The sequence below is a fragment of the Nomia melanderi genome, chromosome 10 (genome assembly GCF_051020985.1).
Source record: "Nomia melanderi isolate GNS246 chromosome 10, iyNomMela1, whole genome shotgun sequence".
NCBI lineage: Eukaryota > Metazoa > Arthropoda > Insecta > Hymenoptera > Halictidae > Nomia > Nomia melanderi.
This window is the reverse complement of record NC_135008.1, coordinates 2778458-3819623: the sequence shown is the minus strand read 5'-3', so window position 1 is coordinate 3819623 and position 1041166 is coordinate 2778458. Positions and strand designations below refer to the sequence as shown.

At 45.5% G+C, this 1041166-nt stretch overlaps 43 protein-coding genes and 6 long non-coding RNA genes across 110 annotated transcripts; 23 read left to right on the top strand and 26 right to left on the bottom strand.

Moving 5' to 3' along the window:
• The first annotated feature begins 6085 nt into the window (after positions 1–6085).
• Positions 6086–12111, top strand: LOC116434689 (cilia- and flagella-associated protein 43). Its single transcript, XM_031993282.2, has 9 exons — positions 6086–6090; positions 6180–6763; positions 6901–7648; positions 7829–8450; positions 8556–9357; positions 9478–9761; positions 9965–10390; positions 10560–11424; positions 11543–12111. The coding sequence occupies exons 1-9, from the start codon at positions 6086–6088 to the stop codon at positions 12109–12111; spliced, it is 4905 nt and encodes a 1634-aa protein (XP_031849142.2).
• Positions 12112–29871: 17760 nt separating this feature from the next.
• Positions 29872–292604, bottom strand: LOC116434688 (uncharacterized). Of its 2 annotated transcripts, XM_076371328.1 has the most exons (6): positions 291894–292604; positions 264600–264785; positions 197641–197743; positions 53882–54471; positions 33271–35986; positions 32829–33148 (listed from the first exon to the last, which is right to left on the bottom strand). In XM_076371328.1, exons 1-6 carry the CDS (start codon positions 292602–292604, stop codon positions 32976–32978), a joined length of 4479 nt encoding a protein of 1492 aa, XP_076227443.1. In that variant the 3' UTR covers positions 32829–32975. The 2 variants fall into 2 exon arrangements, with proteins under 2 accessions (XP_076227442.1, XP_076227443.1); XM_076371327.1 differs by having other exon boundaries at positions 29872–35986.
• A 77878-nt stretch (positions 292605–370482) lies between these two features.
• On the top strand, positions 370483–590442 carry LOC116434687 (uncharacterized). Its single transcript, XM_076371207.1, has 14 exons — positions 370483–370682; positions 383274–384107; positions 520019–520085; positions 583205–583283; positions 587445–587653; positions 588106–588155; positions 588499–588606; positions 588662–588854; positions 588995–589344; positions 589417–589585; positions 589665–589739; positions 589802–589948; positions 590001–590162; positions 590225–590442. The coding sequence occupies exons 2-14, from the start codon at positions 383830–383832 to the stop codon at positions 590330–590332; spliced, it is 1995 nt and encodes a 664-aa protein (XP_076227322.1). The 5' UTR covers positions 370483–370682; positions 383274–383829; the 3' UTR covers positions 590333–590442.
• A 42-nt stretch (positions 590443–590484) lies between these two features.
• LOC116433686 (uncharacterized) lies at positions 590485–594677 on the bottom strand. Of its 2 annotated transcripts, none has more exons than XM_031992049.2 (2): positions 594381–594677; positions 590485–592370 (listed from the first exon to the last, which is right to left on the bottom strand). In XM_031992049.2, exons 1-2 carry the CDS (start codon positions 594491–594493, stop codon positions 590945–590947), a joined length of 1539 nt encoding a protein of 512 aa, XP_031847909.2. In that variant the 5' UTR covers positions 594494–594677; the 3' UTR covers positions 590485–590944. The 2 variants fall into 2 exon arrangements, with proteins under 2 accessions (XP_031847909.2, XP_031847918.2); XM_031992058.2 differs by having other exon boundaries at positions 590485–592366; positions 594381–594420.
• Positions 594678–595873: 1196 nt separating this feature from the next.
• On the top strand, positions 595874–598108 carry LOC116434674 (G-patch domain and KOW motifs-containing protein). Of its 2 annotated transcripts, none has more exons than XM_031993264.2 (5): positions 595874–596233; positions 596332–596692; positions 596779–596882; positions 596994–597301; positions 597522–598108. In XM_031993264.2, exons 1-5 carry the CDS (start codon positions 596094–596096, stop codon positions 598010–598012), a joined length of 1404 nt encoding a protein of 467 aa, XP_031849124.2. In that variant the 5' UTR covers positions 595874–596093; the 3' UTR covers positions 598013–598108. The 2 variants fall into 2 exon arrangements, with proteins under 2 accessions (XP_031849124.2, XP_076227829.1); XM_076371714.1 differs by having other exon boundaries at positions 597493–597654.
• LOC143174164 (omega-amidase NIT2-like) lies at positions 598026–601659 on the top strand. Its single transcript, XM_076371715.1, has 7 exons — positions 598026–598173; positions 598254–598466; positions 598554–598700; positions 599142–599326; positions 599784–599952; positions 600877–601110; positions 601246–601659. Exons 2-7 carry the CDS (start codon positions 598424–598426, stop codon positions 601332–601334), a joined length of 867 nt encoding a protein of 288 aa, XP_076227830.1. The 5' UTR covers positions 598026–598173; positions 598254–598423; the 3' UTR covers positions 601335–601659.
• A 9561-nt stretch (positions 601660–611220) lies between these two features.
• On the bottom strand, positions 611221–639486 carry LOC143175020 (uncharacterized). The gene is made up of 4 exons (XM_076371716.1): positions 639110–639486; positions 626892–627101; positions 624551–624699; positions 611221–613685 (listed from the first exon to the last, which is right to left on the bottom strand). Exons 2-4 carry the CDS (start codon positions 626974–626976, stop codon positions 613515–613517), a joined length of 405 nt encoding a protein of 134 aa, XP_076227831.1. The 5' UTR covers positions 626977–627101; positions 639110–639486; the 3' UTR covers positions 611221–613514.
• Positions 639487–643538: 4052 nt separating this feature from the next.
• On the top strand, positions 643539–647407 carry LOC116434686 (katanin p60 ATPase-containing subunit A-like 2). The gene is made up of 8 exons (XM_031993279.2): positions 643539–644467; positions 645103–645173; positions 645250–645429; positions 645840–646086; positions 646211–646379; positions 646460–646572; positions 646678–646877; positions 646956–647407. The coding sequence occupies exons 1-8, from the start codon at positions 644405–644407 to the stop codon at positions 647338–647340; spliced, it is 1428 nt and encodes a 475-aa protein (XP_031849139.1). The 5' UTR covers positions 643539–644404; the 3' UTR covers positions 647341–647407.
• On the bottom strand, positions 647115–649095 carry Smn (survival motor neuron). Of its 2 annotated transcripts, none has more exons than XM_076371361.1 (6): positions 648710–649095; positions 648332–648514; positions 648094–648208; positions 647718–648009; positions 647571–647641; positions 647115–647191 (listed from the first exon to the last, which is right to left on the bottom strand). In XM_076371361.1, the coding sequence occupies exons 1-6, from the start codon at positions 648746–648748 to the stop codon at positions 647151–647153; spliced, it is 741 nt and encodes a 246-aa protein (XP_076227476.1). In that variant the 5' UTR covers positions 648749–649095; the 3' UTR covers positions 647115–647150. The 2 variants fall into 2 exon arrangements, with proteins under 2 accessions (XP_076227476.1, XP_031847368.1); XM_031991508.2 differs by lacking the exon at positions 647115–647191 and adding an exon at positions 647367–647499.
• Positions 649096–649528: 433 nt separating this feature from the next.
• Positions 649529–651406, top strand: Fdx2 (Adrenodoxin-like protein 2, mitochondrial Ferredoxin 2). 2 transcript variants are annotated; one of them, XM_031991489.2, is made up of 5 exons: positions 649529–649760; positions 649868–650266; positions 650476–650588; positions 650778–650910; positions 651221–651406. In XM_031991489.2, exons 2-5 carry the CDS (start codon positions 650118–650120, stop codon positions 651309–651311), a joined length of 486 nt encoding a protein of 161 aa, XP_031847349.1. In that variant the 5' UTR covers positions 649529–649760; positions 649868–650117; the 3' UTR covers positions 651312–651406. The 2 variants fall into 2 exon arrangements, with proteins under 2 accessions (XP_031847349.1, XP_031847357.1); XM_031991497.2 differs by having other exon boundaries at positions 649529–649797.
• A 260-nt stretch (positions 651407–651666) lies between these two features.
• Positions 651667–714544, bottom strand: LOC116433909 (uncharacterized). Of its 2 annotated transcripts, none has more exons than XM_031992553.2 (5): positions 714110–714544; positions 676780–678987; positions 659510–659595; positions 658476–658600; positions 651667–656316 (listed from the first exon to the last, which is right to left on the bottom strand). In XM_031992553.2, the coding sequence occupies exons 2-5, from the start codon at positions 677772–677774 to the stop codon at positions 655774–655776; spliced, it is 1749 nt and encodes a 582-aa protein (XP_031848413.1). In that variant the 5' UTR covers positions 677775–678987; positions 714110–714544; the 3' UTR covers positions 651667–655773. The 2 variants fall into 2 exon arrangements, with proteins under 2 accessions (XP_031848413.1, XP_031848405.1); XM_031992545.2 differs by lacking the exon at positions 714110–714544 and adding an exon at positions 696037–696430.
• Positions 714545–715152: 608 nt separating this feature from the next.
• Ubqn (ubiquilin) lies at positions 715153–719323 on the bottom strand. Its single transcript, XM_031992589.2, has 7 exons — positions 718731–719323; positions 718418–718616; positions 718025–718313; positions 717264–717911; positions 717051–717177; positions 716849–716981; positions 715153–716698 (listed from the first exon to the last, which is right to left on the bottom strand). Exons 1-7 carry the CDS (start codon positions 718830–718832, stop codon positions 716622–716624), a joined length of 1575 nt encoding a protein of 524 aa, XP_031848449.1. The 5' UTR covers positions 718833–719323; the 3' UTR covers positions 715153–716621.
• Positions 719324–719820: 497 nt separating this feature from the next.
• On the bottom strand, positions 719821–724262 carry Smg5 (Smg5 nonsense mediated mRNA decay factor). Its single transcript, XM_031992567.2, has 6 exons — positions 723976–724262; positions 723131–723353; positions 722852–723016; positions 720632–722777; positions 720220–720555; positions 719821–720119 (listed from the first exon to the last, which is right to left on the bottom strand). Exons 1-6 carry the CDS (start codon positions 724047–724049, stop codon positions 720052–720054), a joined length of 3012 nt encoding a protein of 1003 aa, XP_031848427.1. The 5' UTR covers positions 724050–724262; the 3' UTR covers positions 719821–720051.
• A 473-nt stretch (positions 724263–724735) lies between these two features.
• Positions 724736–730676, top strand: Incenp (Inner centromere protein). The gene is made up of 9 exons (XM_031992123.2): positions 724736–724984; positions 725449–725901; positions 726014–727147; positions 727218–727382; positions 727464–727651; positions 727727–727910; positions 728015–728212; positions 728281–728398; positions 728483–730676. Exons 2-9 carry the CDS (start codon positions 725458–725460, stop codon positions 728674–728676), a joined length of 2625 nt encoding a protein of 874 aa, XP_031847983.1. The 5' UTR covers positions 724736–724984; positions 725449–725457; the 3' UTR covers positions 728677–730676.
• WDY (WD repeat-containing protein WDY) lies at positions 729018–735233 on the bottom strand. The gene is made up of 21 exons (XM_076371414.1): positions 735028–735233; positions 734718–734969; positions 734021–734082; positions 733855–733948; positions 733673–733777; positions 733416–733607; positions 733201–733312; positions 732988–733124; positions 732720–732914; positions 732437–732644; positions 732155–732360; positions 731865–732065; positions 731523–731767; positions 731193–731450; positions 731031–731117; positions 730694–730956; positions 730196–730436; positions 729755–729929; positions 729490–729678; positions 729283–729374; positions 729018–729161 (listed from the first exon to the last, which is right to left on the bottom strand). The coding sequence occupies exons 2-21, from the start codon at positions 734796–734798 to the stop codon at positions 729140–729142; spliced, it is 3165 nt and encodes a 1054-aa protein (XP_076227529.1). The 5' UTR covers positions 734799–734969; positions 735028–735233; the 3' UTR covers positions 729018–729139.
• Positions 731334–733425, top strand: LOC143174982 (uncharacterized). Of its 2 annotated transcripts, none has more exons than XR_012999539.1 (4): positions 731334–731463; positions 731537–732634; positions 732726–732942; positions 733120–733425. It is a non-coding gene; the product is annotated as an uncharacterized LOC143174982 (long non-coding RNA). The 2 variants fall into 2 exon arrangements; XR_012999540.1 differs by lacking the exon at positions 731334–731463 and having other exon boundaries at positions 731756–732027; positions 732153–732634.
• BBS8 (tetratricopeptide repeat protein 8) lies at positions 734958–739332 on the top strand. The gene is made up of 7 exons (XM_031992344.2): positions 734958–735147; positions 735219–735363; positions 735421–735845; positions 735915–736086; positions 736160–736366; positions 736434–736562; positions 739192–739332. The coding sequence occupies exons 1-6, from the start codon at positions 735104–735106 to the stop codon at positions 736548–736550; spliced, it is 1110 nt and encodes a 369-aa protein (XP_031848204.1). The 5' UTR covers positions 734958–735103; the 3' UTR covers positions 736551–736562; positions 739192–739332.
• LOC116433870 (protein YIPF6) lies at positions 736556–738739 on the bottom strand. Its single transcript, XM_031992440.2, has 7 exons — positions 738591–738739; positions 738273–738401; positions 738108–738186; positions 737910–737952; positions 737706–737837; positions 737431–737588; positions 736556–737336 (listed from the first exon to the last, which is right to left on the bottom strand). The coding sequence occupies exons 1-7, from the start codon at positions 738627–738629 to the stop codon at positions 737221–737223; spliced, it is 696 nt and encodes a 231-aa protein (XP_031848300.1). The 5' UTR covers positions 738630–738739; the 3' UTR covers positions 736556–737220.
• LOC116433861 (coiled-coil domain-containing protein 134) lies at positions 739208–740568 on the top strand. The gene is made up of 3 exons (XM_031992424.2): positions 739208–739358; positions 739673–739882; positions 740107–740568. Exons 1-3 carry the CDS (start codon positions 739208–739210, stop codon positions 740451–740453), a joined length of 708 nt encoding a protein of 235 aa, XP_031848284.1. The 3' UTR covers positions 740454–740568.
• On the bottom strand, positions 739652–746088 carry LOC116433899 (uncharacterized). Its single transcript, XR_012999538.1, has 3 exons — positions 742331–746088; positions 742047–742094; positions 739652–741952 (listed from the first exon to the last, which is right to left on the bottom strand). It is a non-coding gene; the product is annotated as an uncharacterized LOC116433899 (long non-coding RNA).
• Positions 741405–750279, top strand: Cda4 (chitin deacetylase Cda4). The gene is made up of 9 exons (XM_031992270.2): positions 741405–741637; positions 748022–748140; positions 748218–748329; positions 748415–748542; positions 748621–748826; positions 748898–749193; positions 749272–749518; positions 749615–749806; positions 749874–750279. Exons 1-9 carry the CDS (start codon positions 741586–741588, stop codon positions 749974–749976), a joined length of 1455 nt encoding a protein of 484 aa, XP_031848130.1. The 5' UTR covers positions 741405–741585; the 3' UTR covers positions 749977–750279.
• Positions 750280–750563: 284 nt separating this feature from the next.
• Positions 750564–751196, bottom strand: ND-B14.5B (NADH dehydrogenase (ubiquinone) B14.5 B subunit). Its single transcript, XM_031993276.1, has 3 exons — positions 751028–751196; positions 750688–750834; positions 750564–750613 (listed from the first exon to the last, which is right to left on the bottom strand). Exons 1-3 carry the CDS (start codon positions 751194–751196, stop codon positions 750564–750566), a joined length of 366 nt encoding a protein of 121 aa, XP_031849136.1.
• LOC116433757 (transmembrane protein 62) lies at positions 750688–757028 on the bottom strand. The gene is made up of 14 exons (XM_031992191.2): positions 756825–757028; positions 756601–756712; positions 756247–756384; positions 755828–756154; positions 755609–755741; positions 755374–755529; positions 755130–755277; positions 754889–755011; positions 754740–754821; positions 754507–754635; positions 754264–754438; positions 753964–754191; positions 751028–753826; positions 750688–750834 (listed from the first exon to the last, which is right to left on the bottom strand). The coding sequence occupies exons 1-13, from the start codon at positions 757026–757028 to the stop codon at positions 753793–753795; spliced, it is 1989 nt and encodes a 662-aa protein (XP_031848051.1). The 3' UTR covers positions 750688–750834; positions 751028–753792.
• A 340-nt stretch (positions 757029–757368) lies between these two features.
• LOC116433720 (uncharacterized) lies at positions 757369–763608 on the top strand. 7 transcript variants are annotated; one of them, XM_031992155.2, is made up of 8 exons: positions 757369–757498; positions 759048–759122; positions 759202–759408; positions 759600–759767; positions 759838–759987; positions 760125–760221; positions 760289–760537; positions 760598–763608. In XM_031992155.2, exons 2-8 carry the CDS (start codon positions 759048–759050, stop codon positions 762034–762036), a joined length of 2385 nt encoding a protein of 794 aa, XP_031848015.1. In that variant the 5' UTR covers positions 757369–757498; the 3' UTR covers positions 762037–763608. The 7 variants fall into 7 exon arrangements, with proteins under 7 accessions (XP_031848015.1, XP_031848019.1, XP_076227530.1 ...); XM_031992159.2 differs by lacking the exon at positions 757369–757498 and adding an exon at positions 758090–758240; XM_076371415.1 differs by lacking the exon at positions 757369–757498 and adding an exon at positions 758094–758125.
• On the bottom strand, positions 763028–768408 carry LOC116433896 (cilia- and flagella-associated protein 70). The gene is made up of 20 exons (XM_031992497.2): positions 768263–768408; positions 767987–768182; positions 767725–767880; positions 767386–767630; positions 767039–767215; positions 766876–766976; positions 766613–766743; positions 766381–766526; positions 766156–766298; positions 765944–766067; positions 765759–765827; positions 765524–765667; positions 765172–765354; positions 764917–765050; positions 764695–764843; positions 764456–764616; positions 764219–764365; positions 763901–764152; positions 763677–763826; positions 763028–763564 (listed from the first exon to the last, which is right to left on the bottom strand). The coding sequence occupies exons 1-20, from the start codon at positions 768335–768337 to the stop codon at positions 763424–763426; spliced, it is 3024 nt and encodes a 1007-aa protein (XP_031848357.1). The 5' UTR covers positions 768338–768408; the 3' UTR covers positions 763028–763423.
• Positions 768409–768452: 44 nt separating this feature from the next.
• Positions 768453–805331, bottom strand: LOC116433699 (uncharacterized). Of its 4 annotated transcripts, none has more exons than XM_031992093.2 (27): positions 805188–805331; positions 801493–801828; positions 800566–800853; positions 798164–799747; positions 789089–789253; positions 788029–788214; positions 787334–787510; positions 787026–787191; positions 786806–786914; positions 786591–786717; positions 784790–784856; positions 784621–784727; positions 784363–784538; positions 783862–783976; positions 783484–783674; positions 783263–783416; positions 782753–782970; positions 775134–775243; positions 773470–773660; positions 772793–773254; positions 772068–772322; positions 771884–772009; positions 771531–771685; positions 771027–771222; positions 770492–770640; positions 770251–770409; positions 768453–770023 (listed from the first exon to the last, which is right to left on the bottom strand). In XM_031992093.2, exons 2-27 carry the CDS (start codon positions 801721–801723, stop codon positions 769903–769905), a joined length of 5985 nt encoding a protein of 1994 aa, XP_031847953.1. In that variant the 5' UTR covers positions 801724–801828; positions 805188–805331; the 3' UTR covers positions 768453–769902. The 4 variants fall into 4 exon arrangements, with proteins under 4 accessions (XP_031847953.1, XP_031847971.1, XP_076227523.1 ...); XM_031992111.2 differs by having other exon boundaries at positions 773470–773657; XM_076371408.1 differs by having other exon boundaries at positions 783862–783955.
• On the top strand, positions 793300–797143 carry LOC116433885 (carbohydrate sulfotransferase 11). Its single transcript, XM_076371518.1, has 6 exons — positions 793300–793756; positions 794097–794245; positions 794994–795165; positions 795674–795833; positions 796393–796592; positions 796916–797143. Exons 1-6 carry the CDS (start codon positions 793613–793615, stop codon positions 797141–797143), a joined length of 1053 nt encoding a protein of 350 aa, XP_076227633.1. The 5' UTR covers positions 793300–793612.
• Tom70 (translocase of outer membrane 70) lies at positions 805284–818034 on the top strand. Of its 5 annotated transcripts, none has more exons than XR_004236362.2 (10): positions 805284–805428; positions 814864–815192; positions 815415–815588; positions 815815–816022; positions 816102–816243; positions 816330–816681; positions 816788–817012; positions 817092–817315; positions 817382–817639; positions 817728–818034. XR_004236362.2 is itself a non-coding variant. In XM_076371418.1 (9 exons), exons 1-9 carry the CDS (start codon positions 805320–805322, stop codon positions 817551–817553), a joined length of 1935 nt encoding a protein of 644 aa, XP_076227533.1. In that variant the 5' UTR covers positions 805284–805319; the 3' UTR covers positions 817554–818034. The 5 variants fall into 5 exon arrangements, 3 of the variants coding, with proteins under 3 accessions (XP_076227533.1, XP_031848087.1, XP_031848082.1); XR_004236361.2 differs by having other exon boundaries at positions 817382–817648; XM_076371418.1 differs by having other exon boundaries at positions 817382–818034.
• Positions 805997–808338, bottom strand: senju (UDP-galactose transporter senju). The gene is given in 6 exon segments (XM_031992376.2): positions 805997–806787; positions 806790–807011; positions 807085–807224; positions 807575–807621; positions 807697–807811; positions 808128–808338. Coding segments are annotated over 6 exon segments (1107 nt in total). The 5' UTR covers positions 808216–808338; the 3' UTR covers positions 805997–806292.
• TBC1D23 (TBC1 domain family member 23) lies at positions 810455–814759 on the bottom strand. Of its 4 annotated transcripts, XM_031992168.2 has the most exons (11): positions 814385–814590; positions 814269–814316; positions 813710–813941; positions 812988–813208; positions 812565–812769; positions 812243–812479; positions 811783–812158; positions 811504–811717; positions 811124–811435; positions 810904–811036; positions 810455–810823 (listed from the first exon to the last, which is right to left on the bottom strand). In XM_031992168.2, exons 3-11 carry the CDS (start codon positions 813736–813738, stop codon positions 810550–810552), a joined length of 2001 nt encoding a protein of 666 aa, XP_031848028.1. In that variant the 5' UTR covers positions 813739–813941; positions 814269–814316; positions 814385–814590; the 3' UTR covers positions 810455–810549. The 4 variants fall into 4 exon arrangements, with proteins under 4 accessions (XP_031848028.1, XP_031848039.1, XP_076227531.1 ...); XM_031992179.2 differs by lacking the exons at positions 814269–814316; positions 814385–814590 and adding an exon at positions 814631–814759; XM_076371416.1 differs by lacking the exons at positions 814269–814316; positions 814385–814590 and having other exon boundaries at positions 813710–814174.
• Alg7 (Alg7 dolichyl-phosphate N-acetylglucosaminephosphotransferase) lies at positions 817551–823141 on the bottom strand. 2 transcript variants are annotated; one of them, XR_004236372.2, is made up of 8 exons: positions 822965–823141; positions 822752–822866; positions 822216–822661; positions 819071–819259; positions 818931–819001; positions 818686–818849; positions 818403–818592; positions 817551–817966 (listed from the first exon to the last, which is right to left on the bottom strand). XR_004236372.2 is itself a non-coding variant. In XM_031992320.2 (7 exons), exons 1-7 carry the CDS (start codon positions 823132–823134, stop codon positions 818527–818529), a joined length of 1221 nt encoding a protein of 406 aa, XP_031848180.1. In that variant the 5' UTR covers positions 823135–823141; the 3' UTR covers positions 817551–818526. The 2 variants fall into 2 exon arrangements, 1 of the variants encoding a protein (XP_031848180.1); XM_031992320.2 differs by having other exon boundaries at positions 817551–818592.
• Positions 819677–821951, top strand: Mgat3 (beta-1,4-mannosyl-glycoprotein 4-beta-N-acetylglucosaminyltransferase). 2 transcript variants are annotated; one of them, XM_031992296.2, is made up of 3 exons: positions 819677–819990; positions 820270–820555; positions 820672–821951. In XM_031992296.2, exons 2-3 carry the CDS (start codon positions 820397–820399, stop codon positions 821797–821799), a joined length of 1287 nt encoding a protein of 428 aa, XP_031848156.1. In that variant the 5' UTR covers positions 819677–819990; positions 820270–820396; the 3' UTR covers positions 821800–821951. The 2 variants fall into 2 exon arrangements, with proteins under 2 accessions (XP_031848156.1, XP_031848166.1); XM_031992306.2 differs by lacking the exon at positions 819677–819990 and adding an exon at positions 819997–820169.
• An 83-nt stretch (positions 823142–823224) lies between the features above and the next one.
• LOC116433770 (E3 ubiquitin-protein ligase RNF14) lies at positions 823225–826260 on the top strand. Of its 4 annotated transcripts, none has more exons than XM_031992250.2 (5): positions 823225–823376; positions 824214–825161; positions 825239–825467; positions 825570–825742; positions 825817–826260. In XM_031992250.2, the coding sequence occupies exons 2-5, from the start codon at positions 824274–824276 to the stop codon at positions 826006–826008; spliced, it is 1482 nt and encodes a 493-aa protein (XP_031848110.1). In that variant the 5' UTR covers positions 823225–823376; positions 824214–824273; the 3' UTR covers positions 826009–826260. The 4 variants fall into 4 exon arrangements, with proteins under 4 accessions (XP_031848110.1, XP_076227536.1, XP_031848116.1 ...); XM_076371421.1 differs by lacking the exon at positions 823225–823376 and adding an exon at positions 823407–823585; XM_031992256.2 differs by lacking the exon at positions 823225–823376 and adding an exon at positions 823407–823695.
• LOC116433792 (tubulin alpha-1 chain) lies at positions 825567–828494 on the bottom strand. The gene is made up of 3 exons (XM_031992283.2): positions 828325–828494; positions 827739–827961; positions 825567–827593 (listed from the first exon to the last, which is right to left on the bottom strand). Exons 1-3 carry the CDS (start codon positions 828325–828327, stop codon positions 826467–826469), a joined length of 1353 nt encoding a protein of 450 aa, XP_031848143.1. The 5' UTR covers positions 828328–828494; the 3' UTR covers positions 825567–826466.
• Positions 828495–829585: 1091 nt separating this feature from the next.
• LOC143174983 (uncharacterized) lies at positions 829586–831758 on the bottom strand. The gene is made up of 4 exons (XR_012999541.1): positions 831637–831758; positions 831216–831404; positions 830757–831068; positions 829586–830163 (listed from the first exon to the last, which is right to left on the bottom strand). It is a non-coding gene; the product is annotated as an uncharacterized LOC143174983 (long non-coding RNA).
• Mob2 (MOB kinase activator 2) lies at positions 831742–915802 on the top strand. 6 transcript variants are annotated; one of them, XM_076371424.1, is made up of 6 exons: positions 831742–832219; positions 896347–897970; positions 911335–911589; positions 912863–912987; positions 914410–914637; positions 915183–915802. In XM_076371424.1, the coding sequence occupies exons 2-6, from the start codon at positions 897789–897791 to the stop codon at positions 915251–915253; spliced, it is 861 nt and encodes a 286-aa protein (XP_076227539.1). In that variant the 5' UTR covers positions 831742–832219; positions 896347–897788; the 3' UTR covers positions 915254–915802. The 6 variants fall into 6 exon arrangements, with proteins under 6 accessions (XP_076227539.1, XP_076227541.1, XP_031848255.1 ...); XM_076371425.1 differs by lacking the exon at positions 831742–832219 and adding an exon at positions 847489–848421; XM_076371423.1 differs by lacking the exon at positions 831742–832219 and adding an exon at positions 879138–879231.
• On the top strand, positions 832835–836725 carry LOC143174981 (uncharacterized). Its single transcript, XR_012999536.1, has 3 exons — positions 832835–834392; positions 835428–835539; positions 836075–836725. It is a non-coding gene; the product is annotated as an uncharacterized LOC143174981 (long non-coding RNA).
• LOC116433906 (uncharacterized) lies at positions 915793–916983 on the bottom strand. The gene is made up of 4 exons (XM_031992529.2): positions 916785–916983; positions 916221–916718; positions 915986–916120; positions 915793–915929 (listed from the first exon to the last, which is right to left on the bottom strand). The coding sequence occupies exons 1-2, from the start codon at positions 916937–916939 to the stop codon at positions 916292–916294; spliced, it is 582 nt and encodes a 193-aa protein (XP_031848389.1). The 5' UTR covers positions 916940–916983; the 3' UTR covers positions 915793–915929; positions 915986–916120; positions 916221–916291.
• A 52-nt stretch (positions 916984–917035) lies between these two features.
• LOC143174996 (uncharacterized) lies at positions 917036–917627 on the bottom strand. Its single transcript, XR_012999548.1, has 3 exons — positions 917345–917627; positions 917252–917283; positions 917036–917181 (listed from the first exon to the last, which is right to left on the bottom strand). It is a non-coding gene; the product is annotated as an uncharacterized LOC143174996 (long non-coding RNA).
• A 753-nt stretch (positions 917628–918380) lies between these two features.
• Hip14 (palmitoyltransferase Hip14) lies at positions 918381–928047 on the bottom strand. Of its 4 annotated transcripts, none has more exons than XM_031993242.2 (10): positions 927573–928047; positions 926556–926796; positions 926276–926475; positions 925987–926196; positions 925613–925907; positions 925339–925539; positions 924895–925056; positions 924672–924828; positions 924042–924286; positions 918381–923604 (listed from the first exon to the last, which is right to left on the bottom strand). In XM_031993242.2, exons 2-10 carry the CDS (start codon positions 926691–926693, stop codon positions 923368–923370), a joined length of 1845 nt encoding a protein of 614 aa, XP_031849102.1. In that variant the 5' UTR covers positions 926694–926796; positions 927573–928047; the 3' UTR covers positions 918381–923367. The 4 variants fall into 4 exon arrangements, with proteins under 4 accessions (XP_031849102.1, XP_031849104.1, XP_031849103.1 ...); XM_031993244.2 differs by having other exon boundaries at positions 925613–925892; positions 927573–928046; XM_031993243.2 differs by lacking the exon at positions 927573–928047 and adding an exon at positions 926942–927566.
• Positions 928048–928678: 631 nt separating this feature from the next.
• Positions 928679–935440, top strand: PolD1 (DNA polymerase delta 1, catalytic subunit). Of its 2 annotated transcripts, XM_031993240.2 has the most exons (15): positions 928679–928861; positions 929114–929219; positions 929325–929360; positions 929726–929837; positions 929925–930097; positions 930177–930436; positions 930509–930735; positions 930811–930977; positions 931057–931302; positions 931385–931687; positions 931763–932233; positions 932317–932723; positions 932786–933439; positions 933547–933674; positions 935112–935440. In XM_031993240.2, the coding sequence occupies exons 1-14, from the start codon at positions 928809–928811 to the stop codon at positions 933641–933643; spliced, it is 3312 nt and encodes a 1103-aa protein (XP_031849100.2). In that variant the 5' UTR covers positions 928679–928808; the 3' UTR covers positions 933644–933674; positions 935112–935440. The 2 variants fall into 2 exon arrangements, with proteins under 2 accessions (XP_031849100.2, XP_031849101.2); XM_031993241.2 differs by lacking the exon at positions 929325–929360.
• Positions 934798–936463, bottom strand: Arl1 (ADP ribosylation factor-like 1). Its single transcript, XM_031993246.2, has 5 exons — positions 936313–936463; positions 936070–936169; positions 935665–935781; positions 935404–935515; positions 934798–935216 (listed from the first exon to the last, which is right to left on the bottom strand). Exons 1-5 carry the CDS (start codon positions 936314–936316, stop codon positions 935007–935009), a joined length of 543 nt encoding a protein of 180 aa, XP_031849106.1. The 5' UTR covers positions 936317–936463; the 3' UTR covers positions 934798–935006.
• LOC116434663 (ankyrin repeat and BTB/POZ domain-containing protein 2) lies at positions 936426–983414 on the top strand. Of its 13 annotated transcripts, none has more exons than XM_031993231.2 (18): positions 936509–936679; positions 936923–937047; positions 937520–937667; positions 938024–938256; positions 938421–938656; positions 949171–949406; positions 973686–973890; positions 974743–974988; positions 975888–976367; positions 976932–977262; positions 977420–977655; positions 977741–977943; positions 978021–978746; positions 978871–979139; positions 979227–979432; positions 979501–979794; positions 979892–980074; positions 980181–983414. In XM_031993231.2, the coding sequence occupies exons 6-18, from the start codon at positions 949204–949206 to the stop codon at positions 980385–980387; spliced, it is 3789 nt and encodes a 1262-aa protein (XP_031849091.1). In that variant the 5' UTR covers positions 936509–936679; positions 936923–937047; positions 937520–937667; positions 938024–938256; positions 938421–938656; positions 949171–949203; the 3' UTR covers positions 980388–983414. The 13 variants fall into 13 exon arrangements, with proteins under 13 accessions (XP_031849093.1, XP_031849094.1, XP_031849096.1 ...); XM_076371411.1 differs by having other exon boundaries at positions 938024–938264; XM_031993230.2 differs by having other exon boundaries at positions 938024–938331.
• Syx13 (syntaxin 13) lies at positions 981673–986194 on the bottom strand. Of its 2 annotated transcripts, XM_031992027.2 has the most exons (6): positions 986029–986194; positions 985233–985436; positions 984770–984935; positions 984550–984674; positions 984024–984157; positions 981673–983933 (listed from the first exon to the last, which is right to left on the bottom strand). In XM_031992027.2, exons 2-6 carry the CDS (start codon positions 985433–985435, stop codon positions 983758–983760), a joined length of 804 nt encoding a protein of 267 aa, XP_031847887.1. In that variant the 5' UTR covers position 985436; positions 986029–986194; the 3' UTR covers positions 981673–983757. The 2 variants fall into 2 exon arrangements, with proteins under 2 accessions (XP_031847887.1, XP_031847876.1); XM_031992016.2 differs by lacking the exon at positions 986029–986194 and having other exon boundaries at positions 985233–985450.
• Positions 986195–986984: 790 nt separating this feature from the next.
• Positions 986985–1003536, top strand: NAT1 (N-acetyltransferase 1). Of its 8 annotated transcripts, none has more exons than XM_076371322.1 (9): positions 987037–987143; positions 991692–991811; positions 995351–995462; positions 995596–995812; positions 996105–997047; positions 997134–997271; positions 997457–998346; positions 998656–998958; positions 999343–1003536. In XM_076371322.1, the coding sequence occupies exons 5-9, from the start codon at positions 996144–996146 to the stop codon at positions 999448–999450; spliced, it is 2343 nt and encodes a 780-aa protein (XP_076227437.1). In that variant the 5' UTR covers positions 987037–987143; positions 991692–991811; positions 995351–995462; positions 995596–995812; positions 996105–996143; the 3' UTR covers positions 999451–1003536. The 8 variants fall into 8 exon arrangements, with proteins under 8 accessions (XP_076227440.1, XP_076227434.1, XP_076227437.1 ...); XM_076371320.1 differs by having other exon boundaries at positions 987039–987143; positions 991692–991765; XM_076371321.1 differs by lacking the exon at positions 987037–987143 and adding an exon at positions 990319–990502 and having other exon boundaries at positions 991692–991765.
• Positions 1003537–1013464: 9928 nt separating this feature from the next.
• Vha16 (vacuolar H+ ATP synthase 16 kDa proteolipid subunit) lies at positions 1013465–1020689 on the bottom strand. The gene is made up of 3 exons (XM_031993208.2): positions 1020347–1020689; positions 1017767–1017956; positions 1013465–1017348 (listed from the first exon to the last, which is right to left on the bottom strand). The coding sequence occupies exons 1-3, from the start codon at positions 1020420–1020422 to the stop codon at positions 1017144–1017146; spliced, it is 471 nt and encodes a 156-aa protein (XP_031849068.1). The 5' UTR covers positions 1020423–1020689; the 3' UTR covers positions 1013465–1017143.
• A 335-nt stretch (positions 1020690–1021024) lies between these two features.
• On the top strand, positions 1021025–1025724 carry LOC116434608 (periodic tryptophan protein 2 homolog). The gene is made up of 16 exons (XM_031993179.2): positions 1021025–1021192; positions 1021441–1021616; positions 1021879–1021991; positions 1022074–1022168; positions 1022246–1022374; positions 1022454–1022724; positions 1022798–1022982; positions 1023076–1023316; positions 1023400–1023904; positions 1023975–1024312; positions 1024430–1024577; positions 1024664–1024841; positions 1024922–1025065; positions 1025138–1025212; positions 1025285–1025504; positions 1025576–1025724. The coding sequence occupies exons 2-16, from the start codon at positions 1021599–1021601 to the stop codon at positions 1025712–1025714; spliced, it is 2799 nt and encodes a 932-aa protein (XP_031849039.1). The 5' UTR covers positions 1021025–1021192; positions 1021441–1021598; the 3' UTR covers positions 1025715–1025724.
• Positions 1025725–1025946: 222 nt separating this feature from the next.
• On the bottom strand, positions 1025947–1031586 carry alka (glycine receptor subunit alpha alkaliphile). 5 transcript variants are annotated; one of them, XM_031993190.2, is made up of 9 exons: positions 1030938–1031586; positions 1030804–1030868; positions 1028884–1028986; positions 1028360–1028514; positions 1027818–1027973; positions 1027084–1027224; positions 1026786–1027015; positions 1026356–1026496; positions 1025947–1026201 (listed from the first exon to the last, which is right to left on the bottom strand). In XM_031993190.2, the coding sequence occupies exons 1-9, from the start codon at positions 1031012–1031014 to the stop codon at positions 1025947–1025949; spliced, it is 1323 nt and encodes a 440-aa protein (XP_031849050.1). In that variant the 5' UTR covers positions 1031015–1031586. The 5 variants fall into 5 exon arrangements, with proteins under 5 accessions (XP_031849050.1, XP_031849059.1, XP_031849062.1 ...); XM_031993199.2 differs by having other exon boundaries at positions 1026380–1026496; XM_031993202.2 differs by having other exon boundaries at positions 1028360–1028490.
• A 3390-nt stretch (positions 1031587–1034976) lies between these two features.
• On the top strand, positions 1034977–1037214 carry LOC143174970 (uncharacterized). The gene is made up of 3 exons (XR_012999523.1): positions 1034977–1036144; positions 1036217–1036363; positions 1037119–1037214. It is a non-coding gene; the product is annotated as an uncharacterized LOC143174970 (long non-coding RNA).
• Positions 1037215–1041166: the final 3952 nt, after the last annotated feature.

The window sequence follows — 1041166 nt, the reverse complement described above, 5'->3', positions numbered from 1 at the left end:
TCGGAGAGGTACTCGCGGCGAACGAGCACGGGCTCGTAAGAACTTCAACTCGCCGGTTACTATATATTCGAACTTTGTTACTTTCCTCGTCCGGCACGGCAAAAAAGCTCACTCGTTATCGCTCAGACGCGGGGAATAGGAACTGAAGACTCGTGTTTACTCGATAGGCGCTTATATAGACATACGAGCTGTCCATTTCTGTTCCTGCTGTTATTACAAAACAATGAACCGGTTCTACCACCTTCTAATCCCTCTAACCGTGCAACTATGTATCCACCACCAGGATTTCATTAAGCGATACCCGACTCAAGCTTGTCAAATACAAATGGAACCTTCCGAAATAAGATTACGATCGATCACAAGTGTCTCGCGAGCTCTGTTCCATAGTAAATTAGGAAGTTTCCTATGGGAAACTAGATGAGTCCGGTGGATCGCGTGGCGGTGCAGAGTGAAAACCGAAATTTCCCGTCATTGCCGGGGATAATCGAGGGTGCGAGGGGCGACGGAGGTGGAGGACACGGCGGATTATAAATCACGTGGGTTCACCGGGACCCTTTGACGACCCGACATTCGTGCAGCCCACACCCCACCGGCACAATATGGCCGGTTATACACGCGTGCTGGATCGTGTGCGTACACGTAGCATCCCTACCTGCCGTAGATACCAGCCACGCACGCACATACGACACGAGGGGAGGGACGAGAGGCCTCATTAACTGGTTATTAATAGCTCAGCCGGCTCATATTAATGACAGACGCATCTGCTTCTTATATATCTACCTGGCTTATCCGCTCTGCCCCTGGCTTCGCTAAAGGGTCAACAATTTTTAGCCGGTCGCCGAGGGGGCACCGGTCCTCCTGCGTCGGTTCGCGTCGGATTGACGTCCGAATCACTCCTCGTTGGCGTCTTCAGGGTCAATTTAATTCGAGACATAAATTAACGTTCGCTCCACGCCAATTTACATCGGGTCCGGAGCGAACGTTAGGTCCTTTCAACTTGACACACGGCGTACTCGAAGAATAATATCGACGAACAAGCAGTCTTAGACCTTTCTCATTCTTCTTCCTCTTCGTCGTCCTCGCGATACTCGAGAGTATCACGGTAGTCCTGCTCCGAAGCAATTACGAAATAAAATGATTCACCTCGAGAACCGTGCAGGACGATTCCGTTCACTTAGAATAGAGCAGCTTGAACTCTTGAAATTCCGGTTGGCAGAGTTTAAAGGGTTCGCCAGCGGAGATCCTGAAATCAAGGCCGCCGAGAACAGAACGAGAGGGGGACGCACGCGGTAAGCACGGTTTCCGCGCGAATCAAAGCGCGACGTGAATCACCGGCGAACCGGTGATAAATCGCGGAACCGTTCCGAGCATGGCGGCCGTATCAGCGGCGATATTCAGTAGCCCCTCCGACGGCTGGTTCCCCAATTTAAGCGGTATTCAAGGGGACACAAAGAGGTCCGGTGGCTCATACGTCATCGTGGCAACTCTATGGCCCACGCTCGCCTTTGTCCGGCGCATCGGCCGACGATAGATCCGTGACCATTTATCCACCTTTTTCGGCTCGTTGCTCCGCGGCCCGTGGTGCCCCGCGAATGCTAATCGACGAACGTTGCTCGCCGGTGACCCGGCCCGCGTGTGTGGTCCCGGTCGCCTTTTAATCGTGAACGCTGATAATCGAGAGAGCCATTGCCGCGAGAACTGGGACGCCCGGCACGGCCGTACGTATAACAGCTCGCCGGTGTTTAGTAATCGTAGTCATTAGAGAGCAACAGCGGGGGGAAAGGATCTCGCCGGCCGACATTTCGTCAGGAATCCAGCGAAAGTTTCCTTTCTGATTCCCATGGTGTCTCGCGCTTTCCCGAAACCGGGGAAATCGCCGTGCGACGACGCTCGAGCGCGCCGAGCCGCTTGCGATCCCCTTGGCCTATGACCGCTTTCGCAACTTTTAATAGAATTACCGTGTTCCGAGTAATTTATTACAGGAAAAGGTTACGGCACTCCATATCTTCGTTTATTAGAAACGGAACGATTGATAATAGAAGATTACACGACTCGAGCTCGAACGAATCGAGTCCGACAAGTTATCGTTAAACCCTTAACGATCGAGTTAGACATTCGGAGGCCCTCGCAGCAACAAAATAGCCGTTCACTTGCCGCAGCTATTAGCTCCGCGAAGTTAGCGGGGTTTCCACGAATAGTAACGCCGGGGAACAACGGAGTCGGAGTCGAACGGTGCTCGAAAAAAAGTTTCGGAGGAAACGAGCCGGCCGATGATTCCCTTCCTTTCGGGGCAGCTGCGTTTTCGGGGTAAGTTGCATGTTCCGTGGAGTCTCGGGCCCGGGCGCAGATTATAGATGCGTCTTCGGGTGATCACAGACAAACGTTTAAATCGCTAAACGTCGAATTAGCCGCGATCTACCGTTCCCTCGCCGCCGTAAAATATAATAGCACGCTGCGTAGAGACGCGAGCCCTAGCTCCCGAGCTTTTGGTAGCGTCTCTCCAACAGCTGCGATTCACTAGGAGACGCTTATTTCTCTCTCCCGCCCTCCCCCCCCCCTGCCCCGTCCGTCGATCCTCCTCGGTATTAATTCCCTGAGATCTGTAATCTTCCCTCGCCACCGTCGGCTCGGATCCACGCCGGCGTCTGGACGGATCGGCGCAGCGCGTGTCCAGAAATCCATTCCTCGTTCCGGCAACGTTGTTATTCACGGAAATTTGGGGCCGGGTACGCGATATCGTTCACGGCTCCGTCACGGTAAGATCATCGTGATCCTGTCTCTCGTCCCGGATGCACCTGTGCCGCGTGATTCCATGAATTTCGGCCGAAATCAATTTCGCCGGCGAACCTGTTCTCCGCGAGACGAGTAAGACAAACGTCTTTCTTCCTTTCTTACTGCAGTTTTCTTTCCGAGTTAGTAAGTACATTGCCCAGAGTACCTCACGCGTGACAATCCAATGAAGCAACAAAATGTTCGATACCACAAGAAGATGACCATCGATCACCGGCGCGCCGAAAAGGATCGAAGCGAAGGAAAGGAGGAAGGAAGCGAGGAAGGAAAAGAACGTGCTCCAGTTCCGGCGCGAGTCTCACGTTCGCGCGCGGCGTTCTCACGGCGAAAAAAGGGTCCGGGGTCCCGTGAGAGACTCCGGCAACTTTTGGTCCCGGCAGTCGGGTTTCGTGCTCTATGGCGGAGCAGCGGGCCCGTGGCCGGCGCGGCGTACCAGGGGACCGTTGGCGTGATACCCATTTTCGACAACGACCACCTCGTCCGCTATCACCAGCTCTCCCCCCCCCTCGCACGCCTCGACTCGGCCAGGCCCGGCCCGGCCGGGTAAGTGCGATTTCCTTCCTTCTCGTTCGTTTTTTCGCGCGTTTCACTCCGGCTGGACGGCCGTGATTGCCGGCGGAGAGAGAGAGGAGCAGCGTTCTAAGCTGCTGACCGATCGTGGAGGTGGTGTTGGCCGTGGCCGCGCGATGTCGGCGAACGAAACGAGCCACACGAAACCGGGGGGAGAGGAAAAAAAGGAGGCGAGACGAAGAGATCGAGGGAGGAAACGGGACGGAGTGGCCAGGGCAGAGCAAGAAAGCGGTAGACACAGAGGACGAGCTCCGGAGGAGGAACGAGAAGAGAACCGCGCACTCGAGAGAGAGGGGGAGAGAGTGAGAGAGAGAGAGAGAGAGAGAAAGGAAAGTGGAGGATTTCGAAGAGGCATGACGCGGAGAGGCGTGGGGACGGGGGTGTACGAGAGAGCAGAGGTTACTTTTAATGTCTCGCGTCACGCAGCCCAAGGCACCGTGAGCCTCGCCTCGTCCTCCTTACTAATTTGGCGCCAATTTCCAAGCAACCTCCCAAGCAAAAACTAACCGAACCATACACACCGCTTCTATATACATACACTTGCGCACCGTGCACTTCAACCGTGGGCTCTGATTAAATGCTACCCGCCGTCGCTCGCTCTCCTCTCTTCCTCCCTTCGCTGGTCGTCCTCTTCGTCTTCTTCGTCTTCGTCTTCGTCTTCTTCTTCTTCTTCTTCTTCTTCTGCTTCTTCAGGCTCTTCTTCGTCCGCTTTCTTTCTATCGTCCGGCTCCCTTCTTACCCTCTCCGTCCTGCCGGTTACGGGGCCTCTTCTTTTTTCATTGCTCCTTTCGTCGCTCTCTCCCGCCGTTTCTCTCCCTTTCGACCCGTGTTCCCACACTCCGTGGACGCGTACCGCACGAGAGACGATCGCATCCCCGGTCCGGCAGGACGCTCGTTGATGCCGTGGCACGCACGCGTGCTCCGCTGCGTGCACGTCGAATCCCTCGGCGATCGGAACCATCCTCCTCCGGACCTGCCCTCGCTCGCTCTCCCCTTCCCTCCTAGTTTCCTCGCGATTCGTTGTCGCGCTCTGTCCCTCGACCGCGGCCCTCTGGGATCCGATAGGTAGGGGGGTGAGACATTAACCGAGTTCTCCGACGTGCCTGGGAAACGCGAAGTTTCGTAGGATCCTCGGTATTCCCGGCGAGAACCGCGCGAAGTTGAAGCGGTCCGTTTCGTGACCTGTCCGAGGATCGCGATGGGATGTTCGACGGCTATTGAAATCGATTGGTTGCGTGAAATTAATGTGTGGCCTGCGTGTGCTGGCGGGGACGAGGATCTGCAGTTGAACTTCGCACTTTAAAGCTGTTCGCTTGTTATTCTTACAGGGATCTTTGGAATATTCAATATACGTACCGTGGATCGCGTATAGCGATTCTCTCGAAGTTTCGCGAAATCCGGGAATAAAACGATCTACGGGAAAACGGGGGTGGATCGGAAGGGAACAGTGTCGGGAAGGCTAACTCGAACGCTTTGCCGGGAGCCGGAGGACTAGCCTCGGAAGAAGAGTTTGGCAGGCTTAAGACAAAAGGTGATTAGGATACGCGCAGTCGATGGTGGTTTATAAAGACCCCCATAGCGTGGCGTGATGAGGTCAAGCAGCAGGGAGTCATCCGTATACCGAGGGCCGATCAAAAACTTATCCTTGCGACGTGATATACTGCCCGTAGATGCCTGCCAACCTCTTTCTCCCTCTTTCCTCCCTCTGTTCGACGACCTGGCCCTGGCTGCCTACCAAAGTAGCTGCTTGAACGTCAGTGATGGACTCAAGACGTTCCGAACGTCGCGCAGAATCGGAACATTTCTACCCCATTTCCGAACGCGTCGAGAATCAATTTCCCCTCATCGATCTGCACCCTCGCAGCCACCTGTCTTATCAGTTATTAATCCGAGAACACTCGGATCGATCGCACTCGATATTTATACCGGTCGATTTTTCATTTCCTTATCCTCGTGTTCGATGATTCCTGTCCCTAATCGTGCGACGGTGTTCGAGAGAACGCGAGGGAAATCGCGACAGTACCCCTCGCGGTGTAAATCGCTTCAGGTCGTTATCATTCCTCCTCACCGGCGTCCGTGTTCGTGGCCGAGAAAATCATCCGGTTAACAGGTTAAAGAGGTCCGAGTGAATGTAATTGGTAATAACGATTAAGTTTCTATATTCGGAACGGGCCGAGGCTCATAAATCGACAATCGAACGTCCATCACTACCGACCTCCGGTCGTCCTTTCCTCCGGCACGCCGTTCCGCGATCCTTCCTCCTATCCGTTACCCCGGAGATGCGTGGTCCGCGCGGCTCATGCTGCCCGAACCTGCGGCCTCGCCATTAAATTGACGCCCGCTGAGACTTGTATTTGCATAACCCGACGCCATACGACCGATCCTATCGACGTCCCCGCGACTGGCTGCCGCCTTCGTCGCCGCTCGCGCGACCCGCGTGGGAACCACCCTTCCTTCCCGCCGTTTTCGTCCTGCCGAGGACAATTTTAATGGCGGTCGATCAATGGCGGTGGCCCGCTTCGCTGCTCCCATCGCAGCCGAACGAATTTCGCGCAGGTGTTCGCCAATCGATGAGAATACCTTTTATCACTCTTGCTGGTTCCTTACAGATCAATCCTTGAAAACATATTTCAAATAAATACTGGAATATATAAACTTACTGCTTCCCGTTTACTCGAGAATATCGAAACTTCGAACCGCATCAGATTCGTCGATTGTTTCCGTAATGACGTATCGAAAGCGCGTTGCAACTTCTTTGAGGTTACTTCGGATAGAGATTCGATATTGAACGTGGATCCTAAGTTCCTCGAAGACTGAAGGAATTGTCGATTAAAAATGGAGGACACGTGGCGACCCTCCTGGATCCGCGGAGACGGAATCGAGGACATGGTGTTCGTAGGCAAAGACGTGATCGCCTGGTGCACAGGTGTGCACATTGTGTTCTTTAACGTCGCGCAGCGGAAGCAGGCGATTCGATGGTGTTGCAACGCTGCAGCCGGCGACGGTGCGCACTGTCTTTCCGCTCACTCCACCCTGTCGATCTTCTGTTTCGCCGAGAGCGCTGATCACCCGAGGATTCTAGTCTACTCGTATCCCTCGATGACGCTGATTTCCGAGTGCCTGGGCGGCCATAGGAACAGATATTTAGCCACTGCCTTCACGGCGAAGGATCACATCGTTTCTGTCGGGTGGTACCCACAGTTCCCCATGGATGTTTGGTCCTGGAGAACCGGCGAGAAGATCATCACCGTGAACACGTTCATACACGACAAGGTTGGACAGATACTGCGAGTCACTCAAGGCGGAGCGAACGTGGTCGCTCAGATGGGCAGAACTTGCGGGAAACTTTATACCTGGGAACTTGACGTTGTGGGGAAAACTGCGACTCTTCAAGGTGAAGAAAGTATCCATATTCTTCATCTATTAATTACATCTTTCGATAAGAAATGGAAACTATTGTGCGATCTCAACGCGATCTTAAAATCGAAGGAGAAATCGTCGTTTCTTCGACACTTGCTGAAGTAAATCTTCTTTTCATAGAGCACGAGGTGAAGCTTCCAGGCGAAGTTCCCATCCAATGGGTAGACTGGTGCCCGACCTCCACTGAACCTTTACTAGCTCTGACTGACACAAACGGCCACATATTCCTAAGCAACTTCGACGGTTCCGACGTTCAACGTATCGTATTGTCCCAACGCTGCGGCGTCTGCATGGACTTCGAACTGCCGATCGTCCGTTGGTTCAGAGAAGGAATTCTCCTACGAACCACCTTCTGTCAAATTCGTTACTACGTGAAGAATTCGAGGACGAACCGATGGCAGAAAGATTGGTATCTGAAACTGGAGACGAGACCTCGCATTCTGGTGACGCATCCCCTAAAAAGTGACTGGTGCTTCTACCACACGTTCGAGGGATATTTGATGCAGCTCGAGTTCCCAAAGGACACCGGCACTCCTGTAGTAAACGAGTACCTACATTACGGCGCCTCCTTCAAATTTATGGACTTCGTTTACCCATGGTGCCACCACGTGGTCGGCACTGAGAACATGAAGGAGTTGACCGTACTCGAAGCCTACAGCGGAACACAGACATCTGTCGTGGATCCGGAGATTCAGAGCGAAATAACTTGCCAGGTTTCTCATCCTGATTATCCTTTGATCGTCCTGGGATCTCAACAGGGCGAGCTGGTGTTCGTTAGCTTCGTCGATCCCGAGGAACCGAGAATAGTTGCTTTTCTGCGGCTGCAGGAGAAACCTTTGGATTTGATTAAGTTTTCCCACAGTGGAAGGTGAGAGTCGAAAACGTAGGATCTCTTTAACGCTTCGCCTATCGGAAACTTTTAACAAACTTTTCCTTGCAACAGTCTGTTAAGAGGTTCGTTCATAAATCTCCGGCTACCGATAACGTGTTTCTAACTTAGAGACAAAAACTCGACAGGCGAAGCGTTAGCATAAATTAATCATCGCAGATCTCTAATAGCAGCCGACACCCTGAGCGGCAACAGCTACTGCATCAGTCTGCGCCCGGAGAAAGCGTACACGGTGCAAGCCCTGGTGCAACCACATCGAAGGATCACCGACGCGCTGATCTACGAGGGCTCTAAGAAGCTGATGGTGTTGGTACTGTTCGTCGGTGCGAAACAGTTCTCCGTGGGCCAACAGCTGATGCTGTTCGCCGTGCCGGAAGACAAGAATCTGATGAGGGAGCACACGGAGATCCTGGAGTTGCCCGGCGTTTACCGTGCTCTGTGGCAGCATCCATCGAACGCGACGATGCTTATAGGAACACCGTATTTAACGAAGCAGCTGCGAGTGCAGCGGCTTCAAGATTTCCGGAACGTCAGCTTGGTGGACGGTATGATGACGGGACATCACGTCAGGCTGGCGAATCTGTTCGTCGACAGGCAATGGTTAACCACCGCTGCTTTCGACGGTTTGGTCCACGTCAGGGACAGGACGCTGCGACGCGTGGTCGCGTGCTTCGTGTCCCATCATAGATCGGATTTCGGCTGTGCGAAGGCGATCGCTAATAAGACCGGCGATCTGATCGTGGTCATGGGGTACAATGGTTCGGTGGTCGCTATGAAAAAGGTTCGCCTTCCCTGTCCTCGTTCGATGCGCTTATATGAATATTCATTCGCGTCCTCGGCTATAATTAACTTTCTCCTGTGCATTGTTCTCCTTCCTTCAGCGCAGGAGAGTGCACCTGCGAGTCCTACCGATCAGCCAGCTCTTTGTCCAGTGGATTACACGCTGTACGAGAGGAACCGAAGGAAAATCCTCTCCGATTACGCCGGTCTTGCTACAGACATACAGGAGATGCTGTCGCGGCCGAAGTTTCGATTTCCCGATCTCGAAGAGGACGGTGGCAAAACCTGGATCGAGTGGAGAGAGGAAGATCAATTGCGGAGAGAAGCGAAGGAGTCCGAACGAGAGAGAGCAGAGATTCTGAAGGACTTCGAAGTGTTAAAGAACAAAGTGAAGACGCTTCTGGATGCCAACGAAGCTTGCCCTGATATAGAGAAGCTTCCGGTGTCGGCTTTCGACCTGGACATCGCTGGGCGAGATCAGAAACTGAAGGCTGGTCGCGATAAATGCGAGGACATCCGACTGGAGCTCGAGCACAGCATCCTCGAAATGAACAGAGTGTCCATGTGGATGAGGGAGACGTTCTGGGATCCTCAGAAGGTTCTGGGGAAGTCCCTGGTAGCCATCTTCGGCGACAAAGTGGTGGCCAATTATCCTTCCGTCGCGGAGGATCCTCGAGCGAAGGATTTGTTGCAGTGGGCGCACTTTTCCAAGGAGAGTCTGCATAAAATCATGGAGGCCGATACTTTCCAGCCTTGGAGGCTGTACACCGAGGAAGAGCTGGAGGTGGAATTGAATAAAGGAATGAAGCTGTACCGCGAAGAGGATATGAAGATTGACATGTTGCTCGATGAGGAGGAGGACAAAGGAATCTCCGAAGAGGAGCTGGCGAAGCAGAGAACGCTGGAAGGTGAAAGTTGAAGTATTCATTAGAGAATGTTCCAGATAACGTTTTAATAGGAAGAGGTTTCCATTGAAATTCTGCGCGTAAATCGCTTAGATGTTTTTCGATTTTCCATGACAATTACAGGCACCATTGTCCATCGATTCATCGAGCCGTCGCCCTACTATTCCCAGATGGAGTCGTACGGATTCGGTCACGTGACGCTGAACAACCACTTTCTGCTGCACGACTGCGAGAAGATTCGTAGCTACTTCAACGCAGCGTTCGAAGAGGTGTACGCGTTGAAAGAGCGAGAGATGAAGGTGATACGCGACCGAATCGCGAGGATATGCCACATCAATTCGGAACTGGAGACGATGTTCAAGCGAAGAGTGTCTTATATCCCCGTCGATCCTAGTTGGCACTGGCAGGTTATTCCGCGCGAACGTGTTATTTCCAATCTTTCTCCTCTCCTTTCGGAAACATAACTAATGATCGAAAGAAAAGATAAACCCCGAGCACTGTGCTTAAAGCACCTAATTAATGTTACTCCGACTTCCGCAACAGATACATTACCTTCGGCTGAATCGTAGGCCGGGGATCTCAGTCTTCGTTCCTTCATTTGTTTGCGTAGGAGAGCCCTGAAGGCATTGTCAAGGTGTTCGATCACGAAGTCAAGGCGAAACCGTACGTTTCGCCGTCGCAGCGAGAAATCTTGGATAAGCAGGCGGCCGAGGCCGAGAGGATCAGGCGGTTGTTGCTGGCCGATGATTTTCGCGAACGCGCCTTAATGACGATGATGGACGGCGTGCTGGAGGTTCGATGGGAGGACATCATCAAGATAGACGTTCCCAAGCCCGCCTGCATGCTCGAGAAACGACCGGAAGACTACACCGAGGAGGACATACTCACGGTGAAGAAGTACGAGAAGGATATCCAGTTCCTCCAGGAGGAACGCGAGCGCTACAATCGCATGCTGGACGCGGAGTACGCTAAAGTCATGGGACTTTTGCAGGAAGGGATCGACAAATTCAACGGGAAACTCGATCAATTGTTCCACGTAAGGATACGAAATATTTCCAGAGTTGAATTCAATAATTCGCCTTGCGAAATGTTCGAGGAAAAAATCGGCTCTCCGATCTTTCCTCCGAATCAACGGAATTACAGCGGATTATTGAAACCTTACTACCAGTTCCTCGCTGTACCAATGAATCCCTATGATCCCACAGCTGAAGATAAACATCGAGTCGGCCATAAATCAGATGCATCTACGATACGTCCGCGGCTGCTTGCGAAACTATCACCGGACGAAATCCCTGCGCAGGGAGGAGGAGATCAAAGAGGGAATAGCTAGGAAGCAGCGGTACGAAGCCGTCTTGCAGGCGAACGCGCAAACCTTTCGGAACGTGCATCAGGAGCTGGCGCTGCAGCACGAGACGACGGTCGCCCGCGAGAAGACCATGTCCAAGCGGTTCAGGCACGACTTCGCCTCGTTGAACAAGTTCCACGTGGAGCTGTTGGAGCATCAGTTCAAACGTCGGCCGAAGGCCAACCTGAGGAGCCTGTGCTCGTCCGAGCTCGCGGATCTAGCCAGCCACGTGGTCGACAAAACTCGGTTGGTCTACATGACGCAGGAGTGCAAGGATTACCTGAAATCCCTGGACCACCTGGACGTCCGGCCGCATTCCCTCCCGCCGACGCTGGAATCCTCCTATTGGGACCATCTGATCCGGCTACGTCGGCAGAAGATAGAGTCCGAGCTGAAGAGCCGGGCGAAGGAGGCGGAGATACTCGACGCGGAGACCGTGATCGAAGGATTCAAGCTGAGGATCGACAAGTGCAGGTCGGACATCGAGGGAGCGAGAGAGAGGCTGGGCGAGATCAGACGACATCGAACGACCGACGAACTGGACGTCGAAGTGCAGCTGGTCTTAAAGATGGGGCAAGTGGAGGTTGGTCTCACTGGAGACTTAGAGGACACCCGAAATGTGGTCTTGGTGTCTAGGAACGAGATACAAGCGGTGAACGAATTGATCGGCGCTGCTGGGAAGTGCAAGCTGGATGCTTTGTCTCGATTGTTAGACTTCAAAAGAGGCGAGTATATCTCTCTTTGCGTAACTTAGGTAGACTCTAGAATTGATAGAGACAAAGCTCGAGTTGGCCAACTCGAAGCAAGTTAGATAGATCACCAATTGCTCACGTCGCGATCTAGGTACTCTGCTGAAAGAGTGGGTGCACGAGTGTCGAAGGAAGCACCTGAGCGACCTCCAGGAGGATCTCCATTTCATGGAAACGGCGACGGTGACGAAGGAGATGCAACAGTACCTGAAGAGGAAGGCCAAAGGTCTGCCTGACGACAAGACGTTCGATCGCTTGGACGTGGACATCGACAGGGCGAACGCGAGATGCGAGAGGGTAATCGAGAGCCAGAAGGCTCGGCTGGCCTCTATCCAGAAGGAGATCGCGGCCACTAGAAGCAAGAACGAGGAACTCGATCGGCGGATCGTCGAGCTGAACGCGGCGAGGTGCGACATGGAGCTGCGCCGCGATCGTATCGGCGAGGCGAGGTACCGGCAACACACCGAGAAGACGATCAGGATGGTCATGAGGCGATCCGATCTGATCAAGAAGCTGCAGGATAATTATGCGGCCTTGCTCGAGCTGCAGACCGAGTACGAGCTGCTGAGACTGCGCCGCTATCCTACGCTCCGTTTCAAGTTCCTCGACGATGAGGACAGGGAGGCTGGTTTCCGATCTGAAGGCAATCTTTGTCTCTGCTAACGACGTCGAACGTCATCCTTTTTCCCGCCGATTCTTCATCGGTCACGATCGATCTGGAATGTTTTATTTACCTTGCGATGTTCGTACCGATTTCAGCATGATTGATGACGCTCCCTGACGAGCGAGAGAGCGAGGAACTTAAAGATAATTATATTCCTGTTTACACTTTGAATTCCAGCCATTTTTCACAATTTCGCTGCTTGATAATCCCAGTTACGAACGTTCAGCAATCACCGAGCGAGTCGAAATTGAACCTGGTCATTTTGATAATTACCAGGAGCGTTTGAAGCACAGCGTGGAGGAGATTTTGCGCTGGGTTTATTTAACGGTCAAAGCAATAGACAAAATGAATAGACGTAGAGCCGAGGCGCGTTGTGCGGTGGGATGAATGTATTCACGTTTATTTTTCCGGTGTTTCATCAAGTTCCGAATAAATAATTGGGCATCTCGTTAGACGTTGAATTATACCGTAAAAAACTGTGCGATATTATCGAGCGTAACTTCGCGTCCTGATTCGAGGCGCGCCGAAGAGGATCGAACCTCGAATAGAATCGATTGATAAATGGTCGCGGGTCGTTCCGCTCCGTCTCACGGGACCCGGCCACTGTCCTCCGTTTTCCGAGTAAAAAATGAGCCGGAGCAAGTCGATCGCGAGGAATCGTAGAGAAAACACCGAGGAAGGGAATGAAAAGTCCGACGTTTAATCGTCGGGCGGTGAGTCTCGAGTTCTTTTCTCCCGCTGGCAAGGGGTTGGCCCCGAAAACGGGTCCACCTGGGAACTTCTCAGATGAAATTGATTCGTACGCGAGCGTTTCGCGGCGGACCGTAGGTATCCCGCGTTCCCGTGGCATCATTCATCTCGCTGCTATACTATTAGTACAGTTATTTATGGTGAAAAAGTGTATAGATCGCCGACACCTATTATGTATCGGAACCGAGGCGTCCCCCGGGTGATTTATACGCCGCTGCAAATTGCCGCTTGTCCTTTGTGAGAGCCAGCAAAGCGACTCTGATTAAATCCTTCTCGCGGCCGTAATTTCATGATGTTTAGAAGATAATCGTCGAGGGCTGCGAGAGGAACTGAAGGCCAGGAAATTGTCATCCAGCGAAGCTCATTGGTCCTTGGACTTTAACTTCAATCTTAAATGCAACTATTCAGTTGTTCCCCGCTTAACTTTCACTCATTAACCGTGAGAATGGTGGACAGTTACGAAAGATCTCGATAGTTTCGTTGAACGTTTACCCTCACCTGTTCGGCTGTATTCTTTTTTTTAAAAGAACGCAACATCATCTAAACACCTTAGCTGCCACCGCCTATCATTTCCTTTCACGGTGTTCAACAATCGTTCCAATTTACATCGGTCCAAAAAGAAGGAACGCCGACGGGGGCAGTCCCCGATCACTGTAAATATTTTCGCTCTAACGATCATATGATTTTTATTAATGAACCCTCGAGGATCCGCGCGGCTTTGTCCCCCGAAATGGTACAGTGGCCACGGTGTTATTCACCGACTTCCTCTTCGTCTAGCCGCCGGTAGCCGTGTCGAGTCACGGAATCCGGGATATTTGTGACCGGCGATCGATTAATCATCGTTCAGGCCGCCTTGACACCGGCATAATGCTGTCATCGTTACGCAAGAACACGGCGAACGGTGTTACGAAACGGCCGCTGGCTACGACTCTTCTTGTTTGTCGGCCGTTTCGCCTCGTCTTTACACGAAACGGGGGTTGCCGGCTCGAGGAACGTTCGACGCTTTGTGTCGAACGAAACGGTACGCTGACGGCTAGTTAGACAATCGAATATACCATAAACACCGCCGTTTCTCTATTAATACCAGCCTGGGAATCGTTCGGTTTCGCGAATGCGGTGTTACTTTCGTTTCCGTGGTCGCTCGAAAAATGGGGGAACAGGGTAAGGAAAGAGAAACGGCTGGAGGAGCAAACTTGTTGCGATTACGAGAAACACCGACGGTGAACGGGATGTTGGCCGGGTGAAATTAGTTTGAAAAGGACGAGCGGAAAAAGGGTCCGGGGCTCGCGAGCGCGATATTACGATGGCGGTCGAGGTGGTGGAGCGCGGCGGTACCACGGGGCCAGGCCGGTTATCGGGAAAAGCGGGCACTCCAATCAATGCAAATCAAATCGAGAGCCGTGAATACGAAGCGTATAGTCAAATCAACCGAATAAAAGCTTCGTGAATGTAAAAGACCGGTGAATGCGAGCGGCGCGGGCCAATCTGGTAATGCGTCTTCTCCCCTCCGCGCCCTCGACTTTCCCGTCGCTCTCTTTTAACCGGCCGGGGCCGGGGGGTGGGAAAAATAACCACCTCGGAATATTGCATCGCCGGACTCCTGTGTTTCGGACCCGACGACCGTGCTTCAACAAATATTGCTTCTTCGTGCCCTGTCCCGGTACGCTCGTTCGCGTCTACCCCATCGACCCGCGGAGATTTTGGAATCCGCCCTTGTTACGTTCTCCGATGTACTTCGAAGTCGAGTGGCGATTCGAAGCTGCTAACCCGTTAACCCGTTAGCCGACTGACTTTCCCATTAGATCAGAACCTATAAGCTTCTCGTTTAACCGCTCCAATCTTCGACGGAACCGACTTGTTTGCGTCCGTTTCGAGTCAACTCAAATTGGACGCGCGAGTAGGTTTTCCGGGTGATTTCCTTGACCTTGGTCATTAATCTTCCGCGAAATCGCTTAATCGTTGAATCAAGGAAAGAGCTGAACGGAGCTTGTATTTTGAAAATATTTCACCAGGGTCTTCCGAAGTTACACGTATCGATTAAATGTCCGAATCGAACTCTGCTTATTAAATCTACATCTTCCACGAACCAGCACTCTACGGTGAAACCTGAAGCTACCTAGGATCGCTGTAACCGTTGAAAAACTTTCAAGTACGATCATTAGTTCGAACGATGAACGCTAAACTTTCGAATGTAAGGTCGACGAGAAATCCTTGCGAACGGTTCGCCGTCGCATGTCCCGGGGACTTTACCCCCGGGGAAGTCGAAGAATTCTGAAAAACCATTGCGCGAGGTGGCTCCTCCCCGTCGCGTTCCGCGGCCGGCCACCCCGGTCCCCGTATAAGGCGAGGCGATCGTCCGAGGCTCGTTGGCGCAATAAAAATTTGACACGATCGTCCACCGCATCTCCCGTGGCCGGTGAAGAAAAACGGTCGACACGCAGGGAGACAGGGAGAGTAAGGGCAGGCTGGCGGGGCCCGACTTTACGACTCGCGCTACGCGAAAGGGCGAAAGGGACGACAGCGAAACTCGTTATTATCCGACCGTACTTCTTCGTGGTCGTCCAAGAAGAAGACGGGCCCCGGACGTCGATGGCGACGGCGGTCCGTGGGCCTCGCTCGATCCACGGGCCACTTTCAGACCATAAAGAGACAAAGGAGCGTTCTTCTTCTCCCTGGGTCCGCGCTGCCAGGCAGTAAACTCTCATTTTCGCGAGGGAGAGGGACGCACTCTCCCCGGGCGCGCGCGGAGGAAGGAGAGAGAAAGCTTTCCCGGTGAATACTCCGGGGGAGTTCTTCTGGGGTAACTCTGTTCGATTTTGTTCGACTAGCCCTGAAGTGTTCCTCGGTGGCCGATTTTCGCATATATCTTCGTTCCAAAGTGGATGGCCGTGGACAACGTGTGTATGTTCCGGGAAATGATAAAACGAGGGTTACGCGTAATCCCTTGGTGATTATGTATAATCAACTCCAATGTTATTGGTGATTATCCATAATTTCCAGGGAGTCATGTATAATTGGATTAGTCGAATTTACTGTAACATGGTATTGAATAGAAGCTTCGTGAAGCTATAAACCAATAGTCCTACGTCTTCAGTCAATATATGATTAGTAGAGTATTGAATCTTGCGAAAGTGATATAGTTTTCTATAAATCCTGGTTGTTTACTAGAATAAAGAATCTTCATTTTAGAAGGCGTTCCCACAGGTATCAAGGTCGGAAGAAGGTTGCGACTCACAGAGGGTAGTAGGTATCTCGAAGTAGACACCACCCTAATTAACTAAGAACGATGCTTTCTCCGGCTACACCGCAAACTTGGATACTTCCCGGCCAGACTACACGGTGGCCGCGTGAGATCTCCGGCTCCGCGAATCCACGCGGCCCACCCTTTCGGAATTTTGCGTGTCTAAAGTCAGTCATAGCGACTGGACGTCGTTTCGCGTGTCTAGCGTCGGCCCGTCCGTCCCTGGCCCGCTGGAATTCCGAAATTGTAGCTCGTTTCAGGTAATTAAAGGATTCTAGAGCGTAACACGAGGGTTGTTAGGTAAACAAAGATACGGACGTGGGAAAAGGTCCTGTTGCGTGTACGGAATCGTACTTCGCCGTTACTTCGCCGATTTTAGTTCCTCGCATATTTTCCTCGCCCCGTTGATTGCCCGAATGTGTGGCGCGAGCATTTAAGCCCAATTTACCGTGGATCGCCGGGTGGTTCTCTCGCGAAGTATAAATTCGCGCCTTCCCTCGTTCCGCGGCGCGCGTTTAACGATCACGAAGATAGCCGTAGACAGTTCCTCCCCGCCGGTCTTCCGTCTCGCGAGCGGAAACCGGCGCGGACGCGACAACCCGAGAACCAGCCCACGCGCCGCGGGTTGCATTATCTCGCTTCTTATGCTCGTCTATCGCGATCGAGTGGACCGTGTTTACCGTGACACTAATCCCTGGTAAGCCGGACGTGTTTCCACGTTCCGCGTACAACGGTCTGGGCACTTACGTATGCGCGAATCCACAATGCACGGATGAAGGAGCGGCCCCGGGACGCCACCCTCGTTCCTTTTCGGCGGATTGGGCTGAATGCTCGCGACGTTGCATCGTCCTGCCGCCATATTCAGCCAACCTCGAAACGCGGCTTCGCCCGTTGTTTCCTATAACCTACGAATCCATCACATCCTCTCGCCCCGACATTTCCAGCAACCCCTACTTACCTATACGTCGCCCTTATGTGTTTCCATGTTCTCTTTCGTGACATCGTCATTTTCTCCGGCATTTCCCTTGGATTCTTCGTATATAGATTTCCTAGATTCGTGAAATATCGTATGGATTATATAGTATTCGTCGAGTGTTGTATTATATTGCCGAATGTTTCGTTAAAGTTGACGTTCTCGCTCATGCGAACCAACGATTATTAGGTAAAACGGCAACACGAACTCGACGGATCGCAAACGATACGCCGGGGCTTGTCAAATCTTCTCCGCGCGGGTTTTAATATTAGCGGGAACGTTTAACGGCACGCAATAACGCAACATATTAAAGCGGGCCCGCCCCCTCGGTCAGCAACGCGTTTCACCACTTTGAAGCGCACCGGGCGCAACGCGGGATGGGTGCCTCCCCCGACGCGGTTTACGATTACGAGACTAATCTTGTTTTAATGACAGGGTCCCGCGTGCTCGACGAATGATGAAGTGTCAAATCGGGGCCCGGAGGTTGGACGCTCGCCTCCATCTTGGTCCACCGGCTCTCGCGAACGAGAGCCTAGAATGCCACGGATAATCTATTCCGTGGCCAGACTTTTAATTAGCACGGGGTGGACCCTTCGCCGTTTCGCCACTCCTCTCCGCCCGTATCATTATACCCTCCGACCGCTGACTCCGTTCCTCGCCCTGGGAAACCTCAACGACAGATGGCTGCGGGTCGACCCACTTTTCGAACCTTTTCCACGATTTTTCACGCGAGGCGGATCGGCGATCGGGGAAAATAATTATTCCTCTGTTTAGCCGGGTAACATTTGTATCGGCAGGTTGATCATCGAAGGATCCAGCCCTCGAGGTGTCGTAATTTTACCTTACAGGTCGTGCCCAGATAAATCTCGAGGCATTTCTGTTTACCTTTCCCTCGCCTTCCCCGCCCCCTCTTCGACTTTGTTCTTTATTCCGCTTTGGCGGTATCTTCAAGATTTATTTCCACGTTGCCGGAAACACCTGGCGCGCGCTCTTTGCATGCTTCGCAGTTTCTTAATACCGTGCACCCTGGAAACGGGCCGCGTTTATTTTCGATTTCGCGTAACTCGCGGCGAGTTATCTCCTGTTGTGGCCAACGTATTTTTAGATTGCTCCTCGTCCGCGGAGAACTAGCGAGACGCGATGGATCACTTCGGGTACACTTCGATGAAGCGTGCGATCATCGATGAATGGAACGATTCGAGTAAAAAGCGCATCGAACGAACCAATTCTTACTCTGTTTCCTTGGTTCCTAATCTCTCAGTGCAATCATCCATTAAAAATAAACGTACTCCTTTCCCTACGTATGGTGCGCGTGGTACGCGCGCAGAAATACGACGCGGTGTCCGCAAATACGTTCACCATACCGTAGCTCCGAGCAGAAACGATCGTGAGCTACGAGAGTCCGAGGAACACCGGTCAGAGGGTCTACCTCGCGGATCTCTACGTTCGGTTTCCTCTCCGTCCCGTCGATCGGCGCTCGTTTCCCCGCGAAATCTCGGCTGCCATTAATTCAACGCCGGCTGACAGGTCACTCGAGTAGAACATCCCATCGCCGATATTACCGGTGCCCCGCGTATGGCTCCGCTCGTTCCTATCAAATAATTATTATTGTTGTTTGCTTTGCAGCACTCCGAGCTTCCTCTTCGCGATCCTCTTCGGCCGATCAACCCCCGACGCGATGGGTCGCCGGGGTGACCGGCAATTTGTTTCTAAATTTATTACCGATGACCGATATACCGTTCCCCGAGCCTACCCCCACCTCCCTCCCCCTTATTTTGCGTCGGTGATATCGAATTGGGATCGGCAGTCGAACCGCGCTCCGACTCGCTCACCACCGGGACGATTCCTCTGATCCTGGGGCTGGGGGTTGGTACCAAGGGTCACGGGGTTACTGCAATAAATATCAGTGAAAGCTGATTGCGAAGCTCGATGCGTTTCGTTCGTTGCTTCGAGAATTGTCCGTGTCGCTTTCAGTCTTCGAGAGAGGGTAGCAATAGTCAATGAAAAACCTGTCAGAGGCTTCTCCTATTCAACACTTGAGCCATGCTTCGATAAATCAATAGTGAAAACAGTGTTAGCAAAATGTCTAGCGAACTCAAAGTTCAGATCCTCAAGGAATCTACCAGCATAGAAATCAATCTCTACGAAATAAGCGCGCTCGAAGACATCTCGTTACTGCGAGTGATGGCAACAGTGTCCTATGGTCTCATGAAAACGCGACCCGATAGCGTAGCCAGCTAGGGTGAACTTCGAGGCGCGTTTGCACGGCAGAAGTAAGGCTGCAGGTTCTCACGTTCGCGTGCAACTGGAGGGTGAGCGGTCAGGGAGGCTGGAGGGAAGGGAAAATAGTCGGAGCGAGCGAGAGGAACGGAGAGGGCGGTTTGCAAATAAGAAGTGAAAAAGGTGGGAGCCCGGGTCCGGAGCCGAACCAGAGCGGGCGAAACCACCTTAAATACAGGTCACGCGTGTTTTGGCCCGGCGTTTTCCTTTTCTGCTCGCGCACGTCCTTCTCCCGATCCCCTTTTTCGCCGTTCCCGATGCCGCGGCCGTGTTTACCTGCTGTCCGCGTGTACAAAAGTCATCGTTAGATGGATACTCTTTCGGATGGGAACCGCGATGGCGGCGGGCGGGCGGGCGGCGGTTGGCTGGCCGCCGTAACGCGTTCCCTTATGCGGAATTCGGTGCAGAGTTCGAGCGGGTGACCTCGAGAACGGTGGGAATGACGGCCGTAACGATTCAAATTACTAATCGCGCGGAGTCTCGCGTGCTCGCCGGGACGCCTGTTGCGAGCGCGGCCCCCGCGACTTGTAGCGTTCGTTGCGGGGAGGAGCGCTACACGTGGAATTACGGAAATTACGCGTCTAGACCCGTTGTCGTTGCGTTTCGCGTTACTTGTTGATCCTTCGATCGCTTCGCTGGCGACTGAGGTATCCTCGGATGAAATCGAACGCGACGAGACGTCGGAGGAATCGAATATCAAATGTAGAAACCTTGAAATCGCAATCAGTTGTCGGATTTTTAGCTCTCTCAAAGGGCGGTCGAGGGATTCGCGAAAATTGATGGTGCACGCGAAATATTGCTCGGTATTAATTGCCAGCAACGTGTCCGGCTAATAATACACCGCGGTACCTATAGAAACGGAGTGCAATGAGGATCGTATAAAGTAGCCTGTCCGTAGGAACGTTTCGTTCGGGCAGCGCGATGCAAGGCACGGCTCTGTCACAAGAAAAGTGAGCACAATTACAAGGAGACCACCTGCAACAGCGCGAGAAGTGCATCGCCGCGAGGTGAACGCTACATGCGTGAAAAGTGCATCCATTCTGCCGGCTTATCGTGCACCACCACCAGCGGTACATCCATTACAGCCGTCGCGGCGTTCGTAACGCTACATCAATTCCACGTAATCCGGCCGTCCTCCGCCGCGAAACGTCCACGGGGTCCGCCGCGAACCTCGCAACCTTTCACTATCAATCGCCGGGACGATAATGCTCGCGGGCCTACGAATATTAGGAGCGCCATCAACGTGCCGGCCAACGACCACCGCGAACGGAACGAAGCCCACGCACCGTATCCTGTACCTTGTTTCCGGAAACATTCCTCCATCTAATTACCATCGTCCAACATCCCCGCGGCCGCGAAAAATCTCGCTGAACGCGAACCTCCACGGACAAAACCCGCGCTCGACGAGCGTTTCCCGGTGTTCCACGTCGTTCTTCCAGAAACATTCTCGATCGGAACGCTAATGATTATCATCGTGCCAACCACCGGCCTCCGCGCACGCGAAAAAGCGACACAGTGCGTAATGATCCAGCGGATACGGCACCCGAGAGACAAAACCACCGTCCAGACCAATAATCACTGTATCCAGTAGGAGCAAAGCGAAACGATCTTTTTCTTTGAGGCCCGGGATAGGTCCGGACCCGGCAAGACGCTGCCGGTTGAACCTCCGTGCGCGGCCGGGTCGCGGGAAAGACGCGCGGGTTCGTGGAAAAGAGAGGACGCGGCTCCGCCGAACCACGATCGCCACGGAGCCACGGCCTCACCTGTCCTTCTGGTGGGAAGAAGCGGAGGCTCGAGGACGCGGCGACCGGTACGAGCCCCGGCTCGCCGCCGCGCCGCGCCGGTGCGGCCCGTTTCTTCGTCGGCAGGGGCAGCCATTATATAGTAGTAAATATCGTAACGACCGGCGTTGGTCAGCGCGACCGGCACACCACCGGGCCCCGGCTAACGCGCAACCGCTAACCACGAGTAATTATGTAATTGCCGAAGAATTACTTACCGGACTCGATGGACCCGCGGCCCGTCATTCAGTGACATTCCGTCCTTTTTACGAGGCTCTGAGTGGAGGGTCGTTGTCTTCGGGCTCGGACGCTCTTTCTCTCTCTCCCCTCCCCTACCTGCGGCCGCTCCGCTGTCCCTCACCCTCCGCGTTCCTTCCGTGCACTCTTTCTCCGACGGACACTCGTATTTTTCCTCATCCCGCGCCTCGCTCGACGTCCCCTCCCCTCGCCGTGCCTGCTCTTCTTTCTCTCTCCGGCACGATCTCCTACCGTCGCTCTCTCGCGTGATATCCCGACGTCGAACTCGCGGCAGCTGTTCGGCCATAGGTTGTAACTAACCCGTTCCCTTGGTTTTATACCGGCACTTTTCTAATTTCGACCGTGAGAGACCGAGAGCGAAGGATGGAGGGAGAGACACGCGGGGACCGTTTTACTGCCGAACGGCAAGATGCAATTGCATCTGGGCTCGATCGTTCCGAGCGAAATTTTGCGCGCTCCGACACGTGGGAGGGGGATAATTCTCTGCGACCGATCCGAGGGAACAAGGCTGCACGCCGTTTCTCCGTTGTGTTTCGGGGTTTCGGGGGTACCGATGCTCGGCTGAGATCAGCGTCGAGGAGTATTGCCCGCGGAGTCAAGGGTTCATCTTCGTTCCGTCGATCTCGGGTTTTACTTCTCCGAGAAAATATCAATGTGCGTCTACATAGTACGAAGGATGTTGAAATACGAGTGGCTATAAGAGGTATTAAAGAAATTGCAATGAAACTATTCCAATTGCACGGCATAGATTTTTCGATGCTGGAATGGCAATTATGAAGACCCATGTGTATTCTATAGAATTATTTACACGTTCATTCAACCTCTTCGATACTCCCGGCGCGCAGGTGAATAATCAATGGAAATGATTAGTAAATATTCTCGTTGAAGCTGTCGACTCGTGGAAAGATCGTTAAAAAGGAGTAAAAACGAGTAGGACGTGAACGGCGACACGGCGACCACGATTCGCGGCCCACGCCGCCATTAATCCAAAGGTGGAACCGTATTGCGCGTTGATTGCAGCTTCTGCGCAAAAATGCCGGAGCACTTTGTGCCACCGTCTGTGTCCGATTAGCGTGTACAATGGTTCTCGCGTACTTAAGGCGGCCCCGATAAGATCGACCCTTTTCGCGGGAGGACTCGCCGCAATTTTACCGTCACACCCGTGCGCCGCGGTTGATGCATTAGCGCGATTATAGAGCCCCAATTTGTTGCTGTTGCGGATAGCGGCTCGTTATCGGCCGCTGCGATCGTGGCGGGCCTTGCGATTCGCACGAAACCAACGCGCTCACGGTTACGCCGGCCGGACTCTTATGATTACGTCCTGGCCCGTGCACGACCTGTCGTTCGCTCGGATCACTCGGTTATTCCGTTCTTGCCGAGCGAGCATGTTGAAATCACTGTGACGCGTTCTAATGGCCGCGAGCGTTGCCAGTGGTTTGACAATTACTAAATGGTACAGCAGAAATTCTTATTGCTACCCCGTCTCGAAGGTAGTGATAAATGAACGGTTAATGGACAGAGTGAGAAGTTGGAATTTCATGAATGTTTCTATCATGCTCTTTCGAGAAGGATTTGATACGGATTTAATAAGATATCGACGAGTGAAAATTGATAGTTTAGAACCTTTGGAAATCTAAATAAAGGGTGCAAGAGCTCAAGACACGTCTCTTAAGTGGATGATCCCGACGAATGAATTCATTATTTCTAGTTTATGAATATTTCATCGGCGGATACAAACTAACACTTCGCTCACCGCATGATTTCAATCCCCAATTCAGTGGCAATTAGGGAACAAACTGGACGTACCGGGGAAAAATATGAATACTCATTCAGCCGGCTGGACCCTCGGGTCTCGTGTCCGAAAATCAAATTACGATAATCTCGATTTCGGTGATCGATACACTGATTGTTTGCTAATGGTACCTAGCAGGTGCAGCGGCCGATGTTCAGACAGGGCCGGCCGACTGTAATCGAATACCGCGAAACCGTGACCGCATTATTTCCTCGCATTACGCAAATGACTCTTAATTCATGCTTCTTTTCATCGAGCGCGTCCATCTTCGCGTCACGTCTCGGTTAATCGATCGGTAATCAATCTCCACGCGTCGCTTCCTCGCCTTTGACGCCGTAAACGCGCGAGAAAGATAAATACCACGCTGCCACACTCGAATCTCCCTTTTCCGAGAACGACTCTTCCCAACTCGCGCGAGAGACGCGTGAATACGTAAGCTTGTAACCGGTAAGCTCGTCGCGATCCTTTTCAGCCGCATTAAATCGGTTACTCGGAGGTGTTTATGGTTAGCTCACTCTCGGCCGCGGTAAACCTCACAGAGATCAACTTCCGCAGGATGCGACACCCTATAGAGAGGACGCGTAATCGTGAAGCGTTGTATAGATATCAGCGTTCCCAATGTTGCGGACAAAGGCGAGTTCGGTGAACGAACCCGGGCCGGGGACTCGCGTGTTCCTGGCCAATTGTCGCCGAAAAACGCGAGCGACGATCGCGACGGTCGGATCGTTGGTCGAGCGAAGAAGTTGTCGCGTCCGAGCAGCGACAATCGATGGTACCGGATGGCCGCGTCGCATCGCGTGCGCTGTCCATCCAGCTGGCGTCAGATCGAACCGGAAAAGCTTTGTGGTCGAGTCTGAGAAACAATCGGATATTTCGTTAAACTCGCCGTCATCTTAACACCCTTCTTGCGGACGCATCTCGCGGACGAGTAATAATCGTAATAATAAACTAATGATAGATACACGCGAAATAAGCATCGGAAATGATTCTAAACTTCGCGGAAACCCATCCGCGACAACGGGAAGCCGGTTATTCTTGCGCAATTGAGAAATATTAATGTCGAGAGAGTGAATTTTTACGGGAAAAAGTGTATTATAAACGAACGGTGTTCCTTTATAATTGTTCCCGGGGTAATTCCTCGAGGGATATTTACTTGGCATTATCGTTAACATTTCCCTTTCGCAATTTGTAACACGTCCTGTTACCTCCGTGCACTCGGTCAACATTCTCCATCATGCCTGCGCTTTATCGACCTATATCTTGTCTCCTTCCGCACACTTCCCCCGGTATCCCCCGATCGTTAAAACCGCGTGTCTCGAATTTTAATAAGGTCCATCGCGCCGCCCTTCCGCCACACACAACCAGTCTCCTAATAAATTGATTTACAAGTAAGACCTGTTGTCAAACCGTCGGCTTCAATCTTCGCGCGCTTCATCTTCCGGCCGGCGCGTCGAACGTAACGTCTCCTAATTTATTCGCGCGCCGCAATTTTTACTAATTAAAATCTCTTCATCGTCCGGAGACTACGTCGATGCTCGGAGCGCCGCGTCCGTTGGAACGCCGCCGCGAACCGAACACCGGCGGGACTCCAATAAAATTTGATTGGATTCGGTGAGAGCATCGGCGAGCGCAAAAAACGAATTTATTCGAAGCGTCCTGGAAGCGGCCGGAATAAAGATAACAGTAAAAGATAGGCAGCGGCATAATTCCGCGCTGTAAAACGCTGAACCTCCGATAGTTCGAGTCGCGTGAGAAAATTAAAACGACACCCCGTGCATGCGTGCGCGTGAACGCGTTAACGATCGCGTAATAACGCTAAAGGTGGGCAAGTCTGCTGCCATTAATGACCGTTAGGCTCGTTCCAGACGGCATTAAAACGGCCTCATTACGATAATAAAGATGCACCTTCCTTCGGGGACGCCTGTCATCTGCGATTTCGTCGCTGCCCTCGGGTCTGCGTATAATCCGAGGACTGGAGAGCCGGCTTCCTCGGCCTCGCGGCAGAAAACAGGTGACTGTTCCTTTTGGTAACTGTTGTCGTGGGAAAATGCAGATTCCTTTAACGAACGCTTCCTGCCGGCCTGCCGTTTCCTTCGCGCCTTTTACTTAGGCGTCGTCGACTCGGCCTCTCGAAACAAATTCGAATTTCAAACACGCGGCTTTATAATATTGATCTCATGAATAACATTATTGTTCGTCACTCGCCGGTTCTCATGGATTAAACAGCTGCGCGCGATGTGCAAATAAGGAGCAGAGAAACGCGGAGGAAGAAGAAAGTATTCATACGCTGTTTCCTTTTACTTTCGACTAACAGCGGAGACGGAGTTTGCGTCAGCCTTGATGAAAAGTAAAATTCATTCTAACTCGATAGAAAGATTCAACCTTTTCTAACCCTTCACAATACGAAGCCTATTCGTACATTATCATTGCAAACTATAAAATTTTCTCATTAAATACATCACATTTCTATCAGCGATTAACGAAGACAATGACTTTTCGTTTTATTCGCGTATCACTGATCTACACGGAAATGTTTCCATTCGTACTGCTGCAGGAAAACGATTAAATTAAAGGGATTTTCAAAGAGCAGAATCGATTAGCATTACAAAACACTTGTACGTACAACACGCGACAACGAACGTGCGAGGGACGAGAGAGGAATAAAATAATCTCGGGCGGCATCGCATCGGTACGCCTAATCGACGTGGTACGAGCAGGTACACGGTCCCCATCGACGGCGTATAGGCGCGTTCTAAATACACGTTAGAAGCGTGTAGCCACTCGGTCGTTTAATCAGACGCCGCAGGCGAACTTCCATGTCGAACCGTGAATATCGGACCCTCGTATCTCGGCCAGATAAAAATCGCCAAGGGTAATTTCGGCGTCGTGCACATGTCGCGTCCCATCCGGCCTGCCTAGCGGACTAACCGACCGCGGGGATCCACGCCGAGGAAACGAAGAGCGCGCGTTATCGTTCGACGAGGATCTATCGATCTCTACGCAGCGGCGATCGCCGCGGAGCTTCTAATCGGCGGGCCACTTAGTCGCCGGCACAATTTGTCGGAAGACGTACGAATCGAGCGTCGACTCGAAGGGAGCACGGGAACCGCAGCTGTTCCGCCGATTCGATTGGAGATCCTCGACGCGTGAACGGCCAACCGAAGCTAGGACTCGCGCTGTATAATTTCAACGTTTATTTTTAGAAATCATACAGAGACGACGGATTCTCTTTTCTCTCGTTGGGGAATTCAGTTAAAATCCATACCGTGTAATTTTTACGATCACCTTTGGACAGTCCGCGCGGTTCAAGGTTGATTTTCTTTTCAACGGGAAAGTGAAATTACGTTCCAACGAACCGTAAGAGGAACAAGTATAACAGCGCCGATGACACTGCGCCCGATTACCTTCGGAGATGGAGGGACTTCCTGTCAGCGAACATATTTTTTCTTCAGTTCCGCCGCGTAATGGAAGCTCGCTCCGTGATCACGAGGTGTCTAATCTGCCCCGTTGATACCGATCTACAATTTGCAGGTGCGCCCCGGCGTCCTCCGTGCATCATCGGCGAAAGGTGGCCACTCGCGGTAACGAAACGCGACAGGTTCTCGTTGCGTGAACCAGCGATACCCGTCGCAAACAATGTCGTTATCGTCGCATCGCGACGATGTTGTAATTTACACGTAATTTCGGCCGTTCCCGTGGAACCCGGCAATTCGTTGTAGGTTAAGTACCCCGGGCGAACCGCGCGCGCGCGCGTCTCCTTAAACCTCGAGAGGGTTGGAAATTGCTAAATACCTTGATAAGAAGCGTTCCGCACCCTTGTTGTCGCAGCGAATTACCATTCGCGCACTGTACTTATGTCATTCCAGGGAAATTTGTTCGAGCTTCCGTTTAGAAAACATGATATTAACTGCACGTTCTCGTCCCTCTTCTGGTATTCTCCTGCAATTATCGAGGGTCACTTTGGTTTGTTTTCCTCTGGTACACCTGGTATTAATCATACGTTTAGCTGAATTATTAAATGCGCGTCTTAGTTTTTTGCGGGCAACAGAAAGATCTACTTAAACCGTATTAACCTCGGGGCGGGGGTAAAAAAATTACTCTCCGCTCTGTTTGCGTTTCTATACCGCGATCGCGCGGAAATAAACAGGTACGGTGATAAATTGCGGATCCCAAAATTCACTCACGATCGCGGCGCGAATCAAACGGGCGGCGGTCGGAATGGATGTGATTCGAAGTTAAACTCGCACCGTTATCGTTAAAGCAAATTGCAAGTACCACGCGGTGCTGGTTTCGCCGCGGCGGAGCCGAAGGGGGAAAAAAAATCACGGCACCGGCATTCGTCAAGACAATTATTGCAATTATTGCCCTCGGTTGCCGAGTTCTCAACAACAATAATGCTACCCTTAACCGGGCAGAATTTTAATTACCGAGCATTAAACGGCCCCGCGAAAGCTGTAACCTGGCCGGCGTGAAATTTCTCGATCGTGAGCGGGCCGCGGCGCGTGCCGTTTAAAAATGATTAATGGCGGCTCATTTAAATTCGAACGAGACGTTCGCGCAGCGACGCTCCTCCTTCCAGTGCGAAGTTTCCACGACAAAACATTTCAAAACTTAACGAACGTTTACACGGATGTTTTTACTACATTCTAACACTCGAAGAAAAAAAAACGATATTCTCGCTTCTAATAGTCAGCGCGTATTACAGTCTAGATGCCTGAAGTGCTAACGTCCTTTAAAACTAAAATTACCAACCAATCGAATGAATATTTATTTTTCTATAAAAACTTCACGAGTATATTCATCGAAATTTCGCTTTGACTTACAATTCAGAAATTACTAAATCGTCAATGATTTTTCAAAGCATCCGTCACCTTTTGAATAATTGTAAAAGAATTCAGGAATCTGCCATTTTGACCTGTTTCGTGGCTCCAATGTCGAGCATCGGTCGTTACGGCTTTCTTTAATAACAGGTCTATCCATCTTCCGAAACTCGAAGGAACAAGTTCAGAAGTTTCATTGTCGCGGTTACAGCGCCGGCAAGTAGCGAAACACATGGCGGGGCGGGAGACGCGGCATGAGGGTAGGACTCGTCCGGGGGTGCGCGGGGGATCGATGGGCGAGCCAACGTTAACCGAAGACCGCCTTCTCGTTCTTTCTCCCATTTTCTCCTTTTTCTTGCCTCCTGCCTCCTATCCTTCTCTTCTGCTCTCTGGCCGTCTACCCGCCGCTCCCTCCCCCTCCAACCCTCGTTCTCCCACGCTACACCTGTCGTGCGCGCGGTCCGAACAACCGGAGAGGTGGTAGTAAAGTTCTAGTCGGCGGAGTACGCGTACTCGACACCGCGCCGAGCCTGGAAGCCACGCCAAATCCGTTTATCTCGTTCCTCTCGGCTGCTGACTTTTTCCCCTTTCCCAGACGAAGAATGCCGTCGAATCTCCGGGGGATGATTTCAGCTTTTTCGCACCGGAGGCTGGAAACGGTTGTCATTGATACGAGAACTTATCTCGAAGTTGATGAAAGAAGCTTTATCAAAATCGTCTTAGTACGATTGTACGTTCGTCTCTAATTCCGAGAGTCTAGAGTCGTTTTAAATGATTCGCTAGATTTTCCAAAGTAAAATTCGTTCGACTGTTACATCGAAAGAAATAATAATTTGAACTGCTGAACGTTTTAACATTACCAAGTTTCAGATCAGAAATATTTTAATTTTTAATTCACGATCGACGAATAGCCAGATTTCGAAGTAATTGCGTAAGTAATGTCGCCAGAGTCTCGCTCTCGAACGGAGAGATTCAACGCGGAGATTTATCAGGCCGACCCGACCCGAGACCGCCATATTCGACCAGTTCCGAGTTCCACGAAATGCGATACAGCAATCGAAACACTGGCTCGCGATGTTCCGCGCCGCGATTCCGCGTAAAGAGATGATCGCCGCGTGCAGGAAGATGAAAAACCGTGGACCCCGCCTACGACCTCGGCCGGCTCGACCTCGTTTTCTGCGAAAGAAATCTCCACTCCGGGGCCGAGGGACGCCGGCTCGTTTATCAGGGATCTTGCGGGCGTGCACGCGCACGCCTACCAATCCTCGTGGTGCCACGAGGAACCGCACGAAGAAGAGGGCTCGCTGCCGAACGCGAGGAAGGGGAAAGGTTGCGAGAGGTTGCCTGAAATTTCGCGACCCGGCTGAATTCCCCGGCAAACAGACGAAAAAGTCCGCTGACATCGGGCCTAGATAATTAGAAGTGTCCCGGAATGGGGATCACCAAGGAGCAACGAGATGGTTAATTATACGTACGTAAGTATACGTGGCCACGACATGCACGCCGACCTTTAATCGTCCAGCGAAATTGGATTAGCACCTTCGATTCTCTGGATCGCTAAGGTCGGATTGAGAATTAGCTTAATGACCGGCATGCGTGGAGTCGGAATCCTGCGAGAATTCAAATAGCATCGTGACGCATTCGAGTCTATCGATGTTAGACAGAGATTATGTTTCTGAATGATCAATTCGAATTTAAAATAGATATCGAACGACTAGACTATCTTTGTATTTTCGAACGTTCTATTATTTCGCGAATTTGAAGGATTAAAGAATTATTAATGGTTTCACGTTTGTTCTATAATAGGGTAGAAATTGTACAAAGAGGTGTGAGTGACTTGAAGCACAGGTCAGGCGTATTGATTTCGATAGGTATTTATTTTCATAATGATGAATGTTCTTTATAATCGATCTATAATATCATACATCATAGCATTCCGTTTATACATAATTACAATTGTAAATCTGGTTCGCCCTTAGGAGTGTAATTAGTAGTGGGTTCGTCGTGTGTCGCGAGCTGCCTTAAACGCCGAGGCGGGAGTGTAAAATCAGTTTAGGCTCAGGCGCGTAGAAAAAACGTTCCACCTCCCGTTCTCGTCCCTGTGTTCGTGATTCCTGGCCGTACAAAAAGAAAAAAATCGACGCGCATGCTACGAAAATAAGGTATACAATGTATGTACAACCGAAGAGAAGAATCGACGAGGAAATCGGCGAACGGGTCCGCCGTCCCTTGAACAGTTCCGCTCGACGCGTTCGCGATCGTTTCGACTCTACGAGAAAAGGAAGTCTCCGCGGCAGTGCCCGCTACTGGCCGCTGGTACAAGTGTGTGTCGTGTAGGATCCCTAGGAAACAATAAATAAAATCTATCTATTCTCATTTATCTAGCGCGAGACGACGTCCGTCACTTTGATTTCGTTCAGTGGGTCGATCGGTGCCCGCGTACTCGCTTCGCTCGACGATCAATCGGCTCCGTTCTCATCGCTCTCGCTCCGAAAACAGTTTCAGTGTTCTACTCGTCCGATTCACCTTGCCGCGTTCACAGCGCGTTCGAAAAAAAGGGAACGCTGAAAATCACAGGAACCGGCTGTGTATCTATATTTTGGGCATCATTCAGTGTTGGTACGCCAATGAATCGGGCCGCCATTGTGTCGCGACTCGAGTCGAACTCCTCTGTCCCGACGATCTCGCGATTCGATGTTCTCCGCTTCGATCGGTTCGTTCGGGAATTAAGGATACGACGATCGTGGTCGTTCCGTCGATGAAATACGATGTCGGCCGGAGCTGCGCGAACAAAATGGCGTCCCCCCAAGCGGTGAACGCGCCAACGGCTCTCTCGATCACCTTCTTCCACCCCTCGTCGATGTTTCACCGATCCGCACGGATCGGGGCTCGCCTTTACAAAAACTATCGTATCCCGAGATTCTCGTGTCGCGTCGGTCGCGTCGATAGCTTAATTGATTAGATTACGCGATACATCGAAAGGTACTATGTTTATATATACAGCGGTAGCAATTGGATTACTGATTAAATAGTGGCATATTTACTAAACGTTACGTTATCACAACGATGATAAAATCAGCCGGAAGACCGGAATCGTACGTACGATCTTTCCGATCCTGCTCTCCTCGGCCGCCGCGCCGCCCGCCCGTCGTCGCCCCCTCTTCCTCCTATTAATTACCAGCGACAGGAGAGATTCAGGCGGGTAAACGAGTGCTTTTTACCTTTTCAGTCGACCAGTTTTCTACTCTGCTTCGTGACACGCGGACTGGGAACGGGACGGCAACCACGCGGAACCGCGCGCTCCACGCGACTCGTTCATCGAACCGCGACGAATTCCCCGAGGACTCGCGAATTTGATTTATTTACTTATTGACGATTAATTCGCGCGGCCAAGTGCTCATCGTTACAAGTGGATTCCTTTTAGCATGAATATCCCAGCTATCCGAACAGTCTTGTCTCTACACAGGCTCTATTGCATTGCGTCGCGGACGTTCAACCGAGAAACATCGTCGGAATTCAGGACCAGCGCAGCTGCGGACGATGGGGAATGAATTTTTCGACTCCAGCATCGTTGCTGTCGACTTCCGAATTGACTAGATTGGAGCACCTTAAGTTTCATGAAGATGAACCGGGGAAGTGAGGGGAGGAGAGGACGTAAAGGAGGAAAGGGGAACGCATTTGTACTGAATTTATGCAGACGGAACGAGCCGTCTCGATCGTCCAACGACCCGTTCAACGATCGATCGACTACGCTCCGGCTGTAAAGGAACTCATCGTTGAAGACAACAGGATCGGACGCGATGCGTTTGGAGGGGAAGCCGTGGAAAAGAAATTAATGAAACGAAAATTGAGATTATTCGGTCGGCCGTCCGACTCGGTATAGTAGTTTCTCGATCACTGAACTGCACTGCAGTCGGTTACGCGACCGGAATCGAATCCTCGCGGTGCGGAAGGCGTTACGATCGCGAACCCTGTCAACGTGGTAGCCAGCGGCGCACGCCGCGCGGTGCGTCCCGTCCGATATTGCACGTTTATAGTCGAACCACGGGGTCGATGTTCGGCTGGAGCCGCGACCGCCCTGCCTCCCACCGACCCTCCCTAATCGAGATCATTGGCGATCGGTCTGAATCGTCAGAATTTTGGCATCACAGTAGGGGGTAGTAGTCGCGGCCGCAGAAGGAGATCGGTCACGAACCGCTGGTCGACAGAACCGGTAGATCGCGGTGAGCCTGTGGGTCCCTCGAGTGGGCATCTCTGACGGCCCTGGAGCCGAACACTCGGTCGCAGCCGGGTATCGTACACCTGGCCTCCTCCTTTCGGTCCTCGGAGCCCGGCGGGGACAACGGGGACCCGGGACCGGAAGGGTGCCTGTTGCCCTGCTCCTGGGACATCCTGGTGAGATGGTTCAAGTGCTGATGGGTGAGCCCGTTGAGTCCGGCCAGGTGCGAGGCGAACGAGGACAGGCCCGGGAAGGTGGTGCCCAGGTGGGGCGGCAAGAGGAGAGGATGCGGTAGCGGTATTCTCGCCGCCAGATCGACCGCCGACGGTAGTCCCGGTGTGAGCGGATAGGCGCCGAGCGCGCCGATGCCGGCGTCCGCGTACAATCTCGCGAGGAACTCGTTCCGCAACAGGGGGTTCATCTGGGGATCGTCCAGTCGCGGGGACATGCTAGGCGGCAGGCTCGACGACAACGACGGACTCGACGACGTCGACAACAACTTCCGATGGAGATTCAAGTTCGCCGAGTGTCTGTCCCGCGATCTCTTCGATGGGAACGCCGCGTTACAGCCGTCCACGCTGCACCTGTGCATCAGCTTCAGGTGGACGTTCTGGTAATGCGTCTTCACGCCGAAATGATTCTGGAACACCTTGCCGCAGGCGGTGCAGCGTCGCGGATTCTCCCGGTCCAACGGCACCTCCTGGGTGCTGACAAAGCCGCCGTTCTCGTAACGAGCGTAGGTGATCAGACTATTGTCCATATCCATGGCCGCTGTGGAGGGTGAGGCGCTGGATGAACGAAAGCCACGTGAGGAGTTCTCCATGGTGGTGTCCTGGGGCGTCGTGAGGCTGACGGGGCTGGTAGAGTCGCGGCCAGACCTCGAAGCCGCCCGCTGCATCCCGGTATACTGCATCGCGCGACCCTGCGACAAGGACTCGAGTTGACGCAAAGTGTTGGTCGAGGGGTCGAGGGAGAGGTCGTCGGCCGTCGTCGGACGGCTGTCGACCGAGCTCGGGGCACGGGAGGAATCATCGGGACGCTCACCTTCTTGATTACGCAGCGCGTCGTTCACCTCCTCATCATCATCATCCTCCTCGACCTCCTCCATCGGCTCATCCTCGTCATCATCATCCTCCTCCTGGTTCTCATCCTCCTTCGATTTCTCCTCCGTCGCGGGCTCTTTCTTCACGGACAATCTCGACGGCTCCTCGTCCTTCGTCGTCGTCGCGTTCTCTTCGCATACGCTCTTCAGCCTGTCGCCCGGGTCGCACGGGTCCTTCGTGGTCGTCGCGGCCGGCGCGGAGGGCTGCGCGGCCTCCGCGGCGCGAGCCTCCGGCGTCTCGATGGACGACGTCTTTGGTTCGGGACTAACCATCCGTCTCTTCGGCGACTTCGCGCCGCTTCTCGAGCTCAGATCCCGCGGATCGTCCTGAGGTAGGTGGTCCGCGGTGGCGTCCTGCGCGGTAACCGCGTCGCGACGGGCGCCGCTCATCATCCACGCTCCTCTGTTGCACACTTCCGGCGAGCGGGAGTTGGACTCTTGGTCGTTGAAGCTCAGATTCTTCGGGGAGTTCGGCGAGGTTTTCCGTTCGCCAGCTTCTAGCCGGGACATCGACATGTCCTCCGGCTCGCTCTGAAAGTCGTTCATCGACGTGATGCTCGCGCTGTCGGACAAGCAGCGTTGCTTCACCCTGTCCTCGTCGTTGGAGGAGTCTCCGTCGGTCGACGAGGAGTGCAGTTCGGTCAGAACCGCGCACCGTATCGGATGCTGCGATTTCCTCTTCCGCACACCTCTGCTGTGCAGGGACGTCGAGTTAAGGGAGTGCTGGCTCATGGAGGAGCTCTGCTGGTCGACCGTGCCCATCGAGTCGTTGTCCTCGTTGCTGTCGGGGTTGCTCACGAGATCCTCGTCCGCGACGTCGCCGAAGTACAGCTTCGATCGCTTGGTCAGACTAAAGTCGGCGGGTTGCTCGTCGTCCTCCTCTCCGGGGCGCAACGGTATCCTCGATGGTAGATTACTGGTGTCGTCTTCCGCGACGACCACGATACCGCCGTCGTTGTCGTCGTCGTCGTCGTCGTCGTCCTCACCCTCCGCGACCGCGGTCGACGCTTGAGTCGACGGCGACACGGTGTCCGCTGCGCTACCGCTGGAGAACGATCCTTTCGTCGCGACGGTGGTGCTAGGCGTCTCGGCGGCGGTCGACATCGCCATGAAAGACGTGGTGAGCGCGGTCGTCGAGGAGAGGCTCGCGTTCACGCTCATTCGCTGCTGCAGCGCCTCGTCGTACGGCATCGTCTGGTCCAGGTGTTTCAGGTCCAGGCCGCACAGCGAGGTGGGGGGTCGCAGGTCGGGCGGGGGTGTCAGCAAGGGGAACGAGCCGAACGGTAAGTGTTTCAGTCCCATGGCGGGGACAGGTAAGCCGACTTGCGGCGGCAACACCGACACGTGCGCCATGGACGAACGGCCGTCGTGCGGCGAGATCTTTCGCCGCTGGTGCGGCAAATGCAGCTTGGGATTGGGGTTCGCGCTGTGTCTGTTGCGCGACCGTCTCGAGCTGAACTTCATGTTGCAGCCGAGCACCGTGCACTTGTGCATCTCGCGCAGGTGCACCGCGCTGTAATGGATCTTCAAAGCGCCCTTGTCGCAGAACGTTTTGAAGCAAGTCAGGCATTGCACCCTCTTCTTACCGGTGGTCGGGTTGATGAACGTTGTGCCGAGGTTCGGCGGTATGTTCGTGGACGCGCCCCATTGGCTGCTGGGCCGTTTCCCGGGCGAATGAGGCTTCCTGCCGGGGATACCGGGTGGCCTGCCTAACGGGGCGGCCTGCAGAGGTAACGGGGGATGGTGTCTGTGCTCGGCGGCGTGCTTCGACGCGGCGTCGCGTCTGCTGAGGTTCAGCGCGCTGTCCCAGTTCTCGTCGTCCTTCTCATCCTCCTCGGAGCCGAACTCGCTGCTCTTCTCGCCGCCGCTGTGCACGTCCGACGCCGTGATGCCCGTCACTCCGCCGGAAGTTTTGCTCATATGGGGCGGTGGGAAGTGAGCGGGGAAGCTAGGAGGCAGGGCACCGGAGGACACCGCGACGGACAACGGGTGGCCATAATTGAGCGCGGACGAGGACACGGGCGCGACGGGTGGCATGTGAGGCCTCTGGAGGTGGTTGCCCGTCGAGTGATGGGGCGGACTGTGCGGGCTATGGGTGTTCCTCATCGATTTCCGATTCTGCAGCAGCTGATCGGCAGACGGCGGCGGCGGCAGTGGCGAGAAAGCGGTCAGATCGAGGGTGCCGAGCTTGCGGAAGTCGAACGGCTGCATGCTTTGCAGCCGGTTCAACGGCGACACCGTCAGATGGGACTCTAAGCTCCTAGGCGGCGAGTTCGCGCTGCTCGTCACCCCGGCGTTGCCGCTCGACGAGGAGGAATAGTGTTTCTGCGTGGTCGGCGACATCGAGGGGTGCGAGACTGACGGCGGAGGCGGCGGCGGCGGCGGCGGAGGCAACGGCGGCGGCAATCTCGAGCCTGGCGGCGGCAGCCCGCAATGGAGCAGGTGCAACGGCGGTGGTAGGTGTGCTAGTGGCATCGTCGGCGGCGAAGGTCGTCTGCTTGGTGACATAGCATCCGTCCCCGGCGTTCCGGCGGCCAGCAGCAACTGCTGCACGAACGGACGCGTCTCGGCGAACCTGAGGAACTGCTGCAACACCAGCGGTTCCTCTTCAGGCGAGCAAATGCTCCATCGGTCCAGCACCGGGCCGTTCTGCGAGTCCTGTCGACAGATCACGGAAGTTCGTTAGTTTCGAGTCACGTTCGTCGCGGATCCGAGGGGCCGGAACGAACGACTGTTACGAGGATCGTAGGCGTGAATGCCGGAAAAACTCCGCGACGGGAAAAACGATTGTGTGTCACGGTCGTACGTCGTCGAGGCGTTACATAAATTCCGCGGCGGTTTAATGAATCCTTTCCTGATCGGTCGCGACGGGACTTTTTACCCGAGATCGCGCTCTGTCAATCGACGGTGGAAATTTTGTTCGAAGCTCCTAGCTTTTCTTTGAATCCGGACGCTGCGTTTCATTGGCGCTAGCCTTCGGTGTCGAGCAAACGTCCAGCGATCACTCGACGTCCGAATAAAAACGCTTCCGCTGTTCCACGACCGTGGAAGGCCGCTTACGTAATTCCGTCTTACTTTGTGTGGAACGATTAATAAGAACGGATCAATGAATAATCAAACTAATTTATTCTCTTTAGCAGCGCGCAATTAGTTCTACCTGAGTGGCCGCGCCGGGCACCGAGCCTCTGGCCCGATGACGAGTGAATCGCGAAATAATTAACTGTAAACAGTCAGCGCGGCACGCTTTTTACTTCCATTAGTCAGTGGAGGATGAGCGCGGGGAACGAACGGGAATCTATTTGTTCCACTGAAACGCAGCCAATGATCTTCGGGTGATCACTTTCGTTATTAATACCGCGACAACGATAAGGACACGGGGGTATAGATTTTTCGCCGCGCAATTGAACACGAGCCCCGCTCTCTAATCTTCGGAATCGATTCGACGTTGAACATGGCAGCGTATTATGTTATCTATCGTCGTGGCCAAGTTCGGTGTCGGTCGGTGACGTTGATCGCTCCGCCGCGGCGGGAACTGGTTCGCAAAAGTGTGACGGCAATGAATCGAGCTAAGGCCGTCCCGTGGTCCGGCCGCGCCGGTCGGCCGGGTTTCTCTTTCGCGTTCTTGATTTCGATACACCTGTTCTTTCGCGGCATCGGCATCGAAAGTCAAGAGCACTTCTTAGCGACCGATTAACGGGCCGTGATAATATTTTTCGCCGTTGTTGCCGCGGCGAGCGCCACGGCCGAGGATCGGCCGATTCGCTCGCCGCCGATCGGACTTTCTAATTACTATAATAATAAGCGAACGGAAGTTTCGTAACGTGTTTATCACCGGCGATCGCCGATCCTCGCCAATCGAAAATCATTACCCGGTTAATTAACGACTCGGTCAGATAAGTTCAGCACACTCCACGACTTTTATAAGCTTCTGGTATCGGTCGATGATTCCGCGGACCGACTGTTTCTAACTAAATCGTTTCACAAACTACCTCTAAATTACTGCGCTCGGCCAGCGCGTTCACCGCGAGGCGGTCAGATAAATCTCACGGAATCCTGGTATCCTATCCGATCGAACGGAAACATGGGAAATCGACTATCTTGATAATCCGAGAATTCTTTTAACGAACATTGTCCGATGGTTCGGCGTGTAATTTCTACGGAGGAATTTTATCTTCGATTTCTAGCGATCTGGAAACCGATCGGTGGTCCAGTTCCGAGGGTTTCCGCTCGCGCGTCACGTATCGGGCCTCGGAGTCACGGGTTCCTTCTAAAATCGGGGTGGCCGGCGTATATAGATCGGCCGTAAGCTTGTCTCTCGCGGGCTTGTATATTTACGCATACCGGCGGGCTCGACGTAACGCAGGACGCCCAGCGCCGCGACGCTTTTCGCCCGCGTCCCGTGTATATTTCTTCAAGCACGCACACGCGGCCGCGAACGACATACGGTTAGGCACCCCCTCGCCTCGCCCTCGCGCGCTCGGCCGCGCCGCGGCGTCAACTCACGACCGACGCCACTCCAAATCCGATCGAGCGCCGAAACCGTTGCGTTATTTTTCGCGCCGTGCTGACCGCAGACCCAAAACACGCGACTCTGTAACACGAGACAACCGCCATTTTCTCTTTGTCGCGCGGAACCGAGGCCGGAGAACAACGCCGCGGCCACCCTACGCGATCCGTCACGATTTCCGTTCTACGGTTCACCATAACCGACGAATTATCAACAAATATCCTTTATTCTTCAATTTTCTAACTTTCTTCTACGCTTCTTACCATGGAAATGATAAATTATCGGCAGTTTCTCTAAAATATAGAGAGGATCAGTTCTAAAGCTTGAAGACACGTCGATAGAAAAACAAGTTGTTCCTCTTGAATTGTCTACTCCGATTCTACTTCTTTGGAAACAAGTTACACAGTGGATAAGAAAGTAATTAGTTTCTCCGGAATGTGGAAGAAAGGATCGGTTCCAGGACAAGCGGACGCTAACCCCTCAGAGAAGCAAGTACAACTCAGCTGCAGAGATTTAACACCGTCCCGTCAAGTGTCTCTTCAAAACATTGTTAATCAATTGAGGGGACAGGAGGAGGAAGAGCGGCGGAAACTCTCTAATTCCACAGCTGAACGGCGAAACACGTCGATGCGTTTCTTGCCAGCGCGGAGAGCGACGTTTCTCCAAAATCTTTTGTTCGATCGAACGTGGTTTCCGAGCGAAAACGAAGAGCAGTCGCGGCCAGGGAGGAGGGGGGGATTTCTCGGGTAGCAACGTGTCGCCGTGCGGAGTTGAAAAATGCCGAGCCCTCCTCCCGCGATTTGCAGTTAGGCCCGCTAAATATAATACCGTTCGACGAAGCCTAGCGCCGTGACGCATTTCGAATCCGTCGATCGCGCCGCTATTATTCAACGGAGAAACCCGACGTTCTAATTGCGACACGGCCGATCGCCGCGGACGCACGATAATGAATTACCGAACGGGGGGACTACAGTTATGGTGGGCCCCGCGGGGTTATCCGTTGAAAATTATGGTAATTGCCGTGCAACACGTAGCGTGACACTCCTCCGGGCTGCAATTTCATGGTTTTTATCGCCGTAGCGGGGACCGACGCCGGCCCGGCTGTTATATCACTTTCTATGACCAATGTATTCATCGGCCGACTCGGAATCACGAAAAACGAGCCTTCTCCCGGCCGCGAGAGTCACCGAGCGCGTTGCCGGCTACCGTTCCTACGCGTCCTCGGCTTATCCCCGAGCTGCCGTCGCCTATCTGCCGGCGCAAACCGCTGTCGTTACCGGGATTACGATAAATCTATCATAGTTGGATTTAATAATCGGCAAAAACCGATTAACTATGTAATAAATTCGATTATACGCGCGTGTATTACGGCGTAGACCGGTCCGAGTTCTTTTTAATCACGGTTTAATTATGCCCGCGCGAGCCCGGATGGCCGCGAAACGGCGCGGTTAATAGGTTAAAGGTAAAAGTCCTAATAAAAATGAAGTTCCAAGATCCTGGCAACCCGGCGTGGAGTCCGTAAACGTCGTTCACCACTAAGAAACCGGGAGACGACGAGCAAAAACGTCCCGTTCCCTCGACCCTCCACTTTCACCTTTAAACGCTTAACACGAGAAAAAAGGGCGAACGTTTTCTCGGTTTCCGCGTGTCCGAAAAGACAAGTGGCTACAGTGTTTTTTCTCCCTTTCTCTCTCTCTCTCTCTCTCTCTCTCTCTCTCTCTATGTTCCTCGTACTAGATCATTCTCGCACGGATTTTCCTCCCCAGGTTAGGAGATCGTTCCCCCCGTAGGAATGGCGGAACAAGCGTCGATTCGCGGGCGTGCGTGACAAGGGGATCCGCGCGGTGAAAAGCTGTTCTACGAACCGACTAAACTGTTCGTCGTTACGTGAAAGGAACGGCAGGACCTAAACGGTCGTGTCTGAGAACGCTAGCCGCCGCCGCCGCGTGCGCAACCGTGAGACTCGAATTTTTATAGTTCCGCACGCGAACAGGTCCAACGGTTGCCATTTAAGTCCGGGGATGATCGTCTTCTGCCCGGAAGTTACGTTCCATCGTTATTCCGCGTCTAGTTCGTACGCAACAACGTCGTTCGAGGAGACAATTAGCTAACGGGCAATTTGCGAATTTCAAAACGATCACCGGACAATCATCTTATCACTCCATCCTTATATTTACTTACTCGTCATTATTCAGTCGGAATAATCCCCCGTCATTCGACTTCAATTGACATCTCTCGCGTCTTAATTTCAATTGGAATTTCAAACTTCAAACTGATATCCTACCGTGCGCGCTGAAATTAGACGGTTACACGGAGGCCGGGAATCACTTGGGCAACACCCCTAATTGCTGTAATCCGAAGATTCCTCTGTCACTTAATTTCGCAGATCCGATCGGCCCCGCGTTCGCGAATAATGTATCGCTTAGAGGGGAACGACGTTCGTGTTGCATCGTTCGCGCGGGGGGAAAAAAAAGGAGCGAAGTCGTTGGAAAATGAGCAGTCGTGAGGCGTTCAACTGGATCGCGCGGGCTCGCTCCGAGGCAATTGGTAATGATCGAACTCGCGAGGCTCACACGAATTTCCGTGGGGCCACCGGTAACAGTCGAATTAGCGAAATCGCGCGTACGTGAGAGCGACCATTAAACCGTTGATACCATGTAATCGGTAGTATCTTTCTGCACGGCAGAATGTCTCTTTTTGCGCTTCCTCCGCTTCCTCCGGGCGGTCAATTTCTTGCCCCCTCCCTCCCCCCGCCGTCCACCCAACAGGGCTCCGCTCTTCGCCGTGGCCTAATGTCCTTTAAATTGGTCGATGAACTCCGGCCGTACTCGCGTTTCGGTCGGCTTTACCTTTGAATTTCATTAGTTTAAACGACCGGCCGGTGTCGTAAACGTTTAACCAACGAAACAGCCGAGGCACGGTGATTACCGGAATCCGCGGTCGCAGCGGGCAATTAATTTATCACCAGCTGTAATGGGGCATTTATCGTCGCGCTGTCTCGTTTGTCGCGAGTTATGGTCGTATCATCTTTCCGCGATCGCGAAACACACCGAAAATAGCGAACGGTCCGCGTGAACCGAGCATTGTTACAATTTTCCATCGGCACGTTCAGCGGGGAGCACGCGCGTCAGTTAATTCAACGATAGATCACGATGACGTTGACAAGGTTCGAATGTAAAGGCGAAAAAGTGAGCGCGCTCGCGCTCGCGCTCGGTTGAACCGATATTGCCGACGAGTCGACGACGCCACTGTCAGTGAAGGCATTCATGCGCCATTTACTGTCTCTTAAATCGCCTCGGGTGCGGTTGCTTCTTGTGTATTTTATGCTGTGGTCGTCGCGCGTTCGAACTCTTCTTCCGGGACGTTCTTGCGAGGCGAGGACTGACGGCGGGAGAAAAGCGGAAAAAAGGGAGGCAATTTGATTTGAAATTAGTTGCGGAGACCACGGCCGCCGTCTTTGCACGCGCGGATACTTTTCCGTCTCTAATAAGCGTGGCGCGGTCACGGAAGAATTAATAATCGCGCCGGACACGGGAACGATCCACGGGAAAATAAAAACAATCCGCGTTAACCTCGATAGCTCGGCGTACCCCGGGGGACTCGGTATCGGGGCATTAGCATAACGTCCGCGTCCCGGGAAAGAGGTACCGTTTTTCGCTTTAACTTTTCCAATTAGATTTTCATAAAGTACCATTTCCCGGTGATAAATCAATCAGCCGGCTGACGCGAATCGCGGATCGGCCCCGAGCCGCTTCCCCTTCTGTCCTTCTCTTTCTGCGAATTAACTCCTCGCTCGCTTCCTTTCCGTTGCCGATCGCGCCGCGTAAACAAAAGAAAGGAAACGCCTGACTAGGAAGCCTGCTAATTTAAACAAAAAAATAAATCATACCCCGCGCTAACGCGGCCGCGCGCGCGCTCGCTCGCCGGTGAGAATCGGAACGATGTGAATCCGCGTTTAACCCGTTCCAAGTGGTTTCTGCCTGACCCACGCTCCTTCTCACGGAAAAATCAGCCAGGCTAATGAAATTGTCGAACAATCACCATTATGCCGGATAACCGGGGAGCGCGTCACCTCCCGAGAAATCGTAACGAGCGCAATTACGAATCGATTCTTCCACGAGTACGAGCCACCGATTCTCTTCCATTCTTTCGTCGATCCTATCGAGAGACCGGTGATTCCTCTATGCAAACGATTTGTCTGTGCCCGTTCGATACCTTGCAGGGCGCGCGGGTTACTTCCTCGGCGGTAATTAAAATGTTCCGATGCCGGGGCACTTAATAAACCCACGCGGCGGGGCAAGAAAGTAATAAAACCGAGAATGAGCGCGAGGAAACGATACGGTTACATTACACGTCATTAGGGGAATTCATTTTTCAGCTGGAAAATGGGTTCCCGGGAGCATGGGAATACATTGTGCCGCACCGGCGAGGCGTCACTGACTTCGTTGCGCAATGCGTAATCGCGCGGGTACACCGACAACTGCCATGCCCGAGTTTCATTTCGTTTGATGCCTCCGTTCCCGTAGAGATCGCGACTGCGAAACTGTTACAGTCCTCTGCGACGATCATCTACTGCATTCTTTTCATTTCCATCGACCCTGCTTGCAATTTCTCAAACTTACTTCTTTCCGCACTTCACTTTGTAAAATCAGTATCACAATTTTAAGAGAAAAGAACATATATATTTACTATAAATATTAAAAATAGAATTACCATCGAATCAAATTGAAAGATTTGAAATATTTCTGAAGAAAACATGTTGTTACACAAGTTCAGATATCGGACCATGTCTTAAACTGTCCAACTTCCGAACGAACAGACGTTTCAAAGGTTAAAATTAAGAGGAATAATCAGAGAGAGAAAAATGGGAAGAATAAGCAACCGATTGGCGCGAATTACAAAATCGCTTTCGATCGAGAGACCGAGCGACGCTTTCTGGATGTCGGAGCGAGCACGCGTCGCGCGGTGCCGTCGATGCGAGTGAACGGTCCGTTGGTTCCAGTGGCTGGTGCCATCTGTCGGCTTGATCGCGAACCAGCCGTGCCGTGGCTGGGGCTTTTCCCTTCGAAAGGAGAGACAGCGATCGCGACGGCAATGCCATCCGTGACTGGACACCGCATATGATTTCACGGCCGGTGCTCGGCGTCTTATTCGTGTGTAGAAATCGTGAAGATCTTGCGTGGATATCGGCCTCTAAATTGGATTGCAGCTACCTGCAGTCTCTCCCTCTCTCTCTCTCTGTCTCTCTTTCTCTCCCCACCCGCGTCCCAACCCTACGTGTCCGTTACTGCGTTTCTCTGTCTTGCGTAGAATTCATTTGTCCTCCCCCATCTTTCTTCTTCGTAAGAAGCTGATGCCAATCTCTCGTTATTCTCCTTTATAAATAATCACGGACAATTCCAGTCCGATTCTAACTCTAGACTTTGGAAGTTTCCACCGGCGACCGCGATGCGTGCAAAATAAGACGCGAGAATGATTTATTCGAGAGGAATCTTATCCGATAGTCTCTCCTCTCGGAGACTTCGATGCGCGACGCTGTCGCTCCAATTGTCCTGATGCGATGAAGACGTGGTATCTCGGAATGATTACAGTATTTGTATCGGTAAACGGACGATAAGCGAGCTACCATTCAACGAGGAATCTTCCGTGAACATTTAATAAACGTGGAAAAGCATATGTTTCGAGCCACCCTCGTTCTCGGCTCGACGTCCGCGTTCGTAAGACCGAGGGATCCCTAAGAAAACGGATCTCTTAAAAGTCGGCGTATCTCGTACGTGAAATTTTATACGCATTATCCCGGTAATTTCGAGTCGACCGATGGACAACGAGGAGGCCCGGTTTCAATCAGTTACAGGCACGGCGAGCACCGTGATTACGCGTGGACGACATCAAACACTGGCATTACGCATTAGTGTACGTGTAACAAAGAGGGAAAAACGAGCAGGGTGAAAAAACAGAAGAAATCGTTGACAGCGTTATCGATCCGCGAGATCGGCCACCGAATCGGTCGCGATTCCTCCACGCTCGATCGTTAATACCTGTTGGTCCTGTTTGTTCCCGCGCGACGTTCGGGAACCGAGAACGCCGGCGTAAAAGCGGGACAACGAGAACGCCGAACCGGCCATTAACGATGAGTATCGGTCCCCGTCGAATTTTTCTCGTCGTGCGACTCGCAGGGACTCGCCCGCGATCACCGCGAGGCAGCGCGCAGACGCGGCCTGCCTCGGCGACCGTTCCCGACGTACGAAAGATGAACAATGTGACTTTGATCGGCCCGTTCCGTACGTTTAACGCTGCCATTATCGCGGACTAATAATAATACCGCGTCGCCGCGGGCGACTCGCCACGAAACCGTCCCCTGGAACCTACCCGCCGCCGCGAGACTTCCTTTACCAGACCGAGCCGATTTACATACGAAACGTGTTTTTCGCCGGACTCGCCGCGCGCCGGAGGGCGTGGCGATTTTCGGCAGGCGCCGGGGACAACGCGACAACGATATATACCGCTACCTCGGCTCCATCGACGTCCGCCAATAAACCGACGGAAATTATTCCTGCGAGTCCCCGGTGAAATATTCGAGTGACCGTTTACGAGCGATCTTTAATACCCGCGGAACACATTTCCAGCGATTTCGGGAATTTCGGTGGGTTCGCCGTCGACGTCGCGTATTCCTAACGATCGCGGTGTTACGTTTCATACGAGTAAAAGGGGATTAATAATACGGACGTTGTTTACGTTAGACTATATACTCGCGAACGCGATAACGATTATTCATTTCATTTCCCCATCTATTTCGTTTGGACGTCGAACTTCTGAAATTGAAGATTTAATAACCGACGATTCGGCTCGGTTCGTACCGGTGCTCGTAACGCAGCAGAATTCTTAGCGTGGCGAAAGAAATTCTTTTTCGCTGATAATTTCTATATGTCGGCCTACGAAGATTTATATCTGCATAAACAACCGCAGGCTAGTCGTAACGTATCTGCCTACTATATAATAACGCGCGTTGCGATGACAATATGGCCGCCATCGGCGTCATCGATTCCCGGCTACCTATATATGAAATTATTGTTGCATTCCCCGATACGCGGAGAGAGAAAAAGAAACGGGTATTCGTGGAATTCTGTTTGCGCGGCGCGCCGAATGGAAACCCGAGATCCCGCGGCAGCGGTTTGGATGACACTCTGAAATGGAATCTTTGGTTCTCTGTTACCTCGACAATGGTACTTGAATACTCGAGTGGTAGTTACTCGTACGGAAAGCTGTTCGGCGCTCGGATATTTAGACGACGTCCGAGGAATGTTTGGACACCAGTCGCTCACCGGTAAAGCTGGGTTTGGATGATATTTCCAAACGGAATCCCCGACTCCCCCGTTAACTCGCGCGATCCCGCAACGAATCGCCGATAAAGACGTCACCGGTGAAAAGTTCCGTCGATCCGACAGCGGGAGGACGTTTAACGGAAGTCCCTTCCGCGGTCGTCCGTCTCCCAGAATTCCCGCACGACTTCTCGTCCGACATTTTCTTCTTTTTAACGTCATTACGCTCCGCGTACAAATTACTCGAAACATGAACGCGCGGTTCGCGATGCGACTCGGAATGAATAATACGGCTGTTCGGTTCGTTTCGAGATTCGTTACGCGATCCTAATGACGATTGTATTAATGTTACCACGCGAGGATGCGCGTAACGGGAACTCCGAATTAAAAATACGCATTAATAAAGAACGATTCTCGCAACCAGCCAAACCGAAACGCCGCGCCGCGCGTCGCGCTCGCGACCGGAACACCGCCGTAGCCATCTTCGTGCTGCTCGTTGCTGCTTGGACTCGAGTTCGCTTGTTAGCCTTCACTTTTTACTCCAATTGTTATTGTTCGCCACGCGATCACCGCGCAAAACATTATTCCGGCAACGATGCGTGAACGCGAGCGGAATCATTCGAATCCACTTGAAATCTCGAATGTGACAATATGCGTGTAAATATTCGTCAGCCACTGTTTCCGTCATCTTTCAAATTTTCTTTCAAGAATACCGTATTCACCTTTTCAGAACGAATATCGTTATATTGTTGACAATCGACTACAATAATTAAAATCGAGTTACAATCCGGTAATTAAGTTATTCGAATAATATCAGGTCAATCGTTCTCATCTTTCCTTAGCGTTTAAGTGTCTTAATAACTGTCTTAATAACTTCCCATGGGAAATGTTTTCGATATGTCAAAATTCCTCTGTACGCAGTGTTAAAGAATCCAGAATTCAATCTCGCGATTCGAACGCTCGCCGCGAGGAATGCCGGAGAAGCGGATGAGAGGCGGGTGATTCTGTAATCGGGCAAAATCGAGACGAGCGCGTGATTAAACGAAATGCGAATGGCAAGTCTCCCAGGAGACTCGGCCCTGGCCTGGCCTCGGCGCACCCCGTAATTTTTTCCCCGATTTCCGAGCCACCTTCATTCTTTTCCCTTTCATTCGTTGGCTGGCTGGCTCTCTTCTTCCCGGCCGTGAATTCGACGGATCGGTAGTCGATGTAAATGCCACGTCCGAGTTTTAATTTCCGTGGACCCGATCGCTCGCGCCCGCTTTTGCGTTTCCGCTCGAGCAGTCGACCCGGCCGAACCTCTTCTTTCCTCCTTTCATCTCCTCGTACCCTGGCCCTCAACCAGCCAACCCATCTTTGTCTCATTTCAGCCTCTCGTTCGTTCGATCGTGCGTTCCTCTCTTCTTGCACGCTCTTCTTCTTCTTGTTCTTCTTCCTCTTCTTCTTGTTCTTCCCTCTGTCTCTCTCCCTCCCTCCCTCGACTCCAGGATGCTCCGTAATTTACGGTTTTGGATCATGCTTCTTCCATCGAGGTGGAGTAATGACAGGTCGATCGGCTTCGGGCTACCATCTTTGCAGGTTTCCGCTCCTCCGTCTCGAGTCTGCTTACCGTTGCCACTTTCGATCTTACGAATATCGGTCCCCGCCGCTCCCCCCTCCTCGTTTTTTCCCTTTTCCTTTGGTTCCTCACAGTCGATGAATTTCGTGCACCCAGGGAGCTAAAACACTCGCGATCTCTGGCGAATTATCCGCACGAAACGGGGCCCCTTCGCGTCATGATGCGGTGGCGCGGTGTCCTCACCTTTTTGAGAAACTTCTGATCCGCTTCTTTTTGCGCACCGTTCAAGTTCCGTTCGTTCCTTCGACGATCGAACGATTGCGGCTCGAAATGCGCGAACGAGGTCACCGTTCGATTTAGTCATTCCTCGGGTACTTCGTCGAACGTTTAAGAGTCTGATTGTTTAAACCGATTAGAAACGTCTTGGCCAGGTGACTGATTACTCCAGTGCAACGTGATTGTAAAGGATTCCCAGAGATCGCCGACGACTTCGAGAATACCAGAAACCTGAAGCATCGTCGCGAGGTGTAACGAAGATGATTAATGTTCCCAAGGTGCTCGTCGGACACCGTCCCGTTACATCGGGAACATAAATCGAGACAAATCTCCGGCGAGAAGAACGCGATGTTCGCGTCACAATGCAAGGTTAGACGTTGTAATCGCGATACCAGCGATGCGGTTCGACAGCGAAAAACTCGTGCCCACGCGAATAGTTGAACGCTGAAACGTACCGTGCTCACGATTCCCGTGTCCCGCTACTTTACACGCTTTCGCGGGCTCAAAAGTTGCGACACCTCGCTGGGAGGAAGACGTTTCGCCCGAGGAACCGTGTTACTTTTCGATTCTCGTCGTCATCGGAAGAAATTATCGTCCCGCGATGCTTCGAACGCCATCGGTGATCGTCGAAGTATTCCGTCGAAGGAGAGAAACAAAAGGAAACGTCCGATGTGTCTTTTGTTCGCGGGAGAACGCGCATCCGAGCGACGAGCGACTCGTCACTTTCGTTTTCCATTCGAATCGGTCCGTTCCGAGCGTTCGCGGATAAATTCGTCACGGTTGCCTGCGGCCCTTTCACGGCTGACGCCAGATAGGGGGAAAAATCGGCGTCGCGCCGATGAATAGTCCGGCTAATAAGAGGGAAAAGAAAATATCGTTATACAATTACGGCTGTCAACGGTGCCGGAATAATGAACCGAACGTTGCCGGATCGGCCGAGATACGATCGAGCGATCGCCACCTGGACGTTCGATTTATTTGACTTTTCGATCGACGCCGATTCACTTAAACCCGCCACGGCGATCATAAATGCTTCTCGCGTTAATTATCGTCCGACTTTCCGATGCTAAATCATTCGCAGTATTTATCGAAAGGAAAGTTCCACGACAGCCGCAACGGCACACCGTGCGGACGCGAGTATCCAAATATCGTCGATCTAGAACAATCCTAACGACTCGAATAATCGTGTACATAGAAACGTTCGCAAAAGCTATGAAACTTAAAGTACGCGTTCGAAATTCGCACAATGACCGCGGTCAACGCGTGAAGTTCTTACGAATGCAGCGGCCATTTTGCAGCTCTCGCCTAACTCCGCGCGCAAGCTGATTTTTGCGTCTGAAACTATATCATTACACATCTTGTCGGACACGCGCCGTCACCCTAACATCACACTCGAACCTATCATTACTAATTACGACATTCAAAATTAATTTATACTCCACGTCTTTATCCTTCGATCTCCAAAACGCGACGAGCCGATCTACCGAAGCGTTCCCGAATGGAATGGCCCCCATAAAACTCGATCGTTCCCTGGAATAATCTCGAAAGTAACTTAAAGGAAGATTTCGTTTCGGAAACGAGCTTCGTCCAGCGAGCGGGATAGGTACACAGAGGCTGTCGAGAGGCTGGATCGCGTCACGGTTTGCTTGTTCCACGCGAAAACTGGTAAGTAAACGATTCCTCCGGTACCTGGGCGGCGGCGGAGGAACGTCGGGCGGCGGGGGAACGGAGGGGGCAGCAGGCGGCAAGAAATCGTGGCGCGTTCCGGCATCGACAAAGGGCTATCGACATCGCTCGAAAGTTCTGCCGGGCGTAGCTTCGGGGTCGAGCGATTCGCGACGCGCTCGCTGGCGCAGAATTCGCTCGTAAATCTGGCACGGCCACGACGCAGAAGGCGGTTTCACGTTCTAAAGCGTTCCGTCGTGGCATCCGCAGTAAACTGCAACGCTTCTGGCTCCCAGCGAAACCCTACCGGATTCCACGGGGCCGGGCCGCCGTATTGCCGGCCTGTCGCGCGAAATTGGCTTCCACTAGGCGAAACGTACTCGATATGGGCCGGCCGACGCCGCGATATGATTTACCGTTTCCACGTCCGCGACCTCTGCCGAGCGCGACCGGGAAGATGCCGGGATACCCGCGGGCCCACCGGTTCCGCACGCGAAAAACGCGCGCGGGAATGCGTTATCGGCCGCCTTTGGGATCGCTCGACAACTTCCTCGTCGCTCCGATGGGCACAAATTAGAACCGCGAGGTACGAACTGGTTCACTGGTCGGTAGACGGACACGGTTCATTGTTTTCGGGCACTTGATCTTGATTCGGAGACTGGATTCTCCGTTTGGAATCGGGTTTACGAGGGTTCGTAGGTTTAAGCACCTGTTTACCGAGAACGCAGTTGGAATTTTGCGCGTGGGACTTACGCGAGTGTTGTTTGAATGGAGATTTATAGAGCACCGATCGGTTTATGCGTTCAGAGAAACGCAGGAACGCGATGGATTTGAAGTTTGCGAGGAGAATCGGCAACATTGTTGATGCGCATTGATTAATGCCGAGGCTCTCCGGAGACGACAGACGAGAGGCTAACGTATTCATTAAGAGACAGCGAGGACGCTAATACCGCGGCCGTGTAATAAACGACAAACCATATTGGCGGACCGTGGAATTAACACCTTCTTCCCGTTTCACGAATATTATGATAATCCCGCCGGCGTGCCGCGGCCGCTGAAAGCGTCGATGTTCCGAAATGAGACGCGAAATACGACAGAGTAACAACCGAGCGATGCAACCGAGAGGATTCCGCCTTGTTCGCCGGTCCCGATGAGCAAGTACGAACAGAAGAAAAAGAGAGGAGGATGGTGGACACGTGATATTTGCAGAGTTTTTATCGGATCCACGCTTTCACAATGTCTCTGCCCGAGGAGCGGCGTCTCGAGGATCGGAGCGGGAAGAAACACCTTCGGTCTCGGATTTCCACTCTAATTTCTGCGGCGACGTTTCGTTCCTCGCGTCCATCCTTCGACGGACATTTTGTCGATCCCTCGATACACGTAGGAAACAGGTTTCCATTCTCCTTGACATTTACCCAGAGCCGCGTCGCGAAGAAGAACAATGTCTCTCGCGGGGGATCGAAAGTTTGAACCAATTACGCGGGGGATTGCGACACGGCGAACCGGTGTACGATTCCACGGGCCGAGCGATAAATCTATTTCACGCGTGAAGCGAGCCAGCCCAGTCGAATTGTCAAACAATGTCCATCGGAGCTCGCCTGTCCGCCTGTCACGCGTTGAAACAAACCCGGCTGGATTAGTTATTTTCCGGGATTCGACGCGTTTATTTGTCCGTTCCGCCGAGGAGAACACGGGCACCTCGGAAGTGCCATCGGCGAAGACAATGGGACCAGCGTCTCAGGAACGAGAATCAACGAAAACGACCGACAGAGTTTGTCCACTCGGAACGCTGACCGTTTCCCCGATGATTGTTCGAAACGATCGCCGTAATGCGGGATTATTAGCCGGTGGAATCGCCGCGGCGACGCGATCGTCCGGGCGAGAGATCCATTGCGCGAGGCGGATCGCCTGGTAAGCAATGCCACAGTGAAAGTACCGAATGTAACTTCGGTTTCGCGTGTTAAACCTGTATAAATATCCATTGACTTTCTCGTTTGGTAACGGCGGGACGCATTATTAGCGCATCCTGCCAATTTCTACGACACCGTCGTGAAATGCCGGGACACGCGCCGGCTTGAAATGTGTTCTTGCCTGCAATTTTTCCGTCTCTCGCGTGCTCTATTCACTCGCGCGCGCTGTATTCGAGCGTTAGACGCGTCGCTGACAGGGAACTCGATTGAATTTACTACCGTACGAGAGGATCATGTGACATATTCGCGAAACACCAGCGGAGAAGATTGTCGACGATGTTCCCTAAGCTGTCAACGCGTGAAGGGAATATTGATAAAACGAATTTCCATTCTCTCCTCCCTCGGAAAGAACGCATCCGTGCTCGATGTATCATTATCAGGAGGTGAAAGTACTTAAACATGATGGACAGCGTGTGTTTCACGAGCCGAAACCGTGGCCGAAAGCGAGCTAAACAGAATTTCTGGAAAGATTGTGGCCCTACGGGCATCGTAATCACCCATTATCGTGATTTCGAGTACGAGACGCCCTCCGGGTGGCTCGGACCTGCAGAAAAACGTGCGTGAAAGAACGAAGGGCGGCCCGGCACCGCATTCCGGACACGTTCCGCCAGTTTTGAGTAATCGCACGTTTTGCCCGACCTACGACAATCCGCGACACCACATTGTGTAGACCACACACGTCCACGGTGCCATTGCCGAGGGAAAAGGGAAAAAGCTGAGAACCTTTCACTACATAAACGCCGTACGCCTATAGCTTCTCGTGAAACGATCGTAAAGGTACATTCACGAAGTCGATAATCCGATATCGGAGCAATTTATATTCATCTTTGCAATAATCTACAGTAATTTCAATTCAATTGCAAGTGCACGGGGTACGCTAACCATAGAACACAACGAACGCGTACTAGATAATGGTTCGATTGATGTATCAAAGTCCATTGTCCACTCCGAGAAAATTCGACCAGATCGAGATTATATACAAATTACCAAAGCGGTATAAATGTTCGAGAAAATCGTTTACCAACCGTAAGAATTCGTGATTCCGTATCGAGATGCTATTACACCGAATGCGAACCGCGTCGAATCGACCTGATCACGGTGCGCAGGTTTCGGTCGGCGATCGACCGCAGCCGGTCGCGGGTCAAAGATCAAGACGATTTCGGTGTGCGAGCGGTTCGCGCGTAAAACTTGCTCGTCCGATTAAATTCCGGGGCGTCGCGGAGAGCCACGCGGAGCCGTGGACAGCGGGCGCGCACCGTGTGTGCGCGGCACCACCGGGGAGAAACCGGTTTTCCATACGTTTTAATTTCACGCTGACATCGGCGCAATTCAGTTTACACGGATACTGGCCATTTTCTAGCGCGACCCGCGAGATTAATGTCTCGGCGGTGTACGCGGCGCGCGTGTTTTCAAAGTTCCGCGGAATTTACGTCGCGACACGTTTCCCAGGAACACGCCGGCCGATCGCCGCTCCTCCTCCGCCGCACCACGTTCGCCCGCTCCGTCGTCCTCTTCGTCCTCTTCCTTCTATTCCTGCTCGTCTCCGCGTCTCCCACATACTTTTCGATCTTAATCATCCGCGCGATCGCCTCGGGGACTAATTGAACCGATCCGGCCGCCGGCTCTCAAACGACACCGTTTCAGTCCCCTTCTCGAGCATCCGGTAAACCTCGATCGAACCGGGATTAATTATTTTTAAGTGTTTCTTCACTCTCGGACAAGTTTGATTAGAGGAACTCGATTTCTGTTCCAGTCACTGTGGGAACTTCCTCAAGGACCATTAACCGGTAAGTCGTCTTAGATCTTTCCTTCGAGATGTCGGTGAACAGGCGTTATCCGCTTGTTTGCGTTGATGTATATGATATCCGGTCTGCTCGAGAGAAGTGATTCAATTCGAGGCAACGGTTCTTTTGCCTTCTTACGATTAGCGCGCCGAGAATCGAGTAAAGAGAACGTCCAGTCTTCGAATAATCAACTTGTCGCACCTTTCAACTTTGTAGTTACAACAAACGTATTCAGATGCACGTTTGCGATGCACTTTTCACGAGATGCTTCGTTCGAGTTGCCTTCGTAGACTCGTCGGCTTCTGCAGAGGAGGAGATTAATTATTCAATTTGTCAACGAGATGTAGCGTGTCACTTCTCGATCTTCACTTGCGAATCTTCGAGTCTGGTTTAAAAGTCTTCCGTCTCTATCTTCTATACTCTAGACGGAGTATTCCTTAGCACCTCCGTTTCAAAACAATTGCACAGACGCTTCCAGAAGCTGAAGAGCTCAATCACCTTTAACCGTTTCACAACAACACCGTAACTCGAAGGAAATCCCCGAGAAATCGATCGAGACCCGCAGCGAATCATCCTCTTGTCGGAAGCGTTGATTCTTCTTGTTTACGGTCGCAAGGCATCGCGCCGGACGCGGCCGACCAATTTCCCGTTCCGATTTCCATGTGACCGGCCGATCACTCCGTTCCAAACTTCCGTTTCGATGCAACGGGCACAACGAGCACTGCTGCACGATGCTGCACTTTCAAACACCATTCCCCGAATACGTTCTCACTGTCTTGTCTTCCGGGATCCGTTCGGTTCGCACAGACTTCTCGTCGATCATGACGACGGGATGTAGCACTGGCAAACTTTGACACGTCCTTGTCACTGTTTCATAAGTACCGTCACTCCGTTTCGACTCCGAGTCGGCGTGGTTACGATCGACGCGCCAAGTTCCCGATTGTTTACAGTTGACATTTATCGCGGGGGAACGAATATTCAACGGCTCCGGTCTACCAGCACGGTACCTGTCACTAACCCCGTCCCATTTTGTTTACCAAACTACGGAACCCTACACGCTATCCTACCTGTCAGTTCGTTCGACTCGTCGTCTGATCATGAGTAACCCTATTTCACTGAACAACGCGACCACTTCTGCCATTTAACAGCGAAGCAAACACGAGCCGGCCTACTGCTCGACACCACAACACTATATATAGATCGTATCGATCGTCAACTATAGAGATTGAACCACCCTACCAGCCCTGTCACACTGCTGTCACTTCGTCCGTCAAACTGTCCAGTCCAAGCGTAGTCCTCTCCGAAGATCCTACGATCCACGTCTCGACACTTGCGATCCAAAAAAAAAACTCCCAGGGTTCACTATCCGTCCTACCCTCGTATATCCGCGAAAACGGTCACCTAACCGCGTCCCCCCTTCCCCCACCCCCCTCCGCGATCCGTTCTCCGTGTCGCTGTCAGTGTTTCGACTCACCTGCAGTATGTATCCCTGCGTGTAATCCTCGTACGTCCAGCCGAAAGCAGCTAGTAAACGTGTCACTTGCGCGTGCGGCAACTGGTTGAACAACTGATCGAGCAAGATCTTAAGGCGTATCGGTAGTGCGCGCGAGCCGTAGAGTACGAGGGATGCGACGTCAAACGCGGCCGTCGGCTCGACACTCTCTGAAGCCGGTGGCCTCTCCTCCTTCACCGCGACATCGCCGCCCCCACCACTGTCGTTACCACCACTACTACCAGCACCGGGGCCACCACCACCAGCAGAACCACCGCCACCACCACCACCACCACCAGCACCGTTCCGTTCCCCACCACAGCTTCCCCCACCGGTTACCGTTCCCCCACCACCGGCACTTCCATCACCAGCACCACCTCCACCTCCTCCGCAACCTCCGCCACCTTCCCTGAACGAGCTGGTCGTCGTCGGCGTCGTCGTCACCGTGGTCGTCGGCGTCTCCTGCTTTACCCTCCCTACGCCGCTTTTGTCCTCCCTACCAACTGGTCGGGGGCTGGAGACGACATCCCCACCCGGCCGCTGCTGGTGGAGACCGGATAGTCGCGCCAGCGCTGGAACAACAGAGAGGAGAAGAGACGGAGTTAGAAAGAGAGTCGTCTGTTTGGCCGCCACGGATTAGCGAGTGTGTTGGTGACCGTGGACAAACGGCCCCCCACCAAAGATCCGGCCTCCGTGCCGGGTACCTCCCACCCCCGCATTTCACCCGTTCCTCCCTCCTATCCTGCCCCTCTCCCCGCGGCAAACTCTCCTGACCCGACCGAGAGTCGGTCCCTGTCCTTTCGTTTTGTTTCTGTCTCCTTTCGCGGCGTGCTAGCCTTCTCCCGCGGTTCGCCTCTCTGTCGGGGCCGTTCCGTGTGTGTCTCTCTCGCTTCTGTCTCTCCGGGTATCGTACGGACTCGCAACCTAGGGTCGCCGTGGCACCGAGGGTACTTACTTACCCCCTCCAGCCCGCGCGCCGGACTCGCCCCTACCATATCCTTTCGACCGTACCACCAATACAGGTATACGCGGGGACGCGTTGCCAGCACACCGCCACCGCCGCCGCCGCCGCCGCCACCGCCGCCGCCGCGGAGGATAGTTGTTCCGCCAACACACACGGATACCGGCCGCCACCGACGCCGCTACCAATACTGTGCGAGCTGGAATGTACTGGCTGCCTCCCCCCACCAGCGGGATTTTCTCATGAGACTCGGCATCCATCAACCTGCTGCTGCCGCCACGGTGTCTCGGTTTATACGGCGGTCGCTCGTACTACGAGCCGAGTATGCTACCGGGGTGGAAACGTTTCGAGGAATCGGCGGGATCTGATCCTTAGAGGCTATTGCAGCGAGTTCAATGCTTCTTTTCGCTATTTTATTCACTCCACCTATCATCCTCGGGTTTATCGTCGTGCGTGCCTATCAAGCTTCGTCGATTGGGAATGTTTGTAACCAATTGTGTTTTATTCGATTTTCATGCTGTTTACATGTTAGGTCAGTTGGTTTTTCAAACCGTCGCGTTTATCGAGGATATCTTAATGACGCTTTGGATAGGCATTGCTACTGGGTACTACTTACTGCTGATATTTGAACATTTTCTAAGACAGTCTCTTCGAGATCTCGTTTGTGAATAGATTAGAATTCAATGCCGAGTATATTAACGCTAGCATTAGGAAGTGTAAACAAATTCGAATTTCGATCGCGATACCCTTACGCGTTTCCATGTCCTCTATTCATTGATCCCAGAATTGGAGCGCAATATTTGATATAGAATTGACGGAGCGTTACGAGCGGCGCAACGATCGCGATGAAGTTTCGCGCAGGGAAAACGCCCGCGGACACGGTGGTTTCCGAGCTACGCGTTCCTTTCTCAGAGACACTGACACGTATATAGTCGTCGAAACACCCGTAAGGTCTCGAGGCGCTTTCCCTCCAGAACCGTCACGCTTTTCGCACCTGACGATCCCTATCTCGGGACACGAAAGTTTATAGGCGTTCTTACCGCGCAGACACACACCCGACGATGGTATCGGTTCCCGCGTTTCGCGTACGACGAAAACATTAATCGAAACCGTGCACGTTAATCTTTCCTCTCCTCTATCTGGTGTCCCATCGATCTCCCCTCGCCCGTGAACCACCGCCGCGTTATCGGCCGCGTATCGATTAATCGGCCGCGAAGATGTTTTCGTGAATTCTTATAATTGCAATGACAAACAATCAGAAGCGGTTAATGTCTTACTTTCGAAATAACCCGAGGGTAGACCTGTACAGTTACGCGATAAAGCGGCATATGCCTCTTCCCGCCGATCGGAATTCAGATTTCCCCGACAGCGTTCGAGTTCCCTGAATGCGGCAGATGTGCGCAGGATGTTATTAATTTTTTTTCGCATTGCAATTACGTTAACTCCTATCACGAGGCATCGTGAACGCGTTTTAACAACATAGTTACGAAACTTTCCAACCTTTCGACCGTCGAACGACTTAAGAACCTGTTATTTCCTCCAAAAAATTAAATAATTCATTCTACAAGATTCCAAGGAATCGTTCACTACACGCAGAAGAAAATTTGTAGGATAGGTTCTCTTTCTAATAAACGAAAAGCATAAAGTAACCCTAGCAACAAAGCGAATCGTCGATAGCGTCTACGAGGCGTTCAGCGTCGAACCGAAGGCCGTTCAACTTGAAGCGCGCGTCGGTCCCGAAACGACGGGCCCTCGGCCGCGAGAGATAATCACTCATTGTCGTATTGGGACGATGGGAAAGCGGTACGTGCGCGTACGCGGGAGGATCCATTACCCGCGTCCTTTCTTTTTTTCTTTCTCGTTCGAGCGATAACATTAAGAGGGCGGCGCGGTCGTTACGGGGTACCGGCTCGGGGCGACGCCGGCCACGGCGATGATTGTCGTTGTAGGTGCCATATCGGGCCCCTCGGGGACTCCACGAGCGGTCCGACCCTCGCTGCGGTCCCAGCGTGGGATCAATAGAAATCACGGAGTCATCGCGATTGGGCGCCACTTGTCATTAATGACTATCCGATTTTCGATTTAATTAAACCGCGATGACGATCTTGCCACCTAGACGTCGGGCCCCTCTCGCGTGGAAAGGAACGGGGGCTGAAATCGGTTCCCCTCCCGGACCAGTCCCGATGTACGCTGTTAACAGAGAACTCTCTGCCCTCGGAGATCGGCTTTTTCACGTTTAGATTCATCTCTCCTTTGCGCCGCGAAGGGCGTGGCCTCCGGCAATAAGGATTCGGAGAGTAAGGTAATTTAACTGGCTCGTTTATTTAAGGGAATTGTAAATGTTACGTTACTTTGATTGATGCGACCGCGCTGCCTTGACTTCTCCGGGTTATCCACGGCGATTATCTTGTTATCTTTTTGACCTATCTTCCTCGCTCGAATCGTGGATGGTAATAATTGCGGATCGTAGAGCCGTCCATTAAGAGAGTCTATTGTCCCGTGATTGCTACTTGTTTTCCGAGAATCGAGAATTTACTTGAACAAGCTTCGAGGAATAAGCGATTTTAGTGGCTCCGTAAGCCTGTGAAAAGGGCGTTACCGTGTCTCAACAATGGAGGCGTAAAGTCCGTTCAATTCGCATCCTTATCGAGGTGTCTGGAATAATAGTGATAAAGCGGGAAGTCGTGCACATCCGAGGAGGGAGGATGGACACGAGTTCCCGCAGCGAGACCCCTTCCACTCCATTATGTTTCCCTGAGAATCGCAGTGATTCATCGGCGGAGTTGTTACAGGTGCCGTAAAAATGTAAATCCACGTAATTAGTAACCGGCTGGCAACGCGTGATAAAATAAAAACGTCCCGGTCAATGAAAGTTGGCGATTAAACGTGCTTTGGGAAACCGAGCGGCTGAATGTTACGCTTCTCAGACCGGTTTCAAGGAAACGAGGGAACCGGGAGGAGGTTATTCGCGGTCTATATATATATATACGTGCTCCCAGTCGGAATTACGCTATTGTTGGTCGACGAGTCACCGGAGGAAAGGGTTGAACGAATTCCTTGAAAAAACAGGATAAAAAAAACCCGAGGGAAAACGGAAACGCGTTCGGCGGAACAATTCGCCGGGCTTGTTTTCCCGCGACGTGGGCTTGTTGGATCGCCGCTGTGGTTGCGCGCGACAACGAATTTTCCGACGAACGAACGTCGATGGAAGGGAAAGGGTGGCTCGGTGTCGGGTGTGCCGGCCGGATTTACGCGACGGGTGGAACGCATTTTTGCGAGACGTGTGCGAGCACGCCGCGGTCAGCCGTCCATTACATTTCACGGGAATTCTACCGCGGTATTATTTTTGTCCGCGCCGCGTACCGATGGATTTCACAAAAGACAATGTTTACTCCCGAATTGACGCCGACGGCTGCATTGTCGTTTCGCCTCGGATTAAGAATCTTCGTTTCCTCCTGGAACCGACGCGAGATTCCATCAAAAATACATTATATTCCACAGTTGAAGATACCAACGATCAAATTAACTATCGAACGAACCGACGCGGAAGGTTAAATCAAAATTCCTAGATATAACGAGCTTCCCGCCCTCGAGGACCCGTCAACCCTCAAACTCCAGACCGCGATTACAGCCTCTTTACCTGCGGTCGTTCCACAGCCAGACAACGGTAACGCGCAAAGGGTTGACTCCGAGACCCGTGAATATCCTCGGTCCCCGCGGGACTCTCGAAACACGGAAAAAAGAGAGGCCTCGCGCGGGGGTGGATCATTGAAACAACGAACGGGCGCATTGACGCGGACCGGGTAAAAGTCCGAGGCCGGCTGTCCGGTCGGCACGTTTCCCGAAAACAAAAATCCTGACGTTACACGCGTGGGCTTTTTGACCTTTAAAAAGAGCAACGAAAAAAAAAGGGAGAGCGGGTCGGACGACGCCGGGGCGGGAGAGAGACGGCGGGGGAGAAGGAGAGAGAGGACTGAAAGCCCGACACGAAAGGCCGGTCGATCGGAGCCAGGCAGCCACGAAATGGAGATTCGAGTGCATGCATACATAACCAGCGCGGGACGCGATGATGCCGGGACGTAATATCAATACGCCACGGAGGCAGGATAGTCGCGTCTGATTTTCCGAGCGCATCGGCACGTGGATAATGTTTTAATGGAGTTTGCGGAGTGCGAGGAGGGACGCGGGCACGAGGTTCGCTCGGGCCAAGGGTGAGCCCGCCACGGTTTACATACCATTTACTCGCGCCCTGTAACCTCGGGAACCGGCTGTTTACAGTGCTGTACAAACTGTGCTCGCGTCGCTGCCGTACTTACGACGCCCCCGCTCTTTCCGATACCTCTGTGATCGAATCTTGAGATTGATAAGGGGTCTGGCCGGGGACCGAGCGTCTCGGCGCGGGGAACAACTTTCGGGAGGCTACGGTGAACTGCGTTAACGCGGCTGCCATGGTGGTCACCGGTGACCGGAGCTTTAACACGTTAAGCGCTGTGTCAGCCACTGGTGACTGACGCTTCTGAATGACTAAAAAACAATCGTAACGTACGAGACAACCGATGTGAAATAAAAATGTTTAAGGCAACTAAGTTGATAATAGTGTAACGCAAACGTTGCAACGCCAAACAATTCATAAGTATTCCTACTTTTCTTTGCTACAAAAGACAAACTCTATGGGAAAACGCTTAAGATTTTCGTGGCGCTTGACGTGTTATATGACTTGAAGACGGTTATGATTCTTAACCCTTTGAGTGCTGTGGCCGCATATTTTCAATCTCACATATGGTGACCATTATAAATGTATGTGATTAATATAAGCGTTTCTTGGTTTTATTCAGTTTCGTAAAACTGAGGAAATACAATTACAGTTTAATTAAAATTTAATTAATTGTATGAATTAACATAATTCATCGATCTTCAAAGAGAAAACAAATGGTCCACACGGAACGTTTCTGCTGGGAGTATTCAGCACTCAAAGGGTTAAAATACGCGACGTCGAATCAAAATATAGCGTAACTAGATAGCGTAACGTAAGAATCATGGTAGCGAATAATTAATGATTGCCGATTTTATCTTTGCTACAAAAGAATAAGTGATACATGAATCACTGATATTTTTCGTGGTAACGTGTTAAGTGATTTTTGATTGTATTGTGACGATTTGCGACTATTTAGGTAGTGATGTTAGTTGCATTCTGGATGCTTTAGATGTCTACCGATTGAGTGCATTGTGATGTTGGTTTGTGGCAATTAAGTTGCAGAGATCCTAGTTAGACGTCTTCTGATTTGTATCGAAGTTGATGACTCGCAACGACTAAGGTTCGTAGATTTCGCGATTGCGAGTGGCAGGAGTAAGGAGGAATCATCGGAGTGCGATGGTACGATATTTCCTACAGCGTTTACTATGTATAAATGAGCAATTATTCCACCCGTGTGCAACGCACATAAATTAAGCCGTAGATTTCTCGAATTAAGAATGCTGGATAAAGTAGTAACGTCGGGCTTTAAACGCGCGTTACCGTGTTAAGCAGAGTTTACTCAAAGGAGGAGCGAAATATTTAGATTAAAGAGATAATGGCCGTCGAGCAATTACCGAACAAAACAGAGGAACAGCCGTTTTCGTTTCCTCGGGTTAATCAGAGGACCCACTCGATATCCTGAAACGAATTGCTCGAGCCGATCGCCGGCGAGTGCATCGCAACATTATTCTCCCCGGTGGAAGCAGACCGATGTTTAATCGCGTTCCGTCATTATCGTCGCTTACGAATACGTTTGCAACTGGCAATTTTCAGTTCGATGCCGGACGTCTCGCGGCGCCGTTCCATCGTTCGTACAAAGTAAGCAAGAAATCACTTATTATGTTGTTAGGCGGATTACAAGGATACCGTTTGCGCAATCCCCGTCGACTTCCCGGGACGTGTAGCCACGGCAGCAGCGTCACCTTCCAGACTCCGACAAAAAATCCTAGACTGCCGGAGTATTTGCGTCTGGCCAGCGTCGGCACGGAAAAAAATTCGAAACGTCCGTTTAGACCATCCATTCTCACGAATCATTTTTTTTTCCCTCCGTGTCCTTAATCACGCAACGACCGCTACATCGAAACGAAATAATAATTGTTCTTGACTTCGCGCTTTAATCCAACGTACAATGCTAACAAATGGTGAATCATCAATCATAAAACAGTACAGCTTCGATGTTTCTCGTTCTCTTCCCCAAATTCTGATTGCCGTAATCAATCAAACTTTCCTGCCGAGCTGCAACGCGTGTCCCTAAACACCGGCGATCTCGAGAGACCGCCGGTTCCGAAGGATTCCAGGAGGCTCACGAATTCCCCGAAACAAGGAGGACCGAAAATTTCGGTCGCCAAACTCGCGAGAAACACCTGGGCAGCACGCAAGAAACGAATCGAACCGTCTAAAAATGGAAACCTCGGCCTCGGAGAGACCGAACGGGTCTCCGCTTCTAGGTCGACACACGCCCCCTGTCAAAAGGAAGAGTCGCACGGAATCGGCTGGGATTCCAGATCGAGAACGACCGAGGAACGTAGCCCGGTGCAATTAACTGTCCCGTAACGTTCGGCCCTCTAGCAAAGGCGACGCGTCCGAAGGAGTTTCACGTCCTCGCGTGAGACGTCCGTGTTTCCAGCCGGAGGAGACGGCGTCTTTCGCAACGGAGCGCGTTCGAACGAGACGCCTCGCCGGCGACGATTACGTAAAGGCCGGGTCTCGCAGCCAACCCTGACACGTCGTTCGCGGGCGAGATCGATCGGGACCACGCTCGATTGTCCTCCCGCGGGAGGACTAATTCGACATTCCGCTCGCGGACCCCCCGCGAACGGTTTCGATCGGGATCACGGATCGTCGATGCACAGACTCGAGTCGTCGATCAAGACGTGAGCCGGGACGATCCCGGGGAAAGGGATTGCGCAATCGATCCCCGGAATGACGTATCGCAACCGGTGATCTTATACAAAGTTTGGGCCCGTTTGAGCACCTTTTAATTATACATCTCGGTAACTGTGATTATCTCATAGATGATTGCTCGAGATTGGTGTTCCGGCGTTTCGGTAGCCGGTACGCTCGCACGAGAGTATCGGGGAATAGTAATTGATACGATAAAAGCTCGGCGCGTTAAGTTTTCGGGGAAGTGGCCGGAGTCAAAGAGTCATCAACGGTGGGGGACGAGGAGGTGGGCCCGATGGGGAGGAGTAAAAAGGCGGTTTCACGCGAAAGGAAGTTAACGATGCGAGCTGGTTCGCAGAAGAGCGCTCGCAGCAGCCCCATGCCGGGCGAGCCAGGCGCCCCCCGTTCGGTAACAAATGATAGTTTTGATAATTAGCGGCTGCTTTCGTCCGCCGGCTCTCGGCCCGGCGTCCCTTCAACCTGCCGCGGAGTGTCAATGGGCAGCAGGTGCGCGGCTTTTGTCTGGAAGCGCACGACAGCCCTGGGAAGCGCGAATCCCGCCCGGAAACGCGGCGTGACCGACCCGTTGACAGGTCCCTGGAACAATGCACGGAAGTCCCGAAAGACGTCCGGAGGATGGCGCGCCGGGGAAACGAGCCGGAGACCTCTGAGACAATGCACACCCGCGAAATTCGATTTCAACGGCGCGTTCGAAATTTGCATGGACTCTTCCTCTTTCCCTCTTTATCCTCGCCCGACGATTTCTATGGCGCGATCCCCCTACGTTAGTTACGGCGCTGGGGGACTGAGTTCTCTCCTTTAGGAGAGCTACCCTTCGGGATTTTCTCGGGTTCCTCGGGAATATTATTTTCGCGATTGCGTGGAGAATGATGCTTGGCGATGCTGAAAGCGGCGGCTCTACGGTGTATCGGTTTCCGAGGAGAATGTCGAGTCAGTTGTATTTCATGGAAACTCAGACAGTTTCTTGATTGAGTTAAACTTGATTCGATGTTGTTGAGCTGTTATTAACGAATCATACTACAATGTAACTCTCAGTCACTTATGAGAATAACAGGAACGATGAAAATGTTATTGCTTCTGTTTATATGGTCTAAATTTCAAAAGCCTAGAAAAACTTTTGGAAACACAATAGGAAATAATAAAAAAATTCAAGTAAAAGTCACATCGTGGTCCGATTAGGGTTAAATGTAACTGTCGTTCTTAATGCACAGATAAGTAATCAGGAACTGGTAGCAGAAGAATCAATGGAAGACCGTCAGTTCGGAAAAGGCTGTTGAAAGCATCGCGAACAAAGAAGCCGGAACAGAGAAAGGAAACGGTTCACGGAGGGCAGGGAACGCGACCCGGCGTAAAAACAACCGGTAAAAGGATAGGAGTCGAAAATTTGTTCCCCGTCACTCGGAATTTGCATGTCGATCCTTGTTTTCCCTCCTTTCATACGCCATGGGGGAGCGCCGCGACAGGTCTCCATTCGGTAGCCTTTAGTTACGCCAACGATACCTCACGCAAATCTTTCTTTCCTGTCCCATAGTTGCCTTCTACGGGGTATTCTCGGGGCCCCGGTGAATAGCGCGGACAATGAAACCCCGTGGAAACGCGTCACGCCCCATGAACAAGGCCCGTGTATACCGTTTCGTGGACTAGCTGATCGTCGATCTGCCGTTTCGTAGATTGCTTCTACGAACAACTGTTCTGCCGGTGGATATTTCACGTATGCAAAGAACGAGCCAGTGAGAACAACGGTATAATGGGGACCGCTGGTTCGCAGTCGATCCGAACGTTTGAAAACTCTCGAATTCGATCCCGCGCACGTTTGCTCTGCTCCGGTTGCTTCATTACCCATGGGCGAAACTTCGAGCGCGGTTTTCAGACGCCCGGGAAACGCCGGGACAAAACGGCCGGCCGAATAAAATTTAATCGATTCGATCCGGTGTTTCCGCCGGTCGCGGGAACGCAACGAACACCACTCCCACGTGGATTTTTGCGCGCGGCGAAAATGCACACCGTAAATATTCCCGTCGAACCTTTCACAACGCGCGCGGCTAATCTTCCTCGAGAATAGCCGGAAATCGGAGCGTTGCGTGTAAAAAAGAGGAGGGAGAGGGAGAGAGAGAAAGAGAGAGAGGAAAATAAAAATGGAGGCGCGAAAAAAATCGATTGTAACCACCGGTGGTCCGCAGGGAGCCCGTGGATTCAATACTCCAGCCGATTCGTATCCCGCGAAAATAAAAAAACATCGAACGTAAAACGAGAACCGCGGGCAAACCAAAATGTCCGTCACGATGGAATACCGGCACGGACAAAGAGGGCAAAACGAACGGAATTGTATCGTTTGGCTATAGCTTGCAGTTATTTAAAACGTTACGGTTTTAATAACGTCTGCTAAAGTGCGCCGGTTACCTATATCCGGGGAATAAAAATATACCATGTTTTTGTTGAACAATGGAGGATGGCTCGGTCTGGACTACAGTGATCGTTAACCGATCGTGTTCCGAATTGTCCTATCTCCCGCGCCTAATTAAACGTCACGAACCGAATAAGAATCGATAATCTGAAGAGCTCGAACGATTCGATTCGTAGTAGTATTCTAACCTCTTGCGCTGGACGTTTCTGTTCGAAAATGGTCAACGATGTCTCTTACACACTGCCAATCTTCTTGCACACATATTAAATTGTTTCAAAATGTATCACTCTATTCAAAATGATTCAAACGAAATGAATCTTCACATCCGCGTAAAATCGGTAAAACCAAAGTTCATCGCGCGACACTGCCAAATCCCTAAATTCATTTCCAGCGCAAGTGGCTAACGAAAAATCCTATTTCAACGTAGACGCACCGCAAGATCAGCTATATTATTCGCATAAAAGAATCATGATAATAGGATCGTAGAGCAGCCATCGAAGTTGTCGAAGAGAAAGCGATGAGAGGCGAAGTCCCCGCCGAAAAGCGGGCTCGTTTGGGTTGGATCCGGCGGAACGGGCGCAACGTTGCAGAAAAGACAATGCTGTCCGCGATGCACCGGCCGAGACGGTGCAGGTATATAGCCGCGGTATTCTCTATACGTATCGAGGCTGTTTCTCATCCGGAAAGCCGACGATTAGGCCAGTTTTGAAACGTAATGTAGCCGCCGTCACGAGGCCATTTGTCTTGCAGCGCGTCGGTGGACGTCGCGCTGCGGGATATACATTCTGTCCCGAAGCGAACGGACGAGCACCGAAAGAACACGGCGAACAGAGGGAGAAAGAGAGAGGGAAAGAGGAGAGCGAGGCCTCTCGCCGGGGAAAAGAGAAGGAGACCGAGAAAGGGACCCGCAAAATAATTGTTCGCCGGATGAGCTCGGGGGCCCAATACCCTGGGACCCTATACCCGACACCAGACGACCCAATTCGACGTACTTTTGTGATCCAAATGGGATGAGTCAACGATTGATGTTTCTGCCGGTCTTTCAGCCTCCGCTCCGATGGATTTTATCGGTTCCGTCCTCCGCTCCCTGTCGACGGGCTCTCGCCTTTTCTCCTCGCTCCAATTCGTTCTCTCTATCCCCGCCCCTCCGCTTCCTTTCCGTCCACTCCGTCGGTTTTTAATATGTTTCTACTCTTTGCCGGATCGCTCGCTGATGAGCGTTATTGGTGAACAACGAGTAAAAGGGGAGAGATTGATTGCTCGTTCTTCTGTGAGTGATCGTCGCGGGCATCTTACAAATAGTGCTCGCGGTTCTCCGCGCTGATTGCGGAACCTCATGGAAATTTACATTTTTACAGGGGAACCGAGATAAATGTTTCAGTTCAGAGTATCGCTGTGTTCTACGCTCCGCACGCTCCCGCGAGGATAATCAACCTTTTCCCGAAGCACCATTAGAAGTCTCTTCGACTCCGAGCTATTTCGTTCCGAGAATACGATCGTCCTATCCACGGAAGGAGGCGCGTCAGAAAAGTCACACGAAATTCCCCGAAAACGTCCGAGCGGCGCGGGCCGAGGAAGCGTCTCCGTTCGAGCGAAAATCGAATCGGAGTTCCTCCGAAAGCGGTGTGCGACGATCGCAGGGGCTCGATCGCGGGGACCGATACGTCGCACGTGAGGAACGGGTCGAGATACAGCCAGATAAAATAGTTGGGACAAGCCGGGTCGACAGGACCGACGTGTCCTGTCGCGTGACGTTCGCGAGAACGCGCCAGGAGAACCGTCTCTCCCTTCCGCTTTGATGTGGCCGCCGTGGCCGGCCCACGAGGCTGGACCGGAATATCGCCGGCCGCTGGATGCCCGTTTGACATTTTCACTACGGGGGACGAGGCACGATAATAATAGGTTTAACTCCGGCCGTGGCCCGAGCGTCGTCCTCGTGGTCGCCTGTCCGCCGAAAATTCCCTGGAAACCGGCGGTCCCCGGTTTCTATGGCCCCCCGGCCGATTTTTCCGGACCTCTGATCCGCGAGACGATCGGCCGCCGTTGGATTAGTCGGAACGCTAAACGGATCCGCTGGTGTTCCAGCGCAGCCTAGCAAAAACAGAAGCCAATCCCTCGTTGGCTGGCCAAGATAAATCAAGTTGACTCGGAGCCCGGCAGGTACGCGAGACCGACAGCCCTGCCAGCCGCTGCCGGTTCCGCGGCTATTTGGATAGGCCGAGAAATCTCGAGGACAAATTTGTTTCCACTCTAAACATCGTTTTGTTCGCTCGTCTCTCGTGCACGTTCCACCGTTGCGGACGGATGCGTTTTAGTCCAGCCCGTCGGTGTCTCTAGTTTGCAGCTGCAGCTTCGCGAATAATAAGGAATACTTTGTTAAATATTTCGCGCATCGAATTCTTTTCAATTACGCCGGCGTCTGTCGGCGATCGGCGAGGAAATCGTCGAGCTCCAATTTAGCCCATCCCTCGTTGTACGTCAGCGGATATATCTCAATGAAATCGAACTGGCAGCAACACCGGCTGTCCGCCTTCGCACCAGCAACGATTCCCTGGACCGTCGAAAGTTACTGCGGGAAAAGGGACGGTCGGCGCCGGTTTTTCCCATGGCGGTCCCGGCGAATCGACGCGATAAGACGAGATATAGCGGGACGGCACGCGATCTCCCGGGCGCCCCGCGCCTCCCGGCAAATTGATACGGCCGAATAATAACTTTATCTCGGCTGGTGGCCACCTTGAATGGACCGATCAATTCGCCTAACGTCTTTTTAACCCAATTAATTAGCGCCGCCCGCCGCCGCTAATGCGAAATACTTGTAGTTGACCGGCAGTGACGTCACCGCCGCGTCATCCGTCCGGAGCATCCCCCGCGGAACGACGCCCCTCGCTTCCGCCCCTCTAATAGATATTAATCGCCAGCGTTCGGCCGATACGCGAGTTCGATGCGTTCGACTTTTGTCTCGCGAGTAATAATCATCGTTTTGTCGAAGTTGGCGTGACGGTTGGAAGTCTCTGCTTGTTCGTTGCGTCTTTAGGAATTTCTCAAGGATCAGTTAATTCGAGATTTCCATTTCAATTCATCTGCAATATTTCTTAGAGTTTTCCTATAGCTAAATTGTCACGTCTATTCAAAGTATCTCACGAATAATCAAGTTATTATCAAGTTCTTGGTTCAATTTCCCCAAATAGTTTAGCCGATCGTTTAATAATCTTTTCATCCGGACATTCGGTTTCTTGTTTCCTCCTCGGTCATTCCGTCAGAACCGAACAGTTCCGTCGAAAAGGTATAGGTCAGATTTCAAGTCGTCCTTTTCAAGTTTCCTCGTGCGCGAGCGCCGAGCGACCAAGCCCGGAAACGACAAAAGAATTATCGAAATTATCGGTAGATCCTGCTCCGGGCTGGCTGAGAATGCCGGACGGCGGGTAACGGCGGATCGTTGCGCTCGCAACGCGATCGTCAGCGGGTGACTCCCTTTGTGAGATCCCCCGAGGCGCTTAGGACAATCGCTGCCCGCTGCTACGAATTTTGGAAAACACTGAGTTGCCTGCGAAAGCCCGCCGACAGGCTTTTGTTCCCCTGTCACCGGCCTCTCTGGGGGACCGCAACGGTGGATCTTCAGCAGCGAATCGCATTACACCCCTTTGCCTTCGGGAGGTTTTCTAAAGTTGCGATGTTTTCGCATACTTCATAGATCTCCCAGTCAACATCCTCTAGATACAATCTCCTCTCAACGAAGATACGCATTAAACGATATGCTAAACTGTTCGGCATCTTATTTCAAAATGCATCGAGAATCGAAAGCTGCTCTACTCTTGAAACGACCGCGAAACGATTTCCAATCAGTACAGCAATCTACTCCAGTGCTTCATCAACATAGCTCCGTCAGACTCCGCTGAATCATCACCAAAGTCCGTGGTTCCCCTTAATACCATTTAGTTACGTGACGCGCGTTACAGGCACGAAGCAGGACGCGTTTCGTAAATTGTCTGGCTGCCAAAATTCAAATGTCACGACCCTTGGTATTTCTCCGAGGAAACGTGGCCACCTATCGAACCGCCTTCGTCCCGGTTCCAGCGGATCGGAGTAGAAAGTACCCGATACCGCTTATTGTCTTTCTAGAAGTGGCAGTGGCAGCGTCCGTCCCCCCAGTAAAATTAATTACACTTTTGAGAGCCGCGGCCAGTTTCGAAAGGAAGCCCGAGGAATCGTTCCGACGACGTTTCTTGCTGACGCACGCTGTGTATCAGCGGGAGCATCCTCCACCCCGAGCGCCCGTGTGCTCGCAAGCGCGCGCGCGCGCGTCTGTCTCTCTCGCAGCCGGAGAAACCCGGAGGCCGGAGAGAAATCAGGACCCGAGCTCTAATAAAAAGATATAGGAAGACGATAATGCAGTCTCCAGAAGGTCCTTCGGAGGCACAATGGGATGTATCATGACTGGATGACACGGCCGTTTCTGTCAATGGCTACCCACAGCCACGGTATTGTGCCCTAAGGTCTCTATATCTTCGCGCGCCCTGTTCCCCTCCGGGCTCGTTCCGTTCTTGTTTTTCGCGGCTCGATCCCCACGGCGACCGGTCGCGCGTCATCCTCGCGTCGGGTTTCGCGAAAATCTTCCATAAACACCGGATCATCCGTTCCGTGGATCCTGTTCCATTCAGACGGGAATACGGTAGGTTCCGCGTTAATGACGCTCGATTTTCGGCGCGGAATGAAAAAGTAACCGGGCATAAATAGATGATCGTTAAGAGGATTCTCGGAATAGAATAATTTAGAGAAGGATTTAATATTCGAGTCGAAAGTAACGGAAGAAAGTTCGATAAATTCGGAATGGACGAAGTTCATGAATCAGTCAGGAAGAAATTCGGCTCGCGAACGATAAACGTTGAATTTCGTGGGGCCAGGGATTCGGTAAGCTAATCGGCGTTGCATTGTGCTGCCAGGGAACGTAATTAGCTGAGAATCTGGCAATTACCGGCGTACCAGAGTGCAAAGGTGACACGAGCACGGCGGGGTGATTGATTTTAGCGAAAACGCGAATCAGGGAGTAATTTGTCAAGCTGTCGGCGTTCCATCTCTGGCAACGCGAGCACGCAGCGTGAAGATACGGATCTCCTTCTTCGGGCACTTGCTCCGTATACCGTGGTACCGTTCGCGTCAGGAATGACCTGCCAACCTGCCAAGTCCCCGTTCGCGACGTCTAATAATGTATGGCCGTTTGAAGGGAGTTCGAGGCTCTTGTCTGTCCCGCGGATGCGCGCCGGAGCTCCGGGAGGATTCAATGAATCGCCGCTCCATCCTTTTTCCAATCAGCGGGCTCGACTTTCGTCGAGCGGCTCGCGCGGCAAAAACTCCGTGGTTCGATGATAAAAATTTCAATTACCTTGAGAATCTCACGCCGGTAGACGGGGATTTTAAGCGTGGCCGGGATTATATTCTCGCCGCGCGGAATCGAGTCGATTATGATCGCCGTGAGGATATTCACGGCAACAGACTGTCGGGATTCGTCCGCGAAAGTGGCCGCGTAAGTTACAATTATGGTTCTACAAATCGAAGAAGAATATCTCGGAGGCTTCGTGAGAGAACACGATCACGAGAGATCTCGGTCGCTAACGAGGTAGCGCCCGTCGATCGAGGCTCGAAGTGCGTGCCCACGATCGGACCTTCCAGCGTGCAATTTCCATCCATAATGCACCGCCGGACAATGTAACCGAGTCGCGGCGAAAGAAATCGTCCATTCCTCGGCCCGATTTCACGCGTGGGAACGGAGAAAGGTCGGCCGCCGGATCTCCGCGTCGCTCGGCCCTCTCTTTCCCTATCGGCGATCGACGGAAGAATGAGGAACGGCCGCGAAAAACATATTGGAATGAAGAAAAAAACGAACGGCACAAAAGGAACCCCGGGATCTCGATGTTTCCTAGAACAATCGACAGATACACAGGTGGAGCATAATCGACGACCAGATAGAAAGGTTGATTCGGCTGCGAAATCGCGGCACGTTGCCGAGCTGCTGCCCGCCCGGTTCGGATCGACACGGGTGTGTCTCGAAACGAATCACGACTCTTTTCCGCCGTTCTCTCGCACCTCCCCCCGTGGCGAGTCCGACGAAACGGTCCGCCGTATCGTTGCACATCTGTATACAGCGACGTCACGGCTCGTTAACCGACTGCCTCTCGACACCTTTCAGGTAGACCTCGTGAAACGAGAGGGATGCACGGAAAGTGGGGTACCACGGTGGAGAAAGATTCGGTTAATAGGAACTTTCTCACAGTTTCGCCTGGAAGAACTATCAACCCCTGTTCGTAGAACGTCGATCTAGTGTCAGTCGCACTACCCAAATATCTTTAATGCTCCCAACTACTTTCTATTAATTGCAAATGAGAATTGATTCTAGAACGATATTTATAATTTAAATATCTTTAATGCTCCCAACTACTTTGTATTCATTACAAATGAGAATTACAACGATATTTATAATTTAAAGATATTCGGGTAGTGCGACTGATAGATCGACGTTCTACGAACAGGGGTTGATAGTTCTTCCATTCTAGGCGAAACTGTGAAATAATATTCAGTTTTCTAAAGACGGGGATTGAACTCAGCGTTTAGAATTTAATGCTCCCAACTACTTTGTATTCATTGCAAATGAGAATTGATTCTAGAACGATATTTATAATTCAAATTCTAAACGCTAATGATTTCAACCCCTGTCTTTAGAAAACTGAATATTATTGAAGTATATATTTTACAAGGCAGATTACACATACTATCGACCAGATGCCACGCGAGGAACGCGTCTAACTCAACGACGAAACAGAAAAACATGGGAGCGAATGCGTCTCAGACGAATTATTTTGACGGTGGAGACGAGTTTGTTTTACTTCAACAATTATCAATACTTCTTCTTTGAAATTAACGTTCAATTTATACCGAATATAAGGAAGTAATTTAAAGCATTCAATTATCAACGCCAGCGAATCTACCCCTCGATCTACAAATTCGCCGGTGACTCAACTGAATCTTAGTCAACGGCGAATCCCCGAATTCGAGCGGAGGCTGCCCACCATCGACCGCCATTAATGAAATCTGCCGAGCGCCGAGGTAATGAAAGCTCGCGTTGCTAATCGCAGGACCTAACAAACGTTTACGTGGCACGCATACGGTCGCGCGGGGATCGTTATCTGGTCTTGTTGCCGCGGTGTCAAGAAGTTAGTCCTTCGCCCTGGGGGTTGGCCTGGGCAACGGGGCGGGGGGGGGGGGGGGGGGCAGGGTTGCCTGCGGCTCCCGCGTTTCTTTTTCCTTTCCTTTTTCACCCCCGACGCACGGGGAACACCCCCCGTTGTCTTTTGGTACGCCATTAACACCGTCCAGCCCGCTCGAAACGCCGACCGCGCTATCTCGAATCAGGCTTTATTAAAAGACGCGCTGAAAGCGACCGCTTGCGTGGAACTCTTGATTGGCTTTTACGAGCCGGCAGCTGCGATCTACTCTCATCCCTTCTCGCCTTCCTTCGGGGGAGGATTCCGTGAGTGGTTTCGGGCGACTTCGCCCGGCGACGGGGATGCGTGCGGCGTTACAATGAATCGATTAATGTTTGAGGAATGAATCTCAGAAGATTGGATACACGAGAAACTATTATCGACGAGAATTAGCTCGAAGGTATCTCGGTGTCATCGTTGCGAGATTTCGAAGATTCGTAGGATACTTCCAATCTTTAACCAGTTAACTGTGGAACTAAGTTGGAAAAACCTCTAAAATGTATTTTAATGAAAGAGCAAAGCGAAACAAAGAAGAATTTTATGTGAAAGCATAACATGTTTATGTGAAAAAATAAAGAATTCATCGCTGAAAGAATTAGTATCGTGTCAAGCTTTACGATGACGTGTACATAAACACAGTTAACTGGTTAAAATATTGCTAGATTACTTCGTTGTTAGAATCACGAGGTACAGCGAAAGAGAATCGAAGGAAAGATGCGCGGAATATTAGATGTTATCATCGGTGAACAGGGGAATAGAAACATTTACTGCCTACTTGTTCAGAAAGCTGCAAAATGGATGTCCGAAGAATATTAAATGAAGCTGTTAATTTACCTACGTCGTGCTGCAAAATTCCACCGTGAACGTCGGCCGATACGACTAAAAAAGAGGCGAGGGGCCACGATCCCCGAAGAGCAAAGTTTTTACTGTGTAACGCGCGTTGTCCACCGAGTCCCATTAGGGCGATAATTAATGGCGGGCGTCGGCGCGGGCATAAACATCGCGCATTATTATGCCGCGGATACACGCCGCGTGCCCGGGGCCCGAAGTGTGCTGTCACATTTGAATAACACGCCCGCGAACTAGTGCATAAATTTCTAATTACAAGAGAAAGCAAACGGTCGGATTATCATACGGAGTGGACCGGTGTCGAGGGCCGAAATCGATGCGACTCCGTTTTAATTAATCGGCCACGGCGATCGACACGGGCGACGACGATTATCGTTGTTCATGCCGAACCCTCCGCCCCGCCCGCCCCCGCCACGCCCGCAACCTAATCCGGCGCGACTGACTTACAGGGGGTCTCTCTTAAATTTTCTATTCCTTAATATTCACGAGAACACGCTTGCTTCTTTGCGGAATTTACCGTCTCGCCGCGTCAGCGGATCCCGACGCTGGAAGTTTCTTTGAAATATTGGAACATCGACGTGCAAGGATGCGACGATCCTGAATTAACACGTTCTCAAGACTTTGCGCCTCGCGTGTAGAACGTACAATTACTTTCACGAGTGCTTGTATCTGAAATCGTAGCTCAAGGATGTAGGAAGTTGAAATTCTTTTCTCGAATTTCACTTGTATTTTATGAAGACGATTTGTTGCTTAAACCTTTGCACTCGGAACAATTTCTAATATGACCTCTCGGCAACTCTGAGTCATTTGTACTGTGGATTAGTGGCTCCAGGAGTATCTACAGTGGCGAAATCATGTTTTATTGTTAGAATAAGAATATATTATAAGAAATATAACAATACGGAAAAGTATTTTGTAGGAAACAGAATTGTTTCCACATGCCTCGACAACGGAGATACAAGCTTACATTAAAGTGCCATAGCGACGACAACAGCGTGCAAAGGGTTAACAAAGTACTGTAATTACGAAGATTGCTACTGAAGCAAACGGAGATCGCGCGTTAAAATAATGTCAAGCCTTTCCTCGCGTTCCACGGAAAGCCTATCCTGAACAGCTGAGTTCTCGAAGCATCGAAGGTTCACAAACATTCCTTTATGTACCGCAAACGCGGATGTTGCCAGAAGCAATAAAACCGCGTGCATAACAAAAAGTGCGTCTCTTCATAAAAACGGGGAGATAAAAGACGACCGCACCGCTCCTAGGCGGGAAGCTCAACTACCATCCGCGGACCGCTTCCGCTTAACCGATGCATCAACCCGTTCGATTTCCATCGTTATTTCCCAGTCTCGTTGCTCGTTCTTCGTGTTTTTTTTTTTTTTTTTTGCCTTCGCAAGTGGTCTGCACGGCGAAAGGATGGAGGCGCGGGGGAACGCGGGGCGAGGGAGGCTGCGTTTTCCGCAATGATAACGACTGCAATGCTAACAATAACGACGTTTATTAGCGGATTAATTAAAGCCAAGGCAGGGGCATAGCAATCACTCAGCGAGCCATTCTAATGAACTTAATTATCGTGCTTAATCTCGTGAAATCACACATTGTATGCAGCGGAACGAGCCCACACGGGTGTGATGTAAACTAGATGCTGATTAGTATTCCAGGATCGGCCGCGGCCGCCGTGGACTATTTATACTCCGGATTGCGCGTGTACACGGACAACGGGGGTATTTATATTCCACTTATTAATATATCACGTGCACGCACCGCCGCGTAATTGACTGCGAATCGCCGGAGAACAATTGGACCGTAGGCCGGAGCACGGGGTCCGCGGCGCGGCGGCCGTGTAGGTAGGCTGGCGCGAGCGCGTGTGCGTGCGACGAGCGCCGATCGAAAGGTTGCCCCGGCGAAAAGGATAAACAACGAGGAAGGGAACAAAACGGTCGACGCGCGGCTAATCAGCTGCAAATAAACCGGAGCAATAGCGCGAATCGTACGCTAGTGAAATTGACCGGCTACCTAACGTTAGATCTGTGTCAATTAGCTGACACCGTGTCTACGAGCGACGGAGCCGGCCAGACAATGCGCGACTAATTTACAACCTTTGACCGGCAGCCCCGTGAAATGCGGTAGCGGCTATAATTATTCGAACGACAGTAACTTTACGGCTCACCTTGATTCTGAAGGGTGAATATAAACGTCTTGTATCGGTGCTGGCATAAATTACTCTCTGCGGTAGTAACTATTACTCTCCTCTGCGCTGCAATGCTCGTTGTTTCATCTGTGCTATGTTTCTGTCGATACAGGTACTCCTTCGATACTGAACATCTTTCAGCTTTCGAAAATTAATAACGAGTCGGTAGTTCTTTATCTTCTTTGTTTACTCGAGATCGTCTTCGTCGCCGCGCCATCTTGCATGACGGAGCGCGCCGAAATGGCGCGGCCGACGACGCGACGCGCGGGAAGAGTCCGGCGACGTCGCCGGCGCACCGTGTAATCGTTCCATTTGTTAATACACACTTTAGTTTACGAGGGCGGTTACACAACCCCATAAACAGTGCGTCTTATGGGAGCCGGGAAACCCCGGTGACACTAAAATCCGTAGTTTACACCCGTAACCAACGTTTACGGCCTCTTTGACCGTCGCCGCCATTGACGTCTCTGTCATTCCAATTAGGACGCAGTAAAGTCTTCCCCGTTTTTTGTCGGCCGCCGTTTTAGGGTTGAATCTCCGGGGCTTCCTGCAAACATCCACCGGAAGGGGAGACCCGAGCCTGGCCTGCGCCGAGGGAGGAAGGGAAAAAACGGTCCGATTACCCCGGTCGGACGATTTTCTGCGACTACCGGCAGCAGCGAGGTAATTAATCGTTAGCGAGCCATCATCGACTCGCTTTTCTTCCCTTCGCTGGAAACCCTAATCTATTTGCTACGTTTATCGTCACTCTTTCCTAACATGGATGCTCCTTACCTCTGCGAACGTGGAGCTACCTTTTCTTCTATCAGATTATTAACCATATCATTCATCGATCGCACTAAAGAAAATTGCAACTCACGCGATTAACATCACGTAACGTTAGGAAAACACTGTTTTTCTTATTTCGAGCTGAACCAGTCGAATCAAAGATACTAAAATCACCGAACATTTAACCATATTCTCTAGCTTCCCTAGATTGAAACGGTTCAACAACCTTCTCCACCCTTCCGCGGCGTCCGTCAACTCGCGGTTCCAGCGCGTTCGATGCATGTGCACGCGAGCGTCTGTTCCGTCGTTGATTTTCCGGCGATGGAACGGGAACGGGATCGGGAACGGAACACGGGGAACGAATCGCGGCGCGCCGCGGGGGATCCCACGGAAAACAAGATCTCATCAAGATAGGTGGATGCTCGCACTCCGTTGCGCCGGCCTGACGTCCTGGCCCCTGCAACTGCCATCCACTATTAACCGAGATCCGACCGGAGGCTTTCATAGAAAAAAAAAGTGGAAGGGGCGAGGCAGAGATGTAGCTAGTCACGCTGTACATCCGAGTGGCCTGTCTCTCCTCTCTTTTCGACGACTCGCTCCTCTCCCGTCCTCCTGCCGCGATTCCCTGGGAAAGGTGGACGATCCTCGCAGATGGAAACTGCTTCCACTAGGCGGAACGCAGGGGATACCGCGGGGCGAGGCGGAAGGGTTAAAAGGGCGGGACACGGCGGTAAGTATCCAGTCCGAGTTACATTCAATTCTTCCGTACGATTGGACGGCTGGTTACCATTACAACTCGTAACGGCTATCCCAAAGCGTTTCGCGTATCAATCTCGACCGTCTGATGTATCACCAACGAGCGGTTCGCACAAATAAACGAACAATCACTGTCGACAATTCGTAAACAAGTTGTCCAGTACCCTCTCGTAAATCCAGAAACGTGCAATCACTCTTAAAATCGTTAGTCCGGGCACCGAGGAATTACCGTGGACCGCGTCGGTTATCATGGAATTTTCGCTCGGCCCTCGAAGACAATATCCCGTCCCTCGAAGACGAGCGTATACTTAACGTCCGGTAATAATAGAAAATTTTCGCATTGCAATCGCGTGTCCCGCCGCGGCGACGCAGCCGATCGGGAGATGCGCGGGGACGGAAAAATGGCTGGGAACAAAAGGAAGAGAGCGGGCCGGCCGCGCGCAGTATTTGTATAGCGGGGGATGATCGACGGCGGAACGGGGCCTATCGGAGTGGCGATTGGCTTTAATTTGAAGCGGGCGTCAAAACCGAGTCGATGATGGTACACCGGTGACTCAAAATGGATGGTTTTCAGCCGACGGTACCAGAAGACCGGGCCGGTCCGGGCTCGCCGGCCGGCTCGCCGGGCCGCCGCTGATGTTATCTGCTGCGGTGGGAGGCATCCGCCGATATGTATACAATGCCATAGGTCCGCCGGGATTATTACAGCCTTGACAAATTGCCGCGGTGAAGGCCGATCCCGGTAATTACGGGGCAGAGAGACGCAGATATAAGGACCGGGCCGGTGCGCAACCGCTACGTACGCCTGCCTGCCTGCCTGCCTGCCGTACGTTTCTCTGTTCGCGATCGCGGTACGTTTCGTTCTCTCACTCTGATTGCCCGGGCCCTCTATTGGAAAAGAGTTTTTCATCCGGCGCGGTTCACGACATCGGACGTGACGCGCCGCCATCATCCGCCGGCCACCATTCCGCCGGGTGAAATTGCGATCACGATGCGTTCCATCCTCGCGTGGATACGAATTACCGGCTGCTACTATGCGTGCCTCGGTTTTGATTACGTTCTATTGCTTCCTTTCGCTGGCCACCATCCCCTGCAACGACGCCGCTTCGGACTCCGATACCGAAACCTTTTTACCCAAGGTTCACATCGTTTTTCGGCACAGGAAGCGTGCGGTCGTTTCGATTCATTGTTGAACCGAAGGACGCGATGCTGGATCTAGTATCCCGAATCTAGCGGAAAATAAATTCCTACCAGCATCCGCCGGAACGAATTCCATGCCTTAAATATTTACCGGAAAGGACCCCCGTTCATCCTCCGAAACGATTAAATAGCTGGCATTCTTCATTACCGCAGACTGCTATCGTCGTTATGAGCCGACTGCTTCTGGACAGGTTCTATAAGCTGCTTTGGGAAACACGTACAGAATTTACCAATATTTTTTGCTCTTGCGGGTGAAAGGATATGTGCGTCTATAAAGAAATTGATCGAATCGTGTATAATATGTAGTGAAACAACTGGAAAGTTCCTTCGATCGGTATTTGAACATGTATTTGGCAGTTTGTGGTTTCTATTTTCATTTCGATTGTGTGTGCAATTTCGATTCAAAAGCAAAGCGATCGCTAACGATCGAATATCATTGCACCCCTAATGATTCCTCTGACACGGCTTCTTGATGAGCGTGAAACGTCGGCCGTGAATGGCCGTCAACGATCGAGTAGCGCCGGTGGGAGTCGAAACGCGTCGAGCCGCTGGCGGGGGTGTTGTTTGGACGACGATCGACCCTGAATCGCGGCGCAGCGGAGCGAGGAGCTAAGAGGGACGCGCAATTATTGCTCGCGTTGCTCTCGCGAAGACCTTCTCTCCCGGCTGATCGTACTTGAGCGTACGTGACCTCGTAGGACAATGGCTACCAGACTTGAATCCCGTTGGTGCCAGCCCGAGGATCGCCGCGTCGAGGAACAAGATATTTGCTCGTCCTTCGGACCCTCGGTTTCAATTTATCGAATATCCAGCGGAATTGCAATTGTCTTTCACCGGACTAAACGTACATTTAATGAGACATTCTCCTTCCCGTAACGAGAAAGAAGGTTTCAAAATCATCGGAGTGGATCCTGCAACAATAATTGGAAATGAATGGACTCACGTTGGACGTATACCCGGCAAAGAGGCCAATCAGGCCCAATTAGCGGATCATAATTAGGACGATCTTCCTGATTCCACCGGATCGTGCGGGATTCGAAGGAAGACAGCGAAAGACGGAACACAAAGAAGGAGTAAGAGAAGAAGGAAGCCGACGCATTAATATTTTCCCCGGTCTTTTCTCAGTCTATATCTGCTGCGAAGTCCGACCCGGCCATTAGCGTACCTAATTTATGCATCATCAGCGAAGGCACAACCCTTTTCCCCTTCCTGCATCCATCTTTTCGGCTGAAAAGTTTCTAAAGATTTTCTCCGGGGCAAAGATGCGCGCCGGTTCCGCGTCTTAATTACGCCGAAGGAAAAGGCTTCGTCTTTTCAGGGTTGCGCAACGCGGAAAGCGTTCCGCCCCCGTCCCGCCGCCGCTCGGGGTGGCTAATAACAAAGGGCCCAATAAACGGTAGGTAGCTGTCCGTTGGATTACCGGCCACCGCCACAAAGCCCGCTATAAATTCATAAACGTGTCGTGGACTCGGTGAATGGGGAGCCGAGGGTTCGCGAGACGACGCAATAAGACAATAAAACGTCCCGGGGCGTAGATCAAACAGCGCCGGGAGGGTTCCTCCGACGCAGCCGCGTCGCAGGCCACGACACTTTGAAAATTCTTCGGGAGCCAGTGATTCTTTTCCCCTTTTTTTCACTCACCGCCGTCCAACCTAGTACCGTTCAGCCTGCTCGGCCCTTTCCCAGGACTGCATTATCCGTTCACGGACTGCCCTCGGACGCTTTTCTAGGTTGTTCGAGAAATTAGAAGCTCCTGCGAGGGATTCCGGGGAATGGACCCGTCGGTCGTTATATGGATGGACCCTCTCGGGCCACCAAAGATGAAGGAACTCGGTATTATGTACTAATATTCTGTAATAACACTTACACTTCCAGCAGTCTGTCAGTGATCCTTCAAACAGTTCGTCGTCAACTGAACCCCTAACTTAATTTCCTAGCAGCAACAAGAATACTATCTTCCCTCAACCTCCTATTCGTCCTAAACACTCGCAGAAGAATCATATTCCAATTTGAACACAAAAAGATTTCAAACCTTCCAATATCTTTAACCCTTTCCACTCCAGAGGCGGCTCTAAGGCACCAAATGACTTGACACAGCAAAACTGTAAATTTTGATATTGAATATTAAGCTTTGTATAATGCATCAATATACGAGATACTGAAAGAAAATAGTTCTCTTCCTCAATGCATGTGAGATTTCTTAATTCAATCTAAGAAAATGTCTGTATCTCATTAGAAGATATTGAATATTTCCGACGAAAAACTTCTGGAGCACAAAGGGTTAATCAATAAACTAACCTAAGCAAAGTCAATCTTTCCTTTGAACTAACCGAGAAGCACCGGCAATTCAAGTCGCATTCACGCGGTAATCCCAGCGAGGCAGAAACAAAGCCCGGCGAAAAAGCCAGCGTCCCCGCGGCGGCGCGCAGTTCACCCCGCGTTTGTTCAATTCATTTCCTCGGCGACCCTCGGGTCGGCCGGCGGTTCATTTACAATTAACTCGTTAATTTCATTCCGGCGGGGGCCGCGCGACGCGACGCGCCGCGCGTGTGTGCGCGCACCGCTCGGTCGCGTTTGTCCACGCCGATTGGCGGAAATGAACGAGCAAAGGAGGGCCGAGGGGTGGGTATATCGCTTTACGGTCGCCGTGTCACCGTAGCTCGCCCCGTGACCCGCGGACGGCGCAAGGGCGACGGAGAGGGTCGCGACGATTGGTGGATTCCCCGTGGAAGCCAGGTGCGCTCCTTGTTCCCCCCGTGACGTCATTAATCCACCCATCCGTTTTTCAGGGGAACGAGAGAGGGTATTGTGTAACGGGCGGGGGATGCTACGCAGCTGCTAACAAGGACGGGTTTCGCCGAGCCGTGTGTCCCGGCGTTGCAGACGCGCGGCGCGCGCGTGTTCGTCGTTTGTTGTGTACACACGGGAACCTACGATGATTCCACGCCCGGTGGAGAAATGGCGGATCCTGATTCTTGATATTAAAGTCCCTGCCTCCGTCCGTGTTTCATTTTCTTCTGACAGAACCACTCTCCGCTCCTCCCTGCTCCCCGCTTCGCCCCCCTCGCACGGCGCTAACCCCGAGTATTCCTCCGGAGATTGCTCGCGTGATATAGTTTCGAGAGTATCTCGAGATTTCTTTAATATGTAGGAGTTTTAGTTGAAGAACTGCGACGAGTGTTCGAATGTAAAGTCAATGGAAGAGTACACTATTCTATGTAGTTACTAGTCGAGCGATTTACGAACAATCGAAGAAAGATTACGAATAATTCGACGACCTTATATGAAGATTTCAGACGAAATAAGAAGGTTGTCAAACAAATATCCAGACTGTAATATAACAAGCTCGAATGGCGGACAAACTAAGTCTCCGGTTTCCAGCTCAGCCGAATGGCCGAGGGTTAGGCTACCCCCGCATCCGTCGCTCTCAAAATCTGTCCATTTTGAATCACTCGGCCGAGCCGAAGGATATTGGACGTAACGCCATCATGACAGGGTGCGTTGCGCACAGCTCCAGGACACCCGGGAAGGCCGGGGGACGGCGGGGACCTCCCTAATGAAAGAGAGCTGAGCTCCCACTCAACTAGTTCTCTCTCATCTCTCTGCTTTCCCATGCGAAATAAAATATCGCTAATCACTCGTGGCGCGGGGCTGTAAGTACCTCTGCCGGGGCTCCGTGTACGCGCGTGCATCTGTGTACTCAGTGTCTCTCCCACCCCCGGCCCGGTGTACACGGCCGGGAACCCACCCCCCGGCGCACGGGCGAGTCGAGAGTCGCAGGACGATGGCGACTCGACAGGCCCCACGTTGAACAACGTCCTGCGACGCACGCGAAACAATGGGATGCCGCCGTTGTGTTCCGGATTATTATTTCGTGCGCGCTACCACGCAGGGCAGGGGATATAATTAAGCGACGCGATCGAGCTTCCCGGCCATTGGGTCTGTGTGTACACCACCTCGGACGGAATGATTTCATTTCGAAGGGATTCCCGCGGTACGCAGGGGTGGCTGAAATTTGTAATTGTTTTCGCCGGCCTCCGTAAACACCGCGCGCAACCACCCCCGTGCAAAATGCCGGATACTCTATCTACCGCGGTACAACTGTTGCGATCGTCTTGAAAAATAACGATCATACTTCTTTCCCCTTTTACCTTTCCCCATTAGACCCGTTGCTTTCGAGACGTTCCGAATCAAGGTATACTCTTCGAGAGAGTGGCATTCACCTCAACGGAAAAAAAATCAATCGCCATTGTCGACGACAGGATCCGCTCATTTTCGGGTGTTCCCCTCTACCGGCACCTTCTTCCTCCCTTCCATCCGGGGCGAGCGTTTAGCGGGGACGGTAAACATTCGGGACACGCAACGAGACCGTTCCAGGTCCACTCTCCCTCCTCCCTCTCGTTCTCTTCGTGTCGCTCACCCTTCGTGAAGGGGTTCGATCCACCCTAACGTTTCGCTTTTTCATAATAAAATCGTCATGCGGTGGCCCGATTGGCTGGGATCGCTCGAGGGGTCCCACAATGCACCGTGGGCTTGTCCGTGCCAATATTCGAGGGGTCGATGGGGTGACGCCGGCCAGAGAAAGAGGGAAGGAGACCGAGGGACGGGGAGGCGGTCGCGGGGAGTAAAAAAAGGGCCGGAGAGAGAGTCTCATGTCTCATAGTCCGGAGGCTGTCGCTGTGTAAATAGGGCACACACCAAGAGACACACGCCCCGTGGCATTGTGCGTGCCCTCTCGTCTGAAGGGGCACCCTTCTGTCCCGCACAAAGGGTTGTCCCGGGCTGGGCCGGCCGTTTCAAAACTGAATTTTTTATACGGTCGACAGGAAAGCGGCCATCATAGCCGCGCTCACGGGGTCCCCTGTCTTTTTTCAGGCTTCTGCTCGCATGGAGCCGCAGCCCGGTGTCCCTCCCCCCCGCCCCTTTCTTCCCGCGACATTCGACGGGACCGTATGGCTTCGTTCTCCTATGGCGCATTGTTCGAGCAGGTTCCCTTGAACGTGATTCCGCGGCGTGACTGATTTCTCGGGAATTTAGATGCTCTTCTCGTTAGCTCCTTAATTGGACCATCGTAAATCTCGTCCCTAATGCTTCTAAACGTTGGAACCAGGTGGATTCAAGTGACTCATGCGTGAGCTTTTGTAATTAGTGGAAAGATACAGTTGCTCTTGTGAGGAATTTTTATGTATCGATAGAGTGATATGATAAATAAGATTCAATGAAGTTTCGTAGTTTCTAGTAGAAAGCTATTCTAGTGTTTATCTTAGATAGTGTTTCATATGTATTGATCTAGGATAACGTTGTGTTTCTCCGTATAGATTGTGGGTAAACGAAAGATGTTTCCTGTTGATTTAATTGCGCTACGGAGGGATGAGGTCGCAGAGACTGTGCACGAGAGGATCCCGTTCCCCGAGGCGGGGACGAGGGTAGGACAGCGTGTTCGCCGGTCGAGTTCCTCTTTTTCTGCCGTGACGGCCTCGAGAGTCCTTAATTTCCTCGCCACAACATTTTCGCGTGCGACACGAGTATTAAGTCGACTCGAAATGAAAAGCACCCGCCCCGCACGTCGTTTCTACGGGCTGACAGCGCCACGACGACTCGCCGAGAATTATTTAGGCGGCTTTTGTTCTCGTCGCGGCGCGGACTGCAGGAAACCCGACGTGCACGTTTCTCGGAGGAATTTTAGAATCGTACCCCTCGCTTTTAAACCTGGGAACAATTTCGTAAATTCTAAGAGCCGTGTGTTAATCATTATTCGAATCGGAACATCTATTTAACGCGTAAACACCGTTCAAATCCTTCCGTTACCCATATGTGTCCAATTTTGAGGTCGTATAACGAACGATTAACCCGAGAGAATGAAGCATTAAGACCAACGATCGTCCAACAGACTTAAAATGAAGATGTTTCTTTTCTAATTCCATCTTCCAGGATAGCAATCAACTTCTGTCGTAACATCTGCCCGCTGTCCCGACCGACTCCGGTCTAGCACAAATTACATTTCGGGACCGTGGCGCGACAACGTCACCGTGAACGAATCCCGGAGCACCTGCCGTGAGGACGATCGATAGCCGAGAATAGATAAACACCGTGAAGTGTTTCCGAGTCGGCCAGCCATGCCACGGAAGTACATAATACACTGCTAGGTAGCGATTACTCCGGCCACGTGTCATCTTTTCAGCGACGCTCAAGCGGTTTCACGGTAGTCGGAGGCACACGAGGCGGGACACCTGAAATTACTAATCGAAATCTTTTTATTTGACCGCGCCGCTGGAGTGTGACGTTACGGTGGTGTATTACGAAGGTATTAATTCGAATAGAATTTTGTGGAATCGAATCGAATTAGCAAACCTTTTTCGAAGATTCACTTTTAGATTGTCTCTGCTCCGATTCTGTGAATGAACTTCGCGAATGAATTTTACAAGACTTCGTATCGATTGTAGAACAAACGCTGCTCGGGTGGCAGTAAACTGGAATACTCGTCGGACACGACATATGGCAACTTCGGCCGCAACTGACGCGAGCCACGACGCCTGGCGATCTGCGGTTTTTGTCATTTATCGATAATCGTCCGCCGCCAGGATGCACCGGGACTTCCCCCGTTAATACAGACTTCCTGCTCCGAGGTAAGTGCAACCACCTACAACCGCTTCAACCGTCCATTGTTGCGTTCCGAGTTGATCGAGCTCGATGGCAATATTTCACTCGAACCAAAAGTATCGTTCGACCACGGATACTCTCTTAAATAAGCAATCATCGTAACGAAACAATTATCCTCGAAGCTATCTCCACGGTCGAACAGCGTTCGAGGCAATCGCGAAAACTTGAAATTTCAATGACCACTTAGAGCATCAGTATGATAATTATTCATTAGAAAATCAATTCTCGAATGTCCCGGAGAATCGTTTAAGACCTCTCGACGCCAGGCAATCAATCCGAAGGTGGCAGGATCGGAAACGGAAACGAACGGCGAGGCGTCCGCGACATCAGAAAAGTTTCTCGCGGCGGGGCGCGATCGGGCACGAACCCGTCCGCGGGGATTCCCGTGGGAGAAAAGTAATTGTTCCGTGCGATGAGGATAATATCCCGATGCCGGTCGGCGATCTACGACACGTCGTTAATTCGTTTACAACTTCCGCGCGGCGGACGCATACGTGAACCGCCACGGCGCGGCACAGCGATCGCGACGGCGATGTCTGAAGCGGGTCGTGTGTTTCCGCGTGTGCATCGAGACAAACGGACAGACGTTTAATGAGTTTCGTCGGGCGGGGAGGGGAGGGTGCCAGAGCCCCGTCGTATTCGTGATCGTTAATAGGAAACTAACGCGGCCGCGGAACAAAATTAACGGAAGTCTCCGTGAAATCGCGCGACTCCTCCCGGAAGACGCGCCCCGTCCTCGGCCGCGCCGCGCCGCGCCGCCAACCCGCTCGGTCACGATATCGTACGGCCTCGCGCGCGATCGATCCCATTCCGGCTCCGAATAAAGATGCACGAACGTAACCCGGGGCCAGGAACCTTCGGCTGGCACGTTTCACGTGTCAACGTGTCACCGGTCTCGCGAATGCAACGCGTCCGCCTCGACTGGTGAACGACGTGCGTCCGGTCGCGTTCCTTCGCGCTTCCGTCTACCTATTCCGCCCGGTATTTTATTGTACAGTCAGCCACTTTCTCGAACATCCAGGAAACCCCGAGCACAAGTATCGTACTTAGCTTATACACGAATCAATTCGGACGTTTATCAATCTTTCAATGTACATCCTCGAACGTGCATCGTTCTTATTACAGAAATAATCCGCGATATATAATATACGATACAAGCGTCTCTCGGGAACACATCTCCATTCAGGAAAAACCACTCGAGAGGAGACCGATCCTTCGTCTAATCCAGACGCAATATCGATCGGCGATTGCATCGCCGCAGGCCGTATCCGTGGAGCGTTGCATCATCGATCCCTATCCTTCTCCATCAGCCGTCGATCGTCGAGCGCGCCGGTAGGAAACGCGAAAGAAAATTGAATATCTCCGCGAGGGCAATAATACGTCGGTGCATCCCGTTGACAAGCGGCCGGCGAGATTTACGCCGGTCGATTAACCCGGCACACGCGTTCCAGCGGTCTTTGTGCTCGTCCTCGGATCCGGGTCGAGGATGGCCAGGGTCGCCGGAGCGCTCGTAACTCGTGCCCGAAAATCTCGACCGCCTCGGGACCGTCTTCCCGGGTAGAGGGGAAACGCGAGGAAACGACGGCCGGCCTCGGAGGAGGACTCCGCAGGGCGGTGCCCCGCGTCGCGCCGTAGAAATTAGTTCCCGCGGCCTTTTCCAACGAGCGTTTCACAGGTGACACGCGGCCCGGCCGGACCACCGTGCTCGCGAACCACGCAAGTCGAATTTTATTGCCTCGCCCTTCCGCCCGCCGGGCCGCTTTTGTCGTGGAAAAGACACCGCTAACCTTCACGACCTCGTTTCTGCCCTCCTTCCCCGATCCCGTCAATTTACTGGGCGGATAAGAGCCTCGGGACGATCCCTACCGCCAGGATCGAACCAGAGGCGACCGTGCACGGTAGAATGCATAATGAATTAGCCAACCCGGGAGGACCCGCGTCCCTCCCTCTTGCTCCTGCGCTGACTGATGCGAAGACCGAGTGTCTCCCGACGAGGGCATTAGTGAATGGGCATCTCGTTGAAGTAAGTGGCTTCGTGGAATTCCTCTGTTGCGACTTATTTGCGAGTGATGTTGGTTTGGTTGTTCGTGAACTATCCCAGGTATGAGGTAGTTTAACGAGGTAGAGTTTTGTCTGTAGCCTTAGGAGTTTGGAGGTAATTATGTTGTTATGGTACTTGGACCTGGATGAAGTTAGAGTTTCAAGGAAAGAATTGTTGGTTGAACAAATATGAAAAAAGACCTGATTTTCAACTGGAAGGTAGCTGTCGCGTTGCGTCGCGCAGCCGTGAACGTGAACGTTGATGTCGTTCTGTCGTCGAGTCGTTCTCGAAACAATGTCGGCGACCCTGCCGATCTATCGCCGGTGCCGGTCCGTCGCGTTCCGCCAATTACGCTTCGACGCTCGCGGATACGAGCGCGAACGCACGGAGGAGAACAGATAAGCGAGCAGATGCGGCGCTGGGACGTTTAATGGCGGCACGGTGAGAAGCAGTTTAATACGCGTGAAGTAGGCGTACGCGGCGAGCCGAGCATTAATCAACGGCGAATCGCGCGATTTCTAAGCGAATGATACTCATCGGCCGGCCATCGACCATACCTCGGAGATCTTCCCGATCCCTCTCCGATGATAATTCCAGCCCGGCCGATGAATTTTAATTCGCGATCGTGACTCCTCCGTCGTATCTCCGGCGAAGATTATCCTCCGACGGAGATACAGGAAATCGGTGGAAGCCAGGCACATTCGTAAATTAGCCTCGAATCCCGAAGCGAGTCGAATCGGTACAACGCGCCGCGGCGTATTCGCGGCGAACGTTCCAGGAAAGCCGACGATTCGCAGGTAGCCGTCGAACAGCGGATTCGCCGGTGAAACGGTCGATGATCGATGTTGATCCCGAACGGTCTTAACGCTTCTATTAGCGGCGAGCGTTCCCCTGTTAATTAGCTGAATCTCGCGCGAGCTAATTAGCGCGTTTTGGTAGCTGATCGGGAGCGAACGGGGGTAATGAGACATATAAATGTACAATGGGCCATGAATTATGCATGGAATCTTCTCTAATTCTGGAATCGTAAAACTGTCTCCTCGAGTTATTGCGACGGCGCTGCGCGGCGCGCGGTGGGAATGGGCCTATCGCGTCTGATGATTCGACGACGGGAAATTTGAAGTTTGAATTTTAATCGCCGCTGATCAGGAGGGGAGAGATTACGGATGCATTAATTATACGGGGCGTGAACGGCGGAGACGTTCAACGGTCGGGGGACAAGCGGGACGCTCGAATCGAAGAAACGGTATGCTAATCCGTCGACGTCGAAGAATTCCGTTCGCCCGGGAACGAATCAATCCGTGAAACGATCCAAGTATTACCTCTGGGCGAACAGGAACGATCAACGTCGCGACGCTTCGACAACGTTAATCCGCCTGTTAACACCGGTTAATTGCGATTCAGTGTCCGCCACGCTTCAGCCATTCCGCTTTCCCCGAAGAAAGCGCGCGCGAGCTGGATAGCACGGGCGTCGCGTCCCCAGGTGTGTCGCCGCCGAGATAATTCCTTCTCGTGTCGCGGATCGACAGGACAACGGCATGCTCGACAAGGTGTACGCTCGATTTTACGAGGCAGCGAGAGCGAGGCAGCTCCGCCGCTTTCTTGACAGGGACATTACGAGGAGAGCCGGCAGCCAGCCGGTTGGTCACACTGGCTGCCTCCGCGGGCCGACTCGCACGCATTTCCATACAATGCGAGCCGCGCGGCATTTCCATACGCGTCGAGTCGCGCTCCTGGTTTCACACGCGGCGTGCTTTTTTTTTCCTTTTCTCTTTCCCTTCTCCCCCCCGATGCCCGCCGCTCCTGTTCCTCGCGCTCTTCCTCTCTTTCCCTTTTTTTCGCAACGAACGACGCCCCCGCGGCTCCCGAGCGGCCTGTCACGCTCCTCTGATCTGGGTCAGCCGGAGCGTCGCCGCGCCGCGCCGCGGCGAACGAGATCCATCGCGATCGAGCGATCCCGGCTTCCGTGTTCCGCGTGCTGGACCAACTGGGACGATCCGCCTCGACTGATACGCTTAACGATCGTCCCGTCTCGTCCTCGGCTAATGGGAATCGTTCTATCGTTCGTCGCACAGGAATGCGAGTGTTTCGCTGCGCGATCCGTTCGTAGATGTGTACCAGCGTTTTCATTGAATTCCGATTATTCCCGCTGGTCTCCGTTCCTTCTGGTTCAATGTAGCCGCGTTTATTAACGCTAGAACTAACGAGGAATCGAACTTTTCCATGGGAACTCGAAGGGTGCGGATATTGAGATTTCTGTAGGCTTCTGACTCAGTTTGCATGCTATTAACCCTTTGCGCTCGAGAGGTGCCTCACCATTTGATTTCATACAGTAAAACTATGAAATTTGTTATTTAATATTATACCCTATAATGCATCAATTTGAGAAATATTCAAATAAGCTTCGTTCCTCGATGTACGTGTGATTTCTCTTCGAGTTAGTTTCATAAAATGTTGTCTTTATCTCATTAGATCTTGAAATATTTCTAGTGAAAAACTTCCGAGTGCAAAGGGTTAAATCAAGTTCTCAGAGAAGCATCAGCATAAGCATAATTCGGAAGAAGGATTTAGGAATGGTTAGCCCTGTCTGATTATTCTAGAGTTAGAAAGGAACAACAGTATCCCAAAACTGTTACAAAAATAATCGTATTCCTTTCTAGCTTTAGTTTCAGTTTTGCAGCCTCCCGATAAGCGGAAGTAGAATCCGAAAAATAATGCGCAGGCAACGTGCCCAAAGATTTCAAGCAGAATTTCCATCCTCCTTTGTCCGCGGCCTCGGTGAACAATGGTCGCGCGAGACGCCGGTGTTCTCGCAGGGAAGAGCCCTCTTAATCGGCGGCGACGTCCCGGCCAAGAAAACGGTAAGCAGTTTCGTAGCTCGTAAAATCAGCGGAGCGCGTTGTCGAGCACGGCGCATAAGTTGTCGTGGCGATGTTACGTACGTTTAATATACCCGCGGCGGGCGTAGATCACGCGAAGGCAGCCGACAAAGATGCACGCGCGCGAGCCCCGCGAAATCCAGCCGGCAATTAACCGTCAGCCGCCCCGCTCCTTCCCGCTTTGTTTCCCAAGCGAGCGACGACCAAAAGGGTTTTCGTTTTCTTTCGGCCGAGCCATCTTCTTCAAAGGATTTAAGGGACTTCACAGCGTAATTGCTCTTGTCATCCTTTCTTTCGGCCCTCGGGCGCGCGTTTCCTCTGAGAAGGAACAGCCACACGAAACAGGTCTCCTCGATCCCCGAGGTTTCACCGGCCGTCCCAAAGGCCGTGAATCTTTCCGCGCGGATTAATTTTGATGGAAAACCGTGTAGAGATTACCTCGTCGAAGGATCCGTCGAGAAACTCTTACCGCGGTGCCAATTTAAAAATAATTTAAGGAGAAACGTACTCGTTAACGATCCTTGTAACAGTATTCTACCCGGTGCGTCGAATTACACCTTGAACCCCGCGTGCCACGTGTCCACAAACACATACGCACACATACACTCGATTCTACGCAGGCAATCGTACAGATTGCAATAACCGAGAATTACCGGGCACACTTCGACAACGTAGAATTCCTCCAGCCGAAAGAAACGCGGCTCGTATACAAACATCATCGATTCTACCTAGGAATTACGTTGATTGCGGCCCGCTCGGTAACCGTCCGACCGATTCCGGGGGGTGAGTTCCGCGCGCGTGCGCCGCTGCGCGTCGTAAATTACGGTCGCGCGCGCGATAAAACCACCGAATAAAATTTATACGACGTTTACGGAGTCCGGTTGGATTGGTGTCAGCCGGAATCGAACGAGACACCTCGTTGCGGCGAGAGGTCAGGCCCTGTTCACGGACCTCCTGTGGACACCGGACGGGATGACTGCTCGTCGTAAAAGTCATTTTACACGCTCGCAGGAAGGACAGGTGACCCGTGCGCCGCTAAGTCAGTCGGCGTTGCCGGATGATGCCTCGGACCGTTTCGTTGCCATTGCGTCCCGCCTGTTGCGTCCTGTCGGCCCGCGGACGACAGCGTTCCTGAAACGCTTCTAGGCTTTTAAGGGCAGCGCTTTTAGCGCGCTCGCTCTCGGAGAAATTGCCTTCACCTGGTCTTACTTCGGCCCGGCCTTCTCGCCGCGGCGCGCGAGAGATGCTCCGCGGCTAACTATTTCTCGACACGGACCCTCACCTTTGAACCTGCGGGGGACAGGGTAAAAACCGACGCGTTCGAGGAACGCGCGACTCGATTTGCTCCGTTTGCAAAATGCAACGCGTATTTCAAACGCGTTTCGCTGCTCCGCGACTTGAAGTTGCTCGAAGTTGTTTTTAGTCGTCGCCGATAAGACGGTCTTTCGTTCAATTCCGAGGAAGATGATGATTCCAGGGTATCGAGCGAGCATATTCCTTTGGAACGGTTTTTAGCCGATCGTCGTGTAAGCTATTCCTTTCACGGGCCGAACAGTCGGCGCGTTCCGATCGCAACAAAAGATCCTAATTTATCTTACGCCGTCGCCAGCCGGGGACCGTTTCCAATTACGAGCGCGGGTCCCCGTCGCCGAACAATACCGCTTTTCCCGGGCGCAGAATGACACGACTTTTTCTCGAGTGCCTCGCTTTATCCAATTACCCCGGTCTTTTTTCCCCTTAAACGACCGACTACTAGCCGGAGCAGGTGAATGACGAAGCGATCGACAGGACCTGTCAGTGGCGTTCTGACGGGACAACTCGGTCTCTTCCGTACGTCCGCTCGGCTCGCTCGTTCGAGGCGACAGTTGTCTCGATTCCAGGGATCGTAGGAACTCGGAATTCTAGGCTTGATTCGAAAGTGGCAGCGATGGGGGGGGGGGACGGGGTATAACGAGGAAGAGGTTGCCGGCGAAGGAGAGAGAGAGAGGGCGAGGAAGCGAGCCACGGGCAATAATCTCGATGCCTCGCCAATTACGTTCGTCTCGTGGCCATCTGCTCCTCCGGGAGACCCGATGACCACTCATCCTTCAACAGCCTTCCTCCTCCGTCTTTCCCGATGCCTCCTCCAGCTGTGGGGCGTCTTCGGGGGCCACCGGTGTCTTCCTTTTTCGTTCCGCCAGGGGAACAACGACGACCGAGCCAGCCGTGACCGCGGTTTGTCGCGAGAATCACTAGACGGGGGTGAGGCAACGAGGCGATGAAATTGGTGCGGTGACGGCCGGGGACCGCGTGCGGTTCCGCTTCACCGGAAGATGGGCGGCCGACCGACGGAAATGTCGTGCGTATCGTTTCCCGTGGCGTCGTCGGGTGCTTCGATTATTCTCCCTGCGGTTTTCAGCGGAATCGATAATAATGTACTTCTTCGAAACAGTGATATATGGAGACGTGATTCGGGATTTAAGGATGGACACGATGGTTTAGTCCCAAAGAGGAATTGTTCGTGGAGTAAAAGAGGTTTAGTGTGTTTAGGAAAATGGTTCGTTCGTGTGTTTCGTGGAAAGCAAAGAAGACGCGTTTATGGAGGATCCTGCGCAGATAAGTTAACGTTCGTGTCTCGCAGGGTGGAGATTGTCGCCGGCAACGAATTCCGGCGAGGAGTAGCGGTGACTTTTATTTCCGATAATGACAGAGAACGCGGACAGAGTGGCCCCGGCGTGGTACGTGATCAATTTTCGGCCCTCCGCCCTTTCGGTGGTATGGCTGCGCGTCTAACTACGATTTCGGCGTAATTATATACGGCCGACTGTCCGGGCCGTTGTCCACGGTCACAATATCCCATAAATCGAATGGATTCTCTCTCCGAGGAATCGTGCAGCTCTTGTGATCATCATTATAAACCGCGCTCCGGTGCGTATCAGTCGACACCACCGTCGAACAGCGAAATTAGACTTTCCTCTACGCCTCTTTTTGCGTCAGCGCGTAATCGCAACGTCATTATACGCGTGCGTTTGTCTGCGAGCAACCCTTTGGAAGCTGGGAGCCATGAGATAGAAGGCGTAACAAACAATTGAATAAATGTTAGGAGCTAGCCTAAGTCAAGAATGACTTATCCTACTCCCCTCAACCTATATAATCCTCTTCCCCCATTCTCTTCCTCTCCATACCAAATTCTAGAATCTACCCTAATTTAAAATCATCTTCCCTACTTCTGCGTTCTCTCCAAATTAGGTCCTCTTTCGCAACCGATCCTCGATCGACGCATTCAACGCGTCCATTCACCAAAGCACCCGCGGTTCGGGAACGCGTGACGCGGCGGACACGATCAGGCGATCGCGACGTGCCGGGTAATCCCCCGATTCAGCGTAAACGGTGAAAAGGAAAGGAAGAGACATCGACCCGAGACCTGGCTGCTCGGGTGACCGCGTCCGCTCTTGTTACGCAAGCGAGTCACAGTAGAGCAGCGCCGATTCCGGCGCAGCGGCGTGTGAAAATGACGAAGACTCCGCGCGACGAGGAGGGCCGCTGCGATGACGGAGGAGGAATCGGACGGGGCACTCGCTTTCACGGCGCATCCGACTCTCTCGTTGAGACATCGCGCCGCGACACGCTCCACGGAATCCCGGCGCGGCGGACACGGCCGGCCGAAACCGAGACCATCTCTTCGTCCCCGTGGCCACACAATGGCCTACCATCATCCCCGTTCGCCCTTATGCTAATAAGCTTCCTATTTCTCGGCCCGGGAACCGTCCGCCCGGATCAGCTCCTTTCATCTGCTGTCGTTCTGCTCGTTGGAGACCATTTCGGTGTCCCAAAAAGTCGAACGTTTACCCCGAATATACAGTATTCCAAGTAATCGGACATCGCGATCGAAATGATCTCCCACGCTGACAGCAGAGTTCTCGTGTTAGAAGAGTTTCGTTGATTACCGCGCATCGACGCGTGATTATCTAGCACGGCGAGCTAATAAATCAAATTAAAAACAGATATGGATTCTGAAATTGCTAATGTTACTTCAGGGATACACGGTGTTACGCATCCGCTCAATTACTTTGTTAATCGCGCGATTCTTCCTGGCAGCCTGCATTTTCGGGCCCGACTTTGCGCAACCATCCGCCGTGCAATTAATTTCGCGGGGAACACGTGGCTGCGTGTTTTCGAGGGAAAAACGAGGGATATCTAAGCAAGGCATCGCGCCGATCGCGGCGCAGCTCGAGTATTCTTCGTCGGCCGCGTTCGGCTCGAATCCGACGAGAATAAGAATTTCACGGTACCATCCCCGGGCATCCAATCGCGGCGGCAAGCAATAAAGGCGGCTCGCCGGGCAATTTCGCGTTACTTAATTGCGCGTCAATTAGGTTTCCACGCGCGTGGATTTTTCCCGCGTGTTGATTTCCCGTTACGCGGCTCGGATCGACGCGGGAAATTCCGCCTCGTCGCGCGTCCTTTGCGCAGGAACGTGTGTACGCGAGCGAGCGCGCGCGCTCGCGGCGCGTTGCGTTGCACACCGGTCGTTCCGGTGCGAGGAGCCAGGTCACACGACTCCCTCCCGCGCGTGCACGCTCGGCTAAAGAAGCAGTCCAAATGGAAAGAATAATTAGGCGAATCTCGGACAGCTTTTCCCCTCGGCAATTAGAAAAAAAAGACGAACCTCGGGGAAGAAGATAATTGAATCTTCGACGCGATCCGTCTTCCACCTCGCGGATGCTCTAAATGTCCCGCGAGTCGGACGTTGTTCTCGGTGCAACAAAGTTCACGGGAATTCGCCTCGAAGCTATCAGCTTCTCGGGCCCGTTCCCTTCGTTTCTTCTCCGGTGTCCACTCCTTCGCCGGTTCCCGCGACAGGTAGCCGTATCGAAAATGATCTCTTTTCCCCGGCGGTTGCTCAATTCCGCCGCGGGCGGAAAGCGACTCGGACGATTTATGGGGGCAATTATGTCGCGGCCAATGCCTATTCGTGCTAAAACTTCGTGGTTCGCGTTCACTCCGGTTACCACCGCCGCCGCGACCACCACCATCGCGTTCTACGTTATGCACGACAGTCGGCAACGTAACGAGATCAAGATACACGGTTCCGTCTCTTCACAGAACATTTACCTCGATCCATTTCCGCGTCGACCGCCGCGCCGTTCCCTTTCCCTCCGATTCCTTGATTTTCCCTGGCCGTTTCATAAGGCTGCCCCGATCTTATATCACAATTTACACCTCCTCCTCGTCCTCCTTCCTCTCCCCTTCCTCCTCCTCCACCTCCACCTCCTCCACCTCCTCGTTCTCCTCCTCCGCTTGGACGATGTCCGTCTTTCGTTCGACGATCTCCTTAACTAGTCGTAAAAGCGGCTACACACGTTCGTAACGAACCTCTTCCTGGAGACCGGCCATCAATGATAATTCGTGACTCGTTTATTACCAGCGACTCGGGGATCGCTCACGTTTATTAAAAAGATCGATTAATTGCCCTCACTTCTTTAGATCATTAAAGCCAGATATTGAAAATAAAGGCGCAACGAGGTTCTCAGGTGGTTCTCCCTCTTTTTTTCGCGAGTTTTCACCTGGACGGCCGGTCTAATGATGCCAACCGTCCAGGCAGCCGATGAATTCTCTTTCCCCCATTTGTCCCTCTTTCCTTACCCCTCCGCCCACCTCTCTGCGCCCTAGAGCCCGATGCTCGAACGTGGCCGTTACCCGCGAGAATCTGGGAATATCTAGGTTTTTCAATAATTAAAAGTTTGTGGGAACGGAAGCACGCCGATTTATGGCCGAGTGTTGCGAATCGGTGGCTGAACGACCGGTGGAATCGGGAATAATTAGCGGATTAATAAGCATGATAGAGACGTCGCCATTTTGAACGCGAATACCGAGGGAACACTCGTTTCGGCGATAATTGATTTGTTATAAGCTTTATCATCTATTTATTAATATTTTATTTTAAATGTTCCATCGAGCTGAATTGTATCGTGCAATTTTCGCAACCGACAGGTACACGCGAATTATTTCGTCGTCGATTTTTCTTCCCCCGAGGAGGAACGCGATTCGTCGAATCGAGCTTCGCTATTAAACGATCGTCGAGCGTCTAACCGATGGTTGTAACTGTGTTTAATTAGCGGTTAGGGAAGCAACGGTTCCCAGCGGTTCCTTCTTCTCCCCGCGCGAAGACAAATGGACATCACCCGGGCGACTTCTAACCCAGATACTCGCGTTTCTTTTTCCGTTGCGCCAGCCGTGCCTTCTGCTCGTCTTCCCGCTTCGTCTCTAACGAGCTGGCGATCGCGCTAGTGCAATGGCGATTTCACTTGCGGAATTGCCTATCGGTGTTGCGTCCGTGCTGTGGGTACCGGCTGATCCCGATCGAGCGACCGATATTGTGTGAATTTTGATTTTCTAGTTGAAAATACGAATCTTCGAAGCTTAATATCATTGAATTTTATATATTCAATAGAGAAATAAAAAAGATATAACTTTCTAGAAGTAAGATGCGTGAAATACTAATAGTTGTTTCAATAATAAGTCGCGTCTCTTTAATTTACAATTAAGTTACCTAACCAAAACCTTTGCACTCGAGAGGTGACTCTCAGTCACCACTTGATTCAACAAAACTATCAAGTTGAGTATTTAATATTTCAAATGGAACTTGCCACGTGAAATATTGAAATGAAACTCCGCTGCTTAATTTATCTATGAAGCCTTTGCACTCGGAAGCTTTTCACTAGACTCATTCGACACCTTCGATGAAACATGGGGAACATTATTTGAAACGAACTAATGAGAGAAACTTAATATTATATATAACACTTTGTAATTTTGTTATATCAAATGAAATGGTGACTGAGAGTCACCTCTATATTTCGTCAGAAAATGTTGAATATTTCCATTGAAAAACTTTCCAGTGCAAAGAGTTAAAGTTGCACAACGACGTTTGTAGATTATTAATTGACTTCGGTATAGCGTGTTTCAATTAATAATAATATAAGAACGACGGGTCCCGTGCAAACACGAAAAGGGAAATTAACAGTGAAGGTCGTCGATTATCAGTGTCGTAAATATTTAGAAACGGAGCTGCGTCGGGACATCTGCGTGCATACGCTCGCAAAACGCTGTAAGGACAAAGGATCGACGAACACTCAAGGCACGCTCCTGAAACGATCGACAAACGATCATCTGTTTCATTGGCTCCTTCGAAAGTACCAATTAGCTACCTCCTTAAGGGGGATCGTAAAAAACACGGTGTACTTAAAGCCAATCTCCAGGCTGTTTGAATCGAACCGAAAAGCTATAATTCTTGATCAAATTAATCCGAACTAAACACGTTCTGACACAGCCGAGACACTTGCTTCGCGGTTCTCCGGGTACGCGATCCGTGGATCGTTGATTCGTGTAACTCGATTCACTTCGTAGAAACACGGGGATCATCGTTGAGACCGGCTGCGAAAAATTCGACTCGAAATAGATTATGTATCCATTACGGGTCTAATATTCCAAGATTCCAGCCGCTCGCGAACATGCGATCGCTGTAACTGAATACCCGTACCGTTTATTCATAATTCCCGCAGATTGTTACTCGTTACGGATATTAATTTCTAAACAGGCTGACTCTTTTTTTAATCGATCCCCCAAAACAATAATCGCGAGCCGTCCAACCCGACTGGTTCGATAAATCGAAAAGACTCCAGTGTATCGCAACACGCGAGCCACGCGTGTAATTAAATGTACCTTACCGGTTATACAGGGTGGTTCAAAGACTTGCTCGTCTTATCTTGAAATCCTCATTAAGACCGAGCAAAAAGCGGACGAGTAATCTCGTCTAGAATCCGAGGCACGAACGTTACAAATATGCAGAATATTCGGGAAACACGGAAAATCTTTCTCAACGTTCCTAGCTTCTGTAACGCGTGAAAAAGCTCGTGCATGTTTCCGATGAATTTCATAAGCTTCAGACACTCTGACAGAGAAAACTATCGTTGACGTCCGTTTAATTCCAGTGCAAATTACACTCGGACGGGCGAGATGTTCCGCTTACATTCGATTCACCGTGTATACCCGAGGACGAGGTCGCGAGAACTAATCGAAATCCGAAGAGCGAAATTGGTCCGTGGATCCGCGCGAGCGTGCCCGGTGCCGGCGCGTTCGCGTGTGGTCACCGGACTTATTAAGCAAGCCCATTGCTCATCGCCGGCCTCTGGGCTCTCGCGGTTTAACATTATAAATTTATCAGTGAGAACCGGGCGACCAAAAGAAACGCGTTGATCGAAAGATGGAGCCAGCGAGTTCACCTCTGACCCCCCGAAGTATTTCGATATACGCTCTCGTGCCGCGGAGATATTTATTGGAGATAATTATAAGAGCGGTCGTAAAGTCTTGGACGGGCCCGTTTCTTAGCTGATATCTTACACAGCCTGTCGACCGGAGGCTTTTACACGTTCCTTTATACAAGGTGTCTCTCGCGTACCCTGTCGACGGCCATTGTTCCCACGGAGTCCGCGCGCCGCCGTTCCATTCGTCGAAACTATTACGCGTCCGGCGATCATTGTTTCAGAAAATGTTTCTTTTATTAAGAAAACAGCAAACAAAGAGTCGATACCTATCTCGGGGATCACGAGCGCGCCGATAATCCACCGAGCAAAACGAAATCAACGGTCTAAACCTGTTCTCCATTGACAGTCAGGCGTAAAATTAATCCCATCGGCCGGCGAGGAAATGTGTTACAGTCTAGTATTCGATCGAATGGACTGCACACTTATTATCGGAATGATTCCTCGGCGATCACGTTAACGATTTTGATTGAACATTTTTCCGCGCGATGCTCGGAGATCCTTCGTCCAGCAGCGACCGCGCGCAATAGATAATTGATTTCGTGGTTCTTCTTAACGCAATCTTTCCCCTGCAATTAGATCCGCGTTCGAGGCGAACTTCGCGCAGTTCCTCCGAAACTCGTACGACTTCCGCCGCAACTTCTCGAAATCCGGCGGTACGGAGTTTCGGCAGTCGGAATGATTTTCCTCGAAACATCCCGAGTTTTCGGACTTCTGGGAAAGTCCCGACCGGTTCTCCTCGCGGCCTCGAGACTCGCAACGCGGATGAATCTTTAATTGCCCTCGATAACGGGAGCGTTTCTATCTTCGCGACGCGAGATTACGCGGGAAATTTATTTGCTCGATTAACACGTGTTCTGTCTTGTGCATCATGTCCAAACGACAGATTGTATGAATTTATGATAAGTTCCACTGCCCGGGATACGGAGCAGGGAAATTAAGATAAGAAATTAGTTTCCATTTCATTCTTACGCGACAGTCGGCGTAATAGTCGCGCGAGATAATCGTATGACGCACAGTGTTTTCCTCCGCTACTTCCTGCATGCATGCACACATGCGAACGACGGATTAGACAATACAGCCGAAGGCGTCGTTAACAATATCCCGAAACACACATTCTACAACTTGTTCTCCGAGACATATGGGGTGGCATAACGCGTTAAACGTCGGCGTATGCATTGTGCGCCACAGGTGCACTCCACAGGTGCTCCTTCATTCGAAAAGTGATCCGCGTACAAGATGTCGATCGGTAGACGAATGATTCCAGGGAAACTCGTGTTCCGACTCATTACCGTGTTTCCTGTCTTAAAAATTATGTCCGATCCACGGTGATACCTTCAGCGCCGTGAAATTTATAAATACTCTGCTATCAGTAACGTGCTTAATCGTGTACCTTCAACCTTGTTTCATCCAAAGGAACTGAATTATAACTATCATTTTAACAGAGATTATCTAATCAGTTCCCCACAAACGTCTCTCAGTATGTTTCTCTATACTTGATCATATCAATCATAGAACAATTTCAATTTCTCGTCGATCGACGAATGCAAAGAAATGTCTCGAGAACTGCCACGGTATTCCCACGATTACGAAACGTACTTTCGGAGCACCCCGTAGTTGCGACTGGTCGAAGGCGAGGTGGTTGAAGATAGCACCCGGATAGCGAGCCGCCATGCAACCCGCGGAATGAAAATCGATCAGAGAACCCGGTGCGAGGATCGAGATGATGCATCGATATCAAAAGTTGTAGAGTGGTTTCGCGCGCTCGCGCTTCGTTCCCCCTTTTTCTCCGCTTCTTCACCCTTGCCTCTCCCCTTCTGTTCCCCTCTCGATCCTTGCTCGTCCGTTTCTCTCCTCTTTCAAACCGTCACTCTCTCTCTTTCTCTCTCTCTCTCTCTCTCTCTCTCCTTCCCACGGTGCACCGATCGAATCGCAGTCTATCGGAGAAATATGTCCGGAGCAATTTGGATTTGAATTATTCGCAATTTTCTTTATCTCATTTCCAGGCGTATCTACGTCCGCGCCCCGGCCGAGCTAGTCCGGGTCGCGGATCGAATTTCCATCTCGAAAGTTTCGAGGTTACGCGAGCCTGATATACGTTTCCTGATTTTGAGCGGGCGAGCGGAGCCGCGGAGGGCTGAAACCGCGAATTCGATCCGCCGATCGGACACGTACGGCCGGCTCGTTTCGGGGATGCTCTCGAAACGACGACTTATCGCAACGTCCCGATCTTCTCATGCGCGCCGCTCGTACGAATATTTTCTTCCGACTTCTTCCTCCCCGGCGAATCGCGCGGTAATCTTTCCCTTATATCACCAGAAAATGAAAATAACGTGGATTTTATTATGCGCCGGGACTCCGGGTAGATTCGGGACTTTGAACGATGAAGGAACTAGATGATCCTTGTTTTTACTTATAAACTGTAGAAGTTCGTTTGTCGTGTAACTTCTGATTGTCTTTATTGAACTGTAACTTTGCGCGTTTAACCCCTTGACCTATGATTTCTTTCTCAACTCTGATACGGCTATTTTGTCATTAATAATTTATTGGAAAAGGAGAAAAATTCTAAGCATACGTTGCACCTACATTTCCTTTTAAGTATGATAGTTGATTACTGTAGAATAATATTTACTTCGAATTCCAATGAACTGAGTAATATATATATATATATATATATATATATATATATATATATATATATATGTTGAATCGCGTTGAAAATCTTCACCATGAGTCTCACTCGTCAGGGCAAGGGGTTAACCCTTTGCACTCAAGAGATGACTCTCGGTCATCACGTGACTCGATACAACAAAACTACGAAGTTGAATATTTAATATTTCAAATTAAAGTTTGCATTGCTACGTGAAATATTTAAATAAAACACCTCTGTTGCTTGATCTATCTATGAATTACCGTTAAATTAGTTTCAAACAATATGATCTATATCTCGTCAGAAATGTTGAATATTTCCATTGAGAAACTTTCGAGTGCAAAGGTTAACCTATGAGAATCTTATATATTGAGTTCTGCATAAAATATCAATACGTAAAATATCGAAATAAACAAGCTTCTTTACTACAATTAGTCTTAAAGAATATTCTACATCTCGTCAAATGTTGACTGTTCCCACGGAAAACCTTTCAAAGGGTTGTATACCGTTCCACTTTATTCCAATCTACCGAAACCATTAACGAATCCTGCGAAATTTCCCTGAACATCAGTCTCGTCGAATTTCAGAGACGTCGCTGCCGTAGTTTCTGAAAAGTGTCTCGCGAGGATTCGTCGAGCCGCGGTTCCGTCTCGCAGGAGAGGATTCCGTTCCAGCGGCGCTCGTAAAATCGGAATCACTTACCGATAAAGAGCGGAGCGGGCCGGGGAGGAGCGATTTCATAACCGGAAGTACGTCCCGGCCGCGGCAGCTGAGCGTAGGGTATACATAATTCCAGGTTCTTACGTAGCTACGGATGCCGATGAGCGATACCGGCCGCCAACAGGAAACATACCTCACGAATTATTGTCCCGGCGACGTCCCTTTATCGTGCGAAACGAAAGGCGGCATCGTTGACAAGTTTTCCCTTAGACCGCGCCGGAGGGTTGCTCCCGTTATCCGACTTGTGCGTGTAACTTCGCAATTTCGACGGATCGGACCGGCGCGATACACGCGCGTGCACGTGCAAAAACGGGCACGCCTGCGTTCGCCACGGTTTCGCTGAGTTATCGACGCACGCGACCGATGTATAAAGCATTACCATTCCTTTTCGGGCATCCAACGAGAACACTGTTCTACGTTTCTTCATCTGGACTCGTTCCCGAGGCTTCGAGTTAAAGATTCTCCGTGTACACGCGAGAATCGCTTCTGCGTCTTTCGTAGTTCCGCCCGTTGAATTCTTCGAGATTTCTGATTTTCAATCGTTCCCACGTTGGTTCCAATGATTGACTACCTCTTGTATGAATTTAGAGTTCATACGTCATCTGGTTTTTGCATAATTGTTAAACGCGCACTTCGATCAGACGAATTGTGCAGCTTTAGTTTCGAGAAAGACCAACGAATGGAACGTCGAGGCAACGTATCCTTTACAGCGAACTATTTCATCGGATATTTTTGATTTCTCTTTTGAATAGGGAAGCCAATTTTCGCTTCGCCGACGCTGCAGGTCCGGCGGAGCAATTAACCGGACGGTATCGCGGCGCCGCGTCGTCAAACGCCGCGCGGCAGCCGGTTGCAACATTTTTGCCCCTGCGAAATCGTCGGCATTCGATCGGAATTCTGTCGAGAGCCGGACGGCATTTACATGCGCAGGAAGCCACCGCGATTGGAATCTTCCGCCGGCTTCTGGCTTCATTTAATTTTCATATTTTCGTGACCCGCTCGTTTACGCCGCGCCGCTCGCCCCGGTCGCATTGCTCCGCTCGTGCGCGCCGACTTCTTCGTTCCGTTCGGCTCGGCGACGAGTCGAGGAATTGGAAAAAGCCTCGTCGAATCGATAACGGTCAACCGAAGACGCGCGTACGACGCGCATAAAAACGCGGAGGTGTCTCGTACCGATGATTCGAATAGCTGAAGCGCAATGGAATGACCATTTGAAGCCATCGGTATGTCTCAGGATTCCCTTTCCGCGGAACTGCCTATAACATCATCGCGAACAACGTATTCCGAGCATCTCCTCTGACAAGATAATCAAAATAAATCAGTCACCGCGGAATAATCAACGTTTCAAGCCTACCTGGATCAGGCGTTTCAAATACTCCATTAATCTAGCAATTACCGTACACCTTTGAGAATATATACTCCCATCCACCACCGTGCGATCGAGGATATGTATATTAAGAGAAGGCCTCGCTAATAAAAGCAGCTCGCAATGCAAAAAGCACGAGAAGACGGTCGCAAAGAAGTTCGCGAGGTAACTCGATTATAAAACCCTCGACACGCGCACTGGGCGCGAATAAATCTCGGGAGCGGAGGGACGACATCTCGGGTGGAGCGAAACGGCGGGATGATTGAACGAGGAAAGGAGAGATCGCCGGGGCAGGAAGAGGAGACGCCGGCAATTAAACGAATCGCGGGGCACGCAGCGCCGGCAATTACGCTCACGGATCCCGGGGCCGGAGATTTTCGGTTCGGTCCCGGACACGCAATATCCTCGACATCGTGCTCCGCCGCGGGGTGGGTCGATGGTCGTGTCGCAGGAAGCCGAAAATTGCGATAGCCGATCGGGGGCCGTCGCCGGGAGCGGCCCCCGTGCGGCGGCCGCGGCGCGCCGCACGCAGAAATTTGCAATACGAATTAATTAGGGAAAAGGAGCCGGCGCTCCGGCACCGTCACGGCAATTAATCGGGAGAAAGGTATCCCGGACGGGTCTTACCGGGGCAGGATAACGATGGAAGCCGGCGACGTCGCCGCGATCCCGGGGACCGGTGAAATTTTTTGGCCGAAACGGGGGAGATTTGAGACGATATTACTGATTTGCGGCCGGCGACTTAATGGCACCCCGCCTGTTCTTGTCCGGCCCACGATTATATCTGCCGCGTGTTTAATTGGGTTTTTATTTCGGCGAGATTCCCATTGATAATTTCTTCGTTCCTTTCTTTCCATTCGGGAGAGGCTCGTACGCGCCGCTACGCGCCCGCGTCTCCCCTCTTTTTGCCGCAATACCTCATACGTCTGCTCCCCGCAATAACGTTTCCTTGAATAATTATCATTTACACTTTTTACGCGGTACGGAATGCTGATTGGCAGATGTATAAAAGAAAATTGTGCAGTAAAGGGTACCACGGGGGACTCGAACGATGAATTAATGTTTTCGGTCCGCGGCACGAATAAAAGAACTAATTGCTTCCCGTTCTTCGACGCGGAGGAAAAAATCGCCGCCGCACGAGGGGTACGCATAAAAGCGATTTTTATAGACCGCGGCCGGTTCGATTAAGCGGGAGGTCGGAGGCGACCGAAAACGGGAACACGACGTCGTTGATGCGTTCCTCTTGCGTCCGTTCCATGCTCGGTGGCCGTTCCGCCGGCGAGGACCATCGCGATGCGCGCGGAACGCTCCGCGACTGACCGCTATATTAATTCGCGCATTAACACTTTGCCGCGGTAACTGCCGTATAAAATCACTTCCTCCTCGGCATAGGAACACCTGTCGAACGCCCGTATCGTTCCGTGCGGCGACGTTCGATCTCACGTGAGTGGCGGACATTCGCCATCGCGGTCCCCGCAACCGTTCATTATCGCAGCGCGCCTTAACCGTTCGTTTCGAGAGAACGAACGATAGCCGCGGAACAGAGAGCCGGGGGAAAGGAAAAGAACGATCGTACGCCGGGGAACGGGATGAATACATTTAAATGAATTTGCTTAGAAAACCCGTGCGCGTTCTCGTAAACCGGCCAAGCCGCTTCACGCGACGGCGACGAATCTTCTCGGCGACGGAATCTTTAATTGCAAATCTGCTATTCGAGAATAAACGTTCGAAGTGTATGACTTCTAAACTACATGTTTTCGTTCCTGAATGTTAGATCTTTAACCCTTTGCACTCGGCAGGTGACTCTCACCACCTGATTTGATACAGTAAAACTATAGAATCTGATATTTAATGTTGAACTTTGTATAATGCCTTGATACGTGAAATATTCGTATAAAATAGCTTTGTTCCTCAGTATGGCATTTCTCTTCGACTCAATCTCAAAGTATTTGCCTCGTCAAAAAATGTTGAATATTTCTAGTAAGGAACTTCCGAGTGCAAAGGGTTAAAACGAAACATGTCTAAATTCGAACTGAGAACCTAATATCTAGATACTCAGCAGCTTGAGACTACAAAGATTCAAAGTAACGAATATTCCGTTATCGTTTCCGAAAGCTTCTCTCCCGTGAAACAAGAAAATCCTCTCACCTGAAGAACCAGCTCCTTCCGTGGAAATCAGCGGCGTGCGAGACGGAAAAAGCGGCGTGGCGCGCGGTGCGTGCCGCGACGGCGATTTTCGCGGGAACGGAAAGCGCGACGCGATAAACGACGCATTAGCAGATATAATAAGCGGCGCACGTACGAGAGGGGAACGAGCGCAGCCGGGACACGCGAGGGCACGACTAAAACGGGCCTCGTAACTTCTCGAAAGCGGCCTCCTTAACTCGCGGCAAGGTCGATAACGGTTTCCCGCGTGCGTTCAAAGATTGCCGGCCCGTCTCGAAAGGGGTGACTGCGTGTACCTAGGGCTCCCCGAGGTCTACGCCCTCTTTGGCCGCACCCCTAGCAGGGATTAAGGGCTATGTGTCCCTTTCTCTCTCTCCCTCTCTCCTTCTTTCTCTCGCTGTACGCGAACGACGAGGGGCGGAGTGCCGTTGGACGTTGGAATGTTTTCGGTGCGGCGTATCTGAATTTCATTATCGATAAATCGCGGGCCGGACAGCTAGAATTTTCTTCCCCCTCGCGTGTCGTTCCACGGACTCCCTTTACGACTGCATTTCCGTGATCTTCGTCTTCCGTTTCCTCCATCGCGCCCAGGGCGATCCGTTTCGCGTGCGCTTCGGCGGAACAGGAGGATTTTCAAGTCGCCGGTGATACTCCGAACGTTCTCTGAAGTACCTTATAGTTAGAGCTGCTGCTGATGATGATGATGATGATGATGATGGTGGTGATGATGATGATGAATGTATGTTAGTTTGCGACGTTCGACGGTGAGAGTTTTAATAGTGATGATTCTGTGTTGTTCCACGGTGGATGTTGTTCCGTTGGATATAGTTTCGTTAATTTCGAAATTTCATATTGAAACGAAGCAGCAACGTTCGAGGTTTCCAAACAAATACGTTATGCGCGTTACGGTGTGTGGAAGGCAAAGGCGCGGTGGTCCGTTCGTGTGGTTCTCTTTTGTTGGTTTACGGTGCGCCGGAGTTTTATTTCATTCTTTTTCGTGGAATTAGTTTGCGCTGATGTTCACGTAACCCTTTGTAAAGTTACCTGAATGCATCACGTTTCGCGTGCGGCCCCGACTCTTGTTTTACCTTTGCGTTTATTTGACGCGTAATCCATTTCGACCGTGTTCATTATATTTTTCTGCGTTACAAATAATGTTATTAAGAGTTAAACGATCGGAAAAATAGAGGAACGAGAGGGAATAACGAGCGTGATTAAAGTTACTTTTTAATCGGCCTGCCGGACTTCTCGAACGGCGAAACGAGTCCTCTATTACGGGCCTAGAAAAATACAAAGATGGCGGGTCCGATCGGTGTACCCCGGCGTCTGCTCGCCGGGTATACCCGATGGCCTGGCCGGACTCGCATCCACAACGCATACGAGCGAACTTAATCGCCAGTAAACGCGCGTGCAACTTATAATCGACTTACGAAACAATCTCATCAATAACCCCGTTCGACAAGCGTAATTTACGAGCAGACGTAAATAATTAAGCGAACGTGATCGTCGACGCTCGGCCGGTCAACGATCAGCTCCATGGTCGAGCGCGTAACGCTTTTCCATCGATGCATGCCCGGTTATCGAATCGCCGTGGGAATAGGGAATTCGCCATTGACGGATTTCAATGGCGATTATAAATACTCCCATTGAATTCCAGCCGCGATATCCACGGGGAAAGTGACTACCTTTAAATCCACTTAATAAATTCAATACATATAATCCTGTAAGAAAATATCTTTATGGCTCTCGCAAGAACGAGACTTCGCATTCCAAAATATCCTTTTACGGAAGTTCAACCGTATAACTTTCGCAACTCCTCACCGTATCAATTTTTCCCTTTCTATAGTTAATATCTTCCTCCGTTTCGATAACGTCTTAAACGTGTCTCCGATGTCTTCTAATCTTCGCGTTATTAATTACCCCCTGTATTGAGACGGATCGATCAGCGACGATATCCGTTCGGCCGTAGACATCCACGCGGCCGATCGTCGACGGAAAATGTTTTTTTCTCTCCGTTGGTAATTTGCCTCCCTCGCGTTTCCAAGGGGCGGCGGCGGCGGCGGCGGCGGCACGATAGGACGCGATATTTCGGGGGTGCGTATTGTGGCCGCGAGCGGCCCGGCCAGCCGGGTGACTCATTATTTTCGGCTAGCCGTTCTCATCCTTCCTAAACCCTCGATCCGGAACACCCGCACCCCCGGCGCTCGAGGAACACGCACGCCACCGAGGAACACGGACACGGGGAACGCGGCTGTGTGCTGGAATCTCTCGATACACGGGGTCGTCCACCCACCACCCACAACCCCGACCCGTCCGATTTCACTTCGCTGCCGTATAATAATTTCAATAATCCCGGGACCCCACGATGCCCAGGATTAATACCTATCCGTCGGCCGGAGAACCGGGCGACTAAGAAGAAGGGGTGGGGGATGATGACGAGTGGGTCCATTGAAAGAAGGGCGCCGATTAATTTCAACTCGTTGCCCAACTTCCCTTGCGTCTCTTCTTCTTCAATGACGAGAGGACGCCCTTGGTTTCTTTTTTAGGAGTCATTTTCTTTTGATACTAAGGGTTGAAGATTGGAAGATCAGGACTCAGATCGCAGTATTACATGGGTTTGATTGTTCGAGGATTCTTATTATCATAATTTCAACGTCATTATGTTCACGAGATGTTTGAACTCTATCTGAAAAGAATTAGACTATATTCCAAGAAACAACCCCCTAAAGATACCAAATAAAGTAGCCACGTTCGAGTCAAAGGCCGTCTAAAATTACCTTACAAAAGGAGATTCCACGATACCAGGAGCTTCCATGAATGGAAAAAGGAGGTCGCGGAAACAAAGTGGACAACCGGACGAAAGGGAGAAGCGGCGAGGGTGAGGTTGAAAGAGGAGTCGTCGAAGAAGCTCGAACAGTCGGAAGAGCACTTCGTTGCAATTGCTTTCCGTGCATGTAAAGAGACTCCCTTCGAGGTGGAACACGGAAGAAAAGAAAGCGGCGAGTGAAAAAAAAAGAAGACGACGAGCGGTGAAGAGGGGTTGGAAGAAAAGGAACAGAGGGAAGAGCGGGGAACAGGCGGGCGGTGAACAGGCGAGCGAAATGAAGGCCGCCGGGATAAGGGAGCCTTTACCGGGATGAGATTCGATCCCGCGGAACAGGCGAATTTGGCTACCTAATTCGCGGGGGTGGAGGGTGGCGCGCGTGTCTCTCGCCAGCCGCAGCCTACAAATGGGATTACGCGGCTGGCGCGCTTCAAACGGCCGCTTTATACGTCCCACCCCGGGCCGGCGACGAATTGACAATTGACAGAATTGATACAGCGGGGGCCACGTGCTCGCACGAAACGCCCCGGGCGGGCCGCCCCCGAGCCGGGCTTTCTGTGTGCGCGCTGGAAATTGCATCCGACCGGCGCGTCGCCCGCGAAATCGAGCCTCCTTTCTCACCCCATTACCGAATTCCCGGCAAAGGGAACGCATCCGTCGGGACCGGGGGAATTTATGCGCGGCGGATGCTCGATCTCTCGTAAGGGACGATCTTTTTCCCACTCCCGCCGCCGGCTTCCTTCTGCCATTCCCGAGCAATCTTTAAATTGTGCCGGCTGTTCCGGGGCCGTAAAAGTTTACGCGTTACGCGCGAGTCTAGGATCCGCCCGGCGACTGCCGCCGCCTCGAGGCCAATCGGACTGAGTGCCGGCGAAAGGCGCGAAACGACCGCGGGGGTGCGCCGTGAAATTCTTGCGTCGGAACGTTTAGGGTAACGCGTTGCGTTCGACTCCCACGGCCGACTGCGTGGTTTCGCGCGTGCAACGGGTTACGAACATTTCTAAGCGCGTCGGTTCGAGGCGCCGAGAGGATCGATGTTCGCTCGTGGCTGTTCGAGCGACGCCGTTCTTGGGAAAAAGTGTCGTCGGCCGGCGGAGGTTGGTTCCATAAAAACGAGTCCCCCCCGGTTGATATTCGCCGACCCTCGATACCTCGTCTCACGCGATTCCGTAATCTCGGGGCAATTATCGATGACCACGATGCGTAGAGGTCGGCGAAATTGAGTCCCCTCGATAAAATCAGTCCCGGAGACACTCGGAGCGGACTCGACTAATTGCATCCGCGATCCGGCGGTCCCTTTTCTGTAATTACAACGGGGAAAGGAAGAAACTCGGCTAACCGACCACGTCCGCCGGAATGCTTCCTCCGAATAATAAAAATTCACTGCATCGAGTAATCGGATTCACGCGGGTCTCGCGAGATGATTGGAAACGTTTCGCGATTTGAATCGTGATTGTCATAACCGATTAATGGAATCGGAGCCGGGACGAGTCGGGCCGAGCAATTACGTCCAAAACATCGGGACGAGATTAATAGCGTCTTTACTGCGCCCGTTAACCCTGTTAACGGACGAAAGAATGGGCGAGACAGCGAGCGCAAGGTTAACGTCGAATAAAACAAGTCGGCGAACGAGAGGAACGTCGCGCGGGTAATCGCTTCGCGAGACGTTACAACACTCTTATCGAATCTAACATGTTTACTTATCCCGGACAATCGGTTGTTCGCCCGTTAAACAACCGAGGAACATCCGATCGTCGTCGTCGCGTCGTTCATTCCGAAGAGTGACGGTCGAATTTGCATAAAATGTCGTAAAACGTTCACGGATCCCTTTGGAATACCGCTCTGCCGGGGTTCCGTGCATTATCATCCGGGAATAATAACGATTCGCTGTCGAAGTCGTTCGAGTAGCGGTCTGAATGATCCCACCGGGCTGTATTTTCGGTAATGACGACTGTCTTCGGGCCTGAATGGAGGGATTCCTCGGGAACCGGAGGACAAGAGGCAGAGAGTGGCACTCCGGCCGATTCTTTCGGCGCATTAATTAAGTGGCGTCTCCCTTTCTTTCCGGCGGAGAGGGCAGGCCGCGAATGGACCGAGACCCCGCGGAATGAAAGCCTGTCGGCGAAGTTGTTGCGACGCTGCCTTTCTCTTCCCCCGTGGATCGCTTTCAGCGGACCGGGGGCTCCGCGCCGAATTACTTAAAGCGGCCGCCGGGACGATGGTCCTTTTTATATCCGCCTCGCGGAGATGGGGACCGCGCGCCGCGGTTTCCTCGATACTGTGCCACCGTCCGAGCATCCCCTTCGACGTCCCTCCGATCCGACAGCGGACGGGCCCGCCGATAAAGAGCGCCGTCCGCGAAGGTAATTTAATTATTCGAAATTAATCTAAAGACCGGGCAACAGATCGTACGCGCGTAACCATTATATCCCCGATACCTTTATCCGACGAATAATAACGTTCGTTAAAGCGGGATTAACGTTCGCAGTCTCTTTCATACTTTAATAATTATCGTCCTGCGCTTTTTTCCGCCGATCCACCCGTGGAACGCAATAACACCGGCAATTACTGTCCACGTAGGATCGCCGGCGGAGAAGAGGGAGGGGGAGGAGGTGGCCGCGGCACTTTAACCCCGCGTGCACGAGCCAAAAAGGAAAATAATGAAGTTCCGCCGGGTCGACAGAGTCGGCGGGCAAACCGTTTCGGACAGTCGACCGATTGGATTCCAGGGAATTGCGGTTCGCGAAGAGGGTACAAAGCGGCAGAGGGAAAAAGGCGTGGGCGGCCGGCCCGAGCGGGGTGTGGGGGGCCACGCGGAGGCACGCTTTTGATCGTGGCAACGTTGGCGCGCCGCGTCGAGTCGCCGCCGCGGCTCGGCGAAAATCCGATTTGTCAGGCAATTTGTCCCGCGACAAAATTTAAATCGCAAAGCGCGTTCCGCCCGGTCTGCCGCGGCCGCCGGCGGACCCGAGGACGACTGTTCCACCAGAGAAGGTGGCGTGTCCTTGCGCCGGAGGGGATTCAAAGTGGATTCGGATAATACGCGGTAAAACGTGGGCCGAGGGTGAATCCGAAATTCGCCGGGCGTAATCGCATTTATACGCGGCCAGACACTTCCAGTGACAAAGCGGTCGTCGATATTGCGTTACCCGGCCGACGTTTAACGTCTCCGAGCCACTCACCGATGCAAAATTTCCCGCCACCCTAGGCATCGATCGGGATCGCCGTCCTGCCACTGAATTTCTCGCGTTAAACAGCACGGGGAACCGGCTCCGTTTCTTTCCTTAATGGATTGGATCGCTTCGGTTAACTGCTCCGAGGCGGATTTTTAATACGTTACTCGAAATTTGAGGTGGATACTCTCGAGGGTATCAATTAGGGATAAAATCGCGTTGATGCACTTAGCGCGACATTTTGTCGAATGCTGATTTCCCGATTGTTTGAGTTATAAACCACAATGCGATGCATCCGTGAGTCGTTTACAGATTTCAAGCTTTGAACACGTATTAAAATGTAGAAATCTCCGTCGTCAGAGGATTAGTCCTTTGCGGACGAATGTCGACATTTCGGCGACATGAAATTTACATGATTCTAACACTGAGTCGCAAACAAATGATCGAATTACTAAAACAGTAAGGGATCAACGCGTTTCTGTTTTTCCAATTATTTAAGCAATTGGTGTATCATAGCTTCATCTGCTGAAGGTTTTATATATTTCATAGAATCTTCGTCAAAGGGTTAAGGAACGAGCGCGATGCGATTGCAGGTCGGTGAACTGTCAAATTCGTATGACCGCGGTTATCGTGTATCGGCGCGAATCGAGGAGAATCGGAGTTCAACGTTGAAAATTCGAATCCTACCCGCGAAACGCGGTCGCAGGCAATTAACGAATTTATTTCGCCGACAGACGAGCGAGGACGCCGCGCAAAGGAGGCAGCCCTCGGGCTTTAATGAACGTTCCGTAGGTGATCCACGTGGGTGAGGGCTCTGCGAGACGTTCGGTTTTCGATCAGCGATTAAGTTTAATCGCTCGGTCGCGAGGATCCCCGGGGCTTGGGACTGAAATAATTATCCGTGAACTTACACCTGTTAAAACTCATACGACGTCCGGTCACGAACGCGTCCCGGCCACCGCGGAACGGAACGCGAATAGTGGCCAGAGTACATAAAGTTGATTGCAATTATCGTTAAACCGGATGATTCTCGTTACAGAATAGTTTATCCCGGCCGGTTCATTCTAATTACGATTCGACGCGGCGTGGGACTTTACTGCTCCTCGCATCGGTGTCCCTGGTCCTCTATCTCTACTCCCCGTCCCTCTATTCCCTAGCCACCCCGGTCGCCACCCCTTTTTTTCCCTCTTTCTCCGCTCGTGTCATTCTATTTTATTATTTCATATTTTCCCGTTCCTCCTCTCCTTGTCCCTCCCGTCGCGGATGGACTATATTTCTCTTTCTCTTTGTCAGCTCGCTCGAGTGCCTCCTCCTCCTCCTCCCTCCCTCCCTCCCCCCCTTTCCACGGGAGAATTTAATAAAGTACCTCCGAAGAATCATCGGCGGAGTTAAATTATGGCCGGGAGACGCGCCCTCTGGCCAAGGATTTGTCCCTATTGTGCCCGGGCTCGCCATAATCCCGGTCCTCTCGCTGTGACACTTGTCACCCGATTTTATCGCGTCGTTAAACGTCCCCCAGTCCCGGTATCGACATCAACGCCGCTTAATTGTATATTTATTGCCGCGGTGGAATCCCGTCGGTCGCGTCGCGCTTCGTCCCCGGTTTCTTCCATTTACGAGCGGACGGCCCGATCCTCCCTCCAAGCCGCCGATACGCTTCGAACGGCTGTCGGGGACGTGGAACGGTCTGCCACGCATCTGGAATACGGCCTGTCCGAACGGGGAACGGGCATGTCGGCTGATGAGTTCGGGTTCACGTGTGCACCTTGCTGAAAGTGTGCTTGCGAACAGAAAAATTAAACTCTGGTTCGCCTAGCTTTCCTTCTGCTTTTGCTCTTTGTCTTTATCAACGGCTTACGTTGTTCTCTACTCACTAAATATTCAAGCAAAAAGAATAGAAATATCGTGTTGAACCTTTGCACTCTAAAAATATGTCACTAAAAATATTCAATTTATTTTTATGAGGTACAGATGACATTTTTTTAAACTAACTTAACGAATCTATTCAGAAATAAGGGGAACAATGGTATTTTATTTCCACATTTCACGTATCGACAGATTACTCAAGAATGTTAAATACGAAATTTTACAATTTGGTGCACTAATCAACTGAGAGGCACCTTCAGAGTGCAAAGGGTTAAGGTAGCCTCGGTTCTAAGAAAACAATAGGACATTGATTCAATACCTCTATCCCCAGCTACGCTTTCGTCGATTCAGACGTATTAATCCACGCAAACCGGAACACCGAGGCAAACGCTATACATTCAAGATCCAAGGAGCTATACGGAAGAAGTTGATTACCCGAAGCAGCGAGGAATTAAAGGTCCGTGGCAGAAGAAAAAGATAGTTCAAGTGTAGGTTGGAGAACGCCGGGTAACCAGAAGAACCTTGCAGCCAATCAAGTGCAGTTTCCATCGTAAAAAGGGACGCGATCGTGGCCGAGGCGGCTAGTTCGCCGATAAATCACCATAAGTTTCCCATTACGGGGTACGGGGGCCGATATTTTTCGGTGGCGCGACGCGGCGGTTCGCCCTGGGCGGAACTTGATGGTCCTCCCAGCGGCGTTCCCCGGTGTTCTCGCTGTCGCGGCGCTCGTTACGCCCGGCCCTCGTGATTTAACGATCGAAAATTGCGAGACGCCCGAAATTTTCGGCCCCGGTGTCCCGTTACCAAGGCGAAATTTATTAAAGGGAGAGCTCGTCCTGGCCCCCATTGTGAACCGTGCCTCGTAATTAAGACCTTTCTCAGAGGGCCGCGCGCTAATTATGATTACCGGCGCGTGCGTGTACACACGTGGCCTCGACAGGAAATCGAGAGCTGCCGGACGCCTTCGCGATTTTCCCGTGTACCCTCCTCTTCGTTGTTTCACCGACGCTCCTTCGTACCGCGGGTTACGGTAACGGTCCGCCCGTTCGCACGGAATGGGAAGAAGAGGAAACTCCTAAACGGAGAAAGGAGACGCTCGAGTTGCTCAAGCCGAGGGGGTTAAAATTGAAAAAACCAATTAGCCTCGGCAAGTATTACGGTTGAAATTAAAAGGAACGTTTCGGCCCGTTAAACGGTCGTGCGGGGAAAAAAGGAATGTTGACCTATTAAAATTTGTATTCTAATCGAATAAAATCGCGCGGAATGAGTGTCGGTTAAGAGTGTCGGCCGTGCCGGAGCGTTTCAAAGAATCGTAACCGGCCGAAAGTTCAGTCGGAGAAGAATGCCATGAAATATTAATCTTTTATCTGGAACCGGCGGCGGGTCCTTAATTTCGTCGTCCACCGGGCGCACCTTTAACTCACTAATTATCGGGGACACGGCTGGTCTAATGGCATACATAAAAATCTTACGATGTCCCCGATTAAGGAAGGAGAGTCACGATAGCGGGAACGATAAAGGCAGCCACGTACATACATACGTGCACGCGCGATTATACCTGCGCTACTTCCCTCTCCCCTTCCCCACCCCTCTCCATCCCGATGCCCGTTTCCCGTTCGTCCTCTCGAGGCCAAATTGCTTCGTACAAATTGATATTTACGGGTTATGTTAATTCACGCGAGGCCCGGGCCTTTAATAAATTCTGTAATATCGATCTTTCGCCGCTTCTCTTCCTCGTTCAATCCGATCGTAACGAAACGCTCGTCTCCGTTTATCGTTCTATCACTTCTTTTTGCTCGATCCTTCATCGGGACTAATTACGAATTCGATTACCCACGGGCGCTCGCCGTTTCACGTGTCGTTTCTCCGATCGGGCTCCCCGGGCGACGAAAGTCCAGAAGAATTTTCGAAACGGAACGGACCGGCCCGACCGATCGCGCTCGCGTCCGCGCGTCCGGGCAAATTGAAATATCGGGGGATCCGCGGAGCGATCCCGACTGCGCCAGCTGTCGATGGAAAAGCATCGATGAAGATATCGATGTCGTAAACAAGCGATTCGCAATCTCCGAGAGTGTACCGGCGACAGGGAAAGATCGAAGAAATTTGAAATTGAATGAGACCACCTGCCGCTCGCGGTGCTCCAATAAAGATATACCCGTCGTAAACAATTAATTTGTTGGTACCGGGTTACGCGATCGAGCCGGCAGATCCGAACTCACCTGTCCTCCGGAGGAGACCGGTCAACCGGATAGCGTGACGACTGTACATACGTGGAAAAGTCCCGAGGTCTCTGACAGTTTACAACTTTAATCGTACATTATCGCGTTTACACGAAATTGGATCGGTCCCTCGGAAACCTCCCAACGCGATCGACGCGATCGACATTACCGTTCGTTCGAACCGCGTCCGTCGTCGACCAGCAACGTCGGAGAATATTAAAGAAATCCTTTATCCCATCTCGAGAGAGGCGCACGATCCGAGACGATGTTAATCTCGAGAGCATGCACGAGTGATCGATCGCGGGGGGCTGGTAACAATGATATTTTCGCGGGAGAGACGGTTACACCTGGCCATAGCCGCGGCTGGAACGCGAGAACACGTCGGAATCGTCGACGGTGGCAGGTTCGCTCGTAATAAGGGTATTAAAATCTCCGGTCGCACGGTGCACGGGATCGTCTCGCGGAACACGGGACAGATTTGGGTCGTTCGTTTTACGAGCGCCGGTAGTACGTATATTTCCGAGAGGTCGTGCGCACCTGTGTGCGGCGCGAGGAGGGCTCGCTCGCTCGCTCGTTCTCGAAGCCGGCCGGCCGGCTCGCGTGATGCATATTTTTCATGAACTCTTGCCACCTTCCGTGACACGACGGAGTACCGGGCCCTTCTGCGAACGTATCCGCTCGCCCATCGGGCCGGCTACTCGTAAAGCGACCTTATTTTTTACGACTTCTCAGTCACGATTAGCGGAAAGAAGCGGAATGAAAATCGAAAGACGTTCTCGAACGAACGCGAACGCCGCCGACCGTTCTTCCACCCGTTGAACCCGGTGCACGAACGGGCCTTGCGAAATGTCCCCCCGCGCCGGCGAGTCCCCGCGCGAGAGATCTCGCGTCTTCTTTATGGAATTTCGCCGCGGGCCGGTCGTTGCATCGCTGCGCGCGAGGCGTTTGTAGCGGCGATGTCTACCGCTTCATGAATGAAAGCGAACGACGGGGAATGAATTCTGTATAAGTCCGTCGAGGAGTATAAAGGTGCAATTCTATTCAGATCAATTTGCTTCGACGTGTCAATATGCACCGTAATGGAAATGTTACCTGGACCCGAGAGTAACGACACGAACGGAGCAATGATATTTGAAATTTCAAGCTTCTAATTAAAATACCACAGGCGCGCAATTAATTCTGCAAACGGAACCTTTTACGAGAGACACCTAAGCGGATAATTTATGTGCGAGCACTCCCCGATCGCCGGTCATTGTCTGCGAGTTACTCTTGGTAGTCACCTCTTCCTCTAATTACACAGAGAATTAAATGCCCGTCAAACACGGTCGGCCGGTGAATTAATTTCCCCGCGATCCGCGACATCGACGGGTAAATGAAAAGGTCGCCCCCGCGCGACCGCCGCGGCGATCCGGCGAGAATTCCCTTTGAATGTTGCTGCCAGGGACGACGATTCATGAGTCACGATCCGTGATAGGATTACGATGACCTATGTCGGCTGCCGGCCGATAGAGGACTACGGGTGGAAGGCCTTGAGTCGGATCTGCCTCGGGTACCGAGCCTCGGTTACGCGTCTCCTTTGCGTAAAACCGTGAAATCCATCGATAACTCTTAACGCGGCGTGCCTCGTACGAAACATAATCGATCGTCGCGCCGCAATACGCTGTAGTATGTTAATGAACCTGTCAGACGCGCGAACGTTCGACCGGCGTGCTCGCTCGTGATCGCGAGTCCGTTGCAGTCCGCGAGCGCGCCGCGTTTCCTCTCCGCTCGACGCAACTTCGGACGTCATCTTTATCGCAATCTTCGACAGTGCTTCGTCCATAAACCGAGCGTACACCTCGTTTGCCGCGAGGAATTCAATCCGAATGGCTAATGCGGATTTTATGCATATCGCGAGTATTTAACGCGACTCGAGGTAAGTTCCATTCGGTGTCTAATGGAAGCGAGCTGAAATACTAGAGGAACAGAGGGACAAATTTGTAAGAAGAATTCGTTTTTACGTTTTATTGGTACGGACACCCCGAATATTCTCTATAGAATCCTCGACAATGGAATAAAGGGTGCAATTATCGTGATCTCGGCAAACAAAGACTACAATGATGACGGAGATCCACTACAGGCAGTTTCAAAGGCAGATTTCGAAGGGAAGAATAGAAAAAGTTGCGAATTGCAGCCGACGTTGGTCGCAAGGGACTCCGAGGTGAAACAGCTAAATTCGATTAGTGGCCGAAACGGTCTGCGAGATTTTCCGGTGTAGTTTTATTGCGAGCTTGTGCACGGCTCGTCGTCGTTTACGGAAGAGGAGAGACGACGGCAAGGTAGCGGGATAAAGCCGAGGGGAGGGCGGAATCGCGTAGCCGGCGGTGGACGGCGTATCGCAAAGATGACGAAAAAGGAGGGCCGTGTCGTCGGTACGGTTTTTGCCTCCATAAACTCGTTCTTACTGCCGGTTGACCAGGTGGTAGGGAACTCTACCGCCGCCGTAGCGCATCGTGCACCCCGGTTTTACGACTTTTCCAGAATTTTAACGACCACACTAAATGCCCTCTTATGAATTTTCTCCGCCGATGTCGTGGAGTATATCGAACCATTAAAATACGGCCCTCTAAACGGTTCGTTTAAAAGCTGATAAACAGCTGGGGGAATAACGAAACCCCTTGGTTTTCACGCGGCCACGGTGCCACCGTTCCTTTCTCCGGCGTATCCATTACAATTTTTATTACAATTGAATTGTAAATTCCTGTCGATTGAAGCGTGCTTAACCGCGGAGCGCTCTATAATATCGGGACCGCGAAATTTTTACCGTCCTCACGTGAAATTCGGTATCCGTTTACGATCCCGGTCCGCCGGACCGACGTCTCAGATTAATTCCCCGGACAGTTTTGCTAAATACTAATGCGTTTGCATCGCGCGTCCTCGCCGCGAGTGAACGGCGCGGAGTTAACCGGCCCCCGTTGCGCATATTAATGCCGCGGGATTATCGATCGGGCGATGCTTAAAAATTCTAAACAACGGACACGAAAATATACAGCTGTGACGTTGATACGGTTGCGAGCCGCACCCCCCTCCACGTTCGACGGAAGGCGAGGCCACCCTTCGGCCAGTGTTTCGCATAAAAAGCGAAAAACCGAGGGGCACGTCACTCGCGTGAACGACCGTGTCTCGTTGCCCGTGACACCGACGCGGAATCCACGCCGCGGATTCCACGCGGGCTCTGTTTCTGTCGTTAAATTATTCATTCGCGCGTGTCGCGGCCGGCTCGCTCGGAGCCGGGGGAAAAACAGCAGGGTGGAAAAAATGGGGGTAGTTCGGCGCGCGAGTGGGAGACCGCGTATGAAGCGTTCGAGAGTAAACTGCTGTGTAATTGAGACGGCGGATGAAGTCGGAAGGGGATGTCGGACGGAATGCTGCGGGGCTGTAACTCCGATGGTTGTAAACAGGTTGCGAATTTTTATCGAAATTGAAATGTTCGAAAATGGAATACCTTAGAATTCTATTTACAGTAATAGCTTGAAGTTTGTAACGAATCTGTTGTTTCTATAAATAATACGATTTTAACGATTTATTAAGCACAGTTTCTAAAATCGTTGAAGTAACTTGCGCTTTAAAAATAAATTTATTCGAATGTGTTTCACTCCGATGTACAACAGTTCGTTCCAGCTATAAATTTTCGACGGCAGACATGGTTCCTGTTTCAATGAACTTTGATACTCGGTATGGTAGCAGAGATAAGGAACATGAAAGCAGAAGTTAATTGCAGCCAAAGACGATACGTGCACGGCGAGCGAGACCGGAAAACGACGCGAAAGTTCCGGCACACGGGGGTGAAATGGCGACGTCGAGGGTAACGTAGGAAGAGGAGGATGAGGAGGAGGAGGCGGTGGAGGAGGTGGAGGAGGAGGAGACGGGGTGACACCCTAACAATGGCAAAGCGGCACGCTCACGCGGTTCCGCACAATGCTAGAGCGCGGCGGACTGTCAAAGCGGTGTCAACTGTCGACCGTTCTGTGGGGTGGCAGACCGTGGAGACACAGAACACGGGATACAAACGACGCCCCGGAGCCACGAGACGCGAACCGTGAACGCGGGAGAGCCGCTCGACCGTTTTACTTGCCATCAGACTCGGAAACCTGCTCCTTCAAAACGAATATTTATGAGGCTTCGGCGTTTCGAAGAGCTCGCGTGTCGAGGGCTCGATGAAATATTAAAACCAGATGAAGTAACAGTGACGATTCTTCCTGCGAGACAGCGTGCCAAATGATAGATGTCTTGATAGTTCCTCGTCGAGACCAATTGAAACTGTTAAAAAACGCTTTTCAACTTCCTTGCGGTCTTTGACGGATACTGACACCGTTATTATTAGCCGACGGAGGAATTCTTATTGAATTCTTTCAATTACTGGCCGGTGGTTTTTTATTGTCTTCGCACCTCGACGAAACCGCTGGTTCAAACGGACTAGTCATTGTTGCATCCTCGAAGGACTCCAAGCTTTGCAACTTAGTATTTAGACGTTGACACGATATTCTATGATCACCGAGAATCTATTATTCTATTGAATTATTACTGCCTGAACACCTCGAGGCAACCAGTAGTCTAAAGAGACACGAATCCTCGATGGACTCCACGGTCTCTAACAGCGCATCGTCGAGCGCTCGGTTCGTTCCCATTCGACAGGTAAGAAAAGGGGGTGGCGACAAGTGGGAACGTTCGACGTACGTTAATAGAGACGTGACAGGCGCCACGACACGGTCACGCACAGTCTTGGACGTGATATACGCGCGTCGGGACTGAATCGTGGTTGCGCGAGCGCGGCCCGATGCACCTCGCCGCGTCTGATAATGCATTAACGTCGGTGGATCAGAATATTAGCATAGCATACGCCCATCGCATTTGAATTGAGAGGCAGCAGCCCTTCGGTGTGGAAGCAGAAGCGAGGAGAAGGCGTACCAGCGTCTCTTTGTCATGCTAATACGGGGCCGACATCCATCCCCAGCCGCGAGAGATGACTCTGCATCGTTTACGCTACTCTGAGAACGGCGGCGACGACGGCGACGAACCCGGGAGCAGGACCCACGGCTTCCGGTCGCCCGAAATTTCCTGCGACGAGGCCGGGGAGCCGAGCGCGCGCCGTCTAGAAACTCGATTTCACCTGTGACTCTCTCGTTTTTCAGGGCGTTCGGCTCATCGTTGATAAATTGGGCCGGAGATTTCACGTGCGCCGGCTACAATTAATTCAGTAGTCGCCGGGGATTAATGAGATCATCTCGCCGCGGCGTACAGAGTTGCTACCGCGAGCAGTGATTACATGCTTTCTTCGCATCCTGCGCGATCGCTCGAAGTCGCCTCGGGAAGAAAGTTACAGCTGCTTTCGTGATACTTCGGAACATTAACGCGATGGGATTATCGGGTTCTAGATACACGGACGACTCGATTCGAGCGTGGAAACTGATTACACGGATTAACGGACGGACATGTATCAGTTTTAACGATAACGGGCAGCGATGCGTTCGCTTCGCGAGACGACCGCAGCTACTCGAATTGAACATCCCCCGAAGGATGCGCGCGGCGATTTCCGTTTCTCGGTTTCCGTGCGCTGCAATCGGGAGTTCGTTAATTAATCGACGATCCTTTCTCCTCCGCGCCGGGGGCCGATAAATAACCGGCAATTAAAGGCGAGTACAGCTGTGCCACCGTCGACGCGCGTCCTGAATTATTAATTTAGAGACTATCTGCCGCGCGATCGAATTCTAATCGAACCTTCATCGAGGAGGATCGCGCCAGCAGGAAAAGCTAGCGAGGCGAGACGCCGCTGGCGAGAGGGCACGCCGCATCCGTGGCCCCCCGATGTATCGATAGCGCCGATGGAATCGTAACGGCGTGACCCCGCGCCGGAGCGTCGATCCGCACGATCGCAATTAATGGCCCGTCAATATCGTGGGATAAATGTCTCTGCGCTCGCGCATTTGCATCGCGCGACACGGCCGCCGCGGCCTGGAACGGGTGGATCGCGAGCGGCGACGTTTCGTTTCAGCCGATAGGTCGATGGAAATGTTGCCTTGATACGTGGGAAAAATCCTGGGGCGAGGGATCGGTCGATCGGTACGCGAACCGCGCGCAATCGTTAAGGGTTGGTCCGATCACGAGCCACAGACGTGTGTGTACAATCGTTAGATTGCTTCGAAAGTCGAACGTTTCAAGGATGTAAGAAAGATTCGAGTGCCCGCGATGAAATTGTAAAATATTCGACGCCCAGTCGGAGCCGGGGCTGAATGATAACGTCTGTAAAGAGAATTGATCAATCACCGAAGTTAATTTGTGTCGGGCAATGAGTGTGGCTCGCAGCCCGCACGTGAACGTTCCAGGATTTCCACGCGAATGAACTCGCTCGCGAGGAAAGAATCGCAAAAGGAATTGCTTCCCATCTCGAAAGGCGCCGCAGAAAACGCCCGAGTGGAAAGGTTAATTAGCAAATAAATAATTATAACGGCGCGAGATTAAATCTGCCGGTCTGTCGGCAACGAGTAGAAAGCGCGTCGCCCGCGGCGCGCGGCCGGGGGAGGGAATAAAATAACACCGGCGTGCATAAATAAACGGGACTGTCGCGTGGGTGTGGCATTGTCGACGATGTCCGGTGATCCGCAAAGTTCACCATTTTTCTCCTTCCACGCGGCGGAGATCACGACGATCAGAATGTCCTCGGTCTGACGAACGGTCTTTCACTTTTGCCGTGGCGCCGTCGACAAGCTTTTCGCGTGATCTATGAAAGTCGGTACACTGTGTTTAAGATTAATTAACCGATGGTGGTCCTGTTCGCTCGTTCGAGTTAACGATGGAAGAAGCTGTAATGTTTTTCATCGACTATTTAATAATTCCGCCTCGCGATGCACGGAGCAACCGATACGGAATGGGAGATATGCAAAACTGTAGCAATGCAGGGTCGCAAAGGGAACACGACGATCTTAATTCGTTAACCCGGCGAGTTGTAATTATCTCTTAGAAAAACGGAATTTCATCGAACGGATCGGAGACTGTCCACGTACCAACTCTCCTTCGCGCAGTCAATTACTTTCCTTTTTCTCGTCTCATTGCAGCGTCGTTAACGCGGTCGTTCCCGTGGATCAGCGATCGTCGCCGATAGATCAAGGTCGGGTAGTCACGGATTCATCATCGGGTCGACCTATCGCCGGTATCGACTAATTATCTGCGTTTACGCGCTCGCCGTTATCGGCCCGCGAGTATCTTCGACTCATCCGCGCTTGTGCACGTGCGAACAGGCAATTTATCAAAACACGTGGATGATCGAATCGCTCGCTCGCTCGGCCTGTCACCGATCCTCGCTTAGCTGGTCTGCAGCGATCCACGGAGAAACGCTGTAACCCTTTCTGTGGATTCACGGAGAACGACGTTGTAGCTTATCAATTTCTTCACATTCAACAGTACAATTTAGTTATTCCGTAGAACTGTTACTATCGCAAATTTAAAAACAACAATGTTATATTCACTAGCAAATGGGAACAAGGCTGATACTTAATTTGAAGCTCGAAAATAACGTTCACTGAGAAAATTCGATTAACCCTTTGCACTCCGAAGTTTTTCACTAGAAATATTTTAACATTTCTGACGAGGTGAAAACGATATTTTGTGAAACTCGCGAAGAAATCATAACGTACATTGAAGAACAAAGCTATTTTATTTCTATATTTCTCAAATTGACGCGTTATATAAGGTATAATATTAAATATCAAATTTTATAATTTTACAGTGCGAAATCAGGTGGTGAGTGAGAGACCTCTCGAGTGCAAAGGGTTAACACTGAACACCGATACTTTGTATACACCTATACACCTGCAAGTAGTCATTGAATAAAACAAATTAAAGATAAATATTTCTTACTGGAAACGGAAACAGAAGGAAAGACAAACATTGAAATCACGTAAAAACGTTTACAATAAACCGTTCGATTTCGTACGAAAGAACGGATTACTTCGTTCAACGATAGTTCCGACGTTGAATTCTTTCGTAAAAGGAATGCACACCTTCGCAGAGCTATGGATCCCGAGATCCGCGCGCCACTAGGACGGGCCATTGGCCGTTCCCGTCGCGGTCCACGGAGAACGCTTTCGAAAGGGCTTTTTCCAGCTCGGGGAGCGGTATCGAGGCTCCTTATCTGCCGGCCACGCTGGCCACCGGCGCGGCAAGGGCCAATGGGATCAGATAAAACGCGCGCCGGAGACAAAAGGATGCATTAGCCAACCTGGTCGCTAATTAACCGATCTCTCTTCCATTTTCGAGGATAGGCGTGACCGACGACTCTTCTCCGACGGACTCGCAACGACAAATCCCGCATAAATTACGGACGCCAAGGCTGGCCGTGATCGGTCACGCCTTCGCGTCCGCGCCGGCATTTGCCGATCGACCGTACAGATACACACTTCTCCCGTGAAGTTACGTAACCCAGCTGATTGCGAGGATCCCGCTGATCTTTAACGATTCGTCGGACTTCCGACATGCGGTTTCCTCTTGTCAATTACCATCGCCGGAGACCACACCGGCGAGCGCACCTGAGATTTATATAACATCTTTTGGCGACAGTCCGCTGGAAACGCGGGACTCGTTAAAATACGGATCAAACCGAGGGAACATCCGGATCGGATACGAGCAGGATGCAATATATTCCGTTCGAGTGAACTCGTTTGAAGCCTCGAATGGTATAAGATAATTCTAATTAACCTGATAGCCGTTTCGATAAAAAGAGACTACGAGTTGATCCTCGGAATAAATTTCGTCGTCGTTCTTAAGAGTCACCGTGTTCCGTCGAGGTCGAAGTTAGCCGTTTATACGACGTTAAACGGCGTTCCACCGAATGTACGTTACTAAATGGAGTAACAGTGACGGAGACTCATCGCGGCGGGCACGGGCGGGGTAATTAACATCGGACGCACGTCCGTCAAACCTTCGACAGCGCGAAATCGACGGCAGAAATCGTTCGGGGCCGGCGCGCGTGATCGCGAGAGAAGACATCGAGGAGGCAGTGGCCGCCGCTAAACGCCGCGCCAGGCGTGCTCTCAGTTCCGCTTACCTGAAACAGAAATAGGGGCAAAGACATTAGAGAGGGACTCGTGATGCAACGCGCCGCGTGGGCGGTGGTCCGGCGTGGAAACATTAATCATCGCGAAACGTTCGCGTTTAATGAAATCCACGGTCACTTCTGTCAGAGGAGAGCGACCCACGCGAGCCTTCCGCGTGCACGCGCGGCCCGTTCGTAATTTTACACCGTGCCGTGTAACGACAGAGTTCCTTGACAGAGGAGAGCGACGGCACGTGGGTGTCCGGCTCTTCCACGCGTGATCGGCTCGGCTCTCGCCTCTATCGGCTCGGAATCGAGGCACGAACGTGTCCGGCGACCGCGCCGGCGAGCGAGCATTCATCTCGGACTACGCGCCGCGGAGTAGAGTTACTAATATTTGTAAGTATAATGCGCCCGTCCGACGGTGAGAAAGCGATTCGTTGCGGGAATGTAACGATCCAATTGAAATCGAGACTTATTACTAAACCTAGGATGTTTATGCAGATTTATAACCCCAGACGCCGATTCCCGGGGAAGAAAGCATCGTAGAACGTTCCTTTCTTGTGAGTCTCATTGTGCAAGTTACATTTTCCGAGGAACGTTCCCAGGGAATTTTATTCTTCTTGTTATAGGCATTCGGAAATTTAGCTTTCTTAGATTTCAAGTGAACACTTCAACGCGCGAACGCGCGTTTTTCCTCCGCGAAGTCGAACAAAGTAGAGTCGCTTGTTCCGTAAAGTTCTCTTAATTTACGACCGATGAAATTCAATGTTTTTAACGCGATAATCATAAGTCTCGCTGGATGATTCCTGGAAAATTCTAGTGTTCGGCGCGTTTCATGCAACGGAGTTGCTGATCGAGAGACATTGTCGTGGGTGTTGACTTTCGCGATGGGCGCGTGCCCAGGTAAAGCGGCCCCGGATTCGCGCCAGGTTGCCCCAGTTCCGCTGGAAAAAGGGACACTTGTCAGCGTGGAAAGGGACACGCGCGGGCGTGTCGAGGCGTTTTTCAGGTCCCGCACAAGTGCCCCCCGTACCTGGGACAGGTGACACTCCGTGACAGTTTCCGGGCGGTCGTCGTTCGGGGATCTATACAGGGATCGAGGGGACCCCGGAGTGCTTTCAGCCGATTCGAGTCGAGTCACCGCGACATTGTGAGCGGCGGCGAGGCGGTGACATCACGTGCACGTCAACGATCCGCAAAAGCGTAACAGGATTATCCCCGGCTGGGAAGTCGACCGCTTTGTCGCGCCACGATGACATTTCCGTGCCCCGGAATGACCGTCTGATGGAAAGATTATGGGGTCCGGGGACAATTGACAATCTTCGCTCTGGACTCTAGAGGATCCCCATTGTACAGTCTGTAGAATAGACTCTGAGCAACCTGTTAGGGTTTCCATTGTTGACTCCACAGCTTTTTAACCCTTTGATTTCGGAGGATTTCAGAAATGTGTCTGGAATTGTGTATTCATTGGTTCATTAAATTCTCGGGTATTCGCTGACGAGAATCTCGATGCAAAATTGTGACAATCTCAAGCCATACAAAATTGTGACAATCTCAAACCATACAAAATTGTTCCAATCCGTGATGATGTAAAATTGTGACAATCTCAAACGTCACAAAATTGTTCCAATCTGTAAGGACGCTAAATTATACCAATCCGTAAGGATGCAAAATTGTACCTATCTCAAACGTCGCAAAATTGTTCCAATCTGTAAGGACGCTAAATTATATCAATCCCAAATGGTACAAGATTGTATACACCAATCCCCGAGCGACCGAGTCGCAGATGGACCAAGCGCGAAGCGAATTCCTCCGCGAGACTTTCGCGTGCTCATTGAACGCACCTGTCACACGACCGCCCACAAAGACGCGTTACAGTCCGCGTCACGTCGGTCCTCCGTTCCATCCGCGATCCTCGCTCCTCTGACGCGGCCGCGACGCACGTGTCGCAATGACGTTCGCGCGTGAAGAAACGCCGCGACATTAAGCAAACGCTGAAACGGACCGAAACGGACGGGAGCTGCAGGAGCCGCGGACGTCTTCTCCCACGGTGGCTGATGTCAGAAGACGTGCGCGACAAAGTACGTGTCACGCCACTCCCGCTTCGTTTAAGTTAATTGCCGTAGCGTCTTTCCCTTGGCTAGCCCATGCTCGGCCGATTTCATCAGTGACTCCTGATTCAGCTGTTCCCTGCCGTCCTTTCCTAGCCATCTAGCCTTGTCATCTGAAGAAAATGTCGCAGCATCTTTTTTACCCTATATTTTATTGCACCGGAGGTCTCCGGACTTCAGGTATCATCTAATGCGCAGAGCCAATTGCCTTTTCCTAGAACATCGAGACACTTGGCGGACCCAGATCCGAGTAAGAGCAACAAGCGCTCGAGCTTCTTGCGCGTCCCGCGATGAGAAATTAAGTCTTAAACGCGAGACTCCTGAAACTGCGGCCGCAGATCCGCGCTTTTGCGTTCTTAGGGACAATTTCCGCGTACAATAAAGCCTAAAACAACTGCCGGACCATTATTCAACCATTCAACTTCTGCCCGACTCCTCTGCGAGCGCAAAGCTACAAGCCTGTCAGGCCGCGTCCACTTCAACCGTATCCCGGCTGGTCTCCTTTCATCCGAGGAATGACATCCAGTCGGCGAGGAGCATAAACAAAATGAAATGATTTCCACGGAAAGCAAGTCATCCGAATTTTCGAAGAATGGCGTCCATTGCTTCCGTTGCCGGCTGAATGCCGCCGAAAACGGGATCCTCGCAGCGGAACGGGGCCGGCCACGGGAAAAGAGGCTTTCGGGGAGGCCGAAATAATTATCCGCTTAGCCCGGTCGACGGTGAATCCCCGACAAGATTGACGATCGCGTTCAACGAACCGTCGCGTCGTGTCCGTGTCTCCCGGGAAACTCCTCTTTCCCGGCGGTCTACCTGCCCCGCGCGCTCACGGACGATTAAGCGAGCGAATTCGCACGCGAGCGGAGGCAACGCTCGCGGTAATGGCCGCGGGACGACGCGAGCGGCGCGCACAATTTCCGTACTTCGCGGAGCCCTGGTATCCGTTGCCTCCGCAACGGTCGCCATTGTTGCTTGGACCTTTTGTTCCCGGCGATGACGTTCCATCGTTCTGAAATAGCCGCGAACAATTGGATCGATCGATTATTACGAACGTAGAAAGTACTTCGAGCCGAGTCAAAGAGTGTCGCTCGTACTCGGGATGATTGATGAATTAATTCCTCGAATGTTTATGTTGATCGCAGTCTCGGTAGATTTTCAGTTGCACGTTCAAGGTAACGCTACGATCTTGCCGAATAGAACCAACAGCAGCCCGACGTCTATTAATAATTACCGAAGCTGTAAATGACGTTCAATGTCGGTGCCGTCATCGCCCGTAACGGACTAGGTCATAGTATCGAACATCCATCCAACCATTAACGTCGTCCTAGCCGGGGTGGGTCGGCCCGGAATATTCCGCTGATTATTCCTGCATCCTACATTTCCAGCCGACTTTTATCCCAACCCTCGGAATCGATTCGCAGCCGCAGAACAATGGATTACGTTCCACGAGATTTGCATGCCACCCCTTGACACCTATTATTGGCAAATATTAAAGTGGAGCGGCTCGTGTCCCGTCTTGATTCCGGGGAGCAACCTTTTTAATTCCATTACCTTCGATATTTTCGTGCATTCCGTTCGACTCCGGAACTTCCGTGATGCTTCGTCGATACATTAAAACACTGTTCCGCGGAGCGAGCGTTACCGGGTTTTTTTATCTCGTCCCCGCTGATTAATATTCCCGATCAGGTTTTCAACCGCGAGCCCGTGGAAAGAACAAAACGTTTAATATCCACTCGGTATCGTATCATCTAAATTGAGTCACGATATCGCCGAGTCTTCGGAAGAGCCGGCGAAGGGTTCAACGGGTCGGGGGGGGCTGATCGATCGTTATCGAAATCAATATATGCCCTTCGATCTCCGACGGCAGATCGAACGTCGTAGATAACGAAAGCGACGAGGAACCGGGGATTTTAGCGGGCTTTCAAATATTTCGGGGTCACGAGATGCGATCTGGCTCGCGCGGGGAACCGCACCGTGACTTTTCGTCCGGGCCGGTAGGCGTTTATTCGCCGGGGGAAAGATGCGATCAGGAAAACACCTCCAGCTCTTTGCTCACGAAATGAGGCGACAATCTGATAACCGAGGGATTAAAACTTCTTTCGCAGCGCCATCGGCCGTAGATTTCGGGAGGGTTAAGTCCTTAACAGCTCCGAGCCACTCGTAACAATCCACCGCGAGGCGTTAAAATTTACCGAGTTTTACGAACGCCCGCTCGAGCTCTTAAAAAGTAATCGGCTCGGTTATTTAATGATTATACGCCGAAAGCTTCTCCGTCGGGAACGATAATCCGCGGAGTCGACGACGGGTGAGTTTATCTTAGAAATCGACGGTGTTCCAATCAATAAATTGAGTTTTCGAAGCTGGCGGGACGAACGAATCGAGAACGCGGCGCGTTTTAGCCTGCCGGACGACGCTTTTCAAGCGGGCGTCCACTGGGTCGTCGAAAACGACACGGACACGGGGGAACGATGCACGGAATGCTGCCGCGGGGCGTCTTAATGCGTTCTAAATTGCGGCGAATGCGCATTAATTGATTGACAAAAACCGTCGGCCGGAAAAAGAGCCGCTGCCGTTACCTGGCTGATACACGGCGCGCCATCTACGACCAGCTGCCGTGCCGTGTCATTCCCGCTTTCTTTCTTTCTTTCCTTCCTTCTATTCTTCGAGTTCGTTTTGCTGCTCGAACCGTGATCAGCTACCTGACAAATTGTTCCTTAACGGGATGCGCCGGAATACGTGAATTATCCGTGTAAACGCGAGGCTCGACGTGATTTATTCTTTGGAAAGTTGATATTAACGCTGCGCGTACCACGTCCGGTGAAATGACCGGTACTTCCAAATAAAAAGTGGATTTATAGTTTTCCGTTCTCGTTAAGAACGCATGGAATATAATCTTTCTCTTATCACCCAAATGTTATTCTCTGCATTGTATCCATTAGATCAACAATTTATATTCTTTTCGGAAAAATATGATCGGCAGCTAAAGTGCCGGTATATTTAGTGTTAAATGAAGTTTTAAATGAAGTATCGAAGATTATAAATGTCTAAAGTGTTCCACTTGTCACCAGTAGATTTAAAATAATTTAGTCCACTTTGACGTCTGTTCTCTAGATCATTCGTTTCTTGGTAACCGCTGAATCGACTCATCGAAGAATCCAAATTGTTTCATTATAAATCCCCCGTTCTCTCTAAATTCCATAAAATCCATCCTCCATTGTGTCTCTCGCTCCACAGCCCGCGGCTCATTTTGCAGCTGTTATTTCTACGCCGGCAGTGTCCTCCGTCATTAGCTCCGAATTCACAGAAATCCACTCGAGGCCCGATTCGCGCGGCGTGTCCGTCGAGCGGCTCTCACGCGCGCAAAACCGCCGCGCGTCATTCCGCGGGACCGTCTCGTGCGGATTAACGAATTTCGTAGGAGCGGCGGACCTTGGCCCGGTACGAAATAATCGATTATTTCGGGACGGGGCCACGAATCAAATTTCCATCCCTAATTGGTTAGCAGGCGGAGGCAGTCGCGGAGCCAACGATTCGTAAAAAGGACACTATGTCACAGTCCCACAGTAATTTAAATCTCATTATATTGGACCGCGGTCTGCGGTTTTCGTACAGTGATTCTCATCCGGCCGATCCTTACCGGCGGGGATCGTAACTCGCCGAAAACACGTCGATCATTCTTGACTCGCGATCGTCCTCGTTCAGCGATGACGAAACGCGCGATTCGTAACACTTACGGAACACAGACATTGTAGAATTTATCACATACATCTCAACATCCTCACCTTCTGAAGGTTTAGAACATTATTACCATTTTTTCGAGGAACGACATCGATTCAATATTCGCCAAGATTAGACGATTCGAAACATTTCTCTAACATGGAACCGTTAGAACTGCTTCTATTGCATTCAGAGACATCCGTTCGTTGCCTAATTATTCGCTGTAACGAAGATTCCCAGGATACCTCGAATATTTCGGTCGTCGTAAAATATCCTCTGGTTTCGATCACGTTAACGTTGCCCGGGGCACCCGGGACGATCGAGTCCTCTGTGTACCGTTTAATATCCTCTATCTACAACATCTCTCTCTCTCACTCTCTCTCCCTCTCTTTCTCTCTCTCTCTCCTTTCCTTTTTTTCGCGTTTTTCGCCGCGATGAGAGACCCTGGCCACGTATGTATCCATTCCGGCGTTATTGGTAATCAAGTCCGGGGAACCTGCGCGCACGTATAACGACAATATGAATTACGGTGGTTCCCGGCCAGCGAGGATTACACGGGAATAAGGCCCCGAACATCATCGGGATGTCTCGGTCTCGGGCCAAACGGCGGCGGCGAGGAGGGAACGGCACGGTGATGAGGAGATCGGCCGGGGGAACGGGGGCGAGGAATGCTGGGGGAGGACGGACGGACGGAGAGGAGGAGAGAAATATCGCGCTACGAGCAATCTTGCGAAATTTCGTGCCGAATGATGTAATTTCTGGGATGATCCGCGGCGCGCGTCATTGCCGGCTACAAGATTCATTAAATTCCGATCGTAATAGATACCGGCCGGTCGGCGGACCGGTGGCATGCCGGTGCCTCGGTTATTTAAATGAACGGACGGTGCCGAGTTTTTAACGACCCGCCGAATGAATTCGTTCGCGTGGATGTTTCCGCGGGGTCGCGGAATCCGCCGGACGGAATTCGAATTGTAATTTTTGGGAATCCTTCCGTATCGACCACCTGCGAGCGTCGGCCGGCGAAGGATCCAGCGGCGGACTCGGCGGCGATTCTTGATCCGGATCGTTCGGTTTCAATCGAGGGCGGCTTCCGTCCGCGTAGTTTCGCGGCATCATCGGCGCCGAGGGGAAAAATTTCGACGGAACCCGATTAGCCCGGGTAATTCGCCGACAATGGATCCCCCGCGAGAGACTCGCCGGGAGCGAATAAAAATTCCCGCGTATCGGCGCTGCTCTCTGTACCGAACTCTTCAAAATTCTATTTCGCGAACTTTCCGCGGCGCGATCGGGGGCTTTGCCATTTGCCGGAGGAGCGCGCGCCGGCTGAGAGGCGAAAAAAGAAAAGGAGCCGCCCTATCGAGGAGGCCCGGCATTTAATTAATTCCGGATCGAGGCTTTGATCGCGAATATCGCGAGCTCAGCCTGACGGAAAACGAATCCGCGCTCGCCCGGTTCCCGGCTGCTTAGCATTACGTAAAAACCAATTACGTGGGAATGCCTCTGTTGATTGGTAACGTAGATGGCCCGCGGGGAGGGGAGGGCTCGCGACGGCGTAATCGGGATCGAAAATGCCTGGGGTCTGTTGTTCCAGCGAAATGTATCCGATGTCAAAAGTGGCCGGACCGTGGGGGGTGGCCGCGCGCCGAGGGGTGGGGCTCGGAGACGCGGGACGGCACGTGTCACTTTGAAGAACGCCCGTCGGGGAGGGGGACGGAGCGGGGCCAACAATTTTCCAGCAAATCTCGTTAAGTTTTCATTTGCCAAATGCAGATGCCAGTCCGCCGAGTGACTCCTGACCGTTCGACCGACTGCGAGCCCCGCGGCGGTTCAGCCCTTTTTTTTCGGCCACCGTATCGATCCGTGTTCCGGTGTCGCTCGGAGAAATTGCGAGGAATCCCGCGATGCGCGTGCACGCGTCGATCGATCGATTAATCGCGGAGCGGGGAATTAAGTTCCCTTTCGGGAGTGGAAAGTATGGTTGAGCGTTTGATCCAATGTTCGACGGACAAAAGGAACGGTCCCGATCGGGATGGAATTGCGCCGGGGATATCCGAGTCCCGGCGAGGGTGAGAAAAGAAAAAAGGTAAAAGCGTCCCCCCGCCGATAAAATTCTATTGTGTCGCTGAGGAGCGTTTAAGCCTCTTGGTTCTTTCTGGTTTACCCTCCTGTCCCTCTCGGTCCCAGCCACGAAGCAACCCCTCTTGTCGCTTGTTGTCGCGGGCCTTTATTAGCCTCGCCACCCCCTCCTCGGGGATAAGGGTGACTTTTTTATTTCCCCACGACTTGACATCCGTCGATCTCTCTTTCGCATCTACCACTTGTTGCTCCCATGTCCCGATGCTCCTTGTCGCGACACCGAACCGCCCCTGTTTTTCTTCCGCCTCCGCCCCTTGTCGTGATCCCTCTGACATCGAAGAATAATATTGTATCCGCAAACGTGTCGTTCGCTGGATCTGTTTACCTAGCAGTCGACCCTCTGCACGGTAATCCGGCCAATCGGAGTTGGAAACAATACAATTCGAGGAATAATGTTGAGCTCTCCCTATAGTCAATGGGTATTTTAGTAAGCAGTAGAAAAGTTTTAACGCTTCGTCATTATTGCAGCTTCATTAACCCCTTCGCGTACTATTTACTTTCGTTACTAAGCTCGTGTAGTATTTTACTATCGACGATTCGTAAGAAATACATCAAAATTTTCCATTCTACTTCAAGTGGAAATTTCATTTGAAGACAATACAATGATAATAGCAAAATAGTTGTTTGCTTTGATCCGTGGGTAATGAACAACATTGATTCTTGTCAAATTAGTTTAGAAATCTTCATCACGAGTCTCACTCGTGATTGTACGGCAAGGGGTTAATGATCAAAGTCACAGTGATACGCAGTATCAGGAATAGAAACATTAGACATTCTTATCGAACATAATTTAATGTCAAAAGCCTGCAGCGACTAACCTATCAGACAGCGAAAGCATCGAATCTATTATTCTTCTCGAAGTAGTATAGATTTCTCGGTAGCTAGACTGAGAAATATAAGTCCAATTGGTCAGTTCATTTTCTAACGATGCAAATTATCAGTCACGAGTGACCAATCAAACCTACGAACGAAACACACAGCGAAATACGCATCTTGCTCCTTTGTCCCGCTGCGCATCCTCCGCCTACAGAATTTCGGTAAGTGTTCATATTATCCTAGAGCGTAATCGCGGTATTAGTAGCAAGACAATGGTAGACAAAATCGATGGGCCCGCGGCGGGCCCGCACAAAGCCTAGTGAAAATGGACGCGATGCGCCGGAAGCCGAAGGGTGGTCGATGTTATCGGCGATGGGGCGGGGAGGGTGGCGCGCACGTCTATGGACGCACAAAGTATGTGGCCTAAACGTAAACGGAGTTCGGACGGAACAACCCCCGCGGGGCGACCTCTGTGATCGGCGTTCCGTGTAATCGGCAAGTATGCAGATGATTAAATTTGCAACATCATCGTGCCAGCCCTGAAAGCGGATAAAGGGCTGGGGTCTGGGGCGGACCATCGGCCCTCCGTGATACACGGTTCCCGGCAGTTTGACTCGCGGTTTGCCAAAGGAACGTCTTCCGGTTCCAGGCTTAAGATTTCTGCACTTGGACCGGGCCCGGACCGGTCCGAGAACGGAGGTTGCCGGGGGAAACAAGCCGTAAACAGTCGGACGATCGGCTACCGACCCTTCCGCGACGATACTAGTTCCAGGCCAGAGATACCTCTCCCCCTGAAACGTAATTTTCAGTGGTTGCAGGGTTAGCTTCCTTTTGACGGATTCCTCCGGTAACAATGTCCCGCGGTCTCGGTAGGTATCCCTGAAATTTGGTCAAACATTTGTTAGACCCCCGGAACTCTCACGGAAGATCGGTCAACGGTGAACGCAAGCTAAATTTGGACATCACCGATCGTACAATAGAATATAGAAGAAAATATTGTGCACAGGCAATTGAATAGAACCCTTCGCACTGAAACAGCAAACACTCGATACCGTAGAGTCCATCAGGTCGTCGATCGAGTCACTCGTAGAAAAGTAATCCGTGTGTTGCGAAACCATTAAAACGCTCGGGAGTTGGCGTGCATCAGTCCGGAATACCGGAACGAGAGGCATCCGCTCGGGATGGCACGGCGAAAACGCGCCACCCCTCGCGCGGTCTCGTGCCCTCCCCCCGGAACCCGTCGAACTTCATCATCCTCAAGATTTCCCTGATCCATTCTACGCGTCCCTTTGTCCGCGCGTCATACGAGATTCCAGAGACACGTTGCGCACCGACCGAGAAAATATGATATTCTTTAACCCACAGACTCTCGTCCCGTTCCACCCCTCCGACTGGGGAGCGGCGGGGGAATGGATGCAGCGTAGAAAAATGAGAGCCTCGAAGGACCTAGTTTTAGCGGGTCTCGCTCTGTCTCCCCATTGTCGAGATACTTTTTCTCTCGGGTCCCGTGGACTCACGGCCAGGTAACGTCATATTCAATGGCCGACCAATCACAATATTTTTGACGAGTTATGTCGGCGCATAATGGCCCCGGGCCAAAGGGGAAGTTTTTCCAGCATAAAAGTTGCCCCGGCCCGGGCCGGGCCGCATTCAGCCGCGGCTGGCGAACACATGCGGCGTATCCACGACGATTCGTGGCCCCGGAGGATGCCACAATGGGCCGCGCCAGGTCCTTGAGCCCTTAAAAGCACAAAGACACGCGCCGCGTCCTTTTCCCTCCGTCGCGCCGTCGTCTACCGGCCCTTTTCCCTCGTCCCGGCGCATCCTGCTTATCCCGGAGCACCGCGCCACCCTCCCTCGGGATATAGACGCCGTCGAGCGTGCGTAACGCGCTCACCGGCCCGTGAGTTATGAGGGAAACGCGCGCAATATTAATATTTTGTATCATCCTTGCAAGCCGCCTGCCAACGGCATGCCTTCCGCCGAGATGCAACCGCCCGGCCGGGACCCTTGTCTACTTTCTTCCCGCCTTTTGTCGCTACGCGCCGGATCCGATTCGCTTCACGGGCGCGCCGCGTCCTGTAAAATCCGCTTCCCTCCTTTCACTTTCGCCTGTTCCTCTTCTGCTCCTGATATCTCGCGTTTTATCGACTCTTGAAACAGACCATTCCGTGACGAACATCTCGCCCTATTGATCTTAACGCATCGAGCGCCGGCGACTTAAGAGACATTTAAAACCTGAGCGCCCAAACGCCTTCATTCGCTTGTATCCGATCAATGAGTAGCTAGAAAAAATATTCAAAATATACATTTTCGTAAAATAGTACATTTTAATTGCATATTCGTCATATCCAGAAATGGGAATCCAAAAATCCGCATTATTGCGGAGCCGGCGCTCAATGTGTTGAATACGAAGAAGTCGGAGTTTGTCCAAACAATAGGTTATCCTATAACAAACTCTGTTTTATATTAATTTCAAACAAGAAGCAGCAAAGATTATCGAAGTAGAGTAGTCCTGCGACAAATCCCCGTTTCGTTCCACCGAAATTCATTGGAACCCATGGCCCACTTCGCGGCGTTCCCCGTAACGAAGCCAGAGAGAATAGAAGGAAGAAGGGCGCGGGAATAAGAAGGAGGAATCCAATCGATACAAATTGAGAATGCGATGACGCTGCGCGTTTTCGCCGGAGCGGCTCGGTCGGGCACGCCGGTCGGGCCCCCGGAAAAATAACGAAAGCCGCAATTATCGGCTCGTTTTGCCGATTTGCGGCCGGCACGTTGGTCATTAGGTGGCCGCCGCTGCCTGGTCCGGCCTCGCCGAACCTCGTCTGGAAACAATGGCACCCGGGGTGTCAGAAATAATACAAATAACCGGTCCGGGTGAAAGTACTGTTTAGCCCGTAATTTCCTTTCGTGGCGAGCACGTCGGAAGGCGGGGCGCGGTCACACCTTCGACGCTCTTTCCTTCGTCTCTCTCTCTTTCTCTCTTCGTCTCCCACCCCCAACATTCATCGCTCATTTTTCAGCTAGCGAGGATAGCGAAGAAGCTGGCCGTGAGGGGTGCCGTTTTTCCTACGACCGGTCAGGTCGACGCAGTCATTCCCGCGGCATTGTTTTTGCGAGGAAAGTCTGGTGTCATCGTCACCGCCCCTATCGGCAGGGCAAACCACCGTGACGGGCTGATCCCGGAGGAAATCGATGCGTTCGAGTCGAACACGGATGGATGTTCATAAGACAGCATAGATCCGTGTCTGCGATGTTGGGACAGCTTCTTGTCGATTTTGGTGACACAGCGAGAGACTTCTTGTTCTCGTGACAGCCTTGAGGGAGCGAACGTGCAGCGATCGTTTAAATAAATTTTGCAGTTTTTTGATGAGTTTACTGAGGATTTTACAGTATCCGGTGAAGTGTGAATTATGTTTAGTTCACTCAACTTTATGTCAATCCCTGTATCATCCGATTAATCAGTATTTTAATATTTCTCTTTTTTTTGTCTTTATGTTTACTGGACACAGTTTATTGTCTAGCTTTAATTTGATGATTCTGTAGGAATAGATACGTATAAAGTATCGGTACGTTCAGCGAACATTGGAACTTCTTCATCTGAGTCTATGAAAAGTAGACGGAATGTCCCAAAGAACATTGAAAACAGGCTATTGTGAAGGATTATTCTTACATCGAACCATAGCCTGATGTATCGAGTGCAATTTCGTATCCCATAACAGTCGGCCCGCCGTTTGTTCAGCGGAGCGATTTTTTGCCGACGAGTAGAGAGCATTCCAGGACATGTTGCAATCGAGAAGTCCCAAACAGGCAGGGGAGGCATCTCCGTTCGCCTTAGTCCCGCTTCCAGGATCCAGGTAAAGACGCCGAGGTGGGACACAATGCGTCTCCCAGCAGGCAAGTTATTATTACCGACTCGCCATTGTCCGGCTGTCAACAATTAGTTTAGATGATGCTTCAACATCCTGTCGGACAATGCCACCTGAGCTCTGCGGTGGTTAGCCCGGAGCTTCGTGGAAAATGGAACTGTTCGAGGAAAGCGGACCCGAAGATTCGTGCGAGTTTCGTGTCTTCGTGGGGATGATTATGTCCCGGGACTAATTAATAATCGGTTCCCCCTCATGAAGCATTCACCGTAATGAACCGTTCCGATATCTTCCCCTTTCATTACGGAGCGTCCGGCTGCTCCGTCCGAAGTCAAATAATTAAATATTTCGCACATTCCTATCGGTCGCTCTTCCAAGGCTATTCGCTGCTTACCCCCCCGGAGTAACAGATGTTCACCGACACTGGCATTTAGATGCGCACAGACCGCGAATAAATTCGCATGAAGACTTCATTGGCCGTTTCAATTGTCGATCCCGCGGCGTAAAAGGTCGCAGGAAAACAGCAGGTTAAGGAAACGCCCAGCGACCATTGTCGAGCCGGAAACGGCAACAGGCCTCAACGAGGACACCGTGAAAGGGGTGGAGGGCCACCGGCGCTGCGACCACGAAGGCCGTGACACGATTTCGTCAGCCTCTTTCATTTGCCATAATATCCTGGCGCGAGTGTCAATCGTCGTTAAACGTCCGCCGATGTCTAATTTCCCGTCACGCCCCGAGAAAGGTGGAACACCTGGAGGCGCGTCGCGGAGACACGATCGAAGTGTATCGGCGGATTCCTTCTCTTTTCCTGTTTAACTCGTTGTTTACCTTTTTTCCCCGGACCATCTGGCCGGATTAACCGCTTCGTTTGCAGGGGCGTTTCCAATTTTTTGGCCGCGGAGCGATTTGCGGGAACTCGGTCGCATGTGAACGTGCAAGAGGAACCTTTGTCGAAAAGGAGCTCTCAAGAGGCCTTCCGATGATCGGAAGTGACTGTCAAATTCAGAACACGGTCGCTTAAAAATTGTACATCAATATTTTGTTTTTAACATAAATCATCGAGGCGCATTCTCCTACCTCGAATATTCGACGCTGCAAGCTTTCCTCGTGCAATCAGCCGCAGTACGACCAAAAGGTAACACTCCACGCCTCTCGAGCGGACTACAAAGACTCGAAACCGCTTAATCGTCGGAGAACTTAATCATTTGGAGGAAAAAAGCCAACGTAAACAATGGAATCAAGGCGGTCGGGACTCCCACGCGGAGAGCCGGTGGATCGGCCTTTCTCTCTCGAGACATCGATTCACCGATTCGAGACCGCGAAATAGGGGTCACGAAAGCGTCGCGTCGCGTCGCGTCGGAGCAAGTGTAACTGGTACCGGCCTAAAAAGTGAGAGCCTCAGGGTCGGCGGTTGCGGAGGCAACGGAAGGCGGAGAAACCTTGGCGTGGACAAAACCGAGGTGGCCGCGATCGCGGTAAACGATCGTCCCGCTGGCGGGCCGATACGCGCTCGTACCCTAACCGAGGCCCGGCTCCGGCGAAAAGTGGAACGAAATAATTTAGCAGCGACGGGACGTGCTCGCCGCGGCGACAGTTGGACAAAGAGGAAATTACGGGAGCGACCGGGACGGCGAGAAAGGAGGATCGAACACGTAGAGGGTCCGCGGAGCGGGGACGGGCCGACAAAGTCGGGGCAAAATCGTCGGAATAGCAAGAATGCCGGGGCCCCGGTGTTTTTGCGGTCTGCCGGGCCGCGATCCTCGGACTTTCGACGAAATTACCCTGCTCCGGGTGACACCGCGTCGCGTAATGGCCGGTTCGCGTCGCATTCCTACACGCAAGCCCGCCAGGCGACACTTTGCTTAACGATCGGTTTGCACGGGAACGACAAAACCACCGGCCGAGACTCATCGCGCACGCTCGCGATCGCGATCACGCGACACGCCGCACCGGTCTTTTAATAAATCGGCACGGTAACCGTGGTCACGTCCGATGGCTCCGCCGACCGGGAAATATCATGGCCGAAGGGACAGCTGTCGTTCGACCCGGCCGGTGGACGCCTTTAATTCTGGCTCCCTCGGAGCGGAGCCGTCGTGATCGCGAGGGGCATTTTGATTTCGGCTGTGCTCCTTCGCCTTTCTTCTTGGCCGCGGACGAGAGACTCGGCCCGGATATTTGTTCTCCGAGTGCCACTTTAGGGTGAAACGAGCCGAGAATATATGTAAATTGAATAATGTACAGTGTTTACACGATCGGCGCTCGGGTTATCTGATCTCGCCGGTCGACGAGGAATTACACGGTTCACCCTTTTGTGTGCTCCGCGCGAAACGGATTTTTCTGCTCGTTTGACTTTCTTTCACTGACCCTCGTGGGCAAATGATTTTCGTTGTTCGACACGTCGGTGCTTTATTCGTGGAATGCTTTGAAAACGTTTCTATAAAGAGAAATGGGTTACGTAATGGTCGCGAGGGAAATGATGACGGTGTTTTTTAAACTGCGCGTCGAGAAGATAAAATTGTCCGTCTCGAAAGGTTACGTTCCGTCAAGCCGCGACACGGCAGACCTTAAAATGATGCCTGATAGACAGCTCGATCAATTATAGTCTCGGATTTCCTCGAAAATGGAAGAGAGTGCACCCTTTTAACGGCGAGACGCCGCAGACATGGGTGGTCGTGCGCGACGAGCGACTTCAAGGAAGTGTCTCTGGACGCTGTCAACTTGGTTACCTATGAGAAAATCGAGCGAGAAAGCGGTTGTCACTGGCCTGTCAGCTGCGTAATCGGGCGGCATGGAGCGAAAATAGTCGCTGCGTGACCGCCGCCGCGTCTGCGGGTTCACCGCGACAGATGTTTCGCGTCCCAGCGACACTCTTGTACATATTTCTGTCCCACCTAGTATAAACAAGCCCGACCGACGATCGCCGTCCCGGAATAAACGCGCGCGACCCGCGGGAAGTTCGTCGATCGGCGATCAATCGTAGCGCATCGACCTCTAATCTTCCTGCGTCGATTATCCCCCATGGACTAGCTATTTATTGCACGATTACGCAATTATCAAATTGCTGCCGATTTTTAACCATTCATAATTGCTTTTCAATATTCCAATAACAAGTACCGTCCAATATAGCACGTGTTATCGCTCTTCCTCTGTACCTATCGGAACCTAAATATTGAGGTTCTCTTAGAAAAAAGGGAAATCTATATCAAAAATGGACGCCAACTAACATATCGCATCTATCACACCAATTTCAAGTAAATTCAGTGTAGTATTCACCGAAAGTTTCATTACAATACAATTTACATCTCTCTATTGCGTGATAGACGTGTCACAACAACAATACAATATCACAAGCTAAATGTCGAAGTTCTCTAAAAAAAAGGAAAATTTACATAAAAAATAAACGCGATCTAACATATCTTATCTATCAGCTCACACCAATTTCAAGTAAATTCAGTTTACAAAGTATTCAACGAAAGTTTCATTGAAATATAATGTCCATCTCTCCACTGCGTAATAGACAGGTCAGAACAACGGTACAAGCGTGAACTTTGTCTCTGAAATCGCTCGCGCTTTCCCGCGTCGCGGCTAGTGCCGCATGGCCCCGTTCCCGATTCCCGCAACCGGCGTCGTTACGGGGTACCGATAGGATCGCGACGATGGTCGTTCAATGCAGGGATTTTTTGCGGTATTCGGAAAACGGGGCCCGGCGGATGCAGATGGAGTCGGTTACGCCGGCTGTAATTAACAAGGCCGTCTTTGTGGTGTTTTGTCGCCGGCCGCGACACGCCGTGACGAGGGTGGAATTTCTGCGTCCATCGTCCCGGGGACCCAGACTATAAAACGGTCTTTGTGTTCGCGGTGCAACCGGGACCGCGCGCTGCCACCGCAGACAAATGTAAACATTCTCTGGTGGAACCGGCGAAGAGTCCTCGACGGATCTCGCTGCAAGGATTATCGGGCCGCGATCTAGCTTCTGTGTCCATTCAACCGGACTGCGCGCACTCGTATCGAATAACTCGCGCGGCACCGGTTTTCCGTGGTCTGGCATCCGTATCGCTTCCGTCGAGTTCGGCTGAATTATTCAGCTGTAGAACGACATTGTCTAATAATTACTAGATTTGTATTAACCCTTTGAACTCTGTAGGCTCCAATATTGCACCAGCTATAATATTAAATATTTCAATGAATCTTAAAGAAACTACCCTAAAATTACTCGATTTTCCACGTATCCAAATTCTGCATTGAGAAGGAAAATAAAAGATCGAAGAAATGCATTTCTAAGTTTCGCTAGGAATACTATAAAAATTAGCAGTTGCTGATAGATTAACAACTTGTAGTGCTAAGATATTTGATAGAGGAACTCAGGAATTAAAAGATTCTGTAAGCATTTTCTTTTCCACCGCTTCAACTTTCTCCGCACTGTTCGCTCACAATGGAGCCCATTCTGTTACAACTAATACATCTCAAAAAATAAAAATCTACTAATCTAAATTCCATCTTCCCCATCGTGTTACCACATTTCCCGTATCTAAATTTCAGTTTCCACAGAATTTAGGCGGTCACAAGCGTAAACACGCCGGTCCAACGCTAAACACGAGGAAGTATAGTGAATGTATGCACGGACTGTTTCTCGACACAGTGTTTGCTCCCGAGAGCGGTGTGTCGAGTGTCATTAAAATCCGTGTTCTCGGCTCGTGTTCCTTTGGGCCGCGCTTTCGAGCATTGTAATATCAATGACACGGAAATAGAGTCCTCGAGATATCTCGCCGAAGGGAGCGGACTCGTCCGTTCTCCGTCGACCCTTCAGCGAAAGGGGTGCAACGATGAAGGAGCGAGCAGGAGGGAAGAGGGGGGGAGACGTCGAGGTTCAACCTCTCGGAAATATCCACTTTCGAGGGCGTCTCGAATCGAGTCTCCCGTCAAGAATCGTTCGTAATTTGTTTTTTCGTGCCCCTCCCGGCCCATTCCTCGCGGCCGTGGGTTTGTGTACCGATGACACAGAAATAGACGCTAAAGGGCTACACGCCTCTATGAGACGATAACGTAAACAGACCGAGATTCTCGCTGGCCCGCGCTCCGTAACACCCATTTACCTCGTGCATTCTGCGCGGCGCGGAGGAAGTGGAACCGTGAAGACGGAAGAAACGCACGCCGCGGACAGTTTTATTTATGAAGCCGCTTCGCCGGACGCGTGTAAATGTCGCGGTTGCGTGTTTGAAGTTCTTTCGGACTTCCCCTGCTCTCGTTCTCGAATCGCTGAGATCGAAAGAAAAGGAACGCTTCGTTTCGATGCAGTATTCCCAGGTTGTCCAGTGTATTTCCTACGTGTAGAACGTGTAACGTAGATTTTAAAATATCAAATGTGTAGTATACGATATACATTTTCTTATTTGCACGTTGAATGCCATGGTTAACGATGAATCAAATCCAATTACTATAGTTCATTCGATGAGACGATTATTTGAAAATTTCTATGTTATAATGCTACCTAATACGACAGCTTGAACGCAATAATAATGCAATTCAATCGAATGATTTAATATTATATTTTTGTTTCAGTATATGTATTTTGCTCCATGAAATTGTGCAGCGTTCAACGTGTTAAGTATTATTAATTACGTGGATCTAAGTTTTAGAATGTTCAACGTCGAAGCTGTCCTTTTTCAATGACTCTAAAAGAAGAAGAGAGGATCGCAGTCGCCAGGAACGTGTCCCACGATAAAGACCTCGTTCCCGAAGCGATAATTATTAGGACAGCGGGGCGAGCGACGGCCACCCGGTGCGCCGGACACGAATTCCGAAAGCTGATCGGCATACGTCTCTCGGAAACGGATGGTACGAGCGAAAAAGCCGTGCGAGCGACGGCGGAGGCAAGGTCGAGCGGCGCGGCTTTGCTCCGTTTAGAGACAATGCGCCTCCCGCGGCGGCGATCTATATAAATCGCTTTTGGGGGCGGCAGTTTGCGGCCGAGCGACAAGCGACCACGGCTCACCCTCTAATTGACTGAGAAAAATGTGCTCTGCATTGACCAGCGTGGCCGTAGATGAGATTCGAAGGATGAATACCCGAAGAGGAAAGATTTTTTAACTTTCGTGAGTGGACAAGGTTGCTTCAAATTTCTGGGAATTGATCTATTAGATCACGTAACTTTGTGATAGACACATCCACTGTAATCTATACATTTATTTCTCTATGCGAAAAACAGTCAGCTATCCTTTAGAACATCCTCATCTTGATACTAAGAAATTAATCTTAGATAGCTCCTTCGTCGACGAGACGCTCCATCAATCCCTCGCAGGTTTATAAAAGCCTAAGTAGAAGACATTATTCAGAACATTATGACGTCCATACAAATGTCACGCAGTCCTCGATGACGGTCCACGAAACGAACCTTCGGAGGAAGCTGCGGCAACGCCCTGGGACAAGTGAAAACGGCTCAGGAGACAGGGAATAATTTATCGCGGGCTGAAAAGGGCATTCCGGGGCGCTCGATCATCGGCGAGGGTCGGCGGTCGATTTCTCGAAACGAATAAAACTCGGCATTGAAAATCGAGTGAATTGCGGCTGCTCGGAAGGGCGGCCGGCGAGTCGGTAGCCATTTGTCAGGCGGCCACGGGGCCACCCCAGGCAGCGCGGCATCCCCTGCGCTAGGGGCGCGACGATTAAAAGACAAAAGGTTCTCGCCGTGGTTCTTTTCGGCGTTCCCTTCCCGCGTCGGTCCATTCAGTCGCAGAAAAGGCCGAGCGCGGACAATGTTCCGCTGGCCGCCGCTCGCTGCCGGCGTCTGTGTTTTAACAGTGTTTCCAAACACTACCGAGCACACGCTTAACGTTTCGATATTTGCCGAACGCGAACCTTTGTTGAAACGCCCTGGACGACGAAAAACGATTTGAGACTCGCGTTGAACTAGCGAACGCTGAAACGAAAGTGGAGACTCGTGACGATGACGATGAGCGAAGCTATGTAAGAAACGTTCGTTGTCGGTAGATATTAACCCTTTGCACTCGACAGGTGACTCTCATCGCTTGATTTGACACAGTAAAACTATAGAATGTGATATTTAATGCTAAACTTGTGAAACATTGGAATAAAACAGCTTTGTTCCTCAATGTACTGGTGACTCCTCTTCGAATTAGTCTCAAGGAATATCGTCTTCGCCAGAAATGTTAAATATTTCTAGTAAATATTGCAAAGGGTTAATATAAACACGTGCATTCGGAAACGAAACGATAATCTATTTTCAATCTAATACACCGACGAGAAAGAAAGAGTAGAAGAATACCGACGCGAATCCAATTAGCTCCGTTCATCCAGCAAATTAGATTCTTTCCGAGCTAGTACGCCCGAATTTCGTCCACCGGCCGGCGAGCAGCGCCCAGGGCGATCCTCGATAGTTTCAGCGACAGAACGCGCGCGTGGCCCGCGAGAGAGACAACGAAAAGCCCGCGGAACGGCTTGACAAGAACGTCCAAACAACGCGCGGGGTAACCGTGATCCGGATCGCGTCCGCTCGTCGGAACTTCCTCGGCCGAAACGAACGCGGCTCGCTCCGCCACGGGCGTTTCGTAACGGGACAGGCTGCGTACGGCAGCGGAGTGGAAACCCGGCAGATTAATCTAAATAGCCCGCAAAAGGGAAAAGAAAACTACCGTGGAGGAATTATTAGAATAATGGCCAGCTCGGAGAGACGTTCTCCCGCGCCGGTGTCGGTGGGAGGGGGGGTCGGAGAAGGCATGGTAATGCGCTGGAGGGACACAGGCTCGCGGGAGGAGGTTGCACGGATCCAGCAGGATAAGCGTTCCAGGAGATGGCGCCCGCGGCCCTTGGACCCTGCGAATGTACGGTCCGCGCCAAAAGGGACCCTCGGCCACCTTATGCGATATGGAAACGTCCAATGGAAATTCCAGGGAATCTGCTCCCCGGGCCGCCGGGACGATCCGCGTGATTGCCGGTTCTGGAACGGTCCGTCCGTTTCATGGACCGAGCGCGCGAGGAAAAAGACGCCGGGGTTTTCTCCGATTCGCCCGGATCCGAGTCTCGCCGTGTCGTTCGAGTGGGAGGAGCCGCGATTCCAGATTACCGGTTGTCCAAGCTCGATCCGCTTCGGGAGGCGGCCAGCGGAGAGTTAGAAGGCCGGGGATCGGAGAACTGGTTGCCCGGGCGCGGGCCGCTTCGAGGGAAACTCGAGACAAATGGGAGCCGCGTTTCGGGCGAGGCTCGAGGAATCTGATGAGTCCTTACCAGGATGAATGGGCGAGCCTCCGAGACCGGGGCCGGTTTCTTTCGGGCGACGCCGGGATAATTCAGGGAATTAAGTGGATCAGCGTAGATTAAACGCCGGCGCTATATCTCATTCGGGACACGAATACAGAGATGTAACGACGCGACGCTCCTCGAAGAGTTAACGCGCTCGCGCTCGCGCCTTTTGCCGAGGTTTTAAATCTTCCCTCGTCGACGGTGATCGCCTCGTCCGCCTACGCGGATCTAATCTAAACGAGACGTTCCGTATTTCCTCCATCCCATTTACCCTCTGTCAGCTGCAAGTCACTCGGTTTATAGCTCGCTACTACCATCGCGTTAGGAGTCTCTTCTCCGGCTCGGCCACCTGACTCAGAGACAGCGCGAGACGCCCGGCTAAGGTAGAGCGGCTCTTGCCTATCGCGTTATCGGCGCGGAGTTGAGCGCTGGTCACCCGTGGAAAGGGAAAAGAAAGGAGAGGAACTGCTCGGCGATCGTGTACGGTGTTCCGTGGAATCTGGAGCTAGGGTGGCACGATGCATCAGACACTCTTGTGGGTGGCTGTACGCCGAGAAGAAGGTGGACAAGTTGAGTCCCGGGTCTCTGAAAGCGTGGGCGGGGCGGAGCACGCATAGCTCCCGGCCTCTTCTCTTCTCTTCTCTTCTCTTCTCTTCTGGTTCTCCTCTTTTCCCTCCGCCGTCCCCGGCCACCTTCGCTATCCGCAACGCTCGTACCGCCACCTCCTTCCCCGAGCCTGGATGTTATATGTGCTCTCTCGCCGCGTTCTCTTGCCCCTTTTCAACCTCCCCCGCCGGCACCCTCTTTCTCGCTCCTTTTATTTTCACCTTGTATCCAGGCTTCCACTACCGTTTTTCTCTCTTTGTTGTCTTCGCCCGTCCGCTAGGATCGAGGATGACGTCGGGACTTTAATGCTTCTAGGGCATACAGCACGTCGCCGCGGCGAGGGTGTGCGTGCGCCGTACGTAGAAATACGCGGCCGACAGCGCCCAGGGAGATTGCCCGTCCGTTCGAGCCCGCCCGTCTCCGCGGCTCGTTTCTCCGTGGAACGCGGACCGAGGAAACCGGGAAGCTCCTGCGGGAGATACCCGCAGCCCCCTCCCTCCCCCCCGTCCCGACGTTCCTCGGACGTTTCTGCGACTGGCCAATCCGCGAACAGGAATCTCCTCTCGCAGTTTGATAACGACGCTCGACGATTTCTGATGGGGCATTCGGCCCGTTTGATTGGCAGAAACTAGTGGACGGTGCTGGCAGCACGCTCGAGGAGAACTATCGCGCGGACTGATGGGAGATCCTTGAATATTCCCTCGAGAGGGTCCGTGGTTACTGTTAACGTTCACGCGGTTCTCGGTTCTTTACGTTTCAACGTATTATTAAGGAAGTGGATGCGCAGTAACAACTTACTCGAACTGTTCCTGAGTTTCAGGTTTTATAGCGATAATTCGGAAACATTCCTGACGAAAAGCGAATGGTTTCTCAGGGAGGAAAGAAGAGATTGTTACTTAGACGGGATCAGTGCGTTAGTTGAAATCGTGCAATGGAGAAGCTGCGAGATAAGGAGTGAGTCGATTGAAAAAATATTCAGTACGATCCGTTTCGCGAATTGATGTGCGCAGGTCGGAGTCGGACCGGAATTCGCCCGTTTTATCGACACGTTAACCGATGCAAGGTTCAGGCTGCAAGACTATAAGGCTAATGATAATAAAATATTAAAAGGCTACAATCTGGTTCGAGGAACGATGTATTATGCAACGTTCACGGACGTTCGATTAATCGGTCGGGCACTATTTATTGGTGAACCTAACACTGGTTCACCTTATTATAGATATGGGAAAGGTTATCCCTGTTCGAGAGCCTAACGCGGTACCACACGATGATGGCTCGTTTATAATTGACGATACTATTGATCCGTAGCCCGTGGATCGAAGAGGGAAGTCGCGAGCCTCGGTGAACAGCTGATCGCTCGATCGTGGCCACCTCGCGTGCCGCGCCGTGGATTCGCGCTCGCTCGGCCGGCGATTACGCAATTAACATTCGGTTTAATTACCTCTTCGTGGAGCTTAACGGCTAGGCAACGGGTCCGCCCGTTGCCCAGGTCACCGCCGGCAGCTCGTTCCTCTCGCGGAAGCTTCGGCTTCTCGCGTTGTTGCTCGTTAACTGGCCATCGCGCAGCTACTTTTACAATTACACGTTTCTATACTTAGCGCGCCGCTGCTCCGCGGAGCAGCATCGCGAGCAAAACGTCCTCGCGACTCCAGAAACGAAACCACCGTTTCGAATTTTTCATCTCACACTTTTACATAACCCCGCTACCTTAAAACCATCGCGAGCTCCCGTCGAATCCTCGTTCCTCGAACGCTCGTAACGTCTAATTATTAACGATACGTTTAAAAAGGTCCGAATCTCTCCTCGGAAGATCGCGAATAATTCTAGTCGCTCGCCGGCGAGACCGTACGGAGTCTAATTTTCGAAAGTTCCAAATACGCTGAAATCAAGATGGATTAATCTGTAGTTTCGATCGGTTTTTACCGCTCCAGTTTCGCCATTACCCCGCCGTTTTCCCGCAACAGATCGGCCCCGTGTTTCGCCACGATCGGTCCCGTCCCATCGCGATCATAAACGAAGAAGCAATTACTCGATACGGAACGGTAATTTAAAAAATGGAAAAGGGAGCACCGAGTCGTGGCGGTTTTTCGTTCGTACTAATAGATAGAGACGGATAAAATGTAACCTTTCGCGACCCGGTGGTCCGATTTAATAAACCGAGAGAACAGTGACTTGGGCAACTCGGCCGGCTACGCGGCCAGAAAGAAGTTGCGCCAATTTCAGGCTTGTCCCGGTCGGTTTCGACAGTTTCGGCCCCGTAACGAGGATCACCGATATCACGAGCTTCACGACCGGCGACGCTCGTAAACAGCGATCCTTCCACCGTTTCGATCTTCGATGGATCCCCTAACTCAGAGCTGGCCAACCTTTGCATACCGCACGCCGATTTTCACAGACAAGTTCAGATGCATGCAACTCAAGCGCCTCTTCCGCCTTACGTTCACGGTTGTGCTAGGAAAATAGAGATAGGAGCAGGATCTGTTTCCCTCGGAGGAAAAGGAATAACTCAATCTAGCAATTAAATTCATCGATTTACGTGAGTTCGAAAGGCACACGTTATGCTATTTTTAGAGGAACAATTGCTTCCTCTGTTCTCCCTTCCCAATTTACCGTCTTTTGTTAGAATCTTTTAATCAAATGCTTCTGTTAGTTTGAAACTCTCTTTTGCTGCCTTCCTGCGTCGTACTCACCGCGCCAACCTAACGGCGATGCGATAAACGTGAGTCCGGCAAAGTGTAAAGAATAAGTAGGCGCAAGGATGCAATGCGCCAGTTGTAATCATCCAACGTGCCACGTTTGGCGCATGCACCACGGTTTGCCGAACTCTGCCCTAACCATCGTGTCGGACGACCGAAGGAAAGTCTTCTTTCGCAGGCCCGGCTACCGAACAGCCTCGATCGTCGTCCTTCCCTTGTTCCGCGAACTTCGACAGAATTCGAGTCGCGATGGTTAAGATAGGGTATCGCGTTCTCACGAAGAGTGCGCGGCACGCGAGCGGGATCCCCCGGAACGACGGTTCCGTGACGAATCGACATCCCGCTTACGCAGGTGCGAACGCGTAATCCACGGGCTATTTCTCGAGGATTGCATTCGCGAGAGGGGGTGTGAGAACGGCACCAAAGGGTCCCCCACCTTCCCATCTCTCTCTCTCTCTCTCTCTCTCTCTCTTGCTCTAACTCAGTCTATCCTCTTCCTCTCAATTTCTGCTTCAACCAATTCCAACTTTGGTGGAGGCGCGCGCGTATAACGTAACTTCTGCCCGGGCAATCTGACTCGAAATCACCGTTCGCTGAATTATCTGCCGGTAACTGCGTGCCGTTCCCGGATTGCAGCAATTACCCTGGCCTGGGTAATTATCGAGGAGAAGGACTCGAGTGTTGTTTAATCTGTGATCTGCTGGCCTGGGCTTCTTCGATTACGTCAGAGAGCCCGCCGGGGGAAGGGAGGTTCGTCGGGGGCAGCTCGAACGTGTCTTCGGCTCGGCCGTCTTCGATCCCGTTTCGACGCGGAGTCGCTCTCGATTCGACGGCCGCGTCTCTCGTGTCCGCTGGAAATCGAAGGATCCCGGGGAACTCTCTCGAAGGACGATCGTTCTCGTTCGAGGCTTGAGAATCCTCGACGGGACCCGTGTAATGCAGGGGTTGCCGGCTAGTCGAGGAAATTATTTAATAAAGTACCGTGCGTCTCGTATTTAACGGGAGAGGTTCTCACGACGGAGCCCGGCTCGCCGTGGAAAGCGGACAAAGTATCGCGTGCGTGGAACACCGGCAATTTACCAAAATGTTTTTTCGCCCGCGCGCGGCCACGGGGGCGAGGGGGCGGCCAGAAAGTATATAAGACGAAACAACTAAATACAATGTATCGCGGCGAGGACGGCCGCGGTTCGCGGGGATAGCTCGCGTGAGCTATTCCTCTCCCGCGGCGAGCCCTATAATTAAAAGCGAGCAACGTATCTGTCATATCTCGGGCTCGTCCGAGCCGCTCCGGTCGGTCCCGTTCCGCGCCTCGCCGCTTTCACCGCGGCCCGTCCTTTTTTCCGCGAGGGAGCCCCGGCTAGAAATCGCGCGCGATTTCTTTCGCGCGTCCCGGACCGCTGACCCGAAATTATTCCGAGTCGTCCTTAACGATCTTCGTGTCTTCCGCGCGGACACGCGAGGATCCGAGCGTTTTCATCGCTCGCCGTTGGAATTTCTCTTTTCTTCTGATCGAGCGGGATGCCCGTTCGTTGATAGATGATGCGCGCGCGCGGAGATACGCCGGTGACCTTAATGGTGAGGAAAATGACCTTGGATAAGCCCGTCGTTTCCACCGCGGCAAAAACTTGATGGATTCGCGGTGATTCGGGAAGAGGGTTAAAGACTTCCCGGTACCTTCGGATTATTCCCCGTATTTTTTCGCGTTCGCTCGTTTTTCGAGATTCCCGGGAGTTCTGCGATTTAAATGGCTGGAAACGCGCCGCTGAACGGTCGGGGAATTAGCCGGTCGTGGGACCCGAGTCGTTTCGGTTGATAGCGCGATTAATGTAACGGCGGCCGATAAATATGAAAGCGATTCGGCCGCGCGGCGCGAAAAGGCGACCCTAAATAAATAATGGATCGCACTTCGTCGAACCAGCAACGCACCGATCGATCTTTTGCGCTAATGTATTCAGCCTCTCAAGGATGCCAACCGGGCCGAAGACAATATTTTTAGGTTTGGCTTGGTCATCAGTTTGTAATTAAAAGTTCCCCCGATGAGACCGCGGCCCGGGCCCCGTGTCATTATTTTGAACCGCGCGGCGCCAGGACCCAGTATCTCATCCTTCCTCTGAAATACAGCGTGGACCGGGGGACCCATCTACCGGGTGTCGGGAATGTCCCGCCGGCGAACCATTTGCCAACCCTATCGCGACGATCGAGTTTGGCAATGATTCATTAATCTTCCTCTAATTGTCTCGAATAGTACAAAACGATTCCTCGCAATAAACAGGGCACCGTCCGTTTCGTTCTTTTTTTTCTACACTCACGGTAAAAATTACACGCGAATCAACGCGAGTTTAAGGGCTCCGACGTATCGAGAACCATTAAGAATGAGATAATTGAAAACAATTAACGAATCGAACGGAAAAAGAATAAGCGCGTCGTTTAGAGGCGACTGTCCGGTAGCCGGAGCCCGTTTTTTCGGTATTTGCGACAGTAAAAGCGTCGCAATTATCCGCAATCGATCGACCGGCAATCTCCGAATCATTAATCACGGCCCGTCCACTGGTCCGCTTTAAAAATGATTATTGCTCGTAAATACAGCAGGATCGCGGGGCCGTATCTCTCCCCCCGGCCGTAATTAATACTCTCTTTCGTGCATTCGATAATTGTCCCGATACAATTTATCAGGTAGCCGGCCGGCTTCGCATTAGGCGCGACCGAGGCTTACCGTTACACGTTAAAAAGGGAATTACGATCTGCCCGCGACGCGCATAATAATCGCGCACACTCCATTTCCTTCGCGCCCCGCGCTGTCGCACAGGTGTTCGCCGTTCTCCGCGCGCGGTCGCATTCATCTCGACGTCCCGATGTAAATTGAACCGCAATCTCGTTGCCTCCATCGAATCTCTCTATCGAATCGTCGACATCGGAAATCAAGATTTCGCTCGCGCCGATATCGTCGGCACGAAAACGATCGGGTACGTGGCGATCTTTCTTCTCGAAAATTGCCGATCTTCAATCAACTCAATTCGCTTCTCATAAAGGATATAAACCACGCTGAACACATGGAATTAAACTAAATACCGGCTTTCCAACCAGAATACACATCCACTTTTCGAACGGCGAACAGCCAAGGTGAAAATTCATTTTCCTAGCGACACGTATCAATCAGTCATGACTCGCTACACACGAAACTCTCAACGCCTGAAACATTCTCCGACCGTGGACGGGGATCGGCACCCGGTATAGAGATCGCGTAGAGTGCGTGTCTAGAGGGCTTCTTTAAAGGCGAATACAGAGATGGGCGGAATGCCGGCGAACGTTTTATTTACGGCCACTGGGACAGTTTTTAATTTGTTCTCCCCGAGGCGGGCGGGGGATACCGAAGAATGAGCGCGCGCGGGGCGGAGGGGAAAAACGGAGCGAGCGGTCCGGCGAAACACAAAAGACGGCTGGAGAAGAGAGACCGAGCGAGGCTGCTCCACGGTCTTCAAGGAGTTTTCGACCTGTTAGTCGTTAGAAGCCGAAGAGGCGTTTCTACGGTGTTGTGGCATAGCCCGGGGCAGATGGCGGGTCGGAGGGGAGGGGGAGGGACGGCGAACGCGGCCTGGGAGGGGGAAGAGGAGGCGGCGGCGGCCGACGCTAATAAATCCTTAATTATAATTGCGCGGACGCGTGACGTGAATAACTCTCCGATTTAATTATCGGATCGCCGTCCCGGTCGTTATTGGCGCTCGGCGATCGACGGTCTCCGGGTTTTCAGCCGCGACTCCGAGGGTCAGCTGGCCCGAGAAGGGCAGAGGGAGGGAGGCTGCTGCGGAGCGCGCGTTATCTCATCTTTATGTTTGCTTAATTTGCCCAAAGTGGCGACCCTGGTGACCGGCGGCGCGATAAGCGGACGTGAAAACGTTCCCGGCGTTATCCGTTATCGGGCGCGAGCAACACGCTACCGTATGGAAATTAATCCGTGTCACAGAGCGATAATCGCGGCGACGACGAACGAGGCCCGCGTCCGACGGAGCTGTCCCCATCGATTGTCGCAATCGTGTCGTTCCCGGTATCGGATGTTTTTTTCGCAGACGTGCAGCCAGCGTAAACAGATACCAGCTGGTCTCGAAGCTTTCCGCTGCAAGTTTCCACGCGGTGCGACGAACGACAGGCGCGTCCAATGAAATATATACATCCGCGGCTTGCGAATAATTTCAATATCCTGCCTCAATTTCACGGGATTAGAGCGATACCGCCGGTAAATGAGTTCCGCTAATAGATCAAGATAATTCGTTTAAGTGAGAAGTCAGACAGTGATAAATTCCTGGCCAGTTCCTTGGGTGAATGAACCGATCACACGAGGATCGACCGATTTTTCCCAACCACGCGGCTATCCTACGTATTGTCCACTCTAAAAGTGTACGTCGATCACCTGTGTCTCGCCTGCTCGGTTCACCTTTAAACCGTGGTCACCGGTTATAATTTTCCATTGATAAACCTCGCGTCGAGCATGAACTCTCTGGAACGAGCATCTGATTAGCAATTCGATCGCTTTCAGTCCAATCACCTCGTTTCGCTCGGATTCTCGAAAGCGCACGCTTCGCGTGTGTGCGCGCGCCGGCTTATCTCTGGTAATTATATAAGAATCCCCCGAATCATGCTCTTAATGCTTAACCATAACCTTCATCACGTGGCCGGGCCAGATAATTGCCCGAAACGAAAAGATCGTCGAGCTGTTATTAATACGGGGAACGATAAAACGTCGTTTGTCGCGGCGACGCCGGGGCATTCCGTTGCACGGGGACCGAGGAGAGAGAGAGAGGAAAAAAAGGGGAGCGCCGTTTCCCCGGTACCTCGGCGATCCGAGTTATTTTCTAGATCATTAGGCGACACCTTTTTTACGCGCGTCCAAACGATCCGGGGTTGATGCTGGTCCGGACGGGCCGGTTAATTGCCGGACGAGCCCGGCCGGGTCGGGACTAGACTTCTCCCTTCGGAGATCGTCGAGGCCGAAACGCATCGGTCGCTCGCTCGCTCGCTCGCGCGAATTGTTTTCCAGCCTAGTCGATTCGGCCGACATGTCCCGGGTAATTGAGAACGGGCTCCGGTATGCCGTGGCTAGCGTGGACGGCTATTTTTTATCATTACCGGGAATTCGGATCTGTCAAGATGTCCCGAGTCCGCGGTTGCGTTAATTACGGTCCCGGGGCCCCACCGGAATAATTATAATAATCAGGGGACACGCCCCTCCCGGCTCCGGCCCTTCTCTTCCCGCCCCTGTCGGTCCACCCGAGAATAGAGAGACAGATAGACCCGGGTTTTTCGGGATCGCGGCCATCCAGATCCGAGCCCGGCTCGCCTCGGACCCTTTCCAAGTGACAGGGACACGTAATTATTATTTGTTCCCCCTCCCTCGCCCCTTTCATCCCCGGCCCGTGTGCCCGATTGTCCGTTCTCGCTGTCAGCCAGCTTGACGGCCACTCGTGCCAAGTGGCCGATTGCGCAAAAACTAATGCGCCTAATTGCCGCTCGTTTCTGCGTCCAGGAATCGAGGCCGTCCACCGAGCTTCCCTCGATCGATTCGCGCTTTAGGCGATCCGTACCGGCGCGAGGATCCAGCCACGACGTCTCGAGGCCTGACCTTTCCTGTCTCCGTTGATTTACGACAACCGGCTGCGAGTAGAAATCGAACTGGAGCGATTCCGACGACGGGGCGGCATTAATTACGGTCCCCGGGACCGTACCGGGCCCGCAGCGGAGAACGCTTCTTCCGTTTCGGGGACTCTCGCTGCGGTCGGCTCGGCGTCGACAGACCAGCGTTTACTGCGGGACACTCGGCTTTTTGTCCGGCACTTTAACGAACGCGGTGATTAACGTGCGTCGAATTTATTAATGGTCTGCAACGTTTTCACTTTCAACGCGGGAAATTTAGTGTCTTGAGCAATGGTTTCATAATTAAATCGAATGTCTACTTTAATTCTAACGTCTCTGTAATATAACGTACATTCGCAGCTTTCCTACGAAACTATATTCGAAATAGTATCGATACGATGTAAACGTTCGAAAACCTGCAGGAACCGATTCATGTCGCGCGTGAGGTTCGAACAGGTTTCCGCTCGAGGATCGACGTCGCCATAGGAGAATCCAGCTCGCTGTTCTGTCGCGACTGGCTTAATGAAAACCACTGGGCCCACTGTCATTAAGGGGGCCCCGTTTCCCCCTCTGTCCGGGCCGCGGTCTTTGTTTCATTGGCTGGTGTCGGGGCCCCGGGAGCGCGGGCGCGCGGAGGCGCGCGGGCCCGAGGGGGAGGAGCTGCGGGGGTCCGAAATCGTCTGTCATCTCCGAACGACTAATGGTCGCTTCACGCTGCTTCATTATATTTTCTAAATGTAAATTCGTACACGGTCCCAGGGCCTCTCTGTCTCTCCGGCGCAGCGCCCGGAGGCCGGTGGGGTCCTTATAAAACTCGGGACTCTTCTGTTCGCGTTGCGACCGACAGAGGAGAGTAGGAGGGAGGACCTGGGTCCACCCGCGGGCTAGAGTCGCGCATCTTTGATTGCAGGCGACAGTTTATGGTCCTGTCTCGTCCTGCGGACCAATTAGCCCCCTAGCTTCCAAGAACAGGCTCGTGGACCCCCTCCTCCTCCACGGTCCGCCTTGTCTCTACGCTCGTTTTATCAGTTTATGGCCCAGACGACGAAAGTGTTTTTGCCTTTTTACGGTGGGACGAACAATTGGTGGTTTTGCTGTTGGACGTGGCCCTCGGAACGCAGGGGAAGTGAATGTTGAATGTAATTTTAAATCGACAGTGATCGATGCACGATAGTTTGTTAATCGAAGTGTTCGCGTTCAAGGATTGTACGTCTTCGCGACGATCACTGGATTCTCTATGGATCGTCACGTCGGACGTTCGAACGGCGAACGTTTCAATGGTACACAGCGAGAGAAGGCGTTCCATTAATTTTATTTTATTCCCATTCCACGGCGATCACCGGGAAGATCCTCGAATCGTGTCGCTGACAGACGGGCGCGAACGTCGCGCTAAAAAAGCATTTCTAGTTTCACGCGTCGTTTCTCTGATAGCCGTCGGAAATCAAAGCGAATTGAACAAGCCCCGGCCTTGCGTAATTGCCACGGTCTCGTGCATCATCGTACCGAAATAAACGACATGTGTTTCTCTGTGTACGATCACTGGCGAGATCCAATCTCGTTCGATCTCGCTGGAATACCGCTATCCTCCTTGCCGGCCGGCCGATTCGTCTCACATTCTGCGATCGGGTGGGCATTTTTCATGCGTATCGCGACCCGAGAAAAATTCGCTAACGATCAATCATTCGTTCCCGCGGAAACTTCCCGACCGGATCAGGTAAACCGAACTCGGCCGCGTCGACGCGCTCGCCGCGAGTCTTCGGCCGTTCGCGTTCGCCGACATTGATTCGCATTTTCTCGCGTTTCCTTCGCCTCCGCGGCGTTATCGTCGAATCGTTAATTAAGAACCATTGGATTTATCGGTTTCAGTGTTCACGGCCAAAATAGCTGTCGACTGGAAATTAACCATTCCCGATACGCGGCGCGTTAACCCCCCAGCTGAAAGTCACTCCGAAGGTTTACGTAGCGTCGCCAGCGAGCGGGAGGAATTCGCCGGCAGAGGAAAAATAAAAGTGCGCTCGCAGGGGTGGGGAGGGGGTGGGGTGGCGGAAAGAAGAAGAAAAGGTGAGGGCGGGGAGGGGAATCGCCCGAAGCGTGGTGGACGATGCGTCGCGGCTATTATCGGGCCCCGGTCTTTTTGCGAGGCGGACCGATCGGTGGGCCATTGTCTCGAGATGATTGCAACACGTTCGGGGCTGCTTAAAATATAGGGACCGAGGGCCCCTATCTCTGTCCCCTTTCCTTCCAATCCATCCTCGCCCCTTCCTCGCCGCTCGGCTTCGGCCTGGCCGGAGCTGCAGCAGAAGCGGCCAGACCGGGCCACAGAGACACACACGGAAGGGCGGGCACCTGCGTCCCTCTTCCCCCGTCGTCCTCGCCGGCGATGGAGAATATGGGCCCTGGTTAGTGGGATCCTCCCGGATCGACCTTTCGATTCCCCTCGCCCGCAGCCCACCTTTGTTTTCTGCCAATAAAAAATATAAACACATGCTTTTTGCTTGTTCCCCGGTGTCAAGATACGTTCGAACGAGTCTCGTACTCTCTCCCGTGGCACGCGGAAAGGGAGTTTGGTATTTCTTAAGACGGACCCCGATAGAATACAAACGCGGGAACGATGAATAATTGGAATTTCTCGGGGAAAATCCGTCGGCGGACGGCTTAATAAAGATATTAAGAACGCAGCGCCGATCAATCACCGCGCGCGCGGGCACCGAGACTGACAGAGGACGAAGGCGAAGGGAGAGGATCGACCGAGAATATCCTTTTTTTCCCCTATTATTCGTAGAGGATGTTCGGGGACCGTAGAAGGGGCCTGATTCTTGATCAGGCCGCAGGGACACGCAGCACGGGGGGCGGTGCCCCGCCGAAGACTCCCTTCAACCCGTACCCTTAGCCGAAGAGAAACTGGCGACTTCGGTTAATGGGATCGCTGTTATACAGTAATGGGCTCGAGAGATGCTCCGGGTCCTCACGAACGTACGACGAAATTTCGAAATTGCCTCGGCTATCGGATCGAATGAAGTCCACGGCGCATTAGCCCGCCACGGCACTTATCGGGTAATCATTCTTTGTTCAAGCGGACTCATCGGGGGACACGATAACCGCGATAGTTAGCCGCGGTGGCCGTAGAATATTGGTTACGTGATTTCCATCGATTAATCCCGCGGAACGATACTCCGGTAATTATAACTATTAGTTTTAATTATTGATTCACCGGGGGGGACGAGTACCGGAATAATTCCCGACGATTCCGCTGATAGGGAGTGCTCGCCGTTCGCAGCACACGTCCGACGCGACCAAAAAACTCGCAACAGAGAGAATCGAATGGGCATCGCTATCATCGTATCTCTCCTCCCCCAATCCCGCTCCGTGCTCGGAGCCTCGATTACTCTTTTCTTCGCTTCTCGATTCCGCTGGTGTATACAACAGAGCCCTGGGAGAGTCTCGCGGGCTACCTCGACGACAACACCCAATGAACGACCGCAGAAAAACTCAAGCAATTTGAGTCCCTCCGTTGCTTATTACCAATCGCCTCGTCAGTCACAAATTGGCTTGCCGGGCCCTGGACTCGGCGTACGCGCCCCCTTTCGGTCTGCCTCTCTCCACCTTTTCGTTCCCTTATCCAGTGCCTTCTCCCTCCTCCTCCTCTTCTTCTTCCTCCTCTTCTTCTTCTTCTCTCTGCTGTTCCTCCTCCGCCTGTTCTTCTTCTTCATCATCGTCCCCTTTCTTCTCGTTCGTCTTCAACCGGCTTTCCTCCTTCTCGTCGCTCGAGAACGGATGACGCCGCTACCACACACGCGGCTTCGGACCCGAAGAACCGCATTTGCAAGTGAGATTGAGTACGGTGAGGTTGACGAGACGTTCGCACGTTCCTTCTCGCCGAAAAGCTCGGGGAACCGTGCCGCCCCGAGAAACCTTCCTCCTACTCAGTGAGACATTCTTGTATGCTGTAGGTACTTTCAGTTCCACCATTTTCTTAGCCACGTTCTTCATCCGCCACGCGTGACTTTCACAATATTTTACGCTTCTTCTCTACGTTCATTCGCATCACCTTAATTAATACGGTAAGAAAATTGTAACCTTCAATTCGATTCTGAACTACATATAAGAAACTTCTTTGCATACGTCAAAATCGATTAATTTAGTTCTCCATATATCATTTATCCTCGGCGTACTCTGTTATCAGGTGATTAAAAAAGTTCACTGATTTTTACATAGTGGAAACTCGATCCAGTTCGTTTTGCTCCTCAGCTCCGAGAGCCCGGCGAGATAGTTCTTTATTATTCCGGCCGACTTACGAACAACTCAATCAATAACCGAACCACGCGATCGTCGGTTAGCAACGTAAATTCGCGACAATGTATAGCGTGTCCGTCGCGAGCGGCCACCTGACGCACCGGCCGGGATTGCCGAGATGACAAACCGGAGATTGGCCAACTTATTATTGGTTATTGATCGGTTATTTATTCAAATGAATGCAGATTACCGTGGCGGGTTTTCAATGCGTGGCCAGTTAGCGGGCGCAATGAATAAATTGCTACCGGGCCCGCGCGCGCCGCTACTTAGCGTCGTGGCCCTTCAAGGTCCAGCGTTTAAATGGCAGTACCTTACGCAAATCGATACCCGGCCGAATTTCAATCCTCCGCGGCGCTCGATATTTAATCGTGGCCTAGGTACAAATCAGAAACTCCTGTCAACAGAACATTCACGACGAACTAGCTGAACACAGTCCGAACACACTGCAATTACTAATTTACAGACTCAATCCTTCCAATTCCAAGCATCCCTCAAAGATATTCAAAAAACAAAGTTACGTTTTATATAATCACTTCGAATACTTCCATTCTTTCAATTTTCATCACTCATACTTCTACACACTTCGACAAACACGTTGCATGTCATGGAGACCTAACTAACCAAATCGACGGTTCACTCAATTAAACGATTATTTAAGAACATTCCTATAATACTATCTAATTCGGCGACATTCAGCTAGATGAACGTTAACAATGCAACTCAAACGATTTAGTACTTCTTCCATTTCGCGTATGTTGCTCCATGAGATCACGCAGCATTCAGCGTGTTAATCATCCACGATCCCGCAACGGAGCTCCGAAATTCGCGCTAACTCCCCGAAACTTCGCAGCCTCGAATCGCCGCGGATCTCCCTAGGTATCTCAATGAATTTCTACGAGCGTCTGTTCACCTTCCCGTCGAATACGCTGATATCCCGGCACCAGGCATCGCCGAAGGAGCGCGCATCCCACGCGCATGAATTAAAGGCAGCGGCCGGGCTGGTTAGTCTTGATTTATCCCCGAGCATCGGTCATCCCGGTTCTTTTGTTTCGTCGCCGACGTGGCCCCGTCCCCGTCGCTCGTCTATCCCGCATCGCCGATGCGCCCCTCCGCCCTGCGGTAATAATCCCGCGAGAACACGGCCTTAACAAATGCGCTGTTTTCAGTATACCGTGCGGCCAGTCATCCCGCAGGACCTCACGACGTGCCGGCCATTAGTCTAACCGGGAAACGTGATGGAAAGGTTCCCCGTTCGCCCGTCCTAACGCCGGCTAACAAACATTGTTGTGACTTCCACGGGGTGAAACCGAGTATCCGTCATCCCGTTCATCTCACCTGGCCCCCTGCCCCCAGCCCCTGACCGCTTCTTTTCTTCGTCCGCGTTCGGAATCGCTCCCCTTTCCATCCGCGCCCACCCCCCTTCATCGGTCCGCGTGTTCGTTCGGTCGCTGTTCCATTCTCACTCTGTCTTTCTCTTTCTTTCTCTCTCTCTCTCGATCTTCCTTTCTTTCTTCCTGCTCGCCGAGGTGTTTCTCGGCCGAGAGACGTCCTCTTCCACAATCACCGACGCATTGTCGGCCTAAGAGATTGCCCTCTGTGCCCGAGAGTTATGCGGCTGGAATGGCTACGCCTCCTTCGAGGCTCCACGGAACGCTTCTGGTACCCCGGTAACCTGTTGTTTCTCGGGTCCTCCGCGGCCCACCGGCCAGCCTCCAACCCTGCTGCTCTTTTTCGTCTACCGATCGAATGCTCGCTCCTCGCGTCTCGGCTCTTGGATTTTCATGCATTTGCGCCTTGGCTTCCGGTGCAGTCTCGTGGAAAGCGTCGGTTAGTGGAGCATTTTGGAAATTTCATGCGTTGGTTAGGGTAATTGCGATTATATAGAAAATGAATGTGTAACGAAGTAAAATAACTGGTTATCTAAATGCAAACGTTGTTAGAAATTTGGAATTGTGTTTTATTGCAACGAGGAATAATGAGGAATTTAAGTTTCTGTGTATATGATCATGCATTCGGATTGAAACTGTGATCGTTTGTTTACGGTTATTTTTGAAAAAGATATTTACGCGAGCGTTAATTTGGCTTCGGGTGTTCTATAACGTACGATACTCCTCGAGTTATCGAATTCGCTCAGCGTGAGAGATCAGCGGATTTATCGCGAGAGCCGAAATGTTAATTAAACTCGCATCTTAATTGCCGGGGCTTGCAGTCGCCTCTTAAATTGTTATTGACTCGGATTTTTGTGTTTTTCGATGGGCGGAACTATCGTGGCTTGCGACTCCGCGACACGGACAAAGAGAATAAAGCAAGATGGCCGATGGCGTAGAGCCGGGATCGGCCGGGCGCGGGCCGAGGGAGGAGAAGGCAGTCAATAAAGCAAGGGGACGCTAATTAGAGAGCCATTAAAACGATAAACGATGACAACAGTTGACGCAGCTCGAACGACACGCCGTTAGTTGTGTCTTCTTGGATAACCCCTGATAAACCCCGCCGATACTCCCCACCGAGCATTAAACGGGAGCGAACAACGACGGTAGTGTCAACGCACGTGTCTCCCATCAGAGCGGATCTCGATCTGCTCCGCGAGCCCACGGACTCGCGGTTTTTGCCTGCACTCTCCTTCTCCCGGCCGCTTTTGAACCTACATGACCCCTGGCCTTGGCTACGAACCATGCGACATGTCGGTGGAACTGTGAGCTCCACTTGGAGACCTTCATAAATAATATTCTACGGACACTGACCAATGATAATACGTCTTCCAGCTTGTTTCGATCTGCAAATTACTTATCATCGGCTTGTAACGTCGAAATTAAGTAACTTTAAATTATTACACTCGAACGCTGTATTGCTTAGACGCTAATATCTTCAGTTTCAAAACCTTCGCAACATCCTCAATTTATTTCTGAATATTTACCTCTCTAACATTCCTTAGACGAACAATATTCTTAACCTCTAACAATATCCTCTTCCCCATCTAGACGAGATTACCGATCAACTCCTTAATTACAAAATAAATAGAACTCCGTCGATTCGACGATTCTCAAGAATCAACAGTTAGACTCTCTTGATCCATTTTTCTTAATCATCCTCATATTTATTCTTTCACAGACGTCGACTAAGTCTCACGTCGTTAGAATCGCGAATCAGAGGAAGATCCACCGCGAAATCGGTACAGAGGACAGGACCGTTCCCAAGTCGGTCTATTATTGAAATCTGACGGATCGCTCGGGTATAGCACCGAAGGCGCCGCAATTGTTCCGGGGCAAGCGAGCAGACCGGTCACTCATCAATATGGAGTAGCCGAGTGCCCAATCCGGCGGCAGCCCTTGGCCAGCCCTTTTCGAAGGTTACGAGGCGGGCAGCGGACTGTCATTCCTTTGATTGGCTTTTAGAGTGGGCCACCTTCTCCCCTCGGCCCTTTGTTTCTTCTCTCCCGTTCCAGCACGACTCCACGCTCGTCCCTACGGTTCTTTTACTTTTAATCTATCGGCGGACTCTCCTCGGCCCGGGGAAGGAGGAGGACAGCGGTCCTTTTGCTCTTGATAGAAGATCCACGTCCTTTCGTTCATCCCGCGAGATCACCGGCGTGTCCCTCGAGGGTGAATTCATCGCCGACGTCGGAATTCGATCTTGACACAGAATTCGTCTGCAATCGACGACTTTCGCGAGACAATATGAAAATCTAAATTTTTCCGAGACATCAGAGCAATTTCTTCTTTAACATTGGCTTCGGCTCATCGACACCGAAATGAAACTGTGCGAAAGTTTGTTTGACGGGCCTCTGAAAATGTTTATGCTCAATAGACGACGAAGATTTATCGTCCACCGATGCAATTATTGATCAAGGGGCATCTCTAGCCTCTCAGCGGTTAGAAGCTAACGCAGGCCGATCCCTCTCGTGCCGAATGCATATTTCGTAAACGAAAGATACCAGCTACGCCGTCCGAAGACAGCACACCATCTGGCAGGCCTCCTAAGCGTTCGATCAGCGTGGCGCCGTTCCAGCCGCACGCGTTTCTTTTCTCCGACTGGCCGGATTCCGTGTAATCGCGTAACGGGCGCGTGCTACGAAAAAGATAGGGATCTCCGCGAGCATCTCGGCTCGCTCGGCACGGGCCAGCCTTCCCACACCTTACCGATCTACCTGACCTACCTACCTGGTAACTATGCTAACCTTGATAACCCTGTTGTCGGCCCGAAAGCGCGGTTACGTCGGCCGGCTACGGTCCTTTGTCCCTAGTCGTCAAACACGTGTACGTTTCACCGAAGGACGGGTGTTAAAAAGAAATATGGATGTCTTGAAATCTATCCTCTATTATTCCCCTTTTCACAGGTCCCCGATAGTCCCGTGATTCTCCATTCTTCTCCGTTTTACGTTCAACCCGGAGACCCGAGTCCATCCCGAACGCTGCACTTCGACCGTTGATATTTTCGTTATATACTGTCGAATATTCAGGTTTCATATACTTCGTCTATAAATCTTACTGTAGTTTCAAGCTGAACGCTAAACTTCGAAGCTATAGTGTATCCCAACGGTTCATCGCAGTCGAGTGTTCGTCGATGTTCGGTAACCGCGGCGAAACTCGATGGTATCGGAGCGAAAACCGGTGCAACTGCCGCGAAAGAATTACAGAACACAGGGTAATTGAAAAAAACAGAACTCCGGACAAAAGCACCGTCACCGTTCCCCTCCGGCCGACGGTCCCCGCAATTAAAAGCGGGCTTTCGCTTCCGTCATCGCCGGCGAGGCGTCGTGCGGACGCAAAAACGAGCCCGCGGACAGCCACCGAGGGGCAGGGGAGGGCGAGTTGTCGGACAATCAGGATCGCACCTCGATAATGGAACGTTAAAAACGAAGTGCTCCGCAGCTGCTTGGCCGCAGTCAACGCGTACGAAAAAAGAAGTGCCTCCTTTCATCGCGTCGCGTCTCCCGCGCGCGCGCGCGCGGGGAGAGCCGACGCGTTCCGCCACCGGTAATTACTTCATCGGCGCCGAAACGAGGAAAGAAAGGAACTCCGGAACCGGCCAGGTGACAACTATGCTCCTCTTTCGCGGAGTCATTCCGCGCGAGAAGAAAGGAGGATCGGGGCGGGGAAACAAGCGCTGCGTGAAAGTTCCTTGAGTTTGTATCTGGAGCGTTTTTTCCCTGCAAACGCGTAAAGTGTGCAAAATGTAATTCGAGCTTGAGGATGTCGCGGAATATTTCAGATTCGATCCGGTGGATATATTTATTTAGCGAAGTGGACTAGACTTTAACCCTTCGCGCACGAAGATTCTCTAGAGCATACGAAACCTTTTGTAGATGCCAAATCGCACATCGAATGCCTAAATAATGTAGAATAAGGACATCAGGTGCTTTTCTTACTGTTTGAGTGGTTGAATAATTTTTTTGCTTAATATTACAAACATTAACGTTAAATCTCGGCGAACTGTCGACATTCGTCAACAAAGGGTTAATTATAAGAATCATCATATTAGAGGTTCCTAGAGGGGAAGCACCAAATTCACAATATTAACACGTTGAATGCCATGGGGGTTACCGGTGACCCCGAACCAAATCGAATTACTACAGTTCACTCAATTAAACCATGATTATTTGAAAACATTTCTATATTATAAATAATGCTAACTAATTCAGCTAGATCAACCTGCAAGAATAACAACGCAATTCAATCAAATGATTTAATATTATATTTCTTCCATTTCAAGTATCTTGTACCATGAAATCGTGCGGCATTCAACGTGTTAATTAATTTACAATTACTGATACTACTATTACTAGAGTATTTCATTACCGAACGGTATTAATCGATAATTATGAGAGATTAATTCAGAATTTATCCATGTTACTACTTTCCACCGAAAGCATCAGATCACTTTCGAAAGCTCATCATGACCGTAGAGTTTTCTAGTCCAACTTTTCGTAGCCGCGAGATCGGCGCGTTTTCACCGGCGTAGAAGTATGCGGTCACGTCGACGGGACGACTAATGACGCCACGGAGAATGATCCAACCCCATGCAGCTCGACCGTGTTGCGCAGTCGTCGTCGGCTCGAACAAAAAGAAACGAGGTTGACTCGACCCGGAGGAAGGTCCGCGCCCCCTGGTGACATTTCCCATTCTTCTCGGCACGCCATTACCGGGTCAAAGCGGCCGCCCCCGCGGGACGCCTTGCGCCGCCTCCCCCTCTGCAACCCCTACCAAGCCCACTTTTCAGCTTTTCTACGGGAATATTCTCGTCTTCCCCGACGGGCCAGCTTTCGATACCCTCGGTCATCGATATTCCGCCGACCGCACGATGATCATTCGGCTCGCCCTACGAACACCTTTTGTCTCTCCCCTTTTGTTCTCTTCTCCCCCGCCGAATAATAAGATTTCAGGCATTCGTGAAAACCGCCGAATCATCTGGTGAAATCCTCCGTCGAGATCTTCTATGTGTCGGCGTAATAGTCGAATATCCTACACGAGTATCCTAGAACCTCGTTCGCCTAGAAACTTTAGAACCAAATTTCATTCTGTTGCTATCGTGAAAATAACACATGATTCAAAAGTGTAATCGATATAGCTGGAAGATTCGTATAAACAACGATGATAGTTAATACATACTACTACCTAGATGTTATTTTCACGATTTCCAACAGAATTTCATCGTCTAATCGTTCTCCACCGTTGGAAATCGGAAAATCAAGCACGGATCGTCTCCTATTTTCACAGACGCAGACCGATCGCGATGGCCGGTCGCCAATTAAATTCCGGCGCCGTTATTTACCATTCACCTGTCACAATGCGCGCATCCATCAGCGTTAACCGAGCGCGGGGAAAGCGCTTTTATCAGCGTTACGCGATCGAGTGGCGCGTATCACTTGAACGAGCGCCGGCGATCGCCGAGAATCGGCGCGGTGCGCGTCCAACGGCGGGGGTTGGAGGCGAGCGGCGGGATGGCACACGGGATGGCCCTTCATTCTCGTTCGTCGGCATAATAATACAGACGGCACAGAGCCGCCGGCTCGAAAAGCGAAAACCGCGAGCGAATCGCCGCCGGTGAGGAGCGGTAATGCATGCGATTATGCGGATCAATGAGCTATGGTCCTATTTATGGCTCTATCAGCCGACCGCTACCAGCACCCTCGACCCACCCCACCCGAGCTGCAATTTTTATATGTCGATGCTTCTTGCGTGACCGCTCGCGGATTCTGGAAGCGAGCATTTCCGCGGCGATGCGATCATCCACGGATTGCGGAGGATTTTGTCGATCACGAGGAAATTTTTAATATTCTACCAGTGAATCATCGAAACCTCTCTATTGCAAATATCACGGTCATTTCAGAATGTTTCGTATTCACTTTTATTCGTCGTTGAAGCAAGGGTTCGCTTGATTGGGCTACTGGAAGGAGACTCTCGAAACTCGAAGATTTCAAAGCGAAAGGATAACAGCCTCAGGGCCAGGCGTCGCCCGATACTTCAAATTCTCCCTCTAGTCGGTAACTCAAAAATCGAACGAGTCGCCGTCCCGTCGCGAACCAGAGACCAGCCCCTTAACAACTTTATTATACGAACGAACCTAATATCTTAATATTGGACGCGCAGGGTGGTACGCGAGTTACACGAGGGTCTAATGGTCGACTCAATTAAGACACCATTAGACCGGCTGCATTTACATGTTAACGATAATAGCCGTCATGATACATATTCCCCTGGAATAATGTTCCATGATGTGTGTGTTCGTGTGTTTGTGTTTGCGTATGTGTGTGTACAAGCTGGCCGTCCGGAAGTGTACGGCGTCGCCGGTATAATTTCTTTTAATGGCGGCCCGAACCCTTCCGGCTACCGATACCGGCGGGCACCGCCGCCAATTTGCGAATCTTGTCTCTCGCGGCGGCATTAGCCGGGAACACTTTGTTGGTTCTCTTAATTGTCGAGCGACGACCGCCGCCGAACGGTTTTACGACTCCGCGCACATACTCTTCCATCAAACTGGAACGGAGAGCGCTCTCTCCGCCCTGGGATAATTAGCCGGTGTCCGGAATCGTGGCTCTTCCATTTAGCGATTCCATCTGTATCCCTGTTTCGAAGCGATCCGATCTTTTTTAGGCTGCCGAGAATCGAGTCGCTGCGAATGGGATTCGATATTCTTCGGCTCTTCTGTGTTTTCGAACTTTATGAACGCCTCGATGTCTAGATGTCTAGTCGAGTTGTGTCTCATTTACAATTAAGAATGTCGTTCATTTTAGCATTGCACACTGCAATGCGTTGTATCTATTAACCTTTGCATTTGAGGGGTGACTCTCAGTCATCACCTGATTCGACGCAGCAAACTTATAAAATGTTCAATTCAATATTAAACCTTGTTTAATGTATCGACACATAAAACATCGAAGTAAAATAGTTGTGTCTTTTAATTTATAGAAGGTAATCAATTGTGTTAGTTGCGAGATATATCGTTAATATTTAATCAGAAAGCAATGAATATTTTCCATGAAAAATAGGTTAACCCTTTGCACTCGAGGGGTGACTCTCAGTCACCACATGATTTGATCTGCAAAATTCTAAAGCCTCACATATAGTATTAAACTTTGCACGATGCATCAATATATGAGATATTGAAATAAAATAATTTTCCTTCTTAATTCATGTATGTTTTCGCATTAACTCATTTCAAAGAACATCGTCTGCATCTCGTCTGAGAAGGTTGAATATTTCTAGTGAAAAACTTTCGAGTGCAAAGGGTTAAATCGTCGTCGACTGATCAATACTCATCGACACAGCTGGAATTCAAAATTTCCCAGATTTATAGACTCAGAGACGTACAAGACACCGAAAGGTCGCAGGTTATCGAGTCCTATTCGAAGTGACTCGAAGGTTTCACCTCTCGCGCGCACTCGAAACGACTCGAACTTCTGGTAACTGATCGCTAACTACTTCTCCATGATTCGAGGAGTCCGGGAATCCCGCGGCGCGCGTTCAATGCAACGATAAACCCGTGGATGTCGTTAAGATCCGCCGTTACTCCGGTACGTTCCCCGCTTGTTCCGGGAAAGGATTCCCATCGAGTCGTCGAATGAAAATAAGTTGATGGAGCACAATTTATTGGATAAAAAAAGTTGGCATTAACCGTGCTGGATCAATCGAGGACTTAACGATCGCGCGCGCTCTCTCCGCTGCTCCCCCCCGCCGCCGCCCCGTCGATGAACGATAATTTCAAACGGTTCTTAACGAGCCTCCGCTCGACTCGCCGTCGGCCGCGGTCGCGTCCGGTGCCGACGTAGGTGTCGTTCTTCGTTTTTGCCCGGCGAGCGACGGATCCGACGCGGACCGGCGTGCTGGCCCACGCACACGCGCGCGGATTATTGTCAGCCGGCGAACAATGCCCATCGGGACGCTGTCTACCGCTAATCAAGCGTCGCCGCGCTAATTATCGAGTGCTAATTGAGTTGCGCTCGCTGCGGACCGCCGACGGCGCGTTCTGCTCGCCAGGCCTCGGAAACTGTCTCGAACGCAGGACGGGTGGGATCGGGTTCTTAACGAGAAACAGTCGCGAGTTACTTTTTCTGCGCCTCGGAGGGTCTCGCGATCGAGCCGCTGCGAATCGGAGTCGGTAGTCGATTTAATATTGATTGCTGCACCGTTTAACCGTCGCGCGATCCGCTCTCGTCTAGACTATTTCTACTGGAAGTATATAAATTAGCCCGGCAACGAAGAGGAAATTCTAATGCTCGCATTCCCGGCGATCCCGGTCGAGGAGGAAATATTTCAAACTCGTACAGCTTCTAGAGGAAAAAGTCATTTTCACTTTCGTTGCTTCTGAAACGAGACCATCTTTAGAGAGCAGGCAACTTGAAGCGAAAGTGGCTTCACCCTCTGGTATTGCTTCAAGTAGGGACATTATTAATTTTTTTCCCTAGCATTAGGTTGTCCTATAAGTTCATAGTGTGTCATAATTACAGCGATAAGGGAATTTGACTGAGTACACTTTTATGCTTCAGTTCAGTCAGTAAATGGTATTCAACAGCGACGTGAAGTTACAAGAATTTTATACAGAATAAAATATAATTTTTCACGACAGAAAAATTAACGACTTACGGGACGATTTAATATCAACTGTAACCATCATTTGCATAGATTCACCGAACCTCAGCTGTTCCCTCGATCGACAACAGGTCGTGAAGTTACAAGAATTTTACACAGAATAAAATATAATTTTTCACGACAGAAAAATGAACGATTTACGGGACGATCTAATATCAACTGTAAACATCATTTCCGCAGATTCGCCGAATCTCAGCCGTTCCCTCGATCGTTAATTCCTCGACACCGGCACGAACCCTTTAATTCCCAAAGCAAACCGGATCGACGGCAGCGAAAACACCGCGCAAGGATTAAACGCTCCCCCGGTGCTGTTTTCCTGTTGGCTTCAATTTTCGAATCGTTCCGAAAAACTCTGGAGGGAATAAATGTCTGAATTTCAGCGGGATAGGAGTATCGGGAACGCTATCGTTCGCGCGGACAGGGCGAAAAATCTAGAGGGAGGGGGGAGGCCGGTTATGACACCTTCGAGCGGCCGAGCGGGCTCGGTTATCGATGAATACGAACCGAAACCGCGGCGTGGGCGCAGTTTTCCTCGTCAGCGCTTATGCAAAGCCAGGCTCTCGCGGTGGTGCAGCCAGTCTCCGTGGTCCTTGAATAATGCATGCGATATTCGCGCGGCCGGGCGAAATATACGCGAGCGAGAGCGGTCTATAGCTACGTGCGCGCGTTTTGGCGAGTCCGCAGGTGGAACCGCACGGTTATTAGTATGATTTATACGCGGTGGACTGTCGGCCGAGTCCCGAGGAGTCGTTCGCCCGAGTCTTACTTCAGGGTGGCGTGTCCACTTCGACGTTCTCCCTCCGCTTCTCCTTCTCCTTCGCTTTCTCTACGATCCGCGTCTGTTTCCTTGCTAGTCCTTGGCACTTTGATCGAGAAATCGGAATAGAAGTCGCAGTTGGGTGAAGCAGAAAATGAAGTAGCTGTTATTTTACCCATTCTGTCGCATCTTGTACGTTGTCTCCTTGCTAGTCCTTGGCACTTTGATCGAGAAATTGGAATAGAAATCGCAGTTGGGTGAAGTAGAAAATGAAACGTTATTTTATCCATTCTGTCGCATCTTGTACGTTGAATTTATTTTACACGATATCGCGAGAATTCTCGAGTTTACTAGAAAAGGACGATTTTGGCAGGGTATCCGCCTAATGGTAATTTGCGTCGCGTTCGTCGAGGGCCGGAGCGGTCCGTTCGCAAGGAACGTCTTCGTTAAAGGGGTGTTTTTCTTCCGGCACGGTTTTTAAGATCCCGGGCAAGAGAAGAAAGTTCAGCTGGAAAGTTTTAAGGAGCACTGTGATTTCCAGCCGCTCGGAAGAGTGTAGCTTTTAAATAGTAGCTTTTCAGTTTCCACCCTTAGAGTTCGCGCTGCTCCCTCTTCCTTCTCGTTTTTCCTTTCTCTCGGTGTATAAAAGAAACATCCCGGTAACAAGCGGGCGGGAGGTTGCTTCGATTTTCCATCGGCGTTCCGGGGCTTGTCTAAGTTATACATCGCGCGCTCCTCGCGCCTTTTAATATCCACCCTCGGCCGCCGGCTTCCGGGAATCGGCGCGGCACGACGCGGCGCATCGTCCCGGAGAAAAATTTATCGGAATTACAGCGAACGGAGGCGGACGAGTCCGCCCGCGGCGGGCGCGGAATCCAGTTCTCCGTTCAGCAATCGTCACGAACGGAAAAGGAGGCCGCGCCGGGGACGGCGAGGGTTGCCGGAGCGCGGCGCGAAGAGGGTGGCGGCCGGAACAACGCTATCATTATGGACGCCGGCGAAGGCGGAATGGAAATAACAGTATATGGTAATACCGATGACGATTACGCACGCTTGCCACCGTAATACTCGATAATAATTGCCAATTCCGCCGACATACATCAACCGGCGTGTCCGGGCCGGCGCGAACGTCGAAACGCGCCGTTCGCGGAATTGTAACCCGGGACACGCAGGATCATCGCGAGAACTTTAAATCCCGACGCACTATCATCGTCGTAATACGATCGTTACGAATCGGTTTCACTCGCCAGTGTTCAGCGTGATCCATTACGAAGTTTATTCGACGATCGCTCCACCCCTCGATTCGTACACTTGTCCGCGAAAGAAGAAACATCGATCGCGAGACGAACTGGAAAAATAATATTCACACAGAGACGAGGGCGAGTCCCGACGGAAATCGACACAGATACTCGCCGCTCATCGGATTCGGGAAGCGTGAGTGGCGAGCGGAAAGCGGCATCTGCCGCGCGGCGTCGTTAATCCCCGAAAGTCGGAGTTAAGCAGCTTGAGGGCTCGGAGAGTTGAAACGCGTAAAATTGCGCGGGGATTTCGCTCGGTGAAGTTATTAATGCTCGCGCAGTATCGTTGCCTTGTTATTTAAGGGCTCCCGCGTTTCGCGAATTACAGGATCACCGCGGAGCCGCGTTTTTGCCCGGAGAATTCTCTCGGAACGATCCGTTCATCGATCCGTTGCTCGTCGAAGTTCGCTGTACCGGCGCTGTTATCAATCAACGACCTAATCGACTCGTTTCTACAAACATTCTCCTCGCCCTTAGCATTCAGGCTTTTCATTCCCGAGGGGGTGCGAGAGCGCTGGAACAAAGAAAGTAGGAAAAAAGGGTAACGAGACGGGTTGCATGTGAGCTGTTTTTTTTTTCGCTCGGACGTCGTCGGGTGGAGGCCGAGCCGCGGCGAGCACGCGCGCGCAGGGGCGATCGGGAATTTCCTGCGAGGGATCGTTACAAAACTTTTAACGGGTTCGAGAGGAGGCACTCTCGAGTGCTTGCGGGAGCTTTTCGCTGCAAGTTTCGCGTTACCACGGCCGAACCTAGGTAGCCGCCGCCCCGCAGAGTGCATGCCAACTTTCGAAGAACAAAATCAATTATGGAACGGTCGTTTTTATGCGCCGCGAAATAGAGGGGGCGGCGGCGGCGGCGGCGGCGGCGACGGCGCAGGGGCCGGGGGTTGGAAAAAGAGAAGAGCGACGCGGCTCGGCGGGGCCCGCGTGATTATCGGTCGGACTTGCCCGCCTAAAGTAATTCGCCCCTTGGCTTGGCTTAGCTTGGCGCGCCGCGGATGGCCGACGCGTATTTGGGATTACCGGAGGATTACGCGAGCCCCGTTTTATTTTTCTCCGCGAGGAATAATGGACCCCGTGGCTGTTTTATCGGCGCCGGCTTATCCGGCCGCGATTATCTCGCAGCGTCTTTTTCCCGCGATCGGACGTCTAGACGGGCTACCTCTCCGATGGACCTCGCTCCACTAATTTTTTCTCGATTAATATCCCGCGCCGCCGAGGATCCCGCGCTTTTTCCTGATCGGCCCGCCGTGAATCTGCTACCCTACCTGATGAACGCCCGCTGATTGTTTCCTCCTTCCACTTTCGACGTGATTGCCAGTTCCTTGCTTCGAGATCTACGCTTTTCGGGAAACGTTGAACGTCTAACAATGCTTCGATCTGTGTAACTCCTAATTGATTCGCTCGTTTGGGATGATGCAGGCTTGTTTAGTAACAGAGGGATATTTGTTCAGGTTTTGTTGGTGTTTATTAGTATTTATGATATTGTTCTATCTTTTTTTGTTAGTGTGGGCGATGGTAAGGTTGAATTCCTGGTTCCTTTCATTTAACGAGCGTCTGAACGCTGCTATCTCAAGCGTCGCGCTAATTACTGAGCTAGTGTCTGGATCTAATTTGCAAGTGTCTCGGATCGGCCGATTTACCACCGGATACACACGAGTCGGGGCTCCGGACACCATGTGCTGGCAGGAGATAAGAGAAATTATCGTTAAAAACACGCCAACCCGTCCGTTTGCCGCCGCCCGCGCTCTCGTTCCCCTCGGACGCTACGCTAGCGGTCCCATTTACGTTTTTACTCGCTCCGGGATACAGTGAAATCAAAGCCTATCGGGTATTCCTCGAAAGGACACGATCGCTGGTGATTTTCGATAAAACACTGGAGAATCTGAAGAATTCTGTCATTGTTCCATGAACCTTGTTTCTTAACTCAAATTCAACAAATACTTATAGATCTTTGAAAATAATATTAGATTGTAGAATGTTATTCGATCATTAAATAAGATTAATCAGTAATATAACGAAAAGGAAATGATCTATCACATGTTTGCCACCGCATTTCCATCTCGCATAACGATCTCATAACAAATTCCTCGACGCACAACAATGCCGCTCGTTACCTTTACCTTAACTTCTCAATTTTTCGCGTCATTAACTCCTCGCGATTCAATTCGCACCGTTCCACCGAGCCACGATCCATTCCAGATTGCAGCCCGCCGATTCATAGAACCGCGAGAGTGATAACAAGTGGTGCTAAATGCGGCGTAGCAAAGTGTCGCAAGGGGCCGCTAATTGCTGGCAACGCGGCCGCGTGAAAGAACCTAGTACCACTGTTACTAGACAGTTATTAACTGCGACCGTCGCGTCGGTGCACCGCCAAGCTTTTATGGTCGTCTCACGCGAAATTACGCGCGCATCTCAATGTCGTAGTTGTTTCCCTAAAGAATCTCTCTCTCTCTATCGTAAAGTAAACTAGATCCTTCGATTCATCATTGAAATCGATAAAGCAAGAAGAGAAGACGTAGACAATCATAATTTGAAACGAACAATAGAATCCCAGAACGCTCGTTACTGGCGCAGAAACGTCGTAGCCTCGATTTCGAGGCGAAGACTACGCCATTGCGCGATGATAATGCGAGCACAAACGGATCTCTGTCCGAGCCCATCCGTAACACATCGCCCCGGGCACGTTCTCCCGTTTTTTGTCACTGGATACGTTGACGGATGCGTGAAAGGAGTCTGAAGGACCCGCGGCCTCCTCCTCCTCCTCGGGAGAACGCAAATTGCCGGGCATTCGACTCGAGAACATCCTCGAGGATTTCGTAACCGAGCGACGTCGGAATTTTGATCCCGTTCACGGTGGCGATCGCTGCGAAATCGCTCGATCGTTAATAAAACCACTTCCACCTTTCCAGCAGCATCGAACGGCAACGACACGCGGTCTGTATACGCGCGAAAACAATCGACGATCGACTTTGACGTGTAAATCACGATAGACCGGCCCAACTGAAACGATAAGTTGCTGTAATAACTGTTGCGATATCATCGGCATCATTAATTATCAGTTTCCCCATCTCCCCGGACCGGGCATCAATGAAATCCAACGTAATCGGACGATTAAACGGGCTGGCCCGGCGAGCCACGATAATATCGCGAGCGAATTACCGCCAATATTATTTAGATATCTGACAGCTCGCTAGACGAACGACGTGCCCGCTCCCAGATAGAATCTTCCCGTTGCAAAATCCCATAATTCATAGCCGGATCGAAACGAAACAACGATCCGTTCTCGCTATCCGCTCCGATCGTTACACGATCTCGCGGCTCGGTACGCTTATCCCGGCCTTTTGTTTACACGTCACGTCCACTTCTTGCGACCCGCAATTAATCTTCCCAGCCACCCTGCCCAATTAAGTGCTCCGTTTCGTCCGCCGACGGAATCCTCAAAAACCGTCGAAAGATACGCCATGCACGTCGGAGTCGCCGAGATCGATAGGGTCCACGGAATCGAACCACTCGAAATCTCAATGTTTCACCGTGACAGGACGAGAGCCTGTGAAACTCTTAAATCAACCTGGCGATCGTACATCACCGGTCGAGGTCTAGTTCTCCGGTAACAAGAAGCAAGACTCCACTCGACGGCGACCCGCACCGTGTAAACAGACCCTAAATCACCGAGGAACAGCCGCAGACGTCGATGCGCAGAAACAATAACCAGTTACAACCGAGCCACTGTGCCCTCGACGCTACCCTAACTTTTTCCGTCGTTGCCCGCCCGATTGACCCTCGAATTCCTTCGAGGTGGGCCACGCCACGCGTTTTATCCCCGCAACGCGAGAACGCGCCGCGATGCCAACCCCGCGCGCCGCGCGGAACACCCTTGAGGCCCGCAAACCGTGCGTAACTAACCTCACGCACGCCGCGCGTATAGATGCGCCACAATATCGGCTCCATTCATAAAGGCCGCACGGACACGCGAGCTTTTACGCCGCTGGAAAAGCGTTCCGCTCCGAGGCTTTCGAACGATCGCTGGAAGTTGGCGGAACTGTTTCTAACTAGATGATATTAAAGCACGCGGAGGAACTTAATGTTCTCTAATGAAATGTCTTCGCTTTACGATCATTTGTTTCGCGGATATCTGATAACGTTTGCTGAAAGTACTCTCGGAGAAATTGATACTTTCCATAGAGTTGCGTAGGAATTCTTTGAGATTCAGTAATGAGGATTCGTTGATAGTAATGATAAAGGAATGAGTTATCTTGATTTAACCTTAAATTCTTGATACGATCTTATTATCTTTGTTCTGGGGTTATTATTTGAATTTGTCGGATTTCTAGTAATAAACTGTTAGAGGGAACAGTGTTAATGTGTTCCGTAATACTTTCAGCGAGTCCACATTCGAGACGATGGAATCCGTTCGCGATCGAGATTCCCGAGAGCGAATAGAAAATCGGTCGACAAGCGCTGGCCAAATAAACTCGGTCGGCGCGAAGATACATAATCGGTGGACGAAGTTGATTCCCGACGAGCGGGCAACCTCGAAACCGGCCTACTTTACCGCACCCGATATAACGCGAGCGGTTCGATCGCGCGACCAGCTTTATGGTGTAAACAGACGGCCGCGTCGGGGCTGCCGTCGCTTCGCGGATAAACTTGTCTTGACAGAGTGCAGGTCCCCCAGGAAACGGCCGGCAACAGAAAATCCCGGCACCCGTCGAGAGAATCCCTTTCCTCGAACCTCGAGTGGACTGAAAAAAACGCGAGAAAAAAGAGAAAGGAGAAAAGAAGCGAGACGGGCGAGATCATTTTTCCAGCGGAGTCCTCGAGAGGACGGCTCGCGGTGGTCCTCTCGAGATACGGGGGATCCTCTTCGCCTGCCTATCCGTCGAGACGCTGACCGGATGCCTGTCACGAGCCGGGGGAATCGCTGCTTTACGGGAATATTTCGCTCGGGGACATGGAGATTTCTCTTGGATGTTAGAATGTTAGTGTTATTACGTTCGAGACTTGCGGTCAATTTGTCTGCTTGGTTTCACTGAGAAGATTGAATAGGCTTTTTTTTTGATTTTTGACGATTTTTTTCTTTGATGATTGACAATTAGGTGTCGAAGCAAATGTATTATTTTCTGAACTTCGAATTTGTGATCAATTTTTTTGCTTGGATTCACTAAAAGACACATGAAGAAAAGATTATATTGTACTCTCATCATCTAGGTGTCGTAACAAATATATTATATCGAAGACTTTGAATTTGTGATTAATTTTTCTGCTTAGATTCACTGAAAGACACATGAAGATAAGGTAGAATTGTAGTCTCATCACATAGGTGTCGAAGCAAATATATTATTTTCAGAACTTCGAATTTGTGATCAATTTTTCTGCTTGGTTTCATTGAAAGACCCACGAAGAAAAGATTGAATTGTAGTCTCATCATCTAGGTGTCGAAACGAATATATTATTTTCGGAACTTCGAATTTGTAATCAATTTTTTTGGTCGGTTTTGCTCAGAGAAACAGAGAAAAGAGAAAAGTTGTTCGATCACCACAATAGGAATGCAACCCGTAAGTTCCATAAAAGTACTATGGAAACTTTAATTAAAATAAGTCTCTAGAATGAACCAGGAAGCAACCGATGCACTGTCCATCTGCAGCGACGGAGAAATGGGTCGCGCTAACAGGTCCGCGGAAATTACCGCGTCAGAAAGCGTCGCCAGGCCAGCGACAAACATCTGTGAGGAGGCGAGAGAAATTGCTCCACTTTAGCAGGTGATAACTCTTCGGTGGAGACCGATAGGGCCGCGGTCGGGGCACGGTTCGAGGAAAGATACGGATCAAATTTACGGCGTTTCGCGCGCGTGCTCCGACCCTAACGCAAAACGGTGCTCCTCGCCGCTTCGGTATCTACTCACGACAGATAGGACAATGAGTTAGTTAGATGCGACGAGATTTCGAAATAATTATAGAATTCGCGTTAACATCGAAAAAGGTCGAAAAAGCGACAGTTTCCCATACTCAACATCGAATTCGTTTATTTCAGACCTGCCTCTGTACTTACTGTTGCTTGATGGTTATGTATAGACGTATCAAGAATAGCAAATTAGAAAATGGGATAAGAAAAACTGGAAACTGACCAATCAGACCTGTATTCTTCAGCCAAGAATGATATAGCAATACTGTTGGCCGAGAATTTAATGTCTAACGCGACATAGAGGCAACATGGAGTCTTCTATATATTTTGCTCATAACCCTGATTACTTACATATAACTGCATAGACAAATAGAAAATTAGCATCCTAACAAAAACGAAAACTAACCAATCAGAACTAAATTCTTCAGTCTAGAATAATGTAACGATACTGTTGACTGATAACTGAATGTCTAGAGTGACAGAGGCAACATGAAGTCTTCTATATATTTTACTCATAATTCTGATTACTTACAAACAACTGCATAGACAAATAGAAAATTAGCATCCTAAGAAAAACGAGAACTACCCAATCAGACCTAAATTCTTCAGTCTAGAATAATGTAACAATACTGTTGACTGATAACTGAATGTCTAGAATGACATAGAGGCAACATGGAGTCTTCTATATATTTTGCTCATAATTCTGATTACTTACGCATAACTGCATAGACAAATAGAAAGTTAGCATCCTAAGAAAAACGAGAACTAACCAATCAGCTCCGCATTCAGTCCAGCTATCAAACGATCGTAAATATCCACGTGAAACGACAGGGATCCCTTAAATTCGGTGAATCAGAGGTGAACGATACCGAACAGAGTCGAACAGGGATGACGGAGTAGCTTCGAAGCTTATCGAGAATGACGGAGTCGGTCAGGGTTCAGTAAGAATGACGAAAGCCGGGCAAAGATTGTCGATCCGTCGGTGTGATTCACTCAGTGTAACTGGTATCGCACCGGTCGATCCTATCCCGATTTTCGTAACGCCGATGGCGCGGCCTGGCCTGTCTGGATTAACATGGTTATCTGCGGGGCGGGCACGGGGACGCGCTCTCGCGAGCCGGAGTTCGACGCGGCGGCCACTGAAAAGTGTCGAGCAGGCAATAATAATTAATGTTAAGCGATACGGGGTTCATCGAGCGACACAGACTGATCGATGTCATGGGCCGGTTGTCTCTCGCGATAACCTCTTCCCGTGACATCGCGGACCGGCTATCGTTTCCACGAATGCATACCGAATTCTTTTTCCCCTCGGCACGGACTTTCTACGGTCGCGATAGCCGACTCGTGCGTCACGGATGCTTCAGCGAGATCGTTCTGGTGAACACGTGGACAAATTTTAGTCTAGGAGTGAATCGCTTGAACCTCTGAAACGGTACAAACGTGAAACAGTTGATTTTGGAATTCTATAATCCTTAGTTCTATAAAATAGTCGTAGTCAGAAAGTCAGATTGGAACTAAATGATCTATTCGTTAGCAAATATTTGAGTCGCTCTCATAAATGATAATTATCGCCTGAATCCTCCCCGAAGTTAACCCTTTGCACTAGGAAGTTTTTCACTAGAAATATTCAACAGTTTCCAAAGAGTTACAGATGACATCCTTTAACCCCTTGGCGTACTAAGCTCGTGAAATATTTTACTATCGATAATTTGTAAGAAATACAACAAAATTTTCCATTCTACTTCAGGTGGAAATTTCATTTGAAGATAATACATAGCAGAATAGTTGTTTGCTTTGATCCGTGGGTAACGAACAACACTGACTTATGTTAAATTAGTTTAGAAATCTTCATCACGAGTCTCACTCGTCATTGTATGAGGTTAAGACGAATTGAACGAGGGAATGTACGTAAGTTCAGAAGCAAAGTTATTATTTCAATATTTCAAACATTCATGGATTGTAAGAAGTTTAATATATAAGACTTTATGTTTCTCGTATGTCAAATTGTATGGTGAATCACTTCACGAGTGCAAAGGGTTGAAGCAGCTAATTCTCCAAAGAAAAGAGTAAAGACTCGCGGAATACATTTTTAATCTTAAATTGGAGTAGAAAGCGGAGTAAAGCGTTCGTCGAGCAGCGATCAGAACGTTCCCCCGAAGCCTACCCGTAACCAGTATTAATTCACCCCTTGTTGATGTCCTAATACATATTCAAAGGGTCTTTGATCGATACACGCGAGCACTGTATCTTCATCCGTCCATGAGAACACATGCTTGGCCAGAATCGGTTGTCGCGGAGAATATTCCTCCGCTCCCCCGTTGATTAGCAATTCCATCGGTTACTCTCTCGCTGGAAATATGCGCGGGTCAGGGAACAAGCGACGCGATGTTCGGCCGCGGGCGATTTCATCGGCGTTGTTCATCGGTTGTTGCTCTTGGAAGCGGGCTGGGGACCGTCCTGTATCTTAATTCATTGCGGTGCGTATTCCGCGGTCCTCGTTATTGGATTCCTCCTGATAATTCCGCCCTAAATCATCCCTCTCGGCGGGCCAGCAGCCGGCGCGCGCCGCTCCGTTGGTGGGGGCGACTAATTTCGTGCGTCTCCACGGAGTCGTGGATTATGCAGGGACCAGCAAAGGGTTGATCCTCCGGGGACGCTTGCGCCGACGTGACACTACTTGGCCCCGGTTAATAGAATATCGTCTTCCTGTAAACAGATAGCACCGGAAAGCCGGAGGGGCTTTCCCCGCTTCGTCCCGCGGATCCTCCGACGATAGAACGTTCCTCTCGCGGCGGACTTAATCGATCGATTCGATGTTTCTCGAATCGAACGCGGCCAAGATGGCAGTTTCCGAATTGCTTTAACCCTCTACGGGCCAAATTGTGGTTCATGATTATAACAAAATATCTGCCATACGAAATTAATGAGTATGCACGTATGAAAATGAATTGACAATGTATTCAATAGTTTGAATAATTTTATTAAATTATTGCGTATCCTTCAGATTAGAATGACATCGAACTTTCACGCCTGAGCGTACAAACGTTCAAGTTAATTGATTACTTAATTTTATTCACCACTTTGCCGTGAAAAATGAAATAAATTAACAGGATGCCAATATATTGATATGTGACTTCGAAGTTACATGGGCCTACAAAGGGTTAAACTAAAGCTATCAGGTGAAAATTATTCTTGATATTCTTGCAAATATTAAAAGATAACAGATGTTACTCCAAGAAATTATTGAAAGAATCGATTTAGCGATAGTTAAACTGGGTTGAAGATTAATTGGTCTTAACCCTTTGCACTCGAGAGTTTCTCGCTGGAAATATTCCACATTTTCTAATGAGATAGGAACGATATTTTGGAAACTTAAAGAAAAATTACATGAATCAAAGAATGAAGCTGTTTCATTTCAGTATTTCACATATTGATTCATTATAGAAAGATTAATGTTAAATATCAAATTTTACAATTTTGTATCGAATCAAGTGGTGACTGTCACCTCTCGAGTGCAAAGGGTTAACAGATGTTTCTATAGAGGAATTTCGAAAAGTCGGTTTAACTGCTCGGTAGTTTGTGTTAGATTGCGATAAGAATCGATAAATATATTTAGTAAATAGTGGTAATTCATTAGTGATTAGTTTTAACGTCACATGTATTCCTCGTGAAAGAATAGGTAATACCACGAAAAACTGAAGATTCCGGAGTCGGCGAATTCTTCTAATTACTCGCATAGGTTTCGCTCGGCGAAGCGTCCTCGCCGCTTTACATTCGCCCGATGTCGCAATTTTCGCCGGTTACGCGAGCCTGAAACGCTCCGAACGGCGAGGGTGATGCAACCGCGAGCCACATGGAAACGCGTTTAATAATTATCAATTACTTGGCCGTCACGCGTTGTCGTAGCGCGCGAAGAACGAACAAACGAACGAACGAACGGTTCGATTAAACACGATTTCAGGTCATTTGCTTTTCGAGGAACTCGGCGTGCCTCAATTTCATCGCGACGCAGTCCGCGAGCTCGTCGCACCTTATCGCGGACACGTTTCTGAGTATAGATTATGGCGCAATAAAACGCGTCGTTTATAGATGCACTTTATTAGCTCGTATTCTAGCCTCCCGTTAAGTGTCACAGCGTATTGCGCTGCGTCGCGAGGGAATGCCACGTTATTATCCAACCGACAGGTATACCGTTTTCCGATGGACGATATATCGCGTCGATTCCATGCCGCAATCAATTCCCCCCCACCGTAACCAATTACTTTTGCAGATTACCTTCGCGTTCCCACGGACTCCGTCGAATCTGGCTCTCCGAACAATTGCGACACATCTAGTCGGCAGGCTGTTTCCTTTGAAAACCGATTCGATTCGACAGTAAATGAAACTTTGCAAATTAATTTCTCGTCATTCCGAAGAACACCCAGTAACGAGTAAACAGAAATCATTTCTCAATGTTATACATATACATATAGCGAGATTGATGTATGCTCCGCGTATTCCAAAGAGAAGGAATCGACGCAGGACTCGTCCCGTTACTCGAAACACGGAATCCAGAGATCAATAACGAGCGGCGAGAGCATCGGCTCGTTTCTCGATCTCTGCGGTCGTCCGCAGAAGGCGTCGGGAAATAAAAGGACCGAAGTTGTTATGACAGTCAGCGGCAGGCTATCCATCACCGAGATTTGGTCTCCACGGGCCGACCGCGGACCAACTTATCCAATATTTAAGGTTTTGTCCCTCGCGGCCGGCCTGATATATCACTCGCATTAATATATATTTGCGGGGGAGATAACTCCGGTTCCTGGCCTAACGGGGGTCACGGGGGCGGGAAGAGTGGAGGGGGGCGGGGGGGACAGTGTCCGGTCGCACGAACGCCGACGTTCGCAGCTTCTCCTTCGCGAATAATGGATACGCCGTTATTTACTGCGCGTCGCGCGGAAAAATGGAATCTTGAGCACGTTATCCCGGGAGATTGGCTAATTAAATGTGCAGCGTCTAACGGAATAGTCATCATCGCCGTCCAGACGCGATCATGGAAACATAAACTCGGCCGTTTCAATTGCGCGACTCTCGTATCCCAGTACGAAGAAGCGGAAATCGGGAGAGATAAACTTTTGTTGCTCCGCGGTTCGGATAGAAGTGTGTTCCGCTCATTATCGAACGCGACGATTCAATTTCCAGCGTGTCCCAGCTGGAGAGCCTTATCTTTCATGCATCGTTCGGTTTTCGGATCCGCGAGTCGCCGTTACGACGCGAAGAAACGAAGGAAAACATAAACTTCCGTTAATCAACGGTACGGTGAAAATCACCGTCGTCCAGCATCGGAGCGCGACGATTCAACTTCTAGTGCGCCCGTGTCGGAAGGTATTCTCTTTTACGAACCGCTCGCGAAAGTTCCGATACGAAGAAGCGAAGGAAACGCGCGATAAAACGTTCGCCGCTCAGTGATAGAATGGAAATCAGCCCTGGCGTTCGAACGGCGCGATTCAATTTCTAGCGTGTCCGAGCCAGAGAACCTTCCCTTTTATGAATTGTTTCGCGAACATTACGAATCGTTATGCTTCGGGGAATGCCATTACCCGTTTTCGCGAATCCCCGAGAAAGCTCGGGTAGGGTGAACGATGATCTCCGGAAGTCGGCGTAAATTGCAGGGTGTCGTAATTACGGTCGGCCGGCGGAGTGATACGGTACAACCGGGAATAAAACAGTGTTTTCGGGTTGACAAGTAACGCGAACCGATGGGCGACCGAGGGACGAGCGGGGAGCGGACGGCGTTATATCGGAGCCGCCCGGTGAAATTGCGGGCGCAACGAATTCGCCGGGGCCAATTAGGTTGTCCCAGAAACGATAAAATGCAAATCGGACGCTGATAGCGTCCTGCTTGTTCGCGAGACCATTTTTCCTGTCGCGGTACTCCCTTTGCTCGCCGCTCGCTTCTTCGAGACCTTCCCGACGTTTATCCGAGCAATAAGACACGCCCAAATTTTCCTGTCCGCGATCCTCGCCGGCCGGTCGATGCACCCGAGCAGCGAAAAATCGAGCCAGATCGATCCACGAATGAGACGTTCAGCGGTTTTATCGGAGCACCGGCGTAAATCTGTCATCGGGACGGTAAATTAACGCGGACGTGTAGAGAGGAATCACGTAAACGGACAATTTCATAAGCAAATCTCGCGACGATCGTAAAAACTTGTTTCGCGACTGCTCGCGCCGCTCTCCCGTGGACGACTCGGTTTACAGTGGTGCCGGCGTGTAACGAAGACCCGCAATAAAAGACGAATGATCCACGAAGTAGTTTATTTGGGGAACGTATCATTTCCAGAATTTTATAGACTTCCTCGATCGTTAAGCTGGAATCACGCGCGGCCTCCGTGTCCCGGCGCGATTGCCCGCTCCTTTTTCACATTCGATTTTATCTCCCGATCCCGTTTATTTGATTCTTTTTCCCTTCCACCGCGCCGCACGGAACGCCCGCGGACCGTATTAATGAACAAAAATTACGCTACGCCGCCGATACAGTTGCGGACACATAGAAACGCGAGTTAAGTGGTCCAATTAATCGACTCGCAATTCTAGACAACGGCGTCTCGATCCTTTTACACCTCCTTGAATGGTCGTGTATCTATTTCGCGCCTGAAATCGAGCCTTTCGAATGATAAACAAAGTAGACACGTCTCGTTAACCCCTTGCCGTACAGTGACGAGTGAGACTCGCGATGAAGATTTCTAAACTAAGTTAACAAGAATCAATGTTGCATTACCCACGGATCAAAGTAAACAACTATTGTGCTATTATCAATGTATTATCTTCAAATGAAATTTCTAGCTGAAGTAGAGTGGAAAATTTTGTTGTATTTCTTACAGATTGTCGATAGTGAAATATTACACGGGCTTAACCCCTTAACTTGCACACTCGAGTTAATTCGAGCGCTAAACAGGTCAAACTGTGAAAATAACAATCTGAAAGCAAAGAAAAAAAATCGTTTTATTCGTAAGCAATAACACTTATTTATTCAAGAATAAAATATAGCCTTTTTCCATGGAACAAAAGCTCAGTATATCAAAATTGATTTTTTTGGCCGGTTTTTTTCAAAAAAGTGCGTTAAGGGGTTAATAACGCAAGTAAATAGCACAGCAAGAGGTTAATACCGCGTCGAGTTATTTTACGAATGAATAGTAGCGAATAATGAATGAATAAATGGCGGAGATGAACGTTTTGAGGAACATTAAGAGAGCATTAAGGGTTGGTAATACCGATGTCCTTGAACACACGGTTCTCACCGTCGACTTCGGTTCGGCCGTCGTCGTGCTCTCGGCAACGCTCGAATCGCTCGATCGCACGCGTTACCGGCGATTATTAATGCGAACGATCCGCGGTTTCAGTGGAAACAATTAACCGGCGATCACGACGCGATCCTAAACTGGCCGACGAAAGTAACTCAATTATCGGGCCGATAATTGCGCGGCGGCGAGGCGAGCATTACAAAATATTCGCCTGCTACCTTTCCCGCCGTGTGTGCTGCGCGCGGCCCGTCTCGTTTTATTTTTCCCCGTCCGTCGGGAACCGGGAACAGTTTTTGTACGTTTCGATGCTCGCCGAAGACACCGGACGGTCCTTAAGCACGCGATCCTATGCTCCCGTCCTTGTTCTTTTTTTCGAAATTGCACGAGCTGCGCTAAAATTGTTGGCTAAAACTTCGGCTGCGTGCTGTGCATTCCGGCGATTATGAAGCGAAAACGTTTTTGGTTTCCGCGACCACACGCGAAACCCGTGTCTGCCGGGTCTCGGGCGGCGCGCTCGCGTGAAAGCGGGACCGATACGACCGGAAGAGTCACTCGCGGGAACACCTGTCCGGAGTACCGGCTCATACTTTCCGACCAACTCCCTGCGTATTATCTATTAACTTGTTCTGGAATTAAATACACCGCCGCCGACAGGGGCGAGCGGCGAGGATGGAATTACCGGCGAAATAGCTGGCGCAACGAGCGCACCCAAAAATAAACCCGTCGCGGATAAGGATTTTTCGAAGCATCGGAAACCATTTTCCACGGAGAACGTACACCAACTCAAACGCTATAAACCTAGTACAAATGTAATACAAAGTACATAAATATAATGCAAATACTAATAGAAAACTATATACTAACTTTCTTATATCAATGATTAAATCAATTCTTAGATAACCTAATGTAACAAGGTTCATCTTCGAAGCATTAACGATGACTTCTCAACAACAGTTTCTTCCTTAACATTTTCACGTCCGGTGACACCAACGTGGTGCCATTTGCATCCCGTTTATTATTCGCGGTGACCTCAACGTGCTGCTACTGGAAATTACACGTATCTACACGTATCATTTAATAAAAGCTAAAATGAATCTTATATTTTATATTTGTACATTTCAATGAACAACTTTGCAAAAAGTTCCAACAGAGAAAATTTTTGTGAGCCGCGCCGAAAGTGTTAATTCCACGAGCTCGAGTATACCTTCAATACTGTTCCTATATCTTACTATCAGTTACACGAGTGTATTCAGAAATTCAAAAGAATATTCCCCGGTCCCTTGGAGGCATGCTTCCGAAGGGGCTACAATTACTCGGAGTCAAACGTCTTGATAGAGCGAGAAAAAGGGAGAAGCACGTTTCATAATTTCATCGGGGAACAATTTCCACTTTGATCCTTCGAACGATGGGGCGGCAGAAGAGGGGAAGGGGGGACGACGCGGAGGGAAAAATGAAAGGAGCTACCGGGAGAATTCTTCGGGGTCGTGACGCAGCTCCGAACTCGTTAAGGTCGTCGACGGAAGGGGTGCTTGTAGCTCGAAAAGCACCGGACATAACGCTAACGCGGCGCATACAAACGGCCGCTAATGGCGCGGATAGCTTTTGTTGTTTTTAATTAACCCTTTCTTTTAAGACGGCCGGCGGGAGCGGTAAAGCCCGGCCGGGAAAGGGCTGCGAAGGCGCTCCTTTCCTGCCTCACGACCTTCCCGGACGGCCTCCCGTCCCGCGGGGGATGTAAATATGCGGGAAATTGTACCTAGGAGACAGCCGGCCTCGCCTCCGACGTTCCCTGCAATTAAACCTTCATCTAATTAGCTCGACTGATTGCCGCCGGACCCGCGGGATCGACTGGAAAGTGATTCCACCTGCTCGCTCGAGAATTTTCTCTCGCGGACCGTGCGGACGGACGCACGTTTTCTAAGAAAAATTCGATAACTTCAAGTATGAATGACAGATGAATGATTGTAATTGAGCTGAACACGTGGTTATATTTTCTTCACGTTATGGGGGTATTTATGAAGTTTTTTAATGTTTTATCCTACAAGTTAGACTCTTGGTGAAGATTTTCAACGTGATTCAAGAAATATATGTATTAGTCGGTTCATTCGAGTTCGAAGTGAATATTATTCCCATGTTATCAACTATTGTACTTAACCAGTTGACTGTGTTTGACGAATATACACGTCATCTTAAAACTCTTAACGGTGCTCTTTCAACGATGGATTATTTACTTTTTGAGACAAACATGTAATTCTTCTTCGCTTTAGTTTTTCGTTAGTAGATTTTTAGAGTAGAGTAGATTTTTCAAACTACATTCCACACTTGACTGGTTAAAGGGAAATATAGGCATAACGTATGCTTAGAATTTTTCTCGTTTTCCAATAAATTATTAATGATAAAGCAGTCGTATCGACCAGAGTTGAGAAATATATCATAAGCCAAGTTAAGTGGATATTTTGCGTTATTCGAACGGTATATAAATAGAGGGACGGAATTTATTTGTAGGGAATTTGTATTTTCGATGAACATCATTTTGTGTAGCAGACTACTCAGTGACTCATTGATAACATTCAATTTTCGTTATGCGAATAGTCGAATGTGGGTTTTTTTTAAATTTGTAGACTCCACGAGAATTTAGATTTTAATTTGCAATTCAGTTTGCATACAGCTGAATCAATTTCTATATTACTCTGAGAATTATCTGTTGTCCTTTCAACAATTGCGAGAGGAAATCAGGAATGGATTATTCTAACTGGTCCGGTAGTTTCAGCGTTAAGAGAAGACCGAAATACGATAATACGTCTTAGCTTTCAGCGATAACGAGTGAAATTGCCACGAGAAACGTGCTAAAACTGTCTCCATTATCTTCGTATTGATAAGGCTATTTTAACTCCGGGTTAATGAATTTCTTTACTACTGGCCGAGCGTCTCGGCAATTTTATCGGCCGCGTCGAATTCGTTGCGCGGACGTTCGGTCGTTCGTTTCCTCTCGTAGCTCGAAGTGTCGCGGAGACAGACTGCGACATCTGACTTGAGAATCTGACAAGAGCCGCAGCGGGACGGCCGGGACGTCGTTGAAGAGACGGAGAAGAATAACGCTAAGAGTCGGCGCTTTGTCGCGGTCACGAGGCTGTCAATCACCGGCGATAGGAAGCGACACGTTAATCCGCAGAAGAGCCTGTTGACCGCACGACATCTTCTCCTCCTCTGCGGTCGAACAAACCTCGTTTCCAGCCGCCCACCGTATTTTTACTGCACGCGAGAATGGGCCATCGGGACTTTCGGCTGCTTTGTCGGCGCCGGGCTGCGCGAGAGATGCAACCCTGAAGCATAAGTTACGGGGACACCGGACAATTGTCGTACAGCAAACAGTCGTCAACTGTGATTCGAAGGTAAACAGTTAATTAGAGAATAGGAACTCTGAAAATCTATACGGTGATCCGTAAACTTGTCATTTGTATTCGTGTGCATCCCCTATTTCTGTGTGAATTCCTACACGAAGACGTGACATTATTTTAGCTCGCCTATATCAAAGTAATACTCTACATCAAATTAATTAGATAATAGGAACTCTGAGACACTATACAATGATCCATAAACTTATTTGTAGGATTCGTGTGCATCCCCTACTTCCGTATGCATTCCTGACGCCACACAGAGACGTGACATTATTTTAGCTCGCCTATATCAAAGTAATACTCTACGCAACAGGAATATTCGATCGCGAGTGACGAAGGAAAGCTGACCAGCCTCGACAAACGCCAGAAGAGGCGTAGCCGGGCAGTTTTACGGATGACCAACGCCGGCTGAGTTATCCGCGTTATTAAACGCGACGTTTTCCACGGACACAGGAATATTTATTTGACGCAACGCCATCGAGAGCGTACGAGCACGTTACCCGGGCAACGTTAAGGAATCAGATCAGCTACCGCAGATCCGATCGGCAGCGGCGGCGCTAGAGCGAGCGTGATTCAGAGAAGGAAGGTTTTCTCACCGTATGATTAAGCGGAGCGCTATTCGTGGCAGTTAAATTTTAGAGGATGGTCATCAGGGATCGAAGCGGGCGCAAAGTGGAAAAGATTTATCGGATCGGCGTGTCTTGGGCCGCGGAATATAGCCGGTTAGGTTCGAAGGCAGCGCAATTCGGGCCACCCAACCGGCTGATTGCACAGCGATAAACGCATTATTTAATTACCGTGAGTAATTACCGATTATTACACGGCGCGGCCTGTCTCGGCGCACTGTCCCGCCATTAATTACACGAACGATCGGACGAAACACTCGTTACGCAGCACTCTTTAATCGGCTGGACTCGCTGCGGCCTTCGTCCGGTTGTAACCGATCGCGGCTCGCCTTCCTGCGATCCTCTCATTGGGACGTTCGCGCGACAGGAAGGACCACTTTTGTTCTTTCTCTCGTTCGATGTCGGGGAATCAGGGGTTGCTCGGTCATATAAATCATTAATAGAAGCTTCCTTTAATTGACGATCCTAACGAGTGAAGAATAATTGGAGAATATGAACCATTTCGCGGGGGGAGAGAGAGAGAGAGAGAGAGAGAGGTCGGGACTCGAAATAAAACAAACGTAAATTAAAACTAAACACCATAACGTTTAACGTCGCTGGCCTGATGAGGTGGGGTCACTATGATATAATAATGATAATAAAAATTTTTATTATACCCGAGCCGCTGTTCCAGGGCATCCATGTCGAGGTAACATTCCCGTCGCGCGGACGGCACCACGGCCGTTCCCATGGAGCTGCGCGCCAATTCTCCGAATTAGGATTAAATATTGATGGCCGGCTTGATACAGATTAATGTGGATTCCTCTCGATCTACTCGCGCGAACCAACAGTGATTTGTCACTGGTCCTGCGAGCCAAAACGAGAGGCGGACGGCCATCCACTCCGCGTCCTTGCCACGAACGAAGAGAAAGACGAATGTCCGATCACCTCGGACGTCGCGCGGATCGTCCACTCCTCTTATCTCTCACGTTTCTCTCTTTATCTCCAGATTCGACCCTCTCTTATGATAAAGCACGTCGCTGGGGAAGCTTCTTACTCCAAGATACCAGCTCCTACGGGAATCTATTAGCGCGACAGGTTTGGTCGACTTTCGTGATAACCTCGAATCAGTTTTGGAAAAGATACATGGAAGAATATGAAAAATCTCGTCGACGGCGGAGATTACTGGTCACTAATCTTCAGACGTCATCGGCTAAGGTAGCTAACTAGATATAGTTGATTGTCCTTTTCCTAATATTAATATTTCCTTTAATTGTCCTCAACCTGAAGACATCAAACCTTCAAAGATACCAACATACAATTACTCAAATAAGATTTTCATCCGTCAGTACTCAAGAGATCAACGTAAAACACAACTCTACTCAAAGTTGAATATCCCAAATATTAGATCCTCAAGAACCGATCCGATTCCATTAAAAATCCCCTTCAAGCCAGACTCATCCCTTAACCGCTTGGCCTATGATTTCCTCAACTCTGATCTTTGTCATTAATAATTGGAAAGAGAAAAATCCTAAGCATATGCCTATATTTCCTTTTAAGTATCACAGTCGATCACAGAGGAATATTTACTTTCAATTCGAATGTACTAATATATATTTGTTGCATCACGTTGAAAATCTTCACAAGTCTCACTCGTAGGGCAAGGGGTTAACATCTCGTTAGCAGCGAACGGTTGATATTCGTCAGACCAGCTCAAGTATCAACGCGCAGCAACAAAGAAGAAAATCGCTTGGAGAATGCTTCCCACATGGAGCGCGTTCGCCGTCCGCGTCGCGGGTTTTCCTACAGCTGACGGTTTACGGAAGGCGTCGCGTCGCGACGCTGCAGGAGCGCGGGGGCGGTGGGCGCGGCGGCACGGGTCGACGCGCGTGTCGTCGCTCGGAACCGGCAGTGAAAATGGTTTGTGCCAGAAAGTCTCGGGTAAGTTAAACACGGCCCGTGGTCCGGGGGCGTCGTAAAGCGCCGCGGCGCCTTCGTGTTTACGCGGAGACGTCGAGGCCCACCAACCGCGTCATCCCTTTCCATCGACGCCGATCGCTCGGTCTCGCTCGCGCGCCCCGGCCGGCCGGCCGTCGCGTCGATTCACTCTACTTATTCCGCGTCTATTTTCGACCGCGTGACAAATCTTCTATGCCGGCCGGCCGGCCGGATTTATCGAGCGACATTCTGGCCCGTGCCGTGCCCATATGGTAGCCACGCGAGCTATTCTCGGCGGCGAGGTGCGATCCCTGCCTCCCTTCGACAAGTGTAACCACTCGGATCTCGCGAGCGGGATACGATCGGAAACTGTTCCGCGTTCAGTCCCGATTTACCGCGACACCGACCCACCCCGACGCCGGCGGGGAATCAGCGATCGGTAAACTGTGGATCGAATCGAGCGGAATAGGAATTCGCTCGAGCTAAATCTGAGACGGGTAAACTGTATCGAATCGTAGACAGTAAGTTGGAATAATTCGTTAGAGGAGTTTGATAATCGAGGTGAGAGAAATCGTGTGAGGTTTCGTTAGAATTGGAATTGTTAAGCCTTTGCGGACGAATCGACGCTTTGCCGAGATCTAACTTCATGTTTGATTAATTCTGAATTATTCTGGATTGTTGATCTCTGATCATTATCGATTAATACCGTTCGGTAATGAAGTAGATACTCTAGTAACAGTAGTATCGGTAATTGTAGATTAATTAGTATTGTGAATTTGGTGCTTCGTCTCTAGGAACCTCTAATATGATGATTATCCTTATAATTAACATTTCGCGAAGGAATGTCGACACTTTGCCGAAATCTAACGTTCATGTTTGTAATATTAAGTAGCAAACGAATGATTCAACTACTGAAACAGTAAGAAACCAGCACATAGTTTCCTTATTCTACATTATTTAGGCATTCGATGTGATGCAAAGGATTAACCCTTTGCACCAGAAGTTTTCCACCGAAAATATTCAACATTTCCTAACGAGATACAGACGACATTTTCCCAGATTGAATTCAGAAATCTCACATGCATTGAGGAAGACTATTTTCTTTCAATATTTCGTACATCGATGCATTGTACAAAGTTTACTATTAAATATCAAAGTTTACAGTTTCGCAGTGTCAAATCATTTGGTGACTCAGAGGAGCCTCTGGAGCGCAAAGGGTTAATCGGTAATTCAGGTCTGTTTCTTATAGTGACTAACGCCGCTATCGATCTTCGGGCATCGAAATCCGTGGCCCGTCCGCGTTCGCGCGCAGTCGAAAAACGATCGGCAGAAGAAATAATCGAGAAGCTCTAAAGCGATCGAGAAGGATGTTGCTGCGGTCGGCAAACCGGACGGTGATTTACGAGCGTGTATTCCGTCCCAGGAATTTGTCAGTCCCGATCCACGGCCGGCCATAGGTGTTCCCCCGGCCTCCAGATATCGATCTTCCTTTATAACGTGTTCACGGATCGGAATCGGGACAGAGGAGAGACAGAGAAAGCCCGTGAAAGCCGCATTCCCTTCGCGCGGTGAAAAACTAAGTCTTAATAAAGCCCGGCCAAGATAAATCGGTACATTAGCATCTCCGCCGTGATTCATGGTGACGTTCCGGGGCCGGCGGGGAGCGACGGAGACCCGCGGAGGGAATATGATGTATGGCCGTTGGCATTGGTTTCGTATCAGAGCGGACCGGCTCGTGTTTTAGGTCTTAAAAGCCGCGACCGTCCTTAATGGGGTGTAATGCACCCCCGGGAAACCCGGTGCCGGAACTTCGTCGCGGTGACTTGTACATTCGGCCATCTGTCCGCGCATTGTTTCTCCCTAACGCGAACAATGGGGAAAATCGCGATTGCGATAGGGTGGAGTCTCGTTTCTGAAAGTATCTACGGTGAGACTAGCAGACATTGAATATTTATTTGTTGAAGTAAACAACACAGTTTGAAAAGTGTATATTTATTAACCCTTTGCACTCGAGAGGTGCCTTTCACTCACCATTTGATTCGATATAACAAAATTACAAAGGGTTATATATTATAAGTTTCGTATAATGCATCAATATGCGAAATATTTCAATAAAATAGCTTTGTTTCTTAATTTATGTATGTTTTCTCATTATTTGGTTCCAAATGTCATCTACGTCTCATAGGAAAGTGTCGAATGTTTCTAGTGAAAAGCTTCGTCTTTCTTTCACTTTGTATTTCTCAAAGAAGTATCTTCCAACGATCGCGAGAGATTCAAAAATTTCAAATGTAACAAATTCAGATAGAGAAGATTGAGATGGTTCCAGCATTGAGTCATCGAACAAAACGAAGCCATCGCTACCAGTGTCCCGCGAGCGACTCACGTATCAAGTTTCGAAAAGAGAAAGACAACCGGCGTCTCCGAGACAACGCTGACGTCTCGATCGTAGAGGAGCGACGCATCGTTTCCATAATCAGTTCCCTGGAACTAATTTCCTATCGTGACGAAAATGACCCCTCCGATAATCGTTTCCGTCCACGAATCACCGGGCCACCGGAGTCGTGGTTCTCCAAACAACGGCCTCGCGTCCCGCCGGAGCCAATTACAAGCAAATTTATTCGGCTTTCTCGTGTAAACGCGCGAGCGGAGATTCAATGTTTCGATATTACCGGTCGAACGCGCGAACACGCGGGGCGTCTCGGCGCGGGCGCGAAACAAAGGGCGCAGCACGGGGGGTGCGCGCAACCCCTCGCGAGTCCGGCGTGTAATTCACGGTTTGCCGGTGCATTTATTAACCGGCCGCGCCGGCGTGTCACTCCGGGCGACGCCTATTCCGTGATTTATCGTGCACGCGCCAAGACGTGTAAATCCCTTCCGCAGGGCGTCTTCGTGGCCGTTCGCGCCTGCGGCTCGCCCTTCCTCTCTCGGTCTTACAGCTGCCGAATCGTCGTCGGCGCAGATGGAACCGCAGATGGCGCGTTTCAACCCTGTCCCGCTCGACCGGAACGTTACCTTCGTTTCGAAATTCTTCAAATGGCTCCGGTGTTCGGGAGATTTAAGTGGCAATCTCGTTGCGCTGACGTTGACGAGCCGTCGGCGTCGCCGAATCGTTCGAGCGCTCGATCCCGCCGGAAACAATCCGAAGATTGATCGCCGCGCCGTAGCCCGGACTACGTTTCCATTCCATACGAATTCGCACCGGTGGAAATTGGTTATTACACCGGACAAACTGAAAACAGCACTTGGTCCACTTTCGTCGCAGCTTTCTTTCTCACGGGCGAGAGCCAGGATGCGAGCGATCGTACCGCGGAGATTAGTATCTCGCATCCGTATCCCCTTGGACCGTTCGTGCGTCACGAGTTCCCCGGAACTCGAGGAAATTTAATGAGAAAGTGAAATACGGGGTACTAACTCCGATCATTTGACCCCGCCCGTCCGCATCCCACTTTGTATCGTCCGCTCGGAATTCCCCGGCTCCCGGGGAGGGGCGGCCCGCGAACCCTATAAATTCGTTCTGGCTACGCGCAACGGCGGCGGTCATCATCGTCGAAGCGTAATCGATGGCTCTACGATCGAGGACCATCGCGTTGCACGCGATGCATCGGAAAGAGGTCGTGGACGGGGCCAGGCCCAGGCCCCGGCCGCCGGACAGACGATGAAAAACAGTTAATTGGCGTGGATCGTATGATCCCGCGAGAGCGGACGACGTAGATGACTGGTTTCCAGGCACGTAAAGTATTGGAAGGCGAACTTCGGGAAATTCTGCCCGGCCGGCGCACCGCCGCGCCGCTAAATTGCTCGCCCTCTCTCTCTGTATTACCGGGAAGGGCATCGGAATTTAAAGTATGCGTATCCGCTCCTCGTCTAAGGTTATACGGGAGCAGAAAGAAATTCTGCCGTGCGCCCGGACGGTTAATCGGGCCGCTCCGGCTCCCAACTATTTATTAGATGCACGTACGTACCGACTGAATTTCCACTCTTTCCGCGCGTGCTTCGCGTGCTACCGGCCGAAAGGATGCGCCGCGCCGTTTTCCGCGGCCGACCGTCGGGCCGGCCTGGACGGCCCGATACCTCGTACCCAATTACGTTCACGGCGGAGGGATACGCTCCGGAGATGAACCGAAACCGTTCACGCCGGTTATAAAATAATGCGGTGCCGGCCGGCGCGGAGCGGGTCACTCGCAACTCGAAACGTGCCGCGCCGCATCCGCGGGTCGTTAACGCGCGCATTCCCCCGGCAGCCGTTACCGTCGTCTATTTCTATTCCCGGTCGAGCGAGCGCGCAGTGATAAAACTGCGGAATCGCAGCCGGGATAGGAATCGGGAATGGAGGCTTGCGCGCCTCCTAGCCTCGGATTCCTATCGAATTTTCCCGCGCGCGGACGACACCGTAAAATCGTAACGACAGCTCTCCAGCGCGACCATCCTCCCGGCCGAATATAAATTCGAGCGGAGCTGGACGGCTGCCAGATCGCGACGCTGCTCGGCGGAGAAGTTTTTTGCGAAGTTTCTTTCGATCTGTGCTGGGCATCGAGGCTTTCGGGGTGTTTCTAGAGAATTATCGTATAAGATCGACGAAGAAACGTTTCGATACATGAACAAAGACTTCTTTTGCAGTTATTGCGGATGAAAGATTCTTTCAGAAATTACCAAGGAAATTCAGTAATATGCAACTCAGTCGTAAGTCGATTGAAATCTCAGTTCTCCTAGAGTTTATAGAATTAAAGTCCATTATTGTTCAATAGTTCTAGCCCTGATGTAGTAATTACTAATCCTTTGCACTCGAGAGGTGACTCTCAGGCACCACCTGATTCGATGAAGTAAAATTAGAAAATTTGATATTTAATATTGAACTATGATGTGTGAAATATTGGGATAAATAAGCTTTGTTTCTCCATTCACTTGTGATTTTTCTTTGAGTTCCTTTAACCCTTTGCACTCGGATGTATTTCGCTAAATATATTTAACAGTTTCTAACCAGACCAATGATGCTTTTTTAACCCTTTGAGAGGTGACTCTCAGTCGCCACTTGATTTGACACAGCAAAACTATAGAATGTGTTATTTAATGTTAAACTTCGTATAATGCCTCGATACGTGAAACATTGGAATAAAGCAGCTTTGTTCCTCAATGTACTGGTGATTTCTCTTCGAATTAGTCTCAAAGGACATCGTCTTCGCCTCGTAAAGAAACGTGAAAAATTTCTAGTAAGGAACATCCGAGTGCAAAGGGCTAATAACGGTACCAAATAATTGATCGAGTAAACAAGAGACAGCCAAATCGTGATGCGCACTCCCTGCGTCGAGAAGCAGATATTCTGTTGTCTCCCAGGGAGGCCGCGGGAGGACGAAAGAATCATTAGCGGTTTTCGGTGGACGGTTAACCGATGGAAACCGTATCGGGCGCAGCGCCCTCTCGAAAAGACGGACACGTCCCATCGATATAAATAAAGTATCGGGGGATAGAGAGAAGAGAGTCGGCGGTGGCTGACACAACGACGGGCCAAATGAAAAATGCCGAGACGGACGATCAATGTAAATATATTCATGACGTGGGGTGGATGCTCGCGGCACGGGGATGCCCGGATACACGTACGCCCGCCTGCGTGTGTGTGTGCGTGCGCGCACGGACTTTTATAGGACGGGGTTCGTTCGAGGACTCGATGGCACTTGGACGGAACATAATTCACTCTTTGGCAGCTCATTACAATTTAAAAAGGCCTTTGTCAGTGTACACCCCTGACCGTGATTTCTTTCGAGCCCACGACCCGCTCTCGCGTCAGGGGCCTGTCACCTTCGGGACTGCGAACCGACGCCTCCGACGCCCTCCCCCTGCACCTTTCGTCAACGGTGACCTGAATTTGTCAAGTGGTCAACGGTGACGCTCGATTTCTATTTTCGACTCGTTTTGTTTCGGGAATATTCCACCTTGCGTTAACCACTTGCGGTAAATGACGTGCCACGCACGTCGAGATGCTTTTGTTTGAAAACCGCAAGCCACGTGTGCACCACGTCGGTAGTCGTTTATCACAAAAATGAAAATAACAGCAACAACAGTTGACAGTTATAGTCAACATTTGACGAGATGTAGAATATTCTTTGAAACTAATTGCAGTACTGAGAGAATATTGGTAAATTGAGAAGCGAAGCTTGTTTATTTCAATGTTTTACGTATTGACATTTTATGCAGAACTCGATATGTAAGATTTTCATAGGTTAACCCTTTGCACTCGGAACTTTCTCAATGGAAATATTCAACGTTTTCTGACGAGATATAGGTGATATTGTTCGAAACTAATTTAACGATAATTCATAGATAAATTAAGCAACAGAGGTGTTTTATTTACATATTTCACGTAGCAATGCAAACTTTCATTTGAAATATTAAATATTCAACTTCATAGTTTTGTTGTATCGAATCACGTGGTGACAGAGTCGCCTCTCGAGTGCAAAGGGTTAATATTCTAGAGGATCTATGGTTTACGATCTTCGGAAAATGATGAAGTTTTTATAATATTTCACTGATTTGGTATTAATTTACTATTGGAATTATTGACAGAGGAGAAAGGAATCCGTGTAACATAATTAATGTTATACAGCTCGGAACAGAGAACTGTTCAAATATTTTTCTTCGATCTCAATCTTCGCCGATGTCATCAGTCGCTTTACAAAGACATAAAGTTAATTGCATCCTTCAGTTTAACCCGCAGACTGAATGACAACGATCGATTAACCGTGTATCGGTCCGGCAGATAACATCGACCATAAGTTACTCTCTTATGCAAAGCCGGCGATCGGCAGGTTGTTGGAACCCGATCTCCTTCTCCGTGGCGATTGTTTGACATCGGGAGAAGTCGAGCGAACCCCGATCGTTCACGGATCGACAACGACCAGGATTTTTTGCCAGGCCGAACGAAACCGGTCCGGCTTAAGAACAAAAGGGGCGCAGCGACGATTCGTCGTCCGCCGTTCGGAGATTTCTAATTCCAGTGGTCCGATCGGCCGCGTCCGAAGAGAAATGGCTCCGTCGCCGTTTTTCGAGACCAATCCCGAGCAATTACCGGGATCGTCTTTTGTACGGGCGAGTCTGATGAATGCCAGCGGGCTGATCTCTGTCGACACAGTCGCCGACCGAACGCGCCGATCCTTTCAGAGCGCCGGACTCATTGGAACGACAGATCCGAAGAATTGGAGCTATCTTTTGCAACGAGATCACGCTTCGTCCGGTTTCGTTCGCCGGGAGCAATTTGCTAGCTTTCACAGAGAAATGGTAAGCGAGTTTTTGAAATGATGAATGAACCTGGCTGAGAATGCATTTTATAACTTTGCATTCGAAATTCTTTTAACGAATTATAAATAAATCGAGTTTATAGTGAAGATTTTTGAAATTACATCATAATCAAATCCTAATGAAAACTTTTCAATATTTTTATGCTACTTTGACACTTTCACGTCCGGTGACACCAACGTGGTGCCATTTGCATCCCGTTTATTACTTGCTGTGACGTCAACGTGGTGCTATTGGAAATTACACGTATTAACACTAGGTTTATGGGACACATCATTTAATAAAAAGCAGCTAAGTTTATGTTGTAATGAATTTTATATTTGTACATTTTAATGAACTTTGCAAAAAGTTCCAGCGACAGAGAAAATTTTCGTGAACCGTGTCGAAAGTGTTAAGTAGTCTCCCGAAGAACTAGACTCCAACCGAAGCAATAAAGAAAATAACGATAAGCGAATCGCTCCTCGAATTCTCCTCCGTTTTTCCGGTCACGAAAAGATGGACGATCTTCGAGCGACACATCTTTTCCCCCGACGGTGGCGGGGCAAGCAGAAGAAGCTGCCTCGAAAGAAAATGCAACTGCGTTCCCGCGGGACCGGAATTTATATGTATTCCGCGGCTCGTCCAATCTATCGCGGGTCAAGCTGCCGGAATTTTAAGCGCGATACACACCGCCGTACATCCGGATCTCCCCCCAGACGTATCGATGTGGGGTGCTTTGTGTCTATAATATACGGGGTGTCTCGGCCAATTTTTCAAACTTGAAACGCACCCCTCTTCCACCGTAACCCATCCATAAATTCGTGTCTTCCGGCGTACAAGAATCTTCGATTAATTCGAATCTCGCTTTAATCAGTTTCGAATTCTCCTCCCTCGAATCGGTCGCAACGCGTTGGAACGTCGCCTAGGCGAGATCTAGACAGCGACACCCAGTATATCAGGCAGCGTTGTGGCCGAGAGCAGCGACGGACGCTGGCCAATCGGTTCTTTCATACATTCTAAAACTTACGAGGGCATAAAGCGCGCCCTCTTATATATATATATCGCCGATACGTATGCATACACGCGCGCGTGGCCACGAGCGGATCGCGTGCGCGGCCGCAGGGGAGGGTGGAGCGAAGGGACGGCACTGGTCATCGTCGGAAAATTGAATTTCGTCCCAGAGGGCCGCGCGGATGAAGTATGCTGACAGTTGGAAAATTTGCGTTTAACCGTGTGCACGCGGCCATCCCCCTGCAAATCTTCGACAGCCCCTTCGCTCCGGATAGATTCTTAAATCGGGCGCGTCCTCTTCGATTCGATTAATTCTCTTGCGATTCCGCTCGTACGTATCTCGCGACGAATAATAGTAAATCTTTATCAACACTGAATCTTCCAGTTGGGTCAACATGACACTGGTGTCCTTTTTGCAATTATTAACCCTTTGCACAAAGTTTTTCACTAGAAATGTTCAATATTTTCAGACGACATTGTTTGAGACTAGTCTAACGATAATTCACAGATAAATTCAGCGACAAAGCTTTTATTTAAATATTTCACGTAGCAATGCAGTTTCATTTTAAATACCAAATATTCAATTTCATAGTTTTGCTCAAATCAAGTGGTGACTGTGAGTCTCGAGTGCAAAGGGTTGAAAAGATACAGATATTTATCTGAGGAACTATTCAAGAAGATCTATCAATACTCAAACTGAATTGTAGATCAATTGAAGCCTCGATAGATGAATTCTCGAAGCTTCTATAAAAATTCCAAAAAGTCGATTTAACTGCCCGATGGCTTAATGTTAAAGTGAACCATTCGATAATTTTTCTTTTCTTAAAAACTCACCGTGAGGCACCCAGCCGTGATGACACTTCTCGCAACACCGGATGTGCCGCTTCCCCGGGGTGAAAGAGTCGCAGTTGCACCCGTTCACCGTACACCTGATGGACTGAAAGCAGAAAGGAACAATATATGTTAGAGAATGTTTCCCAATATCTCCTTTTCCTCGATTGCTCTCATATTGAAAACTGTATTTCCTTATTGCGTTAACGCGACGATAACGGAATAAAAATTGGCTAGATCGATAGGCTAAGAGCGTTAAGTTGTACACCAAGGAAACGGACGTTCGCAGGGAAAAGGAAAAACGGGACGTCTTAAGAGGGAATTTTATTAGACTTTCCAGTCGGGGGGAGATATCCCGGACAGTTTGGCGCGGATTAAAGGATCGTTGCCACGGGCGGCGTAGGAGAAAAAAGGGGGTGTGGTATTTTGAGTGACCGTTTGGTATAACGCCACCCCAGAGGAAGCTCGTAAGAGACGAGGCCGCTCGTCGGATTTTAAGGAACCGTGAATATTTTCCACCCTTCGGCACGGAATTAACCCCTTGGGAGCCACCATCCAATCCTGGCCCCCGGCTGAAAGGAACCGAGCAACCTCCCGGATCGGGTATTACTTTATGTACGCGGCGGAAAAGTTTATTTTCCGCTGTTCCGAGTTACCTACAGGTATCCCTGGCTGTCTACGTTCCGCTGCGACCGGAGACGAGAGAAAAATATTAATTCCCCCCGCCCACGTCCCTCGAAAGTTCTCCGATGAACAACACGGATCCGCGCTAAGGGAACTTCGGTCCTTCATTAAACGGTCCGACTTTCAACATCCTGCATCATTTTTATCGTACGTCGGCCAGGGAGCGTTCACTGGAGACGCATCGAACGAGAATCGCGCGAGACGCAGCTCAACCCCTTGACAATGACGAGTGAGACTCGTGAAGATTTCGGGATTAGTTCAATAAATATGAATATTGTTCAATCATGGAGCAAAGCAAAAAACTATTTTATTATCGATATATTATCTTGAGAGAAAATTTGTACATAACAGTGGACAATTTCTGTGTTTTTTCTGAACTGCTGAGAGAAACATTTTGCACGAGCTTAAACGCCATGTCAGTCACTGGTGATTGACGCCTCTGAATGACTAAAAACCAATCGTAACATGCAAGACAACCGATGTGAAATAAAAATGTTTAACAGCGCAACTAAGTTGATAATAGTGTAACGTTGCAACGCCGAACAATTCATAACTGCTCTTGCTTTTCTTTGCTACAAAATACAAACTCTATGGGAAAATGCTTAAGATTTTCGTGTCACTTAACGTGTTAACGAAACTATAGGAATAATATAGAATTCTGTTGATCGATCGAAGAAACGGACACAACTGTCCGAGATGCTACGATTTTTCTACGTCCGTAGTTCCATTGCTTCGAGTTTGTTCGAGAGAACTCAGTTCTACTTGAACGACACGCGTGCAGTTGCAGCGGAATGGAATTCAAACGACACTTCAAACACATGGCCCAGCTTTTCCGCGAGTCTCCAGGATTGTCCCTTCGCGCAGCCATCCGCGTTCGTGCGCCGACTTCCGCTATCGTGGCATACGGAAGGCAATAACATTTTTACGAGCCACGAAACATTTATTGCCGGCTTCCTCTCTCTCTCTCTCTCTCTCTTTCGCCGACACACCGGCGTTTTATCATCGGCCGTTCCGCCGCTTAATACTCCCGCTTAAGGACGCCGCGAGTAGCTTCTGTATATTTTTCGCGGGCCGTATATCTTCCGATTAGACCGTGCGCGAGGACGCCGGGACGAGTTCATCAATTTGCCGTTCCTGAAAACTGGCTGCTTCGCTAACGGCTGATTAATCGGCTCGTCCGACCAACTAATGAAACACGTCCGCGTTTCTGGGCTCGCGTGTGGTTACCGTTCGCGCGCATCGGGCACAATGGCTGCTCGCGCTGCTCTATCCTTGATACCCGGGGAAATAATGAATCATTAGCTAAAACAGAATCGAACGGAATCGAAGAGGAGCTTGTATAGAATTTTAACAGCCTCAAGCTTTCGATGGTCTGTTTAATCCCTTCAGACTCGACGCATATTGTCGGGTACACTGCCTTTTAGTTCAATATCTGGAAAGATAACACTAAAATAACCAGATTAGTCAAAATGACTCATTCTTGACCTCTTATTGCAATTATGAAAAAGAACAGATGTCTCTGAGAAATTATAGAAATTGATTTACCAATACGCAAACTGAATCGTAGATCAAAGTTTCAAATATTCTACTTTCTATAGAGGATTTTCAAAAGTCAATCTAACTGCTCCATAGTTTTTCTTCGAGTCTATTTCCATCAGAAAAGTAATATCCTACCATTTTATTCGAAACAATGCTATTACCAAACGTAGTTCTATATAAAACTGAAATTCGAAACAATCTCGAAATAAATCTCCAGCGAGCTACTCAATCACGATGTTGATCTATCATCGTTAAACCGCAACTACCAGGATCCCTTCTACCAGACTTCTTACATCGTACTCGATGCACGAGACATCGAAGAACGCCGAAACGCAAACCCGTGTTCCTTGGCGCGCTGATTTAAAAATAGAGCCAATTAATCCGAGAAAGTAATTTCAAACAGCCAGGGGACGGGGTATGAAAGGGGCCGTGTTTTATGCCGGCGCAGCCTCCCCATCGGCCTTAGCGAGCAACCGCTAATATCGCCATATAATCTGTCGCCGTTCCGAATAAATAACCCGCTGCGAACCTAATAAAACCCGTTGGCTGCGAAATTTTGTCGGCTACCCGGTACAGCGAGCTACCGCTCCCGCGCGACAGAAGATTTCCCGCGAATACGCTTACCGCGGTGGCACGGGACGCTGTCTGTATAAAGACACATGGCCGGCTAAGGCAGCGAGCGCGTCGCTTCATTTGTCTTTATATTAGCGGCACACGCCGCTACGCCGCCATAACAGCGACGCTTGCCACCCCCTTTTGCTACGACGTCGACAACGGAACGTCTTCCCCATCCTCCTCGACGCGGGGAACGTTTCGGGCGTGTGCCTTCTATGTACCTCGCGTTTCATCGGTACGCTAGACTGTTATCCTTTTTATTATCTGCTACAGTGTTCCCTGCTTTTATAGATATTTTCGAATCTGCCGTAACGATTTGAATATCAATTCTCGGTAAAATACGTGAAATGATATCTTCCTATTTTGTCGCGGTGGGGGAGTTGCGAAATGAATGCATGTTGGTGATTTTTGTCGAATAAGGAGAGGTAACTGTAGATATTGTTGCAAGGTTTTATATATGTGAAGATTGTGTTTAAAATTGATTGTTGTTGTAGAGTATTTATTGACTGTTTAGATTCGAGTAAGAATAATTTGTAGATGACTTAGATACTGATTGGACGATACGATACGTCTGGTAGACAATGATATATATACGGGTGTCGATGTACCCGGGAGATCGAAAACGAAACGCTAGCACAATGGCCGTGCAGATAGAAATTACAACGTATCGCGGAATGATAATTAATTGTGCGGATATGGATTACAGAAAATTACACGCGCGCGCGTTGTCAGTCAATAACACCGGGCCGATCGCGGTACCGTCGATGATCATCATAATTATAATCGCGACCGTGGCGGTACAGTTACACGCAACGTGTCCGCGCATTGTTAATTATATTAGTAGAGCGGGGAATCCGGTTGTCGGTTCCGCGATTCGTTAACAGCGGGAATGGGAATTGCGGGTTCGAAATCACTGAGGAAATCTATAGACCGAGACCCGCCTCCGACCGGGAACGGCGACTTCAAATTGGATTCATAAAAGTAATAAGACTTCACGTTAATTTCTATTTCAATTAACGTACCTCGGCGCGGATGCGCGCTGCTCGCCGCCGGTATCGAATAAAACTTTGACCGACCCGTTCAAATTATACCCGAACCCGTTTCCCGGTTCTGCTCAATAAAAATCATCCCGGTAGCGGCGTTCGTTCGCAAACACCGGATTTCCCGGGCGCAAAACTCGGCGCGAGCCCCGAAGCTCCCAAGGAAAACGCACTCGAGGCTAATCCACCTAAAATTCGGCATCCGGTTGGTTAAATCGTAGCCGAATTCGGGATTGATTACAGAGGGCGGGGGCGGGGAGGGGTGGGAAAGAGGGGTAGGAGGACGGAAAGTGAGAAAGGGGGGGAGTTGATCCGGAGAGCCGCGGTAGTACGAAAACTCGACAGCACTCGGCGACGATGACGTCTATGCGATCTGCCGCGGCCAAATCCGCCGCGTGGATGCAGCGCGTTCGTGTTTAATGAACGGGGATAATCTCCCCCGTTCGAAATGCAACGCTAACAGCGCCGCGGCCGGGGCGGCAACTCGTTCATCGTTTGCAAATTAATTTGACCAGCGCGATTTAAACCTCAAGTATAAAGCTGGCTCGCGTCGACCGTTGCAGCCCATTAATGCGTTCGAGGGTATAAGCTGGACTATGCGTTTCGCTGATCGGATCCCCCGTCCCGTTGCGTTCCGTTCCGTTCCGTTCCGTTCCGTTCCGTTCAGTTTCGAGGTCGCGCCGCGCGCACCGTGCGCAACCCCTCTAGCCTTTTCCTAACGGATTCGCACCGATACTCCATTAAACATGTATCAGGATGATCATCCGCCGTTTCAGATCGAGATAAGCGGGAAGATTAACCAAAGCAATGAAACCTTGATTGTATAATAAAATTTCTCAACGGTGCAGAAGGGAATTTTTTCATATTTTTATAATCAGCGAGGGGTACTTAATATATGTACCGCTTCCGTGGTACTGGGATTCTGAATATATTATATGGAATCAACACTTCGCCTGCCGCGTCATCGCTGGCACCATTATTTATAGAAACTTAACCCTTTACCGAATGTCGATACTTTGGAGACACGAAGTGCTCATATTTGGAAGACTAAGTCGCAGAGAAATGATTTAATTACTCTGACAGCAAGAGATCAGCTCGTAGTTTCCTTTTTTCCTATTAATTAAGTAATTGATATTTAATTTAACTTCAATTGTTGGAGACTTTGTATATTTCAAAGAATCTTCGTCCGCAAAGGGTTAAACGTTCATTTTCTTTGTGACGGAACGAACGAGAGTTCTGTTAGATATGAGATAGTAGAAAGAGCAATCGTTATGAAGAATACCTTTTAGTTTCAGCTATTAAGAAAATTGCTTCGATCGTGATGTTTCGATGAGTGTTCACTTCACAGTCAAAGTGTTACGGTTTGTAATTGTTAAAGAGGCTGTTGCCTCTATTCGGTGATTCGGGAAACCCTTCAGCGCCAGTCGTGAAACTTTCATCCCCTTATTATAGCGAGTACACGCGTCCGACGCAATTGGCATCCCCCTCGGATCGGAAAACTGCGTGGACGCGTGTCGGCGCGGGGGAAGCGCGTCGGAATGGAAAAGAAAACAGAACAGCGCCGTTCGTCCGGCCGTTCTTCATCCCGATACGTTCCACGCGCGGCGGAATAACGATATGCTAACAGCCGGGTCGCGTTTAGCATATTGTCGCGGCCACAATGGCAATTTGCGTGATATATCTGCCCGTTTCCGTGGGTCGCGTTCAAATGTACCGGAATTAACTGGCCGCAAGGCTGCGGGAGAGACGCGTATTTCGCGACTGGTCGCTTGTGCTTGCCAAAAATAAGATGAATAGACAACTCGTTGGACACTGCGGCGGCTGTGCTGCTCTTTGCCGTTTTAGGGGATGAACGGTTCGATTCGACCGTTGAATTTAACTTCAAATATTCGATCGTAACGACTAGTTATTTGCAATTATTTACTTTGTTACCGGAGCAATCGTAATTACCAAAGATTTATCGTCTCCAGCTTTCACCGTGACTGTAAGTTACCTTTCACCCTTCGCACTCGAGAGGTGACTCATCGCTAGCTTTGATACAAGAAAATTATGAAGCTTTATATACAATATTAGTTTATACAATCAATATAAAAAAAGAGATATTGAAAAAAAACGAAGTTTGTGTTGACAACGGAAAAATATATAGAAATTGACATCGTTTTAAATAAACGTCTATATTACCTTTCTAATAATTGCAAGAAGACATCAGGCATGGGTCATTTGACACCTCTGGTGGTTTTAGTGTTAAATTATTCAAGTTTGGAGTCGCAGATTAATAGCAAAGAAATACGAGAGCATCCGCCGAGGCGTCGTTCCAGCGAAAGTGAAAAATTCCTGGCAGGCCGATTAGCCACCCTCGAGAGCGAGAGGGGCGGAAAGATTATTTCGTATCGCAGCGAGGAGAGGGCGAGACGGTAAGGCCGGGGTCCTGCGTGGACGATAAATATCGCGGCGGCGACGACAAAATATCGCGAAATAAGAAAGGTTCGCCCGGCCGGGGTTGACAGACGGCACCCCCAGGAGCACTAAGTCACGGCCTATGCTAACTTTCGGCCTGACCGCCGCTCCGCGCCCCCGTGCCGGCTATTTCCGACCGATGAAATAATATCACCCCGATTGCCGGTCTTGATCCATGTAGCGTAAAACGTCCCGACGTGTTCGGGGTCCGGGCGCAGGAGGGATGCTCCGGGAGCAAGTCAGCCAAGGAAAATCGCTAAGGGATGCATACGGCCTCTCCTCAATCCCGATGATGCACGATTTTTACAAGGGAAGAATTCTCCTATGAACAATCTCCTCTTGTCTCCTTTGATGCGTCCATGGCAGAAACGATACTTCCGAAACTGATGAAAAATACCAGCGGAAATATCTAAAGAATAATCGAAGTCGCGAGGAATGGAAATACTATTCTCGGGTTCATTACAAACAACGGTTAAACGTCGATCACGGATACTCGCCGGCGCGGTCATTACTGTTTACGATTTCATTAAGAAATAAATTCAACATCCCGGAAAGAAGCGAGCGGAAGGAGCGCATTGTCTTCGGCAACGTTCGAAATCCTTCCCCGATGCACCGGAGACGCTCGAGGCCTTTTCCGGTGACTCGAGCCGCAAACGTTAACCGAACAATGGCGCGTCCCAGCGACCACCGCGGAGGGACACGGAAGAAACAAAGGACCGAGAATTGGATTACCGCTGCGTCCCGTTCACCGTTGACGGGGGTGTGTCGGTCAAGCGGGCGCAATCGTTCGGAAAATGTCCACGGCCGATCCCCGTAACTCTCAATTATTTAAGGGAATCGTTAAAAGCCGCAAACAGGGTGAGAGCGAGAGGAACGGGGGACGAGAGGCTGATGGGAAAAGGAGGAAAGATGTCCGGGGATTTCGAGGCCGTGGGAGGAAACGGCCGGTGCCATCGGCTGAGTAGAAAATTACTCGATCCCTTTCCTCCTCCCCCTTTTTTGTTTCCGTGTTCGATGCGCGCGCGAGCCGGCAGGAAGGACAGGTAGCGGAAAGCCCGGCGTGGGGTGCTTTTTAAATCTCATTATTACAGCTGGTGGGCAATGCGAAAAATAACCGAGGGTCGTGTCCAGCCGCGAGCGCCGGGGATCCTGGCGGGATGAGAACGGGGGGCGGGGGGAGAAGAACTTAATCCTACGGGTTTAGCAGTAAAACGACGATTGCGCCTGCAGCCCGCTCCGCTTCCCGGCCAGCCACGCGTCCGGGATTTCTTTTTTAATGCGATAAGGAGAACAATGCCACGATATTTCGCGTCCTCTCGCCAGACACGCCTCCGCCCACCCCCGCGGGGATTTAATTTACTCGTTCCGTTTCCGACGGAGAGGCCGGTTATCGGGCCGGGACTTTTTAATCGGGAAATTCGCGCGAGGGGAGCGCCCGACGCGTGCTAACTTCTTTCCGATGGAATCGTATTAACGCGTCGCTGAAGCGTTGGATGCTTACGCGCGTGTTTGTCGTTGCTTCTAATCGTTAACCCCTAGTCCTATGTCGAGTCAGACTCGACGTTCTATTTTATTGCAACCTCTATCTGTTTTAACAATTTTTTCTATATTTATTTGTAGTATCACAATTGTATTTAAAGGTAACATTTCAATGATTCCCAAATATTCTTGAATAAATAAATAGAGCGTCATGTTAAGCTGTAATTTAATAAACTGACGTCGACGTGAATCTCGAAGTGAGAAACCAAGATTCGGACCGCAAAGGGTTGAGGACAGTGGAAGAATTTAGAAACTAGTACGAAAGTTTGGGACTATTGTAATAGGACGTATCAAAATGTTCCTAATTCGAAGAATTTTCTGATAGTTATACTGTTAATCTTGAAAGAAAGAAGGTTGTGCTGCGTGGTGTTCGTCTTGGAGATGGTAAATTTAAGGACAGTGGAAAAATTTAGAATCTAGTATGAAAGTTTGGGTTAAAGGTGTCTTCTAACGTGGTGAAACATTCGTATAGAATTCTGGCTTTCATGGAGTCGAACGAAGCTCCGAGTTCTATTGAGAACTATAGTCGATCGATTAAGAATAATGAATCAATGACAACGAATAATTAAAGATCTCCTTGGATTTCGCGAAGGAACGAAGATAATCTGCGTTTCTAAGGCTGTTTGCCAGAGGAAGAGCGCACCGATGATAATAATAACCGTGACGCGATAGCGTAGACGATTTTTCGGCGAGGGACGCCGAGGCAGCTGGCCCAAGGCAAGGATCGGCGGGATCTCGCGGCCGATCTCGGCCAACGGTCGGCGGAGGCGGCTAAAAAAATGACTAGACATTTTAATAGGGCGAGTTTCCATCTATCGTCCCTACTCATCGGCAATTTCCGATTGAGTCGCCGTCCCCGGGGGATCGATCGCCATTGTCTCGGCTCGTCTCGACTTTTCATCGGGGCGGCCACACCTTGCGACGTCCCGCCATCCACGGTCGTTCAACGAAAATGAACCATAATAGCGTAATGGCCGATGGAAGCCGTACCTCCGACGGGAATCGGTCGGGAATCACCGCCGTTACACGCGACACGTGACACTCTACCTGTCAGAGCCCCCGGGAACTGGTTTTTGTAATCGAAGTGGCCACTTACGGCGCTACCACGAATTACTTTATGGCCGGATACTTATTTCAGCCCTAGGTGCTGGATTCGGAACGAAAGGGCGCGATGTTATCGGGGAATTCCATGTTTTGCGAGCATCCTAGCCATTGTCAAAGGTTCTCGGACACGGACATTCGGTTGTGCTTCGTCAAGTTTCTTGCGTGTGTATTCTTGATACAACAGTAACAGTATCATGTAAGATTCCATCAATAACTGAAACTTAACCCTGCACTCGAGCGGAGCTTTCAATCGCCATTTGATTACCGAGCGAAGTGATCAAATTTAGAATTCAATATCAAATTATTTAATGTATCGACATATGGAACATCGAAATAAAAGTTCTGTCGCTTCATTTATACAAGGTATTTCTCTATGTTGTAAAACATATTGATATCTCAAAGAAGTAACGAATATTTCTGGAGAAAAATATTCTCGAGTGCAAAGTTAACTTCGCCACCGAGTGTTCCAATAAGAAACGTTCCGAACTTGCGAACCGTTAATCGCAGGTAAGTATAAGAATCTTGAGAAACGACGATAAGTAACGTCGATTACGAGAATCTGTATACTCGCGAGGAAGTAACGATGAGCACGTAAACGCGAGAGCCGAGAAGAGGACTGGCATTACGAATGAAATCGCTTAATTTGGCCCCGGCAGCGAGCAGGTTAACGGCGCAGAGGAAGAACTTAAGTAAACATACCCAGAATCGATCGACGCGAATTAATCACTCGCACGAAAGCAGATCCGCGGCATCGGGATCCGCTTTAAACCGAATCAATCGACAGGATCCGAGACTCCGTTTCTGGAGGAGTGGCCGTCGTGCCCTCCTCCCCGGGACAATTTCCACTCGGCTTCATTATTATAATTACCATCACCTCGAGGAAGTTTGCGCGATGGTAGTTTGCATTTCGTCAATTCCGGCGAGTAGCATTCGAGCCCCGGTCGTCGACGGCCCCGATGTCTGATGGCTTCCTGACACGGGACGTCCTTTCCCGGTAAACGCGCCTCGCGAGCGGATCGTGACTCCGAGCCTTTCTCCCGTTCGATCGGTTACGCCCACCAGGGGATGATTAGGCGCCGGCGAATCTCGCGAAGGACGACTCGAAGTCGACGCTTGACCTCGACGGAAATTCGGGGGGCGGACGGACGTTAGACGAGTCGGGAGCTACGCTTCGAACCTCCTCTGCCCTGGAAACCATTGACCAACTCGAGCATCGAGAAGCTCTGCTATCGATCGCAGCGGTTAATAACTTCAGAATCCTGGTTTATTAACGAACTGGATGATTTAACTTGCCCTACAACGAGTGAGACTCGTGGTGAAGATTTTCAACGTGATTCAACAAATATATGTATTACTCAGTTCATTCGAATTCAAAGTAAATATTATTCCTCTGTAATCAACTGTTATACTTCAAAGAAAATATAGGCGTAACATATGCTTAGAATTTTTTCCAATAAATTGTTAATGACAAAGTAGCTGTATCGATCAGAGTTGAGGGAGAAATCATAGTTCAAGGGGTTAAGTGTGCTTAAAGTCGGCCATTTCTATACTACACCCTTCGTTTGGGAACCACAACGCTCGGTCCATGTTTACCTTCTCGCTTCTCAAACATAGCCACTGTTACGTGAATTTTTTAAGAAGTAAAGTTACAATTGAATAATGAAAACGGTACAATTTTTAAAGGGCGCCGAGACACGTTAGAGATCCAGGGGTCGGAATGATTATTCGCTCCGGCGGGACTGTTCGATCTACATTCGATGGCACACTCGGAATCATAAGGTTGCCGACGCGAGTGAATAACGAGGCAGCGAGCGCCTCGTTCTCGCCCTCCATAAAGCAGCCGCGGCCTGGCAAGTCGGGCGAAGTGTTAACAGCGCAAGGTACGCGAGGAATGTACACGGCAACCGGATAAAAATGTTAACGACGCGAAACACCGGCTGACAAGCGAATAGACGGGCGTCGATCCCGGACAGCGGCGAATATCGGAATTCTCGCGGAGTAGAAAGGTCCCCTCGATCGAGCGGTACGCTCGGCCGCGAGCGCGCGTGTCCGCGCTGGCAAATAAATAATAACCACCGCCAATTATGGAATTCCAGCGGCGCAGCCGCTCGAGCCGCGTCCCGCGGAATTCCCGCGGGTGGAGCAAGGACTCGGATCGAATCGAAAGGTCGCCGATATATCGCGGCCGTCGACGGCCGTTCCTCACCGCCTCGAGGAGTGTCCCGGGAGAAGAAAGACGGAACGCGAGCCCGCTCGGCAATCGATAAGCGAACCGGTCGGCCGGAAACCCCGGGTTTCGAGGATCCGACCGCTTTCGTCGCTCGCCGCGGCCCGGCGCGCCGTCTTTCGCCGCGCGACGATTACACCTCGTAAAATTCGCTGAATTTTATGTACCGCTGATTGCCGGTGAATTGCTTCATCGAACGCGGACCAGGCGGTTCCGCTTCGCTCCGCGCCAAACATGGAATACGGGGATTCCTGGAAGACCCTTTGTCCGGGAGAATTCGCGGCGGGATTCACCGCCGTGAAACAAAATATAGATGTCCGAGTTGTTGAGAAGTCGAGAAGTTTCTGGGAACCGTTTCGACGTTGGAACTGTCGAACGAATTGAATTTTCTGAATTTTCTAATAGAAGTTATAGAAAGAGGAAGTTAAGGATAGGTGGTTTCGAATTTGGTAGTTCTATTGTTTAATCCTGGGAAATCCAGTGAGACACTTGTCGAGATAGAGTTCGTAACAACGGAGTGCGCGATGAAAAGAATACGATAGAGGACAGGAGTCAATTCCCCAAAGCATCAACCGCGAGCGTGAGTACAGATGCACTGGCAGGTTCTCAGGAGAGCCGCGCACCAGAGGGAGCCACGGTTTCTCAGATAAATCGGAATTTCAAAAGGATATTAAGGATGCGACGCGGCCAATAAGTTCCGCGGCTCGTGTTCGAAGCGTCGGCCCCGCTCGGTACCCACCGATGAATTATGAACGTCCCGCGGTCTTGTCTTTCGCGCGTACTGCACACGCACACGGGCCCTCTCGCGCCTTTCAAGCTGGCTACACGTGCGCCGCGCTAAACGAATAATAAACACGTGTACGTCTATGCGTAATAGACGCGGCCGCGTATACCTCATTGACCGGGGCCCGACCTGCATAACTCGCTGACATGGAACCGGCGCATAACGATTTCTTCTTTGCTCCGCTGCGACCAGCGTCTTCGCTTTGAAATCACGCGACGAAATTTATACCGAGCTCGGCACAGTTTGTTTAACGGGGATGACTAGGGAACATCTATATACTGGCTGCTCTATGAATTCTAGATTGAATCTTCCAACTCTAAATCTATCCTCTATGAAACTTGCACTGAACTTTGTCGATAGAGGAGAAGAAACGGGACCAGTGAATCTTATGACTCTGAATCTATCAACTTGCACTGAATTTTGTCTATTTTAGAGTAGAAGAAATGGAATTAGTGAATTCTACATTAAATCTTCCGATTCTGAACCTATCGATCAAACTTGCACTAAATTTTATCAATTGTAGAGTAGAAAAAATAGGACCAGTGAATTCTACATTGAATCTTCTAACTCTGAATCTATCTATCAAACTTGCACTGAACTTTGTCAATTCTAGAGTAGAAGAAATGGAATCAGCGAGACTAAGTTCTAAAGTTTCACTCAGAATTCGACGAGACAGAGCAGTCAGAATAATTACGTCCTAATCGTGTTCACAGAGGACTGCTCGAACTATAAACGCAGGAACAAGAGTAACATTTATAGCGACAGGCTATCGAGTGAGATAACGAGAACAATTATCCAAAGACGAATGATATCCTTCGGCCGGGCAGATTTCCAGAAAATACCGGCGGGCCACGATCACGATCACCGAGCCTTGTAATTTATCGCGAGAGCAACGAGAGCATTAAGAAAGATCGATCAGGCTCGCATCCGCGAGCGTTCGGCCCCGCAGAGGGGTCAGAAGGGCGAGGAGAGTCGCACCCCGGCCCTTTTCGGCGGGGCCCGAGCGGGAGTGTAACGGCAACCCCGGCCGGGGCCCGGTCGATGCGTGATATATCGGCTCGTAAAAATCCCCGGGAATAAAATATCTCCGTTGGATCTCGGGGCGAAGGTCGGCGTCGCCGAAAGGGCCCCTCGCCGCGGCCGGCCGCGTTTATGGGTGACCAGGTACACGTACGCGCGGCCCTCGCACACGTACCCGTAGGTGCGAACATTGTTAACAAGTCTCGTATTTTATACACTACCGCGAGAAACAACGAGCCGCGCCGGCTGCCAAGGGGATCACCCTGTACAGGGGTGCTCCGTGTTGGATAGGCGGTCGCTGTTCGGGTGCACGAGCCGAGATAAGGATTTCTGGAGGAACTTGCAACGATGATTTTCGGTGTTGGTTAGGTCTTGGTTAGGTCTAGGCTGAATCTATTTATCGAACTTCCACTGAATTTCGTTGATTGTAGAGTAGAAGAAATGGGAGCAGGGAATTCTACATTGAATCTTCTGATTCTGAACCTATCGATCAAACTTGCACTGAATTTTGTCGATTGTAGAGTAGAAGAAATGGGACCAGTGAATTCTACATTGAATCTTCTGACTCTGAACCTATCTATCAAACTTGTACTGAATTTTTTCGATTGTAGAGTAGAAGAAATAGGACCAGCGAGACATAATAGAGACAGTAATAATGATTTTTGATGTTCTGTATTATTTGCTGTAGGTGCTAGTGACAGCAACAGAGTCATTGGGTAATCATTTTAATTGAAAGGAACGTGCAGGATGAATCTTTTGTTTCGTATTTGATGGAATGGATGTAATGAGATTATTAGATATTTACATAGATAACATCTGTCACCTTCGTGCATGTTGATAAAGCATTTCCCGGGACAAACCACCCTCTCCTCGATAGGCAATCAGTTAGCGCCAGCATTTTCATTTCGCGATCGAATCACTTCATCCCGAGAGCACACCGATTGACAGTATCCAAAGAGCGATCGCGAGAGATGAAAATTACTGGTTGGGTGCCGTGGAAAGATCTACGGGACCTAGATTTTCATTTGCATCGATGATGAAGTGGTCAGGTTATTCGAAAGTTGAGACACAGATAGGTGGAATGATAGCGTCGGGGTCGGCCACGATCGCGTCGGGATAGCGAACACCGTCGCTCTCCGATTGATCGATACGATCGACGAGCTTAGCCAGCGAATAAGCGACCGAGCGAGCGAGCGGCCGAGCAAACGGCCGGCCGGCTTATCGAGAAACTTCGAAACGCAGAAACGCATCCAGGTCAGGCGGCGCATAAATCGCGGTCCCGCGAGACGCTGAACGTGAATAATCGTAGCATAAATAAAAGGCAGCGGCCTCGGCGAGCCGCCGACGTCCATTAACGCGTGTTAGGGCGACGTTAATCCGCTGAAACGTATTTAAATTTTCCCCCGCGCGACGCCGCGCGGACAATGTAAATAATTCTTGATCGATCGGATATCGATTGCTCGCCCGGTGAGGACGATCGTCGCATTTACATATAGATAGCGCTGTCAATGTAAATTATTACGGCAATAACCGACAGGTATATCAATTTATCCTCGTTTCCAGCCCTTTGTTTCTCTTTTTCTCGATTTCTTTGCGCCGCGGCCCGCGTGCGCGCGGTCACGCGATAAAAATCCGTCGGCCGCGCGCCGCTGAAATTGAGAACCCTCCCCGGCCGCGGTGGCCTGCGACGATATTTCCGAAGGCTGTTACCCGACCGGCCATAATTCCAAGCGCAAACACTGATTTGGCACGAGCACCGACGCCGGCCCGTCCTTTTTTCCGCGGCGGCTCGCGGAACAATGAGGTCTGTTTGCCGTGATTAACTCCTCGCGCGAACGAGAGCGGGATGCCGGCCGCGGCCATCGATTTACACTTCGGCTTCTTCGCGGGAGGACTTTAAAAACCGGGATGACTCAGCCTCGCGGCGAGTTCAACCGGGGACGAAGCATCGCGAGCAACAAAGAATACCTCCGTGTATCAGAAATTGAAATTACAGACCTATCCACCGATTACTATCATCGAATCCCGCCGAAAATTCGGAACCGACGCGTCGTACCGTAAAATTCCGCTGTCTCGAGCAGAATAATCGAACCGCGGGAACCGCTGCGTCTCTCCCAATCGAGAAATTCCCAGGTCAGCCGAGCCGCGTATTTTCCTCCGGAAGCATTCTTTTCATCCCATCGGGCCACGGTAACGGCGTGCCGTCTCAAAACGCAATTACAATCCTCGTAACGATCGGTCTCGTTACGGCGCACCGACTATAATATCGGGTCCGGGCACAAAGTCGAACGTATCGGCGGTCTATCGGTATCGGAAAACGAGGAAAAAGTCGGGTGATCAGCGGCCGCCGCGGCGGGCAGAGAGCGACGGGGAGCGGACCGGCGATACAGGGGCGGGCGGGGAGGATCCGTAGGAGCAGGAGAGGAACAGCCGTAGCGGGGGGCGGAAGGCTCCTTGTCCAGCGAGCCGGGGATACAAGAGGATCCGCGGCACTTACCGTCGATTCGCTTTATTTTACCGGAGTGCTTCCGGATATTCCCCGCACGTGGTGTTCGGTCAGGAGGTTAGGTTAAGGAGCGACCGAAGGCAGAGTCTGTGCTCGCTCGTTCCTCTCTTTCTCAGGGTCCGGCCGCGGCGGGGTTGACGCGGAGGGGGTTGGAAAAGGGTTTCACCGACGCGGAGCAAACGAGTTCGGTTCTGTTCGGTCTACTCGGTTCCCGAGGAAGGGGGTGGCTGAAAGTAGGAGGACGGACGGGAGAAAGCGAGATCGTGGAAGGGAGACACAGCAAGAGAGAGAGAGAATGAGAAAGAGAGAAAGGGAGAGAGAGAGAGAGAAGGACGAAGGGAAAGGGAAAGAGAGTAAGCATTACGGAGGAGAGGACGGAAGAGAAGAGGTTAGAAGAGGTGAAAGAGGATGGAGAGGGCTGAAGGGGGATTGCTGCCTCCTGCACACTGGCCCCCGGGGGCGGCGTATTGATCCGGAGGCGGCGGCGGTCATCCGGCCGCTAATTAAATGCCAATCGCCAACCTCACCCCCGTCAACCCCTCCGACCCGCCGCCCTCCTTCAGGCCACCACGATATCTCACCGGCACCCCACCCTTTCTCCACTCGATTCACCCTCTACTTGCTCCGCGCCGGTCGCCGGTCTCCAACGGACCCGTCCCCTTTGAACCCACGCGCCACCGCCATATCCTCTGACATCGTATCCCTGTGCCCTTGCCTCTCCTCGCAGTCCACCTACATGGTATGCTCATGTTCCGTTTCGTCCACCGATTCCCGTGCACGAGGCTCAACCACCATTACGCCGTGGACGAGTCCCCCTTCGCGCGACTGATTCTTCTTGATTGGGCGACGCTTGTCAACGTTGCCACCCTTTATACCGATGGGGGTGTCCTTTGTCTGACCGGACTCGTGTGCGATACCCTTTCTCTTTGTTGACGCGCTCGTTGGTATGAGAGTCTTGCGTTTCACGTAACGTTTGTTGTTTTATGGAAGCGATGGATAGATAGAATTATTAATTAGTGGAAATTCTTATGATGGCCGATTGTCCAGTTGCTTTCAAGTAATTCGGAAGAAGTTGATAACGTCTTTATATTCAACTGCGATAACTGTTGCGTAATTCGTCGATTTTTGAAATAATTAACTGATTTTTGTCGTGTCGATTATCGTCTCGGTGACCGAGAAACTCGACCTTCACTCCTCACGATGGAGATCGCAGTCCGCAAAGGGCCGTCCATGCATCATCCGCGGGGAAAGATACCGGAAAAAATATGAGCGAGGCGGTCCGCTGTTAATCTGAAGACGTCCGCGGAGGAGGACGGCCAAGATCGCCGGTAGATACAAGCTTTTCGTCTACTCGTGATTTACTCGGGTACTTTCGCGACGGACGGGAGAACCAAGTAAACCGGTCACGTTCGGCCGGAGTTTGGTGGATTCCTGTCGAGGGTGGGCGCGACAGAGAGCGAACGGGTCCGGATAGCCGGGAGGGATCAGCTGTGTTCTTCCGAACGCGGAGTCCCACGGGAAGTCAATCAACCGGCCTTTCTTCCCGAGCGCCGCGGAGGGGTGACTCGCGATCCCCGCACCGCGGAAAATTCCGTTTCATCGAGTTCCGTCGGCGCTTCCCTTTTCGCGCCATCGGCTCCACCGAGTTCCCTCGCTTGTCGATCTGCAGCTTCGAACGATACTCTCGATTCTCTTACTACTGCACGAAGAAAGAGTTAAAATCTCGAAAGATCGTCTGCCAGATGTCGATTCATCATCTGCGCGGAAGGATGACTCGCTGGATAGTGAAAATTCATGGAGCGCCATCGATACTCCCCCCGTCGCGTCATGTATTCCTCCGAGTTTCCTTGGTTATCGATTCGCGATTGTACAAAGGAAGAGTTAAAATCTCGAAGCATCATCTGCCAGCTGACGAGTCACCGTTTGCGGGATCTACGACGTTAACATGTTCGGGGACTGCGACTTTCCGTGATTCCTACTTCGATTACTCGGGAACGTCCGGTTTAATCGTCCATTAGCGGCGGAGAGCCGCGGCGACGAGGAATAAGGCAACGTCACCGGCGAGGGATCGATTTCGCGAAAGTGGCGGGCCACTCCTGCACACGCCGCGCCGCGCCAGCCACACACGCGTGCCCGCGGCCGCCGCTATATTAAATCGAAAGCGAGTGCTTCCGAGGCAACTAGCTTTTTCAGGAGCGAGCTCCCATTGGCGGTCGAGTAGCCCCTTCTTTATTCGAGGCGGTGTTAATTGGCGCGGAAGTAATTAAGAGATGGCCACCCTCCCTCTCCCTCCCGGTGGCCCCGGCGGTCTCTTAGCCCCGCCAACCCCCTGGCTAACGAGCGAACGTTGCTCTGGGAGATGGCAGCGACGTGATTAATAACAAGGTCCTCGTACGAACCTTGCCGCGCAGCCTCCGTGTCGAAAGGTTGTAGGTGAAATTCCTGCGGGTGCGCGCGAGCTCCGCGACTGCTACGGGGGAGGACCGTATTTTTTTTCTTCTCTCCTTTCAGCCGTTCCTCCATCTTTCGCCACTAATTTCACTTTTCTCGTTGCTTCTTTTCTCGCGGAACTAGGGTTTCTAATACGGTAGATTGATAATCTACCTGCGAATCCAATGTCAATCCTTTCTTCCGAAAGTAACTTATACAGTCGCGATAATATCTGAACGCTGATCGATCTGCAATTATGTATTTGTCTCGGTGATCTATCAGTGATTTCCGGAGATAAAGGCGTTTACGAGATACATCTCATTAACGGCTCAGCGCAAACAACACCCCCTCCGATCCGAACGCGAACCAGCGCCCAGGGGCGCGATTCAATTTCCAAATTCCGCGCCCCGCGAGCCAGGAATGCCGTCGAAGATATTTTTGCACGCTATTCGCGAAAGAATCCGGCGGTGTTCCAGCCTCGAAAAAATTTTAATAGACCGCTCGAACGATCGGAAAGCAACGCGGCGTGCTCGGACGACCGGTGTCCTTAACATTCCACGAGGCAAAAAAAAAAAGAGACTGTAGACTGAAAAAGAAACGATGAATTGTCCGGGAAGGGATCGACTCTCGTAATCGGCACATCGGACGAAATTCTGGGCCCGGTTATTTCGTCGATCGGCCGTATCGATCGAGAGCTCGAGGGCGGCCGAGTGGGACCGCGATCGGGAATAGGATCTCCAGAGCTAGGGCGTAGATACATTTATATATCGATCGGATATTTATGAAGATTCGGGAAGAACGGACGATGATCCGCATCTGCCGCGCCATTAGGCCAACCCGGGCCCCGTAGCTGGGGGCGCCAGGTGTGACCTCCGTGGCTCTCTAATGGCGGAGAGCCGCGATAATCCCGGCAGCCCTTGCGATCCCTCCACGGATACGCGGAAGAGATTGATACCGTTCGATGGGAACCGAGACGCCTCGATTCCTAGTTCCCGCGATCGTGCTCTCGGAATATTTCTGGAAGTCGGACCTTCGAAGCTTCGACTTCATCGTAACAGTTGCATGGAGTTTCGAATATCTAGAGAATTAGTCTATCAGAGAAATATATGTGTAACTTGTTTTTCAAAGGGAGTAGTTTCACGAAGCAAAAATCAACTATTTTAATTTATTGTAAGGAACTATTTTAGAGTATCGACAGTGAAAATAGTGGAGTTGGATACTTTATGATAGCTTCATGCTTCGATCAATTGAATGGCTTGATTCACCAAGAGTTTCCATTAGTTGCACCCTAATTGAGCTCTCAACTTAATAAATCTCCATCGGAGCCCAGTGTCCGTCAATCGGCCGAAGGAAGGATTACACGACAGGTTACCAGGTAATCCAGGAAACGTAGGAACAATGGTAATATTCATAGTAACGAGGTAATTCAAGCATCCCTTATCGACGCGTCGCTGACAAAATGGCCCTGTCGTAGGTGCGCGAGCGGCCGTCTCCCCCGCGGCGATCGGACGATCGTCGGAGCGAGTCGCACGCAACAGGCGAGTGGCGTGGGCCCTCGAAGGAAACCAGCGGGGCCACCGGAGGAAGAAGAAGTGGAGGCCGCGTGACGCGGCAGCGTCGGGAAAACCGCGACTAATCGCCGCGATGTCGTCATAATTCGACGCTGATTGCCTGCCGTTGTCGTTCGACGATAATTGATCATCCGCCTGTCAGATTAATTGTGTAACGGACGGCCGTCCAGACGCGCGCCGGATGTTTTCAGGAAGACGGAGTTTATGTCCAGCGGACAGTTCGCAGCGTAAAATACGCTCCGAATGAAAGGGTACGCACAATGTCGAAAAATACGATAATCGAATCGATCGGTACGGTCCGTGAAGATCGCGCGTCGCGTAAGTACACGATACCGGAGCGGCCCCCTTTGAAGCCGCAGACCAGAAATCGACTCGGGGCCCCGATCGAAAAGCGAGACACACCGGCGCGCGTCAATTTAGCGGCGGTTTTTATTCACCTCGCCGTCCGGGCTGTTAAAAGCGAGCCTGTTAAACGCCGGCCCTTAATCTTCCCCGTGCGCTCGTTAATGATTTACCATGACTGCACGCGCTCGCCGGCGTGAATTAAATATCGCCTCCGCGTTCTTCTGCGAACGCTCGAAAGCCGCGGGCTCCGGCGGGGATTCCGGAAGCGGCGGTGATTCGAGTCGCGATTGCGTAAACTGAAAGCGGGCAATTCTGAATAATTACGGATTTCTCGTTTCGCTTCCCCCGGCGGCCGTAATGCGAGCTGTCACGATAATCCCGCGAGTTAAAACGGATTATTCCATTACCTCCTAATTACTCCGTTACACGGGCTTAACGCCGTTTTCGGCGTGGGATTCGTGTTCTTCCTCGATCGAAGAATTCGGAGAATGAAATACCATTTGCATGCGTTATATCTTTGGAAATAATGAACCGTGCGTTCGATGAATTTTCGATTGATTAATTTATGCGGTGGTACTTTCTTTTCAACGATTCGACTACGTCAATATTTTTCAGAAACTTGGACATTTAGTTTCCTGGTGACGTATCGAACAGAATTTTGTTGGATATACGAGATAGAAAGATAGTGGAGCAATCATTAAGAACTTCTCAGTTTCTGATTAATGAAGAAATCTGTTTCGAGTACATGGGAGTTTCGATAAGAGTTTACGTAAACTATTAACCCCTTGGCCTGATTTCCTTCTGAACTCTGATCAATACGGCTGTCATTAATTTATTGGAAGAAGAGAAAAATCCTAAGCATATGTTGCGCCTATATTTCCTTTTAACACACTGACTGCTACGTAAACATTCACCAAAACTCCCATGTACTCGATAGAATTTTCTTCATTAACCAGAAACTAACAAATCAAGATTCTTCTTAATAACTGCTCCACTATCTTTCTTATATCTCATATATCCAACAAAATTCGGTTCGTTCATCCCGATTTCGAAAGTGTATATTTGAAACGAGATTTCCGGAAGTAGAAGGCGATCGATGTCCCTACATCGTTAAACGAAGGAACAAGGGCGATCGGAGGGTCGAATAGAAAGGAGCGAGTCGCCGAGGAAAGAAGCAGCGATTATACGATCTTCGGGTCCTCGGTCTTCCCCGGTCGCCTTTATTCCCGTCAATGTCGTACTCCGTCGCTCCAGTTGCTCATCCCTCCGGGCTCACCTTCGCGAAGTCATTCGAGGATTCTGGCGCGTCATTTCCCGTAATGCGATATATACCGGCGAAATCTCGAGCATCACTCCGCGGCTATTAATCTATTGGCAGGGCTCCAAGGGCAATGCACTTCTCGATATACATATTCAATGACGGGATCGCGTGGAAGAGGCCTCCTTCCTGCACCGTCGAATCGACAGCCGATTTTTCGCGGGCTGCTCGCCGGCTAAATCATTCGTTTCCCTCGGATGACAGCGTTACGAGCATACCTACGCGGCGTGCTTAAATGGTAGCTATTACGATGAGTAATATTTTCTTATTGCACTTGATGGTGATACATTGGCTTTCCACAGTAGGACATTTATTATTTCATCTGCTATCTAATTCGACGAAGTGTAGTCAACGTTGCTCGTTAATACCTTGCAGTCGTCAGTACCTTTATTCACCTACACCTATCACTGCATAATATAATAAAATCGAACAGGAACGATAACAATCCACCATACCTAATAATCTCAATAATCCAAAACACCTATCAATTCTCTTTCCAATATTCACTTTCTGTTACGCGCCCAAAAATGACCCACCCAGTCTCAACAAACGTAGAAACAAGCATTCGAAATCAACCTCTGTTGATGAAATTGTTAGAATCACTGCATTACTTCAACATTGTACTTTCAAGTGTGAAATTATATTTTCCTTGATGAAACCAAACAAACCAGTTCAACCTTATTACCCTATCACTGTAAAAAGTAGGGTCCGAGCGTGAAACGCAAAGTCGAGAACCGAAGTAACGACTAATCTCGCGGACGCGCTCGCACACTTTCACTTCAACCACAATCCCAAGATCCCCGTCTCGGTGTACCGGTTCAGCCGAGTTTCAGATCGCCGAAGCGCCGGGTCGCGGACGGGGGTCGCAACCCCAGGGGGAAGGAGCGCGGTGACCGATTCACCCTTAGGACGGATGCTTACGAAGCAGACGTCAAAACATTGGTGAAATATGAGGGTGCGAGAGAGCGTTCCGCGGAAGATCGATTCACCGGGACCCTCGAGGAGGCCGAGTGGCTCGGATCGGCGAGAGGTGGTTCGCATTGTTAAAAGCCCGTAATAGATTATGCATTAAACGCGGCCCAGAATAGGAGAGATAGCGTAACAATGGATCAACCGCCGGCTGGCCCCCTCGGGGACCCCGTCGTACGTCATCCGTCGATCCTGAGATCATTATTATCCGGGGAGTGCACCGTTTCCTTCCTTCCTTCCTTCCTTCCTTCCTTCCGTCTCATCCTCTCGCCGCTCCGGCGAACGTCCCGGCGATCAAAAGACGCGCGTCACGTTCCGCGATCCTCTTCGACGTCCAGGCCGCCCTTCGGAAAAATGTCTGGCGTGGCCTGACGTGAGCGGAAACGGAAAATATTCGGCGTTCCCCGCGTGGATTCTCGGCCACCGCAGACGTGCCGGTTCGTCGCGGATAACGTACGAGTCGCGAGACGGATAAGGAGGCAGACAGGCGGATCGCTGATACAAAGAGAGCACGAGGGCCGAGATCTTTCGCGAAACGCAACCGGCCCGTTATTCCGGGCCGTTGTTAAGTAATCGTTACTCCACGCGAACGGCTTACCCCGCTGAGTTATTACGACCTATTAATTCGAGGATTAAAAAAACGACTGTCCCTACGCGTTACTTAATCCCCCTCTTTCTCAATGCTCTGATGCGCTCGAACAATGGCATTCACACTTTCGACCGTGCGCCGGTCCCGGTGAAAGTGAGAGCGACTCGAACACCATTAAAAAACCACTCGATTCCATGACGTTCCGCCGGCTACCCGGCTGTTCGCTTGAAACGTTGTTGCCCGTGCGGTCGCTAAATATCTGATCCAAGGAGCACTTTCAGTGCTCGGAGAAATGCGATATTTAGGTATTTAGCAGAGCACTTATAAATCTCGCGTCGCGAACCGATACTCCTTGCAATATTCCTTCGCAATCTCTAATTAAACCCTTGACGTACTTATTCGGCACTAAGCTCGTGCATTTTACTGTCGGCAATTTAGAAGAAAAGTAGCAAATTTTCCATTCTTCAAGCGGAAATTTCATTTGAAGATAGTATACTGATAATAGCGAAATAGTTATGTGCTTTGATCTGTGGGTAATGAACAACATTGATTGTCAAATTAGTATAGAAATCTTCATCACGAGTCTCACTCATTGTACAGCAAGGGGTTAACCCTTTGCACTCGGATGTTTCTTACTAGAAATATTTAACATTTCTCTACGAGGCGAAGACGATGTTCTCTGAGACTATCTCGAAATCACCAGTACATTGAGGAACAAAGCTGTTTTATTCCAATGTTACAAAGTTTAACGTTAAATATCACATTCTATAGTTTCACTGTGTCAAACCAAGTGACTGAGAGTCACCTCTCGAGTGCAAAGGGTTAATATAACCGAATATCGTAGAATTAGTCTGATCTAATCTCCTTCAACCTAAAATCTAAGTTCATTTTCAATAATGCAACTCAAGCATCGATTTACTTAATTCGAAGAACCCAATGTCCAACGATCGCGCAGCCCTCCGATACGTCGACGCGAGCCCGCGATCTCCCCATAGATCATCCCCAAATCTCTGGTCGTTTCGGTGCGGCCGGGGCACCGGTCCCGGTCGAATTACCGGTCATTTGGTCGTCGCGGCGAGCGAGTCGAGCGCAAAAATAATGCATGTAATCTGGCCTGGTAAAGCCGTTTGACCTCTCGTCCCGGGTAGAACGGTCTAACCCTAGCATTACCAAAATCTCCGGGACCCGGGGATTGAAGGTGGCCCCGGCGAGGGGACAGAAACGGCGCGGACGCCGCGAAGATCGCCCTGGACGGGGAAGATGGGGGCCGGATGCGGCGCGATCACGTGGATTACGGCAAGGCGACGTGACTCCATATGCGGGAGATTACGCGAACGTGTAATTTCACTATTACGGCTAATCTGTTGACATTAGAGAACAGTCCGGCGAAATTGTTGGGTCTCCGAATCCGGAGCGATGTCCGTCGCGCGGCTCCGGCTGGCTCCGCTATTATGTTAAACAGTTCAAACTATTCTCTAAGCGGGCCTCGAAACGACGGTCGAACGTCGGTTCCACGGCGACGACTATTATTCTAATCTTGTCTCTCGCTCTCCCCCTCCCCCACACACGCACGCACGCGAGAAGATCGTTCCCGAAGGATGTGTGCCTTTAAACGCGGCGCCCGGACCTAATCATCGTCCTCCGCCCCGCTAGACGATCGCCGATGAACGATCGATCCGCGATCACGCAAAATTGTGAACGGCGCGACCGTCCTCGGTTACAGATGCTAATCTCCCGTTGTTTTTTCTGACCGGCCGTTTCCGAGGAATTTTGTGCGCCGATTTTAAACCTGCCGGGTAGAACTGAGTCGGAAATGCTGCCATTAGAACTTCGAGCGGAATTTTAAATCGATACCGTGATCTTAGGTTCTCGGTAAACGGGACTACGGATAATTAGAATTGTAGTCGCCGCTAAACGTTCCTATAATTGGCAGGTCTCTGATCAGGCTTAACCTCTGATCGCCGCTGAAAGTCCCTAATCGAGAATCAATCGCAACAATGAAGGTTGATGTCTCGAAGACGCGTCGTAGGCAGCGATAATCACCCGGCGAGAGCAGGTAGAAGTGCTCCGGCGCTGCCAGCGGGATAATCGTGTCTCGTTGTGAGCGTCGCAGCGCGTCACTCTCGAAAAATAGCGACAATTACGTCCTGCCGCTCGGGATTGCTAAGCTCGCCGGACGAACGAGAGGGCCGGCACGCTCGCCAATAATAACAAGAATGAGAATATGAAATCGTTAACCGATCGGATGCCCGACAGCTGGGGGACGACCGCGAGATCGCGATCCTGCGGATCGAAAACCGCACGGACCGTCCTTCTCCATCGCGCCGGTCTCATTGTCGAGTCGTTACGTCACTGTTGTCGCGTCCCACGGGACGAGGACGCGTCGCTTGTAACATCGATTGTCGACAGTCATCGGGGACGATTGAGCGGCGGCGACCTTCGCGCAATTAAAACCCCTTGAAGTTTCAGTCGTCACGATGAAAACGGTTGACAATGTCGGCCCGCGATGAATAAGCTTTTAATGTAACGGAGCCGGCGGGCTTATACCCGGATTCTTGGCATGAGCGTCCGGTTCACTCTACAGGATCACTTAAACTCGGTGGTCCGTGACATTTTGAGCGAAGGCTCAGGATATTTCGGTATGCTAAAATTGAATTACTATTAGTGTAACAAGATAGATACCTTGTATAAAGCAATTGGAGAATCTTCCTATACTACATATAATAAAAGTTGACATCCGTGACATTTCGAGCGAAGGCTCAGGATATTTTAGTATGCTAAAACTGAATTACTATTAGTGTAACAAGATAGATACCTTGTATAAAGCAATTGGAGAATCTTCCTATACTACATATAATAAAAGTTGATCGAAGATTGTCAAATATAGAAATTTATCATTGGATAAATCTTAGGATTGTTGAATAATAAGTTTGACGTTCACGTAGAAATCTACGAATATTATCCAATCCTAAATAGGTCGTTTCCAATGTTTTCGTTATTATTCGGAATTCGTGCGTTGCAGAGGAACCCCGACCCTCGTGGAAACCGGGTGAAATTCTTGAGCCGCCTTGTAATCGTGAATGAAAGCGGCGTATCGCCGCGCGTCAGCGTCACGATGAAATAATCGGTGATTAATGATAACGGGCGCGTTTGCAAATACGACAACCGGCCGGCTCCAACGAGCAGTTACAGGCAACAGTTGCCGGAGGCTCGGATCTAATAACTGTTCCAGCGAGCGGGTATCATTGCGCCGGACACCCGAGCGTCGTCGACCGAAGACGATTAACGGGGACACGACGAATCCGCGGTTTAAAGGAAAACCATAGCGTCGACGCGACTCCGCGGTTCGACGTTTATGAAGACGCTTTGACGTTTCCCGAGGCGATATTTCGCAGATGGCATTTATTAACTTCTCGCGCGTTATTTCGAGACGCGCAGCTGTTTGCGGCGCGTTTCCGCGGCGTCGGAACGCCGCCCCGACGAAAGGGGACACGGTTATTGCGGACGGCCGGCGAATTTTTCGGCTCTTTTGAGCTTACTGTAATTACAGTAATCACTGCCCGAATGTTGGTAATGATAAGAGAAATTGCACGCCGGTCGAGAGGGAAGACGCAGAAATTGAAATGTATATTAACCCAAATACATTCATTAACATGTTTCACGCAACGCTGCACACCGGTAGCGCATAATGTACACGCCGCACTTTGTTAATGCGTGAGATCCGAATCAGCGATCTTTCTGCCGCGATCGGAATGAAAAATTCAAATCTCCGCTCCGTCTTTCGACTTTGTTTCCGCCGGTCGCGGCGGTATCGGCTCGGAATCGCGCGCAATTTAACCGGGATAAGGGAACAAAGTGCCCTGTCGAATGTCTTTCACGGAATTTTATGAATGTTGGCAGAGCGATCGACGCGTTAATCGAGATCCAGAAAAAACCGGGCGGCGGATCGACGCGCGCGCGCGCGTGCGCGTCGTAAGGCCGCAAGATCGGACAACAATGAGAGCCATCGATGTCGGTCGAGGCACAAATTACAGGCGATCGGCCATCCCTCGAAACCGCCCGGCGTTCCACGAGGTGACAAGCCCGGCGAAGATTCTTTCTTGATCGGCTGGAACCAAAGGCGCCGGCACCTATCGCGCTGAACTACGATTCCCACCGCGAACGTTCGAATTATTCGCTGGCACTCGATGATTCGTCCATTACATTGATTCCCCATTGCCGTCGACGATCATCTTGCGGCTCGATAATCGGAATCTGGGTTAATCGTAACTTCAGCTCGAATAATGCGGCGCTCGCTGCTCATTACCGTGCTATGCATACTGTTCGGATAATAAACATTATCGAAATTCTGTGTATAACGATTGGAGAGCAGATTGGGTGCATTTATGCTCGGAATGGGCTGCAGTAAAAGCTTCGAGGAACTTTAATGAAATTCTTGTTTTACTCGGTAGTTAATAGAATCCTTTATATGCTAAGTAATCCTCCGCTCTGCTCTAGGTTCCCTCGATCTTTTCTCGTTCGTTCGTTCGACGATTCGAACGGTCGTGAATTTTGGGATTTCCGTTCGATTCGTGGGAAGTCCGGTCCCTCTGCTGCGCCGCCGCTGCGAGGAAGGCGCGGAGAATAGACAGCGCGAGAGGAGTGTGAAGTGTGAAGACGGTTACGGACTCGTTAGCTCGAATGATAAGTCGGAGCAATTTCACAGCTTGAAGCGCCGACAAAACAGACGAGCGGATGCCACGGCAGAGATTCCTCCGGGACCTTATTCTTTTGCCACCGTTCGGCTCCGAATGGAGGCATCGACGGGAGGACGGCTACTTAAGCGAAGAATGGCCGCGCGCGGCGTCGAGATCGGACAGATCGAAAACGATTTTCGCCGCGGAGTAATCGAAACTGAGCAGAACCTCGTTGGGAATCGCTCCTCTGTATGCTGCCGAATGCAAAAAACGAGACGCCGCTTTACGTAACTCGGGAATTCTAGCCGTAAACTGGAATCGGTCGGACATCGAGTGAGTAATCGTCGGAATGGATAGGTTTGTCGAACTCGCGCGTACTCGCGGACGCGGGATCCTTGAATAACAAGTCGATGAGCTGGTAACGTGGACCCTTGCGCAAGCAGGCGAGTTTACGCGACTAATCTCCTTTACGAAATCCGGAACCTTGATCCGAAATTTCGTCTGCGTAACCGTCTGGCCGGTTTCGCGCGATCGCGAGACAAGATCAAGTCCCAACGTCGACGAGTGATCTCGGCGAGTACGGGGAACGCTTTGGATAATCGAAACAATTCTACCGCACGCGCGTGAGAATAGAGATTCGCGTGAAAATCCGCGCGTCCCGTCAGCTTTATTGCGAACATTTCCATAGGTCGCGTGACAACGGTGGCGCAAGGTGCCATATGAAAAGTATGAAAGACTACGAACGAGCCTATCGATTATAAAACTAAATGAGGTTTCTATTAAAATTTCTCACGCAGCTGGGGAGCGAGTGGCTTTGTTGTTTCAACCGGGTGGTGTTTAAGACCACAATGCAGTTCGTGATCGCGCGGAGATATTAAATTCTTTCTTAACCTTTAACGCGCCGTAGGATTACTTATATCGGTATAGTGTGTTCGATATTTCAGTTGCGGCGCAGCGCTCGCCTCGCCCCGCTCCGTCGGCGATTTTTTCGATCCGCGATTCAGAGGTGTTCCGTGGGGAAACAGTAACACGAGATCACCGGCGCGGCGAGAAGACGCGAAACGATTGGCTCGGAAGGGGTTTCGACGTTCCCCGGCAGGGAGCGTAAATCCTGGCAGCACGAGTTCGTCGGGGGATTTTTCTGCGGCCGGCTAATAACGATAATTTCCAATCAGTATCTATTACCGGTAACGGGCTGGACGGGCCCGCGTATTACACGTTGACCCCAGCCGCGCGTTCAATTTCCGTCCTATAATTAGATGGGGCATCGATGTTCCCCGTAAACAAATAAAGGAACGCCGGGGCGAACCGCCGGCCAACGGAAAAGGAATCGACGGGCCGCTCTTACGATCGAATTTTACGGCTTTCCATCGATCCACCGTTGCGAAAGGATTCCCCGGTGCCGCCGGGTTCACGGATCGCTCTCGGAAAACCGGCCGATTTCGACGATTTCCCCGATCGATCGACCGGTTCGCGATCCCGGTCGCGTTAACGATCCTGCCGGTACGATGTCACTATCCCGGCTCACCGGCTGACAAAGACAGTGGCGGACCGTCGAGCCAGGGACAGAGAGGGGCGGAGGGGGGCTAGCAAGTACCGTCGAGTATCCACTCCAAAGAGCTGGGTGGGCTAATTAGCGCGTTGCCTGGCAACCGGACGACGAGTACGATCTGCACTTTACTCCGTTCCATCTCTCCTATCTGGCCTCTCCTCTGGTTCTCTTCTCTTTTTCCTTTCGTGCGATCCCAGCCGTTCCTCTCGCTCCACGACTTTCCGCTTTTTCTTAGGTCTCGCGGGTTCGTGCCGCTGTCTTCCTTGCGAGCGACAACTGTAGCTTCTCATTCGTCGTCCAAGCGCTATGGAACTCTGCGTTTCGTCATGGTTACTGACTCTGCTTGAGTTCGAGATTCGTAGGTTATAATACTGATGGAACTCGATATCGAAAAGCAACACGATAGATCCCTAGCGACCAGGAACAAGGGCTGCGAATTTATACTTGAATTTCTGGTCTCTGTCATCATTGGCATCGCCAGGTTCACAGCTCGTTCGAACTCGCTACAAAGAAAGGGTACGCGCCGCGAATATCGTTACCGCGTTCCATTCCCGCGCGATGCACGTCGTCGGGAGCCGCAACTTCTATTCCCCGCGCGGAAATTGAAATTACCGCTAGAAATGTAACGAGGAACGGGTGGAAGACAGACGGTTCGGTCTGGCACGGGGTAAGAAAGCCAAGGAGGAGCGGCTGCGTAGAGCAGGGGGCAGAAGGGACGGACGGGAAGGAGCGCGTCGAGCGAACCAGGTTACAGCATCGCCCGAAGACAGACGCGCACGGTCGGAAACGTCGGTCGATCTCTGGTGGTCGTACAGGTGCGGCCCGCGAGAACGCAGCCAGCTCGTAAAGATGCAAATACACCGAACTGATGGACTCGTCAGCGACTGTCAAAGCGCGATTGCGAGAGAGGGAACGGCGTTCCTGCGCGCGTACACACGCGGCCCTCGGCTCCCATCGCTCGCCCGGCCCCCGCCCCCGCCCCCGCCGTCTTTCGCGAAACAATATTCTGTTGCGGCCCCGAAGATAAACAATGAACCGCAGGAGCCCATCTTCGCGAGTTCTCGAGTAGGATCGCAGGCAACGTTCTTTGCTCCGGCGCAGCGCGACCCTTCCCGCCTCGAGACCGACGCCTAGCTCGCATTTTCTGTTTGCTCGGCAAACAAACCCTTCCCGGCCGACCTCTGTCCTCCTCCTCGAACACCCGCGGGAGAAGGAGGCGAGAGGAACCAGCGGATCCTTTACGAAAATCGGCGAAGATCCGCCTGTCGTCGCGAGCCTGTCCTATTTCTCGAGCTGGCTTAAATAGCCTAGATCGCGTTTGCTTAGGCCTCGAACTGCAAATAGACCGGGTAGCTGTGCAAACAGAGCGATCACTTGCGTGACTCCGCTGTCGAATGTGATCGAAAAATGATGGAAGTCGACTTTCCGCGGTGGCCAACGAAGATTTTCAGATAATCGTTTGATACCCTTCCGTTGTAGATCAGAGACTTCTCAGAGCGAAATGAACGTCTAGAGAGACAGGCTTCGAGTTTCTTTTCTATCGGACATTTCCATCGCGAGATCTTGAATACATCGACATCATCATCTTCCGCGACTTTGCCGGGAACGACGCGGAAGATCTTTATTTAGGGTCGGAAGGGTAAACAGACCAGCTGAATGGCCGAGTCGTGGCTTTCTGGCGTTCCCGGCCGCCTCGGTTCCTACGCAAATAAATAAATAAATCGGCGATTTTTCGGACTCCGGTAAGCCGCCGGCCGGCCCCGGCGTAACGAAGACAAGCGGCCGGGGGCGACGAGAGGCGGCCCCGGCTCGTCGAGAGTAATCCTCCCGCCGGGTCAACGGCGATTGTTGTTTTAAGGGTGTGAAACATGACAGGTGCACAATGAACGGTGATGCTGCAGGTGCGAATGGGACGACTAACGACGGAACCGTGAAAGCCGGGAATCCTCGACGGTCGCGGGTCCTCCTACGGCCCGTGGAACGATGCGTGGTAACACGAGACAATTTGTGGCCCCGCGGGGAACAAAGATTCCGAGGAACCGCCGAATCACCGTCCGCCGCACGGAGATACCCGTCACGCCGCGTAAATAACAGTCCCTGTTTCCTCTCCCGGCCGGTTTAGGAGACGTCTAAATATCAGGAGGAGGCGAGAGGACTCCACTCGAGGCTGCGTTACAAAGAAACTTGTCGAATTCCGTGTTCGCCCGAACGCTTTCTAGACACTCGAGCTGATCTTTCGACCAGCGGTGAAAGAAGCATGGAACGTTTTCTTAATTATGGCCTCTACGTGTCATTTCCTATTGAACTGTTAGTGACAATAGCTGATTTCTCTTTGCCGTCCGGTAATTGATCTATTATACTTTCATATCGAACGTGATATGAAACATTCCATGTGGTATCAATCCTTTGCAATCGATAGGCGAGTCTGACACTTGATTCGATGCAGGAAAGTGATAGAATTTGACGTTTAATAAGACTTTGAAATGTAGAAATGGAAGTGCTCCTTAATTTACATGTGACTTTTATGTTTAAAGGGTGCAATTTGTGTCTTATTAGAACGAATTAATGATGAAATATGATATTGATTCTTTGCAATCGATAGGCGACAGTGATACGCTTGATTTGATGCAGGAAAGTGATAGAATTTGACGTTGAATGAAATGTAGAAATGAAAGTGCTCCTTAATTTGCATGTGACTTTTAAGTTTAAAGGCTGCAATTTATGTCTCATTAGAACGAATGAATGATGAAATATGATATTAATCCTTTGCAATCGATAGGCGACACTGAGACACTTGATTCGATGCAGGAAAGTGATAGAATTTGACGTTCAATGAAACTTTGAAATGTAGAAATGAAAGTGCTCCTTAATTCACATGTGACGTATAAGTTTAAAGGCTGTCATTTATGTCTCATTTGAAAACAATGAATGTTCCTAACGAGAAACTTGCGTGTAAAGGTCACTTATACGTTTATCTGCAAGTTTCGAAATCGCAAGGGTCGCGGCGTGCTCGCGATTTTTCCGGCGCAGATCCGAATAAAATATAGGACACGATACCGTTGGGGCAGGCCGCGATTTATCGGGCGGAGAGAAGAAAAATCAAAGGACATGGTTTATGAAGCGGGATACCTTATAGGGCTACTATGTCTCGGACGCGAACAGGCCGAGTGGCGAATGTGACCGACGCGGCAATGATAATTAATCAAGCTGAACACGCCATGGTGGCGCCCATCGTGCAGCGTAATAACAGCGCTAGCTGTGTGGTCCATCCTTGTTCTTCGTTCTCCCGGGCACGGAACAGTTCTTCGAACGCGGGGATTGCGCTGACACCGGGTCGCCGCGGCTGGCAGCGCGAGAAATTCTGGAAAGGCTGTCTCGGTTTCCGTCAACGGGCCTGCTGGAACGTTTCTTGCGTCCCCCGGTGATTTCGCTGTCGGACACGGTCACGTAGAGCGACTCGGCGCGCTCGTCGCTGTCCATTGACAATCAACGAGCGAAGGAAACATCGCGGAGGAGGGGCTGCGTCGGTGCCAGTTGGCCGGTTCCACTCGAGAAGAGAGGATACACTGTACTCCGACGTGTAATTGGGTCAACGACGCTCCGCAACGCGTCTTTCGGTATCTTCGCGGCTGATCTTCGAGGCACGAGCAATGGATCTCGCTACTTTACGATGGAAACCTGCGCCGCAGACTGGCCGGTCTCTCGCATGTAACGCGGAGCGACGCGTTTCGAAAAAATCCCGCAGACGGCAGATACGATCTTTATTGGTAAACTTAATGTCCGGAAATTCTAGCATTCGAACGTTGATAGATCTCTCGCGGTAACCGTTCTCCGGAGAACAGAAGATTTACTGAATCTTTCGGAGGACTTGGAAAATCGCCGGCGCATCGATTACGTTTATAATAAGATTTTTCGAATTCCGCGGCGATCCTTATCGGCGATCTTACGCGCCGGGAACCCTTGATCTTGGATTTCAGGGATCCGATTCGGAGCGTGCAGCGATCACCGCGATTCGACGTTACGCGCTTCTCATCCCGTAATCGATTTGCAACAAGGTCGACGGGGATACGCGAGATTGTTGCACCGCGGGTATTCAATTTGCGGAGAGAAAGGTACCGTTCGAGACTGCTGCAGGTGAAAAGGAGGAGAGCGAGGTAAACGAAGGGCGAGGCGAGGCGAGGCGGGCCGGGGGGTGGGTGGGGGCCGGGGTGAACGGGTTACTCGTAAAATTCCTCGGGGCTAATTACCTGCACGGGCTGGCCCCGCGGACACACAGCAGCGCGTCATCGCCGTTAATCGCGGGGTAATTAATAGGCGATCGTCGCTAATTGCGCGATCGGATCTCAAGGATCTTAATGGCGCGTGACGTTCGCCGCGCCGGCTCCCATTGGCCGGCCGTACCGCGCGTGAAACCCGCGCGCGTCCGGCTCCTACCCGTGGAATCGGCGCTCGGACGTAAATTTGCGCCCGTAACGTCGTCGAAACGCCGCGGCGAGGTTCAATTAGACGGAATCGCCGGACTAGAATGATAAAATCGTCTAAGGGTATTCGAGCGATCCCGGGAACGAACGCGGAACGCGGCTAAGCGCCGTTTTTAAATATTCTTTTAAAGAAACCCGCGTATCGCCCCGGCGTATCCTTCTCTTCGCGCAGAGCGGGTATTACGAAGGGCGTACGTTTCAATCATAAATTTCCCCGTCTCGTCGAATTAACGTCCGAATTAACTGCTTTACGATTTTCGGTCAAAGTAACAACTGTTCCTAAGACGGTTGCGTAGCCGCTTCTATCTTTACGGGGCCGTTACGGGGATTTCGGGACGATAAAACTAGTATTCGAGGATTCCGTTGCTCTACCGTGCGCGCGTACGTTCTGCGTACTGCGCGTTGCTCTAGAGTCCTGAGAGGTCTATTTGTCCAGCTTTCATCTTTTCGAGACTAATTTCATATTCGTCAATACGGTTGTGACCAAGCAGAATTATCACTAAAACGCGAGAGACCACTGTAGATATATAATATTTATTTCATTTTATATATTGGGTCGGCTAGTAATTTCAGTTTGCACAGTGTTACATTCCTTGTATTATTCTCCTGTCAATGTTACAATTCTTCTCTTCAGATTTAGTAGTTCCCACTTTTAGGTTAGTATAGAAACGAATTCCGTGTAGTTTTGTACTGAAAATAATCGCATTAAAAATTCAGTTGCATTTCACACTAAGAAACCGTTTCTTTCCAACCCAATAAGATACATAATTTTCAATTTGTCACGTTGCGTATCAACCGGTCCCAAACTTTCGACCGACGGTGTATATATCCAGCAACGAAATCAATGAATCGCATCCGCCGATCGTTCCTCGGCCGACCCGAGCGTTCTGCTTAGACGGTCCGCGCGATGCGGAGGGCGTAGCGAGGCCGCGGGCCAGGAAGAGCGCGCGGCGGAGCCGACGCGAGCCGGAATAAATGACGGCAGGGTGGAACGGGCGAGGGGGACGAGCAAAAAAATCGGCCGCGAGGAAGGGGATGAGGCTCGAAGGGCCGAGAGATGCCGGGAATAAGACCGTGGTAGTGTGGGAGGACGCAGATTACGAGGCTGTCATTCCTCGTATAAGGCGTGAAAGGAGAAGCGGCCGCGCGCCGATGCAAATTTCGCCATCGGGCCTCCGCCGTGACAGTCAGTTCCGTTGACAGTCGCACGGTCGGCTGCGTTTGAACCCCCCTGTACGCGTTCGTCCGATGACAGCTCGTTTAAGCGTGCCCGCACGCGCGAAATTTCCCGTCGCGCCGGGAAACAACGACGCGCTCGACCATTCGCATTTGCATCTCGGCCCGCGATCGCTCCGCGCTGTGTACACACCGCGTTTCCCTCGGCGCTGATCCCCCGCGTCCGAGGGTGGACCAGTCGAAAACGCGGCGAACGATACTCCGTATAGAACAACGGTTATCGGGTATTAAAGCTGCGGTTGCAAGGGACGCGGGACAAAAGACAGGGAAACATCTCGTGGAATCTGTTAGTGCAATCGTGAGTGTCTATTGCAGACCTCTGTCTTATTGTTACGCGCCCAAAAATGACAGTAGGACACTCACCGTCGCTGTCGCGTGAGAAACAAAAGATAGAGCCTCTACCCCGGGCGGCCAAAGTCGCACTGATTGACGCTCGATAGATGCTCCCTTTTCCTATAAATATGCCGACTTTTTTCCTTGAGCATCAGTTAACAGCTCGCGTAATCAACAACCACCCAGTCTCAACAAACGTAGAAACAAGCACCCGAAATCAACCTGCGTTGATGAAATTGTTAGAATCACTGTATTACTTCAACATTGTACTTTTAAGTGTGAAATTATATTTTATGTGATGAAACAAACAAACCAGTTCAACCTTATTACCCTATCACTGTAAAAAGTAGGGTCCGATCGTGAAACGCGAAGTCGAAAACCGAAGTAACGACTACTCTCGCTCGCGAACAAGTATGTTCATAGCAAACCTGCGATGGAAGCTTATACGCCGAACAATGGAATACCTATCCTTGATGCGTTTATAATGGAATTGAATCTAACGGGCGATACAAGTAACTCCAATTGGAAATGTATTATATTTCCATCGTTAATCAACCGATAGCCTCTAACATCTAACGAACAGTAACAGCAGGAAAGGGTAACAGACTCCTCCAATCTCCAACGAGTGCAAAACCGGCGCGGAAGCTTCGGCGTCTTCGAAACCGGCGTCCGAAAGGACGAGGAAGCGGCGCGCAACATTGTAGGTAATTGTGCTCGCGCATCGTCGTTATCGATAACGTGACCGAGCGTAATGCGGCGCAGCTGTACGCGGGATCGCATTATCTGAAATGCACAGCTGCCGCACTCCCACACCGGGTCCTTCGTGGCCCCGGCAAAAACAAAACCGCCGGTGCCCGGCGATACTGCTCGCGTGATCACACGTGTGGCATGTTAATACACAATAAGAAATTAAGAACGTCCGCCCTTTCTCGGCCGCATCCCGCCCCCTAGCCGCCCGGAGCGTCATCCCCCCCGCGGCCGGGAAGAGCGCGCGCGTCGCCGGGAATCGGGCGGCCCGATAAAAAACGACCGGCCGCCGACGTTAATTCGCCGATTAAGATCATTCGGAACGGCTCGTTTCGTCGCGTTACCGTTTCCGCGTGTCCCCCGATCCACGGGACTCGAATACGCGCGCGCGCACCTGTCTTTTTTTGCCGGCCGCTCTCGTCCTGCTGGAAACTCCGAGCGGTACGCGCGAATTTGCATACCGGTTTTTCGCTCCGAGGAGTTCGACGAGGAAACTGGACGTTATCGGGTCGACCTGAAATCCTAGTAGCTCGGTCTCGGTGTCGTCGAACGAAGTTCCGCGGAGAAACGGTGACAACGGGAGCCTGTCCGAAGAGCTGGGTTCCTGGCGACCGAATGATTAGTCGTGCAAACGTCAGCGTTTAGGGAATCACGATAATGAATGACAGGATAAGAACGTTTCCGTCGAGTCGGGAACACCACCGGCCGCATAATGAGTCCCAGAAAGAGCGTCCGGGCAAACAGAGATTCGTTTAGCGCCCCCGGGACAGCTACCGGTTCGATCAAACAACTCGGCGGACCCGCAACAATGAAGCGTTTTTCGGGGAAAAGAGGAGCGGTGGCGGGCCGAGGGGGCCGTGGAAGAAAAGAAACGGCCGGGACGGAGGAAACGCGGTCGAAAAGGCAAAGCCCGGGAGCCCGGGACGCGTTAACGACCCTGCAGGTGCTAATTGCGGTGGCGGCGAGCCGAGGCCCGCTCGTTTCTGGACGACGATTCGGTGGACAACCGAGCTAAACACTCCGGTAAACAGGCCGAGCAGCGCGGACCTCCTGCGCGCCGCACAAAAGGGAAAACTCTTAACGTTCACCCTTTAATAGACGCTGCGAGATCGACCGGAGGTCCCCTAAACCTCTGCGGCGCGTCTCCTCGTCGATCCTATCGGACTCGCGGCGTTTCTACGAACGAGACTTTCCCTCGCTTAATTGGCCGGTTAGTTTTCCGAGATGAGATAGCGTCGCTAAAGATTCGAGCCGGATTCTTCGAAGGATGAATAATTCCGAAAGGTTTCAGAGACGGCTGTTCGAAGGGATCGAATCGGCGTGTTTAACGTCCGTTTCGCCGTGCCACCCAGTACATGGGAGCCGCGCGAGGTGCCGGCCGGACGATATAATATGCATTATTCCCGAGCAATGAAGCACGTTTATCAATTACCGCTAAACGATCGCATCGTTGAATTATTACGTCTATTAATCAGACATTAAACCACGGTCGTACGTAGGAAGGAGTACGTTTCCGTTCGCTTCCCCGTCAAATTAAGGGAGCCCACGACAAAGTGAAGCTGTACGGCGACCCGTTACACGCTGTCCCGGGGCCCGTTACACGTGATTTTAACTTAATTAATCTCCCGCCTAATGACCGCGCCGCCACGGTAATCGCGCAACGAAAGAGATAAACGGTCAACCGTGCCATTCGCGCAACTCGGAATGGCCCGCGATACTATCAATAAAACCACGGCGATCCTCGCATGACTGTTTATGGATAGAAAGTCGCGTTAACGAAGAAGCCGTCGCGCGCGCGAGCAGGACCCCGGCTTCCATCTAATGCAACGTTTATTATGACCGTTGCGTAATAAGGGAAATTACACCGAGTCGAGCCCGTGTGTGCTAACGGTGAACCGGTGAAACAAAGGACCCAGCCGGTATCGAAGACCTACCCGCCGCCGACTCGCAAAAATCCGAATCAAAGTCGTTACGCGCTAGCCGATCTAATAATGATCGTTCCGGGTAATGGCAGCGAGTTAACTTCCATTTTATTGCGACGTCGACTCGTTATACGATCGTCTCCGGCGGTGACCGAGGTCTGTTTCATAATTTCAAGGCGCTGTCGTAACCCAATACTTTCGATTCCGAGCGATAGTCGTTTTTACTGGTCGCAATTCCATTTTTCTTGGATTTTTCCGCTTCGAATCCTGATGAGACTGAAATCGATGGGATTGTGGTGGAGTTTCATGCTGGCTCTCGAAATGTTAACTATAAGGTTATATTTAAAGGTGATATCTATGTAGTGATATAGTAATATATTAACCCCTTGCCGTACAATGACTTAAATTTCTAAACTTAACAAGAACCAATGTTGTTCATTACCTACCGATCAAAGCAACTATTTTGCTATTATCAATGTATTATCTTCAAATGAAATTTCCACCTGAAATAGAATGGAAAATTTTCTCGTATTTCTTGCAAATTGTCGATAGTAAAATATTACACGAGCTTAGTAACGAAAGGAAATAGTCCGCCAAGGGGTTAAAGGATGTCATCTGTAACTCACTGGAAACTGTTGAATATTTCTAGTGAAAAACTTCCGAGTGCAAAGGGTTAACTATTCAGGGAGGATTCAGGTGATAATTATCATTCACGAGAGCGACTCAAGTATTTGCTAATGAATAGATCATTTAGTTCCAATCTGACTTTCTGACTATGATTATTTTACAGAACTAAGGATTCTAGAATTCCAAAATCAACTGTTTCGTGTTTGTAAGCACCGTTTCAAAGGTTCAAACGATTTACCCCTAGACTAAAATTTGTCCATGTGTTCACTGATACCAGAAGTTCCTACGCGTTCAAACAGCGTATGCGCATTCGCGAAGCGTTCACTCTCGTATCCTTTTGCTTTCAATTTTCGACACCCTTTCTCCTATCTACTCGAGTTTGTCAATTGCCCGCGCCCGCTCGAGCAGCTCAATATTTTCCACGATCGCGTCCGCCGTTTTTCCATGCTCTAAGACCGGCGCAAAAGACAAAAGGAACCACCCGCCACTGGACATGAATATTCAGTCGGAGTTTTGCATTTATTAAAACAACACCGAGAAACAGTTTTATTCATGCCGTTCGCATAATTACCGGGTCTATCTGAATACATCTCTGTTTTCGGTATCGCACGGACGGCGGGACGCGTGACGTCGCCCGGCGGGCATCTTGCCGGGGAACGCGCCGCGGATTCTGACGTGGCTAGATTAAACGCGATCGCTGATACCCCCGGATGTTGCACGCAGTTTCGGGCATTCGTCGTGATATTCGGAGATGTTCCCGTTCCGCCGCGGCGAATCGTACGGAATGTCGAGCCCGGAATCTTGAGTCGAAGCAGCCCGCTCGGGCTCCGTACACTCGGGTGTCTCGAACTAATTCAATTTCCCTCCGTCGAAAGCAAACATCGTTGTTCTCGGTATTGTTGCTCGAGAAGGGACACCCGCGATCGTTCATGAGAATCAGTAGACGTTATCAAAGCGAACGCGCCGGATAGATAGGCCGATTCATTACGGTTGACATTATCGAATATTTCAAACTCAACCCCGCGCACCTGCGCCGACCCCGATCTAGATAAAGGAAATTATAGCGTTCGCGAGGGTTATAATCATTTCTATAACCGATCCAGCCGCAGAAGCGTAACGATGCAGGTAGTATTTCTAATGAATCACCGTCGAACGACACTTTGTTGCGACAGCCGCGGGGCAACGTTATAATTAGCATCCCCGGACAATTACGATTCCCGAGAAATGTCTTCCCCTCGATATCGGCGCGATTCGATACGCGCGTAGCGGATAAAACGACAAGATCGAGGCTCCCCCCTCGCCGGGCGGCGGCTAATGGATACGCAACAGGCGAAGCGGGGCCCCGTGGAAAGAGGAAAAACGGGACTTGAGAAATAATCCGTGTTGCGGCTTAATACAACTCGCCGGTAATCGCTCGCGTGACACACCTATGTAACGTACACCTATCGCGCGGCTTACAGTATTATGACTCGGGGAGATCGCCGAGTCGCGATCCTAATCTCCCCGTTTGTTTTATTCCCCGGCGGAACGTTGTAGGAATCGACGGCCCGTGGTGAAGTTTTCGCGTTCGCTGTCCGAGCCGCTCGCGAGCGGCTTGGGAAAGTTATTAGTCTGGGTAGGCGTAGAGCGGGCGCCGAGGCGAATTCTTCTGTCGATGGAAAAATTAATATCAACGGGGAGGCGATCGAGGAAAAGAAATCGCGGGGGAAAAAAATGGAAAAGAAAAGAACAACGATCCGAAGCGAGGAAAGCCGAGCCGCGGACAAGACCTCCAGGATCGGAGCAATCGATCTGAGCGGCGGCCGGCGAGCGGCAATAAATATTTTCAGTGAAAACGTACGTTCCGCTCGCTCCTAACGACTGCGGGCTCCGGAGTACGATTATCCCGATCGGCCGGGCCGCTCTCGAGAACGTCTCTCTCGAAGACTTCCGAGCTGTCTCGCGCGTCCCCGTTGCGCAACGACTAAATACGTATCCGTCGCTGGGCCCGTCACGGTTTAGAAATCGGGTCGGCGCACGTTTCTCGTGGCATTTAATTCGATAATTAACCGTTCGGGATCAAAGGTTCGTCAAATAAGCTGCCGCGGTAACGAGCGGCGGGCATTAATTTAGGCATCGCGTCGGTGTCGGCGTCGGTGCCGGTCGACCGAGCCGATCCGCTTCGATTCCGCGTCATTTCCAGCCTGCCGATCCGTGAGAAAGTCCGCGCTCGCGCGCGCGAGCCAGCCCCGTCGATCGGCCGCTCGATAATACCGATGATCGAAATGCATCGGCATGTGCGCGTATTTCCGCGTCAGCGTAAGAGACCCCGCGGTTCTCGCTTCTTGCCCAACGCTCGCGCCGATTACGCTCGCCCCCTAAAATTTCTCCTTTGGCCTCGCGCGAGCGGACCGCGGAACGGACCCAGCCGACGCCTGCGCGATCGGAATTCCTTTGACGACTCTATGTGTAATACTCGAAATTCGGATAAAATAACTTCGATTACTTGCCATTCTTCTCGCTATTGAACTTAGCGTTATCGTTAGAATTCTTTTCTTATTCAGAGAATCACTGACGATAATATCGCTTAGTTCAGTGGCGAGAGGAATCGCAAGGAATCGAAGTAGAAATTAGAATTCTTTCCTTATTCAGAGAATCACTAACGATAATGTCGCTAAGTTCAATAGCGAGAGGAATTACGAGGAATCGAAGTAGAAATTAGAATTCTTTCCTTATTCAGAGAATCACTAACGATAATGTCGCTAAGTTCAATAGCGAGAGGAATTACGAGGAATCGAAGTAGAAATTAGAATGCTTTTCTTATTCCGACAATCACTAATTTCTCACTGCAGTTCCATTAGACAGTAACGAGCGATGTTCATCGAATCCTCCAGTTTTTTCTATATCAGCCTCAGTTATAATACTAGAAACATACTCGACTACTAACTGGCTCCTTTTCACGTTAAGAGGAACGATCGTCAGACATTTCCTCGAGAGTAACATTTCGAAACGCGTCGTTCGGAGCGCAACCACCTCCCAATCCAGTTCCCTAAAAGCAATCCCGGTCCGTCCTCGAGACGAATGCGAGATCTCGACGGGGCGGACGGAGGGGGGGACGATTAATCGCGAGGGAAGGAGCGATCACGCGAATCACGCATCTAACAGCGCTGCCTAGGCACGTAGCGGGGCGGAAGAGCGTTGGGACCGCGGCGCAGGTAGCAGAATCGGCTCGCTGACTCCGCGTATGACGGCCGATGCCGATGCCGATGCGGTAATTATCCCGGGAGCGGAGAGGAGTCGTGCGAGAGCCGGCTCGACCAGCTGCTCTCGAGTGCACCTAATTACGAGCAAGAACACTAAACTGCAATTAACAAGCCAGCCCGGCCGCGCCATTTTGTCTTATTGGCTGCGCGCGGTGGCTCCGTTCTTTTTAGCGGGTCCCGTGGACGTGGCCGGCGAGGCTCGACGTCTGACCCCGGCCGGCGTGGATCGGATCCAGCAGGAAATCGGCCATCCATCGTGACGAGGGATGCGTTCGTCTTCTGTCGGATCGCTCGGGGATTTCGTTCTCTAATTAACCGGTTAACCATGGGATTTACCTCTAATTCGGCCGTGCAATAAAATTGAATAATGACGAGCATACACGTGGAACGCATTCAAAGCGCACCTAATATACAGCAAAATAAACAACCGACGGACAATTAAATGGAATTACATGTTTGTTAGAAAAAATATGTAATTGATTATTCAACGAATTAGCTTTATTACGGGTTCCAACGTGAATATACTCGTTAAATACAGGTGACCGGTTCGCGATCGGTGTTCCCATGAACTTTATCTTACGGACACTCTAAACCTCGGCAGAATCACTGTAGCGGCTTACATAAATTCGCTATTGATGGAATATTCGATCGCCGATTATCAGATCAGAGACAAAACCAGCGAACAATAAGTCCTCGCGTTACTTCGTTTCCCATCTCCCTAACGAACCGCGGGCATTATAAAAATAGACCGCAGCGAGCCGCTCCCCGAGCGACTTATCGCGTAATAAACGCGAGTACGTAATTAATACCAGCTCGCGGACGTTACGGTGCAATTAAAATCAGCGGTCTCCTGGTAAGTAAATAAGAAGAGAATAACTTATCGGCGAACGCGCTGCTCCGCGCCGCTCCGCGCGGCTGAGTACAATCGGGCAGCCCGTCTCCCCCTGGTTAACAGGTTAAACACTGGAATCAATTTCGCCCCGCGCCGGGGGAAACGTTAATAAAAGTTGCCCGACGGAAAGATTGAATTTCTCGCGCGAGCCGGCTAACGGTAACGGACTTTTCCGGCGATAACTCGCTGCTAGGTAACCGTACCGTCCGGCGAACTTTTCCGACGCATTGTACGAATCCGCGCGATCGCGTTCCATCGGTGGGGTCCGACGGAAACGAGACACTGGACGACTTCGAGCCGGCCGATAGACAAAAGGACCGTTCGCCATGTAAAGAGAGAGAGAGAGAGAGAGAGAGGTCACGGATTTTTCCGGGGCGGTCGCGTCGCTCGAAAATGAGTCACTGCCCGGTATCCCGATAAACCGCGGAGGCCCGGTATCGCGGTTTCCGTTTCCACGGTAAGAGGCGAGAGAAGTCACGATACGATACCGGGGCCCCATTGTTCGCGGTAAAAGTGAAAAATGCTAATGTACGGCCGGGGTGGCGCAGGTGTGAAGTCGCATATTTAAACATCTTATTATATCCCCGGCGATCGGGTAATGTAAGACCACATTAATTTCCACCCACGGAGCCAAACAATGACCTAGGGTCGGACATGCCGGTGGAGCGCGCTCATTAAAACCCGGGTGGTACCGTTTCTCCGTGTGTTAGCCGGCGATCAGATATTGCTCGCTTTCGATCCTTTCTCCTTCGTTCTTTCTCCGGCGGAGCCGATCGGCGAATAATTCGCTCGCCGGCGTGGACCGCGCCGATGCAGGCCTATCCCGTTGGCCGAGTTCGCGGTGAAAAAACGAACGAGAGTATCCGGACGCGTTCGAGCGGCCTGCGATTTCCCATCGGAGGTGTCCCGTTGAGATAATTGACACGCAGCGAACCGTTCGATGATTTCTGCTAACCAGGAATCGGATTTTCTTCGATAGGCCGCTTTCCACTCTGTCAACGTCGAAATTCACCGGTCATTAGGGCCGTTTCATTTGAAATTCCCCGGTGATCGCTTTATCGGTTACCCGACGGTCTACTCTCGGCATCGCGAATCGGTTCGGTGCAGTTTACGCGACGTTTCGCCCGCGGCGAGCGCAGGAAGCGGCTCCCACATGCCTCGCGCCGATAGAAAACGAAAGAAACCGTGGCGATTCGATCGTTAAGCGCTTCCTCGACATCCGGCACGCTTAATTCACACGTCCCGCTTTAATTGCTCCGTGATTACCGGAATACCGCGAGGCGGGGATCGCCGATCGGAGGCCGCGCCGAACCGTGCCGCGTAAATTCTGGAAGGCTCTCCTGTCAGAAATTCATCCAGCCGATCATCCGGGGGAAGCATTAACTGCGCACCTCGGATTGCCGCATAAATTCCATCCGCGACTATTAAAGCCTGTTTAAGTTAATGGTTCCCACGAGGGCTGTCAGTCTCGCGGCTGATTGATCGATCGGATAAAACGAAGCGGAGTTAACCGATTTTTCCCGCTTCGAGTGTCTGAATTCCACGCGGAAGGAGCTCTCGTCCGGAATACGGTGTCGTGGGCGGGTGGATTCGAGATAGTTCGCCGAAAAATATGATCCAGGGGGATAACGGTACTCGGCGACAAGGAGATTACTTATGTAGCGCGGTTTCCTGCGTCGCCTAGCGCGTCATTAATTCGCGGTTGCAACACGGTCGCCACGCGGTGGCAAAGGATGATTGTCGGTGGTACGGTAGTCGCAACCGTGTGTCCTGCCGACGCAGAATAATCGTCGGCCGCTGAACGGGCTGCGAAACGATTACGCGTCTAGCGTCGTTACCGCGCAGTCCTTCGCGTTAATCTTTTCGAAAGAGCCGGACGATCGGCCGGTTGTTAAGTCGCGCCGGCTAATGCCCGGAGATCTATTAAACCGTCCGTGACCGACGAGCCGGTGTAACGCGCGCGATTAAATTAAAGAATTACCGGGGAACGGGGACTGATGCTCGTGAAAAATCGAGAGTCGTGAGAGGATGGCGTTGAAGTATCGCCGGGGAGGACCGTGACTGAACCTGCGCCGGGCTCCTTCCGAATGAAACGCTCGCTCGTTCGGCGCGCGGAATACGAAGCCGCAGAATCTATACACGGTTTACCGGCCGATCGCTTCCATCGGCGGGATTATTTGTAAGCGCTCGCAGAGAAATAGTCTGCGTTACCCTGTGCCTGTTGTTAATCGACTTAACTGTAAGATACTAATCTGAGTCTGAACTTAGACTATGACAAGGCAATGCGATTGTTGAACATTCTTCAAAGTTCAACCTTGTTCCTCTCTCTCTTTGTACAACAGAGAGTTTCTTATTTTTATTATGAACTATCTAATTGAAAGACAACCCAGACGTCGAAGATTGCGACACGCTATCCCGCGTGAACGCGGATCATCTATCAGCGGAAAGAACAGCATCTCAACGGACGTTTCTTGCGGACAACGCCGCCAAAAGAAGTCGTAATAGTATTTGCACGGTGCATGGATAACGAAGTAATTAACAGGCGAAAGAAAAAGGCCGGGGCGCATAGGAGGGATATTTGTCAGCGGGACGCAGGGGAAAAATGAGATCGGACGGGTCTCGGAGGTCCGAGGCCTCCTCGTTGCCGTTTTCGCAGGCGTTCGACAGTCCGGCCCGATCCCGCGCTCGGCCGACAGGTCGGGCCACGCGCAATTTAGCGCGGCGCCATTACTCTTCGCGCGTCCCTCCGCGTCGAACGGGACAGAGTCTAATTGCGTCGAGCTGTAGAAAAAGAATTTGACGTTGCTCGTTAAGCACCCCGCGGTATCTCTAGCCGGAGGGCCTGCGATCACCTCCGGTGCGCCTTCGACGTGGATCGTCTCCGTCGGAGACGAAGATGCATTTCCCACGCGGGTCCCTCGCCTCGTTAGACACTTTCTCGATCGGACCGAACAGTTCCCTTGGGAACGCTTTGATGAATTTAAGGACAAGGATCAACTCTTACATCGGTTCAATTGAATACTTTTTACGGAAATCAACCCTTATCGATTTGAGGATACAGTAGAATGATCGCCAGTTCTTCCAAACAACTCCGAACTTTACAAAATTTCTTTGGAACAACTGGCGATCATTCGATCAAATACCAAGAAATCAATTACATACTATTGCAATTGTGTTTAGCATATCTGATTGTCAGTGAGTCTTAACCTCTTAGGCACGACGCGCCACTATAGTGGCTCCGTCGCTACCAATTGTCGTATATTATACCCAATTGTATTACTAATTATTATTCTAAACTGTCAGAGTTAAATTATGTGTTTTCGTTAATCAACAAAAACTTCATTCCAATGTACTCGCGCAGAGAACAGCATTGTCAGTACAGAACTGCCGTACAGAGAAACAGCCCTGCAAAATTTAGCCGTGCCTAAGAGGTTAAGACAAGGCTTGATTCAGTTATTCGCAATGTCCTCGATCTACTCGTTTCCTATTGCAAGGCAGCTTCCATATCCGAATATTCCAATACAAAGCTCATCGAATAAACGAACAGATCGCAGCGTCTTCTCGCCCTATTCAAGCGACTTCCAAGTGTCCAATCGTTCGGCGCACGATCGAACGGAACGCCCGGCCAAGCAGTCTCCCGATTTCTCCGAGTGTCAGTCACGGTTGAAGCACAATGCCTCCGATAAGATCGAGGAATCGTTCGTTCGCGTAGCGGATCCTTCTGGCCCGTATAGAAAGAAATCGGCGCGCGTTCCGATCGCGAAACGACGTCGAACAATACGCAAATTAGCGTATCGTCTTGCGAAAAACAACAGCGGCCGAGGGTGGATCGCGGCAATCCGTATCGGCCGGTGGGCGTACCGCCCACGCAACCGCGCCGCGGAATCGGAGAAAGGGAGACGGAAACCGGCGATGCCCCGCGGCCGGTTCGGCGTTTGTCTTTAACGAGGTGCAAGGCGAGGAGGATGCGGCGAAGGCGCAGGTGTACGGTCAGCGCGCGCAGGGCGTGGCACTTCTATTCGTTAACGCGGACAGATTCGACGGAGGAGGGCCGGTACACCCGCCGCGCATCGCAGCGCAGCGCAGCGACGACCTTTTCCGCGATACGCCGTTAATCGACTCGCCGTGGGATCGATTCCGATTCATTCCGCCCCGGGCGAAGAACATCGTAACGCGGGATTTCTAATTTCCGCGGCCGGCCGAGCACGCGTACGCGCGCGGCATTGTTCGCGAGTACCTCGCGCGGTGAGAACGTTGCACCTCGTCGACGGGGTTCGTTCGGAAGGCGGAGGTTGTAATTAATGGATCGTTGACGCGTGCGACGTGAATGGTAGTGGATAGGGTGACTGTGGATATGTAACATGGTTGATTGTTCTTGTAGGAGTTAGAAAAGATGCTCCAGATTTGGGAGCTTCATATAGGGACGGTAGGAATAAGTATTCGTTTGAGAATACATTACAAAAGCATCCTACGAGTTTCGATGATAAAAGTTGAATGCGTTTTTGCTTAACACTAAAACTACCACAGGGGTCAAATGACCCATGCCTGATGTCTTTTTGCAATTATTAGAAAGGTAACAAATGTTTCTCTGAGAAATTATTAAGGAAATTCATTCAGCACTACGGAAATTGAATCGTAAATCAATTGAAGTCTGAACAGATGCACTCTTGGAGTTCCTACAGCGAAATTCTCAAAAGTCAATTGAAGTGCTCGGTAGTTTTAGTGTTAAGTGATCGTAGAAACTTCAGAGTTTACAGGTTGAACGATTCAAGCTTGGTATTCCGAAGTACATCATTTCTAATTACAAGTTCCTAGCGAAGTGTAAGAACACCGTCCACTCCATAGACGACTTCCAATCCGAAGCGTACCAGGAGCACGCGCGAAAGGAGGATGGAGCAAGCTCGATCGTACCTGTCCCATTAATAATTATAGCAACTCGTAACGCGCATCCTGCGGCGGTGCTTCCCTAAAAACGGAAACACGAGCCACGCGGAACGAGCGTGCTCGCCGCGATTTTTTACGTCCCACGGGCCGGGTTAAAAGCCAATTCCAGGATCGGCGCGGCGGCGAACGATAATTGCGAGCGGTCGCTATCAAACGAGGAAGTGTACCCATGAATTTTCCCAGGCGCACGCAGTATCGGCTACAATGTAACGACGCCGGTCGTCGATTCATTCCAGTGCATGCCTGGCATTCTAACGGCGATCTCTCTCTCTCTCTCTCTCTCCTCCCCCTCCCCTCTACCCTCCACTGAACATTCCCGTTCCCCTTTGCTCTTCCAGGTGATTCGGTAAATTCGTCCCATATCGGAGCCAGAGGATCGCGATGCCTCGTCACGGATCGTCCGGGTTAAACTGGGTTATCCGGGAGCCGGCGCGACTTTATTTACGCTCCCGAACCCGATCGCGGGCGAGGATTATCCGCGACTTTTCCAGATCCCCGGCTGAGATACGGCCGGGAGTTTCATTAAGAGGTTCGTAGCCAATTAGCGTCGGTTCGGGCCGAGTGATACCGAGCCGGTGTGCCCCGGTAGGAAGTCGTGCGCGGCGCAGCGATGCGGAGGAAATCCACGTAATTGATATTTAGGATATTACTCTTAAGAGCCACGGAGACGTGTAATCAACGGATAACTGTATCCGCCAATGAGCGTAACTTTGAAATTACACGTGGGATCGCGCACCGAGGGAGAGCGCGCGCGGCTTCCATGCCGGGGCATTAAAGAAACGGCCGGTGCTATACATTCGCGGCGCGCGAATTCATTTACGTGCCGGCGATCGCGGCCGATTTTTCACCGCTCGCATGGAAACCCGTCCCACTCCTACCGGCGGACCGTACGATCTCGCGCGCGGACCGGCCGCTGAATCATCCGATCCCCGTTTCCAACCTGTACACCCAGGGACGACGGGTTAATTCGTCATTACTGTTCACCTGTGGCCTTCGACCGTTTCCCTCTATCCCTATTCGATTCCCAGAGAATTCTTCCTGCCGACTCCTGCCCGTACGCCGCCTCTTCCAATCATCTCCCCCGTCTGGTTAACGGGTTAATTAAAATGTACGACGCAATTAGTTTTTACCGCCCCGATATTTACCGAGCCCAGCTCGCGCGCCGATCTTCGATCTGTTTGTCCCTCGAGCCCTTCCTTTGTTATCGCGGGGAATTTCGTGATCGCGAATCTTCGACAACGCTGTTTAGCCAATAGAAACTTTGCTCCCCCGTCGCGCGAGCCGAAAAATGGAGGGCGGGGGAGAAAACCGGGGAACGGAGGAAACGGTCCCCACCGGACGTCCTCGGAGTTCCGTAGTCTCCTCGACTTTTCGCGACAGACAACGCCGGGCCGAGTGTCTCGAAAGCGCAAACGTTTCGATAGCTCGGCGAAAGTTTGCGGACCCCTCCCATCGCGCCGCGGCCCTTCGAGCATCATCGATGCCCGATGCCGATGGAAATCCTTTTAAATGCCCGCGGAAGGAGCAGGGAAAAAATGGGGGAGAGGACGAGTAGCCGTCGAGGGCCGATCGAGACCCTCTCGAAGGAAATACAGGCCTCCGCTCGCGGTACGAATAAATACCGACGTGAATGGCTCGCGCACTCTTCCCAGATTTACTTTCATTGATCCCGCCGCGCGTAAATTATGATCCCGGCGGGCAATGTTCCCGATCGGTCATCGAAATTCAATAAACGCGCAGCGATGCGCGCGAGTGTCTATTCATGACCGCGAGCGCATTCAGTCGGACGCGGAGCGGTTTCCTTAGCTGAGCTACGGTTTTTCGCGAATTCCAGTGCATGGTGAAACGATTCTTCCTACTTTGGTATCGTTGTTCACGCTGGGACAAAGTAAGTCATAATTGAGTTTCGTCTTATATGTTCATGGAAAAGCTACAGCGAGGAATTCAGTGATTCGATGTGATATATAAAGTAGATCGATCGGAATCTCGATGAATGAGTTTTAGTTTCTGTTAAGGGATTAATGTTTAGTACGACTGGTTATAGTGTTAGTAAAGTGTATGTTCGTGTCACTGCCGCGTTAAACGATTAGATTGCACGACCGACTCGTACAGTCTATTCGATCTCTCCTCCGTTTTATTAAAACCTCACCGGCGATCGAGCATCCGCGTCGAATATCCACGAGAACTCGATGACATTTACCAGTCGGTGAAACCGCAGAGGTATCTCTCCGTTTTCTCCATAGAACAAAAGACGGGCGTCGTATCTTCATCGGTTCGCGCACGCACTTTCGCAAAACGGGCAAAAGGAGTGGGAAACATGAAACGGGCCGTGCCGGGCTGCTCGCGCTCGTCCCGAGGGCCAACGCGAAACAATGAACTCTGTAATTTTCTCGAGCAACGACGTTCCCCGGGACCCTTTTCACGCGCCACCATAGCCCTGGGCTTCCAGTTTTTCAGCGAGATACGAAGCCGTCCGCTCCGATCGCGCGGGATTGAGCGATCAAGGATCGATGCGCTGATAGATCGCCGCCATTCGCTTCCGAGACACCGAAAAGATGGTCGACTGCTGAATACAAAACACGCCGGGACCTCGGCTCACCGAGTCGCCATGTTTCGCGAGCGACGGTGCCGCGAATGACTACGAAGTCGAGCAGATTTTTAAGTTCCCTATTATATTGAGGCAATAAATGATTACATACCTCCATTGTGTATTATGAAACATAAAATACATAACATAGATCTTGCTTAGAATTCGGATACTCCGTGTTTGCTTATAACACGAAGGTTTCCAAGATTTTTCATCATTTTTACTGATGTAGCAGTTATCAATAAGAAATCTGTAGAAAAACTGCTCATTCCCAGTTTTAACTGCAACAAATTTTTTGGTATTCCTAGTGAAAATGAGAAATACTATAACATTTCGATCTTTTATTTTCCTTCTAAATGCAAAATTTCAGTGTGTGAAAAATCTAATAATTGTAAGGTAGTTTCTTTAAGGTTCATTGAAATATTTAATATTATAACTGGTGCAATATTGGAGCCTACAGAGTTCAAAGGGTTAACTACTAGCTTTTCGCTGTTAAATCTGATTCGCCTCGGTTTACCCTTCGTACAGAAAATCTGTTCAAGTTTATATTCACTGTAGATCAGAATCCTGGTTCAAACTCAAATCAGATTCTTAAATCACCCCTCAGAACATACAATCGAATGTTGCTAACTTTCAAGAATTCCTTCTCGAGTCTCCATTTCCTACAGCCATTTCGTAATCACCCAATTAGCCCGGATAACGAAGGCTTTACTCTAATCCCAACTATAATATCGTCGACCCGATATTCCCAGGCGAAGCGCATTTTCTCCTAGCAAAAAAACATCGGCTGTATCGTGGCTGAAAACGAACACAATACACGATCATCCGAGTCGTGTCGATACATTTTTCGGGTTCCGGATATCTACGGTTTTCCCGGGGCAGCGTTGTTTCCCGCGGACAGGGTCCAGACGATAAATGAATCGGACTCGATCCCGGGGCTCGCGTAACCGAGAGTGCGGCCGGGCTCTCGTTGCATATTAATACAGCCGGCGGGGCGCGAATCTATTTCTACGAAGCGCGCGAAACATTTTATTCGACCGGCAGAAAATCCCTTTCGAGAATTTCCTGTAAATGAATCGAGAGGGCGGGGGCGGCGGCGCGTTGTATCCGGATGGAATTATTCGGGCGCGGGAACCTCGGGTTCCACGCGCTTCGAATTGCGGGCGTGATTAAGTGCGCGATGAAAAATCAATTCGGGGGGTGTATTGCCTCGACGACCATCGCCCCTTTATTTTTCGTGCGTCGGCGGGTTACGACGGGGCCCGATCTCGACGATCTGATCGGAAATTCCATAGGCTCGAGGGCGATCTGGTACACCGCTTCAGATTTTAGGGGAAACTTCGATCGGTTTTAACGCTACCGATGACGAATAACGATGGACTTAACGAAACTTGGAGAATTAACACTTGTGAATGCGTTAAGCGCGTTAGTCACCGATCACCGATGCTTCTGAGTTGAAAATCGTAACATGAGATGGAAATTGACTGGTTTCGATTTTTTAGTTTAGCGATTATTAATATCTTCGAAGTATTGAATATTCATGATTTTGAAAATAAATAGTTTCACTAGAGTACTACGATGAATGTCTAAAGAAACTGAAAATAATATATTCTTACAATTTTTATAGGAATTGCATATTAATCGTATTAAATGCTCGGTAGTTCTAGTGTTAATAACGTGGCAAAGTTGATAATAGTGTAATGAAAGGATTGTGACGTCAAATAGTGGATAGTACTTTCTTTTGCTATAACGGAATAATTCCAGAGAAGAGCGGTTAACATTTTCCTTAACGTGTTAACACCTGCTTACTTATCTGTGCAACGAGAAAACTCTGTCTACTATCAAAATACATTGTGCTATTTTCATTTCGTTCTATTTCGCAATATATTCCCTTTAGAATCTAATAAACAAGACGTCCCTGAAGAACTACACACCGTCGTTCGGTAGTATAAGGGTTATACGGCGTGACACCCCGCGATTAACCCCTTAAGCTACCATCTGCCCGCAAAATCGGTGCCACGATTGTAACGAGCGATATATCACTTACGATATTTCTGTTTGGCCTGAAACCGTGATCACGAATGAGTCTCGCCGAGGCGGCAGAAGGGGTTAAACAATTTCCTCCGGGCCCATCAGCGAACGACACGAAAAGGACGACAGACCGGCTTCCTCTTTACCGGTCGTCGTCTCTGGAACCCGGACGAGTCCGTTTCAGCCGCTAAGCTGAAATTAACCACCATAAAATTAACCGCCCGAGAGGCGCATCGCTCGCCCCTCCGATCGAACCAGAAAATAAAGCGTTAAAAGGGTTACAGTCTCTCCGTTCGATCCTCGGCCCTCCTCCCTCCCCCCCGCCAGCGCTTTCTCTCTCCGCTTACGCCAAGAGTAATGGCGATTCCTTCTCCCGGCCGGCTGAATTTGTCTCGGCCCGCTCTATGCCCGTGGTGCCCGCGCCGCGTGGAACCTAATTTCACGAATGCGTTCCGAGGAGACAACGGTCCCTCGATTAAACGGCCGATCGACGGGGCCCCCCGATCCATCGCGGGCCACGATTTATGCGGACGCGACACGATCGGAGACACCGGGATAACTTCATTATCGTCGTCGGATAATTATAGGAAATTAGTGCGGTTAATCGCGCTGCGGACCGACGATCGAGATCCAATCGATAAGCACCGTGGACCGGGCAACATCCTCGCCGATGGTTCCACGAAAATTTCGGACGATCGGGGATACGCGAGGCCTGTAATTATCGGCTTTACTTTATATTTTCATTGACACTTTGTAATGACGCAATTATGAGACACGTTAAGTTTTAGAGGGGAGACTTCCGTTAAGTGACTCCGTTTTAAATTGTAGATTACAGACTGGCCGGCATTCTGAATTTACGTAAGCTGGTAACGAGTAATCCCATTCTCTCGTATGGGGAGATTATATATTGAACTCTCGTCTATACTTCCAAGTAATTAACTGCTGTCTAGAGACTATACTTCCAGGGCCCTTAAAGTTTCACGAAAGTTGTAATTTACCAATTATTACTCTATTCGATAATCGAGTAACTACTCGACGCGATTTTGGGTAACCTCTTGTCCTGTAATGTCTCCTGACTCTTCTACTATCGAATTTCAAAGTAGATACAGAATAATCGAACTACTCTTTTCCTAATAAATCATTAACGAAGTAGTTCCATCAAGCACCGCCTCGAAAGAAGTCACAGAATTAACACTAACCGCACTGGGAACCGGTCTGATTACCGATTTCAAGTTCTGCGCTTTCTTTTGTTCAGTTAATTGTATATCAATTCGTCTATTATCCAAATTAGTTTTTCAATTTTCATCCTTTTGTTTCTGTTTCAACTGGGAGAGCTGTATCATCTAATTTGTTTATCACTATTTTATAGCCAGTCATTTAACTAGTTACGGTGAGAAAAGTGCCGGTATCAGTGTTAACCAGTTATCTGCGTTTGACGAGTACACACGTCATCTGAAAACCTGAAATGATACCATATAATTCTTTCAATGATGAATTCCTTATTTTTTTAGATAAACATGTAATATACTGTAAGTGTATTCGTCCTGCGTTTGACAACTACATTTTCTAATTTTAGAAACTAAATCCCAGTTAACCCTTTGAACTCTGTAGGCTCCAATATTGCACCAGTTGTAATATTGAATATTTTAACGAACCAAGGAAACTACCCTAAAATTATTAGATTTTCCACACATCCAAATTTCGTACTAGGAAAATAAAATATCGAAGGAATGTTATAGCATTTTTCATTTTCAACGCTCAACCGTCGAACAGCGTTCCGTTTCTCAGTTTTCGTAAATCTCCGTAATACATACTAATAAATAGTATGTGTTGTGTTTATTTTTGCAAATAAATATTCATCACTAAGATACGAAGAAAGGCGTCGCGGTGATTCGAATAAAGTCTTCCACGCGCAGGAGGAATACTTGGAACGGAGTGGTCCGTGGCTTCGGCCCTCCGTGAACCGAAGAAGAAGCTTCGGGTAATGGCTGGCCGCGTGTATCGGACTCTCGTCCACACGGACGCGAAGTCACGACCTACTAATGAATGATTATGCTACAATTTGCCCCGGGACGGCAGCTCTCGTAATTTATTAAATTACAGTGATTCGCGGCGGGGCTCCGGGCATCCGGTAGTCGCGCGTCCCCGTTCGCGGGGATCGTTTCCCGGCTCGTCGCTTTTCGATTTCGATTACGAGATCCCGCGGCTCGATCAGCGGCGCGTTCGCGCGACGATTAAACGAATCCCGCGGACGCTCCGGGGAATTGGATCTGTTTCGGATCGCGCTCGACGTCAGCTAATTTTCATCCGGCCGGAATGAATGCGGACTCATCGGGTATCGTCGGTCCGATTGATAAATTCGTCGGGAACGCGCGTGTAATTCCTGAAGCTTAGTTCGGATGGTATTAACGCTGGTGCTTCCCAATAAAATCACAGAGTTTACAGGACGAATCGGAAATGAAACATCGAGTTAACTTTGCTCCCTTAGTGTTCGATCGATAAGAAAGTGGATTCCAAAGACAAACGTTTTGATCGAAAATATCGTACCATTCCTTAATAGGGAATTAATACTTATATAATCATAAGTGTCACGCGCCCAAAAATGACAGGACACTCACCGTCACTGTCATGTGAGAAACAAAAGGAGCCTCTACCCCGGGCGGCCTATCGGTATGCGTATCTGGCAAAGTCGCACTGATTGGCCGTTCGGTAGATGCTCCTTTTTCCTACAAATATGCCGACTTTTTTTCCTTGAGCGTCAGTTAACATCGGTTCGCGTAATTAACGACCACCCAGTCTCAACAATAAACGTAGAAACGCATCCAAAATCAACCTCTGTGTTGATGAAATTGTTAGAATCACTGTATTACTTCAACATTGTACTTTTAAGTGTGAAATTATATTTTTTTTATGAAACTAAAGAAACCAGTTCAACAACCTTACTACCCTATCACTGTAAAAAGTCGTAGGGTCCGAGGGTGAAACGCAAAGTTGAATCTCGCGAACAATAAGTATACACATTCGAAACAACCGTGGTGTATCCATATTCCGAATACCGAGAAATTCGAGTCGAGCGAATCGTTAAATATTTGAGTACCCGGGTACCACCGCTCGAGCGGACAGCCCGTGTCCGTACAGAGGAAAACGCGCTCGAGCGTACGCGCTGGTAGAAGACGGAAGGAGAGCCGGATGGTAGCGCAACAGCCAAAGCAGTAGCCTCGCATCCCACACAAGGTAAGGTGAGCACGAAATTGAAAATATTATCCGGCACGAAGTCTCGAGTTCGCGAGCGGCGCGGCGGAGGGGCGGCGGAGAAAAAGGGAAGACAGCGAGGACGAAGAAGATCGATTTCGATTCTCTATGGACCGCAGAACGAGCCATCGATACGTGGAGCGGGGAAGACTAATCCGGGTAGGGTGAAGGAAGCGTGAGCGCGCGAAAGGAGAGAACACGAGGCCTCGATTGCCGTCCGACACAGTGGCAGGAGTCGGCGCGGGAAGAGCAAAAGCGATGGAAAAAAGGACAGCGCGAGCAAAGGGCGGGAGGGGTCGGCGGGGAGGGGGCGGGAGGGGAGGCCGGAATGGGACGGAGAAGGAGAGTCGCATTATTATCGGGGGTATTTACGGGAATTCGCGACGGAATCGTTGCGTGTCCGGTGCCGATGCAGTCATAAACAAGGGGCCATTAATTTAGCCACGAAGAATGCCCAATATCCTTCGAAAGCTTTTGCGGCGATCCACCGATAGGCAGCTAACGCGCGGATAAAATAAGTTTAGGGGCGTGAAATTGGCAGTAATTTTACAAGCCATAACGATCTACTAAATCTGTAAAATAATTAAGGGCGCAGATGTTCCCGGCCGTAGCGGCAGACACACCGACACGCCGCGCCGTCCTCCCTCTCCTCCCCCGCCGTCGCTACTGCAAAGACGCCCTTTCCATTCGCCCTACCACCGTTCCGCCGTCTTTCGTCCACGGTCCGCTTCGTTATTTTTTCTAACAAGAAAGAACCCCACCCCACGGGACCCACGGGGTCCCAGGCCCCGCACGATCGCCTCTTCTCGTTCTATTCCACGGTATGACCGGGCACGCCGCGACGTGGCCCCTGTTTACACGAGCACCCTATTCCAATTACCAGTTAACGCATGGGACTTTCGTCCCTCCGCCGCTCGAAGTTGCAGCGCGATCGGAATAAATCCTGAAATCTCCAACGATAATGACGGATCGTCTTTTTTGAGTTTCGAGGCCAGCGATCGTTCGAGCGAAACGTCGATCGGATATGGAACTGTGAAGGTAAGTAGGAGATTCGAGTGGCGTAGCGTTGGGAATAAAGAATATGTTGAGAGGAGCACGGGACTAAGTGCTGCCATTATCTTTTCGAAAATATCGACGTCGTTTATGCGTAAGCGAGCTCGAGGAGATTAGCGGATGCCGAATGGAATAAATGAAGCTGATAAATAAACGATTCGACGGAGAGAATGCTGGAATACCTGTCCCAGGACACTCGGATTATCTCGTAACGTCTCGGGAAACCGTTCCAGATCCTTTAGCCGAATAAAGAGGAGAACAAACGACGCGGAGCACACGCGCAAAGTTACGGAGCGCGCTCGCGGCGAGTCTCGGGATGTCCTGCTTGTAACTTCGACTCGAACTTCCAAGCCACGGTCTAATAGGGGTATCCGGTTTCGCGAAACCCGGGCTCGGTGAATATAATTTTAGACGGAAAATAAGCAGCGCGACAAGCGGCAGGCCTTCCGCGTTCCACGGCCGTGGTCGCGCAACGGCGACAAGCCGACATTGATCTGGATACGCCGAAGAGTTTAGCGCCACACTCCGATTACAACGTCCGGTAACAGAGAAACTTGCGTTAACTTACGGTGACCAGGTGTTTAAGTTGTTCGCCGGATGATATCTCGGCCGCGATTGCGGAACACTCGCGAACTGGAATGACGACGATGCCCGGAGACCTCCCACGACGGGCACGATTAGAATGTAATTTACATCTTGACCTAAATCAATGAGAACGCTAAATGCAAATCGGCCAGAGACGGAGGTGAATACAAACAGGTACTTCCGACTGCGTAGAAGTCATGAACGGAATGCGGATCTAATTGGTCCATCTTTCCTCGTTACATTCTCAATTTTCTGTCCAATATAGTTACACATAACCAATGAAACCGAACGAAGATATCGAGAAACCTTTCTTCCTGGACAACACGGAATACACACTATCCTATTACAAGATGCACAACAGGTGACGCGAGAAGATCGAAACCGAAAGAACCTCGATTCAACAGGCGTAGACTACTTTCCCGCAAAATACCAGGGAGGAAGGAATAATCGGGGCGGTTACGTGGTACAAAAGGTCAAATATAAATCCATCGGGATCGCGTGTCAAGGGGAAAGGGAGGGCCGCCGCGCGTTTGCATGGCGGTCACGCGCGGCCATGTTTATGCACCGATAAGGCTGCGAATTAATACACCGCTTTTAGCTAATAACCTTTTTCTTACGTGTATCGGGGTCGTGCGGTATAATAATACGGGATATTGCGTAATTTAACGGGGCCGTCGATGCATCCCCGTAGTTTCGGGGAGAAGAGAAAGCCGAGTCGCTGCGGCAGCGGCGGCGGCGGAGGCCGCGCAGGAAAACAACGCTCTTAGCTAACAGCGATACATTAATTCGGGCTTTATTAAATTTGCTGCGACCCCAGTAATTTCGCCGGCACCGGGACGAGTATCCTCGTTTCTTATCAGCGGAAAGAATGCTACTCCCGCGGAATCTCGCCATCTACCTGTGCCTTGGGTTACTGTCCATGATGAGACGGTGTGTACGCGCCGGCATATACGTGACACCATTAATAATACGCCGCGTGTTGCGAAAAAACACGCCCGAGAACCGCCAGCACGAATCTGCCGCCGCCTCCTCCTCCTACTCCTGGAAAAGATCGGCGGGCACCGATACGCGGCCGATAGAGCGATGCCGGTGCCGCGCCGGCGCGATTAAAATGCTGCGCCGGAAACCGTGACCGGTTTTCGATGCGCGGCCACACGCGGCTCCGGAAAACCTGGCTCTCCGGTGGAATTTTGAACCTATGTCGCGTCGAATGAAATTGTTTGCAGGTAATCGATGATTGTTTCGCTTGTGCTGTGCGGAAACTTATCAAGGGATTTTGGATACGTGATTTGTTGGAGGTAGTTGTAGGTTGGTGAATTAGTATAAGCAGTTTTGATATGTCAGAAGTGATATATGAATGTATGTTTAGTGGAATTCAACTGAACTTTGGCACTTGAAAGGTTTAGAGTAGAGATATTGAATGTTTTCTGATGAAACGATTTTTTGACATTCATTTGGAGAGAACTATGAAACTTTGTAATGTCACAGTATTAAAGAAAGTGATGTTTCAAGAGAGATATGTACTGTTCGCGGTGGCAGAAGTTTCTCGGTAAAAAGGTGAAAGCAGTGGAAAAGTAGTACGTATTGTTTCTGGGATTCTTAGGTATCTCAGATGAAAGACAAACGTGCAGCCTGATTACCGGTGAAAAATCCGAGCGGAAGGATCCGAGTACACGCGGCGTTGATCGCGGAGCCAGGTGTCTGCGTCGAGCAGCGAAGATTACGATTAAATGGATTGACATGGCGACTCCCCGACAACTGGTTCACCGAGACCGCCCATGCTCGGTCTTTGGTTAAGAGTTCAGTTCCGCCAGTAAGAAAATGCAATTACGATAATTCCGGAAAGGGATCGTTCCTCTTAACTCGGCAATAACTCAGCGTCCATTTTTTCCCCCGCCTCGCGGGGATCAAGGTTCGTGCGAGCGGGGAATTCATATTTTTTCCCCGAGTTCGCGAAAGCGTACAATTAGCTTAGGATCGACCACACGCGAGCCTCGTAAAACCGGCGTCGGTCCTCGGCAGGTTCCCGCAGCAATCAGCGCGCTTCTTCGCGCTGGAGCGCGACGATTAACCGCGGAAGGACGAGTGGGCAAGGACGGGGCGCGCGCGCGAACTCGTTCGAGCCGCGCCGAGGAGGGACCAGGCAAAAACGTAACTGCTAACGATTCGCGTCTGTCGTGCCTTAATGTCAGCGCTCGTAAATTCGGGTCGTTCTTCCGAGAACGTAGCCGACTCCCGCCGGCGCGGCGGCAGGGTCGCGTTTAATCTCCCGCTGATCCTCGTAGACAGCTGCCCGGGATCGGTATTTAATTGACAGCTTTTCGACCGAAAATTACACGAGACGTCTACGTCCCGTGTTTATCAAAACGCGATGCTCCCCTTGCAAGCTTTTACCTTCCCGTTACCCGTTCGATAAGCGACGCGAGGAATCGAGTCGATTTTCAACGTTGCCCGAGCCACTTCCGAATTGGGTAAAGGACTTCGATAAACGATCGAGCGGCGGAGATAGCCGAGTTCGGCGGATCGCGATCCTTTGATCGGTCCACCGGCCGGATCCCGACATCCGTCCTTGCTATCGTGTTCTCGGAAATAATTAACGAGCCGCGATAAAGTGTCTCGGGCCGAATGAAACGTCGTTCTGTGCGCGCGCTCCATGAACGGAGGCCGTTCATGAGCGGGCGGCGACATCCAACGTTCCGCGAAATGACTTATTAGCGGTCGGTTTTCAGGGCTCGAGCTCGCCAGCGCGAAGGAGGACGACAAGATCGGCGAAGTTTTATTGGCCGGCCGCGTTACCCTCTATTACTCCCATCGTCGAGCGATGACGACGATGACCGACGACTCCTAGGCTGATTGTGGCGCGCGTCGGCCGGCTGATGAACGTTCACGGGGGACGTTGAACCGTTCCCCGGTCCATTGACTGATGCGCCGCGAGTATATGCGCTCCGCTATGCTGATTCGAGCTTTCAGAGCGCGCCCGGACGGCGAGGACGACCGCGAGCGAACGGCGATCGAGACGGGACGGGACTTGAACGATTCCTCGAGCGAATGTATTCAATGGCCGGGAATAGTCGCCAGTCCCTGCTGAATATTAAAGGGGGAACGGAGCTTATGCGGGGAAATAAGGAAAGAGAGACGCGGACGCCGAACACTCGGCATCGGTCGCTAATGATCCTCGTGCTCGTTCGAGGACATGAATTACGAGGATGACATCCGGTTCAACGATCGGAGCCAGTGAAATCAGTACCGGTCGAAACCCGTTCACTCGGTTACCGCCGATTTACGGTACCGGCGCGCGGAGATTGCTTATTAGGTAGCCGGCCGCCGATTAAATAGGAAGACCAGTGACAATTTGATAGATTGAGCTTTTTGTCGATGGACTCCGTCGTTAGGGCTGCCACCGGCGAGCCGGAATCGTTCGGGTTTTTGTTCGGCGACCGGTCGAATAACTAATAACGAGCCGCGCGATGGTTCACGCGGACGTTCTTGAATGCGTCGCGGCGATTTCTCGCCGGAGAAAAAGCCTCGCTGAAGATCTAGATGCCTTCGAATAGCTGCGGTCGCACGGAACATTCTGGAACGTAGGGTTCGCTCGATTCTTCGACACGAAGGCATCGAACTCTGCTTCGTTGGAAGACTCCGTTGAATTTGACCCGTTACACTCGACACGAGACGGAATTATAAAATCTAATATGTAATATTAACCCCTTGCCGTACAATGACTGAGACTCGCGATGAAGATTTCTAAACTAATTTAACAAGAATCAATGTTGTTCATCGCCCACGGATCAAAGCAAACGTAGAATGGGAAATTTTGTTGCATTTCTTACAAATTGTCGATAGTAAAATATTACACTAGCTTAGTAACGAAAGTAAATAGTACGCCAAAGGGTTAAGCTTCGTACACATCGATGTGAAATACTGAAATAAACTAGCTTCGTTTCTTAATCTACGTTCTCTCATCAGTTTCATCTATATCTCATCGGAAAGTGTCGAATGCTAGAAAACATTCAACCATAAAGGGCTGGAAGACACATACGCTCAGTATCCTTCCATCTCGACAAATTACTAGCGACAAAACTCTCGGTAGTCTCGCAAACAAGAAAATCGCGTACAGATTAATCAGCGCAAAACAGACGATCGAGACGCACGAACGGTACTCGACCGTAACGGAAACCAGCGGAAAAGTATCAGGGATCCCCGGCGAACGACGGATTAACTCGCGCGATCCCGCGGTAGCCGGGCAAAAAGCGCGAGTCGCGGGAACGCTTATGAAAGGGAACAATCGTGGGCGCGCGAAACAATCAATGCGGCTATATATACGAGCGCGTGCGTAGACTCTGGGCGCTGAATTAACGGCGGCGCTAATTTTAGCGTGGTTTCCGCGGCGCGGCGCGGCGCGGCGCGGCACGGCGCGGCCGCGGAAGCGAGATTAATGCCGCCAGCCCGGGGAACGGTGAATTAAGGCTGATCCGTATCGCTAAGGACAGGGCAAGTTTGATACGAAGGGCAGCACGCGGGACCGCGAGCGAGCGCGAACGATCTAATTAAACGCCGGGCCGCAATTAGATCCAGGCCCGGGCGGACGTTCTACTTCGCGGCGCGATACGACAGTCCGACCAAACTTTCGAAGCGCTAATTACTTCGCCCCTACTTCGACCCGTTTCTCGGGAGAAAGCGAGAAAGAATTCTCCCCGGCGTTGTTCGCCAGCATCGTTGCGATCCCCGCGTCGATCCCGCGGATCGGATTTTGCCGCAGTGTACGAACCTTATCAAGCCCCGAGCGCGGCTCAAGTTTGTTAATTGCGAGTAATCGATGTGTAATTGGACCGTCGGCCGTTCGAGGCTGGAAGTTGGTCAAACGTCGCGCATAAAGGGAATTGCCTAAGTGATATGGTTCCTACGATTCGATTGCAGCGATCGAGGATAGTATTGGCCGCGTGTTGCCTTCCACGTACACGTTGATTCACTGATGGAACTAATTGTTCAAGTATAAGGGAGTAGAAATAGAAACGTTCACGAATCGTTGACGAATCACCAAGTAACCGAGCAACGCCGTTTACCCGGGAATAATTAGAAGCTGAAATCCTACGATTCCGAAAACGAAACGAGCTGCACCAGATTTACAGGCTCGTTCGGATACACGATTCCGGGTTCAATCGTGCGTGGACAATAAACGGAGAATGCATAAACGTTGTCGCCGCTCGGCTAGGAGACGCTCGTAATCGCGGGCGCGTCGAGCGATCGGAGAACGGGGCAGGGAAAAAACGAGCGAAAGGAGGAGAATACGGAAGCGACGATCAGCCAGAGAAATATTTTCGTAATAACCGTAATTAGAGATTGCGTCTCCCGGGGACGAAGTCGTTCCGTCGGGCGGAGGCGAGGCGAGGCGCGCGGCGGAAAGTGGCCTGGCCGGGCGGGGAAAAAAAGATCGGCCGCGCCGACAAAAAGTCATCGTCATTAGCGGTTGGTCACCGGTCGTCGGTGCCTCGTCACCGGCGTCGGTCCCTCTTTGAATCTCTCGTCGCCCCGGCGAACGGTTAACAGTTAATGATTAGTTAATGATTTTTTCCCTGGCCGCCCCTCCGCCGCTTTTATTGGCCGACTTCCAGCGCGGCTCGGCGCGGCGGCCGCGGCAGCGGGATTCCATTCGGTGCATGCCCTTGGATCGCTCCCCATGAAATCGTAATTGACATCGTGTAACGTGAATTTAAGCGGCAATTAAGCGACGCGGCCGAAAGTAGGCGAGACGGCGAAATTCGTGCGGCCGCGTCGTTTCTCCGAAACGATCACGCGCGAGGGGAACATCGTTGCCGCTGCGTTTCTCTCGAGAAATCGTTCACGCTCGGCGCGTTCCCGACGGAACGGATCGCGACGACGTTATTCTCCTTCGGCGGTGTCGGAAGCTCGCGCGCGTAATGGAAACGATTTTCGTCTTCCTCCCGGCGCGCGCGGCCCACGATCGATATCGATGCAACGCGGTTGCTAACGATTAGCTTCCGTTATGGTGCTCGGCACGCCAACTACAATTAGCCCGGCGCTAAATCCAGCCGGTCGTTGGGCAATATCAAATTTATACCGCGCGATGCCACCTCTCGGCGCCGCACTATTCGCGGACAGCGGGAACGCGGGCGAACGCGTGGGCGTTGCACGCGAAACGGGAGAGCGACGCGGAGGAGGCTGCGAAATTGGTCGCCGGCCAATTATCGAATCTGTCGAACCGCTGTCTGACGGTTCGTAGAACCTATTCTTACACAGGTGGAAAATCGGGCTCGCTCTTTGTTTTCTCTTCGACCGCGCGTTTTGTAACACCGAATTAGACGCGGAGCCGAGAGTCTCGGTTTAACGAACGTGTTCGCCGAGGCGGAATCCTGTTCCGTGAGGATCGAACGTCGCACACTTCGCTCGTCGTGATTCCCTTCCGTTGGAACGTCATCGGGAATAATGACACTGCCGCGAGCGCGACCGCGAAACAAATGATAACCGTTAACGCAAACAAAGACGAAGCGTGAAGTCCGGGAATCAGAGAAAAAAGGTGACGAAAGTGCACCTGCGAACGAGCGGGTAATATTCAAGGAGGCGCGAGGGCAGGCAGCAAATCGAAGACGTTTAAAACGAGAACGAGCCCGAGGGTTTCGAGGAACGGCCGATTTGTCCATAAAGCCGTTAATGTACGCGTTTCACGCGAACGAAATCGAACCGCGCAGCGCGTCGACGCGCGAGACGCCTCGGACCTGTCCGTTAATAAACGACTGCGCTCCGGATCGATATCGTGTGCGTAGACGCGATTAAATCGATCGCAAAGGGAAAGAAACGTATCGGAAATAGGAGGCCGGGACTCTGTTGCCGGAACGGGACCGTAATAAACAAACGCGAAGTCGAAGGAGCCGAAGAACACGAATCCCGCGACGCGTTCCGTGCGCTTCAAGCGCGATCCTTACCCGACATCTTCGGCGTTATGTAATTACGAAGCGCGATTCCGTTCGGTTATCGCGTCAAATAGAAATTACACGTACGTACCAGTTTCTTTCCGAAGCGAGCGGACATTGACCAATAAATAATTCAAGCTGCGTACAAGCGCTGGTTGCGCGACAAGCTCGAACGTTAATGTCCGCGGTCGGACAAGCGGGTAAAAAGTCGGAAACGAATGGGCTTTAGTCGCAGATAAATCACATCGCGGTGCGACCGTTTCGTGTTCCCGACCTCCGCGGCCGCGACTTTTCAACCGATCCGCTCGGCGGACAGATAATACCGCTGACAGGAGTTCCGCGCGGCGAACAAAGACGAGGCCAATCCCGCCGCGGCGGAAAAATCGGCGAACAAAGGCTCGCGGGCGTGGAAACGAAGACAATTCTGGTTAACGCGAAATTGGTACAGTTCCGAACGATACCAGGCCGGTATAAGCGGCCCCGATCGCTCGTAAATCAACGGCAAATTAGACGCGAGGGAGAAACGCGCGCGCGCGCGGGCGCGTCGATTAAAACGGCGCGCACGGCAACGGCGAGCGAAAGATCATGCGTGCACATTAGAACGCACACCAGCCGGCCGAAAGGTTAAGAATCGATCATACGAAACGTTATTTCAGGTTGCGCGGCGATCGGTGCCCCGGCTTTTTCGCGGGATTAATTGCTCGGGCTATCGATTACATCTGCACGCGATTCTAGGCTTTAATATTTGCCGTTGCGCGCGTCGGCTACCGTGCGCCCTGAACCTTACGGGCATCCGTTTCGGCTTTCAATCAGCCGACAGGAATAAACATAAATAAAATCGGGAGACATGCGTGCCCTATTAAAAACCGATTAATTCGGAGCCTGTTACGCGCGGGGATCTATTCCCAGTCGGATCGGGAATTATTCCAACCTCGGGGGGACGGGGGACGCGACTCGGCCGGCCCCCGGACGAAGAAGAATGTTCTATTGTAACGCGAGGTGAAAAACGTGTCGGCTGGTTTATTGAATGTTAATCATTACGCTTCGTGGAATGCGTTTACCGATGTTCCAAGGAACTCGCGCGCACCGGTTCTTAAACGATTCTTTTCCCATGGAATTCTTCTAGAAATTTCTTGTCTAAAATTTTTCATTCCTAACGTTGTATCTGTACTTACTTCTCTGTATCCATTGTCATTCGCGTAGTTAAACACGTCACTGCAACTAGAATCCGAATCCTTCGGCAACCCCTCACAATGGAACTGCCCCCCATTCAGCAAAGAGCGAAATTGATGGCGACCTCCGTGAATTTTTCCGTCCGACGGAAACGTAATACGACAGACGTCGGAATAAAGGACACAATGTTGCTGGATACCCAAGACGGCCCTCCGTCCGTCGATCTCGATCAACTTCGTTCCTCGGGTTACGTTGTTCACGTGGGTAGCCGTACATAAATTATTCTTCGACTCGCCGTGGCCGCGCATTTAATTGTGACAACGAGATTGATCGCTGCCGCGACTGCTCGCCCCGTACGCGCCATTAATATCGCGGGACGCGATTTACGCGGCGCGTATAATGCACGATCGAGAAACAAAAAGTGCCCATTGAATACACCGGCGGTGCGGCGCGGCGCGTTATTAAGTATTATATTTAAATCATTTGTTGCCGGCGCATCGGTGCTAACGAGGGGCCACGACAGCGGCCTAACGAGCCGAGCACGCCCACGCGGTTTTATCGTTTCAGGGTAAGCATCGTCTTCGATCTTGACGAATGACCCGCCCGCCCGACCCCGCCGCCCCGACGACTTCCACGAACCGTCGCGCGGTTGTGACAAAACTGTAAATTGAATATCGACCGGTCGCGGCTCTCTGTGTCATGTCGCCGCCCATTAAGCAACCCTTGCTCGCGACCCTACTCTCGAGCTCGAAAATTAGTTTCGCGTGCGACCGATCGAACCGATCGAACGTTCGGGGAATCCTCGCGCGTCAGCCGCCGCGGGGCTCGATCGTGGAAATTTCTGTCCAGGACGCCGACAGACGACGAAATAACGTGTTAAGGGGCTTCTCGCGCCATTGAAAATTAAATTACAGCAGGTGACAGCGCTCGAGCGGGAACATTACATTTAATGCGAGAAGACTTAAATGACTGTTCCCCTGCTTTCGAGTGTTAAAGTGAAATTCGATCACGCCTCGCCGACGATTCCGCCGTAATTTCATTGCCGGTGTCTTCGATTAATCGTTCCCGTCCTACAACCGGTACTCGTGTAATCACATCGACGCGTAATCAAGATTCCCAGAAAACAGCTCATACTCCGCCGAGTAAAGCTACTCCTCGATCATCGTTATTAATACCCTATCGGATCGCCTTTCATCTAGTTCTGTTCGAGAACGATCTGCCAACCGCGGGATCAAGATAAATCTGAAACTTTAATCTGTTCCCCCGTCAGTCGGAACATTGTAATTTTTCGATTAACAACGTCGTCCGTCCGGCTTATCAGTGACGGATAATTGATCGTCCGCGACGTGCCCGTCCGTGGACGTATGAGAAGAGAAATCAGCCCGCGTCCCGGTGGACAGGCCGACAATTACACCGGGCGAACACGCCCGGAAGAATCCGATCTTTCGTGTCCAACGGAGGGAATTTCACCGGTGTCACCTGCCGGTCGCCGCGCGCCACCTTGACGAAATTACATGTCGCCGAGGGAAATTGCGACGCGCCGCCGCTGATTGCCAGCCGGCCCGCGACCGATCACGGCGATCATCGTGCGTGTCCGCCGCGCGCGGAGGCCGGCTCTTTAGAGGCTCATCAGGCTGGTTCTCGCGGCTCCTTTCACGTTTATCGAGGATAAACTGCGCCCGTGTTTGCGGTTTGATTTTCTTTAGACGCTGCCCAGATTGATCCCGCGGAGATTTTATGGATAACTGTGCGTGCAACTACCAGATGTAACGAGATTGGACCCGGAGACTGCCGAGGCGAGCGCTTCCTTGATGGAACCGTTCAGCTCGCCGACGATACTCTCCTCTAAATTCGTTCGATTTTTCATGCTCCCTCGGGTTCGCCTGTCACGAGCCTCGGAGCGCGGATCGGACGGCGATTGGCAGTCGGCGAACCTGTCGGAGGAACGCTGATGGAGTCTTACCGTGCATATCGTCGGAGTTTGTCCGTGGATCTTGTTGCCGTCCAGCAGGTCCGGAGCCTTTGGCAGCTCTGGCTGCGTCCTGGAGGACAGTGGCGACGAGGTTGGTATGCTGCTGGCGTTCGACGTGTGAATCGGCGGCAGCGGCGCGGCGAGAGGCAGCTCCGGTCGGAAGAACCACGTGGACCACTGGAAGGACATCGAACGATCATTACACCTTACTTTCTCAGTCGTGACAATTCAGACTAGTTAATAACCTCCGAAGAAGCTAGCGTTAAAATCTTATCCACGAGCCTACTTTTATCCTACCCAAGAAAGGAAACAAGATTCAATTATCCGATAGCCGCAAGAAGAGGAGCAAGAACGATCTTACGTGAAACAAGAACCTAGCTAAATCTATCCTCGCCCTTTTAAACGACAATTTACGACGAAGATAAAGCGGAGCGCACAAAAAAGACTATCGAGCCCGTGGAATCTTTATAATCGAGGAAACTGTGCCGTAAAGTCGAGACCATTTGCCTGTCGTCGTTCAGGTTCCCTAAGTGGAGAAGGAAAAAAAGGTCCGAGGACCCCGACCTATCCGCCTCGCGTTCCGCGCGCGCAGATAAAGCTCTTACTGTGACCGGGGAGCAGGCATTAGTGTCACCGGGTGAATATGAACCTCTCTAAGATAGATGACACAAGCCCCTGACCCCGTAAGAGCCGCGCACGCTCCGAGGTCGCCGTGCGTGTGGTCCATTGTAAACGCTCTCGCGCGGGAACCCGGGGCGAGGATGAAAAGAAGCCACGGCGTGTTCCGCGCACCGTGGTACGTAAAAGACCTTTTGATCGGCCTGCCCGGGCGACACGAATTCCTCCGCGAAAGCGTTCACCCGTCGGCCCCCGATGCGATCGCGCCTTCGCTCGGCTCGGCGGCGGCGGAGGCGGCGGCGGCGGACGCACGCGATTATGCCCGGCCCGCCGCGGCGAGTGCCGGGTTAAGTCCGTTTTGATCGGAGCGCGGTTCGATTTATGGACCGTACGTGTGCTCCGAGCAACGAAATTCGACCGTTGATAATGGTAATGATAATAATTCGATTTTATCGCGCGTAAAGTCGGTAATATTGTGAAAGGAGCGATATTTATGGACCGATGCGCACGATAACGAGAATAATGACGACGTAAACGAGTCCCGTGTGTTCCTTTGTATTCTCTTTAATCGGATTAACCGCCCGATGGAACCTTCGAATGTGATACATTGTCGATGAAAAACGGGCCTCGTGAAATCCGAGTGCACAATGGAACGCAACGGCGAAGGCTTGCTCGATTGAGAAATCGTTGCTGCGGAGACTCGGGTGAACGGAATTGGCGATTGTCGATGAATTCTAATGTATTCCAACGATGCGGGTTATAAGGAAGATCTTACGAATTTGAAGATGTCGTAATGTAACCGCGTTTTGGTTATTTTTGAAGGTAGGGATGGAAGTTCGATCGGTCACGACAGGGTGGCAAGTTTCAGAGCAGAAGGTTTTAGGGTGGTCTGGCGAACGTCTCTTGTCTTCGGCTGCTACGGAGAGCCGGGAGTTAACGCCAAAATCGAAATAACAAACTTCTAAACCCGGTGAGTTAACGCCGGCCCGGCAAGTTCTCGGCGCTCTGTTATTTCCCGTTTAACCGCCGCCATTCCGCGAGCGAATCGTTTACCGTGGACAAGCCTCGTAACCGATATCCTGTCCGCGGCCTTGCTCGAGACGCCTTAAGAACCCGCTCGGCCGTTTCTGACGCGCTTTCTGTCCCAGTTTCGCGGATTATAAGCGATATCCGAGCCTTACTCTTCATTAACGCACCGTTTCACGCTCGCCGAATTTACTTCGTTGCTGGTGTTGGAGCTACCGAGCACTTACACTGTCTTCGAATTTCTTTATGGAAATCATAAGCGTACGCTTACTAAGATTTCTTTAACCCTTTGCGGTCCGAAGTGTTCTTGGTTTTTCACTTTGAGGTTCACGTCGACGTTATTCAATATTTATTTATTCAAGAATATTTGGGAGTCATTGAGATGTTACCTTTAAATGGTACAATTGTGATGCTGCAAATAAATATAGAAAAAATTGTAAAACAGATAGATGTTTCAATAAAATTGAATGTCGAGTCTGACTCGACATAGGACTGCTAAAGGTTAATAATTAAAAAAGTTATTAATCTGTACCTTTTCGGTGACTGTAAGAGAAGAAATTAGCAATGAGCTATTTTTACTAATTTGGTAGTATCACTGCTAACGATTTGAAAGAAGGCAGAGGAATATTTTGTTCGTTGTAAACGCTCGCTTCGAAAGCAATAATACAAATAGAGAAACCATCTTACTTTAACTTACATGCGACTGACATTGATTTGTATTGAACTGATTAACACTAGGTTTACGGAACGCGTCAAATTGACGCGTATTGGATTTTAGAAATATTATTTTGTAAACGTTTACGCCGATTTTGATTCATGCGATCACACTCCCAAGTACCTCAATTACCTACTATCAAATCTCCAGTTTCCACAATCTAAATAAACGAGCATCAATTCTTTTAAGAATAATAGAATAAAGTGTACAATAAATGCCCGTAAATCTAGTGTTAAACGCTCATCATTATACGACGAGAGAATAATGAAACGCTAGATGAAATCAAATCGAATACTAAAGTGACACTTCGTTCCGCAGACTCTTGATCACATTTCTGGAAATTCGGTTTCTGTGAACGGACTGCATCGCCGATATCCGGTCCCGCCACGTGTACAATCGTCGGACTATTTTTGTACGGGTTAGGAGAAACACGCCGCGGAATATTTCGAATTCCAGCCCCGGTAGTCATCGGACGCTCAGCTGGAACTTTCAGCTGTAAGTGAGCGGGCTCGCATGGATCTTATCGCGCCGCGGAAAAATATTTGCGTTAGAATTAATCACCGGTCCCCTCGGCGACTCTCCTACGACCGAATACGCGGCACCGCGATCATAATCGTGATCTACGAACGCGGACTACCCCCTTTTTATTATTTCGAGAGGCCGCGATCTAAAAGTAGCGAGCGGCCGGCGCGATTCTCTCGCAGGCGCCGCGATAAATATGGGCCGTCCTTTGATCGCGATAATAATAGACAACGAGAATTACGCTGGGCCGAATTTTTCAATCGATATCATATCACTCGCCGGAGAAAATCTCCCGACCGGTATACCCGTCCGCGAGATTTCAATCTGTTATTTGTTTCGCGTGTCACGAGAGGTTTCTCGGTGGAATCGAATAAACGATCGGCGGTAAACTCCGATTCTCCGTCGCGGCCGCTTTAAGCGGCGCCGCTGTATTTTGGCACGGTTGTAAATTACGAAAATCAATGGCCGAGCGGACGGTGAGCTGGTTGCGACATAAAAAGATCGACTCGATATTACGATCGATAAGAAACATCGGGCGAATTTGACCCGAAGGACCCGCGGTTCGTACGTAATCAGTAATCGTCGCTTAAGAATCATTAAACGGGCACCACCGCGTAATTACACGGCCGGACAGATTGCACGTTGCGAGGACCGTGTGGTTATCGATTGCGATCGGGCAAATTGATTCGGCCAGCCGAACCAGTATCGTTTGGAGACGAACGGAGGTGGAGAGCGCCGAGGCCGGACCGAGATGGAAATCGGGACGAAGACATCTGTAAAACGGATCAGCGAAATTTATGCGCGAATCACTCCCAATGATATATAATTCCTGCCGAATAAATTGAGGGACACGCCGAATTACCCGATCGCGTCGTCTGGAACCGGAGCCTTGCTCGACTTCGTAATGCGCAACAGTTGAATTACGAAACAGGTCGATAGCAATGTTCTGCTATTAAGAATATTTCCAGCGGAACAGAGGGGGAATTAACATTCCTCCGAGTAATTGGACAGAAAATTTGCATGTTTCGCCATGTCGGACGCGAGCGTTATCTAGTAAGCTTCGATTATCCTCGAAACAAATTGTTCCGATAATCCTCATGATCGTTCCATCGATTTCGATAATTGACGACGAGAGATAAGTAAAAGTCTCGTTGCGTCTTTAAGTTATTTTCCGTCCGGAATGGACGTTGCTTTTCGAAAAAGCACGAGCATGATTGCTCAATCTTCGCGAGCGTGCGCGAGCGGCGTCGTAAATGAAAATGCAGGCGGAGGAAATAGAATAGCACGACTATGCTTAAGAAGATGATTCCGAGGAACCTGAAGATTTCCGTATTCTTTTCCCCCGAACGGCGGGACGGTGACGTGCGGCCGCGTCGTTACATCCCCCGGCCCGGACGCGGTGCTTTACGAGGGAAGAGGGCTGATTACGCGTTTTACCGAGCATTACGCTTACGACGATGCAATTCCGCGACAAGCATCAATTTCGAGGGGACACGCTACCGCCGTCATGGCACGGCTACGCCTAAGAGCGTCGGGGTTCAGGCTCGTGTTCGACCTATGCAAATCCCGCGGTACACGGGTCGCTCATCATCGGGCTTCGGGCACGAGGTAAACACCGAAACCCCGATCGATTCTGCTCGTTAATGTCGCTGATACCTTGTATCTGGGGTCGTCGGGATATTTCCCCGTCGAGTGCGCGATCGCACGCACGATACCGCGCGCAGGGAGGTTCTTCGAACCTTCGAGTGTCTTATCCGTCGCGAATGTGCATCGGAGTTTTCTCTTTCGAGCATGGAAAAGTGTGCGGATAAGGAATTACGGGATGATCAATGGAATGCTCGAAGTGATGCAGGAATTTCGATATGATCGAGATCTTGACGTTATCAATTGTATTCACAATGAATGCAAAGGAGATTGAAACTTTGTATGAGTTGATGACTGGAAAGAAATGAAGATTTGTTTATGGTGGAATTTTCAATATTTGATACTGTATCATTTGTAGATGATTACATAAGTGATGCAAAGGAGATTGCAGTCTGCTTTGAATTATAGTTGCGATTTTTGATTGATAAAAGGGAGAGTTTTGTTCGTTTCGCGAGTCGAGCGAGTCCGATGTTTGCGCTATTAATTCCGAGAGATCCTCATTTTCTGGTGGGTTGAACGAGCGATCGAGGATATCCTCGGCGATCAGGAAGCGACGAGCCCGACAGCTGTGATAATTAGTTCGAGAGAGCTTGCGCACGTCACCAGGGGGGACGACGTAGCGAGGTGCGCGTGCAAGCACGTCGACGATCATTGCGCCGCTCCATCATCCGCGTCATTAATACATTGCCGGTGACGGGTAGCGTTAATCTTGGCTGCCACGAAAAACAATCGACCGGCTTCATGGAAGTTTCAATGTATCTCCGCGTCGCGGAACAGCCGTGATGTATTCGACACTGTACGTCGCATCTATTTTCGTATCTCGAACGATGCGCCTTCTTTCGGCCGGATCTTGGCAACCGTCGTGGGATCGCGCCGATGGAAGATCAGGCGGTGGATGATGCTCCCTCCGTGGGAGGTGCGAACCTTATCATTATTCGTCGAGCAATCGGTATCATCGAGAGATAATTTCATTAACTTCGAAGAACAAACGTCTACTGCAGACATAGACATCCACAATGCTAAGCTTCGAGAGATTGTGTAATAGTGTAATAGTATAATGAAGCATGGGACTAAACCTGTAGAATGATGATTTGGTGTTGAACCGTGTTCATAGTCATGCGACAGGATATTATAGAATCTCTCCATGAAAGAATCCGAGACTAACGTGGAAATCTGACGAAACATAATAGAAGACTCCCGATAGTGTCGAAGAACACAGGTTAACTCGTCCAACGAGCATGAAACTCGTCGTTGAACGAAAGGAACGCGTCCCCCGAGCGTGATGGAAGGTGCACGCACGGTGGTTCGTCGCGCGCGATGGTAGTCTTCAATTGCGACTGGTTTAACGAGCAGTTAGCCGTGGTTATCTGATGGAGTCTGCCCAGCCGGTGTGACACCGGCGTGTCATATCACGCGCGTCACACTCCCGTGGCTCCGCGCGGCGACGCGACATCAACGTCCGCGCGTGTCTACGGGCCGACCCGCACGCTCGCCGAGGACCTCCGCGCGCGTGCAACACGCTACGCGCCGCCCACTTCGTGTCCCGTAATTACCGGCGACAAAGCGACCGGCCGATCGGCATAACGTGACAACAGAAAACGAGCCGCGATCCGCCACGCACCACGGCGACGAATTAATTTGCGGCGACCGGCCAGATTGCCATCGGCACAGATTTTTCCGTCCGGCGCGATGGCGTGCCTGCTCCAATAAATTTCGAGCTTAGGGAGGCGTGGCTCGAATTAATGTCAACCCGGCGAGCCGCGTTTTCTTGTACGATGATCCCCGTACACACGTCTCGCTGGTTTCTTCGTCGTTCCTCGCGATCGATCAATTTCACGAGGGAACGTTTGTATCGGATAACTGGATTCGCGGAGGAAAGAACAACGTTATCGGGGGATTAGAACGGGTAAGCCCGAAGCAGAGGTGAGCAGAGATTACTCGGCGACTCGGGTTATCGATTTCGAAGCGCGGGTCGAGCAGAACGCGGAATGAATCCGCGCGAACGAGCTTGTTGCGAGAGATCGCAATAACTCACGACAGGGTCCGTCGCGGTAAATCCCGACGCAGCTGCGCGAGGAGGCGAGATCGACGTTTCCCGACGCGGAACATAATTATTATCTTTCTCCGGAGACGTATGGGAAAATTCTAGCGCCAGCGCCAACGCCGGCGCACCTCCTCGTCACCTGCGAGCGTAATCAATCGGTCGGACGTGAGTCATACCCGGCCCCGGGTCTCTCTCTCTCTCTCTCTCTCTCTCCTTCTCTCTTCGCTCGTAACGCCTCGTCGCCGAGAGTTACTCGGCCTCGAGATTACTTTGTGGCCCGGCGAGACGGGGAAAACGGGAATTTTCACCGCGAGCGAATGGGACCTAGCGCCGGGTCCAGGTTATTGGCTATTAACGCGCTGGTCACTGGATATATTACAGCTATTATAGGCACCGGGCATATAAATGGCTGCTTACGCGGCAGAGGTAATAATGCGGAGTTCAATGTTACATTACAAATGTGCCCACTTAGTCTACTTTACGTCTCCGCGATAAGGCGCGGGGCCAGCGAGAATTTCCCGCTTCCGCTTCCGCGATTTTGCCGTGGGCACTCTCCGTTCAGCCTCGTTTCCTCGACTAGACACGCCGAACAGCGCCGCTGGAACGGACCGAACACGTCGCGTGTAATTCCTTTCGCCGATTAAACACGATTATTCCCGAAGGATCTACTCGACGCTTTCGACCGAAAGTTTCTCGCGGCGTCGAACGATCTCTAGTTTTATCCTCCTCGGTTCTAGCAGTTAACCGAATCGTTTCAGCCGTCTAATATCACGTCCACCGCGACGAGCGCGGGGAGTATTAAGGTTTTCGATTCTGGCCCGCGACAAGATTGCTCAGGCGGCGTTGCAGGCAATTACGGGCGCAGCGATGAAGAAAGTCGCGAATAGTCGAGAGAGTTCCGAGCCGGTGCTCGAACTTTGAACCATAATTTCCGAACTAATAGGCATTCCAGCCGCGACAGGCGAGAATATCGCGGGCCCCGCGCGCCGCTCCTCCGTTTCCACCGTGAAAAAGATGACCGTGGTATCCGCGCCTCGCCGTCCCTCTCGCGCGACGCGTCCGACATATTTATTAAAACGCGTTTCCAGCACGACGAGGAACGCTCGGACGGCCGCGGCCCGGGATAGGCTTTACGGAACGAACGTCGTGGGGCGGCTCGTTGTTATTACCGCGAGGCCGGTCATTATCCTCTAACCGAGGACGACGAGGGGCACCTCTTACGAGAGTGACTTCTATCGGCGACCTATCGGGCGAGCCGGCGTTTCAGGGTTGCGTGGTGTCTCGCGCCACGGACACGTACACGTCCGCTTAAATAAGAGATGCGATAATGCCGTGGAAGGTAGCAGCGACGGCGGCGGCGGCAAGAAAGGGGAAAAACCGATTCAACGGCCATCGGCGATCCTCCCCCCGACGCTTCGTGCCTGCTGCTCGCCGCCGCGTTATTTACCATTTTATTCGTTATCCTTTCCGCAGGCGCGTTGCGCATGGCCACGGTTGCAAACACGCCTGACACTCGACCGGCTGTGCACGCGAGAGAATTTTCTCCGCGTGTTCCACGACGCCAGCGCGGAATTAATATTGCAACGTGCGCGAAACGGGCGAAAGAAACGGGTAAGCGGCGGCGTACGTTGGCGACGTGAATTAGCAAAGTGTATCGATAGATCCTCGCCTTCCAGGGGGCTTCGAAAATGAATTCTTCATGTTTGTTGAAGTGCGTTCTTCGTGCTCCTTCGATTGCCTTCTTTGACGCGTCATCCGAATTCAGGGGATGTAAGATTATAGAGCTATAAATGAATTTCTTTCGAGACAATTGAATTCTGTTGGAGATGCAAGAAGGTTAACTGCGACGAATCTTGGTTTTCCAGTTTCCATTTCGTTAGAGTGATCCTTTCCTAGGTGGGACTTAGTGACTGATAACACTCAAGTGTTAACCCCTTGTCCTACAACAACGAGTGAGACTCGAGGTGAACATTTTCAACATGATTCGACAAATATATATATTACTCAGTTCATTCGAATTCAAAGTAAATATTATTCCACTGTAATCAACTATTATACTTATAAGGAAATATAGGCATAACATATGCTTAGAATTTTTCTCTTTTTCCAATAAATTATTAATAACAAAGTAGCCGTATCGATTAGAGTTGAGAAAGAAATCATAGGCCAATGGGTTAACCCCTTGCAGACGAAGATTTGAAATATACGAAACCTTCAGCAGTTGAAGAATTATATATCGATTGCTTAAATAATAGAAAGAAAAGAAATTATACACAGATCTCTTGCTGTTTGAGTAATCGAATCATGTTTGCGACTTGCTCTTTGAAATATGGAAATGTGATCTCGAAATGTCGTTCGTTCGCAAAGGGTTAAACGTTTATTCCAATGAAAGTGAAGATTCTCCAGGAATCCCCAAGTTTTCAGCCGCGACACGAAGAAGCAGCCAAGGGTCACCGAAGGATGCGCCGCCGAGGCACGTCCTTCGGGTTCAATTAATTGCACGCACGAATTACAAGCGGACAATGCTATCGCGGATCTCGCGGGCCCCCCAGGGCGCGCGATGCGACCACACACAACACGCATTAATTCTCCTATTACGGGCATTGTGGCGCGCGTACGCCGGCATTATTGGCATTGTACCTTCGCGGACGCCCACGGACGCCCGTTATCGAGTATCGAGCGTCGCGACGTCGCTGCAACCCCCATAGCGCGGCGCTAACGAGCTGTCGTCGACGTTATCTATCCACGAGTCTCCCGATACCGATGTATCCTCCCTGTAATCATCACCCGCCGCGCCTCCCGTCCCCCCGCGAGCCGAGTTCCGATGACGGAGCAGTGGAACCGGCTGATTGGGGGATGTAGCTCGTCGAGGAGGCAACTCCGTGAAAATTTAATGGCGTCGACTGGGACGGCGCTCGCGAGAATCGGAATAATTGTCAGCGAACGAAATGATCTCTCCGCGAGACACGCAACGCGTCTCCTCCCTTCGAGTGACTGGGATTCTTTCAGCCTATAATCATCTTACGAACCATCGACCGAGAGAGGACATCATTTCTCCCGACGAATCTCGATCGCAGAATCGTGCAACCTGTTGAGAAGTCGCGAAAGGTTCGTTGTGGAAAGATCGAAACAGAGGATGGATTCGAAGGGAGCCCAATTAAAGGCACCGAACGCGTCCTAATTAACTCCTCAATTACGCGATTCCCCTCTGATTACGGGGCAAACAAAGAAGGCGGGCTCCAAGAAGCGGGGTCACCGACAACATCGGCAATACGCTTCCATCCCCAGTCAGACCCGGCCCGGCATCATCATCCCCCGGGGCCGCTGGGTACACATTATAATTGCGCATATTAAAATGGCGTCGCGACTCCGCCATCCATCCATCCATCCATCCATCCATCCGTCGAGCCAGCCTGCCATCTTTAATCAATAATGGAGCATCAGGGACCATGACAACAGATGCCCTTTCCCGGGCTTTCTGTCTCGGGGACCCTTTCGCCCGTCCCGCCGGCAAAGGGTTGGCCTGCCTCTCCACCCGAGTTCGGGTATTCCGGAGTCGTGTTACGTCAGCAACCAGCGTCCTAACTATCCGTCCAAGAAATTCTAGATATTCCAGCCTGGTCGCCGTCCCGGACGAGGGATGGCGGATTTTTCGGCTGGCACGAGGAATTTTACTTGAGTTCCCTGGTAATTAATTAAATTTGGAGTTGATTCTTTGGAGACCGACTTTCCCTTTTCATTATTCAAGATATGGAACGTGTTGAGTCTTGCTTCGATCATTCTTAGACAACACAGAATCCATTTTGAACCATTGTTTCGAAGACTTCGTCTCCAGACGCTTCCGGAAGCTAACTTTGAATTGAAACTATACTTCTAATAGCTACATTGTTATCCGAGAATCTCAATATTACCATTATTCCAGTAATTAACCTTTTGAACTCTGTAGGCTCCAATTTGCACCAATTATATTGAATATTTTAATGAATCAAAGAAACTGCCCTAAAATTATTCGATTCTCCACACATCCAAATTTTCTGAGAAGGAGAATAAAAGGTCGAAGGAATGTTATATTTCTCATTTTCACTAGAGAAACTGTAAAAATTAGTTGCAGGTGCTGATAGATTACAATACCATCTGGAGTACTTAAAAGCAGACTTCCGAAAAGATCCGAGTATTCGTTCGCAATTTTCTCGAAAATAGATGAACCGCGTCCAACCGATCAACCGTGCGTCCTGCGGAGCATAATCGAAGGACCCATCGAAAGTCCGGCCGAGCGGTTGAAGCAGGAGGCAAAGAGTGCCGCGCAAGAAGGAACGGTCGATCGAGTAGCGAAGGAAGCCGTTGGGTAGAAGCTTTCCAAGCGTAACGGCGTGCGTGGCACGTGCGAACCGGGGGTACACGCGTTTCCTCGCACGCATTCATCGGCTGCCGGCACTCACGTGCGTGTCGGTGGGCTCGAACACAGGCCGAGGCCCCGATCGGGCCGAGCTACACACCTGTCAACGTGTCATTATACGTCCGGTAGTTCTGTTTTGCTCGCCCCGCGCCGCGCCGTTCGCGGAAATAATGGGCTGCGGTGATGTACGAGGTTCGCCGGCGTTCGGAGGGCCCGTCCGCAAAACCACGGCAATAAAAGCTCTCCCCCCAGCCCTGCGACGCCGTTTACGACGCGCGGATTCGGAAGAAGCGATCCGCGGGGAAAATGCGCTTCGACTCAGCTTTCGAAAGCTGAAATGAGTTGGAAATCTCACTCGTTCGAAGTATGATAGATTCTCGAGGTAGCCGTCTTCCAGATCAATATCTGATCAATGTTCTTTCGTGAACATTCAAAATTCATAAATCTCTTTAAGACACTTCTCGAAACGGTGATCACTGAACTTACCACGACCGTCCCTAAGAAACTGATAACGATATTAGAAAAAGCTCCAGGCGACCGCCACGAAAGCGGTTCCCCGCGTCGAATATCTCGCACGGTGGCAGCTGTAGGAGCGTGCAGACTTGCGATGAAAAAACTCGTCGCGACGTAGAGCCGGCGGAGGTTTCCAGCGCGGAAAGCGTTCCGGGGCCAGCGGAGGCCGCAGTCCTCGACGAATTAATTTTCCATCGGGAGTTCTAATTACAGCGAAATCGGCGGAAAGCAAGATAAACGAGTCAATCGAAAAACACGGCGGGCACGGCGCGGCGAGGGACACGAAATTAATAGTATCCGCGGCCGGGAACAAGACCAGCGCCGCGGAGATTATCGCCGGCCGTTTAGGCACGGGTTACGACGTCACACGCAACGCCGCGAGCCTTACCACGTGTAATTATGTACCGTTCCCGGTGCGAGCCGAGCCGCGGTTTCGCCTCGCGCGGCGGAAAAAAGAACCGTATCATGCAACATTATTAATGGAATTTATCGGCGTGCAAATGGCGGCCAGCCGAATGGAAACTTTAATCTATCCGCATTAACGAGCCACGGTGGACGAGCACCGGGGATACGGGTATTAATTATGCCGCGCGGATTTTAAAATTCTCGAAACCTCGCCCGCGAATTATATTATGCATATACGCCGGGGGATCGCGGAACCGTCCGGCTGGATCCGCGCGACATTAATCACGCGGCCCGCTCGGGAATTATTAAAAGAGCCCCGTCGAACGCGCGGGGACTCGACGCCTCGGTAACTCGAGACGCGGGCGAGGCTCGCTGCTCAAATTAATTATCGTCCGCTATCTCTAAACTTTAAAGGTGAGCTCGGGTTGCCCCGTTATAATATCCTTAGGTATTAGATCGCGCGCAGCTCTTTGAGAACGAGCGGAGTTCATTTTTCAGAGAGTGTCCCCGGCTCTTTCCATCGATCGAAACAATTAACGTTGATCGAGTCTGCTCCCTCGTAGCAGAGGTAAATAGAAATAATTATTAAACATTCAGCAGCACGATTCTTTCATCAACCTCTTAGACACGACGCGTCACTATAGTGTCTCCGTCGCTACCAATACGTCATATATCATACCCACTTGTATTACTAATTATTATTCTAAACTGTCAGAGTTAAATTACGTGTATCATATCTTTAAGAAAAAATTATAATTTAATCAACAAAAACTTCATTCCAATGTACATAGAGAACATTGTCCGTACAGAACTCTGCCGTACAGAGAAACAGCCCCGGCAAAATTCAGCCGCGCCTAAGAGGTTAAGCGTTTATATTCGACCTCAACCGTACCCCATATATCAACCACCAACGATACGGTAGCGTCGATATCGTCCTCCACAGCGTCGATTTAAGTACCTTCATCCAGTTTTCGAAGATCAAAGCTAAAAACGGAAGGGATGAGGGATATCGAGGAATCCGACGGGGGTATCACGGTCGGAGGGGAACGAGTCAATCGAGGAGAGGCGGCCGGGCAGGCCGGTCAGCCGGCGTCGGCTGTGTTAACCCGCAAGATGGGTCGTGCGCGCGGCGAGGGATACGAAATTAATAGTGTCTATGCGCGGGAACAAGACGAGAGCGAGGCATTATCGTCCCTCGTTTGGGCATTGGGAGCGTGTAAAGGCATGATGCAGAGCCGAAGCGGCGCGGTCCAGCTCAAAGCGACGATCCACCATTGCCGGACACGCCAGGGGCGCAACAGCTTGATACATCGTTACACGCTGTTCCTTCCATGTGCCCTTCCATCCTCCGTCTCTCTCCGTCCACGCGTCCTCCTCCGCCGTTCGATCCATTTCTCCGTCTCACCCGGTCCACTCTATTATTTCTCTTTACTTTTTCCCTCCCCTCACTCCCGCCACCCCCCGCCCCCTTCCGCCAACCCTGCCCGTTCTTTCTCTTTTCGCGTCCATCGATTCCTCCTCTGTCCCTCTCGCTCCCCGTTTCTCCCTTTCCGCCTCCCCCTTTCGTTTCCCTCCCCGCGCCGTGCGCCTCCCTCGCGTCGAAGCAGCTGAAGAACAGCACAGCTCCCTTCCCCCGCCGCCCCCGCAGCCCTCAGCCGGCCGACACCCTCGACCTAAGCAAAACTCGGCGCCGCCGACGCGCCGCTCTAATACGATCTCACGATCGACGAGGCCACGAGCGCCGTAAAGCTCGGTTTACACCGTGGAAGGCAGCCGCCTACGCGATCCACCCGCTCTTTAAATCCTCCGGCTACACCGAGCCTCTGCGGGGTAGACAATGTCGCGAGACGTACACCGGCCCCGGGGAGATGAAGTCGTTCCGAGGGGCCCCGCGGCCGACGAGAAATTATTATTCGGCCCGGCAAGCGTGAAACACCGGCCGTGCCCGCTCCGATAGCCGCGCGGCGGAAATTTCGCGATCCTCTCGGCCTGCATTCGGCGGACAGCTTTCCTGCGACGGAATAAGTCACTCGGTACACGTGGGAAAGTGGTGTCGAATTCACGAGTGAATTCTAATGGAATTCTTTTTCGTAGATTGAACTTTTTCTTGTTACTTTGAGAATTCTGTTCGAGAGCTTCGTTCGCGTGTGGATTGCTGTTTCGCTCGATCGCTGTCGATGATCTTTTAAAATCGTTAACAGCCGTTTCCTATGGTGTCTTGTTCCGAAAATAGAGCAGACGGCACACGTGAAGAGACCAATCGCCGGGTTACGGAGCTCCAGCAATGAAAAAGCCACGGCCCCGATGCCCCGTTCATTAAACCCCGGCCCGAAACCGGCGATTAGTACGAAAGTTCGTGATCACCGGCTGCAATTTTCGCCCGCGAACAAATGGCACTGTCTCCGCGGCGAGGAAAGTTCGACGGCGCAGAAGAACATCGACGCGTTAAATCGAGCACCACGGGGACTCGAGGCAAAGAACCGGCGCAGGGACACGGAGGACGTGCCGCTGTTCGATGTTTTATGGTGGCATCAATTACTTTAATATCCGTGCTCGTAATATCGGCGCACGTCGAGCTGACCCTCGCGCGAGGATACCAGCGGGCTCCGCTCGAGCCGTGCTTCGATTCGGCCGGTGTCAGCTAGCCGCAACCTCTGCACATTTTCGTATACATTCTCAAAGTGGCATGTAAATTAGCGACACGAGAATCTTCCTTAGCGAAGAATGTCATATCTGTTAACCAGAAGAAACTACTTCATTCAATCGAAATCCTCCAGAATTCTACGAAATTCTTCATTACTTTTTCACCTTTCGATCATTTAACCCTTTGCGGACGAATGACACTTCAGCGAGATGAAATTCTTGTGTTTCGAAAACTAAGCAAACAAATGATTTTATTGCTGAAACAGCAAGAGATCAGCGTAGTTTCCTTTCTATTGTCTAAGCGTTTCATACATAACTTTCATCTGCTGGTTTCGTAGATTTCAAAGAATCCCGCAAGGGGTTAATTCCTTTATCGACAGCTGAATCCTCTTCCATCCTCTTCCATCTTTCATTTATCTATCCATATATCCTCTCCTTACTTACTGACCAGAGGAAACTAATCCACTGCAGTTCAAAATCCTCTTACAAAATTCCTCTCCATTTTTCCGCATTTCCTTCGATTCTCCCATCGGCCACAGCTCGATCACGGCACGCGTCATGGCATCGCCATCCAGCGAATTCGAATCGGCGATTCGTCCCGTGCTCGTACGCGTCCCGAAACGATCCGCGGTTAATTAAACCCGCGCGGTTACCAGGCGTTTTACAAGCGTCCGAGGTCGGTCTAGCGGGAGGAGCGAAGAAGCGTTGCGAATCGTCCCGAGGCGGCTCGGTTTCCGTTCATGAATCAAGACGTCTCGCGTAGGGCTCGCCGGAGTCCCGTCGCCCGGTGTCAGCGCTCGTAAAGCGGAATCGCGACCCTAAACCAGTCGTCCCGCGCCTTTGTGAAGTAATCGGCACGGCCGGCGCGGCGGAGCTAGTCGGATTATAATAATGTTTACCGTGCGACTATGACTCCGCGCGGGCTTTTAATGGCACCATAAAGAATCACCGGGTCGTGTTTGACCGGCCACCATATCTGCTCGTTATGGCGGGAAGGAGAGCGCGAGCGAGGCGGGGAACCGGCCGGCGTCGTGCCGCGGATCCTGCTTTACGCGTTTGAAAAAAACGTGGACTGCTCGCTGGGACCGGGCCCCGGAACCCACCGCTCCGGCCGATTCGCCTTGCCCCCGGTATAAATCTCGCTGACGTTAAAAACGTTAAACCTGTCCTCGGGCCGAGTTACACGGATGACTCGCGTGATTTGTTCGGCGTGGTTCGGCTCGCCGCTCTAGGGTATCGCGCGGGGTAATCTGTGTCGGGAGGACGCCGGGTTGTCCTCGGGAAGATCGGTGAAATGGATGTATCGGTTATCGGACAATTACGCTGATCGTTCGGACAGAACGAACGGCGGTCATTAAAATAATCGAAGAATAAACGGGCGAATATAACAGCGGACTGTAACCGCGTCCCGGACGGAACGTACCGGACGATCCTTTTCTATGGATGTAAACGTGCTTCTCGCGGCTGAATTCCGAACGGAGAGTGACGTGTGAAACATGCAAATCGAAATTATTCGCTATTAGGGGCAGGAATGTCGCGCGGGTCATGAGAAGTGTATCTAGAGAGCAGCTGGTGCTTTAAAGGATCCCTCGGTCTTCGAGAGTATCGGTGAAATCGGCGCACGGGCTATTGGGCAATTACGCTGATCGTTCGGACAGAACGAACGGCGATCATTAGAATAATCGGGACGAATAAACGGCGGGACGATACGGGTGGGGAGTAGCCGCGTCGAGCGAAATGTAGAAAGAATCTTCCGGGATTATATTCCAGAGGATCGCGGATCCGCACGGGGAACGATCGATGTAAATGCGTTTCTCGCGGGGGAATTCCGTCTGGGAGTAACGTGTGAATCGTGCAAATCGGAATTATTCACGGTACGGTCTAGGATGTCACGCGGGTCAGCGTATGAGAAGCGTATCTGCCTCTAAATAGCATCGATTACTTTAATGGCCGCGATCATAATGCCGGCGGAACGCTCGCGGGTCGGTGGAGGTGTCAGCGATCGTGAAGCGTGGTGGCGGACCCGGTAACCGGCCCGTTCCGTGTCTTTGTAACATAATCGGCTAAGTGTGGAACGTTAGTCGCATTACAATAACGTCGAGAGCGCACGGCTATAGGCATCGCGGGGCTCTAAGTGGCCTCATAAAGAATCAATGTATCGTGCATTGTCCACGGTGCCCGCTCGACGCGAATCCTCGGCTCGGGAACCGTTTCGCGGAAGAGGATAAGCCTCTATTAAAGAGGAACGGCCCGGCCGCTCCGGTTAGAAGGCTAGTTGCTACGATGACGACGATAATGCCCGCGATTTCACGGCCGAGTCTACATGCAAAAGTGACCTGTTACATTGACTATTAAGCTGTGCGGCTGAATACTCTGCACGGGATCCAACGTTGATCTATGGAGTAGGTCGAACGGATCGACCGCTTTTTTTCAGGAATTGTAAACTTACGAATTGTTATTAGTTATGAAAGTAAATACATATAGGAGGAATAGTTAACCCTTTGCACTCCGAAGTCTTTCACTAGAAATATTTCAACATTTTCTGATGAGATGAACACGGTATTCTGTAAAACTTCGACGAGAAATTCACGCGAATTGACGGACAAAGCTATTTTACGTCAATATTTCTCAGATTGATGCATTATGTGAAGTATCATATTAAATATCAAACTTTATAGCTTCACTGTAGGAAATCAAGTGGTGACTGAGTCACCTACCGAGTGCGAAGGGTTAAATAGTCCTCTGTGCAGATTGTGCGATTTTAACCCTTCGCGGACGAAACCTCTTTGAAACATACAAAACTTTGAAATATACAAAGCTGAGTTATATATCAATTGCTTAATTAATGGAGAGGAAACTACGTACAGATCTCTCATTTATTTGCGACTTGGTATTCCAAGCATGGAAGTTTGATCCCGCAAAATGCCGACATTCGTCTGCAAAAGGTTAATCCAGCGAATTATTGGGATAAGGTAGATCGAGTCGAATCGGATCGCTTTCTCTTTAACAGTAAAGAAACAAGAATGCTCAAATATTGACGACATTAAGTGAAAAAGGATATTTTTCGCACATGAGAAACAAGAAATGTCAGAAGTAATTTGAGGCGTAGCAAACGTAGATTAGATTCTTATTTTAATCTGTCATCCTGTGATTCAGTTCACCTACTCTATTTTCCTTCGTGAAAGTATTTTCATTCGTGAAATAGAGAAGACTGTTCAACGTTTGATATTATTCAATCCTATTACGAAATCCTTCATTATTGTTACCCGCATAGGATTCTCTTGCACCGATGGGAGTGCAAGAAAATCAGAATCATTACTTTGTCCAAACAGTCGTTTATCAATCATCACGGTAGCCTGACGATCCTATTTTCACGGGACCATCCTGACTTCACGATGAATATTTTCAACAAGGTTCCATTGTCTTCCACGTGCAACTTGGCGAGGACCGTGGAATCGCGTATTCGTCGACAGAAGACGCGCACCGGTACAATAAAGTTTTCCGATACGTATCGCGAGTGTGAATCGCAACCGGACTTCCGACAGTTATACGTGAACGAGCGTTATCGTTCTAACGATCTATTAAAATTAATAGACCGCGATGTAACTCTCCGCACTCTTTTCCACACTCCGCTCTCCCGCTAATTGCTCTCCACTGTCTGGCAAATTATTTTTCATTAATTCGTGTGAATCTGACACACGAGCTGCTGCGGCTCGCCTAACACCTGCTCCGCGGGGCCAACGGATGCGCGGGGAGTTTACAAAATCCTGCGGAGCGCGTTACGCAATACGCTTTGTAGCGTTCACGTTCAGGGGCAGGATTTGTAATGGTAATTCGTTTCCAGGATGGTGGGACGGAACTTTTCCCTCGCGAAATGGACGAATAATCGCAGGAGGAAGCATCATGCGAATCAACGGTTTACGAGAACGATTGAAACATCCAGCTCGCCCTCGCTCTCTTCGAATCGGATCGATTTCCTGGATTTCGAGATCTCTCGATCATTCTGCGACGAAATTTCTACGTATAACCTACACGTGCTTATACATGTATGTATACATATGTACACACTTATGTATAAATATATATGTATATATTCGCGCAAGCCATTATCCCCGGCAATTACCATTAATTTATCCGTGGCAAATAGTAATTAAGTTTTTGTTCGGAGCAGGCGGGACTCGGTGGCCGGGGCTCAGACGAGAGGAACGCCGATACCCGAGCCGCTCGGTGTTACGAACACACTTTCCCATACGTATCCTCTCAATTATTTCACTTCCCGATCCACGCGAAACGTCTTGTTGCCGGACCGAGGGCGCTTCTTCCACTACCTGGTCACGTGGATCTCTCGCGGAAATTCCGCGTGGACCCGTGTCCAAGGGAAAGAGAGTGAGAGAGAGAGAGAGGAACGGGTCACGCACACGCATTCCGCGCCGATCGGGACACGCACGCTCGCAAATATTTTCACACAACCGCGGCACACGCTCCGCGTCCGTCTATCCGCGCGCTGTATTGACGTCACGGAACGCAATCGTCGAGGAGCTATGCGTCATAGACAATTATCCCATCGGGTGAACGCGCGGCCCGCGATCGAGAAACATTTTTCCGGCTGTCAGCCGGCTGGAAATTGTTGACTTAAAGGTTAGGGGACGCGGAGGCCTCGAACCTTCGGGGAACTTCGCATTTTAGAGACAGTTATTGCCCATTGTGTTCGCCGCTAATTCTGCAACCCTGTGCTTGGGAACTGTTGGCTCCTCCACGCTGGAATTGTTTCTGATTATTTTTGATTGAAATTTCTGTTTCGGTTTGCGTTCGATGGACGAGGGACTGAAGAGGAGTTAATATTCGTGGAGATTTTAGACTAAGAGATTGAGGGCAATGTTGGAACGTTGATGTTTTCTAAAGATTTGAATGGTTAACCCTTAGCACTCCAGGTTCTGTAATCTGTCAGCAACTAATTTTTATAGTATTCCTAAAATGAGAAATGCAACATTTCTTTTATCTTTTATTTTCCTTAGTACAAAATTCAGATGTCTGGAAGATCTAATAATTTTATCGCAGTTTCTTTAAGATTCATTGAAATATTTCGTATTATAACTGGTGCAATATTGGAGCCTACGGAGTTCAAAGGGTCAATCTAATGCATCTAAGCGAGAAGATAATGTTAGGAGGCGAAGGATTGCGAAAAGGAGGAACTCGGTGACGGGAATACTGAAGAATCTCAAGTGACGGCAGGGAAAGGGACTCGTCACGCTAGGCCAAGAGGAAAGCATAACGAACGGAGAATAAATAATTAGCGTGCGGCTTCGGGGTTGCGGTTTCGACGCGCACGCGCGATGCTCAGCGGCTGTCGGCGACTGACGTCCGATCCTTTAATAACGACGCGAGGGCTGTTGGTTGCTCTTCCTTTTCCTCTCCTTTGCCATGTTGAATTGCAGCCGAAAGAGCGCGTAACGGATCGCCCTTCGAGTGACCGTTTCCTTCTTCAAAAGCCATCCCTTTTTTAATTAACGCATCCGATGCTGGCGCGAATTGTAATTTTCGTTCTGTCAGTTCATTTTGCGTTTCATTAAAGTACAATAAAAATGCAAGGAAGATGTTCGTGTTGAGAATACTAAACACTCTGCCGATCACCGGTGTACATTGGCGACGAATCGGTTAACATCGGTTTGCCATTTGCAAAGGGATCGAAGAACAATGTTACACCGGAATGGTAGAGAATGTTTCCTTAATTTTTCCCAGGTCGATAAGAAAAGCCCACGAATTGTTTCGTAGGCTGATGTCATACAATTACTTTCTCGGCGCAGTGAAGAAGCTCGTAAAACAGTTATCGGTAGCCGTAGCTCGCTCCCCTGTCTTTTTACCGCGGGTTTATAATCCGCCGATACGGTTATCTCGGCGGCGGACGTTTACGACAGATGAGTTCGGTCGCCGGCTAAACTTCTGGTAATTAGGAGAACGGTACACTTTTAGTACTTTCACTTAAAGCCGAATGCGAGAGGCCTGACCACCCTTCACCCGGCTCGCTCTCTTTCCTAGCCTTCCCGCGGCTCAAGCACCCGGAACGAATCTTCTAGACGCGAGCGGACCGATAAATCGTTATTAACTTTTTACTCCTGATCCGACGCGAAGAACCGAGCGTGCCCATTACCGCTGGAGTGTATTTTCGTTGCGTTCATCGGTAAACAATGAAGCTGACCTCTGCGAATTGTATCTTCCCGGTCTCGTTAGACGCGGGAATCAAACTTCCGCGGCGATTCGAAGATCGATCTACGTACTCGACGACGCAACAACCTGGAGAGTGACATTTCCTTGTAGTTCTATTTCTGGAAAATGTGATGAATAAGATAAATCGAGGAAAGGGAAACATTGTAAAGTCGAAGGTGAACTGATTTAAAACGAGACTTCATCGGTACGTTCTAATTTTACACTTCGGTTCCGAGGCGCTGCACATAAATACAACGCAATTCATCGGTTGCATCGAAGTGAAACTCCAGGCACGAGTCGCAATTGCCCGGCCAAAGAACGCAATCGTGACAATCACGCGGCCGCAATGAGCCGTGACGGCCGCGAGGTTCCCTCCTCTCGTTTTTATTCTCCCGTCCCGCTCCATCCGGAAGCGTGTCGGCCGATTGCGAGGATCGGGAATCAAAGAGGGAAATGAAAAAAAGGAATCGGCCGGTGCGCGAGCAGCGAAACAAACCGGGGGCCATTAATTATTCATACGCCGCGAAGTGACATGTAAAGCCGCGCGATTACGGGGGGAGGCCGGCGGGTAGTGCGAACACGCGCACAAACAGCCGCCCCCCATTCGTCCGCAGGTATCATCGGGATGCCTCATTTCGAGGTAATAACGCGGAGCAGCGCGCTTTTTGTCGTCCGCTCGTTGTCGTTAACTCGACGATCCGCGGTGGAATCGCGGTAAATACGAGCCGGGCAGTACGGTACGGCCGATTTCACAAGAATACCCGTATCGTTGCCGCGGAGCCGTGTCGTTACGTTTATAGGCCCGCGACCGGCGGACTCGTAATTACTCGGACGTGTTCTGTCAAATTCATTGGCCGGATACGCTCCAACTTTTGCGCGGGTTTTTCTCCGATCGGCTTCCTCCGCGAAGTTACTACCTTTAACTGTTCCCAGGGTTGTGAATCTCGTACTTAACGATCTATGTTATTCCGAAGACGTCGACTTCGTCCGGGAGCACCGAGGGACATCGAGATCCCTGAATATCTTTAGAATTCATTCGTAAAAAGAGATCGTAGCTGTATAACAAGAAGATCGAAAGAAACGTCGCCGAATGTGAGCACAAAATGTGTAATAGTTAAACCGCTTCGCGTTCCATCGATCGTCCCCAGCCTCTAACCATCGTCACGGTAGAAAAATTCCGACGTGCTCCCAGGAGCCAGTGGCAGCGGGCGAACGTTGTTTAGCATGCTTGTTAACGATGAAAAGCGTGTAGCCTGTGCCGGGGACCGGCACAATGGAGGCCAGGCCAGGAGGGGAACGGTTCTTCTTTTTTTTTTTACAGAATCACGCCCCGTTGTGAATCGATGAGTACAAAATATACAACTGCCCTCGTAAGAAGAGGAAGAAGAACTCGTCGAAGAGCAAGAAGCGGATGGACATTTTTCTCGCGGCGCGCAGAAGCCGCCGGACGCTTTTTAATCTCGCTCCGTCGACTTTCGGAAGGACGGTCCGCCGGGACGAGCGGCGATATTTGCATATCCGCCATTGTTTCGGAAGCACACTCTCATTCGCCGCTCATTTCCCGTAAAACGGCACCGTGTCCCCCGTCCACGCGGGCCACGAATATTTTTTTCGGGGGCCGGGCTCAATTAAACGCGCGTCGGTCGGCCGTGTAACACCGCATTGTGTCTACCGACGCGGCGAGACTCGTTTTCGCCGGGACCACGAGACGAATCGGCGCGTATCGGTGGGCCGCGCCGAGCGGCGCCATGTGTTGCGCTCAATTGGACGCCCTTCAGGTAGAAAAACGCACCGGTGCGGACGCATCTGGCGAGCGGAATCGCTCCCGGGCCCCCCTCGCGCCGCTTTCCGTGGCAAACGTTTTCTTCGTTTTCGACGGCGTCGCACGGAAATCGACGAGGCCCCGCGTTAAATAACGCGTCACTCGGCCGGGCAGGTTGTACTTACGCGCGTCCGTTTAGTCACCCGATGTCACGTTCGCCGGTGACGTCGCCTCCGGCGAGGAACGAGGCGTGTCACGCCTTTTTCTCGCCAGGTACGCGCAGCTAGATCACTATCCGCGGAGGAGAAAAAAAAGTGGATTTAACGCGCACGGGACGGCTGAATCAGCAGCCGTTGGCCATTAAACGAACGAGACAGTCGTTTCGATCCTTGTCCTTCGTTAATCGATTATCCCCTTCAAGGACGATTTTTTCCATGTTGCTCGAGAGGGACAGAGTGAGAAAAAGAGAGAGAGTGAGAGGGGGAAGGAGAGGAGGTTAGTTGCTGATTATACTTCGCGTGGTTTAACTAATTGAAAGCTTTTATTCTGTAGTTCTTTAATAATAATCGGGCGTCCCTTATTTGAAATTGAAATTAGCCGCATAAATTCAGGGGTGCTCGTATTTCATTCATCTCCTCGGTTCGGTTTTCAATTAAACGACCGTAGTTATATATCACGCGGCAATTATACTTCGGGTTGACTCGAGCGGCGCGCGAAGACCGAATAGGCGAGAATCGGATGAAATAAAGTAGTACGAAAACAATTACGATCGTATTAAAGGTAAACAGCGCGGATGTCCGCGACCGTCGGGCTTCGGCTGTCGGAGCGGCATTAAATTCGATCGTCGCTATGTCGTTATCCTTGAGGAAGCCGATCGGCGCACCGCGCGCCGGATGTCGCGCTCCGAATCGATGTCGCGTTTCCACGTCAGCCGGCGGACGCGGCGTATGCAAAAATGATTACGTCGGCTCGCCGGCCGAGAATAGCCGAGCTAATTACCCGGCTGCGTTCGAGCCGCGGCGAGTTCGATTTAGCCGGGCACGATACAATGTTTACAGTTACGCGCATAATTAAGGGTACATAATTATGGAAATCGGATGCGCGCGCCAAGACGAGGAGAGAGCAAATTGTCCTGGCCTCCGAGCGCCGAGCAGCCGTTACCGTCTCGTTACTCGCGAGACAATAGTAGGGGTCGAGTGTAACGCTGGCTCGCTTCTACGACGAAATTATCAAGCGGTCGTCTCGCGTTAACGGGATCGGTAGGAAACGGATATTCGATAGCCGTCGACTCCAGGATCGATTCCGATTCGACGTCTGACTCACCTTCGCGAGGCTTCAACTTTAGTGTCCGCTGTCGTGGACGATACACATTGTTGCAACTAAAGTTATACGCTATTTTAGTTTCATTTCATACTGTAGAGTTTAATGATCACTGATAAGAACTTGTATACTAGAACCGCCGATCCTTTGCGAGCAATTAGCCATTTGGTCTTTTAGAGTAAAATGATGAAACTACGTTTGATAAACTGTAAAGCGATATCCGAGCAACGGTAGCTAAGTCGGGTTTGCCAGGATAACCGATTTCCAGAAACAGTACAAACAGTATAAACATATGATAACTCACGTGCAGATAGCTTTTACCAATATCGCAAGACAAATGCACCCAATTTGCAGTGCAATCTATACGTCCACGGTTTCTTCCTGCGCAGGTTCCAGCAGGGGGCAGGAAGAAACCGTTCGGACAGGATCCCGAGGCCGATTCCGTGGTTTCGCAGGTGCGCGGCGATTTCCCGGTGCGAAATTTATAGACCGATCGCCGGCGCGAGTTATCCGCGAGCGCCGTGGCCGCGGAATCGAGCGCGACTCGGAGGAAAGCCGGCCCCAAGGGACCGGCATCGATTCAATGCCCTTATTCGCCGCGGGTATACGTTACGCCGCGTTATCTCGATACAGGTGCGTACGTCCTACCGCGGAAGATGAACGGTCGTTAGAGAGAGGAAACGGTATGCAGATGAGAGGCCGAGGCCAGTTATACACGCCGCAACCGGCCGATCCGGACACTTTCGGCGCGGGAAGCGGATAGAACTCTGCGGCCGAACGTGTCGCGGACCGGCCCGTTTTGGTCGCGATTCCGCCGCGTAACGATTACGGGATGACGCGGGCTAATTCGCGGACTCCGGGACGAACGCCGGCTGATTTATTTGTTTCCGTTTCCCCGGACGCTCTGTATGGCTGTATGATTTATCGCTGCGCCGCGGCCACGTTGATCGTATCGCCGCGCCGCGTGGACCGGATCGGCAATGGAATCGTCTTATTTCTGTGTTCAGGTGGTAATGGTCCGCGCCGTTCGCGCGGAAGGAACGGCGAGCGTAGCTATCGCTGGAACGTACACCATCGACGCGAATTGGAGTGGCCGGCATTAGCGGGAATTCGTGTTTTCGAATGTCAATCGTGGATCCGCTCGAAATTCGCGAATTAAAGAGCAGCGTTCCGGGCAACGAGCGCGATTTCAATCTTCCCGGGCGATACGAAGCAGCGCGATCCATTTCTTCGCCAGTCACGTTCCCTTCTCGAATTACTCGTCCCGGCGCGGTCGGAATTAGTTAGGGAAAAGGAAAAACCGGTAATTTATGCGACGTGTAGACAGAAAGGGTGGCGGGAGGTGGAACGGCTGCTCGGCGAGGAGGGGGGCGGCACGGCGAGAGGAGCAATTTGAATTAATCGAACCCCGCCCTCCCGATACCGCGCCGCGGGCGTAATTTGTAAAGTAACCACATTACGCCAGGCGTTATTTGGCGCAACACATTATATAACCATAGAATACGTAATGCGCTCGGTGGCACGGTCGCGGAGATCCAGAAGTCGCGGCGGTGCGGGCCCTCTCGCCGCGCCGGAGCACGCGCATCTATTTTAATACTCCGATATTATTATAATAATCGTTGAGCAAACCGTTCTGCATTGGCCATTTCCCGGTCGAGTAATCGAGCGCCGCTGAATGGGCGTACGGATCGGCCGGGGAGCACGCGGTTCGAAGCTGGCCCGAGCGGGAGAGAGAAGGAGGACGCGGGAGAAGGAGCCGGAGTCCTCCCCGGAGGGGCCAAACCGACACGCTCGCGTGTAATCACTGTAATTTCGGCCGCGGACCGCCGGTAATTTTTGGCCGAACGATCGCGAACTTTCATTCGATTTCATTAATGCCCAGTCGCAACCCCGGGCAATTCTTCGCAGGTCGTGCGACGATAACGCGACGTGTCCGTGGAACGAGACGACTCGGCACTCCGGGAGCGACTCCGAGTCGCAGCTCCGCTGCCCCTGCCCCGCGGACGGCCATACTTTTTTCGTGCGCCGACGAGTCCGACCACTGCGATCCGAAGCGGATGGGCTTTCGCGACGGTTTTTGAAAAAATCCGTGGCCGGACTCGCTCGACCGTCGCCTTTGGGCTGCTCTTTTGTTTTAACTGTCGGGACCTGGCCGCGCGCCAGAACTGCGCTGCGCGCCGATGGCGTACGTTCGACTGAGACTCGTTCGTTGTCGCTTCTGGTTGAATGGCGGAGTTTGGAGTATGTAGGGCTTCAGCTAGTAGTTCTACGTCGCTTGGCGAAAGCCCTATCTGAAGTAGATGAAGGTTCGTTGTAGCGAGCGAAAGAGTGATTGGTAATTTAGAGGGATAGGAATGATGGTGTCGCGAGAAGTAAGGTACGAGGTTAATCCTGCGAGTTGTCAGCAAACTGGGAGTTCGAGTCTTGAACGCGCGTGCTTATTAATTATACTAGAACGGTTAAGTAGATTTTTCTTCGATTTCGAGGATATTTGCTAGAGTAGCGGGCTCGATTAAACGCGCGGCCCGTCTTACATAATGCATACACGGTTGTTTACAATTTACAATATTCCGGAGCGAACGAAAGAAAGCGGCGTTCAATACATTATTAACGTGTCGGTCGCAATTAAAAATAATCTGCAAGTAAAATCGCCGGCGTTTGGCTTCCGCGTCCGCCGAACAAAAGGCATTCTCCGCGTTACGCGTCGATATTAACGAGTTTCTGTGCACGCCTCGGAGCACGTCGCGACCGCGGTGGCGGGAGGAACGCGACTGAGAACACCGGGGGATCTTCTGCGTTTCGATTTCGCACATAATAACCGAGCGACGCGTCTGCGAGCGGACCGCGCGCATCCTGCCTCCATCGAGCATCATTAGCGGTGGGATCAAGTTCGATACGCGCATCGCCAGTATCGATCAATTAGACCGCGCTGCTCGTTAGAATCATGGCGGGAGACGTAAAAAACGAATGTCTCGAGTTCCGAGCAACCTTCGAGCTCTCTATCCGCGACCTATCGCAACGACGCGAGTTCTCCGACGTTCCCCTGAAAAATCCTGAAATCGCAGAGTCCCGTTTCCGACACTCGAAACTAGACGTTCGCGTTATTGATTACGACTGGCAACAACAACGTTCCGCGGCTGGATGTAGTCCAAGCAATCAAAGTGAAAGTCGAATAGAAATATTACCCCATTGTTGCCGGTTTTTCCTAACATTGTCCGGAGGAGTCTCATCGCGCGCAGTTCGCCAATTACAATGCCGTTCGAAATCAACCGTCTGTTCGGGCCGCTCAATAGAATTGCCTCGCGCAGTGCCAGTGGGAACACTTATCGCGGTACAATGATAGCAACAGCGACTCGATTATGCGTAACAATGAGCGTGGAATAGAAAGAAACACGGGGAGGCGGCACAACGATCGTGCACCTCGAGCCGAGCACCCTGCGAATAACGAAAATCAGAGCGCGTAAGTGACTCACGGGCATCGCTGGATGGAGTCCACGGATCGCAGCGCCGCTCCATTTCCGCTGCCTGCTATGGTATTGAGTGGCCCTGTTGTAGCTGTTGTTCTGGTGGCCGACATAGGGCGATCGTTGCTGGACGAACGGCCGGAAGTGTGGATAAGGCATTCCATGGTATCCGGGAGGATTCCCGTGATGATAATCCTCCGCCTCGAACCGATGAGGCTCGTGATGGTAGAAAGCGCCGTCACCGGAGACGCCGGCGGTCCTCAATCTTTCGTGCTCGTGATCGTGGTCCTCTATTTTGACCATGCCTCTATCGGGGGACGGTTTCGCGCTGGGGAATGGTGGCGGCAGCATGGCTGACGGCCCGTAGAAGTGCGGGAACCCGTAGGAATTCGGTAGGCCGGCGTTGATCGGCCGGTAGCCCGGATGCTGGGCTTGACACTGGCCGGGGATCTCGGGATTCCTCTCGATCTTCGTCGTAACGACCGGCTTTCGCTCGTGCTGGTAATCCTGCTGAGGAGCGTGACAATCGTCCTGGGGTTCTCGCTTCACCTCGAACACCTCGGCCGACTCCGGTGTCTCGACTTTCACTTTGACCCGGCCATCGGACTCGGCGTTCCTATCGCTCGCAATCTCGCCGAGCTTCCCGGTCCGCGGCGATTTGCGCCGAGGACTGGAGGGCACCGCGTCCCCGTCGCAGCCGCCCACGCTGCCCTGCTGCATTCTCGGGTTCACGCGCGGCGCGCTTCCGATGCCCTCATCGCACGCTCGCGAGGCGATCCGACCCGTCGAGCGACTGTCGATTCGTGATAGCGCGCGGCGTACCGCTCGGAAATCTCGGCCAAGATGTCGGACGTATCGAGCGGACCGTGCGATCGAACGCGCATCATTCGGGGCTGGAGCCTCGTGTCCAGCCCGCGCGCATCGCGTCCCTCCGAGAATTCACTGGCAACGTTCGTCGACGGAAGAACGTTCGGTAATTTCGGAGTAATCCGCGCTCGACGCGATCGCAGCCCCAAACAATCGTCCTCTTCGCGTCACGTTCGCGGGCGGGTATTCAACTGTCAATCGCGTGTAGACGGGCAGACCGGCTTTCGAACCACTCCCACTTTTATGTTCGACGCGGGAGATCGTTAAAAAACAAGTCTACGTCGACGACGGGTCAATTTCCTAACGATAACGTGTTCCTTTATTATTCACCGTGCGCGCGAGGAGCGTGTAGCATCATGAAGAACGGAACGCCAGGCGTCCGAGAGCGCACAGTCCTCGTATCATCATAATCATCTGATCAGGCTGGATGGTCCTCTAGAAAAACTGGTCTCTGTCGGGAGGCCCCACAGTGCGGACACAAGCGTACGGCAGCACGCGGCACAGGCAGAGCGCTCTGGCACAGCCGGCTGGCTCGCTGCTTTTCGGTCGAGTGGTGGGGTGAAGGAGGGGAGGACAAGGGCGGCGTGACAGTTTCCGTGTCACGTGTCCCCGACCTTAGGCCCCGCCTACGACTCCGATTTTCCTTCGCCGGTCGGATCGTTACCTGGCCCTGTCGGGGGCCCCGGCCCTTTCCTTCTCGTCATTCGCCGCCTGTCGTCCGCGTGACTCGCACGGATTCCACCGAGCGAACGGACTCCTGTCCCTCGGCTGGGGTGGGGGTTGACACACTCGCGACCGTAACGGAACCGCCACACGAGGGTTGTCAACGCGCGCGCCACCGGGAATCCGGGTCCCTCTATTTTTCTTCCTTCCTCTTTCTTCCTCTATTCCTTTGTCCTTCTCCCTCTCTCTCTCTATCTGTCTCTCCCTCCTCCCTCGTGAAACTTCCGCTCCTCCTCTGCCGTACAGCGACGAGACGTCGTCGAGCGTGAAGCACCGCGAACCCGCGTTTTCACCGTCTTCCGCGAACGTTTTACGGTACACTGGCTCGAGAATGCCGCCGCGGAGCCCGCCGGTGCCTCTCGGCTCGCGACAGGGGTTCCGAACGCGCCACTGGGGGGATGGATCGAAACGGCGAGGTGTCCCGTCACCGACCCGGCCAGGACGCGGTCGTCGCGCGCGTCGATCTTCTGCCGGGCCCACGGAACCGGACGGAAAAACCACGAGAATATCGGGGCCGGAACGCGGCGGCCATACGTATAAGGATGCCGGATTGCCTCGGCCGAGCTGATCGCGTACGAGTTTCGTTCCACGCAGCGTGAAACTCTTGGCGGAGGTGCGCGGCCACCACCAGCCAGCGGGAACGCACGAGCCTGCCCGAATACGCCCGAGCTCCGATATATCTCCTCTGTACCTACGGAGTCGGCCAGCCAGCCGGCTTGCCTCCCGCCTTCCGCGGACTTACACGGCCAGACCCACTTTGTGGGTTCACCTTTTGTCGGTTGATCCTGCCGGTGAGCTTCTATTCACGGCTCGCTCTCTTTCTCTCTCCATCGCGCTCCTCTCGCCGCTGCGTCTCGACGAGATCGAACGGAGACGATGGCTACACGCTTCTACGCGATCCTCTGATGCGAACCTGTACAACTTTTGATTATTCAGCATCCGTGTGATTCGCTTTTTCATTTTACCTATGGAATCCAGTCTTTTATTTTCTATTCTCTGCAAGCCCTGTGGCAAGTGGATGACTCGTTATACGTATCTCGTACTTGTTCGGCAAAATAGGATTATATTTAGAAACTGTTGCGGATACTTGTTACCGTGTATTCGAAGCAAGAGAATTTCTGCTTCTGATAATCCAGGTAACAGGTTCGACGCCCGTTCTTTAATAGCTTTCTCGTTCTAGTGTCTCATCCCCTGGTTCGCCTCCACCCCCGCCGAGCATCGATTTTTTCCATTTCCTTTTGCGCCCAGCTTCTCCGCGCGCCACGCTTTTCGGATGGGAAGCGGATTCGACTTTCGGCCAGACCATCCGCTGCCTTTAACCCCTTTTCGCTATCGCGCTCCGTCTGATTAGAGACCTATATAGCCGGCCGTGTATCGGATTGACCCATTGCTTCGCGCGGTTTTCTGATTCGGAAATGAAACGCGTGTTATTTGGAGTGAAAACGGATTTTACGCGGTAATATATTTGCAGCTGTTCTCGGTAATGTTCCGCTGTCGCTTTCACCGGGAAAGTACCCGCCAATGGTAGCCTCGCGCGCCGTTATAAAGATGTTTCCTGAAAGCTGCGTTTCTTTGTTAACGATAGCGATCGGATGTCACGCCGGGGAACATGCGCCGCGAGGTACGGGTCAATCCGATAAAATTTGATCGCCGATATCTTAGGAGCAGTTTATTCGACGCGATTCCGCGATCGACTCCGAGCACCGAGATTCGCGGATTCAACGTGCCAGAGGTTAATCGAGTAACGTAACTTTCGTGAGACGGAGTTACAAGGAAACGAGTAACATACATTCAGGGACCGCCGCGAAGTTAGGAATTCCAATTAAAAATACGACGCGCAATGTAGGCCTGTGTCATTGGCGTAGATCAATTTCACCGATAAAAATGCCGCTCACTTACTCGCGCGCGATTCCAAAGTAAACTTTCGTCGTCAGCCGAAGAACGAAAGTGTGGCGCGTATTTCTTTCTACCGCGATATCTCTCGGTGCGTTCCGACTTCGTTCCCACACTCGTGCAGTTTTGTTTGTCTTCCGCGGAGCGTTCTTTAATTGGCGAATCTTCTTTCTCCATTTGCATGCTCCGTTGAGCATAATCCCCGAGTTACTTACGCATCGTTTCTCCGATAAACGTTGAGTTTGTCTTCGCGCAATCTCCTCGGATCGAGGCAAACGGAATCCGCACCTATCATCAAACAGTCCGAGTCTCGTCGGGGCCAGCAACGAGTTAATAAAGACACCGATCCCACCTTGACACCAATGATAGATCAGAAGCGGCCGAGGGTTCCGCGATAATCCGCCGCGTAACGAATAATTTCTATCGGTTCGGTTGACGAGTACGCCCGTGAGTAATTACACGGCGCGCGCTGCCGGCTTAACGGAAAGAAATATCGAGCGCGAGCAGTTAGCGAGCACTCCCATTCCATTAAAAGATCATTAATATACGGCAAAGCACGGCGCGGCGTGCGCGAGCGCGCGAGAAGAAAAGGGGGGAAAAAAAGGGGAAGGAACGGACGGAGGAGGAACGATCCGCGCGCAAGAAACGCGAAACAGGCGGCGGCTCTTTGATGTGCACGCGTGTGTAGGCTGTCGGAGTCGCTTATTTACCACCTCGGAGTGACACGTGGTTGTTCCGCGGCGCGGCGGAGCAGCGTTAAAAATGACGCTGCGGCGAGGAGTCGATAAGGAAAGTATCCGCAGCCCCGTGGCACGTGAAACAGGGGAAATCCATCATTTCCGATTCCGCGGCGCGGCCGGGCGGCGCGGCGGCCGCCCGGTTCCGATGAGAACCACGATCCGCGATTCCGTACGCGCCGTTACGCGATATATCAGATTACATATCCGTTGCGTCGTGTAAATTGATACTCGTACACACGGCCGAACACCACCGGCGCGCATTTATTCGAGTGATAAATTATCGTAATGTCGAACGGTCACGCTTTCAATTCCAATTTCGCTAACTGGATCGCACATCCATCGTTCCCCGCTCGTCGGTTAGGGTGGAACGCGAGTTAAACGGTCGCCTAAGACTCCAGTTGCGAAACGGAAACAAAGGAGGCGGTCTGTTGCTTCAGTCCCCTGATGTCATCGGTTGCTCTAGTTTTCAAACGCTTGCGATTCTTCTGATCCCGCGATTTCTATATTGAGCGTGAACAGAGTGAGCGGCAGCTCTATTTGGAGCTTGTCAGTTGCGAAATGTTAGACGTATACTGTCCGTATCTAGTTTTACAGTTATGAAGCTTCAAATGATTTATATGAGTAGAATTTCGATTCGGGAATCGTTAGGGAATACCTGAAGATAGCGTGATTATAATAGATTGATCAGACGCTGTGGGAGAGTAGAAGATTCTACAGTCGTGCTTCAGTTTTATACACCACCCTGTACATCGCGGTGTACATTCGGCAGCAAGTATCCCACGTACACCTACCTGTGCTCCGGTTTCGACACAAAAGGGACCCTTCCTCTCCCTTCGCTAGGTACAGACTCGCAGAGACGGCCGAGCGTAAATATACACTGTGTTTCCAGTGGACGCATCCCGAGCGATGATTCAGCCTGAAAAAAGAGCAAATTCCCTGGTAAAAATCGATTCGCAGTGCAACCGTTCTCGGTTTCAATAAGTGGAATGAGGCAAGTAATGAACAGACACTTCGTCAAATTCTACCCGGTCGGTCGTACACGCGACGGCCGTTTAAATTCGATTTCCTCGTAAACCGAGTCTCGGAAATGGAATAGCTACATTCGCCGGTTTCTCGGTGCGCGATTACACAAGGGAACCACCCTTCCCAGGGCCGTCGAGTTCCAGGGACACCCTGTATACGTGTACGCGCAGTTTCGCAGCGGGATGACTGGTGAGAGAATTCAATTTCCACCGTCGTTATCGTGCCTCCATCTTCCGCTCGCCTCGCTCCTCGTTTTTTCTCCAGCGGACATCGAATCCCTTGCGAGCGGGAGAGGGCCGCGGAGGAAGGCGAGAGGAAAGGGAGGACGCCGGTCCTGTTGTGTTCACGTTCCAGCCACCCTTTGTCTCGGGAATATTACGTCAAACGAGAGGATTTCGGTTGCGCGCCGCCCCGAAAAACTAAACTTTCACTAGTTGATTTGACATAGAAAAACTATCAGGTTTTGTGTACAATACTAAGCCTTGCACAATGCATCGATCGGCGGGGTATTCAAATAAACCAGCTTCGTTGCTTAATTACCCATATCTCAGAGAAAGTCAAGCATATCCCATTCGAAAACATTCGATATTTCCGATGGAAAACTCTCGAATGCGAAGAGTTAACCCGTGGTTACTCCGGGTGCACCTTTTCGTACGCGGTCGGAAGAAACCGGCGACTATTTGACTTTCCGCGCACTCATCGGTTTCCTGAAATCGTCACGCAGTTTTTGCCCGCTCTCGCGAGTCTCTGTGGTTAATTGAATGTTTTTTCCTGCTAACGACACCGTTCGTTTCTCCTTACTGCACCGTCATTCTTTGCGCACGGTCGTTAATTTGTCTCAGGAGGAATGGTTACAACCTTTTTATGCGAAATCGATGGAGCGTGGCAGTATGATTTTAGTATCGCGATGGTATTGAAGTCTGTAACACAGCTCGGCAGAGAGTGTGTATTTTTCAGCACGCGAGTGTCAACGAAGAGACTCCCGTTCGTCGGCAGCGGAACGGTCAAGAGACGGACGGTTCGGTGACGGTTTATCGACTGCCGTGGAGGGAAAAATTCGCGACAGATAGGAATAGAAATGTTTAGAGTACCGATACCGGTTGATAGTGACGCATCGGGATTGAAAAATCCGTGACGAGATCGGCCGCGACCTTTACGCGCGGTTCGGCCGATTTTTCAGCCGCGTTTCCGCTCGGCCGTACGCGATAAGCGGCGGTTTCCCGCGCGATAAACGCGTGCCGGAGCGCTCGCGGCAGCGCCGAAGCCAAGCAAAACGATTATATTTTACGAGCCGGGGAACGCGGTCCTCGTTACGCAATCGGGCCACGCTTCCCAGCTGTTCGATCGTAGCTCCGGAAGGGGAACGGAGAGGCCATGGTATCGTAGAGCAAAGAAAAACAAGCCCACGTCAAGCGCGTACATCGATTACTGGCTTGTTTAGATTACGCGGTGATACTCTCCCCGCTGGAACCCGGGGATCCTCGAGAAATTAGTCCTATTTCCGGGCTGGTTGCTTTGACCCCACTCTGACGCAAATTCTTAATAATAACCTGCTCCGGTAATTTACCAACGGATCTAGCCCCTTTAATTATTACTAAGATCCTATATTAATCGACGTTTCAGTAAATCATAACGGAGAAGGCAACTATTCAGAAGTAGCTAAAATAAATGCTTCAATAATACATCTTAAATTTCCCTTCCATACACATTGCTCCAACAATTAAAACCTCAATCGACATCTCTCAAATCAGCAACAAATTCCCACGAGCACTCGCCAGTTCGAGCCTCAGTTTCCTAGACAATACTCGGCAGTTATCGGTGCTCGCGAGTCACGGCGACTCGTTCTTCCGATAGTCTAATCTCTAATTTGCGATAAAACTCCAGCATCTAAGTCGCTTCGTAATTACCTGGAGCGCGCGCGGTCAAAGGGATGACGTCGCGCAACAACGTCGGAGCGGACAGGGTTGGAAGCGCGGATCCTCGGCGAAGAATTCTCGAGAAGCCCGGAGCGGCCGGCAGTCGATCCTGCCGAGCGTTTCCTGGAGAACGATCGCGAATGGGCGTGTGTCACCAAGAGCCCGGGGACAGATCGGACCAATGGGAAGGTGGGGGGCGTGGATCCTGGCGGCAGAGGACAGCAAGCGGACGACACCGGGAAAGAAGGGGACTCTCGAGCGACACGAGCCGTCCCTCTGTCCCTCTCGGCTTCCACCGCGCGTCTGTGTGTCGGTGATCACGGTCACACGATCGCCCGGCCGCCTGGTGGGGCGAGCAACGTAGGGGTCGTAGGGGAATAGCGCCGGCGGTGGGGACACCTGCACACGCCCACCGTCCGGACGGTGGGGGACGTCTTGGCCTGCGCCGACCGCGGCGCATGTGGCATCCGCTCCTACGCGTACGAGTAGTACATGCGCCAGAAACGGAGCCGCGGAGGAATCGCTCTGAACCGTTAGCTATTTTTCTCAGCTGAATCGGGGACCTAATCCTTAGGAACTCCTCTTTGTCCGTTTCCGTAGGATTTGCTGGCAAACCGTGCTGGCTCCTTTCAGCAATGGACGCGTCCTTTGTGCTGCCGTTGAGATATTAATGCGAGGCTTTGATGATTTCGAAGATGGCTATTGGGAACGATGAGATCTCATTGGGGACCTTCCTTTCTTGTTCAGAGCTGTATTTTGTGTAAATGATTCTTATTGTACATACTCCTATTCTTTGAGTAGTTACTGTTTCTATGATCCCCTTCGTTTTAGTTTTAGACTGAACGAAAGACACTCGTCCAAATAGGAAGTGATTAATGGGAAATCGAATGTAGTAGGATTACAAGGTTCCAAATGTTCTAGCTACCCATGAAGCATAGAAACACGCAGTAACCGGAGCTCTTCGAAGGACGAGATTCGTTTCTGTTCTTCCTGCTTACCTGCAGATTTACCGGCGATTCAAATCGATCTTTCACGCGTCGAAAGTGTGCGATGCCTTCGCAACGAGCGACAAGTGAACTTACAGAAGATCCATCCGCGGGCGCGCGGGAGCTGAAACGTAGACCAGGTTGCTCGGTTCTAGTCGGTAGCTCGTACCTTCGCGGCTATGCGCATAAATTTCCTTACGGGGCTTCTTCGTCATGGATCGTGGCCACGGACGTCTACTCGAACAAAATGACCGCTCGCTCAAAGAAAACTCCGCGGCGGCGCGAGCAGCGCCGACCCGGGGACCCGAGCGAGACGGACGAGGGATCGCCGCCTGGAATTGCCCCTTAAAAATGCGCGGGCACTCTCGTAAAACCTCGAGTGGAAAAACTTATGCGCGGCCGCGCGCATTTTTATGCGAATCGAACCCCGTCGCGTATATCTCGTCCTCGTTCTGCCGCGGTTTCGGCTGCGCCGATTAGATCGCTCGCTCGCATGCCTGCAATTTCGCGAGGCCCCGCTGAAAATTGCGTTTACCGCTTCCCATTCGTGTTACACGTTATTGCAACATTGTGCTCTTCCGTGCCTGACTTTACTTCTGCCCGTTACAATCGTCGCTTAATCCTTTACCCGCGTTCCTTCCCTCGGACATTTGAATTATCCGGCCTCCCCGCCTCCCGTCTTGACGTTTGATTGCTCTACGAATTTAATAACCGGAAATAACGGGGAAAGATGCAAGGCTGCCGCTGGATTCTACCATAATTGAGTACATTGTTACACGGAATTAATCCTTCCGCTACTATTTAATCTCTCCTATTGCAACCCGTGTTTGTTCTACCTTCGGCACGCTAGTTTCCACGATGCAACGTTCCCTAACCAAAGGGACAAAGCTCGTACCAGCCGCAAACCTCCGAAGTTCAAAGCTCACGTCCACCGAACGCTTCCGCGGCGTCCCGAGCGATTGACGTCTCTTAATTGTGGCTTTTCTCTTATCTACTGTCACCCTATCCTCTCCCGCGCGCTAAGTCCCCAGGATTAGTCTCTCTATCACCGGCGACCCACGTCGAACGCTTAATCTTTCCCTCGATAGTCTCTCAGGACTCGGCGCGGAGGAAGGGAGGAAGCTTATTGCATCGATCGGTCGTTCGGTCGCTCGATACATTCCGTCCAGCGGAATTCTCTGGCGCGTTGTCGACAAATATCAGTGTCCGTAACACCGCCGCTCGGACCCGTCGAATGTACACCATTCCGTGGCCTCTAATTAATTACCGTCGAGTATCACGGACCCATCGATCGCCAGATTAACGCGGGCCGATCCCGTTCAACGCGGCCGCGTTTCGTTTCGCAACTTACCGCGGGCTTTCGCGGAAACGGATTATTAATTGAAGCGTGCCGCGGGTAACTGCGTTTTCGGCTCTGGCCCGAGCCGAAAGTTTCCAGCGGAAACGGAAACCGATCCGCGCAGCAAAACGTTATGGACAGAAGCCGAGTTCCCTCGAATTCGCTCCGGTTTCCGGCGATCTCTGCCCGCGGAAATTTCGGGAACGGCTCTCAATTTTTCGGCGCGACGACGATACTCGCGGCGACGCGAATGAAACAGAGGTCCGGTCGGGTTGCGGACGGTATTTGCCGGCTCGTTCACCGAGTTTCTTTTGACACTTGACATTAAAAGTCACGGCGTTCGTGCAACCACGTCCCCGTCACGTCAGGTTGACGGATCGGCGTGCGCACTCAGGAAATTAGGCAATTTCCGGGCCGTGCTCGCTCGTGTCTGCATTTAATAGCGGCAGCAGTTACCAGTTCGGTGGAGGCAGGCCAGGACGCCGAGCGGTATCGTTACAGGCGAACCTTCCGCGTACGTATACTCTTCTATGCCAGGCCGACGTCCCATGCTGGATCGATCGCGCCTCTCTGCCTTCTGGTCGTCACGGCTTTCGAACGCGTCGCCATTCTATTTCTTTCTGTGCATTCTATCCTAATGTATTTAACCCTCGTCTAGTCTTCCGTATAATATGAGAATCGAACTCAGAAACTCGGGAAATTCAGTATCACCAGTTTCTATAATTATTAGATCATCAAAGAAGTCTTATCCCGTCAAATGACCCATTGATGTCTTCTTTTTGCAATCATTAGAAAGGTAACAAGTGTTTCTCTGAGAAATTATTAAAACTCATTTAGCACTACGCAAATTGAATTGTAGATCAATTAAAGTCTGAACAGATACTCTTGGAGTTTCTATAGAAATTTTCAAAAGTCAATTGTGCTCGGTAGTTTTAGTGTCAAAGACCCACTTTGTAAAGAGGAACGACTAAACTTTATACTAACACGATTCCATCGAATCTTTGGTAAGGATTAGTAACGTGAGCGAGAGTCAATGAATTCATCCTTTGTTAGTATGATAGCATTAACTGTTTCTCGGAATATAGAGTGAGGAATCGATCGCAGATGCTCGCGCCCGTGTCAATCGGTAACGCTCAAGGAGTTGCAACAGCGCTTGGAGAGCCTCTCCGAGCTGGAGTACGAGAAACAATTCTCCGCGCTCGCATCCTGCCATTACCTCCGCAACACGTGATAAAACGTAAGGGGAAACCTCGAACTACTCGCGTCGATCCGAGTAACTATAATCTGCGACAGTGTCGTGCAGCAGGGATCGTTAGAAAAGGCGTAATGGAGGTCCGTGCGCACGGTGGTCGGTGTTGATAGCCCGGCATGGTGAGAGCGAATCCCGGGGTCACCACCGGGGTCACTAATGACATACGCAGCCTCGCACACCCACACGCCCCACCACACGCGTACAGCGCTCTTCAGAAATCCAGTTCCACGCCGTACCGCGCCGCGTCGCCCCTTCTATTTCCCGTAGATATCTATAAATTGCGATTGATCCCTGAGAAAATTGGACGATACCAAAGATTCCAATTTACTTTATATCCGCCAAGTTCATCGTCACTCTTTCCTCACAAAATTTACTAACACTCTACTTTCCGACGTTCCGTTTCTAATAACAACGCAGTCTCTTAACTTCTTCACTCTCATTTTTCCCCCTCAGTCCATAGTCAAGCTACAGAAAACAAAGAGCACCATTGCTATTAAATCATTTCTGTTCCAGTTTAAAGCACCTCTCATCCCGCGCGAGACTTGAATTTGAAAAGGTTGCCACAGGTTCGCAAAAGCCGTGCGGCCGACATCGCGTTAAGACAGGAAACCCATTTACCCGGAAAATCTGCGAAGCCGAAATCCCCGAAAAATCGCGTCGGAATAGAAACCGGCTGCGATTCTACCGCAAACCGCCATGGAAAAATCTTGAACAGAGCCGCGTGAAACTGGAAAGGGAAGGCCGTAGCCGTGAGCGTGCGGCGTCCGCCGGTTTTTCCAGGTCATTCGGCCCCGGTCTAGCGGGCGTGGATCGCGAGCGTAAATGGAAACCGCGTTACACGACGCCCGGCGAGTCAGGCGGGCGCAGAATTTCTGAACAATGCTATAGCCCGTTTGGAAAGGACGCTGCTCGCCGGGCGGTGCGCGCGTAAATAGATGCCGCCGGTCCGAGCAGTCCGGGGAATCATGCGCGCATCCCGTACGAAACGCAAACGTAAAAGCGAAACGCGAATTGGCCTCATCAAAGCGAGCAAACAATGCTGGATGCCGCCGATGGCTCAACAACGTGTGGTTAGCCAAATCACCGTGCGGCACGTAGCACACCGATGCGCATCGAAACACCGAACAATGCTCGATGTACCGACCAGGCGCCGCTCTGCGTCATTCCGCGCGTCCCCCTTCAGCCACTCACCTCTTTTCTCTCTCTCCCTCTATCTCTCTCTCTCTCACTCTCTTTTTCACAAACGCGCACGAACACAATCGAGCACCTCCCTTCCTCTGTTTCAGCTGCATGAAGGTATCCGCGATACTTATGCAGCGATACCTCCCCCGTGGACGATAACCCTTGTTTGTTTTCCGCGGGAAGGGACCTTCGCGCGGGGATAATCATAATGCCAGGCGCGAAGAGCATCGCGCGCCGGTTCGCGGAACATTTTTCGCGGCTGGACGCGGAGCCGCGCGAGCCAGTGAACCGTGAACTTTTCCGGAGCCGTAACTCGTGTTCGAGGCGCGAGCCGATAATCTTCCTTTTGTTTGTTTCGTTAACCGTTTTATGGGAATCGGCGATAGGCGAGCGCCGTGGGGGGACGCTACGTTTGACCCCTTCGACGCCATTGCTCTCCGGCGAGCTGCCTCCTTTCGAGCTAACTTCGTATTACACCGGCATTAATCCGAGTGAAAGATGATTTCTCGTATCTATCAGTTAACCAACGATTGATTCCTTCCATTGATTCGTTAATGAAGATATCGAGATTTTTAATCGTCCGCCGGAAAAGTACGGTGAAATCGTGAGCCGATCGCGTCGATTAATTCGCCCGAGTGTAAAGGGCGAAGCGAGACGGGGTCACGGTTCGAACGCCGGGCTATGCGAGTGATTTATAGAAACCCTGACGAGCATCGTCCCGAATTGCTACCTTCTACCAATCATTAGAGCAACACGCTTAACGAACTTAGCGTTTAAGGACAGCCCCTAATATCGCCGCGGAATAATTTCCCCCTTAGGACCGCGTTATTGTTCTCGGAAGTGCATCCCGGGTTCGCTCGCCGGGCTTCAATTCGTTTCGCAGACGGGAGGAAGCCGTTCCGTGTCGTCGAAGGGTATCGACACCGCGCGGCTGCACATGTGGAGCAGCCCGGGATCCGCGCAGAAACGAACCGTCTAATAAAAATGTTAATTGCACGGCTCGTTAGAAGACCCCCCGCGATCTCCTGCTAGAAGTTCAGCCGGGGTCGCCTCGCGGGGAGTCCACGGGTATTTGCCTTTAAACGTTTTTCGTTTTGCTTTTTTCCCCGCCGCGCCGCGGATCTTTTCTGCCTGGCACGATTATTTATCGCCGGACCCGGCTCGTCCGCGAGGAATCTGGATTACGTTTCTCCGCTTCCTAGACGGACCGGCGAACGGAAACGCGCTCGCTTAATGAGAACGCTCGACTTTCACGCGGCCGGCCGATCGATACCGACGATCTAGATGTGTCCGGTTGATCGACACATTTCGCTCGCCGCAAGCTTCGCTACCGTGTTCCAGCCGAGACGCGGCTCTGCCTCGGTGCTCATAGATTTATGGATCTATCGCCGTACGACCGCTTCTCTCCGCCGATCGCGCAGCTAAATAATCTTCCTCCATTCGCACTTCGCGCACGAACGTACAACCCGGCGAATCTTTTTTCTTCGATAATTCTCCGCTCTCCGCCCGACTGAACAGCGCCGAACGAAGTTGCCCGGCCCTGTAAAAAATCCCGGAATGTTCAGACGCCGCGCCTATCCCCTAAAAAAGTAGCACAAGTCGAAAACGCCAGACCTAACCCAGACACGGTTTCCACAAAGCGCAGTTTCCTTCGGTGGCTCGCGAGAAAGGGAGTTCCCTTTTTTTTCCCAGCGGCAACGCTCGCAGACTCGACGGCCGGGTTTCTAGACTTTTTTCGACGGCGGTCGCTGCCCGAAAACTCGAGGGCCGACTGGCGCGCCTTCGGAGAGTCCTCTTCTTTTTGCGACGCAAAGAGTCAACGGCGACCGCGAACGGGTCGGCGGCGAAAGGGTGGTTCGATCGCGGGGTTGTCGGCGGCCGGGTCTTTCAAGCTGAATCGGCTCGGCCTGGAAGCGGGCGAGGGTTCGAGATGCAGCTAGCTGGATTTTGTTTTCAGCCCCGGCGATCGCTGTGTGCACGCGTGTACGTGCAGCCGACCGCGGCCGACTTGGACCTCGGTGTTTGCGCATTCGAGGAACACACACGCGGCTGGACAGAAGAACGGGGAACCGACGCGGCCACCCGAGGACCAGCGGCGGGGCGAAGGAAACACCATTCAGGCATTGAGGCGGTTGAACCCTCCGGGCGGATCGCGCGCTCGAGCGGCCCTTCCTTTTATACATGTTATATTCCCCGGGTTTTAGGCACAGAAAACTAAAAAGCTAATTTACTTTAAAAGTATCCGGCAGCACGCCGGGAGAGCGCTTCATCAAACGGGGGCGTTTTCAAAAGGCAACCACCCCCGGGCTAATGCAGCCAGCGACAGATTGGCGGTGGCCGATTCTCTGCGCCTCTTTCTCTGCCGCGTCGATTCCACTCTCTCTCTCCTTCCCTCTGTCTTTCTCCGTTCCTGTCTCTCGACGATACACCGCCGAATGGTCATTTCGCTGATAGCTGGAACCGATAGCGAAAATGTCCAAACACATCCCGCACGCTGGCATAAAGACGTTTCGCGTGCCTGCCCGCGCTGCGACCGACCGCCCCAGCTCGTCGCGCGGGACACAACGGAGCAGCCCTCTGATTTTAAACCGAACCCGCTGGCCCAGCGATCCTCGACTTTGGGAATTCGTTAATTAATGGACTACACGGGGGGACAGCGCAACGACGAAAGAACGATTGGACTGGTCAAATTGACTCGACCCCGGCCCGGAGGTTTGGTAATCTGGTAAATTGACCGTGAACGCCGGCGCACGGAGAATTTTGTTAGCACTGGAAGAGAGATTGAAAGTGGAGGGATGTTTTTTTGCCCGATGATTCGCCGGGAAGAATTGGATTCGCCGATTTTTCGATGATTCGATCCGTTCCACCGTTCGTTGGGATCATGTGGATGTTGCGGATCGTTTCTATTCGTTTCTAAACCGTGGAACTCGTATTACCCGCTTCTTCCCGTCTTATTGCGCCTTACCAATTTAAAGCGATTACGAGAACGATTATTCGCAACGTTAGAAACAGCTGACCGGCGATCGGATTAATCGTATTACGTTCAATTAGAGGTGTATCCTTTGAATTTTCGGAGCGGATCTTTCCCGGGCACGAAATATCGTGTCGAAAACGATTGATACCGCATTTACCACTTCGTTACGAGGATGCGATTGCTTCAATGGATACGTGTAATTGCCAGTGGTTGCCAATTACACCAGTGAACGCTTTCTAACGTTCGACGCGCCGCCGGATTTTTTCGGGGCCGGCGTTATTGCCCGGCCAGCAATGAACGCCTCGCGAGCCGATTGAATTTTCGCGTGAATCCTTGCGCAATGTTTATGTAATCCCCCGATTAATTAACTTTCCAAGAGATAGAGGAACGATACCCCCGCCGCGCGGTTGCTATTGAGAAAAAAAGAAGTCCCGCCGGATCATCGGCGTTCTCTCGTTCCCCGTTTTGCGCGCCGTAAAACGTTGAGACCGTAAAGTTAACGCGGCCGAACGGACCGCGGAAGCAGCCCGATATCCCTTCAAATTGCTTTCGCGATTTTTCGAAGATTAGAGGAGCTCGCCGCGCGCCCGAAAAGAGACAATGTACTTACGCGTACTTAAAACCCGGCCGCGAACCGGCGCCGGGACTCGAGTAACCGCGCGCTGCAAACGAAACGCTCGACTAATAATGGGATGCGGGCTGCTCGTAAAAGTCTAAGAATATTCGAAAACCTTTTTACCACGGCCGAAACCGTTCGGCGAGGTTCGATCGTACACCGCTGACGTAACCGTGGCATCCTTCGTTAACCCCGCCATCTTTAAAGACACTGTTCGAGCCACGAATCGCGGAGAATTCTCGACGAGCAACTCCTCCTTTACCGTCGTCTTCGTTTCAGCCGAAGAGGACAGTATTCTCATTAAAATTTCTAATCAGGAATGAATTAATATCCCCGGGAAGCGTTAAGTTGCACCGCGTCCGCGGATAAGAGGCAAGTTTTTCCAGCGTCGGGGACATTAATTCCGTTGCAACGAGTCACGAGGCGCATCGGTCGACAATTACACGCGGGGCCGGTCCCCCGGCCGGGTTCTCGGGTTTCGCAACCGGGGTTCTCCGTGGAAACGCGGAAGGAGGTCGATCCGAGTCACGAGTTTATAACATTTTCGCTCGCCGCACAGGAATCGCAGTTGCCTGCAGGACGACAGGACTGGTAGGACTCGGCTCTCCTCTCTCTCCCCCTCTCTCTTGCCCTCTCTCTTTCTCTCTCTTTCCATTCTCCTCGGTTGCCATCACTCTCTCCCGTTCTTTTCCCCGGTCGCCGCGTGCAGTCACGGCCGTTACATAGTCGGTCGCGTTAAACGCGCCATTATACTTGTAAATTCCGAACAATTAGCCGTAATCAAGCACAGGAAACCATCGCAACTGGGTACGCAATTATTTTTAAATAAGATTCCGCCGGACTGTTTCGTAGGACTCGGAACGACCGTGATTATTAATCCGAGCCGCGGAAGATCGTTAGGCAGATTACACACCGGACGTTGCGCGGCTCGTCGCCGCTCCGCGCCGGCCGAGGAGGAGCGTTGCCGCGGCAGGCGAAGCGCCGCGCAGCTGCATCTGCTTTGACATCGCGATGATGATCGTCGAATGGGGCCCCTACTCGCACAACCCCCCCCCCCTTTCGTTCCGTTTTCGCGCTCGTTAACGAGCGCCGCTCGCCGAATAATTCATGGACTCGCCGCTAAGAAAGTGCCAAGTAATTGCATCCTACGCGGCACCCTTCGCGCCGCTCGAACGCGACTCGTCCGCGAATATTGATGCTAATTACAATGTAATATCGTCCGGTCTTGTCCCCTACCGTCCCCGTTCGGGTATCGCCGCCGCCGGTGCGCCGGTCTGATCGGCTTCTCGAGTTAACCGTCTGCAAACCGTCGAGGAGGTTTCGCCGACGCCCAGATAATTTCCATTCATTTTCGGTGTTCCAATTGTTCTGTTTGCCCGGAGATACTTTGTCGCTCAATTACGGAGCGATCCTCTTTCGTCGATCGAACGAGCACCGAAGACGCGTCGCTGAAGGAGGCCAGCGCGATCCGATTCCGATCGAGTGGGCTACTCCCACTAACCTTGCTCGACACGCTCCACGAAGCTACAATAATGGGTTATGAAGGAATATTTTAATTGAATCTCCTTGTACCGCGTATCGGGCCGATCTTTGCACTTCTTAGACTTCGTTCCACGTGATTGTGAATCCTTGGCGCTCGCAGCAGTCCCTGCCTAATTCTCCGCGTTCGAATATCGTGAAGGTATGAATTGAATTTAGAGTGCATGGATAATGCTTCGATTGTATCAATCGAGGAGAAAGCACTTATGAATATTTAGGAGCACGGAGATCGAATAAATATCCAGACGGAATGAGTATAGAAATTGTACACAGTTTGAATATTCCTTTCATTCGTCCGCGGATATAGAGGTTCGAGGCAGAGGATAATTTCCCCTAATATAATGTATTCCTCGAAGATAGAGTCCGTCAGGCGGTTATTGAATAACAGCAGCTCCATTCAACTATACCGTTTCTTTCAACGCGGCTCTAGAAGATGAAAGATCAAAAAGCTTCCAACGATTTCAATTTCACGAATGCTGCCCGGAGCCGCGCGGCGGCGTTTTTGTTAAATTAGGCTCGATCGGGGGATCAAAGTCGCTCGTCCGGGGAAACGAACGAGCCACTCCGTCATCCGGCCGGGGAGAGGACTCCGAGACGCCGGGCGTCGATTAAAACTTTCGCTCATCGGCTGCCCCAGCCGAACAAGAGCGACAGAGTTCCGTTCCTGACTTTTTGTCCACCCCGGTTTTTCGCGCGACTCCCCCGCTAAGCCGATAGTGGAATTGCTTCGCCAGTTTCTTTCGTTTCCCCCATCCTCGCTTGGTTTTTGCGACTTCGGGAATACTTCGCTCGCAGTTCGTCGCTTCATTCAGCTTTCTACGTTGAAATTACAGTTGCATTGTCATCTTCACTGCTCGTAATACGCGCGAAGCATTTCTAAATGCCAATCGATGGAACAGCGATGCAAGAACGCTTCGTGCAGACGTAAGTTTTACAAGTTTCACGAGCTGCAACGTGGCAAAGTTCGTCTGACAGACGTCTTCTCCTCTTTAATGCCGGCAAACCCCATGGACCGAAATATCGATCCCACTGTGGGGTAAACCCCACGGTTCTGAATTACCCCTAAGTACGAAAGCGGGGTGACGTCATGCCACATATCCCTTTACTAGGTCAGTGTACCTCTCGTCGAAACGACGTTTCTGTCGGTTTACTATGTTCCCAATATTTGATTTGTTAAACATTTAATCGTTAAAATCCCAAAGGATCTTATGAACTTACACTCTTTCATTAGAAGAGTATACTTAAATACTTAACAGAATATTCTAAATATGTACTTCATTAAAAAATACTAAGGAATCATTTGGATCTAGCTAAAGGAAAGATGGCTCCGAGCTGTCGATTGTCGACGAACGAGAACCATCGCCTTACGAGCGACACACCCTTAAGAGCAAAGATCTCGCTACCGAAAAAAGAAAAGCACGCATGCCGATTTCGGGGAATCGGTACGGCGGGATCGCACGATCCCTTGTCCCGCGGCGTTCACGAGCTCCTGTTCCTGTCTCGGTTTCCTGGAACACGCGAAGATCGAGTCGATACCGGCCGGTTCTCGTCATCGAGGCAGCAGCTTCACGGGGACCGAATTATGGAAAGGGAACCCGGCCGATTTCCAATCGGGGATTAACGAGAACGCCTCGCAGATCGATCTTCGGCGACGCGCCGCGCTGATGGATCGTATTTACATGGAACAGCCGATCCGATGGGACGTAATTTATGCTACAATTTAGCTGGCGGGCGACATTACTGTGTCGTGAGGCTGCGGACGTAATGTCAGAAAACGAGAATGAGGTATCGTGGAAATCGAGCCAGGGGATCTTCGGTTTCGGCGTTTCGGCCCTCGCGTAACACGGTGGTGCAACAATGAACCGGTTTCACCGGAGATTCGAGTGGCTGAGATAAATCCGGGTTATGGGCATCTTGTAGACCAATGCCAGTAGAATCTCGAAAGGGTTTGCCAAACGAAAGGTTCGAGTATTCCAACCTTTAACATCCCCAAGCTATCCTTTTAATTCACAAATACCTTGAATCAACTTTAATAAGATTCATCACAATTTGAACAAAAATTAAATCTTGACAAAATAAATTTCACCATTACCACGCTTGCTCTCCTTATCGTTCCTCTTCAATTCAAATTAATCTCGTTGACCAATGCGAGTAGTATCTCCAAAGAGTATCCCAAACAAAATATTCAAGTATTGCAACTTTCACCATCCTCAAGCTTCAATCTTGTCAATTCAGAAACTTCATGAATCCATCTCGACAAGATTTACCACAATTCCACCCAAAATCCAACCTTGACAAAATAAATTTCACGATTACAACGCTCGCTCCCCTTATCGTTCCTCCTCAGTTCAAATAAAAGATAATTGTCCCGTGTTACCGAGGCACTCGACATCGAAGAACTATCGCCAGGCGCGAGGCGGCCGGCATTGTATCGGCAAATAATCGCGGGCCGATAGCGGGGAAAGGCCGGCCGGCGCGAGCAGACATTTCTTATCCCGGATATCGATTGCTCGCTTCCCAGCGGGAACCCTCGTGGCTCGGTGGCACCGGGGAAGGGCGATGCCGAGGCCGAAGGGCGAGAAGAAGGGTGTTCTTAGCAGGGGCGGTGTGTATCGCGGGGCATTACTTTTATTCCGTGTCATTTGAGCCCACACTCGCCTCCCGGACGAACACGACCCACGGATGCAATAGATTTCTTTCCAAGTGGTTCCCGGCCCTCGTGCCCGGCACGACGACGCAGTAAGTCCTCCGGCGTCTCGTATCTTTTACCCCGTCGATACACTCCCGTCCCCGTCGACTTCCTTTTGTTGTCGTAAATTCGGAATGGGCTGCGGCCGGTGCCGGCCCCGGCCTCCTTTTTGCTCTTGCGGCCACGGACTGTTCCGTGCAAGGTGGTTCTCTCTGTTCTCCCCCTCCGCCGCCGCGTAATTAATTGTTCCACGAAATTCTTCGGTTTTCATACGTTTCGTCGGACCCTCGACTCGCGTGCTCGCGTTTTATCGCCGCGTAGGCGACTCCGAGCCAATCCGTGGACCTCTTATTTGCCTGACAAGCTGTAATTGGTATCGACTTCGATAATTGCAATTCAGAATTCGCCAATTCGGTGAGGTTCGATTCTACAACGAAGGAGCTCAATCCTCGGTTACTCCTCAGGAGAGGTCGTTCGCTAAGACAGTTTATAAATTCATCCGAACCCCTTCGTCCCTCGACCGCACTTTTATTGCTTCCGCCCACGCACAACAGCTTTTCCAAGATAACCATCGCCGCTACATAGAAACGTTAGGAAAACTAGCGCAGGAGAGCGATACCTTCGCCGACGTTGCGCGGAGGCGCACCTGCGGCTGTAAAGTGCTTGGAAACATCAATTCCGGGAAGACAATGACGCCCATTAAATCAATGTCCATAGAAAGCGAGGCGCACGCGACGTCGAACGGAGCTAATCGCCGGTTGCGCGGGGTCTCGGGCCAGTCCAGAAAATCCGTCGCTCGTAAAAGTCCGTCCCGTTGCATACGCAAATGCCGGCTGACGGGGAGGAGGACACGCGGAGACGGCGGATCGGTCCCACCGGTGGCAAATCTCGTAACGAGAGCCCGTATCTCGGCGGATCTTTATGGCCGGCAATTACGGCCGGTTCCGGCGCGCGCGTTCCGGAAAAAGCTGCGAGGAGGAGAGCACGAGCACACCGCGGCTCTACGACCGTGGAATTATATAAAGATGAAAAGTTAATGGCGGCACGGGAGCGGCGAGCGCGCGGCCCGTGAGACGGCTCGTATCGGCGAACTCTCTCCTCTCCGCCCTTAACCCTCAATCACTGGGCCCTCTTATGACCGGCTACACGACCGCCGCCACGATACACCGGGGAAAATTCTGGCGATCGTGGAGCATGCGACATCAAATATGCAACGCGACCCGAATCTACGATTATGCCCGGCGAGACGCGGCTCTCCGCGCGCCGTGCCCCTCCGGAAAACGGCCCCTTATGGGACGCGGTTTGTCAAGCGGGAACGATACCGGCGCTCGTTCCTCGAACGATCGCGAGAACCTGCGATGTGATTCCACGTAAACGCCGTCTGTCCGCCATCCACCGCGCGGCGGACCCTCTTTTTCCCTCGCCGCGAGATACGTACTCCGGCCGTCCATGAATGATTAATGGCCTTTTAATCTGCTGCAGCGGGGTACGCGTTACAGCTGCGCGACGGTGACTCGTGTCGTTAGCGCGTCGACTGCCGCGGTCACCGATCACCGGAGGGTACAAATTGCTTGGAAATAGGTAGAAGAAAGCTGCCGAGATATCGAAATATTTGATTACTCGGCCGGGGAAATGAGAGTGTAGTAGAGGCACCAAGTCATTGGGGCGAAGTAATATACGGAACGCTGAAAATTCCCGTGGTCAAGTGTGGAAACGATGAACCATACGATTGGAATTCAGTCGCGACGTACATCGAGAATTGTGGAACTTCGTAAGCAATATTTTTAATCTATGAGTGCCTGCAATGCTGTAACAGCAGTGTTTTAATGCTAGGCGTCTACAGTTGCAAATTGTCTGAGTACCTTTAGACGTCAATGGTAGTCAAAGGTATTCGTGATTCGTATTGAGAAGCGTTGATAATGCACTTTGCAAGTGGTATCAAGATAAACTTTCACTTTGTTAGTAATCTTCGTTGAATGGAGGATTCTGGAAGATTCAGCACGCGTTGCAACGATTTTTAACCCTTTGCACTCGGCAGGTGACTCTCAGTCACCGCTTGATTTCCTACAGTGAAGCTATAAGGTTTGATATTTAATATTATACTTCATAAAATGCATCAATCTGAGAAATATCGACGTAAAATAGCTTTGTTCGTCAATTCACGTGAATTTCTCGTCGAGTTGGTTTCACGAAACATCGTCTTCATCCCATCAGAAAATGTTGAAATGTTTCTAGCGAGAAACTTCGGAGCGCAAAGGGTTAAAGATGAACAGCTGGAAAAGATCGAAGTTACCAGGCCACCCCGTATATCGTCGCGTGGGAGACGATAGACACCGAGCGATAAATTCCGCGTAAACCTCCCTGTTTATAACGCGCATCCGAGGGAGCTTATTAACAAACTAAATCCTCAGTAATAATAGACCAGCGCGGAATCAGCGGCCGTCTCCCTAGCAGAGCAAACAATTCAGCGGGAGACAGGCGCGTCGGTTGCTCGCCGGTTTTCTCACGTCTTTCAACGCGCACGGGGACCGAGGAATTATCCGTATTTCGCGAAACTCACGCCGCTATCGGAGGGAAGGATCGGCCCGCGAAATGTCGATCGCAACGAACACGCGTAATCACGCTCGTGCATCGGGGCCATCGGAATGGTAATGACGTTTCACCGGTTTCCCCCGCCAATTTAGCCGCGTTTCGCGGCGATGCGAATTAACTACTGTATCCCAGAAGTTCATCGCAGCCGCGGATCCCACGAGGGGATTCCCCTGAAATAAAAGTCCCGGACGGCGCTCGAATCGATCCGGTTTTTCGCCGTTTCCGTCCGCGCGGCCGCGATTTTCCCGCGAGCCGCGCGTCGATTCGCCGATCGGTTCGAGGCGGGACTCGGAAGCGTGACAGGGTCGAGTTCCGAGTACCAACCGGCCGGGACGTAACCTATCGGATCGGTGAATAATAAATGCGAGGGACAGGGACGGTCACGCTATCGAGAAACACCGGGCTTGTCACTCGAAATGTCAGACGAGAGACGTCCGTGGGCCTGCGGACTACGAAGCCTATTAATTAATGAAACGTCCGCCATCGCCGTCGCGCCGCTGGCAAGCATCTGGCACGACGCGGCGTGCACGAGGCCGACGGACGTTTTCTGCGAAGACGCGCGCCGAGCCGAGCCGAGCCGAGTCGAGCCGCTACCGATGCCATCGGTGGTCCGCCGTTAATTATACCCGCGGAATTACTCATTCCCCGGGCACCGGGAACAGAATCCTCGGGAAAATCATCCCGAGATTTCAATTAGCCGCTCGATCCGTCGCAGATGATTGCCGGGATCGTTCCTCCTCTTCTTCCCCTGCCCTTCCCCCCCGAGGCGGCCGCGACCGTAGCCGCGCGTGTTCGTGGGAGGAATCGCGTGAGCAAACCGCGCCGGACGATCGCGGCGCGAGATAATTGTCTAGTTTCAGTACAAACGGACTGTTCGATTGCCCGTTTCGAAAAGTATCGTAATCATTTGATATTAAACGCGCGCTGCCGGCCCGTTTAATCCCCCGGCGAAGGCCGCAGGAAACACGTCTGCGAACCCATCAGTGTTCTTTTCGACTAACTAGACCCCGTACGAGACTCGTTCCGCGCACGATCCCCGCTGCACGTGAACCGAGTGCCCGCCGCGCGTCCGACTCTCGCCGAAGGGAGCGCGACGAACGCAACACGCCTCGCGAGAGGGGAACACAGAGGAGCGCGGCAGAAAAAGCGAAGCGGCGCGCAGCAAAACGCCCCGCGATTTCAATTACGCTTTCGCCCGTGGATCGAGGAAAGATCTAATCAGAAATTCTTCCGCCATTAGCTGTCGGCGGCGCAGGGTAAACGACACCGGAAACCGGATGGCTGCGCCGCGATTCCTGGGCCGGCGCAACGGGGGCCCATCGCGTACCGCGCGGTTACCTGGAGAAAGAGCAAAAGAGAGAGAGAGAGAGAGAGAGGACACCGGTGAGGAGGTCCTTCGCTCCTCTCCTCTCCACGCCGGGGTTCTCGGTGCAGCGCGGCTTATTCAATGAGACCTTGGGACCGTCATGCGTCTCGAGTCAGCTTCCGTGAGAAACGCCGGGGACAAAGTGTGCGGTGCCTCCGAACGTGCAGGGAGAGGGCGAGAGCTTGAATCGAGCAAGAAACTCGGAAACTCGGATAAGCTTCGAGAATTCGGGAGCCAGCTTTTTCGCGCGAGGAACTTGGGAACTCGTAACTGAACCTTTTCAGAATTTGAGACACGGAGCTTAGATCAGGGGATGAATTCAGTGAGAATCGCTCGTAGAATATGAACCTGAGTTATATATTTTTATGATTGTTTTCCTCTGTATTATGTTATAGTGAATAAACATTAAGCAAAGTTGAATTCAGTTGTTAGAACACGATATTCCTTATTATATTATATCTATTCCATGTGTCGTAAACCTGCGGATCTCATTCGGATTTCGAGCATTTCGAGTTTAGGTTCGAACCCATCCCTACTCGAAACGCTCCGCGGCGGAGGACGTGCAACTACGTGCATAGCTACGTGTAATGTATGCAGATTGCCGGAGTGCCATTACGCGTCTCTTTCGCGCGCGCACACGCGACCGTTTCGACGCTCTTCCTCTCGCTATCAGCCCCTATTCTTCCATCCTCGCTTCCCGTGGCCCCCTCCACACCGTGCTCCGTCGTCCGCGGGCCGGCAGGGGTCTTTGAGGCCCGCGGATCCATTCCTGCGGAAAGCGCGGCGGCGAGATGCCGCGATAATTAGCCTTGATTACGCAATAATCACCGACACCGGGCATCCTCCGCTTCGGAACCGCTCCTCTCGCACGTCGACCTGCGGACGAGTGCTGGAACCGCTCCGCTTCGGGTCATCCGACGGGTTAACAGACTTCTTTCGCGTGAAATGCGGCTCCCGTGCATCGCGCTTCCGGGCTTTCCGCCGAGTAATTGATTTTTCTCGGGTTATTTTTCGAAAAGTCGCTCGTCTCGTGGAAATCTGGATTGAAAGGACGGTCCAGTCGAAGGGAAGTTTCGGCGCAACGTACATTCAAGCGGAATTCAGAAGTTAACGAAGATTTCTCTGTAATAATCGTCCGAGCAACTCTTTTCCTGAAGTTTTCCTTTTGCCACGTGAGAAACTTCGAGACTTTATACCAGCAACAAGTGAAAGTCAGTCTACAATATACTCCAGACGTTATAATTATCCGCCATTACGATATCAACACTATAACATCACGCTCAACAAAGTTCGATATTTTTATATCATACGTGATCTAAACGTATCCATCGTTCCAGACGAGTTTCACCGAGTCTAAAGCAAAATGTCTACAACAGATCACTCTAATCTACCCAATCTAGAGTTAAGGGCGATCATCCGCAAGGACGATCCAACAACTGAGCCAGCTCGCGGATGACCAGAACGAAGACGTCGTGAGACGGTCGTCCGTCGTTTAAAGTGGCGAGCCGTAATGTCTCGCGTTTGTCAGAGGCGAGGCCCCGAAACACGGGAGCGCGCCGCTCCGCCGTGGGCTAGTTAAAGTTAGCAAGGGACTCGGATACCGCAGAAGGAGAGCTGCGGGAAGTCGTGAGGACAGAGACGGAGCCCGGCCGCCGCAGATTACTTAGGTAATTGGTAAATACGAGGGTTACCTTCCAGTTTTCACCAAGGGGTTGCCGGATGGCTGCTAGCCCGGAGTAAGATGCCTCGCGGCTTCCCCTTGCCCTTTGCCACCAGACGTCCTGCGCTCGTCCTTTTCCCTATCCGCCTCCCTGCCCCTTCCCCGGGCAGGATATTCGCTTTAAGGGGGGAAATGAGCCTTAAAATTGTTTAAAGCGGTCGGAAGAAGGGTCTCGGATCCCCTCGGCCTCGCGCAGGATGTAGCCAGAAGCCTTGGGGAAACCTCGACACTTGCCGCGACGCGCATCCTTCCGATAAAAGTCGCTCGTCGGTCTTGTCGCCGCGATTCCTATCGGAATTCATCGGTCGCCCCCCGACGCCCAACAGTTTTCTCATTCCCGATCGTCGCCGTTGGATCGGGCGCGAAGCAGATCGCGCGATAATCAGATTATCTGTACGCGAGATCTCCGCGAATAATTTAACGCGCAAGCAGCGTTGCATAAATTTCTTCGGCTATGAGAGGTTGAGCAACGCGCGCCGGTTAATTCTTTATCGAAGCAGGAAGGGTAACGATTCCGTCGTGCGGCGCACCACGGCGCGGCGCGGCGCGGAGCGGAGCGGACCCGCGCAAGCAAAATCGATATCGAATGGCACGGAGTGGAAGCATTAGTTTCTCTCGCCTCAATGTAAATTGCACGGGGAAATTGGATATCGGCCGGCGGATTTTTTACGAAACCTTTCGGTTATCCGTATTTTTCCGCGGTATTTATCGACTACGATGCCCGCTCTGATTGATCGTATTATCAGTTCGCAGTTCGTGCCGATAGGAATTCCTTTAGCCCGAGGAATATCGGAAATACTTTGAAGCCCGTTATCAATTAACATAATAATCCGCTAAGCACCGGCGGAACGACCAGGAACGATCAATCAAATCGGGAAAAATGAAACTACTTCCTGACGTCGAATGAAAACTATTAATTCCCCCGTCCCGTATCTTTCGGGGAATCGATTGCGCAAGCGTGAAGCGACTCCGGGATTCACAACCGCGACGATCTTGCTCGAGAGGAAGAAAAAAGAGGAGGATCGTCGTCGTTCGAGCGTCGTTGCGAGTGGAAACAGGAAGGAACGCGATGGAATACGGTCGAACTTCTAATTTCGTTTTCCTCGCGGAGGCTTCCGGCTCGGCCTCGTAATGAATAGTGATTAATTGCCGGTGCTCCGAGACCGACTCGCTGCCATTAAGCCCGTCAGAGCCGATTCCGTCGAAATAATTACCGGCACTCGGCGAGCGAGCGCGCGCACGCACGCGCTCGTACTCGCACACCGCTCGACAAATCGCGGCAACCGCGCCGCGATCTTTTCCTATTCGTTCCCGACCGTGGCTAATTTTTTAATTGCACCGCCGACGATGAGCACCGCTCGCGGAGAGGGGCGGCTTCGACGCGGCGGAGGGGCACGGAGGAGGCGTTCTCTCGTGTGAACACGGGAGCGACCGGTTCCGATCGCGCTCGTCAACAATGTATCGCTTTAGGAAAGCGCTTTACGGAATACGCTCGCGCGATTATCGTCGGCCGAACGATCGACGCTTCCGCGTTTAGCTGGCAAGCCGTGCCGCCGACGCGAGGCGTCCGATTCGACGCGATCGAGATACGGCTCGTCACGAAACGCCTGGCGAGCGGTTTTTTTTCTTTACTTTTTACCCATTCGAGACCAATTACACATCGGCTGTGTAATGAAGTATCCAGAGAAAAAGACCTACCGTGTACCGTGCGCGCAGCGATCGTGAGTTTCCATTATCGGTCGCTGCCGAGAAACTCGCGTACTTTAGTTGTTAACGGTAAAAGTGGAAGGTGTGCGAAAATTAAGAGTTCTGTTGCTCGCGAGCTAACTCGAATGGGTTAACCTGTTTGCCTATTTACCAACAATAGTAAGACACTCGTATACGCGTTAGAAAATGGGTTAACGACGGAAGATCCATTGCCCTATATTAGAAATTCAATTCTGACACAGATACCACAGTTGTAATATTAACCCTTCGAACTCCATAAGCTCCAATATTGCACTAGTTATAATATTAAATATTTAATGAATCTTAAAGAAACTATCCTAAAATTATTAAATTTTCCACACATCCGATTTCTGTACTAAGAAGGAAAATAAAAGATAGAAGAAACGTTGCATTTCTCATTTTCGCTAGGAGTAATATAAAACTTAGTTGCAGTTGCTGATAGATTACAAAACAGCGTGGAATGCCGGGTTAAGTCGAATCGAAGGAGAATCGAAGACGAATCTCCCCCGTACCATAGATCATTCCCTCGATCGAGGAAAAGTGGCGGGTGGTCACTCGGCACCACCAAGGAATTCGGCGCATTTCGTGTGGGAAATTTCGCAGACCCGACGCCGCGAGATTCCGCGCGGAATAACGTTCCGTCCGGTTTCGAAATAGTTCTCGAACGTGGATCGGATCGGAAAGAAACGTCCCTTCCCCCGCTCCCTCGTCGGAGATAGGAACAAGAGCTCGCAGCAACGATTTAATAATAATAAGTAACATTTATGTCAGCTTTTCCCTGGAATGGAACGCGGACAATCGACGAGCCGCGCTCGGTTCGCACAGTTCGAGCGGCACCGGCTGAATAAATCCTCGCCGCTTTCCTGCCGCTCCGCGCGTTCGATTTTCACGCATGAGTACCGACGACCGGGGAAATTAATCTCAATATTACAAGCAACGCTCCGGCCCGAGAGCTCCTCGGGAACACGCTGGAAACGCGGGCCGCGTCGAAAGAAAGGTCGCCGGAATTCGCTTGCGCGACGACCCACCGTAAAGCCAACGGGTCGGAACAGCTTACGGTAACCAGAAACGATTCGAAACGGATCCGGCAAACCTAATTGCCGTTCGACCGAGCGTCGTCATTTAAACCCGCGAAGTGAGTCATCCCAGAACTCAAAGTAACGCTAATGCTTTCAACGATTAACACTAGAACTACCAGTCGAAATTACTGGTTTCGATTGTTTTGTTTCGCAATTATTGATATCTTGAAAACATTGAATATTCGAAATGATCTTCAAAATAAATAGCTCTGACTTATAATAATCTATTGCTAGAATTTTTATAGGGATTACATACCAGTCGTATTAAATTTTCGGTAGTTCTAGTGTTAATTGCCTATCATTTCAAATCTAAATATAATTCTTCTTTAGTTTCTTTTGGCTGCTGATGTTAACGTATATCATCGAGAGTGTGTGTAATACGACGAATCAGAAGACTTTCTACATTATTCCACTGACACACGAATCACTGAAGAAAGTGTTCGACGTATCGGACCGAATTTATGTTACGATCCAATATATTTGTCAGGTCGCCGGCGCGGCCGCGTCTTCGACGCTAATTGCTATGGCGGTCCCACTCGAGGGAGATCCTCTTAAGAGCTTCCAGATTGATACGACGTAGATCCAAAGCAGGCCGGATATTTCGACGCTCGAGAGGGTAAAACCGGAAGTAGCTGCGCGTGCCTTTCGATGGAGTAGCCCTGGATAACCGTGCCCCTGTATATTTATATACCGCGCTGCCATGGTTTCGTTTGCCATTTACCCGGCCGGAGATTGGCCACCGTTTTATTCGTGGCCTCTTATTTGACGAGCGACTAAAGAAACGCGGCGGAACGGACCGTGAATCGCGCAGCCGGGTTTCAGGATAATCTCTTCGTTCATGATTTCGATTTCAGTTACCAAGATTAACCCTTAGCAGCCTTATATCGAGTCGGACTCGACATTCTATTTTATTGCAACTTCTACCTGTTTTAACAATTTTTTCTATATTTATTTGTAGTATCACAATTGTACCATTTAAAGGTAACATTTCAATGACTCCCAAATATTCTTGAATAAATAAACAGAGCGTCATATGAACCTGAGAAACCAGGAACACTTCGGACCGCAAAGGGTTAAATAACATTCGAATACTAGTTTCGCAATCGTTCCCTTATTTAACAAAACAAAGTTCCATCAGACTTCGATCATCCACGCGTTCCCTAATATTAAAAAAAACTCCAATACCTTAAAGACGATAAAAATCCAAGTTCAATCACCGGTTATTTCAATCTTCATCGTTAGAACTGTCCTCGACACCGATCTCTCGCGGAGCTGGCAAAAATCGGGTTAACGATCGCGCGCAGCCAATTACCCGCGGACCCAGTTCTGCCCTCGCGGGACGCAGCGAAAAGGAAAACGATCGCCGCGGGTCGGAAGCGTCCCGGGTGTACCTAGCCGGGGCGCAGTGGTAACGGTCGGCAGTAGGCAGACTACTCGAGGCGGCGGCGGTGGGCAGTAAAAAAAGTACGTGTGTCGTTAGACGAAGTTCCGGAGCGCGCGGTGCGCCGTCGTAAATCGTAAACAGCGCGACTGTAAGAGACCTAAGGAGCGCAACGGGGTTCGAGGGGGCTCGGGGAGTTGCGCGAAGGGGTGGAGGCGCACGATCGAACGGTATTTTATTTACGAGATGCAGCGGCGGCGGTTGCGGCTACGGCGGCTGCGGCGGCGGGCGTTGCAGCGATGATGCAGCGTGCCCGTACGGGTCGTTTTCCAGTCGAGCGATCGGCCGCGAGTATGAACGCTCCCAAGGATCGGCCGGCTCTCTAAATAACGCGCCGGTAATAAAAGGATAATGACCAAAGAGAGCGAACCTGGTACCTCCGCGAGAGACCGGCACACGATCGTGGGGCAGCGCCGCGCGCCACGAGAAGAGAGGAAGAGAGGCGAGCGCCGATATCGCAACACGCCCGACAAATTTATATTACTCCGCCGAGTTCGTGGGCTTTCGGTAAAACTGCCCTGTTTTATGGCTGATCCTCGGAAGTCGTTACTTTCGCAGACGTGGAATTATCCCTGACGTCCTCGCGGATCTACCATCCCCCAACCCCTTCCACGGATAGACGCCCGCGGACGGGGAGGCCGATCGTCTCGAACCGCGTCGGAACTTTCATCGAGAAAATTTTAGTGACTCGAGCTATGCTTTTCTTCGATCAGGGGGACGAAAGATGAGTGGGCTTGGTAACCGGGAATCGAAGATGGAGTCTAGAGATGGAGCGTCATGAAGTCTCGATCGATTTACATAACATTCTTTTGGAAAGACGAATCGGAACAGGTATTAATTATTTGGCATCGTGACTCTTGTTTTATAGGATTATTGATTTACTTGTGTTGTTGAGGAGTTTTAGCCGATATTGACTAGTTTACCGGTTGTAACTGTTTTCGAGAAATTCAGGAGAGTTATAGAGGATTGACGTGTTGGTGGATGTATAAGGATATTAATTAAAAATTGTTCAACTGTTCCTTTGATAGTGGTACGTTAGTTATTATATAATTTTGTTATTTGGAGAAATTACCGAGTTGTTTGATTTTCTGCTTTCTACGTGACAAGCCACGCGACGACCGGTTCAAAGTGAAGCGGAGATGATCGGAGCAAGTGAATCGCAATCGGCCGTTCCCCGGGTCGTGCTATATTAATTATTACCCGTTTCTGTGCTGGTTGCCGCGAATGCAATTTTCTCGTTATAAAAAAATAATAAATACCTGTTGCGCGCGGGGATTAAAAAAAAACAGGCGGACTCTGTTAAGTGCCTGCTCCTGCCTCTCCCTAGGATGCTCCCATGGAAAAATAGTCATCGTCGACGGGATAACGGGATCCGCCGCGTTTTCTCATTATCGCTGGTATTACGAGGCTATTCATTCAAATTTACTCCGATTCTGACCGGGAATAAACTCGGTGTACGCATACCATGCCCGTGAGTCACGGTATTACTGCGACTCAATTAACCTCCCCGCGCGTAAATTTCCGGGAGCGTTCGCTGATAAAGGTAGACCCGTTTTCTAGATGTTACTTAGTCGACGGAAAAACTCGCGACAGTGTCGGGCATGTGCTGGAAGGTTGCCAAAGATCGATTAATCTTACATTTTATAAACACTTTTATCAGCTGAGTCATCTTAATACCAACCTTCTTAACAGCGTGTACCGTAGATTAAATTCAATCTCTCGCGTTTTACACGGATTACTCTAATCCCATTGTACACGGATCACTGTAATTCTGTCGTGTACAATACATAATCGGACCACGTTCAGCTACAAATCAATCGTATCGCGTTTAAAATGTTTATTACCGCAACATCTGGTTCCACGCTCACGTAAAAGATGAATCATTTCTCCGTCACTCGAGACAAACGAAAATTTCGCGCGATAGACCGACGGATTCTCCATTCACCGTCAACGGGAGCGCTCCGCGATTCCCGACGAATCCGAAGAATGCGATCGCGATTGAAAACTGGCTCGCGATCGGGGAAGTCGGCGAAGATGCCCGTTTCCGGGCAACGAATCGCGCAATTAGCCCCGGCGAGGAAGCGGATTTCAAAGCTCGCATTAATCGTCCGGCCGTCGTGCCGGTCCGAAAGACGGAAGTCGTAAAAATCCGAGCGGCGCGGCCGCCGCGTTGCGAATACGTTGAAACGCAGCCGAAGGCGGGTATCACGCGATCCCCGTCTTCCGTGGTCTCGGCCGGGATTTTTCCGCGGGACGTTATTGCTTCGGAAGCAATTATAAGTACGGTAGCCCCGGACAGAATTGCATACTGCACACTCCGTCCATCGGTCGGTCTATAATTGTTTCGACGATTCCCCCGGCTCGTCGGCACGGCCAATTGCACCTGCTTCGATTTTGCTCGCTTTTTGTGGGAGGGGCGATCGCCTTGCTCTCCCGTCCGGCCGATCTCCGTGACCTTAAGCACGCAACGGCCGAGATTCGATTGATACGACCCCACGGAAGAGTCCTGGATCCCTCGCGTCAGAAAACACACCTTCGCGCGTCCGAGAAAATTCTCGAAAAAACTTCGACGCTCTCCCAGGACACTCGAGCCTTTCTACTAATCTTACAAACTCCCGTCGAACGGAATCGCCTATAAATCCCGCGCGCGACTCGAGTATCGCAATCGAGGCTCGTCCGAATCGGAAATTCTGGAAACTTGAATCCCGTCGTTCCGGCGAGGCACGCATCGGCGTAAAATCTCCGGCGGAATCGCGTCGGCCGATTACCGAAGAATCCGGAGAAAATAAAGCAAAAACGGTTACAATGTAACGTCTAGAGAGAGAGACCGCGCGTCGGCCGGCGTAATTGCGCCCCGGGCCCCCCGTTTACTTCTATTCCCGGGAGCCGTCGTGAGGAACGGACAGACGTGTCCCGGGTTGGGCGTCGAGGGACGATCGTGGAGCGTGCGAAAAAATCCGGGACGGCCGGCCGCTACCGATCTGAAAATCGTTCGGTAATCGCAGGTTGCGGAGGAGAAGCACCGGCAGCGCGCAATCCCCCGGTTGCACGGACGGTAGAGAGAGAGTGCGTGCTCCTCGCAACTCGAGTCGAGGCGAGGCGAGGCAAGTCGAAGTCGACCGGACTCGACCGGACTCGAGCCGAGGCGAGTCGACTCTCGGAGAGCACCGGTCGGCCAGGCGCAAGCGACAATCGCCGGTTCCCAGCGGCTCCGGACGACCTCTCGGCCTCTGGAGATCGGCCGCGCCCACCGCCGCGCCGACAATTGCACCGACCGCACGTTGCACCGACCACGAGGCTGCACCGCCACCGTCCACGCTCCGGCCGAACGACCTTCCCTTTAACGTCCTGCCCATGACCGAACCTGTAATGCCCTCGAACACGGACATACTTTCGGGGAGCGATTTTTACGAGCTCGCGCCGAGGCACCGTCCCATGGAATGCCGCGCTACCTTCGGGGTATTGAATTCTTTCCCGGCGAAACCTGCGCTCCGCGCCGCTGCCGATTTTATCGATCTCCCGTTCGCCTTTTCGTTCTGGATTCTATGGATCTTTGAAATTTTTCATGGTATCTCTTCGATGATTGAACCTAGCTTCCGACGGCACTCGTTTTATCGACCTCTTGTTTCTCTTTTCATTGTGAATTCCGTTGGTACGTTGAGGTACTGTCGCTGTGGATTTCTCATTTTCTGGATTCTACGTTGATATCCCTCGAAATGTGTAAACAGAGAGTAGAAGGTAGGTGCTACCTCGAAAAGTGGAGATATCGGTGTAAAAGATGCAAGAATCTTGGAAAGTGTGTTAGATATGAACGTTGCAGCGTGCTCGCTCGGAAAACGCATATCCCAAGACGGGAGACATGTTTATAGGTCCTCGAGTAGCGCACGCTCAGGCACGACGGTCGCGAGAGGTTTTTGTCGCAGACGCGCCGGAGCAGAAAGCTTAAATAACATCCTCCTCTCCGGTGATATTGCCAGTTGTAACTCGAACGTATTCTACGATCATCCCCGCGTCGTTAAACATCCCCGTTAGTGGAAGTTGTTCGAAGTTCCACACCGCCGCTAAATCAAATTATATTTCCTTGACTTCGCAATTAGTGTCACCAGCAAGAACCGGATATTGTGTGCCCCGTGTCTTCTAAAGACCTCCGTGCGCCTCGGCTTACCGCGACGGCCGGTTTTACCGCCGCGTTAGAATAAACTCCTCGCGTTTCCGGCTTCGAAGCGAATTTATTGCGCGGTTCGCCGTGAGGGGGCCCGCGGTCTCTTCGGAAACGTTCTATAACGTATCAATCGTGAAACTTGATGCGGCCCTGTCGCTAACGAAACGCGGAACGCCGTAATTATCGAAAAGGCGAATCTCGTTGCCATCTACGGGCGCGCGCGCAACCGGCGACCATATTTTAATGACGATAATAGCGCGGGTTACGGCGTCGATAATAACACAGTATTTTTCAGAATGGAAACGCATCGGGAAGGTGTCTTTAACCGGTAACGACGCGACCGCGGAGAAGAAACCCGGAGTTTAGTGGTAAGGATCGGGAAGCTCATCTTCGTTTCGGAATATCGTCCGGCGATCGCAATTCCCGGCCGTGAAACTCGGATATCCACTATCGTTCGCTCATCAACATCTCCCGCGGACCGTTACGCGGCCCGGCCTGTAGCAAGACGCAACGTTTACCTTGTTGAGGAATAGTATTGCATCGGTGGCCGTTTCCGCACGTCCACGCGATGTAATTTTCAGGATCTCCGTACGCTTGTCGAACAAGGTACCCGCGATTCATTATCGGCGCTCGGCCCTCCATTTGCTCGTTTCTGGCGTTAACGATCGTAATTTGAGATTATGTATCGGAAAATGTATATTCCTTTGGGTATCATCGTGTAGCCGATGCAATCTCCGATTCCGAAAAAATCGAAGGAACGCGAGTGCACGGCCGAGCGGTGGTCCTCCGCGTTCCCGTTCGTTCCGATGGTACACGCGCCGGGTCATTAGCGGTGCTATTAGTGATTCGTTTCGAGCAAGTTGTGCCGGCATACTTGTCGCAACAAAACCAACGAGAGATCCTTGTTGCACGGATGTTCCCGTCCCGGAGGGATCTTCGGTCGATAACAATCCGCCAATCCTGGCAGCTTGAAATTTAGACACACCCACTTTCGACGTGATTTTTTCGGTAAAGTTCACTCGCGTTTCTCGAGGCGAAACGTTTCGCGGTTTCGACACGTCGCGATTGATACCTTGCCGGTGCCGCGAGAAATACAGCAATTTGCGTCGTTTATCGAGCTCCCGACGCCATGAAATGTCGTTGCCGCGAAACCGGGCGTTTTTAGGGATCTCGTTTCTATAATTTATCCGCGCCGTTTCGCAAACGTGATTGACGCCCGTCGAAATCCCAGCCCTGGGAGCGGGCAAACCGCAGATCGCGTTCCCGCTCGCGTTACCCGACCTGACGGCCGGTAATTCTTATAATACGCGTTGTCGACGCGTCGATTCCATTCCGGCGTTCGCGTCTCGGTTCACACGTAACGCCCAGAATTTTCCGCGAGCAGGCCGACGAGGTTCGGCGCAGTGAAAGCAGCGAACGGGCGGAAAATCGGATTTCTCCTCGCTGGAAGAGTTTCCCTGGGACCCGTCTACTTTACAGCCTCGCCTCGCGCGCAGCCTAAATCCCGGCCGAACAATATACCCGGCTCGCGACGCGAAGGTTTCTAAGTATCAAACGGCGGACAGTCCGCCGGAATGTACGAGCGTTGCCGATCGTTGCGTCGGAAACTTATTATGACGAAGATCTCGCCGAGGAATGGAAGCCTTATTGCTGGAATTAACTGTACGAGTTTATGGCGAACTTGGCAACGCTTGGTTTGCTGTGCGCGAGGAGCTCGTAAACCGGGGTACTTGTAAGTCACCGGTGGATTTTTCGAATCGAGATGACGGCGCTCGATTTTTTAAACAGCAGAATATCTCGCTTGGAAGTATCGTCGAAAAAGGGTTTAGCTTTCAATTTGGCAAGAGGTAGAAGATTAGTAAAAGGGATTCGTTTTCGACTAAACGAGAAGCTTTATATCTTTCCAAGTTAGGTCTTCGTTAGGTTAGGTCATGTCTTTAGTTTTCAATTTGGCAAGATAAGGTAGATTAGTAAAAGGTCTCACTTTTGACTAAACGAGAAGCCTATATCTTTCCAAGTTTGAATTCCCCAATTGTTCGATGTACGATTCTTTCGATTTCGCCGTTAATCGCCAGAGAAAGACGTAGAACCCGAGCTGTAAGGCAGAACGAGAAATGGTTGCTCAGAAAGCACGGAAGAAGGGCGCTGGTTTTCCAAGAGCGGTGGTCGCCGGCTAACGACGGACGGCTGGTCATTTCAACTTTATTGCAAGGGCGTTCTCCGGCGAGATGAGGGAGACCGCCACGGTACTAATGCATCGTCAAGTGCTAATTACAGGCTGCGTCGTGTTTCCCGGTAGGAGCGAGGAATTTTATGAAGGCTGCAACCCGTATCGCTTCGTCGTGCTGCCTTCGTTCGTTCCTCCCTTCGCGACGCTCCCCCTGCGGACCATTCGGTCGCGCCGATTACGCAGTCGGCCGTCCTTCCACGCTTTTACGAGCGCGACTTTGTTTCCTCCGGTCTAGATCGGAATCAGGAAACCGGAGCGAACGGCAATTAAAGCTAATCGGATATAACGAACGCGCGTGCTCGGCTTCTTTGAAATTTTTCGAATTCCCCTTGGAATTCTGCCCGCTATCCTGCTGGCGGACCCCGGCAGAAATGGCAAATTCCGCCGATACGGGAACGAGAAATCCGATTTAATCGTTCCACGCTAGAGGAATATCCTTACATATTCCAATTTTAGAAATAACGAACCACATCCGACGTCAGTTTCGCTTTTCATCTGAAATTCCCTTAACCCTTTCCACCCGAGAGGTCTCCGTCACCGCTTGATTCGACACGGCGGAATTATAAAGTTCTCTATACGACGTTAAGCTTTGTAAGCATCATACGTTTCATCGGAAAATGTTGAGAATCTCTAGTGAAACACCGAGCGCAGTTAACCTGAGACTCCGGCGTCGTCGATTAATATTCAAGTATTCCTTTATTTTCGCAACCGATATTAAATGAAATTTCATAACGGGCAACTATCTGAATCAGCTGTACCCTAAATGCGAGTATTCGAAGCGATCACCGATCCCGCTTTCTCCACACGACTGGACACTTTCCACGGGGCAGAAGGATTTCCTCTGTCGCTGGAGAATGCTCGTAGAATCGGTGGTCGGTGCTCCGGAACGGGGTGCTCCAGTTATAACGGCCCCGGGTGCCACGGTGACGGATGTCGGACCGTACCCCATTACACGGAATAGAGAGCCATTGGTCACTCCGGCGGAACGTAGCTCAAATTGACGAATGGTAATGAGTTCGGCTTGTTAAAGCGACTACGCGCCGCTCCTCCGGTTCCGTAGCTCTGTCTCTCGCTCTCCGTTCCTCTGCACGTCTCTCGCTCCCGCCAGCCCCGACCCTCGGCGTGTTCGGGGTCGTTTCTGCTGGAATTAAACTTCGATACACACAGCCGCGGCCGCGGCCGCACCTGCCGATGCGCCACGAGGAAGGGTTGCTGCAGCCAGCGACGATTCATCGCCGATGCAGAGATTAACTGGCCGAGGAGGAGGTTCGCGTCGGCGAAAAACCGTTGCCGATTTTCATGGAAATTACCGAACCCACGGAGGAACGGTTTAATCGGTAGCCTATCGATGCTCGTGCCCGACGCCACACCTGCTGGAAACCTAATTGGAAGATAATAATAGAGAGAACCCGGCGTCTCGTATCCAGCCGTAAATCTCTCGCGATGAAATTTTATGCCGGCTTACGTCATTTCGCGATTGTTCGCCTCGCGCGGATGTTTCCGTAGGATCGAAGACCTTCGGCCGCCGATCGACGGCGAACGCAGACACAATCAACCACGATGACACAGGGATATCGAGGCGCTTAGAAATTTTGTGTCGGACAGCGACGGCTGTCCGCCGATGATTAAACGTCGGTGTGTCTGATCGCGTGTGACATTCCCGCACGGTGACGCGATGATCTTGCGCTCGAATCGATGCTCCTAGAGAAAGCGGTCTTGCCGATGTGTTTTGAGATAAACAGAATTGAAGAGAGCTTGGTAACTCTTCGATGCCTGTCATAAATGTTTTCAGTTCCATCGAAATGTCACTCGCTTTATTGAAGGTGTTTGCGTTCGATCGTGATGTCATCGAACTACTTACAATTTCGGATGTTTGAACTTTCGTCTCAATGTTTCTAAGAAATCTATATGCTCATCAAAAGCATTAACAAAATACCGAACCTCATTCACGTCCTTAAATTCAATGGTGTTCATTCTAGATTAAAAAGCTCATACATCGCGCAGCGAAAATCCCATAAGAAACATTCCGAGCGTCTGTCACAAGGGCGAATAATAGCCCAGGTAACAGTCACATTGACGCATCGCGTTCAGCTTTCGGGGCGACGGAAAGCTCGAGCCTCCATCGAGAGAGGGAAAAGAGAGGCGAGCGACGCTGCGAGGGCAGAGCGGGCGTACGGAGAAAGCGGAAGGGAGAGGGACGCAGACACGCTGCGCGAGAAAGAGAAAGACGGCGAGCGAGAGACGACGGAGAACGGTCAGCGCCCATGGCACGAAACGTGGCCTCGGGGTTAAACGAGTTCCACTAACGAGTTGACAAATCGAGTCTCGGGGGGGTCGTGCCGAAGTAGACCTATAAAGCGAAGGTCGAGGGGGCCGGGGTTCACGTCGTACGTATCACCCGTTACTGCACTCCGACACGTTTATTGCTCTTGTTCGCGGCCTCGTAACGAATGACTCCACGGCAGCCTCTCCGTGGCTGCCGGAGGGAGGAACACCCGGGGACGGTGAGACGGATGAGGGAGTAAGACGAGAACGGAGTTCGTTGTTCTCGTTAGTGCCGCGCGCGCGCACGGAAGGACCGTCTTTGTTCGAAGCCGATCCGTCCTCGCGGATCTTCCACCCACCTTCGACTTCTTCCCTAACCGTACGTGCACCTCGGTCTTCCGAATAATTGAGAATCTCTGGCCAATCGGAACCTATTTCCCAGGTTATAGCGGATGCAGCGTGGACTACTTGTGACCGAAAGGGAACAGAAGTCGCGACGCTCGGAGTTTCGAAGCTTCGCTGCATGTTTATGGAGATATTTGTAGTGGATCGAGGGAATCGAAGGTTTAACTAGCTTTTCGTTTTGAGGGATTGCTGAAGATCTTGAAGACTATTGGAACTGTTGCTGATTGTTCTTATAGGAGAAAGATAGCTACTTGCTTGTTGAAGACTAACTTTTAACACTAGAACTACCGTACCAGTCAAGACTGGTTTCGATTTTTTAGTTTAGCAATTATTGATATCTTCGAAGTATTGAATATTCGAAATGATTTTGAAAATAAATAGTTTCACTTGAGTACACTGAAAATAATCTATTGCTACAATTTTAATAGGAATTGCATATTAATCGTATCAAATGCTCGGTAGTTCCAGTGTTAAATGAATCAAGCTTCAGTTAGGATTTTCAGAAATTCAATAATCTTTTTGGAATTGTCGTGATACTGGAAGTTAGAGAAAGGTCGCCGTGTCAGAGGCGAGGCACGAGGTAAATTCCGCAGCCGGACGGAAACGAGGATTCGCGATGCGATCGATAGGTTTAAAAGCACGCCTCTTCTGGATCCCCTTGCGGACTGGTCCAGGGACGGGCCAACCCGGCCGCAATACCTAACGGAGTTTATTCGACATTGTTGAATGGCGGCAGTTGTAAAAATGATAACGGATGACCCGTGAGGCACCGGGGCCCCTCTGGGTAATGAAGTACGGTCAGTACGGTCTGCCCCTTTGCCGAATGCCAGGGCATCTCCTAGAACGCGTTCCCCTTGGACGACGTACCACCCGGATTTACGCCCCCGTCTCGGACACCCGTCACTTTGCGGTCCTTCGAACAACGCCGATGATGCTTGGGAACAGGGCACTTGCGATTTGCTACCCTCCAGCGAGAAGAACTTGTAACGTCCTAAAAAATTTCAACCCATAGTTCGAGTATCCTTTGAAACTAGAATCAGACGGGTCAAAATCATCCATTCCTGGTTCCTTCTCTGTAGAATTAAAAGATATGTTTCTCTGAGAAATGATTAAGGAACTTGATTTAGCAACATGCAAACTGAATCGTAAATCCATTAAAATCTCAATAGATGCATTCTTGGAGTTTTCATACAGGAATTTTAGAAAGTCAATTTAATTGTTTTAGTGTAAATCTTAACACCAACTCAAAGTTAGTCCCGTTTTCTATTCATTATCCTTTTAAAGCACAATCTTCCACATTTTCAACTATTCAATTATACAACTATTCTCACAAATATTTGCTTCCATAAGCACATTTCATTAGCCATCAATGATCTCTACAGCCCAATAATTCTTTCAAACAACCCAAGCCATCCTTCCATTGAAAAACAGAGGAACAAGGCGATGGTGCACAACGCAAACAGCAAGAGGAGCGAGATTCCCAGTCAGAATTTTCGTTTCAAGGATCCCTCTACGATCCAAACATAGCCAACAACTTCCTACGTGCATGTAACCGTCGAGTCTGCACGGAAAGGTCTCGTTCTCCTTCCCTCCTTCTTTGTTTCCTCGTCCGTAGGTATGTAAGTAGGTACGCAGGGAACGTCGGAGGGCCGGCGCGGTGCACGTCGTTCCTCGCCGAGCGTCCCTGCGCCACCCTGTTATTTTCTGGAGGGCAAATTATCTCGGGGCCGCGGCGGCTACGCCGTGCTCTCGATGCACTTGCCGCGGTGGCCGGTCCCGTGCATTACCCCGGCTAGTTGCACAGAAGAAGTAGCATCTTCGCGCACGTATCTCGAGCCACCACGGCGCATCAAGGCACGTCCTACTGGATTGCGGCTCGAACGATCTCGCCGTACTGCTACCTGCTCTACGTATCTACGTTATTCCTCTCTCCTCTTCGCGGCCCTCCTCTTTCGCTGCATTTCTCATTTCTTTCGCCTTTCTCTCGGGCGAGCCACGCTTTCTTTATTTCTGCAATTGATGCGCTGTTCATGGAAGTCGATCCGGAACTCGAAGGGAATTGGAACAATCCGGGGAACCCTCTAAATATGTTTGATGGACATTCTCTCACCCTCTGATGGTTCGTAGACGTAGAGTACGTTCGTAACGTTGAATTCAGTTTTGTAGTTTTTTTGGATACCGAGTATGTTATCTAGTAGTTCGTCATTCGTAGATCGATGTTAACCCATTCGAGACCGATTGCACACTGTGCAATAATGAGCATTTATCAGTTATTCTGAGTAAAGTAGTCGTCGAAGACTTTTTTTGAATTAGTATCTGTAAAGTATAGAAAAACAAAAATTGAGTTTTTATGACTATCGTCTAGAGACTTTAAAGAACATAATTGGAAAACACCGTGGCAGAATTTCGCTGCTGGGGGCCGTGTTCGAAAAAAATCGCCGTCTCGAATGGGTTAAACGTGGAAAGTGAAGATTGCTATTGTCGGAGATGTTTCGGTATGTAGAGCGATTCAGGAGAACGGACGTGTCTCTCGTCCTGTAGACTTCGATGGCAGAACGCGTTAGTTTCGGCACGGTAGGTGTCTATCTACAGTGGTAGGGTATTTCTGGCGAAGAGAGCGGACGTCGGTTATCGCCAACGCATGGTCGCGAGCCTGACGCGTGTCTGCAAGCTCTTACTCGCGAATGTGCTGCGTCCGATGCTTTTTATTCTCCCCGGACTATCCGAGCATTTAGATAACGAGCCCGCGTGCTTTCAGCTTCGCCTACGAATTACATCTTAACGAGCCGTCCGTCCAGTTTGAAGAGACACTACATTACTTTCTTCGATAACGCCGGCCGAAATTATTCGGTTTTACGATCACTGTAAAAATACTTCTCGAACACGACTTTCCGACCCATTGGCAGTTTTAATGGACCGGTATTGATTGCATCAGTCGAGCCTAAGTTGCGGCTGGCGATCCGACGAGCAGATTGCTACAATTTACGGACGCGTGCATTTAGCCGAACGACGATCCGGGAGTCGCTCGGAATCAGTTGTCCATTATTTATCGTCTCGGACCGTTAGAGCCGCCGCATTTCGGCGACCGTTCCGAGCTGGGTCGCGCTAATACGACTCTAATCTACGCCGGCCGCGTTGCGAGACTCCACTTGGCGCGCTGCGCAACGTTACCCGACTTCCGTCACCCTTTGATCCGCGCTGGAAATTCGCCCACTCGGAAGCCGCGATAAAACTCCTCGTAGACCTCCCTCGAGTGCCGGTTCTTGCACGTTCCCGTTTCGTTGTCGGGCGTCGCCATCTGACGTCACGACGAGCTTCGTGAAGTGCCAAGCGCGTCTGCTGCTTTCTGGATATACATAGAAGCCCTGTCCCGCCGATCGACATTGACAGCCCTCGAGGAGGCATTGTAGTAGCGACCGACAGCGAGATCTGTCTTTGCGGCCTAGCTTATTTTCTGACGATGAATGTCAACTGCCTTCAAACTACCAAATTCCGTTGGAATCCTTATTAATACTAAATACCGGACGAGTCAAATTGACCCATTTCACAGTTTCTATTTTGCAAGCATTCAAATTAAGGGACGTTTTCGAAAGATCTTTAAATTTCTGTATTTGCAGAGATGAGGCGACCCTTCGAGTCTCGAGAAACGTATTGTTCCAATTTTTATAGAAAATTAGAAACTAACCACTGTAGTTGCTCGGTAGTTCTAGTGATAAGTAACTCTGATTTACCAATTAGCAAGAGCTCGTAAATATTCATTGAACTAATCATCAATGTTCTTATATCACGTTCTCCGAAACAACTCTTTGTTCCTCAATTATAATTTCTATTGCTATTCAAACTTCTAACACTATCTGTTGACAACTCGATGTCCTCAGACACTATAAACGGAACATTCCCAAATTAGTGTCATTAAGCCTTCAATCAAAATCTCCGCGACACTGTCTCGAGCCGATCGAAGTCAACCGACAAAACGATCGGAGGAAAAGGAGACAGACAGGAGACAGAGGTCAGATAGCGAAAGTATCAGGACCGGCTGTAGCACGAGCATCACAAGAGCGGACCGGCCGTTCTGATACGAGCCAGAAGCCGGCCAGAGCCGCTTACTTGGAACCGCTTTATCATCTCGTCTTAATTCGGGACTTCAAATATTTATACCGTCGACGGGGTGACCTCACGACACCGATGGATTCTATTTTTTCCGGCGGGCGCCCTCGCGCCGCCCCGCCCGCCCGTCCTCCCGCCGACTGATTTATGCCGTCTGCAGTTTTAACAAAGTCTCGATCGAACGCGTCCGCCAACCCAGCCCGGCCCCGGGAGCCGCGCTCCGCGGAACAACCGGACGACTTTCGGGAACCGTGAGAGGTTACCAGGAAATTTCCCATTTTCCCGGATTCCCATGGTCTCGCGCCGGTTTCTAAACCGGGGAGATAGATCGATGAGGAAGAACAATGGCGGTCTCGATAACCCGGCCGATTTACACCCAGATTGTTCACTTGATACCCGCGTGATTTACATTTCCTGCGTGAACGCAGGTGAATTATAAAATGCTGGCCGTTCGTTATGATTTCTTGCGTTCCGCGATTCAAACGTAGGTGCCAACTGAATTATGAACGGAAGCGTGCATCCTGCTTGCGGCTCAAACTCCTACGCCCGAGCGGCAGGTACGAGTGCGACTGTAATTTCTTCTTCTCGCGCTGGATCGCTTATCTAAGGGTACGTTCGCCGCGCGGCTGCGATAGGAGCTGGGTGAGTGTTGATTAGAGTGGCGATGACGTATATTTACTTGTGGTTCTAGTGGAATTGCGATAGTTTCACGGTTTCGTTTAAATTCATAGGAAGAATGAGTTCTTCTGATGGAGAATTAAATATGTATTGTATTTTCTGTATCTTTGATTAACTGTGCTTCTACTCATCTTTTTAACCGTTTATAGGCGAATGTCATTTTGACGTGATACTTTTATATCTAGTATACTTCCTTTTTCTCTAGTGTTTCGGAAAGGGTTAAACGCTTTCATTGAACGAAAGTTTCTATACTTCTATCTCAGAAGACAGCAGCATTGTATACGCATGCTAAGAGATAAACGAAAAGCTGCCGATGTCTCGAATAATCGCAAGGAAAGAGGGTGGGACAATGAAGCTCGCCAAGAGGTTCATGAGGGCGTTAAAGGTTTCAATGAAGAGGAAACCGAATCAACGTGCGGCTCGCGTTTTTCTGTTTACAACGGGCTACGTGATCCCGGGGCGATCACCCTCTCCGCCAACGAAATTCCATCGGGCTCCTCGGGAATAATAGGACCGTTCCAGGCTCTGCCCCTTAAATCCTTGTGTCGTTCCAACCCCTTCTCGATTCCCGAAGGGTCGCGGACGTGCGATGAAATCAACAAGAACAACAACCACCACCGTGCTCAGCCACTAGCCGCCTCGAGTGACATTCGTGAAAGGGTTGCGCCCTCTGGCTTGCCCCTTAACCCTTTCCTCGTCCGTCTTCTGGCTTCTTCCCGACCTTTCTTCCTCGAGATGTACCAAAAGGGTTCTTAACTACCGGGGCGGACGTCGTCTGATTGCCAGCCCGTTATTGCCTGTCAATTGTTCCGCGTCCCACGTTATTAAATTAATATTAGGGGTAAACACGAGCCAGCGGGGGGCGTCCGTTGTCCGGTTTTTCCTTTATTTCCACGGACTTTCCCAGGGGGATTCGGATGGACAGCCCGGGAAACCCTTCCGTGACACTTGCCACGGTCAGCTGGGAAATTCGAGGACAATGCCAATCGACGGGCTAACGATTGACCCTTTGATTGATAATTGTCCACTCCGGCGAGGGGCAGAAGTGTTTGCGCCCACACGGACGTATGGAAACGTGGTGGACTAATACGCTTACGACGCTCGCCATAAGGTTTTATCCACCGTTGTGCGAACTGGTCGCATCGTTTATATAGATCATATACTTTGAAGTCGAATCTTTGTTTCTAATCTTTGTTGTAAAATCTACGTTGGAAGTTTTCTTGCTTCTTTGCAGCGTGACGAGTGTCTGTGTTATAATGTCTAACTAAGTGTACATAAGAAAACAATACAAGTTTTAACCTTAACGGACTGGAGGTATTTCAAACTTACTAATCCCCAGAAAGTACGGTAATATAGACCTAGCACAATACTTAACGTAAATTGTAAATATTACAACAGTAACAGTGATAAAAATAATCAAATGACTTCTGCCTTCAATATCGAATGATATTGCTCTGTTAGAGTTTAATCCTATCGAGACTCGGTCTCAAACCTAGTCCGAAATGTTCAAACTTCAATGACAAGAATCTCTACATACTTTCTCTCTAATCCTCTAAGCTTAGGGGATGAACGAATCATCTTCAATAACAAATCTACTTTCCATATTCGCAGATCACAAGGAGTCTGTCAAACACAGGCAAGACAAGGGAATCGATGCATTCGATTCATATCGAGGCGGTTACATCTGGCCCGTCGCCGTGTTCTTGTAATTAAGCTCCGCGAGTCTCGACGACACAGCCCGAGGGTCTCCTCTCAAGTTCCCGTTTGTAGTAACTAAATGCGTTTGACAACGGAAGCTTGTGTCTCCCCTTGCAGTGCGGCTTAGCCGTGAGCGATGTTCGCCGGTGCCGTGGAATAATCGCGGCTATGCCTACGCCCGAGAGCCTTCCGTTAATTTGATCACCAGCCTGTAACGCGCCCCGGCCTCGCCGCGTCTTCTTCTTGGCCCGACGCGCTCGCTTTTGCGCGTTACGTCGTCCCGACGACGATCGACGACGAGATTCGCCGTAACAACAACCCACCGTGTTTCCGTAGACTCTATGGTGTCTTAGAGTACGTTTACAACGAGCTGCGATGGAATCTTAGAGACTGTCAATCCACAACTCCTGCACCGTTGATCATGTAACACGTTAAAGGCGGAGCTCTTTTTGCTTTCCATTCGGACACGTAAATTAAAAACATACTTCTACGCGAGTAACGGACACAACAGAAAAAACTTTTCTTTATGAAGCTACAATGATGTCGAAAATATTTTCATTTAACTCTTTGCTCTCGAGAAGTGACTGAGTCACCATTGGATTTGATATAACAAAGTTACAAAGTGCTATATATAGTATTAAGTTTTGTATAGTGCATCCATGTGTGAAATATTTATATAAAGTAGCTTTGTTCATTAGTTTCAAATAGTGTCGTCTATGTCTTATGGGAAAGTGTCGAATGTTTATAGTGGAAAGCTTCCGAGTTAATAGGAAAATATGAATTTCCTTTGTTCGTTTGAATTACCACTGGAGTATCACGGCTCTATATATGTAGCCTTGGAACGAGAATCGAGAGAATAATCCTGGCGGTTTTTAGAGGCTCGCTATAGGGGATGATGGGCACAAGGGTGGCGAAGGGACGAGCAAAAGAACAGGAGAAAAGAGTTACTAATGTCAGTCACGAACGCAGAGCGGAATCGGTGCCAGCTGCTGGCCGTCTTTTAGGGACGTATCCGCTTACCCGTGAAATCTTCGTCCCTGAAATTAATAGCATCGCATTTTTCCGCGCGGGCCGAGAGTGCCGCGGAGCGGGTTGTCCGAGGGACGCGAGCCCTCGTTCCGAAACGGTCGACTTGTCGGGGATTTTCGAATATGTTTATCTTCGAAGTAATACAGCGTGAGTCACCTTGTCTCGCGCGTTCGCTGAGATTCTGCAGAAGGTTTTAGAGTGAGGTGTCCATCATAACGGAAGAGAAATCCGAGGTTCTCGTTGCTAGCCCTCCTCCTTGACGTTAACCGTGTAACGAAAGCAGCGAAGATTAGATTCACGAATAAATCAAACTCTCCGAGTGCTAGAAACCGATCGGTAGACCGTATTTTTCAACGTCGCCTCTTGAAGATGCTGTAGTCCCGAAAGCTCGTAATGACGGAATCAGCGAATTTCACGGGAACGAAGGTCCAGAGACGCTTACGCGCGCTCTGGCAGACGAATGCCAGCTTGTTTAATTAGAAATGGGAAAACGACGGAGAGAAGAGCGGCGCGGCAGAGGGACACGGGGCAAAAGTTAAAATGCAGGGACATCCGGCGGAAGGAATTTACGAGACAGCCGAGCTGCTCGCGCAGTTCTAATAAAATATATCGGCAATTAACTCCCTAAATATTCTCGGCGGCGTGAAACGTCGTGATCTATAGAGGCCCGTGAGCCGGGGCTAAATTACTTTGAATCGCCATTTTTCAGAGGCCCCGGCAATTGCCTCTCTGCGGTTGCCAATTATTGCATCTCGCTCCTTTTTGTCCGAGTTTCCGAAGACACGCTTTTTCGACTGGAATTCTCGCCGGAATTTCATTACGACCCGGTTCTAGCCCGTCCTCCTTTGAAGCCGACGTTCGACTTTCTTCCCTTCGCTGAGCGACAGATGAATATTTGACAAACATTAATGCTTGCGGAAGACTTCTCGGCAGCAATGTACACTGTACTACATACCCTAGATAAACAATCCTACTATATAAACATTTTCTTCTATAAATCTATCAATCGAGTAACAAATATCATCACAAGTTTCCAAAATATTTCCAATCCTCAGAATCGTCGATTTTCAAAGCGTACCCTAAACTTCCACCGACAGCTGATATAATTGCCAACCAAGTATCCAAGTTCCCAACGAAACTCGTGTCGCAGTCCCGCTTCCCCACTGCCCATCCCATCAGCATCCGCTAACTAGACCGCTTCGAGCCGCGGTAACTCATTTTTCTAATTACGCGGTCGCTTCTGTCGCGATTGGCGTCGAAGGAGAGTTTCTTCCGTTGATGAACTTAGGTGTCGGACATGCAGCGGTCCGACGGTGGACCGGCGCTGCGCAGCGCGTCCGTCGGGCCGTTCCGGGGGACGAGCGTGTGTCTGCCGGGAAAGGGGTTGGCGGAGAGCGGGCGCCGAGAAGGTCGAGGGGGTAGACCCTTTGGTAGATCAAAGCGCCCCCAAAGATCAATACGCTCCTGAGACGCAGGGGCTGGCAGCGTTCGGCTCGGTGGCGGAACGAGGACCGGGAGAAACGCGGAAGAGAATGGGAGAGCTAGATACGCGCCGGTTGATTGAGGGCACAGGGCATTAGCGGTCCTATAGTGGCGGTCTCCCTCGACCTCTCTCTCTCTTTCTCCCGGCCGACCTCTGTTTTCTCTTTACAAACGCGTCACGTACTACTTTTCGGCCGAACGGAAGCGCGGGGGCATAAATAGGCGCAATTAAGGGCGGACCGCCGTGTAGGAAAGCAACGATTCAATGCCATTTGCTGAATATAGAGCGGGTCACTGCGATCCTCGGGTGTCTTTCCGTGGACAATGGTCTTTTGTTTTCTCGAGCGTAACTTTTTCACCCATATACCGCATCAGTTGATGCTAGGCTCAGGAATTCGGAGGAAGTTTTCGTTATTCCTCGACTAAGTTTCTAGTGGTTTTATTCGTGAGTTATTGATATTATCGATCATTATTTTGTTACTTGTTAACCCCTTGCCGTACTGCTTACTTTCAACACTAAGCTCCTAAGTACCATTTTAATCGACAGTTTGGAAGAAATGCGACAAAGTTGTCCATTCAAGTGGAAATTTTATTTGAAGATAATACAATGATAATAGCAAGATAGTTGTTTGCTTTGATATGTGGGTAATGAATAAATTAGTCTAGAAACCTTCATCGCGAGTCTCACTCGTCGTACGGCAAGGGGTTAAAAGGGTTACACGTAATCGATCGAAATTAAAATTGTAAATTAGAGAGAAGCTTCTGATGCGTTATTCATCGACATGGTTACATTGAACGATGAAAATGATAAACAGGACGTTGTTAAGTTAATCGTAAAGCTGTCCCGTTCGTTAACTTTTCAGCGAACCGTATGGTTTAATCTGTATAAGCTTATAAAGTATCTGTTAAGTACAGCGTACTTAAGTTGTCGCTTTATTTCTAATACTCCGCCGCGAGAGCATTCCTGCGATGAGCACGATTCGCCGGAAGCAATCCGGTCGCGTTCACTCGGCTCTCTTCTTCTTCGGCAGAGGAGCCAGGATGCTCGCGGGATGGTCCGATGACTGAAAAGTATGCGTACACACGAGGGCGGGAGGTCCGGCCGATCGGCGTCTGTTTGCTTTCACTGCGCGGTGGCAAATCTGGCGACTGTTGGCGCGCCTGGGTCTCCTTGGGAATTTTACCAATTTAATGGGGGATAATTTACCGACCTTTCTGCCCGTGGGAGTGGGAGCTGTTTACGTTTACAGCGCTCGGACTTGAGCGAAGAGTAAAATGAAGGTTCGAAGAGATCGAGATTAACACGTTGTCACGTGAACCTTGACCTCTTACTCTTTCGTAGCTACGAGAAGAAACAACTGTTCCTTAGGTGACTGTCACCATTTACTTCCACCTATCAAAATCATAAAGCTTTATATACAATATTAAGCTTCGTATAATACATTAATTATCTCGTTTCAAAGAATATTCGCCCACACCTCATAAAATTTAATATTTCTAATAAGAAACTTTCGAGTGCAAGGGGTTAATCACTCGGTATCGCAATTCTGTCGTGACATTCGATCTCCCATGAACGTTTCCAACAATTTCCGAGAATATACCGTTTTATTAGGAGTTCATGCCTGTAATTGCACGGCGAGGCCCCCGCATTTTGTCTTCCATCGATAGCCGGACCGCCCCCCGCAGTTGCTCGTTTATGGAAATACGGCGACGAACTAATAGGAGGCATCGATTCCGAGCCGGCCCCGAAGAATTAGGTAAATCGTGTGCAAATGGCTGGCCGTGACGTTCTCGTGGCCGCACGGTCTTAGGTCACGCAAGATAGCGGCCAGATATTTGGTTAAATATTAATGACGTCGTTAAAACAACGCATTTGCGGTTCGTTAAACCGGAGGGGCGCGTATAACGACTGGCCGCCGAGGGCTGGCTTCCACTAGCCATTCCGTTCGGGCAACCACCGCGCCGGGCGATAGCACGGTCCCGGTTACCTCCTCGAATCCTATTACGTTCTTCGCCGGGCGCACCGGTTACATTGTAACGCCGCGATAAAAGTTCCGATTAATCCGGCTCGCGCACTCGTGCTCTTAATGGCGCCCGCGAGATCGTACTGCGCGATGTCATTTCAGAAATACCGTGCCGGTTACACATTCGTTTTAACATCGAACTCGATCTCCCGCCGTTTACAAAATGCCAAGGGAAGAATATTAATGCGTTTATACGTTAACATTCGGAAATGTTTCTGGGGCGCATTTCCATTCGGAGCAACAACGTTTCAAACGTCTAGGATCTCACGAGTTCCCTAGGTTCCCTCCTCGAAGGATAATAAGCGCGATAGATCCGCCGTCTAACGAGAGGAAAAAAGTTAGATAAAAACTTCCCGGAGAACTCGCGTCAAATGAAAAGCTATTGCTCTCGCGATGGAGTTTCGAAAGTCTTTCGATTTGCATCTCCTTCGCCGGGATGACCATAAATCCGTCCGGCTAAATCCATGCGAACTTTCCTCGACTCCTTCCCTTTACCTCGAACCTTCCACGGTAGGCTTATCTTTAGCCAATTTTCATGTCACTCCGCGCGAATTTCGAAAGCGAGGAACCAGGAAATCGTTCCGGCGGGTTGCTTCGAGCTCGAATGAACTCGCCCGTCTCGGAAAAACCAGTTCCCCGGATCGCCGATAAAAGAAGGGCTTAAGAGTCACGGAGTTAAGGGTTGAGCAACCCCCGGCTACAGGCAATCACGTTAAAAACATCGGCGCGGACCCTCAAGAGCAACTGGTCCCGATCGAAGTCCTCCACTAAATTCAAAAGCTAATCTCGAGGCAAGAGTCCGCGGGGCTAACCAACCCCCGGCCGGCTGGGGGGTTGTCGGCGATAAAACCGGGTGGCCGGTATGTAAATTCCCCCGTCCGCGCGCTGCCCGATGAGATCCGTCGCTCCCGGTTTCGATGGGAAAGAACGGCCAACGGTAAAAAAAAAACAGGGACAGGGGTAAGCGACCAAGATAAAGCGAAGGAAAGGGCGGAGAGGCGATATTTCAAGGGTGGCCCGCCCCCGGGCCGCGAGTTCCTTAGGCCCGGTGGCCGAGGAAGCGACCGGACTAGTTAGGGACAACGAGCATAAATTCTCCGAGGAGACGAGGGATGACCGGGCCGCACGCGAAGTCCCATGATCTCGTCCCACTCTGCTCAACCCCTGCGCTCGATCCGTTCCACCGCGATTCCTTCTTATCCTAGTTTGACACCGGGGATGCTTGATCTTCGTTTTCAGATTTAGGCTTCAGCCGCTAGTGGATGATCAGGGGATGTTTATCTGTTTCAAGGGTGTGAAGGAACTTTCGGGTGTCATTGAGTGTAGGGTTCTTCTGATTCGAGGAGCAAAACTTGTTTCTTTGTGCGGTATAGTCAAGTTTGATTGTGTTTTAATAAATAAGGGATGAAGGTGTCCGTTGAGCAGTTTGCTCTTGGAACGGGGAAATGAATTTTTCATGCGTCGCAAGCGAAATGTTGCCTTCCGAAGGTCATCTCCTCCATTCAACCGGGACAGTGTCCATTCAGCTGGCGGAGGCCAGCGAATTGAAGCTTAACGAGCGCCCTTTTTCCACAATTAATGTTCCAAGACGCTCGGACGTTCCGGGACAGCCGAGGAATGTCTCGAGGGGGATACTTCGGCACGCAAAGGTCGACAGGGTGACATGGCGTTGGGACGTCACGCGTTGGACATTCTCGACACATACCGATCGGCGCCGAAATACCAAGCAGAGCCTCCTCGGCCTCGTCCTTGCCTCGTCCTATCGTCGGACATATTTAGGATTCCAAGACGCCGTCTACCTTTCCGTCGGGTGTCCTTTCGCTGTGTCACTGAGATTCGCCCTAGATTGATCGAGTTCCGAAATAGCAACCCCCGGAAACCGGAAGATTCGGAGCCATCAATCAGAGTTATCATCGATTTCTATTAAGTCAGGCGAGGAGCCTAGAATTCTTCTCTTTCGTCCTCTTCGTGATTTGAATCCCTTTATATAGAAACTAAACTGAAATTAAATCTAATTACAAACATCATCGTTTCCGTTCAAGTCAAAGCTAAATAATCTTCCTCTTACTATCATTTAATCTCTGCAAAATCTGTCTTAATTACTTGTCTAGTTAATTATTACGAATAATACAGCTTTAAAGAGCATAGTTGCGAAAGATCGTGGAGAGAAATCCCAAGGCGAGGCGCGAAAAACTAAAATGTACGAGCGAGAGAAGCGAATTACCGCGGTAAGAAGAAAATATTCGAGTGACACTCTGTTTTCAAGAACCCGGGGCTCTCGAGCGAGCGGCGGGGTCGAGAATTGCGGCGATAAATTTGATCCGCGGCAGCCGGTCCGTGACTGGAAGTTATTACGAACGAAAGTAGAACTCGTTCCCGTGAAGCGACGTTCCCCGGACTGTCATAGAATAATACGGGATGCCATTGTAAACGTCAGTCGGCGACGCGGCGGCGTTGATCGATGGCCACCCGTCAGTTGGCACCACTTTTAATTAAACCGCCCTCAAGATTAGCTCCCCTCTTCTTCTGGCCCCGGCTCCTTGTAATTGTTTTAAATCTCACCCCCGCGGCCGGCCGGGCGCCTCGCCCTGCCGGCACTTTAGCCGAGGAGGAAAAAAACCGCAGCTTGTCAGGGTGACAGATTCACCGGCCTCGCAGACATTTATAAGCTCCCACCGAAAGGGGTTGCATCTTGCGTTCCAGCCCCTCGAACCGCTGTAACGGATTTCTTTATTTTTCTTCTTAGCTCACTCTAGGATTAGCGATAAGGGCTCGGAAATATTTTCTCGGGTAATCCGAGTGCTTAGCGATGACTGAGGATCGCTGGGTGTTAGCGGGATATTGAAATAATCGGGTGGTTCGTTGTGTAAAATACATATCGATGAATTATATTGGAGATCTTTCAGTAGAAATGGGGAGTCACGAACAGACACGTTAGAATCTGTTTCACTTTTGAGTATTATGAACGAGTATTCTTATCAGATGTAACGTTGAATCATTGTTAATATGTTTCTTTTATAATTTATAACGTGTTTCAGACGTTTCAAGATTTGTATAATAAATCAGCGCAGTCTGGTTGTTTAAGCGAAAAACACACCACGTCGGGTTCCGATCCAGACGAAGGGGTGACCCACTTGCGGGCGAGTTATCGATTTCGCGGGGAATGGAAGTGTAGTCCGCTCGTTTGTAGAGCAATTAAGTCCGAGTCGGGAATCACTCTCGAAATGCACGATCGGGGCGATTGTTTGAGAAGCTTTAATACGTCTGGAATAACCGATTTCCGTGCGACAATCGTATAACGCGATTATTGTTACTCGAATGGGAATATTTTTTCGAAGACATTAATTCTTTTCATACTGTTCACGCAGAAAACGATGAACAATGGTTTATTTACAAGCAATTACCCAAGGTGATCGAAGAAGCCGATCAAGACGACAGTGGTGGATCGCGCAGCGAAAGTGGAGTCCGGCGACGCGTACGTAACATTGAAATGCGGCGCGGAGTAAAATACGAGCCACCGTGATTCACCTGAAATTCTATCTGTTCCGTAAATCAACACTCCGCGGACTTTACTACCGAAGTGATAAACGGACCGTACAATTTTCGATACTCCCGCTCGTGTTTACAATCGCGATCTACAACTGTCAACGATCGCGCGCTAAATCTTTCCTCGATTAGCCCGAGCCGAACGAGCGCGTTAACTGATACGCGTCCGACCGCTGCACCGGCTCGAGCTACACGCAACAAATATTGATTCTCGTATACGCTGATATAAGGCGCGCTTAGAGTCTTCCTGTGCAAACAGACTTCATCCACCGGAGAGATCTGGCTACACGAACAGCGAGACAGGACTCGCCACTCGAGGCAATTAACCGACAATGCGTGTGCCAATTTGCAAGAGGCGCGAGTTTAACCGGTTCGACCTTACGCAAAACGGCTGTATGATTAATGCAAAATAAAGACATCGAATAATATGGCAACATTAGAATACTGTTTCATCATTCCTTCTCTATTCTCGTTTAACGTATCTAGATCCCATTGTTCCTCGGGTTTCCTGCGTCCCACACACGTCATCCTAGCCCGCCGCCTGCCGTGTACGCCGTGTCAGACGCGTCCCGTGACGTTAATTAATAATTTCTTTCCACCGCCAGCCCGGCCATCCATTTCCACTGTGTGCAAATGTTTCATCGGCCCCGGCCGCCGCGTACGCGAAAGAACTCGCGTGTTTCTCCCATCGGGCCGACCCGGGAGCCACGGTCGACGCGTTCATCGCCGCTCCCGAAACGATTAGCCGTTATTTAATCTTCGGCGTTCCCCCGAGTTCGGTAGCCGCTCGTCAAAACCACCGTCTGCTCTCCGTTTCCGCGGGTAGTTGGCTAACCGTCGGTTCAACGGCTGCCTTCCCATCCATCCATAACGCTCGCCGGAACGTTGTAACGGCATCGCGAGCCAAGATGCATGGTAATTGTACGTGGCTAACTTACAGACGCGGAATGGCCCCGGGGCGCCAAGTATCATCCGGTTGTATCACTGACGCAACATCCGACCGCAGACACCGACAGCCAACTCACGGCGAAAACCATCCCCCAACTATCATCCCCCTTTGCTGCTGCCTGCCAACCAACGCCAGAGACAGAGTTCGAAGCAGTTCGATCGTCTGGCTTCGAGAGACTTCGGATGGTACCCGGGGGTCGGGCTGCGCTTGAAATTTCGGATTAAATTCCGGCGAATTAGAAACTGAGAAGAAAGGAATATTGCGCCAGGTGGTAGTTCCATAGATCGGAAACATAGAAGCGATAGGAAAACAGCGGTTCCAGCCGAGTGGCTATCCCCCAACCGGTTGATCCTCTGAAACCGATGTTCAATTTCTATTTACATTGCGCGAAATTTCGAGGCAACGTTTCGAATCTCCACTCAATCTTCGAGCCTAGGTTCAAAGAAGCTAGGCTCCCCATCAAAAATCCCACACGCGAGCTACCAAAGCGAGCTTCTCGACCTGTCGATCACCTTATCGTCTGCGCTCGACGCAGGAGATAGAGGCACGCGTGGCAAAGGACTACCGTCGATTGGCCGCGTCCTTTGATCGAAGGCGTAGGCGAAAGGGACGAGTAGGTCGGCCGCGAGATCAAAGAAGGCTGGCCGGATAGGAGGATTTTTGGGCGGGGGCGCGGGCTCGAGTGGCGTGTTTATCGGCGCGGCGAGGACGTTGGCCAGACGCGCGTCTATTTCGGTAGCTGCGGTGCCTGGTTAGCGGCTACCTGTCTCGTGTTTTCTCGCGTCCGCGGGGGCGCGCGGGCCGGGGCCAGCGCGGCGGGGCCGATCGCGAACAATAAACACGGCTCGGCCCGGATTCCATGGAATTCGCGGGTCGGCCGGCCAGCCGCAGCAATTCGTCCGTTCGTGCGGGTCAGCGGCGGGCGACTCGCGGGACTGCATGTGCAACAACGAGCGCGGGCACGGCTCCCAAGACGGCACTTGCCGCGGACCGAGCAGAGAGAGCATCTTCGCTTTCCAACGGCGCCCCGACGCCGCGCGAATTGTTCGCGGTTTATGCACGTCAGGCACCGGCAATTCGATGCAGCTACCCGTACCGGCAGCAATTTACGGTACGCCGTAATGTTAACCCTGCCGGCTCGCCTGGCGCGGTGCTCGGGTATTTTTGGGGGGAATGCGGTTCCGGAATGGCCGCTCCACTACCCGCTGATAATTACTTGGACGTGTTTTCGGACGTTGCGGATACAACTTCCCGTGTTTTCCTGGCTTTCCGCGTCTCGCTCTATGCGCGATGACTGCTGTCGATTATCCCTTTCGCTGGAGATATCAATCCTTTGCACTCGGTCATTATGGAAACTTCGAAGTTCTTCCGCTGAGGAGGTTCAATATTTTCTAATGTGTGCGAATAAAGAGCTGGGAGTGTTTTATGTAAATATTCTGTGTAATTGCATTACGTGACGTTGGGTATTGAACGTAGAATTCTCTTATATCTCTGCGTCACGTGAAGTGAGTCGTTTCTCGAGTGGAAAGGGTTGAAGTGAGTTCGTCAGTTTTCGATAGAGTCGATAATTCCTGTACTGAGACGCAGTTATGGCGTTGTTACTCTAATTTCCAATGGCTCCTGTATGAGAAGCGGTCGCATAAAGCAATCGTAACGAGCACTCGCGCGATAAGAAAGGGCTCCGTAGCGCAAGGCGGTCCGTTTTCACGCGTATAATTTCGTCGGACAGTTGCGATCGCGGAAGGGCCAATTACTTCGTCGATCACGCTCGCCGTTGCGGTTTCGTGCCGGTCGTAGATTAAAGCGTATCACCGGCAACGCGTTACAGTTATTTGACGGGGGTAGTTGCGTGCGATTTACATGCGCGTAAATTATGATCGGCGTCGTCGATCAGAACGAGATCCGCCCGCCAGTCAAATACGTTACGATCGGGGCTCTTTCGTTCGCCGGCGAATATTAATTTTTTTCTTACGCTCGCGTCGTGATTGGTATCAGTTATCGCGGGACGGAGGTGCTATTTACGAGGTTGCCGTTCGAAATTACCGATATTTGACCGTCAAGCTCGGCGCTAATCGTTTCTCGGGTGTTGCTAATTCGACGTTCCGCCGAAACGAGCCGCTTGTAATTGACGCGCAAACGAACGATTCTGTAATTATCTCGAATGAGGCACAAAAATATAGATGAGTACACGCGACGTCCTCCAAGACGCCAGGCCACTCGAGCCGCTTCTTGCAACCTCCGGACGCATGCGAGTCGCTCGAGTGGCTTGTCTCGAGTGACTCACTCTCTACGAAACAATAAACCGTTCGTAACGTATTGAATCCCCGAGTAAACACGCCTCGGCAGACTTATGTCTCTGTTTTCAGATCGGGAGTCGTCGATTCAATGAAAAAAGTCGCTTCGGTGTAAACCTTTCGATTATCCGTAACACTGATCTTTAATGGACACTCATCGTTCCTCGTAACTCGAAGCTGCTCCACAAAACTTGTATACATCACTAACCTCGGATTTATAATCTTTAACCCTTTACACTACAATATCGGAAGATTTCAAATAGAAATTAACCCACAAACGTCACTTAATTCATTCTAAATGAAATATTATTCTCCTATTATCAATCATGTTTAAAATAAACGTAGATATTCTTTCCTGACGAATCAAGAACAAAATAATTCCATCGAAAGAAATCATAGTGTATAAAGGACGATGACTCGCCGAGAAGCCTTCACTGTCTCCTTCTCGCGCCAGCTAGTCCCGTAGCCCCTCGTAATTTCCGCGTCTCGCGGCGACGTCGGTTCTCGTTTCGCGTACGCGCGCGCGCGCCCGGAAATATTAAGTCGGCCGTTTTACTTTGTCATCTCCGGTTCATCCCGACTGTCAACGGGGCTGCATTATGAATGCGAGGCAATTTAAAATTCATTAGAACGCGTAGGTACACCGTGTCGGCACCCCCTTAGCCTGTCACTTCGCCAACCAGTCTTTGCCGGCGCTACCCGCGCGCCGTTGGAGGGGATAATTGTTCGTCACTGAAACTGCTCCGTAGGAGAGCGGAGACGCGAGCCAATCTGCCCCGCACCCCAGCCTCTTGTTTATTTAAATAATGCACAGGGGTGAGCCCCGGAATGGATGACTACAAAGCCCCGAGGATCCGCTACAAGAGCCGAGTGCGAGCAACAGGGAGAGAGTCTTTCGTGACAACCGAGGGAATCCACCTGCCACGCCGCGGAACATTAGCTGCCACTTTTCCGCCGCTCGTCGCGTGTCTCCTCGGACCTTCCTCTTTCTACGGATCGTTTCGCGATACCACCCCTTCGGCGCTCTCCCTTTGCGGATCTCTTCCTTCCAGGAAAGTCTGCATTTACACTCCTTCTGTTTTTAACCGCTTGGCAGGCTCAGGTTCCGAGTACTGTACACTTTTAGACAATCCAGCTGCTGCAGGATTTAGCTAAACGCAATGAGGCTCAGAATGAAAGGGATCCTATATGGAAACTTCGATGATATTTGCAGATTTTCAATGACTGGAGGCTTCTGTTGTGAGGGATGGAAGATTCAAAGCGTTTAACTGCAAGAGGTTTCATTTAAATATAATGAGCTTCTATGTGGAGCAATACCATATTGGAAAATCTGTTCAATAGTGCTTGTTTCCTAAATTTTCAATTTTCTGAACTTCCGATTTCCGAAATTTTCAATTTTCCAAATGTTCAGCGAACATCAATATCTATATACTATGCATCATCAATACTACGTTTCATTAACGTAATTTTTTTATTACCTAATTCAATTTAGAGTTTTGGAAACCAGTTAGAGCCAATCGGTGTTTCGCATCCATCGACAAGTTTCCATGGAAAGAAGGGAATAATAAAGCTGCGCCGGTTACGGAACAGGGTGGGACGGCGGTACACGATTCCAGGGGTGGATCAATCGCACCTCCCGTCCGGAATAGCCTCTTCTTTATAAATGAGAGAACGAAGGGGTGGACGTCCGGAGGGGGTGGGACGAGTTTCGAGGCTGCAGTTTAGATATTCACCGGTTGATTACCGTCCCGATGGGGTGGGCCCACGGAAAAGGGGAATCCCCCCGAGGACGCTAACTCGACAACTGACAAATTAGCCCGCCGCCACGACGACACTTGCAAAATGGGTCGACAAGAAGATGCCCGGTTCGGTTCGAGTTTGACGCGGCCCCGTGGATGAGATTCGAACCTGCACGACCGGAGTCAATTTTGCCGGCCGACAGCCTGAACGCTGCTCACCCTTCCCGATACTCGCCCCCGACAACCCCTCGATCCCAACGACTCCGTTGATCGATTGTCTGACCTTAATCGTTGGCCATCTTTATATTCTCCATAACGGCGAAGAGACTTCCTATCCCTTTATCCATAAATAAACTTTAATAACCGATCCAGCTTAGATTTCCAAAAACACTAATAAACTAGAGATATCTAGATAAAATAAAAATATTCAGAATATTCTCTGATCGCAATCGCTCGCCCTGCAAGCATCGGTTCGACTTGCATCCCCAAAGTTACCCACACCGAGCACCTTCATCGAACGTTGATCCGCGCAATTCTCTCGTCCAACTTCCGCCCTGCGTAATCAAAATAAAAACAACCCGCGGAACTCCGCGTTTCGAGCAATTACCGCATAAACGTTGAAACGCGAAATCGTCGGAAATCAGAGGCGACGTCTCGAGTTCGCGGGCGGGGAGCGGTTTCCGGGTGAGCCGAGGACCGGCCTGGCTGTTTTAAACCCCAGGAAATTTCTCGTCGGGTCCTAAGTGAATTGAAAATAAAATAAAAAAGGAAGGAAGAACGAAGGAACGACCGCGTAAATTATGTCCGGGCCTCGAAGGCGACCGCGGAGGGCGGCGAGGGCAATACTTTTCGCATCGGCGCCGCGCAGGGGGCCGAGGGGATTGTTATTCGTGCGGCGTAGAGGCTCGGTGTCGCTTTCACTAGAGTCGGTTACTGATAAACGAGCGGTTTCACCCCCTCCCCGTGCCTCGCGCTGCCCCCTGAATGTAAACTCACCCTTCCTCGCCGACACGCTTCAACCCCGTGGCTCGTGGGTAGACCAGCTCCGGTGTAAATCGTTTTCCAACTTAAACGATTGTCGACGACAGACCCGGAATTAATCGCCGCGATTCCGACTCGCGGATCAACGACACCCTCGATCGTTGTTGCCGAACCGTTTCGCGGGCCCGCGGCGGCTCTGCTTTTGAAACGCATCGTCATTGCACCGTGCAATCCTCGCTACTATCCCCTATTCGATCTCTTACCTCGCTCACGCACGTCCCATTACACTTTTAACACTAGACCTGGTAAATACATCAAACTGACCCAGTTCCAGTCTCTTCTTTTACTGCCATCGAAGAAACAGATCTTCAGAGAAATTATTAAACAAATTGACTTCGTATGAACTCGAAATAGAATATAAGCTGAGATCTTAATACATCTTAATAAGTTTTCATAAGAGAATATAAAAGTTAACTCTTTGCACTCGAAAGTTTTCTACTGGAAACATTCAAGATTTTCCGACGAGATACAGACGACGTTTGAACCTAATCTAACAATTCACAGATAAATGAAGCAACAAAGATATTTTACTACAATATTGCACGTAATAATACGAAGTTTAATTTGAAGTACTAAATATTTAACTTCATAGTTTTGCTGTAGGGTGCAAAGGGTTAATCTTACTGCTCGGTGGTACCAGCGTTGATAGGTAAAAATTGTCTCGTACGTTCCGTTACATTTCCAACATATTTTCCTCCGGTCCAATACCGTCTTTGATTTTTCTTCCGCAAAGGTGACGCGGAAGAAGGGGAGGCGGACGAAAAATCGTAAGGGAACCATCGAGCACTTGTGCGAGAGTGGCCGATGGTAAAACGTCACGTTCAGCCGGAGACCTCCGGGGAACGATGTCTCAAACGACCATGAGGGAACCGCGGCGTGACGCACCTGCACCAAATTCCGTGTCGGCGCAAAAGTATCGACCCCCGTACGAGAAACGCCTCGGCGACTCGTACGTGCGCGACTCTCGCTCCCCGGGCCGACACGCGCGTGCCGCCGGGACGATAAGTTTGTCATAGCCAATTTATACAATTGGCACGGCGGCCTGCCCCGGTATTTGCCACTGGGGACCCACGAATTTATGGCTAATGTCCCTCCTCCTCTCGCACCACTGTACGTCACTCCGCCGGCCCAGTGAAAAAATAACCGCCATTTCGCCGCGGGAATGATGGCGCGTCGTGGCCGCTAGTCCTCGCGATGCTTCAAACCGGGAAGCGATACCGCCGGATCCCGTGGGCGGACTTGGGCGGAGGTATCGTGAGTAATTACCGCGTTACTGGAATCCTTCGTGGTGGACTGCGATCGACAGTTCTTTGTCTTGTTGAATGAGAGTAGCTGGATTCGGTAGTCCATTCATTCCGATGTTTCATCAGTGGTAGAGCTAACGAGCTTAAGCTTCTTGGAATATTTACTTCTTTTAGTACTTGCCTCCTTCGGTTTTATACTTGGAATATTTCTTCTCTGTATACTAACCAGTAATCCTTGAGGAAAGATGACTTAGCACTTGATTTGGTATAGCAAAATTATAGTGTTACAAATATTCAAGATAGAAGTTATGTGAGAGTAGAATTTACAAACAGCTTCGGCTTTGTCAAGTAAGAAGATTACGCTAGCGAGGGAGTCATCAGAGATCAGCAAGAATGCAGAGAGACATAATCCCGAGGCACATCAGACGTAAAGCAATGTTTGTTTTGATTGCACGCAGGACACATCCCCGGGCAGAGGTTTCACCCTTGCTGTATGATCCCCTTGCGATTGATATTCAGCCGGGCGGATCCCCTGTATCCGTGTAGCAACATCGGGGACATGTGTCACCGAGGAGGATAGGTGGCAGCGGCCGGAAATAGCTGTTTAAAATTGCATCGGGGGCCCACCGTTAAGGGCACGTGCGCTTTTTAATGTCCCGACGAATGCTTACGATAATGTCCTTTAAGCTTTTATTAACGGTTAGCAGCGGTACGTGGCCGGAATCGCCACGGCCATTCGCATGCGACATCACGAACGGCCCACGGATATCTCCTCCGGGAGATCTGATAACACGTAAGACATTTATTTTTCCCGGTGAACAGGGACGATTCATTCCTCGTGTAATCCTTTTTCGCGGGCACCGGCGTAAAACACGTTCCCGTTCTACCTGTTCACCGGGAAAACCAGTTGCCTCGTCGCGAGGGACTCGAATTTCAAATTTCTCTCGATGGTTTTCGAATAACGGATCGTCGATCTTTCGTAATTCCACGTTGGGTTAATTATTCTTGCACTTAAGTCCGATGAATACAATATGTTCGGAGTTCGTAGAATGTTTTAGGGGACAACCGAAGGAATGTGCGACGAGTCCGAAACGTTGGCAGCGTGTTTAGTGGTTTCGGATCAATAGGGAGGCGATCCGAAAGAGAAAGAGAAGTGTCCATTATGGCATTAAGCGCGCGCGAGAGGGTCCCGGGTCTCATGGGGAGAAAAGTTTTGGCAATGATTAACCGAAGTCCGGGCTGCGGCGTTCGACGAGCCGATGGAACTCGCCTCGGTTGATTTACCGAGAATAATTATGTCCCGACGCCAACTTCTCGTCGCGGGAACTTCGCTGTCGGGAGTGCTCGATTCGATTCCGGGAGCGGTGATACGTCAACTCGATGTTTCATTTTCGATGACGGATACCGGGAATATTTAGGCTCCGGGGATTAAATGTTTTCCACTGAGTCTCGTCGAGAACACTGTCCTCGGAAATCAATGATTCGTTACCGCAGATCTTCGTAGCTTGAATTTAAACGAACATTTCGAATTTTCCAGAAGAGAGGTGAAGAATGTCGAACTGGGATGAATATTACCGATGCAACGTGAGCTTCGGATTTTTGAAGGAATAATATTTAAACTTGTTGAAACGCGGGTCATTATTGAACCATTAATTAAGTAACCGCAGCGATCCCGTTCACGCTCGATTCCGAAAGGAAAAGCGAGTGGAGGAAACAGAGAAACGTGGCTGGGAAAAGCAGACAGTCTGTCGAACCTGTCAACAAACCCAGAAGAGATCAATTGAGCCAGGAAAATCAGGAAATTCTGTCAGTTTCATCTGGCCTGCCGTCAAAATTCAACCAGTACCCATAGTCGCGTAGAATTTTTTCCATCCCCGACAGACGCCATGCTGCGAGGACATATCGGCTCGACGAATCTCGTGCGGGGTGTCTTCAACCCTCTTTCTCGAAGGAATCTAACCGCAGGTGAGACATTCTGATACAATCTTTACCCGTATCACTGTCGAATCATTTCTTCTGTACTAAAAATTAATTTCACCATCGACTATCCTATTTCCCTTTAAATTCAATCATTCTTGCTTAAAGGGTTAGTTCCGTTCAAGCGAATATTATTCAATGCATTACCCAATTAAATCTGACACCGTAAATATCAAAGTAAAAGAATAAATGTTACGAATGAAATATCCGTACAGCATCGGTGCGATACTCAGACGAAAACGACAGGAAGAAAGCGGAAGGTGTACTTTCCTGGCTCAAGGATATTTTCAAGTCAGGTAAGCGACCGATCGAAGCACAATTGGCTTTCGCAATGATCAAGAAACGAAATACCACCGCGATTTCACGAAACGCCGAAAGAACGCGTTACCGAGTGATCCACGAGCGAGCGAAACAGCGCTGATGTAACGCTTTGTAGACGTTAGGGTCCGAGGAGCCGCGACTGCTTGGAGAACCTCGGTTAATTTCCAACCGGAGGATGTTCTCAGGGAGAGTCCGCAAAAATCTCTTCGTAATACACAAAGTTGCTCGTCCTCAGAGGTAGCCCGCAAAGATGACAGGTTGGACCGCAAGATCAACTCGCCGTCGACACGCTCCATTAGCTACTTTGATCGTCAATTGCGTACTTTGAGTTTGCTGCTCGTGAACGAAAGAATGGGCCCGCAGTTTCGTGGGGTCGCGAGCTGCTCCCCTAGGAACACCAAACCGCCGATCAGGGAGCCGAACATGCCGGAGAGGCAGGAGAGGAAGGAGGACAAGGAGAAGAAGAAGAAGAAGAAGCCGGTGATACGCGCGGACACTTCCGAAAATTGTCCGAACACCGTTGCGATGGAGCCGCTGGACAATCTTCTCGACAACTCGGACGTGAACTTCCGGTACCAGTGGGGCACAAAAATCCCTCAGGAAGCGGTCGCAGCGAATCAAGACTTCGATAAGGGGCAAGCTTGCATCATTGGTTTGTACAATGTAGATTCATATCATCGATTTAATTTAACTTCACTTGAAGAGAAACTTTCTACGAATTATTATGTGCTTGTGATATAATCTACACTAAAGATACAATCTTTCTGCTAATTACTCTACCGTTAAGATACAATCTACACATTTCTCGACATTTCTTGAAAGCGAAGCAATTCCTGTATATCACAGATCCTTCCGTATTCCACGTGTCCTCAACGTGCGATTCCGAAACAGTCCACGCAAATGATCTCAAGTTGACGATGACCTCTTCAGAATCAGAAAATACGGAGCCCGATATGAACCAAGATTCTAAACAGTCAGAATCCGGCGCCGATACGTCCAAGTTAGAGGAAACGATGGCGAAGGTGGAGTCGGCGAAGAGATACCTGAAGTCGAAGCCCAGAGTGGCGAAAGAGGACTTGGCCGCCGACGAGGATTACAATATTCCCTTGGGAACGGATTTCGACGCTGAGATCTCCGCGTGGAAGGATCTAGTGTCCAAGTCTAAGGTTCCCGTGGATGTAGATGTTACAGAATACGTAACAGAAGGGCAGAGACCCATAGATCTGCTTAGCATTCGCCCTGAGCCGCCTCCGCCTAAGCTAGACGTGCAATCGGTCCCTTCAGCTGACGGAGAAATCATGAAAGAAGTGGAGGAAGACCCTGACATGTCGAAGGACATGAAGATTTCTTTGAAAAAGATCGATGGAAAGAGGATCTGCGATGTTCATAAAATAGACACCAAGAAACTACACACGCTGCCCGTCTGCGATTCGCGATCGGATGATGGTTCCTTCCAGGTGAAGTTTAGGTCACGGAGCTCTATGTGGACGTTGATGTCGAACAGATCTTGGAGACTCGACGCTGTAGCATTCTCGACCAGTTCCGATGGGAACTGGACAAGAGTGGAGGACGCGACGGATGCTGAAGCGAAAGCTCCTCCTATTAGAGAACCCGACGCTGGCGCATCCAACGCAGAAGTTGGGAGCATCGCTGAGGAAGGCACGAGCCTGGAACGTCAACAGTTGTTGACGAACAAGCAGAATTATCAGGAACATCAACCCGAGATGGATGCTGAGTTCGCGGACAGCCTGAACGCCATTGCGGAAAGAGAGATCGAGATCTCGTTGCACAGGCCGCGCCAGGATGATCAAGAGATCGACGACAGTTCGATGAATCTGTCTGCTCAAAGGGATGGGATAAAATTAGAGAGGGAGGAGCAACATCTGCGTTCTCGATCCGACGATTATCAGCGCCATCCTAATCACTACGCGGACTACGAGGATGACTTCTACTCTGGTTACGAGTCTATGTCGTTGGACTCGGCGCCAGGTAACGTGGAAATTTATGTTTTATCTTCTTAATAGTGGACTTCTCGATTGTGAGTGCTCACTGACGCTTCATTAGAGGGGAATAGAGTTGGTATTCAGATGAATGATCTTTCCAGTTAACACGCTGCTGCAGAAATCTTGAGCGTTTCACGTAACACTTATTCTTTCGAGGCGAAAATAAATAGGAACGATTCTTATTATTAATTATTAGATATAATAATAGTGTAATAAAGACTCTGATATTAAGTAGTTAATATAGTCATTAACGTACTTGTTATTGAACATTTTTTTCAACACTCATTTTATGTATTAAAATTGATTTCAAGCAATTCAGAAGCATTGGTCATTGAACTCTATGGCAGTCAACATGTTAACAAATTCACTCGTGTAATTGAAATACGGTTAATTGCTTTTCAGAGAAATCCACGAGGGAAGACCGCAGGAGAGACAAGCAGGCTGTCGAATGGTCAGACCGCGATTCTTTCGAAAATGAAGCCGGAGAACCTCTTGTCAGTGATGATAACTATATCAGAGATGGCGAGTACGTGAAGGTGCCAGGGGATCCTTATCCCTACAGCAAAAAGTACTTCGATACGTGGAAAATGTCCAAAGAGGACATTGGCATTGGCACTACGTTCATCGAGCATCAGGAGCACCTCGATTCGGACGCTGTCATTGGCGAGTCTGCGTCCAGGCACACGGACACGCTGCCATCGACGAGAAACATGTCTCAGGACGTTCACATTAGCCGGGATGTGACACGGGGCAAAGGTGCGCCTAATTAAACTACTGGGCAGCGGTCCTCTGAGTAATTTTTTCTTCGTTTCGTATCGTCTTGTACAGAAGAAAAGATATAAATATTTATCTTTGGCCATTGTTGCTTGTAGAATCCTTAAGGATGGAATAATCATCCGGTATTGTCAATGAACCTGAGATGGAAATAAATCTCATTCGTAACAACCATTTGTTCTAGTAACTGGCTTCTAGATTCAACCCCTTGTAATCGATTACACTCGTTGATCATAGTATAAAATTCTTATATTCCTAAACATTCTTCTACTGTAGCCTAATTGTTTCAAAATTCTTATATCGTAACTTAACATAAGGGGTTGATTCTGTTTACTAACTTCTCATTTCACAACGCACGCCGTTTGCCCCGTGACAACCCCAGCGACTGGAACCAAGCGCCACGCGGAAGGTTCAAGGGTCAGAAACCGGAAACGCGAGAGAAGAACGAGTAGATTCTGCGTGTCGTCTCTGGAACGTCGAATAATGCCCGATTGTCTACGTCGAGACGCTCCGGAGAGATACGTTTTGACGCCAGGAACGAAGGCGATGTGTTGGTCGAACAAAACGTGTAAAACCGAGGCCGACGAGCAGATCGACGATCGGCCGCGCGCAGAGAACGTGCCACGGAGTTATCAGCGACGAACGCGTCCCTGCAGGCCATTGTGACTTCCTGGTGAGTCCATTTAGTGTCCAGCTGTCTGTTCCCCTTTCGTTTTGCTTTCGTCGAGGAAGCAGTCGCCGATAAAATAAAGACAGACCGCGAGAGATCGAACGACGTCCCCTTGGATCGGTGAAGAACGATTTCTACGGTGATAAAGGCGGTATACAAAGTGAACGGAGCCACGACCGGCTGGATCTCGCGGTAATTAGAAAAACGTTGATACTCGGAACACGCTTAATACGGCAGTTCCTGGATCCTGCGCGCAAACCGGTGATTACGCGGCTTCTTGCGACGACCTACGCCGTCGGCGTAAATGACCGCCGATCAGACACCCGATCGTAATTAACGTTTCGATCGCTGCCTATTTGCGTTACATTAGCGCTGAGTGGATCGTCCCTCGTAACAAACGAGACCGACCGGCCAGATTAATAAGCTCCCGGCTGAAAGTCATTTTATTACTGAATCACCGCGCCGAGGACTAGTAGTCGTTGGAGCTGGTTCGATGCTAGACTTTAATTGGGACGGTTTAATTGCGGAACAAAGGCATTATTCGCGGCCGTGAGGCGGTTAGATAGCCGATGATCGTTCGCTACTATGTTTGCGGACTTTTTCAGTAGGCGCAGGGACAAGTAGCTTCGTAATTTATGTTCAGAGATTGATAACGTGCTGATAGCTTGAGTGTTCTTATGGTTGCTTAATATCGTTCTTGCGTTCCGTTGCCTCGTATGGGAAGTAGATGAAGTTCGTTTAAGGTTCAATGACTTCGAATGTTCCGAACAGAGAGTCATGGGATCGTGACAGACAATCCAACGAGTCTGTCGGATACTCGCAATGACGACTCGTCACCGACTTCCATGCACGCGACAGACGGAGTAGATAGACCGGGAGATAAAGAACGTGCTGCTTCTCATGGGGAAACTATTCATCCAGACGTAAATTCTTATCTGCCCGGCAGTGGAATATCGAAACCGAATGTAAATAAAAGTAAGCAGTCAACGATTAAGATTTACTGATTTTCAGTTCTGAGTTTTTTAACTGATATTGTCGCAGCTGGGAACAAATCGAGGCTAAGGTCTAGCGCAGTAGACTTGGTACGCAACAATACGTCGACTGAGAAAAGAATCGAGGAAGATAACATCTACCTTGCTAGAAGGAAACACTTGTCTTGTATGTGTTACATAAATTACGTGAAACGTATATCCATATTTTCATATTTAACGCGTCTTGCAGCGGTGAGCAAACAAGAGATCGAGGAAATATATGAACGGAAGAACTACTTGTACCTTCGACCGGAGGAAATGAAGAACTTGCGCTTTAAAGTACCATCGAATCACCAGAATGACAAAGGATCAAACTCCACACCTCAATGAACCCTTTGCACTCGGAACTATTTAATTGGCAATATTTAACATTTTCTAACTAGACAAAGACGATGCTTTCTTTTAAATGAATTCAAAGAGAAATCACAAGTAAATTGAGAATCAAAGCTTTTTTATTCCAATATTTCGCGCACCGATGCATTATACATAGTTCAATATTAAATATTAAATTTTCGAATTTTACTGCGTCAGATCAAATGGTGACAGAGTCACCTCGCTAGTGCAAAGGGTGAATAATGAAACTAAAATCTGTAATCTCTAATGTCCAATTGTGAAACGTCATTAACCGTGCACAATAAACGTCCTACCTCTAAACTAGGGTATCATTCCTGAACTCCGTAACACATTAAAAGCTCCACAAAACAAAAACTCAACGACCCGAACACCGTTCAATTCACGAGCCGCCAACTCCTCTGAAGCCAGTCGCAGTTTCAAAAAATCCCACGAGAAACCTAACCAGTCGCGACAGAACATCTCGTCGCAATCACCAGAAAAATAAGATCGCATTGGCCCGGTATCGACTAACCCGATGATCAAATAATCAGCCGCGCAACCATCACAGAGAAGGATCCGCCAGTAATTCCGCTTCAGTCTCCGCGGACGGTTCCCCGGGCGAGTCCAGGTAAGTCGCCGCTTCCTGAAATTACATCGGTTCTGGGCAACGATTAAAAGCGGACGGGGATCGTCGCGGACGATTCCGGTCCAGCATCGAAATTGCCACACGCGGAGCGGACGATCCCTCTTTCTCTCTGTTTCTCCTTTGATCATCGGGGAAAGGGGAGATCGTGCTTTAATCCAAACCGGACACACCTGTCGAGGATCGGCGAAGAGGGCGGGAGGGATGATAAGGCGGAGAACGATCGGCTAGGTCGTTGGAGCGGACACGTGTACTTAGCCGGGCAACGTGTGCAGGCCCCGAGGATGCCGAACGCCGGCGTTGTTCGTGCGAACTATCGACCCGCGGCGCGAGATGCGTGCCTACCGGTCACGAACGCGGCCCGCAAGCCTCGGCTGCTGCCCGGAGGCTGTTATTTCACCGCCGGCAACAGCACATCTCCGAATCGTCGACCCTATCTAATCATTCAAATCGCAGCGGTCCTAATCGCGGTATACGCAACGCGCGCCGATGCGATACGCCCCCTTCCACGGACAAAACGCAATCACGCGGACGGAAATAATGCTAGATTGGACCACCTGATTGCCCTCGGACCGGCAACTCGTTCGCGGAGCTCCTCGGAGGACGGCCTCAAAGGCAGCTGGGCTGGGACCCCTGCCGAATTTTCGACACGTGTTTTCTTTCGGAATCCTGCGCTTCGAAGGTAGCAATCGTCTTTTGAAGAATGTAATGAAGTTTCTGGTATTCCGTGTTTCCGCCGAACGATTAAAGTGTCTAGCATTAGGAGCATTTGTTCTCGGGCAGGAGTAATTGGTAAATCAAAGGTGTGCGATTCCTCGAATTCCGTATCGCATGTATCACAGTAGCAGCAGCCATTCGGAATGGCCGATTTCCGCGGCAAGCGCAATTTCAATTGCCGACCTGTTACTCGTTCCTCATTGCCGCCTCGAATGATCTTCCGTACACCGCGGACCGTCCTAAAAATCAGATCGAACGGTACCTCCGATTCCGTTCGATACCCCCGGTGTTCCCGGTCGTTGAAAAGTCCGACCGAATCGCGGCGATCTTGAAAAATCAACGATGGTAACGACACGCTGATTGCCGTGCCGCGATTCCCTCTGGTTCCCGAGTCCTTCGAGCGGGAATCATCATCGTGCCGATCGTGCGAAACTCGTTACCGCCGAGCCGTTAGTCGCGCGAATAAAGGAACAAAGTATCGAGGTTGGGACGCCTTGACGAGCGAATCATGGGACGACACGGTGACTGGCCGATCCGCGTTCTATTCTTTCCGCGCGTTTCTATCATCAACCGCGACGCGGTTTCCGCGGAAAACAGCTGCGCGCAGTTCGCTGCGCGCGCTCCCCCGGGAAAACGACGACGCCGAGCTCGAGCCGATCGCATCGCGGCGATCGTTGCCCGATTCGATCGGCGAAAAAATAATTAATTCGATTCGACGGCACCGATATAAATTTTCACGTCGGTACCGGCCCGCCGTAAAAACGCACTCCCATCCGACAGGTATTGCGCCTCGGTCCGGGATTGGCATTGGTAGCAGACACGGTTTTATTTACGACTAGAATCGCTGACTGCTCCGGGTTCGCTCCTCCTTGACCCTCTCCTCTGGTTCGCGCGGGGGTTAGGACGATCCTATCTTCCGACGTGGCCGCGGATCATTCCCTTCGGAGTCCCTGCACTATAAAAGATCGCCCTATGGTTGTATATTACTCACGCCACCGTGTTTTCACTTGGCGCGGCGATCGGCGCCGATATCATAACTCCTTGTCGTGCCGTCTCGTTCAGGCCCGGCGAATCCTACCCGACGACGAGGCCTACCTTCTTCCACCGCGATAGCAATGCCGATATACCCGGCAGCTTTGTAACGCGAGGACGAGTATCTCGATTAGATAACGTTTTGCTCCTCGCCTTGGCCTTGACGCGCCTTTCGTCGAACGCGGAATTAAAAAATCGCCGCGCCTCGAGACACTTAAGCGTCCTTTGCATTCTACAGGTTTTCCTAGCTCATAGACACTTGCAATTAATATAACGCTCCCATCCTGTAGCTTCCATTCGTAACTCCTTAAAAATCAACCCTTGAGATTGTAACTTTTCGATCTTGAAATCTATGTTCTCTCGAGAACGCGCTTGCGACGTCGGTCTGAGTTTTAAGTAGATTTCTTAACTAAGTTCCTTTTATCTTTGCTTATATTGGGCATAGGTGACCTAGACGGGCGCTAAAAGCGACGTGACACTTTTGTATCCAAATTTTTCATCGACCGCTACGTCGATGATTACCAGCGAACGAAAAATCATCGAGCAACGATGGCGGCCAGCCGATAACGCGGGACGGCCGCGATTATTCCCGGCGGGACACCGAAATAGATGGTTTACAGCTTCCCTTAAACACGTCAACGTTTATGCGTGAATTCCCGAAAGTAAATCGACGAAGAATGTTTTCGTACGACGCCGGCCCGTCACGATCCGAAGCCAACTTAAACGCTGAAAGCTGCTCGTTCCGGCCCGCCGAAATCGCCCGGTTATTATTAATAACGGGAAGAGCGGCTTTGTTTACGGTGTCGCGGGCTTTAACGCGCGTCTCCCGAGGTTCCGATGAAGCCTTCGACGTCGAGCACGCGAGCCTTTAACAACCGACGCCCGCGGAGGATTTTCGAGCGCTGCCAAGTGTCGTAAAGTTAATTGCTCGTGTAATTTCCGGCTGCTCGAACGCGCCTTAAAATCGCTACCTTCCCCCGGCTCCCCCTGCCTCGAGACTGCTCCTTCCGGTTCGAACAGCAACGCCGACGCTTCCGGAAAAACTTCTCGTTAAACTCTTCGCCGGCAAAACGAGGCTACGGACTTTCTATTCGAGACTCGCAGAAAATTCTCTCCGAAAGGCATACACAACTTCTCGCGATAGCCTTTAACGAAGTCGCTTCGCTTTTTCCCAACACATCGAAATACTCTTCAAAACGTTGAACTTGTCTCTGTGCGCTCGATAGGCGGCTTAATATAACTTTAACCATCGCACGACTCATCAATACATGAAATATTAGAACTAATACTTTACTTCCTTAATTGTCGTCTTGTCATTAATTAGTTTCAAACAATGTCTTCTATACCCGATCAAAAAATATTCCATATTTCCAGCGTAAAACTGTCGAATGTTACCAATCTATCTAATGAACTTAATAGTAACACTCCTAAATCAACCCTCGGAGCTTCTACCCCAGCTAATTCGACCCCAAATCCCACGTCCAAGAGTAGACCGCAGATCCAAAGAAAGTTGAACTCAAGTGGCTCGTGAAATAGAGAGAAAGCAGTCGAGTGCTGCGAGTTCGAGGAGTCGAAGGAACGGGCGCAGGGGCGTCGCGGGTGCAAGTCACCCCGCGATCATTCGGCGCAGCGCTCCGCCGACACGGCGTTCGTAGTGACATCACAAAAAATCACGGCGCTGCTTTCCGGCCGGATATCTTTCAATTACCCGTTAATATGATAGGCGGCGGGCGTAGTTGCAAGTCACCGGTACGTCGTTGCCCGCAGCCACGCACACTAGCCACAGCGTGATTAATCGACGTCAACCGCAGACCTCGCCGCGCAACCTCCGCGGGGAGAATCGTCGGCCGCGTTGACACGTCGATCCGTGGATTTGCGCCGATACCGCCCCGGACGCGACGCGACGTTCCGTTCCACCCCTATCACCCTCGGCCACCCTTCTTCCGCGAGTCTGGCCGCGAATCACTCGGTCCGCTGCGTCGTGTCTCCCTCTGCGTTCACATTCTATCCGAGATTTCTTTGTATCTGTTCTTCAAACTTGAAAGTTTTTCACTGGAAATATTCAACATTTTTCGACGAGATATAGATGACATTTCTTGAAACTAATTTAACGATAATTCACAGATGAATTAAGCGACGGAGCTATTTTATTTAAATACTTCATAGGTTTACTGTATCAAATCAAGCGGTGACCGAGAGTCACCTCTCGAGTGCAAAGGGTTAATACAGTTACGTTCTGTAATCACAGTGATAAGACTTGGGTGACTAAACCTTAACGCTTCAGTGTAGTCAGTAGGAGGCATTCGAGGCAGGTCGTGAAGTTATAAGGATTTTATATTGAATGAAATGTTATTTAATACATGGCAGAGAAATAGACGACACGAACGTACGGGACGAACGAATACATTGTACGCTATCGGTGATCTTGACGGAGCATAGACATTTCGAGAGATTTCCCTTGTTCTTTCGATTTTGTCAGTGTAAGGATAGATATTCAGCGACACTTCGCTCTCGGCTAGCAGTGACGCTACACCGAAACGGTTAAAGTATAGTAATCCAGTGCTCGGCCAGATTACCGCACAATGTTGTGTGGCGCATGATGCTGTTCATCCCGCCGCGGGATAACATTGTTCGGATAATTAGGGTTTGATGTGCGTAGTTCTATCTGCGATGATGGTACGCAGTATTCCCAGGAACTCCTGCGAGCGGAGGGTAATCCGCAACCATCGCATTTTCGCGTTTCACGCTCTCTTCGTATAGTTTCTATTCTTGACCCGCGTACTCTAGCCGCGTAATTTACCGTGAACTCGGTAATCGGGGAAATAAGGGATATTCCAGGCTCGAAAAGTGATTTATCGGGAGTCTGGTCTCCTCGTTGTTATCACTGACGACTGTATTCGAAGGTAAAGGTTAGCTTTCAGAGACACGGGAGGAGCCGATGAAGTTCCGCTGCAATTGGCTACGTACGCGATCGTTAATTATTCTTTGCTCTGTAATTTCGCAGGAATACGTACTATCGAAAGGTTAGTGCCATTGGATGCAGCTGGCTAGATATCTTCATTAATTTAAGAGAGGCCTGGTAACAGGGGGGTTTCCCTTATAAGTGACACTCCAACTGCTGTTTTTTCCCATGGTTCTTCGAGGGTGAAGGAAAACAGTTGGTAAAGGGATAGTTTGTCGCCTTTGATAGCTCTTAAAGCGTCTCCGTTTATAATTCAACTGGAATTGTATCGATACCAGGATGGGAATCTACAACTGTCAAGGGTTTTATAGAATATCTGCTGAAAAGTTTCTAAAATACACCTTGGTATTCGCAGCTTTCGTCTCCATCTGATTATGATCATTCGGTTCGGTGACTACAATGGAGATTAATTGAACACGTGCCAACTTCATCAACCTCGTTCCTCGTAGTCCTCTCTAATTACTTTTTCCCCGAACTCTTCGTTCCGATGACAAAACGATCATCGGCGAAGGAAGGGTGTCGAATGACGATTGTGCTCGTGTTCCCGTTGGCATTCGTCGGAATCGTTTTCTCGTTAACGCGGCAGCGAACGCAATAACTTTCGTTGCCAGCGTCTCGCAGCCGGCAACGCGCGAGAATTAATTGCGGTCGTGACGAATGTCCAATCTTAATCGAGTTCTCGATGATCGAACGTTAGGAGTTTGATTGGACCTCCCCGGGTCCCGAGATGAAAGTAACTGTCATGTTTTGTAGAATTCGCCCGAACGAAGTCCGATAAAAGATTACCGGGGCCGGGACGATGGAAAAAAGAAAAACGAGATCCCTCGATCGGGCAGACCTTTCTCGAATTAAAGGAAGGAAAGGAACAAGCGGCGACGCGTCGCGAGCAGCCAGCGGCCCGAGCACGTGTTTAAATCGGTATTAAGTACATCGGCGGGGAACAGTGCCAAGAGGCGAAGTCAAACAGACGTTTATCTAATGTGTAATGGCATAATTTGCGAAGGGGCTTAATCACATCAGTGTTACTTGGCCGTCCAGCAGAGTGGAATAAGCTGATCGTGTCTCAGACTTCCCTCTGCCTCGGTGCTCACCGTTCGTCCGTGGAACCAAATTGCATTACACCGTAAAATTAGGGGCCCGCGAACCGTGATTAACCGGTTGACAAGATTCCTAGCGACAAACGGCTAAATCGTCGCGAACCCTCGAAACGGAACCGACAAATGCAAACCCACATCTTCCTAGAAGACCTCCACTCTCCCGTATCATCGTCAAGGTTCATTTCCAAATTTATCCGACGAACACCGATTCTTTCTCCTCGCATCGACCGTCCGTCGCGAACAACGGGTTCCTTAAACCAACGAATACGTTCGAACAACATCGAATAAACAAATTATTCGCCGTAGAAACCTCGTTCCCCGAACGGTCGTTTTCCGGCGCGTAGACGGAACCGCGGAGTCCCCCGGTGTCGTTCCTATAAACAAGTCGTCGTTAACGTCGAAATAACGTGGCAGGCAGCCGCGGCAGCTGTTGGCAGCGTGCCTCTGTTGACACAAGTTCGACAAACTCGTTGACAATGTCTCGGTTGCAGCCTTTCTTTTTACGATCCCGGGGCCATTAAGCCCTGATAAATCTCTCGGTGGCGGCCATGGACGGATCGTTGCGCACTATTTTCATCCGGCGTGAAAACATCGTTTCCCTTCACTCTCTTTCTCTCTTCGCTTCGCATTCTCTGTCTGCTTTTCTCTTTCCTTTTCACTCTTTGCCTCTCTATTTTTCTTTCTTTCCTTTTTACTGCTCTCTCTTTCACTCTTGTCTCTCTCTTTCTGCCTCTTTCTATCTCTCTCTCTCTCTCTCTCTCTCTCTCTCTCTCTCTCTTCTCCTTTCCCCTCTGAACTCGTCTCGTGGCCCGCCGCGGCAATTCCTCCTCCCTGTTTGTCAACCCGGTGGCCACCGCGAGCAAACAAACGGCTACGCGCCACCCGTTACGCGACACACGACCGTGCTCCCGCGAGCACGCGCCTTCGCACCGACGATTATTAATAGCCCTGCCCCGGCCGACTCTTTCCCGAGACCTCAGGCATGGATCGAGAGAGCCATGGTGCACGAGATACCATCTACGGGGCCTGGACGGCCGGTCGGCCCCCGGGACCACGGGAAAAATTTTCGGGGTGCCGGGTTTCAGCGGATCTCTCCGGCTGCGAGCTCTCCCGGAACGTCCGATCGGAATTCGGTTGATGGAAGAGGACCTCGCGATGGACGTTCTTTCGCTGTTTTACTGCCATCCGCGTTGATGTCTAGGATCGTTGGTGATCTACGCGCATGCCGGCTGCGATGGAATCCTGCTTTCGATTTTTCGAATGCCTTCGCCATCTGATGAATGTCGTTTATGTGGTTTGCGGTGCTAAGTCTCGGCGCTTGAACTGCTAGCCCGGAGCGATGAGGCTGGTCTTTGACGGTGTTGAGAGAAGACGAGTGGTTTATGGATGTTTCGTGGAATGTTCGGAGGCTTTACAAGCTAGGAATTTTGTTTCGAGGCGTGAAGGTAGAATTTGGTAACCGTGGAAATGTTTCGTAGTGGATTCGAGGAGCTACGTTAGAGGATAGGGCGATCTGGAATGAGGGTCCGTCAGTGAGACAACGCCTCGGGAGCGAAAGCTCCATATGCTTAGGTACCAAGCCATAAGTATGTCACCAAGAAGACTAAGTTTCGCTCGTACATCACGCGGAAGTGGTTGACGAGCGTGTTCGGCATCCCGAAACCATATGGTATCGCCGCTCTAAAATAAAGCGGAAATCGTGTACCTCGTTCGCACCCTCGTTTCCACTGAGCCAATTTACGAGCTAAAAAGTGACACGTGTTTTCGAAACCGTCGGGAAACAAGTCGATGGAATTAAGTCCCGTTCACTTAACCGGAATCTGAAAAAGATTCCCTCGCGTTTCTGTTCGCAGACGATGCCAGACGACGGGCAGCGGCGCGACGCCGCGGAATCGCCGTGTACTCTCGCGAAGAGGATGGAAGACTGCATCGTCAGGTATGTGCATCAACTCAATCATTTTTAAGACACAAATCTTAGATAACATAGTTTCCTATAGGGTCATTTTATTAATCTTTTGCTTCGCAATATCTTTAATACCTTTCTAGAAGCGAAAGCAATTCTTCTTTCACTAGAAACATGTTCTAAGTGCTAAACACTTAGAAGTGATTAAATTCACTAGCAGACGTTCATCGCAAATTCAACTCATTACCGTAAGACGAAGAGTTAAAAACGTTATCGTTAATTGAAATTAACCTGCGCCACGATAAGAGAAACATTTTTCATCGCTCCACGATACGATTAGCTGATCCGCGCAGCGGAAGATAGGGGAACCGAGAACGCTGGGGGATGAAAAAGCAAAGCGACGTCGCCGGGCGAGCGTCGAAGCCGATCGAGCCGAACGGGTTCGGTCGGTTCGCCGGGTCGAGAAGGGGGTTGGAAGGGTCGAGGATCGTTGACCATCCTCGCAGCCCAAAGGCATTCGTTGATTACCGGCCGAGCAGAGCCGCGGGATTTTAATTAGCAACGTTTGCTCTGCGCAAACATCCGCCAATCCGGCTTCTATCGTGCCCGGCTTGCCGGGCCGATTTCAAAGGAAAAATTCTGACTAGGATCTTTGACTATTTGCCATCGAGCATCAACGCGAGAATTTCCTCTCGGAACCGTACCGCTTTGAGAGCACGCTCTCTCGCCGGATAAAAAAAGAAGTATCCCAACGATTTCATCCGTGTCGAATTCAACTCGCAGCGATGGTCTACATTCGGCGAAAGAGGATAGACTCCGCGGGAAGACAAGGGCAAAGTTCGATACGATTTGATGGAAACATCAGCGATAAGTGCACGCTGAAAGAGGAACGCCTGGAACCGGCGTCTCGTAATATTCCGCCTCGGCCGCGCGCGAATCAAGGACATCAGATATACCGCAATTTCGCGTGGCATTCTCGCCGGCTGAAGAAGTTTGATACTTATGACACAAATGACGCCGTTAAGACGAAGAAATCATAGGAAGCGCGCGAGGCGGGCTCCGCGGCGACAAGAAAACGCGGTGAAACGGCGCGGCGCGGCCGCAAGAAACGGCTGGAATCGAGGATCGCGAGTGGTGGGTCAGTCCCCCGATAAAAACGAAACGTCGTTGCTGGAGGATGAACCGTTAGGCGATCGTCGTGGCGTTCGTTGGGTCTCTCGTCTCGGCCCCGGGAAACGGCCGAGGCGACGAGGGTAATATTTCAAAGCTCGTTGAGTGCTAGAGAGGACGCGCGAGCGCGGAATGCCGGGAGTAATTTGAACAAACGTACGACAACGTCTCATTTGTCACGCGTGTGACGCGGCCGGCGAGGGACACCGGGGGCTACGCGCCAGAAATACCGGCGTTGGACACTTTTTTTCCCCTCTACCGGGTTCCAGCCGCGCCGGAATTCGATCGTAATGAGCTTTCCCGCGTCAAAGGATTCTTATTTTATCCGGACCGAACAGAAATCGACGATCGAACGATCGACAACCTTGTTCCAATTTCCAGCGAAATTGTTTAACATCTGTTGGACTGTTTCGCGAGGCTGCCATCGTGGTTTCCTTACTTAGGAAATTGGTACGCGACTATGTTGATCGGTTCTTGTAAAATTATTCAGCGGAAATTACGTTCTCTAATCAGACCTTCTGAGTATCCTGTCCTACATATCTTCTTTTTCCTAATCAAGTGTTTAACTATTTGCTGAGATCAAACGTTCATGTTTGGAATACCAAGTTGCAGACAAAGGATTTAACACGTTGAGTGCTGCTCGATTTCGTAGAGAAATATAATATTAAATTATTTGATTGAATTATATTATTATTATTGTTTCTCGTGACCCCCATTCAACGTGTTAACTATGCAAACAGTAAGAAATCAGTACGTTTCGTTATTCTCTACGATTTATGCATTCGATATCTAATTTAGAATCTGCAAAAGGTTTTGTATACTTTGAACAATTTTCATCTGCAAAGGGTCAAGTCCCCTTTTCCATTGTAATGAGCACTCGGCCATTTTGAATCAGCTAGAGGTTTATCGAATGATTATGATAATTCATTAATTTTATCAGATACATATTGAATTACATGTGAATTTAATGCCTGGAGTTGGAAGGATAAGATTATTGCAAAAGATATAAACAGTATCAATTTTTTAATGAGAATTTAAGTATTGGAAATGTTGCGTCTCACCCTTCCTGGTACGTTGAATGGCGGCAAAAGGATGCTCCACTTATTCATCAAACACCTGTTGTTTCCCAGGACTTGCAACTTCGCAGGAATACTCGTTCGGTTCAGATTTCTTTTGCGGTTCTCTCGGGCTAATTTGGAACTTCTATTGTTCAATAATAACTGCAGAATTTTTGCTTATTTACGGAGCACTAAACACTTCTTGCACTACACCTGCGGCCATATTGGTACGCCGATCACGTGACATGACCGTTAGAATATCGAGAGTAAATCGATTTAAATCGCTCGCATACCACGTGACCGGCGTCGCTTCGACCAGCGTAACGTGATCAGCGGTTCAAAATGGCTACCTGTGGTGTGTGAAAGTTGATCTGTGCTCCTTGACGAGTAAAAAATAAACTGTTTGTTTTGTGTGATGCGAGTTTGAAACATGTCCTAGAGAAACAAATGAAAGGGCCGTAAGACGACTGAATGTTTGTACGAAGATTGACAGCTTGGAAGACAGTCAGTGCTTGTCATTAAATCCACAGACCATCTACCAGGTACTAGGTAAGTTAAGATTCTTTTATTCTAATAACTTAATATATGTAACATCACATTTACAATTCCTTTTTGAAGTCTGCATACACCAGATGAAATTGTACACTAGGGAACCAATTTTAGGTTAGGAAATCCACTTTCCATAACAAAGCATTGGAAATGAGTGTTTCTATACATGGTTAAGTTATCTAACGTAGAACGTTAGCTTTTTGAGGTTAGTACTTATACTTTGACCTACGTTACAACAAACAATATAAACATTATCTTGTTAATGTCGTCTTTAATGGCTAGCACTTGATTCAGTGATGCATCAGTAAATGATCAACGATCCAATCAAATCAATCACACCTGATTCATCCAAGCAGCAATTCAACGTTGTTAACATGAGTTAATAATGTAACCTAAATGACTAATATTCAGATAACCTCGTTAATTTCGTCTACAATGGCTAGCACTTGACTCAACTATGCATCAGTAAATGATCCACAAACCAATCAAATCAATCACACCTAATTCATCCAAGCAATAATGTTATTAACATGAGTTAACCCTTGCACTTGGAAATTATTCACTAGAAACATTCAACACTCCGATGAGACAACGAAACTATTTGAAACGAACAAATAACAAAACACATAAATTAAGAAACAAAGCTATTTACATAAATATTTCACATATCGATGCATTATACAAAACATAGTATCATATACACCACTTTGTAATTTGTTACATCAAATCAAGCTGACCCAGAGTCACCTCTCGAGTGCAAAGGGTTAACAATGTACCCTGACTAATATTCAGATAGCCACAAAAGGTATAATACCGCGACTGAGTTCGCAATCCGACATCATTATCAAAAACCACGCAGTGTGGTCGTTATTCCCATCGTTGGCTCGTCGGATTAATTAACTTCGACTCGAGGTTGTTTGTAAACTTTCACACGCATCGGATTAGCGCGTAGCCGGCTGCGTAGAGTGCCGCGGTGCACGCCCACGGTGGCGGCCGGCACCGAAAGAACGACGGATCGCGTCGGATAAGTAAGAGGTCGGAGTAATCGCACGTAAACGAGCAGCGATACCGTGGAAGCCAGTGATCGTTCTGTCCGCCGGTGAAAGTACAAAAAGCAGCACCCTTGTCGTGGGTGACGGGGCGATTTCGACGACCCTCGTTTTGTAAACTAGGCGCGAGGGAATTTCGAGCTAAAAAGCGGGTGATTAATGATCGCCGGCCTCTAAAAAGGTCGTCGCGTCCCACGGGTCGCCTCTCTCTTTCTCTCTCCCTCCCCTCTTCCGGCTCCCTCTCTCGCTCTCCTCGTCCGCCGACGAAGGAGTTCCTAGGGCTGCAAGCTAGTAATTGATTCCGGATTACTTGTCGCCGACAAGAAACACGACCGTCACGAGATGACTCTTGACATCGCATCAGGGTGTAATCTGTACAAGGCTCCGGCGCGGAGCGGAATTATTCTACGGGGCTTTTTACGAGGCCCCGTACGCCTCGATTTACCTTCATCCCGCGGAGCGATGAGTCTTGACGCAATCTTGCGTCATGCCCTTTTTCCCAGCGCGACGCGTAATCACGAGAAAATGCGCCGGGCCTAACGAGCATCGTTGCGAATGGAAACGAAGTGTGGTTGCTACTTGAACTTGTGAACTTCGTCTTGAACCTGTTAACCGGAGACTATGGGTCGAGTTGCATATGATTCTTCTGTGTATATTAAATGCTCTTCTAGCTTCTTCGATGATGTTCTATTGAACTGTTTTATCTAAGTTTATCGTGGTGTTAGATGTGTGGTATGGTTGAAACGTTAATGTATCAATCAGGAGGATCCCTTTTATCAATCTTTTCGTTGACCGATCCCCAAACCGACCGTAATCGAGGGACCCACCGGGCAGGAGGAGCGGAGCGAGAATTTCGTTTCGCTGACGTCCCGCGATCAGTCACTGTAATTGCTACCCCTCGCGAGACGAATGTTAATATCTCGGAGCGGAGAAAAATCCGAGGACAAGTTCAATCACCGGTGTATCGCGGAAGGTCGCGTTCGAGGTACTCGACCTTGTTCCCGACTACACTCAGGAACTGATAATTAAAATTCTCCGAGTTCGTTCGAAATTACCGGTGAACTTCTCTCGTCGAGACAGTTCCGGCAGGTCGTCGAGAGATCAAGGGTAGCGAGGATGCAGCAGGTAGGATCAAAGAGAAAAATGCAAGATCTGTTTCCTGGGCTATCCCGAAAAACGTTTCTCGCGAATCGCCCCGGATAAGGTCGTTTTACATAGCGGTAGCCGCGATTATGGAATCGGATTACGCCGTCCGGTACGTGTATTAATGTTCATTTCGCGACGCGGAAAAATTAGAGCGATTTGCGGTCGGCGCGGGAAGAGGTTCCTAGAAAAACTGGCTGCAAACTCGATTTCAGCCGCATCGCCGACCGCAAATCGTTTCCATTCTTTTCCCCGGCGCGGCGCCGCCGTCTTATCTTCGGATCGAACTACCCCTCGGCGCGAAAGGTCAGCAGTCATTCTCGAAGATGAGAAAGTGGAGATTCCCGCCGCGTGAGAAAAAAGAGGATCAAGGTCGTCGAGGTTTCTAGTCGAACCCCGGCATCCCTGGAACCTTCTCTGTAACCGTGGAAAACGAACAAGCACGATCGACGGTAGATCGCGACGCGGAGGACCGGCAATGACAAAAGACGATCGTTCGCGAGAGGAGATCGGTTTACACGATTCGAAAAAGTCGTTTCGCGTCTCGCCGGGGTCTAGCTGTCAGGGATAAGGACTGAAATAACAGAGACGCATTAGCGTCGCGAGGATCAAAGTGCGAGGAACACCGGCGAAGCGGAACGCGGATGGAACAGAGAAAGAGCGATCGAGGCGGCGAGCGCGGGAAAAAGAGAGGCGACAGAAAGAGAGAGAGAAAAAATGGGAAAAAAGACAAAAATAGGGAAGCCACCCAAGCTGTCGTGCCCGTGAGTTTAACGGGTACGTTAATGCCTGTCGACCGGCCTGGACCTCATCCTCTATAATTAGCCTGTATTGTGTTACTCGCGAGCGGATTATTGCGCTCATAAACCGTTCATAAAGTTTTTCGGCGTGGCTCTACGCGACGGCGACGTTTGTTGTTATTCACTCGACGCGAACCTGGACGCAGCCGTCGCGTGAGTCGTCTATACACCCGGTTGACGTGAGAATCCACTGTCGCTACTGAAATCGACCGATATCTTAACCCCTTGACCTACAGTATCGTGTCAGACTCGTGGAGATTTCAAACAGAATTTGACAAATATTCAATTTGTTTGAAGGCAAGTTGCGTATTATTCCTCTGTTGTCGATGATTATACCTTAGACTACACGTTGACATAGAATAAAACTAGAATTTTCAGTATCAATGAATCATTAATAACAAAGTAGTTACATCGATCACAGTTCAGAAAGAAATCATATAGCAAGAGGTTAATGGAAGATTGCGTCTGCTCAAACGTTTGCTTATGCAGTCCCATTTCGTGCAGTGTTTCCTGCGAATTATTATCGATACCTTCGAACACAGCAGTGCAATGCTGTGCGATCTCCAAGGATATCCAAGGAGTATACAGAAATGTCTGCAGGCGTCCCGAGACTTTTGCGTTGCGCGCGATTCAATTTAGAAGTCATCCTCTGCTCCAATCACTGTCTCGCAGCGATCATTTCATTCCTTATTTATGCAGCAGTAACGACGAACCGTGACCAATGTGGAGCGGACTGCATCCGAGCGTTGAACGGTGACGTTCGAGGGCTAAATTCTGCCGTGTCCCCGAAACAAAGCGAGACGAGAAAGTTTATTTATCTCGGCTCGTATCGATCGCGGCGTAATGGATCCGACTGGACGCGATACGATTTACCGAGCGCGATGCACCGTAAACGAACGGAAAAAGGCATAACAAGCCAGTGCCGACGAGCCAGAAAATTTACATGTTGCTAGTCGCTGGATACAGTAAAAATATCCAGGAAGAATCTAGACGCTTCTAAATCAGCGTTACTATGTTTAAACCATGAAATACGTGATTCCTGCGAAGCTGTCCTTTATAGCGTGCATTCTGAAAATAAAACCCCTGGACGACACGACCGGCCAGTTTCCGTTTCTTTTTACACGGCTAGTCAAAAAGCGGATACTATATATTCCCCGCGATCGTGGAAGAAATTTCGCTGGAATAATGGTAAAGGCCTGTTACCCGCATCGTCGCCCGCTTAATAGAATAAAAATACCGATAACCATCGACGCCTGATTAAAGCAAGGACATTACGGAAGACGTTCGTGTCGCTCGAACGTCTCGCTCGCGATATCTGCGATCGATCGGCGACACTGGTCCACCGTCCTTTGCATCCTGCAATTTTCCACGATAAATTAACTATACGACTCCGCTCGCGATTACTTACGAGATCAACGACGCCGGTGATTATCGGCGTTTTCGCGTGGAATTAATACTTTGTATTCCAGCGTGCTGCACGGGCTGTTACGCGGCAATTATCCGGCCGATTCTGCATAACTGGTTCCGCGAATAATCACGCGATTAATACGTACCGGCGGAGATTGACTTACCGGCCTTGACATAGAAATATTGCGACGGCCGCTCGTTGCGCGGCTACAAATCTCCCCGATGATTAAGCAGGCCCTGATGGATTTCAGACAATCGTTAAAAAATCTCGTCGTGCCCGTATTAATCTTGTCCGCGGTTAACTTCGGTCCCGTTCGGAGGACCGACGACGAGCTCTCGATATTTTCATTCGAGTTCGGTTGACGGTCTCGCGCTAAGAAACGGGAGACCCGGTGAATCTATCAGCGTTTCCCCATCCATTTTCCCAAACGAGCGTTCCCGCAAGAACGCCTCGGAATATGCCTCGGACGGGCGTAAACGCGCTGAGAAAGAGAGATTACACCGGTAGCGATGTTGGTCGTCGGGCAGAAGGTAGCTCCGATAGCGGGTAAGCTCGTTAAGCTTTCTCTCCCCCCGTGTGCCCGGCTACGACCGGGGAATGACAGTCCGGTCCCCAGTGTGGGACCGTCCGGTTGTGCGTGTGTTCGCGGGTAATAAAGTCGCCGGACGTCCAAGCAGAAGTGGGTTTTGTCCTGTACCGATAATGGCGGCACTTCATCAAGGTTCCTCGCCAGTAACCCCTCTTTCCTGCGGGACACGCGTGTGCTCCTCTCGCGCGCGTCTCCGTCCCGCAGGAAGGCCATCTGTTTCGTCATTACCGGCGGGCAGTAAACCACCTCCCGCCTCGGCCCTCGGCGCCGACGGACTCTCCTTGTCCACGTCCCACGGGTGATACATCGTGTTTTCTTATTTGCCGGACGTGCTGCGGGAAAATCGTCCGAGAAAATCGAGTGATTTGTCCGGGAGGTGTTAATGGCTGCTCGTATACTTTCTCTTTCTTCTTCCCTCGAGCTTGTTCCTCTTCCTTCGATGCTCGGACGCCTCCTTGTCCCTTGCCTTAGCTCCTCGAGGAGGACTCGCTCGCGTCGAGTCACGTAGAAGCGTTCGCTGGTTTTGCGGGCGCCTCCGAGTTCGGAGGATGAAGCATTTGCGCGAGGAGTTTCATTGTAGGGACCATTTAGTTACAAGTTTAGCAACGATATTTCTCTGAGCGTTTCTGTGATTCGCCTTCGTATATTTCGATTATTACCTTTCACGGTCTGAATATTTAATTGAAGTCACGCCGGAGACGTTCGTTCCACTTCGAACAATCGAATCAATATACAAGCGATCAAAGAGCTATGCAAATTGCGCGGAAGATAGCCGGTCCGCTGACAGAAAAAGTGAAGCCTCTTCCGAAGAATCCATTAATCTCTCCGAGCAGCAATCTCTCAGCGCCGATCAGAGAAATAGAGAGTCACCAGGACCCTTCTCCGGTATCCCACGATACGACGACAAGTTCGTTCCGCAGCGAAGGGTAGTCATCGAGCTGCACCCGGAAAGAAGGGAACAGAGCGAGAAGGAGAGCTAGAAGGGATACGTGCCGCGTATACCGTAGCAGAAGAATATCTTCGGGAGCCGTGAACCTGTCAATAAGGTGGATTCCGAGCCGGTTGTTCGGCGGTGATGGCCTAAAAGAAGCGCCGCTTAGCGCAACGCCGCTAGAGGAAGGAGGAAACGAGAGAGGCCGATCTGCCCGGTCGATCGTGGCCAGCGAGATGCTCGCTGGCGAGAAAGAGAGACTCGCTGGGCGAGGAGCGGAGAGGACGCGGTTGGTCCCAGCGATCTCGGAAGTTCGTCTCGCCCTTCTCGGGGCCGGCGTGACTTGCAGCTCGATTTCTGGCACCGAGAACTGACGGATGCCCGGTCCCGATGCTTTTCTTCGAATGCCGTATCGGGGCACGATGATGCCCGCGCGCTAGTCATTAGGCGGTATCGCGCGAGAGATCGTTAAGGAGCCAGCAGCGGCGGCAGCGCACCACCGGCGCACCGGCAGCCTGTAAAAGGAACGCGCCGACGCGGCGGACGCGCTGCTCTACCGAGCTTTGCCCGCTTTCTATCCCCGGTGACGTTATGTAATTACCGGCCCGATGAAATACACGTCGATCGATGATACACCTATCCCCGGGCCCTCTATCTCTCTCGGCGAGCGCTCTTGTCTGATCGGCCCGTTTAATACGCTGCTCGCCGCGCCCGCGATACCGTCCCCCGGAGTCCCATCACCCACCGCGGCAGCCCACTCGATCCTCCACCGAGTAATTATACCTCGGACGACTTGACGCAGGTCAAGGATTCAAGGTTCCGGCGCATATTTTAAACGCGATCGCGGCCGCGATCGTCCGGATCGCCGATCGATTCGCTCTAGGACAAGGGAGCCGTGGTAAAAACCAATGTCGAGTCACCTTGCGCGTCGGCGAACTCAAACGCCGTCGATATCGAACGGTTAACGAGAACTCCCGGCGAAACTTCTTCATGGTATTTACTCTCCGGTGTGTCCAGTCACGGAAACGACCCTACCCGATCCTTCGCGGCGAAGAAACCGCTCGGCCGGCCGGCAAAAAGCCGCCCTTCGAAGCATAACCGACGCGAAAACGGCTCCGCGGCGGATCGCTCCAGCGGAACGGCAACTTTGTATCACTCTTGGACGCGTCTTTTGTCCGGGGTCCAATGAATTAACGCTCGATTATGCCCGGTGCATTATACCGTGAGCAAATGAAAGGCTCGCCCGCGAGATGCCCCGAAGCGCGACCGCCGCGACTCCCATGGCGTCGGTGCTTAATGTCGTCGTAGCGCTGGAATGCGGGCCGGTCATCCATCGGGTATCCATCAACTCCGATAGCAGAGTTCACGGTTCCAGTGGCCGACGTGGCCACGAAAAAATCGACCGGTTACATTTGTCCGCTCGGAACGAAGGGTAGGGACGAGGGACGACCGTGACAAGAGGCGTAATTACGCTAAACGATTCCACCGAGCGGACAGAGCGCGCACGGACAGAGAGAGAGAAAGAAGAAAGAGTGAGAGAGAGAGGGAGGAGATGATCTAAAAGGGAATAGAGGCAGAGGCTAACGATTGTAAATGCGGTGGCGAGAAGGATCGTCGCGAGCAGGACTGCCACCTTTCAAGAGGCCGTTCCACGTCCTTGCCTCATGTGAATCGCGGGATTAGCCGATTCACGGCGCCCGGGTGTTCTTATATCGGCGACTCCGGTTCACCGGTCACGGTGACCGCGTAATCAAGCGACCCGCTTTTCGACACGCTTCTCTTTGCCGAGCGAGTCGTTACGTAGCCGACGAGCGAGCGAACGATCTCAGGCGAGGAGACGCGATCCGCAAGATCGAGCGCGACGACCGGTGAACGAAGCGGACGGCGCGGCGCGGCGCGGTGCGGCGCGGCGTCGCGTTGGTTCAATTTACTCTGCCATACAGGGTGTCGAACAGGTTCGCCGGGCACGAAACTTCGCCGGTCATACCGGGGAACAGATAAACCGAGTTTACGGCGAGCGCTCGCGCGTTTTACCGTTACGAAACAGAATGAAATTCTTTCGGGGCCGACTCAGCGCGGGAGACACTTCGATATGCACGAATAAATATGGCGGTGCCCTCGCGCGCGCCCCCTCTTTTTACAGTAACCTTTCGGCGGAACGATTATATTGTAGATCTGGATTCGGTATCCAATATGGAGCCGGTCGAATTGCCTATTAGTCACAGGTGAAGGTGCGGGGACCCGGTAACGCCGGAGAAACGCGACAGAAATTTTTGCTCCAGTTTTTGCCAACTATCTTACGCAACGAAACCGCGCGGCGCGCTCGCGCTCGCGATCGCGCTAATTGCCGGGTAATCGGAGCGAGCCGTAGAGGGGAAAGTATTGAAATCAGGGGAGGCGAAGTTTCGATCGTCGAACGATCATCGGTGCACGCCGGCACGCGGAGGCTTCATTAGCCGACTTTAATTACAGGACGACCAAGATCGTTGTCGCGAGAACAGGATGGTGGCCGGTTCAATAGACGCACGGGACGGCCGATCATTTATCATCCCGAAGGCAATTATCGTAATTAATATCGGCCGGCGCGGCATTCGTACGCGCGGATGTCGTGGACGCGATTTTTCTTCCGGCGCTTGCGTGCCGCATCCGTTCGTCGTGCCGATTCCCGCGGATTAATCCCGCGGTCTCGCCGGGACGGCCGATGACTAACACGTCGGTCGTTCGGCTGCGCCGGAAAATCAACGGGACACGGGACCGAGGCTGTCCCCCATTTCGCGGACCGTGACCAGGAAACAAATTAAACGGCTGGAAAAATCGCCGGGCGAACCGGTTTTATTAGAGCGTCTTCTTGTCCCGGCCGGGGCAAAAAGGCGAGCGCGATGATTTATTCGTTCCGGGCCCGTTTCCCGTAAAATGCGAAAATTTACGACTGATATTTAACTGTACCAATTGGAGGTTTATAGCCGCCGGTGAGATATCAAGCGATTACGCGGACATTGATAGCCTCCGTTTGACAACTCCTCGCAAATAAACTGTCCGGTGGTGTCTTTCTCCTTCGCCCGCGGCCAGCAGCTGCGTTATTAGCGCCAGTTTTTTCCGATTTATGCTCTTCCAATTCCTCCGCGGAATCTATCCGGCGAGGAAAAGAGGCTTTAATATCAACGGCGCGATTTAAATAGAATTAATGTGTTTGGAGAGTACAGTCCGGCTTAGAGATCTGTCCGGGCTGCGTCGACTTGCCTGACGGAACGCGCGCAATAAACTTCCATTTAACTCGAACGGTTTATTATCCAAAAATCCGCGTTTTTCGACCCGAATCGACTCTTACGAGAATTTCACTTCTACCGCGATTACCATTCGCCGTGCCGCAACGGGGACAATGAAACCCGTAATCTCGCGATCGTCTCGATACTATGCGGGGCGTATTAATTAATGAACGCCCGGTTTCGATTTTCGTTTACCTTTATCACTTCCAGCCGATCGTTACCGACGCTCTTGCTTAGCCGGCGTCACGAATTACTGTAAACGGGCAAAAGAAGATTGGAAAGTTCTGCTCGTTTATTTTCCTCGCGGAACGCTTAAAAGTTTCGTAACAAGCTATCTCGAATGAGAAACAGATCTACACGTAGAAGCAAAAAACCATTTGCACTCGCTATTACTTAATACAATTTAATCCCTTTAACAGTTCGCTTACGGAACGCCTCAATTTGACGCGTATTGAATGTTATACACGTCGTTCGGTAAACGTTTACGTCGATTTTATTTGATGCAATTACACGAATAAATATTCTACTCGTCTTTTTCTAAACCTTTGATCTCCATCTAATTCCAATAAATTACAACCTACCCGTGTATCTAGCATTAACCCTTTGTACTCGCAAGTTTCTCACTAGAAACAATTAACATTTTTTCACCGAAGAATGACGATATTCTTTGAAACTCGAAGGAAAATCACAAGTAGACTAAGGAACAACGCTATTTTAATCCAATATTCTACCTATCAAAACACTGTACAAAGTTCAACATTAAATATTTTATAGTTTTACTGCAAATCGAGTGATTTCTCAGGAAAGGGTTCATTATTCCAACACCTTCAGCCATTGACCATCTTATATTGCATTACATTGGAAATTTCAATGGCTCGTTAGGATCTACCGATTAAATCATGCCCAGGCGACGCAGTTTGAGGTCGCCGCGAAACTGACGGCAGTTGTCCGGTCTTCCTCGCGGTTTGAGCGGCCACGGCTATAACATTAATCCAGGAAGGCGTGGTGGTCGTCTACCCGTGGCCGACGCCGGGTCCGCGGAGAGCAATCCCTGGCGGTCGAGTTCCCGGGCCAGCCCGTATAAAGCAGACCCGTGGAATGGACTTATTCGAAACTCCGCTCCCTCCGGCTCCGGTCACGAGCTGTCTTGGCTCTGTCGTGGTCTGTCCCTAGCCGGGATGCGGTCGGGACTCGAACCCTCCACCCCCGACTGCCCTGTAATTTTAATAAGCCATATTACGAGCTCGTATCTACGGAAACAGCTTCCTCTTCTCTTGTATCCTGCCCATCTGCCCGAATATCTTCGGGATGATTTTACGATTGCCATCAGTTCTGCCGCTCGAAACCCGAGTAACTGTATATTTTCATCTAACGCGGTGAGTCGAAACTGGAAAGTTCGGGGAATACATTTGTAACTGAAACTTCGAACTGGATACTTCTGAGATAACATAACGAAGCTTTAATCTTCGAATGTAAAGTATAAAGTTTTAATCTCAATATCTAGTAATTTAGAGTTACCGTGACTAAGTTCCTTATTTTACCGTCAGTGCAATCATAAAGAGATACGTTTTAATAATTAAAACTTCCGTGCAAAGCGTTCGAAATTCTCATTAGTTCTACTGTTTGACCCTTCGCGTACCGGAATATTACATGTTAAACTTTAGAATTTCGCTAAATTAATTGGCGAGTGAGAGACGTCTCTGGAGTGCGAAGGATTAATTTATGGATATCCAACGTTCGGTGATCCTATCACGGATTATCGGAACGCTGTATCGTTTTTTAAGTTTCCAGCGTTTCGACGTGCCACGGTAAACAGAACGATCCGGAGGGTCGGCGCGGATCATCCGAGCGGATTACGCGTTTGTTCTTTCATTTGGCCGCGACACGGGGGTCGCTCGGAATAAATGGGATATCGCTTTAATGAATTTCCAACGGGACGTCAGGAGGCGTCATCCCCAGCGCAGAAGGCGGTTTGCGACGGGGAGGATTAAGTGGGGCAATCTGCGGCATTTCCTTTTTTTTTCTTCTTGCTCGCAAACGACTAGATTTTTATGCCTAATTAATCGCCGGGTATCCGAGGGCGGGCAATGGGGATTACGCTGAAATTCGCGCGATACCTTCTTTCAGCTGGGGCGACGCGGTGATTTGTGTCCGCGATTAGGAAATTATACCCCTCTTAATTAGCTTTTATAGAAACCGCACGCGATAAATCTGAACGAGACGCTTATTAATTACGCGAGCCCGTTGCTATCGATGCTTGATGCACGGCCGGTGATGACAAATTGTTTACAAAACTTGAACGTGATTATGTTGTTCGAAGAACCGTGAAGCAAATGGAACATCGATTAAACTATTCAACGAAGCATTCGTCCAATAAATAATATCTATGCTTCGGAGTCTAAGATGTTCATCCAAATAACCGTAAAACAAATGAAACGTCAATTAAGTAATTCAAACATCAGTAAACTAATTCAACGGAAGATTAATGGAATTAGTGACTAAATTTCAAAATCCAAGATTAACCATAATGAGGAGGAATCGAAAGGAAAAACTGCCAGTTTGAAACGTGTTCTCCGCAGTTATCAACTTATAATGTTCCAAAGAAGAGAACGGGGAGCAATCAGCCGAGGAAGTTCAGTAACCAGGACACTTTTCCCCGCGATTATCAATCGCGAAACGGTGGCAAGAGGAACGCTACCGTTCCCGGGCGTTTGGTAGCCGAGGAAGAAACTGCAGGAGCCCAAAGTTATCCGCTAAGTTTCGAGTGCAGAGCCGGTTGATTTATCGGGCTCATTACTGCCAGGAAAGAGGGAGGACTACAGCAACAGCCACCCCAGCGGCGTGTTTTACAAGACGGCATTAATTGCTCGAATTAAATATGCACCTCTCTCCGCGGCGTAATTTATTTCGGTTTCCTTAAGCGCTTTAAGTCGTCGGGAACTCGCCGACGCTTTCCACGGACGTTAATAATGGCTTCGCGGGATATTAATTGACGCCGCTCCTGTAAAAAGCTCCCACTACGCTTTAATCTTGACCGCGGGCCCCTTCCTCGGGGGACCGTCCACTTCACTTTGTCCATTCCCCTCTCTGCGTCTTCGTCGAACACTTCGCAGTGAACTCCGTATCCCATTTCGAAATTCGTTTTTACGAATACCTCAAATCTAACTAAAATTCTATTTTCTTCCGATTACAATTCGATCTATTGTAAAGTATATACTGCAAAATCGTGTAAAACAATTTGGAGTACTTAGAATTATACGTTTTTCTATGGTTGCTAAGTAAGTAGTATTCGTTTAGTAACTATAGACCGCACAGGAACTTATAGTTCAATGAATTTTACTTCGGTAATTGGGTTGTACGAGTTTCATGGAGTATGGAAACCTAATTAATTGAACATTGTTCCAGAAACGCGTTGGACGAGGAGGAGCGCGCCCAGAAGGCTTTGTTCCTATTGAAGGCGCGCGACCGGCGAATCGCTTTCCTGGAGAAACGCGTGGCAGAGTTAGAAAACGCTACAGAAGTCATCCACGAGATCAGCCTTCGAAATTCCTCGAGAACGTCAACCCTGGATCGCGACAGGGACGTAATATCAGACATCACGCGAAGCGAACGATCGCAGAAGACTGACGACGAGACGCTCAGTAATATCGACACTACTGGAAACAGTGTTGACAAAAAGTCTATTGAAGACTGTAATTCTTCGTCTCAACGGCCTGTTTCTGTGCCGTCTCTCAAACTATCGAAGTCTTCCACGACGAATCCTGAAGATGTCTTCTCTACGCCCGCTGCCAACTTCGTTCTCGAGAGAAGGAGATACTTTTCTGGCCTTTTCAGCGAGAACCAGGACTCTTTGAAACTAAACAAGAAGAGCAACAAAGCTTTCTGGGAGAACTTGATCGCCAGATCTGAGAGCAACTTGGAAAGAGTGAACAGTGAACATAAATTCGACGATGATAAGAAGATGTCTTCAGGCAAGAGTGAATCAGATAAAAGCGGAGACGCTGGATCAGAGAAAGTGTCGATCGGCAATCTCGATGAAAGGATCGATGAAAAGAAGTGGAGGAACAGGACCAGTGCTTCCGCTTCACGAGTGAATCGACAGAGATCGAGAATACCGAGGACAACATCGAGTGTCCCGTGGATACGAGCGAAGCACGGGAGCAGCTTCCGGAGGAAACTTCGTGGCTTCGAGCTGAGATCTGGGAAGTGCGAGACCGTGCCCACGCTTGCTGCGTTACGGTGAGTGCGATTTATTATCACTGCAATCATTTTAATTCCAGCTGTACTCACATTTCAGACTCTTGCGTTCCATGGAAACACTATAAATTACCTACGAAATACTATTGCCCGTGTAAAAATCGTTACGATACTCGTGGGGAGTGTAATTAATTCCTGATACCACACTTTGCACTCCTATCACCTTTCAATTTCTTGTAATTAAGAGAGATAACTTATCTTAGCCACGTATTCAATTAACATATAGAACGCCGTATTATTCAAATTTGAGTGATACAATTCTATTAGACTCTGAATTCTATTAGATTCATTAAATTCATTAAAGGTCGACAATTAACATATGTGACAAATCTTGACTTCCATGGTTCTGTTAAGAAAATTGAGATAAAGATAAATGTTTCTCTAACAAATTATTGAAGAGATTGTTTCAGCACTACGCACATTGGATTGCCGATCGAAGCCTCGACAGATCTTGGAATTTCTATAGAGAAAATTTCGAAAATTTGAACTGCTCGGTAGTTTGTTGAACCGATCTCGGACTCGAACGAGGTTGGGAAACACTGATCGATCCGGTAAGGCACCGAGCGCGGAATAATCGAGTCCGCGCGGCACGTATCGGCCGATTTTTCCGCGGCCGGCCGACTCGGTCCCGCGCATAGACATGAAAATGCATGTAATTAGCTGAAATTGATGTTGAACGCGGGCACCGGCCGCAATTTTAATCGGCTGTCGTATGATAATTACGCGTGGCAGCCAGCCCTCGACCCACGCCGGATAAATCATCTCTCGCTCTCGCTACGTACGTTCCGCCCGCGAGATCTGCGAACGATTCCCAGGTATTCATTTACTTCGTATTAATCAATGCGTGAAATTGATTACGGCTGGCCGTTGCCCGTAACGAGGATCGGCCGATCGGCTCGCAGAGGATGGGAAAAGAGAGCTCGTTCTCGCGCGTATCGCCAACGAGGAAATCATCCGCCCCTTATCCGTCCGATCGAGGGTTGATGTTACTCGATCGCTGCGGCTTTCGTTGTTGTTGTTCCCCGTGGAAATGGGTTACAGAGAATTTTCAACTGTTAATCAGAAACGACTGGCTTCTGGCATGAATTTCATCCGTAACTACTCGCCTCGCAACGTGCCGGGCTCGCGGCGAAGATTTCAAATGTGATTTAACCAAAATAAATATCGCGTTCGGTACGTTTGAACGCAAATCGAACATTATTCCTCTTGTCGTTAATCTGAATGATTTAGTGTAAATTCAGACCTAGGAGGAGCATGGAACGTTTCGATTTTGTAATGAATTATTACCAATTAGTAGCTGCAACAAATGCAACTGTGAAACTAAATCGTAAGGCAAGAGGTTAATTGGACGGATCATTACTGGTTCAACAATATTGCAGAATATTTAACGCTTATTGCCGTCGCAGTGAATTCAATATTATGAACTAGGGGTTGTAACAGTAGTGATTACTTGACGATACGTCCGATATTCGATCGGCGACCATCGCGTTTAATTGTACCGTAACATCAATTACGGAATGCCAATATAATAGCGGTTCGTATCATTGCCCGTCACAGTACGAATTCCGTGTGACGAACGCGACACACCGATCGATCACGCTGGTACCGGGAACGCGAGGGGTGAAAAGGTCGTCGAATTGTTAGCCGCGTTTCGTCAACATCGTGAATTTCGCCGCGTCTGTCGATCCTGTATCGCGGTCCGGATCGCGGACGGTTTTAAGGAGCGTCCCTGCAGTCGTGACGACGATCGAGTTCGATCGAGTTCGGCGTCTCGTTGCGACACCCGTTGCGAGAGCAAAAATACGGCCGGCCTGGTCCGTCGATCCTGTCGTTTCTCTCGTTCCCCGTTCGATCGTCCCCGGTCTCATGGAAAGTCCTCGCCAGGTGGAAGATAAAAAGCAGCGAACGCGTCCGAAAGGGGAGCTTTCTACCGCCTGCAAACTCTCGAGCCAATTTTACATTTTTCGGGGCGGCCGTTCCCGCAAGAACGATCCCCGTTTCATTGCGATCGATAAAATCTCCTAATAATCTGCCCGACGCTCATTACCTATTATAGACGCATTAAGTATTAATATTATACGTTCATCCGAGCCGTTCGGTGCCTCGGTTAAGTTTCTTCTGTGACAATAACCCGGCGCGATTATGCAGCTTTGCAAACGCCACGGCCTATACACACCTTTCACTTTCCAGTTTAATGCACGCCCGGCTTACATGTTGCCACAAATTATCCTTTGTACATAAAAGAAGAAGGTATCACCGTATCCTGCCGGTTTCCGTGAAACCGGCGCGGCACCGAACGCACAATAATTAAAGGGGCAAACAGTTAATGCCCCGCCGCGTATGCGATACATTCGACTTAATTACACGTTTCCGCGTGGCTTACCCGCGGAACAATCTAAAATAAAAAAACGAATGAAATGTCTGCATCTTTACGAGCCTCGCGTGTTCCGTAGATCGCATCGGGCGGACATTAACGAGAACAAAACGAAAACGGACACGGACGCGCCGACGGGCAGAGGGGCGGCGGAGGATCGAGCGTAATCGGGTTAAGAGGATACTCTCATTCGAATTGTCGTTTCACCACGATTTCGGCTCGAAATATTTACTTTAACCATGTCTGTCAGCATTTTCGTCGGCCGTTCCGATTATTACTCTTCGCGTCGAAGAAGATTTCTCTTTTCATTGCCCGTAACGATACCGTATCTTGCGCCTGGAATGTACAGGGTGGCTCGGTAAACACTGCCACGCGAATACTTATCACCTACACAATTAAAACCATCTCTCATGACAATAATACCGTCATCGAACCGAAATATATCACATCTCCTCTATATTCATCAAAATCTACAAGCATCTATTCAAACATTCCACAGAATTTTTCAACGCTACATCCCAACCAACGCGAACAAGAATTCACGGTTTCGGAACAGTCTCGAGGAGATCGCATAGTTATCGGCTCACCCTGTACTCCCGGCGAAGCTGTAACGCCGGCTTAATCGTGGCACAGTGATCGTTGCTCGAGCAGAGACGGCTCGAAAAGCCTCGTCGGTCCGGCCGTAAATAATATCTTTATGGGTCGGATAATGCAACAATTAAATTATGCGCGTGCCGGAGTCGCAAATTGAGCGCAACACTGGGGCCGGGTCTCTCTTATTTACATTATCACCTCAGGTACGCCGCGCGAGGTCCTCGTCTACGGGCCGGCGATGTATCTTTATAGCGCGCTCGTAATTCGGCCCCGTGTCCGTCCGATACATTGGCTACGAGCGTTATCGTGACCGGCGTTCCAACGTCAAAATTAATCCCCGGCCGCGCACCGAAATTCTGCCTCCGCTCGAGTTTCGCGGTCGCTCGCCCGCTCGCCCGCTCGCGCGCGCGCGCGCGCGTGTGCACAGGCACGCCGCATTAATTGACGACGTTCCGGGAGAATATTATGAAAATACGCGGCGAGCGCGTCAGCCCGAGCCGGGCCGAGCTCGAGTCGTTTGCGTAATTTGTTATTGCGTACGTGAAACCGTCGGTATACGGAATTAACGAGCGGGCTCATTAAATTTAACGACCATTGACTCGGACGTCCACGTGGATGGTCGACGCTCCGCTATCTCGATCGCTGCAACGCGATATCCCCCGTTCTTCGACGGGAGATCGATTTCTTTTTGGGGTGATCCCGCGCGTTTCCTGAAAACCGGGTTCCCCGTATCCGCGCCGGGGAAATTCTAATTAATCACCGGATTTATAACTTTTTGTTAGCCGCGACTATTGCTGGATCCTCGTCGATCTGCCAGGAATGTTCCCTTCGAACACGCTTGTTCCTTCGAATCTCTTTCAAATATTCGATAGAATCGAAGTTAACTTGTTTCTGAACGCATTAACCATATCGGTCACCGATGACCGATATTTCTGAATGACTCGAAGACAATCGAATGAAAACGTTTAATAAAGTAACTCAGCTGATAATGTGATGCTAGGATAATAACATCAAATAGTGAATGATCTTCTCTACTTTCCTTTGCTACGAGAGAACTCTACAGAAAAACGCACCAGATTTCCGCTCAGAATATTCAACGAACTCCATTGTAGTTACCATGCCGATTGCAGGTTCCGCAGAAAACCCGCGAATCGGCATCCATCTCGGCTCGGGGTTTCTCGGAGAGGTCGATGGAAACAAAAATTCCTGCGCGAATTCTTCGAGAGCGCTCACGAAATTGCTTCATCGGCTCGATCAGATTCCAGCCGAGCCGCGCAGCTGAAATCCTTTCGCGCGCCTATGATCGTTCCCGTGGCCGCGTCCGTCGAAGGTGATTCCGATTTCACGACGTCCCAAAGCGGGGAGAGCTCGATCTCGCGTTATCTGCTGCCTCGAATCTCGGAATCGGAGCGTGTGCACGCGTTCCGGGGCCAAGCGGGAAAGAGAGGCTGCCAGCGCTCCGCGGAGCAGCTCGTTGACGGTAGCGAGCTTTAATTGGTGGTTCGGCAGCTCGGCCGGCTGAAAAGAAACGCGAGACGTGCGCTGAGTGAAGATGCCACTTCGGCGTCCGGCCCGCTCCGTCCCGATCGGGACGCGCGCCCGCGTCCCGCGGACGCCCCGTTACCTTTGTCACCGGCTGTCCGTCCGCCGCGCTCCCCTTTTAATGTCCGCCACCGGTGTCACCGAGATTCTGCTAATTGGACGGTATAAATTCAGCCGGGATCGCGCACCGGGAAACCGAAGCGACAGCTACGTGACGAGCGCCCGGGACGTTAGTGACACCCGACGGGTTCCGCCGATCGTTATCGAAGGGTTTGACGAATGGTACCCGGTCTCCATGGGCGTGGACTGAGAGGTCTTTCGAAAGGCTACGGAGTCGGTGATAATGATAAAATCGACGATGCCTATCGGGTGTGATAGATTAATACCTCGCTGACTGCGAGCCTTTTAAGGCAGTTTCCCGATGTAGTTCTATGGAGTAGCCTCAAAGAACTTTTCCTTGAAATCGTGGATACTTGAATTAATTACACTGAAGGATTTATACTGAACTCTCCGATTTCTAGAATATAGGAGTGTGTTTATTAGTTGACTTATGTTTCAGTTCAGGTATAACTTAGCAAGGAATTCTCGAAGTATTCTCACCCTTCTATAAATAGAATCGAACAGTGCAATACAATAAACTGAGTAGAGGAGAAATCGTCTTCCAACAAAGTCGAAGCAATCAGTCCTTAATGTGTTAATTACCGAGCGCAGAAAATAAAATGAACCGCGATACCGAAGATTCCATTCCCCCCGAAGAGGCTTCGCGCGCGCGTTATAGGAAGTCTGCAGGTATTTTCTTATCAGGGTGGCGCGCATAACAAGTCCGCCGCGGACGCTACCAAAGAGGACGACGATCGGGCCGGGCGTCGACATTCCTTCGAATTCCCGACCGCCGGTCCCGAGATAATCGTTCATATTAGACTGCGAAATTAACGAGGATCGCTGTTGGTCCTGATGCGGCCAGCCACCGAAGAAGCAACCGGATACACGGCCGGGGAACGGAGAGACAGCCGCTATCTCTTCAGCGGCCGATTAGCAATCTTTCTCGGACGTTTCCCGGGGACCGAAAATGACCGACGATCGCCGGTTTATCGCGTCCAGGGGGCCAAGCCAGACATCTCCCGATTTGCATAACCGACCGACGGGACGCGACGCGCATCTCGCGTTCCCGCGTATGCAAACTGACGCGTTCCCCCGGCTTATCCGCGACCTCGATCGTGATTCATCGATCGAGCCCGTCCCCGTCCCTCCCGGCCGTCCGGCCGGCCGGCCGACCGGCGATCCTCGCCGCGCCGGTAGCCGGTGATCCTCTTACTTTCACGTTCTCTTTCTCTCCTCCTTTCTCTCCTCTTAATTCCCGATCGACGAACTAACGAGAACGACGCTCCGCGCCGCCGCCGCCGCCGCCGCCGCCGCCTCCGGCGCTCGCCGGCTAAATTACGCGAGTGTTCCTGCGAGATCCACCGCTCAAGGTCCGCTAACGGTCGACCGTTACCAATGGGAACGCCGAGTCGAAGGACGAAACGCGGGAGGACGGGATGTTTCTTGTCGCGATTGGTCGACATTGTGGAACTAGTCGATATTTGGGGAGTTAGCGAAGGGAGATGTATGTAAGGGATTTGTTATGGAATTAGTCGAGTTACATTAGCATATTTTGTTGAGTACTTTAGGTTACGTAATTCGTAGCATTGAAAGGACGAGTAATGATCGTTTATTATATTAGAGGAATGATTCCTAAGACGTTGAAGGTTGAGTCACCGGTGATACCAAGGTATTTATGAATAAACGGATAATAGATACTCTCACGGGTTTCGTCCTTCATATGATGGGCACCTTAGTGATTTATGCGTGTTAGAGTCCGTTGAACTCGTCGTCGCCGGTTTCGTGTCGGTTTATAGCGGCGGAGGAATTTTAAGGATCCGCGTCCGATGATCAGCGGATGCATGGGAGAATAAGAGGCCGCTCGCGATGGGAAAACGCAAGAAGGTCAACCAGTCGTCGCGCTAAGGGAACGGTGTCCCCAGGAAAACCTGTTGCCGATTCGCGCTCAGAATCCAGCAGTCCGTGGAAAGGAAATGATAGACGATTAAAGTCGCTACTTTCTCATCCTCCCGGCCGGCGAAAGGTTATCGAACTTGATGGGTGGGGGACAGGGGGGAAAAAAAGGGAACGTAAACAGGAGCAATAACTCTCGTGGTCTCTGATTATGCCGAACGTCGCCGGTGAAGGGTGTTTACCATACAAAGCAACCGCTGCCGATCTCCGCTCCGTATCTCTGCGCGGATCCGCGTCGGGGGAAAACCTCGGGGACGGTTTGCCCTTTCGAGGACGGCGATCGGAAATGCCGGGAGACCGTCGGGATGACGGGGAACTAATAAGAGCCTGACGTACCGGGTTCATCGCGTTGACTCCGGAATAACATCTGCCGAGGCGAGCACGACTTTAAACTAGTCCGACGTATCCAGTCCCGCTGTTTATGCGCGCGAACGTGTTACCGGTGCTCCACAAACGTGGCTGTTCTCTCCTCGAAGTCCCGAGAGTCTCCTGCGTTTTCGTAACACGAGCCGAGTTCGGTGTTGTAGTATAATCCGCCGCCTAACGAAGTGAATGGTACTCGGGGAAGAAAACGTGAATAACGTCGCGGGTTTTCTCGTAGGAAAAGTGACTAGAACAAAACGAAAGTGAAGGCAGCTGGCTCGGAGCCTCTATATAAAATCTCCGTCGATTACTCTACACCTCATTGTTCTTAATACATTTAATAACACACCGTTTGCCGGCTGAATCGAACAGCTGCACGCAACATAGTCTTTAGAATTTCCTTTTACCTCATTCGTTTGCTAATTAAATCCGCTCTTCCTTTTCTTCTCGCCTCTCTATCTGTTACATCGCATTATAGGCTCGCGTTGCTCTCTTATCTGGCGAGCTGAGCGAGCACTCCGCTTTCCCCGTGGCAGCATTTTATTCCGCGGATCGCGACGGACGGTATTATTATCGACTGTCCGCGAGACGCTAATCGTTTGCGGTACCCGTCCATTTAGAAGCCTGCTCCGGCCGGCGAGAAGGTGTTTATCCCAGGTGCACGGCCATCGGGAACTGGTCCGTTTCAACTAAAATCCAGGAAGATTGCCGGGCTCGTAAATCTCGAACTCGTTCCGCCGCGGCGCCGCGCCAGCAGAAAAATAACACGGGTGGACATTGTAATTTGAAACGGGCGTACTTTGTACACGGCCGGCGCGAGTACGCTCAACGGCCGGCCGTATAGTCATCGGAGTCTACGAACGATGTAATCCAGAGGGTCTATAACCCTGGAAGAATCTTGCTTTCCTGTACCTGTCCCAAGCTCGTTACGCATACTATCTCACCGCTGTGAGACCGCGACCCGGGAAAGGAATCGCTTAATCCAGCGTCACCCGAATTTCTCGTACTGTTCTTCGAGAACGGCGTTGGGCGAGGCTTCCTTTTACTATATCGAAGTGGAAGACTCTAGGATTGTTATAAATTGTTAGTACTTAATGTTAGTATTGAATAGATAGAAGGCCGAGTGTACATATACTCCGAACAATGAATATTGATAATATGGAACATCGTCTATCAAAGATATTTGAACGTTCAATATTCAGAACACTAAGTATTTAATATTCAATATCATTAGTGTTAAACACTAAGCATTTAATATTCAATATTATTAGTGTTTTGAATATTGAACGTCCAAATATCTTCGATACTCTAAGTATTTAATGTTCAATATTATCAAAATATCAATAACTTCTAACTTCGAATATTGAAAATATCAATAATATCAATCTATAATCTTACCGAAATCATTCTATCGACACTATATCCTCAGTTGATCGAAGCTCGATGTCCGATTAACGGAAAAGTCCTATCGGTGTATCAATTCACACAGCGAGAGGTACGTTCAGAGATAGATAAGCCAATTAATTAGCCCGACGATTTCCCTTCATTCGTATTTCCGGCTGCACGAAGGTTCACAGTAGAACGATCGTCGGTTGAACAGGTTAAAATCGATCCCGCGAGCAACTAGGGTCTGTATCGGGTATACCTGGCCAGCTACTTAGCCAGCCAAGGACAATGGCCGGTGGTAACGTTCGCAGTGAAACGCTATACACGATTATTTCGAGCGATATATCGCCCCCGTGAGGGCTCTGGCTGCTGGCAAGACGGTAAAAGGACCTTTCGGGAGATCGAGATAGAGCTTATTGTCCCGGGAACGACGCCCGGGCAGGTGTGTACGCCTAACAAATCGACCGTCGTATGCGGCGAGCCGCGCCACGACTTTCTTGCGCCTCCTTTTCTTTGTCTTTCTCCTCTCGCTCCGCGGCCGGCCGCCCATTTTTGCGAGAGTTTCCTTTGATAAATTGCCCCTGTCAAATTTCGCGCGGTGAAAATTCGGGCACCGGGGCCCCGTTCTATAGAAGCAGCTGCAGGGGCCTCGGTGCCCGTGAAGCTTTCGGGGATAGACGCCGCGGAATTTGAAAGCGTGTATCCCGATTCCATTCTTTTTTATTCATTACCGCCCGATGGATGCCACGGTGAGAGTCGCTTAACGAGATGCGACCGACTCGATTCCGGCGGCTCGACCGGAGATAAGATACCAGCCGCGCGCTTTGCGCAGTTGTTATAATAATTTGTTGTACACGGGATCGGCCGGGGAAACGAGGATAGGTTGGCATTGTGTTCTAATAATACGACCAACGCGGTGCTTGGACGTTTCGTTTGCGGGAACCGTTGTGCGAACATCCTCGATTCCCTTGTTAGCTGCGAGTACAGTTGGGAGATCACTTGGTGTCTAATGGAATGACACGGGGCAAGAGGTGTCTTCCTAGATTACTGTTTTGTAGTTATAATCAGTCACAAATGTTGGCGGATAGTAAATTAATAGTGAAACTACCGAGCGATTGGAGCGACTTATTTCTAATTTCATAGAAACTAGGACGTGTTTCTTAAAATTTGAAGAGTCCTTTATATCTCTATAAATACACAAATCTATTCTACAATTTTTCGCGGAAACGACGTCATGATTTAAATACTTGCGAAATACAAACGTTGGAATGGGTTAATTTGATCCTTCCGGTAGTTAGAAAACTGGAAATTAGGAAATAAAAGTAATAGATGTAGTATCGAGAATATTTATTGTAGGATGAATGGTTTGTTGTGCGTGCGTAAGGGCGACCAGGTCATATTGCGACGGACCGGCGCCGGGATGTTTGGGAAATAGTGTGACTGCGTTTAGACAATTTCGAGTGGCTGAAAGAATGCGAGGAAGAGTATCTGGAACTGAGCGACTGAACCGTGAGAAAAGTGTGTACGTGACTGCGTGAGTTTTGACTATGGATGGAAGATGCGAGTGAGAAGGGTGCAAGGGTGAGAAAGACAGAGCGAATGGGGGTGTGTGATAAAAGCGAGTGGAAATGCGTGCAGAAACACATTTTGGTGAGCGACAGCGGAGTAGGACATTTTGGTGAGCGACAGCGGAGTAGGACATTTTGGTGAGCGACAGCGGAGTAGAACATTTTTGGTGCGAGAGTCGTGTGTTGTATTTTACGTGTTGTTGTCCGTATTGTCTCCTTTATCTTATTAAATATATTATTGTTTTCCTAATTCTCTTTTTACTAAAGATCCACATTTTCAAATATCATCTAATAGTAAACCACCACCGGTATACTATATAGATAGTTAGGAGAGAAGAAATGAGAAGTGATCAATCGAATTCCTCGGCCTCCAGTCATCGAGTAATAGTCTAGTAGTAGATGCATGCTCTCTGTTGCGTGGGACGAGCATTAAACTCAAGGATGCAACTATGTTACTCTCGCTTGTCAGATTTTTCGTTGCGGTATCGAGCTCCGATTGAAATTCGCGGCGGTAAAAATAGCAGGTGTCGATGAAAATTCATGATGAAATTCATTAGCCGCGCATGAGATTTCATATTTGCAAATCTGATGCTCGACTTGAATAGGCCGTTGCCGAGGTGAAGCGATCGTTCGAGCTTGTTCAACGGTCGTTATCGAACAATGCGGTGTTTAGATATATCGAACGCACGAATCTCCGGCTGATTCTCATATTCGATGAACTCCTGAATTATTCGACTTTTCCGCGAACACCGGTGTCAATAAACCTGTTATAGTGTTGCTATCGTCGAGCGGAATCCGTCGACTTTGACCTCGCTAATCACTGCTATTAAAAACGAAATCGTTGCGATGAACATTCATGAGAACCGTCGTTAACAGGTTTTCGTAGAAAATAGTGAAAATGAAATAACCAGTCTGCGAATTTTCACGCGAAGATCAATATGTATAATTGTTGGACTATAATATTCCAAATTGAGAAATCAAATTTTTATTTCAGCATTAGTGCTTTCAGTACTTAAACAGTGATATATAATAATCTGAACGTCTTGAAAATATTAATAGTAATGGGTTCTAAATATCTTTAAACGATACAATGCAGAAAAATCCAGTCTAGCAACGAACGCCAGAAGCTTGCCGAAACTACCGAACGTCGAGCAGATACGCGACAGTAAAGTAGCGAAGAGCCTCTCCACGCTTCTCCCCAGCGTCGCCCGCCACCCGGTGTCACGGGAACCAATTAAAATCTGGAAAAACTGAAATCCCGTTTTACGCGTCCGCGGCGCGCGATTAATTCGTCGCCGGCCAATTAAGCTCCGCGATGCCAGGGAATTAATTCGATCGCGATTTAGTGCGGAATGGTATCAATTACCCGGTTCCCTCGCTAATTAACAGCCGAGCTCTTAATTGATAGAGGCAACGTTGACCTTCGTAGGAAAGTAAATTCGCAACCGCGTGTCTAATTACGCGGTGAAAACGGTCCGCGTAATCTGTCCGCCGCGCGGAACACGTATCGGCCGCGTGATCGATCCGCCGCGTGTCGTAAATCTAGAAATTCATCTGTCCAATCGCGGCCTGCGAAGATCGAGCTCCGCGGATTTTCGTCGTGATGTACGTCGGAATATTCCCGGTGCGGTGAGTTAAGGTTCGCTCGGAATTAATCATGGAAGTTCGGAAGACGAAGTTCCTGCAACCTCCAAGTTACGCAAGTTTAACTTCTTGACCCGGGGTCGAGACTAGCATTGACATGGACAGTCGAAGATTAAACTTGTACGAAACACCGAAGCAAGGAGATCAATAGAAATTCTGAAATGTTTCGGTGCGCGCAAAATAATGGAATTTATAGATAAGAAGATCAGCGGATCATCGTCGGATTAAACGAAAGCCTATTAACTGATCGAGTTCCACGAATACCCGTGACACTATTCCGAACGCTGCGCACCTCTAAATTTGGCCCGCGGTTTTAGCATTAATTCGACTGGCGAATACCATAGCACAATGAAATTCGTGATCCGCTGTCACTCCGTTTCCCGAACTCATGCTCCGGTTGCACAAGCGGATGCAACCGGACGAGCAGCGCCGGGACAGCGAAACTTGGCGAGGGAGCGCGTCTAAAAGAGAATCCGCGGCGGCCGGGTGATTGATGAACAGCCGGCAACACGGCGAGCGACGAGCGTAAGACAATGCCGGGGAATTAAAACTGTCCTCGGCCTGGCAGAAATTGATTTCGCTCTGCCCGGCCCGCGTAGAGCAGGTGAACGCGCGTCCCGTCGCATCTCGTGTGCAACGTCGTCTCGTATCGCGCCGTGGCGAGGCTCGCAAAAGCACAAAGTAATCTAGCTCGGAATGCCGAACGTCCGAGGAGAGCGAGATCCTCTCTGGAGGAGTGACTCCTCTGCTTTCACGATAACGAGCCACCGTCTATAAATCATAGCCCCGCTAGGATCGTTTCCGTGTAGGCTCTCGGCCGACTGGAGCGAGCCGCGGAATTTTCAGCCTCCGCGTCTAATGGCTCGGTTTCTTCGGACGCTGGACGCCGCGGATTCGAAATCGAGCCACGTGGGAGGGAAAGGAAACGCTTCAGACTGTAGGTGAACCTTCTATTCCATCGATATCGCCGATAAAGACGCGCCGTGGAAGATTCAGGCTTCGTTTCTGGGGTCCAGCGAGTTCCCTGCAATTTCATCGAGACGTTTGAATGTTCGATATAGCGACTTCGCGAGAAATACCTAGTCTAATCTTAGATTGCTGACCGAGGTAAACATATATTTTCCGCATTTCCAGGTTAGAAGTTAGAATATTCCCGAGGATAATACTTTTTCATAGAAATAACGTGGAAGTATCAAGATCTATACATAGACGTGTCCTACATCCATAGAGCTCAAAAGCAAACGATACAATATTCGTTCATCCGAAGAGTTAGCCAACTAACAATAATAAAGACCATCGCGAGCTGCAATAGACTGGCAAAAGCGAGCGGCGCGTCTCGATCGGGAGCATCTCGCAGTCGGCTCGAAATGGAAAATGTCCGTCCCGTGACCAGTGGCGAGAGACGCGTGAAAGGCGATCGTCCAGGTGCGCGCGGCTGTCCGCTCGACACCGAGAAAGTTACGGTCCGCCGTGACGATTCGCGCTCGCTCGCTAGCTAGCTAGCTGGTTCGCGAGACTTTTCCGCTAGTCTGGAGCGGTGAAATCGTGGAAAATCGCGATATCGCGATTCGGCCCGGACGCGAATCGTGGCCGCGTTCGACCGCCAATTTAGGGGATTAAAACGGTATTTTTTCGAGCTAGAAAGTGTGAAGCCGTTACGTGTCTCCCGTTCGCTGGCTGCGCGCGGAATTCATCGCAGCTGTTGCATATTCAAATCGAGCTCGACCGTCGTATCTCGTTGCTAGATCTCAGCCTGAATATTTTCAGCGACTTCGAACTATTCTGAACGAGATATTTCGGCTCTGCGCGTGTAAACGTGATCTGTTCCGCAAATGATATCGTTAAATCATTCCAGCAGTTCCGTCGTTTTTCTAAGCGAACTAAATAACGTTCGTATTGAATTCGCCTATTACAAAACTTAGTTTACTTTACTGCGACTGACGCGTGTATTTACACGATTAATTTCAATGTTGATTACTTGCTAACTAAGGGAAGATTCTTAAATGATAGGAAATACCGAACGATCTAATAAAATGAAGATTCAGCTGATAAGACGAGGATTCACCTCCGACGAGAGGTGCCATAAAAAGCAAATTCAGCCGGCGTTTATGACACTCGCGATGATCCTGGATAAAGGCGAGGATTTTTGGCTGGAAAGTACAAGCGATCCGACCGATACCGTTCACGGAAGCGGCCGCGGCAAGACACCGGTGTGCGCGAGGCGATTTATCAAGGTATCCAGCGAGCCGGCCGGGATGACTCGCGCATTACAAAGTCAGCGCGCTATGCACCAGAAACAAATCAAGACCGTTGACGATCAGAAGAAACTGATCTCTCGCGTGGAAGACGCTTCGATCGCGATCGCATAAATCCAGGTCAAATCGAATGACCGGCGTGTTGCGCCGGAGATCGCGGCCCTCTTATCGGGACCAGCCTGAAGGGAATAAATTGCGCGTTTCCGCGTACTCGCGCGAGCAACCTCTCTCTCTCGCACTCTCCGCTCTCTTTTTTTTCCCTCGTTTCCAGAGCAGAATCCTACCGATCCGATTCCAATCCTACCGGGCTCGCACGCGAGATACCGCGGCTCTGATCCCCCCGATGCCCGCAATTAGCGAAATTGATCTCGAAAACCGCAAAAATCCGTCCGAGCGGCGTATCGTTCGGTCGCGCGAGAGCGCGCGGCGAATGCAAATTGGATGAGATCGCGAAATGCGTTTCGCCGCGGTGAAATACATTCACCGTATCTCGGTCCATTAAAATTAATGCTCTCTCTATTTTATCGTTTATCCCCGGTGAAACGCGACAAGTGATATTAATTGTCGACGCAAAAACGGCCCGCGGTCGGCGGGTACAGTTAAACGGGAAGAAGAAGCCGATCGACTTTTTCCGCGAGCCGACTATCGCCGGCCGACCGGCAGCAACATACGCCCAAGTTTGGAACAACCGTTGTCGCAGGTGCGTTTCCTATCCGCGCAGAGCCGGCCATTCATAAGTCCCGTCGTCGAGATGGACTTAATCGAGCGGAAACGATTAAAAATCCGAGCGACGCCGCTTAATTTGTATCCGCTCGGGAATCGTTGCGCGTGGCAGCAAATTGGACAAGGCCGGGCGAGCATGAAATATCATTGGAACTGGTCTACGGCAGCGGCTGAAAGGCTCGATGACGTGTCTTCTAAGCTCGCCGGTGTGGAGCAACGCCGAGAAACGAGAACGGGTCGCATTGTAAATACGCGACATCGGTTTCAGCGACGTTATTGGATTCGGCCGCGCCGCATTCGTTGGATCCGCGCGGGAACCGGTCGACCGTTCGTCGGCGGACGCGACGATAAATCTCCCCGGGCACAGGACGATATTGAGCAGTGCGTATTACGCGGGTTTTCGTGTAGTTAATCGTGAAATATGAAGACAGGCCGAGCGAGGGGGAGAGGGAACGACGCGACGCCCGCCGCGCGCGCGGAATGATAAAGGCGCAGTCGGCCGTTCGATCAATCAAAATCCCAGCGAGTTCATCAGAAAGTTGTCCGTCGTGAGCCGCGCGTCGAGGTGGGTCCGGGTTGCTTAAGCGGGCGCGAAACGCGACGACTTCTGACAGAAAAGTTCGTCCTGGGACCGGCGTCCTGCTCCTTAAAAGGCGTGTCGCTCCTTGACCCGCGTCCCCGCTCATCCGTCACGGTTGTCGGCTCTCGGGACACGATACCCAGCGTCCCCGGGCTCCGCTCCGGGCTCTTTCTGTATCCCGGCATGAATTTCTTAAAATTCCCGACACGAAGGTTCCCGGCGAAGCTGAATTTTCGTTGGAATTATAATCATTCGAGTTTAACAAGCCGACCTTCGAAGAGAATTGCGCGCGATCCTCGTACACGTACCGGTGTAACGAAAAGTGACAAGTAATCTTCGTGTAAATTATCTAGCGTCTGATCTATTTCGTCGCGACTACTCGAGAACTCATACTTTCCTGGCGAAGAATATCAAGCAGTCGTTACCTCCAGAGAAACGACCACACCGTAGCCACGAGTAATTAAGCGACACGACGTGTCAGCGAGAGTCGAGCCGTTTCGAGAAAGCGGGGATCGAAGCGAAGCGAAGAGAAAAAGGAACGCGGATAAATGGAAAACGACGGGAGAATCGTTTCGCGAGCTCGTAAGATCGCGGCCGTTCGCAGGAAGAGGCGGCGAAAAGAGGCGTCGATAAGTCACTCTTAAACGGAAGTTGCCTGGAACCGGTTACCGGGTCCCGCGTCAACCGTGTTCCACCGCGTCTTCAATTATTCCGCGGCGATCGTTTAGCGGGCGAGAGCACATTGTATAAATCGTCCTGAAATCGTCGGTCCGCCGCGTAATCGCCGAGCAAATTGCATTTTTATGACCGCTCCGTGACGCGGATCGGGCATTACTCGCAACCGGATGAAGCGGCGGCTCGCCACGGGGACCCGGCGAGGCCGCTTTGACAAACGCGGGGTACGCCGAGCCGGCGGAGACGGTGACAGCCATCGCAATTTCCCATCTCGCGCGGCCGCGCCCGTGCAAGCCGCGCCGAGCCGCGCCGCGCCGCGCCGCGCCGCGCCATCGCCGGCCATTATCGGGCCGAACGGAGTAATTGATTCGGCGCGTTTAATTTCACGAAAATTACCGGTACGGAGACCGGCCGCGATCGCGAACTGCCGCTAATGGTTATAATTTACGGAAACGGGACTGGTCCGTCGACCGCGTAAAGCACCCGAGAACACGGTTCATTATTCAGACGGGTTTGCCCGCTCCTCTTTCGCCGCGAGGTTTCTTCCTTCGACTGTTTTCTGCCCGGGGACTTCCGCTTTCGCCAGTCCAGGGAACTCTCCTTTTGATCGCGCCTCGCCGACGTTGCGCGTGGGCGGGGGACGGCGACTTTATTGATCGTTGATTGATGGTAGCGAAGGTATCTCCTAGAAACTTGTAAATTTCATACGGATTTCTACGGGTGTGCTGGAGCCTTGTTTGTACGATTTAATTGGGTGACTAGGAGTATATACCGAGAGACGTATGCTTCTTGAGAGTACGTTCGAGAAACAAGAATGTTAATTATTGTGTTTGTGATCAGGATTTTAGAGGATTTGGATAGTCAAATGAAGGTCCTATTGTATTTAAATAGTTTGTAATGAACGGATCAGATCGAGTTCGGATCGTTTAGAGGTATTTTTCATTAGGGGGACTCGAGGTAGTCGATTGGCTAACGAACGCGAGGGAAGATTACGCCACTGGGCCGGACAAAGAGGACGGCACGATCGGCGATCGCTTGTACCTCGTGATTGAACCAGCTTTGTACACGGCCGCGTCCTCCCTTTGTCACGACGCACATATCCGTACAAACTCAATCGCTATTATTTCCTGGCGGCCGGCCGGCCCGGTGTAAACCGGTTATCTTGATTTAATAACCGTCGATGTCATCCGAGTCAATCATCGTGCGGGGATCGTGGGCTACAACGCTCGCCGGGGCCGATCGGGAGGAAAGGGGACGACCGGACTCCGGTTTTCTTGTAACGATGTTTTGTGAGCTTGTCTATGTCGTAAGACGAACCCATCCGGACGGCCAGATGAATCTTTCGGACCGATCGGGTTGTGAAATTTTTCGAGAACCGTTCGGTCAGCGTTCGCCGGCCGATCCTTTGTTCCTGGGAAGCGCGATGGGATCTGCGAACGAATGGACGCCCGGCTATAGGAATCGTCATTTTCTCGGAAGCCTCTTCGGCTCGGATCACTCCACGTCTAAACCGATCTCTCTTTCTTCGACAATTAATCTTGAACATCCCGCCACTTTTACATCCTCTTAGCTAATTACTTCCATTCAAACGTCTCTCCGATGACATCTATTACCAAACACTTTCAAATTCTTAAAATCTGCATGATTTAACCCTTAGATGGTTTCATAACATGTCAGCAACTCCTACCAATTTTCATGGCAGTCCTACTGATAATTAACAATGTTATAACATTTCTTAGACCTTTAATTCCCTCAGTACAAACTTTGTATATCTGGAAGATCTAATAATCTTAAGGTAGTCTTAAAATTCATTAAAATATTTAATATTACAACTGGTGCAATATTGGAGCCTAGAGTTCAAAGGGTTAAACTACACGATTTACACCGAAATCTCTAGAATCATGCAATAAAACAGAAAAGCTTGTATTTCAGAAATATCAAGTCTGAATCTCTCACGACTAATCTAGAATTATTCAATCCTTCAACGAGGTTTCGATTTCCCATTGTCTCGTTACCCTTCCCAATTCCGCGTACCAACCGAAATCCACCCCACGCAACAACAACACCCAGAAGCACCCCGCGCGCACGTGTCAAGCTCCAATAAGCCGTCTTTCGGAAGGGAACGCGAGTGGCCGTTGGATCGGATTCGGTTCTCCATTCCGGAGTGGCTCTCCTTCGGCGGAACGCGGCGATTTTTCAACGTACCGGAAACACGTACGAAAATTGTGTACGACGGCGCATGAAATCACGATACGCTGGAAGGGTAGAGCGCAGAGGGGGCGAACGGGGGCGGGGGGAGACGGGCAGGGGACGCGGGGTCGTGTAGCGTGTTTATCGACGCGAACGTTATCGGCCGCGGATCTTCCGCGAAGAGCAGCAGTCGTTCGGGTGGTACCAATTTGTCGTTCCTTTATCAAGCGTCATCTGATGGCGACCCGACACCGTGCTCCGCCGAATGGCAACGGGTTACCTTGAAGTGACACCGGCCCACAATGGGAACAAAGCGGCGCTGGCGTCCTCGCCGGGGTTTTGTTTCATTCCGCGGTGGACAAGCCGCGTTATTTGTCACGCATTTTGACCCTCGCCGATTTCATCTCGGATATTTTTCTCTGCCTCGCTCGCTCCTCCGCCTCGCGAATTCTATGGAGCGCCTCGGGGCGAAACGGGGCCCCCGGGACTGCCACTTCAACGTCCAGCGCCAACAAAAACCGCTTGTCCGGCGTGCCGCGCGAGTCAACAACGGATATACTCGGAGAACGGGATCGGGAGGAGAAGGAGCGGCGCGTCCTTACCGATCTGATACAGTCGAACCTTCCTCGCCGTTCTCAATGGGCCACTGGCCTAGCCGTTCCGCCAACCACGCCCTTTCAGATTTCACCGGTGGAACAACGCTTCGACGGTTCTGATCGTCGATTTTCAACGATACTCTTTCGAATGCTTTCGAGGCTGAGCTATGCGAACGATTTTCTTCCGTTTCAGCGCGGGAAACTATACGTAGCTTATGCTATTATAGTTCTATATAGAGAATACCAACGTAATTGCTGGTTTTTTATTTTTAAGTGAAACACGAGGGAAATAAAAGATAGAAACCGAATTCTACGAATAGATACATCACTTTTAAGCGTCGCTTTTCGATCGTAGGCTAATCTCTTTTTCAACCCGCTTTTCGAAGATCATTAGAGACGAGCAAAGTTTTGTAGGACCCCGACGGAAGCCTAGATACTCTTTCCGTTCCGTGATCGGTCGGATCGCAAGGTAACTCGCGAAATGAAGTGTTCGAATGACGCGAGTTCCAGTTGTAAAGAACCGGTTCACCTGCATCACGCGACCGAGAAACTCGTTGACTAACGTCTTAGGAATTGTTTCGAAGATTAGCCGGCCGACGCGACACGATTCCGGTAACTGGTTCCCCGGCATTTCCGTGATCGTGACGGGAATCGTTGGATCGCGTTCTGGGGGGCTGCCCCTCGCGCGAATTAAATCGGCCGAAACGAAGAGGTTTCTTTCGAGCCCGCAAAACAGACGTCGCTCGCGGAATCGACTCAATCTCGGGAGCAACTTCGGTCTAATGAACGCGTAAAGAGCACCGTCGGATTGTAATTTAGACATTAATCGATAACTTAGTGCCTCGAACACGTGACACCGTTTTCCACCGCCGTTGCCCGGCGTGCCGGGATACGTGCGTCTAATAGCTTTGCCCATTAACGTAATGCGAAAGAAAATGCGGGGTCGGGAAAGTGTAGTATAGAGTTTCTTCTATCAAATTGCGCATGTAAATTGCGTTATAAATTGCGCGTATTACGGCGCTCTGCCCGCCGATATATTTAGATATTACACTAATCGGGGCTGGGTGATTTTATTATTAAGTGTCCCGGTATAGCTGTTCGCACTCTGATTCCCGATTCTTGTCTCGATAATTAGTTGTCCTGAACATCGATTACCGGCGACTCCTTTGCGAGACAATGATAAACATACTCTCATTATTATCAATCATCGGACTATAACATAATCGTATACTTCTAATAAACATCATATTCCCCACTCATCTATCGAACAGTCAACAACGCTGCAACACCGATAGCCGCGAAATGAATCTTCACCGATCAATCAACCAATACAACCCTCGGAACACTTTCTCCAAAGCAACAACCTTTCAAAAATCCCGTCCCGATCCCCGGAATTTTCGTGTACACCTTATACGCCGGCCATTTTAACGGCTCAGCTCCGTGGATCTCGTGTACCGGTTAATTGGCGTATCAATCCCGTCGAAAAGCAGCAGATAACCGCGTCATTACCCGCATCGCGGAGTCGATCGGGGTCCGGCGGGTTAATAAAGTGATCGCGCGGCGGCGGCGGCGGTTGCCCGGCCGCCGATTAAGCGTTTCGGCTGACGTTCTCGGGGCCGCGGCGATTAATCGAATACGAAAAATCGGGCTGCCACGGAGCCGCGAACCCGTGAAACCCGTCCGGTCCTCTCCGTGGATCCCGGAATTGGTAATCGGCGAGCGCGCGCTTCACCGCCTCGGAACGTGTGCTATGGGAAATGAGATAACGGTGCAGACGCAGCTGCCGCGGTGGCAATTATTTATTTATTAAAAGACCGGAATGGACTGGATTAGCCCGCGCGCGCGCACCGCGGAAGCACGAGAAATCGAGCGGCCGTTAACTATCGGAATCTCTTAATTCAAAAGTGGCCGTTTATCGTCACCGAGACGGAGACCACTAATCTGCTAATCCCTCCGCGTAATGAGCGGCCGCGTGGAAGCCGCCTGGATATCGCTCGATATTTGCGCCGGGAAATTTCAGCGGCGGCAAAAACTCGACGGCAGCGCTCCGGATCGGGTCGCTCGCCGTTGCCCCGGGTGTGTTTGTCCCCGCGCGCACCGCCCACACGCGCGGCAACCGATTCCATTGCTCGGCGCCGACCGATTAAAACGAATCGATTGAATGTAATTCACCGGCGATTACGTGCAACAACGATCGTCGTGTCCGAGTCCTGGGCATTATACAAACGTAACAAAGGGCCGTCACGAAGCGGCGATCGAGAGGAAAATTGACGTCAGTCGGCGCCCCCACCCCCCTTCCCCTCCCGCTTTGTCTTCCCTTCCGTTCCTTCCTCCTCGTCTCGATTCAGGCACCGATATATCCGTTATAAAGTCGTTACGACACGGCAGCGGCACACGATATCGATACACCGAGGTCCGAGGAGCACTCCGCGCAGATACCGATCTGCCCGCGCCGTACACGATCCGATCTCGGGCCGAGCGCTCGTTTATGGCTCTCGAATCGTGTAACAGCGATTCCGATTGCGCCGGCGTACCATGCAAATTAATCGTGCGTCGTTATTACCCGAGCGGACGGTCTCCTTTGCTCGACTCGCTTCGGTCGCCCCGGAATCGCAGCCGATCCCCCACCCCCCCAACTCTTCTTCTTCTTCTTCTTCTTCTTCTTCTTCCGTCCAACCCTTTTTCCGACCAAGGTATTCCTCGATTTATAACGCCGATCTTCGCGGCCCCGCCGAGCGTTTTCTTCCTACGCGGTAATAATTTTCAGCGGGGACCGTCCGGCTTTCTTGTTTCCGTTAATTGCTTGCTGGAACCAGTCCCCTATCGTTCCGGAGGTTCGATCGGAACGATTGTTCCAGCAAGATTGCAAGCGCGACGAGGGGAACGTTGCGAAAGTATTCGAGGTGCCGGCTGATCTTGCGTTTAATGCGAATCGAATCGCGTCGTTGTGTCCGCTCTTTAGTAGTCGTTAATAGTTGCAGCGAGCGAGACCGCGTGCAGGTTAGTTAAACAATTAACGGACGTTATAGAGGAGCTAAAGAATTCAGAACCGTTCGGACATTAGTTCGTTAAGCAATTTCATTTTGCTTTCGTTCGAGTGTGACGCGAACAAGGTGGCAAGCTGCGCCATTAACAGAAACTACACGAGATCTAACGGATCCATTGGCTCCACCTTTCCATCCGAAAGGATCGGCAACAGCGACTCGATCGTACCGAGAGAAGAAGAAGGAAAGAATCCGATAATCTCAGGTCGGTCCAGTCCGCTAACGCGATCACTTCCCGGAAAGTGATTAACCTTCGTTCGCATAGTTGACCCGGCGCGCCATCGCGTCTCCGTGCAGGCGCGAGTCCGCGATGAATGAGCCTAGCCTCGTCGGCCGAGCATCCAACTGCGGCAGAGGCGCGTTTACGCGCACGATACCGCGTAACGAGCGACCGGCAGAGGCGTTCCGGAGCGGGAACGCGCGGGCCCGCTCGGCCGGCTGTATTTTTGAGTAATTACCGGTATCACGCGACGGCCGAAGGTGTTACTTGGTTGCAAAGCTACGATCAAACGACCGACCTCTTCCCTCTTTGACCCGTCTGCGGCCGGAGTCCCGCTCGCAGTCTGGTCTGGATTTCCCTCCATTCCGAGCGCCGCCATGCCAGACCTCGGGGGGCGGGGGGCAGTTAAGGCGAAACTTGGAAACTGGTAGTTCGACGGTCGCATGACTCCGATAAACGATTATGCCTGAACGGACTGACGGGGGGCCCTTAACGACCGGTTGCTTCATTGCTTTCTCACGACACCGGCCGACACCCCGGCCTAGGGGACGGGGCCTCCTCGACGACGACGCGTCGTGGAAACGGCTGCCGATTAGGTGCCGAGGTAATTGGCCGAATTGCTCCTGCCTCGAGTGTCTTTTCGAGCTTTCGCGCGCCGCTAATCTGTCCGGGAACGCGAGCTTGTAGAAGGGAACTGGGAGACGCGAGTCGATCATCTATATCTGGCAGCTGAAGATTACGGAAACAGCATCGTATCATTTTCATCTAGTTAATGAAGTCGTTGGCTACTGTGGTATTAGACAGGTTCCTTCAGAAACGGTAGGAACAGGTTAGAATCTAGCTTCTGGGCTTCTAAACATGTAGAGAAGCGATAGGAACAGTTTGAGCGTAATGTAGCTGTGATGGATGATTCTTTGACACGTCGTAAAGAAGACACCAGATAAAGGATAGTAACCACAAACTGGCCGGCGAGTCTCGATAGCCTGAAATTGAGTCATTTCCTAGGATTGAGGGTACTCGATGGATTAAGGACGCTACAAATCGGCGATGGACGCATCATCCGCGAGGAAAGACGCCTCGCGAACAGCTCGATCGCGGGTACGTGATCGCTTAGGGATTTAAATGATCCGCGAATCGATTCGAAAGGATACTCGCGGCAATTACGCGACGCGGCGAGAGACGGGCGAGGATGGTCGATGCGATGGCACGCAAGCTTTTCGCCTTTGCCTACCCCGCAGCACGGCGAAGTGGAGCGTACGCAATCGGCGGCCCCTCTCTGTTGTGGTCTTCCGCGGCGTCACGCATCGTCGGTCACGCCGCAAATCCGCTCCGGCCGCGATATCGCATCGGCGTACCCGAGCTTCTGCAAATTGATTGCACCGCACAGTGTCGAGGACCCGCGCGCGCTGCCTCGCGATCGACCTCGTCTTCTAGACGACCGGAGTCCTCTGCAAATACGACCTTTTTGCGCTGCGTCCCCTGGTCCGGATTAATCCTTCCGCTTCAAACCGTTTCGTTCTTGTTTCTAGATCAACGGCGATTATCTTTTGAGTTGTTGATCCTTTGTGAAAAATACTCGGTTTCGATAGGAATAAGGAGCGAGGTTGGCTAAAAATATTTGCAATGCCCTGTTGAGAAGCTGTCGTTTTGGTAAAATTATTTAGTATTTGGAAGGATTAACTTGTTACCTTTAAAAGTGGCTTATATACAGTATTAACCCTTTGCACTCCGAACAATTTTTAATATAACCTTTGAGCAACTCCGATTCAGTTTTAATATGATCAGCTACGAGCATGCCTCTGTAAAAGATTTAAGACCCTGCTTTGTCATTAGAAAGGCGCGTGTACATTTTAAAGTTATGTTTGACTAAAAATGAAGTTATAAACTTATCTTACAATGTCGCCGCAATGGCGACAACAGAGTGAAATATTGAAATGACATAGCTTTCTGTCTTCATTTGTGTATCCTCGCGAAGATCGAATGTTCCTAATGAAAACCTACTTCGAGTGCAAGAGGTTAACGCAATCGTTACTTCCTTGAAACGTCTCGCCGGAGACGAGAGTGAAAAGTACCCCCGGCGCGCATAGAATTAACCAACATTGTCGTGTCAGGTTTGTTTTCCTTTTTCAATTGAATCGCGCTCAAGCACGGCAAATCGCCGCGCGATTAGATTTATTGCGATACAATTCGCTCCGGGTCGTCGCTAATCACGTTCGTGCGTTCTCATCGCGGCGAATGCATCCGTTTAACGGATTAATGAATTCTAATGGGCGTTACGACACGATTAGCGCGAGCGTCTTTCCAGGCGACCGATTCGAAAGTCATTAAACGACGTGGAGTCGCTTCAGGAAGAGCGTCGAACGAGGAATACGTAATATCGGAGTCTACTTTGTAACCGCAGACACGATCGTCACGGTTTTTCCTCGGCCGCGGATTGCGGATGAGATCGGCCGAGCTCGATTAAGTTCTTCCCCGATGGATCCGCCGGGATCGATGAAAAAGCTGTTGGCATCCGGCGGAGCCGATTCCGCCGGCGAACGAAAATTGACCGATTTCAGGCAACCGAGCGACAAACGTGCAGCGTTCTGCACGTGCACCTCTTTAGCGGTTACTGTTCCCCGTTCCTCCGCGGCCTCGATCCCTCTTCCTCTCCTATTCCCTCCGCCGTTCCGCAGCGCTCGATCTCTCCACGAAGGTGTTTACCCGTCTGTCAAAGTACATCGATTCGCGGATACACCGATATTCATCGATCGAACAAGCTGCCTCGAAATGGCAGCCCCCTGTATCGAAACGCTCGATCCTATCCGCGCGATCTTTCAAATGGCACCGCCAGGGAATCATTCTTAAGAGGATTTACTTTCGAATTCGTAGCCAATTTCTCCTTCCGCCTGCACCGTTAGATTGTCTTTCGTTGCTACACCTTTCATATTCGATTTTAGACACTATCGGAACATTAGTAGAATATCCCGACCAGGATCAGACTTTCCATATGCATTCTCCGCTCTTCTTACTTCTCATTCATTTAACTCTACTGCGATCTAAACCTTAACCCTCTACATTCAAACAATCTCACCCTCCCAACAATTCACATTTCCTCGATCTTTCAACTCACCCCAACGAAAACACCCAATACAACCCCCCCACTCCACAGTATCCACATTGTTCGAACGCATCCCGAAAGAACGCACGGTTCTAACTCCACGTTACTCCCCGTATACCGTCCGGTTCCCGCAGCACGTCGAGAAGAATTTCACGGGCGTCAACGTCGCGGTCGGACGTGCTCCGTACATTGTATTACACGCAACAGGGCCGCTGAGCACGGCCCGGCTCCCGTTTCCCCGTGTTTTTCTCGTGGTCCCACGGGCGAGCATCGTCGCGCATCCGAGCGGACACGCACAGCCGCGCCCGGCGATCGACCGACGGACCGACCAACCGACCGAGCGACCGACCGACCGACCGACCGACCGGTCGATCGCCGGTGCCTATTCCCCGTATTAATTTGCTCGAGCGTGCATAAGACAAAGCGAGCAAAACCGCGGCTGTGTCGCCTCTCACCGATTGCCCGGCGATGATAAGAGCGTAACCGGGCGTCCCACGGTCCGCCTTTCTTTCGCCCGGGCACCGGCGCGCGGTGATCCTTCTTCCGCCTGTTCCTCTCCATCATCGTCCTCGGCGTGCTCTCTTTTTCCGTCGCGCGGCGAGCTGCTCGCTCGCTCCTTCTTTCGGTAGGCGTTCGTCGCCGTTCGTCACGGATGGCTGGCCGGTCGACGACGGTCTTTTGTGCCGTCGCCGGCCATAATGACACCGGGCAAAAACTGTCAATGCTGCCGGTGTATCGGCTTCCATGCATGCATTAGGACCGGTCCCCGGGGCTCTACCGGGCTTTCTACCGCGAACGGACCACGGACGACTCCTGCCGGCTTTTCGGACCCTGCCCGGCGATTCCTTATGCTTGAACGGCGCGTTGGCTCCTCGTTATTTACAGCTTCGACGTTTCATACGCCGCCACTGGCTTTTCTCAGTGTTCCGCGCAACCCGGGGGACGCGGCGCTCTTGCGAAATGGGAGATTAAAGTTGTAGGGCTACTGAAATAAAAACTTCCGTAGTCAGGTTCGATATGTTTATCACGCGACGTGGCTCTAACGAGGAACGGCGACTGCTTTTCCAAAAACGAAAGCTCCTCGGTCGAGGGTGTACATGACCCAGGTCATGGTGGTCCCTTGGTCATAAACTTGTCAACGGGCCTGGATCTCTCAGGCCCCCAAGTATCGACAAGCAAAAGCGCGAACCGTCTACAAAGTAGAGTTCAGACGTCGGGGGCAATTGGGTCCTTGAGTGAGAAAGCGTCTGGAAAAAGGACGAAGTTGCACGTGACTTTGTTATAATATATGCACCGTCGACGTTCGACATGTCGCTTGCACTTAACTTGCGACGTTTCGAGTGCAAAAACTCGAGTCGACAGTCGTCCGCATTAAATTCTGAAGGTTCACTTTCGGGAACGTGTTCAAGAGCGTTAAACCGAGATAAGAGTCCGCCGAGACTCCAGGATTAGATCTCGTACGCGATGTCAGCGCGATATCTGCCCACCGCTTGAACCAGGTTAGTCCCCGTGGCCAGTTCCGGCTGTGACGAGTTCATATTCCCGCGGAACCGCAAGAATAATCGTCGCGCGTCATATTAATAACAACTTTTACGAACGTATCGGGAATCACGTTTGCGCCGTAAATGACCAGGAAGCTTTTTGCGGCGCGCGCCGCTTCCCGCGGCAGCTACGCGGTGATCTATATACTCCGGTGCACGACGGACCGCGCAAAAAACCGCTCGGAAATCTCGATCCGCACGTCCGCGCGCGCGAAACGGTCACGCGTTACCGGCAGAAATTAGATGACAGCAGCACGTTCCCGTAACGGTACACGCTTGATAAACCGAGGCTGCGAGGATTGTCGCATTAGGCGACGCGCAAGAAAACAAATTACTCGAAACTAATAATGGGGCCATGCTCCTCTAACGGTAACGCGCGTGCGGGTACGCGGACGCGGCTGAATATCGAGTTCATCGGGCGCGCACGGCGAGCGTCAACGCGGCCATAAATCGCCTCGGTTCGCGAGCGTTTCTACCCGTAATCCGATTACACGTTCGCCTCGAATGGTAAATGCGCCACGCGGTCGTGGCTCGCTGGCTCCTGGAAAAACGACTCGGACAAATTGGGAGGTTCCGGGACGCACGGGATTCGGTGATCCGTCGACGACTCGACCGTTGGCCTCCGCGGATTTTGAATTCCCGTTCCTCGGGAGGTCGACGCCGTTACGCGGCACACACGACACGTTGTCGCGATAGATTTGCACGCTTTTTACGCGAGGCGAACAGGCAACGCCGGTGGAAATTGAATTAGCTGGATTGACGATTTCATCGGGAGAAAGTACTCGGAATTGCCGGGCTGTGTAGCTTATGGATTTATAAAACACTAGAATGCTCGAGCGGCCGTTAAGCAAGAACCTTGATATAACATTATCAAGTTTCTTCGTTCGCGTCGACTCTATAAACCTCGGAGTGCGAAGACTTTTATCCTCTCCTTTCTAAATTAAACGTGTAAACTTCTATTTATACTTTCCACAAAGTTTAGATAAATCTTCCTTCATATGCTCTTTGCATTCGAAAGCTTTTGGACATATGCATCTCTATGTAATTCAATTTACACGAATTACATTCAATTTACATTTTAAGAGAAATCACATAAATCAAGGAGCATAGCTATTTCATTGCAGTACTCAGTTTCGATGAAATAGCAAGCTCTGTAATTGTCCTACGTCAAATCCCTCCAGTCCAAATTGTCTGTAATAGAGCATCGCGCAGTGGATTCTACAAGAGCAAAGATTCATCCGGCTCGCGAGCGTCTTGCTCGAATTAACCGCTGGACACCGAGTGTATGGCGGTTTCCGCGCGAGCGGCGAGCGTGTAGGAGCGGAATGCTCTCGCCGGTGCATCGGCCCGGTAGAGGAGCAACAGATGTTGCTCGTCCCGCTCGTAATCTGTCCGCTGGGTTCGATAATCAGAGGCGATTACTGTCGTCCGTCCTCTGTTTTTCAGTGTCCCGTTCCATCCTCTCTCTTGTCGCAGCCGGATCCTTTCCGGGGAAAAAGGGCCGGCAAAAAGAGAATAAGCCGGGCGTCGGCCGCGGTTTCTTGCACGATGAACACCATAGGCGGATCTTAATCACCGTGCGATAGACTTTCTTCCCCGCATTCCTCGATCAATTGAATGTCCTATTGAAATCATCCCGAGATCGTCGCGAGCCGCATCCCGGCGTTTTTTAACCGATCTAGATCACAATGATCTACTGACATTCACTGACATCCTCGATCTTTCTTGAACGCTTCCTTCAGGATAGCGACGTAAAAGTCGTTCTTGTCAAATGTTACGAACAGTAAACCGTGAAACGCTCTTCGAGCTCCAACTACGATGATTCGACAGTAACCCCTTTCAAATTCGAACGATTCACCGCTTAACGAACCCGAAAATCGTCTCTACAATGGATGAATACTCTCATCGAGCGATCGAATTAGTTTCTTTCGCGTTGGACTTCGTTTGAAACAGGATTCGGTCGAGTAGTTCTCAAGAATAAAGGCAACATTGTCCACCGGGAGAGCACAAAAAAATCCGATTCTTATTCCGAGTGCAACGATTTCCCTACGTTCCGTTTCTAAGTAGCGATCCCATGCTCAACGAGCCCGAAAATTGGCGCAACAATCGCGAGACAAGCTTCATCCGGCGGGATCAGTTTTTTCCGCGCACTTTCTTTTAATCCGCGCTGGGATTCAGCCGAGCCAGTTTACGTAACTGTACGTTTATAGAAAATCATTGGCTAGGAGTTAATTAGAAGACCCGGCGGATCCGAGTTTTCCGTGCGGTTGACTCGTCTAACGATCGATAAATTCGATCGTCTCCGCTCAGGCCACTTTCTCCGTCGTCGCAACAGCCGTGGCGAATGTCGTTACCCGTCGAGCAACGAAACCGGCGCGCACCGCGAGACCTGTCTGCCGGTTATCAGCCGATCGGAATGGATTTGTCGTAACGACCGCGACTTTTCGAGTTCTAATTGCGCGGGCAAAAAACGACCGGCGACCGGTAAATCCGCGCCGATTCGTTCCGCGTCTTAGCGGCCCGGGACCCGATAGGCGACGAGTCGAACAACTGATCCCCGTCGCGGCAAAAAACTCGCCGGGTTTCCATGATAATTAGATTTCTTCAGCGCGCGAGCGCTGCTCACACGCGTCGATCCGCGTTTTTCACGCGCCGTTACGATCGCCCGCCCTTTTTTTCCCCCCTCGCCGTCGCGCGAAAGGGAAAGTCCCGATCAGACGGACGATTGGTGTCGGCGATCGTTGTACGCTCGATGGTTAAATTGTGACCCGAGTTAGCAGAGAAAAAAAGAACACTCGGTAGGAAACGCGATCCTTTTCTTCTGAGGAGAAAGTTATCATACGAAGACGGCGAAACGACTTAACACGCTTCGACCTGTTTAAAAAGCTTTAGATTTTCGCGGAATTGCTTCGATGAAACGCCCACGGCTTGACTCGACCTCGTGACATTCCGTTCTTGCAGTATCAATGACTCAAACCCTCTGCCGGCGATATGGATCATTTAAAAGTTCATCGAAAATCTCGTCTTTGACTTTCCCACGATCTTTAATTTCTATTGCGAAAATGGTTCGAACATTTTGCTATTATTTATAGATTAAATTAGAGACAATCAGGATCTTAGAATTTGTTTAGGTGATTTCAATGAAAAATCATCACATTAGTTTCTTTCTATATAATTTCTAAAGATTATTACAGAATCTAGAATAAAGGAGTCATACAGAGAAAAGGAATACAACTCCTTTGTTTCGCAAGTCACTGGAAAGATACGTCGCCGTCAGTTCCAGAATTGCCCCGACGCCTTCGACCGATCGATCAGACGGAATCCGGGAAAGCCCCTCCGCAGCATTTATCGTTATTTGTCATCGTCGCAGCGGCCGCAAAAGGAGCGCGCCACTAATTTACCGCTGGGAGGCTTAACAAGTCCGTGGGACGGCGGCTTTTTGCGCGACTAGCAGCTTTTGATCTTGATTAGGGGATAACAGGGAATCGGGGGAACAAGGAGGGCCCGTGGTCACGGGTAGAGTCGCCGCGTAATTTATCGAGAAACCTATACGGACGTCGCGTTCCTCGTAATTCAGTTTGATAAATAAATGGTCGCCGTTCGCGCGATCCGCTCGTTCGTTATTGCAACTCGTATTCGAGGGCCGAACGACTCATAAATGTCTCTCGGGCAATGATACACCCGTCGCTGGTCGCGGGGAATCGCGAGGAATCGGGAGGAACGGCTACAGGGAGTCGCGTGGACGTTAGAAACTCGATTACGATTTTTCATCGGGGCAACGCGCAAGAAAGAAGAATCATTGCTCGGTCGCAAGAACGCTGAATTTAGCTCCCGATAGCTTGATATACGATCCTGTCGAGCTCCGAGAGTCTTTGTTCCTTATTTTCCTAATTAATTCTATTACGCGCGTTCGCTATTTGCCGGTGAAAACTGTAAGAGCGTATCAATCTTCGTAAAATTTCGGAATCAGCCTCGCGATCGCCTCTCGACCTAAATGAACCGATCCGCGAGAGTAACGGGACACGCATTACTGCGATATTCAGCGACCGAATGCAACGTCCCAGAATTATAATACATTCGTCCTCGTTGACGCGTGAGAAGAAAGATCCTCGCAGAAAGCCTCGCCTCCCGAGATGGATCACGAGCGCGGCGCGAGGGGACAGGATCGGAGGATCCAGGATCCGAGCGACACCGAAACGTCTCGCGGCGCAGCGTCGCCTCGGCCGATTTTGACAGTCCCACTGTCCCCCCATGATGAATGAAGGACTCGCGGGGAACGATCGACGTTATCGTAAATCTCTCCACTCGGGGCTATTGTGAAGTCACTCGTCATCCGTTCCGATCTTGTCGCGAGCGCGCGTCGCCGCCGCGCCGATCAAGCCGGCTGAGGTCAGATCGCTATCGCCGGGGAAGCCCGCCGAACTCGATTCGAATTCCGATTAAGACCTTTTAGAACGCTCGCAAATGTCGTACAAGGCTGTGAAATCGACGGGGACCCGCGTCCCCGTGAATCCTCGCATCCTTCTTCTTCGGCTGTCGATGACGCGGCCTGACTTCGGGATCGATCTTAGTTGCCATCTTGCGCAAACGCGTGACGCTTTCGTTTCGCAGGCTCGATTCAAAGGAGTTTCGCCTTGAAATCGTTGTGACTTCGTGCAACAGTACCGAAATAGAAAATTTGAAGTTGGTTCGTAAAGAGGATTCGATAGCGAAGAACTGTACGGAAGAGATTGCTTCGAACTCTAGACTCATTAGTCTAAGTTGAAATTCGCTAGGCGTGTTTACCGGAACCTTATGGAAACGAAAGGCTCCAATAAAACAGAAGCATTGCCATTGTTTCGCGCGATGAAACTCATACTCGAAGGCGCACCGCGGTTCTTCTTGCCGCCAATCAAGAAACTCACGAACGAACTGCGAGAACCGTGGAACTTCTATTTATTGCCCCCGCACGAATGATCGATTCTCCGCAGCGGGGAGTACAGCACCATCGTCGTCGCGCTAATTCCGCGGAAATGCGGGTATCTCTAGTGCCATTAGTCGTTCCTCGCTTCCCATTTCCGCGGCGGAACAAGAAAGCAGCTTTGTTAACCTCGCGCTCGCGAGTCAAGAACGCTAGGAAAGCTCGCGCAGTCCGCGCGAAACTACGCGGCCGCGAGTTCGAGTGCCGCCCGTTTCGTTTCGTTTCGTTGCCGTTCTCGTTATTACGTTCCGCGTACAAGCTGCTTTATTAAGGCGGGCTTACCCGGAACGGCAGGGAAGTTGGCTCGCGCTCGTTGTTCCTTCCGGTCTCCGTGATCGCGGCGACCCGCCGATCCTATATTTAAGCCTCGTTCCTTCTATTTTTGGCGACCGTTAGATGGTTATCGCGGAACCGTGGAACGGCCAGACACCAAGGTTAGGAGCCCCGATCGGGCGCAGTCCGCGTATCGATTTAAAACTCCCGCCCCTTTATCGCAGCTACGGCGAAATCGCGCACGCCGCCCGGGGGTACGTTTACACCGAGGCGAACCGTGGAACTCGGTTGAAAAATTCGCCGACCAGTTGACGCCTCTTGTATGAGTCGAGGATGTTTCGGCTGATGAAAAGAATTTCGAAGTTACAAAGTTATTAAGTTACTAAGTTACTAAGTTACTAAGTTACTAAGTTACTAAGTTACTAAGTTACTAAGTTACTAAGTTAGAAAGTTACAAAGTTACAAAGTTACAAAGTTACAAAGTGTCAATGTTTGAACATTTTAAACTTTAAGTTTCTAATGTTCAAATGCTTCAATGTTGAATTCGTCAAGTCATTAGATCTTCGAATCTTCAAATGTTCAACTTTTGAAATCTTCAAATCTTCAACTGTTGAAATTTTCAAATTTTCAGATCTTCAAATCTTTAGATCTTCAGATCTTCAAACCTTCAACTCTTGAAATTTTCAAATTTTCAGATCTTCAAATCTTCAACTCTTGAAATTTTCAAATTTTCAGATCTTCAAATCTTCAACTGTTGAAATTTTAAAATCTTCAGATCTTCAGATTTTCAAATTTTCAACTGTTGAAATTTTCAAATCTTCAAATCTTCAACTGTCGAAATTCTCAAATCTTCAGATCTCCAAATCTCCAACTCTTGAAATTTCCAACCTCCAAATTTCCAAATCCGCGAACTTCCAAGCCTCGAAACCTCCAACCCTCGAAACGTGCAAACTTTCAGATTTCGGGATCGCACAGTAACAAGCGAAGAGTATTCAAAGCTTCCGCAGCGCGGAGTACTAAAAAAATCGCAACGTTGCGTTCCCATGTTTATGGTTCCTTTGTAATTATATTACCATTCCGTGAAAATTGTATCCCAGTTTCCCCGGACGTTGCAGTTTCCCCGCGCGGCGTCGTAACACGGTTGCTCGCCGGCGTTCGCCCCCGGGTTTGATTACAGCGGTACGTTTACATTTGTACATTACCTGGCGTAAACGCGCCCGTTACGATCTCCCCCATAGCTCGCAGATCATCCCCGCGCGATCTTTTCCCCCTTTTTTCGCCGGGGCCGGCTCCCCGAGACGTTGATATTAACGACACCCGGTAGATCGTAATTTTGTCACCCGGCGAGGGAAAGGGGTTGGAGGCGGGCCAACTCCTAAGAAGAAACTCGGCTTTTAAGGCCGCTCGCTCCGCGTGGCGCGACGCTAATTGCATGCATTTTTAACGGCGATACGTCCTAATCGCCGAGCGGTATGATGGAAACGCGTGCATAAAGCTTTACGCTCGCGGCACCCTGGGGAAAACGATCGAGCGGAGGGGTCGCGGCTCCTCTGCACCGGCGGCGTCGCTTTCTCCCTCCTTCTATCTCCTCTCTTTCCATTTTTATTTCCCGAACAGCCCCGTGGAAAGGGTGAAACGGTTACTGCGATACTTATGACGGAACGCGGGATCACCGAGGGCTCGGCGGACTCCATTCTCTCGTTTTTCTCTGGCAAACCTCGGTGCCCGTGCCTGTATCAATTGTTTTTAACCCGATTTAGCCCAAAGGGAGATTTGTGTTTTTAATGAAAGCTTGGAAATCACCGCTTAAGAACTGCGAACGGTCCGAGGGGACCCGTGGAGATTTCGCTCTCGTGAAAACTTGATAATTCACTGGAACATCTTACGCAGCTTTAATCACCTTGATCCTTATCACAATTCTTACCCTAACTTCTTATCATACCAGCTACAACAAACATCGCAGATACAACATTTTAATTGAATAACTTATACTATCGATATCATTCCCTAAAAGTTTCGAACCTTGAACCTTTCGGAGGCATCGAAATTCTTATCACAATTCTTCCCCTAATTTTTTATAATACAATCTATAACAAACATCGCAGATATAATATTTTAATTGAGTAACTTTTACTATCGATATCATTCCCTAAAAGTTTCAAACCTTGAACCTTTCAGATGCATCGAAATCTTTAAATTTCGTATTCCTTTGTTAACGATTGTCCAATACTAATTACAACGAGGTACGGGCCTCCGACTGTATAATAATCCCACCGTTGCCATTCCCACTTCACGTCCACGTACAGTGTCCGTTCACCGTCAGTCCGGCGCAATCTTCGCGAACTTTCGCCGTAGCACCGCGGCGACCTATATAAATCGCGGGCTCCCCGTCCAAGGGGATTTAATGGACATTGATGTATCGACGATTCGGGGACGCAGGTACGGGCATCCACGTGGCGTGATTAACGCCGAGCTGTCCGCGCGGCGACTCGAACGAGCCCCGGCCGAGGCGAGGATAACTCGACAATGACGTTGCCGGGCTTTCTGGTGTCGCCGTGTAACGATACGCTCTCGGACCTTGTCCTCCCGCGGGACGGGTGTCCCTCGACGTCGGCTTCTCGCGACGACTTGTGCCCCGCCGCCTTATCGACCTTATTACGTCGCGAACCACTGGCGACTGCTCGGTTGTAACTTAAGGAAGGTCGATCTTTGGGTTTCTTTGCCTTTGCGTTTACCCGAGACAACTGAAACCTTTCTTGTCCAGCTGCGCGCTCAGAGAGGAGGGGAAAGTTGCAGGTTTTGTTCCAGACGATGGAGATTTCGTTATTAAATTGATTACTTTCTTTTCACCTGTGTCATTAGAGATCTACGAGTGAACGAAGTAGAAAAATACAGTGTAGTGCTACTTGTATCGCTAATTAAGTATAGCTGCAGTTCGCTCTATCACCTAATTCTGCTCAAGGATCAACATAGCCTCCCTCAATTCCAAGGATTCCTAATAAGATCGACTCACTGGCAATCGATAGTCGCAATCTCCGAAGAGTCCTCCCGGAGTACAAGCTTTCAGCGAACTGGTTCGCCGAGGCAGCAATCAAGGGAATAGCACGGAACGGTTCTCGCGCCGGAACGCAAGTCACCGTCGGAACGTTAAGCGCAGCCCCGATTTTCGTCCGGGGTCCGACGGAAACGTCTCTGCGAATTATTCGCCGCAGGAAGGGCGGAGGCAGCGACGACACGCACGCGGGCTGTTTGACGAGCCTCGTTGCCGCTCATTACTCTCCGGTGGCCGCGTCATTTGTCTCCGGAGAATAATCGACGAGTCCTCCCGAGCGAGTGGAACGCTGCCAGCCGAGAGAAAAAGATGGTGGGAGAGCCAACGGTACTGGGGTAGGGGGAAAGTAATGGGGGCTGTCGCTGCGCGGAGTCAACGAGAGCCCCGCAATTATGTAATCGCTGTGTCATTGCGTTAAAGTAATTCCATTAGCTAACGAACACACCGGCCGGCAACGAAAAACGTCTGCGCCAAGCGGCGAGCTGACCCCGAGCGCCGTTTACATTGTACAACGGGGGTCACGTTCTCACCTTCTGCCCGTTCCCCGCACACCTCGCCCCCTCCGCCCGCTGCCATCCTTGATCCTCGCGGTCCCTTCGACGCCGAGTCAATCGTATCGAAGGCTTTAATGCGCTGTCGGGACCTGGACACTGCACAGTCACTTCGTGCACTCGATTCGCGGGAAGATGAGCTTCGTCGATGTACAAGGTGTTGAGTCTTTACCCTTTGCACTGGAAAGTGTTCTAGAAATGTTCGTTCTGGTATGCAATGCAAGAGACATTCTTTGAAATTGCTAATGAGAAAATATGTAAGATTCTATAATTTCGCTATATCGGATGAATCAGTGAGAGCCACCTTAAGTGTAAAGGTTAACGAAACTTAAGTAATTTAGTCAATTCGACGTCGTTCGTGGATTATAGTGACAAGCTTCGCAAGTAGAACTGTCCGGCCACGTATCATTCCACTGTTCCAAGATTAAATTCCGAGTATCCAGAGATGGCAAGCCTTTGACTTAAAGCACCTAACTCTTCGAAAGAGGAGACTGCACTCTGACATCCTCTCGAGCGGAGCGTTCAACAAACACGATCCTTGCAACAATGATACCGCTCGACGTCTCAATATCCAGGTTCCAGCAACTAGCCCATCAAAGATTCCCAAGGTTTCCATACATCTTCCCTCTCCGAAGTTCTCATCGGGGTCACATCAGCCGTCGTCCGCTCGGCGACGTTCGTGACAAGAGGCCGGGACAAAAGGAACGCAGCACGGAATCGGCGACTGCCGCTGCCACGGCGTTATCCGTCCCCGAAAGCTGGCTCGCGGAGCGGAGGGACACGGGTTGCACGCGGTGTCCGCGATTAAATCAGCCGGCCGGGCGATGTCACCTCGAGCGAGCGGTATGCGACGAAGGAATCCTTGACAGGAGGTCGCCGGATCCTCGTGCCCCCCTGCGGCGCATGAATCACCGTGGCCTCTCGCCTCTCGCCTCTCGCAGCGGTGCGCAGCGCGGCGCAGCGCGTCTTGTCGCCCCTCGAGCGAGGTGACAGCTGTCAAGCGGCTGCTATACGGCGGCCCGTACCCCGTGTAGGAGGTGTACGCGTCTCCGCGTGAAGTCCTCCGCGCGGAGCGGTGTACGCGCGCCGCCTCGCCCGGCCACCTGACACATTCTTGCTCCTATCGTAAATTGCCGTGGCAGTTTTAACCTTTCGGGAAGCGGCTCTTAACGGGAGTGATTAACTCGCGGGCCCGTGTTCCACGCCGGGGGCGCAACGGCGGCGTCCGGGGCGCAGGGCTCGGCCGTGTTGCGCCTGGAGGACTGCTTTTATTGCGGCGAGGAGGGACGCGAGGTTTGTCGTGCGTCGGATGCGCGGGATTTGAATTGTGGTCCCCCGACGTTGCACGATGGACCCTTGTACCCGGCGCGGTCATGAGAATGCACGCCTGCGCTCGTGAATGAGGGACTGCGCGGTGACTTTCAATTGTCTCGGTGTTGCGTGTTCCCCGCTGAAAAATCGCTTTGCCGGGTACCAACCGGGAGGGAGGCGGAAGTATTCTTTCGATCGAACGGTCGGATTTAACTGCAGAAGTACGAGGAATGATCCATTCCTGGTTTCTTAGGATTGTTGGGATGGCAAATGGTTCTGTGAGAAGTTAGATATTCATTCAGAACTGTAAAGGGAGAGACTTAGTTGCTCTTCTGGAGTTTTTAGGGAAATTTTGGACAGTCGGTTGGAGTGCTCGGTAGTTTTAGTGTTAACCCTTAGTACTCGGGGTTGTTTTGTAATCTATCAGCAGTTGCAACTAATTTTTATGTACAAATGCTATCACATTTCTTCGATCCTTTATTTTACTTGTTAGCACAAAACTTGGATGTGTGGAGAATCTAATAATTTTAGGGTAATTTCTTTAAAATTCATTAAAATATTTAATATTATAACTGATGCAGTATTGTAGCCTACAGAGTTCAAAGTAGCTGATATGTTTCACATAATTTTTACAGGTTCTAAATCTAGCGAATAAACTAAGCGAAGCATTTGACATGAATGTGATATACGCGTATTTTGCTGTATCCAAAGCAAGTATATGCTAATATCATTACAGCAATGGTAATGAACAGCGTCACACATACTTGAACAGTAGTCGTCGCGAAAGTTGGAGGAATTTGCGAGGAGTATGGAGGAATGCGGTGAGATACAGATCATTTTGGAGCAAGACACGCGATACGAAGGTTCGAGGAGCGGATAAAAAGCTGGGGAATAAAGATTGCATTGTGCCCGTGAACATGCAAGCCCCGAGGGTACACGAGAGGAACCTAGGGTATTTTGTCGAGTGCATTACGGTCCGCTCGATCGAATATCAACGAAACATACGGCGTTCGTAAACACGCTCGGTCGTTAGGCGCAATCGCGATTCATCTCGACAATGTTGCGCTCGTACATATGAACGAGCCGATGACGCACCGTTTTCTCTAATTCCGAGTCGCTGCGAAGTCTTCCTGTTAGGCGTCATGCTTCGCTCGTTGTTTGGGGAAACATCGCGTCGCGTTTTGCACAGCATCCGCAATCCATCTACTTCGACAACGTGGCTTTAGAGGAACTCGCATTCTCACGCGGAAACCCCCAGCTCCCACATTCAACCATGTCGAAACATTCCTTTTTCAACCCTTGTTCTTCAAAGATATGCAAACCGTATGTGCAATTATTTAAATTCAAGAATATCAGTTATTCCATGTATTCCAGAAGCTTTTACATTGATCACTAAACAACATTAAGGCTTCACTCAAACCTTAGTAACACTAAGGCTACCGAATAGTTATAATAGTTAAACTTTCTTCGAATTTCTCTGTGGAGATTATAAGAGTACTACTAAGATTCCAATAGACTTATACTTCAGTTTAGATATCGAATCACTAAACAGCAACACTGATGCTTCACTCAAGCCTCAATAACACTAAGACTAACGAATAGTTAAACTCTTTTCCAATTTCTCCGTGGAGACTATAATACATTCACTGAGATTTCAATAGATTCACTAGTGCTTCAAACCCTAACACCACTAGGACAACCGTACAGTCAAACTCTCCTCGAACTTCTCTATCGAGACTATCAGACTCCATTAACATTTCAATAGACACTTCAGTTCAGATAACACCAAACCAGTTCCTTAGGAAACACCTTTATCTCTTCAATAACCGCGCGAAGCCAGAAATGTGTCATTGCTGCCCACCTCGTGCTCATATCGTTAATATCACTCCTACCCAGAAGACCCGAGGAATCACCGGGGAAAAGCCTCGAACATCATATTCCCCGATGTCTTCCGTCAAACACCGAAATCGATGTTCAACGCTCGCTTCCTAGTGTATGTCCGACACGATTTTACGGCCGGCGTGGAACATCGTTCGCCAGTGGTACCCCGAGTCCCGGACAAAGGGGCAGAGCACAATGCGGGCTAATACCGCGTAACATTGGAAACGTCCCGTTATCGCGATCGGTTCCGCGGAACAATGCGCCGCGAGGAGGAGGACGCGCTAGGGGGCTAGTAGGACAGGTCAGGGTACGGAAACGATCGGGCACGTCCGCGGATCAATCCGTTAGGCGAGCGAGCGAGCGAGTAAGCGAGCGAGCAAGCGGGCTGGCCCCCGGAATCGGCCGTGATCCGAGACGGTCGCGCTTTTGTAGGCCGCTGGAAGCGACGGCGGTCGTTTCGCGCGTGCTCGCCCATTCCGCCGCGTGACTGGCGTTAGGTGTTGCCGCGTCTATCACGCTCTCGCGTACACGCTGCCACCCGGTAATTTAGCGGCGAGTCCGCAGTCGATTTCTCCTGGCGATAAAGCCACGCGAGAAAGAGACAAGGGTGAATCGCCGTGGAGAATAATTCAGGGTCGAATCTATTTTCCGCGGCGAAGGGGAGAGGCCGGAGGGAAAGGGTCAGCCGCGGCTGTTGCGGCCGGACGTTTGAATCGGCAGCGACGCGAACACCGTCGCCGTAATGACGGGATGATCCCTTAACGCAGGCGCTACGGAAATCTTCACTGTTCTTCTGTAGTTTCGTAGCGAAGACAGGCTGGAGGAATTAGTAGATATTTGGCGTTGATCCTTGCATTGCTGTTATTAGCTTAGTTATTGAATGTTTTCATTCGACGTTGGTTGCGTGTTACGAGTATTTTCGAGTTATTCTGACGCGACGGTCATCGGTGACTGACGTGGTTAACACTTTGGCTGCCACGTCACCCGAATTCGGGTGACACCATGATTCACATAAACTTAAACATTACTTTTCTCGGTGATGAAACGAACAAACTTAATTCTGTTAGATGTGAGACACTAGAGAGATAGTAGAGCAATCGTTACGAAGAATATTGACTTCTTAGTTTCAGCGTTGTTAAGAATATTGCTTCGATTGCGTAAGAGTTTCGATGAGTCAAAGTGTTAACGTGTCAAGGACCAGGGTTTTCTAATGATACGTTTGTGAATTTTGTCGGTTTGATGAGTCTGGTAAGCATTATTTGGTAAATTACGTCGATTTTGATTTGAAGGTGTAAGTTGTTTATTTTCATCGCTAAGTTTCTAAGATCTAACGCACGCTGATTTTTAGTATTTCGTTAGTCATCTGGCGATGAGCGTCGAATAGGTTACGAGGATGCTCCTTGTCTGCCAGCAGTCGGTGTTGCGATCCTGCGATGAGATTTTAATATTAGATTGCGAGGAACAGTGTCCCCTTTCACCTGTTTCCCACATTGTTACGGGGAATAATGCTGGAAGCAGTATCGCCGTGCGGCGAAAGCAACATTGTGAGATTCTTGTAAGATGACGAAGATAAGGAAGGTGTTAGGGGATCGATTGAAATTGGTTTTTTCTCTGTAACCTGGAATGAAGGCGCGATTAGTTTCTTGGGTTGGCTCCTACAATGCATTCTAGCGTAGCGGAACAATAGAATCGTGCAGTGACCGCCTCACGATTGGCAGCAGCCGTGTCTCTGTGCACCGAGATGACCCTGCCACACCGTAGAAAGCGACTATGTCATTCTGTCACGAAACTCTCTCCCCTTGCTCCGTCTCTTTCCTCCGTTACAGCATTGCGGGGACTACGACACTTCCGTTCACGTGACCGAATAGGTGCCAGCTCTCTCCGTGACCAATCGCGGGAATTCTGATGGTTCGTCCGTCGTTCCACTGGATCCCGTCGTTTAACGCAATCCGCAACAGGGAATCCGACGAATCGTGTTCTATCGAGTACCAATATACGAAAGACCCGATCTCCTCGGTTTTCAAGCATCGCATCGAGAGATCGACAAAGGGGAAAGAGGAACTGAAAATCTAGAGATATAGAGAAGTAACCGAGGGTACGCGGAGTGGTTGACACAAAGAAGCGAAGCAGCTGTTACACCCATAAGCAGAACAATGGCATATGAACAACTGCATTCACAAGCTACGCTCGCGAAGGAATAACGATACTGTCCAGCACCTTTCGAACCCGGTGTTCTCCGCTCCGACACGTTTAGCAATCGCGGAACACCTTCGAAACGTGCCGAAGCACTTAGGAAAGTCCCGCCAGCTGCGAAGTTCGGCGGAAGGAAAGCTCTACGGCCTGCAGTCACGCCAGTTCCATCCACGATCGCGGGCAGCGTCGTCGTCGTCGCGAACGCTTCCGCGGTAATTGCCAGCACTCGACGCTCTGTCCGCCGCGTTGTCCGCGATTGTAAATTTCTACGGTCCTCGCGGTGGGTGCTAGGTTTCTGAGATTACTCGTTATTCCAGCGGACAATGTCGGGCGACGATGCTGCAAGAAGCCGTTCGACGCGGGTCGCTTCTAGGAGACCGTTTACCGGGTCGGAATCGCTCGAGCGAGCCGTCCCGTCTCGTGACTCGCGCTCGTCGCGCGATCCTCCGGCTTCGTGACTACTACGATTGAACCGCGGCGAGCACAATTTAATAATTCTCACTGGCAGGACCGTTTTTCCGCGGCCGCAACGTCTTCGACGAACGCGATACCCTTTGCCATTGCGGTGCTGGCTCGCTCCGGCGAATTGTAATTGTGCACGGCGTATCTCGATCGATGGAAATTGCGCTGATGAGGATTGGAGGAGTGGGAAAATATATCGGGACACCCGTTGTGTTTAATTGTGTGTCACTGAGCACCCGATTTTGAATTTTAACGTTTTGAAACTTTCAGGTTTGAGATTTGAAACTTAGAAGTTTAAAATACCACATTTGTCATTTTAAAATTCAAATAAAACTTGAAATTCAGAAGTTCAAAATGCCAAGTTTATCACGTTAACCCTTTGAACTCTATAGGCTCCAATATTACCAGTTATAATATTAAATATTTTAATGAATCTTAAAGAAACTACCCTAAAATTATTAGATTCTCCACACATCCGAATTTTATACTAAGAAGGAAAATAAAAGGTTTGAAATTTAATACTCCAATTCCCAAAATTTCGAAGTTCCGTTTACCAATTAACCTACAACCGAAGGTCACACCACACCCCTCGAACTTCTAATTTCCCCCAGTGCTTCAATCGTATCGCGAAAGCAACAAAAGCGACAATTTCCAAAGCGGAGTCGATCGAGGAGCCGAGCAAAGTCTTCGCGAAGTAGAATATCGAGCTGAAAGGCGGTTGCCCGGAACAAATGACTGGTTTCTAAAGCCGAGATGATCTCGGCCGGCCGGCTATCAATCGTGGACGGTTCCGGAGCTGTCGTCCTCGGTTGCAACAGGGCCGTTTTATCACCGTCCGGTGTCGATCTATCGGTCGGCGGCCGGGTGCCGATCGCCGCCGCCGCGATCGACGAAACGTCACGTCGCGCGCAGTCCGACGGGAGAAAGTATCCTTTCAGACTGGCTCGGGAGGCGTGCGACTCCCTTTCTTTCCCGTTTGCCCGTCCACGGGCCAGATCTCAATGGCCCGGAACGTGAGAGCCGCGGCCCCGTGTCTTTACGACGCGTCCCCCGATCGGCGACGCACACGTTTAACGGCCGTTTTTCTGGCGACGTCGTAAACGTACGTACTTACGAGCCACCCGGCTCAATAACGAACCGGCCGCGGGAGCGACGGTGACACGATCCCCGCGTACGTGAATTTTCGCGAGTCGTGGGAACCTGACACTTCCACTTTACTCGCGGATCGATCCTCGATCCGTCCCCGTTCGCCGATTTTAACGGTACGACGATAAATTTCATTCAACTTTCACGCTCCGCGGTTTCCATCGATTCAATATCCTTCCCCCTTTTTTTCCTCTCTTTCTTTCACCTGTTTCCATCGTCTTTTCTCACCTCCCCCCTTTCTCTTTTATCCAGGTTACTTAATTGCGCCGGGTCGGATAAATGGCAGCTTCGATGGCCGACGTGCGGTAATTCGCGTATAATTTATATCTGTCGCGGTTTATAGTTTGTTTCCAACCGGCTAATGCTAACGAAGTCCGCGAGAGAGCTCCTTCTGCTGATAGAATGGTGCTCGTAATGCGGAATAACTTCGCGTTTTGATTGTTTCGAGTCGCACGTTTGAAGTTTACTTATTGCGGAGTAATTAAAGTCAACGATACTTAGGATACGCAAATTATTGCACGTCGAACCGGCACATTATATTTCTCTCCTCGCGATCTCGCGCACTTCTGCCGCGGCCGTTCGGAGGAGGAGGGGCTGTAAAGATCGGAGTTCTCGGTTTCGTAATTTACAAGGCAACGTACGCGCGACGTTGTTTAATAAAGGACGAACCGCGCGCGACGGGAACGCCACGGACGCACCGAAACGACGACGTCCCCGTTCACTCTTGAATTACCATACCGACCGGATTATCTTTCGAGCGCGAAACATCTCCATCGGCCGGGCCCGCGAATAATCCGATAAGCGAATTAAGATTAGCGGCTTCTGATGAGCCGCTAAGTGACTATCGACGTTTGCATATCGAGCGACGTACGGTGACATGGTCCGCGGGGACGTTCGCCGGAATCGATCGTCCTCCGTAAATCCCCTGACAGCTCGACGTTATAATCGGGATCGCTTCTAGTGTTCGCCGATTCGCGCGAGGATATTCGATATTTTTCTTGCCGAGGCGACTCCTTTCCAAATAGAAGCCGACAATGTGTCGGATTATCGGTAATTGTCGGAGACTTCCTCGGCGACATCGGTGACGATAAAAATGAAAAAGGAAAAGACAGAGAAAGTAGATAAATAAGCGTTTCCTCTCAGATTCTCCAGTGGACTCATCAATATCATCAAACATAGAATCCTTCACTAAGCGAATGTGCTTCGAATCTTCATCTCCTGATTGCAATCTCATAAAATCCAAAGATCACTCTATTCTCTAAACCCAGCAACAGCTTAGCCACAATCGTACCCCTTCAGCAACATAATTGTCGGAGACTTCCTCGACGACACCGGTGACGATAAAAATGAAAAAGGAAAAAACAAAGAAAGTAGATAAAGAAGCGTTTCCTTCCAGATTCTCCGGTGGACTCATCAATATCATCAAACATAGAATCCTTCACTAAGCGAATACGCTTCGAATCTTCATCTCCTAATTGCAATCTCATAAAATCCGAAGATCACTCTATTCTCTAAACCCAACAACAACTCAGCCACAATCGTACCCCTTCAGCAACGATTGCAAATGTCCAAGCTTCATCATCCCCCAATCAAAATCTCAACTAACATCCAAAGATCGCTCAGTCCCTTCCCCGCACCCCGCAAATCCCTATCAAGCATCTACCACAATACCCAAATCGTTGCAGCAATCTCCATCCACCTTCCCCGCGTCCGCGTTAACAAGCTCGATTCCCGTTCGCCGATTCGATTGTTCCGAGCACGTATCAACCGGCTGATACCTGATTTTAAAGCGCGTGAGAGTATCCGTGGCGAGATAAAAGGGGTCGTCGACCACTGGCGGAAGATGCTCGTCCGATATCGCGAGAGGGAGCGGCCGTTTCTCGTCTCCGCGGATATCTGGCGTGGCTGTCGCCGCGCTGCCCGCCGACCCATAAGTCTCTCGCGCGTATCCGTCCCGCGAAATGACCGGTATTTATCTCGGGCCGGGAACGCGATCGCCGTCCCGTCCTTTCCGCGTTTAATTGCCGGATTCGATGCAGATGCGCGGCCGCATCGCTAACGAGCGGGCTCGCCACGGTGAACGAGCCGCGCGCGCTCGTTGATCGCCGATCGCGATCGGTTCGCTTTTCACCGGGCGCGCGTCTCGCTTTTCTTTTGCGCCGCCGCTACCGGTGGACCGTGCCTCGCTTTCACGATTTCGTGTGTCACGCGATACCGCTCGCTCTCTGCCCACTCCGTCGTTTATCGATCTCGCGCGCCGCGGTAATTGAGATCGATGCGGATCTGCGGTTGATAAACGGGGGCCCCACCTCGAACGGTGCGCGCCGTTTTTCCGAGCGGATCGCGACGGTCGGCACCTCTGTTATTACGGGCACTCGTTAGCGGATCGCGAAAATATAATTAGCCGCGCGAGCCGACGCTAATTGCTTTTTCTCTTTAATTGAACCGTTCGCCACTTTTCTCCTTAAACGCTTAAGTGTTCCGCGCACGGAGGATTGCGGCGGATCGCGCGTTGGCTCTGGTTAGCGGCGAGTGGTCTTGCTTGTGGATACCTTCGTACAACACTTTGGCAACGGTAGAATAATATATAGTTTCGTATATCGATTGTTTAACATTCGTTTGATTCATACCTAACATCAGGGGTCGCTGGACTGCGTCAGAAGCATTCGGAGCTCGCGGAGCCCGAGACCTATCGGAATCCAACATAATTTCATCTTATTTTCAATCCCCGGGAGCACCGAGCCTCCAAGGGGACTTCATTGAATCTGAATTTCTTGAAAATCGTCCATGAAAGTGCAAATCCCCGTAAGCCTCCTCGGTCCAGCGACCACGGGATCGCGCCTGAATCCCGGGCTATCAACGCGATTCGTAAATGACACGGTGATTTACGGCTCGACCGGTGACCAGCGCGACTAGCGAGGTCCCCGACGCTCGGCCGGCTGATATCTGCCCGCGAGAAAGAGAGGAAAGCGGATCGTGGGCCCGCGGAGCCGTGCGAGGGCACAGGTGCAACCGGAGCCTCCGCCGCGCGGATCCCCCGTAACGAGGCTTCGCCTCGCATTTACCGGCGATTAAGTTAACGACGCCGCTATGACACAAAGTGGTAACGACGACAGCGCCGCGGGGATATCCACACGCGGCCGGATCGGACCGGCCATCGCCTGTTCGCCGGCGAGAGGAGGGAAACGGTACCAGCGATCCACGGCGGACCGCTCGCGGAGAGACCGGGTCGTAGCGAAACGTGGAATCGTATTAGAAAATTAATACCCGGCTGGGTTTCCGCGTGCAAGGAGTGGTCAACGGGGGAATGAAAATTTATGGGACACCGGACGGGTCCGCCATCCCCGCGCGCCGCGCGCCGAGCAGTTGCATAACGCTCCGTGGAATTCTGCGACTGCACGACGACCTGGACGATCGCTCGAACGATGCCGACGACCTTAACCCTTGGATAAGGCTCTTTTCAGCTGTTCAACCTTCACCTTAAGGGTGCGGAATATAGGTCTGGAATAGTGGGAAAGGATGCTGTGTAATAGTCCTTCGTTGTTGGAGAATTTCGCGGTTGTAGCTGTATGATTCGAACGATGGCAACTTTATTCCTTAGCAGTGATTCCTTCGAGCCGAATCTTCAGCAGAGTTAGCTACATTATAGAGCATAGGTTCGAATATTAGATAAGAGACACTCTGCTCTAATCGTTTGTTGAAATTGTTTATTTTAACACTAGGTTTACGGGCATTAATCGTACACTTCCTTCTATTATTCCTAAAAGAATCGATGCTCGTTTATTTAGATTGTGGAAACTGGAGATTTGATAGTAGGTAATTGGGGTACATGTCAGTAATATTTCTAAAATCCAATATGCGTCAATTTGACGCGTTCCGTAAACCTAGTGTTAAGTACGAAAGTCTGAATTGTCAAACCTGACGACATTCGCGAAGGGTCAGCCCTTGAAAAGGCTGCATCAAGAGCGGATTTATTTTTGATCGATGATTCCCGGATTCCCTGGGAATAGAAACTCGAAGCACTCCAGCCATGTTCTATTTTCGCGCAAGACTTTCTTGGTGCCGAAAGAAACCGATGGAATACGAAACTAGCTTTGACGTCGAAGCGTTTAAGAAAAGGGAGCCATCGCTTCCTCGAGATGGTGGAAAGATCTTCGACGATGTTTGATGTTCTCGAGTTACAGCGCGCCTTCTTTATCCCCCTCGCTCGCTGTGACGCGGAATTCGTGGACAGTAATAGCGGTTTAGTAAAAAACCGGTTCCCAGCTCTCGGCGTCCTTTTCACGGTGCTTTCCGCGCGCCGAATCAGCCTGTATCGGTCCGCGCTGACACCGTTCGGCGGATAATGGAAATCGGGGTCGTAAACAGGAAAAACGTACTATAAAGTTACCGGTGTTACCGCGACGCTCGCGCGTGTATAATTAACATCGCGGACCGTCTTACGGCAGTTACGTCCAGTACAATTAGCGTAGATTATCCGCGCGTCCGGTTTCTTACACGGTGCTGCGGGAAATCGCGATAAACTTGACGATAATGGACAAAGAGCGAGTCTCCTCGCCGTCGTTTCGATCGGAAGGTTCGACTCGTTGCGTCGGTTTCCATGAAAAACGCAGCTTGTCTCATCGAAGCGGTCGCTCGCCGCGGCGAATCCGTCGAGCGCTTTCACCGAAAACGTTGGCACTCGTGAATTCAATCCAACGCGGCCACTTTTTTTTTTCCTCGGCCACGGACAGACTCGACCGTGTAACTTTCGACCGAATCGCGGATACTCATTAATCACCGTTCCACGTCGACACGTAGCGTTTAATAAGCACCACACCGCGGCGGCGGACTGTTAATCAGTGAGAACTGCCAGTTTAATTTCCCTCACGACATGCGTGCCCGTAATAAGCTTCGACTTTGTTCTATTATAACGGTACCCCCTTTAACCGGCCAGACACCTGCCATTTTCATTAGACGTAAATATCCCAAAAGAAAGTTACCCGCGTTCTCCCCTCCCGCCCAGCTCGGCCGACCCGCAGCGATATCGCACGCTCCGGCAAACGTGAAAGCATAATTAACCGGCCGCGACCGCGGACGAGCTCCGATTGGCGTTTCAGGATCCGCGGACCAGCGAATCGGACGGGTCAGCTTCTTATCGTTCCTCGATCTTCGTCGGTTTTACACGGGGAAACGATCCCTTGACGTTCCTCGCGCTCGGTAGCTCTCAAGCATAGACTACCGCGCTGTACTCGCGAACGGTATCGAATTATATAATTTAAGCAATAAGTTTTCTACGCCGGAGAGTAAATACACTATAATTGTTCCATTAACAACTCCATAAATAATGCGAATGATAAACTGCGAAATTTACTGCACGGTGCCAGCGATTTACGAGTGTGTTTACGGTCAAACAGCGACAATCAAAGTGTCAATCAGTCGCAGCATAAATTCATTAATATTCGAAATTCGCAAGTACGCCTTAATGATCGATATCGCGTCCGAAGTTCGCACTGAAAACACTCGAAGTCCACGAAGGAATAAGGAACATCAGAAATAAAAGGAACGATCCGAGGGTCTCGGCCGAGTCATCGTCTCGTTTTTCCTCGGCTCGCAGCCGGCTTATCGCGATGGAATATGGAAATGTCCCGACGTGGGTGCGCAGGATCGAGGATTAACGTCGCAGATAATTTTCCCGTCGCCGCGCCGGGCCGTGCCGTTACGTAAACCCGCGGATATCGCGTTCCCTGTTAGCCTCAGTTTCCGTCAACCGGTCGAACAATATTCGAGCGACCCCGCGCGGCGGGCTGGGCCGAGTCGAAGTCGAGCCGCCTCGTTGCGGAAAACGGTCCCGAGGTATCTGTTCGCCAGATAAATATGAAATACATCCTCGACCCGCGAGTGGCCGGAGCCCGGGTGGCGGAGTGATTTAGTGGCGCGAGATAAGGCCGTGGCCCGAGTATGCACAATTCATTTATCGGTGCAACCTGCCGGTGCACCCGAGAAACCGTGGAACGAGGAGAGCCGCATGAAACGCGGTGGAAGGCGGGAGGGGGGGGGGGGGGGGACGGCGAGCGTAGCCGCCCGTTAACGATTCCGCGATTAAGTGGAGGATGATCGGTCCGCATTTAGCATGCTCATGCATGCGTAAGTTCGAGGGCAGGATACGGTTATATCGACCAGGTGTGTGTCATCGCCGCTCGATCATATAAAACGGAGGTGTAAAGTTATCGGGATTGCTCGGGGGCACTCTATCCGTCGGCGTCTTTCGTCGTTTCTTTCTAAATAGAGACGCACGCACACGCGCATCGATGGAAGCTGTCCAACGAACCGACGCTCGTTCGCGGATCGATTATCAGCGACGCGGCTAAACTCTCTCGAATATATTACAGCCTCGATCCGTTCGCCGACACTTAAACGGGCCCGGCCTGGCTATCGGGAATCGATTTTTCCGCGAACCGAACCGAATCGAGGCGGGAGGAAAGGAAAAATCCGCCGGCGAAAGAACGAGGGAAGCGGAGAAAGAAGGAAAAGAAAAGCGGTCGATCGAACGCGACCGCGCAACCCGAGCGTATCCAGCTTCCTCGTTCGAGCGGGTTAATTAATCCCGGTGTATCGGCAGAAACGATAAAATCGCGTTGCCCGGGAGTGACTTCTCATTTGAATATCAAGCCAATACAAATTCCTTCCGCGAACCACGCCGCGCGGCAACGGCGGGATAGCGGCGATCTCCGGCCGAGGGAGTGACATCGCCGTGGCTCGATCGTCATCCGGGGCCCCGCGCGAGCCGCTGCTACCGGTCCAATTATCCCCGGACAATTAAGCGGCGGCGACGCGGCCGAACGTGAGAGGCGCGAACCGGCCGCAGGAATTTCGTTGTCGTTAGCCCCCCACGGCGGGATTAAAGACCAGTTAACGGGCCACCGGTTGCCCGACACCGAATCCGATCCTTTCATCCGTCTGACGATGTAGTCGTCAAACGTCTCCAGCGAGGATGCGGAAACCTTCGGTGCTCCTCGAGTTTCCTTCCTGGAAGCTTTTAACGAATGTCCAATATACTTGTAGCATTTGTCTTTGGAAAATGGGCTGGGAAGGTCGATAAAGGTCTTTAATCGATATTGAATTAACACTTAAGGGAAACAGATTAATCGAGTGTCGCTGCTAATGCTTGTAGGTTGGTGTTTATTAACCCTTTGCACTCGCAAATATTTCGTTAGAAATATTTAACATTTCCTAACTAGACGCGGACGATATTGTTTCAAATTAACTCAAAGAGAAATCGCAAGTAAATTGAGAAAGCTTTTTTATCTCAATATCTGACACACCGATGCATTATACACAGTTCAGTATTGAATATCAAATTTTATAGTTTTACTGCATCTAATCAAGTGGTAACTGAGAGTCACCTCTCGAGTGCAAAGGGTTAATCGACTTCTAGTGATACGAGAATTAGAGGTACCATTAAAGCGAATTAGCTGCCATTCTTTCCAAAAACCCGAAAAATGGCGCGATCGCGCTTCTTTCGTTTCAACTCAGAAACTCGTCGAACACAGTTAACTGGTTAAAGAGAAGTCGGATGTACTTCGAATTTTGATTCGAACGTGTTACACAGTTGTTCGCAAGGGTAAAACACAAAGCGTCAGCTTTGGTACCGTGGCTCGAGTAGAAATTCCTCGATAGCCCAATGCACGCTCATTAGAAGCGGTTTACAGTGGCGATCTCGATGGAACGAGGAGCGGTTACTAGGCCATCGAGGATATTAGCGGTTGCGCCCGATAAGAAGCGAGTCGAATCAATTATCGCGGCGACTCGCCTCCCAAGACGCTCGGCCTGCGGAGCGTTAGGCCCGATTCGGCCCCGGTGACATCGTAACTCGCTACTTCCGCGCGTAATTCAGCGCGACCAATGCGTAATGCGCGGTTGAAAGCGGGCACATTTGTTACGTGGCTGGTACCGCGCGGCAGCTGCGACACGAAGGGGGCCGTTCCGCTGGAAAACGCTGCGATCCCGGAATATCGCCCACGGTGGACGATTCCGTGGCTGTAATCCCGCGTGCTCGACGCTTTTTGCCGCTTTCAATCGGACCACGCTCGGCTACCTTTTGATACAGCTCGAACGAGGCGGTAAGTGGGTGGTTGAAATTGCACCGCGGTGCACCTCATTGTCAGAATATTCCGCGCGAGATGACAATCAGCTGACTTTGGTGCTGCTCGTTTAACGCGTGGTCACCGGCGCTAATTTACGTTTTGGACATTTTTGAAATTATTCGAATTACCGAGTCGATTAATTTTGCAGTCCGGAGACTTGATGTCTAACGTAATGTCAATGTTTCGATCGGTTGTAATCGTATTGATAGTAGATTAATAATCGGAAATATCAGGCATTAGGAAATAGAATAGGAAATCGAGAGAAAATGGAAACCGTTCGATCGAATTCCTCGGTATTCGTCGAGCGATCTGCCAGTGGTACGATGACTTTTTCAATCTATCAAATCGATTTAACCAACTACTTGTTCGATGATTCATGCCGCCCGAGGTGACGTCAAAGCGTGGCCTCAACGCGTTAAGGAGGAATGATCAATCGAAGGAGGGAGTAGTACTGGTTCTTTCTCCCGTTAAAAGGTTACACCGGTTCAATTCGTGAATGCTTGACAAATCCTTCCGCGGGCAGGAACGCGGGCAATGAATTCAATCCGAGAAATCCCGGCGGCCGCTACGAAAATCCGTGGATTCTCACGCAACCCGACCTGACTTTTCGATGGAATTCTGTTTACGGGATCGGGAAAGGAGCGATCGGGACATACGCAAACGGTGGAATTCCTATCGTTTATTACGAGGAACAATGCGCGGAACTATCCTACCCTTTTACCACCTCTCGTTATTAGCCGGCGGCGCGTTCAAATGGCAAGCGTTGCCGAGGAAGTTCGAGATAAAACAACGATACCTGGATTCCCGGGGTGCACGCTCGATTAATCATTCGCGGCGACTTTTCGCCGGTGATAGACGATTGTTCGGCGATCCCGGATCGCGAGATCCTTTCGGCCTGTTGCGAAACCGTCCGATGCCAGCGGATCTCTCGGATTCGGGGTGACGATCGATGGAAAAAAGGCTCTTCAAAAAATCCACCCTCTTGAACCTTCCCAAAATACTTGAAATCCATACAAAATTTCATTCTGTAAACTTGACCAAGCACTATCCTTGATTTCACACATCAAAATCCTAAAGTACTCTTTAACCTGGCGTCAAACATCAGTAACTTTCAAGTGTAAATTCGGTGTGACTATCGATAGAAAAAGGGCTCTTCAAAAAATCTACCCTCTTGAACCTTCCCAAAATACTTGAAATCCATACAAAATTTCATTCTGTAAACTTGACCAAACGCTATCCTTCATTTCACAGATCAAAATCCTAAAGTACTCCTTAACCTGGTGTCAAACATCAGTAACTTTCAAGTGCAAATATCTAACCAAGAATACCCTTCAAATTTCCCCAAACATACAACGATCACCTGAAACCTAAAGAACCTCCGAAACGTCAGATCAGCGTTAATATCCCGTTCAAGGCTATTGAATTCCGCGTCGAAGTCTCAGCCGGCAAGTCTCGCCTTTCCCAGTGGCCAGCTTCACACGCTACACCGCTCGACTAATGCGCCTTCAACAATACTTCATCAATTTAGCATCGGAGAGCTCCATCGTTGACACTCGTCCCCCCGTCGATGGTATATCACGCGAGGTTATCCAAGCGGAACGCGAAATTCCGTGGTCCCGGCGAGAAAACCGCGCGCGAGGCGAAAGGTGAGGATCGAAAGTAAAGTGACACGGATTGGCCTGACAACGTGGCCCCGCTCTCTTTTGCGCGCGCGCCCCCTCCCCCGCCGTCCCCCGCCGAATCGTGTGTGTCGCTCCCGTGGCCTGTCGCGAGCACCCACGACGCTCGTGAGCGTGAAAACGCCGGATTAACCTTTGTAATTGTAGAATTATGTGGCGATTAATAACTCGACAAGGCGTGCGTGGGACTGCCGCGCTTTGTGGTTCGAACCGAGCGCGCCGGAGATAATCATCGGTCGTGCACGGGGAACGCGCGGACGATACGTACCCGCCGCGGCTAACTATCTGCACCGATGCGAGCAGGTACTACGCGTACAGGCTGTTCCAGCCGCGTTGCGACATGCGCCTGGTGATTGATCGACCGCGGCGATCCTGCGGGCGCGTTTTGAAACAACGTCTTCAAGATTGATCACCGCCGAACATTCAATTTTCGAGGTATTTTCGCTCCCCGGGGTTCGAATTCCGCAATTTTCCATCTAAGGAGGTTCCACGGATTACAGGGGACGAGACATTTATAGCGCCGGCGCGTCGGATCCTTGTGAAACGGATGATTTCTCTCTATAAAGCGGCAAAGCGACCGCTCGTTCTGTAGTTTCGACGCGTTTCGGGAAAAGAGGCGAGACCTCGATGGCAGCTCGAAACCATCGAAGATGATTGATGCGTTCAACGTTTAAAGGAATCCCCCCGTCGATCGGCTGCGAGATTTAGTCGGTTTGTCGGATCGAAAGCGCGGACTGCGCATCGAGACGATTGCTAACCGTCGCGGCGGAACGGAGATCGGTATCGCGGCTCCTCGTTTCAGTTGTTCTAAGGGCACGGTTAAACCGGCAATTACTTTTCGGTGCGTGCAGTCACGCCCAGCCGATCTCCCCGATAATAGCAGCACCGGTGTGTCTCATTAAAAGACGACACGGTACCGAGTGCTATTCGCAGGAAGCCGAAATTTCGGAGATTACCGACGCGGAATCAGAAAAACGAGCCATATAATCGATACCCGGGGCCCGAGGGGGCTGCGCGCCCGAACCATTAATTGGACCACCCTGTATAGGTTATACCGGCGCGTACAACTCGTTTAAAAAGAGTCCCGCGGCGGACTTGTTCCTCCGGGGAGAAATTAACAGGTGCAACGCCGAAAGTATGTCGCTTGATTGTCCCGAAATTTGCTACACCGTTGCGCCGCGTTTATTGCGCCTCTCTGCACGCTAATTGCACGATCGGAATAGAAAGATACTCGCGCCAGTCGTTCCGGGAAGCCCCGCGGCGGTGTACCGTCGCCGGGTTGATCAAAATGTAAATACCTCGGCATCTAGATGGAATAATCGAAATTACCCGCTCGAAAAAGAGATTGCCAGCTTCATCGCCTTGTAAATTGCCCGAGATACTCATCGAATGCTTTCGAAACGAGTCGCAATTGACTCGACTTGCCAACTTCTCGAAAAGTCGCCTCGGGCGATGCTGGAGCTTCTAACGAGCCGAACAAAGAAGCGCGAAGCGTTCCGGATTAATTCGCTGCCCCGGGTTTTGGAGCGACCGGTAGACGCACGGATGCAACGCGCGGCGCGCATGCAACGGGCACAATTGCGCCGGGTAACGGTGGAGACATGGAAGAGCAGGATGAATCAATGTCTCGGTAAGAGCGGTGGCAAGCGTGTCCCGGCTTCGAAACAAAACCATCACGGCACGTAACAGGTCGCAGAAGCGAACGCTGCGTGCACCGGGACGCGCTCGGTACCCGAAGAGAAACTGCTGGGACGAGCCGTGATTCTCGTCGCGGCGACACGAGGGCCGCCGCTTCCGCGTTGATATCCTCTTTGCCAGCGAGACACGTGCACCGCACGCTTTATACCTCCGGGACAAGTTGCTCGGCCAACCTTCCCGTTGCTCTTCCGTCGCTCCGCGGTTTTGTTTACCGTCCCTCCGCCGACCGCCTCGGATCCTTTGCCTTCGGATCCTTCGGCTCTCCGCTCAGAGGATGCGCCGTGCTGTCGATGCCAACGCCGGACGATAAAAGATGGATCCTCGGCCGCGTCGGTCGCCAAGTGTTTCAAACGGTTCATTCGTGTCGCTTGGAATATTTTGCGAGGGAGTGTTAATGGAAATATTGATGCTGGGAATATTAACCCTTTGCACTTGGAAATTTCTCGCTAGAAATATTTAACATTTTTTGACGAGGCGAAGATGATATTCTTTGAAATTAACTCGAAGGGAAAACAAGTATATTGAGGAACAAAGCTGTTTTATTCTAATATTTCAAGTATCATATTTTATAGTTTTATTGTGTTAAATCAAGTGGTGACTGAGAGTCACTTCCCGAGTGCAAAGGGTTAAGGAGTCACTATGTTAGATTTTTGTAACGATTCGCCTCTGAGACCTCTGAAGATACTCTAAAACTACTTCTATTATGTCCATCCGAATACAAGCTCGTAAATTGAAAATAATCCTTAGAGATCTACTTTAACCCTTGCACTCGGCAATTTTTCACTAGAAATATTTGATGACGAGATAAAGACGATACTTTGTGAAATTAAGAAGAGAAACCACATGTGCATCGAGTAACAAAGTTACTTTATATTTCTCAAATTGCTGCATGACACGTGGTATAATATTAAACATCAAATTTGATAGTTTGTACGAAATCAAGTCATAGGAGTGACCTCTCTACAAAGGGTTAACTTGGAGCTAAACAGTCTGGCCTATGGCGGAAGACCGTTTCCCTCCGCGGAACGCACCTGTATCTGCCGCGCGGATCTTAAACGGCACCGAAAATCGAGCAGCCGGGACGATCGATCGGTGCGAAGGATCCACGCAGAGCGTTCGTAGTTGCGGGCGATAAATCGTCGCAGCTGCGCGTAGATCCGACTCCCCTAAATGGGATAACGATCGAAAACCGAAGGAGATCTTAGAGCGGCGTCCGCCGGGCGCGCGAGGCAGCCCCCTTGAAAACTCATCGGGCCCCGGATCCTTTTGTCGCCGTGGCCTGCACCGTCTGCTACCATTTGCGGCCTCTCCGATCGCATCGCGGCTCGTCCTTACGGCACCGCGCGCTCCATCCTCGCGCAAACTATTGGAATTGGATGCAGCGTTCGCCACTGTTCTGTCAGCCGGCGAGTCGCACACGGATTTCGCGCCGCGGGTGCAGCGAGGGGGGGGGGGGGGGGACGATTATTTGTACCTTGAACCGGGAAATGGCGAGCGTTTCTAATGGAAACGGGGGAGGAATCTCGGGAATGCGTGCAGGGGTTGGATGGGAATTAGCGGGCGTTCGCGGCAGCGAGCTCGCTGTGAGACGATTTCAACTAGAAGACGCAACTGGAGAGTTCAAGTATGCTTTCCTACGGTTCAGCACATTAACCCCTTGCCCTATGACAACGTGTCAGACTCGCGAAAATTTTCAATTCTATATGATACATTCAAATGTTATTTACTCGTCTCGAATATAAATTAAACATTTCTTTATTATCAATGGCTCTCTGGAAACATAGACATAGACTAACCAAATTCTCTTCTTCGAAGAAATTATTAACCCTTTGCACACGTAAGTTCTTTAGTAGAAATATTTAAACCTTCTCTTTAGAGATAAAGGCGACATTGTTTGAAACTAATTTAACGATAATTCACAGATAAATTAAGCGACAAAGCTATTTTATTTAAATACCTCACATTGCAATACAAAGTTTAATTTAAAATAGTAAATATTTAACTTCATAGTTTTGCTGTAACAAATCATGTGGTGACAGAGTCACCTTTGTGCAAAGGATAAAGTACCTTCATTGAACACAATTGTAAAAGAAACAGGGTAAGGAGTTAAAGAAGAATTATATTCAACATCATCTCTTCGAAGACCTAGTATCTTTCAATCTAAGCTACAACCAGTAACGTAACTCACTACTCAGAAAATCGAGATAAGTTCGAAGAAAGCTAAAGCCGGCTACTACACTCCAACGCAGGTTCGTAAACTGATAGTAGATATTCCTAATCAAGATCATCCACTCGGAGCATTATCAACAAGGTTGCGAGCTTAAGAAGCTAAAAGAACACCTAACGAAGGAACCAAGAATCGGATCCGTTCCCTTGGAACACAGGCGAGCGGCGAGGGAAGGGTCCGTACCCACCGGAGCCGGTAAGGAGCCACGGGACGCAAGAAAGGGGGCTACTTTGCGGGCATAAATTCGCCGGTTCGTTTGAGACCGGCGGCGCGGTAACTCAATATTGGTACGCCTTAACTAGCGCGGTCCACACTTTTCTGCGGCGTAATTCCTCGCGGTGTATAAAGCAGCTCCGGGGCGGCCGGGCCGGTGTTTCTGGCCGGGGCCACGCGTGTATCTCTGTGTCGGGGCTACCTTTAATGAGGCCGGCTCCCGGCGTGGGTGAACGTCTCGCCCGACGATTAATAGTACGCCGAGCGACGATATAGAGGAGACCGAGCGACGATACCCTAGAGAAATAACGCGGCTCGATACCGATCGCCTCGCCGGCATCGCCGGCGTCCGATCTCCACGCGCCTCCGTCGCACGCTCCGCGAGCAAGCACAATGCGTCACAGATCTTCAGGTTTCTCGAGTTCGCCGACTGTCGCTGGATGCTTGTCTCTCAGCTAGGCACCACTAACTGTCAGATTCTGTGCAGTTTCTGTCGATCGTCCGATGCACGACACTACTTTGCATCAGGTAGAACCAGGATCCAGGCAGGAGTTTAGGTAGCAGCGATTTAAGAGGTCGCGTCTGATCACTGCAGTCCGACACTACTACTCTCCAGAGAATAGGCTAACTTAGGAGGCTGATAGACTCCAGCATTCTTTCCGAAACGCAGTTTCCCCGTTTCTCTCTCTATTTTTAGTCCGGCCACTTATCATCCGATTCCACTGGTCACGTTTAATGCCCGGCATACCTCGAGACACCTTCGCCACGTAATTCCTCCTTATTCCCGAGTTGTCCATTAAACCGATCCCCGCCGTTGCGAGCCGAAACGAACTATCCCGTCCGCCGCCGAGGAGCAACATCCGCGAGCCTACCAAATACGTTGAATCGCTGAAAGCAGCTCTCGGAGAGCAGCGTCGCCGTTCCCAGGTGCGACTAGCGGAGGGCCGGAGTTTCGCAATTCCGTTAGCCGCGTTTCCTAGCCATCATCCGGCTCATTATGCTCTTGAATGGCTCGTCAGGTGAAACGAGTCCGCGACGGCTGGGTCATTTTTCAAGATCGCGGCGAAGAAGCGGCCGCATACATCACCGGGCATTGTCTCCGTCGACTGCGAACGGCGCGCAGAGAGAAGGGGGACAGAGAGCCCTGTCCCCGACGATGGCCGACCGGCTCGTGATATATCGGCGGGAAAATTAGAACGCGCGCGCGGTTACGCGACGATCTTTCCCCGCGCGCCGCGGCTCGCCTGGCGAAACAGTCGAACTCCGCGTGTCTTTAAGGCCGGATTACGTAACGCGGCGATTGCGCTCGCACGGGGGACGCTTTGTGGGTGTTATGAAATAGATATCATGTTCCACGGGCATTTGTACGCGCCACCACGGCGCGGAAACGATTTTACCGGCTATTTTATCGGCCCCTTCTAACGGCCGGCTATTTTCCTCTCCGCTCCGCGCCGCGCCGCGCCGAGCCGCTCGTTCGAGTAATCGACACCCGAGCTTTCCGCTCGCGTCGCGGACGTGATCGCCGATCGACCGGCTGCCTTCGCGGTGCCCGAGCCGCTTTCCACCTCAGACTTTGTTTGCGGATCGTCCGGACGATTGGTTTACGCGTGTCATTATAGAAATCGAAACTCCGCCGCGTGGGAGTGCGCCCGTGCGGTTAATACCCTGCTCGTCGATCGGGAATCGAAATTGCTATGCTCCGAGCGGTGTTAGTGACTTTTCTAACAATAGTTTCGTCTGGTTCGAATATTCATTTATCGCCTTAACACTTTACCGGCCGCTGTCACGTGCGCGTGATTATTGCGATGCTTGTATACATGTTGATGCTGGTTTTAACAATTGCTTCCACTGTTCTACCTTCCCAATTTACCAGATCGTTTCTTAACACTAGAACTACCAGTCACATTAACTGGTTTCGATTTTTTTGTTTAGCAGTTATCGATATCTTCGAAGCATTGGATATTTGAAATGATTTTGGAAATAAATAGTTTTACTTGAGTATCGAAGAATATCCAAAGAAACTGAAAATAATCTATTGTTACAATATTTATAGAGATTACATATCAATCGTATCAAATGCTCGGTAGTTCTAGTGTTAACACCAGTCAATATGACTGGTTTCGATTGTTTTGTTTAGCAATTATTGATATCTTCGAAGCATTGAATATTCGAAATGATTTTGAAACTAAATAGCTTAATTTGAGTACTACAATGACTGTCCGAAGAAACCGAAAATAATCTATTACTACAGTATTCATAGTATTCAAAGTATTAACGATCGTCGTGACACGGAAGATGGAAGATTCTCAGAATTGTAATGTATACAGTGTTGTTATCAATGTTTCAAATTTGATCCCAACGTATCCGCCAACGTCTACATCGTTTCCAAAAGTCAGAACGTTTGAGACGGTCGTGAATGCTCGTCGATTTATCACCGACAAGATCGAAGGAAACGCGACCCGAGAACAGACAGCCAGTCGACGTCCACGTCCACGCGCGGAACGGGGTACCGCGGAGCCGATGACTTGCAGAAGCGTTAATAGCCGGTCGATCGCGAAAAATCTCCGGCCGTTAATCGTCCCGGCGCGTACGAATGGTCATCGTTACCTTTCTCACGCTCGCAGGCGAGCCGGGACAGCGCGCCGGGAAAGGTCCCGAGTCGCCGCGATTTCTTATGCGCGGACACCGGTTACATCCTGCGCGCCGCGTTATCTTCTTATTTCGCGTGCGCGCCGCCCGTAAACCCCGTAAAGTGTCCCGGGAAAGAGAGACGCGCCGCTGGCCGGGATTCGCGACGCGGGCACCATAGAACTGCGAATCGTCGTCTCTGAAAGTTTTTTCCAGATAAAACGCGAGCTTCTGTAATGATCTTTAAAAGTACGGTGGAAATCGGTTGTGATCCTACATTTATTTCTGTATGTAAAATCTAGTAACAACTGCACGATCTTTATAGATACGTGTACTTTGAGATATCATTTACGAAAATCAAGACTCTTGGATTCAAACTTTAACCCTTTGAACTCTGTAGGCTCCAATATCGCACCAGTCGTAATATTGAATATTTTAATGAATCGAAGGAACTACCCTAAAATTATTAGACTCTCCACACATCCAAATTTTGTAAGAAGGAAAATAAAAGATCGAAGGAATGTTATAGCGTTTTCCATTTTCACTAGAGATACTATGAAAATTAGTTGCAGTTGATAGAGTACAAAATCATCCGGAGTGCTAAGGGTTAATATTCATATTAAATTTATTATTAAATTCATACTGAATCTGTATTAAAACTCACATTAGATTTCTAAAAAGTTTGAGATAAAGATAATAACTTTTATTTATTCACAACTACTACTGTTTATTCCATTGAAATTAGTCCTATTGGTAATCGTATCGATCAAATTAACTTCTTAGTTACTATTGCCATCTAAAGGTACTTGAAAAACTTCAGTGCACTCTTAGCTTCCAAAGGCGTAAATAATTATTGACGATAATTACAGGAAAACTCTCAGATCTGACGTAATGCGATTCTAATTCACGCCTGGGCGTATAAAAGTTTAAGTTAATTGATTACTTAATTTCATTCACCGCTTTGAGTGCAAAATGAACTAAATCAACAAGACGCCAATATACTATGTGACTTCAAAGTTACATGGGCCTACAGAGGATTAATTCACTTGAATTCACTGTTTCTACGGTGTCGATGGATTTCCTTGCAAATACCCGTTGACAGAACATTCCGTATGCAAAGGGTTAATACAGTTGCACAGGGTTAAAACGAAGAATTCCGGACGCCCCGCGATTCCTTGGCCCGTAAAAGTCCCGGCGAGCACCGGGAAGAGATCCCTCAGAAGGAACCTCGATCCCAATTACATCGTAAACCGGCAATTTGTCCGGGAGCGCGGGCAGGGGGCGATCGTCGCGTCCAGCTGTTCGTTTTGATCGCGCGAGGGACGCGAGCGCGGTTATTTCAACTGGAAAACCGACGATTAACGTTCGGCCGGCTGGCAGGCGGGCAGGCAGGCGAGTTTCACTCGGTCGTGCAAATATTTACGATTCATAAAGCGTACTGTACGCCGTCTAATTTGCGGAGTGATATATCGTCGAAGAGTTCGACAGCTCGCGCCGGGGACGTGACGCCGCGGATCGCGCGTCGGGGTCGGAACCCGCGTGGAAATCGCGCGAGCCGGACGGGTCCGTCGTTAATTAACGAGAACGGGCCGGGTTGTTCGTTTTCTCGCCGGCCGCGCGGAGGCGGCGCCGTAAAATATTCCCCGCGCGCGTGTGTCTTTCAAAGAATTCAGACGGAAATTGGGTTCGATTAATCATCGATCACTATCGAACGTCTCCGAGATTTTTCTAGATTTTCCGTTCTATTTCCCTTCCTGCTCTCCGATCGTCTTGCCTTATATATTTTTCAATTGGAATCCAATTTCCGTTGCTAAAATAAGCGGATAATCCAAACAAGCGAATAACCTGAAGTAAACACGTAATCTGAATGACGAATCACCTATAACAGAATTCGCGAGATTTCTCAGGATATTCGCAACTTCCATCTGCGAAACGTTCGATACATTCGTCGGAATAATTTCTTTTTTTTCGATGTTACGCTTCCTTTAGGTTTGTATGCGTCGTTTTCGCATATCTCGCGTCGCTTCCCCGCGCGTTCCAGCCTCTGTCGCGTTGTCTGTGTTCCACCGAGGAGCATGCGACTCGTGAAAGTATTTCGAGATCGCCGCTTGCGAAAACCGCGTCCGCAGAGAACCGTGAAATTCCGTTCGATCTGTTGTGACTAACGCCCGGCCGATTAATATAAATCGTTGCATGTTACGAGTGTCTAATTGCGCCGAGAGGATCGGGCCGGGCGGCCGCGGCCTGGAACCTGCTCGCGTTCCCGTTTCTCGTTCCTCTGAGTCACCGTGCCACGCCGGCCGAGACCGGCCGATCTCGCCTTTCGATACGGACGATAAGTCCGCGGCTCTTATCGCCCGGTTTTCCTCGTGCCTCCGCGGCGTCGTCCTTTTTCCCGGCGTGTTGCGCAAGCGAAACGAGCGCATCGTGACGCTCGCATAGCCGGCGCGGCGCGCCGCTCCTGACCCGCGAACAACTCGCGCCGCGTGTTTCCGTGCTCTCAACTATTTCAAGTGATTTCGTTTCTTTTCGGTTAACTCGCTCGCTACCGACGCAACATTCTTCTATGACCGGGAGCTTGTACTTTGTGAAAACAAAATGAAATTAGGAATCATTGATCTTTTGTAGAAACAAAACGTAATTAGGAATTGATCCTTTGCAGACACAAAACGTAATTAGGAATTGATCCTTTGCAGAAACAAAATAAAATTAGGAATAATTGATCCTTTGCAGAAACAAAATGAAATTAGGAATAATTAATCCTTTACAGAAACAAAATGAAGTTAGGAATAATTGATCCTTTGCAAAAGTAAAATGAAATTAGAAATAATTGATCCTTTGCAGAAACAGAATGAAATTAGGAATAATTGATCCTTTGCAGAAACAGAATGAAATTAGGAATAATTGATCCTTTGCAGACAGAACACGAAATTAGGAATAATTGATCCTTTGCAGACAGAACACGAAATTAGGAATAATTGATCCTCTGCAGACAGAAAATGGAATTAGGAATAATTGATCCTTTGCGAACGAGGATTTTCGGGGATATATCTGAAACTTTTAGCAAGAAACAAACGAAACTACTGAACTCTGTTTATTCGAACAATTAAATCTTTCATTCGGAATTCTATATTCTAGACATGAAACTTTAATGTCGCCATCTCTCCTCAAAGGGTTAATTATTTAAGATTAATTACAGATTTCCGTGTCTGTTCTATACTTCTAAAATTTATAGAAAAATTGGAATCTGGTAAATTTGAGTGATATGAACGCGTCGAGGACATTCGTAAGAATACGCAGTTTCGAGTATTTCTGACGACCATAATCCTATACCTTAGAATTAATACCATAGATACTATTATTTAAGATTACAAGATAAAGCGTCCTATTCAGAAACCGAACAACTCCTGGTTTTCTCCAGCAATATCATAGAAGATGTCGATCGTCGTAGAATATCTTAACCGAGAAGATCATCACCGAAACAAATAACCCCATCGAGCGTGTTGACACACTTTAATCCGATTTTTAAACCCCCCACCCGTAGGGCCGACGATCGTATCCCTTTTTACGCCTGTAACCTACGCGAAGAAGAGGATGTTCATTTTCCGACTCACGAAGATTAAACACTTTTTCTCCCCTCGCGTTTAATACCTATTGAGCAATTTCCTTTAACAACCTGTATATATTACAGTGTTTACTACCCCCAGGACGATATTAATCTTCGCTTATTATTATGCAGATATAAATCAGCGTTCGTTTGTCTTTGAACGGGGCGCAGAGCACCGCGATGACTCGGGTACTTTAGAAAATAATTGCTCGGAGGAAGGTCTCAATCGAACGGTTTTAATTGATTCGTTAATGCATCGGCCCCCGAGAATGTCCCGAAGGTCTCGTAATTAAAGGATTATCTTTGCCCGTTCGTCTACGATGGATATTTATTAATACACTCGGATTTAGGGATATCAACGGAACGAATTTCAAGTAAAACATTCAGCGATCGCCGGTGCGTTCGGCCGAGCTCGGCCGAGGCCTCAATCGGAACTTTAATTAAAACTGTACGCGGCGACATTAAAATCCAGCCGGAGGATCGACCAATTACGCTCGGAAACGTAACCTTTGGTAGCCCGGGCTCTGTATCAACGTCGTGCCTCGCATTCCGCTGACTTTGTATCGGGCAAAGGGGTATTACGATCCTCCTAAAAATCCGACGGGAGTTTACTGCCTCGCGCCGCTCAACAGGGCTCTCGATTAGCGGCGACCGTAATTAGTACCGTTCGGTAACAATCGTACGATCAATAATCCGCGTTCTATTCCTTTCGAAACGGCGGATCGCGCGAGCGCGTTTCGCTCTGACGAATCTCAGGACTTCGCAACGACGCCGCCGTTCGGCGTATCCTTACGGCGTACCATTTTTATGATCGCGATCGCTTTCTGCTACGCTTGTTCCCAGCGTTCCGCGCTCCGCGAGCGGTCGTAAACTTTGTCCTTAACACTTTGCCTATCGGGAGCCGACCGGTCGGATTCCCAATGGCAACGATTAGCGAAAATTTGTGAAACCGATGGACAATAGATTCGTGTATACTGAATTTTAAGGACATTTTGTAACCGTCGGTTTTGATCTAATTATTTGAATGACTGAATAGTCTATTTTTAAACACTTCATTTCTGAGAGCTGAGGAACGTCAGTTTTTCTGGGAACAATAGGAAACAAACATTCGTGAACCTAGTGTTAACCTTTGCACTCCAAAGGTGCCTCTCAGTCACTATTGGTGCATCAAAATCGTAAAATTTCGTATTTAACATTGTCTTGAGTAATCTGTCGATATGTGAAATGTGGAAATAAAATACCATTGTTCCCCTTATTTTACGAATAATTAGTTTAAAAGAATTTCATCTGTATCTCATAAAAATAAATTGAATATTTCCAGTGACAAATTTTTGGAGTGCAAAGGGTTAATTATAGTGATCTGTAAGTTCTTTAGAGTCATCGAATATTTTGGAGTTTCTCTTTTATGAATGATAGTCTGTGTAATGAGGCAGGGTAGGTAGTGTTAACAAGTCAAGGCTCCGATGCGTTCCTCCGATGGAACCACCTGGTGGTAATGTAATGCAAAGATTATTAACTTTTCAGCGAGCCGGAGTCCGTTAACGTTCTTTGATATTTTATGGGGAAGGAAAGCTTATCGAGGGTTATGTAACCCGCGAAAGAAGGCGGTAACTTGTCGAACGAACGTTTTAAGATCGAGGAATAAATCTTCACCTCCGAATATCGAGCGCAAGGATCGAGGAAAGGAGTCTTTATCTTTAAACTGAAATTATTGGGAAGTTAATGGCTCCCTTCTCTTCTGGTCTGGAAGTTTTATTACCGTCGGGGTACAAGCTGTAAAATATGAAAACTCCGGAAATATCAGCGTTATCTCTGGAATCCCGCGGGCCTCTCGTCTGAGACCTTTACTGTCCAACTCCTTTATCAATAATATCTCCGGGGTTTCTCGTTCACCGAAATTCCCCGCATTTCTATGCGCTGATAACTTCCAGATTTATCAGTATTGAAGATAACCGTGTAATATATAATATAATAACTAAACTATCGTAATCCTTTAAGTCTCTCGCGAAGAGTGTAAACCCAGAATCTTACAAATTCCATTTCCCGGGTAAAAAACCGGAGAAAAATCATCCTTATCTCTGCGAATCGCTCGAGGAATCGTTGGATCGAAGGTTGTTAAGTCCACAGATGGTGAGTCACCGCGTATAACGAAATTTTCACATTGCATACGGTGCAATTACTGAACCAGCACGCGTCTAAGTCTCCTACGAAGTCTATAAACCTACAATCTCCCAAATTTAACTCCAAAAAATCATTTTTCCTTAGAATCCTCGAACATCGGATAGCTAAATCCACAGAAGACGAATCACAGTGAACATCAAAACCTTCATATTAAATATACACCAACTACACTAACACCATTAATTCCCTTACAAACAGTAACCCTAGAATCTCGAGAAAGTCGTTCCCACAACAAAAAGACACTCGTTACCCTCTGAATCCCTAGAATCCTGAAATCAAAGGTAGCTAACTCTACAAGCAAAAGATCGCATTGTAATCCTCCAACTACACTAAAACATTGCCCTATACCTGTTTGCGCGTTCAGGCTTACAATTCGTGCGGCTGTATTAATTACAGCGATTTATCTCATAATCCGGCTAGTAAACCCTAAAATAAAGTCTAAACAAGGACAAACCCATCCAATCATCATTCCCCTCCGAGGATCCAGCAAGGATCACACCCACCGCTCCGAATCCTCAGGGTCCCGAGGGTTGCCGAGTCCGCAGGTGGGTAGTCGCATCGGCCGACGCGGAAATTAGTTTTCGGTTCCTCCTCGCAGTACACATTCGCGGCCGTAGGTTGATGTATGGGCTACATATCGGCCGAGTGCGTGACCGTGCGTGACCGTGCGTGACCGGGACTCGCGTGCACCGGCCTCTACCCGCCGAGTGAGTTGTTCCTCTCCCGGCGGCGGGGACGAAAAATATGTTAACAAGAACCGTGGACGCGCGTAGAGGAGACTTCTAATTCCACCGTGGCCCTCTCCGCTCTCCCCTCGCGTCCTCCGCGGAGTCGCTCTCCTCTCCTTTCCACGGGTCACGGCGAGCATCGTCCGCGCTCGCGCGAGTGGTTCTCGCGATGAAGACGTCCGAGGCCCGACAACGGTTCTTCTTGCTCGATTCTCAATGGAACGCGTGTCTTCCGGATCGAATTAATCACGATGGAATCCCGATTATTTTAACCGGCCGCGCGTGCAGCCCGTTCTCCCCCTGCGCGCCCGCCGCTCACAATGGGCCCGACCTCTCGTTTTTTCCTCCCCGCGATCGTCATTTGACTTCCAGCCGCAATTTCCTGCCGCCCCGCGCTCCCCCGGCCGCTCTGCTCTCGTTTCCCGCCGCTCCTCCGGCGAAAGAGACCGCGTTAATTGCACGCACGAGCCCCGGATCCAGCCGCTTCCCGGAGTTAACCGTCTTTTTCGCTGGACGAGCTAATGAACGGTTCTGAATTCCACCAGCGGCGTCAACGTATCATTATCGCCGGCGAATATAGTTATTAAACGTCTAAAGAGACCGCCGCTGAAAAATGTGCAACACCGCGCGTCGTTCGCGCAGGTTGTTCCCCGAGGAGGCGAGCCTCGGCTCTCCGCGATTGTTCGGAGATTCCAGCCGTGTTCCGGTGCGCGGCAGAAATCCCCGCGATAAATTCACGAAGATCTGGCCACACCCAGTCGGATGATCGGCGGGCCCCCCCGCGTCCGCCGGACGGAGATAGAAAGTTATTTTCGTTATTAACGCGAGCTAGTCACGCGCGCGAGGGGTCAATTCGTAAGGAAATTTCATCGATCAATCGCAACGGCGGCGGGGCACCGGTAGCTGCTCGTCTACCGCGTGTCCGATACGAACGGTACCACGAGAGAAGGGAAAACGTTTCTGGAAAACGTTATTCACCGACTTCGCCGGAAAAAGAATCGCGCGATCGAGATACAGGGAACTGTTACGGAACCGTTGGAAAATCACCGACGAACGCGGGGTGAACACTCCCATTACCGGGTAGCGAGAGTAAAACCGATTCGCCTCGCGTTCCCGGTCGCCTCGCTTATCGTCCCATCCGGATATTCAATTATCGGTTATCAGGAGCCGAGCCCGATCCCGCGAAAAACGAAAAACCGAGCGAGCGGGGCCCGCTTCGCCGGTAAAAGTAGCTTTCTAACGTTCCCCGCGATCTCGTTGCTCCCCATTGACCCCGCCGCGGATTTGCATAAATCGCCCGAATGGATTTCCCGCGCGGCGGGGAAAAAGAGCGGCGGAAAACGCGCCGGGGGAAGGACGAGGCGATCGCCGGCTACGAAGTCGGACGCGCGCGCGAGACTCTCGTCACGTCCCTCGGTTCCGCTTCCTCGAGCGATTTCGATTCGTTCCGCACGCGTCCGCGCTTTTGCATCGGCTTCTGCGCGGAGGGCAACGCCGGGGTCACCGGACCAAGCCGACTTTCTCCGCGGACCGAGCGTGTGCGGATCGATAATAATCGGCCGGATGCTTAATTGTCCGCGCCGGGAGCCCGCTCGCGGATCGGCCGCGTTAAGGATAGTCCAGACTGACGGGTTTCATTGGCGGATTGTTTATTGCAGTGTTTACTCGTGTGAGATGTAAGATGTTTTTGAGGAGCGAATGTTTCGAGAAATTGCACGGATAGTGGGATTTCTTGGGTTTCCTGGGAATTTGTGGGTAGCAGTATATTGGATCTTGTTAGATTATGTTGGACTGTAAACGAGTAGACTATATTAGGTTATGCTAGATCGTAGGGGATCGTAGTAAATCATATTAAATAGGTAAATCAAGAAACTGCTGAATCGTTATGGATATTCCTTTAGAAGGAAGGATTTTTAACAGAACTACCGAGCATTTGCTTCGTAGATATCAATAATTGCTAAACAAAAAAATCGAAACCAGTTTTGACTGGTGCGGCAGTTCTAGTGTTAAGTACTATGAATCATGTTTCTTGCTTGGTAACTGCAGACTGATCCACCTGTTGTCCAAACGCGTATTTCTTTCAACACTCATCTCCATTCCATATTCTCCTAGAATCATCTCTCAGTCTGGACAAGCCTTTACTCGTCGCAATAGGAGAAAAAGAAAGAAAGAGGGAGAGAGAGTTCTCCGGAGTTCTCGAGTGCCGATCAATTTAGTTTATGGAAAGACCGGGAAAACGGCTGCCAGGTTGCTTTCACCCTTCCCCATTTTTCCCCGGTGGTTTCACCATGACCGAAAAGGCTGATCGATTCCGCCGCAAGTGTTAATTAGCTCGGAGCCGGGGCCCAAACCCGCGATTAACGATCAGATTTGTAATTACATCGAGCTACGGCCGGGCTTTTCAAGGATCCGCGTTTAAAGATGCGTTCCGCTGGCGTCCCTGCGAACTGGGTCGCAGGAGATCGACCTCTTCGATGCTCCTGCCGTGGTACACGCGGATTCTAAGGTCAATTCCATCTCCGATACACGTACGACCCGGAAAACGATCGAAATTACGCTGGAGGAACGCTCGAGCAACCGCGGAGCCGATCGCTGCGCGCGGTATTCGGTTTCGCAGCCGAGAAACTCGAACGAACAATCCAACGATCGATTAATTAAACGGAATATTCGCGCGGTCTCTTTCGCTCGGCCGTAAGTTTCTTAACAACGCCGTCAACTTTGTTTTTATAGTTTACTTTCCCCGAATCCGCCGGTCGGCGATCCGGATACAGCTCCTCGTACGCTTTTACTCGCGCCCCGCCGATCGGAGGATCCATTCGGTCAAGTGATTTACGTATCCCTGAAAAGTGAGAGTCCGCGGCACTTTCGCGAGCGTGTTAAAGGCCACGCCCGCCGGACAAGGAGCTGCGGACGGTTTCTCGGATCGAGGAATCATGATCCTCTGTATGTACGAAATTAGTCGTTACTTCTGTTTTCGACTTCGCGATTCACGCTCGGACCCTACGACTTCTTACAGTGATAGTAATTGTTAGTAACAGTGCGAATATTCTTAAATTCTGTCAATAGATCTAATCTCTAGGATCTGGGATCGTGTGAAGGATATAATACTTTTCTCATGTTACGATTTGCTTTGATATTCTATCTGCAATTCAAGGATTCATTCTGTTTGGGTTTTAAACAATTTCAAAGGATTAGAGATGAGTCTTTGCAACATTCTAGCAATTATTTTAGTGATTAAATACTTTTCTAATGTGAGGATTTGCTTTCATTTATATTCTATCTGCAATTCAAAGGTCTATTTGGGTTTCAAACAATTTCAAAGGATTAAAAATGAGTCTGCAACGTTCTAGTAATTATTTCAGTAATTATATCGTGTACTATAACATAGGTACATCATTGGAGAAATAATAACTTACAAGATTTCCTGATGAACTCAGAAAATACTGGAGAAACTGGTGTTTGGATAAGAAAGTAGATGCAGCGTGTATAGATCGGACAAAGATCGATGCGATAGTTGAATTATATTTTCAATGGAATCAACGTTTTTTCCTCGGGAAGTTGAAGTATTATTCAGGGATGTGGAATAGAAGGAGATCGCGTACGCCGAAGTTTCACGGGCAGCTCGCATCGCCGTTGCAAATGTGGCAAATCGATTCGGTGAAGGATTTCAAGGTTCCGCGCCTCATAAGCTCTATTAATATGTATGATTGGCCGGGAGTCCTCCGGGGCATCGCAGGATACGGTGCAGCAGGGGCAGATGTTGCTGGCCCGTGTCACAGCATAAATCGCGTAACGGCCGCCAATTAGCCGAACGCACAAATTACACGACGTGGAATTAGAAACCGGCCCCGCCTTTCCCGGAACACTCGCCTATCGATCTTTCGACGGCAATACTAAAAATACACCCCCGTTGTTCCCGCAGATTGCACGGTTAAGCGGGCTGGTTATTCGGGACAGTTGTGTTCAGTTTCTAAATGACTATTCTTTAAGCCTTCGCCAATGTGGAGGCCAATACGATCGGCAACATGCATCTTCGACGATGAGCCTCAATTATTCGTTCCAGTTTGTTCTTTGAAAATCTGCGAAACTTCTAAGATACTTATCACACTCCCTAATTTAATATACAAACGACGTTTTAGTAAAATCTGCATATCATTCTGTAGTAAAAACTAGAAAATTGAAGAAGTGATTTTCTAGAAGCCTAGTGATCCATATTTTCCGCAGAAGATACAACAAAGTATCTTTATTCTTCAATGATTAGAACTATAACGTACTGACAATGATGCGTTCGAATCATTACAAGATCTCAACCCTTGCTCTACAATGTTAGATTCGTGGTGAAAATTACATGATTACACCTTAGAGCCCACGTTGACGTATTATAGAACGAGACTAGAATCCTCTATTTTCAATCAATTATTAATAGAAACATTAAATCGCTCAAACTTCAAAAATAAACCACAGAACAAAGGGCTAAGACTGCCAAGACAAAACCGTAGATCAAAAGTATCCCACATCCCAGCCAAATAAACGAACTCATTTCGCCGGCGATGCGCGAGCAAACAAAAGCGACTTCCATAGGTTCGCGCGAGCCAGCTTCCGCTCGGTATATTCCCCTGCTGTTCGGAACGAACACACCCAGCCATTGCTCCCGAGAGAGCACCAAAGACACGGAGTTTCTCCGTGAATACTCGTGGGGAAGACACACGGCGAGAGAGGAAACAAAAACAGTGGAAAGAGGCAGGTCGAGGGAATAGCTGGAAGTAGAGGAGGAACAAGAAGAAGAAGACGAAGGCGAAGAAGAAGAGGAGGAAGAGGAAGAACGAGGAAGAAGAAAGACAGCACGAGGCAGAGAGGAACGTCCACGAGGTGTGGTGGCAGGCAGGTGAGCGCGGGCGTGCGCGTTTCACGTTGGCATTTGCTAATGGCAATCTCGCGGCGGGAGAAAGCGAGACGGGACAAGCGCGGCCGGCCGCGCGATGGAGAGAGAGAGGACGAGGCCCGGGGAAGAAAAAAAAAAGTCATCGGGCGCGTTTATACCGGCATTACCCTTCTTTCTCTTAGCGCCAGGGGCTCGGGTGAGATACCCGAGCCACGGACCCAGCCGTCCGCCGAGAATACGGACGAGCACGGGACGAGCACACCCACCTACGATGGGCCGAGCAACGATATATTACTCGCGCGCCTCGTGACACCTCACCTGCCGAGTCTCTCCTTCTTCCTCCGCTTGCCCCTGCAGCTCTCCTTCGTCCTTTCAGCTCTGTCTTTCGGGTACAGGGTGTCCCGAACAAAGGAAATCGCAGGCCTCTCGAGTCGAGGATGTATTCGTTAACCCCTCGACTTGTGCGCTCAAGTTCATTCGAGCGCGCTGGCCAAATTGTGAAAATAATATGAAAGCAACGAAAAAGAAATCGTTTTACCGATATTTGTCATTTACGTGGGATTGTAAGTTATAACATTTATTCGAGAATATAGCCTTTTTCCATGGAACAAAGCGCAGTATATCAAAATTGATTTTTTTCGCTGGCTTTTTTCAAAAAAACTGTGCGTTAAGGGATTATTCCGATGCTTGTATACATATCGATGCTGTTTTTAGAAACAATTGCTCCCACTGTTCTCCCTTCCCAATTTACCAAATCGTCTTTTGTTCAAATCTTTTAAGCAGATGCTTCTTCTGTTTGAAACTGTCTTTTGCCGCCTTCCTGCGCCATACCCGCCCGCGACAACCTGACGGCGATGCGATAAATGTGCGGCCGGCAAAGTGTTAACACTACTTCTACCGAAGGTGTCAAAAGACACTTCTTGAAATTGCAAGGTATAATTGTTTTCTCGGTTTAATCATTTCTCTTCCATTGAATTTTGGACATTTGCTGCAGTTAACCCTTTGCGGAATGTCAACATTTCGACGAGATGAAGACTAAGTCGTTAATAAATGATTCAGTTACTCGAATAGAAAGAGAGCACATAGTTTCCTATTTTTCTATTGGGTCAAAGGGTTAATTCTATAATCGTTATTGGAAGAGTCGACAAGTCGATTCAGAAGATGCTGAACTTGAGAAATAATTTTAAGATAATTTCAGGTGACTTTTGACACAGTAGAAATAGTGTTAATTGTTAAGGTGGAGAATTCAGAAATATTGGGAACGTGTCTTGGAGAGCATCCTCATTGGTTAGACTACAGATACTTTGGTGAAGTTACGAATATGTATATAGAAATCGTTGGACAATTGTGCAAAGTATTGGGAAAATGTGGTAGCTATAGATACTTGGAATTAGAATCAAGTTAGTTCTAGCGTAAGAATTGAATAGCGATAATAGAGCATCGTCAATCTTCTTCAAGTAGAGGAGGAACGTGCCTCTGGATTAGAGGATCTGCAAAATGATGAGGATTATATTCTTATGTTCGCGAAAATCCAAGAAGAGTGCTCTACTTCGTTTCAGACCAACGAACTGGTTGATCGTAAGATTTCGAATCTTCGAAGACCCAGATGCTAGCACGGTTCCAGAAACCTGTAGGTCTCCGTAACGAAGAAACCCGCAGGACCATTTTCAGCCGCGACACCCAGTAGAACTGGTCTCATGTCGTTCCCCGCGATCTTCCTCGAGGTGGCTTCCCCCAGCGACCAGCTATCTTTTCCTCTCCGGTTTCTCCGAGTCGGTGCTTCCTCGTGGGTGGATCAGAGCCCGGGGATACGTTCGCAGCCGCGGAACAAAGTGCGTCCCTTCCGCCCGAGAGCGAGCGGCGCAACGAAGCACCGCTTCGCCGGGGTTCGGCCGCGGCGGCCGGGCTCGCGGCATAAATCGCGCTCACGGAAACGCATCGGACAATGACGTGACAAGCAGCGAAGGCCGGGCCCCGGCGATTATAAAGTCCGTTCCTCCGATATCCCGTTCGCGTTGCTGCTTTGATCTGCTTTGATCTGCTTAATCGTTTCGTTTCCTACCGTGACACGTTCCACGACGAACGAACTAATGTTTAATCGATTAGCGAGCGAATCGCTTCGAGTTATCGACGGTCCGATGTAGTAAGACCGGCAGAAAACAAACAAGAACCGCGTTGCACGCACCGCTGGCAACCTGTATCGCGGATATCGTGCGTCGTGCTCGATCCCGGCGCGAAATCGTTGAATATCGAAACTCGATTTTCCGGACAACCTTGCGCGCCGAGAAAACCGCGGCTGGATTAGCCGGGATTCCTTGCCGATCAGTCACGTACCGTGAATCAGATGCAACTGAACCGGCGGAGGGGTCAACGACCGGTTTACAACGTCTGTGACACAATTCTCATCTTCTCCCACGTATCGCGCGCGCGTTCGATTTTTTTCTCCATGCCTTTTTTTCCCCCGTCATTCCGCAACGCCGCTCTCCTAACCGAAGTCCAGCAAGGACGCGTTATGCAAACCGCGCGGGTTGCGACAGGCTCGTAAAAACCGATTCGCGACTCGCCGCGCAACCGTCTTAATTGCTAAATAATACTTAATTAAATAATCTATGTCGGATCGTTAGAGAACCGCGCGCTTGCCGTAATTCAAACGGCGAATGATACCGCCGGGAAAATCGCTGCCGAGCCGATCGCCGCCTCGAGCGTACAGCCTGGCCACCTGTGTCCTTGGCGGACAATCGTCTTTCGTTCGTTTTGTCTTTCTCGACGGAACCACGTGTCTTTCGGAAACGCCAGATTCTCTTGATCTTTCGAGAGTGTATCAATCTGAATATTTCGACACGCAATCGGAGAAACAATGATCCTCAATTTTAACCTTTTGCACTCTGTAGGCTCCAATATGACACCATTTAGACTATTAAATATTTTAATGAATAAATGTAGAACTATCCTAAGATTATTGGATCTTCTATACATCCAAATTTTGTATTCAGAAGGAAAATAAAGAAACCTAAGAGATGTTAGAATATAACATTTTTCATTTGTGCTGGGGATACTATAATAACGGCTTGGAGTTATTGGTAGATTACAAAATCATCTGGAGTGCTAAGGGTTCAAGAAAATTCGTATTTATCAGCAGTAAATCATTAACGTTGCAACCCTAGTCTTCATAACGAAACATCAACACTATAATACATATTTTATTATTAATATAATTTCATTTATCAGCCTTAAATCATTAACCTTGCAACCCTAGTCTTCATAACAAGATATCAACACTACCATATCTTCGCACAAAAATTCCTCCGCCTCGCAGAAACACAAAAACATAATTCCAGCCCTAGCACAGACCTCTCTTTCCTCCGGCATTTCAATTTTAAAGAAAATTCATATTTATCAGCAACAAATCATTAACGTTGCCACCCTAGTCTTCATAACGAGATATCAACACTACCATATCTTCACATAAAACTGATTTCCTTTACCATTATCCACCTAGATCATCCAAGTATTAAGCATCATCCAAAACACATCACCTAGCACTGCAGTCTGGTCCAAAATCCAAACCGCGACGAGATTCCTCCGCCCCGTAGAAACACAAAAACCTAATTCCAGCCCCGGCACGGGCCTCTCTTTCATCCGACGCGGAGCCGGGCGTTTCAACGATATTTACGCGAGAGGCCGAGCTGAAAAGTAGCTTTCCCGTGCTTTCTCGTGCCGCGCGGCCGAGCCGAGGAACAGGAGGCAGTAGAGCCTGGATAAAGACGTCTCGTTTGCGAGTCGTTCGACGGCGTTTCCGCCGCGGCCGGATCGCAACAAATGGTAACGAGCGGATCGGCGAGGTCAAGCGAAATCGTCCGGCCATCGATCTTCCCGCCGCCGGCTCCGGTGTTGTGTCGTAGGTCACTGCGATCGGTTTTAACAAGGACATTGAAATCCGGTCGCCGCGTAATGACCGGTGACGGATGGCCGACGTTTCAACGGCTCGCGCGACCGGGAAGAAAAAGGATCCCGTACGCTGCTGGCAGTTTACGGGCCGATCGATCCTTCCTTCCTCCGATCGATCGATCGACGGAGGTAGCGACCCGGGTCCCGTGTACAACGCCGCGAGCAAGCCGATCCCGAGGCGGAGGGCCGCGCGTATGCATATCATAACTCATCGGCCGGCGCGATGCTCCCGCGGGCGGCAGCCCCGAGAATAGGAATTAGATCGTCGCTCTCCGCCGCTTTCCAGGTGAAACTCGACGCGGCAGCGCATCGCTGCTCTTTAAGCTCCTACCGGCCACGCTAATATCTTCACCGAGCCCCCTCGGTCGCGTTGCGCAACCGTTTTCCCCGCGAACGCGAACCTGTCCTCTTGCCGGCTTTCTAAGCATCGCTGATGACGGCTTAGCGCTAGATTGCGTCTCTCGGATAGTCCAGCCAGCTTTCGGACGCTTTCAGCTTGCTTCGTCGATCGGAGATCGGATCGGTATTCTTCTTCTTCAATAGTCCAGCGTTTCTATCAAGGATTACTCGGTCGTAGTTGAATTGGCGTTAGAATCTTAGCGATAACGACGACTTCTGGGAGATTCTAGTGCATCGTCTAATCCTTTAGCTTCCGCTAACTGCACTCGGAATTTCGTTAGAAACGTTTTCTAACTAGACTTTTGAAATTAACTCGAAGACAAGTATATTGAGAGACAAAGCGTTTTATTCCTATATTTCACGTTTGAAATTAAGTATCAAATTTTAGGATTCTACTGCGTCAAATCAAGTGACGAGAGGCTTCTCAGTTTGAGAACACATCGACGTTAGTTCATTCAATTACAGCTTAATATGACGCACTTATTTATTCAAGAATATCTAGGAATCATTGAAACGTTACCTTTAAATGGTACAATCGTGATACAAATATAGAAAAAATTGTTGAAACAGGTAGAGGTTGCAATAAAATAGAATATCCACTCTGACTCGACACAGGGCTGCTAAGGGAGCAAGAGCCGAGAGTTAGAAAATCAACTAATTAACACCGTCACGGCGAAGTTCCCCAGAGCATCCGGCCAGGACCGCTGTCCCCCGGCCAATCTCGCGGGCAATCGAAAGTAATCATCCCGGGTCCGTTCCTCGCGATCCAGCGTTGGCCGGACAACAGTCCCCGCCTCGGGGCAGATAAGATTCCAGGATCGCGGGATCGGAAGGGCGGCTAGCGCTGCCGCGCGGTATCTGCGGCGTCATCTTCGCGGCATTCCGCGTAAAGTCGAAATCGCGTGGCTCGGCTCGCGGTCCCGAGTTCCGCGGCGGCGGCGGCGGCGGTGGCTCAAGCGAGGCGGGGTATGGGAAGCCGGCGACATTTAGCTCGGCGATCGGTAGGACACCTGTGACATTTCATTAAGTGGCGGTCGCACGGCCGCGCGTAGCCAGGCAACCGGCGAACCGGAGACACTCGCCGCGCAAACACACACAGAGAGAGAGAGAGAGAGAGAGGGAGAGGGTGAGAGAGAATGTGGCGAGAGGAACGTAGAACCGGGCGGAAAAAAGTCCGAAGAAACGCCGCTCGGCGCAAAGTGGATTCATTATGCGGTGGCCCGCGGAATCCGGCATTTGCATCGCGGTAGCAGTCGCGATGCTATATACGAGGTGGACGCGGGCATTAGTTTGCGTCCCGGCGCGCCGTGGCACCCATTTAACATCGGTAACGCCGCGATCCCCTGCCCCGCCGCCGAGAAACGTGTTGCGTTTGTCCGTGCGCGCCGAGATTTCCCCCGCGCGTCCGGCGAAAAATGGGATCGACCGCTTCGGATGCTCCTTGACCCCTCGGGGATTCGTCTTTGAACGATAGCTTCGCTACGTTTCCGGTGGAAGATGCTGTAATCTGAATGATTGCGATGAAACGAGGGTTTGGAGGTTGAATTTGGAAGATTCTGAGAGGACGAAGGGATGAAGGAGGTTGAAGGATTGGTATTTGGATGAAGGGAGACAATGTTTCTATGATCGGCTAGAAGTGACTTGGTACACGTTCGATATGTAACGCGATTAAATAGATACGCAAAAAGCAACTTCGCTTAATCAGAACTACACGCGGTTTTACCTCGGGAGATTGAAGTTTCCACATAATCGCTGTGAAATTGAAGTTTTCGAATAATCTAGGTCGAGTCGCGACGGGATTGAATTAAAGGCCGCCGGTAATTTAGCCCGGCGAAAAAAAGCCCCATTTCTCGAACGAAAGACACCCGGAAGTTTTTTCAAGGAGCACCGTATACGAAAATAGTTGATTGCGTCTGTACAGTCGATTAGCGGCCGAGGCAAAAATCGTCGGACAAGTTAATGAGATTAAAGCGGAACTCGTGACAGGATAAGTATAATACGCAAGGTCCCCGTAATCGTCCCGCAAAAAACCGCCAGTCGGTTTTTCTTGCGTTCTGTCGTGAGTCACGTGTTATTAGCGCGCCGATGAATAATAACCCGATAATGGAGCGAACGCAAGGAAAAAATCGATGAACAAGTGAACCCGGGACAGGATAAACAAGTCGATTAAACGATATTTGTCGGTAATCTCGGATACGTTGATCGCCGATCGCCGGTCCGATCGTTACTTTGTCGAGATTACCTCCTCGGAGTTACCCTAAACAGGGCATTAAAACGACGACAGCCTCCGATCCGATGGATTATCGCGTTAATAACCCCCATAAAATAATGGAAACTCTCTTCCACGAAGACCAAAAGCAAACATCGATTTTTATAAACTGAACGACATGCTCCAAGTTCTTCCACTCTCGATCTGTACGAGTCTCCATGAATATTTCGCACTGCCAAGTTCATAATCATTCCATTCCTCTCGATTATCAGAAATATAACGAATAACTCAAGCAACTACTTCACTTATACGCAAACTGCATCAATCTTAGACCCTTAGAATTTCTTAAGAAAAATCGAAGATCGATCGAATTCCTCGGTATCGTTACCATTACCGATCTCTCGTACCATCGGTCACGAGTCCTCGCCAATCCACGAGCGCCCATAAACCACGGCAGTCCTCAGAATTCAAAGTGGCCGCGTCTCTAGCGAGTTTTTCGCGAAAGCGAGAAGAGGCAACGACTAATTGCCGGCGCGTTGCGAGCGGCCGTGTTTCCCTTCGCCAGTAAAAACCGGGTATCTGGAAGGAATTAAAATCCCGCGGCGTGCGCGCGTGCATCGAAAGCATTCGCGATCCGCGAGGCGTGTCCCCTCTCCTCGAATTCCGAATAATCGCGAGCGAATAGTCGCGGCTCGGGTATCGCTCGAGTGGTATGCGACGCCGCCTGGGTCGGTCGGAAAAATCGGCGGCCGGGGATTTTTTCTTCTCGAGCGCGAGCGCTGGCGCGCGCACGTATTTCCATTGCGCCCCGCGATCGCCGGTAACATCATAAATTTCCGCGGCCGCGTTGTAATTACCATTATTAAGTTCCACGGCGCGGACCGCGGCCCGCGGCGCGCTTTATCGGCGGGCTTTTGCGGGCCTCGAGGTTGCCTCTGTCATTGGCCGAGATGGTACCGGATACCGATCTCCAGGTGCTGCTAATTGAAAGCAATACCGGGCGTGTCTTTGGGACGTTGAACGAGTGGAGGCTGCCTGCGAGCGAAACGTTTATCCCAGGCCGCGAACGGTTCCGACTTCGAACTCTGTTTTCTACGTTTCCGAAGGAATCTCTTCGGTTGCAAGGGAAATATGTTTCTATGTCTTCAGTAGTTCTACGAAATATACAGTTCACTGGATTTTTATAGGTTTAGGCAGAGAGAAATTAGAAACTTCATTGGCTGTGGATTAAATTTGGATGAATTTTTAGTTAGCTATGAGTTAGTATGACATTTTAACATTGAATCTTTTGTATTGCAACGGAAATATGTTTCTATTTGTTCAGTAGTTCTACGAAATATACGGTTCACTGAATTTTTATAGGTTTAGGTGATTTCGATACTGTTTGATGGTTCTAGTACAGTGAAATTAGAAACTTAATTGACTGTGGGTTAAATTTGGATGAATTTTTAGTTAGCTATGACTTAGTATGACATTTTAACATTGAATCTTTTGTATTGCAACGGAAATATGTTTCTATTTGTTCAGTACTACGAAATGTACAGTTCACTGGATTTTTATAGGTTTCGGTTATTTTTGATTCTGTTTGATACTTGATTTTAGTAGACGAGTGAAATTAGAAATTTAACACGTTGAATACTGTACGATTTCATAAAACAAAGTACACGAAATAGAAAACATCGAATATTGGATCATTTGATTGAATTGCATCATCGTTGTCGCACGTTCTAACTGAATGTCACCGCATTATGTAGCATTATTTAGAACATACAAATGTTTTCAAATGATTATCGTTTAATTCATCGAACTATAAATTTAAACTATAACTATTGAATTCATTTTCAGTTAGGTGTGGGCTAGTGTGACATTTTAACACTGTACTCAGATCTCGAACTGTTTTCTGTTTTCGAAGGAATCTGTTGGATTGCAACGCGAATATATTCGTGTATGTTCAATAGTCCCAGCAAATGCACAGTCCATCGGATTTTTCTATTTTCAGTCCGTTTTGACAGGCCTTCTTGTTAGTAAATGGACTTTTTTAACAGATGAATAATTGGGGGTTGGGCCGGTACGGGAGTTTGACACTGTACCGAGAACGAAATTCGATCTGAACTCGACATTTTTTTCTCATCGGCGTTGTTACCGTGTCGAGATTGCGTTTCATTGGAAATTCCCGATTTTTCGAACACGCGATTTTTCCCGGCGTCCGGTTTTGTCGGAAATATTGTATTTTCATTTGTTGCTATGTATTAGCTTGCTGCAAGATTAATTACTGTTTTTGCGAGCTTCACGAACTGCCGGGTAATTGGGTTCACGCGGACCCGTTGAAATGCGAAATACGATGTGTTGATTTGCACGGAGAGTTTTGTTTTCGCTTCGCTGCGAAGCCAAAACTCCGATCATTTGAATTTGCCTTTCATTTTTGAGTGGTGAAATCAGCGGTAACCGAACCATACATTTCCACGCAACTACGTATCAATCGCACTTCAACCTCATATTCTTCAAATCGCCGACACAAACGGTCAATGCCGGTTTCCCTGTATCTAAAACATTTCATTCAAAGACAACGCAATGATCATCATTCCCAAAAATATAATCCAACATCACCACCTATCGCATTCAACAGAAATCAAAGAGATCTCCTTTTTTCGAGACAGTTCCAGCCTCGGTCGCGACGCACAATTATCCGCGAAATTAACAGAAACACTCGTCAGCATCTGCCCCGTTCTCGTTCAGCAAATTATACTAAAACACGGGTTACCTGAGCGCCGATTATCAAGGCGCTCGTTGTTGCGAAAACATCGTATTCCTTGATTCTCGATTAAACAAGCATGTCGTGCCGATACGGGAACACGCTTCCTTTTTTCGCCGAACAATCGAGCAAACGTACCATTATCGGCTTATTGGCTGCGCGACTCGCGACCGCTTGTCCTCCCGGTCGTCTAGATGATAGGGCCGCCTCTAGGCTGCACGCAATTTCCCCGCGGTTCGTAATCACCGTATCCGAACGACGCGCGGGGCGGGGGGATTGAATAAGCAACGCGAAGACAATTTATTATGTACCGCGGAAAAAACCGAATCACTTAATTCCACGATCCGGAGGATGCCGGGAAGGCCGGCGACGGTCCGATCGGCGAGACCGACACGTTTTCATCATTTCCATGCCGGCGAAGGAAAAACGACGATGGGAACGGTGTAGATTTTCCTGCGATTCAACGCGATCACGTTCAGTGCGTTTATGAATAAATCAACCGGCGTATTTACATTTAACCGTGCACACAACGCGGAGCGGTTTTATATGCGAAATCACGTCACGAATCGAGCTTGTCACCTTTTTATCTGACATGCAGATTTCCAGAGATTTCATATTAAAATTCTGTTAATTGGAATACTGTGTGTACATTTGCGGTATACATTTTAACATGTAAATCCTCTCAGGCGTGTCTTATCGTGACACACTGTTTCTACTTACCAGACGACCTTCTGGAATCAATTTCTTCTGAATCGAGGCAATATTCCTTTCTACGCGATAATAATTCCATCGATAACCAAGTGCTTCGTTAGAAATATTCAGCGTTATTTAAGATATGATAATACTTTTGAAAATCGAATTGTTAACCCTTTGCGGACGAGTCGACATTCCGGCGACATGAAATCTTCGTATTTGGAAAAGTCGTGGCTGAATGATTTCATTACTCAAACAGCAAGAGGTCAGCCAGTTTCCTTTGTTTGTATTAATCAAGCAATTCATAGGTAATTCAGTTTCATCTGCTGAAGCTTTTTTATATTTCAAGTAATCTACGTCAAAAGCTTCATATTAGGCACCAAACTTCATGATTTCCCATATCAAATCATATGATCCTCTTCTGTCTCTCGACTATATACCCCAGCAAATTACATTTTACCAAATCTACTCAAATAATCGAGTTCAACTCTCAGTCCAAAGAATTCCATTCCGTCTCCAAATTGCCACTAAAATCTCCATGTCAACATCAAAACATAAAACCATCATATTCCCATATCAAATCGTATGATCCTCTTCTGTCTCTCGACTGAATACCCCAGCAAACTACATTTTACCAAATCTACTCAAACAATCTGGTCCAACTCTCAGTCCAAAAAATTCCATACCGTCTCCAAATTTCCACTGAAATCTCAATGTCACCATCAAAATATAAAACCTCCAGTCACCCGAAACGATCGCAAGCGTTATCGCGAGCGTTATCGCCTAGAGACCGGTCCCATCGAACCAACAAGCGAAGAAAATCGAGCGGCGACGATCGGTGTACGCGTCGAAGTTGTACGCGCCGCGGTGGCTGTCATTCGGCCTGGGCCTCGCCGGCGTCGCCCCTCCCCGAGGTGGCGGGTAATTAAAGATATTATCAGCGGTGCGTGTCGGCGCGGTACACGCGAGACGCGACTCGGTGCGCGAGGCTTGCGTACCACCGTTCACCGTGGTACGTAAGCGCGCGGGACCGTACGGAACCAGTGTACGTGCACGTACGTACGTATAACCGGTGCATCGCGGCCGTTCGATTACGAAACGGCCGCGGGACGAGCCAGCCCGGTCGGCTTCGCGCTTTCTGGGAACCGCGGGAACCTCGGAACGATCTCGCCGCGCGTTTACGCTCGGCCGCCTCGTCGCTTTCCTTCGCCTTTCGCGACAGCGGCCGCCGGACGAGCGCTCCTTCTACAGGGTGTTTGAAAACGTTCCCTAAGTTCAACGGTGATACCGATCTTGTCGTTTCCTTTGAGATCGTTTCGAGTTTATAGAAACCGTTTGGAGAATTGATATGAGGTAGGATGTTGTGGATGCGTTAGTGCAGTGATTATTACAAAGGAGAATGTTAACCCTTTGAACTCTGTAGGCAATATTGCAGTATAATATTAAATGTTTTAATGAATCTTAGAGAAACTACCCTAAGATTAGTAGATTTTTCACACATCGAAATTTTGTACTAACGAGGAAGATAACAGATCGAAGAAATGTTGCATTTCTAGTTTTCGCTAGGAGTACTATAAAAAGCAGTTGCTGGTAGATTACAGAACAACCTGGAGTGCTAAGGGTTAATTAGTTTGGGAATTGTGAGGATTTGTAGTTGAATCGTATATTTATCTATATATTTGGAGTGAATAGGAATACTTAGGTTAGTAATATTTCTGTAATATCTCAGTGAATTTTCCTGGAGCGAATGATTGAACGATCAGCTCAGAAACGTTGACATAAATCGTTTCCATAGAAGCGAGTAAACAGCCGGGTGAAAAACCAGTAAAAACGAGTAATAGTTCCTATTTAGCGGTTATCCAGAGGCAATCGTTGGAAGACCGAGGGACACGAATTACCGCGGACGTTCCGGAGGATGATAATTTACCGTTCCGTCATATTTTCAAGGCGATCCGGAATCTCGTCGGTTTCTGCGACGAGAAAAACACGCAAAAGTCACCAGACGGGATTCCCGGTAAATGAAAGAGCCCGGCAGTAATTGGACGATGATAACGGGCTCCGGTGTGTGGCATTTGCATAGAATAGGCGCGCGTCAAGCAATTAAATCGGTCCGATCGTTTCGAGGAACTCGTGCCTCGGGGAGGATCGGGACGGGCGACGACGCCGTGGATCGGCGATGCTCCGCGGGAAAAAGTTCGAGAGCGTCGGGCGAAGGTGTCAGGGATCGTTCGAAAGCGAAATGAATCGATATGCTCGGCGGACGGTAAAAAGAAGATCGAGATCGATGCAGGAAGATCGCGTGCATCTCCGATGCGGGGAACGCCGCTCGCTCCGCTCGTGTACGTCGATCGGCGGAACACACGCGTTGACCTTTCGCAGCGACGAAGATCGAGGATGATCTACGTCATCGGCTGCATCCACCGAACGATCGACCTTCGTATTTGGCAAAGAAACTGCGCCCGAGCGAGAGGTCGATCGGCATTGACCTAGGTTCGAGCGTTCCCGTTAACGCTCCTGCCTTTCGCGTCCCGGGCAACCGATCCGCTCGAAAGTTCCATACCCGATAATAAATCGCATAATTTCACCCATCGATTATCCGATCACGGGGTGATCGTTAAAACGCTAAATCAGCGAATCTACGGATGTACCAATTATCCCAGCCATCTTGTCGGCAAGTTTATTCGAGCGGAAGGTCTTCGTACCATTTCATACATCGATCATAGAAAAAACATTACCTCTAAAAACTCTATTAAAAAATACCCTTTCTTCAATTACTAATTAATTACCAATCTTCAAAACTATTCCAATTCTCAAGCTCACACTAATCTCTTTTCAATCTCTTCTCAATTTCACCAAAAACCTTACACAAACTACACCTCGTCAACAATCCTAAATTCAAAATCTCTATCAAAAAACAATACCCTTTCTCCAATTACTAATTAACTACCAATCTCCAAAACCATTCCAATTCTCAAGCTCACACTAATCTCTCTTCCATCACTTCTCGATTTCACCCAAAAACTTACACGAACTACACCTAATCAACAATTCTAAATTCAAAACCTCTATCAAAAAACAATACCCTTTCTCCAATTACTAATTAACTACCAATCTCAAAACCATTCCAATTCTCAAGCTCACACCAATCTCTCCTCCTTTCTTCCCGATTTCCCCCAAAACCCAAACCACACCCCGTCACCAATCCTAAATTCAAGCTCTCTCAGCTCGTTCCTGCGACCCAAACACCGAAGATCCCATAACTCCCCAGGCGAGCTCTCCCCGGTGACGTTCCATGAAATGAAATTTTCAAGTCACCAGACGAGACACGAGGTCCGCGTCGTAAACCTATTCGCATTGAATCGTTGCCCGTTCCCGGTCCAGCTGACTAACTGTCCGGCGAACACAATGGCGCGACTTTGCTCGCCCGGCGCAAAAGAAGAACGGCGAACCCGCTCCGCGCCGCGCCGCGGTTCCGAGAAGCGTACAGGGAACGCTTGTGTCCCTCGACGTATTGAGCCATCATCGCAGATCCGGGAATTGTGCAGGGCGGTCCATAAAACGCGGCTCCGTGCCGCGTTAGGCCTCCGCGCCGCGGTAATTTACAACGCTGGACACCGCTGCCGGTTTATTACCGAGTTGTTTATTTTACGGTTGGTACCGCCGCTCTGCCTCCCGATCTGTCTTTCTCCTCTCGTCTCGCGGTAACGCCGCGCGGCCTGCACGCGCTGCTGTTCGCCATCTGCCCCCCTCCCCACCCGCCTCGCCACCGAAACTCTTCCTCGTTCCTTTCGCGATGCACCCACCGGAACGTACCCGGACGGCCGCGCTGTCTTTTTGCCGTGCTCTCGATGACCCGCGACCGCCGCGTCCCCTTCACCCTTCGCCGATGATACTCCGTGCTTGTAGCTTCCAGCATTGAACGCTGGTTCTCTCGGTATTCCGTTCGAGTGATGATTGCATTAAGCCGAGGATGACTTGCGAATTGGTAGACACTGAAATGGTTATCGAGTCAGCTTGACTTTTTTCGACTTTCTCCGTGGAAACGGAGTGCTTGTCGTTTGGTTTGTTGGAATAGTTTCCTTAGTTTCTTAATAGAAAGGACTTAGGGTTACTTGGATGGATTGATTGATGTTTGAAGTTGTTTTTGGAGGTTTGTACGGTGGTTTGATGGAAGATTTGTTAATGCTTCGAGTATTGATGTGGAGACGTTGTCTTTAAGAGGTGCTAAACTTTCCAAGTGGTTTTGATAATTTGTTACATGGAGAGATATGTGTACACGTTTCTTTAATTGCATGTTCTTTACATGTAAAGCGTACTGTGTGTTTTATAGCTTGTTGCATGTTGCCCTTTCACGTTGCTAACAAGTATTTCTATAAACCCAGGGACATTATAAAACATCTTACACACGCGCGTCAAACACGTTAGCCTGTCTCATAAGTGTCCCACTCGAAAGTCTAAATCTTTACGCGACAATGGTGTCTCATTTCAATATTCCACAATAGTCATAAATCATTCTCCACAATCATAGACCTTGGCGAACAAGAGAAAAGAATCCAGTCTACATTCGCCCTATCGTAAACTTCTCCTGTTTCTGATTTGCGAAAGAAAACTTAAATCTCCTATAGAGCAGACCTTGGCAAACAAGATCACAAGATGAACCGAATCAAAAGGAAAAGAATCCAGTCCACATGTTCGTCCTAATTACATTGTACCAAATCTACATTTCAAACAATCCAGTCCAACTCTCAGTCCACAGAACTTCCGTTCCCAAACTCCAATTTTCGACTCAAACCTCAACATCAACATCAAAACATAAAACCATCATATTCCTATATCAAATCATATGATTTTCCCTTTTCTCCCTCTCCGGTTAATACCCCAGTAAACTACATTTTACCGAATCTATTTCACCGAGCGATCCAGAGTCATGCTTCATTGTCAGAGAACGATGCGATCCTCCGCGGTGCGCCCTATCGGAGAATCAAAAGAGAATACATCCCGACGCAAAATCATCGAAAGCGTGAAAAAATCCTCGCCGCCGCGTGGTCGGATGTTAGCTCGCATCCTCGATCCCCCTCGATGTCTAGATTAACCCCTGGAAACGAGTCACGATTGATCAGTGTAAATGGGCGGCCGGGCATCGCGTATCCGCTCCGAACAGTTCTACGGTCAATAAGGAACTGGAGTCGGTTACGTGAGTGCCGGGGCCCCGGGGATCGGACGCGCGTTCGCGATCGCATTCACGGGGTCAGGTACGCGAGAGAGCTACCTGCATCTGCAGTCGGTGCAGTCACGAGCCAGAAAACGGGGCTCGTTCGCGGCTACGTTTTCACGTGGAGCATCGGCCGTGTACGTGTGCAACTGTATACAGTCTGTCTCACAACAGATGTGATAATTAGACAATGGATCCTATCGCTTATGACGGACCCGCGTAGAACGCGAGGAATCAGGAATGCTCGTGAGAATCGAGGACACATTTGCATTAACGAAGGATTAGCAATTAAAAGAGGACGCAATGTGTTAAGAGGAGTCAGTTTAATGCTTCTAATCTGAACTATTTCAAGATATTCTTAATTATTCAATTAATCATTCAGTAGATTCACTGTCGAGGAATAATGCAGTCCTCACGAATTTATAAATTGTAACGCTTTAATTTCATATTGATTACTATGAAGGAATAGACAAAGCGAAACTTTAACCCTTCAACCCCGGCGTATATTCAATATCAAATGTTATATAATACAATTGAAAATATTGAAATAAAATACTTCTATTCCTTCATTCGCACTTCTGCTCAATACCATAAAAAATTTCAATACTTCATTAGATGCTACACAATCGAAAACACTTTCATGTCAATCATCCGTACCATCCAATACAAATCCAGCATCCAAAGATCAGGACACCCTAAATATCCCTAAAACCTCAGATTCTATATCTATCCACTCCGAAGGATCCAACACACGAGATTCGAAAAATCTAAGGAACTCGCGACGCTGTCCCCGCTTTGTCAATCGCCAATCAATAACCGCCGTCGACTGAATTGCTAGATGACCATTACCTCCATACGCAATTTTTCCGAATACATTAATGTCCGCAGAGTATACCCAAGCACGCTCTCGTGAGACAGACTGTACACGTGCAGCCGCGTGTGCGAGCGACCGATCGCTCGGTCGCGCGCGCTCGCGCACACACCGACCGGTTGGTATTATATCGGCTGGCATAGGCGCGGTGGGTGTCGGTGTCGGTGCAATGCTGGGGCGTGTGAACGCTGTGACATATGCGGCGTGTCGCTTTCTTTAATCGCCTCTGGCCGCGAGTGCCTCTACGTTCCTGCATATCCATTCGCCCGAGCTCGCTCGCCTTCCACGGCGACTGTGCACGAGCTCTGGGAGATCCGTCCGTCCGTCCGAACGCTGCGTAACCAGACGCGACGCGGGGGGCGGGAGGGGAACGAGGAAGCCTCGGAAAATCGGATTTCTCGCGGCGCACCGGGAAATTGGACGGTCGCCGCCGCGGCCTGTCCCCTTTGAGGCTCCTTTCGCGGACGGGAATGCTGAACGATGGACGCGAGGCTTATTGGGAATCTTGTCGATTCGTATGAAACTGGGTTACGTGTGTCGCCGGATTAGATCGGATTAGATCGGATCAATCTGTGAAATCGAGGAACCGTGATATGAATGGCTGATTAGGCTCCAGACGGTCTTTGCGGCGATTGGATGTTGGGAATATTGTTTGGTTACTGTGTTCGATGTAGTGTGTTTGGAGTGGTCGGTATTTGAGATGGTATGTTTGTGATGGTTGTTTGATGTTATATTTGAAATAGTATGTTCGTCATGGTTGTTTGATGTTATATTTGGAATATCGAATGTTTGGAATACTGTTTGGAGTGGTCAGTATTTGAAATTGTTTGTGACGGTTGTTTGATGTTATATTCGAAACATCGAAGGTTTGAGATATGTTTGGAGTATTGCATTCGAACTAGTATATTTAAACATTTGTTGTTCGAAATATTAGGTTTGACGTACTCCTTAATTAAAGCGTTGTATTTGAGATCTTTATCATCTAATAATTGAACAGACGAGAATATAAACATCATTTATCATCAGCCACTACTCCTATTGTTTCCAACCTTGGTGGACCACGTCTCGAAAGGAACAGATGCAAATGAAATTACCTCACCATTCGGAAAGATTGCAAAAGGTCAGCCAAGTAAAATTGTCAAGGAACAATGCTCCGACATTTCCCCGCGCAAACCATGAAATCCACGCGTGATTTTTCCACAACTCGGTATATCGTCTCGCAGCGAGTTCCTCGTCGCGTAAATTCGTCGTCGTCCATTGCGCGGGCCGGGCCGTGGCTCGATGCTCGCTCGTAGATTAATAACGCGATAAATTCAACGCTTAGCCAGGTGGGCGTGCGGGCCGCGTAGGTACAGGTAGACAGAATTACGTGCCGCGCCATGGCAGCGCGTTTCACCGGCGTGCTCCTCCTTTTCTTTCTTCGCGGCCGCCCGATATATACGCGCTCGTTATCAAGCGATACCCAATTAACGAGTTGCGTTGCGACTCTTTTCAACCTATCGCGTCTGCGTTCGTTTCTAATCCGTTGAATGATGTACTATTGATCTCCGAGGTGGACGTTTAATGAACAGACGAGAGGCGCGTCCCTTTCTTTGTATCTGAAAAGTACTAGATTTACGTTACAGGTCATAGACTCAGCTATTCCTGTGATCTCTATGAATAAGAATTTTTACAATTCAATAGGTGTGAAGATCTTTCGATCTTTAGATTGACAAAACATCAAAATCCAATGAGAACTTTCAACTCCTGTAACATCATTCCTCAACAATTTCTGAAAAGGATCGATTCAAACCTATCATTCCCTCAGGTTTACAATGATCGTCGCATCCCTTTCTTCGTATCTGAAAAATACCAGATTTACATTACAAGTCATAGATACAGCTACTCTTGTGATCTTTATGAATAAGAAATTCTCACAATTCAATAGGTGCGAAGATCTTTCGATCTTTAGATACATAAAACATCCAAATCCAGTGAGAACATTCAACTCCTGTACCAGCATTCCCCAACAATTTCTGAAAAGGATCGATTATGTACCTGAAAAATACTAGATTTACAGTGCAGGCCATAGACTCAGCTATTCCTGTGATCCTTATGAATAAGAAATTCTCACAATTCAATAAGTGCGAAGATCTTCCGATCTTTAAACAGACAAAACATCCAAATCCAATTCAAACCCAGCATTCCCCCAGGTGTACAACTCTCGTCGCATCCCGAGGAACCAGCAAAACCCGACAAACCCATTAGACAGCGTCCCCGCAGAATAACACGAGCGCGAGTGCTCTCACGACTCTCGCTCGCGAAAAATAGTCGCTTCATTCCCGGCGAAGCGCTGACCTAGCGCAACGAGCGGCGTGCATCGTAGTCGCGAGAACCGTTTCTACCTGTGCGGTACGGTTCTCACGTGGACTCTCCCGGTGGACCGCGCGTGTTCCTCCGGCCGCGAGAAAAAAAGGAAGGGTTGGAAGGGGCGGTCCGGCGCGAGCGGCAGATAGAGACAGAGACAGAGAGAGAGAGAGGGGGCCGGGGAATTCTGCGAGTGGACCTCGTAAAAGTACCGTTCCGTTTTAAGTCGCGGCGCATCTGCGGGACCTGCTCGTAAAGAGGGCAGTGTCTCCGGGATCTAGATCCCGGGCCCGGCCACTCTCGCTTCCGGGGTACTTAGCTCGGCCGAGATGAATTTTAACGAGGGACAAATTGAAATCCGCCGGCCGCGTAGCGTTTAACGAGGAGGAGCGATCGGGACTCTCGCTCCGGACCGATACATTGTGAACGGAGTGCGCGCGAGCTGCCTCGGATTAATCGCGGGAACCCGTGGCCCGTTGGACGGAAGAGGAAAGCAAACGCCGTGGAGCGGGGCCGGGCGAAAGGGCTCAATCCCCGCCGGTAATAGCCGACGCATTATGTCAACCGTTCCACGGACAACCGTTTATTACGGGGTTGCGCCGCGATAAAAAACGCATTTTGCATAATGCAAGATAATCGAGCGGGACGGGTTTGGGACAGGTGTGCGCCCCGCCGCACGCCGCGCCGCCGTCGTCCTCCCGCGGACGTCGACGTGTAAATTAATAATCTATTAGGACATCCCCTTTCCCCTCCTCCCTCGTGCTCTTTCATTTTCTCCTCTCGTCTCGCTCGGTCTTCTTCCTACTCGCCAGCTACCCTCTCCATCCTGCTCGTCCCGACGCCTCGCCGCATCCTTCCACGAGTACTCGACGCGCACTCGCTTTCCTTTTTCCTTTCGTCACCTCTTTAATCTAGTTTTTGTTTCTCGCCGAGAGTCCCTCGTCCCACACGAGCAACGCCGCTTATTAATCTGCCCGCCGTCTTCCGCTGCGATCACGCGTTCTCGTCTAACGCGGTGTCTTTGCCTCTACTGAATATCGAGCGTGATGTTCGATTGGGGAACGAGGTATTTTTATTGGAGAGATTGCTTCGGAACTGTTCTTTGAACGAATCACTAGGTCGTAACTTTGGAAGGAATTCAGTTGAATGTCTAATTGATAACGAGACATGAAGTGTCACCAGCAACGTGCCATTCCTAGATACAGTATAAATCATCAGCTGAATCAACTAGCACCGTAGTTCAAATCTTAAACAATTCCACCATCACTATTTATTTACAAACTTGTTTTCATCAATGTATACTCTCCACCGTATACTCTTACGATAATTAATCAATATCGTAAACAAAACACAAAACCGAAGTCGCGTCTGCCATCCAGGACGCTAACTTTCCAACCCCTCCAGCGCAGACTCCGCCGAAGACTGTTCAAGACGAACAAAAATTCCGCGCGACAGGAGTATCTCGAAGCGACGATCGTCGCGCGGAGCCATCGACGATTTGTCACTGTCATCATCCCGCGCGTCACCTGCTGCCTAACTCAGCAGAGGCGAGCTACACCGAACAGCGTGTCCGTGGACGACAAATCAAGGGGACCGGGCTGGTCCCGCGATAAATTACGCCGCGGCGAGGCCGATCGGATCGGATCTTGGCCCGATGATTTACGTAAATCTCCCGAGCGTCGATCTAATCTAATCGATCCTGCCACTCGGGAGGGTTAATGCCGGCCGCGAGATTAAATCGGCACCGAAGGCGCGCGATTGAATGCGGACCGGGCCGAGGAGGGCCGCCGCAGCCTGTTTGCGCTCGCTGGCAAACGAAAATTCGTAACAGCTAAATTTGCAAGTCGTCACGGTCGAATTTGCGAACAGCCGGGACCGGAGGCTGATCTCCGAAAGGATCCAGGCTGAGGGAACCGCGGAACGGCCTTTTGTTCGCCGCGTTCGGCCGTTTCGGATTTTTTCTACATTTTTCTCGGCCACAATGTATGCTGAGATGAATCTCGGCAACAGTGTTCGGTTCGATGAAATTTCACGAGGTCTCTATTAGTGTGGTTTACTATGTTGTTGAGGTTTTTTAAGGCAGAACTTGCTGAGTAGGTAAATTGGATGTTTGAGATTCTATAACTTCGATGCAGCTATGTAGACTTTAATTAGGTTGTGATTAGTTTGGGTGTTGCTAGATTTCTTTGATTATTGTGTAGAGATGCGTCTGATGTTTTTAATCATTGCGACATGAGGAATTTGGGAATCGGATATTTTGAATCATTAGTGTTAATATAGTTTGATATATTATAGTGGTCTCTGTTAATATGGTTCACTGTATTCTAGAAGTTTCTGTTAATATAGTTCACTATATTCTACTGATCTCTATTAATATAGTTCACTATATTATAGTGATCGCTATTAATATACTTCACTATATTATAGTGATCTCTATTAATATACTTCACTATATTATAGTGGTCTCTACTAATATAGTTCACTATATTCTAGAAGTTCCTATTAATATAATTCACTATATTCTAGAAGTTTCTATTAATACACTTCACTATATTCTAGAAGTTTGTATCAATAAACTTCACCATACTACAGTGTTCCCTATTAAAATAATTAATCTACATAATAAACCTTACTAACCACTCAGTACACCCACCGTATCATTAACAATCAGCCCAAAAGAAAAGCTTCATCGAGACCACACGAAAACAATACCTCATTTCGCCTGACACGATACCGTAAAGCAAAAGGTTAATTAAGAAACCCGAGACCTTTCTACGATAAACGCGATCGCAGGGATCATCAACATCTACAACGGCTATCGCACAATTCGCGAGCGACGTAGACTTTCACAAATTCCCTTCGCAGCAAACAGGCGGAAGGCTATCCGGGAACGACGTGATAGCCGGAAGATCGAGGGCGCAATTCGAAGTCGATCGACCCACAAATTAGCCGAAGTTTTATTGTGCGAGGAGCCGCGTTCCAGCCGAAAAAGAAAATGGACGGCGCCGGGGGGTACCAGCGGAGCCAACGTACGGGCAAAGAAACGAGGGAAAGGGGCGAGATTTTTCGGAGCTCTCCGTGCTGCGAGATAAACGACTAATCGAGCTTCCAAATGGTCAATTCGCAACGCCTATATGTTATGAGGCGAACGCAACAAGAAAGAAACGAGCTGCAACACGTGTGCTCGCGACGAGATTAGTCGTTACTTCTGTTTTCGACTTCGCGATTCACCCTCGGACCCTACGACTTTTTACAGTGATAGGGTTGTTGAACTGGTTTTTTTAGTTTCAGCAAAAAAAATATAATTTCACACTTAAAAGTACAATGTTGAAGTAATACAGTGATTCTAACAATTTCATCAACAGAGGTTGACTTTGGATGCTTGTTTCTACGTTTGTTGTTGAGACTGGTTGTTGATTACGCGAGCCGATGTTAACTGATGCTCAAGGAAAAAAGTAGGCATATTTATAGGAAAAAGGAGCATCTATCGAGCGGCCAATCCGAGTGCAAAGGGTTAAAAATCATTCTCTCCCCACAAGTATTCTTCTTACTCACACTTCCAACAAATTCTCAAACACACCCCACTCTCACCACCACGCACTCATCATCCTCGCTTACGCATTCGGAAAAACCCAGCAACCCTTTGGCCTGGTCTCCGTGAGTCCCTTTCTCTTTTATGGTCCTAACACTCTCTGTCCCACTGTCTTAAAACTACCACATAAACACTGTTCAGAGTCTATGCTGAATAAACAGTCTATGCTACCAGCATACCCGACTGCTCGCAGCATACAGTTGTTCCCAGTCAGAGCCATGTCTGAACCGAACCCGCGTCTCGCGATCACGACTCCTAGATCCCGGATCCCGCGGACCTTTTCTGTGTCACGCTCGCGATACGTGCCTCTCGCAATCGATCATCGTTCCAGTAATTAGTTCGGCTCTTTCACCTGTTCACCGTAGGGGTGGCAAGCGGCGAGGGGGGGTACGGGTTAACTGGTCTAACGTTCGTGTTCGATCGGTTACTTCTCGTTTTCTTCGCGGCTCGATTAATAATTCTACCGCTTCGTCCATCGTGATATCTATATCGGTATGAATCGTGTTGTACTCCCCGTTTATCTCGATAGGATCTTCTCAACATTCGTTAAGGACTCGTTTTGATCGTGTTCGGTTGCGCCTCCGGGACCGTTCGGCTAATTATCTTGATTGAATATTCGATCCAACCGTGAAGATCGCTTCAAGTTTGCTAGTTAAAGTGGGACATTGTTAACGAGCGGTGTGCACAGGGTGAGTTGCTGGAATTTCAATTGCGTTGCGAACTCTCGTCAGAGGAGAGGAGAAAAGAGATCGTTGCAGTCTTGAAACCGATATATACCGATACAAACGTATTCTTCGTTCGTTGAATTATTTATCTTTTATTTCAACGGTCGTCCGTTCGATTTCAACGTTATTCCGCTCGACGTCCGCCTTCTCTTCATTTTTCCAATCAAGCATCGTTGGGAGCAAATCGATCCGCACGAACATTAATCCCCAAAGTACCCCGCCACGCGGCAGCCGACTCGCGAACATTGTTCTCCGGCAAGTGCACCCGGAGCTAGACAGGAATCGTGTAATCGATTCCCGGCGATCGACTTTCATCGCTTATCGCCGCGAGGATCGCGGCAGGTCCCGCGGCCGCTGAAAACGATTTGCCTCGGCGAGGACACGGAACGATCCGATCGATCAAGACCGCGTCTAATCGCCGGCGAACGTTCGGGCGGCTCCTTAACGAGCGCCCGCTCGAAATGTCACCGACGCGACGCCGCGGAGAAAGCTGCGATTCCAATCCTTCCGGGGACATTTCGCGACGAGCACGTACCGACCGGCGTCCGTGACGAATTTCGTCGACGAGGAAACTGCTCGATAGTCGTAAAAAAAGCCCACCGGCATTCATCAGCTCCCGACGTTTTCACTTTCTCGGGCGGAAAGCCATAAAAGAAAAGGCTCCTCCGCAATCAAGCGCTCTTAAACGAGTATCAAGTCCGTCTCCGAAGTTCAAAACAATTTCAAACATACCGCTCGATCATGCGACGATCCTCTTCATAAATCTTCTGTGGATTCCCGACTTTCACTGGCGATCTTTCCTTCCAACGACAAAGTATATTTCACTGCGCATAATGACAATCATCAGGACATCGTGTTCTAGGCTTACCTCGACTCGAATCGTGAAACTCATTTGAGACCGGTGTCTAACTGAAGTTAAAACTTACGAAACGGATTACTCTCGAAGCCAATCACACTCATAATCTACTTAAAACAATCTATTATAAGGTTCATGCAAAATAAAACAGAACTTTTCTACTGAGCTACTCTTCAATTCGCTAACTTCGATTGCTCTCGCTCGCATTCCTCACTTTGTTTATATTGTCCTACCACCTATCCTATTTGGGACAATTTTAGTACAGTATAGATCTCACACTACTCATTTCAAATCATATTTATCAAAAGCAAACTAACAACAAATAAACGTGTCGGTTATTTACCTTCGTCTCCTAACCTAATCACGTTGCTCGCTCATTTAGCTCAGCTTACCATATATTCAATATTACAACACAACATTTAGACTCATCTAAGCAGACGTGTCGCGTTCTATAAATTTTCGTTGATCCTCCGATGGCCGACAATATCCCAATCACACTCATAATCCAATTAAAACAATCTACTCATTTCATCTTATACATCAAAAGCAAACTAACAACAAATAAACGCCTCGGTTTACCTTCTCCTAACCTAATCACGTTGCTCGCTCATTTATCTCAGCTTACCATTTATTCAATATTACAACACAACATTTAGACTCGTCTAAACAGAACATGTCGCGTTTCCGGCGTCTCGAAGTTCGAGCCCGCCGCGCGATCGCGCGCTGGAATCGCGCAAGCGCGCGTAACGATGTCTCCGGTTCAGAGGCTTTCATCTTTTATTCGCCGGACGCGTCCTATAAATTTTCGTTGATCCTCCCCCGGCCGGCGGTGCGGGTCGAGGGGGGGCCGGTAATATCGGCCGCCTTCGCCCGTTTATTGTTTCATAAACCGGCCCCCGCGATCCTAATATCTCTGCTAAACGAACGCCCGATAAATTCTTGGTAATCGGTTTATTTGGCGATACGGCGTCGCCGCGGAGTGACTCACGCGGTAATCTCTCCGCGTAACGCACCCGCAACGATAATATTTCAGGCCGCGATAAACTCGCCGGGCGACACCGATTATTAGATATGGCCGTGATCGGCTTGCTCGCACCTACCTCCGCCGTTGCCACCCAACGTATCCGCGGATTTTCGCCGGGAATAAAGACACCCCCGGCCGTCTTTAAACCACTCGGAGCGCCTGCGGCCGGATTAACCGCGAGCGGGAAAAATTGTCGCCGCCGCCGGCGGCGAATTTATCCGCGAGGAATCACGACGATCGCCGGGATCTAATCATTCTCGTTTAACGCCGCGTATAACTTCGCCCGCTCGCCAACTGGACGCGGATTTTTCGACGGTTCTGCAAGTGGAAGTCGGGTTTCTTGGTCCATCGAGTCGCTCGACGATTGGAAATTGGATTCGAGGATTTAATTTGAGGAATTAATTTACTTATTGATCGTTTCAATATTTTCATCAGTTTCGAGAATTCAGCCGCCAAATGGGAAAGAATGGAAATTACATCGGTGTGAATGTGTTAATAAATTTTCTTAAGAATGGTAGACAGTGTACCATTGATGGCTCGTTAGACGGTGTGTAGCATCAAATATGTGGCTCAAGTGGTTTGGTAATTGGAAAACATTGCCAGTTGAGAATTAATTTACTTATTGAGCATTTCGATATTTTTATCAATTTTGAGAATTCAGCCGCCAAATGGGGAACTTTCAAATTACGACATTAAACCTTCACGCCTGAGCGTATAAAAGCTTCAGTTAACTGATTACTCAATTTCATTCACCACTTTGAGTGCACAACGAAATAAATCAACAAGACGCCAATATACCGATATGCGACTTCAAAGTTACATAAGCCTACAGAGGGTTAAGTTAACTCTGACTTCGGTTAATCTGAAGTTAGAAATCGACCAGAGATACGAACTGCTCAGCTACCTGTATCATATCGCTACATACTCGTCGATAAACTTCTAAATCAATCGAATTTCCAATAGCTTCTTTTCCTGACTGTTTCCCATCGCAAGGCCTATTCTCCGATCTCGGAATCTCGTCGAGCGATCTACGCCGATCCGCTAAACCAGAAAATCTCCGGAGGTGAGGAAAGAGGGAGGGCGAGCTCTCACGATCGTACGCGACCGAGGAACGTTCACGATTTCACGGCCGCGAGATCGCCGGCACGATGGCAATTAGCCGATAGGCCCGGACGCTCGACGAGAGGGCGGAGAGGATGATCAATGATAATGATTCCGGCGAACGTGATCGACACGGTCCGTGGATCTTGCCACGTGTGCCGCGGCGACCGTCGACGTGCCGGGATCATCTCCCGTACCGATTCCTTTTCTGGCCGGTTCCGTCGCCGATCGATAAATAGGAATTCCGCGAGGTCGAGTCCCGCGCTCCGACGATTTGCATGCCGATCAAGCGTGGCGAACGTCCCCGGAGATGGCCGCGGAGCACGCAGACTTCCTGCGAGGCGACGCGACCGTTTTTTTGCGCCATTGCGGATCTGCCACCGTGCGTGCCGTTTCTTGGGAACGATCTTGCTTCCAATGGGTCTGCGAAATTGACATTGTTTGAGAATCGGAGGAGTGGTTCGAAGTTGGTAATTTGAGAATTGACAGAGTAGAGGGGAATTATTTGAGAATTAGAAGAGTAGGTCGAAGTTGATAATTTGAGAATTGACAGAGTAGAGGGGGATTATTTGAGAATTCAAAGAGTAGCTCGAAGTTGATAATTTGAGAATTAACAGAGTAGGTCGAAGGGGAAGTATTTGAGAATTCAAAGATTAGGTCGAAGTTGATAATTTGAGAATTGACAGAGTAGAGGGGAATTATTCGAGAATTCACAGAGTAGGTCGAAGGGGAATTATTTGAGAATTAGAAGAGTGGTTTGAAGTTTACATAACTTGAAAACTAGAGTGATTCGAAGTTGATATAATTTAAGGATTGAGCAGTTCAAAGTTGAAATTACGTGGTAATCAAGATGAATATGAGAATTAATGATACGAGATTCTACAACAAAGATTCTACTAATCTTCTCCATCTAATCACGTTTTCCAACGCCATAGCTTCATTTCCCAAGTACACCTACCAACAGAAAGCCACAAAGAAACCGTACTCCCATAGACAGCTCCACCTCCAGAAACGCGTCAGCCACGCAACCTAAAAATCCCCACAAAGTTAAGAAACCACTCCCTATCACCTGTCCGAATCACCGTCAACTCGTCAAACCCGAGGCCAGCCTCGACCCCGAGCAGCTCGGCGATCAGTCCGCAGACCCGGCGAGCAATAATTCAGTTCTCGCGCATATTCCCACGTCGGCGTTCGATTTAATCGTCGACGCGGCGCGGCGCGGCGGATCACGGCATTTCGAACGGGCGGAACAAATTTCCGAGATCCTCGGGCCGGGAGCGGATAGGCGTGCCGCCACGCCGGAATCGGCCACGGTCTACCGTAAAACAAAACAACGGGCGAACAAAAGCAAAAAGGAAAAAACCCGCGGAAAAAACAGCGGCGGGGTGCGACGGGGGTGGAAAAAAAGCGGAGAACCGCTCGCGCTGGATGGCGTCGATTATTCAAAGGGAGCATTCCCGGGACCGGGGAAATTTCAATCGGCGTCGGGAGAGCGTATCGCGGCCCCGTAATCGAGTAATCGAGAGGTCCGCGAACCGCTCCGCTCCGCGCCGCGCCGCGCTACGCTGCGCTGCTTTGAATGCGCCATTGTACGGTGCCGCGGCGCGTAGTAAATGCGACGCGGCGGAAAAAACGCGGACACCGTGCCGTTACGTGAAGCGAAGTCGTGGCCATTAACTCTCGACGAAATTGAACGAGATCCGATCTCGCACTCCCACGCGCGGCCCGGCTGCGAGCACTCGCGCGCGCCGGCGAGCGAGCTCGCGAGCCCGCGCGGAAATATCAGCGCCGGGGGAATATAATCTCCGCGGGTCTGCCCGGTGCCCGGCCGGCTATCACGGTTAGAAACGCGAAAAATGTCGCTCGTAAATATCCGAGTGCATTACCCGCGCGCGCTCACAATGGGTGGAGGGAACGATCTATCGGTCGGAGGAATAAATCCGAAAGGGATTGGACCGATTATCTCGCGGAACCACGGCCCCGTTGATATTCCGCTTTAAGGCTCGCGCTTCCTGTTCCTCTCCGCTCTGCCCGCCGCGGACTATCGCCGGTCGATCCGCAGACCGCTGACCCGCCGGATCTTTTCGACGGTCACCCGATAGTCCCGGAGAAGCTTCTATTAAACGGCCGACCGGTCCCCATTATCGGTGCCTGTACAGTTACACCGGTAGTTTATTTTACTCTGTCTCCTGTTATTAGCATCGCCGGACACCAGCGGATGGCAATAACGATCTGAAACGAACCGGGATAGGGGATCGACGGGATGGTTTAGAGGCGCGCGGAATGACGCGCGTGCGGATGTGCGGAGAGGTTGATTATCGACGTTGGTCGCGGCTAATTAGAACGGGAGCGGCGCGGAGCTGGCTGTTGGGCGATCTGTTTTATTGATGACTCGACGGAGGGAGCTCTCCGTTGATGGAGACAGTCTTTTTCATAGACTTCGTCTGTATCTGTTGCTCAGGAAGAATGTTAGCGAAACATTGAATATTTCAGCGAATGTCTTAAAGTAACGTATTTATAAATATCGTTTAGAAAACATTTGTATATCTTCTAATTGTCTATTTATAATGCTATAACTTCCATCATCTGAATGAACAGCGATTTCCCTAGGATCTCTAGGCTAAACTACAATAAATATCCATAAATCTAATACTATTAACCCCTTGCCTTACAATATCAAGACTCAACAAACATCAGTATCACTCAACAACTTTGAATTCAAATGAAATATTCCTTTGTTACCAAATATTAGGTAGGGCAAACGAATACACATCAAAGTTCTCTCTTTCCACTAAGTTATTGACAAAGTTGTATCGGTCACAGTTGGAAAATAAGTCATAGCCTCAACAGACTCCATCACATTATACTCATTCCTCGTCACAACGGTAGCAAAACACTCAGGTAACTTCCCTACTACCTCCCAGAAGACAACCTACAACCTGCAACCTGCAACCTCTCAATCCCTGGAAACCTGAAAGCTACAAGTGCAAGGTTGATCCAACGAAACGTATTTCCCATGAGTCTCAAGACACCGAGTCTTACTCCAGACGTCGAACCGACGAACGTCAACCGGTAGCAACACTCAGGTAACTTCCGTACCTCCGAGAGGTCACAACCTACAACATGCAACCTCTCAAGCCCTGGAAACCTGAGAGCTACTGTACATCCTATTCCAAGTGCAAGGTTGATCCAACGAAACGTATTTCCCATGTATCAAGACACAAGTTTTACTCCAGACGTCGGACCGACGAACGTCAACCGACGCCCCTGTTCGAGAATTCTCACGCGGGAAAGGTTCGCCGCGACCGGGCCCCCGTGTGTGTCCACCTGCGCCGCTCGGACATAAAATCATCTTGCGCAACGGCTGTGTGCGGCGGGCGACATGCCCGGGAACCTTTCCTAGGCGGCCGGTACTCGCGGAACCCGGTCTCGGAATCGGCATCCGCGTCGCGGCTACCCGCGACAAGTGCTCGCGCCGCTCACCGACGGTGAGTCACTTCGCCTTCGTGCTTATAGATAAGCTGGCTGTTGAGGAAGGTGGTCGCTCGGCCCGACCGGTGTCCGATACAGCGGCCGCGGGGCGGAGAGGGAACGCGCGGACGGTCGCGGACCCGGAGCGAGAGAAAGACGGCCAAGAGGGAGAGAAAGTGTTAACGCGGAGAACGGGCGGGGAGGGGCAGCGACGGGAGGAAAGGGGCGAGCTGCGTATATGGAAGAAGGACGTGGATCGAGATTGAGAGATTCGGAATCGCGCGTGGGCGAGGACGGCTGAGGAGCTGGGAAATGGAAAATGGAAAATTTTGGGTTTTTGTTATAGGTTTGGGCATTGGCAGCTTGAAGTTTGGTTAGTTGGTTTTGGGACTTTGTGTAGTTTTTATGAATTAGCGAGAAGTCTGTTGTTGAAGTAGGAAATAGTTGGGAAATGGAGAATGGAAAATTGTGGGTCCCTGTTTTAGGTTTGGGCATTGGTAGCTTGGAGTTTGGTCAGTTTGTTTCGGGACTTTTTGTATTTTCTGCGAAATAGGGACGAGTTTGTTGTCGTTGAAATAGAAAAGAGTTGAGAAATGGAAGATGGAAGATTGGTGAACCTTGTTTTAGGTTTGGGCATTGGTGGCTTGAAGTTTGTTCGGTTTGTTTCGAGACTTTGTGTATTTTCTGTAAAATAGAGACGAGTCTGTCGTCGTTGAATTAGAAAAGAGTTAAGAAATGGAAGATGAAAGATCGTTGATCCTTGTTTCATGTTCGACTACTGGTAGGTCGAAGTAACTTTCACGTTTCTGCTTAAATCTCTGCCCACGCTCCTCAGTTTCACGGCAGCGTCATTAACGATCCTCGTCCACTCCAGATTAATCGAAATTGCTGCACGGCCAATTGAACCCTCATCGCAACACGTCCCATTGTTTACACGCTCGCGGGAATCCTAGATTAATCGTACTCTTGTTTCCCTTTCTGCAGCTCTCTTCGCTCTCGCATGCCTGCAGCGTTCATCCGTTGATCTTTCCGCAAGGCCGACTCTCATCGTCCAATAAACCGCGTCTCTGCGTTCTATAATTGAAAACGGGATTCCCAGGTAACACCGGGCACCGGATAAAACATCGATCGCCATCCTGAAATCGATCTTTTCTATCGTGGTCCCACACATCAACCATCCAATTAATCAAAAGACAACGAAACCGTCAAACGCGAACGAACCGCATCGCTCGATTCGAATCGCAGGAATAAATTCCGCCCATCGAATCCTCGCGAACAACAGCCGAACAGAGATGGAAGTAGCAAAAGCTGTTCGCGACAAAGGAGGGGAAGACCGACGAGAAGGAGGCAAAGAGGAAGCACCGGTGGAGGGGAGGGCGGTTGCGTACGGACGCAGGTAGATAGGTGATACATTGAAGGTGCAGTGCAGCAGCGTGCAGCAAAGTGCATTCGGTGCATTGCCGTGCAAAAGATAGCGGAGGCAACGAGGCGAGAGCGACACGGACCATCGGGGAGAGAAGGCCGGGAGAGGCGAGCGAGCGAGCGAGCGAAGCGAGCAGTCAGCCAGTCAGGCAGGCGTGCCCGATGGTTACGGCAATCACCGCACATGCTCCCAAGCTCCCGACCACGAAGAACACAAACAAAACCTTGCGTTCGACTGCTATCCATTTATTGTACCCGCCAAAGAAAACCTCCTACGGCTCGGCGTCTGTTCCGTGTCCCTGCCGATCCCGCAACGACCGATCGTTAATTGTCCCCGAGCAGTGGGCTGGCTTGTCTTCTGGATCTTTCTGCTTTCATCGACAGCCTATCCGCCGATAGTACTCCCGGGGCTTTGATCGATGATTTCGGCTACCTTCCGGGTGATTAAGGCGACCGTCCGGAGATGTCTCGGTGAATAAGGAGCGAATCGGCCGGCGGACGATGCAGAATTGCCTCCTGGGAACTGTGCGTACACCGCGGGTGTTAACAAACCGAGCCACGCTCCCGTCTTGCGAAACATAGATCGCTGGGATTGATAAATAATTACTGGCCACTGCGAAAGAAGTTGCGTCTTAAACTAAGTTATTCAACTCTCGGCTCGTGTTTGTCTATAAGTCTTTGAATAATTCTTTACAGTTTTGTGGAAACTGCAATCCATTCAAGCTTAGGTACTCTATTAACCTCGAATAGCTATCTTAACCGTGAAACCATTAATTCAACTATCCGAAAGCCTCGAGTGTCTATAACTGTAACCATGAAAACTCTGAAATCCTTTAACACTAGAACTACCTAGTCAAAATGATTTCGATTGTTTTGTTTCGCAGTGATTGATATCTTAACCCTTTGACTGTCGACAACTTTCCGGTGACTGTCACCAATCAGGAAAAACGGCCTCCTCCCTGTCCAAAACTTGTAATTCTAGGAGACAACCAATCTTCGTGTCTCATCCCCGACGCTACCCTCACAGCCACCTATTTAAGGGTAGATCTTAACACATCGAATTTCTAACCAAGAGTTCCACGGAGTCTCTAACGAAGAGTTCCACAACACGTATCGACGGAATTTCTCATCGAAGAATTCCACAACTTATCGACATCGATCCAATTACAGCTCATCGAAAATCTCGTTATTTCATTCAGGCTCGGCATCGCTAATCCGAAACCGAGCCAGAGCATCGCCGTAACCAACTGCGAAGCTCAACGATAGGAGCGCTTTACGTTCGCGTCAAGCAAAATTCAGTTTCTCCGGGGCAATTCCAAATTTCCAAGAGACCGGCAACAAAAAGCGAAGAAAAGGGTTCGCGGCAGGCCAAGGGGATTTCAGCTCGGACGATGGCGTCCGGCTCCCATGGCTCGTGTGCGGCCGGCGTGCGGTGCGTGCGCGATCCACGGTGTTAGCGCCGTGGGGCAAGCATCCACCTGCCCGAGCCAAACGCCCACGCGGCGGGTTGCAACCTCGCCGCGACCTGTACGTGTGTTCTCCGGCTCGGAGCGTGTGCTGGTGCGAGCGAGCCGGCGCGGCGCGGCGCATTCTGACGAGAGTGGCCCGCGGGCCTAACTCCGTTACAATGAGAGCTGCTCGTGGCATTCCGTGAAACACGTTGAACACGTCATCAGTCGGGAAGAGCGGCGAGCGACGACCTACGCGCTCACGTTCGCTCGCGGAAACCTCTCACCCCCTTCTCTGCTGACCGGTCGAGAGGGAAAGGGGAAGAGAGTGCGGGGAACGTTGTCGAACGGAGGGAGAACGGGGTGAAACGGTGGGAAGGGTTGCAGGTATGGAGGAAGGGATGATTGGAGAAAAATGTGCGAAGACGCTTGATCATTGTGTTTTCATTTTTACGCTTTGCGATTGGCTGATGTGTTGCTGGCTTTGTTGACGGTAATGGATTTTGGGGTGGGGGATTATGATTGGAGTTTAGAATATTGTGAAGCTAGTTCTGATGTTTTTAATATTCATGTATAAATTAACCAGACACAGTTTGATAACGCAAAGGAACTTTTAACAAACACCACAGTACTTGCAATTTGTGTTTCTAAATTTATGCTGCATAGTGGCTTCCCGTTTATTTTTCCATGGTAGCTGAACTGGGAAATCCACGGAAATTACGAAAGCAGCGCAAAAATTATTTACTTCTGGAAATCCTAGACATCTCCGTTTCAAAATATGAAACTCCACCCCGTATAAAGTACAAATACCCAAGTTCTCCAGAGCACACAAAACAGAACACTCATACTAAAATCACATAGCGAACAGATAAACACCACTGCATTCGTCATTAACGCGAGAATTACCCACGATCAAATCTAAGTTTATCTATTCGTCTCCCTTTTAATTACTCTCATTTCTGTCAACGACTACTCAAAATAGAAAAATAGAACGATCGCACTTAGAATCTTTCATCTAAAAACAGAAAAACATCATTCAATCTCTAAACTGAAACAAAAGCGTCGCTTAGCATTCTTCAACCTCCTTCTAATTACTTTCATTTTTGTCATCGCCTGCTCAGAAATAGAAAAATAGAACGGTCGCACTTAGAATCTTTTATCGAAAAACATCATTCAATCTCTAAACTGAAACAAAAGCGTCGCTTAGCATCTTTCAACCAGATTTTCGAAAAGAAATCACCGGCAACGAACGATGACGCGTATCCCGATGTTTGCGCCGCTAAATCCCCCCGATTTCAAGCGGCGGTCATAAAGTGTCCTCCGCTGATCAGATAGAATCCCGCGACGAGCACGTAGCGAACAGAGTCCGGGACTCCCGGCTTTTTCGCCGGCGAATCCTAATTGTATCTCGACTGGGCTCGGATTTACGCGGCAGCCTCGAGGTTCGTCCGCGCGGTTTCGTCCAGGCTTGCGTGAGGAAATCTCGAGGGTGGTCGGGCCCGATCGGCCGCAACGGCCTCGGCGCGGCGTGCCCGTCGGAGATCATTCCGTGATTACGAACTCGAGTGCCCCGCTGGATCTTCGCTTATTCCCTATTAATCTCGTATACGCGATACGGCAGCCAGATACGCGGCGCGGCTCGCCCCGCGATGAGTGATCGCCGATACCATTCGCTCGGGTCACCTCCGACTCGTCTTCGTTATCCTTTCAAGCTTCCCTCCGCCTCGTTATTCGATCCCCGCCACGCTGAGCAGAGGGGTTCATCGGCCAAGTAGTCCTCCGCGGCGATCGAACGCGATACCAAATCTTCTCGGGTGAAATTCGAATCTGAGGCTTTCGGATATGATTCGGGAGAGTTTTTAAATAGTTAACTGTGGAATTTAGTTTCTGGATATCATACAGATAGTAAAGAGTTCTTAGATGTCATATAGATATCAACATAGTTCCTAGATGTCATACAGATAGTACCATATTTCCTAAATGTCATATAGATATCAACATAGTTCCTAGATATCATATAGATAGTAACATAGTTCTTAGATATCATACAGATAACGTGGTTCCTAAATATCATATAGATATTAACATCCTTCCCATCTATCACACAAATTATTATTCCTCTGTAATCAACTATTATCCTTGAAACATAGAATTAACATATTCTCAGAATTTTTCTCTTTTCCTAATAAATTATTAATAACAAAGTAGCCATATCAGAGTTGAGAAAGAAATCATAGGCCCAAGGTTAACACAAACCACCGAATTCAATTGAATTTTTGAAATTTCTGTATAAAAACGCTGGGAAAGTATCTACCGAAGGTTTAACCCTTTGCACTCGAAAATTTCCCATTAGAAATATTCAACGTTTTCCGGTAAAATATAGGTTATTTTATTTGATACCAATCAATGAGAGAACATACATAAATCGAGAAACAAATCTGTTTTATTCCAATATTTCACATATCAATACAAAGCTTAATATTATATATGACCTTATAAATTTACTATATCAAATCAAGCGGTGAGTCACCTCTCGACTGCAAAGGTTTAATCGATTTACGATTCACTTTGCATGTTGCTGAATCAATCTCTTTAATCACTTTTTTAAAGAAACATTTATGTTTTGAAGAATTTCGAAAAGAAGACATAAGGAGTGAGTTATCTTGACGTGTTCGGTTTTAGCGTTTGTCTCCAACCCCCGACGTTGAAAAAGTCGCTCGATAGTTCGCATTATCGTTAGAATATTATTGAATATTGTTTCGACATGGAGATATGGCACGTCACGACGGAGCCAGTTACGTTGATCCTCGGACCGCACCGCACCGCGAGCTGACCTGCGTGTGGCTCGCACCGCTACGCGAACGCAACGATGAATTCGTGGAATCGCCGACAGCGGGACGAACGCCTGTCCCTTCGGGGAGATCCAGGGTGGAATGCCGACGCGCCGCGTAACGGCCCCGCGAAATCCTGATCTCTCCAGGCACGTGTGTCATAAATATGCGCGTCAAGATCGAATTAATTACGCCGCGACGTGATCCCTTTGCCTCGCAAACTATTGAGATTTTTAGGGGAATATGCTGCAATAGTCAGACAACCTCAAATTAAGAAAACACGAGCGTTTAGAAGAAATGGAGATATATCATGTTACACTTCTAATACTATTATCTACAATTAATTCAATTCTTACGTGAATCAAGAACAGAATATTCATAAATCTTTATGAGTTGTTATATAAGTTATACAGTTTCTAATACAATTATACTATCATTTCGAATTAGATTCAATTCTTATGTGAGTCAAAGGAATAGAATATTCATAAATCTTTATAAGTTGTTATATAAGTTATACAGTTTCTAATACAATTATACTATCATTTCGAATTAGATTAAATTCTTATTGGAATCAAAGGAATAGAATATTCATAAATCTCCATAAGTTGTCATAAATTATACAGCTAATACCAAACGTTGCTTCATTACTAACAACTCCCTAACAAAACAGGCACAAAGCATTGAAAAAGAACACGCATCACAATTTCCCAAAACAAACACAGCCTTATTAACTATTGATTTTCAAAATAAAATATTAAGTTATACTCAAGTTTTTTTTTTTTAATTCTATATATTTTGATATCGTTTCTTTATGTTGTCAGTGCTTTGTACAGCTGTTCTTGACCATGTGTTCCTTAAAAATATTTTCCTACAAAAAGTAACATGTACCACATGTGGTACACGTGGCACTGAGCGTGTTAACTGGCTAATCGATCCGCCGCGTTGGTCGCGGGCGAGTGACGAAGCGATCGATGGATCGGTGGACGGGCAACGCCAAAGGTGGAACTCTCTCGCGGGCACGTAAGGAGGCATTTTCACGATGAAAACGGGCTGGCGTCGGGACGGCTCTGCTCGCCGGGTGAAGATACCGCTGGTAGAACGAGAGAGGCGATCGCGCGAATTCCATCGCGGCCGCGTTCGTGCTCGCCGCTCGTTACTCTCTCCCCGTTAGCCGGCCCCTGTAACCGCGCCTAAATCCTGTAAATACGTGTGTTACCGCCGCGAGCCGATATTACGGGCCGCCGGTATCTCCGGCCGCTACCGGTTTGTTCTGCGCCATCGGTTTCATCGGTGAACCTTCTTCCCGAAATTGAATATCTCTGCGCGTCTTCGTCTTTCCGGCTCTTTCGGGTTTCGAGTCGTTGGAGATGCGACAGTGACAATGATAGTTTGATTTATGATAGATAAGTGATTAGGTAGGTTGATGTATAACAGCTAAGTTAGGTACTTTGATGTCGGAGTTAGAAGATTCAAGGGGTTTTAACTGGATCGTTCTAATTCTTATCGATTCTAGTTCGATAGTTCTGATTTTCATTGATTCTAGGCAAGTAGTTAACTGTTCTCAGAAGATTCAAGTAATTGTAACTGGATCATTCTATTTCCTATCAATTATAGTTCACTAGTTCTGATTTTCATTAATTCTAATTAGATAATGTACTGTACTGAAAAGATACAAGCAGTTTTAACTGGATCATTCTAATTCTTATTGATTCTAGTTCGATAGTTCTGATTTTCATTGATTCTAGGCAAGTAATTAACTGTTCTCAGAAGATTCAAGTAATTGTAACTGGATCATTCTAATTCTTATAGTTTCTAGTTCACTAGTTCTGATTTCCGTCAGTTCTAATTAGATAATGGACTGCACTGAAAAGATACAAGCAGTTCTACCCGGCTAATTCTAATTCGTATCGATTCTAGTTCGATAGTTCTAATTTTCATTAATTCTAATTAGATAATGTACTGCACTGAAAAGATACAAGCAGTTCTACCCTAATTCTAATTCGTACCAATCCCAGCTCACTGCTCCTAATCCCAATCAATTCTACTTAGCCAGTGTACTCTACAAGTCAAAAGATGCAACCAGTTCCCCGACTATTACTTAACGCACCCAAACGACCGCGTCGTTACGACTTCTATACCCCAAGAATCCTCTGAACTGTCGATCAGTATCAGTCTTCAAAACGCTATTCACGACTCAGTCAGTGCAGAAATTCATCACAGCTCGCATCAGCGGCGGCCTCCGTCCAGGAAGAAGTTGCATCGAGACAAAGCGAGTAGCGTCCGTAGAATCTCCCGCGTCGGTTGCTTCATCATCGCGGCTTCCGCGATCGATCCCTTCGTCCCCAATAAATCCACCGGGTTGCAAACAATTCAAGTAAACCCCGCTGCGATTGACCGATTCTCCGAGACTCTCCGCGCACCATCCGTGGAACAGCTTATCCACGTTCCACGCCGGGAACGTCAGAAGCTTCGGAAAGCGCAGTCACGGGTACTTACCGTGGTGCTTACCTGAAACACCTGGGCGAGCTTTATCGGTGATCAAGTACCCGGTCCCGGCGTTGGCCCGGTCTTAATCTCCCGCCGGAATCCGCGAGACGTTATAATAACCGCGTGTGGAACTGATCAACGTCGGATTCGGCGAGGCCGAGCGGGCATCGTAAATCGGCGCGCGAGCGAGCGTGCGCGCGCGGGATCGCCGCTCTCCGGCGTACGGCATGGTTTAATGTTTGTTCCGCGGCGGCGTATAACTCGGCAGATTACCGTATATCTGCGGTTTATTAAGATAGCGATGTAACGCGTTCGCGTGGGGCGCGTACGCGTCGGCTTAGGATCCGCGGCCGCGAGCGCGCCGGCCGGCGAGGTTTTACAATCCGCGGAGCCATCGGCCCGAACGAACGGCCGATCGTATAAGGCGAGGCGTAAACGCGCGATTCGCCCTTAGAACTGCGAGCCGGAAGGCTCGCTAGCTTGCTCGCGTCGCGCGTGATCTCGCCCGCGAGCACGTAGCCAGGCGTTTGCACCCGTGAATGCTCCTTCGACCCCTGCTTCTACGGAATTCGAGTTTGATCATGGGAAATTGGACGTTTGGTGGATCGATGGAGGTAGATGATTCTTTGATTCTTGGAAGATTTGACGAATATTTTTAGTACTCGATGATTCGTTGTTTGGTCGCTACTTGAACGAAACTGAAGTTGGATGACGAGAAGTTGGAAGTTTGATAGATTGATGGAGGTTAGATGGTGGTTCTTTGATTCTTGAAACATTTGACGCATATTTTGAGTACTTGATGATTCGTTATTTGATCGCTACTGGAATGAAACTGAAGTTGGAAGACGAGAAATTGGAAATTTGGTAGATCGATGGAGGTAAATCGTGGTTCTTTGATTCTTGAAACATTTGACGAATATTTTTAGTACTCGATGATTCGTTGTTAGGTTGTTACTCGAACAGAATTGAAGTTGGACAATCGGAAGAAGTGGAATTTAGTAGATTGGTGTTGAAGGTAAATAATGGTCGTTGAATTTTGAAAACAAGTACTTCTCGCTGAATATTTCCGAACGTTTGATCACTGCTCGATTTTAGAAACAAATGAAGTGAGAATAATTAGAGCTCGATGACGAACTTTGTAGAACCACTGCATCAAGTATTATACTATACAGATATTCCGTTCACATTCACAGAGAACAACTGCCGTTCACACCGAACGAGCACGAAATTCTTAACAACAGAGACCGGACATTCCTCGCTTATGCAAACGCACCATAACGCTTTTTCCACGGTTTTCCACGGTTTTCCATCGCGGTGAACTTCCGAAGCAACGCTCGACCGTTTCCCGCGTCCCCTTTAAGAGTCTCGCACGATCCTCGCGTTCCTCGCGTCCTCCGGTGATTTATAACACTCTTTCCAATGGAAGGAATATCTTTTTGCGAGGGATAGAGACGTCCGTGGCCGGACGAGAGCGAATCGAGTCGCGCGAAACTTTCGTTTTCTTCTTGTCGCGGAATGAAATGTTGTCTAACCGTCCGAATAAAAAATCCTCTGTCTAGAGTCGGAGTTTTATATTGTCCCTCGCTGCACGGATTATAAATCACGTATCATTTTATGTAGTTTTTTATGATCTCGATCGAAGGTTTACGAGAGACGTACGGCAGTTTCTTTCGAGCGGCGGATCGAGCCTTCGAATCCTCTCGAGGCCGCGGTAATTTGACGTTGAATCGGTGAATGGGAAAACTTTAGAGCAGGACGCTCGTCACGTGAGCCATCGACGTTGCATGACAGCGGCCGATTACACCGCGGCGTACACGCTCGCGCGTTACGCATGTCCGATGGTAATTGACGTACGGTAACAATATCGTTCTTATTACGACAATTACAAGCGACAGCTGATTCCGGCGTGGATCACCGGTAATGGGATTCGTCATTCGCGGACACCTATTTCCGCCCTTATTTGCGCCGGAGGATTCGTTCGGGCTGTCATCGAATTGGCAGTTTTCTCGTTACATCGTTAACGACGTTGCCACCGATTTTCGTGACGTCCCGTTGATTACCGGGACAGCCGCGAGTGGTCGTTGACATGCTAATGATCCTCCGTTAAGTGGCCAATGATTGTCCACTGGTCTTACGAGAAATCAACGTCGTTTATTTCCTGCCGCGGACTGTCTTGCTCCGATTTTTATTACTTCTTTATTTCTCCTGTGACCAACCGTGCCTGCTCGATCTCGTTCCTTTGTAGAATCCCTTTCAACTGTGTCCATCGCCGGTGCGTCGGTTAATCGTTTAGAAAAGAGAGGATCGAGGAATATTGAATATTACGTTTCAATTAGAAACGTAACGTCTTATTTTTGCAAACATCCGAGCGAGCTCCGATATTTATCAGTTCCGAAGCGTGGGCTCGTAAATATCGACTAGAATATCCGAGAGACGGCGCGCGGAGATCGCAGAGAGGCAGGGAAGTAAGTAGAAACCCTGCTTCCTTAATCAGAGGTTGAAGTTTAACGATTAGTTCACGCGTGCACGCGTCCGGGCGGATAGTGTCACCGTGCAGGCGCGTTAATTGCATCTAAATCTCCTCTGGGTGTTGCGTGGCCGCGCGCGGGCAACCTGTCGGTACGCTTTTACCGGGCTAATTTATCGGTTCGCCCACGTAAGTCGGGATTCCATTAGTAACTTATTAATAGCAGGTTCTCTCTCGGTGAATCGCTCGCGAGCCGAGGGGAGATCGGCGCGCGAGCGCGTAGACGACCGGGACACGGCGACCAGCATCTATCAAAGGAGCGACGCGGCTTTCGCGTGCATTTCAAAACGATCGTTCTTCACGGTGCGCGCCGTTTCGCAATAACCATTAACAAGTGAGACACTCGTCGGAGTGCCGGCCGTTTTACGACACTGATCGCCGGGCTACGAGCGGGGATCCGCGATTCATAAATCCGCGCTGCTTTCCCAGGCTTAGGACTTCCGATCGGCGGGCCTTAATCCCGTCCGCGAGCGGCGGAGAGGCGTTTAATGACAGCATTGTTACCCCCGGCTCGGAAACTTTTACGCATGGATAATCCGAATACGAACGTCTGCCTGCCTCGCCGGCTCTGAATTGTCTTTTGAAACCTACGTTTTGCAACAGTAATTAGTATGTGCGCCGCTCGGCTGGCCGGAGAGCAGCCGGCGGAGTGGCTGAGGCTTTCACCTACGCCTTTATTAGAAAATCGGATTGACACATGTTGTTGTGGAATCGAACCCGGCGGAGGCTATTTAGAGAAAGACTCTTGGTTTCATAAAAACCCGTCTTATTAGCATTCGCTGGATGGAACTGTGATGCGCGACGCGTGATCCAAAGGTCCCTTGATCGAGCAGTTGTTAACCCTTTTACTAATTTCTAATGTGTGCTTTCCGACTATCTATACACTTTTTGCATTAGATAACTGAAATGAATGGGATAATTCAAGTTTCGAAGGAACTCACTTCTCCGGTAGCTAACTAGCTAACTTAATCTATCAACTACCCACGTAAGCTAAGAAATCTCAAGATTGTATTATATTGTAATTAACCTAATACAAACTATTCAAATCTATATAGAATCCATTATTATTCAGATCAACAGAGAACATTAACTTTTAGCAGTCATACGTCGAGTCAGTCTCGACATTCTATTTTGTTGCAACCTCTACCTGTTTTAACGATTTTTCCTATATTTATTTGTAGTATCACAATTGTACCATTTAAGGGTAACATTTCAATGACACCCAAATATTCTCGAATAAATAAAAAGAGCGTCATATTGAGCTGCCATTGAATGAACTAACGTCGACGTGAACCTCGAAGTGAGAAACAGCACTTCGGACCGCAAAGAGTTAAGTAATCATCTCAAACTACCAGAGAAATATTCTCCCAAAAAAATCAACGAAAACACACTCCTTACACATTCTCTCAAAACAACAAATTCTCTGCCGAACCTCGCGCTAACTATCGCGATCAACAACTCTCCCAAAGACACCTATCGACTCGCGAGGCATCAAACCCGAGAAGCGATCAGGAAGTCGGCGAGCCTCCCGCGGCCGCTTCTCACAGTCCTTGCGGCATGCTCGCAGGAAGCGGACTCCATAAGCTTCGCTCGATTACTCCCCGCCGGACGCGACGCTTAATTTTACGAGGCTGGAACGAGTCCGCATTCCAGCGCGGCCAGAATTTCGCCGCGTCGCTCGCGTCCGCGGGGACACACGAATTTTATTGCTGTCCCCGGCTTCTTCGCCGTATCGCGAGCTCGGTCGGCGCGTTTGATGTTTACGATCGCGAGTGAGCAACATCGGGGACACCTGACGGGGCGGGATCGAAGAAAAATCGCCGGTCTCGGTTATCGCCGCGCGGATTATCTCGATCCACGCGAGAGTTCTCGATTTTCCTGCAGGGTCGTCCGGTCCGACTAGTTTCCAGCTGGACCCGGCCAGATAACAGGTATCCGCCGATGATCCGGGTCGCGGTATCGCCGCGGATCAACGCTGATTCGCGGTAAATTACACGCTCGGCCGCGCGGCCGTGTCTCCGAAATCGTGGCCGCGCCGCGCCGCGCGGCGAGATAACAGCCGCGAACGAGACTAATGGCGGACAGCACCGGTGATCCTCGCTTCGGCTGATCGGCGCGCGTGTGCGTCGCTCGGGTTATTAATCGTTCGCACTCGCGCGGACCAAACGGGGAACGGGGGATCGAACCTGCTACGTGACGAGGCGAGAAGCTTTCTAGGCTCCTTCGTTTGATTTAATACCAGCTTTAATTTACTGCACGCTCCGCTCTATTGTTTCGGGCAGGATTGATGGTTGTTTGGATCTTGGGAATCGGCGGTTTAAAAGTGGCTGACCGGGATACTCGTGATTCGATCGGGATCGATGCAGGTGTTTAGCGAGTAATAGTAGTGGAATTTTGTGGAACTGATGGGTAAATTCAGTGTTAACACTTTGCGCTCGAATGTTTCTCGCTGGGAATATTTAACATTTTCTGATGAGATACAGATGACATTGTTTGAAACTAAGTTAATAATAATTCATAGATAAATTGAGCGACAAAGCTATTTTATTTGAATATTCCACGTAGCAATACGAAGTTTAATTTAAAATACTAAATATTCAACTTCATAGTTTTGCTGTGCCAAATCTCGAGTTTCTCTAAGATTCATTAAAATATTTAATATTATTCCTGGTGCAATATTAGAGCCTACAGAGTTCAAAGGGTTAAACAGCGCTTAGAATGAAGATAATTAAAAATCTCAAGAACCGGTAGCTCCACTTGCACTAATCAATTCCAAGAGATCTCATCAATTTTTTCCATAATCAGTCATAATTGAAGACACACGGCGACGGAGACACCCCGCGTTCACCGAGTCCAAATACGGCGGCCAGATCAAAAACATCTTCGCGAATCCGACATCGCTGGAGAAAGTTGCGCCGAACGTGTTCCCGAAAGGGTATGCATTAACGTGCACGCAGACCCATCCGCGTTTCCAGCACTCGATGAATCCGCGCGAGTGTCAAAGGGTACAATCGAGGAAGATCCCGCGGCTCGGATGGGAACTCGGCTCGCTCTATAAATTATTACCAGCGCCGGTTGCGAAAGAGGGTCGTTCGGCCGTAGGCGTCGTAAAAGCAAAAGTTTCCGCCGCCATGTTTACGCCGGGACGAGTGTCGGATAGATCATTGAAATTGAACGGCGTCGTTCGACCGGATGCCTTTTCCAACGCGATCCACGGCCGCTACCTGTTTCGCGTGCGCGCCAGCGGCTCCGCTCGGCTCGAGTTATAACGCGGACCGGTTGACACCTTCACCGCCACGAGGATTTTTAGCAATACTACTACTACTTATACAATACTACTTATTCGTTAATGACAATGACGAATCTTGTTCCAACGGATTCGCTGGCGGAATGAAATACACTTCGATTTCCGCGAAAATCGTGAGAATAGAGCCTATCGGTGCGGGAGAAAGCAAAATATTGAAGAGAAGCTGGTGTAAGTTTTAGAAATACATATTTATTTCACGTAGCTTGACGAAAGAAATAATAATGACATTTTAGAGAACAAAAGTATATTTTAAATGTAATGTATTTTAAAACTACCGCGTAAATAGCGTTCCAATTTAGTATAAAAGAGGCTCGCGTGAACGAAGTCCGCGTAAATCGAGGGTCAGCTGTATGCGATTTCATTTGTTTTCAATTCATTTTCATTCGGTGACTTTTCCATTTTCATGTAAAGGAATTCATGTGATTCATTTGTTTTCAATTCATTTTCATTCGGTGACTTTCCTATTTTCATGTAAAGGAATTCGAAATGCGAATTTTTGTATATTCTAAGTGACGAAAACATATAAATGATTGAAAGGAGATATAAATCAATTTCGATTCTGGAAACCGTGCGTTCGAAGTATAACGAAGAAGCGTCCGCGATAATAAGCGCTTCCTTAACCACGAGCGTATTCGCGATCGCCAGCGAATAGGCTGGCTCGTTGTCGTGCTAAAGAAGTTGAACGGGAGTGACAGTCCCGGCGGTCGCCGCCATTACGATTCGAACGGCAAAACGGAACGACCCGCAATTAGAAAACGTATCCCGGCTATGCGATACGGCGGGACACTCTTAATTGACACTAACGTTCCGACGGCGGAACGAAAGAAAACGCATTAACCGCGCGCTCGTTCGCGCAGCTTTATCTGCGGAACTTGTTCCCTTAAAACTGCGCGGATTTTTTCGCGGGCGGTACTACTCGGTAGAAAATTAACAAGGCAAACGAGAGAAAGTGAACCGACGACAAAACCGTCCGGTATAATACAGCGACGAGTAGGCTGCGGATTTTTAGGCGACTTCGAACTTTTAGAAATATTCTGTAGTTGTTCACAGTGGTATTAGCGATCGGTATAGACCAGTATCAATAATGTTGTGTAATATTCGAATTTCTATAAATTACTTCATTAGGTCCCCTAATACGAAAAGCTTAAGAATCTCAATTGCTCTATATTAACTATAATCTCCACTCTATGAACTACACTTCTTTCGTTAGTAGATTCAAGTGTTTAATTATTAACGGTAGAACTACCGAGCATTTAACACGATTCAAAAATTACAATAACTTATTTTCGATTTCTTCGGACATTCATTGATATTCAAGTGGAACTTGCTGTTATATCAATAATTGCGAAACAGACAAATCGAAGCCGATCACTTTGACTGCTACGTAGTTCTAGTACTAACCAGTTAACCGTGGAATTTATTTGGAAAAACCTCTCGTTCTCGCAATAAAATCTCATCGAAGGACGAATGCGAGTATTTAATGAAAGATCAAAGCGAAACAAAGAATCACACGTTTATGCGACAAAACAAAGAACTCATCGCTGAAGAATCATCACGTCAAGCTTCACGATGTATGCTCGTCAAACACAGTTAACCGGTTAAATGCTCGATGTCTCGCGCGGAATTAGCGAAACAAACGTCGCCGGTCGCCGGCGCAACAAATTAAGTCGGTCTCATCGTCGAAAAGGCGACGCTCGCCGGCGAGGACAGTCACGATCGCGTCCGCGCAGCCGGCGGGCATCATTAGCGACAAAGGAGGCAATCGTCGCAACGTCCCGGCCGCGGAAAAAATCGCGGGGCAAACAAGTAACTGGGTCGAGAGGTGTCCCGAGGACGGTGACTCGGAGAAAGTGTATCTCTCCGAGAGGACTTCTCCTCGAGGAACACGACCGCTCTCCCACACTATTTTATTCTCGGTCCGTTGAACACCGGTACGCCTACTCGCGGCCGCCGCGGGTGGTCAGATTTTCCAACGAGCACCTCCTTTTCCGCGTTATCCGGCGATCTAACCGTTGCCGATCCGCCATTACCTCCCTCTTAGCCCGCTAATCCGGGACGACGAGTTAACTCGTCGTTAATATTCACCTGCGCCGCGCCGCCGCGCTCGCGGGACGGCCGTTTCTGGTTTCCCGTTCGCTCGGGGACTGCTCCGTTCGGTTCTGTTGGAACATCTGTCACAGAGTAAATTAAGTAACGGTGTTGATCCTTTCAGGAAGGCTCTCCATTGAATTCACTGGACGCGAACGTCCGCGTGCGGCTCTCTGAAGTCTTTCGCTGAACGCTCCTCTATTTATTGCGGAATTATAGATAGAATAGTCTATATGATCTTAGAAAATACATTGACATCTGTACCATACCTAGAAACTACATTAACCCTTTGCACTCTGTAGGCTCCAATATTGCATCAGTTATAATATTAACCCTTTGCACTCGAATGTGAGATATAAGGAGAGCAGTAATGTAATCGTTAAGGAGAATCTTGCCCCTTTAGTTTCCGCTTTATTGAGAGAACTGTTTCGATTGCACGGGAGTTTTCATGGTTATTTACTTGGCAGTCGAAGTGTTAATGGCACTTAATCAGGTGTTGTTCTGCTTGTTATAAAAGTTCGCGCCAAGAATGGAAAGTAGAATAATTTAGTGGAGCAGGAAAGGAGAGCTTGTTACGGGTCTCCGTTGGCTCGAGTCCTTTTCGACGATTTCCCGGTTTCTCTGGTTGTAACCCTTTGCGGGCGAATGTCGATGTTTCGATCAGATGAAGTTTTCATATTTGGAATACTCAGTTGCAAACGAGTGATTTAACCCTTAGCACTCCAGGTTGTTAATCTATCAGCAACTGCAACTAATTCTTATAGTATCCCCAGCGAAAAAGAGAAATGCAACATTCCTTCGATTTATCTTCCTTGTCAGTGGAAAATTCGGATGCGTGGAAAATCGGATAATTTTAGGGTAGTTTCAAGATTCATTGAAATATTTAATATTACAACTGGTGCAATGTTGGATCAGAGATCAGAAGTCGCAGCACGGAAGGAGGACAGTCCCGAAGGAATTCACGCCCGGCGATCACCCGTCCGTCGATGTCACAGAATGCCCGTGGAAGCCGGTGCGAGGCTAATCAAGACATAACAGGCAAAAAGGTCGCTCGAGACGCGGCAGCTCGACTACGCCCCTCTCATTAACCCCGTTCACCCGACCTAGAATTCCGGCCGGCCGAAAAAGAGCCGATCGCCTAGATCCCGTGGCACTCCGGCCGGTCCCCCCGGAATAACGAGCCTGAACGTCGGCGCAGCGGAAAAGCTCTCCGCGGAGCGAGGCGCGGGGGAGGGGACACCACCGTTCGACGCCGGGGAACGCGGTTCCGCGCAAGAAAATCACGTTCGTTACAGGTGTTCGAGCATGTTCCGCAGCGTAATCCGCTGGTACGATCTTATCGGGCGAAATTAACCTTCCGCGGGACCCGAGCGAGTCAGTCCCCGTGACATCCCCCTTCCCCTCTCGCGGCCAGGGCCGGTGTTCTCTCCGCGGGGCCGCATACCATCGGTGCATCCATCGTGACGCGGGAGAGGACATCGAATAACGCGCGTTTCCAAAGAGGTCGACCGGGGGCCACTCCTCCTCGGTAATTGCCGACTTTGTAACGGGCTTGCGCGCCACGTCGCCTCCCGTTCCGAGGCTGATCGCCGGTAATACGGCCACCTGAGATCGCGAGCGGCTCGACGATACGCGCGCGCAGAGGTTCGCGAGGGGATCGTTCTCCATTCGGCGCTGTTGAGACTGGCGTTCTTTGATGAGGAATTAAGCTAACCCTTTGCTTCGATGTTTTTCAGTAGAGATATTTCAACGTTTTCTGATGAGATGAAGAGGATTTTGTGAAACCAACTCGATGAGAAATTCACGTGAATTGGACAAAGCTGTTTTAGCAACGTAGTGCTTAGATATCATACAGATATCAACAAATATTATTGCGCGTTCATCTAGTTGAATGTCACGAGATTAGGTAGCGTTATTTGTAATATACAAATGTTTCCAAGTAACCATCGTTTAATCTAGTGAACTATAGTAATTCGATTTGGTTGTGGGTCACCGGTGATCCCCACGGCGTTCAACGTGTTAAAATGTACTCCACGTGCATTCGTCCTGCGTTCGACGAGTACACGCTCCGCTTTTTTTATTTTATTGCGAGAACCAGAGGTTTCTCCGACTAAATTCCACAGTTAACTGGTTAAGGAGGTCTAGGAGATTGATGAATGTTGGGATTGTGAGGAGAATGTGGAGCTTGTTGGAGGGTTTCTTTTTATTGCGGGATTGTGTGGCGTATGTAGAATGGTTCTGGTGATTCGGATGTTCTAGGGAATAGTAGCATTGGGTGGATGTGTTTTTGCTGTGCTTGTTCGGTGGGCTAGATGTTGGGAGCTAGGAACTCTACGTGATTTTTAGAGTGTATTGGTACTTATGTGTATATAGGAAGTATGTTGATATTTGTGTGATAGGTGGGAAGGATGTTAATATTAACATAATGTCTAGGAACTATGTTGATATCTATATGATATCTATGAACTATGTTGATATCTATATGATATTTAGGAACTAAATGGATATCTATATGATATTTAGGAACTAAATGGATATCTATATGATATTTAGGAACTAAATGGATATCTATATGATACCTAGGAACCGATCCTTCAAGCCGATCCACGAAAATAAGATCGCAGGCGTCGTCGAATCGGCGAGCAGCCAGTCCAGCCGAGTAGACGATTAATTTGTCATGCTCGGCCGTGTTACATGCGTGTACCGCGGGGCCTGGTTGGCGTGGCCGAGTGATATTATACGCGCGCGCCGACGATTCCTCATATTACGCGGTCAAACCGTTCGCCATTAATATCGGGTACGGTTCCGCCGGAGCGGAGGGGGGTCCCGGACCCCACGTCGGGAAACGCCGTGATTAAATGGCCATTTTTTCGGCGATGATAAAGGATGCCCGGCTCGATTACCGCCGCGGACCGGCATTAAAACCAATATAACGAGAGTGCGCGCAGCGGTGCGCTGCTCCTCGCGCTCGCTCGCTCGCTCGCGCGCGTCCGACGATGGAACAGGAACAGGATCGGGCCGGCCCACGCTTCTCCTCTCTTCCTTCCTCGCCTCTCTCTCTCTCTTCCACGGTCCTTTTTCCCCTTCCCCCCTCCCCACCGCCGGCGATCGACCTCTCGATATTTCCTCGGTTCCCTCGGTGACGGCTGATGAACGACGTGTACGAGCCGCGAATGCCTCGTTAGTCAATTAGCCACTCGCTCCGGACTTTCGACCGGACATCTGTTCCTTCGAAAACCTGACGCCGCGAGTCCTCGCTCCTAGGCTCGTTCTCCGAGCGTTCCTCCAGTCGCCGATACTCTTTCGCGAGGATCAAGGAATCGGATTCGCGGAATAAATCGTAGTCCTCTTTCTTCGCGGACCGTGCCTGCATAGATCTCTCGGCGAGCAATTAATATTGCTTGACGACTCGATTCAACCTCTACGAACGAGCAGATCGGAGGAAAAGAACCTGCCTGTTTACAGTTAACTCGATTAACGATTTCTTCGGCGGCCACCTTCCTTACTGTAAATTGATTCTGCGATCGCGATTGGCGCGAGGTGGATTCTTCGCTGAAAAATGTAGCAGGTCTTGTCGCTTACTCGGTATTTACTCGGATACGTTCACTGTGATTCGGTTCAATCGGATAAAACGGATAAAACGTTTTGCTTCTAAATGGTAACGAAATAAACTCTCGGAATCGACATCGAGATTTACCACGTTATCTGCAACCTCGAGATTTACGATTCTAAGATCGACAATCTTCCTCCCGCTAATTAGAGCTACACGAATAATACCGCGAAGCACCTTTTTTCCCAAAATGGCCGACTTTGCGTCTACCGATATTCGCGAGATTCTTCGACTCGTACTTTAAGGCGTTCTTCAAAGGTGACCGTTAAAAGCCAGGAAAAATCGGCTGTTCGCCGGCCGTCGGGTTCTCGGCGCGGACCGAACAGGTGGTAATTTGCATCCGGGGGAAAATAAAAGGCGGGAGGGCGGCTGCCGATCGAGTACGAGGGCCCGGCGCGCGGTATGCGCGAAATGCCGAGCGTGGCTGCACGCACGGACCGGAATGTCAGTGGACGGGATTCCTCGTCGACGATTTCCTCCGGGCGTCCCCGTAATATCTCCGCCACGGGGGAAAGACGCGGGGAACCCCGTGAACCTGGCCCGTCCGCGTCGCGGCGAGAATTATCGATGCTGGAGAAATCCGCTCGATCTTGCCCGGTGATTGACGACACGCGGAAACGCCGCCTTAATCGGCGCCCGGTCGGTCGCCATCGCCGACCGGCCGATCCCCGACGTTGCCCGTTGCACGATAATTGCCCGCGATTTGTTTCGCGCGCCCCGCGAGTTTTATTCCGCCCATATCGCGCGGTTATGCGCGCCGAGAAGTCGATGCCGCGGTTCAGTTGACTCGAGCTGGGAAGGTTCGTTGATTTGGAAATTACGGAGGTTTCTGGTGGTTTCTGTGGATCGACGGATCGAATTTATGTGAGTTATGGAGGTTTGAATTGGTTTGAGTGAATGGAAGGATTGAATTGGTACGAGAGTTGTGGAGGTTTGAATTGGTCTGAGTGAAGAAGAGGATTGAATTGATGTGAGTTGTGGAGGTTTGAATTGGTTTGAGTAAGTGGAAGAATGGGATTCATGTGAGAGCTGTGGAGGCATGAATTTGTTTGAATGAATCGAAGGATGGAATTGATGCGAGAATTGTGGAGATTTTAATTTGTTTGAGTGAATGGAAGGGTGGAATTGATGTGAGAGTTGTGGAGGTTTGAGTTGGTTTGAATGAATCGAAGGATGGAATTGATACGAGAATTGTGGAGGTTTGAATTGGTTTAAGTGAATCGAAGAATTGAATTGATACGAGAATTGTGGAGATTTGAATTAGTTTAAGTGAATCGAAGGATTGAATTGATACGAGAATTGTGCAGGTTTGAATTGGTTTGAGTGAATCGGAAGATCATTAGAAACATTAGAGCCACTTGAAACAGCTCTCAATTGATCAACGATTTAAAGCACCAGTTCCGCGCGCAGCGAAATAAAATTGTCTCGGGTTACAAGCATTTCAAAGCAACAAACGTGACGTTTTACCGTTCAGCGCGATAAAAACCGGCCACATTATTTACCGTGGAATTCTCTAACACACGTACACAGTATACCCGCGTAAACCCGCATAAATATCCGCGGACTAATGGCGATCGGCCATCAGGCCTCGGATCTTTGTGCGAACTCATGTTTACGAGGACTAATTAATGAAAACGGGAATTAAATGGGAGCTTACTGCCTCCATAAACGTCCTGGCCAGCTGAAGAAGAATATTAAACCCGTGTTTAGCTCTATTAAACTGTTCATTTCGCTGCACTTTACTCACTGCCATAGATTATAAACACGTAAAGATCCGTAATCCGCCGATAAGAATCGAATCGAGCGGACAGATTTAATCTGTCCGCATCGCGCGTACCTTCGTCCCGAGACCAACGCACTCTTCCGCGAGGAATCGCCGAGGACAGTCGAGTCGTGGCAGCTCGCCGCGTAAAAGAAGTTGCCATTCTCGTTCGCCGCTTTAGTCTCGGTCCATTCGATACTGTAATGTCGTCATCATCCGGTAATGACTGGGATCGCTGGGCCGCTCGCGCTCGAGCTCGCGCTCGCGCGTGGATTGATAGTTTGTAGCTGGAAACGAGCGTCGCTCTCTCACGGCCTCGGGGCCGCCGCGACACTTCGCCTTCTATCGTAATAGTTTGCCCGGTAATCTTCGGCTAATAACTATAACCCCGATCTCTGCCCTTTCGCGGACCGCCGCGCCGGCCGTAAAATCGCGGACGCGCGTGGAAAAGCCAACCGCTCATTGATACCCGCCAGCCGACGCGTCTTTCTCTCTGTCCGCGGGAATTGTCAACCTCTCGCTCGCCGCCGCGCGGAATTCGAGTCTCTAAAGGTGACTGACTCGTCGCCGACAGAGTGAACGGCTCTGCCATCCTCGCGCACGCAGCGGACGTCTGATCGAACGATCGTCGTAGCTTCTTCGAGGATCTTTGGAATCTTTCGGTGACACTCGTTCGAAGAAAGTACAGTTCTGTCCTCTGAACTCTCCTTTGCTGTTCTCTTCTAGGTTCTTCGGGGGTCTTTAACACTTTGACTAGTGTTGGCGCTGAAAGTCGCTCAGAAAACTTGCGCTTGTTATATTGTAGACGTCTATAGGCGCTTAACCACTTGCGGTGTAAAGAAATTCACGGTTGCCAGAACAGTCAACTGTAACTCGAGTCACGTGTTCTTCTCTCTATCGTTCTCTATCGTTATTATTTTATTTGAAACAGTATAATTATTTCATCACAGCTCACAATAAAACACTAACTAAATTAAACGCACACACTATTTATATACTCAGATGCTCTTGTCTCACTCACGCACTTTCTAGAACATTCCTTCATCGCCATGCATTAACTTCACATATATTTGGAATACTCTAGATTCTTAAAAAAAAGAACATTATTAACATATGGAGAAAATCAATATAATCTAGAATATTCCAACGCTTTGAACATTCATTCAAAACGCGCTCATACACAGTCGCGTCATTCGTCTATTGCACACATTCTCACTCAAATACATCCATTTCCACGTATATGATAGTTAGGTCTCGAAGATGGCTACTCTAGGTTTTCAAAAATTCCACGATTCTACCGCAGCTTCCGGATGACCTCCCGCGCTCGCCGGGTTGAAAGGTTCCGACCCGCCTACCGTGGATCGTGAATCGCCCAATTTTACGGTTATCTAGAAACCGTGTAGCCCGGAGCGCGGAGTAGCCAACTAGATCTTCCTCATCGGTACAGCATCCTGGTCCGATAAGAGTTTCGTTAGATAGCGTGTCGGGCCCCCGCGTTATCGGCCCCGATTGCCGTTTACCGTTGTCAAAGCCGACTACGCCGGCCAATACCACGGTCGTACAAGACGACCGGTGCCATTCCGAGATAATCCTCGCGTTGGTGGTCCGGCAAACGCGGAAACCATTCGCCGGCAGTCGCTCGACTGTCTCCGCGGCTCGCCGGCGCTGGAAAAGTGTCGCCATTTTCACGCGAACCGACTACGCGTTGCGCAACGTCGATCAACGGCCGTCCCGATAGCCGAAGAACGGTTTAATAATCCTGAATGATTGTCGCGGTGGAAATTATTCCATCGTTATGCCCAGAGGATCTACTGAAATGACACGCAAGCTACTAAAACAATCGAAGAAAGTCCGAACTCGACTTTACACCTCGATAAATCTCTCACTGGGCGAAACTACCGGTCAAGCTCTCGCTGCGGGACAAACAGACGAACGCCGTGTTAAAACTACGGTTCAATTAACCAAATGCACTTGAAATATATTCTAACGAAACACTAAAGAAAAACGAAGAAGAATTATATGTTTGTCTCAAAAAATAAATAATCCATCTTTGAGAAAGTTAGGAGTTTTAAGATGACGTGTATACTCGTCAAACATAGTTAACTGGTTAAATCAGAGAGCTCGCTGACTTCAGTCATTGATACAATTATTTTTATAGGAATTGCATATTAATCATATTAAATGCTCGGTAGTCCTGTCAATCTCCATTCCCAAGCAAAGGATCAAATTCAATTCATCTAAAATCATCAAACCTCTCATTTCCCAAATTCACACTATTACATCCGCACTGACTACTCAACCATCAAACAATCCGAAGTCAATCTCCACCTTCAAGAAACCCCCTCAAAACCCCCTCAAAACCCTCTCAAAACCCTCTCAAAATCCTCTCAATAATTCCTCTCCCAACCGAACGCCGCACGAGCACGCAACAGGTATACCGAGCAAGACGCACGTGCAAATAGCCATAAAGGCCTCCGCGGCTGTATAAGTCAACAGGCATTAAGAGCATTAGAACGAAAGAAAAGCGAAGAAAGGGAGTTCTAAGCAGAACGACACGTCCGCGAATCGGTGCCGGGGATGCCGGGCCGAGGACGAAACGTGGCTCCACCCCCGCGCCTCTCGAGATTTATATTCCATTAGACCGCGTTCGCCTAACCCCGTCGGTGGTTGCCGATATCGTCCGTCCGGCCGGCCGACCGGCCGGGACTTTATTTATCCACTCGGCCGGCCCGCGCCCGACCATAGCTCATTACCGGTTAATTACCGGAGTAAGTCTCCCGCGGCTGACAGCGGCGAGATGCTGCGTGACTCGCGGCACTATGTTTTGCCGGCCGGCGTTAAGCATAACTGTACACGGCGAGATCCGCGAGCCGGGCCCACGGTGCACCGCACGTGTCGGGGGACCGCCCCGGAATGGGGGAAAAAGAAAAACGCGCGCAGCCGGCTCGCGAGACCGGCGAGTTTACGAGGACGACGGAAGCTACCGCGTCTACCGACGGGGATCGATTGAGTCCTCACTCGCCGGGATCAACGCCTGCCCGCTGATGAGCAGGAATTTTCTGACTGATCGCGAGCGATTCGTGGACCCGTTACCGCTCGACCATCCTGCGGACTGCTTCCCTTCGGGAGAACGTGGGAAGTGGTCCCGGAGTGACTACCCCCAGGGGCCGTGTGGCGATCACGGTTCGGGAAGTGGCGATCCCGGGGTCCTTAGCTAGGGTCCAACCAACCCTTGGTGTGGACACCTTGATATGGCAGGCACAGCTTATTCATGTATGTGAGAAGCCGGACAGGTCCACCGATAGACCTGCGATTGGATTGGTACCACGGACGCTCCGGTTGCCCGCGAGGGCGCACGAAGGGTGCCGAGTCCCCTTGTCCCCTCGCAGAGAGCGTACCATGGGTGCTTGTCCCCGGGTCCTCTCGGCCGGTGCAATTGGTGTTGGACTCGTAGTGGCAGTGGTTGAAGCCTACATGCTGGGCAGAGATCTTTCGAGGGTCTCGCGCGAGCAGCGTCCCTGCTCCTGGAACAGACAGGAAATCTGGTAGAGTTTTTGGAAAGGTAACTCGGCGCTACCAACAGTCTACTTCCATGGGACTCGTCATCCCCGGAAGCAACGCTGGTAAGGCTACGGCCTCGGCTGATCGAGCTTAATCTCAATCCCTCGCCCATGGGGGCTCTCCTTGGTAAGCCTTCGCGGCAGGTACTTGGAGGATAATCAGGGTTCCCTCTGGTCCCAGAGTGACTGAGGTTTTTTCCATCCCCCATTGGGGTGGCAAGGTGAGATTCTTAATTTGAGAGATTCCGCGGATCTGGAAGATAAATGTCATCGACAAGGTATTTCATGATACTGAGAAGCAATCATTTGGTTACTCGATAATCCTCGAAATTCGAGGTGAGACTCGATTATCCCGGAGAAAATGAGTTCTACGCTAATACTCGGTCAGGCAGGAAAAGAAATTGATCTACGAAGGAAAAGAGAGAATCTCCTACATCTCATCCCTAAGTTATTACTCGTTATCCCGACGAGAAAGCATCCCGGATTCTTGTTCTACCCGATCGGGCTGCTCCTTAAATTCCGGAAGATCCGCGGAAGCGGAAGAATGAACCGGTCCGAGGCCGATTCGAAAATTACTTGGGAGTTTACCAATTTGTCGGTGGTCGATGGAAATTTCGCGGGGCGAGGGAGAAAAGCGCGGAAGAAGTTCCGCGGATGTTTCCGATACTTATGGCGAACATCCGGTATCGATTAAAATTGTTATACTAGGAAATCCTAGCAACTGACGAATTGTCACAAACATAGGCACAAAGATAAAGAAACTCAGCTTAAAATAAAATCAAAACAAAATTTCATAATTAAACTCTGAAACATTACAAAATCCACTAACTCCCAAACTGGCACAAAATCCCACGAATTCCAAACAATTATCTGAATAGAGCAAAACTAGAAATATCCAAATTTCTCATAGCAATAGCTGCTTTAACTCTCAGATCAATACTGTAGCCTACAGAGTTCAAAGGGTTAACACGTTTTTGCAATTAACACATTGAATGCCATGGGGTCACCGGTGACCCGAACCAAATCGAATCACTATAATTCATTGAACTAAACAGTGACTATTCGAAAACATTTTTATCTTACAAACAATATCACCTAATGCATTCGACAAGAACGTGCTACAACAATAAATTTAATTCAATAACTCAATATTACATCTTTTTCTATATTTTTCTTAAAATCACATAACATTCACCGTATTAAAAGGATAACAGAAATTTCTCGAAGAGACTATCCAAGAAATTGATTGACCAACACGTACACTGAATTATCAATCAAGTCTCGACGAACGCGCCCTCGAAGTTGCCACGGAGGAATGTCAAAAAGTGAGTTTAACCGCTCGGCAGGTTTAGTGTTAACGAAGGGCGAGCGTCGTCCTGCAGCTTGAAATATAACGTCCGGGTAATGAATCGCAACATTCAATTACGCATTAATAACAGAGCGGCGGGGACGGGGCCCGGTCGATTATCTCGCCGCGGACAATGTGCGAAAGCCGGCGGCTTGTTTTATAACAAACAAACTGACGGTTACGGCCTGGGCCACGGACAGAGACGATAAATACGCGGAGGGCGAGGTTTCTGCATGCGTGGCCGGGGATTTCCTTAATTGATCGGCCATCGGCCGCGGCTGACAATCTTATCAATGGGCCATCTCGGTGCTCGTCTAATCTACGATATCTGCTCGGAGCCGTCTCCCACGCCCGGCCGTTTCGTCCGCCTGGAAAGGCAACCCGTCGTGAAATATTCGCCGGTCGACGCACGGTTCCGCGTCGCCGGCTCAAATAATTAAACGATTCTGGCCGAGGCCTAACGGCCGAGACAGCGCGGAACCGCCGGCTAAGCTTGCACACGATGCTCCGCGCCGCTCGGGAAACTTCGCGCGATTTCTGCGCGGATTATCGCTCGGAACGATGCCTGGGTATTCTCTTAACCCTTTGCGCTCGGAAAATTTGTCACTGGAAACGTGCGATTTATTTTTATGGGATATGGACGAGAGTTTTACTGACTTAACGAGGAATCTGTTCGCAAAATAAGGGGAACAATGGTATTTTATTTCCACGTTTCGCGTGCCGACAGATTACTCAAGACTTAACCCTTAGCACTCCAGGTTGTTTTATAATCTATAACAACTGCAACTAATTTTTATAGTATTCCTAGCGAAAATGAGAAATGCTATAACATTTCTTCGATTTTATCTTCCTTCTCAGTATGAAATTTGGATGTGTGGAAAATTTAGTAATTTTAGGGTGGTTTCTTTAAGATTTATTAAAATATGTAATATTATAACTGATACAATATTGGAGCCTACAGAGTTCAAATGATGTGTGAGATATTGAAAGATAGTTTTGTTAATTTACACGAGATTTTTTAACTTGTAAAAAGAGTCTGTAGATCTTAGAAATTATATTTCTAAGGAAACGCTTCGGATACAAAGAGTTCAAGGTTTTTGGAAATATCCGTAATCGTTTATTAATGTATATATCTGTTTGTAAGAGTAGTAGAAATATATTAATTCATGAGTTTACAGTAAGAGGCGAGTAGATTGCCTTCTAGATCACAGAAAAGGAGGCATATTATTTATACTTTTTAGAATGTATGTCTCAAATCAGAAAACGTCGGAAGAAACTGAACACAAGGTTGTAAAAGTCGAGTTTTTACTCTTCGGAATGTAACTAAGTAGATCGTGGTAGGATCTTTCTTTGCTAAGTGATAACAGTGTCGAGTTTTTCATCGATGATTCAGCGATATCTCAGTCCAGCCGGCTAATATAGGAAAATAACAAAATGAAAGATGGGTAACTGTTCACGTGTTACCCGTGAAAGCCGAGCCGCCTTTCATTCGACGCAAGAAGCTCCGTCCAAAAGCTTCGACGCCCACATTGCCATAATTACCGGCCGCTCGCGAGATATTCGCGATAAGTCGTCCGCGCGTAATGAAAAACCGTCGGTGAACGGTTCTCCGTTGAAGACACGCCGCGATGCTTCAAGTCCCGTTTCTTGTTACCCGCGAAAAACTCGGAAAAACCGCCACGAAAGGGAAAGCCGTGCGAGTCCGGCGAAACGACGAGGAAAAGAAACGTGTCCGACAGAATGTCGATGTAAAAAGCTTTCGACCGGTGATTTTCATGGTGTTTACACTTCTATTCTACTTTATTTCATTAGCGTTGCTACGTAATTGAACTTGCAGCGAATGATCTTAACGCATTGAACGCCGGCTAAATTTCAGCTACTAAAAACGCGATGATTACATTGATACATTTTTAAACATCGATTAAATTTCTAACTTACGGAAGAGACTAAGGAATTCGACTTTGTAAATTTTACTTTGGATTTGTGTTATACATATCTAAAATGTTACATGTGTTAAATGCGTTTATACATGTCATTGCAGCAAAATTCCTGTCACTGCGCATGTATCTTGATTTCTAATCTTCCATTCTCCTGATTTATGTTAATCATTTACTATCCAAACTTGTGGTAATTCTCTGTAGCATCTACTTCAAGTTTTCCAGCATTTACCATACTGGTGGAACATCGCGAACAAGAAAATGAATATTTATAAGTGCACCGTGCGTCTTCATGCAAATGCAAATTATTATGAACATAACGGAGAACACAGAATTACAATAAAGAACGGTTCTACCTAATGAGTATTATACAAAGCATTACACGGATATTTTGTCTATATTTTCGTATTACTCGCTTGAACTCAGTGTTAATCGAGCCAAGAGCAATTAATAATACTATTAAAACACTTGAGTTCAATTAAGACTACACTACAGTAGATTCACTGTACTACCAATTTCATTCGAATTCTGCTCTCTGTATATAGTTGTCTCGATGTACAACAATATATCTCAAGATATACAGTTTTATAAATAATATTTAAAAATATTTCAATATCTAGTAGCTGAAATTTAACCGACACAATGTGTTAACCCTTTGCTCCGAAGTTTCTCCCTTAAAATGTTTAACATTTTTCGACGAAGACGATATTCCTCTTAACTAACTCGAATGGAGATTACAAGTACATTCATGAACAGCATTATTTTATTCCGATATTTCACGTATCAAGCCATTGTACAAAGTTCAACCTTAACCCTTTGTATTCGAAAATTTTCATCGGAAATACTCTATACTTTCTAATTAGATGTAGAAGATTCTCTAAAATGAATTTATCTAGAGATCACATATAAATTAGGGAACAAAGCTATTTTCTCTCAATATTTCACGTATCGCAGTATACAAAGGTCGATGGTAAATACCAAAGTCCATGATTTTGTATCAAATCATCCGGCGACTGGTAGCCTTTCGAGTGCAAAGGGTTAAATATTTTATACTTACACGTCAAAGTTTCAAGTTATCGAGTTTCGTCGAGGAAACGGTTCGCGCCGTTGCAACACGTATCGGGCCTAAACGGTTCGAAGAGAAGCGAACGCTCTCGGAGAGCCCAAGGCTGCCCGCGCGACTATTTCCGTTCCGCCGCGTCGAGGTCTCAGGCAAATAATCCACTGTTTAAAGTGTCCATGGGAGCGTGGGTGATCCGCATCGTTCCGATCGTAATATTAGCGCGCAGGCATTTCCGCGCCGACTTATCGCGGCCGCTCACGCTTCACCGGCTCGTAAAGTCGCGGATATTCGCGTCGGTATGGCACGCGGAGCATTCTTTTAATTATCGGAGCCGATAGCGGCTGGAAGACAGCTTAGCGACCTTTCCGGCGCGACGTTCCCTCTCGCCGAGGGAAAAACCGCCGGCAAAGTCCTCGGAGCCGCGGGATAAACTTCGCCGAGTTACTCTCTACGCTTGTAAAACCGCATTTTCGCGAAGTCGCGTGTAGGTGGAAAGTGGATGTCCAGGAAATTAAGTAAACTGGATGCTATCCTTCGGTAATTCGATCGTTCGATAGGGAAATCTTTGGAAAATACATCATTAACCCCTTGTCTTACGAGTGAGACTCGTGGTGAAGATTTTCAACATGATTCAACAAATATATATATTAGTGCATTCGAATTCGAAGTAAACATTATTCCTCTGTAATCGATTATTATACTTAAAAGGAAATATAGGCATGACGTATGCTTAGAAATTTTCTCTTTTTCTACGAAATTATTAATGACGAAGTAGCCGTATCGATCAGAGTTGTGAAAGAAATCGTAGGTCAAGGGGTTAACCCTTTGCACTCGAGGGACGCCTTATGTCGCCTGATTCGACGCAGCGAACTGATAAAATTTTCAACTCAATATTAATCCTTTGCACTCGAAAGGTGACTCTCAGTGACCACTTGATTTGATATAGCAAAACTATAAAATTTGACACTTTATATTAACTCTTTGCACTCCACAAATTTGTCACTTTCTTTGTCACTCACAGTTAATTTCTTCAAAATTTCAGCAAATCAAAGGTATAAAAGAATGAAGTAAAATTATTAAACAATATTTTGTACCTTCTAAAAATAAGTTATGAAATTGAATATTTCCAAGAGAAATGATATTCTAAACCACGTCGTGCCTTACGGTTTCGTTCAGCGTTGAAAATCGTTTACTTGAATGATCCCGTAGAAAAATAAACGTTATATCTACCATAAGTATATGTCTACTCCAAAGGTAGAGGATTAACAGCAACAAAGTAATTCCACTCGATCGTTCACACATCCGATGGTATCAATTTTTCTCGCGTTAAACTGGAAACGTTCGCTCGTTACGCAAGCCGGGGGATTAAGGGTTAAATCGTATCGAGTGATTGAGTGAACGGTTCGAGTGTCGAACGTTATTAAAGTCGCCGCGGAGCGTACTCTCCGCACGCCGGCCGAGCGTGGTGCAAAAGGGGACAAAGGAGGCTGGTAATCGTAGTCTTGCTCGTCGCCAAGCGTTGTCGCCGTTATCTTCGCCAGGCCCGATCGTTTCTCACCGCCTAAGTACATTCATTGGCGTAAGGAGCCTGCCTGTAATCTCGGATGTTAATCGGGCAACATCGGCTTGTATTACGGTACAAAGTAATGTTGTAATATAGCACAGACCCGACGGTGAATTAGTTTGAACGTTCGAGGAAAATCCCGCGCCGGCCGAGGCGCAACCGAGATCGTTTATTAAACGCCGACCATTCGGTTTAATCATCCGCCGCGACTCGAGCAGGTTGCCCGTGAAATCTGTCGATGGCGAATTACGACACTCGTTCGCGAATCATCTTTTCTCGTTCGTTTTTTTCTTTTGCAACTCCTTGCGCTCGGATGTTTCTGTTGAGAACGAGCGCGACGTATATTTTTAACCAGTTAACTGTGACGAGTATACATGTCATCGTAAAGCTTGACATGATAATTCTGTCATGAATTCTTTATTTTTTCACATAAACATGTAATTCTTCTTTGCCTCGCTTTGATCTTTCATTAAATACTCTACGCGCATTCGTCCTGCGTTCGACGAGTACACGCTCCATCACGAGACTAATTCGAAGAGAAATCAGTACATTGAGGAACAAGGCTGTTTTATTACAATGTTTTACGTATCGAGGCATTATACAAAGTTTACTGTTCTATAGTTTTACTGTGTCAAATCAAGCGATGAGAGTCACCTCTCGAGTGCAAAGTTGACTAGAACTAACAGATAAAAATCTCTTGGTACATCCTTTGTCTTTCGTATATTCCTTTAGGATTTTGTTTTGCAAAGGGGTTTTATTCTCGGAGGTTATTGCGATGGTAAGAACAGAGGGACGCGATGACGCGGCTCTCCTTCTCTCCCTCCGTGGAATTTCATTCACACAGGGCTTCGCTCCTCGAACCCATTAACACGTTCATCGCTAGAACAATATCCATAATAGCCGGATATGCTCGGTGTTCTGATCTGATTGAATTCTAATTGAATGAGTCTTAGTTTCAATTTAATTAAATTTCTCGGTAGACGATGATTTCTCGATAGGTTCCTTACTCTCAATGATAGATCGAATGTCGAATGGATTTTTAACCTTCGGAGCTTTGGAGTTTCGATGGAACAGTTAATTTCTCAACAGTTAGTACTCACAGATTCGCCGTTAACACTTTGGCTGCCATGTCACATGAACTTAAACATTACTTTTCTCGGCGACGAAACGTACAAACTGAATTCTGTTAGATGTGAGATACTAGAAAGATAGTAGGAGCAATCGTGAAGAATATTGACTTCTCAGTTTCAGCGTTATTAAGAAAATTACTTTGCGTAGAAGTTTCGATGAGCGTATACTTGACAGTCAAAGTGTTAAAAGTACGTTCGACGCTGAGACTTTCGAAATTTCAATGAGAGGTAATCTGTGATTCGCGGCGATCGAGAACGGTTCCCCGTTTCGATGATCGATCGCACGCGAGTCGGTTTAAGCCGCAGCCAATTTGTATCGAGCTGTAACGAGAAGCGATTAAAAAAGTCCCGTTCTCGTTCGCGCCGTCGCGTTTTTCCGCGCGCGCAAAAATGGCACGGCTGAGTCGCGACGCCGCGTACCATGCCTCCGGCCAATTTATTAACGCTGATAATAAACGTCATTAAATCTTTGCGCAGCGGCTGTCACGCGTCTCAGTCTCACTCGTCTCTCGATCGTGGCTGGCGTTCTTAATTAATGTAATAAGCTAGGTCAAAGAATTAACCGTGAATCATTACGCGCGAGCTATGATTACTTTTTCCTTCCACCGGGCCTCGCCACCCTGCCCTCCCCCTCCCCTCCTGCTCCATCGATTCGCTCCCCACCGCCGTGTACAGGGGGGGGGGGGGGGGGGGGGGCGTCGTTAAAATCGCGCGAAAAGGAGAAGGAGAGACGCGTTCGATGTCTTGCTTCGGTAATTATTTATTACAGGCCGCCGTTCGCAAATCTTCGCCGAGGCTCGCGCGTTTCATTAACCGCTCGCGCGCAGTCCTCCTGCAATTACGTCGCTCGTTTGCAAACGAAAACCTCCGGGTCTCCTCGCCGCTTATATACGAGGTGGTCCGCAAATCAGGATCGGAGGATCCGAATAAATCGTCCGACAAACAGGAAATAATAGAAACAACGGCTCGCTTAACAATGAAACTACCGAGCACTTCAATTGACTTTTGAAATTTTCGCTGTAGAAACTCCAAGAGTGCAGCTGTTGAGACTTCAATTGATTTACAATTCAATTTGCGTAGTAAATGAATTTCTTTAATAACTTCTCATTCAATGCTTTGAAAATTTCAATATTTGCTAAACAAAAACATCGAAGCCAGTCGTTTTGACTGGTACAGTAGTTCTAGTGTTAATTGAAGTGTCACGATTTCTTAGCCGCCGATCGCCCCGATTATCCATTTCTCCATTGCATTGAGTGTTAAACACTAGAACTACCGAGCATTCAATACGATTAATATGCAATTCCTATAAAAATTGTAATAATAGTTTATTTTCAGTTTCTTCAGACATTCATTATACTGAAATGAAACTATTTATTTTCAAAATCATTGCTCATTCAATGCTTTGAAAATTTCAATAATTGCTAAACAAAAAAACCAGTCATTTTGACTGGTACAGTAGTTCTAGTATTAATTGAAGTGTCACAAATTCTTGAGACTTGAAAACTATGAGACTGAGATAATCGATGTATACCAGGCGTTTCAAAATATCCCAAGAAGAACTAAACACATATTCGATGTTTACGTTATTCCAAGATCTACCGATCATTCACGCATTAAAGCCGGTAACAAGTAGAATCCTGAAGCGCACGTCGTCCGAAACATCGATTCGCTAGTTCCCAGCTTCTTGCCGGCTCGATCGCCGCCGATTCTAACGCAATTACCCGATCACGCGGTAATATCGTAAACGTATTTTCTGCCGGTGCTCGGTCCGCCATCAAACCTTTTTGCGACGGGCGTGCTATTCCGAGCCACCCCGTACATAACGAGCGGAAAATGTAACTAACGACGGAAGATTCGACGCGAGAGGTAGAATTAGTTCCCCCCGGTTTGCGGCCCGATCGGGATCACACGGAAATAGGCTGGGCCGCGGCTGTTCCGGCGATAATTGCCGATCGGCCGGCGATCGGTGCCAGAAAACGAAAGATCCGCGGAAAGGATCGATCGGCTCGGGAACCGGTGGACACGCGAACGGGGACGGCCTAATTGATCCGGAAGCGCGGCGCGTACGCGTCAGAGCCTATAAATTCAATTAAGCAATTATTTAACACTTAATTACCCGGCCGAGCTGTTATTATCTCTCGCTCGAAACGAATCGGCGTCACGGTTTTTCTTTTATTGCGAGCGCCGCTGTAATTGCAACCGCGAATTCGCGATTCGCTTCCTCGCCGTTGATTCAATTACCGGCGACGTTAACTTCTTATCGCGAGCGGCGGGTTCCTCGAATGAGCTACAATCATTACGACCAATTATGAACGTCGCTCCCGACGGATTACCATTAGACGGCGGAATTTCAATTAAGTTTTTTCTTCCCGTCGCTCGGCCGCGAGACGTCCCATTGTACGGGAATCTATAAATTTCGGAGAACAATCGTAAATCGTTGCGTTAACGTTGTTGCGAAGCCACCGTACAGACAAATCGAATTTCCTTGATCCTTCCCGCGGAAATTTTAAAACTCTTTATTGAGAGTTCAATTGAATTGTCGTTCAATTGCAAGCAGATTAACTTTTTCAGGTGTTCTTCAAAGTGTCTTTTCTATAATTGAAACAAGAATTCGAAGGTGAATCGTTCTATTTATTTCAACTTATCGCTGTCACTCTTTTAACCCTTTGCACTCGAAAGGTGCCTTTCACTCACCGATTGATTTCATACAGTAAAACTATAAAATTTGATACTTAATATTAAACTTCCTGCAATGCATCGATTTGAGAAATATTCAAACAAAATTGCTTTGTCCCTCGATGTAAGTGATTTCTCGTCGAGTTAGTTTCACAAAATATCCTCTCTATCTCATCAGAAGTTAAAATATTTCTAATGAAAAACTTCCGAGTGCGAAGAGTTAACCCTTTGAACTCTGTAGGCTCCAATATTGCAGGAATGATAGACATTTCAATGAATCTTAAAGAAACTACCCTACAATTATTCGATTTTTCATCCAAATTTTGTACTAAGCAACTTAAACTTTCCCGCCTGAGCGTATAAAAGTTGAAGTTATCTGATCACTTAATTTTATTCACCACTTTGAGTGCAAAATGAAATAAATCAACAAGATTCCAATATACTGACACGTGACTTCAAAGTTGCATGGGCCTACAGAGGGTTAAGCTGAGTTTCTTTATCTTTCTTCCTATATTCATGACAATTCATCAGTTGCTACTGAAGAATCGCTGTTGAAGTTACAGCATTGCCCATGCTTATACCGTTTTTTGGAAAACCCCACATCCTTGCAGTTATTGGTTAATTATGTGGCGCTTTTTTCCTTAGTTCTAACCGTGCGCCCGTCTTGTAACCACCGAGTTCTACCAATAGTTTCTCCACGCTTTAACATCTCCTTCACAAACATAACCATTACTCTAATATACTCTACGCGTGTATCATTTTATTCCACATAACCCCATAACACGCTCGAATATTCGCTCGTGTTCCATCGAGGAGGACGTGTGAACGGTGCCTTGTTCGCCGGTCGGTCGGCGTTGCGCGCGCTTCTAGCGGTCCCATCGGCGCTGCGCGTTCCCCCACCAGTCCGCTCGGGGCCCATGAATATTCATCGCTTTTCCGGCCGTCGTCGTCTGGTACGCGAGCGTGCGTTGCTCCCAATTTGTCACACACCGTGGCATTATCCCATTTCGCTAATAAAGTAATATTACGAGGAAGACGCGAGCGAGCGAGCGAATGGGCGAGGACGCAGTCGCGGGGCCCGATTCAGTCCTCCTTTTTCCCTTCTCCTTTTCTTCTTCTTCTTCTCCTTCTTCCTCTTCTTCTTCCACCGCCTCTTCCTTCCTTCCTTCCTTCCTTCTTGCTCTGTTACCATGGCGCAATTATGCAACTTGGTAATTGCACGGCGCCTTGCCCGCCAGGTAGCCGTATCATCGTATAACGAGACGCGACTTTATTACCGAGTTCCTTTCGTCCGGCCTCTTCCAGGTGTCTGACGCGGAAAAAACGACGAGTATCCGGCCGGGAGGACGTCGGCCGGACGGAGACGGCGAGAGCGTCGGGAACAGAGACACGAGAGTCGCGTCGGTCCCCGGTCGTGTTTCGGCGTCGAGCCTCGAGTCGCGATGGAATTATTTAATTGACCGGAGATTTAGAAACGGTAGTTCAACCTCGGACGTGTCTCGACTGTCAACGGACATTGCGCTCGATTGGCTGCCTTAAAACGCCGCGTCGGGCGGCTTGATCGCTCGGCGTGGCTCGAATTACATCGCTCGATCGACTCGTGCGATTCAATTATCGGCACTTAAAGAACTGTCCGCCGATGGGACGCGAGCGGATGATTTATTCGAGACTCTCTTCGTGTTGCAGGACCGTCGAGGCGGGCCTGTCCTCGCTCGCAGGGAAAGGGAACCAGGAAATCCAGGACACCGCCGAGGTAAGCGTTTGATGAACGGTGATATGGTGTTTGCATCGGCAACGACTCGGTTACTTTTATTTCTACGCGGTTACGCGTGATTACATGTTTTATCTGCCGGCGAGTACGCGTCTCGTCTGGCACGTCTTCATCCCGCGACTGCACCGGTTACGATTCTCCGTTCTTAATCGGAGTGATCGTATGTTTCAACGTCGTGTTATTAGCGAAACGTGTTCTGCGTCTGTATTATTGGAAGAGGAGCTATGAGTTCCTGGGTAACTGTCCTGTCGAGTTTAATGGAAGCGGTCGCGATGGATGCTGGATTAAATCGTTGTATCGACAAACAAACTTTCATCCGTCGATAGAAATAAACTTTCATAATTGGAATTTTCAAATCTAGTGAAGCCAACTACTGATCTCTTAAACTCCTCAGTTTCACGCCGCTTCTTCGAACATTCTACCATTTAACACTGCACTCGGTGACTGTCAACTCGATGCAGTGGAATCATAAAGTTTAATAGTCAATATTATATACGTTAATAACAATTTTTAATAATACTATACATTGTACGATGCATCGCTGGACGAAACGTTCAAATCAAACCGTTTGATCGCTCAACTTACGTTAACACTAAAACTACCAGATCCAAATGACTCATTCCTGATACTTGTTACATTTATTAGCTAACAGATATTTCTCTGAGAAATTATTGAAGAAACCGATTTAGCAACACGCAAACTGAATCGATTAAACCTTCAATAGATGCAGTCTCGGAGTCTACATAGGATTTCCAAAAAGACAATCGAAGCTGTTTTATTTAAATATTTCACATAGCAATACAGAGTTTAAAGTACTAAATCTTCAACTTCATAGTTTCCCTGCGTCAAATCAAGTGATGACTGGTTTAATTGTCGTTAAATTTCAAGGATCGATCACATCTCATTAGTAGATGTTGAATATTTCTAATGAAGAGCTCCCCATCGCTCGACTCGAAGATATCGGCGCGATTTCGAAAGAGGAGATCCGTTTTCCCTCTCGTTCGAAGACATCTCGGGACAGGCGCGTCGTCGATTTATCGATTAGCGACTCGCTACGGTCAAACTTTCCCGCGGAAGGAGCTCGTTCGCCTCGTCGCGATAGTAATTACGAGTTTTTCTCGTTGCGGCGGAGCGTGGTCGTCGCGTCAAAGATCGTTCCTCAGATGCCGATAGCGCCGCGAGAAGCCGCGCCGTGTCCCGAACCGGTATGCCGGAATCGAAAAAAGCCGGCAACAACATCGAGTGCGTGTCGCGCCGATTCCGAGGACACCGATTTCACGGCAGATACATTAATGCGGGCCCCGGCCGTGTACGTTATAAGTCGTCGAATAAATTTCCTTCGGGACACGCCTCTCGCCTCTTCGATAATTTAACGGACTCTCCGAGAATAGGTCGGGCGATCCTTTGGAAAATCGTTGCTCGCAGCTGTACCGATTGCTTCATATTAACTGTACTGATATTTTACGTGTAGTTCTCAAAGATAGACAAATACGAATGGAGAGACAGTAATAGGAAAAATTGGAAAATTCATTGATTAGAGAATAGAGGAATTGACAAAAGGAAACGAAGAATTTTATATAAAATTTTGAGCAGTTTTAACGACTGATTCATTTTAACTGTACTGATATTTTACGTGTAGCTTATTCCCAAAGTTAGTCAAATACGAATGGAGAAATAGTAAAAGGAAAAATTGGAAAATTCATTCATTGGACAATGGAATTTATCGAGTTGAATTAACGAAGGGAAACGAAGAATTTTATATAAAATTTTGACCAGCTTTTCCGATTGCTTCATATTAACTGTACTGATATTTTACATATAGCTTATTCTCAAAGTTATGACTAGTGTTAAAAGAATCGATAATATTTTTCGAAGATATTAACGACTAGTTTGACTCAATCGTAAGAGAGTATGTTCTTTGATAATGGATCTTTCCTAAGTTTGTCTCTAATTACAGAAAAATCTTGGTAATTTTGAGAAAATTGTATTATTGGAGATTTATATGAATTGTTCGTAGATGAATGTGTTTTTTTTTTTGTTTTTATTATACCGAGTTTAAAAGATTGGACAGCTGATTAATGCTTTGTATGACTTTGTCGGTTTCCTGTACGTCTTGTTTCATAGAATGAATCACTTCAGCGAAACTAAAAGGTACACGTGTCAGCCATACATGTCTGACACGGTGCCCGAAGAACTTGGCCGTGTCAGCAATACGCTGACGCTGCAATCGACGCAGTGTTTCAATCGTTCAGGCTTTCTCGCGAGTACACAGTCGTTTTTCTCTTCTGCTAACGTTTTCCTAATGAAACCCTCGTAAAAACGACACCGGCGAGGATGGTTTCTGTGTTTTACATAGGAACATCATCGCGGTGGCGAAATTGTCGATTTCACTAGTGCGCGATGCAATACGGAGAAACGTTTGCTTCACGACACCTTGAAACATTATATCTCTTACTGAATCCAGCCGAATGTTACAAAAACCGATACCTAAAAAACGTTTGGAAAGGATCTCTGGTAATTACCTAGAAATCCATGGAAGCTATTAAAAGGATAAAGGTTTCGGGGAAAGTCTCTAGCAGGCACTTTAGGATCTAAGAATCTAACGAAAAGAATCTAAAATAATCATTTTAGGGTATAAGGAAAAAAGATCTTCAAGAGTAATCTCAGAACTGAAGAAAACTAAGAGAAGAGAAAATGAATCTAGTTCTAAAAGTTGAACCTAAGAGAACAAGCTTCTACAGTAGTAACTTTAGAGTCCAACAAAGCTAACAAAAAAATCTCAACTAGTAATTACAGTATTAAAAAAAGTTTTGAAAGGAATTTCTAGTTCTAGTCATCGGATCCAACAGAAAAAGCTTCTACAATTATAGAATTAAAAAGTTTCTGAAATGAATCTCTAGTTCTAATTGTCGGATCCAACATAAAAAGCATCTGCAATATTCCCTTAAACCCCGAAAAATCTAAACCAGACCTCAGTAGCGATTGCAGAATCTAAAAACACTTCGAGCAGAATCTCTAACACTAACTCCGTAGCCTAAGAAAGCTTCGAACGTGGTTGGTAGTCCCGGTCGTTCCCAAGGACTCGATGATACAATGGCGAATCTTTCGGGCCGAGGAAAGGCGAAAAGGCTCGCGTCGCAGATCGATCGTCCCGATTACGTAATCGGGCTTTCGAAGCGGGGCCGCGAGTGGTCGTCCGGTAAAGGATGCTCCTTTGCCCCGGGGCGCACTTAATCTTATCGCGCCGCGGGCTTTTGTCGGGCCGGTTGATGCTTTCTCGAAGCTTTCTTATCGTGGCGAGCGGCCGCGAGCCCGCGCACGACTCTTCCTCGCCGCGCTTCCGCTTCGCTCCTATCGTCCCGTATCGGCTCGTTTCCACTTTTGTCCTGGCACCGGCGAGAGACCGGTAGAAGACGCTCGCGCTTCCACGCCGAACGTCCGCGATATCCGCCGGACAATATCTCTCACCTATCGACGCCCCCCGTTCCGTTTTCGTAATGCTGCTTCGTCGGACGATCTTCGAACGTTGATTTCCTGCGAACTCGTCGAAGTGTCCGGTTGCGGGAACTCTAATTTACTTAGCGAGCATGCAATTACTTCAGGATATACCGTGTGAAATTTCAAGATTTTCAGCTTTATATTTCAAGATTCATTTCGAATTCTTAAACGTCAAGGTTCGCTATTTCGAGTTTCAAGGTCCATCTCCACTTCAAAACCAATCACAAATTACTCACATTCGCTTCTTGTGCACGTTGTACGCTTTAACTTTCTAGCAGCCTGGAACCACGCTTAACCCTTTGCGGAGGTTTTTGGAAATGTTGAATCCGACAGAAAAAGCTTCTGCAATAGTAACTTCAGAGTCCAATAAAGCTAACAAAAGTGTCTCTACTAATAACTGTAGAAGTTTAAAAGGTTCCAAAATGAATCTCTGGTTCTAAACGTTGAATCTAAGAGAAAAAGCTTCTGCAATAGTAACTTCAGAGTCCAACAAAACTAACAAAACTAACAAAAGAAAACAAAAGTAGTTTCCCTACTCGTTCACTATTCGTCCACTATTAATCCTTTGCACTCGGAAGTATTTCGTTGGCAATACTTGAAATTTTCTAACTGGACAAAGACGATGGTCTTTTTAAATTGAGAAACAAAGCTTTCTTATCCCAATATTTCCGATGCATTATACAAAGTTCAATATTAAATATAAAATTTTCTAATTTTACTCAAATCAAATGGTGAGAGTCACCTTTCAAGAGCAAAGGGTTAAACGTTCCTTCTGAAAGTGGCAAAGAGGATCTTCCCCGGAGACGCGTCCGGATCGAATAGCAAATTGAACGAGACAGTGGTTAGGGTATCGAAAGCGGGGTACCGCAATGAGATGCGTGTCCTTCGGGAAGAATTCACGCAACGGACAAGAGGGGAACGGAGCGGCTGGTCCAGAGATTCACGAATCCAGGAAGCGTGTTAGCCGGGACGTCGTCGTCCGGCGATGCATCGCGGTTCAGCCGCATTGTTGCGGACGAGCCCCGGGAACGAAACGGAATCTAATCTGATGGCGCGGCGGGTCCACCTAATGGGCAAGCCGTGTCGGGACACGCACCTCTGCTCTCCTCTCCCGTGTCCTTAGCCGAGAAGGCTAAAGTCGTGTTCGCCCTGTCCGATGACGATATCACCCTGACGCAATCGCCATACGTAATGCAGCTCTGCTCTCTGTGACTGCGCGCGATACACCGGGGGATCGAGTGCACAACCGGACACCGGGCCCCGGGTCAGCCTCTGACGGATCTATGGGGCTGCTCGCCGAGGTTTTCCCATTCGCACCCTAAGAGGAACCGAAATTGAGGAAGCGAGGGGAATAGATTTTGCTGCGACTTCTTGGCGATAGAGTATATATTGGAATGTTGGTTTAATAGAAAAACTGTGGAGTTTAGGAAGATTGAAGTTTAGGTTCTATAAGGTAGGAAGTTTAAATACTAATAAGGTTTTGATAGGTTGGACTTCTGGGACTTTTGGTGGGACCAAAATTTATTGTTATATCTTAAGTTTTATGTCATTATATTGAATCAAGCGCAATTTAAGTCGATCTACCACCCTCCAATTCTTCTTCAACGCTTCCATCGTCGTTTAACATAAATATCACTTAGAATATCACTTGAATAGAAAATCTGTGTAAAATTTAGGAACATCAATGTTTCCTACTAACAAACTTACCATAGATTCTTCCGATACATCACTAACATCCTAAGTTCCACGTAATTATACCAAGCCAAGCGCAGCTTAAGTAAGTCCACCCTCTCAATGCTTCCATTTTCATATTTCGAAAGCCACGACCAAACGCCATCATCAAGAACACGAAGCAGAGATTCACAACCGAACAAAACGAGGACTCTGTCGGACGTTAATTGAACTTGCCGCAACATCGAATTTTAATCCGCAATTTGTACGGTGATCGTGTAAAAAGGTTATCGAACCGTTCAAGTTATTTTTAATCCGCCGTACACGTCGATCGTGTAGTCCCCGATTGAGGTAATTACATCTGCAGGGAAAGGAAAGTCCCGAGGCGATCGGAAATTTCAATTGAACCGCGCAGACGACGCGGGACAAGAGCCGGCGATCGTCCCGGGTACACGTAATCCTGTAACGCTGTCGCCGGTAATTCCCGGCGCTTTCCACTTTGTAACGGAATTCTCTCGCTCCCCGTGGTACATGGCGGACGGGATGCGCCATTTGTCCCGGCCATACCCGGCGCGAGGGAATCTACACTCGTTAGGCGAATAAATTCAATTGGAAAGCCGGCCTTTTTGCCGATAGCGCGACGCGCAATGCGTCTTGGCGACACCGCGAGGCCGGCCCCGTGTTCGCGAAGGCATGTCGTCGCCGACGCCGACATCGACTACGTACATGGAGCCGATGCTGACGGGGAAAAAAGGTGTCCCGTGCCGTCCGGGGATCCGCGTAACGGCCTCGTTCGATTGAAATTTTCGCGAGCCGATCGATTGCGCGGCATCTGACCGGCGAGCTGCCTTTTTTCCTGTGATATCGAGCCGACAGACATTCGAAAGTTATTAGGTCTCGCTATTCGGAATATTCGAGCTTTCTCCTGTGTTTTCGGTGTGCTCCACTTTGCTTTAACCCTTTGCACTCCAGGGGTGCCTTACAGTCGATTCGACGCGACTAAAATTTTCAATTCGATATTAAACCTTGTGTGATGTATCAACACGTAAAGCAGAGAAGTAAAATAGTTCTGTTAATTTATAGAAGATAATTGTGTTGCGAAGAATGTCGTTGATACTTCGTCGGAAAGTAATGAATGTATTTAATGAAAAATGTTGTCGAGTGCAGAGGGTTAATCTTTGTGGTTTTGGACTGTTCAGTTTGCTCGGTTGGATGGTTTGATTGGGTGGGAGTTTGGTGTTGGTGGTGTATTGAATTTTTAAGGTGGAAGTGTTGGGATTTGAATCTTTTGTGAGATTGAAGTGAATCTACTAACAACACCAACAACACTACCATTAACAACCAATAAAAGTACCAATAACCCAAAACTACAATCACGAACAAATGCAAACCCCTAAAATCACCTGCTCTACTAACAGCACCAACAACACTACCATTAACAACCAAAGTACCAATAACCCAAAACTCACGATCAAATGCAAACTCCTAAAATCACCTGCTCCGATCAAAGAAACCATTGCATCCAAGCTTGGAAACCATCCAAGCACCGAAATCATCGAATTTCCATCAACAGTCTCCCACCACTTGACACTCATAAACCCGAGGACCGATCGGAAGGAACCCAGAACCCTCTCACGCGAGTATCCGCCACCTGGAAAGCGTCGCCGCTCCTTAGCGCAGGATCGGAGCGTCGGATCGACACCAAATTAGTGACGACTCCGATTCGTGGCCGTGTCGCCGCGGCGTGGGGAGGGGGGGAGTGGACGGAACGTATCGGTTCCCGATGGTCCTTTCGTAGGTGGAAAGAGAACGGCCGGCGAAAAGGCAGAGAGAGGAAGCGCGGTCCGTGCACGCGAGGTCTCCCGGTGGCCGCTTGTCAGCGCTATCTTCGCGAACCGCGCACGTTTCCAGCTCCTTTGGGGTCCTTTTAGTGCCGTGGCAACATCCTCCTGCGGTGGACGCGCATCCGTGTCTTTCGGGTGATGTATATCGAGCGGTTGGCGACAATCATCGCCGCGGATGCGCTCTCTCACGGAGCCAATTACAAGGATACGGACGCCGCGGCCGGGAGATCATTGCGATTTATTTACTTGGCCGGAACCTCGCTCGCTCGCTCGGCTGCCGCGCTTCGAATTTACTTTTCCACGATCGCCTCGAATCCTGAACGCGCCGTTCGGGTACCTTCTTTAATCGCCTATGGTTATGTTACAGGAGATTAATTTATTAGAGTTTTATCTTTAGGGATCTTTGATCTTTAATCGGATAACTGTGGAATTTAGTTGGGAAAACCTCTCGTGAAATTTAAGTCTGAGGGCTTCGAATATGATTCGGGAGACTTTTTAACCGGTTACCTGTGGAATTTAGTTCTTAGGTGTCATACAGGTAGCAACGTGGTTCCTAGATATCATATAGATATCAACGTGGTTCCTAGATATCATATAGATATCAATATAGTTCCTAGATATCAACGTGGTTCCTAGATATCATATAGATATTAACCTAGTTTCTAGATGTCATACAGATAGCAACATAGTTCTTACATATCATACAGATATCAACATATTTCTTAGATATCATACAGATATCAACGTGGTTCCTAGATATCATATAGATATCAACACAGTTCCTAGATGCCATACAGATAGCAACATAGTTCCTAGGTGTCATACAGAATAAAATCGAAAAATGGAGCGTGTACTCGTTGAATACAGGACAAAAGAATATATTTTAACCCTTTGCGGACGACTGTCGACATTTTGGCGAGTTGGAATGTTCATACTTGGAAGACCAAGTCGCAAACGAGTGAGTCAATTACTCGAACATCCAGAAATCTGCACAGAGTTTCCTTTTTCTATTGATTAAACCATTGATAAATCATTTAGTTTCGTCTGTTGACGGTTTTGTACATTCCTAAGAACTTTCCTCCGTAAAGGGTTAATGAAAGATCAAAGCCAAACAAAGAAGAATTACAGGTTTACGTGAAAAATAAAGAATTCATGAAAGAATTAGCACCATGTCAAGCTTCACGACATGTATACTCGTCACAGTTAACTGGTTAATGAAGTCCTGAGAATTCTGGTTAGAGAAACTGATACGATTGATTGAAAGCTTCATGATATCTGAATGACTGAGGGGTGTATGATTATTCTTATTAGGAAACAGTGGTTCCGAGTTACGATGACATGAAGTGCCTCGCGAGGAATCTACATATAATTGCCAGGAGGTTGCTATTACAGCATGCACGCGAAGCTTCATTTTTTTACGATACCCGGAATGAGATACAAGTTGGAAAGATCGCCTCTTTCCTCGATTAATATTTCATCGCGACGATGGATTCTGTTTCGAACCGTTTAACGCCGGAGATAACGGTGTTCCAGAGACGTTCGGTTGGCGCCCATTGGCACACATATCCGTCGCCGCAGAAAATAAAGGTAGATACCGATCGTCGAATTAAGGAGGCATGGCACCTAAATCTAATTGGACAAGAGACACGAGGAAAGGAGGACGTCGACGGCGCGCCGCGGAAGTCGTTGCAATTAAAACGAAAAGGAAAGACCGCGGTTGCGATTCGAGGTGAAACGATTCCCAGCGGCGCCACGTTCGCTGCTCCCCGGTAGAACGGCCCGGTGAAGTTCGAATTCCCCAACAATGTGGATGGAAAGCCACGCGGACGCAATAGAACCACGGTCTGATTAGAACGAAAACCTTAATGGCAAGCAACGACGGCTTCGTTCCCATTTGCGGAAAAGCGTTTCACCAGTCGCGTGACCCGGCTGCTGGTTGCGCGCCAGCTCCTCACGTACCCGAACTGTTCTTTTACGACCCAGTCCTTTATCGCCGGCCTTTGAAGTCAGGACCAAACGAATCGGGACTCTCCTTTAAGTCTCGGCCATCGATCGCCGCGATTCTTTATCCATTATTTCTGTTGCGAAACGTTTCTTTAACGCTGGAACTACCGTGCCAGTCGAAATGGCCGGTTTCGATTTGTTTGTTTCGCAGTTATTCATACCTTAAAAGCATTGAATATTTGAAATGACCTTGAAAATAAATAACTTTACTTGAATACTATATTGTATGTCTGAAGAAACCGAAAATAATCTATTGTTACAATTTTTATAGGGATTACATATCAGTCGTATTAAATACTCGGTAGTTCTAGAGTTAAGGAAAATTTCTGTTGCGAAACGTTTGTTTAACACTGGAACTACTGTACCAGTCAAAATGACTGGTTTCGATTTTTTGTTTAGCAATTATTGAAATTTTCAAAGCATTGAATATTCGAAATGATTTTGAAAATAAATAGTTCCACTTGAGTATTATAATGAATGTCTGAAGAAACTGAAAATAATGTATTGTTACAATTTTTATAGGAATTGCATATTAATCGTATTAAATGCTCGGTAGTTCTAGTGTTTAACACTCTCGTAAGATCCTCAATTTTTCTATTGGTGTTACGAACATACAGGTATATCGAAATTAACTAGAAATGACTTATAGATCTCTAGAACTCGAATGTCTCAACTTTCTTCAAAGAAACCTTTCAATAGAAAAATGAATAATCGAGGCGATCGACGGCCAAGAATTTGCAATACTTCAATTAAACGCTCTCGTGAGATCCTCAATTTTCAATTCAATATAACGAGACGAGCAACGCGATTAGCTATGAAGACACCGAGCGTTAGAGTCCTATGAAAGCGATCAAACAACGCATCGGGGTTAACGCGAACCGTTAAAGCCACGCGTCCAAAGAGTCTCGCGTCATTAACACTGTTAACGAGACTCGAGAAGTCGAGAACACTGTTGCAAAAAAAAAGAAAAGACAGAAAAAGACCGTCGATCGCGAATTTCTCCAGGAAAAAAAGAAGAGGGGAGGAAAAAAGGATAGTTAACGACCGTCCGTTTCGAAACGCGATTTCAGTCTTTAAACGGAGAAACTTGCACCTTCCATCGGCCGTGTTTCTCAAGCCGATTTCCGGCGGGCGCGCGGAACGCGCGCGAGCGTTCGCAAATAAATTGTCCGTGGAACGATTAAATGAATAATTCATTTGTGAATTTCATCGGTTACAAGCGGGTTCGTCGTACCCGCCGCGGCGGCGGCGGCGGCGGCGGCGGCGGCGGCTCTCGTTTAGAAAACACCGGCGAACAGATGGAAAGCCTCGCGTTATTTCACGTCATTTCGCCATCGTGTATCATTTACCGGCACGGACCCGACACGCTAGGGGACGTGCTAATGCGAAATACGACGGGCACACGCGACTTTGTGTCCGCCGCGGTTTTTGCGGCCGCAAGAAAGCGCCCGTTGCGTGGCTAATGCTCCGCTATTCGCTGTCCGCGAAATATGAACGATCTTCTCCGTTCCATCCCCTCTTCCCATAGATCTCCCGCGATTTCCATGCTTTCGAGGACTCGTGGAAAGCGAGACAATGTTGCTCGCACTGGCGTATCAACGGAATGATTAAATTTAACTAAAACTACCGAGCAGTTCAGTTGACTTGAAAATTTCGCTACAGAAACTCCAAGAATCTGTTCAGACTTTAATTGATTTCCAATTGAATTTGCATAGTGCTAAACGAATTTCTTCAATAATTTCTCGGAGAAACGTTTGTCACCTTTCTAATAATTGCAAAAAGACATCAGGCATGTTGGTGCACAATTGTTGGATTTTTCACAATTTTCTTAAAAAATTAAAATATACAAGTGAAATTCGCGTTTTTGTCACTATTAATTAAAGCGTACTAACTCAAGTATTCGTTGATTTCAATAAACGTTAAAGTATTACAAAACAAATTAAAGATATATAGGTTGAAAGTCGAACTTACTAAAAACTGGGGTACACTTGCCCCACTCCGCCTTAATAACTCCGTTTCAGCCTGCCCGCGACTTCTGCATCGAACTAATTACAATATCCACGATAAGATGCGGAACCGTCGCAAAAGCGACACCGAAGAAACGTGCAGTCCGCCGTGGAAAGGGGCCGGCAGAAGGTGAAGCGTTTATCGCTCGAAACGCGGAAACGGCCGCGCGTTATTTCTTCCAGAATCGGCTTAATTGCGGGACGATATATGCATCCGCGGACGCCCTTTTGTGCGCGAGCGGAGAGAGAGCGAGAGAGAGCTCTCTCTCGCCGAGGGATCTCGCGCTTAACGGCACCGCGGAAATTGCTTTTTCTCCGGGGCTCGCCGAGCGTATGACGCGGCCAAGGATGCCCGTGAGAGAGGCTGCGCCGCGCTCGCCGCGTGTCCCTTGATAAACGTGACTCACGAGCGCGCACCTGCTCCCGGCCGCGGCGTCTCCTCTTCCCGGCGCACGCGAATCGCCTCTTAACGATTTCCTCGTGTCCTCCGTGGAAAATCGTTTCAGCCCGCTAGCAAACCCGGAACCGCGGCGCAGTAGATTCAGACGATGGTCAGACATTAAACCGGCGCGAGCCACGCGAACAAGGAATCTCGATCTCTTTCTCCGGCGAGGCGAGTTGTCTTCTGTGAGGTCGCCGGATTGATTTGTCGGTTGTTAATCGATGCGTGGGTGAAAGGATTGCTCGCGACGCTGGGGAATTGTAAATGTCTCTCGCCGAGCGTGTATTGGGAGTGTGATGTGTTGATAGAGAGATCGAGGAGGATGGGGGATAGGGAATTGTGAGAGTATCTTTGTGAAGAGATAATGTTGTAGGTTAGTGATTGTCTTATATATTTCTGGTTTAAATATGAATGATTAGAAAGATATTGATAATGTAGATATCAATGCAGATGATGAATTTGTAAGAAATTGTGAGATAGTAGTATCTTTGTGTCGAACTAACACTAGAAATTATAAATTATGAATTGAGGAGGATGGTGAATTTCTAAGTAATTGTGAGAGTATCTTTGTGTCGAGGTAATATTGTAGATTAGTAATTATCTTATATATTTCTGATTTAAATATGGATGGTTAGGGAGATATTGATAATATAGGTATTGATGCAGATAATGAATTTGTAAGTAATTGTGAGATAGTATCTTTGTGTCGAGCTAATATTGTAGGTTAGTAATTATCTTATATTTTTCTGATTTAAATATGGATGGTTATTGTTATAAATTGTGAGATAGTAGTATCTTTGTATCAATCTAACATTATAAATTAGTAATTATCTCATGTGTTTATGATGCAAATATTAACTGATTTATTTATCTAATTCAGATATCAACACAGACAATGAATTGGTAAGTAACTATGAGATACTACTATCTCTGTATCAAACTAACACTATATCTTACTATCTTCTACAATTCTACGCAAACAAACAAATCATTTGTCATCTCGTAACATCATTCAAAACAATAGAAATCTCATTCCAAAAGCTCACCTAACACCACACCAGCCATACCATCACATCTCAACCCTCAACCCTCGAACACCAACTCCCCCAAAATACAAAAACCTTCAACGATCACCAAGGCCAAAAATGGCGTCCACTCGTCGCCGAGTACCGAATCCCCGAGTTAAAATAATCAAGCCGACGCCGGCGTTCGTCGAGTTTCGAGTTAATTCCATCCGGAAAGTAAAGGATTCCATTTCCTTTGTGAGGAGCCGGCGGTGTGTACTTAGGGGGCGGGAGGTCCGGGCCGGGGGCTGGTTTCCGGTATCACCGATGTGTCGACTATCGGCCGCACATATCGTGCCGGCAGGGGTGCAAGAACCGGCGCGGGGGTGCGGAAAGCTTTTTAATTAAACGTGGCTCGGCCCGGTCCGGCTCTTTCTCCCGCGCGCCCGCCTCTTTCTCCCTCGGTCTCTCTTTCTATCTCCGTCCGCCGGTCCGGGAGTTCAAAGTCGAGGCTCGGCAAGTCAATATCAAATACCTCGGAGCTAGACGGAGTGGCTGTGCGCGCAGTAAGCACCGGAGTAAGCACGGTAAGCAGAGACAGCTACCCCGATACGATCTAACTACGTGAATCTGCCGACGAGAGTTCCCTCTCTCTCTATCTCTGTTTCTCTTTCCCTCGGCGTCTCTCGTTCCCCCCCGTCCCTCCGCCGATATAGGTCCATCTCCGTCGGTTAGCATCCTATTTCCAGCATCAACATCCTCGCTCCTCTTCCAGCGAGTTTCTTCCTCTTCCAGAGCAGCATCGATGCGCGTTACCTATCGACGCTTCAGAGGAGAGCAGATCCCGGCGCTCACCGGCACATAAATCGACACTAGGGGCCCTTTCGTGTCGCTATTCCAGCGACCTCGTGCCGACCCTATCGAAGAAGGGCACCGGTGATAATGGTTACGAGCGCGGAACACGATTCCCCCTTCTGCCGCTTCTTGTTCCAGCCGCGATTCCGTTCCTGAGACGATGGGAAGCCTCCGTGGGACTCGATTCGGGGGTTCGCTGCGGTGGGATATTCTTTTAACCCTTGCACTCGGCAGGTGCATGTGGAATATTCGGTTTTGTGTAGCGTGTAGGTCTGCGAGATGCGAAGTAGCGATGTTTCTTGACCCTCTGTAGGCTCGTGTGACTTTGAAGTTATGCATAAATATAGGTTAAATTGATTTATTTAAGTTTTTAGTGCAAAATGACGGAGGACAGTAAATATTTGATCGACTGAAACTTTTGTGCACAGGCGTTTACGTTCAACGTTATTGGAACTTCGAAGTTACAGAATATATTCGTTTCAAATTATTAAAACTACTGAATATATTGTTAATTTGTTAATTCATTAATTTCATACTGCATAAATTTTATTGTAATCGCGAAACAAAATTCGGCTCATAGAGGGTTCACTTGCCTTAAGATTGAATTTCGTGGGGCATTTGTTGGAATTATCGTTAATGCGATAGTGGAAGAAATATTCACCAACCAAAACTATAAATTGAATAATTCAAGAGACAGTCAACAACAGTGTACTTCAAACTAGATGATGACCTTCTCTCCAAAGACAAAAACACCGTCTTCCCATGCTCTAATAAAAAACTCAAGAAAGTGAAACTTTATCTCCGAGTTCCCAGATTCCAAAGCCCACTATTAAAAATTCCAAAAGAAGCGCGAACATCGCGATTGGAGGTACTCGCGGAAAGAGATGCGAAAATCGCGCGAATCGAAAATCGTTCCGCGGATTCGCAATTAAACGACCCGTCGGGGATGGTCTCGCGATCCGAGAGCAGCCCCGAGGCGGGTCGCTTTGATTCCGTCCGCGTCGGGCGCGTAAAGCTTCCAAAAAGTCGAGCGAGAAACACGCGCGCGCGCCGGTCGCTGCGCGGCGGGGGGCGCGGCTATATTTCGTTTGCCCGCGTCTGCATCGTTTCGCGGTGGAAAACGCAAGGCTGGCAACGTTTTCCGGCGATAACAATTATCCACGAGAGACTTCATTACCCATTCGCCGCGAGCGGCTTCTATTCTTTATTTATGGACAAGCTCATTATTTCTGTGCAAGTAAGCATATGAAAAATTCTCCCTCGCGCGCCGCCCACCCCCCGGCTCCGCTCCCTTCCCGGCTCGCCGCTCGTCTCCTCCCTTTACCGCTGATTCTCGCCGCGCAACCACCGAGTCGCGGTTTTATTAAATTAACCGCCCCCGCAATGACGAATACAAGCGGCCTGTTTTCCTTTTATCGGAGTTCGTGTCAGAATACGTACGAGACCCCAATTATTGCACTTCGCGCCGTCTGAATTCATTGTCGGAGGACCACCCAATTTTACGCGGAATGAAAAAGGGCGAATCGTCAATATTAACCCTTTGACGAAGATTCTCTGAAATATACAGAAACAACAGATGAAGCTAAATTACATATTAATTACTCGAACAAAAGAAAAACAGGAAACTACGTATCGAACTCTTGATGCTTCAGTAACTGAATCATTCATTTGCTATTCAGTGCTCCAAATATAAATTCGATCTCGCTGAAACGTCGACAATCGTCCCCAAAGGATCAAACGCATTCAATCCTTCATCACCAAATCTACCAACAAAACACGCGCAAAACCTTACGAAACGATCCAAATTCCGATTCACATATCCCCAGCATCAATAATCCCGAACCTCAAAATGCAAGACAAACTCACAAGGAAATTTCTGGAACGGTCGAAAGTAACGAAACGATCGTCAGCAAAGAGTTAAACGCATTCAATCCTTCATCACCAAATCTACCTACAAAACGATCCAAATTCCGATTCACATATCCCCACCATCAATAATCCCGAACCTCAACATGCAAGACAAACTCCCAAAAAACGCGACAGAACAGAACGCAGTAGCTTCGCGAGAGCACGAAACCGAGAGAATAAGCCGAGCACGTATCTCTTCGGCGGAGGCAGCAGAAAGCGGGAATCGCAGGGTGGAATAGCGGCCTCGAATCGATCGAGGAATCGGCACGAGGGATCCAAGGAAATTTCCCGGAACGGTCGAAAGTAACGAGACGATCGTCCGCAATAAAGTAAGGGGCCGTATGTCGTAAACTCGGCCGGGGCCCGGCGATCTCGCCGCATGCGGCGCGGCGCGGCGCGCTTCCGGTACGCATCGCGGACGCACGAGAGAGATCCTCGGGACCGATCGAATAGGATCGCTCGGCCCGGGACGCGCGACGAGGACGAGGACGAATCGCGATAAACGCCCTACCCGGGACTTATAAATGACCGGTAAATATTCATGTCGAGGCTGCGTCCGCCGGTGTTATGCAGATGAGCCGGCTCGTGTGCACCGCGCGTATTATGGCCCCCGACCCGCCCCGCTTCCACGGAAGCCGGGGCTCATCTTTCTATCTACCATCGAACACCAAGCGACACGCGAGTCCGTCCCTGCCCTGGATAGACGCCGAGGCTAGCGTCGTGTCCCCGCGTCGCGTCGCTCGCTCGTTCTCCCGCCGCGGATATAATTTATCGCGGCGGGGTTAATTGAAGAATTAATTAAGCGCGCCGATTACTCGACGCCCGCCGTTCCGAGGTAGCATCTATCGACGTCTGCGGGGACGAAGGAGTCGTGGATCGAAGTACAGAGTCGAATGGGCCTTTCGAGGTTGCTCCATGGGACTCCGAGGGCGCTGCAGGGATTTCAGTTGATTTAGAAATCGGTTGAAGTATTTTTATAGGAGTTTCTGTAGGAACTTCTCTGAGTTGTTTTCGTTGCGAGGAATGGGCCTTGTTGACTGGTTCTAGTGTTACGTTGCGTACGTAAAGAGAAATCTCGGTTTTATAGACACTTAGCTATGTTACTTCGCTAATTACAGCATTGAAGAAATATGAAATTTAATACGAATTGATTATCTATTTAAAATGTATTATATAATAATATGATATCTGAGTTTTTCTATGTATAGTAATACAAGTTGATCTCGGTGAAAATTGCCATCACAATTCAGTTTTCTGAAAATTAGCCGGTACGCCATGTGTTGACCCGTTGAACTCTGTAGGCTCCAATATTGCAACAGTTGTAATATTAAATATTTTAATGAATTTTAAGAGAACTACCTTAAGATTATTAGATCTTCTTGACGTACAAAGTTTGTATTGAAAAGGGAATGAAAGGTCTGAGAAATGTTAAAACATTGTTAATTTTCAGTAGGGCTACCATCAAAATTGGTAGTAATTGCTGATACTTTATGAAAGCATGGTTTTGTAATCTATCAGCAACTAATTTTTATAGTATCTCTAGTGAAACTGAAAAATGCTATAATATTCCTTCAATCTTTTATTCTTCCTCTTAGTACAAAATTTGGATGTATGGAAAATATTTAATATTATAACTGGTAATATTGGAGCCTACAGAGTTCAAAGGGTTAATAGGTTGAACGGGGTCACCGGTGACCGCCAAGCAAACAGAATTACTACAATTCACTCAATTAAACGATGATTATTTGAAACGTTTCTATGTTACAAACAATACTAGGTAATGTAACATTCAACTAAACGAACTTGCAATAATAATCGTGCAATTCAATCAACTGATTGAATGTCATATATTCCTCATTTCGAGTATTTTGCTTTATATCGTGCGTTCAATGTGTAAAGAGGAAATTATGGAGAAGTTGAGAATTCCTCTTTGGTTTGATGCGTGCGGCAGAAATGCGCGTGTTGAATAATTTCGTGGCAATTACATTCCGCAGGTATACAGGCTTTTTGTTGGAGGTTTCTGTTTTTCGGTGCGTTCGGAACTGGGTCATTTTTTAAAGTGGATCGTTACTTGGAAAATATGCTCGGAATTCAGCCATTTTCGGTTGTCACGCTGCCTTCCGTTGACAGAGAGATTGAAGGGAAGAAAATTCGAGTTCCTCCGTGAATTTAGGGGACAAACGGAAGGGAGGTCGCCGCGGGAACGCTTTTAATCGCCGGATAATCTCGTTTGAAGCGTGTTGTCCCGGCGACGTCGCTTCCGCGGCGGCCGCTCGGCGAGCCCGCTTTGTTTATACGGATTATGAACGGCCGCGAAAGAAGGACGGCCAGCGATGGGAAGGGAAGCCCTTTGCCGGCGTGGCATCAGCCAGATTCCAGCTCCTGCAAAATTAAGCGATCCCCTGGCTGTCGGATGCCTTCGCGCACACCTGCGCGCCGCGAGAGACTCCGTTTCGACGACTACTGCGCGTATCGCGCGCACGGCGATCGATCTGCGATCGTTTTGGACTTCTTCGTTAACCCTTTGCACTCGAGAGATGACTCTCAGTCACTCGATTTGATTTGCAAAATTATAAAGTTCTATATATAATATTAAGCTTTGTATTAGTCCATTAGACAATTAGACAATTCAAAGAAAATACGGTTCAAGCGAGCAAATGGAACGTCGCTGTCTCGAGCAACCGATGCTCGGATAATCGAGGCTCCTCGGTCTCATTGTTCTATCACTACATTTCCATGTTGTTGGTCCCTGCTCGGTCACCTCGCGGGCAATTTCGTGCGGATAAACGTGGGTGGACGAGACGCGGATAGAAAAGAGGAAAGAAAACACAGAGAGAGGAGAGAGGAGGGAGCCACAGAGAAGGATCGCGGAGATTAGCCCCGGGAGGCTCCTTTGTGCAGCGATGAAAATGGCTTGTCTCAAAGAACCGCGACGGATACATTTTTAATTACCTCAAATATCACTCGGAGAGCTCGCCCAAGTTTCTTAATTAAATGTCATATTGCGCCCGGAGGGCGAGCCTCGCGGCCCGGAGGGAAGAAAAGGAGATAAAACGGACGGAGAAGGAGGAGCGCCCTCCTCTTTCGCCGGGATCGCCGATCTTTTGAGCCGCTCGGTAAATATTAGCTGTATTAATAACGGGCCCGATGAAGCGCGACCGTACGGCGAACGAGATCCGAATTGGCCGCGCCAATTTGCATTGTTCCTCGGCGGAGAATAACAAGATCCGTGGGAGGGGTGGCGGAGACCTGACGGTTCGAGATCGCCGATCGTGGTTTATTGTATTTCCCCCGTGGGATATCGTTGCCTGGGCCGATTCTTGCATCGGCGTGTTATTGATCGAGAAGCCGCGAGCCGATGTCGGCGCGCTATTAATATATGCGCGATTGAAAGTGCACCGGGGCCGGCCGGGGCAATTATGATCGTATTACAATCGCGTACTCTAACCGCGCAAGCAAAAATCTGGAAACAATCCGCAGAAGTATGTATTTGCGAAAGTAACCGCTCGGGGATCGAGGATCTATGTGTATGTTCTATCCCGCCGATTTCTTTCGGAGCGTGTTTACGCGATGGATCGAGAACGAGGCGGATATTCAGATCAGCGGGAGTAATGCCTGTGTTATGAAAGAGTGAGAGGGAACTCGGGGGAATATGACTGTCGTCCGAGAAATAGATCTTCCGAGGCGAAGAATTCCAGATGACTGCCGGCCGAGGAATGCTGTTAACCGTATGACAGCGATGAATGCCGGGCTCGGTGCATAAGTTTAATAGGTTCTTGTATTCAGAGAGTCGTTAGAGCGTTGTGAAAGTTAATCCTTAGGAGCGTGTCGTTAATCGTGCCCGGTGTTGCGTGATGTTTTAGTAATTGTTTCGTTACCGTGCGGGCACCGCGCGCGACCGGGATTTTCGTTGCTTAAAACCCACTGAAAACTTCATTACCGGCGCGCGCCGGTTAATCGTCTTGCAACGATGACGAGGGGATCGCCGCGGGAACGATCGAAATGATCTGCTTGTTTCGTAATCACTGGAATTGGGGAGACTCTTTTACAATCGCTGGCCGTTTCTAATATGACACTCAAGACTAATCATTCTGATCGTGACAGAAATATATGAACAAGTGACCCTGGTTAATAATTCTATTATTAACCAGTTAACTGTGGAATTTAGTTGGGAAAGCCTCTCGTTCTCGCAATAAAATGAAAAAATGGAGCACTCGTCGAAGAACGAATGCACGTAGGGTATGTTTTAATGAAAGATCAAAGAATTACATGTTTACGTAAAACTAAAGAATTCATGAAAGAATTAGTATCACGTCAAACGACGACGTGTATACTCATCAAACACAGTTAACTAATTAATCGCCGACCCTCCTTAGATTATAAGTATCAGAATAATTAAATCCTGCTAATCCCTACGAGAAATGATCAAATAATCCCAATGACTCCATGGCTCCCAGGACACCACTCGATTTCATACAATAAGTCTACAAAATTCGATATTTAATATTCTACCTTTTATAACGCATCGATTTGAGAAATATCGAAATAAAACAGCTCTGTTCCTCGATGTCTGTTTCTCTTCGAGCTCTTCACAAAATGTCATCTTCATCTCAGAAACTGTTCAAACATATCTATCGAAAAACTTCCGAGTGCAAAGGGTTAATGACTCTCCGGCAGTCACGAGTAACGCTGGAACAAGAGCACGAAGGATCGTTCGAAGGAAACGGGGAACGTGCTCGTAAGCGTTCGGGTAACACGAAAACTCGCCGATAGCGGCCGGCGAAGTGCTCGCAATAAAATCATATCGCAATAATCCTAAACAATTTGTCGGCGACTCGTCGAGCGGGCCGGCGGAATAGGGGATCGTAGCCGGCGCGCGGTTCTCAGGCGGCTGCTTATGCCGGTCGTGGAATTCCGCGGTAATAGAATCGCAATATGGCCGTGGCACACCGGGGGTGTATCGGAATATTCGCCGACGCACAATCATGGACTAGCCAAGTGACTGAATTTGAATATAACAACGGCCCCGCACTCATACACACCGCCGGCCGGGCATAAAGCACGCCGGATACATATCTACCGCTCGGATATTCGCCAAGTGCACGCCGTTTAAAACGCACCGGGGACACGCTCGTGTTGCCCCGACTCTTAACCCCCTTCCAGCCTCGCGACAACGCTGGCTTCTGCCTTTTTAATCCAGTTCCCCGAGTTGCATGTCCTCCGCTGGACCCGGAGCAAGCAGATCGACGAGCTCGATTGGGGAACTTGATGGAACGGAATGAACGACGGAAATGCTGATCCGTGCTACAGCGGATTCGCTGTGTTCGTTGTTATCGCAAGCTTCTCTTATTCTGGAATCTTCCGTAGGAAGTTCCGTTAAAGTCGAAACGGCAGTTAGAAACGAATAGAAGAAACACCGACGTTAGTTGTTAGGGCTGCCGATCAGCTGTCGGTCATCCGAAAAATAAACGAAAGGCGAGTGACCGAGAGAGCGAGTGAAAGAGTGCGAATAAAAATAAGAGAGCGAGATATTAGGGGCGATAACCGCAAAATCCGTGTATGCGAGGATGTGAGTGAGCGATTAGTATGTTAGAAGGATGCATGAGGAAAAGGGCCTTTTGTGAGAATTGCGAGCTGAAGTGATAGAGAGAGCATTGAGACAGTATTGCGAGTATTTGATTATAAGTTGAAATTAAACTTGAAATTTACTTTAAGCCTGGTATCGTCAAGTCTGGTATCGTCGGTAGGAGTGAGGAGTACCGTTAGGGTGTCGTGAAGCTAAGCCGTCCTTTATGTACTGAAAATGTCTTAATTCGTTTTCTATGGTGCGTCGAATGGTTAGGATTTTATTTAACGTATCCGGGCCTTTTTCTCTATCGTTGTAAAAACTAAGTGTTCCTTGACTATAGAAATGCAAACGGGACGGCGAGGGTTGTTGCTGAATCGTATGTATTCTTAACAGCAACGAAGACGCTAATCAATCCGAACATGTCGCGCCCCGAGAACTCGTCGAACACGGAAGCCGTCTACCAGCGATAGCTCAGAAACTGTCTGGGAAGCAGTGAAGTCAGCTCCCAGCCGCGGACCTTGATAATCCGCGAACGATCTCCTCGGCGTCCGAGGGATCTCGGGCGGAAGGCAAAGAGAAGCGTTCCCGGGGGCTCGAAAAACCCCGCTGAAGACCAAGGACGTCGGTTCTAACATCGCCGGCTCCCGCAAATCCGGGAATAACGCACGGTAAATCCCGGCTTCAAACAAGGCACAGTTAGCGGTGTTTGCAGGTCGCCCCGCGTGCCTGGCGCCCGCGCGCGCGGCCGGCCGGGCAGCCCGTCCGCTGGCGAAAATGCTAGAAATGGACCGTGTGTAAAGCCCGTGCAAACTGGCTGAAGCTACGAACAGGGCTCGGCAACATCAAATATGAAAGCTCGCAATTATATAAAGCTAAGAGCCGGCCGCCCACCCACCCCGCGCGGAGAAATGCAGCGCGAACTGCAAACAGCACGCAAACCGCGTTCCAAACGCGGCTCTGAATCCTTTCGGCGCCGGGGAACCGCTCGGAAGTTCGACTTCGCGGCGCAACGATGCGTGAACATGTTTCTGAAGAATCTGGCAAGTCGATCGTGGAAAAAGAGAGTTTACGCAAGATTAGGTAATTTCTGGGTGACGGAGGCTTAGGGTCGCTTTTATTAAAGGGCGCGTGGCACTTGGGACGCGATCGTTCTCTGTCGACAGGACGTGTCGCTGTTGTGTCGTGAGATATGGTTGATCGATGCTCGGCAGAGGGGCTGGGATAATGAAAATAATCTGTTATGCGAGGATTGGCGACAATATCGAGTGTGAGTTAACCTCTTTCGAACGCTTTGCACGTGAGGTACTCTCGGTCGCCATTTGATTTAACATTACGAAGTGTTGTATGTAGTATTAACCCTTAATTCCCGACATTTCCTACTGTTCATTTCATAATCGTCATTGGAAAGACAAGTCAGTTCTGAGTATACGACTGAACTTGAAGAATTATAACTGAAAATTTGTGTCTTTTGACAGCTCGGTAGAAATAGCGTTAACCCTTTGCACTCGAAAGTTTTCCAATGGAAATATTCAACACTTTTTGACGAGATATAGGTGATACTGTTTGAAACTAATTTAATGCTACATTTACTTTGCGATTATTAAGCTTTAGTGTCAATCACGTGTAACACTATTTTCCTTAATAATCGTCAATATTACCAATCTTGGTAAATAACTATTCCAAGCATATTTACTACAGTCTACACCAAATCTCCATCTATCCCAAAAAATTCAGTATTAATCGTCCCGAGCCGATTCTCTCGGTTACGAAACTACATAAAGTACTCCAATAAACTAAACCAGAATCGACGCACACGAAACGGATCGTCGAAGGCACAGCCGCACAGGTGCAAAGCGATTTCATCGGAGGTGCGTCACGAAGCGATGAAAGCGTGTTCGCGCGACGCAACGTCTCTCGCCTTGAAATATCCTTCCCACGCTTTTAATAACAAACGACAAGGGGCTGTCCTTTTCGCGCCTCGATCGCGTCGCGCAACACCGGCGACGGGGCCCGGGCAAATAGCGGCCGGCCATTAAATCAGCCGGTGACATCACGGGCGACACGTGGGAATCCTTTCCGCGGCGCGGCCGCGACAAAAGGCAGCCACTCGCCCGCTGACGCAACCGAATAATTACAGTTTCCTCATTATTTTCCGTCGCGAAACGGGAGCAGCGCGTCCCGCGAAAAACTCGGTGAAACTCCTCTTGCGCAACAAGCATTGTGCTCCGACGACGACACGCGCGCGCGGGCTCGTACGGCTCCGGGCGCCGCGTAATCGCGTTCGCGAACTTCCGAAAACGCGAACACAGTCGGCGGGGAATAATATTTATCGTGGAAACTCCGTAATTTCCCGAGTTCCAGCTCGCAACGGCGCGGCGAAAAATATTCACGGATTCTACGCGCGCCGCGAATTCTCGTTGCAACGTTTCGCGGGAGTAGCCGGACGGAACCGGAAGCGGAACGAGGGGACAACGGAATTTAGCCCTTTGCACTCGAGAGGTGACTCTCAGAAATTCGGCCTGTAGAGGGTTAATACGATTAATATGTAATCCGTATAGAAACTGTAGATTATTGTCAGTTTTCTTAGACATTCACTATAGTATTCGAACGAAACTATTTATTTTCAAGAGCATTTCAATTATTGAATGCTTTTGAGATATTAGTAATTGCGAAACAGTACGGTAATTCTAGTGTTAAAGTATTTACTTGCTCCACCGTTTATTTATTTATCAGAAAGCCCTTAGCTCTGAATATCCTATAATCATTTCAGAAGGCATAACATTAATTTTCTCGATTTCTCTGAATGTAACTCCTTGCTCTATGATTTATTCCTGAACTGTGATCGACATAATTACTTTATCATTAACCCTTTGCACTAGAGAGGTGACCGTTTGATTTGATACAGCGAAACTATGAAATTAATAATTATTCAGTACTTTAACTTAAACTTTGCATTCTTATGTGAAATATTTAAGTGAAATATCTTTGTCGCTTAATTTATCCGCGAATTATCGTTAGATTAGGTTCAAACGTCGTCTCGTCGGAAAATCTTGAATATTTCCAGTAAAAACTTTCGAGTGCAAAGGGTTAAATCTTCTGTACTGTATCAACACGTAAAGCATCGAAGTAAAATAGTCTCTTAATTTATATAAGATAATCAATTGTGTTAGTTACGAAGAACATCGTTAACCCTTTGCGCTCCAAAAATTTCTCACCAGAAATATTCAATTTACACAGTTCCAAATCATTCGATTCATCGTTCTTCATCTTGCATCTCCGCGAAACAATCAGGATTTCCACGAAAATCTACAATGTACTTCGTTGTGCATCCTCGAAACCGCTTCTTGTACATCCCGGAAACAACCTGTACAAGAAATACGCGCGCATCCGCAGCGGGACTTCGGTAAGAGTCGAAACGCGAATTTACACCGGCGCTAACCGAGCGAAAGTTCGCGAACTTGCCGGAACGTTCGCGGCGAAGTTTTTCCGCGCGTTATTGCCCGTCTTTGTCGTTGTGCTCCGGGAATTCCGGAGCTTCCCCCGGCTCGCTGTAACCCTCGTGTTCGGCGGGGTTCGGCGGACGAGCCGGGATTACAGAGGAAAGCGTAAAACCGCGCGACATACTTTAATCAAAGTGGAACACGGCCGGATAACGAGGGGAAGAAGGGCGGAGAAGAAACCGGCCGCGACCCCTTAATTTTTCCTTGCGCCGCCGCGAGATATTTGACATATTCGCACTGCGGTCCGTAAGAATGCTCCCTTCGGAATAACTTGGGTTTCCGCGGTCGCTTTGAGCCGCCGGGATCAACGTTTCGTTTCGTTTCCCGTAATTTCGAAAATGCACCGGGCCGCGCTGCGATCAACCGGAAACGCTCGAGGCACGTCGGTGATCGGTGAAGCTTCCGGGAACAAAAGGATCGCGGGACGTGTCGTTTAACCCGGAAAATTCGACCGATCCATTTCACCTTTTAACATAAACCGGGAGCCGGTCGAATGGTCGGTTTTAAAATTTCATTTAAAATCCTGCGTTCGCGTCCGTTCGTTCAGCTTCGTATCGCTTCCTACGTTGTCCGACTTTTTCCATTTTTGTCCTTTCCTTTTGTTCCTGCTTCCAGTGAACGAAAGTGTATCGTTTGATTTGGTACCTTTAGTTTAAAGCTGGTTATTTGACTGGCTGCGCTGGGAAATGTGCCGACGCGGTTGGCGTTAATCGCGGAGATACTCCAGGAATCGCGTTTCTCCGGGATGCACGGGGAATGTTCGGTTAGTAGAGAGGTTTAACGTGAACCTGGCACTGTTCACTTGTGAACTGAACAACGGAAGTTGATGGTTTTTACATAGTGCAGTTTTTGTAGCCGTTGCCGCGGTGTGTGCAACTGTAGAGGCGCAGAACTCGATGCGAGTTGCGCACTTTCTACGAAATTTGCAGCTGGTTTCGCTGGTGTTTCGGGTCTAGACTAGGAAGAATAGATTCTAGTGTACTCGAGGAAGATTTTTTCGGGTTGCATTGAGAAACGAAAAATATTCGGCGATTTAAATGAACGGAGGAGGAGAGAACGCAGGAGTTTCAGGCGAGCCGTATTCACCGCGTGATCGGCAGCGGAATTTGCAACGCGTAGAAACCGACTGCTTCGGGTTCTATTGAAAATAAGAAACGAAGAATAAGGATCCCTTTCATTCCGTCTACTTCGCGCTGTTTCTACATTGCTTTAAAGCTCTCGCGAAGGGGTTGCAGCTTGAAGCGTTGCAACGTCTATTAACTTTTGCAAAGACGTCGCTCGAACGTCATTGGTTTCAAGTGTCACTCGATTATGACATATCAAAACTGTCATGTATTCTTCAAACTTAGCATATATGTTAATGTCTATATAATTTAATTACTTAACATATCTAATACAGCGATCTAGCCATTGAATACAAATCGAATCGTTTCGAACCACTGCGAATCGCCTGATTTTCCTCCATCGCGTACCTCCGATTGTAAAATAGAATTAAATAGTTTCGGCGCACCGTGTTAGAATGCATTCACAGGAGAACAGACTGACCATCGCAACGAACAATCGCGTTAAACGACTATTTAATTAACCGCGGCTCAATGAGTCCGATCGCTGCAACGGTTAATCCATCGCGAATGTTCGTGTAACAGAGAATTCTTAGAATTTCGTGGATGATTTCAATTCCCCGGTTACACTGGCGGCTACGGACGGACATCAGTGGAACGAGCTAATCGTGATTCGGCGAACAGAGGCGTTGTAATGCGGGAAAATTTAGCCTGACATGGATGCGCGTTGCCGCGGCGAATCAAGTATTCGACCGGCCGGCTGGATTACACCTAGAAAATTATTCCAGCGGGCGTACCGTTTCGAACAATGGCCGGTTTCTCGAAACACGGCCCCGCGATAAGCTGCTACAACGCTGAAAATCGCAAGTACAACAACCTAAATAATGGTTACGTAAACAATAGTGGACCATTGGCTGCTCGTTGCAGGCCTGGTTGCGCGGCTTGTCCGCTGGCTGCTGGCGGTACGATTTGTGCGCGCGGGGAAGAATAATTCTAGTTAATGGCTGCCTATCGTTTCCGATAGCTGGATCCGCTTATAACGTTGTTCATCAATTCTGTAATGTTATGCTTTGGTACTGTCTGTACCGTTGAGGGTTTTGGATTAAAAGAAAGAGCTGTGGGTATTTCTTAAAATACGTTGGATCTCTCTTTGAGATCTCTAGATCTAAAGGAACTACATATTTTTCGAAACGTCTATTTTAGGATCTATGGATTGGAAGAAATTTTAGGTAATTTCTGAAATATTTGAATTTTTAAGATTTCTAGAAAGAAACGTTATATAGTTTGTAAAATTCTAAACTTTCAAGATATCCAAACCAAAAGAAGCGTTAGATAGTTTCTAAGATATCTAAACCTTTGAAATCTCTAGGCCAAAAGAAATTAGATAGTTTCTAAAATATCTAAACCTTTAAGATCTCTATACCAAAATAAATTAGTTTCTAAAATATCTAAACTTTCAAGATCCCCAATCCAAAAGAAATTAGTTTCCAAACCACCTAAACTTTCAAGATCTCCAATCCAAAAGAAATTACATAGTCTCTAAAACATCTAAACCCTTAAAATCTCTAGACCAAAATACCCCTCAGACAATTCCTAAAACATTGAAATCTTTAAGATCCCCAGAACCTCCAAGATTCCTAATCCACCAGAAACCCATCCACAAACACAAGCGCCTGCTCCAAGAAACCCCCACAACTACCCAACCTCACCCTCAGCAAACTCAGAAATCCACCATACGAACCGCCCAAGTCACAGAAAAACTACTCCCTCTGATCTCCTCGCGGTAACAACCAATTCCCAGTAACTTCACGCGGAAATACCTCGCCGGAAAGTCGTCGCGTCGCATCGATAGCCCGCCCCGAGGATCGAAGCGTTCGCGGAAGATTAAGCAGCGCCGTGATTCCTCCGGCGGGGACGAGAAACGAAGGGGACGCGGCCCCGTCCGGGCATTCCGGCGGATTATAAATTATTTAATCAAGCCCGAAGTAAGCGGAAAGAAAATATTTGACCCATTAGGCGGAGCGAGAGAAGAAAACGGCGCTGCGTGGGGCGCGGGAACGCGAGCTCGGGGATGCTCGAGGAAGCGGAAACGAGGGAGGGCTAGGTCAGGGTGGCTCCGGGCGGTAATAAGAACGACGGCATAGTTTTAACTTCTCTTTTATGCCGGCATCCGCAACGGCGCTCGAGCTTTGTGCGAATGAAGGCACAAATTGCCGGGCCGCGCCTTCTGGGAGACATTGAGACACGCTCTCCTCTCTCTCTCTCGTTCTCTCTCGTTTCTCTCCGCCCCGGCATGAAAGCTCCAGCCGTCGTTGCGTAAGCTCCGGTTCGTTGTAAATTCTTATAGTCGCCGGCGAAGCTGCCTCGAGCGAGCGAGCTGAACCTTCCTCCGCCTCGGGGAAGTGGATGCAACGAGATGCTTGGGACCCGATTGCCCGCCGCTCCCGGGTAATTGTTAATCTTAGCTACTTTTACTATTGCCGGGGATCGTCGTGGATTGCACCGCCCTTCCCGCAACGGGCCCGGCGAGTTTGATTAAGTGGGTGTTGCCGTTGGAATTCGATGCGTCGATCTTGATTGGGTTTTCGTGGCTCGTCTTTTTACGGGAGGCCTTCGGTTAACTCGGGTGAATGATCATTCCGCTTCTATGGTAATTTATGCGCTATAGTCTGTACCGTGAAGTGTATCGCGTTGTAATGAGATGTCTAACGTCGGAGTGTATATTACGAAATTGCTTTAACGAAGTGCTCACGGCTGAGTATTGCTTGATATCTCGGATACTACCTTCGATATATTGGTAATTAACGTTCAGCAGTGGGAGACAGACGGAAGAAACTCGAGGGGCTGGTTACTTGTTTCGGTGAGTGTCGGACGAGTTGAAAAACCGAGGAATCGGTGTAATAAAAAGCGGACGCTGTGGGGATGGCGTGGAATGTCACAAGATGATGGAAAAGGGCGAGTACTCGCAGACCGGGAGTAATGGATTGCGAGCCGGCGCGGCGCGGAGCGGTGTGTGTGTGTACGTACGGTATGGCTCCGAGATGCACTATCGAATGTTTTATTCATAAGCCGAGAGAACAAAGCCTGCCTGTTTATCCTGAGGACATCTCGGTGTGTACGCAACGCGGCACCGCTTCCCAGAGCCACGACGGGTTGCACTTACGCGTCCTCTAAGTCCAGTTGCATCGAACGCGTCCCGGCACCGCGCACCTACGCGTTTATGCGTCCGCGGATTGTTCCCTCGGCGGGTAACGAGTCGCGTGAAACCCTCCTCCTCGCGTTTCTCAATCATCTAGGATCGAAAGCTTCGCGTTTCTATGCTCTACGGTGTCTGGAACGCCTCTCGTGAATTATTCATTCTTTATTATTTACAAATTGATCGGCGGGCAGGTTGGGAACCGATTATTTCGGTAGCTGGCGCGCTGAACGCGCCGTGCGCTTTTCGTCGTAGAATTTCGAGATATTTATATTTACGTCACTGATTTATGATCGAAGGAGTAGCTACTTATGTCTAGTATGTCTGGAATAACTGTCGTGCTCGTCGAATCTTGGTTATTTACGAATTGATCGTTAGGGGAGAAATTCTTCTGGGGACTAACTGGATATTAGAATTTTACAACTACCTTGATCACTGATCTCTCGTCAATAGTAACTCATTAGTATTCTTATTTGAACAGTAATTCATTAGTTTAGTAACCTAATATTAATAAATTACATCGAACTATCATATTTCCCTATTCGTTCATCTTTCGTCCACTATTGACACAGTTCAAATCTTCATTATTTACGAATTCATTATTAGAGAAGGTAAGAAATTCTTTTGGGGACCAACTGGACATGCATCATCGATACTAGAATTTTACAATTACCTTGTTCACTGATCTCTCGTCAATAGTAATTCATTAGTTTAGTAATCTAAGATCGAGAAATTACATCAAACTATCATGTTTCCCTATTCGTTCATCTTTCATCAATTAACACAGTTCGAATCTTCATTATTTATGAATTCATTATTAGAGAAGGTAAAAAATTCTTCTGGGGACCAACTAGATATGCATAATCGATACTAGAATTTTACAGTTGCCTTGATCACTGATCTCTTATCGATATTAACTCATTAGTATTCTCGTTTGAACAATAATTCATTACTTTAGTAACCTAAGATCAAGAAATTACATCAAACTATCATATTTCCCTACTCGTTCACCTTTCGTCCACTATTAACACAGTTCATAGATCCGCTCGGTCCAGCAGCTCCACAATTCGAACGTTTCTAAGAAGGCGTCGAGAGGAGCAGGACCTTTCCGGAAACATGAAGCCGGGAAGAAACGCGGCGCGAGGAATGCAAAGAATATGCATCCGGCGGTCGCTGTCGCGTCGGCGACCGCTAGAGCTGGTCCCGGTGAATTGCCCTAATAAAAATGTTACGCCGCCTCCGCTTTTTTTTGCGCGCGTGGGAGTCGGCCAACTGCCGGCCGAAAAAAGGAGGCCCTACTAGCCCGAGACGATCTCGCTCGCAGATAAACGCGAACGGCGGTAGCCGCGTACCACGGCCGTATCTTTGTCATTTGTATCTCCACGGGTGCACCCTGCCACCGGATGACAATCAAAGGACCACGCTCTCTCTTCGTGGCCGCGCGGCACGATGTCCCCTTTCTCGGACGGAGATACATTTCAAGGCGTTTTCTTAGAAGCCCGTTTGCTCGCGCGTTTCTAGAGAGGATTCTGGGTTTCCTCCTCGAAACCGGATGAAGCATCGAACCACTGACGGAGAGAATATTGATAAGCAAAAATGGCGAATACTTGTCATCAGGATAGTTTCGGGAAGAAAGTAGAATTAACCCTTAGCAGTCGAGTTTGACTTTTATTGCAACCTCTACCTTTAACAATTTTTTCTATATTTATTTGTAGTGTCACAATTGTATTTAAAGGTAACGTTTCAGTGATTCCAAAATATTCTTGAATAAATAAATAGAGCGTCATATTAAGCTGTAAGTAAAGGGTTAACGCGAGAACTGACCAGTCAGATGGACGACTACTTGATTTCCTTGTAGAACAGTATCTATCGAGATCTCGAATCACTTATGACTCGGTTTGAGCATTATTAAACGAACTTCTTAACTTCTTAGAGTATTCACTTCTCGATAATTGAACGAAAGGCGTTTGTAATTGATCTTAACTAACATCGTGATAGTGTCACCTTCCCGAGACAAACTTCTATAAAAATAAAATCTCACTGGTAACTGTCAAAAGACAACGTTAACACGTCAAGTGTCGCAGGATTTCAAAGGAAAACACTCGAAAATATATAATATTGAATTATTCGATTGAATTGCATTATTATTGCAAGTTCGTCTAGCTGAGTGCCACCACATTGGCCAGCATTATTTATAATATACAGACGTTTCCAAATAATCATCTTTTAATTGAACTATAGTAATTCGATTTGATTGGTGGTCACCAGTGATGGCATTCAACGTGTTAAAACAGTAATTCCCCCGGTAATTCATCAGAAACAAATTATCCCGCATCCAACTTTCAAAATTTCAAAGCCACTTCAACTAAATCCATCCGCAACCAAACAGCCCATTCGAATCCTTCGTCCATTCTCAACCCAAGACATTTCCAGATTATCGAGACACGAATTTCCTAGGCGCTTCACCGTCGATTTCACAACGCTGGCCTCCCTAAACAGCCGGGGAAAGCAGTGACCGCGTTGGCGTCCATAGTAGATAAAGGAAAAGCAGAAGAGCCATATAATATAGAGACGCGTTGCTCGCGAGCGACAAAAAGATTGCGATCGTAGGTTCCCACTCGAACCTCGTTTCCTGCCGCTAATAAATTCCACGGGCCGTGGAAAGGATTGATAAGGGAGCGCGACCGCTACGCCGGGAAGGCGTGCGGCGCTGGCTGCCAGCAAACTTCGTCCTCCCTTTGACCTCGTTAATTGTCATATCGCATCTCGATGCCGAAGCACCGAGCGCTATGGCGAGCCGGACGGTACGGGCGTGGGTGGATCGCAATGATTTACGAGGACCGCCGTTCCGGGGCTCAGCCCGGACTCTAGAGACGCTTCACTGATAGCGTCAGAGCCACATAAGTCATCGAGACTATACCTAGGGGTCTCTCTCCTCTCCCTTTCTCTCTCTCCTCGTCGCACACACGCTCACCTTTCCTCTCCGCGGCTATTCCGTTCTTCGTTTACTTGATTCTTTTTCCCCGGACGGCCCTCCCCTCTCTCTCTCTCTCTTTTCCGCTAGCCTCGCCGCTCTCCGTTCTACGCGCTCGATCTCTCTCTCGCTCGCTCCCCACGCAAACATCCTATTCTTAATCTTCTTTGGCCCTCCATTATCGGGACCCCGTGCTCCAATTATAACGGCCGGCGATACGGAGAGGGAATTATAATTGCTTTCTACGTTCTGTCGCGCGGTGGAAGCGGATTCTCGCGTGGCCACGATGAATCTCCGGCGAACAGGCCACGGTAATTGACAAATATTAATGTTGCCGATAGAGGAACCGTGGCTCGGCGAGATACGAAAGTCGGCTCGCGAGGAAACGCTCTTTTCGAAGGAAATTATGTTACTTCGGTGTTACTAGACTTTATTTTCATCGAGGAGTTCTTCGAATTAGGGAATTATGAAGATTTGATACATTCTACTGCAATAGTCGCCATCTTTCGTACTAGTTTCTAAATTCTTCCACTGTCCTCAACCCTTTGCGGTCCGAAGTGCTAGTTCGTTCAATTACAGCTTAATGTGACGCATTTATTTAGTCAAGAATATTTGGGAGTCATTGAAATGTTACCTTTAAATGGTACAATTCTCATACTACAAATAAATATAGAAAAAATTGTTAAAGGTAGAGATTGCAATAAAGTAGAATGTCGAGTCTGACATAGGACAGCTAAGGTAATTTACCGTCTCCAAGAAGAACACCATAAAACTCAACCTTCTTTCTTTCAAGATTAACGGTACAACCATCAGAAGCTACCAAAAAGACAAATTCAATTAGTCGAGACGATCGAAGCGAGATCCCTGGATCTTGCCTCGCGATCTCGATCTTCGAGTTTCTCGATGGCACCCCGTGGGTTCCCAGGGGATTACATTAACGCGCCTGAATGACACCGTATCAGCATGTCCAGCGGACGAAGACACGAAATTCTGAAAAGGAAATCGTGCAACGAGGTCCGGCTGATAGGCGTGAAAGTACAGCCTTCGTATCGCGCGAGATTAGTTTCTGGATTTACGTCCGCGACGCGCAGGAATTTTCTGTTTAACGCCGCGCCGGGATCGTCGCCGATCGGCTGGCAATTAACCCGGCTCGCCGCGAGCTTTCCGATACGTCGTGGAAACGCACGACGCGGGGAACGGCTATCGATGCGTGGGAGGCACGGGTTGTCTCTCGAAATGTTACGTAACGCTGTGCGCTCTCGCGGAGATGATTGCACTGTTTTCAGCTATTGGCGGAGGGAATTTTGAAGATGTGGGAGGAATATCTGATTCGGTTTTTGGAATAATCTTTGTATTGAGTTTTGAGTGATTTTTTAGGATGGAGAGAAATTGGAAGAGGATGGTTATTGAATTTTCTTGTTAACTGAAATTTTGGGAGCTTCGCTATCGCGTATAACGGTTTCTGTAAGAGTCATTTGCATGGGTATCTTGATTTGGTGAGGATCTACTTTTAGCTTCCTGTGTCTAAGATTTCATGGAAGAAATCGGTAAATGGACTGGAGTTTCAGAACTAACGTGTGAACGAAACTTTATATCCACATTGATAAACTTAACATTTATTGATACAATAATTGCTACAAATCGTGAACTGAGGTGTTAACGGTGAATCATCGAAGTCAGCTAGATATCCGAGACGTCCAAATGAAACACTACTTCCAATGTTTCCCAATGAAAACTATTTCGAATCTTCATCTAATAAACTAGACTATCCAACAAATTATCCATTAACCATTCACGTCCATCAAAGTTCACAGCGATCGTTAAATAATTTACTCACTGCAGTTTACCGCGTCAGAGACACGAAGGGACGTAAATCGAGGTGTTAACGTTAGGCTCGCCGATCGGAGCCAGGTGGTTATCCGAGAGCCAGCTAAATAAAGCGTCGTCATTTCCAGTGTGTCCCAATTAAGACTGATTTTCTCCGTTTCCTTTCCGGTATTAGTGTCACGGTGAGCGCGCAATCTCGGAATCTACGGTATTGTGTAGCCGGGCCGGGGGCCGGCTCCTCGTTCGTCCACTTACGATCCACGCCATGAATATTACATGGCTTCTTACCCACCGGAAAGATAATTGTCAAGAGCTCTAAATACGGCCTGGAATACGGGTGGACAGAAAATGCATAATACATTATGCGACGAGAAAACGAAAATTTACGACGCGCATGGGCACCGTTCTTCGCGGAACGCGGCCAATCTACTGGGTGACTCGCGCGTACTGAATTAATTCGCCGTTCCCGCGGAGCGTCGCGTCGCGGGGCCGCGGCGACCGATTTAATTCGTCACAACCCGCTGCCCGCCGACGCCGGCCCGCGTGACCGCGACGCGTAATTCTTTCCCCCCTCGCCGCGCCGCGAGCCTCGCCGGCATCCTATTCGTCGGCGGCGGACATCTTACTTCCTGTCTGTCGTCAGCCATTTTTGCAACTTCGATCGCGCCGTCGACGCCGGTTTCTTCGGGTTCTCGAGGCTGATCCTGCTCGCGTAGACCAATCGAAGTTTTGAGGATTAACCCTTTGAACTCTAGGCTCCAATATCGCAATTTGAAGTTCAGGATTATTGCTTAATTAATTGAATAGTGGGAGATTAGTGAATAGGTTTCTATTCTTCGGTAATTTGGCTTCTATTGAAGGGTTCGAGTTCTTTAACCCTTTGAACTCTGTAGGCTCCAATATCTAACTAGTTATAATATTAAATATTTTAATGAATCATGAAGAAACTACTCTAAAATTATTAGATTTTCCACACATCCATTTGTAAGAAGGAAAATAAAAGATCGAAGAAATATTGCATTTCTCATTTTCGCTAGGAATACTATAAAAATTAGTTGCTGATAGATTAACAACCTGGAGTGTTAAGTTTAATGAATCGAAAGGTTCGAGAATAAAGAAACCAGCGAATTAGGTTATGAATTAGACTTTAATGGTGCATAATTTAAAATAATCAGGGTTTACTTTGTTTAGATACTTTTCTTTTGGATTATCGAAGATTTTGCAGGAGAATATTGCATCGTTGAACGTGTCGAAGGAGGTTCCTTTGGTTGTTTCTATGGATAAGTCGAGGAGGTTTTATTGGCGGCGTTATTATTCTACAAGGGAAAATAACGTGATCTTTGGAATTGACGTAATGAAGGCTGTTAACGTTATTAGCTGTTCGAAACGATTGAAAGATCGTAACGAACGGCGATTAAAATTCTAATTCAGTGGAACAGAGTCTAGGTACAATACGCAATAAATATCGAGGAGGTCGACTGTGGGGAAGACAATAACTATCGGCGGATATTATGAATACCAAATCGTTTCGCGGAACGTACGGGTAAGCGTCTCCACTCTCCTATCCAATACGGCACGCTCTATGATTTGAGACTTCCGGACGGCAACAGATGCTTGCACTTAAACGCTATCAGTGTCACTCCTGACCCTAGAGAAACCAGCCGCGCCGCCGGTAAACGCCGTCATCAAAACGCTATCGGCAACTTATACCCGGAACTGTTGCTCAGGATAGAAATCTTTCGACTCATGGGAACACGCTGAATTACACGTAGATGCTCGCCAGCTGATTCCGACGGGAAAACTTCGAATTTACATCACCTGTAATCCTACACACTCGTATCACCGGACAAGTGTTTTATTATGCTCCCCTCTGAAGAGACACACGACGACTAATCTCAGCAATGATTAACCCTTTGCACTCCAGAGGCGCCTCTAGGTCACCAAATGGTTTGACACGGAGAAACTGTAAGCTTTCGTATTTAATGTTGAACTTTGTCATGTCCATATTCGGAAGACTAAATCACAGACAAGTTACAAAAATGTTCGGTACATCGATGCATTGTACAAAGTTCAACATTAAATACGAAAGTTTACAATTTCTCTGTGTCAAATCATTTGGTGGCCTAGAGGCGCCTCTGGAGTGCAAAGGGTTAATCATTGAATGTCACCACTTGGTTTGATATAGTAAAATTATAAAGTCTGATGTTCAACACTAAACTTTGTATAACGCTTCGCTATGTGAAATATCAAAGTAAAATAGTCTCACTCGTTGTTGTAGTTCTAGTGTTAAAGAAAAATCAAACGAAACGAAAACGCGTCCGAAGCGTCGGCTCTCAGAAAACTCGAGTTCCTCGTTTCCATCGTCGACGAGGTGATCGAACCGGCGAGACCAGCGGTTAATTAGAGATTACGGGGTCCCATCAATATAATGGGCGTCCTCGAGAAAAAAGGAACGGCTCGCGGGTTTCGGTGCCCGGTGTCAGTGTTGATTTATGTCCGGGAAATGGGTCGTGCCCGGGGGGCTAGACCGTCGCCTTTCGAGCCGTTTCATCAGAAAACGGTCGGCCCCTATTAAAAGAGAGCGAGCTGGTAGCGGAAAGTGGAGACGGCGCGCCTCGTGGCACGGCCAGACATCATAAACTGTTTATAAATCACCGCCGGTATACCTGTCATAGTGGTTTAACTGATGCCTGCTTGCGCGCTCGCTCGCTCGCTTGCACGCGCGAGCGCGGATGCAAAAAGCCCGGGCCCTACGGATAGCCGTATCTGGCGAGAGCCACGGAGATCGTATCGTTTACGCGGATCCCGAGAGCGCCGACTCTAATGCAGTCTTATGCGCTCTTAGCCGCGGCGCAGCGCCTAGATTTACGTCCGCCGGATCTCGGTGGACGCGCGAACCCGTCCCGCTCGTGTTCCTCCCGGTACTCGTAATTTCCAGCTGACGATATCCGATCCGCGCGAACAGCCTTATCCTGCTAGTAAATTATATTTTGGCAGGGGTTTCCTTCGTGCCTCGCGACTAGCTGGAATGATAACGCCGTCTAGATAGAGGGACTTCGGAGCCTGCTCGGAGAATGCAAGGGTCGTCTGGGTTAATACTTTACCGGCCGCTGTCGCGTACACGTGACTTCTCTTCGATGGCTGTTATCGGCTGTCACGTACGCGTGATTATCATTCCGATGCTTGTATACATATCGATGCTGTTTTTAGAAACAACTGTTCTCCCTTTCCAATTTACCGGATCGTCTTTTGTTAACGCTAGAACTACCGTACCAGTCAGAATGACTGGTTTCGATTTTTTTGTTTAGCAATTATTGATATCTTCGAAGCATTGAATTTTCGAAATGATTTTGAGAATAAATAGTTTCATTTGAATACTATAACAAATGTCTAAAAAAGCTAACAATAATCTATTGTTACAATTTTTATATGGATTACATATTAATCGTATTAAATGCTCGGTAGTTCTAGTGTTAAGGAAACTGTCGATTGCATGGGAGTTTTGATGGGAGTTTATTTTCAATATTATTATCAAGAATCGTTTGCACTCTTACCACCTATTCCTTCAAACGCGTTTCAAATAAAATCTCCTAAGAATACAGAATAATCCATGAAAGAATTCAACAGAAATCCTGAGTGCAAAGAGTTATGGGATTCGCCGTACTTCGCCAGCAGCGCGAGAACCCTCTCCTTCCGCCGAAAGGGAAAGCGTATCGCAATCCTTGAATTATTTCGCGTTCCAAGCCGTCTCCCTCTCGCTACCCTTTCATGTCCCAGCGAAGAAGGTCATTGTCACGGTGTCCCGTGATCAGATTACGCCCGCGACCCTCCGAATTGAATAATAATCCTATGATAATTGCGGTGCGCGCAGCAGGTGGACGCGCCGAGTCCTCCTTAAAGGGGGATGGACTCGAGTGGAACAAGCAACCCCTGCCGGAGCGGCAGGTGCGCGAATTAAAATGCCAGCGCGCGGCGCGCCGTAAATTGAGAGTCGTCTAATAACGCGCGAGCAACAACGCGAACCCGTTTTTACCGCGACACATGTTCTTCCCGCGGAGACATCGAACCCGTTAGCTGCTTCGCGTCTCTTTAGCATAATCGCTTTCCCCCCGTTTACATACGTCGAGTAACACTCGAATCGCGCGAGCAACCTTCGCCGGGATAATTGACTTAATTATCCCTTTCCACTCTGTTGTCACTGCAGCGACATTGTAAAATAAGTGTATAACATTTTTGGTCAAACATTATTTTAAATACGCGCTTCTTTAACCCTTTGTCTGCCACGTAAACGCTCGTCGAAACTACCGTGTACTCGAAACAGTTTCTCTCACTAACCAGAAACTGGGAAATTAAAATTCTTCTTCATAATTGCTGCATTATATCTTTCTTATATTTCATGTATCCAACAAAATTCGGTTTGTTCGGTACGTCATCAAAAGAATCAACGTCCAAGTTTCTGTAAAAAATAATGTCACCCGAATTCGTGTGACGTGGCAGTCAAAGTGTTAATGACACAGCAGACTCTTTTACAGAGGCACGTAGCTGATAGTTCATATTAAAACTGTTTCGAAGTTGCTGGAAGGTTATATTAAAAATTGGTCGGAGTGCATTGCTCTATGAAATTGTGCGGCACTCAACGTGTTAATATACTTCATGCTCATTCTCAACACTTTCTTTACATTACCGAAACACATATCAACAGATAAACAATACCTAATCAAAACCACCGAAACAAGCGATACCACGCAAACAACGAACGCATAATCAATTCACGATCTGGCAATCGTTTCCCTCGACACGATTTCCCCCATTTCCCATGGAAAGGCCGGCGAGCAGGGATCCGATTCGCCGCCGGAGTAGGGCGAAATCAGTTCGCGCGGTGCGGCCATGTAAATTCCGGCGGGCTAAACTTTTCAATCCCGCAGACCTCCGGCGAGCTGACGAATTGCGAACGCCCTCGCTGTGACAGATGGATCTCAGGGTTAGCCCGGGCCCGATCGTGGCCGTCCGCCCTCTTCTTCGCGAGCGTTCTTCCCCGTGGAACCGCTAATTTTCTCGGACAACCGCAAAAACCGCAAGAATAATAACACCCCCGTGGAGCCCGGGCCGCATTAAAATGCACCAATAACAATCCTTAACCGGGCAAACCCTGTGATTACTTACGGATAAATCTCGCCGCGGTAGTCGGTGGTGTGGGGAGAGGAAGGGTAAAGGGGGTAGGAAGGGGGATGGCCGGCCACGCTCCCGATCTAGGATCTCTCTAGCCGAAGCGGCCGGGCCGGGATGCCTGCCACCGGCGCGCCGACCTGCCCCGCCAACGGTATCCCTTTCATACATTTTTAATGAAGTCCCTTCGCCCCGTTTCGCGGACGGAACGCATCGATCATACTTTGACCTGACTCCGAGAGGTGAAATTAAAAGGATGCTCGCGCGCCCCGTGGCCTTCGCCACGGTTCCTCGGCCGATTTCGGAATACCGTGATTGAGGGCTGGAATGCCGGGATGTTTTGGTCTTCTACTCGTCGCGGAGGTAGCGACGATTTTTTATTTGGTAACCCTTTGGAGGCTTTCTTCTGTTGTGGAGATTGAAGTTTTCTTTGGTACTGGAAATGAGGGAACTGTGGTTTCACTGTTGACGTTAGGTTCTTTGGTTGGGAGTTTGGATTATCGTTTGGTTGCAATTTTATTTGCATTATAGTTCTCTGCATTTTCCCTTTAGAGGGTTTCTTCTGTTATGAAGATTGAAGTGTTCTTTGGAATACTAGGAAATGAGAGAACTGTGCTTTCACTGTTGACATTATTGGATTCGTTGATTGGAAGTTTGGTTTATCATTTGATTGCAACGTTAGTTGCATTATATTTCTTTGCATTTTCCCTTTAGAGGATTTCTTATATTATGGAAGATTGAAGAGTTCTTTGGTTACTAGAAAATGACAGAACCGTGCAGTCTTCCACTGTTGATATTATTAGGTTCGTTAGTTGGAAGTTTGGCTTATCGTTTGATTGCAACGTTAGCTGCATTATACTTCTCTGCACTTTAATCTCGCTCAGTACCAGCACTCCACGTTACACCGACCAGAGCACAGAAAACTCTACAACTATAATGATTCGATTCAGCCAGGACCACCGAACAGCCCACAGAGAATCAAGCGATCACCCTTGACCCCTACGATACTCGCCGTGCTCAAAGAGAAACTCCACAGTTCACGGTACAAGTCAATTCAGTAGGAATCGCCGCGAAGGACAGTGCGATCCCCGGCGAGGAAGCGACGCAGCCGGACCGTGGAGGGAGGTCCAATAAAAATGCGAGGGAACGACGTGAGGGTCAGAGGAGGGTCGGAGGGCGACGCGCGTACACGGACACCTGGCGTCGCGATCCGTAATAGCTGCATAAATTTCAAGTAATAAACGGCGACGGACCGGTGGCCGGCCGATGCCGATGCGATCCGCCGGGGGGGAAAAAAAAAAAATCTCGGCGGCTAATCGACGCGCGGCGCTGAGTGAGTTGTTACGCTGCCTGCCGCGTTGCTTTCCTACAATTTTCCGCCGTCGAGGCGTCGATTTTTGCTCGTCCGGCTCGATTAACCGACTCGAATACGACGCGCCGCTCCGCTGATTGGACGACCGGTCGCAGGGCCTTACCCGTGTAAACTCGCGTTAATCGCGTAATTAGCGGCGTATCGTCCGGCGCGTCTAATAACTTCCAAGCTTTTTCCGCCGGCTTGATTGCCTCTCGAACGGAACGATGACATTCCGCTCGGCGAGCGGACCCACGGTCCCCTCGGTGTCCTCAAGCGTCCTCGAGAGCTCCGTCCGCGATGACAAGGGGAAGGATCTAGTAGCCGCGGCCACGGATCGCCGTGATTGTCCTCTAATTGCGTCGTCGTCTTCTTGCGCGCGAACCATCGACGCGTGTCATTGCGCAATTACGACGAATTGTCGGCTCCGAGATTGTGGTCACAACGCCACCTGTCTCGCGTTCATCTCCGCGAGATCGATCCGTCCGCCATGTTGTGTACACGTTTTCTATTTCGAAATGTTACAGGGAAACCCGTACGTCGCGCGCCGACTTAACTTCGTGCGAACTGATTGTAAGTGGACTGTATAAATATTTATTTCGGTGAAAATAATTTGCTGCTTATTTTTGGGAGTTCAGTAATACTCGTCAGCGGCGAGTCTACAACGACGTCTACAGACTCCTTCTCGTGTCTCTAGTTCAAAATTTTCTTATATCTCCGTCTCCGTACCTTGCGTGGGTTTTTATAAACCTTCGGGTAGGCGTGTAAAATTCGAAGCTTCCTGATTTGTAGCCTTCCAGATAGTGGGCGCGTACAAAAATTCGTTCGAGTGGGACTCAACCAGTGATCCTGGAGGGGTTGCCGATTGCAGCCCCGATCTTGGCACTGACCATAGCGAGTGATAAAACCAAGGACCGCCTCGACTTCTGGCAAACAAATGTAAGGTAAAAGTTACGGTGAATCTACGAAACTGGCAAAACGCGCCGACTAAATTATTGAAGTAACCGTTCCTTGGGCTTTTATTTCTGCTATGGTAAAAATACTCAGGGCTCTGATGTGCCTCGCAACGTCAACGGTTTATTCTAATCGCAGGCTACACGCGATTTCGATAACCACCGAAACGAAACTCACGAGGCAACGCGACAGATCAACGCGATCCGCGAGATTACACCGTGTCGAATCGTACGCCGAATTATCGAACGTTCCCTCGTGCGTTCGCTAATGAGCCGAAGGATGCTCGATAAATAATAGGCTGAAAGGGGAAAAAGCGAGGGAAAAACCTGGGCATCCTGGTCGTTAATCAATCATCGCGTAATGGTGACTTACGGGCGACGCCGCGAGCCGCACGCGTGCATCTTCGATGGAAAAATCGAGCTGCAGGTCCGAGGGATGCTCTCGATGCGGAAAGTTGCGAAACTCTCGGCTCGCCGGTGGGGAGAGGGGAAGGAGGGGGGCGGAGGAGGGAACGGGTTCGCTAACGGACACCTCGGCTGCCAATTTACCGGGCGCACGCAACTAGCTGGTCATATTTTATTTACGATATAATTGAGATATATTGAAACGCGAGATACGGGCGTCCAGCTGCGCTCCTCGCGGAAGAGCGAGCCGCGCGAGCCGCGCGCGAGCTAGAGGGTCCGCGGACGAGCCGTAATTCCACGTTCGACGAAATGAAAAAAAAGCACGCTAGACACGGCCGTCTTATTAGTCCCGCTGGAACATAGACGCGAGGCACACTCCGCGGGCATTAACGGCCCGTCACGTCCGCTTTTTGCGGCTTAATGATACGCTGCCCGCGCCGGAAACCGTTCCGATATGAACGAATTCTGCGGACCGCGGAACGGCCGATCGGAGATAAGGTTGGGAAACCACTGGCACCGCGCAGGTACTGGACACTCGGTTTCTGTGGTGTGATTGATGCGCGGAGGAACTGGCGAAGGAACAGAATGAATTATAGAAATGCTTTCATCGACACTGTTTTTTAACGTAACCCCTGCGAAATTACCGAACTTCTTCAGCAACACGCACATTGAACTCCGAATCGATAAATACGTCCTCGGAATTCCTGTAACGAAACTAAAAATCAATCTAACTTGATAACTCCAATGTCAATCCGAGCTTCATAAGTTTGGGAAACACTGGTTTAGAGTATCTGAAAATAACTTAATTTCAATTTCAACTTCTAACGTTGCATTTCGAGATACAAAATTGTTCAATTAATGCGAAGATTCTATACGAGTGTGGTTCTCTTTCGATTCTTAGCTACTTTTCCTTAACTACTCGACTTGGCACATCGTCTCGCACCTGATTATTTAGAGCATAGCACAAAAGAGTATGGGAAACACTGGTTTAGAGTATCTGAAAATAACTTAATTTCAATTTCTCTAACTTTACATTTCCAGATACAAAAGTGTTCAATTAACGCGAAGATTCTAGACGAGCGCGACTCTCTTTCGATTAGCTACTTTTCCTTAACTACTCGACTTGGCACACCTGATCGCAATCTTAGATCAAAGCTTTGGAAACAATCTTCCCTAGACGCTTCTTTTTATTCTAAATAACCGGAATATGAAATAAACGCACACGGATCAGTCATCGATCAAACTCCGAGTGAAGTGGTTAAAGAGATTCCGCGGGGTTGCAGGGCCGCGATGAAGCGCGAACGTCGGAGATACGCGGCTAGCAGGTGGCAGAGAGGGGCGCGGTGCAATTTCCCCCTGGCAATCTGTTGTGCTACCAGGCGAAACGGAAAGAAAGTAAATTTTCGCGGAGATTTCTCGGGGCGCGAGGCCGAACAGCTCCGCGGAAAAGTTAAATTTTAAACGCGTTTAACGTCCGCCGACCCTCCCGGCTCTCTGTGTCTTCCAGCGAGGGGTATAAACCCGTAGCGACCGATCCGCCCGGCCTCGGGGGTGGTTACGAATATAACCCAGTTCTTGCGAGGCGGTCGTCAAACTTTAATATCCCGGCCCCATCGATTTTCCATCTTGACGCAGCGATTTTTCGGCCCGTGATCCGCGCGCGATAAACGGCGTCCCTGCCTTCTGGAAATTCGTTGGCCTAATAGCTCGGCGGTTCTCGGATATCGGGGCACGGTAGCTGCTGGACAATCTAATATCGGAATGAATCTTGTCTATTCATCGTCCTGTGGATTCTTAGAGAATGTTTGACGTGTATGCACGTTTGCGTACGTGGATTGCTAAGATAAGCTGATAATTGCATAGCAACATCGTTGATTTTAACCGTTTGCCTTGTAACAACGTGTCAGACTCATGGTGAAGATTTTCATCGCTTAACAAATATAAATATTACTCGATTTATTCGAAATCAAAGTAAACATTATTTTCTGTGATCAATTATTATGCTTAAGAGCAATCAGAATATGCCTACAATTATTCTCTGTTCCCAATAAATTACTGACAAAGTAATCGTATCGAACAAAATTGAAAAGGAAATCATTGGGCAAGGGGTTAATGTGTATTCATCAGATTGTTATGGACACTTGTATAAAGATTGCTAAGGACAGACATTACATAGCAATGTCATTGATAAGTTTCATTCAATAGAAGCCAAATTACCGAATGCTTAAATAACAGAAAAATAGAAACCTACAGACTGATCTCGCTATTCGAGTACCTAAGCAATAATCCTAAATTTCAAATATAAGAACCTCCTCCGAAAATCCCCAAAAAAGCGAACGATAAAACAATCCATAGACCCAAAGAAGAAACAAGGGCGCCATCCAAAGTCCCATTGGAAGCCGCGGAATGACCTCGATCGCGCGAATTCCACGGTATCGGTTCGACGATGTTTCCCGGCGACAGCTCGCGAAATTATTAATATCCGAGGCAGCGCGGCGCGATTCCTCTGGTGGCTGATGTCCCGTCAGCCGAGAACAAACCATTTTCCGGGCTGCAAGGTGGGCGCCGGAGGGTTAAGGTTATAAATAGTCCGCCTTCGGGAGGCAGTAAAGAAGCGACGAGAAGGAAAGTTGCTCGGCAGAGGCAGCCGGCGGGAGGGTGGCAGAGTTTGTCAGCGAGAGCCAAATGAAATTGTATTAAAGTTTCACCTCTCGCCGTACGCGGGACGGAGGCCGGCCGGAGCGAGAGGGATGGAGGCCGGCGCGAGGGAACGAGCAGAAACGGCCGGGCCCAGGATATTAAAGCTTGTCGCTTTAGGACAAAATGAAGGCAAGAGTTCGGTGTTGCCTGGCTCCGGGGCGAACGCTCCCTCAAGACGAACCGGCGCGTCCCTGGAAATATGAGATCCTTCGAAAGATACGCGAGCCGTAAACCGTTTTTATACCCCTAACGCGTATTTATGCCGCTCGAAGTACCTGCCGCGCCGCTAAACGCGTCCGTATATCTATTTATGTTTATCATTAACACGTTTCGCGCTCCTCGCGGGGTGGGGGCGGATTTATTAACCCTCGCGAGCTCCACACCCCTAATTTTCGACCGTGCCTCCAGCGAGTATCAGCCTCGTGGATGCTGCTACGTTTGATTTGTGCGACTGGTGATCTTTGACCGGTGATCTTTGATAAAGGCACTAATTTAATCAGGACACTGGGGTAATCAGTTTTACCATGTTTGCATTAGTCAACGGGATATGAGCCTTTTATTTCTCAACGTGTCTTTTTCTTGTGTCGCAATCTCTTCTCGATGAATTATTCTGTTGTTTCTCGCTGGTCAACTAATGACTGACTCTCGTCCTCTCCTGGCACTCGTGTTTAGCAACACTCACTCACATTCTTTCATTCTTCGTACACCAATCCTCCATCTTTCGCCTGTCGCTCTATACCATTCGTTCTCACTCATTCGGTGCGCATCTCGTACTCATTCAAACATTCACTTGTATTTTATTATTGAGCTGTAGGAAATCATTATTCCAATTATTGGTAGCTTATGTAGACGGTTCGCCTTTCGCTTGTCGATACTTGGGGCCTGAGAGAGTCCAGGCCCATTGACTAATTTCTGACCAAGGGGACCATGACCTGGGTCACGTACGCCCTGGACTGAAAAGTTTTCTTTTTTGAATAGTTGAGGAAGAACAGTTAGTTGCCGATCCTCGTTAGAGCCACCTCGCGTAATATATTTAACACGCGCCACGAAAATCTTAAGCGTTTTCCCATAGAGTTTGTCTTTTGTAGCAAAGAAAAGTAAAAATAATTATGAATTGTTCGGCGTTGCGTTTGCATTACACTATCATCAACTTAGTTGCCTTAAACATTTTTATTTCACATCGGTTGTCTTGTTACGATTGTTTCTTAGTCATTCAGAAGTGTCAGTCATCAGTGACTGACTACGGAAGTTTTTATTTCAATATCCCTACACTTACTTCTATGCTTCATAAAACATTCGAAGACCTCGATACACATCATCAGACAGCCACCCCATACCAAAGACACCAAACCCTCCGCCGATCCCGTTCTCCCTCGAAAAGTTAATAATCCCGTGTTAACGCAACGAAACCCGTTCCCTCGCGAGCTCCACAATTAACGCGGCCGCGACTCCGCCGGAAACGGTTTGCATCCCCCGCGGGACGCCGGCCGGCGCGAGGAAAGAAGCAAAAACCCGTAGGAAAGACAATTCCGGTTCCCGGTGAATAATGCACGTGGAAGGGGGGCGTCGGTGCAGCGCAGCCGGCAGCGACATTATTCGCCGCGTATCCCGAAGGAAATTAGGAAACGCGGAGAGCGAACGCAACGACCGTGCCCGGCCCTCGACGCGCGCGCGAGCGCGGCGAAGTCACAAATGTAATATTCACGAAATAATACAGCCGTCCGACCTTTTCGTCGTGCGAGCGGAGCGCCGTCTCTCGTTTTGTTCCTTTCGTTCCTCTTTTTTCCGCTCCTTTCTTCCCGCGCGCACTCGACGCTTTAATAGGGAGCGGGGCAGGGCCCGAATACCGACCCGGAATTAAACTATGGAAATCCATAGAACGCGGCCGCGACTCGGCCGGCGATCCCGCCGCTCTCTCATGCAAATGGGGCCGCGCGGGCGCGCGGTTTCGCCCGGCGAGGATCGTTTTAACGCGGCTTTTATTCGAACCCGGGAACCCCGGCCTCGCTTTAACTCTGTTGCGCTAATGCCCGGCCAACAACTGCATCACTGCCGGACGCTGCTCCAATCGCGGCTGCGGCTTGTTTCGGGAACAACCGGCACGGACAACTTCGTCGAGGGCTCCCGTCTTTTCCGCGGCGAGCCCGCGACCGGTAATTAGGGGATTCGGAGCAGGTCGAGGATTTTCGCGGGTCGCTCGTCGAACTCGCTCGCGTTGCTTCGGTGGTAAGTTGGTTCTGGGAATCTGGGTTTGATCGGTGTTTGCGAGCGTTCGTTTGTCGTCGATTCATTTGCGATCGGTAATACGTTGATCGTTCTTTAAGGTATCGATGTATTCGTGTTTTCGTAGTAGAAAGTTACAAAGAAATAATGTTATTTGACCCCTTGCATCCAGATTTTCTACTAAGAAGGAAAGATTTTCTACAATTTCGAGCGCAAAGGGTTAATAATCCAACTTCCAAATATCAATACAATCATCTCGAAATCTCAAGCTACAGATCACTCGATATCCACTTTCCACTAAAAACGCTCTTAACCCCTTGCCGAATGACGAGTGAGACGATGAAGATTTCTGAACTAATTTAACAAGAATCAGTGTTGTCCATTACCCATGGATCAAAGCAACCTATTTTGCTATTATCAATGTATCATCTTCAAACGAAATTTCCACCTCAAGTAGAATAGAAAATTCTGTTGTATCGTGTGAAACATTCCACGAGTTTAACGAAAGTAAATAGTACACCAAAGGGTTAAATAACAAAAGATTGGTATGTAATTCAACAGTCGAATAACATAGCATGAATCAGTGAAAAAATGCTCATTCGCAAAGAGTGTAGTTTGATCGAAGCGAGATCTGCATTAAATTCAACGGCAGACTCTTGAACCGCTAATCTTCCGATCTACTCGTAATTAGAGCGCCATTAACAATTTCCAAGTAATCTACTGCAACACTCCGATGCGGAGTGTATCTCTCCTCGAGCACCCCATTTAAAATCATCGTCTCGTCCGTGCGAATATCATAAAGTAGAGGAGCTAACGAGCGCAGAGCGGTGCCCGATGAAAAATATCGCCGTTCCAGGCGCACAACGCCCGCCGATTTGTCGCCGGACGCGATTCCGCGATGCGAATCTGCGGACGCATGCGAGAGCGCACACAGCCCAGCGGCCGGCCGTGCACGCACGCGTGGCTCGTTAATATGTGGGGATACGGGTCTGATTACGCATAAGCTCGCCCCCGGGGCCCTATCTCCCCCGCATCGGCCGCCAGAAAACCTGATACGGCCACGGCCGTTATGTATATGCGCCCAGAAGTTCACAAAGACGCGAACCGACGTCTCAATTTTTTCTCCGCGGAAGATAAGATTGTCCCGGGGTCGCCGGGACGGTCCTGCAAGTCGATCCACCGGCTGACATCGTTCATGCCGCTACGTGACGACCCTGCAAAAACCCGGGTCCGGTGACCGTTTCGAGCTCGCGCTGGAAATCTCCCTGAGAATCGGGGTAACTTGGATGTAGGCTTTGATATTTAGGAATGGACGTATTTGAGTGGTGAATAGATATATTGATGAGCGATGTAGCAATTCTAGATTATATTGATTTTCTCTGTATGTTAATAATGGTCGTCTTTTTTATGAATCTAGAATATTCTAGATTATATTGGTTTTCTCTGTGTGTTAATGATGTTCGTTTTTTATGAAGCTAGAATATTCTAGTTCTCTGTTTATAGCGTGAACCTCTGTGATCTTAACTCTTGCAATCGAAGTGACTCGGTTACTACTTGGTTTGATACAGTAATACTGTGAAGTTGAATATTTAGTATTTTAAATGAAACTTTGTATTGCTATGTGAGATAAATGGCTAATTCATCTGTGAACCATCGTTAACACTAGAACTACTGTACCAGTCAAAATGACTGATTTCAACTTTTTTGTTTAGCAATTATTGATATCTTCGAAGCATTGAATATTCGAAATGATTTCGAAAATAGTTTCATTTCAGTACTATAATGAATGCCTGTATAAACTGAGAATAGTCCATTGTTACAATTTTTATAGGAACTGCATATTAATCGTATCAAATGCTCGGTAATTCTAGTGTTAAAGGAGTTTCAAGTTTCATCTATATCTTATTAGAAAATATTGAATACTTCCAGAAACTCTCGACTGTAGAGGGTTTAATTTGAAATCGTGTTTCGGTTTTCCCAGTAACAAGCATCAGATAAACTATCGAACTACTCCTCCAAAACACCCAACGAAATCAATCGAAACCTAATCAGTCAAAAATCCACACACACATAACAGAGCTACCCAATCCTCGAACTACACCAAGAAACCATTTCCACGCCGTCTCGAATATCCCGAAGCCCTCGGAATCTCCTATTGTGTCAGGTTGGTACGAGCAATGCGCGCCGGTTCCGTCATCGATGAATTCCCGAGCAATTTATTTTTTGCTCGCAAATCATTCTGGCCATTAGCCCACGCAGGCGAACGTATCCAGGGGAGGCGCGAGAGGGAGGTTAGGTGGCGGATGGCGACGAGGGCCGCCGCCCGTGGAACGAGGAGGAGATCCTCTTCCCGAGGTGGCAGGAGACGCTCGAAGGAAGGGTAATCCTTGTGCTGATGTGTGTTACGAGGTCCACCCGCCCGCGCACTCATCATCACCGAGATAATGGAGTGGGCGGTACACGAGAGGAGAGATGCCGGATGGTTCGGGGCCCAGTCCACCGAGGCTCGCAACAAAAACCGCCACTCAACGACCCTGCCCCGGCTTGCACGACCATAAAATCATCCTAGTTCTCTGGCACACCGGGCCCCTCCCCTCCCCGACCCACTCAGCCACCCTTTTCCTCGGTTACCTCTGTTCGCTCGTCCGAGCCGCATCCTCGCCGGCCGTCCTCCCCTCCTCCGCCTCCCCCGCGGAACGTAACGAACGACCCGACGATCGCGTGCAGAACCGCTTGCCTCCTCCTGATCCCAACCGATGACAAGCCCGAGAGGTGGAGTCCTCTTCTCTCTCTTCTCGCCCGTTCTCTTTATCTGTTTCTCTGATTTCGACCCTCTCGGACCTAGCCACTTATCTCGCCGTACGATAATCGCGATCCCGGCTACCACGGACGTTTCGGGATCGAACCGGTCACCGGATGATTCTCGAGTTTGGAGTTTTCGGCGAGGATTGCTAATTACAGCGTACCGTCTCAGGGAAGATTAGATTGGTAGGAATCTTCTTTCGCTCGAATACGGCAAGCGTGGCGAGCGGAGTTTGCATTGTTTGGGAGGCGAGGGTGTTATTATATTGTAAGGTGAAACATTGGGAGATTGGGAGTTTCTATAAGAGAATTTGCCTGGTGCAATGTCGTCGGGTTTAATAGAGTCAGATCTTTAAGAGAGAGACAACCTTTGGAGGAAGCATTGATATAAAAACATGAAGATTCTCTTTTTCCTAATAAATTATTAATGATGAAGTAGTTGCATCGATCACAGTTGAAAAATAAATCATATAGCAAGGGGTTAAACCTTTTCGGTCCGAAGTGATCTTGACTTCTCACTTAATACGACGCATTTATTTATTCAAGAATATTTGGGAGTCACTGAAATGGTACCTTTAAATGGTACAATTGTGATGTTACAAATAAATATAGAAAAAATTGTTAGAATAAGTGGGCGTTGCAATAAAATAGAATGTCGAGTCTGACATAGGACTGCTAAGGGTTAAAGTGTTACGTATGCGTTGGAACCCTGATTGTCAATTACTCCAGAGTTCCCAAGACGCAAAGTCCTCAAAGAAAGAGAAGAAGAAAGTCTGGATCGAGTATTTTCAGTTTCATCCCTCCTTATTCGGAGGGAAGCAATCCCCGTCGCGGCGCAGCCCCTCACACCCGATCCGCGAATGTTCATTGGCTCGAAAATTTTAATAACCCGAGCAACGATAGGTCGAAAGAGTACGCATGTCCGGTAGAGTGTCACCACCGTGGCGACACGCAACCCTCGGTGACACACTAGTCCTCTTCCCCTCCGACCCGATACAGCCTGCCCTCTCCAACCCCCGATTCCTCGTGTCCCCGAGCAGGGAGGACCTAGGCCGAGTCCTGTCGAGACTCTCGCGCAGGCGCCCTCCTCGCTGCCCGGAGGTACGGAGGTACCATCCGTTCTTTCGCCCAGCGTCCACCCTTCGAAGATCTGGAGAACGTCTAGATCATTTGGGTAATCGTGGATTGCTCTACTTTTGATGGAAGTGAAACTAGTTTTCCTCCACTGAGACACCTTGGTGTAAGCTTTGAAATATAGAGTATGATTTTCAGTCACTGTTTAATTTGATATAACAATATTAGAAAGTGTTGTATATGATATTAACCCTTTGCACTCGGAAGTTTCTCACTAGAAATATTTAACATTCTTTGACGAGGCGAAGACGATATTTGAAATTAACTCGAAGGGAAATCACAAGTATATTGAGGAAAGAAGCTATTTATTCCAATATTCCACGTACTGAGGCATTATACAAAGTTCAACATTAAATACCAGATTTTAGTTTCACTGCGTCAAATCAAGTGGTGTCTTAGAATCACCTCTCGAGTGCAAAGTGTTAACGAAAACATTCCAAACTCTATATCCATATCTACCATAAACCATATAAACCACTAACAACAAGTTCCACCTAAATAACACAACTCCCCATCAATATTTACTAAACCATATTAACCCTTTGCACTCCAAAGGTGCCTCAGTCACCACTCGATAGGTGCATCAAAACTGTAAAATCATATTTAACATTAAGTCTTGAGTAACCTATCGACACGTGAAACGTAGAAATCAAATACCATTGTTCCCTTATTCTATGAATCTATTCCTCGTTAAGTTAAAAAAATGTCATCTATATCCCATAAAAACAGCTTGAATATTTCCAGTGACAAATGTCTGAAGTACAAAGGGTTAAAAATCCTCTCGTCTAACACGATACCCACCCAACCGCAAACAATTCCCAATCGAACCATCCCAAACCAAATACCCCATCTTCCGAGTCCACCCTTAGCATTCCTCCATTCCTCTTAACAACCACCCCTATAAAGGGACCCGAGGTTCGCGACATTCGAGCAACAATCCCACCGAAGAACAACGATCGTTCGCCTAGACACTCAGAGAAGACGTAGTATCCGGGGATAAATTCCAGGGGAACGAGAGCGTAAAGTAGCATCGACCCGGGGGCGAAAAAGGTGGACGATGAAGATTCGTGGAGGACGGATGAGGTGACCCGGGAGAGAGGTACTCGACGGAGTCCAACGTAGTCTCTTGGATCGATACGAACGGCGCGCGCTGTGTCCCCGTCTGCCATTGGTCATAGCAAAACCTAGACGTGCCCGGTTTTCTCCTTTCCTCTTACCCTCTCACCCTCTCCCCACCTCCTCACTCTCTCTCTCTCTCTCTCTCCCTCCCTTTCTCTCTCTCTCTTTCCGTCCTCCCCTTGTCCTCTTCGCCCTCTTCCGTCCCACGCCACCCGCTTGGACTCTATCTATACCCCGGCCGACCTGCCCAGACACTGCACCCCTCGCCCTGCCCTCCGTTTTTAACTCTTGTCTGCCTTCATCCTCTTCGCAGACTCGGCCCCCGCCTCCCCGCGGCTTTCCCGACGCTTTTTCCTCCTTTTTTGCGCACCGCGCAACGTCTCCTCGTTGCCGCGCTATTACCGCTGTCCAAAGTATCGACTCCCGCCCGCCGGTAATCAGCCGGTGCCTCCATTGATGCGGGACCGAATCGGCGCGGCCGGGCCAGCCACGGTCTGCCCGCCGGCTGGACCGAACCACCGACGCTCTTCGGGGTCAGTGATACCCGTGCACTACGTCGACGGTGCTCCTTGCGTCTTCCGGCGAAGATTGATCGGGCCAGACGCTATCGAGCCGCGATGATTTGATTGCACCAAGAGAAATGGCGATTCATTCGCTTCGAGATGTTTGGATTGACAGTTTCATGGGCATTGTTTAGATCTGTGTTGATCTTCGGCGATAAGGTTGCGGGAATATGGATCTTTGCGTTTTGGGAGCTTTCGTTTGTCAGTGTGAATGCATGTTTATTATTCTGGGAGGATGAGTGTGGATCTAGTGTTAACTTCGTTGGATGATTCGAAGGACTGAGAAGAAATTGAGATTCTAAATTGAAGATCGGTTATATACTTTAACATTAGAACTACCGAGCATTTAATACGATTAATATGCAATTCCTATAAAAATTGTAACAATAGATTATTTTCCAATATTCAATGCTTCGAAGATATCAATAATTGCTAGACAAATCGAAACCAGTCATTTCAATTGGTACGGTAGTTCTACTGTTAACTCTTTAAAGAGAATATTTTTCTCAATAAATATTCATTATTCTCTGATGAAATGTCAATCATATTTTTTGCAACTAACATAAAGAAATGCCTCGCATAAATTAAGTAACAGAACTATTTTACTTCGATGTTCCATGTGCTGATACATTATATAAATTTTAATATTGAATTTTCAATTTTACAATTTTCTTGAGTCAAATCAAATGGCGACTCTCGAGTGCAAAGGGTTAATATAGAGTGCGTTTAAGAAATTATTGAGTATTCATTTTACTCAACCCTGTTCTAAAGAAGTTTCCTTGATGGATTTCCTTCGAAAATTGATCTACTGTTCATACAATAAATAACTTTCCACTGATTAGTCAACTTTTTATCCATTTCAGTAAAAAGCATAAACTACCACTGGTGTTTCCCAGTTTTATATAATTTTCAGTCCCGTCAATGTGGCGATTCGATGGAATCCGCGAAGCTGTCTTCGTCTTCCATCGATTTACATAACATCATTGTACTCGTTACCGGTTTATATAACCTCGGCTGATACCCGCGAGCGGAATTTCCTATTTTTCACGGTTCTTCCTTGAATTCCAGCGCAACGACAGTCCGCGATTACCATTTCTATGGCGATTACCGGCTATCTATGGATCTTGACGCGAAACGTCAATATCTCATAAGGATAGCCTGGTTCCCGACAGGAATCACGTCTAGTCGCGTACGCCGGCCGCCCGGCGATGCCTGAACGTCCCCGTCGACTCGCAAGCCCGGCGATGAACAAAAGAAACCACCACCGCGACTTAACATATTAGCGTTAATTAAGGCAATTATGTCTCCGTGTAGCGAGCATGAGACTGTGTCCGCTCCTCCGCCTCGGCTCATCCATATTCAGAAGCCGTTTCCGACTGGAGCTGCGCGTCGCCGTTTGCCCATACGAGCCGCGCCGCAGCGTTGACAGTCATCGTGGGACTGTCCCGTTCACCTCTGCCATTAAAATCGAGGTCGTTGGCAACGTAACACCTTCCTTTTCGTATTATTTCCACGGTTTTGTTTCACCTCGACTCTATCGGGTGATATTCGCTTACCGTTCGAAGACAATTGAATTTCATTCGAACCGAGATTAATACACTCTGATCTATTAAGAAATTCCCTTGTTCTTTAGAAACGGAGCTAACTCATTCTTGATTTATAATTTAGACATTCCAATGATCAATTCTTCTGTTCACTCAATTGTAATTATCAAACGATACAAATATTCAACTAATTCCTTACCAAGCCTTTACAATTCAAACTATCCATCGACTTCTCTTGAAACACTTTCACAAGCCCAATCCCATAAATATTCCAACTTCATCTGACTCAATGATCACTATCAATCAATGCAAATATTCAACTAATTCCTTACCAAGCCTTTGCAATTCAAACTATCCATCGGCTTCTCTTGAAACACTTTCCCAAACCCAATCCCATAAATATTCCAACCTCAACTAACTCAATCATCACTGTCAATCAATATCCTTACAAAATCTCCACGATTCTAAACTATCCATCGACTTCTCTTGAAACACTTTGCCAAGCCCAATCCATAAATATTCCAACTTCATCTGACAATCATCACAATCAATACAAATATTCAACTAATTCCTACCAAGTCTCCCAATTCAAAACTATCCACCGACTCCCGAAACCACACATTCCCAATCCCTAAACATACCAATCACAATCACGATAGTCCCCTATTCCGCCATCGAAACCCTCGAATCTTCAGGCAACCGATCGCAGCTTCTAAACTCGGTTCGCCGCGTTCCTCGGAGCGTCCGAGATCCGTTATCCAACGGCGAGCGCTCGGTTTCGAGCAGAAAACGTGGAAACGCGGCGTCCGCGTCCGATAATAAAGTAACCCGGGTGGGGGGATAGAAAAAGGCGAAAGAAACCGAAACGAGCGGTTCCACATGCGTGGACCACGGCAGTGAATAAACCAGCGGGGAACCGTCAGGCTCATCCGGCCGCCTCGGATCCGCGACATCGTTCGAGGGTACCGAGGCGTGCCAAAGGGTAAGGAAGCGGCCAGAACACCGGCCGGAGAGGACGATTCCTCTTCTTCATCGGGGTGCCTCGAACTGCGTTGGAGAATGCAGATACATAAATTCATGAGCGGAGTAACAACCGGTGACGCCACGCTAGCTTCCGTGCCGCGGCGAGGCGAGGAGAACGGAACGAAACGAACAAGGCGCGGCGAGCGGCGCAGCGCGCCGGGACAAACGGGGGGCGGGAGGGGGTGCACGGTCGCGCGGCGGCAATCGTATTCATGAACCGACACGGTAATTAGGGACACTAGCTCGCCTCGCAGCCGGAAGTCGCCGCGAGAGAATCCTCCCTCCGCGGCGGCGGAACACACCGCCGGAAATACTTATGCATTCCGTTCGTTTCGTAAGAAAACGCGAGCGTTCCGGGCAGACGGCGGTCGCGACGTTTCAACTTCGCTTTGATAAACTTCGCTGGGAGGTGAATAATTGAGGGAATCGTCGGGGTCCCTTTGTTTCCGTAATAGGGAACTGGCGTTTCGCGCTCAGATTCTGTTCGTTGCATAGGATAATTGATGTATTAGGTGTCGTATGTTCTTTCGTGGTTTAATTCTTTGCTTTGGTTTTTATCAATTGTAGTTCAAAGTAAACGTAGAATGAACCTAGAATCCTTCATAACGAATCACAAAGAATGGAACATCTGCGTTGAGTTAAGAAAGTCAGTGCAACTACAAACTAGAATAGTTCGGAGTAATGACATAAAATGTGCATTGATTATATCAATAAAATGAAAGGTACTTTTAGGGCAACAGAATTTAGCAGTCTTTCGATTCCAAGTCCGAATTGAATACCTTTATCAATTGTAGTTCAAAGTAAACGTAGAATGAACCTAGAATCCTTCATAACGAATCACAAAGAATGGAACATCTGCGTTGAGTTAAGAAAGTCAGTGCAACTACAAACGTCGATTCTTTCCGCTTAGAATTGAATATTACTTTCCTATCAATTCTAGTTCTAAGTGAACGTAGAATGAACCTAGAATCCTTCATAACGAATCACAAAGAATGGAACCTCTGCATTGATTTACAAAAGTCACAGTGCAACTACAAACCTCACCCAATTCTTTCCGCTCGGAATTGAATCTTACTTTCCTATCAATCATAATACTTCAAGACAAACGTACACACACGCAGAACGGGCGCAGAATTCCTCTCTCTTCCCTATGAACCGCGGACAACGAAACAGCCCAGTCGCGAAAGGAATCACGGTGCAAGGGGTTAACCCGTCGAAGACAGAGCCGCCGATCGAACCGATCCGCGGCTCGCAACCGCGCGTCCCGGCGGTCGTCGTAAAACCGGCACGAATTCAATTCCGCGACGCGATATCGTAACCCGGCTCGCTCCGGGTTCGGGGTTTAAGAGCCCGGATCGCAATGGCCGGGCGCGCGCGATTACCTCTCGGCTTCAATCTTCGGCGGAGCGTTTCCCCGGCGTATCGCGAGCGGAAACAACGCGGATTCCAATTTAATCCGGCGAATCAGCCGTCCCGTTAGGCGGTCTCGGGCCCGAGCTTTTTAATTCGATAACGGGGAACGCGCCGGCTGATGGTTCGCTTAGAAAGGAGGATGGATATCGTGGGACGTTTCGCCGGAGACGCATGGTAGAGGCATCCACTCGCATCGCTCGCTCGCTCGCGCGCGCGCGCGTCGCTCGTGTACGCACGGAGAGCCGGTATTATATGGGTGGAAGCCAATTATTCGTGCGGCTGACCCTGAAGGCAATGATAACTGCGGGCGGCGCATAATTTTGAGCACCACGAGGCCAGACGCGCCGCTCCGCGCCGCGCGGACGCGCGCGCTGCCAGTACGTAACTCTGCCGGCCTTTATAATGAAGATATAACCGAGCCGACTGCCGAGACATCTTTACGTTCGGGAATGCCTGGCTTGTTACTCGCTTACGACGCGGAGGAGACCGTGATCCGCAGGCCCGCTTCCGTCCTTCTCGCTCCTCGCTGCGCGTATCCCTCGATCGACCCTTCTCCTTGCTTTATCTGCGCTTTCGCTGAATATTTCTGGTGCTTTGCGGTTCCTTCGTTGCGTATGTAAGGTGATAAGTTAGGTGACGCGGGAATTATTCGGTTGTTTATCAGTCTAGTGATCCTGTTTGTACTCTGCGTCGCTTCGTAGAATGTGTTTTCTAGTGTCGGTCGAATTAGTGTCTCCTAAGTTCACTTGAGTCTTTAGTTTTACTTTGTGGTAACACCGTTTGATAAGAGGTCGATAGCGTTGTCAAATAGAATATGAGGACATTTACAAACAAAATTTACCGAATTTAGATACTTCAAGCTATTATTCAGTATGTCGTTATATGTCGCCATGATCGAAAGGGTTAAATAGGGGAGATGTGTATGGTTAGTTTGAGGTGAATGGGAGTTAGGGTATTCAGAGTTGCAATTGTCGATTCGGTTGGAGTCGGAATTTCGTTTAGAATTAGCGAGAGGGAAAATGATAATTTTTATGAGTTTGATGAGCGATTTTCTTTTTCTTTCGGACAGATCTGTATCTGACGGGAGTCTACGATCGTCGCAGCGCAATCAAGGATAAAGTCGGAATCTGCGAAACAATACACGGTGTCCGGAGCCGATCGCTATTATCCCCATCCCACTTGTTCGTTCCTGTTCTAACGTCGTTGTTAATCAAGCCGAACGAGCAGTAAACGATCGCAGCCATTAGCGGGCCGTTTAAATGTCCGCCGATTACTGTCCTCAGGACCAGCCGATCGATACGACCTTTAACACCGCGATTGTTAAAGGGAGGAAAAAAGATCGCCGTGTTTATGCCAGACCGACGCGGCAACGGTCAATAATCCGCGGAGAAAAAGAGGGAAATTTATGTTGATTCTCCGGCTAAGAGCGGACGGTATAATTGTTCGAGCTGAAAGCGGCGAGAGGGAGTGACGCGAAATGATATCGCGTTATCGGTGCCGCTTGCAGCATTTTTCTCCTCGTCCACTCTGATTTATAGACTTTCCAGCTGTGTGCGAGCACGTTACGATGCTAAACGCGGTCCGTTGTGCTCGTGTGCTTGGTATCTGGCTTGATGGACAGGGAAGAGACTTTAGCAACCTCGATCGTAATCATTAACACTAGAACTACCGTACCAGTCGAAATGACTGGTGTAGATTTGTTTGTTTAGCAATTATTGATACGTTCGAAGCATTGAATATTCGAAATGATTTTGAAAATAGTTTCATTTGAGTACTATGATGAATGTTTGAAGAAACTGGAAATACTCTATTGTTACAATTTTTATAGGAATTGCATATTAATCGTATTAAATGCTCGGTAGTTCCAGTGTTAAGGAAAATTTCTGTTGCGAAGCATTTCTTTAACACTAGAACTACCTTACTGGTCAAAATGACTGGTTTCGATTTCTTTGTTTAGCAATTATTGATATGTTCGAAGCATTGAATATTCGAAGTGATTTTGAAAGTGAATAGTTTCATTTGAGTACTATAATGACCTGAAGAAACTTCCGAGTGCAAAGGGTTAAATGATTAACGTGAAAATAATTACTGTAGACGCAGTTACAAAAGAAATGTCAAGTGGTTGAATCGCCCCAAGTTCAATAAACACAGCCATAACCAATCTGACGGTCCTCCAACTAAACAATGACCTCAAAACATTCTACAACCTCCAAACGAGGAACATCAGATTAACACAGTAACATCCAAATGTTTACAATTTTATAATTCATCCGAAAAAATCCTACAGCTCCATCCGAAAGTTCCCCAAAAATTCCCCAAAAATTCCCCGAAATCTCCCAAGCCAGCTGCAAAAGCCGAACGAAAGGTCACCGTCGAGCATGCGAAAGCGCAACGATGCGAGGCGGAAAATTCCACGCGGAAAATGAAACCGTATTCTGTTCCCGGTCCGCTGCGGCGTCCCTCGGACAAATAAATGTTATCCGATATAGCGCGCGGGTGGCTGTTCCGCGACGGCCCGCCGACAGATTTTCATTTACGGCCCCGCAACCGCGGCAGGGCTGCGCGCGGGGATTTAAAGCCGACACGGTATCGCTGTATCAGCGTCGGTCTCGCTGCGGGGATGACGACGGGCAGCGAAAGAGGGGCGGGGGCGGGTTTCGGCGGTGGCGGTCGTCGAACCGTTGAACGGTGTTCATTTCAATTCGCCTCTAATTGAACGCCGTTCAATATTGACGAGTTAAATAATTGTCTTTGGAAAACTGAGCCCGGCCGGGCTAACCGTTAATCATCCCTCCTCGGCGGCGCGCAGCACGCGATCCCGGGATAATTCGCGTCCCGCACAGCGTAAACACGCCGGAAAAATGTTCGGCCCGTCCGTCCGGGCGGCGTGTAAAATGAAAAATATTAAATATTCGCCTGTCATTCGTCCGAGCGGAAGGGTGGCGGGCGGATAATGCGCGTCACGCGCGCCCCGTTGTCTCGCCGTTCCCGACGTCATTGTCGTCGGCCCGCTGATTTGTTGCGATATGTTAACGTAAAAAGCCAGCGCGCAACGTTCGAGCTTTCATTTTCGGCCCGACGGGGGCGGAACGTCATTCCGACGGAGAGACCGGCGGGAGTGACGTGCGCGCGGGAGGGATTAATTAAAGGATTAATTAATTGAAAAGTCGCGGGAGAATATTTCTAGCCACCGGTATGGTTTTGATATTCAAATGTCGGGCTCGATGAACGTTTCGGAGGAAATCAGTTGCACTCCTGTTCCGCGGGATTATTTTTGAAACCGTTGGTTCCGATGTTGTAGGTCAAAGGTTTCACTGCAAGTGTTAGGTGCTCGTGGTTACCGTAATGGTCGAGCTTTGTAGGCGACTAATGAACTTGTATGTCTCGATGGACCACCCGATAAGATCGGGAACAAAACTTAGAAATGAGTAGGAGGTGAAGTGGACTTTGACTCTAGTGCTATGCGCTCGATCGAAATTGCTACTTGATACTTTGTAATCCTTGCTTCCTACTCCGTACTCTGTGCTATGTACTATGTGAGTTGATACTTGTCTAACTATGTGTATCCAACTGTGTGTGTCAACTCCCTGGGCCACCCAGAATCGTCCTCGACGACACCTCCGCAATGTCGTCTTCGCGGGGGTGAAGACGTTCCGGTTGGCCCTTTTAGATCTAGATGGTTGTGAAGGGAGACACAGTCCCCTCCCTTCTTGGGTCTTCCAAGTTGCTAATGTTAGTAACTAATTCGTCCCGTTTGCAATCGTCGACCGTGGCAGGTAGAAAGCAAGAAACACTTTGGAAACAAAGCTGTTTTATCCCAGTATTTCATACAACGATGCATTATACATAGTTCAATATTAAATATCAAATTTTATAGTTTTATCAAATCAAGTGTTAACTGAGAGTCACCTTTCGAGTGCAAAGGGTCAAACCGCAAAAACCGAGGAATCACATACGAAAGATCTCGTTCATCACTGCAAGATCTCACTTAAAAGGGCTACTTAACTCAGCCGAACATTACGCAATCGCGAAGAGAATCACTTATCGTTAGGGACACTCGGTAAATCGCAGCTGAGCGTACCTCTCGCGTCACGAGCGCGGTAATCGATGGACGAAGCAGCGCGGATTCCGCGGAAAAGCCGGCAAATGCGATTTTAATGTCAAGCGGCCGAAGCCCCGTGTTTTCCGCGGGGCGTGTCTCTAACGAGCTGCAGCCCGCAGAGGCCCGCGGCTATTTTTGCCATTTTGTAACGTTACATTCACCGGCGCGCCGCGTCTATTATAAATACCGGACGACCCGGCCGCGGGGCGGAATCGCTGGCTGGAACGTCCACTCCGAAAACGGAATTCTAGAGCTCGGTTTGCTCGGTTGAGTAATCCCGGGATTTCAACTGTTAGGCCACCGCCGCCGCCAATGGAATATCCGCGAAAGCCGGCTGCGGAACAATGTTTACCGACGCGGCGCTTCATCGGGCAACGCCGGATATTATTATCGTCGTGACGCCGAGGAAGCTCGCGCAGACAACGGCACGCATCTTGCCGATCCTATTTGCATAACCGCGCGCGCGGCCACTTTTGAACGTCGGGACTATTTACGAGCGTAATGGAAATATTAACCGTTCCCAGCGATTAGGACGCGCGGGGGTTTCGGCCGGTCCGCGTTACAAACTGCAACACATGGTTCTGAGAGTCTCGGCTAACAGCTCTATGAGCTGTCTACTTCCCTGGGCCGAGCAATCTGCGGATGCTTCTCGAGTGGTGATTTAGAGCGGTGTTTAGAAACTCGGAATCCAGTGATTCCTGTTTACTTGCCTCATCCTTTCCGAGCTGCGCCGCGCTGATTGATAGGATAGCTGAGAGCTGAATTATTTCTAGTTTCTAGTATTGCCTCTGGCGGGGACTGAGATTGTTGGGGTTCGGTTGTAAGAGAATATTAACCCTTTGCACTCGAGAGGCGACTCTCAGTCATCGCGTGAGACGATGCGGCGGAAGTATGAAGTTGAATGTTTAAATACAAATCAAACATCATCTCGGAAGTATTCATTCACGTCTATTCATCTTAACCAACATTCTCACATGGAAATCCAGACAGATACAGCTCTAGGATAATCTTAGTAAAGGGAAGAACGCTGAAGATCTCAAATTGAAATTAACCCCTTGGCGTAGTTACTTTCGTTACTAGCTCGTAATATTTTACTATCGACAGTTTGTAAGAAATACATTTTCCATTCTACTTCAGGTGGAAATTTCATTTGAAGATAATATATTGATAATAGCAAAGTAGTTGGTTGCTTTGATCCGTGGGTAATGAACAACATTGATTCTTGTTATACACCTCTGGTGCTTAATTTATCTATGAGTTATCGTTCAATTAGTTTCAAACAATATGACCTATGTCTCGTTAGAAAATGTTGAATATTTCCATTGAGAAACTTTCAAGTGGGTTAACACTATTTCTACCCAGCTATCAAAAGACAAATTTTCAGTTACAATTCTTCTTCAAGTTCAGTCGTATACTCAGAAATGACTTATCGACGTTTCCAATGACGATTATGATATTAACTATAGGAAATGTCGGGAATTTAATCGAGGAAGGATTATTAAACTGAAAATAATTTCAAGTGAAAATCTCGAAAGTGTCTTCTATAAACTAGTGTTAAGTTTCCGATTCTAAGGAGGAATATCAAGGTTTAGACTTTGGATCTCATAAGTTAGATTTCTCACCCCTAAATACTATGAAACTTTCGATTCTTGACAGCAACACAAAGATTACACTAACTTCATTAAACCCATTAGCAATATTCCAGCCCAACGACCTCCACTGCCGATAGTACACCGAACCTTATCTCCGTCGTCGAAATTAAAAATCAGTTCGCGAATCGCGCAGCCCCTCTTCCATTTTCCGGGAGCAATCCCGTCGCAACATCGTTAATCCATTGACCAGGGGGCGGGAGGGGCAAGGTATGAGGGCTTTTGACGCAGACTGGCAACCGCCCACGCCTAATTTCCAGGCTCACCGTTGTTTATTGTCGAATCCTTTTAGCCAGGGATCGCTCGTAAGAAGTTCCATCGGGAAAGCCGGGCGAGGGAGCAACGGAGACGGTGCTGTTCCGTCGTTAACGCGACCAGAGAACCATCCCCGCTTAGAATCTTGCCCTGACTCTCTCTTTTAATGCGTGGACTCCCCTTAAATCAGTGGCACTCGGTCGTGTACACGGGTTGGCTCTTTTTCCGAGGCCGCCGACGAATTCATATTTTCATTTCGTGTCGTTAACGAACGTCGAGCCGCTTTAAGGTCTACCGTAATGGAGGATGTTGCTCGAAGATGCGCTCCCGTCGAGCTAACCGTAAAAGAAGCGCGCTTTTACTTCGTTCAGCGGCGAGGACATTGTTCTTTACTTACTGTCCCTGAATTAGTATCTTCGCGCCGGTGGTAAAGAATAATTATCTGGAGGTTCGTTGATTAGCTTGTGAGATGGCTGTAGAAACTACCCTGTAAGATAAACATTACGAATGAATCTTAACCCTAAAACTACCGAGCACTTTAATTGACTTTTGAAAATTTCTCTATAGAAACTCCAAAAATTTGTTCGGACTTTAATTGATTTACAATTCAATTTGCGTAGTGCTAAATGAATTTCTTTAACCAGTTAACTGTGTGACGAGTATACACGTCATCCTAAAGCTTAACATGATACTAATTTCAGCGATGAATTCTCTATTTTTTCACATAAACATGAGACTTCTTTGTTTCGCTTTGATCTTTCATTAAAGTATACTCTACGCGCGTTTGTCCTGCGTTCAACACGTACACGCTCCATTTTTCGATTTTATTTCGATTTTATTGCAGAACGAGACGTTCTTCGAACTAAATTCGTCCACAGTTCCCTATTATCAAGTATAAAATGTTAATCTAAAAATCAATCGCGAGTCTCACTCGCCACTTTGGCAAAGGATTAATACTTTCCCTTCCCCTCATGCTATCACAGCGTCATCAACCCTCGAAACTAAAACTCATTACAACATATCGACTGCGGATTCTATAACCGTACTATCAATGAACCGATGCAACGTCAACGTTTCCCCTATCCCAACACCAAAACATCAAAACACCAACAAAGAAAGCAACATTGAACTCGAGGCCCTCGAACCGCGCCAAAGAAGTTCATCGCAAGAATCCGCAGTCGATTAATCACGTTCACGGGCACCGCCGTCAACCCTCGGATCGGCCGGTCGAACGGAAATTGACCGCGAAGGGGTTAATCGGTCCGCATTACCTCTCCGCCGGTCGCGTAAAACAGTCTTTCCGAGCGGGCGTCTAACCGCGAGGGGTATCGTTGTTGCAGAAGACGAACGGGGCTACGGTGGTCCACGAACGGCGGAACGGGGCGACCGTGAACGCCGAAGGAGCGCGGCTTATCGCGGGTAAGTGTATCTAATTACCCTTGCCGTTTACGTCAACGATTTGCAGTGATTTACGGCGAAATTGTGCCGGCGACCTTCGGCCGGCGAGCCACGGTTCCGGGACTGGACGAGGAGGGCCGCGTGGAGAAGAAGGGGCCAGGGCAATGGGGAACGAATCAGCTAAGCGGTCCGCGGCTAAAAAACACTAAAGGATTCGGTCATTTATCACGGCGCCGCTGCCCCCGGGGCACCATCGGAATGAAAAGGGGAGGAATATAATCCGTTGGACAGACTAATCGCGGACTAACTATCCACATATTATCTACAATAATTCCATGGTAACCCGTCGCAGGGGGGGAGGGGAGGGGACACGGGGTGTCCCATCCGACCCGGCGTCGCGAATCGATTCGAGAGCTTTCCGCCTCGGACATCCTCTCGGGCGACAACCGCGAGATTTAGACCGCCTCGACCGGCAACTTTGTGTCAATTCGTTTAACCGAGAGCGATTTATTCGAGGTGGAAGGCAGTTCGAGTTTATTGGGAATTTAGAGTTCTTGTGGAGGTTTGAAGTGGTAGTTACGATTTTAGAGTGAGTGGAATTGAATTTTAGATTTCAGTTTATGGAGAAAATTGGGGGTTCTTGTGGAGGTTTGAAGTGGTGGTTAGGGTTTTAGAGTTTTGATACTGGAACTGTGGGTGGAATTGGATTTTTGAGATTTGGGGGAAGTTGGAGGGTATGGGTTGAGGTTATAATTGATTTGGAATTCAGTTTATGTAGTAAATTGGGGGTTTTTATGGAGGTTTTGCATTGAAAGTTGCGGTTTTAGTTTTGATACTAGAACTGTGAGTGGAATTGAATTTTAGAATTCAGTTTATGCAGTAAATTGGGGGTTCTTGTAGAGGTTTGAAGTTGAAATTACGATTTTACAGTTTTAATGTTAGAACTGCGGGTGGAATTGAATTCTTGAGATTTGTGGAAAGTTGGAGAGTATGGATTGAGATTATAATTGATTTAGAATTTGGTTTACGTAATATATTAATTTAGTGGTTTCTTGGGGAAGTGTCTATATTTCTAATAATTGCAACTGGAAAACTTGACTCAGCTTCTAACGACGACTTTAAGATAAACGAACCCAATCAAATTATTTTTCTACCATCTAACTCCCAGTTCACTCTGCATTGCGTTCAAGTATAAAATGACAAAGCACAGGGATAATATGTCGAGAATCAATGCGCTGATTTGAGGACGCGCCAGCACCGGGATCGTTAACAAAGAACATCCCCGAACGTAGGAAGAGAGCGCAGCAGCATCGCATCGTTAAAGAAAAATATGAACGTTTGCACAATGGCCGACCGGCTCGATGCGCCGCGGCGGCCACGCGTAAACGAGGGAATTTCGTTTTTTCTTTTCAACAAAGAAAGCCCCGCGCATCCGGTCCATCGGTTCCGTCCGGGATCAATTTACTGAGTACACGTTACATTTCGGTCAGCGAAACACCGCCGCCGCCGTGGCTATTTTTGCAGGCCCGCGATTTGCGTTACCTGCGCGCGGTAAATATACCGGGGCCGGCCCCGCAGTAATTTTGAGTCCTGTCGCGCGTAAATAAAGCGAACCCGAGCGTGGAAATTAATTAGTGTACAGACGAGGCAAAGTATAGGGAAAACTCTGGCCGGGCATCGCCATTTAATTGACAAACAAATTTCATTTGCCGTTCGGTGCCCCGTAACCGGCGCCGTATAATCGCCGAATACTTTATTGATCGCGATCGCTTTATTGCCGGCCCGTTAAATTTACACGACACGCCGGTGGCATTGGTTCATCAGTCGCCGCGATTCGGCGCACATTGCTGGGAATATCGACGTTTGGACAATCGATTTTTCGGAGTTTTTAAAAAAGGTTCACTACAGAAATATCTGCTGATGATACATATTAACCCTTTGCATTCGGAAGCTTTTCACTAGAAATATTCAATATTCTTCGAAGAGATACAGACGAGCTTTAAAACTAATTAATGAGAAAATATATAAATTTAGAAGGGAAGTTATTTTATTTCAATATTCTACATATTGGTGCGTCATAGCTTTACCCTTTGCACTCGACAGTTTTTCACTAGAAATAATATTCTTCGAAGAGATGCAGACGAGCTGAATAAAATAACTTTCCTTCTTAATTTATATATATATTCTCTCATTAATTAGTAATTTCAATATTCCACATATTGATGCGTCATGCAAACCTTAATATTACATATAAGACTAATTTTGCAAATCAAATCAAGTGACTATAGTCACCCCTCAAGTGCAAAGGGTTCAGATTCAATCGTCCAATAGGAAAGTAACTTGAGCAACTATACAATATCTAACGATAATCCTTGATTATTATGACTACCCCTACACAAGACATTTATCATATTTTATAGAATCACTGAAGAACATTTCACTGTTACCAGAAAACCACCGTGCCCCATTATTTCGAGCGTCACGCGCGTTTCCGGCAACCAAATCTCGCCCACCGCGTCTGCTAGTTTCGATGTAATAATTCCCATCCTGCTCGCGGACTATCGCGTTCCTCGGTTCGTTTTTTCGAAAGGATCGCCGGACTAATTGGCTGCGCGCTACGTTCCGACTTGAAATTTACTGACCGTGTAATGGCGAATCGATAGGGTGTTCCGTTCCCCGGGACCCGGAGGTGATTCCAACGGTAAAGCTATCGAAACGCGTCGGCGACGCGCGGGCCCGTTCGCGTTTTCGCCGCGGCGAACGGCAGCTGGGGTGCGGGGAACGGCGAAGAAATTCATTAGCCGCATCCGGCGGTACAATGGGATCCGCCGAGACGCGCGCGAGGTTAAGGAGGACGACAATCGGGGACATATGGAGGATCGTTGGAGAACTACGCGTTAGGGTACACATGTAACGCCTTCAAATTACAGTGTGCGCCCGGACCTCCATCCATCACAACTGGGCCCATGGGACTCACGGTCCCTGCGCGCACCGCCCCAACGTTTAAGTCGTTAGCAATTTCCTGCACGGGACTATTTTCGGGCCCAAATTCCATATGGCCCGATAATATCCGATAATACGGCCGTGCCCGGGAGATTGGCGAAAGGATCTTGGGACCAGCCTCGTCTCATTTCGCCGATAGTCCCCGCTTCGATCGGATTATCCCCCTCGGACACCCTCTCTTTTGTAGAAGTTTCCCGTCCGGAACACTGCTATCCTCCGCGCAGTCGGCCCGTCGTTCCTTTCGGACCTAGGGACGCTTCTGATCACAGTAATTTCCATGGGTCCACCCCGAGCAACCCCCTTTGTTTAAGTAATTCGTGAGATCGCGCGTGAGGCACTCTTTACGCGTACGTGTTGGATTTAATATTCAATTATCGTTATGGACGTTTATTAAAATGTGTGCAATGCGGCTTTTTATAGGGTCGAAGAATTGCAATTATTGAGGATTTTACATGGGATTGATGTTTTAGCACGGTGCGTCGGTTGGTGGTTTAATCCTTTGAACTCGAAAGTTTTTCACTAGAAATATTCAATATTCTCCGATGAGATACAGACGATCTTTGAAACTAATTAACGAGGAAACATATATAAATTAAGGAAAGTTATTTTATTTCAATATTCCATATATTGGTGCGTCATAGCTTAACCCTTTGCACTCGAAAGCTCTTCACTAGAAATACTCAATATTCTCCGATGAGATACAGACGATTTGAAACTAATTAACGAGGAAACATATATAAATTAAGGAAAGTTATTTCATTTCAATATTCCACATATTGATGCATCATGCAAGCTTAATATTACATATAAGACTTTATAATTTTGCAAATCAGATCAAGTGGTGAGAGTCGCCTCTCGAGTGCAAAGGGTTAATCTTCTGCGACTAAACAATTAGAGACTATTACGTTCTTTCTATGTTAACAGTGAATAAAGATAGCATTACAGATTATTATAGATCCAAAAATTTTTCCTTTTTTCGTTATTTTATTCTTCCGTATTGGATTATCGACTAAGCAAACAAAATGGAGGAGGTTGAATAGAATAGCTGCGCTAGGGGGCAGCAGCGCTCAGAACGTCGCGACGTCGACTCGATAGATAACACTCCTGCAATACCCTTCGTAATTAACAAATTAAGAAACATAAAAATTATTTTTAAACCCAACGCATCGTTTCTTGCAGAACGAAAGATCGACATCGAAACGAAGACAACTTTCACGCAGACGTCAGCAACAATTATCGATCCGAATAATTCACAAGTTCATAGAGAGGCAATTAATTTAAGCCGTTCATCCCCGAGAAGTCTTTATTTGAAACAAAAGAAATCCTCGTCGATTTGGGCCGTCGACGAGGACCCTGCGCCTCAATGGCTGATAGCTGAAGCCCTGTCCGCCATTAACAAGAGCATCGAGGTATGCGGACGGTAATATGCCATGCGATTAGCACATTAAACGCTTTCACTGCCCAAGGTATTTCCAATTACTCGGGACTTTCGTGAGTAAACTGTGTACAATAAATGTTCTTAACGTTTCGACATCGTTGCGGCCGATTTAATCAAGATTCAGTAGCTCTTAATTGGTCGGCTGAACGAAACAGCTTCGATTCAATTTAATTCCGTCCATTTACAGTTAGCAACAGATCCCTTTTTCACATAATTATACAAAAATCCGTCGGGGTAGCAAACTGTCACGATCATTTCCCAAGCTCATCCGCGAAAACCGCGCATCGTTCCTTCGTTCGATCAGCTTTCGGGGATACCATTACGAGAATGGACTTCGCAGTTAACGCAAATATTTTCGTTGTTGTTCCCGGTGCACGCAATATCGACGTCGAACGGCATCAGTGCGGCGATCGACGGACGAAGGGAGAAGCACCGTCGAGCAAGGAGACCGAGTGAGTTCGCGGGGGATGAAAAAACGGCGCGGTCGAAGCGTTTTTTAATCGAGAAACCCTGCCGATTTTTTTGCCCGTGGAAAAATTCGCGGCGGCGCATGCCGAAATTATTAGAGGCCGGATTAATGAAATTTCTTCGTAGCCGGCGCACCGTGTTCAATGATAAAATGGAATTCACGAAAGTATCCGATGAAATTCCGACGTGTGAATCGTAATACGCGAGAGGGGTTGGGTCTCGCGCGTTTTTCCTGTGTCAAGCGTCGCGGGGAAGTTTCGCGGTGACTTTTACGAACGTAATGTTTAACGATCACTGTGAAATACTTGCGGCGATTGTTTTAAGCAGGAAACACGCGTCGATTATCGCGGAACTCGAGGAGAAGCTTCGTCGCGCGGAGCTGGATCTAGAGGAGGCTCTAAAGAAGAGGACGCTGGCGAAGGAGAAGCATAAAAGGTAATTGTTCCTTTGAGTCACAGTGCGAGCACTGATAGCTCGGAATGAAATGTAGAACATTGGAGAGCGTGAGAGCGGAGGCTCGCAGGGAGAACGAGATTCTTCAGGAGAGGATCGTTCGAATCTGCACGTCTGTGCTGGAGAACTTTGGTCCTCGAGGGATGACCGGCAGAAGACGCAACTATCAACTGAAATGCGGCAAACGCTTGAAGTGTCGCGCGAATTTCAGCAGTAAATTGCGCAAGAAGGTGAACTGCTTTCGATAATAGAAGCTACTTATAAACAGTCTTCTCTTTTTCAAAATTAAATCATATATATGACGCTATCTTCAGTAAACTTCATAAAATCACGAAACAATCGATTATCCTACACGTTTTAAATTTATCAGCTACGAACGACGGTCGCCAAATCGATGAAACTGAAGCAGGAATTGGCAGCGACTCGAGCGACGTTGAAAACCGAGACGGAGAAGTGCGAGTCGATTCGCGAGTGCTTCGAGAAGCTGCGGCGAGAGATGGACGCCAGCGAGGTCAATCTGAATAAACTGATCTCGGAGAACCTGGAGCTGCGGAAGAGGATAGAAGACACGCGTGAATGGGTGCAGCACAACATGAACAAAGAGAACCACGAGAGGAACAACACCGCTCACTTCCGGGACATGCACAGGAGCAGGGAGCTGACGAACCTGAAGAAGAAGGCGGAGGAGGACTTCACCACCATCAGCCAGCTGAGAAACAAGTGAGCGTGCGTCCGAGTAGAAGCGTGATAGTCGATCGTCCAGAGAATTGATCGATAAGTTGAATAAATCAGATTACTGCGATCAGAATCGGCGAACGCCAACAAGGGTTTCCTGCTGAACAGTTACAAGAGCCAGCTGACGGACCTCAACAAAGAGAAGAGTCAGCTCCTCTCGAAAATAAGTAGCCTGGAAAACGAGATCACCGGCGTCAAGTCTAGCAATTCGCAATTGAAAGCGAAAGTACGTGTTAATGAATATTTAATTTAGTTATCGAATATTTAACGAACACTTTCTGTTACTGACTAGTAATCTTCGACAGGTCTCCGTGTTGAGCACCGAGAAGGAGAAATTGGCTTGCCAAAATGAGAAATCGAAGGCAGACTTCACGGAGAAGGTAAGAGTATGGTTTGATGGGTAATGTAGAATTGAGAAGACAGATTACTGCTTCGTTTCCAGTTGGAGATGCAGAATTGTAAGAACTTCGAGGAGGCTGTGCAGGAAGTCGAGAGCACGAAGGCTAGCTACGAAGAGACTATCAAATCGATGACAACGAAGTTGTCCAGCGCGAAGAGCCAGAATACGGAGTATTTGAAAGGCATCAAGGTACTGTTCGTAAATTCAGTAGCTTCTACTTTGCTTTTGACGCTGATTCTAGGAATTTTTGAAGAAGCTTTACGACTCGCGAAGCAACTACGAGAAGCAGAGGAGTTTGAAAGATGAGCCGAGCGAGAAAGAGGCTCAGGAGACTGCTTGCAACATTCTAAACATGACGCCGGAAGAGTTGGCTAGCTTAATGAACGGAAAGACGGCGAATTCGGTAATTAGTCCTCGGAAAATCAACGAATCCGCCATCGTACGTAACGATCGATTTACGATTAGATTCATTCCTGGGTGTTCGAACTGAACCGGATACTGGCGAAGAAGAATTTCTCCGAGAGCCTGTCGAAGCTCTTGTTCAAGGAAGCAACGAGGAAACTGAAAACGTAATGAGGAATTCGCAGATTGTTTAACGAACATTTTTGTATTACATTTAACGTTTTCGTATTGAATTTACCGTTCCGACGTTCCATTTGTAACTTCCTTTTCGCCCGAATAAAGGGAAGCACAGAAAAAGGTATTCAAAAACAGATTCACAAGGATTTTCTTAAAGAATGTATTTGATACAATGAAAAATACCTATATTAAAGATGCGATTAAGCTCCTATCGAGTGGTAAGTATAATGCGAGCGACGTACACCAAATACCACGAACGAGTCACGAGTTAAAGATATCGATAAATACATAGGAAAAGTGACGGAGATCCCGCAGATCACAATACATGAAATACAACGAACTATACGTCGACAGTTAACAAACGTCTCGTTAAAAAAAGGACAGCGTATCAAAGTAATCAGAGAAGAGGTTCCTCCAAACCAACTACATCTATCAGATCGAAGAACGAATTGACTTGGTTTGTACGCAGCTGTCCGTCGAAACGACTCAAATATCAATTACAACGTTAATCGATCATCAATTACAACCCCACCGATCACGAAAACCCTCGAACCCGATCTACCCAAGTCGATTCCTTGCTCGATTCAACCATGCACGCGAATCGATTCAATTATCGCTCTGCAGTTCGCTGGAGCCGGTAGCGTCGGGCGCCTTCTGCAGCTGCGCGCTCTGGAATCTCTCGTAGCCGTTGCTCTCGCCGAAGATCTTCCTGCCGGGGACCCTGTCGTCGTCCTTGACGCTGACCTCGGTGCCGATCTGCACCGGCCAGGGCAGCTTGCCGTCGTTCCGAACGGACACCTGATTAGCCAGCTTCCTGTCGCCGCTCTGGTCGAGCGGCTCGTTGTTCCGTAGACTCTCCAGCGTCACTTTACGACGACCGTCCTCGTCGCCATAAGAAAACGGCCTGTCGAAGCTGGACCTCTTCGAGTACGAGTCGTAGCCGTCGTACAGGTGTCTGAAGCGGTACCTGCTGGGGTCGACGTTCCCCGGGATGCGTTTGTAGGTGCCGTCCCTGGACACCGGCGTCCTGGCCGCTTCGTACTGCCTGGGGTAGTTCCGCAGGTCCACGGGCTTCCTGACTATCTCCGGCAGCGTCGCGTAGTAGATGATCCGCTTCGGCTTCGGCGTCGGTCTGCTGCGCCCGTAGAGGTCCAGGTCCTCGTCCCGGTACCTGTCGTAGTAGTAGGCGTAGTCCTGCGGCAGACGCATGTAGTAGTCGCGCTCCATTCGGTAGCGGTCGGGGTAGTAGTAGCTGTAGCCTCTGCGGTAGGCCACCGGGTCGTACTCCCTCTCTCGCGCGGCGTTCCTGTACCAGGGGAAGTCGTAGTCGTCGTAGCCTCTGGTCACCGGCATGTCCCTGGCGTCCCGATGGTCGTAGCTGCGCCTTTGGTGGCTGGTGACGAAGTCGGCGCGCGGCGCGTGGTAGCCTCTCGAGTTCGGCAGCTCCTCCTCGTCCACCGTCTGCTGGATCATCTGGTCCAGGCCGCGGTTCGGGAACTCGACGGACAGGGACTGCGAGGACCAGGTCTCCGGCGAGCTCAGGCGGACCTCCCGCACGTTCTTCGTGGTCGTGATCTGCTCCATCCTCGTCTCGTTGTCGGCGTCGCGCCGGACTCGGGATATGTCCTCTTCCGAGTTAGCAGTGATGTCTCTCGCGTTCCCTTGGAGCACCGTCATCATGACGCCCGTGTCGAGTATCTTCTCGGCCGCTTCGTTCTGGTTGTGGGATTCCGCTGTTCGCTCGAGTCTGTCGTGAGGGTTTTTAATTGATGATTTGGGGAGATCGTTTGGCTCGGTGGATTCTGTCCCGGGTTTGGTGTTCGGCTGCGATGGTCCTGGCGGATCTAAGTGGCCCACGCCGCTCACGCTGCGCACCTCGAACACGGAGGAGTCTGACCGTGGCCAGGACTCGTGGTTCCAGTCCACGGTCGCGTACGGGAGGACCTGCCATGCCTTGCCGATCCCTGTCGCGCAGACTCCCGTTAAGAGCAACAGCAAGGGGTACGCTTCGAGGAGCAGCCGCATCGTCTGTCTGGGGAAGAGTTGAAGAATTGTACGAAATTATAGACGAAAGTATTGTGGGATGAATGGTTTGTTGTGCGTGAGGGCGACCAGGTCGTATTGCGACGACCGGCGCCGGGACGTTTGGAAAATAGTGTGACCGCGTTTAGAAAATCGCGAGTGGCTGGAAGAATGCTGGAAATTACCTCAAGTAGAATAGACAATTTTATTTCTTACAAATTGTCGATAGTAAAATATTACACTAGCTTATCAACGAAAGTATGCCAAGGGGTTGGAACCACAATCTTTTATCTGAATAACCAAGTTATTCGCAGCTTTCTACGTCTCCAATCTCGAAGACACCATTACATTCGATTGCAAAGGGTTAAACACTTTCCCATCACTTCGCACGATAGTCTCACTGTCAAATGACACCCGAGTAACGGTAAATCTCTCGAAAGAAGAGATACAGGCAGAAAAATCCGTCAGCCGATGAAAAGAACCGATCGGCGCGCGATGATTCGCGTCAGGCGAGCCGTGAAAACGGTCGGTCGGTTTTTGGAAATGCGATCTAGAACATACGCTATTGTCGGCGGGCTGGATCGGGTATGAATGCAGGGCGAAGCTTTCACTGAGCGCATAGGAGAGCACTGAAAACCCGGCGACAGACGTTTAATGACCGTTCCGTCCGGTAACCACGCGGTCAGATGAGATCGTCCTCGGCCGGCCGACACGGCCAGTGTCCGATTCCCCATGGCAAATATAATTTCCCAGCCGTTTCCGCGGTATTATACGGTAGTTCCGGGCAACACGTAGATCCGGTCGCGCCGATTGTTCACTCGACTACATTTACGGTGGCATCCTCCGCGCGGTATATTCAACTTGTTGATACACGCGGCTCGGCGGCCGAACGAAACGCTAAGTTCAATGCACCGGGCAGTAGCTGTCGATACCGATTCCGGTTGCGAAATTTTTGAATGACAATAGAGCCGCGTTTTCGAAAACCGCGTGCACAGTTAGAACACGCCCCCGATGGAACAATGCGCGTACGGTAAAGTGAAAACGGATAACGGCGCAGCGAAAAATCGAGCGACGCCGATGATCTACGATTCCGAACGCGAATTGAATGGTGTTCCCGAAACAAAGGATAGAAGAGCGATCCACCGGTTGGATTTATTCATGAGGCACCGGAACGATTCGCCGAGTCGATTTGTGCAGTCGATTAGCTCGTCCGAGATTAGGAAAACGGGAGGCATCGTTCTGTTATGGTCGTTTAATTTAGAAGCTGATGAACCGCGTCCAGGCTGGAAACCGCACTTCTTGCCGCGCGAGGTCTTATCCTCGTGAAACGATCGGAATGAGGACGAGCTACATTGTCGAACGGAAAAAACAAGGAAGCGACGAGATAGGACGCCTTGGCGGAACAAATCGGCCGCGGGATCTTCTCCGTTAGCATCAGAATCGCACGATTATGGTCCCCGCTTTACAGTTACATCGCGGACTGTTTTAATTTGCGATTACATTTCGGCGATCGCTGATCCGCCGGAGAGATTTCGATAGAGCCGGATAATAGGCGGGATGGAATTCGAAGTACCGTAACACCGACGAAATGGCGTTAATGAGTCATCTTCGGGACTAATCTCGCTGACTTTGAGAATAAGAAAACTGATTATTATCGATCACTTGGGAATATTCATTTTACATTCTTCATTCGAAACGTATGCAACCCTTGAATAAATTCACTTTGAGCTAAATTGTCACGTTAATCAGACTTATTCGACTAATTAAACAACTATTTTATAAAAGACTATCAATCTTCGAAATAAGATGCAATCCCTTAAAAACTGTCGTCAGGAAAAAGGATCACTAGAGGTTTATGATTCGAAAATCAATGAGAATTCGGTGATCACGATTGAAAGAGATTGATTGAAGATACTATTTCGTAAATCAGAAATTAACGAATAATCGATGTGATTAATTGTGGTTGATATTGCGATTAAAAGCGTGGGAAGTTAGGAATTTCGTCCGATGGGAGACTTACCTGAATTCCAGTGTCTCCGCGGCTTCCGGATGTCGTTGACTGTTCGGAGCGACTACGATTACTACGCTCCGCGAACTACGGCTTCCCGGTTTACCCCGGCTTCGTATCTGCATACCGTGCTGTTGTCGCCTCTGAAACACGCTCACCCCTCTACCCAGAGCCCGCGACTACCGTTCTCTACAGGTCACCAATTTTAACTGTAGTTCTTGTACCAAAGGATAAGAAAACGACTTCCTTCCTTTAGCGCCTGCCCAGGATCGAAGGAAACCGTTTAACTAATCGTCAGTTCAACGGGATCGCGCACTCGCAATTTATTAGAATTCTGAGACATCGGTGAACATTCTTCTTTTTTCTCGCGGGAATACGTTGATCAGGTCATTCGACGAATCAATTAGCATTCGGTGGAATGAAGTTAAGTAGATTACAATTTACACACAATCGGTGCAGCGTTCGTGTATAATTGGAATGTTGTGTATAGTAGTTGACGAAAATTAATACCTTGACATGTGTTCGTGTATTATCTTATTTTATTATTGATTATTGAAATCGCACGAATATGCGATTAGTATGAATTTTGGGTTCTGAATGTGTTGAAACGATTGAAGAAATATTGGTATTGCTTCAATGTAGATGCTAGTGTTTTCATTTTCAGGGTATAAACAGGTGCGATAGTGAATAGAATCCGAAAATAGATTGATCTTGAATGAACAATGCTGTCACGCGCTGCGGTGCATAAATTGGGGTAGAATCCTAACATTGGTGCGACAATGGGAAATCCTGCTTTGACAAGCTTTCGATGTTTCGAATGTCTACTTTCCTGAGTAATCTGATTTGAAATTAATAGTCAATCCTGTGCTCGTTTTGAAAGAAAGAGGATTGATAACAGAATGTTCAAAATTTGGGTATTTCAGATTTCTAGGATTTGAAGGAATCCAAAGGTTCATTGAGTTTGCCAAAATACTTTCAGGATTTTTCAACTAGATTATCCTGAAGATGCTAGAAAATCTCAAGGACCTGATGAGTCCTGAAAATTCTGGAGACCTCCAGATTTAATTTAATTAATTAGAGTTTTTGGAATCCTCGAAATACCTTGAAGGATCTGAAACTTCCTTAAAAAATTCAGTTTAAAAATGAAATAAATTAAAAAATTCTCTTAACAATTTTTCCGTATCCTTGGGTTTTTTAGGATCCTTCGTTACCAACAGAGTCAAGGATTTCCCATGGAAATTCCCATGATCGTAAAACCTTGTATCCTTTGTGACTATCTTTTAATTTGACATAAGAGGTTGTGGATTCTTTTATGGTGTTTGTTCATAATTTTTATACATAGAAAATTGTTCAAGGCAATTTAAAATAATTCAGAGCATTCTTGAGTAAAGGAGCATTGCGAATGTGCCTTGAGAAGCATGGCCAATCAGCTGTCGGCTCCAACAGAAATACTTCTTTCATTCATGTGAACTTAGCCAATGTATTTCATTCAGCTCGAACAGAAGTATGGTAGTCTTACTATAAATAGGTTAGTGATTCTTGTACGTAGTGTTTTCATAAACGTTTAAAGACACCCGTAGTAGTTGCACAATGTTAAAGTAATTTATAATTTACTTGAAATCGATTAATGAAACGTAGTATTGAATTGCTGTAAATAGTTTAGGTAATCATTTATTTATACTTTGAACACACCGATTCATAAATCCGCATCACCGTGACGGTATAATGACAGAAGAAGGGAAGAAAATCTCTTTTGGTTTTGCGAAGTCTATTAAGAAGCCTGTTCTGAAAAATACTGTGCCACAGGAAGCGAAGAAAGTAGATTACATAGAATGTCTTGATGAGAAGGGTATCAAAGTAATTGGGTAAGTCCAATAGTTCACACGAGACTAACATAACCTATTAAAATAGTCAAACATTAGTTTGTCAGTGATATCTTATGGAAAGGGTTCTATTGTTACAGTGAAGAAGAGAAAAAGGATGAACCGTTGGTCATTCCGTTACTGGGGTCAAGAACCTGGCACGATAGAATTGTTAACAAAATTGATGCCGATATTTTTGAGCCTAAGGTAACAAAGGAAGAGGCGATAGAAGTCAAACAAGAAAGCACAACAGAGTTAACAAATGGGAATGCATTGCCGAAAGATCTTCCTACGATAAAACAAGAACCAATAGAAGAGAATGAAAATAATGTTGTTACTCTGGAAGAACAAGCTGCTAAAGAAATCATAGAGGACCTAAAGTCTAATGAAAAAGAAAAAACTGAAACAAAGTCATTAACATTACCGGTAGTGGAGGATCAGACCTTACGGGGTCAAGAACAGGTACTTATTGATTCTATTATAATGTTTCTATTATTCTTATATCAATAAATCATTGGCTGTATTATAATGAATATTGTTCCTTTCAGTCTACATTAGAGGACTATGAAAAAATTCCTGTAGATGCTTTTGGATTAGCAATGTTAAGAGGAATGGGCTGGCAACCTGGCAAAGGAATTGGTAAAAATGAAAAGTATGGGTTTTAATTTAAATGAACAGATGCTGTATGTTATGTACATACTATGTTTGAAATTATTTGAAGAATACATCTGAGGGTAATAGCTTTTTAATATTCTTGTTATAGAATTGTGTCTGCTGTTGTACCAGAGCTACGTCCGAAAGGCATGGGACTTGGAGCAGATAAAGTAGCATTACAAAAGAAAGATACAGACACTAAGAAACAGGAAGAAGAGCTAAAAATGGAAAAAGGCACGTTCGTGAAAATCATAGCGGGAAAACAAAGTAATAATTACGGCCAGATAGAGGGATTCGACGACGATGCGGGAAGACTTATAATAAAATTAGCTCTCGGAGGAAACATAATATCTGTGAATGAATTCATGGTGCAGCCAGTAACTAAGTCAGAGTATTCGAAGAATGCGAAAGTTCTAAGTTAGTATGAATATTGGAATCTTTCCAAGGGATTTTTAAAACTCCAAATAAAATATTTTATATATTTGCAAAATGAACAGCGTATGAAATTAGAAAATACTATAACGATCTTACACAAACATGTCTCATAAAGTACTTTTAAAAATCCCTTCATATTATTATTAAACTGTAATAAATATAAGAGATTTTAGCCTTTAGTATTTTATGGTGTTAATTTTAGATGCGAAAAAATATGAAGAATACAAAGACAAAGAGTCCAAAGAGCATAAACATAAAGCTGTAAAAAAGAAACGGTCAAGCTCTTCCGACTCCAAAGGTAGCGACGACGAAGATAAGTGTAAAAACGAAAACGAGAAGAAAAAGAAAAGCATAAAGTATGACAAAGATAAAACTAGCAAAATAGACGATAAAAAATCAAAAAGTCGAAAAAGATATTCAGAGACCGATAGCGATAGCGATAGTGATTACGGTAAAAGGCGAAGAAGGGGGAGAAGTAGATCTAACAGTAATGATTCCTATAAATCAAAGAAATCTAAAAAATCAAAAAAGCACAAGAGACAAGACAGCTCGCCGGAGAAGTCTAGTAAAAAGCATAAAAAGAAAGATAAGGAAAGGGAGAAAACCAGAGACCGAAAATCGAGAGATCACACGGATAAACGGAAACACAAAAAACGGGGCAGATCAAGGTCCCGATCGTCCACTAGGCGATAATACTTTACGGGAACGTATCCCGTTATTTTACTTTCGTGACGAACTGTACAATTTTGTTTATATACATTTTGTAATAAAACTTATTTTTACAAAGTCGATTTTACCTTTTTATCTGTTACCAATAGATTCTACGACAGACTGTGAATGCATTTATCGGAGACGTGAGTATGTAAAATACAACACACTAAAATTCATGCATCAATGGAACAATAAATAATATTTTTATTTAACTTTATTTCAGATCTCTTAACAGCGCAGAGTTCTATAATACTTGTTTTAATGAATACGATTTAGAAATGTTATATTAAATGTTCATAAATGTCAATGTAGAATTTTAATATTTGTGTATATCACAAGATGTTTACGTAATGACTGATAAGGTAGCAATAAACAGACATAACCTCCAAAAGTATGTTAAGCGCAAACATCAAACAAGGATTGCGGACAATGTCGAGTATGTACAATTGTTTAATTATAAAATATTACGATAATAGGACAAGACTTTTTAATGCATCTTAGTTAACAACGACATTTTTTTCAGCCTTTCGTTTAGCGCTAGTACAGCTCGCAGTCGGTGAAAATAAATCGGCGAACGTAGCGCGAGCTGTTTCGTTCGTCGAACGCGCAAAACAACAAAAAGCTGACATTGTTGCGCTTCCTGAGTGCTTCAACTCACCCTACGGGACATGTAATAATATTTCATCCTTACTATCTATGCGAATATTTTACTGAAAACAAAAACGGATAATTTTTCTTACACGAGATACTCACCCCTTCTATTGAACTCTCGCGCGTGCCACAAGAGGGTGGCTCCATGGAAAGGAGTCCTATTGTACCTTTTATTTTCTTTGCAGTAGAAAAATGTATCAATATTTTCCAAGAAAATTACAATGAAGGAAACGAGGATCCTTAGTTTATTGTATCATTTCACACATGACTGCAATCATTTCAATATAAATTTTATAACAAAACCTGTACCATACAAAAGAAACTCGGAGGAAGTGAGAAATATAAATAAATCACGATCAAACTGTTTCATTTATTGATAGAAAGAAACTCGCTGGCGAGTATTGCGCGATAAATTCCAGGATAAGTGGGTAATCGCTTTCTTTATTTGTTTTCGACACAGCGCATTTCGCGAAATATGCGGAGAGCATTCCCGACGGCGAAACGAGCGTCGCGTTGTCGGCAGCAGCGAGAAAGAATGACATTTACGTGATCGGTGGCACGATACCCGAAAGGGAAGCCGATAAATTGTACAACACGTGCACCGTTTGGTCGCCTGATGGAACTCTAGTGGCGAAACACAGGAAGGTAAACAATTTCCCCTTTAACCCTTAGCAATTCTATGTCGAGTCAGACTCGACGTTCTATTTTACTGCAACCTCTACCTATTTTAACAATATTTTCTATATTTATTTGTAGTATCACAGTTGTACCATTTAAAGGTAACATTTCAATGACTCCCAAATATTCTTGAATAAATAAATAGTTCGCTCAATTAAACCATGATTATTTGAAAACATTTCTATATTATAAATAACGCTACATAATACAGTGACATTCAGTTAGATGAATACACGATAATAATAACGTAATTCAATCAAATGATTTAACATCATATTTTTCCATTCGGCGTATTTTCCTGTGAAATCGTGCGTTCAACGTGTTAATCTACTTACCAAATCTCATTCGTAACCCTCAACAGTAAACAGAATATATAAAAACAAACACCAAGAATCTAAATCAGCAAACGTCCGTTCGCTTTCAGATGCATTTATTCGACATCGACATCCCAGGAAAAATGACGTTCCGCGAGAGCGACTCGCTCAGTCCCGGGAACTCGTTGACCACGTTCGAGGCGAAGGGCTGCAAGATAGGGATTGGCGTTTGCTACGACATCAGGTTCGAGGAAATGGCGCGTCTCTACCGGAACAAAGGTACCGTAAACACGGGAAACCTGTCCACAATTAGCCGAACAAGCACGGGAAGACATACACAGCACTTAACGTTCCGCGCAGCGATTTCTCGCGGTCTCTTAACGTCACGGGACGTTTTTATTATCGGAAAAATCTCCTTCGAGTGGACGAGGAGAGAAGGGGGAGGAGATATTCGAGTAATTTCACGTCGAGTCGGGCTTAGAGTAAAGTAAAGGATAAAGTACGAAGACTTGATTGCTTCAATGGAGCCAGGAGTTAGGGGGTGGTAAATTCAACCCTTTGCACTCCAGAAGTTTTTCACCGGAGATATTCAATATTTTCTAATGAGACAGACGACATTTTCTCAGATTGAATTAAGAAATCACGTGCATCGAGGAAGACTATTTTCTTTCAATATTTCGTACATTGATTAAAATATATTACAAAGTTTAATATTAACCTTTTGCACTCGGGAGGTGTGTCACCACTTGGTTTGATACAGTAAAATTATAAAGTCTGATGTTTAACACTAAACTTTATATAACGCGTCACTATGTGAAATATCAAAGTAAAATAGTTTTGTCCTTTAATTTATTAAATTATTTACATTAGTCGCAACAAGCATCGTCTATATTTTATCGAAGAGTGTTGAATATTTCTAGTGAAAAGCTTTAGCTTTATTACTTTTTAAGTATAATAGTTGATTCAACAAATATATATATATTGCTCAGTTCATTCGAATGCAAAGTAAATATTCCTCTGTAATCAACATGATTCAACAAATATATCTATTGCTCAGTTCATTCGACTGCAAAGTAAATATTATTCCTCTGTAATCATGTTGAAAATCTTCACGAGTCTCACTCGTTGTAGGTCAAGGAGTTAAGGAACACGGCTGAAAATCGACAAAAAGGTTGCTTCTGTCTTCGCATTCCTTGTTTCCAGGTTGCCAGATGCTGATTTATCCGGGAGCGTTCAACATGACCACCGGACCTCTGCACTGGTCGTTGCTGCAGCGTTCCAGGGCGAACGACAATCAATTATACGTCGCCTGCGTCTCGCCAGCCCGCGGCTCCCCACCTGGCTACGTCGCCTGGGGCCACAGCCAGCTAACCAACCCCTGGGGAGAGATTCTTCACGAGCTGGATGCCGGCGAGGACATGATAGTCGCGGATATAGGTAATTGCCACTTTACGCAGTTACGAGAGACTCGTCAGCGTCCAATTTATCGGCTCTCGGTGTCACTCGTGTCGAACAGCTCGGGCCTTGAAGAAGCAATTTTAGCCCACTGATTCAACGTTGGATACGTTTCAGATCTGAAGATCGTGGATGAGGTGAGAGCTCAAATTCCGACGTACTCTCAGAGACGCACCGAGCTGTACGATACGATTTGGAAGAACTAAAGTGCTTAGAACGGTTGTTCTGAAGGTATGGGAGTTTCTATGCTTTTGATACGGGAATACAATCGATGAGATTATTATTAACTTACCTGTGTAAAGGAGTGCGGGGACAATAAAAGGTAACGCTTCGATTCAAGTATCTTTAATATCGATCAAATGAATTATTATAATCTGTAATCGTTTACGGAATGATTACTCGTACATGAAAGGCCCCTCGATGATAAAACGATGTAATCACAATCAAAGGTTATTTTAGTTACGAGTCTCGTAGCAATATTAAATCTGTCCTCTCTAAATATTTACATTCAAATAAATGAATAGATCTGTCTTTCACATGTAAACGTTAGATTCGAAGTGTTAAGCTTAAGAGAAATTGGTCGATTAATGTCGGATCGATTATACAATGTTTCTCGACGGAGAGTCAAAGAGGCAAAAGATTCTCGACGGCGATGGGAACCGTTTAGTCCGGTGGACCGTCTCGGCTGTTCGCCAGCTGGAATTGGTTTCACGCTCTCCCGGTTTGCACGCGGGAAGGTCGCGGCCGCTACGACGGATCTCGGTCAGGAACGCGCCGAGACGGCGCCAAACTTTCGCGACCGAACTTTGAGGAACTGCATTTCTTCGCGGCGTCGTCCACGGTGACATCCGTTACGCGACCTTGCCGGGAGAACACACGTAACGCGTGCACGGTGCCGATCAATTTCAACTTTCCTCGTGGAACAGACTCATACCTCTTTGAAAGTCGAACAGTCCGCGATTCGATGCCTCCTCGCCTGCGACGGATGGATTCGTATGAGATTCATATTGGATTCATCACGGAGAACTGCTCGACTTTCAGGACTTCTTAACATGTTGACTGCTGCGCGGCTCTTTTGAATTTAGAATGATCCTCGGACTGATCTGGGAGATCTTACATCGTCGCTTCGGATCTCTTTTGCAATTTTATTGGAATTGGTACTTTTCTAAAGAATTGTTGAATTAATCTAACGAGTACATTGAAATTAATAAATAATCGAAATATCAAGAAATACTTTGTTAGTTGGAACTCAGCATAATTGCTCGATATTTTTAGTATTGATAATATAATTCGAGCAGAACCTGTGGCATTTAATAATAAAAAATTACGAAAGGGTCAATTTTGTTGAGAAGTGATACAGTCAACGTGTTAAGTCTATCATTTCATCGTAGAAACGAATTTAAATTCCAATCGTTACAGATTCACGCGACCATCGGTCTGTCCTTATCAAATAAAAAATAAATCGACGTCTCGCGCTCGCGCGAATCTTCCGCATCGTTCCTCAAAGCCGGCCGTCGCGCGTTACCCTACATATATCCTCCCTTTTCATCGTTGGTTTTACTTTAAATCTGCAATGCGTCTATTTACAATTTAAATTTACCACGAGCACCCGTTGAATCGACATTCCGTTATAAATACGTAATCAACGCGGTGCGTGACCGCAGTCGCGGGCACTGGGAAAGGTGGGCCGTCGATTTGTCACGTGTGCTCATCGTTTAAACAACGCTGAAAGATATTAAAACGAAGATTCTTCGGAACATACGAAACCTTCGACATATGAAGCTAAATTATATATCGATCGCTTAATTAATAGAAATTGCTAAAACAGAAATCAATTGCTTAAACGGTAGAAGAAATGGGAACTACCCTAATTAACCCTCTGCGGAAGATTACGAAACGTACGAAACCTTCGACATATGAAGCTAAATTATATACCAATCGCTTAATTAATAGAAAGAAAGAAAAACACGTGTTTATCTCTTACTGTTCGACTAATTAGATCATTTTTCCACGACTTAGTCTTCCAAATCTGAACATTTCGTCTCACCGAAATGCCGACATTCGTCCTCAAAGGGTTAATACAGCGTCAATAATTAGAAAGTTTGTATCCAAATATTAGTCCTGTGACGATCTCGTGTTCGAAGTAAGAAACTTTCCATTAATGAACTCGCGAATCAAAAATAGCAGAGTAACATATTTAGAAAGTCACCATATTTGAGAAAACGCCAATTTACGTCAGCGGTCGCGAATGCGTTAACCTTTGAGTAGGTTTCACAGATTTATATATAAACTACCGTAAATTACTGAAACCAATGAAATATTCGTCGCGCAGTTGACACTATCGCTACGTAGAGACACTTAAAGAAGTAATAACGATTGAATGCAATAAATCTCTGGATTAGTATAAAGGTCAACGATCAGCCACGGAGAAATCGTAAAACAGAATCGCTTTACCCGTAATCTCGTTCGTTCAACGGATGCTCCGTATACGTACATATAATAGATTCATATCGATAAATGGTAAGCGAAAAGATCAAAATGTTGGAATGACTATTGTCGCGGCGTAATCATCTGTTGGACTGTTAAGCTCGAACTGGACTCGGACACGCCTTCGTCGCGAATGATTCGTTAATACCCTGTACGACGAGCAGAGAACCTCGGCTAGAAAAGCAAGTCCAACGGTAATGTCCCTTTCCTTTCGATTAATTCCTCGATCGGCGGTTGAACCCCGGCGGATCACTGACTCGAGCGGAAACACGTGTTCCCTCGATGGGAAGAGAATCATCCTCGACCGGAGAACGTTCGAACGCGAAGCAGGAAACAATCGCGAAACGAATCGTCCTCGTGTCCCTTAACACTTTGACTGCCACGTCATTTTGTTGTAATTTTTAACGTAATCTTGATCATTCATTTTCTTGGCGACGCATCGAACTAAGTTTCGTTGAATGTACGAGATAAGGAGAGTAGTAATGTAATCGTTACGAAGAATCTTGCTTTAGTTTTTGCTTTATCGAGAGAACTGTCTCGATTGCACGGGAGTTTTGATGGTTATTTACTTGACAGTCAAAGTGTTAACACTAGAACTACCGTACCAGTCAAAATGACTGGTTTCAATAATTTTATCTCGCAATTATTGATATCTTAACACGTCGAATGCCATGGGGGTCACTGTGACCCCCAAGCGAATCGAATTACTATAATTCACTCAATGAAACGATGATTCGCACACATTTATATATTATAAATAATGCTATCCATTGCGGTGACATTCAGGTTGATGAACGTGCAATGATAATAATCCAATTCAATCAAATGATTTAATATTGTACCTTTTCCATTTTGTGTATTTTGCTCTATGAAATCTTGCGGCGTTCAACATGTTAAAAGCACTACTCGAAATGATCTTGAAAGTAAGTAGCTTCAGTTGAATACTATGAATGTCTGAAGAAACCGAGAATAATCTATTACAATTTTTATAGATTACATATCAATCGTATTAAATCCTCGGTAGTTCCAGTGTTAAATCAGTGTAAGTGCTCGTCGTCCGAGAAGACTTCGGAACTTCGACTAATTAAACTTCCGACGGCGTTTCCCGTCTTGAGGCGGCATTATTAAAACCTCCCTCGTTTCCCAGAGCTCTGCTCTTAAAACCAAACGTACCGAATCGGACTACGAATCTTCAACTTCGATTTAATCTTCCAATTAATCAGATTTCCTCTCCTCCAGCCTCTGCTTCTACTAAGAAAATAGTCCACCTCGTCCACCTTGATTTTCTAACCAGTCATTCCACTGATTATAACTAGGTATGCACAAAGTGGTACGTTTAGCGTTAACCTTTCACACTCGAGATGCTACAGGCCAACGATATGCCGAAGGTCAAACCGTCTGAATTTACAGTGAAACCTCAGCCGTGTAATTTCGCGTGTCATTGATTCACCCGTTGATTTGACCGGTCAAATGAACAAGTTTACTATTCACCATGGCGACGAGTTCGAGTGCGAAAGGTTAGACTCCCATCGAAGGGAACAAATGTTCGACGATCGCGCCGATCGAAGATCCTCCTCTAGAAACCTCTACGATCGATCGTAGAAACGGAAAACAACACCTTGCGAAACGAGGATAAAAATTCGTAACGAAGTCCGTTCTCCATTCACGTGTCATTGATTTCGTTGATTTGACCGGTCAAATGAACTTGCTATTCACCATAGCGAAGAGTTCGAGCGCAAAAGGTTAGACTCCCATCGAATATGGGATCCTCCTCTCCAAACCTCTACCATTGATCGTAGAAACGGAAAACACTGAGGGAAACGAGGATGAAAATTCGTAACGAAGTCGGTTCTCCGTTCGTGTGTCATTGATTTGACTGGTCAAATGAACTTGCTATTCACCATAGCGAAGAGTTCGAGCGCAAAAGGTTAGATACCCATCAAAGATGAGATCCTCTTCTCCAAACCTCTACGGCCGATCGTAGAAACGGAAAACACCGAGGGAAACGAGGATGAAAATTCGTAACGAAGTCGGTTCTCCGTAATCGCGCCGTTGGTTTCCGCGGGAACGACGGTTCCTCTTTCAGCCGTCCCCTCGACGAACGAGAAACTCGTTCCGTCAGGGCCGCGGTGTTTGTCGCGGAGCGTTCCATTTGTCGAATTAATCCGCGACAATTATGTTTTTTAATAGGCGCCGCCGAGCCTCCGGGGAAACGATTACACGGCGGATGCCTCTCGGCGCGTGGCCGGCGCTCCGCGACCTTGTTCCTCGCTCTTTCCCGGGGCTTGAACGAATTAAAATCGCTGTGAACCGAGCGCGAGGGTGCTCGACGCGTGGCGGGCGTGAAAAGTCTTCGCGAGGCATAAAAACGGAAAAACGAGCGGCCCGGGGAAAAGATGGGAATTGTATACGCGCGCGGTTTATCCGGCGCGCCCGGTTCCCCCCTTTCGTTAATTACAACGCCGCGAGGAGGAAACTCTCGCGCGATAACGTCGGGATTAGCGGGGGACGACCGCGTTATCCGGGATTAACGGAACGCGCGTCACCTCGACGTTCTTTCTTTCTTTTTTTTTCTGTTTTTCTCTCTTTTCCTGCTCGCTCGTCTTCGAAAGACCGCACGCCCGTGGAATTTCACAGCTTCGAACGCGTCGCGTCGGCGTCGCGTAATCGCGAGCGATCCTTTCAAAGGTGAAAGGGAAATCGACTGAAAAACCGATTACAGTGGGACCCCTTATAACGCGAGAGACAGTGCGCACCGCGTTCGCAGATTTCGCGTTAAACCCTTGACCTGTGTGTAACGTCTGTACTAATGAAAATTTTCAACTGAACTCGAGTTTTTGGAAATATCAAGGACACCACTTTTCTATCCTCGATGGTTAATTTTTGGAATAGATGTATATATAATAAACATCAAAATTTGTGCTTTTACTAAGAAACTATTAAGTTAACGGAATAAATCAGAGGACAAGGGGTTAAGTTCTACAGACATTCTTTGAGTTAGTTCGTTAAGTTCTACTGCAACTTCTGTTTGTACTAGTTTCGTATGAAGACTCTCATCTTCAGTTTCTTAGTAAATTTGTCTTCGCGTTATACGTGGTCCCACTGTATTCTACTCACTCGGTGAGTATCGTGCTCCATTGAACTAATTGCTAAAACGTACGCGTCGTTCCGACGATCCTAGACGGTTTCCCTGTTCCGCTCACTCTTCGGGAACGACGTGTAATTGTAACTCTGGTAATAATCAATATTTCTTTCTTATTGTATAATCACAGTAGAACCCTATATACGATTAAAAAGTTCAATATATTCTAAGTCAATTCCATCCACTCCGATAATCCTTCAATCGCCCTGTTAGGTTCTACCGTATCACTTTCCACCTCTCAAAATGTAATATAGAGATCAAACACATCGAAAACTGAAAATCATAGATCACAGTGACATTTGAAAGGATTCCAAAGAATTGAAAAAGCGTCGTTCCCGAAGGATTTCCACGGATCTCGTCTGCCGCAGCTCGGAAATAGTTGATCCCGCGGATCGAGTTGCCGTCGGAACGCGCGAGGAGAAGATTATTTCTACCCGCGACGGAAAACTAGTCCTTTGTCGGCTCCGCGGTTCAAATTGCAATTCAAATGTCCCTTAGTCGCGGGAAAAATGGAGATTTAACGATTCCAGGCGGCGGCCTAGAAATTTCACTGGCGCGCCTCCTCGAGGAGATTCGTTGTTCGCTCGACAGTGCCGAGGAGAGCTTCCGCTCTCTTTTAACACCGAGAAGATCCTGTCGAAAGCTGCCCGACGTGAAGCGTGCTCGCGTGCGAACGAAAACCGAATCGCGACCTTCCGACCTCTGTTTCTCGAGCGACGATCGGATGTTTCAACCCTTTGCACTCGGGAGCTGCCTCTCACTCACCAATTGATCTCACACGGTAAAACTATAAAATTTGATACTTTATATCAACCCTTTGCACTCCACAAATTTTCACTGAAAACACTCAATATTTCCTAATGAGCTGCAGATGAGATTTTCTTTTAATATTTTCTCAGAACTATTTTCTTTCAATATTTCATATTAATGCATTATACAGAGTTCAATATTAAATCTCAAACTTCACAATTTAGCTGTGTCGAATAAATTATTGGCGACTGAGAGGCGCCTCCGGAGTGCAAAGGGTCAAACTTCGTGCAATGCATCGATTTGAGAAATATTCGAACAAAATAGCTTCGTCCCTCGATGTAAGTGATTTCTCGTCGAGTTTCACAAAGTATCCTCTCCGTCTCGTTAGAAGTTAAAATATTTCTAATGAAAAACTTCCGAGTGCAAAGGGTTAATCCCGTCGGCGGAGCCTGACCGTGTTTAGCGATTATCCTTGTCCCCTCCGGCGTAATTAAGCGACGCGCGAGTGCACGAAAAATAAATTCGACGCGAAACCAATTACCGTCGCGCCGTGTTTTCGGTGTTGTCCTGCCGGACAACAATGCCCGGCGACGGGTCAGGTCGGGTCGGGTCGGGTCGTGCCGGCCTCCATTTACGCTGGCTGCACGATAATTATGCGATCACAATTCGGACTGTCGTTTACTCGCGTCCTAATCACGCTCGCTTCGAAATCACTCTGATGGAACTAAAACACCGCATGTATAAACATTGCAGTTTAATCGTATCGAATCCCTCCGATGCGTTTAATCTCGACTTTACAGGCATCGAGCCATTTAAACTGCAGGGTTGAATACTGACAGAGTCGTAGTTTATAAACGGAGATTAGAGAATTTTTATCGTTTGAGTGTCAAGGGTCTTCCGAAGGCTTTTCCATTGCTCAGCAGGTAGTAGCGAAAATAAAAATGAATAATTAGGGAATTAAATGAACTTCATTTGATTCTAATCTAATTTTAGTCAAATAAAAATTAGTTTCCAATATTATTTTCTAATAAAAGAAAAATGATCGCGTCGACACCCAGCGCAAACGGAGGCCAGCAGCCCGAAAAACCGGCAATCCGCGAATTACAGCGGACAGGAGCGTCCTCGCACAGCCAATAGTGACTTTCCAGTAACCCGAAAATCGACGTAAAGGAAAGATTGATCGCGTAATGTTCCGCGCACAGATAATAGTCATAGGAATACGTTAAAATTGAGTCCGCTGCAACCCTCTCTGTATTCAAAATCTCTATGTATCGTATTGAATCGAGTATCTCACTATGGTTTAATTGAGCATGTGCCTATACTCAACGGATAATTTAATTCTCGATGACCGAACGGTCGGTAAAATATACCCCCCCGAGTACAGAAATACGGAGCGTCAAAGGGTGATCTCGAAATCGTTCGTCCCACCACTCCGAAACGTCCCTCGGTCCTCTCGTCGTAGCTAAATATCTCTTTTCTCTTTAAATTATCTCTGGCCCCGGGCCGGATCGCCCCGGGGCCTCACAAATATGTACATGCAAGTATACGATACGTAATATATACCTTTATACATTTAGAAAATACGTGAGATTCGTTCGCGGTGGTTCTGACAGGAGTCAAGTTAGAATTATCAGCACAAGACACTCACGCCTGGAACACCCGCAGGCTAAGGCGTACAGTGAACATTGGACAATTGTAACAATCTCATGTCTATCCTCATTCTATATCCGAAACTTCAATCATACAAGCAATTATCGAAATTCTATCGTGTTCGGTTTCGTTTCGATCAGAGAGACATAAACACGACGGCGAAAGTGTTGTTCGTCGGAAGTTGAAAATAAGAGTTTGCTTTTAGAGTTAGTCTCGAGATGATAAAATCTTCATTTCCTGGCGTCCATTCAATTCTAAATCTTCGCAATGGCAACCCTCGGTCTCGTTGAGTGTTGCAATTATCCAATGCTCGCTGTACTGATCTCGAAGAAGGTCAGCGGTCGCGTCAGCGATACCGAATCGAAACGGAATTATATATATATATATATATATTCGCGAGGACGTGGAAGCTTTCTTGTTCCAGCGCAGCGGCGACCGCATTTCAAGGGTGGAGCTTGCGGAAGAAATACGCACGGGGACCGTCGTCTCTTTCCGCGGGAACGTGACCGCGACTCCGTGAAAGACTTATTGCTCTCGATCGCGCACGCTGCCATTTTATTTTCCTCGCGACGCTGTCTGCCTTTCTCCTCGGCGGTTTCGCTCGTTCGCGGATCAAAGCGACTAACCCCGCTTTCCAAATGCTTCGAAACACTTTATAGATCTTTATTCATGCGATTCCTGCAGATTTCTCTGCTGTTCGCGGAGTTGGTTGCTTTCACGAATGAACGGCTGAACTGAACGTTTCCAAATTTCATCGACTTTAATTGTTTCTTTACGTAATTTCATCGAATGTTTCGTAGAGTTAATCGCTTTGCGAATGATGAGCAGTTTACAATTCTCGAAGAATTCATCCGATCGAGTTATCGTTGAGACGCTTGATTCGGCACGTTCCTCGTGTTCTCTCTAACCGAAACGCCAGACCCAGATATCCTTCCTGTCACCCACGGATGGTTTGATCCCGGACTTTAGGATCGGACCTTCGGTTCACCGAAGGTCCTCCGAACGCTGCGTATCACCTGTTTCTTTCCATTGGACCGCATGCACGGGTCCCGGGAATTTATTGCTATCGTCTGAAAAATATTCTCGCGCCTCTGGTTCGCGATTCTGTTCCCTTTCCGTCCTGTTCTGCTCCTCCTCACCTTGGAAATAATGTTCGGCCATCGGAAACGCGTAGGCCGGTCGAACAAATGGATGGATTTGATCGGAGTTCATCGAGCGATCCCTGTTTCCCGCGCGGCTTCAACGAGCCCGCCGCGGAGTTCGAGGGGATCTCCGGAGTTTGCGATCGAACTTCGGGGAGAAGCGTTTCAAGTTTCTCGCTGCAATCCTGTTAAGGTGTCTCCCTGCTACAATGAAAAGAGACCGAACGAAAATACGTTCTCGCAAAGAAGGATTAAAAGTTTGTCGGGCATGGCAACGTTGATTGGAAGATACACGAATAAGGTAATCCTGTCTATCGTGAGATCAAACTAAAGGAAATAACGATATAGAGAATAATATTTAAAAGTGGATAAACTAGCAACTTCCAGGGAATTACTCTTCGATACTAAAACTACCGAGCAAAAAATTTCTCAGAGGAACGTCTGTTATCTTCTTAATAATTGCAGAAAGATATATCTGGAACGAGCCATTTTGACTTATCCGGTGGTTTTAGCGTTAAATATTACTTTCTTCTAATATTATTTTCTCTAGGTACCATCCCCGTGATATGTTCTTTAACAAAATTCGCATACGTCGCTCGGTTTTTCGCTGTCACAGCGAAGAGACACCTTAACCGCGTTCCCCGACATTTCAGCGCCGCGAAGGTTGAGAACCACTGGCCCCGGCGGAAAGCTCGTTCAGTCGCGCGGCACACGGACACTTTTCGGGACAGATCGAATCGAAACGGTGGACGGTGGCTGTGTGCACTGCGTATGTAAGTACCCGCGGCACAGTTGCAGCGGAACGGATGAAAAAGAAATCCGACCGCGTAATTCGAACAGACGTCGACGTGGCCTGAAAATGAATTCCGGGCGGCGGGGCTGGCCGTGAACATGAAACGAGGGGGAGAAAAAAGAAATAAATAAACAAACAATCCAGAACAGCTTTAATTCCGCAAATAGAAACATGTGTGCGACGTCGTGCGAAACAAAGGAAACTATCGAGAAACACGGAAATGACGTTCGGCCGTCGCCGTCGGCGACGTTCCGCGGACACGTCGCGGATTAAAGCATTTTCGTTCTGCCCGGGGCAGCCGAGGATTACCTCGTCGCTTCGCGACGCGTTTTGTCCTTGTTTCCCGTCGCTCCGGGAAGGGTGTGCACGTTCTTCTCTCATTCTCCCGGTATCGCGAAGCTAATCGAGGGTCCTTTTTACACGCGTCAAGCTGCGTCCCTGCTGAAACGACAACGAGCAACTTTTCGTGTCGCATGTATCTTGGAAATTGTTGTCGCCAAATGTTTCTCCAGATTTCTTCGAGTTTTTACTGCTTGTAATGGATGTTGCCTTGGTATTGAACTAAAACTCAGTGAATCGATCTGTCGATAGACCGATCTAATAGATTAGATTGATCACAATAGATTTATCTCTCAACAGATTATTCCATCGATCGATTCATCTATCATTAGAATCATCTATCAATAGATGAACCGATCAAATGATTCCAACAGACTGAACAGAAACATCCAGGCAACGAAAAGGCTCCTCAACGTCGCTTCACCGAGGACGCAGCTTCAAATGCACTCGTTCGCGCCGCAACTAACGGCAAGTCTCACGCAGCTCGCTCTCACGCGCGAGGCCACGGAACCAAAGCGTCGTGATCGAGGATCGAAGTCGATCGGAGGCAAAACGGTGGCCTTCGTAGATTCGTCAAACGAAACTGTCCGAAAAAGGAACAGCGGAAAGGGTGGCGCGGTCAACCATGAATTTCAGGGCTAATTTTGAAAAGAGGCTGACTGTCGGAGCCGCCGAGCTGGATAGTCGGCGAACCTTTGCTTCACCCTTTCCACCCGATGCTTTCGATCGAGATCCGACCGCTTCCAGCGGATCTTGCGACGGAACGACGATGGGACAATATTAGATCCTTCGTATCGCGTGCATACGTATGCAAGTATAGAGGACACGGTGGATGCGCTTGAAAGGGAGAAATTGCCGCCAACTCTTGAAATATTATTCGAACTCTACAATTAACGATCCACTCTTTCGATCTGATTCGTTAGCACTTCGTTAACCATCAATTGTTCGTACGAACAAAAATTTATAGCGATTCTCTGAGGCATCGTATACCTCTTCCCAACGAATCCTTGGTGATCCGATTAATTTACGATTTTTATACACGATTCTCTCTGTATTCATAGGCGATATTCGGACCGGTCCCATTTCGACTGCCGCCGCTCCGATCCTCGATTATCAACGACACGGTCCCGCGGCCCCCGCATCGTTATCACATCTTTGTTATCACGCGCATGAAAAAATAAAACTTTCTGAAACGTAACCGCTCGCGCTCGCGCTGCCGTCCTCGGAGGGCTGGTTCCGCGGCATCGACGGCGACGCGTGCACGCCAACGCCTGTTGGCCATGAAGCGCCTCGTTTGCGAGGGTAACCTCGTTATCGGGAACTTCCGTCGGCGAGAAGAGGCGGCGTTATCTCGGCAGGGACGCCCCGGCGTCGCGGCCGAAGGCCGTTGCATCCGACGCGCGAGAATTCCTCGCGAAATCTTGTCGAAATCAACTCCGCTGCGAACGCGGGAACAATTACGAAAGACTGGTGATTATCTGAAAATTCCTCGGTCCAAACGGATTCGTCTCCTCCCGATGTGGGACGTGAGAAGTTCCGCTTTAATCAAGTTTCGAACGCAACGGAAGCAGCCGAAGTGCCGAACAGGGAGGAGATTAGATTAGCTTGTTAACCGGGCTCTCCAATCAACTCATCAAGATCATTCATCTTCAATTTCGAATAAAGACCATTGAATCCCGTTTCACCGCAATTCTAAAAGCATCTCAATACCATCGTCAATCCACTCAAATCGTTATCACATGCTCCTACAACTCTACAAAATAGAAAATTCACCCGGTTAACAGCCGAACGCAGATTAACGATACGAGGATCGCTGAAAAATTCCAAATTCAAAAAGAAACGTCAACGATCGAAGGTCTCCGTTGAATCAAAAACGTGTTCCCTGTCAGAGATTCGAGCGCCGCGTCGTCCTCCTCGAGGAATCGCGATCGTCCGCCCCGAAACGCGGCGTTTCATCTCCAGCACGCTGTACGCCGTACCTTCCCTACCCAGTGGCGAGCCGCGTCCGCCGTCGACGGTTCTCAGAGGCCGAATTCCGCCGCCGTCGTCCTCCTTCGATGCCAAGAACCGGCCCGGGGAAGAACTAGAGCGCTTTCAGCAGAGCGATCAGCCCGACCAGCCAGACGGCGGCCTGCTCCTCGATCCTGGAGGAACCGGCAGCGATGATCAGGTCCGTCCCGGTCCAGTCCACGTCCGTGTCGTTCAGGCACTCGAACTCGCAGCAACGCTCGCCGACCCGAAACTTCTTGCATCTCTGCGGCAGAAGATCGATTGCCGGTCAATTGCCATTCAACGGTGCTCCCGCGTCGGGAATTCAGGCCGCGATGGGGTGGAACGGGACAGAGCGAAACGCAAGGGAGATAGGGGATCAGCCAACGGACAGGATCGGAGGGAACGATGACGGATCGCTAAATTTCTTTTTCATCTGGAGTGTCGCGCACTCGGGATGATATTAACCCCTTAACGTATTATTTATTTTTGCTACTGTGTAACATTTTACTATCGGCAATTTAGAAGAAAAAGCAAAATTTTCCATTCTGCTTCAAGCGGACGTTTCATTTGAAGATAATACATTGATGATAGCGAAATAGTTATGTGCTTTGATCCGTGGATAATGAACAACACTGGTACAATTGTGATACAAATAAATATAGAAAATATCGTTAAAACAGGTAGACTCAACAAAATATAACGTCAAGTCTCGACATAGGACTGCTAAGGGTTAAACTAAAATGAAACACCATGAGTCAGATACAAAGCAATGAAAGTCTATATTCAAATATATCGAGATAAAATAGCTTCGTTCCTCGATGTACGACTGTTTCATTAGCGAGTTTCAAACATCTCGCATCCAGAAAACGAATATTTCCACAAAACCGTGCAAAGGGTTAACGTCTCGTCCGACGGTACGTTTCCAGAGCTCCTGGAAGAAGGCCCGGACGCGTGTAAGCTCGAGCATCCACGAATACCTGGCTCGAAGCCTGCACTTCGCTTCTGTCTGCGGGAATCCCGGCGCAAGGGGAGCAAATAGAAAGGTATCGCACGTCGCGGGGCGCATCGGAAGCGTTGCGCCTTCCGTTCCCAGGGATGCGGCGTGTCCTTGTTTCCCTTCCCGAAAAAAACTCTCTCCGCTCTACCCGGCGCGCGCTGCGGAATCGTCCGCAGTGGCCTCGTATCTTATTGTGCATTTAATCGCGGGCTACTGCGGGAACTGATTCGCCGGCGCGGGGGAAGGGGCCGATGAATGAACAGCGACGTGTCGTCGCTGGATCCATAAGTATCCCGTTGCCAGAAACTTCCCCCGTATTATTCGTTCCCGTCGCAATAGGCGGAATGCATGCGATTCCGGGGATCACGGAATGAACAGCGCCGAGCCAGTTCGACGGAAAAGGTACCGCGCAAAAAGAACAGCTCGAATACACGGGTCGCCGGTGAATTTAGCTGAGAGTAACGACGCAGACATTTTTCTGCACTACTTATCCGCGGATCGACTTCGCCGCCTTCGAACTGGCTCCTTTGAGGAGCTGCGCGGATATTGTGCTCCGCACTGTCAGCTGTACGAGTCAATCGTTACTTTCCGTGCTGTCGCTGGGTAAGCTTCTTTTGATTCTTAACTTCATGCTTTATGATTCCTGATTGGAAAGGGACAGTTGTGTGGTATGCATTGTTTCGATGTGGAACGTGTGAATTCATTGATATCGCTAATTTCTACTTGAAATCTAATGTCGCGAGAGGTGAAATTCTTCTAATCAATATTTCTGGAAAATCTCGGAGATCATCTTAGGTTTCACACTAGATTCAATCTTGACTTCTAGACTTCGAAATCTAATGTCGCGAGAGGTGAAATGCTTCTAATCGATATTTCTAATGGAAAATCTCTGAGATCATCACATCTCTCACATTATAGCATTCAATCTTGACTTCTAGACTTCGAAATCTAATGTCGCGAGAGGTGAAATGCTTCTAATCGATATTTCTAATGGAAAATCTCTGAGATCATCACAGCTTTCACACTAAAGCATTCAATCTTCATGCTGATATGAAATAAACGCATGTATTTCACCGTCGAGAGCCAGGAGCCAAGGAAAATCACAGAAACCGGAGTTATAGCGGTCGCCGGGAAGCGATTACCGCGAGATCCGTACGCGATTGATCATGAAAACGACCGCGCAAAGTGGCGCAATCGAGTCGCGAGCATTTATATCGGACACGGCGGCGCGGTATCGCGTTCTATTTTCGGCCGGGAACTGGCACGAAGACGTAAGAACGGAGTTCCCGCCGCGTGTTCTCGTGCAAACTTGCGCGCTCGGCTGCGTGGCACGCAACTCCCGGTTTCGTCGTTTTCTTGTAAACGGCCGAAAGATATTGTAATTGCGCGGGAGGGCCGGATTAGCATAAAAGTCGTCGCATGCGAGCGGTGGCCTGGTTATCGGGCGAACGGCGAGCCGGCTACGTGATCCGAGCCGTTTAAGCGGAAGTTAACGATCCCGGAGTCGGGTCTGTGGCGGCAGCTAGATACGGGAACCGATGCCAGCTCGATCTTGGAATCACCTATGTTCTAACTGAGGAAACTCGTGTTAATAAATTCTGAGAAACTCCCCACGGGTCTGTCCAACGACGGTTCAACCGCGGATGCAACGAAACGATCGACGATTTAGAGGGTGCGCGAATGATCGTGTGTTTCGGGGAGCAATGGGGGTTACGCTGGAATAGCAATGGGCTTGAATATCAATTGAACGGGGTGGAATGATAATTATAAAGAGCTGATGGATAGGTTTGTGGTAGACGTTTGTTTGGAATAATGGAAACTAGTGAAATGGCGGATGAATCCGAATTGGGACGGGGTAGAACGATAATTATAAAGAGCTGAACCTAGTCTGGTTTAAAGAGGTCATCCGATTTCAGGAATAATGGGAATCGCGATGGAATAGAAATGGGATTGAACAGAGGAATTAGAGTATGCTAGAATTGCAATTATAAAGAACGCAGAAGGAATTATGATTATAATGAGAGTTTAATAGTGGGAATTATCATGGAGTGAAAGTAGGATTGAACAGAGGAATTAGAACATGCTAGAATTGCAAAGAACGAAGCAGAAATTATGATTATAACAAGAGACTGAAATAAACGAAGGTATCTTTCGCGAAATCAATTAGCACGGAGCTCGCTATTAGATTCCGCGATTAACGTTTCGTGAAACACGCTTTAAGTGACTTAAGAACTTATAACAGATTTCTAATGTCTCAGCGACGCTCTCATTTAAAATTCATGCGAGACGCGAACTTCGTTTTAGACTGCATATTCTGGCCTGTCTTCCGAGTCTTTCTAAAAAGACGCTAGACTTTTTCCTTGTTTCCGATATTCTCCGTCCAGAATGACTATTGGAATGACGAAATGAGCAGAATGTTTTATTTGATACATTCCCGATCGAGTTTTACATGAAAATATTAGCTTCTCTTCATCGATCGCGCAGTTAAGAGTCTTTCGTTCGAAATGGAAATTCGTTAGCCGTGGGAACAGGTCGCTTTTCATACGAACCTGTGTACTTATGCATACGTGTTTGCGAACAGGGAAGGCTGTCAACAAGCGGCACGTGTGCGCGATATCGATCTCGCGTGTTTTTCCGCGCAAACACTGGGAAACCGCGCCGCGAATGAAATTTTCATCGTGAGCGCTCCGCCGCGGACCCGTCTGTTTAAAACCTGTCGGCGACAATGTTGGAAACACAGATGGGCAAATACGTGTGTAATCTTCCTGTCCGGAATGGGATTTCATCGATTAAACTGGGACGCCGGGTAAGCTCGCCGCGAGAGCTGTCGGCCATTAACGCGCTGACCGCCATGCTGGTCATCGATGGGTGTGGGTTGACTTACTGCACACACGAGGATCATCCGTGATCCTTGACTAAATTAACTCTCACAGATTTATTGAATTGAACGGTGACTAAGATAGTTCGGTGAAGAATAAGATAGTTAACAAGTTCACGAGAATTTCGAGCGTTTGGTAAGATTTATTCCTTTGCGATACAGGAAACTAGTGTTAGAAATAATTATTAATGTTTTATTACGGTATTACAGTATTATTTAGCTTCTTGTTTACTGGATAATTTGATTCAATAGCAATTTTCTTATTGTAATTGTTTCCAAGCAATTTGGAAGGTCCGGTCACCGGTGACTTAATCTTCAAGGTTGCTTAATCTTCAGTTAACATTAGTATTATCGATTATATTAATCATAGTGTTATTTAGTTGATACTGGTATTATTAACAAAACCAGTTACAGTATTATTCAGCTAACATTAGTATTGTTTATATTATTATCTAGTTCACATTCAGCGATGCGCAATATTCACCCGGCACTATCAGAAAAACCATTATCCACTCAACAACAGTATTACCGCCTAATTTCAGTTACCATCAACAACACCATTATCTACTTAGCCAACAGACCATTATCCCATCGCCCCATAGTTAATTCCCGACGAATTTCAAAGCAGCCGCTATCACAGCGATCAACCTCGCGTCGCGTTTTTCCGCGTTGCGCGAAACGCCGGCCGCCGGTTAATTTTCCCGTGACCTTTCGCCGACCCGTCCCGTTCTCCGTGAAAAGTAACCCCTCAGGTATCGATCTCAGGGCACGCCGTGCAAGAAACACAGCCGCCGTATTCCGTAAATTGAATAACTTTCCGCCGCGCGCTCCATATTTCGACGATGGCGGCGGCTACGTTGTCCGGAGTTGTGCATCGGGTAAATATCGAGGGAACTCGCCCACTCGGCGAGCGTGTGTTCCGCCCGGTCGCGCGCGATAGAGAAAAGGCGCCGAAAAATTCCGCCCCCGCGTGTCGAAAATAATTTCACGGGCCGTGGAGCAAACGGATCCCGTCGCCCGCCCAACGGCGGACAACGCCGGGACGATCAATTTCATGCAAATGTTGCGACGCTTCCCGTTTCGCCGCCCCCTCTTCGGTGCCGGAGCACGGAAAATACACTCGGGCCGGTGCAACGGCGGAGGAAAAATCTCGTTAGGGGCTCGGCGATGTCACGTTCAGCGGGAATCCAATAAGACGATTACCGACGCCGCGGCGATCGCGTTAACGACAATTCGTAAATAAGTTAGACGCCTGTTTGCGGAAACGTCGGCAGAAACGCGGCCGCGGGGGCGACGTTAATCGAATCTTGTTACTAAGGCGAGAGGTGATCATTGGATTTTGCTTGACGTTCCATTTCGTTGCTAGTTGAGCTGGATTTTTGCTTTCCAGGTGTGATATAGTCTTTGTGTATTCACTTTGGGACGTTTGATTTCGATGTTGATTGCCATTTCGAGGATACAATTGTCACGAGTTAGTGTATAGGTCTTTCGAACGCAGAGATAATGAGGAATTTAAGGAAGAATGAAATATTAGTAGCGAAAGTAAGGAAGTATCAATGATTAACAAACGTGTCCTCCATTTTCAAGTGTCTATACATAGTTTTCTCCAAAGGAAAACTCAAATTTCACAGGAAAGTTCCATTTATATCGTCGATCATATCTTTGTATGAATCGCCCCGACAGCCCTGTCATTTATAACTCCCCCTCGATCGGTCATTCGATGAAACATTCAACGATCCATCCGTGTTCCGCGAGTTTCCTCGAGGAACTAGGTGAGCGCTGCCTCATCGCGCGGCCGCTTACCAACCCTTTGCACTCAGAGGTTTTTTTAATAGAAACATACATTTTCTGATGTGATATGGACGTTCTTTGAAAGTAACTAATGAGGAAACGTGCGTTATACTTCACAAGTTTCAAAAGTTTCCGATCAGATCGTTCGTGGAACTTTTCTTACACAATGAAGGCTTTAAGAACTTTAAGGGCGTATTGCACGAGAGCAATAATTCTTTATATTTTCGTAGAAATCAATAATTCAACAAGTTCAAAGCTTTTCAGCGAAATATTTAAAAAAGAAAATAATAATATAACCTATAGTATTTAACTCTTTGCACTCGAGAATATTTTTCTCAATATTCATTATTTTCTGATGAAATCATGATATTTTTTACAACTAACATAAAGAAACACATTGCATAAATTAAGCGACTATTTTACTTCGATGTTCCATATGCTGATGCGTTATATAAAAATTGACAATCAAATCGCTGACAGTCGCCTCTCGAGTGCAAAGGGTTCAAATCGTAAGCGAATCAAAGGGTTAATATATTACACTTAGTATTCTATGACCTTTGCATCAATGACAGCAGCACATTCAATTCCAAAAACGATCTGGCTGGGAACTTTTGAAATCTACTGTACATTAGAGTTTATTATACTATATCAATTATACTATGTCAGGGACAAAGCGGCCGGCCAGGACGTTTCGTGTCGCGCGTCGTTCCCACCCTGCGATTCCGTGGCTCGTATAATTACCGGATATATCGTGTTTCCGGCTGCGAAAATGGAAACGCCGTTCTCACGGCGGATGTTGGCCAACGAGCGAGACCCGTTCCTCGCGTAATTTTCGAATTTTAATAATCCCGGGCTCGCGTTCCCCTTAATCCGTTGATCCCTTGCCGCGTGATTTCTCTGACAACTGCGCTTGGTAGAATTAGTTCGTCGCTAACAGTTTACCGGTGACAAAGGAGGATCCCATGTTCACTTGCATGCGTTCGCTTTAACCCTTTGCGGACGGAGATTCTTCGAAACATATAAAACCTTCAACATATGAAGCTAAATTATATATCAATTGCTTATTTAATAGAAAGAAAGGAAACTAAGTGCTGATCTCTTACTGTTCGACTAATTAAATCATTTTTTACGACTTAGTCTTCCAAATATGAACGTTTCGTCTCACCGAAATGTCGACGTTCGTCCGCAAAGGGTCAAATTTGGAATCATAGTTCACTTTGTTTTTATAAACGAGAAGCTTTTGTCGCTGATAATCGAATAGCGGCGATTTCACGTTCACAAGCGAATGGCAACAGGCTTATCGCTTAACTTCCGAGAAAATTTGACAGTTAAGGCATTCAGGCTTCCGGCCATTTTTCTTTCCTTTCCGCCCGACGGTCCGCTGATCCCCGCGTTAAGCTCCGCCCTAAATGTAACGTTATTTCGCTCGCGTTTCAACTTCTGTTCACGGGGAAAGCTTTCAGTGGCCTGGACGCTGCCAGGCAAGGAATGAACTTTTCAAAACTTAAGATGCCGTAAAGTTAGCGTCTTTGATTCGACCGCCGAGACCGCGGAGCACCGAACTATTTTTAAAAGTATTTAATTGGAAGTCGATCTTTGTTTCATTGAGTGAAGACGATCGTTCAGCGAAAAGAAAATTTTAACTTCCTTCTGGTCTAGACAACTTTACGAGGAAATTCAAACTCTCTTCTTCAGGTTTAGATAATAATGCAAAGAAAGGAATATAAGTATTGTTTTTCAGGTTCAGATAATCACACGACGAAAAAGATTCAAATTTGATCCCTTTGAACTCGCGATCTTCGCGATCTATGTAAACTATCTTTATATCTATATAAAGTAAATTTATTTGAATAAATGTTATTTTTTGATATTTTCTTGTAACAACACAATATTTGTGATCTCATTAAACAAGTACTCTTATTAATTTTCTTGCATACACACCCAATCACTACCACATTTTTGGTAAATGTCGACAAAAGTTGTTCAGCCTCCAAACAGTTAAAGCACCGACGAAAATTCCTGTATAAATCAAAAGAGATATCCAAATGTTCGCTATTCAATGGACCGCCCTGTACACCAGTCGATAGCGGTCCGATTCGCGCGCGTGAAACGCGAACGGGTAAATTGAAATGTAAAATCTCGACGCTCCAGAGAGAGCGACACTCCGCCCGAAGGATCTGATATCGAGATTACGTGCATCACGCGTATCGATTCCAAGGAAAACTCGAACAGTTCGCTGCCGAGTAATTTCCACGAAAATAAATGTCCCGTCGACCCTCATCCGAGGAAGCGGAATGTCAACACGTTCGACTTTCTGCCAATCGAACGATCGGCCTCGTTAGAAGCGGAGTTTTCACTTAGTCTACTGGAGCCAATAATTTTCATTACGACAGGATAATTATCCTCGTACTCTCTATAATCGCGTCTCGAGCTTTTTAATCCGAGCGTTTCCCTCGCGAGCCCGAGGATTCTTTCGCGCCCCCGAAACCCTCCACGGAGGCCGTCGTTCAATTACTGAATTATTAGCGCGAACGAATTCCCGTCGTTCATGAATATCGCATAAGGACTCGCGAGAACTGCGTGTGTACCGATGGATGCCGGGTGTATTACGCGATTAAGTTGAATTGCCGCGAACGGAAACGGCCCGGAATCATTGTCGTCCCCGTAATTTTAAAGGCGTCACGGGAATATAGAATTTCCTGCGAACGATAATTGATTCTTGGAACGAGACTCGACGTCGCAATCATCTTCCCGTAATTCGAGCCGATGGTGGGATTGTAAATATTCTGTTAAATCGTTAAATAGGCAGTATCAATGAGAGTTGGCTTGTTCAAACTAAGAGCGCTGGGAGAAGAATCAAAACGAATTTGATGTTTTCAGGTTAGTAGTCGATAATAGATACTTCATATTACTTTGTGACTTTCCAAAGCTAGACAATCTGTGAAGTAATTTAGCTTAGTATTCCGTGATACAATTTTTTAATTTTTCAAGTGCAGACAATGCGTCGATGATTAAGCGCGCGTTTCTCCCGTTCACAATCGAATTATCGTTACCGTGATAATTTCGTTGCCTCGCGCGGACGCTATTCTAATATTTCCTTTTTTTAATCAATATGGCGCCCCGGGAGCAGCCTCTCCGGTGGCTGGCATGAATGAAAGTTTCCTCGATAATGCAACTTCCTGCGAGCGATAATTAATTCCGGGAACAAACTTTAATCACCGTTCAGTACTCTTTCCGATAAAAAAGATATTCGCCGGCAACGGGGGAGGAGGGGTAAGGCGGGACACCGGTCGGTTGGTTAAACGAATAATATTCATTATTTCATCGGTGACCCTTTCACCCCTGCGCTTAATAATCCCGGGGCTTCGGATAATTCGCGTAATAGCCGTTAATCGCGTTCTTTTCATCCAAAGAAATTATTATTCCTTCGAGCTTCGACAATGTATTCTTAATTTCTCCCGCACGAGCGACGTTTCCAATTAGCGGAGTCCCCGACTAACTCTACAATACCTTCCACCGCCATCTTGGAAAATCGGAAACTTCGAACTCAGCGCAACGAGAATCGGAAACGAAGATTCGTCTAAAAGAAACGAACGAGAAAGTAACTTTCGAGTACTGAAATATTCATCGCCACATTGAACGTTCCAAACCGTTGCCATCTTGGATTTCGCCATCTTGGAAAATCAGAAGCTCCAAACTCGACGCGACCAGAATCCAAAGGAAAACGATGCCCACGACAAATAACTAAGAAAAAACTTCCGAGTAATTCCAACCCATTAATCGCTGCGTTACACGGTCTAAAAGCGATCTCGAGGCAAAAGGGAAAGGTTCACGCGTGATTCCGCCGGTCAAAGGGTTCAAAGCGGCCACCGAAAAACGGCGGGTCGAGTGGACCCTCCGATTCGCAGTTTAATTAAATTACCCGACGATTTCACGAGCTAAGGAGCTCCATTCAAAGGCGACGCGACATTTCCAGCGAGCCCTTTCGCGCGTACGGCCGCCGCGCCGCGCGCGCAGTTCAGCCGTGAAAATGGCGGCCGACATTTTTGCGCGGCAACCGGCGAATCCGATCCGCAAAAGCGAGCTCATTAAAATCATTTACACCGGTCGCATCCGTGTCGCGTAATCGATTCCGCGCTTCGATGCGACGCGATTCCCTCACGCTTCGAATAACATTTCCCCCCTCTTTCCCTCCTCCCGGTCGTGTTTTCTCGCGTCCGACCCATATGCGGCGCCATTCATTCGTCGCCGAGCGTGTTTCGACGATTAATAAGCGAGCCGAGCACCTACGGAGCGCCGACGGAACGAAACACGCTCGTCGGCGCGTGAAAATCTTTTCATCCGCGCCTTTCGATAGCCCTCGCCGAGGATTTTCAATGTTGCCTCGCGAAGGATACGCCCGCTCGGATGGCCCCAGCGGATTCGTTGTTGCCGCGCGGCTCACCTCGGACTCTTAGCGACAATGTAAAATGAGAAATCTTTTATTCAGCGGGTGAAAGAGCACGCGAGATGCCGGCGACTTAATGGAATATAGAAGGATGGCGGTTGTAAATAACGAATGGTTAACCCAGTTCCCTGGTCCGACGTGTATATCGATCCGTTTGATAACGCCCGGAGATGCTTAATTATTACGGAATGTTTTGTGCTACGAAACGCTGCTTACGGATGTCCGTGGCTCGGCCTAATTTTCTGGCATCTGGGAGACGTGTAGCCGATTCAGGGAAGGAGTTAACCCTTTGCACTCGGGAGGTGACTCTCAGTCACCACTTGGTTTGATACAGTAAAATTATAAAGTTTAACACTAAACTTTGTATAACGCGTCACTATGTGAAATATCGAAGTAAAATAGGTTTGTCCTTTAATTTATCGATTATTTACATTAGTCGCAACAAGCATCGTCTATACTTCATCAAAGAGTGTTGAATATTTCTAGTGAAGAACTTTCGAGTGCAAAGGGTTAATATTATTCCCATTGATCGTTCGATCCTCTACGATAAAGGCGACACAAGGAACTTACATATTCACAAATTTCCAAACAAACACATACCAGTAAATTCAATTCTCCTTGTTCACACCTTCTCTACTTCCAACCTTATATTGAACTTGATTAAAACTGTTAATCTACAATTTCATGCACACTCTTATATATTCTAAATTCATGAAACCCCAAAAATATACAAAAGTACATATCCACAATTCTGTTACGAAAGGAGTGTCCCGAAAAATGCTACAAAGATAAATTCCAAGGTCCAGTAATTAGATTACAAATTTCCGGGCGAGCATGCAGGTGTTCGCGTGCAGCTTCAGCAGCCGCGCGTCGTCGGCGAGATCCTTTTTCGGGTGAGGTCTCCCGGAAATGCTCGAAATAAATGCGAGCCCCTCGAAACTGGCTCGGCGCCGATGAAAACATTTCGAGGGGCGCGCCATTGAACGGGATAATGCGGGGGCGTGGGATACTCACGTAGGGCGGCGTGCAGTAGATGGCTTTACACCACTTCGGCTCCGAATGGTAGCAAACGCAGAGACTGCAGACCGCAGGGCCCGGCACGTAACGGTAGCCGTGCCGGACGATGCCGCCCTGGAAGTCCGTGCAGTTCTCCCCCAAGGCGCCTGCAACAATTTTTCCCTGAATCAATTCGACGGATTACGCCCGCGGTTGATTAACCCTTTGCGCTCGAGAGGTGACTCTCGCTCACCACCGGATTTCGTACAGTGGAACTATGGAATTCGATATTTAATATTGTACCTCGTATAACGCAATTTGAGAAATATTGAGATAAAATAATATTGTTCTTAGATGTACGTATGATTTCTCTTCGAGTTAGTTTCACAGAATATCGTCTTTATCTCGTCAGAAGATGTTCGAATATTTCTAGTGAAAAACTTCCGAGTGCAAAGGGTTAATCGTCCTGTGCACTCTTTCATGGCTGTGCTCGGCGAAATTGCTTTATCGTTAATAACTTAAAGAGAGAACAGAGGAATTTCATGCTTATTCTGTGTCCACGTTTACTTTAACCCTTTGTGGACGGAGATTCTCTGAGATGTATAAAACTTCCAGCGGATGAAGCTAAATTACATATCGATTGCTCGAATAGTAAAAATAAAGGAAACTACGTACTGGATTCTTGCTGTTTGAGTAACTCATTTGTTTGCTATCTAGTACTGCAAATATGAACATTCGATGTCGCTGAAATGTTGACATCCGTCCGCAAAGGGTTAAAGGTTGAGCATTTAGATTTGTCGAATACGCTTGAGAATTTTTCTCATTTTTCATTAGATATTGGAGAAGTTCTATGGTTGATACATATAGCAGAAATCGTCTGAAACGTTAGGTGAGTGGTTGCAAGAGGATATTTTCGAAATTTTATTTGAAGTTATAGGAGTAGACTATATGAATAATCTATTATTTCTGTAAAAAATAACCATAAATGACCACAAGTCAATCGAAATTTCGATAAATACGCTTTTGTAGCTCTAAAACAGATAGAAACCGTTCGACTGCTTAATAGTTCTAAAATTCTTCGAAGAAAGGCATCGAGACACTGAAATTTCTGTGGCAAAAAAGGTTAATACGTAGGCAAACGTAGCCTCTTCGTCAATATTGTCGTTGCCCGAAGAAGGATGCTGTTCAATGGAAAAGTAGGTCTATTTTCAATGAAAACGTCAGAATAATTGATAAGCCTATAAGTGGCTCACGGCTCAATTTCCCGTGATTCAATTTCCTGCGCTCAACAGGGATGAATAATTGCTGGAAGGGTTATTATTGTGATCCATGCGTCACCCTCTTGCTACCCCGCCGTTATTCGACATGCTGATCGGAACGGCGATCCGATTAATTAATTGAATATCATTCTGGATCGTCTGTTTCTGTGTCATTGATTACACGTATAATTATCTTCTTACTCGAGACAAACAAGAGACACGTTCCAAGGTTTCCCAGTGAAATTCGAAGCTTCCGTTTGAACGCGGTAGCTTTACAACGAGGAGAATCATCTTTGTAGACGCTCTCCGGCATCGCGATAAAATAAATGGACCACTCGAGGACAATACAAAGCTAAACCTCTAGACCCCGAGAGAAGTGACCACGAGAGACCCGCGAATCTTATCCCAGCTATGGTAGTTTCGCGAAGTGGCTTCCGTCTACGATCTTCAGCTCGACATTGAATCGCATCCCGCGCATTGTTCGCGCGTTCTTGAGATTCCGCAAGCGTCTACGCCGATCAATCGCGACTCTACCGGCTTCCCGGCATTCACCCTAATAAATCCAGTTCATTCTACCCGAATTGCACTCGCACTTTCGCGAAATACTTTTTCCAGCTCTGCATTCAACTGGAAACTCGTTGGAATAAGGAAAATCGCGCGATGCGACAGAAAGATGCGATGGGTAACCTACAAGTAAGAAAATTTTAAAATAGACACAGACGAATTCAAAATTAGGGACTGTGTTAATAGCGATATTCACAAATTTAATCTAATCTCTATTCCTTAATACAACTTGCAAGAAGACATTTATCAAAACTTCGATTGACTTATATTCCGTTTTAACCGATCTACATATTCCGAACCGGCATATTCATTGTACATTTAGAAATTGAAAAGATTAGATTGAAAAACCGTAGACTGTCAACCTCTTTCGCGCTCCCCAAAATACATCCTCCGAATCCCACCTTTAATATTCCCAAAGAATATCCTCTACGCCTCACCCGAAAACCTACAATATTCAACCAAAGAGCTATCTCCCTTCAAAGGGCTAATCATTCAACATCATTCAACATTCCCGAGGCCCCGGAAAGTCTACTCACTCGTCCTGGAGGGCAACAGCAGAGCAGCGCACAAACAGAGGGTCCAAGCGAGGATCTTTGAGCTGTCACTCGAAGGTCTCTTCATGGTCGTCGGTCGAGAGGGGTCGCTGAGATTGCTGGTTCGTCGGGTGACTCGTGGCTCGTTGGATCGACGGGGTATCGACTATTCCGGCAGCCTCCGTCCACAGTGTGCGGCCAGGAGCATGGTATCTGCTCGACAGAAATCAGAATAACAAGGTTTTCCACGCCGTCCGTGATCAATCCCCGCGTGGGACTCCCCTGATTGATCCTAACGCGGGATAATTGTCCCGGGCCGCGCCGTACCGACCTTAACCGCTTGATTGGCCGTAAACGGCCGCGCGTTATCGCCGCGTCAGGATTCTTTCGAGATTAGGCCGCTCTCGCCTTAAGCCTCCTCGCGAATGAATAATTCCGCGACACGTGGCGGAAACCGTGACCCAGAACCGCCCGCGGGGAAATTCTAGAAACGATTCCGACGGACAACGAGAACGTCGCGCCCGTTTTATGGATCGTTCGTTCCTCCGGGGATTCTACATCCTTCGGGTGCTCTTCAACCCCTTGTACAACAACGAGACTCGTGAAGATTTTCAATATGACTCAATAAATACGTTAATGCGTAATATAGGTCAATGGACCGAAGATGTTGATTTTATCTATCTGGTTTGTAAGATATTTTTCGTAACTTGGTTACGCTGGCGTACTAAGTTTTAAATAGTTGACAAGGCTTGGCTTGATTTGTCGGACTGTGTCCCTTTATTTTGTTGATAACACTTGTCCTAATACTATGATGATACTGTGATACCGCTGTCTTGATAAACTGCTAATTTGTACAATCGAGCGTGTCTTATGCTAATTGTGGAGATGAGGGTGTGTGTTGTTTCATGTGCATGTTGAAAGTGGGAAATATTTTCGGCGTAAAAGAAAAGTCATAGATGTGTTTTACTGTCTCTTGTCGATTATAAATATTATAATATATTTAATAACAGAATTTTACAGTAATGACAAATTTTAAATGGCTCCGGAGCCCTCGAGTGCAAAGGGTTAACCTTTCACCTAAAGGAGGTAAAACCTTGGGAAAATCGTAAGGTAAAACTAGCCGCGCAACCTCTGTAGTTTGACACGGTCTACATACAATAAATGTAATATCACTGCGATCTGAGACTGAATTTTCCACTGTGCAATTAGGTTAAATTAGATTGTAATGCGCACAATTATCGATAACGGAATCGTGCCGCGTAATGTAACATGACATCAGCGACAGCCATTATACACATCGTACCTAAGAGGTTAAGAATTCATTGAGATCGAGAGAAAAATCGTCGGCATATTCTGTGCCAGCGTGTACTCTGAAGTATAATAATCACCGATAATAAATAAATAATATTAAATTTAACGCTAGATTCGTGGAACATCAGTTCGATGGACATCGAATTTCAACATTATTTAGGAATTTCAGTTGATTTTGGTTCGTTTCTAAGGCTACAGTTAAATATCACGTGAAAGTTGCACACAAAGATTAGAACGATCACGTTTGAATGTATAAAGATTAGAATATATTTCTCTTCTATGCTCGTCGTAGAAATTTGAATAATTCATCGTAGTTTCCCGCAAACGAAGTCTCGAACATATTCAAACATCCTCATCTCCGGAGGGTGAATTTTCCGAGGGACACTTAGCGCTTCGTTTAGCGACGGTAAATCCGTGAAGGGATCGGCTCGTTCGCTAAGTGGCTCGTGTTTCGCCGCGAGAGGGAAGAATCACGTTCCACGAAGTTTCCCCCGTGTAATCGCGATCGATCCCCCGCGATACCGGGGGCACGAAAAGTCAAACAACTGGTTGTTTAACCTTTCATCGGCAGCCGAGCGGCAGGGCTCTAAAAATATGGGGTAACCGAGGTAATATCGGACGCGCCTCCCAGTTAATTATTCTAAAACGCGGTATTATGTGGCCGCCCGCTGCTTCTGGCCAAGATACTTAACGACTGCCGGTTAAATTATTGCGAGCGGCGCACGTCATTCGTAAATGTATCCAGAATGACGTATGCGCGAGCGAGCGCGCGACCGTCTACACGCACGACCCTGTGAAAACAATTGGCATGGGATTAATTATCAAGCAGATTTCGGATTCCCTTGCCGCATTAGGCTTGTCCTTTAATCATTAATTGACTCTTAATCTACCAGAAACTGCAATTTTTATAGTATTACTAACGAAAATGATAGTAGTTTCTTTAAGATTCATTCAAATATTTATTATAACTGGTGCACTATTATAGCCTAGAGTTCAAAGGGTTAAAGAGTCCGAAACCTTCAATAGGTGAAGCTAAATTACCTAATGCTGTAACATTCCTTCGATCTGTTATTTTCCTTCTTAGTACAAAATTTACATATGTGGAAAATCGAATAATTTTGGCGTAGTTTCTTTAAGATTCATTAAAATATTTATTATAACTAGTGCAATAGTGGAGCCTAGAGTTCAAAGGGTTAGAGCCCGAAACCTTCAATAGACAAAGCCAAATTTCCTAATGCTATAATTCCTTCGATCCTTTATTTTCCTTGTGCGCAACATTTGAAGATCATCGTACGCCGTAACGCAAGCGGAATGTTTGCTCGCGGATGCTATTAAAGCGGACGAGTATTTTCATATCGCTGGAGAGTCTCCCGCGGAGACGCTAAAGCGGAATATCCAGAAGAAAGCAGGGAAGAGTCAAAAGAAAATCAAGGAAGCTCGGAAGAGGGCCGTCCGTCGGCGAAACAATTGAAGACAACAGACGTTGGGGCCAACAGAACGCAGCGAGCCCACTGTCTCGGAGATAAGCGTACAATTCCGGATGCTACGGCTGCCGACTACAAAGGCTTCCGCGAAAGTCGCCCCCAGGAACTCGTTTTCACCCTTCTGCAAAGCGTTCCCCCGTCGGGGATCGGGCCAGGGTTCATAATACGAGATCCTCTCCTTTCGGGGCTCAAGGCTCAACCCTCCCCCGCACCCTCCGAGGATGTTTTCAACCCCGATTACAAGATAATGGAAAAGAAAATTCAATTGTTACGCCTCGCTCCCTCCTTGCGACGATGTTAACCCAGTTCCACGGCGATCGCGAGGGAACAAGCGAGTTTGTGCAGTTTGAAAGCTCTCGTTGAGCAAATCAGCGGTGTTTTGAATGACTTTGAATGATCTCGGCGGCGAGAGGAATACGATGATAGATGTTCGGAGGATTTTGAGGTTATTCACTAATTTGAGATATTGAATTGGGTTTGTTAATGTATTTTAATATATTTTTTAATGTAAATGGATTTGAGTTTTGTTAAACGTAGTTAATAGTCGTTGCAGCCTGTGATTTTTTAGTCATTCCCTTTATAATTATGACATTTATATGGATTCAAAGATTGATTAATAACAAACTTGTTTCATTTCTCTCATGATTTTCCTTGGTAACGCTGCTTTATTCGGATGTCGGAAATTTCTGGTTATTCTGAATACTGAATTTCGATTTGTTCGTGAGTTCACCTTTGTTTCGAATATTGGATATTGGAGCTCATTGGAAATTGATGTTTCAATATTGAATGTTGAATTTTAATTCCGTCGTAAGTGTATGTTTATTTCGAACATTGAATATTGATTCATTAAATTCACATTTCATCGTAAACCTGTTTTTATTTTCGACATCGAATGCTGACGACAATTTTACCCCGTTTCGACTGTTAAAATTCAATTCTTTTTAATTCCATCGTAAGTGTATGTTTATTTCGAGTATTGAATATTGATTCATTAAATTCACATTTCACCGTAAACCTGTTTTTATTTTCGACATCGAATGCTGACGAGTTTCACCTCGTTTCGACTGTTAAAAAGAAAGAACGATACTCGTGCTCGTAAAATCCGGTTTAAAGCTCTATTTCCGGTTTTAATATGCGTGCACATCATTCATCCCGCAGAGGTGTTAACGATTTGTGCCAGCCAAAAAATTCGAAACATAAATCTTCGCAAACCGCTGTGACACGCGTCGAAACGAGCGGTTTCCACGGAGGCGTGCGTTTCCTTTTTTCCCAGCGTTGCGAAACGGTTCCAGCGACAACGGGAACACGGAAATTGGGATGCTGGCGATTCCGTCACGCTGCGACGCGGCGCACAGCCGTTCCCGGAGCGCTTCCCTTTTTCCTGCGACCTGACTAACGAAACCACTCCTAAATCTAGCCGCGGGAAGAATTTTTATAGAGGAGCCGTTTAACACGTTCCTGCTTTCATCGTGACGTAACGTGCGGTTCGAGGCTGCCAAAAGTAACATTTCCGTTCTCGTTTGTACTGGGGAAATATAGGAACTTCGAGGAGAAATGAATTTTGTGTCTTGAATGTTTGCGTTTGTGTACTTTGGATTTTCAGGTTTTTGAGTTTTCAGTTCGTGGAGGTTTCAGAGTTATGACGTTGCTATGTTTCATAGTTTTAAAGTTTTAAAGTTGCAAAGTTGCAATGTTTCAAAGCTTCAAAGTTCCAAAATTCTAAATTTCCTAAGTTCCAAAGCTTTAAAGTTTCAAAGTTTCAAAATTTCAGTTTCAAAGTTTCAAAATTTCAAAGTACCAAAGATCCAAAATTTCAAAGACCTCAAACTTCCAAACTTCTAAATTTGTAAACTTTGAATGTTCAAATTTCCAATGTTCCAAAGTCCCAAAGTTCCAAAGTTCCACAGTTCCAAAGTTCTAAAATTCCAAAGACCCAAAACTCCAAGGTCCCAAACTTCCAAACATCCAAATTCGTAAGTTCTGAATTTTCAAAGCTCCAAGGTCCCAAAATCCCAAACCTCTAAATCTTTAAATTTTAAATTTCACTTCCATTAGAGTATATTCGAAATTCCAGAAAATTCGAAATAAAAGTCTAAACACACCTACCGTTCCAATGTCACACTCGCAACGCTTCAAAGAGTACACCAAAAAGCGACTAGCTCGCGTAAGTCCGCACAAACCGGTCTCAAACCGATCAACCGTTACGTTAACATTTACATAACAAGCTGAATCCTCCGATTCTCCACGGAATTCTTGTAAAACTACAGGTAATGCGATCGGACAACGGTAACTTATTGGAGTAAACCGTTAACACGATATTGCGACGCAAGTTCTCAGGTTTCTAACGACCAAACACCCCTCGGACACATCGATTTTCCCAAAAATCAGCAATTCTAATTAGACATACTCTTAAAACACGAGCTGCCAAAATGGAAACACAGAAATCTGACAAAATCAAAGATTACACCATAAGATAGAAAATAAAACGTCGCGATGCAATAAACCTTCGTTGAATAAATCGCAACATTAATTAACCAATTGAACTGACTTGTTGTAATTCTTCAATAAAAGCTCTAAAAATGCATGTCGAGCACATCGATTTTCCCAAAAATCAGCAATTCAAATCACATTTACTGTTACAACGCGAAATGGCAAAATGGAAGCAGAAATCTGACAAAATCAAATTCCTTTACCCCGTAGAACAGAAAATAAAACGTCGCGATCCATCAAACCCGTCAATTCCGCAAGTTCGTCGCAATAAACCTTCGTTGAATAAATCTCAACATTAATTTCCTGTCACATTCTGTACACGTACGTCGATGAATCACCGTAAAAATTCCCTTCCGAAACCGATGGAAACCACCGAAATTCGTCTCCGTATTAAAAGTGTCAAAGGGAACACGTTACGGGGATTTCCAGGCTGTCAGCGCATCGATAATGAAATAAAGTCTATTCTAATAATTACACGTTATTTTCAGGCCGCGCACATCGACTTTTCCGCGGCGTGGTCGATCAGCAACCTCGATTTATTTTTACGCCGTGTGAATCGCACCGTGGAGGGTAAACCTCGAGCGGCGAGTATTTTAATATTAACACTGGAAACTACGGAAACTCGGCAGTTTCTTATGGAAACCGCGGGAACAACTTTTCCCCGCGATTTCACGCGATCTTTTCCGCAGTGCGCTGCGGAATAAATCGATCCGCTTATTAACTTTCCGTCCGAGTTGCCACTTTCGACGTCTCTCGAACACGTTGTCTCAACCCTCCGTAGGCTCGTGTAACTTTGGAGTCGCGTATCAGTGTATTGGCATCTTGTTGATTTATTTCATTTCGCACCGGAAGTGGTGAATAGAATAAAGTGATCGGTTAACTTCAACTTTTGCACGCTCGGGCGTGAAAGTTTAACGTCGTTGTAACTTGAAAGTTACGCTAAGTGACACTATTATTTAATTATTATAGTAACTGAATATTTGAAGTAAGTATTGAATATTATACCCGATGTCAGTGATTCTCCTAATTATCTTCGAGCGATTTAGCTCTGTTCATCGACTGCTGTAGTGATCGAAGTGTTAATTTGCACTCGAAAATAATGAGAACATATATAAATCGAGGAACAAAGTTATTTTATTCTAATATTTCACACATCGATACGTTATACGAAGCTTAATATTATATAAAACCTTAGAATTTTACGAAAGGTTAAATATTGAACGTAACGTATTCTGATTTCAAATATTTTAAGAGAAAGAATGAATAATTCGATTAGATGGCTAGACGTAGCAACGAAATGTCTGGTACGCGGTGTGTTAACAATGCAGCGTCGTTTATGAGATGCTCGACGATTTCGTAATGGGCTTAGGAAACACCCTTAGACGTTACGCGGCCGACGATCGTTAAGATGCACTTAGAATAATTGAAGGAATCAGAGGAAACGATTGACTCGGCTATAGAATCGGTGAAATTATCGCAACTCTGTTATCAGTGGATTACAGGAGCCAGTTAGCTCTGTCATTAATGTGAAGACCGTCGGCTTGTCTGCCGAAGTTCCAACGCTTTTACGTTCTCTGTGCGATAAAAATTCTTTGGGAATTCCTAGTAACCGTCGATCCATTATCTAATTAAAAAATCTCGTTTCTATGTTGTACAGTTTATTCGTAAACATAGTTTATCCAAGGTTATTCATGATATTCATGAATTGACTTTTTGAAATTTTTCTATAGAAACTCCAAGAGTATTGAGACTTTAATTGATTTACAATTCAGTTCTCGTATTGCTAAATCAAATTCTCAGAGAAACATCTATTATCTTTAAGTATTATATTCAACATGATCTTTAAATATTGCGATAGGAATTTATTATTAATCGTATCAATACAATAGTGATCATTAATAATAATATATTCAAGATCTTTAAATATTATATTCAACATCATCTTTAAATATTGCAATAGGAATTTATTATTATCGCACCAATACAGTAGTGATCATTAACAATAATATATTCAACATCTTTAAATATTACATTCAACATCTTCAAGTATTATATTCAACATCATCTTTAAATATTACATTCAACATCTTTAAATCTTATATTCATCAACCTATTTAAATATTACATTAATTATCATCATCAAATATTACATTCATCGTCTTCATTAAACATTACATTCAACATCGTTCGCGATATCGCTAAAGCTCACATTCCGCAAAACCCGCAGTCCGTTTATCGCGAACTGGAGCGACCAACATTCGAGCGTCTAAGGGCGGTGGCGGTCTGTACACTAATACGTCGCTGGCCCGCGAATGGATTCGCGTGCGTGCTGATTGCCACCCTCTCCTCAATTATTCACGCGTCACACATTCGCCGAGCGAACGCGTCCGCGATTGACTGACGTTGTTTCCATGCTGACTTCGAACGCGATCGTACGGGCTCCATTAAGCCGCGGTTTTACCTCCGGCGGAAAAAAATTCCATGGAACCTCTCCTAACTGACATCGCAATTATTTTCCAGAACACGATTCTACACTTCGAACACGATGCAACTCAATTGAAATGAAAATCCGACCGTGGAATGGTGAAATAATATTTTCTGCAAACCTTGACACTAGAAAGATCACAGATGCTAGTTTCAGAAATTATTAACCCTTTGCACTATGAATTTCTTTTGCAGTTTTTCGTATTATTATATCTTTTCTGAAATGTATTTTAAAAAATGGATAGTTTGTAGAGAGCAATATAAACGATTCTTCTTAATAATAATAGTAATAATAATACTATTTTCAATATTAATACTAAGAAGAATCGTTTATACTGCTCTCTACAAACTATCTATTTTATTAGTATTATTATACTTGAAAAATATCTTGACAGAGGAGCACAGAATTTCTTTTGCATCTTTTCCTCGGCAGCTCTGTATTATTACAATATCTTATTTGAAATGAATTTTAAAAAATAGATAGTTTGTAGAGAGCAGTGTAAACAATTCTTCTTACTATTAATATTGAAAATAATATAATAATATAATCTATTTGAAAAATATCTTGACAAAGGAGCACAGAATTTCTTTTTCATCTTTTCTTTAGTAACTCTGTATTATTATATCTTATTTAAAATATATTTGAAAAATAGATAGTTTGTAGAGAGCAGTGTAAACGAAATCGTAGAGTATTGTCGAAGACAAGTTCTCTAATTTTCTGTCGCCCTTGTAGCGTCCCGGAAACGAAATTCTTAACCCAAATGATCGACCTTAATACGGGACCACGGAGAGGCTGACGTCAATGCCGATACCCTGTCGTCGCAACCCCGATCGCAGTCGCGGAAACGACTCGTTAATGAGACTAATTGAAAGCGTGACAGCGCAAGAAGACGCGGCGGTGAACGGATTCTTGACCCTCGTGCTACCGGAGAGGATACTCTGCACCTGTCGTCTTAGATTTTATCATATTTCCTCCGTAACACTAAAACTACCGATTAATTGAACTGACTTTTTGGAATTCTTCAACAAAAGGTCTAAAAACTCACGTCGAGCACGTCGATTTTCATAAAAATCAGCAATTCAAATTAGATTTACTGTTACAACGCGAAATGGCAAAATGGAACTAACAGGAATCCGGCAAAATCAAACATTACACCGTAAAATAGAAAATGAAATGATTCTGAAAATAAATAGTTTCATTTGAGTACTATAATGAATGTCTGAAGAAACTGAAAATAATCTATTGTTACAGTTTTTATAGGAATTGCGTATTAAATGCTCGGTAGTTCTAGTGTTAATGAAACGATGATCTGAAAACATTTCTATATTACTGTAGATAAACCTGCAATAATAACAATGCAACTCAATCAAATGATTCAATGTCACATTTTTTCCATTTCGAGTATCTTGTTCTATAAAGTCGTGTGGCAATCAACGTGTTAACAACAGACACTACTTCTGACAAAAAATATGTTACCAAATGTCACGATGTTCGTCAACAGTGTGACACAGTAATCATCGATCGCAGCAAGGACGCAATCCGATCAGTTTTTCAGAAGGCTACACGCATTCCGACACAATGGTCACCTGGCGATATCACCGAGAACAACCGCGCGCGTTAATTAATTCGGAACGCTATCAGTTAATTAACTGGCCGCCGGTCGACGCGTTAATTGCTCGTTTTCACAGTGTAAAGTCGACACCGTCGTTAATAACGATCCCGAAATTGAACGAGTGCTCGCGGACGCGGGAATCGTCAGTTTTGCTCGAACAACGAACAATAGAACGCGACTTAATTTAACCAGTTAATACTAAACTATCTCGAAACTCTTGATGGCGCTAACTTTTTCAACGATGGATTGTTGATTTTTTGAGACAAACATGTAATTCTTCGTTTCGCTTTAGTTTTTCGTTGGGATATATTTTAAGTGCATTTGGCCTGCATGTAACGAGTATACACTTCATTATTCGATTTTATTGCGCCCACAATGAGAGATTTTTCAAACTAAATTTATAGATTTATTTCAATGACGTTTCGTTCCAATTTCCAACATGGAATTAACTGCTTTTCGTTTGTATCTACCTTTATTCTTATATTATTGATTTATTCCTTAAATTATTAAGAAGATAGCAGATTTTCACTGAATAATGATCAAAGAAATTGATTTAGAATACGCAAGTTGAATTGTAAATTAAGTAGTCTCACGTACTCCCGGAGTTTCTATGGAATTTCGAAAAGTCAATTTAATTGCTCGGTGGTTTTATTGTTAAAGGTTGATCAATGTCATCGTTGGTTCGGTGATAGTAATTGATACATTCAGTGAAAAGTATCGTCGACCGTAAAACGTTGACAACAACAGAAACGGCGCGAAATTCCGCGGATTCGACGGCGACCGTGTCCGACGAATGGTAAAGCTGCGTCACTGAATCATGGGATGCGGTCCGGTGATTCAGGTCGATCATTTAGCGCGGCTCATCCAGCCGGACGACGGTCGGCGCGCTGAAAATCTCGTCGGTGTCACGATCAAGATTTAATCGCGATCCGGTGAGTACGTTGATGAGCATCGGATACACTTGTGACATCGATTTTCAAGCATACTCCTTATCTGATCGGCTTAGAGTGCTTGAATCGTTCAGTTTGAGAAAATAGATGGAATCTTATTATGGGAAAGATCTCGATAAGGTGTAGAGCTAACGAGCACTTCAATTAAAATTTCTTTATGAATGCTATACGCGTGAATTTATTAAGATTTCAGTTGGCCTGTGTTTCGGTTTAGGTATTAGATCAGTTTCTTTAATCATTTCTTAATGAAGCGTCTTTGCAGCAATTGTAAAAGAACTTAGGAATTGGTCAGTTCGACCCATTTGGTAGTCCCAGTGTTAATTAGCGAGATTTTAATGAATTTATAGTAACTGTTATTGTACTGTTATATTGTTAGAATGATCAGTGATTATTAGTATTATTAATATATGATTATTATAGTACCTTGATGTTATAGTTATCAATAACTGAATCACCGATAACTATTATTATTATTATGTGACTATTATAATATCTTACTGCTATAGCTATCAATAACTGAATCACCGATAACTATTATTATTATTATGTGACTATTATAATATCTTACTGCTATAGTTATCAATAACTAAATCACCAATAAATATTGTTATTATTATGTGATTATACTATCTTACTGCTACTGTTATCAGTAACTAAATCACCAATATCTATTATTGTTATTATTATACTATCTTACTGCTATAGTTATCAACAACTAAATCACCAATAAATATTGTTATTACTATATGATTATACTATCTTACTTCTACTGTTATCAACAACTAAATCACCAATAACTATTATTACGTGATCATACTATCTTACTGCTATTGTCATCAACAACTAAATCACCAATAACCATTATCATATACCAATTTCCCTACGACAACCAGCACTAACGATTCCCACTCATTCCTAATCAACAACTCCCAATTACCACCAACAAACATTACCCACCGATCATCATTCGAAACTCCACCCCGGGAAATTTCTATTAATTCGCGGAACATACGCGAGTAGGCTTTCACTTAGGGTGTCGGTTTCATCGTCGCCACGGGCCATTATTCTTCCCAGCAGCGTTCGCGGCTTTATGGCGCAGCGAAAGTAATTTGCCGAGTGTTTTTCAAGTCCGAGGCGCGGTGCGCGCCGGCCACCGTTGCGAAAGTGGTTTACAATCGTCCTCTATATCGGTCACCCCCTCCCCCCGGCCCCGATTCCCGCAACTTTCATCGCAGATGCGGCGAATTATCCCCGACCGCCTCGAATCCGTCGCACGCGCTTCAACGCCCACACTCGGCGCCGACGACAACAGGAATAACGAGAGGAAAAACGCCCCGGGGGAGACATCAAACAAAATCCCTCGGACGAGACGTCGGGAATAGAAGAACTCAGCCGACCGCTGATACACGGTGGTCTAAAATTCACGGTCGAGCTCTAACCACTACCTAAAACAAACTACCCCAACCAAAAACCACATAATCCTAACAATTCTACAATTCCGAATTCTACTCGCTTCCAGCTACAGGAAGCTGCTTACATACCAACCCAGAAACAATGGCACAGAAATAACACTACCTCGAACTACCCTCTTCATCTAACTCCAACATCGAATATCCACAGCCGAATCTGTTATCTAGATCACGAGTCCCTAGTCCAATTAACTTCGAAACCGAGCATGAATGACCAGTTGCCAATAGAAGCTACCATTAGCAGACCCAGAGGAACAAAACTGTTTTGTTTACAATTAGCTAAGTAATCCCATTAGCAAATTAGCAGAGGAAAGATGAAAACTAGCCACGTTCCTCAAAGAGATCCCCCAACAACCGATCGAAAGGGCGCCGAGCGGAAGGGAGGCTGGCGAGAGGAAAGCGGATACTCGCGAGAGTCACCTGGAACGTGCGTCACGCTGATTCCTCCTTCATCCCTCGTGTCTCGCCGTCCACGCGTCCCGCGGACGCTCTTCCCGCGACGAGGTTTCGCGCGCGGAAAACTGGGGAACCGGGCTGGCTGGTCTCCTCTCCGGGTGTAAGTCGATCGAGGATCGAACCGACGACGACGCGGCCGAGAAATCCGACGGGGCCGTCAGCGGGAGCCTCGGTGGACGCGTCGAGAGGGTGGCACGGCGGTGCGCGCACAGAGGGAATCGAGGTGACGCGAGCTAGCCCCGACTCCGACGGGCTCGATGGCCAAACAGCGACTGACTAGAGTGAACTCTGTCGCAGTGTGAGGGCCACGGGCCGCGCTCGCGGGTCGATCGAACACGTTCTGCGCCTCTCCTCGGCACCGGCGTCAAAGCTACCCCCGACGGCCGCAACGCACCGGTGCAGCCGACGTGCACCTGCAACACCTACCGCCCCGCCGAAACTGGGAACGCTGCGCCGCGCGCGCCGCTTACAAAGAATCGGACGGCATAGCGGACGAGATCAAACAGATGTTGCGCTGGTTTTTTAGGGTTGATGGGCCGTTTCCAGGGTGGGTTGGCTTTTTGTTTTCGTCTGCTTGGGGATGGAGGATTTGTTTCTTGCTTTTGGTGGGCTTGGAGGGTGTTTTTGTATTTTTCGGTTTGAATGGGGGAGTTTCTTTGGGTTTGGGTGGGGGTTTCAGGGTGTGGGATTTTGTTTGGTTTTTGGTGGTGAGTTTGAAGGCTGTAGGATTTTCTTTGGTTTTTGGGTGGTGTGTTTAAAGGGTGTAGGATTTTGTTTGATTTTTAGATGATGAGTTTGAAGGATGTAGAATTTTGTTTCATTTTTGGGTGGTGAGTTTGAAGGTTGTAGGATTTTCTTTGACCTTTTGGTGGTGTGTTTGAATAAGGCAAGATTTTCTTTGGTTTTTGGGTGGTGTGTTTAAAGGGTGTAGAATTTTCTTTTCTTTTTCGGTGGTGAGTTTGAAGGTTGTAGGATTTTCTTTGACCTTTTGGTGGTGTGTTTGAATTAGGCAAGATTTTCTTTGATTTTTGGGTGGTGGGTTCGAAATGGCCAAAATTTTCTTTGATCTTCAGTAGAGCGTTTCTTAGTGTTCTTTGAATGATTCATAAGATAGTCGTTGACTCCTTGTCAGAGAATTCTTTAGCACGTTTGATACAGTTCCATAAAACTTTCACTCCCTTCTGAATTAACAAAGTTCGTTAGAGATACTGTACTAGCTTATCTGCGTTTAATTGAATAATAAAATAATAAATATTTTGATCTCCCCCGTAAGACGTCGTGAGGTAAGGGGTTAAAAGGCTTCGTCATCTAATCTTCTAGGGGTGAACGTAACATATTATGACAGTTATTTACATATTCCCTAAAGAGATTAATACACGTTGACAGAATAAATGTCAAAATGCTGCCAACTAAAAATTCAAACGAATAATACTGTTATAAAAGTATAGCATATATATATTATTTTGTTGTTCTGAGTAACGATTTTGTTATTAGTTGGTTGGTTTGTTTTGTCTTGTCCTTCATGTTAATAGTCCTGTTGTAATAAGATTTGTATTCTATTTAACAAATAATAAAGAAGTATCATTATTTATTAAATCCAAAAAATACAACGCACACCTACGAAATCACTAAAAACATCCCCTTCCAAATTAATCCAATCGCAACATCTATACCAGCATTGATTTCATTTATTTATTTTTGTTTATTCAATAACAGATGAACATTAAATTCCTAAACAATATCTGAAAAGAAAGAAAGTCAAATTATCTAGTAGAACATTTCATAACAGAAACAACGTGTCTATAAATGATACGATTCATCGTACAATAAAGTTCCATCGTTCTATTCGCGTGCACTGTTCCAGAGATAATCACAATGCGTATAGAGTTTCCACGATGCAGTCATATTCGACGGCAATACGGTCCAGCCATAAAACCTGTCGCGTTGCTTCAAGTATCATTTCGCCTTGACGACTTATCGATGAATAAGAACCTACAATTTCAGACGCCATAAATCTTCGAGAAATTTAGAACTGTCTGACGAGAGATTCTTAGATTCTACATATTCGACGCGGATAATAGTACATGAAAAAACTGCATGATTTCGCGTTATGTATCTAGTGTTGCGGAACGGTAAACCTGCAGTTGCTTTAATTAACGGAGAATATTAACGGGGAAGGCCTCTCCAATTAGCCATTACAATGCGTCGCAAAATTCCCGTTAAACGAACTTTTTCTTGATAAATGTGTCTCGCTAATTGATCGAGATAAGGCTGTTTATTACTTTTTGTAAGTTGTTCGTTTAACGCGTTCACTGTTAGGGATATTTTTGTAGTTAATTAGTGGTTCTGGTAGTTCTAGTTCTATTAGTTCTTTAGTTCTGTTAGTTCTATTAATTCTATTAGTTATATTAGTTCTATTATTTCTATTATTTCTATTATTTCTATTATTTCTATTATTTCTATTATTTCTATTATTTCTATTATTTCTATTATTTCTATTATTTCTATTATTTCTATTAATTCTATTAATTCTATTAGTTTTATTAGTTTTATTAGTTTTACAAGTTCTTCAAGTTCTACAAATTCTACAAATTCTACAAATTCTACAAATTCTACAAATTCTACAAGTTCTACAAGTTCTACAAGTTCTTCAAGTTCTTCAAGTTCTACAAATTCTACAAGTTTTACAAATTTTACAGGTTATTCAAGTTGTTTAAGTTGGTTCTTCAAGTACTATTAATTCTGCATCAATAGTTTCAGCAGTTCGTTCCACTAGTTCCAGTGTGAAAATCAAAGGTGCAACGCGACATTTCCTCTGACAAGCGAACGGAAGAATAGCGCAACGTCCCGTCGGCCGACGGAAACAAACGCATTCTCTAAAGCAAAATAATGTCCAAGCTCTCGGATGCGGAATGGATGCTCTCGGACCCGCAGAATGGAAACTGCGATGGCCTCATCCTTTTTCTCGTCCTCCCTTAGAGTATTTCGCGCGGAGATCGTCCGTCTTCCGCGATTTCGGGAACGGTCGTTCGAGTAGCCCGGGGATGAACGCTGCGCGACTGACGGTGAAGGGTGTCCCGGGGCTAGTTGCTTCGACGAGGAGCTAAACAGCGCCAAGGACGACGGATCCGAGGACGGAGAACAAAAGGAATGCGTTATCTTTGACGCAGGGCTAAACGGATCTCCCCTGATTACATCTGCTTCCCCGATTACGTTTACACGAGTAATTTAGTATTCATACTATAGCGATCCCGGATGAGCCCCCAAGTTTATAGTGAGGCTACTATTATCATAAATATTGAAAAGGTGGATCTTTAGTGAAAAGAGAATTTTCGCGATCTATATAAACGATCACGTAGCTTTCTAGGAACAATGGAATAAAAGGTAAAATGAACGTTAGTGAATCTAGTGTTAACAATTATAAGTTAGAATTTTAAATGTCTTTCGACAGTTTCAGTAGAAATAGTGTTAACCCTTTGAACTCTGTAGGCTCGAACGTCGCACCAGTTAATATTAAATATTTTAATAGATCTTAAAGAAACTACTCTAAAATTATTAGATTTTCCACACAAATAAATTTTGTACTAAAAAATCGAAGAAATGTTGCATTTCTCATTTTCGTTAGGAATACTATAAAAATTGCAGTTGCCAGATTAACAACCTGGAGTGCTAAGGGTTGATGTGTAAGACAAGGAACAATTTTGGTAGGACGCGATAGCATCGCCATCTAGCGGCAATGGATTTTCGAAGCTTTTCCCTATCCTCGTAATGTGTAAGACAAGGATGGAGCTACTGTGCGAGAAGGACAGAGATAGAGCTCCTGATGCCACCTCCTTCGAAAAAGCATCTCATCAGTTCCTGGTACGTACGCGCGAAGCATCAGGACCAAGGAGGTGTCAAACAAGGATATATATATATATATATATGTTTTGAGAAGATAGAGGAGGACGCAAAATGGCGGCCGCGAGGATTCGTACAATGCCTGGGAAATTCATTAAAATATTGCTATGTAATGACAAGTGAGACTCGTGATGAGGATTTCCAGATTAAGAAAAATCAATGTTATCCGTTGTCCACGGATCAAAGTAAACTATTTTGGTATTGTCAATGTATTATGTTCAAATAAAATTTCTGGTTAAAATAGAATCGAAAATTTTGTTGCTTTCTTCCAAATGGTTGATAGTGAAATACATGAGTTTAGTAGAGAAAGTGAATAATCAAGGGGTTGATAGTGACTCCCGGTAACGGTTCATTAATATTTGCAAATGGACAAAGTAGAATGGACCTTGATTTATTTTTCTATGTCCCCATCGATAGGATTTTGTTTCGCGTTAATTAGTTATATTTGTCTTTTCCTTTCATTTCCATCGACCACCAAGGGTCTCCTCGCAGCAACCTCCACGTGGTGGACCTGGAAACTAGCATCATCGCCGATAGAGTAATTCCTATCGAGGATGCTGCTAGGCTAATGGCTGCGAAATTGTATAATATTGTATTAACACATTGTACGCCAGCTAAATTTCAGTTACCAAAAACGCGAGCTTCGGTGATTGATACATTTTCAACCCCTTACACTCGAGATGTGACTCTTACCTGATTTCACACTGTAAAACTATAAAATTTGGTATCTAATATTGTACCTTACATAAAGCATCAATTTGAGAAATGTTGAAATAAAATAGCTTGGTTCCTCAATGATTTCTCTACGAGTTAGTTCCATTGTTACTCGATTATGTTCCGCTACTCGAACATAAAAATCGCTTGTACCATTAAAACGCTGCAACCGAGGGCCAGAAACACAGCGCAAACCTGTGCACCGATGAATTTCGAACTTGGCGAAACAGCAGACAGCCAACAATATCGCGCGAAACAAAAGGAAGGGTGTGAGGATCGATTCGTAATCGCGTTTATTGGCAATTCGCTGCTCCCTTTCAATTCGCTTAGTCCGTTCGAGTGGGCTTTCTATAGCGGCCGGAGTTGAAACTCGTTAAAAAATATCCGCGAACTTTCGACGTGGGCTGAAAGAGGATCCTAACGGGAACAATATGAATAGCGGAGAGGAAAAATAGACGAGACCGATCAGAAATGGAAGTCCCAATCCCTTCTACGCTGACAAACGACGTGTCACCATGGCGACCAAACGACCGTGTGCGTCTTTCCCGCAAACGTCCAGTTGCGGAGGAAGCAGGTTCTTTCGAGAAGCTGATTAAAAGTGATTTCGTGAGACGATCGAACCTAAGAGATCACTAATCGATCACCATGAACTGCGACCTGAGCATGGACGCCAGTGCGAGCCGGTTCCGCCACGATCTGCGCGAGAAGGTAAAAACGCTTCATCCGTGTTCCACGTGGCGTTATTTTTAACTGTATTCCTTGCATTCCACGTTCTTCGTTAATTTTATTGGTAATGTCGATTAACATTTGTTTCGTTCTTCCGTTTATTAACGCTACGTTCACGTGACGCGTCGATTCGAAGTACCGACTTTTCTGAAGCATTGTTCGGTAAATGTTCACGTTGATCTTGATCAATGCAGTTACTGGGATGTCTATGTTAATTGTCTATTGTTGAATCTATAATTTCTAAGATCTACTTGAACGAATATCGATTCTTCTTGAGATAATGGAGTACGGTGCATTGGACTTAGCGTTCAGTTTCGTTGACTCTAGCACTCTGCTCCCGACAAAATGGCGGATCTCGGTTTTCTTGTTTCGATACGAAAGTTTTCCGATAATTCAGGGGCGATTCAACAATCGGCGCGATCGCGCTTTCGTTTCACTTCAGAAACGGAGATTGTAAATTTCAGAAAAGATTCTAAACAGCGCGATTGTTCCGTTTTCCATTTCTAAGCAGGTAGTGAGAAAAATGAAAGTAAATAATTAAAAGGAAGACAAATGAATGAAGTTGATTTATTTCCACGAATTGTCAAACGGTTAACAAAATCTCTATTTCGTGTTAGGAGGAGAAACACAATCAACAGCGGCGCAAGCACCTGTTGTACATCATCGGCGCTTATTTGAAAAATCAGCGGTGAGCATTGTCGCGGGAATGATGCGAAGAAACGATGCGTTTGAAACAGATTTTCTGGAGATGATCTTCTTCGCAGATACACGAAATCTTTCGCGACCCTGATGGCTGAGGCTCAGCTGTGCAGCACCGTGCAGGTCTGCGACAACATCGATCTGGAAATTATCCTAAAGGATTACGAGGAATATTACAACGTGAGATTCAACAAGTACCCTGCACTGTGCAGAAGAGTCGGGCCGGTTGTTGCAGCGAATTCAACGTGAGCAGACTTGTTTCGGAATTATTGATACCACAAAAGCATTAATTTTCGGAATGATCTGATAAATAAATAGTTTCACTTGAATACTATAACGTTTGTCTGAAGAAACTGAGAATAATCTGTTGTTACAATTTTTATACGGATTCTAGTGTTAAATGATAGATTGTTACATTCAAGCTTTTGCTGACTTTTAAAATATTTTGATATTCTTTACGTTTTTGTCTTCTCGCGACGTGTACCATTGTTCTTTGACACGTCTCACAAAAAATGTCCCCTTAAAAAACCGGAACGTGTTAATTAGTTAGTAAGGAATCAAAAATTGTATGAAATTGTATAAAATTAAATTGCATAAAATTGTATTAAAGAGATGTATTAGATATTTATGTTACACGAACGTTGAATTCGCGCAGATCGCAATTGCGCGCGGCCGAGACCAGCCAAAATGAAAGCAAAATCAACAGCAGGATCGATCCAGGAAAAGACAAGAACAAAGAAGACGTGAACGACTTGAGCCTCGCGTTTACTACGAAACCGATATTCAACGGCTGCCATTTTGAATCGGCGACACCAGCTTCGCTGCCAACGATATCGCAGTCCATCGAGGAACTATACGGGCTCGACTCAGAAATGCGGAAAATAGCTGAAATAATTTCAAAGGTAAATTCAAAAATGACAAATGTAAAAGAAAAAATGACAAAACGCTGAAGCTTTTCACAGCAGTGAACGTAACATCAAATGTACTAAATTCAATATTCCTAAATAATAAACGGTCTGTACACAGGAAATCATTGTAAAAGATTTGAACGTGAAATGGAGCGACGTGAAGGGATTGTCCGACTGTAAGACCGCCATAAAGGAGGCCATCGTGTACCCCATCAAATACCCGGAATACTTTGAAGGATGTTTCTCCCCTTGGAGCGGGATTTTGCTGTATGGTCCACCCGGTACAGGTAGAGTGTAGATATTCATCATCTACTCTTCATTCACATTAGAGTAACAGATTGATGATGATGCTCACATATGGAAACAGGTAAAACGATGCTAGCTAGGGCGACAGCGACGGAGTGCAACTGCACGTTCTTCAACGTATCGGCCAGCTCATTGGTCAGCAAATGGCGAGGTGATTCAGAGAAATACGTTCGAGTAAGTCGTGAACCAGTTTATAGTTTCATTGCTGCGACAGAAACGAGTTTAGGTTGACTATGCTTGGTTCGAGCAAAGAAATGAGAGGAACGATTATCATGGTAGGTTCTGTTTGATCTTGCCTATAAACGAGCACCCACGGTGATCTTCATCGATGAGATAGATTGGATTGCCACGATATCTCAGGACAACGTGCTGTCCGAGCCAGCTAGACGATTTCGAGCAGAGCTACTCGCTAATCTAGATGGATTACTGTCCAACGAGTTTGCAAATGTTGTTCTGTTAGCTGCTACTAACACGCCAGGGTAAGGGTTACGTTGCGAAGGTCACTTGGTCAGGGGACGAACGAGGAACTGCAATTGTTAATAAGAATTATTGAATAGAAATATAGACGCTGCGTTACTAAGGCGCCTCGAGAAACATATTTCTGTGCCGTTACCTGATGAAGAGTCCAGGCTGCAGATGCTGAAGACTTACGTTGAGCCGTTGAACAATGCGGAGTTGTCTTCTATCAATAGTACGTTGAACGGTTACTCTGGTTCTGATATAAAAAGACTGTGCAAGCAAGCACGGATGTATCAAGTGACTCCGGTAATAAAGCAAATAGAAGCACTGAAAACTGGAGACAAATCGAAGGTGGTTGGTGTTGCTAATAAGATATCGTCGATACAGTATATACGCGACGCAAGCGAGGTAATCAAACCAGCCAACGAAACGATAAGTAATAAATTAAACAGCACGTGGAATAGAAGAATATATCCGAAATGATAAAGAAGACTAAGAAGAATTTGAAAAACAGTAAATGCGTAGCTTTTGATACTGTGTAATTAATAAACATATATATTCTCGATAAAAAATGATTGTACAATCAACAGTTTCTTCTTTTCTCTTGATTACTTCTTGCTTGTTTCAAACCGTGATAGTAACCTACATAGAATTCCAAATGAACTGGTTAATGTGTAGGTAATATGATAGAAGGGAAGTAATTAGAGAATTACCTGTATGAAAACCACTGATGTACCATGACATTAACATACTTGAAAGTGCATCTGCATCGTTATCTGGAAGTCTGATATGTTTTTTTTTAGTTAAAACTAAAGAAAGATGTTTGATTTTAAGCAGATGACGATTTGAGATCAGCTTACTTGGCCATTAATTGTGGTGGTAGAGGAGGTGCAGGGGGCATCATGTCTTCTGCTGAAGTAAAAGACGGTCCGGCCATAAAGTGATGCCTATATGGTTTTGTGTCTTCGTCGCATTCCATTTTTTCACTGTTGTACTTTTTAGAATTTGCAGTAGCAGAATCTGATACTTGAGCCTCCACATTTTCCTCGTTGAGTTTCTCTGCATCAGCATCTTTCTGCTGAGCTATCTGACTTTGCAACCCTTCAGATTCTAGTAGGGCGCTTAACTCTACTTTCTCTGAGTTACCATATCCTTGAGACATTAGAATTGCATTATTTAAAAGCACTTCATTGGATTCTATTTGTTCATTAAAAATAACTGCTGTGAATGCATTACCTACAAATTTTACAATACAAGTTGCACTGTTATCATAGATTTTGGATATTATGGCTTCATAAATTTCTCCATCCCCTGAATATACAGCACGGCAAGGAGATCCCACAGTCCATTTCTATTGAAAATATAGTTCCAGGTTAATGTAACTAAATACTTATAGAAAACACTACTAAGCCTTGAAATTCTAAATTTATAAATACATTGTTCTTATTAGTTAATTCTATTGTAACATAATGACCTTCTGAGGTTTATTTATATGCCGAGAATGTTTCAAATTTTGTGATTCTTGTTTGCTTTCGGAATCTGAAACATCCATGCCCATTCTCTTAACAACTTCTTCCTTTGCCAGATTCACTGCTTTGTCATAAGCTTTAATTAACGCAGTGTCGTCCCAAGCATTTTCATTATCTGCATCTAAACCCTTAAAAACAAATATATACAATGTGTAATATATCCGAAATAATATACACAATTATATCTTACATCATTATTATAATCGCATACTGTAAACATTAATAGTTTCTGTAGCATTTAAACATATAAATACATTCTACATTCATTTGTATATGATAAAAGAAACCATAAATATAACCCCCAACTCCATACACGTACATACATTTCCTTTTCCTCGGACGTAAAGCACAGCATCATCCATTTTATCCAAATAATTATATTTAGAGATTGAATCTACTCTTCAGAAACCGATCAGTTACATATCTTTGAAGTGACAAACTGTAAATACCGATGATAGTCACAAACATAAAACAATGTTTATGCCCTGACAATTGAGATCATTCCGCTCTGTATAGATCAAACTCAAGTTTATTATATTCTCACTAATCCTATTAATTAACCATAAACCGTCATCCACATTTTTGAAAATTCAAATCTATAACAATACATTCATATCTGTTGCTCTTAAACAGGTTATAGTTTTCGTATAAATTCCTCACACAATTCCTAAAACACAAGCACAAATAATTCTTACCATATTAGTTAAAAATTATAACATAAATAGATCTCATAATAGATGGCGCCAACAATCATGGGGAAAAGGACAAGAATAGGTATATAGGAGTAACAACGATAGTAATAGTTGATTTGCGGGCGTTACCTAGCAATGATAATTTGGTATCGTTTAGCCAAAAGTTTGAGCCATTTTGCAATAGGTGGAATCACCAATCTCGAAGAAGGAAGAAAGAAAAAGAAAAGCAGTAAGAAAGACAAAAATAGTTCATGAAGCTTTGAGCCCTCTTTGGCGGTAACAAAATATCAAAAAATTCGAAATATTCATTTTGAGCCATTTTAAAGTTACCAAAAAATTGAAAAATACGGAAGCTCTGAGGTCTTTTAAGAAACCTAGTTTATCCATAGATTTAAAAAGTATGGTTTGTGTGAATAGCTTGAGCGTACTACCGTGGATGGCACTAGTGACCATTTCTAACGGTTTAAGGGATATTTTACTGTATGAGTACTACAAACAAAAACAAAAATTTCCATAACGATCAACGTCTGGGCAGTGTATTTATCAATTTCGTTATTTTATCACAGATTATGCTATCAGTTTAATAGATCTTATCGTTATGGGGCAAATGATTTTTGATATAGTTTACTCTGTGCATTATGGTTGACCAGACAGTCGTGTATATCTATGCTGGTCACTACTGGTAAATTCTGTGTTTAAAATTAGTATAGACTTAATATGTACGTCTCTGAGCAATGGAGATTTATTAAAAGCAGATCTGTTTATATATATTCTTTTTTAATTCTATAGAGCTTCTAAAGCGTATATTTACGTCTGTATATTAAGAGACTAAAGAGCTATGGATGTTGTAACACGTGCTGTGTACACGTCACACGTGTCACGAGTTTCATAACCTATAAGGATACGTAAGAGTAGCGTGTGGAAAGCATGTTGTGAAAGTTGCCGAGTGTAATATACTTCGCCAACTCTCGGTTTTCGTGATTTAGTCACGGAGCTTAGTGAGATTATACCTTTCCACTTATGGTATTTCAATTAGAGAATGGCGTTAGTAAATAAATTCCAAAGGATATCGAGATCGTTTCTCGCCATTGCTTCAAATTATTCAAAATACAAAAGCGGCACAGTGTTGTCCTCTTGTCAAGCTATAAGGCACACCTCGACCACACAACCACTTTCAGAGAAACAAGAGTAAGTAATAGCACTTTCCTTCAGTGCAGTTTAGTTTCTTTTAATTTAAATTTTGATAAATCCGAGTCAGTAATGAAAATATTTTATGATATTCTTGCAAGGAGGAAATACATAATATTTAAGTGATGAAAAGAGAATAGATTATAAAAATGTATGACTTTAAATCAAAGTTGATGGAATTATTTGAAAACATACAGTTATACTTTCAGGGTGAACATAACATTTGTTAAAGCAAGTGGCGAAATAATAAGAGCAAAAGGAAAAGAGGGGGATACGATTTTAGATATTGTAGTAAACAATGAAATAGATTTGGATGGCTTTGGTAAGTTAACAATCAGTTGAGAGATTTTTTAACAATACTTTCTGCAGCTCAAGTTTTCTGTTTAAACATGTATACCTTCTTTTCTTTAAAAGTTACATGCTCTCCCAAGTTCTAGTTTCTTTCTTTAAATATACATTATTCAATGATTAATTATATTAAAGTAATGTTTTATGTTATGAATTTACATAGGAGCCTGTGAAGGAACTTTAACTTGTAGTACATGCCATTTAATATTTTCGAAAGAAGTTTATGATTCACTACCAGACAAACCAACAGATGAAGAATTGGACATGTTGGATCTAGCATACGAATTAACAGATACGTAAGTTAAAAATAATTAAAAATTTTTTAACTTTCTCTTCTTTTTCCATGGTTCAAAATTTTATGTAATATGCTGTTAAACTATCTTTCTGGGGAATTGATGAAATTCACTGTACATGTTGCAATCTTTTCTATATTTTCCTTAAACTGGGCCTCATGAAAGTAAGATCAGATGGTAGAATAAATTTACAAGTTCACATTTGGCAGAATTTGAATACCTACAGTGTTAGACTAGCTGCAACATTGAATTTCAAATTTGATCTGATTAATTCAACAAAAATGCTCACCTTATAAATGAATTATGATTTCAGGTCACGTTTAGGCTGTCAAATAGTAATGACTAAAGAATTAGATGGAATTGAAGTGAGAGTGCCATCAACGCTTAATGACGCGAGAGCATAATCATATTTATAGTCTAATGCACTTAGAGTTGAAAAACTAATTGTAAAAATACCCACTTAAATTTTGGAACTAAAAATAGAAAATAAGGAACATTACTCTTTAATGTAAAATTAGTATACACATTGCGGAATATATGGAATATTTTGTGTAAAATACTTATTATTTAGTGTATTACCACTATATAAGACTTACACATATACAGGAATATTAGAATATCTGCTTCAGAATGTTGTCAAAAATCAAAGTTCAATGGTAAGTCATATGCTTGTGTATACATTATGCATGTAAGACAAATTCATTAAGGATTATCTAAAGAAACAATCAGTACACAGAAATGAGTGCAATTAAAGTCCAGTTATATTGAAAAGTTTTGTTTATTTTAAATGTTTACATATTCTGCCAACCTCTTCGACTTTAGTACGTAACTTTCTGTTTCAATTTTTCTCGTTAAGGAATTCTGAACGTATCAGAACCGTAACGTCTGCAGTTATTACCAGTTTTGTACTTTACAATGTTTACGTGGTAGCAGTTGGTTGAACTTGAATCTCCATTATGTGTTCAGAATAATTTATTTTTTTTCTTAAGTAGGTACATACCGAATACACCTTAATTAAATTGGTATTTAGTAAGTACCAGTACATAAAGCTAAAACACTTTTGTACTATGCATGTTATACATGGACCCGACAAATAATTTAATTCATGTATTGTCGCGTGTTATATATATATAATGTATTGTATTGCTACACTACTTACAAATTCGGTAGAAAGTACACATTATGGTGTTATGAAATGTACATATTTTCACTCGCTTACTCTATCTGCTTCAAATATTACTCAAAAAGTACACGATACATTTGTATATTCCGTATCATTTTATATACTATTTACAGAAACATTGGTCCAGTTTTTATTAATGTCGATTTAACAACGAATCAAGAAGAATAAGAAGAAGAAGAAGAAGCTTTCATGAATTTCTACCGAGTTTCTACTTCATTAAAAGTCATTCATTTTCACTGGAATATTCTGTCCATCGAACCTAATGATTTCCTGGTATGATCAATGAATTACAGTGAAGTACCTTTGTACTATTATACAGAATCCGTTACTATGTAACATCAATAGCGATAACTGCACATTTATTTGTTTATCCATAGAAATCTCGCATAACCCTTAAAATTGCTCGCCCTCTGTTTTTTTTCCTTTTCAGTCGTCCTACGTTTTCCCTGAATCTATAGTGTACTGAAATTATTGTACCACACTTTCATGTTAAACTCTACCTACAGCATGTTATAAATACGCTCGCATAAAAACAATATTGGGTAAGTAAAAAATAAAGATTCTTTACGAATAAAAAATACAATTACCTCCGTTGGAACAATTTCGTCTGTACAATGAATTTGTCGGCTCGTTTAAATAATCCTAAGCAATTTACCTCTAAACTTACGTCCGTTTGTAACTTAATAACTGCAACTATTGGAAGTGATTACACTATAGCCCGCGCGGAAAGGAACAAATACATGTAATCAAGAATAAATGCTTAAACAATAAGAAAAAGAACCAAGACGATTTATGCTCGCTGGAAATTTTTGACAGAGCTCGAATCTCAAATCATGGGACGCCATTGAAATGGAAAACATCTGATCTACATTTCTCATACATTTTCAGCCAGGAAAATTACTTGGCAACAATTAACACGTTGAACGCCGTATGATTTCTCAGACAAAAATACACAAAATGAAGAAATATGTTTGCATTATTATTATTATTCGGTAGCATAATTTATAATATAGAAACGTTTTCAAATAATCATCGTTTAACACTAAAACTACCTGATGTTTTTTTGCAATTATTAGAAAGGTAACAAATGTTTCTCTGAGAAATTATTAAATTCATTTAGCACTACGCAAATTGAATTGTAAATCAATTAAAGTCTGAACAAGCGAAATTTTCAAAAGTCAATTGAACTGCTCGGTAGTTTTAGTGTTAATTGAATAAATTCAACGTGTTAACATGTGATTATTAAATCGAATGATTCAATGAGATTCGAACCCTATTAACTTCGGGACACGATTGCGAAGAACTTGTAACCGCGTGGTCGCGCGATAGTCAAAATCCGAAAACCTTATTCTTTCGTGTAAGCGAAAGTAACCTAGGACTAGAGGTTTCGTATGATTAAATATAATAATATTAATAATAATAATAATAATAATAATAAAGAAATGGCAAGATCCATGCGGGTACAAATCGTGTTCCATTAATTTAGAAAAAGTTCTGATGGCAGGAGAACATTATTCAATTTCGTACGTTCCATATTTTGAGAACTGCACTTCGGATGGCTTACAAAGATTCTTCATCAAGTTCTTCGCTACCCCCCAAGAGACGTTTCTAATTCATTGGAACACCGTTAGCATCGACATGCGAACAACATCAACTTAATCGCCTCGTTTGCGATCAATGATACTGACGAATAACTTCGAAATCTTTAAGCTTGCTCCTCCCTCCTTATCAGTAGATTCAAAAGCATGAAGCTCGTTAACAGTTGGCTCCTCGTACGCTAAACTTTAAGCTCGTCGTCCGCAAGAAACCCGTCGCGTTTCGAATGGATGATCGGTCCCCTGACGAATGTTTAGTCGCTTAACACTAGGTTTACGGAATGCGTCAATTTGACGCAGATTGAATTTTATAAATATTTGGTAAATGTTTCAATCGGTTTTCGTTGATCCAATTACGAATATGAATCCTGATTGTCTATTTCTACATTTATAATTTCCAAAATCTAAATGAACGAATATCAATTTCAGGAACAGAATAAACTGTACAATAAATGTAAACCTAGTGTTAACACGTTCGGTACCAGCGTCGCATATTTGTGACAGTTGTATTTTACAAGGGAAATTCAATTGTTCCTATAATGTTTTAACATTCAATTTTTAGAAGCTTTGTCGAGGATAGAATATTACAATTGTGAAGGTCACAGAAAAACGCTAGTGAACGTGTTAGTCGTTGAACAATACTCAGACACAGTGAACCTTCTGGTTGGATGAAACTTTTCCAGCTTTCAGAAAGATCTAAATAGGAACTCGCGCGACGATCTATAACTATCGACCAAAGCAACTCGGTACGAATGTGTAAGTGTGAATTCGTTTAATTTCTCGCAAACAGGGCTGCCTGTCTTTCCAATGAATGTGCAAAACTGCTCGTAGAAACGGTCGGTTCAATTGTTCTAGCCGGAGACGATAGCGTGTTCGTGGAGCTCCCTTAGACCAGCGTTTCTCAACATTGTTTAGGCGCTTGGATGTAATAAACCAAGAACAAACTTCAACATCAATATATGCGGCTACAGCGTTGACGTCTTCTCAGACCATCAGAATTACAATATCAACAATTTATTGCCAGTACATAGGAATTTTGGTAAACGCTCAATTCCAACTTCTTCCAGTTCTTACTATCTGCTTAATGCTGTCTTACAAGATCCATTGCAACTAAGTTTAAGTTCACAATAAACCTCTCAGCAAGATAGTCCAAAGCTGGGAAAAGCTGAACCGCGCATTTACCAGAACTTTCAACACTTGACGGACGGTACATATAGAATTATATTTTCATGTTAACCCTTTGAACTCTGTAGGCTCCAATATTGCACCAGGAATAATATTAGATATTTATTTAATTATTAGATTTCTCACACATCCAAATTTTGCACTAAGGGAAATAAAAGATCTAAGAAATGTTATAGCGTTTTTCATTTTCGCTAGGGATACTATAAGAATTAGTTGCAGTTGCTGATAGATTACAAAACCATCTGGAGTTCTAAGGGTTAACTCAATAGTGCCAGTGACGAGTACTAGAAATGAAACTGATTTCTCAACATTATAACACTTTGACTGCCATGTCACCCAAATTTGGTCACTATTTCTCATATAATCTAAACATGAATTCTCTTGATGTATCGAATAAAGTTTTGGATGCATGATATACAAGGAAGATAGATCTTGACTCTTTAGTTTCTGGATTACTAAGAGTACTTTCAATAAATGTTTACCAGTCAAAGTGTTAACGATACTAATTGAATAAATCAGCAATAATTCAACCGTTTGAGTGCTGAGGACTGCTAATTTCCTTACTATAATTTGTAATAATTTTTATTCACAATAACTTTCTTACTATATTCTTCAAGAAATAAATCAAAACAAATTTACTTGAATAAACGTTATTCTTTTGTAATAACACAATATTTGTGATCCCATTAGATAAGTACTCAATTTCTTTGCATATTCAATCACTTCCGCATTTCTAACTATCCACAAAAGTTTAGCATCCAAACGGTTAACGCTCGCAGGTTTACAACTCCTCCAAAAATCCCCAAAAAAATACACAACCATCCGTCAAGTGTTAAGAACAACGAACGTCACTCCAATCGCCCTCCGAATCATTCAAACTGCTCCGGCTGGAGGGACACTGGCCTAGACCAAGGTGGAGAGCTCGTGAGGGCTGTTGGTGGTCGCCGCGCTGCTGAGGTCCAAGGTGGCAGCCGGTAGTCCCGGGCTGACGCTGCCACTGGCTTCTCTGGTCAGATGCTGGGACCTGTTCAGCTTGTTGCCGGGACTCGGCGGCGACCTGTCGCCCGGCGTGTCCGGCGGGGTGACTATGTTCCGGTGGCTGCTGACGTTCAGGTGGTTGTGCGTTGCCGCGATCGGCGCCGGCGACGAGAGCAACAGCGGCGGCGGCGACATCGACACGTGCCGATGATGGTGATGATGATGGTAGTGCTGGTAGTGCGCGGCCCGGCCGTGGCTGGAGTGGCTCGTCGCGTTCGTCTGGCCGGCCAGGGGGCCGATTTTCGTCGCGTAGCCGGCGTGGTGCGTCAACGGGCCACGGTGCAGCTGTTGCTGCTGGTGCTGGTGATGGGAGCCGCCCTGGTGCTGCTGTAGCTGCTGCTGCCGCTGCAGCTGCACCGCGGCCTCGCACTGCTCGCGCGCCAACGCCTTCACCGCGTTCGTCTTCTCCTGGAAAGTGGACGAATTTAGTGGAAACACCGGTTATATTCGTTACTTAGCTTATTCTAGGGGTAGATTAAGGGTTGGAGTTTGTTTATAGAGTGGAGGATTATTCATTAAAGTAAAAGGTCGAATGGCATTTCTCATTTTCGTTAGGAATACTATAAAAATTGCAGCTGATAGATTAACAACCTGGAGCGCTAAGGATTAATTTCTTAGGTACCTAATATCGAGCGAGAATGTTTAATAAATGTCCAGATGACAGTCTGACGTAAGCATCTCGATATCATCTAATAATCTATATCTTCGATACTAAGAAGGTATTTCCTACTAAGGAAAATAAAAGATCGAAGGAATATTGCATTTATCATTTTCGCTAGGAATACTATAAAAATTAGTTGCAGTTGCAATGACTATAATGATTAAAATTTTGGTATATCAAATGAAATGGTGAGTGAGAGTCACCTCTTGAGTGCAAAGTGTTCATTGTTCCTTATATATAGGATTTCATTAAATCCTTTTGCTAAACTCATATTTGTTAATCTGTCGAAAGATTCTGTATTGCGAATATAGTGCACCGTAACTAATTAGTTTAGAGTCACAAAGCACCTCAATTATTCTTTACATACCTAATTTCATTAAACTCTACTATTTTTATTTCGCCGGTCTAATCATTTCGATAAAGCAACAGCTCTTTAAGTTCGACTCGTCGAAGTATTCTCAACATGGACAGAGGATTCTCTATTACGAGCATGGCTCACGGTCGCTAATTAGTCTAAGGTTATTATCGCGCGATCAAACAGACACGAGTGTCCAGTGGACAATTTACGGATACTGTTGTTCGCCGGAGATCCGTTTTGATCGGTCGGCTCGATCGAACGAGCTCGCCGTGTCGGCTAGGCGTAACGGGTCCCCCGCGGACTCCTGATGGGAATTAAAAGGTGCTTACGGTAAACAGGCGAGATATCGATGGGAATACCGGCCTGTTCCATCGGTGGTTCACGCGAACGACTCAATCGAGCCTTTTCACGTGAACCTGTAGTACCGGCGAGCGGTTGCGTGTTGCTCGCCGAGAGCTATTCCGTAATCGAATCCACGATAGCCTCGCCTTGCTCCGCGGTGTCCCGTGATTATGGGAACGACCACGGCGACAGTAGTATATGATGATCATCGGGTAATGATATCCCTACTCGACGGTATCAATTAATACGCCGAGGATCGCGGTCTCGGGTTCCGCCGGCGCGGAACGGTTAGGAAAGACGCTGTTTTCGGCTCGAATGTTTAAGCGCGGTGTCGAGTGTTCGGATAGGAGAAAGTTCGCTATGGGGGAAAATATTGTTCACGGAGGGGAACAGCTGAAGAATAGAATAGGTAATGGAATAATCTCAGTCTTGCGAGAACGATTTTCTATGAAGAGTAGCTCTCTCGCGGAGAAAATGAATAGCTTTCTCGCGGGGAATAATGAATGGATCTCTTACGGCGGAAAAATTGCTCGTCCAAATGATCTAATTATACGGGTAACCCCCTTGTAACACGGTCGTTAGGTTCCTACAATGTACGAGGAACAAGGAACTGATGTAACAAATAGGCTTTAGTTGCGGTTCGGGAACTATGCTGTTTTTATGTTGTAAGGGAAGTACGTTTATTGAAAGCTATTAATGTTATTCTTATGTATAACTTTAAATCTTAAAAATAATTTTAAAGGTGCCTCTCAGTCACCACTCGATTGGTGCATCAAAATTGTAAAATTCCATATTTAACATTAAGTCTTGAGTAATCTGTCGACACGTGAAATGGGGAAATAAAATACCATTGTTCCCCTTATTTTGTCAATACATCCCTCGTTAAGTTGAAAAAAAGTCATCTATATCTCATAGAAATAAATTGAATATTTCTGACAAATTTTTCGAGTGCAAAGAATTAAATATTCTAAAACAACAAACCATCGATCTCTATGGTTCCAAGGCGATGCTACCTAAAATACCATTGTTCCCCTTATTTTGTCGATACATCCCTCGTTAAGTTGAAAAAAAGTCATCTATATCTCATAGAAATAAATTGAATATTTCTGACAAATTTTTCGAGTGCAAAGGATTAATTGAGTGAATTACAGTAATTCGATTTGCAACGTTCTATGGGGTTGCTTGTATTTTAGACTGTATACTCACCCTCTGCCACACGAAGACGTTATGGACCATCGCGCATCCGCAAAATACGATGCCGAGTCCTATGAAAACCGACGTGACAATGGCCGGTGTCGAATGGAACTGGATGAACGTGTACAGTATCATACCTGAAACAATCGTCGTACATTTCAGAACGGTTCGCTCGACAGGACAGAGATCTGATGACTTCATCGCGACAGAAACAATAACACATTACGTATTCAAATTATATGGATAGAATTTCTATAGATCATTTCAATGAAACTTCAACTAGTCGTGTAGAATTCATTCGAGTCGCTATATTAACGCGTTGCGTACTGGTAACGAGAAATCTAGTTTTTACATAAAGACTCTTAGTTATAATTTTGCTAATTATCACAGCATTTAACCCTTTGTGGACGAATGTCTACATTTCGGCGAGATGAAAGTATTTAAAAAACTAAGTCGTGGACGAATGATTTGATTACATTTATTTTTTGATTATTTTTTATATTAATTAAGCAATTGACAAGTAATTCAGCTTCATCTGCTGAAGCTTTCGTATATTTTACAGAATCTCCGTGCGCAAAGGGTTAAAGAATATTCAATTTGATTAGAAATAATTGTACATTTAAAATATATTAAGTAACAATGTGATATTTGAGTTTTTTGTAGATAGTGATATAAGTGGATCTCACTGAAAATCCGCACAATTCAATTTTCTGATAATTAGCCGGTAATTAGTAATGTGTTAACGAGAAACAATCGCGGTTTAACACGTTGAACGCCGCGGGATTTCATGTTGCCCCATGAAATGGAAAAAATATAATATTGAATCATTTGATTGAATTTTATTATTATTATTATTAATATTAGGATGATAATAATATTCATCTAGCTGAATATCAATGTTTTAGATAGTATTATTTATAATATAGAAATGTCTTTGCAAATAATCATCGTTTAATTGAGCGGACTATGGTAATTCGATTTGGTTGGGGGTCACCGTTGACCCCCATGGCATTCAACGTGTTAAACAAAGTGAACATGATTCTTACCAGTTAAAAACACGGGAATGCTAATGAAGAAGCCTCCAACAGCGCAGATGCGGCTGATGGACGATTTTTGCAGGTACTTGTTACTCCTGAAACAAAAGAGAACATCGTGTGCTGTGAATGTTACAAGCAATTGTGTCTCGACACCTTCTATAAAAATACTGTTAATTGTCTATATTATTCTTATATTCTGAATTGACTATTCAACGTTTCCAGTAACGATCATAAAATCAATTATAAATGTCCAAACTTCAATTGACAAACGCTGCAACTGAAAAAATAATTTTAACTGAAACTTCCAAGTGTCCTACACTTCCGGTAAAAATAGTGTTAATTGTCTGTATCAGACATATTCTGTATTGCCTATTCAATGTTTCCAGTAACAATTATAAAATGAATTATAAATATCCAAAATTCAATTGACAAACGCTGCAACTGAAAAAATAATTTTAACTGAAAATTCCAAGTGTCACACTTCCTGTAGAAATCTATATTTCATATCGTGCAACTGCATAAATCAAAATTGATGTCAAAACAGATTCTAAAAATAAATATACTGATTACTTCATCATAAAATTCAATATACGTCGAATCGACGGGTTTCACGAGCCTAATGTGAAATGCCAAGTATGCCCAGGGAAAAACAATCGAACGCAAGGGATTAATACGATTCGATCAGCTGGAACGGTGAACTGCGATGTTCCAGGCAACGCGGAGAGTCGCATTGGACGCAGTTAGAGCTCGTCGGTAAAACACAGAACGTTTCAATGAAGTCAGTGAAAGTGATGCGAAACAGTTCGCACAGTGCGGACGTTCGCTGAAGTCAGCTGACTCGAAGTCCGTTAACTGTGACCGCTCTGCGCGGATTCTTTGCTGGATTAGTTCTCGCGCTGATGGGAAATCGTCCTTTACTCGATCCTTAATAGATAGCGAATTATTAATTGTGCTCGTTACAATTGTACAATGGCGTATCATACACTTTTGCATATGTATTTTCAACTGTGTTCCTTATCTTTGTTTCTCGTCATTTCGTACCAATTCCCAGACGTATCTTTTATATTCTATTATTACTGATTTAATTAGTTGCTATCTTTATCAGTCGTAATTAATCTTTCCCCTTGTAATATGAATTTACATGTAATCTTCTATTACGTGGTTAACCTTAAAGAATTGTGAATATAACTTTAAACAAAGGATTTAGGATAAGTTTAATCAAAATGATATATAGATGAGTAGACGAAATATAAATATGGACATGTGAATAGTGAAATTTCATTTTCAATTGTTTTTAGTATAAATTTCATTATGGTTGTCTTTTCGCGATGAATTTAAAATACTTTTGATTCGTTAAGGGTTAATAATGAGAAAAATAAATATTACTTTTTTGCTTGAGTTTAGAAAGCATGGAAAGTCTGAAAACTTTGGAAAGCTTGAAAAGTCTGAAAACTTTGGAAAGCTTGAAAAGTGTGAAGACTTTGGAAAGTTTGAAAGCTCTGAAAACTTTGGAAACTTTGAAAAGTTTGAAGAGCCTGTAAATTTTGGAAAGCTTGAAAATTCTGAAAACTTTGGCAAGTCTGAAAACTGAAAACTTTGGAAAGATTGGAAACTTCGGAAGATTTGAAAAGCTCGAATAGTCTGAAAACTCTGAAAACTTCTGAAAATTTGAAAACTTCGAAAAGCTGGAAAAGCCTAAGAAGTCTGAAGACATTGTAAAGTCTAGAAACAGTCGAGTGCAAAGGGTTAACAGCTAATCATTCTTCAGGAGGTAAACGAGCGGCCGTTTCTCTTTCATTTCCCGCGATACCTTTCGCCGTGCTCGTACGACCCTTCCCAAGCGGGTTCTCGGGCGTCTATCGGTCCGGGTCCGCTGGTTCCCGCGCAAAAACGAACGAATCTCTCTCCGGCTACGTGCTGATTTTAAAACGAGCCCCGTCCGAACCCAGGCCACAATGAGAGATTCCCACGAAGCCGTTGCTACCGTCTTTTTCGAGGTCGGCGACCCTCTCGGATGCGTTTCAAGTGCAACGCGCGGGCGCGTGCGCCCGGTGAAATCATCCTAGACTAATTCCTCCGGACGCGCGCGGCCTTCTTACGCGTAAATTTAACCTTCCGCGTCCGCGTATTCCGGGACCACCGGGCTTCTATTTCTCCCGCCTCTCGAACAGCTTCCCAGAAATCCCCGCGCGAGGGACGTCCCGCGAAATTCTGGCGATCCGATGCGTTCGACGAGCCGTTCGCCAAATCGATCAACCGTTCGATTGCCAATCATGTTTTTAACCCTTTATACTCGGGAGGTGAATTTCAGTCGTCATTCGATTTGACCGAACGAAATGATGAAATTTAAGATTCAATGTTAAATTTTTATATAATGTATCAACTCGTGGAACATCGAAATAAAATAGTTCTGTCACTTAATTTATTAATTCTTTCATCAGAAAATAATGAGTTTGTAGAGAAAAATATTCTCGAGTGCAAAGGGTTAATTGATCGAGTGCTAACATTATTTTCGAATATTTGTTGGTGATAGTATAACAGTGGAGAATTTACTAGCTTTCTGTAACTTTAACCCTTTCCGGGTGAATTTCAGTGAGATAATTCTCAGATTTCGATGACTAAGTCGCAACCGAATGATTCAACCCCTTGCCTTACGGCTACTTCATCCTTAATAATTTATTAGGAAAAGAAAAAAGGAAATTTCGGTTATACCTTGCTTACGAGTGCACTGATTTTTTAAATGAAACATTAAGTTGCATGCAAGTTTTTGGTGACCTCTATCAATATTTTAATATTATTTCACAAAAAATATTTCCTCAGAAATTGGGCGTGTACCACAAATGGTACACGCACCACAGAACGTGTTAATAGTAGAAAAGTAATATTTAATCTATATTTAAAAACAATAAATAACACTTAGGTCTCTCAAATTCACTTAAAAATTCTCATCGCGAGACACGGTGCTCCAAAGCAAGGGGTTAACAAGGAAATGTACAAGGGATGAAGTTTGAGAGCAAGTATACGCTCGTTTCCCATGGACATCTCGCAGAGGGAATCCATGGGAATTGCAGGGGGCACTCGATACAGGGCCACACTTCGGAAAGATTACCCCAGCGACCGATGAAAGGCAACATTGAGCGAAGTCGAGTGGCCCGCGAGTGGCGTGCCCGGCAGCCATTAAGATCGAGCCGGCGATTTTAACAATAAATATTGGGCCGTGTGCTCTGACCCGCATTTCACGTGAGCCTGCTGTTCCAGAATCTATCGAGAATGCCAGCAATCGGTTCGGAGTTGGTTCAACGCTCTGTTCTATTTAATTCACTTTCTGTTTATTGTTGTTCGAGTGGGGGGCAGCGACACTGAAGCTATTTTAGCTATTTGCCTCGGTTTATTTCGCAGCTGTGCTCGTGAAAGTCACTTCGATCGTTCCCTTGTAGCGGGGCTTCGGTGTTAACAAGCTTTATAAACATTAACACGTTGAATGCCATAACACCGGTGACCCCAATCGAATCACTATAGTTCATTTCAATTGAACGATGATTATTTGCTAAAACATTTCTATGTTATAAATAATATCTAACACGGTGACATTCAGCTAGATGAATATTATCATTCCAATAATAATAATAATAAAATTCAATCAAATGATTCAACATTATACTTTTCCCTGATACTGGAATACTGAAATAAAATAACTTTCCATCTTAATTTATGTGTATTTTCTCATTAATTAGTTTCAAAGCTTGTCTGTATCTCATCGAAGAATATTCAATATTTCTAGTGAAAAACTATCGAGTGCAAAGGGTTAAGCTATGACGCACCAATATATGAAATTCTTAATTTATATATATTTTCTCATTAATTAGTTTCAAAGCTCGTCGGTATCTCATCGAAGAATATTGAATATTTCTAGTGAAAAACGAGTTTAAATTAATATTAACATAATTTAATAATTATCATATAATTATTAAACAAAGGGTTAACCGCCGGGGTGGTTCCAAGTGTGAAACGGTGTGCTCGAGACCCAGTTACCGGTCTAGGCGAGAGAAACGCGCAAGGATCGTCGAAATATCATTGTCGCGGGGGCTGCCGATCGTTATCTCCATTCAGCCGAGCCCGAGGGAAACTATTTGACGGCGGGCTGAATAGGCTCAGACGGTTTTGTCGGTTCCCGTGTGTCGTCGCGCGGTACCGAGGCCCGCGATCATGAATGGAAGCGGACTCGTACCGCCGAATCAAAGGGCAAGGGACTACACGCTCCCTTCCTGCTCGGCGAGATCAACGAGATCTGCTTGAATGGAACCAGCCCCGGACTGGCTGCTGCCAGTCACACTTCGCGCGCCCTGACAAATCGCGCGGACCCCTGGCATCCGCTTCGAGTGCTTCATCAGCTTCCGAATCGATCCTCCCGACTGAACGCTGCGATCGAGCTGTTTATCTGGAACTACTGGATCGGTGAAAATCATCCGTTCCTGATCTCGCGGAGCTATCGAGGGATGAAGATTTTTGGAGAATTCGTTGAAGTTTCTTGGAATGGAAATTTTAACCCTTTGCACTCCGTTGGAAATTATTATAGATATTATATTCTATTCGAATATAGGAAATTGAAAACAAATTAAAAGACGTGAGTGAGTTTTCGTTCAAAACGAAATTTTAGGTTCTTGAATGGTTCTCTACAGAAGTGAACTATTAAGGCGTTCGAAATGTTCGGAGTGCAAAGGGTTAAGAGATATCCCTCTGCACTTCTGTAGACGCCTCTGAGTCGTTGATTTTACGAACTTATAAAGTTTGATATTAATTAACACGTTGAATGTCATGGGGTCATTTGGCAATGGCGACATTTCTTCGATCTTTTATTTTCCTTAGTAGAAAATTTGGATGTGTGAAAAAACGAATAATCTTAGGCTAGTTTCTTTAAGATTTGTTTCTTTATTATTATAACTTTATTGTTATATTTAATATTATAACTGGTGCAATATTGGAGCCTACAGAGTTCAAAGGCTTAACCCTTAGCACTCCAGGTTGTTCTGTAATCTATCAATAATTGCAATTTTTATAGTATTCCAAGCGAAAATTAGAAATGCAACATTTCTTCGATCTTTTATTTTCCTTAGTACAAAATTCGGATGAAAAATCGAATAATCTTAGGGTAGTTTCTTTAAGATCCATTAAAATATCTAATATTATTCCTGGCGCGATATTGTAGCCTACAGAGTTCAAAGGGTTAATTAACCGAGTAGGATTAGCCACTTGGCCCGCGAGCAATTGAAATTGAAGCCTTCCGAACAGTGCCTCGTAGAAGGAGGTCCAAGGCGTCGAACCAACAAACGAAATCCCCGGTAACGCCGGCCAGACACGAAAATACCCTTAAAGCTCGCCTTACGTTTACGGCCGGGGTGTACCATTAATTGACCCCGAGCGAACGCGCGCAAGCCGCGCGGAGTCACTGACCGGCGACGGTTCCAACGGATATGCGGAAAATCACTGGCGGCCTCTAGCTGCCGCCGTTTCCGGGGACTACCTACCAATTTGCTCCGCGGATGGAGGAGCTCCTTGGAATTAATGCGTCCGCGGGGTTCATTATCCTGTCCCGGCCGCTTTCGGTGATAATTCAGGCGAGCTTCGCGCGGTTCCCCGCTTTAACCCTTTGAAATGCACAACGCTTTCAAGAGATAAAGATAAATCATACATCAATTGCTTAATTAATAGGAAAAAGGGAAACTACGCGTCAATCTCTTGCTGTTCGAGCAATTAAATCACTGCGACTTAGTCTTTCAGAGGTCTCTAATAAGCTAATTGGCTTCAATCTAATCGATGTCCCCCGGGAAAGTCTGTTTTCCTGTAATTAACAGAGCTCGAGTACCGCTGGTGTTCGTTAAATTCAATTGAAAGCTCGAGCCACGTGTCTCGGGACGGACACAGCGAGGTGAAGGGTCAACGGCGATGATATCTGCGAGCAAACTGAAGAGCCCCGGACCTCCCGAACTTGTTCTGCACAATGAAAACGCGTTCCGTTCGAGAGGAAACGCCGGCGATCCGTTGCGAAACCGCTCGCCGCGCGACCAAGCCCACGAGCTACGCCCAAACGCCGACCAACGCGGAATCTCAGGAAACGAGATGCCCACGATCGCGGCCGATGAAAAATCCGACGGTCAATTGTTTACCGGCTCCCTTTGTCTCTGTCCGTTCTTTCCTTTGTCCCCGGTAAAAATGATAATTGCACACTGTTCTCGGATCAGGCATCGCGACGCCGCTCTGGGAACCGGCGGCGAGTCCGATTTGCAGGAAGCAGATCCGAGGTTGAGCAACCGCCACCCGGCCACCCCCGATTTCCAGAACGCTATAATTGGTAGAAACGATCCGGCGAGGCTGCGCGACGGTTCTCAGCCGGGTTCTGGTGGAAATTTACGACGGTGCTGACGGCGAAAGGCTTTCTCCCGACCGTAATTTGACACGGCGGACGGTTGGGACTACGGATTTAGTAGCAGTCTTTGATGAAAGGGACTGTCGACTAGGGGAAACGCATTTTGACGGTGAACCGATCCGCAAATGCTATTGCTTTGCCTTTGGATCTCGGATGATTTCTAGTAATTTGTCTTTTACCGATTGCGCAGCTGGTAGGTTCTTAGTGAATTAATGTATCGATAGATGTTGCGACCTTGGATTCTGTGACACTAGAACCACCGTACCAGTCAAAGTGACTTACTATTTGTAAAATAGCAACGTCTCGTTTTGAATAGAATGGTAAATTCTATTTGAAATTCTATTTGGATCATAGTTGAAATGAAACACCTATTTTATTTGAAATTCTATTTGAATCATAGTTGAAATGAAACACCAATCTACAATTCTATTTGAAATTCTATTTGAATAGTTGAAATGAAGCACCAATCTATTGGTTATTAGAATATCATTACTGATTTCATTCCTTACTATAATGAACTAAACGTTTCGTCTAGTTTTATCAACGCTAGAACTACTGTACTAAAATGACTGGTTTCGATTGTTTTGTTTCGCAATTATTAACATTTTGAGAGCATTCAATAGGTTGCAATAAAATGGAACGAGTCCGACTCGACACAGGACGGCTAAGGGTTAAGCTTCTCATGTACCACCATGTACGCCAAATAGAATATTCTATGCGCGTTGATTTATATATAATTCCTCCGGGACCCGGCTAAAAAAGGTCGTCCGAATCTCATTACGTAATTCCATTACGTAAATTCCTGGCGAAGAACTTTCGGGTGCAAAGGGTTAATCTCCTGTCGGGCTGGCAGTTATCCGCTGCCGGGAGATGCAATCGTCAGGTTATGCAGATGAAGTTCACCAGGAACACCGAGTCGCCCGGCCGAAATTAACCGACAAATAAATTACAAGGCGTCGGGATGTCGATTGGGTCCTCGCGCCTTCTAGATCCGGATATCGGAGGCGTAGTCGCGCCGAATTTATTTCGTTTACCCTGTACGACAAGGCGCGTACGAGAGGGCCACGGCGAGACAAGAGGGAGAAAGAGGAAGAAAAGGAAGAAAGGGAGAGAGAAAAGGATTCCAGACGACGGATCCGAGCGCGTGGAATGCCGAGTGGTGCTCTCGAGGAGCCGGCCGCGGATCACGCGTGTGCTGGGCCCGGTCTGACGCACGAAACCGTTCGGGAACAGAAACCAGACACGCGTGTAACGTTAAACCGAGACACCGTCGATGAAAAACGAACGAGCCGATCAGACGCGACGGACTTTCCAGTGACAGATAAAATCGAGTTACAGAACATCGCTCGGATCTTGCTAACCCCTTTCCCGTCCGCTCCGGCTGTGCGTGTGTACAGTCGAGAGATCACTCGATGCTTAGCGGAACGCGAACCGGCGAGGGGCGTATTGCTAATTAGTTTGTTGTTCTGATTGGTTGGGTGTAACATTGTTGACGAACGGTGGAGTTTGAAATTGGGATTAAGATTTTGGTTTTAAGATATTGAGATTTGAAATTAGGAAATGGCAATAGAAAATTAGGTGAAGGAGTGGAAACTGGGAGCTAAATTCCTCAGCCAAGTCATCGAGTGATCTAACAGTATGTTTGGGAGATGATTCGATGGTTAGCGGAACGCAAACGTGCAAGGGGCGTTTTGCTAATTAGTTTGTTGTTCTGATTGGTTAGGTGTAACATTGTTGACGAAGGGTGAATTAAGAGATTTGAAATTAGGAAATGGCAGTAGAAAATTAGGCGAAGTAATGGAAACTGGAAACTGAATTCCTCAGCTTAGCTGTCGATATTCAGTACGTTTGGGAGATGATTTGATATTATCGGAACGCAAACGTGCAAGGGGCGTCTTGCTAATTAGTTTACAGTTCTCATTAGTTACGTGTAACCTTATTGACGAACGATCAAGTTCGAAATTAGGATTAAGATTTCGATTCTGAGATATTAAGATTGATTTGAGATTAATATTTGAAATTAGGAAATGGGAGCAATAGGAAATTAAGTGAAGAAACGATAACTGGAACCTAAATTCCTCAACTTAGCCATTGATCTATCAGTATACTCGAAAAATGAATTGATATCTAGGCTTCCCATTTCATAGTTTCAATAATCACCGATCGAAAACACGAGAAACTGGGAAATAAAGCCAACGCAAACCTACTCAAGAAACATTGAAACTCGATTGGATTTCCGTTTCGAGAAATACATAACGAAGTACCTCAAACTTATCAAACATTCAAAGTGCTCATTCATGCGAAAGATGAAAACGAGTCTACGATCTATCAAGATCAACGCAGTACATTAATCTTCCTCCGATTCCTCAAAGTTGAATCGAAATCCACATCCAGCGCTACGCCAGCCAACGGAAATCTAGATATAAAAAAAAAACAACAACGTTCGGTGTCTAATGAGCAGAGGAGCCCTAACGCTGAACGATTTACGACGCGATTGCGCAACGATGTTCGACAGGACCGTTCGAACGATAATCGGTGACACAGAAAACGCGGTTCCGAATGTCGGTGAACGACCGGTAAAAGGGCGACAAGTTTACGGGGACGCGCCGACAGGTGTGTACACGCGATTAAGGCGGTAAGGAACGTCCGACTTTACGAGCAGACCGTATTTCGCGTTCGGTGGGATGCGACAGGGTCCCGTCGAGGTCGAGAATTAACTGGCGATCGACCGTTCGTGCGGTGGACGAAAGGCCAAGCCGAGCGTCGGGCCCGCGACAGAGAAAGAGGAGGCGACGCTGGGCATTATCCGAGTAAAGCCTTATTCGAACGACAACGACGAGTAAATAATTAATCGTTATCGGGTCGTTCGTTGTTCCAGTTACTCGTTACTCTTGTTATTCGCCCGGCGAACCGTTATTCGTTCACTGTTCGAGTCGCTCAACGTTAACCCCTTGACCTATAATGTCTCGGACTCGTGAAAATTTTAAACTGAATCTGACGAATCTGAGTGGTCTTTGTTCTTTAAGAATCTAAATTGAACGTTAATTTTCTATTATCAGTTGTTGCTACTTATTTTTTCTCTAATAAATTTTAACCCTTTGTACTCGGAAGTTTTTTACTGGAGATATTCAAGATTGTTCGAGATATAGACGACGTTTGAACCTAATCTAACGATAATTCACAGATAAATTAAGCAACAGATATTTTACTTAAATATTTCACATAATACAAAGTTTAACTTAAAGTACTAAATATTTAACTTAGTTTTGCTGTATCAAATCTTCGTCCGCGAAGGGTTAAAATTCACAAGAATCAGGATATAGAAAATGGACGTAAGTTTCTAAGCGACATTTCTAATTCGTATCTAGAAATTCATTAAGTAAGGCAATGTGATTGACGTTCGTATTATTGCAGCGATAGAGAGTTATTCAAAATGAATAAAAAACGGCGAGTAGATCCGATTGATTTATGCTCTGTAAACGATGAATACACTAATTACTCGCAGGCAATCGTCAGGTGGAGTTTATTCGTCGTTCATTCGTTATTCCGAGGAACTCTGTCAGCACCGGAGGTGTCACGGCGACGTCGAGGCGTCGTAAAACGCACAATGCACAAGGCCCGGTCGAGGGAACAGGTGCATCCCGATCGTAACGGTCGCGTCTCTGTCCCTTGTGAACGACCCGGTGCCACCCTCCGTTTCGGAGTCATTAAACCTCCCCTTTTTCCACGGACTGCTAGTCGTCTTCACGAGGAAACCGAGGAATTTTCGGGGAACGACCGCCTTAGTGCGCTACCCTCGTCTCGAACGTTGGCTCGGTGCACTGAAGGAACTGACTGGTCGAACAGTTGGCTAGTGAAACGGAGTATCCGGCAGCTTGAGGAAGTAATTAACCTCTTGGCTTATGACTCAACTGCTCAAACAAGGAATCAGTAAGTAGCTTCCTTATTCTTTGGAACTAGATCAGAAATAAGTACGTCGAGGAACAAAGCTATTCATATTTCACGTATCGCATTATACAAAGTTCAACGTTAACACAGTCATTTGTTTGCGACGTGGTATTACAAGCATGAAAGTTTTAGCTCCGCGAAGATATCCGCAAAGGTTAAGCAATTGATATAAATTTTAGCTGCATCTGCTGAAGGATTTGTTACCTTGTTATTCATTTGAAAGAATCTTCGTCCGTAAAGTATTAAGGGGTTTCATAAAGTGGATTCTATAATTTCGAAGATATTGAAGATCATTCAACATTGAACGAACAAATCGAAACACAGTAGAGTTCAGTAACCGAGGAATCTAAGTTCCTACTCTCCATGGACAAGTTCTGGAGCCACAAGCAACGAACACAGAAGCCCATCTTGAGAATAAAAGACATTACCCACTTTCAATCACCGATTCCAGCAACGAAGACAACTAATTTCACGGTAAATAGAGGGACAATGAAACCGTGTCGCTCCGATGATCCAAGGATTCACGGTCCGGCGCGTTCGATCTATCCAAATCCCAGCTCCCGCCATTCAAACTCTATCTTCGACTTCCGGCTACCGCGCAACCCCTCGCCAATCGACGAATCGACATCGATGGAACCGCTTCCGGAAATCGGAAGAACCTAGGCTTCGCGCAGGAAGCGCAGCCATGCAAACGCGCCTCCTCCGTTTTCGCGAATGAATCACGCGGGGGTGAAGGATCGAAAGTTCAAAGGGCAGCCTCTAGAACTACCCGATCAAAGGCGACCACTCGCCCGCGAAAAAGCTGGCATTGTTTCCGGAGAAAAAGGCGCTTCTCGAAGCTCGGGCTTTCAGCTCGACAGGTTCATCCTGGTGCGCAGTCCGCTTTCGCTCGTTGTCGCGTCCGTGCGTCCCGTTGTCCTCCGGGGGAGTGAAAGAAGCGAGCCGCGGGATGAGTTACACGGGAAACGACAGCCGACCGATTACAGACTGCCTGGGAATGAAAGACAGGCGACGCGGCTAAGTGCCGGCTCATTACTTAAATGGTCCGTGATAAGGGACCCTCTGCTTCTTTCGCTCGCTCGCTCGCTCTCTCCGCGCCCCCGGCTGGGGCTCGAACAGATTTATTGGAACTCGCGGGACCCTCTGTCGTACGCTTGCTCGAAGCCTTACTTCATTTCGCGATAAGCCACTTGTGATTGATGAATCGAACTATTGGCCATCGAATGCGGCTGCATTCCGTGCAGGCTGTGCAGGGGTGTAGGTTATTGGTAGTCTTTGAACTGGTTAGCTGCTAAATAGGATCCATGGGAATTTTATGAGATTGAAGGAACTTGAACATTTCGGCAAAGAAATGAGAAAGAGATGAACCATAGTGATGTGCAGTAGCTAAAAAGCTAACTCGAGGTCTTCGATTTGCTAGATCGACGAACCATAGTGGTGTTCAGTAGCTAAAAAGCTAACTCGAGGTCTTCGATTTGCTAGACTAACGAAACCAGATCAAGGAAAGCCTCTGACACTATCACTAACACAAGACACACTAGACAATAATGTCCATAACAATTAACATCGCAGAAAGAAATGAACCATAGTGGTGTGCAGTAGCTAAAAAGCTAACTCGAGGTCTTCGATTTGCTAGACTAACGAAACCAGATCAAGGAAAGCCTCTGACACTATCACTAACACAAGACACACTAGACAATAATGTCCATAACAATTAACATCGCAGAAAGAAATGAACCATAGTGGTGTGCAGTAGCTAAAAAGCTAACTCGAGGTCTTCGATTTGCTAGACTAACGAAACCAAATCAAGGAAAGCCTCTGACACTATCGCTAACAGAAGACACAGCATCAATGTCATCAGTCCCGGTTTCCGTCCCCATTTTCCATAGACCCGAAACGTGTCGCCGTCAGAAGATACCATCGCGTTGCGCAAGAGTTTCCGCCGTTTCCCGCGATTGTATTATAAAAGTGCATGTCCCGGCGAGCAGAATTAGCGAGCGTGCCCGTTTGTGGGTCAAGCCGGCGCGGAGCGTCGAGCGTTCTCCAGGTAGCCCCGGCGCAGAAACAAAGAAACGACGAGAGAAACACGAAAACCGAGGGCGTACGGTCTTCTCCGGCAAACGATTACCATTAATTTCTATAATCTCGCATCGTTGCCGACGTCCTCGATCAAGATTATCCGTCGCGGCGGAATGAGAGTTCCCAGTCATCCATGCGTGCCCTATCCGCGCCGCTGAAACGCTCGCTCGCTCGGTGTCCCGTATCCCGCCGCGATATATCAGCGAGAAGCCGGGGGAGGCCCCCGCCGGCTGTCTAGTGTTTCTTCTCACGCGGCGCGCGGGCGAAAAAACGCAAAAATCCGCGCCGTTTCGACGCCCGACCTCACTACCGCGATCGTTTTGCAGTCTGTTCCTTTTTTTCAAGCGTACTCTAACCCGTCGTGGACGAACGTCGACGTTTCGGGGAGATCGGACTATCACGTTTCGAATTCTAAGAGGAAATCAATGATTTAACCCTTTGCGGACGAACATCGGCATTTCAACCAGTTAACTGTGAAATTTAGATGGAAGAACCTCTCGTTCTCGCAATAAAATCGAAAAATGCAGCGTGTACTCGTCAAAGGACGAATGCACGTAGAGTATATTTTAATGAAAGATCAAAGCGAAACAAAGAAGAATTACATGTTCATGTGAAAAAATGAAGAATTCATCGCTGAAAGAATTAGTATCGTGTCAAGCTACGATGACGTGTATACTCGTCAAACACAGTTAACTGGTTAAGATGGAATGCTCAGATTTGGAAGGCTGAGTCGTGGATGAAGGATCTAATTAGTTGGATAGCAAGAGATCGGTAGGTAGTTTTATTTTTTTTCTAGCAATTAAGCAGTTCATATATATTTAGTTTCATATGTTGAAGGTTTCGTATGTTTAGCAATCTTCCGCAGAGGGTTAATTAGGGTAGTTTCCATTTCTTCTACTGTTTAACCAACTGATACATAATTTAGCTTCTGCTGAAGGTTTTGCATATTTCATCCATAGGAAAAGGTACTGATTTTCTAATAACGTTGGTGATCAACGAAGTGTTTCCAATTCCAGTCGAAAACAAGATAACGTTTGCTCGTCACTGCTCTACCCTATCATTTGTCAACAAGATAACTAGATAATCGATCAATATCATAAGCAAAGCACGCAACGAAACTCTACTTTTATTCTTTTCCCAACATTTCGGCAACGCACGGTGCGTATAACGAGAAATCACGTTTCGTGACGGAGGCCGGCAACGAAAATGAGGCTAGTTACGCGATGCGATCAGGATTCTCGCGGCCCCACGCGTATATTGCCTTATCGGTGGCCCAATCATACCTCGCGGACCCTTGCATATACAAAGTAACCCACCCGCCCGGATAATTATCGCACGAGAAACCGCGCATCCATTTTGCACGGGCCTCGAACGCACCGATTGCTTTTTCCGTTTTCGCGTGTGAACGCTGCGATCAATTAGCCGCTCGTCCTTTTGCCTCGTCTCGCAGTCGTGGTCACTAGAATCGCTTCAACCTTCGCGATATCAACTTTCCTCGTTCCTTTTACTAATTAAATATTGTGATATATTAACTATGGGCCGAATTTTTGTTCATGATTGTAACAAAATCTATGCAGTACAAAATTATATATTTCGTAACTTTCAACTTACAATGACATTAAACTTTCACGCCTGAAATTGCAATAAAATGGAACGTCGAGTCTGACTCGACATAGGACAGCTAAGGGCTAAGCTTCTCATAATGTACCAACATGTACACCAAATAGAATATTCTATGCACGTTGATTTACATATAATTCCTCTGGAACCTGGTTAAAAAAGGTCGTCCGAATCTCATTACGTAATTTCATTAATAGTAAATTTCTGGCGAAGAAATCAGTTCTAAAATTCATTCTACCAAATCAATCTTACTCAGCTGAATCGACTTCGAAACTCAACATCGAACAACTAAAGAAACGATTACAAATGAAAAAGACGACGAACAAAGAGCACTGCAATCCACGTCGTCGTTACCGCATTGTTCGACGGAAAAACGCGGAAACGAGGCCGTTCGCAGAAACGCGTCGGATTCCAGGAAACGGATACTTTTACGCAACCGGTGAGCATTCCACCGTAGTGGATCTCCATTTTGTTATCACTGGGGCAACATAGCTCAGCTTTATCTCTTTTTCACGCCGAGGACTAGAGCCTCTACCAGTCCTCGTACACGATTCTCATTTCCGAGGTTTATCTGAAAGATTGAACAACCCGCAGGATGAAACTGTCGCGCGGCGGATTCCCGAGTCACGGTCCTCTCTCTCGGTTTCCTAGGTCAGGGTAGAATTTTCGGGCGGGCCCGACGATTACGAGGCATTCCGTAGCCGGGGAATGACTCCAGATTCTTTTCAACCGCCACCAATCACCGTGGCCGACGTCACCGGTGTTCCAGGCGAGTCTCATCGGTCGACAAAAGAATCCTCCGTTCGAAAGATCCGGCGGGATTCTTGGATTGCGGCGGGCCGAGAGCCCGGAGCGAGCGTAAAAGCGGGAGGGAACGTGACGGGGAACGCGAGGCTGCAATTTTAATCGTCCGCCGTATCTCTCCGGGTCAGGAATGCGACGCGGAGGAGTATTTTCTAAGCAATCGCCGCGCCGGGGCGAAAGGTGGGCAGGCGCCTCGGTGATAACGCCGCGTAAAAATGGCTGTCGCCGGGTACGATCGATCGACGGTGTTATCAGTTACGTCCGGGGGGCAGCATTGTTTCGCCCCGGGGAGAAATGGAAAAGGGCGGAATCGTTCCCACAATCGTTTCGTTCGTCTCCTAACGGGCCATCTCGCGCCCGGCGACCGCTAGTTCACCGAACTGGAGTCGAACGCCGCGGCGAACCGTGCGAACCGTTTCCGCGATTCCCTTAAGGGGTCTTGCTACTACGAGTGCTTCGAAAAATCGGGGAGTTCTTCGATCGGTTTCACCCTTTGATGAGGATTCTTTGAAATGTAGAGGTAGAGATATATGAAGCTGAATTGTATATCGATTGCTGAATTAATAGAAATTGCTAAAACAGAAATCAATTGCTTAAACAGTAGAAGAAATGGAAACTACCCTAATTAACCCTTCGCGGAAGATTACGAAACATACGAAACCTTCAACGTATGAAGCTAAATATATATCAATTTCTTAAACATCTAACCTTTCTCTACAGAAACTCCAAGAGTATCTATTGAGACTTCAATCGATTCATAATTCAGCTTGCATATCGCCAACTCAATTTCTTTAACTCCGACAAAAGCATCTACCATTTTCAATAATCGCGGAAAGGTCTCGATTTATTCATTCAATGTCGAACGATCTTCAACTATTAAGTAGTAACTATTAAAAAGGAACAGATGCAGTCACCTTCAAATGGCACAATTGCGATACTACAAATAAACACAGACATAGGACTGCTAAGGGTGAACAAGTGAGACCCGCAGCCGAAAGAACGCTTTCGTTTCCACAAGGTGCATGCCCGAACGAGGCTCTGCCCGAGGAAAAGAAACGTCCCGGTGCGGCCGACCCGTGGAATCCGTGGAACACACACGGGTCGTCTCCCTTTTCGAGTGGAGACCTCGCTTAACTGCGACCGCGGGGACCGGCGCGACCGCATCCACCTGGGAGTCGCGCGAGCGCGCATCCCGGTAAAGTTGCTTCGATAAAAAAGTTAACGGGCCCCGTTAAAGGATTTTGTAACGACGACTCGCCGGGCCGAGAGGTCGCGGCCGGCATTATCGGGGATACGGCAGCCTTTCTTATTGCGTTAATTAATTACGGATCTTAGTTGCCGGCGGTCCCATTACAACTGAAAAATAATTGAACTGGATTCCAGCGTGTCAATGTCGCGTTTTTCTCGACGGGACTGGCCCCGGCCCAAGGCCCCCCCCTCCTCCCGCCGTTCGCCGTGCCGCGATTATACCCGTCCCGATGCGTCGCTCTTTTTGGACAGGCAACAAGGTTGTCCCCGATGAGACACGACGCACGGCGAATACCGATATGACATAATCAATAAGGCGCTCGTTAACGGGCACCCGGCCAGGATATAATTCTCGGCCCTGCGAATCCGCCGCGGGATTCTATCCGACTGGTTCTCTTAATTACCACGATTTCAGGGGATACTGTTCGAGGTCGTACCATGGAGATCATTGGTGTCGCGTGACGAAATTGTCGAGTCACCATTCTCTATTAACCCCTTGGCCTATGATTTCTTTCTTGACTCTGATACGGCTACTTCGTCGTTAATAATTTATTAGAAAAAGAGAAAAATTCTAAGCATGTTATGTCTATATTTCCTTTTAAGTATAATACTTGATTACAGAGGAATAATGTTTACTTTGAACTCGAATGAACTGAGTAATATATATTTTATTGAATCATATTGGAAATCACCACGAGTCTCACTCGTTGTAGGACAAGGGGTTAAGGACAATTGTTCGCAGATATTCAACCGATAGGAGGTTGCGTTACCTAAGTAGCTAACAATTGTCCTCAATGCTCCTCGGTTAGCTCTGAAACAATGGTTCTCAGCTTTCTCGTGTCGCTACTTGATTCTTATTAATTAGAGCCGGCTGTAATTAATAGTGCAAAGGGTTAAGACCTTGTCATCTTTCTGAACGACGCGCCACTGTAGTGGCTCCGTCGTTACCATACATCATAGATCATACCCAATTGTATTACTAACTATCAAAGTAAACTGTTAAAGTGAAATTCTGTATCATATCTTTCACAAAACAGTGGAGAACAGCATCGTCCGTGCAGAACTCTGGCGTACAGAGAAACAGGCCCGCGTAGAATTCAGCCGTGCCTAAGAGGTTAAAACACAGTATTCGATCCGGCAATTATCGGGGACTCACCAGTGTCCCTGGTACGAGGTCTTGACGAGCTTCACGGTGAAGAGGAACTGTATGGCGCACACGAGCAGGCAGCACAGGTTCAGGGACAACGCCAGGGCGCACAGCGCCAGAGTGACCTCGTACACGATCGTGTACTCCTCGGGGCTGATCAGGCTGCTCGGGGTCACGGTTAACGGGGAGATCTTCAGCAGGAAGATCAGCGAGAGCAACGCGAGCAGCAGCGACACCAGGCACAACAGCCCGAGACTGGTCAGTGTCTCTTTGGCGCCGGCCTCCTGATCCTTGTGGTTCCTCGACAATGAAGACGACCAAGAGGCGTTCAAGGGGAACGCGGTGGATCCGCCGCCGCCGCCGCCGGTCAACGGTCCGCCGGCAGCTGCCGGCTGTAGGACAGGTGCCGGTGACGGAGTCGCCTGGCTGGGCAACCTGGACAGCCTGGAAATGTCGAAGCCGCCGTTCACCTTCGGCCTGTTGTCCTGGTGCAACGGTACCTGGCTGACCACCGTGTGCCCCAACGTGTTCGACACGTTGTTATTATTGGTGTTGTTGTTATTATTGTTGTTCCCGCCGGCGACAGGGCTGACGCTGTTCACCGAGTGCTTCGACGTGGAGAGGGTGGACAGGTTCAACGCGTGGCTGTGGTTCAGCCGTTGGGAGAGGTTGTTGACGCTCAGCTGGGAATGGTTCAGCGGGTGCCGGTGCGTGGAGGACGGCGTGGTGGCCGGCTGGTGATGGTTGCCGGTCCTCTGCTGGGACGCGTGGACCACCACCGAGTCGTACACGTCGACGCCACCGCCGCCCCCGCTGCCGTTCCGGCCGGCGCTGTTGCCCCCGCGAACGTTCCCGGTCTGATTGTAGTGGTGATCCTGATGATGGCCGGAATGATGGTGATGATGGTGGCCGCCGTGCAACGAGCCCGAGCCCGACTGATAGTCATTCTGGTGATGCCTGGAGCCCGCTGACGACGGTTGCCCCGTCAGGATGTGCTTCAGCATTACTCGACGCCGCTGGGTCCCGCCGCGGGAGGAAGAAGCGTCTTCTTCTCCTTCCCCCCGGTGCCGCTACATCGCGCGACCCTCCCTTCACGCGTGGCCACCTCTTCCCGCCGACCGGACTGCGCGCGACCGCGAGCCTTCTCCAAGCTGGGAACTCAGGGGACAAAGGGGAACAGTCTCTCTCGAAGCTGGGACTCCCGAAGAGGATCCGCGCGATGGGTCTCGCCCGCGGGGAGAATTAGGTACCAGGGCTCAAGGAGTTGCTGCACACCAGCTCGACCATGGCGACCGGCGCACTCCCGGGCAGCCGCGGCGCCTACATAGGTCCTCCTCCGGCGATCAGGCTTCGCTGGGACTGTTCCTGCCCGGTTCTGCGAAGCGAGACGCGGGAATCGGTAGCCACGTTGCGCCCCTGATCATGATTAGATCCTCGGCCGCGGTCTGATCGGCCTCCTTCCGCGATGCCGCCGCTCGCTCGCTCGCTCACTCCTTCCTGCTCGATCACGGATGATGGGAACGGGACCGTCTGCAACGAGCCGTGCCACCGCCGGATATATATCATCGGTCGATCGAGACGCGATCGGTCGTTCACTGTTCCCCGGCGATGCCCGCGCTAGGAACGAGCATTCCACCGGTCTTATTAACGCCGTTTAAACGTCGACGCCGATCACCGAGGTCCCTCTCTTCCGTCAGAGAAACATGGGAAACGACGGACGGAACGCGCGGCCGACGATCGCATCGGTCCCCAGCCGAGGTGCGACGCGCGAAGAACCGTTTCCAGCGGGTAGTTGACGAACGGAACTGCTAACTATCGGTTCATTCCCTCGCACGCGGCCGATACCGTGGCAACCACGATCGAATCCAGTTTTCCCTCGGCGTTTCCGGTGTACGCTCTCGGAGTCCTCTTCGTCTTCGTCTTCTTCTTCTTCTTCTTCTTTCGCCCGCTGCTGCTCGAGGCGGCTCGAACGCCGCAGGTGTTTCCAACCGCTGCCCTCTTCTTGTCGGCGAGGAGTTGTCGCGCGGAACGATCACGACGGATCGCGGCAGCGTAATGGCGGGGCAAGCGTGGCCCGGGTGAGCATGATTAGATCCGTCGCGGACGACCTTGTCAATGAGAATGGCGGCTCGTTAAGGCGGCTGCTGCCTCGGTCTGCCTCTGTGTCGGGATCCGGCGGGCTGCTCGTCAGCCGGCATGGCTTCCGAGATGGTCCCTCTGGAACAGGTACGAGGATATAATTAATGGACCGTTCGGCTGTTGCGCGGCCCGTGCGAATCGACCGCCACCGTGAAAATGAACGACAGCCGGCCGCGACCGGCTGTAATTCGATTTGACTCGACTTATTTTCTGCGCGGGAAACGCCGCGTTAAGCTGCGGATACGCTGTGCATCGCACTTCCGACGATGTCTCGCGACGACGTTGATGCGCGCGAACGCGTCGGAGATTAGTTCAATTCGATCGCGTTAGCGCCGACAGCGTCTCGTTTGCTTCTGAATGTTTAACCCTTTGAACTCTAGGCTTCAATATTGTACCAGTTGTAATATTAACCCTTTGCACTCGAAAGCTTTTCACTTGAAATATTCAATAGTTTGCGATTAGATGTAGCGAAGATTCTTTAAAATGAATTTATCAAGAAAACACATATGAATTAGGGAACAAGGACATTTTCTTTGAATATTTCACGTATTGCTGCTGTGTACAATGGTTAATGGTAAATACCAAGGCTTATAATTTCGCTGCATTAAATCATTTGGCGACTGGAGTCGCCTCTCGAGTGCAAAGGGTTAATATTTACTTATTGCTGGTAAAAAGCTCGAAAACCATTCTTAGAAATTGCAGTGAATTGGGTCTATATTTAGGTCAGATATTTAGATTTTCAATTGTTTTTAACAGTATGCTGAATCATACGGAAGAACTATTCTTTCTATATACAAAATTAGGTTTATAAATATATTCTTTTTGCATCAATATCTGATGTAATAATTCTTTTGAAAAAAAGTAGGCTATCTTCTCGATATACCCTAAGTTTGCGCGCTTCTGCGACTCGCTGTTCCAAAATAACGTCACCAGGTTGCTCGCCGGCGCGTCCGCCGTCTTAAGGGCACGTTTACAGCGGCAGAAGCTGAGCGCCGATCAGGGGAACGATGAAATTCCTTTGTTTGGCGTGTTCGTAACGGAGCCGCATTTACGTTTACGGCGTACTTTTTCGTGATATACCACTCCGCGGAGGCCGGAGATAACGATAATTCTTCTTTAGCTCTCGGTAGCTCCACTATAAAACGCACCGGAGAAAGATATTTTATCGTCGCCCCGTTCGGCACATTAGCCCGACATCTTAGCTCCCATCGCAGCCCCGCTGTAAACGTACCCTAACGCGGATAATAATGCGGGATGCGGATTCGATGGAGGATACACGCTGCAACGGCGGAGCACCTGATTATCTCCTCGGGTTTTAACGACGTGCGAGTGGAACGAGGATGTTCACACGATTTTCATGCGAGGAACGGGCTTCTGTTGTCGGATGTCGGATGGAAACTCGTTGTTTAGCGCGGTAAGCTTCGAAAAAAAACAGACGACTCGGAGGGAATGTTCCTGTGATTAATTTTACTTTGTCGCGTTTGCGGGGGGAAAAATGCAGAACTGCTTCTCCGCGCCTCGGTGTTAACAGGAGCACTACGCGCCAGACGAAATGACTGGTTTTGGTTTCCTCGATTTGCTGTTATTGATATTTTGAAAGCGTTAAAGGTTCGACGTGATTTTGAAAATAGTTTCACTCGAATACTATGATGAACGTCGGAAGAAACCGAAAATATTACGATTTTTAATTCGGCGAATTCTGGAAAGCATTTGAAATTACAAAAATTTGGAAATACGGGGATTCTAATGTATCGATATCTCGTCCCTTTGTCCTTCATAGTTTTAATAATTTTATTGAAACAAATATATTTTGTAACTCTGAAGTTACAATGACGTTGAACGTAAACGTCTGTGCGTACAAAAGTTTAAGTTCATTAATCATTTAATGTCGTTCGTCATTTTGCAATAAAAAATTGAATAAATCAATTTAACCCAGTACACTGATGCGTGACTTCAAAGTCACTCGAGCCTACAGAGGGTTAATTAACCAAATACAATTAATCCTCCAACTCTCCCCCTTTCCAACATCTTTCGATTTCGTTTACTGCCCATTGTGTCAGCGTTTCATTGCCTTCTTACTGTAAAGAGAATGCCAAAGCAACAATGATTTTGTTCCTCTCGTAGCCGGGTCATTCCAGGGAACACTGTGACGCATGGGAATGCGAGTGCACTCGTATCTGCGGGAACCATTCGATCTGAATTGTAACCGGCGCCTTTTATAGTGTACTTATCCGCGTGAGCGACGTCCGCGCTATGAATTTGTAATGAATTACGGTACCGGGGAATCCTGCAGTCCCTCTTCTGTGTACAGAGTAACTCGTTTTAATGTTTCCCCGCGCGATCACTGTCGAGATACGAGCGAACTGGCGCGTGCACCACACGCTCTCGTCCGCCACTAATTTCCTATCCAAACAACGCTGACCTCTTCACCGGGTCCGCGTATTCTTTCAGCCGCGCGTTACGCGTTGGATTATCTGTCGGTGCAGCTTTATTAGACGATAAAGCTGTCATACGAGTAACGCGGGGGACAGTCTAACGGCCACCAACGCCGCGACTCCGTTTGCTCCGTGGATTACAGTTGTTTCGTTATCGGTAACTCGGAGAGAAGGGAAATCTATGCGCTTCGTGAATCTGTATTTCGAAGAGCGAATATTAGAATCAGTGTTTCGTTTTAACTTCGAATTAACGATACCGAATAATAATATTAACCCTTTGAACTCTGTAGGCTCCAGTATTGCACCAGTTGTAATATCGAATATTTTAATGAATCAAAGAAACTACCCTGAAATTATTAGATTTTCCACATATCCAAATTTTCTACTGAGAAGGAAAATAAAAGATCGAAGAAATGTTGCATTTACCGATACGCAAACTGAACTTGAAATCAATTCAAGTATAACAGACGCACTTGGAATTTCTATAGAATCTCAAAGAGCTTAACTGCTCGGCAGTTCCAGCGTTGGACTAGATTCACTAGAAAATTCAAATCAATTCAACTCTTAATAGACGCACTCTCGGAATTTCTATAGAATCTCAGAGTTCAACTGCTCGGCGTTGAACTAGATTCAGTGGAAAATTCAAAAGACTGCGCTATCGTACGAGCCCGAACCGTTTCATTCAGACCTACATCGAATTCTCGTTACGGAGTTAATAGTACTATCTATAACCGCCGATGCACGAGGAACCGAGTCGATAAAGAACCAGGAAATCACAGTGGATACCCGGTAGCGCAGCCGACTACGGTAACGCGACCGAATTACCGTGTCGTAAGAATACGCCGGGGAGAACACGGTGGCAGCGGGTCACTTCCTCCCCCGGTGTATTTTCCGGTCGTTAACTTCGCCATAATGGGATATTAAAGAGCCGGGACATTTAGATCTGCCGCGGGGACTACCGATCTCTCCTCAACCTGTTCATTATCGAATTACCGCGCGCGTATCATTTCCACGAACGAAACGCGACGATCCTCCCGCTATCGCGCCGCAGACGCCGCCGCCGCCGACGCCGCCGCTCCCATTGCATTGTCGCGTAACGGTTTCACTGCCACCGTGCTTTCGACCTCTCTTTCATAACTTTCTACTTCCTTTCGATAAATTATCCTCGAGGTTACCCGCGCGTATGGTCAACGGAATCGCACGGTACCGCACGTTTCCGCGATTCATCGTTGCATATTTCAGCTACGCTTTCTCCTCTGCTACCTTTGCCTGTGCTGTTCGTAGCTATTTCTCTATGTTATTCGAGAAATTATTTTCTTCTAGGGAAACGGAAATTATCTTTAATACTGAAACTACCAGCTTGATGTATTTTCGCAATTATTAGAAGGGTAACGAATGTTTCTCTGAGAAATTATTAAAGACGTTATTAAAGAAATTACAAAAAATTATTAAAGAAGTTCATTTAGGACTGCGCTAATTGAATTGTAAATCGATTGAAGTCTGAACAGATGAACTCTTGGACTTTCTATAGAAATTTTAAAAACTCAATTGAAGTGTTCGGTGGTTTTCGTGTTAGAATAATAGTTACTTTCCTTATTCAGAGCTACCAGAGATTTTTCTTAGGTTTCAGCGTTAGGCTTAATTTATTAAGACGAGTAAGAACTTTATGTATAGAATTTTTAATGGAATTTATTGAGTCACTATATAGATCAAGTTTGTATTGGAATCGATTTAGTATTGCTTATGGTTTGTAGTTTCCTAGCTGTGCACTAACGTTTGATTTCATAGTTTGTATTAGAAGAAAAATTAATAGAGATCTTTCAAATATTTTTTGTACACTTCCCAGTCGCAATTCCGAGCTCCGATCCATCAAATCGCTCGACGGATAGTTTCCTGTATCCCTCGGCGAGCGAGACTCGCGCGCGCCTCGCGCCGAAAAAATGGCGGTCGTCGCACGCGTAACGAAACCGTCGAGACGCGCCGTCTCCATCGTCTGTTCCGTTATTACGTGCCGTAGCCGCGGGCGAATAGTCATTACGGATCGACGAACCCGATTGTAACGCGTCGCGGCGTCGGATCGAGCGGAAAACGCTTCTGTTGTGCGCCCCATTCCGCAATGGTCCTTCGAGCGTGACGACGACGATCGTGAAGGATCCGCGGAGGACGCGGCGATCCGACGATTTCGTCGAAAAAACGATCGACTGAAACGCGGATCGCGGAAATCGTCGAGACACTCGCGACCGTTCGCCTCGCTTTTCTCGCCGTTCTCGCGATATGGGTCAGCGGCTAGTATCGATCGAACGATAAGCGACCGTTCTCTGGTCAGTAATGTTACCCGATCAATATTTCCCGGCCCTTTCCTTTTTTTCTCTAAATCCCGAGCTACCTGCCATTGAAACCGGGAAACTACTTTTTTCGTTGCTTTACACTTTATCGTTTATAGCAGGTTGCGAAGTTCGTGCCGATCTTTTTGCTGAAGTTTCAATAGTTCGAACATTTGCATGGAATTGCAGGAGTTATTGGGAATTCAATTATTTTTGTCGAATATTTAGTTAGCAAGTCAAGAATGTTACTGTCTGGTAGAAATTTGGGGGAGTTAACTGAGTTGAAGAAAGAATGGATCGTAGATAATTCAGTAACATGAGATATAGAATATCGCATCTATTGTTTATTAATAAGGAAGAACCTTGGACAACCTATTACACACTACCATGATAGATAACAAAATACCAAACAAACATTAAAGAATGATGTCTAAGCCTTTACTGACGAGCATCCTTGAAACTCTGCCAACGAAAAACTGGACATCAAAGTCCCAAATATAAACTAAGAAAACCGCGTATCAATCTCTCGTTATTTAACCCTTTGACCTCTGTGGGCTCCAATATTGCACATAATATTAAATATTTTAACGAATCAAAGAAACTACCCCAAAATTATTAGACCTATTATTAATTATTAGATTTCCATTAAAAGGTCGAAGGCATGTTATAGCATTTTTATTTTCACTAGAGGTACCACAAAAATTAGTTGCTAATAGATAACAAAACCATCAGAAGTGCTAAGGCTTAAGGAACGAAATAATTCGCATCGTTCGATCCGAGATGCAACAGCTCGAAGTCGCCATTACGGCGGCATTCGAGCGCGAAGTTTAAATCAGTCGAAACCGAAGCGGACGAGTCCCCGAAAAGGTTTGAGAGTCGCTGACCGAAATGCTCGAAAAATCGACGACCACGAACAATGTTCGAACTTTTCCTTTGTTCGGGTCGCTAGAAAACGATCCACAAGAATTTGCGCGAGGATCCGCGATTTGATTGTCATCGTATTTCTCGGTATCCGATCGGTATCATCGGGAGCAGGGAATAAAAGGCGCCGGGACTAAAGGGCCGAGAGCTGTTCCGTTCGAGTTCGCCGGGGGCTCGGGGTGGATCGTCGATATTTCATTGTGTCCCGCGTGTCCGGCGTGCACCGGTTCCCCCATTGATCGGTTTTAGACGAGAAAATAGCGGCGATCTTTCGGCCGGAACGACCGAAACGAGAGTCGGCTACGCGCGGCGTCGCGGCCCTCCGCGTGGAACAGCGTAACGGTATTGGATCGAGCCGCCGATGGTATGTATTTGAAGAACCGCGGGTCGATCTTCGATAGAGCCAGTTACTACCTTCGACGAGTAACTGAAATCCACTCGGGAAACTATATACGCGCGAGTGGGCAGGCATATCGGACTCGATCGTCCCGCGAACAAGTACTGGGACGTCGTTCTTCCCTTGTACCTGTGATTCCGGTGCGCTCTGTTTTCTTTTTCGTCAACTGTGTATCTCCACTGGATGCCGATGACACTGCATTGGAGATTTCACGCGTCAATTGCCGATTTTTGCATTCTATGGGCGATCGCGAGTGGTTTTGCAGAGAAGAAAGTGAGAATGAATGTGTTTATGTAGTTATAGTGATGGGGTGATGGTGATATTAATTATGTAATATTGCAGTATTAATTAGTATTGGTAGAGTAGTAATGGATGATTATATTCATTATATTATGATATCGTAATGTAGTTATTGATATTAATAAAGTGATGGATTGAAGATACTATTAATCTTCGACGATGACTTCGCGTTTTGATTCGTTATTGCAAAATCCTCAGTATCACTGTTTCTACGTTCGTTTAATATTCACCTGTCCACGTTATCAGACTGATTCGCGGTTCCAGTTTCTTCTCGCCAATGAAATATAAAATTTCGCTGTTCACCGTTCAAATGCGCTGCGCTCAACCGAAACAGGAGAAAAACACGCTTCGCGCTGTCTACGCGTCGCAGGACAGCTCGCGATTGTGCCAATCAAATATTCTTTCTGACGGAACTGTCTTGGAACGAGATCAAACCTGCTCTGGAACCTTGCCCACGGTATCGATGCGCTGTTCGTAAACAACGGGGGAATATTTTATCAGACAGACTACCAAACGTGATCGAAATGCGAACGATATTATAGTTTCACGTAATTCTCTTCCTTCCTTGTGAGAATTTGTCGAAATTTCGCTTCGAGTCCCATTGACTGAATATTCTAACGTCGATTCTTGCTGCGAAAGTAAACGATTCACGCAGAACTATCGCGATACTGTAATTTAGGCAACAGATCTTTCGGTTGGCAACGGAAGAGTCGAAGATCCAGAGGTACACAATGAGTATTCCTCAAACACGGTTTTCAAACGATCAATCTGGAGATTCCCCGGAACCGGTATCATTCATCCTGTTAACCGGCAGACGACGAGTTAACCTGTCAATCCGATTAACCGGCTAACTCGTCAGTTTTCATTTTGTCCTTTATGTACCGAGCAGCTATTTCACTTATTATAATTATACAAGATCTGCCAGCGCCAATTACATTGCACCCGAGCAGATTACAAAATAATTGGTCCCATAATAAGACTCTCATTAGTCACTGTCTAGCTCTCCGAGGGTTTCCGTATCAGAAATCCAACCAATTAACAGTATATCCATCAACTGAACAACAGTTGATTTTTCTTCGTTTTCCCACAGAACTTCGAAAACTTGGGTACGCAATTAAAATCGTCGATATCATCATTATCACTATTATCGAAGGTACACTAACACCTCAATTAACGGAACCTCCTTCATCCTTACTCCCCATTATCCAAACCAAAGCATCCTCACTTATCCTATCATCCAAACCATCAATCATCAAACGACCCAAAACCATTATATTTCACCATGAAATACCATCACAATCTATGCAGTACAAAATTAATAAATGTCCACATAGGAATGCGAATTAGCAATGTATTCAATAGTTTCAATAATTCCATCGAACGAATATATTTCGTAACTTTCAACTTACAATGACATTAAACTTTCACGCCTGAAATTGCAATAAAATGGAACGTCGAGTCTGACTCGACACAGAACAGCTAAGGGTTAAGCTTCTCATAATCTACCACCATGTACACCAAACAGAATATCCTATGCGCCTTGATTTATATATAATTCCTCTGGCACTTAGCTAAAAATCCAAACCTCATTACATAATCCCCTTACGTAAATTCCCAGCAAAGAACGTTCGAGTGCAAAGGGTTAAAAACTTCCTCAGACCTCGGTCCACCTTCCCATCCTTCCTCCACCGTCAAACTTCCTCTCGAACAACCGTTGGACCGCATAGGGGACACCATAGCAAACCTATCCGATCCTATTAACGGGCCTTGTTCGAATTTCGCACGCACCTTCTCCCCCGAAGACGACGCGTCCCTCTCCCGCCGCCGACCTCCTCTCGGCCGGTCATCAAGGTCTGCGGCGCTCACGGTTTTGGATTTTCACGGGGGTAACATGACTCGGGATCCCGCGGAGAGTCCCTCCTCCTCGATCGTTCGCGCTGCCCTCCGCTCCGGTCCCTCCGGCCGCGCGGCCACGATGTTCCAGATCACGTGGCACGAAGCTGAACCGCAGAATCTGGCCGGCTCGCCGGCGAGGAGCGGCGAGAGGCGGCCGGAGGGGAGGGAGGAGAATCTACCGGGGAGGAGAGGCCGTTGTCAATAGCCAGACTTGACTCATAGAAACGGGTTCCGCTCGCATTCCGGACGTCCAGCCTCCTGCCTGTGGTCACGCTGCCCTCGTCCAAGCTCACCGCGTCTATCTATACGTGTGCGCATATGGTCGGGGGGGCCGCCGCGCGCACGCCGGTGCGGATCGGCCGCCGATTTCTGCCGCGCCGTTTCGTGGGACACGCCACGGACACCTGTACCGTTGGGCCTCTCGCGTCCCCCGGCTCGCCGGTGCCGGCGCGCTGCCCGTAAGCTGGAAAGTCACATGGCCGAACGCGTCCACCGCCGATGATCGGTTCGGTATCGCTGTCTAACTCCTCGCGACTAGCCCGAGGAATGCGGCTTCAGTCGGTCAGTTTGCATCTTCTCCGGTTGTTCTTGCTGCGAGTTTGCTACTTGTTCGTACGGTTACGCCTAATTGAAAGCGGAGGATCCGAGTGACGCACTCGGCTTGACAGCAGTGACGCAACGGTTTCGACTCTTGTTGGCTCTGTCGAGTATTAATACGTTAAGCGCCGTGTCGGTCACCGGTGACTGACGCTTCTGAATGACTAAAGAACAAGTAACGTACGAGACAGATGTGAAATGAAAATGTTTGAGGCGACTAAGTTGATAGTGTAACGCAAATGTTGCAATGCCGGACGATTTATAAGTAGTCGTACTTTTCTGAGCTACAGAAGACTCTATGGGGAAACGATTGAGATTTTCGTGGCGCTCAACGTGTTAAGTGAGAGTAATAATAGGTAGAATTGCACGAATCGAAATCGACTTAAACTGTTACTAAATAATGTTGAAAGAATTTGGTATCCGTCAAATTGGGTTCCGTGAATCTAGTGTTAAATATTAAATTTTCTAATTTCACTGCGTCAAATCAAGTGACTGACACCTCTCGAGTGCAAAGGGTTAATGATTACTCGCGTCGCGAATCAACGTTCCTAGCTTCTTAAGAAGCTCGATTATGACTATCTGAATCATCTTGGTTTGAATTCCTGATAATCCAGGTCCTGCTAATTCACAATCTCTCCCTTGGTTATTATTAAGTTTGTAACCTTATTTCTAGTATTATTCGATCATTCGAATAATTTGACTATTCGAACAACAGAGGCTCCACTGTACTGTTCCATCATTCTATCATAATCTGAATCATCTTGGCATAATAAATACGAAACCGACTGTTTTCCCAAAGTTTCACGATGAACAAGTAAAAGAAGAAATCAGGAAGGCAATCGAGGCATCGAGTGTTAGATCACTAATCGACTCGAACAATGTTGTACCCGTCCGCGATCCTCGGATCAGGGAAGAGCTACCGTGGACGCGGCTGACAATTTTATTACGCTGCCTCGGAGCCGGGAGGAGCACCCCGAAAAAAATGAACACGCGACTAAAAATGAAAGAGAGAAGACGGCAAAGAAAAGGAACAAGTCGCGGCAGTATATCGAAGAAATGAAAACCTGATCGGGTAGAGAAAAAGAGCCGAAGAACGCGCGGCGGCAGGGTTAATAGCGATTCGAATGAAAGCTGGTTCTCGGCATTCCGCGAACCGTGACAATCATTTGCACGTCTCTTCCCCCGGGGGACGGCCCGCGGACGCAACATGGTAGCTGTCTTCGACAATCGTTTCGACAAATGTCCGCGCGTAAATTGTCGTTGTAAATATACCCGGCGGTAAGGGTTGTCGATAGAGGAGCCGGGAGAGCGTGAGAATGCCAACGAGAGAATTTCTTTCAGCGGCGTTACCGCGATTTTGCATATACAGGCTGCGCGGCGGCGGCGCGCGCGAGCCTGTTGCATGCGGGTAAGGCCGGAGTCACACGAGCGTTGACTTCGACGCTTCGTTATTTCCTGTAGAATTCGTACGAATGTACGCGAATGAAACCCTCTATGGGCCGAATTTTTGTTCATTATCATAATCTGTGTAGTACAAAATTAATAAATATCCGCATATGAATACAAATAAACAATGCATTCAATAATTTCAATAGTTTCATCAAACGAATATATTCTGTAACTTTCAAGTTGCAATGACGTTGAACTTTCATGCCTGAGCGTATGAAAGTTTAACTGATCACTTAATTTTATTCACCACTTTGAGTGTTCAAAGTTACATGAGCCTACAGAGGGTTAACACGTTGTATGTTACGTGAACTAAATCGAATTACTATATTATAATTATATAAATATTCCTATATTATAAATAACGCTACCTAATATGCTGATGTTCAGCTACACGAATGTGCGATATTAATATTAATATACGATTTGATATCTTATTTCTTCCATTTTATGTATCTTGCTCTATGAAATCGTGCGGCGTTCAACGTGTTAACATTACATTTCCTATAATGCATCATTTCGTGAAATATTCAAATAAAACAGCTTTCCTCAATGTACGCGTGATTTCTCGACTTAGTTTCACAAAATATCGATTCTATCTCATCAGAAAAAATCCGTCGAACGCAACGTTCACGTGTAAAGATGACTGTGAGATGACGCGCATCGGACATTCGATACGAATCTCACCGCATTCTTCTGTTTTATGGGTTTTACGGCGACCAATCGTGTAAGCGATGAAAACAGACGTTAAAGCAGATGTCGTGGTATCACTGGCTAATTAATTATGAGAATCGTTGTACTGAATTATTATAAAACTAGTTTTCTATCCCGGCAGTAGGAGACTCCGAGTTCGCCTTCTGCAACGTTAGCCACACGGATACGCTTGCCATATGCTTCCGTAGGAGATAAAGCTTCTAGCGTGGAATACGCCGAGACCTTATGTAGACAAATATTTGCCGGAAGATAAACGAATATTAAATTACAGACTATCAGCCGCTCGGAGGCGAGTGCTTCTGGAATGCACTTGGAACTATCCGTACACGTGGAATCTGCCACGGACATCGTCAAATGTTGTGCTCTACATGATTTCGCTCTGGAACAAGATAATTATATGCTGAAGCATAAAGAAACTGATGCCTGAATTCTATATCGTGCATCTTACTGTTATAATTGCTTCTAGCGCGCCGACGTGACAATTTAGGAATCAACACGCTCGCAGTCAACCCTTTGTAGAGATTCTTTGAAATGTACAAAACCTTTAATAAAGATAAATTATACATCAATTGCTTAATTAATAGAAAAAAGAGGAACTACTCTCTCTTGCTGTTCCAGTAATTAAACCATTTGTCCGCGACTTAGTCTTCCAAATATGAACATTTTATCTCGTTGAAATTCTTTGTTCTCGTTTGTCTCGTCGAAATTTTCGAATTCCACCGACGAGAGATTACAAAAACGTCAACGTTCACAAGAGGCAACTGATTTATGGTTTTTACCGAGAGATCGGTCATTTCCTGGCGACGAGTTCGTCAAAATCGGCGTTCGTCGGCTGAACGCCCGTGTGACCACGGCCTAAAGCCGCGCGGCGCGGCGCAGGATCGTCGCGCAAGCCCATGCTTCGTTTAATTTACGATACGTCAATCGCCATTGGGGAACGGGGAAAGGTATATGCTCCGGGGCTGCCGAGTCCTAATTAGAATCTGCAATCCTACCGACCATAAATAACGAAATTGAAAAGCGCCGAGCGGGCCTCGAGAGGCCCGTCGCGGATTCGAAATCCCGAAAACGCCGGGGAAGTCACGTCCGTGTCGTAAACTCGGTGTCTGTGTCGCGAACCTCTTTCCAGATTACTATTCCACAGAGTGCCGAGGTCCTTTTTTGTCACCTTTTCTTTTTCGATTTTCCGCCGCGTTTCTCCGCAATATGGGATTTTTCGAGCGGAGCGCCTCAAGTTGGGCTGTAGAAGCGTGCTGCGAAAGTTTTGGAATTGTTCGTGGTTGAACACTGTTTATCGAGGTTCAAAGGTTATTTGGAAAATAGCAACGTTTCGTTTTGAATAGAATGGTGATGCTATTGTTTGAAATTCTATTTGAATAGTTGAAATGAAACACCAATCTACTATTTTATTTGAAATTCTATTTGAATATTTGAAATGAAACACCAATCTATTGGTTATTAGAATATCATTACTGATTTCATTCCTTACTATAATGAACTAAACCTTTCGTCCAGTTTTAACACTAGAACTACTGTACTAAAATAATTGGTTTCGATTGTTTTGGAATTATGGATATCTCAAAAGCATTGAATATCTGAAACGATCTTGAAAATAAACAGATTCACTTGAATACTATAATGAATGTTCGAAGAAACCGAAAATAATTTACTGTTAATTGTTTTAAATCTAGTTCTAGTGTTAACTGTTTCTCGGTGTATTCACTACGAACATTAGTTGACAACGAAATTCAGCGCAGAGTTCAATTCCTCGGAATTCCTCGAGGAATCCTTCCACGAGTTCACGTTGAAACATTCAACCGACGAGAAATGAAACGTTCCGCCGAGTAATCAAGAGGGACGGAAAGTTTGACAACGACGTCACGAGAGCCTCACGCTGGAAAAGTCAATTGCAGTGTATTACGAGGATCGTATTGAATAATACATGCTGTATAATACATTGTCCATTATTCCTATTCAAGTCAATGTGCGCGTGGAACACCCTGTAGAGCGTTGCCGCGAGTGCATCAGGTACAAACAAGACGCTATACATCATTTTCACGTTAAAATGGCAAACGACGGGAACGGCTGCTCGTGATCGTGTCGTGAAACACGATAATTTTAGCGCTCCAGGAGCGTACCGTTTGGCGCACCGGCCGATCCCGTTCACCGTTTCCCATACGGAAATCATTTGCGCGCTGTCTCGCGCGGACGCTTGTATGTACCGAGATCACCGGGTATCACGGTTGAATCTTGATTGATCAACTCTTTTTCGTCCCTGACGATTCATTTGTTCTCATCTTTGATCATCCTAACCGTCAAGATTAATTTACATAATGGACCTACTGTGGGACCATTCGAATCTCTCAATTATTCGATTATCCGAACCATCTTGGCGTCGAGTGTTTCAGATGATAGAGATTCTACTGTATTATTCGATTATTCGAATAATTTGACTATGAGAACCATATTAGTCTCAATTATTTCGAATAACAGAGGTTCCACTGTTACATCATTCGATTATAATCTGAATCATCTTGGTTCTAATTGGTCCTGATAATCCAGGTTCTGCTAATTCACAATCTCTCATTCGATTCTTATTAAGTTTGTAACCTTATTTGTAGTATTAGTCTCAATTATTTCGAACAACAGAGGTTCCACTGTTCCATCATTCGATTATAATCTGAATCGTCTTGGTTCTAATTAATCCTGATAATCCAGGTTCTGCCAATTCACAATCTCTCACTCGGTTATTACTAAGTTCGTAATCTTAGGGATTTACTTTTTGCACAGAAGTAACAGGGTTCGCCGAAGAGGTTTCGTCTAGTGTTTCGAATAATGTATGCCCGGTTCTGGCGTCCACGTAGGGTTTCTGCCGGTGCCAAACCCATCTAATCCCTATGCCGCCAACACACAAGCGACTAGTCCGCGGTGCACGCGATATACAGAGTGGTACATTGGGAACAACCCGACGCAACGCCGACGACAGCTAAAATTGCTCGATTATTAATCAGTTCACCGAAAACAAGCAAATAGAGTCTTCCTTTGGAGATCAAACATTGGTACCGATAAAGTGGCCTCTCACGTTGATTTATACCGAATAAATGAAACGGATATTCAAATGAAACTAGAGATATCGATTAAGAGGACGGAATCACCTAATTAACGGTGACGTTCTGATTATCCTATAAATTATGCTCGCCATGAAATTCCCAGGAACATTCCAGTCGAATTCCTCCTGAAATATTCCAGCTTCGCCGGGGAATTACTACAATCCAATTAACTATCTCAACAGTTCGCTATTTAAATGACATTTCGTTCGCTCCTGTGCCGCGAATTCAAGTAGCTCGAATCAGGTAGCGGATCGATCCGTTCTATTCGCGAGCGAATTAAACGCGATGAAAAACTAAATCGAGGACTAAGCAAACATAACCGACGGTAAGAAAGAGAGAAAGAGGGAGAGAGGGGGGGAGAGAGAGAAAATGAGAAAACAAGATTAACTCGAAGGAAGACCCGTGGAACGCGGCCGGATTAGACACGCTACCCGATAGATCAATGGATCGCGATTCCGCGCGGCGGTACACCGCACCGGTCGTACCATTGAAATTAATCGATCATTAACGCCCTGGTTCGACCCGGCCCGCTGAAATGCATTCGCGAACAATGCATTCTATTCAGTAGTGATGGGAGTGACATCGGTGCTCCTCTTGAGCATTAACTACGAGTCGCCTGTCGGGAATGGCCGATACTTATCGGAATGTTACTCGGTATCATTCGGCACGAGTAACGAAATGAATAGACATCAAGACAGTACTTAGCCAGTTAAGTGTGGAATTTGGTTTGAAAAATCTCTCATTGTGCGCGCAATAAAATTGAAAAATGGAACGTGTACTCGTCGAAGGACGAATGCACGTAGAGTATATTCTAATGAAAGACCAAAGCGAAACAAAGAATTACATGTTTATGTGAAAAAATAAAGAATTCATCGCTGAGAGAATTAGTATCATGTCAAGCTTTACGATGACGTGTACTCGTCACACACAGTTAACTGGTTAAAGTGAAATATAAATATATGGATTGCTCAGGATCAAGCCAGTGGAAGTGACGAAAGAATAAAATTGATTGATGTCAGTGCATCGGTAATGACGAATCTACTGATACTAGTTTCATCTGAAATTAGGTTGAAAGTTTTACTTCAAAGTAGCGTGTATAATGACGAATCAATATTATAAATAAATCAAGGTCATAGAAAAGTTCCGAAGCTTAACTTAACACTAGAACTATCGAGCATTTAATACGATTAATACGCAATTCCTATAAAAACTGTAGCAATAGATTATTTTCAGTTTCTTCAGACATTCATTATACTACTCAAATGAAACTATTTTCAAAATCATTTCGAATATTCAATGCTTCGAAGATATCAATAATAGGTAAACAAAAGAATCGAAACCAGTCATTTTGACTTCAAATACCCAAAGATACAATAAAAACAATAAGATCATCATAGAAACTAATCTTCTCCAATACCACTATAGAAACCAATACACTTCTAACAGTTCACACATTCCCCAAACTATTTATTCTATACAACATTGCACTTTTCTACGAATGCAGATGAACGCAAATTGTCTATCAAGGAAAAACTATTTTCCAAACCGCGACACTTGCCTAAGCATCGACACGACTTGAGCAGTATCATTTCCCATCGCTACTATTCAGGCCCCGCATGTGCGCAGCAGAACGCGAGCGAACTGGATCGCGCGGGCGCTCGCGCGCCCGTGATTTATGCCCGGGATCCCGTGCATACACACGCACAGAAACGCACACACGCGCACCGAACCGTGCGCCGGCTGGAATTAAATTACTTTCACGGAGCATTTGCCTTCGTGAAATCGACGCGATCTTTTTTTTCCTCCTCCTCCCCCCTCTCTCTTTTCGAGGGCCGTAATCTTATTACGAACAATACGCGCCGGACGTCCGCGTTTCATTAAGCCGCGCGCGGGACAATGGCGGCGGGGCCCCCGCAGGAATCCATATCCGCGCGGATCGTTAAGGGCAACAATTAAGGCTAATTAATGACAGGGATAATTGGGCGGATGATGCGCTTCCCGAAATCAGTATGTGCTCTCTAGGATGGCCCTAATTGAAAGCGGGATGATCCTTCGCGGTTGAGGAAACGGTCTAATCACTCGGCAGGGCTCGAGCTTCGGGCTGGGAGAAAGTCGTAAAAGTGTATTAAACCCCTGCTGATCATTTTGTTGGGAGGAATATGGCGGACGGTCAATTATACTTTGATGGATATCAGTTCTACTCGTTTTCGTTGCAATTATTTGTGATATTGTTATTATGCTCTACGATTATCGTGCGTAATTACATTATTAATATTGTTTGCTGTTAATAGTAATATTATTAGTATCGCTATAGAGTATTAATGATATTATTAATACTGTTACGTTATGTAATTACCATCGTATCGTACGATTGCTCTCGGAAGCGCTTTGCACTGTTCGAATTTAACGACGCTTTCGAAGAGTCGCCAGCCCTTCGATGCCTAGTTTCGAATCGATGCGACCTACGGTTGAGAACCTTCGGTTTCTAATTCCGCGAACGGTCTGTTTTCCTCTCCGCTCGTCGCGATTTACCATCCTCGCATTGTGAGCAAATTATGTGACTTTTATACGTCGTCGGGAAGACTGACTATACTGCGGTAGGTCTTTCACCCTTTCGCAACGCCGACTCGCTGCGAGGTGATCTATCGGGAGGCAGCGAAACGTTGAAAGCCAAAATGAACTCTTTCGAGTTCTACTCGTTAGCAGCTTCATTCGCGCACCTAAATCTGCGTGGCTGTTCCATTCAGGAATAAAACCATCGCGAGATGCACGAGTCTTGCGATCCTCTGTTAAATAGAAATGAACAGAAATAACGCATCGTTCCTATTTAAAATATTCCTCCTCCAGGAGAGAACAATAAACACAAATAATTCTATTCAATAACAACATCCACAACTTCATTCCAACTGCAACGTTACTTCACAAACAGCCACGTTCAAACCTAAGACGAGCAACTCCAAAAGTCTCCCGAAGCTCCCGAAACTTACGAGTCAAGGAATCCGGCTGACCGAGAACAGTCCGAGTACCCGAACGTTTCCCACGAAGACAACCGCGCGAATCCTATCCCTGGGCATCACACAATCACCGGGCACCTTCGCACCACCCTCCTAATTACGATAAACCCGTCGAATCTCTGCGCGCTCCTTCGAGAACCGTAGGAGGAAAGATCAACAGTCGGTGTCCGTTGACGCGTTCGCTTTCCCGTTGCCCGGGGTTAATTAATCGCGCACACCGCCCCCGTGCTGCCGTCGACCTCGCGGAAGACGACGGTAAAAAAAGAAAGAGAAAAAAAGAAGAAACGGACGCGAGCCGAACGGTGTTGGGGAGCCGTCGACGGAGGAATTAGCGGCGACGTCCGCGCGGCGCCCGCATGGGAACGAATAAAAGCCGAAAGGGGTGCGCGGCGCGACGGAGGCCGCACCGGCGGCCGGCGAATTCGTGAAATCGGATGAAACTCGCTCGGATAGGACTTCACCCGTCATCGGGGAAACCCCGCGTGGCGAATAAGCCGGTAATAATTCCAGCGCGACGCGCTCCCGCGGATCCAGGAAAGCCGCCACCCCTTCCCGGCCCCAGCCGCACGTAACACGAGCCGCTTTTTCTCGATTTCCTTAACGTTGCTCGCTCTTCTTCACCGTTCGCTGGCTCCCCCGCCCCGCGTCCCTCGCCGAGAAACTTGTTTCGGCCGCGGAACCGAGCGGGTTCTTTGAAACGCGGGAGAAACGTGCGAGCGCTCCTCCGACGCGAGTAACAGGGGTTGGAAGATGCTTGGGGATCGCTTAACGGTGCTTGATCGTTGTTTGTCATAGCTTGTTTTCTGTTGCATGTGCGAATAGATTTTCAATGAAATTAGACTGTTAAGGATTGTTATATATCTATTATTGCGTAATAGATGAAGCTGGAAATTGGATTCGTTTGTAACTGAGGAAATATATGTTGTAAGGATTACGAGCAGATTAGAGGATTGAGGTGGAAGATTTTAAATAGATCTTTCGATTTTTGGAATGTTTGGTAGCTTGAATTGTTTCATCTTTAATCGAGTCGAAATCGTAGAGTAACGGGACATATTTGTAATCGACTGAATGAAAAGGCATTGAATTAGTGAAGAGGCTAGAAGCGTTTCAGTTTGTGTGAAGATTCATGGTCTGTTATGCTAAATAGTTCCCGACGAAAGCAGCCTCAGAATGTGCCATTGACGGGAGATCGAAAGATCAACGGGGCATTGTCGAAATAAATAAATACACGGAAGTTATCGTCGAATTGAGTCGTTGCGAAACGCGTCGATACGAGAACTTTTCATCTCCCGCGCGCCTCGAATAGCTCGTACTGTTCGAATCATTTCGCCCGAGGGAAGTACACGTTTCAAACACGGTAATAACACGTTTCGTTTCAAGGTCGTGCGTTTATGGCATCCCGGAGAGTTGGGAAGCTGAAAAATGCTCGCCACGTGGGGAACTTAGAATCCGAAACTCGCGATTCAATTGGAAACACCGCTCGGATCGGCTACGGCGCCGATAAACAACGAGGAATTACGAACATTGTAGAGTCGTCTAACGAAGATCAAAGGTCAACGTCTATATACAACGAGCAAAAGTAACGTCGAAGGTACAAAACTTCAAACGTGAGTTCATACCGAAATATCTACGCAAGATTCTTTTAAAACCAGATTGATTTAATAGATTAATAATTAATTCATTCATTATAACGCATCCTGAGGTATAATCCAATTGAAAGTTTAATAAATGCACTTCTACGAATTCTCATTCGATCGATAATTTTAATATTCAAATACCAACGGCGGCGCGACATTCTGTCCACGAATCCCGTGCCCTGGAATTCGCAAAAATTCTTCACCGTTCGAAATTATGTTAATTCCCTTCGCGGTCTGAATTCCGGACAACTTCGAAGTCAACAGAGTTCACGGGGTCTCGCGTCAGGAGAAAGAGATCTCTATTCGCGGCTGTGAAAAGTTCAACGTTTGAAAGGAAGACAAATCTGTCGACTGCTTTCCATTACAATGGGCTTCGGGTGCATCGTCTCTATCGAAGGCGACGAGATGATGTCGTCGGCCGACGTGAAAGAAGCTACGTCGAACATTGTGTTCTGCCGGGCCTTTTCAGTTTCACGAGCGCGATATTTGCGCGGTCCCTGGTACAATACGATCGTCTGTCCCCGTTATTCGATTCCTCGATCAATTTCTACGTTAGCGGCGAAAATATGTTCGTGTCAATTGAAGCTTCAACGTTCAAAATTATCATCGAAGCATAAAATAAAGAACTCAACAGATGAAACGTAGATGAAACAGTTGTGTTCGAGAATTCACGCGAGATTTTCATTGTCGAGAGTTACGTCAGAAATCAACAAACGTTTATAACGAGGAATATTGTCGAGCTGCGAAGGGTTAATAAAATCATTGACGAGAAAACGGGAGCGAATACCTCGGACATCCATTGCCCCGCGCGAGCGTTCATTCCGGATATTTATAAAGCGATAATAATTACTCGCGCGATAGTAAACTATTATTAAAACGGCGGAGAGGAAGTTTGACCAGTTACGACGCTCGCGGTGCACGAAAAATCACGCGGCTCGGATGCAATCGAATTACACAGACACGGCGCGGCGGCTTGCGCGCCGGCGACTGCGGTCCGGTGACTTCAACGCCCGGTGAGAACACGAACGGCGCGCGCTCCCGACACGTTACCGCGGAGCGAGCATTAATATAAAGAAGCCGGACGACGATCCCCTAGACCGGATTACCACTTTTTCTTCGTTTAATCGGGCACGGATGCGTGTCTTCTGATATTTATGCAAAAATGACAACTGACATGGAGTGACAAATCGTTTAAAATTAGTTTCGATACGCTGACAACGCGACCGCCGCGGCGGTGGTCCGTGATTAATTAAACCGGATAAATTCAATAAACCGCAATGTCTGTAAACTTATCAATCCCGATAGTTGACCTGAATTTCAGCTACGTAGCTGCGAAAGATTTGGATTTTTTGGTTTTCGTTAAGACATCTATTTGCCTGAATGAAATGCAACAGTGCCACGTAATGGAACGTTTCCAAATTCCTGCTAACAACAATAATAAAAGCTATTATAAGGTAGTTAAGATAGTTATACACGATTATTACATAGCTATAATCAGATAATAACTACACGAGTATCAAAAGTGAATAACACAAGAGGTTAACAAGCCTCGAGTTTCCACCGTAGGAAAATCGCGATCTCTTCCGCGGCAGGAAAAAGCTCGCGATTCCCGCGTGGGTCGGCCGGTTTCCGTTTCTGCGTAACGGGCGACGTAATAGGAACTGAAGGGATCCAGCGACGACGCTAGATCAACCGCAAGGTCAATGATTTTCCGAGCGGACCGATGAACTTGCGCTTCGCGCACATGCACCAAGAGTGCATCGAGAGATGCTACGGCCGAAGAGGGAATCACTGGGAGAATGAGAGAGGCAGAGAGAGAGAGGGAGAAGGAGGGAAGGCAAGGTCGTTGCCTAGATAACAGTTGCAAGGTACAGTTGGCTCGCATGCCTGAAACGATGCGACCAGACGATCATAGTAGAAGGGAAAGGGCTGCAGGGATCGCCGCGAGTTCCCGCGCGATATAAATTATTTTCGCCCTTGTAATGGCACCGGATCATTCCGCGCTAACGCGTGTTCACTTCGTCTTCGTCCCGCGACAGGAATCTTTCCTTGGGACTGAACCTCTTGTCTAGAACTCGAGGACAGTTGATACATTCTTGTCCTTCGTTTGATCGTAAAATATTCTGCAATGGAATCCTTGGGATTGAACCTCTTGTCTTTCGTCTAGTCAGCAAACATCAATGTCCTGACTATCCATAATTTATCAGCGTCGATCGATTCACAATATCACGGTGTCCCAAGTTTCTGATACAATTTCAAGGTTCCATAACGTTCTGTGCAACTTCGAATCCAATTTTCATATCGCTCCTTCTAGGGATGAACATCGATTTTCGACGAGAAAAACGATCTCGAGGTTGACACGCGAAATAAAATCGTCTCAGCGTACGCCGTGTTAACCTGTTAACAGGGTATGACGAGTTGACTCGTCCTCTGCATTCAACTGTCCCCTTTCATCGGCCTTCTTCTTCTTCTTATTCTCGTCTGCCCGGCGACTCTCGAGGCTTCATTCTTTCGCAAATATCCATCCGCACGTGAACGGCCGATAAAATATAAAGACGCTGACGAAGTCAGTTAGGATTATCCTCCCCAAGGACACGGTTCGCACCCGGAAGCCGCGGCGCAGCGCGGCGGACAGAAACCGGGCCGTGGAAGCTTCGAATCCTGGTTGATGCACCTGGGCTACAGGTGTGCGAGGTGCCGACATTTTTTTTCAGGACGGGGACGAGTCCCGAAAGCATTTCGACATTCAAAAATATTTCACTTCCCTAGAATTTCGAGATCCGGAAACACTGATCCACGAAACGAAAAGAATACCATTTCCAAAATTTTACAAATTCGAGTGCCTCTACAAACACTGAATAATTATTTCAATGCCGAATCCATCGGGAATTCAAAGACTAAAGTCTCTCCTCTACAACACCTCTTAAAACTCGCACGAATTCATTTCTCCACTTATTGAACTTCAAGATTCATTAGGAACTGCCTCCCGACACTAGAACTACGCGCCCGACAAAATGGCGGGTCACAGTTCTCTTCGCGACTATTGATATCTCAGAAGCGTTAAATACCCAAAACGATTTTAAAATCACTCATTATGTAATGAATATACGAAGAAATCGAAGAAAACCTATTGTTACAATCTTTATAAACATTACATGCTGGCTTCCTAGACAAAGGTCTCTCGCGATGTTTCTAGTTTCGATTAGTTACGTTCGATCGTACAAACAGCGGATTAGTATCGAAAACCAGATGAGAGAGGACGGAAACTGACCAATTAGACGCGCATTCCTCAGCCTAGCCATCGAATGATCGACTGGCAATAGCGAGTTCCCGATTTTTCCGATTGCTCGCGCATCCCCAGGCCCAGACGCATTCGAATCGCATCGTGTCCTCCGCAAGTTACGCCGAAAGGAGGAACTCGCGGGTCCATTCGAATGATATATTCGACGGTTCTCCTCTCCTATTAGCTGGCCGTTTAAGACAGGATGATGGTATACTGTTATAACGGCGAGTAATCGCGCGGTCATACATTAATGCTTCCTTCAATGGCCGCTGCGCCGTCGGAATCGCGTCGATACCGGGCAAAACACGTGCGAATATGCCTCTCTCTTCTCCTCCCCGGCCTCCTGCGCGCCTCTCCGGCTACCTGCCGCGTCGTTGCACCGCGTCAAAAGCCCTGGCAGCCTCCAGCCACGTTTCCCCGACGAATTTCGCGCAGTCATTCCAACAATGTACCCGACACGCATCAATATCCCATCCCCCACCCACGGTACAGGCCTCTTCCTGTGTTTTTGCCGGCGTTTACACTCATTACCGACGCTCGTTCCCGAAGCCACTTATCCCCTCGAATAATAAATGTCTTCGCGGTCTCCCACGGGAGCCATCATCCTCTCCGTGGACTGAACAGAGACGAGGCTTCGCGGAATAGTCACGTATGTTCGTTAACGCGCTGATGTCATCGATGACCCGAGCTTCCGAATTGCCTGGGCATGATTGCGTTCAGAAAGCTGGACAAAAGTGTCTGCTGACTTGGCTAACTGGATGATAAACTAAGAACTATGATAGCCAATTAACTCAATTTACATAGTTTGGAGTATTACCAAAAATGAAGACATGTAGCTAACAAGCTTTATCAAAGATATGTAGACTAATAACAAATGTTTCGTTTGATACGAACAAAATGGCACCGGTAAAGTGATTGGGTTAAGTTGGCCATAAGTTCGACAAATCGTCTAGAATATTAGAGACTAAAAATCATCCAGTTTCGACTGCAATGTCAGGTCTAAAAACTTCAACCGACATTGTCTACAACGTAAATTTTCTTCGCGTAAAGTGCAGGTCGTCAGAAATACGTGACGTTGGCGGTGGACGTGTTAAATTATGTTAGGAATCCAGTTGCTGCGCGGTCGATAGTCATCGGCACCACCTGGTCCGGGTTAAAGGGGGACGAAATCGTGTCCCTTTCGTGAAATTCAAGTCTCCTCTCCGTCGGCGGCGAGTTCTTCCTCTCTCGCGATGCACGTTTCTGCGTACACTCGGCGATTTCAGGTTCGCCGCACAGTGGCCAAGGCTGTAGATCCTCTCATTCAGCTTTTATATCTCTTACGCGCCATTCCTGCGCCGCACGTGTGCGCGCAACCCGCGCGCCCCACGATTTTCAATCCTGCATCCTCGCTCGTTGCTCGTTTTCGCGAATTTTCGCGGCGCGCTCCGCCGGTTTAATAATTAGCCAGCGGCGGACGTTTATGGAAATTTACGTTTCCCGGGGCCGAGCCGCGGGAAACTCAAGTGAAATATAGTTCAACGCTTTATTAACGATCCCCTGGTAGACGGTCTTCCTCGTTCTACGACTGGGAATATTCGTCGAACGTAACCGTTAAACGTTCGAAATGTAACTCTCGAAAAATCGACAACCGGCGCGTAACATTCAATTCGAATCCATAAGACTCGGGCGAATAACAAGAATTCGCGCTTGTTAAGTGCCGCTCAAAATCCTCGCCGCGAGCCTGGCGCGTTATTGCGGGGAAAGGGTTGAAAGATTCCAGAATTCTAATGATTTCCGTGTTCGGGAACGTTGTAACGATCGAGCAATGCCGATTCAAAGTCTGGAGTACGCTCGACTTCTAGAAATGGCCGCGGGGATTACACGCAGGATAAATGTGTAAAAAGCAAACACGAGGGTTGCTGCCTCTTCTCCTCCTCGCGTTTGTTTCCCGAGTGCCTTCGCGGAAAGAACGCAACATCAATCACGGGGATAGTTGCAGACCCCACCGGAATGACGCTTTAACCTCGTGCTAGCGAAACGTAAACAGTCGTTCCACGGGTTACCATCATCCTCCGCGGGCGCGCGATGACTCTACGGAAGAATGCTTTTTGCCTCGAACCACGCGGTCTAATCCTCGGTTTAGCGTCCCCCCGCGGTCGCAATTGCCCCGATCCGACTCGCCGCGATCAATTTTATCTCTTTGTTGCTGGACCTCGAAATTAATTTTTCGCGCGACTTTCAGACTTCCTCCGCGGTTTTTGGCGTCACGCGCGAGTACCGTCATCTTTATCATCATCACTCATTGTTGCCTCACGTAGCTCCGAGGAACAATTTCTTTTTCCCGCTTCCATCGCAATTCCGCCGCGATCAATGTTAATTCGTTGCCCGATTTCGAAACGAAGTCCTCGCAGAGCCTCAATCCTTTCCAATATCGCTTCTTACAGTATCTCCGTCTTCATCATCATCACTCATTGTTACATCGCGCGACTCCGACGAATAATTCTTCCATCGAGCTTCCATCGCAACGTTAACGTCGCGAGGCGTAAACATCGAATCCCGGAATATCTTACGACGAGAAATTGATTTCTCGCGACGATCGCTGCCGACCTCCGGACAAGTTGCGCACAAACGGAACAACTAACAGCCGCGACGGCGCAAAAACCCACAATCCCCTATCTATCACTACTTTATGGCCTCTTAAACACACTGGTACTTACGAGTACCGTCAAACGACAAAGGGTAAACGTTACGAGCCCCGCGCTGCAGACTCCAGATAAGAAATCAATTTCCAAGGACACCGGTACGTTCTTTGATTCATCAAACTATCAATCTATCGAAGGATCCTCTTTAAATCCATTCACGAATCAACTATCACATGTACCAAAAACAACAGACCTTCGTAAGATACACCTCAAACTGCTCATCGAACTGCTAATCGAAAACAGCCATGCATCTCGGTAATCCGCATAACTCGACAACTCGTATCGAGCTGATTAGAACACCGGTTAATCCGAGCACACGTCCGAGCGGTTGCCCAACTCACGGCGGAACACTCGAGGATAAAGTTATCGAAGCCCGAGGAGCGAGAGGATCAACAGGCTAGGAAGAGAAGTTCGAAAATTTCAATCGGCAGACAGAGAGGAGAGGAATGATCAGGACCAGAGGAGGAAGGTTACATTATCGGCGTGATATCTCTCCTTATTCTCTTTTGGCCGTGGTGCGGTCCCATGGCTCGGGGAAGGACGCGGCCAGGCCGGAGTGATGTAAGAGAGATGTACCAACAGGGCGCCTGGGCCCTCTTCCTTCTTCTTCCCCGTGTGCAGGCCGTTTCGCCTGTCCCTGGCGCGTCTTCGTCCTCCTCCGCCTGTTCGCCGGCGGCCCGGGCGATCTCTGTTCCTGTTCCTCCTACATCCTGGACCCGTTCGGGGCCCTTCTTTCTTTTCCGTCTCTCGTTGCGCCGGTCCGTTCCGAAGGAAGCGCCCGTCCGAGCCCTGGCCCGGTTGAATTTAACGTGGCAGGTGCCTGCTGAATGGACATCGGGCTCTCTCCGGTTCTCAGCCCTCTCCCTCTTTCGCCTCGGACGGGCCGCAGCGCGTCTCTATCTCTCCGCCTTCTCCTCTTCGTCCTCGTTTCCCTCACGAGGTTCTGGCGGTCCCGGCCGCCTTCTCTATCGCCTCTGTCTATGCCCAGCGTTTCCCAACCGATGGCCCACGCCGGACACTCTTCGTGCTACGATTATGGAGATGCCTCGCCTAGCGGGTCGATCGGTGTCTTCCATTCGTGAGCAGAACCGTCGCGAAACACTCCAGAGGGCATTCCTCGCGACCGAACGCTGCGACTGGAACTATGAGAACTGGCCGGGTAATGACTGTGTCTAAGCGAGCAACGTGCTTTCACTTTCAAGATGCTACGGTTTGACACCGCCAACCGGTGAACCGGTGTTCCGCTTTCTTGTGTACGAAAATGTAAATGTGTAGGTACGAGGGTTAGCATAGTTGATGTAGACGCGGTTTGTAATATAGTCTCGAAGCGCCGTTCATTGGGATGCAGAAAAGCGGAGCAACTGTTGCGTGTGTCGATCCCAGAGTTCAAACAGCGAGTCCCGCTGGTCGCGTAAACGAACAGCTTACGGGCAAGGCTGCGGTATCTGGCACCGCGTCTTCAAAAGGGCAAGAACTGTCGGCTGCTGATCATTTATAGCGAGAGTCGGTTCCCGTCGACGAGTCCTCGCGCCACTTCTTTTGCCGTGCGAGTGATCTCTCCCGTTTCATCGGCGAGTTTCCATCCAAGAAACCGCCGCCGGTTCTGCCAGCCGCGAAGGAAAGTCCGCGCGACTCGTATTCAGGTGATCTGGGTTTAACGACTAGGAATTGTTACAGCTGACGGGAGTCGAGCTCGGCGTGTCCTATGATGGTTAGTCGGTAGACTGTTGGATCATCGGGTAATCCAGTTGCTGCATGAACAAAATCTGAAAATCCTAAAGTTCCAATGTCTCAAAATCCTAAGAACAGGGTCCCAAGATTCTGAGGCACCAGCTCTCAAAGGCCCAGAATTTCAAGATCACAAGTCTCAAAGGTCCAGAATTCCCAGATCCTAAATTTCAAAGGTCCACGATTCCAAGATCCCAAGTCTCAAAGGTCCAGAATTCCCAGATCCCAAAGTTCCAAGGTTGCAAGGTTCCAAGATCCCAATTTTCAAAGGTCCAGAATTCCAAGATCCTACGTTTCAAAGGTCCAGGACTCCAAGATCCCAAGTCCCAAAGGTTCAGGATCCCAAGATCCCAAAGTCCCAAGATTCAAACGTGCCAAAGTCCTAAGATTCCAAAGTTCGAAAGTCGCAAGATTCCGAAGTTCCCGGATCCCAAGGTTCCAAAGTTCCAAGGTTCCGAGGTCCGAAAGTTTCAAGGCTGAAAGCTGGCGAGCTTCAAAACGACGCTAAACGTTTCGTTCCGGGCTCTAACGCGAATCGCGGACAGCGAAGCCAGAGCTGACTGGAAAGGAACGACACGGAGGACGGGGCCGGCCCTCCGAGCAAAGGTAAAACGACGCCTCGGTTGCCGGGGAATAGCGGGAAAAAAGGAAAATTACAAAATTGCCGGTAGGAGGAGGAAGAGGGCGAGGAGGAGGGGAGAGAGAGAGCACACAGCGAGAGCAGCGGCGAGCAGCGACCGCACAAGTCGACGACACACAACGCGAGTATCGCTTGACTTCTCGTAACCCGACGTTTTCGCCGGCGTTCGCGCCTCTTAATGCGATCACTTTTCATTCTGCTTCCGTTTCCCTCGTCCCCCCCGCCCCCGGCCGCCCCTACGCCGTCTAAGGAGATCGCTTTTTCTCGAGCCGTATCGCTGGTGCACGCGAAATGTCGTTTCCACGCGGTGCCAACGATGCGCCGGATGATAACGACTGCCTGGAACAATATTTCATTGTCGCTAGTCGGATTCGGGATTGAGGAGAAAGGAGCTTCTTGCCGCCGTTCGCAGCCGTTAAGCCTGATTCACATCGGCCTGACCCGGCTTGGCCTTCTAAATTTCGGTGGGAAACACGATCGATCCCGCTCGATCCGACCGTCGAAATTCGGTTTCATGGACGACCGGCCACGCGCGTCACACCCACCCACTACTTCGTACGCGTTCTTGCGCTGATGTGGACCCGGCCTTAGTTTCAGCGGGACCACCTTTTCGTCCGATACACCACGTTCTCTCGTTGTACTGGGTGTCTCTGAATGTCGAGGCTGCCAACACGCCGGCGTCGAGATTTGGCTAACTTTCTCGAGCAGTTCCTTCAGTTCGAAGGTTACAGATGAACTTCCAAAGCAAGCTTTCGAACTCTGAGCTTCAGAAATCCCAAAGTTCCAATCTTCCAAGCTTCTAAAGTTCTAATACATCAAACGTCTAATGTTCTATAATTTCAAACTTCCAATATTCCAACAATTTGAATCTAAATTTCTAAAGTTTCCAAGTTCCAAAATCCTAAGATCCCAAGCTTCCACGCTTCGAACCATCGAGGTTCAAAGGATTCGAAGGATACCGTCCACGACCGCGAAACAGGATCCCCGCAACGATTAATCACAAGTACAAACAATCTACCGGAAGCCGTGGTCCGAGTCGATTGAGAGATCGCGGTGGAATTTTATCGACGCGTCATCGATCGTGGACCGGTCACTTGGCAAGGATCCCAAGGTCGAGTCAGTGAATCGATCCAAGGTCAGACCCCAGTTTCCTCGGTTTTTCAGCGCGTTTTTTTCTTTTGGAAAGGGGAGAGGAGGAGGAGGAGGAAGAAGAGAAGAAGAAGAAGAAGAAGAAGAAGAAGAAGAGCTCGCCGCGGCCGACGCGCGCCGTATAAATTCGAAACCATTACGGGGTGCGCGCACAGGCGGGATATCCTCCTGCCGGACACGACTATCATTTCCGACACTTGCGCATCCTCCGGAGTATTCATGCAGGAAGTATAACGCGACGTTAACGATCGCCGTTCAACCGGATTCGAGGAGTCAAAGAACCTATCGCGGCGACTCTCGCGACGCGACCGCAATTTTCATTCTCCCTTTCCGCTCCCCGCGGGAAATAGTTGTAAATACGTCGTGCAACGTCCGCGGAGCAACGCGACGACGATACCGTCGTGGAACGATGAGCATCGTTTATCCCACGACGGAATTGAAAATCCCGTGGAAGACTCGCCTGGCGCGGCTCTCGCATTAGAAATTCATATTAGAAATCTCAACCGTTCCTCTGCTCCGTGTTCCGAACCTCTGCAACACCTTTCCAAACGAACGTTCCCCGGCTTTCAATTCTAATTCCGCGCGTTTCGCACTGGAACCGAGTAATTACGGTAACCTGCATATAATTCCTTATAAATATTGCAAACAGCGCATTCCTCGATGCAAAGTGCCTTTTGTTCCTGACAAATACACAAATTTATTCTGCAGTTCCTCGCGGAAATGTCCGTATGTTCAATGACTGTGAAACTTTCAATTGGATCCTCGACAAATGTTAAGATTATTTCTGTATTATAACGATAAACATCTAGTAAACAGATTGTACTTTAACCCGTTGAACTCTGTAGGATCTAATATTGCACCAGTTGTAATATCAAATATTAATGAATCTTAAAGAAACTACCCTAAAATTATTCCATTCTCCACACATCCAAATTTTGTGCTAACAAGGAAAATAAAAGATCGAAGAAATGGCATTTCTCATTTTCGCTAGGAATACTATAAAAATTGCAGTTGCTGATAGATTAACAACCTGGAGTGCTAAGGGTTAACACTAGGTTCACGGGCATTTATTGTACACTTCATTCTATTATTCCGAAAAGAATCGATGCTCGTTTATTTAGATTGAAACTGGAGATTTAATAGTAGGTAATTGGGGTATATGTCAGTGTGAACATTTACAAAATAATATTTCTAAAATCCAATATGCGTCAATTCGACGCAGATTGAATTTTATAAGCATTATTTGGTAAATGTTTCAATCGGTTTTCGTCGATCCAATTACACGAATATGAATCCTGATTGTCTATTTCTACAATTTCCAAAATCTAAATGAACGAATATCAACTCCTCCAAGAACAATAGAATGAACTGTACAATAAATGCCCGTAAACCTAGTGCTAAGGGAAGAATTCCATTTTTCCCTGCGGTTCGACCGTTTCGCCCCTGAAACGGGGAAAAGCGAACGCGTCGGAGAGGATCGTCGTGTCCGTGGGCTCCGAGGCTTTTCGCCGTTTTCACTATTTCCTAAGCAGAAGTCGCGACAAGCCGTTCCTCGTAAACGACGACGTAAACCCGTCGGTGTGCCTCAGCCTGTTAATAGTCCGACCTTGAGCCAGAACTAAGGAGTGCCTTTGCTACAGCATAACCTTCGTATGCCTTCATCAGCAGGGCTCGACCCACCACTGACAACGTATTTTCGTTTCCACCGCTGGCAACGTTAATTAAATTAAGCAATCCCCTATCGCCTTCGAAATTTCTCGCTGTTCCGACTCCCACTCCCTTCCCCCCCTACCTCGTTTATCCGCCGTTTTTCTCTTCTCCGTCCGAAAAAATCCTCGACCAGCAATGAAACACGATCGACCGTGATTTATCTCCGGCGTGCGATGTACATAGTGTCCCGGAAAGAAATCGACTCGACGATAGAAACGAAACCTCCAGGAATATCCCTTGTCGTTCACTGTGTCACGCTTAACTGCAATTCCAGTGTTACCCGAGTGTCAGCGAGTAAACTATCGACCTCCGCACTCGAGAGGCAACTCTGTCACTCGGTTTGATATAGCGGGACTATAAAGCTTGATATTTAATGTTAACACTATTCCTACCGCGACCAGTCAAATGTTTTTAAAGTTTCGAGTAGAATTTCCTATAGACAATTGAATCGCCTTTGTACTTCACTTTTCCTAAAATATGTGTATAAATTTTTCAATATTCACACCTTTTTTTGTTGTTTATTGTCTTCATTCTATATTAAACAATATAAGTTGTGCTAAAGACCAGATAGAAATAGGTATACGTCTCACAATTTTATAAAGCAGAATACACAAAATGGAAAAAATACACTAAATCATTTGATCGAACCGCATTATTGCACCTTCTACTCGAATGTCACGAAATTAGTATCTATAATATAGAAATGTTTCCAAATAATCGTTTCATTGAGTGAATAGTAACTCAATTTGTTGGGGTCACCGGTGACCCACTGTTCAACGTGTTAACATTGAGCTGATATTAACCCTTTGCACTCGGAAGTATTTCGTCAGCAATACTTAACATTTTCTAACTAAAAAAAAATCATCGTCTTTGTCTAATTTGTTCTCAATTTGAGAATTCACAACGGTAAATACATACAATCTTCAAGAACACACGGCGCAAAGAGAGGGGACCCGTTTTGGGGACAGCTCGAAGAATCCTCCCCTCGCGGGATCCTAGGGGTGAATATCGGTTACGGCGCGGATCCGAGCCCATCGTGAGAAAGCGCGCGGATAAAAGGCGCGGATCGAAGGAGGCAGCAATGGCCGTGGCGGAAACGGAAGAAAAGCCGAGGATGGCGCGGCGCAACGCTTGGGCCCGATCGAAAGGAAATTAATCTTCGGGGCCGCGCGATTCAACGGCGCGAGATGGAATGCGTTCGAGGGAGTAACGGGTACGAAATATCCTGCGTACACGAATCGCGAGGCCACCACTCCTCGCCGCGACCAGGGACGACGTAAGCCGTCGAAAACCATGGGCGGATTCACCATTATTCTAACGAACCCTCGCGCTCTTTTCGAAGTGCTGAAAGTCTTCGATGGAACAAGCTAAAGTGTACCTTCAACTTCGAACTGCGTAATGGCTCTTGTTACTCGAATAATTAATCCTTTGCACTCGAAAGGTGACTCTCAGTGCCCACAGGAAAAATCGTCGTGTCGCTGAACTCTCGTTCACTTTGAACACGCTGTCTACGTTTCGATCATTTTCATCGAGGGAATTCGGTAACTGTGCCGGTTCCCGTCTTTGTTGATAGTCAATCTAGATTACACAATTTCATTTGAACGTCAGATGTTTTCAGTGTCAACTGAGGAAACGTCGTTCTCAGGCTAAATTATTCTTAACCCTTTGCACTCGAGGGTGACTCTCAGTCGCCATTATTGAACGCAACGAAACTAAACTGAAAAATTCAGTATACAATGTTGAATCAATTGTTAAATGAAACAGAAATAAAACAACCCTATAATTCATGCAAGATGTTTGTTCATGTGAGTTGCAAATAATACTGTTAATCGTCAGAAAATAATGAATGCTTGTGAAAAGCATCGTCGAGTACAAAGGGTTAAATTGATTGTTTACAACAGCACTGCAGGTATGAGTGTGATGGCGAGATAACGATCGTCCTCGAAGGGTTAACACGTTGATTGTCAAGCGGTCTTTCAAGTTGCCATTACGGTTGCAGCGAGATGACCGATGTCGGAAAGGTATTTGGTAACGTGAGGAAGAAAGCGGAGTAAAGTAGAAACCGTGGCAATTAGCGATTAATTATTGTGCCGTTTAACTTGGCAACGAAAGAAACGCTCGAGAGTCTCGCGGCAGTTAGTTGAACGATGCTGATTCAGTTTGGAAAATGAACCGAGCAATTAACAATAGCTACGCTAACATTAGATTTACGGAACCCGTCAATTTGACGGATACCGAATCCTTCAAACATTCTTTAGTAACAGCTTTCGTCGATTTCGTTTCGTGCAATTATGCGAGTATTGCAATTCTCTAGTTTTTAAACTACAATTTTTGCGATTTATATAGACGAACTAATTTTCTAGGAACAATGGAATAAAGTGCAGAACAAACATCCGTAAATCTAGCGTTAACAGTGATTCTTTGTTTATTAAAGCTTACGGAAATAAAAAGGTAAGCAAGTCAAAGGACGAGTTAAGATTGTCCCTCGCGAATGAATGGCGGATGAATTTGGGGACCGTTCGCGCGATCGACGCGATTATCGCGGTCGATCGAGGAGCGTACTGCATCGGGAAAGACCGAAAGAAGCCGGCGACGGCGCGTAGATGCCGATCACGACAACGAGAGCGAAGTTATGGCAATGACGTAAGGGAGCCGGCTAATCTTGTACGTGACCCCATTATTTATGCCAACTGGTGAACCATTTGCCTGGAACAGCGTCTGCATGGCTGAAATTCTCCGAACCGTTTACATCGATTTCTTTTTCCGTTCGATCGTCCTCTTATCACGCTCGAACTGCTTTTCGCGGGGCCGATTGATAACGTTCGGCCAGCTGCGACGTTTCAGTTTGCAAATTAACGCATCGGACGAAGTAAATAAGTGAAATGACCTAGATCGGAATGACCTATCTCTGAATTCTTCTCCAATTGTCGACATGATGCTGTTCCGAGGAATTGGAGTAATTAGTTCAGCGATACGAGAACTGAATTAGTTAATCGAAATCTAAATAGACGCACTCTTAGAGTTGCTGTAAGTAAATTAGAGAAAATCGATTCGATTGTTCGGTAGTTTAATGGTACTAGGTGATCATTTGATCGAATCGTGATTAAACGAATGACTAGTTTCGAAAGACAATTTGATTAGTTAACAGTAGAACTACTGGGCATTAAACCCTTTGAACTCTGGCTCCAATATTGCACCTATAATATTAAATATGTTAATCTTAAAGAAACTACCCTAAGATTACTAAATTTTCCACGCATCCAAATTTCGTGTGAACAAGGAAAATAAAAGATCGAAGAATATTATATTATAAAAGGAATATTATAGCATTTCTCATTTTAGTTAGGAGTACTATAAAAATTAGTTGCAGTTGCTGATAGATTAACAACCTGGAGTGCTAAGGGTTAATACGATTGATATGTAATCACTATAAAAGTTGTAATATTTTCGGTTTCTTCCGATATTCATCAGAGTGTTCGAGAACTATTTTCAAAATTATGTCAAATCTTTGATGCTTTTTAAATATGAATAATTTCAAATCGAGGAAACGAAAACCAGTCATTTTGTCTGGCGCGTAGTGCTCCTGTTAACATTGAGGCGTGGAGAAGCAGTGTTTGGAACGAGCGGGTCGTTGTTTGAGCTCCAACGAACACACAGCGGTATTTTTAGCGTTCGGTGTGCACATATAATTAAATAGTTAATGGCTGGTGATCGCTTAAACCGTATGCTCAAACAATCTGTACTAAATAAGCGTTCCTTTATTCGAGGACACCTTGTATATCCACTTGTAACACCTAAATCTTCCACGGATTATACTGCCAAATGACAAATAACAATTTTTTAAATTTCAACTGAATTATTCAATACATTCGCTGTCAACGTTTAATTTAATTATTTATTATATTTTCTTCAATCCCATAAATCTAAACAAAATATTAAAATGAATTGAGTTCCTAAATATAACGTAGTTTATAATTTCTAATAACAATATCTATATAATTCATTGCATTTTCATTATGAACGTGTCAATTCAGATTTACCAGGCGATTCGTAGATAACGGACACCTCGTATGCAGTTTCTGTCAAATCATTTGTCTCGACGAAGTTTCCAGGGAAATTGAAAAATTTCAATAATCCCAACGGAACGTGACCAACGTCTTCGAGTTACATTTCGAACGGTGTTTCAAAAAACGGTTGCCGCGTAACGTATTTATCGATCGCACTTCGACAAACGAGATACCGTTCCCTCTCTTTCCGTATCGAGACGAACATGCGTCGTAATTCACGTATCACTCGAAGACAACGTAATAATCTCGATCGTACGATTATTTCATCGTCGGAACGATTTCATTGTAGAAAATGGCACCGTGCGACCGATGAAAACGAACAAAATAGGTTAAACGTATCAACGCATCGGTCACGTGACCCCTCCAACGATCATCTTTTAAAAAGTCAGTGTCGGAGCTGTTATCGAGCGATCGGAACGTTCGACGGTGTTCGATCATTTTTCAACCTGACCTCATCGAACTCTGTCAATAATTTTCATTGGCGCAACTCAAAATATTCAAAACAATTTACAATATCGATAAACGGAGAATCAATTTGTCAAGTGACAATACTCTCTCAATGGGAAAGTACTCGACTGATCCGAACACAATCCCATAAGACAACTGATAATCCAAATTAATTTATCGATACAATCAACAAGAGTCCTCAAAGAAAAGAGAAAATAAATACAGCGGAATATACCTTCAATCATCACAATGTCAAATCATTTACTTCAGTCGCTACCAACTCGAGCACAGTGTATAACGTCTCAAACATAAATACGCAATTGATACTTTCCATCCTCGCCTCGCCTCGGAACGCTTTTCCAATCCGTCGTTCCTACGTCCGAAAGATTCTACGTTATACGGGGTGTCTAAGTTATAAACCCCACGGTATTCGCGTGCGACGCGCGGGGGGATAACCTGAATTTCCATATTCCCTTAATTTCGCGGATCACGGTTAGACAGTTGCCTCCGACGAAAAAAGGGACACACGGGGCACAGAGGGGGGAGAGGGGGGAGAACCCGGCGGGTTCGCACGGCAACGAGCAAACGTCCGCGCAGAAAAGGGTTAGGTGGAAGCTGTGAAACCGCGGGGGAAAGGAAAAGGGCCCGCGGAGATCCGTCCCTGGCCTCGGTAAGCGAAACCGGGCGGGCTGCTAACTCACCTCGTGCCACATTCCGCTGGCTCTGCCGACGTTTTCGACGACGGGAATGCACCGCGTGCAGGAGTCGCACCACCTTTTGCACTGTACCACACACACCCGCACCGGTCCCGCTCTTTTCGAAAATTCAAACGCGCACGTGAGAGGCTATGTTCAGCGGGCTCGCGTGCCCGCGACGCGATTCGTCCGCCGCCGCTGTCGACCGCGCGCGCGCGCACACTCTACGCGGACAGGGGTTTTCCACGGTAACGCACACTGGAAACGTCGGCGGTTTGCGCATCCGCGACCACCGGAATCCGACCACGTTTTCAAGGGAGGATTGCCGGGCGGCGTTTACACGTACGGGGCCAAACGGTCGACCGTCGTCGCACACAGAAACACCGGTACCGTGCGACCGATCAACACACACTGAACCGCCGCGCCAACCGACTGATCGTACCACGGTGCGGTTCGTTGATGATGCGTGGAGGGGGATGCGCAGATCGTCCTTTCGGTTTGACTCCACATGAAAAATTCGAATTCGGTATGGTTGTTCGACGAGTGAATCGAAACGCGCGCGTCTACCGATGTTTCTGAAATGTACTGGTGTTTTTTTCTTTTGTTTCCTTTAACACGTTGAACGCCGCGGGATTTCATGGGGTAATATCAAATGGGAAAAACATATTGAATCATTTGATTGAATTTTATTATTATTATTATTATTGTGATAATGTTCATCTAGCTGAATGTCACCGTGTTAGTATTATTTGTAATATTTGTTTAATTGAGCGGACTATGGTAATTCGATTTGGTTGGGGTCACCGGTGACCCCCATGGCATTCAACGTGTTAGATGAAAATATTTTTGGTTTTAGAAACATTCGTCGCGTGACGTAGCAGGGATTAATAAGAAGATCGGCTCAATTCGAAATGTATATTTTACATAGGTTCCAGTCTATGTTATTTCTAAACATATGCTTTATATACGTATATCGTCCGCTCACAACGTGTATTGCTAAGGTAACTAAATTAATACCTTAGACGTACCTGGTAGTTAAAATTCGTTAATATGAATCAACCATAATTTTTATTTTGTAATATAATCGCTTGTACAGAATACCTTATTTAGTGAAGTATACTGAATACACATAAAAGTTTATTATAATGCGCATGGATATTCATGTAATCGTACATCAATCAAAAATAGCGAAATTATAACTGTTTTTTTTTTGTTTGTTTGTTTGTTTGTTTGTTGTTGTTGTTGTTGTTGTTGTTGTTGTTCTTTTACCGTCCATCCACAATAAAGATAATTTACAACGTTTACCGTTTCATTTCAGTTTTTTTTCTTTTTCTTCCTCTTCATTCAATACGTCTTAGAAACTAATCGACGATTACATATTCCAATTTTTTTTTTTTAACACATTTACATGTGACGTATTTCATTAAATCGATCTTTTCGCGCGTTTCTATGTATAAACAACCTACACCATAGAATTCTCGATCATCACGCTACAAATCTCTAAATTTGTATCTTAAGACATGTAGTGCATAGTTACCGTTTTTTTTTCCTTTTATTGCGTATACAATAAAAAAGAAAAACGAAGGAAACGAAAAAGAAGAGAAAACAATGTGCGTCGGCATAAAGATGAAACAAACAGAATTACCCTTCTCACCTGTCTTACGTATAAAACTTACATGGAAAAATGCTAACGCATCATCGAATATTTTCCTTTTTCTTTCTTTTTTTCTTTTTTCTTTTTAAAGAGGAACAAATAATCATACTATGGATTTACGTTGGCTCACTTTAATTTGTAACCTTCGACGAATCTTTAATGCCTATACACCAAATGTTGCTTAGCGATTGATAATTACCCCGTAACCCTCGTTTCTGTTGTTGCGAACATATTTAACGCTCCATGCAGTACATTTACTAGTATGATGATTACGTACATTCAAGCAAACATAATTGTCCTCCGTGAAAATTCGTGATTCGACTGATCAAGCCAGAAGCATTGTATTTATTTAACGGCAATCTATTTTCCATGCAGGTTCCATTGTTTCTAAGAAACACCAAAAATGTACAATAAGAAAGAAGATGGAGCAACACGTTCCTCCCGTTCCTCCCGTCCCTCCTCGCCCCCCCGGTATTACATTCTAACAATATAATTCTCTTGAATGCATGATAAGCAAATTTACACCGACGAAATACATTAACAGAGCTACCTAGTACTTAGAGCACATCGAGGAAAACGTACAGAACAAAGAATTAAACTAGGAAATTTTGAAAGTGAAACACGTGAACAAGTTAAACATTTACATAACGGTACTTCTCGTATCGCGTACGATGAAGTGCCGAATCCAAAATAAAAATGCATATTGAACGAGTCAGTAGCGTGTATTCTGTCAAGAGTTGGGGTAGAAGTTTATAATTTTCTGACAGCCAGTTACCTCAAATATCTCTCACCACGCCTGTTGCAAGAGGTAAATAAGGAAAAAATTAAAAATAGTAATGGAATAACAGTATTACATATTGGTGGTTAGCTCATGGACACTTGTCCATTAGACAATAGCCGTTCAACAGCAGCGTTTATGTCTCCGAATGTGGCAATTAATGCTGAAAAGATGAACAATTTTCCTTTTAATAACGGATTAGAGACTATATCATTAAATTCGTTAAGTTTAAACTGTTAGTTGGAAATGCACATCAATATTGGAAATACGAAGAAAAAAAACAATTGTAAAAGTTACATATATGTATCTTTACCTTGTAAATTAGCGTCTCTATTAACAAATCCCATGGCTGTGAGTTGCTCTAACTGTGCTCTATAACGTTCTTCCGGTGGAGGCACAGGTTGGCCATCCACTTCTACGCCTTGATTTAAAGCCATTGCCGATACCTAAACAAAATAATATCAGAAATATTTAAAAATTAAGTATTACATTATAAAGATAAACAAAATATTTACCATGCGCGCCATGAACTGGGAGAATGCGTCTTGTTGATTCGTGTCTGATGATTGTGTGGTTGGTGTTGTTGCATTTGTTGTAGCAGCAGTTGGTGTTGTTGCCGTGGGTGGAACAGTCAAACCCATACTATAAATTTATATATAAATATTAAAACAGAACATTCATTTTCTATAGAAATGTAACTTCAAATGAGGATACTCATAACCACTTACTTTTCAACAAGTTCTGGAGCAACAGTACGTAATTGTTCCATACCCTGCTGAATTTGCATAATAGCAGCTAAAGCATCTGGATTTGTAATGACGTTCTGAATTTGTGGATTTTGCATTTGCTGGATAAATGCAGGCATCATAGCTCTCATTTGTTCTTGCATCTGTGGACTTCCTCTAAGGAAAGGATTAGCAGCGATCACTCTGCTAGCCATGGCAGGATCTGCTGCCATGGCTTCTAACATAGACCTTGTATAAGGAGCATTCAACATGGTTCGCATTAGCTGTGGATTCTCCATCATTTGAGTGACAAGGCTTTGCATTCCTGGCGAATCTAACAGGCCTCTTCCTTGCGGTTGATCAGAAGAATTAGTCTGACTCTGACCCCAAGGATTCGGTAATGGATCCCTGTTCTCTTGACCTTGCTGTGGATTAGTCTGACTATCTTGGCTACTATTATTCTCCACTAATGCAGCAAAGGGATTACGTTCGTTGGCTGCTGCTGCAATCATGGGTTCCTGAATATCGCGATACATGCGACGAAGCGCACTATAGCCACCAGGAATGCTTTCTAAATTGGATAGAGCTCTGTCATGTGAACGCATTAATTCTTGTAACATAGATGGATTGCGTGCCAATTCCATTGTTTGTCTGAAAAAGTTTTGATATAAATATACAACCTTCATTATAGCCCATAGAACGAAAGAAGTGAATTGAATTTTCTTAAAATAATTACCATACGTTTTAATTAACTCAGTATTTACCTTAACAATTCTGGATTGTTCAACATATGACTAATTTCTGGATTGCGTTGCATCAGCTCCTCAATCTGGGGATTAGTTGTTATCAAATTGCGCATATTTTCAGGATCATTCATCAAATTTTGCACCAACGGGTTATCAAGTATCACACGCATCGTCTCGGGATTTGAGAATAGCTCACGTTGCATACGCTGTTGCAAATCTATGAAATTACCAGAACCCAAGCCAAGCGATTCCAATCCTACCAGTCCTCCTAAACTGCCTAATCCGAAAGGACTGGCACTTATGTCAGCTAAATGAAAAATATAAAACCAGATAAATGTAAGAGTTAATAACTTTTATAGTTTAAGGATTAAAATAGAATTCAAATCTTTAATAACAAACATTCTTCCCTACCTTGCGGTCTCTGCGTTGGTGTTGAGTCTTGATTCTGATTAGAAGGAGTACGCGGTGCTTTGATAACTAGATGAACCGTCAAGCCATCTGTGACATTATGCGTTCTTAGACTTTCATGATCTTTCATAATCTTTCCAGCAAAGATCAAGCACAACTGTTCCGTTTGAACGTTGAACTTCTTCGACACCGCCTCTTTGAACTAGAAACGTTGAGGAAAATGGTTAATAAAGTTAACCCAACAATGATAAACGTGACGATTGGCAATACATATCGCCGCTAATGAAATTTACGGGTATATTATATGTATACTTACGTCTTTGATACTAGCATCCTCCTCGATCTCGATGGTCTGTTTTTCTTTTGGCGTTTTGACGTTAACCGTGATTTTCTTTCGAGTATCCTGGCCTTCTGCCATCTTGAATCGGTAGATGACTCGTTACTTTCGACGCTTTCGATTCTCCCTCGTCGAGGGCCAATTACACACCGCTTTTCTAATATACTATGGCTTTTTCTTCGCACCACGGGAATTTCGTTCACGAACCCGTTCTCAAAGAAACTACGCTGAATTTTGTTAACAAGTTATTCCAAGGAATCATAAAGATCACATAGAGGGGTCAACTTAAGCGGCTATTCCACGCTGAGCCATAATACACGAGATGAAGAAAGTACACGATATGTCAACGGGCCCCTGTATAGTTTATTTCCGTAATAATACGCAACACGTCCCCTCGGAGGAACGATTATCGCGTTTCACCGAACGGCAACTAACCGAATGTAAAATTACGATACAAGAACCTCGCGTATTAAATAGGTTTTGGTCTCATTTACGAAAAACCACGAATCATTTTGTAATAGGTTATGTCGCGCTGCCACTACCGTAACTTTAAAACACTAACACATTGACGTTACACGTAACGTCACGCGTTAAATATGTCGTATCATTAAGGAATGATGAATTTCATTGAAAGAATTATGAAATCGGAAATGGAGGTACCGTCGTGCACGAATAACACGTTCGTAAAAAATCTATACGCAAAATACATTTCATTTTATTTCTATACTGAAATTTAGAAATTCGAAAATGCTAACTTCAACTTTCGTCGAAATTATTACTAAATACCCACGGAATGTTTTGCGCGATAGCAATACACAAGGTGGTACACTTCTCGAATCAGTGAAAGAACATTCCATACATAAGTGGTTCGCTACTTTCAGTCAATGAAAAGTTCTATACACCCTTTTGTTTGATTATAACATAAATTTATTTTAATATCAATTAAATCGTAATTCGAAACGGGTTTCAAATGATGTGTAAATTCATTTGATCGTTGCCCGGAGATGGTTTACAAGAAAATATATTTGAAAATATGAATTATTCGTTGAAACGTAAAAGACAGCATGAGTTGTTAATAGGAAACCAATTTATTATTTAGAATTCTTCCATGGAAAAGATATTAGTTCCATTTTGATTTGTCGCAGGAGAACCGCCGATGTTTCTTTTTGGGTTTCCAGCCCTTTCAGACTCGCCCGTACAGCTGAACGTGTTCACAGCTCTCAAGAAGGGCTCAGTCTCTTACTTTCACGTCAGTTTGAGAAAGCAGTAGATGATGATCATCTTTATCAGCTCAACAGGCTCAACCATGACTTTTACTTGACGCCTTCCATTTTGTTTGAAATGTCTCGATATATTCAATATTGACACCTGACACAGAGTGCAATCAATTTAATGTTAATTATCAATTAATTATCAATTAATTATCAATTCACAAAAACACCCATTTGATATCATATAAAAATGGTACCTGCACTCTTCGCCAATCCATCAGGACTAAAAGTAAGAACCTTTCTATCATCCGGACTACAACCGGTTAATAAGGTCACGACTGGTGATTCGGTATCATTAGTGATACCAACTTTCATCTGTTGTGTAAGATAATGGCAGCATTCTATGATTTGGAAAAACAACCACGCTTCTTTGTCCTTTGGTCGTGGACCTTTTATAAACGGTAACGCTAAGCGCTCGTGTGGTCTCTGAGCACGTAAAAATCTTGAACCACGTTTTAATTGACCTTCTAACCAGCGCGTTGCTTCTCTCGCACGTCCGCTGATGCGTTTTACCTCGTCCAATGCAGAAACGACTAAAAACAGATTTTTTTTATTATCTACAAGTAATAGAAATAGTAAAAAGAACACGTTACTTTTTAGGTTACTAACCAACACTAGGAATTACAATAATAAACTTTTTAGCGTACACCAGTCGCTTCAGAGCAGGTGTATGCTTAGCTAAAGCTTCATGATCAGGTACCAAGTAAGGGGACATTAACCTGGACCTTAAACGACTTTCTAAAGCGCAAACTTCTGCTTTCAGCCATAACTTCCCCATATGTCTCATCAACTTTCCTCGCGAATGATCCATTTCCAATTCCTTGTTATCCTTGACCGCGTTAGCAGAATTTAATTCAACCGTTACGAACAACTGCTTCGCCTGGTCGTACTTAACACCGGCGTCTTCAACGGAATTAAGAAAATATCCGAATTCGACTAATTTTAACGCACGCAACAAAGTCTCCTCCCGTCTGTTCATTCTAAACTTATACAACGCCTTCCAATTGAGCGGTTTATGGGCGTCTTCTAGAAGACTCAATCCTCTTAAGTCGACGTCTTCCGGCAATGGAATCGTTATCACGCACTCCTTCAATTTCTCAACGGATGACAAAATTATACTATCATCTTTAAATGTTTTTAATACGGTGTTTATATCTATATTAATTAAATTCAACAAAATCGTAACACGCTTCAACAAAGTCCGTGAACTTTTCCCGCATATCTTTATAATATCTAGATTACTTTTTAACCAATCGCAACATATCTTAATGGAAGCCAGTATATCCTTTCCAATTAAAATGTTCAGTACTTGATCCACCTTTAAATTCTGCTTCTTTAGTTGAGCAATGTACGTTACTCTGTCCGACGATGCATTACCATCTACAAAAGCGTTATTGGTGTTAGGCGTTTCTCCGTTTCCAGTATTAACTACAGAAACATTATCGTCGACCTTCTTCTCCGTTTGGTTGTCGGATATTTGTTCGCCATTTTTTACTTGATCATTAGCTGTGTTGGTGATAACGGATTTTTTTTCGTGTTCCACGTGTCCATTTGTTTTTTTTACCTTAGCACTGTCTGCTTTTTCTTGTTTCGTTTTTAAACGCGAGCTTTCATCGTCCGAAGCGTCTTCTGATAATGCATCATCCGACAAAACGTTTCCTTCGCTCAAGACATCGTCCTCTGTCTCGGAAACGTCTGAATTGACCTCGTCGCTTGAGGATCCAACTGTCGCCTGTTCGCCATCACTTGCATCCGAATCGCTGCTGTTTCTTCGTTTCCGTCGTCGGAGTTTGGTAAGCAAACTTTTATTCTTTTCTTTAATCTTCCGGGATCCGTTCTGAACGTCTACATTGTTCACAGCATGTTTCACTTCAGAGATTGCTTCATTGTTGTTCTCATTGCGCTGCTTTAGGGTGTTGTTCTCTTCTTTTATAGCTTTATTACTACATTCCTTTTGTAACAATTTGTCGTTTGACTGTAAAACTTCCTCTATGTTAGGTAACGGTATATCTATAAAAGACTCTTGCAATCTTGTTATTGTATACTGTATCATTTGAGACATTATTGCTAAAGTTATGGCTACAACACCTTGCACCTCGCTGGATTCTTTGCTTTTCAATCTTGAAATGGACATCAGGCATATAGCCACTATTTTGAAAATCATGTCATCTGTTAAATACTTTGTTTGTTCGTTTTTGCAATTCTGAAGGTACGCTTCAATGCTATTCTCATTTTTATTATAATTTGTAACAGTCGATTCAGACTGTTCGGTGGCCATACAAGTCTCAATGCTGGTCAGAAGATCCTGACATTCCTGATTTATTCTGTCAGAATTTGGAATATCGTAATCCCATAATTGTAATAAAGAAAATAATTTTGAAATACATATATATGTAAGACACTTTTCATCTGTGCATATAGAATGAGTAACAATGGCCCTTTTCAAATTTCCTTCTGCTCCTTCAAAGGGTTCAGTACACAAGACACACCTGATGTAGTGATACACTGCATCTAGACCATAATTCTTATTGCCTGCTATAGTACCCAATTGATTATGTGGCATTCCAATGTTCGGATCAATTGCTATAGCCATTTTGTAATACCTCTGCGCTATCATTGGATCCCAATATGGATCTAATTCTAATTTGTACCTAGCCAAGTCCCCAAGACATACCAAACTTCTATGAATTAAACGAATAACACACTGCTTCACTTCTTCAGTGTGAACTTTAGTTTGATTCACCTTATTTTTCGCCTTAACATACAAAATGAGAAGGATTAGGTTAATTATATAATTTATTTTGTGCAATGAAATGAAAATGTGCTTACATTGGATGAGACAGTTTCATTCAGCGTAAATGCAAAATCAATAGCACCAAGTAGGTCTAAACCATATTCTAATTGCAGTTTCAATATCAAATGATGGTAAAATCCAACTCCTACTGCTAAGTGAACAGATAACACTGCCTTTTCTGTTTCATTCCATACACTACCCTATAATTACAAAATAAAACAATACTGTACTTTCATAAAAATACATGAATGTAGTAGTAACTATATTATAACATAACTAATGACACTTTACATGGTATACATCAATACAATTACCTTCCGTAATTTTTTAGCAGCATTGACAATATCATAAAATGCTTTTCTCCATAACAACTCTTCAGTTTTACGTGCATATCCAACAGGATCTTTAGTTTTTAATCTTATACAATAATCTTTTAGTTTCACCCGTAGTGTTTCCCCTGAAGGGGTAAATAAATCTGTTATTGTTAACGCACGGCTAGTTTGTTCATCTAATCTTTTGGCGATATCTGTTATACCCCTATCAATGAAATATTTCTAAGTTTTACATCATGATAACTTTATAAATCATACTCTTAATTTCTAAATAATTTTTCTCGTGTAAATGGACAAAAATCTTGGAAAACATGTGATATTCGGAAAACTGACTTAAATTTTATAGTACATGTATTTATAATTATTTATTGATCATGTCGCAAAAAATATATATGCATCAATGTTTATTACAAGTAAATGATAAAAATAGACAATGAATAACACAGAAGAGACGTCTGAAGGTGTACTGACAAAACAAATTTTTTTTTCTTGATATACGTGGTTATTTTTTACTCGTATAAATTTTCCACGCGCTGAAAATTAATTCTTTTTAAATGACTAAAAAAACGGTCTACGGTACCAAGCAATTATAGGTTGATAACACGGTTGTTCGTTTAAAAAATTTTCCGGGTAAAACAAGAGAAGGATTGCGCATAAAAGCGCGCCAATGATAGATCAGAATGCACGAACGATTTAGGTTATGTTCGCGCGAGGTAATATGCGAATATAATCTGATGTGCATCGGGGAAAAGAACAGTTTTACGAGTATAATGCGTGGAAGGTGACGTAAACGAGAATTGTTCTATCAACGCATGTATTTATATTACTTGTGCAAACGTCTCGTTTGTTCGAGGGAATCGGTCGTTCCGACATCTGCTGCAGTGTTATACGTTCTCCTCATTTTGCTTCGATCATTTTTCACTTCCTGGTCGCTTCGTCATTATTCATTTTCCCGCGGTCTCCTGACACGCGCACCTCCGTCCCACGATAAGAAAATTCGACATTCGCCCTCGCCTAACTCCAGAAACCTCCCACGGAACTGCGAAACTCACCTCAATTATGCTTACTTGCACAGGTATACGCAGTTTGTTCACTACTTCTAGAGAGAAATTAATCATGAAATTTTTGGTGTCAGTGGTACCAAATGAAATACATTTACACTATAAATTCAGTCTGTCCAACTTATACGCCATTAGAATTCGCCATAACACCACGTGACTTTGCTCGATTATCCCTAGGAAAAAGTTACTAGAATTTGTAATTATGTTGCATTCAAATATTTATATTTATTTCGGTGCGATCGCGATGTACCAAAATTTTTTAGTATATTTTGCATTTACGTTATACCTTCTAGGGACATGAATAATCAATTATTTATAGTATTTTATATGATCGCTTATTTTATGTAGAAACAGTATGATTCTGCGAGCAACATTTTAAACAACAATCTTTTGTGTGAAGTATCAGTAATTTTTTAATTAATTGGAGTTAGAAAGTGATGAGACATTTAGAAAAATGTTTAAAAGATTTATAAAAGAAATGGCGGTTTAAAGGAGTAGATGGCGCTTATGTAGTACATTTAAATTAAACTGAAAAGTCGTTATATGCTTGATCAGACCTGCACCGTCCCTGACTGTCCCGCCAGTCGCAAGAAATGTAGATTGTCGTTAATGTTCTCTTTGCTTTTGTACATCGTGTTTGTGAAACGTGCTAATTTTGTGTACTTGGTGTAACTTTGTTGTGAAATTGAGTTGTGTTGAATTATTACTTTTAATTGTAACTTTACTATTGAAACTTTTATTTTACTATTTTATTATTTTACCATTGAAAAAACAGGTGAATATCTTTGGGAATAGTCCTGAATTTAATTTAATTTATTGTTCGTCACACCTTTTTTTCGCTTCAACATATTTCAGTATTTATACTGGGCTGCATTTTCGCAGATGTGGTCCATTGACAATTGATTTTTATATTTGTAAAACTTATTAAAAAGCAACACTACATTCTATCGTAAAAACATTTGTTTACGCAAACTAGATCTGTCAATTGCACTTACTGAGCTAAAAGTATACTGTGAATTCTTCTAAATGCTACTTAGAAGTTGAAAGACATTTCTAATATTTAAGTTTAATATATAAAAATCACAGATTTAATTTAATAATAATATTAATTTATTCTCTATTATATAAACAATCCCAAAGTTTTAAAGAGTATAAATGTTTGTTATTATATATAAAATGTTACACTTTGGTAATTCATGCACTTATAATTGTTTGATTAAAACTATAAATATTTTTTAGATTCTGAACATGGGTACCAGGTCCAAAGATAAAATCAAGGCAGTGATCGCCAAAGATATCTTAGATATATATAATCGTTGTACAGAAGTAAAAAAAATTATTAATGATAATGTGGAGGCCACCATGGATTACTTACATGATTTATTAGATCAAATACCACAATCAGCATCTGGTCCTTTAATTACAAAGACTCCAAAAGTATTAAGAAAGAAAGGAGTAAAACGCATAGAAACTATTCCAGAGGATGAAGTTATTGTTGTTGATAACCCAGTATCAGAGTCAATAATAGAAAATTCTAAAGTAGAGGTTACAGACAATGCTGAAGAAAGTGTATCAGAAACGACAACTGGTAGATCAAGAAGAGCAGCTTCAAAGAAAGCAGCTAACAGTATTAAGAAACAACAATCCATGTCACTTTCAAAGAAATTGAGAAGGCCGTCAAGCTTAGACAAGGTTTGTATTATATATGAACTATTTGCAGTAATGCAATTCTGTATAAGACGATAAATGAATTTCTATTGCTTATTGTATTTATAATGGTTTAAAACAATAATTAAATTTCCAGAAAAAAAATGAGAGTCGAGCTAAAAGGAAACAATCTGCAAGAAGTAGTTCGGATGAAGAGTCTACTCAAGGTCCTACAAAGCATAGTAAAGTAGAAGAAAGTATACTAAGACAAAGATCTACACAAAACTCAGAAGAAGAGACCAGAGAAAATGATCAGACTATAACAGAAGAAAATATGGTGAAACAAGAAAAACTAGAAACATCAAGAAAGTCTTCATCAACATGGCATTCTAATAAAAAGATATCACTTCCATCTAATGATAAAACACATGACATTATCAATGATACGGTCATTGCACCTAAATCAGATGGCATGGAAGAAGCTTCAATGTATGAGGATGCAATTGAAAAACCTACACCTATCATGAATTCTACAATGAATTTGAATTCGACTCACGTTATATATAAAATGATGAATGCAACAGTGGTCTTGGAACCTTTGTCAGCAATAAAATTGAACGAAACCGTAACAATTAGTAAAAACAAAATGAACAGTACGCATAAAGAGAGTCAGGAGGGGAAAAATCAAGATCAGCCTGAATTTAAATCGCCTAAAATACCGAAACAACAGTCACCTTCTTCAATAGCCCTACAAGACAGGATGAAACATTTAAAGGAAGCCATGGCAAATAAGGAATTTGATGAATTAATAACAGAGGACGAATCATCTCCAGAAGTGAAAAAGCATAGACCAAACATCAAGAAGCAGGACATTAAAAAACGACAGAAACGGACAATGAGATCTATGAGCTCGAGCGAAGATGAGATTCTTAGTACGCCTGCAAAGCCAGCTTTGAAGGATATAACCACAGGCATGAGTCTTCAAGAAATAAGGAATACATACAAGTCGAATGCTTTATTCAGTCCTTATGCCAAAGAATCTGTTAAAAGAAGGGTTGAAGCATTCGAGCAGGTAGGCATGCACAGTCCAAAGCCTCCTGTTGATGTTGATGCACCGACCAGGGTGACCAGGACAAAAACACGAGCCATAGCTGCTGCACAAGCAGATGGTTCGGATGTTCCAAAAGTTGCGGAAAAAACAGTTGCTCAAAAACTAGCAAGAAAGTCACTCGCAAAAGCTAAAAAAATCTCATTAGCAAAACATGCTAAGCACACAGAGGACTCCAAAGAGGTAATTACAGTTTCATTGGATAATGCTAAATGTTTGCTAAAGAAAATATCACATTATTTTGTTTTTTCAGAATAAAGCCCCGTCTGCTCAAAAAATAAGCAGATTACTTGTTGCGGACAAAGGAAGCCATCTGCAGCAGCAGAAAACGACTCCGTTAACAAAGACAAAGATTCAGTTGCCAATGTCTGTCAGTCGTATTCCACAAACTCCAGCGAACAATCCTATTATACATAATGTAAGAACCAAGCATTTTTACATATGAAGCTTAAACATTAACTTCGAATTATGATTTAACGATTAATTTCTATTTGAACAGAATAAGGCATTAACTGGAACGCGCTCAAATATCATCACATCAGTCGAGTCATTCATTCAGTCTGGGAAACCGGTCAGCAAACGCAATTCGTTAGATAAAACGGAAGAGAAAAAACGAAAATTGAATGACGAGGATGCAAGGAAGAAACGAGACGAGGCGTTGAGACTTCAAACAGAAGAAAAAAGAAGGTAAAACAATGATGAATAGTGAAATATTAGATTATGAATTAATATTATCATAAAACATAAATTCTTTGTGTAAAGAAAAAGGCAAGAAAAGGAATTGAAAAATAAGTTAAAAAGGGAGGCCAATGAGAAATTGGAAGCGGAGAGACGTCAGAAGACTGAGAAAGAAAGAGAAGAAAAAGCACGTATACAGCAACAGATGCTGGAAAAGCAACGCGAGGAATTAGAAAGGAAACGTCTCGCTCAGTTGCAACGAGCTCAGGTACGCGTTACATTTAAAAATGTTAGAAATCTTTTACATTCAATCCTTGCTTGAAGCAACTTCTACGAGATCTATAATTTCAATGTATTGTTGATAAATTGTAGGAAAAGGAGGAGAGACGAAAACTAGAAGAACAACAACGTTTGCAGCGTTTACAGGAACAAGAAGAAGCAGAAAGACAATTGGCTGAGCAGAGACGCCGGGAACAGGAGGCCGAGAAACGAAAAGAATTGGAAGCGAGAGCTCAACAGCAGGCTAACGCCGAAGCAATGCGAATTAAACATCAAATGCTTAATGCGCAGGTAGGAATTTGTATATTTTTAGAATATATTTCATCCGGTGTATTATTTGAATATTAATGAATTTTTAGGCAAAATATGGAAATAAACATCAGGGTCCGACAAATTATATTTTGGACAGTGAACCCGATGAAGATGAATCAGATGATGAGAGTAGACCAAAGCACGCAATCCCATATTGGGCACAACGTAAGTTCGTTCGCTTCGTGCGTTTACAAATTATTTGAAATAAGTACAGGTATTTTAAATGTAAACGTTTCAATTCATTTACAGCACATGTACGTAAAACGCATCTGGCAATACAACGATATATTCCGGCGAAAGCAATCCTCAGATTCTTCGACTCTAAAAAGTGTACACCTGACTTGACTGAATTATTCCAAGGTATAGACAGAAGTAGATTGAAACGTACATCCAGTGCAATCTGGAAAACACCGCCACGTTATTCCATGATGGAAGCCGAATAAGAGAAGGTATAATTTATTAAATGTATTATTGTTAATTTGTCATGTTACGCCTTAAAAATGAAAGTGCCTAATAATACCATATTATAGCATATGTAATATAGTAATAATATTATATCGTACCGATCTAGAAAAAAATATATTCAATTTTACATGACACAGACAACTGTAAGACTGCTGTTTTGAAAATTTTTAAATGTACTCGTTTTTTTACCGATTTAATCAGGCTTAGCTGCTTTACTGATATTTTTATTTATGTATCGTTTGTATTGCACAAGACTCAATGAGAAAAACAACTTTCATATAAATAGTTCATAATAATTAATAAGTAATTATACCAATGCGACAGTTTTTAACAAGAAATAGATTTTTGAAAATTTTAATTGTCTCCATTATTCTATGCCTAACGTTGTTTCTTGTAACATATTCGATAACTTAAGAAATTTTTCAGCCTTTAATATATCGCTTATGTATTGCGACCGCCTTTCCTGCGGGGAAGAATTATTATTATTATTTTGCACATACGTAAATTAACTTTTCAAAAACGATTGATATATTGATATAATTATTAATTATAATTTGACATTTAAACGAATATAAATGACTTACGTCAATTCTTTTTGTCTCTGTAAAATTGACGGTAACGTTGGTGTTTGAATAGTCTCCAATGGTTTTAATTTTAAGTGTGTATATATAGGTATCTAAAAACCAGAATTTTCATAAGAATATGCTTTAAAAGATATTGACAAATTTCTAATAAAAGAACGGTTGTTAAATTTTTAAAAATTAGACTTCCTAGTTGTTTGGTACATTTACATATGACATAGAAGTGTCCAGAATTGGATAATCTAAAAAGATCATCATGACTGATTTATCCATGGTTGAAATTGTAAGTCTTCTCCCATCTATCATAGTATCTTTACGTTCCCCTATCACAGACTTTACAAAATCGGAAACTTCTTCTTTGGGCTTAGTTATTGCTTGCCTAATCCCTCCTTCTAAAAGCTGTTTGTTTTTATACGTTAATACAAAGAAATACTTAAGATTTTCTTCCAACGCAGTATTAAAGATATACAATTACTTTCATAGTAGTAGAACTTGCAGATCTTGCAACATCAGGTGGAAATCTGTAGTTATTGAAATATTTGTATGCTGGGATCGTAGGCAAAATTGGTGACCATGATTTGAACGTCCCAAAGGTTGATATGTAACGTCCCCCTAGTGTCCATAAGCGTACCGTGCAATCCGTACTGCCACTTGAAACAATGAACATCTTCCAAAATGTACAAGTTTATACAAAAATTTTGATCTACAATTGTACGATCGAAAGTATTTTTTAATCCATTTTAATATTACCAAATAAGTTAATAAACCAGTCTGAATATATGGAATAAGGAATAATATATTTTTATAAAAGCATATGCATGTACCTATGAAACGGACCCAGATACACATGAAATGCAAATTTATAATTGCTTGCTAAATTGGTAATTAGAAATTAGTATTAAGTAATTGAAATTACCTAACAATAATATGTGCATTAGAAATTACTTGCACAGACGTAACAGATTTTATGTGACCACGTACGGAAGTGAGCAAAATTGGCAAAGGTTGATCCTTAATTGCTCTTTTTGCTCTTCCGTTAATTTTATCCTTCCATAAAAATGGAAACTCCAGTCTTAAAAGGGGCATACACACCTTCGGAGAATCTGGTATCAAATAGTTTGCAAGATACCAAACTTTAATGTACCCCCTATTGTGCCCTGAATCATTTGAACTAAGATTATTTTCTCGATTCTAATGCAAAATAATACATTTTAAAAGTGTATTGTATTTTCACATACTATACTACAATATAAGTAAGTTTGAAATTGACAAATTATAATGTTTATGATAAGTTGTATGCTATGTATCTTGGAGCAATTACCATTGTACATTACAGTGTTTATAGATTATGAAGTACTGAGATATAAATTTATAATGAATAAATTTTGTTGTGAAGACATGTTCGTTCTTTTACCTGTTACAAGAAAATGATCTTTAGAATCTGTTGCTAACGATAGTGCACAATCGCCAACGCTATGAATCACTGAGAAAGCTTCCAAAAATCCACCCCCTGGGTGGTGACTCCAGACTTGTATTAAACCAGAATCGAGAGAAACAAATAACGTCCCAATATTGGGCTTGGATGGTCGAGTATTTAAAAATATCATGGCTCGTACAGCAACGGTTCGTATAATGTTTAACGCTGATTGTTGATGTTTACAAACTCTACTATGTTGTCTATAAATAACAATAAATTTTACATGTATTTATATGTTTCATACATATTTACATTATCAAAATAATATCATTACTTGTCAGGATAATTTTGTCTTTTTATAACTTCCTGATAATTGTCAGATTTAGCACTGTCTTCATCTTTTCTGTATCTTACGTTAAATCTGTTTCATGTTAAAGGTGTTGACATAATTTAAAATATAATACTGTCAGAGAAAACTTACTGATTAGTTTTTCACCTGGACATTGGGTCCTGTACTTTATATTTTCTGTATGGTTGACCTGTTTCCAATCTCCAGAGTATTATTTCTCCATTATGCGATGCTGTTGCCAGCACCTGAGGATACCATATAGCTGAACAAAGAATATTATCCGTATGACTTACACCCCAACTTTTTATAAATATATTTGTATCAGAAGTTGCAAACTCTATGACTTGACGATTCCAACCACCAGATAGAACTCGGTTTTCCACCCAAGCTAAACTTGTTATTTCACTAAATAAAAGAGGTAAAAATAATAGTAGTTTAATACATCCAACATTGTCTTGTTATAAAATAAACATGTACGTTTTCTTTTCAAGCGCCATATTTCTTAAACAGGTACCCGTGTTAAAATTCCAAATCTTCAATGTGCCATCACGAGCACCAGTTACGAGTAACTGGTCAGATTCATCGAAACAAGCGGCTGTAATCTCAACATCATGATACTGACCATACAAAAACTGGCTGTGAGCATGTGTTATTAAATACAAACGAGTCCCAAGCCATGGGTCCCACATTATTATACAAGAATCTAATCCAATGGAAACTACCTGAATTTATAAGGAGTTTAATAATATCATTTATGATATTTCATAATTTTGTAAGGATATGCAAGACTATAAGACTATGAGGTAAATATAAAAGTACCACTTTGTAAAGATGATTGTATAGAACACAGCTAACTGGTTTTGTATGAGTATAGCCATCTGATGTTTCCTTATTGATAACAGGATCGCAAATGACTACAGCAATCATTACACTAGCAACAATCATTTTATGATTCAGTGAATTATAAATTATAGTCATTAATGTATGTTCACCTAATTCACTTGGAAGACCGTTATACGTCTATATAAATTAGAACAAAATCCTAGTTACATCTTAGAGTATTGAAACTGTGAATAGTACTTATGCTTTATCAAAATTATTTTTCAGACCTGAATACACGATTGAGCCAATACATCCCACACTTTGATGCATTTATCATTCGACAGAGAGTATACACGCTTACCACTATTTTGAATTACTAAGCCACATATAGGTGAATGATGGCCTTGGAAAATGCAACTTGCTCGCTTTGTCACAAAAGGATTCCAGACCCGAACAATGCAATCAGGTCCACCAGTCACTAATGTTTGACTCTCTAAATATTCGTATTTGCAGGAATATTAAGATATCATGGTGAAACAAAGGTTTCAAACTTTTATTATAAAAAATACCTTCACAGACAGTAAAACAAGTTATTCCCATGTTAACTTTAAATTTATATTGCATTCTTTTTCCTGTGAAGTCGCTAAATAATAAGGAACAAATTGAACATCTACTGCAAGACATAAAAGATTTGAGACTTCCATAGTAAGCTACTTGTTTCACCCAGTTTGAATGCGCTCTTTTAAACTCTACAATTTTCATACCAGGTATTTCACCCTATAATATAGTGTTTATAATTTTATAATAATGGGAATATATTGGTAATAAATACTTGAAGTACAAATAACTTGCTTTCAGAACAGATTCGTAACGAACGAACAATACATCACGTTGTGGCTCTTGTTTAAATGGGCCTCTATCCACAGGACAAAAAGAAATTAGTTTAATAGATCCACTCATGTCTCCAAGTACAACACAGGAGTCTTCCTTGATATTTTTACTGAAGTAATAACTCATACAAGTGACTGCTCCTTCCATACTTGATATCTATGCATTGTTTTTGCTATGAAAAAAGGTATCACTCATAAAACTCATCAATACTACTAAGAATCTAACAAACCACCATTCGAAGATCAAATTTTTTAGCCACAGTGTCGTAAAATCTTAAATCACACTCAGTAGAACTTGTACATACTATTTGCACATCAGGCATTACTATCATGTCAGTTATTAATGTTTGTTGAACTTTTAGGTAAGCTGTGAAAAATGCAGGTGTTGAATATTTATAAGAGAAATACAAAGAAATGGAGTAGTAATGAATGAAAAGACTAACGACTCGTAGATTGTACACTGCGTTCGTATTTCAAGTCCAAAGACCAGTAATTTATAATTCCTTCTTTAGTAACTGTTAAGTAACATCCTTTTTCAAATCCTCCAGATCTATCCTGGGAAAACAATGAAAACAATAATACTGATATGTATGGATAAGATTGCCATTTAAATGAATTTTATAACACTATATGTTTACTAAAATATTTGTGTTTGTACAGAAAGGATTTCAGGACAAAATACGATTTTATATATAGGTGTACGATGATATGATTTTATAAGTTGAGGAGTGCCTGTTATTGGAAGTTGTAATATCTGCCAATGTAGGGCAGTATCTATTTTTTGGAATTCTACTAATAAGTATGAAATAAATTCATCCCATGTAATGTTTCCATCTCTTTTTCTGTTCATCTGCAATTAGTATAAAATACAATGATAATTATACAGAGTATAGAATATTTTTCTGGAACTTGTACCTTTTTAAATAAAATTTCAAACTCTTTATCAGTTATTGGAATTTGCAGTATATGTTGAAAAGCATTGTATAGTTGTGAAATGTTCATTTCTTCATTTTCTGATATCTATAAAAAATGTATTAATTGTAAAAAATTATTAATTTATAAAATGTAGTGGCATTAATTAACATCTATCAATGTACCAAAAAAGCTTCATGTAGACGCATCAGTGATTGTTCTGTGCATTGTTCTTCTATAGTTTTCTTCTTAAAGAAATCATTGAATGCTCGGTTAATGCTAAACAAAAATTTAATGTACATTCTTTTAATTGTAGAATACTTTATTAATGTTACATGAAAGGATACAAACCTAACATCATTTACATCAAAGTCTTCCATTATCTTAAATATCAATTTATGTAATATGTATAACTATAACATGAAAAATGATGAAGTATATTGTAGAAATGTATGAGTAATGTGTTATAATCTTCCTAAAATTTGGTTATATATAAGAAGATTCATTACAAGAAAAATGATAGTCCTTTGTTACTTCTTTAAAGAGACTCATTACCATAAACATTTGGTATTAAAAAAATGATTAATGTATAAAACTTGATAGTTTAATAATAAAATTAATATTATTATTGTTGTATTTATTTCTGTTCTTATTGTTTCTATGATCTATTATCTAGTATAATTTTTGTATACTTTAACTGAAAATACAAGAAAAACATTGATTGACTTATGTTTCATACAGTCAGGGTTATAAGCTAAATAATCAATACCATCAAAGGAGGAAAAATCGTTTGTGTACAATGTACTTAGATGTAGACAGGTGCAATAGTATGATATTCTGAAACATTGAGTTTCTTTATTACAATTTAGTCAACTCTCCTAAGTTTTTTACAGATTTTTGTTAAGTGAATTTATGGAGTTATTCAAAGCTCAAAGTTTGTTCAGTAGAGGAAAGTATGAAGAATGTGCAGCAATATGTTCAGATTTATTAAGAAAAAATCCATTAGATCAGGTATAAGAACATTTAAGTAATTATTTCTTATATTTACTATTATACAATATGTTCTATTACAGGCAGTCTGGGTGTTAAAAATGCGTGCCTTAACATTACAAGTATACGTAGATGACATAGAAGGAGAAGAAGAAGGAATTGCTGAAAGCTTACTAGATAATTATACCATATCTTCTATGCCTAGACCTGGAACGTCATTAAAAAATCCTGGTACTGCTCATGTAGGACAATATCTACGACCCAAAACTCAGTCAGGTTTGGTTCAGACACTTTAACACATCTCCAAATTCTAATGAAGAATTACAAAAACTATAAAGAAGGATATGTTTTGTAGGAAGACCACTCACAGGAGTTGTACGACCAGCCACACAATCTGCAATATCTCAATCATTTGAACAAACATTAAGAACACCAAGAACTGCCATGACTGCTAGACCAATTACAGCAAGTTCTAGTCGCAGTGTTAGGTATAACTGTCATTTAAAATTACTGTATTTTTAAGTAGAAACTAAAATGTTTATAAATTCATTTTACATAGACTAGGCACAGCATCCATGCTAACAGAACCGGGGGGACCATTTATACAATTATCTCGTTTAAATATTGCAAAGTATGCTAGCCAACCAAATATTGCAAAACCACTGTTCGAATATATATATTACCATGAACATGATGTGAGATATGTAAGTATGTATACATTATTCAAAGTGCCTAAAAACAATAAAATATTTTATACTTAGGCACTAGATTTGGCAGTTCAAGCGACACAGGTCTGTCAATACAAAGATTGGTGGTGGAAAGTGCAACTTGGAAAATGCTATTACAGTTTAGGATTAATAAGAGACGCGGAGCAACAATTTAAGTCAGCGCTAAAAGATAATAAAACGATCGAATCCGTCTTGAGACTAATCAGGGTTTATATTAGATTAGATCAGCCACTGACTGCTTTAGAAACATGTAAAAAAGGTCTTGAATATTTTCCTAACGATGTAAATATTCTTACTGAAATGGGACGTATATTTGACGGCTTGAACAATGCGAGCATGTCATTAAAATATTATAAGATTGTTGTTCAAGAGGATGCCTCGCATACAGAAGCAATAGCTAGTATCGGGATGCATCATTTCTATAATGATCAGCCGGAATTGGCTTTACGTTTCTACAGGTAAAAGTGAATGTAAAGATAACAGGTGCAGGTCATTTTAAATACAAGTTTATCTCATTATGTACATAGACGATTGCTACAAATGGGTGTATACAATGTTGAATTGTTCAATAATCTTGGATTATGTTGCTTTTATTCTCAGCAATATGACCACGTTATTTCATGCTTTGAAAGAGCACTTAATCTTTCTACTGACGAAAATGTAGCAGATGTGTGGTATAATATTTCTCACATTGCTTTGGTATGTACACTCTTTGTTTCCGGTACTTAATGTTATTTAACGAATTGATAGTTTTATTTAAAAATAATTTTAGACGGTAGGAGACACAACCATGGCAGAAGAATGCCTAAAACTTGCTATTATAAGCGATAATAGACATGCCTTAGCATATAACAATTTGGGAGTCATACAAATAAAAAGCGGAAATTTGACAGCAGCCAGAACATACTTTCATGCTGCTGCAAATATTGCTGATTTCATTTATGAACCTCATTTTAATAGTGCTTACTTAGCTTATGAGGTAACATGTTATTATTTTAAGATATTCTACTTATCTTATATTGAAATATAAATATTATTGTTCAAAGGTTGGAGATCTGCAAACAAGTTACACTGCAGTAAAAAAATCTTTAAAAGCATATCCTGGCCACTGTGATAGTAAAATTCTTCTGAAAAAGTTAGAGAGATATTTTTCACACATGTGAAGTCCCTTAAAGGTAAATAAACAGTAATTCTTCTACATTACAAAAATGATATATTTTATTTCAAGTTTGATTGAAATTTTACAGCTAATGTTATTTACATAATGCATATATGTAAAAGTAGAAATTGCGACTTATTCAATTCTCTTAGTAAACGAATTCTCTCTAGTAAACAAATTTTTTATGTCTTTATAAAATGTATCTGTTTCACAAATTAGTGAATAAATGAAGCATTTTAATAGGAATGTTGACTCGTAGAAAACTCGGTTGATAAGACTAAAACGCAATTTTTAAACTGTAAAGAACCATCACAAAAGATCATATAAATGGAATAATTGTAATACTCAACCAATAAACTTTTCTAATTTAATTACTATCATTGATTAATATTTAATCAATTATTGTTTTATATCCTCATGAATTTTATGTTTGGATAATTTAAATTAATGGAACAGATGATTCCCTAAAATGCATAGTAATAAATAATATATGCATTACCATTTTATCTACAGAGAACTTAGTGTAATATATTCTTAAATTCTATGAATTACAAAGTATATTGTAGTAGTAAAGTATATAGTAGGCTATTGTTGATTTTCAATCTTTTTGTTTCTTTGTGCACAAATACTGGATAATGTACAGTCTTACTATTATAAACGAATCGAATTTTATTTTATGTAGTATGAGATATCACCAACCATGAAATTACAAAATAGAATAAAAATATTGGATATACAGCTAAAGCTTTTCTTCCTACTGGTTGACTGTCGCCAAGAAATGCCATTGATGCTAAAATATATTTATTTATAAACGTATTTGAAAATGTATAATAAAAGATAAAAAATATAAAGATTGCAAAAAATTCATGCAATCTTATACTAACCATATGTTGCCCATATGAATCCAATCATGGAAATAATAAATCTTAAACTAAACAGGAAAGTTGTTTGTTCTACCATCAGTATAACTCTACATAAAATTAGAGCTATAGCAGTTGGCAGCAAGCAGTATCCTAACACACATATACTTTGGAAGAAAGATCTGTAACGTATCAAATGATACATTAATGTCAAAATTGTTCAATTCTTAATTCTATTGTCTAGTGACATTAAAGCTACTTCGAAATAAACTATATCTTTAGTAATTATTGTTGCTTACATATTGCCCCCTAATAACTTGGAATTTAATGTAACAACCATAGATCCGATCCATACAATTACAAAAACCTCAGCAAATTCTGGTCCTCCATCATTAGAGTCATCTGCTGTGTCAGAAGAACCTTGTAATATCCTAAAGCAATTATAGGAATATTGTAAGACTCTAAAATAATAATTAAAAGAGAATTTGAAAAATTGCACTTACATTGCCATAAATGTGCATAATACTAAAGGTCCCCAAAGATCCCCTGAAATATGAAAAGTTTTTCCCTACTATAATCTAATGCTTCATACCAGGATTGATTAATAAATATTATTAGGTTGTCCCATAAGTTTGTACCATTAAATGAATCATTTCATACAAAATTAAATATATGTACCATCTGACAACATGTACACTTACATTCTTTCAGTAAGCTTTTCTTCTCTTTGGGGTACAAAACATGAAAAAACTTTTTACCCACAGCTCGAACATCTCTGAGCTATATAGAACACGAACAGTCTAATTAATTCAATATTTCTCCACAATACTTTTAATTCTACAATAATTACAAAACTCTTCACTTACGATTGTATCTTTAATTGGTTCATCTAAAGTGTTAAATTCAGGTTCTCCCAGGTTTGAACTTTTTTTAGTCCCTACTGTCATCTCACCCTCCACATTTTGAGGGTCAGCGTACTCCATTGTTACTTTGAACTTCAAATAAAAAATTCACATTACAATCATTGCTTTCACAAAGATTAATATTTAAAATAGAAATCCTTTAAAACCTGATTTCAAAATAACAATGTATAGAAATTAAAGTGGTGCAATGTTGAATTGACACTTTCAACGCAGTATAATCGTGAAAACCAAAATAAAATAGAAAAACTCAAATATACTCACATCAAGATTAGTATCACCCGTCGCTGCCATGTTCGTCATTGCCAAAGGACTCGAATTACCAAGCGATGAAGTATATTACTTACTCTTTAAATAATTATATATTATTGTCATATCAAACTACATTACTGCCACATACACATGGCGTGAATTAATCTCCCTTTAATTAACGCACTCCTGCCACATTTTGAATGGCCACTACTACTACGTGTACATAACAAACCGACGTGATTTCTCTTACGTAGGAGCGGTGTCAGTGAATGATCTAAAAACATACACACACATCACGCCTCGAACATTCTTAATCATCGCATCATTAGAGACTAACTAGCGAGCCTTTTTAATTATTCCCGAGCAAAACGTCACCGAAGTTACAGACCTAAGTCTGCGCTGAAGTTGACACATTCGACGTTAAAGGTTAATAGGTGGCGACAGTGTGTCACGATTAAATAGTCGAAAAACTTGCGGCTTAAATGCCGGTCGAAAATTCGCAAATTATTCTGGGAGGATGTAAGGCCCATTTACATTCGAAAAGTCCTTCTTACCTCGATTTAAGGTTACGTTCGATCGATGTGTACCTTTTTATTTGAATCTATCTTTCAAGCGTTTTCCAACCCAAGATGCCACGCGTATTGGTTTACATAGTAGTCGTGTCAGTGTTGACATGCACTGCGCACTCGCAATTACCCGACTTGACAGCGGAAGTCCAGCCAATGAACGAAATGGCGGGAAACGGTGATGCGCCTGAAAGTAAAGTCTACGAAGATCTATGTATCCCTTGAAATTTTAATTAAAAATAGATGCAGTAAATTTCCATTATTTACAATCTAATTGACACGTTGAATACTGCATTAGGTAATATTATTTATTATATACAAATATTTTCAAATAATCGTTTAATTGAGTGGACTATAGTAATTCAATTTGGTTGGGGTCCACGGTGACCCCAATGACATTCAACGTGTTAAATACCATATTGGACAGATAAATAATGGAAAATTAAGTCCAACACAAATGACGAATCAACTCGTCGTTTGAATGACAAATTTATGTATACAGATATGTACCTTAACTTCTTTTATTAGTTAAAAAATCATTTAGCCATCAACGCAAGGAGCATGCATACGCCATGAGGCGTTGGGAAAAAATAGAAAAGTACGAACTTCTATATACAATGATAACAGTGTTCGGAGAGAAGATGATCAACGTGATCAATTCGAGTAGATCATCGTTGGAGAACGCTGCTTTTAATCCTGATGATAGATCTCTGCCACGGGATGTTACTGTGCAAAGCGGTAATATAAAATGAATATGATTATTTAATATATTTAAATACTTGAAACGATGATTATTGAATATTTTAATTAATACTGAGTATTATATTAAGTTGAAAGTACTGAGGTAAATACTGAGCATTAGATTGAGTTAAAAATACTGACTTAAATACTGAGTATTAGATTAAGTTAAAAGTACTGATTATTTAGTACTTTAATTAATCAAATGTACAATTTGTTTACAGCATTGTCCACTGTATTAGAGAACACAGCTCTCTTTGGGGATATTGTCCAGCATTTCCCGGAAATAACGTATCGTATATTGAAGGCGCATCCAAAGTGGATCGAGACGATAAGCTGGTCCCTGAATTTTACAAACCGATGCCGACATTTATTAGACGAAGAAACGGCAACTTTAATTAATTCGGTGAGTCAAGAACTCAATATAACGGAACGCAAACCGGGATATTTTATTCCTCATCGGCGAACAGTTGACTCTCAAGAAGGAAACAAAGGGACGACGAAGACAAAGAGAGCGCCGAAGAAGGAGAAACGGAAGAGGGGACCGCAAATGATTAAAACTGAATTATGAACATCATTCAATAATTCCCCTAATCTCAACAATCAAACTATTTACTTATTCTTCTGATTCAAGAGAATTATTTTTCTTAATGTGTAAATTTCAATATAACAAAACGTTCATTACAATTCAACGAATTGCTCGGTTCATTTGGAAACCTTTCAAAGCTCTAATTAATACATAACTAACTGAAACCTGCCATTTTCCTGGCAACGTGTCTTTCAACTTCTTGACATTCTTTCTTCTTGCCCCCTTATCTTTTTACATTCAACTTACAGAATAATATCCTCTCCTATATAAACAAGTTATTTACCATTCTATCAAATTATATTACATTAATATCTTCTCCTACATCAACAAGTTATTTACCATTCTATCAAACTATATTACATTAATATCCTCTCCTATATAAACAAATTCTTTTCCATTCTACCAAACCATACCACACCAACATCCTCTCCCACACAACGCTCATACAACATCCAATACAATCTCAAATCCATACATCCCATCGAAACCATTATCCTGAAACCGTCTCCCGTTACAAGCCCCGACTCAAAAATCCTGCACGCAACGGTCGCAGCAAAAATCCGCAGAAACACGCACGGTCTGGCAACAAGCTAGACCCGTTTCGGGCGTCGGTTCCGAGCCCGTTCGGCCGACGAAACGGAAGAAAAAGTCGGCGGGAACAAAAGGAGCAGAAGAAACGAAGCTTTTTATCGTCAGCTAAAAATCGAATGCGGACCCATCCGGGAATGAAATGAGAAACGTACAACTTTCAGCGCGGGCCGGTGTGCGTGTTCTAACGCAGATAAAAGCCAGGATTTCTCGGCGGACCGGGACGGTGGTAGAAAGTGGTCAGCCAATGAGCTAAGGAACGGTTCCTCTACCGTCCGGTTTCCGAGTCTGTAGCCATGAGCAGAAGGTGTTGCTGGCGAACCCCGGCCGCCAGTGCCGCGAGACCAGACCCGCCAAGTGCACCGCCGATGGCAAACCGCAGTAACGCAGCTCGAGCTTAACGATCATTCCGGGTGGCCAGACGGTTGCGCGAAATTCGAGAGTACTTGTACACCGTGCGGTCGGGAACGGGACAGACACACACACACACACACACATACACACTGGCTGTGACAACCGAAACGAAATGATCACACGGAGAAGAGAGTTGCTGCTGTGCGTCGTCCTGATAGCCTCAGGTAGGGAAGTCCTTCAGGAAAATCCTCAGGAGCTGGCGGCGGCGTTACCGATCGCCGGCCGAGCGAAGAGAGATCGAACGAGGAGAACGAACCCGTTCGTCAATGCAACACTCTCCTTTTGCTTCCTATCGCGGTCTTTCATCGCGCAGAGAGAGAGAGAGATCGCCCAGGTGAAATCAATCGTGGTCGTCTCCCCGCGGAAGAGTCATAATTTCGTCTGGCTTTGGGTTCCCTGCGAATCGCTTCTGCCGTTCGGGCTTCCTCGCTTTCCATGGCGCGGCCGTTGTCGTCTTTCTCCCGGATCGCACCGGGATTCTACGGAGAGTTGACGAGGAATTAGCGTCTACGGGGAATTACGAAATTTTTGGTATTTGGGATGGTTCGTGTGGAATTCGAGTAAGAATGGTACCTTTCGAGAAGCTTTGGGTTTCTTCCTTTGGGCTTGTTAAGTTGAATTCTACGGAGAATTAAGGAGAAATGAGAGTTTATGAGGAATTACGAAATTTTTGGTATTCGGGATGGTTCGTGTGGAATTCGAATAAGAATGGTACCTTTCGAGAAGCTTTGGGTTTCTTCCTTTGGGTTTTTTAAGGTAAATTCTACGGAGAATTAAGGAGAAATGAGAGTCTATGATGAATTACGAAATTTTTGGTATTTGGGATAGTTCGTGTGGAATTCGAATTTGAATGTTACCTTTGGAGGAGCTTTCCATCGTGGATTGGAGTTTTTGGGTTGCTTCCTTTGGGCTTGTTAAGGTGAATTCTACGGAGAATTAAGGAGAAATGAGAGTTTATGAGGAATTACGAAATTTTTAGTATTTGGGATAGTTCGTGTGGAATTCGAATAAAAATGGTACCTTTCGAGAAGCTTTGGGTTTCTTCTTTTGGACTCGTTAAGTTGAATTCTGCGGGGAATTAATTAGAAATGAGAGTCTACAGGAATTACGAAATTTTGGATTATTAGGATAGTTCATATGGAATTCGAATGTGAATATTACCTTTGGAGAAGCTTTGGGTTTCTTCTTTTGGGCTCGTTAAGGAAATTCGAGGTCGATGGAATCGTTGGTTTACTCGCTGGCACTTGTCGGGCGTAGGATTTCTCTTTTTCCAAAATGGAACGTCATGATATTGTGAAGCGGAGGGGATTACGTAAATGTTTTATCAACCTGTGAAATTACAAGTTATGGGGCAATGATGCAAGGGATTGGTTGAATGATCCCAGTAAAAAGTTCTCCGGGAGAAAATGGATTTGTTCCGTGCCTGTTTTTCCGAGTCGGCTTTGCAGAATCGAAATTTCTATCTCTCCTTTGGAAAGAGCAATGACAAAGGAGTAATCAATGTAATCAGTGTCACAAAACAGAGCCGCTGGGAACGTGGGAGTAACGAAGGAACGACCTTCTACAGACATTCTCCTACGTATCCTGATTAGCAATTCTTTAGCGACCTATTCATTCAAGTCCTTATCTTGCGATAGTCCCGCGAGAAGCCATCCTTGAAAAGCCTTTTTCACGACTTCACTCTGACCGGTTAACATTATTTCTACTAAACTGTCAAAGGACTGCTTTCGAATTTTTATAATTATTTCCAGAGTTCAGTCGTACATTCTGAATTGATTTTCTGACTTCAATTATAAAATTAATAGGAAATCTCCAACATTCAATTGAGGAGAAATAATTAAACTGAAATCATTTGAAGTTTCAAGTGTCAATTGAATTTCAGTAGAAATAGTATTACAGAGAATACATTTGTTCACCAAAACTATAATCTAGCAATCAAACTTCCCTTAATTTTTCCATAGGAACCATAAGATTGAAAAATCCAAGTGACCATTTTTCATACAATATTTCTCTACCTCCACTTGGGGTTCCTAATCCAAATAATAATGTTAATACTAAATTTGCAGAATACCTCAACTAAACAAATATTCAATTTTACAAGCATAAGTTAAATAGATCTATGAATGTTCATATTATGTTATCAGACATATGAAATCAATTGAAGTTTCTATTAAATAATCTCTATTAAATAATCTCTAATATCTGTCCAGTTGAATTCTATAAATTCAACAAAAACCTTCAATGTTACATCTCAAACAGTACATAATAAACATTCATAAATCTATCAACATTTCCTCCTCGATTCTCAAGTTCACTCCTGCGCCTTGCAAAAATTTTCCCCATTGCCCGACGCGCAAACGTTTTGTGGAACGAGCGAGACTTTTCTCGGGACACCGTTGAAAGTTCCATCGATGCCCCGTGGACGTGTCGTAAATAAAGCTGACACAGATAAAAGGGAGAAGCCGGAGGAAGCAACGGGCCGACACTGAAGCGCTTGGCAAATTAGGTTCCGCGGCGGTTTCACTGGTGTTTACATAAGTTTTCGTCGTCTACGTATATGGCGTACCGTGAACCACGGCACACCGGGATCTGAATTCCCAGTGGATGTGTGCGTGCATGGTACACGGCCGATGGAAACGTTGCACCTGAACGATTTACCACAACGTCATTGCCAGCGCGGTACCTTCACTTTCCACTCCGACGCTGAACCGATCTTTTTGGCATCCATGCACGCGAGACTGTCTTTATCAAACGGCTACGCGCATTTTTTCCTTCGTTCGAGACGCAAATAATTTTCTGATTTTTTTACAATCGAATTCGATACTTCTCTTTGTTCGTTTTCCATGAGAGACATTCGGGAATCATTATTGAAACGAATGGGTGATTGGAATGTCTAGTTTACTTCCTCCGAGACGCAAATAATTTTCCGATTTTTTTATAATCGAATTCAATACTTTGTTCGTTTGAAATCTTGATGATTTTTCCATGAGGCATTCGGGAATCATTATTGAACGAATGGGTAATTGGAATTTCTAGTTTACTTCCTCCGAGACGCAAATAATTTTCCATTTCTTTTTTACCATAGAATTCCATACTTCTCTTTGTTCATTTGAAATCTTGAATGATGATTTTTCTAACTGAAATTTCTAGTTTAATTTGTCTTTGTTCTTCAAATTTTCATTTCTATAGCTTAGGTAAATATCCATGAATGTTCGCTGGAAAATAGTTGGAATAGAGAATCGAGGTACTGGTAAATATAATTGGTATTACGTGATCCCATTATTGTTACCGAAACGGTGATCGGATTACTGCCGGTTGTAAAACTCCCGTGAAACGTCTGTTTCATCTTGAACGGCTGGAGGATCACGGGAAATATCTTCCAGAGACACTACTTTCTCCTAATGGCTCATCTCGGCGAGATTTCAACATTCTCGAATCGGATCTTCTTCGAGGCTTCGTTGCATTATAATATTATCGACGATGAATGTTTTTTTAGCAATCTTCTGTTTATCAATTGATTCGAATATTGATTCTATAAATTTGAGAATCTTCTGTTTGGCAATTTGTTAAGAAATAGTTTCATCAAAACATGGTTTCCACAGTTATATATACATATATATAATAATAATAATAATAATAATAATAATAATAATAATAATAATAATATACTTATAATATTTTGTTTATATATTATTATTATTATTATTATTATTATATATATGTATATATTTTTATAATATTTTGTTTATATATATTATTATATATATTATATAACAAAATCCATAGTCTGATGAAGAATTTCTTTGACAAAAATAACAGAAACGGTTATATTGAAGAATTTTGGTAAAATGGAACTATTTCAAATGGAATTTAAATTGAAGACGGTACTATTTCGATGAGACAAGGCGTGGAAGATTTCTTCCGATGATAATGAACGCAGGATACCTTCCTAAAAGAAGCCACACCTTCAGACGACGGGGAGACGATTGCATCAGGTTACGCCCTTTTACTATATGCCTGGAATAAAAAGTGTCCCAGCAATTACAGATTCCTCTCATGATTACTGAACACAGTCGTTTCAAGAACGTCGTGTCGCTTAATGATGGCGTATCAAGTCCAACGAGTAAGCGACGCATGATTGAAAAAATACCTAACGGTTTAAATAGTCAATATCATTCCAGTCATTCGTTACAAGGAAACAATTTAATATTCTATAAGCGTTATCCTTCGATTAACTTTGAGAAAATCTTCATTTTAGGGACATCAAACTTTCGTATCTGGAATCCAAAGTTGAAAACGAATAATTGGATTATTTGAATTACTAGAGTCTACTTTGTAATTGAGGTGGACGTGCAACGAGACATGTCGTGGCATGTTTACAAACAAGTCTTTATCTGTTCTTAGAGCTTAGAGTTCTTAGAGTTCTTAGAGTTCTTAGAGTTCTTAGAGCTTAGGCTTCTTAGGGCTTAGGGTTCTTAGAGCTTAGAGTTCTTAGAGCTTAGGCTTCTTAGGGCTTAGGGTTCTTAGAGCTTAGGCTTCTTAGAGCTTAGGGTTCTTAGAGCTCAGAATTCTTAGAGCTTAGGGTTTTTAAAGCTTAGGCTTCTTAGAGCTTAGGGTTCTTAGAGCTTAGGCTTCTTAGAGCTTAGGGTTCTTAGAGCTCAGAGTTCTTCGAGCTTAGGCTTCTTAGAGCTTAGAGTTTTTAGAGCTTAGGCTTCTTAGAGCTTAGAGTTTTTAGAGCTTAGGCTTCTTAGAGCTTAGAGTTTTTAGAGCTTAGGCTTCTTAGAGCTTAAAGTTCTTAGAGCTTAGAGTTCTTAAAGCTTAGGATTCTTAGAGCTTAGAGCTCAGAGAATCCTAATAAATAAACGCTTTCATCAAACACAGTCGATTCTCTTTCCTCGTAACCCACATAGCTCTTTTTTCTAACATTTAGAAGTTGGATGTATAGTTCAGCTAGCTCTGCTGAACATTTGAATACTCCAACAAGTCCTCCGCAAAGGATTAATTCAGGATTAAAGAAAGTTTGCATTCTGTTACAGGAAAACATAGCTTCTATGCCTAAAGAAGATATTATCTTTACATTAATTATATCTATTAACTGATTTAAACAGTTTTAAGGTATAATTGATAAAAGAAAGAAAAATTAAATTATCTAGCTTCTTTCTTCCATCTAAAAGCTTAATATCTTCTAAGAAAAATAAAATAAGTAACGAAGAATGTTAAGTTTGTGCCCGAGTCATTGAGAATGCTTATTTTTCTAGAATTAATCGCGTTGCGTTTGTAATAAATACACGAAGATCCAGCGTCTGTTTATCAGCCACTGAGAATAACGTTCACGCGTTAATGGCAAGCGAGAGATACTTTCTATCCGCGCGAGACCATCATTGGCGTTGAACGTTAAACGATTTACGAAATAACCGTTCGCATCCTCCAGCGTTATATTGGTGTGAGTCAATGCTGATCCTTGATCTTGCCTCCAGCGCAAGCAACGTGTATTTACAATCAACCTATGGCCAACATTTTCATCCTCCCTTTTCACTTAATGCATTCACATTTTTAGTTCCTCAATTTGCTTTTAAACCTTGAACAGTTACAAATAAGATTCTCACTTAATTAACTCTAACAGTACATATCACACAATAACATTATTATTGAATTACAATATTACTTTAACAAGTCAAGGATCTAGCTTTTATAATTATTGTCCATAAAATAAAAGGACAAGTAATAAATATTTGTATGAGAAAATATATGGTACGTAAGGTACTGTCGGATGTTATTTCATATAAACGTCAACTATACAAGTACTTCTAAAAATATTCAGACGTTTATAGGATACAAAAAATTATTGATAGCACCTGGAAGCAATAAGAAGGAATGTTTAGTCTCAATGCTCTTTCATAGTTATCTAAATAATACGTCTCCAGACGTTGGAATTCTTATTGCTACGATCCTCGCTTTCTCGTCGGACTTCTCTTCTCTGATACCCTTGGAATTTCTCTCAGGTATTTTATTTGTATTTGCAGATTTCTGTCTGCAAACGTGTTCGGTGTTTCAACATTGTTCTGCTCCGTTATACGATGAGAATGTTTGAACACTTTCAATGTTTCAAATGAAGTGATCCTTACAGTCTGATATGTTAATTCCTCCAATAAATTTGATGTTTTAGATTGTGAAAAAAAAGAGTAATTTAAATATGCTGGTAAGAGAACGGAATTGAAATAAATTTAGTAATATGTGTTTCCCTGAGCGTCAAGATATTTAACGCGACACAACTTGGTACAAAAATAATCCAGAAGAATGCAACAAAGGTAGCTTCTTGCATTTGATCCATTCAACCTTGACCTTTTGACTTCGAATATCCTAGTCCTCCAAAGCTATAATCAAACAGATTTTAACGACGTTTGGTATATTATTTCTTTTTATCATAATTATTAGGATAAGAATAAGAAATGCTTGACAATAATATTTTCACAAAAAATAAACCAATAGGATTAACATTAATATTTTTCTATTCTTTGATAATGTACCTGATGCCATTGGACCTGTAGCTTATGGCCAAAAAAACAGTAAGAAGGATGAAGAGAAGAAGGACGAAGAATTTAAATGCCCTGAGGGACAAGGCAACGGTAACTTTGCAGACCCAGCAACGTGTAGAAGATTCTACCAGGTAAATCATTGCAATGAGACTTATCACAAGTATCATGGGAATTATTTTTAATCAACATTTCTTATATAATTCAACAGTGTGTTGATGGATATCCATACTTAAACAGATGTCCATCAGGGTTGCACTTTGACGACATCAGTAAATTTTGCACATTCAAAAATGAAGCCCGTTGTGGGCCTATCGCCACAAGTAATTACTTACTTGAACAATCATTGTAAATCGTATCTTCTAACACTTCTGAATTGATAATTAATGTAACTCCTCTAAATTCTAGCACCACCACCAGTGACCGAACCACCAACTGACTTAGCAGAGAAATGTGATACTTCGAACTGTCAATTACCATACTGTTGGTGTTCAAGGGACGGCACAATAATTCCTGGTGGTATTCAACCAGATGAGGTACATACATTTTATTCTTTCTTCTTTCTTGGTAACCTACTTTTAATGTTTTTTCCATGAAAAACCATTTCATTCCAGACTCCACAAATGATAATAATGACATTCGATGGAGCAATAAACCATAATAATTTCGATCATTATCAAAAGATATTTGCTACCGATCGACTTAATCCGAACAACTGTCCATTGAAAGGCACTTTCTTCATCTCCCACGAATATTGTAATTATAATATGGTTCAAAGTTTAGCACACGACGGACATGAAATAGCTACTGAAACTATATCGTAAGTAGTAACTCTAATAAAATATGCATGCCACAATGAAAGGCAATACAATGTAAAAATCAATTACTTAGATTACAGAAAGGATTGGAAGATAAAGGGTACGAAGAATGGGTTGGAGAAATGATAGGAATGCGAGAGATATTAAAGTACTTCAGCAACATCTCTAGGAGTGAAGTTGTAGGTATGAGAGCCCCATATTTAAAACCAGGAAGAAATACTCAGTACAAAGTATTGGAAGATTTTGGATATATATACGACAGCAGTATTGGAATATCTCCTCTGAAAGTACCAATTTGGCCATATACTCTTGATTACAAGATACCTCATGAATGTAAAGCAGGCACATGTCCTACTAAATCATTTCCAGGTATTTAATAACTTTTACTACATATAATAGATACACGATCAAGTCTTTTCTAGTTGTGACAATTTCTTCTTATTAAAGGTGTATGGGAACTGCCATTAAATGCTCATTACGTTGAAAGTTATGAAGGAGGACATTGTCCTTACTTAGATCAGTGTGTACTTCACAATCATGATCCTGAAGAAGTTTTTGAATGGCTACAAGAAGATTTCAATCGATATTATGAGCAAAACAGAGCACCGTATATGATGCCTTTCCATACGAATTGGTTCCAAATAAAAGAATTAGAACGAGGCTTATCGAAATTCCTCGACTGGGCAGTGACATTGTAAGGGAAAAATGATTTTTAGCTTTGTACTACAAATATTCACCACTGTCACAAAAATGGAATATACAAATATTAATTTATATTATATATTTACAGACCTGATGTATATTTTGTAACAGCTACACAAGCTCTTACATGGATGACCGATCCAAAACCACTCAAATCTCTCAACAATTTTGAGGGATGGTCATGTAAAAAGAAAGAAAATCTTCCTGGACCACCATGTAATAATGCAAATAAGTGTGCTTTAGATTTCAAACCTACAGAATCCAATTTCACTACGACTAGGTCAGTAAAATACATTGAAAGATAAAAAATATAACAACTTGAAGTAATAATAAATATGTATTCACAGGTATCTAGAAACCTGCAGAGAGTGTCCCAACAAATATCCTTGGCTAGGAGACTCTAAAGGAACTGGACTATACAATGATAATTATAACCCTGAAAAAAAATAGAAACTTTTATAAATGTAATAGAATGATTATTAGGAAGAGTTCAACTAATTTTCATTTATATTTGTCTAAATGAGTGATATGTATAATAAATTTTAAATCTTCAACTTGATCCAGCTTTCAAATATAAACTGACAATAACCGAAACAATGAAGTTTCATATGTATGATGTAAAAATGTTCTGTTACCTTCACTTTCTTCGAACTTCGTGTAAGGCTGTTTCACTATCTATAATTTTCTATTCTTTCCTTTGTATAGTAATTTTGTTATGCCTTCTGCAATGATACAACTATTTTTATGTAAAAACATTTCACTTACAGCCATGTATAATATGAAACAATAGGTTTGAATATTTTTAAACTCTATGTATGAAAAATATTATTAATCTATCCTTTTTCCAGATATAAAAAATTTTTTATATCTTCCTAGCCCAATCTCATGTGTCCACTTATTCACAGATGATAAATAATGTGTCAATATGAAAAGAATATAACATATTCTTATAAGGTATAGGAATTATCTATGTATTTCATTTCAATACTCACTAATACATAGAAACAATAATTATCTTAAAAGAGCATTATAATTGTTCAACGAATTGGCAACCAGGGTTCAAATGTATCTCTGTACAGCGGTTTTTCTAAAACAGCAAATAAAATGAATATACAAATGTATATAATAACAATTGTAGAAATCCAACTTAAACTATTATACCTGGTGGAGGAGGAAAACGTTCTGGATGACGTTTAATATAATCTATCATTGACGCATCACGGAGTTCAGCCCTGTAGTACATAACTTTCTTCAAAATGTGCCCTGCTACGATGCCAAATAAGCAGTACTTAATATGCTTACGAATATCTAATAAAGTAAAACATAAAAATCATAAGTTAAATGGTTAAGAAAATGAATGATCGCTGAATCAGAAAGTTATAAATATGAATAATCCATTAACTTGTCTTTTACAGTTAATGAAGTACTACCATTTCGTTTTCTCGAATACACGCGTTACATAATTAGAATTATTATATTTTTAAAATTTAGTCAGACTTACTGAGAAAACTTGGTTGATACCCTTTATTCTCCAAACACTGGATTATAAAACCGCAAACACCACCTCCTATTTCAGGACCGTAAGCTTGGTAAAAAGGTTGCTTATACTTGTAAGGGGTTAGAAGATCAATCGCCCACTGTGCTGAGTTTTCTCCGTCGACATCACCCATATTATTTATTAATGAACACTTTAGAGGTGATAAAAGTTCGAAGACTGAACTGTCAGGAAATTCTTCGGTAATATGACAAAATCAATTCTCGTTAACACATCCACCAGTAGTCACATAACAACGTGCGCCTTATTCGTGAATGAATTGAATTTTCCCTAGACCGATTTTACGTAATTACAAAATAGGTAAGTTCACGATACATGTATAATAGATATTGAATATATATAGATAGATCAAAACCAATGAAAATGATCCTAATTTACTGTGTCTTTATTAGAGGGGAAAAAGCCACGATAAGAGAAATCGAGGTACTGAACAACTAGTACTTTGTGCTGCTACTGCTACTAGCCGCGTCGGACGTGAAAATTTAAACTCAATAACTTAAGAAAATAATCATAGCAATTTATAAAAAATATATAACGGAAACAGTTAGATATATTATTATTTTCAAACTTACATTGTACACGTCTATATTTCAAGATAGATACACACAATAAGGAATAATAGTTAGAAGGAAATTTTTTTTTAAGCATACATGCATATATATATATATGTATATATTCTAAATTATTTAAATCATATAATATTTATTAACATCCACATGCATTATGCTTCTGCTTCCTATGGATATATTACACATGTACAGTATATTTTTATCATATAAGCTATTGATGTAATATATACTTTACGCTATGTATGAAATATCTGAAAATAACATTATCTTGCATCTTTTTTCTAGTGCTTTGTAAAATACATTACATGTAAATACACACTTGGTGACATCAGGAAATTCCTCACAATGATTCCCAATACATATGAAACGGTATATTAAACATGGAACATCGTGTTTGAAATAACAAAAATATTTAGTAATACATTGTTAAATCAATAATAAACTCAGTGATGCGATTATTAAATAAATTTGTTAGTTTTAGCATATTTACAGGAGAAACATTAACTGGGAATCATTGTTTCATTGAGATCACATTTTGAAGTTTTGAGATCGTTTCTAACAATAGTGACAATTGAATTGTCTGTAGAAAAATATAGGATAACAATAAACTATAACCTATTTTTCTAACAAAATACTGATTTACACCTTGAAAAAGATGTTCACTTAATTTTACAACTTCACACGTCTGTTTGAAATACTAATCTTGGTCATAAAATATATTTGATTCAAAATTAAGTTTACACTTTTAAAAACAATGTTACAATTCTTCATTTAAAATGCCACTTTCATATACATAATGTTATATTTACTAATTATCACAGAATTGACACTTGATCAAACAGAATTCCAGTATATTTAAGTCGAATTCAAATTAAATATGGATCTTAAGGGGGTATTCGCGTTTCAAGAGGTCGCTTCACAACGATTTTGAAATGATGATTAGATTAAAAAATATTAAAATTGAAAACTCAGAATTCCGTATGCATGTATATTTATATTTCAAAATCGTACATTAAAATTTATACGCATATTAATAAAGTTACTAAGTATTAAATATAATGTTTCATTACAATAAAAACAATACCTTAAAACCACTAATACTCCATACAAATTTTACTGAATACTTTTGAACTATAAATAAACATGCAAGCAAAATTTTGAATTCCTAACTTTATCACTTTTCAATCTAACCGTGATTTCAAAGTCGTCAAGAGCCGATATTTTCAAACAAGAACACCTTCTCAAAAACACAGTTGTAAAAGAATATTTATCTTATAAAACTGTATTTATATTATATAATTTTCACTATATATATCCAAAAGTTAAAAGAAGATACTTCTCTAACTTGTATTTCACATGAGATATAAATTTATAGTTTACATATTAAAATATCAATTTACGTTGCATTTTTTATTTATTTATTTATATCATATAGATTGGTTAATAACTTAATTCTCAACCAAAATGCGATAAGAAAAATGCATGACAGCATTCTCTTCTTTCTCCTTTCGAAAATTCACTATGACCCTTTAATGCTTGGTATATGTTACAATATTTATGTAAAATATACATATGATGTGGAAGCATTGCAATAATTGCTATAAATAATAATTTTAGGAATAATAAAAAATATTTAAAAGGCATAGTTTCCATCGCGAACACGTTCATAATAAGTAATTGAGATACGTATTTTCATTTTTTGAAATTTGAAAATAACGCATTAAATCATACATAATTTTGAAAAATCGGCTATACGGTTATTACAATTATACATTAAATATAAACTATTTTCATCATAATTTTTCTAATGAACAAAGTCTGTGGTACTCTCTAAAGGAACTGATTGAATAAGTAACTTCTAATGCTATTAAAATTTATATTTTTGAAATAACAAGTAAAAAGAGAATAACGATTTGAACATAGTTGTATACACTAGTATCAATGCTGACATATAATAAATTAAATGCCTCATATTTTTGGTCGATACAAACCATGAAAATTCATCTACATGTCCACTTAAAGTGTATATACTTATCTTTAACTCACCAGTGTTTATGCAAAACATGAAATCATCTAACTCTATTAAATGAATTTTAATAATTTCGCTACGTTCTGGTATAGAATTGTTGTACTATACACAAATTAACCATGGGAGGACCATATCGCTGTTGCAGACCTTAAAGACGACGAGAAAAATACTGTTATAATTATGGACAATACTATTTATTTTAAAACATTTGTATATTTATACTTAAAATATCGAATCGTTAGATAGCTTATGAAATAATAGAATTTTTAGTTATTAACGCATACCTTAAACACGATTGAGGCATTGTATTCACTTGATGCCATAACATTATTGCTAAAAAAATGCTCCAAGTGCGTAAAGGGCACAACATGGTAGCCAGTGTTCCATATGCCAGCCAGAAAAAGTAAGCCATACTTGCTTGCATCAGAATTAATAATGTTATTGGCAAATGTTGCCATAGAAAACAAATCTTGAACGCTGATTTATAATCAGGTTTGTTAAGATTTTCTAATCTATAATTTATTTTGTTCATTATTGCATTTGTTCATTCAAAAATAAATATACAAAACGATACTACACTTTACCGTTTATCCACTCTGTGAGCTAAGATTAATGTAAGTGGTAGATGGAAAGAAAATAATTGAAAAAACCCATAAGCATAGGTAAAGGCACCGGGAAGGTAAGAATTTCCAACAAATGTTCCCCAGGCAAAAATTACACCTGTATGATTATCTATTATTTCACCAATGGCCCATGGACCTGTGAAAAATATACTTTCATTATGAAGAGAATTTTCAAAGCACCAAAAAGATGTGTAGATTACTCACCGACTATTAAGTATAATGCATACAGAACTAATGGAAAACACAAGCGATCGACAGTGGATAATATCCATAATTTCCTAAGCCATGAGTGAAAAAATTTTATTCTGAATCTTGGTCGATGCATCTGCTTTTCTAATCAAAGAAATATTTTTTCGATATTTTAATAGTATTTTTATTTCGAAATAATGAAACTATAAATTTAACATAGTTCATTAAAAATCTCTTATGCAACTTACTTTCACACAATATGTGAAGACACCGTAGCAAACATAAGGGGACTACTAACAGAATCAACACTGTCCCAAATAAGGATTTAAACTGAATAGAAAGAATGTATTATTATTCAAATTTGTATTCACGCATATTTATATATTATATTACTTACTATACTGCTGACGTTTGACATAAGAATTAGTCTAGGTAGAATGCGGAATGATAAACGAGATCCATCGAGAGAAAAAGGCTGGAACACTATTGTCTCTCTACCATCCGAATCCACAACTCTTACCTGGAGCCAAAGAAGAATGAAATGATCAAGAAGAGCAAGCACACAGGGAATAAAACAGTTGCGCTGTGATAGAGTAAAATTAAATGAACAAAGTAAAGAAATAAATTTTTTACTAAACTCGAATAGTGTGTATTCCATGCATGAATTCTGTTGCATTCCACTTAGAAGTATAAAGAGGTCCTTTAACGTGTTCACATTTAGACCAAGTACCGTCGTCCAGTTGAACTTCAACATCCTTTAATGATGCTATTGAGAAAACCAGCACTCTAAAAAAATAATATATAGCGATATAAAGAAACGGTAATATAAATATTATAAAAACGTATACATTTCGATAAATATTTAAATATGAAAAAATTCACCTAACATGTGTAGACTTAACAATAGACAGTAAATTTTCTTTCCTAGGCATCATATATAAAGCATGTTTAGGATTGGTAATCAATATTACTGGCCACTCTCTATATTTGACATCAATAAAAGAGAACTGGCCATGATCTATTGCTGCCACACGATACCTAACAATGATCAGAAATGTAATAGTTCTTCACCTATTATTTTAAGGGTTTTAATAAGTATAAGATACGAGTACTTTACATTCTATTATCTTTCCAATCCGCTAACTCTAATTCAAGAAATCCTGCTTGTTGTAGAGTATACATATTGGGTACTGTTCCACCAAGCGTATGATAATGCCCGCAAAGGTATACGATACTTTCCTTATCTCTGCCTAAAAATATATATTAAAATAGATGCCTATTGTGTATAATATGTTCTCCTCAATCTTAGAATGCTGTATATCACGTAACTCATTACCTATGATGTTTCTAACACCTGTACTGGTCTGTGAAAGTATACACGAAGTAGGATAGTGACCAAACCATACTATAAAGTCTGCATTATTTTCTTGAGATCTGTTCACTAATCCATGTATAGTTTTCATTTCTTGATCATCTAACACTCCAACAAAATTAAATGGTCTTCTTGGACCAGGTTTTAGACAAGCATCTACTGCAATAAAAGAATATAATTCGGAACCAATATTTATTGTATACATATAAGATCTTGGATGCTTTCTTCCTTGAATGGAATAATTGGAATAATAATTGTTTTTTGCCTCTAAGCTCACTACATTGAAATTATCTGAAAATATATTAAGTGTAAATTAGAAGAGCATTAATATTCCTGTAATTCATAATTAAAGAAAAATATATTCTGTTATACATGGTTCATACCATGATTGCCTCTCACATCTAGCCACAATGTTCTTTTGCTAACTTCTGTATCATCTAATACTTGCTTATAATATTGCCACTCCTCCAATATTTGTCCTGATCCCATCTTATCTTTGGCTTTTGCATCCGTGAGATCACCTGTTAAATTATCATCTTGTACATTATGAGAAGTTGATCAATTTTCTTATCAATTTTCATTATCAGATACTATACTATACAAGGAAAACAACAGAGAATTTTTATATTTATCTACCTCACTGTTCAATATCTAATTAACTTAAGAACCTGTTTCACCAAAATCATAAACAGTATCAAACACATTATTCCATTTATTATTGCATAAATGAAACTTACCTGAAGCAAGCACGACTGCAGGTTTAATAACATCCACAGTGACATTACAAAATTCCTTTAATTCAGTTATCCTAAATGGATCTCGAAATATGCTGATGTGTATGTCTGATATCTAAAATAGAAATGGTACTTGAAACAATGTTGCCAGAAAAATACAGTACATTAAATTGGAACACCAAGTGTTAATGGATTAATTAATGATTCAATTCTAAATTAGCACACACCTGTAGAAACCAAATCAGGTGATCGAACGATGTTCCAATATCGTAAAACTTCGAACGCGACCATTCTTCTCTCGTGTGTTTATTGGAAAGCGTGTCGTCCAAGACGTGCGTGTCGATATTGATCAAGTCGGCAACATTCGCTACAAGTATCGACAACATTAATACAAAGACCAGAAGGACAACAGTGGATTTTGTTATTTTCATTTCCAAACGAGCTTCGTGAATGCTTCGCACAGCGGTTCCCTTAACACTATCGAGGAATCATAAAGTTTTTTATTAAACATTCGACCGAATACTGAAGCCACCTGCTGTCCGTGTGTATTTTTGGTGTTTACAAATTCCACGACGTTTATAGGTTACATCCCGTGCACGTGTAACACTCCGTACAATCGATTGGATTCAAACTGGAAGACAATTCGGAATTTCGGCCTTTCATTGTTCTACCATAATTCCCGACCGATTGAGAATCATGCGTCGGCGTATACACACCATGAAATCTCTAATCATTGCAAAATGTGAACGGAATCTTTTGTATTCTGCGCATGTCAAATCCGAGCCAGCGATGTTCATCCAGCGTTTTGTCATAACCAGTGATGTGGAATGTTTATAATTGTAACAATATTTTATAAAATAGAACGACTGTTACTGCTTTGTTAAAGAGAGCTACGATTGAGGTAAAAATCATAGTCGTTTTATATCGGCAATATTATATTTTAAATTAATATAGTGTGCTAACTGCCAGATTTTTAAAATTTTGAAAAAAATCTATACTGCGCATAAAATTATTTGTGATTCCATTTACGAAGATATGACCAAGCGAATTGATAATTAGCACAAATTTGAACAAATAATGGTATCAGGCTTAAACAAACTGTGCTGTTTGCTTTGCAGGTATATCTATGCTAATAGTTTCGTACTGTTAAGTCTAGATAGCGTAACCATAGTCTTCTAATTAATTGGAACACTTCATCATAGATGGCGCGTTATGTATTTTTTCATCAAATATATATGATACGTATAAAATAATAAATATTAATAAAAAAAACACTGAAATGGGTAATTAATTCACATTATTAATTTAAAAGAATTTAACAATCAGTGTGATGTAAATAATGACCGTTATACTTCAATACACAGTAGTCAGGATATACAAATATATATTATATACCAATGAACATCACGGTATAAGAAAGAATACGTATTTCAGCTGGTGAATTTTAGGTATATCTATAAATCGGAAAATTCATGCAAAAACTTTATTATTCCTGTGATTGTCTGTTATTTCTGTACTTTATTTTTTGGTACATCTTCCATGAGATTAAATCACCAAAATATTCGAATTTCTCGAAAAGTGCACGTTCTTAAGCTATACTTTAAACGAAATAAATTAATTGAAATGAAAACCACTGAGCTATAGTAATTTTTCTTATCTGCATTAAGAACATTCGTAACTGTCGCGTTGTCATGCGAATGGTCTCCCTTAGCAAACTAAGAGAGTAGTGTTTGGTAGTGGTGTATGTGGCTAAGTTTTCAGTGAGAACAACATAACACCGTTGACTGTGATGTTTTAATATTTTTCTTCCCAGTGTCCATTATTTACTTGTAACTGTACGTTCCTCTGCGCACATTAATATCATTGCTATGTATCGAAATAATCGTACTCGCGATTCAGGCGGCATTTCTCTTGAAATAGCAAGAAATTCCGTGTGCATGTGACCTATATTCTTAATGTACACGTTAATCTCACCTGAGGTCGGGCTAGCATTGAAACCTACATTCCACTGCGTTAAGTTTTTCCATTTACATAAACCGATGAATATGTATTTATATATGTGTGGCGATGCACGGATGCATTGGTTCTTATTGAAAACACACGTTCATACATGTAACTCTGAATAACGTGTAAATTTGAGGTTTGCCAAGGATTTCAATTAATTCAATTGTTCTAACCTACGGCTTTGTACAAACTTTTCTTCTTTTCGTGGGAAGGTACAATTATTTTTATATGATAAATCACGTGTTGTAAGTTGAATTATTTATAGAGCTAGTATGGAATTTGGATATGAAAACGCTATGGAATGGAACGTGACATGAATAAGTCTGGCTACTTACTTTTATACTTAAGACATATACAGTAGTTTATTGTTTAAAAAGTTCTGCTTACTGTGATCGATTCATTAAATTTGAAGCAATTCAGGTTTTTACATTGGATCTAATTTTCAGATGGCAGCGAATGCACTCGAAGCAAAAATTAATAAAATACGACAACAAAATGAAGAAATTAGGAGAAGACATCAGGTACAGTCGTATATGGGAATTTTGGATATCTAAGAAATTGTATTTTATATTGACTTTGTTAAATCACTTTTGTTACCAGGAAGTGGAAGAAGATAAAAAGAATGCAGCAAAACTGAATGCCTTAGTGCAAATGGTACCATCGTCCGATTGGCCAGAGAGGAAGGAACCTCCAGAATTTTCAAATCCACCAAAAGCTAAGCAGAAATCAGCCAAAGAGAAGCATGAGTACACATTGCAATCCCATGCTACTGGGAACGAAGGAAAAAAGATACATTCGTTTGCTCAAGTGTGTAAAGAGATTTTGTATAAAATCTGTTTTCTATTAATGTATGTAGATCTATATCATCCCATTAGTGTTCCGCTTTATATGAAACAACTAACATATCTACTACTACGAAACATCCATGTGTCTATTATTTATTTTTATAGAAGAGAGATATACATTATCTTGAATTCCAAAAATGTAATATTTTGCAGGGAGAAGGACCACCACCAGATCCCAAATACAATTTTCTAGCAGATTCCGAACGAGAGGAACCTAGCACAGAATATGCGAAAGAATCTTCTGGGAATAGGTTCCATAATAAAGTAATAAGGGGCAGTTTTAAGAAAAAGTTTGGAGGAAGAGAAAATCACATACAAAAAGTATGTAATAATATTATATTTTGGTGTTCTTTTCTAATTGCAAAGAATTAACAGTATTAATTTTGTGCAGGATAATAAAGTGCATAAAGGGAATTATAGAGATGAATCTCAGCCAGGATACGATGCTTGGAGAGCAGAGAGGAACCGCATTGATGAAGATCGCATCAGCAGGCAAAGAACTGCAGAAGGAAATTGGCGTAGAGAATGGGATAATGATAAAGTATGATTATTAACAACTTGGGCAAGATGTATCTCTATTGTGTTTTATATAATAAAATCATTTTTGTATTATCAGCTAGGAAGAATGTTAAGGTGAAATTATTTTTAATGTTAGATAATAAAGTTATTGCATTACAGATGCATATTATAGATGATGTGACAAAGAAAACAAGATCTACATTAGGCGACTTTACAAAGAAAGACCATAAAGACTCTGATCGGAGATATTCTAATAGTACGTTTATTTATCCCTGCATATTGTACACAGTTTACGAACTGCTATATTAAACTAATTTTTCCAGACAACGAATATGTCACTCACAGTAAAGGTGGGAACCGTCTTTATCGTGGTTCTTCGAAGAACTTCTATGGCAATTATGATAATCGTTCTCATAATGCGTATGATCAACATAGAAACAACGCAGCGATACCAATTAAGACTTCTTTATCTCCAACTTCCGAAGAAAGGACTGTAGTTGCTACTGACAAAAGTATCAAAGTTACAGTGAATCAAGGCAACACAACTAAACGTTCTGTAATGAGCGTTAAAGGTACTTCATGCTACTTACATTTCATGTATTGTTATATTATATGATAACAATATATTTCAGTAAATTCACCGAGCATAGCTGGAACAGGAAGAGTCGGTCCACGACAAAGGACTCGAGTTACGTATAGTCATTCGGACGTAGAACCGTCTATGCCTGAAAGTGAATCTTTCCGTCGTCAAAAGTCATTTGAGGATAAGTCGAAAGGACCTTACTTCAACAATCAGAAGTCTCCTAACGTAAAAAGATCACACTCGCAAAAGAAAAAAGAGGGTGACGCGAAGTATCCATATCATCAAAGGAAGGAGATTATGCGAGAAGATAATGACGCAAATTCTCAACAGTGTGGGGAAGATGAACTTAAATCCCAGACGCAGAAAACTGTACAGAAATCTCAATCTGTTAAATCACCAAAGCCTGTTACAGAAAACATGAAATCAGAGGATCTGAATTTAAACACGAACTCTTCTGAAAAAGTTGAAACTCAGGAGTGCTCCAACATCGTTTCAACGAAACCTGAACAGGAGGATGCAATAGAGAACAATGAGGCACTAGAAATATGCAACTCTGATTTAACTAATGAAGTGGAAATGTCTGAGACAAAGGACGAAGTATTAGATGTGAAAAATGCTGATCAAAATGAAACATCTGAAATGGAAGTAAAAGAAGCTTCCTCGATTTCCTTAGCAGAAAGTACATCGTCGAATGCTAAAAATCCTGGTGATATTACCAAAGATGACAAAGAATTGAATAATCGCTGCAATGAGAATAGTCAACTCGACAAATTTGCAAATGATACAACGGAGAATAGTCAACTGGAAGAATTGGCAAACGATGCAACGGAGAGTAGCCAACTCGAAGAATTCGCAAATGATGCAACGGAAACTGGCCAACTCGAAGAATTGGCAAAGAATTCAACGGAAAATACCCAACTCGAAAAATTGGCAAATAATGCAACGGAGAGTAGCCAACCCGAAGAATCTGCGAATAATGCAACGGAAAATTTGCAAATCTGCTCCACGTCTTCCGAGGTATCGGTTCCTAATGATACTGAACTTAAAGTGGAATCAGTACCAGATGAAAGCAATAACGCGCTAGATGATACCGTCATGGTAGAAGAAATTTCGAGCATAGATGATCAGCAATCGCTAGAGCAAGTTGGCGAAAAGGTTGTAAACAATGACTGTGATAATATCAAAGATGAAATTATTAAAGAGGAAAGGACATCATCGATAGTAGATGAATCTGTGTCATCGCCGAAGGCTGAAGCACATTCTGTGATACATACTGAGAATCAAGTAGTCTACAACGACGAGTCGGTTGAGAAGGAGACATCACTCCCAGACGAGAAAATAGATGGAAACGTTGGATCGTCTGAGAAGAAATTAAACGACACTGCGAACCGCGGTGAAACGAGTCCAGAAAATACTCTTATCGATAGCTCGACGAAGGAGGATAAAAAGCAAGTCGAGGAGGTAAAGGATATTGCAGTAGAGCTGTAATATTTTGCAATAAGAACTGTATCAATTAGCTGTAATGCAATCGAACAGATATTACATCGATTTTTGATATTAGAAACATTTTCAATGCTCGCTTCTATTACAAATGGTCCCTCGAAATAGAATTAGAAGTTATTTTATTTTTTTCTTTTGTCACGGATGAACATTGATCAGTGAGTTTTCTAATAGAAATTAGATTGTCATTTTTGAGTTGTCGTTTGAAAGCAATTTTTGAGGACACAAATGAAAATATCATTTAATTTATAAATTCCTAAACGATTATATCTTAAAGTGTATAAGATGAATCACGAGAAACGCCTGTTTCTTTTTTTTTTAAACAGGATTTGTGAAAGAAACTTCTGAGATACTTTCGGAATCACCATTATTAATTGGGTGATGTTAATTGCGCACAATCACATTGGAATTCTTTAATCCTTTGCGGTTTTGATTTGTTTAATTTCTTTTAGATTTCTGTGAAAGATTTTCTTATGTTCTAATACATAAATTTATGTATCAAGTCTATTAACGAATAATATTTTTGTTGTCCATGATATATGGTTCTTTGTTTTGTTAAGAAAGGTATGAAAGATTGCAAAGGATTAACGTTAATGTTTATAGTGCTTTTACATACCATACCTAAAGAATAACAATGCCACGACCCGTGTTTTTGATATTTTATATGAAATTCTACGATATAGAGTACTGACGTCTGTTTAAATCGCACTCGAATATTTTTATAATTGGCAATAGCTGTTAGCTATATATTAGAGATTGATATATATATATATGTGTACATCATTTAAATGATTTGAAGAAGAAACGATATTTCGTGAACCGTTGTTTCAGAAACAACGGTCAGTTTAAATATCATAAAGATTGAAACAACACACTATATTTATTTGACCTTAGTCGAGAAGCAATGTTACGTTACTTTATAGTTTATATATAAATATATTTATTTACACCTTTTTACTAAAATATTATTTATTGCTCATTTCCTTTTTTTTCTCTTTCTCTCATGATGCGATATTTTTGTTAACTTTTTGCTTACATTTTATTTTTTATTGACGACATGAGGTAACATTTGGTTAGTACACAAAAACTGCGCCACCATGTGATTATTTAATTAATATCTAAAGTATAAATTTGCCCTTATACAGAATCGAATGCAATAATGCGAATACGTATGTTTAATTTTCATCAGTGTGGTATAAATGGTATGAAATGGCTACATGTAAAATTTATTTCGTTGGTATCAGAACAATTGTGGAATTTTTTTGTTTAACGACTTGTTTCGTTTATTGATCAGGTGCCATCATGATTTTTATTTTATGCTAATTAACAGTTCTCCATGTGTCCTCTTTGTTTTGTATCCAGTGCCATTACCGTTTTAAAACTGTTCCTCGAATGCTTCTTCGCTGTAATTTTCGATAAGGTCATGATGTTCTGTTACCAAAATTGGTGGTGCATAATCCACAGCCTCCATCGCGTTTGTTATTCTCAGCCACAGTTTTCTATTTTTAAGATTATTCTGATATATGGGAAAATAAACAATAAATGTTGTTAATAAACTCATCTTGTCTCATTCTTTTAGTGTACCTGAGTACTTAATAAATTAAGGTACACTTTGAAACATAACTTACTTTCACCATTTCCCTGTAACATTGGCAAAATTCGTCATATCTTCTAAGAGTTATATTTAACAGGCATAAACAGCCCCATATATCTGGATTCAAATTGTCAATTCTATTTGCTTCGGACAGGGCTGTCTCTGCTTCTGTAAACTCTTTAAGCTAAAATAGAATATGTATTCAACAAAAAGTTTCTCAATCAGGTGACATCCTTTAATTGAACATTTTTATCTGACCTCATAGTAACTTAAGCCAGCACCTAGCCAAGTTTGCGAAGTCGGTGAGGACTTGCACGCACTTAGAAATATATTTCTTGCACGTTCATAATCACCATTATCATAATAATAGTATCCTAATCTAACTTCTACCAAATGCAGATCCGTGGGTCTGTCAAATAACATACGTGCAAATTCATAACATTCTATAGCTTTTTCATTGTCATCTATTTTAAAATAGCAATGGCCCATTAAACTACTGATTGAGTAATCCTAAAAAAATAATAAGTACCATTTACAATAGTTGATTGTATGAATAAAATATTAGTAAATGCCAACCATTCCATAACTGCATTTGATTTTATTTAAATGAGAAATTGCATCTTCATATCTATTAGACAAATAATGCTCCACTGCCATATAATATAAAAAGTGTAATGACTGATCAGATTGAGACATTTCTTCTGCCAATGCAATTCCTGCAAACTAATAATGTTCATGTTACTTGTATTTTAAGGAAGATATTTAATACACAAGACCTTGCATTATATTTTTTGGAGATTTAATGTGCACTACCTCACAGAGATGTAGTTTTAGTAAAAATACTGCAGTGTTCATATACAAATTATCATTTGGACAGTGAATGGTGGACCAAGCGAATGGTTCATTAGGAAGCTTTATTGGATGAACCTTGTCTTTCATACACTTTTCTGCTACACGAAACGTAAGATCTATTCCTACATACAAATATACAGATAAAGTTTCGTTTTTCACAAATTTCCAAGTTTCAATAGTATTTCTAACTATCAATTTACCTGGGTAATATTCAGTTCGTATGTAAAACAGATGCAAAATAAGCCAGCCTTCAAAGAATCTTGGATGAAAATCAGTAATGGCCATTAAAAATATCTCTGCCTCTTTATACCTTTTATCTTCAAATAATATCGCCGCATAAAGTAATAATCTAATGACGTTAAGATTCATAATTAATCTCATTAAAAATTTGTGTACAAATGAAATCATAATGAACTATTTACGCTAATACATATCGTCTGTCTAACGAAATTGCCTCTAAGCAACAATGTTTCGCACGTTCAACGTCACCAATTTTTTTAAGGAAAATTGCATATTTTGTCCATAGCACCGGATCATTCTTAGACTCTGCTACTGCCTGAAAACCGAGATTGTTAATAAATATCCTTCTATATTATATTTCTTATCCAATAAAGATATTCATTACAGTAACATCATTCTTATTTATACAAGTAATAGTGTAATTAAGATAAATTTACAGTTCTATAATAGTGTCTTGCTTTGTCGAGGTTTCCAAGCTCATAAGCTTCTTCAGCAAATAAATCTAACACTTCTACGTTCAAAGTTTTTGAGAAATCGTCCGTGCATCTGCCTTCAACAACGGTATTTATCGCCACGTGCATCTGTTCCACCAAATACGTGTACACCGATGCAATGAAGTTCTGTGAATTACAACAATTATATATTACATTTAATTGTCCTTCCTTCTCTTCTTCAATAACAATACTATGTCTAATATTCTTGTTTAAAATTCCTGATACTTCAGGTTCTACAATTTCACAGTTTCTACGGTTCTTATTTTATTGTGCTTCCTTCTTCAAACATGAGCACCTGAGTTTCAGAATTGTTGATCAGATTCGATGGTATCTTGAATCTTTGATCCAGCAGCAGTATGATTTTTGATCTTAACGTGTTACGCAGTGCTAAGTATGTGCCGGTTCTGTAGAGGTATTGCGTGAAACATGTTAGTTCATCCTGAAATGTTTAACGAACCTACTTAATTCTGGCCTTTTTTCAAAACCTTTTTTTAATATTATTCTGTGGATTGCATTGAATTAATATTTACTGATTTAGGGTCGTAACAGTATTTCTTTTTCTTTTCTTCGTTGCTCTTCTTATTTTCATCGCAAAAATCCTAGCTTGATCACATCAGAATTTAAGTGATTTTTTAATAGATAAATATTAGATAAGTAAATATAAGTATTTTAATAGATGATATATAAATTTTAGTAGAAATTAACTTAATCATACTCGATAACTTTCTGTGAGAACTTCGACCAATTTTTTGATACAATTCATGTATTGTTTCTCTGCTACGTCACCGGAGTACGCGTACAGCTTCTTTTTCGTCCTTTTTGGAATCAAATCGTTGATTCTGAAAGTAGTCGTATCTATTTACCTTTTTTGACAATTACATATTGATCAATTTACAATTATAGCTTAATTAATTCTGTAGAACTTACAAGTATGAAAACTCTGATGAAATATTACAGGGGATTAGGGGTTGATGAAGTTCCACTTCAATCACGATCACAGTCGCTTGTTCGTTAATCGAAGTTAATGCTGTATTCAGGGGCGTCTCAGACTCAGAACTCAAAATCGAATGCTACAAACGAAATGTTTACTAATTTAAGTAATTACTTATTAATTTAAATATTAGTATTAATTCTAGAAGTCTACTATCATACTTTTGAGGTTTTATGTCTCTTCTCCTTGCCTTTCACTTCCTTACTTTGTGTTTCCAGAATAAAAATATTGTTTTCAACACCAATAATTGCAGTTATATCTGCAGCATTGTACGTGTACAATTGTCCAACAACTCGGCAACTTGTCTCTGCAAAAAGTAAAAATTTCAATGTAAAAGATGCTTCAGTTTAGAAGCATGAACTCATTTTATTGTGTTTTGTACATTTCACTTACTTCCTGGGAAAAGAAGCTCAGAAAGGTCGACGTAACACTGATACAATTCAACTGTTGGTGCACTGCTTCCTTTTGATTTCTCTGGAGTATTTCTATCCACCACCATGAATTGGAAAGGCCAAAATTTGTACCTTGAATATGATTTTATCAAGTTATCGGTTACTTTAAACATTGATGAAGGAATCAACTATCTGTTAACATGTCCAGCTTCACAAGAAAATTAAGTTATATTTTACTTTCAAAGTGAAAGAGGTATATTTTACTTTCTAATATGATTTTTCATTGCTTCGATTCCCATTTCCCACATTATGCATCGGTGTACAGCGTTCCATTCAATCCGTGGCGTATCTTCGCATACTTTTTCCTATAATAATAACTTATATCAGCATGTGATTATTCTCTAAACTTGAGAGATAGAAATTGCACCTCAAAATTTATTTGATCCTTAAACGAATTCTTCAGTCCCTGATAGTCACAGTCCAATTTGTACTTCGACAACCGTGCACGGTTCTCCAAATTAGCCAAGGTGTTCCAACGTTTCGTCCTCTCCACGTCTCTGTACGTCGTCCATACACCGTGCTCGAAAAATAAATTTTCTGGGACCTGATCAAATCACAGTCATATTATTTCCATGAAGATTTACATAAGGTAAATTGAGAAGAGATGTCCCACTTTTAAAGAAATATTATTATATGATAAATGTCAATAATCTAAATGAGATTTAAAAGAATTTCATAAATTTATATTAATATTACAAAGGAACCTCCGTTCACCTCTGAATCACTGTACACTATGGTACCAGCTTTGTACTCAGAGTTCTGTGTGAAATTTTCTGGTAGATTGTATACACTTTCCACAGTAATATTCAGAAAATTCGCTTCAATGTGCTGAAACAATGGTTCACAATCCAGAGATATTGTTGCTATCAGAAGTGGAAGATTCTGCCAGGACACCAGCGATCCATCATAAGAGAATGTTGGAGTTTCCAATACTAGTTTCTCTGTGTAGCTTCGTTCCCCTGAATGAAGAAAAATTATCATTAAGAAGAATATCATTTTGTCAAGAATGGAAAACTGGAAGACAAAGTTTGTTTAAAATAAAGAGTCCAGTACCTAGTATCAGAGGCATTAGATCGAGATTACAGATGCCTAGTAATTCCCATTTGGGAGAGCTTGATCCTGTGGTGAATATTGATCTGTCCTTTTTTCCATTCTCTGCATCTGTTGGATATTCTTCTTGTTCATGGCTTGTGTCACAAAATGCTTTTACTATGAACAAAAATCATACGTTAAAAGTTACATGAGAAGCAAAAGTAAAGAATAATAAAAAAATGTTGAACTCATCAAGCATCATTAAACAGTTTTTAATTGTGACTTAATATTGGAGTTGAAACAATTGTGTCCAGGCTGTCTCTGTCGTCTTCAGTAATTGACAGATAGCTGACTAAATTAATATCGTATACTGCTGATTCTTCTTCGCAAGTTGCTCTGATGAATATCGGTGAACATTCTCCCAAAATGTTGTCAGTGTGCTCTACTACGAATGATACATAGACGTCGTCTCTTCTGATCTAAATTTTGTCCAGAAACTTATAATAAATTATACAATAATGTCCTTTCCAAATGAAAAACAATAAAAAACTTTTCTTACAACATTCTCAATGGTACTCAGAATAATTACAATCTTCTTCTCTAACAAGTTTTGCTTCAGGAACGTTTCCTCCATTTCATTAAGATAAGAAAGAAAAATATTTCAATGTAATCTGTCAGATTTACGTTCCTCGAATGCTGTTGTTTACAAAGAAATAAAAGAATATCAAGCACGTAGACACAGTCGCAGGTCTGATTTCATTACTTAATAGTATATATTTCTTCTTTGATAAATCAGTGTACACGTATGTGTGACGCATTTATAATTAATTTCGTAATGTATATAAATACAAATATTATAAATAATTTATTGCACCACGGAACGTTGGATCGAATTCATCCGTTCTGAGCAAGTTCTACGTTCTCTTTTGTTTTTTTTCTTCTCTTTTCTGTTCGGTTCCTATCGTTTTGTACAGTACACAGTTGTCCACGTATTTACATCGGAATCTACAGAAAACTTGTCCGAATATCAAATCTAGAATCGTCTTCGACCGTTTCAGGCTTGAAGGATACAAAAGTTAGAAATGTGTTGCAGAAGCATACGTCTAATCACCGTTTCACGCATACGAACGTTCATATAAAATACCTATCTCTATAAACAAATGTGTCTTCCCAAATCTGAACGTACATTTAATGGTTTTACATAGCAACAACTTGTGACCCCGTCGAAACGGAATCATTACCGTCAGCAATGAGTTCCTTTCTCCGAGGAGACGTAACTACAATTTCCTTCCTGCGACTCCCTGGAGAAGAGCCGGTGAAGAAAACCTACTGCTCGTTCGATGAATCTTCGCAATGTTTCACTCTCCCGTATATCACATTTCATTTTGGTTAACAGTTGTATGTAAAGTCGAGTTTCTAAATCAGTAAGTATGTAAAAGCATTTGGAGTTCCCTACACAGATCCTTCGAGATGGAGAATTCATAAAATTTATTAATAGAATAAAACCCAAAGCTCCCAAAGCTACCTCAAATTACAATAATGACTAGTGCAGTGGAAAGTCGTCGATAATCATACTCTGACACAGTGGTCCAGCTGCGAATCTTCATAAAACAATTCTGTACAAACATCTCTTCGATGACAGCAACATCTTTCGAGGTATTAAGATTCCAAATGGTAGCGTCACGATGGCAACAAATTTAACATAGAAAGGAACAAGATCGTAGACAATACGTATGAATAGCAACATTAAATTTCTTGTCTCACCATATTTAACACAACCATTTTTACATAGTCTAATTTCCCTACTTACGCTACATGTCAGAGCAATGTTTATGCAAAGAGTATATACACAATGAGCTTCAGCATCGCAATTTCCTTCGCTAAGGTCAACAAACAACGTGATTCGGAGTTGCGTGGGAATGATAAAAATCGATTATGGAAAAAGGAAATCATAGAAGTCTGGGTTGTGCAGAGATGCCTCGCTCGTTTCGGGCGTGAAGAGGAATCGGAGTATCAAAACGTCACCCGAAAGAAATCAGTCGGCTAGGAGTACAATATTTTCTTCGGCGTCGAAGTTCCATTCGGAACCAACGTTCTTTTAATACCGTTTCTCGCGAGACACAGTCTTTTTGGATCGAGACGAGGATTAACGGGAATTCATGATTTACATGATCACCCGTGGCGCGAAGATCAACTTCGTTAAAGGGTCTTCAGGGTCTTGTCGATGTGTCTCAACGTCACTTCCGGTACCGCTTCCGTTAAAGTCTTGTTGAAACCCTCGCAACGCATCAGGCGTCGGAACATTCTCTTGGCGTGATTCCTAAAAAATGACAAAGATGCCATGAGTTAATTGTCAATTGAACTGTGTAAGTTAGTAGAACCAGTTTAAATCTTTCAACTAGTCTCCTCGGTGTGAAATGAAAATGTTTAATAACGTAGCTAAGTTGATAATAATGTAATGCAAACATTGTAGCAGCAAATAATTAATAATTGTTCCTGCTTTTCTTTGCAACAAAAGAAAAACTCTTGTGTTAATGTGTACTCTACCTAGCGTCCAGGTTACCATCGATCAATAATCTTGCGCCGGTGATCAATAATTTGTCTCTGACGTCCTTTGGCAATGTCATTGTCTGTTCTGGTCCCATTCGCTCGACTATGGAGGTCAGTAGTCTAGCTGTTGCTGCCCTTACGATGGCGTTCTGATGACTAGAAGAAAATCATTAAATCAGTCTTCCAGTTGAACCAACGCAGCAACCAAAATTGATAGGGTTAAAGGTAACTCGTTTACCCAGCGCCACGCTGAACTATCACACCAATTGTTTTATGCGGAGGTAAGTGCTCGATCATCCGATCAAGGGCTGCGTTGCAATCCGCGCGTAGAAACCGATTTGTGTCGGCCGTTCTGTGCAGCAAGGGCGCAGCTATGTCATCGAAGTCCTATCACAAATAAAATTCATGAGATTCCACACTGAACTCAACTATTGTAATGAAGTGAAACTCTTGTCTTATAATAACGTGTCCAGAATGTCACTTGATTCAGAAAATGAAATTTACAAGAATTTACTTCATTAATACTGAAAATAGACTCGGTGAAGATTTTCAACAGAGTTTAATACTAGAACTACCGAACAGTCAAATGTATTCTTTGTCATTTTACTAGAATTATAACTGTTATGAATTATTATACTTCAGAGCAACCAGGCATAGAATGTATCTACAGTTTGTCTCTTCCTCGAATGAATTATTAACGACAAAGTTGTATCCGTCACAGTTGACAAATAAATCATAGAGTAAAGGGTCAACAGTCACTCTTGATGGATCACCTGATCAATGCCACGAATTCGCGAGGAGAAAACGTCGCCTGCTGCTGTACACGCGGTACGAGCGACCTGTGACCGAAGGCTCTTTATCTGTTGACCCAGAAGTCGATTAATCGTTGGTGTGGCGTGAGCATCCAAGTATTCCGGTTGATTCTTCGTGACGTGGGACAAAGTCTTCAATCCCTTCATGACGGTCTCCCTGGAAAAAGTATACTTTCCATTAGGAAAGAAATATTTCTTCCCACATTCCTTTCATTTTAACCCTTTGCAGTCCTATGTCGAGTCAGACTCGACATTCTATTTTATTACAACCTCTACCTGTTTTAACAATTTTTTCTATATTCATTTGTAGTATCACAATTGTACCAATTAAAGGTAACATTTCAATGACTCCTAAATATTTTTGAATAAATAAATAGAGCTTCATATTAAGCTGTAATTGAACCTCAAAGGTAGAAACCAAGAGCACTTAGGATTGCAAAGGGTTAATACTCTTCAATGGGTTACCATTCTTTGCTCTCAAGGTCGGTGAAGCAAGTTTGCACCACTGGCTTCAATTTCTCTGAGTTTCCTCTTCCAGTACTTCTATATCTCTTCGTAGGGCGAGGAACTTTGGACGCTACGGTTCTCCGAGGTCGCGACACTGGTTCCAAGGGCTCAGTCTGACAAAATAAAATGACAAAGAATTTTTTCCACTGTGAATGCAGAATTAATTTGAAGAGAATAAATTGGTAATAGCAAAATAGTCTTTCACTTTCATCCCTGAACAGTGAATAACACTAATTTTTATGAAATCAATCTAGAAGTCTTCATCAAGAGTCTCATTTCCCATTGTATGGCAAGAGGTTAACGTCAACTACCTCGATCTTCAAGATTCCTGGCTCTGTGTTCGTCTCGCTGGAGCTATCTCTGCTCTGTCCTTCCTCTACAGTGTTGCTCTCGTTGCTCTCGTTGCTCTCGTTGCTACCATTGGATTCATCAACGAACTGCAATGCAGACATTCAATGAATTCAAGTCTCCGCTGAATTTTCTTCAAGTACTTACCCTATGGGCACTCTCCCTTCCGTCGTTCTCATTTAATTCCACGGGGTCTTCTACACGGTTGTCTATGAAAGTGGAAGCCTCGCTGGAATGAGGCCTAGAGGCAATGATGATCGCCGGTGATCCTACTGATTTCGAATCCGCACGGGACTCGCTGCGTTCCGCTGTTACCGGTGGCTCATCTTCGCAATTCGCTAATGAAGAAACTGGCGTCTCCGGTCTGAGCTCCGCAGGTTCCTTTTTGTCGGAGTCAATACTCTGCACATGAGGTTCGCGCGATGAACATTAAATTGTGTACAGTATGAGCCATGTAATGAAACTCAAATTTCTCATTTGTCTGAAGATATTCTCTTAGTCACAGAACATTCTGATCTCAATTATCAGTGACTATTTCTAATTATATAAACAGTAATCCATACATTTCAATCACAAGTAATTGCAAGTTCCAATTACACGAATACTGCATAAACTTCAGTTACTTATAACTAACACATATTTAACACTCCTTCCATTTGACTCATTGAATTTTATAAACATTTGTACATTAGAGTCAATTTTACAGTTAAGTGTATACTAATTATCTACCTTCAACCCTCTAATTTCTAAAATCTAAATAAACGAATATCAATCTGTCTAAGGATAGAACAAACTAAACAGTGAATATCCGTGAATCTAGTGTCGTCTCCATTTCCTCGATTCCTCGCAACCATCTTACAAAATTAACTAACCAATTTGCGCGAGCTGGCTCGAGAGCTCCGACCCGGTGATTTTAACGCTTCAAGCTCGATAGAGTTGCGACTAGGCGAGCGGCTGAGTTTCTTAGGGCTCCCGGAACTTCGCGACGGCGTGGTCGCCTGCGTTTCTTGGATGTCTTCTGACTGTGGAGCATCGTTAGGGTACTGCAGACTTTCGCTGGTCAGTAACCGTTCCGCGGACAAAACGGAAACGGCGGACCGTCGTCCGGCGCTCGTCCTTTCTTCCGTTCCTGCTTCAGCCTCGTCGGAGACGCTGCCTTCGCTGATGTTCGGATTCTCCGCGGGATACTCGAACCTCTCCGAGTTCCTCGAGCACGAGCGGCTCTCGTGTCTCAACTTCACGTCCTCCTCGCTGCTCCAGCTCTTAGAGGCGTCGTCGTCGACGGAGACGATCGTCGTTTCGAGCTCGGTTTCCACTTTCTTGTCCAACGCGATCTGAAAGAGGAGAGACTTGAAGTTCTGGAGAGGAGTCGAGTGAAACGAGGGGAGGGTCTTTGGGAGAATTGAAAAGGAGATGAAGAAGATTTAGAAAAGAACTGAATGGAAGGAGATGAAGAAGGTCCATGGAAGAATTGAATGAAAGAAGACGAAGAAGACCGACAAAGATTCGCAGTCTGGTAATAAAAAATTTTCTCTCGACGATCACTCACGATGAAGTCCACCTCATCCCGACTGGGAAGAATCGACGGAATTGCGATGATGTCGAACGCCGAGTCCACGTTAGGTCTTTCAGGACTCGAAGACCTGCTCTCGCTGTCTTCCCTAGCGTCGACCATGTCCTGACCGTTGTCCTGTTCATTGTTTTCCAACGCGTCGGACGAAGAGAGGTCTCGATCTTCTACTGTAACAAGAATATTGTACAGTTCTGGTGTTAACCCTTTGTCCTATGGTTTCAATCACCACCATGCCTAATAATCATTCTACAATTGTTCTAATTAATTTATCAGCTAAAGAAAAACATTCGATACTCACTCTGCCTCTACCCTCATTCTAAATATTTCGGATTAATAGAAAAGAATTAATAATAATTCACGTCTGGAAAGTAGATAACATTCAAATTCATCGAATTCAGGTCATTTTCATCAGAGTCTGATATATCATAGAACAAAGGGTTGATTATCATTCATACTATATAGATAAGTTTATCAACCCCTTAACGAAGCTAGAGAACTATCAAAATATCTTTTTTTCCTTGAAAGACACGCGATTCGCAGCGAAATGTCTTTGAACAACGAGTACCGTTCGCCAAGAACAGAAATCACGATCGAATTCCTCCGCTACGCAGCCGGCACGAGCGCCGCTTAAACATTCCGGGCAAAATATTGATTGCATCCCTGTGTTGGGTCTAGGCTTCGCGCGTTCGACCGAGGTTAAGAACCTCGCGCTCCAGTTCGCGTGCTTTCGATCCGTCCGTCCAGTCGCACAGCACCGTTTTTCCCTTTTTTTGCTATTGTTCGACGGTCAAAAGTTCCGTCGATCGAAAGATCCCATCGTCGATCGCGATTCTCCGTGGCAGAGCTCCTCAAACTTTTCTACTTCGCGACCCCTTTACTCGAGCAAATATTTTCGCGACTCTGGATATAGTCTATAAACCAAGAATGCGAATTGAAACTGCTAACGAGACATATAAGAAATAAACCGATAAACTATATTTCTAAAATTATATAATACAACATTAACAATTAATTAAACAACTGTATTTTCTTCGTGTATCGTCGAAGCGAAAACAAAAGATCGAGCAACGCTTAGTCTTCCCACGAATTGTTTCCCAAAACCGAAATGTATAGGTAGATAATTGAATTATTCGAATAAGACATTGGTATGGTTGTTTTCTTTCCGAATATTCATGCAATAAAGAGTTTTCAGAAGATTGAAAAGTTCTCGACCGCGAACAGCGAAAAACAGTTGGTTTTGTTCGAATTTCTGCGACTCCCGAATTTAGACGCGCGAGGACGGTTTGAGAACCCCTGCTCTGTAGGTCGGGCCTATAGACTAATGGCCCGCGAGAGCGACAAGTCTCAACATTTAACACCTGACTGGAAAACGATCGTTCGCCCTTCAACGAATCATTGTCGAGGTTGTACGGCGTTCGAAGTCGACTTTATATAATACATCCGACGTGTCCAATCCCATTTACGCTTTTTATAACTCCTTTGTGGCCAGAAAAATTGGGTTGTCGCGTTTAAAACGCGACTGATCGACCGCGAACGTTTACGTTTATGATCTCCGGGGAATAAAATTGATTGTTATTCTATTGGAAACACGAATTCTTGCTGCTTGGTAGTTGATAGTATCGATACTCGTTCTACGGTACCTTCGAATTCCGTCTCGATCGTGTCTATCGTCTGCGGCCGGTAACTTTCCTGCGGAAGGAAGTGCTTGTTCTTCTCGTTGTACTCCTCCTCGCTCACCACCGCTTTGTCTCTGAGACAAGAAGAACAAGGGGAACGATTAGAAACGAAAATATTGTGACATCGGTGCATGGTGCCGTTCTCTAATCACGAATATCGGGTTACGCTTTATGCATAAAATATGGCTCCGATAAATGTCGAGGTCGACAAGCGCCATGAACGCCCGCCATTGTTTGCAAATACTTGGGCCTTTGTTGAACTTCAGCCCTTCATTATTTAGAACTGGTTGGAACGTTTCAGGAATTTGCCTAATCAATGAAACCGCATTATTGAAATTACTCCTGGTGAATTTTCCTTGTTCGATCGTTTTCAAAGATACTTGACAGTGAATCTGACATTTATTATACAGAACACTGCAGATTCTGTTGAGATATTGTAAATCGATGGACAATGGAGGTGCGGGAGAATCCGAAAATATCGAATGAGATCCGAAGTCCTCAATCCAGTTGCTAAATCATTTCAAATGTTCTATTTTTCCTATTGATAAGTCTTCAGTAGTTCTACTATTAACAAGTTAATTACCACGAAAATCTTGAACATTTCACATAATTCTCATAGCAAAGATAGACAGGAACATGAATTATTCATAATCCTTAACACTATCAACTTACGTCATTACATTTTTATTCAACATCAATCACCTTACTACAATTATTTCCAATTCAGAAGCGTCGATACTCATCCCCATCAACGTGCTAATAAATACCATAGTTTCAAAGTCACGATACAAAACTACATGAAATCGTCAAAGTAATCAGAAATCCCGAGGTTCTCATATCTGGATCGATCCCTTCGCAATCATCGATTTCCCGCGCACCTCCGGTGAACGTACATCGTGTCGTTGCTCGTGTTCAACGTCAACGGTATCACAGGCGTGGTGTTGGCAGTAGTGACGATCGTGGAGATCGAATCCTCGTCCTCTTTCTCGGCGATCCCCACGGACCGCCGGCACCGGAACGCGCAAGGACAATAACGGAGAACAGTGTCGGCGATCTTGTTCTCTCTCCGCCAGGTGTTCGCCGATCTCCCGTCGAACCTTCGATCTTTCATCGTCGCGGAATCCTTCGAGGCCTCCTTGGCGTCGTCCGACCAAGCGCAGTATTTGAAGATCATCGTGATCCTTGCTCGTCGATCATCTACGATCGCGATCTTAACACATTCACGACCGCATACGTCATTTACGAAAGTAGCTGAATACCGGTATTCAGTATTAAGTACTAAGTAAATGTGGAATTATGTTGTCGATATTGACACTGGAACTACCAAATAGATCAAACTGATCCGTCTCTACGTTCTTTTTTCCGAAATATTAAAAAGGTAACAGATCTGCGGAATTACTAAGAAATTGATACAGTAATGGCCAAATTGAATCATAAGTCAATTGAAATCTTTGTCTATAGGAACTCTAGAAATATGGCTACTAAGATTTACTTAGGAAATTATTATCTATAGGAACTTTAGGAATATGGTTACTAAGATTTACTTAGGAAATTTCATCTATAGGAACTCTATACGGCTACTAAGATTTACTTAGGAAATTATTATCTATAGGAACTCTAGGAATATGGTTACTAAGATTTACTTAAGAAATTATTATCTATAGGAACTCTAGGAATACTAAAATTTGGGAAGCTCCATCTGACTACTCGGTTGTTCTAGCGTTAAGCTATAGAATTTAAAGTAATGCAGAATCGAGTAATCGGTATTCTTCTAGAAAATGTAAAGTAATGTACTACGTTAAAGGAACTTGAAATGACTACGTTACCGATATTCAGCTAGAAAATATAGAAATAAGGCAATCATTTACCGATACTCAGATGAATTTCAAATTCCGTAGGATTACGTTACAGGCGTTCGTCTAAAAAAAATAGGAACCAGGTATAATTTTAGAAGCGAAGTTATAAACGACCAAGAGCTACGTTACCGGTCTCGAATGTGTTAATAGCGCTGAGGGACGCACGAGACCCCAGAGTAATCAAGCCGACAGCACTCCGCAACCCCAACAACGCTCGCGTTGGACGGACAAGTGTCCCATCGATCGCGATCGTGGGTCCTCGATTTCCGGCGGATGGCACCGTTCACACAGTTTAAAAACTTTGTCCCCGATTTGTCCGGCACCTTCATTTTCCCCTTTTGTTGCGGTTAATTCAATGTTCTTCCTTCGTCGAGCTTTTCGCGACGAAGCTCCTCGATAGTTTCACAACCGAGCATCGCGTTTATCCTCGAGATAAAAAATTATGGGGTTCGGATCTGTTTTCAATTCTCGAAACTCGAATCTGAAGCTTCCGCGAAATTCGAAAGTCTGGAAACTTTCGGAATTTAATGAATTTTAATTGGAGTATCGTGCTTTCATTCCGACAATTCTCTTCAACCCCTTGCACTCGAGAATATTTCTCGCAGCAAATATTCCTTATTTTCTGATGAAATATCAATTAATATAATTTTTTTACAATTAATACAAATAATACCTTGCGTAAATTAAGTGACGAAACTATTTTATTTCGATGTTCCATGTGTTGGTAGATTATAGAAATTTTAACCCCTTAACGCACAGTTTTTTTTTTAAAAATCAATTTTGATACACTGCGCTTTTGTTCCATGGAGAAAGGCTATATTTTATTCTCGAATAAATAAGTGTTATAGCTTACAATCCTATGTAAATGATAATTTTCAATAAAACGATTTTTGGCCTGTTTAGCGCGCTCGAATTAACTCGAGCGTGCAAGTTAAGGGGTTAATATTGAATTTCGTTGGGTTAAATCAAATAGCGAGTGAAAGTCGCCTCTCGAGTGAAAAGGGTTAATATCGAGCCGAGCAGGATCCACGATTATTACCGGTCTATTATAGGAACAACGTTCCTCGTGAATTATGCAGCTCGGCGACAAGGTAAACAGAATACGATAACAAAAGCATAAATCGGGAAGAAGCCGTTCCGAGCCGCGATTCGAAATTCACCGAGGGAACGCGATGGAAATTCAAGTGTATCGCGCGCCCTTATCTCCGTGTACTTTAATAATCTCTATGACGAATAGGGGCTATGGCCACGGCCAATAAATCCCGCGCGTCCAGACGTATGCAAATCAGCTGCCACCCACTCGAAAGTCTAGGGGTTGTTGTGCGTTCAACGTTCATCTTGCTAAGGTTAACGAATGATCGATTAACAACCTGTTATGGGGTGATTATGTCTGACGGGGGAGCTGTAATTCGGATAATTTTCTTTCTGGGCGACTCGCGGCGTGATTTTTTCGCGACTTATCGCTCTATAGGGTGTTCCGTATATTGTAACGCAAAGGGAACGGAATTATTCTGTGCGAAAGTGGGAAATATGAAATATTTTTCTATGAGTTTCTGAGAGTAGGATTATTCTATGTGGAAAAATAAATGGACAATGTGTAATATTATGTTTTCTATTACTCTGATGATATATATTACCGTGATTAATTAGGTAATAATTAATACTAGTAGCTACTAATTTTCGTGAATCTTCTACATGATTTTATTCAGTGTTTTCGATTTTTCCATAGACATTTCCATTACTACGATTTAGAGAATGTTATCGATACGAAATCGTGCGTTACGAAATTTATATCAACCCTTTGCACTCGAGAGGTGACTCTCAGTCATCATTTGATATAACAAAATTACAAAGTGTGATATATCACATTAAGTTTCGTATAATGCATCGATATACGAAATATTTCTATGAAATAGCTTTGTTTCTTAATTTACGTATGTTTTCTCATTAGTTCGTTTCAAACGTCATCTACGTCTCATAGGAAAGTGTCGAATGTTTCTAGTGAAAAGCTTCCGAGCGCAAAGGGTTAAAATTGTCGTGTATCGTAGAATGATCAGCAAATCGTCAGTAAAAGGGTAGAAAATTTCATTTAGCGAACGGATATACCGCGAAATTGTAGATTTAGTAGCAGAAACGTCTACAGACATTGTGTACACAATATTCCGTCGCGAAATAGTTATTTCCTTTGATATTTCCGTGCCCCGTTACCCTTTCGAACAATGTAGATCTCAATCATTCTTATAGACGCAAAATTCCGATCTTAAACATGAAAGACTTGAATCTACGGAATAATGTAGAACGTTGTGTCACAAAGCAGACTTCCGTACTCTTCAGTCATGATAAAACAAACAAAATGACTCATTCCTACCTTCTCTTTTTTGCAATTATTGAAAAGATAATATAAGAGGTAAGAATTAATCATAAATCAACAGAAATCTTGGATACTTTTGGAGTTTCTATAGAAAAATTTGTCGATTCGACTGCTATTTGTTTCAACCCTTTGCACTCGGAAGTTTCTCAATAGAAATATTTGAACATTGTCGGATGAGATAAAGACGACATTGTTTAAAACTAATTTAATGATAATTCACAAATAAATTAAGCAACGTGAAAAACTGAAGAATTCATGAAAGAATTAGTATCGTATCAAGCTTTACGATGACGTGTATACTCGTCGAAGGACGAATGCACGTAGAGTATTTACTGAAAGATCAAAGCGAAACAAAGAATTACATGTTTACGCGAAAAACTAAAGAATTAGTATCGTGTCAAGCTTTACGACGCGCATACTCGTCAAACACAGAACGAACGCACGTAAAGTATTTAACGAAAGATCAAAGCGAAACAAGGAATTACATGTTTACGCGAAAAACTAAAGAATTAGTATCGTGTCAAGCTTCACGACGCGTATACTCGTGAAACACAGTCAACTGGTTAAGAAACTCCGGAACGTCGGCGAACCGTCGATCATCGAAACGTCCGCGGTTCACTCGGCTATCAATTAGGGGTGGCGAAAATTGTTTAGAGAACGTCGTTGAAATGCAAAAACGGAACCGCACACGCGTGCACGCGGCTGAATTATCGGCGAGCGAGCCGTCGAATCGCAACGTGCAATAACTTGCCGCGAAACAAGAATTCTCGGGGTAGCTCGCGTTCCTCGCGCGGGGGCAGAAACTCGAAAGGGGCGCCGAGGGGGCGAGCGTAATTGCAACGACGCGACAAATGACGACGCACGCACGACTGTGCCCCACGTAAACGTCAGACGTCCCGATGCTGACCGCTGCCCCTACCTTCCAGGTAATTCAACCCCCTTCCCCCGTGCCCCTACCTCCTCTCTCTCTCTTTCTCTCTCTCTGTCGCTCTCTCTCCTTTTTCCCTTCTACCTGTTTCACCTGTAACCACGCGATACCATATCGAATGGCTATACACTGACCGTAGCTCGCCGGCCACCCCTTTGGACACGAGGGTGGAAACTCGTGCTGACACAGGCGTACGCGTTTCAGGTGAAAATGACCGGCTATCGACTATCCCCGCTTCACCGTTTCCATTGTTCTTTTCCCTTTTGCTTCGTGGTTCAGAATTTCTTTGTTTCTGTGGCTCACCCCTTCTTCTCGTGTTGGAGTCGAGGTGAAGATTTTAACACGTTGAATGCCGCACGATTTTGTAGAGCGAAATACACAAAATGGAAGGAACATATTATTAAATTATTTAATTGAATTGCGTTGTCTATAATATAGAAATATCTTCAAATAATCGTCATTTAATTGAGTGAACTATGGTAATTCGATTTGGTTGGGGTCACCGGTGACCCCCATGGCATTCAACGTGTTAATTGGTTTTTATATGATTTCAATTGACTTATATGCGTGATGCTGCATCGATTCGTTTAACACTAGAACTACCGAGCTTGATACGATTGAAATGTAATCGCTATGAATATTGTAGTAATAGATTATTTCCGGTTTCTTCAGACATTCATTATAGCATTCCAGTGAAACTATTTATTTTCAGAATCGTTTCGAATATTCAATGCTTCGAAGATATCGATAATTGCGAAACAAATCGAAACCACTCATTTTGACTGGTACAGCAGTTCTAGTGTTAAGAGTGTTATTGAAAAGCAGTCGTATTTCAACAGTTATGAAAGAAAGTTTCTTTGAATAGATAGTATTCACAGCATTCGAATTCCTCGAAGGAAAGTAGCTTTTTCAGTATCGGGATCTTAAGTATCATGTTACAATATTGCATGAATTAATGTCAATTTCAGGGCACTTAACGGTCGTACGACATCGCGCGAATGAAATATTAATGAACTTCCACCACCGCCGGAGTAATGAGGTTCAATTGTTATGTGGTTAATGTTCGCCGGTGTTTATTTAAAACTCCGCGAAACGTAATTAACCCGGCGTATATACTCGAGCCGCTACTCACGCGACGTTCGTAAATCAACGAGAGTGAAACGGGACCAGGAATGTTCTCGGCGTATCGCTGCCCGTTTATTCGCCCGGTTGGATTGCTTTTTAAACGGATCCTCGTAAATAGTCATGACTATAAAAATCAATTTTCCCGGTTGCATTTCATCAGCCTGCTTCCTTTTTTATTTCCGAAGAAGAAAACGCGTCGCGCTAAGAAGCAACCGTGTCAAGGCCGAAAACGATTATAACGATTCAATGACTCGGAATAAGAAATTGATCGCGTTATCAATTTACAGTAGAACCTATGAGTAAGGGTTGAAACCCTTTAGCGTTACAGGGTTTCACGTGAAATTCCCCTTTTGTATACTGGTACAACTTGTGTTAGTAATGAAGCTACCAGAGTCAAATTGATCCACTACAGAATTATTTTGTTAGTATTTAAATTATACAGATTCTAAATTAAATTTGTGTATTTGTACAGATACAAGACTAGAAAGTCTTTCGAATATTAAGCGACGTATTGTTCTAGCTTGTATAAAACATTAAAAATAAGTTATTTCAATTGTCTGCCAGAGAAACTGATCTATTAAGTTCACTCTAATCGTTCCAACGCGTCAATACGGGGCGAAGGGAACTCCCCGTTTTCCAGAAACGTTCCACGGTGTTTGTAGAAGCAAGGTGAATTGACAAAATTGCGGGAAGGCACTTGTCGACTATTCATACCAGCACTTAACCGGTAGTAAAAAGATTGTGGAAAAAATTCTCTGGAAAAATGCCACTCGAGCGACGCCATGTTGTAACTCGCGTGTCGGTGGCTAACAAAGGTGCAATGCAGATAACGCCCCCATGGAAGAGGTAGAATAAATATACCGAAACAGCTGGCAGATAGAATGAAACCCGTACGTATGGTAAATTGAATGTGCTGGTATCTACTATGTACTCTGTTTTGTTATGCATATCTTGCAACGTTATACAAAGCATGTCTCGATCATTTATAAAATTGATCTACCGTCTACTGCTAGGAGATCACTTGATAGGCTGAGAAGTTCAGCTGGTTGATCTTTCATTTTTTCTCATTCAATTTTTCTGTAGCCTTTGCTTCCTAATTTACTGTTCGTTAAGTGACAAATTAAAACCATAACACTAAAATATTTCATCCTGCGTCGTTTCCCTAGACATCAAGTCATCTCCCAACCGTACACCTTTGGAATCAATGAAGATTCTGCTGCAATAATGCAAATGAAAAGCGAGTGACAAGAGAAATTCAACGAAGTGTTACAGCAAGACAAAGGATAGAATAGGTTTTACTTACATGTTGTACATGGACACAGCGTGCACTTCGTTTGGAGCCATTCTGGAGAACTGTTGCCGACGATACAGCTGTGACGGTGACAACGAGCGCAATCTCCTTCTGTAAGAGTTGGTCCGTATCGCGGGGAAATAGTCGCTTGTCTGGGCATCCGACGATATCAACTCCACGTTGTTCAATTTCTGAGCAGTGGCGTCCTTCGTCCTACGGTAGAACCTTGCCTGTAACACAACGGATACATACGCTTCTTAAAATTATTCAAAATTTAACCAAGTAGCAATCCTCATCCAACTGAACAGCTTAAAGAATAAAGAAATACAATTAGCAGACAAGGACATTTATTTCATTGGTTAAGGGATTTGTCAAAAGTTCAAGACAAATATTCTGTTACTAGTTAATAATATCAAATATCAAATGTGTTAAATAAATACTGTTACTAATATCAAATTCAACTCTGCATCATTGTGCAGTTTCCTCTAAACTGTAGATGACCCTAGGACACGTTGAACCTACTTGAGGAGATATATTCCTATCGCTGATCTCTTCGCCATTGGGATTGAAGTCTAGCCTATTGTAAGAGTGAGACAATGGTGTGGGTGCAGTTTGAAGTGGTCGAAAGGAATTCTCGTCCCCGAACCGTCCTTGTCTCCTGCTGATCGTGTTGTACCTGGAAAAGCTTAAAGTGACTACCACACTTTGTTTAGCTTTAAACCAATTTTCATAAGCCACCGTACATATCATGCATGACGAATGTTTGTTGCTGGATGTTCCTCAGCGTCGTGGACTGCTGACTGTCGGAGGAATTCGATTGGATGAACCTGGAGCCATTGTCCGACTTCCTGTTTGTCTTGTCTTTCTCCAAGTACTTGCGATAGATCCTCCTAGTGACGTCCAAGTATTCCTGGCTTGAGGTATCCGACAGATTCTGCAATATTAATTATTCATCTCGAGTCAGTCGTGATTCATTCATAACCGGACGCTGGTTATAGGTCTACAAAGCGAAGTAAACGTCTACAACCCGCGTAGTTGATATCTACAGTTCCCATTAACTTGTAGAAGTCTCCTTCGCTCGATAAACCTATAAAAGATACCTTCAACTGCTCGGAACTTACACTGCTGTCTGTGTTCACGTTGTTCAGGTTTTTTATAGAACAGAACGTGTCGTAGCTAGTATTGGTGCTGCTCTCCCGTTGACTCCTCTTCCTCCTGAACATGGTTCCGCAAGATCTGCGTTATGGGACATGTCAATCTGACGTGTGTTGAATTTTATAACTGCTATTTGGTAAATGCTTACGTCGATTTTCATTGACAAGATTATATGAACATTATTAGCCTAAAATCTAATTCAACAAGCATCCATTTTTCTAGAAATAATAGAATAACCTAATCTAAGTTCATAACAAATATGAACCCTCCAAACTGCTTGAAAACAGTTGCAAGAAAAAAACTGGCGTCGAGTAAAAATATTTACTATGACCTAACAGCTACAATATCAAATTACTGATAATCAATACTTGCTTTTGTTATGAAAGAATTAATATCAAAAACCCTGAAAATTCCCATTGCGGTCACTGCGTTAAATCATTTTCATTCGACCAACACCCATCTATTACCTAGCATTCGGTTCGTGTGAATTGACACTACTCTCCGAGGCATCTTTCAACCTCTTTTTCAAATTAACGCTGCTCAATTCTGCGTTGGCAGGCTTCTCCTGTACCGATCCAGTCTTCGCTCCTCGGTCCCGAGCAAACAACACAGGGATCCTAGAGTCTGCTTTATTGTTAATTTCCTAAAAAACCGAGCTGTAGTAAGCCACATCATCACACCTTACAACAGGTCCACTAAAAAGGCACAATTTTGCAAAAACATACCCGCTGATCGAGACTTTCTTCGACGTTCCGGTAGTTCTTGGATTCCCTCGACGAGGTCGAGACTCTAGAACGGTTCCTCGAGTTCAAGTTGTAACCGCCACCTTCGTCTAAAATGCGATCATACCACTGTTATAAATTTATCACTGAAAAACAGTAAGAATAAAATTACCATTTCCAAACTCAGTGTTAACTCCTCGACTCGGTTGCAGATTCAATTCATCCTCGCACTGAAGGTTCTGGAACAAGTACAAATTCGATCACATCATCCTCTAATCAACACTAATCCAACTAACCCTAAGCAGGTTCAATAATTGCTGCAAATTTAAGTGAGACATCGTTCCACGCGGATGCTGTCGAAAACGGCGAGTGCCATTGGCACGAGAATAATCCTATCCGCGCGACACCTTATCAAAATTTTCATGGATTATTGTCTAGTAAAGCGGCTCTATAATTCGAAAGAAAAAAAACCAAACGAAAGTCTTCGGTGGCTTGAATGCATCGTCGAATGGAACGAGGCGATCGCGACGAGATAGGCAATATTCAGCTCATGGTATTCTCAGCATAATGTGCCCAAGGTTCTCTATCCTCTTAATGTTCGGTTTAACAGAATTTGCATCTGTTTACGGGACTTAACAGGGGATCTTGCGAGAGCCAGAGTTCACGAGAAGTTAACGGTTCAACTCTTTCGTTATTTGTTCCCCGGAGTGGCCGGCGAGCATTCGCGGATCACGGGCCGATATAAACTTTAAGACATCGCTGCTTATGCAACCAGCAATTTCATATTTAAATCGCGCGATCGTGATTCGCGGCTTAAAACTGTTTTCGTATAACGCGATCGCGGCTCGCGGGGGCAACGCTGACCTCGGGACACGCGAGGGAACGTCCAGCTGAAGTTAAGCCTGCCCGGTTCATTAGGCTTGCATTTCGATAGCGGCCTCATCAAAATTGTTAATTGGAATTTCCATTTGGCAATGTGTACTAATGCTATCGATTCCGAGCGCGCGCCAAATCCCGTTCATTGACATCGAGGAGGCAAAGTGCACCGGGCACAGACGGATTAGCATTCCTTGCCCGGGCAACGGTGTACTAGATGTTTTATCGGATCGTGTGTACAGTAGTCGCAGTGTATGATATAGCAGTCGACTTATTAATATTAACGCCAGGCTGTCCGCATATCAAATTTTATAAACATTACTTTACGTTGGCTCTGATTGTCGCGATTATTAGAATCTATGCGTTGATGATCTATTTTTAACACTTTGACTGCCACGTCACTCAAATTTGGGGGACATTATTTTTTACAGAAACGTGGACATTAATATTTTTCGTGACGTATAATAATTTTGTTGGATATGTGAGATATAAGAGAGATAGTGGAGCAATTATTAAGGAGAATCTTAATTTCTCAGTTTCTGGTTAATGGAGAGAACTGTTTCGAATACATAGGAGTTTTGATGAGTGTTTACGTGGCAGTCAAAGAGTTAAACCTCTAATTTGCGAGATCTACACCAACGAATAGTAATTGTTCCTGCTGAAGGACGGTTACAAGCTTGATTTTAAATCAAAATATTTAGTAAAGTAGCTAGATCATAGAATAATGTGACTAATGTAATACTGAATCATTAATAATTATTTTCAGTATCATTTGCCTCTGTTATTAAAGAATAAGTATTACTACTCATAACGCTAGAAATTCTCGTGGCAGTCTGCGTTAGTAAGAATTGATAAATTACATTCTGGATATCTCAACCACTTGACACTAAAGCTACACTTAACCTAAATGTACAGTTGGAAGATGACTTGATGTGTAGTGAAACAAGTACAAGAGGTATCTTTGGTTTGTAACTGACGAGTGAATTAATGATTGAAAACATCAGCAATTAAGAAACAAAACCAACAGAAAATTAATGAAGAAAAATAGAAACTGATTAGCTGAATTCCTTAGTCATCAAGTAATCTCCTAGCAGTACCTGATCCTGCGACGGTACTATTTGCCAAACTACAGGATGATCTGTCTTGGGTCGCATGCCAACTCCGAGTGCAACGAGATTTGGCCTGTCAATCCATGGATTTTCAGAGCCTTTCGCGTCTTCACCCCTGAAAAGATTCAACGGAACCCTTCAATCATTTCCTATCTTCATCTAGCAAGATGATAAATGAACCACCTTGATGTTCAAGACATTACCTGGCAAGTTTCTCCTTCTCCGACCTGGTTGCTATAATTTGACCTTTGGTGCGACCGATAGCAGGTGAAACTGATCCACTTCCGGCTACGATCCAGTCCACGTCAGGCCCTGAAGAAGTGTATTCAAATGTTCAATCTAATGCTCGACATTGGAAATTAAGTGTATATTGTTGGGTATCATGGTTTGACATCTAAAGAAATAATCAAGCGTGTAGTGTACCGGTAGCTATTTGGACGGTGGGCGAGATTTGCAGTCCATACATAACAAGGCCATCAGCGGAGACCAAAGGTAACGACTTCCGGGCGAGACGTGCCCGAATAGCAGACATCATTGCCTCCCCGTCGTGGTGCGCTTCCGACGCTCGTTTTCCAGCCGCTAATACTTCCTGGAAGTGTTGTGCAATGACAGTGACAATATAGTTGAACCAGTTGACAGTCAAATTTGAATATAGAATATATATATTTTTGCTAATAGAAATTCAAAGAAAAAGCTGGTATCACTGATGATGAGATATGAAGTCAAATCACCTCTGATTCATAGATCTGAGCTAAAACAGCCAAAGTGTCGAGAGCTGCCTGTCGTACCCTGCGTCGTCGATCCCTGACCATTCTCGCCACCTTATTCGCCACCGCGTCTACTTTGAACTCCGTGCTGGGGAACGTCACCAACGAGAAGATCAGCAGCTGCAGCGTGTTTTCTCTGGTCTATGGTGAAGGAGAACGAAGATTTGAAACGGGAAAGAATGAAATTGTACAGAAATAATTGTACAGAGAAAACAGATTATATTATTATCTTATTTTCGACGTTATTAGTAAGAAGAATCGTTAATACTGCTCTCTACAAACTATCTATTCCTCAACCGCATTTCAACTAAAACATAATACAAAGTTATCAAGGAAAAAATGCAAAAAAAATTCAGAGTACAAATGAGTTAGCAATTCCTCAAACGTTATTTTCAATATTATTAGAAGAATCGTTAATACTGCTCTCTACAAACTATCTATTTCTCAACTGAACTTCAGAATGCAAATGAGTTTATTTTGAGTTCGCTATTGAAATAAGATAATAATATAAAAAAAGCAATAAGCGACTGCAGTATCTAGACGGCGTCAGCCGCCGTAAAGTAATAAACGACTGCCGTATATAAGCGGCCTCAGCCTCTGGACCAAAAAGCGGCTGCCGCATATACGCGGCACCCGTCGCGAAAGGGTTGAAACGCTACCCTCGCGTTCCTGGCGTTCAAACACTGCGGCTGCAGGAGTTCCTCGAGCAGAAGAGCCGGTCTCAGTCTGAGCATCGCGATCCTGGCCAACTGAGCGGCGCACGGTCCACCCTGCCTCGCCAAACCCCATGCCAGCTGCGGCAGCCTTTTCTTCAAAGCCTCCTCGCTGACGCCGGCCACCACCACCTGAAATGGAAACCAGGGTGAAATTCATGCCTTCATCCGTCACACGTTCGGTTTATTCCTCCCGTATAAAAGCCGGCCGTCGTAAACCCCGATTTCGAGCACTCGCGTGTGAGCCACTCATGACGGGCCGCATTTATTACCATTTTACAGGAATGCCTGGCTCAGAATGTTTCACCGTTCCGGGAAGTCCCGTGAAGTTCCGGGAAGTTCCGTGATGCGAGGTGTGAGTCAGGGTTTTTAAGGGAGCCCTGGAAAAGGTCAGGATATCCGCGAGATCCGAGGCTTTCAGGGCACTCGTGCACTTCCGGTTCTTGGGACCTGTTCGACTAGGGTCTTTAACCCCTTCGCGTATTCACTTTCGTTACTGAGCTCGTGTGCCATTTTACTGTCGACAATTTGGAAGAAATGCGACGAAATTGTCCGTTTTACTTTAAGTGGAAGTTTTATTTGAAGATGATGCAATGGTAATGGCGAAATAGTTGGTTGCTTTGATCCGTGGGTAATGAACAATCGATTGTTGTTGAATTAGTCTAGAAATCTTCACGAGTCTTTAAAAAAATCCTCGTCCGCAAAGGGTTCCTCGATGCTTCGTTAACGTTCTAACAAGTGTTCCTATTCTAATTAATTCTTAGAAACGATTATGAATATCACACAAATATCACACGAATATTACACGAATATTATAAATACTTAATGTAGCCTGGCAACGCAATCCTAGGCAGTATAGTAATGTTAAGTGAGTGGAGCTCGTGGGCATCTTGATCGAACAGCCGGCGAGAGCGAAGAAGAAAATAATATATATTTATCGAGAATAACGTGCCGCAAGAAGTTAGCGTTTAGATTGATCAGGCGCGAACGAGTTCGCCAGACTTACCTTTGCCACTGCCAGGCCAGCAGCAGCTACCCGACAGCTCCTTTCACAGCCTAGCACTGTATGCAAAAGAGATCCTAATCGGGGTTCTATCGCGATCAGCGCAGAAGACGTTCGTAAGGCCGATGCTACGCGTTCTAGGCCCCTGACACGAGCTCGCCAGTCGTCCTGAAGCAACCGAATTACAATCGAGTCAAATCATTATGGATCCAATATCAATTCTCCACTCCAAATTCACCCTTTTGTAAATTAAATACTTCTATATATATATATATATATATATTTTATTTAAGAAAACACCAAATGTTAATTAGTAAGAAATAATTATAGATCCAATATTAATTCTGCACTCCAAACTCACCCTTTTGCAAATTAAATATTTCTACATATATATTTTATTAAAAAAATCACCGAATGTTAATTAATAAGAAATCAAAGATTTCTCCATTCTCTATCATTAACACGTTAAGCACCATAGAAATTTTGACCATTTCTCCGTAAAGTCATTCTTCCATATCAAAGGGAAGCAAATTATTCAATATTTGACGTTACAATCCTTATTACACATTTATCTTACGTTATTAATCATTTTCATTGAACATCAGTTATCTCGCATATTACGATTGCTTTCGAATAATTCAGAAACATCATCGGTAACTAACATGGCGCTTAACGTGTTAATATTCAATTACTTTTACTTCTTCAAACAGAGAATGATCCAATAGCTCTACAAGTTCAATAACTCGATAAACGCATAATATCAAGAAATGAATGAAACGCAAATATGAATTGACCATTTTTCTCTATTCCTTTTGTTCCCATTATCTCGATTCCCGTCGACAGTTCAGCAGTTCGTTCACGCGTGCGTGGGGATCGTTTGGAAAGTAAATCGCGTAGAAAGTATCATTTAATACGCGATGTCGTCGGTCAAGAATCACGAGTCGTCGAGCGAACATTTATCGATCGTTGCAGCGGCGAGTCTGAATGCGATGCACTTGGTAACATCTGCATTCGCCTTCCGATTCGGCTCTATTTACACGGAAATGGTCAATATTATCGAGCTCCCATGATTTCATTAAACTCGCGGGATACTGCGGCACCACGTGTCGCGTGCGGCTCGACGCCATTATCCCGCTAATCAATTGCTCCCCTTCAAATCGAAGCGTTTCAATAATTAAAGATAAAACACTCGTGTTTCTTACAAATTAACCCTTTGCACTCGATAATATTTTTCATTAAAAATATTAGTTGTTTTCTGAAATATTCGTGGTTCTTGCAAATTAACCCTTTGCACTCGACAATATTTTTCATTAAAAATATTCGCTGCTTTCTGACTAGATATTAACGATATTTCTCGCAACACAATTGATTGTCTTCTATAAATTAAGAGATAGAACTATTTTATGTTTTATGTGTTGATGTATTATACAAGGTTTATTGTACACATTGTACATTAATTCTAGCGAAACTCAGGAGATCAGTAATTATACAATTAATTTTGAATGTAACATTTTGCACTCCAGAAGTGTTTCACTGGAAATATTCAGAATTTTCTAATAAGATGCAGACGACATTTTCTGAAACTTAATTAGAAATGGAAAATATTAATATTGAATTATACAACTGAACTTCGTTATTGTTGTCGCACGATTATGTTGCTGAAATTGTAATTCGATTTGGCTGGAGGTCATCGGTGACTATAGCATTCAACTTGTTAATAGTAAACTTTACGAAGTTGTTGTATCGAATCAATTAACTAAAGACGCCTCTGAATGCAAAGCGTTAAATAAAGTATCACTTATTTACAGTTTACATTGACTCTCAGTCGACATTTAATTCGATAGTAAAACTATAAAATTATTAATTATTGTAGTATCTAGAATTTTTAGCGTAGGTTAATTTTCAAGAAGAGTGAATGTAAGAATGAGTGAGTGAAGGACAGGTTGTAAAACGTACTTTTTACGTATTGTCCGTATTGTTTCCATACTTTATATTTATTCCTAGCTCTCGATTACCCAAGATCCCTTTCATTATTTATACTATACTAACACCATACTATCTACTTAAATTAATTATTTCCAACGAAACACTTCCTAGTGCAAAGCGTTAGCCGTCCCCGCGTATCCAAGAACGCGCGCGGATCACGAAAGCCGCAGCGAACAATCAATCCGAAGATGCCACCGATCCGACGCGGTCTGGAACGACGGCGATTTGCATGGAACACGGAAAGGACGTTCCGCTGGACCGACTCCTCGCACGCAACACGTTCGCCTAATTATTTTCTTGTTAGCCCGCTCCACCCGTGCGCCGCGCAATTTCCACCGCGGCGGAATCTCGCGATCTCTCCCATTCTCTCTGTCTCTCGTTTTTCATCCGCGGAATATTCATGGTGTCCGGCGAGATGCCCGTGCCACGCGGAAAACGCAACAGCATGAATTATTCAAGCGGTCCCGTTCGACGGTGGGGGAAACATCTTCTGAAAGTGTGATCAGTCCACTTAATCAGGCGACACGCGTGCCGCGGCCATCCCCCCTCGGGAGTCGGGGGAGAAATAATACCCGATGGACGCCGGGAAAAACAGCGGGACTGATTTAACGCGTCGCTACGATGTATGCGCCGTTTCTGCGACGAGGTTTTTGACCCGAGCCGATTCTCGAGGCTGAACCCTTGTTTCTTCAACCCTTGCGCTGTTTCTTTCGCGACTCGATGGAATTTTTGGTCTGCTGGAATGTTCTGCTCGGTTTTGAATGGAGGGAGAGGGTGGATTTGTGAAATGGTACCTTGGAGTTGCGGTAGCTGGTACGTGTAGATCGTGACGCCTTTATGGCGATGATAGGGGAAAATAGAAATGGGGGTGTAGAAATGTTTGTGGCTAATTTAATTCAGAAAATGGGGAATGTAAGTATTCTGATCGTTTAGTATGGAACACTGTTGCTTTATGAAATGAAGTATGTAGAGAAGTTGAGTCTCTCGGAATGTTCTGTTCGTTTTCTAATTAAAAGAAAATAAGGCAAAGATCTGAGTAATTGGGCTGGTATCGGTAGTCGGCCATTTTTCACGAAAATACGCAAGTATTGAGTTTTCGAAAGTGTCTATAAAAGTTGAATAGCATAACTACTTCAAAGTTCGCTTTGTTACTTAATGGAAGAAGTTCAAACGACATTTTTTCAAACGACAACGTTTAACATTATTGAGAAAACGAGCAGCCCGTAATCATTTATTTCTCACGACACAGTGTCGCGATTTCTTCGAGTTAATAAAAAATGCCTCGCAGATTACACGAAGTCGCGGGATCGATATCCGTGATGCTATTCAGTTTTATGGTTCTTATTCCGCGCACACCTGCACACGGGGACATTCATGCGGAGGCATAGAGTGGCCTTGAACTTCCGCTGAATGAAAGGAAGACGATTTTCACGGCCGACGGACGTCCGACGTGTCTCTGTGACGATAATAAACCGTCAGCAGAATTTCTCACCTACTTTTTTACCAGAATAGAAGCTTCCCCTATTTTTCATATTATCTTTTCCATTCATTGATAAGGCAATGCTACTTTTAGAACGATATGAGGACTATCTAGAATTTCTCATCTAAGTTGATCAATTTCTAACCGAAAAATACAAATAAATGTCACTTTTGGAACAATATGAAGACTATCCAAAATTTCTCATCTAAGTTCATCAATTTCCATTCGAAAAATACAAATAAATGCCATTTTTAGAACAATATAAAAACTATCTAGAATTTCTCATCTAAGTTGAACAATTTCTAATCAAAAAATACAAATAAATGTTCAGTATACAAGTATAAAACCGAAGATCCACTCGTTTCGAGACACAACTGCCTTCGCTCAAACTACAGTGTCACCGACACTCCTCGAATCGAATTAGTATGCCCGACAGTGTCCAAGCTTCGTATCGCAAATACCTCCAAACCGTTCCCAGGGGCGGATACACTTGAAAGCATTCGAAAAGTTTAAAACACTTCACACTCGAAAATATATTGATCCCTTTCGAACATTATAATTCCATCATTTTACCATATTGAACCAAATGGTTTCGCATCTTGAGTGCAAATTAACCTGAACGACACTGTACATACGACCTCTGCAAACATTTATCTAATCCGTATCAACAACGAAGTGATTATTCCACTGACTAGAACTTTATCATCGGCAGTACTTCGAAGCTAGTTTCATTCCTCCACGTCGTTGATCTTAAATATTTCTAACGAAATACTTCCGAGTGCAAAGGGTTAAAAAGCTAAAGAGTTCGAAGGGAATAGAGATTTTAGCAACAAATAGCAGCAGGTTTCCTGCTCGCTAGGTCCACCACTGTCCGCACAAGAGGAAACCGGTCAGTCAGTGCCCGACGAGGAAGAACGAATATTCACCCGGCTCTTCGCGATTTTCCTCAAACGATTCGGAGTCAGGGCCCAGTGAAGATCGAGTCAGTAAAGTGAATTTCCTCGGAAGAGACACGTCGATTCATTAAAAACTGGCGGTTTCCGGTATCAATCGAGTGCAACATGCTTCGAAACCAAAGAAGAGTCTCGCAGATCCTAAAATGCATGATTGCCTGCGGACTGATCGTTCTGATCCTAAAATTCACCGTTCTCCGCGTCGTTGAAGAGCAGGCGATGCCCAAATTCGAAGAACTTAGCAAACTGATGGTGCGTACGTTGACTTTAGCGGATTTCGCGTACTGTTAACCGTTTAACCAGTTAACTGTGGAATTTAATTTGAAAAATCTCTCATCGCGCGCAATAAAATGAAATTCGAGTCGAGCATTGTGTTTCCGTTTGATTATCGATATAATTATTTCATTCCTCGTGATGGCTTTCTTTATAGAGAATGTAAAACGTGATGAGTTTAGATAAATTAATGCGGCTCGGTTAAATAATTGTGAACTAAAGAAATATTGAGATTCGTTGAAAATATTGTGGCAGGTTGAATAGACCGAAATGGTTCGCGAGGTTTTGCGTGACTAAAAATTGGATTGATTGCATTTAGATGAAGGCCGAGACCGACAATTTTAAGCGGAGGTTGATGGTAATGGACGTCTGTCGAAAGTACAACCTAGGGACCTACGAGGAGACCGATAGACCTGCGAGTTTCAAGCATCCACCTGCACCGCAGTATTCGGTCTTTTATATAACCAGGTTTGGGAACAACGTGAGAATAAATATTACGTTTTGACGCTAGAACTGCCAGAAGAGTCAGAATTGTCTATTCGAGGATTTCTACTTTATGATTGAAGTAATCTCTATTTTGCAATTATTGAGACGATGACGATGCTTTTGCAAGATATTAAAAACGTAATAAGAGATGATTTAACCCTTTGAACTCTGCAGGCTCCAATATTGCACCAGTTCTAATATCAAATATTTCAATGAATTTTAAAACTACCTTAAGATTAGATCTTCAAAATATAGAAAGTTTGTACTGAGAAGGGATTAAAGGTCTAAGAAATGTTATAACATTGTTAATCTTCAGTAGTACTACTATCAGAATTAGTAGGAGTTGCTGACATATCACAAAACTATGTGGAGTGCTAAGGGTTAAATCTCTAATTAAATTTCCTCTATTCTCTAAATTATCATAACTCCCTCGAGAGATTTCGCAATGAGTTATTCTAATTACCAGGTAGTTCTAGTGTTAAACAGAATCGAGATTCAAGATCATCTGATCCCCGCGTTCGCGAAGTCCTCGCTTGCGAAGATAAAATTCTAGTTAGCCTCTATCTCCTTCGAGCTGTCTAGAAGATACTAAACCGTACGTTGCACAGTCAATATTGTTTCTTCGGCCGCGAAGGATTAGATATCTGCTATTACAGCCGCGACAGTCTGGTTACCCAATCGCGAGTGATTTAACGGGTTTGCGTTTCCGCAAACGTTATTTGTCAAATAGATCGCATAATCTATCATACTGTCCGATTTACAAAGCCGGCAGCACGACGTGGATTTACAATTTGTGCCTTCTGATGGACGTGCCGGAGGAGCAGCTGAACAACGGGAGGGAGCAGATATCGGTGGTCGCGAGAAGAGCGATACCGGAACTGGAGTATCCGGAGGCGGATGAGGTGAGGATCGACGGATCTTTCGTTGAGAACGATGCGTGGGCGTGTCGGGGTTGCTGAGAGTCTGCGGAAGCGAAAGAAAATTATGTAAAAGGAACGGAGAGATTGTGAAGAGACGAGGAAGGAAAGGAGATGAAAAGAAAGTAAAAGAGAAGATAAAATAAAGTAGGAGAGAATAAAAGAAAAGAAAGTAAAAGAAAAATGAAATAAAGTAGGAGGAAAGAAAAGAAAGTAAAAGACGGAAAAATGAAATAAAGTAGGAGAAAAGAAGAGAAAGTAAAAGAAGGAAAAATAAAATAAAGTAGGACAAAATAAAAGAAAAGAAAGTAAAAGCAAAATGAAATAATGTAGGAGAGAATAAAAGAAAGGAAAGCAAAAGCAAAATGGGTGCAGCTCCCGGCGAGTAATGAAACCCCGACACGATTAACGGTTCGATTAACGGAACCGTCGAAATCTTCGACGGAATCTTTCGGGGACGTAACAAGATCTAACACGAGAAAAACCGGTGCAGGCTCTGAAGGTAACGCGGAAACTGCTGGTGGTAAGGCACCCATTTGAGAGATTGCTGAGCGCGTATCGCGATAAGCTGGAGAACTCCGTGGCTGGAAGGGAGCACGGGACACTTCACTTTTATCGGAAATACGGCGGCAAGATTGTTCAAAAGTATCGCGGTGAGTCACGGCACAAAATATCGATCCTGATATTCCTCGAGCCACGTTCCCATGGTCTACGAGTGTCTGTGCCTGTGTGCACGGTCTCTCGACAAACGATTCTCTTTGATGAATCTAACATGATCATAGGGTATAACTGAATAATTAACCCTGCAATATAAAATCTCTCTGTACTTGAAATATTATTTTATCCTAGCACATCGTGCCGGAGTACTGATAAGAATGTTGAACTAGACTCGACTAATCTAAACGTTATTTACTTCTGAATATAAATTAAATACTACTTTTCTATTGTCAATCGTTAACCATTGGAGTAAATGTATACGTAAGATAACTATCGAATTCTTTTCATTCAATGAACTATCAAAGATAAACTACGTAATACTATCAGTTGTGGAAACATGGAACACGTAGATTCGCGATGAAGTTACAACATTCCCAAATTCAAATTAACTTGGATAAACTATGGATGAACTAACTCGGGAAAGGGTGAACTAGACGATGCTGAAACGTTTGCACTAAAATTTTTACGCAATTATTTGAAAGAAACTGTTTTCAGAGAAGAATTTCGTGAGGCCGAGAGAGGACCAAGTGGTCCGACAAAATGGCGGCCCGCCGCCGGCTGGGATCGAGCCAACTTTCAAGGAGTTCGTGCAGTACTTGATCGATACCGATCTAGCCAGCTACGGAGATGACCACTGGATGCCTTATTATTTATTCTGCACTCCGTGCTTCGTGGACTACGATATAATTGCCAAGGTACATATCCAAACAATAAGGTTTATCCCCTACAAGCGATCTGTCTTAATCGTTGAAGTTGCTCGATCCGAGAAAGCTCGAAGAGTTTGTAAATCTAAAGATTAAATGCGACGACGATCCCCGGATAAAGGGAGTCGTGCATCGAGGACGTTAAACGGTAATGTTCACCGCGAGTTAGCCATCTGGATTTCGGCGAAATAAAGTCCGAGCCTGCTGAATATTAATATATTCAAACTGCAGGCCTGTTTATCGCCCCGTTTTTACGCTTCGTCATACAGGCTGGATCATTTTACGGTCGGCTTACAATTTTTTACGATTCGCAGGTGGAAACGTTATGGCGGGACCAGATTTACGCGATCCATAAACTAGGCTTGCAAGGAGTGATTAAGCCGAGATGGCGTCACAACGGTGGCCATCTAAATGCGTCCAGGACATACTTCAGTCAGATCAGCAGGGATATGGCGGAGAAACTGTACGAAAAGTTCCGACTGGACTTCGAGTTGTTCGACTATTCCCCGGATATTTATTACCGATACGCCACTGCCGAGTGATCGTTCAATAAAAACGAATTCGAATTCTATATACAGTAGCGTACCGATCTTTCTTGATACAGTGTTACGATATAATTCATGGAGATTCGTCAGCAATGTCTCGATCAGTGAGAAGTTAATATTCTTTACCACAAAAAGGTACATTAACCCTTTCCACTGGAGAGGTGGCTCTCGATCGCCGTTTGTTTCAACGCGACAGCGTTGAAAATATAAAAATCGGTTGCTAAGAGAACGGTTGGAGTACACTGACCACCGAACGCCGTGTATTTTCGTGAATTTTCCCCGTGTCACGACCCCTCATTAACGCTGCTCGAAGAGGGAGACTTTAGGACAGATCGCTCTGATACATTACGCGGAACTAGGTCAATCGATTTCGTTGGCAAAAGTTCGTCGCGTGGCGTAACGTGATTTAAACCCCATCAATTAAGACTACGTACGCTTATCGGACTTCAACGCGTTTCTTTGTTTTTGCCGGGTCGTGTGTCGTCCGGCGATTTCCGTGACCGGCAGCGAACGAACGACGTGCTCCCAAAAATCTGGGACGCGTCCGAATTGGACTGGACGTCGTTCAGCTTGATTTTTAAATATTCCATGAGCAAGCCGATTAGCATTCGACGCCGGCCGCTCGTCAGGGTGCCGGTCGATACTCGAGTCAATTTAATTGGATCGGAATCAGGCGATGTTCCGAACGGTTCGCTGCTGACAGTCGATTCGCGGTTCTCTAGTTCTATCTTCGTGGCAATCGGAATGACAATGACGGATACTTGTAGTCTGAAAGCTTGTAGCCTGCCGCTTAGGCCACTATAACCTGCTTCATTAATTTCAATTGAACTCGTCCGACAGATTTCATTGACAACTTTCACATAAGCGAGAAACTTGAATTGCAAATGTCCCCAGTCGAAGGCTCACTAAGTAGCAGAAGACAAAAGTGTTAAAATAAGGATTGACAATTCAAGAACTCGACAACGCATACGATGAACAATAATGACAAATGACTTATACAGAATACGTATCACTCACCTTATTATGCAAATCCTCCAGCACCTCCCGATCGACCAATCCCAAGTCCTCCCAACTTGGCTCTTCCAGGATGACCTCCATCCCATCAACACCATGAACCACGTTGCTAGGCGCAGCTTTATCACTTTTCGTCGATCGTTCACCATGCTCAACGTTCTTCTTCAGCTTCGCGTCGTCCGGCGTCTCCTTCCTATCAACCCCCGAGTCCTTCGCATCATCACGGTCACACTCCACTCCGTCGTCTTCCACCGGAGAACCAAAGAGATGATCCACCTTAGGTACATTCTCCACAAACGCAGCTTTATCTTCAATAATCCTCTTCTGATCATTCTCGACTTTATCCTGATGCTTCCGTTCCCAATAATTCTTCTCCTCCTTCGCGTCCTTCTTATGCCGAGTGGAGTCCTCGGAGTCTCTAGTCCTCGAAGAGTTCTTCGAGCCGTCCAGCGCTGAAGGTTCCCTCTGTTTCTCGTCTGGACTCACCCAGTTGCTACCCGCCGGAGTCCCCGAGCTCTGAGAACCTTGAACCGAGTTCTCTTTCCTTTCACTCTGACTTTCATTATCCGCACCTTTAGCAGGACTCTTCTCGTCTTCGACTGACTCAGCGTTAGCAGCATCCTTCTTCTTCTTGGACTCGACGGGCCTGACAACGACGGGACTGCTGGTCCTGGTGAGTATGCTCTTCTTGGGACTCAACTGCGCGTTGTGCGTGTAGACCTCCCGTTTGGGGCTGCTGGAGACGGACCTAGCTGGCCGGCCCGTTTTGCCGGCGTCTCGCTGCGGACTGCACGGCTGGGAGGACGGTCTCCTGCGCGTCTTGGGCATCTTGGTCGCCGGGGAGACGGGGACCGGGATCCTCGTCTTAGGCGTCGCCTCGACGGACTCGGTCTCGTCGCTGTCGGGTGTCCTCAGCTTGACTATCTCGCCGCCGAAGTGCACCCGCCTGGGCGTCTTCCTGCGGTCCGGCGAGGAGTCCTTGTTCTCGGCGTCGTTCCTCACGTCGGTGCCGCTCTCGTCGTCCTGCTCCTTCTCGCTGTCCTCCTTCTCCTCCAGAATGGTCATGGTGATCGCTGTCTCCTCGTTGAACTTGATCTCCGTCTCCAGCACCACTCTGGCCGCGGGCATCGCCCCTCCGTTCACCTCGTCCTCCTCCTCGACGATGCCGGACGTGTCGCTGTCGCTCTCCTCCCACTTCCGGTCCACGTCCTTCTCCGTCCTCTCGACGCCCTTGCCATCGGCGATCCTCCTCCGCGCCTTGCCGCCGGACCGCACGTTGTAGATCTTCGACAGTATCTCGATGTTCCTCTTCAGCTTGTTGTCGTAGTCCTCCAGGTAGCCCTCGAACGCGTCCACGCCGACCGCGTCCCGTATCTTGATCAGCGACTTCAGCACCGCCTCCTGGTGCGGCACCTGGGCGAGCCGCGACGCGAGCGCGATCGTCGCCTCCTTGATCAGCTGCGAGCTGGCCACCGGCCCGCTCGACGAGGGGAACAACAGCGACGGCACGCTCAGGATCACGCCCGTCGTGACGTTCGTCTGGAAGGAATCCCGCACCTCCGACCGACTCAGACCATCCTGAAGAATCTGCAAGGAGCGCACACCCCCGATGCAACCGCGTCCCGCGATCGATGGATCAGATAGTGGGGGGCGAAGTGCAAGGTCGTGGCATGCTCGCGCATTACCGGATCAACGGGTTAATTCATGAGATCTCGACGGTCCTTACTCCTCGGAATTTAGTTGCAGTTTGGAAACCCAGAAGGTTACTCAGTAATGGTTGTTTCATTGGAGTGTGAAAACCGAGAGTTTAGGAATTAAGTATGAGAAACTAATGCAGTAAGCAATGCTTAAGCAATGGTTCGAATCTTTTGATCAGGGACTGTACATCTAATGCCTCCTCGATTTCTAATAATACAATCATCTTTGTGATTATTCGGTTAACAGGCTCATAACCGTCTGCAGTTACGCCTTACATTTTTAAACTTTTTAAATCACACGATTCGTGTAGAATTAACCCTTTGCCGGGAGGTGACTCTCAACTTGGTTTGATACGGTAGAACGATAAAGTTTGATATTTAACATTGAACTTTGTATAACGTTACTGTATGAAATATCAAAGTAAAACACCTTTGTCCCTTAATTTATCGATTAAGTCAGTTACATCGCAGCAAACATCGTTTATATTTTATCAAAGAGTGTTGATTTAATCTATAAATTAAGGGACAAAGGTGGTTCACTTTGATATTTCCTATAATAGCATTATGCAAAGTTCAATATTAAATATATTCTTCAACGGTGATGGAGATCGATTGATAAGTGCGACTATGACGCGTTCAACGTGAATTCTAGCGTGAAGTGGTGCGTTGTATATTCGAATCGTTCTGCGGACCAAGCGCAGTCCTCACCCTTTTGATCGTGTTCTCCCTGTCGTGGCTGTGCACGAGAAAAACACGGAACGCGTCCAGAGCGCCCTTCCGAACGGCGGGCGCCGGGTGGCCCAAATTATTGACCAACTCCGGTACCACTGGTTGCATGACCTTGTCCACGACGTCAGGACTCAAAGTCGGCAGCACGTCGATGAGCACGCGAACAGCGTGCTGACGCACCTCCCATTCTGGATCACGCAGTCTCTCCGATATCTCCAAGAACGTGAGACGCGTGTCCACCTCGCTCGGAAACTTCCGAGTTCGCACCTGCGCGAGAAAACCGATCCAATTACAATCTACACACTATATTAAACCCTTCTATTCATCTACCCACTGCATAGCTTTAAATTGCACCTGCAACTCGGTACAAAAGGTCTCGAAACTTCAGTGATAATTACGTCATTATTAGGTTTATCTTGAATGTCACTGCATTAGGTATACTTGTAATAGAAAGAAGTTCTCAAATAATCATAGTTGAATCGAATGAATTATCCAACGTGTTACACAGTAACATACAAACTCAATATCAGTAGACCATAATATACGAATTTGTTTAACACTAGAACTACAGGTCAGAAAACTAAATAATAAATTAAGTAAAGTCTCAATAGAGGCACTAGAATTTTTACAATTCCAAGAAGCCACTTCTTAGATAGTTCCAGTGTTGAAGTAGCAGATTAGCAAAGAAGTGGCAAGCTATCTAACACATTTCTCTGAAAAGTTATTAGAGAAATTGAGTTAACAATGAGAAAACTAAATAGTAAATCAAGTGAAGTCTCAATAGATGCACTAGAATTTTTACAATTTCAAGAAGCCACTTCTTAGATAGTTCCAGTGTTGAAGTAGCAAGCTATCGTAAAAGGTGTCGCAATGTCCAACGGGTGCGAAACGGCGTATCGTACTAACCACGTGCTCCCAGAGGGGAGTGAGCTGTATAGGTTGCCCGTTCGGCGAGGTCAATGTCATCTTTCGAGAGTGCCGGTGACGATGACCTCGTCGCGTTGGTGTCCCAGGGGTTGAGCAGAGATCGAAGGGCGCCAGTTGGGCTGGCAGGGCCGGGGAATCCTTCTGGGGCTGCAGAGGCCCCGTGTTCGTCGATCCTGTCATAGATGACGAGAACTCGAAGCACTCGGACATTACCAGCCTACGTCTCGTCCCTCGGGCACCGCCGGTCCTTCACCATCTTCTTCGGGAATCGCTTCCTTAATTCCGGATCGTTCATCGAGTCACGCGAGGACAGACCTGATCGACAGATTTCGTTACATATTTACGCTGCAGCGAGCAACGTGTCCGCTATTCAGTCTGACATTAATAATTTTGCGACCTGGAATTACACTGAAAATCGTACAGACAATTTGAATGGTGCACGAGTGTCTGCGTTCCTCTTGAATTCTATATTACTTCCTAAATTCAACTGTAATACTATAAACGTTATCATTGGACTGTAGATTTCTATGCACTTGGAAATTTTGAAGCACAATTGCATAGAATGTGTATGACAAAAAGATGTATAAAATATCTTAACCCTTTGCACTCTGTAGGCCAATATTGCACCAGTTATAATATCAGAAGTTAAGTTAATGTATTAAATACATTCAACGTGTGTAGTGCCCATTATCCGGTAATTCTAAATAGTAACAGAACGGTTCCTTTCGCAGTAGGTTCCATGATTCAGTATCTAGCGCGCAAGCAAATTTAGTGGAGCAATTATGCATGGATAATATTCTATACAAAGTAGTCCCTAACGAATATACAGAGCCAGAGAGAGGGTCAATATTGTCTTTGTATAGATTCGCACGTGGAACAACACGGTTGACAGGATCACGAGAGCTATAATTAGTCTAGCGAGCGGAAGGATTAAAAATAACCCTTAAATGGCACAGCTGGAATAGAATAGTTAACGGGTGATCAATGAATTAACCGCGATTATCAATGAAAAAAAGACTTAAGATAACGTGACAAATCCATGGTCGTTATAATTATCATTACCACGGTGGTCACCAATGACCGGAGCTTCCAAATTGCTTGAAAATAATTACAAGAAAATTGATAATCAATGAAAATATTTAATAACACGAAAAGCTAGATAATAGTGTAAGTACTGTAGTACCAAAACATTGATAATCATTTCTAATCAAATTTCCCTCTATTATAGTACCAAAACATTGATAATCACTTCTAATAAAATTTTCCTCTATTATAAAGGAATAAATCTTACTATAACAAAACCCTAAATTCTCATGGCAATGAACAAGTTACGAGAATATAGAAATAATATGAATAATTGTCATATATAATGATAAGTGCCACGGGATTCTAGAGCGCAATCGTCCCCAACCCGCTTAAAATTGAATGACTCCGGTGGTTCCGATGCGGAGGCACCACACGATGCTCCTATATGCCCGACGTTAGGTCCCGACTTCCGCAGTAATCGATCAGCGATATTTCCTCCGCTTCCGGCACATGCTAACCTACGAATGTACGAAATGATTGACAGCGGCAAGACTGTGACCAGTTAGCGACTGACGCACAACCGACTTCCGGTTCCCCTTGCGGAATCAATCACAGCCGGTCACGGAACACGTTTCGACGTTAACCTCGGGGAATCCAATTTATCTGTGTACACAACCGTTCGATCTCGATAGTTTCCTTTCTCAGTGGTCGCTATCCTCTCAAAACTAAAAAGAAAAACGAAATGGTCAACGATGAATTTTTTACTGATACACTCTACGAGAAAGGTCGTTTCAAGGTTAACCCTCTGCGGTCCGGAGTGGTCTTGGTTTCTCACTTTGAGGTTCACGTCGACGTTCATTCAATTACAGCTTAACACTAAAACTACCGAGCAATTGAATTGACTTTTGAAAATTTCGCTATAGAAACTCCAAGAGTACATCTGTTCAGACCTTAATTGATTTACAATTCAGTTTGCGTAGTGCTAAATGAATTTCTTTAATAATTTCTCAGAGAAACATTTGTTACCTTTCTAATAATTGCAAAAAGAAGACATCAGGCATGTGTCATTTGACCCCTCTGGTAGTTTTAGTGTTAAATGACGCTCTATTTATTTATCCAAGAATATTTGGGAGTCGTTGGAATGTCACCTTTAAATGGTACAATTGTGATACTACAAATAAATATAGAAAAAATTGTTAACACGTTGAATGCCGCGCGATTTCATGGTATAAAATACTTGAAATGGAAGAAATATGGTATTAAATCATCTGACTGAATTGCATTGTTATTATTTCAGGTTCATCTAGCTGAATGTCACCACATTAGTTGGCATTATTTATAGTATAGAAATGTTTTCAAGTAATCATAGTTTAACTGAGTGAAATAAAATAGTTCTGTCAAATTATGCAAGATATTTCGTTATGTTAATTGCAAAAACTATCATTGACATTTCATCGGAAAATAATGAATATTTATTGAGAAGAATATTCTCGATAAGGGTTAACGTAAAAATCTTCATCGCGAGTCTCACTCGTCATCGTACGGCATGGGGTTGAACCGTATTAGAAATCTTCGCCTCGTGTCCGATACGACACCGTATGGCAAGGGGTTAACAGAAACGGGGGGGGGGGGGGGGAAGGGAGGGGAAAAAAGCTGAGAAAGAATCGAGGCAAAGTCGTGGGGTTTATCATCAAATCTCGCGACACGAACCCCGCATAAAAGTAAGTAGTACACACGAAACGCGATTGCATAATCCAAAGAAAACGTGCGTGCGTATAGAAACCTGGTTGTAGAAGGGGTTGTCCTCCTACGAGGCCGTATGGGGTGACCACATTACCCGTCGCATTTAAGTCAATGGCGTGAACAACTTTTCCGCTTAAGTGCCGTGTTCCCTTACAACGGATTTCTCGGTTGACGATCGAATCGGTCGATCGATCGATCGAAATAGGTTATGTACTACCAGTAAAATTGATTCTCGGATTAAACCTTAACACTTCGATTGCCAAGTAAAAGCTCATCGAAACTCGTAAGCAGTCGAAATAGTTTTCCCACTAAAACAGAAACTAAAAAGTCGAAATTCTTTATAACGGTTGCTCCACTGCCTTCCTTATATTTTGTGTATCCAAGAAAATTCGATTCGTCGGATACGTTACTAAGAAAATGAATGTTTCAGTTTGTGTAAAAAATGGTGTCACCCGAATTTGGGTGACGTGGCAGTTGAAGTATTAAACGGGATGTCGAATCGAGATTCAAATTGAATTTCGAACGGCAGAGTAATCGATTGTTTCGATTTTCCCTTCGTTTGGCGCTCTTTCATTTATACTCGTCACGTGATCGTTAGGCGTTACACACATCAGCGTGAATGTTTAAGTTGATTCAAAACGTCGTACGTGAAGCTCTAATAGGAATTATCTGATATAGTCTATACATGGTTTATTTATTTATTTATTTGTTGCATCGATATGCGAGGTTATATAATTTTGTCATTGGTGTCAATAAATTTTTAGATTATTATGATTAGAATGAAGCCAACGGGTAGAATTTGTATTTGTAGAATGGTTATTTTCAACGTGACGTTGAATTCTACGAGTTTGAGGTATGATCTCATTGTAAATTATAATATTCGTGGAAATATGCAATTGACTTACCCGGTGGTTGTGCATGGGAGAACCGGTATTCTTGTTCGGTATAATTGATGCACGTATCACGATCGTCGCATTTGTAAACCAGTCGTTCGAGTCACCAGCAACTTTTGTTTCACTTGTCACATCGTACGTTCGATGACAATTAATAGAACAACGGGGAGAACGAATTCAAAGCGAAATTCACGCGACGACAGCCGACATGTGACTGCCGCCAGTTGGTTCTACGGGCAAGGTGGTTTTGCAGGTAAGTACTATCGACCACCCTCTCCCCACTTCTCTAAAAATCGTTTCACATAGTCACTATATTCTAATCACCATCAAAGTTGCGAATAAGTACTGTATTCCCCCATAAGGATTAATTAGACCAGCGGCGCGAGGAATATATTATTAACCTCTCACGACGTCGACGTGATCGGTTCATCAACACCGGCGAGTCAAAATTTTCCCGCCAATTAAAATTCTGACACGACGCAGAGTCGAATTCGATCTGAATCGATTGCAATATTTCACTATTTTAAATTGAATTCGAAAACTGAAATTGCTTGAATAATATGTTCACTGATAATGCTTGTAAACGTTGGAGTAGGATACAATATTATTTTCTGAAAAATTGATTATTCTAACGGTCCGCCCGTATATTCGATCAACAATATTATTAAGGATAACGTACCGTTATCACCATGTGCAAATATGAATAATATATTTCTAATTTTTTGCAAATGGAATTTAACGTATATACAAAAAGTCAGTTTCAGAGGGTTTGTATTTTTTTTCTAAATATAATAATAGATCATTTAAGCATAACATTTATATTTGTCTATATTAAAATATATTTTATAAATAAAACAGAAGTTCTTAGATTAAATATATAAAGTACAATTGTAATAAATAAAGTTTATATTATTCATAAATAGTTCCATGTCCAATAAATATTTACTAAGAAAATTAATCAATTGTATGTAATTTGTACATATAATTCAATAATACATTATCTGTGTACAATAGTGAGACATAGAATGAACACATAAATAATAAAACTCCATTAAGTAAAATGCCTTCGACATTATTTACACAGCAATGGAAAGATACTTAATCTAAATCACTTTCATTAAACTGGGCTATTAGCCTTTAACAGACTGTCTTTGGTCCTAACGTTTTGCACTGGATTTTGTGAATACAATATAACTGCATAACTCACCATACCAATAGAAATCACTGTATTCATTTGAATAGGAATACTGAAGATTAACCAACATAAAACTGCAGTGAACACCAGCTCCAGTGCACTGGCGAATGTTTTCAATATAGAGTTTAAGCTTTTCAGAAAGAAACTTGTAATTATTCCAACTGCTGTATTGTTGAGCATGATCATAATTACTTTTGGTTGCAATAATATACTAGGATGAACATTACTAAACATGTCCGAGGAATTACTTCCTGATACATATAGTCCTACAAATACTGTGACATTACAAAAGATACTATCAATGTACATAAATACATTTTGTACAAAAATATTAATATTTGCCCCTTGTTCTTTAAGAAGGTATTCATTGTACACCCCAGCTAAGCAGGAGCAAATCATCTGAAAATATTCAAATGTTCAGATTGAATTTTACTGAACACACCTGTATATATATTACCATATATATGACGGAAAATTAAATATACCTGTAGAAATACAAGAATTACACTACTAGTTAAATTAATTTTGGCACTGAATATATCAACACCAAAATCCAAGTCTACATGTTTCACCATGCACCCAATGGTTAATATTATTAATGAAAACCATTGTTTTATCGATAGTTTTTTATTAAAAACGACCTAAAAAGAAGTAACATTGTTAGAAAATATTTTTACTTCATTGTAAATCACAAGATAATTCTCAGAGATATACCTGGAAAATAATTCCTGTCATGACAACACGAAATTGTAATAGTAGATAATAAGTTGTTGGGTCAAATGCAGCCAAATTGATAAATGCTAGATTATTGTATAGGCAATATAAAAATGCAGGTATCATGTATAGTAGTAGCACTGAAACAAAAGACAATGTTAATTATATTAACAATTATTTTATATTCATACTTTCTTGATAAATAATTGCTTTTAAACTATTATTACAAGAAACAAATTACTAAGAATCGTTAAATAACAATGCAAAATTAAATTTACTTTGATTGTTCACAAAGTGTTTTTTTTGCATTCTGAGAATTCAAATTATTAACTTATCTTATCTCTTCCTTTGCTTACTCTACATGCAAAGATAATTTTGAAATGTTGAACAAACGACAATTTCTTCTTATACAATAAAATTTCCAATTGAGAATAGCACAATTAAATTCACTATTTAATCAATCTTACATCTACAGAGAATATTCATTTACCTCCTTTATTGCCTGTGATTTCTTGGCAAAGACTTTTGATGCTATTGCTAAAAATAAAACAGTTATTAAATGACCCAAACTCAAAACTTAGATAAATCGCATAATTTAATTGTGTCACTTACTCTTTGCAATACAATATTATTGAAGCAATCAATTTCAGCATTTCTGTCATTAATACTACCATAACAATACTGTATTCATACTGCCCATTTTTCTGTGACCAAGTTACAATAATACCTGAAACGAAAATAATTACTTTTCCATATAATTCACCTGTTAAAAATAAGTTTAAAATAAATAATGAAATATTGCTTAATAAAAATTCATAACAATGTCGGCAATTGTACTTTCACGTAGATGTGAAACCGGTAAAATATTATTACGTATTGTCAAAGACAATTTAATTAAATTTTTAATTCATTTCTCTTTATTTCATCGGCATGATTGTTTATTATTTTTTACCGTTTATTACATAAAGATTGCTCGAATAAAACAATGATTGAATCAATGTAGAATAAGAACGAAACAGAATACTTAACCACAAAAATATTACCTTGATTCACAAAAAGGGCCATATAAGAAATAAAGATAACAAGGCTCCATCTTCCTGGAAACAGTTCTCCCCAATTTATAGTTCCCATTAGATACTTTTTTAGTTAATATTATTACGTTAAAAATGTACACATTCGTGGTGTACGTATCATGGCAGTTTGTGTTGGGTACTGCCTCCTCGAAGAGCCCGATACAGACTGATATCATGAACGCTAATCAAATATGTGTCACATGATTTTTATGTTTTTTAGTATCAGTCAACTAAATTAGTTTTACCGTCATCGTGAAACTCATTACACAACTAGGAACAGCTAGGAATATTAAAATTATAAATAAAATCTTATCAACTTTTACATCTGGATTATATGAAACATTAAAATAGTGATTAAAATATTAAATATTGGATGAGAGAAATTAGAAAAAAAAAAGAAAATACTATTTTTCTGTAAGATATAACAGCAAATATAATTATAGATTTTTTATTTTTACAATTTCTTAAAAATACATATCATTTAAACGAATTTGTAATGTGTTACATAAAATTTATTTACATGTACAACTGAAAACTTGAAGTGCTTTACAGTACTCTACAATTGTTTTTAAATTTCTATGAAGTTCCTTTAGTCAACAACTATCCCACTGTTTATGCTTATCGATCACTGTGGAAGCACATAAATAGAAAATTTTCTATTTTTACACTGAATTTGTTATTGTATATTATTAAATATGGTACAGATTATTATTATTACAAGTATTAACAATGTTGGTAGTATCTACAAGGTTTAAAGTTCCGATAAGTTACTAAACATGGATCAAACTATTCTTAAATAATCTGAAACACAGTAATGATACAAGTGTACCTTATAATAATCCTAATCATAACGTAGTAACAAAGTTGTGATCATATAAAAAAATGTATTGATAATTTATACAGAAACGTACTATTATTGCGAACGGTATTGTCCCGAATTACATAACTGTGTGCAGTACAGAACTTATATTGTAATAGAAATTTTTTTTTTAAATATGTACCTGATAATGTATTTTTAGTAATTAATTCATGAAGAATTATGCCACGTAATTATTTTATAACATATATGTCAGCGAGAGAGAATTTGTTTTACGAATTGTACACATATTTTGAAAAATGGTAAATGGTAAACTTTAAAAATTCTTCGAAATATAATCAGGCAGTGTAATAGGTATGCCTGCAAAATGATGATATTGTTATTTTCTCCGTATATTTTGTACCTTTTGTAAATGTTGTATAAAGACAAGTATTGCAAGACTATATTCTATAAAATGCAATTATAACCATTTATATGCAATGTTCCTCGAATTATATTAGATTAGGACCAATCATCAGTTCGTTATAATGTATAGAGATATATATATATATATATATATATATATATATATATATATATATATATATATATATATATATCAATGTATGTTGAAAATGCTGTATCAGCTTGTAATTCAAAGAATGCATGAATTATTAATGTCCACATATATACGAATTATTAATATCACACAGTAGACAAGCTGAGCCATAAGATACAGACCACAAATATCTCGGATAAATTTAACAATGTAATAAACTGTGTAAGGCTTCCAGTTCGTTTCCTGCCATTGTAAACTTCGAAGTTTTTAATATTAATTCAAGCTTGTGATACACAGTAGAATTTATCTTAATGTAAATTCAATTCTTCAGCCTTATACATTTTCCTTTTTTTTTTACATTTTCAAATTCATTAAAGACAGTCAAGTGTTCCACTTCTCATGACTCACTCTGTACAGAGGAATCAACAATATTCTTAGTTCATGGCACAATTACATTATATTCCATTCTATATATTCATAACAATGAACAATTTGCAGAGTTCGCTAGCCATTCCATTCTTTTTGTAATAAGGCCACCGTTCAGCCACGTATGAAATAAAAACTAAATTCAAAATGATCAACGTTCATTTGAATGTTGTTATAACAAAAAAAAATGCGACAAATGCAATCCCGTTGAAGTCGTATGTTTTTAAAAATCTTTTAAAAAAATATATGAAAATCTATAAGCGTTAATTCGTGTAAACAATGACTCAATACAATCAACGGAATCTCGTGAACCATTTGTAAATCATATTTGGCCGTATTATCATTGATGACACCGTATTAATGAGTTCTATGTATGACACGCTCGAGTTAAAATCTTTCTCTACAGACTTTCATTATTAAATACATTAATGTGACACGTTGTGTATATAGTACCATTTAATTAAGAACATCGTGATCGGTTAAATGAATAAAAGAATTTCTTCGTTCTCACATTGATCGGTGAAAAACATCTCTTTTCAAAATAAATCGGATCTTATCTGTACATATTGTATTTAAATCAACGTGCATGACTGTTATAAAATTCTTAAACATTAATTGTTTGTTTCCAATTGTTTCAGGATCTGTTCCGTGATCAATTTAGTAGCCTCGGTCGCATAAGGAATAAGAAATTTATCCATGTCCGAAATGACCGTATCATTGTACTGCGTTGTACCGTACTTAAACGTGATCAAATCCGAGTTTCGCTTTCTAGACGTTATCTTAACAATACTTGTCAACGGACGCTTGACAATTACATGCGCTGCGCCTTTTCGTTCTGGTATTTCCCGGAGTACAATAAGATGAGTGTCAGTAACCAAAAGTATACTGAAAACAAAAACACGTGTAAAACGTTAAAAGAAAATGTTAACTTCTTTTTCCTAGTTTCCTAGTTTTAAAACATTCACCTATCACAGAGATCTCTATTCACTTTCACTTCTTGGCATTTAAAGGAATGTAATAATTTTGGATCTTTCATCCATTGTTGAATGGACACCACTTCGACAGGTTCTTCGCTTTCATGGTTTGTCATTACCATATCTGTAATATATAATATTTTTTTCATACGAATATTTATCTAAGAACATCATAATTCACTACGCATTACGTGTAAAAAGTAACACCCACCTGATTCCTGGTCATCGTCTATGCTGAATACAGGAGCCGTCTTTTTTTGCCGCTTAGTATACTCTGGGTCTTTACCATTCCTATTTTCCATGTTATTATGAACACTTGCTGATGGATTAACAATATAATCGAACAACTTCCCTTTCACTTTCTTTATCTTCCCGAAGAAGTCAGAATTGTTATTCTTGACTTTGGCAGGACTTGTTTCGTTAGAATTCGTTTCGGATAAATTGGTGTTGCAAACTAAACAGTGCTGCGAATTGTGATCGACGAGACTAGAAACAACTTCATCACCAAAGTATTCGTGTATGGCTGAAATTAAATGGAATACGTTTGCAATGAATTCGTGGGGTCACCGATGTTAATCAAGTTTTTCTCACCTTGATATCCTGATGTAACCATGCTAACATACTGAGTGTGCTTCTGCAAAAAAGATGCGACTACCATGTGAGTGTAACGATCTTCTTCTTGCCTGCCACTTCCTAAGAAACAAAGGTGTTCACCACCTGCTTGCGATCCAACAGCTAGTGCTTGTCGTTGTGCCTGCAACAATCCTTGCACTGCTGTGGCGAATGCAGCTGGTTCTTGTAACATCTGAAATGTGATTCTCGGATTTTAATAACATATTAATAAATTGAAAGGTACAAAAAGAAACATACCAAATTACAATCTAAGTGAAACGCAGTCGGCAAGTGTCCTGCATTGTATTGCTCGGCAGGTCTGCAGTCGACTAAAAAAAATCTAACTGATTCAACAGAGGTGTTAGGTACGGACGGACTTTCAATAGAATTTTCAACTAATTCTTGAGCTGATACAGGCAAGCATAGCGCGTGCGATATATATTTCTCATCAAAACCTTCACCAAACATAATAGGATATAAATCCTGTTTAAAAGAGGCTGGCGTTTTCATCGCGTAATATTGTGCCAAAGAGCAAAAATCTGTTACATCCTCCGCTTCTAGAGCACAAGGCATAGCAGCTATTGCATCTATTATGCTTTGCTTATCGTTGTCTTTCATACTTAAAATTTGCTCCCTGTACAAAACAGTAAAGTAAGTATTATATACATACTTTTCTAATAAGAATGCAGTACGTGTATTTAAGTTTCATATATCCTACCTAGCGTTTATGACCATAATGAGCGAAAGAAATAACATGAAAAATGGATCAGCCTGCATGAAATATAAATCCCACATTGTACAAACAGCTGGTAGTGAACAGACACCAGCGAAAAGAGTAGTTACCCATCCTTTCGTATATTGATCTGGTGAGACTCTTTTCGTGTCTAAGAAAGAACATAATTCTGGTTCGTGATAAAGTAATAATAATCTTAATACAGAACTATAGGTTTCACCTCTGAAAATATAAAAATAGAGTAGTTTCGTTAATTAAGTTTAGGAAACACTTACTTTAATAACAGTAATCTTTTGATGTACTATACCTAGGAATATAAATGTCTATTATAGCCTCAAATAAATTATATGTTGCACTGCGAGGAAGTTTTAAAGCTATTAAAGGGCCTAACAACTCTAGCCATCCATTTCCTCTTTTATATTGTTTCACTTTACTTTTACAATAAAATGTTAAAATAGACTCTAAATCAGAAACAACAGATACTTTATCCTCATCGTCGTTTCCCAACTTTGCTGCAATAAACATATTACAATTGTAGAATCTTCATTAATCAACAATATATTTTACTTGATGTAACAAAAGTAAAACTTTAAGGTGAAGCAAGGTGTTTGATTTTGGTTTGAGAAGTGTATCAATAAGATAAGGTTCAACGTGTTCCATATTGTAAAGATAAGAATATGTACATATATGTGTAAATGCAATTCTGTCGAACTGTAACATTTCAACTTACCAACCAATTGTTCGCAATCGTCTCGAATAATATTTTGTTCAGGTAAATCGAAGACTTCATTAAAGTGACTCAATTGATTGCCACGATCAATAACATCTAAGCAAGCTTGCCACACGTCTGGCCTTAAATTTGTAGGTACTGCCTGTCCCTTACAAATCGCATATATATCAGATGCTGATGGTGCCTCCGTATCAAGCAAAGCTGCTTCTAGTTCCAAAACCCTAAAATATTAAAATCTGGTAAGTATAATGCATTAATTCATTTAGCAAATTCTCTTATTTACATTATGCTCTTTTATATTAAAATCACTTAGCATAAATTACAATAGCCATTCCATTACTTCTTCATAATACAACATTTGCATAAGGTAATTAACTAAACATCTGCAACTATATAAAACAAGCCGAAGAGAATATTAAATAGATTTTATAAAACTGTCAGTTGAATGGTACTTTTTAATCAACAAAAAAAGTATTTAGAAAACTAAACAATACGTGGAATTTGTACATAGTAATATGTAGATTCGATTATTTTTAGTACTTTAATGTTTTCTACTATTCAAGGAAAAGTGACATTAAAAATTTGTTGCACAAAGTCGAATCCAGTACAAACATTTAGACGACTGTTCGTGTCCGTATATTAATTAATGATAATTCAAGAAGAATAGAAACATGGAACAACAGAATTTGAAAAATGTGACGAAACTATTCGAATTAGCTCACCAGGTGTTTTCATCTTCCTGTAGTGCCATTTTGGTAAACGTCACACTCTTATCGAGATGTGTATTAAATAACGAACGTTACATGTAAATTACAATTTCCTACAACGGAACGAATCTTCCAAATTGCTTAGCATTCTTCGAAAGATATCGTCGTTCTTACGACATTTCTCGTGGTTTCCGTTCACTTTGAAGTCCGTTAATCTATAGATATTACCCGAGACAAACCTCTGCTCCTGTTGACAGACCGTTGCCATCTTTTCAAAGAAAGTTTTGTACATGCGCGAAAAGAACCCGCGAATATCGGACGTCCAGATCATATCTGATTAACACTTCCGTAGCAACGGAACTAATAAACGTATTCATACTAAACGAGTAACATTACATAAATGAAATTATTTAACGCTAATCAGTTAAATAATACCAAGATCTTCCGTCCCGTAAGGGCGTTGGTAAAAAAATACTTGATCAAATATACTAGGCGCTCGTTACAAAAATTACACTGACCATAGAAACTATTTTTATTAATAATATAAAAAATAGAATATAATAATCGCTCTTACACGTATGTAAGAGGTGCGTAGGTACGTTTCCCAACTTCTATCGTCTTCCTTGAGAACATTAAGAATGTTCAATAATATAATAATAAAAATACATGCTTAAACGATCATTTATTTACTTTCAATTTATGAATATTCTTCATATCATTTCCTTTTTATATTGACGTCATTATTAGCATAAAACTCGACGAAATCTTGTCAAATCAGAAGTCGAAAGTTCAAATGAATCGATTGCTAAGAAAATAGAGAGGGACAGCGCTGTGTGATTCTTGCCATAGAATCTCGCATTGCAGATAGGAAGTCATGTTCTTGTAACGTTCTTGGGCCGACACGAGTGAATGGATTCAGCGGTACAGATTACTCACAGAACATGCATGACTTGCAACTGCCGATAAATGTGATAAGTATTATCACAGACGAGGTTTGAACGCATATCCTTTGCTACGGCACTACGGTACGTGTGCTTCGTGCGACGGTATAAATGCGAACTAAACTTATTCACATGATCAAAGACTGTCAGAGACGTTCATTTGCAAGTGTATCGTTGTGGCCTTTCCGCATGGTCGTTCGACTTCATGTTAGTTTTCACTGTTTGCAGTTGTGCCGGCTCGATTTTGGGGAAAACGTGAAAGAGAGATAACTCGTAACAGTAACAGGCATTCGAGGATTAACAGAAAAATGACGGGTGCAAGTGGCGCGAGCAGCATAACCTATGGTGCACTACCAAAATGGCAACTTGCCTTAGCCGTTGGAGCGCCGGTCGCTTTGGGCCTTGGTTATATGTATTATAGGAACAGTAACAAGACCACGCCAAAGTCGAACCGAGGTAAATTGAAGAGCAACTCGAAGAAAAATGGCACGCCAGCCGCTGACAAACAAATCTCTATTGACGTTGATTGTCCACCGAAAACTACCCCCGAACCAGAGGTTAGAGATAGTTTTATTATTATACGTTTCAATTATAATGCGTGTAATTCGAATTTGTGGGTACTTTAATAATGAATTTGATAAGTTTTAGAATGTACTGTTTCGTCACTAATATTGTCATACAGTTAAACTGTCGTATAGTTCTAAAATAAGGTCATTGTGTTCTTTGATTGCTTTCGACGCATAGTTTTCCATACATTAAATGCATTTATCATATTGCAGACAGAATTGGAAAAAGCGCAAAGATATAAGTGCGAAGGGAATACTCAGTTTAGAATAGGAAAATACGACGAGGCTATAAAGCAATATACTAAAGCAATCGACACATGTCCACCTGAAAATACAGAGGATCTTGCTACGTTTTATCAGAACAGAGCAGCTGCCTATGAACAACTGGTAATAATTTCTTGCGCAGCAATTGAATTCTTCCGTCCATGTTCATTAGTCCAAAGAAGAACTAACATAATCTTCGATAATATTGTATTAACATAAAAGAAGAGATAAGAAAATAATTTATGTGAAAACAGTTTTTGGAATATAGTTTGTTCTTTACAAGTAAAGCTTCCATAGCAATACTATTTATTGTAATATAATTATAATTATCAGTTGATATGTATTACAGAAAAAATACAGTGCTGTAAAAGTAGATTGTACAAAGGCCTTAGAATTAAAACCAAGGTATACAAAAGCCTTATTACGTAGAGCACGAGCATTAGAATGCTGCAATGATTTTGAATCAGCCTTGGAAGATGTTACAGCTGCTTGTATTTTAGAAAGCTTTTCTAATCAGAGAACATTGGAAATGGCAGACAGGGTTTTGAAGCAATTAGGTATATTTTATTATCAAATTCTTACCATTTGTTAAAATAAACCTATTTGTATGTATATAAATGACAATCCTCTTTTTAGGTAAACAACATGCAATGGAACATTTGGCAAACAAAAAATATATTATGCCTAGTAAACATCTCATTAAAAATTATATTAATAGTTTTTATAAAGATCCTGTTTTCGCATTGCTCAAAAATGCTGACAATAGTAATCTATCGCAGTATGTATTTTAATTATTAAATTATTACTATTATTATTATTATTATTGTTTCTTAATATCATCTGTAATCACTGCGTAATATTTAGAGGTTTCGCAAAGATTTTAAAATCCATGAAGGAGGAAAAATATGATAATATAATACAACTGTGCACTGAAGAACTTGGCGATTCAGAACCAGATGCAGTGCCACATGGAATGGAAATGTTTCTATTAAGAGCAACATTTTACCTTTTGCTAGGACAATATGAAACTGCTATAAAAGATTTTGATACTATTATAAACAGTGATGTTGTTTCAAAGAGTATAAAAGTGAATGCCTTTGTAAAACGAGCTTCTTCGTACATGCATTTAGAGAACCCGGAAAAGAGTTTCCATGACTTTAATATGGCTGTAGAACTTGATCCTGAATGCGGTGATATTTATTCTCATAAAGGACTGGTACAGATAACATTTAACTTACGATAAATCTATTTTCTACAATACATACAAGAAAATATTCAATATTTTTGTTATGAGATTTTATATCATTATTTTGTAACTGCAGGCAAACTTGCTGATTGAAAAAATAGAAAAAGCTAGAGAAGACTTTAAGAAAGCTGTTGATCTCAATCCTGAATTTGAAGTGGCATACGTGCACAAATGTTACGCAGACTATCACTACGGTATAATTACCAGGGACAGGGATATATCAACAGAGGCTATAATAGGTTTTGAGAAGGCTTTTGAAAAATTCCCAAGTTTCCCTGACTGTTACATCTTGTATGCTCAGGTATTAATATATTTCATCTAGTCATAGAATAATCAATATTACATTAGCCATAGCTTTAATACATTATTTATGAATGAAGATACTATCAGAAACGCAAGAGTTTCAAAAAGCAGACAGTTATCTTTCCAAAGCGATCGAGAAATATCCAGATAATGCTGCTACAGCATATGTACATAGAGGTTTATTACAATTGAAATGGGTCGGAGATGTTGATAAAGCTGTGGAATATATCAACCATGCATTGAAATTAGATAATAAATGTGAATTTGGGTATGAAACCCTAGCAACAATTGAAGTTCAAAGGTAGGTTGATTTATTCTAAAATAAACCAGTTGTATTGTCAGATTGTTAATGTTTGTTTTTCAACAGGGGAAATCTAGAAAGAGCAATAGAATTATTCGATGAAGCTTTGGCGCTGACTCGCACGACACCGGAGCTAGTGCATATTTTCGGTCTAAGAAATGCCGTGAAAACTCAGCTCGCATTGAAAGATAAATTAGGCCCGGACATACCACTGATGAATATACCGGCCGTTTCATAATTTTTCATACAATTCTACACTGACCGCACTCGGAACGTCGAATAAGCGAAATACACATGGTTACCAAAACTAAAGAATAAAATCTCGTATGTACGGTATGATTCACAGGTGTAATTTTATGAACGATTTAAAGCAGATTTCATGATAGTATAGAAATTCTTCTCACAATTGCAGAAACATGTGTATTATCTACTATTTAACTGATCTATAACGTTCGCCCCCTTTTTGGAAGAAAAATTTATTGCATGCGTTGCTGACTGATCACTGTTGTTCATCCGCTGTTTCGTTGTAACAGTTCCTTTTATAAATTCCGTCGAATGCATTTTCTGAAGTTCACGTCCGTGAACGTAAGGCTTTTGGAAAAGTACTATGTCAGTTTCTTGTTGTCCGTAAACCTCGCGATTGTGAAATTCCTATGTACAATATTTATTATTTATCTGTATTGTGAACTATTACGTTAAATACATTTAAATGATACAAGGATGCTCACAATTTTTTTGTAATATTTAGGAAAGTATGCATATATACATACATACATATGTACACACACGCGTATTGCCGACGATAAAGGAATCCTTGAAACAACTGCTGCAATTTACTTATAATATATAATAATTTATTGATCATTGTAATTGTGAGTCTGACATTGTATTTTATATTACTTTGTATATAATGCATATAAAACATTTTTAACAGAACCATGTAAAATTTATGTATATACATATATGTGTATATATATATATGTATTTCTTTTATATATACTTTTCGTGTATATGTATATATACATATGTATGTATGATCTTGAAAGTATATGTACATCTAAAAATTCTTGTACAAAAGATATCTCACAAAACAGTGTATCGCTTTGCTATGAAACAATATTGTAATTTTGTAGGACACTGTATATACTTTATTTTTTAACCCATTTGTTTTCATGCCTCCTTATGATGTTAATGGGTTAATATGTGCCTTTTCAAACGTCGTAGAAAATCGAAGCGAGAGGATATCTTATAACAAATGCTAATAAACTGCTAAAAACCTGAAATATCAATGGTTTTTTAACACATTAAAATATTGTTTCTACATTTTCTTGAGGATTTAGCTGTGTCATCGAAATATTAGTAGATTTTACCTGAATCAACAACAGGATGACTGTAAGTGTAGATTCCTTAAGCGGGCCTGCTTTAGTTAATACAAAATTAATTATAGTTAAATTGTTACAAGTGACAACACCATTCTTGTCTTCTTGCCATTTCACTAAATGTAATTTCTTAAATATCCACATTACAAGTTTCCCTGAGGAGTATAAATAAATTAATTTTAAATTGAGATTAATACAAATTTCTCTAATTAATAAAACAACTTGTGTTTCCATACCAATAATACCAATATCATTTTTATTAAATACGGTATTGCTAACATTCAGTTTATCTATCTCTTTGTCATGCCTGTAAACAAATGTAAAAATAAGTATTTTCAACATTAAAGGAAAAACGGTAAATTAAAGAAGAACATACTTTGGTAATCTATGCCTGGGGCATGGTATGAAGTGAAATAATTGTGGTACGCTATAAAGGAAATTGATAACTTGTGGAATGAAAAACAATAAAGTAGTTTTGCTAAAGTGGCCAATAATGCCAACAACGGCAAATGTCATTCCTGACAAGTAACAAAATGTATCACCCACAAATACTTTTGCTGGACACCTTGAACAAAAAAAAGGCAAAATTTAAATTATCAAAGCATGCTTTCATTATTTTGGAAAAAATTCCTTACAACTATGAAGGGGACAAAAATTAAAATTTTGAAGAATATCAATCTATAATTCACTTTCTTCAACATAATGAGATCCTTAAGTAGATTAATTATGCTTCTACTCTTATAGATTAATCTAGATGCGAGTTTATAAATAATAGCAGCTTAGCGAGGAACATATTTGTGGTCGAAAATCAAATATCTACCCTGCATATTTTCTACGGATATTCGGTGAGTCGGTAGATTATGCGATTCCATTGACATTCATATTTTATAGGAATTATAGATGCTCATAATAAATAAGTAGGCGAGGTTTGAGACGCGTGCGCCTTAGAAGATGTCGTGATCGCGCTTGCCGACGGATTCGACGAAAGAGATTGCGTGGGAGAACATTCGGGCGTGGTTTTTCAACGCGTTGCGCTGCTGTTGGGAGGAGGCGGCCCGACGAGGTAGATTTCGGTAGAACGGCGGGACCTCTTGAAACGAAAGACTCGCCGCTCGGACTTCAAAGTATGTGGCATTATGAGAAAACTACTCCCGCAATTAGAAGAACATCGAAGGTTGGCTAGAAGACGCCGTTCTGTTCACCGAAGAAATTGTAAACGTGCGAACGAGGCCATTTAAGAATTAAATGGCACGTCGGAGAGCAGTGACGTCACGGTTTAAACGTCACGACTCAAAGGTATTCATATTGTCGTTAACCTCAGACTATATTATGAGTTCGTACATAAATTATATGAAGCTTGTACCAGCACCACCGCTGAACACTGAAATTAATACTGAAATTAATAATTATAAGAACAGACTTTCAACGTATACGAACCTATCTAGCTTTCACATGTTAATCATGATTCTACAGAAGTAATTGAAATTTATATTAACTAACACTGTTCGCCTTCAGTCACCGGTGAAAAGTTTTTATAGAATATATTATGAAATAATGGGAACATTTTTTTTCTAGACTTGTACGTCAACTACACACATGCTTTTGGCTAGACTTCTCTTGTAACAGAAATATTCTGTTCAAAATAAAAATTCATGGTACATAAAATGCAGAACTGACAAACTAAAAGAAAGAAGGTAGTGAGATGCAGCCCCGCCTAGATGGGAAACTGGCCTTGCTTTATACATTGTTAGTATTGCAAGTTCTTATTGTTATGATTTATGTTGCTACTACTCCACCTTCTGAACTAACTATATCGACAACTCATACTTCTGTTACATTTGTGAAATTTGAAGATGCACAGGTAAGATTTGATTGCTTATAGATTGATCTGTAGATATGAGAAGAAATTTATTTGTTTCGCAAAACAAAATGTATATATAATCTTCAAATTTTCATTTGTATTTTGTGTTAATATAGGAACCTCAAGTGCAACAGACCACTCGTAAAAAGTTTCCCATCTACCAGACAATCAATGGGGAGGTAGTGCTGAAAGATGTTAAAACTTTCACTCTGTTTGATGTATACAATCATACCATTTGTTGGAAATATGGAGTGGATAATCAGAAGATGAAAAATAGCAAAGACTTTAAGAAATGTATTTGTACTCAAGGATGGCATGGCTCAGACTGTGGTCAACCGGAAGTTGTCTGGAGGGCAATTATGGCATCTAAGCAGAATGTTCAGCTGAAACATCGTAAAACGGCTAGACGTATCATTCATACATTTTTTTTAAACGAATACAATTCAGCAATTGCAGAGGTGATAGTAGAAGAGTTATACAATGTAGTGGATCTTTTTGTAATCTGTGATTTCAGTAATGCAGAAGATAATTTTCATCATAAGCTACTTAAAGGTTTATTACAACAGGAACAGAAGAAAATTTTATATATTAATATAGCTACAAAGGTGCATAAACCATTGAGGGTAGTATCCAAATACATTTGGGAGAAAATAAAGACTGTAGTAAGAAATTTAAGAGACGACGATATTTATGTAACGACTGAATCAGAACAAGTACTGAATTCTAGGGCATTAATGTTCCTCAAGGTGTATAATGGTTGGCCACAACCTATTGGTTTTAGATTAAGATGGTCTGTTTACGGATTCTTCTGGCAACATCCACTTAAGACAACGATAACGGTCGGCGCGTGTACAATTGGATTAATGCGTGAAGTTTATCAATCCAATCCCATCATGTTGGAACAATTGGAGGGAGATTTGAGTGAAAGAGATAGTCTAGGCCTAGTAATAGGAGACTTGAATCATTATGGAGGCTGGTACTGCTATCTGTGTCAGGCACCAGCGAATATAATAAATAGCCTACATAATAAAGTTAAATCCAATGAAATTCAAATAGGGAAAACTATTGATGTACCATTCATCGAGGACCTAATAGGAAGTGGATTATGGTTAGATGGCAAAACTAATCTCCTAAGAGTCTCTAAATCTCGGGACCTCTATTTTGCGCCTGAAACAATACTTAATAATACATGGAAATACGACTGGCTAGTAGAGAATTTTTATGCTAAATTAGACTATTATTGACATATTGGTCACACCTGACTGTGATATTAACTCATACTCAATACTCAATGTAAACTATATGATATTGTATTGAATTTATATACTAAAATAATATGTTGATTATGAATTATAAATATTAAATGATTTATACGCATAAGTTATACATAAATTAAAGATCTTGAGTTATTCTTATTTAGTAAATCCTCCTTATTTTAAAAGTATTCACACTTAAGCTGAAGAATATGCTGATTTCTACATATGTTCCACCAATTGTGCTAACAATATAATCTTTGTAGGTAGTTGAGCTTTTCAGCAGTGAAATTATTTCTTCCAAATAGACAATTATTAAGTGAAAAAATATAAATTCTACATTTTTAATTTCATAGTCTTAAATGTTCATAGCACAAATATATTAATTTATTTTGTATACAACTTACCAATTAAACTTTAGCAAACCCAAGGATGTGGCTGTGTATGGAACCATAAAATATAATGAAAACAGGTGTGTTTTCCAAAGATCTCCCGATAACTCTATGATATTAAAAATGAGTATGCTTGTCGAAATCACCAAGCTTTGCCCAACTTCTAAACCATTTATTCCAGCTAATATATTTATAGCATTTGTACAGAACACTGCTAGCATTCCCATGTACAAATAATAAAATACCCATAGATCCATTGAGAAACCGAACCATGGTCTTAAAGGTTTGGGCACAATGATTATTGTAGAGTTAAAATTAATGTAATAAACCATTAAAAGTGGCAGTGAAGCAATGGTTGGCAGCAATAATTTGTGACGCCAACGAAGATCCAAAACATCATCGGCAAAGCCCAGAAGCAACATACAACAAATTGAAAGTAGGGCAGCCAAAAATTCCATGAACTGTAATCGAAATTTGTGCACAAAAATGCTCGTAAACTGTCTATTAAACTATAATATTAAGCTGTATATCTAAAATTATTCTTTCCATACCTCGTTATGAGGAAAATTAATATCACTGAACATATAATCTGTAAATGGTACAGGAATAAATAGAAAGAGCGTTACAAGAAAGATACAACCACTAACAACACCCAATGCCTCCGGCCTGTAAAAGAATTTTCAATGTACAAATTACCTGCACACTGTCCAGTGAAGAGAAGCAAGACACACGTGAATATCGTGTGATATCAGGTTCTAACTTACACTTTCTCACCGCTACTTTTATTCATGTCGATTCCGTATAGGTTAGCTTTAATAAACATATCTTTTATTCGCGGTATTAAACGTACGGTTAAAAAATACGCAACACACGACATCACTAAATTTATGAATAATGGAAAAAGAGATTTCCAAATGTCGTCGTTATGCTTCATGTCAGATAATTTTGAAAAAACCGGTTTGAAAAGCAGAAAAAAACATGTATTTACAAAGCAACCTATCAACGTGGCCGTCAACAGAGATTATAATTCGCGTGTTCTTCTTCCAATTAGATAATGCCATCGTGATAACACATATTGAATCTGACACAACTGAAAATCATCACCTAAAAAAATGCATACTTTTTGAATATCTAACCACATCACACGCACTGGACAGTTACAGTTGCAACATAGGAGTGAGTGTTCTTAAAAATTATCTGTGACAGAAACATAAACACGAATCAGCTCCAAAATCATTTTGCTATTTCATCTGTAAAATTTTAGTAAAATAGAACAAAATCTTAAGAAGATTATTTTATTTTGTGTTCAATACAATAAACTCGATTGACTCAGAGTGCACGTAATAACCGTTTGAATTGCATCAAATACGAAAGGTGGTAAAATGGTATAGAAATTTAATTTGAATTTTACCGTTGTTTTCCGATGAATTTCCGTGAAACAATCTATATATTCGTTGAAAAAACTAACGTGCATTTTTCTTAAAATACGAATGAGGTAATATAGCGTTGTCATTGCGAAACAATTAATCTTTGTATATTCTTTTTTGCTTTGCATTTTTTCGTTTTGGTGACTGTATTCTCAAAGTTGCTTACGTTGTTGACACTAGACTTACGGAACCCGTCAGTTTGACAGATATTGAGTTTTTTTAAACATTATTTAGTAACAGTTTAAGTCGATTTTCATTCGTGTGATTATGCGAATACGCATCGCGTTACTCTGGTTTTCGATCTACAATTTTCACGATTTATACAGACGAACACGTAGTTTCCTAGGAACAATAGAATAAAGTGTAGAATAAACGTCCGTAAATCTAGTGTTAACTGTGCTTTTTCATTTGAACCGAAAGGTGAGAAGAACTTTTCTCCTAATTGTATAACCTAAAATTTTAAATTTAAAACTGCTGTTGTTTATAATTGAACACAGTTCAGTGTACGCGATTTAATCATGAAAAATTTGTATTATTAATTATTTATATGTATTAAATAAATTTTATTGAATTTTGTGTTTTTCAGTGCTAACAGGTTATAGCCAAGTCTCCATTTGTACTCCTGTCAATTAATTAATTCGAATTGATGGATAGTGAAAAACAAAAGGACGAGATTATTGCACTGGAAAGTATTTACAATACGGAAGAGTTTTCTTATTATGAAGAAAATGATCATTACCAATGCACTTTTAAGATATTTATAAGTCTTCCAATGGAGTATTGTGTTACTTACAAAGATTGCAGACACACGGAAGAACCTTTGCAAAAGATTCAAATATCTCATTTACCACCTTTGACATTATACATCATTTTACCAGAGGATTATCCTTCAGCATCGCCACCAAAATTTACTTTATGCTCGTCTTGGTTACGTCTCCCGTTGTTAGGTAAATTATGTAAAAAATTAGATCAGCTCTGGGAAGAAAATAAAGGGCAAGAGATTTTGTTTACATGGGTAGGCTTTTTACATGATGAAACTTTAGAGTTTCTGAACATACAAGAGAGTATTAATATAAGCAGCGTTTATACACGTTACCAAGAAGCTTTAGAAAAAGCGCAAGGTGTTGTAAAAAATAAGGTAGCAGACAATGTAGACAAAGAATCCATCGTTGAAGATGTAAAAAACAAAGCAAAGGCAAATGTCAATACTCAGTATGCGAGTAAAAAGAATTTTATACACGAGTACTACGATAAGAGAGCCATTTTAGATGGTCCAGTTGGGAGGAATCCTATTCAAGTATTAATTGATTATAATGAGAAACGCAATCGGATTGAATTCAAAAAGAATTTCAACACTTGTAAGATATGTTTTGTGGATAAGTTGGGAGAACATTGTACACAATTTTTGCCGTGTACTCATGTGTTCTGTAAAGATTGCATAACCGGTTATCTAGAGGTCAGAATTAAAGATGGAAATGTCCAAAATATTTATTGCCCCGAAGAAAAGTGTTCCTCTGAAGCAACTCCTGCTCAGGTAATATTTCTTTTCATTTTTTCCAAACGAAATTTGTTTGTTACTAGCTGTATTCGAAGATTTATTGAAATTTGTAGATAAAAGAACTAGTAAGTTCAGAATTATTCGCAAAGTATGATTCTATCCTTCTAAGCGCAACATTAGACACTATGAAGGATATAATATACTGCCCAAGGCGTAATTGTCAGTATCCAGTTAGCTGTGAACCAAATGAACCAATGGCAAATTGCCCAGTATGTCAATATGCATTTTGCATTTATTGTAAAATGGGATATCATGGTATAGAACCGTGTAGGATTTATTCAGGTGGGTTTCTACAAATTCTAGGAAGCTTGAAATTTAATGCTTTAATCATTAAGATGTAATGACTTGTCCTATGTGCACTGTATGTGATATATGTTACAACAGATAAAATGCAGCAGTTAGTAACTGAATATCAAACAGCGTCTACCGAAAGGAGACTTGAAATAGAACTACGCTACGGTAAAAAACAACTGCAAACATTAGTAGAAAATTCTATGTCTGAGAATTGGATTAAGACCAACAGTCAAAAGTGCCCTAAATGTCATGTTGCTATTGAGGTATAACAGTTTTTATACATCCATAGAATTAGACTACATTATTTACAATGAATTGATTTTAATTATATTTGTAGAAGTTACATGGCTGCAATAAGATGGTATGCTGGCGTTGTAATACATTCTTCTGTTGGTTGTGTTCCGCTATACTCAATCGCTTAGCACCATACGAACACTTTCAAAATTCAAAGTCCGCGTGCTTTAATATGTTATACCATGGAATTATAGACGACGAGGAATGGGATGATGAATGGATGATTTTAATATAACGTTAAAGCAAATAAAACAGATATTTACTCGAAAAATTAATAACTGTTACCAGCTCTCCCATGAATATATTGTATTTTATTTGAGTTTTCATGATTCAAAAATTTTAGTCAAACAAAAATCTTCTTTTCTATGAAATTCGTATTTGTTACTAATTATATTTATATGTAATAGCGGGCTTCAACTGAAATACGTATATTTATGTTAAACCTATTGTGTAAATACCAAATAAATTACGAAACATTATTTTATGATCCACTTTCTCAGAATGTGAACTTTTGTATACATCTTCTGTAATATAATAATTGATAACAACCGATATTTTAACCGATAATTTGTTAGCACCGATTAAGATCTAAATAAAGGATTGGTATTCGTATTTAAAGACAGTATTTGCTGATGGTAATCACATTTCTTTATTGCCAAAAAAAAAATGAAAATGGTATCAAAATGCCATCATTTAGTATTCTTCCGCACCTTCTCCTTCGCCTTCTGCAGAGTCCATTCCGACTTCCTCGTAGTCTTTCTCAAGAGCTGCAAGATCTTCACGGGCTTCGGAGAATTCACCTTCCTCCATACCTTCTCCAACGTACCAGTGAACGAAGGCTCGCTTGGCGTACATCAGGTCGAATTTGTGGTCAAGACGGGCCCAAGCTTCAGCGATGGCGGTGGTGTTGGACAACATACAGACGGCTCGTTGCACCTTAGCAAGATCACCACCGGGTACCACAGTTGGAGGCTGGTAGTTAATGCCAACTTTGAATCCAGTGGGACACCAATCAACAAACTGAATGGTACGCTTAGTTTTGATGGTGGCAATCGCCGCGTTCACGTCTTTTGGTACAACATCGCCTCTGTACAACATACAACAGGCCATGTATTTACCGTGACGCGGGTCACATTTCACCATCTGGTTCGCTGGCTCGAAACATGCGTTCGTAATCTCTGATACAGAGAGTTGTTCGTGATACGCCTTCTCCGCGGAGATGACCGGTGCATAGGTGACCAACGGGAAATGAATCCTAGGGTAGGGTACCAAGTTCGTTTGGAATTCAGTCAAGTCAACGTTCAGGGCACCATCAAATCGCAGAGAAGCGGTTATAGAAGATACAATTTGGCCGATCAGTCTATTCAGGTTTGTATAAGTAGGTCTCTCGATGTCCAAGTTACGACGGCAGATATCGTAAATGGCTTCATTGTCGACCATAAACGCACAGTCGGAATGTTCAAGAGTGGTATGCGTTGTAAGAATTGAATTGTACGGCTCGACGACAGCTGTGGAGACTTGCGGAGCAGGGTAAATGGCAAATTCCAGTTTCGACTTCTTGCCGTAATCGACAGAGAGACGTTCCATCAAGAGAGAGGTGAACCCAGAACCGGTACCACCGCCGAAAGAGTGGAAAATGAGGAAACCTTGAAGACCAGTGCACTGATCCGCCAGTTTACGAATACGGTCCAACACCAGATCAACGATTTCCTTGCCGATCGTGTAGTGACCACGAGCATAATTGTTTGCGGCATCTTCTTTGCCAGTAATTAATTGTTCTGGGTGGAACAACTGACGGTACGTACCAGTACGTACTTCATCTGATAAATTAAAAATATTTTGTTCATAACCGATTTGAAATAAAAATTACAGAAATCCTTAGACTAAAATTTACAGTGACTGCTATCAAAAATAAAAGTAACTATATAATTTAAAAAATTAAATTTAGTTCTTAAAGATGCTCACCGACTACTGTAGGTTCCAAGTCAATGAAAACTGCTCTGGGTACATGTTTCCCTGCACCAGTCTCGCTGAAGAAAGTGTTGAAACTGTCATCGCCTCCTCCAATAGTTTTATCGGATGGCATTTGGCCATCAGGCTGAATGCCATGTTCCAGACAATACAATTCCCAACAGGCATTACCAATTTGGACACCAGCTTGTCCAACATGAACTGAGATACACTCGCGCTAAAAATTTACAAAAAATATCATATAACATTACATATTTACCAAGCATCTCAATTTATTAATTAGTCGATAGAAGTTCAATGAACTCTTGAAGATCGTACAAGTTTAAAATAAATAGGACATACCCTGATAAATAATTTATTCAAAAAAAGCCAATTTCTCAATCACATTAAATTCGAGTATTAAAAATATTACCGAAGTAACAGAAATAATGAATTCTATTTCGAGACTTATCGTGAAACGCCAGCGCGAAGCTTAATGCCGGCCGGTGTTTGACCGTTACAAAATGGCTGCCCACCCATGGCAACAGGACAACGCCTTCGCAGGATTACTTGAAATAACGGTAAAGAGGCAAAGACTCACCATTTTGTGATAAGAGAAGATTCAAGGTTCTGCGAGAGAGAAGAAACGGACGTGAGACGTCGATTGTCGGCTAAAGCAAGTAATGGGGCTTTCGCTAACACCTCCGTCCAGAATCCTGAAACGAATGCCTGGCCGGCCGCTGGAACGGTTATTTATACCCTCGGTGGACAGCTTCGTCAGCGCGCTCTGATTGGACGTCGATGACCTCATTCCCTCGCGCGATTGGTGTTTCCTCGACCGCAGTACCCACGAACGCCTGAACACACGGACCTTATACGGAAAATATAGTCCCTCTAAATAACGATATAATCAATCGTTTCATTGACATTAACGGCAACATATTCATTCATCATTCCGCGAGCAATTAACGATAAAATGAATGAACGTTTATTAATAATAACAGGGTGGAACATGGGAGAAATTCATGATTTTCGTGGGTGAAAACGCTACACCATGGGCGATGGTTTCTTCCATATTTGGATTGTGCATTTTGATTGGTGACTCATGTAACTCGCGTCTCTGTAACGGATGATGCATTACACATTTAGTGGAAATCATTTCAATTTTGTCGAGCTTCTTTACAGATCGACACCGGGATTGAAGGATTCAGTTCTCCTTTGTTACGTTCTTCATTTTGGCTAACGGTTTCATACTAAATTCTCCTGCGTTCATCCTATACGTGTGTATTTATGCATCTGCCCATGTACTTCTATATATAGGTATCATAGATATTTAAATATTCCGTTAAAATAGCACAGTCCGTGCACATGGAGTTGGAATGGTGACCATCGAGAAATGGCAATTTCGAAATATATTCTTGGATTTCTACGTACATATATACATTTATTTTATAGTTAATCTATTAATATTTTCATTTTTAACGAACACACATTTATCTTGATTTATAATTCTAAATAATTATTGTATTCTGTAGGTTTTATTTAAAGTTAATTCATTGCAATATTGTGATATAATATATTATCGTTTATTGTTAATTATTTAATATTATCGTCTCATGTATTTGTACAGAAAACTGAATAACTATCGGTTGAACGTACTTTATGGGGTTTGCAATATTTGGCGTATATACTCATCTTACCTAAGGGTATTGATTTTGTCTCTATACCGGGTGTTCCCTGAATGCGTCTCTACAACAAAAGCTTGATAGTCTGAAATTCTTTTATACAGACGTTAACAATTTCAATTGAATCATTCATTTCAGTCGAATAATTAATATTATTAATCAGATGTTATAGTAATGAATTTGACAGCAATAATTTAGCTATATTATGAAGAGTGCAGAGGTATTACGAGGGCGATGAGAAATCAAATTTACATGAAGAACATTATCGGAACAGACGCATTATATTTGCCAGATTCATTATACAATGAGCTGAAGCTGATCTACTTCCTGCCCATGAGCACAAACCGTATCCGCTCTCTACTCTTGATTCTGCGATCTTACCTTACTGCGGTTTCTGACCTCTTTAATCTTCCATCTCTTCCATCCTCACGCAGATTTTAAATCGCAAACTGACGTAATAAATATTAAACTATTTTTCAAGGAAAACAAGCGAAAGGACCTTGCAAACCGAAAATGGAAATTATCGATTCGCGAGAAGTTAGAAAATAATTCATTGTCTACGACCTGGATAATTGATACAGTAATTGTGTATTTAATTTGTGTTCATTCGCTGGCTATGTTATCATTCATTTGATATCTGTATAGGATGACAGATTTTTTCTTGAGCTCGACTCAAAGCGAGGGACGAGTTTCCATCTTGCCATAGTTGAAGACGACAGCTGGTCGACTGACAACGCCATTCTGTACACACCCATCTGCGGGACACGCATTTTACACATTACCGGTCAACCGAAGAAGTCTTTCCTTTTGTGTACGCAGATTGCGAAACTGTATCGTAAAATGTGAATGTAGCGTAAAATTAGTACGTTTAAACAGTTGATTTACGAGAAAGACACGTACGTTCTACGGAAATTGAAATTGTTTCAAAATAGTTAAACCTACTGTTTCGTGTGAAGCCATAACGTTCCTCTAAAAAATGGTAATTACAAGAAACTCGTATGACCATAAAAGTACATTTTTATCAGGGATCATTTGTGATATAAATATTGGAATGACCTAATGATTCAGTAACTATCTTCAATCTAGATGTAACTGTTAAGATTATATTTTAAGATAATTATTTAAGAAATGTTTTTGTCGTAAACATCAATTAATCTGTACACATGTACGTCTGTCTTCATTGATACTAATTAACATTTGGTTTTTGTATGTGTAACGTTAAAGGTGGAAGATATAGCGGATAATGGTATTAGAAACGTTTCATTACTAATTTACTACGGTGTGACTGTATTAAGTTGTTACTTATTCAATGGTATATTAATTATCCTTTTCCCTTTTCTGTAATTACCTATGTCATACCGAATCAATTTTATTGCGTCGCAGCGTCATCTATGGCAGAATTCTCAAGTGTTTAGTCAACTAACCATGTTCCAGTCAGTAGATCACGCAGCAGTTTCATCAAATTTAAAAATACGATTTTTAGTAGTCTGTTGTTCAGTAATAGCATTGCATATTGCGGAATTTATTGTCCTACAATTGTATCTCTCGTCGAATCTTCAAATACAATTTCAAAATAAAATTTCAATTTATCCTACTTTCATTTCCTTTGTCAGATGGCGGTAACCTTCAATTCTTCATGCTAAACCAGCATACGACAGACCTAAAAATGGTAACGATTATTAATACTCCCAAGAACATGTGACTAAAGTTTACATTCCATGTTATATCTATTCTATACCAAAATCAAAACTATTCTACACCAAACCAAAAACAAATATCATTAATAAAACTCAAGAAACGACATTACCATCACAGACATTACCATCGACAGACGTCTACCACATGGTTCCTGGCTGAATCGTGAAGAGCTCTGGAAATTTATTATCCCACAATTTCAAACCAAATTTTCAATCTATTCTCCTTTCATTTCTCTTGTCAGATGGCGGTAACCTCCAATTTCCCATGCAGAACCAGCCTTAGTCGACATGACAGGGACCTAAAAATGATAATTTTTAAAACTACTTCCAAGAACACATGACAAAAGTTTCCATTCCACGCTATATCCATTGTACACATCTGTATTATTACAAAAAACAAAAATAATTAAAATTCAAAAATTGACTTCCAAGAATACTCAACAAAAATTTCCATTCCATGTTATATCCATTTTACACATCTGTATTATTACAAAAAAACAAAAATAATTAAAATTCAAAAATCGACATTACCATCGCAGTCGACATTACCACCTGTCTACCGCATAGTCCATGGCCGAGTCGTGAAGAGTTCGCGAGCAGACGCGCGCGGTAGGTACTACCCTCTGCAGTCAGGTAGGTAAACGGGGGTTGTGCGGTGGGTTCCGCGGAAGGTCGGGTGATCAGCTGTGCGCGCTCGAAGCTGGGCATTCCCGTGTGCGCGGTGTCGGACGTTCGCAGAAGTTTCTCTTGTAGACCGACCGTGAAACGGCACGGTTACCACGCAGCGAGTAACGAACGGAACCGTGAACGCACGCGAAAGTACGCGGTGGCGGTGATAAATCGGTAGTATTTTCGGGTGAAGAGGGGGGGGAGGGCAAGTGAGGCATGACGGGAACAGGTGACAATAGAGCTTCGCCATGTTAGATTTCACGAGATCGCGAAACGTGCGCCGCCGCTGCTGCTGCTGCTGCTGCTGGTGCTAGTGGAGAGAGAGAAAATTTATTTTGTTTTCTCGACTCTCGTGCTACTTTCCTCGGCGGTGATCCAATTGAAAATCATCCAAGCTGGATAGGTTACCCGAGTATCTCCGCGATACCGTGGACTGGTTTATGGGGTAAGTTTTTTTTTTCCCCGTGTGAGAATTATCCACGCGCGAGTTTCCTTCGAATCGAAACGAAATCCAACGGACACCCTGCCTGTACGTGTATCTCTGTTATACACGGGGGAACGAGAAAAAAAAAACAGAGAAAAAAATGAAACGAGAAAGAGGTTAACCTCGTCCGAACGGCCTAACCTTCCCGTCGAGGTTGACGCTCTCTCGGTCCTGGGTCGCCGTACCTCGTCTCGCTTTCAACGATCCACTGTCTTCTCCCATTTTCTGAGAGAAAGTAATCGCCGGGGGTTCCCCCGTGCACCAGGAAAATCGGACGGTCGCCCGCCGCGCGGTTGTCATCCCGAATTTTCGTGCGCCACTGTCACGAAATAACGCGTGTATAGAACATCGACGGTCCGGCGTGAAGTATTCCGTTGCTCGCCCGAGAATTTCCGAGGGAAACCCTGCACGATGACAGCATCGATCACGCGTCGTCGATAAGGTTAAATGATTCCGTGCGGGTGAGTGAAGGAAATGCGTTACATGTACATATACGTGCACGAAAAAATATGATCGTCTCTCCTCTCGGACGGACGTTCGGAAAGAGGAAAATACCTAAAGCCGCGTACGCGCGTAGGCCAGCGGGTTCTCTAGACGTCGGCCTGATTGAATTTCCGATTTCTACCCCTTTTGTCGTTCGATTCAGCGTGCGGGTATCGTTTACCTTAGATCGCTTACGTAAACGACGTTGTACCGGGTCGTTCGGCGAAAACGATCGAGCGAAATTGAATTTTTCCTCGGTCGTTTCCGTTCTCGATCATAGAATATACTAGATTGAAGATGGTCACGGCGATTCGCTTTTCACTGGTTCACAGTCCGACGGTAATTAACGCTAGAATTAAACCGATTTTTCCAAATTTCTTTGAAGAATATATTGTTCTTTATTCGTGGAAATTTCGATCGGATTTCAGTGAAGGTAAATCATTCTGACCCATTTGGTAGCTCTAGTGTTAAGCAACGGAGCAATTAACGTGATTTTCATATTTACCGAAATCAAGTGCAACCTAGTGAGAATCGTGTGTAACACTAGAACTGTTAAATGATTAAACTGATTCTAAATTTCTTTGTGAAACATAATTCTCTATGAAGATTTCTATTGGCTTGTATTTCAGTGTATCATTGAATCAGCTTATTTAATGATTTCTCAGGATTTGTAACTTTTCAGTAATTGCAAAAGAAATTTGGAATGTATCGTTCTGACTTATTCGGTGGTTCTACTGTTAAAATAGATTCGGATGTGGTTGGTCAAGGTTAAAATCGAACAGTGACATCTTGTTTTGCGTTATCGTTCTTGTGTGGATTCCCCTGTCGATTACACGATTGCGTGCACTTCGGCACCACCGATATCTACGTTAACCGTTTTTCCAGACGTTACTTGTGATAGAGAAGTAGTTAGAACCGTTCGATTAAGGTAGTGTATCGATGTTCAATTTTAGATTACCGTTGTCAGTAGTGATTAGAAATTGGTATATAAATGTGTAGTGAACTCGGATGCCACTTTACCTATCTCTTTCTCTCTCTCTCTCTCTCTGTCTCTCTGTTTTTCCCCCTTTTCAGTTGTCTGGCAATACGTGTGTACCTATTTGTGGTACGCTTGTCACGTACGGAAACCGTATGATTTCCGGCACACGTATGGATACCCGAAATAAAGTATGCTGTGGTAAACTGTAGTGAATTTGTCACGTTAAACTGACCACATGTCCGTTTTCATTTTTGTATCGGCCATTGTGAGTGACTTTTAACGTTGACATCACTGAACCAATCAGAATAACTGATATAATATTACTATCTTTTCGATTAATCGATTCGTGTGAATGCTGTAATTAAGATTTCTTAAATTCATTTATTTATAGTGAACTATAAATTGATCCACTTGTAAATTACAAATCGGTGATTTTGGCTCGTCTAGGTTCTCAATGTTAATCGAGGAGTCGAACGGTATAAAGACTCGAATATCGAATTGCGAATTGTCGTATCGAGACGTGCCATCGGATTGATCGTTGCTCGCCTATCGCCAACGTGCAGAAGTTTCTCGGTCGCGTCTTTATACTTTTCGTTTCTTCGTTCGTTAATGCGTATTCAAAGATATGCCTTGAGTGAGTGCGATAAAATAAGGAAGGAAACCGGAATACTGGTAATTACCTAGATTAAAATAGTCGCGCACGAATATTTTGCCCGATGCCTATCCATCGGTTGCGATAAAATTATCGCATAACCGCCGCCGCCAGCTTATTGCGTTTCGTGTACTGCGGATTGCCTTTAGCGCGGGCAACGTTAAGGAATTGTAACTTATTTTCGTTATTTCTGGCCGGCGCGAAATTCATTGCGCCAATGTATCGCGTCAATAGTCAATAAAACGTTTATCAGTCGCGGGTGCAAAAGATCAGAGTTGGCGGTTATTTGAATAAATTTTTACATCGTCGGACACGTGAATAAAGATTTATTCAAATCGGCTTTTATTTTCAAGCGTGCCCGTTTCGAACGCGCTGCCAACTCGAGTGTCGTTTGTAATTTGTTTCTCGTATCCGAACGCAGGATTTCCTTTTTCGTTCGAAGAATTGTTTAAACGAATGGATACTTATTTTTGTTAGAGTATTTGTAAATGTAAAGTATATTTCATGTATTGTACATATTCTTCAACGGTCTTTTATGAAAACGATTTATGGTGCGTACACAACAGTGCAACGGCCAAATTCGAAACTATTGTTGTTCGTAATTTGTTTCTCGTATCCGAACAAAAGATTTGCTTCTTTGTTCGAAGAATTGTTTAAACGAAATAATACTTACTTTTATTTGAATATATATTTTCTGAAGTATGTTATTTATAGTGTTATATATTTTTATATATTGTACATATTCTTCAACGGTCTGTTATGAAAACGATTTCTGGTGCGTACACAACAGTGCAACGGTCAAATTCAAAACGACTGTTGTCGTCGTTTTCTATGGGACCTTGACGATAAAATAACGAATAATCTCATGCAAATTACCGATGTTCCTCGACGCATTCGTTAATATTGCGCACTGTATGTTTTCACGTTACACGTCCCCGCGGAATGTCTTATTAATAGTATATACCGGGTAGACCGTTAAAAATAGAATAGCAAATTATAAAGACTGCACCAACCCGAAGAATAACATTAACACTGTATTTGTTATAACATTTTAGCCACAAAATCAAATTAGACACCCGATTTGCATCAGCATTCCACTACAGGTGGTTACACGAATGGGTGTCCCGAAGAGGAGCATGCAAGATTTTATAAAAATTACAGGAGATGGTAAAAAAAGAATTTATTGCTGATCCTAATAACTAAACACGTTGACCACCGATGACCGAGAGTCCAAATTACTTGGAGACAATTACAAGAAGAAAACTGATGTTGAATTCAAATGTTTAGCAACAGGAGTAACTAAGTAATAGTTCAACTATAATACCAAACTATTACAAACTAATTCTAATACCATTTGCCTTTGTTATGATACGATAAATAATGTTATGCTAAACTCTCTAAATTCTCATGGTGGTCAACGTGTTAGATAAATGTTAAATAAATTAGATAAAATTTTCTTACTGAAAACAGAAACAATTGATATAAAATTGATATAAATAAAATTGATATAGAATTGATATAAAATTCAATGAACAAAAGGAAACAATTTTAAATTTGATTATTTGTGAATTGTAAATCCGGTGTGGTTAGTGTTAACAACTAAAGAAGTGAATATTCTTCTTCCAAGTAAACGATGGTACTTGAACGAACGTTCGACGCGTATCCTTGTAATTTTCATAGAACGTAACATGCGCTCTTCCAGATACCCACTCAAACATCGACTGCTCGCGAAAGTAGGACCGCGCAGGATCGAACGTTTTACCGAACGCGACGAAGCACGGGGAATCCCTATAGCCGGCGCAGAGGAGTTGTAAAAATCGCAGGTAGTGCTACGAAACGTTTCTCCTAAAGAAAGAGAGGGTTGTACGGTATCTCTGCTCAATGTGGAGAACAAGACAAGAGCTGGGACCTTTAAATTGTCACTTCATATTTGCTCTATTTATTCATTCAAAAATATTTGGGACTCACTGAAATGTTACCTTCAAATGGTACAATTGTGATACTACAAACAAATACAGAAAAAATTGTTAGAACAGGTAGAGGCTGCAATAAAATAGAATGTCTAGTCTGACTCGACATAATACTGCTAAGGGTTAACTCTTTGAGGCTCCTCGGAGTCACCAAATGATTTGACACAGCAAAACTGTAAACTTTGATATGTAATATTAAACTTCGCACAATGCATCAATGTACAGTTCTCTTCCTCGATGCATGTGAGATTTCTTAATTCAATCTGAGAAAATGTCTGTATCTCATTAGAAAACACTGAATATTTTCGGTGAAAAGTTTCTGGAGTGCAAAGGGTTAACCAATCGACAGTCAGCCCAGACTAAACGAAAACCGACCGACTGGATCTATGCGCATTCCTTTCGCTAGCATTCTCTCCGTACAGGCGTTGCGCGCGCGCGCGCGGCTCCGCGTGTTTTGCACGGCGAGCAACGCGGAAAGTGAGCGAGAGAGCCGCCGGTGGTGGTCGCTGGCTCGAAAACTCGAACGGAGCGATGACTCACGGGCGAGAAAGACCGCGCGATCCGTTTCCTCGGGTGAATCACGCGCGATTCGCCGCGCGAGCTTCGTGAGACCGCGCGTTCGGCGCGGACGAGGGGATTCCCCGTGTGCCGAACTCCTTCGACCGACCGGTTGCAACTCTGTCGACAGTGTCAAAGATATGCCAGTGTCGAAGAATGTTGCTCTTACCTATTTTAGCTAGATACTGTCCACCAATTTTGTTTATTAACCTCTAATGAACCAGTGTCGCCATACAAGCGTGGCACTTTCACTTACTGGGTCCAATTAGGGTTGAACAGTTAGGTAATTGACACTAGATTTACGGAACTCGGTAGCTTGACGGGTGCTGGATTTTTTAAACATTTAGGAACATTAGCTGATTTCGATACATCAATTGCAGTACTAGAGTTCTGAAGCTAACTTCTCGATTATAGACGAACCTAGTTTTCTAGGAGCAGTGCAATAAACCGTAGAATAACCTTAATCTAATTTGAACTATCAGATATCGACGATTACACTCGAGAGACTTGTAATCATTCTATTCGCAGATTACCAAAGTATCCAATATCAAAGTCCTATAGACGAACAATGAAACGTAGGAACAGAATAATTGTATTCATTAATTTTTAACGCATGTTTCAAGGTAACCTTGCCCGAGATGCCGTCCGGGGATCCCCTAAATCCGGCTGCCGGCCAATATTTTCTCGGATCGGGAATAGCGTTTTACGTAACGGCGGAGAGCGAGCCCATCGTGCGACGCATTGTATTCTTTAAATAATGCACCGCCGACAAAGTATATTGGCCGCGACGATAAAGGCGGCTTTATCAACGGTTCCCGCGATAACGGCTCCCGCCGGCGATATACGTGTTCCTCGAGTGCGCGTTCCTGCGCGCCGCCGGTTACCCGCAAACACACTTATCGCGTAATATCGTCTTGCGCGACGTGCCTGCCAACAAAGAAAGTCTTTTTCCTAGCGTCGCGCGCGTCCGGCGAGAGGAGAGAACCGGGAGAAGAAGAATCGCGCGCGAGCCGCTCGCCGGGCGTAGAACAGATGCCGGGATTCCCGTTTCAAAAATAAATGGCACCTTATCTCGACCCTTGAAAACCGTTAGCAGCGGCGGGGGGGATAAATGACAAGCGCCCGTAAACTTTACTGCGACCGATCCGCCGGCCCGGCTGTTTACAAACACTATCCGGCTTGTTTTACGCGCGACGCGATAAACGATAGCGATCTCGGTAAATGGCGTCGCATTCATGGACTCGCGCGAATTGCGGCCATTCGGGTCCAATTGATGGAAGCTTTTTTCGATGCGATGCCGCAGGACTCTTCTGAGGATGTAAGGTTCACGGTGGCACGAAGACTCCTTGGGGGGCTTGAGGTTACTTGATGATGTTAGATGATGTGATTGATGCTGATATTAATTTGGAAAGTCGGAGCTGGTTGGAGACTAAGGCTGTTTGGGAGGCTAAAGAATTCATCTGATGCTTGTGGATGTCATATGATTCTTCTATTGTTCTAGAACTCAGTTGTAAGGAGCAAAGGTGTCACTACAGACTTCGAGATTACTTGAAGAGGTCATAGAGTCTTCTAGAGACCTGTAGATGTCATAGGATTCTAGAGTTCTAGAAGTCAGTTGTAAGGAGCAAAGGTTCTCACTGGAGACTTCGAGATCACTTAAAGAGGTCATAGAATCCTCTAGAGACCTTGAGATCACTTGTAGATGTCATAGAATTCTAGAGTTCTAGAAGTCAATTATAAGGAGCAAAAGGTGTCACTAGACTTCGAGATTATTCAAAGAGGTCATAGAAGGTCAGAGACTTCAATATCACTTGATACTGTAACATCTTCGTGATCAGTTAAGATTATAAAATCCTTCGAAAAAACCTGAGGTCAGTCGTGCCATAGCGTCCAGCATTTTAGTCCAACCACTAGACGACCCATTTCCCTCTATTGTCATTTCCATAAGAACCTTTCTTAAAGTTCACGTTAACAACCAACCGCGAGCTAAGGAACCAAACGCGAAAAACTCGTTCGCTAAGTCCGTTCCTCCTCGCGGATCACAAACTCGTTGCACAATTGAGAAGCAAGGAGGCAAGTTGATTACGTCAGCGACCACCTACTACACCGTTCTCTCGGCTAATCAACGTTTATCTCGCTTTACTTAAAAAGACGATGGACTAATTACGTATCCGCTTGCAAAAACTTCTTCCCGCCTTCTCGCTCTCTCAGTCGCTAGTTTTCTTATATCGTTCCCCCGAGCCAGAGACCTTGAGAAAACGTTTAAAAAAAAAAATAATCCACCGTCGCCGAAGCATCGAACAAATGGCTTTCAACTCCGGTCCCATTGGTTACACAGCGGAATTATTCACTTGAATCGGACGACTCGAGTAATTCTTCACGAAACTTCAATTCTCGAGTTCCCCGTTCCGCAGACGGATCATCGTAAAATTTAAAGATCGTCCCGCTCGTCTGTGCGTCGTTCTCCACGTTAATTGGATCTTCTGGATAGAGCAGAGAAAAATCGCGACGAGCTCGCCGCGAAAAGTTAATGGCGCACGTTTCCATTCGCGAATGACGGTGTCCTCGTAGATCCTTCGTATCCGGACGCAGAAAGAGATTCGCGTAAGAAAGGAACACGATGAACAGCTTCATCTTCGTAATTCTTCATCTGTGACTGTCCTCGTAGATCCTTCGTATCCGGACGCAGAAAGAGATTCGCGTAAGAAAGGAACACGATGAACAGCTTCATCTTCGTAATTCTTCATCTGTGACTTAATTATGGTCCTCAGGCAGTGCTCGCCTTCATTCGAACCTCAATGATCCAATATTTCTCGTAAACTTTATTTCCAAAGCGAACAAACCGCCGTCGACGATTTCAAAGGATTTTCACTTGAATTTCAAATTTCAAATACTATGTCCAGATGGCTTTCTAACGTCGAATCTAACGACGTGCCTGAAGCTGTTCTAAATTTTTTTCTATGGAATCATAGATTAATTAACCCTTAACACTCCAGGTTATTTTCTAATCTATCAACTGCAACTAATTTTTATAGTATTCCTAACAAAAATGAGAAATGCAACATTTCTTCGATCTTTTATTCTCCTTAGTACAAAATTTGGATATGTTGAAAATCTAATAATTATAGGGTAGTTTCTATAAGATTCATTAAAATATCTAATATTATTCCTGATGCAGTATTGAAGCCTACAGAGTTCAAAAGGTTGACCCTTTGCACTCGAGAGGTGACTCTCAGTCACCACTTGATTTCCTACAGTGAAGCTATAAAGTTTGATATTTAATATACTTCATATAATGCATCAATCTGAGAAATATTCACGTAAAATAGCTTTGTCCGTCAATTCGCCTGAATTTCTCGTCGAGTTGGTTTCACAAAATATCGTCTTCGTCTCATCAGAAAATGTTGAAATATTTCCATTGAGAAACTTTCGCGTGCAAAGGGTTAAGATACTCGATTGTCAGACGATACGAGGGAATAGGAACACGAACGCGCAGGTGGCAACGGTCTCCGACGTTAGGGGGTTAAGTCAAGGGGTTAATCCTGGAAGAAGACAGCGCTTCGGCCGGACGAGTCTGGTGAACGGCCCCGGCGAGATGTCGCGTTCACTTGACATTCATCGGGGGCACTCGTTATCCGGCCGTGCTCATTTTTCACGGCGAACGCCGGCCGACGTTTGTTGGCAGCCGTACTCGTGAATGGATAAATGCCCGAGTGATTCACGGGCAGGCGGGCTAAAATAATTGACGAGCGGCACCGTCACGACGATCGGCTGCCGTTCCTATTTTCATTTAAACGGGGACGCGCGGCACTGTCGCGACGCCATTTTTACGCTCGCCCGAGCCTCCGCTCTGTCCGAAAACGCGCCGTTTTTCGAACGCTAAGTCAATTCGCGATCTATCGGAAGATTGATACGTACATTCTTCGCTCTATCCTTTCGAGAACGTGTCTTTTTCGAAAGTTAATTTCAAATCAATTCGCTTTAATTGGATTATGAGCAAATACGATCGTAAAGGGCTCGATGGAAACACGCTTTGTGTTCCTCTGTACTTTAATTGTATTGCCTTCCGGAAACTTGAAATCGAATTTAATCAATTAGAGTAGACTGCACTCGGTTCATTGAAATTCTAGGGAAGCGACGCGCGTCAAGGAACAGAGCTACTTTGCTTCGATATTTCTCGAATTGACGCGTTGTAGGAGGTATAATGTTAACCCTTACTCCGGATGATTTAATCTAACAACTCGAAGCCGTTTTTATGGTATCCCTAGCACAAATGAGAAACGTTGTATTCTAACGTCTCTTAGGTTTCTTTATTTTCCTTAACACTTTGACTGCCGAGTGAACACTCGTTGAAGCACCTATGCAGTCGGAACAGTTTTCTTAATAAAGCAGAAACTAAAGAGTCAAGATTCCTCGTAACGAATACTTTACTATTTCAAAGGGTTGAAAGGGTTGAAAGGGTTAACAGTCCGTGGACGAGGGAACATGGCCGAGAACCCCGTGGCCAGAAAGGTGTATCACAGTTCGACGTAAATAGTGGCCGGCGTTGCGCAATGTTTGCCGCAAATTCGATTAAATTCTTGCTCTTCTAGGGAATCGAGGCGAGAAGGAAGAGTCGTTTTAAGCTCCGCAAACCACGAGATTATGTAATCCATCGGGATCGATATCAGTTCCTGGCTCGCGGCGTCGTTCCCTCTCGTTCGGCTCCGACTGCGAGAGTAAAGTTGACACGCGGCGGCTTTACCGTCGCGTTGTACCGCATTATTCGGTGCTTCCGAGACTGAATTTAGGACACCTTCGGGGACCAGCCTATAAGCAGACTGCCAATGTGGCCGCGGTTATCGAATTCGCGCGGACCGATTCGCGGGGACACGAACTTCGTTTCATAAAATGAATCCTTCGTTTTATTCGCGGCTCTTTAACCCTTCGCACTCGAGGGGCGGCTTACAGTCGCCGCCTGATTCGACGCAGCGAACTTATAAGATTTTCAATTGACCCCTTAACGCACAGTTTTTTTGAAAATACCGGCCAAAAAAATCTATTTTGATATACTATTGTTCCATGGAGAAAGGCTATATTTTATTCTTGAATAAATAAGTGTTACAGCTTACAATCCCATGTAAATGATAAATATGCAATGAAATAGAATGTTGCAATAAAATAGAGCTTGACACGATACGGATTCTCTCTGCGATGAAATTTTTTCACATAAACATGTAATTCTTCTTTGTTTCGCTTTGGTCTTCCATTAAAATATACTCTGCGCGCATTCGTCCTGCGTTCAACGAGTGCACGCTCCATTTTTCGATTTTATTCGCGGAACCAGGGGTTTTTCCAACTAAATTCCACAGTTAACTCGTTAATGGATCCTTCCATGATTTCTCTCGCAAATGGTAATATACGGGGTATCTACAAAATAATACTAACTAGAAACTAAAGCAAAAAATATAGAATAATATTTTCTCCCTTATGCTACGGTATTTTTAAACAATATATAATTGATTTATTACAACCGTGATAAGGAACTCAAGGAATAGTTTCTCTAAAGTGATTTTAGTATAGGTTTTCCATTCAGAATTATAAAGTTTTATAATTTCTATTATTAATTTATTTATTATAATTTCTATTTATAATTGATCTTATAATTTATATAAGAAATATATATTTATTATTTAATATTATCTATTTTTGGAGATCCAAAGTGAATTTTATATCATTCTGTTTGCTTGATATTTCCCCAATCTTTAATTGTATTGGTCAATGGGACGGTTGAATGTTCAAGGTCACATACGCGTGACCCCCACTCCTTTCAGCCCCACCCACAGCACCGCCCACATCACTTTCGCCCCGCCCATCATCGAAATATAATCAATGATTTCGTTCTCTTGAAAAAGAGAACGATCGCGACGCAACTGTGACGTCCGAACCCACGAGCTTCAACTTTATTGCTCTCCGGACTCATATTTCGGTTTTACACTCGTGTCAGGTGTTACGTAACATTAAGACCGTGCATCGTGTGTCCTTAACCTTTTCTATTTTACGCGCGAAGCCTCGCGAGCCGGTCTCGCATCCCTGGCCACGGGGAAAATGTGCAAGTGCAGCGTGTCACCGTTTAGTCGTTAACCAAAAGGTAAAATTAGATTTTCCAATGTTTTTCGTTGAAATTTAACGACCTTTTCTACGATTCCTGACTTTCCTCGCTGACATCAGTTTTTCATTAACCCCTTGACCTATAACGAGCTAGACTCGTGGTGAGGATTTTCAACGTGATTCAACGAATATATGTGTTACTCGGTTCATTCGAAATCAAAGTGAATATTTTCCTTAGTACAAAATTCGAATGTGTGGAAAATCGAATAATTTTAGGGTAGTTTCTTTAAGATTCATTAAAATATGTAATATTATAACTGGGGCAATATTGGAGCCTACAGAGTTCAAAAGGTTAATGACAAAGCAGCCGTATCGACCAGAGTTGAGAAATACATCATATGCCAAGGGGTTGATAATTTAACTTCTCGCACTATGAAGTCAACTTTGAGGCGACAACACTGTAACACCATCCTTAAACTAAATATTCGTACCTATGACACTATGCGTTCTTTGTTAATTGGTTCGTACCAAAGTCTAAAGTTCCAATAATTTCAAGCAGTTAGATTAACAATTATCCAAAGATTAACTATAGAACATTAATACACGTCAGATCAATAGATAAAATCAATGAAATAAAGCAAATATGAGAGAATAGGAAAATAACCTTCGATTTCAAATCAAATGAATGCAACGACATTCGCTAATTTCTATACGAGATCGTTCGGAACTGGTTCGACATCATGTTACAAATTGATGGGTTAATTCGGCGTTAATGTGCCCTGTTCCCGTAACGTGGCATCGTTCCATGATTCTCCGACTTTTCCAGCCAGCCGATCGAGCACGAACATTCGCGAAGCCGTAACTCGAGGCGAATAAAATTAATGCAATAAAGATTTCGCAACGATAATACGCTGCAATACGGTTCACACTATACATGCCATAAGGTTGGGCGAGTAAAGGTTAGGGGTGGCTGCAGCGACAACTGAAACGTACAGTGCAACTCGAGGAATATCAGCTAAATAACTACCAACGAGAACGAAATTCGTACGAGATGAGGCGATCTCTTTGATCATTTGATTAACTCGTTAATTATCGCATCGTTCGAGTCCAGGTACACGATTTTCCATATACATTCGAAAACTAGGTTCCTCGATACTCGAAATACGAATCTCCAAAGAGATTAACCTTTCCAAATCGAGAAGAAATCGCCATTTTTCCTTAACACTAGAACTACCGTCAAAATGGCTGGCTTCAGTTTTTGTTCCGCGATTATCTTCAAAGCATTGAATATTCGAAATGATTTTGAAAATAGTTTCACTGAATACTACAATGAATGCCTGAAGAAACCGAAAATAATCTACTACAATATTCATAGCGATTTCAATCGTATCAAATGCTCGGTAGTTCTAGTGTTAAGCTCTTTTCACGAGAGCTACTCAAATCACAAATTCAAAAGAAACCTCGGTTTTCTCAAACATTTTGCAACTTTTTATACAACGTACGAGTATTAGAGAAGTGAATGGTACGAAAAATCGCGATATTTCGCGTCTCTGGAACTTCGATGACCGCCGATTCAGCGATCAACGCGCCGGTCGTATTGGTACGGCGTGTCGACGCCTTCTCTGAATACCTGTTCTCGCGCGTAAGTATGCAAGTACTTACTTGTATTTGGTAATTCCGTTTGTGTCGTGTTTACCACGGAACGGCACACGAATTCCCCGATACTTTTTCCTGCGAATTTAATTGGGTTAACGATTTTCGTCCGCGGCGAGCTCGTCGATGGGCGAACGCTGGGGACCGAGTTAGGCCGTAATTCGAAAACACCGACATAATGGAGGCCGGTTGATGTTATTTGCGAAGTTCACCGGGCACTCGTTTTTTCCTTCGCTGCTTTCCAACGTTGCTCGCGGTTTCCACGGCGCATTTATCGACGAGTCGGCCGCGCGCGCGGCCGGTCAACTCGAGAAACACGGCGAACGGCACGGGAAAAATTTGCATATTCGTAACTCGTTATCAGCCGGCGAGGATCTGCTGAGAATTATTCGACGCGAATTCAACTAGAACTTTGTCGGCACTTTTCCGATAGAATTCCGCGCTTTTCGCGGTCCCGTTGTTTTCTGCGATTGGGGAGGACACTGGAGGGAATACTAACGGTATGATCTAATTAACGATAGTTTTGATTAATGGTGGAATACCAGGTGATGGGAAGAAGAGACAAAAACCTAGGTTTATATGTTTCTATGTACAATTGAATTTTTTTTTCAACCTTTGAACTTTTCAAGCTTGTACATTCAGTTTTGTTCTTTGACGCTTTGTCATGTCACTCGAAGGGTGACACCATTTTTAACCCTTTGCGGAAGATTCTTCGAAATATACGAAACCTCCAGATGAAGTTAAATTATACATCGATTGCTCAACACTAGAACTACCGAGCATTTAATATGATTGATGTGTAATTTGTATAGAAATTGTAACAATAGATTATTTTCAGTTTCTTTGGATATTCATCATAGTACTCAAGTGAAACTATTTCAAAACTAAATCGAAACCAGTCATTTTGTACGGTAGCTCTATTGTTAAATAATAGAAAGGAAGGAAATTATACACTGATCTCTTGCTGTTTGAGTAATTGAATCATTTGTTTGCGAGTTACTCTTCCAAATATGGGCATTTGATCTAAATCTAAGTTAACGTAATCTTGAACATTCATTTTCTTAGTATCGAACGAAAGTTCTATGAAGAATCTTTGGTTTCTTTATTAAGAAAACTGTTTCCATTGGAAGTTTCGATGGTAATTAACTTGACACTCAAAGTAATAGTTACATTTATTAGTAATGATTCCTAATTAATTTCTATAATAGTAATAATTCAACTATTCATCCACAATAATTCGAGTATCCCATCAATTTCCTATTCTGCTGTATTTCAGCTTCTGAATTTTCAAAGGACATTAAGAATATTAAATTCCACAGTATAGATCAGACTCGAAGGGGTTAAAATCAATTGTCAGTCACGTCCGTAGAGTATACTTAAGATCCAGGTTCCAACGCGATCATCCGCGACCCTGAGGAGCAGGTACGAGCGGTCGGAGATCCCGTCCCGTGGATCTTCGAAGAGTAAGAACTTGTTCGGATTCGCTGAACGCTGGCCTCTCTCGGTAATTACATTAACCCGAGAGAGAGAGATGGACAAAGTGGGAGGCTGAACGGCGGACGGAGACACGTGATAGAAATAAAAAGTGAAAGAGCTTACTGGCTCGCCGGAGAGAAGGATAAAGACAAACGTGTGCTGTCCTTAGGGGGGAAGCCCCATTGTGCTCACGTTTGCCTTCTCTGTCTTCAACAGGGTATACGTCTATGTTTCCAAGTATTTCCCCTCGCATCTTTGACTCTCTGGATATCTATTTATTAATCTTCATATATTCATATACTTGTTCGTGAAGCTATTCATATAAATAGATAGCTATGTGTCTGTTTAGGTAGCTAGGTATCTATCTAGGCAGTTCGCTAAGGGGATTTCTATTTAATAGGTAGATGTTGTCTTGATAGATAGATAAGTTGGTAGCTAGCTAAGTAGCTAGCTAGCTAAGTAACTATCTACGTTGGTAGTTAGCTAAGTAGCTAAATAGCTAGCTAGCTAAGTAACTATCTATCTAGGTAGTTAGCTAGGTAGCTAGCTAGATGAATAACTATCTATCTATTTAGCTAGCTAGGTAGTTAGCTAGCTAAGTAACTATCTATTTGTGTAGATAGTCAGTTAAGTAGCTATCTATCTAGCTAGCTAGCTAAGTAACTATCTACCTAGGTAGGTAGCTAAGTAGCTAAATAGCTAGCTAGCTAAGTAACTATCTATCTATTTAGCTAGGCAGCTAGCTATCTATTTAGCTAGGTAGCTAGCTAACTAAATAACTATCTATTTAGCTAGCTAGGTAGTAGACTAGCTAGCCAGCTAGCTAAGTAACTATCTATTTCTCTAAATACTCAGCTAAGCAACTATTTGTCTAGATAATCAGCTAAGCAGCTATCTACCAATCGAGATAATTAGCCAAGCTATCTATCCAACCATCCATCTAGCCAAACATCTCTATCTAACAATCTAGGTCTCTGCCCATTACTCCATCTACCTACATCTCTTCATCTAATTAACCAGCTACCCACTTACATATTAATTCCTCCACATCAACCACCTAGCTCTCCAAACATCCAATCATCCGTCTCCACCTCACTCTTCTCTTTCAACATCGCGCCAGGCGAACACTCTTCCAATCGTAGTGATCCAGGTGCGCAACACATTTCGGCTCGTTTCTCCTCTTCGCGTCAAGGCTTCTTCTCTCTCGTCTCTCTCTCTCTCCTGCCACTACCTGCCAACACATCTACACACACACACACACACACACACACACACACACACGTACACACACTCCCTCCCACTCTTCCCATCCCTCCCCACCCCGAATCGCTTTCTCCGTTTATCGTTGGTAGCGGCCGATAGCCGATAGCGGCCGCGACAGTTGGTACCTGGCGAACGGCTGGAGAACGCCGACGTCAGTCTCGTGCCTTCGTTCATCGCTGGCTGCGCGTTCAACGATCACCACGCTCTGCCCGCGCCGGGACCATCCGACCAGTCGCTTCTCCTCGTCTTCGTCCCTTCTTCCTTCCTCCTCTCTCCCCTATAGGCGTCCTCCTCCGATCCTCCTCGGTGTCTCCTTCGTTCTCCTCGCTCTTCAAGGTCACGTCTCGTGTTCCGCTCAACGTCCTCGCGTCTTCCTAGCCACCGCGCCAGCTGTTCGCCAGAACCTTCCTGAAGGAATCCTCCTCTCTTCGTCCTCCTCGAATTTACAGCTCTACTCTCATTCTAATCTCGTTCCCTTTCTTCATTTAATATCCACGGGAATCTTCGATAGTCTTCATACTTTATTCATCTCTTTAAGCTTTCCTTAGTTTCTCTTCGTTATCCAAGCTCATTTATTCAAATTCCTCAATCTCTCTTCAGCTTCTTTAGCTACTTTGTTTCTAAACTCTTCGTTATCCAAGCTAATTTATTCAAATTCCTCAACTCCTCAATTTCTCTTCAACTTCTCCAGCTACTTCTTTAAGCTTCCTTTGTTTCCAAACTCTTCGTTTCCAAGCTCATTTATCCAAACTCCTCGATTCCTCAATTCCTCTTCAGCTTCTCCAACTTCTTCCTCCTCTTCTCTTTTGTTCCATCCTTCGATCAGCGATCAGGAACCTCCTCGAAAGTTCCCGCATCGCTCGCATCGTCTCCATCTTCCCGTTCGCCGTGAACTCGCGCGAGTGCGTGCCCGCCTCCAGCGGTGGCTGGTCAGTGTCGGTTCGATGTTCGGCTTGGGAAGCAGGAAGGTGCTCAAGTACTCGGCCATCGACACGTCCCTCTCCATCGACGTCGAGGACACCGTCACGTGTTTCTGCAGGTCAGTCTTCCTCGGGCGTACGCGTCGCCGCGCGGCGTTCGTCGCCTCCTTCGCGGTCTTCTTCGTTTTCTCGCCGATCCTCTTCTTCGTCGTCGTTTTCTTCGCGATCCTCCTCGACGGCGGAAAGCGCGCTCGTTCTCCGGAACGACGGTCACACGGGCTGCGCAGTGACTTTCTCCGTGAGAAAGGCGATCGCCACCGGGAGATTTCACGCGTTTGCCGGAGACTGGATTTCACGATCGCCGGAATTCGTTTCTCGGATCGTCGCCGCGTGCGAAAGTTCACCTCGGAATCGTCGGACGGCGTTTCGACTGATAAATCGATCGCGGATCACGGTTTTCTAGGTTGTGCACTGAAATTAGGGGTTGGAACGACGTTCTGTTGCGATACTGCGGGTTTTTGGTAGTTCGATGTTAAGGTCTTGTTAATGTACAGGTTTCCTTGTGTCGTAGACATGTGGGCAATCGTTATTGTGATCGGTAATCGATTGGGATCTGGAATTTTCGTTGAATCTTAGGAAGAAACTTGAAGTGTCTCCTAGTAATTGATTCGATTATTTTAGGTCACGAAGAATTTACAGGGTTTAGTTGTAACCGTCGATTAGGATCTAGAATTTCGATTGAGTTTCAGGAAACAGACTTTTGAAATTTGTCAACTTCACTTCGGAATTTGTAATCGACGCATCATTCGTTTCGAAGTGAATTAATTCTGTCGTTACAGATCGTGGAAATTCGAAGATTCTTGCGTCGTTTTCCACGGTTTTTTTCCGTTGGTTTCGATCGGCAGGATTCGATTCGTTGCGTAATCAACAGGTGATTCAGTTACTGCGCGCGACCATGAATAGTTCGTTCCCGAGATCGCGTTAATTAATCAGCAAACAATATGCCGAGGATTGTTGTAAAGCATGTGTTCCCCGGAGGCAATATTTGTTTCTCTTTTAATTGCCCCGATAGTGGCGAGAGATAACAGGCTCCGATGTGATACGCGATTTATTCCGGCAGATTAGTGCTCGGAGACCGACAGCTGTTTCTGTCCACCATTTTTCAATTATTCCGATACATTAATACAGAATTGTAATATTCTATTAACTGCCGGTATAACAGTAAATCACATATTAACACTATTAACTAGCGTATCAGTCAAAATGAGTGGTTTCGATTTTTTTATCTCACAATTATCGATATCTTCGAAGCATTGAATATTCAAAATGATTATGAAAATGAATAGTTTCATTTCAATGCTATAATGAGTGTCTAAAGAAACTGAAAATCTATTGTCACAATTTTTAGGAATTGCATATTAATCGTATTAAATGCTCGGTAGTCCTAGTGTTAATTAACGAACTCCTAATAACAACGATCCATACAACGAGTCAGTCTCGTACACTTTATCCAGCATTACAGTTTTCCTTGCATAACTATCATTAACGATCTAAAAGAAACTATGGAACCAATTAATTTCAATGTCACCGAGAAACGACGATCTCAAACCGATCTCCAGTCAGACATGATCGATCGGCGTGCCAAGGAAGCCAAGATTAATGTATTTTTGCCAGAGTCCTTCGATTTCACGTCGACTAATTGCAACTCAGCAGTCCCAGCTGGATAAAGTGATTGATTTCGAATTTTTCACAGAGATTCCAAGAAACTGTTGAATTAATTGAATAACGCTTGAACCACGTGTACGAGTCAATCGGAATTTCGATGAGTCGATTAATCAACGTTCTTATGTTTCTTAGAAGAGAATTCAAGATACGTTGATTTAACCTTTCGATAATTCCAGTGTTAACTCTTTTCACTCGAAAGGTGCCTCTCAGTCACTATTGGTGCATCAAAATTGTAAAATTTCGTATTTAACACGTTGAATGCCATGGGGGTCAATTATCTCGCTAAACAAGTTTCGTAAGATATGGTTCAATTTGTCAGTTTTAATATTTTCCCATTTTTCAATTGTTTGATTCGTTCATTTTTCAGTTCTTTAATTTTCCCATCGTTCAATCGTTCAGTTCTACAGTTTTTCGACTGTTGAATTGCTCGATTCTTCAGCCTTTTAACTGTTGAATCATTCAATTCTTCAATTTTTCAATTGTCGAATTATTCAATTCTTCAATTTTTCAACTGTTGAATTATTCAATTCGTCCATCTTTCAATTCTTTAATTTTCCAATGGTTCAATCGTTCAGTTCTACAGTTTTTCAACTGTGGAATTATTCAATTCTTCAGTTTTTCAACTGTTGAATCATTCAATTTTTCAATTTTTCAACTACTGAATCATTATTTCGTGAACAGATTCCTCGTTAAGTCAGTTGAAACAAATGTCATCCGTATCTCATAAAAATAAATCGAATATTTCCAGTGACAACATTTTTCGAGTGCAAACGGTTAATTCGAATAGCAGACGGTTCCAGCGTCCACTGGAACGGACAATAAAGAGAAAAAAATTTCCCGCGGCTTCCTAATGAATAAGAAAACTCGCGGGCGATTATCCCGCGACAATTATCCCGCTAAATAATGGCCCTCTCTGAATGGCAGCGCGTGACGGTGTCAAACGGGCAGGAGTTCGATTGTGTTTCGTAACCGCGCTCGTTTCGCGAGGTTATTGTTTGAACGAGCCGATAACGGAGGCCATTTTCGTCACGAGAGAGCTCAGACGGTACGCAAACAGTCGCGTTCGGAGAATTACGCGTCTCTTATCGGCACCGATCCGAAATTGTCGCACCGACACTGGAATTTCTGACTGAATATGTTTTCCGACGAGGAACTCCTAACCCTTTGAACTCCGTAGGCTCCAATATTGCACCGGTTATAATATCAAATATTTAACCAATCAAAGAAACTACTCTAAAATTATTAAATTTTCCACGCATCCGAATTTTGTACTAAGAAGGAAAATAAAGGAAGAAATGTTATAGCGTTTCTAATTTTCGCTAAGAGTACTATAAAAATAATACACTAGAAATATTTCAACATTTTCCGATGAGACGAAGACGATATTTTGTAAAACCAACTCGACGAGAAATTCACGCGAATCGACGGACAAAGCTGTTTTACGTGAACATTTCTCAGATCGATGCATTATATGAAGTATAATATTAAATATCAAACTTTATAGCTTCACTGTCAAATCAAGTCATCAATGTCATCTGTATCTCATCAGAAAACGTTGAATGCTTCTAATAAAAAACTTTCGAGCGCAAAGGGTTAAACGTACAGATTGAACAAACATGAAATTCTATTGCTCACTAAATTATTCACGATGAAATATTTCTATCGAGCACAATGAAAGAAATAATAGTGCAATCAATGAAATTCCTGATATTACGTGAAATATCATCGAGTAATCGAATTAATTCGAAATAAATCTGCAGCTGAATCTTTCCGCCGAACGTTAGTTATTCGAATGACATACGGTTCGGTTAAACTTAGATTGCGAACAGATACAGTGATGCAACATCATCGGTTACTTAGACGCCGCGTACCGTGAATGCATTTAATCCGCGGCTCGAACGATTCTCCGTCCGGATAAATATTCATCGGCCAGCCTCGTTATTATTAGGCGGGGCTCGTCGCGCAGGTCGCCGCGAACACCGGCTCGTCAATTTTTTCCTCGCTTTCGCCGGTGTCGCCCTGTATTCAGGAATTTTCACGGATTCCTCCGTCATTCATAAAAATATATCCCGATCCGCGGCGCGTGGAACACGCGCGGATCTAAAAATACCGGCGCCCCACGGCTAAGCCGAATCGAAGCGCGAGCGTGTGGGTACGTTCGTTTTCGTTAAATATATTTTCGCTTCTATTCCCGGCCCTCATTGGAATTAAATCTAAATATGTTTTCGATTCTATTCCGAGCCTCGATCGGGATTAACGCTGCTGCGATCTGTCCGACCTGCGTTCCGAACGCTTGAAAAAGTCGGATCAACCGAATACGCTGGCGGTCTCGCATTTTTTCACGAATTCTGAAGCTACTTTGGATTTCCCTCGATTTCTTCGGATACCTCTTATAATATCCGAGTGAAACTATTTTCGAAATCGTTTCGGATACTTCGAAAATATCGGTAATTGTAGGAACTTAGAGGTTAGTTCGTAGATTAAATGCTTGTCTATTGACAACCCTTATCTTACGCAGTAAACGTAGAAACGAGGTGACTACGAAATTCGTTTCTCTTTTCACTGAATTATTAACAGTGCAGTTGTTTCTTCAAGGTTTCCAAGTTTCAGAGTTCAGAGTTTCAAAGGTTCAAAGGTTCAAAGGATCAAACGTAACTGTGCACTGGTAACGGTTATTCGCGAATTTCCTCGAATTCCGAAGTATCTTCTATAACAGAGCGATACAAAGCACCGAAAACATCGAGAAACAATACCAAAATATATAAAATTCAAAAGAGAATTGAACGTAACTTAATATTTTATTAAGGTTTACAAAGGTTCAAAGGATCAAACGAAATTTTCGCGATGTTCCTCGAATTCCGAGGTATCTTCTATAACAGAGCGATACAAAGCACCGAAAACATCGAGAAACAATACCAAAATATATAAAATTCAAAAGAGAATTGAACGTAACTTAATATTTTATTAAGGTTTACAAAGGTTCAAAGGATCAAACGAAATTTTCGCGATGTTCCTCGAATTCCGAGGTATCTTCCGTAACAGAACGATACAAAGAACCGAAAATTTGACTGCAGTGATGCCAGAGAGATAGAAATGGATCGAAGAAGACCAACACAGCACGGTTCGTCCTAAATGCGGACACGGAAGCGTGTCGTGCTTCGATCTCGACTGAAATCGACTCGGGCCGCGCGGATTTACGTGTCCCAAGGATTACGCCGGCGTCCATTTTGCTTAGGACCGCCGCGTACCTGCAGTCACGAGTTTCCGCTCGAGGCTATCGGCACTCGGACACGCGGAGGAAACCGCCGTTCGAACGTTCGGCTCTCCGAGACAGTTCCGAGGGACTCAAAAAACATTTTTAGCCGCTCAGCGGAACGCCACACGCTCGTGAAAGTGGCCGGGAAACGCGCCGCGCTCAATGCCGTCGAGATTTAGCTCACTTTTTCTAGGTGTTCGATTTTTCTGTGGATTATCTGGCGGTGGTTGTCGAACAATTTATCGGGCTAACGATGAAATGTTTAAAGATTTCATAATGAATCTTATAATGGCTATAGCGATCGATTCTGCTGGATTAATATTATTCTTGGTAGTGTAATTCGATTATTTATTCGAGACCGTTGGCAATCTGTCACTGAAAATTCGGATGACACCGAAAATGGACGCTAAAAGTAACGTTGCATGGAGTTAGATTCTGTAACGAATCTTCTAATAGCAATAGCGATCAGTCCTTGAATAGAATTATTCTTGGTAATATAATTAACACTTTGACTGCCACATCACTCAAATGTCGGATGACACCGAAAATGGACGATAAAAATGTAACGTTGCATGGAATTAGTTAGATTTCGTAATGAATCTTCTAATAGCAATGGCGATCAATCCTTCAATAGAATTATTCTTGGCAATATAATTAACACTTTGACTGCCACATCACTCAAAAGTCGGATGGCACCGAAAATGGACGATAAAAGTGTATGGATTATTGAAGGTAGAGTGCTTTTTATAATATCTTTTTACGAAGAACTGTTTTCTATCGTAGTTCCGTTTTTCTAGTACTGTTCTTGAAGCTAGCTAGCTAGCTAGACAAATAGATAGTTACTTAGCTAACTATCTAGACAAATAGATAGTTACTTAGCTAACTATCTAGACAAATATATAGTTACTTAGCTAGGTAGCTAGCTAGATAAATTCCTAGCTAGATAAATACCTAGCTAGATAAATACCTAGCTAGCTAAATAGATAGATAGTTATTTATCTAGCTAGCTACCTAGCTAAATAGATAGATAGTCACTTAGCTAGCTGCCTAGCTACTTAGCTATCTATCTATCCAGATAACATCTAGCTAGTAAGGACTAAGCTTCGAGTTTGCATAAAGATAAGTAGACCGATAACGAACTGAACGAACGATTAAAGATAATGAAAATAATTGATATGAAACCATTTACCGAAATGATGCGTAGATATTATAATTGAAACGAATATCAAAGGTAAAAGACTGACGTTAACGTCACCAGATAATGAGCACAATTAGTACATAAATATATTATGAATAATTCATAAATTAGTTACGAGACACGAGTGATGAATAAGTGATCCTACTTTTATTCATAATATACGACGGATTCACTATACACTCGTTACATCATCGTTGAAAAAGTGAAATCGCAAGTAATTTACTATTCCTCTCGGCGACGACCCGGATAACATAAGATACGAACGGCAAATGATAAAATAAATAAATGTATTATTCATTTTGGAACTGGCGTAAGTCCATTTCCCAAGAAACCGAGTTAATGGCCACGTTACACTATAAATCTTCAAATTCAAATGCGCTTCGAGTATTCTCCATGTATTTTCGTAAAATGCAATGTCGCACTTCCAAGTTTCTCAGAAATGCATCGAAATCCACGCTCTACTTGTAACAATTACAATTCTACGTTACTATTTAATTTTAAAACGACTTCTTTTCAAACGAACTCGAGTGATTTTCAAAATAAACAGATCGAACGTATCCAGCTGAAATATAAATGACATTTCTTGCAACTAATTAGGAAGCATGGTTTTGTAATCTATCAACTGCAACTAATTTTCATAGTATCTTCAGCGAAAATGACAAATGCAACATTCCTTCGATCTTTTATTTTCCTTCTGAGTACAAAATTTGGATGTGTGGAAAATCGAATAACCCTCGGGTTAACCCTTCGCAGACGAAGCTTCGAAATACAGGAAACCGTCAGATAAAGCTAAATTACATATCGGTTGCTTAGATAACTGGAAAAGGGAAAACATGCTGATCTGCTGTTAGTAATTAAATCACTTATGACCTAGTGTTGCAACCATGATCTGATCTCAAAACGTCGACGTTCGCAAAGGGTTAATCTAAAGGTTAAAGATCGATAACAGATCATCAATATTTTATTTACATATAAATTGAACGAATAATATTTGCATCGGTTGAAAATGTTCAAGAGTTCGACTCGACGTTAGAGAGTTAATAAATTTCGACGAGGATTTCATTTGACTCGCGGCTCAGTTGAAATTTGAATTTTCGACGAGACCGGATATTAAATAAAAAAGAGTGCATCTGCATAAATATCCGCGGTGTAATAATGACTGCGCCCGGGAGATAGAAGAGGGATTTGCATTTATATAAATTCTGGCCGGGTGACTCGATTCTTCCGTCGGTTGTCGGCGCGATTTACAATGTAAAACGCCGGAGCGTGTTCGCGTGGCATCGTAAGAATTCGAAAACTGCGCCGACCGGCCGCCTCTGCCCGGCGAAGTGCATCGATCTTCGCGGTTCAGTAGACCGATGGCCATTCCGATGATTTACATTCGATTCGTTGAACTTTACTGTTGTTCGCACGCTTACGAGTGAAATGGAAGTCTCCTGCCGGTAATCGGGTTTTTTGTCGGACCGAATAACCCCCGGCATCGATTTTATCGAGCTAAGAGGTTATTGCGCGTAAAACGTTGACTCGAATGGAAACTCTGAGATTTAATCAAATATTTTACGCGCGGCTCTGTCGCGTTTTCGCGCGGATTTCGATGCGCCGGATTTGAAGTTCGGTGCTGGAATGGAGAAGTTTCGCAAGATATGGTTCAGTTTCTCGGTTTTACTGGTTTTCTATTTTTCAGTTGTTTGATTCGATCGTTTTTCAGTTTTTCAGTTTTTCAATGGTTCAGTCGTTCAGTTCTATAGTTTTTCGACTGTTGAATTGTTCAATTCTTCAATTTTTCAACTACTGAATTATTCAATTCTCCAATTTACCAATTGCCGAATTGTTCAGTTCATCCATCTTTCAATTCTTCAATTTTCCAATGGTCAATCGTTCAGTTCTACAGTTTTTCGACTGTCGAATCATTCAATTCTTCAATTTTTCAACTGCTGAATTATTCAATTCTTCAATTTACCAATTGCTGAATTATTCAATTCTTCAATTTACCAATTGTCGAATTGTTCAATTCGTCCATCTTTCAATTTTCCAATGTTCCAATGGTTCAGTCATTCAATTCTACAGATTTCTGACTGTTGAATTGTTCAATTCTTCAATTTTTCAACCGCTGAATTATTCAATTCTCCAATTTACCAATTGCCGAATTGTTCAATTCGTCCATATTTCAATCCTTCAATTTTCCAATGCTTCAGTCGTTCAATTCTACAGTTTTTCGACTGTCGAATTGCTCGATTCTTCAATTTTTCAACCGCTGAATCATTCAATCTATCCACTCATCAATGATCCAACTCCCAAACTCCCACTGCCAAAACAAAGCACTCATTACCACAACAAAATAATCCTCGCAACCCACGTTATCGAACAGTATCAACTGCTAATCATTCATCAAAGATCATTCACTCCATCCATCATTTTCACGCATACAAGCCAATCGAATCAATGACAAGCGACAGAACAATCGAAAATTCTCCGCACGACACGCACACTCGAGAACAGCGATTCCAGCTGACAAAAGGGACATTCCACTCGCGTCGAGTCCAACCAGCGAAATTTCAGCCGTGATTAACGACGACGCGTTCGCCTATATCCTTTCGGCGCTGGAACGCGCAGTTTATTATTCTCCTTTGATGATTTCAGCGAGGCGGACTCAAGGCCGGCGCGGAATCGCTCGCGCGAGCGCTGAAATCCCGGAAAACGCTTCGCGCTGCCCGTCCCCGTGATTTACGAAACACTTGTGCGACCAATTACGCAACTCTTTCTCTCTGTCTCTCTTCTCGGCACACTTTTTTCTTTTTTTTTTCGAATTCTGACGCGATGTTCAGTCGCGACACGAGTTACCGCGTGACGGCAGTCGCGCGAATAATCGCGTTCCCCGCGGTGGATTTCGCTTCTCCGGTGAACCGTCCCGTCATCCGCGGGAATGTTCATCGGAATAATGCATGGAATCATCGACGGTTCATTCCTGGCTGTGTAATTACTTTTACGAGTCGATGGAGCTACTCTGTCGTTAGGGATCGTTGGGGAATTGTTTGTTTTGCGGCTGTTTTTTCTTCGAAGCGAAACAGTTGGTCGTTAATGTTTGATTGGAGGAAATGGATATCGACGGTTGGTGAATTTTGTTGGAAATGTTTCCGCGGGAAATTTAATGTGACGATTGAACGATTAACACTAGAACTACCGTAACAGTCGAAATGACTGGTTTCGATTTTTTTGTTTAGCAAGTATTGATATTTTCGAAGCATTGAATGTTCGAAACGATTTTGAAAGTAAATAGTTTGACTAGAGTACTATAAGTCTAAAGAAACTGAAAATAATCTATTGTTACAATTTTTATGGGAATTGTATATTAATTGTATTAAATGCTCGGTAGTTCTAGTGTTAACTGGATGTTAAACTACGTGCTGATTGCCTGTTATTCGAGTAATTAAATCATTCTTTCGTGACTTAGTCTTCGAAATATGAAAAATCAAACCCCCCCAATCAAATCGAATTACTATAGTTCACTCAATCAAACGATGATTATTCGAAAATATTTCTATATTATAATTGCATCACGTAGTTTCCTTTTTTCAATTATCTAAGCAATCGATATATAATTTAGCTTCGTCTGCTAAACGTTTCCTGTACTTCAAGGAATCTTCGTCTGCAAAGGGTTAAAAATTCTTCGTCCGCAAAGGGTTAAAGATTCTTCGTCAAAGGGTTAAACCATATTAGAAATCTTCGTCTCGCGAGATCACAAGGCAACGAGTTAATTTCCGATGAATTCAAGGGCGACAAAGTTCACCGGTTCGGCACACACGTCCGCGCGTTGCTCGGATTGCACAGTTTTTCGGGCAGAAGTGTACGTTTAATTTCGCACCGTTCCTTGCGCAATATTTGCCCTTTCTCGCGTCGGTTCCGGCCCGGCGAAACGCGGCGTGGGCATTAAGGTTAAGCAAATGTTTGACTTCCGCGGAGTCGTCCTGCTCGCCGGGACGTCACGCCCCCGCAATAAGAATCCCCGTCGAACACCCGTGAACCCGCGCGACATTGGGGAATCACGGGATCCGCGAGCCGACCTTCGTACGGCGTCCTTCGACCGCGGCGAACGAAAAAGTCGAATATCATCCGGTGTTTGCGTGGCCCAGTTTACACGTACTTACCCGAGGAATATGTGGATTCTCCTCGAAGCATATTGCGGTAGATGTTATTCTACCGCGTGGAAAGAATCTACTGGGAGCGGAGAGTGGAATAATTGCGAGGACGGATGATAGAGAGGAATATCGCGCGGAAATGATAGGTGGATCGAGGAGGTTCGCTTTTGAATCGAATAGGCTGTTCGATGTTTCGAATTTTTTTTGAGTCGATGATCTTTGAATCTCTTGAGCAAATGGAATGATCTTGTGCCAAAACCAGGGAATTTACAAATAATAAATAATAAACTAGTATATAACAAACCAACGATTTCCATTTCTCCATTTCAACGCTAAAATCAGTCAAAATGATTGCTAATCTCTTCTGTCTAGGATTATTGAGATATTTCTCTGAGCATTACAGAAATTGAGTTAGCTAAAATCAGTCAAAATGATTGCTGATCTCTTCTGTCTAGAATTATTGAGATAATTATTCTGAGCAATTACAGAAATTGATGTAGCTAAAATCAGTCAAAATGGTTGCTAATCTCTTCTATTTAGAATTATCGAGATAATTATTCTGAGCAATTACAGAAATTTAGTTAGTAACACACAACCTAAATTGTAAACCAATTGAGGTCCCAATAGATCTATCTTGAAGTTTCTATGAATGAACTTCAACGAGTCGATGTTACTAGTAGTTCCTAATTTTCTCTAGTTATCTAATAAATATCACAATCATGGAGCACAATGTTCTCCAAGATCGCGATTCTCTCGCGAGTCGACCGAGCGACAGGATGAAAGGAATTTCGTTTAATGCCCGGTCTCGCCCTTGAAGGCTCGAAGAAATTTCGCGGGCGTGCTCGAGCGAAACGCAGCCGCCGCGAACCAACGAGGAGTGTACTCGGCTTAATTAACCGCCCCGTCTGCATCTCGAAATTAATTTTAGCCGGCAGCGGTCAGCGGCTCGTTCGTCCCGCAATTCCTTCAACCCCGGAACCTCCCCCCCGCGCCCCGCTCCCCCTTCGCCCGCGGAACGAACCAGACTCGGAAGTGGACACTTTTTTCGGTGGCTTTTGTTCGAGGGAAACCGTGGAAACCGCCTTGAGAATCTCGAGGGCTCTTCCGGCTGTCTCGCGTCGGTTGAGAACGTTTTCGACGGGACTTTAATAGAACGTATGTATAATAAACGACCGAGAACGGTCGCGTTAATTTCACCTTTCAACCCGACGATCGGGGTGACATTGAACGTGGTCCCGGAGGTGAGAGGATCGATTCTGGGAACGAGTTTTGATTTTCGTTGCGATCGAGTGAGACTGACGTGATTTTTAACGATTTAGGTGTGTTTGACGAGTATACTCGTCGTGGAGACGTTGCAGGATTTTGTGTCGTGACAAGAATACTCGTCATGGTAGAAAGTAGTGATTGCTTTTCACAGAAAGTACAATTTAAATAGCTAAGTCAATCACTAATCACTTTGTAGTGACCCTGCAAAATCCTGCAACTTCTCCATGACGAGTATACTCGTCAAAAACAGTTATCTGGTTACGAGAAACTTGAAGTTGGAGAATAATGTAGAGGTACAATGAACAGTGATAAATACGAGTTGGAAATGGAACGTGGTTAGAAGTGGAGAATAGGAGGTTACTGTGTTGAGGCTGTCTGTCGAATTGGGACGTTATAGTTATGAAAAGTTCAAGTTTAATTGAATGAACGTTATATTGTATTCGTATTTGAATATTCAGCACGTATCCATGGGAAATACAGTTCCTTTGCTTGTTACACATCTGTTCATTATCATTAACTGAACCTAGTAACTCCAGTTTAATCATGAAATAACATTGAAACGAACAGAAGCGACCAATCAGTTGCTTGTCCCTTTAAATCAAGAGAAGACGTTCTCTTTCATCAGCGTTCCATCGAGGTCCTGTTTACTCCTTGGAAACGGCAAATGGCCTCTCAGAACGTCCGTCCGTTGAACGGACACTCGGACCTTCCAGTTTATCGATTGGACACGCGAGAAGTCCACGTTCCGCGATACCTGAGCCCACTGTCCACACAACCCGTGCTCCTTTTCGAGCTAGGCGAAACCCTAGCCAGCTCTTAACCCTTTGCCTTACAATAACGTGTCAAACTTGTGATGAAGATTCGAAACTTAGTTTAACAAACATTAATTTTGGCAATTTTTGTTTTGTTTTAAAATATTAATTTTAACCCTTTGCACTCGAGAGGCGCCTTTCAGTCGTCATTTAATTTGACCCATGAAAATGATAAAACCTTAAATTCAGTGTTAAATTTTTCTACAATGCATCAACACATGAAACATCGAAATAAAATAGTTCTGTTACTTAATTCACTCAAGGTATTTCTTTATGTTAGTTGTGAAACATATCATTGATATTTCATCAGGAAGTAATGAATATTTGTTGAGAAAAGTATTCTCGAGTGCAGAGGGTTAATTAAAGTTGATTTAGATTGTTTCACTTTATGATAGCTTCTGTGTAAAATTACCAACAGTGTGTTAAGAGTCGAAATCTGGTTAAAGTAACCAGAAGCTTCATTATCACAGAAATTGTTGAGAATCTTGTCCAGAACTCTCTGGAACCGAGATCGACGTCCGTTTTCAACCCCTGGCGCAGACACTCGCGATCGGCGGCGTTCCCTTCGTTCTCCGCGCACAAAGGGCCCGAGAATCATCGCGAAGCTGGTTCGGGGCGTTCCCCGGAGCCGTTCCCGACGGGACGAAAAATGACGGTACCGCGAAACCCGCGTAACTCGAGCCGATTAATGGACTTCCGCTCCTGCCGGAGGGTGGAAACCTTCCTCGAGCGAGCTGGGCGTATATAAGGGGTGCGAACGACGTTACACGTGTCCTTTCCGCGGCACGAAGGACATCCTGGACGAAATGGACGGGTTTAAAAGGGCGAGTCCGCAGAAATGGCCCAGTTTTTTAACACGTTGACGTAAATGCCGCCCGTAGCCGTCCAGTGCTCGTGAATGTCGGTGCAAATGGCGGCAACGGCCGTCTTGTAGTCTTAGTATTATAGACAAAAGAATCTAATCATTTTATTTCGAACGTATGAAATGATCGAACTCCTCGAGAATTAACTAATTAACCCTTTGCACTCCGAACTCGTTTAATACGTTAATAGTTCATTGTTGTCGATCTTTCAGGAACATAAATTTCGTGTAGGAAAGGGAAAATTATTTCAATTTCTATTGTCCATTTGCTTTATATGAGTAGAAAGAAGAATTTTGCAGTTTGAAATGTATGATATTTGTGATGCAAATTATCTGTTGCAGAGCCAACGGAGTGTAAAGGGTTAATATAAAGCAGAGAATTGCTTCTGTTCTGTAAAAAATATAAAATTTAATTCGCATTGATTATCTATTTAAAATATATTACACGACAATATGATATCTGAGTTTTCCTATGTATAGTGATATAAGTTGACCTCATTAAATAATCAATATTCAGCCAAACTAAGGACTCACTTCCGAAATATTCATCTCCGAAGGTTACTCGCATCTATCCAACCTCTCATCATCCGTTAACATTTAACTCTCGGCAAATGTTGTCTCTCAGCTCGAAGTTGTAAGAAATTCGCTAGCAAAATAGAGTATCCAAGAATATTATTCGCAAACTTACGTTCGCATAGACGCGAGGTGAAAGAGAGGAATAACAGGAGAGAGGACGGAGAGACTCGACGCGTCGACGTCGCGGAACCGGGTCGAAAATGGCGTCGGGAGCGACTTAATGGCCGCTCGACCGTAGAATGGGAAGGATCGAGTAAACAAACGTCGAGGAAAAGTTGGTCGTGGCGAGCTCGCAGCGCGAGGCGCCTCTCGGGCGGCGATGCTCGGCCATCGATCCGCATCCTTCGTGTAATCCTGTCGGTCCTGGACCGACGCGGAGCCTGAGCCGGCGCCAATCTTCGTAGCGCCGGCTCCGCGCGTCCCGTCTTGTCTCCTCGCGCCGGGAAACGCTCGATTGTCCGGATAATTACGTGGTTAACACTGAAACCGGCGGACGGCTGGAAATAACCCATCTGGAAATTTGTATTCCCCAGTTGTCGAACGCACGGAGATGCTTTTGTGAAAAATTACACGTTGATCCTTGTCACTGTATAATTGCAGAGAGTTCTTAGCTTTTTAAACGCGTCTTTTTTCGAGTTGTTTAAGTTTTGTTAGGTGGTCACTTTCAGCTTAATCCCATCTGGAAATTTGTATTTCGTAGTTGTCGAACGCACGGAGATGCTTTTGTGAAAAATTACATGCTGATCCTTGTCACTGTATAATTACAGAGAGTTCTTACCTTTTTTAACCGCGTCTTCTTTCGAGTTGTTTAATTTTTGTTACGTGGTCACTTTCAGCTTAATCTCATTTGGAAGTTCTAATTTCATGATTATTGAACCTACGAAGGTGCTTTTGCGATAAGATACAAGGCTGATCTGTATGTTACGTAGTTAATTTACTAACCGAATGAGATTTCCTCTAAAGTCACTGTATAATTAGAGTTCCTTTTTTTTAGCAATATCTTTCAAGTTACTCTCGTTACGTGGTTTCAGCCTAGACTCGCCTGGAAATTCTAATTTCATGATTATTGAAGATGCTTTTGCGATAAGTTACGAAGCAGGTCTTCATTCGAAAAATCTACTTTCCGCATTCTCTTTAGACTTCATTAAGAAGACACCCTCATTGCTCGGTTCCAGTATTAAGATCCCGACACGCCTTCGCGCGTCTTTGGTCTATGTCCTCCGTCGAGGATGATTTATTCCTGTTGACGCTTCTTGGAAACTTCCCGAACCCCAGGATCGACGCCAAATAAATTTATCAACGCTTGGAAGTTGACTCGGAGTCTGCGATCGCCAAAACTGATTGCGAATGGAATGTATTGGGCGTGATTGATGCAAGGCTGTCTTTTTTCTTCCTTGATCCTTGGGAGAATGATGGTTCTTAGGATCGCGATCCTTGGAATCGGAGGAGGTTGCACGAAGCGACTGCATTTCGTTGATCGTTTCGAATTTTCCCGGAATCGATCGGTTTGATCGATGTTTTCTGATCCAAGTTTCATCTTTCGCGACGTGAAGTGAACGCTTTGAGAAACGAATGACATGTTCTTCTGCCTTCGTTCTCCATTGCAAATTTAACCCTTCGCGGACGAGGATTCTTTGAAATATAGAATATCGTCAGCAGAAGCTAAATTACGTATCGAAAAGGGAAATTACGTACTGACCTCCAGCTATCTTAGTAATTAGATCATTTATTTGCGACTCAGTGTTCTAATCTCGCCAAAATGGCGACGTTCGTCCGCAAATGGTTAAACGAGCAATGTAAAGCGCAACGAAAAGAGAAGCTCCACGAATCAGCGATTTCGAAAATTTATAGAAAGTCGGCGTACGATAGAATTTTCCTGGAAAGCTACGAGTAGTCTGTCTTCCGACTTCTGTTTTCTTCGAACAGACACATCTCTCCATCGAACCTCAGTGGAGAACTCTTTAGAGCAGCGGTTCTCAGCTCGACCCTTTGCAATCGAAAGTTTCATCAAATACGTTCTACAAATCCAGATCGTTATAGCAAGATTTATTCCTTTATAATACAGGAAAATAGTATTAGAAATAATTATCAATATTTTGATACTCCAGTGCTCATATTACACTATTATCTAGCTTCTTGTATTTCTAAATATTCTGATTCAGAATTTCATTGAAATATTTCATATTATAACTGCTGCAATATTGGAGCCTACAGAGTTCAAAGGGTCAACCGTTCGCGAATATTTTTCTGTGCTAGGGATTACAATGCTAATAGATTGCAAAATCATCTGGAGTGCTAAGTGTTAAGATATCTCAGGGAAGTCTAGCAACAATAACAAGCAATGCAATAAATAATCCAACAATAAAATAATCCAGCGATATCTAATCCGATCGTGCGCAAGCGAGTGTTTCAGACACTCGTCAGCGATTCGCGTTATCGTCCGCGTTATCGGATCGCCGCCGAGCGTTTTATCGTTGAACAAACGTTGGCGAGAGGACCGTTATGGCGTCGTTCGGCAATTTTCGGCGGCGGTTCGATTACCTCGACGAGCTGCTTCGTTTGCAGGCTAATTACTCCGGCGAGATACAGCACGTCGAAGAGGAAACGTTCGGCAGACCCGATTATCCCGTGAATTCTCCCGCGAAAATTCGAAATCGAGTTCACCGGAGAGCCCGGGAGGATAAGGGTCGGCGGACGAAAGCTGCGCGTCAACTTTCCACGCATGAAAATGCAACGAATCGCGTCTCCCGGTAGACACCGGGTATCCTCGACGGACTGTTTCGCTCGAACCACCCGAGAGGATTAAACTGTCCAGCAAGAGACACGGTTCAACTTCTTTCTTGGTCTGCTACGAGTTGATCTAGTCTACGGTCCGACGGTTCTCAACCTGTACGCGAAATTCTATCGAATTTGAAAATAATAAGTAACTTTTAATACTAGGTTTACGGAACGCGTGAAATTGAGGCGTATTGGATTTTAGAAATATTATTTCGTAAATGTTTACGCCGATTTTGATCGATCACACTGACATGTACCCTAATTACCTACTATCGAATCTCCAGTTTCAATCTAAATAAACGAGCATCGATTCTTTTAGGAACAATAGAATGAAGTGTACAATAAATGCCCGTAAACCTAGTGTTAACCTTAGGGCGAGCCTCTGTCGCTGACTGATTGGACGCAGCGAAATTATAAAGTCTGATGCAGAACATTAACCCTTTCGCGACGGGTGCCGTGTATATACGGCAGCCACTCGGTGCATCACAGATGACGCCGCTTATATACGGCAGTCATTTATTACTTTACAGCGGCTGACGCCGTCTAGATACGGCGGTCGCTTATTGCTTTTTTTATATTATTATTTTATTTCAACAGCGAACTCAAAATAATGGTCGAGTATGGTCAGTCGCACTGTCGCGGAAAGTAGCAAGGTATGGTCAGTCATTGCGAAAAGTAGCGAAGAATGGTACAGGTGAAAGGGTTAACCCTTAGAAGGTTCTTAGAAATACGAAACTAAATTATCTATCGATATCGAAACGTGCCAATCTCTAGACGTTCGAGTAATTAGAGATTTAAGTATACTTAGTCTTCCAAATATGAACATTTCATGTCGAAATGTCGACGTTCGCAAAGGGTTAATTGCCTGTTTACCTCTAATTCCAAGATACAGTCGATCGAACAATACAATAAACGCCACTAAATGCCCATAAATGTACCATGAAAGGATGAACCAACTTTCTACTTCGAATTCGTCAACTTCCTACTAAAAATTGTGATTCCGCGCAAAGATCCGCACCATGGCGATTAAATTCCATCGGAATTTCATAGAGGAAAGCTGCGAAGCGTCGCCGTGCAAATCGAGTCAACGATACGCGCTTCGAATGGCTCCTTCGACTGCCGATGGTTCTTTCGATACCTGTTTCCCGTTGTGAGTACGTTCTGCCAGGGACACGAAGTCCCGGGAAGCGACGCGAAGTCCCGAGGGAGACGAAAAGCCGCGGGACGACGAATTCCACGGGACGGTTCGTTCATCGGCGCGCGTCTATCGAGTTTTCTCCCGCAATTTACGTCGTTGTAACCCGTAACCAGACTTCGCGAAGTTTTCCGGGGCATGCGCGTTATGCAAATGAACGTTTCGAGTTGCGCCGCATCCGCGGAAACGACGGGGGAGAATAAATTTTCGATGCATACGTCTTGGAAGAGAGTAATCGACGATAAGTGCCGTTGCAAGGCTCCTAGGGAAAATTGCTTTTGTTCGCCGGATATCTCGCAGAAATTGATTGGTAACCTTTGTTGTAGGAGGAAGAAGTCTTTGTAGAGTTCCTGTGGATGAGCTTTGTTGGGGCGAGGTTCTTTGAAGCATTATTTCTTTAAGCTTCCAACCCTTAATCGTGGAAGTCCGAAAATTACCGATTAGTGTTGAATATTCTTGTCTGTGGGTTCTTTGAAGCATTGTTTCCTTGACCTTTCAACCCCTAATCATGGAAGTCCGAAAATTACCGATTAATGCTATTCTTGTCTGTGGGTTCTTTGAAGCATTATTTACTTAACCTTTCAACCCTTAATCATAGAAGTCCGAAAATTACCGATTAATGCTAAATATTCTTGTCTACAGCTACTACCAAACAACTTTATTGTATTTATTTGTTTCCACCTATTTAAATATCTCCATATAGCATCAACTATATAACGAAAATTTCACTTTCAAAATTTACGATATTTTATGGAAGTCCATGAGATTCTTCAATATTCTCCGGTTCGTATTAGGACTAACTCGTATTCTATACTATTCCTAACACTTCCGTATTAACTCGTTACTGCCAATCAAAAGGTCAAGAATCTCTCCATGATCCTCATCCTTTACAAGATGCTTTAGATACAATCTACTTCTAGAAGAACTTTCTTCAAATGATCTTCATAAAGTCCTACAAAGAATTTGTCTCGCATTCTTGAAATATATTCAATCCTCCTTAAAAATACATCAAGTTTCTCGCTGAATCTTCTCCAAAGACCCATCACACCCTAAACAAAGGACTTTTTTTTAAAATCCCAAAAAATTAGGCTCTTTCCGAAAGTCCTCAGTATCTCTTCGAGATCAAGAGGACATTTCCCTAAAACTCTTCAAATTTACGCTCTTTCCGAAAGATCTCAGTATCTCTTAAAGATCAAGAGGACATTTTCCAAAAACTCGAGAAATTTAGGTTCTTTCCGAAAGTCCTCAGTGTCTCTTCGAGATCAAGAGGACTTTATTCCCTCTGAAGATTCTTCCTAAAATCCTGCGAGGTCTCTTTCCGATCGTTTTCATTGTTTCCGCAGTACCGCGCTGCAGAGCTCCAATTCGAGTATTCCGAACGAAGCAATCGATGTGTTTCTACCTCTTTTCTCCGGCTCTCGTTAATGAGTCTCGCGAAAGTGCACGCTGCTCTGGAAATTCTTTCCGTGCACGTGTCCCGGTTGCGGCTCACGTCTGTGCGGTGCATTTCTTCGAAATGCATCGTTATATCGCGTCCCCGCTCGTGCTTCCGAGCACCGGGAGACTTTCGAGGGGCTTCCGTAGAATGACGTGTCAAGGTCACGGTCTACTTTGCGCCCTTCCTCGCGGTTAAGGGTCGCGCACGGGCCGCCGTCGAAGTCGGATCCTCTTTACGTAACCGTCTACGAATCGATACGATGCATAGACTATTATTTACCGAGCGATTCTCGATGAGTGATACACAAACGTGTCGGTGTGAACACGTTTATTGCGTTCGTAATGCGAGAACAATTAGAATGAGACCATTGAAGGTTGAAGCAAGGAATTTTTGGAATTTTTGGAAATTTTGGGGGTGGAGCGAATGGTTTGTCGTGTACACGATTTATTCTGATTTCGATCATTTCTATGTAGTTTCCTGATTTTCATAATTTTGTCGTTTGTATCTTTCCTATGCAGTTCATTCTGATTTCCATAATTTCGTCGTTTGTATATTTCCTATGCAGTTTATTTGTATTTTATAATTCTGACCGTTCCCATGCGGTTTACCTGCAGTTTGTAATCCTTATCATTCAGTTTATTTAAATTCTGCCTTTTACTTCAAATGAGTTGAGGTAAATAGTTTAAGAAACCGATAGTTTCAGATCGAAATCAGATCCCTTTCGTCTAAAAATGAAATATAGAATTCTATAAACAATCTATAGATTTTCTACAAAATTCCACAAACCTTCCACAGAAAATCCTCTATAAAATTCTACAAATTCTCTATAGATTTCTACAAAATTCCATGAACTCTCTATAGATTTTCTACAGAATTCCATAAACTTTCCACAGAAAATCCTCTATAAAATCCCATAAACGTTCCATAGAAGACTATCTATAAAATTCCACAAAAAGAAATTAAAAATTCCAAGACAACCTACAAAACTGAAAATTCCAAGGTAACCTACAATACACAAGCCACGACGTCTAAACATTCTCCATTACTTCCTTCCAACCAAAACATCCACTTCGTTCCAAGCAAACCTTCTCGTCAATTGACAATCTTTCCTCGGCGAACTTCGCCATTCAAGCTAACTTTCTACAGAAAATCCTCTATAAAATTCCATAAACGTTCTACAGAAAACTGTCTATAAAATTCCATCAAAGAAACTCAAACCTCCAATTCCACCGAATCTCGCAAGACTCAAAATTCCAAGACAACCTACAAAACACAAGCAGCGACTAAACATTCTCCATTACCTCCCTCCAACCAAAACATCCACTTCGTTCCAAGGAAAGTTTCTCGTCAATTGACAATCTTTCCTCGGCGAACTTCGGCGTTCAAGCTACAAGTGATGTAGCAATCCAGCGACTGGGAGGCCGCAATGCAAGAACCATCCCGACAACTCCTCGAACCAACAAAGATGCTTACATAATTCCATGCAACGCTGTGCATCGTACGAACCTTCAATATCCCACTCGCCGCCCTCCCACTTCCACCCCGCTTCCACCCCCAAGGGTTCAAGCCTTCCTCCGCGCGTGTCTATTTGCAAGCAAAGGCCCGTGGGCGTTGATAAATCGCATTCGAAGGAGGCGAGGCGGAGAGCGACGGCGATAGAACATCGCTGTACGAACGAGAGACAAGGATGTTTGCACAGTAGACTCTCGTATGACGCGGCTAACGCGTGACGCGTTGTGAAATCGCGTTATAGGGAATCCTGTTCTACGAGGAGCTCTCCTGTAACGCGGATAATGGAAATAAATTGTTTGGGATCACTGTTGCCGCGTGAAATTTCGTCCCCTGTGGGTTATTCATTGATGGAGTCAGATGTCTTCGTATCTAATTACATGGGATGTTGGGAATTGTATGATAGACAGGGAATCGTAGTGTCTTTGGTAATTCTATGAGTCTGTATGATGGAAATTTCGTTCCCTGTGGGTTATTCATTGATGGAGTCGAATGTCTGTGTATCTAATTACATGGGATGTTGGGAATTGTATGATAGACAGGGAATCGCAGTGTCTTTGGTAATTCTGTGAGTCTGTATGATAGAAATTCGTGGTGTAGAACATGTAAAATGAATAATACGAAGAAAAGGAAATGTTTAACGTCGACATTCGTCAAAGGGTTAAGGGTTAAATATCAAATTTTATAGTTTTACTTATGAAATCAAATGGTTAGAGAGAGTCACCTCTAGAAGATTATAAATGCAACATTTCTTCGATCTTTTATTTTCCTTGTTAGCACAAAATTCGAATATGTGAAAAATCGAATAATTTTAGGGTAGTTCCTTTGATTCATTAGCACGTTGACTACCACGAGAATTTCGAGCGTTTCGTTATAAGATTTATTCCTTTATAATACAGGAAAGTAGTATTAGAAATAATTATCAATATTTTGATATTCCAGTGCTCATATCACACTATTATCTAGCTTGTATTCCTGAATATTCTGATTCAATCTCAATTTTCTTATGGTTTTCTTTTCTTCTTTTCTTATTCTCTCTGATCGTAATTATTTACAAGCAATTTGAAAGCTCCGGTCACCGATGACCACCGCGGTCGTGTTAAAATATTCAATATTACAACTGGTGCAACATCGGAGCCTACAGAGTTCAAAGGGTTAATTACTCACTACCCTAATAGAAATTACTCCACGATTCCTGTTACACGAGAATTTATCCGCTACACTTATCCACCATACGTTCCACCCCGTGGAATGGAACGGTCTCGAGGAGAAAGGGGGAGGGACGCAGCCAGGCGCCGCGGGGCAGGGGGCGGGGTATATTGATTGTCGCAGAGTTGGAGGGGCCAGTCAGCTGACTCGAGTCGCTAGCTCACAGCTGATCCCGACACACGGCGCGTGCAGCGTCGCGGCGCAACTACCGTCGCATTGCCGCCCCCTCGCCCCTCCCCCTCCGCCGGGAACCCCGCACTGGGCTCGCCCTTCGCGCCGCCTGTGCGTCCGCGTTTCGTTCCGCACTCCGTCGTTCCCTCCCTCCCTCTCTATCTCTCCGTTTCCCCTCCCTCTTTCTCGCTCCTCGACGGTTCCCCAATTTTCACCGCGCCTCCACCCTGCGGAACACGCGACCTTATCATGCGGAGACACCTTGGGTACCCGGTCGTTGCTGTACAGGTTTCTGGTGCATAATATGTGGGACGTTTGCGGGGATGATTGCGCAGATTCGTAGTTCCTGAGGTTCCCTTTTTTAGGCTGCGAGGTTCATGATGTAGGTTACGATGTTACCAGTTGTAGGGGTGGTTTTGAATTGTTCTATGCGTTGGGATTGCTTGGTATGGTGTTTGAGGTGTTTGAGTAAATTGGTATTCAATGAGTTTTGCTAGAAAGGTGCCAGTCACCGCTCGATTGGTGCATCGAAATTGTAAAATTCGAAACCAGTCGTTTTGACTGGAATTCCTATAAAAATTGTAACAATAGATTATTTTCAGTTTCTTCAGACATCCATCATAGTACTCAAATGAAACTATTCATTCTCAAAATCATTTCGAACGTTAAATGCTTCGAAGATATCGATAATTACTAAACAGAAATTTCTAGTGTTAATGAATCTTAAAGAAACTACCCTAAAATTATTACATTTTTCTCGCATCCGAATTTCGTGTTGAGAAGGAGAATAACAGATCGAAGGAATGCTGCATTTCTCATTTTCGCTGTGAATACTATAAAAATTAGTCGCAGTTGCTGATAAATTACAAAACCGTCTGGAGTGTCTAAAGGTTAATACGCAAAATTCTTCAATGACTATGAAAGATTCTCCATCGCGAAGCAATACAAGCAGAGTGTCGACGAATCCCCGCAGTCCCTTCAGGGGATAGCAAACTTTTAATTATTCACTTGTCAGTTGATATTTGATACTTCCGTATCGCGCGCGGGTCCATCGGCGTAACGAGCGATGGGACAGTTATGAATTAAACCCGGCCGTGATCGATAAACATATTTTCTCGCGTGTTTCGCCCGCCGCCGCCGCCGGTTATCTACGCTCCGCTAATATGCACGCACGGTCGTTATAATAAATTACTTTTCATTCGAGCCGTGCGCCGCGTCGTGTGTTCCGCGCATACTTATCTCCTCGTGTCGGGATTAGATGTACCTGTCCGCTCGTTTTCTCCTCGGCTTTAATTAAAGCCCCGTGGGAATATTTTTAATCGCCCCCTATAATTAAACGTCGCGCGCCAACTTCCAATAGAGTTCTCACACGCTCGTCCTATCAAATTTTCGAGGGACTTCGAATTTTTACAACCGTTAACGCGTTTTCTGCCATCTCTTCCTATATACAACATTCCAAACTTTTCTATCGTTGTATTACTACACAAAGAATGAAAATTATCTTACATTTTTGTGTCTTATCATCGAATTTTTCAATAGTGCATCGATCATTCTCGTTTATCTTTTCCCATTCCCGAAGCTGTTATCGCTTATAACACAATCTTCCGCGAACATCCAAGCGAATAAACATTACTGGCGGAATGTAGAAGGAACTTCTGACACGGTCGAACATATTTACCGACGATTTTCCATTCGTTTCCGTTGAATTTCCAGCGAACACGCTCCGGTCGTATTGGTACGGATTCCCGTGCATTATTCCCTTCGCGCTGTCGAAAGATGCTCTCGGGAACGGGCGCGCGTAAATCGCTGCAGGAAATTCCGCTCGGCCATGCGCTGATTACCGTGTTCACCGTCGAAGGGTCGCCATTATTTTGTCGTTTCCACGTCGGTCCTCGTTATTTCCACCAGCCGTTTCATCTTCCCGCTGATTTTCGCGAGCTCCTTGCCGCCGCGCGATCAATTATCGATCGACGATGTCAACCCGTTGCTTTACATGCCGCGGTAGATTCGCGGAGATGATTTTTAGCAGTGGAACTAGCAAATGAGTCGAATTGATCCATTCCTAAATTCTCCTTTCTTAATTATTGAAAAGATAACAGATTCTTGATCTATCTATCAATTTTTCTATCTATCTATATATCTATCTATCAATTTTTCTATCTATCTATATATCTATCTACCAATTTTTCTATCTATCTGTATATCTATCTATCAATCTTTCTATCTATCTACATATCTATCTACCAATTCTTCTATCTATCTATATATCTATCTATCAATCTATCTATCTACCAATCAATCAATTGATCTATCTACCAATTTTTCTATCTATCTATCTATCAATCAATTGATCTATCAATTTTTCTACTTTCTAATTGAAATGTCAACAGCTGCGTTCTAAAAGTTCCAATAAACAAATTTGAAAATTTGTATAGAATTCGGTGCGAGTGAAATTGACATTCATCAGTTTGCATCATTCAGTTAAAAACTACGCCCTTGAAGCTGAATTATCCTTTGTTTCGCGATACATAATCTGTTTTCGCGACAACAACCGTGTGGAACGCGTTATTTTTAATTGGCGGATGCAAACGACTGTCGGCTATATGTAGAGGTTGTCACGGGAGTTTCGTCCGTTATATCACCGCTGGAATTTCCAATGCTGTCGGCGGAATATTTGTTCGACCTGACACATCGGTGAACTTCGAAATTAGCTTTCTTTCGTTCAATATTTTTCGATGTCCACTGGCTAGGCCACAGATCGTTGATTCAGAAAACAATGTTCACTGAATTCTCACTGTCAAACATTGACAAACTCAACGTATTCGACTCTTATCTAATCAGACAACTAAAACTTCATTAAATTCGCCCTGAAGCAAAAAACTCTCATTATGCTACACTCATGTAAACAGTCATCAACGAGACGACAAACTGTTCCAAACATCCACCAGCTCTCAATTCAAACACAATTGCAAAGGGTTAATAAAATATCAAGTTACATTCAACTTATTCTTTCAATTTCATATATTTTGATATCGTTCCTTGATGTTTCCTTGCTTTGTATTGTTCTGTTATATTCAAATTCCGCGATTCACCTTGAAACTCGCACGGATATCTTCGCATATAATTCTCGACGCGATACAGCGACGAAGAAGGAAGCGAGAAATCGATTACCGCGACGCAGGATAACGGTCCGATGGGTAGTGAAAAAGATCAGAGGGGGATGATTAGGAGAGACGAAACACTGCTGGGGAGGAGGAGGAGGAGGAGGGGGATGGCTGCAATCAGTTCCATTTCCTCGCGTCGACGCCTCCGCGATCTTTTGTCCCGTTCGCCGGTCCGTTTCTCGTCTTCGTATTTGTCCGTCGCGCTCCGTTCACTTCGGAGAACCGCCGCCTCGTCCTGTTTCTGTCGACGCAACACGCGTTCCGCCGTGCCTTTGCCTAGGTATTTGCTTGTCTGACTACAGTCCGTTCGAACGACCGTTTCCCCTTGGCCGTTCCTTCGCGGATTCTCTGTCTACGTGGCTGCTGAATCTGTGTATTTATCCCGTCTACTTGCGTAATTATCCGTGTATCTGTTTATCCGTCTGCTTACATACTCGACTATCTTTCTGTTTAACTGTCTGTGTTTGTGCTCCGCTATTTACCTATTCATCTGTTTTTCTATCTATCGATCTATCTGTCGAGCAATTTTTGTAGCTATTGATCAATCAATTGATCTATGTACCGATTTTTCTATTTATCTATATATCTATCTATTAATTGGTCTATCTACCAGTTTTTCCAGCTATCTATATATCTATCTATCAATCCATCTATCTACCAATCAATCAATTGATCTATCTACCAGTTTTTCTATCTATCTATAAATCTATCTATCAATCCATCTATCTACCAATCAGTTGATCTATCTACCAATTTTTCTATTTACCTATCTACCAATTTTCCTACCTATCTATCTACCAATTTTTCTATTTACCTATCTACCAATTTTCCTATCTATCTATCTACCAATTTCTCTATTTGTCTATGTATTTATCTATCAATCTATCTATCTATCTATCTATCAATCAATTGATCTACCCACCAATTTTTCTACCTATCTATCTATCTATTTACCTATCTATCTATCCATCAATCGATTAATCACTCCACCCACCAATTTCTCTCTCAATTTCCCTATCTGCCTATCTCATCGTTTCCCTACTTACCCATCTATCCATCCATCTACTTTCCCATCCAGCTATCTACCCATCAATTTCTTTTCTCTCTCCCCCGGACGCTATCTCATCGCGATACAAACAGGCGCTCGGCGCGCATGGTGAACGGCAATTCCGTAGCTCCGTGTTCAGCAACGGCGTACACACAATAGCGACGGAATTCTGCCGGGAACGATGTTATTACGATAGCCCGATTCCAGATACAATGCCTCGGAATCCGTAACTAGGCGTTTCAATCCGTTTCCGAATGATCCATTCGAACGCGCATTACTCCGACCGCAAAAATCCGAAAAAAAATCCCACAGAGAAAAACACACACTGCGATAGCCAACGGAGTCATTATCTCACGTTTCGCGCAAAACGACAACAGATGGCGACAAATCTCTCCTTATCCTGCCATCTTAGTTCCCTTGACAACGGTAGCCGGAGTGGGGGAAGGCCTGATCTCCAATTTCCACCGTGTATTTTACGACAGACTATAGCAACACTCCTTAAAGCTCAAATAGCAGAAGTTTCAGAACTGAAAAATTCTTCAATACACAACGACCGTTAATTAACTGAGAACCAGTCTCAATCTATCTACAAATTTGACAGTTTATCAGCAAACGTTTCAATTCATGTTCCTAGCTCACATACACCATCCTCTCTCACGGTTACTCATCGTTACACTCCAACAAACAACAATCTTAAAAATAAAAGGAGAAACTTCATACAGGGTGGAAATTATAAAGCGTTACACTCCGGTGGACACTCCAAGGTGAGGTGAAGGTCAACATTCTTTTTTCAAATGGGACGACACGTTTTTTCATCCACCTTCAACTAGTGCGTTTCAAGACGAATTCAACGACCTATGGCTGAAGGTCATTCAAGGTCAAAGGTCGTGGCGCTCAACGTGTTAAATGACAGGAAAAACAGAAACTACCGATCTCTCGGTGTCCGAGTAATTAAATTATTTACTACTTAATCTTCGAAACATGAAAACTACGTCTCGAAACGTCGACGTTCGTCCGCAAAGGGTTAATCCCCGAATAACCGGCGGTTAAGCCCTTATCGGGGCGGTCGCAGGCCGCGGCAACCTAGATCTAACCCAGACCCGGTTTCGCCGGCTGCGGCGCAAACGTGACCCAGATTTTGTTTAGATCCAATCCTGACCTAATCCATCGGTTTTATCTTATCGTCCCAAGTTCACGCCCACCGGCCCTCCGCTTTCGGACCCGGCTCCTTTGCCGTCGCCGCCGCCGCCGCCCCCGGCTGCACCCGAAAACACCCGACACGCCTTTTATCTTCGACCCGGCTCCGCGCATATTTTACCCCGCCGACGCGCCGCGACTAATTTCAATGCAAATCGCGGACGGTTTTGCGAAATCTATTCTTCGGAGAGGGTGTCCCGTGCAGGATTGCGTTTCAGATCGAGCCCCGCGGCTCGCAGTGTCGCGCCGGGCGCGTACGACCGGTCTAAATTGAATTTCGGCAGAGAGTAGTTTTTCGATGTTAACGGTCATGGCGATCGAGGTAGTTGTGAGAGATGAATTATCGTTAACATTGTGTATTGGGTATTGGTGTTTGAACCGCTCGGTCAATGCTGTTAAGACGTTAACTATATAAAAAAGTGTAATACTATATAAAACTATATAAAGCTATGTATGAAGTTTTAACTATATAAAGCTATATATGAAGTTTTATATAGTTTTATTCAGTTTTATATAATTTTGAAGACGTTGACCGGTCACGAGTTAACTTTACGGACGAATGTCGACGTTTCGAGATGAAATTTGTTTGCTTCGAAGACTAAGTTTTACAGAACTGATTTACTCCAATTACCGTACCAGTCAAAATGACTGGTTTCGATTGTTTTATTTAGCAATTATCGATATCTTCGAGGCATCGAATATTCGAAATGATTTTGAAAATAAATAGTTTCACTAGAGTACTATGATGAATGTCTGAAGAAACTGGAAATAATCTATTGCTGTATTTTTATAGGAATTGCATATTAATCGTATTAAATGCTCGATAGTTCTAGTGTCAATTACTCGAATAGCAAGAGATCAACACGTAGTTCCCTATTTTTCTATTGTTCAAGTAAATGATAGACAATTTAGTTAACTCGTGTTTGCATTGATATCCTGATTCAACATAATTACCAATTACCATCGTAACTATATTACAATATTTACACATGTGTATACTCACCATATAAAATTCCTATATCTATATCAAACGTGCAGTATTTCCCAGTGACAAATTAGCAAAGATAAAGCAGTTGCCAGTTCAGTCACGAAACAGATGGCAAGATAAGGGGTTGAATTTGCAGAGGGATGAAAAATATCACATTCTCATGCATTTGTGGACTGATCACACTGATTGTAAAATTAAATTTCAAATTCATACCTACCGCAAATCCAAAGTGTGAACTTCGATTTTTTCGTTGAACGATCATCAAAGTCACCAAGTATAACAGGTGCATATTGTTGGAAACTGACGCGTTGAAAATTGTATCCGAGGGTCGCCAAGGGAATCCTCGCCCTCGAGATAATAATAACCGCCTTCGACGTTACTTCTGAACCCTTTTTTTCCCATCTAACCCTTAGCACTCCAGATGATTTTGTAATCTATCAGCAACTAATTTTTATAATATTCCCAGCAAAAATGAGAAATGTAACATTTCTTCGATCTTTTACTCTCCTTAGTACAAAATTCGGATGTGTGGAAAATCTAATAATTTTAGGGTAGTTTCTTCAAGATTCATTAAAATATTTAATATTATAACTAGTGCAATATTGGAGCCTACAGAGTTCAAAGGGTTAAACATCAAAACAGGAGACCTCGTTGTTAACACTATTCCTACCGCGACCAATCAAATGACTGTTCCTAAAATTTCAATATAAATAAAATGTAAATTATACACTTCTAAATAAAAGAAGCTATATTTCTATACTGTCAAACTGACTGTTATCTTCATTCTATATTAAAAAATGCAAATTCTGCCAAAGATAAGTCATTCGACTGGTCGCGGTAGGAGTATCGTTAAACGCGACAACAAACGCTCGGAGAGGGAAAGAATAAATTGGAGAATTTCATTGTCGCGTCCATCGATGCTTCGACAAAGCGGAAACACACACACACACACACCGGGTGTTTCCCGCGACGCAGCGTCGGTTTCACCCGAGGGAACAAGTTGAAGATGCGAAAATTTTCTCATTCAACGTTCATCCGGTTTTTATGGAGCTCGTTCAGGCGGTTTCTGTTTTTTTTATCAAGGAACCGCGCGACTTCGCGTACTTCACGACGAGTATTCACCCTTGTACTGCAATTGGTGCATCTCACCTTTGTCCCGCGAATCGACGCACGCGAAGCTTACCCCGTTTTACCGAAGTACAGTGACTGTTGGGCGAACCAGCAGATTTTAATTGCGTTGCGACGTGTTTAATCGCTTGCCGTGAAATATCGGCTATGAAATCGCGGCGAGGGCTTCGGATTGAGCCCGACGAGGTTAAATATTGGCTTTACCTTGAAGTCGGAATTGAATATTATTTTCTGCTGCATGAGTTGCGGATAATTGATAGGAATGGCGTGGTTTTGATTGCGGTAGTGTTCGAGGAATCGCAGAAAGAAATTAAAGGGTGGTTTATTGAATGTCTTGATATAAACGTTACTGAAATTAGTTTTGTACGTGTGATTTGTGAGTTTCAACAAAATTATAATCTACTGTAATCAGTAACTCTATAATTCAATTCTTTAACACTAGGTTCATTGACATTTACTGTTCAGTTTGTTCTATTGTTCAAATTAGAGGTTTCAGAGCAGACAATTAGGATACATATTCGCATAATTGCATTAATAAAAATTGACCCGAACATTTACCAAATAATGCTTATAAAATTCAATGTGAGTCAAATTGACTCATTCCGTAAATCTAGTGTTAACATTCACACAACAATCATCAAAAAACCCTTCAAATCAAACAATTCGAAACATCCCCCTGCAAGAACCCAAGAAAGTTTCTTTACCATCCACCGTGTATACTTAATTCCACAATCGAATGACTCAACATTCATACAACAATCATCCAGACACATATCAATCATCCAGACACCCATCAATTGTAACAGAAAAAAAACCCTTCATGTGAAACAATTCCAAACATCCCCCTCCAAGATTCTTCCCCCAAGACAGTTTCTTCACCAGCCACCGTGTATAGACCTAATTCCACAATCTAATGGCCGAAACATTCGCAGGATAATTGTCAAAACAAAAAGGCCCGGGCAAATAGGAAAAGGGACGAAATGGAAAGAGGTCGAAACATCCCTTTCGCAGTTGCAGCATCCCACCCCCGAGCTCCTCGCTTCCTCGCTCGTCATTTCCGGGTGACGGGAGTATCGCGCTGCTCCGCATCCCTCTGTATCTCCCACCTCCTGCTCTCTTCAAGCTCGATTCGAAAGGGGTGGGGAGCGGATCGGAAGGGACCGGGGAACGCGAGGACCACGGTATCAGTCGCGTTCGAGCTGCCGACGTGGTCGCGTCGGGTCAAGTGTGTTCTGTGTTTGAATCCTCGATGGAGAACGGTTGAACGGGCACGGTACGGATCCGTGACACTTTAACCCCTCCTCTTTCAACCCGACCAACATTTCGTGTAGAAATTAACATACGTGAACGTCGATCTATCCTTCGGATGTTAAATTACACCATTGACTTACGACACTGTGTCAAACTCGTGACGAACCAAATGTGTGGTGTCCTTGATTGAAACTGAATATTTCAGTTTTGAATATTGGTCGTTGGAATTCCGTTGAAATTCGTTGAATTCAACTCAATTTCTGTTAAGTTAAACCATTACTTTACGACACGGTGTCAAACTCGTGACGAACAAAATGCGAACGTTCTATCTTTCTCAATTGAAACTAAACATTTTAGTTTTGAATATCGAATCGTTGGACTATAGTGAACGTAGATGCAGGAGCATAGAATTCTTTGTTCTAGTGAGTTGTTGATAATGGAATAGCCCTAGTCGCAGTTGGGAAATGCTAGAGCAAGAGTAGCAAGCAAGTAATCCAGTGACGAAGCCTCGAAACTCTCGACTTAACACTAGGTTTACGTCAATTCGACGTGTACTGGACTTCACAGGCATTATCCAGTAAACACTTCCATCAATTCTGATTGATGCAATTGCAGGAATACGTGTCCCAATTGTCTATATTTGAACCTTTAACCTTAATCTTAATCTTAATCTTAATCTTAATCTAAACACCAAGAAATCAGCGCATAGTTTCTGTTTCTCCTATCATTCAAGTAACTAATATATAATTTAGCTTCATCTACTAAAGATTTCCTACATTTCAAAGAATCTTAATCTTAATCTTAATCTAAACACCAAGAAATCAGCACATAGTTTCTGTTTCTCCTATCATTTCCGCAACTCATATATAATTTAGCTTCATTTGCTGAAGATTTCGTATATTTCAAAGAATCTTAATCTAAACACCAAGAAATCAGCACAGAGTTTCTGTTTCTCCTATCATTCAAGTAACTGATATATAATCTAGCTTCATCTGCTAAAGATTTCGTATACTTCTGTGAAATATTCTTCGTCAGCAAAGGGTGAAAGAGGATATCCACCTAGAACACCCTAACACAAAGGGTTAGCTTCTCATGTATCAACCGCGATCATCATCGTCAGCGTTTGTTATCACCGTTGATCGAGTGACCAGTCGCCAGTGTGCATCGTGGCATCGAAATCTAATTCCGACCCACCCCCTACCAATGGCAGACGTGACACCCTCCGTCTCTCTCCCCCGTTGGATTCTCCCTCTCATTCACTCGGTGCACGGCGGCCGCTGAATCGGCCGGACTTTTCATTCAATCCACGGCTGGATGGCGGTTCTTCTTCTTGTTCGCTTGAACCGGGTCCAAATGGACCCGCCACCCCACTTGCCGAGTGACCGGCCAGGAAACGGGGACACGCTCACTTTTTCTCCTGCTCGAGAGCTCGCGGACACGGTGCTCGACACGGATATCGCTCGGGGATGGTGATCGATGATTGGGGAGCGTTGCGTCGCTGCGGGGGTGGAAGAATCATTCTATCAAGAAGAGGGTTAGATGGAAAAATCTGTTTTCTAATGAAACTTTTTGCATGTCGCAGTGTATATTTAGAAATGAGGAAGCTTGATGACTTTGAATGGTCCTTTCTCGAGAAAAGTGAGTTTCAAGTTTGTATGCTACTGGAATAAGAATTGCCCTTCCAGATCTTTCGAATTCTTTCTTTTCTCCGTTCTACGATTTTGAAGATAAAGCTTCACTTGAATAGTAGAAGGAACGTCTGAAGAAACTGAGGGCATTCTCTTACAAGTTTTAGAAATTACGTGACAATAATATTAAAAATCTGTTCTCTAATGAAACTCTGATGGCTTTGACAATGGTCCTTTGTCGAGAAAAGTGAGTTTCATGTTTGTATGCTGCTGGAATAAGAATTACCCTTTTGAATTCTTTCTTTTCTCCATTCTACGATTTTGAAGATAAAGCTTCACTTGAATAGTAGAATGAATGTCCGAAGAAACTGAGGATATTGTTACAATTTCTAGAGATTATGTGCCACCCTTTGCACGAAGGTCTTCCTACAGAAAATAGACACCAGAAAAGCTTCGAATTCCCAAATGAAAGTTCAAATTTCGATCAAAGCCACTCACTGCAACTATCACCTATTCCCGTCGATTCTCCATTTTCTGCTACCTATCCTTAATTTCTCGATTGCGAAGCGCCCAATACCTTCAGAAACATTGATCACTGCCATTACTTATACTTCACTACCACAACACAGAATCTCCATTTCCACGTGTATCCACTGTATTACGACATCTACGTCTCATCCTCGTTCCTCTGCATCGTTCCTATTTTCTAACGCTCGACTCGTATATCACTTGAAACCTCAATCAAAGCTTCGGTACGCTTAACGAGCCTCCAAGAATAATTATGACCTGTCTTTAAAGCCTCGTCTCGCAATCGCTGCTTTTTACTCGCGACTCCCCGATACTCTACAAAGATACCCTCCGACGTAGTCCGACGGTTCGAGACGTTCCAGCGATCGCAAAAATAATTATTCCCCGGTATCGATCGTTTCTCCGACTCGAAATGAATTCACGCGCGCCCCGCTCGGGGAACGGGAACGAAAATAATCCGGCGGCGAATCGATTCGAGCGTCGAAGATCGAATTATGCGCGGAACGGACACGCTCCGTTACGTTGCACGTGCCGAATCGAAATTTCGTCGAGTGCCCGGCGTGCTCCAAATAAAGTAGAAAGCTCGTCGGACCGTTGCGTTCGCCGCCGCGGGTTTTACGCGCTCCCGGAGTTCCCCGGGAAACAGTGAACAACGAGAGAGGCGAAACGAAATTCGAGGGAAGAGGCGGGAAGGAATCGGATTCGAGAGGCTGTGATCGAGTTGACGGCGGAAAGCAATTTCCCCGCGTAATTCCGGGGCGAAGGGATGCGAGGGGGAGCTTTTTTCCCTCGGCCCGTCCCGGGTATCGCGTATTCTTAACTCGAAATCGAGTTTCTACCGGATTTAACCCTTATCACTCGGACTGGCACGCGGTGCGGTCAAACGGCCGTTTTCTGGGCGAAACTGGATAAGTCGGACCTTTGTGCTTGGGAGGCGACTTTTAGTCGCTGTTTGATTGAATGAGACGAAATTATAGAGTGAAAAATTCAATATAACACGTTGAATGAGGTATTGACACGTGGAACATAGAAATAAAATAATTTTGCTTCATAGTTTGTACAGGGTAATTGAATAACTTAAAGTTTTGCACTTGAGAGATGATTCTGAATCGCTATTTAATTGAATGCGACAAAATTATAGAGTGGAAAATTGAATGTAACGTGTTGAATGAGGTATCGACACGTGAAATAGAAATAAAACAACTCTGCTCTATAATTTGTACAAGATAGCTGGATAACTTGAACCTTTGCACTTGAGATACAATTCTTAGTCACCATTTGATTGAATGTGACAAAATTATAGAGTGAAAAATTGAATATAACACGTTGAATAAGGTATCGACACGTGGAATAGAAATAAAACAACTCTGCTCCATAATTTCTACAAAATGTTCCTTTATGCAATCTGCAAATAATATTGTTAATATTTCGTCAGAGCATAATAAATGTTTATATTGAAAAATATTGAATTGCAAAGGGTTGTTCTTTCTATAGCAAAAATTGTTAATTCTTTGCTATGGAAATTTTCATATTACCCTGTTATCTAGTTACTTACGAAATTTGTATGCGAAATCAATTATCTTCCAATTATAAGACAGTTATTCTCAAGATCATTCTGTAAGCACGAACTTCTTCCAAGGAGAGTTGTTAATTTCAAACGACAGCTCGTTACGAGATTAACGTCTGAAAATAAATGTTCCAATTTGAAATGGGCCATTTTGATCTGTACAAACTACGCCTGGTAGCTCTAGCGTTAAATCCAAGGCTGAGAGAGAGAGCTCTCCACGAGGCAGCTTTCACTTCGCTAAAAGTGTCCTGCGATTCGCTCGTTATCGCCGGACAATGCGTTAGGAAAGTTCTCGTTTTCCGATCCACTTGGACTTTTCTGCTCGGAATCCTGGTATCAAGGCAATGGCTGGTCATTAAGTTTCTCTTGTTCTTCGCTCGGCTCACGGTACGTTTCGATAGTTCGACAATTCGATCATCGGTTGGTTAACACTCGATTTACTGGCACTTGTTCCACACTTTAACAGAATAATTTCTATCCGCATAATTGCATCAGAGTCGACTGAAACTGTTACGATATAATGATAAAAAAATTCGATATCCCTCAAACTGAATGATTCCGTAAATCTATGTAGGAGAAAGAGAATTTTATTTGAAACAGTATAATTATTTCAACACAGCTCACAATGAAACACTAACTAAATTAAACAACGCACACACTATTTGAGGTTTTGTAAAAACAGTCTTCGTCAAAGGGTTAATATTCTCTCTTCGCCCAGAATTTCATTCTCCGAGCCGACCACCGCGGAACCATCGGCAACCAAATGATTCACTTTGCCCGCGTTATGGCCGAACGGATCGACCGTGAACGTTCTCGAGGGGTTTCCATTTAGTTCCCGTTAGCATCGCGGCCCCTCGCGGATCCTCCGTGTCCGGCATTCGATCCAGGACGATCGGGTTGCCCGCCGGTCCCGGGGAACACCCGCAGCCCGCCGCGGAGAGGGAAAAAAGGGGCAGAGATCGGCAACGTAGCCGGCAGCCAACGGTTCCAGCTCGATTTATCGCTACCACCGGCCCAGCAACGTGTCCGTCCCGGAAATAAATGGGCAGATTTCGCTGCTTGCACGCCGCGCACCCCTCTCACCGGCCAAGATCGATCGGCCCGTTGGCAGCCGGTATCTCCTTCGAAGAATGATCGACAGCTTCGAGGAACTTTCGGGCTCCACATCATCGCGCGACTTATCTTTCGCGAGCATCGGCATAACTGCCGTTTCAACGCTTTGCGGGTTGCATACGCGAACCGATTTCTCGCTGGTATCGAATGATTCGCGGCGTATTCAATTTGGGACAATTTAGGACTAGGGATTTTGCAGATTCGCAGTTTTAGGCACATCTCCGAATCATCACGCGACTTATCTTTCGTTTCAACGCTTTGCAGGTTGCATACTGGGAACAGATTTCTTGCTATCGAATGATTCGGCTTCGTGGAGCCACGCGATTCGCGGTGGATTCAATTTGGGACAATTTGGGACAATTTAGGACTAGGGATTCCGGGGATTCGCAGTTTTAGGTGCATCTTGACTGGTTCGGCGCAATTGGGACTGTTTTTGAAATTTGAGTTCTCTTGGATTCGATTAGAGCGAACTGAGTTTTGGATGTGTGAGATAATAGGGAGATCTATAGGAAGATCTATAGAAGATCTATAGAAGATCTAAATAGGAAGAGCTATTATCGTGAAGAATATTGAGCTTTCGATTTTGAATTATGTGAAGAATATTGAGTTTTCAATTTTTAATTTCGTGAAGAATATTGAGTTCTCGATTTTAATTATGTGAAGAATACTGAGCTTTCAATTTTTAATTGTGTGAAGAATATTGAGTTTTCGACTTTTAATTGTGTGAGGAATATTGAGTTTTCAATTGTCAATTATGTGAAGAAATCTGTTGATTACATAGGAGTTTCGATAAGTCAATTTGGCAATCAAAGTGTTAATCTGTTCATAGGTAAACTAGGATTAGAGAAATTGAAGTTTCTCTATTACTGATTCTAGAGTATCGAAACGTATGAATCATTAATTATCACTATGAGTACTAAATTTGACGAGAAACCTTAGAAAACTTGTTCCATTGTGAACGCGTTTGAAGTTCGAAGTGGTCGGTTTCTATGAAGGTTCATATCTGTTTCGAATCACAATGTAACATTCCTGGTTCCACAAAAAAGGTCAGACAATAGAGAACTGCTCCGCAGTCTGTAGTGGGATTTTTATTGCGCCTTTGAAAGGCGCGGCGGTTCCAATGGAAAAACGAACTTCCATTTCGTCTATGATTCGCGCGATCTTTTTCATCGTTTGCGAGCGGGATTGGTCGTGTCGGAGGTTTTCGAGGCGAGTCGTATCACCGGCAGCCTGTAGTTCGGTGAAAGTTTGCTTTCCACGGGCTCGTCTAAGTACGGGCCCGGATTATCGTCGCTTTTACTTGAAACTCGTACAGAAGGTAAAAACAGCGTCGCGCTTCTGCGGGAAGCTGGAAACGCGAGGCCTCCTCGGGAATCTCTTGTCACCGCGTTCTCGGTGCAGTGGTTTCGTTGATTTGACAGTGAACAATGTCCTTCTGACGTGGAATTCATGGAAACATGAGAAACTGTTTGATTTTTAGCGAAAACGATGGATCGCGATGAAGGACAGGCGAAAAATGAACAAAACGAAACTTCTGCTTTGAAAATATTTTACTTTTCACTTGCCTGTTCATTCTTGGTGTTATAATTTCATTGATTAGACACTGGAAAATGGTCTGTTAAGAAGAAATCAAGCACTCTTGCGAATTAAGTTACACCTCGGAAACCTTTCTCAATGGAAACACCGGGCCCCCTTGTATAAATGAACAACAATACTCATCGAGACCTCAAAAAAAACCAGTTCAATCTCACCGAAAAACCTTCGTTATAATACGAAACGTTTAAACACCGAGTAAAAACGAACTTCGTCTGGACAAACCCCTTATTCAATCCAATTCTCACTGATTGCAGCCACCTCTCGGGAGCCGGGCTTAATTAAAAACCACAGTACTTACGCATAAACGAACAATATTCTCGAAAACCCGACAAAAACCTCTTGAATCCATTCAATTTCTTCAATCTCGCAGAAAACTCTGCACCATAATGCACAACGTTGAAACACAAATAAGAAAACACATCTTCCGAACAAACCCCTCGTTCAATCAAATTCTTACTTAACGCAGATACTTCTCGGAAACCGTTTTCAATGAAAAATCCAGTACTTACGCATAAACGAACAATATTCACGCAAACCCGACAAAAACCCTTTCAATCCTTTCAATCTCTTCAATATCTTCAACCCTTCAATCTCGCAGAAAATTCTACACCATAATACAAGACATTAAACCACAAATAAGAAACTACATCTGAACAAACCCCTCATTCATTCAAATTCTTACCTAACGCAGATACTTCTCGAAGACCATTCTCCATAAAAAAAAACCAGTTCTTACGCATAAGCGAACAATATTCATGAAAACCCGACAAACACCCTTTCAAATCCTTCAATCTTTCCAATCTATAATACAAAACATTAAAACACAAATAAAAAAATACATCCGAACAAACCCCTCATTCATTCAAATTCCTACTTAACGCAGATACTTCTCGAAAACCATTCTCCATAAAAAAAATCCACTACTTACGCATAAACGAACAATATTCACGGAAACTCGATAAAACTTCAATATCTTCAATCTCGCAGAAAACTCTGCACCATAATACAAAACATTAAAACACAAACCCCTCATTCACTCAAATTCCTACCTAACGCAGATACTTCTCGAAAACCATCCTCCATAAAAAAAATCCAGCTCTTACGCATAAGCGAATATTCACGCAAACCCGACAGAAACCCCTTCACTCCTTTCAATCCCTCCAATATCTTCAACCCTTCAATCCCTTGAATCTCGCAGAAAAACCTGCATAATGCAGAGCGTTAAAAACTGAATAAGGAAGGAGCTTCCCCTGAGCAAATCGGTTGTTCGATCGACCTCCGCTGGAATGCAGGGCGCAGTCGCTTATGAGGGATCGTCTCCGATGGAAAAATGAAGTTCTCCCTTAGCGGGTGGCAATAATTCGCCGAAGGGTCGCGTGGAAGTCGTCGGAATCTCGGCGGAGAAGATCGATAGCGATCGGTCGCGATCGAGGCCGTCGTTTCCGGTGAAAACGCCGGCCCATCGATCATCGCGCGCCGGCGTTTATTGTTAATTCGAGATACCGTGACGATATCTCGCCGATGGAAATTTCGACGCAGCCTGCCGGCGCACGATGGAAATCGAGCGCGCGCGCGCTCTCTTCCAGCCGAGGATGATTCAGTGCCGTTTATTTTTAAGCCGGCGCGTGAGATAGGTCAGCGTTTACGATCACTTCGCCGACGCTTTTCTTTCGCGATGGAAACGCCGTGAATTTCCAACGGTTCCGTTTATTAACGCCTTTTTACTCGGCATGTCGCTCGAGTTTGAGTGACAGCATTTTTTCTATCGATTTAAAAATTAATAGTATAGTGATAATAATTGAAAATTAACTTAGCATCGAACTGAATTTTTTTGGAATTTATCTGCAACTGCAATTTTTATGGTATTCCTAGGGAAAATTAGAAATGTTATAACGTTTCTTAGATCTTTTGTTTTCCTTGTTGGTAGAAAATTTGGATGTGTGGATAATTGAGTAATTGTAGGATAGTTCCTTTGATTCATTAGCACGTTGACTACCACGAGAATTTCGAGCGTTTCGTTATAACAAGATTTATTCCCTTATACAGGAAAATAGTATTAGAAATAATTATCAATATTTTGATATTCCAGTGCTCACATTACACTATTATCTAGCTTCTCGTATTCCTAAATATTCTTATTCAATCTCAATTTTCTTATTGTAACTGTTTTCAAGCAATGCGGAAGCTCCGGTCACCGATGACCACCGCGGTAGTCGTTTGGAAAATCGAAGAATTTTAGGGTAGTTTCTGTAAGATTCATTGAAATATTCAATATGGGTTAAATATAGAAAGAACAGTGAAAACAAGTGATATGATATAAAGTTGCAATAGAAACCAGCTCGTGAAAGTTAAAGCAAACTGCAATAACCTTCGGTGTTTATATACAATAGTTTACCACCGCAATGATTTATTCCATGTAAATTACATTTGATTACACCTCGATGTTGACGTAACACGAATCGACCAATCTCTGAAACATTCAAGATCCAGAAATGGTAATGATTCTCGGTTGTTCCGCGGCGGTGTTCCACGAATCGTTGGAGAACGCCCACCTGCCCGCTTAATTGTCGCCTCGCGGACCCGGCGCGGGGCCAATTACGGAGGTAATCCGATTATCGTCGAGCCGACACGAGTTTCGAGGCAACAATGGTTAGGTGAACCCGTAGACAGTGTAAAGTGACTGCGACGCCTTGGGTCTCGAACGACCTAAGGCGAACGCCAGATCAATTGGCCACTCAAGGCCACTTCCCTGACTGCCAGTGACGTCACTGGCCACCACCTCGCTGTTTCTCGAGTTACTCGCCGCTTTTCGTCAAGTCGACGCTTCGCTGGGGCTTCTGACGTCTGTCTGTACGCACTTCTAGCCCTTTCTTAACCCTTTGCACTCGAAAGATTTTTATTAGAAATATTCAGTACTCTCCGACGAAGATTCTTCGAAACCAAAACCTTCAACGTATGAAGCTAAATTATATATCAATTGCTTAATTAATATAAGAGAAAACTATGTGCTGATCTGTAGCTGTTCTAGTAATTAACCCTTTGTACTCCGAAGTTTTTTATTAGAAATATTCAGTATTCTCCGACGAAGATTCTTCGAAACCAAAACCTTCAACGTATGAAGCTAAATTATATATCAATTGCTTAATTAATATAAGAGAGAACTATGTGCTGATCTGTAGCTGTTCTAGTAATTAACCCTTTGCTCTCGAAAGTTTTTTATTAGAAATATTCAGTATTCTCCGATGAGATACAGACGATGTTCTTTGAAGCTAATTAACGAGGAATGATATTAATGTATGTTTTATATTAATATGCATATTATTCTATATACATATTATTCTAAATTAATATTTAGAAGGGAAGTTTATTTCAATATTCCCCATATTGATGCATCATGCAGAGCTTATTATTATATATAAGACTTTATAGTTTTACAAATCGAATCTAGTGGTGAGAGTCACCTCTCGAGTTCAAAGGGTTGAATCACTTGTCCGCGACTTAGTCTTCCGAATCTGAACATTCCATCGCAAGGGGTTAACATTTTCCGATCAGATGAAGACGATAGTTTGTGAGACCAACTCGACGAGAAATTCACGCTAATTGACGGGCAATTTTTACGTGAATATTCCTCGGATCGATGCATTTTATGAAGTGTAATATTAAATATCAAACTTCATAGCTTCGCTGTAGGAAATCGAGTGTGGTGACTGACGTAATGGTCGACGGCTTCATAAAGTTATTTGAGCTACGATCCCTCGAAAGATTCAGAGGAACGTCGACGTAACGGTGTTTCAGTTTCGGGACACCGAGCGTCAACATCTGTTGCGTTCGATCAAATGGCGACTGACAGTCTTACTCTCGAGCGCAAAGGGAATCTTTCGACCAGACCGTTAGGTCGAACATCATTCTCGCCGATCGAGCGATTGATATTCGACGTAGATCGGCGAGTGACGTTCCCATCGGCCGGAAAGCGGAGACGGACCGCCACCGTCGACGCGTGCCGGTCACGCACGCTCGTCACCCGTCTTCCTCGCCTCTAATGACGTCACGTTAATGAGACGCTCGGTCGAGCATAAATTTCGATCGACGCGTGGATCGGTCGTGGGCTTGGAAAATTTACAGCGTCGCGAACGCCGGCTTTTATCGTGGATCATCTCGTTCGATCGAAAGGGATCACGAAACGATAATGAAACGATAATTAGAAAATTAACCCTTTCGGTCGCTGTTTGATTTGATCCGTGGAAATGATAAAATTTAGAATTCAATATTGATGCATTATATAAAAATTTAATAATTTAAATTAATTAAATTTAATTTAATATCACATGGAACATCGAAATAAAATAGTTACTTAATTTATGCAAGGTATTCCTTTATGTTAGTTGTAAAACATATCATTGATATTTCATCAGAAAATAATGAATGTTGAGAAAGATATTCTCGAGTGCAAAGGGTTAATATTGAACACAAAGATTCAACAATTCACGAAATCATTAACCCCTTGTCCTACAACGAGTGAGACTCGTGAAGATTTTCAACATGATTCAACAAATATATATATTGCCCAGTTCATTCGAATTCAAAGTAAACATTATTCCTCTGTAATTATTATACTTAGGAAACATAGGCATAACATATGCTTAGAATTTTCCCCTTTTTCCAATAAATTATTAATGACAAAGTATCAGAGTTGAGAAAGAAATGGGCCAAGGGGTTAATAATGATTTGCAACAAAATTCGTCTGTTACTAAAGAATAATTATTATCATACGACGCTCGAAATTCCAGTCTCAACGCGTTAACCCTTCGCACTCGAAAGGTTCGCAGCAATAAAAAGCAGTACGCACCAGTGAAAGGGTTAATCCGATCTAATTTATTGCAATGGTGAAGACCATTTGATACGAACGAACAGAAAATTTACACGTAACTCGTCGACGACGGTCACAATGTCGAAATAATTAACCCTTCGTGCTCGAGACGCGATTCTCGGCCGCCATTTCATTCGATACAGCAAACTTGTAAACTGGACAATTTTATATTCAATTTTTTATTGATCGCCACCGTGTGAACCACAGAAATTAGCTGGTTCTTAACACAATTCCCATCATAAGCACAAAAAAAAGCCTTCGAGTGCAAAGGGTTAAGTGACAGAACTATTTTATTTCGATGTTCCACGTGTTCGTACATTATGGAAAATTTAATGTTGAATTTTCAATTTTACAATTTTACAAAGGGTTAATTCAGTGGCAAGTGTCATCAATATTCCACAGGAAACAAAGAATATTCACAACAAAAGATATTTTGAAAATTTCTGATCGTATCCCGATCTTCGCTCCTCCCTTTCTTAATCCGATCGTTTATTGGGCCAGTAACGAAGTGTTAGGAAAACCTTCGTCCTCGATAGTTCGAGATCAGATCGGACCGTAGGAACTGTTCAGATTGTTATCAGCCGGACAAGTGTGTTTCGCGTTTCTCCAATCCGAATGACTAACAGCTTGACTCAGTGGCGAAGCCTTCGAGAGAATGGGCACGAATGGACCCAGGCGCCATTTCAGTCGACGAAATTATCACGTTCGCCGACATACAGTCGTGCGCAAAAGTTTCCTCTTATATTCCTGTCTCCCCTTTTGTATTTTCAAAAATGGTGAATTTTGAGTTTTATAATAAACCAGGAAGATATTTCATTCGTTTTCCTCTTGGAAATCGTATTTTTACAATGATGGAAGGAATAAGTTCGTAGGAAGATGGAGAATATCTAATGGATTAAGTCAATGAAGGTATTTAAGTAGTTCTGTTTGTTTCCTATGAGAAAACGAAACTGCTGCCTTAATCGTATTTTACAATGATGGAAGGAATAAGTTCGTAGGAAGATGGAGAATATCTAATGGATTAAGTCAATGGAGATATTTGAGTAGTTCTGTCTGTTTCCTATGAGAAAACGAAAGTTTTTCGTTAATGAAGTGTATATGTAGGTTCTATAGTATACTGTGAACAGTCTGGCAAGACTTCTGTAAGAAGCTACACGTGTGACGTTTTAAATAGCCTTCAAAGGTAATCAAACATAGTTCTTGTTCAGCTACAAATAAAGCTGTTGTGCCCACCAGTCCCTCTCAGCCTTCGGATGCCTCTTCGTATAGTTCCTTTCGATCTAAAATTGTCAATTTTTACGGGCATCTCTCACTCGGCAATGAAGAATGATCGAGTTCAATCAAACTTGATCAAACCTACTGACGTTCTTCGAGTCTTAACGCTAGAATCGGTCATTTGTCGCGATTAGTATATGACCCTTATAAAAATTCTGGGAATAGATTATTTCCAGTTCCAGTATCTACATTACAGTATTTAACATGAACAGTATTTAAAGTTAATCTATCAGCAACTAATTTTTATAGTATTCCTAGCGAAAATTAGAAATGCAACATTTCTTCGATCTGTTATTTTTCTTAGTACAAAATTTGGATGTGCGGAGAATCTGATAATATTATATATATTTATACAATTATAAAATCTAATAATTTTACGGTAGTTTCTTTGAGATTCATTGAAATGTTGAATATCACAACTGGTGCAATATTGGAGCATACAGAGTTCAAAAGGTTAACGGAAACTATTTTGAAGACCAATTCAAATATCCAATGCTTTGAAGATATCAATGATTAAAAAGATTCAAATTTTAGATTCTAAAATTGATTGAAGAATTTTAATCTGTTTTAAGAAAAATTTTAGAAGAAACATTGAACTGACACTATTTTTAGCACACGTCGACATGGAATAAGACTGGAGTTTTCTCTTGTTTTATTTATTGTTTTTAATTATTAATAACAAAGTAGTCAGGTCGATCTCGGTGGAGAAGCAAATCATAGGGTAAGGGGTTAAATGGTTAACCGTCCCGCCAGTGAACCACAATAGAACCTAAATCCTCTTCTAACGGTCTCGTGCCAGCTGCGAGACGTTTCCATCTGAAATTTCTATGGCGGAGAAGGATCTTAGGGGATGAGGAAGATCGTCTCTTGCAGTCTCTGGAAAATATTTTCGGGGTTCGATATATTTCATCCGCCGTATCCGGGGGATGGATGGTCCTCTCGAGCAGGATTCAGTAGGTCGACGTAGACCGCAGCCGGCGTACGAAGTAGATAAAAGAATGGAGGGAATATCCGTTTCTCGGGAAATGCCGTGGTTTGGGAATGGAGCTCTCGATTTTGGGGGTGAACTATTACGCACGTGTAATAAGAAAGAGATTCGAATGTTCACGTTGGATGAATGGAAAATTGAAGTTTTCGTTAGGAAACAGTGGGAAGTGAAAAATCTTGTTTCTTTTATTATTTTTGTAATTACATAACTGTATTGTTTTGGGATTATTGTACTATATGACTGTAGTGTTAGAGTGTTTTGGTATAGTGTATCATTTCAGCTCAGATTCTTTTTGTAAAGTCATCTAATACTCAGATATTGAAAGATGAATGAAAAATTGATGTTTTGCTAGGAAACACTGGGAATCTTAAAAATGTAACATTTTGTTTTATTATTTTGTAATTACTATACTACGCAATTCATAGTATCATTTCATTATTATAGTATACCATATCAACTAATTTCTAAAGAGTCATTACTAACACTAACAATATCGAAAAATGAACTAAAAATTGAAGTCTTCCTAGAAAACCCTGTTAACCCTAAGAAAATAAAACCTTAATATCAATTCACATCATTCCATTACTATACTACACCATTTCAGCTTCCTCAAAAAATAATCTCCAATCCCAACAGTATTAAAAAGTTCACTAACATTCACAAAACATTCAACCCAAAAGATAATCTTCCCCAGAAATCCGAAGTTCACTTACTACCCCTCGCACGAGCACTCTCCGATCTAAGATATGAATGCGAATTGAAAGTTTCACGGATTTAGATCGAGATCCGTCGTTCATCGTTCCGAGACTCTAAGGCGAACCGAGGATCCGTCGAGCGCGAGCAGAAACAAAGAATTTTTTTATAGTTGGGAAACGATCGGTAGCAGAAGGGCGCGGACCGCGCAGCGCGCGCTATGTCCTCATGACTAATTCAATCGGGTCGCGCCGGTTGTTTATTGGACTGCGAGTACCCAGGCCGTCTTATTGATTGAAATTCATCCAAACAAGGCGACTAAAAATAAACGATCGTCCGGCCAGGTACGGGCGAAACGGTGCTGCGAACCTTTTACGAGTTTGCGATTCGCATTAACGAGTTCCGCGTCGCCAGTTGGCTGGCTGAGAGCGAGGGTAGGGTTGGTTAGTCTCGCACGCTGATGCAGAACGGCGCACAATCGATGTCTTCGGTAATTGTTCCGAGTCTTGGAATATTTCGCCAGATTTTCTGAAGGAAATCGTTAGTTAAATTTCGATTTTAGATTTAAGAAGTTGGGATTTGTGGAATTATTCTTGTCGAATTAACGGATGATTTAGGGAAGTAAATTTTGTATTGTGACGTCAGAAATTGTTAGTTAAATTTTGATTTTAGATTTAAGGAATTGGGATTTTTCGAATTATTCTTGTCGAATCAAGGGATGTTTAAGGGAAGTAACTTTTTGCATTGTGACGTCAATATTGGCGTAGCTACGTTCGTCCAAGCCTTCAAAGTTTCTTCAGACAATTGATAACAATTGATTTTCCTTGAAATACTTTGTCAAGTTTCTGGAAGACTTGAAATTTGGATCTTTTCGTAACGTCGCTTGATGAGGGTTGATTTAGGGAAGCAACTCTTTGCATTGTGACGTCAATATTGACGTAGCTACCTTCGTCCAAGCCTTCAAAGTTTCTTCAGACAATTGATAACAATTGATTTTCCTTGAAATACTTTGTCAAGTTTCTGGAAGACTTGAAATTTGGATCTTTTAGCCTTGTTTGATGATTAGGGTTTGATCAGGGTGACTGTTTTTCTCTAAAACGTTCAGAATTATCTTTAATCATTGATACTCATTGCTCTCGTCTTAAACTACCTCAGTATTTAGATATTTTTAACTATCCTTGATTATGATGATTGAGAATATTAATGAAAGTTCTCTTTGATCACACGTTGATCATAAAATTAACATGTTCGATGTTCCCCTCACCCTTGAACCGTTTCAGAAAGTTCTTCTTCGCTTGAAGTTGTACGGTTTTATTTAGAAAGCTTTGTTCCGCAGCACGGGGCAATCGATATTCGTCTTCGTCCACACGTAGATCGAAATATTCAATGTTTTCTCACCCCCGGTATACCCTACAAAGTTTTCCTTGACTTAAAGTTAACCCCTCAACCCGTGGTATCGATTCATTCGTACGGCAAAGCCATCGAATCGCACTTAACAAATACGAATGTCCCTCGGTTCGTATTGACCTATTTTAAAATAGTCTAATAGTCAAACCTATTACTCCGTAATAAACGAAACTTCCACTCTACCTTCGTTACCTATGGCAAATTTAATTAAACAATAAACTACATTGAAAATGATCATTCTATTCAAATCTGATCTTGATTAGTTGATACAAAAAACTTGAATATAACTTATTTTATTTAAAAAATCAACACAGTCCATGAGCAAACTATGACACACTTACAATGTTGCGTCGAATCAATTGCCGAGGCGCCTCTAGAGTGCAAAGGGTTAACAAACGAACCTTCTCGATCAGTTTCATTATTTTCCACACGTACGGCGGTGTCGACGGTTTAAAAAATAGGTCAAAGGTGGACACGTAACTTAACGAACCCCGGAAACCGACGTGGCACACGACGAGGGGCTCGCCGGGAATTTTCCAGTGATCCCGACGTGTTCCGCAGGCGCGGGACATGCCTGTCGCGTTTCCGATCCTGCGAAAAGATACCGTGGCAATCAGCGACAGTCACGCCGCGCCGTCCGAACGTTTGGCGTCCGGCCAATAGCGCAATATTCGAAAAATTCCTCGCTCTCGGACCTGGGATCTCGATCGAGATCGCGTCCCCGTGGCACATTCCCATTCTCAGGCTTTCCCTCCGAATCAGAAGCACTTTCGAGCTTCTCGTTACCTTTCCGCCCCTTTTTCATCTCGAAACGTTTCCATTCTGTTCGTTTGTCTATATACTTATCCAATTAACACGATGACTACGAAAATCTTCAGTTTCGTGTATCGCTTATTCTTTTGAGTCGAAGATACGGATTATTGGATGATATCGAAATACTTACGTCAGACTGTCATCTAGATATTAGGTATCTAACAAATTGACATACTTAGTAGTTAGCATACTCCCGAGAAAAGCCAGAAAGCCAAAATTCACCCAAGACAGACACGTCCGACAAAAAGCAACAATATCAGAGAATATTCCACAGTTATCTAACTACCCAACAATTTAATCAATGTCACTCAATGACGTTCTAGTCAACGCTGTTAGCATACTCCCGAGAAAAGCCAGAAAGCCAAAATTCACCCAAAGCAGACACGTCCGACAAAAAGCAACAATATCAGAGAATATTCCCAGTTATCTAACTACCCAACAATCTAATCGTCACTCGATGACGTCCTATTCATCGTTAGCATACTACCGAAAAAGCTAGAAAGCGAAAATTGAGCCAAGCTAAACGACCGCCCCCGCACCCCTAAGACCATCCACCTAACTGCCACTCGCAGTAGACAACGATTCTCGCGCTAGTCCGCGACCCGTTCCCCGAAGAAACGCAATATATCTTTAGCAGACGCGGTTGAACGATTGCTCCCCAGAACACTCGAAGATCCCAGCGAGCCGGAAGCCAGGAGGGACGTAGCCCGGTGAAGCCACTCGAGATCATCTCCAAGAAGGATCCTCTCAGCGAACGGTTCCAGGGGAAGCTGCCCGGCACCGAGCAGCGGAAGATGGCGGCGATCGATCGCGACACGGAAGAGTCCAGCACGAAGTCCCCGTCGAAGTCGAGGAAACAATCGGCCAGAAGGGAGCGAGGGAAGAGGATGCTCTGAGAAGGGAGCTAAGGGACTTAGACGGTCTACAGTGACGAACAACCGGAGGAGACTGTACGCGGTTCAGGGCTAGCCTAGAAGCTGTCTGGCTTTTGGCTAGCCTGGAAGCTGCCTAGGTCTACGGCTAGAAGCTGTCCAAGTCAACAGCTAGTCTAGAAGCTGGCCGAGTCCGCGGCTAGCTTAGGAGCAGTCTAGGTTCTGGCTAGCCTAGAAGCTGTCGAAGTCCACGGCTAGTCTAGAAGCTGCCTAGGTTCTGGCTAGCCTAGAAGCTATCCAAGTGAACAGGTAGCCTAGAAACTGATCAAGTCCACGGCTAGCTTAGAAACAGCCTAGGCTTTGGCTAGCCCAGAAGCTATCCAAGTGAACAGCTAGCCTTGAAGTTACCCAAGTCAACAGCTAGCCTAGAAGCAGCCTAGGTTCTGGCTAGCCTAGAAGCTGTCGAAGTCCACGGGTAGCTTAGAAGCTGCCTAGATCTACGGCTAGAAGCTATCCAAGTCAACAGCTAGCCTAGAAGCTGACCAAGTCCACGGCTAGCTTAGAAACAGCCTAGGCTTTGGATAGCCTAGAAGCTATCCAAGTCAACAACTAGCCTAGCAGCTGATCAAGTCCACGGCTAGGCTAGAAGCAGCCTAAGCTCTGGCTAGCCTAGAAGCTATCCAAGTTATCAACTATCCTAGAAGCTGACCAAGTCAACAGCTAACCTAGAAACAGCCTAGGCTCTGGCTAGCCTAGAAGCTATCCAAGTTAACAACTATCCTAGAAGCTGCCTAGATCTACAGCTAGAAGCTGTCCAAGTTAACAGCTAACTTAGAAGCTGACCAAGTCAAAAGCTAGCCTAGAAGCTGCCTAGGTTCTGGCTAGCCTAGAAGCTGCCTAGGTTCTGGCTAGCCTGGAAGCAGCCCAGGTTTCGGTCAGCCCAGCAGCTACCTAGATTCTGGCTAGCGAAGAGCTGTCCAAGTCAACGGCCAGCCTAGAAGCAGGCTAGGTTTCGGCTAGCCCAGAAGCTGCCTAGGTTTAGAGGATAGGGGATTTAGGATTTGGATTGAAGAGCATCAGGGCGCGGTACCATAAACGCAGGTGTCCCGCCCGGTGTTCGATGAGAACCGAACAAGATTTGGTGCATACCGAGCGTACGTGAAAAGGTCCTCGGGCAGGAGGACGGGGCGCCGAAGAGATCGTCCTCGACGACGACGATCACCACGACGACGATGCTGCGGTCACCGGCGCGCGTCGTTCTCCAGGACTCCTCTTCCGCCTCGACGTCCTCGACCCTGTCGGCGCCGCCGACGCCGGTCCACCACGGCGCCGCCGCCGGCTCGAACGCATCCTCGCGTCTTTCCCTCCTCGACACCTGCCACAGGAAGATCAGGTTCTTCGGCGAGCTTGTCGCGTGAGTCCCACACACACACAGAACACGTATACACGGACACACGTCAGGTGACACCTCGATTAACGCTGCGCGCGACCCGACGGCAGCCGAGTCTTTCGCTTCGGATTAACCTTTTGCACTTCGAGCTGGCTTTTAGACGTAACGAATTGCGCCGATGTTCGATTGTTCGAGTCTCAGGGTTGAGGAACGAGGTTCTTCGTTGATGTTGATGACGTTTGATAATGCTTCTTTCGTTAACCGTTCGAGTCTCGCGAGTTTTTGCGAAAATTCGGTCGAAAAATGCGAAATCGAAAAAATTCTTTCCTTGGGAGTTAGAAACTGAATTGCGCTTTTCTATTTTTACAAACACAAATTTTGAATAGTGCGATAGTTACGTTTTTCCAGTTTTAGGGTAATAACAAAGATAAATGAATAATTAGAAAGAGAAGTAAATAAGATTCATCTGATTCTACCGATAGGCAGCCACTTTTCGACACTGTAACAGGCGCCATCTTGTTGATTACAAGTTTCTAATGGCAAGAACACATCGAGTCACGGGATCGAATCAGCGTTAATTGGGGCAGCGTTAAACGGGGTCTCGCCGCACGGTCTGAACTTCCAATCACGCCTAGATCTCTCTGTTTGCGTGGGTGTGGCTGTACGAGCGTCTTTTTACGAGTGTTGCGACGGTCAGCGGGCGTGTGTGTGTTGTTGTTTGCCGCGTGAGCAGGGTGTCCTCTAACGAAAGAGCGCCAGGGACGTCCGACGTGGCGCGGAAGTTGAGAAAAGACCTGTCGAGGCGGGTTTCTTTCGGTTGCGATTCTGGCAAAGCTGATTGCATTGTTTTTGGGAGGTGTCGGTGGAATGGGCGTGGTTAGAGAAGGTTGGAGGAGGGGACGATGTGTTTGATTGGAAGCTGGGGGAGGCGAAGGATTGTCAGAGTAGGAGAGTAGTGAGAAGAATGATGTGATACTTGAGTAAGCAAAGAAACATGGATATTCGGGGAAAAATTGTGTGAGTAGAAGGAGTTTATGAGTAGAAAGGAGGAATCTATGAGTAGAAGGTAAATATCTGAGTAAAACGGGGGAATGAGTAGGAGGAGAAATCTATGAGCAGAAAGGAAAAGAATCTGTGAGTAGCAGAGAGGAGTAATGTGTGAGTAAAACAGGGGAATACCTGAGTAGAGGGAAGTGAAGTTTGTGAGTAGACTCGAGGAGAATTCATGAGTAGAAGGTGAAGGCTATAAGCAGCTGGAAATTGCGAGTAAAGGAGAAAGGAATACCTGAGTAGAATGTAAAGTCTGACTAAAAGAAGAAATAAGCAAAGAGTGTGAGTAGTCAGAGTGAACCAGAAATTGAAAGAAAAAGGATACAGGAGTAGAATCCAATCAGTTCTCTCCGCTTTGCCAGACGAACGACGCGAAAGTAGCCATGCTCAGAAACACGTGTCGTCGATCTCAGTTTCGCTGTTGCTCGCATCGGACATCCCTGGATTAATGAAATTCCGGCGGGAACGCGTCGCTTCTCGAGGCAGTGACTCGTGCTCTCCCACTCCTGTCGCAATCTCTTTCTCTATTGTCGGCCGCTGATCGAAAAACTAACCAAAATTCTTTCTTATGGAGACACCTTGTACACGTTGATCACGTGCCGTGTAATCTGGGTTGGCTGGAACTGGCTGCGCAATCGGTGATTAAGCTCTCTTTGGAAGATTCTGAGAAAAAAATATTGAAATTTCTAGCGGAGACATCTAAGCTTTCAATTCAAGTGATTAAGCTTGAATTGAAATCTTTCACCATTGCAGTCAGTAATCTTGAATTGACATCTTTTACAATTTCAATTACTAATCTTGAATTGAAATCTTGCAATTTCAATTATTAATCTTAAATCGAAATCTCTTGCAATTTCAATTATTAATCTTAAATCGAAATCTCTTGCAATTTCAATTATTAATCTTAAATCGAAATCTCTTGCAATTTCAATTATTAATCTTAAATCGAAATCTGATCGAGCTCAAATAATTAATCTCGACTTGACATCTTTCACAATTTCAATTATCAATCTTGAATTGAATTCTCTTGCAGTTTCAATTATTAACCACCAATTGACATTTCTCTAAATTTCAATAACCAATCCCACCTCAAAATCCCCCAACTCGAACTCCCAGTCTCAAAGCACTACTCCCAATGACCTTTCTTCCACAATACTACCAATTACACCGATTACGTCGCCGTTTCCAGCACGCCAAATTACACCCGTCTCTCTCTTTTCCGTACCATCTCTATGTATGGCCGGCTGTTACTCATCGATTACGTTACTGCATGGCATCATTCACCGATCACGCACGGGAAACGGGTTTCTCCGTTGTTCGACGTTCACCGTTCGTCATTCCCCATTTTCATGCGACGCCGAGCAACCGTTCGGTTCTCGGCTCACGGAAATCGCCGTGCAAGGATCGAACAACCGAAAACTTTCTCCCGACTCGACGGAAACCGGCGAATCGAAGATTCGGAAAAATTCGGAGGCGATCGGGCGAATTTGCCGGGGAAACTGGCCGCGCCGACGTTTCCGCCGTCGGAATCGGACGTTGCCGTGTCCGGCGTGCAACGCTCGACCTCCGGGTCAACAAACCTAATATTCGATCGCATCGGATTCCATTCGCGCGGACGCGCGTCGCGATCTTCACGGGAAGATTACGGAAACATCGATGCATAGAGCACCGTCGAGTTTCGTTTGAAATTTTTCACCATTTTCCGATACGTCGCGGTTATGACACTTTGACGTCACACGAACATACTCTCATTTGGAATGTTCCATTAATTTTTTGTAATTTTCTTTGAACACGATTAGTTCGATCGGTGATTAGTCGTTTAAAAAGATAGTTTCTTTGACGAGTACGAGCATGTTGTTCGCGTTGTTCGATGTGATCCACACCACCGTAGATGACATTAGTGTGATTAGGTGTAAGAGATCCTTAGGCACACTCTCGAAGGACACAGGACGTACGTAACCGACGAGTTAACTCGTCCTGCCCGGTTAACAGGTTAAATTAGATCGGAGTAGATTAGCGGTTACGGGGAGACTAATAGCGTCCCAGCGGTGACTGAATGTGTTTTGCTGTTTAGTTGACGATCCCTTGGTCAGAACTGGCTGAACGATCATCGATCCGATTATTAATGAACAATGCTAACATCGTATTAACGTTCATTACTCAGGATTATCGAAAACAAAGATTCTATGTAATCAAGCCTTTTGGATTGTTAAATATCCTGAAAAACAAACATCATTGTTTCTAGATCATTTAACCCTTAGCACTCTAGGTTATTTTTTAATCTGTCAACTGTAACTAATTTTTATAGTATAGTATTATTTCACCTTTTTATATAGTTCTATACAGGTTTATATAGTTTTGTACAGTTTTGTACAGCTTTATGTAGTTTTATATAGTATTCCGAATTTTTAGTTTTATATTTATTATTAGTTTTATATAGTTCTATATAATTTTATATATTATTTCACCTTCTTATATAGTTCTATACAGGTTTATATAGTTTTGTACAGTTTTGTACAGCTTTATGTAGTTTCATATAGTATCCCAAATTTTTAGTTCTATATTTATTATTAGTTTTATATAGTTTTATACAGTTTTATATAATTTTATATATTATTTCACCTTCTCATATAGTTCTATACAGGTTTATATAGTTTTATACAGTTTTGTACAGCTTTATGTAGTTTCATATAGTATCCCAAATTTTTAGTTCTATATTTATTATTAGTTTTATATAGTTTTATATAGTTTTATATAATTTTATATATTATTTCACCTTCTTATATAGTTCTACACAAGTTTACATAGTTTCACACAATTTCGTACAGCTTTCTGTAGTTTCATATAGTATCACACCTTTCAACATTTATACGTTATCTGCATTGTTCGTTCGAAAACAATTAAGTTACCCGATTGTTCGATGATTAACAGGAGTAACCAGTATCAGACCAGTTTTCGCCAAGCAACGTCTCCCTTTCCGTGGCATGAGCTTCCGTAGCTTGGAGAACGGTCTCCCCGTCGCACTCGGGAAACGTAGACGTGGCTGAACGTTTGTGGCTCTCGTTACTTTGCATGCGATATAGCAGTTCCTCTTGACTGGCAGATAGCTGATTAGGCGGCTCGGTGTTCGCACACGAACGCGGAAACTCGAAAAACCCGAAACGCTCGTCGGTGTTCGGCACCGTCAGAGAACGTTCTCACGAGTCGCAGCCGACGAATGTCCCAAGCACTGTTCAATTCGAATTAACAATTCACTCGACCACGTGACGGTTATTCGGAAACATTCGTATACTACAAACGCTACCAGACAAACGTCCAATAACGCGATTCAATGGAATTATTTAATATATCTGTCGATTTTCTGTGTTTTCTGGGTTTCCTTTTCATTTGATCGCGTTCTCGTTTCGACAGGCAATTTAAACTGAATATCACTGGGAAATTATTATTAAACTATGTGCTTCTATTTTCGCAATGTTTCTGATTATTAGATTATTTAGGAACCACAGCGGAATTTTTCGAGGACTCTCAGTCGCCATTTTATTCGATTTAACGAAATTATCGAATATTTCGTACAAAATTTTGCATGATGTGCAAGAACATTGAAATGAAAGGTGTTTTATAATTTATACATTATTCTTGCAAATAATATTATATATATTTGCACTTGAAGAGACACTTGAAATTTTAATTCAAAATTGTCTTCTCAATTTAATCGTTTCTCCTTAATTAAGTTCTGGACATCAATTCCACAGCAGAATTCTTCGAGGACTCTCAGTTGCCATTTTGTTCGATATAACGAAATTATCAAATATTTCATACTATATGATATTATCATATTTTCACTTGAAAGTCTTTACAATTTAAAACTTCCTGATGAGATACATATGGTGCTTTTTCAAATTAACTTAATTGTACGCCGGCACCGCGTAATTACGAGATTTTCACTCTATCTCCTAATTGATACTTCAACATTGTGTGTAAAAGTGTTAACACGTGCCACGGAAATTTCGGTCATATTTTGTTTATGAACTACATTGATTTTCTAAATAAAACATTAAGTTATATTCAAGTTCTTTTTCTCAATTTTATACATTTCGATATCGTTTCTCGTTTTGCTACTCTTGACCACGTGTCCCTTAAAAATATTTTGTTACAAAAATTAACGTGTACCACATGTGAAACTTGATAATTAATTAAACACAGAACATGATGATTCCACTGTATCAAACGAAGCTGTAAGAATCGTCGAATGTCGACGTTTAAAAATGAATGTTCCTTTTCGAAGACTCGCAAACGAACGAATTAATTACTCAAATTATTAAGAGATCAACTCCTAGCTTCTTTCTCTATTATTCAGGCAATTGATACATCATTCAGTTTCTTCTGCCGAAGATCTTGCGTATCTCGAAGAATCTTCGTCCGCAAAGGGTTAATCTATCGTAGCTTTCTTCGTTCGAGCGATTTTCCTGCGGAACGAAAGTTAATTGATTAAAGCCCCTTTATCCGGGCATAACTCGATCGGCCGCGTCGAGGCGGGATCCAACTTTCCCGCGTTCAACGGTTTTAATCAAGCAGAAACGAGTCGAGTCGTTTTTCTCGCGTTCGTCTCGGCGACTCTTTCCTTTTTCCGATTCGTTTCTCTCCTACGAACGATTAATTCGCGGCGTTTCACGCTGGAACCGTCGGCCGGGTACAAACGACTCGTTCCCGATCCCTTTTTCTGTAATCATTGGAAAGATACAGCTTCTCGGTGGAATTCTGCAATAAGGCGAACGTGATATCGATCGGAATCGGAATAACTTCGCTCGTACGTGGTTTTCATTGGAGAATAGAGATGAAGTTCAATTTTCGTTTGGGAAGATACTTTTTTAGCTTTTGGTCGTTATGTTGATTGAGAGAATTTTGTAATTGATGACTTGTCGCTGCTTTGCGGGAAATATGAAATGTTTGCACACTTGAATGTTTGGATATTTGGACACTTGAATATTTGAGTATTGGAATATTTGAGTATTGAAATATTTGTATATTTGAATGTTTGAATGTTTGAACACTTGAATGTTCGGATATTTGAATGCTTGGATATTTGAATGTTTGGATATTTGAATGTTTGGATATTTGAATGTTCGGATATTTGAATGCTTGGATATTTGAATGTTTGGATATTTGGACACTTGAATATTTGAGTATTGAAATATTTGAATATTTGAATATTTGAATGTTTGAACACTTGAATGTTCGGATATTTGAATGCTTAGATATTTGAATGTTTGCACAGTTGAATGTTCGGATATTTGAATGCTTGGATATTTGAATGTTTGAATATTTGAATGTTTGCACACTTGAATGTTTGGATATTTGAATTCGCTGAATCATGTTGAAAATCTTCACCATGAGTTGCAATGCAAGGGGTTAAGGTCATCAGAAATATGTGACGCTGGTAGCGAACGTGTAAAATATTATATTTGATAATTGTTCTGTAGCAAATCGAATGGCGACTGACAGGCGTCTATGTAATGTCTATGTAACAAACGGTGAAGTTTCGTTGAACGTGGAATATTAGAGATATTCGTCGGGTACCTTTTAGCGCTGACACACCGTGTATAAATCTGAGAACGCTTTCGGTCCGGCTTGAATTCTCCCTCGCGGTAAATTAGGTCTGTGCGCGAGGTCGGGGCGAAGGGCTCGTTTTTCCGGGGGACGTGATACAGTTCGCGAAACGCCGCCGCAATCTCGCGGGCTGCTCGCTGGAAACTTGCTAATTACGAGACACCCGAGCGGACAGGCGAAGAGGCGATGCACTTGTCTACGCCTACGCGGCCACGAGTGCGCCGAAACATTTTCGAGTTTGCTGAAGACCCGCGATCACAGCGGCTTCTTCCGTTTAGGGAACGCCGCTGGGAATTTCTGTGGATCTACGGATCTTTTGAATTCCTTAATCGAGTTGAAAGGAATGGGTTTATTTAGTGCGGTATCCAAATTTCGGATTTTTAATTGGAATCAGAAATTAAGATGCTCAAGTGTTCAAAAATTCTAACATTCCAATATTCAAATATTCAAATATTCAAATATTCAAATATTCAAATATTCAAATATTCAAATATTCAAATATCCAAAGATTCAAAGGTTCAAATATTCAAATGTCCAAATATTCAAATATTCCAATACTCAAATATTCAAGTGTCCAAATATTCAAATATTCCAGTACTCAAATATTCAAGTGTCCAAATATCCAAACATTCAAATATCCAAACATTCAAGTGTCCAAATATCCAAACATTCAACTATCCAAGCATTCAACTATCCAAACATTCAAACATTCAAGTGTATAAATATCCAAACATTCAACTATCCAAGCATTCAACTATCCAAACATTCAAACATTCAAACATTTAACTATCCAAACATTCAAACATTCAAACACTTAGGTATTCAAACATTCAAACATCCAAACATCCAAACATTCAAACATCCAAATATTCAAACATCCAAATATTCCACGATATTCCATCTAAACCCTGAAAAGCTAAGACCATAGATACCAAACGATCTACAAGATATTTGCCAATTAGTTATCGACGATCAGTTTTAAAGTGTCCCAACAAGCGATTGCTCGATTGCAGATAGTTCACGGATAAATGAAGAAGCGACTGGACGCGAAACGCGGTAACGTCGCAGGAGCATATTGCCTCGCAGCGGTATTAGCGATACCAGGCTAATGAGCTTGAACGTGTTCCAAAATTCGTCGTCAGCAGAGGAAGAGAGGGGTGGGTGGCTAGGGGGTGAGGAAATGCCAGGGAAAATCGCAACGAGGCGCTGTCTCTAAAGTAAACTCCATTTAGGCCGGCGTAATGCTGTCCTTCGTCCCGGAACGAGATTGCTTTTTCGAGTTACGCGTTGCCCTGCAATTTGTTTCTCGTCGACACGCGACCTGATCCTCGCGGATCCGATTCTTCCCTCGTCAATTGTTTCAGAAATGTTTCGCCTGCCAACCAAATATAGAAGATTAACCGTGGCAGTTTTCTTGAAATTTACTTTCTTGGAGATCGAATTTTCAATTACTTCAGATTTTAAATGTTTGAATTGTTGAAGGTTTAAATATTCAAGTTTCTAGTTTTTTATATTGAAATTATGAAGCATTCAGATTTTCCAATTTTTTAATATTCAAATTATGAAGCATTCAGATTTCTCAATTTTTTAATATTCAACTTATGAAGCATTCAGATTTCTCAATTTTTTAATATTGAAATTATCAAGCATTCAACTTTCTCAATTTAAACATTTTTAGGTATTCAAATTTCGCAATTTTTAGATATTGGAATCTTCAAATCTTCAAACTTTCAAATCTTCGAATCTTCAAATCTTCAAATCTTCAAACTTTCAAACTTTCAAACTTTCAAACTTTCAAACTCTCAAACTTTCAATCTCTCAAAGCTTCAAACTTTCAAATTTTCAAATCTTTAAATTACCAAACCTTTAAACCTTCAAACCTTCGAACTTTCGAACTTTCAAACTTTCAAACTTTCGAACTTTCAAACTTTCAAACTTTCAAACTTTCAAACCTTCCAATCTTCAAACCTTCCAGTCTTCAAACCTTCCAATTTTCAAACCTTCCAGTCTTCAAACCTTCCAGTCTTCAAACCTTCAAATCTTCAAACCTTCAAACCTTCAAACCTCCAAACCTTCAAACCTCCAAACCTCCAAAGTCATTTCAAATATCACAGAACACCTATGCCCACTGATTTGTCGAGCGGTCACCGTTTTATTCTGAATGTAATTTCCCGTCCGACCGGACCGGATCGATTCACCGTGAACGATATCGCGTCGGCGGGAGTCGATAATTAGCCGGCAGTTTGCGCCGAAATCAATGGGATGTAATTTCAAGCGGCAGTCACGTGTTACACGAGCCTATAATCGAAGATAGAGAATCGGGCGAGAGGGCTGTTTGCGTCGCGAATAACGTGTCGCGACAATGTTATCGATACGTCCGCTCGGCAATCGATAGGCCCCGTGCCCGGCGGAAGTCGAACAGAATGGAACTCCGTTTTCAATAGAAAACTCGAACAGACCACGTAACATTACATTCACAATTTGCAGATAATATTTCAGAACCGTTGAAACGTTAACTTACTGTCGGTCACCGGTGGCCGACACTCTAACTACCCCCTTACTATCAATTTCTCCTCACAATCCACCAAATACACTTCAAACTCAATAACTTATTGAAAAACAAAGAAATTCTATATCTACTATTTACTAATTAACATAATTGCTAATCCTTTGCACTTGGACATTTTTCACTAGAAATATTTGACCATTTTCTAAGATAAAGACACTGAGGAACAATATTTCAATATAATTAACATAATTCTATTAATCCTTTGCACTTGGACATTTTTCACTAGAAATATTCGACCATTTTCCGAGATAAACACTGAGGAACAAAGCTATATTTCAATATTTCTCAAGTTGCTGCAAAATAAAAATTTATTGGCACTTTTCGTAAGTGTTGCCAACAAGTATATCTCGTTATTGAACGCTAAGAGTGTTAATTATCGATGCAAAACCATAGCGGATCGCGCGAGCGATTTCTTCAGGGTCCGCAGCGAGCGATCACGTCCTGTTTGTGTTTGCCGCGGCGCGAAACTTCGCGATTGGACAGCGAACGGTCACGTATATCCGGCTAATTACCGGCCGCTGCGAGCGAAGCCCGAAGTTCGGCAGCCTGTTGTCCCCGCTCGCCGGAATCAATGGGAAGAACAAACTTCGGGGATCGCCGCACCGGCTTCCGGGATTACGTTCCGCGGCTCTCGCCCCCTTCGATGCCAGTCACGTAGGGGTGAACTCCTCGCGCGAGGGTAAATACGCTCGATTGCGCCCCGCCGAGTTTTCTTATCAACGCCGGGATTTTCGTTGCACCGAATTAAACGTTGTAATGAGACACCACTGTGTGTACTTAGTTGCCTTTTTTCTTCTTTTCTTTTTCTAAGCTTCGTGTACTTCGGTTTGAGGTTTAGGAATTGATTTATCATTTGAATGAAGTATTCTGATTACTTTACGATAGTAATACTGGGAAATAAAGTATTCATATTACTCATATATATTTCATACAGTAGAACTATAAAATTTGATATTTAATATTATACTTCTTATATATTTTATATATTTTTTATATATTATATGAAATATATAAAAATAATTTTTATATATTATATACAAGAATTTATAATTTTACAAATCGAATCAAGTGGTGACTGAGGGTCACGTCTCGAGTGCAGAGGATGAAGGAAATTGTTTCTCGGTCAGTCTCTTAGAATTCGGTGGTTCTAATGGTAATCGTGTCGACGTGATTCGCTAGGCGTTGCCCGCACGTTCCGTTTCGCTTCCCTCGTGTAGAGGATTCCTTGATCCTCCTATAATTCCGCAGAACCAGGGAGCAAGAGAGATTCGTGGTTCCCTTGTCCTGGGAGTCGTGTAATTCCTACTTTGTTCGGGGATTTAGGATGTCGCTGTGGGTCCTTTGGAGAAAATAATGTGCGGGCCACTAGCTCCGCCGGTGGTACGATTATTAAATTCTAATTATGCATTTAATGTAGTTAATAATCAACTGGAAATAATTCTGTTTGCGGACTAGCCATTACGAGTTTGTCGGGAAACTCCTATACGATAGAACCACGGTTAATTTATCCAATCTGTGTTTCAATTACCTTCCAATTGGCCAAGTTATCGTAACAAAGGTTTCATTAAACTCTAATGGATGTGTCATCCCCGTGAATTTATTTCCAAACATTTACTTCGTATCTATATTAGGAAGCTGAAAAGAGGTAACAGTAGGCGGGGCGAAAAGAAAAGGGCGTGGTAAAGAGAAAATAGGCGTGGCAAATGAAAAATGGGCGGTACCAAACAGTTCTCCAACTGATTCGTTTCACTTTAAAATCCTCCTACTCGCAGAAACTCATGAATTTCCTTTATAATCTTATTCCCACATTAAAACAACAAAAAGACATATCAATAATAGTCAGGAAAGGAAAAGTAGGCGTGGCGAAAAGAAAAAGGGCGTGGTAAGGAGAAAGTAGGCGTGGTAAATGAAAAATGGGCGGTACCAAACAGTTCTCCAACTGATTCGTTCCACTTTAAAATCCTTCTACTCGCAGAAACTCACGAATTCCCTTTATAATCTCATTCCCACATTAAAACAACAAAAAAGCACCAACAGGCGTGGCAAAGGGAAAATGGGCGGAGCCAAAGACCGTAGTAGGAGTAACTACCGACTGACCTTGAGCAACGGTCTCTCCAGCGAACAGCTCTTCAACCGCGACATCCTCTCGGTTGCAAAACAAAACCACGAGGATTTCTTTCCTAATCTCGGCGAACGATCTTCACGCCTCCGCTTCACGGCTCGAGAGCTCCTCGCGCTCTAGATGCGCCGGATTTCTTGATCCCGGTGTTCGATAGCGCGCGCTCGAAACACAGATTAAAGGCTCCGTTTTGCAACGGGACGTGTCGGATCCGCGGCCACAGAATCGTCGGGTCTTTTATTTTTCTCCTTCGCTCGAGAGCCCCGGGAAATGCGTTTTCATAGCGGCTAGTCCCCTCCCACTTTTCCCCGCCTCTTCTGCCAGGGACGTCCAGTTCGACAAATTTCTATCGCGTTCGTCCCGGCGAATCGAAGCCTCGTTCACTTTGAAGGCGCTGAAAATTATTAGATTCTCCACACATCCAAATTTTCTACTGAGAAGGAAAATAAAAGATCGAAGGAATGTTATACAAATTAGTTGCAGTTGCTGATAAGAAAGCTGAAAGAAATAAGAAAACTCATTTCAACTGTATTTCGAGTGTTTAATTGGCAGTCGAAGTGTTAATTCGAAGGCGAACCCGTTTCCTCCGCGGAACAGATTGAAAGAAATCGGTTCGTTTAACCTTTGCACTCGAAAGCTGCCAGTCACCACTCGATTCAAAATTGTAAAATTCCATACTTAACATTAAGCTTAATCCGTCGATACGTGACGTGGAAATCAAACACCATTCTTCCCCTTATTTTATCAATAGATTCCTCATTAACCCTATGGGCCGAATTTTTGTCCATGATTATAACAAAATGACGTTACTTTCACACCTGAGTGTATGAAAGTTTAAGTTAACTGATCACTTAATTCTATTCACCACTGCAGAATGAAATAAATCGACAAGATGCCAGTGTGCTGATACGTGATTTCAAAGTTACATGGGCCTACAGAGGGTTAAATTAGTTTCAAAAGACGTCGTCCACATCTCATAAAGATAAATTGAACATTTCTAGTGACAAATTTTCCGAGTGCAAAGGGTTAATCGCAGTCGCGCGCAGGTTTTAGGCGAAACGCACACGAGCGGCTCGCCGGTGAACGTCGCAGCCGCCATTGTTTCGGCCGAATGGAGACGCGAGGCTCTCTTGTCCTCGTCGCGCGACGGGAGAGCTTTGTTTCTCCGTTGCTCCGAGACAATTGCTGCCGCGATCGAGTCCGTTCGTGTGCACGCCGCCTTAGGGAGGCTCGTACGAACAACATTTCCGACGACGAGACGCTGCACGACGCGAATGGCTCGCTTTGCCGCTTGACAGCAGCGTTCTAGAGCAGCACGCGGCCACCCCCGCAGCAAAGAACCCCGTGCACGATGAAACTCGCCGGTAGATATCGGTACAATCGATGGGTCCGAGCGATTCAAGGTTTCCAGAGACGCGTCGCGTTCGAGGAAACTGCGGGAAACTCTTAGACCCGTTAATTGTGGCGATGGCTGTTCCAGCGTGCATGGGGCAGCTTAACCGTTTGAATGCCGTCGAAGAATGACGAGCGATCGAGCTTCTTTCGTTTCTAGGATCGTTTCGTTTTGCTATTTTCGATTAGGATTAAATCAGGTTATCTATTCGTCTTTATAATGATTTTTCTTTCATTTTCGCTGAGAAATTGAATGACGCTTTTGTTTTTGTATGGAACTATTGTAATATGATCGCTCCGTTTTGCCATTTTTAGGCAGGATTAAATCAGGTTTATCTATGCATCTTCCTAATTGTTTATTTTTCTTTCGCTGAGAAACTGAATGACCCTTTTTTGTTTTATATGGAAATTTAAATGGAACGATCGTATTACAACAGTTCTATATGAAAATAGAAAAGTATCATTCAGTTCTCCAGTAGAAATAAAAGAAGAATTAGTAATTAGACGAATAGATAAGCTTGCTTTGATTCAGCGAACCGATAGCCAGCACTCAGCTAGTGCAACCGAGAAGCACGATCGCGCTTCGGCACTGAAACGGTTAAGGGTTCTCGTGTCTCGATGCTAAACGAGCGATTTCACCGCTGTTCGTAGAAAAGCCCGACGAAAGGAGAAGGATGCGGGGACTACAGAGGATCCGAAATTGTACCTCGAGGAGGCGGCCCTCGAAAGGCAGCTGCCCGAGCTGGACCTGAGGATGCTGGTCGATCTGCCGCCCGGTCTTGACTACAACGAGTGGCTGGCCTCTCACACCCTAGCACTGTTCGATCACATCAACCTCGTCTACGGGACGATATCCGAGTTCTGCACCATGACGGGCTGCCCCGACATGACCGGTCCCGGTTTAAGGTACGGCGTTCTCGTCAAAGAATATAATATTATAGTGATCCCAAACGAGCCCCAAGAATATAGTGGGGCTACTATTATTATAGATATTGAAAAGATGGATCTTCGGTAAAAATAGAATTAGGAAACAATATGGACGACACGTAAAAATACAACTTAATACCACGAAGGCCAACACACGACTCTATCACGCACCAAAATGTTCTCGCACGCGTTCCCACTCGCTTTTAACACACACCCCCATTCGCTCTGACTTTCTCACCCTTGCACCCTTCTCGCATCTTTCGTCCATAGTCAAAATTCGCGAGACCTGTCGCGTACACGCTTTTCTCGCGGTCCAGTCGCTCGGTTCCGGACACTCTTCCTCGCATTCTTTCAGCCAATCGAGATTTTCTAAACGCAGTCGCACTATTTTCCAAACATCGCCGGTCCGTCGCAATAATGGAATGTGCGCAAAAATGGAAGAAACATTCCCTTCGAAGATTCCCCTATCAATGAAAATTTAGAAATTCCATTCAGAGGATAAAAGTCGAAAGTTAAAGGTCACGGTTCAGTATATTGTATCAAATTTAAAATATAGGTCAGGATACAGTGAAAAATTCAATCACCAGTGCTTCCGAAAATGTTACCATGTTTATGTTCAAAAATGGAAGAAACATTCCCTTCAAAGATTCCCCTATCAATGAAAACTTAGAAATTCCATTCAGAGGATAAAAGTCAAAGGTCACGGTTCAGTATATTGTATCAAATGTAAAATATAACAGATTCCCTTCAAAGATTCCCCTATCAATAGAAACTTAGAAATTCCATTCGAAGGATAAAAGTCGAAAGTTAAAGGTCACGGTTCAGTTTAAAGGGTAAAAGTTAAGGGTTGAACCTACAAAGGGCACAAGATCGACGAAGTCTCTCCACAGCATGATGTCGAAATTAGTTCATTAGCCTAATGCGCGACGTGGAAGTCTCAAAGGGAAGTTTCCATCGAAGGGCGAATTTTTATCGTGGAAACTTCGGAGAATTTCCCCCGATGCCTTTCTCCCGCACTGGAGCAAACTCTAGGGGCTAAGAACACTGTGCTCCGCGATTCGACAATAACAAAAAGAGAGGAAGAGGCAAGGAAGGCTTTTAAAGAGCATTCTTTGAACAGCTCTCCCCTCGTTCAACTCCCCCTCCCACTCTATTTTTCTCTCTCTGTTCTGTGCTCCGTCTGTTTTTCCCTTTGTTGGCCCGTCCGGTCGACATTACACAGCCGAGTAATTCTCGTCCTTATCTGTTTCAGAACGTATCTGTGGTTCGACGAGAAGGGGAAGAAAACGAGAGTGGCAGCGCCACAGTATATAGATTATGTTATGACTTTTACACAACGCACCGTTAGCGACGAGACTATATTTCCTACGAAATATGGTAAGCGGTCGTGAAGACTGTCGGTGGAAAATGGAGGAGAGAACTATATACGCTGCTGTTCAAAAATATTCGATCGAATTAGCTTATTTCTAAGTTGTTCTGTTGTTGTTTTATTTTTCGTGTTTTATTCTGAGATGCATACTTGTTGAGTACTAAACTTTGTGGTAATTTTAAGGCTAGAGCTATTCAACCCTCTTCTGACTTCTTTCAACAACTGTACTCTTGTAGTTTCTATGGAAAGATAAAGAAAAGTCGATTATACTCGATCGTTCGAATTATCTTATTTCCATCTAAGTTATTCTGTTGTTGTTCTATTTTTGGTGTTTTATTCTGAGATGTGGATACTTGTTGAGTACTAAATTTCATGGTAATTTTAACGTTAGAACTATTCAACCCTTTTCTGACTTCTTCAACAATTTTACTGTTTTAGTTTCTATGGAAAAATTATATTCAATCGTCTTATTTTTACATAAATTATTCTGTTATTTTATTTTTGGTGTTATTTCATTTTAAGACGTGAATACTTGTTGAGTACTAAACTTCATGGTAATTTTAACGCTAGAACCATTCAACTCTCTCCTAACTTCTTCCTTCAACAACTGTACTCTTGTAGTTTCCATGGAAAGATAAAGAAAAGTCGATTTAACTGCTGGTAGTTCTACTGTTAATTGGAGTTTCTCTGCCATAATGGTGTGAAGTACATAAGGCATTGTAATAAAGAGATTCTTGATATTGTACATCGAATTTGAGAAGAGGAGAGAAACCATTCAGTGGTTAATTAACGGAATACAGAAGGAGTTACCCTTTATTCTAAAGCATATTATAATTTTCTTTGGATTTACGCTACACATATCTCTGCAATGTTACATTAACACTTTGACTGTCACAGTGGTCACCGATAAGCTTTGAAATTACAAAAAAATAATTATGACTCAAGATAATTGATTTCAAATACAAATTTTCCATAACGCAAATAATCAGTTAATAGGGTAACATAAGAATTTTCATATCAAAGAATTAATAATTATATTATTGGTATTATTATTATTGTTATTATTATTATTATTATTATAGAGAATTAATGATTCTTGTTTTGTATCTTTGCAATAGAAAACTAATACATAAAACTCTCATGTTTTCCATGACAGTCAACGTGTTAGCACAGAACTAGCAATTAACACACTAAAAACCGCTCATTACCACGGAACCGTCGCGCAGCGTGTCAAGTAATTTCCAAAATGAACGGTTCAGTTCGCCCCGGACGCGTTGCAATTGATCGAGTAATTTTGAGCAGCCAGCGTACAATGAGCGACGAGTCACAGAAAGCCCCGATCGATGGGGGCTATCCGTAACGAATCGCCGCGGGCCCCCGACGGAAGCAACAATAATCGCGTTAATCGTTCGGTTTCCTTGATGTTCCAGCAAATGAATTTCCTAGCTCGTTCGAATCGATAGTGCGTAAGATCCTGCGGCTACTGTACCACGTGGTGGCACACATTTACCACTGCCACTTCAGAGAGGTAGCACTATTGGGGTTGCACGCCCACCTCAATTGTGTGTTCGCCCACCTCACGCTCCTTAATCAACGCTTCAACCTTATCGATCCCAAGGAAACGGAGATCTTGGGAGACTTAGAGGCTGCCCTCTTGGGTAAGCTCGGCCGCTTCAGGCCGGTCGATATTATTATGCAACCCTCCCGCGGACGTTGCGTCAACCGTCGACGATTGCACCCTGCAACGCAGGAACAGTCTCTTTCGCCAATGGGAACTGAGAACGATCTACCAGTTACCGGAATTCTATTCACTGTTACATTCGTTTTTGGCTTTCCCTTTTAAAAACGGAAATCGAGCCGTCGAAAAAGAAATTTGGCAGATCTTCTACCCTCGTAACGCTTGGACAAAGTCGAACGTGTACGAAGAAAAAAAAAGAATCTAGAATCTAGAATCTAGAATCTAGAATCTAGAATCTAGAATCTAAAATATAGAATATAGAATATAGAATATAGAATCTAGAATATAGAATATAGAATCTAGGATCTTGGATCTAGTAATTGGCAAAGGGTCAACAGTAGTTGACAGTTAAAGATGACTATAGTAATTGAAACAATTGAATTGTACGATTATGAAACATATTTGTACTTTATTGTTGTCGCTAATTACATTCTGCTGTGGCTAACAATGTTTCCCCAATTGCAGGTGACTCGACATCATCATCTGCGCCTTCACAAACCTTAGCCATCCAGGAGACTCCGACCACAGCCACCTAGATCGCAATGCACAGCAAGCCAGAGGTTGCAGTTCCTGAGACTAGGTGACGATAGGCGTTTGTTTTCCACCGTGTTTTATTTTTTTTCTCTATTTCCCTCCCTCTATTTCTCTCTCTTTTTCTCTTTCCTCTTCTCCTCCACTTTTTTTCTCTCTCTCTCTCTCTCTCTCTTTCTTTTTTTTTAAAGAAAAAGGAAAACATAGAATATGCGAGCAAACAAAGTTTAAAGATGAACAACCACACGCAGGTGGAGCGAAAGCGCAGAGTTCTGTAAAAACCAGTAGTACCTGTACATAGCGAAGTGTGAACAACAACTACATGATGTAATTAGGTTCCTCCGTTTGTTGTTTGTGAGATTGTACATAATTTATTAAACAGTAAGATATACGGAAGAGACGAAGGATGATTATTGATTATTATTGACAAAGTTAGTTGCTATAAGAGATAATTTGTTCTGTAAAAAAAAAAAGATAAATGAGACAAAGCGAATGAAACGATAATAATATTGTAAAGTTAAAGTAATACCAAATATATACCTGGTGTTAAGGCATGTGTTATATTCGTTCCAACTCTTCAGTTACATCAATCGTTCCACCGTCTACTTCATATCACTCTTTTCCAGTCCTGAAGTATCACCAACCACCAAGCGCAAGACCATGAAGCCATTTTATCCCATTCTGTGATGAAAATATTATCAGGTACAGCAAATTAACAATCGTTAATTTATACTTACAGTACACATTTCTATGAAGTGTATCTTTTGGTATCTCATTTTGGTCCTGCGACTGTTTCCAGCGAAAGAGTTTCAGATTCCTTAAAATCTGTTTCCTCTTGTCTCAATCCATCCATCCAGTTACTCCGAACCAAGCTGAAGTCACCAAAATGAACAGAGTTCATCAGACATCCACCTTCTCTACCTACTTCTGCTTTGCGACAAGGTATAAAATCAGATTAATGTTAAAGCGTACCTTTTTTCTCATAAGAGGAAGACAATAGTCCAGCGAACCTAATTCTTCCTACAGAAATGTAAGTTTCCCTATCAAGTGCAAGCAACCGAAGGAGAATTATTCTGCCTGACTTCAACGATTCTAATCGCTGCGCACAAATTAGCAATCTCCCTTAAAAATAAACCAATTGCCTCTGCAATGGGCTCGCAAAGGTCCTTCAAAGACGTCGCAATGTTATACAGTAATATTAAGACCGGTTGTATGATTGCGTTAAATATAATCGACAAACTGGGCTTTATGAAATAGTCTGCAAACATTTGCAGAACCCCTACAGTGAGTGGTCTGACTATGCTATAGAGTACGAAACGAATGAGCTGCAGGATGAACGCTGTGACAAACGCGGTGCCAATGTGAATTGTCCCAAATATTTCAGCCCAGAACCGTGTCGCCGCTTGATCGGTCTTCTCCGCACACTTTTCCGTGGCCAAAATCGGTGGCGAGTCAGTTGTCCGGAAATATCTATGCAAAATGAACAACCACTGAGTTACAAACACTTTTTTTTGAGTAATCTCTGATCACACTTACGCAGAATTGCCATGATCAAAATAATAGATCTCAATTTTTTCCATTGTCCTTACTTCTTCAGCCTTTGGCTTCTCTGCGAACTTCAATGGTTTCACTGTTTTAGGTGCATTCGTATTCCTCTTATTTGGTATACCTTCTGATATTTCACAGCACATGAAAGGCTGAGTAAAACAAGTATGTCAGTGTACTGAACACTTTCTTCTGTAGTATACTTATACTAAAGAAAGAATAACTTGAAGCAGGTAAAGAAATTATCCTCCGTACAGTACCTCTGCATAATGAGGACACTTCTCTTGTTTTAATTTAACTTTGTACGTCTTATCTTCCCTGGTTGAGTACTCTTTCTTTGGCCATCTCCATCTGAAGGGACACCAAAGAGGCAAAGGACTCGACGTGCCTTGAAAATAGTTAGAATCTGTACCATCTTCCTGGTACTATTGTACTTTTCGTGAAGCTTAACCACTTACCAGTTTTGTATTTTAACGGTAAAGAACAACCCCTGTAAGAAAGTGAGTATTACTATACGGATAAGTCACACGATACGAAAATACCTGCATTACATTTGATGAGCATGGCACAAACATGGCATAGTGGATTGCAATTGTATCATCTGCTGATCATTCGATGGTTCCTTCTTAGGTAATTGCTCCGCTGCGTCTGCCCTTTCACAATGCTCAGCAGCAGGATCTCCCCAGTTCACAGTTGAATGCAACTTGTGACATTTACACTCTTTAACTTAACAAGTACACCATTGAATTTCCAAACTACCTCTAGAATCAGACTCTACGTGCAACTATATTCCTGGAGATTGTTACCATCTCTGTTTATAGGTTCAGAATGGGATTCTTTGGCAGTAGTCTCGATTCCACAGCTATCAGACTGCAGGGAGGATATGTTTGAAGCCTCAGTCTCATCGGCGCAAGGATAATCATCCGCGGAAACCATGATAAATGAACATTTCCTGAAAACGAACTGAACAAAATTAAAACCAAAGTAACAGTAATCACAACAGAACTGAACTCTGCCAACAGAAACGATCAACAGCACTCAACTGTTTCCCATATATCAGAACTAAGAAGACGACGAGAAGCCAAGGGAATGGAATAACGATTAACACATGAACAATTTATCATTTTTCCTTTTATTCGTTTTATAACACATAGTTATTTTGATTTAATCCCGCAATTATTTACCAAAATTCTGTAAGACTTCCAACACGTCACGTTCGTTACTGCATTTTTATTTAATCTTTGAAACATACTTTTCAAGGTAAAAGAAAAATGAATATTTACATTGATTCGGTTGGAAGTAGAACGGTTTTTAAGTGTAAGGTCTAGTAAGATTCGATACAACAGCTGTGTAAAGCTGGTCTAACGCGACCTGTATCGCTTTGTAAGGAGGCTTTATATATACCAAATGTGTGTGTGTTTAACAAGTCGCGAAAAAATGTTTTACAATTAAATATTTACCGTTCCCTCGAACGGGAACGCTTCAACTATGCTCTATATGTTCAAGTGCTCGCGTGTCTTTCATTAAATATTCATCATCCATCGACGCCCGATCTCTTTTACACTCGCCAAAAAGTAGACGCTCGCAGCTTACAAGTAAAATAGTTCAAAACGTCAATTATAAAAATTTCTCTCGCGTGTCGTGTATATTATTTTGTTCGTTTTTTTTTTTATTGCGTGTTGTATGTTTCTCTGAAAATCTTCTCAAATGCGTTCTCGACTACCAATTTCGCGATTCGTTGATAATTGGAAACCGCTAATGGGATAGAACTCGCTCGCTCGCTCGCTCGCTTGCTTACAGAGTAGGAATAATAATAACTATACATTTAATTGTAAATCGTCGAGTGCGGCCCCGTCTCGCTGATAAACGAATTCGAAATTATTCTAATACATCTAATACATCGATCGGACTAGAACGGAAATACGCATTAATATTATATATATATAAAATATTTTACATATATAATATTATATACAATATGATATAATATAATATATATAATATGATATAGTATAATATATTATATGTAATATGATATAATATATTATATAATATATAATATAATATAATATATATAATATGATATAGTATAATATATTATATATAATATGATATATAAAAAAAATATTTCATATATATATAAAAATAATAATAAACGAATTGTACAATCAACAAACGAAATTCGTTCGACGAGTAATCAAACTAAATCGTTCACGCTTAACTTACACTTGTATTTAGAATATTTATACACACGTTCCTCTGATTCGTTTCTAATTTTTTCCTTTTCTCCCTCTAATATCATTTAATCGAAATCTAATCGCTAAAACCCTAGAACGCTTCAACGTCTCGTATAAACGCCGCTTCAACATTCTGTACAAGTCGAAACTTAGAGATCTCGTTAACCCTTTGGCGTACCATTTTTCCCTAAACTCGTGTAACATTTTATCAACAATTTGGAAGAAACGCAACAAAACCGTGTCTACTATCCTTCAAGTGAAAATTTCATTTGAATATATTGATAATAGGAAAATAGTGTGCTTTTGATCCATGAGTAATGAGCAACATTGTTCAACACATTGCACGCCGGCCCCACGATAATTATTTTTAGTCTATCGTTTAATTGCTAGTCCCACATCAATGTAACATTCTAGATATAACAAATCCAAAGTGAAATTACAAAATCGAATTCCTTATTCTATTTCGTAGTTACAAATTTCGGTTTGATGTTTAAAAATATATCAATATAATCAGACACTCGCGTTTCCAGTAGCTGAAATTTAGCCGGCGTACAATGCGTTAAATTAGTCTAGAAATCATCATGAGTCTCGTACAGCAAGGGGTTAATGATAGGAATTGTACCGAACGTTGAGATCCTCTTCTGTACACAAGTGCATCAACGGAAAACGAACGCTATAAAATAATCGTAACAGAAGTCGGGTTGACGCGACAATGTTGACAATTCTTCTGTACCTGGTTAACAAATCATTGTTCCTTATGAAACAAGTAACGTCTACAGAGGACACTTTTTCTTTCTATTTAACACTAGAACTACCAGTCAAAATGACTGATTTTTTAGCAATTATTGATAACTTCGAGGCATTGAATATTCGAAATGATTTTGAAAGTAAATAGTTTCACTAGAATACTATAATGAATGTCTAAAGAAACTGAAAATAATCTATTGTTACAATTTTTGTAATCTACCAACAACTCCAATCCGTTTTTATAGTATCCCTAGCACAAATGAAAAATGTTATACTCTAACATCTCTTAGGTTTCTTTGTTTTCCTTCTTAATAGAAAATTTGGATGTATAGAAGATCCAATAATCTTAGGATAGTTCTTCTAAACTTATTCATTAAAATATTTAATAGCACAAATGGTGCCATTGGAGCCTACAGAGTGCAAAGGTAGTTCTAGTATTAAGTTCTCGTTTAGCCAGCGAACAGTCGAGAGTTCTTTTTACATGTTATAAAAATTATACATGTTAAAAGGAACGTCAAGAGTCTCGCGTCAACCCGACCCAACCGCCTGGCTATTTACACTATCGTATAAATGGAACCGAAACGATCTGTACATACAATATATAATCAGTCGCACACAATTAAAAGCTAGCCTGAGACCGGTGAAGTTATATAATACAATCGATAAAAACGATAAAATCGCTATCTCACGCCCGTTATCGCGAAAATACCATCAACCCCGGATCGAAGAAACAAGCTTTTTACATTCCCGCCGCGGCGTTTCTTCGCGGATTTCAGTGTTATCCAGAAGTTTGTGTTTCGTCGTATCAAAACTCTCAACTTAAGAGATGTATATCGCAGAAGCTGACGCACGCCGTCGATTCGGTGTCAACGCATCTTAGACGAGCTACCGTTCGGATAACGATGAGATATTTAGGCACTCCGTTGATGTGGATCCGTGGCAATAACGATTGACAGAGGATTACCTTAGATATGGTCATTGAATTTTGATAAAACGAATCGCTCAGCGCCGGTTCTGTTAAGGATCGTCGACCATTTGAATTGTAACTTGTTTTTCTTTACAGTAGAACCACCGAGTGAAATGGTTTTTTGAAATTTGATAGACTTGAACAGTTTGTCTATTGAAATTTCAGTTGATTTGCAATTCCATCTTACTAAATCAATTTCTTTAGCTTCTCTGGGAAGTATTTATGGAATTGTAACTTTCCCTGCTGTGACAATTGTGCAATGTTCACTATTGTTTTACATTAGAACCACTGAGTGAGATGGTTTTTTGAAATTTGATAGACTTGAACAGTTCATCTATTGAAATTTCAATTGATTTACAGTTCCATCTTACTTAATCAATTTCTTTAGCTTCTCTGGGAAGCATTCATCTTTGAAATGATTGCAGAAAGAAGTTAGGAATAGATGATTATAGTCTGCTGGTCCTAGTGTTGATTAGAATTGATATGAATCCTTAACAGCACCATTTCATTCAAACAGTATTTCAATGAGACTGGCGATTCGGATCAGAATGTTTCACATACACGTTTAACGGTGTGCTAACATTAAAATAGAGAAATGATAAATTACATTAGGGTACATATTTGGAATGTGTAAGAACAATTAACTCGATTAAGTTAATTCCTATCGCACACTTATCGTCGCCTCCATGGTTCTCGTACAAAAAGTTCCTTTCTGTGTCTGCTTCGAATTTCCTTCGTTTCTTTTCACTCTCTTTGTTGTTGTTGTTGTTGTTGTCATTGTTGTTGTTGTTATTGTTGTTGTGTCTCGTTAATTACTACGTATAAGTAATAAGATAGATCTCCGAAAAATCTGACAATATTATTCACGTGCGACACCCATTAAAACGGACATTGTAAACAATTTATATATACTATCTTGTAAATATTTTATATTGCTATCGTCGGAACGTTCGCTGTTCCATTCACGCGACGCGATAATGAATTATATGTAACAATCAATGTTAATCAAATCTTACAGGATTAAAGTGTAAAGTTACATAGACATAGATGAATGTCTCCCGAAGAATGCAAGCGTGGCACTTAGACAAGTGAATTTATACTCGTAAGTACGAAAAGAACAGATTATACGGCCAACAGTAATATATGCAATTGAAATTGTCTATCGTAATCTTATTACGCATCTCGTTTGATTCTCTTTCACAATTGAAATCATTAAACATAGCCTCCCCAGACGATACAGTTAGAAGATCACTCGATAACAAATATAACAGCACTAAAGATGTCTTTCTAATTTACAATTTCATCATTTTAATTGGTGTAACCATATTAACCCTTCGCACTCGACAATATCTCTCATTACATTCATTATTTTCTGATGAAATGTTAAACTTGCAACTTACATAGAAACATCTTGCATCAATTATGCAGAATTATCAATTATTTGTTTCATGTGTTACCTTATTCAACATTTTATATTGAATTCGCTTCATCATTTTCCGGCAATCATTGCACTTGCGTGGCTGAGAGTCGCCTCTCGAGTGCAAAGGGTTAACAAATTAAAAATTAGAAAATAGAACCAACAGAAATTTAGATTTAAAAAAAAATGAATTCTTCAGTGTAGTCATCGAGTGATCTTCTATCAGTACGTGTGCCGTTTCGTATCAGCAACATTTTCAACATTTCCATCTCGTGATCTTTCCAAAGTCGTTCCGGGCTGTTCGCGTATAATACAGAGTCCCTTGAAAACGCGTTAGCAAAAGGTTGCGACGATATTGCAGTTCGCCCTTCCCTCGTGTGTACGTGTATGCGTGTGTACGTGTATTTCTACGACGCTTAAAAGCTACAAAGTACAAACGATTATAATAAATAATATCATTAGAAAGTACACCATATAATAAATTCGTAGAACTGACTGTCATGGTTCTTTCTCCTTTTTTACAAAAGTATGTAACCGTTGTGTACTGTTCTCCGGTACGATTGGAATTTAGTTAACGTATAAATTGGCTAAGAAATTCAACCAATTGTCGTTAGTCTCCCGCCTCATAGGATCCACGATGTTCAAATAACTAAAACAACGCTCGGGAACGAATGTCAACGTATCCAAGTTTTTAATGATCACGTCACGAGTACATGGAAACCATAGATATTTACAATGAGGTATAAATTATTATTAATCTCCGATGACGAAAAAGAACTTGCATGTTTTTCTTTCCTCTCTCTCTCTCTCTTTTTAAAAAAGAAAAAAAATCAAAGTACTTGTGCATGTTGTTCTACCGGCGTTTCATGCTTGGAGGAATAGAAGATACAGAAAATGATGACAACGGGAGGACACGCATATACTTACGTCGTAGAACAGTCTTTTACGATAGATGAATTCAAGTGTCCGTGTAAGTTCATCGACAGTGTATGAAATCATTTGCGGCACGCAAAATTGAATCTGTGTATGCAAAGATCACCGCCCTCCTACCGGGACAAATTCACTTCCAACGATTCTGCGTTAAACTCACTTTAGTAGCCTAGTGCTTCAGGCAGAAATGATATGACACACTTTTCTCTCTTTTAGCCTCTGACAGCTGGATCGTATGCGTCGCCCAAGACAGTTCATTGATCGTTAGGAAATATTCTAGATATACTGGAAGTTGTCCTTCGTGGCGAGCAGCGGCAACTTCTCGATGCTCTGTTTGTGGTGGAAACTGTGCAGCCAGTCTGAGCTCGGCTTCGCCTTCACCCCGCAGAAGCTTATGTTACAAAAATCGGCTGCGTTCTGAAGGGCGCCGCGGTGGAAGGGATTCCCCTGCTTGAAGTGCGTGTAACGTCCAGCGTTCATGCGCTCATTCGTTGTCATACCGAGGACCATAATCTGATTTTAACAGAAAACATCAAGATATATATTAGTAAATATAATAAATACTATAATTGTTCAAATGTAAAACTTATTTGAACACGTTGACACTGGACATTGGATATTAACCCTTTGAACTCTAGGCTCCAATATTACCAGTTATAGTATTGAATATTTTAATGAATCTTAAAGAAACTATCCTACAATTATTAGATTTTTCATCCAAACTTTGCACTAAGGAAAATAAAAGATCTGAGAAATGTTACAGCATTTTCCATTTTTGCTAGGGATACAAAAATTAGTTGCTGATAGATTACAGAATCATCCTGAGTGCTAAGGGTTAATAATATATGGGATATATAATAATTGACACCATACAGAAAAAAACTGAAATTACAACGCCGGCGTCAACGTGTTGACATGTGTTTACTTTGATCTATAAGAACTTGTTATACCTGATAACACTGACACGCCAACAATGTGCCAACCCAGAAGAAGTGCAGGGATGTGTTTGCCGTTACCCACATTACCCAAGCGTCACAGGTAGCCGCGGCGACGAGATAGTTGTCAGCGCTGTGCCCGTTTGTTAAGTTTGTCCAACATTCGAACTGCCAATACTGTACACTAGCGGATAAAACAACGATACAGAGGCCTAACAGTGACGCTAAGAACCCCAGGAAATATTTGTGGTTGTGCGCACCTACAACAATTTTGCAAGAAAGTTGGAAGCGTTAAAAATGTTGCATTGATATGATTATACTGTTCAGATCCAATCGCGAGGAGATAAGATTGTCTGGAGCAGTGTTTCCCAACCATTTTTGTGCCCCACGTAAGTCTTTCTAAAACTCTTATGTTCTATGTAACATATATAATTTTTAATATTGTATTATGTTTTTATATTTCACTTGATATTTCAAGTTTCAGATTGCCCCCTTAATAATCAAATTGCCACCGTGTGGAGCGATGGACACACGTTGAGAAACACTGGTCCAGAGAGTTAAAGGACGTTATGCAAGGTGTAGTGCGCGAACATGTTGCAAACACAATAAACTCGTTATTCTACTGTCCCACTTTTCTTTGCTTACCAATACAGTTATTGACCCATGGGCAATGATGATCAAAACGTGCCACGCATCGGTCGCATGTCGAACAATGCTTGGATCTCATGGGTCTTCTGACCAGGCAACTGCTACAAAATGATTGCGGCTCGAAACCACCGGATTCCGCTAATTCTATAATTGTCTGAAAAACGTACAACTTATAATTTTACAAAGGAAATGTATTCTTCCTCGGTATCGAAACGCTTACATTTATTTTGTCCTCGTGTGTTGCTGTGATCACACCAGGGTCACCCCTCCAAGACTGTAAAAAACATATCCACAACGGTACCGACCCGCCTACCAATAGAAACCATAAATACCATGCAGCATGTATGCCTAACCAAAATATCCATGTAATGTATATCCACATCTGCAACAAAGAACAATGATCATGGAGCAACGTGGAATTTGTGTACACGTGGAACAACAAACATCATGCAGACAATACTAAATCTGTACATTTTTTTTGATAATATCGATTGAAAAAATCACTACGTTCCTTGGTGTACGTTATCTGAGACCCGTCTCTCGTGATAAGACAGTTTTATTATCTGTCCGATATATGAAAGTTAATGCCTGATCCAATTAAACGATTTTTCTACCAAGTTGGCTGTATATGTACATTAAGTGTGTATCGTACACGCAAACTCACCTTCGTGGCCAAGTAAATTGACATCGGTATAATATGAAACAATCGTTCGTCAAAAATAAAATGATTAGCTAAATACAACGCTATGTAAAGAGTGACAAAGGCACCTAATTTTACTAGATAATCCAATCCACTTTGAAAAATCATTCCAATTAGATAAAAAACTATAAACGGTGTACTGACCACACAGTACCAACGCATTCTCTGGAAGAAGAAATATTATGAATATAGGAAAGAAAAAAAAAATATCTACTTGTGGACACGATGAAACCCGTACCTTATCTCTACACCATGTCCTCGATCTGCCCTGTTTCTCTCGGATCTCTTGGCTGATCTTATGCCCCAACCAGGCAGCCCCAATGTGACGACCTAACAACGTCATCGGCGTCTCGTCCCGTATATTGGGCACATCCAAAGACGCGCCATGGTGGACCAACGTGGATATTGCTGTACTGTTCTCGGCTATAATGGCCCAGTGCAAAGCTGTGTTCCTATGAAAATTATCTGCTAGCGAGTGAGACGCTCCGAGTGTCAATAATAATCGCGTCGGATCTAGACTGTAAAAGGAAAGACTTCAGAGTAATGGATACAATATAATTCCACGGAGGGATATCTAAAAAGTATGTAATCCTATTGTGTTGTCGCATGTACCTATTTACTTTGTAAGCACTCCACATAAGAGGTGTCATCGCGCTTCTATCTGGCATATTAGGATTCACTCCCTTTGCGACTAGATAAGCAACAATTGATGTATGACCGAATTGCGCTGCTAAATGAATACAGGAGAATCCTTCTGAATCTCTGAGAGTTGGATCGGCACCTGCTCTCATTAATATTACTACTGTAGACAAATGACCTTGCCTGGAAATGGGCCATGTTTGTTCGTTAGCATAGCCGTACTTAAAAGACCTGTGAGATACAACACATGGTCAGAGTTTACCTTGTAGCCCAATGCAACGGTGTGGAGTCCAGTTCTCCGCCAATTGCATCAACAACAGCTCCCTTTGCAATAAGGTATTTTACAATATCTTTACGATTATTTATAGCAGCCCAATGTAATAGTGTTACAGTTTCCGAATCCGGTTGATTTACATCTGCACCGGCTTCTACTAATTCAGTTACACGATCCAGTGCTCCATACTGAGAAAAAGAAATGGTTCCAACAGTAATTGCATTGAACAGAAATTTATAAGATAAATATTTCACAAGTCCTCGTTTACCTGTGTTGCTCTAACAATATCAAATGAGCTACAATCTTGTGCTGGAGGTCGAACAGGTTCTTGATGATGACTAGTAGAATCATCAGGTTCCCCACTGCCTTCACTTTGGCAGGCAGCTTGCATTTTTAACGCATACATCTTGAATTTATTTTTATTCACTTCAAGATCAAGTCATAGATCCAGGAAAGTATTATCTATGCGAATAAATACTTCAGAACAGCTCAATATTGATGAGGTATTACTGGAAGAACAATAAATTACATACAATAACTCATAAACACATCAAGTATCATCAATAATTTCTTTCTTCTATTAAAACCTCCCATAAGTTACAAATCAAATAAAAATCTCATTAAATCTGTTTCGAAATATTCTGTTTTGCATACCTGTAAACACTATACGAATATAAAACCTGTACTGTAATCGACTAACAGAAACATTCATTTTTTCACAGAGACTCATTCGAATGGCACAAAAACTACAGTCAAAACTGCCAATATTTTTGTTGTCACTGTCTAAAACAATTCCATCCACGATACCGATAAATACTCCAAATACCTCCTAACACCGTTACAACCGTTTCACGATGACTAGTTGTTAATATCATTCACGCGAACGTATTCCATCCGGCGATTAACATTGCTCAATTTGGCCGGCAATAATCAATCAGTCGTTTGTATTCGAAAGGCACAACCGGGTTGTAAATATGATATGTACCACGAACAGTACACCGAGCATAATGACAATCGATTCAATATTCAACTCAGCACGAACGATAAATATTCCTAATAAAAATCTCCGCTATCCTCTCGTTCCCGATCAAATAAATACCGTTTGCAAAAAAACTCTCTCCGGTCGTTACGCCTATGGTTACAACATTGAAAAACGACATGGCCTCTGTGCGATTACCTAAACGTTAAAGCGTTAATCCCGGGTTATTTCGCGATAGATGAAAATCGTCGCACGATTCTCGAACGTATCCGCGAAAACGAGTTTACGGTATAATCAGTATCTTACCTGACACGCAATGACAGTGCTGATTACATTCATACATAGTACGATAGCGGCGTGCGTGTTACCCTCGAATGCCTCTTAAGGGGGTTAGATTTAAAGGACAAATAGTCGGCGGGGGTGGGGCGCCGGTACATCGCATAGAATCCGGACAAAGTTTGACCTTTTCCCTCGGCTATGGAAATAACACCCTCCTGCGACTATTCCCTCGTCACGTCAATCCAGGGTAACACCGTTTCCTTCCTGTTCGTAGCACAGTCTCATCGCTAATTAATGGTGTTTACTAGTTGCCTAATTAATTCGTTAAACGTCCACTGCGTACCGCACTGACGCACGATATGCCGTTCGCGTCGTCGACATACACATTATGCTTTGCCGAGTTCGCGAGCTATTTCTTATTGACCAAACGGCTTTGCAAGCCGCCCGATCGGTATCCGATACTCATCGAACGAACGCGATGCGGCGATTGTGGCGACACGTTTCGAACTCGTTTCTAGAGGGCTACCAGCTGAACTCACGCTCCTCGGAGTTCTCCGTCTATTTTGTTTACCGGCAGCGAACGGGCGATTTTGTTTGACACAAATTATTGGTAAATTATTATTATTATTCAGAATTATTATGAATTATATATAATTGAATGCAACTACGAGGGTTAAAGTGCATGAGCATTCCAAAAGTGATGGCTATATAGAATTGAGTTAATGACAATGTGACTTATACATTTTAATTTATAGTATTCATAACATTTTGCATTACAATGAAGATGAATGCTATAATATTCACATCCATGAACGTTAATTAGTAAAATAATTGAATATAAGGGTGGAACGTGTTTTCGACTGCAGACTGTGAATTCTAGAGTAATTAGGTCTTTTTTTATTGATCAGATATAATTGGAGTACTCTCTGAAATAGGAGTAGAAAATGAAAGAAATGAAATTAAGAGAAGGAAAAATTCAGAAATTGAGTTGTAATGGAAAAAGAATGTATGATAATGTTGTATTTGAAATTGACACGTGGAACATATTTGTGGTGCCATCTATGACAATGTGCCAACACTTGTGCAATTAGCATCGGATTTCAGACGCTGGATGGCACTGTCAGATTGTTTGGTTTCATTTTAGAGCGCAGGAGTTAAATATTAAAATACTTTTCGCGCCATTATTGCAGGATTTACTCGTAACGTGCTTAAGTTAATTATTGTCGTATGACTTGTGTAACATTGGGAATTTGACACGACAAAATGAATAGGAAAACGTTCGCTGGCCCGTCCGCTGCGAAAAAGACGAAATTCCGGTAAATCTCTACAGTATTTGTTGATAGTTAGATTTTAACCTTATTCCGTAGTAACATTAATCTTAATATATTTAAATGAATATTTCGGAGTGTATTTTTAAAATGATTTATATTTTACACTTACACTCTGTAGATTGGAGTACGGATATTTTTGTTTCAATTTTTCTTGATGACTGTTTTCTTTTGAATATTTGAACATCGTTTTTTTTGGTATTAAATATATTTTGGATTTACGAATTGAATTGTTAACAGAAACGATGATGATGATGATGATTTTGGTGGAACATTTGAAAATGATTTGGCCAACATGGATGAGATGGATGATGAGTTTGGAGAAGTATCACATATTCTTGAAGAGGTATATATAATTCTTATTTTCTAATAGATTCTATTAATTGACATGTATCTTCTTATAGGACTTAAGAAACAGAATTTAATAATGATTAGCATTTCATAATTCTAGCCAGCTGTGGTACAATTAAATAATGAACCAAAAGCAGTGAGTTAATGGCTGTGATAAAAATCATTTATATTCTAATGTATGCTTAAAAAGCACAGTGAAGTTATTAATCAGAAACATTAATCATTTAACTTTAACATAAATTATCATAGATCGCACTCATTAGGTATTTTATAATTTTCACATGTGTGTATTTGATTCACGTATATAGTAATTTAATATTACATTCAATAGATCGCTTTATTATGTTACTTTCACAGCTTAATGCATTATGTTTGAAAAAATGTATTTGTTTTACATGTACTTACTGCTTTTTTATGTTACATATATTTTAAGCAAATACTAAAATGCTAATAAAATATTTAACTGTCGAATACATTTGCTAATTAATTTATTTTGAATAGGGTCCTGAACAAGAAAATACATCTGCAAAGTGGAGTAGACCACCTCCACCAGAATTCAATCCACAAAAGGATTCATTAATTTTTCAACAAATAGAGATTGACCATTATACAGGTAAAATTATTGCTGGCATCTATACGTAGAAGTACGGTTTTCAGCATGCACTCAAATTTTGATACTAATACAAAATTGTTCCTTTAGGTACACCATTGGCTGGAATGCCAGGCAGCAAAATGGGCCCTGTATCAATAATGAGGATGTATGGTATCACAGAACTAGGAAACTCTGTTTGTTGTCATGTTCATGGATTCTGCCCATATTTGTATGTTTCTGCACCTAACAATTTTACAGAAGCTCATTGCAAACCCTTTAAGGTATATATTCATAATCATTGTTTATATAATTTCATTCAACGTGCATAAAACACTTCTCTTCTATTCATGTGTCCCTCAGGATGCACTCGACAAAGCTGTACTGAAAGATATGAGATCGAATCCAGACAATGTTCAAGCAGCTATTCTAGCTGTTGAACGAGTGTACAGGCAAAATATGTACGGTTTCACAGGAAATACCAAATCATTATTTTTAAAAATTACAGTGGCTTTACCAAAATTAATAGCGCCTTGTAAACGATTACTCGAGAAGGAAGTCATCTATTCTGAATTAAATCATACGTACAGTGCCTTTGAAAGCAACATTGATTTTGATATTAGGTATGTAACAAATTATAAAAATAACTTTTTATATATTTGAAGAAACAATATTTATATATTTTTGTCTATTAGATTTATGGTAGATACATCAGTGGTAGGATGTTCATGGATAGAATTGCCTCCAAAAAGTTGGAAATTACGTGGTCATCAGGGACATAATTTGCCACTGACTACAAGATGTCAGTTAGAGGTGGATGTTGCATGGGATGCTTTCATTGCTCATGAACCAGAGGGTGAATGGTCGAAAGTTGCTCCATTTAGAATACTCAGTTTTGATATCGAATGCGCTGGACGCAAAGGTAATGTTAATATTGTCGTCTCCAATTTATACTTAATCAAGTATACTTTACATCGTGTGGATTTTATTTCTCCAGGAATCTTCCCTGAGCCAAATCATGATCCCGTTATACAAATCGCTAACATGGTAATAAGGCAAGGAGAACCAGAACCTTTCCTGCGAAATATTTTTACACTTGATGTATGTGCACCTATTGTTGGTTCCCAAGTTTTAAGTTTTGAAAAAGAGAGCACAATGTTGGAGGTACGTGTACCTTTATCAATACATCAGTTACCTGAAACAGAAATCAGTATACGTATCTTATTTCATTTTATTTCTCTAGAAATGGTCTGACTTCGTAAGACAGTTAGATCCTGATATTTTTACAGGATATAACATAAACAATTTCGATTTCCCTTATCTCATTAATCGGGCTCAACACTTGAATGTGAAAAATTTTAATTTCCTTGGTCGAATAAAGAACATAAAGTCGGTAATTAAGACTCAGATGCTTCAGAGTAAGCAAATGGGTCGACGTGAAAATAAGTCGATTAATTTTGAAGGAAGAGTTCCTTTCGATTTATTATTGGTAAGTGCAATTATCATATTAATTTCAATAGCAATGCATAATAGTATATAAAAACATGATACAACGATTTCTTCATATATAGGTGCTGGTCAGAGATTACAAATTAAGATCATACACGTTGAATGCAGTCTCTTACCACTTTCTACAAGAACAGAAGGAAGATGTTCATCACAGTATAATCACAGATTTACAAAACGGCAATCCACAGACACGTCGAAGGCTTGCTGTTTATTGTTTAAAGGATGCATACTTGCCTTTGAGATTATTGGATAAATTGATGTGTATCATCATTTATATGGAAATGGCAAGAGTCACCGGAGTTTCCATTTATAGTTTACTAACCAGAGGACAACAGATCAAAGTAGTTTCTCAGATACTGAGAAAGGTCTGACGAAAAGAACATTTTATTTGTAAATATAAATACAAACTATTAAGTCTAATTACAACCCTCCGATTCCAGATTAAAGAGAAAGATTACTTAATGCCAGTTCACCATGGCCAAAGCAGCGAGGAACAGTTTGAGGGTGCAACAGTTATAGAGCCAAAACGTGGCTATTATAATGATCCCATAGCTACTCTGGATTTCAGTTCCCTATATCCCAGTATTATTATGGCGCACAATTTGTGCTACACGACCCTGATGAATGCGGAGAGACAAGCGAAATATAAAGTTAATGCCAATGACATAACAAAAACACCAAGTAATTCCTCATTCGTCAAGGCCAATGTCAGAAAAGGATTGCTTCCTGAAATTTTGGAGCATCTCTTATCAGCCAGGAAGAAGGCTAAAGCTGAACTAAAGAAAGAAACTGATCCATTGAAGCAGAAAGTCCTAGATGGTAGACAGTACGCTTTGAAAGTCTCAGCAAACTCTGTGTACGGTTTCACCGGTGCACAAATGGGGAAGTTACCTTGTTTAGAAATATCTGCTGTAAGTTTGTACAAATATGTATATATATATATATATTCTATCTCAAAATCACTTTAACAGTAAACTATCAAAACCTGTTACAGAGCGTCACTGCCTACGGGCGAATGATGATAGAGCACACAAAGACGGAGGTGGAGCAACAATATTGTGTAGCAAACGGATACAAAAATGATGCTATAGTCATATACGGAGACACTGATTCTGTGATGATCAAATTTGGCGTGAAGACACTGGAAGAGGCTATGGAGCTCGGAAGGGAAGCTGCAGAGTTTGTGACGTCCAAGTTCCTGAAACCCATAAAGTTAGAATTTGAGAAAGTCTACTTCCCGTACTTGTTAATTAACAAGAAACGATACGCTGGCCTGTATTTCACGAAGCCTGACAAATACGACAAAATGGACTGCAAGGGCCTTGAAACTGTCAGGAGAGACAACTGCCCTTTAGTAGCAAACATGATGAACACCTGTTTACAGAAGTTACTCATCGATAGGTAATTAAATGTCACTTAAAATACTGTGTATTCTACAGGCATTATCGATTCTTTTTTAACAGGAATCCCAAAGACGCCGTGGATTATGCGAAACAAATCATAAGTGATCTCCTACGGAATCGCATCGACATATCTCAGTTAGTGGTCACAAAGGAATTAACTAAAACCGATTACGCGGCGAAACAAGCGCACGTCGAGCTAGCCGCGAAAATGAAGAAACGGGACGCGGGAACCGCGCCGAAACTCGGCGACAGAGTTCCGTACGTGTTCATAAGAGCAGCGAAAGGAACTCCAGCCTACCAGAAAGCAGAGGATCCAATCTATGTGCTGGAAAACAATATTCCCATAGACACGAATTATTATTTAGAGAACCAACTGTCGAAACCTCTCGTGCGTATCTTCGAGCCGATACTTGGCGACAAAGCTGAGTCGCTTCTTCTGAAAGGAGACCATACGCGCACGAAGTCGGTGGCCACGTCCAGAGTCGGTGCTCTGTCTGCCTTCACTCGTAAGAAGGAAGTTTGCTTAGGTTGCAAAGCTGTTCTAACGCCGGAGCGAGAAAAAATGGCTCTGTGCAAATACTGCGAACCCAGAGAGGCAGAGTTCTATCAGACTGAATTATATCTTGGCAGACAACTGGAGGAGAAATTCTGCAGGTTGTGGACCGAGTGCCAGAGGTGTCAGGGGAGTCTTCATCAGGAAGTATTGTGCACAAGGTTTGTTACAATTTTGTTTGTAGTAGTATAATTAACAGTTGTTTTTCTTATGTGAGAAATTGACGTTAGAGGACATAGATTTATGATTAATTTTATTATGATTTCAGTCGTGACTGTCCTATATTCTATATGAGAAAGAAAGTACAAATGGAATTAGATACTCAAATGAAACGTGTCGAGAGATTCGGAGTTCCAGAGTGGTAATGTTGCAGATGTCAGAAGACATGTTGCACAGGTATATTTGTAATCGTCGTATATGTAGTTATTCTGTGCATTTATTGATATATTTGTTCCTTCGTTTGAAAAATATTGACTGCGATTTTTTATTTCTCTACATTTGAATACAATGAACATGTACAATATTAAATAAGAGTATCGGATATATCAAAATTTTCATAAAATATGTAATTTGTTTATAAGAATTTGTACAGATTATTGATAGAACGTTTCTGCGCGATGTATATGTCTATTCTATATGTATATGTATATATATACCTTGTTTCTTTAAATAATTGAAATGGCTGGTCAAATACAATTGATGCTTGGAACATTGATTATGAAACGGTATCTATATTTACTTTAAATACATAAATTATCAAATCTCCAATACACTGTTCGGTAATTGCATGTGATCAATATACTTAAATATTATTTATTATTATTTGGTATATAAACTGAAATAATTAAGATTACATATGGTTTCAGTTTCAACAGAAATTGACAATGTTTTATTTTGATGGGAAATTATTTTCAAATGAATGCGTGTCAGAATATTAACTTCATTTCTATGGGGCAGCATTAGTTTCTATTCTTAAAATCAGTATAACAAATTCATAAACATTATTCACAATATCGTGTTTCAATTTTAAATCGTGTTTCTTCGTTTCTATGGTATTTCGATTTATATAAAAGAATTTTTTACATTTCAGGGTCTTATATTATATAAATGAAATTAAACCAGTTACATATATATGTACATAATTATTCACACACTATGTCAAAATATTGACACATCAAACGATTTCCAATTTCACTGAAATTTCTACAAATGATAGCCTTGATTAGTGTTAATAGTAAAAGTGTTATATTTATACCAATATACACTATGTTTCTCGTTACTAATTATGGTAGCACACTTGCATTTATAGACTTTTTTTTTCATTATTAAAAATTTGTTGAAATTGTTGTATTATATTGCTTTGCGTTATAACAAAACCCCCTGATTACTTTCGCGGTATAAAAGATGATAAAAGATGAATCGTAGTAGCGATAAAATGTTACATACCGATACAGAGAAAAAAGTATTCAAATCAAAAGATTTTCTAGTTTTTATTACATTTTAAATTACGTAAGAAAGATAAAACTTTTGGTTCGCTTTTATTGTGTTTCACATTATGAAAAGTATGATCAATCTTAGAATAGATTTTCAATGGAAATTGTAAGGCTATTTAAAATACAATAAATAAACATATGAGGCGCCCAGCTCCGCGTGGGTCATTCAAAATGACAGTCGTGTGACTAGTCTTCTCAGTAAGGCTTGGGTAAAAAAATTCTTTAATAATCATAATCATTTTCTACTTTGCAGTGCGTTTGACAGCCAGTCCATCGCTTGATCAAGCCCTTCACCTTTCGTCGCGGATGTTTTAAAGATTTGGAACGTTCTATTTTTCAGGGCATCTAATCCAAGGGCCTGATGAACCTCTGCAACGCTTAAACAACCAGTCATATCTTGCTTGTTTGCTAGGACTACCAGGATGGCACCTTGCAATTCTTCCTCCTAAAAGATAAATACGAGTATAAATTTTTTACACGACTACAATAATTTTAATTCACTAGTTTATAAAAAATTTAGTAAGAAAACATGTAGCATTTCGTATTTAAACTGTGATGATCATACATTGTTATTTATTACATTGTTATAAATCTAGTTAATAATTTTACATTGGTATTAAAAAAGTACTTACTCTCAACATGTGAATTAATTCATCTTTTGATATGCCTATTCTATCTTTATCTGCTGAATCCACGACATAAATTATTGCATCAGTGTTTGAGTAGTAACACCTCCAATATGGTCTATAGAATTAAAGATTAATGTTATAGAGAAAGTATTATGTTAGAACTCATTTTGTATATTAATAATTTTACGTATATTTTCTAACTTACAGTATATATTGCAACTATTATTATATTATTCATTAAGAGACCTTTCACAGACAACATACCGTATACTAGTTTGTCCTCCGAGGTCCCACACTTGAAACTTTAGATTTTTGTATGTAACTTGCTCTACGTTAAACCCTATAGTCGGTATCGTTGTAACCACTTCGCCTACCTGCAATCTGATAAACAAGGGATCACAGAAACTTTATTACGCACAGATCAGAAGTGTCAACGAAATGTCCATTGTACAAAATCAATTCTTAAAAATACGAATTCACATGCATCTCCATCGTCCAGCTAGAACGCTGTCAACATAAAGTTAATAAAATTCTTTCAGTTGTAACATGAGACTGTGAAGACCAACGAGCACCAAGAAACGAATGAAAATGTAATGTCAAACCGAGAGTGTACACACGCATGTAAACTGTCACGCGAAACACAGGCTAGCTTGTCAATGTGGACCAAACCTGTATAAGATCGTAGTTTTCCCAGCTCCGTCCAGGCCAAGAATTAAAATTCTCATTTCCCGGCTGCCAAGCAAATTACGAAAATAACTGAGTAATCCTCCTGAAAAGAACGAGAGCATCAATATCGTCGGCAAACGGTCGAGGGATTGAAGCTGTCGGCCGATTAACCCAGTATTTGTATTCGCTTCAGGGATTCGGCGATTTCGGTAATGGGAACCGATGAAAACACATCGTACGACTCACCCATATTGGTAACGTGTTATTTCCAATTCATATAGTACAAATTAAAGTTTATTGTCAAATATAATAATCAGATTCGCGTACAAGTAACCGGGGCTGCACACCCCCTTTAACTGTCCACAGATACAGTCCACTTTGGATCACTTGCTGACTTGTATCGTTCTTCCAACATACGTGAAGTTTGTAGCTGTTCTTCTGCCTTCGATATACCAACCGGACCCACGAATCACTGTGTTCAGAACGATCTCCGTGCAACCTGTTTCCCGAGTAAACATACAGTTTCTATTCCATCGTCGGTTCTTTCAATGTTATCTCATTATGCTGGCTACAGTTCATTATACATTTAGAATTAACGAAAGCAATTAGCAAGGTACAAAATTCAATGGGACTTGGTACAGTTGTAAATTGTATTTAAGTAAAACCGTTGATACAAGACGGTACACTTTAATCAATTTCTGTATATTCACCTATGCAAATGTAAATTTACATTGTTTATCTGTCGTAGATTGTTAGGTGTACTTTAGACTCATTTTCTCTGGGATATTTGCTATGAAATTCGATTTATTTATTTATTTACATGAACCTCGTGTACAGAATGATATTTCACTTGCAGAATCACATCTCCCAGTCATTCTCCCGCCTCGTTAACGCCCGATGCAATTAAACACCTGAGTTGACAAACTGATAAGAAAACTGTGGACTTAGTGCATTCCTTGCATACTTTCTTCATGAGATTCGGTATATTTTTCCTTCTATTTAGAATCTGCGTCATCAACATCATCAATATCTCATTCCATCTCCGTTATAAATTGAATCATCAACCTTGCATCTCTAAACATTCGCAGTCCAATTGTAACATTATTTATTAATTAATTCGCAGATTGTAAACATTCATTGGACTCCTACATCACGTTAAGGTAGAAATATATAAATTCTAAATTTCAAAATTTTAACGTTAACCCTAGAACTACCGAGTACTTAAACTGACTTTTGAAAACGTCTCCCTGAGAGCCACAAGTGTGTAATCATGAATTTAATTGTCTCATATATCAATTTGGGTATTACTAAATCAGTTTCCTCAATGATTTCTCAAACAAGTATCCATGTCTTTTCAATAATTCCAAAAGAAATCAGGAATGGACCATTTCGACCCATCTGATAGTGTTAAAATAGATTTGTCGGTAATTTACACTGTAGATAACGATTTCAGGTATCCAAGATGTTCACCGAGTCACCAAATGACGGCGCTATCATCGGGTTCCCCAAGTTCGTCCTCGCACAACAGGTTCTTTTTTTGTAGACTGGACCAAAAGTGTTCTGCTGGGATGCTGCACAAACTTTCTTCGTGAGAGCCACAAGTGTGTACTTATTATGATCTCAATTATCTTACACATCAATCTAGACATTCCTAAATCAATTTCCACAATAATTTCTCAAACAAGTATCCATGCCTTTTCAATAATTCTAAAAGAAATCAGGAATGGGTCATTTTGACCCATCTGGTAGTTGCACAAACTTCATGAAAACAAGTGTATAATTATAATTTCAATTATCTTTACATCAATTTAAATATTACTAAATCAATTCCCCAATAATTCCTCAAGTATCCATACATTTTCGATAATTCTAAAAGAAATCAGGAATTTTAACCCATCCGGTAGTCCTAGTATTAAATTTGTTTATCGATAATGTACACTGTCGATAACGATTTCAGGTGTCCAAGATGTTCACCGAGTCACCAAACGACGGCGCTGTCATCGGATTCCCCAAGTTCGTCCCTCGCACAACAGGTTCTTTTTTTGTAGACTGGACCGAAAGTGGTTCTGCTGGGATGCTGCACAAACGCGGCGCCTGTGTTGCCAGTAATTGACAGCTGCCGAAAAGCGGCGACTCGGTGGACGTGTGCGCGGATATTTTGTTCTGGCCAGTGGACGGTCCGGTGGCGAGGTTCGCGCGCAAGTATCTTTCAAAAGGGAAACGCGGCGAGCGAGCCGTTCCTCGTATTTGGTGCCGCGCGACGTGGTATATCTCCGCGGTCCCGATGCATTATGTATTTACGGCGACATCGTCGTACGCGGGGCATCGTTTAAAAAGACCCTGTGTGTTTACAGTTCCGTGGGACGTTGTGGTGCGCTTTTCGACGCGGTCATGTAATACTTTCGTTCCCCGGGGCCCAGCGTTCTCATCCTGAACCGGACGAATAAGTGTGCAACAGGATGCGTGCCCGCCGCTGAATCAGGGAGTGAAGTTTTCTGTTAAAAATTACTCCTGTCCAGTGTTCCTCGGGGGACCGTCGCGCCGAGGATCCACATATGTTTGCCCCTACCAACACGTTGAAGGAACTTCGGTAAGTCACGTACTCCTATCCGTGGCCACGGATCACTTACCCTTAAGCGACAGTCTAATTGCGAACGGGACAAGATCGTTCCTCTCGTCCCACCGTGTATAGAATAACAAAAGCGTCCGTGCGACGATTCGTAGGCTCCCGCAGATCTCCGGCGGACGAGCACAGCGGACGGTGTGCGTGTGGATGTGTGCCTATGCGTGTTAGAAAGCTGAAAGAGCCCGATAGACTGGGACCGTTCCGAAAGTTCGCGCACCGCGGCTCCTAGTAGCCGGCCGGGAACCGGTTTTCCCGAAAAACCTATTTTTCTCCGGCCCCGCGCCGGGGGTTCGCGTGCGCCCGCGGCCAACGGACGCCTTACAGACGTGTCGTGGCCGCCGGTCCCCGAGGAGGGAAGACAGGCAGCGCGACTCTCCGGGAAATCGTAACGTGCGCCGCGTGAACCTTCCAGGAGGAGCGGATTTCGGCCCCTGGAAGAGGATTTACAGCTAACCGGTTGCCGCGTAGGCAGCACGCTCGCGCGAGACCCTCCGTCTGGATAGATCATGATACTCCGCGTACTTTCGCCCGTACAGTGACGTACACGGGGAGACATTGATAGGGGCCCGGCGTCGAGTGTCGCCCGGCTGGATGACGGACGGACACGTCCGGGCCCCGCTGGGAAAATATCGGATACCAGGAACGTCCGAGCCCCTCTCTACTCTTAACCTCCTTCGCACCATGGATGACTGGACGTCTAACGAAACGGTACATGGCGAGAGTCCTCTTCCAGTTCCAATAGACAAAACCGTCAGGAACACAAGGATATCAAATAAGTCTCATGAAATTCCTCGGAGGATCCATCGCTAACAGGACAGAGCCACGCAGCGCGTAACGCGAAGTCCTATTTACCGAGAGCGTCCGAGCGGTCGTAAACACGGTGCCCGATACCATAAAGCTAGCCGAGCGCGTCATACAAATATCGGGCCGCTCGGTGCGGCGCGAGCTTATTAAATCGTCGGCCCGTTTAGTTGCACGGGGCCCGGGACTCCCGTAACGATCTCGTAAATCGCGCTGATCCACGGCCCCTAGGGGACCGTTTACATGTGTCCCGGCGTGGTCTAGCTTTTCGAGAGAGGAGCGCCGCTCGCGGGCACGCCGGCCGTCCGGGCGGGTGCCGCGGAGTGGGGCGGACGGGCGCACCGTGGAAGAGGCGGGCGAGGAGGAGTGGAAGGAGCGGAATTGAAATTTATTTCTTCGTCGCCCCGGTACCGTCGGACCGTTTTCGCGGTGGCCTCTGTACCCCCTTGAAAGAGTTAACGCTCGTGTGATGACGGCCTAAGAGGACAACCTGGTGGGGGTCGGAAGGAGGTCGGTGGTGAGGGTAAAGAGTCGGACGGCGAGAGATAGAGCGGCGGTGAGAGGGGGATGACGCGAGGTTCAAGCGGCAGAGGAGGAGGAGGAGGAGGTTGGAACGGAAGAAAGATGGAGAGCCGACGAGCGAGATGGGTATACACGATATAGGTTTCGGTTTGGGCAGCCGTTGGAATGCGGCGGCCGCGGGGCGGACGCACGGCCGTACGCCATGCCATACCACCGACGTACGTACGGACATTCAATGCCGTACACCGATCCAGCGCCGCGTCCAGCGCATTCCGCGCCCCAGGCCCTCGGTCCCCCTGACTTTTGTTTACGCCCACGTGCTCTCTCGCCTCCGTTCCAACACGAATTTTCACCTGGCCGACCGTTAAATCACGCGCACCGCCCTCCCCCACCTACTGCTCCCCCGCCCCTTTCATTATTTTGACTGTCGCGACCCGACAGGCACACCGGCCGACCTGCGCACACGAGGGCCGCTTGAGCCACGGATCCCCCACGGGATGATGGGTCGCCGGCAGATTTTCCTGGGGAACGATCCTCAAGGACGCGTTCTCTTGCGATGGAAATTAATTTGAAGATTTGGGGAAGTTTTGAGGATTTTCTTTGACATCACGCGGATGTGTACTGTTGGGATCCGGCTGAATGACGCGAAGTCCGATTCGTTGATAATTATATTTCGGCGTTTCAACGTGTTCTCCGGATTAACCAACAGGGGTGAGAGAATAACTATATATTATCCCAGAGATTCCAATTCTTGTATACTAAGCTCTTCGCCGAGGAGGGGATGTCGGTGACCCTTGGTATCCGATGACTCGTTATAGATGACTAGTCCTGGATGAGACATTTGTGTATTTTATCTAGGATTTTGGACTTGTGAGAAACATGCTGAACAAAGAACAAACAAAAAATCTAAGAAATGTATTTTTTCATATTCATCGCGAGGAATGAAAATATCTTGGAGTTGCTGGTAGATTAAAGGGATCTCTAGATTAAGATCTAAGGGTTAAATGTGAGTCAGTGAGTCATCTAGTATTAATCACTTTTATATAGTGCATTTCAAAGTTGACGCGTCGCCATCAGATTTTCCTGATGACCGTTCTTCAAGGACACGTTTAACCTCTCGCCCTGGAAATGAATTCAAAGATTCCTCGGTGCTGTTCATTTCTCACGGATCAAAGCAAAAAACTATTGTGCTGTCAATGTATTATCTTCAAATTGTCACTTAATGGAAAATTATGTTTCTCCCAAATTGTCGATAGCAAAATTCCACGAGCTTAGTGGGGAAAGTAAATAATACGCCAAGGGGTTAACGGCAGTCAAAATGGCGGTCTATTTCGACTTCGAAGCTGCGCTTGAGAAAATTACGCGTCCGGTGCAGCTAGAAAGCTGAACAGCTGATTGAACAGAAAGAATATCGCACATTGCCTGTTCATGTCGCTAATAAGTATCTTCACGATCTTATCGTGCTCTGTCGACGGCCCGTGCACCGTGGTCGCGCGGCGCATCGCGTTAATCATCCCGCACGCGTGTAAGGGTTTGTTTTGCTTTTACCCAATTTCTTAATCATTCTTTCGGAATGGTCATCTCATCGGTCCTCTGTTTCAAATCATTCTACATCTACGTGGAAACCTTCCAAACACTTAAATTAACTGCTGACTCGGATTTCAATGTTTCCTTATCACAAGTTGTAAACTAACAAAGTGAAACGTTCTTGAAAGATATAGTTGCTTGAGTCTTTCAAGCGAGAGCTGCCTTATAAGAAATTAAGATTTATCCGGGAATTTGGTTATAGTTCTATTCATCGTGTGGAAATTTGTTTATATCAACATTCGTAACACTTGATATTCCATTTAAAAAATCAACACAGTACGAATAAAATATAACCAAAATCTCATTGGTACGGAACATGTTAAACAAAATTAGCATACAGGAATCTATAAAACTAACTTAACATTCTATTTAAAAAATCAATATATCTTACATATAATAATATTTATATTTACAATGCATTTCAAAGAATTAGCACACATTAGGTAGCTACTATCGCAAGTTTGTTTATATACATTCTGTTCTTAGATAATTTGATTTAATATATATGATTCTTTAAATAAATTAGACTGCTTTCATTAGCTTATACTATTATTTCCTAAATACGTTCAGTCTCACAGTTGTCAGAACATTGGCACAAATTAATTCTTAAACTTAATACTTTAAAAACATTAGATAACCTGCTGCACGTGTGTATATTTCTTACATAATACATTACATCCTTATGAATCCAAAGATCTAAATATCCTGGATTTTCATATCAAGAATAAACAACATCAAAATCTCGTAGACACGGAACGTACTAAACAAAATTAGCGTACGCGAATCCATAAAACAGTTAAAACCGCAAGACTACCAAGTCTATTCCCATTAAAACGTTGACTCACCGGTAACAAGAAAACCGTTTCCGGTGCCGAACGCTCCCGAAGATGGTCCTCGAGTTGATTTCGTGAGAAAACGAGGAATCGGTCCGCGAAAGGTAGAGCGCAGCCCTGCAAAGGGTGGGCTGCGCCGGATTTTCGTGACACGAAGAGAAGAGGGAAACAGTTACTTATGTCCCCGTAAAAAGGCCCGGGAACGGTAAAAACGCGCGGCGGATCCTCGGGAATGCCGTGCGTACCCGCGAGGCATCGCGTGGATGAAAATTCTACGAAAGGGCAGCCCCGGCATTGCGCGCGTGCTTTCACTTTATGAAGAAACGGGGGCGCGAAGGGGGGCGAAGCTGTTCTTGATATGCACGGTTAAGGAAGCACTTTGGCTGCCGGCCGGAGTAATTGCATGGAAGGGCCCTCCCTCCCGCCACTGCCTCCGTCCGACCGTCCGTCTTTTCGTCAAAGGGAGCAACGCGACGCGGGGCCCGTTCTCTACTACGAGGCCCGATCGCCCCTTTCGGCGGACAGAAAAATCGAGGGGCTGGACTGGACGGAGTTTCCGGGACAGGATTCAATGCAATTACTCGCGGTCATTAATAATTAACCTCTCGGTGTACGATTTATTTCTCAACTACGTTGCTGTTAATCATTGGTGGAGGGAGAGATGTTTGATAGTCTCTATGGCTGTGATTCGTGCGAAGTATAATGGTTGATATTACTTGCTGTTAGTAATTGATGGAGAAGTTCGATATTCTCTATGGCTGTGATTCGTGTGAAGTATAATCTGGTTGGTATTACTACGTTGGTGTTGATAATTGATGGAGGAGAGAGGAAAGTTTGATATTCTCTATAACTGTGATCGGTATGAAGTATAATTCGATATTACTACGTTACTGTTAATAATTGATGAAGGGAAGAGAGATTTGATATATATTTTATGGCTATGATCGGTGCGAAGTGTAATGGTTGATATTACTTGCTGTTAATAATTGATGGAGGAAAGAGAGAAGTTTGATATTCTCTATGGCTGTGATCGGTGTGGAGTATAATGGTTGATATTACTTGCTGTTAATAATTGATGGAGGAAAGAGAGAAGTTTGATATTCTCTATTGCTGTAATCGGTGCGAAGTATAATGGTTGATATTACTTGCTGTTAGTAATTGATGGAGGAAGAAGAGTTTGATATTCTCTATGGTTATGATCGGTATGAAGTATAATTCGATATTACTACGTTGCTGTTAATAATTGATGAAGGGAAGAGAGATTTGATACATATTCTGTGGTTATGATCGGTGCGAAGTATAATCTGGTTGATATTACTACGTTACTATTAATAATTGATGGAGGGAAGAGAGAAGTTTAATATTCTCTATGGCTATGATCGGTATGAAGTATAATCTGATCTATATTACTACGTTGCTCTTAATAATTGATGGAAGAAAGAGAGATTTGATATTCTCTATGGCTATGATCGGTGTGAAGTATAATCTGGTTGGTATTACTACGTTGGTGTTAGTAATTGATGGAGGGAAGAGAGATTTGATGTACATTCTATGGCTATGGTGTGAAGTATAATTAGAGATTTGATGTACATTCTATGGCTATGGTGTGAAGTATAATTAGTGATAAGGAGAGCAATGTTTAATACGTTGACTGCCACGAGAATTTCCAGCGTTTCGAATAGTAATACTTATTCTTTAATAACAAAGGCAAATGATATTGAGAATAATAATTAATGATTTAGTATTACACTAGTCGTATCACGCTATGATCTATCTACGTATGTTACTAAATATTTTTATCTAAAATCAAGTATTTTAGTAATTCTTCTAATTACTTGAATCCTTTGAATTCAAATTGAATATTATTCTTTTATTATTGATTATACTTGAAATCTACTAATTAGTAGATTCCAAGGTCCTCACAGATTTTTCTTAGATGACAGATCACACGATGAACGTCCCAAGAATCCAACAGTGCGACGGATCGCCGCGACAACGCGAAAATCGGCCGGTGGATCGGCCGCACGCCCACGCGATCGAATAAAATGTAATTCGTATGATTGACTAAACGAGCTCCGCGCGCTACCCGTCCGTTGAATTATGTGCTCGGCCATGCGGGGAGAATTGCCATTCCTCAAAGGGTTAATCGAAGTGCACTACCGAGTACTGCTATCCACTTACGCAACTGGCTGCCACCGCACCCACTCCTGTTTACTCCTGCGCATCGACCGGTCCGCCGGCGAAAAACTTTCTGCAATCTTGGCAAATCGTTTCGATCACGGAGGAATTTTCCTCAGCCGTTCGCATCGCGTTTAAATACCCTCGGCGAGCGTCAGCGGAATCTGATTGAAATATCCCGGTAGTAGGGCAGCGTACTTAGCAGCTTCATGAAATTTTTAACCCTTTGCGGACGGACGGCATTTCAGGATGAAACGTACAGACTTGGAAGACCGAGTCGTAGGAATGATCTAATTAGTCGAACAGAGAGATTAACACGTAGTTCTGTTTTCTAATCAACCCTTTGCAATTGAGAGTCATCACCTGATTCAACGCCATAAAATAATTCATGAAATTTTTAACCCTTTGCGGACGCATTTCAAGATGAAATGTACTGATTTGGAAGACCGAGTCGTAGGAATGATCTAATTAGTCGCACAGAGAGATTAACACGTGGTTCTGTTTTCTAATCAACTCTTTGCAATTGAGAGTGACTCAGTCATCAGTCGATTCAACAAAAATTTGATATTCAACCCTTAGCACTCCAAATGGTTTTGTAGTCCATCAACTGCAGCTAATTTTTATAGTATCTCTAGTGAAAAAATGCGATAACATTCCTTCAGTCTTATGCTCCTTGTTAGTACTAAATTTGGATGTATAGAAAATCTAAATTTTAGGGTAGTTCCTTTGAGATTCATTGAAATATTTAATATTATAACTGGTAATATTGGAGCCTACAGAGTTCGAAGGGTTAATATCGTGTGTAATCGGTAATTTCAACGTTGTGTACATTTCAAAGAATCTTCATCAGAGGCTTAATTGTCCAACACATAAGCAAAATTCAAAGTGAACCATCTAAATACCACCGTCGACATTCCCAGAGGAAAAGAGATCGGTTAACATCGGCTCCGCCGTGAGCTCGTCTCAGACCGCGCAACGCGAAAATCACCGGTGTTGTCCCGATAATGATCGAGGAACGTCCCAACCCGTCCAGTGTCAATGTCCCGAATACTATTCCCAGGGGAAAAAGTATTTCACTCGAGATTCCCGGTAATCAGCCGCGAATTTCCATAAATATTCGCCGTCCACTTATCGCGGCGAGGCCGCTCGGTCCGCTCGCGGTTCCAGACGGCCGCCTCGAAGCACCGTTTCGGAATTCGCTCCACGTTTCGCGTCGCGCTCGTTTATTTCCAGTTCGGTCTTCTACTTCAGCCGATTACAAAACCGGCGGGCCTTCTATAGACAAACGAGCCTTCCACCGGCTCGCTCCGGGAGGACACAATTGCTCGGGCCACTGCCATTCTCGTACCGTTGCTTTTCATAAAAACAGGATTTAAACGGCCGATTTGAATCACAGATTCTCATTCGCCGCGGACAAAAGCGCCGAGAAATTTTAACCGAACAGGAAAATCCAGGAGAATGTTAACTTTACAAGAAAACCGCGTGTTCTCGCTCAAAGAATCGAGCTGCGCGTTTTCCGTCGAAAACGCGCGAAGGAAATCCTCCGCGAGATCTGTATGCAAAACGGATCGCTCCGTTTTCCAGGGAAATAGAGGAGAGCGTCGTGCAACGAATCGCGCGAAACGAGAAGAGCAGTCGATCATTCCGCGGAGAGGGAAAAAACGGAGGAAAAACACGTGATAACACGCTCTATATAAGCGGCTGCTCCTCATTCCCGGCCGGCGGGGAAAAAACCGATCGAACCGGGATCGTTGAACGGATCGAGCGTGTCTCAATCCTCGCCAACAAAGTGGACGTACACGCCGCGGCGTCCTCGATCGCCGATGACACACAGACTCCGCGCGAATGATTCGTGCCGGCCTGGTGCACGCCGCTGGGCGGCCGTTCCGGCGAGAATCGCTCGCGCGGTTACGCGGCCGGCCGGCCGGCCGACCGTGGCGGGGTAATTATCGCTGAAAGTCCGTCATCTAGGTGATCGAGGTCTGCACGCTTGCCAGCGACTGATTGAAAACCAGTTATAGAGCGGCTCGCCTCCGGGAACAGCTGCCACGTAAGATCTCGGGGGGGTACCGGAGCTTTGGACGCGAAACCAGTAACCCATTGCAGTCCGATGGTGGTTTTTTTTAGAAATATTCGACATCGATGAGGTGTATGGCTGATGATGGGAGAATTGGGGTCATCGTGGTTAGCATTTGTAGCGAGGTGACTGCAGATAGTGCAGTTGGAATATTTTATTGGAGACGACGCGAGACGAGTCATTTAGTGTTTTTGTAGAGTAATGGACGTTGATGAGGTATAGTTGATGATCGGAGAATTAGGGTCATCGTGGTTAGTATTTGTAGGTGCTCGATAGGTTTTTAGGTGGAATATTTTATTGGAGAGACGACGCGAGACGAGTCATTTAGTGTTTTTGTAGAGTAATGGACATTGATGAGGTGTATGGTTGATCGGAGAATTGTCGTTGTGGTTAGTGTTTGTAGGTGACTGCACTCGGTAGGTTTTTAGTTGGATTTTATTGTAGAGGAAGAGATGCGAAACAGAAGTCAGTTAGTGTTTCTATAAAGTGATAGGGACTAATTGACGATTGATCGGTAGTGCTACTGTTAACGCTGTGTATTTAATAGTAGAACTACCGACTTCAATTATTTTCCAAGCTCAGTCGTATATTGAATTGACTTTCCGACGTTTCCAATAACGATAATAAAACTGACTACAGGAAATGTACCAATTTTAATTAACAAGAACTTATTCGACTGAGAAACTAACTTTAACTTAGAATTTCAAAATGTCTTTTGACACCTTCCGTAAAAGTGTTGATGAAGCTGAGAAAGAGAAGTCAAGAATAATGTCCTTGGCAATATATTCTAAAGACATACAAATCATTGATTGCTACTCTGCTGGTTTCTCGTTCATTTAGCGAAACACGAAGCAGAAACGCACTCTCCAAACGATACGCGTCTCCGGCGCGCCGGTGACTTCAACGCGCGCATAGGAACGCTCGTCGGGCGCAGTCGGCTGTCGGCGCACTAATTCGATCGTCTCTCGACTGAATCTCAATTAAAACCGCGGAATCCAGTCCACGCCTCGTTCGATACACGCGTGATTTCCTTTCCACGTAGAACCCGCGACGTTTTAGGCAACGGGGATAATTAGAGCAAAGAACAAAAGCGGATTTCACTCGCGCATTTTCACTTTTCATCGACGCGTTTCATTTTCGACGGGGATTATGCGCATCGCGCGCGCGATACACGCAGAAAGAATGAAAGTTAATTTCGATTCATTAGATACGAAGAACTTTTCCTCGCAGACGCCGCGCCGGTTGCCGCATAAATTTTACGAGGAGCGAGAGAATGTAGACTGTCTCGCGATGGCGTCTGGCCGGGTATGAATGAAAGCAAAGGCGTAGAAATCCGTTGTACGCGTTCACAATGTGCCGCGCGAGAAACCGCGGCCATTGGGAAAACCTTTCGGAGGAAAGTAATTGGCCGCGACTCAGACTTTCTCGGGGCTCGAAGGTCATTAACGAGGCGGCTGGATGATTCCGCGAGCAATTAGCCGGCGCGATACCATCGCGCCTACTGGGAAACAATCATTCCCCTGTTTATTCGCGGAGCGCTCGTTGTCGCGCTACGAGTGTTAATTACCCTGGAAATTCGCGCCGAATCTCCACGCGAGAAAAACTTTCGACCGGGTTTTTTCTTTTTTTCATAAAAAGTTCACTCGACACTTTCTCCGGGAGACCAGGCCAACGCACTTCCGAAGATCTTGCCGGGAAACGAGACGAAACTTGTTTTTCTCGTATTTTATTAAGAGTTGGGAAATAGGGGAATATTAAAATTATTTGGATTAATTAGAGATTGGAGAGACAAGAGTCTCGAACCAAATGCTGCAGGAAGAATTATTTCGATTGAAACGGACTTCGATCTCTCGTTACTTGTATACTAGTTCAAAAGCCGATGCGATTTTTTGATTTTCATAAATCTTAACCCTTTGCGGTCCGAAGTGCTCTTGGTTTCTCACTTTGAGGTTCACGTCGACGCTAGTCCTTTCTTCATCTTTCCTCAACCGCATTGGCTTCGCGACTCGCACACAACAAACTTAGTAACCAAAATGCACTCCAATTGTTCTTCAACCTACGAACCTTCTACTCTCCATCAATGAATTTTCCAATTTCACTCACAAAGCGGAACTTCAACCCCAAACATTCCGTCGAAAAGCGAACGATCCAAAGAGAGCACCACCAAATCCAGACAACTCGCTCGCGAACCGCGTCCCTAGAAACTATTAATCCCAAGATGGCGTCTCAACGTTCCGCGGCGAAAACGATCGGTTTCCTCCGGCGATCACGCCGATTTAACGGCCCTCGATGACTCTCCGGAGCAGAAGGACACGAAGAGAGAAGAAACAGGGCGAAAACCGGCGAAGAGGAAAGGAAACGGAGCCGCGGGGATCGTTAACGGTGTCCCGTGTTAAGACGGGATAAAATGTTCAATAATAATTGCGAAAGAACCGATTGAAATGGAGGCGAGCCGTCTGAAAGGTGCGTCGAATTCTCAGGTTCTTCGATCGCGATCGGCAAGGGGGGACGCAATGAACGTCGAGCGGCCGACGATGGACGGTTGCGGTCAGCAGCCGCTCTTCTTGACCGGGACTTCCGGTTCTGCCGGGATCGCCGGTCCCCAGCAGCAGACGGTCCAAAGTGCCGCGCCACCGGAACACTACGGTGGACCGTTGAGCCTGAGCATCTGCATATCCGATTCCGGCCACGAGATACTGCGACCAAAGCCACGCCGGTGAGTGTTCTTTCATTTCTTCTTTTTCTCTCTGATACTGTCGTCCTCACTCTTTTCTCCTTCTACTCCCGTTCCTCTCCTGTTTTTTTGGATCGCGTTAGGACAAGGGGACAATTTTACGACACGGCAATTATTCTTAGACGTTCGCGACCATAAGGGTTCAGCGTAGAAATCAACCATTGTCTATGTTCCGACACGGTTTATTTAGTTTAGACATAGCTATCGGTAAAGATTTATAGCATGACCAATTATGACCGCTTATGTGTAAGCACAGTAGTAAGTGAATTTTGAAAGCATTTTATTGCTGACTGCAATCCTTAGATCCGATGTCATAAATGACCAACTGTCGAGGCTAACATATAAAAAAGCGCACAGCTACCGGTACCTTTGCGGGTCAGAGGGGAAGACGTACCCCCTACCTCCGCTACTGGTAATGTGGTAGGTTAAAAAACGGCGATTAGCAACACCTCGAGCATTCTAGCCTTCTGATTTGTCACTAAGGACACCGCCCTATCGTCGACATTTCGACGAGATGAAATGTTCATATTTAGAAGTTCCTATTTAGTTCAAATGATTTAATTACTCGAACAGCAAGGGATCGGCGCGTAGTTTCCCTGTTCTCTATTAATTAAGCAATTGATATATAATTTATCTTTATCTCTTGGAGGTTTCGTACGTTTCAGAGAATCTTCACAGAGGGTTAACTCGAAAGTTATCTAGCGTTATCAGCCTAAAGCCGACCTCACACTGCGAACATTTCACTTCTAAATGTGACCAAAGCAGCCAGTGTCATTTCTCCTCTCTCTCCTCTTTCTCTTCATCCCCCACTTCGTCCTCTATTTCCTCTTCCTCTTTTTGTATATTTCTCTTTTTGGTCTGTTCGTTTTCTCGCCAGGCTCGAGATCCCCGCGCGCCGTGTTGTAATCGATATCGATCTTAACGAAGATCTGATTAATGGTCGCGTTCGACGGTGATCCGCTAGCCCCGATAAGGATCGATTAAAGCCTGGCCGTGAATCCTCCTTCTCTTTACTGCTCCTCTTCGTTCTCTCTTCTCTCCTCCCACTCTTCCTCCCTACATCTCTCTCTCTCTCTCTCTCTCTCTCTGTCTCTCTCTTTCTATCTCGCCTTCTGCGGAACGTTGAACCCCGCGACGAAACTAGATATCACTGTGTCCGCCGTTCGACTATGGCGATACGGGCTGACGCGTCGCTCGCCGTGAGTATTGTCCGGATAGTTGACAGTGGGGTCCGATCAAGAATCTCTTGGGTTTCCATGGTTACTCCGTGATTCCGAGTGGATATTTCATGTGAGTAAATAATGGGGTGAGGGATGATGTCGACGTCCGTTTATCGTTTACGTTTCACCTTTTAGTATTAACCCCTTCTGCGACGAGTGAGACTCGTGAAGATCTTCAACATGATTCAACAAATATATATTACTCAGTTCACTCGAATTCAAAGCAAATGTTATTCCTCAACTATTATAGTTAAGTTATTGGGTTTCCATGGTTACTCTGTGATTCCCAGTGGATATTTCATGTGAGTAAATAATGGGGCGAGGGATGATGTCGACGTCCGTTTATGGTTTACGTTTCACCTTTTAGTATTAACCCCTTCTGCGACGAGTGAGACTCGTGAAGATCTTCAACATGATTCAACAAATATATATTACTCAGTTCATTCGAATTCAAAGTAAATATTGTTACTCAACTATTATAGTTAAGGAAATACAGGTATAATGTACGATTGGAGTTTTTCTCTTCCCGAAGAATTATTGTTCATCAAACTATTATAGTTAAGGAAATATAGGCATAACATAAGAATTTTTCTCTTCGAATAAATTGTCAATGACAAAGTGGCCGTATCGGAGTTGAGAAAGAGATCGTAGCTTCCAAAGCTATCAAAGCTTTGCTAGTTGAAGCTTCCAAATTGAAGAACAACTATAATAAAGAAACATAATTTCAAATAAAAATATTTAGCAACATAAGTATCTAGATCACAGCGTAACATAACCACTGTAACACTAAATCACTAACAATTATTTTCAATATCATTTGCCTTCGTTATCAAAGAATAAGTATTACTATTCAAAACTCTATAAATTCTCATGGCAGTCAACGTGTTAACCCTTTGCTTTGACCCTTTGATTTGACCCAAGAAAATTGCAAAATTGAAAATTCAGTATTAAATTTTATATAACGTACGAGCACATGGAACATCGAAATAAAATAAATAGTTTTATTACTTAATTTCCTTCAGGTATTTCTTTACGTTAATTGCAAGAAATATCATCGACATTTAATCAGAAAATAATGAATACCTATTGAGAAAAATATTCTCGAGTGCAGAGGGTTAACACGCACGAAGTTCACAACTTGTTCCGAGTCTCCCGACAAATTTAACACGACGATTATTTATTTTACACAAGTTGTTTCGATAATGGAATCGTTCCCGCACGTTCATTTGAAATTCATAATCCCGCGGTATAATTGCGCCCGTCCCGTAATTGAACGGCGAAAGTGTTCCGCCGGGTGTAGATTCGCCTTTAGACCGCAAAGGGTTAACGCTTCGACGAAGTCGATTGGTACTTTGTTGATATTGTTTCAAAGTTACCGACCGGTTTCGGCCTCTGCGCACCTTGAAGCATTTTACGACGCGCGCATTGCTGCGAGCGATGGATACGAGCCTACCGAACTTTTATGATGCCTGATACATGTTTCACGATACAATGTCTGTGAAAAAGGAACAACGGAGAGTCGGAACCATCGCCATTAACGATACCATCGTGAAACCTTTCGGTGTGTACGGTGGTTCGAGGCATTCAGAACGCTTCAGCCGAAGTTTGGTAGTTTGTAACTTTTACAGACAGTGTGTAGTATATTTGTAGCATTGAAATATTAATCAGTTAATAATTTTTGTTCAACATTTTCTAATGTGTTCTAATATATTTGACAGCATTAGAAATGGATGAAAGGTTGAAGATGGATATCAGAGTGAATGTTTCGAATAATATTTAACCCTTTGCACTCGAGAGACTCTCAGTTACTTGATTTGATACAAAACTATGGAGTTGAATATTTACTATTTTAAATGAAACTAACTAAAATAACTTTATTGCTTAATTTATCTGTGAATTGTTAAAATTGGTTTCAAACAATGTCGATTATATCTCGTCGGAGAATGTTGAATATTTCCAGTCGAAACCTTCGAGCGCAAAGGGTTAAGTGACATTTGACGTATGTATAACACAAATCGTTTGATCGATGTTTGAAAGTATATCAATATAATCGACGCTTCTAGTAGCTGAAATTTAGCCGGCGTGAAATGTGTTAACACTTAGGCGACTGCCTAGAAAGAACTGTAACTACAACCTTCTCCATTATCTTCAATTATACTCGTTCAATTAATTTAGTTAAAAACTATGTTTTGTAAAAACCAGAACCGTATTTAATGCATTGCAAATAATCCCACGTCAAGATTTACTAAATAACAAAAGAAAAGATGAACAGGGTAAAAGGCAATAAGTGGGAGATCTCCCCATTCGGTTGGCTGAGTGTTAATTATTCATGTGAATTAAACGATGCCTCGCGAAGGTTACGCACGCCACTCGAAAGGGTTGCGTAGAATATTACATCTTCGCGATGGCTTCGTGCAAATCGATCGGCAACCCCTTTCGAGTACAAGGAACAAAATCGTGTAGGGTGATTGAGTAACTTTTAATGGAATAAATAATATTTCTAGTTTATTCAAGGATTTACTCCTTTATTTAATTCTCACTGTCCAAACAGTTTATCAATCTTTCTACTGTCGCCTCCGAAGCTGTTGAAAAATCTTGTCATTCTCCGCACAAGGTTGATATGTATTTTGCTTCTTGTGTTCAGTATACGTGAGTGCATACTAATAAATCTATATGAGCAGGTTGTGAAAATGAGAAGCATGGTTGTTTTTCTAAGTTGATCTCTGATGCATTATTTTCTATCCTAGGTAATAGTGTACTAGGTAATAGTCTCGTCTCTCGGAACGGAACAGAATCTTCTATACGAGCAGGTTGTGAAAATGAGAAGCATGGTTGTTTTTCTAAGTTGATCTCCGATGCATTATTTTCTATCCTAGGTAATACTAGTTAATAGTCTCGTTTCGTCTCTCGGAACGGTACAGGGCGGAACAGCCCGAAATGTTCGGTACCGGGCCGTTGTACCACGTCGAAATTTATATATTAGCGCGAAGGCCCGTTACGTCGTGCACACAGGCGCCCGCGGGTTGAACGAACCCCGAGATTTGTGGTGCTATTACGCGAACCCTTAAATTTCACCGCCTATTTGTATGCCGAACAGATTCTTTTGGCCCCGGCCCCCGGGAACCGGCGAGAGGAGGCGCGCGGCCATATTCGAGTGGTGTCGATGGGACCAAATGACGGGGGAGGGGGGAAACGGTGGCCCGCGAATATATGCTCGTTCGACATCGTTAATCGAATCGCCGGTAATTATGTACATCGTAAATTTTAATGATCCTTAATCGGATCGGCCGTAGACCGGGAACACACCCTCCTTGCCACCGTGTCCTTCCTCGTCTCCCCTTTCCTCTCTCTCTCTCTCTCTCTCTCTCTCTTTTTCTCTGTGTTGCTCTTCGTTGTCCCTTAACGGCGATCTCGAGAGATCCCGCTAAACATCCAGAGCGAGATCAAACGAAACGAAAAAGAAACGACGGCGGTTTTTGAGTTTGTGCCACTTCGAGAGACGCTTTGGGCTCGGTGGGGATGGATGTTCGAGGACAGGTGTGTGATGTTCGAATGGAACTGGAGAGATACTGCTAAACATTTAGAGTGGAATCGAATGAAACGAGAAACGACGGTGATTTTTGAGTTTGTATTACTTTGAGGGTTGCTTTAGGTTTGGTGGAGATGGATGTTCGAGGATATGCTTGTGGAGTGATGTTGAGACGGAATTTTGGAGATCTTGCTAAATATTTAGAGTGAAATCGAATGACATGAGAAAGAAACGACGGTGATTTTTGAGTTTGTGTTACTTTGAGAGATGGTGCAGGGGTGCTTTAGGTTTGATGGAGGTTGATGTTCGAGGACATGTATCTGTGGAGTGATGTTGGAATGGAACTGGAGAGATCCTGCTAAAGATCCAGAGCGATTTGATTTGATTGATCGATCCAGAGTTGATTTGACGAGCTGAAAAGTTGGTTCGTTTGGTATTGTGGTTTGTTGACTTGTACTACTGAGGTTTCCTTGAGTTTAAACTAATTTGTCCTGATACAGTTTAGATTGGCTCGTCTAGTTTCGGTTTGGTTTGGTTTCTGTAGCTCCAAATTGCTCGGATTTCTATGGTTTCGATTTCCTTAGTTCCGAAAGGAAACTAATTTCTTTAGACTTTTCGCTTCCAATCCGATCTATTGTCTAAACTCCATTATTCAAAGTCCAAAGAAAAATATTCCTCAAGCATACCACCGAGAAAACGCCCAAAGGTAACAATCACGAAAATAATCTCCCTAAGACTATTAATAGCGCACATCTATAAAGTTCATACTAAAGAAAAACGAAGATCGTAAGGATGAAAGAAAACCAGCGCAAGACAAATCGGCGTATAATCCAAGTGATCGATGAATCACGGGATCGCACGCGATCGGTGGCAAAGAGGACGCACGGTTTTGCAGAATATTCCGCGTGTCTGCGATGGGGTTATCGGGGGTTATCGAGGGGGGAGCGTGTTCGGTTGCATTTCAACTCGTCGGCTTGACCGATTTACCGTGACGCGGCTCCTTCGGGTCCCGTTCCGTTGGAACGGTAACTTGGTCACCGAATAATAAAAATACTAGTATTCCGTACTCCGCATGGAAAGAAACACGATTTAACCCTTGCAACGAATATTGTAGAATAATTTCTTTGCAAATGAATTTTATTCATTTCAAAGAGGAAATTCAACGATGAAACTTGGGTAAATATGAAATATATCTAACACAAACGTTTTCCCGTAGAGTTTTTCTTTCGTAGCAAAGAAAAGCAGGAACAATTATTAATTATTTACAATGTTCTCTTAGTTACGTCGTTTTATTTCGACGTAACAACTTTAAACTTTTATTTCACATCGGTTACCGAGTGACGATTGTTCTCTAGTCATTCAGAAGCGTGAGTCACAGGTGACTGACATGGCGCTTAACGTGTTAAGAAACAGTTAACAATAGATTTACGGACGTTTTCTACACTTTATTCTATTGTCCTTAGAAAACTACGTGGTGGTGTATGTAAATCGTGAAAATTGTAGCTTCAATATTATAACACATTAATATTCTCCTTCTCAGTAGAAACTTTAGATGCGTGGAGAATCTAATAATTTTAGGGTAGCCTCTTTGATTCATTAAAATATTTATTATCATAACTGGAAGGAAATTCAGAGTGCAAAGGGTTAAGGTTCAAACAAATTATATTATTACGTTTTCAATACCATTAATAAGAAGAATCATCATTTTCAAATGCATTTCAAGTGAAATGTAATAACGCAGAGTTCTCGAAGAAAAACTGCGAAGGAAATTCAGAGTGCAAAGGGTTAAGGCTCGAGGCTGAGAATTTGTTGTACAACATTAGTTCACGCTCGCGCAACGATCGATCGAGCTTTCGTCCGAAAAGCGGCGTAAATCGCGAAGCACCGAAAACCCGTGGCGAATGATCTTCCTTTCACCTTCCTCATTGTTCCCATTTTTGCCGGCCTATTCAGAGCTGATAAAAAGCGATCCGTATCAAATGATTCCCCTTTCACCCCCTCCTTATTGTCGGTATTTTTAACCGGACGGGCCGAGAGGTTCGCGGCGCCGCTCACCGTGAACGTTGCGGGGGAGAAATTGCACGGTTAAACGGTGCCCGCGGACGTAATTGTTTTACGTAATACAACGTAACGCTGCCTGTTACCGATACGACTCGGCCGGTGCGACGAGCGAGCATAGGAATCGTCGAACATCGGGACAATTCGATGGAAGAATCGTTTCTCGTCTCTGTATCGTTATGCAATTCGGCTACGTCTATTGTTATTATCTTCACTCTTTGAGCTCCAGAGGTTCCTCTAAGTCAGCAAATGATTTGACACAGCAAAATACAAAATGGGGAAAAACATATTAAATCATTATTATTACACATTCATCTAGCTGACTGTCACCGCATTATGTCAATCTGAGAAAATGTCATCTGTTTCTATAGAGAAATTTAAAAAAGTCAATTTCAGTGCTCGGTAGTTCCAGTGTTGATTGGGGAATATAGGAATTAATATGTAGTTAAATGAAATAACAAGCTCGTATCTTTGATGATTTTCAAGGAGCTTCGAGGACTCAACTTTAAGGTTAAATTTCGAAGCTTCGACGACTCAACCTTTAAAGTTAAATTTCGAAGCTTCAAAGACTCAGCTTCAAGGTTAAATTTCGAAGCTTAGACGACTCAACCTCAAGATTAAATTTCGAAGCGTCGAAGACTCAGTCTTCAATGTTAAATTTCGAAGCTTCGAAGACTCAACCTTCAATGTTAAATTTGGAAGCTTCGAAGACTCAATCTTCAATGTTAAATTTCGAAGCTTCGAAGACTCAACCTTCAATGTTAAATTTGGAAGCTTCGAAGACTCAATCTTCAATGTTAAATTTCGAAGCTCCGAAGACTCAATCTTTAAGATTAAATTTCGAAGCGTCGAAGACTCAGTCTTCAATGTTAAATTTCGAAGCTTCGAAGACTCGAGCATTTTACAAACTCCATTGTCCAAGTTTGAACAGTCTGCTGCGTTCCGAGCATACTAATTACGAACGAACTCGCAAGTTTAGTGGGAAGGTGAGGAATTAGCATGTTCCACGGCTGTGGACGTTAGGCTAACAGATAAAGGAGGCCATTGGGTCAAACTTGTTGAGGATCGGGGTCGGTGCGTGATACGCGGCGTGGAGGAAACTAAATCTCGCCCGCGAAGCGCGAGCTGCGTACCGTTTCAACGGTAATTAACGACTGTTAACCAACCGGTAGACATTAAAGGGTTACACGACGAAGAATGTCTACTAGACACCTAGTGATTGATGAATTACTAACTTCAGCCACGAAATTATTAGGTATAACAATGATTGATGCTCAAAGCGTACCATTTATTCGACCGTACGATTGCAAAGTAACTTTGAGCCGATTGGTGTGCGTAAGTATCTTAAAGAATCAAATAATTAGAATCGAATTTAATCAATCAGACAAGAGTAGCTTCTTCGAGAGAGTTCTCCAACTATATTCCAAAACTATAAATCTGATATTAAATAGTAGAACCACCGAGTTCCGTTGTCTTTTTGAAATTCTGTAGAAATCACGAGAGTCATTTTCCACGGGCGTTAAGTGTTGCTTCGAGTTAGCCGGATATTTTCCAACGGGGGGAGAAGGGACGCGGAGGATAAAGGCGGAAGTAGGAACGAGATTATATCGAATATCGAAGAAGAGAACCCGAGGGACTTTAACGAGCGAATGTCCCTCGATTCTCGTAATCAACCGAGCGAACGACCATAATCGCCGGGCGTTGCGCAAAGTGTAACGTTAGAAGACGATGAGTCTCTTCCTGCTCGCGTACTAAGAAAGGAAAAGGGAAACGACGGACAATGATCGCGAATGGCCGTGCCGCGGTCGCGAATATGTCACCGTTTATTAACCTTTCGCGTTCGAGAGGAGCCTTTCGGTCGCCGTTTCGTTTTACCGAACGAAATGATCAAACTTGAGATTCAATATTATATTTTATATGATGTATCGATACATGGAACGTTCAAATGAAATGTTTGTTGCTTGATTTATGCAAGATATTTCTGTATATTAGTTGCAGAAAGTATCATTGACATTTCATCAGGAAATGATAAATATTTATTGAGAAAAAGATTGTCGAGAGCAGAATTAACCCTTTGCACTCGAGAGTCCAAAATTACAAAGTGTTATACATAATGTTAAGTTTCGTATGACGCATCAATACGTGAAATGTTTATATAAAACAGCTTTGTTCCTTAATTTATTCTTAATTTTTTTTTAATTTCAAAATAGTGTCGTCTATGTCTTATCGGAGAGTGTCGAATGTTTACATACTCGCCGAACTCGCGTATTCGGGATTTCCACGAAAACTTGTTTAAAATTTCACGAAAATGAAGTCACTCAGAATTAAAATGAAGCTAACGAAGCGAAGATCGTGTAACACAACAAGTAACATCCAGTTAATCGTCGTCGCCGGGTGAATCAGCCGAATGATTCACGAAAACGATGATTCACCCCAAATGCATCCGACTCCTCTTCCCTCCGAGATGAATCTCGCTTATCTCGCTTTCTTTTCAAACTTTCCTCAATTACAAACGAGCAACATCCATTAAACCTGTTCCATTCCACGGGCCCGAACACAATTACCTACTTCGGTCCCATTAAATCGACATAAGATTTACACGATCAAATGGCCCGGCTAAGTGCGTGTATCGTATGATAAATCGGCGCAAAGAACCGTTTCGAGAGGAACGCTCGGGGAATCTAGTTTCTCGGGCATCGGTGTTGTTCTCTCTTTCGATTTCACGGCGGCGGATCGTCCGCGCGGGACCAATCGGGGCGGAAAATCGTTGAAAAAGCGGATCGTTCCGCGATCGGCGTCCCGATCGCGAAAACGGAGAGAGTCTCGCGCGTTCCAGCGACGTCCCTGACCTAGCAACGTTAACGGACCGGGTAAAAGCTAGTCGGGATCGTCGTCTTAGCTAAACGGAAGGAAAGAGGAAAAGGGTGAAAGAGGAGAAAGAGGAGAAAGAGGAGGAGGAGGAGGCAGGCCGTTAACCCAAATATCTCGAGTAGATCTGCGCTGGCGTCCTCTCACGCGCGAGTTTCATTATCGCGATCACCCGGTTCCCAGATAACGTTCCCTCTTGTTTTCCGACTTTCGGATCGTTAATTAAACCCCTCGCCGCAAGAAGCTCTCCTTTCGCACGATCGTGCGCGCGAAATTCCGCGCCGAAGCATCGCTTCTCCATCCAGCGGCGATAGATCCACCGGAAAGAAAAACAGTCTGTTCTCACTGCCGACGGCTATGGCAATTATCGAACGAGAGTAAGACGTTTGGGAATGTTCCCCGATATCGAATTAACGCTGCAAACACGAGCGATCATTAGGGTTGATCTGTGATGATTGTATACATTGTGACGATACCTTTCTCTGGGATCTTCGGGTATTCGCTGTAGTATTTCACTTAAAGACGTCGTAAATGTAGGTAAACCATAGGAATTTTTTTTATTAATGATTAACACTCTAATAGTAACACTCTGCTTTGTGTTTATATTTTTTTTAAGCCAAGATATTACAAAATAATGCAGTTATTGGGATGTTTCAGTTGTTTGCAATGTTTCGAAAAGGGGTTCCAAAGTTGGCGAATATCAGCGCCATTTTGTAACATTTTGGTAAAATGTAAATATAAGTATAAAGCGGAGGGTTACAATTACACACTCAGAAAATTTGAGAAGCTTCCGCTTAGTAGTTATTAAGAAAAAAATTCCTAAAGTTCACGTATTTTAGGATGTCTCTATGCGGTCCCTACTTAATGGCCGCCGCAGCGTCGCGAGCCGCCATCTTTACGGCGGGACGGTTTTTCTACGAAAACGGCCGGCGCTCCGCGATTTCGTTGACCTCGCGCGGCGGAATAAAACGTTTCATGAATATTTAATTGAATGCCTCAGGGACGGCACGTTAATTACCGTCTTTCCCTGAGGAAACCGTAGAATCTTGTGTAATACGGGCGGAGAACGATTTTGGTTTATAGTCGGGCCTCGCGAGCAATCGAATAGACAGAAACGAAAGAAAACGATAAATCGAAAGTCGCGCATATATTAACGATAAATAATATCTACATTATCATACTAACATTGACCGTGCATTTCATTGATATACTCGAAGCGAACGAATAAATTTCACGGGATTTCCTTCGAAAAGTTGCTTCGTTACCGATCGATCCTCGAAATTTACGCGCTAAATCCCGCGGAGGTTGCGAGAAATCAAGGGAAAGGGTCGGAAGAGTATGTAAATCCATTATTGAAATTTGCCCACGATGCTCGTGTAACAGGATCCAATGACCAGACACTAAATAGCGGATAGTCGACAGAGATGGCGGCGCAGGGCGTTTCGACGGTCGCGAAACGGCGCGTTATCGCGAAGTTCCTTGCAGCGGCCGTGAAGTTCAGGAAGAGCCGGGCTCTAACAGTGTTGTAACTCCTCTATACACGCGATCTAAAGTGTCCGTGCTCTCGATTAGCTTCGGTTTATGTATTCGCCGTGGCCTTCAACGGCGCGACATGCAATTAGTTTTATCTCGCGTTAGGTGGCGCGATTAGTTTTGTCGAGGATCTACCCCGAAGACGTGTCGACAATTTGTTATCGGTTCCGCGTGCTTCATTCCGTCTTCACAAACGACTGCTCGGAAGATCAGGAATCTCGAAGGGAATTTTCATTGAACGTCTTTCTCGAATGAATAGAGACTGTTCACCGGTTTTTAGTAGACCCGAGTTGAAACGCTGTTGGAGACTGATCGACTTGGTTATAATTAACATTCTCATTTGATTCTACAGTATTAAATTGCTCGAAACTTTAAGTAACATTGAGAAAGGAATTAATGGAAGCTTTAGGGAAAACAAAAGCGATGAAACGCATGGTTACCGTTCTAATCTTTTTGTTCGATCAGCTGCTTTCTCTAGGTAGACGTTATAATTAGAGCATCTTTATCAACGCAGTGGTGACGTGTGATATTATATTTTGATTAATATATTTATTAACCTACTAGCCTTGATCTACGGAGTTGGCAGAAAGGAAAAAGTCTTTTCCACTCGAAGCATTTCTCATGGTCCCGCGATCACTTTCTTACGCGGTCGTTACGCGAGCGTGACGCAACCGGCGATTGTTGTTACAAATAGCGATGTTGCGCTTACCGTCGGTGGACGCGACGCCGGACACGGTTCGGCAATTAATTTAATATACCGGGTGGAAGCGGCTGACGCCGCCCTTGACACCGGAGTCTCGGCAGGCGAGCACGGACAATGCGCGCCTTGAACTCTCCTCCTCGGCGATGAAGCTTTCTCGAGGCAAGAGGATTTATACAGAGGTTCCCAAACTTATTTAACCTATAGCCCTCCAGGCAGAAAGGAAAACTACGGTGTAAATTAAACATTTCATTTAAAAACCGTTGCGTTACAGATGAGACTAGGGGATTTCCAAAATCATTGAGCCTTGGCTCTTCTTTAACAGGGAAAAACTACTCAACGTCTCTAATAATCATCGCACCATCCTTCAAGAATCCGAATTAACAAATTTAGAAATTACTAAATTATAAATCAAACCTCTTATAATCTAATTTTAAAGAATAGTTGCATTCCAACTAAAACTAGAACATTCCCAAACTCATTGAGCCTTAGTTCTTCTTTCTTAGGGAAAAACTACTCAACGCCTCTATTAATCATCGCACAAACCTCCAACAATTCAAATTACCAAATTTAGAAATCACTAACTTATAAATCAAACCTTTCATAATCTAACTTTAAAAACCAGTTGCATTACAACCAAAACTAGAACATTCCCGAACTCATTGATCCTTAGCTCCTCCTTCTTCCTGAAAAACTACTCAACGTCTCTATTAATCATCGCACCATCCTCCAAGAATCCGAATTGGCAAATTTGGGAACCACTGTGTTATAGATTAAACGTTTCCGTCGCCGACGACGCGACGCTAGTCCCGTTCTGGGAAGGGACACTCTTTCTTGGAGGAGAACTGCGGGACAACCGTTCGCCTGTCCGTCCGGGAGAAATTCAGGGCGGACGATCCGTTCGGCCGTGGCTCGGATAAATTTAATTAGCCGTTAATTATCGGCCTGCCAGATGGAGGAGAGAACGGTCGCGTTGTTGGTACCGGAAACGCGTTAATTAACCGGCACACGAATTATTGGGCTGCGCCCTGTCCCCTCCACCGGCCGGTTGAGTCATTGGACACACTCGCTTGGTCAGCGAGGCTGAGAGAAATATTTCACCGTTTGTAGGAATTTCTGGCTGGCCCTATTGTTCTATGACCTCTCTTCCACAGCTGCGCTCGTTAGAACGGTCTTATTGTTAATTTACTAGACACAGAAGGGAATTCTCCGTAGCGAAGGGCTCAAGGTGAACTTCATCTACTGTTTTATCCTTCAGCTTTTTAAAGTCGATTCAACACTATCAATCGAAACGACCAGTTACGATTCTTCTGTTCCAATTATTAACCCTTTGCGCTCCAGAGGCGACTGTCGGTCGCCTTTTAATTGAACGCGGCGAAACGATGGGACGAAAAATAATTATAATAATAATAATATTTTTGTAATATTATAATACTAATATTATTATTAGTATTATTATTATAATCATTCAATATAAAATGTTGAATAAGGTAATACACGAAACATAGAAACAAAACAATTCTGCCCCATAATTTAAGATGCTCCTTTACGCTCCGTAAGTCGCAAATAATGTTAATATTTCAGAAAATAATGAATTGTTACAATTTTTACAAATATATATTATGAATCTTATTAAACGCTCGGTGCTTCTACCGTTGAAATTATTCATTCTCACTATAATTATCAAACGATCAAACTTCAAAATTTCCACCGATCCTCTCCATTATCTTCATTAACACTAGAACTACCGAGCATTTAATACGATTAACATACAATTCCCATAAAAATTGTAACAATAGATTATTTCCAGTTTCTTCAGACACTAATTATACTACTGAAACAATTTTCAAAATCATTTCTAATAGTCAATGCTTCGAAAATCTCAATAATTACTCAACAAAAAACTCAAAACCAGTCATCTCGACTACGGTAGTTCTAGTGTTAAATTCACACGATTCCCCATAAATCCAACATACTCCACACCCACAACCACCACGGAAAACCTCCAACCAACGAAATCTTCTCACAAATCGCGGATACAAGCCCGGCGATCGGTTCCTCTCGTTTTTTACGGCGCACCGTGCCCGACAGAACAATACGGCGTTACTCGGCGCGCCGGCCGCGAAGGGTGGGAAAACCAAGGGAAAAATGTCGGAGACCGGTTTCTCCGCCTATGAGTAAAATTGCCTATGACTTTCACGCGAATTTATCGCGTCGAACCCGCGGCGTCGATTCGTGATCAATTAGAACGGTCCCCGGGTATCATTCCTATCAGCCGACGCGCGCGTGTGTGCGTGCGTGTAACCGGCGGCCGCGTTTTTAACGGAGCAACGCTCGTTTTTAACGGGCAGGAACGGTGCCTGGCCTAGTTAATTGTGTCCGCCTTCCGCATTGTGCGCCCTGCACCTTCGACGTTAATTACGGATAGAAAACTCCTGAGAATCCTCCTCGCCTTTGTGACGGTGGCACCGGGAAACGGTGACACCGGCTGCTTTCCTCCGCTATTTTCTCTACGCCCCCGCAAATCCCGCGCGCCCGTGTCGTTCTTTTTCTCCCGGGGACGCTAATTATCGATGAACACCGCGATCTTGCTTGCGCGGGGAGTCGATGGGATTTCCTGGTTCGGAACGAATTTCGGGGTTCGAGGTTTTAACACTAGGTTTATGGAGCGCGTCAATTTGACGCACATTGAATTTTGGTAAATGCTTCGTGATGTCAAAGTTACATAAGCTTACAAAGGGTTAACATATATTTCGAAGTGATTCCTTTCCCATTGTTCATTCTGAATATTGTAATTTTGGTTATAAGTGAATAACGATCAAAAATTCTCCAATAGCGGCACGTGACTAGTCTCTCTCTTCGTCTCCTGTACAGTAGCGTCGCTGCAAGTGTTGAAACTGACCTGCCTCACGCGTGCCACGGTTAACACGTTGCGAACTGCCAACGAGAAATCTCGTTTTTATATAAAGACACTTGGCTACGCAACCTTGCTAATTACCGTAGCATGGAAAAAATATAAAATTTGATTCGAATTGATTATCTATTTAACACGTTGAATGCGGGGTCACCGGTGACAAACAAATCGAATTACTATAATTCACCCAATTAAACGATATTATTCGCAAACATGTCTATATTATAAACAATGCTATCCATTGCGGTGACATTTAGTTTGATGAACGTCAAATGATTTAATATTGTACTTTTCCCATTTTGAATGCAATAGTTCACTTAATCACGATGATTATGTGATCTCTATATTGTAATTAATGTAACCGATCACTATACTCGCGTACTTTCAATTAAGGATAACTCGTGAACGATTTCGAAATTTCATGTTTTTATTGTGGATCATTGAATTAAACTCGAATTTTCTCGTACTTCTCGTTGATCGGCAAGAGACGTTGCCGTGTGATACGTGTCGATGAAGAAATAGCGATCGCGTCTGAAGGACACCCGGTACATTGTTTCCCAATCGGCAATTGGCGGGTTCACGCCGCTCGATCGAGATAACGAACGAAAAACTTCAATTGGTAATAACTTGAAGTGAAACTGAAACTACAATCTCTTTACCCTCGATCCTTGCCTGATACTCCCATTGAAAATCTGCCCTTCAATTTTCTTTAATAACTGCTCGCGTGTAAGGAGTTGAAAATTCCTTTCTTTTCGATAGTATATTCGATTCGTTCCGATAGTTTCGAATGGAAATCGACTGACGTTAGTGGCATTAGTTTCTTTAGGTATTATTCTAGATATTATTGTTATTTCTGTTGTTTCCTGATGTTATTCAAATATTATTTCTATTATTTCTAGATGTTATTGTTATTTCTGTTATTTCTAGATACTATTGAAATATTATTATTTCTAGATACTATTCAAATATTATTATTTCTATTATTTCTAGATATTATTCAAATATTATTATTCCTATTATTTGTAGACATTATTCAAATATTATTATTTCTATTATTTCTAGATATTACTCAAATATTACTATTTCTATTATTTCTACATATTACTCATATTATTATTTCTATTATTTCTAGACATTATTCAAATAATAATAATCAAAAGGTTAATAATAAAAATCAAAGGGTTAATCTCCAAAATCCACTTCAAACGATTAACCCTTTACACTCGAGAGGCTCTCAGTCACCACTCGATCTAACACAGCAGAACTATAAAGTTGAATATTTAATATCTCAAATTGAACGATTAACTCTCCCAACCCCAAAAAAAAATCGCATCAACCTATGCCGACACCCGTTACACTGTTTCCCAATCACCGATCCTCAACTCGATTCCCTTGGAAAGCAAATTAAGGGGTTAAATCAGTATCGAATGAAAAACCATTCAATTCCAAACGATTAACTCTCCCAAGCCCAAAAAAAAAAATCGCATCAACGTATCGCGACACCCGTTACACGGTTTCCCAATCGCCGATCCTCGGCTCGATCAAGATAACGAAAGAAAAACCATGGAGAACGGTACCCATGATCGTTCCCTTGGAAAGGGAAAGAAAACAAGCGTTTCGCAACTCGACGCAGAAGGGAGCGGTGTTGTCCGAGCGTGCACCATCGTCTTCGTCGTCATGGGGTCCCGGTTAGGGCGAGGAGGACTCTCGTAGGAAGTAGGATGGCCGCCGGAAGTTCCTCCCCCGAATAACGCGGCGGCGGGCTGGTGGGGCTCGCAGAAAGACACACGCACCGCTCGCGTTCTCCCGTTTCCTGGCCGGCGCGGCGGCCGGGCCACGGTGAAAACGGCGCAACAGTTTACGGAGTGGCAGCCGCCACTTAACTCGATCTCGTCCGGGGACGAGGAAACTTCGCGAGCGAGCGTGCGAGCCTGCGACACGCGGATCGAAGTGGAACGCGGCCGGCATCGCTGTGTTTCATTGTCATTCGACGTGGTGCGACGAGAACTGCGACCGTGTTTTTATTGGTTTTTGAAATACTGTGAATTTTTGGGGTGGTAGTGAGGGTTTGCGAGGTGGACTGGGAGATCGGTTGGAATCTGTTTGAGGTTCGTTGAGGTTGATTGGACGCTGTGGAAGATTGATAGGGCGTTTCTAATGGTTTTTGAAATATTGTGAATTTTTGGGGTGGTAGTGAGGGTTTGCGAGGTGGACTGGGAGATCGGTTGGAATCTGTTTGAGGTTCGTTGAGGGTGATTGGACGCTGTGGAAGATTGATAGGGCGGTTCTAATGGTTTTTGTGTTGTGCTTCGTCTAGGGTTTTTTGAGATTGTGATCCATGTAATGTATATGGAATTTTTGATTTTGTATTGTAATGTTTTTGTAATGTTTATTATGATATTATAGTAAATATTATGAAAACATTATAATAGATATTTATTATAGTACTTTTATAGTCTTTATTATAATATTTATTATAGTACTTTTGTAATATCTATTATAATGCTTCTATGATATCTGCTGAAATAATTTTATAATATCTATTATAATATTTTTATAATACCTATTATAATACTTTTATAATCTTTATTATAATACTTCTATAATATCTATTATAATATTTTTATAATATCTATTATAATGCTTTTACAATATCTATTATAATACTTTCATAATCTTTATTATAATCTTTATTATAATCTTCATTATAATCTTCATTACAATCTTCATTACAGTCTTTATTATAATATTTACTATAATCTTCATTACAATCTTTATTATAATATTCTTACTATTTCACTCTCATGCGAAAATATTGTGAAATACAAGTAACATTTCAAATTTCAAATTGCCCCCCATAAAACGAAATTGCGACAGCCCCGCGTTAGGAAACACTGAGTTAGGGTATCTTTGATGTCTTCGATTGATGGTTGTATGATGACGATGATGTAACAGGTTGATTATTCTTTGGATTCGAGGTAGAGAAAGGTTTACACGTTGTAGGATATATTTAAAGTATCGAGGTATTTTGAAAAGTGTTTCGTTCCGGGGAACGGAGTTGTTGGAGTGGACGGTGGACCGGAGATAACGGAGGCACGCTCGGTTTCGGAATCAACTTTTCGCGGACCGGAACGGTGAAAGTCCGCGCGAGCCCGAGTATCGCGAGCGCGTAATTGCTCTCCCGCGTTCTGTCTTTGAACCCCGCCGCGAATGAACGATTAGACTGGCTGAACCTCGTTTCCCTAGTTACCAGACATTCTGATGGGTTTATACGGTGTGTTTCGCTGAATAACGGACTTAGCGATCCAGGAGAGTGTTTGGTGGATAATGTTGTAATTTGTGGTTTGTGATAATGAATAGGAGGACGAAAGGTGTAGAGGTTAGGAGATTAGAATAATTAAGGAATTACTAGTTAGATATGGTACGATAATTAAATTTCAGTAGTTATAGAAGTTGTGAAGGGAATGTATGATCTATCACTGCTAACCTTTTAGCTACCAGAACTGTGGATATTAAAAGTTACTTAATATTAGAATGATTAGAAAGGTGGGAAATTAGAATAGTTAAGGAATGACTATAGTTACCAGAGTCTTTAGCTACCAGAATTATAGAAGTAAGAAAATTACGATAGTTAAGAAATGACTGTAATTACACAAGTGAGAACAATTAAGAATTTCAATAGTTACAGAAATTAGGAAGGAAACGTATCCTCTATCACTGCTAACCGTTTAGCTACCAGAATTATAGAAGCTCTAAAATCACCATAGTTAAGAAATGACTACAATTACACAAACAGCAACAACCAAAGAACTTACCCATAAAATACAAAGTCATACAAACTACTCCATCACTGCTAACCGTTTAGCTACCAGTCGTCTTCCACAGCAATAATCTTCTCGTTACAGGCACGCGAAGCCCATGCTCGATCGCTGCTAACCCTTCAGCTACCTTGTCCTTTTACTCAATCCGTTACGCGTACGGGACACAGCCGACTGACATTCGCGTGTAACACCCAGCGTCGTCCCCTAAGTAGGAAACGGTAGGTTCACACGCGATAAGCCGGCAGGCTCCTCCGACCACGGCCGGCTGGTGAAAAGAGGAGCAACGAAAGGAAAGTGATACAAGGAGCGGTCTTCTATTCGCCGACGCCTGCGGTCTGCGGAGGAAGTGCACGTTTCACCTGTGCCGCGATCCTCGGATCACTATAGACGTGCCAGTCGCGTGGCCCGCGCCAGGCCCGCGTCCTCCGGGAATCATTCACTCCACGTGAATCGACAAACTGAAAGTGATTAGTGATTGCTCAGGAAACGATCAAACGCAACTAGTGTCATCAATACAACAAAAGGAATCTTTCTACAACCAAGAGTTCTAACTCACTGATCCCTACAAATAGCTCCAAGTTCGATGATCCTCCCAAAGTGAAGTTCCACAGCTACACTGTGTACGAAAGGTGTCTACAGGACTTAATAACAGCAAATTACGGTAATAACAAGCTGCAAGCAATCTAGCTGCAGCAACCGGGGACTGAACTTCCGCACCAAGCTCCGAGTGTCATCAACTACAGGCTTCCCTTGAGGAATCAGTAGCCAAGACTCTTCCAAGGAAGACTAGAAGTACTTCGTCTTCCACTCTCGACGTCGATCAGCGATCGAAGATGATCGGCGGCTGACATGCCGTTGCTGGATCGTGGCCGGTGCATCGACGATTGCTGCTGCGTTCTGTGCCGCGAGCTGACGGGTTGCGGCGCGATGGCGGCCGGGCTGGAGCCGGCCGGCGCGCGGCGGGACGGCGTGAACTTCATTCTGCGCCGGGGCCTGCCGCTGTTCCGGGGCCGGTCGCCGACGAAGGAATGGCTGGAGGCGGAGGAGCCGAGGTTCGCCGGCTACGAAGATAGCGCCACGCTGGAGGACAAGAGCCACGGGCCGGAAGCGGGCCGGGTCGCGGCGCCAGTGGCCGGCAACGGGCCCAGACGGCCGGACAGCAAAGACGTCGCTCACAAGACGGTCATCTACTTCGGGGACACGAACCAGAGGCAGAAGGAACCCGGCAGATCGCTGTCCGTTGAGAATCATCAAGGTTTGACGGTCAAGGAAGGCGCCAGGATGGAGGAGGCCAGAGAAGACGCTGATGCACAAGAGGAGGAGAAGAGGCTCCCGAGGATCCGCACCGAGAGGCAGCGGTCAACGGTTAGCCTGCTGGAGAACGAGGACGCCAAGGTCACGCACGAGATCGTGGTGAACGTCAGCCCCAGCAGGGAGGACGTGCTCAGGATCGAAGAGGACGAGAGCCAGGTCGAGGATTATTGGTCCTTGCCGGGGGACAGCACCGGGTTCAAGGCGGACTGGAGCTTCGTGCAGCAATGGCGCCTGAGGGGGTAAATCACGGACCCAGCGTCTCGTTGTTACACCGTGTCGATAAAAAATGACCGGTACCTTTGCCCGTAGCACGCGACTGACCTCCTTTTTTGCTGCCACTTCTTTTTCCGCTGCGCGAGCGGCTTTTTGCTTCTTGACGGTTGTTCTGCGATTTCTCAACCGTGATCGATGCGTTGTTGATAGGCTCTTGAGGGAGAGGGAAATTGGCACGTGGGTAGTTTGATGAGGGATAGATGGGAATGAGCCCTTTGCACTCGAAGGTTTTAGTTTCCTAGCCTTCCAGTATTTGGTTTGATTCAAGGAAATTGTAAAATTGAAGATTCAATATTAAATTTTGACAATTCACAGATAGATTAAGCGATAAAGTTATTTTAGTTAGTTTCATTTGAAATACTAAATATTCAGGTTCATAGTTTTGCTGTATCAAATCAAGTGGTGACTGAGTCACCTCTCGAGTGCAAAGGGTGAATAATGTTTATTTAATGTTAAATTTACGGTAATTTCTTGTACGATTTGTTCTACTGATTGACAACGGTGTCCCTTTTGTTGCTAAAATTTACAAAGTTTGTATAATATACGCGTTGCACGGACATTTTACGCTAGAACAACCGCGCCGACAAAATGGCGGGTCTCGATTTCCTTAGTCTACTGGTCCTAGAGAAGGTTATGTTCGTTCATTCGGTTTTTGGAATTTAGATGTTTGATAATAGATAATTGAGACGCATACTGGTGGAATTGGATCAATCAAAGTTGTAAGCGTTTAACAATGTTTATAAAATTCGAAAGCTTACAGAGTTCAAAGGGTTAAAATATTTCTAATAAAGAACTTCCGAGTGCAAAGGGAGGGAAGTAATTCTTTGCGGACGAAGATTCTTTGAAATATACGAAACCTTCAGCAGATGAAGCTAAATAATACACCAATCGCTTAATTAACAGGAAAAGAAGGAAATTACACGCTGATCTCTCGTTGTTCGACTAATTCAATCATTCGTTCGCGACTTGGTTTTCCAAATACAATTTCATCTCGCTAGAATATCGACATTCGTCCGCAAAAAATTAAGCCGCGTCGGTCCGCGGCGTTTCAAATTTATTTAAATTAGAACAGGAGGAACGTCTCGAATCGCCGGAAACAGAACGGGGCCCCGATCAAGATCCACGGAGCGGCACACGTGGATCACGATCGACCATTCCCCCCGACGTTTTATCGATCACGTGAATCTCATTTACGTTTCGTACGCCTACTGTTAATTTGCACGGTGGAACCGCGTCCGCATGCAATCCCCGCCGCGTTACGTAACCACGGGGTCCTGAAAATTAAAGGATACTTTCGAGAAACCGGCCGGTTACACCGCTGGGGGCCACAGGCCGATTTTTCACGGCGATTACCTGTTCGCCGGCGAGTATTTTGCTCCGTTGTTTGGAAAGCAAACTCGCTCGAACCGGAAAATCGAGGCTATGCCTTTAGATTGACGACAGTATCCCTTTTATTGCTAAAATTTACACGTTTTCTACGGTGTACGCGTCGCACAGGCATTTCACGCTAGAGCAACGGCGCCCGACAAAATGGCGGGTCTCCGTTTCCTTGTTCCGCAACTATTCGGATCTTTGAAGCGTTACATATCGGAAATCGCTTGAAAAATGGACAGTTTTATTTTAATAATGTTATCAGTGTATGAAGGAACTTAAGGAAATGTGTTATATGTTAATGTTGTTAAACTTTCGGTTGTTTTAGCGATTAACTAACCTCGCGACACTTCTGTCGCTTGCATGACGTTTTACACGTATTGTTGCTCTGAATTTGAAAATTCTACAAAATATGTGTGTTTTGTAGGTATATAAAGTAATTTGTTGATGATTCTAGTAAGTTTCGCACGTATTAACATTGAATTTACAACTGAATTACGGTTTTCGCGTTGATTATAAGTGTAAGCTCTATAATGGACCGATTCTTGACGTTCATTTAGAAATATCAACGCGAATATCGTAAAGTACGAACTATCGTCGTTTTTTTACGAAAAATATCGGTATTACGAAGGTGAAGAAATAATTTTTCCTTTCATAAACAATTTTCGTGTTACACGAACTGCGTCCGGATCGTCGAAGGCATTCACGTATTCATAGGCGTTATCCTCGCGATATCGGCAAATCGTGAAAAAGAAATCGAGTTTCTAAATTCGTGGCCGGGGAATAATACGGTTTCGGAATCGAGCTCTAGAGCGTGAAGATAAAAATCTTGGAAATGAGCATTTAATTGGAACAGCCCGAGAAGTATGATAAATTGCACAGCTGTTTGATCCTTTCTCAAACAAATGATGCGCCCTTCTAATCACTGTTCAGCTTTTTGCTGTAGATATTAAATTATTAAGTCATACTTATCATTACTCACTGGAACTACTGTGCATTGAATTTTGTTAACTGAAAGATGGAGCAATTATTAACCCTTTGCACTCGGATGGTTTCATACTCCATCAGCAAATCTAATTCTATATTACTAATGATAAAAATTAACAATTACATTTCTTCCTTCCATTTTCCTTCTCAATTCAACATTTCGCTGGAAAATTTGATAATCTTAGGGTAGCCTTTTTAAGATTCATTCAAATATTTAACACTAAAACTACCAGAGGGGTCAAATGACCCATGCCTGATGTTTTTTTGCAATTATTAGAATCAAAGTCTGAACAGATACTCTTGGAGTTTCTGTAGCGAAATTTTCAAAAGTCAATTGAACTGGTAGTTCTAGTGTTAATATAACTGGTGCAATATTGGAGCCACAGTTCAAAGGGTTAATCTTGACCGTTCAATTTCTGGTTAACGAAGAAAACCGTTTCGACGAGTTAATACACGAAAGTGTTAATAAATCATCATCACGAGTCTCGCTGGTCATTGTACGGCAAGGGGTTAACACTCCCGACGGAATTGCTCTATATATTCCTCGTTCTTTCCGTTTCGTCGTCGTTCCCCGGCGAATTCCTCGTCTACGGGAACATAACTTTCCTCGGGACGGCGTTCTAACGGAATACGAGCCTCTGGGAACGGATTCCTTATTATGTGCTTGCTTTCACGAGACGCGCAGAGTCGAAAAGAAAGGATCGAAAGCGAGTCGGCGGAATTATATTTGGTGGGCAATTAACGTGAAACCGACCGGACGGGGTATCGAGTATCGTTTGTTCAACGTTCTCGGTCGACCGAGCCCCTATGATCGATCTCTGCGCCCTTTTCGAAAGTTTCGTACGCGAACGATATCTTTCCGTGTCCCCCGTGAACCGAAGGGTCAACGGTAAACAGGACACGGTACGACGAAATCGGAGAAAATCGTAAATCGTCAGATGAAAATCACACGCGATCTTTCGTGTTCGAATTGTGCTCACAGTCGGAAACTTCGATCGTCTGATATCCGTTTTTAAACGTTTCCTTACTGGAAGTTTTACTTTTAATTAGCGAAGTGCTTAAAGCAAGGCGTTCTTTTGGATTTAACACTCAGGAGGTTTTCAAGAATTTTCATTTGAAGCGAATGAAAAGGAAAGAGAGTTTGCACGCGAGTACGTATCTGGTGCACTGTTCAGCTGAAAGTTGGAAACTTCGATCGCTTGATGAGTCTTTTCAGATTCTAGACTTTCATACTTTGAGCTGAATATTCTGATATTTTACAGTTGAAACTTCATATTTCGAACTGAACATTTTGATATTTCATATCTAGAACTTTTATATTTGAAAATGTTGATGTTTCGAATTCAAAACATTCATATTTCGAAGCAAACATTCTGATATTTCACATCGAAAACCTTCATATTCAAAAACATTGATGTTTCGAATTCAAAACATACACACTTCAAACCGAACATTCTATTTCCCATCAAAAACCATCATATTTAAAAACATTAACGTTCCAAATTCAAAACATTCACACTTCAAACCGAACATTCTATTTCCCATTGAAAACTTTCTTATTTGAAACTGATGTTTCAAATTCGAAATGTTCCCCTATGCAAAATCGTCGTTGACAAAATTACAGATCATTCGAATGTCCCTCGATTAACACAGCATTAACGTTCGTTTTCCAGGCCAGGGGGTAGCAATGGACGCGACCTGTATTGTCCCCCGTACACGAAGGATTTCGCGGAGAGCTCGCCGAAAAATGGCGTCCACAATACGGTCCACATGGTGGCGGAAAGGGACACGGACAGCGTGGCTCCGACTCCGACCCCTCAGCATCCCCATCATTCTCAGCATCATCACCTTAGCTTACACGAGATCCGAGCGCTTCAGGTATATACGTGCGTCGATCCAGTTGTAAAACAGGAATTATCAAGCGTAAAAGAGACAACGCTAATAGCGGAGTCGTTCCTTAACAAGTTGAATGCTCTACGATTCGATGCCGCGAAATACACAAAATGGAAAAAATTAGATCATTCGATTGAATTGCATTATTATAATCGCATGTCCATCTAACTGAACGTCAACGCAGAAGGCATTATTTATAATATAGAAATATTTTCGAACCATCGTTTAATCGAGCGAACTAAAGTCGATTTGATTGATCACCGGTGACCCCCGCCCAAATTCAGTCACTATTCTCTCAGTTAAACGATGATAATGAACGTGCAATGATAATAATCCAGTTCAGTCGAATGATTTAATACTGTATTTTTTCCATTTTGAAATTTTGAAAATTTTGTAAGTGTCGCGTCGAATCAAGTGGCCACTGGCGCCCTTCGAGGTCAAAGGGTTAATATTGAATTAAATTTTATTATCGTCGAATGTATCAACCATAACGAAGACAATAGAGCAATTATTAAGAATCTTGACCTTTTAGTTTCTTTAACAATAGATTTACGGACGTTTGTTCTATGCTTTCTATTGTTTCTAGAAAATTACGTGTTCATATATATAAATTGCAATTGGTATTCGCATAATTGCACGAATCAAGATCGACTGAAGCTGTTACTAATGTTTAAAAAATTCAATATCCGTCGAATTGACGGGTTCCGTAAATCTAGTGTTAAGGAAGAGAACTGTTTCGAGTTTCGACGAGCGTCGAGTGACGTAGAACTACGTCACTGGTCTCTAGCGTGTTCAGTGTAATCGACAGCGTCATTAAAATCGTCTACTTTTTTCCAGAGGCGACCAGAATGCACCGGTAACAGCTCGTCGGATGAAAATCGGTCGTCGGGTCACGCAAGCATGTCGGACACGGGTGGTCACACGAGCAGCAGCTCGCCTCCGCATCGTCACCACAGGTCGCACAGTCCTCAGCAACTGAACTCTGTACCCGAGGACGATCGCCTGTCGGCCTCGGTCACCCAGAGAAATGGCAGAAGCAGATCCGGACAGAATCGCAACAGACACAGGGCCACGCCTGCCAAGGTGTCCTTTCGCAACGCATCTTTGACCCCTTTGAACTTGTACAAGCTTATGCGTTAGAAATATTCATTGTATAAGTTGACGTGATTACCTTGTAATTGACGCTGGAACTACCAAGCAGTTGGACTGATTTTCTGTAGGAAATTTATTCAGATTCCATTTGTCTTTGGATGTGTGAGAAATAAGCTACATTGACTGGTAGTTCTAGGCTAGACAGTGGCCCAATTTCCACTTGATATTATCGTTAATATTTAATATAATATTTCAGTTTAGGTATTCCTAAATTAGCTTGTTTAACCCTTTGAATTCTGTAGGCAATATTGCACCAGTTATAACATTAAATACTTTAATGAGTCTTAAAGAAACTGCTCTAGAATTATTAGATTTTCCACACTTCTGAGTTTTGTACTAAGAAAGAAAATAAAAGATGGAATCAATGTTATATTTCTAATAATCTGATAGATTACAAAACAACCTGGAGTGCTAAGGGTTAACAGTAGCACTAGAATTACCGAGCACTTAAATTATCTTTATGGAAGCTGTGAGTTGAATTTATTGAGATTTCTGTTAGGGTATGTTTTAGTTTAGGTAGATCAAGTTCTTCGAACATTTCTTAAAGAAGTGTTTGTACCTTTACAGTAATTGTAAAAGAAGAAACTAGGAATTGGTCATTTTACCTGCCTGGTAGTTCTATTGTTAATGTCAGTAGCCATCCCCAGTTTATGAAAAAGACAAACATTTTAAAAGGCTGCAAAGTTTCTGGAGCTACACTCCCACTAATTTTATCTATGAGCTACCACTGGTCAACACACCTCTGCACAAACTTATAGGATGACCTAATATTATAATTATAGTTTAGTAGCAATCATTAGTCAGATTCGAATGTAAACATACGATGGTAGTTGCAGGTGCCGTGGTCGGGATCAGGTTTAGAGGACATCAAGCTGGCGATCCAGCAGCTCACGATGCGCTCCCACAAGTCCTCGTCGACTTACTCCTCCTTGAGCGGCTCCGAGAGCTCGGAGCCTGCCGTAAGGAGGCTGATGCGACATTCCAGCCTGGAGACCATCAACACCAACGTGACCAGCGCCGACGAGTTCGTCTGGGTGGACTCTCATAACAGGCTGGTAGAACTGCAGCAGCTACCCTGGACCCACCACGACGTTCTGAGAGTGTTGCAGAACGGTCGCACCAGGGAACACATGGACCAAGTGTCCATGGAAACTATACCGCGGTTGTCTTACCTGTTGCAACGCGCTTTAGTTAGAATTGGCCGCGAGACTCAACGACTCGCCAAGCCTGTTGGCCTTTGCAGCAAGCATGAAGTGTACAGCGCGTTCAAGATCGTGCTTTGCCCTGCCTTGGCTGATTCTTGCACCAAGGTACGTGGTAAAGAGTAGTTTCTCAATAGCTGTAGAATTGTTGGGGTTACTTTATGGGATATTGTTGGTATTATTCTACTATATATAATGTTATCGCAAAGAAACAGTAGTAGTAAATATTTACAATTGAGTAAATGATACTATACAATATTGTGACCTTCTCAAAATGTGGTAAAGAGCAGTTCTCAATAGCAGTAGAATTGTTAGGGCTATTTTATATAATGTTAATGCAAAGAAACAGTAGTAGTAAATATTCATAACTGAGTAAACATACATACAATATTGTAATCTTCTCAAAATGGGGTAAAGAGCAGTTCTCAGTAGCAATAGAATTTTTAGAGCTACTTTATGAAATATTGTTGGTATCATCCTACTATATATAACATTAACTTAAAGAAACAAGTAAATATTCACAACAGAATAAACGATACACACAATTAACATTCTGATCTTCTGAAAATCCTCATGTCTTGCCAGTGGAGTGTCCTCGAATGGTAACCATAGATATTCTCAACTTGCTGATACTTTGAATAGTCACTTCTACAAGTTTTGTTTTCTTAACAGGCTTGTTTACGAGCTGCCACGATGTTCGCTGTCTCCGGTGACCAATTGAAGCAATCAAAAGCGTCTCGGTCAGGGCTGCAATTGCCGGTAGGACGGTTTCTCCGGTGGATGTCCGACGTACGGCTAGGAAGAATGATACACGAGTACGCGGCCATATATCTGACCGCTGGAATCGAAAATCTCCTGGAGGAAATACTGTTACAGTGCATACCCACTGATCCGCATACAACCTTAACGGCTACCATGCTGGAGCACGCCATAGCGAATAGTGGCGATTTATGGGGTCTCCTTCAACCATATGCGCATTTGAATGCTGGCCGAACAGCATCAGGTAGAATAATATTATTGGACTCAATTATATGTACTTAAGCAATCAATATATAATCTCCCTTCATCTGTCGAAGGTTTCGTACACTCCAAAGAATCTCCGTCCGCAAAGGGTTAATTATTCAGTTGTCAAAGCCACTAACAAAGTTCACTATGTCCAGGTGCCCTGGCGATGCCTCGTTGGGCCAGCGTAAGTTCGTTGAACTCGTCGTCGTCGTCCCGGAGTGGAAGAGACGCAGCAGGCTCTGCGTTGGAACCGTCGCTGCTGACCACCTGCGTAGGATCAATGTCGGAGTTAATAGATCTGATCTCGAAAGTAGCGCAGGCGGGACGGTCGCTGGTCCCCCTAACCGGCAAGGCGCTGAACGCCTTATTTTATTATATGAGGTGTTCGCAGGTTTGATCGCTAGATAATTGATTGTAGAGTTGGACATTACGATAACTTTTTGCACCACGATCTCACCAAGTAACGTTCCGCCTAGCTGGAGCACGGGGAACGGGGTTCCGGGATACAAGAGCTCGCGTACGAGCGAGCGTACGTTGTTCTTCCTCCTTTGGTTGAATGGCTCCGTGTCGCGACTGCTCATGCAGAACACAGGCACGGACTCGTTGTAGATCAGGACGATATTAATCAAGCTGCCAGATTGTTACTGCCTGGCGTGGACTGTCCCGTTAGGCCTATATGGTAAAAGCCAACGATATCTCCAAACAGTTTTACCTCCTTATTTCTATTAACTCCTCTTATCTCTGTCACGTTTCCAGCTTCGAGGAGGTAGCTGTCTGTTCGAAGCGGATCGACGATTCTGAATACGTGCGTTTGCTCACTATGGACATGGCATTCAAACTGTTGATCAGTGGACGGGCTGACCTGATCGCTCAAGCTATGCCCCTGTTGCCCTCGACGAAGATCAACACTGTGAATGACAATGGCTTCACAGCACTGATGATAGCGTGTATCAATGGAGATGAGACTGCAGTGATAGGTTTACTAGATGCTGGAGCGGATCTGAACGTTGAGAGTCCTCCTCCGTCGACTGGTCAGGCCAACACGCCTTCCAAAGTGCCAGCGCCCGGTGCGTCCAACGCCAGAAGCCCGGCGTCCTCAGCAATGGTGTCTCCAGGGAAAAATATACAAACGCCGAGTTCTTTGTCTGGCTCACCAGGCTCGTCTAGCAATGCATCGAGTAACCTGTACTGCAATCAAACTGGGTTCAACGCTGAGACTCAGCATTGGACTGCCTTAACCTATACTGCTCTGTTAGGGCATTGCAATATTGCGAGAGTATTATTGGAAAGGGGCGCTGCGGTTGAAGGTGGTGCCAAGGTCAGCGAAGACAAGTGTACAGTTACACCATTGCAAGCTGCCACTGCTTCTGGTAATAATGAAATGGTCGCGTTGCTGTTGGCACATGGTGCGCAACCGTTTTTGTCAACGTTGATCAAAGACTCGTTCTCGTACTCTGGTTCTGCTCAACGTGGCTGTTACAGGCAAGTGGAATGTAGTCTTCTTAACTCCTTGGCCTGTGATTTCTTTCTCAACTCGTAGGATTAGTGTTAGAACTGTATTGCCAGTGCAATGGACAGATTATATTCTAATGTGTTTGTGTTGTAGTGCAATATCTGTAGCAACAGCGCATGGCCAACGGAGTTGCCTTCATCAACTGTTATCTCACCCACTGAATTTCTCCACAAAGCGTGGGGAAAAGGAGGTATTGTCGTTGGAGGAGATACTTGCAGAAGGAAGTGCATGTACTAACCCACAGCAACAGACTGTGGATGGTAGAGGGAACCGTAGAGAGGGCAAAGAACCTGTTTTCAACAAAGTACAGACTAAAGCTTTGCAAGAAGCTATGTACCATAGCGCAGAAAGTAATCATTTAGGTAAATTAATGAATAGTCTACGTATATTTGATCCTTAAGAGTAATGTTTCTACATTGTTTCATTTGTGATGCACACTTGCCTAATAGATATCACCATGGAACTTCGTGGACTGAAAGTAGGTTGGACATTACACTGTTGGATGCACAGTCTTGCGACTGCACATGAAATGCGATTAGACTCAGTGATAGATCAGTTGCTTCAAGATTTCCTTCAAGTGTGTCCTGACGACTATTCGACACAATTTGTTCAGGAATGCCTTCCCCTCTTATTTAATATCTTTAGGTACAGCAAGGTGAGTCCTCTTAAATCAATACTGTCTCATTTGTTTTGCATCAGCTGTTATGTTTGCTCTTTGTATAGAAGGAAGGGACGACGCTTCTCCTTGCCGATATCTTTTGTACATGTTTCGGATGGGAACCAATAAAACCCATTAGAGACACTACACTTTCCAGCGGGTCGAGAATCGATCCTAAATTTGTAAATAATCCAGAGCTGAGCGATGTACAGTTCCGAGTAGAAGGCAGAGTCTTTTACGGCCATAAAATTGTATTGGTAACGTCGTCTCCGAGATTTAGGAACATGTTGAGCTCGAAATTGTGTGAAGGAAATCCACCGATTGTACAAATTAATGATATACGGTACCATATCTTCCAGGTGTGAAAACATTTAGTGTAATTGAAATGAAAGAAATCGTAATTCCATTAAAAGATTATACATATGGTTTTCTTCTGTAAAAATTCTTCACTTTTAGATGGTCATGGAATTTTTATATCATGGCGGATGCGCCACATTAGAAGTAAATCAGAGTGATGTGTTAGAATTGATGGCCGCAGCGAACTTCTTCCAACTAGATGGTCTGCTTAGGTATTGCGAAGCCCAATGTTCTTCAATGGTTGATATTGACAACATTGTCTCCATGTACATTCACGCTAAGGTGTACTATTTTTCGTGTACATTTAAATAATCATCTATGACATTGATGCATAACATCTGCAGCCTATTTGCGTTACACCTGACTCATTTTCAATTGAATGTTCCAGGTTTACAATGCAACGCAGCTACTAGAATACTGTCAAGGATTCCTGTTGCAAAACATGGTTGCATTGTTGACTTACGACGACTCGGTGAAGCGTCTCCTCTTCGCTAAAAAGTTGCCGAATCACGACGTTCTTGCAGGGCTACTTCTCACTTTACAAGCGCGAATAAAGGCCAGGCGATCTCAGCAACAGAATAAGATAAAGACATAGAGGTATAACAGATTTCATTTACCTTAGAGTAATCATTAATATATTTAAACGTATTTAATGATGTCATTAACGCGAGGTAGAATGATATGTAGCTCAATTAAGACTGAATATTCGATGATTTATTTGGAAAATCGTATAATTATTGTTCACGGTACATAATGGGACATAAAAAAATTGTGCTCTCGTAAAGGATAACGTATGTATTTGTTTTTTCCTTGTTGTATAGTATCTTTTAATATGTATCTTTTTTTCTTTTTTATAAACCGTAGGGTATAGTACATAAATGTATATTGATACTCAAACTGTACAAGTTTGCGTATAGCCTATAATGTTCTTGTACATGAAGTATAATCGCAAAAAAATTGGATACTTCTAAGGAATTCTTAAATGATTTATGTAAATACGCAAAACTGATACGAATTATCATGAAGTATGCAACGTAATATGTGCTATATAAGTTTCTTTCAACAGAAAACTATTAATATATATATATATATATATAAAAGATATATATATATATATATATATATATATGTATACGTATACAGTGAACATACATGTTGTATATAATTCAGGTAAAGCAATTTATGCTCAATTGCATAAAGAAAGGATAGTGTATTAATAGGATAATTTTGTACATCACGATTACATACAAAAAAATTTATAAATATTGTGATAATAAAAACTTGAGACGACGATTGCTTTAATTTCCGAAGCTTAATAAAAACTATTTATATTTTTTATCACACATTTCTTCTTGCATACAATTATTATTAACTCTTAAGATTTTGTATCACAATCATATTTTACATGTAATGATTCATTAAAAATTCTACAACGTAAAAAAAAACGAAAAAACAAGAAAAACGTTCATGCAAAATGAAGCGTTAAGCTATGCACGTATAAGGTATCCCAATTAACATTGGAAACCACCGAATGAGGATCAATTGTACTGCACAATCGTGAATTTCATAATAACGAAATTACTTGCGGTCAGGTTAATTGCGATGCCCTGTATACCATTCATTTGACTCCCAAAAACTCTTTACACGGGATATTGCTCGTTTTATTTTTACTCGGTTCGAATAAATTAAGCGTGTACGAAAAATTTTACAAACGCGCAGCATTACAAAAAGGAAAAAACGAATAAGAAAAAAAAACGTAAATCATAATGTTTAATACTAATTCGCAACGTACAACTCGTTATCGCGATGAAACCGAAAAAACCGTTGTCACAAATTACGTGTCCACGTTGTATGTTAACGTCGTTAACAATGTTAGTATATCATATATAATGTGATTTATTTAGAATGTCAATGGTTAGTTGTATATACAATATTCAAGTTTATAACCTTAATGATAATGTAATCACTGGACTTTTTTCGATTTTGGAATGCCTAATAATCATTATAAGAGTCGAACCGATCCTCAGAAAATGGCTGTCTCAATCTGTCAGTTATTCGTGGCGAGTATAAAGTTGCAAAGCTTCAACGGACGCACAAAGAATCCTTATTAAATGATAGAATTCTATAAAACGATTCAATTATCAAAATAATATCCTCCATACGTGTTGGTTCGATTATACGTTGCAGAACAAGACCTTTGTTTCTAGGTTTATTTGTGTCCATAAATGTCCTTCGTTTGAATTTTTATACATTGTTAATAGGAATTTCAATAATCTATAAATTGCGGTGAAAATGTAAGCTTGAATATAATTTCTTAAACAATTTATTATAGTAGGCGTTCCTCGTATTTTCACATGAATAGTAAAGTTCATTTTCCTAGTGCCTGTCTGTCCGTAGACAAGGAAGTGATGTTTAAAAAACGATTCACCTCCACGAAAACGAGCACAATGCAAAATATTCGATTACTTTTAAACAATATAAATTTCGCATAGAAAAAGTTCAATAGGAAAGAAGGAAATTCTGTATTTGAAAAGTTTAACAATAGAAAGAAGATAGCTATACGCACGTATAATAATTGGAAAAATTAATAATTAACGTATACGCAAATTGGAATATTTGTGGATAAGTGAGCAATTTCTTTATGACTTAAGCAACCTCATGTGTAAAATTAAATAAGAAAATTAGGAAGTATCTATATCGTATCAGCAATATTGTTATTATAAGCAAAGCGTGTTATAATCAACGCTTTTCAGTCGTATTTTTTTTTCTTTATAATACAAATTTAATCTTTATACAGTAAAAATATCAATTCGCAGATCACGCCGTAACTTTTAGCAATCGTGTTACACATTATAATTGTTTTCTTTTTTATGTAGACTGAACGAAACCTGCCCGCTAAATTTACGCGAATAGCATAATACATAGTAAGGTAAACAAAATTGTATTTACCTCTAAATTGAACTACCGATGTAAAATCGATTAATTTAGTGCCACTCTGTTATTTTTCAAATGATTTGATATTTTCTTTTTTTTTTGGAGTTATACCATGAATCGAATAACAGATAAGAATTACATAAGGGATAATTTTACATCTTCCGAAATAGTTAAGTGAACGAGTTTGCTCCTCAAAGTAACTAATAATGGTAAATCACTGTCTCATAACTATAAATATTAAACGTAGATTACAGATTATAACTAATCAGTAAAGCATACAATTTTAACATGCATCTTCAACAAACAATATACATTGCCATAGAATTTAAAGTTACAAAATAACATTAACAATTTCGCTTCAACTTCATTATTTAAACTCTTGTTGCAATTACAATGCTATACAATACATCGAGAAAATAATATATATATACATATACAAGACGATTCAAATAATCCACTAAACTTTCTTGTAAAATCTTAGCTTTCAGGTATAACATAAGTGACAATGATTGCTAAGCTTGACTCAAGATTGTACCCATTGTCTAATAAGAAGGAAATATTTATTCCTGTCGCTACTATAAACCTGTTAGAACGAATAAAGCATGCGTTAATACATCCTTGTACACTTCACAGCAATCTGAATTTAATAATCCAGATCATTAAAAAAAAAAATTGAGAATAAAAAAAATATATGTATATATATGTATATATATATATGTATATGTATATGTATATGTATATGTATATCTAGAGAGAGAGAAAGAGAGAGAGAGAAAGAGAGAGTGATGCAATGAGAACACTATAAAACGTGTTACGTGAGTTTAAAAAGTAAACAAGAATACGCTCGGACTACATATTGATCGTTTTACAAACGAATACAAAATAAGTCTATCCTCTCCCCGTGTTGTGTGTTCAATACACAAACTGGTGAAATTATTCGTTTCCGCGGTAATTATTTCTACAAAATTGGTACAAGATAGATTGAGACAACCGTTTCCGTTTACTCGCGACATTTATAACGATTAGGAGCGCTAACTTAATTTAGTGACTAGAATAATAATTAATATAACAACAACTATGATCGCGAGTAACAACAGGATATAAACTTTTCGTCGATATTTACTTTGGTAATTACTTCCCTTGATTAACTCTTGTGCACCCAGCTCAACGTTTCCATGAATGTTTTCTACGTGGTTGTCTATAGTATCTATAACCCAACAAAATCAAGTATTGTGAATGATATTAACTTATGACGAATGAATTTTGGCAAGGATAAAATGAAACCGAAAATACTAACTGATTGTGTCTCCTTGCTGATACACCAATAATGCGAGTTCGCGCATTATTTGATTCACATCCAAAATATCTCCTTCGATCCATTTTATCATATCTTCCCTCTCTAACAGTAATCCTTGTCGGAATTCAAGACTCCTAGGCATCGCATAGAAAACAATTTATTTGTGGACTTGTTGTTTTTCATTACTCAACATTATTATGTTGGAGCTGGCACTGACATGCATAGAGACAGACTTACCATACACACTCAAGTGCATTTTACAACCTCTCTATATTAAGAATACATATGGCAATTATTTAATCATTTCATTGAAATTTTTAATTCAAATTAGGACACCCATGCTATAAAATCCGTAAGTTACTTGTACATCTCACAAAAATCATTAATTAAAAAACTCTATTGAATTTTTTCTAATGAGATTAACAACATCAGCCATCTCTGACCCTATTATTTGCTCGCAAACTGAGAATTAGTTTAGCTACATGTACGTAGTTAAAAGACTGTAATAGAAAGTGCATTTTCGAACCTTTGCAACGCTCGGTGTTCCTCTTCTTGAACTTGGAGCAAACGCTGCTCCTCTTCATCCGACTCCACCGGATTTTCTACATTAGTCATAAGCAAAATATGTCTCTTCATTTTGTCCGCAATTGACTAAAACAATTTAATGATTTTTATGCATAAACTGATTATTGATTTTCACGCGTAAAAACAATAAAATATATATATATATATATATATATACACACCTTCTGCATATCAGAGTATCTTTGCAAAGCATCTTTAAAATCGGTGGTGAGTTTTTCAATTTGCAACTTCTGTTGTTTATCGCCCCTCCTCATCAACACTGTCAGTCTTGCAATATCTTTGCTGGTTTGAGTTACTACTTGATTTGTGCTTAATTGTGTTACATGCCTGGAACAGTATAGAAATATACATGGAAAGAGTGATAATATTTTTCAAAATATAATGTTATTGCTAAAGCTGGTAAGTGCACAATTATATCACTACCACAGTTATAATAATAGGATAACAATTAAATGTGAATGAAGGTGATACATAATTATTAATTGTATTTCTGCAAATATGGATAATGTAAAAATCATTAATCCTAGTAATAATACAATATAATAATATAATTAAGACATACTTGGTATGGTTACATTATTCAATATAATGTTATTACTTAATGTTATTCAACATAACACTTACACCTTATCCCTTAGACCCTGATTATCTTTATTGGTTCCAATATTTTTGTATGCACGCTCCAGTGTTCTCCAACTTGTGTTAATTGTATATATGTTAGTAGTAATATTCTCGCTGAGACTATAAAGTTCAGTAGGACTAAATCCCACATCAGGTACATCTGTCCGTTGATCCGTGGACCCGTACGTTTGAGAACTGTGAGCCATTCTATAAATAAACATAATTATATTCAAAATGGTTCACAAATGTAAAAAATAGAAGTGTGACAATACAAGAATCGTTAAAAGTACACGCATACACATAAAATATACATTACATGTATGCATTATCAACATCCAAAATTATGCAAATTTCCTATTCGAACATCTTTCCATGCTCTTCATACGCGTATTACAGCAGGAAAAAAATAAGTACAACATCATCTATTTCTTTGTTGTGTATTAACTTACTGTGTAATGTATCCTAAAGTCTGTGTCATAAGCTGCGTTTATACTTTTCTATCTAGTGTCAATAACGATAATGTTGCTAAATGCAAACTTTCGTAAGTTCGTTAAAACATCGTGTAAATATCGACATGTTTTCATAATTGTCATGCAAAGGGAACCCGAATTGGCACAATTGTCATATTGTCATTATACAATGAACGCGATAAATGGCAATTCGTGGTGTTCCTTAAAACCATTCTACGATTATAAGCAACCGAGCCGAGATTCGGATGTAATGGTGAACTCGACAGTTAAAATTAATGAAAACGGGGAACACGTAAAAGGACATAATACATTGTCGAAGTAGAACAAACCTGATTCGTTTTATCACAAGTGTTCTTAATATCTAAATAAAAATTGCTTTATTAATTCACATTTAAAAACCAAGAGAACTATTTTTAAGTGTCGAATCTTAGAAACTGACAGTTGCCTAAACGGTCTAATACACCGTCCGTGTGACAATAGTCTCTTTGTATATCAGTACGTGCACGTCAGCAGATATCTGTATTGCCGACAGAGAATATTTTCTTTCATTTTTAATTTCAACAATTTCCCAATAAATTTCCCTTTAGAAATACTAAAACTATAAATATCTTTCTATAATGAATTCTCAGTGACCCAACACATCTTTCCATTATTTTTAATCAAATTACAATACAAGAATACTTTAATATACAAGGTGTCTGAAACTGCTCAACCGGAAGGGAGAAGATTCCTCATACAAAAGTAAGAAAATATACAATCAAATATTCCTATACAAGGTTCCATTTTCAAAAAACTCAACTATAAATATTCCCCAAAAACATAATGACATTCGGTAGATCTCTGCTATCATTTATATTCGTTATTTATACATTCCTCCAATAACGAACAAAAGTTCACGTGTATCGAGTGAATTTCAAAGCTGTTCCGGTGTGTCCCTACTCCAGAAACACCCAGTATAACCAACTGTGTCTAATGTAACGTCAATACTACGCGATTCAAACCACCGTCTGAAAGTCTTTGTTACATCCCACCGCTATACAACCATACAAACAACGATCGCTCGAAAGCCTCGAATATTCATCCCAAAAAATTCCTCGAAGTATCAAATATTTAATACGCTCGACGAACCGATATAAAACAAACTTTCGTAAACTCATGTAGATATGTCTGCAACACCGTCTAATATGTTTCCACCGCTAGAATCAAGAATAAACCTAAAGATAAATTCATTTCGGCAACATTTCGCGCTCCCGCATTACGGAAACCATAAGAAAATGCCAAGAAAAATTTTTCATTTGATAGCCGACATCGTCGATGGGCCAGCTTCCACCTTAACCATAGGTTAGTCGCATGGCGGACGCTGGCTTGACAACACGTACGGCACGGAAGTTCCCGAGTACGACCGACAGATTGCGAAAGCCTTCAGAAACAACAACCGTCGGCCGTAAGTAAACGCTATTGTGATTTCTCATCGTTTTATTCGCTAAAATAATCGATTCCCCGTTGCGTGGCGGTCGCGGGCAATAACTTGGACGTTCGATTACCACGGGCCGCTAATTATTTTCCACGGATTTCGCCCGGGGAGCCGTAAAACTTGAATAGAATTTTCTCGAGAGTTGCTTCAGAGCCAGTCAACGCTGCACGGACATAGGTCGTGCGTCATGTCGGCTTCGAACGCATCTTCCGTTGCTTCGTTTACTATTAACTTTCCCATCGATCCCTCTCAAACCGCGTACCCGATCGCGTCGCTCGTCAAAATAATCCACGTTACTCGATATTAAAAAAAAAAAAAAAGAAAAAAAGAAAATAGAAAAATTAAAAAAAACGAATCTACACGAGATTGGTAATCGAGCGTTTGCTAGCTACGCTACTCCTTTTTGACATTTTAATCGGTCCAACATTCGAAGTAGGTTGATCCTCTATGGCTTCTCGCATGCTCGCTTTAATCAGTGCCTCCGACGCGCACCGCTTTGTCTACCAAGCTCCGAGGAAAGCTAAGGTCGTCGACGTTTACGATTATCGTGTGGCGTCCTACGGGGAGAGAGAGAGCCTCTCTATCGAATTCTAGAATCAGTGTATCGCCCTCTTAGCTTAGCTCAAACCTGCAGCTCGACTCGTCGCTCGATCTCGTGGCTCTTCCTCCCGTAAATCATTCCTCGGCTTGTCCCGCGTTTCCGTGCGAACGATTATTTATTTTCCCGTAGTAAATCGGCCGTAAATAGCGTCCCGTTCGAATTCCCTCGGTTCCTCGTCGTTTTTATTTTGCTACGGATGTTCGACAGCCTCCCTCTTGTAAACACACGTATGCAGGCATCACGCGTACTCCTTCGTGTCCGATCGATGTGCACGCACACGACGTGTAGCCGTGCACGGAGCCCAGCCAGTCGTTTATTGTCATGCTTCCGACGTTTCTGCGAAATTTTCGGGGACTCGTGTCCAGTGAATCGATATTAATTTCGGGGAACCCAGTGACACACTCGGCCATAAGTTTATTACGAGATTCGGAAAATTGGTAAACGATCTTTTTATCGGTATCACGCTCGATGGTAGAAATTTTAATTAGCTAATAGGAAAAAGGGCTGAAGTGAATAATAATTTTAAACATTTGAATTAATGACTGTGCATAGATTTCGAAATGTTATTTTCATTTTGCATCACAATGAAAACGAATGTTAGCCTTCACGTCCGAGAACGTGTTAATGTGTTTTACATAGCGAATATTTTACATATTCAACGTTCCCACTGTTCGCTCGAGTGAAATATTCTAGTAACAAACCAGCTTCAAATTTCTGCTTAACGCAGGCGAATCTCGGATTCCCATAGACACTTCTGCCTCTTGTGTTCTGTTTTCGGGATATTTTTCTACACGGTTCGCGTGTTGGAATGAATATTTCTTTTCTAGCTGGAAAATAGAAAAATCTTTTTGTCTAGTCTATTAGTGTTAGAAATGTCAATGTTGCAACAATTAATGGCTTGGGAGGGGCGAAGGGAAATGGCGGTTTTGTGGCGTGTACGCGAGTGTATCGTTTCTCTTAATGAAATTTTGTTTCCTCGGAGGAAAAATGGCGGACGACGTCTAATTCGAAAATTTTCGTTTGAATAACGTGCTATGTGAATACGATAAAATATTAAATAAATATTTCTCTTCGCTATTACTTTATCATTAAAAATGACGTCTAATTCGGAAATTTTTATTTCAACAATATACTATATGAACACGATGAAATATTAAATATTCCTCTTCACTATTACTTTATCATTAAAAATGAGGCCTAATTCAAAAATTTTCGTTTGAATAACATACTATATGAACACGATGAAATATTAAATGAATATTTCCCTTTTTTCACCATTACAAAATTTCGTTCAGAAATGTGAAGATTCTATAGCTATAGAAAAATTGCTCGTCGCGCTCTATATGTCGGGTTCCATTGAAATTAGAACTTTAGGGTTGGATGAGTTTCCTTATAAGTTGATCTAGTTTCTATATCAACGGTCCCTGTATGTTTTAACGATTACAGCCTCGAAACGTTTAATGCTCGGGTCACAGACACGCGCGCACCCGGTCGCGTCGGTGAGCGCATTCGCTCGGTTGCGCCTTTAAATGCTCTCGCCCATATGACTGTTCCTACGTCGAAAGTGTGACGGCCGTACGCGGCCTCTTTGTCACAGGGGCAGACTTGAACGCTTATCGGGCTATGAATAGACGTACTGATTTCCTTTCAGCTGTCCACTTTGTTGGGGGCTGGTTTGCACCTTGCTACGTAACTGTGACACATTAACACGTTCGCGGACAGTTGAAATTTTAATGTAACGCGAAAATAGGAGAAATGGGAATCTTGTACTTCGAGGGGTAAAGTGAATAATTATTTGAAAAGTTTAAGGGTATATAGAATTGAATTATTATAGAATTATTGGTAAATTATTATCATTATTATTCATAATTATTACGAATTATATATGATTGAATGCAAATGCCATACTTCGATTAAAAAATGTTAAATATTTCTAACGAGAAACTTCCGAGTGCAAAGGGTTAAAATAGTCCAGATCGTGGGGAGTCCTTAACGAGAAATTCATTCTGGTCATTATGGAATTTCAAGGACTCCCGACAACTGGTTGCTATCTCTATTAAAAATTATTCCATGTTTTATGAATTTACATGAACCACCAGCAGAGATACTTATCCGATATACACTGAAAGTCTTTGTAAATTATAATTCATGGTTGACAGATCTGGATTTTAATTTTAATTTTTATATATATATTTTCTAATATATTTTTAATATATATATTTTCTAATATATTTTCAATATATATATTTTCTAATATATTTCTACTATATATATATTTTCACGTATAATAATAAATATTTTCGTTAATCGCGGAAAACGATCTGCTCTAGTTACATGCTCATTGGACGAAAGCTAAATTACCTCCACCAATGAGATTCATTGTTGGAGACTATACCGCGCGGATAAAGACGATTCATACACGGCGGCACAAAGAACGTTAGTTGCATGACAATAAGCTTCTTGTTCGAGTGGCGTTTCGAACGTTAAGAAATATCGATGACATAGGAAATTACGTACCGAGGAATTCAATTGCGAGTAAACATGTTCCTTCGCTTGTCGGAGCATCGCGTCGTCTACGCTCGCTTCCATTGTTTAGTGTCTTCTGGCGTCGACTGGTTTTAGCTTGCTAGTTGGCTATCTTATATTTTATATTTCACTGTGTAGTGAACACTTTCATCAGAGACATTTTCTTACCTATTGTCTACAAGCTGCTAATATTCATATATTTGTAATACACTTACTGAAATTTAACTAATTAATTTATATATACTATATGGAAAGTACCATCTTATTAATTATTAAAATACCATCTGTAATTAGCAAATATTTACCATGTAACAAGCTCCCATTTAACCCTTTCTCGACAGGTGACTCGATACAGTGAAATTATGAAATAGAATATCTAATATTCTAAATTCAACTATTACTATGTGAAATATTTAATTAACGCTAGAACTAGAGCAGTCAATATTACTGGTTTCGACGTTTTTATTTCGTAATTATTGATATCTTGAAAGCACTGAATATTCGAAATGATCTTGAAAGTAAATAGTTTAAATATTAACAATTATTACAATTTTCATAGGGATTACATATTAATCGTATTAAATCGGTAGTTCTTTGTTTATCCGTGAATTATCATTGAATGAATTTCAAACAGTGTCTATGTGGTGAAATGTTGAATTCCAGTGAAAAAGGAATCTTGATTTGGCACAGTGAAACTATAAAACTTAATATTTAATATTGAACTGTACATAATTCATTGGTGTGTGAAATATTCTGATAAAATAGCTTTGTTTCACAATTCACTTGTGACTTCTCGCTGAATTTTATTGAAACGAATATATTTTGTAACTTTGAAATTACAATGACGTTGAACATAAAAGCCTGTGTACAAAAGTTCAAGTTGGTTAATTATTTAATGTCGTTTGTCATTTTGCAATAAAAAATTACGTCAATCTAACTCTACATACTGATGTGTGACTTCAAAGTCACACGAGCCTACAGAGGGTTAATTTCAAAAAATATTTTTTTTGTCTAGTTAGAAAATTTTATTCCCAATAAAATACTGCAATGTGCAAAGGGTTAATTTTCGATCGCGACGATTACACTCTGAATAACGCGAATCCCTGCGTGAGCGTCCGTGGTTTAAGTTGAGAGTTCCTGCTATGCTCGAGTGTTATCGGCCTTCGGAAGTTGGCAGCCTTGTTCTAACTCGTAGGGAGCAACCGTCACGGCGCATCTGTGACGTGTCACGGGGACAGAATAATATGGAGTTGTTCAAAGTTGCTCGGGGAAGGATAGCGACAATTTACGTCATTCCATTGCTATCTCTTTGTTCGCTGTCGTCACGCATCACCATTTTCAGCTTTGACTCACACGAAAATTAGTAACAACTTCATTTTCGTCTGCTGTAGACAAATTCCCAACGGTTGACGTACGAAGGGACATCGATCTTTCTTCTTTTTTTTCTCTTCGCTCTGGAATTAAGGTGACCATCGTATTTAGTCCTCAGTAATTAATTAAATAATACAAAAGTAGGTAAAATTCAAACTATACTTACGAATATTTCATATCTCCCTTTTTAAGGTTAGGATTTCTAACATTTCGTCAACGATGATTTTTCAAGTGTTCAGCTTCGTTAATGATAAGTTGATTAATTATTAGAAATAACCTTTAGAATTTACCTTTTCTTTAATGTTAAATGAAACGGTAATCTAGTTAGATACTGATAAAGTACCAACGTTTCCCATACGCCTGGTTTACCATTGAAAAAATGGCAAAACTGTTATAACTGTTTCTGCGTCGGCATTTCCGGTGTCGTGATCCCAGAATTCCAGGGCTCCATAATCTAAATTGCGGGGCGCGTTATCTGTCCGCAATGTACGTTGCGTTACGATTTTTTTTTTTTATCTACGGACTTACCAACGGTATTATTAACCTTAACTGGAGCGGAAAAAAAGAGACACGTTATCGAAGTGTGATTCGAAACAGTAAATTGAACGTTGACCGTGAAACCGTGCGAAACCGCCACGAAAATATTTACGCGTGGCTGTTTTCCTGTGTATAGAAACCGCGATCGGCAGGAAGCACACACGATGCGTGTTCGATGGAAAATTGAATTTCTTAGGAGATAAATTTAGATTTTACCGCGAAACGATTTCGATCGTTATTTTTGGTAAATCGACCAGCGGGGCGGTCGCCTTCGGGGAGGCCTTCGGCTCCGAGCAGATCCTCCGCCGAAGGTAACGTAAATTTAAAAGGAAACGAGATATCGAATACCGGTTTAATGCACCGAAAGAACATTTTCAATGTCGAAGTGTGTTTCTGGCGACGACCTTCGCTCGTGCAACCTTAGAATAACGCCACTAGAGGCGCATTGATACGTACGCCCGCCCGTCCGTCTGGCCTGTTTTAGCTTCCGCCTTGCCCGTTAGGGGCAGGGCCGCAATCTGATGTTTCTGGCCCTACTATTCTGAGGAAGATCCTAGATAATGCTTTCAAATTATTTCAGATTATTCATAGTCAGCTATATATATTTATTAGATATTTTGTAGTAACGGTGAATGAATTTTAAAAATTGTAATCTACCCCTTGGCACTAGAAAGTTTTTGTTCTAGAAATATTCAAGACCCACAGCCTATTTTTTCTATATATATTTACTAGACATTTTCTAATAACGCTGAATGAATTTTGAAAATTGTTATCTACCCCTTGACACTAGAAGGTTTTTTTCAAGAAATATTTAAAACTCTAATTAGATTTAACACTAGAATTACTGTGGCAGTGGAAATGACTGGTGTCAGTTTTTTTATTTCGCAATTATTGGTATGAAAATAAATAGTTTCACTTCTCCGTTGATATTCAACAATTTCCAGAGTCACCAGTCCTGATGCCAGTGCCAAGAATTCTAATCTACTTTCCGCAAACTCTTTTGTTTTGATCGGGTCGAGAAGCCTTTTATCGATTCATTCATTTTACGCGATAAAGCCCACTATTTATGCGAAATAACTATACACGTGACGAGATTATATATTACCGTCATAAGATCACTTTCTACACAACAAAACAACTTACAGTACCATTTTTAAACTAATCTAAATATTCATTTAATTTTACATCATTTTATTCTTTGAAAACACAAACTAATTAATTGTCAGAAAAAAATTAAGTCGCTTAAAAAGATAATTAAACGACATTGAAGTTGTCCTTGAGATGCAGCCATTTTCCTACCAGCTTCTAACAGTATTCGAAATATTCTTTTTAAATATCAAACAGTATGCCATTGTATTTTCAAAATCACAACTTGCAAAATAAAACACCGAATTAATTGCAATCAGCTTTTTGAAATATTTTATTTAAATTGTATGTCGTATAGTATTCGAAATTTTTTTTTCCGTTGAATTGTGTCGTACATATTCGAAATTTTCCGTTAAATTGTGTCGTACAGTATTCAAAATATTCTTTTTCCGTTGAATTGTGTCGTACAGTATTCGAAATTCTGTTTTCCGTTGAATTTTACCCAGCTGTGAGCTGTTGCAGACTATGGTAGTTGAAAACGGACCGAAGCTTTCCCAGGCCACGATCCTAAGTGCACGGGACGCTCAGCGGAGGCGATCAAAGACGACCTTAGTCGAACCACGAACGAAGTTGTCCGACCTCGCCCGATCAGGCTGACGATAGAAGCCGAGATCGGTCGAGGTGAGACGACGGAAGGTTCATTGACCGTCTGACCATGAGCCGCGCCCCACATACGCTCCTCTCCACGTTCATCGTCCACGGGTTTCGGTTGTTTTGTTGCTCGTAACCGATACCTCAAGATCAAAGCCGTTCTTCTGGAGAAGGTCCTCGTCCTGCCCCGTTGAAGACCTTCACCTGTGAGCGCGATAAGGCCGCACACGTTAATCAGTGCCTCCTGGTGCTGGATTTAGAATTTCTATATATATACCGAAATGGAATTGATCGTTTTTGCTCTATGTACTATCCTTGGCAGAGTGTGTTTGATCAAAATTGCTCGTACGTTCGTCAAAGCCATTGTTTACATTTAGTTTAATATAGCACATCCGAGAGGAAAACAGGTCTTGAATAAAATATTGAGGAAATAATAAATGATCGTTGGAATATCAGTCTTTATGGAATATCAAATAATATATTGTAGTTTGACGATAGAACATTGTGTGAAGTGTAAGGAAATATTCAGATTGCCTTGAATGGTTTGAAGGAAGAGGACAACGATGGTTGTTGGAACATTTTTGGAAAATTGAAACTGCTTCCTTAATTTGGTTTTAGTCTTTTTATTGTGTACTTTATAAGTCACTGTAGTTTGTTGACAGATGTCTGGTTTACTGGATTGAATAGGTTTCGCTGAAGGTAATGCTGCTGCATTACGTGTATTTTGGAATAGATTCTTTTGGTCAGGTGTTTAAGGAACGTTTCAGTGAGATTTTGAGCATTGAAATTATTGCTTGTAATGTTCTTGTAACGCTATAGTCTGTTACCTTCCTTGCGTTGTTCAAATAAATGATTATTGTTGTTTGTTTTGCATGTTGATACTTTGGAAGTACTTACTTGTCATTTACGTGTTGTAATATCAAAGGTTAATGGAGTACACAAATGTTTTGTACTCGTTATGGATGTACGAAATAAATATCCTTTCTGATTTGCATGAGTATTTTATATGTATTCAGTGTAAGACAAGGGAGTCAATGTTCTAGGTGGTTTTTATTATTAAAGATGCCGGAATACATTTTATGAATTATTTACTCATTTTCTTCAAGTCAGTTTTCTTATATTTCAAACAGATCACTTAGCATGGGATAGTTTCTACTTAAAGTAACTTCCAGGTAATAGACAGAGAAGGGAGAATGAGTGTTCGTAAAGTTAAAATGGTTACGCTTGAGAGAAAAACGAAAACTTTATCACGATTTGAAGTAATTGTTAATACATTACGTTTCTGTATCATCAGGTGCAAAGGCTGAGTATTAATAATGAAACGTGGAAGGAGTAGCATGTGTGTAAGCAATTAATCACCGTGAAATTGTCAAGTATTTTTATTGTAATCTTCTCTTTGTTTCAGCTTCCTAAAGGAAGATCTGTGTGCTGTGATTTATCACTCAGGGGGCCGAAACACGCGCAACAACGGACAACCCCACAGGACAGGGGGGTGCTTCTCGTGTCTCGGGAGGAAGGTCAGGGTCAACAAATAACCTTGACTGTAACACACATACACGAGCCGCTTCTTTTTAAATCATCCTCAACCAATTCCCTGTGTTACATTATTCCCTTGTGACACTGACATTAAAAGTATTCAATGCCTTCCAGGGACGATATTCGCTCCCTATCCACTGAGCAACGCTGGATCCCTCCTTCAACTGTTAGACGCGATGCACTCACCCCAGAAAGCAGAAATGATCTCATCTTTAGAAAGGTTCGGGGTATTCTTAATAAGCTTACGCCGGAAAAGTTCGCAAAGCTGAGCAACGACCTGCTCAACGTTGAGCTCAATTCTGATGTGATTCTCAAAGGTGTCATTTTCTTGGTAAGATATCAACTTCACTGTTCTCTGTTAACCCCTTATCCTACAACAAATATGATTCAACAAATATATATATTACTTAGATTTGAATTCAAAGTAAATATTCCTCTGTAATCAACTATTATACCTAACAGGAAATATAGGCATAACGTATGCTTAGAATTTTCCTCTTTCCAATGAATTATTAATGACAAAGTAGCCGTACCAGAGTTGAGAAAGAAATAGGCCAAGGGGTTAACGATAGAATCTCTCTCATCAACATGTATTAAATGGAAAAAACTGTCTACTATTTCAGATCTTTGAAAAAGCGCTTGATGAACCCAAGTACAGTTCTATGTACGCACAGCTGTGCAAACGGCTGTCTGACGAAGCTGCAAACTTTGAACCTCGAAAAGCTCTCATCGAAAGTCAAAGAAGCCAAAGTACATTCACAGTTCTCCTCCTTAATAAGTGCAAAGACGAATTTGAGAATCGTTCAAAAGCAAGCGAAGCATTCGAGAGTCAGGATGAACTCGGCCCGGAGGAAGAGGAACGCCGGCAGGTGGCCAAGCGAAAGATGCTTGGCAACATTAAATTCATCGGAGAACTGGGCAAACTTGGAATCGTATCGGACTCAATTTTACATCGCTGCATCCAGCAACTACTGGAGAAGAAAAGGCGCGGGGGATCCAGGGGGGACACCGCTGAGGATATCGAGTGCCTCTGCCAGATCATGCGTACCTGCGGCCGTATCCTTGACACGGATAAAGGTCGCGCACTCATGGATCAATATTTTAGACGTATGAAGTCACTGGCAGAGAGCAGCGATCTTCCTCTACGCATCAAGTTTATGCTGCGTGATGTCATTGAACTACGCCGTGATGGCTGGGTACCACGCAAAGCTACTAGCACCGAAGGTCCAATGCCTATCAATCAGATCCGCAGTGATAACGATGAGTCTTCGAGGGGTAATGGCTTCCATAGACGAGAGGATCGCCTCGGAGCTGAGTTTTTAAGGAAGATGGGACGTGGCGGATTAGACATGGACATGATCGGAAGTATTCCACTGACTTCCCCGTCGTTTGGCATGCCATCTCCATTCAGCCCAAATGGATTCTCAGGAACATCCGGGGTTGGTTATGGCCGCCACAATCAACGTAACCAACCGGGTTACTATCAGAACCAGAATCGTCACCAAAATAACTATCAAGGGAAACATAATCAACAGCAACATAACTCGCCGCAAAACTTTAATAACAGTATGTATATGATTATGTCTTTTAATGTTACAAGAAATTAGCAATTATAGATTATGTATTTACTGATGAGTCTTAACGAATTACAGGTAGCAATAAAGAACAATTACGCTTCAATAAGAACAAGATGTTGATCGGACACCCAGAAGAAGTGTCACTTAGACCGTCAGCTAATTCTATGATGTTTAAACAGACTAACATCAATCCCAATCTACCTCTGAACAGTGGTGAGTATTTCATGAAATCTCTCATTAAACGTTAGCAATCGTGAAGTTAGTAGTAGTAGTAGTACTGGCATCATTTGGTTGAATAAACGTGAGAGAAAACATGGATCAACCGAATCTCTAGCCAGTGGATCGAGTTGACTATTCGGTAAATTGCAGAACAAAAACTCTTATCATGACAATTACAGATCTGTTCCCAGGACGAGCATCAGAATTACCTCTCTTACGTACCACTACACTGAAGCCCAGTTCACCGTTATTGCACAAGGAATTGCCGCCAGCAATTGTAATAAAACAAGGTCCGGTAGACAAACGGGAGAAGGCTAGGGACAGAAAGGACAAAGGGATTTCCAGGGAGGAGATACTGAAGAAGGTGAACGCGCTGATGGACGACCTTGCGACACACACGAATACACAAGATGCAGTAGCAGCTTTCCAAGATCTTAAGATACCCGAACGATTTTTACGTCATGCCGTTTACACGTTGTATTCCAATACACTGGACCGCGGTGATTCCGAGCGCGAGCTCGCCGCGAAGCTCGTCGTCGATTTGGAGAAGGCGGAAGCGATCGCTGTGCAACAGATACACGAGGGGTGGAAGGAACTAGTGTCCAATATACCAGAAAAAGAGAGTACCGTGCCTTGTGTAGCGTCACACGTAGCCTATTTGACAGCCAGGGCTATCGTCGATAATTTAATTCAGTTGACCGACCTTGTCGCCGTCACGGAGAACGGCCAGCACCACCCATTGTTTTTACTCACTCTTCAGCAGCTGCATAAAAGCCAAGGCAAAGCGAGGCTCACGCAGATCTTCAACGAGAGCAAGGTGAATCTTATTAGCCAACTACCGGAGGCGGACAAGACGAAGGAGAGATTGGCGGAAATTCTAGAAGACAGAGAGCTGACCTTCCTTTATCCGCTTCTCAAGATCCAGGGAGACATCTGGCGTCAATTAGAGTACGACCCGAACCCCAATACTCTATACAAATGGATCAAGGAAAAGCTAGAACCCTCGCATCATACTGATTCAGAGTTCATTAATGCTTTGATGAACGTTCTTCTCAAATACATTACACAGGTTAGTGGTCTGGTATCATTACTATTTGAAAAGATCTTTTTCTATTTTTCTTTTGTCAAATATATTCATGATTATATATTATTTCACAAGTTAAATATCGAGGTTAGCTATTCAGTCTTGCATGATAGCTTGTAATATTCTAGATTTAATATTTTTCAATATTTCTGATGGTAACAGCATGCTTGAATTAAAAACGTGTTTTCTTAGACGTTCAATTTTTCTATAAATTTCTGTTGCTTTTGAGACTGATCTGTATTTTGTTACTTATTAATAACCGGCGTTCTTTTTTTTTTGTATTTATAACAACAGGAAACAATATTGGCACCTGGCGTTGATCCATCTAACGTAGGCAAAGCAGTGATAGATAAGGAAAAGGCATTACTGGATAAATACGCACGCTTGATGCGCTCGCTCTTTGTCGATATAGAGTCTCAAACGACAGCTCTCCATGCGCTTCAAGCATTTTGGTTCTCGCACAATTTTCCAAAAGGGATGCTACTGCGATGGTTCGACGGACTTTACCGACTAGAGGTGATCGAGGAGGATGCCTACTTCAAGTGGAAGGAGTGCGTCACCGACGCTTACCCAGGCAAAGGCAAAGCATTATTTGAGGTAAATAAAATCTATACACTTAATATTTACAAACATTCATGAAAAAGGAACAAATTTTCTGTACATCTCAAATTATTCAAAGAAGAATCATATAAACATTCATTTCATTCGTTACAATTAGGCTCTAATTGAAGATAGTTTTCATTGAGTGATGCATACGCATCTAATCTCAGTTCAGAAGATCCACAGACTAGTTATATAACTGTGGATGGAACAATAGTGATTCTGCAGAAACCTATAGTTTTTATAAAACGCTAATTAACGTTCTCCGGCTATTAAGCAACTAAACAAGTATCCAGTGAATCACTATTATTGTTCCATCGACAGCGACGAAGAAGTAGAAGTGTAGGCAGAGAATTAATTCATGACAATTGAATGGCGTAGGTGAACGGTTGGTTGACGTGGCTAGATACCGCGTCCACAGAGGAGGAAAGCGATGATCATAATGACGATGACGACAACAACAAAAACTACCGAATGCAAAAGCTCTGAGAAGGGAATTACGCTGTTCAGGCTACTACCTATAATTTGGAATAGGGTTTTACTATTTATATTTATATATATGTATATGTATATATATATGTGTATATATACATGTATATATACACGTGCATAAATACATACAGCCACACATACATTTACACATACATACAAACACGTGCGTGCATACATATACATATATACATATATATACATATATAAATAATATTACTGGACCAGGCGGTTTCAGTTTACTAATTGAGTTGTCTCTCCATCCAATGCCACACAAACGTCTTGTTAGTCTGTGTCAAACCCTCGCGCAAACAATGAGAAGAGGAGAGGAAGGGAGATAGATTGATGATGATGAGGAGGAGGAAGTGGAGGAGGAGAAGGAGGAGAGGACTAATTAACGATCGAATTGTCCGACAGAGAGAAGAGAAGAGCTGGGGAATTAATATTAGATATGATTTTGTTCGCAGCCAATCGAGTGGTTTGCAACAGACATTTAATCGAAGCAAGAAGTTTTAGAATGTTTTTAGATAATTGAATATTCAATATGATTTACAATCATATCGGGCCAGCAGATATCAGCATATATAAATGATTCACACACATACACACAAACACACGTGCATACACATTTCAGACGTGCGTGCGAGCGTACGCCGCTGTAATCGACGTCGGTGGAAAAAAGAAAAGAAAGAACGAAAAAAAAGAAAGAAAGAAAGAAGGAAAGAAAGAAACGGAGAAAAACAAAATGAATTTAGTCTGGTGATTTGTGTTGTCAAAGTTTTTGTCTAGTATTGTGCATGTGTCACGTTTTTTGTACGTCTTTTTGTCCGCGGCACCGCAGTGAGTCGCTTGTTATCTCTGTGTACCAGCTTTTACATTTATTATGAAGAATTATTATTATTATTATTATTATCTATTATCTATTATTATTATTATTAACTATTATTATTAATAATATTATTATTATTACTATTATATAATTGATCGCCACAACTGAAGTATATCCTTACCTTTCCATGAAAAAGGGGGGAGGGGCGACGATGAACTCGATCGGAGAATTAAATAAATAAAAAAAGGAAAAAAAGGAAAAGAAATAGGAGGACTCAGCAATATAGTATATTGCATATATATATATGTATATATACATACGTATGTGTATATACATATATACACACATACAATAACACACACGATACACATAATAGTAATAATAATATGCGAAGCGTGTGATCATCGAGTTTATTCTCTTCGAAGCTGAAACAAACAAACAAACAAACAAACAAACAAAAAAGTAATAAACATAATGGATTTGTAGATATCGGAGAGGAAATCGAGGATAAGCGAAAAAAAGAGAGAAAACAAAAAGAAAGAAATGTAACGCTGAAAAACTCTTTACAACGCGCCGATCGAATCGAACGTGATCTTCTTTTTTTTCCCATTGCCAGTGCGCAACCTTTATCGAACCACTCGCTGCTCCGCATCGATTTACACTTTAACGGTATAGGCGACGACTAATATTATCGGTGGAACTGTTGATTGACAACCAGTAGCCAAAACATCACAGAAAACAACAGAGCGAGAGAGAGAGAGAGAAAGAGTGAGAGAGAGAGAGAGTTTGTTAATTTGATGAGTGCATAAGCGATTGAGAGTGAGAAAGAGAGAGAGAGAGAGAGAAAGAGAAATATTCAGCGACACGAAACTGAACCGTATCTGAATGGAGAAAAGCGGAATAAACGTACCTTGCTGTAATTTATTACAAATGGCCGATTGGTTGTTCGAAAACAGCCGTTCACGACCTTTAACCTTGTCTCGTCTCCCGCGTTTGTAGCATCGTTTAGCCTTTTGCGCTTACTTCCTCGTTATTTATGTTTACTCGTCATTCTATAATGCTGACAATTTTTACAATTGATGTAATATAAACATTCTGTATAAATGAAGAACTAAAGAGTTTATTTGAATATGTTTGTTTGAATGCAAAAGGCTAGAGACACTACAGGCATACATCAACGCGATCATGTTTCTTGATTTAACAGTAGGTTTACGGGCATTGTACACTTCGTTCTATTGTTCCTAAAATCGATGCTCGTTTATTTAGATTGAAACTGGAGATCTGATAGTAGGTAATTGGAGTACATGTGTGATCAATCAAAATGTGAATATTTACAAAATAATATTTCTAATATCCAATATGCGTCAGTTTGGTTCCGTAAACCTAGTGTTAATTAGCGTGCGAAATCTTTAGACCGACGCGTCGCCGTGACTGCATTTCACCAGCTAAAGAGAGGGGAGGACTGTTTTTTAGTGCAATATAAGCAGCTCTCGTAATTAGTAGAAGACAGATTCTCTTCCTCGTCTCACTTTCTTTCTTCTCTCGCGTCCCTTCTGCTTGCTGCTTAGAAAATCACTCCATCGCCTTTGTACATTTATTATCATTCCCACGATCTCTCGCTTCATCCATTTCTCTTCCCCTCTCTCTCTTTTGTTTCTCTGTTTTCCTTTTCTTTTTATTAACCCTAATCGTACGTGTTTTTGTAACGAATCATACCACGATGAGACTCTCGGTCATGAGAAGAGGAATAATTGAAATTATTTTTGTTTATAGGAAAATTTTAGTCCAAGGAAATTTTTGGAAATGCAGTATGAAATAATGAAAAAATTTGAGTAGGTGAAATGTTGAAATGATGACTCAGAGTCACGTCGTGGTCCGATTAGGGTTAAGCTTGTACGTATCACGTTTCTACACAACTTCGGATAGATTTGTCTCTTACCTTAACACGTTCCATGCCGGACCGTTTTTAAGACTTCAGGTCGGGTGGGTCATACGCGACCCACACTTTTACAGTGAAACCCTTTGCACTCGAGCAAAATGATGAAATTTAGGATTCAATATTAAATTTTTATAATGTATGGATACGTGCAACATTAAATTAAATAGTTCTGCCACTTAATTTATGCAAGGTACTTCTTTGTGTTAGTTGCAAGAAATGTCATTGATATTTTTATATTTTATATAAAATATGATTTATATATTATATTTTCAACAATCTCATCTACATCTAACTAGAAAGAATTGAATATTTCAAGCGAGAAACTTTGTACAAAGGGTTAAGCTTTTCAATTTTCATCCTAATCTGTTTCCACTAAAGGAAACTTATCACCTTGTTCATCTATTTTATAATTATTCGATTAGTTAACACGTTAAGCGCCATGTCAGCCATTGATAACTGACGCTTTTGAATAACTAGAAAACAATCGTAACGTACGAGACAACCGATATGAAATAAAAATGTTTAATAACGTAATTACGTTGATAATAGCGTTGTGCAAACATTGTAACGTCAAATAATTAATAATTCCTGCTTTTCTTTGCTGCAAAAGAAAATCTCCGAAAAAGATTCCCGTGGCGCTTGACGTGTTAAGAAAACCGCCGGTATGGTTAGCGTTAAGATTCCATTATTTCCCACAATTCCTTCGTCTCTCAATGAGCATCCATTTCCGGTCTGAATGGAGCATTCAACGTGGGTCGTGTACGCTCCGCGCGGCACGGGACGCGTTAAACGATCGACTCAGAATGGTGTACATATTATTATTAATATTATTATCGTTATCATTGCAATCGTCGGGCCGAATTTCGGCGAAACTCGACGAGACTGTCTCCATCATTGCTTCTTCACTACTTTTTTCTCTAAATCTTTCGCAACGCAGTGTCGATCCGTACGTGTATGTACGTGCGCACTTTATCATTGATGACAGATTCATCATCGTCGGGATGTCACGTGTCTCGTAGAAAAAAAATCGAAAAACAGGGAAAAGGGAAGCCAGTTTCCGGCTAGAGGAAAAAATAGAAAAACGTCGGAAAAGCTCGAGAACCATGTGTATCCGTGTGTGCGTGCATACACATGTACAGAAGGACACGTGCGTTTCTCTAGCGAAGAATCGCTTGTTATTATCGCTGTTCCTTTTCCTTAATTTTCCTTTTTCCTTCGTTTTCCGTCTGCAAAGTGTAAGGAGCAGTTCTTTGTACGCGAAAGCAACATTTATAGCGGCAATTAGTGTGTATAATATTTAATGGGTATTTGTGGTATACTTACGTGTTTTACTCGTTCCCCCTTTTTATTCGTAGAAAACGACCGAGAAATAAATGAGACGCGCGGAGTATACGCGAAAGAGAAAGGAGAAAAAGAAAACCGATTGAACGATCGATCTAGTCGATCGATGTATTCCAATTTTTCTTTTCATCGGCAATTGTCTCGCATTGTATACATATATATATACACACACACACACACACACACACACGATCATTGCATACGTTTAGACATACAGACACACACACGTACACATGCGATATTGTACTTGAACTCTTAATTTATTTTCTCTACGGCGCGTGTTAAATAAAATGGCTAACCGAATGGAAACTCGATACGATGGGGAAGGATAACGAAAAATCATGTATAATATCGTCAGTATTATTTCTCTCGTAAACGGACTTAACCATTATAATCGTTTTTAATTCAACGTAGACGTTAAAGGGAAAAGATACCGATACGAAACCACCAACAAGCATATATATATATATATATATATATATATATATATATATATATATAATATTATATCATATAGTATATATAGTATATTATATAATATTGTATTAGATAGTATTATATAGTATATTATATAGTATATTATATAGTAAATATATATAATATATATATATATATATATATATATCTTTTATCTTTTATCTTTTATCTTTATCAATAAAAGGAAAACAAGAATGTGTTCCTAGAACTTTCATCTCCGAAAACGATTCGTTTATTTCTTCGCCGAGAAGGGTACACGAAGCGTTCGACTAGGTCTCGTAGATTTATCGTAGATTTACCGTAGATCTGGAAAGCTTTTTATATTTTTATTTTTACCTTGTTCTCTATTTTTCCTTCCTGTTCTCATTTTATCGACTTGTCGCGTGCCACGTGGGTGTGCAACGGTGGAAACGTTCGGATATCGGGGATAAAGGTTTTTTCAACTTTCGATTATTTGTATAATTTTTATTCTGAAACGACGCGTATCTCTGTTACGATCATTCTTCATTTTTTTTTTTGGCACGTGATGCGTCGATACACGTAGGAGTAGCGTTCGTAGCAGCATGAAGAAGTTTCGTGGATCGGTAGATCGATTAATTAGTGTAAGCTCACTTCGTGTGTTCTCCTCGCAAAGCGTGCACTCTTCGAGATTTCGGAAACGTTCCTCCCGCCAAGCCCAGTCACGCTGTTTCCGTCTCCGGCTTCGTCCTTCCTGTCGGATGTCCGGTCGATGATCTTGCGATCGTGCGAACCGTTGTCGGCTAATTAACGCGTTGACTGGCGCGAATGTTCGGTGGTTTGTTCGGTGGTATTCATGGATTTCGATAGGAGCGACCGAGGATGTTCCTGTGAAAAGGGTGCATATGCTGAACTAGCTGGTCGGGGGAATTTAGGTGTTTTAATTGACGCGTGTGAAGCTGTTGTAATAATTTGGACTATGTTAGGAAGGAATTAAGTTAGTGAATCATTAAGCTGAATTATGTTTGAAGTCGCAGTTATAATTTGGATAATTTTAGGAATTAAATTACTGAATGATTAAACTGAATTATGTTTGAAGTCGCAATTATACTTTGAAGAAATGTTACAAAGGAATTAAATTACTGAATTATGTTTGAAGTCGCAATTATAATTTGGGCAAGTGTTAGGAATTAAATTACTGAATTATTAAGCTGAATTATGTTTCAAGTCGCAATTATAATTTGGTCAAATGTTAGAAATTACTGAATCATTAAGCTGAATTACATTAGAAGACTCAATTATGCGTACAATCTGGACAAACGTTAGAAAAGAATTAAATTACTGAATTATTACATTAATCGTGATAACTAACACGTCGAATGCCGAAATGGACAAAGATACAACATTCAATTCCTGAATGAAATTATGTTATCATAACTGCACATTGCTAAATGCCATGCATAATACTAATACAGAAACATTCTCAAATTTAATCGAGTGAACCATAGTAACTCAATTTAATCACCGATGACCTCCACGGCATTCACCGTGTTAAACCTAGACTATAATCCTTAAATTAATTAACAATGTATCGAACTAGCCCATAGACCCATAGATCCTTTTCACAGAAACACTCTCAATCATCGTCACGATCCCCAACACTACAGATTAACTCTAATAAACACTTTCATCCAACATCGTTCTGCATAATTGCTTTCAATCTACGCAGTCACCGTGACAGTCAAGCTATTAAACACCAAAAAACCAAAAAAAAAAGAAAATTCAACCTGATCACGATAGAACTTCGACTGATACTGTAACGCCATCAAATCGCGGAGATTTCACGAAAGGAGCGACGAGTTAACTCGTCCCCACGGTTCGACGGGCCGATGTCTGTTATTTTCCAAACGAACTATATACACAACAATCGAAACATGTATGCATAATGTATCTTTTCGCTAGCGTAAGGAAAACCGTTCAGTTCTACCGATACTGAAGTAAAAAAAAGTCTACGTTGTACGTACAAGCTGCGCCCGACACGCGCGACTCATTGAAAGCTGCCAAAAACAAAAGAGGAGAAAAAAATGAAAAAAACAATGAAACGATATACGATAATCGTCGTCTCGTGCGTTCGATCGTTTGCAACGTGATTCGAGGACCACACGTGTTCAAACGCCTACACGAATCATCATCGTTCATCAACGTGCGCTTTAACCTGTTCACCGGGAGCACGAGTTGACTCGTAATTATCATTCATTGATTTTAACCCTTTTCGGACGAAGATCGTTGAAAGTATACAAAACTGCAAATTCTAAACTAAACACTGAATGCTTGAATCAGAGAATAAGGAAATGTACTGATTTCTGGCTTTCGTCAAAGGGTTAATATTCATTTTTATTCGATGGAGTTTAAATTGATTTTAACATTTGGCAACGTGGATTGTAAAGAATTTTTTTTCATTGATACTGATGCATTTTCATTGGATACGTTTCTTCTCGTTGATCGTTTTCCAAGGGAGAATCAACCGGTTAACAGGTTGAATGCACCGTGTACGTCGACTACTAAAATTTATGTAATTCTGTGTGACACGAAGAAAAAAAAACAATAAAAGAGAAACGCGACACGTATAGTCGAAACCGAAAGTAACGCAGAGGGCTTCGTTTAATCCGGATCAAGGATGATCGAGTCATCTGTCGATGACTGATCGATCGATCGACTGGTCGAGGGCACTTACTTTTTCTTCTCATCTTTTTACTGTGAGGTTTATTTTTATCCCTGATAGACAATCAACGTCTGATCGAAAATTCCGACTCGAATCTCGATGGGAAATTTCTGATTCGTTGATCGGTTTTAATTCTTGGCGATTCGAGGAACTTTTCATGATCTTCCGACTCAGACGCGTTTTCTCGATTTTATACTTTTCACTTTGTCGTTTACTTCCGTTTAACCCTTTGTGGAAGGTTTGAAATGTGCGAAACCGATGAAGTTAAATTATATATCGATTGCTTAATTAATTAAAGTAGGAAACGATCTCTTGCTGTTTCATTAATTTTTTCACCAAGTTTTCCAAACATGAACATCTGATCTCGCCGGAATATCGATATTCGTCCGCAAAGGGTTAAGTATTGACATACCTCGATCCTCCATATTAAATTTTTCAACTAGAGCAACATGTCTTGAAAATCGAAATTGCAGGATGCATTTCCGTTAGAAATTCATTAGAGTTCAAACAGTTTCTGAGATCGGTGTAATAGTTGGGGAAGATCGGATATCAGGATGATCCAATAACCGATCCAGTAATCCAATAGAACGTGATCCAAAATACCGAAGCCTCGTTCGTGCACAAGCAAAACTGCCGACGCAAGGCTGAAGCTTCGATGAAGAGCCTTGGAGTTTAAAGGAATTAGACGATGAACGGTATATACCGGGTGTGCTTAACACTATTTTCCTGTAGAAACTCCAACATCGCGACTATTGAGATTCGATCGATTTATAATTCGCTTATTTTTAACCGGAGTGCAAAGGGTTAAACACTTTCTCTAATTTTCTCTTTTCTCTTTTCTCTGTTCCTACAAACGCTTCTCGCCTCACCTTGCCACACACGCAAACACACACACACATATGTATAATATATACTTTCAACACATATACTAATAGATGTAATACATTACCAACTGCCATTAGTGTTTATCTAATTAAGCAAAATACATTACTGCTCTCTCGCGCCGTACAAAGTCGCCTCGGACACTCGAAACGCTACATCGCATCCTGCCTCCGTTCCGTTTCTTTTCTCTTTTTTCTCTCCCCTTTATAATACTCTCTTTTTTTTGGTTCGACAGTGATCCCTTGCGACTTTCACCGAACGCGAGGAAACGGGAAACGATCCCGCGGAATCGTATCTCGGTCGAGGACGACGGATCTTTCGTTTTAAGGGGAGTCGAAAAAAGTATCTTATAATTACACGCTCGTTGACTTTCCGTGAATTTGTTTAACACTGGAACTACCGGACGAGTTAAAATGACTCACGCGATTATTAACCCTTTGCGGAATGTCGATTTTTGCAGATCAGACGTTGCTATTTGCGATACTAAGTCAAACGAATGATTTAATTACTACAGCAGGAGATCAATACGTAGTTTCGCTTTGCAATTATCTAAGCGATCGATGTATAATTTAGTTTCTATGTTTCAAAGAACGTCCGCAAAGGGTTAACGCTAGATTTACGGACATTTGTTCTATATTTTATTCTATTGTTGCTAGAGAACTACGTGTTCGTTTATATAAATCGCGAGAATTGTAGCTTCGAAACTCAGACTTCAGAATCCAGATCGAAAACTGTTACTAAATAACGTTTAGAAAATTCAGTATCCGTCAAATTGACGGGTTCCGTAAACCTTATTGATAAGGAAACGAGGAATGTTTTATTCGAGACATTTGGAAATGCGGAGTGGAGATATTCGAGACAATCGCGATTAAGATAAACTGTTCAGTACTTACCTGTGACGAGTTGAACTAAAAAATTTCATTGTTTCAATGTGAATTCTTTATTTTCGTTTTGTATGTAAGATTCGTAGGAACACGGTTCTCTTTATGTTTTTCCGACTTCCCTTAAGGTTTCGTGAAAGGAATGATTCGAATAATTGATACGATTGAATGATTATATTACGATAATGTATCCTGAACGAGAACGAGCAAAAGAGGTAAAACTAATGTAACCGAAAGTGAAATAAAAGCATTCAGAGAGAGTGTGCTGGGAGAAAGGAAGAAAGAGAAAGAGAAGAACGTATTCATACGTCGTTGACTTCTGTTTGTTTCTGCTCTAACTGTTAACACTTAAACGACCACCTAAAAGAAACAATAACTACAACCTCCATTATCTTCAATCGAATTCAATGAATTCGGTTAGGAACTCTGTTTTCTAAAAACAAGAATCGTATTTGAATTGCAAAACTTACTAAACGAAAGAAAAGATGAACAAAAAGCAATGCTAAGTAAACGAGAGATCTGATTCGGTTGGCTAATTAACACTAGAACTACCGAGGATTAATACGACTGATATGTAATCTCATAAAAATTCTAACAGATTAGTTTCGGTTTCTTCATTTATTATAGTACTCAAGTCAAAGCTATTTACTTTCAAGATCATCTCGAATATTTATTTCAATAATTGTGAAACAATCGAAACCATTTTGACTGGTAGATCTAGTGTTAAGTACGATTCCCGCGAGTGCGACAAGATGGCCGCCAGAATTTCAGTAGCGCCTACGTTCAGAGCAATACTAAGTCAAACATACTGAAAATATACATAATATTGAAAAATTCTGTCGACAAATTAGAGGTCCCGAAGTCGTAGTATGTATACTCGGTTTTGTTTTCCTTTTTCGCGAAGGAGATACACGAGCCCGAAGACCCATAGTGCACCGTTCGATGCGTTTGAGAGTCGACTGGCTAATTTCAACGTAAACTTATCGGACCACGTTGCATCATTTCCAACGAGGACACCGTACGGTTTCCAAACTGTGCTCCCCGTGCACGCAACGCGAGTTGTATACGAAAGATAGCCGTAGATATGTGTGTCAACTCGAATAATACGCGATAACGCACGTCGCATTTCGTCCACGGTCGACGCTGTGCTTCGGAAAACGCAGCAGCTATGCTACGTATCCCTATTCTGGCAGAACGAGGATACGCCTCGCGAAAACCAATGATTCTTTTGTTCAAATTAAACGATACTTTGAGAAATTGAATATTGTAACTTTCGAGGCACGAATGATTAACACGTTGACTGCCATAGATGGAGAAAAATACTTAGTAACACTGTGATACTGAATCAATAATTATTTCCAATATCATTTGCCTTCGTTGTTAAAGAATATATCGCAAAATTCGAAATCTGCATTATGAGTCAACGAGTTAATGTTTCGTTAATCAAACGTTGACTGCTACGAGAATTTCCAGCGTTTCGAATAGTGATATTCTTCAATAACAGGCAAATGATATTGAAAGCAATTAATGATTTAGTATTACAGTAGTCACGCTACGATCCACTTGTGTTAGTTTCATTTCAAGCTTTTCAATTGTTCAGCAATTTGGGAGCTGAATCGGATGACTATAGTAAACTCAATTAAACGTTTTAACATTTCATAGATCACCGTGTAATAATGATTCAATCGAACGATCTAGTATTAAATTTCTCTATTATTAGTATTAAGTGAAACTTCCCGGAATTCCATTCGATGATTTACCAATGCAAAAGGTACTGTCATTGTTCTTCCAAAGCAGCGATATGTATCATACGTGTGAACAGCAACACGATTCGATTACATATATCAATTAATACATATATAATTATATATATATTTATACTATATTATATTCGATTGTATATATAATATATATAAATACATATATATATACACATAAGTACGCGTTTTTATAATCTCCGACTTGTACCTACACGAATAAGAGAGAAGAAGGAAGAAAAAAAACATACAAAAGGAAGAATACAAGCGAAGCTGAACCAGCAGCGTCTAACGATCGCTAACGAACTTTTCCGAATACCTTGCGGTATCGCCGAACCGGTCGCCGCTGAAATATAAATTACAATACATCAAATAAAACTAATCACAGACCCATCTCGATATACATATATATAGATATATATATTTCCTCAAGTATTTACAGATACCACGCGAGATCGTGATAATTCGAAATGATCCGCTAAGTCAACACGTAAGTACGCGTGCCACGTCACCAAAGAAAAAGAAAAAACTCAAACGTACGTCGCACGTTTGCCATGATCAACCGTTCGAGTCCCGAGCGGCGCAATGGCGGCTCCGCGCGGCGCCGCCTAAAAGCGCCAGTATCGATCAGCGGAATCAGATGAAGCTCAATTAGTTCTCTTCTAATTATTCACTCTCGTCGCTCGTCTAAGAACAATGTAACTATTTCAAACGTTATTGTAAAAATAGAAAAACAATTCAGTTTCTAAACGCACCGAGTTTTCCTGAAAACCCATGGGACTCGAACGGTCGACACCGTAGAACTACCATAGAAATGGCCGATTTCGAGGTTCCGTTTCGCGATTCGCTACGAATAACAGAAACCATTGAAACGAAGTCTAACGGTATAGAGATCTTGGATTCTGAATCAAGGGGAATTTGTACTTTCACGATTCCTCTATGAACGCTCGGGACCAGACGCATTTCCGGTAGTTCCAGCGTTTAACAGCATTGTTCGTCGTCGGATTAATCGTTCGATAAATACGGGGCGTTCGGTGAATCTCCATTTCGGAGACACGCCACGCGAATTTCCGTCCGTCGTGCGTCGTGTGCGCGAACCCGTTCGTACGAGGTTGCGTTGCGTAACGGACGAGCACGCGTGCACGTATTATGCGCGCCTCTGTTATACGAATTTCGTGTCGAAACGAGGAGAGAAAAAAAATAAAAGGAAACGCGACGCGACGCTCCGGACTGCGAATTGAATTTTCAACGTAGCCCGAATGCGTTACGTAAACAATAACTGTACATCCGCAGGCGAGGAACGAGGCGATCCGTAATCAAACAGACGTAACCGATAACCTTGTTTCCCTTCGATGCGTAACCTGTTAACCGGTCGTTTTCCTCGATCGTCAACACTTACCGGCGCTTTATCGTTCGGATAGAATTGCTTCGAGAGGATTCTGTTGGAATCGGCGGGGACTGTTGTGCAACTCGTCTCGATCGTTGCATAATTAAGGAAACAAAGTGTCCTTTTTGCTGCCGGATCGGACGCGAACGTTTGAACCCTCTATGAGCCGAATTTTTGATTGTAATTGTAACGAAGTCTATGGAAAATTAATCACACGTTCGTGGATGTGAATGCTATAGTATTGTCATTGTGATACCAATGACTTGGATGCTAGAACATTGACATTTATAAGCCACATTGTTAACAATTCAATTCTAGATAGCCTTTTTTAAATTGAATGAATTTTAACTGTCGGAGAACTAATTTGCATTGTTTCTATTTTTATAGATATGAAGATTATTTTTATTGTGTTCTACTCTTGGAGAATTATTCTTGTTTATCCGCCGTAAAGTAATTTGTGTCGAATATTCGTTTACCTCCGATCAGAGTCATTAGAGTTTTATAGCAGTAATTACCTAGTTAATTAGAGATTACGACAGAAAGCTGGATTATTTCCAATTTTTTCAGTCTTACTGTCCGCGAACGTGTTAACAATATATTTGGTAGTTTGAAGTGAATTACATAATTACATAATTATTGTAGTTAATTACATAATTTGATTCATTACTTTGCAAGATGAAGTTAAACAGGATGCTAATATAGTGTGACTTGAAAGTTACGTGGGCCTATAGAGGGTTAATACGTTGACTGCCACGAGAATTTCGAATTTAGAAATACATGTTCTTTTGTAACAAAGGCAAATGGTATTGGAAATAATTATTGACACATTGAATGCCATGATGGCCACAACTAAATTGAATTGCAATAGTTTGAGATTTCTATGTTCTAAATAATGGTACCTTGTGCAGTGGCATTCAGCTGAACGTGCAATATTAACAATGCAATTCAATCAGATACTTTATCTTTTCCATTTCGTGAAGTTTTCTGATGATTTATCAATACGTTGCACAAGGTATTGTCATTGTTCCAAAGATGTGTATCATACCTGTCAACAACACGATTCGATTACATATATTAATATATATATAATAATATAAAATATAATATAAATATATATATATATATTATATATTATATATATATTTATATATATTATATAATATTATATTATATTGTATATATAATACATATAAATATGAATTTTTACCAATCACCGACGACCATCACAGCAATCAACGTGTCAACGACCTCCATCCCCGGTTAACAAGTCGAAACTCATTCAAAGTGACCAACCTCAACGGAAGTAAGCTACATCGATCAATAATTCGTCTCCCAATTTCTCCCTACGCACAGAAACATCTCAACTTCTACCTTCGACGTTGCGTCGAAAACAATATCTCCACGTTCGTTAAATTGAATGGCAGTGATAAAAAATGGATCATCACCAAAGGACCTCCTAACTTAACCCCTAAATGAAACAGAAAATCTCATTCTCAAGAACAATCTCTTAAACAATATTCTTCATCTGTTAACCGGAGAAACACTGTCCCAAATCATCCTCGCTCATCTCACAAATATTCTATTCTCAACAAATCATCGTTTATTTACCATAAAATAATTCCTCTCGAGTACCTTCGACCAGCATCGACTCTAGCATACACAAATCGCCCAGTTAACAGATCAAAGATTACGACAGAAAGCTGGATCGCGTCCAACACGTTTAATTAGAGGTACCCCTTAATTAACGCGTCCGATAATACGCACGTGCGAGTTGTGTCCCCGGCGCGTGCGACAACATCTAGGTTATAATTCCAATGACGAAAGTGAGTACCGATACATACTTCGTTTGTCCAAATTAAATTTTTATTAAACACGGTTTTTTCTGTAACATCGAGGACGAATCATAACATAAATAATCATTATCATCATTATTGATCAGTATCACTTTTTTTTCTTTACTTCACGCTCAACAATGAGTCTATTCTGTTCTTCTTCGTTTCTTTCTTTTTTTTTTCTTAATCGCTTTTCATTTTAGTAACACTGGAAGATAGTACTTGGGGGCGGCGGCGGCAACGGCGGTAACAGCGATCTCTACGTGCCTTACTTTTCGTTCTCCTTAATCCTCTCGCATTTCACAATTACTTTCTCTCTCTCTCTCTCTCTCTCTCTCTGCACACAATTCTCTGGCCGTCTCACTCGCGCTACACTTTTGGACACGTATTCCACGCACACACATGTACATCTACTGCGCGTCGTGCGGTTACACTTTATCTCGGCTACACAACGTTTTGGTATACAATAACACCTAACCTAATCTCTAGTCTAACTCTTCTTCGTTTTAAGTCGTACAAGTGTAAAGCATGGCGGTGATATATACATTACACGCGCTCAATTTATGATTACGTAGACTGCGGATGTTGGAATGCCTTTATCGCGTACATACATATATATATATACATATATCGTGGTATACATATACATACATATACACACACACATATTTCACGAGACACAATAATACAAGTTGAAATTTCAAGAAATCTCTTTATTAGAATTCCGTATACCGAAATCGAGTATACGATCGATGTCCGTAACAATGGGGATCCGTGTGTGAAACATTATGCATCAACACCCGCAGCTCAATGATTAGATAGCAGATGTTTAATTATCGTTACTAGACACAGGAAGGTAGGGATTAAAGGTGGGGCAGGGAAGATTGGTAATTGGCATATAGTATATTCGTGTGCTTGTAATCTTGTCGAATATATGTATGTTTTTTTTCTTTTTTATCCAAGTGGTTTCGTTAAATGAAAAACGTTCACACAAACATTCTCTCTCGTACTCTCTCTCGCTTTCTTTCTCTCTCTCACTCTTTCTCTCGTTGCAGAAAGCCATACCACCACCGCTCCCCGGCTCGCTATTTTTGCGATTCGCTGGTCACGCTGGTTATGAGTTCCTTCAAGAGGCTCTTGACATTTCTTCCATTTCCGTTACACGCCGTTTTGTGTTCCATTTCGTTTCGTTACTTGTAGGTTTTACTTTGAGAAAAATTGTCGTTGTTGAGAATTCGAAAGGGCAATTCGATCTTTTAACTTGTCGGCTTATCTGTTCTTTTATTATGATGACTTTGTGTTTGTGTACGTGTGTACGTGTGTCTGTACATATGTATACGTATCTAGCAGGTAAATATGTGTACATATGTATGGATTCTATATAGGTGCATTTTCAAGCGAGATCTAGCGGCGATCGACGAAAAGAATGGTATCAAGAAAGGCTAAACGACATCCGCTTAATGGTATTCTTTCACGGACGTTGGTTGCGAAACAGCGTAGTGGTAACTCTCGTTTGCCGCTCGTTACTTAAACCGAAGGTTATTCCGTGACGTGTTTATACGGTGTTACAGTCTGTTCAACGTAAGATCGGAGCGGCTGGCCATGTGACTCAGACACTGTTGCGAAGCAAACGTTATCTGCTGAGAAGAGAACCATCAAAATGAGTTCCTTTTTGTAGTGTACAAAATGCATTACAGAGTAGACATATATGTGATACAAAACAAGAATCTTTGATAAAAATTTACTAGATATAAATGAAATTTGAAACAACTGAGAAAGGAAAATGAATTCCTAATATACCAAAGTGCATTACAGAATAGACATATATGTGAAAAATTATTCATACAAATTTACTGGTTGAATATAAATGAATAGACCAAAAATAAACAGCCATCTTTGCTCGCCGCTCCAACCTTAGGTTCAACAAACAGTTCTAAGTTCTCCGGTTCTCCCCCGGAAATGCGCCTACACGTTGAGCTTGGTTGTTCTCGTCGTTAGATAGAAAATACTGCGCAATCATAAAATTTGGCAAGCGGACGCAACCGATATTTTTCTGATCCTCGAGATTGTGATGATCTTCTGGTTACGGGGAGAGGTGGTGGCCGGTCGGGGATGGCCGGTGCAAGGGGTCCGTCGCCAGCTCCCATGGCGGCGGGCCCCGTCGAGGAAATTCTGTGTGCATTTGTCCTACGGCTGCCCTCCGTTAACGCATCGTTGAAAAATGATGCGCAAAATGCGAAATGTCGAACACACTTGAAATTGTGAATTGTTCTCTCCTCCGGAAACAATTTAATCCTTGTCGTTGCGCCGTCACAAGCGCCCGCTCGCCTGCACTGAACGAACTTATTATGGAATGTACAAATTATTATTTTACTTTACGTTTTTTTTTTTTACCACATTATCTCGTAACCCTTTCTCTTAGGTAGTCATGCACCGCTGGAACGTATAGAATCAGCTTTCTTATCAGCTTCGCATGCTTTTGCCGCTTCATTGACATATATATACATACGCACAGAACATATTTGAATATGTATATTCATAGATATAGATATATATATATGTCAGCAATGAGACGCGAGATAACGTATGTTCCATCATAGAGAAGGGAATCACCGCCGGCCTATGCGGTCATCCGAACCAATTCATGTTGAATCATACACCGTTGCTCATTGCATGGTTCTCCTGATACGTCCAGCAGCCACTGAATTGACTTAATACTATCATGTATCTGTCCATTGTCTACTCACATTCATTTCATTCTTATTTATTTTTTTTTCTTTGTTTGTTTGTTTCCCCCTCTAAAACTTTATATCCCACATACTATATTTTGTGTCTTATAGCTTCTTCGATTGTACAATATCCATGGGTTTTCTTTCTCGTTCCTTTCCCTTTGTTCTCCACTGTGAAATTACAGTTTTTGTACAACCTTCGCGTTTCAATGCTGCATTCCCCGCGCGCGGGTATCGCGCGCTCTCTCTCTCCGTTTTTCGGACACGGATATTTGCAATATCTGTATGCTGCCGTTTCAATTGCATTTTTTAATACATAATTGTGCTAAATATTCTTTTATCAATAACATTTTTTTCCTTTATACACTCAGTAGAGCCGATTATCTTACTTGATAATTCAATGTCAAACTACGCTACAAATGATTACTATACAGTGAAAGAGAAATGTTCGGCATGGGGTAACGGGGTCTTTTTTTTTCTCAGTGTAAACTCCCTGTCGCCTGTCGCTTTTTCGATTCTTCTGTACACACGCATCCTCTTCCTGCAAGACTGATGTGATGTTTCCGTTTTCCTCTTGACTTAACAGGTTTTTTTTTGTTCAATTAAGATTTGCTGTTGTTGTTGGTGTTGTGGTTTTCATTTTGTTTCGTCTCGTTGCAACACGCTTGCAGTATTTTCAAATGGTTTTTTTGTATTCGCTTTGTGTAATATGAATTATGTTATTTCTTAAATGCTCGGACTCTAATAGATCTGAACTTTAATACAGACTTACAGAAGGATGCTTGGATGACTCGATGTGAGTATGCATGGAAAAATGTGTTTTAAGTAAAATGTCGAAACAAGTCGTAATATATATATATATGTATATACATATACATATATATATATGTATATATAATAGTCGGGGAGCGCTGTTGGTTGCAGGCGACGAGTCTTGCATTCCTGCCATTAACATTCGTTTACTTGGTATACAAGTAGATGGCAACGATGAGACCGTAGAGACCCAATACTTCCGCGAAGATTAGAATCAAGATCATACCGACAAACAGACGAGGCTGTTGAGCGGTACCTCTCACACCTGCATCACCAACAATACCAATGGCAAATCCAGCAGCTAGACCAGAAAAACCTACCGCTAAGCCAGCACCCAGGTGAATAAAACCCCTAGAGTAAAAAGACCAAAAAAATTGCTTGTTAACTCTATGAGAAGAAAGTAATAGTTGATCGTATATATATATGTACAAATTGAACGTTAAATGAAGCAACAGAAGGTAGAACTAGTTAAGCCCCTATTTAGTCCAGTAGAATATTAATAGTCAAGCGTTGGCTAAATGTTTTCAGTATCTATAAGATATAAAGGCTATAAATATTTATATTATTTCTAGAATAATATATCTTGTAGTAAAGAGTATTTGTAAGTTTTTTTTCTGTATTATACTACATTGTGGTTTCGTCGAGCTACAGCGTATGTAATTCAAGTTAAACAGACAGAGACAGAGAGAGAGAGAAAGAAAGAAAGAGAGAAAGAGAGAAAGAGAGAGAGGGGGAGAGAGAGAGTGAGATTATAGAAATTGTAACATACCTGAAAAGAGAATAGTTTTTGGGTTCCTCTAAACTTCCAGCAATGAGAACAGCTACTACAAGACCGTAAATGGCAATGATACCCGCCATAACAACAGGAATGATAGATTTCATGATAAGTTCTGGCCTCATGACAGACATTGCTGCAATTCCTGTGCCTGATTTTGCTGTGCCATACGCTGCTCCCAGAGCTGTAAGTAAATGAAGCAAGACATTGCATTTATTTTATTCACGAGGAGACATCAACGAAAGATTTACTAGACAGCATTGCGAGTATATTGGCAACAGTTACAATAACATACCCACTACACATGACACGCCATAAGCCTGTAAAATTAATGGAGGTAGCATTTAAAAGAGAAAATATATCTTCAATATTAAAAAGTTACACACTTTTCATTAATACATTGTTCCAAGAACATTTTACTGATAGATGTAAACAACAAAACCACATTCCCTTTGTTAACTGCCTGGTAAAACAGATAAGAAGTATGATAAGGATATCATTGTCAACTATATACCAACATTTGCTCAATTCTAAATTATCAAATACCATTCACCCGTAATTAGTCTCAAAAACGATGAAAAGACCAATAAATATTTTCTCAGAGTAAAAAGATTGTTAAATATATATTAATCTTTCTCAACATCTCTTTAATTCCTCGCAATGAACGTACAATAAAAATTTGATTCATAAAATACAATCTCCATTAACCAGAATAAAATGGCACCTTGAATCATTCAATCTTCAATTCAACAAATTCCATCATAACTTTTCATTTTTAATTCCCCTATAAACCGCCGAAAAAATTCGTAATTCGATATCGGGGCGATCGATTTTTCACAGTCGAACCGGGAATGCCCCTCGAAACGGTGGCCCGTGAAGAGCTATCGATCTCGTTTAATATTGATCCCGACGACGAGGTCACGGACCTGATTTCGTTTCATATACATCCCGGCATTTATCGTTAATATTCCCGGACGATATTTCGGGCTGTCCAGAAGGAAAAGCTATACATCTACGATTCCAGTGGCGACGAATTGTTCCGGCTGGGCTGGAAATCGTAGTCACATGATTCTCACGTTGGCAGTCACATGATAATAATGTAAGTCCCATCCCGTGAGTAGGGGGCGTGGCACGGCCACGGGACACCGATAGTTACACGATTTTATCCTTTAACAGTCTCTAATATCCGTACACTCTGTCGGGATTGAAACGGATTACCAGAAGACGGAAAGGAAAAAAAAGAAGATTCTTCCGAATATTTCAGATTCGAGTGAACCGGGAATCGAAACGGTTTGCCAAGTCGAATTTCTGGTTCGTCTGGTTGGCCTAGGATCAACATTTTATGCATTTCGATGGAGTCCTCGTGCGCCGTTCGTTCGTCGGTCAATTTTCCTCGTGTGCCGCCGTCCATTCAAGACTGGCGCACACGGGAAAAGGGAGATTCGTATTGATTTCCTTGATAGGGACAGAGAGACGCTCGAAAACTTGAATCCTGAAGAGCTTCCAGGCTCGAGCAATTTACGAATGTACAATTACACGTTTCCAATTATTTCTCTCTGAAAGATTCTTATCTAAAGACAATTCGACAAGTCCTTAATGAAATATCTATGAGAATGTCTTGTTTTATATATTTTATACAGATAAAGTGCCATTTTTGAATATTCTGTGATCGAATTTAGGAAGCTGGTTTTTTATTTAATTTTTTTCAGGGTTAAATACTGTGTTCCTGAGCTCATTCTTATACGTCGAGTGAATGGCACTCGAATCGATTAAACCGAGATCGATGGCCACCGATAATATATCGATTGTCCGTCGGAATCTTCCGCTGCGACCCGTTTAATCCTGCGATACCGTTCCTTCTGACGGCGGACCCTTTCATTGAAAAGCTGGTCAATGAGGTCAGACATTACGAAATAACGGGTGGCCAGGCCGAACGCCGCGAACGCGTTTCTCTCGTAATGTAAAATTAAGCTCGACGGCCGGTTGGACCGCGTTTACGGAACATTACGAAATCCCAGATCTACGTGCCTAGAAAAATGGCGGTTCGAAATTGAATCTGTATCCTTGACATCTTCGGCGGTTTCGTTGGGATTGGAACGCGCGACATCTCGTATATATATATGTATATGTATATACATATAATAATATATATTGTATATAATACATGTATCTATATACGTATTATATATAAAATATATATATTTCTGTATTTATCACGGCTTGACAGAAACGTTTGACAAAAATGAGAAACGTAATTTCACGGTCGAAGGATCGATTCTAGAAACGGTTAATCGGCGATCGAGTACGATCGGTATAGTGAACCGAATCCGATCGATCCGTTGAACGTTAGATTTTGATACAGGGTCCATTCGATTTTCACGATTCGCCGTGTTTTCGATACTTTTGGGCTGCCCGTGGCAAAGAAAATGGCGTGCTTGTACGAGGAAGTGAATCGAAGCTCCGGACAGCGTTCAATGAATCATCGTCATCGGTGACGGCGGAGAATTTCATTCTTGACAGATAGAAAGATCGTCGGGCTCGCAACCAGGCTAAGGCCAAACAACTGAGACTCACCAGAAAATATGATGGCTGAGGCGGCGCCCATCACGCCGAAGAAGGGCCCGTAAATAGGATTTTCTTCCGTTGCCATCTTTACGTTCTTGTTCAAGACTTCACCAGCGTAAATCCAAGGATTCTACACGAGTATTTATAGGTTGGTCGAAACGCGACGACAATCCCGACCAGGAGCGATCTTTACTCGCGCTCACTTCGCTAAACTAGTGTCCACTGTCAAATATGGCCTACCGTACAGTAGTGCGGGTCATGTGACGAGTGACGAGTGAGAGAAGAAGAGACTGGCCGTCGCTCGCGGATGTCTATGCGGTTGCTATTGGTTCGCGACTGCGGGCTGCACCGTCGGAAGCGAATCCCGTCGGGCGTTTCATCTTTTATATCTGACGTCAAGCCGCTCTATAGGTCCCCTAGCGGCGGCTCTGCGCACACCGACTGCGCACCCTCTTGTGTCCCGAACCGCGTGACATGCGTTTCCTGTCCTTTTTCTTATTTATGCGAAACTTTTATTTCCCCGAATTTAGCCGGATATCGTTAAATATTCCCGTGGAAATGATGTTTCCCGTCGGACGGTATATTCTATCGCGGGGACCCGATACTTTTAGGTTATCTCGACGGGACGTGCGAAAGCATGTGACCAAATTCAAACGTAGCTGAGCAAACACGTTTCCAGTGGAAAGAATTAATTGATGTTAAAATGTTCCTGGCTGACTTCTGCAGGGGAATTTTTCAGATTTTTCCGACGATTTTTAGGAGTAACTTTGTTAATATATATGTATATATATATACTTGTATATTTATGGGAGGAATTTAATCGATACGAGGGCAGGAGTTTTTAGTTGAATTTTTGTAAGTCAATTTGTGAGATCATGTGTATGCATAAGTAGTTTATTGTCTAGTAATTGGTATAACATTCTGTATGTTCAGGCTCAATCTGAAAATATTGTTTTTGGAACTCCCCTAGTAATTGTTCTATATCAATTTAACGACTTCGTTAGACGTTTTATGTTGATATTTAATATTCGCTGTTTTGAACATGACGTTGCTGTTCAGATTTATATTAAACTAATTCGGATTTGGATTTTTGGTATTTCCAGCCAACACCTTAATTTCAAACACGTGATCGGACATGCGGATGACCGGAAGTCGTGCTACGGAGTTTGTAGCATGCTTGATTCAAATGTCATGTTAAACGTGTTTCGGTGAAGTCGGAAGATATTGTTGGGAAATCCGTGTATAAACGTATTTAGCAATCATGAGATTCGCATATAAGGTGAGAAGAATATTTTTAACAAAGATTTTTGAGAATAAAGTGGCACTGGTTTTATTGTAACTATGTTAACCCTGTGCATTATGTTTCTAACCTAATCCGGTAATGTTTTTGTACTCTATGTTGTGATTGTTAATTTATATACTTAATAATACTGACTAACACCTGTTAGTATGGCAGTCTGTCTATTTTAAAAATGATTTGGAAAACTGTACTTGTTTGTTGACTATGAATTTTTTATATGACATGTATATCTTTTTTGCAGTTTTCTAATTTGTTAGGCACAGTCTATCATAAAGGAGATTTATTATTCTCTCCAGATGGATCAACTGTTATTAGTCCCGTGGGAAACAGGATAACTATATATGATTTAAAGAAGTAAGTATCAGAAAAGTAGCATTGTTATATTTATGAAGGAAAGAATTGATTCATTAAATAATCACTACATTATACATTTCAGTAACAAGTCTAATACGTTACCTGTTGAAAGCAGATATAATTATACTTGTATCGATTTATCACCTAATGGATCTATGTTACTTGCAGTTAATCAACGTAAAACTATTGTCTTTATCTTTGCATATTTGTGTAGTTGTAAGAATTTATTATAATTTATTAATTTTTCATTGTAGAGGGTAATCTACATGTCATTAGCATGGTAAGCAAAATGGTAATACATACATATAAATTTAAACGTCGTGTTAGACGCATAAAGTTCTCCCCAGATGGTAAACATTTTGCAGTATGTAAAGAAAATAATGGTAAGGTTTTACAATAATCTACATGATTGAAATATTTATAACTTTCATACCAATACTTTATGATTGATCATCTTTTCAGTATTTATTTTTAATGCTCCTGGCTTACAAACCGGGACATATAATCCATTTATCATGGAACGGGTGTTTCATGGTGCTATTGGTGACACAACTTGTCTTAGTTGGTCGTATGATTCAAGAATGCTTGCTGTCGGTGCTAGAGACAATGCTACAAAAGTATATAGCTTAGAGAAATTTGCGAATTTTAAATGTATTAACCTTGGTAGCCATTCTGATGTTATTGTAGCATGTTTCTTTGAGAAAAATAGTTATGATTTAACCACAATCAGTAGGTAAGTGCATACATCGAGTATAATTCAAGAATGTTTTATTATCTCATTGGCCATAACCATTTATTGGTTCCAGAAATGGTCAACTGTCTATTTGGGAATGTTCAATTTCCGCGGATGAGTTAGTACCATGGGAGCCTCGGGTTAAAAGAGCCAAGCCTCAAACAGATAGTGATGTAGAGGATGATTTTGATTTTGAGAAAGCTATTGAGAAAACTGAGAAACAGATTAAAGCTCTTGAGCGGAAGTTACAACGTCCAGGTAAATTTTTTCTTCAAATAAATATATTATCTGTAGTTCTAGTTCAAACTTTTCAGTCGATTCAACTATTCCAACTGGTTTGTTGTATTTTAGAAGATTCTCCGGAAAGCGATGAGGACCTTGATTTCGAAATTAAGCCAAAAATGAAAAAGTTCCGTTATAAACAATTATGCCGTCATTACTTAGCTAACGTCGTACAAAAGAAGCAAGATGAAAGAGTATCGCTAACTGCGGCTGCATACCACAAGGAGACGAATATCCTAGTAGTCGGGTTTAACAACGGTTCATTTTATTTATATGAAATGCCTGACGTTAATATGATTCATTCTCTCAGGTATTAACTACTGTAATAATTCATTCATTCATTACGATAGAATAATATTCAATAGTAAACATTTCTCTACATTTTCGTTTCAGTATATCAGATCAGTATGTTTCATCGATTGCAATCAATTCGACTGGAGACTGGATAGCTCTAGGGTGTTCCTCGGCTGGACAATTATTAGTATGGGAGTGGCAAAGTGAAACATATGCGATGAAACAGCAGGGCCACAGTAACAATATGAATTGTCTGGCGTACAGTCCAGATGGCCAGTACATTGTTACTGGAGGCGACGACGGGAAAGTGAAATTGTGGAATACAGTGAACGGATTTTGTTCTGTCACGTTTCGCGAGCACACCTCGGCGGTGACAGGTGTTTTGTTCAGCCATAACAGGAAATTTATCGTTTCCGCCTCGTACGATGGAACGGCCAGAGCATATGACTTGGCAAGGTACAGGAATTTTCGAACTCTTACTTCACCGCGACCGGTCCAATTCTCCTGCATTACTTTAGATTCAAGCGACGAGTTTCTTGCAGCAGGAGGTCAAGATTTCTTTGAGATTTATTTGTGGAGCATTAAACTAGGCACTCTCTTAGAGGTATATAGTTAATAACTATTTCCAAATTATCCTGCAATTCCGATAACCGTTATATACATCCTTTAAACAGGTGATGAGCGGACACGAAGGCCCAGTAGTTAGTATAGCATTTAATCCAAGTGCTACTAGCACAGAAATGGTATCCGTATCTTGGGATAAAACATTGAAGGTATGGAATGCAATTGAAAACGGTTCCGAACACGAAACAATAAAGCTAACGTCGGATGGTCTGTATGTTGCTTACAAACCGAACGGCGAGGAAGTGGCAGTTGCTACTCTGGATGGGCAGATTTCGTTTTTCAATTGCAAAACAGCGACGCAAACAGGTAGCATCGAAGGAAGGAATGATCTAGGCAGTGGCAGATCCAGGACTGATATGATTACTGCGAAAAAGAGTTTACAGGGGAAGTTAGTATACAAATGATATAATGTATATTATATAATATACTATACTATAGTAACTATAATAAATGTTAGTATACATACGTTTCCTTAGAATTGTCCTAATGAAAAATCGGTTTTCAGAGCTTTCAATAACTTATGTTACTCGGCCGATGGATCGTGCATACTAGCTGGTGGGCAGTCTAAACATATATGTATCTATAATGTTAAAGAATGTTTGCTCGTTAAGAAATTCGTTGTAACTCAGAACAGATCCTTGGATGGAGTTGATGTAAGTGATGGCATTATTTTGAACGGTTAGTGGTTCACATAAAATTAGTTTAACTTGAAAGTAATGGGACTGATGTTCGTGTACAGGATATTATAAGTAGGCGACATATATCAGAGTTTGGTAACAGAGCGTTAGTCGAATACCGCGGACCGAACGAAGGTGGGAATGTAATGCTGAGATTACCCGGGGTCAAGAAAGGCGACATGGCGAGCAGAAACCTGAGGCCGGAAGTGAGAGTGTACGGTTTACAATTCTCTCCAACAGGTAGAATCACTCTGTAATTTTATCTCAGAATTTCGTTTATGGAACAGTTTTATAAAAATCCAAAATATATGATTGCATAGGACAAGCTTGGGCTGCAGCTACGACAGAGGGTCTACTGATATATGCGTTGGACGTTGGCATGGTATTTGATCCGTTCGAATTGGAACTAGGGATCACACCGGAAACCGTAAAAATTACTTTGAATGAAAAGGCATACGCAAAAGGTGGATTATCTTTATCCTTGATTCTGAGAAAATTTATTGGCATCTATTGGTATTAACGGTAAATATTTTCAGCACTGATGATGGCTTTGAAACTGAATGAGAAGCTGCTGATAAAGTGTGTCTTAGAAACAATTCCCATCGAGAATAGTAAGTTTGGAATAAATAGACTTATCTGTATTCGTACAATGAAGATTCATTTACTATGGATTTTATTTTCAGTTGAGTTAATAGTCGCATCTTTGCCCGACATTTATGTGGAAAGAGTACTGAAGTTCATCGCGTCGGAATTAGAATTGACGAGGCATATACATTTTTATCTCATTTGGGTCGAGACTATATTGACAATCCACGGTCATAAAATAAATTCAGCGCTTCAAATGCCGATATTACTGATGCTACAGAAAAACATGCAGAGGAAATACGATGAGCTCAGTAAAATGTCGGTTATTTACATAATTTTATATAATAGTTGTTTAATCAGACGGATTCATTTTCTTCTTCTAATTGCAGATGCGATTACAATCAGTATACAATGAGTTATTTGCAAAAGGTGGGTGAACGTAAAGCTAAAGCGTCTGTTAAGTCGGAGAAGATGGAAGAAGATGAGGAATCGGAACGGTCGTCAGTCGAGGAGATGGAGGTCGACTGAAATCGAACACGTATGATCTCATTGATGATTATTAGTCGAATGAAAGCTTCGCACATTTGTACATAGTATACATAAGATAAGATTTAATTTTATACATATTTTATTTAGGTAATTAAATGTATACTTAAAAAAGAACTCACAAGCATTTTGTCGCTCACAATTCTTCGATCCAACTATATTACATTTGTACCATTAATTAGACTCCTCCCGTCCATTGCGGTTATCCGAGAGTTCACGTAGCTTTCTTAAGCAACAGAATTGGCCAGTACAAAACCATGAACAGCAAGAACAGTATAGGGAAACCTATTCTACTGTAAGTGTCGATTATTTGCGACCGCGTCTTGCGCGCCCGTAAAATCTGATACTCAGAGTCCAGCCACGCAGTTTGCAGAAGGTGTTTGCTGCCAGCCCTCTTCTTCTTGGTTTTGGATATGTAAGGCGTGTCGTAGTCCCAAATGCTTTGATTTTTATCCATACTGAATAGGCGCTAAGAAGAAATAGTACAGAATCATCAAGACATCGTTGAATCTATTGTACAAAGAACATGAAATATATTCTTATAATGAAGATTTATAATGAAGAAGTCTCAGAGAATGTTTATAATATACTATTAGTAGCCCGCTATTAACTATTATACAAACTGTTGGATAATGCCGGGACATTACTGATGTCTGTAGGTCGTATTTCAGCTGATACTGCAAGTCCAGCACCTTGACCACCACGAATTCACCCAATGCGGCGAACACGAACATCATACAGCCAGCCATCCAAACATCCAACGCCTGAAAATCCAGATATCAACATGCCTACTTCCACATTCTTCAATCTTTTCAATTACAGTAACATTTATGAATTTATAAAATCTTCAAAATCAAAGTTAACGTTGAACACTCTTAACGTTCACAAATCTACAAGGTATCCAAAATTCCAGTCATTCAAAAACAGTGTCTACATTTTAAACTGCTATTAACTGCTCTAACTATTTCCAGCGTCAAGTGGCAACCTTACTGGACACCACCCAGCTCCCACGACCCAATCAGAATCCAACGAGGTTGATCAAAGGAGACTCACTTTCACGTAGGCGACCGGAGGAATGTCGCTCTTGAGACCAGTGAACATGGTGACCAGAGTGAGCATGCTAGTCACTAGCAAAGCCACCCTGCCCGGGATGGCATCCAAGCCCAGCCAGAAGCTGAACCAAGAGAGCATCACAACCAGCGTCGATGGTGCGAACGTTTGTATCAGATGATGCCCGATCTGCCTCTCGAACCGGAAGTAAACCACCAACCGCGAGAAATTCCCTGCGAAACGAAAGGACACTTCACCGGGTGAGCCCCTAAGCATTGGTCCATCGAAACTGGCAACATACCGCTTTTCTCCAGCATGTAGTCGACGGTCTCCTCGGACACTATCGGCTTACCGATGTCATACTGCAACAACTTCAATTCCGGGTTCACCGTAACGCCGCCCGCGCCCCATTTCAGCCGCAGCTTCTGTTTGTGATAGGAAACTGTCGCAGTTTGCCGAATTAATGCGGGGCATCTAGTAATACTCGGTTTTCTTTGATGGAGTCTTTTTGATAGAGTCTACTAATCTTTAACAAGTACCGAATGGACTTAAAAAGTAAAATAACTTTCCAGCGCTAGTGGTTAACGCTAAAACTACCGAGCATTTAATACTATTAATATGCAATTCCTAGAAAAATTGTAATAATAGATTATTTTCAATTTCTTCAGACATTCATTATAGACTCTAGTGAAACTATTTATTTTCAAAATCATTTTGAATTTTCTAGTAGTTCCAATATTAAAGAGATTATAAATTGTCAATGAATATAGAGTCCTTTAGTTTACACTAGGAGATTAACATTAAGTCACTGGTGACGAATGTAAGTCAAGGGTTTAAGAGATGATTTTGCGAAAGCGGCGAACAGTTTGTATCCATCGTTTCATTGTGCTGTGCTCATTGGCGCGTGGTTAATACGCGTGATCTAGTTCGATAGAATTTAGTGGCTACTTAATAAAGTGTGGTGCTGGTAAGTCGCAAACGGTACCGGAATAACGAGCCTCGTAGCGGGTTTTGTTTTGGTTATCGACGACTTACAGCTTTCTATGTAGATGGGACAGATCTGTATGTCCATCGGGTACAGCTGGAATTCCATCTGGCAGGCGATGATCGCGTGCATTCGTGCCGAATACTTGACGGTCTTGTTCCTGTACAGCGTCACCGAGGAGAATTTGTGATTCAACGCGGCGATTTCTGAAATCGAACAGCATCAGCACAATGGTACGATGAATCGTACGGTATTCAGATATAATAAATTATAGTTTCTAACAATAATAATAATAATAATAAGAAGAAGAAGAAGAAGAAGAATAGGAATAATAAGAAAAAGAAGAATAAGAATAATAATGATAATAATAGTAATAAGATGAAGAATAATAATAATGATAATAATAATAATAATAAGAAGAAGAATAAGAATAATAATGATAATAATAATAATAAGAAGAAGAATAATGATACTAATAATAAGAATAAGAATAATAATGATAACAATAATCAGTGGTTAATTCCCGACAACTTTAATATTAAGCACAATTTAGTAGTGATATAATTAATAGAATATTTACCGTAAAACTTACCGGAAACTTTCGCGTTCAAGAAGTAGAGGTCCGGTTGCCACAGGCTGTCGAAGAAGTCAGGTGGCAAGGTGACATAATCGTCGCCCTCCTCAAAAATGTATTCCGGCATGTCCAGTCGGGATTCTATCCAACTTTCGCGTACGAACATGTCCACGCTGTTTTAATATCAATATCTTTTCGTCGGTGTTGTGCAAGCAACGAAATTAGCATGTAATTATGTTCGAGCAACGAATAGATTAACGTGTGTCAGTGAACAGATTCACTTCTGCTTGTTATAGTCTTATTTACTATTTTCATTCTATTCATTATTCTATGTTTCATTCATCGTTTATTATTTTATACTATTTTATTCAGTTATTTATTTACAGTTGTTTCAATTTTATTATTAATCTGATAATATAAAATATTCGAATTTGCTTTTCATGATGAAAAAATGGTACTTTGACTACTGGAGATAGAACAAATGACGAAGTAATCAATGAAACGATTCAAGTTGCTCGAACAAATTGAATGTTTCGGCTCACCGGAAGTCCATGTCCTCAACGTTGATCGAGTTGATGTCCGCCACGAAAATGTTGAAGTCGACCAGCACAGGCATGCCTTGCTTCGACGGTGGCCTAATTTCTGCTTGAATCATTGGCACGAATGTTAATTTGACCGTACACGGAATTCATTAATAAAATTGCAACTTAGTTTCAGGCAGGACGAAGCTGGATAGTAAATCCTTGGCATTCTTTGCTCGTGACTCGAGATACGTTTAGTGGAGAAAATCTTTTGCTACGATAGAACCTCGATCATCTGAACTAATTCTGATCAAGATGGATAATTGAATAGTAGTGGAGCCTCTATTATTCGAATCAGTTGGGACTAAAATGGCTTGAATGATCAAATAATTTGAGTAACTATTAATATAGTAATTAATGCAATAGTTTGTAATAAATATTAGGATAAATAGTAATAATAGTTTGAATAACTGAACCAACTAGGACCAACATGATTCGAATAGTCAAATAGTTTAGATAATTGAATACCATACACTACCTCGATTATCTCTACTAATTAGTACCTAGATAACTCAGATAAACCAATACTAAAGTAAACAATATAGTCACAAAAACAATTGGAAAACCATGGTTCTAATGATCCACAGTTCAGACAATCAAGATTCATTATCTGAACCAACTAGGACCAACATAATTGAATAGTCAAATAGTTTAGATGGTCTCAACCAATTAGTACCTAGATAATCCAAACAAACCAACACTAAGTAACAATGTAACCATAAAAACAACTGAAAAACCACTCCAACGATTAACAATTCAATCAAGATTCTACTGTACTCAGTCGCATCGACCCTCACAGTTCACTGCTGCCTGAAATCCGGAGGCAGCCTCTATCCGCCAACAGGGCAGCGTGAACTAGTTTCCCCATAATCGTAGAAAGTCGATTGATTTGTGGTCGTCGCGGCGATCAGGGTTTCTATATACACCAGATGCCCGGTACTTTTTGGGAAACCAGGACAGCTCATAAATTATCCTTCGATGTCCATTCTCTTTGGAGACCGCACGCACGATTGCCGATCGCGTGAATATTTATGCAAACAGTGGACATTCATTTTATATTTAGACAAAAATTAGGAACCGAGGTCAAATTCGAAACACTTCCGCCAGTTTGCTAAACTCATCCGCAAACTGGATTTCAATGAAGCATCTGTCCCGCGTGTATAAAACCCGTTTAACGATCGATTCACGGTACAACGGATGTCGCGAATAGATCGTTAATCAATCATTCGGTTTGTTGATCGCAATTTTGCCTGTATTGTCCGGCTTAAATTGACAATTAATCTTGACGCGTGACCACGATCATGATTCAAATTTATATCGAGTGATTTATACTTCAAATTATTCCAATTTCCCATTGCATCTGAGAAATACGACATATTCAATTGTTGCTCTAAATTAATCGATGACAGAAGAGTCATATATAATTTGAATGTAAGAGGATCGAGTGACAATTATGCTAGAAATTCTGTTGACAGTCGCAGGACTTTGACGCGTTACGAGAAAACTAGGGGTTGAAAATCATTTAATGAGGCATAAGCGTCTCTATCGCGCTTCTCCGTTGCACTGCCTAAAATGTCAGTCTATCGGTTCGTAGAATCAAATGAAGCTTGTTTATTTCTTTTCTTAGAAAAGCTAATTCTTCGCTTTATTAACCCTTTGCACTCTTAGACTTGATTCGATGCAGTAAAACTGTTAAATTTGGTATTCAACGTTGAACTGTACATAATGTACATATTATATATTATAATATAAGTTAAGTTATATTATAATATATAATACAAGTTAAGTTATAGATCTCCTCTGTCCTAGAATTCACGACTTCAGTCTAAACTTTCCCCGTGAATTCATCGAATTCGCGGTTTCATCGAATGGAATACAGACCTTTCACGTAATGCTCCGGCAGGACGATGCCAGTTTTCACGGTGGAGTCCTTGGCGTCATCGGCGCTGCGAAAACAAAGGAAAGTTACGTCGGCTCGCCGCGAACCGATTTCCCCTCGGATCGATCGGTTTTACCTGTCGTTCGATCGCACTTCCGTGAACAGGTTCAGCCATGAGTAACAGAGCACGGCCAGGACCGCGTTCTTCATCATACGATTTCGACAACTGCCGCGTCGCGTACCGAGCGACCGTCATCATCGCTCTTCGGCCAGGCCCGCAATTAATCTATTACCCGGCAGTAGTTACACGCAATCTACTTCAATTGCAAATATCGCTGAATACTTCGATCCGGTTATTCGCTTTCCTACAGTTGCGTAACAATTCGGTGGCCGCGAGGATGCTCCTTCGACGACGCCCACTTGCGTCACCTTCTGCGTTTGTCCGCTCGCTGGCAGCTCTGGATGCAACGGACATTCCGTTTGTTCCTTCCATTGTTAATCCTTGGCATTTTAGATTGTTTTGTAATCTATCAGGAACTAATTTTTATAGTATTCTTGGAGAATATTAGAAATGCTACAATATTGATGCTAAGAAGAACAATGTTTTTGCAATAACAAATGTTAAATAGTGTGGTCGTTACATTTTCCCAGTTCTAGACAAATGTCTATCTCAGATCAGTCTATGAAAAAAATAAGAATGAATAATTAGAAGGAAAAGAAACAAATAAGCTTCATCTGATTCTACGAACCGATAGGCTGCCATTTTTAGACAATGTAGCAGAAGCGCCATCTTGTCGCTTGGGACTGAAACGGTTAGTATAGTCACTTGAGCCGTTTATTATTAGCTAATATTATCAGGTAATCTTTTAGGTTTATTATTAAGTTTATTATTATTATTATAGGTAATCTTATCAGGTTTATTATTAGGTTTATTATTATTATTATTATAGGTAATCTTATCAAGTTTATTATTGGTTAGCTTCGTTTCTCTGAAATGTACAGATGAAGATGATGAAGATGAAGTTCAATTATATACCTTAATTAATTAATAGGGAAAAGGAAACTACGCTGATCTCTTGTTTTAGTAATTCAATCATTTATTTATGACTTGGTATTCCAAACATAAAAACTTTATCTCCCTAAAATGACATTAGTCCGTAAAAGATTCCATAGAACGATTATAATTTGAATAATTAGTCTTTCGTTACAGTTCTGTTATTAGACATTTACACCAGTCCTATTTCCCAGTCTGTTCATTCCTCGGATTAACACGGATTTACGATCTTACAGATAATGAATCATTAAAGTCGGTAACTGTTACACGATCTAAACGTTTCCGTCGTCGCTCTTTGATTGATTCTCATCTAATAACACTCCGCGTCTAGGAGTTATTTACGACCGAATCAACTATCGACTCTCCTTTTTCTCTTAGCGCGAAACTGCGTTTGATGCGCGTTTGGAGCACCGTTTTACACGTTCTCCTGCCAGTTGACCCGTTCTCCAGGATTTGACCCTTTTGCGAGGACAAACGGTACATCCTCTATCATATCCACGTTGCAATGGTACGTCGTATTCGTCTAAAAGTCGACCTCGATCGACGACCTCGATTGATCCTCCTCCCGTTCGTGTCTCCTTCGAGGTGACGGTCACACGCACACGCGCGGACCTCGGCCAATTTCGTCCTGGCAAACGTCAGAGGACGCCGGGATTATCTATCGACTCATCCCTTTAAGTTCAAAGTGTTAACCCTTTGCACTCGAGAGGCGCCTTTCAGTCGCCATTGGATTCGACCCAAGAAAATGATAAAGTGTCAGATTAAATATTAAATTTTATATAGTGTATCAACACATGAAATAGTTCTGTCGCTTAATTTATGCAAGGTATTTCTTTATATCAGTTGTAACAAGTATCATTGATATTTTATCAGAAAATAATGAATATTCGTTGAGAAAAGGGTTAACCCTTTGCACTCCAAGAGTTTTCTACCGAAAATACCGAACACTCCGATGAAATATAGTTAACATTTCTTGAAACTGAGGAAAGAGGCATTTTTATTTTAATATTTCACATATTAACGCATCGAAACTTAACATTATATATTATACTCCATAATTTTTCTTTGTCAAATCGAGGGACGACTGAGAGGAGCCAATGGAGTGCAAAGGGTTAAACTCGGGAAAATATTAGGTCGTCCCATAAATTCGAGGTAATTTATTTATTATCAACACAAATGAAATATTACTTACATATTATCAATTTTCAATATTTACAATAAACGTAGAAACAGTTAATTTTTTCTACTAAATTGTCAACGATAAAGTCGTCGAAACAGATTGTAAGGCAAGGCGTTAATTATACGTTTCCAACGAACAATGGAAGAAAATCGGCTAACATAATGGGAATCAGAGGATTGTATACAACGAGGACAAATGTACCGATAATGGTGTCCCATTAAAAGAGGATTAAGCAGGGATCGATTGCAAATAGTTGAATTGAAACGAATAAGCAGCGGATTACCGGCGAAGTTAGCCGATCGGCACGGCGTAATTAATTAGAAGTCGACTGTTAACGATCGCCGGGCGTTTCCTTTTATCGCGTTGTGATAAATTACGGGTTGGAAAGTGTTTAATGCGGCGTTAGGCGGTTTTTCATCGCGTCGTGAGTGCGGGGCTTATTAAAGGCGTTGCCCGGGTCGTTAACGGTGTCGTTAATTTCAGCCAGCGGCACGGATCAATTCGACGCTTAAGCGGTCAATTAATGAATTTCACGAAAGCCGGTGTTCACAATTTTCTAACTGTTGCATCGTGTTACAGATTCGGCGATCGCTTTCGCTGTGGATCGCGCTGCTGCGCTGGAAACTTCTCGCGAATTACGAGCCGGCCAATTAGCAGTGCATTGTTACCCGCCGTTTACTGGAAGATTCCTCGATAATTGGATATTAATATTTATAGTGATACTATAAACATTTCGCATTAAAACGATTGTTAACACGAATCTACCGAGCGGACCGAATTTGTAATGAGCGACTTGGGAATGTAGTTTTTTCGAAATTGGAATTAATGGAACTAGAAGGTACTATTGTTATTAATAGTTTGCGAAGGGAATTATGGAAGTATTGTTGGAGGCAATGGGAACGGTATTTAATAATTATTTATTGAATATAATATTATTCGTAATGATATTAATATTGATAGTATACTGTGTACTGTTAAGTGTATTAATAATGTTAATATAAATGATATATATATATAATATATATATCATATATTTATATATATATATATATATGTACTATTATAAATAGTATTATAGTACACTGTTAATATTATAAGTAATATTACAGTACACTGTTAATATTATCAATAATATTATAGTACACTGTTAATATTATAAGTAATATTATAGTACACTATTAATATTATCAGTAATATTATAGCACACTATTAATATTATAAATAATATTATTACACTAATATTATAACTACTAGTATTATAAATAGTACATTAATATTATAAATAATATTATAGCATACTATTAATATTATTTATATTAATATATGATACGATGTATCATTTATATTAATATTATATTAGTAATCTACTTAATAATATATAGTATACTATGAATATTATTTATATTAATACCTGATACGATTTAACTATACCAATAAAATTAACACAAACCATATTATCCTAGAAAAAACGATGACTTAGCCGTCTGAATGTCAAAGATTAGAAAGTACTCGGCACCAAACACTAAAAATCAAAGTTCACACTGAAGATCCTCAACAGGAATTCAACAAAGTTTGCAACTATGGCAATGTTAAAAAGGAATAGAAAGTGATAAACACAAATGAAATGCACACAAGGTTGCATCCTAGTAGGACGACGAACCAGCGCGCGCGCGTGTCACGAGGAAAGTATATTTCGGGCGCCGCGTAGGCGGAAGGATCGGCGCGCACGGATAGATGAAACAAGAAAAAATGCCAACTGGATAGAAAGTCATCTTCCGCGACCGTGTAGCTTGTCCTATTTTAGCTTCTCCTGCAGCAGACATAAACACGCCGCTCGCAATGCAATGCAATGCACGCGCGCGCGCGCGCACGCGTCTTTTATTTCATTCTTTTTCGCTTTTTTCCTCGTTTTCCATTGACGCGGACGTGACGCCGGCGGCGTGCAACGCGGGGCCCGGAACTTTTTCGCGCGTAGAAACCGGAAATCGTATCGGTTTCGTGGTGAAATCGGTTCCTGGCGCAAGAACCGCCGTCAAACGCTTCTGCGTCCGGGTTTTCTGGCTCCGGGAAGCCATTCCGTTTTTCAAACGCATTTTTCGATCGCGCCGCGACCGGTTCCTATTTTGCAGGGAAAAGAGTGGGACCTTATGTCGTGTATCTACCTGTACGAAGCTTGATGTGATTTTTTATGGTGGATTGAGATGTTCTTTGAGATGCTTTGTTATGGGATCTTTGGTACTCGGTTAGATTTGATCAAGTGGTCGCTTAGATTTTTTCAAATTTGTAGTTGAAATTTGTTAAGATGTTTTGAAACTTGTAGTTTCAAATTATCAAGATTTATTTAAATTTATAGTTTCAAATTATCAAGATCTTTTCAAATTTATAGTTTCAAATTATCAAGATCTTTTCAAACTTGTAGTTTCAAATTATCAAGATCTTTTCAAACTTGTAGTTTCAAATTATCAAGATCTTTTCAAATTTGTAGTTTCAAATTATCAAGATCTTTTCAAATTCGTAACCTCAAATTCTCTATCGTGATTTCTTTGAACTTTTAAATTTAATATCCGACATTTCCGAATGTTTCTAAATGTTTTCATTTAACGCACTAGATCTTCGAACCTCTCCAAATATCATAAATATTGAAACTTCTAACTTACGAAACAACCTGAGATCTTCGTTACACGATTACATTCTCATTTACACAGTTCCAAGCACTTTTAAATAAGTCATAAATTCAGATTACACGATTACATTTGATTACACTTCCTCTTACATCGTTGAATTCTTTACCAATTTAATGCTACTTTTCGGTTCAGTTCAACGAAACTGCGAAACAAATCGAAACCAATCATTCTGACTATTACGGTTCTACTGTTAATTGTTAAGTGCTATTGATTGAATATTATCCAAGAAAGTACCAATACATAGGCAAACCACAGACTGGACAAGGGTACATCAAGGAGTACATAGATTCAGCAGTAAAACTAAAACGATCGTAACATCTAATCGTGTAACAGCCGGCCATGAAGAATTTTATAGCGCAATGGGCGCTGCCTCGCAACGAACAGAGGAATTCCATAACACCCTGGGAGAATGATCTAATTAAACGGTAACGGTGCAATAGATTTTCATCCTCCGCCACCGACAGCACCTTCTCACTTTTTCCTTTTCGTACGCTCAGGTGAAAGCTGCACTTGCTACGCAACCCTGAAACATACGTTTCTCTGTTGGAGGAATGTCGTTTTATCGATTCACAGTTTTATCACTCCCATTGACTATTTTCAATACTGCTCAGTCATCGACGTACTTCGAGACATGGATTCTAACGGTAAGACCACAAACTTTAATTCACTTACGAGACATTTTTCAGTTCTGTGAACTTTAACCCTTTGCGGACGGATGTCGGCGTTTCGGTGAGATGGAATGTTTTATTCTATTGTTTTAATTCTATTAATTAAGCAGTTGATATGTAATTTAGCTTCATATATTGAAGGTTTCTTGTGATCATCTTCAGTGAAAATGAGAAATCAATACAAAATTTGGGTGCGTGAAAAATCGAATAATTTTAGGGTAGTTTCTTCGATCCATTAAAATATTTAATATTATAACTGGTGCAATATTGGAGCCTACAGAGTTCAAAGGGTTGAATCATATCCTCGGATAAGCAAGTTCTATATCCTACAAACTCGATATAACTCATTGGAAACTGGCCGTTAACTTAACAAGTAACAGTCAATATTAAATCGCTAATAAAATTGTGAAACTTTATTAACCGCATGTTTCTTTATTGCTACTCACTACATGCTAAGATTCATTCAAAGTTTCGACCTCTAGGAACATGTCTCGATTATTACTCGATTATACATAAAACGTCCGAAATGTGACGCTTTTTATACTCGCCGGAGAAAACTGTTTTCCATCGTAATTATGGTTTTATAGTTGGATCTTGAAAAATTCGGATTTACATAAATATCTGGCGCGAGTTTCACAGCTGCAGAACGCGGCTCGAGGATCCAGCGGTTACCGGATGCTTGGAAAAGCAAACGACGCTGTCATTAAAGAACTTTCATCGTAATGTTACAGTCGCCGTTCGTTTTTCTACTGTGCAAATCCGTACACACCGATGACTTTGGTCTTCGCCTCGCAATTTTGTTTTTCCGACGAGCGGTGTGTACGGGCTTGCGCAACACGCGGCAAGCCACATTTGTGTGCGTGAGCAGGAACTTTCTACGAAAAGGAAAATGGTAAAGTTTGAACCTTCGGTTGAACAACCAGTTTCCCTTGGATATGTTCTTCTTTGAGCTGACTGTCGAATTTTTCAGGGCAACCGATGAGTCAACTCGAGGACGCTTGGAATTCGAAGATTGAAGTCAATGATGAAATGGTTCATCGAGGAAATCGCAGATATGCCTGGAATGTGTTTGTTAAGGGTATTCATTCTACTTGCATGGTCCTATGAGTTTTTATTTAATAAGTAGAAGCATTTGTGACTTTAGAGAGAAGCTTTGTACAAAGTTTGTTCTCTTAAGTCATTGTACAACTTAGTGTGGTAACTTAATTTGATCACTGAAATTTGAAATAAATTATAATGAATTCTAATATTAGTCACCAGTCACCAAATGATTTCATATTGCAAAACTGTGAAGTTTGATATTTAATATTGAACTTTGTAGAATGCATTGATCTATGAACTATTGAAAGAAAATAGTTCTCTTTCTCAATGCATATGCTGTCAACTCAATCTCAGGAAATGTCATTTGCATCTCATTAGAATTTAATACCAAGATAATCAAATGATTTATATTAACCCACAGTATCCTGAATTCAATTCGCCAAGCTACCAAACACTCCTGTTCATCTCTAACGCGACATTCTTCCTTCGTTGGACAACGTTGCGAGCAAAACTGATTCCGTGAAGGCGAGATGCAGTTTCCAGAGCGCCGACCGTGAATCGCCGATCTTCTTGCGCGCGTGTACCGTTAATTATAGGTGCCGCGAATAATAGCGAACAGCGCTTTTCTCGGTTTCCGAGCAAGAAACGTAGCGACCGTGGAAATCAGTAAAACTCGCTCGCAAGAACCGGACAAGCAGTCTCGAGCTTGAACGCGTTCCCGAGTCGAGCGAGCGTATCGCGCGATTTTTTGATGAATCCTCTTGTCCAAAGGCTCCGTCTCTTAATTTGCACCTCGCCCGTTTCAATCTGGCGCACCGCGGAGTTGGTTTACGGTGTCGCTCCAGTTTACCAGATATTCGCGACCCACATATTCGATTCTGAGCCACCGAGACAATAAAAGTTCGCGTGTTTTCATTTTCGTGGCGTGTATCGAGTCGCCATCTTGGGAAAATGGAGAAGCGGAGATACTCTTGCCTCTTACTTTGCTAAGCGAGTATTTTGTTATGCTTGGAAAGAGGTACTCGAGAGTTTATTGAATGTTAAATAATAATTTCTTACATTGAAATATTAATTTCTATTTTAAGTATTTTAGATATTTATACATTAAACATTTCATATTTCTCAGTGTTACGAGAAGGGATATTACTTATGGGACGACATATTTTATTTTAGATATTTACATATTAAGTATTTTAAATATTGTAGATATTTACACATTAAAAATTTTATATTTCTCAGTGTTACGAGAGGGGATAGTACTTATGGGACGACATAATTTATTTTAGATACTTACATATTCAATATTTTAAATATTTTAGATACTTACATATTAAATATTTTATATCCTCTCGTTTCTCTTCAATATTTTTGATAGTTTCTTAATGTACACATTCAATAGATTGTCAATTATTAACACAATGAATATAAGATTTATATTACTTTAATTTATAACTATAGATACAAGTTATGGTATTAGAACATTCACGTGGTACTCAGAACAAAATGGCCGCCAGTAGGTTAGAGTCTCTCCTATGAATTTATTTATAGAAGCAATTGTCTGCGAATAAATTTATTTCGGAAAGCACCAGGAGAAGGGAACCGGTACAGGGAAGAAGAAACATTAAAATTCAATCCAGTACGGCAGAAAAACGTCCACCATACTTGCATACAATGCGTTAAGGACAGAGGTGCATCTGGTTCGAGAAAGCGTAACGTAATCCGGAATTTTTTCAATTTTAAAGCGCCCGTTGTCACCGTTACTTGTAAATCCGCGGTCGAAACAATGGCCTGCTTAAATAATGGGAGGAACAGAAACTACGTGGTCCCTTGTTTGACTAATTCAATCATTTGCGACTTAATCTTGGAAACATGAAAATTTCATGTCGCTGCATCCATTCCCACAATAATAAAAAAATGACTATAATTGCTAATAGTCCACAGTATCACCTATACTACGGATTAAATGACCTTGATCAGTATACTAGCCGCTTATCTCGGAGAAAATGCTTTTCACGCATTCCAGCGGGTGAAATTGCGTGCGTTCGTTTTCTATGAAATTCCAAGTGAGAGGTAACTAATTTCCAAGTACCAGGAAATCATATGCACGCAATCATTGTTCCGAATGATGCGACTTGTTCGCGAATCCAGAGGGAAGTCCGATTATCCTCCAAGTTCCCGCCGCTTACCAAGGACGACTCCCATGGGCGTGGGATTGAGATTAAGCTCGATCAGCCGAGGCCGTAGCCTTACCAGCGTTGCTTCCCGGGGATGACGAGTCCCATGGAAGTGGACTGTTGGTAGCGCCGAGTTGCCTTTCCAAAAACTCTGACAGATTTCCTGTCTGGTCCAGGAGCGGGTAGGACGCTGCTCGAGAGGTCTCTGCCCAGCGTGTAGGCTTCGACCACTGCCACTACGAATCCAACGCCAATCGCACCGGCCGAGAGGACCCGGGGACAAGCACCCATGGCACGCTCTCTGCGAGGGGACAAGGGGACTCGGCACCCTTCGTGCGCCCTCGCGGGCAACCGGAGCGCCCGTGGTACCAATCCAATCGCAGGTCTATCGGTGGACCTGTCCGGCTTCTCACATACATGAATAAGCTGCGCCTGCCATATCGAGGTGTCTCGTCCACACCAAGGGTTGGTTGGACGCTAGCTAAGGAGTCCGGGATCGCCACTTCCCGAACCGTGATCGCCACTGGGGCAGCGTTCCGTGGAAATTCGCGCGACTTCCTGTTCTGCTTCGCCGACAGGTGATTTCCAGCGGCAAAAACCGTTCGGTCCGTTTCGCCAATTACTTGGCTTAGAAACGGCGCGATTCAAAACTGTCGAGAAGTTAACAGGTGGGTCGACCATAATCGGACGTCCAGACAACCGGGCCTCGAGGACGCGATCGTAAATCCATCACGGGACCGTAAACTCCTCGTGCACGCGTCGCTTTGTTGCTCGCGTTTAAATGCTTCGCTGCCCGGGATGCACTTAGGAGCAACATGGTGATCGACCTCGAAGCGAGACAAACGTTTACCGTTCGAAAGGTATAAATTTGAATAGTTTGAACCGTTTTGTCGGCTTCTTGCTCGGGGAGATTCGGAATTTGATGGCCGATGTTGAGATAATTTATTAGGGTTAACGACTGGTTGTTCTTTTTCTTTTCTGGGAAAGATGATGTAGTACTGTGTCATTTGAAACTTTCTTGTATCGATTGGATAGTTCTGTTACAGTATTTTTATGTTTATGCAGATTCTTGTGGTAGGTCCTTAGCGTGTAAGTGGAACTAATTTAGAATATCGTTTCGAGTGTTTGTCTAGCGATTATTGCCTAATGAGAAGACTGAAACCAGTCGTTTCTATGATAGCTCCATTAATACAACTGCGTCTGCTTGATAAACACAGTTTATATTAAAAGTAATTTCACACATTTATCTCGATATCAATAATCTAATGAGAAAACTAATACCATTTTTAATAACTCCACTATTAACCCTAATCGAACCACGATGTGACTGAGTCACATTTGAACTACTTAAATCTTTTGATTATTTCATATTGCATTTCCAAAAGTTTTCTTGTACTAAAACTTGAATAAACAAATATAACATTTTAATCATTCCTGTTATTCTCATAAGTGACTGAGAGTCACATCGTGATCCAATTAGGATTAATAATGGAACTATTAGAAATGGCATTAGTTTTCTTATTATATTACCATCTAGAGTCCTAAAATTATGGCCCTATAAACA

Excerpts from the sequence above, each read along its gene's own strand:
- LOC116433896 (XM_031992497.2), bottom strand. The coding sequence starts at position 768,337 with ATGGAGGAAACGTTCCTGAAGCAAAACTTGTTAGAGAAGAAGATTGTA. Across the intron at positions 766,299-766,380 it reads AGAGACATAAAACCTCAAAA|CATTCGATTTTGAGTTCTGA; the intron begins GTATGATAGTAG and ends TTTCGTTTGTAG. Across the intron at positions 764,153-764,218 it reads TCAAATGCAGTTATGGAATG|GATTACTCAATCAGTAGTTT; the intron begins GTTGGCATTTAC and ends TTATTTTTTTAG.
- alka (XM_031993190.2), bottom strand. The coding sequence starts at position 1,031,014 with ATGATGAAGAACGCGGTCCTGGCCGTGCTCTGTTACTCATGGCTGAAC. Across the intron at positions 1,027,225-1,027,817 it reads TCCCATCTACATAGAAAGCT|TTTCCTATCACAAACAGAAG; the intron begins GTAAGTCGTCGA and ends AAACTGCGACAG. Across the intron at positions 1,027,016-1,027,083 it reads CTACATGCTGGAGAAAAGCG|GGAATTTCTCGCGGTTGGTG; the intron begins GTATGTTGCCAG and ends TTCGTTTCGCAG.
- LOC143175020 (XM_076371716.1), bottom strand. The coding sequence starts at position 626,976 with ATGAAGAGACCTTCGAGTGACAGCTCAAAGATCCTCGCTTGGACCCTC. Across the intron at positions 624,700-626,891 it reads GCTGTTGCCCTCCAGGACGA|GCGCCTTGGGGGAGAACTGC; the intron begins GTGAGTAGACTT and ends AAATTGTTGCAG. Across the intron at positions 613,686-624,550 it reads TCTACTGCACGCCGCCCTAC|AGATGCAAGAAGTTTCGGGT; the intron begins GTGAGTATCCCA and ends CTTCTGCCGCAG.
- Mob2 (XM_076371424.1), top strand. The coding sequence starts at position 897,789 with ATGCTGCGGTCACCGGCGCGCGTCGTTCTCCAGGACTCCTCTTCCGCC. Across the intron at positions 897,971-911,334 it reads TTCTTCGGCGAGCTTGTCGC|AAAAGCCCGACGAAAGGAGA; the intron begins GTGAGTCCCACA and ends CGCTGTTCGTAG. Across the intron at positions 914,638-915,182 it reads CTTAGAGGCTGCCCTCTTGG|GTGACTCGACATCATCATCT; the intron begins GTAAGCTCGGCC and ends CCCCAATTGCAG.
- LOC116433861 (XM_031992424.2), top strand. The coding sequence starts at position 739,208 with ATGCCACGCGTATTGGTTTACATAGTAGTCGTGTCAGTGTTGACATGC. Across the intron at positions 739,359-739,672 it reads TAAAGTCTACGAAGATCTAT|TTAAAAAATCATTTAGCCAT; the intron begins GTATCCCTTGAA and ends TTCTTTTATTAG. Across the intron at positions 739,883-740,106 it reads GGATGTTACTGTGCAAAGCG|CATTGTCCACTGTATTAGAG; the intron begins GTAATATAAAAT and ends ATTTGTTTACAG.
- PolD1 (XM_031993240.2), top strand. The coding sequence starts at position 928,809 with ATGAATAGGAAAACGTTCGCTGGCCCGTCCGCTGCGAAAAAGACGAAA. Across the intron at positions 928,862-929,113 it reads GCGAAAAAGACGAAATTCCG|AAACGATGATGATGATGATG; the intron begins GTAAATCTCTAC and ends AATTGTTAACAG. Across the intron at positions 930,736-930,810 it reads CGAATGCGCTGGACGCAAAG|GAATCTTCCCTGAGCCAAAT; the intron begins GTAATGTTAATA and ends TTATTTCTCCAG.
- Smn (XM_031991508.2), bottom strand. The coding sequence starts at position 648,748 with ATGGATGATGCTGTGCTTTACGTCCGAGGAAAAGGAAAT. Across the intron at positions 648,209-648,331 it reads ATATAAATAAACCTCAGAAG|AAATGGACTGTGGGATCTCC; the intron begins GTCATTATGTTA and ends TATTTTCAATAG. Across the intron at positions 648,010-648,093 it reads TTGTATTGTAAAATTTGTAG|GATATGGTAACTCAGAGAAA; the intron begins GTAATGCATTCA and ends TAATGTCTCAAG.
- LOC116433870 (XM_031992440.2), bottom strand. The coding sequence starts at position 738,629 with ATGACGAACATGGCAGCGACGGGTGATACTAATCTTGAT. Across the intron at positions 737,953-738,107 it reads GAAAAGCTTACTGAAAGAAT|GGGATCTTTGGGGACCTTTA; the intron begins GTAAGTGTACAT and ends TTCATATTTCAG. Across the intron at positions 737,838-737,909 it reads TTATGCACATTTATGGCAAT|GATATTACAAGGTTCTTCTG; the intron begins GTAAGTGCAATT and ends TAATTGCTTTAG.
- ND-B14.5B (XM_031993276.1), bottom strand. The coding sequence starts at position 751,196 with ATGGGTGATGTCGACGGAGAAAACTCAGCACAGTGGGCGATTGATCTT. Across the intron at positions 750,835-751,027 it reads GTATCAACCAAGTTTTCTCA|ATATTCGTAAGCATATTAAG; the intron begins GTAAGTCTGACT and ends TTACTTTATTAG. Across the intron at positions 750,614-750,687 it reads ACGTTTTCCTCCTCCACCAG|AAAAACCGCTGTACAGAGAT; the intron begins GTATAATAGTTT and ends TTGCTGTTTTAG.
- Arl1 (XM_031993246.2), bottom strand. Across the intron at positions 935,782-936,069 it reads AAAACTACGATCTTATACAG|ATTGCAGGTAGGCGAAGTGG; the intron begins GTTTGGTCCACA and ends CTTGTTTATCAG. Across the intron at positions 935,217-935,403 it reads AATTAATTCACATGTTGAGA|GAGGAAGAATTGCAAGGTGC; the intron begins GTAAGTACTTTT and ends TTTATCTTTTAG.
- TBC1D23 (XM_031992179.2), bottom strand. The coding sequence starts at position 813,738 with ATGGCACTACAGGAAGATGAAAACACCTG. Across the intron at positions 813,209-813,709 it reads CAGGAAGATGAAAACACCTG|GGTTTTGGAACTAGAAGCAG; the intron begins GTGAGCTAATTC and ends TTAATATTTTAG. Across the intron at positions 812,770-812,987 it reads CGATTGCGAACAATTGGTTG|CAAAGTTGGGAAACGACGAT; the intron begins GTAAGTTGAAAT and ends TGTTTATTGCAG.
- WDY (XM_076371414.1), bottom strand. The coding sequence starts at position 734,798 with ATGTCATCTACGTATACTTGTAATGTTAAGGCACGCATTTTTAACACC. Across the intron at positions 730,437-730,693 it reads AGATCATTTTCTTGTAACAG|GGCACAATAGGGGGTACATT; the intron begins GTAAAAGAACGA and ends CAAATGATTCAG. Across the intron at positions 729,375-729,489 it reads TGGACACTTCTATGTCATAT|ATACCTATATATACACACTT; the intron begins GTAAATGTACCA and ends TCTGGTTTTTAG.
- Tom70 (XM_076371418.1), top strand. The coding sequence starts at position 805,320 with ATGACAATTAATAGAACAACGGGGAGAACGAATTCAAAGCGAAATTCA. Across the intron at positions 816,244-816,329 it reads GACAATAGTAATCTATCGCA|AGGTTTCGCAAAGATTTTAA; the intron begins GTATGTATTTTA and ends CGTAATATTTAG. Across the intron at positions 817,316-817,381 it reads GCAACAATTGAAGTTCAAAG|GGGAAATCTAGAAAGAGCAA; the intron begins GTAGGTTGATTT and ends GTTTTTCAACAG.
- LOC116434674 (XM_031993264.2), top strand. The coding sequence starts at position 596,094 with ATGACAGAAGAAGGGAAGAAAATCTCTTTTGGTTTTGCGAAGTCTATT. Across the intron at positions 596,693-596,778 it reads CCTTACGGGGTCAAGAACAG|TCTACATTAGAGGACTATGA; the intron begins GTACTTATTGAT and ends TGTTCCTTTCAG. Across the intron at positions 596,883-596,993 it reads GGAATTGGTAAAAATGAAAA|AATTGTGTCTGCTGTTGTAC; the intron begins GTATGGGTTTTA and ends TTCTTGTTATAG.
- Alg7 (XM_031992320.2), bottom strand. The coding sequence starts at position 823,134 with ATGAAGCATAACGACGACATTTGGAAATCTCTTTTTCCATTATTCATA. Across the intron at positions 822,662-822,751 it reads TTAATTTTCCTCATAACGAG|TTCATGGAATTTTTGGCTGC; the intron begins GTATGGAAAGAA and ends TTTCGATTACAG. Across the intron at positions 818,850-818,930 it reads AAATGATATTGGTATTATTG|GGAAACTTGTAATGTGGATA; the intron begins GTATGGAAACAC and ends TATACTCCTCAG.
- LOC116434663 (XM_031993226.2), top strand. The coding sequence starts at position 949,132 with ATGGAGGCGAGCCGTCTGAAAGGTGCGTCGAATTCTCAGGTTCTTCGA. Across the intron at positions 978,747-978,870 it reads GCTCAACGTGGCTGTTACAG|TGCAATATCTGTAGCAACAG; the intron begins GCAAGTGGAATG and ends TTTGTGTTGTAG. Across the intron at positions 979,433-979,500 it reads ATATCTTTAGGTACAGCAAG|AAGGAAGGGACGACGCTTCT; the intron begins GTGAGTCCTCTT and ends CTCTTTGTATAG.
- NAT1 (XM_076371318.1), top strand. The coding sequence starts at position 995,585 with ATGCCTTCCAGGGACGATATTCGCTCCCTATCCACTGAGCAACGCTGG. Across the intron at positions 997,048-997,133 it reads GCCGCAAAACTTTAATAACA|GTAGCAATAAAGAACAATTA; the intron begins GTATGTATATGA and ends AACGAATTACAG. Across the intron at positions 997,272-997,456 it reads CAATCTACCTCTGAACAGTG|ATCTGTTCCCAGGACGAGCA; the intron begins GTGAGTATTTCA and ends TGACAATTACAG.
- Fdx2 (XM_031991489.2), top strand. The coding sequence starts at position 650,118 with ATGGCGTTAGTAAATAAATTCCAAAGGATATCGAGATCGTTTCTCGCC. Across the intron at positions 650,267-650,475 it reads CCACTTTCAGAGAAACAAGA|GGTGAACATAACATTTGTTA; the intron begins GTAAGTAATAGC and ends TTATACTTTCAG. Across the intron at positions 650,911-651,220 it reads GCATACGAATTAACAGATAC|GTCACGTTTAGGCTGTCAAA; the intron begins GTAAGTTAAAAA and ends TTATGATTTCAG.
- LOC116434608 (XM_031993179.2), top strand. Across the intron at positions 1,022,375-1,022,453 it reads AGTATGTAAAGAAAATAATG|TATTTATTTTTAATGCTCCT; the intron begins GTAAGGTTTTAC and ends TCATCTTTTCAG. Across the intron at positions 1,025,505-1,025,575 it reads TACGATGAGCTCAGTAAAAT|ATGCGATTACAATCAGTATA; the intron begins GTCGGTTATTTA and ends TTCTAATTGCAG.
- LOC116434686 (XM_031993279.2), top strand. The coding sequence starts at position 644,405 with ATGAACTGCGACCTGAGCATGGACGCCAGTGCGAGCCGGTTCCGCCAC. Across the intron at positions 646,380-646,459 it reads GTATGGTCCACCCGGTACAG|GTAAAACGATGCTAGCTAGG; the intron begins GTAGAGTGTAGA and ends ATATGGAAACAG. Across the intron at positions 646,878-646,955 it reads GCTGCTACTAACACGCCAGG|AAATATAGACGCTGCGTTAC; the intron begins GTAAGGGTTACG and ends ATTATTGAATAG.
- LOC116433770 (XM_031992250.2), top strand. The coding sequence starts at position 824,274 with ATGGATAGTGAAAAACAAAAGGACGAGATTATTGCACTGGAAAGTATT. Across the intron at positions 825,468-825,569 it reads ACCGTGTAGGATTTATTCAG|ATAAAATGCAGCAGTTAGTA; the intron begins GTGGGTTTCTAC and ends ATGTTACAACAG. Across the intron at positions 825,743-825,816 it reads AATGTCATGTTGCTATTGAG|AAGTTACATGGCTGCAATAA; the intron begins GTATAACAGTTT and ends TTATATTTGTAG.
- LOC116433792 (XM_031992283.2), bottom strand. Across the intron at positions 827,594-827,738 it reads CTTGGAACCTACAGTAGTCG|ATGAAGTACGTACTGGTACG; the intron begins GTGAGCATCTTT and ends TTAATTTATCAG.
- LOC116433720 (XM_031992132.2), top strand. The coding sequence starts at position 758,553 with ATGTACACGTTAATCTCACCTGAG. Across the intron at positions 759,123-759,201 it reads AAATTAGGAGAAGACATCAG|GAAGTGGAAGAAGATAAAAA; the intron begins GTACAGTCGTAT and ends TTTTGTTACCAG. Across the intron at positions 759,988-760,124 it reads GAGAATGGGATAATGATAAA|ATGCATATTATAGATGATGT; the intron begins GTATGATTATTA and ends ATTGCATTACAG.
- Ubqn (XM_031992589.2), bottom strand. The coding sequence starts at position 718,832 with ATGGCAGAAGGCCAGGATACTCGAAAGAAAATCACGGTTAACGTCAAA. Across the intron at positions 718,617-718,730 it reads AGGATGCTAGTATCAAAGAC|TTCAAAGAGGCGGTGTCGAA; the intron begins GTAAGTATACAT and ends CAACGTTTCTAG. Across the intron at positions 716,699-716,848 it reads TAGAGACGCTAATTTACAAG|CATTAATTGCCACATTCGGA; the intron begins GTAAAGATACAT and ends TCATCTTTTCAG.
- LOC116434687 (XM_076371207.1), top strand. The coding sequence starts at position 383,830 with ATGTCTTCAGGCAAGAGTGAATCAGATAAAAGCGGAGACGCTGGATCA. Across the intron at positions 384,108-520,018 it reads CCCACGCTTGCTGCGTTACG|GACCGTCGAGGCGGGCCTGT; the intron begins GTGAGTGCGATT and ends TTCGTGTTGCAG. Across the intron at positions 587,654-588,105 it reads TGATAGCTGAAGCCCTGTCC|TGCGGCGATCGACGGACGAA; the intron begins GCCATTAACAAG and ends GAACGGCATCAG.
- Hip14 (XM_031993242.2), bottom strand. The coding sequence starts at position 926,693 with ATGTATGCGTTAAAAATGCAAGCTGCCTGCCAAAGTGAAGGCAGTGGG. Across the intron at positions 926,197-926,275 it reads CCGTTGCATTGGGCTACAAG|GCAAGGTCATTTGTCTACAG; the intron begins GTAAACTCTGAC and ends GCCCATTTCCAG. Across the intron at positions 923,605-924,041 it reads TGGCGTGTCAGTGTTATCAG|ATTATGGTCCTCGGTATGAC; the intron begins GTATAACAAGTT and ends TGTTAAAATCAG.
- LOC116434689 (XM_031993282.2), top strand. Across the intron at positions 9,762-9,964 it reads ATCCTAGTTGGCACTGGCAG|GAGAGCCCTGAAGGCATTGT; the intron begins GTTATTCCGCGC and ends TTGTTTGCGTAG. Across the intron at positions 10,391-10,559 it reads AACTCGATCAATTGTTCCAC|CTGAAGATAAACATCGAGTC; the intron begins GTAAGGATACGA and ends ATGATCCCACAG.
- LOC116433885 (XM_076371518.1), top strand. The coding sequence starts at position 793,613 with ATGCTTCGAAACCAAAGAAGAGTCTCGCAGATCCTAAAATGCATGATT. Across the intron at positions 793,757-794,096 it reads AAGAACTTAGCAAACTGATG|ATGAAGGCCGAGACCGACAA; the intron begins GTGCGTACGTTG and ends GATTGCATTTAG. Across the intron at positions 796,593-796,915 it reads ACTACGATATAATTGCCAAG|GTGGAAACGTTATGGCGGGA; the intron begins GTACATATCCAA and ends TACGATTCGCAG.
- Smg5 (XM_031992567.2), bottom strand. The coding sequence starts at position 724,049 with ATGAGGAGAACGTATAACACTGCAGCAGATGTCGGAACGACCGATTCC. Across the intron at positions 722,778-722,851 it reads ATGAAACTGTCTCATCCAAT|GCGAAAAATAAGGTGAATCA; the intron begins GTAAGCACATTT and ends TTGTATGTTAAG. Across the intron at positions 720,556-720,631 it reads TATTGTAATTCCTAGTGTTG|TCGTTTCTGCATTGGACGAG; the intron begins GTTAGTAACCTA and ends ATCTGTTTTTAG.
- Syx13 (XM_031992016.2), bottom strand. The coding sequence starts at position 985,450 with ATGTTTATTTATAGAATGGCTCACAGTTCTCAAACGTACGGGTCCACG. Across the intron at positions 984,675-984,769 it reads GATACTCTGATATGCAGAAG|TCAATTGCGGACAAAATGAA; the intron begins GTGTGTATATAT and ends AAATTGTTTTAG. Across the intron at positions 984,158-984,549 it reads GAACACCGAGCGTTGCAAAG|GAGTCTTGAATTCCGACAAG; the intron begins GTTCGAAAATGC and ends TGCGATGCCTAG.
- LOC143174164 (XM_076371715.1), top strand. The coding sequence starts at position 598,424 with ATGTTAAGCGCAAACATCAAACAAGGATTGCGGACAATGTCGA. Across the intron at positions 599,327-599,783 it reads TAGTGGCGAAACACAGGAAG|ATGCATTTATTCGACATCGA; the intron begins GTAAACAATTTC and ends GTTCGCTTTCAG. Across the intron at positions 601,111-601,245 it reads CATGATAGTCGCGGATATAG|ATCTGAAGATCGTGGATGAG; the intron begins GTAATTGCCACT and ends GATACGTTTCAG.
- Vha16 (XM_031993208.2), bottom strand. The coding sequence starts at position 1,020,422 with ATGGCAACGGAAGAAAATCCTATTTACGGGCCCTTCTTCGGCGTGATG. Across the intron at positions 1,017,957-1,020,346 it reads CTCAGCCATCATATTTTCTG|CTCTGGGAGCAGCGTATGGC; the intron begins GTGAGTCTCAGT and ends ATTTACTTACAG. Across the intron at positions 1,017,349-1,017,766 it reads AAAAACTATTCTCTTTTCAG|GGGTTTTATTCACCTGGGTG; the intron begins GTATGTTACAAT and ends TTTTTACTCTAG.
- Cda4 (XM_031992270.2), top strand. The coding sequence starts at position 741,586 with ATGATCACACGGAGAAGAGAGTTGCTGCTGTGCGTCGTCCTGATAGCC. Across the intron at positions 741,638-748,021 it reads CGTCGTCCTGATAGCCTCAG|CTTATGGCCAAAAAAACAGT; the intron begins GTAGGGAAGTCC and ends TTGGACCTGTAG. Across the intron at positions 749,194-749,271 it reads TCCTACTAAATCATTTCCAG|GTGTATGGGAACTGCCATTA; the intron begins GTATTTAATAAC and ends TTCTTATTAAAG.
- LOC116433906 (XM_031992529.2), bottom strand. The coding sequence starts at position 916,939 with ATGTGCTGTGAAATATCAGAAGGTATACCAAATAAGAGGAATACGAAT. Across the intron at positions 916,719-916,784 it reads TTTGATCATGGCAATTCTGC|ATATTTCCGGACAACTGACT; the intron begins GTAAGTGTGATC and ends CATTTTGCATAG.
- LOC116433699 (XM_031992093.2), bottom strand. The coding sequence starts at position 801,723 with ATGTCCGAGTGCTTCGAGTTCTCGTCATCTATGACAGGATCGACGAAC. Across the intron at positions 788,215-789,088 it reads CTGGCCTGGCAGTGGCAAAG|GTGGTGGTGGCCGGCGTCAG; the intron begins GTAAGTCTGGCG and ends TTTCCATTTCAG. Across the intron at positions 770,410-770,491 it reads ATAGTTCAGCGTGGCGCTGG|TCATCAGAACGCCATCGTAA; the intron begins GTAAACGAGTTA and ends ATTTTCTTCTAG.
- Mgat3 (XM_031992296.2), top strand. The coding sequence starts at position 820,397 with ATGCAGCCCCGCCTAGATGGGAAACTGGCCTTGCTTTATACATTGTTA. Across the intron at positions 820,556-820,671 it reads TGAAATTTGAAGATGCACAG|GAACCTCAAGTGCAACAGAC; the intron begins GTAAGATTTGAT and ends GTGTTAATATAG.
- LOC116433686 (XM_031992049.2), bottom strand. The coding sequence starts at position 594,493 with ATGCAGATACGAAGCCGGGGTAAACCGGGAAGCCGTAGTTCGCGGAGC. Across the intron at positions 592,371-594,380 it reads GCGGAGACACTGGAATTCAG|ACAGACGATGCGGCTGCTCC; the intron begins GTAAGTCTCCCA and ends ACTCTTCCCCAG.
- LOC116434688 (XM_076371327.1), bottom strand. The coding sequence starts at position 292,604 with ATGCAGCAGGGCAGCGTGGGCGGCTGCGACGGGGACGCGGTGCCCTCC. Across the intron at positions 264,786-291,893 it reads GACTCCATCCAGCGATGCCC|TGGTCCACGTGGTTCTTCCG; the intron begins GTGAGTCACTTA and ends ATGTCCTTCCAG. Across the intron at positions 35,987-53,881 it reads CGCAGGGATACATACTGCAG|GACTCGCAGAACGGCCCGGT; the intron begins GTGAGTCGAAAC and ends ATCTGTCGACAG.
- LOC116433757 (XM_031992191.2), bottom strand. The coding sequence starts at position 757,028 with ATGAAAATAACAAAATCCACTGTTGTCCTTCTGGTCTTTGTATTAATG. Across the intron at positions 756,713-756,824 it reads ACCTGATTTGGTTTCTACAG|ATATCAGACATACACATCAG; the intron begins GTGTGTGCTAAT and ends TTTCTATTTTAG. Across the intron at positions 754,636-754,739 it reads TCTTCACATATTGTGTGAAA|AAAAGCAGATGCATCGACCA; the intron begins GTAAGTTGCATA and ends TTCTTTGATTAG.
- Incenp (XM_031992123.2), top strand. The coding sequence starts at position 725,458 with ATGGGTACCAGGTCCAAAGATAAAATCAAGGCAGTGATCGCCAAAGAT. Across the intron at positions 727,383-727,463 it reads ACAATCCTATTATACATAAT|AATAAGGCATTAACTGGAAC; the intron begins GTAAGAACCAAG and ends CTATTTGAACAG. Across the intron at positions 728,213-728,280 it reads ATCAAATGCTTAATGCGCAG|GCAAAATATGGAAATAAACA; the intron begins GTAGGAATTTGT and ends ATGAATTTTTAG.
- BBS8 (XM_031992344.2), top strand. The coding sequence starts at position 735,104 with ATGACTGCTAGACCAATTACAGCAAGTTCTAGTCGCAGTGTTAG. Across the intron at positions 735,364-735,420 it reads ATGAACATGATGTGAGATAT|GCACTAGATTTGGCAGTTCA; the intron begins GTAAGTATGTAT and ends TTTTATACTTAG. Across the intron at positions 736,367-736,433 it reads GTGCTTACTTAGCTTATGAG|GTTGGAGATCTGCAAACAAG; the intron begins GTAACATGTTAT and ends TATTGTTCAAAG.
- LOC116433909 (XM_031992553.2), bottom strand. The coding sequence starts at position 677,774 with ATGCTGAAGCACATCCTGACGGGGCAACCGTCGTCAGCGGGCTCCAGG. Across the intron at positions 659,596-676,779 it reads ACCTCGTACCAGGGACACTG|GAGTAACAAGTACCTGCAAA; the intron begins GTGAGTCCCCGA and ends CTTTTGTTTCAG. Across the intron at positions 656,317-658,475 it reads ACGTCTTCGTGTGGCAGAGG|GAGAAGACGAACGCGGTGAA; the intron begins GTGAGTATACAG and ends TCCACTTTCCAG.